Source organism: Pelodiscus sinensis, chromosome 16 (assembly GCF_052426305.1).
Source record: "Pelodiscus sinensis isolate ZL-2025 chromosome 16, ASM5242630v1, whole genome shotgun sequence".
Classification (NCBI taxonomy): Eukaryota; Metazoa; Chordata; order Testudines; family Trionychidae; genus Pelodiscus; species Pelodiscus sinensis.
Window position 1 is genome coordinate 10,899,853 of NC_143067.1, and position 1,129,331 is coordinate 12,029,183.

General features: G+C 43.2%; 1 protein-coding gene, 1 long non-coding RNA gene and 1 pseudogene across 3 annotated transcripts; 1 reads left to right on the top strand and 2 right to left on the bottom strand.

Moving 5' to 3' along the window:
- Positions 1–108,924: 108,924 nt before the first annotated feature.
- SPOCK1 (SPARC (osteonectin), cwcv and kazal like domains proteoglycan 1) lies at positions 108,925–744,005 on the bottom strand. The gene is made up of 11 exons (XM_075900445.2): positions 743,834–744,005; positions 743,313–743,483; positions 519,912–519,957; positions 390,087–390,201; positions 330,581–330,713; positions 244,733–244,847; positions 148,478–148,594; positions 131,395–131,616; positions 129,157–129,219; positions 120,387–120,524; positions 108,925–115,859 (listed from the first exon to the last, which is right to left on the bottom strand). Exons 2-11 carry the CDS (start codon positions 743,481–743,483, stop codon positions 115,669–115,671), a joined length of 1,311 nt encoding a protein of 436 aa, XP_075756560.1. The 5' UTR covers positions 743,834–744,005; the 3' UTR covers positions 108,925–115,668.
- Positions 399,568–401,350, bottom strand: LOC149523502 (uncharacterized; annotated as a pseudogene).
- A 248,779-nt stretch (positions 744,006–992,784) lies between the features above and the next one.
- On the top strand, positions 992,785–1,006,779 carry LOC142818675 (uncharacterized). Of its 2 annotated transcripts, none has more exons than XR_012896260.2 (3): positions 992,785–992,915; positions 994,354–994,428; positions 1,006,635–1,006,779. It is a non-coding gene; the product is annotated as an uncharacterized LOC142818675 (long non-coding RNA). The 2 variants fall into 2 exon arrangements; XR_012896259.2 differs by lacking the exon at positions 1,006,635–1,006,779 and adding an exon at positions 996,129–996,380.
- The last annotated feature ends 122,552 nt before the right edge of the window (positions 1,006,780–1,129,331 follow it).

Consider the following 1,129,331-nt stretch of genomic DNA (forward strand, 5'->3'; position numbering starts at 1 on the left):
GCAGGGTGGGTAGTTGTATTTGCACTCACATAATGCAAAGTGGGCACTGGAGACCCAGGCTGTGAGTCAGGGCTCAAAAATCCTGATCTGAAGTTACAAATGAGTGTCGATACTCAGGCCTTAGATTAACAAACCTAGTGTCTGCTCAGTTGAGTTCTACTCAACCCTGGGCTTGCACTTCACTGTCGTCATACCCTGTGTGGCCCTGAAACGAGGCCGAGAAAGTACAAGATATACCCTGGACAGCATCCCATTGAGTGCCGTGTCTGCTCCGTTTTGTCCCAAAAAGGTTTTGGTGGGGTGAATGCTTGGAAGAGCCAGGGTCTTGGTCTCTCCAGAATGAGCACCCAGAGAATCTCCAGAAGGAGTTCTGGTTGATTTGTATCTTTGGGATCCTAGCTACAACACAGCCGCCTGCATCCCAACCAGCACCCAGAACTGAATCTTGCCCAGGGTTAGTATTGTTCCTCGGATACAGATGTTGAGGAATTAAAAACTCTGTGACAGCAGAGCTCCTACGTCCCTGAATACTGGAATAAGTTGTCTTCAGCCACCACGTTTTAGTCTGAAGGTTTGCATGGCCCCTTCAGTGCCCCGGTACTGCCAAAGAGGCAGCACTCAGGTGGTGCCAGTAGGTGCTCTGCGCTGTACATTTTTTCACCCACCTGTTCATGCTTATTATAGACTTGATAAATGACATGATCAAGTAATGCTGGAGGTGTGGCACGCAAAGGACTGATAGTTAAACAGCAGACAACTGTTGGTTTTAGCGCCCATTCCTCATTGCTTTGCACTAAAGATATTTACATCTGGGTTTACTTTGTTTTCTTCTCCCCCAGAATACTAGAAATTGGCTCTCTTGAGTGCCGGCCTGGATGTATCAAATAGGAACAAATGCCATCATTATTTCATACCACTGTATTCCAACCCTTATTTTCTAGGAACATTATCTGTGGCAGGGCGCAAGATTGTCTCAGCAGTACCATTTAGCTTCTCAAGTGCCTTGTAGTGCATAATGTTCTTTGCCCAGCACTGAATGAGGAAGAACATCAAATAGCATAGCATAGGAGCCCATACTCACTTCTTTATCAATATATATAAATATTTAAAGGTTAAATGGCTGAATAAGCAAAAAATCCCCAATAATTAATAGGAATGACACCCACATAATATTAGGCTCCAGTCTTCATGTTGCTGAGAGTGTCCCCAAGTCCCTTTGGCCCTCGAAGGATCAAACCTCTGGAAAATCTGCAGCAAATATTGCACATTATCTAGCATAATGGACATCATCTTCCCACCGGCAGAATTGCTTCAGGGGGTTTCTGATGCAGGCAGAACAAGGGACTGGGAGAACCTTGCACAGAGTATCCACTCTGAAACCTGGGGCTTTCCTGCGGGCAATGCCTCTCTGCACCATTCTTTACAGTGGGCTACACTGTAGGCAAATTAACATAATCCATTAGACACTAAACACGTAATTGATCCGGTGTTATAGCACAAAAATTATATAGTCAACGACCACGCATGCATTTGTAATGATCAACAGATTACTTTAATATACTCATCCCTTATAAAGCCATGTTGTCTTTTAAGACCGAATTTTTCTTCGTGTGAAACAATACAAAAAGCAACAGAACAGCTGAGAAAGGGAGCTTGGTATAAAGAAATTGGTGAAACTCAGACTTGTACTGCGTGATAATGACAATCTCTTAGATCACAGGTGCAGGGTCTTTTTTTTTTTTTTTTTTTTTTAAAGAAAATTTCTTAACCCACTGAGTCCCAATGATTTTGCTTTTGTTGCATGAATTGTTTGTTCATTCATAGGATCCTGCATTATCTGAGTTTGAGGTTTGGCCACTCTGCTACAATACTCTCTTAAGGTTTCCTTTTATTATAATCAAAATGTATATTTGCCCATTGGCATTAGTTAAGCTTTATGTGGCTGGTAATATGCATGCGGCTTTGGAAATGTTGATTTTTACAAGAAACTGAAGGAAATCGGTTTTAGCATGATTTGCAGAGAAAGAGGATAATTTGAAGATGGTGTTATAGGCAGATTGGTTAAAGTGGATGGATTTCGGGACATGAAAAACGGCTCAGTAGCTTAGTATCTAATAGAAACCCAGTTTAAAATTATTTTGTGGCACTGCCTGGATGGTGGCGGATCTCAGCGTCGTTAATCATTAGAGATGCAGAGGGACAACGGAGATGATGGATTTATACTGCGTATTCTGTAAACCTGTCCCAATTAATTTCTAGGTTTCAGAGGGGTAGCTGTGTTAGTCTGTTAGTCAGCAAAAACAACGAAGAGTCTGGTGGCACTTTATAGACTAACACATTTATTAGACCATAAGCTTTTGGCTATATCTCATGAAAGCTTATGCCCTAATAAACGTGTTAGCCTTTAAAGTGCCACTGGACTCCTAATTAATTTCTGGATTCATCAAAGAGAAAAGAACACTGATGGAACTCATGCTAAGCTACTTATTTGCCTCAGTCTTGCTTGATCTTTTGCTACTTTCAGCCTTGCTTGATCCTTCAGAAATACACACATACAGAAAGAAGGCTCAGAATGTTGTTAATATCTGGATATTTGATCCATGTAGAAGCAGGCATACCCCAGAAAGGGGAGATAGTGTCTGGTGCCAAATGCGTCCGAGGGTGTGAAGAGAACTGAGCACTTTAACCAGTGATCATTTATTGTATACAGGCAGTCCCCGGGTTATGTACAAGATAGGGACTGTAGGTTTGTTCTTAAGTTGAATTTGTATGTAAGTCGGAACTGGCGTCCAGATTCAGCCGCTGTTGAAACTGACCAGCGGCTGACTACAGGAAGCCCGAGGCAGAGCTTTGCAAAGCTCCCAGCAGATCAGGGAGATGCGGAGCGGCTTTTCTCGCCGCGGCTTTGCTCCACGTCTCCCTGGTCTGCTGGCCAACCCCCCCCCCGCCCCAGCAGACCAGGGAGACGCGGAACTGCTTTTCTTGCTGGAGCTTTTGGTCTGCTGGGGCCCGCCCCCCCAGCAGACCAGGAAGATGCGGAGCTGCTTTTCTCGCCGCGGCTTTGCTCCGCGTCTCCCTGGTCTGCTGGGAGGGGGTCCTCCACGGTGAGAAAAGCCTGGTCTGCTGGGGGGGGGCACACTAGCTGCGCCCCCCGCCCAGAAGACTAGGGAGACGCGGAGCGGCTTTTCTCGCTGCGGAGGACACAGGCGGCGGGACCGCCTTTGTCCTCCATGGCGAGAAAAGCCTGGTCTGCTGGGGGAGAGGTCTACCCAACAGACTAGGAAGACGCGGAGAGGCTGTAAGCTCTTTGAGTCAGGGACTTTGTCTGTGTACGTGAGCGTTACAAGTACCTACGGCATTTATAAATAACTAATAAACAATTCTCCACAGATAGGGCAGCAAATAAATTGTCAGTGATGGGAGGGATGCATCTGTCTGTGGGTAAGGCGGAAACGAGGGGATGTCTATTGCAGCCTATGGAGCTATCATCAGGTCTGCTGACAGGAGGTGACAAAGGGGGGCACTGCGTAGGACTTGGTGATTCCCAAGGGCCTGGGGCCTCTGGCCAGTGCCCTTTGGGGGACCCTGAAGTACTGGCTGGGGAAGGCTAGCCTCAGCCTTTCCTCTTCCAGCTGATGCCCCAATTCCGTCAGACTCCGAGGGGGGCACTGGATCTGGGGTGATTCCCTTGCAGCGCCTGAGGCGTGAGGCCCAGTGCAACGCCCTGCCCTGCTTGTCCCTGCTCCACCCCTTCCTCCAGGCCCCACATCTGCTCCCCTCTGCCTCACCCCTTTCCGCTTCTGCTCTTCCCCCTCACCCCCTCCCCTGAGTGACATGAGCCAGGGGATTACGGGGCGGCAGCAGGGGTTGGCCCCTCCTTCTGCACTCACTGCAACGGTGGGAGCTGAAGTGACCTGGCAGCCTGCTCCGCTCCGCCCTGCTGCCCTTTCCCAGCCCTCTGCTTCCCCATGGTGGTGGGAAGTGGAGCACCCTGGGTCTGAGGTGCCCTGTTTCCTGCTGCTGTGGTGAAGCAGAGCGCAGTGGGCTGAAAGAGGGCACCATGGTGGAGCGGAGCAGTCTGCTGACTTGTTCCAGCTCTTGCCACCATGCTCAGTGTACGGGGAGGGGCTGCCCCAGTGCCTCCAGGCAAACCCCCAGGCTGCCCTAGGCCCTGTCTGTCAGCCCCTTTGATCATCACATGGCCACAGGCTTATGGGGGTGTCGTGAACAGCAATTCCTCCCTCAGCCATTGGGGTAGTTCACTCATCACAAATATCGCACTCATCTTCAGTTCAGTGTCAGTAAGCTGCCGCTGAAACACAATTGTCAGTCACGTCCAGAATGCCCAGGCACAGATAGTAACATTTGACCTTTAAAATAATCCTGTCTGGCAGTCTAATTTAGGAGAAATTAATCCTGTTGTAAGAAGCTGTCGGGGGCTTGAATGTACATGAAAGATATGCAGCACAGAAGCCGTGTACACATTAGCAACACGGAGCTCCAGGGCTCCCGTTACTTAGGCCAACTGTATCTTTGCCTGCCCTACATACATAGTGTGGAAGGGTGGATAGTTCCACTTTTTCACACCAGGCTGGTAGCGCAGCATTTCACTTCGAGGTGAAGTGACACTAGTCTCCGCACCATGCCTAAAACTGTGCTTTGCTGGCAAACTTAAATGTGACATCGATTGCCTAAAATAGCCGGGTGCTATAAAACAAATATTAATTTTTGGTATTCACTGTTTACCTCCCTCTCACCCCCGACTACTTTTTGTAATTAAGTAACATTTTTACTAATTGAGTCTTACAAAATCCTCCTTTAAAGTGGAGACTGGTTGTATCACCAGCTACTGCCTTTCATGTTTTACAAGACCTTCAGGGTTTGAGCCGTGGGGACCGGCAAATCCCTTGCCCAAGACTATGAGATTCTTCTGCATGCTTTCAGTATCTAGCTTAGCGGTCCTTTCTGTATGAGTAGAGCAACCATCCTTAGATGTGCACTTGATGGACTTAACAAATCAGAAAATAAATGACCGTGCATGAACAATGTGCCATTTTCAAAGGGTCGCTCAGTCAGTCAAGTCTAAATCTGACTTTATAGGAAAACTCAAGATACTTTTTTCTCAAATGGGGCTGTTTTTAGGCCAAATGTCTGCTTTCTGCTCTCAGCTGGCTGGGCCTTAAGGATTTTTTGTTATAGTAAGAACATTTCCCTCCCCCTTACTCTTCTTATATTAATAATAGCTGATCTCTTTTCACTCAAAATCCACCTTCAGGCAAGGAACAGGCCTAAAAATGTCAGCCAAAATGTGCAAGTGGTAGAAAGTTCTGCATGACTGAAAACCAGGGGTTTAAAATGGAAACCATTATGCAACTTTAGCGATAATGGTTGCTACCCTTCCAGCTAGCATATAGTTCTCTAATATATTGTTCTGCTGAATGAGATTTTGTGTGTATTTTTACATATGCTGATATTATTAAGAGTATATTGCATTTATGTTGCACCTTTCATTATGATGGATCCAAAGCATTTACAAATGGGTGTATAAATCTTACTAGAGAAACAACATTTCAGCCACTGCTACAATGCAATCTTTTACAGAATATTGCAGCTATTTTATTTTTGCAGCCCCACAATTCATTTAACATTTTCTGGAGTTTTGTCCCTGCTTGGGTTGGGTATTGAAGAATAGTGTGATGTGACCACCATTAGCCAGTTAATTTAATTCTGGGATTTGAAGCCTGGTGGTCAAAACCAATGTTTCCTCTAATCCATGTGTGAATTTTTTTCCACCTGTGCACAGAATACATTTTGTTTTGTACACCAAGGCATATGCAAATGTGCACCACCAGGAGAAACACAAACCTAGCTGTGGACACTCTGCCCATCAGCTGATTGGCATTGGAATCTCTCGTCAGTGGCCGCACATGCACACAAGTTACAGGGAACACTGGTTAAAATGCCTGTGGGTTTTCAGACTGGTGTCAGGGAGTCACTCCTACCTTGATATTCTCATTTTGCTATATGGGAGTGTGGTTCTTCCAGCATGAAAAAAGGAGGCCATGTTCTGACAGGCTGAAAACCACTGATTGAATTAGCTATTTCTTATTGCGTTACATGGGCACTTGCTTTCATTAAACACAAGCCAACGTTAAAAATCTGTATATTTCTTTTTAAAAATTAAAAACAAAAATAGAAATTAGTTCCCTTCTTCCATTTTTATTACTTTAGAACCTCTGAGTCAACTATGCACTGTTTGCTGTGCAGGAATTCAGTAAAAACTTCTGTGATGAGAAAAAGGTGACTGAGTTCTAGCTTTCTGAGTAGGTGCCCCAGTTGTGTGATCTTACGGCGAGATTTTGCCCTCCATTGTTCATGTTAAACAGCAATGGGACCCCTTGAGGAGTAAAGCACTACCCACCAAGAGTATCAGATTCTGGCCCAATAAGGGTACGTCTAGACTACAGGGTTTTGTCAACAGAAGTTTTGTCGACAGATACTGTCAAGAAAGATTCTGTCGACAAAGAGCGTCTAGACTACATCTAGTTCTGTCGACAAAGCAAGACGCTTTGTCGACATAACAATGTGGACGCAAAGGACAGTGTAGATGCAATAATGCCTTCTATTGACGGAACTCTGTCAACAAAAGTCGTTATTCCTCGTAGAATGAGGTTTACATACGTCGACAAAACTGCTGAGTTTTGTCGACGTTATGTCAACATAACTCAAAGGCAGTGTGGACGCAGGTATAGTTTTGTCGACAAAAGTCCACTTTTGTCGACAAAACCTTGTAGTCTAGACACACCCTAAGAGAGCAAGTTGTAAAAGGAATTATACAGAAGATGGCTGTAAATCTTCTCCTTAGGCTTGTTGCCAATCACAATGATCTCATTTTTGTTATTTTTTGCTAAGCATTGATCAGGCACCTATCAGTATAACGGTTTGCACCCCTCGCTGAAGCCACAGAGTACATAGTGCAGCTTTCTTGAGAACTTTACAAAAGTGGCTTGAAATTGCGGGCAGTTGAGCAGTCCCTTATAGAATCACTGTAGCCGGTGTAATTTAGTGCAGTTGTTAGGCTGCTCCAAATTAAGTTGGGAGCTGTTTTGTTCCTCAATGGCTCCAGGATGGGGGAGAACAGAAAAAAGTTATAATTTGCAGTTCCACTTTGGTTCAGGATGAAATGTGGGAGAAAGTATTTTTGGAGATGAGGCTTCCAGAGTTGTTGGAATGAGCCTGGTGTTGCTGCAGGATCAGCACCCAAGGCATGGGCATGGGTTGAAGAGGCAAGGGAAGATATTGCCTTCTCAAACTGCCACGTGTGGACCCACCCACACTTCCCACTCTGCTACTGCAGGGCTCTCAGGCTGCCTTCGGGCTTCAGCCGTGCTGAGGCTGGAGACTGTGCTCCAGGGCAGGAGACTGCCTTCCCCGTATGCTGAGGTGGAAAGGCTGGGACCGTGTGCTACCCATCCTCTCCATGCTTTGGAGTTGGAGAGGCTCATGTGGGAGGCTGGAGGCCTGCTGCTGTGGTGGGGAGAGGGCGTGGCTCTTGTGGGAGGTGGAGCCTCAGGTAGAAGGGGTGGGGCTGCGGGCTTCCCTCCCTCAGCCCTAGGTTCACCTGCCACCTGTGAACCAAGTTAACATGAATGTTACAACTTTGCTGGCTTCCCTTCTGAAGCAAAGGCTGCACCTGTACATTGATTTGTGTGAGATCATCTAAGCAAGCTTTAGGTCATTTCACTTGGTGAATATGAATAAGACGTGGAATGCCAAATGCCAAATAACTGTTTGCCTAGACTCCAGGAAACCTATTCAGATTGCCTGACAATTGCCATTATTGTGACTCTGCCTAAATGCGGACCTGTCAGGTGCAAGTTCTCAGGTGAGTGATATTACGGTAGGTTCTTCTGAATAACATCTATTATGAATTCAGAATATATCATTTTTGTGTAACTCCTGTTCTTGTCTTTGAATGATTTACTAATGACGACTCCAATTCATAATGCTCAGAGTACACAGGAATGACGTTTTAATGAAGCACATAAAATTACCCTCATGTATCAATAGTTTTAAAAAGTGTTGAAATTATATTTTGATTTCTAGGTACTTTGGGTGGAACATTTCTATTCGGATTCTTAAACAGAGCATGCAAGACATTGCTAACATTCAGATATTACTAAATATTGCCGCTAGCAAAGCACTGTCTTAACAAGGAAGAAAGTAAGATTAATGAGTCATATGATAATGAAGGTGTAAGTGAGTGAGATGAGTGCTATGCCTGGAGGCTTACGAAGTATTTCAAGGGAGGCTACCACTGTAAGACTGAGATTTGCACAATGATATTTTTACCATTTTGTGCTGTAAAGCACCTCCCAAAGCTTTTAATAAAACACCAACCATTTTAAGCCTCAATGCATAAAGTATCATCCGACGGGATTCTTTCTTTCACAGAACAGATAGATCCCACTCCTGGGGATTGTTTTCCACATCACTTGGCACGTCTGCCAGCCGGAGCGGTGAACGATTCCACGGAGCATGGGGCCGATGCCACGGTGGAGACGTTTTCCCCCATTGATCTCCGTCATATCCTCTCCTGTGGATGAGGCAGCCACAGCAAGAGTTGGGTAAGAGCCCAAAAAGGAGATGGCATGCTGCTGGTGGTGATTCGCGATGTGCAGATTTTAGTCAAGCCAGGGAGGGTTCCGCTAACCATGAATTGGCAATATCTTTGTGGTATTCCATGCCCACACTCTCTGTTCCTGGCGGCCATTCATTCACAGGCAAGACTTCCAACTGAAGTTGTTCTGTCACCTGTCAGATCGTTCGGAGGGATTTGCTTGCTTATGTGCTCACTGGGTTTTTTTTTCCTCTTGCGTGTCTGGCACTACGTTGCTGTTCTTGGAGGGTAGATACATCACTAGCTTGGCTGGTTATGAGGCATTAAACATACATTTCAGACTAGACCAGAAATAAATGCCAAGACTTCTTGAACCGCCGAAGCGTCACTAGACACACAACACCCTTACAATCACATGGTTTCCTGGAAGCTCACTTTAAGTATAAATGGAAAGTTGGGCTGTGTCCAGACTCAGGGTTTTTTTCGAAAAAAGTAGCCTTTTTTCGAAAAAACTTCACCTGCGTCTAGACTGCAGCCGCATTCTTTCAAAATTAAATTGAAAGAACGCGGCTTTTCTTTCAACGGCGGTAAACCTCATTTCACGAGGAAGAACGCCTTTTTTCGAAAGTGCTCTTTCGAAAAAAGGTGTTCTTGAATGCCAACAGGGCTTTTTAGAAAGAGAGCATCCAGACTCACTTGCTGCTTTCTTTCGAAAAAGTGGCTTGCTTTTTCGAAAGTACTGCTTGCAATCTAGACGCTCTTTTTCGAAAGAGGCTTTTTCGAAAGATACTTTAGAAAAAGCCTCTTTTGAAAGAGGCTTGCAGTCTAGACATAGCCTTAGTGAGGCAAATTTCCAACTCCATCCGGGTTCCTATCCCCATTCTTCTGGGGTTATTTCTGGGGTTGTTAGCAGTTGATGTTGGTAATGCTTTTGGTTTCCTGACCGCTCTACACAGGGATAGGCAGGGATTGGGAGGGTAGTTATGTTTGGAAAGGGTCTGAGGTCTTCTGCTGAAAAAGGACGATAGGAGTGAAAAAGCACCCTAGACTAGTCTACATCCTTCTCCATCTCAGAAGTGCCACCATTGTCTAGGGCTCTGTCTTTGCCTTTGGAGATTATATTTCTGAAGGTATCCTCTGGTATGCCTCCTGGCGGTGAGTTCTCTTAGATGATTCTCTATTGTCCATGCTGCTTATGTGGGGGGCTACTGCTTCAACTCCCCCAAGAGAAACAAGATGCCAAAAGGGAGGTAGGAACACAGACATACTTCCAAGCCCATGATGGTGAACCGCATGGGGCCGATGCCCCATAGATCTGATGACATAGCTCCGTGCTCAAAAGGCAGCTCCAGCACAGATACTATCTTTCTGAAAAGCAGTCTCTCCAGTGCTTTTCCAGAGCTGAAGTGACTCCTACTCATGACATTGGACTTTGACTTTTATGAGACAGATTTTCTGATCAAGTATCTATTGCCATATATGGTACGGATCCCAGGTCCCCAAAACCATATGCCTACATCTCCCCTGCTATATTGATGGCAAGCTACCTTAAGCACTATGTGAACAAGACTGTCTGAAATGTAGGCGCTAGAATGAAGAAGACACGTGAAGTGTGGAGAAACAGATCTATGAGTCATCTGGATAGAGGCAACTGGAGGAGGAAGAAGAAGAAAGACAAAGAAAAGATCCCTGTTGGAATTTCAATAGGAAGGGGAAGAGGCCATGAGGAGAAAATGTCAAAGAAGACTGCAAAGGAAAGATCAGAAAGGTAGGAACAGCTGGAGAATCAAGAAAGATATCAGTGGAGATGCCAAGGGAGGACAAGATGTTGAGGAGGGGGGACTTAACAGAACCAAAGGCCACAGAACTGTCATAGAGGATGTAGATGAAGCGCAGGCTTGAATTTTGTCCAGGCAGAAGTCACCGAAGTGTTTGTAGAATAGTGATAGAAATGTAGCCGTGTTAGTCTGGGGTAGTTGAAGCAAAATGCAGGACAATGTAGCACTTTAAAGACTAACAAGATGGTTTATTAGATGATGAGCTTTCGTGGGCCAGACCCACTTCCTCAGATCAAATAGTGGAAGAAAGTAGTCACAACCATATATACCAAAGGATACAATTAAAAAAAATGAACAAATATGAAAAGGACAAATCACATTGCAGAACAGGAGGGGGATGCGGGGGGGGGGGGGAGGGAGGAAGGTAAGTATCTGTGAATTGATGATATTAGAGGTAGGGAGAGTGGGATGTTTGTGAGTTAATGGTATTACAGGTGATAATTGGGGAAACTGTCTTGGTAATGGGTGAGATAGTTCAAATTCTTGTTAAGTCCTTGTTGGCAAGTGTCGAATTTTAACATGAATGACAGTTCAGAGGATTCCCTTTCAAGTGCAGATGTAAAAGGTCTTTGTAGCAGAATGCAGGTGGCTAAGTCATTTAGAGAGTGTCCTTTCTGGTTAAAGTGGCAAGAAGTGTTTGGTGAGGGTGGTTTCACCAGTATGGCAAGTGCAGAAGCTAGACTGGCATGGATCCAGGCTAGAGCAGACGCAGTGACTGCTGGTGTGGATCAGTCTGTTCAAGTGGGCATAGAGTTGAAGGGAAGGAGGAGAATGGGATGGTAGCTGGAGAGACTGGGTCATTTTTTTTGTGGATGGGGATACTAGCATGTGTTTGTACCCTGTGGGGAAGCAGCCAAAGGGGGGAGGCTGAAAATGAAAGAAGCAAATGGGGTCAGCAGCTGTGAAGAGATGGCACAGGTAGAGCGGCTGGATACAGGTGAGAGATCTCAGGGTCTGTGATTGATGTAAGAGAGGAAAGAGTGAAGGCAGGAGAGATGGTCGTGTAGGAGAGAAGATGATGAGATCCTGGGTAATGAGCAAAAGTAATAAGGGAGAGGGCTAGAGGAGGGAGTTGAAGGAAACCAACAGGTAACTAGTGCAGGGGTGGGCAAAATATGGCACAGCCCACAGGCTAGAGGAAGCCTCGGGCAAGCTCCCCACCTGCCCCCGTATACTGCTCAGAGGAGCCAGCTGCAGCGATCATGTGCCTCTCTGAGCGCCATTGCGAGCTTGGGAGGGATGGGGAGAAAGAGGTTTCACATGCTGTCCCACCCCCAGCAAATCTTGTAGCTCCCATTAGCTGGGTCCAGTGAATGGGAGCTACCTGTTTGCAGGTAGCTCATGAGGTACCTTCCCCCCAGGGCTCTCAGCACTCAGAGAAGCACATAGCCTCCTCAGCCAGCCATTCTGGTGTGCAGGGGCAAGGCCAGCAGGGAGCCTGCCTGAGGGACCTGCTGGGCTGCTGGCCAGGAACTGCTTAGGCATGTGCCTCCCAGCTAGAACCTGCCTCTGGCACCACAGCCCTCTTCTCCTGCACCCCTACCCCACATAACTCAAATGCTCTGTACCTCTGCTCCTGCACCCATATCTCTTCCAGGCCCTGCACCCCAATCCCCTGCCTTAGGTCACAAACCAAACCCCCACAACCCCTGATGCACCCCTGCCCCAGGTCACAACCCCCTCCTTCACCCAAACTCCCACACAGACCACACACACCTTCCTGCATTTCAATTCCCTACCCCAGCTCCCTTCTGCATCCAACCTGCATGCCAGATCCTGTACCTCCTCCATTAATATGGAAAAATGTGACTCTTGTCCACTTACCAAATTCTTGGATTGCCCCATCCCCATCAAAATTATTGTTCACCCCTGAATTAGTGTGTAGTATGAGATTCAGTGAGTGAAGAAAGTTCAGCTCGGTAGTAGGGAAGATGGTGTTAAAAACAGAGAGGATAACTTTGTAATGGAAAAAGGCCAGCTGTCCCTGGAATTATAGAATCATGGAGCTGGAAGAGACCTCAGGAGGTCATCAAGTCCAGCCCCCTGCCCAAGGCAGGACCAGTCCCAACTAAATTCTTGCTAAGGTATTCAAGGAAACAATTTGGGAGCATTTGATTCATAGGTTGTTATTCAGAAATAAATCTGCATATGCTTTTAGTCTTCAGAAGATTGTACTTCTGCTAATTTCAAAGGTCATGAAGAACTACTTAATATTTGGTGGGAATGCAACCCTGAAAGCCGAGGAGAGATTGAAAGAAAGACATAGATTTGGAGTATGATCTTACCCGACTTCCTTGGCTCAGGGTAAGTCAAGCCCCAGTAAAGGAATTAATTTATTTAGACGACTGATTTGTTCTGTGCCTCAGCTTTTCTGCCACAAGATGGCATCAGTATGCAGTAGTGGCAGCAACTGGAGGGATTCCAAAAAAACCTGAGGGTTGGAAAGGAGGATGAATGTGAAAAAACATCATCAACAAAAACCCCTCTGTTTTTAAAGTAATAACAAATGAGTACAAAATGGGCATTAGCCACACAGGTGTCTTCTATACAATTATATTGTCAATAAATGTATTTTAATGAATAAAATTACCACATATCAAATTAGTATAGGATGGCTGCTGATTGCAATACTAAATTGAATGAACATATTTTTTTCCCATATATTAATGGTCAGTTGTTTGTATACTTGGGATAAAGACAGTTTTAGGCTCCAAGTTTTAGGCTCTATATGGGTCTTTCCTGTAAGTTAACCCTTGCATATCATATATTCTAATTCTTCTCTAATTTGTTTCTACAGGTTGTTATTCTAATTGCTTTTATTGAAGTCCTGGATATTTTATCCCCAGTGAGTAAAATCTTGTAATCCTCTCATACTTGTTTTTCAGTCCTTAATCAGGTGAGACTGCCTTTTGGCCTGATACCGTTTTGAAGAATTCCTTTAAAATAAAAACTATCTCAGTTCATTAGTGCCTCATTAATCTAAGTAATGTACGTAGCATGCTCAGATCTGACATAAATTCAGTTTCTTTTGTAGCTTATTCTAGTAATTTCAGAATGCCATATATCTCTTCATCTTCTCTTCTCAGAGCATGCAGACATTCCTCCTGGATCTTTTTGGATAAGCAAGATTCCTAAAATCCTGAATAATACCTGATTTCTTTGATTCTTTTACAAGGTGGCTAAAGCTTTATGCAATATTCCAAACTGTCTCTATTTCCAAATGTAGGGTTAAAATTTTGACTTCTGTTAATAATTGATGTCCTAGGGCAGTGGTCCCCAACCTTTAGAGGCTCCCGGGTGCCTGGGGGGTGGGGCCACTCACGCGCAGGGCACCCGTGGGTGGGGCCGTGCGTCTGGGGGCATGCCAGGGGACTGGGATGCCCTTGCACCCGGTGCCGGTGCCGGCATGTGCCGTAGGACCGGGGCTGGGGCCGCCCGAGCACCTTGTGCCGTGGACCCCGTGCTGGCGCCGCCGCCCGAGCCACGCGCCTGGGGCTGGCACCAGCGCCACTCAAGCGCCGCTCGCCTGAGCGCCCGCATGTGCCCCGGGACTGGGGCCACCTGAGCGCCGCACACCCGGCGTCGGTGCGTGTTGTGCGCCTGGGGCCGGCGCCTCCTGTGTCCCACACACCAGGGGCGGGGCCGGCTAGGTTATCGGCGGGCACGCACAAATGCCCCGGCGGGTGCCATGGCGCCCGCGGGCACCACTTTGGGGACCACTGTCCTAGGGTTTTGGTTTCCGATTTGCTTCTCATGAATTCTAGGCACAAGTGGGTTTGAAGTCTGCTACCAGTCACGCCATTGTGTGCACAGTTTAAATGGTTGGGACATGGGACAGTGAATCTTCTTAGTGTTCTGTCTAGCACAGTAGCCGGACTTCAGTGATAGCAAATGTATTGTGTCCCAGATGTAGGGTTGCCAAGTGTCTGGTATTGACCCGGACAGTCCAGGATTTTCACCTCCTGTCTGGTAAAAAAAAAAATCAGAAAATACCGGACACCTGAAATGTCCAGTATTTTCTGTTTTATTCCCTGCCAAGAGGAGAAAATACCAGACACCTGGCAACCCTACACACACTCAGCAACTGAGCCCCCTCCTCCCCAGGCCCCTTAGGCCCCCCGCTTACCTGGTTCTGCAGGGAAGCTGTCTTCTGGCTTGATCAGGAAAACAAGATGGACACCCGCAAAAAGCTTCACAGGCTTTTCTTAAAGGGGCCATGCTGTTTTTTTATTTTTTTATTTTTTTTGCTTAATAATTCTCGGGTTCTTTTTATTCCTTAACAACTTTGATCTCCCCCCCTTTTTTTCCTCAACAGAATTCCTCCCCCCATTTTTTTTGGGGGGGGGATGTTCAGTATTTTTAGTTAAACCGTCTGGCTATCAGTTTGTGTCCCAAAGCACAAAGCAGTTTTATAACCATAACTGGTGTGTTTGATCTTGCATGCTCTTCCTAAGATGCAACTCTCTTCCTCAGATGCTGAAGAGAAAAAAAAAAAAAACAGAAAAAGAAGAGATACTGAGATAGGTGATAATTAAATCAGAGTGGAGGTAGCTCATTTCTAACAGCAATGAGAGGATGAAAGTACCTGAATGGGAAATTACCTATTGTAAAGTGAGAAGCACTCCATGTGTTTATTTAAATGTTGTTTCAGAGTGTCATATTTGCATATGGATTTCAGCTCAGCAGTTTGTTTTGAAATCTTTTTTCCTTTACATACAGCTCCTCACTAGGACTATGTCTACATTATGGCTTTTGCCAGAAAAGGCAATGCAAATGAAGCTCAGATTAGCATTTTCTCACACTTCATTTGCATAATCTCTTCTGGTCTGTTTTTGCACAAAAACCTCTTGCGTACAAACAGAAACCTCTTGCGTACAAACAGACCGGAAGAGATTATGCAAATGAAACATGAGAAAATGCTAATCTGCACTTCATTTGCATTGCCTCTTCCGGCAAAAGCCGTAGTATAGACATAGTCTAGGAGTGAGACTCACTCCAGTTCAGAGCCTCAGAGCTTTCTATACTTTCACCTAATCGGTGGATTTATACTATGCTTAGCAGCATGCGGATTCTGTGTCGGGGTGAATTTCACCCTGTTGTGAGTGGTTTCTGTGAAGAACGGCATGAACCATAGTTTTATTTGGTTATAAAGCAATGAGCATGACTTGGGTTTTTGAAAATGGCCTCATGACTTATGCCCTTTTCACCCAGGAATTTTACTCAACTGTCCCCTGACAGCCAGCATAACACTGATACCTTACCTCCCAAGAAAGCTGCATAAATCATTTACCATCCAGTTCCCCTGCCCAAATTCTTCTGAAATTCCGTTGCCATTGCCTCCTAAGTTGACAATGATTTGCTCCTGCAGTTTGTATCATTACCCTTTCTTTATCACCTTGCTACATTGTTCTTTTTCCAGACCACTGACACAAAACGTGCATAAAACCTACCCTAATAGAGATCTTTGTGACTTTCTCCAAGTCATTATCCTTCAACCCAAACTGCAGCTGTCACAGGCAATATCTAGCAACATGAATGCCGAGGCAGAACTGGCCCAAATTCTGCCCTAAGAGGCAGAGGTGTAAATCTGGAGCATTGCAAAGAGTAGAGTTGCTTAGGATTGCATTTCTGTGTAATGGTTAAAGTAAGGAGCAGGGGAGATAGGACACTCTAGTTCTGTTACTAGCTCTCTCTGGAGCTGTGCTTTATAGGCCTTTGCCCAAAGAGGGAGCGGTGGCTTCTCTCCACACACACTGTACGACTGGAGCCCTGAGTGCCTCTCACCCCCCTGCTGCAGGGGAAATACCCTTTCCCTCCTCCCTCCGCTGCAGGGAAATACGTATGATGGTGCCCATTTTTAAATAAGGGACTGTCCGAGTAAAGAACATCATGGACCTCATCGAGGTTTGGGGGGAAGCCTCCAACATCCACGACCTCCGCACTAGGCACAGGAAAGTGGCCGTCTAGGGCAGGATAGCTGCCAGCCTGGCTACCCAGGAGCAGGTCTGCATGAAAATCAAGGTGGTCCAGTGAGACCCCCCCAACCCAGAGCCCTGAGCTAAGAACATAAGAATGGCCGTACTGGGTCAGACCAAAGGTCTATCTAGCCCAGTAGCCTGTTTGCCCACAGCGGCCAACAGTAGGTACCCTGGAGGGGATGGACCGAAGACAATGACCAGGCCATTTGTCTCGTGCCATCCATCTCCAGCCTTCCACATACAGAGGCCAGGGACACCATTTCTACCCCCTGGCTAATAGCACTCCATGGACCCAACCTCCATGAATTTATCTATCTTCTCTTTAAACTCTGTTAAAGTTCTAGCCTTCACAGCCTCCTGCGGCAAGGAGTTCCACAGGTTGACTATTTGCTTTGTGAAGAAGAAGTCTTTGTTATTAGTTTGAAGCCTGCTACCCATTCATTTCATTTGCTGTCCTCTAGTCCTTATATTATGGGAACTAATGAAGAACTTTTCTTTATGCACCCTCTCCACACCACTCACGCTTTTATAGACCTCTATCCTATCCCCCCTCAGTCTCCTCTTTTCTAAGCTGGAAAGTCCCAGTCTCTGTAGCCTCTCTTCATATGGGACCTGTTCCAAACCCCTGATCATTTTAGTTGCCCTTTTCTGAACCTTTTCCAAGGCCAAAATATCTTTTCTGGGGGTGAGGAAATCACATCTGTACACAGTACTGAAGATATGGCGTACCATAGTTTGATACTTCCCCTCCTCCTTCTTCCCCTGGCTTCCCCCTTCCAGCTCCCTCTTCCCAGGTTTTCCCCTCCCCTCTCCCACCTCCTTTTCCCAGTCTCCCCGAGTTTGTTCAATAAAGTGTCCTTTATTTTGTACATCAGGAAGGGGGGCTAGGGAGGGGTAAGTGGAAGGAGGTGAGGGAGGAATGGGGTACGAGCCCCCGATGGGGAGGACTGGGGTGGCTCTGCAGGCTCCTCGGGGTGGAAGCTCTTCTGCAGCCCCCTGATTGACCCCCCAAGTGCAGCCGGGTTAATGGCCGAGTGCTGTGATGTGCTGAGTGTGGGCATTCAGGGCACTCCAAGCCAGGACTGCTTTGCTGTCCCTCATCGAGTTAGACAAGTGAGCGGGGAACTCTGAGAACTGTCTGTCCGGGGTGGGGGTCGGGTCCCTTTAAGCACAGCCCTCGGCTAGCCTGAGGCAGCAGCTCAACGCTCTAAGTCCTAATCTGATGCCCTGCCGGCACTGCTTCTGGCCATCCTTAACCCCGGTTCAGGGTCCACTCAATGTGGACATGCTAGTTCAAATTAGCAAAACGCTAATTCGAACTAGTTTTTAGGTCTAGATGCACTAGTTCGAATTAGCTTAGTTCGAATTCACTAATTCGAATTAAGTTAGTTCGAGTTAGTGCTGTAGTGTAGACATACCCGCAGTGATCACTGTTGCTACCCTTTGGAATCACTGGGATTTGGGGCAGTTGCTGATTTCCCTCTCCACAGCTCCTGTCAGCAGGTCTGCCCTCAGCCCATGGAATTACATACAATCCCCGGCTCACAGCCATACTCAAACTCATATCATAAGAGCTCTCAAAGATATTGCAGGCAATTGCCAACTCTGTCACAGTTTTAACCAATGCCTCTTCTGTCAGTGACTTTCTCCTTCGATCTCAGAGAGACTTGAACTCTTACCTCCCTCTTGTTTGAAATGTACCAAAACAGTCCTATTATTTGTCTTAACCTTTCATTCTCCACTTAAACTTTTCTCATCATTCGTACACAGCGAGTCATCGTTATGTAATCTCTCCAAGGCTCCCAGGTCCTGAGAGTTGACACCTTCAGCGTGTACTTAACCACTTTTACTCTTTCTAGTTCAAGCCCTTTTTCTTTGCAAGCCTTAATCTTTTCATTGTACATAGTTGTTCCTTCTACCTTTTAAGAAAGAAGATAGTGGAAAATCAAAAAGAAGCTGATATAATTGCAAACCCTGGATTTTTAGGCATCAAAGCCTTTGACAGACTATCTGCAGGACACCAGAGTCTGCCACAGGAAAGCAATACTTCCAACTGCTTTGCATTCAGGGCAGTATTGTATCTATTTTAAACCCAGAATCTGGCCGTGTTTGCTTTGTTTGCAAAAGTACTGCTCTGGAACGTTGGCAGTGAATGCAGCATGTTCCAAAAGCTGCAGCAGAATTTTGCTTCGGTACAAAGGATTTTTTTTTCTTTTAATGGCAACACTCTTTCTTTTCAGAAAAACAAGAGTCTTCCAATTAGTGTGCCACTCTAGCAAGCCACCATCGTTGGAAATAATAGTACCCTTTCTTATTGCTTTTAATCAAAAGTCCTCTCTCCCGTTTTAAAAACAATTGCTGCTTTCTGAGACACTAAGGACATTCATGCTTAAAGTGCTGAAATATCAAAACACAGCACTGTGTACAGTCATCTTTTCAAAGGCGCACCATCAAATGTGAGCAATGGAAACTGCGCTAAAAGCCTTGGACAGTAGTGCTGGAATTCAAAGGAAACAACGGCACTCTTTCCCCAACAATGACGGATTGCAACAGCTTATAGCTCAGCTTCTCACCCCCATATCTAAGTGTTTCTCTTGGCTATAGAAAAATTGTGCTCTAGAACAGTGGTTCTCAAACTGTGGGTTGGGACCCTGGAGTGGATCACAACCCCATTTTAATGGGGTTTCCAGGGCCAGTATTAGGCATGCTGGGACCAAGGTTCCTTCTAAGCTGCACAGCAGCACGGCCCCATAGCTGCTTAATGAGCCCCACCCAGCCAAGGACTTGTGCATGGAGCTGACTGGCAGGGGGTGAGGGTGGAGGGGCGCTTCTCCCTCAATGACAGCAGCAGCTCCCTGCAGAGGACAGAGCAGCAAGTGACATGTCCCCTCCCTACCAGCTAGGAAAGACTCTCTGCTCCGTCCTCAGCAGGGAGTTGCTGCTGTCACTGAGGGGGAAGTGCCCTTCCCCCCACCAGGCAGCTCTGTGTGCAGAGTTCTGAGCTCATTAAACAGCTGCAGGGCCGTGCTGCCACACAGCTTCCAGGGAACTTTGACAGGGACCCAGGTGTAAAGCTGAAGCCTGAGTTCCCCTCCCATCTAGGGTTGCAGGACTTGGGTTGTGGCCATCTCCCTTCTCTCTGGGCAGTGAGGCTCAGTTCGGGCCACATAGTAACTCTGTTGTCAGAAAGGGGTCATGGTGCAATGAAGGTTGAGAACCCCCAATCCAGAATCTGTTCTGAAATGGAAACGATACCGAAAAGGGCAACAAAATGGCAGAAGTTCCGTTTAGATAAATGCAAAGTAATGCATATTGAAGACCATAACCCCAATTATACATATGAAATTATGGGGTCTAAATTAGCTTTTACCCCACTCAAGAACAGGACTGTAGCGTCACTACGGATGGTTCTCTGAAAATATCCACTCAATGTGCAGTGGTAGCTGAAAAAGCTAACAATAGTAGGAACTATTAGGAAAGGGATAGTTAAAAATCATAGTGCCCTTATATAAATCCATGGTATGCCCACAACTTGAATCCTGTATGCAGTTCTGGTTGCCCCATCTCATAAAAATATATTAGAAATGGAAAAGATACAGAGAAGGGCAACAAAATGATGAAGAGTACAGAACAGCTTTCATTAGAGGAGAGATGAAAAGACTAGGACTGTTCCGTTTGCAAAAGCGATGATAAAAGGGCGATATGATAGAGGTTTATAAAATGATGACGGGTGTGGAGAAAGTGATTAATGAAGGGTTATTTATCCCTTCACATAACACAAGAAATGGGAGTCACCTGATGAAATTAAAAGGGAACTGGTTTAAAACAAATATCCTTCTTCACAATGAACAGTCAACCCATGGAACTCATTGCCACAGGATATTCTGCAGGCAAAATTAGTTTTATTCATAGAGGATTGGTTCATCAATGGTTATTAGCCAAGATGATCAGAGATGTGACCCCATGTTCTGGGTGTCCCTAAATATCTGACTGCCAGATGCTGAGACACGAAGACGGAGGATGGGTCGCCTGATCATTCCTCTAAGCACCTGGCACTGGTTGCTGTTGAAAGACAAGATATTGGACTAGATGGACCATTGGTTTGAGCCAGTATGTCCTTTCTTATGTCTTCATGGGGTTTTTTTTAACCAGTGAAATTAGTGAGAGCTAGAGACTGAGCACTAAGGATGCAAAATCTCTAATGTTGAACTGGTTAACAGCTTCAATAGGGCAGGTGGAGAGGAAGGGGGCTCCAGCCTGCAGCCCCACCCCACCCATCACAGCTAGGCTGGACTCTTCCCTCCTCCCACTGGGGGGAGATGATGACTGCTCTGGATGGGCTGGAGTGCCCCTGCCCATAGGATGCTGGGCATGGCCCCATACCCTGGCGGGCAGGGAGCTGCTCCATACATAACTGGTTAACCATAACCGATAAGCATTACCCGGAAAGGGTGTGGTTTACAGGTTAACTGATTAACCAGTTAACCAGTCACATCCCTACTGAGCATAACAGCTATGCTCCATATCCACCTCTGGAACAGAGGTGCACAACTCGCCTGCCTAATGAGGTTAAGAAGTAGCCAGTAAGCGCTTACCTGGAACATCCTTCTAGATGTCCTGTACTTCATTTGACAGTCTAGTTTATACACCTCCAGAGTTATCAGAACATAATTGTGTGCCATGTGCAGAACCTATATTGCCACGACAACCCTATATATTTAGAAACATTCTCTGTGAATTTACGTCCTAAAATGCTCTCATCAGGGGTTGCATGTGGGGGTGAATCAAGATAGATTTTGGCCCTATCCTCTTTTAGAACGGGAAGTCCCCAACTTACGAACGGGTTGTGTTCCAAAAGTTCACTTGTGAGTTGCTTGTTTGGAACCTGGAACGCATTTTCCCGTAGAAGCAATGTTATAAAGGGTAAGTTAAGTTCTCAGGCTCGCCTACAAAAACCTCTTTAACCCCTAATGTAGCTGAAATACTGTCCATTTGCAATGAAAAATAGTAGAAAGAGGTTTTTTTGTATTGAACTTTGAATGCTGGTGCTTGCAAAGAGACAAGTTTAAGTAGAAGAGGATGAGGAAGTAGGTGGAGATTCTGAAGGCAACTTCTGGGTATCCCCTGAGTACCACCCCCTGATCGTGGGTTCTGCACAGGCTCCTGTGGCCAGCTCAAGCCCCTGGCTATCATGCCCCCTCCTGCAGGCTGTATTCAGTCCTCACTCACCAGGAGGTGGCAAGCAGCGTAAGTGCAGGTCAGACAACTCTGCAGGAGCAGGGGGAGGCTCTGTAGCTGGCAGCTGGAGAGAGACAGAAGTTTCCCCTTCTCTCCAGACACTGGCTGCACAGCCTTCCCCTGCTCCTCCAGAGTCCTCTGGCCAGCACTTGCACCTCTCGCCTGCTCCCCTGAGGCTGCCAGTGAGCTTCCATTTGCATGTGCAGATGTTCATAAGTGAGATGTTTGTAACTCAAGGAAAGCCTGTATTTTGGTGGCTTTTTGCTATAAATATTTTCCCTTTCTCTCAGACATCTTTGTTTAAATTAAAGCTGATTGCGCTTGGAGCTCATGAGTTACAGAGAGCATCACCATGTTCCCCAGAACTGGGCAAACTCATGAAATGACCTCTTGGTAGTGAATCTGCTCTGGGCATGGAAAGGGTTGCACAGCAGAATAGATTAGTCAAGCCCATGGTAATGAATAGGGTCTTAACAGCAAGGAACGTGTGAGTGCCCAGCACGGCAAGGTTGGACGTGTTGCTGTTGGACTGGAAAAATGTGTAAACAGCACTGCCATGCTCCACAAAAGGAACAGAGATAAGTGGGATGAGGAGCCAGTGTTTGGATCCGGATCCAAGGTTCAGGTTTAATGGCGAATCAAAGCTCGAGGTTCTGATTCAGTGATGCAAAATATTATAAAGGTCCCCCCCCCCCATCACATAACTACACTAGGAAAAGGCACCACATGTTTTTTTCGATTTAATCTTGAAACTAGCCAGAGGAAGCAAATTAGGATCTGAGGATTTTGAATCTAAACCTGCTGAAATTCAAAGGGATTTTTGATAGAAGATTCTGGGTTGGCCCCATTTCTAAAGGGAAGATAGCTTTGGAAACTGTAATCTTTAATTGTGTGATTATAATTTGCAGGAAAGCAACCAACCAGAGAAGTAATCACATTTTAGATGGTAATAGAGGATTTGTGATGTGAAGTGCTGTACTATAGAAGCATAACATGAATAAGATGATAGATGCAAGATTAACACAGGCAGTTTTATCACAATCTTTGCCATGAGACTTTGAAGCACCTTTCCTAGTCTAGAAATAAAATGTTCAGTATTTTTTATTCCAGAGATCAGAGTGCTTGCTTTGGACTCAGATCATGCTAGAAACTAACCCAGGGTTATTGGATGTAAAATTGCACATGCATTAGGGCCATATAGCAAGAACAAAGGCCTTCCACTCCATTGATTTTGTAGAAGACAGCACTGATTATGTGAAATTGCTGTTATATTCTTTGGCTGTTGATTGCTGAAGAAGAGGAGAAATTTCATAATATAATAGGGGGACTTCTTTGATGCTAATCATGAAGGTTCTTAGTACCTTTTACTGCTTTGCCTTTAAAACAAGGAGCTGATAGATTCTTGGAAATATTTTATGTCGTAACTTAAGGTTTTTTTTAGGCCAGGTCTATACTACAACTGGCTTAAGGTACACAACTCCAGCTATGTAAATAACGTAGCTGGAGAGTCGACATACTTTAAACTGAGCTTGGCACTGTTTTTACCGGGGAAGGTCAACAGGAGCAAACATTCCTGTGAACTTCCTTTAGTCCTCACAACTGCGAAGAGTACCAGTGCCGACTGGGGATGCCCTTAGTGTTCGATTTAGTGGGTCTTTACTAGACCCACTAAATCAAACACCAGAAGATCAATCTCCAACATGACAAGTGAAGACGTGGTCTTAATGTTCAGCAATTTTTCAGTTATTATTATTGAGCGTTCTCCCTTGTCCTCATTGTTAAAATTAGACAGACTAGTTAAATGGTGAAAAAAAAGTAATAGATAAGGGGCAATATTTTCAAAAGTCCCTTTTTCAAAAGCAAGTTGCCATTGAGGAGCATAACTCCAAGACTAAAACCCAGATCCTCAAAGTTCTTTAGGTGCCTAGCTCCCACTGACTTAGGTGTCTGACTTCTGGTAAGAGATCCCAAAAGTGCAACTATTTTCTTCACTAAAAAACTATAATCATACAATACAAGATTCTAATTTCTTGACTGTTTTTAAATTAACCTTTTAAAAATCTATAAGTCACTTTTGAAAATGAGACATGGGATCTTAATCCAGGGGGCTGGACTTGATGACCTTCTGAGGTCTTTTCCAGATCTATGGTTCTATGATTCCACTAAACTGCATTTGAAAATACGATCCAAAAGTATTCTAGGTGACTGTATGGATTCTCCAACACTCTTCGGCCTCCTGCCAGGTTACCTGCCAGCTAGTCCTTCCCTCAGCATAGTGCGCTGCTTTTTCTCCTGCAACTGTTGCCAGTCCTTCCTTCAGGTCAAGTCTGAGACCTCTGAGCCATTAGGACCACTCTAGGCTTAATAAAGTTTTTGGCTTTTGTGAAAACAGAACGTGTAGTGAGGCAGGGGCAGTCCCCTTGGATTTATAGTGCCCACAGAACAGGCAACAGATGCTGATGCAGTTTGTAAACCAAAATCTAATTAAGTGTGGAGCAGTCCCACGGGTCCAGAAAACAGATTCCAGCAATCACTAATGTCAGATTTTAAAGTGGCAGAGCATGGTTTTCACTGAAGTTACCCAGAGAATAATGCTGACCTTCCTTGACCTAGGGGAAGTAGACAATTCACTGTATTGGAACGGCCTCTAATTGGTAGTGACAGAACATTCTGTATCTTCCCATGACATAACTGTGACTTGTGCCTTGTCGCGTCCTATTTGAGAAGCTCAGTCCTGATGGGGCAGAAGGCAGAACTTCTTATCTCTCCTGTGTCTTCTTCGCAGGTATCTTTTGTTTTCAATTATATTGAGCCATTACTTTATTCTTATCAAAATCTCCGCTCTGCGACTTGGTTTAAATGAAGAATCAAGATTTGACCTTCACGCTTCTCCAGGATTCCAGAGGGCCCAGCAAAGGGAAATAAACAAATCCCAAGACAATACGGATAATATAGTGAGTATGAATTTCTCTCTGGCTAAGGAGAAACAATGTTCTTGTGTCCCAGCTACCGGAGAAAACCTGTGTTGGAGAAGAGAGAGGCATTTGCCAGTGAGGGTAGGATATTCAGCAGCTGCTAACCTAGGGATTTTCAAAGTACTTCCCCAATGGGTGCTCACTGTGACAGATCAATATCTTGCGTACCCTTGGCAGAACTTACCGAATTACATTTAGGTATCTTTGGCGTCCATTGTACTGAATGAATGGTTCATTCGTTATTGTAGGCCAGAATAGCATGGAACCTCTCTGGGCATAGGGCTGCCAACCTTCTGATTACACAAAGCTGAACACCCCCTCCTTTTCTGGGGTCTGGACCCCGCTTACTGCACTCTACCCATTTGTTATTCTCCCCTGCCCTTGCTCATTTTCACTGCACTGGGGCATGGACTTGGGATCTGCGGGGGTGGGGTAGAGTGGTGAGGATGCTGACTGGGGGTATGGACTATGGGGTGGGGCCAGAAATGAGGGATTTAGGGTGCAGAAGGGAGCTACAGGCTGAGGCAAGCAAGGTGTTGGCGTTCAGGGGGCCAGATCTTTGGGTGGGGGTGAAGGCTCTGGTGTGGGGCCGGGATTCAGGAGGGGACTCAGGCTTGGGGCAGAGAGTTAGGATCGGGGGGATGAAGGGTGAAGGCTCTGGTTGGGGATATGAGGATCAGGTGTGGGGCTGGAGATGAGAGGCTTGGCGTGCAGAAGGTGACCCTGTACTGGGGTGGAGGGGTCTGGAGTGAGTGAGGGGGTGCAGGCTCTGGGAGGAGCTCTGAGCTGGGGTAGGAGGTTGGTGTGTGGGGGGGAGTGAGTGCTCTGACTAGGGGGTATGTTTTGGAGTGGGGCCAGAGTCGAGGGGTTTGGGATGGGACAGAGAGGGCAGGGCTGGGGCAGAGGATTGGAGTGCAAAGGGGGAAGGGGTGTGGGCTCCAGGGAGCATTTACCTGGGGCGGCTCCTTGAAGTGGCTTGAATATTCTTTTGTCAGCTCCTAAGTGGAGGTGCAGCCAGGTGGTTCCACACGTTGCCCCTGCTTCTCCTATTGGCCATGGTCCCTGGCCAAGGGGAGCTGCAGAGCTGGCACTCAGGGTGGGTCAGTGCACGGAGCCTCCCTGACTGCCCCTGCACTAAGAGCCAGACAAGCGGGTCACTTCCAGGAGCTGCACGGACCCAGCCCTGCTGCACTACCCAATGGACTTTTAACAGCCTGGTCAGAGGTGCTGACTAGAGCTATCAAAGTTCCTCTTTTGACCTGCCTGGCAACCCTATTTGGGCAGGAGATGTCACAGATATGAGACCTGGTGTTTCGAAGGACTGTATTGAACAATGTGCCAGACAAAAAATGAATTCCTGGAACAGAAAGTATTAAGCAAATTGCTTGGGGGAATTCTAGGCACAGGTGAATACAAATTCCCTAACTACAGTTACGCAAAAACCCAGCCTTTTGAAGCTATCCCTTGAGGGCCATGGTTGGCTGATTCCTGTGCTGGCTCTGAATCTGACATAGGTAACTTGTTACCACAGGGAAAACCCAGTGTGTGTGGTGAAGGACTGATACCTACAGAGCTAGAGGATGGAATTGGGGTGACCTCTGGTAAGCTTTTTAGCAGGCATGTAGATTCTTTTATTGTTTTAGATATATTTTCTCTGTAATGTTTTCACCTTAAGAATAAATGTACTTGCTGAGAAAAAGCTGTGTGGTACCTTAGAATGGTGGGCATTCCTTTTGGAGAAGAAGCTAAGTGCAGACTTTTCAGTAATCTGACTTGCAGGAAATTTCACGCAAGAACAGAGAACTGAGCAGCCTGGAGGTATCTGTGGTCAGGAGGGGGAGAGAGGTGACAGCCGAGGAGCTGGGAGCCTCCAGTGCAGGCCTGGGCAAAACACCCTCTGGGCTGGATTCAGCCTGCCAAGCCACTGAATCCTGCCCACAGACGCAGTAGGGAGTCTCAGACAGACTCTCCTCTTTGCCCCAGCCCCTCACACTGCTCAGAAAAGTGGCTGCCGGGCCGTTTGTGTTTCACAAACTGTGAGCTGACAGGAGAGTGGGGAGTGGTGCTTCTTGGCTGCTCCCGCCCCCAGCACAATCCCATTGGACAGTTTCTGGCCAATGGAAGCTGCCTGTCTGAAAAACAGGCAGCATGCGAAGTACCACTTTCCCCTCTGCTCAGGCTCTTATTCACAGAGCACATGTCCTGTGCAGGGGCTGGGCTGCTGGCTGGGAGTCTTACAGATAAGTCTCCTAACCAGAGCCTGCCTCTGGCACCCCAACCTTTCCTCCCCACAGCTCTCTGTCCTCCCCCTCCTACTCTCTTGTCCCACATAAGCCAAACCCTCTGCCCCGCTCCTGAGCCCATACCCCTCCCAGACCCTGCACCCCAATCCTCTGCCCCAGATCCCAATCCCCCCGCCCTAGGTCACAATCCCATCCTGCCCTAGGTCACAACTGAAACTCCTGCACTCCAATCCCATGCCTCAGGTCACAACTGCCTCCTTCACCCCAAACTCCCTCCCAGATCTTACAGGCTCTCCTGCACCCGAATCCCTTACCCCAGAGGTGGGCAAGAAAGCCTCCACAGGCCAGATACAGCCCACCAAGCAGGTTGATCCAGCCCACAGCCACCCTACCACTCCCCGCCCCCCTCAACAGGCCAATCGAGACCTGGGGTCTGGGAGCTGGCAGTTCTCTCTAGGTGCTGGGGAGGGGGAGAGGCAAAGACTTTACGTGCTCCTCCTGCCCCCAGGCAATCAGGGCGTATCTAGACTACGCCAAATGCTCAAAAGAGGATATGAAAATTCCACAGGAATTTCTTCTGATCGTAGAAGATCAGAAGGGTCTCACAGGATAACTTTGGGTGCAGTTGCAGTGAAAGTAATTAAGACACGGCTTTTTCGGCAAGCCGCTCCCTTTGTCAAAAAGCCACTCTTCCTTAAAAAAGGAGGTTTACACGGCTTTTCAACAAAGAGGGGGGGTTCTCTGAAAAAGCGGTGTCTTAATTACTTTCACTTTTGAAAGCTCGGAAAGTGCAATCGGAAGAAGATATGCAAATTCCCACAGAACTTGCATATCCTTTTTTGATCATTCAGTGTAGTCTAGATACACCCTCAAGGTCTGTGAGTGGGGGAGCACAGGAAGGCTTCTGGCCCCGCCCCTTCCACCCAAGGCCCGGCCCCTTCTGGGGTGGCCCATGATATTTGTGAAGTGGCCCCCCCTTCAAAAATTATTGCCCACCCCTGCACCAGTGGGTGCTCCTAGTAGACCATGAGGGGGTTGTACAGGCGCAGTTGCCCTGAACTATGACTCACATCCAAACAGGAAGGTCTCACAGGATAACTTTGGGTGCAGTTTCAGTGAAAGCTGATGTCAGCTTCCTCATGGCATGCAGCGAGTAGACTGGTCTGTTTTCAGAGGGGTCAAGCATACAAAATTCACTGAAGCCCAAATCATGCCATGTGTTTAGAGCTCTAAATATATAGTCAGGAAGCTGACTATAGATACCCAAGTGTCAAAATATTGACCTTCTCTTTCAGCCTAATTTATCAGCTAATCCATCTAGAAAGTAAATTGTATACATCCTAATTTCTTATTAAGCTTAATTTCCTTCCTCTCTCTTGGTATTAACTAGTTTAAGAAATTTCTTTGTTGTCTCACCCAGGGGTAGAACAGATACAGTATGTAGTGCGGACAGGACCTAACTGTGTCCTAGTACCAGGCTAAAACCTGGATGTAGTAAAGGCTGTTACTTGGTTCCGGGATGTAGTTAAGTCTGATCTAGGCTGCTAACTAAAACTGTGTGGAAACTGGGGCAAGGCACCAGTAGGTCATCTCTGGATCTTTTGAATTGTGGCTGAAGCAAGGACGTCCTTAAGATTTATGGGCTCCTACATGGTATGATGGTGTCCCCATGCCCAGGGGCAGCCTGGGAGCAGATGATGATTTTTTTAGAGATGTGATTTTATAGTCTTCATCAACACACCAATGAAATATTTTAAAGGGTTTTTTCCCATTAAGATCCTAGACTAACACAGCAAATTCTGAAACTGACATTATATACCTGAGTTTGGCAAATGACTGGTAAATGGTTTCATTACCACTTGAAGGGCTCTTTCAGGGGGTTGATGTTCTGCTAATAGCTCCGTCAGGCTTTTTCACTTGTGAGTTAACTAGCTCCTCTCCGGAGGAGACAGAGCCACTGCAAAGGGATAGGAAGAGGCAGATGGATGGGCATTAAGATCGAGTGGTGCCCCACATTTTTGGGTGCCCAACGCAGCTGCACATTCTGAGTATGGGTAAGAATGCCCATGTGCTGAAGTGTAGGCAGCCCATATATGTATCAGGAGTTGGTATTAAAGGGTTGCTTCCTTCTACTTATAGTCATTTCAAGTGTGTGTTTTGGGGAATTAAACTACAGCATCCCTAGTGATTCAAAATACTTTATAGAAGTAAGGTGGCCTATTCTTTCCATGTGCCAATCAATAATATTGAATCGATGATTCATGTTACCCTCAACCATCCTCTTTAAAGAGAGGCTTTAAGTGAAATATGTTCTGGAAATGGGCGGCTTTTGGGCTCCTGCCAGCAGCCGTGTTTCAAAGCAGGCTTGTCACCCGTAAGATATGAAATGCTGGAGAGAGAGTCTGCCACGTATAATTTGAAATTTTTGAAAGGGGAATGCACTCTGCAGTGCAGACAACTCTTTCTACCAAGACTTTAAGATTGTTCAGCAGTTATGAGCTAAGATTGCTCAGCAGTTATGAGCTTTTTTATAGCAAGTCAAATTTCTTAACCCGTCTGCTTGTCTGGTTATGAAAATGTATCCCCAAGGTGCACTTGTTCCATTTCACCAGTATGAACATAACGTAAAATAAAAAGCTTACATATCTTGCCCACTGGTTTATTCATCTGGGTCCACTTCTAATGAACTGTGCCTTTCGAAAGAGAAACACAGGTGCATCTTGATGTGACTGTATCTTACTGCTACCAGGTCCAGAACTGTAACCAAGAAGTCAAGTGCAAGAATGAAAAAGGCAAAGAGAACATGCACTCAAACCACAATAAACTTAGTGGAAGATTTTCAAAGGGGAAACACTACAGATTTAAATTACAGCATCTTGCATTTTTTTAACAATTAATTTAGTCTTAATTGCATCTCCCCCTTCCCGCCCTGATACAGACAGGCAAAGACAGAGACAAATGGGTCAGTAATATACATGGCTTGCTTTATTCCTACTTGAGTAAGTGCCAATTAGTAAGGCAAGATGCAAAAGAGAGGTCCTGAAAATATTTGAATTAAGTGTTGAAGAAGAAGATGGGAAACCTTAAAGAAACCTGATTGTGACTGTGTGTGTACACGTGGACATGCAAATGAATGTACTTACTGTCTAAAGGCTATAAACTCACCTAGCCCATACGGTACCATGGGTCCTAACTTTACCGTGCATATAAGACCCATGCAAGCCATTGCTGATAGCAGCAGTTTCAGTGGCTAGTTGCAGTGTTGTCTCATATTTTAAGGTCTTTAAGTGCAGTGCATGGTTATCCAATTTTATTTAAACTGCCCACTGTCGGTGGGAAGTCTGATTAGGATGACTGGTACCTCACATTACTGGTTTTAGTTGGCTCAGCTCTCTGGGACCTGTAATCCTCTGAACACATTAATAACAGACAGCCCTATGTACAGACACTGACACAGATGGATGTTGGTACTTTTAAGATGATATTTTTGTTAAGGTTATTAGTCATATTTAAGAATACAAATACCCGCTGGAGTGGAAATCAGTGCATGCAGTATTTTGTCCTAAGATACTGCTAGGGAGACCATTTATATTAAAAATGTAAACATTGTCCCCAGTCCTATTCCTATTGAAATCAATAGCAAAAGTATCATGGACTTTAATGGGAGCAGGTCAAAGTTTGCAGTATTTACTGCACTGTACTACTCACACTGTACACTGGTGGCCAGTTTTTGTGTAAGAGCACAGATAGTGCCAACAGATTCTGGTTGTGGTAGGCAGGATTGAACCTGGGACCTAAATGGATGAGCCTCTGCTGCATGAGCTAAAAGCCGTAAGTCGGTAGGCAACTCATTAGTCTCTGTTGGGGGTATTCAACATGTGGCCCGCGAGCCACATATGGCCCACGGCCCATTTGTTTGTGGCCCGTGGTGCAGTTTGGGTACATGCAGCCTGCGAGTGGGAGCCAAAACAAAAAAGTAGCCAATATAATGGCCTTCTGTTGCTATGCGTTTTAGTAGTTAAATTCCTGGACTGTCATTGCTCATTAAAAGTGCTGTCATATGGGTGGAAATTGGGTAAATATTGCATTTTATTAATATCAGCAGAACTGACTTATATGGGGCCTGCGTGTGGTGTAGTCTTACCTTAATCTATGTATTCATGCCTGTCAGTGTGAAAGAAGCTATTTGAATATCTATTTGCATGTATATGCAACCACGCTTAAGTTGCGGCCATTGGCGTGTGCTGTGAGTATCACTGTGGCCCACAGAGCTTCCAAAGTTGAGTAGCCCTGCTCTATGTGGTTTTGGGGCCACTAGAGGAGAACAGAGCACCACTCCCCGAAGGTGTGTGGGTTGTACTCAAGGTCAGCCTATTTGCACAGATAATCGCCTGTATATGCACCACTTGAGGTTTGTGCATTTCTGTAGCTTCTATGTGTGTGTGTGGGGGGGGGGGGGGGCGGACTCTGACATGTATATACAATGGGGAGTTTGTGTACCTCAGTTGGGATGTGCACAAATATGCATGTGTGTTTATGCGAGCATAAAATTTTTCTTTACAATTTTTCCTTATAACGCCAATGTTTCTTAGCTATAAACAAAAGTCAATCTGATATATGTGTCTCTTGATGAATAATAGCAATCATGCAACGGTCTGTCCTACACATTATAAATAGGTGTATAGGGTTGGTCATCCTGCTCCCCAGTGTGATTTCATGGTCTGTAGCAGAAAACAACGAATGTTGTGCCTTATCTTTTAGAACGTTGATCCATAAGCATTCAAGATCATTTTGTTTTGCATTCAGACCTGCCGATGGAGGTGGGGGGACCAAGGAGGCAATAGCCCTGAGGCACAGACGTTCAAAAGGGCCCAGTCGCTGCTACCACTACTGCAGTAGCAGTGGTGGCTGAAGCCTTCGGTCCTTTAAATCACCTCTGGAGCACGGCCCCAGTGTGCTTCAGGTAGCTGTGAGGGCTGGCTCCGTGTGTGTGCACGTGTGTGCGGTGCAGCTCTGGGCAGCGCTGAGGGCTGGCTGATCCCAGCCTTGCCCCTTGTGCCTGAGGTCCCGCCCCATCTGGGAGTGTGGAGCTGGGCTGCCTCCCACCTGGCCCAGGGTCCTGGTGAGGCTGCTGGCCTGGCTATTTGCAGTATCACTGGAGCAGAAACAGGCAACAACACTTTTGACCTAGAGTGCTACTTCCCTTCTCTTGCCCACTCTAGTCTTTATCCTAAATAGATATGTCGTTGATTTTAACACCCCAGTCACAGGAATCGTCCCATGAGGTTTTAGTAATACCAACTAGATAAAATTTATGTTCTTAAGTGAGCAATTCCTCTTGTTTGTCCAGTTCCTCTTAAGTTCATAAGAATGGCCATACTGGGTCAGACCAACGATCCATCCAGCCCAATATCCTATCTGCTGGCAGTGGCCAATACCAGATGCCCCAGAGGGAGGGAACAGAACAGGTAATCTTCACGTGATCCCTCCCCTGTTACCCACCTCCAGAGAAACAGAGGCTAGAGACACCATTCCTACCCATCTTGGCTAAAGCCATTGATGGACCTAACCTCCATGAATTTATCTAACTCTTTTTTTGAACCCTGTTAAAGTCCTAGCCTTCCCATATCCTCTGGCAAGGAGTTCCAGAGGTTGACTGTATGTTGAATGAAGAAAAATGTCCTTTTGTTTGTGTTAAGCCTTGTTTGGTGTTTTTGTTTTGTTTTGTTTGTTTTAAACCTCTGGTTTGTTACTCAGGTTCCTGATGTTGTATAGAAAATAAAAGATTTTCTTCACTCATGTCCTTTTTGTTCCTTAATCAATTTTGGGTTCATCATCTTAATTTTGTACTGATTGTTCATGTTTTCCCTCTTTTTATCCTCCCCCTTTTCAGTTTAATGCCCTCTAACCAACCTACTGAGTGGGAGGCCATACAAGCTATACAGTCTTTTCTTCCTGCAGATGGTACACCGGGGTCTTCAAGCTTTCAGAAGTGGCGTGCCAAGATTTAACTTATTCACTTCTATTTACGGAGCTGCGTGCCATTGATACTTATTAAAGTCAATAATTGTCCTACTTACATTTTAGCAGCTTCATTAATAAATAAATTAAGATGCAGATCTTACCTTATTTCAATCTTCATGGACATTTAATTTTTGTCCTTTCTCCTGAGACTGTCAAAAAAGTGGTTGTGTTGTGCATTCTCTGTGATATGGACTCTTGTGTGTGTCAGACACAACTTGACTCATTTCACTTAAGCCACCAAACTTACATTACTCCTTATGAGAGCTGAATTTCAGTCTGTGGACCAGCAGCCACTCCATCCCAGCCACCAACCAGCATGAGCTCCGGGAAACTTTGGAAGCCAGAAAGATCTGCCAGGGGTTTGCGGGAGGAGGGGCGAGACCAGCAAGGAAAGAATCCGGGCAAAACAGAGGGACAAACATCTGGAGTGTGTCTGGATTCTGTTCACCACTGGATCTGCGTATGCTGGGCTCCGGTTTGTGTGTATGTGTGCATGTGTGTCAGTGTGACGTTGTGTTTATTCTCCTGGTGCTCCTAAGGAGCCTGAGAGAGAAGGGGGGGTGTCTCTGGTTTGTTTTTTGCCCTTCCCTCTTCTTTCTCTCCCCCCCCCCACGTTTATTTTTAACTACGGGAGGTATTTTTTCCCTTTGTCCAAGTTGACTTTGCAGAGATCGGAGATTCCCCAGTGGGTTAGGCTGCGTGCACAGTGGCTGGGAGCTTGAAGGTGCTCCAAACTGGCTGCCAGGAGCAGGCTGGCACCGGGCTGGGGTGCAACAGCTGCGGGGAAGTGGGGGGCTCACTCTGGAATGCTGTTTTCCTACTTTTGAGGAGAGCGCGGGGTGCAGAGCCATGTTCAGCCCTTCCACCACCTTCATGTGGGAGTCCTGTCGCCGTCTCCTCCAGCCTGCCACTCTCACAACCCTATATCTGCAGCCTCCTGCCATGGCCCATGCATGTGCCACTCAGAATCATCTCACGTGCCACTTTGGCGCACACTGTAGGTTGCCGACCCCTGTGGTAGACCAATGTCTCACAAAACCAGAACCCTCCACCACACACCATTTGCCTAGAGAGCAGTTCACTGCCATAGTTTTATGCCTTCTGTCTTTCTTCACTTATGGAACAGGAAGAACTTCCACAATCACTTGGACATTTTTCTTCAACACATTTCTGCATTCCCTGAACTCCTCTACTCTCTGAGGCATCGCCTACGATACAAGGTCATGAGTGTTCCTATGCGCCATTATGGATCCTCTCCTGTCAACGTCAAAAGCCTATCCACTCTTAGGGTGTGTCTAGATTACAGGGTTTTGTTGACAAAAGTGGCCTTTTGTCGCCAAACTATACTTGCGTCTACACTACCGTTGAGTTCTGTTGACATATTGACAGAACTTGGCAGTTTTGTCGACGGTGGTAAACCTCATTCTGTGAGGAATAACATCTTTTGTTGACAGAGTTCTGTCGACAGAAAGCGTTATTGCATCTACACTGTCCTTTGTGTCTATACTCTCATGTCGACAAAGTGACTTGCTTTGTCGACAGAACTGGATGTAGTCTAGATGCCCTTTGTCAACAGAAGTTTTGTCGACAGTATCTGTCAACAAAGCCTTTGTCGACAAAAGCCTGTAGTCTAGACATACCCTTAGAGTCATGTCTCGTGTCTTGCTGCTGGGAGGACAATACACTGTCCTTTTGTCTGCTTTTGCAGACCATTCCTTCAATTCTTCTGAGTATTAAATCCCCAGCAAGGATCACCTATCGTCCACTCTTTGTGGACGAGCTTGATTTTGTTACACCTTGTGCCAAACTGTTATTCATAGGCATGTCTAAAACATCTTTCTGTTCCTCTGGATTAGCTGGACTTTGAGAGGTATTTTCTACAGTTTCCAAGTAGGCATTAATAACCTCTCATGCATTCTTTAAATTCCACTTTTGGGAATCGTGTTCTCCCTCCTACATTTCCTTGTGGCTTTATGCAGATACAACAGACTTCTGATCCCAAACTATTGTGCAGTTTGTGCACTGTTAATCAGCTGCCACATTTCACCCCAGGGATCGCTACCTTTCAGTGGCTGGCAAAGTGATGTAGTTTGGAAAGCACATTGGGATCCTTCAGGATGAAATGTTCACAAACACACTACGATGTGAATTCAGGATGATTCTATTTATTCTTCTTCTTGCACCAAAAAAAAAAAAAAAGTCTTAGTGTGTGACCCAGTCATTCAGATGCTACTTCTGAGACCGTGATTTTTTAGGCATCAATACAAACCATTAAACATACAACAATAAATGTCAATATCATAGTGAATAAACTTGCCCATTCTCCTTAAACAAAGCCACCCTCATTTCCCTTCAATAAGCCAACTCTCATAAAATAATGGTTGAAGAAATGGCTTCATCTCAAGTAGCTGATGCGGTGGTACCGTTATTTGGAACCTCGGGCATGCTAACTCTCTCTATAGGGGGTCTCTTAAAAAAGCGATCTCTGTGCTTAGCTGTTTGTTTATCAGATCAAGATTAATGTAGTGTGCATAAAAAGCATGTTTATTTATAGGATTGTGACTAATGTAGTGTGTACATTCTACATCAGTAAACATTAATGATTATTCCTCAGTGTGCGTCTATGTAAGTGAATAGCCTGGTATATTATTTCCACAAGACAAACTACGGAGGTACAGTGGCGAGGTGAGTTAATTTCAAAACCACCATGGGATTGCATGTACAGTGCATATTACTGGGGCTAGATGCCAATTTTTCAACAGGAAATAATGACTCATGGTACTGTGATGTTTATTGAAATTAACTGGGGTTGGCATTATATCTGCAGGATGAAAATAACAGAGTAGAATCATGTTCTATACTGTGCTTTTCACATTCAAGGTATCCCCAAGTGCCTGACAAACAGTAACTTACATATTGAATGCGCAGAAACCATGAACACAGTTATGCCAACCTTAATCAAAGAAGAAGCCACGAGAGTTGAGGGAGAAGGACAATAAAATAATAATAATAATAATAATATAGGTTTAGACATAATACTTAATCTCCATATCTGTTCCCCATTAGCATAGTAGCTGGAGTGCCTTGCAGTCTTGAATGTAATTATCCCGTAGTGCTATTATCACCATTTTACAGATCTCCTCCAGAGACATAGCTACATTATGGTATAGGTATCCTGCAAAAAGACATATTCTCCTCTTTGCCTGGAGTTCTCCCTTCTGACCCTACAGCCAGTTCTGTCAAAGCTGGATCCTCAAGGAACCTAAGGTAGAATTTTCAAAATAATTGGCATAATGGGTAAAAAATTAGCCAGAATTAAAAAAGCAAGTATAATGCCCTCCCACACATTTTAACATGTGGGCTATAGCTGTAATTATACATGACAGTATTTTGTAATCCATTACATTTATAAGTGTACTATAGTATAGTTTGCAAAAGTAATAAAATAATTGGGGCCAAATCCCACCACCCTTACTGATCTGGACTAGTACCTTACTCTTGGAGTGGTCCCGTTTACTTCTGCTTTTCCAGAAAAACTTGCCAGCTGTCTACACTGGCCGCTTGAATTTCCGCAAAAGCACTGACTTCCTACTGTAAGAAATCAGTGCTTTTTGTGGAAATACTATGCTGCTCCCGTTCGGGCAAAAGTCCCTTTTGTGCAAAACTTTTGCGCAAAAGGGCCAGTATAGACAGCTGAGATTTGTTTTGCGCAAAAAAGCCCCGATCGGGAAAATTGCGATCGGGGCTTTTTTGCGGAAAAGCGCGTCTAGATTGGCATGGACACTTTTCCGCAAAAAGTGCTTTTGCGGAAAAGCGTCCGTGCCAATCTAGATGCTCTTTTCCGAAAATCCTTTTAACGGAAAACTTTTTCGTTAAAAGCATTTCCGGAAAATCATGCCAGTCTAGACATTAGCCCTGGAGTATAGAACAGGAATAAGGGAGACAGCTGTGTTCCCTGTAAACTGAGTGCTTAGGTAGCCACCCTGGAAAAATTCAAATTCTGCCCAGATGATTAGCAGAGTGCCCACAGCTGGCAACATGTGTTTTTCTGGTGGTGCACATCTCCACATACCTTGGCGCACATAACAAAATGTATTCCACACATAGATTGAAAAAAAATTAGAGGGAACATTGGGTGGCAGAATGTTTCTTGGTAATATAAAGCCACGCTGTATCTTTCAATCTTTTCTAAGACGTGGGAAGTGGGTGAACAGTTTTTTGTTTGCAGATTAGCCAAATATGGATTAATGTCACTCTGCAAAGTGCTATTGCAACAGCAACAGTGCTTGAATCAGGCAGTGGCATACAATTAACCACATTGGAGAAGGAAAGACAGTGCGCTAAATGGAGTTCTGAATAAAATATCCTAGAGTGCAGCTATGATTCTTTTAACTTGCCTCAGAATGGATCGCATGAAGAAGGCTGTGAAAGATAGTCCCTCTCCCAGTTCAGCACCCACCTGTTATCAGCACTAGGTGGACTTCTGAATACTTACATGGCCAGACTTCAAGCCCACATTCTAATGATTCATGGGCAAGACTGCAACAGTCCAAATTGTTCTGAGCTTTTCATTTAGCCTGGTGAGTCCCTTTATACCTTTCCCATTACACGTTCCTCTGACTGAGTTTGAATTCTGTTGGCAAGTTTCTGTGTGGCCACAAACCTCATTGAAATGCTAGAACACATTTCCATATGTTTGGTGTGTCAGTCATGTATAGGCTCTGCGCTGCTACAAAGGAGGAGCAGGAGCTGCCTATGCGTTTATAAAAAAGCACAGGCAGAGTTCTCACCTCAAACCATACGAGAATAAATAATTAATAGGCCTTATGTAGGACCCTCTGCTTTACTAGTCTCTCTGAAGGTGCAATTTAAAAAAAAATCCATACTGGTTAACAGAGACTAATCGGTAAATCCTAGGATCACAAGGAGGAAATGCTCCAGGAGTCAAATACTGCCAGAGTAGGACTTTGATGGACAATTCCTAACCACACTTGGGCCATGTCTTCACCAAGCGGAAGATTGATGCTGCTGTGATCAGTCTTCTGGGGTTTGATTTAGTGGGCCTAGTAAAGACCCACTAAATCAAACTCAGAGGGCACCCCTGTTGGTGGCCAGTACTCCTGATCCTGCAAGGAGTAAGGGAAGCCAATGGGAGCATTTGCTTCCATCAGCCCTCCGCTGTGGGAATGGCAGAGAAACTTTAATCAAGGTATATCAACTCCAGCTATGTAATTAATGTAGCTGGAATTCTGTTATCTTGTTTCGACCTTCCCCTTTAGTGTAGACCTGGCCTTGAATCATAGAATACTAGAACGGGAAGGGACCTTGAGAGGTCATCAAGTCCAGTCTCCTGTCCTCATGGCAGGAGCAGGCACCATCTAGACCAGTGGTCCTCAACCTTTTGGGGCTGCTAGGAGGGGGCGGGGCCATGCATGCGCTGTGCATCCGGGGTGGCACCATGCATGCACCGTGTGTCCAGGGCCCGGGGCACAAGAATGGCTCGGGCCAGCTCTGGTCACTAGGAGGGTACACATAAATGCCCCGGTGGGCGCATGCCGCCCGTAGGCACCGCGTTGGGGACCACTAATCTAGACCATCCCTGATAGATGTCTATCTAACCTATTCTTAAATCTCTCCAGTGATGGAGATTCCAGAACCTCCCTAGGCAATTTATTCCACTGTTTAACCCCCCTGACTTTTACGAATTTTTTTCTGATGTTCAACCTAAACCTCCCTTACTGCAATTTAAGCCCATTGCTTCTTGTCCTTTTATCAGAAGTCAAGGAGAACAATTTTTCTCCCTTCTCCTTGTAACACTCTTTTAGATACTTGAAAACTGCTGTCAAGTCCCCTCTCAGTCTTCTCTCTTCTAAAGAGAATTAATGCACCTGGAGTTGCTTATCTTGATTCAACCTCCCCCTTTAGTGTTTATGTGTCCTTGCTTACAGTGGGATTACATCAGGTTCACTCTGGGTGGGAGTGGAAGGGGATGGTAGCCTGGACTGAAGGATATTCACAAGCTGGAACAGTGGCTACATCCCCCCTCCTTGTCTGGAGGTATTGGGGCTATTATATTTGCATAATTAAATAGCTTTCTGACCTATCACTTGCCCTTCTCATATTTGATTGCCACCCACTGCATCAATTTTCCACAGAATGCAACAAGTAGAGGGATATGCACCCCCCCCCCATGTCAGTGCTTAAATACTGTTGTAAAGGCCCTTCTCACAGGTTTGCACTTCACCCTGATTAGCTCAAGTCTTTCTAGCCTCTGGCAACAAGTTGTAAAACACAGTAGGATCTTTTTTGTGGGAAACTGTGTAGTTGTGTTGCCTACCAAGAAATAAAACACAAATTCTGAGGCACGCTGGTCAGTAGCCCTGGAATAGCTACTTTGCCACATCCTGGATTCTTCTGTGAAGCATCACTATATGTCATTCTTTTTCCTCTCTAAAATAAGGAACACAGCAGTGGTTCAAAACTTGGGCGTAAATAGGTATGACAAAAATGTTTTCTTGTCATTCCCTGAAATTGACCCTGACATGTTTCTCATTGTCTTGGTTAGAGCTCTCATAATTTCTAGAGCTAACACAGACCCTTGTTTCTGAGGAAGTACTTCAAAGTTTATAAATGATGACCTGAAGTAACTGGGCTTGAGCTAGTATGGCATGGTACAAAAATCATTTTAAAGATGGCAGGGCACAGAGACAGAAACATGCTTCACTTGGTCTGGCTACTGTCTTCCAGTTAGTCTAATGGACCATATATATATAAATCTTTATTATTGTCTAGTTGCAGCTATTCACAGTGGAAGCCATTGTGCTGCACAAAAATCTTTAATTGGAGATCATTAAGGATGCATCTACATTGCACCGTAGGTCGAAATAAGATACACAATTTGAGCTACGCAAATTGCATATCTTATTTAAATCTTATTTAATAATTTTGCACTGTCTACATAGCACCACATTTTGAAATAACCTGCTATAATGAAACGTCCCTTGCTCCTTGTGAAATGAGGTTTACAGGGATGTCAGAATAGTGAGCCCATTATATTTTGAAATAATGGGCTTGCTGTGAAGACATGGGCTAGCTATTTCAGGATACTCCAGTATCCTGAACTAGCATTGCAGCGTAGACGTAGCCTAAGAAAGGTAACTCGTTTTTGTCAATATGATATAGCAACTGACCTATAACTGAACATTATAGGATATAATGTTCATAAAGAGGAAACGTTTGTAAAATATGTCATTACTTTGTAGAGTATTTCCCAGTGTTTTATTAGAGTGATTTGTACAAATGGAGAGAAGAGCCATCTGTAGGGGCAATAAGAGGCATTCAAAGACTGGGGTTAAATTTGTATTAGTAAGGGGATGGAATGAATATAGTCCTTATACAGAGCCCAGATCTTTCTTGTGGAATTTTCTATTGGGAAATCTCTGCTCTCTGGCTGTAATATGGTACAACTCAAATGCAAAACCATTTGCTCTTTGGCATTATCTTTGATCCAGGGATAAAAACCAGCTTCTGCATGATAATTTAGCCAATGATCACAGAGCGGAAGAATGCCACCAGAACCAAGAAACTCCCTGTATTCCCCATATCAGTTCAAACACCAGCATCCCCACTACAACTGGTCTTGCATGAGCAGACATTTTCTATAGCAACCACACAATACCCCCGCAGTCTTAAACAATCTAATCTCTTTAGGTGGTTTTAGCAGAACTCATACATAGCACTAATCTCAAAGGAAATAAAACAGCATGACAAATAAAGAGTGTTATTCAAGTATTATGTTCTGCTTAGCCCGATAATAAAAGAAATAACAGACTAGCACAGAAACCAATAAACCTGTTGGGGTGGTGAGTAGTTTTCCTATGATGGCTGCACTACAACTTCTGAAGTTCAGTTTACCAAAAACAACAAGGAGTCCGGTGGCCATTTAAAGACTTTCAATTTTATTATGGCATGCACATTCGTGAATTGCAACTCACTTCATCAGATGCATGAAGTGAAAGAAAAAAGAAACAGATAACTGAGATACAGAGATGGGAGTGTTCAGAGCTAATTCAGTCAGGGTAACTGTAGATTAGCTGTGATGTAACACTCCCCTCTCTGGCTATGTCTACACTGAAGAGTTTTTGTGCAAAAATTCACAGAGCATCCACATCTCAAGCACATTTTTGCACAAGAAAATGTACAGTAAATTGACAGAACAGACGGGTTTTTGCGGTATAGGTTTTCCTCTTTCTACGAGGAATAACTCATTTTTGTGCAAGAGTTATTGTGCAAAAAGGTGTGTGTGGATGGGAAACAGCGTTTTTTGTGCAAAAAACAGCCTATCGAAAGAAGCACAGGTGCCCTGGTCCCCATTCTATTAATGGCAATCAGAGCTTTCTTGCAAGAGAGCATCCATGCACTCTGGACGCTCTCTTGTGCAAAAGCACATCACTTTTCTGTTGCACTTTTGCAGTGTGGATGCGTTCTTGCACAAGAAGTTTTTGCAGAAGATCTCTTCCACAAAAAGCTTCTTGTGCAAGAAGCCTGTAGTGTAGACATAGCCTCAGTATCACTACTGTTTTTTTCCCACTTAGGCTATGGCTATACTGCCATTTTTTTTCGGAAGAAGATATGCAAATTGTGCTTGGATTTTCATATCTTCTTCCGATTCTTTATGCGGAAGAGGTTTTGCCAATATCTGGCCCTGTGTAGACAGGGCCAAATGTTGGGAAAAAAACCCTCTTTCACAAGACCCTGTGAACCTTGATTTACGAGGAATAAGTATTGCATGTACCAAGTATTCCATGTATTTGGTTGAACCTGCTATTTCAAATCCCAATAAGTGAGCAAAAGTTTTTATTTAGAAGTGTGGAAAATCTGGGCAACCATTCAGGGAAAACACCATTTACATACAAAGTCCCCATACATGCATTTTAGCAGGCACTTTGTTTTGTAAACTCTTTGGGGACAAGGCTTTTCTCACCTGTATTTTGCAGTTAAAAAAGATTGTAGTAGAAAATTTGCTTTTTGTTGGTGTGGTGTATGCATATGATGGAATATAGCTTTTCCATCTTTTTTTAAAAATATTCATTTTGCTCAAAATTGTAATTTTTTAAAACGTTGAAATAAAAGATGTTGAGGAATTTAAAAAAAAATGTTTTATTTTGTTTGGGTTTTTACCCCTGATCTGTCAGCTGCCCATCCACTAGCAAACAAGAAGGAATTGAAAAAAAAATATTCTCTCACTTTTTCTTATCACTCTGTCTCAAAGGAGTGGATAGCTGTATCAAGGGGTTTAAACTAAAACCCAATAGCCTTTAAAGAAAAATCTAGAAAAAAAGTCAATTTGAACAAAAGAAATAAATGTTTGCTATTTCAAACTTTTTCACTGAAAACCTTTATGGAAAATTCATGAATAAAACAATATTTTAGTTTCTTCAAAAACATTATACAGCAATGGAATCCTATTTTTTGACTAGCTTTAATAAAGAATGGTGACAATCATCTGACAGTTTCTCCCTGAGAGAGGCCCAAGTGATAAGATCAAAGGAGCGACCATATTGGGCTCCCACAAGATGCCTCTTTCCTGGGTCTTGGTGTCAGACAAACCACCATTGTTACCTTGGCAACATGGCTCCAATGACAGGGTTCCCACAACTGGAAGTTGTCCTAGAAATCCTCCTTACAGGGGATCCCTACCATTGGATATAACATAGATTTCATTTCCTTCTTGATCTCTTCTTCCAGCCTACCTCCTTCCCACCCAGGAATTTCTGGCTATGCTGAGAACTTGCAGCAGGGTCTGAAGGAGGGACAGATTGTTGGTGCCATTGGGTAAAACGGACTGAAGCATTAGTCTCCCTTCATTAGTCAAGGAGGAGTAGGAGCTGGGGGGACCACCGCTCCTCTAGGGCATGGAATGATGGGAGAGTTTTCCCTATGTTTTTATGCCTTAGGCAAGTCACTTAGGTCCAGAGCCTGACAAATATTTAGGTACCTAACTAACTCCCACTGAAATCAATGAGAGGTAGATGCCTGAACACCTATGAGAATCTGGGCTTTAGCTTGTTTGATACTGTCCATAATACTGATGGAGCTGTGCATGGGGATTGACCCGATGCAGACAGTTTGAGTCCATGCTAGCCAGGTTTGTATGCTAGTGGCAGGCTGGTATGAACAAGGCTGAGGTACCTTCAGCAATGGTTTTTAAATACAATTTGGAATGTGGTTTAGGTCCTATTTACCTTGACCAGAGCATCATGTTTAAAATGGCTTTAGTAGGAAGCCATGGTTAAGCAAGATCTTTGGGCACTGATTGGTTTGAAGTGACCACAATGCTTGTGTGTCACACTTTAGCCATCTATAAAATGGCTCTAAGAATATTCCTAGTCTTGGCAGAGGAACTTGTAGATAATGTTTACAAAGTGCTCTGAGTGCCTTAGAAGAAAGATGCATTATATCCATCCTCTTAAATATAGGCAGCAATTTGGAAACTATCAAATATTTTTCAACATGAAAGATAAATAAATAGCTATAGAGGGCTTCTGTCACTCATTAGAGATAATGAGCTTCCAAACAGGGGAGTACTGGTCTACTCTGGGTATTTTACCATATTTGCTGACTATTTTGAGGAGATAGATATGTAGAAAAGTATGAGTGACCTTTGGAAATGCATCTCAGCGGTTTACATGGCACATGTCAGGAAACATTCACTTTTGCTTGCTGATGGAGAGGGCATCTCCTCTCTTGCTCCTTTTTGTGTCCTTACAGCTTGTTTTCAAATCTTTTAACATAGAGGGATGAGCCCAGAACTAACCCCAAATGTATTAGCACTTGAACACAGATAAGATCTGGCAGATCTGTCACTCCAGAATATGTCCTAGAATTCACCACCCTGGCTGCAGTGGAGGGTGAAGGGGGGACACGGTTTTCTCCTTGCCTAGAGCAAGATGACCATATCCGTTCTAACACTATTTTAGCATCCATTTAGAAGCACTGCCTGCAGCAGTCACGTTATGGATAGCTCCTGGAAACCTGTTTGCTTGACTACCACTTTCAATTATTAGCAAAATAACACCTAAAAAGTATATAACTGTTCCACAAGGGCACTTTGAAAGGATGAATGCAGAATACACCATCACATCCAGCTCAGTCTAATTTTCACCTCCTTATCTGCTGCAGTGTGTTAGTTAGACACTTTGCTGCAGTGTGGGTGCTGCCTCCCCAGGCTAAACAAGGCCGCGGGTGAGTTTTCCTTTCAAATCCATGCAGCTTCTGTGGAACAACATCTTTGATATTTTTCTAGTTAGAGCAGTACAACGTCATCTAAGATTAGGTGTTTCATTACTTCAGTTACACGGGGGAAATACGATGCTTAATGGCTTTGCCTCTCTTAGACTAATGGTGTCTGCCTGGCCTATGTAATGTGACCCATAGAAATACTGCCAAATATGCAGCTTACTAAAAGTTGTCCTTATATTGTTGGTGCTGCTCTACACTCTACTCATACATTTGCAAGAGGGCAACATGTTGCTAGTTTCATGATGAAAATGGTGTCATTTGGTCAGTGGTTCCTTTGACCTTCTCCCCAACAGAAAAAAACAAACCAACCCTAGACAATACACTAGAACAATGTTTCCCAATTTTATTTGGCCAGGGAACCCTTTAAAAAAAAAAAAAAAAAAAAAAAAAGGAAACTGGTTGACCAAATTAAAAAAAAACCCAAAGTGGAAAAACTTTTGAAAAAAAAAACATGCTGGCCCACCCCTCAAACCATGGCGGCTAGTGGCCCCTTGAAAATGGCAGCCACGGGCGACTGCCTGGCTCGCCTGCACCTAAGACCAGCTCTGGGTGGGTGGGGGGGGGGGGAGTGATTGCGTTCTCACGGAACCCTTACTTTCACTTCATGCAGAACCCTGGGGATCCGCAGAGCATTATTTCATAGAATACTAGGACTGGAAGGGACCTTGAGAGGTCATCGAGTCCAGTCCCCTGCCCTCATGGCAGGACCAAATACTGTCTAGGCCATCCCTGATAGACATTTATCTAACCTACTCTTAAATATCTCCACAGATGGAGATTCCACAACCTCCCTGGGCAATTTATTCCAGTGTTTGACTACCCTGACAGTTAGGAACTTTTTCCTAATGTCCAACCTAAACCTCCCTTGCTGCAGTTTAAGCCCATTGCTTCTTGTTCTATCCCCAGAGGCCAAGATGAACAAGTTTTCTCCCTCCCCCTTATGACACCCTTTTAGATACCCGAAAACTGCTATCATATCCCCCCTCAATCTTCTCTTTTCTAAACTAAACAAACCTAATTCCTTCAGCCTTCCCTCATAGGTCATGTTCTCTAGACCTTTAATCATTCTTGTTGCTCTTCTCTGGACCCTCTCCAATTTTTCCACATCTTTCTTGAAATGCGGAAAACACTTTGGGAAACGCTGCTCTAGAAAATGACATTGCTAGTAAGAAACTGGAATTAAAGGGCTCCTGTAAAGAACATTTGGTGACAACTTAATCTTTGTTAAGCTACTGCTTGTTTATTTATTCACTTATTTGCCAAACTCAGCCATTTTAAATGACAGCCCAGTTATTAGTGGGAATTAGCAAGATTTTGCTCTATGGCTTCCCACAACCAGATTTCAAAAACTGCAGGGAACGTTCTGCAAAATTTCAAAATGCTCTGTAATAATTCTAGCAACACCATCAAAAATCAGGAAAACAGATGATCTTGCAACCTCCCCGCCTCTTCCTCCTACCATAATGGTGATGCTAGGAGTGTTCTGGCTTCCTCAGCTATGGGATGATAGGTTATTAAGGAGACTTCTGGAAAGATATGAGGGTGTACTTGACCAAAAAGGGGGAGAGCATCTTTGGACATTGACTTGCCAATGTAGTGAGAAGGGCTTTAAACTAGATTCAAAAGGAGCAGGTTATAGCAACCCACAGTTAGGATATATATAAAAGATGGCTTTAACAGAGAATAATTTTGGGGTGGTAATGAAAAATTACAGTAGGGTTATTGAAGCAACAAGATGTGTGTGTGTGTGGGGGGGGGAAGGCGGTGTTGCTATTCAACACTTAGATATCTATACACAAATGCAAAGACTACAAGGCAGGGCTACTCTACTTTGGAAGCCCCGGGGGCCACAATGATACTCACAGCACATGTTGAGGACGCAGCTAAAGTGTGGTTGCATGTACATGCAAATATATATGCAAATAGCTTCTTTCACACTGATGAGCATGAATACAAAGATTAAGGCAAGACTACGCAACACACAGGCCTCATTTAGGTCAGTTCTCCTTATATTAATAAAATGCAATATTTACCCAATTTCCATGCATATGACAGCACTTTTAATGAGTAATGACAGTCCAGGAATTTAACTACTAAAATGCATATCACCAGAAGACCATTATATTGATTCACCATTATGGAGTGTGTTCCCAAGTGGAGGCCATATTCAATGGATCCCACCATGTGTTGAGCCCTGCATAAACCCAAACTGCACACTGCAAACTAACAGGCCACCGGCCACATATGGGCCATGTGCTCTAAGGAATAAACAGGAAGAACTGGCAATGTTAATACATAAGCTAAAATATGACAAATGACCAGAGAAAGACTTGGTGGGCTAAAAACTCAGGACAAAAAATATTAGGATGGAGGGGTATAGGAAGGATAATCAGGGAAAAAAGGAGAAGGTGTTGCGTTATATATGAAGAATATATATCAGTGAGGGGCAACCTAGGCTAGTGAATGGGCCACATGAATGGCCCTCCCTCATCTCAGTGGGCCACAAGATTGTCATAACCAAGATGGTCTCTTAGGATAGGGTAGATTTTCTAAGTCTATGTCTACACAGCAGCGCTCTTTCGGGATATCTCCGGTATCTCGAAACAACTATTCCACATCTTAAGAGCAAGCCCGTTATACCGAAATATAACTGGCTCACTATTCAAGCGTCCCTGTAAACCTCATTGCATGAGGGAAAAGGGACGTTTTGGAATCATTCCTTATTTCGAAATAACATCAAAATAAGCTACTCAATTTGCATACCTTATTTCGAGGTAAGGGTGCTGTGTAGATGCACCCTCACTGTGCTTGTGTACCTAGAATTGTCAGGGTGATGCAGAGGGAGTGCCCGGCCTTCACAAGGCTGTGTACAATCAGCACACACCTCACTTCACGTGTGCCCTTGCTTTAAGAGTGTGTCACTTTTGTAATACTGGTAGGAAAAAAGCTACATGGATGAAAACCAGTAGAATCTGGCAACCCAGCACATAGCCAATGGTAAACAAGATGTCTCATGCGCCACACATAGAACCCCAATGGTAGCCCACTGCTGATATATATGCATATTCTACATTTCAAAAAAGAGGCAAAAGAGGCAGTGGAAAGTTTCTGGGTGATGATAAAAGGTGTTACTAGGGGACAGGGACTGGGACTGGGGGCTGAGAGTGAAGCTATAGCCAGGAGTGGGGCCGGAGATGTGAGTAGATGCCGTTATGGCTGGGACTCAAGTAAAGCCAGAGCAGAGCTGGGAGCCGAATACGGGTGGATGGTGATTCCTTCTCCCCCCCCAATATTCCTCCGTGTCCCGGCACATGCCCCACAGTTTGGGGCCACTGTCCTTGGCTGAGGTAAGAGCCACCCATGGAAGCCATGCAGCTGTAGGGAGTATCTATCTGCCCTGAGTAGGGGATGGGGTGCCCAAGAGCAGCCCCTGACACACGTCCCCGCCTCCTAGGTTTCCCGCCCAGGGAAGATGGAGAGACCAGAGCTCCACATAGTGGCCCTGGGCAGCTTTTACTACTGCCCTGGCTTCTGGCTCAGCTAGGGGACCGAGCCTTTGGAGGAGGGTAGGAACAGGGGGTGGGACCTCATGGTGGGGCTTGGATGTGGAGTCCCAACTGTCCTTTGTGCCCAGGGGGACTGAATAAATGTGAATCTGCCTCTACATTCTAGGCTGGCTGCTGCTTGCTGCACCACCACCTCTTTCTGGTCCACAGCGAAAAGGAACCTGTGGCTGGTCCATGCCAGCTGGCTTGGGCTCTCAGGGCTTGGGCGGTGGGGCTGGGTAGATTTCCATACTCAGGCTGGTGCTTGAGCACAGGGACCGTCCCATGTTGCTCAGTTGCTGGCACAGGTCAGCTGAGCAATTTTCTGTGTTGAACTACCCAATACAATAAAAAATTACACCCCTCCCCCGGTGCAGGAGCGGGTTCAAACCATATCCTTTGCTTTTGGCATGGCCAGGTGAAATAGGTGAACAGAGGAGGTGTCCTGGATTGGTCTGGTAAGGAATGCAGCTACTCCATCTTCTGACAGCCAGCATTACAATGCAGCTCTTGCTGGCCAACCAAGAGCGCACTCTGGAGCCAGAGCAGGAAGAAGCGTTGAGGCAGGGCTAGGTTATAACATAGTTTTGCCGTGGCACATTTGCAACTCATTGTCTTGCTCCCCAGGGCCCGGCTCAGACCCATAGCCCTCGCAGTGGGTCCCCTTGTGAATCCGTTGGGTAAATGCTGTGGGTTCCCAAACACAGAGGACAGGGATATGACTGTAATCCATGCCACCTTAGCCTGCTAGTCACCTTTAGGCACAAACTGGCCTTCTGTCCAAGGTTATTGGCAGCCTTCAGAAAGCAACTCTTTATATACATGCCTCTGAATTCTTTTTTTAAGTGGACTGGGACATGATCGTTTGTGGGAATCCGTTGATTTCTGAGTGAGCTGACATTTATTCATTTATGCAGGTGTGAATGAATGGAAACTGCTAGTGTTCAAATGGCTCTTAAATGCTTTCCCTGTGTTTTCATGGTGAAAAGCTGCGTGCTAGTGAAATTCAATTAGGCAAACCATTGAGACAACAAACTAAGAATGGTTCAGCTGAAGAGAGAAATGTATCATGCATCCTGGTAAAGTCCAGCGTTGCAGGGCTATTTATATCAACAAGTTTGGGGACTGAAATTAAATACCTTTATCTGCAAGAGCCAGATGTTTATCAGTGAAAAATAAAATGATCTGGGAAAGCAAAGGTATCCACATGAAAGCAGAGGCTTTGTCTGTGTGGTAGGGAAGAGCTAGCATTGAATGCTGAGAGGGCGTGTGTGTGAGACCAGGCAGGAGTTTTTATTGGATCAGCTTCTGTTTGCAAGCAAGACAAGCTGTCTGGTTTTCACACCACTCGTGTTCAGTGCTGACTGAGCATCACAGCTAAATACCTGCCCCAGTTTACTGCTCTTTGCTATAACAGTAGGGTTCTGTATATACTAAGAAAGACATGGGGCTAGAACTGTATCTGAGCAATTCTTGTGTGAATACTCGCCTCTCCAAGGGTTGTCAGAATTTGGACCAACCCAGAAGAGCAGGGTGCCCTTCCCATATGGCCAAGAGGAAGAGAGGAGTGGACAATGGTACTGCTGCTTCATAAGACTATTTGCTAAGAGGGTATAAAACCACCTGTTTCTTATGAAATATGCTCAGTTCATGGTTCAGTTGCCATTCCAACAGGAGGGGGCTAGCACCTTATTCTTTCTCCCATCGTTACTACTGGTCTCCTCTGTAGGGCTCCAGGGAAGACCGAGGATAGAAATTTAACATGGGTTAGACGAAACTCTTTGCCATTTACCACATATCCACAAGGAAAGAGATTACCTCAGCCAGTTTTTTCCTCTACAGTGTTTGGAATTTCTTAAGGATCAAGGGTGGAATTTTTAAAACTGCCCAAATTATTAGTATTTGTGCTCCTAAGTCAGGCAGGCGAATTGAACCCTAAAGCAGCGGTCTTTAAGCCAGTCAGCACATAAATGAAGTGAAAAGTTTGGGAAGACCTTAGTGTAGGGGTGGGCAAATATTGACCTGGGGGGTGGATCCAGTTTTAGCCGCTGGCATGCTGCCGCCGCTATATTACGCTCTATGAAGTAGAGACGGGACTTACTCAGATCTCTTTCATATCATTCTTACATAACTCCTGATTTATGTACCAACCTCTCCCACCTCCCCAAAACTCCCAACAACCCCTTTCTTATCCATAAGTTTTAGCAGGGCTGTGGCCCAGGTATCATCATCCTACTCACTTGAGTTTCTCATTCTGCTGTTTGCGCTTGTGACCCTAAATAACTACCACACTGTCAGCCTTTGCACAGACCTCTGATTTCCCCCTCAATTCTCCATGTGTCTCAGCACATTCTGCACATTTTGCTCTTTTTCTGGCATTCTGGAGCTTAAAGTGAATACTAGGAAATAATAAGGGAAAAGATAAAGAGTTGATTTACTGCTGAGCAAATATTGGAAAAAGATTTGTGCATGTGATTAGAATTTATTTGTTCTGTTCTTATGTAGCAGGAGAGGATTTGATGTAATGGCCAAGAATATATGTGGAAGAAGTTGATGAAGAAGGTCTTTAATGTTGCTAAAATAGGAATCTGAAATCAGTGTGTCAGACTTAAAAAATCCTATGAGATTTTATATCTATATTTATATCAGGGATGTAAAGGATTAACTGGTTATTCAGTAAGCATTGCCTTACCAGCACGTTTACCAGGGTAAACAGTTAACCCACAGCCAGGCCCACCATGGTGCGTTGTGGGCCGGGGGTACTGCGGCGGGCCGGTTAAATGGTTAATCCAGAGCTGGGCAAAATACAACCCGGAGGCTGGATATGGCCCACCAAGCCACCAGATCTGGCCCGTGGACCACCCTGCACACAGCTGCAGTGGTTTAAAGCGCAGTCCCTATGTTTCTCTGCTCTGCTGGGAGGGGGAAGCTTCGTGTGACCTCCCCTCCTCAGCCCAATCCTCAGCTCCTATGAGCCAGAAACAACCAGCCAATAAGAACTGACCTCAGCCAATCTTTCAGCTCCTATTGGCTGGAAACAGCCAGCCAGTCGGAGCTAGAGATTGGCCTGGGAGACTGGGGGGGAGGGGGAAGGAGGAGAAGGGAGAGGGGAAGGAGAAAATGCAAGCTTCTTCCCCCACCCAGAGTTGAGAGCCACAGGGAGCAACCTGTATTTTCAAGTGGTCTGGGGATGCAGCAGGCAGGGAGCCCAGCCTGCAGACCAGGAGATTCTTAGATAAGAGCCTCCCAGCAGATCCTGCCTCTGGCAACCCTGCACCCCAACTCCCGCCCCCAACTCATCTTCCAAACCCTCTGCACCCTCCTGTCCCAGGTCACAACCCCTTCCTTCACCCAAACACCCTTTCAGACCCCACACCATCTCCTGCATCCCAGTCCGTTACCCCGTACGCCCTTCTGCACCCAACCTCCACCCTAGACCCTGCACCTCCTCTACAGAAAAGTGCGGCTCTTGATCACTTAGTAAAAGCTTGGACTGGCTCCCCACCAAAAATTATTGCCCACCCCTAGGTTAAACATATAGATTAGACTGTTAACATTTTAAATGAGATTTTTACATCATAGATAGATAGATAGATGTAGATAAAGATATGAATATATAGAGAGAATCTGGATTAGGACAGGCACAGACTATGGTCTGTTTCTGCAAACCACAACTACTACCACAAATGTGTCAAAGCTGGACAATAGGGAAAAGAAGTGAAAAAAAAATAGGGCCATTTTACAGCAAAAAGTTTGTCTTTTGCCTATTAGTGGATCTCTTGTTTTGTTTTTCATTTAATATACTATTTTTTTTTAATACAGGCAGTCCCCGGGTTACGTACAAGATAGGGACTGTAGGTTTGTTCTTAAGTTGAATCTGTATGTAAGTCGGAACTGGCGTCCAGATTCAGACACTGCTGAAACTGACCGCCAGTTCTGACTTACATACAGAATCAATTTAAGAACCCCAGGTGTCCCCAAGTCAGCTGCTGCTGAAACTGATCAGCAGCTGATTCCAGGAATCCCGGGGCAGAGCAACTCTGCCTGGGGCTTCCTGTAGTCAGCGCTGGTCAGTTTCAGCAGAAGCTGACTTGGGGACGCCTGGGGCAGAGCAGCTGGGGTGCTACTGGACCATCCCAGCAGCACCCCATCTGCTCTGCCCCAGACGTCCTGATTCAGCCGCTGCTGAAACTGACCAGCAGCGGCTGAATCAGGACCTGGGGCAGAGCAGCTGGGGTGCTGCCGGGTTGGTCCAGTAGTGCCCACGGGCGCTGCAGGACCAATCGGCAGCGCCCCAGCTGCTCTGCCCCAGAGTCCAAAACAAAAGCCTGGTCTGCTGGGGGGGGGGGAGCACACTAGCTGCGCCCCCCCCCAGCAGACCAGGGACACGGGGAGCAGAGCCGCAGCGGCAGCGGGGTGCCGCGCCTCTGAGGCTTTGCTCTGGCAAAGCCTCAGAGGCGCGGGACCCCCCCGCGGCTGCGGCTTCAGTCAGGGTGCCTGTGGTCTGCTGGGGACCGTCCCCAGCAGACCACAGGCACCGGGTCTCAAGGGGCAGCAGCAGCGGTTCCCGCGCTTCTGAGGCTTTGCTCTGGCAAAGCCTCAGAAGCGCGGGAACCCGCCCGGTGCCCCTGGTCTGCTGGAGACGGTCTCCAGCAGACCAGGGGCACCGGAGCAGCTTACGAACGGGGCTTTCTCGCCCCGACTTCCGGGGCGAGAAAGCTCCGTTCGTAAGTGCGGATCCGACGTAAGTCGGATCCGCGTAAGTCGGGGACTGCCTGTACCACAATGCCAAAATCCAAAAGAGTGTGTGTGGAGGGGCGGAGGGAAGGAAGAGGGGTAAATTTAGAGGTCTATGGTCTATTTCTGGCTCTGACTGTAATCTTGTGCAGTCCATTTCACTGTTCCTTGCCTCAGTTTCTCTGTTGGAAAATAGCAACAATGACACTTCCATACCTCACAGGTATGTTGTGAGAGCTACAAAGGATTTCCCCCCTCCCTCTTTGCTTTGTATATAAGATGTTGAGGGTGTTAATAAGTTTGGATTGGTTGGCAGGGATGTCATTGTTTTCCTATTTTGGCAGATTATTGAACTTAAATTCTCAGAAAAATAGGGGGTGAGGGAGGGAACCAAACAGAAAGGAAGGTTTCTATGGCAGGAGAATTTAAAGGTGAGCAATCTACTATAAAAAAGAGACTATACCTGTTTGTGACCCCCCGAGTAGGGAGCAGGCATTCTGGCTCAGTTTCTCTTCATGGATCCAGTTTGTTTTCAGGTTGCATAAAGGAGCTGCCTTCAGCATGTACAGTACGTTTCCTTCCTTGCTACGTTTGGGCCTAGAAGGAAGCATAGCGTGGTGGAGCTCTGCTGAGCCAATGCCCCACTAGGATAGGATCCATTAAGGATATCGTACTGCCGTGGCCACATAGTGCACCTCACCACTCTCAGGGTGTGTCGGCACTGGAGATGTAACTCCAGATTGAGCAGACATACTTACCTGCGCCAGCTGATCAAGCTAGAAAGTACTAAAACCAGAAGTGTAACTAGGGTATTGGATGATCATACTCAGGTGACCAGCCCGTGCGGCTGCTTGCACCACCAATTGCCCTGCTACAGGCAAGCCTGCTGAAAGGGTGGGGCAATTGCCTCAGGGCCAGCAGCTCCCTGCTGTCCTGGTTGCTGGGTGTGCTGCTTATCTTCGATGGTTGGAGGGGGAGCACCGTGCTCCAGGTGGTGCTAAGGGCTAATTGCCCTTGGCCACGCCCTTTCTGCCTTTGGCCCCACCCCTTCTAGAGGTGTGGAGCCAATCCCCATGCACATCTTGCCGCCAGACTCGCAGTGGCTGTTGGCCCTGCTGGCCACAGCTCAACTGCTACTTTAGTGCACTTGCTCGATGATCTGGAAATTATACCTTCTAACTCTTGTGAAGACATACCAGTCACACTGAGGTTGGGGCTAGGACCATGGAGCTGTGACCAGCTTCATCCACAGAGTGGAGCTCCAGCTCAGGAGAGAATGCAGCCATGTGTCTGTTGGATGTGTGTAGCGGTGACAGGGCTATTAGGGGAAAAGCATAGCTGTTTTGATGTCCTAAGTTCTAATGGTGTCTGTGGGTGGGAAGGCAACCTTATGAGTAGGCCAGAATGAAAGGACATGAAACAGAAAAGAGAAAGGAAGTCAAGGAAGGTCACGGTACTGAAAGGAGAAGAAAACTGAAGAGCTGAAAAATAATTCAGTGGGAATTTGCAAATCTTCTTCCCATCTCACTTTCGAAAGTGGAGCTTTCAACAGTGAAAGTAGTCGGGATGCGGGTTTTTTCGGCAACCTCTGCCCGTTTTCGAAAAGCTACTCTTCCTCAAAAAATGAGGTTTACACGGCTTTTTGAAAAAGGGAGGGAGGTTGCTGAAAAAAACGTGTCCCGACTACTTTCACTTTCGTAAGCTCTGCTTTCTAAAGTGAGATCAGAAGATATACAAATTCCCGCGGAATTTGCATATCCTCTTTCGAAACTTCAGCGTAGTCTAGATGAGCCCTGAGTGAAAGTGAAAATAAAACTGGTTTTAGTTTGTTCCTCTGTTTCATTCATACCAAAATAGGCTGGGAAAGGAGAAGCTAAATCCTGAAATGATTTATTAGATAGGTTCAATTTTTGTGAAGTATGAAAAAATGTGGAGCAAATACTCCCCCCCCTTCAGAAAAACCCAATGAAACAAAACCTAGAGGAGATTCAAGAGGAACAGAGATAAGGTTTTAAATGTGTTTCTGTCTCATTGGCTTTGCTGCACAGGGATGAATTTAGCATGTGCCAATTTCAAGCATGTGCTTAAGTACATGTGCTAAATCAAGGCCTAATAATAGTGTCAGGTGTATAGAAAACAAGGAATTAGACCATCCCCAGGCACCGATGAGGTGGTGAACACCTTCCATTTTCATTTACTTCAGAGAGAGTCGATGGGGGTCAGCACCAGAGAAAGGAATCTCAGTACCTTACAGGCTCAGTTCCAAAGTTTCACGATTCCAAAGTTGGGGACGGGTATAGCAGAGAACTCAGGTTTGAAAGTAAAAAACACGGAAAAAAGTGAAAACTAGAAATTGGGTTAGAACTCAAAAAGGATGAAAGTGATCAATGCCTTTTGAAAAAGATATAAAGGACTTAAAGGAAAATCAGGGCTTAAAGTCAGCCAGAGGCCACCGGAATAGAGCCCTCGATTCCCAGACATGGGTTTGAAGCCCCCATCACCACCCTGGGTCTGAATGCTGAAGCCCTGTGCAGGGTTGGGGTTCCAGGAAATAATCTCTGAGAATTAAAGCCCTGTGGAAAATATAGGATTTCAACGGAAACATTTTAGGAGCGACGTTGTTTAGAAATGCAGGGTTTTAAATCAAGATTTACATAGGGTAGAGGGAGACTATAACAAGGCAGATTAATTTTCTGATCTAAAGAGCGTCATGTTTTCGGAAGGAACTAGAAAAAGTCAATAGAAAGCAATTGACTTCAGATGAATTGTCAAAAATGTCAGCTCTTGAGGGTCAGAAAAAGGCCTCTTGGCAATATACAGTTAGGGTTTTGCTTGATAAAAGTCTATTCAGATTACGGGTAATGAATTGTTGGGAAGTTTATAATAGAGCTTTAAAAATAAGTAATTCAGGATAATCAATAAAGAGTGATTATATCCAAAATGAGAGAGAGTTACAAGGTAATTACAGAAAAATATCAATAAATGGTCAGTATTGCCACTAGTCTATGAAAAACTAACCTGGGATAGCGACAGGGAGTCCTGTGGCACCTTATAGACTAACAGATTTATTGGACCATAAGCTTTCGTGGGCAAAGACCCACTTAGTCAGATGCATATCAGATTCAGATTCAGATTCAGACTAACATGGCTACCCCTCTGATACTTAACCTGAGATAGTGGCCAGACAAGAATATATATAGAAAAAAATCTTTATTGTTTTTGGCTGGTATAAAACATTAAAATATTGTATATCCAAAGAAAAAAATCATACTTTCAAAATACATGGCAAGTCCTAGTACAAATTATTTTATATGAAATTAATTTAGATCATAATAAGGTACAACTCCAGTGAGAACATATACCATATGTATATATCAGGGGTCTCAACACCCCCCCGCCTCATGGGCCATCCCCGGACACAGCAATTGCACAATCCAGCCCAGGGCTCCTGTCAGATTGGGGGGCAGGATCCTGCTGTCACAGGGAGTGCAGGGGTGTGTGACCACTGCCAACATGTGACACCAGGCCTCCTTTGTGCTGTGATCCCTGAAGCCACATCCTCGGGGATGGGGTGCTATCAGGGGGGAGATGGCGTGGTGATGGCGGGAAAGTGCTGGGTTTGGGGAAAAGCCCTCTCCCAGCCCACAAGGAGTCCAAGGCTAGATTGCACAATTACTCCAGCTGAGAATGGCCTATGGGCCGGGAGTTTGAGATTGTTGGATATGAAGACTGAGGGTGCAAATCTTAACATTGGCGAGCACTCACTAATATGACTAGTTCCTTTGCCTTCATGCACACTCATGAGGAGAGGAAAGGAAGACGCAAGGAGTTCCACAAGTTTTTGTATAATTATTCCATGGAACTCACTGTGACAAGATACCTTTGAAACAAAAGAGTTTAGTAGGATTCAAAAATGGTTTGGGCATTTATAAACTGAGATCTATATCTAACAAGAACTTGTAGAGTTACACTAGAAAAGATTAGAATAACCCAGAAACAATAGAAAAGAAAACAAATCTGGGATATAAACATTCATACTCCAACCTCCAATTAATGGGCGTTAAGAATTAATTTTTCCTATGGGCAGACTATTTCTATTGGAGGGTATTTTCAAACTTACTCTGAAGTAGCTAGTTCTGATAGACTGGGACACTGGACTGATGTCCCATGGATCTAATTTAATAGACAAATTCCTATATCCCAGATTTACCCTTCAATTTCCTTAAAACTCATAAGGTAAAACAGAGTTTGTCCTGCTCTTATTGAAGGCAATGGTATTATACAAGCAGTAAGGTCACGTCTACACTACAGCACTAATTCAAACTAACTTAATTTGAATTAGTTAAATCAAACTAAGCTAATCCGAATTAGTGCATCTAGACCTACAAACTAATTTGAATTAGCATTTTTCTAATTCAAAATAGCATGTCCACATTGAGTGGACCCTGACCCAAAGTTAAGGCTGGCCAGAACCAGGACTTAGAGTGTGGAGCTGCTGCCTCAGGCTAGCCGAGGGCTGTGTTTAAAGGGACTCGACACCCAACTCAGACAGCCAGTTCTCAGGGTTCCCCGCTTGTTTGTCTACCTTGATGAGGGACAGCAAAGCAGTCCTGTCTTGGAGTGCCCTGAGTACCCTCACTTGGCACATCACAACACTTGGCCATCAGCCCGGCTGCACTTGCGGCAGGCTGCCATCCAGGGGGCTCAATCGGGGGGCTGTCAGGATGCAGGAGGCCCTGCAGGAGAGCTTCCACCCCGAGGAGCCCACAGAGCCACCCCAGTCCTCCCCATTGGGGGCTCGTGCCCCATTCCTCCCTCATCTCCTTCCACTTACCCCTCCCTAGCCGTCCTTCCTGATGTAAAAAATAAAGGACACGTGTTCAAAAATAGAAACTCTCTTTATTTAACAAAACTGAGGGGGGGGATTAATCTTTGGGGAGACTGGGAAAAGGAGGTGGGAGAGGGGAAGAGAGAGGGTGGAAGAGGGGAGAGGGAAACCTGGGAGGAGGGAGCTGGAAGGGGGAAGCCAGGGGAAGAAGGAGGAGGGGAAGTATAAAACTATGGTATGCCATATCTTCAGTACTGCGTACAGATGTGGTCTCCTCACCTCAAAAAAGATATTTTGGCCTTGGAAAGGGTTCAGAAAAGGGCAACTACAATGATTAGGGGTTTGGAACAGGTCCCATATGAAGAGAGGCTAAAGAGACTGGGACTTTTCAGCATAGAAAAGAGGAGACTGAGGGGGAATATGATAGAGGTGTATAAAAGCATGAGTGGTGTGGAAAGGGTGAATAAAGAAAAGTTCTTCATTAGTTCCCATAACAGAAGGACTAGAGGACACCCAATGAAATGAATGGACAGCAGGTTTAAAACTAATAAGCGAAAGTTCTTCTTCACACAGCACATAGTCAACCTGTGGAACTCCTTGCCACAGGAGGCTGTGAAGGCTAGAACTATAACAGAGTTTAAAGAGAAGTTAGATAAATTCATGGAGGTTGGGTCCATGGAGTGCTATTAGCCAGGGGATAGGAACGGTGTCCCTGGCCTCTGTGGAAGGTTGGAGATGGATGGCACAAGACAAATCGCTTGGTCATTGTCTTCGGTCCATCCCCTCCAGGGTAGCTGGTGTTGGCCGCTGTTGGCAGACAGGCTACTGGGCTAGATGGACCATTGGTCTGACCCAGTATGGCCATTCTTATGTTCTTATGTTCTAAGCTCAGGGCTCAGGGTCGGGGGTCTCACTGGACCAACTTGATTTTCATGCAAACCTGCTCCTGGGTTCGCATGTGGCCTTTGGTAGCCAGGCTGGCAGCTAACCTGCCCTAGACGGCCGCATTCCTGTGGCTAGTGCGGAGGTCGTGGACGTTGGAGGCCTCCCCCCAAACCTCGATGAGCTCCACGATCTCCGCACTAGACCAGGCAGGTGGGCGCCCACCTCTTGCGGCCCCGGGCAGGCTCCTGGGAGCTGCCAGCCTGGTCCTGGGAACAGGCGGAGGGCTGGGTGGCAGCGGGTGGCTGGCTCATACCATGCCAGGTGCAGGGTCTGCTGGCTGGGTGCTGGCAGGCTTGCAACTGGCACAAGCACCATAGCCAGACTGTGCCTCTTTAAGGGCTCCGGGGCCGGGAGGGGGGCAGAAGTGTTTCCTTGATTGTGCCCAGAGAGGCCACCAGGGCAAGCTGGGAAGGGCTAGCCTCCAACTAGTTCGAATTAAGTGGCTACACAGCCCTTAATTCGAACTACTTAATTCGAACTAGGCGTTACTCCTCATAGAATGTGGTTTACCTACTTTGAATTAAGCGCTCCACTAGTTCGAATTAAGTTTGAACTAGCGGTTTGCATGTATAGATGCTTTGAAAGTTAATTCAAACTAACGGCTGTTAGTTTGAATTAACTTTGTAGTGCAGACATACCCTAAGGTAGTAAGGCGGGCAAAATGTGGCCCAATATGATTAATGTAGCTTCTGAAAATTTGAAGGAGCTGGAGTTGTATCAGAACAGTACATCTTATTCCAGGGTGAAAAATGAAGACACATTAGTAGAATTTAAGTGACTATGCTTTTGGAGGATTTGAATGATGAGTGAGCTCTCCATTTCTGTAGGACTCTGTCTGGCACATAAAGCCTCTGTGAAAATGCCTGGAAAGGATGAAAACAAGGGGGTGTCTAAGTGCTGTAGGAACCATAAGATAAAATGTGCACATATGTGTGACGGTTACGGACTTGCAGCCTGTGTGTGTACATGAAATAAGAGTTGATGGAGTGGCAGTAGGGTTGCCAGGTGTCCGGTTTTGAACCAGTCCAGCATTTGAGATTTCTGTTTGGGAAACAAATTGAGAAAATATAAATGTCCGGTGTTTTCTGTATAAGATGTAATGTAGATTGTGATGTAATGTCAAGTGTGATGTAATGTCAAGTGTTAAAACCATCTGGAAACCCTAAGTGGCAGGATCTAAAATTAAGAGGAAGAAATGTTTGAGGATGGGCCCTACATAGGAGAATGAGTGTCAGACCGAGGAGAGTTTTATTTGAGGGATAAAGGGAAGGTAAATTGTCGGAAAACTTGAAAATGAGTTTTCGGCAAGAGCCAATACATTCCAATAAACATCTGGGCAGAAGAAATCTTAACAAAGACCCTCTTTTCATGCAAAGATATACCTGATAATGAAAATAAGGGGAAGAGAAACACAGCAGGGACTATCTTTTAGCACTGTGTTTACAACTGCTTTCAGATCCCTTGTTTTCAGTTCCTTATCTATAACTAAAACTTTCACCTGTTGCCATGACATTTTAGGCAATTCCGAGGGGATGGCCAGGCCCTATAAATGGCCACTGGAGCACCGTGTACTCCGCATGGCTCTGAAGGCTGGGGGAGGGAGCCGGAGGGGAGGCACACACCACACTCCGGGAAGTTCAGAGGGCTGACTGCCCCCTCCTTTGCCCCTTCTATCCAAGGCCCTGCCCCTTTTGGAAGCACAGAGATGCCCCACCCCCACCTTGCCCATGGGCCCACATAGACCTTCGACTGCACTGGCACTGAGTGAAAAATGTGATTGGCTGTAGGTGGAAAACGGGTGCGTCCATAGCAGGGATGGGCAATACTTTTGGAAATGGTTGCAGGCTGCTCCCAAAGGAACAGTGCCTCCGGCAGAAGGGGGCTGTTCCCTCTGGGTGCGGCCCGCCCCAGCGGGGGAGGAGACTTTGTGTACTCCCCCACGCCCAGACCCTGATTGGCCTGGAGGTGGAGGAGCATGTGATGTCTTTGCCTCCTGGCCCCGCCCTACCAGGGGCATGTAGCGCCTAGAGAGAACTGCCTGCTGTTTTGAACAGCTGGTGGTTCCCTCTAGGCAACATGCAACCCTAGCAGGGGGAGTAGACTTTGCGTGATTCCCCCACCCCCAGGCCAATCAAGGCCGGGGGGGGGAGAGGGAGTGCGTGAAGTTTCTCACCCCCTGCCCTACCAGGGGCGTGGGGCACCTAGAAGGAACCACCAGCCATTTTGAATAGCTGGCAGTTCCCTCTGGTGCCGCACGCCCCTGGCCAGGGGAGGAGACTTTGTGCACTCCCCAATCTCCAGGTCTCGATTGGCCACAGGCCGGATCAAATGGCTTGGCGGGCTGGATCTGGCCTGCAGACTCTATCTTGCCCATCCCTGATCTATAGCAACATGAGCTTAAGTGAAATCCTCTCCGTGCTACCTGCTTTCTGAGCTTACTTTTGCTTCTAGGGCTTAAGCCTGTACCTTGGAAGGCCACAGATACAGGTTCAAACCTCTAGGCAGTAGTAACTTGCCAACAGACTGCTCTTGCTAATGCTGAAATGGGTTCCCTTCTGCTCCCCACCTCTATCCCCACTTCTCACTTGGGGGCTACATGCACACTGCTCTGCACATGCAGATATCTGACAGAGGACAAGTACTTGAAAATGTCATGCAAAATGCTACCATACAAATTACCAATTTAAAGGTTATGGAAAGAAAGAAAAAACCTAACTGAGAGAAAGCTGCATCACATCTGAAGTCTAGACTGAGTACATGGCTTAAGAGGGCAAAATGTAATTAAGTGCCTGGAGCCTATCTGAACTGTCAGGGGTAAATCTAAATTAAATATGATTACAAAGTGATCTGACAGAATGAGACCAATTTTATAGAAATTAGACATAGTCCATGTGGCACGAGCAAATCAGCAGGCTGTCCATGGGTATATTAAAACCCCAGCATATTTTTATGACACACACAAAAAATGTGCCCAATATTTATGACAGGAGAAAGCATGATTAACTAAGTTCCCTGCCACACGCATAATCAAGTGAAAGAGGGGACTGGTTCACTCCGGGTTTCCATGAAAACTGATACCAGTTTCTGAGAGGTTCTACATTATGACAGTGGTTATATTAGTTCCTTTTTATTGTTCAAATGATATATTTAAATGAAGAGAATTTGATGCAGAATTTTGGGTTCCAGACCCCAAGGGAAAGCCTACATGATAGGGATACCTCTACGTCTGCCAAAAGAACATGGCTCCTGATCATAAACACCGGGGAAAACCTGGAGGAGCTGCCTCGATTAAACTGAAATATGCCTTGTGACTGAGCCAGGTCTTGGCTAAACAGAGTAATTTTGACCATTGATTAAAAAAATATCATTTCAAAGCACCCCGTGTATTGCAGAAAGCAAAGTGAATTAATTAACGGCCGCTGCTTAAGTAGAGGCAATAATGAAATTAAGGTAAAATCAGACCCTTAGCACACCATTTAAACTAACAGCACTAGCAGACAAATCTAATCAGCACCTTTCAGATGACAAAAACATCAGTGCTGTTATAGCTGGTATCATAGATGCTGTGGACAGTGTTCCTCTAATTAAAACAACTTAGTAGAAGATTCCAAGATTTCTGTCATCATGAAAAACAACCTTCGAATAACTAAATGATGACCAATCAAGTGCCTCTTCTTGCTAGGCCAAGTGCCCTTTGAATCCTAACAAATATATTGTTTAAGATCATACAAATGGCATGTACCAGCTCTGATGGAAAGCACAGCATGTAAAGCCCAGTTTCAGTGAAGAAAGGCCAGCTAATGAAACCAAACAAGCATGAGTAAAATTATATACTGCGTCAGTCTTTCAAAAGAAAGACACATGAAAGGAGGCAATTATGGGAGGCTAGATGACTCAGGGGATGGACAGGGGGATATAAAGCTTTTCATCTCAAAGCTGGCAACAACCATTCAGTCCCAGCTGGTGGTGACTAAAATTTGTTACCTAAATGCCTGGTTAGTGGCCCACATGAGAGGCCAGAGTTTGGTCAATTCAGTTTGTTTATACTGAACAGGTTTCCGTATCGCGCCATGACTGGCTAAACCTTGTTTGTATTTATAGCCCAGAAACTCCAGGTCCCTGCAGTTTAATGCCCCTTGAAGTAACCCCTAGAAGATTTAGTTTTCTTGGTCAGCAGCATGGGGAAGCTTGCCCTGCCACTGCCTGTGCAGTACGCTTTTTGTGGCAGAATCAAAGTGTCTCGTCTGTCTGATACAGAGAAAATAAGTTTACTGCTGAGTAAAAATGGGCATCCCAAATGAAAGATGCTTCAAAATCTGAAACAGAAACAGGCAGCGTTGCATGGTTTGGGTGCACAGATAGTCACTGCACTGAATTTAATGCGCAACTGAAAACTGGGGGGTTGAGAAATGGCTTGAAACAAAAGGGGAAAATATTTTGCAGTTAAATCCTCTGAAAAACGGCCCCCATGTTTGTTCACATGGAGGTGTGAGCGCATAAGAGGGAAGACAGACAGACGAGAGGGAGGCAACAAGGGAAGTTGCGGGGAGGGGCAAGACGGAGATAAGTTGAGAAGCAGAAAGGACTGCATTTGGTCACACTGACCTTCCCCCCTATTTTTTCTATCCAGTCAGAAGCATGGAGTTTGGCATGCCCATCGTGGCATAGCACACTCTCCTCGTCTGGCACCCTTTACCGACAGACCCTCTGGGTCTGTGTGGTGGCGCATCGGGGTCCCCCGCCTCCTGCACCCCCGTAGTGGCACGAACAGACTCCACCAGCCAGTAGAATAGAGGGAGTTTATTGCTTCTCCAGGATACAGCACAGCACAGATGTAATCTGGTTACAGGAACTAGGGCTAGGAGGCCTCAGTGCCCCCTCTTGAGATGGGGGGTGGCTGGGCCCTACAATCCCAGCCCCCTCCCTAGCGCCTTCTCCCCTGCTTCCCAGACAGACACTAAAAGACCGTCCCTTCCAGCCCTGCCCCCCAGCCAGAAGAGGCATTCCACCTTCCTTTGTTCCTCTCCCTGGGTGGTAACTGGTTGAACAGGTTACCTCCCTGTCCCATCAGCTACTCTGCAGGGCCGTGGTACAGACAGTAACCAGTGGGGGTCACCCACAGCCCAAGCCCAGCAACCAGCAAGGTACCAACACTACCTCACAGCCTGCAATAGTCTGTTTCTTCTCATGAGTCATGCCTCGAACCAGGACTCTTTTAATCCCAACCCTTCCAGGGTAACACAAAACCCAACAAGTTTTCATGGAGGTTAGGTCCATAAAAGGCTATTAGCCAGGGATAGAAATGGTGTCCCTGGCATCTGTTTGTCAGAGGCTGGAGAGGGATGGCAGGAGACAAATCATTTGATCAGTGTCTTCGGTCCACCCTCTCTGGGGCACCTGGTGCTGTCCACTGTCGGTAGACAGGATACTGGGCTAGATGGACGTTTGGTCTGACCCAGTACGGCCGTTCTCATGTTCTAACAGTCATCCCACACTCTCAAGTCTTTGGCTCAATTCCACCTCCTAGTGCCTGGGGACTTTGGTGGCCAGTAGAGGAACTCAGACCTTCCCTCAACTCTGGGTTCCAGCTAAGGGACCATGTAGTAAACAGACAAGGTCTGTCTAGTCAGGCCACCTGATTCCTCTCCCTCCCTCCTGGTGTTCCCACCTGGCCCTCAGCCCCCAGCACTGGTTGGTGGGAGAGATGTCCTGTCCCACCCTCCAGCAACTCCACTTCCACAGTGCCCCCTCCCCAAGCACATCCTTGCGAAGGCCTGCTGGGTCCAGGGCCAGCAACCACAGCCCTGCACAGCCCCAGCTGCTCTCACCCCTGAGGGCCTGCTGGTATCAGGCCTGATAGCCCTCGGAATGGCTGGGGGGCTGGCAGCTGCAGTTTTATCCTTAACACTGTGGGTGGCACCGGTGAGCCCCCCTGAGCACCCTGCCCTGAGATCCCTGCCCTGCCCCCAGACAAATCCCTGCCCTGACTCCTGCTACCTACCCTGAGCCCCCCCAACACCTGCCCTGACTCCTGCACCCCCACATGCCAGTCCCCTGTCCTGAAAGACCCGAGCACTGCCAGGTAAGTCTTCTAGTTATCAATTCAGTCTCTTCTGTCCTAGGTAAAATACCCTGTCCATATAAAGCACACCCTTTATATGGGACACACCCTTGATGTGGGGCTGCTCACTGTCAGTGAATGCAATAGCAATCACATCTATAGCACAGGCATAAAGCTAATTCACTTTTAAGGTCTCCACTCGGCTCACCAACTCTAGTAAAGAATACGACTGATGAGTCTCACTATCCTTAATACAAACTGCCAGGGCTCGACAAATACTGTAATCTACTCACCCGTAGCGAGTAGATTATGACCCGGAAGAGCCGGCACAGAACGATCTGCACATGCGCAGAACGCAGAATGACGCAGAACAGCACTTAGCCGTGCGGCTGGCGAGCGGGGCTCGCCACCGCTTGGTGAGCCCTGCGAACTGCTATTGGCCAAACTGAATAAAAATAGGATAAGAAATTGTTACTTGTTGGCTTCTTAATTTTGCAAAATTTGTGTCTTCAGTTAAATAGGGTGACTTGGCTCATGGATCTTTTAATTACTTTATTCCATGCACTTATCCTATGCTGTAATTGTACTAGAGATGTTAAGAACTGGTCAACAGGATAATTGACTAGTCACTTCCTCTCCCCCTTGCTGTCTCTATCAGCTAGAGGCAGCAAGAAGGGGAAAGTGTGGGATACTTCAAAGCAGCAGCACCGCACGGAGGTCCTGGGCATTTCTTGTGCATTTCAAAGCTGAAGTGCCTGCGTGGAGCCTGGAGTCAGCGGGACTTCCCGCTGGCCCTGGGCTCCACATGGCATTCCAATTTTGAAATGCACAAGAGCTCCCACTGGGTCTCTTATACATTTCAAAGGCAGAACCCGGACGTGCCTATCAATTAGTCAATGGAATTTCCATCGACTACTCGACTAGTAAATTAATCACTAGTTAACATCCCTAAATTGTACTATAGTCTTATTAAAGCGCACAGGGCATCCAGTTAAATCAATTCATCTTGCCTCTGAGTTATGAGGGAGAAGAATTTCTTGTGTAAAGAAGGAAGTCTTCCCCTTGTATTGGCACCCTTCAGCCACCAGTTTATTTCTGAGATTGTTATTGTGAATAAAACCATTCAAAGCTCAAAAGAAAACCACACTAACTTGCCCATTATATTCCACCCTACCAGCTGCAAGATGATGTTTTGTAGGAAGAGGCTATATCAAGGTATCCAAAAGCTGGGGGCAAATTCTATTCTCACAAACATCCAAGCAAGTTCCTTTGACACCAAATGCATTCAGGAGTCAGCTCTGTAAGAATTCAAGCAGGTGCCCTCAAATCTCTGTGGGAATGGAGAACACTCAATTGCTTCAATTGTTCAGCACTTTGCATGATCAAAGCGTTACCATAATATGCACATGAGAAGCAGAGCAGAATTACCTTGACTAGAGTAGAGAGAAAAGGCTTGTGTTTGTTTGGACAGGAGGGAATTCAATTACTTGCTGGTTCTGATCCAGAGTTGGTAGTTAGTGTGACCTTGGATATGACTTCCATTTTTATTGTTACTGTGCAAAAATATTTTTTAAAAAATCAGTTCTATCTATGTCTGCACTCTCCCCTCCATTGTTAGCCAGGACCCTAACATGCCACATTTTGCTGCTGCAGCACCCAAGTAAAAAATGTATTTCTTAATAAGAAGCTGCATTGATGTGGAGTTTGGCAGGCACACTACCAAAACGTAATTATTACTTGTTCACCTGTCAAAGCAGGGCGTTAGTATGGCTGCTGCTCCTAGTTTGATTTTTGCTGCTTCTATTCCACATTAGACTCAAATGTAATATTAAATAAGTCAGGGTTCATGAAAAAAATCTGCTGCTTTTTTATAACTTTAAATGGAGTTTGAATACTGCTCTGAACTGACAAAAAAGCCACTTGAGCCAATAACTGTGCTGACTACAGGCTTTGAGACAGTGTTTGAAAAGGATTTAAGTGCATTTGAAAGTTGGATTTTCAAATTTTTTTGTTTCCTGTCCCTCAAAAGGGCATAAACATTATTTCAAACTGTCTACTAAAGTCCTAGCAAAAATATATGCAAATTTTAAAGCCATTTAAAAGGATATTTTAAAATGTTACTTTAAATAGATCATCTTTTGTTACTCCTCTTCTCTTGCAAAACTCTTCTAGAAGCATAAAAATATATCTTCCTTGACCCATTAATGTCTGCTACTCTTCAATAACTATTAATTTTTTGTGCTTCTAAGAGAGCCTGAAATTATATAGTTGTGCTGATAATTAAAATAAAATGATCCTAATAGCAGCATTTGTAATATATAGAGCTCAATACACAGGCATCCAGAGAACTAACTGTAGCCAGCTATAGGAAACAGTAATGGATAAAATTTGCTTAAATACAAATAATTATAGTGAGCAATATGGACTTAAAATCAGTTCTTGCCACTACACCACCATCTAAGAGCGCTGATATTTCCACTTGAATTTTCCTTTTTAAATTACTACAGTGTTACTGGACTGATTCTTCCTTTTGCTGTCCATATTTACTAGGGAGTGCAGAGCTGAGACATACAAACACCCTGCCTCCAAAAGATATAGAGGCCTTTTATTAGACCCTGTGACACAGCACAAGGCTTGCTTAAAAGTAGCATTTATGATGAATGGGACTTTGACAACATCAATAAACCTCTTGTGCCAAATGGTGTGAGTAAGCAAAGGAAACCTGCATTTCTGAGACGCGACTCTGGTAATGTATGAGAAATCCAGGGACAAATTGTGCCCCAATCTCACCACTGATGCCGGACATACTGAGATATTATATTGATAGTTTCATTACAAACATCTTGATGAGGTAGAGCAAATTACATAGACATGATCTAGCAGGTTGCTTGACAGTTAAAGCAAGGGCAGGATTTGTCTGTACCATTGCCAGCTTTTCTAAAAGTAAGAAAAAGTAATAGGGCCGTGAAGAGTGAAGGGTTAAATTAATGACCACCAAAGGGCTATGCCTGGTGATGCAACAATGCTTTTCACAGGAAGTTGAATGCATTTTTATCATCAGCAAAACTGCTCTGCTTTCCTTGGCTTCTGCAGGATTGCTGCAAGTCAGGCTTAGTTGTTTCTCTCTGTGAACAATGTTCTTTCTCCTTGTGCATAAGAAAGCCTTTCATCTTTTCAGCAGTAACATTTGTATCTCCGCCCACCCCTCCCAGTCAACAGTGGATGTACCTCTACCCCAGCCAATCAAAATAACTTCTATTGGTTTCCAAGGTAACCATCACAGACACATGCATTTGAACCAATTTCAGGAGGCAGAAGGAAATAAAACATAGACCCGGAGTCCAGCTTTACAAGAGTTTGATTATAGAAAAAATCATATGAAAAAAATCTCTGTGTGTGTGCACATGTGCACACCCCAGCCCACCTACACATACACACACACACACACACACACGAGTGCACACACTAGTATTATAAAGGATGTACAATAACAAAAGCAAAAGCAAGTCTATTAAAAATAACAAATTATTGTAAGTTAAGGAAAAATAAAAGTGACTGAATGCATGGCAGGTCATATTTCAGCACTTAGCTACTACAGTGATTGCCATTCTATATATAAAAAAAAAACAACCTCAACAAAACCCAACAGACAGCACATGTCTGTGGGTAACTGCTGAGCACTTTCTGGTCCTCTAGTGAAAGGGGTACCACAAGTGGAGACAAATCAGCCCCTCTTCATCAAACTGTAGGGGCACTTGGATCCAGATCTGTACTTTTTGCCTCGCTGGATTTTATCTGAAGAAAGTCTGTAGCAATGCTTACTTTGTAATGAAAGTGGTGCCAGTCCTCAAGCAATTCGATGCTATGGCTTAAAGCAATTTTTTTTACTCTCATAACTGATGCAACAAACCCAGGGGTTCCAGGGCTATGTCCTGACCTAGAAGTGTCAGGACATGCCCTAGCACAAATTAAGCACTTGTCCACAGTCAAAGCACACAGCTGGATGTACCAGAATGTTGAGAAGTTGCCGTTCTGCTTTCTTAGTCAGGCCAGTCTCTAAACACAACTCATTTGAGCTCCTTCTCTCCAAACTTTTGAGCCCCTGAAGACAAACTTACTACTAATAATTCACATGGACTTCATCACTTATGTACATTGTAGTTATGCCACTGTAGGTAATATTACCCACAATATTCATAGGGTTATTGATCCATTTTTAACATGCTTTGGGAACGTGCTAGAGAGATTCCCCACCTCTGGTGTGTGTCCATTTCACTTGTACTCCTCTTAGCGCAGAAGTGTTCTCCCTTGGGCCAAGTCAAGGCTGGTTATTGAGAGAGTAACTTGTTTGTTGACAGCCGTCCTCTTCCCTCCAGAGTCTGCCAATGCTGTCAGTGTAGAAGAAGCAAGCGTAGGAGAGGGGTTCACGTAGAATTGCCTTGTGAGGACGCTTTGCACTGGCTCAGGTGTGATGCTGGAGGGGGTATACAAAGGGTTATGTCCAGCCTTTATGGGTGACTCATCGCAATGCGAGGCTTTTAGGCTACATACATGACAAAAATAACAGAAAATGTATTTGACAAACGTTAAGAAATAATCAGTATACACAGAGCCCAGCAAATCTGTGGATAGCCGCCATGGGTATCTTCATCCACAGATGCAGTTGGGGATACTTGCAGCTCATTTTTGCAGATGCAGATACAAATTTTGTATCTAGAACCCTGCAAATTCATGGATAGTGACTTTATATCCACAGGTATCCGCACCTGTGGCTGTAGAGATCCAGAGATCATTTTTGCAGCTGCAGAACCAATGTTGTACCACGTAGGGCTCTAGATATATTCAAAACATTTGAGCTGCATTATATATGCCCTTATCTCCTATTTTCTCTCATCCGGTTAGCGGGCACTCCCTTTCATAGCGGAAGGATACATTGCACACAACCTTTTGAAAAGGTCCTGTGAATTTTTTAATTTTTTAAATTTTAGTCCATAAAATAAAGGAGCTAGCCTCACTGCAAAACGTGTATCATTAGACAATGGTCGCACTTCTCAGGTGGGTGAAAGTACTAAGCCTTTCCTCGTTCCTCTCTGCATGCCCTTGCTGTATTTTTTTGAGCTATTGGCTCCCAGTGCAAACAGAACAACAGGTTAATAGATAACAGACTCTGTTTTTTATTCAGGCAGCCCTGCTTTCTAATGCGACCTGGCAACTTCACTACCGTGTATCGCCAAAGAATGACCCACCGTGCACCATACATACTGTTCAGCTGGAGGAACGCTCACTGTGACATCAGGAGGGCTCAGCTTTAATTAGGCAGCGAATCTGGAGCTGGCTTATGCAGTGTGCTGCTGACTACAGTGCTTCATGGACTGTGTATCCCTGGTGAAGGTCACTGTCCATGGAATTTATGCCCGTACTTTGAATAAAGGTTACAAAACGTTTTGTACAATATGAAGTGAGTATTGATTTTCTTGAAAGCAACTGGGAATTGCAGTATGACTATATTATCTTTCACTGAAAAGCGGGAAGGGGGGAGGTTGTTTGTTTCTTTGTTTTAAAGAGCCACAGTGTTTATTTGAACCTGTGATTATTGGCGAAGGAATTAGCACTCTGGATTTAAAAAGCAGTGCTGTTTTCATGTGCCACATCACATCGCCCAGCTGCAGAATTTCACCCAGCTTTTCAACTTGAATGAGCTAAGATCATATGAATTGTAATCATTCAATAATGAAAGCGAATAACTCAGAGCACAGGTCTGGCTACTGTGCCACATCCAAGGACAGTTCTTTAGAACAGTACATGCAAAAAATACATATGGCTAATTTGTCCATGCTCTTGTTACAGTTGTATGCAGCAGCACAGGAATCACATATGCCAGGGACCCGACACCTAGCCGTGGATGTTTACTGACTAGGATTTTATATACACTTGCATGGATTGTGAGAGCAAATGATGTGCACATATAGGTCTAAAAATTCGGATGCCAAAGGGCACCATCAAATGTGCAGAATTTTGTAATAAAGCAGCTTCTATTCAGGAAAAAAAAAGTGTCACCAGTAGGGATGCAAAATGTACAACAGATTACACAAAATCCCAGCAATCCTTTATTTTACAGGACACAAATGTTGTGCAACTGCCCCTTTAACTATTTGCTTTACTTAACAATACTATGTAGTTACACAGTTATTTTATGCTTCTGAATATGTCTTGCCAGTTGAGTACCTAAATCATTAGCATTTCATTCTGGCTTGCAAAACTGTCCAGAATATATATTGGCCTAATCACAAAAGTCTTCACATCTATCCTTTACTATCATTGCTACTGATAATGAGGGTGGGGGAAGGAGAACCTATTATTTTAGTTTCTCATTCAAAAAGAAAATTACTTACTATTGTGAATGGGGATTAGAATTCCAAAAGGCTGATTTAACTTGTTTTCTGGTTTCAAAGACAGAAATAATCCTGTATTTACTAAGTAATTATGTGGTCCTGCATGTGTAATAGCTACTATGCCTCTGGAAGGTATCCATCATATAATTAAATGAATAGATACCCTTTACAATACTTTGTGCAGTAGGTAAAGCGTACTCGAAATTTGTGCACTGTTAAATACAGCTTTACCCAATCTCCAAGTGCTTGTTAAAGTGACAAACAGCTTTGCTGCATTGTAATTATGTATTCTCTCCATCTGCTTTTCTTTTTAAATAAATTCAGGTACATGGGTATTTAACTACACTTCAGTTTTTCTCATTAACTGGTATAGGGAGGAGGGGTTGTTTCTGACGCCAAGGATGACAGAAAAATAATATTGCAAACTATTAAAGTGTTTGCATTGCTCATATGGCTATAATGTAACGCCTAAGGCCCTTTGCTGACTGTTTAGAACATTCATAATAATGACAGTGATTTTTCATTCATTTACAGAAAGAGAGAGGGAGAAAATGTAGAGTAGAAACTGACGTGACCTTTTGTGGAAAGTGGAGCTGTGCCAATATTGAAACACAATTATCTAAAGTGCCCATGGGTACTAGCTCCCTGCTGGTAACCTGTGGTGCTAATTACCTGCACGAATTCAGGGCAAACATTTGTGACTTGAATTAACTGGCACTCAGGAAAGACAGCACCTGCTGGGGTTACAAGGAGAAAGGAATACAAAAAACAAATTGGAAAAACTTAGGAAGAGTCTGAGATGAGAACAGTGTCCTAATTTCTCCCACTCTTCCCATGGAGACTGTATCAGGGTTTGTATTCCTCATCTGTTCTGTTAGTTGTTCTGTTGTACTCTTTTAACCTTTTCAATTATCAGAAATTTGATTGGTTCATTCTTCCACCTCTTCATCTGCGTGTGTAGCCTCACAGACCTGGGAGGAAGGACTGAGGCAGCCAGTTAATCACAATACAATGTACCAAAAAGGTCAAAATGGAACAGCATACTCAATACGTTTTCCCAGAATGTGAGGCATTAACATTCAGTGTCTTCATGGACACAGATGTAATGTAATAAAACGTAATGTAACAGCAAGGATTGGAACATACCACGAGAAAAGAGTAAAAAGACGATAGACTCCCTTGACTAAGATTTTAATTTAAATGAGTAACGATGCAAAACTAATGTTGCTAACTGGTCTTATTTTGGAAAATACACTGAGTGCCAGTAAGTAGCTCCTATGGGATTCTTATTGCAACAAACAAATGGTTTATGTGTGCATCAAAGAATATGTATGACACCAGCTACTTTCTCAGCTCCATTTGAAGAAAAAGGCAAAACTCCTATTGATTTCCATGGGAGCAAGAGCATCTTTCCAAATAATATGTACTCTGATAATTCTAGTCATATGCTTCGGGTACCAGATTTCAGTGGATGTTTAGTGCCTAAATACCCTTCAACATTAGGTCTCACCTTCAATATCTGAGATAATTTTATGTGTGCCTGTGGCAACGGTTAACTATTCTGCCCTCTTGGACCCAGATTTTCAAAAACTCAGCACCCACAATTGAAGTCAGGTTTTAAAACCTTAGTTCCTAGTGAGCCACAAAAAGAATTGGGTAGTCTTTCCAAAGACCTCTGCATCCCGGAGACTGAACTGTTTTGAAAAATCTATCCAGAAGAGTCTCAGCAGAAATTTCAGGGTGCTGAGCACCTCGGACACTCTGGTCCATAATGAGATGCCTAAATGGGAGCTGATCCAATTTGAAAATCTGGCCCCAGATGAGGATATTGCCCCATGAAAATCCCTAAGTGACAAATCTCCCCCCCCCCCCGTTCTGCCAGTACAGTTTCGATCAAGTTGGTTCTGTCAGACCAGCAACTCAATAGATAATTTTCCTATCTCTGTTACTGTTTCCCAGAATTCTTCTCTCTCTAGAACCACCTTCCAGAACAGAAGGCCTTTTTCTAGAATGGTAACAGCCGGCATTTCCTAAGCCAGCATACATTTCATTCAGACTAACTCCGTAAATCAAAGAAAATGAAAGATGTTAAATGTTCATTGTTTTGTTCAGACCCATTGAAAGGCCTGTGGTGGATCTCTTCTAAAAGTTTGGCTGCATAAAGGAAAACAAATGTCAGTGATGCCATTCGGCAACCCTAACGAGGCCTTCCTCTTGTAGAAGCCCACATTCTCTCTGAGTCTAAAGGATTCTCCGCATATTTTCTCAAAAGGGAAATTATCTGCCATGAACACACAAACAATATTGATGTCCCTTTTGGTGAGAACCTATACTTCTGCCATGAGTGTCCCCTGTGGTATGGTAGCAAATTTTGAGGTCTAGTAGGTCAGGGTCCCAGTGGAGAGAAATCAGTGGTGTGGAGTTTGGGTCTATTCTAAGTGTAACTTGTTTTATTTACACACATATACCAGTCCTGGAGCAGGGCAGTCAAACAACAAGCAGGGCAACCCCATATTTCAGGACTCAGCCCACCACTGAGGTCCAGTTCTCAAGGAACAAACCTGCCTTAAGATTTGACCCCAAAAGAGAGACCAAGGTAAAAGGCGCCAACTCTTCTGCTGTTTCCACAGCTCTAGTCTCGTCTGATCCCGTGACGTTCTTATACAGCACTCCTAACTGGCGTGTGTGAACACCTTCCAGGAGAACATTAAGTGACTGATTATTTGTCAGGTATGGTTTGTGCATGCAGCAGAGTGTTTTGTTTTGGTCATTTTTTTTTAATGTACACATTCTCCTGTGTTAATTAGAGCAGGCTGGCCAAAGAAGTGCTCCTGGGCCCTGAAGCAGAAGGTGGGGAGGTTTGCAATGCTCCTTAGTTCCAGGGGGAGCTCATTCCACAATCACACACTGGCCTGTTAAATCACCACAGGAGTGCAGCACCACATGCTCCAGGCGGCTCCGAGAGCTTGGGGGGGAGGGGAGCCTTGCTGCAATCCAGGTGGTGCTGAGGGCTCGCTGCCCCAGGAGCTCCCCTTCAACCTAATGCCCTGTCCCTTCCAGGGGCGTGGAACTGCTCCCCCATCTTGCCTGGGGGTCTGCAGAGGCTGTTGGCTCCAATGGTTGTTTTGGTCCAGCTGAGAAGTGATGCAGGAATGTGTGTGATGGAAGCCAGGTCATTGACCACCAGACTCGCTCCAAGATTACTCCAAGCACCAGGCTAACGACAAGACAGCATGTTTCCCCAATACTGAACATTTGCTTGCACACTAAGATCTTGGAAGCCGTGTTGTAACAGCATCCTGTGGTGACACTGGCTTGAGCCTATTTAGCATATTTACTTTGCTTTTTATGTTTCAAGAACTCTCCAGCCCAAACATTTTCTAACTAATCCTGGGAGCTAGGCTCTCAAAATGTCATTTATAGTTGGGAAGACTGTGGCACATTAGTTAAGGGTAACACACCTACTTTAATGGCTAGTTTCAGAATTCTTGAAAACCCACTGTCCCATCACAGTGCAGCATCTCAGAAAATTGGCAATGCCACCACATAAATAATACATATAAAATACTGCTCAATAAAATCAGCCTCCTATTTAGGTGCTTGCATATGACTAACTTAAAGCACCTTATGTAACTTGACAAAGGCCACACAGCTAGTCCTTTTCAGAGCTGAGATGAGGATTTTTTAACGTTTACCTTAGTGCTTCTCTAGGAGATCAAACTTGTTTTGGACAAAATATCTTCATATTTTTCTACTGGGAAAGACCCTTTTGTACAGGTGCTAGCTGGGGTAACAATACTCAGAAATGTAGACTTATCAAATGTAGACCTTTACTTTACCCCATTGTCAGCTGTTTTCTGCAGATGTTTGAAAATGTCTTTTTTTCCCTCCATTTTTTTTCTGGTTGTCTATTTATCGATTAGTAATTCAGCTACCACACAGGTAAATCTGCGATTCAAGTAGTTACCTTGTCTCTACTTCATAAAGTCCTTGGACCCAAAATATTTTAATGAATTTCTTCCCTCTTAATGTCTCAGAGGGGAAGTCGTGTTAGTCTGTAACTTTAAAAACAATGGGTAGTCCAGTGGCACCTTAAAGACTAACAAAAATATATATAGTACCATGAGCTTTTGTGGGCAAGAACTGCTGCTTATTCAAAGAATCTATGTGATGGTCATCACCTCTCCTTGTGACCCTTATGACTGGTTATGTCTGGTTCAGACGAGGGATGTTAAATATCAGTTAATTGAATAGTTGATTAATCTCCTGAATTCTTATCGGTTAGTTGACTATTCAATAATCCCTGGGCAGCCCCTGTCTGGGGGGAAGGGTCTGAGCTCCCAGACCCAGCATGAGCTGGAACTAAGCCGGGTTGCCTGCCCACCTGCTTCCTAATACACTTTAAATGCAGAGCTGCAGTAGGGGTACGTCTCAGACCCAATTTTACTGGAAGGTGGGGGATACATGTAGTCTATAGCATTAACCTATAAGATTTTGCTTATCGGTTAATCTGTTAATCAGATAGACTCTTACATCCCTAGTTCAGACAATTCTGGGCAACCAGGCCTTTTAAAGGTAATTATCATTCAGAAAGGCCAATTATCTTTGCAGGTCTGTATGCACCAGGCATGACACGTGCCATTGTTCAGCTGTAAGTAAAAGAATTTAACAATCCTTAAAATTATAAACCCAAAATTGAAAATGTAAGCACTGAAGAATCCATTTGCAACAATCATAGGTACGTGAGCTTTACTTGCTCTGGGTCTGAGTATTTAGCTTGTAATCTCATGAGTTATTAAGTTTCTATCATCAGCAAATTGTTAGGATTAATTTTCGTTCCAGCTAAATGTATGCGTAGCTATATGCAAAGCTCATATTGCTGCCTCCTAGCTGTTTATCGGCTTCTCACTGGGATATCTGAGCTCATCTGTCCCAAAAAACATCACTGTACATCTAATTGCATAGTTTGCATGCTGGGCACATGAATCAACCCTGTTGTTCACCTTGGCCTATGTTCCTTACTCCATTTCAGATTAATTGAGCTCTCTCCTGTCCTGGGCACTTAACAGCATTCACTCTGCTTGTTCCAATTGTGATATATGGGGAACTTGTGCCCAAGGAAATGTCTTCAGAGGTCAAATGGGCAGCCTTTCCTATTTGTAAGGATAAACCTCAAGCCAATAGTTAATTCAGCTGCTGGAGGATGGTCACTTTTGCAGCTTTTCCTTTGTGTAACAAATAGCTGAGCTATCTCACTATGCACCTGATTCAGGAAAGCAGTTAGACACTTGCTTAAGTGCTCTCCTGAATAGCAAAAGCTATTTTGTGATACAGTATTTACACCTTAATATACTTAATGGATTATGAGACATGAAGAATAGACATTTTAAGAACAGGTTGGACAAACATTGGTCAGGGAGGATCCTCAGCATGGGAGAGTTGACTAGATGACTCTTGAGATCCCTTCCAGCCCTAGCTGTCTCTTTGAAGCAGGTGCTGACTCTATGGGTGCTCTGGGGCTGGAGCACCCAAAGAAAATAATTAGGGGGTTCTTAGCACCCAGCGGTAGCCAGCGCCGTCTACCCACACAGTGTCTCCTGCCTGCATGTGGCCTCACTGATCAACTCCTTCCGTTCCCTCCCAGAATCTCCCACCTGTTTGGAGGTGTGCAGGAGGTGCTGGAGGAAGGAGAGGAGCAAGGAGGGGGCATGGCTGAGGAGGGGGAAGAAATGGGTAGAAAGAAGCAAGGTGGGGGCAGGAGTGGGATATTGACAGAAGGTGGAGTGTGGGCAGGGCTTGGAACAGGGCTTCAGAACCCTTAGAATAAGGCAGAAGCTAGTATCTGTGATACAATGGTTCTGCTAACAGAGCTCTTTCCTCTCCAGAAAGTGAGTTGCTCTTTTTGATTACATGCGGTTAAGGCAGAAACAGATGTAACCCCATAGGTAAAGCAACGTATGCAAGAGAATGTTTCCAAATATCGTGACTAAGCATGCCTAATTGGAGGTGAAAACTGTTGCCTCCTCCAACTGAAAATCCTCCTACAACTGAACTAGAATTGGGATTTTGAGCTACAGAAAGTTGTACCTTAGAAACAAATCTTTCCTTGCTTTTGCTACCACAGTAGTTCATTAAAACTGATTCCAGATGTTTCGTTACTTTGGAGGAATTTGTGAAGAGGTGTGTTAATTTCCATATGCTCTGAAAATGTATGGGCTACATACTCTGCAGGCAGTTGTTTCAGGGAGCAATGACCATCATGAGGGTTTCCAGGCTAGAGAAAGGCAAATAGGGGGAAGTTTTCTTTTTTTGGAAACATATTTACTAATCCTGAGTGGAAAATCAATCTTAGCATGCTTGTTTTTTTCACTTTTTAGTAAATATTCACAGGATCAATTTTTTCCTTGCACAAGTTCTGAGAAATGTCTTTTCTTTCTGCAGGTATGGGTGTGATGGGGTGAGGTCACAGGAGACCCATTAACATGCCTCCCAGGCTCTGTCTACACTGTTTGTTTTTTGCGGAAGAGGAAATGCAAATGAAGCGCTAATTAGCAAATCTCATGCTAATTTGCATATTCTTTTCTGATCCTTTTTGCAAAAGAGAGTTTTGCAAAATCCCCTTTTGTGCAAGAGCCCTTATTTCTCCAAAAATAAGAAGAGGTTTACAAGATCTTGCGCAAAAGGTTTTTTTTTCCGAAAAAATGGCCCCATCTACACTGAGATTTTTTTCACAAAAACCTCTTCCACAAAAAGGTTCGGAAGAGAGTATGCAAATGAGAGTGCGAAATTTGCTAATGAGTGCTTCATTTGCATTTCCTCTTTCGCAAAAAACAAACTGTCGACGAAGCTCCAACGGGCTGACAAAACCACTGACACTCACCATCCTGCTCTCTGGAGCTTCTCACCATGCAGACCTGCTGGGCCAGCTCCCTGGTCTCCCACAGCCAAGGAACCAAGCTGAGAAGCAGTATGCATACTGAAATTTTTCAGGTCCAAGGAAAATGCAGCTGAAGGCCCAGTTCCTGGGATGCCACTCCCCAAATGGGATCAGAACCCCAAATGAATTATTTAGTTAAGCCTCCTTTAACAAAGAAAGGAGGAATGTACACACTGATTGCTCCCCTAGGTAATAAGGGGGGGCTGTCTGGGCTTGACAGAAAATAAAAGTGATTTTATTAAGTACAAGCAGTAGGATGTAAGTGGTTATAAGTGAGACCAGGCAGAGCAAAGTAGATTACAAATCAAAAGTAACAAAATGCTTCGCTAACGCCAACACTAAATCCTCAGTACAAACTTATTACAAACTCACCCTAAAACTGTCCCTTTTACAGCTAAGCCTTCCAGCCAGGGAAGTCTCCTTTTCCCTGGGGCTGTAGGTTCATTCCCCTGGATGTGCCAGTCAAAGGCAAAGACCTGCTAAAGTTCCCATGGTTTTAAAGATTCCATTTTTTGCATGGGAAGTTACCTGGTCGAGTCTCCTTAGGGAGGTCATGTGACTTCCTAAGACCAACCACTGCTAAAAGTTTTTCCGTTAAAAGCATTTGCGGAAAAGAGCGTCTAGATTGGCACGAATGGTTTTGCGCAAAAGCACTTTTTGTGGAAAAGCGTCCATGCCAAGCTAGACGCAGTTTTGTGCAAGAAAGCCCCGATCGCCATTTTCGCCATCGAGGCTTTTTTGCGCAAAACAGTGCTCAGTTGTCTACACTGGCCCTCTTGTGCAAAAGCATTTGTGCAAGAGGGCTTTTTCCCAAATGGGAGAGTCATTGTATTTGCGCAAGAACACTGACCATCATACATTAGATTGTCAGTGTTCTTGCACAAATTCAAGTGGCCAGTGTAGACAGCTGGCAAGTTTTTCCGCAAAAGCAGCTGCTATCTGCTGTGGGAGACTGTCAGCTGCTTTTGCGGAAAAACGTGCCAGTCTAGCCGCAGCCCCATATGTCTATTTTTACACACAAGCATGATACATTAACCAAAATGAGATAAACAACTCCAGCAGATTAAGCCATGAAGCTTGATAGGTTACATGAGATAACGTGCCCAAAGCATCTTTGAGGTATGTATATTTGTGTCCATAAGGCCCTTTCATAAAGCCTGCGGGGTGGGGGAAGGTCCGTCATAATGCGGATCCGTATATGAACAAATAACAATACAAATAACAATGGAGATGCTTAAAGACAAACAGCCTGCAGAGGGAAGAGACCCCTCTCCAACTTTGCTGTTTTAAACACGTAGCCTGGGTAAGTTGCTAAGAGAATAATGGATTTTTACAGGGTGATAAATGCTATGTCATTTTGAATTTGAGGGCTACTATGCAGGCCTGCCAATAGAGGGCAACCACAAAAGGACCTGGAACTCCCAGCTTCCATGATAACCTGCGTCCTGGTCTCTTTAAAACACTGCTGGAGGGTCACATTCTGAGGGCTGCCAGGGGTTGGTGCAGCATTCTCTGGGCAGTACTAAGGGTTACCTAGCCCCACCCCTTCTGCTCAATCTCTCTGCCTTACCAAGGGGTCCTGCCAGACTGTCAGAGAGAACCTGCCAATAAAGATGGGACATGAGAGCAGATAAACCCTTTTTCACCATAAGAATGATGCTCACAGCTCTGATACCTGGGGTTTCCAATTTTGGTTAAGTGTATTCCTGGAGGTTTCATCACATATGACATAATCTTTAATTAAACCGTTCTGCAGGGTTGGGAACCCTACTGATAAGTCCTGCACACCTAAAGTCCTACAAAAAAAGGCAATTAATAAAAGCTAAAAAATCCATAACTCAAAAGTCCTTGAAACTAAAAACCAGAGTTTTCACCCCAGACAGGAAGAAGTTGCAGAGAATCCAGGACTTCATCATTGCTGTTGATTTTATAAGGCAGGCATTTAGTCCCCAGATTTTTAAATGTGCCTAACAACACCTATTGAAGTCAATGAGCAAAAGGACTCCTTAGTATGTCAACATAGTTCCCTTGTGGCAATGCAACAAAAACTGACTGGCGAAGTTCTGCTGAGATAGCTACAGTACCGACTCAAATGAAATAACCTAAACCTAAATACTTTCACCATAGTTGTCCCTACACCAGGGATTTTTGCCAACACGGGTATATCAGCAAAGTGTGATTTTTTTCTACGCCCAGCCAACACTGCTCTGCCTGTAAAATTTTGTAATGGAGACCAATGTTCCCTCTACTTTTTTCCATCCACGTGTGGAATACATTTTGTTACATGCACCGAGACATTTGTGGCGGTGCACCACCAGTAGAAACACATGCTGCTGACTGTGGACACTGCTAATTAGCTGTGAAGCATCTGAATGTCTTCTGAGTGGCCGCCCAAGTCCTCAGCTCACAGGGAACACGGGTGTAGACTAAGTTGTAGATGCCTAAATGCCTTTAAGACTTTTGGCCTTAGCTACTGCACTGACGAGTAGCAGATAAAATCCTAAAATAGATCAATATGGTTTATTTTCCCACAAGAGTGAACTAGCCAGCGTAGAGCTGACAGCTCACCTCTTCCCCACTTTCCCCCTAGCTATTCCTTAAAGCATCACTGCAAGCAAAGTAGCCTAAACAATTATCCTTAGATGCCAGACTCCCTTAAATCTCCCTCCAGGTCGTCATTGGAAGGTTCATCTTTGACACTCAAGGGTAACATGTTAACTGCAGTCGTTATTGGCTCTCTTATTTGGCTCCTGTAACTTTATTATTCATTTCTTCTGAATAGCGCTCCTTTTATTAACGGCAAATCAACGTGCTCCACATTGATCAAACACGTTTTAGGTCAGTGGCGAAACTAAAACAAATAGGAAGCTTGCTTTACATGCCCAACATTACTGGGTAATTCCCCACTGCTTCTCCCAATAGTTTGCTTACTGAATTACTACTTTTTTGACACTAACAGATGGTTTCAATTGGCTGGCATCTGCAGAGTTTGGGAACAGATTGATGAAATTGATAATGACCAGTTTCTGCAACAGATGGCTGATAGGCAGATTTCTGTGTAAACTTACACGGCTACATTTAAAGCGAAGGTGCCAATGAACCCGCACATTAAGGATATGATTACAACATTATTTAGATCCTGAAAAATGGATATGCTTAACATAAGCATTATGTAGTGTCTAAGATAAAGGTTAAAGAAGATTGATTGGATAATTAGCGTTGCTGTATTAGCTTCCCTCCACATCTGCACAATGTTCTTGCATAAACATTCCCTGCCTAAAATGGCGATGATGGTGTTTTAATATTTAGTATGCAGATAGGAAAGAGTTGTAATTCACATTATAAAATATAGTTACTTCAGAATTATAAGCCACACTTACTAGAAATTTATCCATAGTAAAAAACACAAAATGCTCTCCAGGCAGGGAACAGATCCATGATTTTTTAAACACCCTTCCACATACGTTCGAGGCGTGGACAGAGGTTTTGACTACACAACAGTACTTTCAGAAACAGTGTATAGGTGGTCTGTCTGCCTCCTAGCAGGGTTCTGCCAGAACACGACAGTAACATGGTCTGACACTGCATGTGGTACATTTAGTTATGTCTTTGTTTCTCGTGTTCTGTACGGTTAAAGCCCCAAGGCGCTGGCTACAGACAACGTAGCACCGACTTAACTGAAGTAGGTTTAAAAATCATTACAAACTGATGCAAAACTGCATTGTAGAGATTTACCTCATCAGCTTGTATTGATTGAGCCTAAATCAATTCTTTACTGAATTAAGTTAAATTGATATAAGCCTGCTTTAAATCAACTTACAAGTGTCTACAGGCTGGTTTAACTCAACTTATTTAAAAAGTCCCTTTTCGTTAAGCCAGTGCAACTTGCCATGTGGACAAGGCTAAGAGGCGTTGAAGGGCTTTCCCTTCACCCCCACCCCTGGTTCTCATCACACAGACAGAGCAGAAGACTAGAAGTCCAAAGAGCAGACAATGCAATGTTTATTGGGGTTAGTTTTCAAGCAAGCATATTCTGAAGCCCTTCACACCAGTCAGACCAATACTGTTCCCCAATATTCTGTTCCCCTTTTTGATGCCGTGGAGCTCTGACGCTGAGGTCTGATGCTGTAACCTCATTTCCTGTTCCCTGTTCCCAACTCTTTCATCTTTGTAGGCCCAAATATACCTGCAGTGTATACCCCTCATTACAATCTTTACCATTTATGATCACATTCTGTTTTGGGGAGATATGGGTCTGGGTCTTTGCCTCACCTCTTTTATACCCCTTGAGAGGGGTAAGGAATGAGTTTGTGCTACAGTCAGGGTCAGGCATTTCTCTGTTCTTTTCATGTTTTACTGTCCCCGCAACTCCCCCTTCCCGCTCTCAACTGGTTCCTTGACCTTGTCTTGAGCAAGAAGCCGGGCAGCTTGCCAGTGTATGCTCATATATCACACTCCCACCATATCCTGTAACACTTTGACTGTTCTTATCTGTTGTAATTATACTAACAAACCCATCTGGCTAGGCAGAAGAAACACACACAGTGTCTTTGTAAGCTGTAAGAGTATCAATGAGTCAAACCCAACATTCTCTCTCAGGATAACAACCATACCTCTATATTAGTGGCGGAGACCGGCAGTGTCTGAAAAGCAGACGTGTTTACACTGTCTCTCTGGGCAAAACTTGACTTCTGTTCTTTCTTGTTTTGCTGATTTCTTCATTTAAAATAGAGGTGATCTTGACTGGAAGTTGCTGTTTGCCCTAACATGTTGAGGCATTTTGGGAAGATGATGGCAGGAATATGGGCATTTTAATGAGCTTCAAAACTCTAATGTTCAGAGTGGGGATTTTAAGAGCTCTTTCTTAACTATTCTTGGCTCCTAGTCTGCTGTAGGTGTTGTGATTGATGTACAATTTTCATGGGAGTAGAGCATATCTGACCATTTAATACCAAGCTGAAATGGCAATTGTAAATATAGAATTGAATTTAGCTGCAATTATTTTTGATTTATATCAGGCTGCAGAAAATAATTGTTCATTGAAAGAAAGAGAAATATTTAAATTCCCAAAGCCCTTTAAGCCATAATAATTCATATAAATATTGTTTTGAACTACGGGTTTCGTGCATTTTGACTTCAGTGGTCTGTTTCATAGGTCATTAATATCTGTTGCTCTGTCACACATCATAACTCTTGAAATCCAATCTTTTGAAATTCTCATTTGGATTAAACAGCTATCATTTATGGTATATGAGGCACCTTCGGCATAGGAAAAAATAACATCCTGTACACGCACACAAAAGTATCAAAATGTGAAGCCTATTTAATTTAAATAAAGTACAGGCAGTCCCCGGGTTACGTACAAGATAGGGACTGTAGGTTTGTTCTTAAGTTGAATCTGTATGTAAGTCGGAACTGGCATCCAGATTCAGCTGCTGCTGAAACTGATCAGTTTCAACAGTGGCTGAATCTGGACGCCAGTTCTGACTTACATACAGATTCAACTTAAGAACCCCAGGCATCCCCAAGTCAGCTGCTGCTGAAACTGATCAGCGGCTGATTCCAGGAAGCCCCGGGCAGGGGCTTCCTGTAGTCAGCCACTGGTCAGTTTCAGCAGCAGCTGACTTGGGGACGCCTGGGGCAGAGCAGCTGGGGTGCTGCTGAGTTGGTCCAGTAGCGCCGCCGCTCCTTGGCGCTACTGGACCAACCCAGCAGCACCCCAGCTGCTCTGTCCCAGGCGTCCCCAAGTCAGCTGCTGCTGAAACTGACCAGCAGTGGCTGAATCAGGACGCCTGGGGCAGAGCAGCTGGGGTGCTGCCGGGTTGGTCCCATAGCGCCCAGAGCGGCACTACGGGACCAACCGGCAGCGCCCCAGCTGCTGTACCACAGTCGCCCGGAGCAAAGCGGTGGAACACGCGGGCAGCGGGCAGCCCAGACGCGTCTGGGCTTTGCTCTGCTTTGCTCCTGGCAGGGGGACGGGGAGCAAAGCAGAGCAAAGCCGCGGAGCACGCGGGCGGCGGACAGCCCAGATGCGTCTGGGCTGCCCGCTGCCCACGTGTTCCGCCGCTTTGCTCCCCGTCCTCCTGGTCTACACTCCTGAGCCAGAAAGTTACAGCGCTGTGAAGGGCCAATGTAGACTTGACCTTTGTCAGGGCTGTCTCTATTAGAAATGGTCCCAGTGTTGAACACAGAGGAGGCAGAACACTTACTTACCAAACAGTAATTGCTGCTCTTCAAGATGTTCTGCGCATGGGGATTCTGTAGCCCAACTCCCAATCCCACCACTGGGATTCTGGGTGGCAAAGGAACTCAGAGTGGAGCAGGGCGTGCCACCTGTATGCCCATGAGATGGACCACGTATGTGATACTCCTGTTTGAACTTCCCAATGCCCATGTAACAGCACCCTGTAAGTGGGATGCACAGAACATTTCGAACTACAACAGCTTCAAGGGGTAGCCGAGTTAGTCTGTACAGAAAAAAACAACAAATGGTCTGGTAGCACTTTATAGACTAACAAAACATGTAGATAGTATCATGAGCTTTCGTGGGCACAGCCCACTTCTTCAGAGGACCAGAGTTTTGAGTTTAGGATGTGCAGACCCAAAATAAATAGGAGAGAAGGAGGGCTGGGGAAGGAAAAAAAGGAGGGGGGTGGGAGACAAGGAGCAGAGGGTATAGAAAAATCAGGAAAGTAGAGGGAATCAGTAAGTATCTGCCATTTCTTATAGGCCAACTGCCCCGGGTGTGGACCTGATCTCATCCCAAGTTTAAATCCCAGCTTTCTTCAAGGGGCGTGATAGGGGTTTTTTTGGCTTCACAGCACAGGTCATCAACTTGGTGTCACTTGCTGACCCTGAGAGCACAAGCTTATATAGCTCTATTCTCTCTTCTAGGAAAATGAATGGCACGAGGGCAACAGAAAACCCAGACACACGGATAGACCCACAGAACGCTCCAGTCTGTAGAATACCTCATGCCATAGAACAAAGACAGAGCACAGGTAGCCTCAGAAAGTGCCTGCCTAGCATGTCAGTCATTCCAGTACATTTTGTCAGTTTTGCCCTCTATTAACAAAGGAAAATGCACACAGCAGTGGCCTGGATAGAGCCCAGTGAGCCATTAAATGATGTATTCGCAGATGAGACACCTTGTGAGCTTAGGTGCGTATGCAAAATATTAACCCAAGTTTCTTGTGTTGAAGCTAACACACATTCATGCCCAGTGCCCACTCCAGTGTGTAAAGGAAGCGTGTAAGACACTTCACACGCTAAGCGTGGGTGGCTGCTTTGTATGGACACAGACAGGTTCTGATTTGCAGCCAAATGTGTGTACACTTGAAAAACCAGGCCCTTGAGCTTTCGAGTAATGAACATGAAGTGTGTTGAGTATCTAATGGACAACGTAAATACCCACATTTCATAGAGCCATAGGAAAAGACAGTTTTCTAGGCTACTTCGAGCGGACACCAAGGACTATTTTATCACCATTATAATAAACAACAATAAAATATGTTTTCTGTTTTCCTATTCTCTTTTTCTACCAGGCTGAATCCCCGGAGCACCATGAAATTGAAGCTTATCTGTGATTGATATTGACAAGAAAAAAACGAAAATGCCTTTTATGCTGCCTTACTGATGGCATCAGGCCAGATTTATGATTTAAAAAAGATCGTATGGCGCTTTTTTTCCCTGTTGATGTAGGAATTTATGGTGTTAATAAATAAATGGTATGTAGCGGCACACGGTAGTCCTATATGTAACCCTTCTGCCAGGTAGGCCTGGCAGTAACCAGGGCTGGGTTCAATATCTCGAGCCCCCACCCAGTAATCTGGGAAATTCACGCACCCCTGGGTGCCTCTGAGAGGCAATGCTTCCCCACTCGCAAGCACTGAGTCTGAGTGTAGGAAAGAAACATTTAATGAAACAGAAAGAGAAGTCATACGGCATTAACTTGGGGGAAAACACCACAAACAGAGTTCATAACCCCAAACATGAGCCAAGACCCCCACCCCAGCCAAGAATCGCCCGAAGTCCAAAAAGTCCGACACCCCAAAGGTCTCTGTCCCTGGTCCGTGCCACCCAGACTCCCAAAGTTCACCCGCAGGGTTTCACTCCCAACCTGGGTAGAAATGGGGGTCGGGGGGATAGGGGGCACCTTATACGAAACTCCACCATGCTCCACCAGCTGTCTCATTCCACGCCTCTGGACGCTCCACTGGGCACCTGCCACCGCTCCACACCACGCCGCTGATGGCCGCTCCTCGCCTGCCACCACTCCATACCACACCGCTACCTCACTGGTGCAACAGGTCTGGCACTCAGCCAAACCAGTGATTTCAGCCATCACTGATTTCAACTCTTTAGCCACCAGCTGGACTGGCAAATGAATCCAGCATTCACTGGACTAGCAAAAGAAAAGACTCCTCAGGGAGTCTGCTTGAGGTCTGTCCTTAAAACAAAGGGGGAAAGGTGCAGACTGGGCCAGTCTTATAGCTCACACCTGGCAGGTGTGATGCAGGCTGACTCAAACTCTTTAACCCTTTCCCCCAGCTCTATTCACTCAACTCTGGAAGGGGGGAGACTTGTTCTTCCGAGACCTCTTTCCATGATGGTGGTGTCTCTCCTGCAAGCACTGGTGGCATGTTTTACAGTTCCCACATTTAGGGATAGCATGATTAGTGACCCCCACAACAGTCCCAAATTATATACAATTCTCCACATTCCATTCCAACACTGACCTTCCATCAGCCCTGGCTGAATGGGATTTCCATAGCCACACCTCAGATTCTCTTCTGAGCAGTATTTACATGTCAACAGTTAACACTTAATTACCTTGCAGAGCTAAACAACTGTAGTGGGCACACCCACCCCTCCTTTTAGCTGGCTGACAGCAAGCAGCAGTTCAGCCCCTGCTTACATATACAACAGATTGGACTTTAATGGGAGTTTTGCTTGCATTTGGACAGCAAGCTGAGGTCAGTAAGAGCAGCAGAAATCCATTTATTGGTGTCTGCTTTACCCTCCCTCGCCACGCAATGCACGTGAGTAAAGCTGAAACCACCTCCTAGAAAAGTCAGAATTGATGTAACAACACCCATGTATGATAGTGCTAGGCACCACTACATAGGCCGGTAGGTAATGCCACATTCTCAGTTCTCTGACTTTAACTACATAGCTCCATTCATGGGCAGTGGGTATCGTAGGCTGCCTCACTGGGCCCCATCCATACCCACCCCAGTGCCATGCTTGCTGGCCAGCTCTCTGGAGCTCTGGGACCGGGGAAGCTGTAGTCATGCCAACCACTGGCTCTCAAGAATTTCTGGGCCAGGGAGAGGCTGGGGGGAGGGTGTTACCCTGGGACAGGGAGGGGGCAAGGATCAGCAGACATATTGAGGTTAGGGGTTGGGGAAAAGGAGGCTGGGCAGGGACCAGCAGGCCACAGTGTGTGTGTGGGGGGGAAGCATGGGATCGGTTGGAGGGGGGAACAGTTGGAGGGGGGAGCTTGCCTCTCAAATCCATGGGTCACCCACTGCCCATGGCTTCATTCAAGTACAAGCCAACGTGTGCCAGCGGAGAATCTGGCTTCGAGACTGGGACTCTGATTCCCGATACGGCAAGTGACTGGTTGTGTGTCAGGTGTATTGCAAGCTCCATTATTGGCTGCCCTTTAAATGCATCAAATAATCATTTATTAGAGTGGTGTTAATTAAACAGCAATTGATTAAGTGGACAGGAGGGAACGGCAGCCGTTTAACTATATATAGATATTTATGCAATTCAGAAGGGGAGCAGCAGCTGAAGTCAGAAGGGTTCCCCTTCGCCCCCCCGCCGCCGCCACTGGAGATTAAAGCATTGTTTCTTCGGGATGTAAAGAAAATGTTCCGATCTGTCTCACCCAAATGAAAAAAGTGATTGAAGAGTAGATGATGAATATGTTGAATGAGGGAGAGGAAGCAGCCTAGTTGAAATGCTGAGCATGAGTCTGGCGTCGATACTCTGCCTTCCACCGACTCACTTCTCTTTCCAACCCTCCTCCTGGTTCTTCCTGTCTAAGAAGCAGCCGCTGAGCTGGCCAAGACTGTGTTTTGCAATGCCTGGTGGGGGCTGCAGCGAGAACCCTCAGCGGCAGAAATGTGAGCACCCACGGAACTTTTATAGCCAACATTTCTGTGCCGAAGGCGTTTAGGCACCTGCAGCGCTTGAAGCCCTACAAGGCCTGATTCTGGGATGCATGCACTCAATGTGGCACCAGGGAATATATCCCCCCAAGGCAATGGTCAGTGTACATCTGTTAAACGACTCACCACCAATGTTCCCTCTAATCTTGTCCATGAATGGGCAGATTTTTTCCATTCACATGCAGAATAAATTTTTATGTGCACTGAGGCCTGTGTGGATGTGCACCACAAGAAGAAAGAAAGAAACAAACAAAAAATCAGCAGTCAAAAAAGCAAGCAGGATGTTAGGAATCATTACAAAAGGGATAGAGATGAAGACGGAGAATATCTTATTGCCCTTATATAAATCCATGGTATGCCCACATCTTGAATACTGCGTACAGTTATGGTCGCCTCATCTCAAAAAAGATATGCTGGCATTAGAAAAGGTTCAGAGAAGGGCAACTAAAATGATTAGGGGTTTGGAACGGGTCCCATATGAGGAGCGATTAAAGAGACTAGGACTTTTCAGCTTGAAAAAGAGACTAAGGGGAGATATGATAGAGATCTATAAAATCATGAGCGGTGTGGAGAAACGGAATAAGGAAAAGTTTGTCAGAGGGTGGAGATGGATGGCAGGAGAGAGATCTCTTGATCATTTACCTGTTCGATTCACTCCCTGTGGGACACCTGCCATTGGCCACTGTCGGCAGCCAGGATACTGGGCTGGATGGACCTTTGGTCTGACGCAGTATGGCCGTTCTTATGTTCTTAAAAGAAAACAAACCCTTAGCTGTGGGTGTTCTGATAATCAGCTGGGATCTTTCCTGAGCTGCTGCCTGAGCTCATAGGAAACATTGCTCGCCACTATATTATTCTCACCCCCCTCACCAACCCCCCCCAGTAAAGTTTGCTGACTGCATCGTTTCCCTGATGTTGCAGTGACATTGCTGGATAGTGGTGCTGAAAATCAGGGCATTCATGGACTGGGGGTCTCAAAGGGTTCCTTCTGCGCTACACTTCTGCGTAGCTAACCATGTTTCTGTTCCCCCAGCGCAGAAACAGTCATGCATAGCACATTACCTCATTACCCACTCATTCCTCCTCTTATCACGTTGCTTCAGCTCTCAAGCTGCAATAACCTTACCTCTTCAGTTTTATAATTATTTTGTACTCTACTCTCTCAGTCCACTCATCAAATTATCCTATTGCTTTCTCCAGGAAACACTTGTTCAGCTCAGTCAACATATGCTTGTTTCTCTCCACCCTGTACCATGTTCTTTACTAATGAGCTAAGGCTCCGTTATATTGCCACGCTCTCTCTCACATTTTAGTGTTGCCTTGTCTCAGTTTATGTTTCCTATGTCCCAAATGCCACAGTATCTATCACAGAATAGCGTCCTGTCATTCTCCACTATACCTATTTACTGCTGCTGCTGCTGCTCCAAGTTTGTATTCCACCGAAACAATCAGGCTGATAAACTATCAGGAGTCTTTGCTTTATACACCACAAGATCCATCGACATTGAGCAATTCACTTTTTCCCTGAACATGAAACAACCTTTTTTCATTATAGACGCTGGTGTAATAAAATGTGTTTTAAAATGGCGAGGCTTTAAGGTGACAAAAGCAAGAAATAATTCCACCACGCAACTTTTAGTTATAACTACTAGCGTCTCCTCTTGGAAAAAGATGCTATTGCTTTCGGTTTCCAGGCTTTGAGGTGGAGGGCCAAAAGCCAACCTGATTTTTATGCGCATGTAACCTGAAATAACCTGAAAAGGGTGCAGGAAGCAAAAGCCAACTCATCCTTTAAGATGTGTGCAGCCATCACTGAGAATAAATTGGGCACAGAAATTGATTTCACAGTATTCACCTACTAATTCTAGGTAACAGACCAAGGAATTTATTTAGCATGTCAGCAATTTGGGACAGGTACCTGTCTTCCCAGATGTCTTGGAGGTCTTTTCAAGCATGCTTTAGGTACTATATAATAATAGGTAATGATTAATATTAACAAGAGGTGGTAATAATGAAGTTCTACCAACAGTTCCAGAGTAGCTAAATATTTGGGAATATTTAGAGTTACTTTGTACATCTCAGGGCATTTCCGATATCTGAACATGTTTTTTACATTGTCAGGATCGGGGCTTCAGAATTAAGACCTCATTGAGATGTATGTGGGCAAGCCAGACCTCTCAAACCTTGTGGTCCAAATAGCTATCCGTGCCAACACAGCGGAGTAGCATAGGAATTCCTAAATACAGAATTTGAACCATTGTTTCATCTTGTAGTGGACCCACGCTCACTATGCTAGATAGAGCCATATCTGGGAGAACAGTGTCTCTTTGCAACGATATGGGTTTTAAACAATAGCCTCAATTATATAGAAACTGGGGACACCAGAAAAGCGTTTAACCCATGCTAAATCATCAGCTCTGTGTGTCTGAGGCAAGTGCAGACTTTACTCACATTTACTCAAATTTTAGTTACATATCCCATGGAAACATACCTACAGCACGCTCTCGGTGTCCAGCATCATCAAAAACCTCGGGGGTTATGTAAGCTTCCCTGCCTGAACCTGGTGGCTACGTCTAGACTGCATCCCTTTTTCGGAAAAGGGGTGTAAATTAGACGTATCGCAATTGCTAATGAAGTAGGAATGTAAATCTCCCGTGCTTCATTAGCATAAAAATGGCTGCCGCTTTTTTTCGGCACGGAGCTTTGTCGGAGAAAAGCACCAGTCTAGACGCTGATCTTTTGAAAAATAAAGCCTTTTCCGAAAGATCGCTTATCCCTTATTTCAAGAGGCTTGGAGCGGAGTGGGTGGCTGGAAGGGTAGCTTGGGAGTGAGGGTCCTTGGTCAGGAGGGGAGCCCAGCAGCAAGTATGCTGGCAGCTCCCTGAGAGAGGCTGGAGACCAGCAGCAGAGGGGCCTGCATTAATCTCCGGCAAACTGCCTGGTTCAGGACCAGTGAGGTCCTAAGGGTGCCATTCTAGGGCGGTCCAACCTGTAACTAAATGAAACACCAGGATTATCAAACGTTAAGATCTAAAAGTAATTTGCCAAAGATTTGCTGCCCATCTCTGGCGGGGCTTCCTGGCACTTATTGGCATTGGTATTCTTCACGAATACTTTATATTAAAGTTTAAACAGAGAGAAACATAAAACTCTTAGTCAGTTTCAAAGTCCATAGAAACTCAGCAATTCTGTTCTTTATGCTGTGCAATGTTTCTCTTTGTTATCCTTGCCAGGTTTAATCCTGTATGTGCAGGGCTGGACCGATCCAGTCCGGTGCCCTGGGCAGACAGTTTAATTGCGCCCTGGGTTGGGGGAGGGTGCATATATGGCCCCGCTCTCGCACATGGGGGAGGGCACATGCACGGCCCCGCCCCTGGCCCCCCTCCCGGCACGTAGGGGAGGGCGCATGGAGCTGGCAGCAGCAGGACACACGTGCCCAGCCTGGCCCAGCCCAGCTACTGCCACTGGCACGCAGCCTGGAGCTGGGGCTGCTGCCTGGTGCTGCAGGGTGGCCCCGGGCGGCCTCTGCAGGGTGGCCACTGGGAGCTGCTGCAGCCCGTGATCCGGGAGCCCGGCGTGCGGCACCTGATGGCACAGGCCCCCTTACAGCTGCCATCAGGCACCCGCCATAGGTTGGCGCCCCGAGCAGCTGCCCGACTAGCCCATGTCTTAGTCTGCCCCTGTGTATATGTAAGGCTTGGTGCTGTAACATTAAAGGGAGCAGGTTGTAATGAGAAATAGCTGCATTTGAATGTAGAAAAGGAGTTATGATGTTTGGCTCCCGATGGCCATATCCGTGGAGTGTTGCCTACAAGTAAAACAATATTTTTCTTCTAAGGGTGCAGACCCTCCTATCATCATGTTATTTTTGCAGGACTAAGAGAAAAGTGCTGTAAAAGTTCATTTTTTTTTACATTGAAGTCAAAGAACACACTGCCTGAGCCAAAGCCAATTAAGTCAATGGGAATTTCTATATTAATTTCTATGGGGTTTGGATAAGGCCCCGTAGACAGGGAGTATCCCAGATGACTAAGACCATTTTTCCCCCCAGTCGTTTATTAGTACAAAACTAGACTTTAAGAACCTCATTAGTTTTCGATTCTATTTGTTCCGACTCTGTTCCCGGGAACCTCCAGTTTTTCCCCTGAAGCCGGCATTCTAAGCCACTCACAACAGTTGAGAGTGAACTACACCTCTGTGGCTTTGTGTTTGCAATAAAGTTTTAAATCAAATTTACTAGGGGCAAGGAGCTGAGAAAAACATCTACTATTACTGTAGAAGTAGCTGTCTTTCTATGAGCTTTAGTTTTTCATTCTGGAAATATCGTCTTTCTTCACTTTCAAGACTTAAATAATTTAATTGGTTTCCCAGAGACAGGAAAACAGAACTCATCATTATTAATCACACTTTCCTTCCATTGTCCTCCAGATTAAGTGGTTTTTTGTTTTATAACAGTGTCGTTGGGTCACATTTATGTGTGATATTAACATCAACTGCAAGACAATGTTTAGGCTATTGATGAAACTAAAATTTTCATTACCGCAATCACATCACAATAGCAATTTTACAGTGTAAGGATATGTATAAACCTCTCAATTCATTTCATGTCTCCTTGATTAATTTCACTTTACCTGAACTCCCTTGATAGAAATTGATACCAGAGCAAACCAGTCCAGTTAATAAGTTTCTTTTAGCAGATAAAAGAGGTCATATATTTTTATTTGGCACAGTGTGTTTTCATTTATTAGATAGCATTTTCTATGGCAGCTATTTATTTAAGAGGATATTTACTGTACAAACAGGATTTTAATAAATGCGCACACTACAAGTTTAGCTGTATATCCTTATTAAGGTGTTCATTTTGGAGGGTTTAACATATAGGGATTAAGCTGTTGTTTATCAGAGTGATAAGTACAAATCTGCGTTTATTTTTCACAAAGCTGGTCAAATGCATCCAAAATGGCTATAATGTGGCATAATTTTCAGATGACTTATTTCCCTGAATGAATGTGCAGCCTTTCCTGAGACCTGAGACACTTCTCTATCTTCCCCTCCGCACGGCAAGCGGGCACATTCCCTTAACGCCCTACCTGTGAACACCACCAGCCTGTCCTCCAATGCCGAGCAGCTCCCCGTAAAAATCACTTATCCACTGACTGTGAGTGGGATTGATTCTAAACTCTCCACAGCCGTAATGCTTGTCATACTCTCTGGGCCAAATGAGGGTTCAGAGAGTCCTAAAACACGCCAGGTTTCTAACGCTGGCCTCTTGCCACGTCCGTATGAATGATGTCATTTCTGATCAACTTGTTGCCAGCATGCTGCAAAGCTCCCAGCAGTAGACTGAGCTTTCATTTATCATGCTGAGGCTCAGATAATTGATCACTCCTGGGTCCCCCTGTCAGCTGTTATGCCTGCTGAGATATGATACTCACCTGTTTACGGGACTGTGTCCTTTGGGACCTTCAAACAAAGGCTGAAATTGACATTAGCTATAATTATTCCTTCCAACAGAGTCTGCTGGCTGCTTTGTGTACTGGCAATGAGGAATGCATCCCTGATCAGCCTGTTGTTTTACAGTGATTGAGGATGGAAACCAAAAATACCTGCAGTGAGAGACCACAGTCCTGCCAAATGCCGGATCACTCTAATCCCAAAATCTCCAGCACATTTTATATCGTTGACTGTAAGATATTTCTACACCTGTCATTTACATGTGAACTATTGCAGCAGTCTGGCATTCTAGAAACAGATGGTTTTACTGCAAGACAGAAGCGTGCCCACATTTTTTTGCTTGTTTCATGCTGTGGGGCTGGTTGGCACCTCTTCACCCCAGAGGTGGCCGCATTTCAGTGATGAAACCGACAATTGCCGCAGCCATGACAGTGATGCCTGCAGATTGGCAGCTGCTTCGAAGGGCTTTCTTTGCAGGGTCAACCTGGGAGCTGTTTTCAGAGTCTGGAGAAATGTTCCTCGTAAAGAGTTGGGAGCCTGAAGCAGGAGAAAAAATGACGGCGTCTGGAAAAAGCTGGACGCAAAGTGTCCTCTGCATTGCTTCCCTCTCCTGCATTGAAAGGAACAGCAATGAACGATACAGCTGGGCTTATAGGCCCAGATCCTCAAAATATTAAGGAGCTTAGTTTCTACTAAAATCATTGGGAGAGAGGCACCATAGTGCTTTTAAGGAACTGAGACACAGTGAAATTGGAACAAGAGGTACTGGGTCGACAGTACCCAAGAAAGTAAATATCACCTTGATTCATGGGCATTGGGTGAATGCCCAGTTAAAGAAGGCAAGCCCCAGCCCCACCTCTTCTACAACCTCCCTGCACGTGGAGCCAAGTTTGGCCTCCACTGCCCTTCATAGTCCCTGAACATCTCCAGGCCCCTTAGTGTCTCCAGTCCCTGTGGACGATATGGCCCCATCCTTCCCAGCCAGCCAGCCATATGACCTGGAAGTCAGAGAGCCATGCTGCTGTGCTGTGGCCCCAGTCCTCCTGGGCAACTGGGGTGCTGGGGAGCTAGGCTGTGTCCCAGGCAGCTAGGCTGTGTCTAGACTGGCAAGTTTTTCTGCAAAAGCACCTGCTTTTGCAGAAAAACTTGCCAGCTGTCTGCACTGGCCGCTTGAATTTCCGCAAGAACACTGACGATCTCATGTAAGAAATCAGTACTTCTTGTGGAAATACTATGCTGCTCCCGTTCGGGCAAAAGTCCTTTTGCGCAAAGGGGCCAGTGTAGACAGCTCAGATTTGTTTTGCGCAAAAAAGCCCCGATCGCAAAAATGGCGATCAGAACTTTTTTGCGGAAAAGCGCGTCTAGATTGGCACGGACGCTTTTCCACAAAAGTGCTTTTGCGGAAAAGCGTCCATGCCAATCTAGACACTTTTTTCTGCAAATGCTTTAAATGGAAAACTTTTCCGTTAAAAGCATTTGCGGAAAATCATGCCAGTCTAGATGTAGCCCCTAGAGCATAGGCAGTTTTGAGAAGGCAATGCCTTCCTTTGCCTAAGTTACCCGCCACCAATGCCTTGGCTCTCCATAGCCCCTTCCCTCAGCTTGCTCAGAGTACAGTGCACTGAAAAGTGGCAAGGATAAATGAATATGAGCATGGCAATTAAGTTCTGCAATTTTTCCTGCTCGTTTACACAGTATAAACTGATCTATGGTTTCCTTTACTTGTTAAGGGAAACCTGAAACAAATTACTGGATGAGCAAAGTTTGTAGCTGAGCTTTAAGCGACTTCTAATTAGTGCACAAATATGCATTTTTCTAATGTCTAGGTAAACACATTTTTTGTTATTTATAGTAACTCCCATCACATTTACTCAACTAATTGCAAAAGCATCCCTTGAAGTAAACATTTCGAGTTTTTTATTCCCATTATTTTCTGACAATTCAAGAGCTTTCCCCCTACTATTAATCAGAAAACAGAAATGTAATCTGTTCATTAGCACATCGAATGGCTGATTTGAAACCAGCCACAGATTATAAAATCAAGCTGAAGATGCAAAATGTAGGTATAATGCATAGAGAGCTGGAAAAAAAAAGAAAGTGTCCTGTAAAACGCCACTAAAAACTCATGTTTAACATTCTAGGAGAACTCTGAAGTTACAATTCCTGCGTGAACGCTCCCATACTGAGTGTGGCCTTTGTGTGTGGTGTTAGCAGAGAAGCACAGACAAGCATTGCCCCAAAATAACATTTCAAAAAATGCTGCAATTCAAAGAGGGCTTTTAACAGACTTGAGTCAGCTCCCACTGATGTCAATGGAATGGCTCCCATCGACTTTAATGGAAGCTGGCTTGGGCCCAGCATGGACAGAGGCTAGTGCTTGTAGGGCAAACAGCTTTGGATGCAGCACAATATAAAATGGTGCCCAGCAAGGGAGAGAGTGTGTGTGTGGAACACAACTACTCTCTTGAGCTATTTATGGGGTAAATAATACCAAGGAGCGAGAATGTATATACGCACCAAAAGTATAACTAGGCATAAATAATGTTATTTTAATTTCTAATGCCTCTAATTTTAATTTTGTTGCCTGTCTAGACTGGCCACGATTATTTGCGCAAGAACACTGATTTTGTACTGTACAAAATCAGTGGTTCTTGCGCAAATATTTTGACGCTCCCGCTCAGCGATAAGCCCTCTTGCGCAACTATTCTTGTGCAAGAGGGCCAGTGTAGACAGGCAAGTTAATTTCTTGCGCAAGAAAGCCCGATGGCTAAAATAGCTATCGGCACTTTCTTGCGCAAGAGAGCATCTACACTGGCACAGATGCTATTGCACAAAAGATGTCTTTTTGTGCAAAAGCATCCATGCCAGTGTAGACGCTCCCTTGTGCAAATCTTTTAATGGAAAAACCTTTCCGTTAAAAGTATTTGCGCGAAATCATGCCAGTCTAGATGCAGCCCTAATGTATTAATCACCTCAGCCACCAGGTGGCTCAGTAAGAGAGATGCACTGGGGTGAAATTAAGGGACAAAAATTTAGGCAGCATATCTGACAATCTTGCCAATGACTAGCCTCTGCAGGGAAGTGTGGGAAGCCACATCCCATAGGCACTGACAGTAGACAATGCAGAGAGGCCAGGGCGGTGATAATAGACCTTCTCCTGTTCTAATTCTGATGGTTCAATGAGCAATAAGACGAGGGTAAAGAAGAAATAGTAACTCAGGAAGTGGTTTGCAGAGCACCTTCTTTGGCGGGCCAATGTGATTTTACATAGCAATGCGTTGGTTATTGGCATTGCAAAGGCTACAAAGGGAAATGGCGCAGCAGTTCCATCCATGGACACAGACCTTTGGGCATGAGAACTGATTTTACTACGACATGGCCAAGCTACTGGATGAGCCCTGCATTTCTTTTGGGGACAGTTCAATGGGCTCTTTCCACTTAGAAAGACGGTGGTTCTGCACAGAAGAGCCCTGAGGTTTTTTTACATCTTGCAGCTCCAGAGCGGGGTGAGGCAACATGGTGGTTAATTTGCCTGAGGCCTCTCTGCCCTTCTTTTCCCATTCTTGCTATTGCCAGTGAAGCTGATGGGAAAGGTCTCAGACATGGCTGGTGAGTTCAAAGCCAAATTCTGAAGTTCCCTCATGACTTTGCCTTTTGGTAACGTCTAGACTACATGCCTCTGTCACCAGAGGCATGTAGATTAGGCTACCAGACATAGTAAAATGAAGCGGCGATTTAAATAATCGCCGCTTCATTTAAATTTACATGGCTGCCGTGCTGAGCCGACAAACAGCTGATCAGCTGTTTGTCGGCTCAGCGCGATAGTCTGGACGCGCGGGTGTCAACATCAAAGGTATTTGTCGACCACCCAGGTATGCCTCCTGGGATGAGGTTTACCTGGGTGGTCGACAAATACCTTTGATGTCGCCACCCGCGCGTCCAGACTATCGCGCTGAGCCGACAAACAGCTGATCAGCTGTTTGTCGGCTCAGCACGGCAGCCATGTAAATTTAAATGAAGCGGCCATTATTTAAATCGCCGCTTCATTTTACTATGTCTGGTAGCCTAATCTACATGCCTCTGGCGACAGAGGCATGTAGGCTAGACGTACCCCAAGGAACACTACTGAGGAAAGGGTAAATAAATAAGTAAATTAAAAAAGTGCAAATAGCAGGATGGCCAAAGCACTGGAGGTTGGCTCACGGTACTGCACAGAAAGTTTTTGGATTATTGGCTAACTGCCAATGAACTCCTGTGGAACTCCTTGTCAGAGGATGTTGTGAGGGCCAAGACTTTAAAGATTTAAAAAAAAATTAGATAAAGTCATGGAGGATAGGTCCATTAATGGCTATTAGCCAGATGGGTAGGAATGCCGTCCCTAGCTTCTGTTTGTCAGAGGCTGGGAATGGGTCTCAGAGAAGGGATCAATTGATGCTTACCTGTTCTGTTCATTCCCTCTGGGGCATCTGGCATTGGTCCCTGTTGGAAAACAAGATACTGGGCTAGATGGACCTTTGGTCTGACCTAGTATGGCCGGTCTTATGTTCTTATGTTATTTGATCATTCCATCTCCCCAGGAACAGCATGGCCAGGTTCAAACCAAGATGTAAGTGGTAATAATTCTGGACAATTTGTCATCCTTGCAAGCAAAGACAAGGACCATTCTATTAGCCCACTTGAAATCCAGGGCTGTGGGAATGCACTTTACTGTAATACCTCAAAGGGAAGCTTTTTCAGTCGCTGCTGTTGCAAGAAAGGATGCAATTTAATACACAACCCAACATGGAAACATGAAGGCAAGGCTCTTCAAAGTTCCTCATTAACTATAATTACACTGAAGACCCTATGTCTTCGCTCTGCCTGATCTAACAAAACTCAAAGGCTAGGAGGCCTTTGCAGCTCTCTTAAAGTTGAATGAACTGTTACTTTGGCAACTGAAAAGATGTTCAGACCTAGCAGAAGTGGGCTGTTTTGTAGGAGACGCCTTAAGGGAGCATGGGTAATTTCTTATGGAACTTGGGAGAGAAGCATAGCTGCATCTAAAGCTGAATCAACTACAGAATTGATGAATATGGCAGAAGATGCCCCGAAATAACATTTTTTTTCAAGAGCATCACTATGCCACGCTCCATGGGAAAAGGCTTCACAACATTTGAGCTTCTGCCTTGGAGACACTGTCAACTTAAAATTCCCTGAAAACCTGAAAACAAATCATGCTGTCAAAAATCATGCCTTAGCAACAAATTATGCACTCCGAACGTGTCTTGGCGATATAACGGATAAACTGAGCGTGCGTGAAATTATTGAAAAGGCAGGGAGAGAACTTGCCCTATAAATGACTAAACTAGGGGAATAATGAACATGTGTAAACAACCAACACAAACAATAAATATAAATGGCTGTCTGACAAAGTGTAAATAATTAGCACATTTCAGGCCTGGAAGGGGAAGTTTGCGTTGACAAGGAAAATAAGTAGATTATTCTCGGCCTCCAAAATGTCAGGTCAGATGATCAAGTTCTTGCATTCTTTCCTCAGAGAACTTAAAAGTAAAGGGTGGTGCCAACCCATTTTTCTGTCCTCAGGAAGATGCTGTCCCCAGCCAGATCTAGATGTGATTCTTGCAGCACTATACCAGCTCTGTTTCGGATCGCGGGAGCGGTCTGATTAACTGTCTAAATTCAAAGGCCTTATCTACACGTAAAAGTTGCACCACTTTACATATACTAGTGTAGATAAAGCAGTACAGGCGCACTAATCTGGATTCAGTTATACCAGCATAAATGTCATTATACCAATATATCTTACTCCCATCAGTGAAGGAGAATAAATGATACTCGTAGTAGGTACTTTATGCAGATATTATGGTGTCTCTACGAGGTGTTGTAGTGATATACCTGTATTGGTTAAAAAACTACCCCCCACATAGTTACAACAGTACCACATCCGTATGTCGCCCAGGCCTTAGACTATCCCACATGCCAATGTGCAAGGGGGCTGCTCTGTAGCTAACAAGCTCTGTTTTCAAACACATTTCTGGTGACCATAGTTTGGTGTAGACTAGGCCTTTCGGGCTTACAGTATCTCTGCTGGGCCTTAAGCTGTATGAAGACAAGGCAGGGCTGGCAAGACATGGACAACTGATATTTCTCAGACATAGCAACAGTTTTCTGGTGCAGCAAGTTGTGGCAGATTAGAGCTAAGTTGTGGCACAGCTCCATTATTGTCAGTGGAGCAACTTGGGTTTACACTGGTTCAGAACTGCCTGTCTGGCCCCGTGGTTCTGATCTGACTCCTGCTACATATCTGCCACACCCATGAAAAGCAATAGGAGTCATGTAGATCCTAGCACAGATTTGTGCACCAAATGATTTTTCTTCCAAATGCCTCTATGACTTAGAAAGACACACACACACACACACTCTGTAGTGAACTCAAAAAGGCCCATGACCTGTTTTATTCTGGGGAGTTGTTAAAAAAACAATCACTGAGGTAGTGTCAACCTTGTGCATCTGACATCCAGAGTATAGTTACTGTCTGAAACTGAAGCACAGATGCAATTCCTCCACCTCCCTCTAGCTCCCAAATTTTAAATATTCATGGTATATTTAATCCTCAGTCATTGACATTTTGGCCACAGTGACTCTGCTCAGGTGACTTTTGAAGACTGGAATAAAAGCTCCCAAGGTTTCAATTAAACCAGTGTGAGAGTTAAAAGTATTTGGGCTGTGAAGTTATGCTCCAGGGTAGGTTAATGTTTAGGGCACATGCTCTCTAACTTGGACAGAAAGCTCAGGTTTGATGAATGAATGAATGAATGAATGAATGAATGAATGAATGAATGAATTCATGTTATGGTCCATGCATATTTGAGAATAGCATTATTTATACATTTTCCTGAGAAGAGCATCATGGGAGTATATAAGCATCTTGCACGATTTAGCCTCATAACACCGTTGGAAGCTAAGGAAGTCAAGTGCTTTATGACCATTTGACAGAGGGCAAAACTGAGACCCAGTGACTGAGTCCATGCTCCCACTACAAGTCATCACTATAGGTTTTCTGGGAGCCAGTTTATTGCCACAACTATAAGGAACAGCCATCCTCTCTGCTGAGGATGAAGCTATTGGGAGAAGGTGTGATATGAGCAGGAGCGGCTTGAGGCTGGCTGCGACAACTGGCGCCACAGACAGAACGCGTGATCGGCGCACCCGCCTGCAGGGCCCTAAATGGACTGATGTCATCGGCGGGTGCCCCGGGCGCCCCCTGTGACATCATCATTGGGCATCCCGGGCAGCGGTGCCCTAGGCGGTGGCCGAGTCCGCCTATAGCCACGGGCCGCCCCTGTATATGAGTCAAGATTAGCTTGATTTCTAACATTAATAAAACCCAGGGAAATCCCAATATTTGTATACTTTCCTCAAGGCTAATCCCAAAGGTATTTGCAACTGAAGCCATACCCAAATCAATGGTATTTAAATATTTGCTTGCTTGGCTGTCTGATAAATTAGGAGTAATAGCTGCAACACCCCACCTACTGAAGGATCAATTGTAAAGTAAACTCACAGGCTGGTTTTGAGCACCAGACCATGCTATTGTTTTGTTTTTGGTCTCATAGTAGAAATATAATAGACTCTCAGACCTAGAGGAAATCAGAACACAAATGACATTAAAATGCAAGCCATCCTCAGAGGTGATTTTTATGGATTCTCTTCCTCAGCTAAACAGTACAGTAGCCAACACGTCATACCCTAGTTCACTTGCGATTGTTCCCAAGGAAAGACTTAAGGTTCAGAAAGACTTAAAGCCCCAGTAGTAGGCAGTGCCTTCTAGAAAGGCACTCTGTGCAGTTCTTTAGAGGTTGAAGGCCTGGTTTTTCAACACACTTTGTGTTGTCATTTACATTTAGGCAGAGTTGGTGCAAAAAGCTACCAAATAAGAATGGTTTGGTTTTTACTTCTGCTTTGCACACTGTGAAATGAAGACCCAAGGCTGTGAAGAATAGATCTGGGGAACAAACAAACAAACAAACAAAACCTGTGGAATATTAAATTAAACACATTCTTCAGGGTACCAGAACTATTAATGACAATTCAGGTAGAATTTAACAACTAGTTTAGGCTGGAGAAAAGAACAAAAGATTTTCAGAATGCTTTGTTTCAACATTGTTTAACCTAACGATTTAGACATTTCATTTTGAAAGAGCATTCTGAAACTAAAATCTCATTTCAAATCGACATTTCATTTACAAAAATGTCATTTTGAATCAACATTTCAACATGTCATTCAACCTGTACATTTTTTGCTTTGGCAAGAAAAAGAGGAAAGAAATATTTTCAGTTTGAAATGAACAGATTGTTCTCTTCCCAGTCTGTCCTGCATTTTCCAGGACAGCCAGCAAAGCAAAAAATTGGTTATTTGTTCAGTGGTAGTAGAGAATCAGTCCAGGAGTTTACCAATGTGAGGTGAGACTATAAAGGTGGAACCTCAGAAAAGAACTGGGTATACCAGAAGCTTGGGTCATCCAAAAGCAAAGAACTCTAGGGAAGATAACCCAGATGTGCCTCACAACGCAGCCAAGAATTCTCTGATTTTAACTTGATCCTACAGGCAATGGTTTGTGAGACAGCCTACTCCATGTTAAAGGAGGATTTCCTGACTCAATTAGTAAGGACATTAATTAATCAATTATGTAAAATGGATGAGCAATCAGATATCCTCTTCTCTCCCTGATGCAACTCATTGTTAAAAGTTTAATTAACTTGCTAATGCGGGGGAGAGTGTGGGAGAGAAAGACGTTTGAAGATTCAGTTAAGGAACAATAACCTCAAAGTAGGATGAAAAATTGACTTGAGACCTGATGAGAAAGCCAGTTTTGCACTTTGCCATTGCACATAGATTTAAAAAAAAAAAAAAAAAAAAAAAAAAAGATCTGGATTTGATTTTTAATGCTACACAACCTAAGCCAAATGCTGCTCTCAGCTTCACTCCTGTACAGGAGGAGTGGTTCTTGTGATGGTTTGACAACTGTGTTAACATTACAAGCTATCACTTCAAATAGCAAGGGGATTTTGAAGGAAGCAATGTGGTCTTCTTTGGGAAGGCTGCAAAGAGCCAACCTGTTGTGCCTCTCTGCCTTAGGGAGCAGCCTGTTTTGTCTCTATTTGGATTTGTCTGTTATTGTTCTGGATTCCAAGAATAAAAGTAGTGTTACATTGTAACCTTCCAGAGAGACAATCAGCCCATCCAATGCTGCTACTTGAGATAGCAATGAGTTATGTCTTGCCTTGCATTTTAGATTCGATTTACAAAAGGCCTTAGGCTCCTAACTGTCACTTTAGGCACCTAAATACAAGAATCAGGCCTATCGTGAGCCACAAAACCCCCTTTCAGCTCCCACTGAACCCTGCAAACACCTAAATACAGTCGGTAGCTAAATTTTCGCAGTAAAAGTCCCCTATATTTCTGCCTGTGTGCATGTGCACGGCATCGGGACACATACTTCCCAGAGCGATCTAAGGATGTTACGGACTAGTCAACTAGCCGACTATCCGATGAGCAAATACTTATCAACTAGTTGTCGTCCCCCCCTTTGCTACCTCTATCAGATGGAAATTTCATTGACCACTTGACTAGTAAATTAACCGATATTTAACAACCTTAGAGTGATCCCCAAAACTGGAAGAGAGAGGCATTCCTCCTCCCACCTCACGTTGGGCCCCAAGTCAACATGTGTGCTCAGAACTCATCTCCTGGATCGGACCTCTATAGGGTCTGTTCTATGCTAGACCAGGAAAGGTTGCTTAAGATATGCAACTCCAACTATGCAAAATGCGTAGCTGGAGTTGGCTTACCTTAAGCCGAGCCTTGGCGGCATCTACACAGCAGGAGGACAAATGGAAACAAATGCTCCCATCAGCTTCCATTACTCCACGCAGAAGGAGGTGTATTGGATGCCAGTAGAGGGTGCCCTCAGCACCAATCTATGGGTCTATCCTAGACCTACTAAATCCAACACTAGCAAGATCAACTTCTGGAGCATCGATCTTCTGGTAAGTATAGCCATGGCTTAGGTGAGCTAAGAGTGGGAGAGAGGGCAACTTTAACCCTCACTCTCACTTCCCAGCTAATTTCTTCCTACACGTGATGAGGAGAAGGGATTTGTATTGGGAGTCTGCCACAGACCCCCAAATAACCTAACTATTGGGCTGAAGAAGCTCGGCTCTACCTCCAAGCTTCTAGCTAAAATGGCAAAGGCGCCTCATGCCAAGAGAATGTTTGCAGCTGAGAAGCCCAAACAGTGGAAAGTGCCAAACGCATGGGCAGGGTTGAGGACACATCCTTGGCATCTCCTATCAGCCTAGCTGGCTTTTCTGAATCCTGTTCTGAGGCGCCTTTCCCTCCCCATTCATTGTACAAGAAGCCTTGGTGCCAAATTCAGAGTTTGTGAAGCCCAGGGATTTTCTAGGCACCTCACAGTTAGATGTGGTCACCCTTGATATCACCATGCCTGTTTCTTTGCAAATCTAGCCCTCTGCGTCAGTGTGGTATGCTAAGGGATGTTATGACAGCTGTCCAGGTTCATCTCTTTTACCCGTGAACTGAGCTCGGATCTTGGTAGCATCAGGTATCTTAATAGAAAATCGCTGGCATTAGCTGAGGCTGCATCTTTAGAACCAGCAAAACCCGCCAATGTACATTAAGAGAATGTGTTCTAGGAAAAAGCTGCTTGCTCTTACCTCTGGAGCAGATTATTGTAGCTCAGGTTGCTCTGTCTCATCACGCGTCACACAAATAATTGCCAGCTACAAATATTGAAGGGTGTGCACACCAGAGAATGAAAAGCATTATTTAACCCAGGCCTGGTGTGTTAATGGGAAGGAATTTAAGGAAGCAGTTGAGAGCAGGAAAGTGGAAATTCCAACCTTGGGGAGATCTTGAAAATGGGGCAAAGCAGGATGGAGGCAGGTGTGTGGCCGAAAGTCAGTGACATCATCCTGTTTGTGTGTTCAGGCTTAAAAGTCAAAGGGGTCCTGTCAGCATGGGCAGTGGCCATTTTGTGTCTCAGTTCCGATGCAGCATGCTACAGAGTGAGTCACTACCGACTCTCTCTGTCCACCCTCCAACAAAGAGTCATTGTGGTCTTGCTTTATATTTTTTTGAAGGGAAGGTGTGATCCAAGGACTGCTTGTTGCCATCTGGCTTGCATAAGAGCGTGGTATTTACATAATAGTTCACCAAGAGGGCTCTGTTGACAGCCTGGGTCATCATTATCTTTGTGAAATAGGTGCACAAACAATATGTAAGAGGATATGTCCCAGATCTATGAAATTACAGCCTTAAAGCCTTGACGTTCAAGAGGAGACCACTCTAAAGGCGGAGACCCACCAGACAGGAGGTAGGAGACATCATCCTAGCTGACCATTGTGTACTGTGGTCTTACACTCCAAGTCTATCTGGATACTGAGTCAAATGCTAATGAAGCGATTGTGGGGAGGTCAGAAGAAATAAACAGGAAGAGGTAAACAACTTGGGGGAGGGGGGATAGGTGACAACCCTGTTTACAGATAAAGAACAAAGGACTGCTGTAATATATCTGGGGGTACAGAGCAAAGAGAGAGAGCGAGCAGCAGCAGCCTTATGAAAGGAATATCTCAGTCTTCCTGGCTGAAAAATGTTATGAGAAGTCCGTTTGGGTGAGCAGCACATTATTAGGCAAGGGACCAGTTTGTTAGTTAAGTTTAGACTCCAGAATGCAGGTTCTAATTTTATTTTATGTGTGACTCTTCATTTCTAATATTTCCATTTGTTATCCCCTGAGGCTCTGCTTTCTGTTACAGAAACTTGGAGTTGCTTTCTCTGTAAACATATCTAAGGGCTCTGTGTCACACAGGGCTGTGTTTAACTAGTGCACTGTGGTGAATGGTTCCTGTGGGAACAGAGGAATGGGAAATCCAGTGGTGTGAGAGCTGGTCACTCCAGGGAAACACTTGGAGGACCGGGCAGTTGGAATGTGCCGTTTACAGAGCCCTGCAATGATACAAAATTTGTATCTGCATCTGCAAAAAAATGATCTGCAGATATAAAGCAGATAGCCACACATTTTCAGGGTCCTAGATATAAAAATGTGTATCCACATCTGCACCTGAAAGAATGAGCCATGGATATCTGCATTTACAGGGCTCTGGCCATTTGCTTCCATGCAGGGCTGGGGGAGGGGGATGCTGGTGTTACTCATGGCTGGTTGAGTCAGGGAAGGTTCCCTCTAAGCTGCACGGCAGCTGGTTAATGAGCCCAGCCCAGCCAGGGGCTCAGGGCTCTGTGCATGCAGCTGCCTGGTTGGGGGAGGGGCACGTCTCCCGCAGCAACAGCAGCAGCTCCCTGCTTAGGATAGAGCTACGAGTCTCTCCCAGAAATGTCGCTCCCCAAGCCGGGTAGCTCCATGCACTGAGTCCTGAGCCCCTGGTTGGGTGAGGCTCATTAAGCAGCTGCAGGGCCGTGCTGCCATGCAGCCTAGAGGGAACCTTGGAGCTGTCCCATAGCAGACACAGGCAAAGCTTGCTCATGCGAAGGGAAGATGGTAGCAAGCTGCCTCACAACCGGAAGTCTCAGAGGAGGTTGTTTTTTGTTTCTGCCTTCCTGGATCTGAAATAAAAATCATCTAGCCTGAGAAACACAGGTTTTAGCCACACGTGGGAAAACACAACCAGAGCTGTCTGAACCCATTAGACTGTTATAGCGCAGTCCTCTGGTCCAAAGCCTGAAGCCTTCTCTCGGTTTCTGCTCAGTTTATAATGTCAGCACCACAAAATTTACCATTATCAACTTACATCAGGAACCGAGAGGGCTAGAATTTACGTAAACCAGGGGCAAGATGCCTGCAGTTTTGGCCTTTAAAATACAAACACAAGGGGTAGAAAAGCCAGTTCGGGTGCTGAAAAATCTATTTAATGGCTCATGGCCTCTCCAGTTTAGCTTTTTTTCTATAGCACTCAGCATCGTAGTATCTAAAATCCGACATGACTCAGACAGTTTTGGCATGTTCTTTTGTTAAGGATAAACTCAACTGTACTCAAAGTCGGGCAATTTAACATACTGTAAGTTATTTTGTAACCAAACAGTTGACACAGAGCATAGAATGTGATTAATTTTACATAATTTTAAGGAGGATTCACGTCATGTTCCTGACCTGGCTGTCACAATTCCCTCACATCACAGATTTACCTGCAAATGGGCTAAAGGTGTCCAACTATGATATTTTCTGTACTTGGGATTAGCTAAAAAGATGCAATTATATGTTGATCGGCTATTGAAAGTAACAAAAAGGAGTCTCTAGGTAAGTGAATTAGCTGGGTTTCTCCTTCAACTCGCCCACTGTTGGATTGTATAGCCTGATCTACATCTCAGCTCAGGTCAGCTTTATTCTGGAAAAATGGCTTTAGCCAATTCCTATGATTTTCTGCCCATCCCTGGAGAGTAAATGACTGGTAAGGAAGGACATTAGCCTCTACGGAGCACAGGATGTTTAAAAAAAAGAGTGAGGTGCTCAGTGGGGCACCCAAATAGCATGTGCTTGCATTCTCTGACAACCAGATTGCAAGTGCTTGGGGTAGAGAGCTACTTCTTTGTGACTTGTCTCTACAGTGCCTAGCACCCAGGAGCAGTGATCCTTGACTGGGGCTCCTAAGAGTTACCACAATAATATTTATTACACTCAAACACTTTTTTCACAGTCAAGACCCTTTGACAATCTCTCTCATACCTGTATCACTGCTCTTATTTCCCCTCCCCCCTCCACCGAGTCTCTTGATATTTATTTCCTCCTCACACTCTCACCTCTACATTCTCTGCACCTAAGCCACTATCTTCCTTTCTGTGCAACCTCATCTTTAACCTCCCTTCTTCCGGGAACCCTTCCTCTGGTCTTGTTCTCCAAATTCTCCCCGCCTTCACTGAATGCGACCTCATGTCTTGCCTTGTCTGTTAAGACTAATGCCTTAGGGAGCGAATAAGTCTTGCTCTCTTGGAAGCGACCCATGTAAATTTATAGCACCACGGAGCAGAAGGATAGTCCCAGGGGTTAGAGGGCAACTCTGGGATTTAGGAGACCTCAGGTTACTTCCCTAACTTCCTGTTTGACCTTGGGCCAGTCAATGAGTCCCAGACTTTGACAGACTTTGACAGGTGTTGTTGTGCTTGGTCTTGCCGTCAATGGGATTTAGGCTCCTAGGTGCTGAAATCCCTTTGGAGAATGAGATATGGGCCCGTAAATCAGTTCAGTGCTGTCAGACTGAGAGTAACAATGACTAAATACAAATGTGATCCTTAGCACCTTGCTGCCTCAGTTCTGGAGATGTGTGATGGGGATAATAACATTGCCTTGCTTGACGCATGATGTGAGAAAAAATACCTTAAAGACTGTGAAGTCAGGGCTGTCTGTAGGGAGGCCCAGTGCAACCCCCTTACCACAGGTCCTACCCCTTTCTCTGCTCTGCCTCTTTCCACCCCTGCACTCTCCCCTTTGTGCCCCTTACCTGAAGACCCCCACCCTGCAAGCGACACAAGTTCGGGGATTACTGGGGGGCCTGGAGCAGGATGGCAGCAGAGGTCAGCTCCCCACATTCACCACAGCATTGGGAGCTGGAGTGACCCGCCATCTTACTCTGCTCCACCCTGTTGCCCATCTTCCAGACCCTGCGCTCTGCTTCACTGTGGTGGTAGTAAGCCGCGCCCTCTGGTGTTAGCAGAGAAGTTATTAACCATCGAAACAGTTGACCAAGAATTGTGGTAGATTCCTCATCACTGACTGGATGTTTTCCTCACAGGTCTGCTCTCGGGATTATTTTGGGGATGTTTTATGGCCTGCGTGAAAACAGGAGGTTGAAGTAGATAATCACAACAGACCCCTCTGGCCTTGGAATCTATGGCTCTAAGGAGCAACCCTGGTAACGCATCTTAGCTTCTATACTGTAAAAGCTTATAAAGTAAAAGATTATAATGTATGGAAATAGGGCAGAAAGGAAATGGAAAACTCAAACCCCTTCAAGCCCTAGAAGCACAGTGCTTTTAATATTTGGGTGTTTAAAGTCAATTAATGTTACTGTCCTGCAAATAAGCTAGATACATTGGATGATATTAGTGGGCTTAATGACCCAGCCACAGACGGAAAAGCAGAGATGTACATAATTATGAATTATAAATGGTTTGTTATTTTTTTACCAATGATATTTTCATTTAATTTCCTTTGATTTATTTTGTAGGGGATAATATTAAAGTGCCTGGAGAGCGTGGTGATGGATTCCTTCAGGAGAGACTGAAACAGAAATCACAATTTGCAAAACTTAATTGGGGGAGGAAACAAGCTTGGAAAAGAAACTAAGTTAATTAAGGATTTTTTTAAAAATCAATTTTAATACCTCCCGTTAACCAGGTTTTTGTTGTAAAGTACAGCTTTCTAAAGACATGACATTAATTTCACAGTCTGAACAGCCGACATTGAACAGAGCTACAGGGATAAAACTGAAAAATAACATGTACCAGCTACTTCAGCACATGCTTCAATCGCTGACTCTAAGTACAGAAACAATTTGGATCCAGATAGCTTAATAAAACAAAAGGCAGACAATGAGGAGTCGCCGACAAATTAAAATTTATTGAGACAGACAAAAATGTAACTATTTAGGACTACAATTAAGCATTTACAATTAACCCAGGAGGTTAGCAAAAATGTTCACATTCCATTTAATTCCTTATGGAAAAAAGCATTCAGAATTCATTATGCTATTCTAATTTACTATGATCGTCTACATTCCAACTACAGTAGGGACATCAAACTTAAACACGGAATATTTGGATCTCTCCTTACAACGCACCACATTGAACAGTAACAGACATCAGCCGCATTGAGAAAAGTATAAAAAGACCAAAACCCACCTACTGTAGAAAGGGCTCTTTGATGTATAGTACCTGTACAAAGCAGTCAATGTGTTGAAGAAAACTAGAATGGCATTCCGAAGGGACTGCAATGAAAGCCAAAAAGTGTAAGAAGCTAAGCATAAGAGATCTGGTGGTCTGTAGCAAATGATGATCTTAGATCTTATGTCATTTGCTGCCTGCCTGGGGGAGGAAGGGAAATGCTGCAAAAACCATGCAAATATTAAAATATTCCTATGCCAGAAAAGTACATTGAAACTATAGCATAGATAGGCAAAGAGAAGCTTTCACTAGCAAACGGTGTTGTTTTCAATATAAACTTCACATTGGAAATATAAACAGTAGAATAAACATTAAATAAACCCAGACAATGATTTAAAACAATAGCTATAAATATCTGATGTACTCATAGTGTTTGTGAAGATGTCAACAACAACAAAAACTGTATCACAAAATGGACCTGAAAGGATATTTTGAGTTAACAATAATAGCGAGAAGGACACTTGGAAACCTAAAGCAATTCCTAATGATGCTTTCATCTGTAAAGGAAATGGGATAGAATTAGTCTGCATCTTTCAATAGTGGAGCTCCTCTGTTTCCATATTTCACAGTGAGAAAACATTTGGAAGGCCAACAATTTGAGGCAAGTGGAGCATTTGACTCTGTAACAAAAACAGGAATTAAATCAAGCCAGAAGCAAGTGAAATGCTGCCTGCAAACCTCCTGATTGTCATGCAGGAGAAGCCTGAGAAAGGAGCTGTTTAATTCTGTTGCAGTTTGCAATGGCTACTGGCTCTGGATACAGTGCACTGAATGCTTTACTACTTTAATGCACTGGGATATCTTCTTAAAGCATCTTCTACAATAGGCAGGACAAAAATCCAATAGAAAGAACTCTGCTTTGTCATCCCACCGTTAATGGCAAATACAGGTTGAACCTCTCTAATCCAGCGCTCTCTGGTTCAGCAACATCCATGGTCCGGCACGATTTTAGTGAGCCGGATGTCCACTTATCATGGGGGTAGCCAAGTTTCTCACGGTCCATAAAGTTTGTTTACAGCCACTAGTCCTGGCTCAGTGTTCTGTGCTGTTATTTAGCTCTAATTTACCCCTAAATGTCTCCTGTGAATTCAGAAAGCAGAGGAAGTGTTGGTAATGCTGATAAACAATATTGACCTCCTGTGGTCTGGCAAATTCTCTGGTTTGGCACCAGCCATGTCCCTAGGATGCTGGGCTTGAGCGGTTCAACATGTATTTTAACTGCTGTTTTAATCTAACAATTGCAGTAATAAGATAACACAAAATGAAAAATCAGTGTACTCCGTGGGAAAGTGTGCTTGGCAAAATTATAATATTCCAGTGAGCAAGTTGATTTTCGTGGCGCTAGCTGGTAAAAACTGTAGTAGCTCCATTCACTTCAAAGGAGTTTTACCAGCTAGGGATTTGCCCCCAGATCCAGAGATAATCTCAGCTGTTTCTCTCAAGGCATGTGGCTCTGCCTTACACAAATTCTCACCAAAATACGGGGCATTATTCTTTCATACATGTTGTATGTTTTTTTTACATGATGCATTGTGTTTCTGCTCTACTGAACTAGATAATGACCAACAGCACGAGCAGTTCTATGGCACCTTAAAGGCAAGCAGATGTATCTGGGCATCAACTTCGGCGGGTAAAAACCACTTTGTCAGATGCCTAGAGTGGAGTTAGTCCTTACGGTGCCACAGGTCTCCTAGTTGGTTTTGCAGATTCAGACTAACAAGGCGACCTGTCTGAGGCTAGTTAACCATGTTACTCTTCTCCAGTTATGACCTCCGTTCAGGGAAGTAGGCAGGCATGTGTTTCAAGTTAAGCACGCACTTAGGTGATTTCTAGTACAGGGCCTGTGCTCTGAACTGGGGCAAAGAGCTTTTGCACAAGCCCTTCAACCCCTAGGTGAGTGTCTCCCAGGGAGCAACAGCAGAAGCTGTCCAAGGCCACATTCTGCCTTCAAATGAACATGCACCACTCCACTGACTCTGATGGGACTGGGTGGAGGTCCTGGACTGTGATGCTTTCACTTCTATGCTGATGACTTGACACTTGCTGAAAATAAATGCAGCCAGTCTCCCCTGGAATGTGAGGAGGCGGCAGGAGAAGCCCTAACGCGGCTGAAGACCTGCTGGCAGAGGGGCTGTTTAAGCAGGTGGGAAAGCAGGTCGCATTTATTTCAGGAAATGTTTAAAACATGCAGGGAATGAAAGAGGATGTAATAGGATCTGTATGTCTGTGGGTCCAATAACTGGCACCCTCTGCAAATGGAACGGCGAGGCAGCAGCCACTACTTACAACTTCCCTACCCACCCGCGCTTCTCCTGAGCGGTGCCTGATTATACCGGCTGTCAAAGGAGCAGAAGATTTGGCTCTCCGGGCGTTACGAGGTGCACAGCACCATGTAGGAGCCATCTGTACCAGCATGAGTTTCGCACTAACAATGTTAGGAGGGTGCCAGCTTCTGTGATCTAGTTTTTCATGATTGTGGATATCTCCCTTGATTTCATGGCATAGTGGGATCCCCTTCTACTTTGATGGTGGGGCCTGGAGTGAGTGAACGGCAACGCTGTGAGCTCGGGAAAGGCGAAACCCGGGATTTCATCTGATTCAAATCCACCCCGGAAGAAGCCATCCCCGAGGTGTGAGATGCAAGATATTGACGGTGCTCTAGGGTCATGACAAGCAACAACCTAGTGACGTAGAGCCACAAGGTGTGTTTGTTCCTTTTGCAGATCAGCCCCCTTTTCATCAAAGGCTCGGAGAAAAGAAATCTTTCCAAGGTCTGTAATTGATAAAAAGTGATTTTTTTCAAGAGAGGGAAGCAAAATAAAAGGAGTCAAAGCCCAGCTCCCCAAGGCTGCTCCAAGTCACTACGTTGGTCTGGAGCACTCCAGGGATGTTTTTTGCACAGCAGTTTGCCACCATCTCACCCCAGTAAAATCAATGGATTTGCAGCTGATTCATACCAGCCAGTTGTCTCAGCCCTTCCCCGGGCTGGGGGTGTCATGTGGCCAGTGCCCATCCCCAGCTTCCCCTTACCAGTTGTCCTGGTGTGTTGTAAAACTGGATGCACAACTTCTGGACACAGGACTCACAGCTGTGTTAACTGCACCCGTACTTAGTGTCTGTGGCTTGAGCTCTGTCCACACTGCAAAATGATGGGTTGCACTGAGTCACAGTGGAACTCAGGTTCTGACCTTACACCCCCTCCCCCCCAGTAGGGCCCTAGCACCCAGTCCTGAGTGTTTGCTGGCCTGAGTCAGAGTCATGGATGTATGGACAGATGGTGCCCTTGGGCTCCAAGCCAAGTCAGGCCCTGGGCCTAGTGTACAGTGTAGACATACCCAGAGAGGTGTAAGAGGGAGAAAGGCCCCCCTCATTCCACTCTCTGTGGAGCCTCACAGGACATGTATGGATCTTGGTTTCATTGCCAGAGCACAAGGCAGCAAAAGTAGCTCTCCCGCCTGGGAGCAAGTGATCGGGAGTGGGGTGGGGTGGGGAGGGAAAGGGAGGAATTGGAAAAGTGCTGAAGAAGGGCAAGAAGCCGGCAGAATCGTGGTTCCACTCTCTCCCCCACCACCGTGCACCCATGAGTGGAGCCAAATGCAAAAGGGATATTTATGCAGCACACGCTCTGTCCCACACAGGGAACTTTGGAGGAACAGGGCCTCCGAACTGGGGCTTGGAGGCTACATGCTGCTCCATACTCAGGGCTGACTCGAAAGGCTGAATCTGGCCCTAAAAAGTAATCACTGAATCCCAGTGGACCATAGGGTTCCACCAATTGCCTTTGCTGCCAACTGTTTTTCCGCCAAAAAAAAAGAACACCCCCCAAAACAACCTCAAAGAGCAAACCATACTTCAGTAGCTACCTTTGCTATGAACACTAATCACTCACTCCTCCTCTTTATGAGCTTTCAGGTCATCATGACTCAGATAATCAGAGACTGAGGACAGAAAACTAAGCCCCTATAACAAGTTGTGTGTGAAACAGCAAAATAGAAGCTCATTGGATGGACACAATTCCCATTGTCAAGGGGCTTTTCCCATTTTGTTGCGTACTACTGAATTCCATGGATGTGTGTGCCAGTGAAGCCCTTCCTTGTAATTTCAAATCATCCGCACAGACTGGCACTGCCTAGAGAAGCAGAAAACGTATTTCTCCCTTTTGCAACGAGATAATTTTCTTTCTTCAAAAGAAACTGCAGGCAAAGGTTTCAAAACAAGTCTTTAAAATAAAAACCAGCCTTTGCAGCTTGAAACAGTCAGCTACCGGAGCTAGCATGTGTATTAAACTGTGTGTTTCTGCACACATGAATTCTAGCTCAAGAGTCAAGTTACAGTGCTAAAATGTTTTAAGTCTTGACTACTAGCATACAGGTACTTGACTACTAGCATACAGGTACAGTGATGGTGCCCAGAAAACAATCCAAGACATGGGCAATCCATTTGTTGGGCTTCCATAATAAGATCGTACATACAGTGAATTTTTTAGTAGGATACCTTCAGATTAGAGTCTACAAATCCCTCCTCATGTAGACTGCAGAGTTTGCAGAATCAGGCCTTTATTTGGAAACATGTAAAGCAAAGCTGTTCCCCATAACTACTAAAGTCCCTCAGGTTCATAGGCAATACAAATAACAAGGCTATCTCTGGAAGATGCACCTTGAAAAGAATGTCTGACTTAGGCCGAAGTTTCCCAAGAATAGTGAAACCAGGCTGCTGGCACGAGGACATGAAACCTAAAGGCAATGGGTAAAATACCCTGCTTTATGGAGTGGAATTTGGTATTTATATTTGTAGGTTTCATTTACTAAACTTTACCTTTTAATGACATAATTCACCCCCTAAAATGAATCAGGAAACATGCAAGCTAGAAAAGCAGGCAAAGTACTACTTATATTGACAAATCGTCTAGGGATAAACTGTACCACACAGCTGGTTTTGAAAATGCAAATTAATTCACACAAGAAAGTAGAGTCTTTAACACAAATATAAAGGGTTTCTTTGAAATGCACAATGTCCAAATTCGTTTCTGGTATAACTCCATTAACTCAAATGGAATTATTCCTGCCATCTCATAATGCATTGGATACTAAAAGATTTTGGAATTAAAGATCTATCAGGGGGTCACTTCTGTCATCTTAAATACAAACATGAACTTGCTTGCAAATGTAGTCAGTGCCATGACTCCTCATTTTCTGATAATCTGGATAAAATATCAAAAGGAGTAAGAGGCACGATATGTTAAGTTCATTGTACCAATGACTTTCAACAAGGAAGGGCAGTAAATAATTTAGTTTCAGAACACTGTGATACAGCTGTGAAGATATGAATAAATGGGAACAGATTTACAGAATCATAGGATTCCATGTTAATAATATTCTCCTATTTTATAGGTGTGCATTAGAAAGGCATATGTCATATTAAGCAGAAAGAATGTTAGACAGAAACTTATCTAAAGCTGTTTTAAAACAGACTAAATAAATATTAACAATGTAAAATAAAGAAGAGACAGCTTATTACTTTTGATGGTAAGTATTTTTGACAGCTTCCTAGATTCCAAATGAGAAGTTACTCAGAAGAATAGACATTTCCAGCAGATTCACCGGCATGTTATTCCAGAAACAGAGGCAGCTTGCATGACATTAGTGCAAACTAATTAAAACAGAAACCCAAGATTTGCTAGTTGGAAAATGGATAGAACAATCTAGATTTGCAAAATATGCCAACATTCCGGAAGGGGGTTAAATTGTGTTCCCTTGCAGTGGGACTCGAAGTCAGTGGTAGCTCAAGATCAAGATCATACTGTTTACTGCAGAAACTAAGTGACAATGACCTGATCCCTCACATTTGAGGAAAAATACTGATGGATTTCTTCCTGATTTAAAACCATCAGTATTAGCAAGCCAGAAGTTACTATACAAGTGACAAATGCCAGACACAGGAAAGAAATTATGACACCTGCTTTTCTATATTACCTACTGTATAAAAGAAAAGCAATTACTTATAGCACAATCAGAAAATTCAGTTACCAGTGATGACAAAACTTCTCCAGTGTTGTTAACATAAAACAGGCTTCTAATTCTTGCACTGGTTTGTCTTTTATCTCTTCTTTTTTTTTAATCCCATGGGCTCTATTTCACAAGTAGAGCAGGCAGGAATTAAGTTATGAAATTTTGCTTAAACCAAACTAACAAAACTCATAGCCCCATTGATAGAGAAAACAATTAACTGTATTCAAACCAGTAGCTAGTCAGAAAAAAGACATCTTGAAAATTATATATACTGTACAAAATTAAACAGAGTGGAGAGAGAATGTTTTGTGCCTGATGTTCTTAGATACAATTGCAGAGATATGAAGTGACTTGCAGTATTGTGCAAAACATGAGTCCTCAGAACTGTGACAACTACCATATATAACCAATTTCATCATCCTTATCGTCATCTTCATCTTCATCATCCTCATTAGTTGCTCTTACATGGATCTTCATTTTCCCTTCTTTGTCCTTTTTCGCTCCTTCACGGTCCTCTTCCAAATCATCCAATAATACAACAGATCCACCACTGCCGAAATCCCCTGAAGTTTCTTGCTCTTCTTCTAAAACAGGTAAAAGTTAAAGATCATTCTCATAGGCAAGACTTCAAAATCACTTTAGTCAATACCAGCTAATGTTCTAATTACTACACTTAATTTTTGTGGGTAGTAAATTGATTTTTAAAGAGGAAGATAGCTAATGTGACGCCAATATTTAAAAAGGGCTCTAGAGGTGATCCTGGCAATTACAGACAGTAAGTCTAATATCAGTACCGGGTAAATTAGTTGAAACTATAGTAAAGAATAAAATTATTGGACACATAGATGACCATAATTTGTTGGGGGAAAAGTCAAGATGGTTTCTGTAAAGGGAAATCATGCCTTACTGTCTACTAGAGTTCTTTGAGGGGGTCAACAAACATGTGGACAAGGCGGATCCAGTAGATATAGTGAACTTAGATTTCCAGAAAACCTTTGACAAGGTCCCTCACTAAAGGCTCTTGAGTAAAGTTAGCTGTCATGGGATAAGAGGGAAGATCCTCTCATGGATTGATCACTGGTTAAAAGACAGGAAACAAAGAATAGGAATAAATGGTATGTTTTCAAAATGGAGAGAGGTAATTAGTGGTGTCCCCCAAGGGTCCATACTACGACCAATGATATTCAACCTTTTTATAAATGATCTGGAGAAAGAGGTAAACAGTGAGGTGGCAAAATTTGCAGATGATACTAAACTACTCAAGATAGTTAAGATCAAAACAGACTGTAAAGAGCTTCAAAAAGATCTCATAAAACTAAGTGATTGGGTAGCAAAATGGAAAATGAAATTTAATGTTGGTAAATGTAAAGTAATGTGCATTGGAAAAAATAATCCCAACTATACATACAACATAAGAAGTAGGGGGTCACCAAATGAAATTAATAGGTACAGAAGCTGTTTTAAAGGATAGGTTACAAACCACAGTTAATAGTTCTGCAATTTCACATTTTGAGTTCTTTCAGAACTCTTGGGTGAATGTCATCTGATCCCAGTGACTTGTTACTGTTAAGTTTATCAATTTGTTTCCGAAACCTCCTCTAATGACGCCTCAATCTGGGACAATTCCTCACATCTGTCACTTAAAAAGAATGGCTCAGATTTGGGAATCTCCCTAACATCCTCATATGTGAAGACCGAAGCAAAGAATTAATTTAGTTTCTCCACAATGACCGTATCATCTTTGAGTGCTTCTTTGGCATCTTGATCATCCAAGGGTCCTGCTGGTTGTTTAGCAGGCTTCTTGCTTCTGATGTACTTAAAAAACATTTTGTTATTACTTTCTGAGGTTTTGGCTAGCTGTTCTTCAAACTCCTTTTTGGCTTTTCTTATTATATTTTTACACTTAATTTGACAGAGTTTATGTTCCTTTCCATTCTCCTCACTAGGATTTAACTTCCACTTTTTAAACGATGCCTTTTTATCTCTCACTGCTTCTTTTACTTGATTAAGCCACAGTGGCACTTTTTTGTTCTCTTACTGTGTTTTTTAATTTGGGGTTTACATTTAAGTTGGGCCTCTACTATGGTGTCTTTGAAAAGTTTCCATGCAGCTTACAAGGATTTTACTTTTGTCACTGTGCCTTTTAATTTCTGTTTAACTAACCTCCTCCTTTTTGTTTAGCTCCCCTTTCTGAAATTAAATGCCACAGTGTTAGGCTGCTGAGGTACTTTCCCCACCAAAATAAGGTCAAATTTTATTACATTATGGTCACTATTTCCAATCGGCCCAGTTATATTTACCCCTTGGACCAGATCCTGCGCTCCACTTAAAACTAAATCAGGAATTGCATCTCCCCTTGTCGGTTCCAGAACCATCTGTTCCAAGAAGCAGTCATTTAAGGTATCAAAAAGTTTTATCTATGCATCCTGTCCTGAGCTGACATGTACCCAGTCAATATGGGCATAATAGAAATTTCCCACTATTATTGAGTTTTTTATTTTGATGACCTCTCTAATATCCCTTAGCATTTCACAGTCACTATCACTGTCCTGGTGAAGTGGTTGGAAATACATCCCTACTGCTATATTCTTATTATTAGAGCATGGAATTACTACTCATAGATCTTCTATGGAACATATTGGTTCATTTAAGATTTTTGCTTCAATTGATTCTACACTTTCTTTCATGTATTGTAGCACTCCCTCACCAGCATGACCTGTTCCGTCCTTCCGATATATTTTGTACCTTGGTATGACTGTGTTCCATTGATTGTCCTCATTTCACCAACTTTATGTGATGCTTGTTATATCAATATCTTCCTTTAATATGAGGCACGCTAGTTCACCCACCTTATTATTTAGACTTTTAGCATTTGTGTATAAGTACTATAAAATTGTCACTATTTATCTGTCTCCCATTTCCTGATGTGTTAGACTCTTTTTCATTTGATCGTTTCTCATCTGATCTTATCCATACTTTATCATCTTTCATCCTCTCCTCTTTACTAGAACATAGAAAATCTTCATTAATAGACTCACCCCCCTGCCAAGAGATGTCTCTGTCCAATCCATGTGCTCTTCCACACCCATTGGCCTTCCCCCAGCCCTTAGTTTAAAAACTGTTTTATAATCTTTTTAATGTTAAGTGCCAGCAATCTGGTTCCAGTTTGGTTTAGGTAAAGTCCATCCTTCGCAAACTGAAAATTCACCTCAACATTTGGTTTGGTTCAACTGAAACATTTTGTTTCAATAATTTGAGAACATCATGTTTCAGTTTTGAACATTAATTTTTATATTCCAATTTTTTTTTAATAAAAAGTTGCTTTGAATCAGAAAACAAGAATTTGTCATTTAGAAAATATTGAAGCAGAATACTGAAAATTGAAATACTCCCTCCTCCGCTCAAAGATTTTTTTTTTGAGTCAGAAAATTAGCAAAACTGAACTTTCCAGCCAAAAGCTTTGGGGCTCATGAATCAGTAATTTTCGACATGATTTTTCTTATGAATCCGTGATTTTCTACAAAAAATGCCTTTTGTCAAAAGTGCCAATCAGTCCTAGCCTACACCACAAAATCCACCACAACCAACACTACTATGTTCTTGGTGGCCAGTCTCAGTAGAATACCAAAGAACTGAATGTGCATATAGACTGAAATAGCCTTTCAGGGCAACCGATTCAAACAGACACACAGTGGCGATGGGACTGTGCTATTGCTGCCCATATATGTGTTGGGATTAGACACTCCCCCCCCCAACAGTTGGGATATTAGACTGATCTGCTTCCTCGTGCACACACATGCTATCTGCGTATATTGGATGCATATTTGGCTGGGGTGAGGACAAAGGCAGAACCATAGGAATCTGTGTGCACATCTTTGGTAAGCACACACACAAATGGTTTTCAGATGCTATGCATATGTTGTAATTGCTTGATTTCATGTACATATAAGTGCACAAACTTCTGCAGAAGCACCTAGAGCAAGAGTGGATGAATTCCAGCCTACGGGCTGGATCCGGTATGCAGGGTTAGTCCCTGGTGGGCCCCACCTCCATGTTTACCTGTGCCTCTTCAGGTATCAGAGGATAGCAGCTCTCGATCCCAATGTGAGCGGTGGGAAGTGGTGTCCCAGTCCACGATGCTTCCCGCCACTTACATTGGCCACGAGTGGTGATTTGCAACAAACCAGAGCTGCGATCCTGTGATACCTGCAGAAGTACAGGTAAACATAGCAGCAGCAGCCTGCCAGGGACTAACCCTGCGAGCTGCCATTTTTTATTGCCCATCCCTGACCAAGAGCAATTTAGGATGTAATCACGAACAGTAAAGCTTGGCCTCGTCTATTCTTGCTGGAAGTAGAGCAACTGGAGCTATTGTTACACTGAGTCCAGGGTCGGCCCACAACATTTTGGCATCGGGAAGGGGGGGGAGCTCAAATGACTCCCCTATGCACCCTTGCTTAGGCCAAAACTTTGAAAGGTTTCAAATCTCGGGGTCCTAGTGGCGCCCCCCACAGTCTGGCACCTGAGGTGGCTGCCTCAGTTTGCCTCACGGTAATGCCAGCCCTGACTGAGTCACATGGAAGAAATTCCACTTACATGTTGTTTGCCTGCTTCTATAGAGCTGTGCAGTAATTGTACATGTCAGTGTAATAATACTGTTGTATCAGCACTTTTATAGGTCTTGGCTGTTAATTTATAAAACTTTGCATAGTTAAACCTTCTCCTCTCAGGGAGGCCCTGATTTATAAAGCATCTGTAAATGTGTTTTCTACTGTATAAGGAACAATGGATTTAATAAACAGGCATAACAACCTCATAGCTTTTATTTTAATAGCAACTACTGCATTTTCCATACTGGTAGAAAAACTATTTTCTTATCAGTGGTTATTTCCAATTTCATACCCACATACACACACTCCAAGATAAAGATGCGTGTATGCCACACAGACACTTTTACATTGTGAACTGGAACACATGGGACCATTTGGGATTCTGCTAATTATGTTTCCTGCATTGTCATCTTTCGTTATCATGGTTGGTCTTACAGCAATTACTGGGTTTACAACAATGTTATTTTTTGCGTTGTATTAGGCAAGCATGTTATCACTCACCACAACTAATGGTCCCTTGTTTTCTTGAGCCGGCTATCTCATTGCCATATTTATCAACACACCAGCATTGCCCTGTGCTTCCATGACATTGGGTTGCTTTGTAATATCCTTCCTCATTGCACCGAGGCAGGAAAACACCTGAAGAAAGAAAAAAGGTACCCACAATAAATCCAACCCTTGACAGGATCAAACAGGAAGATACACGGTAATAGAGTGGTGCCCAACCTTTCTTGGCAAACTCATTCAAAAACTGTTGGTGGACCGGAACTGAAATATTCACATATTCATTATAGCAATTAATTTATCTGCTTATTTATTGTGGTAATTTTGAGAGGTCCCATGTTACTTTACATTGCATTTGTATGCACACAACACATGCCATTGTAAAAGGTTTTTAAAATTATTATTCCCCCCCAAAGTATTCGCTTTCCACCTTAAAAAAACATACTAAAATTCATACACTTAATAATGAATAATAATGATGTGTGTGCACGTTGGCTGGGAGCATCTGGAGGTCAGGGGCAGGATCCTGCCGGGCAGGGAAGGAGGAGAACAGGGTTGCAGGGGCAGCTGCCCATCATGAGGTGTTTTGGTCCTGGGGCCGGGGCAGCTGCCCATCGCACAGTGTTGGGGCAGCTGCCATCATGTGGCGGTTGGCCCCGGTGGCTGAGGCTGCTGCCCTTTACATGGCACTTGGCCCTGGCGGCTGGAGCAGCCGTTCTCCATGCGCCACTTAGCCCTGGACGAACGCTGGCCATGGGACAGCCTCACCACGGGACAGCCAGTAGGGAGAGCCTCACCACAGCCCCAGCTCCAGCTGAGCAAACCCGGCTGCCAGCTGCGCCACTCACCCTGCTGCTGTGTGGGGAAGTGGGCGGGAAGAGAATTTTGTGTGTGGGTGCACCTTATTGGGTACCTCAGTGGGCGGGGCTCATTAACAGCTGGGGGTGTCGCCTTGCAATATGCTACGGCCCAGCAGGCAGGGGTTCGCGGCACATTGGGGACGGCTGCTGTAGCGAGCCTGTTTTGGTTTACATTAAAAAGCTCTTAATGGCATACATAACAGAGAGCGCAACCTGGAGTGGTTCTGGTTTTAGAAAATACTCTTGGCCAGGTACTGGATTTGCAAAATCAACATCCAAACTGTGGATTTTTTGACCCAGGCTCCCATCTAACTCCCGCTGGGCAACAACTGAACTGAAGTCAACAACACTGAGTGCAAATATAGAAAACCTTTGCTTTGGTTCAAATTCCAGCCAGTGAAATTATTCATTTCTTAACCACTGGTAAGATTTTCTCCCTTTTGATTAAAATTAATGCCCATTTTAAGTACAAATATATATCTTGTGCTTCTAAACCTGGCCTCCCAATCTGATCTCTCGCCGAAACATGCCATGTTTTATTCCTTTCAAATAGATTCTTGACCTCAACCCTTGCAACCCTCCAGCTCCCTTAGTGGCAGGAATACATGGCACATAGTAAGCACCTTGTACGCGGAGATCTCAAAGCACATTACAAATATGAATGCATTTCACCTCATGACACACCTGTGAATTCTTGAAGTGGGAGCCTCATTTTCCAAGCAAATCATCATCTGGTCACAGATATTTTGCCAAAAAAGAGGCTACTTTTGTGCAGTAAATGATTCACTATGAATTATTCCCTCTGCACTACTCTTCTGTAAAGATGTATGTCACACATTAAAGCAGAACTAAAGGGATCTTCCCTGTGCAAAGAAAGGGCTGACAATTTTACGTCAGCCAATGTTATTTATATCAAGAGGAAGAGGGGTACTGAAGGCACAAATGGTATTTAGGTGCTTAACTTTCACTGAAATCCATCTCTGCATTTCAAAGTCTCTCCCAAGATGCTGTGCCAAACCCCTGATGAGCTGAGGGAATTTTATTTGGGATTGGGTGTTCATTCAGAGAGAATGGGCAGGCTTCTATGGCTATATGAACATTTCATGAGAATGTACATTTGCCATTTTCTAAGGCTGCCCTGAGCATGGGGTGGTGCCCTAGACACAGTCCTGTGTAAAGGATAATGCATTTCTCAGGAGGAACCCAGGGTAGAAAGACTCAGAGAACCACCACTGAGCTACAGTGCCTCTTTTCCCCATGGGGAGAGGAGTAGGCATGCTCAGCACTTTACAGGATGTAGCATATGCCCTATTCTCCTGGTCAGCTTGAGATGGGAGAACCCTGGCCCCATACACTCCCTGTTCCTTCCCACCCACTTGCTCACAAGAACACTTGGGCTGTGTCTAGACTGGCAAGTTTTTCCGCAAAATCATTTGATTTTGCGGAAAAACTTGCCAGCTGTCTACATTGGCCGCTTGAATTTCCGGAAAAGCACTGACGATCGACTGTAAAATCATCAGTGCTTTTCCGGAAATACTGATGAAAAATACTGATGAATCGCGAAAATGGCGATTGGGGCTTTTTTGCAGAAAAGCGCGTCTAGATTGGCCAAAGACGCTTTTCCACAAAAAGCATCCTGCCAATCCAGATGTACTTTTCCGAAAATGCTTTTAACGGAAAACTTTTCCGTTAAAAGCATTTTCGGAAATTCATGCCAGTGTAGACATAGACTTGGGCTGTGTCTAAACTGGCAAATTTTTCCGGAAAATCAGCCGCTTTTCCGGAAAAACTTGCCAGCTGACTACACTGGCCGCTTGAATTTCCACAAAAGCACTGACGATCTCATGTAAGACTGACACTGATTTTCCGGAAATACTATGCTGCTCCCGTTCGGGCAAAAGTCTTTTTCCGAAAGACTTTTGCGCAAAAGGGCCAGTGTTGACAGCACAGTACTGTTTTCCGCAAAAAAGCCCCGATCGCGAAAATGGCGATCGGGGCTTTTTTGCGGAAAAGTGCGTCTAGATTGGCTACGGACGCTTTTCCGCAAAAAGTGCTTTTCCGGAAAAGCGTCCTGCCAATCTAGACGCACTTTTCCAAAAATGCTTTTAAAGGAAAACTTTTCCGTTAAAAGCATTTCCGGAAAATCATGCCAGTGTAGACGTAGCCTTGCTGTGCTGAGGAACCAGACCAGGTCTGGGATAGCCCAACAACCACACAGGATCAGAATTTCTTAATCCCCTTTACTCCCACTGTGTGCACTGGTGCCAGCGACAGCACATCCTTGAACGATTAACATAGGCCTCCTCCCAGGGCTAAAATGACATTCTTACTCCTTTTCCTCCCACCTCTAGCCCTACCCATTTTGAATTTTCTTTTTTTCCTAATGTTTTTCGCATGAGTCCTTCCACAATACCCTATTTACCCCGAGAAGGCAGCAGCCACCTGCTCGCTAGTTAATTCATACTAAACTGAAGTATAACTCTAGATTTACTAGAAGTATTAAAGAATCACGAATGCTTGAGCTTTCCAAGGAGAGAGAGTCGGCAATTGAGGCTGAACAATGAAACAGCCCAAGATTGGTCGTATAACAAAACCATTGCACATTAGCCTTTCAGAGTGAGGCACTTCTTGATTCTTGAGACAAGAGAAGCCAGTATTATTTCACTGCCACTTGCAGCAGATATAATGCAAATGTGCTTCCAAACAAAAAACCCACTTGTCTTTAGTGATCAGTTAGCTTTATTCCCAGGGGAGATCGGTATAGACACTTTCCATTCTCTGCTGGTAGCGTCTGTTCCAGGAACAGAAAAACAACCTCTTATTGTCTTAAAATGTTTTTTTGAGAAAGTATCTTTTTTCTCTCTGAAAGGTGCCAGTGATTTACCGGTCACACAATACTTACTTTTCTACTTCAATATAGGCAGCATCTCTGCAGATTGTTCATATATGTCAAAAGGGCTATTTCTACTACATTTCCCATGGAAAAAAAGAATGAAAAAACATTGCCCAAATGCTATGCAATTACTTATATAAAAGACAGAAAAGGGAAGTCAGGCATATACATGTTATGAATCCACGAATTTACCATCTCATCCCACTGCAAATATTAAAGTGGATGTCTCATTTTTAAATGTCACAAATGTAGTTCTGGAACATTTGAACATTAATCTTTCTGTATCTGTCCTGATCTCAGAGAACATTTTCACACTTATTAACTTTGCTATTTCAAGCAAGCTAAAGCAAGTGGTCTTAGCAAGTTTGGTTAAAGGTACCGTTTTTGCGTCCATGTGTCAGGACAACTGAAAGGCAGATTAAAGATCATGATTGGCAGACTCATCTTCTTTATTTATCCACAGTCCAATAATAGTGTGGACATGCTCAACCATTCAGTTTTCCAAGTTCACTCTCACTGCTCAGCCACTTGTTTCAATATTGATCCAGGAGGACTTTCCATATATTCATACTCATTTCCCTTCTTGTTTAAAAACCTAAGATGTGTATTGGACTAGACAAATCTGAAGACGATTATAGAGGATCAGATCCTTAGTGGGTGTAAACTGACATAACTTCATCAGAGTCAATGAAACTATGTGATCCTCACCTGGTGTAAATCTATTGACTTCAATAGGACTATACCAATCTATACCAGATAAGGAATTGGCTCCAAGTAATGATATTATAAACAAAGGTTCTTGTGACTTTTTCTCAGAAATGAACATCGTTCCTGGCCTTTGAAATTCAGCATGTTTCATTTGTACAATGTTCACTCAAATGCTTTACGTGTCTTACCAGAGCTAGATTTACAAAAGACAAAGGGCCAAACCCTCCTTAGCAAAGGTGAGTGCAACTCAATTGTTCTGAAAAGACTCCTCACTTTCAGTGAATTTAGCCTTGTTTATCAAGGAGCAATAATCAAGAGAATGCACAGAATAAGGATAATTTCCTTGTGTGCTGTAATTTTGAATGTGCATTTAAACAGTGCCTTTGAACAGCTAGTTGTGGATGCGAATCAGGTAGCTAGAGGAGGAGCAAATATTCCAAATTGGGGCTGCAACTCATCTTGCATGCCATAATCACTGGAAATATTTCCCAACTGTCAGAATAAGGACTAAATTTTTACGCAGTCTTTAATGCTCTCCTTAACTTATCGGCTATGGGCAATAATCTGGTGTAGGAGAGTGTTCCCAAGAGCGTACATTTTTATTAAACGAATAATTCCTTTAGAATAATCATTTACAACACTGATGAAAGGAGAGTCACCGCACAAATCCTGAATGTCTACTGTTTAGATTTCACAGTTAGGCAACTTAGATTTAGATCCACAATTGTGATAGTTTCATCCAGTGTGACTCTAGGCAAGTCCCTTTGTTCATCAATTTCCCATCTGCGTAGCTTGGAAATTTCTCTCTCTCACCAACTTACGTTATTACCTCTCCCACATTGGGTCACCCATATCCTGGGACCAACAGGGCCACAACAACACTGTATACAAGCTGGGTGTATCTAGACTACAGGGTTTTGTCAACAAAAGTGGACTTTTGTTGACAAAACTATACCTGAGTCTACACTGCTGTTGAGTTCTGTTGACATAATGTCGACAGAACTCAGCAGTTTTGTCGACAACTGTAAACCTCATTCTACGAGGAATAATGCCTTTTGTTGACAGAGTTCTGTCGACAGAAGGCGTTATTGCATCTACACTTTCCTTTGCGTCTACACTATCATGTCAACAAAGCGGCTTGCTTTGTCGACAGAACTGGATGTAGTCTAGATGCTCTTTGTCGACAGAAGTTTTGTCGACAGTATGGGTATGTCTAAACTACATGGCTCCGTTGATGGAGCCACGTAGATTTGTTTGTTTGGCAAAGGGAAATGAAGCCGCGATTTAAATAATCGCGGCTTCATTTAAATGGCTGCCGCGCTGAGCCAACAAACAGCTGATCAGCTGTTTGTCGGCTCAGTGCGCTAGTCTGGACGCTCCCCTGTCAACATGAAAGCCCTTTATCGACCTCCCCGGTAAACCTCATCCTACGAGGTATAACGGGGAGGTCGATAAAGGGCTTTCAGGTAGGCGCGGGAGCATCCAGACGAGTGCGCTGAGCTGACAAACAGCTGATCAGCTGTTTGTTGGCTCAACACGGCAGCCATTTAAATTTAAATGAAGCCACGATTATTTCAATCACGGCTTCATTTCCCTCTGCCAATCAGCCTAATCTACATGGCTTCATCGATGGAGCCATGTAGTTTAGACACACCCTATCTGTTGACAAAACTTCTGTCGACAAAAGCCTGTAGTCTAGACGCACCCGCTGAGAGCTATTATATCAGTGGATTGATAGAGAAGAAGACTCATTTTGAACATACTGATGAAAGCAGAGGTTTGGTACCTTAAATGATGTAGGATATGTGCGATCAGGCTAAACCAGTGGTTTTCAACCTGCAGCCCAAACAGCACACAGCTGCGGCCCATATGGCATTGTGAGGGCCATACAGATAGCCTATGTATTGTGTGGATGCAGCTCCTATAACTGAGAGAGCTACATACGTGGCCCCCAAAGGTAAATTGGTCGAGAGCCCCTGGGTAACCAGTTCTGCTCTTTGAAAGTGTAATCTCTACCTTTAATCGTATACTAGCTAAATCTGGCAAGAAAAGATGAGTGAGACTGTTTACTTTCAAACCACTGGGATGATGGACTGCATTTGAAAAATTTCCAAATTCAATGATACAACATATTTAATTAACAATGGCTTTGAAGTACTCTGTGGTAATTGTCATCTGCTTTGTAAAGCGTAGAAGGAAAAGCTGCCCAAATGCCTCATTTTTTCAATGAATACAAGCTTACAGAAACCCTCCTTACACACAGTGTCCAGAATATAAATATTTCACTTTACATGCCATAGAAAGCGAATAATTAAAGGATAGTCTCTTTCACATTCATGCCTTTTTTAATCTTTATGGTTATTAGAGGCAGCATTTTTGCCATGTGTATGTTTTATTTTCTACCTGCATCATTTTGCAACTGAAGCAAGAAAAAAAACCCAACATTGTTCTACTCTGTCTAAATAGTAATAGGATCAGATAAGAGGTTCTCAGAAGGGTGTTATTATGCAGGCAGACTTTGAAGTTGCTAACTGAACCAGAGAGTTCTTCCTTTCTGTATTTTCTAGCAAGCATTACAGAAACTACTGATTTGTTGAACTGAGTTAGTTTTTCCCTCCTCCTTTAAAAAAACTATTGTAGACTGACATAATTATTTGAGGCAAGAGAACATTTTATACCAGTGTTATTTTGTCATTTTATTCCACCTATTCTGATCGGATCCCAATGGCATGCAAAGGAGGTTGTTTGCATCTTGCACTGTGTGAATAGCTGTTATTTCCCCCGTGTGTTAGAACAAATCATTTTTTAGCCTAGATGACATTTACTTCAGACTGAAAAAAAAAAATAAAGACAGAAGAAATGTAGGGTTGGATTTTCCATGCCCTCTAATAGACATGGACATCCAATTCCCATTAGAAAATTATAGGCATTAGTTAACTCATTCTCTTAAGTGGCTTTGAATATCACATAGAGCCCTGCCAATCCACAGATATCCAGGGGTAGCTGCATCCCCGGATATGGATATCCATGGCTCATTTTTGTGCATATGGATGAGGATACAAATTTTGTAGCTAGAACCCTGAAGATTGGCAGATATCCACTGTATATCCATGCGTGGATGCAGATAGCCGCAGATCATTTTTGCAGATGGAGATGTGAATATGGATATCAATTTTGTATCAACACAGGGATCTACTCATTGTTTCCCTCTGAAACAATTTGCATCTGAAATGAAGCATTTGTTGGCTATTCCACTGAAATCAGTATTTCAGGGGTAATACATTTGCTGCTAATCTGAATCTTTATGAGTCAGAATAGGATATTTGTTACCCACCTTACACATAGTCAGCTTATATGTTCTGTGTTTTGCTTAATTAAAATTTGTTAAATATTTAATATAAATTGCTGATTATCTGGAAAATCTCTTAGTCCTTATACTTGCAATCTTCAGTCAGGTAAACCCTCATTGATGTCTTGGGGCTAAATTCAGTCTTTTTTCTCTAACTGCTGCCAATAGTCATCCCATATTATTTGGCCCCTATGTGAATTAATAAATAGGAGATGCTCTATAGTAATACCACACTGACTGCAGTCCACACAATACCTTGAGGTTTCAGTGGCATGCAATTATCTTTTGACCAGTTTGATTTTTCAGCTTTAAGAAAAAAAAAAAAAGAGACTGTATGTCCCAGATCTCAATGTCACCAACAGGGAGTAGCAGAACAAAATATTTAAAAGTACAATTGAACAAAATTTAACTGCAGGAAACTTATTTCTAACCTTAAAGAAGAATTTGGACTCTCTTCATCTATGCACTATGCTTTTTTTAAAAAACTAATCATAGGAGATTTTAATAAAAATACTCTTTCACTTTTACATGCTGAGCATGGTCCCTGTAAGCTGTGTGCTTCTGTGGCCACTCAGGAGAGATTCATATGGCCCCCAGCTGATTAGCAGAGTGCCCACACCTCGGTTTTTATTTATACTAGTGGTGCATGGATAGAAAAGATCAAAGGGAACTTCGACACTGAGATACTATGCTGATAAGCATGGTGTTAAAACCTATATGGAAAAGTATTCATGGTTTTGGTGACTTGATATAAACTTGTTCTAAATCAGTTGCCATGAACATATGTTGACATCTCATTGTTGGTTTAATTTCATGAAATATCAGGCACAGATATTAATCTATTAAGACGATATTAAACAATAATTTCTACTTGAAAACATTAACTGCACATAAAAATTACAATATCACAGAAGCTTTAATTAGTTATTCAAATGAATGACAAGTAATTGAGCTTACCCAACAGACTCTTCCCCTTACTTAGCTTTTGAATCCTGTTCATTTCATTCTGGCAAGGGAGACCTAAAATATAATGTATGAAAGTCAGTTTCCAGATGGTACTGGACAGACTCTCTAATGACAGACTTCACTATTTACATGAAATGTAGTTTATTGTACACCTGGGAATGAAATAACCCCATATGCTGGTAGTACACTGCAAAACAAATGTATGTCATTAGCTTTACTAATTAAAAAAGCCACAATACACTATACTTAATAATAGTGTTTTGGAGCCATTTGGGTTGTTAAACAGTTTTTCCTTCTCCTTCATCAAACTGAAATAATGCCAGGCTTCTAATTTATGATTTGCTAATAGACTAATTTCCACATTAATAAGAACACAGGTTCAAAAGCTTTCTATTAGCAACAGACCTAATTCCTGGATTTGAATGCCAGTTGTTTGATTGCTTCTTTGTTTGTTTCTCCAGCGCAAAGCATGTAATTGACAGTATTTGCCATTGCTATACAATGGCCTTTCTCACCAGGGATAAGGAAAAGGATTTTGTATTTTTAAATGAAATGGGCTACGAATGACCAATTCAAGATAAATGGCAGTGCAGTCAAAATGTAAGAAAGATGTTGACAGAAACCAGAACTGCTTTTTCACCAAGATAACTACAAGGTATTAAAATGTACAATATTATTTCGAAATACTAATCACAACAGGTTAACATTTTTTAAGATAAATGTAACGATATCACAGACCCGCAAAGAATACATTTTGCAGTAGTCGAAACAATGCTATTATGTAGTGCTTCTATAGCAATTTTCATCTGTGGGTATCCAGGCACCATTACTAAGATGGGTGAGTAGCATCACTATTCCCGTCAGATGGACGAACTTGGACATAGGGATACGAAGCCAAAAGTTTGAAATTTGTCTGGATAAAGTTAGGTACCTAATTCAGGCACCTACATGCAGGCCCATCCTTAAGATTTTTGGTGCCGTACTCAGCCCTAGGACCTGAACCCTGCTCCCTCCATCCACTGCAAAAGCGGAAGGATAAAAGGGGGCAGCTACTTCATGGGGCAGGACTGTGCTCAGGGCTACGGGAACAGGAGCTGGGAGGGAGGTGGAAGGAAGGTAGGGAGGTTTCTTGAGGGTGGAGGAAAACTGAGTGTCACAGCAGGCTGAAGCTGTAGGCCAGTAGGTGGAGCGAGGCGGGGGGGGGGAGCATTGGGGTGGTGGGCTGGATCCAACAGGGCTGGGAGGTGGGTGCAGGGACCAGAGGGCTGATGGATTGGGGCCACCAATGCTGGTGCTGACCATGACCGGTGGTGGCCCTAGGCATACACATCATAGGACACCGCTAAATGTGGGGTACCCCCCCACAAATTTACTGGTGCCCTACACAGCTGCATATGCAGCATATGCCTAAGGACTGAGGACTAAGCTACGTGAATAGCTTGAGCTTTCCAAATGAGGATCACCTTCAATTCCCATTGATTTCAGTGACAGCTGTAAGGGTACGTCTAGATTACATGCCACTGACAACAGAGACATGTGAAATAGGCTGACCCGACATAGTTAATGAAGCGGGGGTTTAAATATCCCTGGCTTCATTAAAATAAAAATGGCCACCGCACTGTGCCGGCTCTGCTGATTGTTGGCACAGTGCGCGAGTTAAGACGCGGATCGGTCTACAAGGGAAACCTTTGTCGATGGCGCCCTTATGCCTCGTGAAACGAGGTTTACAGGAGCGATCAACAAAGGCTTCCCTTGTCAACCAATCCGCGTCTTGACTCGCGCTGTACCGACGATCAGCTGAGCTGGTACAGCATGGCGGCCATTTTTATTTTAATGAAGCCAGGGATATTTAAATCCCCGCGTCATTGACTATGTTGGGTAGCCTATTTTACATGCCTTTGTCGGCAGAAGCATGTAATCTAGACATACCCCAAGTGTCCAACGATATCTGGCCACTTGTACATTTAGGTGTCGAAAAACATCGCTCCCAAGTTTGTAAATGCTCCCTGAAGTCTCCTAACATCCAACCCAATGCTCTGTCCACTGGATCAGATTTCAAAGACTTTATTATCACCCTGGAAAGTGTGGCGATGGCTGTCTTGCATAAATAATATTAACAACAATACTAATAGGAAGACATTCGACCTGCCCATTTTCCCATACCATTGTTTTAGCAACCCCCATCATGAATTCTAGATCCATTTTACATGACAGAATGGAATGACTTACCTCCTGGTTTCTGAAAACAGTAGCACCATTCGTTGTTGGAAAGCTTCCCGTCTTTGAAGGAGTCACATGAGTTGAAGAGGGGTTTAATGCACGGCTCATATTTATCAAGATAAATTGCATTGATCTCTGAATGATCCAGCAGGAGGTCATAGTTCATATCCAGCTTGTTGAACATCCAGCCCAAAGAATCCTTACAGATAGGCAGTATGCTGGTGTCAAACCCTATGAGAACACAGGCAAACAATCCTGGATGAGTCCCATCTCAGAGAATTACCATATTCTCTCCCTCTTTTAACTGAAATATAGGGCAAACTTTGCCCAACCAGTGAGAAACCGGAATAATACTCTAATTCCAACTAAGAGTGAATGAATTGGTTTCATCACATCAGACTCAAAACTAGGTATGATTCTGCCCCAAAGCGTGGATAAAAATGGTGCTTACACGTTGGAGAGAAGAAAGCGTATGTGGCCCACATCTTTCTACAGCAACTCATATCCACCTTCACTCAAAAGATCTATTCACACTTTTAATTCTTCTGTCTCCCTCTCCTCCCCAGTGTGCAAGTGTACTGGCTCCAGGGGCAGAACCACTATAAGAAAGTCTAAGTGCATGGTATTTTCAAGTTACCTGAAGTTAGAAAGCAACAGAAATCTTGAATGAAAGCTTGTTCTTATGAGAGTACCAGCCCTGCTTCGAATTGCCCTTTTTTTTGGCTTCTTCTCACCTTCTACTAGGGTTGTTAAGTTCAGTTTAATCAAGTAGTTGATGGATTTTCCATTGATTTTCCACTAGTTGATTCGTCAATAAGCAGGGGAGCCACAGTGGGGTTAGCTCCTGGCAAGCTCTTAATACATTTTAAAGGCTGAAGCACAGCGGGGGGGATCCAGAGGTCCCTACTACTTCCTGCCTCTCTTGCCCCCTGTGGAGATGGTGCTGGGAGGGGGGACCAGCTTTTAAGCTGGCTCCCCCAGTACTTGCTCCTGCTCCCCCAACTTGCTGCCTCTGATAGTGCAGTGGGGGGGACTAGCAGGCAAAGTCGAACTAAGGAACCTGAATATCATAACTGGAGGCAACGTATTTTAGTTCGACTTAATGTGGCGTCTCCACTATGAAACAGTGAGAAACTCTCCTGTTGACTCCCCTTACTCCTCATGACCAGGTAGAGTATCAGAGTCAATGGGAGCATGAGCAGTAGTTGATTTATCGGGTCCTGTGCTTGCTTTGGCAGCACTGTGAAACTGTGAGAAACTCTTCTATCAACTCCCCTTATTCCTCATGATCAGGTGGAGTATCAGAGTCAGTGGGAGCATGAGCAGTAGTTGATTTATCAGGTCCTTACTAGACCTGCTAAATCAACCCCTGGGAGATGGATCTCTGTAGCGTCGATCACCTAGTAAGTGAATTTCTCCAATCCCTTCTGAAAACCCACTTCTTTCACCAATCTGCTCAGGGCTAGCCAGATGTTTCTGAAGGATCTGACCCTCAGTCTCATTATGGATCTGACCCTGACCTAGACTGCAAACTTCTTGAGGTGGAGATCATATGAAAAATCACATGATTTACCGACACCGCAAATGCACATGTCACTGCCCTCCCTCTGCCATTCCTGCCTGGTTAGATCTTTTGCAGCTGAAGAGGATTCTGCTCTCCCAACACTTCAGGGAGCAGGTTTCTTATTCATTTTAATATCCCACATCCACAGAAGAGGCAGGAGGAGTACTAGAGGAACACCAGTCCATTTGTGTGCATGTGTACAATGCGGATACATGCATGTCTGCAATCTCTTTAAACACAGTGAGAGGCATCTCATTTCCGAAAACCTCTGGGGTGAGGGCAGGCAAAGTTGTGTCAGCATGTGGAACATTATGCAGTTATATCATCACCTGCAAAGTTGGAGCAGGTAGATGAAAGGAGGAACATGCCGACTATGGCTGCTGACTTTCTAATTGCTGGAAACCAAACAGTCTTGCCTGGCTTTCTACCCCACCCCTTCCCCGAGGCCCCACCGCCAGCTCACTCCATCCTAATCCCCCAATCCTAGCTCCTTTTCACTGCAAATTACAAGCAGGCACCAACCACCAGGAGAAGGCCTGGAACTGCAACAGTTTGAATATGGGCGATGGAAAGTGTGATTAATAATTCCAACACCATTCATCTCACAGAGAGAAATTGTAAATACTATGGTAAAATTCATGGTTCCCCAACAGAATCCCACTCGCTTGCAATGAGCAAGATTAAAGAGACTACAGCTTGATTTTTCTCGCCTTCACCCAACTGTCCTGGAAAGGAATCCTGTAATGCTCCAGCCAGTAGGGGAACAGTAAGGGACAAAGTTACACTGTTCCATGTTTAATGACTAGTTAAACGGTTTAAATGCATGCTTTAATAGCCAATATATGCAACGTGGGTAAATTAATGTTACAGGAGTCTTAATATTAGCATTGCCTGACACTTACGTTTAAACATTTAACCTTACTATTGCATTGATGTTCTTTTATCAAATTTCATTATCGCTTTTTAATGCTAAGGCAGTGAGGCTGCATAAAATGTAATTCTTGCTGCAGAAACTGACCCTTCTCTCCCTATTTTAGCATCCGGCTAACCAATAGATTTTCCAGTGTTCTTCACTTCAAGTTTTTCCCCCCCACCTGTCCTGTCTTCAGATTTGTCCTGAAGCAGGTGGAGAGGAAATATGTTTGAATCTCACACACAGCGTGACCACCTGTCCTTCGTTCCGTGCCCAATGTTCCAATGACACATCAAATCGATACATATTTGTCTTGTACACACCAATAATCATACAAAGGATTGTGCACCGGAACACACTGTGTTATTTGTATCTGAGTGTGTGTGTCACAAATAAAACATTGGGGAGGTGCCCTTAAAAACAATCTTTCTCCTATAATTCCCAAGTTGTCCTTTATTTGAAACATCAAGGGTCAGTTTGCCGGCGGGAGGGAGATTACCGCAGACGTCCCTACTATGCCCCGTGTGCCCCGTGACTGGGTGGGTTGCAGTGGTGGCCACCCCAGGGGAGGAACCAGCCCTGCTCCAGTGCCCTGTGCCTGGAAACACTGAGACAGACACCCAAACCCACACACGCCCACATGCGTCTCCTGCAGGAAGGGATTGGCCTCCCCATCCAGGTAGGCGAGCAGCTGCTGTGTCCTGCTTGCTGGGAAGGGGTGTGGGTCGCACAGCAATTTAAGCTGGCTGCCTCCTGTCCATAGCCCCCCGTGAAGCTGTGTTTGGGCCCCATGCTCTGAGAGCCCTGAGGGGGGAGGGACCAACAGGGCCCAAACGTCTACACAGTCAGGTTACAGTTCTAGTCTGGTGAGCTAGGCCAGCAGGGTGTTTACATGGAATGCAGACATACTGTAGAGAGCCCAGAGGGGCTGAAATGGAGGTTCCCAGGTAGGGACTACAAGGGGAGTCACAAATATGGAGTATCTCCACCTGATCCACGCCCTCCAAGCAGCTTTCTGCCACCCTGCTGGGGCAGAGGTGAGAAGCAGAAGAGTGCACAGAACTAAGGGTACGGGAGGGGATTAGAGGTGTGCGGACTGGGGGGCAGGTTTTGGGGTTACGGTCTCCAGGCAGGGGGTGCAGGCTCCAAAATGGGGCCAAGGATGAAGGGTCTGGGGGGTGGGAGTGGCTCCCAGTGGGGCCCGGGGGTTCAGCGTGCAGGAGGAGGTGCAGATGCCTGAAGGAAGCTCGGGTACGGGAGGGGACTCGGGGTGTAAGCTCTGGACAGCTGACGTCAGGCCGCCTCTTAAATAGCAGCTGCCCCAGTGCTGTCCTGACATTTTCCAGGCCTCAGAGGCTTCTCTTTTAGCCATGAGCCCCGGGCACATGGCTTGGTCAATACCATGAGGACAAACACCTTTCCCGTTCTCTTGAAAGCGGGGGAGGGGAAGAAGGTGGGGGAGGGATTTCCTACAGGTGACATGATCTGCGCTCCACAAGGCGTCCTGCCATTTGTTTCTAACTTGCATTTCAGACACCCCCCACTCATTGCCGACGTTGGCTTGCTGTACACCTTGGGCTACACCGGGGCGCCCCCAAAGCACAGCAGTTCCAGGGAGAGAGCTGGGTAGACCCCTCCTCATTCCCACCCAATTTGCTGTGACCGCCTCCCCCTCTCCTTTGCCCCTCCCAGCCCCGGGCCTCTGCTGCTGCTTGGCTTGGACCCATTCCTGGGAAGAGCAGCCCAACTTTAGCCCCACGCTTCCGTGCTGGTGCAGCGGGGCCTGCAGGCGGCTCTGTGGCACATGCAGCCCAGGGGGAGAGCAACCAGCCCACAGCACGTTATCTGCTGGTCGCACGGTCCCAACCCGAGCCAATTTGGTGCAGCCCTAGGGAGTGGGCTGCGGGGCCAGGGGCAGGTGGTGCCGATTGCTTGGTCACCTCCCCTGCTGCTGGATGCATTCAGCCCATGAGGAGCTGGGCCGGTTCCTCTCTCTGCTCCTGTCCAGCAGGAGCAGTAGGCTGGGCAGGGAGCAAGCTGAAGGCACTTTGCAAAGGCCACGATGCCCACTCTACAGGGAATCCCCAGCCGCTGCGGTGGCTGCTGCCTAGGCTTATCCCTGCTAGCCCCAGCCTGCAGCTGGCTGCCAAACCCTGCTCCGCCGCTCAAATCTGCCCCCTACTGGCCAGAGCCTGCACTGCCCCCATGCTCCATCAATGCTGCCAAATGGACTTTTAATGGCATGCTGCCAGGGTGCTTTTTCAACCGACATTCTGGTTGAAAAGTGGACACTTGGCAACTCTAATTCAGAGCTATGGAAAGTCTGGAGTAGGTTCAAACTGAGTGTGTGTGTGCGTGCGTGCGTGTGTGTGTATACACACTTACATCTCCAGCAAATGCTTACTAATCCCACAACACCCGTTGCGGGAAAGTATCGTTCACTGTTCATAGCCAGGGAAACTGACATTAAGAACCCCAGTTTCACCCAGGCTCACAAAACATGCATGCACTGCTTGTGGATTTGCACGCCTGTAACCCTAACACACACAGAGTAAATCAGTGCCCGTGCTCAATCTGCTACACAATCTGCTACACAACCTGCCCCTCCTCTCTTCGGTGGGGATTCTTTTCAGTGTACTGAGAAGATCTGCCTTCCATTTAGTGGAGATTAGGCTTTAGTCTCGTCTACGCTTGAGTATTGAGTTTGATCTCTGCATGCTGCTTCTAAAAACCAGCACTTAGGCAGAATCAAATGGAAAGCCTAGATTGGTGCTGCATAGTCCCGCATTTTAAGTGTTAACTCACAGGAGAGCAAAGCTTCACTCTGGAAACTGTGTCTGTTCACTGCAACTCTAGTTGAAGGTCGTCAGGGACACAGAGGAATAGGAAGAGGGGTTAAGTAACGGGAAAGTTTTTGCCATTCACTGCACACGTTTCTCTAACACAGGACGAGGATAACATCGCTCCCTAGGGGCTGACGATAACTCAGGTAGGCAAGAGAGATCATGCTGAACGTTTCATTACCCCATTTCCCGATAGCAGCTCCGGTGTGATCTGATTTGGGTCTGAGTACATTAAAAAGGGAAAACGACATGCACTGTACACAGATCTATCCTACTCATCTTGGGTGAGCAGTGCCAGTGGCTTCAATAATCCGACCTGTCGGAGAAAGGCAAGCAGGGTTTGTCCTCTGTGCAAACCTTAGCAGGACAAAGTTCTGCGAGGGGTCCAGACTCCTCCAAAGTGCATGGAAGGGGAGAGCTAATCTGGAGGGACCTGTCAATCTACCAGAACCAACTCTAGGAGGCAAGCCTAGGGCAGCACAACAGGGGGTGGAGCCTGAAGGAGGCCACAGGTGATTGGCTGCTCCCTCCCTCTGTGGACGCACGGTATGGTGCAGTTCATATGCCATGCTGAGAGATGTGCTGTTCTTCAGACATTTGATCTCTTGCGTGGATGGAGTGTTCCCCCGCCATTCTTCTCTCTGGCAGGCCACCTCCTTGTTGTGTGTGGCTAAGCTTGTGCCTTTTGGCGGGGACAGAGGCAGTGCCAGGATGGGAGGAGAGGCGAGGCTGCCCCTGTTTTACCTCTTCACAGGCTCTGTGATTTGTGTGCTGTTTCGATGAATTTGCTGCCTTCCCTGCTGTGTGGCCATGTCGGCATGTATGACATGCATTCAGGGACACAACAATGGACCCTTTGCAGGACCAAACTGTGCAAGACAGACAAATAGGGATAAGAAGCTACCTTGTGATCTGTGGTCAGGGGCTGCATGAAAGAGGCCGTTATGGAAGGTCACTTATCCAGACAGTTAAGACTTATCTACCTTGACGTTTTTTCACCAAAAACTGCCTTTACAGAGCGATTAAACAACAATGTAACTTTTGTAGGGAAAAAACCCCAGTTTTGGTGACTAAAATCTTTCAGCCCTGTGAGAGATTTTTGTCTTTTCCCCACCCTTTATTGCCAACAGAGCCAATGTGGGCTCTGCTGTTTGTTTTGTCCAGAGAACTGGCTTCTACCCGTAGCCCGGATAGTTATGCTCAGAGTTTTGTGATCTCTGCTACCCTGCAGGCATGTGCCCCTCCCCTTTCAAAGCTCCAGGAAGTATCTGACAGCTGAGTGAGCTGCTACCTTTGGGGAACAAAGAGCAAATCATTGGAATGCTCCTGTTCTGCCCTGCTAGGAACACAGCAGCAAGCAGACTGCTGCTGCAGGGGGAGGGCTGGAGAGACGGCTATGGTACTTTGACATTCCTTAGCTCGGCGAGCTCACAGAGCTAGGAGGACATCCTAAGAAGCGCAGGGATCAGCTTTGCCTTCCTAAAGCACTGCACTGTGGGATGCTTACCCACATCGCTTTGCCCTGTCTGTGGACACGGTGCTAGCAATGTGGCCATGGAATGTTGACAATGGGAGGCAGAAAAAACAATTTAACCAGTTTTCACTTTTGCCAACTTTTGCTACCAAATCTTCCCAGTTTAGACATAGCCTTAATTATATTAGTTTAATACTTTTCTATTGTTGCTGTTTTAAATAAACAGGGGAGCTTTTGTGATACACTTAGGCTTTTCAGGTTACTGTTTATTGGGAAGTCCCTCTAGTCAGCAGACAGTGCAGTATGTGAGTGTTCAGATATAACAGAGATGAATGGATATTGCTAGTGAAAAGATTACTATTAGGATGGCCTTCCCGCATGCAGAAGAAAGTTCAACACAACACCAGTTTCTACCTGGACTTCAAATTGCCTCCTGTCACAAGTTATTTCCAATAAATCACCTTTCTCCAGGTCCATACCAACAGGCAAAACCAAAAATACTGAAACTCAAGCCCACTTCCTCCCATGTTCAGATTTACACCCAAGCAGACTCAGAAAATAAAGCTGACTTAACCGCGCAAAGCTCAGAGAGGTAAACTCTCAGGGCCCTGTATTGGAAATTGTTTGCAGAACTCCACTGCGGTTTAATTGGAAGTCACTGCTACTATGACTATACATGCTGATACACATGTATAACCCTTTGTGTACCTCAACCAGAATTCTCCTCACTCACAGCAGGACTGCCATAGCGTCAACAGTCGGCCTGAGTGATGATAAATGAAGTAACAGCATTTTTGGGGCTTAAAGTCTTATGATAAATGTGACATAATGGACAGGATAAAATAAATACTAGTATTTGCCTTTCTTAAGTGCATGTCATGCTTGTTTACCAAAAGGCTCAGCACGGGCAGCAGCAGGGTGAACTTCCCTCCTTCATCCCACCCATCTGACTCTGTCCTTCCTCGCAACGACCACCACTAAGGTGAGTGCATAGTGCAGGCTTCAAGCCCATTCCATTATTGGCTCCTCTCCAGAGACTGCCAACTGGGATGCTAATTAGTGTCAATTGTGGGGGCATTTTTTCTGATCTGGACACCTGTTCACTAAGAGCTGGACTGATTTGGACACCTGGACTAGGAACTAGCCCACAACATTGTACATCTCATCTGACAACTGCTCGAAGTCCTCACAACTTCCATTCACTACAAAGCTGGAAGGGATTCAAATCGGTGACCTACATGTGCACGGCTCCATATCCCATTATTACACCAACCCATCCATCTCCTTGGGATGGAAACATGACATCAACAAAAAAACCCTGTCAAGTGACATTCCTAATTACAAATAAATGTACCGTCTGGCACATAAAAATGCTCTCCAAGAAGTGACTTACATGAGTTCAGTTTTAGTGGCTTTCTTAAATTATACAACAATTAAATGAACAGGAAAATAATTAGCCTAATATCCATCATCCCTAAAAATACAAAACAAACCCCAAAAACATTTCTGAGTTTTTTTTTTCATTTCACACAGCTTCTCCAAATGTAAAGGATAAACCTTCCTGACCAGCTGAGGCGATATTAGAAACAGGATCACTTTATGAACGAGTAACAGACTGAAGAGCAATTTGAATCTGATTTTAGCTACCTATTTATTTTATTCTGTCCTTATTTCAGTTCATGACAGAGCTCCAGGGGCCAGCCCTGGCCTGCTGTTCCCCCCCCCCCCCCCACTCTGCAGCTGGTCTGAGAGGGTCCAGTGCTCCAGAGGCCAGCCCAGCCTGCAATGAATGTCCATAAGTTATTCACATTAGTATTACATACTGAGCAGCTGTCAGTTGTATAGTGAGAGGAAGACACAGGACCCAAGATGCTTAATTTGTATAAAAAAGACACATTATATTAGCCGAAGGTCCAATTCCTGAAACAGTTCAGATTTTCATCTTTTTTTTTCTTTTAAGAGGAAAAAATAGCAGTGATTTTTTTCATCTGGAGGTGAACTTAATACATCCAAAGAGTTTATTTACACTCCTAGTAGCATCTTGAAAATTGAATGTAGCACACAAACATCTCCAACATCTTCTCTAGACTTCTGATGTTGTCCAAGGCATCTTAGCCATTATCTGCTCTTCCTATTGCCACAGGGGCACCCCCAAAATGGATTTCTTTGAGGATGCACTGGCATAACCAAACCAGATCAATTTAATGAAGTGATAAGCATGCTGAGGAGGGAAATAAAAAGAAAGCAGTAAAAGGAAAGAGCTGTGCAAACTTCAGACAATTAGTGTGGGCTTTCTGGAACAGGACGTGCCTCATCTTTTACCTTGAGAGGATTCATATGAATTTTTTTGGTTCAGTTTGGGCACGTGCAGAGTAGATTCAGACCTTGTGTTCAGCTTTGAATTCAAGCAAAAATTTAAGATGCCCTTTAAATGTTTTAAATGGAAGACAGAGAAAGCCAAATCCAGTCATCCTCATTCAGTGTATATTTCCTGTGCCAGCCAGGGAGAATTAGGCCTATCAGATTTGTCCACAAATGAAAGGTCTAAATCCTTCAAAACTTTACTGAGAAAACAGGCCCAAATTTTATGCTTATAATAAAAGATTTAAGTATAATCATTTATTTATTTTAATTTAAACACCAAATAATAAAAACAACATATGCCAAATTGCAGGTTCTCAGTTTAACACTGAATGGCTTTTAGATTAATTGTTCCACACCACCAAGACATCATTTCATATGAAAGTTTCAGGGAATCAAACTAGAAAAAAATAACTCTTCTGGAAATTAGAGCAAGCACGGATACGTTTTTCTCTCCAAAATTACTTCATGGCATCCAAACTAGGCCACCCTGGGGAATCATAAGAACACAAGAACAACCATGCTGGGTCAGACCAATGCTCAATCTCACCCTGTATCCTATCATATCACAGTGGTTCATGTCACAAGTTTCAGAGCGAATGGAATGCAGCAATTTATTAAGTACTCCCTCAATGTCTCCCAACATACCTTCTGGTAGTCAGAGGTTTGGGGACACTGAGAGCATGGGGTTGCATTCCTGACCATATTTGCTAACAGCCATTGATCTGTGAACATACCTAGTTGTTTTTTGAACCCAGTGATACTTTTGGCCCTCACAACATCCCTTGACAAGGAGTTCCACAGGTTGACCGTGCATTGTGTGAAGAAGTACTTCCTTTTGTTTGTTTTAATGCACTGGGTGACCACGGGTTCATGTGTGGTGTGAAGGAGTAAATACAATTTTTTTATTAGCTTTCTCCATATCGTATATGATTTTGTAGACCTCTATCATATCCCCCTTAATTGTCTCTCTTCCAAGATGAACAGTCTCAGTCTTTTTATTGTCTCCTCATGTGGAAGCTGTTCCATATGCCTAATTATTTTTGCTATCTTGGTACTTTTTCCAGTTCTAATGTATCCTTTTTGAGATCAGGTGACCAGAACTGGATGCAGTACTTAAGGTGTGGGTGAACCATAGATTTATAGGGGCATTTTGATGTTTTCTGTCTTATTATCTGTCAGACCCCTCCAACGCATTATACACAATCTACAACCCATCTTGGAAAATGATCCCTCACTCTCAGAGGCCTTTGGAGAAAAGCCTATTCTTGCTTACAGACAACCCCTTAACCTGAAACAAATTCTTTCTGGTAACCATGTCACACTACCACATCATAAGCCTCCAGGAACCCAGCCCTGCAACCAAAAAAGATGCTAACTCTGCCCACATATTCTATACCGGAGAATTCATCACTGTAGCCAACAAACATTAGGCACCAAATCAAAAGGTCATTTGACTGCACATCCAGTAATCTGATCTATGCCATCAAATGCCAGCAGTGCCCCACTGCTATATATATTGGACAAACTGGACAGTCTCTACGGGAAAGAATCATTGGACACAAATCAGATATACGCAAAGGAAACATACAGAAACCTATTGGAGATCACGTCAACCTTCCAAATCCCAAGTCTATCAAGTGCTACCAGACCATTTGTTGTTTTTTTTCTGTAAGGGTACGTCTACACTACAGCGCTAGTTCGAACTAACTTAGTTCGAATTAGTTAATTCGAACTAAGCTAGTTCGAACTAACGCATCTAGAACTAAAAACTAGTTCGAACTAGCGTTTTGCTAATTCGAACTAGCAAGTCCACATTGAGTGGACTCTGAACAGGGCTTAAGGATGGCCGGAAGCAGTGCTGGCAGGGCATCAGAGGAGGACTTAGAGCGTGGAGATGCTGTCTCAGGCTAGCCGAGGGCTGTGCTTAAAGGGACCCGACCCCCACCCCGGACAGACAGTTCTCAGGGGTGCCCCGCTTACAAACCAGTCCTGGCTTGGAGTGCCCGAAGTACCCACACTGGGCACATCACACCACTCGGCCATCAGACCGGCTGCACTTGCCGCAGGCTGCCATCTGGGGAGAGGGGACAATCGGGGGGCTGCAGGAGAGCTTCCACCCCCAGAAGCCCGCAGAGCCAGCCCAGTCCTCCCCATCGGGGGCTCGTGCCCCATTCCTCCCTCACCTTCTTCCACTTACCCTTCCCTAGCCCCCCTTCTTATTGATGTACAAAATAAAGGACACATGTGTTCAAAAATAGAAACTCTGTTTATTTAACAAAACTCGGGGAAACTGGGAAAAGGAGGTGGGAGAGGGGAAGAGAGAGGCTGGGAGAGGGGAGGGGGAAAACTGGGAGGAGGGAGCTGAAAGGGGGAAGCAAGGGAAAGGAGGGGGTGGGGAAACTGAAGGATCAGGGGTGGGGGTCTCGCCGGGCCGACCGCCTCCCAGTACAGCGAGGGAGGGGGCCTCGGCGTCCCCGGGGCGATGGGGTGGAGGGTGCGGAGGTTGAGGTGGGGGATGTGGACATTGAGGAAGAGGTTGTGGGGGTTGAGGAGGGAGAGGTGGGAGGGGGAGCAGGAGTGGGAGGAGGGACAGCAGTTGGGGGGACAGCTGGTGCAGGATCAGCACGGGGCACCATGCTCTGCAGCAGGAGCTGCAGGTTGGTGCTCAGCCCTCGGACCTCAGACAGCAGCTCGTGGCGGACCTGCAGGTCTTCCTGCATCCAGGACCGCAGTGTGCGGTGCACGGCTTGCAGGGCCCCAAGGTGCTGGTCCCAGTATTCCTGCTCCGTGCTGGCAGTCCGGAGCAGGCCGCGGGTGCGGGAGCATGTCCCAGGCGGGGTGGTGCGCCCTGCACGAGCAGCTGGTGCAGCTGTAGAGAAAGAAGAGAAGGGGTCAGTTCTCCCTGGGGACGCAGAGGATGATGCCCAGCCCCCTCCCCAACTCCGCAACGTGAGGGTGACCATGTCCTGCACCGTCACAGCCGCTGTGCTTGTACAGAGGCCATGGTCAGGATGTCTGGCTCTCCCCGGGACTGGAAGCTGCCCCAAGACCGCACCCATGTCCCTGTGCCATGTATAGTGTGGCCGGGGCGGTGGGGGGAAAGGGGAGATGTCCCCTGCCTCCGTGTAGAGGGGACATGTGAAGGGAAATCATCCTGCTGGGTCCTGCCCCGGGGTCGGGAGCATGTCACGTCTCTTTGCACAAGCATGTGCCTATTGGGCAATGGCCCCTGGGTGTCACGCAGCTGGAGCCACCTGCCCAAGGGTGGCATGGCACGTGCTCGCACGTGCACAGGTGTCTGCGTGATCCGTGGAAGGCATGGCCCACGCGCGCGGTCCCTGGTCTCCCTGCCACCTCCCCCCCCGAACTACTTAATTCAAACTACTTACCCGGTACGGTCTCCCTGGACGACCCTGCCGACTCCGGTGCTGGGACATCCTGCGGTGGCCCCTCCGGTGTGCCCGGGTCAGGGCCCTCCAGTCCCGGCTCGCTGTCCCCCAGGCTGGCACGGACCGCCCTGCCCCCCAAGAGTCGGTTGAGGGCAGAGAAGTAGGGGCAGGTGGCAGCCCCTGCTGTGGCGCCACCCCTGGTGGCCCTGGCGTACGCCTGGCGCAGCTTTTTAATTTTAATGCGCACCTGCTCCTGGGTGCGCCTGTGTCCCCTGGTGGCCATGGCGGCTGCTATGCGGCCATAGACGGCCGCATTCCTCCTCCTAGTGCGGAGATCATGGACGTTGGGGGCCTGCCCCCAAACCTCAATGAGGTCCATGACCTCCGCACTAGTCCAGGAGGCCGCGCGCCGTCTACGGCCCCTGGCTGGCCCCTGGGTGCTGGGGGACTGGGCAGGGGACATGTCACTCCCACTGGCTGCCTGGCTCATGGTGGGGCCACTGCTTCGGGGCAGAGACTCCTGGCAGGGCTGGCTGTCTCAAGTGCCGTCTGGCCAGAGTCTACCCCTTTAAGGGCCCGGGGCTGGGGGAGAGGAGAAGAGTTTTCCTGGTTGTGCCCAGAGAGGCCACCAGGGGGAACCTGGGAAGGGCTAGCCTCCCACTAGTTCGAACTAAAGGGCTACACAGCCCTTAGTTCGAACTAGCTAGTTCGAACTAGGCGTTAGTCCTCGTAAAATGAGGTTTACCTAGTTCGAACTAAGCGCTCCCCTAGTTCGATTCAAATTCGAACTAGCGGAGCGCTAGTGTAGCACCTATTAAAGTTAGTTCGAACTAACGTCCGTTAGTTCGAACTAACTTTGTAGTGTAGACATACCCTCACAGACTAACTCAGCTACCCCCTGAAGTTCCTAACATTGTTAGCTTTTTTGACTGCCACTGCACATTGACCAGATGTTATCAGAGAGCTATCCTCATCATCCCCAAGATCTCTTTCCTGAGTGGTAATAGCTAATTTAGATCCTATCATTTTGTATGTTAGTTAGGATTATATTTTACAATGTGTATTACTTATCTATATTGAATTTTTCTACCATTTTGTAACCTATTCACAGTCTGTTTTGGACTTAACTATCTTGAGACATTCAATATAATCTGCAAACTTTGCCACCTCACCGTTCATTCTTTTTTCTAGATCATTTATAAATATGTTGAACAGCAGGGTCCCAGTACAGATCTCTGGGGTTCACCACTATTTACTTCTCTGCACTCTACCCTTTTGTTTCCTCTTTTGTAGCTACAGGTTGAACCTTTCTAGTCCTGCACTCTCTGGTCTGGCAACATCCATAGTCCAGCATGATTTTAGTTAGCAAGATGTCTACTTATCATGGATGTGGGCAAGTTTCCCATAGTCCCAAAAAGTTTGTTTATAGCCACAAGTCCTGGCTCCCTGTGTTCTGTGCTGCTGTTTAGCTCCAATTTACCCCTAAATGTCTTCTAAGAGCCCAGTAAGCAGTGGAAGTTTTGGTAATGCTGCTAGATGATATTGACCTCACGAGGTGCGACAAAGTCTCTCGTTCAGCACTGGTCAGGTCCTGAGGATGCTGGACTAGAGATATTCAAACTGTAGTTTCTGATCAATGACAGGATCTTCCTTCTTATCCTGTGACTGCTTCCTTTGCTTAAGAGCCTTTGGAGATCTTGTTGAAGGCTTTCTGAAAGTCCAAATGCACTATATCTACTGGATCACCCTTATTCACATTTGCTGACCCACTGAAAAAATTCCAATAGACTGGTGAGGCACAAGTCCACTCTACAAAAGCCATGTTGACTCTTCCCATATGTATTGTGTTCATCATTGTGTCCAATACTTCACTTCTTTCTTATTATTTCACCAAATTTGCTTGATACTGAAGACACATTAACTATCCTCTAGTCATCCTCTGGTACAGAGACTGATTATGCAAGAGACCACATACCACAGTTCTACAATTTCAAATTTGAGTTTCTTCAGTACTCTTGGTAAAATACAATTGAGTTCTGGTGACTTATTATTGTTTAATTTATCGACCTGTTCCAAAAACCTCCTTTACCGAGTCCTCTATCTGGGACAGTTCATCAAATTCATCACCTAAGAAGAGTGACACAGGTATGGGAATCTCCCTGACGTCCTCTGCAGTGATGATGGATGAAAAGAATTAATTTAGCTTCTCTGCACTAGTCTTCACTTTCTCGAGTGCTCCTTTAGCACTCCCAGTGGCCCCACTGATTGTTTGGCAGGCTTCATGCTTCGGATGTACTTCATTTTTTTATGTTAATTTTTTAGTGTTTTGCTAGCTACTCTTCAACATTTTTTTGGAGTTCCTAATTATACTTTTACACTTAACTTGCCAGAATTTACATTCCTTTCTATTTTCTTCTGCGGGATTTGACCTGTAGTTCTTTAAGCAGTCTTTTTATCTATAATTAGATCTTTTACCCTGTTGAGCCATGTTTACCATTTTTTTAAAAATTCAGTTATACATACAGCTTGAGCCTCTGTTCTGGTATTAAAAAATATTTCTGTGCAGCTTGTAGGCATTTCACTCTTGCAGCTATTTCTTTTGATTTCCATTTAACTAGCTCCTCATTTTTGTGTAACTCCCTTTCTTATATAGTTAGATGCTATTGAAGTGGGTTTCTTTGGAATTTCCTCCCTGCATTCATGTTAAATTTAATTACAGTATGGTCACCATTATTGACTGCTATATTTACTAAATTTGAGTCTCTGCTTTCTTTCACTTATAGTGCCCCTCCCTCACCAATGCAACCTACTCTGTCATTCCTATATGTATGTATCCGATATCTGTACTCTATTTCCATATCCCTTTGATTATCATTATTTCACCAAATTTTTGTGAGACCTTTTATATCAATATCCTCATTTAATAGCAGACACTCAAATGCACTTATCTCAGGACTTAGACTTTTTGCATTTGGATATAATCAATTGGTCTTTGCCCATTGTTACATCTTCACAAGGAGACTTAAGGGCATGTGTATAAAGAATATCTTTTCCTGTCCCAATAAAGACAGGTTTAGCATCATGAATCTGGTTCTGGACCCAGGGGGTTTCAGAAGAAAATGTGCTTAGAACTTTCGAAGGCAAAAAAAAAAAAACCCCTTGGGCCTAAAGCAAATTTATCTCCTGAAGCCATTCTTAAATTTGTATCCAGTTGCATCTCTGCATGATTAATTTTGCTACACTTATATAATAAATGCATAAATTCAGAGTGCTGTTGGAGAAGTCAGTGTGTCAAAAATATTTAAAAACTACTCACCGTTTAATGAATGACTTCTTACATGCAACTGCAAAGAAGTCGGAACTTTGGAAAAGATAGTTGTCATGAGAGCTTGTCTTTTGTGTTTGGCCTCTTCGGCATGATTTTTGTATCAATATTTCATACTAAATAAACTTCAATTCCAATTTTGAGCAGTATGTTGTGGGCTACCCTGTGTCTCCATAATAAGAGGCAGCACAAAGCTGTGTACTTCTGGAGCAGCATAAGGGAATCAGTGCTATAAGCCAGTAGCAAATCATCAACCCTGGTGCACTGATTCAGCTTTGCTCAGTTTCCAGCCCTTCCTCTGATATGAGCTTTCAATGTGTTGGACCAGTGTCTGGGATGTAATTATGCTTCAAGCTGGAGCGCTGCACGTACACACCATGATTTGCATTGCAACTACTTTCTATATAGACAAATCCTTGGAGAGTTAAAACTATGTATCTTTCTTGCATCAATTTTTTAGGTTTACCCATAAATAGGACATCAACTCAGTTCACCTTTATCTCCTTTTGTAACCTCAGTGTGAGTCTTTCTCCCTGTTGGGTAAATGCCATCAAAATTAATTGCTTGAGTTGTATCTATAGGGTGCTGCTGTTCTTTTTTTAAAAAATTAGGGGTATCAAAAACAGTAAGTGCTGAGAAATATTTTTAGATGCATTGCATGAATGTAACTTTTTTAGCACGTACAATTTTCTAACCTTTGTGCATCAACTAATCTTTCTAGGCCTGTGGCTATCTAGATATTTTCTTCCCTATTGAATTCCTGTTGTATAAGGTAATTGGTAATAACAAAATGAAACCCCAGTGTAATCTTCTCTGTGTTGTATGTTTAATAGGTGAATGTCACATACTCTGTTTGCCATATTGCTCATAGTCATATAATGTACTGGCAGGTTCAATCTATTAGTGGTTCTAGCTATTAATATCTGAGCCTCTTATGACAATAACAGCAGATAGTCAGAAGTATGTGTGTTTGTGTGGTATGTGTCTTATTGTCTTCTTTTAGACAGTTTGCACTTGTCAGTGCACTTGTAACCTTCTTAGAAATCAATGAGAGCTGTGTATTTTCAGCATTTCATAGGATCAGGTCTGTTATATGGTTCAGATAGTAGTATACTTGCACAGTGACAAGATAGTGACATACTAAGAACTGCATTGACAATTCTGCCCTTAAATGCATGTGAACTTGTCTAGAACTTTATTTTTATAAAGAGTTTTCTTACTGCCTTGTGCTGTGTCCGAACTTGTTGGTTTAATGACACGATTTGCATCCTCATGAAGAGCACCGAACCAATCTTTTAATCGGGAAGCAAGACTTCTCAGCTCCTTGTCTGTGCAAGCTGCCAAAACAACAAAGGAACAACTTAAATCACAAAGATCATGCAAGTTAACTTTTTTCTGGATGTTAGACTAGAGCTTAATTTTTTTTTGTTACCCATACCATAGTCTAGGCCTACCATCCTAGAAGTAAAAGACAGACAAAGGGAAATGAAAACAACATATAATGAAATAAAAATCACAGTGAAAATATTTTGGTATTATTACTATATTCAAGTATCTCCTTAGAGGTGGATGCAATTTGTGGTTTAAAATCCAGCTCACATGCCCATCTCTCTTCAGCTTTTTGCTTAGAAATACATGAAGATTTAAGGTAAGGGCTGTCACTTTTTAGAACTTCAGAGAAGGAACATCAGCCAAACAGGAAAAAAATACACCTAGAAATTTTCTTAAGAACAGGACACTGGGAATAATTTATAACTTACATTTGGGTTAGTTTAAGTCTATTGTTAATGCCATAGAAAATCTGTTTCTTAAAGAAAGCTGTCATGTTCTTCCAATTCTACCAGAAATGAGACTTTGCCATCTCTAAAGGTTGTCATAATTCCTTTTTTGTTAGCTAATTAAAAGCATCTATTGCTTCCTCCCCTTATGAATTTTTACTGAGAAACATCTAATTTTTCCATAAATTTCTACCAAGAGATTATCACCCAGCAGAAGCCGATATTTCTTAGAAAAAAGGCTACATTAAACACCATCTATCAGAATGAATATTCCTGCTTCTGCATTATCTTTAGTGCTTGAATTCATAGATTCAAACCATTTTATCTTTCTTGCTATAAACTCATTCTATACTTTAATAACAGTTTTTTAGAATACAAAACATGTTCTGTGCAACAGAGTCCCTCATGAAATAACTCACAATGTAACTGCTACAATTCATGGAACATATTAATGCTCTTTCCGCTACCATATTCAAGAACTAGTCTCACCTCTTGACTTCTTAAGTTAAACTCATTGCTCTTATTTCACAGGGGTAGTCATGGTAGTCTGTTTCAGCAAAAACAATGAGGAGTCCTGTGACACCTTAAAGATTAGCACATTTGGGAAAAAGCTTTTGTGGGCTGGAAGCCACTTTGTCAGATGCACGAAGTGGAAACTTCTATTTGGCAGGTGTATGTGTACATGCAAAGATGGGTGAGTTACACTACTATGTAGAGTACCAATCTTCATGATGTCAATCCAGTCAGGGTGGGTGTAGCCTGCTCCCAACAGTTGATGAGAAGGTGTGAATACCAAAAGAGGGGAAATTACTTTTTTAGTGAGCCAGCCACTCCCAATCTCTATTCAGATCCAAACCTACTCCACACTACACCCCTACCCGCATCAATCTAACATACACAATGTCAGCAACATGAATCGAGTCGCTGAAGTCGACAGACTCACCGCGATGTCCTACATGCGGTAAAACTCAGCAGGGGCTGCTCTCCCGTCAACTCCAGGTACTCTTCTTGCCCTGGTAAAGTACTGAAGTTGATGGGAGAGCACTTGGAGGTTGATTTATTGTGTCTAAGCAGACATGATAAATCGACTGCCAGTGGATTGATGATTGTAACATCGATCCACTATCTAGTGTGCACAAGGCCTCAGTCTGATAGTGTCTGGATAATGTCAAGTTTGCAAATGAATTCCAGCTTTACAGTTTTACGCTGAAGTTTGTTTTTGAAGTTCTTTACTTCAAATTGCCATACTTCATCCTAGGAGTAGCTAACTCAGTATAATTTTTCCTCCTTTAGTATTCATACCTTCTCATCAACTGTTGGGAATAGGCCACACCCACACACCCTGATTGAATTGACCTTATTAGCACTGGTCCTCTATATAGTAATATAACACACCCATCTTTGACAGGAGTATATATACCTGCCAAACTGAAGTTTCCACTTCCTGCATTTGATTAAATGGATTCCAGCCATGAAAGCTTATGTCCAAATAAATTTGTTAGTTTTTTTATGGTGCTTACTAACTGTTCCTTGCTCTGCTTCTGGAGGTACCCTCCTCCTAATTTTCAAGCGAGACACTGCAGTTTTTTTCAATAGTGCAACTTTTCATTCATTTTTCCCTTTAGCTTAAGAAATCCTTATGAACTTGCCAAGCTTTTGGTTCTGCCTTTTCTACATTCTTCGTGAAAGGTGAAATTTTAAATTCTTATTTTATTCTGGGCAGAAAGGAGAGGAAGATTTTTTTCATTCTTCCATAACTCAGAAATAATTTGGTGGACATTTTTTATTCTCCTGTTAAAGAGAAGACAATGCAGTGTTAACTATAATGAAGCTTTTTTTTTTTTTACTGTACAAATTTATATTTTGATTATCAGTCTTCTATTTATCACAACCAGATATTTATACTATTACACCTTTGCAAGTAAGGGCATAAGTCTTTGCCTAATGAGATGTGAGTCCATTATGGAGACCTTCCAATAAAGAACCAAACTACTCAAGGTAAATGGGACTTTACACACAACCATCCATTTTTGCATGTTGTATATGCTACTTGTGAAAAGTGTTTGTTTGTTGATCCACCTCGGGGGTGAAGTCTCCTAGCACAGAAGAGTTAAAGCAGAGGCAACAGTAGAGCAAGCTACACCAGTGAAATGACACCTTGACACAGTATTCAAGCATGACCGAACTGACAATCTCAAGGATTGAGTGTTCAGAAACTGTCCGAACCCAGAGAGATGTCAGTAACTTGGCCCCTGAGTGAGTGGGCTACTCCCTGTCAAAAGACAAAGAAATTCTGGGAGCTTAGGCTTAGCTTCCTGGGTTCTCCCCTGCATAGAACTGGCTGGATCACAACAGATCTGCAGAACCATAGATGCTGCATGAGTTACGCTGGCAGGGGACAGCAGAGGTTTCTTCATTAGTTCCTTAATGGCATTTCCAAACCATGGCTGGGAAACGTGGGTAACAATGCCAAAAGGGTCAACATTCACCTACCCATGAAATCCTACAAGTTTCTAGGCAAAAAGATGCTAAAATCATTCTCATCTCCTTAACTCTGCCCCAGATTGTTCCCTACCCACTTGCAGAGCTTATATTCCCCAGATCCCTAATGGAGATTTATTAAAGAGCCTACTGGCTCTTTAAAAAGTAGAAGCACAGCAGTGAGGACCCGGGCCAATTTCCCCAATTGCGCACCAGCCTTTTAAATGTATTAATAATGTATTAACAATAATACATTAATTACCATCTCGCACCCATTCCCAGTCGCTGCACCTCTACTTTTTAAATGTATTATGAGCCTGCTGACTCCTCATATATTTAAAAGGCAAAGCCACAGAGGGGTTAGCTCGTGGGTTTGGGCGCTAACCCCACTGCAGCTCTACAGTTTTCCCCACTTATTGACTAACCGACTAGTTGATGGAAATTCCATCGACAAGTCAATTAGTTGATTTCACTACATCCCTAGTGGGAACCAGTGTTCCTTGTAAGCTGAGAGTTTGTGCGACTGCTCAGGAGAGATTCAAATACTGCCCAGCTAATTAGCAGAGTGCCCACAGCTAGGTTTCTTTGTCTATTCGTGGCGTCCATGCCTCAATGCACATACAGTTTTATTCTGCACATAGATGGAATAGATTAGAGGGAACAGTGGAGGTGGGTGGGGGAAGGAGTCTACTCATTCTATATTGACTATCAACATTAAAAATTAACAGCACCTTTTTCTTTCTCAACAAGCACTCACTCTCTATATACACTCACTCCAAGAAATTTCATTTGCAAAGCCAAGTTTGAAGATAATTTGTTAGAAATCAAGTACAGCAGGGAAGAATGGTTAGTGATGTTTTAACTACCTATAAAAGCTGTGCAGGTCATTTACATTATTTAGAATATTTCCCATAGCCTACTCTATTCTAAACTCCATATATAAATGCTGCTTTGACAACTGATTATATTATGGAAAAAAAAGATTCAGTAGTATAGAAAGAAGTAATCTATTCCCATGGCACAAACCTGAAGCTTATGAAACATTTATTTAGGAACCTCATTTCTAAGAAGTCTAGGATTGGAACTCTGAACTATTTAGACATATCCCTATGCTTCCTTGACATCTTCTGTGTTTGCTGTATAGGTAGAAAGAACTTCACAGATTTAATTCAATAAGTCACAGGAAAAAAAATCAAAGAAAATATCCTGTAGTGATATTTACTTACTCAGATTTATGTCCTGTCACCTACAAATACATCTTTACACATAGTGAAATACATGATAAGTCATAGAATCATAGAATACTAGGACTGGAAGGGACCTCGAGAGGTCATCGAGTCCAGTCTCCTGCCCCCATGGCAGGACCAAGTATTGACTAGATCATCCTTCATAGACATTTCTCTAACCTACTCTTAAATATCTCCAAAGATGCAGATTCCACAACCTCCCTGGGCAATTTATTACAGTGCTTGACCACCCTGACAGTTAGGAACTTTTTCCTAATGTCCAACCTAAACCTCTCTTGCTGCAGTTTAAGCCCATTGCTTCTTGTTCTATCATCAGAGGCCAAGATGAACACATTTTCTTCCTCCTCCTCATGACACCCTTTTTGATACCTGAAAACGGCTATCATCTCCCCCCTCAATCTTCTCTTTTCTAAACTAAACAAACCCAATTCTTTCAGCCTTCCTTCACAGGTCATGTTCTCTTGACCCTTAATCATTCTTGTTGCTCTTCTCTGTACCCTCTCCAATTTCTCCACATCTTTCCTGAAATGCAGTGGCCAAAACTGGACACAATACTCCAACTGAGGCCTAACCAGCGCAGAGTAGAGCAGAAGAACGACTTCTCATATCGTGCTCACAACACACCTGTTAATGCATCTCAGCAGTCAAGTGGACTCAGGGTTTGTTGTATTAAGTCAGCTGTTAGGCTCCAGGAACAATTCTGAAGGGTGCTGAGCAGAGTTCCCTCTAATTCTCCCACCCCTGACTGCAATGAATTTTGTTATGTGCACCAATAGGGAGGTGATGTGTGAAGTCTAGTGACTGAGTCCAAACCCCTTGGGACTGAATTTAGGTCAACTTAATTTTGTAGTGTAGCGATTCCCCGAGATTGGGAACTTCTTTTCAAAACTGTCCTGCCACTCAGACATTTGGGGGTTTGCTAATATGTCCTTTAGAGCTAATATAACACACCCAAAGTTACCGATTGCCAAATCAAAATCATTCGCAGATTTGCTCATCTCTAAAATTAATGCTCCTAAGAATTTTAAGGGACAGATTTTGCTTTCTGATGCACACAGCCCCACTTCAACACCTGGGTGGTATGCAGCAGTCATAACTAGTTTGTCTGGAAATGTCCTGTTGCTGCCTCATATCCACAAAGATCCCTATCCTGCCTTCATCATTAATGGCAGTGATCAGCATTCACATCACACTCCCTGTTAATACCCCAGCCGGGCCAACCTAATGATCCAACCAGTGGATCAAATTCAGTGATGATTCCTGTCTACATGCCATCTGCGGCCTATTGTGCATAGACATAGAAGAATGGCAAAACACTGGGAACAGGATGAGGCCTTTAGTTTGAACTGTGGCATCGTAATTCCTAGGGCACAGCAACGTTTGAAATCAGTCTGTAACTTGCAGCATGTAACTCTGAAGGATGCATCCTCTTCACTTCACTGACCATCCTGCTATATGCTGCACAATACAGGCAGTCTCCAGGTTACATGGATCCGACTTACATCGGATCCCTACTTACAAACGGGGTGAGGCAACCCCGCACTAGCTGCTTCCCCCCAGCAGACCAGGGAGACGCGAAGCTAGCGCCGCCCCAGCAGACGCGGAGCAGCTTTTCTCAGCAGATACCTCAGCTTGAGAATAAGGACTGAGGGAAGTGAGGTGTGGGAGAATAAAACTGAGCTCTGGAGAAATGTTTGGCTAGAGTTTCCCCTACAATATGTACCAGTTCCGACTTACATACAAATTCAACTTAAGAACAAACCTACAGTCCCTATCTTGTACGTAACCCGGGGACTGCCTGTACTATAACATTTACAACTTTATTTTGGTATCCAGCATAAGGCAAGAGTAAGCCTGACATGACAGGGACCCCAGCACAGGAGTTTTTAGACATGAAATTTGGCCTTATGTGACATTTTGCATATATGTCCTGGTATTTTGTGACATTTTTTGAATACACTATTCAGGGATGATCCATCATAGAATATGACGAAAAGCATCTCAATGGGGATTACAGTCGTTATGGAGAGGAATAATCCTTTATCAGGTGGATAAAATATAAACCAAGGACTTGACATTCTGTGGTCATAAAAGAACCCTTGGCATTTTTCATAAAGCTATGGATGTTAGCCAGCGTCCTGACGAAGTTTCAAGTAAAAATAATTTCATTCTGCCTAGCCAAATTTCTCCCGTGCTTTCTGTAAGACACTGTATTCTTTCCCATTTCTTGTGTTAAATTTGTGATGTTACTGTGCACCGTTCTAAAGCCGTTTGCATTTCAGGGGTGGAAATAAGGAATCAACATAGAATCATAGAATCATAGAATACCAGAACTGGAAGGGACCTCAAGAGGTCATCGAGTCCAGTCCCCTGCCCTCATGGAAGGACCAAATACTGTCTAGACCATCCCTGATAGACATTTATCTAACCTATTCTTAAATATCTCCAGAGATGGAGATTCCACAACCTCCCTGGGCAATTTATTCTAGTGTTTGACTAACCTGACAGTTAGGAACTTTTTCCTAATGTCCAACCTAAACCTCCCTTGCTGCAGTTTAAGCCCATTGCTTCTTGTTCTATCCTCAGAGGCCAAGGAGAACAATTTTTCTCCCTCTTCCTTATGACACCCTTTTAGATACCTGAAAATGGCTATCATGTTCCCTTCAGTCTTCTCTTTTCTCAAGTAAACAAACCCAATTCTTTCAGCCTTCCTTCAAAGTTCATGTTCTCTAGACCTTTAATCATTCTTGTTGCTCTTCTCTGCATCCTCTCCAATTTCTCCACATCCTTCTTGAAATGCGGTGCCCAGAACTGGACACAATACTCCAACTGAGGCCTAACCAGTGCAGAGTAGAGTGGAAGAATGACTTCTTCTGTCTTGCTCACAACACACCTGTTAATGCATCCCAGAATCATGTTTGCTTTTTTTGCAACAGCATCACACTGCTGACTCATATTCAGCTTGTGGTCCACTATAACCCCTAGATGCCTTTCTGCCATACTCCTTCCTAGACAGTCGCTTCCCATTCTGTATGTGTGAATGCAGCCATACTAAATGATTGTGGATGTCTCAGTTTTTTGGGTGTACTGCTTGAGATGCCTTAACAAGGTCTAATTTTCATGTGGAGTGAGCTCAGCACTTTCAGAAAAACAGTCCCTTTCAAGGTGTTTTCAGTGAGGCACCTACATTTATGTATCTGTGGGTAGCACCCACACATGTGTGAGGCGCTTTCCAAACATGTAAACTCAGGAATCTCAATAGAAGGAAAATCTTGGTCTTGTGTCATTTTCATTCATAAAACACATTAGGAATCTTCAGAATGAAAGATACCATGCAAACTAAAATATTATTGGTGTTATTAAAAAGGGGTAATGTTACCTAGATGTTGAGATGGACTAAGGCTGGATGTGTATATCAATGGTTCCAGGTTATTATGTGAAGATCTGTCGGGTTCCAACAATATCAATGCCAAATGGGAGGGAACACTGATCAAGTAAGATTTGGATAGGCACCATGATGAGGGAGGAAGTTCTTTCATTGCCAGATATGTGGCAGCTAAAATGTGAACAATACCAGTCAACATATGATAGAAAAGCATCTGTTCTGAGGACAAGATGGCTACGTCTACACTGGCATGATTTTCCGGAAATGCTTTTAAAGGAAAGGTTTTCCGTTAAAAGCATTTTCAGAAAAGAGCATCTAGATTGGCACGGATGCTTTTCCGCAAAAGCACTTTTTGCTGAAAAGCGTCCGTGCCAATTTAGACGCGCTTTTGCACAAAAAAGCCCCAATCGCCATTTTAGCCATCGGGGATTTTTTGCGCAAAACAGTACTGTCCTGTCTACACTGGCCCTCTTGCGCAAATGATTTGCTCAAGAGGGCTTTTGCCCGAACGGGAGCAGCATAGTATTTCCGCAAGAACACTGACAATCTTACATGAGATCGTCAGTGTTCTTGCAGAAATTCAAGCGGCCAGTGTAGACAGCTGGCAAGTTTTTCCACAAAAGCAGATGATTTTGTGGAAAAACTTGCCAGCCTAGACACAGCCGATGTGTGCACATGCACACATGTTCACATGGAAAATTTTCTCTGGTGTTCATTTTCTTCAAAAGGGATGGATTTCATTTCAAATAATTTCCTCTACATTATTGATTTTTCAAAATATAAGTCCCTCATTCTAGTCGCCTTAACCACAGCAGTTCTCGGTGGTTTTACCTGAATACATATGCCAGGATTATGCCCAATACATTATATTAGATTAATCATTGCACTTTTTATTTGTAAATCACTTTATAGACATCACATTTTCACTTTTCAGAGGGGTAGCCAGGTTAGTCTGTATCTTTAAGAACAACAAGTAGACCTATGGCACCTTAGGGTGCGTCTACACAGCACCATAGCTCAAAATAAGATACGCAATTTGAACTATGCAAATTGCATATCTTATTTCAAAATAACCTGATATTCTGAAATGTCCCTTCCTCCTCGTAGAATGAGGTTTACAGGGGCATTGGAATAGCGAGACCAAAACAACGGGCTTGCTGTTAAGATGTGCGATAGCTATTTTGGGATACTCCGGTATTCTAAAATAGCATTGCAGTATAGACAAAGCTTTAGAGACTAACAAAAATATAAGGCTCATGAGCTTTCATGGGTAAGACATCCTTCATCAGATGAGTACTTTTAACATGCAAGTTACTCTTAGAGGTAGATCTGTATATCTAGCCCAGTGGTCCCCAACGTTTTGGGGCCGCTGGGCACCAGAGGGCGGGGCTCCGCACGCGCTGCGTGTACAAGGGCTGGGCTGCTCACAGGCCACTTGACTGGGGGCGGGGCCAAGCATGCGCCGCACGCCCGGGCTGGCACCGGCATGTGCCGTGACCCCGGGCAGGGGCCGCCCATGCACCCAGGGCTGGCACCTGCCGCACGCCCGGGGGCGGGGCCAGCCCAGATTCTCCGCGGGCGCACATAAATGGCCCGGCGGGCGCCGCGTTGGGGACCACTGATCTAGCCCCATTTTTTACCAACTGGGAAATTGAGACTGAGTGGTTAGGGGCCAGACTCTGTCACCTTTACTCATCCTGAGTAGTATGTGACTCAGTAGAGGGACCACTTCCTGAGTAAGCATGGCAGGATTTGGTGGCTTGCCCCAGCCACAGTGAGTGTAAGAAGCAGGAGTAGACTGAAGCCATTCTGGGATCCAACTGCTATACCAAGATCAATAAACCAAATACCACTCAAAGTCGATGTACTGACAATGATTTAAGAGTATGCTCTGAAACTGTAGATTTAAAAGTGTAAAACAATTTACATACCAGTTTGACATCTTTTTATTGCTGACGAACAGTCAGTATGGTTGCCAAATGCCTATTCCCACAAACAGAAATAATTAATCCAGCCGAATATAAAACCATTTGCATTACTCACTCAGTTATGCTCAAATTTTCATAGGACTTTCATTCCAAAATCGCTACCATTACACAGGTTTTAACTCCACAGTCACTAATCTATCTAAGGGTATGTCTACACTACAAAGTTAGTTCGAATTAACTTTGATAGGCGCTACACTAGCGCTCCGCTAGTTCGAACTTAATTCAAACTAGCGGAGCGCTTAGTTAGAACTACGTAAACCTCATTCCATGAGGACTAAGCCTAGTTTGAACTTACTAGTTCAAATTAAGGGCTGTATAGCCCCTTAATTCGAACTAGTGGGAGGCTAGCCCTCCCCAGCTTTCCCTGGTGGCCACTCTGGAAAAACACCAGGGAAACTCTATTGCCCCCCTCCCAGCCCCGGACCCCTTAAAGGGGCACGGGCTGGCTACGGTGCCCGTGCCAGGTGCAAGCCTACCAGCACCCAGCCAGCAGACCCTGCACCTGGCACGGATCGAGCCAGCCACTCGATGCCCCCCAGCTCTTCCCGGGACCAGGCTGGCGGCTCCCGGGAGATTGCTCAGGACCGCAAGAGGCAGGCACCTGCCTGGTCCAGTGCAGACATCGTGGACCTCGTCCACGAACTCTGCACTAGGCACAGGAAAGTGGCCGTCTAGGGCAGGAGACCTGCCAGCCTGGAGCAGGTTTGCATGAAAATCAAGGTGGTCCACTGAGACCCCCGACCCTGAGCCCTGAGCTTAGAATGGCCGTACTGGGTCAGACCAAAGGTCCATCTAGCCCAGTAGCCTGTCTGCCGACAGCGGCCAACCCTAGGGACCCTGGAGGGGATGGACCAAAGACAGTGACCAGGCCATTTGTCTCGTGCCATCCCTCTCCAGCCTTCCACAAACTTCGGGCAGGGACACCACTCCTACTCCCTGGCTAATACCACTCCATGGACCCAACCTCCATGAATTGATCTCACTTCTCTTTAAACTCTGTTCTAGTTCTAGCCTTCACAGCCTCCTGCAGCAAGGAGTTCCACAGGTTGACTATTTGCTTTGTGAAGAAGAACTTTCTGTTATTAGTTTGAAGCCTGCTACCCATTCCTTTCCTTTGGTGTCCTCTAGTCCTTCTTTATGGGAACTAATGAAGAACTTTTCTGTATGCACCCTCTCCACACCACTCATGCTTTTATAGACCTCTATCATATCCCCCCTCCATCTCCTCTTTTCTAAGCTGAAAAGTCCCAGTCTCTTTAGCCTCTCTTCATATGGGACCTGTTCCAAACCCCTCATCATTGTAGTTGCCCTCCCCTCTCCCACCCTTTCTCTTCCCCTCTCCCACCTCCTTTTCCCAGTCTCCCCCAGTTTTGTTCAATAAAGAGAGATTCTATTTTTGAACACAATTGTCCTTTATTTTTTACATCAGGAAGGGGGGCTAGGGAGAGCTAAGTGGAAGGAGGTGAGGGAGGAATGGGGTATGAGCCCCCGATGGGGAGGACTGGGCTGGCTCTGCGGGCTTCTGGGGGTGGAACCTCTCCTGCAGCCCCCCAATTGCTCCCTCTCCCCAGATGGCAGCCTGCGGCAAGTGCAGCCGGTCTGATGGCCGAGTGCTGTGATGTGCCCAGTGTGGGTACTCCAGGCAATCCAAGCCAGGACTGCTTTGCAAGCGGGGCACCCCTGAGAACCGTCTGTCCGGGGTGGGGGTCGGGTCCCTTTAAGCACAGCCCTCGGCTAGCCTGAGACAGCAGCTCCACGCTCTAAGTCCTCATCTGATGCCCTGCTGGCACTGCTTCCGGCCATCCTTAACCCCGGTTCAGGGTCCACTCTGTGTGGACATGCTAGTTCGAATTAGCAAAACGCTAATTTGAACTAGTTTTTTAGTCTGGATGCGTTAGTTCGAATTAGCTTAGTTCGAATTAGCTAAGTTAGTTCGAATTAGCGCTGTAGTGTAGACATACCCTAATGGGGGTGAAGATGAACTGTCTAGCAATTTACTTTTATGCTTTTAGGCAATATTAGTAATTTTAGAAATTGCTTAGAAAACTCCTGTATAGGTTGGACCTCCATGGGTCAGCACCCTCAGGCCTGACTGGTCCCGAATGAGGGAGTTTGCCAGACCAAAGGAGGTCATACAGTCCCTCTGTTGATGGACTCCAGGCTATCCATCAGCAGAGGACTCCCCTGCCCTCTGGACATAGGGCTCCACTGCTCCTAGGGCTGCTTGGGCTCTGCTGTTACTGCCCCTGCAACCCATACCAGTTCTTTCAGTCTTCCTTCATAGATCATGTTCTCCAGACCTTTAATCTAGAGCAGTGGTCCCCAACGTGGCGCCCGCGGGCGCCATAGAGCCCACTGCGGCATTTGTGTGTGCCCGCCTAGTGACCAGGGCCGGCCTGAGCCATTCTTGCGCCCTGGGCCTCAGGCGCCTGGCGCATGTGCGGCCTCCACCCCCAGGTGCCTGGCAGCCCCAAAAGGTTGAGGACCACTGATCTAGAGACTGAATGACCTGAGGCATCCAAACTACAACTCCCATGAGGCACTGCACTCAATAGGCAGATAAATTACAATTTAACAAAGAACTGACTCAAAATAGCACAGTTTAATTTGGGAATGTTAAAACTCTTCCAAATCAAAGATTTTCAGATTTTTTTTTCCAGGAAAAAAAATGATATGGTGACTTTGTCTTGACTTGGGATGAAACAAATGTTAAACTATCAGAATTTCCTGCAGGATGGAAATTCTAATTTTTGCTCAAGAGCAGAAATTACACATATGCACTGAAAAGGTCACTACCTTCAAAAATATCCAGCGTTTATTGCATGGAATACTGGGAAGCCTCGGTGTATTTATGACACGAATATCCTAATTGTCTACAGGATTTACTGCCGACATTTCCCTAAAACTGCACAAAGCTCTAACAAAGAGAATTGTTAGGACTGTAATTTTCATGCAGAATAAAGGAATCATACTCCACTACATTACTTTGGAAAGGAAAGGATTTTGTCCCAATATAAACATGTTGTCTGAGTTAATAAATGAAAGTTTTATTTAAAATCCCACCTGTGACACTCCAACATTTCATGTCAAAGTTGTACCCAGATATATTTGTCATACAGCAGACTGGCTTCTGTGGCTATCCTTCCACAGAGATGACACCTATCTTGATAACCACCTCTGATCCTTCTGTCACTTCTTATTCTCATTGCCATAAATAAAGCAGAAGAGGCCAAGATATTGTCGTTAAAGACGTGTGATGAATGCATGAGCAGTTATGGTACTGTGCTGAGGAAACAGGTTCTGATCTGACGCTTGCATAAAACTGTGCATTTATAAGACAAAGCTCAAGATAAAAGAACAAGACAAAGAGTGAGGGCCATGTTTTCAAAGTGTACATGAAGCACAGTGTGATATTTTCATGTCGCCTATTTTCATAGTTCTTAATGTTAGAAGCTTTTGTGTGTTTATTAATGCTGTGAAAATCTTGAAAGAGTTGGCTGTTCAACTCAGCTGGACACCCAAAGAGTCTGGATGTTTATCTTAAATTCACCCAAATTAAATGACTCTCTTGGATATGCAAAACTGGGCAGAGAGCCTTGTGAAATTTTGTAACAATACCAGAAGCAGTCAAAGATACTCCCTCTCTATATTTGGGTCATGCTCCCAAAACCTATATCAGATTATCCTCCTTTTCTCATTCAGATCCTTCCTAAAACCTCTCTTCTGCCATGTTACCTCTGAAAAATGACTGAATTTATATTTATTTAAAAAACAAACAAGCTTGATTAGATAGAGCCATAAAAACATATATATTTTACTCAGTATTACTATGACCTTACTACTGTAACTCTTTCTTTTCCTTCCTGAACCCTTTTTATTTGTTTATGATCCTTAGGATATGTCTACATTGCAGGCTTTTTTGGCAAGAACTGCTGTTCTTGCGCAAAAACTTGCAGAGCATCTACACTGCACATGCATTCTTGCGCAAGTAAATTTACAGTACAGAGTCGGAAAAGAGGGCTTATTGCGGAAGAGTTGTTCCTTTCCCCACGAGGAATAAGCCCTCTTATGCAAGAGCTCTTCCACAAGAGGGCAGTGTAGAAGGCAACAAGAATTTCTTGCGCAAGAAGCCCCTATGATTAAAATGGCCATCAGAGCTTTCTTGCGTAAGAGAGCATCCACACTGCCACAGATGCCCTTGTGCAAAAGCACATGGTAGTGTGGACACTCTCTTGTGGAAGATTTTTTGCACAAGAACTCCTCCGCAAAACTGTTCTTGTGCAAAAAGCCTGCAGTGTAGACGTAGCCTCAATGTTTACTTACGACTTTTGCATGCTGAGTCCCCAGTGAGGCACATGGTTAATTTTGCACACTGCAAGTTGTGTCACTGAAGTCACTTGGATCATGCACACTGTAAAATTAAGCCAGTGGTAGACTGGTATCTCATACTGTAATTTTTTTGTAGCAAGGAGTGTGACTGATTTTTAGAAGTGTAGCCATTGAAGTCAATGGAAGCTCTGGGACCCCAGCACAACTGAAAATCAGGCCATCTGCCCTTACTAATTTCTGTTGAGCACCTAACATGCTCTTGGACACTCACGATAACACCTAATAACCACAGCCATAATAATAACCATGCACAGAAATGAACTTGTTCTGGGTTTAATTTGAGATAGGTTTAAGGTGGTTCTTTTATGCAAACAGGTTCCCCTATCACTCTTACAGCCCTTGAATGTTATATAAACGCACTGCCTCCAAAAGTGTCAACCCTTAAGTTATGCTTTGTTTAAGTGTCGACACTACAGCTCCCCAGGCAAATGCCATAACCTCTAAGCCACTCCAGAACCCAACCCATCCCACCTCCCTATCTTCATGGAACCCCTTGTCCTGCCTTCCTAATGAAGGAGCCATCTTCATGCATGGGGCAACTAGTTTTGGCTAGCCAGCTGGCTCAGGGTGGATAAAGAGAAGGTAGGGATTTGAACCCACCAGCCTGCACTCCCCAGGAAAATGCCCTTTCCCCAGGCCACTCCAGGACACTTTGTTTAAGTGTAGACACTACGCCTCTGTAGTTAATCCACCTCCAACAGGCTGTAGCAAGGCTAATGAGAGAGTTCTTCACCAGCCTAGTGCTGTCAACACCAGTGGTTAGGATGGTTTGCCTATGTCACTGAGGGGTGTAGATTTTTCACATCTCTGAACGAAATAGCTGGATTGACCCAACTTTTCTTAGACCAGCTCTAAGTCTCAAAGGAGTTAACCAGAGCAGCAGAACTTTTTCCCCACCTGCAGAGATTGTTTTGCTTCACTTTCATGAGTTAAGCAAGAAAGGAATTTTAGATTTTGATCTTCAATACTTGGAAATAAGTTGGGTGGCTAGCGATAAGGGGCAGCTGCTACTTTGCAGGAAGCATTTCAATGATAAAAATGGTCTCCAGCTGGAGAGAGCAAAATTCAGGTACTAAAATTAGTAATTGGACAATATTTGGGGAGAAGTGGTAAATGTTCAATCCGAGCAGAAAGACCTTTGCCAATGTCATAAATTAAAGGAACAACAGAGAAAACATTAAAAAGTGTGACTAATAAGAGAGATGACATGAGAAATTGCCTGTGTTAAAACCCAATGTTTGCAAACATTTCTTAAAATATTACATAGTGCTTAGTATTCACTGAAAAATAGGTGATGAGATATGCAAGGAAAGCAATGAAAGACAGGCAAGAATCGTACTTGTTGAAGATCCTTATCCATGTCCTGTAACCAAATAGGGCAAAAACTACCTAAAACGGAAATAATCTATGAAAACATCTTATTTTCATGACATTTCAGGAAAATGGGATGCTAATTTTTGATTTAACATCACTCCTTTCAATTGATGTATTCAGGAACAGTTAAAATAATAAAATAGCTACTTATAAACAAAAAAAAAAAAAAAATAAAAAATAAAATAAAACAAAAACACCCACATCCTGTTCTGACACTGCTCACTGCCCACAAATATATGTTTGACCTCCAAAGTTAACAAGATCCCCAGAAGGGTTCATTTCACAAAATAAAATGTTTTCATAATTTCTTTCTTTTCATTTCAGCCCATGGGAAATTTGAGAAGTGAAATTAAGATGATCCTTTTCATGGCTTTCGTTAGTTTGGTGAATACTTTACACATAGGGGAGATATTTTATTATTTAGGAAAGTGAAGAAATCATTTTTAAAAATAAGAGCAGCTTGTTTTATGTGCAATGTGTAATTACAGTTCCAGCACCTATAATGTTTTACTAATGGATTAGCTGCTTTGGCTTTCAGCCCATATCAATTACAGCAACTCCGTATAACACGTATTTCTAACTGCAGCAGTTCCAGACAGCCCTCTCAGGTACTGTGGGCATATGATTAATAAAGGAGAAGAGATATAAAGCAGTGTTCACTGGGATTAGGAAAAGAGTTGAGAGAAAGTAAAGGATGAAGACTTAGAAAGGCAGGAAATTAAAGGGGAAATGGAAAATGTGATAATTTAAAGGAAGTTTTAAAAAATGGATTTCAAAGCAATCTTCAGTTTATGATCTCTATACACTTAACAAATAGATATATTTTAAGAAACCTGAGAGTTAGCTCAGTTAATCTGGAGACAGGTATTTACAGATTGTGCAGCACAAGCTAACAAACATGAATAATTCTAAACAAAAGGGAACAAAACCAGGTCTGGGCTTTAAAAACTCATTACACACAGTGGAGAGAATTGCAACAAGCGAAGCAGGACTGCAAAGGGATCGATTTCCTTTCACTACTCCATCAGCCACTCCCCATTCCAGCCATGCCTGGAGGATACTGGGTTGCTTCTGGCTGCATGTCTCTTACTGGTGCAAGAATATTTATTTATAGGGCTTACAACTAACCCAAAACACCCAGATGTGCGCTCCACCAGTCTGATCACAGTCCGGAGAGGTGGCAGCACCTGGGATCTGTGTGAAACTCCCACAAAGGCAAACAACCTCAGTCATATTACTCTTCATTTTTCATAAACTGGTAACGGAGAATTTTAAATGACAACTCCCCAGTTACTTTGTCTCTTGCATTCAATATGCATTCTGCTGTAATGTTTCAGCTCCCATCAAACAAGTCATATTCTGGAACTTCCAAATCTATATAGTCTGATAATTATAGGCTCTCTAGTCACCATTTTAAGTAAAATAATAATTTTCTCTCTTTTTAAACTCCTGGCCCACCTACTTAGACTTATTACTTTGTCCATTATACTGGAATAGAAATGTTTCAAGAGATGGAAATTCTCTGCTGCCATGGTTGCATAACAGTGCAGTTATTATGCAATTCCTTGCACCGTAATTGGCTGCAGGTGTCTTGAGTTGCTTAACTATTACATTGTTTCTGAATACTCATACAGTATGCAAATTCCCATAGGTGTCAGAATGTGATTGACAGCCATTATTGGCATGCAGCAATTTGCATAATCATCAGGGCTTGACAAATTTCTCTAACCTCTAACTTGCCCTAGGACAATGAATACTAGTCCTGGAAAAAAATGCGTGCACTGCCGTGGCTCAAAACCCACACTTCCAAATCCATTAATTTTGAAGTCCCACAGCGATCCATGACCAATGGGTTTTGCAAGATCCCATACCAGCAGAGGCATAGGATGCCCACTGGCTTGAACAAGGTTGCCATTGCCTTTGGTGACTCTTTAGGAAAGATGTGGACAACAGGCCCAGAGGAGAGCAACAAAAATGATAAACGGTTTAGGAAACCTTATATATGAGGAAAAGTTAAAAAAACTGGGCATGTTTCGTCTTCAGAGAAGAAGTCTGGGGCATGGGGAAGGACCTGGTAACAGTCTTCAAATCTGTGAACAGCTGCTGTAAAGAGGAGAGAGATTCACTTTTCTCCATGTCCGCTGAATGTAGGAAAAGAAGTAATGGGCTCCAACTGCGGCAAGAGATATTAGATTTGCAAGGCTCGATGTGAAGACAAATTTTCCTACTGATAAGGATAGTTAAGCCCTGGAATAGGCTTCCAAGAAAGGCTGTGGAATCCTCAAACAAACTGAGCACCTGTCACCTGGGGGTACACATTACTGAGAGGTATTACTGATGCTCACAAAGGGCAAGTCTTGAAACGTGGAGACTTCTGCTCTGCCATAGCAAGCGGGACCTGGTGCCAGTCCCTCAGGGAACAATGAATTCCCAGACTAAGGAAATATCTCACAGAAGAAAAGCTTGTTATTGGAGGATAAGATATTATTTTTACTACAGGTTGAACCTTTCTGATCCAGTACCCTTGGGACCTGACTGGTCCCAGATGGGGGATTTTGCTGGAGGGGGAGGTGCTGTCAGTCTCACCCCCTGCCGTACCCTCCCACTGGGCTTCCTGGATCTCTCTGAAGCCCAGCTGAGCTGCACGCTGGCTCTCCCGATTCTCACTGCTCAGGTGGGCTGTGTGTTGCCCCCTGCATTGTGCCAGGCTCCAAGCCCCCCAAACTCTGCAGTGCACTGAGAGTCTCTGATCCTGATACATCTGTGATCCTTCCGGACCACAGATGTTGCTGGACCAGAGAGTACCAATTTATAGAAGTGCAACCTGTATTGTCAAGCTCTGAAGTCCAGTTTATAGTGTATTGAGCATGCTGTATTGTAGAAGTAAACTTACAAACTCAGGACAATTAGATGTCTAATGAATATTTATGTTCCCTGGCAGGGCCATACTGAATATATATACTATATGGAAAACATTTCATTTAGCGCTGGACTACGAGCAAGTTTTGAGTGTGAAGCAAGAATATGAAGCATCCCTCTTCTGTAGTGCATGCAACCTCTGTCACAATGGCATTTTCTAAGGCCAGGTGAATGCACTGGCTGCTTCTTGGGAGTGCACTGTGCCCCAGAAAGACAGCTCAACACAAGAGTAAGGGAAGTCAATGGGACCGTTTCTCCTGTTTACCTCCCACTGAGGGAACCGTGCCAAAGTTCGGCTTGAGGTACGTCAATTCTAACTATGTTATTCACATAGATGGAATTGTGTACCTTAAACCAACCTTCCCCTGTAGTATAGACCTGGCCTTAGAAATCCATCACCAGGTAGTTATGTAGCTCAAAATATGCATCACTCACACAAAACTAAGGAAGCAACTGGAGAAAATAACTTCAATTTTATGGGAGTCCCCCATCTTGCGGCACTTCCTCAGAGACCACTGTGCGTGACAGTGAAATTTAGGTTTCAGAGAGGTAGCCATGATAGTCTGTTTCAGCAAAAACAACAAAGAATCCAGTGGCACTTTAAAGGCTAACAAATTTATTAGGCTCAGGGGATAGCTGTGTTAGTCTGTAACTTTAAAAATGAGTAATTTTGTGGCACCGTAGAGACTAACAATACACACACACACACACACACACACACACACACACACACACACACACACACTTAATATCATGAGATTTCGTGAGCACAACTCACTTCCTCAGATAAGCTTGAGGATATTTATTAAATTAATTAAAATGTATTAAAATAAATGTATTAGGTTATTAGGACATAAGCTCTCATGAGCTACAACTCACTTCTGCTTTCTTAAAGAATGTTTGAGCTATTAAAATACTGGAACCAGCAACATACAGGCAGAGGGTGAGATCAAACTCATGCTGTGGAATTATAAAAACGAGGTGCTGAGCACGTCTGAAAGAGGGTAAGCATTCTTTGTATGCAATGAAATTGTTTAAAAATCTGACACATTTGGAACTGCGGGTAAGGAGGTTTTGAGAATAGCCAGGCTGAAAGAGCAGGAAGATAGGGTAGGTGGAAGCTTTTGTATGGTAAGCAATTACTCTCACCTTCCTAGAGCTCAGACAAGTCTTTGAGCATAAAGAGCAAAGAAAAAGGGGAAGGAAACCTTTTCCTCCAACACTCTCAGATACTTGGTGCAGAACAGCATAAGACAATGTGGTGAAAACAATCTGAAGCTAATTTAAACTTTAGTGGTTCTGAAGAAAATTAAATAGCTGGAAGTGTAGCTATTGAAAGAAAAAATCCAGGAAAGAGAAATACACTGGGAATTGGCCTACAGCCCTCATTTAAACACAGCTCTTGTGTGGGTCTTTCAAAACAATCTCTAGTCAGTTCTCACAGGTGCTGTTTGGAATAATTCTTTAATCAGAACGGCTATGGATCAATGCACTCAAAGTGTTTGCAATTAACAAATTCTGTAAAAAGTCCAGCCAGGTATTTTTTTTATAACTAAGTATTGTGAGCTCCAAATGCTATTTTTAAAATATGCAATCATCAGCTTTAGAGTGGAGACCATTTAATTGGAGGTTAGTGACATTCACTACATGTCCTTACGAGGCTTGTTTTCACCATGTGAATGGATTTATACAGCAATTCTTTGTATAAGAGTTAAACTGAGACTCTGCCTTGGTTATTTCAATGATCAGGTTTCAACTGGTGCTCTATAGTTCAAGAATTATCTAAGGAAATGAGCGCCTGAAGGTTCTCTCACTGACACTGATTTTGCAAGGGTCTAATTCCATTTGAGTCAACCCTGATTTATAAAGGCGCAGGAGACAGAAGGAGTCTTGGTAACATTTTATCTAGACTCTTTATTAAAAGCCTGCCTCATGCTCTGTGTATGCTAATGCCCACAGTATTTTCAAAATGGTCTATGCTGATGACACAGGGGTTTAGTTTCTACTTCTGGATATTTTAATGTCTGCTTACATGGCTAGAATGCTGGAGCCTATTGTTCTGATTATGTAGGAGGCTTTAGGACATTCAAAAAGCTATCCTGGATCCCAGAAGTATACAGAACACACACTGCTATTTTTTCTCTTTGAACATAAGGGACAGAGTCCTATTTGTCTCTTCCTTGTCAACAGCCACAGTATGGGCGGCATTCCAGTCCAGAGACCTTAAACTTTTTAAAGGGTTAAAATAATTTCCAAATGAAAATAATCCCAGAGCGTCTGTTGGCAGTAGAGATGATGGGTGTTGTAGATAAATCTTTAAATTGAATAGGCAGTGGCTCCGTGGGGGCTCTAGGGCTAGAGCGTTCATGGGAAAAAATGGTGAGTTCTGAGCACCCACTAGCTGCCTCTTTCTCCCCTCCCCCCCAGGACCTCCTGCCTGCAGGTGTCTGTGCCCATCAGCACCTCTCTCCCCCTCCCATGCACTGTGGATCAGCTGTTGCACTGTATGCAAGAGGTGCTGAGGGTGGGGGTGGAATGGAGCAGGAAGAGGCGGGGTGGGGACGGAGTGAGGATAGGGCAGGGACAGGAAGAGGCAGGATGGGATGAGGGCTTAGAGAAAGGTGTGGAGTAGAGACGGGGCCTGGCACATTAGAAAGTTGGCGCCTGGGCATTTGAGTATTATCCAATGTAATTTCTATTTTCCTATTTTACGTTTCAGACATAATATGCATCTGCATCCGCAAGGAGGGCAGTGTGCCAGATATTGCTCTTAGCTACTCCTGTGCTAACCCATATGGATGTACAAGTTTGGCTGAGAGCAGAATTGGGTTGCCCACTGTCTGTGTTGTATAGATAACAGTAACAAATGCTGTTTGAATTATAAATTGGGTCCTTACATGCAGGGGCGAATGAGAGTGCCGCGGGGCCCTGGGCAGCAAAATTTTGCGGGGCCCCCCCTTTGACACAGCGCATGCGCTGTGGTGCCAAGGTGCATGCACGGGGCCTCGGGAAGCGCGGGGACCGGGGCAGCCGCCCCACTCGCCCTGCCCTAAATCCACCGCTGCTCACATGACACAGAAGGCTTGATAATCAAATCTTGTTAAATGTAATATATGGAATGGCATAAAATATTGTTATTATTAAACCCACATGCAAAAATGGATAAATGTATCTATCAAGCCAATTAAGACTATTCTGTGTAATTTGATTTGAGGAGGCTTTAATTAACCCCCTTGATTCTAAAGATAATCCTTCATCCGGAAAAGAAACATTTGAAACACTAGAGGATGTACAACATTTGTAAGGTGCATTAACTAACTGAACAATCCATTTTACAGAAGAATCTGAGGTGGCTGACTTCTCTAAATGGAATAAGCATTTTTAAACTGCTGCCAAATTACCTGTTTAATTTCTGAAAACTGCCTATGTACAACATTACAATTATCCCTTGTTCTAAACAGTGTAGATTGCTTCTTTCATTGCTCATTAGTACTTATGTTCTTCTGACTAATGCAAATGGGGAGGAGCTAATACATATTGACACAAACTGTACCAGTTTAACTCTTAAGGCCACGTTTTATGGGTTTCAGTGTGGTTTATGAGTCACATGGGATTCCAGACTTATAGAAGTCAAGGCATTGTCTTGCCTGGTGCGTAGCTGAGACATGGCAAACTATAATGAGCAGAAGGAGTATTTGTGCAAATCGTGATTAACAACAAGGAAGAAGAGCGTGATTTTATAAAATGTGAGAGAACAGAGCATGGTCAAGCATGGATATAGTATTATAAGGTTTTATTGATTCATACACAGACCTTGCTTTTGTTATGAAGATCAGAGATACAAGAAAAGTTTCACAAAGAGGAGGAATAATTTTCTAAGAGATTTTAACAAAGGGCAGCAGCCATCTTTAGAAGCATGTATGAGAAATTTACATCAATGCATACTTAAGAGGTTCTTATTAACTGCATGCAATTAAGGCAAGGGATCAAGTCAGAGACGATTCAAAGGAGATCTTTGGCATGACTTCTCCTGATGTTCTGTTGAAGTGCAGGTATTTGGGGAAACTGATTTTGGCTGTAGATTTGGCACTATGAATGACATCTGTATCCAATAATATATAAATACAAATTAGGTCATCTCCTCTTCCCTTTATTTTTCGTATCTTGGAGCTCATCTAGAAAACTATCCTAGTAGAGAGACTGACTTGCTATAGTGTAATGAGGTCTCAGCCTGTGTATTCCACTTCCTACAGCCCTATCAAAACAGCGTTCACACACACACACACAAAAAGAGTTTATGGTGAGCATGCCTGATCATCTCTGTCATTCTGATCCTGGATGATTCTCTGTTTAAATATCTATAAAGAAGCTGATATAATATTTCAAATATAACAAATGCAGGCTGACACAAATATAGTATGAATGCTGCATCAGACAGATGATAGTAAAAAGTTCATAGATGAAAATACTGACTTTTTATGAAGTTCTATAGAATTTTGGAGCGATTAACATTCTTCCCAAGCTTTCAAGTATACAGAAAATCAATAATCTCTTTTGACAACACATGAAAGAATTCATCAGAGGCAGGACGAACCACTTTGATAAATTAGTCAATGCAATTCAGAATGGAATCATAGTGTGTTTATTGAAGAATTTACTACAACGGAACTGAGAAAAACAATATTTTTACCAAAATTAAAAGAACTACAAGACAGAACAGTCCTATGGCATCTTGACGACTAACACATTTATTTGGACCTAAGGTTTCATGGGCTGGAGCCCACTTCGTTAGATGCATGATGAAAGCACATGAAAGGTTATGCCCAAATAAATGTGTTAGTCTTCAAGGTGCCACAGGACTACTTCTTGTTTTTGTTAGCTATGCCTCTGAAATACGCTTCCTGTAAGTCTCTAGCAGTCTCTAGCTGAAATTTGAAACTAGACATCTATGTAGTCTTCACTAAACACTTGGACCCAGATGTTTGAGATATTTATGTCTTGCTGCACTCAATATTGCATCATCTAACCATTTAGGAGCCTAAATCTCATTTTCAAAAGAAATTTAGGGACTTAGGACTCTAATTCCATTGATAGGCTTTTAAATCAGTAAGGCGTTGGGGCTGCTGAGCACAGCAACACCCAATACATTTAAAAATCTGGGTCTTATGGCCATTGCTTGGTTTGAAAACAAATGGTTTGTGTTAACGTACATAGCCATGTTCGAATATTAGCCACAGGCAATAGAAAATTTAGTTTAAGTTTATATCTGTGCTCTAAAATATAGATGTAAAGTTACCGTATTATAATGATTTTTCCCTCCCTTTAACAACAGCTAGGTCATTAAAGAAAATTAAAAGTGAAAAGTGATGAAGCAACGAAGTTTTAAAATCAAGCATTCAGTAGTGAGGAAATGTCAGAACATGGGTCTCAAACTTCCGGCCTGCGAGCCATTCCCATCTGGAGCAATTACACACTCTGGCATGGGAGTCCCGGTGGGCTGTGTGGGAGCCGGTTCATTCCTGTTACTTAAGCCCTGCCCCCTCTCGCCATCACCCCACTCTCTCCCCCCCTTGGCACCCCATCCTTTGGGGATCACCAGGATGGCCTGGGACTGTGCAGCTGTAGTGGCTGGGCCCCAACACCCTCTGCAGTGGCAGGAGCTGTGGGGAAGTGGACTGCACTCATCAAACACATTTGCTCTGTTTCCATGTGGCTTCTGTTGCTATGGGGAGTGTGTGTGTGTCTGTGTGTGTGTGGGGGGGGGGGGGGCAACCGCTGCTGCTGCATGACACCAGGCCCTCATCAGTAATTCCCAATGCTGTGTCCTCAGGGATGCAGTGCCAAGGAATGGCAGAGGGTGGGACAGTGGTTGGAAAGGGTAGGGTTTGGACGATGGTAACGGACAGCCCTCCTCCCCAGCCCGCTGGGACTCCCGACCTGGATTGCTAGGGTACCACTGAGCCTGCCTGTTCAATGGGCAAGGACTTGTTACACCATCCTGCTGAACCAGGCCCTTAAACTGCCTCCAGCACATACACAGCTCGGGGCACACACCCAGCTGTGGAAAGACACAGATACTGAAATCAGCAGTGCATGGGAAGGCTATAGCGAGGGAATTGCTCAGCACTCAAGTAAACATGTCCCTTGAAGAGTAAACTCCAAATTGTACCATCTTGCACTACACAGAGAACTGTGCAGTGTAAGCTCATTGAAATCTGCCCCTCCTGTAATGTGGAGGCAGTTATGCACAGCTTTTCCCACACCCCCTGTTATGAATGCCACAAACTGGTTTTAGAAAAAAACACAATTATAGGTACAAAAGATAGATGTTATGTGATTATAAGGGATAGCAAACAGATCAAACCAGTTTGCCTAGCAGATAAACACAATATAAACTTAAGATACTAAAGAAAGCTGTCTGAAAGATATTAAAAGCTGTTTGAGGCAGTTTGAAGAAGTTCTTGAAGGTAAGCTGCTCCTACTTGCAGCTTAAAACTCCAGGTATTTCTTTCCAATCTGGGCTCAGTCCTTCTCTGCATCCCCCCCTTTGTTTCTAGCAATAATCCTGGGGTGGAATTCAGTGAAGAATGACCCTTGATTGTGTCACTTCCCTGTCTTACATAGGTTTTGCAAATGGGGGAACTTTTTGTTTCCAAACTTAGTTTCCAGGCCAGTCAGTCGAAAAACATCACCATTCCAAGGGGCCAGATGACTTGATCACATGACCCTGCAGACATAACTCAGAGTTTATTTGCTGTGTCTACAGGCAGACTTTCCAAGAAGATGGGAGATTGCCATTCTCAAATACCTATTTTTCTCCTTAATGGTCCACTGACTTGTTCCCAGCTAGCTAGCCAGATGAATTGCATTCTGACTGGTGGGCATTCCCCAGATGCAAACACTCTTGCATAAAGATTAAAGTGAATATTCCTAACATTAGATACAAAAATGATACATGCATACAAGTAAGATAGACATAGTCAGTAAGTCATAACCATTCCAATGATACCTCACATAACCTATCTTGCATAAGCTATGTTATGCTTATGTCAAAATAATATAATATTTCTATGAAACATACAGGAAGCAGTGTCACACTCCTTGTTAAATGTAAATCCTTATATATCAACTTTTATGAATACATATAATAAAATATTCAGCAGACACAATATGGCCATATTAAAAATGCTGAAACAACCATAACATTTAGAATGACTAAATTTATGCATGATTGATCTTGCCAACAGTGTGTTGCATTAATACTGGGTTTTTTTGCATTTAATATTTGATTAACTTGATCTGAATCCTAGTCTGAAGATTTAATAATCTTAAAAAAATTGTCTGCCTTTCCATTCTTCGACCTTTCTAATCCATTTTTTTGTTATTCCAAGTCTATATGTATAAAGACTATTAAAAAAATAACGCAGCAAGGCATAGATTATCCAACAAATCCTTGAAATGTATTGGAGAAGGAAGAGAAAGCTAGTAGGGGAAGGTTGTTCTAGATTTAATGTTAACAAATAGGGTGGAAACAGTTGAGAATTTGTAAGCGGAAGGCAGTTTGTGTGAAAGTGATCGTGAAATGATAGAACTCATAATTCTAAGGAATGGCAGGAGGGAGAACAGCAAAATAAAGACAGTGGATTTCAAGAAGTCAGACTTCAGGAAACTAGGGAGTTGGTAGGTAAGGTCCCATAGGAAGCAAGTCTAAGAGCAAAAACAAATGAAAACAGTTGGCAGTTTTTCAAAGAGACACTATTAAGGGTGCAAGAGCAAAATATTCCACAGAGTAGGAAAGATAAGAAGTATGGTCAGAGACCACTCTGGATTACCCAAGAGATCTTGAATGATCAGAAAATCAAAAAGGAGTACTACCAAAAGTGGAAACTAGGTCAAGTTACAAAGGATGAATACAAACAAATACCAAAGTATATAGGGGCAAAATGAGAAAGGCCAAGGCACAAAACAAACTCAATCTAGCTAGAGATATAAAGGGTAACAAGAAAACAATCTACAAATATATTAAAAGCGAGATGAAGATCAAAGACAGGGTAGGCTCATTATTCAATGAAAAAGGAAAACAACAACAGAAAATGGGGAAATGACAGAGGTGCTTCTTGACTTATTTGTTTTTGTTTTCACCAAGAAGATTGATGGTGATTAGACACCTAGCATAGCGAATGCTGGTGAAAATTAGGTAGATTCAGAAGTTAGGCTAGAAAATAAACATGTTAAAATTACTTAGAAAAGTTAGATATTTTCAAGTCATCAGGACCTGATGAAATGCATCCTAGAATACTCCAGGAGCTGATTGAGGAGGTATGTGAGTTAACATCTTTGAAAAGTTCTGAAACACAGGAGAGATTCTAGAAGAAGATAAGAATGCAAATATAGTACCCATATAAAAAAGGGAAATAAGGACAACCAATCAGCTTAATTTATGTGCCAGAAAAGATAATGGAGCAAATAATTAAGGAATATTTTTGCAAGCATCTGGAAGATAATAAGATGATAAGCAACAGTCAGCATGGATTTGTAAAAAACAAATCATGTCAAACCATGATAGCTTTCTTTGCTAGGATAACAAGACTTGTGGATAAGGGGGAATCGGTAGATGTGGTACACCTACATTTTAGTAAAACATATGATATAATCTTGCATGATCATCTTATAAATAAATTAGGGAAATACTGTCTAGATGAGGCTACAATACAGTGGGTGCATAACTTGCTGGATAACCATTATTAGAGAGTAGTTATGCATGAAGCAAAATGCAGGACAATGTAGCACTTTAAAGACTAACAAGATGGTTTATTAGATGATGAGCTTTCGTGGGCCAGACCCACTTCCTCAGATCAAATAGTGGAAGAAAGTAGTCACAACCATATATACCAAAGGATACAATTAAAAAAAATGAACAAATATGAAAAGGACAAATCACATTGCAGAACAGGAGGGGGATGCGGGGGGGGGGGGAGGGAGGAAGGTAAGTATCTGTGAATTGATGATATTAGAGGTAGGGAGAGTGGGATGTTTGTGAGTTAATGGTATTACAGGTGATAATTGGGGAAACTGTCTTGGTAATGGGTGAGATAGTTCAAATTCTTGTTAAGTCCTTGTTGGCAAGTGTCGAATTTTAACATGAATGACAGTTCAGAGGATTCCCTTTCAAGTGCAGATGTAAAAGGTCTTTGTAGCAGAATGCAGGTGGCTAAGTCATTTAGAGAGTGTCCTTTCTGGTTAAAGTGGCAAGAAACTGTTTTCTCTTTGTGATCTTGTCTGATATCTGTTTTGTGGGCATTAATCCTTTGGCGAAGTGTCTGAGATGTTTGTCCAATGTACATAGCAGACGGACACTTTCGGCACATGATAGCATAGATTATATTTCTGGATGCGCAGGAATATGTGTTCTTGATCTTATAACTCACTTGGTTAGGTCCAATAATGGTATCAGCAGAATGAATATGTGGACAAAGCTGGCAACGGGGTTTGTTGCAAGGGAAGGTACCAGGGTTGGTATTAGTGTGGTATGTCCTGTGGTGGTTGGTAAGAATCATCTTGAGGTTAGGTGGTTGTCTATAGGAGACTATGGGTCTGTCTCCCAGAGCCTCTTTGAGTATGGTATCCTGTTCCAATATAGGCTGTAGTTTATTGATAATGTGTTGGACAGGTTTAAGTTGGGGGTTGTAGGTGATGACAAGTGGTGTTCTATTGTTGGTTTTCTTGGGTCTGTCTTGAAGTAGATGGTTTCTAGGTATTCGTCTGGCTCTTTCAATTTGCTTTTTTATTTCTCTGGGTGGGTAGTTGAGATTTATAAATGCTTGGTAGAGATCCTGAAGCTTCTGGGCATCCAGAAATATAATCTATGCTATCATGTGCCGAAAGTGTCCGTCTGCTATGTACATTGGACAAACATCTCAGACACTTCGCCAAAGGATTAATGCCCACAAAACAGATATCAGACAAGATCACAAAGAGAAAACAGTTTCTTGCCACTTTAACCAGAAAGGACACTCTCTAAATGACTTAGCCACCTGCATTCTGCTACAAAGACCTTTTACATCTGCACTTGAAAGGGAATCCTCTGAACTGTCATTCATGTTAAAATTCGACACTTGCCAACAAGGACTTAACAAGAATTTGAACTATCTCACCCATTACCAAGACAGTTTCCCCAATTATCACCTGTAATACCATTAACTCACAAACATCCCACTCTCCCTACCTCTAATATCATCAATTCACAGATACTTACCTTCCTTCCTCCCCCCCCCCCCGCATCCCCCTCCTGTTCTGCAATGTGATTTGTCCTTTTCATATTTGTTCATTTTTTTTAATTGTATCCTTTGGTATATATGGTTGTGACTACTTTCTTCCACTATTTGATCTGAGGAAGTGGGTCACGAAAGCTCATCATCTAATAAACCATCTTGTTAGTCTTTAAAGTGTACATTGTCCTGCATTTTGCTTCAACTACCCCAGACTAACACGGCTACATTTCTATCACTATTCTTAGTTATGCATGGTTTACAGTCAGGCTGGAAGGGCATAACAAGTGTGGTTTCACGGGACAGCTTGGGACTGGTTCAGTTCAATATCTGATGGCAGCTCTAAGGGACACCATGTGGCCCTCGGTCCCGGGCACGCGGCACCTGATGGCAGCTCTAAGGGGTGCCGTGCGGCCCCCATCCCCGGGTGTGCGGTGTCCATGGCAGCTCTAAGGGGCGTCGTGCCGCCGGACATGCGGCTCCCCTTACAGCTGCCATCAGGCACCCCTCATAGGTTGGCACCCTGGGCAGCTGTCTGGCTAGCCCTCCCCTTAATCTGGCCCTGATTGTCACAAGGAGGGCATTCTTTTTAACCTCTGATGATAGGACAAGAAGCAATGAGCTTAAATTGTAGCAAAGGAAGTGTAGGTTGGAAAAACTGCCAGGGTGGTTAACCATTGGAATAAACTACCGAGACAGGTTGTGGAATCTCCATCATTTGCAATTTTTAAGAGCAAGTTAGACAAACACCTGTCACGGATGGTCTAGAGCAGGAGTCTCAAACTCCTGCCCATGGGTCATCTCCAGCTGGAGCAATTGTGCAATTTGGCAGGGATTCCTGGCGGGCTGGGGAATTGGGCTGTCTGCTGCCAGCCCCCAAACCGTACCCCTTCCCGCCATCACCCTTCCCTTTCCCGACATGGCATTACATTCACGAGGATGCAGCTTTGGGGATCACTGGGGGAGTGTGGAACCTCACGGTGGAAGGAGCCATGGGGAAGCAGAGCAAATGCACTCACCCTGTGCACTCCGCTTCCCCCACAACCACTGCTACCATGCTGCACCAGGCTCCCCTGGTGATCTCAGAAGCTGTGCCCTTGGGGGTCAGGGTAACATGGGGGGCAAGAGGAGGCAGGGCAATGGCAGTAAGGTGCAGGGTGAGGCAGTCTGCAGGCTAGGAGTTTGAGACCGCTCGTCTAGCTGGTGGTTGGTCCTTCCATGAGTGCATCTGGCATAAACTCTGTTTAGAAAATGTAATTAAAAATGTCAACTCATTAATGGCATTCTTTCAATCAGCGTCTGTGTAAATTAAATGAATATATGGTACTAATGCAGATAAAATTAGGTTTGGCTCCCATGGTTATTCCAATGCATAGGCCAGAATAAGAGGCTTATCTTCATGTGTGAACTTGTCCAATCCATTCGACCAATAATTGCTTATTGTTAAACCAAGTGGTACTACATATCCTCTTTTAGAAGACATGGTGATATGCATAACTAAACATGTTACAGGTAAATGGTAGATTCTGGGAAGGGATCCTGTAATGAACAAATAATGCAGTAGCACTACTTTAATACTGTAATACTGCTTATGTGTGAAAGTATTTGGTACAGTTTGCTTTAAACTTGGCTAAGAAATATGTAATGATCTTTTAATGCTACTTATATCTTTGACACCACTTCTCCTCCAGGAATGGTTGTGGAAAACACTATGCATTTAAAATTTCCTAATAAGGATAAAACATACCGAAGGAGGGACAAAATCTAATCTCACATACACCAATAAATATTCTGAGTAACCCCAGTGATTTTAACTGGAATAGGCTGGATTTTTTCTCATGTAACCAGGCATAGAATCTGGACTTTTGTCTTATTTTCTAATATTTGCTCTGTCTAATTTACTGCTACACAGATTTGGAAGTTTAACCCCCACACATACTATAAACACAACATTTTAGCACAGAAATGTCAGTTTGGGAATACATCCACTTTCCATGATTAACTTCCAGATTGTTCCATAGCAACCTGGACCATGAGAGAAGTATTCCTGTCACCGAGGGGAAAGCCAAGACCATTTTCCTGTTTCCTCATTAGACTAGTATCAAAACACTTTCATTGCAAATATCCATGCGTGGAACTTTATAATTCACTTCAGAAAACACTTGCAAGAGTAAAATCCTCTCTGATGTTAGTAGAAAATGTTAAATACTCAAAGGAGACCCCCCCACTCACACTAATTCACTTAAGCTATATCTAGACTATAGAGTTTTTTGGGGATACCAGAGGTATCCAAAAAAAACTCCACCATGTCCAGGGAATGCGTCTGCTCTTCCAACATTTTTGTCAGAAGAGCAGACGTGCTCTTTCAGAAGCCCTGTCTTCCTCCTTCCACGAGGAGATTTTTCTGAAATTCGGAGATTTTTCTGAATTTTTTTTCTGAAATTTGGCCCAATATAGATGGGCCAAATTTCAGAAAAGCCTCTTCTGACAAAAGTACTGGAAAAAGGTACGCAAATTGCAGAGCACAATTTAGTCTAGTCACAATTTAGTCCCCCTCCATCAGACTATCAGAATTTGACCTTTCTGAATACACACAAACCTGGAAAAACTTAAAAAACAACTAATGGTCTAGCAGCACCTTAAAGACTAACAAAACATGTACAGTAAAACTCCGATGGTCTGGCATCTGATGGTCCAGCACTCCTGATGGTCCGGCACCATCAGGAACCCGGAAGTGCTCCAGGCAGCCGGACCATTGGAGCTGCTCTGCCCCCAGCTTCCTGGATTCAGCCGCTGCTAAAACTGACCAGTGGCTGAATCCGGGAAGCCGGGGGCAGAGCAGCTAGAGTGCTGCTGGGTAGGTCCCGTAGCGCTGCCCCTCGGGGCTGCGGAACCAACCCGGCAGCACCCCAGCTGTCCCCAATTCAGCCGCTGCTGAAACTGACCAGCGTCTGACTCCAGGAAGCCCGAGGCAGAGCTGCTCTGCCCCGGGCTTCCTGGAATCAGCCCCTGATCAGTTTCAGCAGCAGCTGACTTGGGTACACCTGGGACAGAGCAGCTGGGGGGCTGCCAGGTTGGTCCCCGCAGCGCCGAGGTGCGGCGCTACTGGACCAACCCTGCAGCGCCCCAGCTGCTCTGTCCCAGGTGTCCCGATTCAGCTGCTGTTGAAACTGACCAGCGGCTGACTCTAGGAAGCCCGGGGCAGAGCAGCTCTGCCTCAGGCTTCCTGGAGTCAGACGCTGACCAGTTTCAGCAGCGGCTGACTTGGGGACACCTGGGGCAGAGCAGCTGGGGTGCGGCCCGGTTGGTCCAGTAGCGCCGCTCCTCGGCGCTGTGGGACCAACCCGGCAGCCCCCCAGCTGCTCTTCCCCAGGCGACCTGATTCAGCCGCTGCTGAAACTGACCAGGAGTAGCTGAATCAGGGACGCCTGGGGCAGAGCCGGACTATCGGAAGGGGGGGCGATGAGGGTCTGGGGCAAGACCCCTCATAGCCCCCCTCCTCCGATAGTCCGGCATATCTGATAATCCGGCATCCCCTGGGTCCTAAAGGTGCCGGATTATCGGAAGTTTACTGTAGATGGTATCATGAGCTTTCTTGGACACAACCCACTTCTTCAGATGAATAAAGTCTTAAAAGACACAAACCTACTGGGGAACATTTTAACTTCCCCGGGCACTCATTAATGGATCTCAAAGTTTCCATATTATTACAAGCCAATTTGAACAACCAGCTTGAAAGGGAAGCTGCAGAGCTTAATTTCATTTACAAGTTGGATACCTACAATAGAGATTTAAACAAAGTCCTTAACTGCATTACCCGCTACATTCCACATCCTAATGACATGAAAGGCCAAATACCAGCTATTTAAGAGTACTTAGAATCCTCTCTATCAGCTTTATTTAGCATGGAAAATCTAATTGACTATTCTTTCTCATTTTTTCTCTTTTCCTTTCTCTCCCCATCCCCTCTCTTTCCCTTCTATTTATTTGGAACTTGAAGTCCTTAAACTCCATTCATCTGAAGAAGTGGGTTGTGCCCAAAAAACTCATGATACCATCTACATTTTTTGTTAGTCTCTAAGGTGCTGCAGGACTATTCATTGTTTTAAAAGTTTTTTCTATTATACTAACACAGCTACCCCTCTGAAACTGTAAATCCTCTGGCCTTCTTCCTGCCCAAGCAAAAGGTCAACCAGCCAAATCCTGGCTCTTGTTTATATCTGGGAAATGAGCCTTAAAAAAAGGGGAGCACTGGCAACTGGTCAGACTCACAGCAACCTAGAAACATGGCACAACATCTGTTAACTGCACAGGGGGAAGGCAGGGCAGTTATCAAGGAAATGAACCCTAAATACTGGTGACAAGCTTTTAATTGGAGGAGGGCAGAAGTGCATAAGAGCTAATCAGCACCACTATTCCCCTCCTGGCTGGCTAATGAGAGGCAGAGAAGTCTTCCTTCCCTGGCACATTCCCACATGCATTACAGGCCAGGGGAAAGCTCCCCCACTTTGCCATCCTCCTACCAGAGAGACCAATATCCCCACTCCCACTGAGATGGGGAGGGACATTCTCTTCAAAACACTCATCCATCTGTTGTCCCTGCAGACAAAATGTCGACTGGAGAGTCGGGGAGTGAAGCATCTCGTAAGGAGACACTTGGTAAGGAAGAAAAGTCTGGTGATTTATTTTTCTGCCTCTCTGTCACAAGCATTGCCAAAGGGCCATTAGTTCTGTCTGATGTATGGGGCTGAGCAAATATGAAGACTTATGTAAATCACAGCGAGAGCTCTCAAACTAGCTCTAAAAAGCATCCAAGGGGCTTACAGTAAATAATGTTTTTGGAGAAAGGGTAATCAGACTACACTGACAGCTTCTGATCATAACATCTTTCCTTCAGATCTTGTTAGTTCTGTGCATCATTACAAGAAGGCTTTGAAGCATGTGTACTCCACTCTATTCATCATAAATGCCTTCTTCATAAAAGCACTTTGCCACTGTCCACACATTTGTCTTCCCAAGAGTTCACTCATTTCCAAAGAAGCCTCAGACGGCAGTGATCCTTACCAATACAGATTCACAACTTTTTGTTGCTCTTAAAAAACAATATATTAAGATGATAGAAAATAATGAGACATTACTAACATCACTGTACATTTAAAGTATAGGAAAGTTCTTTCTGTAGAAAGTGATTTATTACCAACAGGACAGGGCAGTGCAAACTATAGTTAAATGATTGAGTTCCAGCTTTCATTTAAGGTCTTCCTTTGCAGCTGCACACACCTCTCTTAAACCATTTCTGAAAATTTGCTACGTGTTGCCTCAAGCAAAAGTTGAATTTTTTTTAGAACATTTGAACAAAACCAGTTGCGACATTTTAAAGTTATGGGAGCATAAAACTGCATTTTCCCCTCTTTGTTTTCTGTTCTGTTTTCATTACCATGAAAGCAGAGCACCATGGGTAATTCAAAAGTATCACAAGGTAGAACCTTCAAACTTGGACTTTTTAGAAGAGCACATTGACGCTTCTTGAGGTTTAAAAAGCAGTAAAGCTGGTGAAATGACAGATCCATGTGGACTGAATAGGGCTATGTGTATCACCAGGATGTCTGGATAGACCTAATTACAGGATTACAATTTCAGTTATAATATGATCCTATGCAAATATATTAGAATAAACTGTTTTATGCTTAACCATCTTTATCTTCCAGTTCACGCATACGGAAAGATCTAACATTAGCTTAATTAGAAGAAAATGTCTATTTCAGTTGAGTGATTCAACCATGGTAAACAAAAGTGGGCAAACACATTTAAAATGTGTGTGTTGGAGGACCAGAAAATTTAAATTTAATTGCATTATGATTAATTAATTCAAGATGGCTGCTTCCTGTTCTGTAATTATGTTCAATCACGGTCTGTCAATACAATTTTGTATCAATTGTCACTTTATATCAAGTATAATGGATTCCGTTGCACATGTGCTGTAACTGTCACATAAAGTATTGTTATATGCTACTCAAGGGAAAAAATGTCAGCAAGATGTTGATAATGAAAGAACTAAGTGGAGAGGGAAGAATTGGAGGAGGAAGAATCTGGATGATAGCTGATCACCCTGTTGAATGCAGCTAATGGAAAAGAGCTAATAATTTAGGTTGCTGTTCTGCACAGAGCTCCACTAAAGACCATGGGGACATGGAAAGGATGGAAAAATGCACCTTTGGAAACCGTGGGATAGAACCATGGGATTGCATGAGAATAAGTGATGGTACAGAACTGTTTCATGCCCACATTTGCATCTATTGCTTGTGTGTAACAGCAGATTCTGACCGTTTACGTGACAGAGGAAGCATTAGCAGACCCCGAGTCTTATCGTTGTTATTATTATTTAACATTTAGATTGCGTAGCATCTGGTGATTAGTGAGGCCAGGAACCTGTTGTACAAGGCACTATGCAAACTTATAGAAAGTAATAGCCTCTGCCCCAAAGAGATTATGCTTAAAACCTGTTTTGAAAAAACAAAGCCACAAAATCCTTATTCCTGAAGGGATTCCTTGCTAAAGCTTACAAAAATAAATTCAGATTATAGGTTTCCATTGTGCAAAAAGTGAGGTGCGTTTTACCAAAATTCAGAAAAGTCAAACAAGGACAATAACGTTCGCTTTTTCAAAACATGCACGTGAATAGAGATGGTCTCTTAATTTCTACAACATTCTAGACAAACATAATGGATTCTGATCTCAGCAACATCATTTAAATCCAGAGTAGTGTTATCTACTTCCTCACCCCCTAGCCCTCACTCTTGCACTCCCCACATTCCTACTTCCCTACCCTGAGCCCCTCCTCAATCCCCCACCCTGACTGCTGCACTCCTCATACCCCAACATCCTACCCTGCCACCCTCACAGCCTTGACTCCTGCACCCTCCACACCATCAGCCCCCTGCTCCCAAGGACCCAGGAAACACTGGGTAAGCCTTCTAGTAGTCTATAATTAAACTAGTATAACCGAGAGCAGAATTTAGTCTAAAGTCTATGTAACAAATTAAAATCAGAAAATCTTGATGTTAAATGTATTATGTTTTCTTGTCAAAATAATAAAATAAAACTGTTATCTCAGTGTAAGAATATTGTAGGAGTTAACATCTTTCTCTCTCTCAAATATTCTTAATTTATAAAAAGAGGCTTATCTAAGCAATGTCCGCTTTAATCTTTTCCATCCATGTGTGGAGTAAACTTCCATGTGCACCAAGGCATGTGCACCACCAGTTAAAAAACAAAACTCTAGTTGCGAGTGCTCTGCTAATCAGCTGGCTGGCATTTGAATCTCTCCTGTGCAGCCACACAAGTGCTTACCTTACAGAGAACACATACCTGAGGCATATTTAACAGGAATACAGTGAAATACAAAAGCACATACTGGTACATTTACAATGAGCAGTCACAAGGTAGCAGCATAAATTATTGCACTACTGGAATTCTCAAAGGCACTGCAGAGGAATAAATTACATGTCCTGTGTAATCAGGAGACAGATATAAGTGGAAACACACACAGTAACTTGAGCTGATCTGGAATTCAGCTGTGAAGTGGTTGCAAATTCCTCTGACGTCAGTGGCCAAATTCTGTCTTAACACTTTGGATAACTCTACTAATGTTAATGGATTTAATCTGGATTATGCCTGAATACATGACAGAAGACTTAGGCCTTCTCTACAGTAAACTGCTCCCCACCATTGATCTAACCTGTGCAACTTCAGCTATGCAAATAGAGTAGCTGAATTCAACCTACTTACCACCGTGTCTTCTATGCAGTAAGGTCAGTGGAGGCTGCTCTCCTGTGGACTCTGGTTACTCTTCTCATCCTGACGGAGTACCGGAATCAACAGGAGAGTGTTCAGAGATTGATTTAGCATGTCTAAGCAGACATGATAAATCAACCACCGGTGGATTGATTGCCTCGGCATTGATCCACCACATAGTGAAAACAAGCCCATACTGTGTTGGGTTGCCAGGTGTCCAGTCCAATATTTGAACTTTCTGTTTGGGAAATAAATTGAGAAAATATAAATGAGTAAATATTAATGTCCGGTATTTTCTAAATAAGATGTAATATAGATTGTGATGTAGTGTCAAGTATGTCTGGTATTTTTGTTGAAACCATCTGGCAACCCTACAGTAGTGTGTGCTGTGTCAACCTACTCTGGTATTGCATTTGGCTCTATAGGGGATAGCACATAGGGGATAGCGCAGGTCTAAACCAGAGAACCTTAGAGAGGTACTTTGTTTCAATGTTTCATTAGTTACTTACATCTGTGACTGCCCTTCTGTTCCTGTATTTTTTCCTACAGTACTATCCACTTCCATTATATATATATATATATATCCATTTTCTATTGCACTACATAAGGTATCACATAAGGTATTTTTGTATTCTCAAGGTAATTAAAATCCTTTAACTAAAACAAATATAAGGATCAATAGGTCAACATATATTAACCCTTCTTGAGCTATTCATTTAAAATAAATAAATTACAATAACAACAATAATAAAAACCAAGGACAGAAAAGGATGAATTAAAAAGCATCTGTCAGTCCATTTTCAGTTGAACATCTACAGATTTTTCACAGGATGGCCTGTGGAGCTGAATATGTTTTGCTATCAATCTGTAATCACATTTCCTTATAATAGAAAATTCAATTATCTTGGTTTCACAAGCTGCTTTTACAGAAGTTGCATTTGTTATACATGCTTTTACTTTATCATCCCTCCCTCAAAAAAAAAAAAAAAAAAAAAAAAAAAGAGTAGCTGCTGAATTGAATTCAGAACGCAATTATTCCACTTGTTTGGAAAATGAAAAGATACTAGTTCTGTCCCCAGCTGCCTTAAATCGCTTAAAAAAAGATTGATGTATTTTAGTGAGCAAAGGATATACATCTTTTGTTTCCTAATATTTCTTGTGCAGACTCTATAGATGCTCCTGAATCTCTGTGGCATGACAGAGTTTGCATAAATCTCATCCCAAGATGTATATGAAAGAAATTACTCTATTTAAGAATAACCAGGACTTATATCTTTCAAAAGTCGAGATTATTTCCATTACTTCATAGAATTCCACTGTAGAAAGGGAAAAGCTGTAGAGATGGCAATGCGGATATGCCAGGCACATCTCAGCAAATAATCCTTAAAGTCAGATTTTAGTGGGAGGCATTAAAGCTGGGCTTAAATTCAGCCAGACCTGTTCAGAGCAGAACCGTGGAAAATATTTTCAAACCTGTGGGAGCCGTGACACCATGATCTGTGGAGCTGAAGTTCCGAGTACTGGTGCACCCTCCCCCATCTGTAGGGTTGAAGCCCCGAGCCCCAGCACTGCCCCATGGGGTGCTGAAGCCCCAAATCCTAGTGCCACCTCCTGCAGGGCTAAAGCCTAGAGACCAGCTAGAGCCCTGATTAGCGGAGGAAATAATGTCTGATAATTTAAACTCTGGATCAAATCCTTTGGTTCCCAGGCAGTGGGAGCCATGGGGATGGCACTTGGGGCAGTAGCGGGGCACGAAGCCCTCTGTCTGCCTCTCGGCGTAGGAACGGGAAGATGTGCTGTTGCATTTGTGAACCACACGGAACCACAGCAAACTCAGAGCAAGGCAAGCCCCAGACTGTGCTCTCCAGCTGGAGTGTGGGGACCAGATTAAAACAGTTGATGGGCTGGATGCAGCCTGTGGGCCACAGTTTGCCCTTCTTTGGCCTAAACTAAAATCTCAGCCTCTTGCATCATCTTGTGGGGATCCATCTGTCAAATTAAATTCAATATAGCCAAAGCAGAACTCCTGATCTTTCCTCTCAAGCGTTCTCACTCTCTCCATTGTCAATGTAGACACCGCTACTTTACTTCCCATCATCCAGGCCCATAACTCGTCCATGTCCCCCCATCTCCAGATCATCACATCTAGGCCATGTCTAAATCTTACTGATTATTTCCTGCTTAACATTTCTAAGGGTGTGTCTAGACTACAGGTTTTTTTTTTTTAAAGTGGCCTTTTGTTGAAAAAACTTCCCCTGCATTTAGACTGCTGTCGCATTCTTTCGAAAGTAAATCGAAAGAACGTGGCAGTTTTTTTGACCATGGAAAACCTCATTTTACGAGGAAGAATGCCTTTTTTCGAAAGTGTTCTTTCGAAAAAAGGCGCTATGTAATGCAAACTGTGCTTTTTCGAAAGAGAGCATCCAGACTGTCTCGGTGCTCTCTTTCGAAAAAGTGGCTTGCAGTCTAGATGCTCTTTTTCGAAAGAGGCTTGCAGTCTAGACGTAGCCTAAGATACCACCTTTCCTCTCCCATTAGGCAGCTAGAATACTCAGCCACCTAATCCCACTCTGTTCTGCTCATATCCAATTCCAAAGAAAAATAATTTCCTTGCTCATCTCTGTGACCATGTCACCCCTGTCTTTGCATTCCTACACCCATTCTCCAATGTCTCAAACCTAAATTACGTGTTTTATTTCAAGGCCCTTCCATGGCTTATCCCCACCCTTCATCTCTCATACGCTACAGAGATGTTAGCTCTTGCCTCCACTCTGACGGTGATGTCAATCTTAATTGCCCACTTGTTAAATATGCAAACGAGCACCCTTGCGCTTTCATGCTTGCTGCCCCTCCCACAAGAGAAAACAAAATGAATGCATCGTCCTCCTTCAAAACTCTCTTTGAAACTCCGTGTTGCTGTGATGCCTATAAAAAAACGTAGATGGCTGGTTTGTGTGTCCAGTACTTATCATGCTGACCAATAAGGTCTCATTTTTTCCTGGTACTCTCCCATTTGTCTGTCTGTACCCATCTTGTCTTGGATTGTAAGATCTTTGGGGGCAGGGACTGTCTTTGTTCTGTGTTTATACAAAGAATAGGACAAGTGTGGGGGTAGTCCTGGGCCATGAATGGGCCCCTAGTTGCTACTATAATATAACTAAATAAAAAATATCAATAGCAAGATGCTTAAATGAAGAAAGACATATCTGAAAAGGGTGCACTCTATAACCTCTTAGAGATAGACAAGTATATTTCATGCCCATGAAAAATTAGAGTCATTTACTTGACAATTGGAAAGAAGGGAAAATAACTGTGGGGGTGTAGATAAAGTACTGAATGCCTGATATAGTTTGTACAGTTTATCTCGATTAAATTTAACGAAGTCAAGAAAATTACAGCAGATTTACATCTGTGTGAGATCAGACTACCCAGGGATCACAGTCCCGTGCTTTAACTACTAGCCACTATTCTTACCAGGCATGTTAATGGTTAACTGGTAAACCTGACCCTTAAGAGGTGACCCGTTAAACTGGTGGGGGCTGAAGCAGTCCTCATCCATGGTGGGCCCAGCCTGGGCGCGCTACAGAAAGGGGCGCTCCATTGTTTAACCGGATAACTAATTAAATGGGATTTTACATCCCTAATTCTTACTTCCTCGTTCAAATAGATCACACACAATTCATAAAATACCCTCTCACCAGTTCATATTGGTTGGAAATCTGTATCCATTCTTTTGTGAACGGTGCAAAAAGATTCTGTGAAGCTCCTCCTAAAGTCACACACTCTTTTGAATTTCCTTTAGAACTTTTGTGCATATGTAACCCACACACCTACTGGGTATGGCTCATTGTCTAGTCCACTGACATTTAGACCACTTTAGCCCTGGTCTACACTAGGGGGTTATTTTGAAATAACTCCCCTTATTTCAAAAGAGCAAGCAGCGCATCCACACTACCAAACCTGTCATTTTGAAATAAGGGGCTGGTTATTTCAAAATAATAACTCCTGCTTTTCATGAGGAATAACACTTATTTCAAAACTGTTATTTCGAAATAGTGGCAGTGTAGATGCTCCACTGCTGCTATTTTGAAATAACTACTCCCCAGAGTCATTCAAAATAATTATTGCCCAGTGCTTCCTAGGGCTCTAAGTGGAGGTAGTGTGTCCACATTAAAGGAGCCTGCCTTGGACTAATTTTGAAGCTTTTTTGTAGTGGGGACATACTATTTTGAAACAATTATTTTAGGAGTTATTATTTTGAAATAATTTCCTAGTGCAAACATGCCCCAACAGAAAGAAAGCATGAGTTAGTTCTACGGCCATGTCTGAGAGCCAGCTGACTTTTAGCTCAAGCTGTAGAGCAGTGTTTCTTAATCTGTGTCCTATGGAACACTGGTGTCCCATGAGCAATTCCCAGATGTACCTCAACCTCTTGTTTGTTTTTGTTACTTCTTTGCTTTTTGTGTTTCTTCTGCTTTTCCTGGTGCCTGATGGAAGCTCGGTAGGGACATGCGGCAATTAAAGGGGCCATGACAGCATTTCGGTTACTCCCCGGCTCTTTTTTTGCTCAACAAAAAACACCTTAGGTGTTCCGCATAAAAAAAAAATTATTGTTTGGTGTTCCGTGATCTTAAAAAGTTTAAGAAACACAGCTGTAGAGGCTTATGTACTAAGCTCCAGAGATCCCAGGTTCAATTCCTGCTGATCGGTGTTAAACATGGATCCCCCTAGAGGTGTGGAACCTCAGGCCTGGGGTTCAGATGTGGGCCCCAGCTTGCCTGGATCAGGCCCCTGAGTCTTAGGGCCCCCCAGCATTGGGGAGCCCATGCTGGTACTTCAGCCCCTCCCTGCTGCTCCACCGCAGGGCTGGAACACACACAATAACTAGGCTGGACCCCCTAGGCCAGTGGTCCCCAATGCGGTGGGGAATGCAGCTCAGGACCCTCACCCCAAAAATAGTTCCAGTGCCACTCTTTTCCAAAAGCAGATGCTCAGAAAAGGAGAGAAATCCTCTGGCCAAAGCCTAGTGCTACAACCAGGATTTTCTTGGACTGTTCCTATGTGTCCTTCCAGCTGCTTTGAGTACAAATCTGCTAATTCAGGGGTCAAGGGCTATCTTCTCCCCTTCAAGTTTGCTGATGGGGAAGAAAAAGGGAAGGGAAGCAGGAAAAATAACTAGCAGAGGAGTGTAAGATAAAGCAAGAGGCCTCAAGACATTCTGGGCCACTTTCTGATCTCATTGATGCCGATGTGACTCATGACAACTACACCTGGATTTAACAGCACTTACAATAAAAATAAAATTCAGGCTTTCTGTTCATTTGATGTACTTTAAAGGATGGCTTGTGCCTCTCTCTGTGGGCTAATCTAGTAGTTTCTTTCTTCACTACATTACTACAGTACTGTGGAAATAGCATCAAAACTTTTCTGAAGGCACTGTGGCAGAAGTCTGTGCTGAATTATGCCCTTGAAGACATATTAGGCCGAATTCTTGTAAGTCACAGCAATGCAAATATGGAGTAACTTCACTGCTCTCAGTGAAAATACATCGGATGCAAGTCCATGAAGAGTCTGTCCCATGTCTGACTTTGATGGATGACACCACATTGATTAATCAGTTTTCCTGAGAATATTTTCTCTCTCCAGTCATTTACAATGGGTTTCAAATCCAAATTACAACTAAAGCTTCCTGGTTACAACCTCAGATGGCCTCTTTTACCCCATTTTGTACAAGAAAACCTACCTCTGCAAGGGAGAAGACCTGTTCAGGTGAACCAGTCAAAAAAAAAAAAATCTCTCAGTAGTTTCTTGAGTCAGACAATTCTGTTTTTATAGGTTTGTTCGATTTTAAAATGAAGAGTGAGAGTAGACAGGGTTTGGGGAAGCCAAAGGGCTTTTCTTCCCTCTGTGATAGCTGCAATGCAGCTCCACCACCTAGATATTTAATAGAACATAATGACAGCAAGTATAGAATAGCTGTCAGTTCTTGGATATTTTAAGTGATCTTTTTTCATGTATCTCCTTTGCCTCTTAGGTGCCTGGATAAAGGCAGTTAGAACACATTTACATTTGTATATTCAAAAAATTCTGTAGCTAAGTATGGGTGGCTTACTACTGAGCATGGTTACCAGGAAATTACAGTTACAATGCAAATAAAGGTAATAAAACCCACTTATCCATAGCATGATCCGTAATGAACGAATGGCAATAATTACCTTCAATAAAGCATTCCTGATCTGCATCAGCACTTCCTCCCTTTCTTCTCCTCTTAGCATTTGTTTTGTAAAGTTTTGCAGCTGATATCTTGACACCCACACACGCACTTAGCAGTTTGTACTCCCCATTAATTCTGCATATAATAACAAGACTCACTTCTCTTTGAAAACACAAGTGCAAGTTTGCTTCCTCACCACTTGAAAAACTTAACGTTGCAACTTCATGCTCAGCAGAGCTCAACACATCTCATGGACTTTTCCTCTGATAAGACTCCACCACAGAATGAGAGAATGCAGTCAAGGATAGTGGAGGTAATTAAAACTGTGTTATGCTGCTGATCCATTAGCTGGATAAATTCTATATGCATTAAATCTCATCGGCTGTATTATTTTTTTAAAATTGTCATTTCCTTATAAGTACGACATTGGTTTAAAGATGAGGAAACCATCAATCTGAAATGAGTTACAGTAGTTCACAAGTTCTTCAGAATAAACATAGATCTGTGTGACTCCCTACCAAGAGATTTAAAGCATTACAGAGTGCACTGAACCAGATTAATAACAATTACTAGCAGAAGTGATCCACATATACCAAATGCCTGACTAGTGACATTTTAGTCCATTTCATGCAATCCAAAGTGTAGCCTTCTTAATGGAAAACACAGAGGTTTTCTAGAAAGCAAGTCAGAGGTTCAAATCAAAATGTTTTGGATGCCTTTTTTATTTGACATTTGTTGAACAAATTAGATGAAGTTAAAATAAGACTTGTGTCACATGTCTGGGAAAACTCTTCTGTTTGTTCTTATTTTCAGTGGAATACCTAGCTATCCTAGCTGTTTATTAGTCATGAACATTTCATCATCATTAAGAGTCAAATCACAATAAGTTCCACATAGCCTATTATAAATCAAGAGTCCTGTTTACTTGTCAAATATGATTGAGAGTTCAAATGGCCTAGCACTTTATGGGAAAGTTGCCCTTTTACCACATTCATCAGGCTGTGAAAATCAGAGTAAAAAGTAATCCGTCACAATCACATCTAATAGGATATTATACATCCTCTTTTGCAAACAACACATCCTCTTGGATTGCAATGGTAATGTGAAGAAACTAATTAAAATGACTTCCCAGATGCAAGCAAATTATTGGATTAAAATAAAAGAAAGCTAAAATGCTACTGCACAATGGTTTCAACTAAGCTTATGCGAAAAGGGTTTTTATTTCATGTAGATGCTTTTCATAGGATATGATTTTAAAAAGAAAGAATACATTCATACTATGTTGCATTTTCCACTTGTGTGTCTGTAGTAATTTTTTTCTAGAAATTGAACATTACTTTATTTATTCATGTAATTATTTGATCCTGAAACATAACATAATACATGATGACCGGCTGATAGAGAGGAGAATTCTGATGAGACTCAAGAAATCTGGGTTCTAATCCCAGCACTGACACAAACTTTTTGTGTGGCCATGTTATCCTCCCCATAATTGTTCTCTATCAGTCAAAAGGGCTAATAATAGGGCTGTTGAGTAATAATAGGGCAACTAAAAAAATTAATCATGATTCATCAAATAAAATATCATATATTGATTAAAATATTTTGGATGTTTTCTACATTTTCAAATAGATTGATTTCAATTACAACACAGAATATAAAACTTTATTTTTATTATAAATATTTTCTCTGTAAAAAAACAAAAGACAGTAGTTTTCAGTTTACCTACAGCACGTGGTGCAGGGTAGTCTCTTTATCATGAAAGGTGAACTCACAAAGGTAGAATTATGTACAAAAATAACTGCATTCAAAAGTAAAATAATGTAAAACTTTTGAGCCTACAAGCCCACTCAATCCTACTTCTTGTTCAGCCAATTGCCCAGAAAAACAAATTTGCTTACATTTACAGAAGGAGATAATGCTGCCCATTTCTTGAAAATGAGAACAGACGTTTGTATGGCACTCTTATAGCCAGCACTGCAAAACATTTAGGGTGTGTCTAGACTACAGGGTTTTTTCGAAAAATAGCCTTTTTTAAAAAAAACTTCCCCTGCATCTAGACTGCTGCTGCATCTTTCAAAAGTAAATCAAAAGAAAGTGGCAGTTTTTTTGACTGCAGAAAACCTCATTTTATGAGGAAGAACACCTTTTTTCGAAAGTGCTCTTTCGAAAAAAGGTGCTATGTAATGCAAACTGTGCTTTTTCAAAAGAGAGCATCCAGACTGCCTGGGTGCTCTCTTTTGAAAAAGCGGCTTGCTTTTTTGAAAGTACTGGTTGTAGTCTAGTACAGTCTAGACGTGTAGTCTAGACGTTCTTTCGAAAGAGGCTTGTAGTCTAGACGTAGACTTACATGACATGTGTGCTGAAGATTCGTATGTTCCTTTGTGCTTCAACCACACTTCCAAAAGACATGTAGTATGCTGGGTTCTGTTTGATAAGGGTCCAAAGCAGTGCGGACCGAGGCATGGTTATTTTCATCATCTGAGTCTGATGCCACCAGAAGAAGGTTGATTTTCTTTTTTGGTGGTTCGGGTTCTGCTTATGGAATATTGCTCTTTTAAGACTTCTGAAAGCATGCACTACACCTCATCCCTCTCAGATTTTAAAATGCACTCAAGATTCTTAAACCTTGGGTTGAGTACTGTTGCTTTCTTTAGAAAGCTCACATTGGTACATGTTTTGTCAGATACTGCAGTGAAAGTGTTCTCAAAATGAACCACGTCTTGGGTCATCATCTGAGACTGGTTTAACAAGAAATATATGGTAGAATATGGATAAAACAGAACAGGAGGCATACAATTATCCCCCAAAGAGTGGAGTCACAAATTGAATTAACACTTTTTTAAAATGAGTGTCATCAGCATGGAAGCATGTTCTCTGGAATGGTGGCTGAAGCATGAAGGGGCATAACAATGTTTAATATGTCAGGCAATATCTTGCAATATTCGCTATACCAGTACCATGCGAATGCCTGTTCTCACTTACAGGTGACACTGTAAGAAACAGGCAGCATTACCTCCTATAAATGTAAACAAATGCATTCAGCTGGGCAATTGGCTGAGTAAGAAGTAAGACTGAGTGGACTTGCAGGCTCGAAAGTTTTGTTTCTGAGTGCAGTTACGTAACAAAAAAAATCTACATTCCTATGTTGCACTTTCACTATACTACAGTAGTTGTATGAAATGAGTTGAAAAAATACTATTTCTTTTGTTCATCATTTTTACAGTGCAAATATTTGTAAACAAAAATAATAACGTAAAGCGAGCACTAGACACTTTATATTCTGTGTTGCAAATGAAATTGGTATATTTGTAAATTTAGAAAAAACATCCAAAATATGTAATAAATTTCAATTTGTATTCTGTTGTTTAATAGTGCAATTAAAACTGTGATTAATCACAATTAATTTTTAGTGTGATTAATTGACAGCACTAGATAATAATTTTCTGACTCATAGGGATGTATTGAGGCTAGACCCATTCATTGTGGGACACACTTGAAGATGAGTAGCATAGAAAACATATGCATAGGAAGAACTTGTTCCCCCTCCACTATTTTCCTTCCTGTTGTTATTCCCCTAACTCTGCCTGTCCAATGGCTATGAAGGTACATATTTCTTCTAAAATATGTCCTGCTGGTGGCTCTTCCCCACTTTATATTACCCCAGAAGAAGTAATTTCATATCTCATCTGGTTTAAGTTCCTGTTGGTGAAAGATGAGATGGAAAATGAGCTGTATAATCAGCCCCAGATTTTGCTGTAACCTTTTTTGGCTCTGGTTGATTGATTTACCATTGAAACAGTACTCTGTATTTTAGTCTTTTGTCTTGCAACAGTTAAAAACGGGTGCCAAAGTAGTAAAAATAAACTAAATATGGTGTAATAATGACATAGAGTAACCACTCAATTTATGCACATAAACTCTTTCAATTCAGTCTCTTTTCTTCACTCTTTTGTAAGATTTTACTGCTAGTGTGGTCAGCCATACTATTAATCTGTCACATCACACTTTTTATGGTCAAGGAGACCCAAGACCTCAATTCTTTATTTTGTTTAGAGTAATAACAATTTTCAGTACCTAAAAGCTTTGCTAAAAGTAGAGATATAGGATGTCTTAATGTGGCAATTCTCATGCAACTATCACATTTTCTGGTTCCAAAGTTATAACTCTGGCAACTTTTTATTTCTTTCTTGAAAATTAGAAATTTAAAGAGAGATTTAACATTGCAGCTTGAATACCCACTTTGACCAGATGTATATCTCTTTCATATACTCAGTCTTTCATATACTCAGTGAAGCTTATGAAAGGGAATTACATGCAAGTGTTTCATTCACTATCAGCTTTAATTTCTATTTCAGTTTATTTGTCTCCTGGAAGAGATTTTCATTTTCTAAAGTTTGTCATCATCAGTGCTGAACTTTTAAAAAAAACCCTAATTTTTAATATTTTTTAAAAAATTTTACTTCAGAAAAATTCCAACTACAGAATTGCCTGTAGAATATTAGTATGAGCTTGTCCATACGTGGACTTGTCCAGGAATAGCTGTTGCAGAGGAACTATCTATGGATACTCTTACAGCAAAACAATACGTAAACAAACACACAAATGAATAAATAAATAAATGCTACCAAATTCTCGTATAACTTTTCTCATCATCAGGTTTTAAAATGCGCTGGTTTAAGCTAATCAGGAACAAGGTGCCCTTTTTTTCCAGGCTGGCCTTACATGGGTAATATGGGCAACCACCCTCCCATAGCTGGAGTCAAAGTATCTTAAATCGCATTTTGGCATCATCCACACATTGAGAGGTAAACAGGAGCACATGATATGGTCGACTTTCCTTTTCGTTGACTTTTCTTACTCACGAGGGGCAGGACTACCAACACTGATGGGAGCACACTTTCAGTTCGAATTAGCAGGTCTTTACTAGATCAGCTAATTCAAACCCTGGAAGATCAACTGCAGCAGCAGTGTCGATCTTTTCTGTAGTGTAGACAATCCCTGAGTTTTTCAGGAATAGCTGTTCCTAAAAAACTTCATGTGAAGACAGTCTCTGAAATTTATGATAGTCTCATGACATTCACAGGCTTAATTTACAGTTAGGAGAGTAAGGGTATGTCTTCACTAGCCCCCTAGTTCGAACTAGGGAGGCTAATGTAGGCATTTCAAGTTGCAAATCAAGCCCGGGATTTAAATATCCCGCGCTTGATTTGTATCTTCCCGGCAGGTCACCATTTTTTGAAATTTACAAGACCGGACTAACTGCCCACGTCTACACGCAGCAGGGACCCAGTATTTCGAATTAAAGCCCTAAATCAAACTACTTGTTAAACCTCCTTGCAGAAGGAATAACAGGTAGTTCAATTTAGGGCTTTAATTCAAAATACCGGGTCCCTGCTGCATGTAGACGCGGGTAGTTAGTCCAGACGTATAAATTTCAAAAATGGCAACCGGACGGGAAGATGCAAAGCAAGCGCGGGATATTTAAATCCTGGGTTTGATTTGCAACTTTGAATGACTACATTGGCCTCCCTAGTTTGAACTAGGGGGCTAGTGTAGCCATACCCTAAGGATTAGAAAGTACTTTGGGGAAAACATATGTTGATTTGACCAATTGTTTATGACCTTTTGAAGTAAATGTACATTATACTAAGAGCCATCTTTTCCCTTTTACCTATCTGTATGATCACATTCACATGAGTAGGGAACAAAAGAAAAAAATCCAGTAAAAGCGTTTGCTAGACAGCAAAAAAATTTGAAGAACTAACTCTCTTAAATTCCATGAAATATCAACAAGAAGTCCTTCAAAAGTATGAAGTACTACTACACATACACAACTTAAATTCATGTGGAAAAGAAGCCTCTCTGACTATAACACTAAAATTAATTCTCTCTGTGGACAGATCAAAACAAATCCAGACCAACATATAGGTCTAAACTACCTGAGTTGTTTGGACATCTTACGCCTAAGTGAAACCAATTTTTTTCAGGTCATCTTTTAAGTTGTCAGCCCCTAAGAAAGCTCAATTTCTGAATGTAATTCCAGAATTCAGGAAAGTATCCCTATTCCTGTAAGTACTTAAGCCTGTGCTTAACTTTAAATGCTTATGCACCAATGAAGTTCAAGGAACTTAAGGATATTATAGACATGAATAGGAATGGACTTGCTTAAGTGATTTCCTGAATTTGGCACCCAATGAGCACTGCAAAACTTTTATGTCCCTCAGTCATTTGAGGCTTCATCTGCAAGAAAAACTTCTGTGTGTACGTGTATGCCAAGATGTATGTGCCAACGATTGAACAGTAACAGAATCAACAGAGGAACTGAAGGCATAAATTATAGGGATTTTTTGTTTGTTTGTTCGGTCTAGGTACATTATCTGCTCAATGAGAAGGAAAAATGTAGGTAATAATTAGTGATAATATCAGCTATTCCTCCAATATTACAGTTAAATCGTGGTTTGTCTCCTTTACATTTACTAAGGTAGAGCTCAAATTTCATTATTTGCTGTAAACTTAGCTGCAGTTTATATGTAGATAAGAAGATAAGACGAATACACCATTCCCTCAGCAGTCAATGTTCAGCCTCTGATCTGAATATGAAGCAGGTCGTGTGATTACAATTTAGAAAGTTACAAGTGTAGGTTTAAGTGTAAAAGGCATCATTGGTACCACTTGTCCATTCTTGTCACAACCATTAACATAAAATCAATTTATTTTGTGACACTTTCAGTTCACACTATGATCTTCGCCATAGGAGAAAACTTTAACCCTTTCATAATCTCTCTGAAAGACAGCAGTGTAATATGCACTAAATACATTATACATTCTCTAATATGACCCACTATCAGTTCTACAGTTTGGCTGTCTGGTCATTCCTGATCTTTTACTGTCGTGGCAATTGGAGAGAAACAGACGGAATGGCCAATAATCAAAACATTGAATCTTTAAAAGATTAACTTACTGCTGGAAGTGACTCTCTTTTACAGGTGAATATGTAGAAAGTATTCATATGAAGTCCTAACTCTAGCACAAGTTTCAGCCTTTTTGTTAGAAAATTTGCCAAACTCACCTAGAACCAACCTTATTACTCCCCCATCCCCCCAAAAAGGCTCAGGCATCTCTTCATCACATTTAAGCTGCTTTTTCAGAGGGCCCTTCTCCTGTCCAGAAACTGACATTATGGAAAATCTCTATCCTACAGAATCATAGACTCCTAGGGCTGGAAGAGACCTCAGAAGGTCATCGAGTCCAGCCCCCTGCCCAAAGCAGGACCAACCCCAACTAAATCATTCCAGCCAGGGCTTTGTCAAGCCAACACGTAAAAACCTCTAGGGATGGAGATTCCACCATTTCCCTAGGTAACCCATTCCAGTGCTTCACCACCCTCCAAGTGAAATAGATTTTCCTAATACCCAACCTAGACCTCCCGCACTGTAACTTGAGACCATTGCTCTTTGTTCTGCCATCCGTCACTACTGTGAACAGCGTCGCTCCATGTCCTCTGGAACCTCCCTTCAGGAAGTTGAAGACTGCTATCCAATCCCCCCCACACACTTCTCTTCTGAAGACTAAATAAGCCCAAATCCCTCAGTCTTTCCTCATAGGTCATGTGCTCCAGTCCTCTAATCATTTTGGCCCTCCACTGGACCCTCTCCAATGCATCTGCATCCTTTCTATAGTGTAGGTGTGTGGGGGGGGGTGGGGAGGGAGACAACTGGACACAATACTCCAGATGTGGCCTCACCATTGCCAAATAAAGGGGAATAATCACTTCTCAAGATCTGCTGACAATGCTCCTCCTAATGCACCCCAATATGCCATTAGCCTTCTTGGCTACCAGGGCACACTGTTGACTCATTTCCAGCTTCTCATCCACTGTAATCCCTGAGTCCTTTTCTTCTGAACTGCTACTTAGCCAGTCAGTCCCTAGCCTGTAACAATGCTTGGGAGTCTTCCGTCCCAAGTGCAGGACACTGCACTTGTCCTTGTTGAAACTCATCAGATTTCTTTTGGCCCAAGAAAGGGAACAGCAGGATCAACGGAGCATTTCCAAGTGCTCCAACTGCAGACTGGGAGTAGCCAAGTAGGCTGTTCAAACTCACAAGGGAGCAGCTCATGAAAATCTCATCTGAACTCAAGAATTTTGTTTCACTGGCAGAAAAAAAATCAACTTGCACGAACCAGTGACCTTGCTCATATTCAGGCTTACCTGGAAATGGATCAGTAGCTATGTGAAAACTAAATTTAACTACCAAATTTTTTAAAAAATAGATTCAATGATCCCTAGAGCAGGAATGGGCATTTAGCAGTCTACGGGCCAGATGTGGTTTGCCAGGGTCAACCTCTGGTGAGCCACCAGACACTTTAGTTACCTGAACATCTGCAGGTACAACTCTTCACAGCTCTCATTGTCTCTGGTTCACCATTCAATTGGTAAATAAAGTATCTGGTGGCTTGCCGGGGGCTAATCCTGGCAAACTGCATCCAGTCAGGGGACTGCTTATTACCCAGCTATGCCCTCAAGATTTCATCTGCATAAATTGTCAAACACAATATATATGTAAGTGTGTATATTTATTCATTTTTTTCTTAAAAGACTGAACAAACATGATCTAGCATAATCTACAAACTGGTGATATACAAATTGGAGATTAAAAGGGAAACATGGCAATAGACCTGCAGGGTCATGCAGAAATTCTGCAATTTGCTAATAGGATGCATGATTTTACCTTCCAATGTTTAGCATCTGCCTTTGGGGGGCACATACAACGTCTCTCATTTTTCTCATTTTACTGAGTCCTAAGGGAGTCAACCTTTTTGAAAATCTGTGAGGGCTGAATGACTTTAACTCCATATTCTCTTGGAGGTTTTATTTCTGAATAAAGGAGGAGGAAGAACTGGATATAAATACTGAAAGTTAGATCTTCACCTGGTATAAATGAACATAGCTCCACATCCGGCCCTCTGGTGCTACACAGAATGTTAGATAAAATGACAACTATTGTATATTAGTTTCAGAATTCCACTGGAAACACATAATTCAGTATTCACTGTTTTTTATATATTTTGTTTTATGTCATTGCATCTTAGGCACCTACCATACCTTTGGGTATGATACAAAACATGAATAATGACAAAGGTTGGTCCTAAGAGCCATTTTTATTGGAGTAGCTCCACACTAGTTGCATGAGTACAGGTTGAAGAATTGGGCCTGTCATTGGAACCAAATAATTATAATTGCTATAAAATAAAGAGAAAGGGGATGATATCTTTTATGGGATCAACTTCTGTTGGAGAGAGAGGGACAAGCTTTCAAGCTTACTTTAATCTGGATTCTGGTCCAATAAAAGTGTGATGGAATGAAGTAGGTCCTGATGCTCCCGGTGGTCACCCAAGGGTCTTTCCACACCCAACCCAGGAAAAGGTCAATGGAGCTAAGTCCTCCAAGTGGCCTAAGGAGAATTGCACAGGAAGTAGCCAATTGGGGAGGCCGCAAGGGGTTAATTAATACAAGGGTGATCTACTCCTGAGGGCATTCTGGGCCAAAAAATTAAAATTCTGTGCTCAGTATTCTAAAATTCTGCAAATTTTATTAGTTCAAAGGACACTACACACTCACACCAGTTTCAGTTATTTTGGGAATATATTTCAAAATACCAGTCAGCAAGCATGTTTGGTCAATATAGACACAGACAAAAATTCTCCCAGGAATAGTTAAAGAAACAGTTAAAGAAACCCCTAGGACAGCGGTGAGCAACTTGCGGCTCAAGGGCCACATGTGGGCAATTGAGATTCTTTGTGTGGCCCACGAGACAGTTTGTTTATTGTTGCCCATGTGCAGGGTTGCCAGATTTCTGCTCATTTTTGTCCATGTCATTTTCTCCTACCGGTATTACTAAAGCGCTACACACATAAAACAAGGGGATGTGAAGTGAGGCGTGTGCTGATTGCACAAACATTGACTGCAAGAGCCGTGTGCTCCCTCTGTATCCAAATTGCTGCTACAGTTCAACCAGAATGGCCCACAAATTCTAGCTAGAAAAGCACAGTTAGCAAAAATGCCCTATCCTGGGAGAACGCCTTGGTTACAATAGTCTTGTGGCCCACTGAGATGAAAGAGGCCACTCATGTGGCCATTGCAGCCCTAGGATAACCAATTCCTTTTTCTCAGCCTCCTTCACTCCCACCTAGGGCCCCAGCCATGGTGCCCCGCCCCAGATAATACACCCAAATATTCTCCTTCCCACAGCCCAGCCAGAGCATCCGACCCACATACCCACACCCTCTCGCCTCCCCTGGAGCCCAGCCATGATCTGTTCTCTCTCTCCTCCCCGCCCCCCCCATCCAGACACCCTCTCCCTGCAGAGCCCGGGGATCCAGAGGGAGAAACAGCTTGATGCTGGGTCCCAGGCTTACATCGTGTTTGCTGTGCGCTGCCCTCTCCTTCCCTCAGGGCATGCTGGGAACTGCCACTGCCAGGAATCCTCTCCCTCTCCCCAGCAGTGTCTTCTAGGTGCAAGCTGGGCTCCGCTGGGTTCAGTGGCCCCTAACGGCAGCCAGCAGCACTGCGGCCCATTTCTGAGAGTGGTGGGGAAAGAAGGAAGTTTTGCATGTACCACATTAATTTCTGCAAAACTTTGCATTGTGCAGTGGCACAGAATTACCCTAGGAGTAAAGGTTGCAAGCTTGTGTAAAAGGGGCTGCAGTTCAGACCAGGGTCAGCTCCTTGCTGAGAAATACAGGTGATGCTCCTCGTGGCCAATGGGGACAGCAGCACCACGGACAGCTCAGAGGGACAGCAGCACCACGGACAGCTCACTGCTCAGTCGGTGCTTCTAGCTGGTGGTTGGGCCAGCACACAGAAGATCCCTTAACTAAGGGTGAAGGCTGGGGCCAAAGGGAAAGGACCCAGGGAACTGAAGGCAGTTTTGTTAAAGGTCCACAGCAGCACTTTGCGCTATTCTTATGGTTCCCGGGCTGGGAACCAGAGTAGTGCATGGGCCTGGGTCCCCCCCGCCATCCATATGCCCCTGCTGAAGTGGCCTGTAATTGAAAAGAAATACCCTCCCCCCAGAAGGAGATGAGAACTACTTAGTAGCCCAGCTGTAGCACAGAGGCCAGAAAGGCCCAGAGAGGGTGAAACTATTGCCTCCAAGGAGAAAGCTCAGGGGGTATGACCGATACTATGGACAGGACTATTTAAAGGCTTCAGACAAACCCAACCAGCAGGTGCCACCCCTTTACAGAAAGATATTACCTCACCCACTTTGCTTTTCTAGTGTTCTGGGACCAACATGGCTATGAGAAAAACCACATACATAAAGTAAAGAGATCATTAGATTTGAGAGACAATATTAAAAAAGAGCAGACTGAACCGACTATAAAACATACATAGGAAAAGAGACCTTCAAGCCACCCTGATCTAAAAAAAAAAAAGATAAAAACACAAGTATAACTGTGATTACATTTCTGTATGATAATATGAGATTATGAGAATGTATTGCTACAGGCTGTAAAAATAGCCCAGAGTTTAGTGACCATACATCATCTCTATTCTCTCAGCTGGTTAAAATAGAGAAAATATGGGGCTGATTTTCTTCTCAGTGATTTTGTAAACAGTGTTACTGAATATACACTGATGTAAGAAGAGAATTAGGTTCTCCAATGAGAAAGTCGCTTATCTGCAGATTACCTAACACTGCAAAAACTAATTCAACAATATCCAAATATGAGCAGACTATCCGTCATGAGAAAAAGTAAAGACGAGTGTTCCCTGTAAACAGAATGCTTGGGCAGCTACCCAGGAGAGTTTCAAATGTCACCTAGCTGATTAGCAGAGCACCTGCATCTGACTACAGCCAGCAACATGCATTTCTAATGGTGGTGCACATCCACACATGTCTTGGTGCATGTAACATTTATTCCACACACGGCTGGAAAAAATCAGAGGGAACACTGGTAAAGACCACATGCCACAGAAACCTAGAAACTGCCTGCCTTGACAAAAAACAAAACAACTCTCCAAACATTAAAAAGGCAAAAGTCATGCCACACCAAACAGTTTAACAATGGATAGCACCCCAAAGTACATTGAGGATCTTGACACTAGACTCTGTGCAGCTTTTCTTAAGGAGAGATATGTATTTATTCCTTTGAATGAAAAGTGAAACATTTATGGAAAGAAGAAGAAAAATAGGAGGAGATGCTGACAATAATACTGGGTACTTACTGTATGCAGAACATTATACATTCAAAGTGCTGCAGAATGAATGTTAATTGCTTTTCATAACATGTATAGGCCATGGTCCGCAACACATGCAACTGGCCCTCAGCAAGATGCAGTCACACAAAATAATAAATAAATGGTCAAAAATCCAAAAAGTGGAACAGGGAAAGTGGATAGCACACAGGCCCAAAGAAGGTAATAAGCTGAAAAAGAAACTTCTTTATGCAGAAGAAAGTAAAGCGTGTTTTGAGAGGAAGTGTGGTTCTGTGGTTAAATCATGTGACAGACTCAAAAGCTCTATGTTCAATTCCACGCTCTTCCTGAGACTTATTGTATGATATTATGCAAATTACCTAACTATACCCTCCTTCAGTTTACCCATCCATCAAAATGTAAATACTACTTTTTAGAGATAGTATGAGGGGGTATGTCTACACTACAAAGTTAATTCGAACTAACAGATGTTAGTTCGAATTAACTTTGATAGGCGCTACACATACAAACCGCTAGTTCGAACTTAATTAGAACTAGGTAAACCTCATTCTACTTAATTCGAACTAGTGGGAGGCTAACCCTCCCCAGCTTTCCCTGGTGGTCACTCTGGGCCAAACCAGGGAAACTCGTCTGCCTCCCTCCCGGCCCCGGACCCCTTAAAGGGGCACGGGCTGGCTACGGTGCCCGTGCCAGGTGCAAGCCTGCCAGCACCCAGCCAGCAGACCCTGTACCTGGCTCGGCACGAACCAGCCACCCGCTGCCACCCAGCCCTCCGCCTCTTCCTGGGACCAGGCTGGCAGCTCCCAGGAGCCTGCCCGGGGCTGCAAGAGGCGGGCGCCCGCCTGGTCTAGTGCAGAGATCATGGACCTCATCGAGGTTTGGGGGGAAGCCTCCAATGTCCACAACCTCCGCACTAGGCACAGGAAAGTGGCCGTCTAGGGCAGGATAGCTGCCAGCCTGGCCACCCACGAGCAGGTCTGCATGAAAATCAAGGTGGTCCAGTGAGACCCCTGACCCTGAGCTTAGAACATAAGAACATAAGAATGGCCGTACTGGGTCAGATCAAAGGTCCATCTAGCCCAGTAGCCTGTCTGCCGACAGCAGCCAACACTAGGTACCCTGGAGGGGATGGACTGAAGACAATGACCAAGCCATTTGTCTCGTGCCATCCATCTCCAGCCTTCCACAAACAGAAGCCAGGGACACCATTTCTACCCCCTGGCTAATACCACTGCATGGACCCAACCTCCATGAATTTATCTAACTTCTCTTTAAACTCTGTTATAGTTCTAGCTTTCACAGCCTCCTGGAGCAAGGAGTTCCACAGGTTGACTATTTGCTTTGTGAAGAAGAACTTTCTTTTATTAGTTTGAAGCCTGCTACCCATTCATTTCATCTGGTGTCCTCTAGTCCTTCTATTATGGGAACTAATGAAGAACTTTTCTTTATGCACCCTCTCCACACCACTCATGCTTTTATAGACCTCTGTCCTATCCCCCCTCAGTCTCCTCTTTTCTAAGCTGAAAAGTCCCAGTCTCTTTAGCCTCTCTTCATATGGGACCTGTTCCAAACCCCTGATCATGTTAGTTGCCCTCCCCTCTCCCAGCCTCTCTCTTCCCCTCTCCCACCTCCTTTTCCCAGTCTCCCCGAGTTTTGTTAAATAAGGAGAATTTCTATTTTTGACCACAAGTGTCCTTTATTTTGTACATCAGGAAGAGGGGCTAGGGAGGGGTAAGTGGAAGGAGGTGAGGGAGGAATGGGGTACGAGCCCCTGATGGGGAGGACTGGGGTGGCTCTGTGGGCTCTTCAGGGTGGAAACTCTCCTGCAGCCCCCCGATAACCCGCCCCCCCTGGATGGCAGCCTGCAGCTAGTGCAGCCGGGCTGATAGCCAAGTGCTGTGATGTGCCAAGTGTGGGCACTCAGGGCACTCCAAGCCAGGAATGCTTTGCAAGCGGGGAACCCCTGAGAACCGTCTGTCCGTGGTGGGGGTCGGGTCCCTTTAAGCACAGCCCTGGGCTAGCCTGAGACAGCAGCTCCACACTCTGAGTCCTAATCTGATGCCCTGCCGGCACTGCTTCCGGCCATCCTTAACCTCGGTTCAGGGTCCACTCATTGTCGACATGCTAGTTCGAATTAGCAAAACGCTAATTCGAACTAGTTTTTAGGTCTAGATGCACTAGTTCGAATTAGCTTAGTTCGAATTAACTAATTCGAATTAAGTTAGTTCGAATTAGTGCTGTAGTGTAGACATACCCAGGCTTACTTCATTAATATTTGCAAAGTGCATTGAAAATTTCAGAATAAAAGTGCAATGAAAGTAAAAAATATTAGTGTTTCCAGTAAAAATGTGTAGACACAGAGGAAGTTTAGCCATTAACATATTTAAACAACAATATGCTTAGAAAAGATGGAGCAAACCCCCACAGAAAAACAAAAGTTGTTAAGAGCTTTCTGTGGCTAGTCCCCAAGGCCTCCTTCCCGCTTAATATCTTCATGCAAAAATGAATCATTTTGCATAGATTTGCATGTAACTAACAAAGGGAATGTAATTAACACTATAAATTACATCTCACTTAGATTGCATTTATTGCTCTGAATTAGCTGATGAACGAGTATCCCCGCTCCTTATCTCTCTGTGTAGACCAGACTTATCACTGTAGTATTGAAGCAAGTCTCTCCATCCTTGCTCTAATGCCTAGGACTTGTATCTCAAACAGTTATTGAGAAAGAATGGTATCTAGGTATAATGTCCCAGATGAACGTTTTGGAGGAAGGGGAGAGCGAGTTGGCAGAGCCCAGAGGTGGAAAATCTTTATGCTTTCTTAACATGATGATATCCTAAAAACATTTTATAAGTAAACTGATCCAAACTAAGGCATTAAGGCTGAGATTTGAATGGGCATTAGGGCCCTAGATCCCTGAGACTTTTGGTAAACCTCCATCTCCTCACAAGATTCTGGACCCTTTGTAGCCTGGCTAACAACCCAGTAATCAGACCAACTGACTCGTTTGTTCTTCTGGCTACTTTGTCACCTTCTTATTCATCATGACCTACAGCTGAGGACATTTTTCATACCGCAGGCTCATAAAAAAGACTTGTGGCATCTTGTTAAAGGTTGGCTTCTTGGGCTGGCAAGGCAAAACTCTACACTTACTTGTCTCCTAAGGGAAATAAACATATTTAAAGAAGTTTTGGACTTGTAAAATGACAAACAAATATAACAGCCAGTTTTCTACTGGTCAAAAAATGACAAGAACGGGGGATTTAATTTTTTTACGTGCCCTTGTACAAACTCATCTAGATCTTTATTTCTTTACTGCCTGCAGGTTCTCAAGGGAAGACATTTTTCTCTTTCAAGCAGCTGTGACTTTGACTTACTAAAGTATCTGATTTCTTAAGGAAGCTTTACTTCACCTTTCATCCTTGAAATCCCACTGTGGAATCCTGGCTGTTTTCAAGGGAGTCAAGAGGTGAAGGACGAAAACAAATGGCAATAATTCCAAACTATGAAGGCCCTAATGACTGGCATTGTCCTACATTGAGTATTGGGGTAAAAAAACAGTCTTTAATATGTTGCTGAGCAAAACACTATGTTCCTGGGAAGGACACGGACTTTTGTGCTAATATCATTTGCTATGCTATACAATAGGAGAACTTTACATAGGGAAGACTGAAACACTGCGTTAACACTTCATTAGGAAGTACATGTTGATAATGACCAGAGATTGTATTCACATTCTCCATTGTTTCATGACTAGTAAAAATTCTGCTGCTATCCTTCCACTTACAATGCTTGTAAAATTAACTTCTGAGCAAACCCTTTGGTTAGCTAGTTGAGAATAAGAGACAGCTCCTTCCAACTTCTTTTCAATCCAAGTTCATACAGCATCTCTCTCACTATCATTGTGCTTGAAATAAATCCCATTTAACTTACATTTGTGCTTTGCAGTCCTGACCAGCAAGAATACAAGAATGTGAGATTTATCCACACCTTTCCAAAGATACATTGGTTTCATCATTAGCTAGCTGAGAGCCATGCAATACTTACTTTAACTTATCTGAGGTAGATCACTAGAAACAGTATTGAATAAAAGGAAGGCAGCTCCTCTATCCCCACTTAAACACTTTCATTCATGATGTATTTATCTACATACATATATACACCTACATTTGTCTATCTATCTACATCTAAATGCATATCTACATCTACATCTACCTATTGTACTCATCCATATCCCACTCTCCTTGCCGCTTTTTGTAAAAATTCCATTTTGGGGCATAGAAGGATGCCTTCACATCTTTGCCTTACTATTCACATCTTCAAAGACAGCATTCAACTTTGCTACATTATTTGATGGAAAAAGCTTGCACAATCAGCACCAGCAGCTTTGTTATGATGTAAGAAATAAATAATATCTCTGAACAGTTCACAATCTTTTTGCATGCAAAAGACCCATCATGAAAAGAAATTTCTCTGAGAAGCTTACTACAGGTAGGACCTCTCTGATCCAGGAATCTCTGGTCTGGAAACTTCTGTGGTCTGGCAATACCATGGATGTTACTGGACCAGACAGCCCCGATGCCTGGGAGCAGGGGCCAGCCAGGAGTACAGTCATACAGTGATTGATGGCCAGGAGTGTTGCCAAGGTCAGTGGTCAGGGCTGATACCATGGCTGGGAGAGGAGCCAAGCAGCCAGGAGCAGGAGGCCAAAACTGACCTCTGCTGGTCTAGCAAACTCTCTTTAGGACCCGTCAGGTCCCAAGGGTGCTGGACCAGGGAGGCCCAACTTGTATATTGTTTTCACTTGCATCTTCTTAATTGTCACTCTTATCCCAATGCCTCCATTGCACACAGCATCTTTCCTTTATTAAGGGAAGCAGTTAATCAGCTGGTTCCATAATGTACCACATAAATTCTGTTTTATGAATTCTTCATATCACAACAATGTAGCCAAATACCTTGTGCCCAAAGGCAACACATGAGCTTTGTACAGCCATGCAAAACTGTCATGGAAATTATACCTGCTCAAGAACAGAATCCATTCAATCATGCTAGACAATAGTGGTGTTAGTAATGCAAAAACCACTGATGTTTTACTTACCAATCAAGAAGAAAAGAAAATTACTCTGGAATAAATGAAAATGAGTTAGTAGAATTTTGCAAGGTTTCCTTTGCAACATGCTGAAGCAGAATCAAATCAATGTCAAAGACAGACACGAGCTCTCACATTCCAAATCTCTCACAAGCAAAAGTTGGTTTTCGCTTCCCTGAACACCTCACTTATTTTACATCGATTTACAGGCTGAATAGTCTAGAATTTTTTTTAAAGTGCAAATTATATTCTTTTTTCTATTAATGCATACTAAACACCTGCTTTTAAATCTATAGTTATACAACCACTGAAATTGTAATAACCCACAAATATTTCTCTTTAATGGGCCACAATGTAATATTCTTAGCAGTTACTGTATGGTGCATGTAGCTATTTTGTGCATTTGCTACATCTGCCCAACACAAAACATTTCAAATGTATGATAGTATCTCTGCCCAGTTCAGTTTGATTTTTGAGATCACTGCAAAATTAAAAGCCCAATCTGGCTGATTTTACTCGAACTCGTAGTACCACTATGTTTATTAAGTCTATTAACTTCAGTGGAAGGACTTGTGAGTGATGCAATCAAGATTTAGCCCTAAATATTTTTTGGTTCTTTGGGGAACCAAAGCTAGCTAATATTCATGCTACAGGTCAGATAATTTATGTACAATGTTATGACTGTTGAATATACATAAGTATTTTTAAAGAAATGTAAAGTATTGTAAAGCTTCATGTTAATACATTCCTATTTTTACATCCAGCTTTGCATGCTGTTCACTGATATGCAAACTGAAAAGATAACACTTTCTCCTCTTCTTCCCCACTAAAATGTATTTTAAAAATGCATTTTCTACTGAATCTCAATATTCTCTAATGTTGCTCCTGCACATTGTATAACACAGTCACCATATGTCTTTAGTCCTAATCCATCCCCAAAGAACCAAAAAAACTTTAAAAAATATGTTCAGTAAGAAAAACAAATTCTGCTTAAAAAAAACCTGCTAGAAAATATTGCTTTTGACAAAGAAAAGGATGCCATTTCTCCTTGTCAATGTAATACAGTATTACATAAAAAGGAAATAGGTTGCAGTGTGGAGTCTCATTTAGCAACAATTCAGATTGAAAGGCGATATGGTAATATCAAATTATTTTAAATTTCCAAAGTGATATTGCAAAAATATGAAACGAAGGGGAAGTTCCATGTATATTTCATTTCACAGTTAAGAGTTTTCTGTTCTTGGCATTTTCCCCATTTTGTTCTATGCCTCTAATGTAACTACCTCTCTATCTCCCACAATTACACTTTCAAGAGTTTTTTCTTCCCAAGCCTTTCCAGCTCATCAGGCCAAGAAGAAAGAAAATTCACATGAAAATAACATGGGATTTTGCACCTGAGGTGCACCACACTGCAGCTGCTTTTGAAACTTCCGATTCTTGCCTTTTATTGTTATTCAAGCCTGTATCAGCTGGACATTGAACTGGCTCAGCAGGACACAAACAATGGGCCCGAGCCAAAGCTAAATCAAGCGAGTAAGGGAGAAAAAGTGCCACACTAACACTGCAGCCACTGTGATCTACTGCCTGATGGCAATACACCTGGTTCTGCGGCTACCTTGATCTTCTATACATTTCCTCCCCCCGTTGTCTTGTTTGTTCATTTGTTGCATATTATCTAGATCAGTAGTGGGCAACCTGCGGCCCGCATGCGGCTCATTGGGGTTCCACCTGCAGCCTGTGCACTCCCCGCTCTGCCCGCTCCCCCCATGCCACTCATGCATTGTGGGATGGAAGCCCCACACTTACCTACTCCTTTCCCTGCCCCCTAGTGCTTTTGGAGCACTGGGAGTGGGCTGATTCGCGGCGTTCAAGCTTTGGGAGGGTGGGGGAGGAGCAGGGATGGAGCGCCGATCAGCTGATTCATGGCACTTCAAAAGTGCTGGGAGGGGAGGAGGAGGTAAGTGTGAGGCTCCAATACCCCAGTGCATGAGAGGTGTGGGAGGAAGGGGGCAGAAGTGGACTGTAAGAGGAATGCCAATGGACTGCAGGTTGTCCAGCACTTTCAATCTTGCGGCCCACAGACAAAGGAGGGCCACGCACTAGTCTTGGTTGCCCATTGCTGATCTAGTTCCTAGATTCCTAAATACTGGGAAAGGGACTCTGTTATCTGGTCATACTACATGGTATACTTGCAAATCATGGCTCCTAATTCCCATTTGGGTTTCCTATGCTGTACTGTGATATAAATAAGAATTTCATATACATTTCTCTACGGCAGAAGGATCAAGCTACTTGGGCATTGTGTGATAATGGACAGACACCTCGTGATTATTTTCTTCTGTACGGGGATGCCTGGGAGTAGAAGCAGCTCTCTTACATTAACTAACATTCATCTTCTTGAGGGATGCGCTTCACCATACTTGTTCAGAAATAGCTCGGCATGAGATGGAGAGCCTCTATGAACACTCATTTTCATCACCATACTTCCATCAATTCCGGAGTCTGTAATGTATATGGGCAATAATCAGCCCTAGACTTTCACCCACACAACATAAGGCATATCACTCAAATATATTTTCAATTTTTTTTAAAGTGAGAAGAGGCAGTGGTCCCCTGAATCCTCACACATTTTAAAAGACAGACAAATCTCGATATTTTCTTTCTTCAATACAGAAAGCATATTTTCTGAACACCCTAGAACACCTTTTTGGCAGTGTAAAAGCGACACAAGCCCTTCCTGTAATATAGCCTTTGTGATTCATGCAAAACTATGCATCTTGTGTGTGTGGTTATTTCCCTAAAACCACATGGCATATTGTGTCATGATACCATCAATATTTGTGTCACACTACACACCTTCAGTATGTTGCATTTGCACGCTGGCTGTACACGGAGACAATCACCACGCAAATTAATTTGTTAATCATAATTTGCAGACAAAGGAAAACAGAAAACTAATTCTTGTTTCACACTGAAAAAGATGCTGATACCTTATAAATTTATGCATGCTGGGACTCAGAATTTTTATGTGACAAACTGCTTTGTGGCCCTCCCACCAAAAACACTCAGATGACTGCAGCTCTTAGCAGATCAGATTCCGTCTACTTTTTTGTAAGTACCACACACATCAACAATATTTGCAGTCCTTTTAGAGCTGAAAGCCTACATTTGAACAGCAAATCATGGAAGATCAATGAGGCATTTGCAACATGCAATTCGCTGCATGAAATGACTAGTACTTGATTTAGTTTTGCCCAGTTTTCATTTTTGCAGTTGACAGGAATTGCCTGATGAATGCAGGCGAGATGTGATAGGCAATAATTATAATTTAGACAATAGAGAAGTTGCCTGTGCCCGATAATTCCTATGCCCCATCTATTACTATCAACAAATTGAGAAAAGAGTATAGAAAGACACATAAAAGTATCTTTGGATAAGGAGGATAGAACTGAGACTGTAATTTACTAAATCCTCAAGTAATTCCATTGTATAAATTGTATGTTTATAAATTAAGCCCAGATGATATTCTAAATCATTCCCTTTTAATGATTAACCACTAAATTCTGCCCACATATATTGCATCCATATATTTTAACACTCTAAAATATACTCTAATTACTTCTTTTGAAAACTAGTATGAAGACTATAGCACCAGGAGACTATAGCAACAGCTTTGACACAAGGTTGGCCCTCCTGACATTTATATTTGTTAGAAACAGAAACAATATAGGACCTATACACAGCTGAATGTTCATAAGGGAATAAGGGTCTGCAATTAAAGATCAAAACTCCAGATCTGACCCCTTAAGTCTGATTTTCAGCTCCCTGTGTTTCAAATTGCAGTTGCTGGTTTCAACAGCTCTGAAAATCAGACCCCATATATACAATGGACTCAACAGAAATCCTGTATCTGCACATCCCAGAATTTGGATCCAAAGTTTTTGGCTTAACTCCATCTCTACTATTTATGTGTAAGCAGAGTCTGAAAGAGCTCACCTCTGACATTTACAGAGAAGCTGAGGGAGAAGCTTCAGGAACTGTCTTTATTTACATAGGCACACCCACTCTGCCTCAGAGCACAGCATGATGGGGTTGCTTTGCCTTAACTTTTGGCTAGTGTTAGATTGCAAGTCACTTTGTCATTGGGTGCAGGAGGGAATAAAGTGTTGTTACCCTTGTTATCTGAGTAACGGACAACAGAATTGCACTTTGCACGCTATGACTGAGGGCAATCACCCTTAGCTGAACTGCATTCACTAAGCAGGAGGTAGGTGTACCACAGGACAACAGAGATGAAAGAGAGTAGATACAGTAATTTGTGCCCATCTAAAGAGTTCTACATACCATTTGACCCTTCTGCTCTCCACCATTCAATGATGGAGCTGGCAAGATTCAACTGAGAGTCTTTTGGTGTAGATCAGTAGGGATGGGATCATTGATAACAATTAGACTGGCTATGGGATACTGTCACTGGTGAAAGAGAGTGCCCAGCCTGTACTAGCAGTGAAGATCCCCTACTAATGGCTGTGCTAGTAGGACCTGAAGACATTCTAGAGGTGACAGAGGTGGAGTGCGTGATGGAAAAGTGGCCCACAAGGGATTGCTCAGTGCTTCCCCCACCCAGAGGGTGGGAGGTGAACAGATGAAGATGCAACACTAAACTCTGGTTCTTTGCAGAATAAGGGCAACAACTGTGAGTGGCGTGTAAAAGGGTCTCTGCACCACAAGCGACTGAGGAAAAGAACACTGGCCAGTGTACCCTGGGGTTGCTGTTTTGTACATGGTCATATGTTTTCAAATCGTCTTGGTGGAGTCTTCACAAATCCATGCCAGGTTCCTTTCCCCTTCTATGGAGGTTTTGTTTTCCATACACAGACTAAGAGCTTGCTAGAGGAGAAGTATTGCCTCTTGCAGGTGCCTTGGAATGGTATTTAATTATACCAAATTACTGAGTGGGGCCACAGGTTGGTTCTGGGTTGTATTGTCCAAAAGCATGCCCAGATATTGAACTCAGCCCTCGCTGCTGCTGCCGGCTCCCCCTGGCAGAAAAGTTACTTACTGCATTGGCAGGAAGATAGGCTATTTGTCTTAATTAGAGCTGAGTGAATAATAAGTTTTCAGTTTGGTGGCTGAATTTCATTTTTTTCTCATTGTAAACAACCCCTACCTCCTAAAATGTAATCTGAGTTGATTCAAAAATCATCTTTTCTGAACAAAGTATTTCCCTTAAAAAGAACTGTGGAAACAGGTTTGAAAATGTAAAAAATTAACTTTTTCAGCTTTTGAGACGTTTATTTCCTTATTTTTGTATTTGTATGAAACTATTCACCAAATTTAACCTGAATTTACAAATTGTTTCACTTGCTCTGAACCTACGTATTTTTGGTGAATTTACTATTCAGTGAAAGAAAAATGTCTGGCTCTAGTTTTACAGACCTTTTCTATTTTGGATTAGTGTGCTACAGGAGATGGGCACAGGCCAAACAATTTAGATTTTAAACACCCCCAACATTCAGATACTGGGGTTTGGTTTCAACTCATCAATAAATTGTGATGTTTAATTTTAGTAGCAAAGAGAGGTTATATTATGTCTTGGTTTTCACAGAAGATGTCCATTCAAGTGAATGAAACAAAATGCAAATCCATGGATAAAATCTGGTGCTAGAGATAATCAAGTTCCCAGATATTCAAAGATGTGCACTGATGTGCTTGAAGATTGTGAACTAGCTCGAGCTGTGTTTTTATCCTGTTTTTCTCCTTCTATACTGGCAAATACGGAATTTAAAACAGGAAGACTCAGACTTGGTGGGATTAAATGCATGGAAGCAAATAGAAAGAAAAGAAACATCTAAAATTAGTGAATTGGGGCCAAATTTTGTGCTCAGTTACACCAGTGTAAACGTGATATAACTTAATGAAAGTTACTTGCACTAATGACTTTGAATAAATTTTACCAGATTTATATGGTGTAATTGGGAGCAGAATTTAGTCCTTAGGGGTGCATTTACACTGCACCCATAGCTGGTGATAAGCTATGCAATTTGAGCTACGCAAATTGTGTAGCTTATTTCGAGTGTATTTCGAAATGGCTTATTTCAAAATTTTGAAAGAAAACACTATTCTGAAATGTCCTTCAATCCCTGTGGAATGAGCTTTACAGGGAGGTTGGAATAGTGAGCCCGTTATTTTGAAAGCTATTTCGAAATAACAGGCTTGTTTAAAAGACTCAGCATTGCTATTTTGGGATAACAGAAGTATCCCCAAATAGCGCTGCTGTCTATACTTCAATGGAAAAATCGAAAATAAAATAGTATGTTTCTATTGTATTTTATTGAAAGAGGTTTGGACTGTTTAGGTCACTGGAAAAAACATTAGCTTATTTCATAGGTAGATTCTGCAGATTTAACTAAATAAATCTGGTATCAAATTGTAATGAAATGCAAAAAACTCTATACAAATCAGTATCCCAAAGAAAGAAAAGGATCTGAAATCAGACCTACTGATTTGATTTTGATCATTACAAGAGAGATTTTACAGTTCTAATTGTCATTATCAGGGCACCACACCTGTTGATTATAGAGTATGCTTCCATTAACACACTGTGCAACTTCAATAGTTTTCTGTTGGTAATCCAACACCAAATTAGTTTGTCTGAAAATTATTGTAACTTACTAGTGCTAAGCATTGAGTACGTCCATAATTTTCTAATTTTTTCTTTATAGGGAAAAAAACCTCCAACAACCCAACCTCTCTTCCCCACTCCTCTTAAAAAAACCCCAAACCAATAACCATTTGAGCACTTAGCTTAATAAACAATTACAAAGCTCTGATTACTATTTAGGTAAATGTTTACCATCTAAGTACATTCTCGTTATGTTATGTTGTTTCATATTCCCAAGGGCAGCTATGTTACGTGTGAACTAAATCAGAGAATTATTTGCAATTTTAATAATGCACCATAAGACATTTTAGAAAAAGGATGAAGCCAACCTGTCTACCCTTTGCTGTGCAAGGCCAGGAAATCCATGCAGCCATATCAGCTTCTCATATGACACCAGATTTTCCAGGTTAATAAAAACAACCAAAGATAGAAAACAATTGTTTCAACTCATGAAGTTTTCTCCTAACTGCAGGGTTGGAGTCAGGGTTAGCCAGAGCTATAAACATTTAACCTAGCGAAAGACCCGTGATCCATGCAGATCTTCAGAAGGCTCTCCCAACACTTCTGTACAGCTGTTTGTGCCAGACATCACTCATGGCAGCATGGGATTGGGGATGGGGTGTGTGTGTGACGGGGTGAAAGGGAGGAGTGGAGAACAGAGAGGAGGAGAATGCTTGCAAAAAGAAAACCCTCCAACATTTTAAAAATACCAGTTGCAGACCCCATCTTGCTCAGCTGCCTTTTAACTGAGGTTTCAGTTTTCACCAGGTAAATCAAAAGGCAAGGTCAGCTCATTTAGGTGAGTTGCATGGGTGGCTTGTGAACCTCTGGGTGGGGTGGCTAGCCCCAGCCGCACCCCTTTACCCCAAGGCTTGCTCCTTCCATGCACCCCTGAACCCAGAGCTCCTGCACTGTGGCTACTGGCCTCTGCCCCAGGCAGGCTAGTGCCCACAGCACCTGCAGGCCAGAAGGAAGAGTGCACAGGGGGGTCACTGCAGCCCCAGGAAGGCAGGTAGCATGACCCCAGCCTCTGGAACCCACCAAAGTGGGACCCCAGGAGCAAAGTATGGGGATACTGTCATGGTAAGTTAGTTTAACAATAAAAGGAAAAGGCGGGGCTGAGTCTGCACCAACGGCACAAAGCAATGGAGATTTGTCATATATCAAATGACTGCATGCTCTCTCTCACCCCAGTGCTCAAGAACAACAGGCAAAAGACAGAGCACACACCCACAAAAAATTAAACATGGCAACAAGTAGAACTTGGTCAACAATCGAACGATCTGCTGGCAGAAGCACTGCAGCACAGCACACGAATAAGAACGCAGAGTTCTCAGTTTTCAGCAGTTACCCATTTACTTGCAGAGGGAGGAAGCAGGGAGGAGGCTCTGCAGGAGCTGGTATGTGTGAGGATCTGGCTTAAAAGCTGGCTCCCCACATGTACCAGCTCCTGTATCAGAGGCAGTAGCCCCGGCGGAGAGGCAGTTTCCTGTTAGCTGGTGCTTGCGGGGAGCCAGCTTTAAAGCCCCCCACCTCCCACACTGCTGCCTCTGATGCAAATTGGTAAACCATTTAAACATGTATACTATCACATTCCGAGAAGTGGATACAAGCAAATCAAAGTGAAAATGAATCTAATTATCTAAAAAGTCCAGCAAGATAGAGACTGACTCTTTCCTTGCTCAGGATGTCTCCCAGCACCCCAAAGGTACTGCTGCCTTTTGCTGACTTCCCTTAGTCCTTGTAAAATGAGGGTTACAGGAGTCAGAGTAAGAGGTCCTCCATCTCAATATTATTTCGAAATAATGGCTTGTTAGGTAGACACACACTGTATTATTTTGAAATAACGTCAGTTATTCCAAAGTAATGCTGCTATGTAGACGTACCCTTAGGGTACGTCTACACTACATGCCTCTGTCGGCAGAGGCATGTAGATTTGTTTGTTCAGCAAAGGCAAATGAAGCCGCGATTTAAATGATCGCGGCTTCATTTACATTTACATGGCTGCCGCGCTGAGCCGACAAACAGCTGATCAGCTGTTTGTCGGCTCGCCGCTAGTCTGGACGCTCCCCCTGTCGACATCAAAGCCCTTTGTCGGCAGCCCTGGTAAACCTCATTCCACGAGGAATAACGGGGCTGCCAACAAAGGGCTTTGATGTCGACAGGGGGAACGTCCAGACTAGCGGCGAGCCGACAAACAGCTGATCAGCTGTTTGTCGGCTCAGCGCGGCAGCCATGTAAATTTAAATGAAGACACAATCATTTAAATCGCGGCTTCATTTGCCTTTGCCTACAACCCTAATCTACATGCCTCTGACGACAGAGGCATGTAGTCTAGACACAGCCTTATAGTCCAGTGAACCTTTGAAGTGGATCTGGCTAAGGTTATCCTTCAAAGTAAATTTTGTCCAAGCAGTAATGAAGGGAACGTGCCGTCTAATGGTGGAGGAGGCTGAAACCTCTTTCTTCCCTCACTTGTGTTAGCTGAAAGGCAAATTGTTCTGTTTTCTGCCCTCTTCTCTCCCTGCTGTCTGGAGGACCCTGTTTAATACTTCTCTGTAGATCAGGGTAAACACGCATTCCTTTGGATAGGCTTGTTTAACATCTTTGGTCTAGGTAGGGCTGTCTGGTTTTGAACGTGAGCTAATAACATTGTATGAGGGATTTTGTAATTTTACCTATCCTGTTGTTACATACATTTCACCATCATACCGTTGACCAGTGAATTAATAGTTTTCAAATTATACTCACAAGGCACACTTTCCACAAAAGATTATTATGATGGTGTGCAGGGTATGAATACAGGGATGCTTTCAGTCCCGGGAAATTGACAAGGCCTCTCAGGATGCCTACAGCAAAGCAATGTCTTCAACTCAGGTCTCTCATGCCCTACGCTAGTGCCTTAAACATAGAACACTGTCCTACATCTAAGGAAGGCTAACCACCGCATGCGTGCACAAAGCAGAGCACCAAGCTGCAAGATATGGCCCGTAAAGAAGGGGTTCATATAAAATTCCAGTATTAAAATAATACAGGATTTTCCCTGTTGGCTGCCAGTGGTTCACAGATTTGTAGGGCATATGTGTGTATGCGTGAAAGAAAGAGAGAGAGAGAGAGAGAGAGAGAGAGAGAGAGAGAGAGCTGGCTAAAGGAGCTTACAAGGGTATAATTGAAGGTGGAATTTCGTTCAGAATGAGAAACTAATCAATCAAATACTCAAATCAATAATGCTCTAATCAATAGGTCATTTTGCTCAGGGCTATTCTTACCCATACACAGAATATGCAGCTGCATAAGGCACCCAAAATTTGTGGCATCAGTGGATCTTCGTGTCTCTCCACCTGCCTTTATCCCTGTTCCCTGGTTCTGTTTCCTCGGGCCAGAGGAGCTAATTAACTTAAAAGGGAAAAAGTCTTCCAGACCTATTAGCAAGTACATTGAACCTGAGAAAGAGCCATTCAAGTGGTAATGAATCCATTTAACAGGCATTTGCCAATCCCAGGTATATACTGACAGTTTCTGAATTTACTGTGTGAGTCTACAGGAACTTAGTTTAAAATTTGCTTTAAAATATTTCATTAGTGTGTGGCTGAAGGTTATAAATTCACAGCTCTAAATTCCTCCCTTTTGCAGGCTGCTGCCAGGCATAGGGGCACCAGTTTAATAGTACTGCGTTGAGCCCCATAAATCCTAAGGACGGCTCGGACTTTGCTGCATCCTACTCTCTGTCACACCAGCGTAAACCCAAAGTGAATCTATGAGCTTCTTCACTGCCTTTAGTCCCAATTTATACAGGCATAGATGTGAGCAGTATTTGGCACCACAGATTTATATGCTGCATAAAATAATACCAAAATTACAGCACGTTTGATCAAGATATTTACCATGTCAATTTGGGAAAAGCACTGGCCTTGATCTTCTACTTAGCTTGCTCCTACTCTATTGATTAGCTAGAAACGATTTGGAGGATGAGCACTGAATTCTTATGGAAGGATTAGTTATTTACCATTCCATTTACAAGGAGGGAAGTAATTTAACAGTTTCATCATATGGCTTTGGGCAATATTAGACTCCCTGGACACCAAGGATCACAAGAACCACTTTAGAGAGCTGGTGAAAGAGAAAAAGGAACGGAGAAGGAAGGAAGAAATAGGGAAAGAGAAGAGTTAAGACAGAAAGGGGAACAGAGGGAGATTTAAGGAGGGCGGAGGAAAAACCCAGGGAGGATAAATATCAGTAGGAGAGAGAAGGTAGAATAACAAACGGAGAAGTTCCCTGAAATGGTAGATGGAGGAAGGAGCTATAGTGGCAAAAACTTTACAATATATGCCCTCGTCACCTCTATTTGCTGTCAGCGAGGGTGATTGTATTTCCCTATACTGAATATGGGACCCCTGGTAAAATAACTTGTATTCAAGTGAGTTGAACAGCAATCAATTGTGCAAATATTCAAATTAACATCAAGCTGACTGAGACCCTGTTTAAAAAATACCATGTATTTGGATTCTTTTAATTCATCTATTTGTCTTGGAGGCTTTAGGATTTACACAGGGAGGGGTGACGCACACCCCCTTCCATCACCCACCACACATGGGGAGAGGGGACCCTCCCACATACCTCCCACAGGAGTGTGAGTGTGAACAACTGAGCTGACCCTCCCTGTTCCAGAGCTCTCCACCTTTCATGCCTGGCTGGGTCCCTGGGATGCACCCGCCTCTCCTGATACACGGAGCTGCATCTCCCCAAGACAATGCAGGTGGGGGGCACGCAGGGTCATAGGTCCCCTCCCTAGATTTCTTGCAGGGTTCATATCAGAATGTGGTTAGCAGCAGCCTTTCAATACTCTGCAGGGGGCAAAGGACAAGAGCTACTTCCAGCAGCAGGGGAAGTGATAGGGGGGAGGGACGACCAGGCTCATGTCTCTCTAGAGCCCGTCTCTCCCCCACCATGAGGCTGAAAGAAGCCCACACAGTGTGGCCAGCAGCTAACACCCCTCGGCTGCTACTGGCTACTAACATAATTCAGCCACCTCCTGTCCTCTGGTTACAGCATGGGCAGGAAGGGGTTGCACCCTAAGGATGCATAATGCACCAGGGCTCAGGAAAGCTGACTGCAGGGGCTTCAGCAACTCCCCTCCCCCACCCTCAAGAGGTGGCTCAGCAGAGGATGGAGCCAAGGGGAGGGAACAGCCTCACATTTCCTGGGAGTAGGATCCAGGAAGGGGTGGGGAAGGTGCAGATGAAGAGGGGGCTATGCCACGGCCAAGGAGCTTCGGTAGAGCCTGCAGGTTTGGGGAATGAACATGCTGGGAACTACGTCATCCCTTTCCCACCACTCCAGAGCCCCGCTGAGGGGGCGGAGAGGATTCCCTGTGCCAGCACTGTGGGTGCTTTGGCACATGCAGGGCTTGGCTCCTCCTGGCCAGCACCCTGGGCTAGAAGGCTCTGGACCGGCCTATGGCGCCACCCCAGCCAGAGGTAGTGGAGGAAGGAAAGAACCTGTGGGACAGGCTGTTGGTGAGCTGAGCGCTTTGACCAAGGGTTGGTTCCCCACATAGCACTGGGAGTGAGATATGCCTCACCAGGGAGATATGGAGGAGCAGCAGGGTTGGGGGCAGGGGAAAAGCAGGGAGAGGGGAGCACATAAAGGGCAGCAGAGGCGAGACATAACCAGCTGCACACGCACCCCATCATCTGCCACTGGACCCCCCCCCCCCCACTCACCAATCATAGGTGGGTGGTGGCGACCAGGGATCCAGCCAGCAGCAGAACCCAACAGTATAGATGGAGGGGGCAGAAAACACAGGATGATTTGTCCATTTTTAAAGAAAAAGTCAGGACCCCTGCAGGAGGGCTGAAAAGCAAGGTGTCCCTTTAAAAAAATGGGATATCCAGGTCACCCACGTGAGGTTTCAAATAGATCCATGTGGTCAGGAACAGCCTCCCTTTCTTTATGGCTCAGTGAAGGAGAGGATCTCTAAATTACAGAAGGGAGGTCTGAATGTGTGATCCCTTCAGCGAAGCAAGCAGTGATGGCAAGGAACTCCAAATGGAATCGTTCCAGTCTTCCACACTCAGGAGAATTATCACAACAATTTGGAAGGATGCTTGGGGTGGCTTCAATTTTTTGAAGCACTGAAGAGTATGACAATATGTTTTATAGATATAAAATCAGCCAGGCAATCTGCCTCCCCTCCCCCCAGTTCAAGTGGCAGCTCTAGACAGACGTGGTAGGAATTTGCTCATAACCTTGGCCTCATCCTATCTTGGCATTCGTAAAAGGAGATGCTGCTGCTGCTGAATTTATATTAGAGCCATCACATCACAGAATCAAGGTAGACAGATATGGGAGGCACAAAGACCAGAGATTGATTTTAAGAAGATAAAAAACCAAGCTAAGAAGAAAGAGAAATAGTGATGTGAAGCTGACGGAATATGCCTAAATCGGTGCAATTTACATTCTAGAGGGGAATGGGTATAGCCCCCCCTTTTTTACACTTCCTTACATAGTCCTGTTGGCTGTTTTTGCAACTACAATTCCCTTGATTCTGCTCTATCAATGATTATTTAACACTCACTTACTAACATGCAAATTACATCTGTTCTGGATTTGGCCCATAGAGTTGGGTGACTTCTTTACACAGGTGATATGCAATATTAGAAGTTATCAAAGAGGTGGACATAAGCTGTGAGAAGAGGAGCTACCTAGCCCACTGGAAAAGAAAACCCAAAGGAATCTCTTCAGGTGAGAGAGGATCCATCGCAAAGCCCCAACCAGAAACAACAAAGGAGCTATTAGTGATGTAGACCATCCCTTTAGCATCTTTTACAAGGTGCTCCTTAGATTATTGGTCATAGTAATCACTTCAATGGAAGCCCCATGTGGAAAACCAGAAAGAGTTCAGAGAAGAGCCAAGAGGATAATTAGAGGATCAGAAACATGCCTTAGACTGATAGACTCAAAAAACTCAATCTATTTAGCTTAACAAAAAGCAGGTGAAAGGGTGACCTGACTACAGCTGTAAGTTCCTACCCAGGGAACAAATATTTAATAATGGGCTCTTCAACCCAGCAGAGAAAATATAACATGATCTAAGATCTGGAAGCAGAAGCTAGACAAATTCAGACTGGAAATAAGGTGGATATTTTCAACCATGAGAGTAATGAACCCTTGAAACAGTCTACCAAGGGTTGTGGAAGATTCTCTAATGTTTAAATCAAGACTGGATGGTTTTCTAAAATATCTGCTCTAGGAAATATTTTTGGGGAATTCTGTGGCCTCTGTTATATAGGACACCAGACTAGATACTCAGAATGGTCCCTTCTGGCCTTGGGAATTATGGATCTACAAAACCATGCTGTCACTTTGCATACTGCTGCTAAGTACCATGCTCTGATATTAGGCTTCATTGGTAACACTGGTCTTATGCTCTGGTTCTTCCCAGAATCATCAGAATGTGAGTTGTGGCAACATCACCATTATGGTTTCCATCTCTTAGGGAAGCATCTGTGTTAAAAAGTCCAAGTGCTGCTGACAGTGATGTTGCCCCTATCATTAGCAATACTTCCACGCACTGAGTAAGTGAGAACAGCAAGGCGAGCGGTACCCTGCCCTCTGCTACTTCTTCTTTCACTCCACACAGTTTGTCTGTCATTTTCACCTCTGAAGTATGGAGTGAAGTTGTCTGCTGTATTTTGGAAACAACTGTAGTTTGATCAAATCAAGAGATGAATGTGAAGGCAAGGAGACATTTTGTCAATGAATGGTATAGTCCCTAACTTGTTATCTGTCTAGGGTCTGGCATGATCAATGTCTTTGTGCTTCGTTTCAAAACCTTTGAGCCAGAGCTAAATGCAAAGTAGTTCCTGCAGAGGAGACTTCTTTCTTCATTTCAAGCTCATGTCAAAGCAGGCTTCATTCATACACACCAAAGCAGCTTCTCTGAATGTGGAAAATAAACAAAATATTTTAATTTATTCTCTTTTGTAAAATATTTATATTCTTGTGGGGATATTCTGATAGCACAGGAACAATTTTGAGTCCTGTACTGTATACACTTCAAACCCAATCAAGTTTAATGGGCAAAGCTGTGCTTCTGAACAAAATAGCCATGATGGAAAATATTTAGGAAAAACGTACTTGATTCCAGTTATGTGAATATTTTGCAAATATAATTTCTCACTACTGCCTCAAGTAAGGAAAAATGTAGAGCTGAGTGGATAGTGGAAAAAACCATTTCCAGTAATATTTGCTCAAACAGGAAAGTGAATTTTGATTTCATGGTGTGTACAACTCCCCCTTCACAAATTATGTTCAATATTTGCCAAAAGTAAATATAAAATGGTGCTGCTATTTGTAAAATTAAAAATTCAATCTATATAGCCATACAAAGTTATGCAAGTCTTCTCCAATCAAGGAACAGAAACAACTTTGTGTGGCGTATGTAACTGACTCTGGGACTGATATTGTAAACATTTATCTACTTTACTTAGCAAAGTTATTCGTGAATGCAGAAGCATAAAGCTTTGGGACTCAACCCAGAGCAAATTTTGACTTTTGAATTTGTAAGAAGCAAATGATCTGCCAACCAACAATGACTCACTTAAGAAATCTGCAAATAATTTGAAATAATGAGAATTTGATATGTTCAATTAACAATTCAGAAAGAAGTTACATTCCCTGAATGGTTTCTTAAGAGTTATTTACTCAGCTCTAGAAAAATGTTTTGTTCAAAATGATTTTTTAATGTTTAATCTGTTTTGAAAAGTCTATCTACATATGTAAGTCACACTCATTTACTTTTTTTGCTCTTCTTCATCTGACATGACTAATTTGATCCCTGGGCTCCTGATCCTAAATTCCCGACTTATTACTTCTGAGGAAATTTTGCCAGAATGAAAAATATAATTATCAGACATCAATTATTCTTCTGAAGCAGAAACATAAAATGCTGAACAAGCTACCCTTGAAGAGAGTCCCAAGACCTAATTCTGAGAGGTGCTGTGTGACATTCAGTTCCTCTTAACTTCTTTGGGGGTTCATAGTCTCAATATCTCACGGGACACACAGCAGCACCTGTCTGGACCAGGACTGGGCAATCAGTTGCACAAGGGGAATCAAAAACGTGCTCACCGTTTCACATATTTCCTGTTACAATACAGATGTTCACGAGGGAGCATTAAGAAATAACTTGGATTTGGAGTTTGCCTGGATGATTTGAGAGAGCGAGCTTTTCAATCGTTACAGAATTTGTGACTTTTAAGATGATAAAGCAGTTGCTCCAAGGACTGATATATTTTGCCACGGCCTTACAGATTTTGTTATCCTCAAGTATTCTAGGTTATGACATTTGATTTTACACCTTGAAAGTTCTTTCTTGTCTCACTTCTGAAACCCAGCAAAGTCATTTAATATATTTTGGATGATTGTGAGATTAAAGACATTAATTAAAGATGTTTAATTGAATTTGAAGGGAGACAGTAACGGCTATCGATCACCTCATTAAATGTAGCTGGCCTATAAATCAATGCAAAAAGACATATAACGGGATGTTATTGACAGGTATATAATTTCACTGGGATTTAAATAGTGATTCAAGTGCATCCCAATTAGTGATGTCTGCTGGTGGTTTGTAATGGGTGTATGTTCGAGGGAGATCGGATTTTCAGAATGAAACAGCAGGACACGTGTGTGTGTGCACATGGGCATTAGGATAAGGGGTGTGCAGAAGCTCATGCAGGCATGAGGTGGGGTGCCAAGAAAGGTTTTGGAACTCTGGGTGGACGCGCCTCATTTTGCTAGTTAATTCCAAACTCCCTCCCCACTTGGGAGGAAGAGAGGGCCTTCAATGGAAACAGAATTCTATTCAAGGGGTTGTTTCATTTCCATGAAAAATGACACCAGAGAAATTCAGGTAAGAGCACTCCGTTGGCTACAGCAGTAAACTGGAGTACATGAAACAGCTCCTGGAATAGCCCCGAGTGTGCTTTCAAGGAAACCAAGTTCTGGTATGAAGCTGCTGAATAATGCTTCATAAGAATGGCCAGACTACGTCAGACAAAAGGTCAATCTACATAGTCTGTCTTCTGGCCGGGGGGCTGACATGCTTACTGGTTCCTGGGCAAGGTGGGTAGGGGTGGCTTTGTGCCCCCAGAAGGGGCAGAGCCTTAGGTGGAAGCAGAGGAGGGGGAACTGGGACAATCAGCCTTCAGAGTTGCCTGGAACGTGCCATTCCCCTGCCTCCCCAGGCAGCCCTCAGCACTGCTCAGAGCATGCGGTGTGGTGCTCTGGTAGCGATTTAAAGGGCCCTGAACTCTAATTGCCATTGCCGTAGCAGCAGTTGCAGTCAGGAACCTCAGGCCCTTTTAAATCGCTGGGCTCCAGGGCAGTTGCCCCCTTTTCATTCCCCCCACCCCATCAGTTGGCCTGCTTCCAACATTAGCCAATACCAGGTGCCCCAGAGGGTAATCATCAAGTGATCATCATCAAGTGATCGGTCCACTGTCGCCCATTCCCAGCTTCCAAAAAAACCCACCATCCCTGCCCATCTTGGCTAATAGCCATTGATGGACCTATTCTCCATGAATATCTCTTTCTTGAACCCTGTTATAGTCTGGCCCTTCACAGCATCCATGGGCAAGGAGTTCCACAGGTTGACCGTGCATTGTGTAAAGAAATATTTCCTTTTGCTTTTTTTAAACCTGCTGCTTATTAAGTTCATTTGGTGACCCTAGTTCATGTGTTATAAAGAGAAAATAACACTTCCTTACCTACTTTCTCAACATCAGTCATGATTTTATAGACCTGTATTATATCCTCCGTTGATTGTCTCTTTTCCAAGCTGAAAGGTCCTAGTCTTATTAATCTGTACTCCTATGGCAGCCATTCCATAACTCTAATAATTTTTTTTTGCCCTTTTCTGAACCTTTTCCAAAACCAATGTATCTTTTTTGGAATAGGGTGACCACATCTGCACACAGTAATCAAGATGTGGGCGAACCATGGATTTTGATAAAAGCAACATGACATTTTCTTATCATCTATCCCTTTCTTCCTCACAAAAACTCAACAGGTTAACAGTGTACGGAAACTGAGTCATAACGCTTTGATGAGCTGATCAGGAAAAAATCCTTAGGACAGGAGGTAACATCAGAAGTATGTGTTGCATGAGTATAAAAATACCAGATAGAATTATCATTCCACTATCTCCCTAATTCACATTATTAACCTTCCCCAAATTCTTCCACAACCCCGACTCAAAAAATAAACCAATCTGTAGGAGCACTGTCTTCTTAAAGACTTAGTGGTTGTCACGTCAGCTTGGCTTGTATGGTGTCTGACTCTAGACTCATTTACTGTATGAAACATTTTTTTTCCGTAAGAAACAGGAAATTAAGGGCCTGATTTGGATACTCTCACTCATGCAAAATAGTACCTTGGTCCATAAAATGACCCATTTAAAGGCACATAGTATGAGGTAAAGACATCAGAATCTCGTTCTCTGTTTAGGGATAGGGCCCTATGTTTGGGAATTGCTACCTTCTGGGATGCCAAAGTCTGGGAATTCCCACAGATCCACAAGAGGCCAGTTATCTGCATAGAGGCTCCATGCCTTCAAACTGGCTTATGGCTTTTGCAAAAGTTGCACTACTCTGGTGTTGGATGGCAGCTATCCTCCAACCCTCTCTCAGGGGGTGGCTCATGACTACGGAAGAACCAACACACACCCAGAGTCCCTGGGGGACTTAAAGGGAGAGGATAGGATGAAGCTGGGGAGCATGGACATCCTCAAAGGCCACCTCCTCCACGGAAAATACTGATGTTTTCCTTCAAGTCAGAGAAATGGAGGAAATATGCCACAAAGTTGGAACTTTGCCTTCTATATTGTAGCTCATCCTGGATCTACTTGTTTTTTGCTCCTAGCACCTGGCTCAGAAGGAGCAAAAACATGAATTAATAATTGCACTTTGCTTTATTTTAATTAAACATTAATTGAGAGAAGTGACCGTTATCCACAGACAGAAAAAATGAAAAAAAAATCTTCCATGTTTTTTAGGCAGAGAACTGTAAAGGTTGATTTCATTGTATGAAAGCTCTTAGGCAAATAATAAGAATAAAATGTGTACAGATGCTACACAAATCAACTTTGCTTAGCTAAGGGCATTTCATCATGTAACAAATTAAAAAGTGTAAATTGCCAAACTGATATAGCAGACCAAAATGTTTTGTTAGGTTATTTTTGCTTTTCATTAACTTGCTCATCTACTGGAAACCACAATTAAAAAGGACCACAAACAAGATATAATTAAACACTACACTTGCAGGGGCTGATTCTAAACTTATTGAACTCACTGGGAATCTTTCCATTATCCTCGATGGGTTTTCACCCAGCTTACAGGGGGTTTTCATCCAAGGACCATGAAATACTTTACAAACAATTCTACAAGCTTCACAACATCTCTGTGAAGCCATTATTAATACACCTGTTTAATATACAAAATGAGGGATTTGTAGAAATGTTAGGGTCACAATGGTTAAACCTGGGAACCTAGAATTAGACAAGCAAATCCTTATTTGGGCTTCTCAGTGGGAGGGTTTGGAAGCCAGTGGAAGCTGTGAACACCTCTCACCCCTCAAAATAAACATAAGCATTCAGCTATTCAAATACAGTTGCCTAGCTTTAAGTAGCCAAATGTAGCTGTTTCCATCTACATGACTTGGGTGAACTTCAAAAGGAGTTTTAGGGACAAATCCCAGGTGTTCTGATTATACTGCTCTACAGCCAAAATGCTTCTGAAATAAATGTAGTCAAACTTTTCTAATTCTGGGTCACAGAGAACGAAAATGATGCTTAAAATTGTTGATTGGCTCTAGTTTTCCAGATATGCTATTGGATCAGTATATACGACCCTTGACTTGCAAATGGCGGAGGATAAGTGAGTTATAAAGGGAAGGGATCTCAATTTAAACCAGAAATGACTAAAATACATCTTTGACTGGATCTATGAATAAATCTATGACTGGGTTTGGACAGTACTTGCTTTTTAGGCAAAACAATGAATGATGCAATCTGAAGCTGGTATTGCGTCACACATTATATGAATTGCATCATGTTATTCCTAGAAGTCATGGATGATGCATCATAACGAAGCTTACATCACTCTGCTGAACAAATTGCCCTATATCAGCTCTAGAAATCATACAGTGTCGTGCTATCTTATTTGTCAGTGTTTGATTTTGCAAAGGGACACATTTCTGTTTAGCCAAAGTGAGCAGAGATGCCTCGTACTTGTGTGAACAGTGCAGATTACTTCTGCTATGTTTGTGGTGAAGTGACTTTTGCATTACAAAAGCACAGTATAACCACTATGGTTAAGAAAGCCTATCACCTTTATTTTGGCATCTACCACTTGCTACATCAAGGAAGATTTTGTTACGACCCTTACACATCAAGCTCGGTCTGATGAAGAACTTTGTCAAGGCCATCGATAAAACACAAGCAGCTTTCAAGTACCTCCGTGGAAAATTTCCAAGGTTAAGTGAAGCTAAGATAAAGGAAGGTGTCTTTGTTGGTCCTCAGATTCGTGAACTTCTTCGAGATGATGCATTTGACCATGCACTGGGTGGCAAGGAAAAGACGGCATGGAAAGCCTTCTAGTTAGTGGCAATAAATTTTCTCGGAAACAACAAGGCAGACAACTACAGGTTGTTGGTGGAAAACCTCCTCAAGGCATACAAAAGCCTTGGTTGCAACATGTCACTAAAGATATATTTTTTGCACTCTCATCTAGATTTTTTTCTACCAAACTGCGGAGCAGTGAGCGATGAGCATGGCGAGTGATTTCACCAGTTCATTGCAACAATGGAGAAATGCTATCAGGGCAAATGGAGCCCATCAATGCCTGCAGACTATTGCTGGACAGTGACAAGAGATGCTCCATTTAATGAATACAAGAGACAATCCAAGAAGCACCGAGTAGACACTGAATAGGACTAAACTATGTACATAATAGTTTTTTGCCTTTTGTTTCATAATAAATTGTATTTATATAACCCTTTTGCTGATTTTTAAAGTGTTACATAAACAGGACAGGTGAAATATTATCATGTAAAGCAACCATAAACACATGAAAAAACCTAGGTTTACAATTTACAATTAAAACTCTACTATCTACACAATATACATAGACGTAAAATGTAAAAACTTAAATATCTTGGAAACAGTAGCCAATCAGTTGTTTTAACTGTCATATTTGAATTCAGCACATCAAAATACATAATATATAGCACATTTTATCTCTGAAGCAGACAACTTTTAAAAAATTGTAGACCAGTGTTATCTGATCCTCTGATCTTATCATTATAATTACTGCTTCTTCTGAACCATCAAGAAACATGAACCTTTCAAAATTAATTTGTCATGCGCTAAGGTATCTTTCCCCATGATAACAAGTTACCTGGAGAGTTCATGACTAACCATTCCATGATCCCCATATTACTAAAAGAGTCAACTAAAAGTTGACATACTTTGCTCTTGCAGAATGGTTCATAGGGTTGGAGATTTTCTGAATGAGTAACTCTTAACAATAATGCAGATGTGGCAACACACACAACTAGCTGCCAACCTTTACCAGTCTATACCTCACTTAATCAGTTCCCTGCCCTTTGAAGGGCCTCTTGCAAAGGTACATCTGGGCCCTTCCAGCTACCAGTGGAACATAGCTAGGACCCTGCCAAAGTCATGGTCCTTTTTGGTCAATGTCATAGTCCTAGGATTTTAAAAAATCATTAATTTCACGACTGTAGCTATTTAAAGCTGGAATTACCCAGTGTTGTAAGCGTAGGGGTTCTGACTCCTAAAAGAGTTATGGGCAGGTCTCAAGTTTCCTGTAGAGAGGGGTTTCGGCACTACTACGCTTACTTCTGTGCTGCTGGTGGTGGTGGCGCTGCCTTCAGAGCTGGGCAGCTGGAGAGTGGCAGCTGCTGAACGGGAGATCAGGTCTGAAGGCAGCATTGCCACCAGCACCTGAGCAGGAGTAAGGATGGCATGGCATGGTAGGGCCACCCTTTCTTCTGCACTGTGGCTGGGCCCTCAGTCAGCAACTGCCACTCTCAGGCCTCCCAGATCTGAAGGCAGCGGCACAGAAGTAAGGGTGGCATGCTATGGACATGGGAACTGACAGCAAGGCTGGGCCCCTAAGAAAGGTGTGGAGGGACCTAGCTCCACATTTCCAGAAGGGGCGGGGCCTTAGGCAGAAGGGGCAGAGCTGGGGCAGCCAGTCTTCAGTGCACTGCACCAGCCTCTCCCCCTCCCACTTTGAGCCACATGGATTGTGCTGTGTGGGGTTTTAGCGCCACCATTGGTGCTGTAGTAGTGGCTGGGAGGCCCGGGCCCTATAGAATCGCTGGGCCCTGGAGCAGCTGTCCCCCCATCAGCGGGCCTTCTGTGCTGCTACTGGCAGGATGTAGCCTTCAAAGCTGGGCACTCGGCCAACAGCTTCCATACTCCAGCCACTGAGCTCTGAAGGGAGCACAGAAATGAGAGAGGTAATACCATCACTGCCCCTCAAATAACCTTGTAACCTTCCTGCAACTCCCTATTGGATCAGGACGCCCAGTTTTAGAAATGCTGGTCTCCCCCATGAAATCTGTATCATATAGGATGAAAGTACACAAAAGACATAGTTTCACGGGGGAGACCAGATTTCATGATCTGTGACATGTTTTTCATGACCGTGAATTTGGTAGGGCCCTACATGTAGTGGTCTAATCTCCTGAAGGCTGCAACATTTTGATCTCAAGTAGATTGTTAGGGTTAGTGTGCAGGTTCCAAGTGATGTTGGTGACTGGGGATCAGACTAGATGACCTAACGGTCCCTTGCGGCCTTAATGACTCTGGGTAATTCCAGACTTCAAAGTGAAGGGGACTGGAAATGAGCCCCACCACATAAGGAAAGGACAGCAGTGAAGGAGAGTGAAAAAGAGCTCCCACAGTTCAATGTTGACACAGTAGCCCTGCGCTTTGTCAGTGTGTCATCCACAGAGAATAAAGAAACGGGTCAAAAACTCAATAGAAATGGCATGTTGCTGACTTTTGATTGCAGAATGTCAGCACACGGACAGAGATTTCTTTTAGTTTTTCCAAATAGAAACAAATACCAGTACATCTTCCATCTCCAAATACACACAGTATCAAGAAAATGGCCTACCTTGTGACAGAAATGCTCTTTCCCTCTATAAAATATATTGGAAGGAGCAAACAGGTCATGCTGGTGGGGGAAGTGTCAATATATATGACAGAAAGTGCAGAATCAAATGAAGTAAAAATTGTAAATGAACCAAACTGTTCCACAGAATCTTTATGGATAGTTCCATACTTTAATAACATGTATATAGAAGTACAGGGATATATTACTGTCCACTTGACCAGGATGGTGATAGTGACTGTGAAATGTTGAGAGAGATTAGAGAGGCTATAAAAATTAAAAAAAAAAACCTCAAAATGAAAAACTATCCCCATTTTGACTGAATACACAACACCTCAGGAGAGGATTCAGAGATACAATTTCTTAACACCTTACATGACTGCTTCTTGGAGCAGTTAGTTCTGGAATGCACAAATGGAGAAGCAATTCTTGATTTGGTCCAAGAGGTAAATATAGCTGGACCGCTGAGAAACACTGACCATAATATAAACAAATTTAACATCCCTGCAGTGGGAAAAACACCACAGCAGCCCAACATTGCGCCATTTAATTTCTGAAAGGGAAACTACACAAAAATGAGGAATGCGGTTAGTTAAACAGAAATTAAGAGGTAAATCCCTGCAAGCTGCATGGAAACTTTTCAAAGACACCAGAATAGAGGCTCTACTTAAATATATACACCACATTAAAAAACACAGTAAGAGAATCAAGAAAATGCCACTGTGGCTTAACAACCAAGTAAAAGAAGCAGAAAGAGACAAAATGGCATTGTTTAAAAAGTGGAAGTTAAATCCTAGCGAGGAAAATAGAAAGGAGCATAAGCTCTTGTCAAATGAAGTGTAAAAATACAATTAGGCAGGCAAAAAAGGAATTTGAAGAACAGCTAGCCAAAAACGCAAAAGTAATAGCAATTTTTTTTAGTACATCAGAAGCTGGAAGATTGCTAAACAACCAGTGGGGCCACTTGGGCTACATCTACACTGCAGCCTTTTGTCAGCAGAGACAATGCAATGCTTTTTGCGGAAGAGATTTTTGCGCAAAAACAAGCAGTGTAGACGGGGCCGTTTGGTGCAAAAAAAACCTTTAGTACAAGATCCCTTATGCCTCAAAAAAGAAGGTATACAGGATCCTGTGCAAAAAATCTTGTGGGCTGCAGTGTAGACGTAGCCTGGACGATCAAGATGCTAACGGGGCACTCAAGGATGATAAGATCATTGTGGAGAAACCAACTGAATTCTTTGCATTGTTCTTCGTGGCTGAGGATGTGAGGGAGATTCCCAAACCTGATCCATACTTTTTAGGTGACAAATCTGAGAAACTGTCCCCGATTGAGGTGTCATTAGAGGTTTTGGAACAAATCGATAAACTAAACATAACAAGTCACCAGGACCAGATGGCATTCAGCTCTGTTTGTCCGATGCTGGCAATGGGCGATAGGGGATGGATGACTTGATGAATACCTTGATGTTCATTCCCTCTGGGTTATCTGGCAATGGCCAATGTTGGAAAACAGGATACTGGGCTACATGGACCTTTGGTCTGATCCAGAGTGGCCGTTCTTATGTTCTGATGGACACTGGTTATACTGAACATTTTGGATATAACAAATGGATCCAACAAATCATTAGTCCTCCTTTACACTCTACTCCAGAGAAGGAGTGTGTCAAAGCCTAGAGCACAAAACTGACAGAAATGTGGGTTGTAATCCCTGCTCTTACAATAAGCACTGTCCAACTTCTGCAAATCACAAAGTATATCTGTTAAATGGTTTATCCCTCTGTAAAATGTGGATAATATTCAATTTACCTCATGGAGTTTTTCTGAGTGTTTGCAATATTAGATAAAAGGTTCTATTAGAAAACCAGATGGATTTTTGTTTTATTTTATTTTGTTTCATTATTCCATGAGTTTGAAACCATTCTATTCAAAATGTCTTACTTAGAAAACTGCCCCAAAATTTAAGTATCAGAGAAAGTTTTGGCACATAACAAAGGCCAAGTGGAGAAACATTTTCATATGTATTAATTTAAATTCAAGAACTAAATTCAATTAATCCATGTTAGCTATTTATTTTTACTTTTCACAAACATTACATGATGCAACTTTACAGACACAAATCCTTGTTGAAAGTTAATTCTGAGATGCAATATTTGCTGAAGGAACATTAGGTATGATACATTCAGGGCTCATCTACATGGCCCTACAGTTTGGACTACAGGCAGTCCCTGGGTTACATGGATCCGACTTACATCAGATCCCTACTTACAAACGGGGTGAGGCAACCCCGCACTAGCTGCTTCCCCCCAGCAGACCAGGGAGACGCGAAGCTAGTGCCCCCCGCCAGCAGACCAGGGAGACGCGGAGCGGCTTTTCTCAGCAGACACCTCAGCTTGAGAATAAAGGACTGAAGGAAGTGAGGTGTGAGAGAATAAAACTGAGCTCTGGAGAAATGTTTGGCTAGTGTTTCCCCTACAATATGTACCAGTTCCGACTTACATACAAATTCAACTTAAGAACAAACCTACAGTCCCTATCTTGTACGTAACCCGGGGACTGCCTGTATAGGGACATGAACAGCATGGCACATGTGCTGCGAGCATGAATGAAAAGGTTCCTAGTTCTCATGAATGTTGTCCTGTTTGAAGAGGACTATATATTAATGCAAACTAGGAACCTTTCAGTTCGTGCCTGCAGCATCCCCAGAGAGGAATTCACACTGCTATTCAAACCCCTGAAGTCTGAACTGCAGTGTAGCCTACAGTTAACGTAAATCATAACGGTTGAAATTCAAGATGTGTCTTTTACTTATATAAAAATCAACCAATCAGGATCAGAAATAGTACAAATCATCCAGTCAGGGAATGGGCCATGACTTTTGTGAATGAGCCTGAGGTGTTCCTTCTAAGGGTAGAGAACTTCTGAACCATCACCCCTCCCTAGGCTCATAGGTAACTAGCACAGTCTAGTCTCCAAACTGTACTAGTTAGGAACAAGTAGACACTGGATATAGCATACCATGCTGTATTTCCTGTAATTTGAAATGCTCTCTTCAGTTCCTTTTAGGAAACTGAGTATACAGGCAGTCCCCGGGTTACATGGATCCGACTTACATCGGATCCCTACTTACAAACGGGGTGAGGCAACCCCGCACTAGCTGCTTCCCCCCCAGCAGACCAGAGAGACGCGAAGCTAGCGCCCCCCCCCAGCAGACCAGGGAGACGCAGAGCAGCTTTTCTCAGCAGACACCTCAGCTTGAGAATAAAGGACTGAGGGAAGTGAGGTGTGGGAGAATAAAACTGAGCTCTGGAGAAATGTTTGGCTAGAGTTTCCCCTACAATATGTACCAGTTCTGACTTACATACAAATTCAACTTAAGAACAAACCTACAGTCCCTATCTTGTACGTAACCCGGGGACTGCCTGTAATTTCTTTTTTTGCTATTGACCTTTTGTTTTCCTGACCAAGACAATAACACTTCCCGGGGACATTTTTTGCAAGGTTAACAAGTCTTTGTGCAAATACAGAGATGAACCTACTTTGAATTATCTCATCTGTTCACACTCCAATAGATCTGTAAATCTGATGGAAACAAATCAAAACTGGTATGTTGGAATAGGGAATTGTGATTCCTAGGAAACATGAAAGGCTGACAAAACCAGAAAGAGACACAGTGACATTAAATATTCACCACCCTGTGGGGCTCTTGTGTTGTTAATACACTCAAGTAATAGGAGTTACAAATGTGTATGAGCAACAGATAGACTCCAGGGTGCAGAGACTGCAATTAAGCATTCATATTCACCAAGAGGAGTCACCATTGCTACATTGTGTTGACTCTTAAATGAGATATATCGTGTGTTCAATAGAGCACTCTGGTTTCATCAGTAGGCATGGAAGAACTAACATCCATAGCAAAGTAAGGCCATCACAGTTTTTTCTCTTAAGTTCTTGGCTCACTTAGGAATGGTTTAATAACTTCTATTAACATTAACTGAAGTTGCACTTGCCTAAGGATCCACAGCTAATTTCTATTACATGCATAGTTATTAGAGAAATGTACAAGAAAACCACAGAGAAGATTTAATGTCTTCAATAAGTGTTTTCACAAAGGTAGCTCTAAGAATTGTATTTACACATTGCAAGTCCCCCGTTTTTGCTGAAATATGGCCTTTATATCATTTTGCAGTGTTAGATAACATGGAACATACTCTCTGAAAGGGCAGTAAATTTCAGTGCAGATTACAAAAGAATTTTTATCTCTGGATAACTGAGTTGCAAATTAGCGGTTTGCACAGAAGCATACTGTAAAGCATAAAGCTGCAGTGAATAATGGACCATATCTAGAGTTTTCATAAACAGCAGAGATCTTACATGGGCCTCGGGAAAAAAGAAAGGCAACCAGCTCTAGTGCCTTCTCTTGCTTTAGAAATATTCCATTAGCAAACCAATATAATCATGAGTGCCCTAATTCTCAGAGGACTGAGTAAAATTCAATTTAAAAAATGAAGAATATGATTCTGCTTTTTCTTCAAAGATGTAACTTTATAGCTCAAAGCTCTATTCTTGGTCTTTATCATTAAAGATAACTAGCCTGATGCACTTTTCCTTCCCTAGCATTTGTGTTGTTTTATTTTTTATTAACTCTTTTGTAATACCTGTTAGTGCTGTAAAGGGAACTTCACAATTAAAGTAATTATTGGCCTTGATTTTTGTTCTCTAAGGAGAGCTGTTTTTGTAGGAGCATAGTGGAAGGATAGGGAAATATATCTCGAACACTGCAGTCAATTGTGCCTCAGAGCACATCCACTTAGATTGCTTTTCTTTAATACTGCTGCCAATTTCATTCACAAGCGTATGAAAAAAAGGTCATGACATTTAGAACAACAGTACTCTGGGAATTAAATGTTCCTTTACATTTTTAATTTCTGAAAGTAATTTATTGTGGAATAATATTTGAATATGATTGAATGAATGTGTAAAGCTTAATGCCAACTACATTTAAATTGAAGTTTGAAAGCACATATATGTAACCCTGATGTACAATAGGTATAGAAAAGTTTGTGCAATAATCAAGAAACCGCATTCCCATTTTGCTGGAAGTCTTTGTGCTGTAATTCCCTTTAGTATTTTTCCATTGACATTCCTGTGTGAGGCTCTTTTACTATTTTTCCTTATCAATATCGTAATTCAATGGATTTCACTAACTTGGTTTCTAATAAGGAATGGTTATCAATTATTATCTGTCAATATAATTCTTTTATACGAGTCCAACGCTTGAAACCTCATTAGGAAAAAAAAGGCATTTATCTGAGAATCTTTCTGCTGTTTATATCAGCATAGCAGGATAATGCTAATTATATAATTGTACGGCATGAGGAAAACTAAAGCATTCATCTTTCATACATGACTTCATATAGCACTTCCTTCACATAAAAGAAAGCCAATGTCCAGAGAAAGTCAGGGACAACAACTTCATGCTCAGACTGAAGATGGGAGAATACAACAGGCACTACTAACCTTAACCTCAAACTCAGGCTGCATCTTTTTACTGAAAGTTTGAAATACTACAGTTAACAAAAGAAAACCATCTGTTTTATCCTCTAATGATTCGGTGACTGGAGATGCTTCATGATACTCAGCTGTTCTATCGATCATGATCAGATATGTCTCATGGGCAGCATTCCCTCTATTTTTTTTCCATTGGAATAAAATTTGTTATGTGCACTGAGACACATGTGGATGTACCACCAGTAGAAACACATGCTGCCTTCTGGGGGCATTGCTAATCAGCTTGGCAGCATTTGAATCTCTCAGGGGGGGGGGGAGGTGCTCAGCTTACAGGGAACATTGCTCATGGGTATTAGCTTGACTAGAACTCAGAGAATATTACTGCAAAAGTTCAGGGGCTTACCACTTGAGCTAATGGAGAATGCCCCTGAAATGTACAAAGGCTAAGGCTTTTCTCTTCTGAAGTCAGCCATTAAGAGCTCAATAGGATCACATAAGCCGGAGCAGATCTGACTGATATCCATGCAGAGAATGACTCACTTACTACAGACTTCATAACCCACCCCGGTATACAGCTAAAACTGTGCATCTACACTGCACCCTAAGCTTGAAATAAGCTACATAATTTGAGCTACACAAACTGCGTATCTTATTTCAAGTGTATGTCGAACTAGCTTATTTCGTAATTTGGCACTGCCTACACAGCACCAAGTTTTGAAATAAACTGCAATTCCGAAATGTCCATTAATCCTTGTGGAACGAGGTTTACACGGATGTCAGAATAGCGAGCCTGTTATTTCTAAAGCTCTTTTGAAATAACGGGCCCGCTGTCAAGATGTGGAATAACTATTTTGGGATACCAGAAGTATCCCGAAATAACACCACAGTGTAGATGTACCCAAAGTAGGCTTAACTGATACCGACATTTATGTTTATTCCCAGGCTTGAGCAGAAACATTCTTGCGGGCTCCTCCTTGTTAAAAAAATTGATATCACACAAATGATGAGCTGAAGGTTTCCTTACCCTCAATGGGCCAAAGTCAGAGGTCATGTGTAAGAATACGGGTGAATCCAAGGATATCTTAATTGGTGTAATAAACACATTGAAGGGTCTTCAGGAAAATTTAAGTTACACCACTTTAGACTATCCCTTTGATTTTGGTCATTTCGTGTGAACCTGCACCTCTTACCAAGCCATGGAGGTTTGCCCACTAACACCACGATTCAGTTTGGCTCTTTGAGTTTGTAAGTGTAACCCAGAGACACTGAGACCACTGACAAGGGACAGCACGAGGCCAGATTGTGCAGCTGTCTGCTGGTGAGACAGTGAAGATCCGTGCATGGAGTGGCTGCAGAATCAGAAGGCTAGGCCTGTAAAGACAAACACTCAAAGCAGCTATGACGTACACTACATCTCCTAAAAGGTAGCTTCTACTAACTAATTTTCACAGCTCCTATTGCTTTTAGAAGAAAACATCTGTTTCATCTGCTACCCAAAAGATAGGGGGATAAGGTCCTGGTTGTCTGGGGCTTTGTCTACACTGCAGGGCTTGTGCACAAGAAGCCTTTTGCAGAAGAGTCCTTGTGCAAAAACTTCTTGTGCAAAAGTGCGTCCAGACCCCGAAGTCATCGTTTTTGCAATTCACTTTTGTACAAGAGAGAGTCCACACTGCATGGACGCTCTTGCGCAAGGAAGCTCTGATTGCCATTCACAGAATGGCCATAAGAGCATCTGTGCTTTTTTGGATAGGCTCTCTTTGTGCAAGAAACCCCTGTGGAGAGTTCACACGTGCCTTTTTGCGCAAGAGCTGTAGCACAAAAAGGAGTTATGCCTTGTAGAAGGAGGTATACCTACACCGCAAAAAGCCCTCTGTTCTGTTGATTGACTGGAGATTTTCTTACTGCGGGTTTTTGTGCAAAAACGTCCTTTTTTGTGCAAAAACCTTGTAGTGTAGACATTGCCAAAAAGTACAGTATAATCTTTCATTCAAATTATGGTGCCAGTGGTGAATCTCATGATATTCCATCTGTATCGATTACTGGAGCACCCTTTCCCGCTTTTCAGTACCTGGATTTTTGAAGGAATATGCACAGGGCACGCCTACAACAACACACAGCTGCTCAGTAGCTCAGTGCTTCAGTAAATTATATACATTTACATAGAAAAACTGATTTCCACCTTGGGTATGTCTACACTACCGCGTTATTTTGAACTATCTTATTTTGAAATAGTTTATTTCGAAATAACATGTCTAGATACAAAATGCATTTTGAAATAGCATTTTGCTATTTTGAAATAGCGCGTCCACAGTGATAGAACGCTGAATTGCACTTAAGGCCAGCCGGAACTGGTTCTGGCAGGGCATCAGGTCAGGAGTTAGCCTCAGGCAGCAGCCACACAAGGTATCTGAGACCTGTGCTTAAAGGGACGAGCCCCCCCCCGGACAGCCGGTTCTAAGGTTTCCCTGCTTGCTTGCCTACCTCACTGAGGGACAGCAAAGCATTTTTTCTCTGTGCTCTGCTTGCCCTCACTCAGGATACCACAGCACTTTGCAGCATGGAGCCGGAGCCACCACTGAGCACTTTGGTGCTTCTCCTGGATGTGTTGCTGCAAGCCTGGCAGCATATTCTACAGGCAGTAACAGTCTCCCTGGTGTGCCCCACTGGGGGCTTGTGCCTCATTCCTCCCTCATGGCCTTCCACTTACCCCTCCCTAACCTCCCTTCCTGCTGTACATTAAAAGACACATGTGTTCATTACAACAAAGCCTCTTTATTGAACAAAACTGGGGTGGGGTGGGGGGAATGAAACTGAGGTGAGACTGGGGAAAGAAGGTGGGAGAGGGGAGGAGGGAGGGTGGGAGAGGGAAGGGGGAAAACTGGGAGGAGGGAGCTGGTAGGGGGAGGCAAGGGGAGGAGGAGCTCAGGGTTGGGGGTCTCGCCGGCCCAACTGTCTCCCAGCACGGTGGGTGCGGGGGCCTCGGCATCCCTGGGCATGTGGGGAGGAAGAAGCGGGAGGGGGAGAAGGAGTGGGAGGAGGAGCGGTAGCTGGGGAGTCAGCAGGGGCTGGAGCAGCAGGAGGCAGCAAGCTCTGCCCAAGGGTTGATGACTACCACGGGGGCACGATCTGTCCTGCCCCCCAGGTGCGGTCCATGGCATCAAAATAGGGGCAGGGGTCTGGGTCTGCCCCTTGTTGGGAGCCGCCCCCTGTGACCCTGGCATACACCTGCCACAGCTCCTTTATTTTCATGTGAACCTGCTCCTGGGTTCGCATATGGCCTTTGGTGGCCAGCTGGCAGCCAATCGCCCATAGACAGTTGCGTTCCTCCATTTAGTGCGGAGATCATGGACGTTGGAGGCATCCCCCCAAACCTGAATTAGTTCCCTGATCTCCGCACTGGACCAGGTAGGTGCCTGCCTTTTCCAGCCCCTGGCAGGCTCCTGGGAGCTAGCAGACTGGTCCTGGAGGGCTGGCTGGCACTGGCTGCCTGGCTCATGCTGGGTCAGGTGCAGAGACTGCTGGCTCTGGGCTGGCAAAAGTCTACCCCTTTAAGGGCTCCGGGGGAGGAGGGGAAGAGAGGGAGAGGAGTTTTCTTGGTTGTGCCCAGAGTAGCCACCAGGGCATCCTGGGAAGGGCTGGAGGCCCCCTATTTCGAAATTGGTGCTATTCCTTGTGGAATGAGGTTTACCAATTTCGAAATAAGCCCTCCGTTATTTTTATTTAATTTCGAAAAAGCAGTTTGGCTGTGTAGACGCTGGTAAAGTTATTTCAAAATAATGGCTGTTATTTCAAAATAATTTTCCTGTGTAGACATACCCCTTCTGTGCCCACACAAACCAGCACATGCAGATGCTGCAAAACAGGCACTAACATCTTCCAGTAATCTGCTTAGGAGCAGTTTCTTTGCATATATTGTGTATGCAGGAGGAGACTATCTGTGCACTTTAGTACACATGTTCATATCTACATACTGGTTTCATTTCCCATGTGGCCATTCCCTCTCCCCAATAATGTCAACTTGCAGAATGCTCTCTCCATGCATTTCTGGGTGGGGGCAGAATCTAGGCCAGGGTTTGGCAATAAGCCGCCCACGGACTGGCTGTGGTTTTCCAGGTTTAGCCCCTAGAGGGCTGCCAGCACTTCATGGAGGTTAGGTTCATCCATGGCTATTAGCCAGGATGGGCAGGAATGGTGTCCCTAGCCTCTGTTTATCAGAGGGTGGACATGGGTGACAGGAGAGGAATCACTTGATGATTCCCTGTTCCGTTCACTCCCTCTGGGGCATCTGGCATTGGCCACTGTCGGCAGGCAGGACACTGGGCTAGATGGACCTTTGGTCTGACCCAGTATGGCTCTTATATTCTTATTTACCTGCACATCTGTGGCCAACGGGAGCTACAAGTGGCCGGACCCATGGAGGTATAAGTAAATAAAGCACCGGCAGCCTGTCAGAGGCTAAATCTGGTGGATCACCTCCAGCTTATTGTGCACCCTAGATCTGGGCTGTCTCCAGTTCACCAGCATGCCTGTTGTCAACCAGAATTTGGCCCCTGGAAGCAGCAGTCAGAAAAGTGGCTGTGTAGCTCATGCCAGCCCTAAAGTTAATGCTTTGCATGTGGAGTTAAAAAGTTTGAAAGACAAGCAAAACAATAGTCTAGAGTGCAGAATACATGCATTCTATCAAATCCGATTCATCAAGATAACGGTTATTAGAATTTTTTCTGTTGTCTGAATGAAATTGTAAGCTTAAAATGTCTCTGATGATTTATTAATCTGATACTATATCTGATAAGGGCAAAGGAGAGGTCATTTAGGGAGCAGATTATTAGAAGAAAAGTGTGTGTGTCTGTGAATGAGAAAGACAGACAATATGAATTTATCTGTGAGTATTCTATAAAAATAATGCAGGCCACATAAAGCAATACTGAAATTATTCATTGTATCACAGAATCTCACCAGTTAAAATGTTTCATTTAAGTTTGATCACTGTGCAGAAAAAATATTGATGCCTTCCAAAAGAGGGAATAGGCTGAGTTTTCAAAATGTTAGCTGAGGAACGATGCTTCATTGATAAATCTTTCCAGAGCAGACATTAAATATGTGATATTAAGTTTACTTTGTGTTATTGGAGGAATTTTCAGACATAAATAAAAACTGCAGCAATATGAGTATTGCTAAACAAAGCAGTCTCAGTACAAGTTATTTTGGTCTTATGCGGCAAATCCTTCAGTCTCCATGGAAGGAAAACTTGCACTGATTTCAAATTGAGTTTTGTCTGCAGAAAGGAAAGTACTGCAGGAGTTGGTCTTTTGTGTTGAGTTGAATAAATATCAGGGGTACCCGTACAGTGCAAGTTACGGCTATAGGCGTCAGGACCGCGATTCCACACAACTTCAAGCCTATGAATAGTCTTAATGGGAATGCTCTGGTGCATTTAAGCATGTTGGTAACTTTCAGCAGGATCAGTGCTTGAGTGTGAAATTCCCACTACTGCCTAACACCTGCACACCTTAATCTGAGGCTTCTGTTGCAAGGAAGCCCTCATGTTGGTCCTCTACATTGGCTTTTCAGCAGCTTAGGCCTTGTCTACACTACCGAGGTAAATCCAGTTAAATTATGCTACTCTGGTTCCATGAATAATGTAGCTGGAGTCAGTGTGGCTTAGGTCAATTCACCAAAGCGTCTACACTGTAGACACAGGCAATGCTCTCTCATTGACTTATCTTATTCTTTTCATTTCAGTAGAGTACTGGAATGGACTAGAGAACAGGGTACAAGGCCTTTGTGTGAAAATAGGTGGCAATTCCTACCAGCTAGGTGCCTGCATTATAATCAGCACCCTTGTTAGCAATCTCAGCTGACATGTCAGAGGATGGAAAGACTACAGAGGTCTTCTTTAACTGTACTTTGGTTCTTAACATTTTCCACAATGACTATGACTGGTGCAGCTCCACAATGGGGAACCATCTTATAGACAGGATGCCAGCTATGTTGGTCTTTTCAGCAGTGTCTCGTCTAATCTTCTAAGGAGGATTAGACAACAGTGTAATTAAAATGCTAATGGGCACCTGGAGCCCTGCTGTTGTTGCTATGCCCAGGGGAGCGGCACCATTAAGAAAAAAGGTCCAGCAGACTCGCCGCCAGACAGAAAGCTCTTTGTGATCTCTCTCTCCAGAAGAGGATTGAAGCACTCTGGCAGGGCATAGGATTGCCAAGTGTCCAGTTTTTTACTGAAAAAGGACTGTGGTGGCTCTCATCAGCACTGCTGAGCACGCCATTAAAAGCCCAACTGGCACAGGGCTGGCCAGCTTCTTCCCTGACTCTGCACGGCTGCTGGGAAGTGGCCCACATGTCCCTCTGGCTCCTAGGTGTAGGGGCAGTCGTGGGAGCACTGCACACTGACGTCACCCTGAGTGCCGGCTCTGCAGCTCCCATGGCCAGAACAGTGTGAATTCTTTTCATGATGGACTATTCCTAGAAGGTTCAAGACTGATGCGGAGGGAGGAATTAGCGTATGAAATGCTCAGGTCTATGCACCGATCTCCTGGCAAGAGCCAGATGGAAAAGCCATCCATGTGGGAACCCTTGCCTTTACCTTTTTCTTTATATCCATTCAGCATCAGTCTGCTACTGTCCTGTCAGCCAGCCACATCCTCAAATACTCATGTCTGTGTTTCTTAAGGCCTCCTTACTTGAATCTGTCACATAGCCCATTCAGGGACTGGCCCTAGTTGTGTAAGGAAAATACCCGCATTTGAGAACAATAAAGCGTCTCATAATTTCTTCATTTTGTATATTCTATGATAAGAATATTGCCAGGCCAGCTGCCTCTCAAGTGACCCCTTTTAGCCTGATATTGCTCTGCAGCCGCTCTGACTCAGTTTCCCCACTTTTCAGGGCTACTTCAATCAAACTACCAAACAATTCTTCTCTGGGCTGCACACCTCTCCTTGGGGACAGATATATTAATCTAGCAAAATTATTTCCAAAATAAAGACGTCAAAAATCCTTCCCGAGGCCAGTCTCTTCTCTGCTTGGCATTCCTCATGTGTAACCCTTTCCCAATAGACACAGGGCTCCCTGATGGAGGCTACCCACTGCCAACAGGCTCTGTAGTGTCTCTCTCCAGAGGCGTCAACAGCCTTGCTGGGCCCCTGGGCAAGGTGGGAGGGGAGCCTGGCTCTGTGCTCCTGCAAGGGGCAGGGCCTCAGGTTAAAGGGGCCGGGTCATGGCAGCCAGTCCTCAGCAAAGCCCGGGCCGCCATGCACCCCTCCCCCACCCAGTCCTCAAAACCACCCATAGAATGCAGTGCCACACTCCAGCGGCAATTTTAAGGGCCAGAGCTCCAGCTGCCGCTGTCACAGCAGTGGCAGTGGATGTTGGGAGCCCTGAGCCCTTTTGAATTGTCAGGTCCTGGGGGAGTTACTCCCTTCCCCTCCACCGTCGCCAGGTCTGTTTTTCTGCCTGAGCATCTCCATCTGTGCAGCTTCCCGCTGTTCTTTATAGGAGAATCTGTGTCTCCATACACATTCGGTTCTAGTAACGAAATCCCACACCCCATACAAGCTAATAGTAAGGAGCTCATGGCACCAAGCCTCTGGCACTTTAGTGGCAGGCCACCCCAGCATGTGAATCGAGGTGTTTGCTTTAAGCCTTTAGTGTTTTCTACTCAAAATAAATAATAATTGTTAATCACAATTACTCAGAGCACAGTTATTCTCTGACACCCTCTCTAAAGTGGGTTCCAGGTTCACTGCAGTGAAGATGTCTGAGAATTCAACAAGAAAGCACTTTAAATGCAGAAAATGATTTGCCATCCAGTAGCTGACAAGGTGAGTTTCTTAATGCTTCCTGAAACAAAGTGGCAGAAACAAAATACCTCAAGGTTTCTAAGAACAAGCAGTCCCAGTAAATCACTTAACATGGCATTCAACAGCTGAACTCACCCGTCTTCTCCGCCTTGTGTTTTGGACTTTCTTGTCCTGGAAGGCATGGGCAGGGCCCCTCACATCGCGCTGCGATAGTTTTGGCAGACGTACAGGCATGAAACTCCAACTTGCACTGCAATTGCAAGAACATAGGAATGCACTGCGGGTTAGCACAAAATGTAGATGCAGGGCAAACATGAAATCACACACTTAGCCATACTAATATTTGTTAGATTAAAAAATTCATCCTCTCCTAAAGGTGTTCAGATTTTTAATTAATAATAATAATAAAACCTACTTCTTACATAGTGCTTGTCATCAGCAAAGTATCATTATCCCCATTTTAATAGATGAGGAAACTGAGGCATGATGTGACTTATCCATGGTCATGCGCCAGTGCAATGGCAGAGCTGAGAGCAGCCCTCACATCTTCATAGAACCAGTCACTGCTTTATCCAATATGTATCACTGCCACTCTTCAAATATGAAGTTCAAATTTAAAAATCAAGCCAGTCTCTGTGGCCTGTTTATCTCAAACTGCTACAGATAATATCACTCATACCACAGTACACATTAATGGCCTGGTCTTGTCAGGTGCTGACTCCTCTCAACTTCCAATTAAATTAATCGGTCTCACTGAATCCATGGCAAAATTTTACTCCATTCAGTGGTGGGGGCAAAGGGAGTTGAGAGCATTCAGCTCTTTGCGTCATATATGGGTGCGTCTACACTGCATCATAACTTGAAATAAGACACACAATTGGAGCTACGCAAATTGCGTATCTTATTTCGATGCTATTTCAAAATAGTTTATTTCATCATTTGATACTGTCTACACAGTGCCAAATTTCAAAATAAAGCACTATTCCGAAACGTTCCTTCCTCCTCATGGAATGAGGTTTACAGGGACATCGGAATAGCGAGCCCAAAATAATGGGTTTGCTGTGTAGACACGGGATAGCTATTTCGGGATACTCCGGTATCCTGAAATAGCGTCGCAATGTAGATGTACCTTTAGAGACCAGTCCCTAACCAGCATGAACAGCTCTTCAATGTGCAGCCTTCAGTAGGACTTCTCTTACAAGAAAGTTTTAATTGTTCATGCAAAATATATCTATTGGCTAGATTATAAGTTGCCTGAACAACTGTGTAAAGTCACTCCCCATAAAAACAGAATAACCACTGAGAAATGCAGCCAAGCCCAGAAATATAATAAGGCCACTAACCAATTATTACGAATTAAAATAGGTCCTGCTGAAAGAAGGTAAGTAAATTGGAGGGAATTTTCCCATCCCCTTAGTCTGAGCAAACAGATGAGTTTTACAGCATGTCTTGAAAATCAGGAGATTCCAGATTGTTAGAACAACGGGGAAATGTTGTACCCAAATGGAAGCAACGAAGGAAAACTATTGTTTAAAAAAATGTGCTAACAAGAAATGCAGGTACATATACATAATGTACTTATTGTTCATTGCCTTTACTGTTAGAATGACATATATTGTATCACTGATTCCCATTTAACAAAGAGTGTATTTTCAATTGTTGTTCCTCCGCAGCTATAGTGTCAGAGACCTTTTCCGCATATTGAACATTACAACAATAAAAAGAGCTGATCTGACAAGGTGCCAGATAAGGTCTTAGTACTTGACACTGCAATTGTTGGTGTGAGGGCTGACCCACAACTGAAATGCTACATGTGATAAAAGAACACTGATTTTTATTAGAGATTCTTATTTTTTTCCTCATTTTTTTTAGTGTAGGTCAACGTATTTAGAACCCAGCTGCAGTGACATGGTACATTTTTGAAATGCATAAATTGATTAAAAGGTTGAAAGATCAGTCTGTAATGTTACCCCATCAAAATTCAGTGGAGAAACATCACTTCTGCAGTAAAACCCACTGAACAAAATGACAGAATCTTTTATTATATTGGTACAATAGAAGCAAAGCAAATGGAATAGGATGTTGTTACAAGATAAATGCCTTCTACTTTGAAAATTCTGTAAATATCTTGGCTTTGGCTCTGTTTATTTTTTGTTGAAAGGGCTCAGCTTTGCCCAGGCTTTAATCTAGCAGCAGGAGACTATTATCCTGTGACTACACCCCATTCCATCAACATTATCTCCCAGGCCCATTTTGAACTTCAATGCATCCTGGTGGTTGTATGCTCTGTATGATGTTCTGCCCTTCTGATTTAGAGAATGCATAGACATGTGTATACACATGTGGCTTATCTTAGCTTTATAATACTTATTCCATGTATGGCTATGGGGAATGTAAGTACATATTTTGCACCTTTATGGAAAAGGCATAAACACAATGATGTTTTTATGCCAAATGCAAAACATATGCATTAAAAAGTGACAGACAAGGAAAGGGGAATGTTCCACAATTAAACTGTTCAGGAAGTGAAGGCCTTCTCTGTACAGCCTGTTCTTCATATTCAAGAGATGTTATTGAGAATACAACAATTCATTTTTCTAGAGCTGAAGTTCCCGATGTCTTAGCCCTTTACAGACCAATTAATTATCTGTTTTATTAGGTAGAGTAAATGCAAATGATGTATCAAAGCAATAACAATTATAATTCTAATATTTATCCTTAAGATGGTAAGACCAATTTCAAACTCATTATCACAATCTGTTAAGAAAGAAAGATAGATTGGTTTCAGGAAACTGTAAGGCTATGTTTTCATGGCTTTCCTTTCTACTGATAAAACAAAACCAAAACAACCAGCAACAAAAAAATGCCAACTCAAAAGCTCATTGAGGAAACTGGAATCCGATTAAAACAGAGAAATTCTAGGATAAGAATGTACAAGGATAAGAATGAGGTCGCTGAAGGGAATGATTCTACAAACACACATTCGAGTAACCTCATGCTCATGAGTAGGCCCATTCTCATGCTACTTGTTTCAAGTTAAGACTAGCCCAATTCTAAAGATTAAGTTAAACCGATGCCAAAGACAGAATAACGTAATTCAGGACACAGCTATGCCAGTCTCTTTAAACATTTCCATTTCCTTAAAAAAACAAATGGAGATGGCTTCTTTTCCCTAGAGTGTCCTGTTGCCTTAATCACAGAATCTTAGGACATGAAGGGAACTCAAGAGATCACCAAATCCAGCCCCCTGCACTCATCGTTAGACTAAGTATTAGCCGTAGATCATCCCTTACAGGTGTGTCTAACCTGCTCTTAAACATTTTCAATGATGGGGTTTTAGCAACCTCCCTAGGTGATTTAATTCAGTGGTTAACTAATTTGAGAGAAATTTTTTCCTAAAGTCCAACTTAAACCTCCGCTGCTGCCATTTATGAGCATTGTTTCTTGTCTTATCATTAGAGGTTAATGAGAACAATTGTTCTCACTCTTCCTTGTAATAACTTTTTATTGTAACCACCTTTTAACTTGAAAACTGTTATCATGTCTCCTCCCAGGCTTCCCTTTTCCAGAATAAACAAACCCAATTTTTTTCAAACTTCCCTCATATGTCATGGTTTCTAGACCTTTAATCATTTTTGTTGTGCTTCTCCGGATTTTTTTTCCAATTTGTCCACATTTTTCCTGAAATGTGGTACCCACAACTGGACACAATACTCCAGACAAGGCCATATCAACAGAAGAATTACCCCTCTTCCCCCCTCTCCTCACACAGCAAATACTGACAAAGTTATCAATACAACCGGTCCCCGAGTTATGAACGCATCAATTTACGACCGTTCGTATTTACGAACAACCTCCTATAGAGCCAGAACTTGAGTTACGAACGAAATCTGCACTTATGAACAGCATGGCTGTACGTCAGTGAATGTAATCTGACTTACGAACAGATTGATTTATGACCTAGTGTTTGGTACGTAATTCGTTCGTAAGTCAGGGATTGGCTGTACATGGAAGAGGCTGTTCCTGAGAGACTGATTCATAGATCTTAAAGGCTAGACTGGACCATTCTAGTCATTTACTCTAGTTTCTGTATAACACAGACAAGAGAACTTAATGCAGAAATATCATAAGTGATTCTACCACTCCTTCCTCATGTTGAGTGGTAACTTAATGTGAGTATTTTCCCATTGCTTTAAAAGCACTGTTTAAGATGAGCACAGGGGGCACATAATTGGGCCCTGCATTTGTCTGAAGTTCTTCTATGTTTTCTATTACTGGTGGTTGTGATTTTCCTCTGGTGTAGCTCACTGGCCGTGCAAGACACTTGTGCTTCTTCATGAACGGAGCTACATTTGTCTAAAATGATCCCTAAGGACAAGCTAAATGTTCCTAAATTGTTTTTACTGCAAATGGAAATCAGCTCTATTTTTGGTTGCTAAATGTACATTGATATCAATAACTTAAATGAGGGGGGAAAGGGTGGAATTTATTCATGGAAAATTCATAAATTAATTTATTCACTCAGTTATGGGAAATTATTGCAAAACAGTATTTTGGCTAAAGCGTTCTCCTGAGAATTTGCTACCCTGCTTGAGAAATGATTTCATTTTTATTGTCAGCAAACCGACAGCAATGTGTTTTGCATAACATTCATATTTTGTGGGGGGGAAATAAAACAGCTGCATAATATTTATTCTCTGCTATTTTTTCCCTGCTGTTGTCTGCAGGTCTCCAGCCTGCTGCCTGCTACCAGGAGAAGCCACTGGACACTTTCTTGGAATGTAAATTGAGTAGAATCTCTCTCTAATTTGGCTTTGGACTTTTGGAGGCCAGATTCTGGTCTCATTTGTACCGAGGTAAACACCATTGAAGTCAAACGTTATTCAGATCTCATTTTTGCTGGTGTAAATCTGACTAGCTGTATTGTATTCAGTGATGTTGCTCTAGATTTACCTAGGTGTAATGAGATCAGAATTTCATCCCAGAAACAAGCTTCAGTGGAGAACAGCAGTAAGGGAGAGTTGCTGAGTCACTTGTACACGCTGTTGGGAATATTCTAGCTGTCTTGGAGTATATGTTATGTGATGGTTGTGTTATATCAAGGGCTTTTTAAAAACAATTTTTGAAATATAACACTGTGAAAGGGAAAATACTCACTTTGAAACCTCACATGCTTATGCCATGCACTGAAATACGCATTCTAAATGAGAGGATATGAGTAAGTGGAAGCTTTGGGTGGAGCAGAAAAGAGATGATCCATATCAACAGAGAAAGCTGCCATAAACTGAGGTGCAGGAAGTAAGGATGTAGGGGGTGGGTGTGCTGCAGCCCTCTCATGTTTTGGGCACCCTCCAGCCCTGTGCTCCTGCCTCCAGCCCTATACCCCTGCTTATGGTTGCCAGGTGTCTGGTATTGACCCGGACAGACAGGTATTTTCACCTCCTGTCTGGTAAAAAAATTCAGAAAATGCCGGACACCTAAAATGTCTGGTATTTTCTGATTTTTTTCCTGGCCAGGAGGCAAAAATCCCTGGTGCTTACCTGGCTCTGCAGGGGAGCTGTCTGGCCTGGAGCAGGAAGACAAGATGGCAGATGGCTGCCAGCGGCCTGTTAGGGACAAAAGCCTCAAAAGCATTTCTTAAAGGGACCACGATGCTTTTGGTTTTTTTTGTTAACTCTCGGGGTCCTTTTTTTTTTTCCTCAACAACTTTGGTCTCCCCCCTTTTTTTTCTCTCAACAGAATTTTTTCCCCAGTGGTTTTTTTTTGGGGGTGATGGTGGTGTGTGTTCGATATTTTTGATTAAACCATCTGGCAACCTTACCCCTGCTGCCTGGGGGTCCCAGTTGCCAGGGCCATTGCTGCCCGAGGGCTCCACTGCCAGCCTCAGGTCCCATTCAGCCGCGGGCCCCATGCTCCTGCTGCCCAGGGTCTTGGCTGCTGGCCCAGCTCCTGGAGGCTCTGCCACTGAGCCCCATATATGGGGTTACAGCAGCCAGCCCTAGCTCTAGGTAGTGGTGAGGAGCATGGACAGGGACAAGGGGGGTGAAGCTCAGTACTCCCTCTCCAAAAACGGTTCCAGCACCACTGGCTATGAAGCCTTCAGGGCATTTCTATACTAGGAGATAATTTCAAAATAAGTAACATTGAAATAATAGCTCCCGGAACAACAACATCGAAATAGCGCATCCCTACGAGAGGAGAGCATCAAATCAGCTCAGAATTATTTTGAAACAGCCCGTCCACACTGATTGTGGATTTAGAGCCCCTGGAAGCTCTCTGGGGAGGCACAAGGAGGGTGGGCACTTCCGGTGGCTGCTTGGACAGCTGTGACACATGCTTTCAGGGGCTCCTCTCCACAGCCGCATCTCACATGCCACTCCTCCACTGCCTCCCCCTCGAGGGACACCAAACGGATGCAGTGTGCATAGGGAAAGTTATAGAACTCACCAGAAGTGCCTTCCCGGGGAAGACAGGCTCCAGGGAGAAGAGCAGCTCCTGGCTTGTAGGAATGGTAGCCTGGCTGGCCTGCTCCGCCTCTTTCTCCACAACCCCACCCTTGTGGAGGCTGACAGTGGGCATGTCCTGGTCAGATTCATCTACGATGGTGGGGGTGGTGATACGCCCCCCTCCCAGGAAGGCACTGAGCTGGTCGTAGTAGTGGCACTTGTGAGGCGCCACCCCAGAGCGTCCGCTCTGCTCCCTGGCCTTGTTGTAGGTCTGCCAGAGCTCTTATATTTTCATCCAGACCTGGTCAAGTGTCCAGGTGTGTTCCTTGTTGGCCAGGCTGGCAGCCATCCAGCCGTAGACATCAGCATTGCGGTGCAGAGATCCTGGAGGCTGGTCTCCTCGCCCCAGACCTCGATGAAGTCCAGGATCTCTGCACCAGTCCAGGCCGGCGCTCTCCTGCATCCCTGGCAAGGGGCAGCCGACGATGCTGCGGGAGTGCTGGCAGCTGTGGGGCACTCAGTGGGAGCACTGGGATTGCTCATGGCTCCATCAGTGGATGCTGTTTGGCACGGGGCTTGCCAAGCTGGCCACCTGCCACAACCCTTTCTCCAGCATCCTGCTGCTTTAAGCCCCGCAGGAGAAAAGGAGCAGTGGAGCTGGCAGGTGTGGCCAGAGCAGCCACAAGTGTAGCTGTGAGAGGCCTCTGGAGGCCAATTATTTCGAATTAGCAGTGCCACACTAACTCTCTTTCAAAACAACAATTTCAAAGTAAGCGTTATTCCTCCAGGAAAGCAGGAGTACAGATTTTGAAATAATGGGCTGGATAGTGTGGACACTTCACTTGTTATTTCTAAATAAGGGGGTTATTCGGAAATAACTCCCTAGTGTAGACTAGGGCTTGAAGTCCTAACGCACGGCTTGAATCGCAGATTAAATTTTACGGCGCACCTCATCAAATGACGTTTTTTTAACTAAAATGCTCAAATCTGACTAACAACAGGCCTCAAGCCTAGAACACATGGCATGCTTATTTAATACCTTGCAACTTCTTTCATTCCCACAGAGAATTATTTTAACACACTGTTTTATGGAACATCTTTTGTTCGTTCACAATGTGTCTCTTCTAAACTTCAGATATAAATAAGAAAAGCTCATTATTTTTCCCTTATCTTTTACTGACTGCCTCCCAAAGACAGAAGCTGAAACTTTTGGAAATTACAGTGTAGATATATTTCATCTAGAATTTCTTTATATCAGTGTTTTTCTTCTTTCCTATCTGTCTTAGCAGATAATTAGAATCCATTGGAATTCAGACACCCCTTTAAAAAAAGAGTTGTTTGTTTACACGCATTAAAGCAGTGTCTGTTCTTCCATAGAGATGGTTCCGTCAGCATTTCCATTATAAACCCCCTATATCTGATGTCTCCATCTTGATTGCTGAAGAAAAATAAAGTTGCTATAGGCTGTGTTAGGAATACAATGATGCAGCTGAAAAGCCAAAGATTTTCTTTGTAACCCTTCTGCCAGGCTGAGTTAATAGCAGCAAGGTCCAGGTTCAGTATCTAGGGGTCTCCTCCCAAAAAGGTAATACAACACCGGCTCGAGCCTCCACCCAGTGACCTGAGAAATCTTACATACACCTCTGGGCGTCTCAAAGAGGCAATTCTTCCCCTCTTGCAAGCACAGAGCCTCAGTATAGCAGCAAACCTTTAATAACATGAGGTAACCGACATCAGCATTAACTTGGGAAAACACCACAACTTGGATTCATAGACCAAACATGAGCAAAGACCCACCCCCAGCCACGAATCACCCAAAGTCCCAAAAGTCCAACACCCCAAGAATCTCTTGAGTCCAGCAACCCAAAAGTTACCCAAAGTCCAACATCCCAAAAGTCTCTGCCCCAGGTCAGTGCTGCCCTAGGGTTCAAAAGTCCACCTGGCAGGGTTTTATCATTCCAACTTGGAGAGGGAGGGGATTGATACACCTTATGTGGTCTGCCGATGGCTCCGCCTCTCCGTAGGGTTCTGCTGCTGCCATCAACGTGAGTCACTCCGCCACACTCCACCTGTTGTCCAGTGAGCCACCTCAACTGTCCCACGAACTGTCCGGGTCTGCCAGCCGTCTCGGTCCACGCCCCTGGCCGCCAGCTGCTTGCTCCTGCAGCTGCTCCACTGGCTGTCTGCTGCTGCTCCTACCGGCCACAGGTCGTCCCCACCAGCCATTCTGCTGGCTGCCTGCACCCGCCGGTCGCCCCCGCAAACTGCTCTGCTGCCCGCCTGCACCCGCCGGTCGTCCCCGCAAACCGCTCGGCTGGCTGCCTGTGCTTGCTGGTTGTCCCTGCAAGCTGCTCTGCTAGTAGCTCAGCAACATAGCGCCAGGCTCCCCACAGAAATAGTGATTTCAGCTCTTCCGCAACCTAGCGCCAGGCTCCACTCAGCAACAGTGATTTCAGCTCTTAGACAGTATAGCACCAGGCTCTCCACAGCACACAGTGATTTCAGCTCTTCAGCAAGTTAATGGAGAATCAGCACTAGTGCTCTACTGGCCCACAGTGAAGTCAACTCAGTAGCTCACAACCAGACTCTTAATGGAATCCAAATTAGTTCTGATATTCCACAGTGGAGAGGGTGCAATCAGTGTTGTTTAGGCTCTAAGACAGTGCCCCACCACCAAGTACAAAAACCTGTCCCCAGCTTCTTTCCACTTGACTGGGTTTGGAACCCATGTCCCTTGTCTAGCGAGTGCTACTTAGTTTATGGAGAATCCCTCTGTCATAAACAGTTCCACCATTCCATTGTCCTTGATTCACATAATCAGAGTAACAACACTTTTATCCCCCCTTGTCTCAATAATAGAGAGACTGGGGATCCCACAGTGGCCAAAGTGACCATTTGGGCTGCTATAGGCACATACTAGATGGGGTGGGTGTGTCTATGCAAATTGGGTGTATCTATGCAAATGAGATCAGCCCCCTGAAGTCTCTTTGCACCACTCGCCACAGTTCACCACCAGATGTCAGGGTAGAGCTTACCCTGACCCTGCTTACATCTTTAAACAAACAAACAAACAAACAAACAAACAAACAAACAAACAAACTAATTCTACAAGATTTACCGGTTGTTGCTTCGGTCCTTAACTCAATTTTTTTTTTTTGTAAAATAAAAGAAAATGCACATGCTTCATTTCAATCATTGCTCCAGGGTGGAGTTGGGGAAGAGGGGTTCAGTGTGCAGGCTGTCCCAGGGAGAGAGGACTACCCCAGCCTTCTGTTATCACAGCAGCTCAGGGCCAGGTGAGAAGCGCCTTTCCATGGCTGTAGCAGCTCCAGCAGGTACAGCCGGAGGAGGGGTGCCTGTCTTGCAGCTAGGGCAGGTCCAGGTTCATCTGCCTCCTGCGCTCCCCAGCCAGAGCGAGGAATGCAGCAAACAGTGCACTTTCCCCTTGCACCCCGGTGAAGAGGAACAGCCAGCAACATTCCCAAATGTTTGTTTATGTTTCAAACAAGCTTCAGCTCCCCCCCACACACCCTCCCTAACTGGCATCAGGGGCGGGGGTGTGAGCTGGGGCAGTCCAGAAGGGAATGGCATACTTCCCATCAGCCCCTTTCCTCTGCCTGGTGATTCTGTTTCTTTTCTGTTTGGTGGTCCTAGCTCTTCCTGTTTAGAAGGAGTTCTTGAACAATCAGACAGACAAACTCTCTCAAATATATAGCACACTGGCACAACAAAAATCAGTTACGTTATTATTTTAAATTCGCAAGAGTGGTGTCACATAAAAAGTCATATTTGGGTCCTGCAGCTTAGCAGGCCCAGGATGGAAGTTTCCATCCCTGCGGTACACAGCTTAGCATAGACAAACGCAACAGCAGCTGGACTGTATCAGGTTTAACCCGTGCCTTGGGCTGGGAAACTACTAAGCGGTAAACAAGTTTGACCTTGGTCTCAGCTCATAAGAGTGATAAGAATCGCGTTGAGACAGTACGCACACTCCCATAAACAACTGTAGTATAACTAGTGTACGGAGTCCCGTGCCCCGTGAGTCTCACCAGGGACCTAGACCTCGGAGGGTCCCCTGGATCCTCCCAGCTGGAGCAATGTCCACTGCGGCCTGGTGCGAGGTGACAGGAACGGGACTCCCCGCAGACTGACGGGGTGTAAGCATTTCTAAGTGCCTGTTGCCCTCTTTTATGCATTCCTCTGCTTATGCTTATTGATCAGTCAGTAACTGTGTAACCATCTGGCAGTATTAAGCCTGTAACAGTAGTGACCTAGTGAGATTAATAAACGCAACTATCCCTAATCGACTCTGTCTTGAAGCAAATCTACAACCCTAGCCCTGTGAGTTGAGAAATGGAAATGTACACTAATGTTGCTTTTAAAAATGTTTTCCACTCCCCTTCTCCCATCGGACAATTACATTGAAAGCAATATGTTTTTAATGGGGATTTTGCTAGCTTTCAGGACCTGATTCTTCAAACACAAACCCACTGGGGTTATTCCTAGTTGTAAAGTGAAGAGTGTGCCTGAGTGTTTGTAGAATCCAGGGCCTGATGTGAAAATGTGGGCCCGATTCCACTCTAAACATTTCTGATTTCATTCAAGTTAATCCTAATTTACATAACTATTACAGAACAGTATGTTGTTCAGATGCCTTCTCGCCATCAATATTGCATTCTTGTTTCCTGGTGCGCTCACATTTTCCCGTGTTCACCTGTCGTCTCTAGCACAAGGGGGTCCTAGTTTATGATTGAGGCTCCTAGACAGCACAGAAATTGAAACAATAATAAAAAGGGAGGCTGGTAAAAGCCATTTATTTGGTGTATAAAGGTGGCTCCCTCATAAAGAAACCCCAATTTGTCCCCTCAATAACGATCCCATACGGATTTTTTTCAAAAATCATAATGCTAATGTGACCTGCTCTCCCAGTGATCACACATTATTTGTGTTAATATCAATTATTGTTAAACCTGTGGAATACTGGTGGAAGAGGCACCCAATTAACACATGCAATCTATTGTGTAAATATGTGTTTTTGAAAAGCTGGGCAGGTTTGCAGCTTTGATGTTACAGCTGATTGGGTCAGAAATCCTATTTTATTAGTGATTAAATATAGACTGACACGAAAGATCATTATTGTGTGCTGGGCAAACAAATCCATGTTTTAAAAAGCCCCACTGTGTATTTACACAACAGACTAGAGATTATTAACCCACTAGGAAAGGAGAAGAGGTTTCCAAGGAGCCTGTATCAAAATAGGCAGAATACACATTTATGCAGCTGAATGTATGACTCCAGACACAGGGCTTTACGCAGCAATGTTCAGAGCACATTCTTATCCCAAGAAGAACTCATTACTTGGTAGCTGTGCCAAATCTTGCAGCCCGAATGAATAATTCAAAGGTACGTTTACACTGCAATGTAAGACTACTTGAGCACTGGCTCAAGGCCATCCCCTGCTTGTGTCTATACTGCAATTGCGCTAACCCAGGACTTGGAGCAATGATCCTACATGACTAGAGAGTCTGAGTCAAGATGAGACCCAGGGTCTAAACCCTATTGCTTTGCAGTGTAGCCACTGGTCCGCTTGACTTGGGTCATGGAAGTCATCTGGAAGTATCCCACAACTCCATGGGACACCTTGGCTATGTCTACACTGGCATGAATTTCCGAAAATGCTTTTAACGGAAAAGTTTTCCGTTAAAAGCATTTTCGGAAAAGCATGTCTAGATTGACAGGATGCTTTTCCGCAAAAGCACTTTTTGCGGAAAAGCGTCCGTGGCCAATCTAGACGCGCTTTTCCGCAAAAAAGCCCCGATCGCCATTTTCGCCATCGGGGCTTTTTTTGCAGAAAACAATACTATGCTGTCTATACTGGCCCTTTCGCGCAAAAGTCTTTCGGAAAAAGAGTTTTGCTTGAACGGGAGCAGCATAGTATTTCCGGAAAAGCACTGATGATTTTACAGGAGATCGTCAGTCCTTTTCCGGAAATTCAAGCGGCCAGTGTAGACAGCTGGCAAGTTTTTCCGCAAAATCATTTGATTTTGCGGAAAAACTTGCCAGTCTAGACACAGCCCTTCTGTGGTTCTCTCCATCCCAATAACCCACAATCCAGGCAACTGAAAATAGAACCCCTCTTCCACTCCACGCCCTATAAAACAGCAGCAGCTCAGGTTAGTGTTAACTCATTCTCTTCTGATCCCCGATGTGCAAGCACACTACCAGAGAGCTTCCTTGGCTGGCAATGGAGAATGAATCCATCAAGCATTTTGCAAAGTGAACTGTTATCTGGTAATGTGCAGGGAAGGCAGTAAAGTTTGTCCACAATGAACAAAGGGCTACAGCGGGCCGGATTAAGACCTTTAGAGGCCCTAAGCACTGAAAAGATTATGGTGCACCCTCATATGTAATTCAAAATAAAAATAATACTATACCGTAAAATCTCTTTTTTTTTTGATGCCCCTGCTTTGCTGGTGCCCTAAGCATGTGCTTAGTCTGCCTATTGGGTAATCCAGTCCTGGGCTACAGTCACCACATGGAGGATGACGGTGGGGAGCTAAGGACCTTGGAATACGGCTACTGTGACTCTGCCGGTGTAGAAAAGTCTTAACTTAGGGTTACAATAGAGTGTAGATGTTTAAGCCTAACATGGGTCAGCTGACTCAAGTCCCACTGAGCTTTCACTACAGCATAGACATACCTGAAAAAAAGGCAGGAATTAATCTGAAGGGTGAAACTAATCCCTCTGCAGAGGGACAGTACATGGCACGTGCACCCTTCAAGCAATGTTCCTTTTAATTTTTTCCATCCATGTTGGAATATTTTTATGTGCCGCAAGACATGTGCGAATGTGCACCACCAACAGAAACAAAAAGCCTCGTGGTGGGTGTGCTGCTAATCAGCCGGGTGGCACTAGAATCTCTCCTTAGAGACTGCGTAAGTGCTCAGTATACAGCGGACATTGACTCAGGGCCGGCCTTACCATGAGGCGAACTGAGGCAGCAGCCTCAGGTGCCAGAGTGTGTGTTTGTGGGGTGGGGTGGGGTGGGGTGGGGTGGGGTGGAGGCACCACTAGGACTCAGAGAATTGAGACCTTTCAAAGTTTTGGCCCAAGCGAGGGGCTATGGGGGCGTCATTTGAGCTCCCCGCCTCAGGTGCCAAAATGTTGTGGGCAGGCCCTGCACTGCCTTCAAATATCATTCAAGCCCTGAGATCACATAATCAATATTCCACACCTCAAATGTTCAAAGATGATGGGTTAGGTCCCCAAAACCATGAGAGGAGCTTAACAAGCATGGGATTTTATTTCAAAACTATTACTACATTTGGGGCTGTTTGACTGTTGGTTTTTCAGTCCTTGGAGGATAACATTCTCAAACTGTCCTCTGCAAACATAACAAGAAACTCTTTTTTTTAAAAGGTAAGCTATGCCCCCCCTTTCCTCCACTTTGAAAGCTAGCACTCGGGGCAGGCCCAGGAAGTTCAGATGCCCTTCCATGCCTCTGGCCCGTAATTGGAGCTGGGTAGTGAAACTGGAACACCCCCTTCCCTGCTGCCACGGCTGAGGTGTGGCGGGGCCAAATTTGAGAGAGTGGTGTTGCAAGCTCATGCAGTGTTGCAACACCACAGACATCTGGGGCAGCTTTGCATGTAACCTGGGCCCCCTTCTTAGCGAAATTTTAGTTGCTAGCGCCATCTCCCCCTTTTGCAATCCTCCTGCTGCCCCTGTATGTCTCTAAAGAGAGAAGAACTTTCTCAAGCCCCTTGTGCTTAGAGGCTGCATCTAGACTGGCATGATTTTGCACAAAAGCAGCTGCTTTTGTGCAAAATCTTGCTGCCTGTCTACACTGACCGCGAGTATTTGCACAAGAACACTGACTTTGTAATGTACAAAATCAATGGTTCTTGCGCAAATACTCTGATGCTTCCGCTCAGGGATAAGCCCTCTTGTGCAAGAGGGCCAGTGTAGACAGCCACGTTAATTTCTTGCGCAAGAGAGCGTCTACACTGGCACGGATGCTTTTGCGCAAAAGCAAATCGTTTGCACAAAGGCACATGCCAGTATAGACGCTCTCTTGCGCAAATACTTTTAACGGAAAAACTTTTCCGTTAAAAGTATTTGCGCAAAATCATGCCAGTCTAGATGCAGCCAGAGTGTTTACTGAACACCTCAAACACTGCGTCCTGTGAACAGGGAAAACACTACACATTCAAAAGGTTTAAAAAGAGATGACAGCTTTTCCCTGGTAAATCAGATGTTATTTCCACTTGATGTTCATTCTGGCTGAAGAGGCCCAGCCCAACAAGGTCAAAAATACAAATTTTTGCAGGAGAATGTGGAAATAAGTGGCGATTTATTTGATTTATGTTGTGAGCTGTTAGATTACTTACAACAGTTCCTAATATCTACATCTATCTTACACTGCCGTGGTAACTTCACTGTTTCTGTTAGTCTCCCGTTATAATTAAAGCTGCACATCTCTCTTTAAAAATTGGTGCGAATTTGCGCTTTGATAATCTTTCCTTGCCCTCAACAACTGATATATAAGTTGCCTCAGAAGACAACATGCTTAATTGTATCTGTGAGAGGAGGCTCAGTGAAAGAATTCTAGCTTCCTGATTCTCAGGAAGAGAGTCAAAGCTACCTCTTAGTATTTCTAACATGCACCTGTGTTGTAAGATCCTAATTGACTCTATGCTAGTGGCCTGTAGGCCATGTCTACTTCACCCTACTATGAGGTGGGGGGAGAGATAGAAAAGAAGGTAGCAGGTGCAGGCAATGTTTCCCTCTAATTTTTGCCACCCGTGTGCAGAATAAATGTTGTTGTGCGCACTAAGGAATGTACAGATGTGTACCACCAATAAGGAAACATGCTGCTGGGTGTGGCTGCTCTGCTAACCAGTTGGGCGGCTGCCCAAGCGTACAGCTTATAGGGAATACTGGGTGCTAGCAGAGGAGTCACCTCCAACAAGCAAATCTCTGCTGTCCAGTCAATCCTCTTGCATCTTTTGAGTGGCATGAGGGAATCTGATCTGATTACAGATTCCAGCCTAAAGTTTCTCAGAGGTAAAAGAAAAATCTGTTTCCACAAATCCTGGCTTGTTTCAGGATTACTGATTTTGGTTATTTAAAAAACTTGTAGGTAGACTGATAGATTTCAGTGTTAAGTTGGTTAAATAATAACCAAATGAGTCTCCAGGTAAAGGATACCCAGATCACAAGAAACAAGGAAAGACAAAGAAACCATGGGCTTCAAAAAGCAGAATTTCTCAAGTCGAACCCTTTTTTGAAGAAGCAGTAGGTAGTCCCGTTGAACTGTTTCAGCATCACTGTGGTATGGCTGCTAACCAAAGAGATGATCATGTACCACAGGAAAACTGCTCTTCCAGTCATAGCAGAATTAGCTAACTTAGAGACCTCTGGACAAAACACTTCAGTGCAAAATTCTGTTTTGATATCAAATACATTCCCCTCACCAATATCTAGAGAGCAGCTCAGGCAATGTGAAACAGGAATGTTCAAAAGGGCAGTTAATTGTGTCACTTAGACAATGCAGCATGTCAAGAAACAGCCAGGACACAGCAGTCCAAAGGAGATGAGAAAATCTACAAATTAAGCTATGCCTTACAAATACACACCCCTGCATACACACAAAACGGTAACACAGAAATAACTTTAATTCATGCACATGATATTTCTCTAAGGATACATCTACACCATTGCTGCTACAGTGGCACAGCTATAGGACGACTGCTGTCACTGCAGCATTGTAACGTAGATGCTTCCTACATCGATGGAAGTGGTTTTTCCCCATCTACATAGGTAATATACCTTTCCAAGGGATGGTAGCTAATTCATCCATCAACCTAGCTGTGTTTGCATCAGGGAATAAGTCAACTACACTGGGTGCTCAGAGTGCAAAAGGAGCTAGGTAGACCTAGCTGGGCTGACCTAAGTAAAGCTAAGCTGTAAAGGCCCAATCCTGGAAGCACTTAGGCCTTGTTTTCACCAAGGAAAAAAGATGTGTTCTTAACTCAGGATTGCTAACACAAGGCAAACCCAACACTCCTCTACAGGCTTTACTTTAACCTGCTAGCACATGTTGAAACCACAAACTGCCTTGTCTTCACTAGGATATACCTTGCATTAGGTACTTTGAGGTAAGATCACCCCTTTCTTCTTAGTGAGGATGCACCCTTGGGGGAAACACTGGCCCCGCTGAAATCAATGGAAGTTTTGCCACTGATTTCAGTGGGTTACATACCCAAGGTACAATTTACTGCCATGAGTCATCCCATCTTCCTCAACGATACTAGCTGTGGACAAGGCCTCTGCTTGGTATCCTGCATGATCAGAGCCCAAGTTAAACAGTAGCCAGAAAAGTTCTAGCTGCAGTCATTTAAAAATGAACTTACCCTGTTTGTTCTGATTTTATAATACTTCTTAATTATATAGCAAAGCTACAAGATGAATGTTTCCTGTTTGTAAATGTGAAACAGCTTTCTGCCTGTGGGAGATGCATAATAACTTACTAATCTACCGTCTGTTACCTGCATTTCTGAGTTATTGTCTATTAATACACTTATCTTCCACCCCCAAAATTATTAATGACTTTAGCTTCCCTTGCTATTGCATTTAGTTTCTTTCCTTTGAATATGTTCTTGAAATTCTTTTTTGCACCTGTCAAACAATTCTCTATTTTTAAGCATTCACAGTTAAGAGTTGACAGTTCACAACTACTAGTGTTATTCAGAGTTGAAACCTGTTTACAATTTCGCTCTCAAGCAAAATTATCTTAGTATAAATGTAAAGAAAACCACACCGGTACTTCTAGCTTTTATGTCTGCGCATGAAAACAGTCAACACTGCCTGAAATGTGCTGCCATGTAATTGAGATGCATTCCCATGCAACTGCTATTTACTGATCACACAAGAACAATGATTTGTCATTTATACGCCTTTCAAATTACTGAAGGAAATTGGGTTTCTCTCATGGAGACAATATACCAGGTAACACAAAAATAAGTCACAGGGAATCTGTGGCTTCACATACGTACAGATGCTCCAGCCAAACAACTAAACATGTAGGCCTGGAGAACATGCTGTATGGCCTTCAACTCCCCAAAGACAGGACTCTACCCAGTTACCTTCAATAATGGAGAACAATACATAGGTGTGGGATTCTATTGATTCTATTCTGATGAGTGACGCAGCAGAGTTCCACCCACCCCCTCTCACATCCATCCATCCATACATTACACGAGTATTGGCAAATTTGCATCTGGTGACCTATGTGTAAGTGCAGGCACAGTCTATTAATCAAGGTTTTTACACCAGCCCCACCTAACCGAGCACCATCAGTACTTCACATCCAAATCTCCCTCGTGTTCTGTAATTTTGAGGCCACAGGACAGTTCCCTGCAATATTCTTCTACTGGGAGCATGTTCTTCGTTGTGGTGGGTTGTAGAGTTCTACAATAGATTTAGATTTGTCTTATAAGTGCATAATATCCCTGTTTTATAAAATATGATGAACCAAATTCTGTCTGCTCGGTGTACAAAGGCTGTCACAATTCAGGGCTAGCTGTACCTCAGATCCTTCTCCAAGTGCACCCCCTTTAGGCTTCCCGTTGCAAGCCTTTACCTCCTTGGGGTGAAATCTTGTAGTCCTCCCACTTTCACACCTGAGTGGGTCAGAGGCTACAGTGCCCTGTTACCAACTGCAATAGCTGAATGCAGATGTTTTAGCTCAGGGGCGGATAATCATTTTTGCTCCAATCAGGCTGGGCCGGGCCACTGCACCATGCTGCATATGAGGGCTGCTCCAGCCAGGCCCACCATGCCGCGCTGCAGGTGGAGAGCTGCATCAGCCGAGTTGGGCTGGAGTGCCCCCATCCATGGTGTGGTGCATTCAGCCAGGCTGGCAGTTAACTGCTTACCCGGTAAGCACCGCCCTGCAAGGGTGATGGTTGCCAGGTAACAGGTTAAACTTTCATGTCCCTAAATTCTATCAGTGATCATATGAAGCATTCAGGATTGGGGAAACATACAGAAGCTGTAAGTCAGTTACCTTTCTGAACTTGTCACTGCCTGCTTCTTTATGAAAATCAACGCTAATCACAAATATAATATGAATAAAATATTACTGGTTGCTCATATTTTCTTCACATTGGCACAAACCAGAAAGACCCTGGACAGGAAAGAGGTGAGGTAGGCAATCCACAAATTATACAACGTCTCTATGAAAAGAGCCAAAGGGAAACCCAGGAGTCACTGTCTTCTACACATTTGTGCTTATACCTCCCAAGCCAGTAGTGGCAAGTACAACACTCCTTCCTTCTCAAACGCAGGTCATTTGTGCTCCCAGCATAAATAATGTAGTGAGGTGAACCTGTGAAGTCAGAATACAGATGTACCAAAAGGCCACTCAGTGTTGTGCAGCTGCTAAGGGTAAATTTTGTTAGCAGCCAGAACTTAACCCAAAGTTTATGCACTTTGCTACATTTTTCAACACACTCCTCAGTAAGAAAATAAATCACTAATCTGCCTACAAGCAATGGTCATGTTATGAGGCAGAAATCAATAGGTTCACTCGGTGGTACCCGAAAACACCTAGTGTGCAGCTCTAATCCTGGGAAGCGCTTCAGTAAAACCAGGAGCATGGGGTTTCATACTGGTTTCAAGTACCGATTCCACATCATACATGCTCAGTCTATTAAAGAAGGGTGTTTCTTTTGCCCACAGTGCAAGCTAACATAGGAAATGAAAGTCAATAAAGATTTTTTTCCCTCTTTTCATACTTCATTACCAGTCACAAAATCCAGTAGACCACTTCTGCCCTCGGGGATATCTGTATGATTTCATTCCCTTCTGTTCAACATCTTCATCTACAATTTAGGTGATGGCATAGAGAGTACGATTACTAAGTTTGCAGATGATATGAAGCTGGGCGGAGTTGCAACTGCTTTGGAGGATGGGGTCATAATTCAAAATGATCTGGAAAAACTAGATAAATGGTCTGAGGTAAACAGGATGAAGTTTAATAAAGACAAATGCAAAGGACTCCACTTGGGAAGGAACAATCAGTTTCACACATAGAGAATGGGAAGTGATTGTCTAGGAAGGAGTACCGCTGAAAGGGATTCGGAGTCATAGTGGATGAGAAGTTAAACATGAGTCAACAGTGTGACACTTGCAGAAAAAGCAAACATGATTCTGGGATGCATTAACAGGAGTATTGCGAGCAGAACACGAGAAGTCATTCTTCCGCTCTACTCTGTAATGATTAGAATAATAGAATCATAGAATACTAGGACCGGAAGGGACCTCGAGAGCTCATAGAGTCCAGTCCCCTGCTGTCATGGCAGGACCCAGTACTGTCTAGACCATCCTTGATAGACATTTATCTAACCTACTCTTAAATATCTCCAGAGATGAAGATTCTACAACTTCCCTAGGTAATTTATTTCAGCGTTTAACCACCCTCACAGTTAGGAACTTTTTCCTAATGTCCAATCTAAACCTCCCTTGCTACAGTTTAAGCCCATTGCTTCTTGTTCTCCCTCCTCCTCGTGACACCCTTTTAGATACCTGAAAACTGCTATCATGTCCCCTCTCAATCATCTCTTTTCCAAACTAAACAAGCCCAATTATTTCAGTCTTCCTTCATAGGTCATGTTCTCTAGACCTTTAATCATTCTCGTTGCTCTTCTCTGGTCCTTCTCCAATTTCTCCACATCTTTCTTGAAATGTGGTGCCCAGAAGTGGACACAATACTCCAATTGAAGCTTAATCAGCGCAGGGTAGAGTGGAAGAACGACTTCTCGTGTCTTGCTCACAACACACCTGTTAATGCATCCTAGAATCATGTTTGGCTTTTTTGCAACAGCATCACACTGTTGACTCATATTTAGCTTGTGGTCCACTATAACCCCTAGATCCCTTTCTGCCGTACTCTTTTCTAGACAGTTGCTTCCCATTCTGTACATGTGAAACTGATTGTTCCTCCCTAAGTGGAGTACTTTGCATTTGTCCTTTTAAAACTTCATCCTGTTTATCCCAGACCATTTCTCCAATTTGTCCAGATCATTTTGAATTATGACCCTCTCCTCCAAAGCACTTGCAACCCCTCCCAGCTTGGTATCATCTACAAACTTAATAAGTGTACTCCCTATGCCGATATTTAAATAGTTGATGAAAATATTGAACAGAACTGGTCCCAAAACAAATACCTATGGAACCCCATTTGTTATACCTTTCCAGCAGGATTGTGAACTGTTAATAATTACTCTATGCAAACAGTTATCCAGACAGTTATGCACCCACCTTACAGTAGCCACATCTAAGCTGTATTTCACTAGTTTATTGAGAAGAATATCATGCAAGACCATATCAAATGCTTTACTAAAGTCTAGGTATACCGCATCCACCGCTTCTCCCTTATCCACAAGACTTGTTATCGTATCAAAGAAAGCTATGAGATTGGTTTGACATGATTTGTTCTTTACCAATCCATGCTGGCTGTTCCCTATCACCTTATTATCTTCCAAGTGTTTAAGGATGGATTCCTTAATTACTTGCTCCGTTATCTTTCCTGGCACAGAAGTTAAACTCACTGGTCTGTAGTTTCCTGGGTTGTTCTTATTTCCCTTTTTATAGATGGGCACTATATTTTCCCTTTTCCAGTCTTCTGGAATCTCTCCTGTCTTCCATGATTTTCCAAAGATGATAGCTAAAGGCTCAGATACCTCCTCTATCAGCTCGAGTATTCCAGGATGAATTTCATTAGGCCCTGGTGACTTGCAGACATCTAACTTTTCTAAGTGATTTTTAACTTGTTCTTTTTTTATTTTATCTTCTAAACCTACCCCCTTCCCACTAGCATTCACTATGTTAGGCATTCCTTCATCAGACTTCTCGGTGAAGACTGAAACAAAGAAGTCATTAAGCATCTTTGCCATTTCCCCAATTAGGTCCCAATTGGAGTATTGTATCCAGTTCTGAGCACCACATTTCAAGAAAGATGTGGAGAAACTGGAAAAGGTCCAGAGAAGAGCAACAAGAATGATTAAAGGTCTAGAAAACATGACCTATGAGGGAAGACGGAAAGAATTGGGCTTGCTTAGTTTAGAAAAGAGAAAGCTGAGAGGGGACAGGATATCAATTTTCAAGTATCTAAAAGGGTGTTACAAGGAATCATAGAATCATAGAATACTAGGACTGGAAGGGACCTCGAGAGGTCATTGAATCCAGTCCCCTGCCCTCGTGGCAGGACCAAATACTGCCTAGACCATCCCTGATAGATATTTATCTAACCTACTCTTAAATATCTCCACACATGGAGATTCCACAACCTCCCTGGGCAATTTATTCCAGTGTTTGACTACCCTGACAGTTAGGAACTTTTTCCTAATGTCCTGAGCACCACATTTCAAGAATGAGGTGGAGAAACTGGAGAAGATAAGGAGGAGGGAGAAACATTGTTCTCATTGGCTTCTGAGGATAGGACAAAAAGCAAGGGACGTTTAGGTTGGACATTAGGTAAAACTTCCTGTCAGGGTGGTTGGAATAAATTGCCTAGGGATGTTGTGGAATCTCCATCACTGGAGATATTTAAGAGCAGTTTGAATAGGCATCTGTCAGGGATGATATAGACAGTGCTTGGTCCTGCTGTGAGGGCAGGGGACTGGACTCAATGACCTCTTGAGATCCCTTCCAGTTTCAGAATACTATGAGTCTATGATTCTAGTCAGAGCTGTTAAGATTGCCAGATGGTTTAACCAAAAATACCAACACCCCTCCGGCCCTTCCTAAAAAAAAACCCACCGGGGAAAAAAGTCCGTTGAGGGGGGAAAAAAAGGGGGAGACCAAAGTTGTTGAGCAAAAACAAAAACAACAATAACAACAAAAAACACAGCATGGCCCCTTTAAGAAATGCTTTTGAGGCTTTTTGGCCACCATCTTGTCTCCCTGCTCCGGACCAGACACCTCCCTTGCGGAACCAGGTAAGCATCTGGTATTTTCGCCTCCTGGCTGGGAAAAAAATCACAAAATACCCGACATTTTAGGTGTCTGGTTTTCCCTGAATATTTTTACCTGACAAGAGGCGAAAATACCAGAGTGTCCGGGTCAATACCGGACACCTGGCAACCCTAAGAGCTGTCCAACCAGTGGGTTTGCTCAGGCGGTACTCAGAATGCAAGTTGATCCTCAATATCTTTTTTTCTTTATTTTAGTGATGCAGGAAAAGTAAAGAACAAATTTGACTTTCAGTGAGGGTCTCTCAGAGGCAAAAGCTTTCGGATGAACTAGTAATCTACAATATATTTGAAAGTTTGCCTGTCTGTGTGTCTGCTCGTCTGTTTTTCTGTTCAAGAATTCCTCAGAAACGGTAAAAGTCAGAATTACCAAATTTGGTATATAGTTTCCTCTTATAACTTAAAGCAACATAAGGGTTTGGTTGTGCCAGGAAAATGGGACGTGCGTGGAATGAGATTGAATGAGATTGTTTCTCATAAAACCAAACAGAAAAGTGACAAAATTACCACACAGGTGAAAGGGGCTGGCTGGAGGCATGCCCCCAGCGCCTGGGACTGCCCTAGACCAGCGCCTACCCACCGTGCCCTTTATACAGGTCAGGAGGGGGGCTGAAATCCTGACTCCCAAATTGTAGGGAATCATTGCTGGCTGTTCCCCTTAATCAGGGAGCAAGGAGAAAATGCACAGTTTGCTGCATTCTCCACTCTGGGTGGGGAGCGTAGGGGGCACACAAACCTAAACCTACCCCAACTGGAGGACATGCACCCCTCCTCTGGCTGTGCTCACTGAGGCTGCAGCAGCCATGGAGACATGCTTCTCCCCTGCCCCCAAGCTGCTGTGGGAAACAGGCCTGGGGAAACTCTCTCTCCAGGGCAGCCTGCAAAGTGAATCCTTCCTTCTCAGCATGTATTTCTTCATTTTAATTTCCAAAAAAAACCCAAAATTAATTGAGGTAAGGATCCAAGCAAGGCTGGGTAAATCTTCTGGTACAAAATAAGCCTGCAAGCCTATGGTGCCATTTTTCCTGTCTCTTTCGGAGCACCACCATGAATTCTATGGCTGAAAATGCCAGTCTGTAAGTAATAAACTGTATTTACACTTCTCAGAATTTGTGAAACATAAAACAAACACACAAAAAAGCCAACCCCTAAGCATACCAATGAAATAAACAGTTGGCAGCTAGTAGAGAAGATGCTTAGAGAATGTATAAGGGAACACAGTACCCAACAAAGGCTAAGCTGATGCTAGCTTTGAAGTGAAAGCTTGCAGCACTGTTTCTGATGTCTAAAAAGAACAATAGAAAGAAAAAAAATTAACTAAAAACAAAAACAGTCTGGGTCCAGGCTCAACACTCAGAGAGCAGACTTGCTGTAGAAGATGCGCATTAAAAAAAAAAGCTGAATTAGTCTGTTTGCTGAAAAATCAAGTAACCGCAGCTAATCCTTTTGCAGTATTATCCTGTTTCAACCTTTGATAAATCTGCCTTACATTAAAGAAGAGACCAGCCAAGACACACCGCCTTTGATGTGTTCAGTGGTTCAAATAGCCCATCTGTCAGAGCTCAAAATGTGATCTAAGTATTTAGAAATTGGAAAAAATAGTTGCCTTTCAGAGATCATGTTTAGAGATAGACTATTCTCAAGAGGTTCAATTTGTGCTGATGACCACAGCATAGCTATGTGAAGTAGGGATGTTAAATATCGGTTAATTGAATAGTCGAGCAACCTCATTCATTCTTATCTGTTACTCAACTAAGCTATAGTCCATGGGGGCGGGGCCAGCAGCTAGTGCACCTCACTCCCAAGGAGCCCCTGCCACTCCATGCTGCTGCCTCTTTATCAGAGGCAGCAGCGTGGGGTGCCAGGAAGGAGCTGGTCTCTGAGGGGAGCCAAGGAGCTCCCTTCGCGGCCCTGCTTCCTGTCATCCTGTGCTGTTGCCTCTGATAAAGAGGCAGCAATGTGGGGTGGCAGCAGCCTTTGTCTAGGGGAGGTCTGAGCTCCCGGAGCTGGTATGAGCCAGAATTGAGCTGGGCTGTCTGCCTGCCTAGCTCCTAATACACTTTAAATGCAAAGCCACAGCAAGAGTAGGTCCCAGACCAGTTGCAAGTCAGGACTAAGCTGACTGGGCTGCTGGCCAGCCTGCTAAAACATTTACTGGTAGTGGGGAAGGGGAGAAATGGGTGTAGTCTATAGCATCAACCGATAAGCTTTTGCTTATTGGTTAATCAGTTAATTGACTACATTATTACATCCCTAACGCAAACCCCAGTGCATATTTTGGCCAATGCGCTGGGGATGGGACCCTTATGGGATGGCTCCTGACAATCAGCTCTTTCCTCCAATAGGATGACGTCTGTATTGCATGGGCATGAATTGTGATACCTGAGATGCACTGGTTTAGCTAAATTGGTGCAATATTACACCTCTACTTAAACTAAATCAACCTGTGTGTCTGTGTGTGTGTGTGTGTGTGTGCGTGCGCGTGTGCGTGCGTGCACATCCATCTATCCCCCAGTGGGTGACTCATAACCTGAATGACTGTTAGCACCTTTTACCACAGAGTGGTGGTGGTGTTTTCTTTTAAGTACTGGGTTAAAACAACATGTATCCAACACACACTCATATAAATAGTGACAGACTAATCACAATCATCCACTAGGCCAAAATGACTTATGCCATGAAAGGTAATCCAAGGAATGATAGTCATAACTACCACTTAGAACAGTGTGCGTACAACCATAATTTTTTAAACTCTGCCCTTACGCTCTAATTCATTTGACTTTACAGCTGTGACCTTAACCAAGTTAAAAAGGCGACATTATAATTACCGCCAAAAAGATCACTAGGATCCTTCAAAAGGGAACAAGCATTTTAAGATAAGCCATTGTTTGCTTCTTTTCCCCCTCCAGTGTGACATGATTTTTTTCACTACAAAAGTTCTCTCTGAATCAGGTAAGAAAGAAAATTGGGTCGCCACGAAATTGTTAAACTGCAGTCAAGCATCTCCACACTGCTCTTCCCATAAGCTTCATCCTTAAGTCACAAATCCCCCGCTATTCCTTTCCTAACTTTCTCTTAAAAAGAGAGAGAGCTAAGTAAACCCACTGCACAAAAACGCTATAGGATATGGATGAAGACAAACTCATTTGTCATTGAAGTCAGGATTAAAATTTGAGACTCCACAGATGAAAGGTTAATATGCTAATGTTCAATGTGATTACTGCTTAATTACCTTGATTATCCAAAAAACACGCAGCACATGCAGCCTGTCACAGGTGAAGTATTAAATACATTAGACCACTGCACTCTTTGTTGTACAGTTTGCACCATTTTGGAGAAATATATAGCCAGAAATGCTTCCACTGGGGAAGTTTTCTTCTCCTCATTGAAGAAATCAGTTTCCTTTTAATCTCACACGCCCTCCATGTCTGTCCTACACATCTGCCTCCACAACTGATGTCAGAATAACTCCTATATTTCATTGGTCAATTTGTTCTTTTTGCTAGCTTTGTATCAGAAGCAGCAGCATAAAAATATAGTAGGGTCATATATATAAAATGTGGCCTTGCTTTTTGCTCTTTCAATTCTTTGTGGCAGAATGGTATGTACAAACATAAACTCACACACACAAATGTAGAGGGCTCACTTTAAAAGTTCCACCATTTTGAAAGTTGCTATTTCTTCTCTCTTTCATGAGGAAGTCCACCATGATCTGTGACTGATGTTTATTCTAGTATTTATGACTATTACTATGTCCTTGTGCTCCCTTTATCTGTTTGGCTCTAGTTTTAGATCTAGGGCTTGTCTAGACACAAAACTTGAACAGCTTTAAGTGTACTTATAATTATACAGGTTGAACATCTCTTGTCCGGCACCTCACCAGTGCCGAACTCATAGGAGGTCAATATTGTCTAGCAGCATTACCAACACTCCTCACTGCTTACTAGGCTGTTAGAAGACATTTAGGGGTAAATTGGAGCTAACTGACAGCACAGAGCACTGAAAGCCAGGACTGGTGGCTGTAAACAAACTTTATGAGACTGAGGGAAACTCGGCCAAACCAATGATAAGTGACATCCAGCTAACTAAAATCATGCCGCACCACCAATGCTCCTGGACCAAAGAGTGCCAGACTAGAGAGGTTCAATCCATGCCAATATAAAAGTGCATTTTACCAGTATAACTTACTCCCGTACAGAAAGGGGCATAAGCTATATTGGGGGTAAAGGCACTGGAATAAGATCTGTGTGTAGAATAGAACTGATCATTATTTTTTCGACACTATGTTTTTACTGATTTCTCAAAACCATGATTTCTCATGGGACTGTATCGATTTCAACAAAACACTTTTTTTAAAAAACATTTTTCAGGTCCAGGATGAATTTCTAGTGAAACCCAGGGAGAGAGACCTACCCCAGAAGAGATAATAGCTCACCTGAGATGTGGGATACTGATATTCAGATTTTTGCTCTGACTGATTTCAGACCAGGGGCGTAGGGTACGTCTAGACTACAGGCTTTTGTCGACAGAAGTTTTGTCGACAGATACTGTCGACAAAGAGCATCTAGACTACATTCAGTAGACGCAAAGGACAGTTTAGATGCAATAACGCTTTCTGTCAACAGAACTCTGTCGACAAAAGGCGTTATTCTTCGTAAAATTAGGTTTACCAGCGTCGACAAAACGGCTGAATTCTGTCGACGTTATGTCGACAGAACTCAGCGGTAGTGTAGACGCAGGTTTAGTTTTGTCAACAAAAGTCCTCTTTTGTCGACAAAACCCTGTTATCTAGACACACCCTTGGTCTCTGGGCTAGGTCTTTCCTCCTGGTTTCGTTATCAAAACAACCCACAAAAGTTTCAGTTTTGTCCTGATGCAGAATAGGAATTTTTTTTGAACTCTTAAAAAAATTCACAGCTAAGAAAAGCCATTTCCATTCAGTCATAGTGTAAAGTAGATCTTAGTTCCTACTGCAATATAAATAGCAACAAAAATAATAATGATGGCTAATAAAAGGCACCATCTTTCAAAAAGGCTGATGATTTTAAGGGTCTGCCACCAAAAAACGTGAAAGGCATTACTCCATTTTTAAAGGACAATTTTAAAGAAAGTTGAAAAATGACTTATTCTAGTTCCTTGTGATTTCCACTTGGAATATTACACATTATTTCCCACTTTACATCCTCGAAAATTCTCATTAACATTTTTCATCAGAACTGCCTGGCACATGCCTTGTTAGTTGAGTGTGTTCTTTGAGAAATTTGACACAGAAATGACAAACGCTCATTTTAAAGTCTCTTGTTTAATGGACTGGAGACCTGGAAACAAAATATTCTAAGTTGAGAACATAGTTTTGGTTTTCGCTGCACTCTACTTTTGTATTTCAATGACCTAACCAAATTCGCAGAATTGCGTGAATATCTCTCCACAGAGCAATATTGGAAAAGGTCAGGGCTCCATGGAGGGTCAACCAGCAGACAGTACTTTTTCCCAAAAGATTGTACATTTCTAGGGCTCTAATAAGCCGCACCAGTGCTTCCTAAACAAAAGGCTTTTTACAATTCATTTTACACTGACCTTCTTCTTACTCTGGGTCAGGTCTTTACATTTCTCACAGAGTGAATACCCTAAGGGCATTTCTAATGAGATGCTGAAACAATCTTGATGCAATATAAAGTAATATTATAAATGAAAGTTTCTGAATATCTACATGTAAGTAGATTTCTAAGGCAGTTATTATTCAATAAAACACTAGCCAGTTATCCAAATATTTGCTAATCCTCAAACAAAACAAAACAAAACATAAACAAAAACAACCCCACATCTGTGTCTTTTTTACAAATACCACAAAAGTTGTAGTCACCTCTGGAGCAGAAAATATCAAATGTAATGCACACATACATTGATACAATGGTTGTGGTAAAGAAGTGAAGACATTTAAAATTCAGGAGGGTCAGAAGGGGCTGGTAGCTACCTTAGAATATTTAATAAGTACTCTAATATAACAAGGCACAGGGAAAAACGAGGAGTCCTGTGGCACCTTAAAAACTAACAGATTTAATTGGGTATAAGCTTTCATGGGTAAAAACCTCTCCATCAGATACACTGGAGTGGAAATTACAGAGGAATATCTATATCTATAGGTATGTCTAGATTACATCCCTCTGTCGCCAGAGGGATATAAATTAGACATACTGACATTGCAAATGAAGCGGGGATTTAAATCTCCCGTGCTTCATTTGAATAAAAATGGCCACCACATTTTGCCGAGTCAGCAGTTTGTCAGCAAAAAGTGGCTGTCAAGACGGGGATTGAGCAACAAAGAAAGTCTTTGTCGGCCAATCCTGTAAACCTTGTTTTACGAGGAATAAGGGATTGGCCAACAAAGGCTTTCTTTGTCGCCCGATCCCCATCTTGACAGCTGCTTTTTGCCAACAAACTGCTTACTTGGCAAAATGTGGCGGCCATTTTTATTCAAATGAAGTGTGGGAGATTTAAATCCCCACTTCATTTGCAATGTCGGTATGTCTAATTTACATCCCTCTGGCGACAGAGGGATATAGTCTAGACATACCCTATATATGCATGCATTGGAGTGGAAATTACAGAGGAATACATATATATCAACAGAAGGGTTAACAGAGGCCAATAGAGTTAACAAGGCCAATTCAGTCAATGTGGATGTGGCTCTCTCCCAGCAGCTGATGGAGGAGGTGCGACGACCAAGAGAGGGAAAATTGGCTTTGTAGTGAGATAACCATTGTAAATATTTATTGAGTCCTAATTTGATTGTGTTAAATTTGCCAATGAATGGCATCTCTGTTGTTTCTCTTCGTAGTCTGGTTTTGAAGGTTTTTTTTGTTCTGTTTTTTTTATAAGGATGGCTACTTTTAAATCCATTACTGAGTGTTGAGGGAAGTTAAAGTGTTCTCCTACTATCTTTCCTTCAGGATTTCAACAATTTCCTCTCGACTAACACTGCCATCCCTCTGAGATGAAGATACTTTGGTTAACGCCGCCAACCTCTTTAACAGAGTATTAACTAGAGTTTCAAAGTTAGACAATCTGGTTCTAGGGTTGTCCATAGAGATAAAGATTTCTTTTACTAACAGCCTAATATCAAAACAAATGAATCCTATTAGGTCTAATCCAAAAGTATGGAGTTATTGGGTTGTCTCTCTTAGGCTATGTCTACACTGCTGGGTGGTTTTCGGAAAAAGGTATGCAAATTGCGAACCTCAATTTGCGTATCTTTTTCTGTTTCTTTTTTCAGAAGAGGCTTTTCCGACACTTGGCCCATCGACACTGCGCCAAATGTCAGAAAAAAAACCTTTTTTGGAACATCCCTTGTTCCTCGTAAAACAAGGTTTACAGGGATGCCCGAAAAGTGCGTCTGCTCTTTTGAAAAAAATTACTAGTGGTATCCCAGAAAAACTCTGCAATGTAGACATATACTTAAAAGGAATTCGGAGAAGGGACAAAGGGCTCCTCCTGGGAAAAACAAATTTTGAAGAAAACTTAGACTAAAACTCAGATTTTTGGTTTTGTACTTTTCTTAATCATGAAATTGATTTATGGTTGGTTTTCAGAGGTGGCAGTTTTCTCAGCTCTCTCTCTTTCCTACCTGTTTAGAGGTACATAAACTGGTCAAATCAATTCTGTGTCCGTCTAATTAACATCCTTAAAACACAAGTAGTCAGAATCAAGAAAATTATACAAGTGCACATACAGAGCCTGAAAAATGGTTTGCACACTAACAGCAGCAGAAATATTAATTCCTGGAATTCATATAGTCTCAGTTTCCAAAGGGTCACTCTGCACATGAGGCTTGCGATATATATACTATTATTCTCCACCACCATAAAGCCATCAGGAATTAGTACAAGTTATTAGTAACACTTAAATGCTATCTCTCGCAGAACTCCAAGTCCCAGAAGGTTAAAAGTGGTTCACTGCAATAAGATGTACAATGACCTCATAAATATTAATAGATCCTTTGAACTGGAAAATGCCAGCTATTCTACCTTCAATGTAACACCACACTACTAAATTCAATGAAATATAAGCATATTCTTACAAATACTTACCTCCCAGGAAGCCTAAATAAAACAGCAGTTTGCAAACCATATTTGCATGCTTCAAAAGTCCACGAAAAGTGTTTGGAGACTCCATTTATACATTCAAAACTGATTCACTTCATTAGGCTGAAATGATTTTTTTTTTGCTAAACAAAATATAATAGCTTAGTAGTGGAAATACTGGATAATAAATTGTTATAGTTCAAATGGTGTTCATTCACTATCCAGTTATATTTAGACAATACCTGCAGCAGCACACACAAGAATGTTATTTAATATTTCTATTGCTCCTTTCTAAAAAGGTCTCTGACGGATTTATGAAGCATTAAGGTTCATGTGTTTACTCTTCTACATGCAGTGGACCAGGTAAGCATCCAGTTAGCTGCATGTGCAACTGCATGATTCATTACTGATGCTGATTATTACACTAGTTTCAAATGGCTGAGCCGAGAGCGAGTAGGAGCAGTTAGTTGTGCTGCTCCTAACCAGTGTTCCCTCTACGATTTCCCATCTGTGAGCAGAGTGAGTTTTGTCTGTGCACCAGCACTGACATCATGTGCACTTGTTCAGATGTGTTCCATCATGGCACCAACCAGTTACTAACAAAAGTTATAACACACACACACCAAACCAAGGGAAAATTAGCAAGATGCATGACCCTGCAGTACAGGAATCAGGAGGGCAGCGGGTGGGAGGTACAGGATGGCTCAGGGCTGCAGGATTCTGGGTAGGGGGGAACTCAGCATGGGGGGGGCTGAGAGGTCCAGGAAGTGACAGCTCCTTGCTATGGGGAGACTGGAGCTGGGCTGTCCATTCATATGGGGGTGGGCCCAGGACTGGGCTGCCCAGCCACCTAGGAAGCCACTCACTGGGGGGGAAGTGGGGCCGGGCTCCCTGAACCGGTGAGTGAGGGAGGAGCTGGCTGCTTCTGGGGTAAGGGAGCCAGGGCTTCTGGCTGGCAGCCGTCCACCAGGCTGGTTTTGCAGCCGAGAACCAGGGAGATAGGTTTGGGGGCCACGGAGTGGCACCGACCATGGAGCTGCCATTCCCACCTGCCACGCCAGCCCTGGCCCAGAGCAGCTGCCGCCACCACCACTCGCCATGTGGCAGCTCCGGTCCTGGCCGGGCTGCAGTATCCCGACCGCGGTAGCTAGAACTGAGGCTGGTGAGGCTGCCCATGCAGGGACAGCTTCCCCGTGTTCTGGCACTAGCTGCAGCAAATGGGGGAGGGTCAGGCCAGCCGCTTGCCGCCACCCAGCCCTGCCAGAACCCACCAGGCTGCCACTGCTACCACACACCTCCCTGTCCCACAGGAAAGGGAGTGGTTATGAGTGCTTTGTGCAGCTCTGCAGGCGAGTTGGGTGGGCCTAAATTTTTTGTGTGCAGAGCCGCACAGTTTAAAGTGAACCCTGCTCCTAATCTATTATGTGTGGCCACAAATCCTTTATGGCATCAGTCACAGGTCAGAGCTATCCATGTAAATTTACTTTAAAAGGAATGCCTTTTTAAAACCATATTTTCTAATAGAATAAGGTAGATATCTTCCCAAATGCCAGCGTGTGATCCTGCTGGCCAACTCTGGCTAAAATAATGTTGTCAAATAATATTTAAGACTTAAATATTAATATTACATAATGAAGGCTGATTTTTGGAGGGATACTGCATGAACAACTACCTAAAGGCCTCTGGCTTTTTGAGGAGGTAGGGTTGTCTGTAGCTTTTGTGGGAGGGCAGAAATACAGGACCTCAGTTGGCCAGAGAGAGTTGCTTGTGATATGTGTGGTGTTGTGTCCTACCATGCAACAACAAACTGCTTAGGATTCTGAGTGCATGCAGAGTCAGGTTTGCTCTCTGCTTGAAAGGGAGACTATAATGGAAAACTTTGGCCCTGCTGCAAATGGTATCATTCTGTAATGTAGCAATTTTCTTTCTCTCAGTGTCTTGGGATGGCATGGAGGAATATGCCTTCTTACAGGTAGGTCTTACATAAAGGTCTCACAGAGCGTTTCACAATAGCAGCATTAACTGGACATTCCAACTTGGATAGTTAGATTTACCTACTGATATTTCCTACACATTTTCAGCTGGATGGAAGGGCATTTTTTACTTCCTGTCCTATACCGAGCTGGAGTTTTGCCATGTACTGTTAACCATCTGCTGATTTTTTGCAAATGTTGTTGCACTTTGGTTGTGGGTGAAGGGATTCCTCTGTTTATATTTGGCACAAAAATGAAGTAATCAAGTAGGTAAAGCTTGTAAATTGCTTTGGAGTTTGTCTAGATGTAGAAAAATAATGGATCAAATTCATCTCGGATGTGAGACTATTCATTCCAATAGGGCTCGTGCGAGGGATGGCCCTGGCTTAGAGGATCAGCGTTAATGCCAAATGTACATTATCTATAGAGCGCTCCTTGCTCCTGCCAGCCTTGAGAGTGACCAACGAGGCATCTGATGCTGAACGAGTATGTGAATATCATGGACAAAGTGGGTTTTTTTACATGCAGTCCAGCCGACTCCACCGCCTACACTGCACCGATCCAGGTCTACCGCAATAATTGTTGCAACTGGGGCTTTTAGTGACATGCTTTTGATTTGTATGAAAAGACTGAGAAATTTTCATCAGCTTGAGATTAACAAGCAACATACCAGGAGGCAGAAACTACTAAAAATCATCAACATGAGGTGCAAGAAAAAGATATTGCAGGTAGAAAGGCTCCATACAGAGAGTGGTACTAAAACTGTAATGCTGTGGCCTAATTAATAACACTGCATGGAGCCTCTACACTTCAAATTATTCTGTTTCTTAAGATGGGACTAGGTCATGAAAACTGATCCTTAGGGACTATCAACCAAAAAAAAAAAAAAAAAAAAATCCCAGGGAAGGAAAGTGCACAGACAAGCATGCACACACTCAGGCATACATGTCACACAATGCCCGCCATGGAGTCAAGACTGAATCATAGGAATTTTTAACGCTGATACTAGACCGGGATACATTCTGGACTTGCAGGCTTTTCACGTTTTGTAACAGATAGGCTACAGTTAGAGTGCAAGCCTCTTTCGAAAAAGAGCATCTAGACTGCAAGCAGTAGTTTCGAAAAAGCAAGCTGCTTTTTCAAGAGAGAGCACCCAGGCAGTCTGGATGCTCTCTTTCGAAAAAGCACAGTTTGCATTATATAGTGCCTTTTTTCAAAAGAGCACTTTCGAAAAAAGGTGTTATTCCTCGTGAAATGAGGAGTACCGCCGTCGAAAGAAAAACCACGTTCTTTCAATTTAATTTCGAAAGAACATGGTTGTAGTCTAGATGCAGGTGAATTTTTTTTTTTTAAAAAAAAGACTACTTTTTTCGAAAAAACCCTGCAGTCTAGACACAGCCATAGTGAGTTCCCAGACCTGGCTGGTGATCTGCAGGCAGCCTACGTTGGACCTATCCTTAAAACATTATTTCATAAATTCTTGTCACAATATGCGGTGACCTTAGAGCTGATGTCTGCTGGACTTCCTGTGGCACTGGGAGGGTTAAGTTTTGTGGGGTTGCTTTCTCACCAGCACAGCTTGCACTCAGAGATTAGTGCACAATGAAAAGAATATTGGTATTTTTTTCTTGATGAACCCTTCACATTTTCTTAGAAATGGAAGAATTGACTACCACTTATTTTCACAGGCATCCCACAGGTTGCTGACACAGCTGGTTTATGTTGCATATAGGGCTGGTTTTGTTGTTTTTAAAAAGCTATGATTTTATTGAAATTCTGAAAATAAATATATCATTTGAGCGTATGTAAAAAGTAGCATTCCTTTTCACTGCTAGCTCTGCATGGCAGAAGGATTACTGTGCTCTAGGATTATATAGTGCTCTAGGACATTGGGTTGAAGAGACCTTATTCTCACGTATCTAGGAAATAGCGGGGGGAGGGAAGGAGACCAGGAAATGGCTCCTTTGCAGTCCTTCTGCCCCCAAGTCACTGCAGAAGACCACTGTCTGTGCCTTCATCCCCTGTGGAACGGGCCATGGTTCCGTGCCAAAGACAGCAAACCCCTCTGGGGTCTGTTTGTGGGTTACAGGGCTATGTCTGTGGCAGAGAGATATCTTCCTCCTCTCTGGCTATCAGGCTCTGTCATTCTCCTCTTCTATCCCCATGGCAAGTCATGTCATCTGGAGGTGGGTAACCAGGAGCCAGTCTATTCACAACTGCACAAAGACGCACCTTAAAATGAGTGAAAGCCCAAGGCAGAGTGCAGCAGAAGAAATTTTTCCTGTGTAATCTCTACAGGTACGTCTAGACTACAGGCTTTTGTTGACAGAGGTTTTGTCGACAGATACTGTCGACAAAGCTTTTGTCAACAAAGAGTGTCTAGACTACGTCCAGTTCTGTTGACAAAGCAAGCCGCTTTGTTGACATGAGAGTGTAGACGCAAAGGACAATGTAGATGCAATAACGCCTTCTGTCAACAGAATTCTGTCGGCAAAAGGCATTATTCCTCGAATGAGGTTTACCATCGTTGACAAAACTGCCGAGTTCTGTCGATGTTATGTTGACTGAACTCAGCGGTAGTGTAGACACAGGTATAGTTTTGTCAACAAAAGTTGACTTTTGTCGACAAAACCCTGTAGTCTAGACACACCCTACCAGATTAGTGAGGAGAGGATGTGCTGTGTATCCTGTTCCCATCTCCAGCCTACTGGTCTGTTCCCTTCTACCACAAGGAGAAGATGACAGGGAAATATTTGGTACCTCTATTTCCTTGGAGAGGATGCATTTAATAATCATCCGTGGATTCTGATGTTTGCTACTTTAACCCACGGTGATTGGGACCAAGAAGTAGGGAAGCACAATCTCTTACCAGCATTCTGGGGGCATGTCTACACTAGGCAATTATTTTGAAATAACTTATTTCAAAATAATAACTCCAAAATAACTATTTCCAAATAGCATGTCCACACTACAAGGAAGCCTCAAAATTAGTCTGATGCAGGCTCCCTTAATGTGGATGCGCTACCTCAACTTAGAGCCCCAGAAAGCACAAGGGAGTAATTACTCTGTGTGGCTAGGGAGTAGTTATTTTGAAATAGAAGCAGTGGAGTGTCCATACAATCGCTATTTATAAATAACTATTTTGAAATAAGCATTATTCCTCATGGAAAGCAAGAGTTGTTATTTCAAAATAACCAGCCCCTTATTTTGAAATACGGGCTTGGTAGGGTGAACGCTCCATTTGTTATTTTGAAAAAAGAGTTATTTTGAAATAACTCCCTAGTGTAGACCAGGACTGGTATGTCACTTCTTTTTTCCAAGAGGACCCTGTTTACACACACACTAATGTGCACCAATAGACACCTTTGGATGGCCCTGTGCCAGATGATTGAGCTAGTGTGGCTCAGGCTAAGGGGCTGTTTCCTTGCAGTGGAGATGTTCAGCCATGAGCTGGAATCCGGGTTCTGGGATCCTGTGAAGAGGTAGGATCCATCATCTGGCACCGGCCAGCCACAGATGTCAAATGACAGTGTAGACATACCCTTAGGGGGCAGGATCAGGTTCATGCCATTTAAAAACAATAAAAATGGCTAAGCTCTAATGCCAGAACAGCACAGTTGAATGAGGCTCACAAGGGGTAGGCGGCTGAAAGCAGCATCAGCCATCAGGCCCCTCATTTGATCACCATGAAAAGTTTCCTGCTACCCCGGGAGTTGTGAGAATCAGTATCGTTCCCTTGGTTTCCCTTAAATAGCCAGAGTACTTGTGGATGTGAAAAGTAACAATATAAAATGCTTAATTTTAAAAAGATTCAATGTTCCAGTTGCCTCTGACAAGCAGCCCCTGTGTAGCCAGGGAGCAATGTGCCCTATCCAAAACCTTAAACAGAATCTCAAAACAGGCTGTCACTAAAGCTGCATTTCCTTGTCACTCTCTAAGTATGACAGTATGCCAAGATTGAGAATATATTCATGATACGTGGCACGGGTACCTAACCTGAATGATAGAACCAGCTTTCCTCCTAAGCCCCATAATACATTAAAGAAAATGTTTCCCCCCGATATATTGTTACTTTTTGTATCCACAAGTGTCCTGTGTGTAACAGCGTGTGACAGCATGGTTTACTTTACAATCTCTTCTTCACCCCCCAAAGACACATTGGCTATTACATGGGAAAACTCATAGAAAATGTGTTCGTATAAGAGGAGGGCCCCCATCACCACCCTTGGAACCACACAAGGGAGGCGAAAGATGTTGTCTTTTCAAAGTGAATGTAGTGCTGATGAAAGCTGATGCTGGTTGATCTCATTCCCACTATGGGGACTCCATCGACACAAACAACAATGGTTTCTCTCTCAAGTAAAAGATGGAGGGGACAACAAAGGCATGGGAATCAGCTGGTCACAGGAAACAAACATGAAAAATAAACCTGGCGGAGGAATCAGGCTATTAGGATCAAACTGGAGAGAGTGTCCTTCGTGGGGGGGTCACTGAGCAGAGAACCTCAGAGATCACCCACGGCTTTGAGAAGGCATGAAGTAGTCAGTGGCGTGAAAGATGATGACATTTAAATTTCAAGATTAACGGTCAAAGTCCAAATGGGTATGTCTACACTACCCAAGTTCGAACTAGCGGGGTAATGTAGGCATACCGCACTTGCTAATGAAGCCCGGGATTTGAATTTCCCGGGCTTCATTAGCATAAGCGGGGAGCCGCCATTTTTAAATCCCCGCTGCTTCGAACCCTGTGTAGCGCGGCTACACGGGGCTCAAACTAGGTAGTTCGGACTAGGGTGCCTATTCCGAACTACCGGTACACCTCGTTTCACGAGGAGTAACGGTAGTTCGGAATAGGACCCTAGTCCGAACTACCTAGTTCGAGCCCCGTGTAGCCGTGCTACACGGGGTTCGAAGCAGCGGGGATTAAAAAATGGCGGCTCCCCGCTTATGCTAATGAAGCCCGGGAAATTCAAATCCCGGGCTTCATTAGCAAGTGCGGTATGCATACATTACCCTGCTAGTTCGAACTAGCGGGGTAGTGTAGACATACCCAATGAAATAACGTCCACCTCTCCCTTTCCACCTTCAAATGAGGCAAGAGCCACAGAACCCAGAGATTGAAGGGTCCATGGGGGACCCTGAATCAAAAAACAGGGACAGGGTGCAGGTAACTGGATCAAAATGAGGGATCCAGAGAGGTCCCAGGCAGAGAACTCCAGTCAGGGCCAACTTCTCTGAGGAGGCCTCAAAGTCGGAGGAGTGATAGGTGCTGGAATGACAGCCTGGAGGATGAGTCTTGAATGTATTTACAGAGCAGCTACACCACAGAAAGTGACAGAACAAGCTTCCCTTCTGTAAATGTAACCCACACACCTACTGGGTGTGGTTCAATGTCCCACCTCATGGCACTTAAACCAGTTACAGAAAGAAAGAACGGCCACCTCTACATTGGCATGATCTTGTGCAAATACTCTTTAACGCAAGAGTTCTTGCGTTTAAGTATTTGCGCAAGAGTGTCTACACTGGCATGTGCCTTTGCGCAAAAGATGTGCTTTTCCGCAAGAGCATCCGTGCCACTGTAGATGCTCTCTTGTGCAAGAAAGCGCTGATGGCCCTGTTAACCATCGGGCTTTCTTGCGCAAGAAATTAATGTTGCCTGTCTACACTGGCCTCTTGCACAAGAACAGTTGCACAAGAGGGCTTATTCCTGAGCGGGAGCATCATAGTTCTTGTGCACGAAGCACTGATTTCACACATTAGAACGTCAGTGTTCTTGCACAAGAACTCCCAGCCAGTGTAGACAGGCAGCATGTTTTTGTGCAAAAGTGGCTACTTTGGCACAAGATCACGCCAATGTAGACACAGCCAATGAGTGTAACTCTACAGCCTTACCTGAGAGGCAGATGGCTTTTAGAGCAAGCTGTAGAGCAGGGGTGGGGAACTTAAGGCCCAGGGGCCGGATGCAGCCCCACCGGCTTGCCTAAATCCAGCCCCCAAGGCTTCAGCCTTCTCCACCATTCTCCTTCTGCAGGGCTGGAGCACACAAAATCTAATAGCGTGGGGCCCCCCTATGCTCCGGTATGCGAGGGGAAAGTGGGGAGTATCTTTCTCCTTCTCGGTCAGGGCCATGTCAGTGAGGATTTTATTTTATTTTATTTTAGCTTCTCACTTGTGTGTGGCCCCTGACTGATTTAAATGTGGGTCAGCGGCCTCTGACCCAAAAAAAGGTTACCCATCCTGCAGTAGAGGTTCACGCACTAAGCTCCAGAGGGCCTAGGTTCGGTTCCATCTCTGGCGTTACACTAACACACCTCAAACCAGACCAGAAGGGACCGCCTCTAAGGGAAAAAAGGTACCGGAATCTGAGTGCCCATTCAGGACCTGGATTCCCTGAAAAAGGGGTTAATCAGTGGTTTAATGTGGTACTTAGCTTTTATGATATGACACGAAATGGAATGAGAACACCTACTATTTTCACAATAATCCACCAAGCTGAACTCAGATGGTAACAACTTTCAGACACCAATGGACAGCACTTGACTTGAAAACCTCTCTTAATCACCTGAGCCATGTTGCCTCCACAGAAGACGGAAACCTAAAGTTCAATGCAAAAGGTTATTTGCAAAAGGCTAGAAGAGCATGGATCTTTCCAAACACCAAACCAAGTTTCTTTATGTTACATGGCATCTTACTCCTGAGTACAGCCAGCCAAACCATTTTCATCAATACTTAAAAATTTCCAAAAAAAAAAAAAAAAAAAGAGAAAAAATGTCAAATAAAAATCAATGACAATGAAAAAAAATCCACAGGGGGGGGGGGGGAGAAAAATCCCGTATCTGAGGAGTAGAACAGATTCTGGGAGCACTAGTAAAGTGGTATAAATAGGATGGTTCTAAAATACTGAAACCACCATATACTGTAGATATTCTATCCCCTACCTACTTGCTTTTAAGCCGGCTCCCTGCAAGCCCCGGTTCCTGTCTGCCCCTCTCCCCATTTCTGCCTCTGATATGGAGGCAGCAGTGCGAGGCGGACGGGGGTGGAAGGGGAGAGAGGCAGGCCTGTGTGTAACCATGCATGTTAACTGATGAGCCCAAGCATAGTTACACTTTCACTTCCCTAGCTTGATCTTGATTAGAAATCAAGTCAGATTCACACAATTATTACAAAATGTTATTTCACATTTATCTGCAAATAGCATATGGTTACTCACGCACACTTGCCAGTCATCTGTCAGATTGTACAGAGACAGAGCAACGTTAGTTTCGCTCCATCCTGAATTTCAATATCATATAAACTAAGCATGGATATTAACAAGAAAACTCTGAATCTAGTATTATTAATCCGAAAAAAGTAAACAAACTGTTGTCAGATATTAGGCATATAGTTCAGCATTAAAGAGCACGCTCCGACAATTACACTTTCAAAGTCCTGAATCTGGTTTTATACTGTTGCAGCTCTCAGGTAAATAATACTTGAGCTCACCTTAGACCAGGGCTACTCAAGTTTGGAAGCCCCGGGGGCAGTAGTCTGGATGCTCTGCGGTCAACAAGGGAAGCCCTTGTCAACCGCCCCGGTTAACCTAATTTCACGAGGCATAACGGAGTGGTCAACCACTTGTCGACCACGGAGCATCCAGACTACCGCACTGTGCTGCCAAACAGCTGATCGGCACAGCGTGGCAGCCATTTTGATGTAAATGAAGTGGTGATTGTTTAAATCGCCGCTTCATTTTCCTATGTCTAGTAAACTAATCTACATGGTTCCGTCGATGGAGCCATGTAGTCTAGACATACCCTAAGTTGCTACAAGACTACTCATTGGTTTTTAAAATTTCAGACTAACATGTCTACCCCTCTGAGACTGTCTTCCATTTCCTCATTTCCAAGAATATGATCTCTTTTGTACATATTCCTCCCAATCTATTAGCTATTTGAGAGTGTTTGTCTATCTATGACTCTGTCTGCGTGTCTGTTCAAGTGCTCCTCCTAAACGGTAAGAGCTAGAACCACTAAATTCATTGTGCAGCTTTCTCTTATCATAACTTAAAGTAAGGTCAGGGTTTGGTTGGGCCACAACAATGGGATGTGCCTGGAATGAGATTGCCTCTCATAAAACCATACAGAAGAGACAGAATCAGCAGGCAGGTAAAAGGGTCTGGATGGGGGCACCCCCCATATCAGAGAGTGCCCCTGCCTGGAGCCTCCCACTCCTTATTTGCTTTTTAGGGAGGGCAGAGGAGGCTGAATCTCCCCACCCTGATTCATACAGGAACATTGCAGGCTGTTTCTCTTTGTCAGATAGTAAGGATGAAGTGCACCATTTGCTGCATTCCTCACTCTGGCTGGGGAGTGCAGGGGGCAAACGCACCTAGACCTGCCCCAGCCAGGGGAAATGCACCCCTCCCCCGTCTGTGCCTGCTGGAACTGCAGCAGCCATGAAGAGGCACTTCTCATCTGGCGTCAACCTTCTGGGGTGAGAGGGTTGGGGTAGTCGTCTCTCCCAGTGCACAGAGAACTACAAACTGAATCCCTCATCCCCAGCTGCACCCTGGAGCAATGATTTAAATGAGCATGCACATTTTCATTTTATTTTTCAAAAAACACAACAAATTAATTGTGTGACGAACCCAAGTTTAATAAATTCCAAATAACTATCAAGAGCTCTCAAGAATGGAAAAGGTTAAGGCCCAAGCCTTTCAGGGACAAATACCTGTGCAACTTTACTCACATTAGTAATCCTACTGAAGTCACTGACTACTCACATGAGTAACATTACTCATAATATGTGCTGGCTGAAGGAAGGCCCTGATTTTTGCAATCTGTTCTCTCATTAGTTTCTATCTTATGTTGGGGGAATCACCCCACAGGTGAAAGGGCAGGCTGAGGGTACTCCCCTTCTGGGACTGCCCCAACCCTGAGCCTTCCACCCCCCAGGTGCCCTTCAGAGAGGGTGTGTGCGTGTGTGGGGGGTTAACTTCCCTCCCTCCCCAATACGTATGGGAACATTGATAGCTGTTCATCAGGGAACGAGGGAAAAGTTCACAGTTTGCTGCATTCCTCATTCTGGCTGGGAAGCACAGGGGGCAGACAAACTTGGACCTGCCTCAGCCAGGGGACATGCACCTCTCCCCTGGCTGTGCTCATTGGATCTGCAGCGGTCATTGAGTCGCTTTTCACCTGGCCCCCAGCTGCTCTGGTGAGACAGACCTGAGATAGTCCTCTCTCCCGGGGCTGCTTGCATACTGAACCCCTCGTCCCTAACCCACCCCAGAGCAATGATTTAAATGAAGCATGTACATTTCATTTATTTTCTAAAAAACAAAAATTAATTGAGTTAAGGACCTGAGGCAGCAAACTGTTCCAGTCTGCAAGTGGGTCTGTAAATCTAAAATGCCTCCAGTCTGTCTCATCCTGCTATCAGAGGAGATTTTGGATTTGGTGGAGCTCACAGGACACCCACAGCACCAGCCAAAAACAGAGTCAATCTTTCCCTTCTATGGTTTTGGTCAGAAGTAATGAAAACACTAGCAGCAGTCCCTGTGACCCCTGCCTCTCCAGGTTAGACAGAGAGAAAATCTTCTGGACAGCGCTTCTTCCACAGAGAGAATCCTGAATGTACCTCGCAACAGTCCAACCAGTCAAGACAACACCCCTGTATGTTGTGACTTTGCGCATTAATACTCTGTATTGACCATTCTCTTCCAGAGCAAACTGAGAAGCTAGCAAAAACCAGTCTCCAATACCGCCTATTAGCTGTAGGATACCCTGGACCCATCTCTGTCAACTTTTAGGCCATGGTATGGTATAAGGATAGGCTGTGTTACAGTATGATGAGCTCCACCTGTCCATTCTCTGGGGAAATATATATCCCTTTAAATATCCCTGAGCCCTTTAAGTAAATCCATCTCTTGATGGACCTCTCCATGGCCATTGATACCACTGATCACCAAACTCTCCTGTCCCAGCTCCAAAAAGTGCCTGAGGTCCTTCTTCTCAGACTGAATCCAGAAGACAGGTTTAGTTTGGAAAAAAGAAGATTAAGGGGGGACATGATAGTGGTTTTCAAATATCTAAAAGGGTGTCACAAGGAGGAAGGAGAAAATTTGTTCCTCTTGATTTCTGAGGACAGGACAAGGAGTAATGGGCTTAAAGTGCAGCAGGGGAGGTTTAGATTGGACATTAGGAAAATATTCCTAACTGTCAGGATGGTCAAATATTGGAATAAATTGCCAAGGGAGGTGGTGGAATCTCCCTCTCTGGAGATATTTAAGAACAGGTTAGATAGACATCTGTCAGGGATGGTGTAGACGGAGCTTGGTCCTGCCTTGAGGGCGGGGGGCTGGATTCGATGACCTCTCAAGGTCCCTTCCAGTCCTATGATTCTATGATTCTATGACATTACGAACAACTCCTCCAGCTCCAAATGCCTCACCTGCAGAATCCCACAATGCTCAGTCTTCTCCCCTGTATTATCCAGTATCTATTTACTGGAAGAGCTGGTTAGATGCCAGCAATTCAAGAGAGACCCTGCAAACTACATCCATTGTACTTCAAATGTAATCAACATCATCTCCTGGCTTATACCTGGTGGAAATAAATACCTGAATGAAGAGTAGCTGATTGCAACTGACAAGACAAAAGTGCTACTAATAGAAACATGAAAATTCTTTGGAAAACTTGCCTCCTTTGTAACATCCCCTTCAGTCTGAGACTGCCTGACTGTGAGGCCTGTTTGCAGCTGTGGGGTCCTTCTGACTCCTCAGTGCCTTTGCATGCCCAAATGAACACAGTGGCAAGACATGCCATCTTCCATTTGTGGCTGGCAACAAAACGCACCACATGTTGTCAGACACCACTCTGGCCACAGTGAACCCTGCATGGCCCCTTGATTCTTACAGCTCCTCATATCTGGGAATGAGGCCAAGCCACCTAAAAAAAGTGTCAGCAGGTTCAAAACACAGTAGCCTGGTTTCTCAGCCCATTGTCATGAGGTCAGGACCCCTGATGTTCTACTCTCTGCATGGCTTTCCTATTGAATGCACAGGGTACAAGGGCAGGTCTACATTGCCTTACAGTTCAGACTACTGGGGCACGAATAGGAGTGTACATCAAACTGGGATGCTGTGACTACCCAAGTGAATGCAAAGGTTCCGAGCATGGCAGCCAACAGAGTTACCGGGTCTCTGCACAAGGTGGTGGCGGAGGCGATGTTGTGCTCCCGGAAGGAGTGGCCCTCAGACAGAAGGGGCAGGGCTGAGGGCAGCCAGCCATTAGCCTGGAGCATGCGGTACTGGCCTCCCTCCCAGCCAGCCCTGAGAGCCACCCAGAGCACGGCACCTGGTGCACCGGTAAGTAAAAGAATCCGGGGCTCCAGCTGCCACTGCTCCAGTGGAAGTGGCCATCTGAAGCCTCATGCCCCTTTTAATCGCTGGGCCCCGAGGCATCAGCCATCTTTGTCTCCCTCCCTTCCCCGTTTTGCAGGCCTGGTTCCGAGTTCACATTAAGGTAGTCCTCTTCAAACAGGACCATGCTAATGCAAAGTAGGAACCTTTAATTTGCTCCCACCCGGGGAAGTTACAATGCAACACTGTGCACTGCTCTTCACATCCCAGTAGTCCAGATTGCAGGGCAGTGTAGACATGGCTCTAACTTAAGGTCTCTGTCCTGATGTTCACAGGCCTCCATAGGATTGGCAGTATTGTAAATCTATTAGTAAAAGGAGATGGTAAAAGTGTCAATAATTTTGGAGAGAGGATTAATTTTTTTTATTTCAGCAGCAATTAAACAGCCAAGTAAATAAGGCATTTGGGTTTTTTTTAACAGGAAGGTAATTAACCATTAAAACAGATTACCAAGGGAGGTTTGTGGTAGACAGTTCATCACTGGCATTTTATAAACCAAGCTGGGAGGTTTTCTAAAATATAAGCTCTAGTTCAAATTTGAATCACACCAGGGAAGTTCTATGGCTTGTGTTAGACTGAGGTCAGACCAGATGATCCCAATGGCCTTAGACTTTATGAAGCCATGAATCTCAGATTTAGGTACATGCTTTTACATTTAAAGAAAGGATTAATCTTGAGATGACTGCTCTGGAGTTTACAGACTTGAGATGAAAGACCTCTAAGCACCCCATCAAAGAGTTATATAACTCAGAAAGGTTTCTTTGTTCGGTGCTGTCTGTGCAAGATATATTCAAGCAATAAAACACATTTTCAGCACTAACTCTCCTAAAGAGACCTTGTGATGATAGATTTTAGTTTTGAAAATATGGAGACGTCTGTGGACAGGCAGCTATTTCTCTTCTGTTAGAGGGCTTTAAAAAAAACCAAACCCCTCAATCCAAGCTAAACAGCACTGGTTTGATGCCTGCTCTTCAGAACTCGACAAAGTCCAGTGTAGAAGGGCCAGGTTTGTCCTTGAGTGTAACCTGGCTATCCTCCCACTCTAGCAGGCCTGCCGATGGGGAGGGGGAAAAAGGGGCAACTGCCCCAGGGCCTGGCCATTTTTAAAAGGCCTGGGGCTCCCAGCCACAGTCACTGGTATGGAGGTAGCAGCCAGAGCCCCGGGTCTTTTAAATTGCCACCAGAGCACCATGTGGCATGCTCTGCACAGCACTGAGGGAGGCATGGGAGAGCCATGGCGCACTCCGGGCAGCCCTGAGGGCTGCCTGGGGGAGATTAGTCCCAGCCTTACCCCTTCTAGTGGTCTGCAGCCAGCCTCCCCGCCGGCCCAGGAGCCTGGTGAGTGTGTCAGCCCCACTGCACTCCAGCGCTTTTCATAAATTCAAACGGCTTTTCATTTCCGTTTCCCTGTAATCTAAATTGCCTATGCATGATCTGTAAATGTGCCTAATATTCAGACTTCACAGTGTATCTTACAGTACATAACCCCCTTGGAGGCAGGTTACTTACTGATGTGCCCTGGTCTCTCGAGAATGTTAAACATGAAGACTTTCAAATTGGAATTTACAATGGGTAGGTTTCTTATGGGCATAAGGCTGAATATTCTAAAAATAATTTGGAATCTGAAGTTAATAGGGTAAAATCCATTAACAACTTAAAGCCATGACCTACAGGAGGCTTTTAGCACACCATGTAATGTAATTTGCATTTCATACGACAAAGATTTTTTTCATACAGGGCAGCTGCGATCACTGGTGGGAACCCCTGTGAATGAGATTAATTATTTTGGTGAGATTGTACTTTCTATAATGTGCAGTTTAATATCTTGAGGTCTGCTATGTTCTGGGCTAATATAGCACCAGTGTTGCTTTCCTCGGTAATCATGTCCTTTCCTTGGATAATTAATCTCATCTATTATTTCCTTCTATTTGTTGCTTTTAAAGGAAGCCATTTGTGAGGTAGTTAAGAGGATAACAGCACATGGCAATTTCACTCCCTAACTTCCACTTATAGCCACATGTTGCAATGAGGTCAAAAGGAAAATTCTCCAAAAGGATAGGCTATCAATTTTGATGAAGGTTGGGAAGCCTTCCTTAGGGAAGTTATTTGTGGACCTCATCCAAATAGAGCAGCCTGAGGTTAAGTCTAGTAGAACACCAGAGGTATGAACACCAAAGTTACAAACTGACCAGTCAACCTCACTCCTCATTTGGAACAGGAATTATACAATCAGGAAGCAGCAATGAGATTCCCCCTACCCAAAAAAACCCAAACCAAAAGAAAAAAATCCCCTTCCCCTGCAAATACAGTATTGTGTTAAATGTAAACAACAAAAAATATAAAGGGAAAGCAGCATTTTTCTTCCACTTCGTAACATTTCTAAAGTGTTTTAAGTCAAAGTTCAGTTGTAAACTTTTGAAAGAGCCACCATAACATTTTGTTCAGAGTTCTGAACATTTCAGGAGTTACGAAAAGCCTCCATTCCCCAGGGGTTCATAGCTCTGAGCTTCTAGTTAGGGATGTTAAAAATTGTGGAATAGGGTTCTCATGGTTACCTGCACTGTGGGCTCTTCAGTATAAAGCTTTATACTGCAGATCCTGCAGTGAAGCCTCCCTGGGAACAGGACTGCCAGCCCCTGCTGGCCTGGCTCCCAGGGAGGAGGCTTCAATGCTTTCCTGGGAGTGGAGTGGGTAGCCCAACTACCGGAGACGAGCCGGCAGCCCTTGTCCACCTGGCTCTGCTCCCTGGGAAGAGGTGTCACTGCCACAGCAAAGCCTCCACCCTGAGAGCGGAGCTGGCAGCGAAGCCACCTCTCGGGGAGTGGGACAGGCAGCCCTTGCCTGCCTGGCTCTCAGAGAGGTGGCTTTGCTGAGTGTAACTGACACAGTTAACCGATAAGCACCCACTTACCGTTTAAACGGTTAGTCATTTACACTCAAACATCTCTAGTTCTGGTTTATGTTTTTTGAGTTATATCTGACCATGACCCCCTTTTCTTTTTGTTTGGCTAGCGAGGTCTCTTCATTATGCATGGCTAACCTGTGGCATTAAGCCACAGCTCTGTGTTAGGGGCTGTGCAGAAGTTCATTGCCTCAGTGGGACTTCTAGTAGTCAGAGATAACCCAGTTCATCCCATAGTTCCCATGTAACCACTGTTTTGCTACATGGTTTGCAAAAGAATGAGTCATGGTCTCAGCTCCTTGTCCCCTTTGCAAAAGGTGAGATGCTCTAGGTCTGGAAAGTCACTGTGTTCCCAAAGGACCACACAGGAAGGCTGGAGATGAGTTTAGGGTGATCTTGGGAGTGAAACTAACTTTTTAAAGAGGATTTCCAAGCTGCTGATATTCAACGCAGATTGCATGTAAAGGGAGGAAATGAGTAATTGCTTGCAACAAAGAATTCTAAAATAATCTCTTTTAAAATATGGAAAATCAAGGTGCATTGTTTTCATGAGTTTATTTTGCCCAAGAAACAGATTACATGGTTCTTATAAATAGTTTACCACAATTCTTTATGAAAATACTCCCAACATTATATTTTTTTGTGCAGTATCACATATAATGTTGCGTGTGTGCGTCTCTTTGGGAACTGTGTAAGTTATCTTGTGAAACTGTCTTGTGGCATTATTTAGGGACAGGTTTCATTCTCACCAACCAAAAGTCCTTTAGAATGGTTATGTGACACATTGCTGCCCTAGAAAATACCATGAATTCTACTTCAGCCACTTCTCTTACCCAATAGCTAGTACCTAGTAGTACTAAAATTAAAGTGTATTTCTGATACCATTTTGACAGGCTCAATATTCCAGCTCAATACAGAAATAAATCCTAAAGAAGATATTGCCTTTTGCTTGGTTATTTGAGTGTTAAGTTTTGAGCCAAAGAATAGCTACTGCTCTGAGACATTTCAAAAGAGACAGAGGATAAAAATTAATGGCATTTTAGAAGGTAACCATTTATCTTCAGTTACCACGTGCAACAATATTTGTAACTTTCCTTCTGTTGTGACTCTTCTGCAGTTGTTTCCCCTCTTCACGATAAAAGAGGTAGTGTCAGATTTTACTTGCAACATGAGATTTTAAAGAAGCTTTTTAATGATTTTGTATGATGTTCTCCAAGTGCAATAATGAAAACAGCGCTACACAACCAAAATGCACTATGTTGCAATATTGCCTTAATTAACAGGTTTGCCTAAAAGATTCTTTATTTAAAAATAACACAGATAAACAAGCACACTTCCCTTGATCCATAATGACATGGATAATATGCTGAGGGTCCTTCATTTTAAATGGAACACCAAGTTCCCCAGGACACAATTGCCTAAACAAATCCAAGTTCACCGAAAATGATGATCTGAATAAAAAGAAAACTGCTTTTTTAAAGGAATCTGTGAGTAGAGGAAAATGGGCATGAAGATACTGAAATCCTTTTTTGGCCAATATACGTCCAACTGGGTGAACTTTACTGGCTAAACAAAGAGGTTGACACCAATGACTTAGAGCAAGACAAAATTTCAAGTCACGCTTGCTATTAGATTGCAATCTCTCTGCAGCAGGAACTATGGTCTTAATCTTCTATCACACCCAGAGTTCTCTCAGTGGGGGAGCAATAACACAGCTGATCACAACTCATTGGTTTTTGGGGCATGCAGGGTTTGAGGTTGCTCTAAACTATACCCAGCTGCACTGGCCCCCAATAAATCATCTGCCAAGACTAAGGCTATGTCTATACTAAACAGGATTGTCACTGCCACGATAGATCTTCCGGAGTACGATTGAGTGAGTCTAGTTAAGACTTGCTAAATCGAACTCAGAGGGCACCCCCACCAGCTTCTGTGAGAAGTAAGGGAAGCCTCCCACTGTGGGAACTGTGAAAACGCAAAATGAGGTACGTCGACTCCAGCTACATAATTATTGTAGCTGGAATTGTGTATCTTGTCCCCTTTTAGTGTAGACCTGGACTAATGCAACAGCACATTGTTCTCCAGCTATACCACATGCGTTGGAGGCTGGGAGAGTGGTGGCATAGGGGCATCTACACTAGCTTTACCTAGGCATTCTCTCTAAACAAGGGGTGGGCAAGAAGTGTCCTGCGGGCCAGACACAGTTCACCAATGTTAGCTCCTGCTGGGCTGCCAAATGCTTTATTTACCTGAGTGTCCACAGGTTTGGCCCTCCCTCTGGTTCACTGTTCCCAGCCAATGGGAGCTGCTGGAAACAGTGGCCTGGCCCACACCACTTTCCACAGTTCCCATTGGGTGAGAATGGTGATCCATGACCAACGGGAACTGCGAGCAGCCATACCCAAGGACACACAGGTAAATAAAGCACCCGGCCCATGTGCCAATTATTGCCCACTCCAGCTCTACACTAACCTCAGTTATTTGAACTAGGTCGGTACTGACAGAGTAACACAAAGGGGCAGTAGCAGGTCACAAAACGAGCCCCAGTGTTTTTTATGTATCTGCAAAGTCACTAGATCATTTTGGATGTTACTACTATGTGAATTACAAATAATAATTAGTGCTAGTCTGGAATTTCTACTCCACAGTCAACTGTAATGTTCTGAATCAGAGAGACAGTCAACAATTTTTTTACAGTAAGGAATTTCTGAAAAAATCAAAACCTTTTGTTTTCATAATGCTGAATCATTTCACTTTGATAATGTCAAACCATTGTAATAAATAAAATATAAATACTTAAATATACAAAAAGGTAACATTAATATTAATAAGTCTAAGAAGAGTAGCTGTGTTAGTCTGTAACTTTAAAACCACAAGTAGTCCTATGGCACCTCAGGTTATGTCTACACTGCAACGCTATTTTGGGAAACCGGAGTATCCTGAAATAGCTATCCCACATATTCAAAGCAAGCTCGTTATTTTGAAATATAACAGGCTCTCTATTCTGAGGTCCCTATAAACCTCAGTCCACAAGAAGTAAGGGACCTTTTGGAATAGTGGGTTATTTCAAAATTTAAAAGTACGAAATACATTATTTTGAAATAAGACCAAAATAAGATACATAATTTGCATAGCTCAAATTGTGTATCTTATTTCAAGCTATGGGGAAGTGTAACTACAACCTAAAAACTAACAAAAATATATATATAGTGTCATGAGCTTCCAGTTCATCTGAGGAAGTTGGTTTTGCCCATGTTATCTCATGATACGAGTTTTGCTAGTCTTTAAGGTGCCACAGGACTACTCATTATTAATATTGATTATAAAAGACCAAATGAAATGAGAAAGTTCAAACAATTTATTTTGACATTTTTCCATCAAAAACATAGTTGAAACCCCTTTGTTCCCATGAAATATTTCTGCGAATACTTCTGAAAAAACTGCATTTCCTAATGGAAAAACAGTCCATCAAGCACTCAAATCAGATAATAAAAGTGAAAAACAACAGGTAGGTGCTTTACCAACTTCTTCAGGGAAATCTACTTATGCTCCACACTCTGCTCACTGAATTGCAGATGCTTGTTCAGAAACTACCAGCTGTGCCAAATTATGTTACACTCCAAAGTTCATGCAACAGGGAGACTGAAGTGCTGCTTCTCTAGGGGTCACATGCTATTCAATGTCCAGTGTTGCAGAGACACCACATTTCCCTGACAATAGGGGAGTTAAAAGTTTAACTTAATTTTGTCTAAGTAAGTAATTTATATTTCTTTACCTGATGGATTTATAACAGCAGTAATAATCAATGGCTCAGGTAGTTCCTGGACATTAATGTCTGGTTGATTTAAGAGCCCTTGGCTTTGACTCAAGATTCGAACTACCTGGCTTATCATTCACTGCCAGGAAAAGCTTCCTCATTGATCATCATTCCTTGAGTTAGTGATGCGGACAAATATCTACTGGCAACTAGACTGAGACCATCAGACTCATTTTGCTGGAGCCCAGAAGCAGATTTGCGGCCAGGTGAAAACGTCATATATTACATTACATAGTTCCTCATGCATATTCATTAACAATGAGCATGTTAACGATCTCGAAAGAAAGAAATGTATAAAATCATTATAGGATAGGAAACCAGAATAAAGGGTATGGATCATGTCAGATTCTGTGTATCTTGACCCCATTCCAACAATGTACTGAAGCATGTGTTTACATTTAAGAATTGGAGTATTCCCACTAACCTCAATGGGACTCCAGACATTGGATTAAGTCCTATAAGATGCTGCTTTTGGTTTGGGCCACAATTGGTACCTAACGTGAATGCTGTAGGCAAAGGCGTCAACAGCATTCGCAGGCCCCAGGGCAAAGAGTGGGGTGGGCCGACTCCGCAGTCCTGGAAAGGGCGGGGCCTCAGACAGAAGGGGTGGTACTGGGGGGGGGGTAGCAGGGGAACCAGCCCTCAGTGCTGTTCGCAACAGGGTGTGATGCGCCATCCCTGGCCCTTAGCACTGCCCAGAGAACCTGGCATGGTACATGGCACTCCATCCACCACTGCTGCCACAATAAGAGCAACAGGGATCCCCAACCCCTTTGAATCACCGGACCGCAGGGCAAAGGCAACTGTGTCCACTGCTTCCCTCCCCCCAGCCCCATAGACAAGCCTGGCTACAGGTCTCTGAATTTGTTTTCTTTCTGAAACTTGGAGAAAAAGAGCAACCTCAGCCCATCCAGGTGAGGTCAAATACTTGTTTTTTGCTGTTGGCCTGATCTCCCATCAGTTCTAGCCCTGCGGCATCTCAGCAGGCTGCGAAAGTAAATTTGTTCTGTCCTGGGTAGGAAGAAGAATGACTCTCAAACACACAGATTCCATAGTCAATCCACCCTTCCTGCTGGCCCCTAATTGTGGGCACAAAGGGAGGAGGATAAAAATGTAAACTAGAAAAGTGAAAAGGGAAAGAGTCTATTCTTTCTGTGCTAAATATTGTCATAGGCATAAGCGAACAGAACGTTAAATATTGTAATTTGCTTCAGATCCTATAGGAGAGAAAATGCTATGCTCACAGTGAGAGTTTAAGGCTATGGATCACTTTAAGGTCCTGTGAGACTCATGGGCACAGGCAGATATCCGGGAACAGGGTAAAATATTAGGATGCTGACAGAGCCCCCAGGGAGAGTCCATAAGCCCCCTCACTCCTGCTGGGGGAGCAGGTCATTTGCATGATATGCACAGTCACATAGTGGACTGAAAAAGGGTGGGTCACCCTGTAATCACCCCTACATTGGCCTGTCCCCCCTGCTCAGCAAAGAAATCTGCCCCTCAGCCCCCACTCAATCCTGGCTGCTCAGCCTCCCCATCAGTTCAGCCCCCACTTCTGCTCTGCCCACAATCCAGCCCCACATCTATTCTGTCTCACCAGCTTTACCTCTTCTCCTCCTGCAGCTTTTGGGGTTCTTCATCGTCCTCTCCCAGGCCTGAAGAGGTGAACTGAGGGCCTTACAGGCAGGGAGAGGTGCAGAGGAGAAGCCTTGTCAGTGCTCATTGCTCATAGGAGATGGGGGAGAAAATGGAGCACAGCTACCCTGAGCTGAGGGACTCTTTCTCTTCCCTCTCCTCATCTGAGAATGGGGTTGGCTCCTGAGGGGAAGTGGCAGCCTGAGTTTGTCTGAAGGGATTTTCAAAGATTTCCTTTTCTATGTGGTTCTCAGTTTTTCCAGCAATATTTGCTTAAAGTTCAAAATACCAAATGCAAATGAACATAATACTACCTCTAGGCCATGATTTGAAAAAAATATCTTGCTATTCAGTTCCCTGAAATGAGGATTCAAAAGTCTCTCCTGCACTTTACACTATCTGTACTATCTAAAGAAACTTTTCTTAAAGAAAGACTCCCAACAGCTCCCCCCCCGCACTCAGTTATTTTCTGAAAAATCTTTTTGATCTGATAACACGGGTCATTGAAATTCCTCTGAGATGACTGCACTATCAATCTACAGACATTCATACTGAGATCTCACAACCACTGGTTTTGAAATTTGAACTTGGAAACTTCCCTTTTGCCTTTATTTTCTGCCTTTTCATCAGCATCTCACATAAGAAAAACTGAATTCAACCAACTAGACCCAAAATGACCTTCTCGAGAGTCTTCTCTCAACCTACACACATAACAACAATGAGAGACAGCTACTTTCATCAAGAAGAAAATATCCCCTGGTCTTACAACTCTAACAAAATATATTACTTGGTTCTCTTCTATGGGACGTATATGAAATGTTCTTCAGCAAGGACTTAACTTTTACTCACATTATATGTGAACAGGCTGTGGGGATCGTGTATGCATAAAATCCATTATTTACTCATGAGTTTTGAACAATTCTATTACTTTATATATTTTGTCATACACCTAGCACCTATACTAGTTGGATAAAAAGTTTACATGTCATTTGGAGAATTCACTGTAACTGTCAGAAGATCAATGTATTTTACACAATAATGCACCCACTCCTAAAATTACCACTGATGAAAATGTTGTGCCAGGCTGGGGTAGGAGGGGAAGCTGAGATCTCAACTTTCAGTGTATGCACAGAGCTACTTTCACAAAAGAAAAGTCTTCAATACAGTCCAGGATTCTCCTATTATATCAGTTTATTTACATAAATCTTTATCAGTCACCACAGAGAAGCACAGCATTAAAAACAGTATCTCTCTCAGGGTGTGCCTACATTGCACCGTTACTTCGAGATAACTAGCGTTATTTCAGAATAACGATGCAAGCGTCTACACAACCATTCTGTTATTTCGAAATAATTTCAAAATAACGAATGGCTTATTCCGAAATCTGTAAACCTTATTCTGCGAGGAATAAACCCTATTCTGAAAGGGTATGTCTACACTACAGCGCTAGTTCGAACTAACTTAGTTCGAATTAGTTAATTCGAACTAAGCTAATTTGAACTAACGCGTCTAGAACTAAAAACTAGTTCGAATTAGCGTTTTGCTAATTAGCGTTTTGCTAATTCGAACTAGCACGTCCACATTGAGTGGACTCTGAACAGGGCTTAAGGATGGCCGGAAGCAGTGCCGGCAGGGCATCAGAGGAGGACTTAGAGCGTGGAGATGCTGTCTCAGGCTAGCCGAGGGCTGCGCTTAAAGGGTCCCGACCCCCACCCCGGACAGACAGTTCTAAGGGGTGCCCTGCTTGCAAAGCAGTCCTGGCTTGGAGTGCCCAGAGTACCCACACTGGGCACATCACACCACTCGGCCATCAGCCCGGCTGCACTTGCCGCAGGCTGCCATCTGGGGAGAGGGGGCAATCGGGGGGCTGCAGGAGAGCTTCCACCCCCAGAAGCCCGCAGAGCCAGCCCAGTCCTCCCCATCGGGGGCTCGTACCCCATTCCTCCCTCACCTCCTTCCACTTACCCTTCCCTAGCCCCCCTTCTTATTGATGTACAAAATAAAGATAACGTTTCTTCCAACATTGACTCTGTCTTTATTGAACAAAACTGGGGGAGACTGGGAAAAGGAGGTGGGAGAGGGGAAGAGAAAGGCTGGGAGAGGGGAGGGCAACTAACATGATCAGGGGTTGGGAAGAGGTCCCAGATGAAGAGAGGCTACAGAGACTGGGACTGTTCAGCTTAGAAAAGAGGAGATGGAGGGGGGACAGGATAGAGGTCTCTAAAAGCAGGGGTTGGGTGGAGAGGGTGCATTCATAAAAGTTCTTCCTGAGTTCCCATAAAGAAGGACTAGAGGACACCAAAGGAAAGGAATGGGTGGCAGGCTTGAAACTAGTAAGAGCCAGTTCCTCTTCCCAAAGCAAATAGTTAACCTGTGGAACTCCTTGCTGCAGGAGGCTGTGAAGGCTACAACTAAAACAGAGTTTAAAGGGAAGTGAGATCAAGTCATGGAGGTTAGGTCCATGGAGTAGTCTTAGCCAGGGGGTAGGAGTGGTGTCCCTGCCCAAAGTTTGTGGAAGGCTGGAGAGGGATGGCACGAGACAAATGGCTTGGTCACTGTCTTCGCTCCATCCCCTCCAGGGTCCCTAGGGTTGGCCGCTGTCGGCAGACAGACTACTGGGCTAGATGGACCTTTGGTCTGACCCAGGACGGCCATTGTAAGCTCAGGGCTCAGGGTCGGGGGTCTCAGTGGACCCCCTTGATTTTCATGCACACCTGCTCCTGGGTGGCCAGGCTGGCAGCTCTCCTGCCCTAGACGGCCACTTTCCTGTGCCTAGTGCGGAGATCGTGGATGAGGTCCACGATGTCCGCACTAGCCCAGGAAGGTGCCCGCCTCTTGCGGTCCAGGGCAAGCTCCCGGGAGCCGCCAGCCTGGTCCCGGGAAGAGGGGGTGGGCTGGGGGACATTGGGTGGGTGGCTCTGTGCCGTGCCAGGGTCTGCTGGCTGGGTGCTGGCAGGCTTGCACCTGGCACGGGCACCGTAGCCAGCCCGTGCCCCTTTAAGGGGTCCGGGGCCGGGAGGGGGGCATAGAGTTTCCCTGGTGTTGGCCAGAATGGCCACCAGGGAAACCTGGGGAGGGCTAGCCTCCCACTAGTTCGAATTAAGGGGCTACACACCCCTTAAGTCGAACTAGTAAGTTTGAACTAGGCTTAAGCCTCGTAAAATGAGGTTTTCCTAGTTCGAACTAAGCGCTCCACTAGTTCGAGTCAAATTCGAACTAGCGGAGCGCTAGTGTAGCGGCTATGAATGTTAGTTCGAACTAACGTCCGTTAGTTCGAACTAATATTGTAGTGTAGACATACCCAAATAGCTATTTTGAAATAAGGTGCATGTAGATGCTCCACTTCTGCTATTTCAAAATAGTCCCTCACCAGGGCCATTCTAATTTTTTCCTTCTCGGTGCCTCCTGTGGCTCTAAATCGAGATAGCACATCTACATTAGGGAATCCTGCCTCGGACTAATTTTGAGGCTTTCCTGCAGTGTAGACGTGATATTTTGAAAGAAGCTATTTCAGAATAACTATTCCAGAATAGATTATTTCAGAATAAGCATGCAGTGTAGACGTACCCTCTCTCTCCCTCTCAGGTAGAGACATAGATGTATTAGTCTATATGGTGTATGTGAGATTTTTGTATGTGTGAAGAATTTACTAAGCGACTGTTAAGGGGAGGAGACTATATGTGCATTTACTTCTAAGTACGGGGAGGTTAGTTGTCGTTCTTATCTCTCTGGGGGGGTGAAGTCCACAGTTTAGGTCCAGATCCTGTGAAAATTTATTTTTACTCCACTCACAAGTCTCCCACCACTGATCCTATGGCTCCAGTACAATGTAACTGTCATGGGAAGTTGTGGAAATATAGGGAGAAGAGAAGTCTCTGGCAGCCACAGCTAATCCTAGGAGGGCTTTGAATATCAGCACAGGTATCTTGCACTGGACTCTTTTTTGAAGAGGAAGCCTTTGAAGATAGTGGACGGCGATGGTGATGTGTTTAAAAAAGCCAGATTTTATAAGCAGTGAACTGCTGCGTTTTGTGCCAGTTGAAGCTTTCTAAGAGTTCTGTTCTCATGAATGTCTTCACTGGCATGGTCAGAGCTACAGTGGAGTCCAGATTATCTGTCATTCGGTAATCTAACACACTGCTTTATCCGACCCTGCTGCTCCCGGGAACAAAGCGGCACTGCAGCATCAGCGACTCCAGGGCACGGGGCAGGAGAACGGCCCCGCTCGCTGCCCCATCGCTCTCCTGGAGCCGCTGATGCCGCTCCTACCAGTGCCGCTTTGTCTCCGGGAGCTGCAGGGTCGGATAAAGCGTGGACTAGGAGAACGGCCCCACTTACTGCCCCGTCACTCTCTTGGAGCTGCTGATGCCTCTCCTGCCGGGGACGAAGCGGTGCCGGCAGGAGCGGCATCAGTTGCTCCAAGAGATCAACGGGGCAGCGAGCGAGGCCCTTCTCCCGCCCCATGCCCTGGAGCCACTGATGCCGCTCCTGCCGGTGCCGCTTCGTCTCCAGCATGAGCGGCATCAGCAGCTCCAAGAGAGCGACAGGGCAGCAAGTGAGGTCGTTCTCCTTGCCTGTGCCCTGGAGCCGCTGATGCCTGCAGCTCCCAGGGACGAAGCGCCGCCAGCAGTAGTGACATCAGCGGCTCCAGGGCATGGGGAGGGGGGAGGGGGAGAGAATGGCCCCGCTCGCTGCCCTGTTGCTCTCTTGGAGCAGCTGATGTCGCTCCTGCCGGCGCCGCTTCATCCCCGGGAGCTGTAGGCATCAGCGGCTCCAGGAGAGCGATGGGGCAGCGAGCGGGGCCGGGCGCCAGGGAGCTGCAGGGAGGGAAGGGGCCAGGGCCAGGCAGAGATGGGGCAAGACTACAGTAGAGTCCCTATCATCCGACATATTCGGTAATCCGACCACATGTCTGTCCCGTTCAGGTTGGATAATTGGGACTCTACTGTATATCTGATAAAAGGGACAGGCAGCTGCTAGCCAGTTGCCCAAGAAAATGGCTCCTCTTTCCCTTATTTTACCGACAAGGGAAAAATGAGGCTAAGAGAAGGTAAGTAACTCACTCAAGGTCACAAAGAAAATAAATGGCAAAACCAGTAATGAAACCCAAGCCCTTGATTCCCACGTTGGTGCCTACTTCTCTGGCCTACATGCCTTTTGTGCCATCAGAATTAGAGGTCAGTCAGAGACAAATCTAGCTCTGGAGCGTGGGGGTCTTACCTCCCTTCCCCCCTGTCTAGTCAGAGACAAAAAATGAACTATTTTGTTCTTCAGAATACAGTTAAATCAAATTAAAGCAGGGTAATTGCCAATTACAGTTACACCGTGTCAGCTTTTGTCAGAAACTCCCTTGTATTGTCTTCTCAGAGGCTACCATTCAGATCTGTATACCATCCTTATGCACTTGAGGAAAACCACAAATTTCTTTTAGAAAATTCATGGCGAGGTCACAGGTAAAGCAGCCATTGTCACACGATATGCTCAGAATCCAGTCAGCAAAAGGTTACTGCAGTGTTCCTTTGCCTCAAACTGACCACTAGGTCCCTCATAAACAGCTTTGATTTACTCAGGCAGCTGCAGCCTTTTCCTCCCTCTCTTCCTTCCTCCTGCATGGTACTTGTCCACCAAGCTGGGGCACTATGGCTGACATAGATTTTTGAGAGGCAGCGCTGTGTCCGTTTGGAATGTCACCAGCCACAATCTCAGCAGGGGGCAGAAGTGTGCCGTGACCGCCAAGTTCCACCACCACCAAACGACTCTACTTTTTCCCAACAGCAGAGAGGAGAAAGCAAGCGTCTGTGCATGCCAGTTTTGAGGTTGGTGTGGCTTGTAGCCTGCAGCAATGCCGTGTTAGAGCAGCAGTGACTCTTGGGAGTAAGACAGGTTTCAGAGGGGTAGCTGTGTTAGTTCGTTTCAGCAAAAACAACAAGGAATTTGGTGGCACTTTAAGACTAATAAATTTATTAGGATATTAGAGCACAAGGTTTTGTGACCAATGGCTCCAAATTTTGGTGCCCAATATGTGGAGATACGGTGGCTGATGCCAATACCTTTAAACCACTAAAAACCTCAGGCACTGATATGCTTTAGGATGAACATTTGCCATGTCTATCATGAAAGTCGTGGTATTTTTTTATACATTTGGATTGCCTTCCCTTTGAGAAAATCCATGGGGAAGCTCCTCAATGAACTTTCAATGGAGATATGACAGTTTACACTGGTTGAGGATCGGCCTCAGAAGTGTCCAAGCTTAATCCCATTTTCTGCAATGCTATGTCTGCACTATGGGGCTCTATTGGAAAAGGTACACAAATTTGTGTACCTTTTTCCGATAGTTTTGTTGGTAGAGGCTTTTCTGAAATTTGGCCCGTCTGCACTGGGCCAAATTTTGGAAAAAAACTCTCTTTCGGAAGTGCCCTTCTTCCTCATGGGAGGAGGAAGACAGGGCTTCCGAAAGAGCGTGTCTGTTCTTCCACCAAAAAAAATAAAGCGGAAGAGCAGACGCATTCCCTGGACATGGCAGAGTTTTCCGGGATACCAAAGGTATCCCGGAAATACCCTGTAGTCTAGACATAGCCCAACTCTTCCTGCATCACCTTTAGGGTCCATTATTCTAAAAAGGTGGATCTTTCCAACCCTGCGTTATGAAGATTGTGACCTCCGGGTGGGCTCTCCATGTAACTTATTTATTTTAATGAGACCTTTAATAATAGATAGACCAGCTAATTTTTCCTTCGTTTCTGGAAAGGATTTTCACCCATACGTGCTTGCTGGTCCAAATCATTAGCCACCTATTTTAATTTGTCAAATTATTCTAGGATTGCAGAAATTGATCCTTTTAGTCTATCAAGTGAATTCTTTTTGGGAAAAAAAGGAGTCATGTTTCATAGATCGATCCTTGAGCACAAGTGACAGTGTATGCAATAAACAACTTCAATCACTCATGTTCTATTTATTTATAACAATCTAGGCACAATAAACATTACATATCACACAACACCAGGGAATTTGGTGAAGGTCAAAAGTATAACTAAGTGGGTTAAAAATCAAAACCCAAGAGAAGTTCATGATGGATAAGTCCATCAATGGCTATTAGCCAAGAGGGTCAGGGATGTAACCCTAGCTCTGGGTTCCCCATAACATCTTGCCAGAAGCTGGGACAGAATGATAGGGGATAGATCACATGATAAACAGCCCTGTTCTCTTCACTCCCTTCTGAAGCATCTGGCATCAGCCATAGTTGAAGACAGGATACTGGACTAGATGGACCATTGTTCTGACCCAGTATGGCCCTTCTTATGTTCTTAATTCAAATTAGCACACCAAGAAAAAGGATACCAGAAAGATCACTACCTCTCCCAAAAGTATGACAGAAAGACTCCGAGAAAGCCTAAGTTGTCAGATTGATTTGGTGAGGGTTAGACTAGACCTTTTCAGCTCCACCATACAGACTTTCCTGAGTGATACTGGGTAAGTCACATAGCCTTCCCTGAGCACTAGTTCCCCATTGATAAAAAGGGACAAATACCACTTTCCAACCTCACAGGGCTGATGTAAGGGTATATATATTACAGATTGTTGGACGCTCAGACAGTACAGAGATGGGGGCCCACAGTACTCACAATAGGTAGATAATAAAATAAAATTATTCAATATCATATCTGATGAATCTTCCTCTCACATTTGACTTCTCCCTCTCTGCATGTTACCTTCTTTATTATCTCCTCACTGATTATGCAAAGTAATGTGACTCCGTATTTTACATTTTTAAAATAAAAAATGATTAAATATATTTAGTTGCATGTAAACAAATTGCATGGTACTAATTCAAAACACTTTTAATATGCTTAGCATTCAGTGCATGATTAAATGCTATTGCAGCTTTGTTGTGTCTCACTAGAGATTTAGGTCCCTACAGTTAAGCACTTGGGTTTGAAATAGCAATACTAACCTCAACCCCTTACAAAACATATAAACATCTTAGATTATTCAGACAGATAATAAATTGATTATTTGTACATATATATCACACCAGTATTTTAAGAAAGAGACTTATGTTTTCTTCTCACCATGGGCTTCTTGTCACGTTTTGACAATTCATGTACTATCAAATCTCAGGATGCATTTTATGGCCCAATTATATTGTAAGAGCACATGTGGGCATGATGCATAATGTACTGGAAATACACACACAGATCCCGTTATTGGTTAATGTAAACTATATGTGCACTGCACTTCCCACACAGTGTTTCAAAACTATACCCCGCAGTATCAGTTTAAATAACTTATATATTCTATGCGGTATAAACCAGCTATTTAAAAACTATCCCTTTGCCTCCTGTGGTACAAAGGGACCAGAGGTAGTTTACAGAGAACGAACCTTATGGCTTCCATCCCTTTGAGTTTTGAGTCTTTCCCTTTGCATACTAAAAATGTAAAGCAGTCTGTATCATTCAAATAATCTAATTTTCCAATCCACCTTTGTTAACATTGCTGGGTGAAGCCAATTATAAATGCCTTAAGGCTCGCAGGCTCATAATCATAGTGTGACAGGTCAAATTTTATTGTTTGCTCCATCCATCATTACTGACATGCTAATTCAAAGTATGCAAGGCATAGTCTGTCTGCTCACTACTTCTCCCTTCTCCCTGTGCACCAGCTCTAATTTTAATGCAGAAGGTTATTAAGAAGCACATTGTCTGCTGTCATTCATAGTTCACTTCTTCCATGCATTTGAAAGATTGCCCATACTTTTATTTTCCCTACCATTGTATCTAAAGTTGTTTACTGCCTAACCGCCCCTCAAGAGTGATGAAGTTTTCAAGCAACTTCCTAATTTCAAATAATATACTATAATACAGCGATGGATTTTTAAAAAACCCATCACAGGAAGACTCTATTTATTACCTTTCTGAATAATCTAATGTTCACTTGCTTTGTAAGATGTTGAGGTTTGTAAACCAGGTGCCTAAATATAGGGACTTAAATCTCTATTGAGACACAACAATGTTGCATTAGCATTTAATCATAAACTTAATGCTAAGCATATTAAAAGTGTTTTGCTGCAGCATAGTTTAGTCTCCAGCTCAGGACAATGCTTAAACATGTATTTTAATCCATTCTTGTTGGAGGACAACACTTAAGGATGTGCTGAATATTCACTGAATTCAGTACAGTAATTCCTCACTTAACACTTTAGATGTGTTTTTGACAATGTGCTAAGCGAAAACGTGCTACGTGGGGTCAATTTTCCCATTAAAAATAATGGAAAAGGTGGGGCTTGCGTTTCAGGTCCTGGTGGCAAAATCAATTTTTTGTTGGTGCTGGGTTGTGACTGTCAACATTAGATATCTAGCAACATAAGACATCTAGAAACACAAGTTGCTGCGGTTTGTTAAAACACAAAGATAAACACATGACTGAGCGGAGGAGTGTGTGTTCATCTGCTCATGCATATTATCACTGTTTTCACCAACTTATACCGCTGCGCGAAGTAGTCCTCCACTTGATTGTTTTCGTGTTATTTCGAGGACGGTCATGTTATTCGAAAAATATTCCCCCCAAAAATCATGCTATTGAGAAAACGTGTTAAGCGGGCACATATTAAATGAGTAATTACTGTATTGGATATTACTGATTTTTCAGAAGCATGGTCTGCTATCCAGAAATATGAAACATCCAACAGTCCCTATATTCAAGATGATAAAAACAGTGAATGCTCAGCACCTCTGAGCCGTGAGGCTATTTAATTAGGTCCTTAAGCCTGAAAACGATCATACTGTAGGAATTGAGAATTTGTGAGGGAAAGCTCAGTAATTTGGCAAACATTAAGAAATATTCAAAATATCTTCACTGCAAATGACAAAACGTCTTGGGAGCAATAATTGCACGGGGTTTGCTAGTCTTTTTCAGCTTTCTGTAAGTTCATTGCCAGAACATTTTCAGTGTATATGTGTCTACTAGGGATGTCAGCTTATCGGTTAATCGAATCGGTTAAACTCAGCCGGCTCTGGGAAAGCAGCTTTGCTGCGGTAAGGTAACCAAGCCTCAACCCCAAGAGCCAGATTGGCAAGAACTGCATGCTCTGCTCCTGGGGAGGAGACTTCAATCCCTGGGAGCCGGATTGGCAGGAGCTGGTAACCCTGCTCCCAGAGTGACTTTGCTGCAGGCTGTGCACACCGAGCCTGCAGTGTGTGTATCCATGTGACTGCTAAGCTTTTGAGTGGATGCAAGATTCCCGCATTAAATGATTTATAACATCCCTAATGTCTATTTATAGAATTTCCAGAAATTATCGTTTATATATTTTTTCCATTCTGGGCACCACACTTTATTTGTTACTACAGGGAGCTGTGCTATATGTGTTACGCGATCATACTGATAGACTAGTTCAGTACAGAGCCAGGAGGAAGAGTCAGCAAAACTGTAAGTTCAAAGGGAATCAGGCAATGAGTAAATTCTGTGAAAAAATAATTTCATTCATTCAGCTAATCCTTTTAAATGAGTGCAACCCAAAAGGAATCAATATAATGTTGCACACATCTTATATGGACCTGGTTATTCTCTGGGGGCACAGGTCAAGCTCAAATCAATAATAATAAAGCTTTATACTTCAATTGCACCCTCAAAGCCAAAGATCTCTAATAACTTTATGAATGTAGACATCAATCTTTCCTTTAACGTTTTCCATCCATGCAGAGAATAAATTTTGTTATGTGCGTCAAGTCTGTGCAGATGTGCACTACTGCTAGAAACACATGCTGCCATCTGTGGATGCAGTGCGTGCTCTTGTAATCAGCTGGGTGGGATCTGACTCTACTAGGCAGCTGTGCAAGTGCTCAGCTTACAGGGAACACTGGTGGACATATATTATTAGCTCCATTCAGGGCCAGACCGAGCCATTCCAGCACCCCGGGCAGACAGTTTAATTGCACCCTGGGTTGGGGGAAGGTGCAAGCATGGCCCCGCCCCACGCCAGCGCGTGGGGGATGGCACATGCACGGCCCCGCTCCCGTGCCGGCACGTGGGAGAAGGCACGCAGAGCTGGCAGAGGCAGGACGCACGTGCCCAGCCCGGCTACCGCCGCTGGTGTGCAGCCTGGGGCCACCTGGGGCAGGCCAAGCCTGGCCGTGCAGGGCCCCGCGGCTGTGGGGGGAAAGGGCGCTGCTGGCCAGAGCTTGTAGCCAGACAGGAACCCCCTGTAACATCCATTTTTGCTTGCCTGGAGCACACAGGGCACAAAGAGCAGTAAGATCAGCATAGGCTTTGAAGCCTTGACAGGAGGACTGGATATTCTGGCTGCGTGACCCTGGATGGCTGTAAACAGAGATACGCCAATTGTTGACCTCAAGGCTGTAAGAACTGCCTTGGCTGACACCTATATTGATACGAACACACAGAGGTCCGCGGAGGGTGGGGGAAGAATCTCCCGCCCAGTAAAGAATGTCCAGTACTCACAATTTAGTTCTCTCTCTTGCAAGTGTAAATTAAGTTGAAACTCCCTTGTAAGAACTGGCATCACAAAGACGGAGCAACATAATTTGGCATCTTAGATAAGAAGGAGGATACGGACCCCTACGGGTATAAAGATGGGTCCAGCAGCACACTTACTCTGAGTGTCAATCTACCATCTATCTGCTGGTCGGGTTAGGTGATTGCCCTCCCGAGGTTCCACGGGGACGCCCACCTCGGATTCGTCTTTCCTAGGAATTGAGGGACCGGCCCTGGCCTGATACGCTGGAGTCGAGAGGCACAAAAGTGGGTAAAAATTGTACCTGGATGTGTCTGTCCTTTGTCTTAAGTGTACACATAGACTTAGAGCTCTTTAAAGATTAAGCTCTCACTTGGTACCATTATTTCTATTTTCTATCTTTATTTTCTTTGTAACCATTTTTAAGATCTATATTTACTAGCAGTTAAGAAATAGAGCAATAGCCATTGTAACCATACGATTTATAAGCTTCTTTAATAAACTTGTAACTGTTAAAGCTTTAATCTGACTCCTTCAGTCGCTGTAACAGAACCAAGCACAATTTAAAAGAACTCCAGCCAGTCATAAGGGGCAGATACAGGCAGAACTGGGCGTTTGGATTGTGTCGCTTCCAGAGGACAGATCTGTGGGCCATCTCTCAGCCTTCCCAAGGCTGCCCGCTGCGAAGGGATCATGTATCCTAGCGGGCAAAATCTGAGGTGTAATAAGCTCTCCCTGTAAACTCTGGGGTGTCTGTCAGCCTGTTGGCTGCCCACCGCGAAGGGACCCCGGTCCCAGCGGTCAAAGACATGGACGTTAAACTTTTCAGGGCGCCCGTCAGCCTTCCCTAGGCTGCCCACTGCGACGGGACCTTGTATCCCAGCAGTTGAAGACTCGGGTGTAATACACACACACACACACACACACACAGCCCTAACCATCGGCTGACAGCACTGCTGGGGTTAATGCAGCCCCCGCCCCGGGTGGCCACGGCAGGGTGGCCGCTGGGAGCTGATGCAGCCCGCTGCGTGCCCCTTACAGCTGCCATCAGGCGCCTCCCCCTTGGTTGGCGCCCTGGGCAGCTCCTGGCTAGCCCATGCTGTAATCCAGCCCTGACTCCATTTAGTGAAAGAAAAACTGTGTTGTAGCTCTGAATGAGTTGAGAACAGAATTTAGGCCTCAAAACTGCAGCTCTTGCTCTAGTTCCTCAATGATAACGCTTCCTTTTTGAACAATTGGACGATATTATTTTTGCACTGAAATACCTGCAGGACCTTCTAGGCGAGATTTGAGTTCTCATTTGTTTATGCTGAAAATTCTAAAATGGTCCACCTCACGATTCACCATTTACTGCAAGAAGTAGAGAATCAGAACACTAAAACTGGAAGGGACCTTGAGAGGTCATCAAGTTCAGTCCCCTGCCCTCATGGCAGGACCAAACACTGTCTAGATCATCCCTGACAGGTATCTGTCTAACCTACTCTTAAATATCTCCAGTGATGGAGATTCCACAACTCCTCTAGGCAATTTATTCGTGTTTAACCACCCTGACAGGTAGGAAGTTTTTCCTGATGTCCAACCTAAACATCCCTTGCTGCAATTTAAGCCCATTGCTTAAAGCAGTGTTTCTCAACCAGTGGTACAAGTACCCCTAAGGGTACTTGAAAGAAGACTGGGGGGGTGGAGGGAAGGTACATCAACACACCTGAAATTGAGAGAAAACTTAATTTTTGTTTTAAGTTTTACTGCGCTTTATTATTTTTGTACTTTTTACACCCAACAATTTCATCGCTGGCCTGGCTACAATTAAGTTGTTTAAACAAATGTGTTACAATGGTAGAAAAAATTGTGTGTGTTTGAAAGCTGTAGGTACTGGGGGTACTTATATTTTTTTTGGGGGGGGGAAGGGGTACTTTATAGAAAAAAGGTTGAGAAATACTGGCTTAAAGTATGGTATGGATAAATTGTTCTGTAATGTCCCCCGAGGATTGTGATCTTGTGTTGACAACGAAAACCCTGCACTGGTGAATGAGCACAGCCGTGGAAAAGAATAAGAGGTTCATGAATAATAATATGGACCCAGAAACTGACAAAACATGATCATCACAAAGGAAACTGGTTGCATAAACCCAAGCTCCTAACAGCCTGGATCTGACTGAGCAATGTAAGATCGAATGAAAACTAACTAAAATATCCCTATCCTGCTAAGCAGGGTCAGAGAGCAGTGATCATCAATCTGCGGCTTAAAGGCAACATACAGTGTTCTATGTGTAGCCCACAAGACATTTTGTTTACTGCTCATGTGCGGGGTTTCCATCCACATCTTTTTTTTTCCTACTGGTATTACTAAAGTGACATGTAAATCAAGGGCATGTGAAGTCAGGTGGGTGCTGATTGCACACCACTGTGAGAGCTGTGCACTCCCCTTGCATCCAATCAAAGCGCTGCTACGGTTCAATCCGCACACCCCGCAAATTTAGGTACGCAAGCGCAGTGAGCAAAACTACCTTATCCCAGGAGACCATCTTGATTGCAACAATCTTTAGGCCCAGTGCGATGAAGGGGGGCCACTCATACGGCTTACTCACTAGTCTAGAGTGCCCATCGCTGTCATAGAGGGTACATATACATTGCGGTTGGGATGTATAATTCCCACTGTGGGTAGATAGATTTGCAGCGCGGATGTTGCAACAAAGCCAGTCACTTGGACTAAGCTGGCTGAACTCAGACTTAGGGGGGTGGGTGGCCTTGAAGTTGTCCAGCTTGCCCAAAATGTCACAACATCCACAGTGCTATTTTTAGTTCACTATCTTGTACTAATCTAGTGTAGGTCTGACTACTGGCATTGGGAATCATACTTCCCAGCTGCAATGCAGACACACCCAAAAAGGAGATCTATATTTCTGGGTTGCTACTAGACTGGTTGGTGTTAGCACATAGTCGAAGTGATGTAATACAACTTGAAAGTGGAACTTTTTTACCAACACTTTAGTATTTTAAAAGGAAAGTTTCAAATTTGACCTCACTTCTCCAGTTGTATCCGTTTGTAGTTTCTTGTGTACATATTCTTTCCAAACAAATGCCTTAGTCGTTACCAGCACTTGAGCAGTTGTATTGATCAAAGTAGAATGCAGAGATCATCGAGGAAAACAAACATCAACAGGTTCATTTTAGTTTCAACTCTTCCACAAGGCAATTGAAAAAGCACTGATTAAAATGTGATGTTTTTTTAAAAAACTGTATGAAGGATACCTGGACAGTTTCCTATTGTAAATCCATTGACTTTCCTTTGAAAACATTTCTGCAGATGATTATCCCTCTTACACAAGTAAGAAAAATCTGCTTTGTCTAGTGCCAATCCACAAATCCTTTAACTGACAAATAGATTAATTTTGACTACTTTCTTCCTCTTCTCACATGTCCATTGATTAGAGATAAGTAGTAACTCTGCTGAGGCAGTTAGTGGGCTGTGAAGGAAACATAACAGCCAAGATTAAGAGGTGGGCTTAAACAGGTGCAAGTACAAGAGTGTACACGCGCATTTCTTTAGAGCTCCACTGTCTCTTCCTAGTGTACACTTTGACCTCTCCACTCTGGCTTTTGCTTTTTTAGGCCCTACACGCCTCTTCCTTCCTGCCCAAGGAGGAATCTGATTTAAAAACAGGTTCCAAAAGACAATGCCCCAACACTGCACTTGTGTTTGCACAAAGGGTGTGTCTAAACTACATGGCTCTGTCAATGGAGCCATGTAGATTAGGCAGGATGGCAAAGGGAAATGAAGTGGCGATTTAAATAATCACCGCTTCATTTAAATCAAAATGGCCGCTGCGCTGCACCGTTCAGCTGATTGTCAGCACAGCATGGCAGTATAGATGGGGATCTGCCGACCCCAGAACGCTTCGTCGGCAGATTCTTTATGCCTCGTGAAACGGAGGCATGTAGTTTAGACGTACCCAAAGGATTTTAGAAATGGTAGCTCAAATTCCAAAGTCTGCATTTATAATAGTTATTTGTATTGCGGCAGGACTCAAAGGTCCCAGTGAGGATCAGATCTCCATTATGGAAGACCCTGTACAAAGACAGGTCACTAAATCCTAGCCATTTGGCTCCAGCGAAAGGCAGAGTAACAGGGGTCTATGCTAGTGCAAAATCATGCCAAGTGAAGCTCTGCCAAAGTCCTGTCCCCCCCCCCCCCGCCAAAATGCACTGGACTCTACTCCTCTCTTGCCTTGTGCTGGGTACAGGAGGCAAACAAAGCTGGGGGTAGGGTTGCCAGGTGTCCGGTATTCACCTGGACAGTCCGGTATTTTCACCTCCTGTCTTGTAAAAAATTCAGAAAATACCAGACACCTAAGATGTCCAGTATTTTCTGATTTTTTTCCCCAGACAGGAGGCAAAAATGCTGGGCACCTGGCAACCCTACAAACACTCAGTGCCCGGCCTCCCCCTGGTCCCCAACACCCCCCCCCCCCCCAGCTCCCCGACCCCATGCTTACCTGGTTCTGTAAAGCTGCTGGCAAAAAGACCAAGAGGAAACAATGACTCTCCTGGGTCTTAGTGCTCAACCATTCCCCTGTTCCTATCCCTGCACTCACTCTTAAAGGGGACATGCTGTTATAATGCTGTTTTATTTTATTTTAATTTTTTTTTTTTTTGCTTAATAAGTCTTGGAGTTTTTGCTCAACAACGTTAGTCTCCCCCCCCTTTTTTTTTCCCTGCAACAGAATTTTTTCCTGGTGTTTTTTATTTTTTTGGGGGGGGAGGGATGTTCAGTATTTTTGTTTCAACCATCTGGCAACCCTAGCTGGGAGCAAAAGAACCACATCTGCCCCCTTTCGCACGGTGGAGAGTAACCTGAGCAAAACACAAGGAAGTCAATTTGACTGGATGCATGATAAGCAGACTGTGAGTGAAAGCAGGGCCCACACTGAAAGGATCCAAATGGGTTCTGTTTCCCCTTGGAGTTACGTGCATGCCAAAAGGATGCAGCAAACACCTGTGTTTTCAGAACAAGACGCTCACAAGATTTATATGGCTAACTGAAGTTTCTCTGTTTCTCTTCCTCCCAAAAAAGTAGAGCACTGCCTGGAACTATATTTTCGAACAACCATCATCCTCCGCTCCACAGTAACTTCTGATGAATTAATAGCACTGTCAAGTCTTGCAATATGAAACAGAAAAGGAATTGTCCAGTAAAAAATATAACTGCCTTCCTGTATACTGATAGATTGCACGAGCCTCCTGGGTAAGCTGAGCAGATGTCCTGGCTCTAAAAGAAACAGTTTGTTTTTCTTTAAAAAGAATTGCTCTAATGTTTCAATTTTTTTTGTGTGGTAAAGACAAGATGTCGTCAAACAATGCTAGACATTAACACGCATCCTCAAGACAATAGCCTTCTGGCAGTAGAAAAACTAATAGATCTTCTGAACTCTAGTGATCCCCTTGCTCTTTTGATATCTCTTCATACAATATATAGTAGGTTAACTGAAAAATCTAAAGAACACCTGTTTATTTATAGGCAAGGTATCGGGCCAGGCAGAAGAATACACACAATTTACAGATGCCTACATTATTAAGGATGACAATTTGTGGTGGTTACTCAAATTCACTCTGCAATCAAGGCAGGAGAGGGGTTGGGTTTTGTCATTTTTTTCCTCCCAGGTAACGGACAAAACAATGCAGATGATAAAATGCACAAAAGCTGATTCTACTATGGTAAATAGGGAAAAAAAGACACATACTCCCAAACAAAAGGAAGGCTCAGGAATTTGTTGCATACGTGGACACTGTGAGCATGATTTAAAAGTCACTCTTTCCCATTTCCTCATCTGCTTCACAATTCCACAGAGCTTAGCTCCAGCATGAGAAGACTCAGATCCGATTGTCTAAGATGGCTTCCTTTGCACCTGGGTGCATCAGAAGGTCACAAGAGACAGAAAGTCCTTAGTTTGGGTACACTGGCACAAGCAAAATCTTCCTGTATAAGCCTAGGATCCCAAATGCAGGTTTGAACATATCCCTGGCAGATGACTGATGTGAAGGTTGTACCATGGATGCTCAGGAATGGGATGTTCTTTTGGTTCGTATCAACATCTCAATATCCCATACACGTGGCCCTCAATATGACTCAAAACTAAATGAACACTCCAGAATCTGGCGTGGAGCATCTTTATTTTCTATTTTCATTAAAGAATTTTTCTTAAATGGACTCTGACTCTGAGCCTGTTGAAATGAAGCCAAAGTCTGCTCTCAGCCATACCAGTATAAATCTGAAGTAACTGCAGTGAAGACAAAGCAGCTACTCTAAGTTCTCCCCGGTGAGAGATTAGAATCCGGCCCTTTAAACACATCTGTACCCTGATCCCTGCACAAACTGACTAAGACAGAAAAGAAAATCAGCCAGAAGTCAACGCTGTGCAATTTTCAGGATTTATTTGCTTGTATCAATGAAGAGACTGCAAACTCCAGGGATGGTAACTTTTTGTTTATGGTGTAAAATATAACAGATATACTTTATTACAGTCTGAGTCAACATTTTTCCAAACTGTCCTTCTCTGGATTGTTTACATGGCATTGTCTTTGATCATAAACAAACAGCTGGCCAGCAGCTTTGTGGAGAGATGAAAAGGCCCGCTATATACTAGTACATCTAGGCTATGTCTAGACTGCAGGCTTCTTTCGAAAGAGGCTCTTTCGAAAGCATCTTTCGAAAGAGCCTCTTTCAAAAGATCGCGTCTAGACTGCAGGCGGATCTTTCGAAAGAGAAATCCGCTTTTTCGAAAGAGAGCACCCAGAGAGTCTGGATACTCTCTTTCGAAGACGGCCTCTTTACATTGAAGAACGCCTTCTTTTGAAAGAGGAACTTTCGAAAGAAGGCGTTCTTCCTCATAAATTGAGGTTTACCGCCATCGAAAGAAAAGCCGCGTTCTTTCGAAATAATTTCGAAAGAACGCGGCTTGAGTCTGGACGCAGGCTACTTTTCCCGAAAAAACCCCTGAGTCTGGACACGGCCCTAGTGAAGCCAGAAACAAATAGAAAAGGTGGAAAGAGGTGCAGCATAATTCAGGTCTCATTAACACCTAAAAGTTAAATTGATTTAGCTATGTTGCTCGGGGGTGTGAAAAATTCACACCCTTGACAGCTTTAGTTCAGCTGACTTAAGCCCTTGTGTAGACAAAGGAAGAATTATTACTTTGACATAGCTGTTCCCTCCCAAGGGGATGGATTTACTACATCGATAGAAAGGCCCCTTCTGGCACTGTAGCAAATGACCACATGGCAGCCCCGTAACTGTGTGACTGTGACACTTAGAGCAGAGGCATAGCTGGCATGGGACTTTGGACAGGGAGCACTGATGAGGGACTGGGAGGCAGGAGGGATTAAGTGTTCTGCCTATGCCCAACCCTTCCAGTGCAGACAGCCTTGTTGGGGGCAATAAACGCTCTGGCCACCCGCACACACATCCACCTACCTATAAGGGAAGATGCTATAGGAGAAGATGTCACATGCTCCCAGCACCCATCCCATGACACCATTCCACGCTGGGTCTAGCGCCTACATTTTTTGATGATCGCTACTGGGCATGTCAGCTATCCAGCCATCTGGCCATTTCTGCTGTGGAGTGCATCCTCGCTGTGGTCATCAGATGCTCCACTACTGCTGTCCTTTCCCCTCTGGCTGGGTTGGGGGTATGTTCATCTAGCATGTAGTATCCTCCTGGTCTGGGCAGCGCTAGCACTGTGTCAAGAGCAGAGCCGTGGCTAGGGGTAGGCCTGCTGCGTCCTGACTTATAGAGTAGACATAGGTAGTGCTCTGCAGGGATATAAAATCGGTTTCTGCATTCACATCTATATCTGCAAAAATGATCCACGGATGTGTATATCCATGGATATCCATGGTTATAAAATGGATATCTACACATCTGTAGGTTTCTAAATACAAAATTTGTCTCTCCATCTGCATCCATATCCACAGAAACAAGCGTTGGATTTCCGCATTCACACACCTCTGGATTCGCAGGGCTCTAGACATATGCTTCGTTCTAACAGCATCACTTTTATCTTTAACTGGAATGTAGGTGGTCTCCAATCTTGAGTAATAATAACAGCAGCAGCTTGCTTTTTAGTTTATATGGCACTTTTTGTATAAAGATCTCTGAATGCCCAATAAAACATAATTAATACGTACCTGCAGAACAGCTAAAGCAGTGTTCCTTAAACTGTGTTCCGTGGTACACCCATGTGCTGCGAAGCAGTTGGAGGTGTGCCACAGAGAACAACAGAATTAAAAATGGGCGCCCTTAAAGGGGCAGGCAACTTTTTTTTTTTTGGCTCAACATCTTTGGTGTTCCTCATTAAAAAAAATTATTGTTTGGTGTTCCTCGGTCTTAAAAAGTTTAAGAAACACTGAGCTAAAGCAACCTGTTTCTAAAATGCCAGGCTGGTTTAGGAACAAAATCACAAAATCTACTCTGCAAACAACTACAAACTACAAACAACTGAAACTATTCTTATTTCACACTTTAATGCTTCAAGCTGAGCATACTGCTGTGCAGATATTATCTAATTCATCTCTCTACACCTTGACAGGCAGGGATTTCCAAATCCACTTCACCAACAAGGAAGTTCAGGGTGGTTGAGGGATAGATTTTCAAAGACACACCTAAGTGTGATCTCTGCCGATGGAAACCCATTCCAAGGCAACTCAACTAAAGCTACCCAGTGCTTTGTGGGATAAGAATCCCCAGTTTTCTGCTCATTCCTCTTTAGACTATAGGACTTGACCAATAGAGATACACACTGTAGGCCTTGAGGTGTCGCTTCCAAAAGCATTCAATGCTGCTTTAACTCTGCTCTTACTGAAGCCAATTGGAGTTTTACCACTGATTTAAATGGGACCAAAGTTAGGCTTGCGTGAGTGCTACTGGAACTCTCCACCCAAATTAATTGCTGAAGTAAGGGAATGCTGTTGCTCCCATTCAAATGAAAGGGACCTAAGCTGGCTTGCCAACTTCTGAAGAGTGCTTTGCTGGGTCATTAGAAGCAGTAACAAAAAGTAAGTAGGAAAATCTCATTTGAAGTAACTGTGGGTAGTAGGAGGCCCTCCCTGAGCTCAAATAATGCAACAGAAAAGGAAAGGGGCAGAGAATGTGTAAAGCTCTCCCTAGGTTAGAAGTCAGGAAATATCTGATCTAGCCCTGGACCAGGGAGGTTATTTCTGGTCCCCCTGACACTGGCTTCCCCAACCCTGGCCTGGCCACCAGGCTCTCCTCTCTTGCTTCCCCCACTGCCCTGTCACCTGCCCCCACTGGGCAACATGCCGACTCTGCACACTGGGTTCCTGATACCACACCGCACAGCCCTGCTGCCTCTGTGCACCAGGGTCCTACAGCCCTACTGGCCAGCCCCAGTACCACGCGTGGGGCTCCCACTGCTCTGCAGGTACCCCACTGCCGTGCATTGGGCTCCCTACTGCCCTGCCAGCCTGAACGGCTCCCAGGTGCTAGTTCTTCACCGAGACTCTCTGGTCCTGGAACATCTGTGGTCCTACTGGATCATGGATGTTGCCAGACCAGAGAGTCCCAGTTTAGAGAGTTTCAACCTATATCTGTTTTGGTATAACCAGTCTTTTTTATTTTTATTTTTTGCAACTACAAATGAACTGAGAAAATGTTTTTTGCTCAAGTTGTGTTCATTGTCAAAGACAGAAAACCAGCTGGGCTGCCCACCCATGCCCATTTGTTGGCTAAAAAACACCAGTGTGGAGAAAGCTGTGCTAAAGGAAAATTGGCTACTGGTCCCGACAGTGTGCATGGTATCCTGCTGTAAGGCAGATTATGAAATTCTAAGGCATGTTGTGCTAAATGCCTCACATTTGGAGTTGCTTCAGTTATTTACTAATTGTGTTTCTGAGGCTGACTGCATGGAGAGCATTAAAAAAAAACATTATGAAAGAACATAAAGTTTGGCTTTTTTAGCCAGTCTTTGTTGTTGTTGTTTTATTTTCTCTTTTTCCATCCTCGAAGCAACCTTGCTTGCTTCTTGCATCCCTTAATATCAAATTAGTTACCTCGTGCTATGACAACAGTAGGTGACTTTTCCATTTTCAAACAAAAGAGACATGATCATGGGCTTAATTAGTTTGCAATGGTTTAATTAAAATTTGCAAAACAACAATGTACCTAATTACAAGCATAATAATTATGTCAATGTACCTTTCAATCTTTTAAGGGACTGTTAGTCATTGAGGTGTGTATTTTGTAATTTAAGATCACCCTTATTTTCATTTTCTGATTAGTTAAGTACAGTCATTGTCATGTTCAGGTAATTGCTTTATTAACCAGCTTAATTAAACTTCCTCTAAAACTGACAGCTATGCAGTTATTTTTTTAATGTGTTGCTGACAAAATGTTAACTAATTACATAACACTCTTTATAGGGCTTAGCTACCTCCCTAGCTTTATTTATTAGTATTTACAAAGAGCTTTTTAAGAACCCTGAATGAAAGATTCTTTAGAAGTGCCAAGAATTGTCTGGAGAAGTTTGTATGTCGCTTCTCTTTTCAAAAGAAAACTTTATTGCGAGGGAGAAACCTTACTATATCTTGTATAAATGTGCACCTGTCTGTCTGTCCATCTCTAAGAGCTAAGAAAGTGGTGGCCAACCCGTGGCTCGTGAAGAAAAAACATTGCGGCTTCTGATGGAACCGGGATGGAACCCAGAAATGCTCAGGTCAGCCTCTCTCACAGCCGGGCTGCTGTGAGCCGCATGCATTCTCATGGTCCACGCCGTTCTGTTCATGGCCCCCAGCATTATATCCTGCACATGCAGGCCGGGTCTCACACAGTGTCCCAGTCTGCACATGCTAGCAGCTGGCTTCTGAGCACAGGCAGCGGCTTTGGGTGTGGTGGCTCCAGGACCTGAGCATAAGGTTAGTGGGGGAGGGGAATTGGGTTAGAGTGGGGAGGGGAGGTGTCTGGCTTTGGGGAAGAGAAGGGAGAGGGAGGGGGCCTGGGGAAGGGAATAGGAGGAGTTGGGCATGGGGGTTGGGGGAGCGGGTGCACACGGCACGCCGGCAGCTCAGCGCACGTGCTCCAGTGCCTGAAGGGGGAGACACAGCTGTAGCGGCGATGGCGCCAGAACCTGAGAATTAGGTTACGGCAGGGCGGAGGGGGATTGGCATAGAGGGGGCCGGTACCTGGCTTGGGGGGGGATTTGATTAAGGGTGTGTGCGCCTGGCTCTGAGGAAGAGGAGGAGGGGGATGGGTTAGAGGGTGGGTGGGTGTGTGCCTGGATCTGGGGAAGGGGAGGGGGACTGGGTTGGGGTGTGTGTGCCTGGCTCTGGGGATGGGGAGAGGGATTGGGTTAGAGCAGAGGGGGTGCCTGAGGGAGGGGAGGGAAGAGCAGCCAGCGCTGCTTCCTGAGACCTGGGATCCCCAGGTACTGGCCCCAGCTGTCTCTGTCCCCTCCTCCTGGCCAGACCCCCCCTATGAGTACCCTGTCCCAGCACCCACAAGCACCCTGCCCCAGCATCCTGCCCCCTGACCTCACCAGCACAGTTGGGGCCACATTAGTGAGGCTTGGGGGGTTTTGGAGCCTTTGTTTTTTTGCATCTCACTTGTGTGGCCCCAGCTGACTTTTCTGTGGGTCAATGACCCCTGACTCAAAACAGGTTCCCTGCCCCTCTCATAAATAAAGACAATGCTGAAACATTTTGTGTTTGACACAGTATTTTATTTAAAAATGAAGGCTGGCCAACAAGTCCCCATCTGGCCACAGCATCATAACACTCCTGCACCCCCCCGCCTGCCACCCCCAAACCTGATCCTATCATACACTGGAACTCCCTGTCCTGAGCCTTTCACATCCCCAAACTCCTGCACCCAGACATCTCCAGTCTTCTGCCACAACACTCCTGCACCATCCACACTCTGCAAATCTGTGTCCTGAGCCCATCATACTCCCAGCCTCCCCGCCCTGAGCCCCTCATGCACCCCAGCCCAAACCCCTGCACCCTCACAGCCACAAGCCTGCAGCTTGCTTAGCACCCCAACCCTCCACCTGACCCCAACACTCTCCAGCCTGGAGCCCCCTCCCTTAGCCAGCATCCTCTTCTCTACTTCCTCCTGCACCCAAATTCCCTCCCAGAGCGTGTACTTCTCATCCCTTCCCAGTACTTTTTTTGTGAGCCACAATAGCAATGGAGACAGCATGAAGAGAGGGAGAGAGAAAAAAAGGGCAGGGCTGCGAAAAAAAGCAGCCGTGCCCTGGGATGGATGTACCAACACCTATTTTCCCCCAGTGCGTCTGCTTTTTTTTTTGCTCAACAACTTTGCCACGGCTCTTCATGCTGTCTCCTCTGCTATTGTGGCTCTCTGTCTGGAATGGGTTGGCCACATCTGAGCTAGGATCACCAAACTTAGCATAAGAGGAAGCTGCGTTCTAACTTAAAGCAAGGTTATGGTTTGGTTGTGCCAAGACAATGGGATGTGCCTGGAATTCGAATGTTTATCATACAGTGGAAGGGGAGCAGTGTGGTAGGAGGGAATTATACTGCCAGTAGGGGGCAGGGGTGGAGAAAGGGACAGCTATCTACTATATATTTCAGAGAGTTTGTTGTGCCTGTTTGTTTGTCTGACCTCCAGCCAGGTAACATACACCTCTCCCCCAGCTGTGTTTGCTGCAGCTACAGAGGCCATGGAGAAGCAGAATAGTCAATGGGCCCCACTGCACGCACAAGCCACACCCGCGCTGACGTGGTCCACCTGACATTTGGGGCAGTGCGGTACGTGTGCCAGCTGATGCCCAGCAAGCTGCCAGCTGCACTGTTGGATGAGATTTTCAGGAATGGCCAGGGCTTCCACCTGTCTGCCCAATAGGTTTGCCAAGGTTGGCATCTGACATGCCCTTTGAGGCCCTGGCTCCTACTTGCTCCTTCCCCCCTTGCTCACTCTCCCCAACCCACACTCGCTTGCACCACGCTGGAGTGTAGGAGGGGGAAGAGAGGTCTGGGCAGACGTTTGGGTGCATGAGGGGGTGAAAGGTGGGGCTCTGAGATGGAGTTTGGGTGAGGGGTTTGGGCCAAATGGTTGGTGTCTACCATAGGCAGCTCCCAAAGTGACCTGCACACCCTTCAGGCAGCTGCTAGGCAGGGGAGGCCAGGTGGTCTCTGTGCCCCGCTGCTTGCAGGCACTGCTCCCCCAGTTCCCACTGGCTGTAGTTCCCAGCCAATAGGAGCTATGGAGTCAGCACTCAGATGGTGCCAGCCAGCGGCATAATCACGGGTAGGCCTGAGTGGGCTGCAGGGTCGCACATCCACTTTGCTCTCCTTATGCCCCAGCTTTTACTGCAGCTGGGGAGCAGGGTTGGGGCACCGGGGTTCTTATCTGCTCCTCCTGGCTGGGAAGCGGAGGCAGGGCTTACCACACTCCAGCTCCAGCCAGGGAGCAGGGCTGGGCACTGTGGCTCACTCCTGCCCTTATCATTGACCACTTACTCAAAGTCAGGGTCCACCCAAGTGGGCCGTTCTAGCTATCCCACTGGTGCCAGCTGCTTCCAGAGGGGTGCAAAGCAAGGTCAGACTGGCTAGGGCTTTCTTAGCCCCACTGTGCTGCAGGCCGCTGGGGAATTGGCCCCCTTTTCTACCCCCATTTGGTGGGCCTGAGTCTAAGTAATATCATGCACTACAAAACAATATGGTGATAATGCTGTGAAATATTTTGGCATCCAGTTTGTAAGAGCAGAAGATTTGATTGCCCTTTCAAGAATAAGTAGCAACCATTAATAATAGCACCCATTAAAAAAAAACCATACATTATAAAGTTAACATATTGCAAGTCAGTGCCCAAAAGCTTCTTGACACTTTTGCAAAATAAGGGCAACTCTACCCTCTACCATGTGCTCCCTGAAATCCTTAAATCCAAGGTCACTATCCATCAAACCAATTACTGTTGTCCTATTTCTGCTTGAGACACTGATACCAAACTTTGAAGATATGCTGTCATAGCAGTGAAGAAACTTGATGGAATTATCTATAAAAAGATGTTCATGCCTGAGCAATAGTTGGATGGAAAATTAATGTCAAGATATTACATTCTGAACAATCAAACTATAACTGGGGAAGAGCAAATTAGTGACATTAGCACCGCTTCTCATCTAAATATGGAAGGGGAAGATCCAGCATTTCCTTTTAATTCATTTCTTCCCTCCACCTCAACCTACACTAGTTCAGCGTCAAGGTACTTACAAGCCCCAAGCAAACATCACTGTGAAGAGTCTTTTGGATTAGCCTAATTCCGTGGTGAAGTGCTTTACTGCCGTCATCTCAAACCACGATGCATACATAATCCTATCACCTATGCACAAAAATGGTGTCCTATTCCAGAGAATCCACTGGGCTCTGAAGTAGGGTTGCCAGGTGGTTTCCACTAAAATACCGGACATACTTGACATTAATTCACAATCTACATTACATTTTATTTTAGAAAATACCAGACATTTCTATTTTCTCATTTCTATTTTCTCAATTTGTTTCCCGAACAGAAAGCTCAACTACTGGACTGTCTGGTTCAAAACCGGACACTTGGCAACCCCACTTGGAAAGGAAAGACTGTAACAAACTCAACTAGGGCAGATTCTTGTACTGACAAATATAAATCAATGCAAACTATAGAACTTATCTGAACTGTACGTAGTGCCAGGTTATTAGAACAGATGACTGACGGACATATTCATTTTAAATGACTGTCCCAAAGTAGTTGTTCCCCTCCATCCTTTAGATAAGAACTTTAAAAAAACTTTCTCATTTGACATTAGGGGCAGACTGCATGCTGTGCCCATTAGACACACACATGTACAACAAATTCAAAAAAGAATGTTACACATCTACCTCTCATGAAGGGGCATTTGTGTGCTAGATTACCCATAATACATGTAGTAATATTCAACAATACTGATGCCCTGGAAAGGGAAGAACCATAAGAACATAAGAATGAACATAAGAATGGCCATACTGGGTCAGACCAAAGGTCCATCTAGCCCAGTATCCTGTCTGCCGACAGTGGCCAACACCAGTTGCCCCAGAGGTGGTGGACAGAAGACAATGATCAAGCGATTTGTCTCCTGCCATCCTTCTCCAGCCTCTGACAAACAGAGGCCAGGGACACCATTTCTACCCCCTGGCTAATAGCCTTTTATGGACCTTACCTTCATGAAATTATCTAGCTTCTCTTTAAACTCTGTTATAGTCCTAGCCTTCACAGCCTCCACAACCAAGAGGAACAACTTGGTTTAGCAACCACATGGTCAGAAGGATTATTGGAAAAAGGAGAAAAAACAAGGCTCTGAAGTCCCCCGTGGATTTCCAATCTTCTTCTTAATACATCTGAGATATAATAAACCCCTGATAGTTACTTACAATAAACATTTTATTTTTTAGGCTGTTTAAATGTGACCTTTAGTTTTGTAGCAGTCATTTGAAACTATTAAGAGTATGCTGAAAATAAAATAATTTAATAGTGAAGAGCTGATATAAAGGCCAAATCTATAAAAGCACTTGATTCTGACAAGCAGACAAGTATATTAAGTAAAATTATTATGCATTAGACCTGTCAACTTTACATTTTCCCTTAGAGTTGAGCCCTTAATGTACAATTTGCTAATATGTAACAGCTATTTAAGAATGCAAACGTGGGAGCTGATTTGAGTGCAGCTATAGGATTCAACAGAAGCTTCTGTCTGATGGCAAATGCTAACTCCTGCCAAGCGCTACTCACAGAAAACACTTGTTTTCCTGTGCTGTGAAATTCCTCTCTCTCCAGTGACATTCTGCATTTGCTAGCCTCAAGATATCAAGGGCCTAAAGAGTCTGATATTTGAATGGCATTTTGCCACACAGGTTGTACCTTCAAAAAGAGAATGCCATAAATTAGCTCCTCCAGTCTAGCCGCAACAGCAGACTCTCTGTGGCAACTGTGGCTATTTTAGGATGGAGGTGACATGGTGTGGCTCTCATTGGAGTATCACTAAAACCTTTTAACTTGGCATAGCAGCTACATAGAGAAAGTGGGAGGGAAAGATGCCTATAGCATATTGATTTCAAAATAAAATCACTCAATGTCTGTGGATAGAGTGCAGGATAATCTCCAAACTATGAGTAACTAAGATGAATTAAAAATTGAAATGACTTCGCTCATGCTTATTTAATTTATGCTCATTAAAGTAAGTACCCTAAGAACAGGATACTTTGTAAAGCCAGAAAAAATATATAAACATACGCAACACCCTTTATTAGATATCTGGAAAAAAAGGGGGGGGGGAAGGAATCTGGGAAACTAAATGGGATGTATTCCAGCTGTTCAACACACTTCCAGGGGAAGATTAGGCAAGACTTTAGGAAATGCCTTTTCAAAAAGGAAAGTTTTGCAATCTTTCTAGCTTAACAATGGTACTCACATCCTCTTCCTCCCCTTTCTCCCATCCAACTACAAAGCAAAACTAAATCCTGACTGTAAAAAAACAAAGTAAATTAATATTTAAAAAAAATCAAAACCCAAACTTCCTACTCCAAATACAGAGTTCAGATTTGAAGAGGGAGAGGTTCTAGAGACTCCATGATATCCAGTATGGACTTTAGTATTGCTACTGATTTTACATGGAAGGTGCTGAGGTACTGCAGTGATGGGCAATTGTATTTAACCCCGAGACACAGCGTACTCTGAAACAGGATTCTGCAATTCATATTCTTCAAACTGGTGTGTGGGAACACTGAAGAAAACATCCACCTAACACACCAATTGTCCTAGTGGCGGACAGCAGATATTGGTCTTAATTAATGGCCTGATTTGCAAAGTGTCCTGAGCACCCACACATCCTATTAAAGGTAATGAAGCAGTCGGCTATGCTCAGTACTTTTGAAAATAAAACCGTAAGTCCAAGATCTGTTGTAGAGAGAAGTTCTGACACTATAACATGAAAGGGGGGAAATCACCCAGGGATGTTCTCTAGAACTGCAATGGCTCCCAGTCTTTTAGATTTTAAAGCCAGCAGGGATGAGTATGATAATTAAGTTTGACCTTCTGCATTACACTTTTTTGTGGGGAGGGCAGTTGGGGAAAATGATCTTTGATCTCTTCCTTGAGAGTAGAACTAGCTGGGTATAGATTTAAAAAAAAACCCCTAAAACCCAGAAAATGCCATTTCAGCAAAACTGAAATTTTCTATAGGAAAATTTTGATTTGCAGAAATTTTGTATTTTATTATGGGAAAATCTATATGAAATATTTCCTTTTGGATTACATGGAAACATTTTGTTTGGTTTGGTTTGTGTTGATCTGTTTTGTTTGAGCTGCTGCCCTGCCTTGAGGAAGATAATATGGGGCATTCAAGTCCTCAGTCTCTGCTCTTGTTGAAGTACTACAGTGCAATCACGTGTGTCATGTGATCCTAATGCATCATGGGAGATGTAGTCTGGCCAAAGAATTCAGCCCACAGAGAACAGCAAGGGACATAAGGCATCAGAACTCAATCTCCCATGAGGCATGGTAGCAGATATGGGGCACAAAAATTAATGATAAACTTTTTCAACATTTCTCAATCTATTTTTTTTACCTCTTTCTGTTATTTGTGTTCTATTTCAATATTTAACCTTTCCCCCCGATTTATGATGAAAACAGAGGTCAAAATATCAGAATTTCTCACAGGATGGAAATTCTGATTTTCATTCAGATCTAAAGTAAACTTGTCAAAAGGTAGCACTTGCAAAAAGGGAAACTGAGCAGAGCTTTAGGATGTGTCTAGACTATAGGTTTTTTTTTTAAAGTGGCCTTTTTTTAAAAAAAACTTCACCTGTGTCTAGACTGCTGCCGCATTCTTCCAAAAGTAAATTGAAAGAACGCGGCAGTTTTTTTGACCATGGAAAACCACATTTTACGAAGAAGAACGCTCTTTCGAAAAAAGGCGCTATGTAATGCAAACTGTGCTTTTTCGAAAGATTGCATGCAGACTGCCTGACTGCTCTCTTCCGAAAAAGTGGCTTGCTTTTTCAAAAGTACTGGTTGTAGTCTAGGTGCTCTTTTTCGAAAGAGGCAATTTCGAAAGTATCTTTCGAAAAAGCCTCATTCGAAAGAGGCTTGCAGTCTAGATGTAGCCTTACAGTGAAGGCAGGAAGCCACAGTGCTATATGGGTTATTGTAATGATATGCACCGTATTGTAAGTCATACCACATCTATATAGCCTTAAAACATACTGCAAAGGACTATTGCAGAAAATTGCTAATACAACAGAGCTGTTACTTGTTTAATAAAGGTCAAGCATTGAAGCATGTGGCTGCTGGAGCTGACATGGCTGTTCAGGGATTACTGCTTGTTACATGGTGCCAGGAAAGGCTTCAATCCAAAGGAGATTTAAAGAAAAGCGACTACAAATGTGCAACATGAGGAAAAGATAAGACTTCTGCACTCCACGGCAATGGAAGCAATCAAACCTACTGTTCTCCAGCAAACGGCAGGTAATATTAACTATAACTGGAAAACTTTTAAGCAGAGATTCATGCTACACTGCACAGTAGTTGGTGTATTTGCAAAGTCGGGTAAAAAGAAAGTAGCTGCATATCTTACAACTCCAGGGACCTGAGCAACGTATACATAAATAGACAACAGATCAAGATGAGTCAGGATTGCTTATTCACAAGTCTGATGCGTATCACTCATCACAGGAGCAGACAAGTGAGAGAGAGTCTTCCACAGAACATTCAATAACTGGAATCATTTGATACCTTCATCACAGCCCTTAGGCACACAGCTTAGTCACATCATTTTGGTGAATTTACAACATCAGTGGTTTTGGATCAAACAGTACAATAAAAAATAATCAGAGTGGGTCAGCTAAGAGAGTCAGTGCTCGGGCTGAGTGATGCAGTTATGCTGAGCCAGTGAAATAGTACGATTGAATATACAATGAAAACCACTTACTAGCGACTTACCAATTTGTTCTATCTGATCATATTCCACAGGGCTAAGAGGAGAAGAGGAGGGAAAGATAAACACCAAGGTAACACGCAAACTGTTTGGGGATGCAGAGGATATGTCTAGACTACATGCCTCTGTTGGCAGAGGCATGTAAAATAGGCTACCCAACATAGTCAATGAAGCGGGGATTTAAATATCCCTGGCGACATTAAAATAAAAATGGCCAGCACACTGTGCCGGCTCAGCTGATCGTTGGCACAGCGCGGCAGTCAAGATTTGGATCGGTCGACAGGGGAAGCCTTTGTCGACCGCTCCTGTAAATCTCGTTTCACGAGGCATAAGGGAGCGGTCGACAAGGCTTCCCATCAACCGATCCGTGTCTTGACTGCCACGCTGGGCCGATGATCAGCTGAACCGGCACAGCGCGGTGGCCATTTTTATTTGAATGAAGCCAGGGATATTTAAATTCCAGCTTCATTGACTATGTCGGGTAGCCAATTTTACATGCCTCTGCCAACAGAGGCATGTAGTCTAGACATATCCAGAGAGTTGGGGGTCTAGAGCAGTGGGGCTCAACCTTTTCTAATTTGTGACCCCCCAGCGCCGGGAATATTTTGTTGCGGCCCCTTTAATTTAAAGCACCGGTTTGCTTCCCTGCCACTCCCCCTAGCCCTGCCACGTGTACATTGGGTGCCGAGCCCTGAAAAGAAAATGGTGGCCGGCCCAGATCGAAGTGCTGTGACCCCCCCAGGAACACAGCACATGGGTTATGCACCACTGGTCTAGAGAAAGGGAGAAATCAGGGAGTTGTGTACAGTTACCGGGGGAGAAAGACTAGTGACTGGAACAAGGCAGGCAGCAGTAAAAATGTAGCTCTCATTTGACTGCAATTTCAAAACCAGCTCCAGGTTTTCCAAGGCCAAACATGGACGATGAAAAAATATTGTAATGATTGTCATTCCTGATGCACAAACTCATGGAGGATAACGGATATTGGCATGTCATTAGAAGTGATGTGCATACAGTATGGATGTTAAGTATCGGTTAATTAAGTAATCGAGTAGTCAACGGAACTGACTACTCGATTAGTCATGGGGGGAGGAGCTGCCATTGCGGCGCTGCACTTTAAAAGCAGTAAGAGTCTACTGGGCTCTTACTATCTTTAAAGTTCAGAACTGCAGCAGGGTGACCTCCTGGGGCGGTGCAAGCCAGGACTGAACAGTCCCGGCCCGCGCTGCCCTGGGGACTGCAGCGTCTCTGTCTCCCCTGGCCCCCCCCTTGCACTGTGGAGACGGAGCTGGGGGGAACTGGCTTTTAAGTCAGCTCACCCCAGCACCAGCTCCTGCTCCTGCTCCCTACCCCCTTGCTGCCTCTAATACAGAGTCAACCAGGAAGGGGGGCAACTAGTCGAGAAGTCACTTGACTACCCGATAAGCCTATGCCTAAGCTTATTGGGTAGTTGACTACTCGACTAGTTGCTTACATCCCTAGCCCACAGCATTCATGCTTTAGTGAGACACGGACGTGGGTCAACAGAGAAAGTATCTGCTTTTGTTCCTGTTGGCTATGGAGATTCAGGGGGCATGATGGAATTGCTGGGCCCTGGGCTAAGTGGTGGTGGGGGGACACCCACAAAACACTCCTGGGAAGGGGCGGAGCCTCAGAAGGAATGGACAGAGCTGGGGGCTAGCCTCCCCTTTAGCACTGCCTGGAAAGTGCCACGTGGGGCTTTGGCGGAGATTTAAAGGACCTGTGGCAGTGGCAGTAATAGAGGCTGGGAGTCCTGGGTCCTTTTGAATCACCAGGCCTGGGGCAATGTCTCCCTTGGCCCTCCTGTCCGGTTGGTGGGCCTGTGGGGATCCCTTTGCTCATATAAAACAACAGCTTCAATGGAACAGCCATGTGCTGATGTCAGTAACTATCTGTATAGAATTGCCCAGAAGCAGCAAGAGCACAAGAACTGGGTGTTACTGGCCCAAACTACCCTGCCTTGCTCTCCAGGTATGTCTACACTAGCTCCCTAGTTCGAACTAGGGAGACTAATGTAGGCATTCCAAGTTGCAAATGAAGCCTGGGATTTATATATCCTGGGCTTCATTTGCATCTTCCCGGCGCCGCCATTTTTAAATGTCCCTTAGTCCGAACTCTGTGCCCGCAGCTACACGTGGCATGGAGTAGGTAGTTCGAATTAGGAATGAGGTGTACCGGTAGTTCGAATTAGAGATCCTAATGTCGCATGTAGCTGCGGGCACGGAGTTCGGACTAAGGGACATTTAAAAATGGCAGCGCCCGGGAAGATGCAAATGAAGCCCGGGATATTTAAATCCCAGGCTTCATTTGCAACTTGGAATGCCTACATTAGCCTCCCTATTTCGAACTAGGGGCTAGTGTAGACATACCCCTATATGCTCCAGGACTTTCTGCTGCTGATCATTTTATTTCCCTACATCTTTTGAGCCCTCCTGAAACTTTTAAAGGTAGTTTTACCGGCTGTCATGATTTATTCTAGCTGAGAGTAGGGAAGAATCTGTCCCTAAAGACTTTAGAGACATTCCCCAGACATAATTCCCCATGCCAAGAGCATGATGTATAAATATAGAACACTGTATTGTACAAAACAAACCAGCAAAAAACCAGAAGGCTTAAAACCAACAGCATGTGATTTGGACTGCTGAATTAAACATGGCTGTGGAGTGGGTTTCTTTTATTGAATCAAGCCCTAAGGCAATCAGACTGTCAATATAACACTGGTCCAATTTATACCTGCTGGGTTCTGAGAGAACTTTTTTTCTTAGCTATAATATATGCTACCTATGGAACACAAGAATGTTAAATCTATGACTTAAGTGGACTGTAATATGTTATCCACTCAACAGGAAATCCATCTCAGAATGACATTGCCATTCTGAGGACAAAGCCAGCAGCTAGAACAGTACCATGGGTTTTGTCATCCAACCATACAATGAATGAAATGATCGAGTGCGGCGTCATCCATGTGAAAAGCATTTCACCACTTCAGGGGAAAGAGCAAATATAAGACAATATTGACTCAGAGGATCCAGAAATGGGTATTTGCAATTACACATTGGTGCTTTCCCCAAATATAACAAGTATAAAATTATCAGCATCCTTTTATATATAGCATGGCTGTCTACAAACTGAATACTATTTTTTTTGCTACAACTAGCACTTCTCTGCATTACAACCTGAGTGGCCACTGCAAACAAAGTTTCTGACTGTAAAGTGAATTTACCTTGGAACTGTAAGTATGTCCATCAGATCCACAGACTGGGCTGGAATGCGTCCCTGGGCATGGCTTGCACTTGACTAAATTAGCTGGTCCAATCCAATGTTTCGGGGCCAGATTTCCTTTCTTTTGCCAAAGACTGCAAAACAAAAAATACCAGTCTTGGAATATGTGTGTGAAAAACAAGAGAAGGGAACTTCAACTCAGTGAATAAAATCCTCTTTACTTACTGTGTACATTTAAAAAACCCTGGACATACCTATGTCCTCCTAATATGGAAAATTACAGTGTACCCTCTACAATGTCTAGGTAGTTCTTTAATCTATAATTAATATACTGTCATATGAAAAAATCTAAAAAAACAACAATGGTCCTGCAGCAACTTAGGGACGAACCAAAAAATAAATAGATAGTATCATGGGCTTTTGTGGGCACAACCCACTTCTTCAGATGACAAATATTTGGGTGGGTTGTACCCACAAAAGCTCATAACACTATCTATAAATGTTTTGGTTAGTCCCTAAGGCCTGGTATATACTAGGAAGTTATTTCAAAATAACTCCCCTTATCTCAAAATAACACTACCAAGCCCATTGTTTCAAAATAAGGGGCTAGTTATTTTGAAATAATAGCTCCTGCTTTCCATGAGGAATAACACTTATTTCAAAATAGTTATTTCAAAATAGCGGTAGTGTGGCTGCTCCACTGCTGCTATTTTGAAACAACTTCTCCCCTGAGTCATTGAAAATAATTACTCCCCAGTGCTTCCTGGGGCTCGAAGTAGAGGTGGCGAATCCACATTAAGGGAGCCTGCCTCGGACTAATTTTGAGGCTTTCTTGTAGTGTGGCCACGCTATTTGGAAATAGTTATTTTGGGAGTTGTTATTTCGAAATAAGATACTTTGAAATAATTTCCCAGTGTAGACATGCCCTAAAGGTGCTATAGGAATATTGTTGGTTTTTAAGGGGTTTTTATTGTTTCAGACTGACAAGTCTACCCTTCTGAGACTTTTAAACATTCAAGATACTGTCCTATTAAATTAATGACACTTAGCAGCTATATTTTGCTTGAGAACTTAAAAAACACCTTGTTTACAAATGCAACATTTCTTGCAACATTCTTGTGGCAGAAAAATAACTATAAACATTCTCTCCATCTTGTGTTTGGAGAAATGGTGATGCACAGGATCAATTTTTCTGACCCTGCCTTATTTGGGTCTCTGTGTTTGTGCCAACAAGTAATTGCTTGTGTAACTTGACAGTTTTTTAGACATTTAATCAGGTGCACTTGCATTTAGGCACTTGCAAATGAAGTAAATGCACATCTAAATGACAAATCTGCCTACACACATTGTGCTCATGAAATGGAGGATAGGTTTCCAAAACCTATGCCAGAGAAGTGAAATGACTTTCACAAAGTCACACATTGAAATCAATGCTGACACTGACCGACTTAAGTGTTGGGGCTTTCCAGAAAATGTTAAAGTGTGAGAAACTTCTTAAATATATCTAGTTAAGATGGTGCTCAGGATGAGAGTATTTAACAACAATTTAAAGACAAAAATCCCTACAGAAAAGTTGCAGTTTACATTAAAAGTGTGCATGTATGGAAATGCAATTAAGATCACTCAACCAGTTTCTGATGAAATGACATCGGCTTCCATCTTCCCTTCCTTGTTCCCATCACCCAAACTTTTTAACATAAGTTATATTTTAGGATCAAAACCATTCCCAGATTTTTTTCGGAACTGAAAAACAATCTAGAGCGATTATAACACGGTCACCGTTCCTTTCCTTTAAATCTATCTCCATATCACAGAATGTGTCTGTCTTCTCTGTGAGCCCATTTGTTCAAGAACTCCTCCTAAATGGTAAGAGTTAGGGCTACCAAATTTGGTAGGCAGCTTCCTCTTCTCTTAACTAAAATCAGCATCCTGGTTTGGTTGTGCCAGGACAACCAGAAACCCCAGGAAAGAGACTGTTTTCCATAACATGCAAAGGGAGGGGCTGCTGTTCGGTGGGATGCAATATGAGAGTCGCCACTGGGGGCAGCAAGCCCTGGGGAGAGCTATCCTGCAGAGTGTGCACCGGGGGCTGGGCCTGAAGGGTTGGGGCTCTGCCATCTTTCCTGCCTTCACAACAGAAAGGACCCGCCCTGCCCCAAATTCTTTACCTGCCCCCTTCCGGCCCTTGGCCATGGAGTCAGAGGCGAGAAGAAAAAAGGCCCCGGTGGCTAAGAGGGATTGGGGGGGGAAGGTCCTTAGTGGCAGCGGAGGGCTTGTGAAGGGAGAAAAAGCCTCTTCTGGCTGGAGGGTCTTGTGGGGAGAAAGAACAGGCCCCTGCCAGGCTGGAGGGGACCTGTGGGGGGAGAGAGAACAGGCCCCTGGTGGGCTGGGGGAGGTCCTAGGGATAGAACAGGTTCCTGGCAGGGTAGAGCAGCGTTTCCCAAACTATGGGAAACAAATACCAGGCCTCAGCGTGGCTGCCAGGGTGTTCCGGGCTCTCGGATTGCTCGTGCAGCACCTGGTTCCCCAAGCCCTCAGCCGGGCTGGGCGGATGCAGCCATATGTTTCAGGCTCCCGGCAGAGGCATAGTGAGGGTTACCAGGTGAGCTCTTATTGCTGGCAGTGGAGGAGGGCTGGGGAGCTGGTTATGGGCCGCAGGGAAGCAGGGTCGGGGCAGTGGAGCTGCCAGGGGGAGATAGGGAGGGGAACTGGCCGGCGGAAGCAGGGCTGGCTGTGGGGAACTGGCTGGCAGAAGCAGGGCTGGCCGGGTGGGTGGGAGCAGTGGGGCTGGCCAGGGGAGATCGCGGGGGGCGGGGGCAGTAAGACTGGCTGGGGGAGATCACGGGGCTGGCTGGGGGAACCGGCTGGCAGAAACAGGGCTGGCCAGGGGGGCGGGAGCAGTGGGGCTGGCCAGGGGAGATCGCGGGGGGCGGGAGCAGTGGGGCTGGCCAGGGGAGATCGTGGAGCTGGCTGGGGAACCGGCCAGCGGAAGCAGGGCTGGTGGGGGCAGCAGGTTTGCCAGGAGATATCGGGAGAGAATCGGCTGGCGGGGACAGCGGGGCTGGCCCAGGGCGGAGGGGAAAGGTGGGAGGGGAGGGAGAGAGAATCGGCCAGTGGGGAGCAGGACAGTTCAGGGCGCACGCAGATCCTGAATAAAAATGTAAAAGCTGTGCCTTTTAAATATCCCCACTGCTGACACTGAGGTTTAAAGGCACCACAATGTGTCAGAATGGAGAGAACCTGGTGCATTCAACATCTGGAATGGAAATATGGATAAAAAAATTCCAAAGATGGTGTCAGCTTTCTGAAAATAAATGAGCCCCTTTTCAATACACGATGTGGTGGTGCAGGGTTTTATTGGATTACAGTCCATTTTTCCAATCCATATTCCCTTAACTTGCTGGTAAGAATGTTGTGGGTGGCCGTATCAAAAGCTTTGCTAAAGCTGGCCCTGGGGGCTTTGGGAGGACCAAAACCAATGTATTTGCATATTCGTCATTTGCTTAATGAATATGCAAATATGCAAATGAATGTTACTGGTCCTCCGAAAGCTCGTGAATGGATTTACTGGTCCCCGTGTCTAAAAGTTTGGGAATCCCTGGGCTAGAGAGTGCAGGGTGGGGGAGGGGGAGAGATAAAGGCCCCAGGTGGGCTAGGAGGTTGGGGGGCCAGCTGTTGAGGTATGGGGGGAGAGAACAAGCTCCTGCTGAGGTGTGGGGTGGTATGGGGGGGGGGGAGATAACAGGCCCCAACCCTCACTCTCACGCCCTGCCATCCACAAGGCCCTGCCCTGAAGGACCCGGGCAACATGGGGTAAGTTTGCTAGTAATTTTATAAACTCTCTGTATAACAACCTTTCCCAAAACTTGTAGGAGATACAGTTGCAGCACTTCAAAAATGCATATGAAACCTTTGGATTTTAGTATCTGTGCCAAAAAGAAAAAAAACCCAAAGACTCAATAAATGCAATTGATTGTAAAATAATTTTTTTCGATCAATAGCTTCACTTTCCTATAATAATGAAATGTCTTGAGTATTGTAATAATTTACGTTACCAGTAAGTAGTGTGGAATGTATGACACACTCAAAAAAGAAATAGCTATTTTTCAGTGGTGCTGAAATGCAGGGTCCCAGCCTAGGGAATGTTCTTCCAATCAGAGTAGCATAATGTTTGTCTTGTTTTTGATTGGTTGTATGTGATGTCACTGAGTATTCTTTTGGAGCTGAATGCTTTGTAGGACAGAGACAGGACTTCAATTTGGCATGAAGCTTGAATTCAACACTCAATAATATTAGTTATCTTTCTAATCACCTTCAGCTTCCAGGTTCTGATTTTTAGAAACCGGAGACACGCTTCTATACCTATTTTTGCATGTTACTTACCACATATGGGAATCCACCCATGTTGCATTTCCTGCACACGTGGCTAGACAGATGGCTATTCTGTCACGTGGGACTGCAAATATCTCATTCCAGTGGGTGTGTATGGCAAATGTGCATTTAAAAGTAGGCTTTCCAGTGTAATCAGGTGTGAATCTTTGGAGACACATTATGAAAATCAGCAGCAACTCAAGTATTTTTCTTTCATCATTAAAAATGTGTGTGTGGAGAAAACGCTGTAGGTTCCCCCTCATAATCCTCCACTATCCTGGAAGAGCCCAGATCACAGTGACACTGTGTTATTCCAAGCTTGACCAGTATTTTTCAGGCATTACATTAGCTCATTCTTGAAAACACATTGCTATGGTGCCATTATCACTAGCATACAGCAATAAGCTAATAACACACTTTTTTTCATTAACCACGAACCATGGTCACCATACAGATAAGCTCTTCTCCTTTCAAGCATCAGAGCATTTACAAGTAAAGACATTGGCTACATTGCAAACACGAAGAAAAGTAATGATCGTCCCACTGCTTTGTCCTTACAGCGTAATATAAAATATATCATCCAACAGTTTAGCTACAAATGCATTTCAAAGTGCTGCAGAAGGACTTTATCACACGTCTAGAAAAATATATATGGATACATTTTTAAAGCAATTTCACTACAGATTGCAATTTGCTACACAATACAAACTCTGATGTAATGTTATATTCAGCTGTTAAAATAACACAGATTCTATTCCTTCATTTCAGATCAACTTTTTTTTCTATTCTAACCTTTCACACAGTGATAAATAGTGCTATTAGGAAGAGAGTGTCCCCAGGAAGAACCCTATCAAAAATAAGATCCTGGTGTCAAAGTCAGTATTCCCCTGTCATCTTGAAGAAACCCTTAATATATATGGCAACTTTCATCTCTTGACGAGTGCATTCAATTTTACATGCTAGAGTTACTGTTACTAATGGGCTAAATCCTCTGATGGAAGCACCCAGAGATTACAGAGCTTTTGGTTTTGAAGCCCTACATCCAGTGCTAGATTCATGCACAAGCTAAGTAAGCTACAGTTTTGATCATAGAATCATCGGACTGGAGGAGACCCCAAGAAATCATCTAGCTCACTCCATTGAATTCATGGCAGGACTAAGTATTATCTTCTAGATATATAGGTGTTTGTCCTGTCTGAAAAAAAATCTCCAATGATAGATTCTGTAACCTCCCTGGGCAATTTCACCCCCTCACAGGAAGAATTTCCTAATGCCCTAACCCTCCCTTGCTGCAATTTGAGCCCATTGCTTTTTGACTTATCCTCAGAAGTCAAGAACATATTTTTCCCTCCTACTTGTAACAACTTTTTATGCATTTGACAATGTTATGCCCCTTCTCAGTCTTCTCTTTTCCAGTCTAAACAAACTTATTTTGGCCCCTTGGTCATGTATTCTAGACCTTTAATAATTATTTTGTTCTTCTCAGGACTTTCTCCAATTTATCTACATCTTTCCTGAAATGTGGTGCCCAGAACTGGACACAATACTCTAGTGGAGACCTAATGAACACGGAGTAGAGCAGAAGAATTATTTCTCGTCTTGATTATTCTAAGATATTTCAGAGTGATTTTTTTCCCCATCAGTGTTACATTGTTGATCCATATTTAGCTTGTGATCCACTTGTAACAATATGGTTTTTCTGTTGCCATATTGGAAGGCCTGTAGCCATATTGGTAGGCCTAAACTAAAGCCTTCTTCTGCAGCCAAACTGAAGAGCTGCTGCCATTAGCTGTAAATCTTGGAGTCACATACTCACATTCCATCTAAATTGTATTAAAATAGTGGTAGAGATGTAACCATGTTAGTCTGGTGCAGCTGAAACAAAAAACAGGACTGTGGAGCACTTTAAAGACTAACAAGATGGTTTAATAGGTGATGAGCTTTCGTGGGCCAGACACACTTCCTCAGATCAAATGGTGGTTGTGACAATTTTCTTCCACCATTTGATCTGAGGAAGTGGGTCTGGCCCACGAAAGCTCATCACCTAATAAACCATCTTGTTAGTCTTTAAAGTGCTACACAGTCCTGTTTTTTGTATTAAAATAGTGTCACACAAAGCTGTGAGAAGGGGATCCTGTCCTATTAGCACCCACTGTCACCAGATAAAGAAACAGATATCAAGATGGGAAGAGAAAACTTAATTAATAGCATTTCATTTGGCAAGAAACTGTTTATCAATAGTTGAGGTTGTGGAATCTGCATTCTATGATTATTGTCTTCACACTTTCCTATTGTTTGTCTGTGTGATCTCTGTCTGGTTTGTAACTGTTTCTGTTGGCTGTATAATTAATTTTGCTAGGTGTAAACCAACTAAGGTGGTGGGGTATGATTAGTTAGGTAATTCTGTTACAGTACCTTATGACTGGTTAGTAGAATTATACTAAAATAATTGGTTAAGGTATAGCTAAGCAAGACTCAAGTTTCGCTATATAAACTGGGGTCCAAGAAGGAGACAAGCAAACAAAAGGAAAGAAGGAAAAGGGGAAAAGCAAGAAGAGGAAAAGGGAAGAAAAGAAAGAAAGGAACACCAAAAGAAGGAGGGAAGACCTGGAAGAACTCACCTCCAAGACACAGCCTAAGACCAGAGCTGCCAGAAGTCCTCTGACATGATTGTGATGTGCAGCAGCTAAGATCCAGAGAGACTGACCTTGCCTGGCCAACAGGGGAAATCTGCTTGTCTTTATCAGGATCAGTGAGCATGACACTGTATGCTTAGCACATGTATTCTGCTTGCTTGGGAATTGTCAATAAATAGAAAATAAGAATATTACTGTGTAAGGCTCTTTCAGTGGCAAAAAATCCTGCAAACCTGCAGGAAATTACACCCTGAGCCCTAGGAATAGGGTAAGGCTGGGTGTGTAAATTAACAGGGTTGCACCTTGAGCCCCAGGAACTGAGTAGAGGTGTGTCCCTAAAGTGTGGAAAGGATAGAGAAATTTGTGCAGGTAACACACTGGGGCCTCAGATTATGAGGGGCATCTAAATTTAAAAAAATCACTAGTTTTTAGTTGAATTTTTGCCTATAAACTGGTGTATATGCAAATATAAAACTTTATTATTTCTATTTTCATTGCCCTTTCCGTGAAAATAATGCACATTTTTGGTAATGCTCTGGGTACTCTTAAACACCTCTTAGCGTCTCAGCATATCCTAATCCAGCCCTGTCTACATCCAAGTCCAGCTGGCAGGCTCCAGACAAGACTGTCAAAATCTCATGTGAAAATCTAGCAAAACTTTGAACCCGTTAGGGGCAGTGTACCTCACGGCTCTATCACTGTTGCAGGAAGTGCTTGGTTGGGCAGTGGCAGCAGCCAACGGGGCTGAGATGGAAGCAGGAGCACAATATGATGTCTAGGACAGAGCTCTTTTGGTCCTTTGGAATGGGAAGAAAATTTTGGGAAGTGATATAAGGTGTAGAACAGTATTGCTCAAAATAGTCTGCGAAACCACTCTGAGAAACCTGCTAACTGGCCGTTCCGGTGAGTTTCTTTTACTGGCTCCATGGCCACGGAGCCTCATGGCTCCCATTGGCTCCAGTTCACTGTTTGCAGCCAAGGGGAGCTGCAGGAAGTGGCGTGGGCCGGGCTGCTCCTTCCTGTGGTTCCCCTTGGCAACAAATAGTGAACCAGACACAATGGGAGCCACTAGGTTCCATGGCCACAGAGCTGGGTAATAAACACATCGGACACTCTGGCCAACACCAGGGAAACTATGCCCCCCTCCCGGCCCCGGACCCCTTAAAGGGGCACGGGATGGCTACGGTGCCCGTGCCAGGTGCAAGCCTGCCAGCACCCAGCCAGCAGACCCTGCACCTGGCACGGCACAGAGCCACCCACCCGATGTCCCCCAGCCCACCCCCTCTTCCCGGGACCAGGCTGGCGGCTCCCGGGAGCTTGCCCTGGACCGCAAGAGGCGGGCACCTTCCTGGGCTAGTGCGGACATCGTGGACCTCGTCCACGATCTCCGCACTAGGCACAGGAAAGTGGCCGTCTAGGGCAGGAGAGCTGCCAGCCTGGCCACCCAGGAGCAGGTGTGCATGAAAATCAAGGGGGTCCACTGAGACCCCCGACCCTGAGCCCTGAGCTTACAATGGCCGTCCTGGGTCAGACCAAAGGTCCATCTAGCCCAGTAGCCTGTCTTCCGACAGCGGCCAACCCTAGGGACCCTGGAGGGGATGGAGCGAAGACAGTGACCAAGCCATTTGTCTCGTGCCATCCCTCTCCAGTCTTCCACAAACTTTGGGCAGGGACACCACTCCTACCCCCTGGCTAAGACTACTCCATGGACTCAACCTCCATGACTTGATCTCACTTCCCTTTAAACTCTGTTCTAGTTGTAGCCTTCACAGCCTCCTGCAGCAAGGAGTTTCACAGGTTAACTATTTGCTTTGGGAAGAGGAACTTGCTCTTACTAGTTTGAAGCCTGCTACCCATTCCTTTCCTTTGGTGTCCTCTAGTCCTTCTTTATGGGAACTCATGAAGAACTTTTATGAATGCACCCTCTCCACCCAACCCCTGCTTTTAGAGACCTCTATCCTGTCCCCGCTCTGTCTCCTCTTTTCTAAGCTGAACAGTCCCAGTCTCTGTAGCCTCTCTTCATATGGGACCTGTTCCCAACCCCTGATCATGTTAGTTGCCCTCCCCTCTCCCAGCCTTTCTCTTCCCCTCTCCCACCTCCTTTTCCCAGTCTCCCCCAGTTTTGTTCAATAAAGACAGAGTCAATGTTGGAAGAAACGTTATCTTTATTTTGTACATCAGGAAGGGGGGCTAGGGAAGGGTAAGTGGAAGGAGGTGAGGGAGGAATGGGGTACGAGCCCCCGATGGGGAGGACTGGGCTGGCTCTGCGGGCTTCTGGGGGTGGAAGCTCTCCTTCAGCCCCCCGATTGCCCCCTCTCCCCAGATCGCAGCCTGCGGCAAGTGCAGCCGGGCTGATGGCCGAGTGGTGTGATGTGCCCAGTGTGGGTACTCCGGGCAATCCAAGCCAGGACTGCTTTGCAAGCGGGGCACCCCTTAGAACTGTCTGTCCGGGGTGGGGGTCGGGACCCTTTAAGCACAGCCCTCGGCTAGCCTGAGACAGCATCTCCACGCTCTAAGTCCTCCTCTGATGCCCTGCCGGCACTGCTTCCGGCCATCCTTAAGCCCTGTTCAGGGTCCACTCAATGTGGACTTGCTAGTTCAAATTAGCAAAACGCTAATTCGAACTAGTTTTTAGTTCTAGACGCGTTAGTTCGAATTAGCTTAGTTCGAATTAACTAATTCGAACTAAGTTAGTTCGAATTAACGTTGTAGTGTAGACGTACCCTTACTGCCTTGGGAGATATGACTGGAAAACTAAAAAGTGTTCTTGGTGCAGTCTTTGGAAAGGAAATACATGATGAGTATGGCGTTGCCAAACAAAATCTTCATGAAGTATCTCTGTCCCAAGCCAAGTTCTAAACATTATATGTAGCTGCCATTTACTGCAGCCCATTTTAACCATCAGGGCCGGCTTTAGGAAGTGTGGGGCCCAATTTGAACCATTTCGACGGGGCTCCGGCAGCCAGCATTTTTTGTTGACCAAAAAAAAAAAAAACCCCCCCACACAGCACACACAAAAAAAGTCATAGCCCCACCAAACCCAGGGGCCGACTCCCCCTCCCATGGTGCAGGGAAATCCCTGTGCTCAACTCACCCCTCCTGCAGTGCACAGAAGCCACTGTGCTCCTTCAGGGCCAACACCCCCTCCCCCAGCACACCCAGCATGCCAGCACATTTCCAGATTTAGGGCACGGGGCCCTCTTGCTTTAGGGCATGGAGCCCTTTTAGGCATGTGGCCCGACTCGGGAGAATCAAGTTAATCGGCCTAAAGCCGGCCCTGCTAACCATAATTTCAATCTGTACATACATCATTTTGCAAAATCCCATTCTCCTGGGAAAGAAGAGACTGAATGTGTTTGTGTTATAACAACAGAGGTCACCAGAAGCAGAAGGACCTTCTGCAATTTGCCCTCACACTAATTAGCACAACTTGTGGTGCTTAAGAATACCCCACAAATTCTGGCCTGTCACAGAATTGACTAGCGAACAAACTACACATCCTGTTTAAATAATGAAAAAGACCAAACAATCTCTAAATAAAATACAGGACTATGTAGCACTTTAAAGACTAACAAGATGGTAGTCTTTAAAGTGCTACATAGTCCTGCATTTTGTTTCAGCTACACCAGACTAACACGGCTACATTTCGATCAATCTCTAAATGGGATCATAGATACAAAGTGAAACATTGGGCCCCTCTTTTGCACAATGTCTAAATCGAAGACAAGAAATACTAGTGAGCAGTTCAATCTAGAGCGGAAGGATGGTTTTCTGGCATTAGTATCTCCCCACTCAAAGTTACAGATTTAGGCTGAGATTTTCAAAGAGGCCTAAAGGAGATGAAAATCTTAGCCTTAAAACTTAAAGACAGGCTAAGGGCAACATTTAAAAAAGTATTTAGACGCCCAACGGTCTTCAGAAAGCTGGGAACAAATCCTGAAGACTCACACCTCAAGTCTTAGTCAAACGAAGCAGGAGGAATTTTGATAGAACAAGGACATCAGAATTTGGCCCACCAGACATAAACTAGGTTTGCTTTATGTTGTTTCTAAAAATGTTGTATCAGTAACTTCCTCCCTGACGAGTTAAGCTGAGGAAACAATATTTACCATTTGTTGGGGATTTCTTACTAAAATTAATGTGTATAGTACTTTCAATTTTAATTTCTCAGCAGGCAGCAGCCATTTTAGTGAAAGTGGTTTTTTTTTTTTAGTTTACAATTTGCAATCCAATATTACATGAATTTAAAGTAGTTAAGATTCATATTTAAATTATTAGCCTTGTACAAATTAATATTCAATCAAATAAGTGATTTGGAAAAAATGATGTTGGCAATTACCCTTTTCTGTACAAAAGTAAGCAGCATTTATCATGCTCTATTTGCCTCTAAAGTATCATGAATATTTTACTTTCTGGAGCTGTTTCCATTACAAAGATTTTTGTCATTTCAGCTTGACAGGAAAGCGTGTTCATTTACCTTTATCTGTGTGCCCTGCACAGTGCTGGGAACATATAAACTCAGAGTCAAAATATGATCTGTCAGAACACAGTACCTGAGAGAAAAAGATTTTCCTTCTTTACGCCTGTCTATTTGGGGATGTTATCTCATATATGACATTCATATTATCTCAGGGGGGTTAAAAGATTACTTTTTGAACACCCACAGAAAGCTTCCTGTGGTATTTGCCACATTTCTCACTGAACAGAAACTGCTTGAGTTAATGACTATTATGAGAGTAAACTGAACACAAGAACTAGACCTGAACACTAACACTTTGTGAATTCTGACGCTACTCCAGGCCTCCTGACAGGGAGGCGGGAAGGGGGCAACTGCCCCGGGGCCTGGCAATTCAAAAGGGCCCTTTCTATTGCTGCCAGAGCCCCAGTGGTGCCGAAGGGCTGGCGGGGCAGGAGGGAGAGGCTAGCTTTAGCCCCGCCCCTTCTGGGAGCACAGAGCTGCTGCCTCATCTAACCCAGAAGCCTGGCAATATTGTCACCACCCCCTGAGCTATTCACTACATTCTTTTTCAAAATCCACCATTACCTCAGCATTTAGTCCCCCATCCTGTAAACATTGATACACAGGCTCAACGTTATGACCCTGAGCAATGCAGATGGGACTACTCGTGGAAGTAATGTTGACTAAGTGCAGAAGTGTTTGCAGGATCAGGGCTTTTGGTTCCATTCTAGCAAAGCACCTTAACTTCAGTCAATTAGTCCCAATGACATCAAGGATGTCTCTAGCAAAGCACTTAAGCATTCTGTGACTAATTTCAATGGTGTCAATGGACTACTTAGATTCTCGAAGGGAAAAATGTGCTTAAATGCTTTGCTAGACTGGTGCCAGACAATCCTGAAGCATTGGTTCCTGGCTATTAAAGGTCTGAACTCGATTCACACACAAAGTTTAAATTCATGCTTTTCTTGAGAAAACTTTGTCAAATTAACAAGCCCCAGGAATCAGGTGTTGGCTATTGCATATTTGCAAGCCTTACTGCTCCGATCATTTTTAACACATATTTTGTCCCTCACAGACTTCATATTTTAGGGCCTTTTACTGAGGTAAGATTTTCTCTGGTACTAATAATATTTTCTGCCCTTCCATCCACAGTCAAAAAGAGTAACGTAATATGTCCATTTCACATCATTTCTGACCCTCATTGAGTCTGATGACCTTTTCCACCAGTTTAGTGAGAATAAAGGGAACATGCACAACCTTCAGGCCAAATTTTACTTTCTGAGACTGGTGCCAATTTGTGCGTGAGAAAGCAAAACCAGGCCATCTAATGACTAGGGCCTTTTCAAATTCAGGGCCATGAAAAACATATCAATGACTGTGAGATAAGCACTCTACCATGAAATCTTGCGACTGGAAGAGAGGGGGAGAGGACAGGCTGGGGGCCTCCACGCTGGGGACTCCTACTGTTCCCCAGGCTCCAGCTGCTAGTTCCAGCTCCATCTCTGGGAACCCCCTGCAGCCGCAGGAAGCTCCGGGGCTGCTGGTAGGCCATGGAGCTTCCTGCAGCAGTAGAAGGTGGTCTGAACTCACCTGAGAGTGGCCATGCAGGGGAAGAGCAATCCTGTCTCTCCCCAGCCTGGCCGGAACTAGCAGCTGGGAGCCCCTGGCTGGTACATTCCCCGCAGCATGACCAACCACCAGGAACCTTTTGAAGGCACAACAGAAGTGAAAGTGGCAACCCCCTTACAACAGTTTTGTGACTCCTTCCAACTTGCATTTAGGTCAGAACCCTTTATGGTTACAACACCCTGAAATTTCAGCTGTAAATATCTGAATGCATGAAACTGACCAATATTCCAATCCCATGGCCATGAAATGGACCAGAATGGAGTGAATTTGGTAATGCTCTGCTAATAACTATCAGGCTTGGTTTATACTAGACTGGAAGGTTGTCTTAAGGTACGCAAACTGATTAGCTCGAGTCAGCTTACCTTGAGCTGAGCCATGGCAGTGTCCACACAGTGAGAGGCTGACGGGAACATATGCTCCTATTGGCTTCCCTTACTCCTTGCAGAAGGAGGAGTACTGGACACCAGTGGGGGCTGCCCTCAGCAATCGATTTACAGGTCTATACTAGACCCGCTAAATCGAACACTAGAAGATTGACCTCTGGTGCGTTGATCTTGTGCTAAGCATATAGACATATCCTCAGTGATGTACCTGATTTTTTGAGTTATTTTATTTACATACTATATAGCAGTAGAATTTCCTTCTATTCCTTTCAGCCAGTTCATTTTCAGCTATGAACATATTCCTTTGAAAGCTCTCTTTCTTCTGATGTTAGTCTCGAACAGAAGGCTATTTAATAAATGTGAGTTAACAATGGGGTATTATTCTTTCCAAGTGAAACTGCAACTTAATTTTAATAACAATTTGTTTAACACACACAGTTGAAGCAGCAGATAGATGTAGGAAATTTGTTGTGCTAGTTTCTTCATTCATGGCTCAGTTCACAGTACACTGCAAAGCTCTCAGTTGTAGGAGCCACTTCAAGTTTAAAAAGTGATTGTATTATTTAAAAGGCAGTAGAGGAGTGTATGGTTTTGTCAGAAACAATAGCACAGAATGTCACTCTATCTGAGATGAGTCAAATTCATTTTCGTCAGCAGGCTAGCCATTCATCGGTAGCTGAAATTTTGAACTTGTATAAAATTCTTCTCATGCTTGTGCCAAAATGTAACCTTCCACTTCCTAAAAATGACACGTACCCTCCAAAAATAAGGATACATTTTTCTATACTGCTTTTTAGCAACGCTGAACAAGACTTTCTTGGATGCTTTTCAGTCTCATAACTCCTAATAACACATCAAATGTCCAAACCAACAATTTACAGCATAGTCAATAACACTGACTGCCATAAATTTCCAGACTGCAAATCTCTATTTAATGGAAGGGAACACACACACACACACACCTTTTGCTATGCCAGAAATCCTATTGATGAATAAATGTGTTGGGAACACCATAGGCCAAGGCAAATGATGTCCCTTTTTTTGTTAAAATTTAACTGATTAATCTTCTTTTCATATTCAGAGTTGAAAGAACCTATATTAGAAGAAACAACTAGGAATAGGGAAGCAACCTAGAAATTCCTTCCTGGATGTAAAATGTTGGAAAGAAAATAAGCACAAGAAAACAAGAAAATAAGCACAAGTTAATTCAACACTCAGGCTACGTCTAGACTACAGGCTTCTTGAGCAAGAAGCTTTTTTCGGAAGAGATCTTCTGAAAAAACTTCTTGCAAAAGAGAGCGTCCACATTGCAAAAGTGCATCGAAAAAGCGATGTGCTTTTTCAAAAGATAGCGTCCAGGCAGTCTGGACGCTCTCTCACATGTAAGTATTGATTGCTACAAACAGAATGGCCACCAAGGCACCTGTGCTTTTTCCTCTTTTCTCTTCTTCCCTCGAAAAACTCCCTTTTCTCTATCCATACACACCTTTTCACGAAAGAGTTCTTTCGCAAAAAGGCTTCTTCCTCATAGAACGAGGATTACTAATTGTGCAAAAAGCCCTCTGTTCTTTTGATTTAGTGTCAAAAGAATGCGCTTGCAGTGTGGACGTTCCTCAAGTTTTGTTGGAAAAATGGCCGTTTTTCCAACAAAACTCTGTAGTCTAGACATAGTCTCAGATACAACTAGAAAATAATTGAAAAATTTTACCCAATCCTAGGAGACTTAGATACAAAATATTGCACACTGTGATAGAAATACACCATCACCAATGTTCTCTCTAAAGAGCAATCCTTGCATTGAACTCAATAACTTGTAATTATTTGAAATGATTTTTTTTCCATTTGAAATTTCCAGGGAAAATTTACAAATGAGTAATTAAAATTCTTCATTAGATTTTTTTGATGGGCAATAAGTCTCAGAGGGGTAGCCGTGTTAGTCTGTAACTTTAAAAATGAGTAGTCCTGAGGCAAATATATATATAAAATCATGAGCTTTCGTGGGTAAAAACCACTTCATCAGATGAGTTGGGGTAGAAATTAAAAACAATGGAGGGATAAAGCAGTTCTTTGACTAGCTCTAGTAGGCACATGACCAGTCTGAAATTTTGAGTCTCTGAATGATATTGACTAAGATCCCCACATAGAAAGCATCTAACAGGCTTCAACCACTGCTAAGAAGAGGGGGCAGTGGAATGGCTGCAGCAGACACTGGAAGTTTCTATTACCAAACCATTGCACAAAGCTCTCTGGCGTGACTTTTTGAGGAGGAAGAGGATGAGAATTTGGATCAAGCATTTGTTACCTGTTTTACCTATGGATAGTTTTTGTGGCTAACTCTGCTAAAGTATAGTATGATTATTTTTCAGCAGCTTAGTGACAGACTGGTACATAAAGGCATGAAATTAATCAATAACATCATAAATTTAATATAAAACAGGCAAATCAAGAGAATAGGGCTTTAATTTTAAGACAAAACATTTTAACAGATGATGGGATTATTGTGTTTTCACTAGCTGTGTAATTTTGCTATCCAATATGATGACTGTGAGGATTCAGAGAAACAACTGAGAAATTATAACACCATTTTAATGGCAAATGATATAGATGGACAAGATATGTCCCAATTGAACTAACATTCATCATATCAAAACTGGTTCAAAATAACCAAGAAGTCAATAATATTACATAAGCAACATCAAGTTCAGGTTTTTATATAATTACATTTGATTTTATCAGAGCAAATTCAATTCTGTTTCTAAGGGTATGTTCTATTAATAAGAAAATAACATGCATGTAATTCAGACTGTGTGTAAACAAGACCTAATGCTATTATAGAGTATTTGTCCTTTGATATTTTTAGCTCCAAAGATGAAAAATTATTTACTAAATCAGTGCATAAAATACTATGCAGAAAATTATTTCTGAATCTAATATAATGGGATTATGAGCCTGAAGACCAAAGAATTTTTTTCTGAATATGGTTATGCACGTCTTTTAAAAAGATTCAGACTCCAGCTCATTCAACCTTTGTTGCAGGTCAAAAAACAAGTATTTCCAAGAAATTCACACTGTAGGTTACATTAACAGGAACCCCATATCTGTAAAAGTATGCAAAGTTACACTTACTGTACCAAAATTACGTAGAAAATGAGATGTGGTAAAGATCTGACTAACTCAGGGGTAGGCAATAATTTTTGAAGGGGGGGTCACTTCAAAAAATTTTGAAGTGCTCGTGGGTCACCTTGGAAGGGGCCTTGAACAGAAGGGGCGGGGCCACAGGTAGAAGGGGCGGGACCTTTAAATAGAAACAAGTGAAAGGGCTCATGCCTCCCCCTGCAGTTCCCAGGCAATACGCTAGCGGTGGGGCCAGGAGCTGCGAGCCCTTTCAATTTGCTTCTATTGAAAGGGCCTGTACCTTCCCCGCAGCTGCTAACACATTGCCTGCTGTGCTGGCCAGATAAAAGAGTTAGGCTGGCCTTCAGATGGGCTCTTGCTCAGCCCTGGACTAATCACTGATAATAAAAAATTGCAGAAGAAATGAATTGGTAGTCTGAGTCTAATTCCAAAAGGACAGCCAACAACATATGGAAGCACTAACTGGCTGACAAACAGGACTAAGACAGAATGGTCCAAAGAGATCCTCTCCGATGCTTTCAGAACAGGATCAAGGCATTTTGGCAGGGAAATCCAGCCATAGCACCATCAATCCCATTCATGTTCTGTGGATGAAGAAAAGATATCTGTTTTCTGAATTGTCATTACAGCACAGCCACTCAAAAGGAACAGAAAATAATGATCAAAATGCTCAAACGCTCTCTGAAGAGAGACAGAGAGATAACCCGCTCCCTGTGTAAGTATACTAGTATTTCATCTATTACATTTTTTGGAGAAATGAATAGTTTAACTAAGAGAAAACTGTTTCTCTCACATATACTTTGGTCACAAACTCTTCTATAAAGGCTAGAGGGCTGACTAATGCACTTGGCTATTGCAGAAGGAAAACTGGATTTTTATACATTGGCAAACACCGAGATGCACAATACTGTATTTGTACAGTGGTAGGATCCAAAGGGAGTCAGAATCGCCATTGTGCTGAGGCATATTTCTATGTGCATAGTCAATCCACATTGTCAGTTATTATTTTGGTAGCACCACTAGAATTTGGTAGCCCATGGGGGCTCGTGGCTGGGAAAGGGAAGGGGAAAAGAGGGGAAGGGGACTATACCCCTGTGACAGGTCTGCCGGGACCCGCACTACATCCAGCTGGGGGGTGGGCAGGGAATGGCGTGGTGAGGGGTGAACCCTCCACCATTTTGCAGGAAGATGCGGGAAGCCCCACGTAATCGCCGGCGACAAGCTAGCTGGGGAAACCCAGCCGCCAGCCTGCAAATGGCAGCGGAGGAGAGGGGGCAAGAGCTAAGCCCCTGAACTTGACCTGTTCCTCCGCTGCTGAAACTGACGAGCGGCAGACTTGGGGAAGCAGCGGAGCAGAGCAGCTGGGGTGCTGCAGGGTTGGTCCCACAGCGCCGCCCCTCATCCCCCTGCTTGGCGATAACTACTATAGTCTGGGGGGTGGGGAGCCCGCTCCCCTCCTGGAAACTCTCGGCGGTGGCGCGGGGCTTCCCCCGCCTTCCTGCATAATGGCAGAGGGTTTGCTCCTCACCGTGCCGTTCCCCGCCCACCCCCCGGATGCAGTGCACATCCCGGAAGACCCGTCACAGCCCCCTGCCGGAGTACCTCCCGATACTCCGGCATATCCGATAATCCGGCACCACCTAGGTCCCAAAGGTGCTGGATTATCGGAAGTCTACTGTATAATGCAAAATAAAAAGATGAAACTGATTTTTTTTTTATAGAAGTGAACCCCCCCCCCCCCCCCCCAGGCATTTTGGGAATCCAATTAAAGATTGAACCACTCTAGTCCGGCACTCTCTGGTCTGGCAACATTCGTGTTCTGGTATGATTTTCATTAGCCAGATGTCCATTTATCATGGGTGTGGCCAAGTTTCTCATCATCTCATAGCTCGTTTAAAGCCACCAAACCTGGCTCTTAGTATCATGTACTTTTATTTAGCTCTGATTTATCTTTAAATGTCCTCTAGGAGCCCAGTAAGCAGTGGGAGTGTTGGTAATGCTGCTAGACAATATTAACCTCCTGTGGTTCAGCAAATTCTCTGTTTCTTCACTGGTCAGGTCCTGAGGATGCTGGACTACATAGGTTCAACCTATAAGTGTTTCTTGGCATCTTTAGGTGCCTAAATTCCTTTACACATCTGGCTCTTAGGGGACTACCCACTATTTACTTTCAAAGACATTTAGGGTATGTCTATACTACACAGTATATCAACATGGCTGTGTTGACACAGCTGGTGTGATGTAGTGGGCAAGCCATACACTAGACTAGGCTACTGGTGGCTGTGTTTGGGCTGAGAGTGACCCCTACTGGCCAGTATCTGTAGCACTGCCCAGCAGGACAGCTGCCTAAATCACGTAGGCAAAGACCCCAATCTGTCCGACCGGTTGAGGGCAGGGAGGGAGACAATAGGAGGGAGGCAGAGACGAACACCAGGTTTCAGGGGAAGGGGCAGTTACTGGCTGAGAAACATAAAGAGACAGCTTTAGCTGAGGACTGAGGGTCCAGGGATTACAATAGACGCCCTAATCCAAGGGGCTGAGACATCCTGGCCCTAACTCCTGAAACTACATCACGTCTATGCTGCGCTGTATCCTGGAGCAGCAATAAACCCTCTCCATTCGACTGGCTGGTGGAGTCTATTCTTGCTGCTACGGGGGTGCAGGATCAGGGGGAACCCCAACACACCACCACCCCGTGTCACGAACAGTCAGGTAGGATGAACACTGTTTCTTGGCACTTTTGTTGACAAAACACTTCCACTCCCTATGAGCAGCGTTTGCTTTGTCAGCAGAGCACTCCTGCCGCCAAGTACTGTTTCCACTAGTACTTGCCATGGCAAAGGTTTTGGTGGGAGGGAGAGTGGGAGGGCCATGGTGGTAATTACTTGTGAATGGAAAGATACTTGAGCCTTAACCACACTGACTGAATTTGCCTTGTTAACACTGGTCCTACACTTGATAAGTAACTCCCTCGATAAATAACTCCCTTCTTTTGACATGGATCTGTCTACATTGCTATTAAAGCTGGGACTGGGCCATGCCAGATGACACAGGCTTATGGGGCTTGGACTAAGTGGTTGTTCAATTGCTGTGTGAATCTTCAGGCTCAAACTGGAGCCTGAGCATAATTCCATCTATGCTGCAATTAAAGAGCCCCTTAGCCCAAGTCAGCTGACATGAGCTAGCTGAGGGGGTATAATTATGACACAGACATGCCCTGATTCTCTTTTGAAAGTGGGACTAAGGAGGTTAAGTTGCATTGAAGCTTTTTGAAATTTTTACTTTAAATTAGTTTGCTCAAAATTACATATGACATCTTTGGTAGAGCAATAAATTGAATGAGAATCCCTCAGGCCAATATCCTACCCAATGGACAACCCTTCTTATTTAAGAATATGGTAAATCCTATTCCCCCCCCCCTTTCCCCAAAAAATCCCTATGCTTTATCTTAAAGTAAACCAATATATGTGAACCTTATATCAAGTAGACACTGCATGTTACTGACCGACGAACCAAGCTATGTTTAAGGAAAAAAGTCATGTGTAAAACACATGGCAGCAAGTATTTACTTTTACTAAGATGTTAGACAAAAATCATAAGTTAGAACCGACGAATGTTTTACTGCGTATAAAACAATTCATTTTTTAAAGAGGAACACATTTTAAATCTACTCTCTGTATCTTCTCTGTTCCTTATCCACAGTGTCCTCCTGTCTCTGAGAAAGGAAGTTTATCATTATAACAGAAGTCCTTGGCCTCCTTCTGTCTTTCCTCTGTATAAACGGTTCCCAGGTTTTGGAGGAAGAGAATGACAGCTTTAGAATTTGCCCACACAAATGCCAATGCTGTATTCTCTCTTTCCATCACCTTTGTTGTACATTTAACTTGAGCTGAGAGTTAAGACTCATTTCTACAATCTTTTAAAAACTTTTATGAGGGCAGCATGTACCTTCAGCTGCCACCAGAATCATTCCATCCTATTTCAGCGGCGCGAAGAAAATAGTCTCCTTGTATATTGACAAAAAATATATAGTGATTTTGAATTAGAAACAAATTTATTCATTTAAGAAAAACATTGTAAAAAGACCGCAAACATAAACAAGTCACTTCTCCACCTGGATTTTATATGCTCATAATGCAGAATAATAATCAGATCTGTCTTGGCATTTTGCCACCATCCAGTTGAATTTGGATGCGACTAGCTTTCTTTGGGAATTTCTATAATTTCATTAGGGGAAATGACTACATTATCTGAGTGCACTGAGACTGCTGATTGCTTTCTGTTTCTGCCTGCATATCTGCTGCCATAAAGAATAATGGCCAGTAAGCTCAGTACTGTCTGTGTATGTGTGTATCAATATGGGTGAAGATGCATATTTGTACACTGTGTGGAATGGACATCATACATTGCTCCCACACTGACTGTCTTGCTGGAAGCATAGGTACAGACTTCTTCTCCAGCTGGGGGGTGCCTGACCTCCTCCTCTACTACAAGCCCTGCCCCCATTCCACTCCTTCCCCAAGCCCCACCCTTGCTGTGCTCCCATCATGCCCCATTCCACCTTTTCCTGAGCCCCCTGTTCCACCCCTATTCCACCCCTTCTTCATCGAGCCTCTGCCCCATCTCCACTCCCAGAACACACCCTGTTCCTGTTCCTCTCCATCCCTCCTGGAGCTTCCTGAACCTTGTGAATCAGCTGTTTGTGGCATTCCAGACGTGCTGGGTGGGAGGGGGAGGAGTTGGTGGGTGGGGCCAAGAGAGGGAGAAGAGGGGCCTGGCTGCAGTGGGTGCTCTGCACTCACTAATTTTTCCAGTCCCTGAGAATCCACAGTCAGCACCTATAGCTGGACGACAACACCGATGGGCATGATAATTCCTCTTTCTGGGTTTCAATGCAATGCCAAAGGGATTAGTTCATATATGGAGTGCCAACCAAAGGACTGATTCCAGCTTAATAGGGCATCAGGGGTATACTAAGCAAACGGACATGGAGTTTGAGAAGTGTAGAAAGGGAAAAGGAGAAATTATTTGACTTTAGCATGGTGGTTTGGGAAGAAGGGAGCATCCTGCATGGAACAGAGCTTGGACCCACCTGCATGGAATAGAGCTTGGAGGCAGCATCCAGGAGTTAATGAATATGTGCAGATGGCTAGAATGCTAGCAGAAGCTGCAGCATTTCTATAAAGTGTCCTAATAAAGAGCCAATCTAGTTATATAAAAAAGGAGTCCTCTCGTGTTACTACCCAGCAGACCACACATAAAACGACAGGAACTGTCCCCATTAATAGAAGACTGAAAGTATTCCTACTTCAACAACAGAAGCAAAGTAGAGACCTTTTATTTCCCAGAAGCCAAAAGAAAGTTGGAGAGAAATCAGAAAAAAGAGCATCCTCAAACTCCCCAAAGTTAGAAGATGGAAGAGAGAGGGCATAATAAATGATGGAATATGACATCAAAAAACAGTGAAAGCTGTTGCAGTGTATTTACTTACAGAAGACTACCCCATCCCTGTGGGAAATTCCACTGAAAAACCTCATATGGATTGTACTGGTTCCAGCTTGTTTCTAGAAGAGAGCAATGGGTCTACCAGCTGATGGGTTTCCAAAACTACTTGTTTTACAAGATGAAGGAGTCTAATTGAGTTTACTATAATTTCCACTATGGCAGTTTTGAAGAAAAAAGATCAAAGAATACAGAAGGAACTGAGGTACTTTGGGGAGCCCTAGAGGACTTCAGAAACTGCTTTGTGCTAGGGCCCATTGGCACTGATTTCCTTAAAGGGGGCAAAGAAGGACCAAGGCAACGGCGTAGGTAGCAATGGGAAGCGCAAAGGCCAAAAAACATCTGGTATACTTTAAAGCCATTATGGCCTACTGAGTAAACAGAGCTTCTTAATGCTCCCAGCTCTCATACATTTTCATAAGAGAATTGTTTTTCTTTTCATTGTTATTTTTACACTGACATAAAAGAGAATCTCAGACACAAACGATGTAAAAATAATACCGACTTTGCAATTTCAGAGGCAGCAGAGAGATGCCAGGAAATTTATAATTAAAGCTGAAATCCTCTCTGAGTCCTCAGTTGCTAGTAGTCGTCAGGACCCTTCAGAGCACTGGATTTTGCATACTGTATAAGCTGCAATATGTTGGCATACTTTGCTCAGTGGTAAACTGCAAAGTAAATGCCATTTATTTAGCTTTAGCTCTACTTTGTGATGTAAAATGATAGTTTATAATTTCCCCAACAACTTCAAAAGAAAAAAAGAGAAGAAGGAGCAGGCAACTCTGTTTGCTGCTTTAGTATTAAAATATCAGGCAAATCAAGTCCGATTCTCTTTGTTCAAGGATGTTGTAAGATCTTTTGTGGACACAGTCAACCTGTGGAACACCTTGCCAGAGGAGGCTGTGAAGGCCAGGACTAACAGGATTCAAAAGAGCTAGATACATTCATGGAGGATAGCTTCATCAATGGCTATTAGCCAGGATGGGCAGGCATGGTCTCCCTAGCCTCTGTTTGTCAGAAGCTGGGAATAGGGAGCAGGGAATGGATCCTGTGATGATTCCTGTTCTGTTCATTCCCTCTGAGGCACCTGACCTTGGCCACTGTTGCCACTTTTTATGCAAGATCCTTATCCTCTTCTGGAGAGGGATAAGGATCTTGCACAAAAAGGGTTTTTTGCACAAAAAGGAAACATCCACACTGCTTGTTTTTGTGCAAAAACCCCTTGTGCAAAACCAGCTTGAATAGATTATGCAAATGAAGCATGACGAAATGCGAATTGGTGCTTCATTTGCATACTCTCTGCCGGCAAAAGCCAGCAGTGTAGACAAAGCCATAATGTGGTTAGGTGGCTTTGTAAGTGGCTGTATAATTCATCTATTTGGCAAGATGGCATATGCATCTCTGTCAAAACACAGAAATAGGCATTTCTGTTCCATCTTCCAGTGCTTCAGCTTGCCTGCCACCATTTTGTTCTTCTCTCACCACAAGAGTGGGCTTTTCTATTTTGCCAGAGATGGATGCACGCTAAGTTTCCTACACCTGCTTATCTTAAAAAAGAGAGGGTAAGAGGTATTGAAATAGAATCATTTCACAGCTCAGAACAGTAGCAAGTCTAGGAGAGATCTTCCCACTCCAAACTGCTCACACGGGCAGGGGAACAGAGCTGGCAGAAGGGAAAGTACTGAGGACCTGAAGGAGGTTGTTGCAGCTACCTGAAACTGTAAGGCAATAAAGTAATGGAGCTCAGAAGCACTGACGTGCCTGTCCCATTACTATGCGGCTTAGGAGCCATGCAAAAGGGAAAGGCACCTGCTTAATCATAGCTCACAGATATTGGTGGATCTCTCTACAGCATCCTAATGAATACCACTGGTGCCAAATACTCCAGTCCTACCTCAGTGAGGCTACGTCTACACAGCAGTGTGATAATTCAGTGCGCGTCTATACAGCAAGCTTATTATTTTGAAATTGATTCAAAATAATGGGCTTCTCACTCCGACTTCTATAAACTTCGCTGTATGAGGAGTAAAGGAAGTCGGGGGAAGAGTGCTCTATTTTGAAATAAGTGCAGTGTAGCCGCACCCAAAGTTGAAATAAGCTATTTCGACTTAAGCTACACAATTGGCATAGCTCAAGTTGCGTAGCTTGAGTTTAGCCCTGCCCTAAATGAACTGAAATGGCTCAGGTTATTCTCACCCCAAACGCAGATATTTCTCTAGCTTCTCCTCCCCTGGAGAATCCCACAGGGCTTAGTCTTCTCCCTCTTTCCTCCCCCCGCTCCCCCCGAACATTTCACATCTACACAAAATTGTTGGGTAGATGAATAGGTAGAAATGACAGTAACAAACAGCTGACACCCAGCTAGTGCTACTGCTCCTTCACTTACTTTCATTTCACAATAATGGTTTTAGTTGAACTAAATTCACTGCTGGAATAAACAAAGAGACAACACATCTCTTACTTATGTACTTTACAGAACTATATCCTGTATAGATAAGATAGACATCTATCAGGGATGATCTAGGTCAGCTATGACCAACCCGCAGCTCGTGAGCCACATGCAGCTCTTCCCCACCCCCAAGGTGCGACTCATGAAGCCCCCTCATGGCTTGTAAAGTCGCCCCCGTACCCCCCAAAATGGACCTCTCCTCCCAGCTCCTAACCTGGACAGGGGAGCCATCCGGCGCGGCCATTAAAAATGTAGAATTAAAGATGGTGTTGGCCGGTGGGCTCCTTTTAAAGGGGCAAAAGGAGGCAGTCTTTTTTTTTTTTGCTCAACAACTTCGCCCCAGCTCTTCATGCTGGATCCATTGATATCGTGGCTCTTTGCCCAGAATGGGTCAGCCACCCCTGATCTAGGCAGTGCTTGGTTCTGCTGTGAGGGCAGGGGACTGGACTCGATGACCTCTCCAGGTCCCTTCCAGTTCTAAAATTGTATGGTATCCATACAAAATATGGTGCCCAGAAAGCTTTAGTCACTTTGCAATCACAGGGGAAGGAAAGGGGAGAGCATTCTTAAACATTCAGCTCAACCGTGTTCTGCTTCATTATGTTGATTTTTCTCTTCCTAAGGCGAATAATATGCAATCTTCACAGAAACTGACATATTGCTGGTAGTGACTAGAAAGTAAATGCATTTTTTATAAAACAGTATTAATTCATTTCCCTTCAGGCACTAAACCAAATGTTTCTTTTCTAAAATTGCTGCACAGCACTTCTGAAGTGCGCATGCACACACGTGCACGCACACCCCACGATGGTAAGAACAATTAGTTACAAGCTGTGCTAGCAAAATTATCGCCTCTTTGGACACCTTTTATTAAGAGGGAGGTTTATTAAATTCTAAAGAAGGCTACACCAGATTAAACTGCAGGGGATTTGTAAAATTAGTGTCCACTGCCAAAGAATTCATATACGATTTCTATATGGAAAGACATGATTTATTATCCTGTCTTGTCAAACAACAGAGTGTCTGAAAGAAACCCAGTTTCCTTCACCCCTCCGTCCCCGCTGCACAGTCGAAAATCTGATGTGGAGGGTAATTTTGAAGAAAACCCGAAAGTATTTTTCCCGCAGCAGGATAAAAAATGGATGTTAACAACTCATGATAACCAAATCCATTGTCAATTTTATGAGGAGCTGAGCAAGTTTAAAAAATTCATTCTTTTTAGCATCACAACAGCTTAATGCTCCTGTTGCTCATTAATTTACAGAATATCAGCCCTGCAAGCTAAAAGCTTTGTAAATAGAAGGTGGTGGGAAACTGACAATAAAAGGCACAGGTGACTGCACACGAGTCTCCGGCTGATTTGTGGACCAGAAGGTGTCCCAGGGCGAGGGGCCTTACCACACCCATGTAGACAGACACACCCAAGCTAGTCTGAACCTAGACAGCATGTGTACCAATAGCAGCGAAACCTTGACAGGACTAGACAGTAGCAGGGCCATCCTTAGGATTCACGGGGCCCAACGGCAGCTCAGGAAGAGGGAGGGTTGATCATTTTTAGAGCTGTGATTTTATAGTCTTCAGCAACACACCAATGAAATAGTTTTAAAGCCAATATCAAACCTAGGTCCTACAGACTCGCACAGTAAATTCAGAAACTGACAGTATATACCTGGGGTTGGCAAATGCCTGTTAAGTGGCTTCATTACCACCTGAACGGCTCTTTCAAGGGATCAGTGTCCTCTAATAGCTCTGACGGACTTTTTTCTAAACTTTTAAGTTAACTAGATTCCCCTCTGGAGGAAGCAGAACAGGGATAGGAAGAGTGGGTGGGTGGCCATGAAGACCCAGTGGTGCCCCAAATTTTTGGCACCCTACGCAACTGCCTATTCTGTGTATGAGTAAGGAGGATCCTGGCTACCTGAATAATTGCTCAAGGTCCATGGCAGGCTTGTACTGCTGCAACTTCACTACTGCTGCTACACAAGCTTGCTAAAACTAGCCTGGCCACACATTCTACGGTCACACCCACCCAGACTTCTCCACCGATTGCAGTGTGGACTTGAGTGCCTGAGCTTCTCAGCATATTCAGTGATGCTGGAGTTGAGGCATTAACGTTTGTGCCAGAGGGGGGCAAACTACAGCCTGCAGGCTGCATCTGGCCTACCATTTGTTTGAATCTGGCCCTCCGGCTCCCCCTGGGTATTGGGGTCTGGGGCTTTCCCTGCTCCACATGGCTCCTGGAAGAAGTGGCATGTCCAACTTCCAACCCTATGCGTAGGGGGACCACCCGGCTGTGCCTCCATGTAGGAACCAACCAGAGGGGGGACATGCCGCGACTCCCTGCATTGCTTGAGATAAGCGAAGCTCAGAGCCTGCACCTCTGGCTCCCCAACCTTCTGCCCCAGCTCTGATCTCCCTCCCATGTTCCACACCCCTCGGTCCTAGCTCAAAGCACCTTCCTGCATCCCAAACCCCTCATCCCTGGCCCCACCCAGAGCCCTCAACCTCCTTTCCCTGCACTTCAACCATCTGCCCCAGCCCGGAGCCCATTCCCACACTCTGGACTCCTCATTTCTAGTCCCATTCCAGAGCCCACATCCCCAGCCAGAGCCTTCACCTTAACCCCATTTCATGAGCATTCATGGCCCCCCATACAATTTCCATACCCTGATATGGTCCTCAGGACAAAAAGTTTGCCCTCCTCTGGTCTATTCCATTCTCAGTTTTGACCATTAACCATTCCATGTGCTGCTGTTTCTTAATGAAAGATGAGGAGAACCTTAGAAAAATGCCAAACCAACAGGTGGGGTTTGAATAATCACATTAACTTGTGGTACCATGTGAATCCATGTTATCCTGTCTACAGACAGCGTGTGTGGAAACACATATTTAGCTAAACTTGAATTTGAATATTATTTTTAACATCAGCCCCAAATGTCCCAATATCTGTACATGCACTCACAGACAAATCACAGGAAAGAAATTTCCTGATATATTTCTATGAACCTATGAAAATCTCTTTTATGTGACCTTGAATCGTGATGCCTGGCAAACCCTGCATTATGCACCATCCTTTCCATATTCTTCAAATATGTTGCTCCAGATGTCACCCTCCCTATAGAGGCTCACTCTGTCATTAAAATACAATATCTCCATCTATGTATATGTCAAAGAGTGTCAGCATTTTATAGCGTCTTCTACAAAGGCATGCTTCCTTTCATGAAAAAGGAGTGGGACTCCACCAGTGATATATTCAAATATAATATATCATAGCCTAAAACTCACAGGGCTTGTACAAAAATAAATACATCTTAAACACTTCTTATGTTGGATAGATCTGGGGATTAAATTAAAGTCAACTAACAAATAAAACCCAGACAATGCAGAGGAAGAGCACCCTTGCAAGAGCTGGGTTCCCCTCCTCCCCCAATTTCCAAACCAACCCCTCCCTCCTTTGAAATTTACCCATCAGGCTATTTCTTTTTCTTCCTCATTGCCTTTTCCCTCTCAGCACCTCTGATTTCTCCAGCATTCCCCTTCTGCTGTCCTCTCTGACTTTGACACCATGCTCACTCTTCTCCATTTTACCACTTTGTCTCCTACCTTTGCTCTTGGTAAGTCTAGTTCACCTCGGTACCCAGCCAACCCTGTGCCCACACTCTGCTTTATCCCCATCATTTCATTTGGTCTCATTCTGAATCAACACTCTCACTTGTGAAGATGAAACTTGTCTCCCCTTGTTATTGCTCGTTCTCTCTCTCTGAGCTCCCTACTACAGAATTTTCTCTCTCTGATCAACAATTCATTTCCTCCAGGTCCGTGGTGTCTATTTGGCCTGTTGAGTGTGACAACTTGGCTTGAACAATGTAGCTGTTTGGCCGGTTGTGTGTGGCTAGTTCACTATATCAGTAGCCACTATCATGGCTATAGCTTCAGAACTAGTTTGACACCTCAGCTCTAGGCGAAGCTGCTCCCACTTATAGGTCCATCTGTCTGTCTTATGATTTTCAGTCTGCCATGAAATTTTCCACTATTCTTAATCCACTCTTCCCATCCCCCATCACTGTCAACACTGTATGTGACTTCCCAAATGCCATGCTCTCCCCCACCCACTATCCACTCGTCCACACTGGCTCACACCTCACATTCCAGTCCTTTCTTGTGGTACTGAATGTCTCTGGAGGAAGTATGGGGACCATGTAAACTTTCTTCCCTAAAAATTCATGTTCTTCCCATTCAACTCTGTTATCTACTTTCCTAAAGAATTTTACCTGTGTTCTCTCACTGTGTCCACAACCCTTCTGCCTGACTACCCAAGCTATAACCCATCTGCCTAGATGCCATCTTTGACTCCTTCTCTCCCTTTTCTCAAGAACTTGCGAACTTCATCGATGAGTTTCACAAAGCTACAGTCCCCTTTTCATAGCTGTTTCTCACTCTCATCATCCTATCCCTCCTTCAGTCACTGACCTTGCTTTCTCTCCTCCTGCAACTTCTCCCCTTCTTCCCTTCCCACAATTGACCAGCTTTTCTTCTACTTACATTTTTTCCCCTAATCCTCATTTCCCCCCCATTCTTCCTTGTAAAACAAACTGAGCCTGGTCTCACCCATTCTTAAAAAATGTCCACTCCTGGCAAGCTACATATTTCTCCAACTAAGATCCTCTCTCTCCACTGCTATCAGATAACTACATTCATATTAAACAACCTCACTCCATTTCTGCACTCTCCACTCTAGCAATGGCCACAAATCTTAATGAACTAGGTCTCACCCCGCTTTTTTATTCCCTTCTCTGAAACCCTTTGCTCTCTTCCTGCTTCTCTAGCTGGTCTTTCAGCATTTCCTTTGGTAATCTTTCTACTCCCCATTTCTCTTGGTGTCCCTCGGGGGGCCTGCTCTAAGCAAGCACCTCTTACATTTGAACAGCCATACAGGGTCAGACCAAAGGTCCACCTAGCCCAGTATCCTGTCTGTTGACAGTGGTCAATGCCAGACACCCCAGAGGGAGGGAACACAACAGGTAATCCTCATGTGATTCCTCCCCCGTCACCCATTGCCCGAGAAACAGAGCCTAGGGACACCATTCCTACCCATCCTGGCTAATAACCACTCATGGACCTAATCTCCATGAATCTATCTAGCTTTTTTGATCCCTGTTTAAGTCCTAGTCTTCACCACATCCTCTGGCAAGGAGTTCCAAAAGTTGACTGTGCGCTGAGTGAAGAAAAACTTCCTTTTGTTTGTTTTAAACCTGCTTCCTATTAATTTCATTTGGTGACCTCTTCTTTTTCTAAACCTCTATGGGGTTAAATCTGGAGAGGAGAAGTGTAACTGAGACCTGTGCTTCAATCTAATATCTATCACTGTCTCTGTGATTAATCAGTTTGGATGTCTTCTTATCAGCGCAAATGTGGCCAAAACCAAGGTCATAATCCTTCTTTCCATATTTTCCCTAAATTCTCTCCACTATTCCTGTTTCCGCTAATGGATGATTAAACAACCAAATTCCTTGTCACCCATATCTGCAATATGGGGTTTGTCTCTGACACTTGTTTCTCTTCTTCCTCCCACATCCAAGCTGTACCCAAATCTCACATAATATTGAAAAATCCTTTACATGCCAATGGGAAAATCATTCATCCAGAGCCTAATCATCTCCACACTCAATTGCTTCAACCTTCTGCCCTCAGATCTCCTTGACAAGCAGACTCACATTTGTCTGTTTACAACCTGTTCTTGTTTTATTTTCAGTTCACAAGCTGTTTGGGATATAGATAATTTCCTTACTTGTTTTCTGATTTTCCTAGTCCAGGTTTTGGTCTTTAAAAATTAAGTAACGCTAAGTTGCATCATGTCAGTAAGGGTTATAATGTAGGAGATAGTAGGAAGCACCATTTTCTGAAACAACTGTGCTCTGGATTGTCTCTCTAGCAGATCTAGTCTTCCTTCTCCTAAAGGAACAAGCATGCAGCACATGGATCACCAGTGGTACTCAAAGCTTTGGATTCTGGGCACATCATTGTTTACTTGGGGTTATCCTCCCTTGAAGTCAGTGGCAAAACTCACATCTATTTCAGTAAGAGGACAAGTTCTGCAATTCAGCACTAATCTACAGTTAGTGTGAAATTGAGACCTGGGACTAAACTGATTAGGAAATGCATTGCTTCATTTTGGGTTTTATCACAAATAGGAAGATCAGCTGGTTAAAGTATTGTGAATTTGGGCTGATTTATTATTTTGATGCAAGAAACTGTAATGTCATCCTGTCAAGCCCCCAGATCCAACCAGCCCAACTTTAGTGAAATTCAATAGGAATCATAACTTTGCTTTAAAGATCCAAGCTCTTGAGAGTTACTTTTTTACTAGGCTGTCAAGCGATTAAAAAATTAATCATGTTTAATCATGCGATTAAAATTAATTGTGATTAGTCGTGGGATTGATCACTCTGTTAAACAACAATAGAATACCATTTCTTTAAATATGTGGATGTTTTTTATCTTTTCAAATATTTTTGTTTCACTTACAACACAGAATATGAAATGTACAAGTGCTCACTTTGTAATTTATTTTTTAATACAATAATTTGCACTGTTAAAAAAGAAAAGCAGTAGTATTTTTTCTTGTTCCCCATTTACAAGTACAGTAGGACAATCACTTTATCTTGAAAGTTGAACATATAAATGTAGAATCATGTACAGGGGGTCCCCGCTATAAGTCGCCCTGGCATACATCCATTCCACACTTTAGTCGCTGACGTTTATAAGAACGGATGCGTTATAAGTCCTCCCATTCCCCACTATAAGTCATGCAAAACACTCTCCCCAATTTGCTTATATGGAAGTCAGCCATCAGAAAAAAATTCCCCTTTTTAAATTGTTTCGCTATAAGTCCAAGTTTTTATGAATGTATCTTGGACTTTTAGCGAGGACCCCCTGTACACAAATGACTGCATTCAAAAATGAAAGAGTGTAAAACTGAAGAGCATACAAGTCCATGCATGCCTGCTTCTTGTCCCTTCAGACAAACAAGTTTGTTTACATTTGCAGGAGAGAAGTCTTCCTGCCTCTTGTTCACAATGTCACCTAAAAGTGAACACTGGTGTTTGCAAGGCATTGTTGTAGCCAGATGTGTTATAAATTCATATGTCCCATCACACTTCAACCACCGTTCCAGAGAACATGCCTCCATGCTGCTAATGAGTTCTGCCCGATAACAATCCAAAGTAGTATGGACGGACGCGTGTTCATTTTTTATCATCTCAGTCAGATGCCACCAGCACAAGGCTGATTTTCTGTTTTTTGTGGTTCAGGTTCTGTAGTTTCTGCATTAGATTATTGCTCTTTTAAGACTTATTAAAGCATTCTCCACACCTTATCCCTCTCAAGATTCTGAAATGTACTTCAGATTCTTAAACTTTGGATCAAATGCTGTAGCTATGTTCAGAAATCTCACATTGATACCTTCTTTGCATTTTATCAAAACTGCAGTGAAAGTGTTCTTAAACCACATGTGCTGGGTCATCAGCTGAGACAGCTATCACATGACATATATGACAGAATGCAAGCAAAACACAGAGCAGGAGTCATTCATAAATTTAATGAATGCATTATTTTAACAGGCATCATCAGCGAAGAAGCATATCCTTTGGGATGGTGGCCAAAAGCAAAAAGGTCATATGAATATTTAGCATATATGTCACATAAATATCTTGCAATGCCTGCCACAAAACTGCCATGGAAATGTCTGTTGTCACTTTCAGGTTACATTGTAAATAAGAAGCGGACACAGCTTTACCACCCGCAAATGGAAACAAACTTGTTTCACTTAGTGAATGGCTAAATAAGAAGTAGGACTGAGTGAACTTGTAAGCGCTAAAGTTTTATATTATTCTGTTCTTGAGTGCAGTTATTTAACAATTTACATGTGTAAGTTGCACACTCATGATAAAGAGATTTACTTATATGAGGTAAACTGAAAAATACTATTTCTTTTGTTTATCTTTTTATAATTCACATATTTGTAATAAAAATTATATAAAGTGAGCACTGTACACTTTGTATTCTACTTTGTAATTAAAAATGTAGAAAACCCTTCAAAATATTTAATGAATTCCAACTGGTACAGGCAGTCCCCGACTTACGCGGATCCGACTTATGTCGGATCCGCACTTACGAACGGGGCTTTCTCGCCCCGGAGGTCGAGGTAGCGGATTGCTACCTGCGAGCTCTGGGGCGAGAAAGCCCCGTTCGTAAGCTGCTCTGGTGCCCCTGGTCTGCTGGAGACCGTCTCCAGCAGACCAGGGGCACCGGGCGGGTTCCCACGCTTCTGAGGCTTTGCCAGAGCAAAGCCTCAGAAGCGCGGGAACCCGCAGCTGCTGCCGCTTCAGTCCAGGTGCCTGTGGTCTGCTGGGGACAGTCCCCAGCAGGCCACAGGCACCGGGACTGAAGCCGCAGCCACGGGGGGGTCCCGCGCCTCTGAGACTTTGCCAGAGCAAAGCCTTAGAGGCGCGGCACCCCGCTGCCGCTGCGGCTCTGCTCCTGGTGTCCCTGGTCTGCTGGGGGGGGGGGGGGGGGCGCAGCTAGTGTGCCCCCCCCCCCCAGCAGACCAGGCTTTTGTTTTGGACCCTGGAGCAGAGCAGCTGGGGCGCTGCCGATTGGTCCTACAGCGCCGCTCTGGGCACTACTGGACCAACCCGGCAGCACCCCAGCTGCTCTGCCCCAGGTCCTGATTCAGCCGCTGCTGGTCAGTTTCAGCAGTGGCTGAATCAGGACGCCTGGGGCAGAGCAGCTGGGGTGCTGCTGGGTTGGTCCAGTAGCGCCGTGGAGCGGTGCTACTGGAGCAACCCAGCAGCACCCCTGCTGCTCTGCCCCAGGCGTCCCCAAGTCAGCCGCTGCTGAAACTGACCAGCGCTGACTACAGGAAGCCCGAGGCAGAGCTGCTCTGCCCCAGGCTTCCTGGAATCAGCGCTGATCAGTTTCAGCAGCAGCTGACTTGGGGAAGCTTGGGGTTCTTAAGTTGAATCTGTATGTAAGTCAGAACTGGCGGTCAGTTTCAGCAGCGGCTGAATCTGGACGCCAGTTCCGACTTACATACAGATTCAACTTAAGAGCAAACCTACAGTCCCTATCTTGTACGTAACCCGGGGACTGCCTGTATTCAATTGCTTAGCAGTACGATTAAAACTGTGATGAATCATGATTAATTTTTAGTTAATTGCATGAGTTAAGAGTGATTAGTTGACACCCCTATGTTTTATGAAGTTAATTTTTTGTTTAAAAAGGAAGTTGGTACATAAACTCTTCCATATCCTGTCTTTAGCTGTAAACAAAATGCTAAGTAAGAGTAGCTTTAACATAATTAAATTCAAAACATTAGGGTGGGGTCTTAGAGAACCTAGCATAGACTCAGGCTCACTGACAGGGTGTGGGGGTGGAAAGGGGATAACTGTCTGGGGAGGAGGAGGGTGTAGCATACTCTAGAGGGCACTGAAGTCTGGCTACCTCCACCCCTGCACCTTCTGTCTGTGGCCCTGCCCCTTACGGGAACACAGAGCCAGCCCCCCTCACCATGCCCAGGGGTCCGGCAAGGGTGTCAGCCCCATGCACAGACCCACCTTTTTCAGTTAAATTAGGTACGTCAACACCAGAGAAGTTGCTGAAGTATTTAACAAAGGTAAGTGAACAGGCATCACAAGAGCAGAAAAAAATCAGTATTGACAAATGTAAGGTAATGCACATTGGAAAGACTAACATGAACTATTTATATATCTTAACTGTAACCATTCAGGGAAAACATCCTTTTGTATTCAATATGTCAAGCAAAAAGGCAACTAAAGTGTTAGGAATCATAAGGAATGGGATACAGAATATTCATGCATCTGAGTCTGGCCAGAGACAGGCTACTGGACTGGTGGCATGGGTCCGATGAGGCATGGGTATTTCCTCTGTATGTAACCCCAGTTCTCAGCTTTTTGCCACACGGAAGAAAATAAGAGTGGGTTTATGGGGGAAGGGAGGAGAAGAAGAAGAATAAAACAAAGACTTTAACCTTCTGCTTTACAACCAAAGCTAATTAGTCCTCTGTAGTTGATGCTGACTAATTAGGAATTTTAGTTTTGTTTAATGAAAGAAGTCAGGTTGAGTAGGAATCAAAAGCTGGAAGATGGAGGTCAGGTAAATTAACAAGACAACATTCCTAGCTGTCATTCTAGATACATAATGTATTAATTAACATTTTCATACACTTATTATGGTAATAAAGCCATGACAGGGTTACAGGAACAAAACCATCACAACTAGACATTATCCTTTCATGCTAACCATTATAAAGTATGATGTTGGGTAATAAAAAGTTAATTTTCTTTTTAGTATCTGCATAAATACAATACAGTACAGCAATCAGCCATAACAGAGTACACATTAACAGGCTATTGGTGCTCACCATGGGTGGTTTCTGAGACATAAGGCAGGCAGCCATCTGAGAAGTTCAGCAGCAGCCTACTAATGCATGCCCTGGCACGACTCCCTAGTGTCGGAGTGTCAATCCTTTACTGAAGTGGCTCTCACCCTTTCCAGGCCCCTGTACCTCTTTCAGGTGTCTGATTTGTCTTGCGTACCACCCCTAACTTGCACCTCACTTAAAAACGGCTAGATTACAAAATCAGACATAAAAATACACAAATGCCGCAGCAGCCTGAAAAATTGCTTATGTTCTCATTTTGACCATACAAGTATACAGTACATCAATTGGAACATAAATATTGCACTTACATTTCAGCCTACAATCTATAGAGCAGTATTAACAAGTTTGGAAAGAATTCTTAAAAATCTCCTGTTTTTAGCTTTATGCAACATATCCTTTTATTATAAAACAATGCATTGCAGAAGGACTATAGAGCAGTATTAACAAATCAGTGCATGACATTTTAGTTTGTACTGACTTCGCTAGTGTTTTCGATTTAGCCTGTTGTAAAGCCAGGCCAATATCTAAACGAGCTGATGTATCCCTGCAAGCCCTCTGCATATTCCTGGTTGAGAACCACAGTTTGGAAAGAATTCTTAAAAATCCCGTTTTTAGCTTTATGCAACATAACCTTTTATTATAAAACAATGCATTGCAGAAGGACTAGAGAAATTGTAGGGTAAAGGTAATGTCTCTCCACTATTTTGATTATATTTGTTCAATTAATTGTTTCTAACTGATTTTTTCCTCCTGGGCTATTCAGACCTTTTTTCTTATTCCCCATGAGCTTTGCCTTTTGAACAGGGATTTGTGGCCCAATGACAATTTCCTGCACACTTTCTATTGAAAAACTGAAGTGAAATAATACTCCCAAGTTAGTTAATAACAGAGAGTGGGTCAAATTATCCTTTGAAATTCACAAAGTCTTTGGAGTTTAAAGTCACCAGAATCTCGCAAATTGCTGCTTTTAGGGCAGAAAGCAGCAGTTTAACATTGTTACGTTTCCTCCAAATATTTAGGTCAATTCATTTACAATTATAGCTTAAATATTACTTTAAGACAGAACTGCATGCCTGACACCAACTCCTAGTTTAGCATGCTAAAGCTTAGGTTGCAGAGTGGTTGATTTTCTGGAGCTCAATTTAGCAGGTCTAGTAAAGATTGGCTAAATTGAAAGTTGAAGGCGCCCCCATCGGTGCTGGTACTCCTCGAATCAAGAGGAGTAAGAGAAGTGGCATTTCCTCTCGTTGTCCTCCCGCTGTGGAGATGGCACCAAAGTTCAAATTAAGGTATGTTGACTTCAGCTACATAATTAATGTAGCTGGAGTTGCGTATCTGAATTTTGAACTTCTGCATAAATATTGACTGTGCTGTTAAGGATGGCGTCCCATTTTTCTGCAAAATATTTTGCAAAAGAGAAATAACTCTGAGTTTTCAAATACCTTCTCCAAAACTTTCAAAAATTAGTCTTCTCCAGCAGTGGGCCATGCACCAGAAATTTATAAATGATTGGTTCAGTTTAGGTCCAAAGCGGGTTTTCAATGGAAAGCTACCATAATTCAAATCATAATTGTCTCGAGTCTCCCATCACTCCATATTTTATGGTACTCCATAAAAGAATGAGAGAGAGAGAGACTTAAAGAGAAGAATATTCTCTTGTGTGCCACTGTCTGAGTAACACAAAAATATCAGTCTCCAAAACAAACACAACACAAAATAAATTATGTGGTCAGAAATAACCAAGATTCCAATCTATAGCACAGCAAAGTGGCAGCTCAGGGTACATTTTTCTTTTTGATCTGGGCAGGTCAGTATCAAATTACACATGGCTGTCACAGCTGCATGCTGAAAAAGTTGGCTTTTATTTTAAAACCATGTCAAATTGGACAGGATCGTGTTGACTACGATGTGTGAGATAACTCAAGCCCTTACTAAGGGGACACACGCATTGCCTTTCAGAGTGCATATCTTCTAGGCAGGCTGGGTAGGAGAAAATTACAGTGGCTGTTAGAAGACCTGTCAGACAGTATTTATTTTGAAGGCTGTAAATTTTGCTGCGAGACACAACATACGGTAAAGCCAAAAAACTGCAGTGCCTTGAGTGACCATATCATCAACTATTCACAGGATCTGAGGCATTTTTGTAGGTTCTATGGAACCTGGAGTTGCCACAGTAAACATATTTTTAAGCATTTGCTTTCTTCTGTGAAAATATGAAAAAAAAACAATAAAACAAAGATAAATTACGTATGGCTCAGTGTGCTGAAAGATTGTGTAAATGTTACCACTTAAGAGGCAAATGTTACCTCTTATGGAGCTATGTCGGAACGCCTGCAAGGTTACCACCCATGTTCTCTGGGAAAATACCCTGATCCTGTTCCCATTGATGACCTGGTACTATAGAGTTATCGCACTGGATGAACAGAGAACAAACAGAGGAGATGAGGAGTTGGCCAGGAGAGATAATAGCAACGACAGGTGCTTGGGCAAGGTGTGTATGGGGGAACAGCTCCATGCTCCTGCAAGGGGTGGGGGTCTTATGGAGAAGGGTGGAGCCGGGGTGGTGAACATGCCATGACAGCACTCCCCCTCCCTCAGCCCTTAGAGCAGCAGCTGCTGAGAGCCCCAGGCTCTTTAGAATCACCAAGCCTCAAAGCAAATTGCCCTCTTTGTCCCCTCTCATTCGGCGGGCCTGGGAGTTGATACAAGCTGTGGTGGAAGTTAATTAACACCCAAACTGACTTTATTTTCCAGGACTAGTAATCCTGTACCTTTTATCATCCCTCCATTCCTTTCCATTCTGTCTCCGGTGGTTTAAAACAAACTCAAATGATGAACGCAGCAGCGCTGTTTCAATTTGCTATAATGAAAGCAGCAGGGAACGACTTCAAGATGCAGAATAGCGTTCCTCTTTCCCCAAGAACACAGGCATAGCCTGTGTCTTCAGATGGGCATGGAAGAAAAGAATGAGGCTACCTCTACACTATGACTTTTGCTGGAAGAGGCAATGCAAATGAAGTGTGGATTAGCATTTTCTCATGCTTCATTTCCTTATTATCTTCTGATCTGTTTTTGCGCAAGGGGTTTTTGTGCAAAAAGAAACAGTGTGGACGTTTTCTTTTTGCGCAAAACCCCTTTTTTGCACAAGATCACTATACTTCCTTTTTGAGGCATAAGTCTCTTGTGCAAAAAGGGGCTTTTGTGCAAAAAGAAAACATTCACACTGCTTGTTTTTTCACAAAAACCCCTTGAGCAAGAACGGATCAAAATAAATTTGCAAATGAAGCACGAGAAAATGCTAAGCCGTGCCTCTTCCAGCAAAAGTTGTATTTTGGGTCATTTTCCCAACTTACAAATTTGTAATGGAACATTCCTAGACTGACCGATTCCAAAGTCAGAAGGGACCCTGGAGATCCTCTAGTCTGACCTCCAGGGTCAGAAACTCCACAAAATAATTCCTAGAGTGGAGCTTTTAGAAAACCATACAAGCTCGATTTAAAAAGTGCCAGTGATGGAGACTCCATAGTGCCCCTTGGTAAAGCACATTACATTCCTTAATGTCATCTTGAATTCATTTGGTTTCAATGTCCAGCCACTAGATTGTGTTATACCTTTTTCTGCCCGATTAAAGAGACCCTTCTCAAATACTTGTTCTCCATGCAGATACGAAGAGACTGTCATAAAGTCGCCCCTTCACCTTCTCTTTGTTGAGCTAAATAGATTGAGCTCCTTGAGTCTGCCCATAAGGAATTAGCAAGCATGGCTTATAATCTCATCGAACCTCTCTCTCAATGCCCATACTGAATTGTGGGCACCAGTATGGGAAACTGACTGCACAGCATTGCCAAATAAAGAGGCAAAATAACGTATTTGAGATTCCCTGTTTATGAATCCAAGCATACATTAGCCCCAGGGGAGGAGACAGGACTGCTGGGCCCTTGGGCAATGTGTGTGCGTGTGTGCGTGCGTGCGCGTGCGGCAGGGCAGCTCTGTGCTCCCAGAAGTGGCAGGGCCTCAGGCGGAAGGGGTGGGGAGCCGGGGCAGCCAGTACTCAGAGTCACCTGCAGGCCCTCACAGCCGTCTGGAGCACGTTGCGCGGTGCTCCGGCAGTGATTCTAAAGGGCTTGGGGTTCCAGCTGCTGCCGTGGCTGTAACAGCAGCAGTGGTGGCCAGGAGCCCCAGACTCTTCAGAATCACCATGCTCTGGGGCAGTTGTCTCCTTTGCCCCTGCTCCCCACCATCACTAGGCCTGATTAGCCCTGTTGGCCACAGCTTCAGGATGGGAGCTCATGTGTTCATGTTGCTAATGATCCAACATAACCCCCAAACTTTTGCCCCAGGATACAATCCCCTTTCCTGTAAGATGCCTACGTTCTTTGTTGTCTCCTGTAGGTATATACATTTCCACGTTGGCACAGTAATACACAGATTGTTTGCTTGTGCCTTCTTTTAATCCAATTAACGTCAATGTCAATTTTGCATTTTTTTAAATAAAAATGCCATGTGGCACCGAGTAAAACACCCAAGTGAAGTTTGTTACATCAACACTATTACATCAACACTGATGATTAAAATCTTTTGGGGGCAGCTATGTGCTATCAACTGTATGTGTGCTCTGAGCATAACATGAATTTGTCATACGCTCAACACAAGGAGCTGATCCACTGAACAAATCAGTCAGATTTTCCTTGCTTTTCAGTCTGCACAATGGAAAGTCACAATACTGGATGGAGTTCATGCGGCCACAGCAATGACAGGAAGTGCTGTATGGTACAATTACAACACAATAGTCAAAGTTTGAAAGATGTTTTCTATTCTAAGCCCTATATCTGACTCCCTTAACTTTTTCAAATTATATGTACTGTAATTCTAAAAAACTAGCGGGCCTTATTTGTGCATTCACCATAGTCAATTTAATCACACAGACATTGATAGCTATACAGAAATTACTACTAAAACCTAATCCAAAATCTAAGGGAGAATCTGGATCAAGAATTGATATTTTAAGTATTATACATAATTACAGTCACTGCTATTACAGAGCCTGCACTTACACTGTAAGTGAAATGTGAGGTATCACATTTTTTTCCTATAGTAGTTACAACTGGAAATAATTGTGTGGTATCTACTGGCTATTCTGATGTTTTCAATTGTAACGATTATATATTACCTATTTACCTGTCTGATGGATCACTTATGGTCTATTAGTTAAATTGGAGAACACAAACTCTACAGAGTTGTAGTACAATGGATGCTTGCAAATCCTCATGTCACTCATTTTCAAACTTCACAGTCCCTCCCTGGAGCCACAGCAGTGTGCCCCTCCCCCACCCTGTGATGGACAGGAGTAGTGCTGGCCAGCACTTGGTGACTAAGGGGTTAAATTCAGGCAGTTAGCAAGATTGTTGGCAGGGAGCCAGAAGAACCAATGGGGATAGAGTGCTGAAATTTGAATTGTATAAGATACCTTGCCTGTTTTCTTTGTGAAGGAGAGTTAAACCAGGAGTTGAGAGACACAGAATGATGATTACCATGCCTCCAAGGAATTCGGGGCATGGAAGTGGACTGAACCACGAAGCGATAGTGGGTAAAATAAAAGGAAAATGTATATCTAGTCGCCATCAGGGCATTTTTCTTAATTTTTGTGGTTTGGTTTGAACTGTTTTATGTGAATCTAGGCTGCCTCTCCCCCGTTCACCATCTAAGACAGGGCTACTCAACATTCGGGCTGCTTATTGCAGCCCATGGTGCGGTTTGGGTTTATGCAGGGCTCAACATACGGTCCACAGGTAGGATCCTTTGAGCATGGCCTCTACTGGGAACACGCTCCATAATGGCAAGTCAATATAGAGGTCTTGCATTTTAGTAGTTCAATTCCCGGACTGTCATTGCTCATTAAAAGTGCAGTCATATGGGTGGAAATCGGGTAAATATTGCATTTTATTAATATCAGCAGAACTGACTTCAATGAGGCCTGCGTGTTATGTAGTCTTGCCTTAATCTTTGTATTCATGCTCATCAGTGTGAAAGAAGCTCTTTGCATATATTTGTATATATAGTTACATGTACATGCAACCACACTTAAGTTACGGCCCTCGGCATGTGCTGTGTGTACTATTGTGGCCCTTGGGTCTTCCAAAGTTGAGTAGCCCTGGTCTAAGAGTTGTTCCCAGAGATTTTTCTCTGTTTTATTTTTATTTTTTACTTAGTTGCACTGTAACACCTAGCAATCAAGTATGCTTTATCAAGTATACCTTTTGTTGTGTTAATAAAAATCACTTTTTAAGGTGATGATTTGATTCTTGTGTCCTGGAAAGTGCAGGAGGTCTGTCTATGTATGCCTTAGACTAAGAGGTCAGCCATCAGAGACTGCAGCTTGTTTTTTCTCTCTTCTTTTTTTCAAGCTTTTTTGGGGCAAAAGAGGGGAAGGAATTCAAGTGTTGCCTCCTGGGGTTTTTTTAGGGAAAAATCACTTGATGGTGGCAGCTACCCCACAAAGTCAGTAAATCTGTGACTGGAGAGTTTTTGTGAGCAGAGTCTGTAGAAGCAAGGTATTTTAAGGTCTCTTGTGGGACCCCACCTTCTGCACTCAGAGTGGGGAATAGCCCTGATATCCCCCACTATTCAGCAAAGATTTAATAGCCAAAGCCTGTAGCAAAGTCTCATGTTAATTATGACTCAGTAGTACGTATTTCAGAATAAGCTACAGTATAATTATTATATTTATTTATTTTAAGAGGATTAAAATGTACTCAATTGTGTATCTTGGAATAAACAAATCTTAATAAAAATACACACCACTGGATTTACAAAAGAAAGAGAAGAACACAATGTCCTGCCCTAAAGAAAACAAACAAAGGGCTTCTGACTGTGAGGCCTGGAAGAAGGAGCTACTTAAACTATTAGGTCCAGTTGTAAAACTTCTGGCCTTGCTGGACTTTCACTAGAGTCCAGGTCCTTTGCTAGAATGAATGGTCATAAGCTCCCAGATCATGGAGTCTAGGGAAGTAAAGCTGGAGAAGTACAGGGCTGAACAATTGTAACTCACCGAGTCATCTGCAGCTGTAGATTTTTGGTACCTCTCAGCATTCAGCCTTGGACTCTCAAGCTATGTCTCCACTGGTTTTTTTATGGAAGAGGATATGCAAATGGCACGTTCACTTGCATATCTTCTTCCAATTTTTTTTTGTGGTAGAGGTTTTGCCGCTAAAAAACCCAGTGTAGACAGGCCCATTTGTCAGAAAAAAACCTTTTTTGCAAGATCCCTTATTCCTAAAAAAAACGAGGTTCACAGGATCTTGCGAAAAAGAGGGTTTTTTCTGACAAACGGCCCTGTCTACATGGGGCTTTTTAGCGGTAAAACCTCTTCCGCAAAAAAAATCGGAAGAAGATATGCAAATGAGCATTCAATTTGCATATCCTCTTCCACAAAGAAAAACCAAACGCAGTGTAGACATAGCCTCAGCTTGAGCACCAGGCGTTGACTTTGACGCCTGCTCCCAGTGAGAAAGGCAGATAAGCAGAGCCCAAACCATTTAGCACATGGCAAACTGCCATCAAATTTTGTTCTCTCTCGTGTTAGTTTTCACAACCGAGTCATCTGCAGTTAGTCCTCCCAGTCATCAGTGTGCATTAGCTTATAAAGGAGCTATAAAGAAATGAACTGTAAGTATGTTGCATATTCCCCTACAAGGCTAACTATGGAGACTTGATTGTCCTACATTAATAGACATATTTAAAGAAGCAAAATACTTCAGGTTCACTTCAGACCATCATTATTAATCCATATGTTCAGAGCCTGAAACAGACTTCTGTGGCTGATGTCCATAAATAATCTCATTCATGGTTCATTGGTTGAATCGGATATAATATAACTAAATTGGAAATCTGTAGGTTGAGCTCTCAATGAGTTCTGGCAGAGCGCTAAGCAGGCAATCGCAGGCTTAATAACGAAAAAAGAGCAGGATGGAAATTGAAAAATTAACGCAGTAAGAAGCAACAGACTGACAATTTTGATAACTTGCATCAAATAAAAAATACTTGTTCCTTTGTGTAAACCACCCCTTTGTTGCCAAGGGCATGTGTCCATAAGCTCCTTTGCTCGACTGGCTCTGGGAGTGGGGGTAGCCCAGTTGCCCTTTTGGGATGGTCGCCTGGGACCAGATTTCTTTGCTACCCCCTTTTCATAGCTGCTGGTGGATTTGGGGAGACCCAGACCCACCCACTCCTCTGGGTGCCAGCCCAGGGACCCTGTAAGTAGCACTTGTCCATCAAGTGTCCTTACTGTCCACTGCTCTCAAACAATCTCTGCTGGATTTAGTTATATATCCCCAACACGGGCAATTTTAGGGGAGTTATAACTTCTGCTAATAGCCAGGTTTGTGCCATAGCAGCTACCTAGGACTACTGGCTACTGGAGGTTGTAAATTTATCTCAGGCAGGATGACAGTGGTGCAAACTACATTCAACCTCTGCTCCAACGAGAACTTGGACTCTGTTGTTCTACCCCCTGCTAGCTTTGGAGCAAGGGCAAGGCCAGGTTGGCAAGGAGAGATACAGGTGCTGGACCAGATTTTAAACCTGCTCTCCTCATCAGAGCTATGGAAAAGGAAGCTACCACTTGCCCAGTGAATGATGCTCACCCTGTGCCAAGGATATCCCCCTCAAGTCCTGAATGATACACTTCCCTCCACATGGAAGGGTATATGAGGCTCTAGGTTTGAATTTGGCCCATAAATATCAATACTTTTCATTGACAGTATTGACAGAGCTACACCAATTTTCGGTAATGTAAGAATACAAAAGTATAAGATTTTGTACAAGATAAAGATTGATTTCTATTTGATCGGGTTAAAATTATATACACACTGAAATTGTGTAACAAATATGAGTCATGTCTAACAGATACACAACTGTAAAAATGTGATTTAACATACTGGCCAGTATCAAATGGAGTGTAATATTTTTAAGGGCTAATCTGAAAATTGTATACAAAATATCTGAAGTTTATGAAAAACACTGCAGTAGAAATATGTAATGACATTGGTCTAAAGGCAGATTTTAAAGTGGTAACTATTTAATATTTTTTCCAATATAGTGAGATGTTGAAAATTAAAGAAAGGCTTTAATAGAACCCTTTCCCTGTAAACAAATTCCAATCTTATAAAAACATGCCTTTAATTAGCACTAAAAAAGATTTTTCCACTCAACATTCATGTCCCGAGGCCTCTACACCAAAAACAAAACAACCTCCTTCCCCAGCAACAGATATAGACTCTCTAGTCACCAAGTTATGGTATAAATTGGGAATAATATACATAGCAGTGGGGGGCATTTGTAAATATTAAATTATCATCTGTGAATGGATGGATTTCTCCACAAATTTCAGAAACAGATAAATAGCAAAATTAAATAAACATATTAAATATTACTACACAATGGATAGCACCAACTCAATTATTAAGATTTCTGACACACTGAAAACACAGCAAACAGCCTTTATTTCAAGTATTTATCCTTAGCCATGGCAAGCCCAGTAAAGACTGCAGAACCTGGTTCTCATGGGAGGGTGGCCTATTCACAGGAAAAGTAAGCCAGCTGCTAAGGACAATAACAAATGAAAAATGACAAAGTCAAAGGTCAGAAGTGGTGGCACTGGCAGGGAAGTGGACAGCCTCTACAAGTATGCGCTTAGGGCCTTTTAAGCCGAATTTTGACAATTAATAAACCCAGGCCTGTGGTTACTGAAAACCAGTGAATGGGCTCAGAGAGTTGATGCTCCTATTTTAAACATTAATAGGAGTGATGTTAAAAACACAGTAAAAGAATGTTAAAGTAGCTGATTAAACACTCAAAAGTCAAACGTGGCCAAAGTTAATGACGCATGTGCAACTGGAACTCTTTCCCCAAGTGCGGAGGAGGAAGGCAAAGGATTCCACTCAATCCTTTAGCCCATGAGTGGGGAACTTTCTTTTGGGTCAGGGCCTACTAGATTTTGTGTGCTCCAGCCTTGCGGGGGGGAGGGGGGGGGGAAGGTGTGTGCACCTGAGGTGTCCCATCCCTGCTTTAGCCATTTGTCTACTTAAATGTCACCAAGGCCTGCATGTTCTTTTTCACTGTTTTCACCACGGATGACAGGTCCTTACCTGAAGGCTGTAGGAGAAAAAGCCTACCTGCTGTTTATTGTTATAATTTGTTTTGGTTCATGCCCACAGCACGCAAAGAGCTTTCCACACAAAAAGGAACAACTATATTACTGGCTAAAAGACAGGAATGGACAAAGGGTAGGTGTGAGCTTTAGGGATAACCCACAGTAGTACAGAGCATGGTCACCACCTGCCCTGCTCGTAATCTGTGCAGCTTTGTCTCAGATCACTAACACTAAAAGTCTGACCACAAATAATTGCTTACCCTGATCTCCACCAGCCTAGTTAAAGCTCACAGGATGACTCCAACAGCCCTTTCAGTCCTGAGTCTCCTTTAATGCATCCTTCATGAGTTTTTAACTACCAGCACTCACACTTCCCCCCTTTGGTTCGTCACCCTCAAAAAAGTGAAACCGCCCCCCCCCCCACCAATTTTTAGTTCCCTTTGGGACATACATTTCACACAGTTTACACAGAGACCAGCATGGGAAAAATATAATAAAAATATTCAAGAGAAAAATCACAGATTCAAAGAGGCAGCAGTAAGGGAAAGCAGGCACAAGTTGCACAGAAAATAAACATAAAGATGCAACCTCTCACTTTTCACTTATATATTAGTTAATTCTTTTTTCTTTTTTTTACACAAATTATCTACTGCCTCAAAGAAGTTTTCCAACATGCCCTCTGTCACAGAACTGGTCCAGACTGTCACCTTTAGCACTTTGCTTAGATGCTAGCCCTCAGTTTCTGGATAGCTTTCACTTCAAAATCTTTTCCATTTCGGCAACTACAGTTTCTTTTCAACTTTTGCCCATGCTTGCTCTACACTAGTATCTTATGTTGGCATAACTATGTTGCTCAGAGGTTTGGGATACTGTAAATGCAAATATACTTATTGATCTTAGTGACTGACTGAACAAATAGTAGTACTGAGTGGACTTGCAAGTTCTAAAGTTCTACACTGTTTCTACTTGCAATCATGTAAAATAATTGTGTATTTATAAGTTGCATATTCATGTTAAAGATTGCACTATATTACTTGCTTAAAGTGAACTAAAAATAATATTTCTTGTCTTCTCTACAATGCAAAGAGTTGTAATAATAATAATGATAATAACAAATCAGTAGTGTGCACTTTCTATTCTATGTTGTAATTGAAACCAATATATTTGAAATGTAGGAAAACATCCACAATATTTATAATAAATGTAAATTGGCATTCTATTATTAACAGTTCAATTAAAACTAAATAATTGCATCTATTTTTTTCTAATCTCACATCTGTGACTATTTTAATTGTTTGACAACCCTAATAAAATACTTTATAAAGCTTTTAATTTTTCTGCTTTAACCTTAAAATTCTATTTCATTTGAAGGGCTCTCATAAAAGAATTTAGGTAGGCACTTGCATTTGCTTTCATTACAAAGCTAAGCTGCATAATGTACAAAGAGTAATTACATATTAGCAAGAACAATAGTAACGACAGAGCAATGTAGAAGAGATTAGAAACTACACAATATATCAATTATCATATTCTGTTCATATTGAGAGCTTTAATTCAAAGACCATTACAGCAATTTTCCAAAATCGGGAAAGGTATGGAAGGACCAATATTTGAAATTTTTTTTTCTTTGTATGTTGCAGGTCATTGGTTTGAAAAAAGTCCAATCAATTTGTGGTTTTGGGGGGGGGGGGGAGGAGAAAGAGGGAGGGTATAAAATACTTCAATGCTCTTTCTTCTAAAGCAAAAATCAATTCTGGCAGATAAGAAAAATCAATGTTCAGCACTGAAAAGCAACCTTAAAACAAGAATCCTTCATAGAGAGCTCACAATTCATGAGCAACTCCAGTGCAATAAATTATAACAATTTTGCTTGTTTCTAGAGGTTTATATCTGCAATGCATGGTAGACATTAACTATCTAATGTGCACATTAATCTTGAGAAGTGGAAAGTTAAGCATTATCAGCATAACAAACCAATGTAGGGAGGCTCAGTGCTCATGGGTAAAGTTCGTGGACTATGTACTACCCACAATTACCATTCTAGTAAAGACTTGATTCTGCACAGATTTTTGTTTCATATTCAGTATAGCCTACACGGTCAGCAACATACTTTTCATTTGCTATATTAAATAACAGTCATATAAAAATACAAAAATATTCCCTGGTGCAGGGGTCGCAGCTCCAAAATGGTTGTGCACCACTGTGCTTGACCTTTCTGGAAGCTTCCAGAGTGTCTCCCCAGATGGAGCCTGAGATCCAACAGTTTCATAGCATCTCACTAGATAGCGCTTAAGTGATTTGGTCATTCAAGATTAATGGCATCAAGAAAACCATCAACAAGTTCTGAACAGACGAGAAAGAGTGGTGTTGACTAAGTAAAAAACTGGACATTATAAGGCATTTAGAAAAAGGTGTAAATAGAAAAGTGTTGACGGATGAATACAGTGTTGGTTCTTCAACACTTTACGACATTAAGGCTCAAAAGGACAAACTTTTAACATCTGTTGTACAATCTGAGACCAAGAAAGGACTTGAAAAATGCCATACACTGCATAAATTGAAATTGGAACAGCTTGATAAAGCGTTGAATGAATGGTTTGCATTGAAAAGATCTGAAGGACATCCAATTTCAGGGCCAATGCTGATTGAAAAAGCAAAGGACTTTTATAAACAAATGGAGTTGACTGAGCCTTGTGCATTTTCTGAAGGGTGGTTGCAGTGTTTTAAGCTTCAACATGGCATCAGAAGATTGCATGTGTCTGGAGAAAAAGCATCGGCAGATCATGAAGCTGCTGAAAGTTATTATGAATCCTTTAAGAAATTGGTCTCTGAAGATGAACTAAGTGCAGATCAAATATATCATGCGGATGAAAGTTATTGGCCAACTTCAACTCTGGCTGATGAAGGCGAGTTTTCTGCTTCAGGATTCAAGCAGAATAATGATCGTCTGACTGTTCTTACTTGTGCTAATGCTTCTGGTTATCACAGAATCAAACTTTGTTATTGGAAAATATGTTAAACCTACAGCCCTTAAAGGAGTTATTCATTTGTCTGTTGAATACAAAGCACAATATAATGCATGGATGGATTGTGATATTTTCTCAAATTGATTCCATCACACCTTGAGAATTTAAGAAAATTAAACAAGCCATAAGACAGAAGACAACTGCAGAGCACATCCTTCTGAAACAGATTTGGTTTCAGAAAATATTTTCACTGTCTTCCTTCCTCCCAATGTAACATCTCTCATACAACCAATGGATTAAGGAGTTATTCAAAATCTTAAATTAATCTACAAGAAACACTTCATGCAACAGTAGATCCAGTATCAAGGCAGCATCAAGGAATTTCAATCTCAGTACACAAAGATGTTATCTTCAGTGTTGCTTGTGCATGGAATACAGTTAAGAGTCAAACTTTAAGAAGATCTTGGAGAAAATTATGGCTGAATTCTATATTCGCAGAGGGGTCATCTGATGAAGAAGAAAATTTTGAAGGCTTCAGTGTCACAAGAAGAAAGACTGAATTTACAGATATCATTGAAGTTCTGAAGCAAGCTGAGCCTAAAAACCCACTCAAGAATCTCAAAGAAGATGAAGTTGAAGAACAGGTTTACATGGACAACAATGCAGACGTGACCTACAGCCCTAGTGATACTGAAATCAGAGAAAAAGTTCTGAACCCAGAAAAGTCTTTGCCACCTGAATATGATTCTGAGGAAGATAAAACTTCCTGGGCTAATGCAAGTTCAGATCTTTCAACTCTGATCAAATTTGCTGAGCGGCATTCTTCTTTTTCATCTCAAGAAGTAATTCAACTGTATGCACAAGAGACAGCAGGCCTATAAGCAGGGTGATATCAGGAAGTTGCTGTAGAGAGCTTCTGTACCTTGTGCAACTATGCCTTCTACATCTACATGTACCAGTGATTTGGATCCAGAGAATGACTACATTTTTAGTTTTAACTTATGTTACTATGCCATATAATAATTACAGTACAGTGACTTTTTAATAAAATAAGACTAAATTTTACTTGTTCGATTGTCCCATAGATCCTTAGCATTGTGTTTAGGTTGTTTACAATATAGTTTACATTGGTAGATATCCAAAATTTGAGTTTTACTATTATTGTCCATTCATTTTTCCTAAGTTGATGGGACCTTCAGATAACCAGAATTTTTAGATAATCAGAAAGCCCTAATCCCCGAACATGCTGGATAACACAGGTTTTACTGTACATGTTTTCCTGTGGATTTTCCAAACTTCCTGCAGAATTTGGCAATATTTCTTAGAACAAGCCAGGAATTACTCATGACAAATAGCAATCTATGACTAAGGTGAGAACTCTAAAAAATAAAGGATCATTTTTCCCTTCTACAAGTTCCCTTCCGAGTTTTAACATACCCAGAAAGAAAAGTTCATTTCAAACTTATCTGCAAAAGCAAACACTGTTCTTTGGAACAAGAAAAAAATTAGAAGTAGTAGTAGAGGTTTAGCTGTTTGTCTACACTCAGCAAAGACAAATAAAAAAAAAGCCAGCACAAATGGTGCCCTATTGCTTATCTTGGTTCTCTGGTCCTACAATTACTGGTGGCCTTTCTAGAGAACATCTAATAAGATAGGACACACAGAAAAGTAAGGACAATGATCTTAGTGATGCACTGATACCAATGCTTAGCACACTCAAGGTATTTTTTTATTTCCCTCTGGGACTAAGGTTTTCTAAATAGCACCTTCAAAAATATCTATTTTCTGAATCAAAATTAAAAAATGAAAACAAGCACAACACTGCATAAAACTAATTGGGGGGAAAATGATGCTATTACTAGATCCATAGCTAATTACCATCTCCCAGGTTTGACTGTGTTACAACACATCAAAATACAGATTGCTTACGTATTCAAGCTTTGATAAACAACACCATGTAAATCACTTAGTGTTAAACAGTGTAAGAAACAAACACTCCCTCAACTTCGTCAGGCCACTAGTCAGGTGTTCAGCACAGGAAGAAATTACCCCCAGAGGAATGCTTGGATTCATGCCAATATCTCATTAGCATTTAGCACTACTGGCAGAGCATGAAAGCAAGAAACAGAAATGTACAGACATGCAAAGAGACAAAGAAGAGATTAAAAGCAAACGTGTCTAAGGTATACGGGTTCCACATTTAACACATTTAAAAGCAAAAGGTGAGTGTTTGTATAATACAAAAACTCTAGTAACAAGCAGTAACAGCCCATGCGTCTTATCTGGGTAACCTTTCAGAAACTCTCAAACAGCAGTTGGCTTGCTGCGATCAAAGATGTGTATATAACACACTGACCTCCACCATCAGTCCTTGAAAGCAGCATAGTTACTGACAGTCTTGCTATTATTAATGTGTCTTCTCTTTCCTGAATATCCTTTCAGATACAACCTAAGCCACACAATTGGCATGTGGATCAGCAGTGGTAAAAATATGCATAATCCCACTCATCTGGTAGCCAGGTTTCACTGGGTTTTTTTGTTTGTTTTTTGGCAGAAACTAAGATTTTCTAGAATATCCCAGAGAGCGAGAGAGTGAGAAAGAGAGACTAGTTCACTTGTGAATAAATATAGTTGTCAGCAATACTACCCTGAACAGTCTAACCCTGTGTTGTGGAATGTATAGGGTATGATGTTTCATCTGGCAACTTAACCAGATCTTTACATAAAATAATAATATGAAATTTAGTGAGCCACTCAGTACGGACGTCTGGTAAAAATGGACTACCGGAGAATACTGAGCTAACAGCTTGACTTTTAAAATTCAATACAGAAGTTTATGCAATATAATCACTCTATTACATGGGTCCTATAAAGCATTTTCAACATCCCGGTCACATTAATATGGCTGTTACACTTTTGCTGATTCTTTTTGCCAGCTCTGCATTTCCCAGAACTTTCCTTCTTCTGAAAGTCTCAAAGGGGTAGCTGTGTTAGTCTGTAACTTTAAAAAACAAGTAGCCCTGTGGCACCTTAGGGTATGTCTACACTGCCACCCTACTTCAAACAAGGGTGGCTAATGTAGGCATTCGAACTTGCAAATGAAGCCAGGGATTTAAATATCCCGGGCTTCATTTGCATGTTCCCGGGAGCCACCATTTTTAAATGCCCTGTAGTTTGAACTACCTGCTACATGCGGCACGGACTAGGTAGTTCGAATTAAAGCTCCTAATTCAAACTACCATTATTCCTCGCGCAAGGAGGTTTAATGGTAGTTAGAATTAGGAGCTTTAATTCGAACTACCTAGTCCGTGCTGCGTGTAGCCGTGGGCAGGTAGTTTGAACTACGGGGCATTTAAAAATGGCAGCGCCTGGGAAAATGCAAATGAAGCCCGGGATATTTAAATCCCGGGCTTCATTTGCAAGTTCGAATGCCTATATTAGCCACCCTAGTTCGAACTACGATGGCAGTGTAGACATACCTTTAGAGACTAGCTCATCTGAGAAAGTGGGTTTTGCCCATGAAAGCTCATGATACTATATTTGTTAGTCTCTAAGGCTATGTCTACTCAGCAGAGCTATTTATTTTGGATACCTTTGGTATCTCAAAATAGCTATTCCACATCATAAGAGTAAGCCCATTATATCAAAATATAATGGGCTTGCTATTCCAATGTCCCTGTAAACCTCATTGCACAAAGGATAAGGGATGCTTCGGAATGGCGCCTTATTTAGAAATAACATCTAAATAAGCTACGCAATTTGCACAGTGCAAATTGTGTAGCTTATTTTAAGGTAAGGGTGTTGTGTAGATGCACCCTAAGGTGCCACAGGACTCCTCCTTATGAAAGGCATTCAAAGGAGAAGCAGAGGAGTAGGCTGAAATCCTGTAAAGTGTCATGTCAAAAATGTAATATGTAGATATGTAAATATTAGGGCTGCCAAGCCATTAAAATTAATCATGATTAATCACAATTAATTGCACAATTATACAGTAATAGATAACCATCAATGTACATACTTTGGATGTTTTCTATATTTTCAAATGTATTGATTTCAATTACAACACAGAATACAAAGCGTATAAGTGCTCGCTTTATATTTGATTACAAATATTTGCAATGTAAAAAACAAAAGAAATAGTCTTTTTCCATTTATCTCATACAAGTACAATAGTGCAATCTCTTTATCATGAAAGTTGAACTTAAATGTAGAATTATGTACAAAATAACTTAATTAAAAAAATAAAACAATGTAAAACTTTAAAGCATATAAGTCTACTCAGTCCTATTTCTTGTTCAGCCAATCACTCAGACGAACAAACTTGGTTACAATTTGCAGGCGAGATAATGCCACCTGCTTCTTGTTTACAATGTCACCAGAACATGACAACAGGCATTTGCATGGTGTTGGTGTAGCTAGCATCACAAGATATTTATGTACCAGATATGCTAAAGATTCATGTGTTCCTTCAGACTTCAACCACAATTCCAGAGGACATGCATCAATGCTAAAAGGGTTCTGCTCGATAATGAACTAAAGCAGAGCAGACTGATGCATGTTCTTTTCCACCATCTAAGTTGGGCGCCACCAGCAGAAAGTTGATTTTATTTTTTGGTGGTTTGGTTTCTGTAGTTGCTGCATGGGAGTGTTGCTCATTTAAAACTTCTGAAAGCATGCCCCACACATTGCACTTCTCAGATTTTGTACGGCACTTCAGATTCTTAAACCGTGGGTTGAGTGCTGTAGTTATTTTTCATATTGGTACCTTCCTTGTGTTCTGTTAAATCTGCTGTGAAAGTGTTCTCAAAATGAACATGAGCTGGGTCATCATCTGAGACTGCTATAACATGAAATATATGGCAGAATGAGGGCAAAACAGAACAGAAAACATACAATTTTACCCACAGGAGCGGTCACAAATTTAACACAATTTTTTAAAACAAGGATCATCGTTATGGAAGCATGTCCTATGGAATGGTGGCCAAAGCATGAAGGGGCATATGAATGTTAAGCATATTTGGCATTTAAATACCTTGCAATGCTGGCTACAAAAGTGCCATACAAACATCTGTTCTCACTTTCAGGTGACATCATAAGAAGAGTCAGGCAGCATTATCTCCCATAAATACAAATAAACTTGATTATGTTAACAATTGGCTAAACAAGGAAAAGGACTGAGTGGACCTATAGGCTCTAAAGTTTTACATTATTTTGTTTATGAATGCATTTATGTAACAAACAATCTACATTTGTAAGTTACGATTTGCATGAGGTGAGCTGAAAAATGCTATTTCTTCTCCTTTTTTCAGTACAAATATCTGTAATAAAAACATCAATTGAGCACTGTGCACACTTTGTATTCTGAGTTGTAACTGAAATCAATATATTTGAAAATGTAGAAAGCAGACAAAATATTTAATACATTTCAATTTATTCTATTCTTTAACAGTGTGATTAATCACAACTAATAGTTTTGAGTTAACTATGATTAACCAAGGGCTCTATTATATATCTCTTAAAGAGCTACTTGCTGTTCTTTGTGTACATTCAAACCAACAGAAAATTTTGCTATTACAGTATGTTCAATTTAAAGGAGATTTTGCTCCAGCTACAGTATTTTACGAGGCATTATTATGAATAGTGTGCCTATTCAAACCCATCTCTTTTAGGCATTTTTCAATTGATGATTGTTCACTCATCAGCTCTGATTGTCAGTTCAGTCCCTGCCTTTATTTGTATTGTATCTGCCCAATTGAGTTGGAAAACTCTTTGGGGCAGAGACTTATCTAATCTATGTGCTTCATAAACACTATGCATGCCTATGATGCCACAGAATGCATTAAAAATGTCTTAGGACCAAAGCCTTAGCCTGTGTAAATAAATATTCTTCCATCAAAGTCAATTTTATACAATTATTACCAAATTACTGCAGTGGCTTGTAAAGCGTGTCCCTCAGTACAAAGAGAATGAAAATGCAATATTAGATGTTACCTACAATGTAAGGATATTAAATGGCAATTAATTGACTAGTCAAGTAGTCAAGGGAATTTCCATCGACTAATTGATAGGCACTTGTCCATTTCCAAGGAGGAATGCAGAACTTTGCATGCAGCCCAGGGTCAGTTGGAAGTTCCGCTGAAATGCCACAGGGAGCCTGGGATCAGCTGGGGAGTCCCTAGCTGACCCTGGTTCAACATGGCATTTCAAACTGGCAGCGCAGCATGGAGCCCGGGGTCATCTGAGGAGTCCCCAGCTGACCCTGGGCTCCGAAGTGCCACTTTGAAACACTGCCTCAATGGTTCAAAGGGGCAGCGCCACACAACTAAGCCCCTCTGAAGTACCCCTTTCTCCCCCTCTGCTGCCTCTATCTGATAGGGGCAGCAAGGGGGGGGGGGAATCGACTAGTTAACTAACTATCCAATAAGCTTTTAAGCTTTTGACTAGTCCTTAACATCCTTAGTTGAGACTGGTTTAAAAGGCTTCCCTTTGGAAAGAGCTGGGAGACCTAAGGACTGGGAGTGACAAATCGTGCTGTGAAGGAGCAGGAAGTACTTACTCAAGTACCATGAGAAAGATACTGGGAGGAGCTGATTGGGGAAGTGGTCAGGGAAAAGCTGCAGCTCTGGCAGTAGAAGATTTACTATCTGCTGCTGCCATTAAGGTCCTTGGACTGGAACCCAGAGCACAGGATGGGCCTGTGGTCCCCCCCCAACTTTCCCTGCACCTCCATGGAGGTCACCCCTAAAGGGAGAGTTTGGGAGGCCTATGATGACCTGTTTGAATGGCCTATGGTGAGGATGGCTCAGTAGGCGGTGACCCTTGCCTCTAGTAAAGAGCAAGAGGCTACATGGAGGTCATGGCAAGCCTCTGAGGCAAACACTATTTACCCAGGAGCACAGGACCCCTAGGGTGTGTCTAGACTACAGAGTTTTGTCAACAAAAGTGGACTTTTGTTGACAAAACTATACCTGCGTCCACACTACCGCTGAGTTCTGTCGACATAATGTCGACAGAACTCAGCAGTTTTGTCGACGCTGGTAAACCTCATTTTACGAGGCATAACACCTTCTGTCGACAGAGTTTCTGTCGACAGAAGGAGTTATTGAATGGAAACTGTCCTTTGCGTCCAGACTACCATGTCGACAAAAGCAGCTTGCTTTGTCGACAGAACTCAATGTAGTCTGGACGCGCTTTGTCGACAGAAGTTTTGTCGACAGTATCTGTCGACAAAACTTCTGTTGACAGAAGCCTGTAGTCTAGACGTACCCCTAGAGAAAGGCCAGAGCTTAGCCACAATATGTACAGACAGGTAGGTCCCAATTATCAGTCTTTTATATTGGTTTAACTCCATTGACTCTAATGGATTTGGTCATTTATATGAGGATAAATGAGATTGTGATCAGGCATACCATAATCTACATGGAGTCTGTGCTGGCCCCAGGATTTTAGAAGGTGCGTGAGGTAATATCTTTTATTGGACCAACTTCTGTGGGTGAAAGAGACAAGCTTTCGGGCTTAAACAGAGCTCAAAAACTTGTCTCTCTCCCTAACAGAAGTTGGTCCAATAAAAGAATTACCTCACCCACCTTGTCTCTCTTATATAGTATTCTGGTCAGGCACAGCCAAAAGAACACAAAGTCACAAAATACAGAGACAAAGGGCCAAATTCTCCATTATTGTCTGGGTCAAAAGATTTAAGTCCTCAAAGAATTTGGCTGGCTACTTTCCTCAGTGATACTTCTGCCCTCTGAGGAAATTGGCTCATCGGATATTTTGAGAGCAAGAGCGCTTCTGTGACACACATGCCCCTACTGTGCATCAATAGGGATGTTCACAGTACTACAAAACGAGCTGGAAAACATTTGAAGGCTTTCTCAAAGTAAAGTAGAAAGAGCATTTAAACTGTCACCAGAACCACAATGCTACTCAAAGTCTATCTGAAACGGCTGCAGGCAGTGCAGGAAACCTAGAGAGATCACACCAGCTTGATCTGGTTTGGGGAAAAAAGTGGATCTGCAGCTTCCACTTTGTACCGTTCCGTCTGGGCCACTATGACCAAGTCGCATAGGGACTGACTCTGTGGATCTTCCAAGGCAGGGGGAACCCACAGGGAAAAATTAATGGGTGCTGAGCACCAACTAGTAGCCAGCTCCTCCCTCCTACCAGCAGCCCAGCTGACCAACTCCTCTTCCCCCTCCCAGCACCTCTCACCAGCCATAAACTGCTGTTCTGCCATGTTCAGGATACTCCAGGAGGGAGGGGGGAGAAACGGGGATGGAGTGCACTCGAGGGAGGAAGTGGGGAAGAGACAAGGTGAGAGCTTAGGGGAAGGAGTAGAATGGGAGTTGGGCAGGGCAGAAAGAGACGGGATGAGGTCGGGGCCTAAGGCAGAGGGGAAGTAGGTGCCAATGACAAGTCGCCTGATTGCTTCTGAGAGAACAAATATTGGAAGTAGCCCAGGAAAACTATTTGGCTCAACATGTACACAAAAAAACCTGGGTGAGTTGATGGAGCACAGGCGCATCAATGGCTATTAGATGGTTTGTGCAGGGTTGGTGTTCCTAGCCTGTTTGTCAGAAACTGCGAATGAGGGACAGAAGAGGGATCACTTGCTGACTCCCTGTTCTATTCATTCCCTCTGGGGCATCTGGCATTGACCACTGTTACAAGGCAGAATACTGGCTAGATGGGCTTTTGGTGTGACCTACTATAGCAAAATATTTAAATCTTACATTTTTATGTACTTTATTTATACTCATGACATACAGGTGCTTCATTTTCTTCTGAGGGCTGTTGTGCAATTGCATAACATGCAAAACTTCATGGTAGCATAAGCTTCTTACCAGCTTCACTTTATGTTCCAAACTGAGGATTATAAAGACTATTTTGTCCATCTGAGCTTTGCATGATAAGGCAAAACAGATTTCAAGAAAACCATTTTCCTTGTCTGAACCATGTATTGCCACCAAAATTCTCTTATTGGACAAAACACTCTGCAAAGACAGATTTTTTCCCTCAAACATATTAAAGAAATTAATGAAAGAACTTATTGCAAAAATCAAGTCTTCATCCGGCCAGCACCTATTATGAGTAATGTTGCTCCTGTGAGTAGTCAGTAACTTCAGTAGGATTACTAATATGAGTCAAGTTGAACAGGTATTTTTCCCTGAAAGGTCAGGACCTTAACCGTTTCCATTCTTGATAATTATTTGGAATGTATTAAATTCTAGAAAATTTACCTGGTGTTGCTTGGGTCCAGAACACAATTAATTTTTTTTTAAATAAAATGAAAATGTACATGCTTCATTTAAATTATTGCTCTGACATGGACTGGGGATGATGAGGGATTCCATAGGCCGGCTACCCTGGGAGAGAGGGCTACCCCAACCCTCTCTCACCGCAGCAGGTTCAGGCCAGATGAGAAGCACTTCTCATGGCTGCTGCAGCTCCAGTGGGCACAGCCAGGGGAGGGATGCATGTCCACTGACCAGGGCAGGTCCAGGTTTGTTTGCCCTCTTGGTTCCCCAGCCAGAGTGTGGAATGCAGCAAACGGTGCACTTTACCCTCACTATCTAACGAAGAGTAACAGCCAGCAATGTTCCTATATGTGAGCTTCAGCTTCCTCTGACCTTCCTAAAAAGCAACTCCTGGAATGGGAGGCTCCAGGATGGGGCAGTCCCAGATGGGGAAAGAGGGGAGGAGATGCCCTTTGCCAGCCCTTTTTACCTGCCTGTTGATTCTGTCTCTTTTCTGTGCGGTTTTTTGAGAAGCAATCCCATTCCAGGCACATCCCTTTGTCCTGTCACAACCAAACCCTGACCTTGCTTTAAGTTATAAGAGGAAGCTGTGTACCGAATTTGGTGGTCCTAGCTCCTACCATTTAGGAGGACAAACAAGACAGACAGATGGACAAATATATAGTAGATTGGATGTGACATAACAGTATGAAACTGAATTCCTCTAATGTGATTTTCACTGTGGCACAGAGCCAGCCCCTGAAAAGTGTATTTCCCTGGAAACTCTATGTGGCAATACAGAATTGACACCTTCCATCAATATTAACAGCCTAGCCTATTGCTCCAGGACAGCTATCATCATCTCGAAACCTCTTTATTATGCCAGCTTGATGCCAGTCCTTCGTAGGACAGATCATGCAATACTTGTGAATGAGGTTTGATTATGACAAGTATGTTTTACCGAGAGAGAAAATATATATCATGGCAAATGGGACATGCAACAATTTCATAAGTATTCCAAGTTCACAGCATATTCATCCGACTTTAAAAAGTTTCTGCACCTAGTAAAGTCACAGTTATTGTTAAAGTCCTTTTACTGATGTTCACAATTTTCTTTACTCAGTTTTTCTGATTATCTTGCAATGTATATTATAACTTCTCCTTTGTTGTGGGGAGAGGACACTTTTCAGGGAGTCTATAACCTAACGAATTTCAACAGGATATAGAGGCCTAAGTCTCTTAGGACTTGTCTCCACTGCAGTGTTAGCTCAAGATATGTCTGTAGCCCTTACCCTGACTCTAGTCCACATGCAGATGTCTGTAGCTCAAGTTAACTGGTGCTTTAAACTGAAGTTCACTAGCCATCAGCAGGTCCAGGTTAAAAGCTGAAGTCTGTCATGCAGGAGGGACTCTGCCACTTTGTGCTGCAAATCCAAACACTATTCAGCCAGAACTCAGTTTTGAACTCCCACACAAGTTAGGCTAACTCAGGAGAAGTCACCACGAGTGAACACAACTCCAGTTGACACTGCAGTGAAGAAACCATTAGTTCCATCAGAAAACCCCAAAGTTCTTGAAGTACTTACCATTTAATTTGCCCTTGGTTTAATCATTCAGAAAAGGGATCTATTGCTTTCTGTGATTTTGTGACTTATCTGTGGAATATTTTTCCTAGAACTATCAAAACTTTGAAGTGTACCTTACTAATAGGCATAGATTTTGCTTATTAAACAAAAAGTAGAAGTTCCCTTTGTTTGCTACTGCTTTTAATTGTTTGCACTTAATTAATTTGTACCGTAGAAGTATACAGCATCTGGAATATTTTCATATTTCACGAATTCAGGCTTTTATGCGCCACGTTTCTTATCTGAAAAAAATGCTTCCAGGGCTAGGTAGTAGATATACTGCAACATACAATTCACCCTATGTTGTGTTCCAAAACATCTGATCTTTCTGGAACAGTTCCAACCCTGCTCTAGCCTTTCTTGCAATAAATATAAAAGTTACACTCAGTAACAAAAGCAAATATAAATTAAATCTTCAAAGAATATCTCAAGCATCTCTTTTAATGTTCACTTTAGACTTTTTTAATTTTGGTGGTTCATGACACATTACAAGTGCATCCTTACCTGTGTACCAGCTGCTTACGGCTTACACAAATCGCTGTCTCATAATCATGAGTGACGCACACTTTATGTGGGCTGCACTTTACCTTCAAACATGGATCTTTGGATGGATCAAGGGCTATCAAAAACAAATGTAAAAATAACAAAGTTAGGAGTTTAAGTGAAATTATCTCGCCATTCCTAATTCAAATAAAGGACATGCGGATAAATCAATATCGTATAAACACATCCACAAATGATTGAGCACATGCTTTTCCACTTTACAGTTGTTTTTAATTAATGTGTTTTGGATGGGAGAGTTTAATGGAAGCTCAGTCTGAGTGGTTAAATCTTTTGATTGCGTAATAGTAAGTTGAGTCCATCTTGTCATTCAAATAAATATAAGAAGTGCTCATTAAGGAAAAATAGCTCATATGGCAAAAACCCATCATACATTATTTATCTAATGTAGAAGTTAGAAAATAAATAGACCTATAAAATAAAACAGAGCCATCACTAACATAATAAATGATATTCTAAAAGCTATTTTGTGACTACTGGAAGCTATGTAGTAATTACTAAGCTCATGTTGATATGTAGTCCATAATAATAGCATTGTGCACTAAGAATTTTTGCATCTCCTCCTACCCCAATTCTAAAGGCAACAAAATCTAGGTGCTAAAAAAAAAAAAAGATAGCTTGTAACAATGTTAAACCTGTAAGGAAGGACAATAATAATAATAAACTCATTGCACATTTATACAGCACCTGTCATCACAAAGTATCCCAAGGAATTGTTCTACTACTTAAGTGAAGTTGCCTCTCGGATGAAAGGTGGCCACTATTTAACAGCACCACAACAGTGCATGTTCTGCAAGAATGAACTGTACAAGACCTTAATGAAACTGCAGTGGGACTGATGACAAAGTAATTACCAAAAATGATGTTTGGCCAGGATCCTGGAATTAGACCCCCTTCCCATCTGGAAAGATCACAAATGACCCAGTAAGATGCTGCCAGTATTTTAAAAAGGGGCTCCCACAAAAATTCCTTATTTAGCCTGTGTTAAATATAATATAGAAAGGAGGGGCAAGAAATTTATTCTTCTTTTTAACTGCAAAATGCTCTCTCATAATGCTAAGCAAGGAAACACACAAGAAATATAGACAAGGAGTCCTGTGGCACCTTGTAGACTAACAGATGTATTGGCGCATAAGCTTTCGTGGGCAAAGATCCACTTCGTCAGATGCATGACATCTGTTTTTACGGTCACATGCATCTGACGAAGTGGGTCTTTGCCCACGAAAACTTATGCTCCAATACATCTGTTAGGCTGTGTCCAGACTCAAGGGTTTTTTCGAAAAAAGTAGCCTTTTTTTGAAAAAATTTCCCCTGTGTATAGACTACAGTTCTTTCGAAATTAAATCAAAAGAATGTGGCTTTTCTTTCGACGGTGGAAAACCTCATTTCACGAGGAAGAACGCCTTTTTTCGAAAGTGCTCTTTCGAAAAAAGGCGTTCTTGAATGCAAACAGGGCTTTTTTGAAAGAGAGCATCCAGACTGCCTGGGTGCTCTCCTTCGAAAAAGCGGCTTGCTTTTTCGAAAGTACTGCTTGCAGTCTGCTTGCAAGTATCTTTCGAAAAAGCCTCTTTCGAAAGAGGCTTGCAGTCTAGACGTAGCCTTAATCTATAAGGTGCCACAGGACTCCTTGTCGCTTTTGCAGATCCAGACTAACGTGGCTACCCCTCTGATACTTGACAAGAAATAAAGTGAACTTTGCTGGAAATGTTTATACTTTTTCTTGACAAATATATCAACAGGGGGACTTACCGACTTCTGGGGTCTTTGGGATTCAGAGAGAGAGAGAGAGCGAGATAAACTCCATGCTCTCAGAAGGGGTGGGGCTTCAGATGGAAGGGGCAGGGCTGGGGGGTAGCCTCTCCCTGTGGCCCTTCCACACTGCCTGCAGCTCTGGCACAGATTTAAAGGGCCCACAATTCTGGCTGCTGCCACTCCCTCAGAAGAATGGCAGGGAGCCTCCAGCCCTTTTGAATCGTCAGGCCTTTGGGCAGTTGCCTGCTTTGCCTCCCATTGGTGAGCCTGTATATTAGCTATATTACCATGCACCACTGCATTCAACTGATAAAATGTGTAGTATACATGGTGGAGGGGTGGGGGAGAATTTAAGACATTGTATAATTGGAGGCATCTTATGAAGGAAAATCTTTTTAATGTACCTTGTTGCAGTCAAGTCCTAGTTTTGATAATATAAAAGCACACTTACGGGCTCAGGGACAAATTATGGCTGACAGGGATGGATTAGCATTGTCCATTGGGGATATGAGAATCCATCAGAAGCAGGGAGTCACCTCCATCTTCCCTGTCATTGTGTGGTAGATTGTTAAAATGAGTGGGCTTTGTAAGGCCCTCAGGCTTTCCCACCAGCACACCACAAAACAGGTCAGGATGTTGATTTGAGGTCTCCTGAACAGTGGCTATGTTGCCTCTCTAACTAATTTAAATTATTTTTATATCTGTTTTTATTTGGACTTTCATTATTTCTTCTTCCCAAAGATTCCCCCCTCATTCCCGCTCAGCATCTCCTTCCTTCCAGCTTCGATTGCTTATTTGAGACATTTTTGTTTTCATTTTGGAGCTCCACAGAAGGTATTTATGTCAAATTATCCCGGCTGTTTATATCATCATTGGCTGATGCCCAGGGAAGTTTTTTTTTTTTTTTAAGTAAGACATGACTTTTTACAAAAAAAACAGAGTAATTTTTAAGTTCAATTCAATTACCACTGACGTTCTCCGCATGTCAGCAAATGCATTTCGAACAACTAGAGGGTTCTTTTGCTCTCCTGCGGTGCTGAAATACTGCAGCTGTTCTGCCTTGGTTTAAGCAGTCACAGCAGCAAGCGCTCGCCACATTAACACCCATTACAGATTTGTGATGGGCAATTGAGCACAATCCGTGCATATGTAGTTAGAGCAATACAAGGCGTTGGAAGACTTAAAAACAAAACATCAATGTTAACAGCTTTTGCTCCTAAATCCATTAAACTGATAAAAAAGGTGAAATGGTGGGAAAGGTCCTACATTTCCCCCCATTTCACCTTTTTTATCAGTTTAATGGATTTAGGAGCAAAAGCACACTTAGCATCTAACGAGTATCCATATGGAAAATTGAATTTATATACATATAACCAAGGGTCTATTGTGTGGTCTATGTCAGGACTCTGCAACCTGAGGCTCTGAAGCGGCATGCAGATCTTTGGCTTTCCCCTTGCGGCTTTTTGGGGGGGCTCTCAGTCAATCACAATCTCCCTGCTTGCCTTGGTCCCACACTGCTGCCAGAAGCAGCCAGCATGGCCCCATGCAGGAGAAGGAGGCCACAGGGGTCTCAGAGCACTGGTCTTGCCTGCAAGCTCCACCCCTGCAGCTCCCATTGGCCAGAAATGGAGAATTGTGGCCAATGGAGCTAAGGAGGTAGTTTCGAGAGAGAGAGATATTGAGCCACATGCCCTTGACCTCCCACCCCCAGGGGCACAGGAGAGTGTTGGCCCCTTTTGGGAGTAGTGTGGGGACAGGGCAGTCGGAAAGCCTGCTTTAGACTTTCTGCACCACCAACCAGGAACCACATGCGTTATAAGTGCCTCCTGGCAGGAGGCTGCACCCCGACCTCCAGAATCCCACACTCCTCTTCTGAACCCCAACATTCTGCCCCAGGTTGGAGCACCCTGCTGCACCCAAACTCCTTCCCAGAGCTTGCACCCCATACCTCCTCCTGCATCCTAACCCCCTGCCCTGAGCCCCTTCCCCAAGCAGCTCTCCAAAGATGTCCAACAGCAGAAGTCACATTAAAACTATTGGTGAGTAGCAATAACTATACTATGTTCAATTATTATTAATTGATAAATTCTAACTCTATTCAAATAAATTGTAAACATAATTTAGTGTAATGATAATAAGCAATTCATTCAATATAACAGGGACTGATTCACTAAGTAATGTCTAGGTGAGAACAAAATGCACAGTCAAACTGCATTGATAGGACATACTTACACTAGGAAATTATTTCAAAATAACTTATTTCAAAATAATAACTGTCTACCTGCTATCTTTGTGATCTGTACTGTAGCCTGTAAGGCTAACCTGCTTGCTTGCCTATAGATATCTTTTTAATCTCTTATATACTTTCTAATGGTTTAATCATTTGATTTATTTTAGTTTATAGGTTTATAGCAAAGTAATTTGACTGTAACACAAATGACCTACAGGCCATATCCTGTATGTTAAGCTAAAGCACGTTAATATTTTTGTCTGGGACCTTTCACCCAGACAGCAGATGACTTGCATATGTTCAGGACCTTTCACCTGGATAAAAAAACCAGGACCGTGTAACACTTTAAAGACTAACAAGATGGTTTAATAGGTGATGAGCTTTCGTGGGCCAGACCCACTTCCTCAGATCAAATAGTGGAAGAAAATTGGCACGACCATATATACCAAAGGATACAATAAAAAAAATGAACACATACGAAAAGGACATGTGTTCATTTTTTTGATTGTATCCTTTGATTGTATCCTTGTTAGTCTTTAAAGTGCTACATAGTTCTGTTTTTTGTTTCAGCTAGACCAGACTACCAGGGCTACATTTCTATCACTATTTCACCTGGACAGATGGTGATTAGATAGTGACTTTTCATGGTACAGGGGCTTCTAAGAATACTCTCAAATTTAACAAGTACACCACTAGAAGAACAAAAATAACATAGGTGAGAATGATCTAGAATCATGAATATGTATGTACATATCATCAATACATACAAGCATGTTACATGTGTCCAGCCTATGGAATAAGTGTACACCACCAGTTTGTGGGTGAGGAAGTAAAATTTGGGCATAGAAGGAGGTCCCAAGCTCTTATGCTTATACAACAGGGTGCCTGGAGCTTTTGCTGGGGTGGGGGGTGTGGGAAGGGGGAGAGCGAGAGAGAGAGAGATAGAGAGAGAACTTTATTTTTCTAATAGTCAGGTAAAAACCCGTCTGCCATTTTTATTGGCCTAACTAGACAGTCTCTACGACAAAGGATTAATGGACACAAATCAGAGATTTGAAATGTTCACACACAGAAACTTGTAGGGAAATATTTTAACTTGCCCAGGTACTCATTAACGAATCTAAAAGTGAATATTCTCTTACAAAGCAATTTAAAAAGTCAGATGGAGAGAGAAGATGTGAAACTTGCTTTCATTTGCAAATTTGACACCTGTAATCGAGGTCTGAACAAAGACATTATCCGGATGGGCTGCTACATTCAACACTCTAATGACATCAAAAGGTAAGTCTCAGGCACGTACAGCCCCCTCTGTTAGCTTCATTTAGCATATACACTCTAGTTGACAAGATTTTTTCCCCTTTTTTCCCCTTCTCTTTCACTCCCCATATCTTCTTTTTCTGCTATTTATTTGTACCTCTGGACCCCCTTGCTCCACTCATCTGAAGAAGTGGGTTGTACCCATGAAAGCTCATGATACTATCTTCATTTTTTGTTGTTAGTCTCTAAGGTGCTGCAGGACCATTTGAAGTTTTTTTTAAGTTGCCATCAGTCAGCTTTTAACCTTTGCACCTCTCAGCCGAGAACTGAGAAACCTGTACCTGAACTGCTGTACTGGCGGCAAGTCTCATCCTTCATCTCTTATCATCAGGTTATCAAGATCAGGTGTAAGTATATTAATAAAGCCACCAGATCTGGTCCATGGACCATCCTGCTGGGAACCTCAGGCACATGCAGCTGCCGCGGTTTAAAACACAGTCCCTGTGGCTCTCTGCTCTGTAGGGAGGGGGAGGCTTCGTACGATCTCCCTGCCCCCAGCCCAATCTTCAGCTCCTATTGGCCAAAACCAACTGGCCAATAAGAACTGACCTCAGCCAATCTCTCAGCTCCTATTGTCTGTAAAAAGACAGCCAATCAGAGCTGAGAAATTGGCCTAACTGTTTGGGGCAGTGCAAGCCTCTTCCCCGATGCAGAATTGAGAGCCACATGGAGGGAGTAGCCTGTGTTTTTAAGGGGGCTGGGGCTGAAACAGGCAGGGATTCCAGCCTGCCTCAGGGGTGTTGCCGTCTGCTGGCCAGGAGACACTAAGGTAAACTCCTCCCAGCCAGCACCTGCCTCTGGCACCCCAACCCCTCCTGCACCCCAACTCCCTCCTCCAGGTCACCATCCAAACCGTCTGCAACCCCTGCCCCAGGTGACAACTCCCTCCCAGATCCTGTACCCCCTCCTACACCCAGGCCAGAATCCTCTCCTGCACCCACACTCCCTCCCTGACCCTACACCCTAATTCCCTGACTCAGATCACAACCTCCTCCTCCACCCAAACACCCTTCCAGACCCCACACTATCTCCTGAACCCCAGTCCCTTATCCCATACGCCCTTGTGCACCCAACCTCCAACCTAGACCTCACACCCCCTCGACAGAAAAGTGCAGCCCTTGACCACTTACCAAAATCTTGGAGTGGCCCCCCACCAAAAATAATTGCCCACCCCTGGTTTACAGAAATGATACCATATGTATCTTAGACTAATATTACTGCATTTGTAACCCTGATTTATTTTACTATTCAAATTGCTATTTGACTTCAATTCCATATAGTTTAATAGAGTTTAAAATTATTTTGTCTCAGTGTGAACATCCTGTCATACCCCCGAAGGTCGCTGGCATATTCTGTACAGCCTGATGCTGGGACAAGAACCTTATTATCTCCTGATTAGTTCAATTACAGGATAACCCAAACTATCCAGATTAATAATATTTACTATCCTTAAATCAGGCTACAGTACAAGTAGCTTTGCATGTGATGCAGCTCTTGAAATATTTTGCTCAAAGACAAAAATATGTCTTTTCTTCTTAAAAGGTTGCTGACCCCTGATATATTTCTACCTTGTAAGTTTCTGCAAGCAAAAATCATGAACTAAATTGAACCCAAATGACAGCAGCGATAAACCTGGCTTTATGGATAAAATCCTGCTGAATTTAGTCATGGAATCAATAGTAGTTTGGCACGAGTAAGAGGAACAGGATTTGGGCTCTTATGAAGTTTATGGCACCAAACACATGGTGAATGCTCAACAAATTAAAAACAAAAAGGCATGGAAGCATTCTACCAGTAATACGCATCTTAGCATAACCCACACACCTTCTGGGTGTGGGGTATTGTCTCTTAGGGTGTGTCTAGACTACATGGCTCCATCGACGGAGACATGTAAAGTATGTAAATAATCCCCGCTTCATTAAAATAAAAATGGCTGCCGTGCTGTGCCAACAATCAGCTGATCCGGCACAGCGCGGCAGTCTAGATGCAGCGTGGTCGACAAGGAAAGCCTTTGTCGAACGAAGTTTACTGGAGCGGTTGACAAAGGCTTCCCTTGTCAACCACGCCACGTCTAGACTGTCGCGCTGTGCCGTATCAGCTGATTGTCGGCACAGCACGGCAGCCATTTTTATTTTAATGAAGCGGTGATTATTTAAATCCCCACTTCTTTGACTATGCTGAGTAAACTACTTTACATGGCTCCATCGACAGAGCCATGTAGTCTAGACGCAGCCTTATAGTGTCACTTAGACCACTTAACAGAGACAAAGAATGAATGTGCTCTACAGCCTTAGTTGAGAGCCAACTGGCGTTTAGTTCAAGCTGTAGAGGCTCACGCACTAAGCTCCAGAGGTCCAAAGTTTGGTTCCACCTGTCAGTGTTACATTAGCAAAGTACAATTTTATCTCTTTGCACATGAATTCTGAAGCCAGAAGTGAAAATTGGTGCAGATGTAAAGAGACTGAATCCCAAGACAGTATCACATTATAATCTATTTTAATACACAGGAAACAATGTTTAAATACTTTTCACCAAAAAACTGAGTATTTCAGAATGGTTTGGCAGAACTTTCATATGTACAGAAAACATGGTCTTGTGTTTAAAGCACAGAAATGGGAGAAGATGTGGGGTGGAAGCCCACAGACATTGTTGGGGCCAGAATTGCACTCCTGAATTCTATTTCAGATACAGATTCACTACTTCTTTGTGATTCAATATTTTCTCTCTTAAATGGGAATAATAGTAGAAGGGACAATCCATATTAGGCGTGAGAGGTCAAAAATGCAATTGTGAAAGAATTTAGCATGTTAGAATACGGAAGAAAGGTGGAAGGTTGTACTAAAGCAATGTAATATAATCCTTACAGACAGACCACAAAATAAGAAATAATTTCTAAATGATACTAATCAAACATCATGCTTTGTTAATCAGGTTTTTAACCTCACTAGGAGCAGATGCTTATCTCCTGCAGAAGACAAGACCTTCAGGAATAAGATGAAATATAAAACCCATATAATATATCACAGTGCTTTGTGTTCTACAACAAAGAATGTGAAGGCTTTGAAATTAAGAACCGAAGTTATAAATACCTAAATGAAGGGGAGAAGGGCAAGAAAAAAGAAGATAAAAGTGTAAAGTAAAAGTTAAAAGTAAAAGTGTAAGGTCAGTTTTATTACAAAAATAAAACTCTTTAAGCATTCTAGGGAAACTGCTATATCCTGAAACCAATGTTTTTCCTGTGAAAAATTGCTAATGTTTGACTTCTCACTCCAATTCTCCATCCCACGCTCACCCCAATCAAAACTTTTGCTGGAAAGGAATTCAATTTCCTGGCCAGTTCCAAACACTGCAGTCTCTTGCTATCTGACAGACTAAGGGTGTGTCTAGACTACCTAGTTTTGTCGACAAAAGTGGACTTTTGTCGACAAAACTATACCAGCGTCTACACTACTGCTGAGTTCTGTTGACATAACGTCGACAGAACTCAGCAGTTTTGTCGACGCTGGTATACCTCATTTTACGAGGCATAACACCTTCTGTCGACAGAACTCTGTCGACAGAAGGTGTTATTGCCTGTAACATTGTGTCCAGACTACGGAGTTCTGTCGACAAAGCAGCTTGCTTTGTCGACAGAACTCAATGTGTCTGGACGCTCTTTGTCGACGGAAGTTTTGTCGACAGTATCTGTCGACAAAACTTCCGTCGACAAAACGCGGTAGTCTAGACGTACCCTAAGAAAGGAGATCAGAGCCAGCCAATGCCATGGCTGTGGAGTTCACTACCTACATAGATTTAACAGCCACAAAACTTCTTGGGGAATGTCAAGCAGCATAGGCCACTCACAAGTTCTAAAGGATAACTGCGTAACAGTGCCAATGCACAGTGCTTCCACCCAAAACGTGGTGTTTCCATCCAGTACACAATGCTAATTTATTCACGCTGTGAAAGCGACAAGGAGTCCTGTAGCACCTTATAGACTAACAGATATATTGGAGCATAAACTTTCATGGGCAAAGACCCACTTCGTCAGATGCATGTAGTGGAAATTTCCAGAGGCAGGTATAAACATGCAGGCCAGAATCAGGCTAGAGATAACAAGATAAATTCAATCTGGGAGGTTGGGGCCCACTTCTAGTAGCTGATCTGGAGGTGTGAACACCAAGAGAGGAGAAACTGCTTTTCTACTTGTCTAGCCATACACAGTCTTTGTTTAGTCCTGAGCTGATGGTGTCCAATTTGCAGATGAACTGCAGCTCAGCAGTTTCTCTCTGAAGTTTGGTCCTGAAGTTTTTTTGCTGCAGAATGGCTACCTTTAAATCTGCTATTGTGTGTCCAGGGAGATCGAAGTGTTCTCCTACAGGTTTTTGTATATTGACATTCCTAATATCTGATTTGTGTCCATTTATTCTTTTATGTAGGGACTGTCCAGTTTGGCCGATGTATATAGCAGAGGGGCTTTGCTGGCATATGATGGCGTATATTACATTGGTAGATGTGCGGGTGAATGAGCCTGTGATGGTGTGGCTGATCTGGTTAGGTCCTGTGATGGTGCTGCTGGTGTAGATATGTGGGCAGAGTTGGCACCGAGGTTTGTTGCAGCGATTGGTTCCTGAGTTAGAGTTACTGTGGTTCGGTGTATAATTGCTGGTGAGAGTATGCTTTAGGTTGGTAGGCTGTCTGTGGGCGAGGACTGGCCTGCCTCCCAAGGCCTGTGAAAGCGAGGGATCGTTGTCCAGGATGGGTTGTAGATCACTGATGATGCGTTGGAGAGGTTTTAGCTGAACACTGTAGGTGATGGCCAGTAGTGTTCGGTTGGTTTCTTTTTTGGGCTTGTCCCGCAGCAGGAGGCTTCTGGGTACATGTCTAGCTCTGTTGATCTGTTTCCTTACTTCCTCGTGTGGGTATCGTAGTTTCAAGAATGCTTGTTGAAGATCTTGTAGGTGTTGGTCTCCGTCTGAGGGGTTGGAGCATATGCGGTTGTACCTCAGTGCTTGGCTGTAGACAATGGATCGTGTGGTGTGCCCGGGATGGAAGCTGGAGGCATGAAGGTAGGCATAGTGGTTGGTAGGTTTTCAGTATAAGGTGGTATTTATGTGACCGTCACTTATTTGTACTGTGGTGTCCAGGAAGTGGACATCCCGTGTAGACTGGTCCAGGCTGAGGTTAATAGTGGGGTAGAAGCTGTTGAAATCGTGGTGGAATTCTTCCAGAGTTTCCTTCCCATGGGTCCAGATGATGAAGATGGCATCAATGTAGTGTAGGTAGAGAAGGGGCATGAATGGATGAGAGCTGAGGAAGCGTTGTTCCGGGTCAGCCATAAAAATGTTGGCATATTGTGGGGCCATGCGGGTGCACAGAGCGGTGCCACTGGTCTGGAGGTATATATTCTCACCAAATTTGAAAGAATTGTGTGTGAGGATAAAGTCACAGAGCTCAGCCACCAGTTGTGCTGTGGCATCATCAGGGATACTGTTCCTGATAGCTTGTATTCCATCTGTGTGTGGGATGTTTGTGCAGAGAGCCTCTACATCCATGGTGGCTAGGATGGTGTTTTCTGGCAGATCACCAATGCATTGTAGTTTTCTCAGGAAATCAGTGGTGTCACGGACATAGCTGGGAGTGCTGGTGGCATAGGGTCTGAGTAGAGAGTCCATAAATCCAGACAGTCCTTCAGTGAGAGTGCCAATGCCCGAGATGATGGGGCGTCCAGGATTTCCAGGTGTGTGGATCTTGGGAAGTAGATAGAATAACCCCGGTCAGGGCTCTAAGGGTGTGTTGATTTGTTCCTGTGCTTGTGTAGGAGTATCCTGAGCAGATGGTGCTGTTTCTTAGTGTATTCCTCAGTGGGATCTGAGGAAAGTGGCCTGTAGAATTTGGTATTGGAGAGTTGTCTGGCAGCCTCCTTTTGGTAGTCAGACCTGTTCATGATGACAACAGCACCTCTTTGATTATATTGTCAGAGTTGTTTCTGAGGCTGTGGACGGCATTGCGTTCTGCACGACTGAGGTTGTGAGGCAAGCGACACTGTTCTTCCACAATTTCTGCCTGTGCACGGCGACGGAAGCATTCTATGTATAGGTCCAGACTGTCATTTCGACCCTCAGAAGGAGTCCATGTGGAGTTCTTCTTCTTGTGCTGTTGGTGGGACGGTATCTTTGTGTCAGTGCGCTGTTCAATATTGTGTTTAAAGTATTCTTTGAGTCGAAGATGGCAAAAGTAGGCTTCCAGATCACTGCAGAACTGTACCTTGTTAGTGGGGGTTGTGGGGCAAAAAGAGAGTCCCTGAGACAGGACAGACTCTTCTGCTGGGCTGAGTGTGTAGCTGGATAGATTGACAATATTGCTGGGTGAGTTAGGGATACCACTGTTGTGGCCTCATGTGGCAGGTAGGATATTAGACAGCTTACAGTCCTTTTTCCTCTGTAGAGAAGTGAAGTGTGTAATGTAGATCTCTTGTCTAATTTTAGTAAAGTCCGTTTGTGTGGAAGGTTGGTTTTTTATGAAAGTCTCCAGATTGGAGAGCTCTTTTTTGATGTTCGCTGTGAGTGTGGAACCTGAATACTAGCCATAGTCATTGGAAAGGAAAGTGCACACACAGGTGTCATTTCATTTCTATTGGCTCTTTTATAATTTATTCCTAGCAATTTATACACCTTATTAAATCTATAAATCCTCCATGGTTCCCACTTAAGAGTTATCAAACTAATTAGGAAATAAACAGTGGCGATTACATCAAACCATTAACAACCTCCCATTAGTATGTTAGCTTTTTTTTTTTTTTAACAGTGCACCAATATGAAAATAATTATGGCCGTTACATTTTGAGTGTCCTCCCCCATTAGGCAGAGAATGTTTTGTTATGAATAACACAAATTATTCTTTCCTTCTCCCAATACGTGTCAGCAAGAGCGCCAGGTTAACAATATAAATCATAGTTGGACAAAGAGCTAACAATTGGTTCTGAGATGCTTGTCCACTAGATTTCATGTTTTTATATATTACTACTATAAAGGAAGGCATACAACTCATAGGAAATGCTGTTGGTTCAGACAGTAGCGATACATGTAGTGGGTTGCTATATAAGACTATATGCAGATGAGGTCATGTTAATCATAACGAAGCAAATTTATTTTCACATGTGACTTTGGAAGTGTGGTAAGAAACCGTCTTGTAGCAATAACTAGTTCTGCAAAACTTGTACAACTAGTTTTCAAGACAATTTATAAACTCACAGTTGTTTTCGTGACCATTCTTTTGGGAAAAGCTCAAATTTCAAACCCAGACATATTTAGTAAAGGATTTTTATATATATATATATATATATATATATGTGCCAGGCATTCAAAAAGAAAATGACATGTAAACACATTTGGTTTCAAAATCACCCCACAATAAGTATTATGATCATTCCAAAACAAAAAGATTTTTGAAAAATGAAATGTCAAGAGCAGTTGCCTCACACAATCCTCTTGGAACTGTTCTCAGCATCAGAGAAAACAAGACCATCTGGTGAGAAAAGCTATGATGAACTGGAAAATGGGACCTGCAGTCTATAATGCAAAAATTCTAGTTCATTTTGTATCACAATAGAGCATGACAATAAAACATCTATTTTAAATGAGACACTGAAATGTAGTTTTGCCTTTGACAAATTATTTGTCTCCAGTAGCGCTCACAAAGATCTTGGTTCTGCATCGATACAGAGGAAGGCTCAGCCCCTGACTGTACATGAAAGATAGGGCGGGGTGAAAAAATCCCTACCTCTTGGAAGCCTGGGAAAACCTGAGTTATGACAGAACAGAATATTACCACTCATTATACTGGATCAGGCCCACGGACGGGAGGAAATAGGGGCAGCTGCCCCAGGATCCACTGATTCAAAACACTTTGGAGTTCCTGGCTGCCACTGCTGCTACTGTGGCAGTGATAGTGGCACAGGGCTCTTTAAATCACCACTGGAGCCCTCCACGACATGTTCCTTGCAGCCATGAGGGCCAGGCAGGGGCAGGGCACACTGTAGTCTGGGTGATACTGAGAGCTGGCTGGCCCTGGCTCCACCCCTTCTGCCTGAGACCCTCCCCGCTTCTGGGAGCACAGAGCCAGCTGCCCCCTTCTCCCGTGCTGGATTAGTCCCTGCTAGGCACAGAGCCATTATAATGCCTAAGACTGAAAAAATACTTCTGCTGAGGATTGAGAAGGCAAAAGGCTCAAGTCATTCCCTACATTCTCAATTAGAGCAGTCCAACAACTGGCCAAATAGCAGAGTGAAACAAGCCACTAACTCACCCCTGACTGAAATAGGCAATGGGTGGGCTAGATTTTTCCATGCGGAGAAGGCCAACACGAACTAGGCAGCTTCCAGAATCACTTCCTCACCATCCTATGCCGAATTATGGGCCTTGACTCAGCACCCACTGAGAAAACAAGACATCTATCCCAACTGGCTGTCGCTTGAATAGGAAAAAGTTGTTTTTAACGTTTATTAGCTAACGTTAGATGGCTGGCGTAACCCCCAGGCTTCCTTTTAGGCTTCACCTTGACCAGCTAATGTGTTAAAACAAGAACTGACTTACCTGTGCTAGGATTTTAAGTTGTGTTGGCCAACCTGTTGTATAAGAGCTCTTTCTTGCTAGTGTAGCCATGCTGCTTGTGTATCATTGAGCACATTCAGTTGAAACTTTGCAATCTTCTCCCTCTGAATAGCACGGCTCCCAGTATGGATGAAGTAAAATACAGGTTGGACCTCCCTGGTCTGGCACCCTGGGGACCTGACCAGTCCCAAATTAGGGATTTTGCCGGACCAGGGGAAGTCATTTCTGTCCCTGCACCACCACTGCCTCACCCCCCGCCCTGCCATGGCTTGGCTGCCCTTGACACTGACCCCTCCATACGTAGGACTTGTGGCCTTGCGGCAAGGCTACAGACCTCTGGGACTGCCCCACTGCCTCTCACCCCTGTTGGGCAGCCCCACTGGGAAGCAGTGGGGCTGCCAGGCTCTTTGCTATGCTGCTGGGTGGAAGCCCCCACCCCTCTGGGCTCTTGCCCCTGCTTGATGGGCTGCCCCTCTATCTCCTGGTACCACTGGGCGGTTTTGCCGTCAGGCGGAAGTCCCGCTGCTGGGCGCCAGCCCCACTGCCTCCCAGCCCTCCAACCCTTTCCCATCCTGGCCATATAGCCACCAGGAAGCAGATTTGCTCCCGGGTTTTCTGCCACAGGGCAGCCCCGCTTGCTGGGCTCCAATCCCGCTGCAGGGCTCCCAGCCACCAGCTCTCCACCAGGACTCTCTAGTCCTGGAATATCCAGGAATCTGATTACGCTGCCATGTGTGTGTGCAAGGTCACAGAATGAGTCAACGGCAGAGGCAGGGAAAGAAGGCAGGAGTCCTAACTCTCTTACTGTGCTCTAACTACCATAACTCTGCAATCTGTTGATGCCCATTAGACGAGCAGCTCCTTCTTCTTAATCTACGTTATTTCACGGCTCATTAAGTCATGCCATTGATTTGATAAGAAATATTTTTGGTTAGCATGGTTGGTGGTACACATGGAGGCCACACCTGTCATATTGTTAATAAACTTGTTTTTACAAAATATTTTCTTTGAAAGAGCAGATAAGGACAACCCCTAAACATCAATGGCAAGCAATTGCTAATTTTTTTTATTCTGCTTCTGCAAAAGTTGGCACAAGTCATTCTGCTTCATTAGAGAGAAAATTGCCACTACCCCTCCCTGAAGTCTTGAGAAGAATATGCTTTCGGCTAACATACTCAGACATTTAACTCTCATTCTCTCACCACGTAATTACTCATAGCAATTTGCATACAGAATCAGTTCAGCTAAAAATTAATTACCACTGGACCGAATGCTTCAAACATGCATGTGAATTATTTTCACGATGCAACAAAACAAGTTGTCAGCGTTTACTGAATTGCTGTACTGTGTTGTGTTTTAGAGAAACCATAATGTGTGAGCAGTTAAAGAGATCAGTAACATGGAAAGAAACATCTCTTAATTTATATGGGTGCTTTCAAAACTCATTTCCCATGGCGAACATACAATCCCTTTTGACACTGCTGAGAAATAGCCAGGCTAAAGATACCGTAAAGAACCATGTGCTGATTTGCTTGCTTGCTTTGCGTAAAGAACATGAATAATAAGAATCTTCTTGATATACTGATAGAAATGAAGTGCAGTTACAATAGGTGAAGAGAGGGCAGAAAAGATAGGACTAAATGCCAGAGGAAAAACCTGCTTATGCTAAATGCATGTTGCTGAATTTAACGTAGTTAATGTGCCCGTGTGTATTTTATTCGCTCAAAATAAATTGTCGTGTAGATTTAAAAAGTGGCATGTAGTTAGTTTATTTACAAGGTGAAGAGAATTTCCTGGGAAATGAAAAGCATTCTCAACTAGCACTGAACTCATCTGAACACTTGCTCCTCCCAGGATAAGGCCTTCTGTGATGCGCCATCAGCATTATTCCCTGCCTCCTTTCAGCTAGCAACAACACATGGACTTAGTCCTGCAAGGGGTTTAACACTCTGAGGTCTTTGAGGCTGTTCCACACATGCCCCAGAAACAAGCCATATGAAAGGAAAGGGAGACACCTAGGCAAATTAGGGTGAAATACAATCCTAAAAAAAGGGCATAACTGGTGGGGGTTCTGCAGAGATCTGGTCCATTCAATATCATTATCCACAATTTAAATAATGGCATAGAAAGTACACATAAAGTTATGGATGATACTAAGCTGGGACAGGTTGCAAGTGCTTTGGAGGGTAGGATGAAAATTCAAAATGATATGGACAAACTGGAGAAATGATGGGGGGAAACTGGATGGAATTCAACAAGGACAAATGCAAAGTACTCCACTTAGGAACAAACAATCCATTACACACATACAAAATGGGAATTCACTGGATAGGAAGGAGTATTGCAGAAAGGGATCGGGGCCATAGTAGACCACAAGTTAACTATGAGTTCACCGTGTGACATCATTGCAAAAAAAGTAAAGATCAGCCTGGGATGCATTAGAAGGAGTGTTGTAAGGAAGACAAAAGAATTAAATCTTCCATTGCACTAATTAGGCCTTAACTGGAGTATGGTCCAGTTATGGGCACCATATATCAGGAAAGATGTGGACAAGTTGGAGAAGATTCAGAGAAGAGGAACACAAATTCTTAAAGATTTGGAAAACATGACTATAAAGGAAGACGGAAAGACATGGGTTTGTTTATTCTGGAAAAGAGGAGACAGAGAGGAAATAACAGCTTTCACATACCTACAAGGTTGTTACAGGGAGGAGGGAGAAAAATTATTCTCTTTAACATCTGATGATAGGAAAAGAATCAATGAGCTTAAATTGCAGTGAGGGAGGTTTAAGTTGGACATTAGGGAAAACTTCATGTCTAAGTGGTTAAGTACTGGAATAAATTGCCTAGGGAGTTTGTGAAATCTCCATCATTGGAAAATGTTAAGAGCAGATTAGACAGACACATGTTGGGGATAATCTAGATGTTGTTTGGTCCTGCTGTGAGTGCAGGGGCCTTGATGACTTCTAGAGGTTCCTTCCAGTTATATGACATTCTACAGATACAGCAGTTACAACTATCAGAAAGCTATTGAGGCACTTATTATTATATCCAGCTTTGGTCCACTATATCGTCACAGAGGAATTACTGGCAGTTTGATTGCAAGATAGCTGTGCTTTCTGACAAGGGAAAATTACAATTTATTTCTCAACACATACAGTATTGGTAAATTTTCTTACCAAGGGTCAGGATATTAGCCTTAGATGTACGTCAGTACATATGTCAGTGATATCTGCCTCAGGAAATAAACAATCATTAGGCAAATCCCCCCAAAATCATAACATTGTTTCCACAAATCATAAGAATTTAAGAACAAAGTATGTTTTGTAATCCAGCTTTGACTTAACAACTCTGCTCCATACTTTTGACCTTTAATGTACACAAAAAATGCATACCTTCCCATGGCTTCTTGGATGAAGACTCCACTTACCACAGAGGTGGGTAACAAGCAGCCTGTGGGATAGATGCAGTTCACCAGGGTTAGCCCTTAATGGGCTGCTGGACACTATTTATCTGCACATCCACAGGTATGGCTGCTTGTAACTCCTCATAGCCATTCATATGTAATTAAAGAGACACCTTTTCTCAATTTTAGATGAATGTAGATAAAGCATGGCCAACGGCTCCGGGTAGAGGGGTTACACTATCAAGCACTTTTGTAACTACTCACTGGCAGTTATAAAATATGCTTCACCTAAAGTAGTAGTATCTTTATGAGGGGAAGGGGAACAAAAATCAATTCTGATATTTGGTTTCTCAGATACCAGACACTTTTGAAACTTGGATTAAAAGCAACATTGAATTATAAGGATATGAACTAAGTAACTGCAAACCAAATCAAAATGAAACAAAATACCTCAGGATAGACAATTTCCTCCTTATTCTTAATACAAAACTTTTCCCCCAAGCACATTATATGGCTTTTTAGGAGACACAATCATGATATTTTGAAATCTGCACTGAAAACATACATGAATGTTTTATTCTTTGATTTGTAAATGAAATGTGTTTCAGAAGCAAAATCTCATTATTAACACATTTCTTTTAGTAAAAATTACACCCTGAATTATCAGGTTTGTGAATCTGTACTTCAGCAGGAATAATAATGCACTGGCTTCTGGTAAAAGGCCACATACTGTTAGCTGTGTGCCATGAGCTTTGAACATTTATATCCTTGAAGGCTGAGTCACGTGTGCGATTGCTGTGTGTGCTGACAGATTGAATGTTAGTGCTATTACAGCTGTCATAATTCCCAAGAAATAAGCCAGTCTTACACATCTGGAACATGCTCAAATTGAAATTTTACAATTAGACATAATAGGAAATGGATTCTGATTTCAGTTACCGCCCTACAATAGAAGAATAAGCCCAAAGACTTCAGTGAAGTTTTTCTGGGTCTGCATTGGGGTGGCAGCAGAATTTGACCTCAAGCATTTTCACCAAATTAGAGCAAAATATATGGGATCATTTTATGCTACATGAATTCAGTATTACAATGCGGCATTCAATCTCATTAGAATCAGAGGGGTAGCCATGTTAGTCTAAATCTGCAAAAACAAGAAGTTCTATGGCATCTTATAGACTGATTGATTTATTGGAGCATAAGCTTTCATGGGCAAAGACCCACTTTGTCAGATGCATTAGAAACATCATACACAGGAAGAGCCATACTTTTTCCTTGATTTTATTCACGTCCTCACTATCTTAGGCCACTTCTCCACTTGTTGCACTGGATATCCAGCTTCTGACATTTGATTTAGTGGGTCTAGTAAAGACCTGCTAAATTGAACCCTGAGTGTGCCCCTGGTCAGAACCAGTACTCCTGGCGATCACTAGGAGCAAGGGAAGCTGACAGGATTGTTTGCTCCTATTGACCTCCAATGTGAAGATGGCACCAACCTCAGCTTAAGGTACGTCAACTCCAACTGCATTATCTACATAGCTGGAGTTGTGTACCTTGAGCTGACCTTCCGTCTAGTACAGACCTGCCCTTATTTAATTTGCAATGGATAATTTTGTTGCCTACTAAGTGAAGGTGGTATGCTCCATGTACATCAGAAGGCTTCAGTTCTCTTCATGACGTTCCCTGGGCAACTTTGGGCAGGTCATTTTGTGCCATGCTTTGTCAGTGTTTAAAATGGGGATTAAGAAGCAGATAACTGACTTAATCGGGTAGTCGATACAATTTGTATCAACTACACAATTAGTCGATAAGGGGAGGCATGAGCCAGAGCTATCCCTGCTGCAGCCCTGCTCCTACTACATTTAAATTGCAGAGCTACAGTGGGGGTAGGTTGTAGTCCTGGCTCATGCTGGGTCCCAGATTGCTACACCTCTACTTTTTAAATGTACTAAGAGCCACCTGACTCTTACTACATTTAAAATGCAAAGCTACAGTGGGGGTAGGACTGGGACCTGATGCAAGCCAGGACTGAGTGGTTCCAACTTGTGCCTGGGTCCCAGATCACTGCACCTCTGCTTCTCCTGCCCCACCCCGCACAGCAGAGACAATGCTGGCAGGAACCAGCTTTTAAGTCAGCTCCCTGCAGCTCCAGCTCCAGTTCCCCCTCCCCTTGCTGCCTCTGATACAGAAGCAGCAAGTGGGGTAAGCGAGTAGTCAAGTAGTGACTCGACTACTTGATAAGCCTAGACTTATTGGGTAGTCAGCTACTCGACTAGTCGCTTTCATCCCTAATGGGGATAATACTAGTTAGCCACTTTCATTAAACACACTGAGATCCTCAGAAAGCCCAAAAGCAAATAAGCCTAGAGTCGCTGTGAATGACAGTCACTGACTGATACAGAAATTACACAAAACGGCTAAAATCTTGCAGAGCTATGAGCCATGTTCATTTATCACAGCTTCTGACTGTTGCCATGGAAACAAGTGCCAGCACTCATGTTTCCTGTATCAGCACATGAAGACTTTGTTTTCATTAGGGATATTAAAATGTGTTTAAGTAAATGTGTAATCATTGAAAATTACAGTGGTAACATGTTTACACACAGGATGGCACCGGCTTCAGTCCGCCTCCCCATCCTGCTGCCTCTGATGCAGAGGCTGAGTGTAGAGCGGGGAGGAAGAGGCAGGAGCATGTTCCCGGAGCCTGCGTGTAACTGTGAAGGTTAACCAATGAGCCCAGGCTCATCATGTTACCTTTAGCCCACACCACACAAAACAAAAACACAAGACAAAGAGAGGAAATCTCAAAGATTGGAATGAATGGAAATGGAATCAATCAGTTCAATATTCATAGGTGAGGAAGTCATACATGTGTCGGCCCTCAGCAAGAGTGAATTAGTAAACCTAGCTGTGGGGGAGAAGATCTTGTTCTATGGCACATATGGAAATTTGGAGCCCTCTGAAGTCAGTGGAGTTCCTTTTTACTGAGGATTAAATCCTGTCAGATGCAGATTCCCTCCTAGCAGTACCCACCACCACCTAAAATCAATGGGCAGAGAAAGCATACAGTAATTCCTCATTTAACACTATCGATGAGTTTCTGAAAATGTTCATGCTAAGCGAAGACTTGCTATGTGGGGTCAATTTTCCCATTAAAAATAATGGAAAATGTAGGGGTTGCGTTTCAGGTGGTGGTGACAAATTCAATTTTTTGTTGGTGTTGGGTTGTCAACATTAGATATCTATCAACACAAGGCATCTAGCAACACAATTAGTTGATCGCCATGGTTTGTTAAAACACAAAGATAAACATGTGAGTGAGCGGAGGAGCACTGTGACCACGTGTATTCATCTGCTCATGCGTATTACCACTGTTTTCACTAACTTAAACCGCCGCATGAAGTAGTCATCCACTTGATTATTTTCGTGTTATTTCGGGCATGGTCGTGTTATTCGAAAAACGTTCCCCCCAAAAATCGTGCTATTGCGAAAACGTGTTAATCAGGCATATGTTAAATGAGTAATTACTGTATAGCTCATCTGAGCACATTTCCGTCTCTTGAAGGATGGGGATCTTTCAGATGTAATAGAATCTGATCTGACAGTTTGTATGAGATCTGGTATTTCAAACAGCTACCCAAGGGATTTATGCATTGTGTATTGCTTTCAGAGTTAAAGCAATCAAACGATGTTTATCCAAGGTTCCAGGTGTCTAAACATCATTAATACCACAAACAAAATCCAGGAGCCTTAAAGAAAGTATTTCAGAGGGAATTCATTTAGTGCAACACATACAGAGATGCCTTTCCACCCCTTGATCGTTTACAGGAAATATTTTTACAAGAGACCGGTTGAATCTCTCTAAACCAAGATTCCCTGGTCCAGCAACATCCATGGTCTAGCAAGACATGAATGTTCCTGGGTAAGACAGCCCCAGTGAAGAGCTGGTAGTCCATCTGGGCTAGCTACAGGGGGGCTGGAGGCCAAGAGCCCTGTCACGGGAGTCTGGTGGGGAGGGAAGCCTGGTGGAGCCAGTGGAACAGTGAAGTGGGCAGTAGGAGTTGGAGCTGGCAGAGCTGGTCCAGCTGGGCCGGAGGCAGCAGGGAGCCAGCCAGTAGGCCAGTGGCTGGGCCAGGAGTACAGCCGGGCTGTGGGGCCACTGGCAGAGGGCCCAGAAATGACCTCCCCTGCCACGGCAAAATCCCTCATTCAGAACTGGTTGGATCTTGAGGGAACTGGATCAGGGAGGTCCAACCTGTATCAATATTAAAAATTAAAATAAATTTTAACTCCATGACACTGCTCTGAGGCACAATCCATTACCTTTATCAGGAACAACATGTTCAGATCTGGTCAACCTAGGCCAAAAAACTAAGTTTCAAAAACACAGCTGACAAAAATGAGTAGAGGACTTAAATTTCTGTATGAGATACTGAAACATCTGGAACTATTTAGTTCGAATAGGAAACTTATCAGAGGCATACATAAATAGTGGATGGTACAGAAACAGGTTAGCCAGGCCTGCTTATTTAACTTCTGATATAAAACAAGAACAAGGGGGCATACAATAAAATTAAAAGAAAATGGATAAAAGAATTACACACACACTTATACCTTTGGAACTCACAAAATATCACTGAGGCCAAGAGCTTAGTATGATTAAAAATGATTAAGCATTTAGGTGGAAAACAACAAGATTCCATCTACATCTGCATTAGACAAAGCCATTCTCTAGGAGGAGTATAAGCCGTCATGTTTCAGGGCACAAGCCAACCATTAACTGCCACGAGAAAGAAAGAAACTTCCCATGTAGGCAGATTAATGAGACATCTGAGTTTTCTTGAACTTTCCTCAAAAGCACTAGGTATTAGACAATGACAGAGATAGGATACTGAACTAGTATGACCACTTCCATCCTCCTGTATTCCTGACTTCAGCCAAATTACCATTAACGTCAATGGCAGCCACTGAGAGAGAGGCCACTTATGTAGGTGGCTAACTTTAAAAAGCCTTCAGATCTCTCTTACTTAGTTTTAGATGCTGAACACAGGTATGACATCCTTTAATTATAGTAACTGATGTGGAAAGTGTCTTGGTATTATTATCACACTTGAATTTTTGTGCATATAGATGCCTAAGCTAGGAACCTATACAGTGCAAAATAAATGCATTGTCTATCATGCTGGTTACAAGCCTCATTTTAGGTTTTTGGTAGATGTGATTTTCTACCACTTTCAAGAGAAATTACCGTGCTCAGAAACGATGAAGATCCTGTCTAGATAACAGTCTGGGAATATACTTTATAGACTGGAAATTGTTAGTAAGCCCACTAAAAGAAAGAATCAATCAAGACAGTTCATTTAAAGGATCTGAGTCAGAACTTAAAACTAGATGTTTTTAAAAGGAGTGAATTATAATTTTTTACTATATATTTTAGAAACATGTGTCTGTCCGTCCATCTATGAATTCACATTTGTTCAATAGCTCTTCTCGAACAGTAAGAGCTAGGACTGCCAAATTTTTTATGCAGCTTCCTCTTATCATAATTTAAAGCAAAGTCAGAGTTTGGTTGTGCCAGGACAATGGGATTTGTGTGGAATTTGACTCTTTCTCATAAAATGGAAAGGGATGGGTCTGTTAGAAGGGACAGTTTTACTGTAGAATGACCACAGGGGGCAGCAAAGGGACCAAGACACCTATAACCCCATTGGGCCAGCAGGGGGCAGAAGTGGAGAAAGAGACAGCTATCTACTATATATATTTCACAGAGTTTGTCTGTTGTGTGTCTGTGCAGTTTTTGTCCTCAGCTGGGGCCCTCCATCTAGCTGTGCCTGCTACAGTGGTCATGAACAAGGCCTTCTAATCTGGTCCGTAGCTGCTGTGGTGAGAGAAAGCTGAGGTAGTCCTCTCTCCCTGGGGCAGCCTGCATACTGAACCCCTCATCCTCAGCCCCACTCCGAAACAATGATTTAAATGAAGAAAAACAAAACTTATTTGAGTTAAGGACTCAAGAAATGCTTGGTAAATCTTCTAGTTATAACATAAAACATTCTCAATTTAGGGGTATGTAATAGAAAAAAAATGAATATCTATTACCATTACTCAACATTTCAATGGATGTTTTCCAGTCTGAAACCTACAAAGATGGCTTGAAAGTTTTAAAATAGAAAACTACTCTAGTTGATAAAATTCAGTTGTACTCTAGGGGGAGCGATACTTAATGCACCAACATTTAGATCAAGAGACTAAAATATATGCACATTAGAAATAGTAGGAGATGGGGGCACTGGTACAAAATGTGACAGTGAAAGAGTAGGATAAACAGATAATCTAAGGGGAGAGCAAAGCTGCATTGTCAAATATGCACTGCATGATCAGTGGCTAAAAGATGAAAAGTGCAATAATTCTGCAGTCTCCAATTATCTCATGGTTAAGAGGAATAATATCAAGCTGGAGAAATACAGTCCTGCAGGACGACACAAAGGAAAAAAGAAAAAAACATTCTCTTTCTATCTTAATTCTTGTAAGAATTTGGAGTACATTTGGTAAGTTTTAAAGCAGGGTCGGGGAACCTTTGTCCTATCACAGAACCACAGAAAAAAAAAATTGCAGGCCACATATATTCAATTCTCCTGCCTGAGGGAACACAGAGGCCCAAGTTTTCTCACACAGAAGGGCGAGTCGGTGCTCATGGCTCCAGCCAGAGGCAGGAAGCCAGATGAAACTAAGCAATAGGAGGATTTGGCCCACCGGATTAGATTCCTCAGTGCTGTTTTAGAGCTTTCATACATTGGAATGGCCCCTATGGTTCTGATACCCCCATGCCAAGGAACATCAGTTGAGGATCTGGCCCAAAGAGTGCTTGCTCTGCAATCTTCTCCTCTCTACTCCTTAGCAAATGCATCTCAAGTCCAGAACTGTAGTATCCATATGGCACCACAGAAACTCCCCTGAACAGAAACTGACATATGTTTCAAATATTCAGGAACGTTTTCGATATGGGCAAATACCATCTAGTATAAACTAGACTGAGAACATCTGCAGTTAATTAAACTAACTATGTATTTGTAATGATCCTACAGAGAAGAATTATTTGCTATTCTGTCAAACGCACTCATTAAAATCCTTCTGAAAAACCGTGTCATTTTTGGAAAAGATTGTTGTTGGAACCAGGGCTGCATTATGACTTTTGTGGGCCCTAGGCACTTTTACCTTCGTGGGCCCCTCCCACCATAATAATATGAATATTAAAAATTATTTTGTATATAACTTTAAATACATCAACTTTTTTTTTCTGTTTTAGGCAAAATTTAACAGATTTTTGTGGGCCCTAAAAGTTCATTTTTTTCCTTCTGATTTTAAAAGAAATTAAAACATTTTCGTGGGCCCCTAAAAGTATCGTGGGCCCTAGGCACTGTGCCTACTGGATAAGTCAGCCCTTGTTGGAACTGTTGTTTGTCCTTATGGGCACTTGAATAATGGTCTGCTACAACTAACCTGTTGTTATGGCCTTTCCCCACAAAGAACTCAGGTTGCCTGTGGCAACACGAGTACAAATTCTATAGCTTTGTACTCCGCATGGTAGCTAAAATCTCTTCCTACAGCCAAGAAACAACTAGGAGAGTAATTTGATTTTTGGTACACCTGACTAAGAGAGGGTATCAAAAGAGCAAGCTTTCCTGAGTGACTGACATGCATTATTCAGGAGTCTTGATATCCATGGTTCTTTCCGAACAAAAAAAGGCAGAAGCCATAGATGATACGTCTACATTTCAATCAACATCCCCTGACTAGTCTGTGCCAGCTGACTTGAGCTCATGGGGCTATTTAATTACAGTATAGATATTCAGACTTGAGTTGTAGCCCAAGCTCTGGGACTTTTCCATCTCAGGGCCCATGCAGCTACCCTACAATTACACTACAGCCCCTTAGCCTAGCCCTGTGATCCTGAATCACCTGACACAGGCAAGCCGCAGGTGTCTAATTGCAGTGCAGACAGAGCTAGAGAGCCCAATAATGCAAATGCATTACAGAATAGTTCTGGTTTAATTCCTTCTATGGATTTAGATCTCCCAGTGCGCCTCATCCATTTTCGATTAGAGTGAATGGGAATTGGGACATTGGCTCCAAAGGGAGCAGTGTCCTGCCCAACATTGGACAAGAGAGAAGCAGGGTGAAGGCAGAGGAACGGCATGCTCTGTGCTTCTGGTTTTTATTATTTACTTGTCTTAGGAGCTAGTATTCCTCAGGAAGGCCGTGCATAATTCTAAAAGAACCCTGATCCACCTTCCTATGAAACGATGCAGGAATGAAGTACGGATACAGACCTGTGCCCTTTTAGTCACTGTTCTCTGGGAATATGGCAAACCCTAGAAGGATAAGTGGTGCCTCTTATGAGGCCAGGAAAACCAAACAATGATGAAGTGGATTCCTTTCAGCTCTTGAGCAAGACTGTAGCTCAAAATGGCAAAAAAGCAGAAAGCAGCAGGGCAGCTGTGACCTTCACATCCAGCAAAGAAAGATGTGCCTTTCTCTACAAAAGGATTCTGATGTTAAGAGGACTGGTGCGGTGTCTCACTGTGATTGATGTATTTTACTGTTCCTTGGACAGAAAGTTATTTATTGATAACTTGAGATTTTTTTTATAAATTCGAAGTAAAAGTCCATAGGGGAGTAACACTGGGTTGTGGAGACTGTTCTTGCCATTAGAATGCAGTAGGTATCATGGAAAATTTCTGATCTCTCCCTGGTTCCTCTTCCTTTCCCCCTGTGGAGCATCCAGTGCTCAGGCAAGTGACCTGTGTTGTAATCAGCCTAGGAAAATGAGTTTAGCTTTATTTTACTTTGGTAGAAGGTTAGAGACCATCCAATGTACAGTCTGAGGTATAAACATGAGTATCTCTGGCATCCTGGCTGCATTTGGGATTTATAATTTGAATGAGATCCTTGCTCTGTGTTACGTCCACGGAGAGGGACAAATTCAGAGCACCTTCCTCAGCTTTCCAGCCTCTCAGGCAAACTCCCGTTGAAACCAGTAGAACTTTTGTCCACACAAAGTCTGAAAGGGGAAAAAAGGAAAGATTTGGACCACAGAAAGGAAACAGCTCTGGAAGTAAAAATACATTTCTTTGGTGAGGGATGAAAGCAAAGTACAGCTGTATAAACTCCAGCAGGTAGCATGAAAAATTGGGACAGGATATATGTATGTGTGTGTGATGGGCGGTTATAGGTACTTATATATGACAAGCTCCCAAATACTGGAACTGTTCTTACAAAATCAGCATATCTGGTCACCCTATTCCTAAACACACATGGCCTGATCCAACAGGACAGTGTGATGGGGTGGACTAAGTCCCAACGCCTCCTACAGGAGGCAGGAAGCCTTGTCACATGCAATCCCAGTAAGAGGAGCAGAAGAAAGGTCCTCCAGGCAGGATAGAGTGGCTGTCTCCATGGCAGCCAATCAAGGCCCAGCAGACCAGTATAAAAGAAGCTGCTGGTTTAGGGCCTGGCAGTTCCTCACAGGAGCTCGACCCAGGCAGTTCTATAAACTGACTGAGAGAACAGCAGCATTATGGACAGCTCCAAGTATAAGCTGAACTTTAGATCTGGGTGAGGCCCAGGTCCAGTGGCCGAAGATTGGCCACAAGCTGGATACAAGAATTGACAAGGCTAGGGAGATCCTAGCGTCAGAACCTTGTGATGACAAGACAGGGCAGCATCCAGGGGAAGTGACCCAGGGAGCAAGCAAGTACCAGATGGCCAGCCAAAGAGCTTACCCAACACCCCTCAGCCACAGAGGGGGGCTCACAAATGGGCAGACGCCATTACAGACTGGTATAAATCTTGATAGCTCCACTGACCTCAATGTAGCTGTAAGCCTACCGGCTCTCTCATTAGCCTAGCCAAGAACCAGTGCCAGAACTAAATCAGTATCAGGTCCTTGCCTCAGGCCACAATTTGTCATTCAAACCCAGAAACTCACAAGTTACAAAAGAACAAATCAATTCCTCCGACCAAGACCAGCTGCAGTCTCCAGAGACTTTTCCCTTTGCCTTGGTCGGCTATTGAAAAATAACCACACGCCTTCCCTCATGCCCCTGCTGAGTCAGATGACAGACTTTAAACCAGCTGAGGATCTTCCCTAGCGAGCCCCTGAAGGTGACATCGCCCTAAAATACTTGTCCACCCAGTTTCCAGAAACCACTGGTGGGCTTCATACAGCATTTGAATGATCCAAAGAGAGAAATGAACTTTTCTATATTAATTCCAGTGGTTTGGAAAGTGGATACAGTTTGTTTCTTGTGTGTTCTTCTTGTTGATTGCCTTCCCCAGAGCTCATGCTGCTTTCCCCACAATCCCTATAATGCTTCACTGCATGCATCCTAATAAACTCAGTGTGATGTTTCCCCCCCATACTTTATAAAATTGTCTTATGACTATAAATATCCATAACTCAAACATGCTTTGGACAAAATATCTCATGTATCCTATCAATTTTAATATTACAATCTGCTGGATCTGTATAACTTATTTGGGTGCATGTGTCATTTTTGTATGTAAAGTTAGGAATATGATATGAGACTGTTTATAGTTGTAAATGTGCAAAGGTCATCAACAGTGCTCTTCCTCCCTTCCTTGTTTGTCCTTTAAATCTAAGCAGTGGTTGGTCCTATGAAGACATGTGCCCATACCACTTGGGAGGGGGATACCAGTTTGACCAGGTAATTTTCCATGGAAGGTGGGGATAGAGAACAAAAGATTTCCACCCAGTTTGGAATCTATAAAAACAATAGGAAGCTATCTGTCCCTTCGTCTTCGGCTGGCCTGGGGAAAAACCTGGCACACTAAGGCTACGTCTATACTGCAGCCTTCTTCTGCAAAAGCTTATGCAAATGAAGTGCGGAGTAGAATAGCGCCGTGCTTCATTTGCATAATTAATTAGCAGCTGTTTTTGTGCAAAAGCCTTTTGCGCAAAACAGCTGCTAATTAATTATGCAAATGAAGCATGGCGCTATTCTACTCTGCACTTCATTTGCATAAGCTTTTGCGGAAGAAGGCTGCAGTATAGACATAGCCTCTGATAGGAAGAAACAGAGAACAGGAGATCCAGGTCAGAGTAAACAATCATCTTGGACTTGAAGACCAGAAATAAGAACAAGCTCTTTAGATTAAAGAGTTGTTTTTAATACGTTTTTTCGTGAAGAGAACTAGCTATGCATTTTCCTTTTCATTTTAATTCTGTAATTTACTTTGATCTGTCTGTTTTCACTGACAACCACTTAAATCCTACTCTTTGTACTTAATGCAGTCACCTTTGTTTACTATCAAGCCCAGTGTAAATAACTGTTACCTGGCGAGAGCAATCAGTGTACATATTCTCTTTTTCAGGGATAAGGAGAGGGCAAACATGCTCATGAGTTTTCTTTGTGTAAAACTTCTATTCAGAGAAGGATGGATTTATTTGGGGTTTTGATCCTTTTTAAGGACTGGTTTCCTAAGTGTTATGCCCTAGAACTGCATTCTCCCGGAGCTGAAATGATTCAGTATCTGCATTGCTCTTCATAGGGAGTTAGTTACCATACCCCAGCTCTGTGCCTTGTTTGGGGGAGACCAGTGACAAGGCAGGATAGGTTGGTAGGGAGCCCTAGAGAGCAAGAAAGTAGATGTCAGCACACCAAGGAACAGCCCCAGGGATCATCTGTGACTGCATCCCATCGCCCTGTCACACTCTGAAAACCAAAATTATCAGAATCTCAGTGAAACGCTATCTACCTCCTCTGCTAGTTAATGGTCTATTACTATGTCTTTCTCATGTCTCTTCTCAGCAGCCCCTTGCTACTGTTAAATTTGAACCAATCCACATTTCTGGCTCCTGATTAAAAACAGTGTTAAGAAGAAAGAAGAAGGAAGAAGTAGTCTACATTTTTGTCTTTAAAGTGCAATATAATCATTAGCTGGCTGATTTCACAAGCACCCTGTGTGACAGGTACTAAAGTTTATCTGCAGAGAAAGAAACTGAGACAGAGAAGCTGAGCAAAAAACAAAACGAGTGAACTGACAAATTTTGCTGAATACTTATTGCCTTATGTGCACATAATGTCCTTTGGGCCTCAGATACATATGTAGAATATCCATTAATGTGAAGCAAAATTATGTATATTTATCTAAGAAACAAACTTAGACCCAGTGGGTGAAATTCCAACTCTTAAAGTCTGGAAAACTTGCCTGGGAACTCATTAATGGATCTCAAAGTCACTGTATTTTTTAAAACCGATCTCAAAAGCCAGTTTGAAAATGAAGCTACAGAAATTAATTTCATTTACAAGTTTGATTACTACAACAAGAAGTCGAAAGAAAGACATGGTCTGCTACATTCCACATCCTAATGACATAAAAAACCAAACAAAGGGTACTTAAAGTGGGTATCAAGTATTCTTAGCTTAATTTAACAGACACTCTAATTGACAATTTCTTTCCTTTTTTTTTTACTCCTCTTCCTCCCACCCCACTACCTCTTGTGCTATTTATTTGAAAACTGGACTGACCCCTTAAACTCCATACATCTGAAGAAGTGGGTTGTGCCCACGAAAGCGCATGATACCATCTACATTTTTTGTTAGACTCTAAGGGCTCGTCTACACTGGCCCCTTTTCCGGAAGGGGCATGTTAATTTCAGCTATCGTAGTAGGGAAATCCGCGGGGGATTTAAATATCCCCCGCGGCATTTAAATAAAAATGTCCGCCGCTTTTTTCCGGCTTTTAGAAAAGCCGGAAAAGAGCGTCTACACTGGCCCCGATCCTCCGGAAAAAGCGCCCTTTTCCGGAGGCTCTTATTCCTTTCCGGAGGCTCTTATTCCTACTTTGAAGTAGGAATAAGAGCCTCCGGAAAAGGGCGCTTTTTCCGGAGGATCGGGGCCAGTGTAGACGCTCTTTTCCGGCTTTTCTAAAAGCCGGAAAAAAGCGGCGGACATTTTTATTTAAATGCCGCGGGGGATATTTAAATCCCCCGCGGATTTCCCTACTACGATAGCTGAAATTAACATGCCCCTTCCGGAAAAGGGGCCAGTGTAGACGTAGCCTAAGGGTATGTCTACACTACCACCCTAGTTCGAACTAGGGTGGTTAATGTAGTCATACGAACTTGCAAATGAAGCCCGGGATTTGAATTTCCCGAGCTTCATTTGCATGTTGCTGGGCGCTGCCACTTTTTTAAATGTCCGCTAGTGCGGACTCCGTGCCCGCGGCTACACGCGGCACAAACTAGATAGTTCGGACTAGGCTTCCTATTCCGAACTATCTGTATACCTCGTTCCACAGTAGGAATAAGGGATCTTCCAGAAAAGGGCTTATTTTCCGCAAGAACCCGTCTAGACTGGCGCTTTTCTCTGGCAAAACCCCGAGCTGGAAAAAAGCGACAGCCATGTTCATGCAAATGCCGCGGGGGATATTTAAATCCCCCGCAGAAGTTGCAATTCCAAAGTGTCTCATTAGCATCCCTTTTCCGGAAAGGGGTGCCAATGTAGACATAGCCCAAGGTTTTTTAAGTTTTTCCAGTTACAGGCTAACATGGCTACCCTTCTGAAACATCTGTCCAAGTCTGTGAGTTTTACCATTAAACTCAATAGGGTGAGGTTTGCACCTACTGACTATAATACATGTGGCAAGCAAGATGGTAAGGAAGAATCTGAGCATGCAAGTCTTTACCACGGAGTCTAAAGTTAGAACAAAGGATTTGGATTTAGTTTTCCAGTTCAGGCTGTTGCATTTTAATTACTTAAACTTTCTTGCATACAAGCTGTTGTGTACATATAGAAAATAAGGAAGTCATTATATAAAACTGAAGGAAACTTTAAGGCCTTTTAATCTAATATTTCATGTGGATGTGTAACATAACTGTGCTCTGAAGACACAACACAAGGTCTCACAACAGTAACAGACTTTGCACTAACATGTGGGACCTAATGAGGGGATTCCTTTCTCTGTTTCTCTGCAATATCAATTTCATGCCCTGTAGCTTTTAAATTGCTCAACAAATCTCCTTGATATTTTCCCTCTCTTTGCAGAACAATGACTACACTATCTAGTGCTTTTAATGTGAGGTGAATAGACAACAAAGGCAAAAAGTATTGAATAACCATGACAGACCCTCCATCTTAGCGTATACATGGGGACACGATCAGTGGTAGATGTGCAGTTTCTATGTTATCGGGATTAAATACTTTCCACATGGAGATGGCTGTGGAGAGATATTAACACTTCTGTTAGATTTTTTTAAGATTGCCAACCATTTAAAATGAGGAAGGCACAAGTATTGTTTCAGATGAGAGATTCTTATTTCCTCTTTTTGGTGAACTGTCTCGTTATCCTCTCTCTGAAATTTTGTATTGAGCTAATTAATTTGGCAGCCTCCCAGGCTGCGGGATGATATTCAAACTCAGCATCCTCTGCTAGTGATGATTTGTTAGGGTCTCTAATTTTTGCATAGCAAAGCAGCTTTTTCTCTTGTCTGAGACAATGATACTTATTCTTTCCATATTTTCAGCACTTGGATTTTAGGAATAGTCTGGTACTGTAATGAAAGAGGACAAAGCCAATGGTTTGATGCTATCATGGCTTTGCCAACATCTACCATCTAAATAAAGCCTGAAAGAAAGTAGACTAAAAGGAAGTCCTGCAGTTTTATGACTATTAAAATAGATTATTAGTGCACATCTTTGCCAGTTGTGAAATGTCTGATTTTGGTATAATTCATATAAAATAATTCCATAATCCTTCTCTTTCAAGTAAAGAACTCAAATGAAGCATTCATCCTTTCTTAAAATGTCTGTGCATTACAAGCCTGTAGTATACTGGTGCGCAATCTGCAGTCCAAATCTTTACAAAGCAAAGGAATCTTCATCCCCTTGAATTACTCCAATATGAGTATACATGCAATTTAGGAGGAAGGTCTCTGAAGAGCTCCACATAATTATTAATGCCAGGCTAATGCTTGTGGCATCAAAATGCTATCCAAAGTTATCCATCACATTTGAAGGCAAATGACAGTATTATAATGCATGTAACATTATACTGCATAGTCCTGAATGACCCGGTAACTACACGCCGTGTGTGCCACTTATTACATAATGATCTTTTAAAAGCACACATTTTGCTATCACTTTTTGGGGGGCAGATGATTTGCCTTATATGATGCATAGCTACTTACAGATGGACAGAACCCTGACATGAATCATCCGCTGCACGTCTGGGGCACTGAACAATTTAAACAATCACCATTCTTCATTTAAGTGTCAAGCACTAGGGAGCTGGGCAAACATGTGGTTGACAGTCATTGATACAGTGCCTCCACATGATATTACCTCTAGGATCTTTGCAAAGTGTAGAACAATTTTTAAATGTTAATTTGCTCCATCTATTCAGTGCTAAAGGTGTATTTCTGAGAAAGGACCCAAATGAGTTTTGATAGTTTTCTGATCCCTTTCTCCAGTGTGCTTGTATTTGACAATATAGACAATGAATGATATTTTGGCAGTATATGACTTAACAAGGAGGGGATGGGTTTCCTATTTCATTTAGATTATTTTTGTAAGACTCATTTTTACAGAGAGCATACAGAACTGACGATAAAGGCAGCAGGAGGGAATCATTATATAGACAAGTATTCTCTTTATATCATTATTTGAGAGAATAGAACTGATCTTCATACACATAATCATGAAAGGACTGGTTTTCTTAACAGCAGCATCTATACAACTGGAAACTCTCATGGGCTTCTGTATTGCTAATAATGCAGGTCATGTGAAAATAATGCAGTTATAGATGGCCCAAATCCTGCTGGACGCTGTATTGGCAGCTGGGTCAGGGCCAACTTAGAGTAGCCAACAGACTGCTCTAAATTGCAACAGTTCCAGCACTCCTCGCTATCTCCTCCAATGTTCATTCTGGAAAAAAGGTATTGCAGGAGTGCTTTGGAAGTGCCTCCATTGATAAGGTTGCATGTGAATAAATCAGGCTGTATGCAGGGTGCAACCCTCATGAGTTATATGAAAACAAAAGAATGTGAGATGGTCCAAGGATAAACATTAACAACAAAAGTATTGTAACAGTTATGCTGCAGAGAGCAGAAATTTGGCCTTCAAAAGGCTGGGGGGGGGGGGAAGGAGAGTGGGTTTGTGACCATTTTCTTTTATTAATTTATTTTGTATTAAAATATCCTGAACACTTTTGATCGTCTTTAACACTGGAAAATGAAGACTCTCTAACCTGTTTCTACTGGAAGATTTGACAGATGCTGGAGGAAGATTATAAATGATGCACACCAAGAAAGTAACAGGTGAGCAACTGAGAAAGCAAGTGGACTCTTTAAAGCTCTTGGGTTTTGGTGTTAGTTAGCACCAATTTGGGGGAAAGAGCTTTTTGTGAAAGGCCTGATGTCCTCAAACTTCAATTCAGGATGGAGAAAACTCCCATTCCAGTTCCATGACTCTTCCAAGAAAAATATCAACAAAAATACTGGGAAGTCCAAAGTCAATATCCCTGTTATTTCTAAGAATAAAAAAGGCAGAAAAGATACCTTTCAGAGCTACTATGCTGTGCATCATACAAAAGGGTAAAAAGGACACCAACCCATTTTTTCCATCTCCACACAATAACTGAGACTGACAAAGGATAACTTTAATGCCAGACCATTGGGGAGTTGGGTTAGCAAGCTGATGAGAATGGGAAACAAACACTGGACAGTTAACAAACAGAATGTGACTGAGCATCAAAACAGTGTGACAGCCTATAATGATCCTGAAATGAGGATGAAATATCTGCTCTCCTCATCAGAACACAGATTCCCAAGGCAAATCGCCAGTATGCAGTACAGAAAACAACTAATTAAACAGCCCCTAAAGAATACTTTGTTTTATTGTGAAGAACAAAGGGTCTCACCTCTCACATTCTATGTGCCTTACTGGAGAATAGCCCTTTTAAATGGGATTGCAGAGTTTCTGATTGCATAAAGTACTTGAACTTGAATGGCTGAGACAGGTGAATGCAAACACATCAGAGTTTTCTCAAGTACTCAAGTTTAAGCGAGCCAACTGGCTCCACAGACGTCTCTAGCACATGAATTGTGTGGGACTTGACAATAGCATTTGAAGACTTATAAAAATGCCATATTTCAGCCTGCCAGCATTGCTCAGTGGTAATGCTGTTTTCATTACAGATTCCCTACTCATTGACATTTCAGCTTGTTTAACAAAACAACCCCAAATCTGGCAACAGTCTGAAACAATAGCTTTAAGGAGGAACACGCAATTAAGTTTTGCACTACTTGTTGTTGCTAACACCATTTACCTCCAATCCACTGACTTGTCACCAGGCTCTACCCTATCTTTAATACAAGAGGTTCTGATTCCATCTGAACTGATTTAGCAGATGATTCAATAGTCAATCTTTGAACATTTAACTCCACCATGAAACATGCCAAAGCATACTCAATAAGCTTACTTACCGGCATGGTACGTGTTTGTATGATTTGATGTCATACTGCACACAATAATTACTTGTAGCAATTGCATATTGATCTGTCATGTTTGATTTAACATCATAAAAAACTGTGAACACTTAACGGCATTCAACAACAACAAAGTGCTACACTTGAATCAAGCAGAACCGACTGTTAAGAGAGAGCCTGGTGCTTCCCCTTTCGGGGGAAATGTAGTGATCGTGTGGCTGCCAAATAATCTGCCAAATGTGAAAACCAGTGTAACAACGTGTTGCCTAGGTCTGGAATACAGCCTGAAACAATATTCCGAGAGATGGACACGCAGCTTTCAGTCATCTCATTGGCATGTTAACGCTGAAACGTATAGACAACTGCTTCAACGTCATCACTGTCAAACATTTTAGCAAAAGCATCCAGCTACATTCCCAAATTTCCTTCACAAAAGCCCCAGCCGATAAAACTCCCAGCTTTCCCCATCAACTCTGAGAAATAGTCGCTCCTTTGTCAGTACAAACATGCATGCCAAATTGACACATGCATATTTAGTGATCGGACAGAATTCAAAATAAACACAAGGACTTTTTTTATTGCATTTGTTAATTCTCAGACAAGCTGTCTAACAGTTGGGCCAGCAAATGAGAACGTCCTTGTAGCCACAAGTCCCTCTGTGGGCTCCCTGCCTCAGTTTATTCTCTTCAAGGCTCCTCCAGTAAACTTCACCAATCCAGCGCCCTTGACACATTCATATCCAGCTCTCTGTAGAGACCAGCTGCTCTCTGTTAGGCCACCAAGAAGTGTTAATGAAGCACAGTGAGCTCCACAGTCTATCCGATGCCACTCGGGATGTGAACGACAAGTCGACTATCTGATAAGAAAATGCTTATCGGATAGTCGACACACTAGTTGACTAGTCGCTCCCCCCCCTTTGCTCCCTCTATGAGAAAGAGGCAGCAAGGGGTGGGGGGATGAGGAGGTGCTTCAAAGCATCAGTACTGCATGGAACCTACTGTCAGACCCTGGGCTCCACATGGTGCTGCTGTTTTGAAATGCCATGCAGCCTGAGACATGCACATGGAGTTTCAAAGCGGCAGCACCACATGGAGCCTGGGTTCTGCTGGGGACTCTCCTGCTGATCCCAGGCTCCATGCAGCGCTGCTTTTTTTAAACACCACGGGGCCAGTGGGGTCCTGCTTGAGCCCTGGGGCTGTTGCTACACTTCAAAGGCGGAGGCACCCTTATCGAGTTATCGAATAGTCGATGCAAATCGCATTCACTATTTGATTAGCTTATTAATCAAAATTTTACATTCCTATATGACACCCTCCATATTTAAAGTTTACTTGAATCTGATGAAGACTTTTCTATCAGCCTTATCAAAGTGCCTTGGAATGTAGGTTCTGCAGGTTCTGCTTATTGCAGAATGCTTTGCCTCCCATGGACCTGAAGCGAGACCTCGTCCAGCATGTGTCTTCCCAGGGCTGAACAACAAAAGGGAGGAAACCTCTACAACAGTAACTAGAGCAAATCAAAATGTTCATTTAACTCAAATTGTTGCTTCTGGACAGTTTTTCTCTGAAGCTGTTGGCATCTAATATAATTAGACCCTGAACTTTTTGTCTTCAGCTGTGGATTCATGACATATCATTCATTGGCCTGATGTGTAAGCAGCAGCTGCTCATCAGAATGGACTGTTAACCACACTGAAAATTATGTGACACGGACAGGTCAGTGGGAATGAGGAGCCTTAGAAAAACACGACTGATTGGGACAGAAAAAAAGAGAAAACACTGGCAGGAGCAAAGTGCGCTTACAGAAGGGGGCTCTATTATGCAGTGAGCAGAATAGAAGCTGATGGCATGGCAGGAGGAAATGGCAATGACAGCCAGAAGGCAGGATTTGGATGGAAAGATGTGGTGACAGCAGTAATTGGGGAGAGAAATTGGAAAAGGGGAGACATTACAAGGCTGGCTGCATTGCAAAGCACGCATCAAACACAGAGGGCATGGCACCAAGAGATACAGCTGTTCAACTGGAGCTACTGCATGTACAGACAGACTGCTACTTTGATAGCTCTTAAATTCCTGTGTTCCTACCCATAACCTCGCTGACAAATGTACAGTTTATCATGTTGATGTACTACACAAAGAACCGTTTTCCTCATTAATATAAATTGAACTTTCAGTTCCAAGCAACTCACCAGCAATTTATACGGGACACTAAGTACTTCAGCTCTCATGAAGTAATTGAGTTGATACACTCAGCACCTCCCAGGACTCGTCCCTAATTAATATGTCTGTAATCGTTTTCTTTATGTCATTCATTTCAGAATTCTGCATTTCAAACATCACAAAAAGGCTTAAAATACTAAGAATAACTTTGTTTGAAACAAAGATTCAGACTCAAATTTAAAAAATACAAGAGCATTCAGAAGTTGCTCTCATTTCCCATATAAATATTTACTCTGACTGCAGAAGGTACTTCTGCAACAGATGACCGGTTCAATGGAGTAAACTGAAGTGTTTTAAATGGGAGAATGCACTAACTTCAGTGGGAGACCCAAACATCTGAAGGAAAATTTTGGCCCAAAAGCTTTCACAGCTTTTTATTTTTGATGTTCTGAAACAATACAAAGTAGTACAGGTGGAACCTCTCTAGTCCAGCACTCTCTGGTCCAATAACATCCATGGTCCAGTATGATTTTAGTTAGCTGGCTGCCCACTTATCACGAGTGTGGCCACGTTTCCCATGATCCTAAAAAGTTTGTTTGTTTACAGGCGCTCAGTGTTCTGTGCTGTTATTTAGCTCTAGTTTACCCCTAAATGTCTTCCAAAAGCCCAGTACACAGTGTTGGTAATGCTGCTAGACAATATTGACCTCCTGAGGTCTGGCAAACTCTCTGGTTGGGCACTGATCAGTGCCAGACTAGAGAGGTTCTATCTGTATTTTGTCTTAGCTCATTGTACAGTAAAACTACAATAGTCAGGTATCCAATAGTCCGGCACGCCTGATAGTCCGGCATCACAATGGCAAGAGCCTAGTGAGTGAGCTTCGGCAAAAAATGAGTCACAGGGTAACAGCAGCAGCAGCTGAACCGAGCAAAAAGGGTAAAAAAGGCTTTAAAAAACTAAAACATCACAGTATACTGTATACAGTATGTACAATAGAAAGGGTTAGGAACACTTTATATACAGTATATAATGTATACAGTATATATATATATATATATATATATATATATATATATATATATATATATATATATATATATATATATATATATATATAACCAGCTTATAGTACCTCCTGATAGTCCGGCATATTTGATAATCCGGCACCACCTAGGTCCCATAGGTTCCGGATTATCGGAAGTCTACTGTACCATACATACTTTTTAAAAATGAATTTCAGTTCCCATATTGCAGCTAGAAGTCCTAAAAGGGATTAAAAAAATGCTATTCCCTCTGAAGAGAGAAACTTGTATGGATTTAAAAAAAATACAAGGACATTGATGTTAACTGATATCAGCTGACTAAACAATTGGAAACTACAGTTGGCTGCTTTGCCTGGGCCACTCTCGATTCTAACCCTTTAAGCTGTACCCAGTGTAGACATATGCTTTTATCTCAAGGTCCTGGTGAAACATAGCAGCCTCTTGACATTTAATTTTCACACTTTGCCTACACCCTAGAATTTGGCTTGGGTAAAAATGATGGCAACGCAAGTAAAATAAACAAGTATAAAGCAATGAAGAAACCATTTTATAATCACAATAGTTACTGTATTTTGTTTCTACAGCACATATGATTCTCTTTTAAGTGATCTCATTTTTCTGAGTAATTTGGATATTTTCTTCTTTTACACACCAAAAGGACTGCAAAAGATGATAGTGAAATCCTGCCCCCACTGACCTCAATGGCAAAGCAATTATTTCAGTGGGATCCAGACTTCCATCTATAGACCTCTAAATTGAATCCAAACGACCGTACATAGAAATCTTTCTTACCGCCATCAATGAAATGCTGCCACCTCTGAAAGATGTTACTTTTCTCAGCAATACTACATGAAAATTCATGAAAGGAAGGGAAAGATATCTTTTCAAAATCCAAGGGGAGTTTCTAGATAAGTACTGAAATTTGGTCAAGATGTCAGAATCTTTTCTTTTGAGGATTACATAGGCTTTCTTTGAAGAACATTTTAACGTTCCTGGGCATTCATTGACTTAAAAGTAGCCATTCTTCTAGATAGGAATTTCACAAGCTAACTACAGAGAGAGAGAGAGAGAGTAGAAACAAGCTTCATATGCAAATTTGAAACTGTCTCCCTTGGCCTGAACAAAGATTTGAACTGGTTAACATATTATAACACCAACTTTCCTTATATTCAATACGCTATTGACATCATAAGCTAAGTATGGGATACTTCCAACCCACTTAATTAGCCTCATTAGCACCAGGACTACAGTTGACAGACAAATTTTTTCTCCTTCCCCCTTCTTACTGTGAGGGGCCCCTTTTTTATTCACTCAGTCATCTGAAGAAGTGACTTTTGCCCAGGAAAGCTCATGGTATTATACATATATTTTTGTTAGACTCTAAAGTGCCACAGGACTACTCATTTTTCAAGTCACAGACTAACATGGCTACCTCCTGAGACTTATAGGCTTTTTAAATGATTATAAATGGTCGCACTCTCAATTCTAGGTACACACCAGAAACAGCAATTCCAGCAGTACAGGCAGTCCCCGGGTTACGTACAAGATAGGGACTGTAGGTTTGTTCTTAAGTTGAATCTGAATGTAAGTCGGAACTGGCGTCCAGATTCAGCCGCTGCTGAAACTGACCGCCAGTTCTGACTTACATACAGAATCAACTTAAGAACCCCAAGCGTCCCCAAGTCAGCTGCTGCTGAAACTGATCAGCAGCTGATTCCAGGAAGCCCGGGGCAGAGCAACTCTGCCTCGGGCTTCCTGTAGTCAGCGCTGGTCAGTTTCAGCAGCGGCTAAATCAGGACGCCTGGGGCAGAGCAGCTGGGGTGCTGCTGGGTTGCTCCAGTAGCGCCGCTCCTCGGCACTACTGGACCAACCCAGCAGCACCCCATCTGCTCTGCCCCAGGCGTTCTGATTCAGCCGCTGCTGAAACTGACCAGCAGCGGCTGAATCAGGACCAGAGCAGCTGGGGTGCTGCTGGGTTGGACCAGTAGCACCCAGAGCGGCACTGCAGGACCAACCGGCAGCACCCCAGCTGCTCTGCCACAGGCGTCCGGAGAAAAGCCTAGTCTGCTGGGGGGGGGCATACTAGCTGCGCCCCCCACCCCCACCCCAGCAGACCAGGAAGACACGGGCGGCGGACCAAGACGCACCGCGGTCCCGCCGCCTGGGTCCTCTGCGGCTTTGCTCCCCGTCTCCCTTGTCTGCTGGAGACCAGCAGACCAGGGAGATGGGGAGCAAAGCCTCTGAGGACGCCGGCAGCGGGACAGCCGCGGGGCGTCTGGGCTGTCCCGCTGCCGGCTTCCCCCGCAGCTTTGCAAAGCCTCGGGGAAGCCGGCAGCGGAGCAGCCCAGGCGCGCCTGGGGTGCCCCGCTGCCCGAGCCCCCCCGCCGCTTTGCAAAGCCTCGGGGAAGCCGGCAGCGGAGCAGTCCAGGCGGCCTGGGCTGCCTCGCTGCCCGAGCCCCCCCGCAGCTTTGCAAAGCCGTGGGGAAGCCGGCGGCGGAGCAGCCCAGGCGTGCCTGGGGTGCGCCGCTGCCCGAGACCCCCCTCCCACGGCTTTGCAAAGCCGCGGGGGGGCTCGGGCAGCGAGGCACCCCAAGCGCACCTGGGCTGCCCTGCCGCCGGCTTCCCCGCAGCTTTGCAAAGCCGCGCGGGGGGGGGGTGGGCGCTCGGGCAGCGGGGCTGCCCCGCTGCCCGAGCCCCTCCGCGGCTTTGCTCTGCGTCTTCCTGGTCTGCAGACCAGGGAGACACAGAGCAAAGCCCCAGAGTACACGGGCGGCAGGACCGCGAGGTCCCGCAGTCCGTGTACTCTGGGGCAGCCCCGTTCGTAACTGCGGATCCGACATAAGTCGGATCCGCGTAAGTCGGGGACTGCCTGTACAGTACCCAACAACACTCTGAGAAACTGATTCAATGGTATTTCTAGGAAGAGTATCACCATCTATAGAGAATAGTAATAGAAACGTAGCCATGTTAATCAGGTGTAGCTGAAGCAAAACACAGGACTATGTAGCACTTTAAAGACTAACAAGGTGGTTTATTAGATGATGAGCTTTCGTGGGCCAGACCCACGTCCTCAGATCAAATAGTGGAAGAAAATAGTCACAACCATATATATCTATGGAGTGAGCAACCTTACAAACTCTAACAACTAGCTTCTCAGGAGAGAGGTCTCCCCACCAAGTTCTGAAATGGTCCTATTTATTGTATGAGCTGGCGTAACATTTAAAGTATTTCAGCCAAACTCTAAGGACTTTTGGGATTTCATGCTTCTTGAAAAATGAGGCGTGCCTCCCTAACGCCTCTCATGATTTGGCCCAGAAAGTTTTATTACCACAAAAGGTTCAATTTAAAATCCCATTCAAGATGTCTGAACACCTGTTCCAGCAATTCTGCTGCATAGTAAGATACCACATGGAGCTATTCTATGCAGACTGCTAATGGTGATGGAAACTGGCATTTCAATAATACATTTTCAGACTAAATTATCTTAGCTATTGCAAAAGATTGTTCAAAATGCTTGCTGATTATTTTACTTAAGGGACAAAATCTGTGCAATATATTTTGTTCCTTTTTTTCCCCCTCCAAAGCGATGCCGGGCAGTGGGAAGAAGGAACGGGAGCATCCCGAACAACTAGTACTCTCCATTTTAGCCTCTCACAAACAAGACATGAAAACATTTACATCGTATAAAAAAATTACTCAGTCCAATTTCTATTGCATTTTAACAAAGCTAAATTCTGTAATGGATGAGTCCATGGATCAGGAAACAGAATTTGATATAGAAATGTCAAGGTAACCTTTTCTGTGACCATGTTCCCTTATGGGTAATGTAATAATGTATAGGGGAAAATGAGATTACCTTGGTCAGTTCCTATATCAATGCATATTGTGAGATGGTACAGTAAATACTAACAATATTTCACTGCTATCAGTGTTGCCACACAGAAAAGTTAATTACAGATGAGTCTACATAAATAATATTGAGAGAATCTAGGAACACTCATCTTCATTATACCATTTAACCTTGCATTAGGGTAATTTTATTAGGGTGGCATCTTTGTTTGGATGGATGCATCAAAAATACTTCAGAACTTAGAAGGTGCCCACATATTCAGTTTGGTTTATATGAATGGGTAGCATTGTTATTCATTAATCACTTACTGTGGTCAGCTAAGGATCTGACCCTGTAAGCCTTCCATGTGTGGAGGATGTTGCAGGATCAGACCCTCAAAATATCTAAGTTCTGGAGAAAATCCCATTTTTAGACCATAATAAAACAGCTGGGTCATTTACATTGTATTCAGCTGTGAGGGCTGATAGCTCATTCTTATTTATAGTCTTATCTTCCAAATATTTTACATTCATTTATAATCATGAAAAGGGCTCGTGAAATAAGATTAGCCATGTTTTGTTATGTAGGAAAAGTGAGGCAAGATGATTATCTGACTGGGCCAAGGGAACAGACGGCATTAAAGGCAGTTCAATCCACTCAAACAAAACTCTTAATATAAATTATCCAGATTATATGCCAGAGTCCCCTAGGTCAGCAGAAGTTGGAAGTTTCTCATTGTGACTATATATGCATTGTAAGACCACTGTCATGACTTATAGCGGCCTCCCCTGGTTGCTTGAAGTACTGGTATTGACAGGATTAAAGAGGGAGGATTGATTAGTCTATTTGTGCTGTGTACAAGAAACCCCCCTGCATATTCACAGAAATGTGACTAGAGCTCTAAATGTAACAGGGTAAATATTAGAGACGACGTTGGCTCTATCCTTCAGCTCAGAGCAGTTTGCTGACTAATTACAGAGATGTACTGCAAAGCAATCTTGGAGCATACTTTGAGTCTCACACTACTAGCCAAGCAATGAGTGTTACAGTGCCTGCCAGATAGTGGTGGGGTTGAGGAGGAAAAACTGGACAAAAGACTTCCCATAATAGCAAAGTTTGGAGGATTTTGTGTGGAGCTTCCCAGCCACAAAAATTAATCAAATGTTGGAAGAAAACAAAGCGTCATCAACAGGCACTCCATGATATGTACTGAGCTAAATTCACAAGACATTAACAATAAAATCATATCACAGTTCACTAGTAGCATAATGGACATTTACTGCAGCAACTGGAGTGTAGTGGACTGCTTTACTGACAATTCATGCTACCTGCACTAATGCATACTACACACATGTAACACTAGAGTAGGGCTTACACGGAAAACCTAGCAAAAATGGTCCTATCTGCATAACTTAGATCTCAACCTGGGTTCAGATTTCCAACACTCATCTTCCTGTATCAAAGTTCTACACCAGTGAGATAAATCAGTCTTCTGTTAAAACTAGCATTTAATTGGAAGATATTCTATGGCACGGTGCACAATATTAGTAGAATGCCTCAAACATTCCCTGGATGTATTCCCATCACTCCCCTTGGGAGGTCAGGAGGTATTATTAACCCCATTTACAGTCAGGGTTTATAAAACAGCTCTCACAAGGTGGCACAGAGTGGTTGGGATGCAGCAAAAGCCCATGAAAGTGTCAGGAGTAGAAGCCACATACCCGGATTCCCAAAGTAGGGCTTTCACCACCAGACCATTCTTGCTCTCGACAGAACAGCTCACAACCCTTTGTTTATTGAAGGAGACAGAAAAATTCTATAAAAAGACTCCAACATGTAATGAAGGTTGACAACATAAAAAGCAACTCTTTCTCCCCCTATTTTCTTTTATTTATGTACTTGTTTTCCATACAGATCACTTTTAATGGCATAAAAAGCCCCCTCGGGAAAACAAATGGCTTAAACAAAAGGCAGAATGATTTTTAGTTTATTACATCAACAACAGTAAAATGTTATTCCTTCAGGAGGAAGTTTGTGTCCTCACATATCTCTCTGATATTTACGCAGATACTTGGAGGGTCATGTGTTTCCCTCCATGGATAGGAACCTTAGTAGCATAGTACAAAAAAAAGAACCTATTCTGACACTGAGCAGGTGACAACCGCCTACAAGCACAATGGTGGAGCAGGGAGCATCTCCTGGAGCAAGGGGGGATACAACCAGTGTTCTGGGGGCAGCACAGCTTCACATATGACTAATCAGCCCACTCAGTCAGTGTGCTCCACGCAGGGAGCCCTGAGCCTCTGATTGGGTGGGGCTGATAAATCACCTGTGAAGCTTAGAGGGGACACTGAATAGGACCACTAGAAGCTTCTCAGAAAATATACAGAATTCTCCCTAGAGTTGAAATGCCATTTACCATGACAAACACTGATGCTGTCATGTGCTGTGGTGCAACTGTGTAAAGAGGATCTTGGCAAAGATGGCACAATGCAGTTTTTGTTTCTGTCTGGCAACAATTCTGATGGATTTTTACACCGATTTTCATCGAAATGTGCAATCTCGCCCTTCATGGAGCAGATACTCACCTGATGGGCTTATCCTCTGTCTTTGGGCAGTGAGAGACTGTTTTTAAACCCCGGTCCCCCTCACTGCGGTACAGTTCCAGTACTTTCGTACTGTACTCCATAACAATGGTGTATATAGTGAAGCTGTTAAAGGAAGACAAAAAGTACCTTGACTCATAATGCTCTATAAATGAAACACATATTCCTAATTTCACATTTGTATTTAATTTATTTAAGAATTATGAAAAAAAGGTCTTGTTCTCCAATCGTATAAATGGGTAATACATCTCTGTTGCCATTAAGCCTCTGATGTTAAATTTTCCTTCCACATTTGAGCTGAAATTTCTTATTTTCTCACACATTTTACCGAGGATACTTGGTCCTTATTTGTAAAGGAATGCAACAATAAGTGGGGGAGATGACAATGGCTTACGAAATAAAAAACCTGCCTAGCTACACAGCTGTCTCTCCCAAGATTTAGATTCTAGCAAAGTAAACTGTGAAAGGTTATAATTGAAAGGAGCTACACCCCTGACAGGCTTTACAGTGATAAAAAGGCCATGATAATTAATCGCTTGCCTTATTAGAAAGATATGTTTCTTCACAATGATTAAAAATGACTACAAGAGATGATAACCTGTTAACTTCTTAGAAAGACAGCTCCGCAAATGTAAGAGACAAGAAGCAAGAGTTATGCCACTGACAGAATACAAATGAACTACAGGAGAAGACATAAGGCCCATGTTAGTATCACTACGATTATTCTAATAATACATACTTTGAAACAACCTCAGCCTGACTTGAAGGAACAATGCAATGATGAGTTGGAGCAGCTGGCAAGAAAAATTCAGAGAAGATCTGTGGGCAACTGGACAGAGCTTTTTTTCTTCCCTCCACTCAATCATCACACTCTTTTCCCCCTTCATTCATTGTTAAGCAACCCTCTGGTGTCCTGCCGGAACATGTTTTGCCCCTTGTGCTTTTAAAATGGCCAGATGCTGCCCAACATCTTTGGGTCTTGGACATTGCACAGAAAGAGTCAATTGCACTAGCTTCTCTAACGCTTCAAAAAAGACTTTGGGGGCAGCTAGTGGAAAGGATTCTAGGGCGTCATCTGACACCTGTGTGCATCACCCTGCCTAAAGACACACTCGAAATAGCAACAACCTGTTGAGAGGCATAACCCCCAAAAAGATCAGAGAGCCCATCCACTTAAAATAAAAAGTGACAGAGCTCTGTTGTGACATTGGCACTGGTAGGTTCTGACACATGTATGATAGAAAGAGACAGAAAAGTCAGGCCTGTTAAATCCTAAGGTTACAACCACTATTTTAAGTGATTCCCCCCCAGCCACCTCCTGTGTGACAGATAAGAAGGGAGAAATGGATGGAGACAGGATGTAATGGGAGAGTGAATTTTTTTTGAGGGGGGAGGGGAGGGGCAGACAGCCACGTTTAATGATGAAACTCTCCCCCTCCCCCAACAGAGGGCCAGCATGAGGCCTAAACCCACATGCATTCTTAAAATAGGCCTAACGTGGGACTGAGGTTGAGCATAACACTTTTGCTGACAGCTGAAGTTATCCTTAAACGACAAAATCTTCTGATTTTCCTAGCCAATTGTAAATACACTGTTCATTTTGTAATGCAACTGAGCTGTGTCTCCTTAGTTTCTGGGACCTCCTTATATCAAGGCCTTCAGATGCTTTAGTGGCACAGACAAAGGAGATGTTTTAAACCTGGTGTGTATGATGACAGCGATCACAGAGCATGCACTCAGCTCCCAGTCTTCTCCCAATAAGCACTGGAGTGAGTGTCACCTGAGGTTTGTTTCTCTAGAGGCCCAGGCCATCTTTGGATGCTCTAAAGGGTAGGCGAGGAGTCCTGGGATGTCCCAGGACATTAGTGACTGCATTAGCAAGCTAGAACAAAACAGGCCATTATTCTCAGCTGTTTTCTTGTTTGTTTCGCCTTATATCAGAGATTAAGGATATGTACAAATACAGAGAATGGAAACCAACAGTATCAGGGCTGTGGAGATTCAAATATCACCAGCACTCAAACAAAAATTATTTTCTAGGCTGACCTTTGGAACCGTATTGCCCCTTTTGCTATAAGGTCTGTTTACTCACAGCAAGCATGACTCACCAGCCTTATCTATCCGCTTCTTATCTCCTCAAAACATCTCATTAACTTCTGTGTCAAAATGTATGAGTGCTTGTCCTATTGGAAAACCAACCAATAAATGACTAGATCACAAAAGCAAAATTGTACCTCACAATGGTGCTTTGAGTTAATATAGGGCACTAGGAATGCCCACTGGTAGCACTGATTACTTTTGTTTCAATAGGGGTGTGATGTTCAGCATATTGGTGTTGTTTCGAAATATTCAAGCATCCAACACTTACAAGACCATTACAAAGGGAAAAAATGTTAAAGGGGAAATAGGACATGGAAGGAAAGATAGTGATTAGTGCTCTCCATAAACAGGGGAGCTAACAGCCTCCATGGGCCCCTGGACAAGTGAGGGGGGGCAGCTCTGTGCTCCCGGAAGGGGTGGAGCTTCAGGCCGAAGGGGGCAGGGCCAGTGGCCACCAGCTCTCTGCATCGCCTGGAGCATGCTGTGCCTCCAGCCCTCAGAGCCTTGCCTGTAACGATTACTACTTATATTATTTATGTTGCAGTGGTGGCTTCAGGTCCCCATCAGGATTCACAGAACCATACAAATACTATGAAGATAACAATCCCTGCCCCCAAAGAGTAGTAAAACAAAAGTAGCCAGGAGGCCCAGGTAACTGCCTTATTTGCACCCCTTCCCCATCAGCAGGCCTGACCATAATCTGAGCCCTCATTTAGGTGCAGCATTTTAACCAGTAACACAGATTAAGAAGTTGTCTTTCAGGCTCTTGCTTTGATTCTGCACCCCAAGCTTTAGTGTCTTTGCCAAGACACGGTCACAATGAACGAAGAGAAATAAGGCAACAGACAGGTCATTCTTCGTGGGTTCCAATATCACAGGTTTTGTAACATTGAACAAATTGCAAATGAGTGGACATGTTAGCCCCTTCCCCAGCATGTTGCTGTTGGATCTATGCCATCATCAGTGGTTCACAACCTGTCCACACAGCCATTCAAAGCTGGATAAACACATCTGAATACACAGCTAGGCAGACAATGGTGCCGTTAAACAGCATCACCACTGACACCAAAATTAAGGACCCCATCTTCTGCCTTCTCTACTGAGACACCAGGCTGGCAAACAAGCGATAAATGCAGCAACACATCTTGTAAGAAACATGGGCTACTGTCCTCCACTTTCTTCACTGGTCTCCCATAGAATAATGCAGTCAACTCAGGTCTCTGAGCTTAGTCTTCAAAGTGATAAGGGGTGTGGGCCCAGGATAACTCAAAAATTTCCTGATGCTCCAGGATGAGGATTGAGGTAGACAGCTCTGCAATACAATCGGGCTGTTCACTGTGTGAGTAAAGCACATCCGTATGAGAGACAGAGATTTCTTAGAGGCTGATTTGAGGGTGAGAATGAACTTCTGTGGGAAATAAGAACCACCTCAAACCTCACTTCCATTCTGAGTGCACCAGGGCACATTTCTCTGAATTTACTTTCAGTTACACAGACTCACTGAAAGCCATAAAGCAAACATTAAATAAAAAAACCTCACATAATTTTCCCCTCTGAAAGAAACTAGAGAGAGGAGAATCACACATGACAAATGCTAGCCCAGTCCATCCCTTAGTGCACTACAGCAAAGCACTCAGATATTTAAGCAATGAGTATAAGAACCTGCATAGAACAATAAATTAAAAACACATTGAGAGAAAACACAATAAAAGCATACACAATAATTAGTGGGATAGAAAGAGTAGATCAGGAAGTTCCATCTCATAGCAAAACAAAGGAACAGCGAGTTAAATTAAACACTAGGAATTTCAAAACAAATACAAGGAAATACATTTTTACACATTTACTAAAACTGAGGAATTCACTGCTCCCTGTAGACAGAGGCTGCTGGGGGCGGGGGAGGGAGTGGGAAAGACTGTCATGGGCTGGCCATGGACAGAGGCCATTCTGGCAGCAGACCCTGTCTGCTACAACCCACCTTGGAAAGGGGCTGCTGCCAGAGCAGCCTCTGCCTGCAGTGATCCTGGGTCCATCACAGGGAGAGGCAACAGCACGGGGCGTGGGAGGCAGGTGGCCCTGTGGAGATAGCCCCAGCACTGGCTCCTGCTCCCTCCCTCCCTCCCCCTTGCTGCCTCTGATCTGGGGGGAATGCGAGTAGTCGACTAGATTAACCAAAAAGCCTAGGCTTATCGGTGAGTCGACTAGTTGACTACTCACTTACTTCCCTTGTGGCTATAGGTCCCCATCAAGGATCTGAGTCCCCACTGGGTACCATACTCGTGCTATGAAGAAAATAATTCCTGAACTCTTAACTACCATGCTTGCAACTACTGCCTCACTTGTGCTCCTAAAATGTGATTACTGCTACAACTCATGCCAGTGCACAAGGATCTGTCTCTCCATATGTAACAACAGGGGGGTGATTCCATTCCCAGAATCTGTCCATCCAATAAGGTAAAATCAAAGGGCTGTGTGCCAGAAATTCACAACCATATGCGCATGGCAGTCAATCCATCTGCAGCTCATACCGCATGCCAATTATTTTAGATAGAGTGCATGGGAAAAGAAACACACTAGATGTCCATAGTTAATTAACAAACATTCTCCTCTCAACTTTTATCTCCTCTGCCTTTCATCTGGGGATGCTACTGCTGCAGCAGATGCTGATCTAGCTTTAGATACAAATAGTGCTTCAAGACTTATATATAATCCCCAAACTAGTTAAAAATTATTGGCTTGTGGGTAGGGTTTTTTTACCTATTTGATTACATTAATTTTGGTAGACACTATTTAAACAAAACAGCTTCTTTTGATGTGCAGATTGGCAGATCAAGGAAATGTAATCACTGAACTAAATCGTTCTGAGAAGCACTGTAGCGTGCATACGCTCATTAGCGCTCAATATTTCTGCTTATTTAGTCTCTGAGTAAATTCTGTAAAGAGAAATAAAGAGTGTTAATATGACAGGGCTCAATGACCAGCAGATTTTTATTTTGATTTAAACTCCAATTAGCCAAAGGTCTCAAGAGCACACCAAATCTTGACAACCTGGGAGACAGGAAAATTGAGGGAATTACAAATAATCACACAATGAGCACATAATCAAGGACCATAGATACCAGTACAGTTGCATTGAGATATTTACCATGATGGATGCATCTACATAGCACTCAACTTGAAATAAGATGTGCAATTTGTGCTACACAAATTGTATATCTTATTTCGAATCTATTTCAATACAGCTAATTTTGAAAACTGGCACATCTACACAGCACCAAATTCCAAAATGCGCTATTTTGAGCCATTCCTTACCCCTCATGCAACAAGGTTTACCAGGATGGCAAATTAGTGCACCTGTAATTTCAAAAAATATTTTGAAATAACGGGCAGCTTGTGTAGACGAGGGGTAGTTATTTTGGGACACCCATGCAGTGTAGACATACCCGATGTGTGCAATATTCTGGAGTGCCATATTTAGTATTCTAATTTGATATATCTTACCCATGATAAGTGGACATCTGGCTAGCCCAAATCATGCCAGACCACGGATACTGCAGGACCAGAGAGAGTCGGATTAGAGAGCTTCAATTTGCACTACCTGTTTGATTTTAAGCATCTAAAACCAATCATCTATAGCTGCAATGCCACAGACAAAACTCTATAACTGTTGCTTTAATAGTTGATACTGTATTAATATACAGTATTCTGTAAGGGTGACTAGTTTAGGGGGGTTGTTTTTGCTTTAAATGAGTATTGCAAGGCCACCTCATTCGTGAAATGATAAACTGTACCTTTTCACTTGACGTTGCATGTATTGATCAACGTATTTTCTAACCACCACACCTTAGCTGCAGCGGAGGTAGCTCCTGGTCCTGGCACGAGCTGGGACTGAGCCAAGCTGCCTGCCCCCGTCAGCTCCTAAATTACTCTGCATGCAGAACCGCAGCGGGGGTAGCTTCTGGGACCTGGCATGAGCAGGACTGAGTCAGACTGCTGGCCAGCCTGCTAAAAAAATTACTGGGCAGAGCCAAGGGGGTGAGGTGGGGGAGGGTGTAGCCAGTAGCATTAACCGATAAGCATCTGTTTATCAGTTAATCGTTTAACCAGCTACCGTATTACATCCCTAGTGTAATCATACATATACAATGAAGAAGCAAGCTCAAAAGCTGATGTACCTAGCAGCAGGATTCTTTTGTTAATCTTTACCATTGCAAACACTGTAATAGATAAGCAAACAGGGTCTGTTCCTCACATTACAGATATACTCTGAGAAATCAGAAATAATTATGTGCTTTAAAATTTATTTGGATATAAATATGATGAAGGTGTTGACGAGCAAGAATGTCAAGCCTGGCAGTTGCTGCCTTTTCCAAGATGCTCCCATGCTTACAGATCAGTTATACTAACTAAAGTGTGTGGTTGGTTTTTTTTTTAAACTTCATAATATTTTTGAGGGTCTGTTATACAAGATAGATACTTCAGTTTAAAACATTATAACACTACAATTTTAGGATTAAAAGCAAGAAAGTGGCTAAACAAGGCTTTAGGCAGAAACAGTTTTAGACAACTAAAGCAGAGATTTCTGACACACTGGCTAGAGCACCAAGTTTTTAAGTCCATTTACTATAAATAATCTGTGTGAGTAAAGCAGAGGTCTCCTGGCCCCAAATTATTTCACATATATCCTCCCACCTCATGCTTCATGGTCACAGTCTCCAAGGAGCACAGTTGGCTCTTCATCTGCTATTAGATATGGCAAGTCCCGTCAGTTTTTTGGATGCATGAATAACTCTCTTCCCAAATTGGTTTCTTAGTGTAAGAGGAACTGACCATGCAGTTTTATAAAAAGCAATAAAAGTGCCCAAAGCTGACAACAGCCATGTAGAAGTCAGCCAGGGTTATATTCCTGCGCACATTGGACAGTTTTACCTATTACGTGTGACAAAATTTACATATTTAATACCCAAAGTTGCCATTCATTTTACTTTTCAGAAATGGAGAAAGAAACAGTGTAAGGTTTAAAATTAAATGAAAAAAGGAGTTTCTCTCTGCATATAGCTTATCTACATCTATACAGACTGTCGCAGAGGGGTAGCTGTGTTGGTCTGTAACTTTAAAAACAACTAGTAGTCTAATAAAAGTAGAGACTAATAAAAATGTGTAGCTGAAGTTGGCTTACATTGAGCGAAGCCATGGCAGAGTCTACACTGCAGGAAGCCGACAGGAGCAAACACTCCCATTAGCTTCCCTTACTCTGTAAAAGAGGAGAGTACCAGATGCCAATGGGAGCTGCCCTTAGCGTTTGATTTACAGGTCTATACTAAACCCACTAAATTGGATGCTAGAAGATTGATCTCTGGAGCGTTGATCTTGCGGGAAGTATAGACATGCCCTAAGCTATCACATGACTACTCGTTTATACACACTGTTTCACTCTGGTTCTTACAGAGTCATCCAGCCTGTGTCACCAGCTCAAGACATGCTAGAGCAGGCATGTCAAACTGGCATTTAGGAGGCAGCATGCGGCCCGATCTAAATTTTTTGCGGCCCTCCAGAACATTTGGACAAGTTGGCTGCTCCCGCTGGCTGCTCAGAGCATTTGGACAAGTGCAGATCACAGGCGGCTGGGCCGTTCTGCGCCGTAGCAACTGCTCACGGCCAGCGAGGCCACTCTACCCACATGCTCACGGCTGGCTGGGCGCTCTGCGCTGGGCGCTCACAACCGGCGCCTGTGCTCACATGACCCCAGCACCTCAGGCGGCAACGTCGATTCCGGGACCCTGGCTATGGGGGAGGGAGGAGGCATTAGGTTGGGGGGCTGGGAGTGCTTGACTCTGGGGGAGGGAGGGAGGCATTAGGTTGGGGGGTTGGTTCTGGAGGGGGATTGGGTTAGAATGGGAATATGGGAGTGCCTGGATATGGGGAAGAGGAAGGGATTATTTTGTCAATATTTTGTTATTTATTTATTCCCAAATAAAAACCACAAGATGTATATTAATTTTATATTAATAAATATGTCATTTTTTTTGCAATTGCATGAATAATGTACATCTTTATGCAAAATCTCAAACTTACAAAGTATCTGACATTTTCACAGAAGCCTGTTCTATTTCATTAACCATGGTCTATACTTGTTTTTATTTCAACAAAACAAGTTATAGATCATATACAGAATTTAAAAGTACCTTAAATGTATATTTAAATTAAAAATTATGTAAAATTAATTTACAAATTATTTAATATGAGCAAATAATTTTACACATAAAATTATTATAATATTATAACATATGCCAAAAACATAATCTATAATAATAAATAACTACAACATTCCAACAAAGTACATTTTCTTTGGTGGCCTTAAGGTTGCCAGGTATCCAGTATTGGTACCTTCTGCTTGGCACCTAAAATGTTTGCTGCTTGCTTGCTTGCTTTTTTTTTTACTTGACAAACCATCTGGGAACCCTAGGTGGCCCTGAAAGCTCTCAGTTTTCGTTTGTGCGGCCCTCAGTAGGCTTCGAGTTTGACATGCTTGTGCTAGAGGAACGTGGCACTGCTTGGACATTTCGTTCTCACAGTGTTAGGGAGGCAGTTTCATACAGGGATGTGAAAGGGCAACGGTGAACTGGTACCTGGAAGCAGTCCCACCTGGGCCGGCAAAGCCCCTCCCTTCATCCTCACCTCAAGCTGGAGCAGCCACCCTGAATGCAGGGGTTGCTCTAGTGAGGCTGGAGCAGCCACCCTGACTGCAGGGGTTGCTCTAGTGAGGCTGCGGTGGGTTTGGGGCCTCTCACCCTACTTTAATCAGTTAACCAATTAAACAGGATTTTACAACCTTAGTTTCATAAATCTGAACACACCAGGTAAAGTTTCTCTGAAAGAAGTGCCACAGTTATGGAATGCAAAAATTCAAGAATGGAGCAAGTGTATAACACCTTACTAATCCGGCAAGACAAAAGGAAGAAGAAATGACATGATACACGGCCATCTCCAACAAGAAGGCAGATTATTGTGGATTTAAATATACAGGCAGTCCCCGGGTTACGTACAAGATAGGGACTATAGGTTTGTTCTTAAGTTGAATTTGTATGCAAGTCGGAACTGGTACATATTGTAGGGGAAACTCTAGCCACACATTTCTCCAGACCTCAGTTTTATTCTCCCACACCTCACTTCCCTCAGTCCTTTATTCTCAAGCAGATGAGCAAACTACAACATTACATCTAGATAAGCTATGAGTACTGAAGCACTGTTTGGAGGAACAGGTTTAGATGAATATGGATTAACCAAGCTGCCCTATGGTTAAGAACTTTTAAAAAAAATCTCTTCCTTTGGGGCAGCTTAAAAATATCTAGGGGGAAAAAAAACAACCTAAGACATGCAGTAGCCATTTGCGCCTGCAAAAACAGAGGCCATGTCTGAAATTCTGTTACAACACACTTGTGGATGCTGAAGAGTTAATCATAATGGTGAATATGCAAAGCTTCAATACTTCATAACTTGTTAGGTAGAATAGAGACATAAGAGCAAATGGGGCCCCTGAAAGTAAACCAGGAAACTCTCACAGGCTTCCATATGAGTTGAGGGCACTTGCCACCTGCCAGGAGATGATCAGCACCTTGAACAATCAATCTCCATAAAACTATTCATTATTACAGTTCAGTACATTGGCTAAACATCATGGCAGTGCAGCTGTTATCCCTCTAACTCCATCCACCTCATGTACACCACATTTTATGTAAAGCAAGACCAAAAGGCACAACTCTGGGAATGGCATTTTATTTCCTATGGTGCTTATAATCACATGAGAAAGTCCAATAAGCTGTTCACACCTACCACTTCAAAAACCGCTGTCTCTCCATTCCTACTGTACTGCATGCTTTAGAAAATATTGTTGCATTAGAAAACTTCCATCCTCTAGAAAACATTGTATTGTTGGAAGGAACAATGTACCAAATTGACTTGTCTGTCTTGTATTCCTTAGTTGTTTGCATTATAGTTGTAGCCCCACTGGGCCCAGGATATTAGAGACACAAGTTGGTGAGATAATGCCCCTCGTAGGACCACTTTACAAGATACAAGTTTTTGAGCTATGCAGAACTCTTCCCCAGACCTGGAGAAAAACTCTGTGATGCTCAAAAGCTTCCATCTTCCATCAACATGGCCCAATAAAGGACACTGTCTCATCTACCTTGTCTCTTTCATAAATATTTGTCGTTTACTTTTTTTGTTGTTGAACGTCTGTAAGAGCTGCTATTTCTGAATGAGGTTGGGAACGCAGATGTCTCAGAGATGACATATTACAAATTATGAATGAAGTGACAAATCAATCGTTCCACAGAGATCTTCTTGAGATAAAAATAAGGCTTTGTGCCGAGGAAAGCAATGAAGTTTGCCCATTTGGGGCAGGCAAAGGAGAGAGCAAATCATTCATCTCTCTCACACACAGGAGGACACACCTGTATTCCTTCCTCCACTGGAGCAGAAGCCCAGTGGCAGCAGAAGAGTTATGGTTCTTCTAAGGAGGAAGAATTTGTCAGTGTACATAAGACATAGTCATGCCCTACACAGCGGCTCAGTTCCCCAGGGCCTCAAGAAGGCCTGTGTGCTGCCAGGATCTTGGGGTGAGTTACTGTAACAATTCTATAACAAACATTAGGGGTTCAGAGGCTACTCCAGCCCTTTGGATTCCTTTCCACTGTGGATGTCAGCAGTACTCAGCCACTTTTTTTAGTTTAAGTGCATTCACTGATGATCCCCAAAAGCACCAGCTTATGTAGTAACTCATCCATTCTACCATAACCCTGAACATGATAAACCTTATAAACAAGCACTCTGACCTAACAAGTACAGTGCTTTACCTCCAATGGACCATATCCAACCAGCCTTTGAAAACATCACCCGTCATGTTGATAGAAAAGACGACCAGGAAACATGCACACTATAAACAATGGACTAAAAAATACCCAACTGAATGTGAAACAGTCTAGAAAATAGGAAGACACAAAAGCAGTATGTTTCTGGGGCATCCCAAAGGGTTTGGACATTGTAGATTTGAATTTTAACATGTTTGTCCTTTGGAAAAGGAGTGAAAGAAGATATTTGCACCCAGACCACATGGTTGTTTGACTATGTGAAACTGCCTAAGATTTCAGATTAACCTAGTGCATCAGCACTTAGGAAAATGTAATTAATATTATACAAGTGTCCCTGAGATTTGAGAAAGAATGGGAGAGTGTACCCACCCTAGCAAGTTATCATAATTATCAAGGCATTAAAGGACAGAATTTGTTTTTGGTTTATCGAATCCTGTTCCCTGACAGGCTTTTCTGTAATGCAGCATGGTTAGAAGAACATGTCTTCAGCTATGAAGTAGATACATAATGGCAACTTTCAGTAGAATTAACACAGAATGTTTTAAGGTGGACTGATGATGATTTTATTTTATACATGTTTGCATAGCTTCACACACCTGCTTCATTTTAAACATGTAAACAGTCCCAAGTGAAAATGTATCCAGTTAGTATGGTATTTAGATGGAAGCGGAGTTCTTCTGAAAATCTAGAGTTTTGTTTGATGTATTTTCTTTAGGTGCCTGATCCTGCACTCCTGATTCAGGCAAAAATCAGGTTCATTCCCTCTGTAAATGCATAAGCTTCCATGGCAATGGTTGACAACCTGTGGCCCGAGGGCCACAGGCGGCCCATTGTGGTTCTATGTGTGGCCCACAAGACCATTTGTTTACCATTGCCCATGTGCAGGGTTGCCAGATTCTGCTGGTTTCTGAGTGGTTGTTTTTCCTACTGGTATTACTGAAGTGACATGCACGTGAAGGGAGTTGTGTGCTCTTTGCACACAGCATTGATGGGGAGAGCCATGTGCTCCCCCTACATCCAATCAAAGTGCTATTATGGTTCAATTGGCCTACTTGCAAATTCTAAGTATGGAAGCGCAGTTAGCAAATCTACCCTCGTCTGGGAGACCATCTGTCAGGGCTGTTCCCCACTCTGGCTCTGGCACTCCAAGTGCAGAAGGTGGGGGCCTGCAGGAGACCTTAAAAATACCTTGCCCCCATAGGCTCTGCTTACAAAAACCTCCCAGAGTCACAGATTCCTGGCTCTGGGAGATAGGCTGCTGCCACCATCAAATGAATTAAATAAACCCCAGAAAACCGGGAAGGAACACTTGAATGTCTTTCCAAGGGGTACCCCCAAGCTCCTTTGCCACAAGGGAGCTTGAAAAAGAAAAACAAAAACCACAGAAAATAAACTGTCTCTCTGATAGCTGACCTCTCAGGCTAGGCAGCCATATACAAAGACTCCCTGTTACCTTTCAGGACACAAGAATCAAATCATTGCCTTAAAAAAGGTGATTGTATTAACAGAACAAAAAGGTATACTTGATAAAGGATACTTGGTTGCTAGGTGTTACAGAGCAACTGAGAAAGAGCTGATTAAAACACAGAGCAAAAATGATCTCTCTGGGCACAGCTTGGAGCACAGTGAATGGGGGGAGGGAAGCACATGGAATTCACACAGAGAAGTTTTATCAAACTGCAAAATAACCTGGTTGCAACTAAATAAACATTTCCCCTCTACTCACTATCTGTACTAATCCATACCTCAAGGCCCAGTCCATTCCTATGCCAATATTTCTGGGAGGCATGGTAATTCTGGTTGATTATTTCATCTTGTTCCTCCAGCTGCTAATTTAGAACTCACGCAAAGAGAAAAGGCAGCAGGATTAAAATTTTAGCACTGTATCCCATTGGTTCTTCTGGCCCCTGCCAACACCCTTAGCTACCTCAGTTTAACCCCTTAGCCACCGAGTGCTGCCCAGCCCTCCTCCTATCCATCACACCGTCTTTGTCTAAACAATCTTGTGGCTGAATGAGGAGAGCCACTCATGCGGCCCACTCACTAACCTCGGTTGGACATTGCTGTTCTGTGTGTTTACATCAAGGATGACTTAGTCTCAGGAATTATGCCTGTGAAAAAACTGCAGATGTGGGCCCAAAAAGATATCTTGCCAACACAACTGGTTAAGCAAATGCAAATTCTGCACCTCTCCAGTGGGGAATTAGGAACAAAAGTCCCCCACGCAGTAGCCAGGAAAAAGAGAAGAAACACAATACACAAAATCACAGTTGATTTCATTGTCACAAAATATGCACATTTCCCTGATTTGTTCATTGATTATGCACCCAACACAGAATAGTAATAAAATTAATGTAGCAATGCAAAAAAAAATAGGAATGAACAACTGCTCTGAAGTGTTAGTGAAATGAAGGATTAATTAGTAAAAGTTTCATTACTTAAATCCATTGCAAGTTAGGGGTTTTTTTTAAACAAATTAATGATTATTGAACGCTTTTGAAGAGAGGACAGATGGTCTTGAAACCACAAGACTGAGGCTCAGGAAATATTTGCTCTAATCAGGTCGGCTGTAGATATATAAGGATAGCCTTTATTGCCATATACAATTGGTTTAATACAACTTCTTTCGCTCTTTACATATATTAATATTTGTGATGCCTTCTGAACTGACCAGTTAAAGAATTCCAAAATTTTTAGGATGAAAAAGTTCATGAACTGAAAAACCAAAAAGCAGGTGTAGTAAGAGTGTTTCATTTATGCCAAAATATTCAATTGAGATTTTGATCTTTTCTCTTTTCTAAAACTTTTTTTCAGAACAGTAATTTTCAGTTAGCAATTGTGAATCACACCATTGGAATATTTTTGTTTTGAAAACTATCTAAACCCATTCAGAACTTTTTTCCAAGTTTTTTTAAGTTGGGAGATTTGTGAAATTGACTGTTAAACAAAAAAAATTCACTGTTAACTGGAATTTATTGATAAAAATGATTAGTCGAAAAATTCATGACCCATTCAAGTGACTAGCCCAGGCGTGGGCAATAATTTTGGGCCAGGGGCCACTTCAAAAAAATTTTAAGTAGGCCTGGGCCGCCCAGAAGGGGCGAGGCCATGCTGCTTCTGGGCTACCCTGCTCCCAGGCCCTGATTGGACCTGGGGGTGGGGAAGGTGCATGAAGCTTCCTTCACCTTGCCCCTCCCTGCACTAGTGTACAGCACTTTGAAGTGCTGTGCGCTCCTCGCAGGGTGGAGGAAGGCTTCACGCAGCTCCCCTGCCCTCAGGCCAGTCAGGGATTGAGGAGGGGGAGCGCGTGACATCTCCTCCTGCCCTGGGAGGAGTGTGTAGCATTTTGAAGTGCTACGTGTTCCTCGCAGGGCGGGAGGAAGTTTCATGCACTCTCCTGCCCCCAGGTCCTAATTGGCCTGGAGGCGGGGGGAGCAGCAGGGCCTCTGTGGGCCAGACCAATCCACTTGGCGAGCCGGATCTGGCCCATGGAGGCCCTTTTGTCCACCCCTGGGCTAGCCAATATTCAGGGACTTGTGAGTTGTTTCTGTGAGGAAGAGCAATTGATTATAGAGTAAGAGATTTCTTTGATGCAATCTTGTTCACATACAAAGAATGTCCACAAAATCCTGTTTCCTAGAACAGAGTATGAATCAAACAGCCAAGCGAGCTGTGCCCACAAAAGCTCATGATACCATCTACATGTTTCATTAGTCTATAAAGTGCTACCAGACCATTCGTTGTTTTTTCTTTTTTCATGGAGTACTCTAGCAAAAAGCTCTCTTTTGTAACTTTCTCTCATGGTTCTCTGGCTATGCTTGTTTTTTTCTGCTACTCCCTCCTTCCCCCGGCCCCAACACAATTTTTAGTCCTGTGACTCAAATGAGTCCTTCTGTATTTGTAATTTCTTTGCAACTCCATGGTACCTGTACCTATTTACCACTGCTCTCAAAGGGTTTTGTTTATGTTTTATTTTCCCCATGGAAAACTATTTTCAGTCTGGGACTTTCTCTGGGCTGCAGGCAAGAGGTTTACATTATAAACCAACTGGACTGCTCAGCTACAAGGTAGCAATGAATACATTTAGGTTGAGTATTGGAAGGAGGAGTGATGTTCTAAGAACAAGCTTGGGGTTGAGGACAAACCACTTCATGAGTTGTAAAATGAAGGTTGACAAAATTTCTGAACAGGATTAGAGGATGGAGTTGTCAGCGACAGCAGCAGGCTGGACTTAAAGAAAGTATGCTATAGATGCTGAGGAAGCTAATCAGTATGACCATAGGATAGGACAAAATAGAACACTAACGATTGAACCTCTCTAGTTCAAAACCCTCAGGACCTAACCAGTGTTGAACCAGATAATTTGCCAAACCACAGGAGATCAAAAATACCTAGCAGCATTACCAACACTTCCACTGCTTACTAGGCTCTTGAAAGACACTTAGAAGTAACTTAGAGGTACACAGCAGCAAGGGTATGTCTAAACTACATGGCTCCATCGACGGAGCCATGTAGATTTGTTGTTTTGGCAAAGTCAAATGAAGCCACGATTTAAATGATCGCGGCTTCATTTAAATTTACATGGCTGCTGTGCTGAGCCGACAAACAGCTGATCAGCTGTTTGTCCACTCAGCGCGCTAGTCTGGACGCTCCCCTGCCGACATCAAAGCCCTTTGTCGGCAGCCCCGGTAAACCTCATCCCACGAGGAATAACGGGGCTGCCGACAAAGGGCTTTGATGTCGGCAGGGGAGCGTCCAGACTAGTGCGCTGAGCGGACAAACAGCTGATCAGCTGTTTGTCGGCTCAGCGCGGCAGCCATGTAAATTTAAATGAAGCCGCGATCATTTAAATCGCGGCTTCATTTGACTTTGCCTATGTGTCTAATCTACATGCCTCTGACGACAGAGGCATGTAGTCTAGACACAGCCCAAGACAACCGAGAGACAGGATTGGTGGCTATAAACAAACTTTATGGGACTGCAGGAAACTTGGCAAAACCCATGATAAATGGACATGCGGCTAACTAAAATCATGCTGGACCATGGATCTTGCAGGACCAGAGACTGCTGGATTAGAAAGGTTCAACCTGTAGTAATTCTAACAAAACTAACGCTGGTAATGAATATTTGAAACAATATAGACTTTTTCATAAACACACCGCAAAAAAACACTTGCAGTTAGTTCAGACCTACTTATCAGCATTATATAATATTATTGAGTTCTCCTGCTATGAGTAACTTTTTCTGAATGTACTTCCTATGCTCTTGCACGTTTATCAAAAATGGAATGATATAATATTTTAATTTGTTTTATGGAAACTTTAAATATTTCCTTTGCTAGTACATAAGGCTTTACTGAAAAAAGTCCCAAACAGCTATATTACAATCAAATCCAGGCTCTCCTGCCAAAATCTGATTTTATCATTGGAAATAGGGCAGTATTAAAATTTATTTGTGATAGATGGGTAATATATATTACTTTTTAGTTGAAAAAAGAGTGATTGATGGGTGTGGTATAGAAACTTAGAGGCTGTATCTACACTGGGCCACTTATTCCGGAAAATCAGCCGATTTTCCGGAATAAGCTAAGAGCTGTCTACACTGGCCCTTGAATTTCCGGAAAAGCAACGATGCTCTACTGTACAAAATCAGCCACTATTCCGGAAAAACTATTCTCCTCCCGCTCGGGCATAAGTCCTTATTCCAGAACACCGTTCCGGAAAAGGGCCAGTGTAGACAGCCCAGTAGTCTTTTCCGGAAAAAAGCCCCGATCGCGAAAATGGCGATCGGGGCTCTTTTCCGGAAAAGTGCATCTACATTGGCTAGACGCTTTTCCGGAAAAAGGGCTTTTCCGGAAAAGCAGCCTGCCAATGTAGATGCTCCTTTTCCGGAAAAACTGAAAACGGAATAGTATTCCGTTTTAAGCATTTCAGGAAATTCATGGCAGTGTAGACACAGCCAGATAGTCTAGACAGCTAGGAATAAAAGGAATGAAAAACTTAGATCAGTAGACTATGTAGCACTTTAAAAACTAACAAGATGGTTTATTAGGTGATGAGCTTTCGTGGGCCAGACCCACTTCCTCAGATCAAATAGTGGAAGGAAATTGTCATAACCATATATACCAAAGGATACAATTTAAAAAAATGAACACATATGAAAAGGTCAAATCAAATTTCAGAACAGAAGGGGGATGGGGGGGGAGGTAAATGTCTGTGAGCTAATGATATTACAGGTGATAATTGGGGAAGCTATCTTCCCCAATTATCACCTCTAATAGCATTAGCTCACAGACATTTACCTTCCCCCCATACCCCTTCTGTTCTGAAATTTACCTCCCTCCCCCATCCTCCTGTTCTGAAATTTGATTTGTCCTTTTCATATGTGTTCATTTTTTTAAATTGTATCCTTTGGCATATATGGTTGTGACAATTTTCTTCCACTATTTGATCTGAGGAAGTGGGTCTGGTCCACGAGAGCTCATCACCTAATAAACCATCTTGTTAGTCTTTAAAGTGCTACATAGTCCTGTTTTTTGTTTCAGCTACACCAGACTAACGTGGCTATATTTCTATCACTATTTAGCTCAGTAAGAAATAGTTAGCATTAAGTTCTAAGAAAGTAAACCGATAGGCTTGCTAGGACTTAATAGCAGTGCTTAGCACTTCAACAATGGTTTTTATTTTTAAAGTGCTGTAGAAACATTAAGCCTCCCTTACAGAACTGCTGTGAAGTACAGTTGGTACAATTACCTCCCTTTTAAAAATAAGGGAATTGAGACCAAGAAGTGTCTTGACGCAGCCACCTTTTCATCCAACATTAGCCAGCTAACCAACAAGACCAACATTTGCAATGCTATAAGCTGGCACAAGTAGCCTTTAGAGCACTCAAATTGGGTTGCAATACAAGTTTCCATGCTCAGGGGGTCTCATAAGAGGTATTTAGTTGTATCCAAGTCATGTGAATGCCCCAGGCACTGACTGGTCCAACAGGGCAGTGCTGGGGCAGGTAAGAGGCTGGGTGCTCAAATAGCATTTTCAGAAAAGCTCAGAAGCTCATGCTCAGAGGAAACACAACTAAGCTAGGAGGCACAAGTCATGAAAGTCATTTCAGCATGCCACGTTCCCTACCGCATTTGCATTCTAAAAAATCTGAAACAGGGATAAAAATTCTGATAGGTTCAGGCAGGAAGCTTGCCTCCAGAGTTCCTGTGGAGGGCCAACTCTGTATAAAAGTTATTATAAAACACTCACAGACTGAACCTTTTTTACGAGCCTTTATTTGGAACATTTTAGAAATGGAAAATGCCAAATAGTTGCAAAATATTCACTTCCTGAAATGAAGTAGCTGTCTACACGTAGCTAGTTCAGATGTGTGTATAAGGACCAAGGATGAAGATAGGAGACTTGGGTTATAAATAAATGAATACATAAATATTCATGAATTGTAAACCTTTTTAAACTTGCTGGACAAGTGGTTTAATGAAAAAATAGATCTGCTGATCTGAAGATGTTGTTTTAGGAATCTCATCCATATTCACTATCTGGATGTTCCTTAATCAACTAATCAAAGCATGCAACTAATTGAATGTTGATTGCTTGCTGCACTAGGGTGAAATTCGGCTATCCCAACTCTGGCTGGAATTATTCTGAAAACTGATGACAGTTAAGTTTTATTAGCCTTCTGATTTTTCATGAGTACATTATCACTAAGGAACATTCATTTCATTCTACTGAGTTCCCTCGTTTCACAAGTAACTGGCACTCTCTCATACTTTCTTTCTAGTAACTATTGCATTAGCAATGGCTGATACAGTGAATCCTTGAAGTTTGTCTCCAGACATTGCTACTTGGGGTTCCAGCTAAAACACATTGCTTATGGCCCTAAGGAAGACAAGACAAAAAAAAAAAAAAAAAAAAAAAAAAAGAAAGAGAAAGAGAAAGAGAGAGAGAGAGAGACACTGAGACTAGAGGCCTGATTCCAGAACCCTGACTTAGGCAAAATTCTTACCAGACTGAGACCTCAGTTTAAAAAGCATATGTGAGCATGAGGCAAACAGACCCAAATTTGTGGGAAAAGAGATTTCTTCTTGCTGACAGTGTTGTTTTTTAATGTCTTCCCAAATATTGTTTGCATTTCATATTGTTCATAGAATGCCACAAATATCTTGAAGTGGGAAGCTAAGTAAACGAGAAAGTAATTTTGTCTTCCGAATGCCCAACATTTTCCCAACTGATCGTGTTCAAACCAGTTTCCACATGTCTTACCAACCCTTTTTGGAAAAAAAAGAAAAAACTCAGAGCAGGAAGCTCCCATTTCAAAAAAACACTGTAGTATGGCACATGGAAACAGGAAACCATTTAATTCAGTTCTGAGGAATCATCTTTAATGCAAAAGTATCTCTCCTTAATTTACTTGATCTGACAGACAGTTTGGTGGAAGAACACTCAATAAAAATATCCCTCCTAGAGGATGCGGATTTATCTAAAATCCCCACAAAACACATGAATTATTCTGTGGTTCAGAATGACTGGTGAAACAGAAAGGTGTCACACGTCACCTTTCATTTCTGCTCAAGTATGAGTGCTGCTGTCAGAGTATGAAAGGGCATTAAAGGATACTGTCACTTTGCAACACATGTACATCCTCTTAGATCCAGCCTTCATTGGTTTTGATGAGCTTCAGGCACATGAATGGTGCTGCACTAGACTGACAGCTCTGGAAATTGAAGTCTTTTGTGGATCCACACGAGCAAAGCTACACAGCAAAGACAGCGCAAGCTTCTTGGTATCACTGTTGCTCAGGCCTAGCTGGAGAGAGACTACCTTTGCAGGCGAAGTGACAGCTTTCGGACCCATTTGAATATGAGGACTCTCCATAGAGATTTTCAGGATTGCTAATTGGTGATGTGGCATTTTAGGATGGGGCTATCGAGCCCCCCCAAAACAACATGCTTCGGGTTCCAATTAAAAAGACCCATATGCACATGCTTCAGAGGTACAGGGGGTTATGAGTAGACAAAGTAAGGGACGATATGGAGCATGCTGTATGTGGGCTCTTTCAAATGTGAGAGCGTCCAATGAGCAGCTGAAAAGAAAGGTGTTCAGAATTACTGGCTATGCATGCTCTCATTCCGAGAACGACGTTGGTCTTTTTGGTGTATGTGTGATGCTAGTTGAGATGGAGTTAAATGCTAAACCCTCCACCAGAGGACGATGGAAAGAGAATACAGAACAAGTGGTACTTCATCAAGTCAGAGACCAAAGGGTGAGGCTGATGTATGTACACCAAGGATTTGGAAAAGGATTGTGCTGTAACAGGGGTGTGGCTGTGCCCTGTCCTTAAAGCAGGGTTATGCCTCGAAAGCAGCATTTTAGAGTTTAATGAGCATTATAATTGACTGGTCACAAAAGTGATAAAAATTATACATTTTAAAATAAATAATGCATCCGTATTCATATGGTATATGGAACCGATATACCATGCAGCCACTTTGATTCTGTAACTGTAATGTACTTGTCTCAGAGGGGTAGCCATGTTAGTGTGTAACTTAATAACATAAAATAAAATAAAGTAAAAATAAAAAATAAAAAAACAAGTAGCACCTTGTAGCACGTTAGAGTCTAATAATATATATATATTAGTATCATGAGCTTACGCGGGCACAACCCACTTCAGATGAGTGGAACAATTTATCTGAAGAAGTGGGTGGTGCCCCCGAAAGCTCATGGCATGTACTTGGAGCTTCTAAGCAGAGTAGCTTGGAACACGGCCTTAATTTGGAGCAGGGCTAATGACAAACTTTGCTGGACCCTGTGCAGGGTGTGTGGGAACTCAGCTCCAGGATCCTCCCCATCCCTGATGGCAGCAGGACCCAGGTGGAAGGGGCAGGTCTGGGAACTAGCTTCTCCCACCCAGCACTCAGCACTGCCTGGCCCATGACATGAAGGGCTCCGATGATGATGTAAAGGGTCCGGGTCTCCAGCTGCACTTGCTGCCACTGTCGCAGCTGTGGTGACCCGGAATCCTGGGCCCTTTTCAATGGCTAGGTCCCAGGGCAGCTGCCCCTTTTGCACTGCCGCTCCCCCATCAGCAGCCCTGATTTGAAGGAAAGAGAGAATTACGAATACTTTAAAAAGTATGTTTACAAAGTAAGCCTAATAAGCCAAGAGATTTTTTTTTTAAAGGAAAGCCTTTCCACAGTAGGAACGTGTCCATGTTCTCCCAGCACTTGCTAAGATGAATAGCTGAACATGTAATTTGCTGCTACCCTGAGGCTATAATTTTACTTTGTACTGTTATATAAAATTCCAAGGACAGGTTTCTTCATACATTTACTCTAACAGCCAGAACTGAGTTCCCACTCAGCTACTCCAGTGTAAAAGGAAAGCAAAGCCTTGAAAGTCATTTGTGCTACCGTGGATTTACAATTTTGTGACCAAGAGCAAAAAATGTGACCCTAAACGTTCCAGTTTATTATGAAATAGTTTGCAGGAGGGAAGTATGTGACTCAAGGGATTTTACTCTAACGATAAAACACAGAAATTAATCAAAAGGGAATAAAGTCAAAACAATGTTCTACTTCCAATCACTTACACTGAACAAGCAGAAAATCAACATGTCTTGCCATAGCTACATTTACACTAATCCATTTTTTTCACCAAGCAGAATGTAACTGCAAAGCTCTCTAGCTCTCATAAGCACAATGTGTACAAGAATAAGACTCTGCCAGCAAAACTTATTACTGGGCAAAAATCACTCCTCTTTGTTTTAGTAACTTTCTATAGTCTCATGGCACCATACTTTGAGGATCATTTTGTCTAGTGCTTCTTGTTTGCCCTGCAGATAATATACCTTTTTCATGTATTCTCTTATTATAGCAGCTCTAGCTTACAATGGAACCATTTCAAGTCCCATTTTTCTAGGCTCACTGAGTATGCATCTATGGATGTATATGCATACACACACACACACACATATATATATATATATATATATATATATATATAGAGCCCTGAGCCTATACAAAATTTGTATCCACGTCTGTATCTGCAAAACGATCTGTGGTTATGTGCAACCACACCCGTCAATGAAGATACCCATAGATATAAAGTGAATATCCGCAAATTTGCAGGGTTCTGCATACAAAATTTATATCCACGTGACATGAGTATCCATAAAAATGAGCCATGGATAGCCACATCCACATCTGCAGATGGGGATACCCACAGACACAAAGCGGCTCTCCGGGGCTAGGCATATATGGATGGTTATCCAAAAGGTGTACTTTGCAGAAGCTCTTGGCTCAGTCTCTGTGGACCAGGTTAGATGCGAGGAAAGCTGCTGCACCTTTCAGAGTGAGCGGCACAGCTGCTCCGGATAGTCAGAAAGGGGCTCTTTTCCTCTGTGTAGATCTGGACGCTTCATAATATGCATGGAATACGCTGTTGTTCTAGTGATGTCCAGTGAAATATTTGTATTTTCATGCCGGTTTATTCCTCGATCCCTCTGCCAAGACAAATGACAATCTATGGTGCTTTGGAAAGGTGGACACAAGTTCACAGAGAACTGCACTGGGATGCATGGCATTTCAGAAAGACCACTAAATACTCATCAAGGACAGGGACTCCTGTGGCACCTTATGGACTAAAGGTATGTCTACACTAGCCCCCTAGTTCGATCTATGGAGGTTAATGTAGGCATTTGAAGCTGCAAATCAAGCCCGGGATTTAAATATCCTGTGCTTGATTTGCATCTTCCCAGCCGGTCGCCATTTTTGAAATTTACAAGTCCAGACTAACTGCCTGCGTCTACACGTGGCAGGGACCCGGTAGTTCGAAATAAAGCCCTAAGTCAAACTACCTGTTATTTCTGGATAGTTATGCCTGGATATATCTTTTTCATGTATTCTCTTATTATAGTAGCTCTAGCTTACAATGGAACCATTTCAAGTCTCATTTTGCTAGGCTTACTGAGTATGCATCTATGGATGTCTGCACTGCATACACACACACATATATATATATCGATGGAATCCAGGAATAACAGGTAGTTCGACTTAGGGCCTTATTTCAAAGTCCCTGCCGCATGTAGACGCAGGCAGTCAGTCCGGACTTGTAAATTTCAAAAATGGTGACTGGCCAGGAAGATGCAAATCAAGCATGGGATATTTAAATCCCGGGCTTGATTTGCAACTTCGAATGCCTACATTAACCTCCATAGATCGAACTAGGGGGCTAGTATAGACATACCCTAACAGATTTATTGGAGCATAAGCTTTCATGGGCAAAGACCCACTTCATCAGATGCATGTGACAAAGTGGGTCTTTGCCCACAAAAGGTTATGCTCCAATAAATCTGTTAGTCTATAAGGTGCCACAGGACTCCTTGTCGCTTTTGCAGATTCAGACTAACATGGCTACCCCTCTGATACTTGTCATCAAGGACAGCATCACTAACTACCAACCTCTATTAGAAATTAATTTTAAAACACATTTGGCCAGGCTTCTCAAGGACTGTGTTTCTTACAGGCAGCTGAGAGGAAAAAACTATTTTGCCAGATGCCAGTCATATAACTCACAGGCGATTCTTGTAACACTGACATTGTACAAGCACTCTCTGCTGCTAACTAACAGCTGCTCCATTGACCTTAGTGTTCATAGCCTTAAAAAAAAATCTAGCCAAAAGAAGGAGCAAGAAGACAAGCACTGAGGATATCAAGACCCCTTTTTTGCAGTGCTGTCGGGTTAATGGATTTATCACTGATAGACATGGTCCCCCAGATCATTCTATTAACACTGTAACCCTTGTAAAATGTGAAGGCAAATACTTTACCTATCAGAGCCAGTTCAGGAACACATGCTCAGTTATTCATAGTGTGGTTGTACTCTATGTAGAAAACAAGGCACAATCCTATAGGCAGGGAATATAGCATTTTCCTATTTTTTTAAAGCCGTGTAGGCACAGGCTCATAATTCCAAGCTTGTGAAACAGAGTACAGTCCATTGGGGTGATTGATTTAGTGGGTCTAGTTAAGACCCATAAATCAAATGCTGAGAACAGCTATAGCTGGTTCCTGTACTCCTCACAGTCGTCTGCTCTTGTCGGTCTCCCGCTGCAAGGACACCACCAAGCTTAGCGTAAGCTGGAGTTGTGTACCTTCAGCTGACCTTCCAGGTCTCCTGTAGATATGGTCTTAGAGATCAGTATAATCACAGAACTCACAATGTAAACGAGATTGAATTTCAATCAATCAAGGTATTGGTCATTTTCCTTTACTTTCAGCAAACACGAAAACATTCAAAAAATATATCAGCTAGGTGCCAGAATAATAAACACTAAATAAATCCACTGAAAAATACAAATTAATTGCACTGTGTCAAACCTAACTTCCACGCTCTTGATTTATTGCTAACACATCATGATTTCTGAACTCAAATGAGTGTCAGTTCCTGTAATTTGCCAGCAAAACTTCAGTATGAAAATTGATTTGATATTTATTTTTCATTTCAGAATTGTGATCTGTGGTATCATCCATATGGAACATATTACTTATGTGGGGAAAAATCTACTTAACATTTTTTCTTCAGCATGAATTCAGGAGAAAACTTTTGAAAAAAAAAAAAGATAAAACAGTTAAATGAAAGCACCTTTGTTATTTCCACTGTGTTACAGCTGAAATAAAATCACTGCAGTGTCATATTTTTCAAGTGATCTTCATCCATATAAATGTAGTTTATTTTTTTAAGGTGCCATAGTGTTATCCTGAAAGAGTTATAATTGCCTCTCATAAAGTACCTTTCATTCCAAAATAATTTGCATATTAATAGCCATTCCTCAAAACATTTGTTACAGGTTATAGGTACAGGCTTGCAAACCAATTTGCACAGGTTGGATTTATGCTTGTGAATTAAGGATGTTAAATATCTATTAATTTACTAGTTGACTAGTCGATAGAATTTCCAGCGGGGGTTGTTGTGCATTTCAAAGTTGGAACGCTGCGTACAGCCCAAGCCAGCGGGAAGTCTCACTGACTCTGGGCTCCACGTACTTTGAAATGCACAAGAGTCTAGGGACTCTTGTGCATTTCAAAGCAAAAGCACCTGTGTGGAGCCCAGAGTCAGCGGGGGACACCCCAGCTGATCTGGGGCTCCGTGCGGCATTTCCACGGAACCCAGGGTCAGCTGGAGACTTCCCAGCTGATCTCGGGCTCTGTGCAGCATTTCAAAGCAGCAGCGTCACACAGAACCCGAGATCAGCTGGGGACTCCCCAGATTCTGCAGAAATGCCGCATGGAGCCTGGGGTCAGCTAGGAAGTTCCCAGCTGACCCTGGGCTCCATGTGGCGCTGCCGTTTTGAAACGCTGTGGTGGCATTTCGAAGGGGGCAGTGCTGCACAGACTGCAGCATCAATTGTGTGGCCACACCATGCTGCCACTTTGAAGTACCACCTCTTTCCCCTCCTTTGCTGCCTTTTTCGGATAGAGGCAGCAAGTGCGGGGGCGGGGAAGTGACTAGTCATCTTGACTATCCAATAAGCATTTGCTTATCAGATAGTTGACTAGTCCTTAACATTCTTACTGTGAATCCCTTTGCAGGATCAGACTATAGGCTTACTTACAAGGTTCAGATGGACTACTTAAAATTAGAGCCTTGCGCAGATACAAATTGGTATCCACATCTGCATCTGCAAAAATGATCTGTGGACTTCAGGAAACTTGACCACACCCATGGTACGTGGACATCTGGCTCACTAAAATCATGGCAGACCATGGATGTTGCTGGACCAGAGAGTGCTGGATTAGAGAGGTTCACCTAAAGATCAAATTTTACATTCAAATATGCTCTTGAACAAAAGTCTGACTTGGCAGTACCACAGAGCTGCCCATCCTTTAATGAAGTGGTAAAACAATCCAATGCTATACAAGTCATTTTTCTAGTAAGACAATATTGAGGGTAAAATTTTCAAGTGTCTTAGTCCCATTTCCAAAATGGAACCTAAATCTTCCTGAAAGTCAATAGGCCTCAGGAGCCAAATTTTCAGAAGGCTTTTAAGTGTCTCATGAGGCAAACATCAAGAGAGATTTTCCAAGGAATCGAGGCACTAAACTCTAATTTAAATAATTGGAATTAAGGTACATAGAGTTGTCCCCCATAGGCACCTGTGCACATCTTTAGACACCTCAATATTGTTTGCCTCATAGCTCCTAATGCCCCAGTTATATTAGCATTTGGGAGTTAAGCTCCTCCGTCAATTAGGTGCTTTAGAAAATGTTACTCTATCTTTTTTTAAACATGGCTTACAGGCAAATCATTCAGCTTGGGTTGCCTCAACTGGAATGTAATCTAACTGCCTGTTCCCTATTCCTGGGGCAGTCATTAGAAGTAAACTCCAAGAATAAGTCTATTTGATGCACTGCTTTCTACTGCGTCATTTACCAACCAGCCATTCAAAATTAAAAATAAGCCACACATTTCCCTACAGGAAAACCCTTCATCATCCTACCAATGGCTCGAGCAATCTGTTTACATTAAATACGCTTTATTATGGGGCCAAGACTAGAGACGTTCAAGTTATCAACTCAATCATCACTCCAAATTATTTGCGCAGTAGTGGAGAATTCAGATTTTTGTCAATACAAATCTTAAAAGGCACTTTTTTTTTTAAAGATTAAACAAGAAGCTCTGCCAGGAGGATCCTGCAAGACAAGGCGGGTGAATACAAAATGTTCTCAACAGTACAGGCAGTGTTGGATGTCGCAGTGGGACACCATCCAAACTGCACAATTAAATGCAAATGGACATTTTAAAGGGTGTTTCTTTTTCAAAGTGGGTTTCACTATATGAGAGCTAGCATTATATGAAGCAGAACGTAATCACATGACCTTCTATTGAATGCTGTCTTAGCACAGAGCAAAACTAAATGTAGCCCCCTTACTAAAGGTGCCTCTGCTTATTTTCTGGAAAGACCCTGTGTGCTGCAATCCAGCCTCACAGACTACAATTCCCATGAGACCTTGGGAAAAACAGGAAGGAAGTGTCTCTGGTGTGGGAGATCTGAGTCTCTCCATGTGCATGAGAAGAGAGGCCTAGCAGTCTGGGACTCTGCCCTTGGATTTTGGAACAGAAGGGGAGCAAGGCTGCTCTGGAGGAGTTTGATCCAGTGCAGGGGCAGTTAGGCTGTGTCTACACTGGCGCGATCTTGCACAAAAGCGGTCGCTCTTGCACAAAAACTTGCTGCCTGTCTACACTGGCCACATGTTCTTGCGCAAGTAAACTAACGTTCTAATGTATGAAATCAGGGCTTCTTGCGCCAGAACTCTGACACTCCCGCTCAGGAATAAGCCCTTTTGCGCAACTGTTCTTGCACAAGAGGCCAGTGTAGACAGGCAATGTGAATTTCTTGCGCAAGAAGGCCCTATGGTTAAAATGGCCATCAGAGCTTTCTTGCGCAAGAGAACGTCTACACTGGCAAGGATGCTTTTATGCAAAAGCACATCTCTTGCGCAAAAGCATATGCCAGTGTAGATGCTCTCTTGCACAACTACTTTAACGCAAGAACTCTTGCTCTAAAGAGTTTTTGCACAAGATCCCGCCAGTGTAGACATAGCCTTAGTGTGCAGCTAGAGACTGGGACTAGATGCCTTTGGAACTGGGATCTAGCAGGCTGCTTCTGATAGGCACAGCATAAGACTGTAAGTAATCGGGCATTTTTGGGAAAGTGGTGCCTAGGACAGAGCTGTTGCCTAGCTTGGACCCTCATACACACTGCTTACAGAGAATCTCCATTACAGCTGCAGTTCTTCAAACGTACCCATGCAAGCAAGAGTCTGAGACTGTGAGTCCAGGGGTGTGCACACTCTGGGGTGGGATCAATATTGGCAGTGCAAATGCTAGATATATAAGTTCCAATTATTGTTGTGCACTTTGTTAATGTTATTCATTGTTAATCTGTTAAACTCTGTTTATTTAAGTTAAGTAAAGATTGTTTATTTTATGTAATCTATTAGATGTATATGATTTGTAGTTGTTGTTCTGGAATTAGATCCAGATTATTGCTGGAATGAGTTTATTCCTGGAGGCTCTCAAGGCACACCAGGCCAGCCTGGTGGAGGCACCGCCATTATACATTCTTTATGAGCAAGGGACTGCAGCAAAGGGGTGGATAGGTTTTCCCCAACCAAACAACATCACCACTGGGGTACTCAGGATCTCCTTTTATGTCAAGACCATCAGGTGCCCCGGCACACCAGTAAGTGTGACCTGCTCCTGAGTAACCCGGGGAGGAAAAAGGGGGTTACATAAAGATATATTTGTGTAATTAAAGGAGAGCTAAATACACAGTTTCAGCAAGGCTGTGAGCATGTAAAAAGATTAGCCATTTCCTAAAGGCTTGTGTAGTCATTTATATCTGTGCAAAGTGGGTGTAAAAACACTCCCATTACCAGATCAGAAACATCAACATCCAAAATGCAGATGTGTACATATCTACGTAATGGGGCAAGGTACTGAAAACAAGGCCCAGATGCCTGTCTCCACTTCCTCCTCCCCCCGCATAGAAACAAACCTACTATACTTCTAATCTTTTTCACTTAGCTGCACCTGGGGACTGATCTTGGAAAGTACTAAGCACTTCCTACAACTTATGAAGGGTGCCCTTCATTGCAATTAAAAACCAATTGCTGGTCCATGTCAAATGACTTTGAGTCATAAACTCTTAGGGCTGGAAGGCTATGTCTAGACTACATCCCTCTTTTGAAAGAGAGATGTAAATTAGACATATCGACATTACAAATGAAGCCAGGATTTGAATGTCAAAAAATGAGGAGTACATGATCTTTCGAAAAAAGGCGGTTTTTTCCCAAAAGAACCACATCGAGATGGCAGGATCACTTTTGAAATACCCTTTTTCAAAAGAACGCTGTGACGCAATTATGCAAATGAAGCATGGGATATTTAATTCCTCACTTCATTTGCAATTTCGATCTGCCTAATTTACATACCATAATTTGGGTGTGAACATCACGAAAAAAAAAAAAAGCCCTGGCCTCCATCTCAAATGATGAGGCTTATACCCCACAGTAAACACCCACAGTGTGATAATATGGGCACGAGTAGCTAGATAGGGATCCCACCCCCTGGGCAAGTGAAGATAAGTCATCGACAGTTTGGGTTCATAGGGAAAACATTAGAAAACTGTCCCTTTGAACCTTAAAAGTTCTGTTTGGGAGAAACTCTAACTAGATTCCTGGTCCTGCAAAGTTTATAAATGGCATGGGAGTGTTAGGTCACAAAGCTACTCCTTGGTCCTGAAAGACATCCAAACTCTGTAAGCTACGTAGATATGATAGATATCTTTTTACTGGTCATGCGTGGTGTGGAGAAAGTGAATAAGGAAAAGTTATTTACTTGTTTCCATAATATAAGTACTAGGGGCCACCAAGTTAAATTAATGGGCAGCAGGTTTAAAACAAATAAAAGGAAGTTCTTCTTCACACAGTGCATAGTCAATCTGTGGAACTCCTTGCCTGAGGAGGCTGTGAAGGCTAGGACTATAACAGGGTTTAAAAGAGAACTAGATAAATTCATGGAGGTTAAGTCCATAAATGGCTATTGGCCAGTATGGGTAAGGAATGGTGTCCGCAGCCTCTGTTTGTCAGAGGGTGGAGATGGATGGCAGGAGAGAGATCGCTTGATCATTACCTGTTCGATTCACTCCCTCTGGGGCACCTCGTATTGGCCACTATCAGCAGACAGGATACTGGGCTGGATGGACCTTTGGCCTGACCCAGTATGGCCATTCTTATGTTCTAGTCCAAATGCCTTTCCTGTCCTAAGGAGTTCAATCTCTAGCGGTCAACTGGCCTATAGGCTCTCTCACTATACTGGGAACATATAAATTTTGTAGGCTCCTGAGGTCTGGTGTGGCTCTCTGCTTCTGACTAGGTCTAGGTAATCTAATGGTTATAAAGTTTACAGAATCAGAGATGTAGAGCTTGGTTCTTTCCAACATAAGCTTCCCAGACCCAGTGAGTTGAGTGGAGTTTAAGTTCTGTTGCTGCTCCGGTCCTTGTGGCTCTCTTCACTCCTGTTTTTTGTAATCTCCTCAACTCTAGCAACTTTCTCTGAGCCAGCACGGTGTATTAGGGTCTGGTACTCTGACCACAGTAACTTTGATGAGCTTCACCACAGTTGCAGCCTAGCTCTGGCCCACACTGTTTTTGGCAAAAACCCTAAATAATGTTTGGCATTCTGCAGACTTGTAAACTCCACAGGCTGGTAGAGGAGTTAAATAAAGGTTTTAAACAAAAAGTAGAACCTATAACTCTTCAAATAATCCTCCAACTATCTCCAAAGAATTTGAGAGTCACTAATCAATCAAATCTGAAGTTTGTACACCAAGTTTTTTTTTTAAATTAGGCAACATTGATTGAAGTGACATGCTATATTTCTATTCTTTCATGTTCTTGTATCTCACAAACAGTATATCCATATATTTTTCTCCAGCCAAGACTAATCATGCGAGTTCAGTTCGAATAATTTTGCTTCAGTGGTAGCCAAAAACCAGGCGTACAGAAAACTAGATGTAATCTTTTATTAAAGTACTTTCTATGTCTCCATAACTTTATATACTTGCTATTTAAACAGTATGCTGAATTTGTTTAATCTTACATGTAACTGACGAAACAGAAATGTTGTGAGCAAGATTCAAGAAGTTATTCTTCCACTATACTCTGCTGATTAGGCCTCAACTGGAATATTGTGTCCAGTTCTAGGCACCACATTTCAGGAAAGATGTGGAGAAACTGGAGAGAGAAGAGCAAGAAACTTGATTAAAGGTCTAGAAAACATGAGCTATGAGGGAAGACTGAAAGAACTGGTTTTGTTTAGTTTGGAAAAGAGAAGACAGAGGGGACATGTTAGCAACTTTCAAGTACCTAAACGAGTGTTACAAGGAGGAGGGAGAAAAAATGTTCTCCTTAACTTCTGATGATAGGACAAGAAGCAATTGCAGCAAGGGAGGTTTAGGCTGAACATTAGGAAAAACTTCCTGTCAGGATGGTTAAACACTGGAATAAATTGCCTAGGGAGATTGTGAAATCTCCATCATTGAAGATATTTAAGAGTAGGTTGGATAAACATCTATCAGGGATGATCTAGACAGTGGTTGATCCTGCCATGAGGGCTGGGGACTGGACTTGATGACCTCTTGAAATCCCTTCCAGTTCTAATGTTCTATAATTCTATGAAACATCTCCCTCCACAGAGCACATTCATGAAATATTGTGTGCAATAAGTCAAATGGGAGACATTAATCTCCTATCTGCATAACTGCCCAAGCAACCATCACATGTGTCATTCCCTATCTGTTTACAAACAACATTCAGGCATCCATAATGTTTCTTTTCCTTCTCTAAATTGATTTTGTTTATATTTTCTCTATTTTTCATTCACTGAATCAAAGCTGAGGAGGCCCGAGGGACCATAAACCTGATTCCCCTTGTCACTTAACCAATGTGCTTATGCAAGTTTTGGAGTTGATTGTCTACAAATTCAATACTCCTATGTAAAACGTATTATGGGAATTGCTGCTTTCATTCAATAAAAGACTCCCGCCAGCATTTAACGGGGAAAAATTGTTACATCCAGGGCACGGTTACATCAGTATCCTCTAGCTGATCTCAGGGCCTGTAGCCCTTATCTACTATTTTTGAGAGAGATGTCTGTCTGTGTGTCTGTCTATTTGTTCAAGAGCTCCTCCTAAATAGTAAGAGCTAGGACCACCACATATGATATACAGCTTCCTCTGAATGTAAAGCAAGGTAAAGGTTTGGCTGTGCCAGGAAAATGGGATGTTCCTGGAATGGGATTGCTTCTTGGAAAACCAAACAGAAAAGAGACAGAGTCACCAAGCAGGTGACTGGGGCTGGCTGGGGGCACACACTCCCTGGCTGGGACTGCCCCAGCCTTGAGCCACCCACCCCCAGGGGCTCTTCAGGGAGGGCAATGAGCTGAAGCTCCCCCACCCCGATTTATACGGGGTCATTGCTGGGTGTTCCCCATTGTCAGGGAGCGAGGGGAAAGTGCACAGTTTGCTGCATACCTCACTCTGGTTGGGGAGCGCAGGGGGGCAGATAAACCTGGATCTGCCCTACCAGAGAGACATGCACTCCTCCCCCGGCTCTGCCCACTGGAGCTGAAGCAGCCATGGAGAGGAGCTTCTCACTTGGCCCCAAGCTGCTGTGGTGAGAGAGGGCTGAGGTAGTCCTCTCTCCCGGGGGCAGCCTCCATACTGAATCCCTCATCGCCAGCCCCACCCCAATGCAATGATTTAAATGAAGCATGCATATTTTCATTTTATTTTCTGAAAAACAAAAATTAATTGACTTAAGGACCCAAGCGAGGCTGGGTACATTTTCTTAACAAAGTTAAGGACCTGAGAAACACCAGCTAAATCTTTTAGTTTGCAAAATAAGAAGAAATCTTTCTTGTACATTTTAAACATTTTTTAATAATCCACATGTGGCTAGCCTCAGTGACTTAGTTACACACTGGGAAAGCTAAAAATGCTCCTTTTCAAAACTGACGCAGGGATTTTCAAACATGTCTCAGTGAGTGAGGTGCCCAAATTCCAGCAAATTTCTGGGAAGTTGTGGGAGCTAATTTTCCTTGAAAAACTCTCCCTAAATCCTTTTTAGTGAATGTCAAGAGCCCTCTTCCCCATTAATTGGCTTCCCGCGACAACCACAATTTGAATATTGTTTCCATTTTCCAACACTCAACTTATCAGATCCACAACAGAACTCTGAATGTCTTTTCATGCTGGATATAAAGAGAAACACGTTTCTGAAACATTCCAAAATAAGTAACTTTGAAGAAACAGTCAGTCTCTATATTCATAGCATCTTCTCTTTAGGCACATAAAATATTATTTTTAGCCATGCTGATAGCTCTGCACAATAGTTTAATTCAGTGTTAATAGTTAACCATTTTAACCAGCAAATGACAGTTTCTTTTCTAGCTCATCCCTACCTCTTCCTGCAGATCTGCAGTCTCCTGAAAATGAAGCAGAGAGGCAGGCTCCCCAACATAATCTAACTCAGGAGTGCAAAGCCTGCTCATGCAATACTAGTCGGCTGTGTCTAGACTGGCAAGTTTTTCCGCAAAATCATCTGCTTTTGCGGAAAAACTTGCCAGCTGTCTACACTGGCCGCTTGAATTTCCGGAAAAGCACTGACGATCTCATGTAAGATTGTCAGTGCTTTTCCGGAAATACTATACTGCTCCCGTTCGGGCAAAAATCTTTTTCCGAAAGACTTTTGTGCAAAAGGGCCAGTGTAGACAGCATAGTACTGTTTTCCACAAAAAAGCCCCGATCGCGAAAATGGCGATCGGGGCTTTTTTGCGGAAAAGCGCGTCTAGATTGGCCACGGACGCTTTTCCACGAAAAGTGCTTTTCCGAAAATGCTTTTAACGGAAAACTTTTCCATTAAAAGCATTTTCGGAAAATCATGCCAGTGTAGATGTAGCTGTCCTGTGTGGCGGCAAGGAGAAAAAGCCCAAGAAATGGGTCAGAGGACCAGCCCCGCTGGATTTGTTCTGGGATAGCCTATGGCTAGGTTAAGCACTGAAAGGGCATAGATCAAGCAGGAAAGAGCAGAAACTTGAAATTTTGGTATTTAGTTCCAGTAAAAATTCAACTTAAATATGAAGAGCCTGATTTGCAAAGTTGCTGAATCCTGATAGTGCCCAATGATTCACTTTGAGCTTTGAGTGCTCTGCACCTCTGAAAAAAATCAGGCCTTGGACCCCATGGCAGAATACTGCTAGGTCAGTGTTTCTCAAGCAGCGGTACGTGTGCCATTAGGGGTAGGCGAGAGAAGTCGGGGGAGGGGGAGTACAACACCACAAGTTAAATTTGGCAAAAAAATGTCTGGGATTTTGCCCTGCACTGAAAGGGGAGGGGGCGGTGGCACGTGCCTGTCAAATGGAATGTTAAGAGCCATGCACCCGGATATTAACATCCACTCTATGCACGTGCCCCAGTGCTGGTGGGATAAACACATGACTGTGGTAGCGACGGCTCTGGTGAGACCCAGCCTCCCCAGGATGTTCCAGCGTGGAGGACGGCTGGAGACGCGCATCACCCCCATCCCTGCCAGCGGCTCAGTACAACACACCCCCATCACCCCTTCCCTGTGGCGCTGCGGAGAGGAGCTAAGAGGCGTTGAAGTTGCACAGCAAGTTTTGCTCCAAAGGAACCCCCACACACACATCAGTAGCATAGTGAGGGAGGGCAGTTGCCCCTGGGGCGCCACGCGAGTGGGCCGCTGGGCTGAGGTGGGAGCGCACAGCCTGGCTCTGGTGAGCTACTTGCTTCCTAAAGACAAGCCACTGAATCAGGGCCGGGTGGCAGGAGCGGGCATTTCAAAGGTAGGGTTACCATACATCTGGTGCCTGGCTCTGGGGAAGGGGAGGGCACTGAGTTAGAGGGGGGATGCCTGATTCTGGAGGAGGAGTGGGTACATTGGGTTAGAGCTGGGAGGCTGGGGGTACTTTTTTTTTTTTTTTTTTTTTTTTTAAAGAAAAAAAGGTTGAGGAACACTGTGCTAGAGAAACCTTAATCAGCTCCTGCCACACCAGCTCCAATCAGGGGGAATATACTGAGGCTGGGTGAATAGCCTGGTACTTGCTTTAAGGATGTTAAGTATCAAGTAATTTACTAGTCGAGTAGTCAATGGCATTTCCATCAACCACTCGAATAGTCGATAGGCACTTCTGCGTTCCTTCTTTGAAATGTACAAGAGCACTCTTCCTCCAGCTTCCCTTACTCCTCGTACAATGAGGGATACAGGCGTCAGAGTAAGAAGTCCTCAAGCTTGACAGTATTCAACATTATTTCAAAACAACTGCCTGCTGGGTAGACGCAGACTAAGTTATTTCAAAATAATGCTAGTTATTCTGAAATAATGTTGCCGTGTAGACGTACCCATGGTGAACCTCCTGACATTTGAGTGTATGGAGGGACAGTTATACTGCAGAATGGCCACAAGGGGCAGCAAGGAGCCAGAGATGGGGACCAGTACAGCTATAACCTCATTGGGAGTAGGTGTAGAGAAAGAGATAGCTATCAGAGGGTATGTCTACACTACCCCCCTAGTTCGAACTGGGGGGGGTAATGTAGTCATACGGAATTGCAAATGAAGCCCGGGATTTGAATTTCCCGGGCTTCATTTGCATAAAGCCGGCCGGCACCATTTTTAAATGCCGGCTAGGTCGGACCCCGTGTCCCGCGGCTACACGCGGCACGGACTAGCTAGTTCGGATTAGGCTTCCTAATCCAAACTAGCTGTACACCTCGTTCCATGAGGCGTGCAGCTAGTTCGGATAGGAAGCCTAATCCAAACTAGCTAGTCCCCGTGTAGCCGCGCGGCACGGTGTCTGACCTAGCCGGCATTTAAAAATGGCGCCGGCTGGCTTTATGCAAATGAAGCCCGGGAAATTCAAATCCTGGGCTTCATTTGCAACTCCGTATGACTACATTACCCCCCCTAATTCGAACTAGGGGGGTAGTGTAGACATACCCAGAGAATTTGTGCGGGTGTTCTGTTTGTCTGTCCCCTACCTGGGGAACATACATCCCTTCCTCTGGCTGTGCCCACTGCAGCTGCAGCACCCAAGGCCCACCCACCTGTGGAGCAGCCAGACAGCCAACACAGGCTGTCTCATGGATGGACCTGACTCCTCTAAGGGGAAGGCGGGATAAGGGATCTGCTGAAATTAGGGATGCGGGGTGCGTTCTGGAGTGGCTTAGGGCATTCTCACCTGGTCCCAAGCTACTGAGGTGAGAGAGGGCTTGGGTTGTCCTCTCTTCCGGGGCAGCCTGCATACAGAATCTGTCACCCCCAGCCTCACCCCTGAACAACTATTTAAATAAAGAAAAACAAAACTTATTTGAGTTAAGGACTTGAGCAACACCGGGGAACTCTTCTAGTAAAAATGAATTGTGTGTACACACACACACACACACACACACACACACACACACACACACACACACACACACACTTTTGATGGTTTTGCTAGAACTGAGCCTATTTAGTTTGAACAAAAACACCCAAATCCCAATGCCTTCCCTCCCTAAAGCTACACAGATTTCATTTACACACCCACATCTTCACTTAATTTCCAAGAAAAGAACGTAGTCTTACTGCTGTTACCTTCATCTGTCCTTATCTAGCACTCCCCATCTCTTTGTTAACTACACTTACATGTTTAAAATTGGACTATAAATACCTCAGGCAGTGACAACATCTATTTTTATTGTCAAGAATCTTGGTAGGGACTGCTATACTCACTATTTGCATTTTGCTAGTATGACACATGTGCCAAGAAAGAGTTTAGGCCCAGATTGCAGATGCTGTTGGAAAAGTGGCTCCCAGAGCTGACCTAGTTTTCAGAATGGTGTATTGTGTGTGCATGTGTAGGGGGACTCCTCACACTTTCACCAAGCTCAGGCTCCTATTCCTGGTAGCACATGGCTTGATGCTTTACCTGCTCCAGCTACTAGTCCTTCCCTTTGCATGCTGGCTCAAAATTGAGCTGAATTTGCTTGTAAGTGGCAAACCTTGGTGGTTTCAGTTGACTTGTGTATAGAATTTTAGGAAACCAAATTCAACTGAAGCCCAGGTGGTTGAAACTACAGTGAACTGAAACAAACACAACACGATTTGCACAAAGCTTCTCTGAATGGAAAGAACTATGAAATCCTAACTCGACATCAGCTCACATACTAAATGGGAATGTGCCACTTAGTGTGAGTGTGTGGTTAACTGGCAGTATAAGCCAATGTCATAAAACACAAAATACTGAAATGGTAATATCTGTATTTAAATGAAAACAGAAATGGAAGGAGTCCAATTTCCAGACGATATTCCCCCTTTTCTCATGCCAGACCCAAATAATCATGGATTTAAAAAAAGCAATAAGGATGTAGAGAAAGCAACACGCAGACACACAAATCTCACTGCTGAAGTTAGAATCATTAACCAATGCTGAAAATACAGTAGCATTGAGACCTAGTGAAACAGAACCTATACTTACCCTCTAATAAACATTCACCATCTTACCCTGGCTCTTCCTTAAATAAACAGAACTTTTAGATCTCTCTCCTTTGAGGGGTCTGAGGCGAGGGTTGCCAGATGGTTTCAACAAAAATACGGGACTCACTTGACATTACAATCTACATTACATCTTATTTAGAAAATACCAGATATTTATATATTCTCAATTCGTTTCCTGAACAGAAAGCTCAAATACTGGACTGTCCGGTTCAAAACTGGACACCTGGCAACCCTATCTGAGGCCCCCATGAAATCTCAGGTGACTTGGATGCCCATCATCAAACCAGATTGAACTTTTAAAATAAGCAGAAACTAACCATCAGTTCACCATGTCCTCTGCAGGAATGGGAGGCTGTAGCAGCATTAACTCAGCCAAATCCCTGAAGCCGCTGTCTTAACAAATCTATTCTAGCACCCACACAAATCTGAGGGTATTCATGGACACATCGGTTGTGTTCAATAATATTGATGCTTCATGCTTCTGGCCTCTGGAGTTTTTCCAATCAGAGGCTGCAAACAAAAACATTCTATGCTTAATAGGCAATAGTTCCAAGCACTGCATTTCAAATTATCAGAGCTCAAGGAGCTAATTCACATTTGCCTGTTCCTATCCCTTGGCATCTCAATCACAAACATTTAAAAAGAAAATTAATGGCAAGTTCCTAGAACAGCCCACAGTGATGGGAAACCTATCAGGTCCAAGAACCCTTTTGGGTATCACTCAAACAGGCCTGTTCAACCTGGGATACCATTATGCTAAAATGTCTTCAGGTACTAGGCAAATATGAATGAAGCTAAACAAAGCTCCCTCCGCCTACATTTCAATATACTAATCCAGTGTTTCTAACAGGGGAGGAAAAGCTTCCAGAGGCAGATCACAGTGATTATCTTGTGCTATGTACTCAGCTTTCTGTCCTTCCTAAGGCAGAGGCAACAGGGTCTGCAAAAAGAAACTGCTGTGACCAATTTAGGACTGACAATGAGAATTCAGATTATCCACCCACAACTGGTGACTGTGACTGGGATTTTCAAAAATGCTGTGTGAATGAGGAACACAAGTCTCATTAGAAATCAACTGATGAAACCTCAGCACCTTTGGAGTTAATGGAAAAACTCCCACTGAGTTTAGGGAGTCATGGATTTCAGCCAATGAGTTTTAGGTCTCTAGCTCTTGAGAGAAAGAGAGATGATGTGAAATCGGAATGTATCTCCAAGTTCAAAATCCCACCCCTTCTGTTACTGATGGTCAGTACTAATTTTATGGCATAAAATGATTATAGTCTTAAAATGTAGAGAGGTCATATGAAAGTCCGGGAATTTCATAAACAACAGCAGTATTTTCTCTGCGTTGGTGCCAGGATATTAGAAAGACAAGATAGATAAAGGAATATATTTTACTGGACCAACTTCTACTGCTGAAGAAACAAGCCTTTAAGCATACATAGATGCAGAACTGAAAGAGAGCTCTGTGTAAGCTCAAAAGCTTGTCTCATTCACCATCGAAGTTGACCTAATAAAAGATATTCCTCACTCACCTTCTCTCCCTAAGAATATTATGAGTCAGTGTTATTTCATTTGTTAGAAATAATGATTGCTAAGGGCAAATCTTGGTTCTCATGCTACTATTAGTTAGGATGAATAGAACAGTTCTGCTTTATTGTTTTGGGGTCTGATCCTACAGTTTCGCCATGCTTGGAATTCAAATCAATAAGCGCCTCCCACGCACGAGGGCTGTATGATTGGATCTAAATTAGCAAGAGAGAAATGAGGGAAACAAGGTGGGTGAGGTAATATACTGACCTACTTCTGTTGATGCAAGTGACAAGGTTAGGAGCTATTTAGAGCTCTTTTTGAGCTCTAGTTCCATATCAGCTCAAAAGCTGGTCTCTTTCACCATGAGAAGTTGTTGGATCAATAAAAGATATTTCCTCACCCACCTTCTCTCCACAGTATCCGGGAATGAACATGGCTATACCAACACTGCAGATATGAGAAAAACACATGCCTTAAGAGGTTAATTAGTGGTAGGAGGATGTATTATTTTAACTACCACACTCTGCATATAGTGTCTGACCCAAAGTTTATTGTGCTCCAATGGGAGTCTTTCCTTTTACTTAGTGAACTTTGAATCATGACTTTACAGCTGCCCACTTAATCTAAAGTATCAAACCCTTCACAAAGGTTCATTTATCCCCAGTATTTCCCAAAGAATATACAGAGTAGGGTGTATTCCTATATCAGCACCAAGGTATGTATTGCATTGTCAGAGGCACTATCAAATACATTGATATTCTTGATAGCCAAATTTGGAAAATACTGGAACTGGTAATGACTCTAAAATCAGAATGGAAAACGCACCCACCATAACAATAGGCAATAGGAAATGTTATGATCTATTTTGCCAGACAGGGCTAATAACTGCTGTGGTAGCCTGAAAGCAGGGAGCTGCAGAAGTTGGGTGGAAGGCAGATACACGGGGAGTTGGGCATGTGGGTTTATGTTCCCTGAATAGGCTGCCAGAGACTAGAGCTCAGCCATGAGGTCAGGCAGGCACCTGAAGCCATCTGGAGTCAGCCTGGAGTGAAGCCTGATTAGAATAACTGCTGCTAGTTAAGGCCTATGGGCACACTATAAAAACCCTACCTTGGGCAAGGCAGAGGGAAGGAGAAAAGGGGCAGACCTGAGGAGAGGAGAGGCTGAGCAGAAGGCTAGCTCTGAAGGTAGCAAGCTAAGGGGTCCTGTTCCAAGATGTCATGGAGGAGTGTCAGCCGACGGTCAGGGTAGTAAGTGGTGTGTGTGATTTCTATTATACACCCGAGACTTCAACAGCTAGGACACACGGTCCCTTCGCAGTGGACAGCCTAGGAATGGCTGACAGGTGTTCCAAGGATCTGTCCCGTGGAGGTGACATGATCCAAACACCCAGCTCTGCCTGTGTCTACCCCTTCGACCAGCTGGAGTTCTTTTAATTGTGTTTGGTTCTGTTACAGCAACAGGAGGAGTCAGGTTAAAGCTTAAACAGTTACAGGTTTATTAAAGAGGTTACAGGTTTATCTAAAATATATGGTTACAGTGGCTATTGCTCGATTTCTTAACTGCTAGCTAATACAGATCTTAAAAATTGTTACAAAGGAAAAGGAAAAATAAATAAATAATAAAAATAATGGTACCAAATGACAGCTTAATCTTTAAAGAGTTCTAAGTCTATGTGTGCACTAATACAAAAGGACACATACAGATACAATTTTTACCCCCTTCTGCGTCTCTCGATTCCAGCGTGTCAGGCCAGAATTGGTCACTCAATTCCTAGGAAAGATGAATACGAGGCAGGGCATCCCTATGTGGACCTCGGGAGTTCAATCACGTAACCCGACCAGCAGGTGGATTGAAGCTCAAATAAGTGTTCTGCTGGGCCCCATCTTTATACCCATAGGGACACGTATCCTCTTTTTTATCTAAGATGCCAAATTGTGCTGGTCCGTCTTTGTGATGCCAGTTTCTTACAAGGGAGTTGTGAACATAGTTTACACTTGTAAGAGAGATAACTAAATTGGGAGTACTGGGCATTCTTTTCTCAGCGGGAGATTCCTCCCCCCCGAGGACGGTTGTGTGATCATATCAAGATCAGTGCTAGCCAAGGGCAGCCAAGGGCCCTCTCTATCTATGTTTACAGTCATTCAGGGTCACGCTAAGTCAGCATATCCGGGCCTTCTGTCAAGGCTTCAAAGACTATGCTAATTTTATTGCTCTCTGTACCCTGTGTGCTCCGAGGCACTTAAGAGGGGCAAGCAAGATGGATGTTGCAGGGGGGGGTTCCTGTCTGGCTACAAGGAGGTACCCAGGGAGTGGTCAGAGAAGTAGCCCAGGGAGAAGTCGCTATTCAGTGGGGCAAGGGGCCAGGTCTCACAGCTCCACTTGAGGCTACTGCAAAAGGCCCTGGGCTAGAACCCGGAGCAAGTGGATGGGACCAGGTTCCCCCCAGCCCTCCTCCTGGAGCAAGGAACTATCGGAGGGGCTGACCCCCAAACTTCTGACTGGCCGATGATGAAAAGGGCTCTTGGAGCAGGGTACCCTTGCCTCTTCGGCAGTGGTAGGGACACCACGAGCCTCTGAGGCACACAAAAGACCCTGCCAGGAAGCATAGGACCCAGGGGATTGCCCAGACTCTCCACACTGCCAACTGAACCAGAAGAGGCTCAGTGACACTTAGATGATAGGCTATCCATCCCTTTATGTGTGTGCTTCATCTGATGCCAAGTCACACTCAGTCCCTGCCTTTAGGCAAGAAATTCAGGTTACTCCATGGAGCGCCTCAAAATAATATTCTTTAGTCTGCAGACAAAACTGGTTATAACAAAAAATGCAAGGTAAGAATTAAGGCTACACAAAAAAGAACTAAAGCTAGAAATGATGAGGCTTTCTCCAGACAAGGCTATCAGGGGCTGCACACATTTCAGTTCAATTATGCCGCCTTTACTTTAGAGTTAATATAAATCTACAGCACAATGCTTCTTTATGGAGATTGATGGACATGTTACATGACAATTCTTTCTAGAGTTAGTGAGACTTTATTTGCCATGTCAAGGAAAATATGGTGGCAGACAGCCTAGCAGAAATGCCACTGCGTTCTTTAAAATGTCACTAGGTTGCAAATCAAATTAAACTATTGACCAAATTAAACTGTTTACCACACACATATGCCAGGGCTTGCTGTCCTTGCCTTTAGGGCTAAACTGGGTCTCAGCCGTTCAGATCAATGACACTTAGACCTCACAGCAAAAGTCTACATGGTAGGAATGAACAACAAAACATCTGCCTGTAAAATAGAAGTCAAATGCCTCTGCCCTTTTCGTGGATTAGAGTTTTAAAAATTACTTGGGAAAATACAAGGAATAAATATAAATATAAATACAAGGAATAAATATAAATATAAATAAAAGGAATAAATATAAATATAAATATAAATATGCTGTAAATATAATTAACCTTATGAGATTTAAATGGTATTTGATTTAAAGCACAACAGCTCATTTCTTCAGTCTGCCATGGTCCTTTTGAGCAGGTCTGTGGGCACACAGCTTAGAAAGCTAGCAGATCTGATCACATGGGAACTCCCACTGAAAAGGATGGTCCCTGAGATGAGCAGACCCCAGAACACTGGCTGCACATATTCCTTTGCAATCCCTAGGGTAGGGGATCTGGCTGGCATGCCAATGGACTCTGGCTTCTAGAACAGGTGTTGGGGCCAGAGGCAGCGGAGCATAAATTAGAAAGGACCTGAAGATGTTTTAATTTGTGCAGGGGCCATGACAGATCTCAGCTGCCCTGTGAACAGTGGAGTCAGAAAGATGGCATAAAGCCACTTTGGTTTCCTTTGTCCTCAATGCAGCTTGGTGAAAGATACAATTTTCAAAAGCATCTTTGGCCCAGATCCCAGATTTTTAAAGGTATTTAGGTCTTGCAGCGTTCAGGGTTGCCATGAGTAACTGATTTCTGAACTGGCATAATTTTCAAAAGGGATTTACAAAAACCCACTGGCATCCAATGCAATTTAGGCTCCATACGGATCTAAATCCCATTGAAGATTTGATTTAGAAGACTAAATCTGATAGATGTGTGATGTGTGCCACAGCACCTAAATATCTTTAAAAATCTGGGTCACCTTTCAAAAAGGGGACTTACAGGCTAAAGTAAAGCACCTAAGAATCAAATGCACTATTTCCTCAAGTATCTGCCAACTCTAGTGAAGTACATCCTACATCAGAGCTACTCAACTTTGGAAGCCACGGGGGCCACCATTATACTCACAACACATGCCAAGAGCCATAACTTAAGTGTGGTAGCATATACATGCAAAAATATATATGCAAATATACGCAAAGAGCTTCTTTCACACTGATGGGCATGAATACAAAGATTAAGGCAAGACTACACAACACGCAGGCCCCATTTAAGTCGGTTCTGCTGATATTAATAAAATGCAATATTTACCCAATTTCCACCCATATGACATCACTTTTAAGGAGCAATGGCAGTCCAGGAATTTAACTACTAAAACGCATATCAACAGAAGACCATTATATTGACTACTGTTTTGTTTTGTCTCCCGCCTGCGGGCCGTGTGTTGAGCCCCACGTAAATCCAAACCATATTGCAAGCCGCAAACAAACAGGCCGTGTGTTGAGTAGTCCTGCCCAATATGAACTTCATCCCTGCTATAATCCACTGAACACCATAGTTTTATGCCAGGAATGAATTTGTCCCTACATTAGTATAAGCCAGACGTGGGCAATACTTTGTAATGAATGATGTTGCATAATCAGTAAATGCACCAAAGCACAAAATAGCAGAACCTTCTATAGGCTCAAATCCTCATTCTAGAACTAACCCAGAGCAGCTGTACACACGGTGGATGCCTTTGGGGCCTGGTGTAAGAATATTCTTCCCTAGCAGCTGAATGTCTGTAAGGGTGCTGCCCTGTGAATTCACTGCCTAAAGCAGCTCTGCACCCATTATATGTCCCTGCAAAGGGTGAAGGAGCAATCTGACAGCAATTATTCCTGCCCCTGTGGGCTGCTATGAGGGCAGGGCCATCCTTACCCCTATGCAGAATATGCAGTTGTGTAAGGTTTCCGAAAATTGGAGCATCACTGGGTCTTAATATCCACCCGCCTGCCTCTTCCCATGCCTCCTCTGTGGCTCTGCTTCCTCCAGAGAGGAGCTAATTAACTCATGAGTGGAAAAAGCCTGCCAGAACCTGAGAAAGAGCCAGTCAGGTGGTAATGAAGCCATCTAACAGGCATTTGCCTACCCTTGGTATATAATGTCAGTCTCTGAATTTACTGTGTTAGTCTACAGGACCTTAGTTTAAAATTTGCTTTAGAATATTTCATTAGTGTGTTGCTGAAGACTATAAAATCACATCTCTACAAAATGGCTCTCACCCTCCCTCCCCTAGCTGCCATTGGACACCAGTTTAATAGTACTGAGTAGGGCCCCATAAATCCTCAGACTGGCCCTGCATGCAGGGAACAAGACCAGCCCGTTTCTCCTCTGGCTCAGTGCACCAATGTTAAACTCAGGTGAACCTCTGTGTCCAACAGCCCACGCACACACAATGGCACTGGTCATGGTGAAGTGAAATGCACATTCCAGATTGTTTCACTAAATTGAAATTTTCTGATTTTAAGCACATGCAATCAAGCAGCACCTGCGATTCCACCAGTAATTAACATTTCCTCTTTTCCCCACATTAGCTCTTTGCTCCTGATGAGTTTGAATTTAATTCTCAGACCACCAGCAGGAAAATAACTTAGTTCATGATAACGAGCACCCTGCTTTTGAGTTTTGACCAGATGATAATTTGCCCATGAGTTGAAGAAAAAACACAATCCAGCATCCTTGTTCTTATGGATCTGTGAAGCTGCATTATCTGTCACTGGATTGTTGGCCAAACTCAGCTATTTAAGAAACTGCAGCTGCATAAAAATCAGTGTAGATAATACCCTGGTAACACTGGGATAATTATAGCAGCTACAAAACCAGCACAAAATAATCTGTAATGAACAGAATTTCTAAACACATTTTAACACTTGGGACTTAACAGGTTTTGGTTAAATAAGGACAACTTTGCAGAAAAAGAGCTAGAACTGTCTAGAATATATGCAGCCAGGGCCAGGCATGATAGGGAAAGGAGTAAGAATTCCCTTCCCACCCTCTACCTCCTGTTTAGATCCTACACTCAAGGATCACACCTATTGCTCCTGTGTTGTTCCTTGCAGCTTACCGAGGACAAAAGTTGTGGAGAGGTGAAGCCAAAGTGAAGGGTTGGGGTGGTAGCACACAATGCCCTTTAAAGGCCTGTGACAAATGGTTAATTGTATGGGTGTGGAATCCCCTTCAACCAATCAGATTCTCAAATTACAATTTTCATGGTGCACTCTATTCAGTGTGAATTAAAGGTAGCACAATAATTCCCAGAGATGTGTTTTCCATTACTAAGCCACTCACAGTCTAGTCTTTAAAATTAAATGTGGAACACGGAGGCTGGGGGGAGGGTGGCAGAAGTTGTATTTACAGATATTTAGTTTAATTACTATACCACAATCATTTTAGGAAACCAACTTTTTCCTTGGTGAATGCTCAAGCCACAGAAACAATCTCAACACATGACTTCGCATATTATCTGGTTTTGTTGGGATCTGTTTTAATCCAGGAGTCTGGGGTGTATTCATTAAAGTAAAAAAAAATCCAACATCGATACATTGTCATTAATTCCTCTAATTACAACCTAACCAACATTGCCATATTCCTTTGCAGGAAAGAAGCTAATGTAAATTCTAAAGACAGCTTTATCACAACCATATATATTTTGATTTAGATGGTCTTTTGGGAAACCCATAATTGTGCAGAGATGAAAGAAAAAAAATGGAGTGAAACTGCAAATGGCGCACTTTGTATCTGAAAGAACATATTAAAATGATGTATTCTTTTGACCACTGTACTATTCATTTTTATGGATGAGTAAAAATAAGACAGATTGGGAAAACGAACATTCCCTTTGGGAGGCTGTGAAAAGACATAAATTAGATTAAATTGCTCTTGTCTTTGTGTTTGAATACAGAAGCAACAAAAAGTAATTTGAGTCCAGAGAAGCTTAAGGTAAACAATAGTAATTTAGGGTTTCATTTTCATTCCAAAAGGTCTTCACATTGATGGCTTCTCCTTAATTGCTTTTCTAGTTATCTAGCTAAGCATAACTGTGAGTGATCATATTTAAACAATCTCACTTGGTTTTATTAACTCATAGGAGCCCAAAGCTTCATTTGGACAGTACTCTAGGTTTTCCAACTTTGTTTCCTTTGTATAATATTGCAAACATGTGCACACATTTTAAAGAAGCACTATTTATTAATTATTATTTATTGCCTCCCATTTATTACCACTCCCAAACTCATGCATTGTGATCATATCCCATCATTTTGCTTTGTTGCCTTTTAAGCCTATTGGACTAACCATGTATTCTCCCATCACTGATTCTGCTCCGATCTATTAGATCACATACTACTCCCCTCTGTGCTTGTCCCATATAACACGGGTTGAAGAAGCAAATATGGATTAAATGGAGCAAGTAACCCTACTAATACGGGAATGACAAAAGCAACTCTTCTAATGAGGTGAGAGGAATATATAGAGAGAATGAAAAGGTACTAGATGGACTAGACTCAGCAAAGACAATGGTAATGAGAGGAGAGGCACAAAGGACACTTAGGCTACGTCTACACTGCAAAGTTAGTTCAGAATAAGCTATTCCGGAATACTTATTCCGAAATAATTTATTTCAAAAATAGCATGTCTACACTGCAGGGAAGTTTCAAAATTAGTCCGAGACAGGCTTCCCTAATGTAGACGTGCTATCTTGATTTAGAATCCGAGGAGGAATAACTTAGAATGGCCCTGGTGAGGGGCTATTTTGCAATAGCAGCAGTGGAGCATGTACACACACCTTATTTCAAAATAGCTATTTCGGAATAGGCATTATTCTTGGTAGAATGAGGCTTACAGAAGTCTGAATGAGCCATCTGTTTTTCAAAAATATTTCAAAATAACAGAACTGCTGTGTAGGCACTCGCATAGTTATTTTGGAATAATGGCCTTTAATCTGAAATAATTTTGCTGTGTAGACACACCCTTAAGTGGAGATATTTTGGGAGACCGAGGTATCCCAAAATAGCTACCCCGCATCTTAAAGACACACCCGTTATTTCAAAATATTTTTCAAAATAACGTACATGCTATTTTGCCAACCCTGTAAACCTCATTGCACAAGGATTAAGGGATGACTTGAAATAGCATGTCATTTTGAAATAGACTTGAAATAAGCTACCCAATTTGCGTAGTGCAAATTGTGAATCTTATTTCGAGTTTCGGGTGCTGTGTAGAGTCATTTCATTGGACCTAGAGACATTTGGAAAGATTTAAAAATGTTTCAAAAATCAAATCCAAATTGCAAAACATATCTCAAATATTCTGCACTTAAGCAAAGAGTTTTATTTTAGGGTTCAACAAAAGATTTGAGACCTCAAAACGGTTCAGAGAAACTCAGCTTTGTTTCATTACTAGTCAGTGAATGAATTCCATGAAGTTCCCAGTCATGGCATTAAACATTTGGAGAGGAAAGCTAAAAGGAGACACTAATAAGTTAGTTAAAGCTAACAGGAAAAGGATGAAGGCAGCTAATGGAAGAGCAAGGTAATGACAAAAAGTTGTATAGGAAAAGAAAGTTTTGACAAATACAATAAGAGAAAAAACAGGCTTGAATGGGAAAGGAGCTGTTAGGAGGTCCTGGTGTAAAGTTCCTTTTAAAAAAAAAAAAGTCATAGCCCCCCCCCCCCCCCCCACCCACACACACACTTTTTCAAGAAGCAGAAGTATGGACTTTTAGGAAATGAAAAAACAATGTAATTTATGAGGAAAAGTTCACTGAGAACAGACTACAGACCTCCACAGACCCATTGGGCTTTTGCCCCCCAAACCTGCTGTAGCTGAAGGCACCCATTCAAGTTGGGATCTTCCAGTCCCCCTGTTGCTCCACTGGATATACGAGAACTCATCCAGGATAGTAGGACCAACAGGCACATGGAGAACAGGAGGGGCAGGAGTGTTCCCAGATTTCTGAGACCATCATTTCCTCAACTTTAAAAGACGGTGCTGGGTAGTTTTTTCTCAATTCATTGCTTATGTCCCCTTGTTCTACCCTTCTCTTATTACAACCCCCCAGCTGCACTGCCTTACTCTACTCCCTGCCCACAATTATTCACTGATCCTCCCTCTCCTCTGCCCATGTCCTCCTTTGCCCCTTACATCTCTCCCCCAACAGCTTCCCTCCCCCTTAGTTCAGTTAACTTCTGTACCCAGAAAGATAATGGAAGAAATAATTAAGGAATCAGCTTACAAACCTCTAGACTATAAGGTGATAAGTTATAGTTAGCATGGATTAATCAAGAACAAACCAAGTCAAACCAACCTGATAGCTTTCAGTGACAGGATAACAAGTCTTGTGGAGAATAATAATAATAATATATGGAGACATACCTATCTCATAGAACTGGAAGGGACCTTGAGAGGTTATTGAGTCCAGCCCCCTGCCCTCATAGCAGGACCAAGTACTATCCCAGACAAATTTGCCCCAGATTCCTAAATGGCCCCCTCAAGGATTGAGCTCATAACCCTGGGTTTAGCAGACCAATGCTCAAACCACTGAGCTATCCCTCCTTCCCCAATTACTATGGATGCAAGGGGGGGGGGCAGATAGAGGTGGTATAGCTAGACTTTAGTAAGGCTTCCAATACAGTCTCACGTTACCTTATAAATAAACAAGGAAATACAACCTAGATGTAGCTCCTGTGAGGTAGGTACATAACAGGCTGGATAACCATTCTCCGAAGGTAGTTATCAGCAATTCACAGTCATGTTGGAAGAGCATAATAAGTGGCATTCCACACGGATCAGTTCTGGATCTGGGTGTGTTCAATATTTTCATCAATGATTTAGATAATGCCATAGAGAATACGCTTATAAGATGGGTAGATACCAACAAGCTGGGAAGGGTTATAAGAACTTTGGAGGATAGGATTATGTTCTGAAATGATCTAGACAAACTGTAGAAATGGTCTGAAGAAAAGAGGATGAAATTCAAAAAGCACAAATTCAAAGAACTCCACTAAGGAAGGAACAATCAGGTTCATACATACAACATGGGAAATGTCTGCCTAGGAAGGGATCTAGGCGTCATAGTTGACCACAAGCATAAACATAACTCAACAGTGACATGCTATTGGAAAAAAAAATTCTGGGATCCATTCCCAGGAATTTTGCCAGCAAGAGATGAAAAGTAATTCTTCTGCTCTACTCCACATTGACCAGGCTTCAGCTGGAGTATTGTGTCCAGTTCTGGGCCTCATGTTTCAGGAAAAAAGTGGAAAAAATAGAAAAAACCCTGAGAAGAGCACCAAAAATCATTAAAGGTCTAGAAAACATGAGCTATGAGGGAAGACTAAAAAATGGGTTTGTTTAGTCTGGAAAAGAGAAGACTGAGAGGGGACAGGATAGCAGCTTTCAAGTGCCTAAAAGGGTGTTAACCAGAAGGAGGGAGAAACATTATTCACCTTAACCTCTGATGATAGGGCAAGAACCAATGGGAGATTTAGAATGGACATTAGGAAAAAATTCCTGATAGGGTAGTTAAGACCTGGAATAAATTGCTTAGGGAAATTGTGGAATCTCCATCTTTGGAGATTTTTTAGAGCAGATAGGGCAATATCTGTCAGATGGTGCTTGTTCCTGACATGAGTGCAGGGGATTGGACTTGATGACCTCTCAAGGTTTCTTCCAGTCCTACGATTCTATTATTTTTTCACATGATCATTTTTTGGCTTACCATCTTGTCAGGGACTTTTCATTTATGCTGACAATGCAGCCAAGGAGAAGCAGCACGCTCGTCATGGCACACACATTGCTTCTTTCTCTTTTCCCATCTTACCTGAAATGGGTTTTGGTGCAGTTGTAAAGGGTAAGTAATAGGTATGCAGTTGTAAAGAAATCCATCTTCAACCGAAATTTCTGGGAGAATAAAACATGCTCAGGAAATGAAGGCAACCCCAGAATTGCTAAAATAGGCTCTCATTCTACCAAAGGATATGCTACCAATCAACAGCTAAGTGGACTCTTGAAACAGAAGTTGTAACCAAGGTAGAAAATATTCATTGGTAACAGTGAAGCATATGGAACACAGTCACTCCCGTGTCACACCAGTCATGGGCTGGCTGTAATAAATGTTCCCACACAGGAGGCTATTCTTCTGTGCGGCCTAAGTATTTTTGCCATTTTTTAAAATTTAATCTGATAAAAGTATTGCTATTTCTCCTGACCAGAAATAATCATTCAGTTGATCACCAGTGAAATACTGGTCCAATACTATCAAAATGTCAAAAGTGGTCACATATTTTAAAGTGTTAATTTATTAGAAGGAAAACAAAAGAAGAGTAAGACTGCATAGTCTCCAAGTAGCTTTACCCTTTGACAGATATTTATGCCTAATTACAAAAAGCATGCTATTTAACAGTTCTTTTATTTCAGAAAAACAATTAAGTGAAGCTCTAAAAATAAAATCATAAAATTATTTGTTTAGCTTTAGGTCATTGTTTTCAAGAGAATGCTACTCAGGACTGAGTAGTTACCAAAGAAAAGGAGAAAGAACAAATAAATAAAACAAACATATAGAAACTATAAAAGAAAAAAGTAATTTTAAAATGGACACATTAGGTAGGCAGCAGGTTAACTCTTCAAGCAGCTCAGTGGCAGTGCATCTTTTCTTTTTATATTAGGAGAGGAAGTTTAATGACTGAATGTTCCTCTCTGCCCTACATTTCCTTCGGAGTTAATTTCTGTATGTTTCTCTAATGAGTTTAGCTTATAAACTCTTTGGAGGCACAGACCATGGTTTTAACCTGTTTAACGCTTTGTAAAAAAGCTTGCAGACTATTGCCCGTGTATACAAACACAGATATGTAAATACTCCTATATTGCTTCCTGCCAATGCAAATGCTCAACTTTCAGTTAGTTCACCTTTATCCATCAAGCGGCATTAGGATGTAGTAAAGTGAATGATTCAGACATGTGAGTAGGCTCGTTAACAAACAGAACCATGATGCAATCAAAAATGTAAGCTGCCACCTACTTCAAGACATTTTTACAGAAGGATCTAACAATATTTGAGTGGAGTCAAACAACAGTAGTCAATTGACAATATTTGACCAGTCAACTGACCAGATGGCCAGGCAAATTTGATTATAAAAAAAATGGTATCTACTTAGAATAAACAAAAAGAGCACAACTAGATCAGAATCAACCACTAGCTTCTAATGTTTCAGGGAAAGAGGTTTGTACAACAAACACATCGAACAAATAAAGTTGACAAAAGAGAAATACGGGGTGTTTCTGCTCATGCATACTACTCTGAAGATCAGCATGTAATTGGGATATCAACGTGCAGTCGGCTACTTGCATTTCCACTCCTTACTGTATCAGAGGCAGTAAGGGGAGAAGAAGCAGGAGCCAGCACTGGGGGGAGCCATCTTAAAAGCCAGTTCCCCTCCAGCACTCTCTCCACACTGCCCCATCCCCAGCCTCTGTCCGCAGCAAGCCTTGTTCTGCCGCAGACAGAGGCTGCTCTGTCGGAATTCGAGCAGCCTTTGTCCATGGGGAGCTGAGACCCTCCCATGGACAGGTGCTGCTGCTAGGCACCAGCCTCTGTCTGCAATGGGCCCAGGCTCACATGGGGAAAGAGGATGCTCCTTATCCCATGGAGCAGCCTCTCTTCATGAGGAGCTCGGACAGGGGCTGCTGCCACCCTGTACTGCTGCCTCTGATACAGGCAGCAGCGTGCGGTGGCAGGCGGCTCTCCAGGAGCACACTGGCTGCCGGCCCCGCCCCAGGGACTATCGAATAGTAGTGTAACCCATAAGAATTCATGCGGTTACACGACTATTCAATTACCCAATATCTAACATCCCTAACATGCCATTCAAAAATATTAAACCCTTCCCAGTAATCCACCTGCAACTTTTTCTGCCTACTCTACTGACACATTTTAAAGTAATTCTTCTGATGTAAAAATGTCATAATTTAATACACTGATGATCATGCTGATTCACCTTTTGGCTTTCATAAGCATCTTCTAAGTCTCTTATTATGAAAGAACATATAACTGGCCCCACATGTAAGAACCCTACTTTTACTCACTGAGGCAGCCAGGAGTTATGATCCAGCATTGACATAGGCATTTCATGAACTGATCAATCTGACCTCTTATACTGTACCATAACATGTGTATGCATCTTTTAGTAAAAGCATTAAAAGGACAAAATCTCTTGTTATGGAGCATAGATTAAAGGATTATTTAACCGTATAAAAGCAACGAGGGTGAGATTATTTCTAACAGTGTAGAAATGCAGCTTGTTTTTTAAACTGAAATCCAGAGAGTCTGGTAAACATTTGAGGAAAGGTAACTGTGGGTTAGTTTTGTTCACAGAAGATATACAACCCAAAGTGCATAAAGGAAATGTCCAATTCTGTTTCCTTTCATATGCAAGAAAGTTGGTATATAAGAAAGAAGGCAAAAATGTATTTTGAACATGTATGTATTAGGAAGCAAGTATATGAATCTAAACGCAGCAAAATAATCTGTTAGTAGTTAAGGCAGATGGTGGGCATGTACTGCAAGCCTTTTATCCAGCACACCCGATAACTGGCAACAAACTTCAATGTCATACATGTTAGATTGATTATGGGTTAGTTTAGGCATACGCACCAATGGTGCATGCTCCAAGTTAGTGTTTAATGGGATTTAGGTACCTGAAATGACTGCAGGACAGTCAGGTGTGAGTAAATTAATAGATAGGATTTCCCATTAGTTTAAGCATTAAGAAATGCCGGAGGTGGCTGCTTGCAAAGAAGGACAGTAGACGTAAAGAGGAAAGAATAGAAAATAAAATTGGAACAGTGTCCCCAACATGAGGTTAGCGTGTCAGGCAATAAGTGACTGGCTTTCAGGGAGCTGTTGGGAATGGAGTCCTTGGGGCAGGAAGCATTCGTGGCCGTAAAATGTTCTCAACTGCCACAGAACAAAGTCACAGCCTCTTCTGAACATCCCTTGCTTTCGCTTTCACACTTGCAGTCTTCTGCAGGGCTGCTGGCTTTTGCAATCTGCAGAGCTGTTCTTCTCAGGATCTCTTGAATACATGGATAGTGGGCATAGTTTGCCCCCCTGAGGAACAGACAGGTGGATTTGGTGGTCAGTGTAACCCACCCATCTTCTGGGTGTGGTTCGCTGTCCCATGTAGTGGCATGTAAGCCTGGTCTTTGCCCCGCAGAAGATTGATGCTGCCACGGTCAATCTTCCAGAGTTTGATTTAGTGAGACTATTTAAGACTCGCTAAATCGAACTAAAAGGGCACCCTCCCCCGGCAGCCAGTACTCCTGCTTTTGTGAGGAGTAAGGGAAGCTGACAGGAGCATTTACTCTCATCAGTCTCCCCACAAAGGGGATGCAACCAAGTTTGGCTTAAGGTAAGCTGACTCCAGCTACATATTCTACATAGCTGGAGTTGCATACCTTCAGCCAAGCCACCAGGTCTAGAGTAGACCTGGCCTGAGACCACTTGGAGACAAAGAATGAGTGAGCTCTACAGCCTTAGCTGAGAGCCAGCTGGCTTTTAGCTCAAGCCATAGAGGCTCATGCACTAAGCTCCAGAGGTCCCAGTTTTGGTTCCACCTGTGAGCCATACACATGGGGGCCCACCTGGGATTTCAACTGAGTCTCTGAAGCTCAGAATGCGTTTCCTCAGCGAGGGAAAGTATGTAACCCATACACCTTCGGGGTGTGGTTCACCGTCCCAGCTAGTGGCACTTAGCCCATTTACAGTGAAAGAATGAGTGTGCACTACAACTTTGGCTAACAGCCAGCTGATTTTTTCCTTGAGCGGTAAGAGGTTCATGCACTAAGCTTCAGAGGTCCCAAGTTTGGTTCCACCTGTCGGCATTACAGTCTCCAAAGGGCCAAATGCACCCTTTTGACATAGGCGGTCTCTGAGGTTGTCTTACCACAACCTTGCCAACCACGCCCATCAGGAGGAAGAGATCAGAGTCTGTATAATTACCCAGACTCTCATGTCAAGTGGGCTTGAGTGACAGTCATACAAAAGCTACCTGCTATAACTAATAGAGGTACTGGCAATCCCCACGTACCATGGACCCATTTCTTCCTCATTCATCTATACCAGACAGAGCGGGTACGGGTTACAAGCACAGAAAACTTCATTCAGTGCTGATAACACATCCAGTATTCAGTGAGCCATTGACCTAAGTCTGAAAAGAGAAAACCTTCTGTTCTTTTCTAGGCAGTTGGGTCCATATCTACCTGATTTTATCCTCAGTCATATGAAACATGTGTGCGTGCACCAGGGGCATCGCCAGGGGTGGGCTATGGCCCACCCACTTTGTAGCCAGGCCCACCCCCTCCGTCCCAGGGCTCCGGCCAGGGAGCGGGGTCAAGGCTTACCCCCTATCTCTCCTGTCATGCTCCCCCCATTCTTGCCACCCACGTGAAGTCAGGGCCCACTCAAACCGCTGGTGTGTGTGCACACGTGTGCGCTGAACCTCACGGTTGGCGTTTATGTCAGAGGGACTGTGAGAGATGGGAAATAAGCACTAAGCCAGCCTTTCCGGCTATTTGCTTTCCTTGTGAAAGCATCCCAACACTTCAAGACCAGATACCATTGGTCAGTTTGTCTTTTAATGATCTGTTCTAACAGCCACTTCAGTCAGTCAAGCCCAAAGCTCTAAAACTTGCAGCCCCCTACACTTCTGCACAGACATTCATGAGACATGAGCGCTATGGCTCTTTTGCCCGGGGGCAGAGAGGTCACAGATGTAGATTCCATATCCCTGGTATGCTTCCCAACAGAGCGTGGCTTGACTGCAGGGAGATGCAAATTCTTAGAGCAGAATGTGACACTTTTGTAAAACTCTGCTTTTGCCAACGACTTCTTAGTATTCCGCTTTAAAAATCTGTTTTCCATCCACTCCTTCAGTGTTTAAATTAGCTCAAAAGACCATCAGCTGACTTTTCCCCCCAGAAAAGAACCCAAATAAATTAATTCATTAAGATTTAATGCATAATTTTAATTGTCAGGCCAATGCAATTATAATATAATTCAAATAAAATCCATTCATCACACACACACCTTAGGGTCTTAACATTGGTTGCCACCATTACACAAATTCACCCCCATTCAATGGAAAGTAAATGTTACTATTAATTTTTATTAAAATACTAGTTAATTCACATCTGACATAATTGATATCCAAGACAAAACATTGTTATTAGCTCTCTACCACATACCATAAAAAAGATTTTAATGAATTTTTTATTGAGTCAGCATGCTGAAAATGAATCTCTCAGAATATCTGTTCTTAGCAATGAGACTGCACACACATAAGTACACCTTTTATAATTATTCAATGTCTTAGAAAACCATGCCTGTGAATATTTTAACCTTTAAAAAGAAAACTCTTAAAAATTAAAGTGTCATTGTACTAATTCTCTGAAACAATATTCAGCAGGAGAGATGTGAAGGGAATTTAACACACAATAACCTGTACCCAAATCCTTTAATTCCACAACCCCCGCTGCACCATCCACCCATCCACCACAGTATTATAATTAGAAACAGCCTGAGCTACACACTTCCCTTTTTCAAAATTTGGTGGCTCAGATCCAAAGTGCAAATCAACAATAATAAATAACACAAAACCTGCAGGGAGAGATGAGAAAATACAGCCCACTTCAGAAGGGTAAGCAAAAACTCTATTCAAAAGGACATAATAATGGAAAGAAAATCAGACACATGCAGAAAATACAGCATTAAAATATTTGATCCTTTTCCAAACATTCTGTTTAAACTTTATTTCTCTTACCTACTTACTGCATTTTCACTCCTCCTCACTCATAGCCTTGCTCTGCCCACCTTACTCAACGCCTACATGTTTCCTTTCACTGCCGGTCTGATGTGTTGCCAGATTATTATTTGGATGAATGTACAAACACTCATAAGTCCCACTAAGATATCACAAGTACATGCAGGGGCCAATGTTCTCAATGAGGGAGATGAATTGTTGGAATAACAGGAAACAAAGGCAGGAAAAACCCTCTTCTTAAAGGAGAGCAGACTCTTGAGGCACATTTCTTGTGAACTAATTTTGAACATAACCTGGTAGGATTTAGTGCCATAAAGGTGCTCAGGAATAAGGGGCATTTTTCAGTCATATGTGGTTCTTAGGCTAACAATATTAATATTGTTCTGCTCTCTTCCCTACCCTGCTCCACTCTCTTTCCTTCCCTGATGATTTTTGAAACAGGAAGCAACTATTTTATTTCTTTAGAAGACTCATCCCGGGCGATCCTAGTTCTCTCAGTCACTGTTTGCCCTCAGTCTTTTCCCGACACGTGCTCTGTGCACCGAAACCTTAATGACAACAAATTATGCTTGAGAGGAAGACTATGACAGAGATCTAGCTGTTTCCTTTCACCTCTGAAGCATCACTGGTCGTCACATTAGACAAGACAGAATTTCTCACTGGCTTTAGGCCTCAGAATCCCTCACACGCTACAGCTCTCTCAGGAACTCCCCCGACCTCAGCTGTTCTAGAGATTCCTTTTAGAAGGAGGCTCCCTATTGTGAAGATGACCTTCAGAAGAGATAACACAGACCTAGGCATTTCTCCCATGAAAAGTCCCATCTCCATTCCACCCACCCTGGGAGCAGGAGCCAAGGCAGATTCACTCCTGCCCTGGCTCTGCACCACCTCCAAAAGCAGCTGGCATGTACAGCAGTGGCTCCATCTCTTCATGTGCTGCCCCTCATCTATAGACCACAGCCTTCACTGGCCACGGCTCTCTATTATTGATCAAAGGAAGCTGCAGCAGTGGTGTCTGCAGGCAAGGACAGCATGTCCTTCTCCCATTAATGCCATGGGACTGATCAGGAATAATGTGCATAGCTGCAGGTAGGATTCTTAAACAATTAAAAGCTATTAACTCCCACCTAGTCCCACTTACTACGCCACTTGGGATTTCAACCCCACAGAACGCTCAGATGGCCTAAACAAGTTCGACCATGATGGCGAGCTCCTTCCTTATTTCTTGCTTGGGCATGGGAATACTGGTACACAGAGGGTTCCTGTCTACACAGAGATCTCATGGACATAATCCAGCCCATGATAGCTAGTTAAAGCTGGCAATCTGCTACGAGAAATTCATTTTCTATGGGGAAAAAATATCACCAGCATGGCAAGATATAAGCTCTTCGGTATATTCCTACACCCACTGGGCTTCTTTCCTGATCTGTCTTCCTTCATCTCTGACCTTTTTCTGTTTTGAAAACTAGAGTTCCTAATTGACTGATACAAAAGCGTATTTTCATATCACATAAAACAGCTGCATCCATCAAAAAGTTCATCTTCAGTGCAATTTCAACAACTAAGCTACCCACGCTAGAAGTAAGAAGTTCCATATTTCAAACACATTGCATACAAAATACACCCTAGGACAGTCTAACAGGGAATGCAACTTCCTATACAAATTCAAGAAAAAGCACAATAATAAAAGCCAAAAGATAATGAATTGTGCCACAGGCAGTGTAGCCCAGCAGATCACGATTTTGGCTTTATTTCATTTATTTATAGCCAATGGGAAAATGTTAATGGTACAGGTACAATATGCAACTGCATGAAAATGCCATTTTATAGAGGAAAAAAAAAAGAGTGGAACAGAAGGAAGTTCAGAAATCTTTGCACAATTAATGGACCCTACATCATAAGAGAATGATGAAGCTAAGAATGAAGTCATTAAACAAAATGCAGAAGTACTAAGCACTGCACGTATCCAGAATCAATTGGGTTTATTATTTATTATAATCTGTACTGTGAGAGGGTGCAGGAGCCCCACTCATGAGCTGGAGCTCATAATGCAAGGAGCTTTACAAAGAAAGCAAAAGCTCATTATTTTAATGTAAAGGGTTATATTAATGAATGAAGACTGTATGCAAAGAAATTTAATCTATCAGCTACTTTCTCACTGCCATTCCCACGGTACATTTGAAGGCACAGATACTTGCCTTCTCAACAAGCAGAATAATATTTTACACATTCAGAACAATGGATAAAAACACACATTCCACATTTCCATAAGAAAGGTCCATATCTATATATGCATATTGGGTAACTGTGTAGACACATGAGTACAATCACATAGTCCCCACATTCAAATGCCTATTTTCATGTGCTTTTGTAGGCTTGCAAGTCTTTGAAAAGTAACTTTTTCACATTTACTGAAAAAAGGTAAGAGTATTATATGCACGTAAAATTCACAGTGGGAAATAAAGCACTTGACCTGTATTTCATATGCTTGGTGTCTAAAAGCATATTTGCACAATGATTTGCAGTCATTCCTATTACTGCTTAAATTAAAATAGACTGTACTGTATTACAGCAGTACCTTGGGAGTGTCATAATAGCTCAAGGGCTGTTGGTCTTTTTATGATAGACTCACTCTCCATGGTTCTGCTTGGATATTTTGAAGTGCTTCAGTCTCTGTTGGACAGGGGCATCCCTTAAGGGAGGGTCTATTAACAGAGATTCTCTATGTCCTAGTAAAGAGGAGAGGATGAAAGATAAGATATGGGTAAGATCAGATGAGAAACAGTCAAATGAAAAAAAGTATCATTCAATCACATCAGGAAATGACAGACAGCTAAATAGTGACAAGTTTTAAAGTGCTTATATAAAAACACAAAGTCTAAATAATAAGACTAGAGTGCTTCGTATTGAATGAAGATACTAATATAATGGGCATCACAGAAACTTGATGAAATGAGGATAATCAATGGGACACAGTCATACCAGGGTACAAAATATATCAGAAGGATAGAACAGGTCATGCTGGTAGGGGAGTGGCACTATATGTGACAGAAAGCATAGAATCAAATGAAGTAAAAATCTTAAATTAATGAAACTGTTCCATAAAATCTTTATAGTTAGTAATTCCATGCTCTAATAATATGAATATAGCAGTAGGGATATATTACTGACCTCCTGACCAGGATAGTGATAGTGACTGAAATGCTAAGGGAGATTAGATGCTATAATAATAAAAAACTCAATAATAGTGAGGGATTTCAACCATCCCCATATTGACTGGGTACATGTCACCTCAGGATAGGATGCAGAGATAAAGTTTCTTGAGACCTTAAATGACTGCGTCTTGGAGCAGCTGGTTCTGGACCCCACAAGAGGAGAGGCAATTCTTGATGTTGCCATAAGTGGAACCCAGGATCCGGTTCTAGAGGTGATTATAGCTGGACTGCTTGGAAATAGTGACCATAATAAAATGAAATTTAACATCCCTTTGGTGGGAAAAACATCTCAGAAGCCCAACACCATGGCATTTAATTTCAGAAAGGGAACTACGCAAAAATGAGGAGGTTAGTTAAACAGAAATTAAAAGGTAGAGTGACAGAAGTAAAATCCCCACAAGCTGCACGGAAACTTTTCAAAGACACCATAGTAGAGGCCCAACTTAAATATAAACCCCAAATTAAAAAACACAGCAAGAGAAACAAAAAAGTGCCACCATGGCATAACTAAGGTTATGTCTACACTACAGAGTTTTTTTTTTAAAACAGCCATTTTTCTGCAAAAAACTTCACTTACATCCACACTGCAATCATGTTCTTTTGAGAAAAAAAACCTCAAAGAACAGAGTGGTTTTTCCAACATTCGTAAACCTTTTTCTATAAGAAAGAGCTTTCAGAAAAAGGCACGTGTGGACGGGGAAGAGGGAGTTCTTTCAAAAGAAGAGGAAAGAGGAAAAAGCACAGGTGCCCTAGTGGCTACTTCATCCATAGTAAGCACAGGTTATATGCGAGAGAGCATCCACTCAGTGTGGATGTTATCTTTTGAAAAAGCAGATCGGTTTTTCAATGCGCTTAGGCAGTGTGGACGCTCTCTTTCGGAAGAAGTTTTTTCTGAAGATCTCTTCCGGAAAAGCTTCTTCCAAAAGAAGCCTGTAGCCTAGATGTAGCCTCAGTAAAAAAAGAAGTGAGAGATAAAAAGGCATCATTTAAAAAGTGGAAGTTAAATCCTAGTGAGGAAAATAGAAAGGAGCATAAGCTCTGTAAAATAAAGTGTAAAAATATAATTAGGAAGGTCAAAAAGGAATTTGAAAAAAAGCTAGCCAAAAACTCAAAAAGTAACAGCAAAACTTTTTAAAGTACATGATAAGCAGGAAGCCTGCTAAACTGGGGCCACTGGACAATCAAGATGTTAAAGGAGCACTTAAGGATGATAAGGTCATTGTGGAGAAACTAAATGAATTCTTTGCATCGGTCTTCATTGCAGAGGATGTGAGGAAGACTCCCAACCCTGCACCATTCTTTTTAGGTTACAAATCTGAGGAATTTCCCCAGATTGAGGTGTCCGAGGAGATTTTGGAACAAACTGATAAAATTAACAGTAACAAGTCACCAGGACCAGATGGCATTCAACTAATAATTCTGTAAGAACTCAAATATGAAATTGTGGAACTACTAACAGTGGTTGTAACCTATCCTTTAAATCACCTTCTGAACGAAATATCTGGAAGATAGCTAATATGACACCAATTTTCAAAAAGAGTTCTAGAGTTGATCCTGGCAGTTACAGACCAGTGTAACTTCAGTACCGGGCAATTGGTTGAAACTATAGCAAAGAACAGAACTGTCAGACACACAAATGAACATAATTTGTTGGGAAGAAAGTCAACATGGTTTCTGTAAGGGGAAATCATGCCTCACTAATCTACTACAGGTTCAACCTCCCTCTTCTCATCCAGCACCTGTGGGACCTGAGCAGTGCCGAACCAGAAAATTTGCTGACCCATTGTGCAGCCGCAATATTAATACTTTCACTGCTTATTGGGATATTAGAAGACATTTAGGGGTGAATTAAAGCTAAATAATCATACACAATACTGAGAACCAGGACTGGTGGCTATGAACAAACTTCATGGGATGTGGGAAACTTGGCCACACTAAAAAGTGAACCTCGGGCTAACTAAAATCATTTTGCATCATGAATATATCTGGACCAAGGAGCATTGGATTCTTTGAGGGGATCAACAAGCATGTGGACAAGAGGGATGCAGTGGATATAGTGTTCTGAGATTTCCAGAAAGCCTTCAACAAGGTCCCTCACCAAAGGTTACTAAGCAAAGTAAGCTGTCATGGGATAAAAGGGAAGGTCCTCTCGTTGAGGCTATGTGAGGCTATGAGATCTTCCACAAAAACTTCCTGCGCAAGAGTGTCTACACTGCAAAAATGCATCGAAAAAGGGATGTGATTTTGTGAAAGAGAGCATGGACACTCTCTCGAAAGGAAACTCTGATTGCTATTTACAGAATGGCCACCAGGTCACCTGGGCTTTTTTCGATTGCCTCTTTTTGCACAAAAAAACCCTGTTCCCCATCCTCACACACCTTTTTGCACAAGAGCTCTTGTGCAAAAATGAGGTATTCCCTGTAGAAAGAGAAATACCTACACTGGAAAACCCTTTCTGTTCTTTCGTTATATTTGCACAAAAACACGCTTGAGGTATGGACGGTCCGCAAGTTTTTGCGCAAAAACTGTAGTGTAGACCTAGCCTGTTTGATAACTGGTTAAAAGATAGGAAACAAAAAGTAGGAATAAATGATCAGTTTTCAGAACAAAGAGATATCTAGCAGTGTCCCGCTGAGGTCTGTACTAGGACTAATCCTATTCATCATATTCATAAATGATCTGGAGAATGGAGTAAACAGTTTTGTGGCAAAATTTGCAGGTGATTCTAAACTGTTCAAAGCAAACTCTTAAGAGCTTCAAAAGGATCTCGCAAAACTAAGGGACTTGGCAACAAAATGGCAGATGAATTTTAATGCTGATAAATGCAAAAAAATGAATATTAGAAAACATAATGCCACTCAAGAGAGAGATCTTGGAATCATTGTGGATAGTTCTCTGAAAATAGCTACTCAATGTGCAGCAGCAGCCAAAAAAGCAAACAAAATGTTACGAATCATTAAAAAGGGATAGAGAATATGACAGAGAATATCTTATTGCCTCTGTATAAAGCCATGGTATGCTCACATTTTGAATATTGCGTGCAGATGTAGTTGATTCAAAAACAAAATTTCGCATTGGAAAAAGTTCAGAAAAGGGCAACAAAAATCATTAGCAGTTTGGAATGGCTGCCATCGACGAGAGTTTAATAAAACAGGGACTTTTCATCTTAGGAAACAGGAGTCTGGTGCAGAGCAAGTAAATAAGGGAAAGTTATTTACCTATTCTCATAACACGAGAACCAGATTGCACCACATGAAAATAATAAGGAGCAGTTTTAAAAACAAATAGAAGGAAGTATTTCTTCACACAATGCACACTTAAGCCTGTGGAACTCCTTGCCAGAAGATGTTATGAAGACCAGGATTTTAACAGGGTTCTTTTTTGAATTAGATAAATTCATGGAGGATAGGTCCAATGGCTATTAGCCAGGATGGGTAGGAATGGTGTCCGTAGCTTCTGTTTGTCAGAAGCTGGGAATGGGTGACAGGGGAGGGATCACTTGATGACTCCCTGTTTTATTCATTCCCTCTGGGGCACCTGGCATTGGCCACTGTTGGAAGACATGTTACTGGACCTTTGGTCTGACCCAGTATGGCCGTTGTGATGTTCTTATGAAACCTAAAAGACCTGTCAGCCTAAATGTGTTTTTTTTAAACCCTTATTGTTCATGCCTGGTTAAGAGGAATGAGGAAGAAAAGCTGTGAATGTATTTTTTTTATCTTGTTCTAGCAAGACACACATTTAATTCCTGAAAATGAACACTTTTAGGAACTGCCACAAATAACTGAAATTGTGGGGCACATTGGTTTTGGCACTTGCAAAAGTGCGAAGCAGTATGGAAAAGCACATGCAGGCTTCCCCTGGCTGCACACCTGAATCCAGTCAGGGATCAGATCAGTAGTAAAGTAGTCTAACCCCGCAAAACAGAACAAAACAAACACCAGAACAACACTCACTCATTCAATTTTTTTAAGCATTTCCTTCATTTACACTTGCATCCCTTAGCATAGCTCTCCATGAATAGCCTAATGAAGGAATTTAGTAACAGGGATGTTTACTGACAGAGAGAAATGTGCGTGAATATTACAGAACTGTCTCAGAAAGCAAGTTTTGGGTTCGTAATATGTGTATTGCAAATCAGATTCTAAGAGTCAGGTTCTTCCACTCAGGGTTTGAAAGCATGCCACGTGACTTACCATCCAATCAAAGAGCACACATCCCAAGGTCCAAATACTCTCAGCAATGAAGAATGTGTGTATAAAATATGCTAAGAAATTCTGAACGAGTCATGGAATTCATAACTGGATTCTAGACAATATGCAAACACACAAAAGGGCAAAATTTGACTAATTGACAGGTCTCTGCAAGCAGTACACCCAGCTGTAGTGTTCACCTTGGTAGTTTTAAAAAGTGTGCCTGGTACCATTAGAAGGAACCTTCAGTTGTCTTTTGGGCTGACTGATGGCTCTGTGATTTTGGGTACTCTGTTGGCTAATCTGTGAAATGGTCTCACTTCAAGACTGGGTGGTAGGCAATGTTCCTTCTAATTTTGTCCACTCATGTACAGAATAAATTTTGTTATGTATACCAAGGCATGTGTGGATGTGCACTACCAGTAGAAACATGTGCTGCTGCCAGCTGTGGGACTTCTGCTAATCAACTAGGCAGCATTTCAGTCTCTCTTGGTTGGCTGCCCAAGTGCTCCACTCAACATGTATTACAATGAGCAAAAACGTGTCTGCTTTGGGATAGACGGTCTATGCATAAGAGGAGAGTAGAACCTGAATAATTTGCTTCAAATAAAAAATCCCATTAGTTTCTTTAAAAAATTATTTCAAATTAAACTTGAAATTAATTATAAGCGGTTGGCATCACTATTTGCTAGAATTTTATCATGATTATTGGTGCAATCTTAGCTGTATAAAAAGAACCAATGGTTTTTTAGAAGGAATAAAGCACTTTGGCTCAATAGCAATTTAACTATAGCCCGAACTTCTCTAGTCTGGCACCCTCAGGACCTGACCACCGCCGAACCAGAGAACTTGCTGGAGCATGGGAGATCAATATTGTCTAGTAGCATTAGCAACACATCCACTGCTTGCTGGGCTCTTAGAAGACATTTAGTCCCATAAATTAGAGCTAAACTTTATCAGATTGCGAGAAACATGGCCACACCCATGAGAAGTGGGCATTCGGCTAATTAAAATCATGCCGGACCATGAATGTTACTGGACAGAGTGTACCAGACTAGAGAGGTTCAACCTGTAATTGCCAATTCTTCAGATACTAGTTATCCTACATCACTGACAGTGAACTTATTACAGAAATATCTTATTTCAATTGTATCTTTAGTGATTAGCATCAATCATGTATTGAACTGTCCCTTGTGTATTTACAGAAATTATGATACTAAGACTGCAATATGAGATTGCAAATAAAAAAATTGTAAATGGTTAACAATCTCCGTATACTACTTGAACACCCCTTAGTGGCGGGAGATTTCCTGATTATACATATCTGTTTGGGAGGAATGACTTGGGAGCATCAATTGCTAGAAGCTTATCTGAACTCAGCTAGTTACTGGGTTATAAAATAAATATTGTGAACAAAAGGTTTTAAATATAATTTGTTTCGTTATTCATATTTTGCCAATATTTCTCAAGTCGATATTATGCAAAGAAGTAGTTCTTCAGCTTGTAATTTTCAGACTGTTATTCACCTACTTCCCCCTCTCTTCACTGCTTAATTTTATAAAACATTTCATTCTTCAGGCTTCTGGAAAAGCCTCTAAAGACCACTAGTGAGCCAAAGAGGATGGTTAGGGAATTAAGACTTACAGGCAAGGTCCTTCAGAGCAAAGACACATACACTCTCAGACCTACAATATATATGTACTGATTTTTTTCAGTGTTTAAAAAGAAAATGCATCTGCACATTAAAGGTGCCAAATTAAAAATAATTACAGAAGCGTTTATTTATATTCCATTAAATAGTTTCACTGAGATGTGGAATCAATCCTAGGATTGTTTAGCTGTACATTAATTTATCATGGAGTTATGATTATCTGAAATTGAGGCTCTGATGGAGGAAAAGTGTATTACCAACTCAGCTCACAAATTAAAGCTGCCCTAGGATAGCTTACACTGTAGATTTTGTTGTGCTGTCTTGCTCCTCGGAAACAGAGAGCAAAAGTCTTTCATTGTGGACAGTACAGCCTATCCTAATCCATTAATTCCCCTCAGATAACTCCTAAGGTGTCTGAAGGATGGATGTCCTGTTCTCAAAGAGAGAAGACAATTTTCACATAAATTACACAACAAAACAGGATTACTTATCAGCCTCACTTGGGTAAACTGTATGAAATCCTGAGACAGGGCTCTAACTGGTAGGCGAAAAAGGACCGGCTGATCGGTTCTCTTCAGATTGCTCTCCCTCCAGGGCCATTCTTACCCACGCACAGAATATGCAGCTACATGGGACTGGAAAATTTGGGGCATCACTGGGTCTTAATCAGTATTCCCACTAAGATTTTCTATCTGTGAGCAGAGCGAGTTTTGTCTTGTGCACCAATACTGACGTCATGTGTGCTTGTTTGGATGTGCACCATGTGGCACCCAGGAACAAAATTATGTAAGAAAATAATTAAAATTTTGTAAGAAAAAATACTAAAACAAGTGTAGGGGTCAACTGTGGAAGAACTTTGTATGTGCTAGTTTAGGGCTGGTGAGGCCTGCATTCTTTCCCCCTTTCCCTGTTTCTGATGAGCCAGAAGCAAGTCTTTGGGAACATATGCCATTTAAGATAAGCATTGTTGCCAGTATAGCAAGAACAAGTATAAGATAAGGCTAAAGGGCAAGAACGCGTAAACAATTCGGTTTACCCTAACATACTGATCTCGTAAACAAGGCCAAAGAACAAGTAGAACTAGATCAGAACCAGATCGATAACTAACAGCTGAGCCCTACATCAGCATGTAATGAGTAACCCCTGAAAATTTCCAAACTGCAAAACAAGGCAAAGAACTGTATTTAAGGCTGCACCAAAGCACAGCAACTTGGACCTCCCCGACGGGCTTTGGGTACCGGCGCCTCGGGAGCTGAGACAACCTCCCACTTTGTCTGCAGCCTACCCGTGGTTCCAGACTTGCAGGAAGGGACGTAAGACATGCCGCTTCTTTGTTATATTGTTCTTCCAGTTATGGGGCATAGCTGTTAGTTTATTTCCTGACAGCTACTTGTGTTCGATAGATACCTGTGTGGCGTCCTTTGTACTTGAGCCCAGTGTTGGACCTGAGACTTACTCTTGCCAACTACAACAAGGGAAAATTAACAAGATGTGTGACCCTGCACCACCCACCCTGAAAACCACTCACCTTGGCACTCCAGCACCACTCCCACCCAGCCTTGCTCCCACCATTCCTGCATCCATGGGCTCCCCAAAACCTACATCCCCATCTTGTGCACCCTTGGCCCCTAACTTCTGCACAGGGTTCCTTTCATCCCAACCCCTACACTTTCCTCCCAGCTGTGCCCCCAACTCCCTACTTCATATTTTCTGGCTTCTAAGTGCTTAATGTAACTGGAGCAAGTAAAGTTTTCAAAATATGAATTTCAAAAAAGGGGAAAAGTTGAAAATACATGAAATCTTAGCTTTTTAGACAAAATGCATGTACAATTTTAATAGTCTCAAACTAATTTTTGGAAAATTGATGACTGGTAAGGGGAGCATCAGTATGTTGTTCAAAAAGTACACAGACCAAGTAATAATGTGAGCACCTGAAACAAATCTTTACTTTCACCAAAAATAAGCTATTGTTAACTTGTGAAGTAGTGAGCAGCCACTTTTTTAGACCTCTAAGTGTATTTCCCTTTCAGAACGCTAAAGGAAAACATTTATATGTATCACAGATTATCAGGGAGAGATTTCAGATCCGTTTTAGACAAGCATTCAGAAAGCATGTCATGATACTTTTATTCCTGTTGTATTTCCTGCCTACAAGTCCCAAGCTCTAACCAAGAGATGAAACTGCCTCAAAATTAATTTGCCTTTCTGCAACTCATCACCAGTTAGCCATACACATACTGTAACTCATTTCCACATGCACTGAATGTCACTTCTCTTGACCTCTTACTGTGTGGGAAACGTAAGCTCATCACTTGACTGCAGCGAATCATTGGTTAGGATTTTTCTACACACAATACTTCCCTCACTGGAGTCTTGGGCAATGCAGTGTTTGTCTAGGCTTGAAAGAAAGTCACTTTGAGTGTCTGATATGTGAGGGAGCCTGGCTGTGCCCTGCTACTAAATCCTCACAGGGGGGCAGCCGCCCTACAGCCAGCCACAGCATTCCGTCCGCCGGAGCTGGAACTTACTCTTGCCTCCATGCCTCAACTCCACTGGAGTGAAGGGGGGCAGCCACCCGCCACCACACAGTCCAGCCAGAATCCACCAGGCTGCCACCACCACTCACCTTCCATTCCAGCAGTGCAGCTACGCGGCTCTGCAAATGAGATGGGCAGGCCTAAAATTTCTTGTGCGCAGCTGTGCAGGCGCACAGCTTAGCAGGAATCCTGGTCTTAATGTCCACCCACTCCCCTCTTCCCATCCCTATTTCCTGGCTCTGCTTCTTCCGGAGAGGGGCTGGTTAAATTAACACTGAAAAAGCCTGCCAGGCAGATTAGCAGAACATTGAACCTATGAAAAAAAATCAGTCAAGTGGTAATGACGCCATTTAACAGGCATTTGGGGACCCCTGGTATATACTGTCAGTTTTCAAATTTACTGGGTTAGTCTACAGGACCTTACTTTAAAATTTGCTTTAAAACTATTTCGTTAGTGCGTTGCTGAAGATTTTAAAATCGCAGCTCTAAAAAACTGTCCCCACCTGGGGCTGTCGTCGGGGAATGGGGCACCATTATGGGATGTAGGGTCCCATAAATCTTAAGGTCGCCCCTGTCTCCCTCCCATCCACACCCATAACACAATGCATGGAAAGCCCTGTCTTGAGTTGAATGGCATTTTGACAGTAACTGACAATAGGAAGATGTGTACCAAATGAAAGGCAAGATGCATTGACATGCCATAACCAGAATGGAGGGAAGGAATTAAAATGATCAGTGTAGGGATAGAATTTTCCTTACCTAACTAAGGCTATATGACACTGCATGATTATAACAAGAGCAGAAAGAATCCTGCAAATCAAATGTCAGTGGGAAAATGCAAAAGTGGATGAAGTATTGGGTGTGTAACGTCATCTAGCAGAATCAGGAAAGCTGCACTATAGAACATCCATACTCCTGAAATATTTATTCCTGCTCTGAAAGTTAAGTTAGGAGCCATTCTGAAAGGCTGTGTTCAATTTACACTTTTAATTTTTATTTGTGAAAACTGCAAAAGTTATTAACACACCCACCAGGTAACATCCCTGATGAGGCGTGAACGCGAGAAAATATATATTTATTTTAAATGCCCTAATTACAAATCATTGCAGCAGTTTTCAGATGATAAAAATCCATCAATCTCTACTATACAACGACTGAGGACTTCAAAGTTGATAGCTTACTACCCAGATGAAAGGTGAAGTAGGAGAAATAATATGGTTTTACACAATGGCTTTGGAATATATATTTATGCAAATCTGTTTTAGCTGATGAAATAATAATAGAGGGAACAACAGCAATGATCCTGTAAGCTTTTTGGAGACCTGGGTGTTTAGACTTCTGGCAGATGGCTGTTTAATTCATAAATATATGTATAATACAGCATCCACAGATTATTTTTGCCATTTAAGTTAGAAGACAAAACTTGTCTCAACTTGTCTAACTTGCATAAGTAGAGAGTAGGACTTCTATTCGACATAGTCCTCATATAAGCAGATATAAGATTCAGGTTCTCAGGACAGCACTTGTTTCCAGAGATGCTACATTAAAAAGCAAGCCATTAGAAGCCAAAGGGGAAGAGACAGTCAAAACACAGTGCATCAAATTCTGTCAATGCCCCCACAAATCCATATTGTTACATGATTGTAACCAGTACCACCCAGAGGATTCAGGGGGCCTGGGGCAAAGCAATTTCAGGGGCGCCTTCCATAAAAAAAAGTCTCAGACCTCAGACTTCAGACATTCTTGTGGTGGCCCGAGGGGTCCGGTGCCTGGGGCAAATTGCCCCACTTGCCCTCCCCCCCCCCCCGGGCGGCTCTGATTGTAACTGACAGCATAATCTATCCCAAAGTTCTGGACATCTGGGAAAACCTTGTTTGGGATATGCTGTAAAGGGGCTACAGAGCACAGAGTTTTTCTACTGAAGTCATTAAAGTTTCTATTTGTTTTTTCTCCCATCCTTCAATTAGGAACCAATTTGTTTGGAGTACCTTCTTCAGCATTCTTCATGTTCTTTCATGATGAAATGGAAGGGCCTCCAGTAATTAGAACACAATAATTCTATACAGCTACTAACTCACAACTGGAAAAAATATTATTCACACGTGCAATTTACTTGTCTGATGGGCTAATGATCTCAAAACTCACCATACTGCAGTAATTATCTATCACTGTCGTATCTAGGTTTCTAAGCAGCATCATATCTACATCTAAGGCTTTGCCCTAGGCATGTTTGGCCTTAGATACGGCAAACTAAAAGGATGCTCAGTTTAAGTAACATCTTGGGGTCAATTGTAGAAGAATTAAGGGCTAGATCCTGTGAAACAGAGTACCTACAACTGGAGGCTTCAGCACAACTGCTGGCACGTTTAATAAATATACTTCATAGATTTAGAATTAAGACATTTGTTTTTTCCAGAAAAAAACCTGACTACCCTATTTGAGATTCTGTATATTGTACAGGACTGAAACTATCAGGAACACAGAAGTCTACCTTCTTAGAGAATCCAAATTCTGTTGCCATTGAAGTCAATAACATTCTCCAGATCCTCAAGATAAGGCTCATACAGAGTATGCATTTCCCTTTAAATATGCATGAATGCTAGCTGCATATTCAATTTTAGAGACCTCAAAAGCCAATTTGTAACATTATTGACAAAGCAAACAAGAGCATGCTCTCTCTCTGTCCCTCATTCTTCCAGAGTACTGATAAAATTCTAGACAGAGCAACCTATTAACCATCATCTTAATTTAAGAGCATTAGCCACCGTATCATCAGACGGGGATCCTGTCTTCATCTCTTTTGATGTGGTATTTAATTATAATGTTGATTTCAAAGGTATTTAGCACATGAAGTAACACATGAAGGCAACTATACATGTTTTGTGTGTCAGCCTGTGGTGTGTGAACTACTGTAGCTGCTCAGAATATATTTGATGTTGTTTATTCCTTCTGCAGTATTTTGGCTATGGTTCTGTTTATTCCCTTGGCATGTTTTAAAACAGTGCTGATTTACTGATGATTTACGCACGCAATTTGTACACACTTTTCCTATTAATAAATCTCTAAAATAATACAACAGTCAAAAACTAAATTATTCAATCAAAATCTGCCATGTGAGACAAAGTAATGGAAAACGCTTTTTAGGAAACTAACATATTTATGTGCATTGAGATAGGTATGGTACTGAACAGCTCTTGAAAATGGATTTATTCAGGCACCTTTGAAAAACACATCTTAAGCAGAACAGGAAATTACAGATTCAAAAATAATTGTAGGTTCCATGATTTCCAGCCTGCATCGCAATTCTCCTATTATCTTTTCTTTTTCCAAAATGCTCATTAATTCTAGACTACCTTTTTTCCTCTCCAGTGCTGCGGGAAGCCATTTCTGGAGTTGGATTCAGCATTGAGAAACTGGAAAGAGGCTAATACAATTCATTGCAGTTGAAGAGGAGGCAGAATCGATTCACATTTGTAGGCGCAAGGATCTAGTGAGCACATATTCACCTCGGTGGGCTCAATGGACTGTGAAACTCCCAAGCTATGCAGCAGTAGAGGCTGCGCTTTATTCTGAGGAGGTGTTCTCCTCCGACGAAGTGAGGGCATATTGCCAGAACAGTCTTCCATGACTGCACAGGGAGAGCTCTGGGGAATGATGAAGCAGTCGTGTTACTCCAGTCTGCACAAATGGATCTGAGATCAGAGGGCTGGGGTCACAGACCTTTGATCTGCGCACAGAGGAAGACCTCTACACATGGATCACAGAAGGGAAGCTTTGTGGTAAAATCCACACGTCCCTTGGATCTCACCGAACAGTGTGTGGGCTTGTGAATCAAAGGGGTTAGGGAGAATGGGCGTGCTGGGGTATGCACAAAGTGCCCCATTAGTCATAATAACATAAGAACGGCCATACTGGGTCAGAACCAAAGGTCCATCCAGCCCAGTATCCTGTCTGCCGACAGTGGCCAATGCCAAGATGCCCCAGAAGGAGTGAACCAAACAGGTAATGATGAAGCAATCTCTTTCCTGCCATCCATCTCCACACTCTGACAAACAGAGGCTAGGACACCGTTCCATACCCTTTCTGGCTAATAGCTATTAAAGGACTTAACCTCCATTATTTTATCTAGTTCTCTTTTAAATCCTGATAGAGATGCAGCCGTGTTATCTGGTCTAGCTGAAACAAAAGACAGGACTATGCAGCACTTTAAAGACTAACAAGATGGCTTATTAGGTGATGAGCTGTCGTGGGCCACGAAATCTCATCACCTAATAAACCATCTTGTTAGTCTTTAAAGTGCTGCATAGTCCTGTCTTCTGTTTCTTTTAAACCCTGTTATAGACCTAGCCTTCACAATCTCCTCAGGCAAGGAGTTCCACAGGTTGATTGTGCACTGTGTGAGGAAGAACTTTCTTTTATTTATTTTATACCTGCTGCCTATTAATTTCATTTGGTGGTCCTGTTTAAACATTGAACTGGAAGGATACAGGAATTTCTAGGCCATATTATTTTTCTGCCAGGTCTCTCCCAGGTGGGTGGATGGGGAGCACCTCAAAACAGCTGTTGGATGGCATGGTTCCACAAGAGCTGGGAGCCCGGGTGTCATACAAACAGAGCACTTGAATTGATGTGACAAAAGGGACTCAAGAGTGCTGCAGCCCACAGCCAGGCCCTACGGCTCAGACAGCAGAGCCTCAGCATGTATCACTGGCTTCTCGGCATGCTTGCAACAGATCTCTCTCATGTGATTCTATCCGCCTGCTGCATTCTTTATCACCAATGCAACATCAGAGTGTGTGCATACTGAAGGACAGGGGAGGTGGAATGGAATAGAGGCACAAAACTGCAAGTTGGGTTTGATCCCAAGGATTTATGGAGTTCAGAAGCTGGTCAAAGGGCCTGTTCCTGCAGTGGTAAGACACATCCTGGTGCCTAATAGAACGGGGCGCAAATACCCACAAAGAAGCCCACAGAAATTTTCTAGACTTTTGCCTCACAGAAAGATCCTCCTTAACGTACAGAGGAGACAGTGGGGCTCTGCATGTGGCCCAGGGTGCTGATAATTATTTAAAATGAACCCACAATAGGGTGAAACCAGCTCTCAGAAAGTCAGTGAAGGAATCCACCTGGACCAGAAAGACCCTCTTCCAGGTTTCTCTCAGGAGGAATAGGGCATATTTGCTGAGAAAGGAGAAGTGATTTTAGAGGCAATTTGGAGTTGGCGGGGGCGTGGGGGGGGGGGGGAGACCCCAGACTGCTTACTCTGGTTTTAGGGCCCAAGACAAAGATTAGAATAGCAGGGTGTACATTTTTCTACCATAGTGATAGAGATGTAGCCGTGTTAGTCTGGGGTAGCTGAAGCAAAATGCAGGACAATGTAGCACTTTAAAGACTAACAAGATGGTTTATTAGGTGATGAGCTTTCGTGGGCCAGACCCACTTCCTCAGATCAAATAGTGGAAGAAAGTAGTCACAACCATATACACCAAAGGATACAATTAAAAAAAATGAACAAATATGAAAAGGACAAATCACATTGCAGAACAGGAGGGGGATGCGGGGGGGGGGGGGGGGGGGGAGGAAGGAATTTAAGTGTGTGTGAATTGATGATATTAGAGGTAGGGAGAATGGGATGTTTGTGAGTTAATGGTATTAGAGGTGATAATTGGGGAAACTATCTTGGTAATGGGTGAGATAGTTCAAATGTTTGTTGAGTCCTTTTTTTCTACCAGGTCTCCTTCGGGTGGGCGAGTATGGAGAACCCCAGAAGAGCTCCAAGAACTGGAAGCCTGGGTGTAAGTATGAACAGAGCACTTGAATTGGTGTGATCGAAGGGAGTCGGGAGTGCTGCTTTCTTGATCCACGAGGAGGGAAATTATCTACTGATGGTGCCCCCTGTCTTCTTTGTCTCAACTCAGAAGGAGGCAGAATGAGAAATGCAGTTCAACCAGGCACATCCTCTCCCTCAATCCATGAAATTAAAGAGCTTTGCCTCAATAAAAAGTTGGGTTTTAAATCTAACATGAGGGAGATCTGACAGTTCTTGAAATTCTATAAGCTCCTGCATCTACGAAACTCAGCATATTGCTAAGTACAAGCAGAATATTTCCACTTCTTGTGCCTTTCTTCTGGCTTGTTACTGGGAACAGTAATGATGACTGACTAGCCCTCAAGATTTTGAATTCAAAGCATATGTATTTTCAGTCAAAAGTGTATCCCATTATTCCCACGGTTTCTCTCCTTTGGGTAATGCTGCCTTAAAAAAAGGCCATGTGACAAATAAATTCTACACCATTTCTAATCATTTCAACAACTTTAAACCCATCAAAATTATTTGTCATTTGTGCATATTACCAGAGAAATTAATAACATCTGTTTGCCTATCTAGGAATTTAGGAGAGCTATTAAGAATAGAAGTGGCTCTCAGCAGACATAAAGAAAGCTCCCAGGGATTTATTTTGTTTGTTTTTTATTTAACAGCTTTCACTCATAATATTGAATAAACTCTTAATGAGTTAATATACTGGCATAGGCAATTAGGTCTCCTTTAATACACACATTTCATTGTTAAATGGAAACCTTAGAAAAGAGAGTATTATTGTTTTTTTTTTTTTATATTCTTCCCCCTTACATGCAGCCTACTGGAAAGGCAGGTTAAGCAAGATCTGTCAACTGCTTAGGAAAGTTCCCGAGACCTTGGCAAAAAGAAAGTCTTTGATTTATTTTTTAAAAACCTGACTAAACCTTCCCCTTATGCTCTCCTGCTTCCTACCATCTGAATCCTCAATAGAATCAAGTTCAGTAATAATGGGTAACAATCATTTTTAGGCTCCAGGTTCTCCATGTTTCTACAGTTCCAACTGCTTGTCACAGGATGGCACAGTTGGTAGCACTCTGACCTTTGAACTAGCTTTTCATTGGTTCATGACTGGGGGTACGTCTAGACTACATGCCTCTGTCGCCAGAGGCATGTAGATTAGGCTACCAGGCATAGGAAAATGAAGCGGCAATTTAAATAATTGCCGCTTCATTTAAATTTACATGGCTGCTGCGCTGAGCCGATCAGCTGTTTGTCGGATCAGCGCAGTAGTCTGGACGCACGGGTGTCGACATCAAAGGCATTTGTCGACCACCCAGGTAAACCTCATCCCAGGAGGCTTACCTGGGAGGTCGACAAATGCCTTTGATGTCGACACCCGCGCGTCCAGACTACAGCGCTGAGCCGACAAACAGCTGATCGGCTCAGCGCAGCAGCCATGTAAATTTAAATGAAGCTGCAATTATTTAAATCACCGCTTCATTTTTCTATCCCTGGTAGCCTAATCTACATGCCTCTGGTGACAGAGGCATGTAGTCTAGACGTACCCTAATATAGAAATCTGAACAAGTAGAAGAGCTAAAAATGAATACCTATCATTGAAGGACACTATTAGATGGTGTTGAGGTACTATAGCAGCCTTCATTTGAATGGCATTTCAAGCAAAGCTTCTTTGTATCCATCTAAGGCCAGGTCTACATTAGACCGGGAAGCTTGGCTTAAGGTATGCAACTCCAGCTATGTAGAATACTAAGTTGGAGTCTTCTTACCTTAAGCTGAACGTGGCACCGTCTCCATAGCAGAAGGCCGATGGAAGCAAATGCTCTGGAGTTTTTGAGCACCCCAATACCCTGGTGACTATGGCACTCACGTGGGAATTCTTCCATTTTCCCAGGTGAATGCCCTGATGAGCTAAGCCATTTGCTGTTCGGGGGCAGGGGAAATGCCTTCAGATGTTTTTTATTTGTCCCAATGTGGACAGTTTTTGAAATCTCAGAAGGTCTCATGGGGTTGGGAAACATGTTTCCCAGCCAGCTCTCCCTGTGGAGTACTGTATTCATGTGGTATGGAATGAAAGGGAGAAATCATGTGTTTTGTTTTATCAAGCAGCCTATCTGTTTAAAAAAAAATAAAGCCTTGTGTGTGTTTGGGGAGCTCTTGAAAAACCGCATAAGAGATTTAGAAGCACACAATTTTGAATGGGACTTGTGCTCCTAAATCCTTTGTGCTTTTGAACAGCCCTTGTGATCCTCTGTGGTTCTTAAAGAAGAAAAACAAAAATGTACATTGCAGATGCACTCTCTTCTCTGCGTGTGTCTGCTGTGCAGTGTTATTGGGATAGCTGGCTGGGGGCAGAAATATGAATGATCTGAAAGAATTCGAAATTACACCAGGTTGCATTCAAGTGATTCAAACAGACAACACAGATCTGTTACAGGCTTCTGTCTGTCTAGCCAGGGAAGAGGTCATTTCTCTTGCATGGCACAACCTCTCTCTAGAATATGCAAAGGTTAGAAGGGGGAGTAACATAGGGTAAGCCTTATCTACAGCACTTAATTGGTGCAATAGGCACTGGCTCTCTGTTACACTGGCAGAATTAATGCAAAAAAAAGTTCCAAAATAAAGAACAGTACTATATTACGTGGGTTTCTTATTGAAAAATTCAAATAGGATTAATAATAAAAACCTACATCTTTTACATCAGTAGCTTTCAAAGGTAATAAGCATCACTGCCCCCCTTTTGAGGGGGAAACAGAGGCAGAGAGGTTTATAGTGATTTGCACAAGGTCACACAGCTGGCCAGTGACCAAGCCGGGAGTAAGACCTAGTTGTCTTAAGTCCCAGTCCAGTTCACTTTCAACTAGGCAATGCTGCCTCGCTTAGTTAGAAAGGAGTTGCTTAGATCAATTACATGCACATGTACTCCAAGGCTGTTATTTCTCCTCCTGGCATGAGGACAAGACATTCATCGGCTGGAGTTGTGAATAATTTTTAAGCTAAATATGCTGAGATGATCATCTGTATAGTGTATGAATCTATTGGCCATGTCATATGTAGTTTTCCCAAAAGATAAGGAAAAGAGAAAAGTAAAAACTTACACTGACTTAAAATGCAGTACTTGGATATCGACAAGATTAAACCTTGGTCAAAGCTAAAAGTATTTGAAGAACAAGTGTTGACATAAAAAGAAATGAATGTGCTCTCTCTTCATATGCACATAATCCACCAAAGTCTTGTTGTCTAGCAGTTTCCAAACAAGGGAAAAGGATCAGTAAGAAGGATTTATTTTAAAGTTTGAAGGATTGCGAGTAATAGCGATACCATTTATTTTTTAAAATTGTCTTTCTTTTGGACTTTACCCTGAAATTAAACTCCATAAAGTTCATGTCAGCATTCCATTGTTAACAAGCTCTCCTGCCCCTATGGGCAGGACCAAATCTACTGTAATTATGGAGACAGAAAAGCTATTATTTTCTATTTCTTGGGAGGTCTGGAGAATTCTCAGACCCTTGGGTTTAGCTAGCCTATCAGATTCCCTGATTAGGAGCCTCAGCCTGATCTCACTGAAGTCAGTGGGAGTTTTGTCATCGACTTAGTAGGAGCTGGATTGGCTCATTATGAATGATTATAATTTTGATACTGTGTTTTTGGCTTGTATATCATCACAGAATTCTTAGCTAAGTTGCAGTGTCAGTACCTTTATATTGAGACAAACATAAGGTTGACTTTGAAAGACTTTGAAGAAGTGGGTCTGCCCCACGAAAGATCATCACCTAATAAACTATCTTGTTAGTCTTTAAGGTGCTACATATTTTTTTCCTTTTGTTTTACCAAGATCAGACTAACACGGTTACCTCTCCATTACTATTTGAAATCCATGTGAGACTTGGGTAGAGCAGGAGTTTAGGAGTAGTTGCGGATGTTCTGCACTTGTGAAGACTTAGTCCTACAAAAGCCCATGGAGCAGTAACAGTTTACTGCTACAAACACACACCTACACACACACACACACACTCTAGATTAACTTTAAATTATCAGCTGGCATAAAGCAGCATGGCTCCACCATCTGGTCATATTTGTGTGTTTTAGCAAAGGCCAGGACATTTAAAAAAATTTTTTTTTAAAGGCATTGGCTTAGAAGAGGGATATTACTTCTAAAGCCTTGTCTTCATTCCAAGAAAGATCGACACTACCATGTTTGGTATTTTTGTTGAAACCATCTGGAAACCCTATTTGCTAGTCAGCTGGGCAAAACTGGCTAAACCAATTACAACAGGGCTCAAGGATCTGCACCAGCTTCCCATGCATTTCCACGTATAATATACGGTGTTAATTTGAACAATAAGCATCACAACTGCGATCCATTGGCTTAATCACATGGACACTGGAGGCAGATCTTTCTCTATGAGGGGCCTATAAGTTTTGCCTTGCTTCATGAGCGGGGTAATTGTTTGACCATCCCATCAAGGCTAATTTATTTTCCCAAGGAATTTTTGTGATGGAGAAATTAATAGCTTAATATATATATGCAGGCCCACCAACAGGGTTGGCAAAGAGGGTTGCCTAGCAATTCAAAGGGGCCAGTATGGCGGCAGCAGCGGCTAGAGCCTACAGGCTCTTTAAATCGCCACCAGAGCACTGTGCCACGTGCTCTGTGTGGCTCTAAGGGAGGGGACAGGGGGTGGCGCTGAGGGCTGGCTGCCCTCACCCCCACCCTTCCACCCAAGGCCCACCCCTTCTGGGTATAGAGCTGGGGGGGAGGGCCCACATACACTTTACCCGTTGTCTTTGGAAGCTGCCGGGCCCTCCGCTTACATGACAGAATATGTCCATTTACTTACTGGAGATTGGGGAAAATTGTTTTTATTCTTATATGTCTGTACAGGCAGACTACTGAATGGGTGCGTTTTTCAATAAATATGTTAATATTGAAAGGGATGGAAATTTTGCAAATACTTCACCCCACTCTGACTACTGAAAGCCTAACTGAAGAATGTTAGATAAAAATGAGGAGTCTACATCCATTTTTCTCTTCCAAGAGCAGCCTTAATGATACTCTCAAAGGTAACAACTTCCAGGCACTCTAGCTATACTGTATTTATTGACTCAGAAAGCCTATAAGTTGCCCATCATTTCCCTTGTCCTGTCCTTAGGAAAATGGAACACTTCTGTTAATTGCCTGAGAATCCATTTTTCTTATATAACTTCCCAATTTATGAGGCCCTGCTGCTGAATTGCTCAATCGTTAATTTAAACTATGGATACTAATTATAAGCCACAATACAATAGCCACACTTGGGAGTCTTTGGAAAAGATGTGCAGAGTCACTCCAACAGCCCTGTAAAGGGAACAATGCAGTCACAGGAGGGAGCAGAGAGATTAGCCGTTTGAAAGCAAACCAATTACAAACTCAAAGCAGGGAATGTGACATAATTAAAATTCTAAGAACACAAGGAGATCAGCATCTCAGGAAATGCACCATATGAAAAAGCTTCAAATAATGCTGAGTACAAACAGAAGCATGTCGACTATTTATTTTAAATCAAGTTATATGTAAATACAGAATTTAAAAGAAAAAAAAATCAGCCATGAAATTGTTTTAACAAATTGAGTTCAACTGTGGCTGTGTCTACACTGGCATGAATTTCCGGAACTACTTAAAACGGAATACTATTCCGTTTTCAGTTTTTCCTGAAAAGGAGCGTCTACATTGGCAGGCTGCTTTTCCGGAAAAGCCCTTTTTCCGGAAAAGCGTCTGTGGCCAATGTAGACCCGCTTTTCCAGAAAAGAGCCATTTTTGCAATCGGGGCTTTTTTCCGGAAAAGACTACTGGGCTGTCTACACTGGCCTTTTCCGGAACAGTGTTCCGGAATAAGGACTTATGCCCAAGCGGGAGCAGAATAGTTTTTCCGGAATAGCGGCTGATTTTGTACAGTAGAGCATCATTGCTCTTCCGGAAATTCAAGGGCCAGTGTAGACAGCTCGCAGCTTATTCCGGAAAAGCGGCTGATTTTCCGGAATAAATGGCCCAGTGTAGACACAGCCAGAGTGTTCAACAATGTGCCTGCATCCTCTGCTCACACAAATGATTACCGGTACACATCAATCTGCAATCTCACACCTCTGACTGGTCATTTTGTATTCAATGGGAGTGAAATTCACCCTCTACTGGGAGGGCCAACACAAGTTTTGCTCACCACTTAACTTCTACTTAAGTCCCCAAAGTTGGGCTTAGCAATAGTTTTTTTTTTTGGCGGTGGAGGGGGGGAGCTTAATGAATTTTGGTATGCTGTCACAAGCCAGCTCCACACACCCTGGAAGGGGCGGGGCTTGAGGTGGAAGGGGCAGGAATGGTGACTACTCTTTTCTCAGAGTTGTCTGGAGCCAGATGCATTGAATTAAAAACACAGCAAAGGGCTCGCAGCTCCCTGCCCCACCACTAACATGTTGCCTGGCAGCTGCCCTAGATCGCTGTGAGTATTGAAAGGGCTCATGGCTCCGGCCCCTGCCAGGGTAGCGCCATGTTCAGGAAACATGATCCATTTAAATAGGATTCTGCCGACTGAGCCACTGCCTGGAAATTAGGTGGCATGGGCAATAGGATATAAATAGAAAGCAGTCTCTGGGCCAGATCAAAGTGTTAGGTGGGCCAGATCCAGCTCCCAAGCCACAATTTGCCCAGCCCTGGCTTAGCTGGTGCAAACACTTTGGCTACGTCTACACTGGCCCCTTTTCCGGAAGGGGCATGTAAATTTCACGAGTCGTCGTAGGGAAAAGGGCACTTTTTCCGGAGGATCGGGGCCAGTCTAGACGCTCTTTTCCGGCTTTTTTAAAAGCCGGAAAAAAGCGGCGGACATTTTTATTTAAATGCCGCGGGGGATATTTAAATCCCCCGCGGATTTCCCTACGACGACTTGTGAAATTTACATGCCCCTTCCGGAAAAGGGGCCAGTGTAGACGTAGCCTTTGTGCTGAATCTTCTACAGAGGGGTGAATTTCACCAGTATTTGTAGTGATTGGGTGTATAATTAGGCATTACTAAAATGTGGCCCTAATATTGCATCTGGAAAGCAAGAGAGAATAAATTCTAGGACACAAAAGTACTGGGAGACACACACGTGCTGATTCATGAAGTTCTTCAGTTTAAGAGATAGGATATCCAGTAATGAATCAATACTAGTCAGAGAATCCTGCATAATGTGGCCAGGAAAACTTGGCTTCTGAACAAGTTAATGATTTAACTGAGATTTCACAGCTGAAATACATTTGAGCTGATTTTCCTATCAGGTGCTCGACAGGCAGCAATTGAAGTTTCACATTGCACTGTAAGCTGGAAAAGGGTGCAGCTGGCAGAAAAACAGTGTCTCTATGTAACAGATATCAGGACATGCTGTGATGGGTTCCCCGCAGATTACCACCTAGAACTGGGGTAACGCTGAACTCCCGCAACCCACTAGTCTGGGTTCCCCTTTACACTGTATTGCTGTGACAAGTGGAAAACCCCTCTCCAGGCATCAGCCTGTATATACATACAGGTAGGGACATGCCCAGCTGCAATTACATGCAGGATCTTTGATCAGCCCCTACATGGGAAGGCTACAGCTAGCCCAGCTACCAGTTTCTTGGGTACACACTCTCTCTAGAGTATTACACCTAAAATGATACCAGCTTGCATCGGACTGGCAACTGTACAGTGCAAGCTCATGAAATTCGCCCCCACCTCTCAAGTGGAGAGGAAGATGCAGCAGCCTTTTGCCCAAGTGATGGTTCCTGCACACTTGTATAGATAAAACAAAAATAAGTTGATTCAAAATAATCTTTCTTTTATAGTTAAAGTGATAGAAACAGATCAAAGCAGATTATCTAGCAATTAATCAAAAAGCTCAAACTAAACTTAATCTACTACACAGACTGGCTATGAGTAGCAGATTCTCACCCTAAGAAATTATACAAGAAAGCTACAGATTCTTATGGGGCAAGCCACACTTGCTTACAGACTGGAATTCCCAGGTGTTTCATTTACAGGCAGTCCCCGAGTTACGCGGAGTTACGAACGGGGTTTGCTCCGCGTCTTCCTGGTCTGCTGGTCTCCAGCAGACCAGGGAGATGGGGAGCAAAGCCTCTGAGGACACCGGCAGCGGGACAGCCGCGGCGCATCTGGGCTGTCCCGCTGCCCCCGTGCTCCGCGGCTTTGCTCCAGACGCCTGTGATACAGTAGCTGGGGTGCTGCCGGTTGGTCCCGCAGCGCCGCTCTGGGCGCTACTGGACCAATCCGGCAGCACCCCAGCTGCTCTGCCTCAGGCGTCCTGATTCAGCCACTGCTGGTCAGTTTCAGCCGCGGCTGAATCAGGACGCCTGGGGCAGAGCAGCTGGGGTGCTGCTGGGTTGGTCCAGTAGCGCCGAGGAGCGGTGCTACTGGAGCAACCCAGCAGCACCCCAGCTGCTCTGCCCCAGGCGTCCCCAAGTCAGCCGCTGCTGAAACTGACCAGCGCTGACTACAAGAAGCTCCAGGCAGAGTTGCTCTGCCCCGGGCTTCCTGGAATCAGCCACTGGTCAGTTTCAGCAGCGGCTGAATCTGGACGCCAGTTCCGACTTACATACAGATTCAACTTAAGAACAAACCTACAGTCCCTATCTTGTACGTAACCTGGGGACTGCCTTTACAGGCTAGAAAACCTGTTAGCCTCACTCCAGCACTTCCCCCAGTTCAGTCTTTGTTCCTCAGGAGTCCAAAGAACACCAGATGACATCACTCCCTGCCTTATATAGCTTTTGCATCTGGCGGGAACCGTCTTTTTCAGAGATTGGTTCCCAGATCAGTCTGTGAAAAACACTGACATTTGAAGATGGAGTCTAAAGACATGTGGTCACATCACATGTCTTTGGAGAGTCATAAAAGCTGTTACTGGAGATTGTCTGTAGCATTCTCAGGAAGGTTCCTCAGGTTGGAGATGAGCTTTTTCTCTGGCCTATTGTTCTTCCTAATGGCTCATTGCCCCGATTAGCAAGCCTTCCTCACTCAACTATCTAGAATAAAAGTATCTTGTCTATGGGTGTTCCCCAGGTGCAACTACAGTTTGAAATACACAAATTAGGGATGTAAGTGACTAGTCGGGTAGTTGACTATCCAATAAGCATAGAGTCACAACTGAACTAGTCGCTTCTCCCCCGCTTTGCTGCCTCTATCAGGAGCTGGTGGGGGAGATGGCTTAAAAGCTGTTCCCCCCAGCACCATCTTTGTGGAGGGACAGAAGAGTGAGAGGCTCAGCAGAGGATCAGGCACAAGCCAGGACTCAGCTGTCCCAGCTCATGTCTGGTCCCCCGCTGCAACTCTGCCTTTTAACTGTAGTAAGAGTCACCCGGCTAACCGCACTGTGGCTCACTACCAAGGTAAAAGGGAACCTTCTGCTCTTAAGTGCACAGTGATGGCCTATTATCAATTTGCATTACTTTCATGACTGCCTTGAAGACAAATGGATTATTATAGTTTCTTTGTTTCCACTGCCCTTTCCTGGACTGACATCAACTGTCAAGCACAACACACCTGAGAATATCACGGTGTTTAGTGTGTCCACTGACATTCGGCTGTGATCCCCAGGACAAATGTCTTCCACTCCCTGGCCTACTCCCTGAAGAGTGCATTTCTGTCTCCAAAATGTCAGCATGTCATCCGTGAGAACATTCTGTAGGGCATCACTGCTCCACATGCTCTTCTAGCAAGACATTCAGGTGCTTTTTCCAGTTGCTTCTAGTCAATCACGCTGGCTATATTACATAGAAAACTTGTGTTTCTTTTTTCCTATCCCAGGAGGCGCTCTCATATACATTGGGCCCCTGAGATTGTTGACCTGCTTATTGTTACCAGGGTCGGTGGCACAATATCTTTTGTCACAGGCCTGTCAGACTCTGACTGCACATTCCTGGTGCTGCTCTGTACTAGTTGGCTCCTTCATCCTTGCTGAATCTGACTTATTTCGATACACAGCAGGGAAGACAGCGGTATGTTGATCACATCCTTCCTTTCAGAACATTTTCTTTACCCTTGCAGTACCACTATGATTCAGTTGCTAATACTTCCCTATGGGGGATGGGTCATGTTTTCAAGTCCAAACGAAGATTTTGGCTGTCTAGACTACACATCTCTGTCGACAGAGATGTAGATTAGACATGTCGAAATTTCTAATAAAGCAGGGATTTAAATATCCCGTGCTTCATTAGCATAAACATGGCCACCGCTTTTTTTCGAAACTGAGGTTTTTTTCGAAAAAACTGCAGTCTAGGCGTGGATCTATCAAAAATAAACCCTTTTTGGACAGATCCTGTAAACCTCATTTTTTGAGGAATACAGGATCTGTCCAAAAAGGGTTTATTTGTGACAGATCCGTGTCTGGAGTGTCCGTTTTTGGTTTTTTTTTGAAAAAGCTCCATTTTAAAAAAAAGCAGCAGCTGTGTTTATGCTAATAAAGCACGGGATATTTAAATCCCTGCTTCATTAGCAATTTTGATGTGCTTGATTTGCATCCCTCTGTCGACAGAGGGATGCAGTCTAGACATAGCCATTGTCATTCATAACCCTTGCTGAGAGCTGCAATGCAGGGTACTAAGGGATGGTGAATTGACAGAGGTTCCTGGGTCAGATAAGACACTATCCTAAGGTTTGGCTGTGCACATAAATATTTTGATACATAACTCAGTTTTCACAGTATCTGATACTACATATTGAAATATCAAAGGTGAATAAAATTTATCAGGAAACAGAGATTCCTTTTCTTCAGCTTGCATGTTGAATTAATGTTGCTTTTGCCTGTTAAGCTGAATGCAAGAAGTGTGTTTCCTCAATTGAATACTAGAATTCAGTCATCTTGTGATCTCCTTGTTTATTCCCTTGTATTATTACAACATATATGTTCTCTCTCTCAGCTGTTATAGGTCTTATCTACATGGGGAAATTTAGTGTCGTAATTATACCAATGCCTCATGCCTCCTTCTATGGACACACTTATTACAGAATAGAAATATGCACATGGAGAGTTACACCAGTGTGGCTCTAGTCAGTGGTATCTGTGACAATTTGGGGAGTCTGTCGGTTTCACTTCTGAACAGTGGATAATTGGATTATACTGTATTGGATGTGGATCCACCATGAGTTAGCAGGGCTGTGTGAAGTCCCTTCCAGGCCAAAGAAAATGGCACTCCATGTCATCTATTCAAAATACAAACACCTCGGTATAATGGCTTTGTTGAAGCTGGGAGAGGACACTTGTTCCCCTTGTCTGAAGGGAGGCACATTCGAGAGACGTGGAAAAATACCAAAAGGCTGATAAAAGAAGCAGGTGACCCCAGTAGGAGTCTATAAACCTGTGTCATTGTCTGTAAGAGCGTTCGCCTGCCAATAATGCAAACGTGTCTCATTGGGGTGGAACGCCTCCTGACGTTCAGCAACTCGGCTGTGTCAATGCGGCCATGTTGCTAAAAGCTGTGTAGTGTAGAAAGGACCTGAGCCAACAGCAGATATACAACACCACCTTGACCTGAGAACCAATTCTGCAGTCCATTCTCAGCCTTAAAAAGCCACTTAATGCAAGTAATGGGTACTTAAGTGTTATACAATAAAACAATTTAAGATGCAAAAATACCTGTTCAAATCCGTTTTCAACAACCGTTAATGTATGTTAAGTAACTCATTTTAAAGATGGCATTATTAGATCTTGACTAACAGTTACACCGTGTCTAAGTAGACACATTACCCCAAATGCAAATAGGAATACAAGAGTGCTGAAAAAGTACAGTTGAAAAATACAAGGCTAGGTCAAACCCACAGACAGGTAATGAGTGTGGGGGAGCATGTGGGGTCACATGCCTCTCTAGATTATAACTGATGAAGCTGGGTGTTCTCACTCTGTCCCCTCTGCCCCACAGTTACAGGTATCTCTGCCCCCCAGATTTAAATAACCCCTAATTTTGAATCGATTAGTCATGGCACAGCCAGAAAGAAAGAAAGAAAGAAAGAAAGAAAGAAAGAAAGAAAGAAAGAAAGAAAGAAAGAAAGAAAGAAAGAAAGAAAGAAAGAAAGAAAGAAAGAAAGAAAGAAAGAAAGAAAGAAAGAAAGAAAGAAAGAAAGAAAGAAAGAAAGAAAGAAAGAAAGAAAGAAAGAAAGAAAGAAAGAAAGAAAGAAAGAAAGAAAGAAAGAAAAGAAAAGAAAAGAAAAGAAAAGAAAAGAAAAGAAAAGAAAAGAAAAGAAAAGAAAATGTTTTAGCAGAGCATATCCAATAAAATTACTGTTTTTACCTTGATCAAATGGTTTGTTTGGGTTCCAGTTTCTGAAATAATCATCCTAAATGGGAGGAAAAATAGGAAATTTAGAGAAAATGTAAGCAGTCTTTTTCTTTTTTAAAAAACAGTTTTACGAACAATATTGGCCTTCTCATTGCTCCCTGAAAATGAAATAAAAATGATCTAGCTAAACCCATTAACATGATACAGCATAAGATACAGCGACCTTTAATAACTCCATTCATCTGAAAAAGTGGGTTATGCCCACGAAAGCTCATGTTACCATCTTCTTTTTTCATTAGTCACTAAGGTGTTGCAAGACTATTCATTGTTTTTTTAAGTTGAACACCCCTTAGAAAGTTAAAATTCAGAAAAGTTTTCAGGGTACAGCATGTCACTTCAGTGCTCTCTGCCAAAATTGGTTTTTCAAGTCTGGATTTTAAATCAAGTAAGTTCTGTGATCTCCAGATCATTTTCTAGCACCTCACAATGCCACAGAACAACTGGTGGCAATAATGTAGACCATATGTTGTTAGGAGAATACATTAAGTGCCAAATCAGGTTCACATGATTACCCTACGCCAGTGTAAATCCAGAATAATTCCACTGATCTTTGTGCAACTGCTCCAATTTACCATGGTGTAGTACATCACTATTTGACTATAAGCTCTGCCTGGCTCTTACATTGACTGTATCAGTGAGACTCGAAGAGGGTTTTCTATGCCACTCCCTTTGTGCACCCACATATGGGCTAAGAGACTCTGGCCCAAAGCCTGCAAAGACCATAGAGAGTGATGATACCTAGTAGCAGCTTCAGCAATGATGATTATTTATAATTTATTTCATAGGCATCAAAACCATTCTGGGCTTTTTCTTCAAAAGGACAGGATTTGGCACCAAGAATGGAGATTCAGCCTTGCCTTTGAATTCCTTAGCTTTGTTATGTTGAAAATCTTATTTTCAAACAATGTTTTGTAATTGATTCTGCTGTGCTGCTAGATTTACCAAGCATTAATCACTTTTGATTAATGAGATTTTTTTTAAACAGAGTCCTTTCTTCTGGTAGCAGAATATTCTCTTTTTCCTACTTACGGTTTTCTAAGTGTTCATTTTGCTGCTTGTTTTTAAAGTCACAAAAACTGTTTAATAATTCATAGCCCAAGAAAGATTTCTTATTCTGCGGGCATATGGAGGCAGTTCTGTAATCAGGAGTGGAGGATAAACCCGAAGTACAAAATGTGCAGGCACTTGAGAAGGGCTTTAGCTTAACTTCAGTGATACATAAACATTTTACTGAAAACACAACTTGTGCTCAACAAGGTGCAAAATACAGATTTTGTTAAATCTGTGTGTAGTCCATCTTCCAGTACTATTTGTCTCTCATTTTTTTAAAAAAAAGTAAAATAGAAAGATGAAATATTTGTATTTATTTTAGAATGTTCATGTCAAAATATCAGGAAAATGCCCAACAAAAAATAAGAAAAAACTCTGCAAAAGAGAACAAAATCTTTGAGTTGTTTTTGGTATTTTTGTTTTGTTTTGTTTTTAATAAAAGCCCTAATGATTTACAAGAGTAAAGCTTCAGAGAGACAACTGCTCAACTGTGAAGCAAAGCGCTACAAAACAGTTGGACAAAAGAAAAACTTACCACTACGGTTTCAACCCAATGGCACTCACTGAGCAAGGAGCTCGATCAGTAATATTAAGGGTGATTCATGATTCCAATTAATTTCCATGCAGAAGGCCCAGAAAAAAGTTCATGTTACATTTAATTCATACCTGAGATTATGGTTTAAGTGACGCATGGCCTTGGTGTTGATTTTTTGCAGATGGTAGAAAATCACCTTAAACTAATTGATAAATGAATTTTGAAGCCATATTTTTACAACTACCAGACACTTAATATTTCTCACAGTAAATGGCTCTTTTAAGCTGCTGCCTAATTGCTGCTCTTACAACAAACTCCATTACACTGGTATAAGGCTATTTAATGTCTCTTGTACAATGGTGGGGAACCTTTTTCTGGGTCGGGGGAAGGGGGCATTCCTGCTCTTGCATAAAGAGGCATCAAACTGTGCAGAAATGTAGGTGATCGTTCTCTGTGGCAAATTGTATCACAGTCTGCCACGGACAGTGATAAAATAAAAATGCAACCGGCAATAAGATTGGTTAAAAAATTACTTCTAAATGCAAAATAATGAACCAAAATGAGACCTGCTGCACAGAAATAGACAGTTATGCAGCTTTTTTAACCAGGATTGCAGTTTGAGGATCAATTTCCGCACCACTGTACAATACCAGTGGAGTCTTTAATGAGATCTATACTTTTCCACAGGGCTAGAAAAGCCTGATCAAGCCCTGCCCTTGATTCTATGCAGCTGTGTAAACCACAGAACTTAAGCTTGCTGTAGGTTTAACAGTGTATTACAGAGTTTGATTATATTTAGGTCTAAACATGCTCTCTGTCGCTGAATGTAATATAGGGCTAATGTGACCACCATCTTCGTCAACACTGGGGGATTAACAGGTGATCTCCAGAAAATGCAATTCTCTATGGCTTGCGTTAAAAAGCTAGACTCTGTACTAAGATTGCCATCCCTGAGGTACAAAAGAACAAAACAACAAGCAGGATATCTGGGATGATCCTGAGTCTGTAAAACTGGACAGTCAGCAGTGTGTGTACAGATTTCGTAAGATAGCTCCTTCAAAAAAAAAATCCTTAGAAAACCTGGACAGATGGCAACCGTACGTAGCTGGAACTGTAAGAGAATTGCAGCTCAGCCACAGAGTAAGTTCCAAGAAACACTCACCAGTGGGTGAAACAAAAGACAGGTCTATGCAGCACTTTAAAGACTAACAAGATGGTTTATTAGGTGATGAGCTTTCGTGCTGCAGAGTCCTGTCTTTTGTTTCATCTAGACCAGACTAACACGGCTGCATCTCTATCACTATTCACCAGTGGGTTGCACTTGAATCTTTAGACACATATCTTTGAACTCTTTATTGGGTTTGCTTTTAAATGTATTGCCAGAATAGCACAATTTGCTGCCTGCAGCAATCTTAATGAATAACCTATCGTCTTTTTAAAAAGCCCAAGCTCTAGTACACTTTAAAGAGGAAAATTTAGATGAAAATGAAAAAAAAATGTTGACAGTTTTCACACAGAAGTTCCACATTCAACACAACATGAAATAGTTCAATTGAGTAAATACGGCTATGGTACCTGATGGGAACTGTATTTTGGGTTTCTCCTTTATATGTTGCATTCCCCGGTCTGCAACATAGCCAAATCAAAACATTTCATTTTGTAGCCAAAATATTTTGGATTTTGACAAAACCCCCACATCTTCCATTTTCCAAGATTTGGTTCTTCAGCAACAACAAAAAATGAAAAATTCTCTTTAGTTAAAAATGCACCCAAAAGAAAATATGTCAACAGAATATTCTGGATGAGCCTTAACAGGCAGGCAAGAACTCTGGACAGTATCAACAACAGAGTTCGCTGTCCCAGTGCAGGAGACTCTTCTGCTTTGACATTATGTCCACATTTGAGCTGGGAGGTGTAATTCTGAGCTTGAATAGATGTACCTGCAATAAGTTTACTTCAGCTCGCCCCTAAAAATAGCATTGTGCACCCCTGGAAGCATAGAGGGTGGCTTGGGCGAGCAGCCTGAATACAGTCTGTGTGGTGAGCAAGACACGAGAAGTCATTCTTCTGCTCTACTCTGCGCTGATTAGGCCTCAGTTGGAGTACTGTGTCCAGTTTCAGGCACCACATTTCAAGAAAGATGTGGAGAAATTGGAGAAGGTCCAGAGAAGAGCAACAAGAATGATGAAAGGTCTAGAGAACATGACCTATGAAGGAAGGCTGAAAGCATTGGGCTTGTTTAGTATGGAAAGGAGAAGACTCAGAGGAGACATGATAGCAGTTTTCAGGTATCTGAAAGAGTGTCACAAGGAGGAGGGAGAAAAATTGTTCTTCCTGGCCTCTGAGGATAGAACAAGAAGCAATGGGCTTAAACTGCAGCAAGGGAGGTTTAGGTTGGACATTAGGAAAAAGTTCCTAACTGTCAGGGTGGTTGAACACTGGAATGGATTGCCTAGAGAGGTTGTGGAATCTCCATCTCTAGAGATATTTAAGAGTAGTTTGGATGGATGTCTATCAGGGATGATCTAGACAGTACTGGGTCCTGCCATGAGGGCAGGGGAATGGACTCGGTAACCTCTCGAGGTCCCTTCCAGTCCTAGTATACTATGATACCTAGGTGGTCGAGTGGAACTGTTCTTGCAGCATGTAGCTACCAGTATTGCAAGGTCTACATGGCTATTTTTAGACACTAGTTCGTGCAGAGCTAGCGCAGGCATGCCTAAGCAAGCTTGCCACCACACCTTCCAACTCAAATGTAGACGTACTCTCAACATGAAGTGGGACCAGAGATGGAGGATGTGTCCATTTCACTCTTAAGGGATCCCAGCTCTCACGCCTACATCTATTCCCCTAGGATTGCTGGAGACAAACCGGTGGGATATCCATAATACTGCCAGGGACTGCCCCTGAAACAAAGGGCCCTCCTTTTCCATTACCTTCCTTCTGTTCCTGTCTCTACTTCTGGCTCCACTTTCCCAAATGCACATACCCTCAGGGCCGGATTAAGCGGGGGGCTAGCCGGGCATTTGCCCGGGGCACCAACCTATGGGGGGCACCTTATGGCAGCTGTAAGGGGCGCCACATGCCCAATTGCAGCTGTAAGGTGCGCAGCGCGCCAGGTGGTGGGTCAGTGCATTTGCTGTGCACCTGGGGGCGGAGCCACGCTGCCCAGGGCGCAGGAATGGCTCGAGCTGGCCCTGCATACCCTTAGACTTCCACATGGAAATGTATCCTGCCTGCCAGCATGTGTGCAACAGTGAATATATCTGCTTCCCCTTTTTGTGCTGGTCAAGGCAAAATTCGGCCTGTAGCTGGCAGAATAACGGATACGAAAATAGGCGTATTTCCATGGAAAGTTTAGTGGAATTTTTTCCTGTCTCCTTTTCATCAATTTCCAAATTTTCTTGGCTCAGAAGATAGATAAGCTGTCAGCTTCCTGTTTCTTCAGGGATTATTAATTTATTCTTTTCGTCAAGAGACCGATCATCTTGTCAAGAGACTGCTCACTGCAACAACAGTAAGTCTAGTCACAAGCCAAAAACTTCCCTGCTTTATTTAACTACATTACAACAGAGCGAGAAGTCGGGGGACAGGAACTCTCACTGACTAACCTGGAAGTAAACGATGGGTAGAACATGGTTCCATCCCATAATATTCTGGGTTACCCAGTTAACCCAATGATAATTCTTTACTACAATTACATTAAACAACTATTTAAAAATAAGGATAATACAAGCCTATTACAAACTGGATGAAACAATTACAAATAAGTCACAATGTTGTTGTTTTTTACCACAGCATTTCCTAACTATATCTCACATCACTTCTGACAGGAGTCATGATCTAAAAATAATATGTCATTTACTCTATATGAATAACTCTGCAGGAAAACACAGGTAATGACTGACAATCAGGCTTACCTTGTAATTAATGAATAAAGAAAGCAATAACTATACCATTCATATGCATTTCATAAATTAAATCTACTGGATGTATAATTGGATGGGAGGGAGAGAAGTAACCTGGGAACTCAAACACATTAACAACCAAGATTGGCAGTTTAGAATAAAATATACATTGTATTGTTACAAATTCTAGACTTTCATTCTGTTGCTATTTACAATTTAAAAGTAAAAAACCTACCTCAACTTCCTGAGTACGTAAGCATTATAAATGAGAAAAAAATAAATAAATAAAAGAATGAAATCAAACAATGCAAAATAATATTAACATTTCCTACTCCCCATGCCCCAGCACATTTTAACTTTATAATTACCAGGTTCAGGAAACCTTATTCTTCAAATGACATCTGCATATTTAGCCTTTTTGACAAGCTACTAATATCCCTTGCCAGTCAAAATTTAGATATGTTGTCAGCTGAGCTAATGACCACTGGCAAATAAGTTATTTGTCCCCAAAAAGACTGTAAACCCAAAGAGCCATTTCCTTTTGGCTGAAATAAAAAAAAGGCCTGGGTGTTTCTTCTCCATGTAACACAGATGAAAATAGATTGCTTTAAACTGTTTTTATTCAACATCTTAACAATTTACAATATATTTGACAAATGATAGGTTCAGTACTAAAAGCAAAACTGAGCATATTTCTGTTGTTTAATGAGAACAGAATTCTATGAGGTCGTGAACGTACAACAGATGGTATTTTTTTACTGCAATATTTTTGTAATAGGACAATTCTGTTCTCAAAGTCTGTGTTCATCTTCACTTTCACCACATTAAAGTATCCTGCCAGGCATGGAATTCTTACTAATAGGAGTTTTGCCTATGGAACAACCGTAGGATAGGACATTGAGTCAATCCTTTATGTATAACAGACTAAAATTCAACTCTGTTCCAAATGCCCTGCACATCTCTAAAATCCTGTAATAAGGTTTTCAGTGGAACTCAAATGGAACATTGGAACTTCTGTAGGATCTCTGCTCAGGGACTTTATCTTCCCAGTTAGTGAGTGCATCTTCAGTTGTATGAAAGTGTCATAGAGCAATTCACAATACTTTATGAGCTCATTAACACAGTAAAAGCCACTCACTCGTATTTCCTTATTCAGTACCAGAGGCAATGATGGGGGAGACAAAGGGAGCAGATGTCCCAGGATCCACTGATTTAAAAGGGGCTGGGGTTCTGGGAAACTGCTACTATGGTCCCAGTCCCCTTTAAACTGCTGCTGGAGACCCAGGCGACACTGAGGGCTGGCTACCTCTAGCCCTGCGCCTTCCCCCGAGACTGAGCTCCTCACTTCCCCACCAGTGCCTAGGGTCCAGCAAAGGGTCCTTTCACTTACCCCTCCCTAGCCCCCCTTCCTGATGTACAAAATAAAGGACACGTGTGTTCAAAAATAGAAACTCTTTTTATTGAACAAAACTCGGGGAGACTGGGAAAAGGAGGTGGGAGAGGGGAAGAGAGAGGGTGGGAGAGGAGAGGGGGAAACCTTGGAGGAGGGAGCTGGAAGGGGGAAGCCAGGGGAAGGAGGAGTAGGGGAAGTATCAAACTATGGTACGCCATATCTTCAGTACTGTGTACAGATGTGATCTCCTCACCCCAGAAAAGATATTTTGACCCTGGAAAAGGTTCAGAAAAGGGCAACTAAAATGATCAGGGGTTTGGAACAGGTCCCATATGAAGAGAGGCTAAAGAGACTGGGACTTTTCAGCTTAGAAAAAAGGAGACTGAGGGGGGATATGATAGAGGTCTATAAAATCATGAGTGGTGTGGAGGGGGTGCATAAAGAAAAGTTCTTCATTAGTTCCCATAATAGAAGGACTAGAGGACAGCAAATGAAATGAATGGGTGGCAGGCTTCAAACTAATAAAAGAAAGTTCTTCTTCACAAAGCAAATAGTCTACCTGTGGAACTCCTTGCCGCAGGAGGCTGTGAAGGCTAGAACTAGAACAGAGTTTAAAGAGAAGTTAGATAAATTCATGGAGGTTGGGTCCATGAAGTGCTATTAGCCAGGGGGTAGAAATGGTGTCCCTGGCCTCTGTTTGTGGAAGGCTGAAGATGGATGGCACGAGACAAATGGCTTGGTCATTGTCTTCGGTCCAACCCCTCCAGGGTACCTAGTGTTGGCCGCTGTCGGCAGACAGGCTACTGGGCTAGATGGACCTTTGGTCTGACCCAGTACGGCCATTCTTATGTTTTTATGTTCTAAGCTCAGGGTCGGGGTCTCACTCGACCACCTTGATTTTCATGCAAACCTGATCCTGGGTGGCCAGGCTGGCAGCTATCCTGTCCTAGACGGCCACTTTCCTGTGCCTAGTGAGGAGGTCGTGGACATTGGAGGCTTCCCCCCAAACCTCGATGAGGTCCATGATGTCCGCACTAGACCAGGTGGGCGCCTGCCTCTTGCTGCCCTGACCAGGCTCCTGGGAGCCGCCAGCCTGGTCCCGGGAAGAGGCGGAGGGCTGTGTGGCAGCAGCTGGCTGGCTCGTGCCATGCCAGGTGCAGGGTCTACTGGCTGGGTCCTGGCAGGCTTGCACCTGGCACGGGCACCGTAACCAGACCGTGCCCCTTTAAGGGCTCCGGGGCCGGGAGGGGGACAGACGAGTTTCCCTAGTGGTGCCCAGAGTGGCCACCAGGGCAAGCTGGGGAGGGCTAGTGTCCCACTAGTTCGAATTAGGTAGCTACACAGCCCTTAATTCAAACTACTTAATTCGAACTAGGCGTTAGTCCTCATACAATGAGGTTTACCTAGTTCGAATTAAGTGCTCCGCTAGTTCGATTTAAATTCAAACTAGCGGTTTGTATGTGTAGCGCCTATGAAAGTTAATTCGAACTAACGACTGTTAGTTTGAATTAACTTTGTAGTGTAGACATACCCTTACAGTTTCTGCTTATGATGTTTGAGGTCAACTTACAGGTTGAACTTCTCTAATTTGGGATTCTGCTCTGGCAACATCCATGGTCTGGGTAGGACCACAGATGTTGCTGGACCAGAAAGATCCAGCCACAGAGGTTATCAGTAACTGGGAGCTCAGCTAGTCTGGTGGCAGTGGCCTGGGGGCAAGGAGTCCAGCAAGCAGACTGGCAGCCAGAGCAGGGCCGGCAACTGAAGGAGGGAGCCCTGCTGGCTCAGGGCGTGGAGCCCAACCAGGCGGAGCAGGCCAGCTGCTGGGGGCAGGGAACCACACCAACCAGAGTGGGGACAGCAGACCAGATTAGAGCCCTGCCAATGCCACTTCCGCTGGTCCAGCAAACTGCCTTGTTCGGAACTGCTTAGGTTCCGAGGGTGCAGGACCAGGGAGGTCCAACCTGTAGTATCAGGATCATTGAGCGCTCAGCAAAACATTAAATGTTGCATCCACATTACTGAAGCCTACGGTCGCAGCACATTTTAGAAAAAATCAAAATCTCAGGTATGCTATGGGACCAACCCGACAGCACCCCAGCTGCTCTGCCCCAGGTTTCCCGGAGTCAGCCACTGGTCAGTTTCAGCAGTGGCTGACTTGGGGAAGTCGGGGGCAAAGTAGCTCCAATTGTCTGGCTGCCCAGAGCACTTCCGGGTTCCAGATGGTGCCGGACCACTGGATGCCGGACCACTGGAGTTTTACTGTATATTGTTCCTTAACATGCATAAGCCAACCACACATTCTATTTACTGACACAATTCCAGAGTTTCATATTTTACAGACTGTGAAGCATTACAAAGGGATTTTACCAAACTGGGTGACTTGGCAACAAAATGGCTGATAACATTCAAGATTGAAAAATACAAAGTAATGCACACTGGAAACCCTAATCCCAACTATACATTCAAAATGATGGGCTCTAAAATAGCAATCATCAAAGAGATCTTGGAGTCATTATGGATAGTCCTTTGGAAACATCTGTTCAATGTGCAGCAGCAGTCAAAAAGCTAACACAATGTGGTAACCATTAGGAAAGGGATAGATGAGACAGTAAATATTATAATGCCTGTATGAGACTCCCTGGTACGTACACTCCTGGAATACTGCATACGCTTAAAAAAGTTAGAATTTGGATAGTGGCAACAAAAATTAGTAGGGGTAATAAACAGTTTCAAAACTATGTAAAAGATTGGAATGGTTCATCTTAGAAAGGAGATGACTCGAGGGATATGATAGAGACCTATAAAATCATGAGTAGTGTGGAGAAAGGGAAGACTCCCCACAACACAAGAACCAGATATCACTCAATTCAATTAATAAGGCAGTGGGTTTAAAATAAACATAGGAAGTACTTGAAACAATGCACAATATGGAACTCACTGCTGGGGATATTGTGAAGGCCAAAAGTATAACTAGGTTAAAAAAAAAAGAATGAGACAAGTTCAAAGAAGGTAGGTCCATCAAAGGCTATTAGCCAAGATGATCAGGGATGCAAGCCCATGCTCTCAGGGTCCATGAAGCTGGACCTAGATGACAGGGGATGATGGGTCACTCCATAATTGCCCTGTTCATTCCCTCTCAATGATACCAGCCATTGCTGGAAAACAGGATACTGGGCTTCTTGGCCCACTGCTCTGACCCAGTATGGACGCTGTTATGTTCCAATGTTCTAATATTCTTCACTATCTATCACATGTGCACTTTCATTTCTGACTTCTCTTTCAATAATCGTGATTGCTGTTTTCTTTTGGATGTTTCTTCATTCTGCTTGGACAGTCTCAGGTGTGACAGCGGAAAGGATGTGACTAGTCGACTATCCAGGAAGCATAAACTTATCGGATAGTCTACTAGTCCCTCTGCTAGTCACTTCCCCCCGTCCCTTGATGCCTTTTTAGCTGTTTCCCCCCAGCACTGTCTCCAGGGGAGGGGGGGAGAGGGTAGCAGGGACTGGGTGCAATCTGTCAATCAACTGATTCCCAGCTTGCACCCAGTCCCAGACACTGCGCCTCTGCTTTTTAAATGTATTAAGAGCCTGTTGGCTCTTAATACATTTAAAAAGCAGAGAGCCAGGACAGTTGGTTCCCGGCTCGCACCAGCTCCCTCCCACCCCCGCTGCGCACCAGCCTTTTAAATGTATTGAGCGCTTTAATACATTTAAAAGGCTGGGCACAGCAGAGGGGAGGAGCCAGGAATCAGCTGTCTCAGCTCGCATCGGGTCCCCTGTGCTGTGCTTCAGCTTTTTGTGTTAGGAAAATGTGTTGTTAGGAGCCTCCAGGGTCAGGAGTTGGGAGCTAACCCTGCTGCGGCTCCCCTGCTTCTCGACTAATCGGCTAGTCAATTAGTTGATTAAATTAGACTGAATGTCCCTAGATAGCAGTAGAGGACTTTTTTCATAGGATCATCATATGGGTCCAACACAAACATGTTCCTTGCAAAGTCAAGATCTTGAAGTTTTCCTCTATTCCTTTTAAGGCCTGTGTCTTCCTTTGATATTGCTTTTTGCATCACAATTTATCATAATGCAGAAAAGAAGAGGTGATCAGCGGCATCCCTGTCACACACTAACATCTAAGTCAAGCTGGTCAGTCTCTCCACTTTCTTTCCTAATATTTTGAACCCTTGGACATCATCTTAGGACATGTCTTCACTTGCCATGCTGGAGGTCGATCTTTTGGAAATCAATTTAGTGGGTCTAGTTAAGACCTGTAAATTGAACGCTGAGGGCAGCTCCGGCCAGCACCTATATGCCTCGCAGTTGTAAGGAGTATCGGAGGACGATGTTTGCTCCCATCAGCCTCCCACTGTGGGGATGCTGCCAAGTTTGGCATAAGGTAAGCCAACTCCAGCTACGTCCTCTACACAGCTAGAGCTGAGTATCTTAAGCCAAGCAACCAGGTCTAGTGTAGACCTGGCCTTAGAGAGGGACACTGTCTTTCTGGGAAGCCCATATTGTTATGGAAAATCTTGCAACAACCCTCTATGAATGCAGTCAAAATCTCTGGTGAAATCTACAAAGCCCAAGACGAATGTCTCTGATAAGCAAGCCCTTCCACCATCAATCTCAGAGTAGAGGTGTGATCTATACACAATCTTTCCGGTCTAAAGCCTACTTGTTCAGTAAGCAGCCTTTCGTCTAACTACCCTGAATCTGTCCAATAGCACGTCACAGAGCACTCTTCCAGGTGCCTAGCCCTGCTCTCTCTTGGAATAATCCTAGTCAAATGGATTCTGTGGGAGCTTTGAGCACTGCTCTCCCTAGACTCAGGATAAGCGCTTTTGGGCAGCTTCCCTGCTGTTTGACGTGGCTGTATGACAATGCTTAGCACCTTACTTTTATTTAAATTCAGTGTGACTGGGGGCACCGGCCTCACCTCTTCTCGCTCTGCCCTTGTTCCATTCCCACCCTGCCTTTGCTCTGCCCTTATGCCATCCTTCCCTGCTCCACCTCTTCCCAGCACTCCCTGGAATGGTGCAGCCGCGGTCTGGAGCCACCCACCCAGCCTGCGCCTCCCCCGTTGCCGCTGCTGGTGAGAGCAGGGAATGGGGGGGGAGGGGACATGGACGCTGGTGCCAGCCCCCCCTGCCAACTGCTGGCTGACCCCTCCCACCTAGGTGGATGCATGTGGCCCCCTTGGGAACTCCCCACAGTCAGTCAGCTCCATGCATGGAGCCCTGAGCCTCTGACTGGGTGGGGCTGCTTAATCACCTGTGAAGCTGTGCTGCCCTGCAGTTTAGCAGGAGCACTGGTCACCACTGTTTAAATTATAACCCCTTTGGACCAGGGCCATCTTTTGCTGTATTTGTACAGCACTCCGCACAATGGAGTCCTGGACTGAGACCATTATGCACTACAGTAATTCATATAATAAACAACAATAGCAAGCTGAGATGTGTAGATAAGCAAGTATGCACTGCAAAGCTCGTGTTAGTCCTCCACTGGATTTTTACTCCACTGTTGTGGGTGATCAAGAGATGAGATGAAACTCATTTTAAAATGATTTAAAGCCCTTTCACAGTATCTCACATAATAAATCCTTTTTTTTTTTGCTAACAAGAGAGAAATATTCTTTTATTATTCACTATGTATCTGTCAAACATAGCCAACTCAGATTGATACCACCATCAACAAAGCCAGTTGTACTGTATGTTAAATGAAGGACTCAATGGGTATAGCAAAAAAGAGCTGGTTTAAGACGCTGACATTAACTCTCACAAAAGCCTCTTTATCCAATTTCTAGCAGATATTCTTAGAGTTTCCCACCCACTTTCGTCAACTTTTAACCCAAGGACACGGAATACATAGGAGAATCAACCCTTAAGGTACAAATTGTGTTTGTACTCTGACTGGATTTAAGGCAGTTCCTTTGATCTTTTCCCTGGAGAGCACACAATTTTCAGTCAGACAGTACATAATGAAACCATCTCAGGAAAGAACAAATATATTGTGACAAAATGAATTTATCCCCACTTCTAAAAGGAGGCTATGGAAATTGCCAGCTATTTCATTATCCAGCTAGATGAAATATTGAAAGAGACAACAAACATGAGCCTGGCAGAACTTTTTGGAAATCTCGTCAGCTAGGTTTTAATTTACAAAACTAAACCTTGAACCGAAAAAAGGTTATGACTCAGGCTCCTGTTAGTCAGATCAGAAAAATCTACCTCTTAAGATCAATACATTTCCCCCCTGTTGCAGGAAGTAATATGGCTAATTCAGAAGGTGGCTCAGAGTCATATCCCTGCTCGCCTCCCCCACCATGACGACTGCAAGCTTTCAAAGCTAAGACCAAAATTAACACACGTGTGTGACTTCAACCTAATCATCTTTAAATTATCAAAGTAAATGATCCAATTGGCTTTTGCCTCCTCAGGATTTCAAGAGCATCCAGTGAGGCTACCACCAAGCTAACCAATTTCTTCCTATTGGTTTTTTTAAAAAACGATTCCTAACATGTGGTATTTCCAAAGAATTCAGGAGGATGGCTGTCTGTATTGCAGAGGCACCTTCAATGGATATTTTACTAACTCATCTAAAAACACTGGGTGCTCATATTTATAAATAGTGGGGCCATTATCTAAATGGGTGCATAAAGGTTTATGTTTTGTGAGACGAATTGCACTTATCAGTTACTTGTCTGAACCCAGTAGAACATAAGAATGGCCATACTGGGTCAGACATAAGGTCCATCTAGCCCAGTATCCTCTCTGCCGACAGTGGTCAATGACAGATAAGAACATAAGAATTCCTGTACTGGGTCAGACCAAAGGTCCATCTAGCCCAGTAGCCTGTCTGCCGACAGTGGCCAACACCAGGTGCCCCAGAGAGGGTGGACTGAAGACAATAATCAAGTGATTTGTCTCCTGCCATCCGTCTCCAGCCTCTGACAAACAGAGGCCAGGGACACCATTTCTATCCCCTGGCTAATAGCCTTTTATGGACCTAACCTCCATGAAATTATCTAGCTTCTCTTTAAACTCTGTTATAGTCCTAGCCTTCACAGCCTCCTCTGGCAAGGAGTTCCACAGGTTGACTACACGCTCTGTGAAGAAGAACTTTCTTTTATTAGTTTTAAACCTGCTACCCATTAATTTCATTTGGTGTCCTCTAGTTCTTCTATTATGGGAACTAATAAATAACTTTTCTTTATTCGCTCTCTCCACACCACTCATGATTTTATATACCTCTATCATATTCCCCCTCAGTTTCCTCTTTTCTAAACTGACAAGTCCCAGTCATTTTAACCTCTCTTCATATGGGACCCGTTCTAAACCCCTAATCATTTTAGTTGCCCTTTCGAAGGCCAAAATTTCTTTTTTGAGGTGAGGAGACCACATCTGTACACAGTATTCAAGATGTGGGTGTACCATAGTTTTATACAGGGGCAGTAAGATATTCTGTGTCTTATTTTCTATCCCTTTCTTAATAATTCCTAGCAGCCTATTTGCCTTTTTGACCGCCGCTGCACACTGTGTAGAAGTTTTCAGAGAACTATCCACGATAACTCCAAGGTCTCTTTCCTGATTTGTCATAGCCAAATTAGCCCCCATCATACTATACGTATAGTTGGGGTTATTTTTCCCAATGTGCATTACTTTACACTTATCCACATTAAATTTCATTTGCCATTTTGTTGCCCAATCACTCTTGAGATGCCTTAAGAGGGATGAGCACAACAGATAATCCTCATGTGATCCCTCTCCTGTCATCCATTTCCAGACAAACAAAGCCTACGGACATCATTCCTATCCATTCTGGCTAATAGCCATTGATGGACCTAACCTCCATGAATTTATCTAGCCCATTCTGGAACCCCTTTGAAGTCACAGTCTTCACAACATCCTCTGGCAATGAGTTCCACAGGTTGACTGTGCACTGAATGAAGAAAATCTTCCTTTTGCTTCTTTTAAACTACCTACCTATTAATTTCATTTGGTGAGCCCTAGTTCTAATGTTATGGGAACAAGTAAATAACGTTTCCTTATTTACTTTTTCCATGCCTGTCATGATTTTACTCTATCATATCCCCCCCTTTAGTCTCATCTTTTCTAAGATGAAAAGTACACTTTTTTTAATCTCTCTTCATATGGGACCTGTTCCAAATGCCTAATCATTTTTGTTGCCCTTCTCTGAACCTTTTTCAATGCCGATATATTTTTTTTTAAGATGAGGTAACCACATCTGTATGCAGTATTCAAGATGTGGGCAGGTCATGGTTTTATACAGAAGCAATAAGATATTCTCTGTCTTATTCTCTATCTATTTTTAAATGAGTCCTAACATTGTTTGCTTTTTTCACTGCTGCTGTACAGTGAGTGGGTATTTTCAGAGAACTATCCACAATGACTCCAAGATCTCTCTCCTGAGTAGTTGCAGCTAAATTAGTCTCCATCACATTGTATGTATAGTATTATTTTTCCAATTTGTTTTACATTACATTTATCAACATTAAATTTCATTTGTCATTTTGTTGCCCAATCACTTAGTTTGGTGAAATCTTTATGAAACTCTTCACAGTCTGCTTTGGTCTTAACGATCTTGAGCAGTTTAGTATCATCTGCAAATTTTGCCATAGCACTGTTTACCCCTTCTCCACATCATTTATAAATAAACTGAATAGGATTGGTCCCAGGACAGATCCTTGGGGGACACACATATTTACCTCTCTCCATTCTGAAAACTTACCATTTATTCCTACCCTTTGTTCCCTAGCTTTTAACCAGTTACCAATTCACGAAAGGACCTTCCCTCTTATCCCATGACAATTTACTTAAGAGCCTTTGGTGAGGGACCTTGTCAAAGCTTTCTGGAAATCTATGTATACTATATCTACTGGATCCGCCTTGTCCACATGTTTGTTGACCCCCCTCAAAGAACTCTGGTAGATTAGTAAGGCATGATTTCCCTTTACAGAAACCATGATGACTCTCCCCTAACAAATTATGTTCATCAATTTGTCTGACAATTTTATTCTTTACTATAGTTTCAACTAATGTGCCCAGTACTCACTTTAGACTTACCGGTCTGTAATTGCCAGGATCACCTCTAAAGCCCTTTTTAAATATTGGCATCACGTTAGCTATCTTCTAGTCATTAGATACGGAAGCTGATTTAAAGGATAGGTTACAAACCACAGTTAATAGTTCCGCAATTTTACATCTGAGTTCTTTCAGAACTCCTGGGAGAACGCCATCTGGTCCCAATGATTTGTTACTATTAAGTTTATCAATTTGTTCCAAAACCTTCAATCTGGGATAATTTGTTAGATTTGTCATCTAAAAAGAATGGCTCATGTTTGGGAATCTCCCCAATATCCTCAGCAGTGAAGACTGAAGCAAATAATTCATTTAGCTTCTCTATAGTGACTTTATCGTTTTTGAGTACTCCTTTAGCATCTCGATTGTCCAAGGGCCCCAGTGGTTGTTTGGCACTCTTCCTGTTTCTGATGTTTTTAAAAAAACATTTTGCTATTACTTTTTGAGTTTTTGGCTAGCTATTTTTCAAACTCCTTCTCGGTTTTTCTTATGGTATTTTTATACTTAATTTGACAGAGTTTATGCTCCTTTCTACTTTCCTCACTAGGATTTGACTTCCATTTTTTAAAAGATGTATTTTTATATATAACTGCTTCTTTTACTTGGTTAAGCCAAGCCGCGGTGGCACTTTTTTGGTTCTCTTACTGTGTTTTTTAATTTGGGCATCTACTATGGTGTCTTTGAAAAGTTTCCATGTAGCTTGCAGGGATTTTACTTTTGTCACTGTGCCTTTTAATTTCTGTTTAACTAACCTCCTCATTTTTGTGTAGTTCCCCTTCCTGAAATTAAATGCAACAGTGTTAGGCTGCTGAGGTGTTTTTCCCATCACAGAGATGTTAAATTTTATTAAATTATCACTATTTCCAAGTGGTCCAGTTAGAAAGGAGATGTCACCTGAAAGAAAAAAAGGCACAAAATCTCTCAGCCTGCGTCAGTCACAGATCTGGAGAACTGCAACACTGATTTGAAGCTTGTTTTTGTCTCTCCCCTGAGCCCTGGGAAGAGAACACTGTAAATGAAATGGAAAAGCCTGCTACACAGCAATCATTAAAACCAAAGACGCATCTATTCCTCTGGAGAAGTATAAACATAGGGCCTCATCTGAGATGTGCTGTGAGGTAATGAACACCCCCAAGTCCCACAGGAAACAACAGGTGCTGAGGTTCTTAAATACCCTTACAAAAACTGGGGCAATAGACTTTATTAACACTCATTTGGAGCCTGGTTAGTATTCTTCTCTTCCACCCTAGACCAATCATTAAACCTCTTACCCTCATAAAAAGCATTAGGAAGGCTGGAATTACTACCTCATTGCTCTTTTAAAATTAGCTGGAGAAAGAGGCAGCTGCACTTTTTTGCTTCCCTCTGCCTTGTGCTGCAGAAGATCATTCCAACATCAAGCAGTTTGAAAGCACCAGCTGCTGCTTCCTAAAGTTAATCTAGCCTGTATCATAAATGTCTCCCCAAGGCCTATTGCCCGTTTTAAGCAAATAGTTTGTGTCAGCAAATTACAGGCTTTATTTATTTATTTATTGAAGAGGAGGTGAAAATATTTTACACCTTTGGTCTTGCTGTGAACAGCGATTTCCCAATGGTAACTACTACCCAAAGTACGCATTAATCTAAAGAAGTGATTCAAAATTTCTCTGTGCATTAACACATCTCTAGCCACTTCTGGCACACTCTCACTTTCCTGGGAAATGAGACCATGGATCCAAGCAGGATTGGTTTTTCTTAGCAAATGGCTAGTGTATGCTCCTGCAGATTTTTCATTTCATCCTTGGCAGAAGAAATCTTTGAAACATTTAGTGATACATTTCACAGGAAAGTCTGGAATCTAGAGGATCTACTTCTAGACCCGGCTACATCACATGAATAAGGGTATGTCTACACTACCGCCCTAGTTCGAACTAGGGTGGTTAATGTAGTCATTTGAAGTTGCAAATGAAGCCCGGGATTTAAATATCCCGGGCTTCATTTGCATCTTGCCGGGTGCTGCCATTTTTAAATCCCCATTAGTGCGGACTCCGTGCCCGCGGCTACACGCGGCACGGAGTAGGTAGTTCAAATTAGGCTAATTTGAACTAATGTTACTCCTTGTGGAATATTTAAATCCTGGGCTTCATTTGCAACTTCGAATGACTACATTAACCACCCTAGTTCGAACTAGGGTGGTAGTGTAGACATACCCTGACAGAGAAGAGGAATACGATTGCAGTGTGGACGTAAGTGAAGGGTTTTTTTCAGAAAAACAATTGTTTTTCCGAAAAAAATTCTGTAAAGTAGACATAGCCTAAGGGTATGTCTACACTACACTGCTTTTGACACAGCCCTGCTGCTAAAAGTCAGCTTGGGTAAACAGTTTGTTGGCGCTTTTGCAGATAAAGCTTTGTTGGCAAGAGAGTGCTGTTGCCAACAAAGTGGCATTTGATGTGTATTTTCCATGGAAAAACTTTATCGTTTACAGGGGGAATGGGTTCAAGCACTGCCAAATGATAGGTTTTGTTGAGTAAGTGCAAGTGTAGACACAGTTCAAGTTTCCCAAAAGGAGATACTTCATGCGTGAAGGGGTAGTTCTACCTTACTGGAGGTGCCAACTTTCAAATCAGATGTAAAAATGTAAAAGCAACGCCTCACAGGATATGCAAGAACAGGCTTATGGTCTTACCATCTTACAGTGTAGACACGGACCTATGTCTTAACCCCTCCTCCATTACCAGGAGGGGTCATCTCTTTAGCAGAACTGGTTAGTCATATTAATTTAATTCAGGGGTGGGCAATAATTTTTGGTGGGGGGACTCTCCAAGATTTTGGAAAGTGGTCAAGGGCCACACATTTCTGTGGAGGGGTGCAGGGTCTAGGATGGAGGCTGGGTGCAGAAGGGTGCATGGGGTACAGGAGACAGTATGAGGTCTAAGAGGGAGTTTGGATGAAGGAGGCAGTTGTGACCTGGGTCAGGAGATGGGGGTGTAGGGTCAGGGAGGGAGTGGGGGTGCAGGAGAGGATTCTGGCCTGGAGGAGGGGAAAGAGAGGGGGCACAGGGTCTGGGAGGGGGTTGTGACCTGGGGCAGGGGGTGCAGAGGGTTTGGAGGGGAAGGGAGTTGGGGTGCAGGAGGGGCAGGGGTGCCAGAGGCAGGCTTTAGCTGGGAGGCGCTTACCTAAGCATCTCCTGGCCTGCAGCACCCCCAAGGCAGGCTGGGCTCCCTGCCTGCTGCAGCTCCAGAGGATTAAAAATGCAGCCTGCTCCCTCCACATGGCTCTCAGCTCTGAAAGCAGGGAAAGGCTGGCGCCACTCCCATGTGGCAGGCCAATCTCTCAGCTCCCATTGACTGGCTGTTTCTGGCCAATAGGAGCTGAGGATTGGGCTGGGGGGAGAGAGATCACATGAAGCCTCCCCCTCTCTCCAAAGTAGAGAGAGTCACATGGAGCAGCCCTGCACTTCAAACAGCGGCTGCTGCATGCCAGAGGGTCCCAGGAGGAGTGTCTGTGGGCCAGATCCGGTGACTCGGTAGGCCAAATCCAGTCTGTGAGAAGGGGTTTAATTTATCTTTGGTTGGGGGGTAAGACACTATGAAGAATGGACACAACCTTGTGCTGCTGTGTCCAGACCATTGGGTTCATAACATGCTGGTGCAGAGGAAGGGGCTGGAAGGATGAAGGCTGGGACAGGGGTTGGGAGTGGAGCCAGAGGATCTGCAGCTAGTGGATTCTCCTCATCTACTAGGGAGTGTATATTTGTGTGCAGTAGAGATGTAAAATCCCACTGAATTGGTTAACCGGTTAAACACTACATTTAACTAGTTAACTGATTAAAGGGGTTGGGCAGACTGGAGTGGCCCCCATTGCACACAAGGGCTGCTCCAGGCCAGCCAGAGCAACTCCTGCCCGTGAAGGGGGTGGAAGCACTCCAACCCAGGAGGCGCTGGCACGGGGGCTGCTTTCGGGTACCGATTAATTACTCGGTAAGTATCAACCATTAAGGGTGATGCTTACTGGATAACCAGTTACCTGTTCACATCCCTAATGTGAAGCCATGGATACCTCTTTTGCTGCTCTGCAATCTGGAACACGGATTCCTTTTCTCTTGCCCCCTGGGAAGCAGCCTGCATTGCCACATTGGCTGCACAACCAGAAGGGGGAAATGGCCCAGAGATCAGTAGTTAGCATGAAACATAGGAGTAATCTGCAGGGATAGGTAACAGGTGGTCTAAAAAGGATTCTTCCGTATCTAATGAAATGGAATCTCCTGAGTCAGATCCTGTATATATAGGGATGCCAGACTGTAACCAGACTCTGCCAGGCTCCTACGGTCCTACTCTTCCGGTCACACTAGTGTTCTCAGGGAGCTGTGGCCCCAGTTTTCCAATCACACTATGGTTATTACTCAGTAACTATCGTGTGCTTATTCACATCCCTCTTCCTGACTAGCTCCTGTTTCCAGAACTCTCCATCCCTCTTCCACTATAAACCTGTCTGGCTCAGCTTCGGCACCCATAGCCCACGTAGTACATGCCGGCCCACTTTATATTCATTACTCCGAAGTGTTATTGTTTGAGTGCCTGAACATCCTTAGCAGCTGGAGCAATACAGACTAGTTTTGGAAGCTCAACAGGGAGTGGGATATTGATGTGGGAACTGCAAGGTTTACCTAAAGCCATGCCACCTCTGATCCTGCCTCCTGCACAGTTCAGCAAAGGCTGGGGAATCTGGCCCACCGAGTCAAGTATATCTAATAAATTGCAATCTAACCTCACTTCACAAAGATAACCCCAGCTTCGGCTGCTGTTAACTGAAATCAATGGAGCTAAAGTGATCGTCACCAGCTAAGAATCTGGCCCCGTGGTATTTCCTCTGGCAAAGTTTAGACATATAAGCTCATTATTCATTTATCAAAACCCGTGCCTTTCAGTTGCTTAGGAGTGAATATTGGTAGAATGTAGCCAGCTAGTTCTATACAAAGATACTGTGAACAAATCCAGTTTTTATAGAGTTCTAAATAGATGTGATATGTAAAACATACATCAGAATGAGAGCTATTTTCTAGTTCTTAATTTGTATTCAGAAATTCAATGGCAGCCCTAGAATACACTTGTTTTGACAGGTAGCCGAAAAGCCAAAAAACATTATATTTAAAGGTTATATAAGCTACAAGGGAAAGTGACTTCACTTTAGATAGCCTTGTTACTTGGAAAGTGCATTTACTGTAACAAGTTATGACAGATTCCTCAGCTCTTTGTATCTGAATACGTTTGGTTTTGTGTTTGAAGAATTCAATATCCTCTCTGACTTTTTAAAAACCCTCTCTAGTAAATATCAGGAAAGACTGCTCATCATAATGACATACACAGACAAATGTCTTGTTTTACATGACAAAAACACCTTCTGAGTTCTATACATTTTGACATGTGGTTTTTAAATTTATCATTATGGGAATAAACTGAGTCTGAATGAAAATAAGCAAGCTCCAGATTTCAAAGTTCTCCGGAAATTATACTGATTGATCCACCATCGGATGAGTGCTGAACAAGAAAATTTGCCAAACAATTGGAGGTCAATATTGTCTAGCAGCAATACCAACACTTCCGCTTCTTATGGGCTCTTCGGAGATATTTAGGAGTAAATTAGAGCTAAATAACAGCACAGAACATTCAGAGCCAGGACTGGTGGATGTAAGCAAACTTTATGGGACTACAGGAAACTTAGCAACACCCATGATAAATGGACATCTGGTTAACCAAACTCATGCTGAACCACAGACTTCACCAGACCAGAGAATACTGGACTAAAGAGGTTCAACCTGTATTATGAATAAAACTAGCAGACTTACCCAGCATTGCAGAGCCTTGGGGATGTGTGGGGTGGGGGCAGTGCAGGAGGCTGGGGGTGGGGAGTTGTACAAGAATAAGGGTTGGGGGGTAGGAGCAGTTCAGGGGGACGGGAGGATCCCATCTAGCACTGGCCTTTTTTCTCTCTTCTGCCTGCTCCCAGCCACTAGGTGCATTGTGTCTCCCTCCAGCCCCCCCCCCCTCGCCCTGGCTGTCAGAAGCATTTTTTCTGCACACCCCCCTTCCTGCCAGTGCTGCAGCCAAGGGCTGGGAAGGGGGGAAGGATTTAGGATAGAAGGGGGCTACTTACCGGAGTGCTGAAAGACATGATGGCAAAGCCCCAGTTCTGCTGGCTGATCCCAGTGGACACACTACATATAGATATTCCCTGCATACTTACTGGCGCCAGTGGCCACACACACCACATCCCTCAGAACAGCAGCCCTTCCCTTTGCATGTTGTGGAAAACAGTCCCTTTCCTGGGGCTTCCGGGTCTCCTGGCACAACCAAACCCTGGTGCTGCTTTAAGTTAGGAGAAGAGGAAGCTGTGTACCCAATTTGGTGGCCTTAGCTCTTACTGTTTAGGAGGAGTTCTTGAACAAACAGACTAATAGACAGACACACTCTAAAATATATATATGTGCTTGTCATGATCATGAGGGCTAGCCAGCAGCCTGGGGACTAAGGGGTTAACTATACCTAACTCAGGTAGAGTTAGCCAATAGGAATGTAGGTAGGAATCTCAAAATAGGACAAAGGAATTTTTTTGTTTCCCTCCTTTGTCTCTGGGGTAGCTTTTTTTCGCTGCAGCTATTTAAGGGGCCAGGATGTCTCCCTCTAAAAAAATACTCTTCACAGTCTGTAAGTAGGATAAAGTTTAGATAAATCCATTAGGTTTTATTGTTTTATGGTTTGGGAAATGGGATCTGGTCTGTGTATTTAAAAATGGGTTTTGCTCTCCTTTGTAACTAAGTTCCTGGCCCACGGTAAATTGCTCCTCCATGAGGATATTATTTTGTTACTGTTCCATCTAGTCATTATGCTTGCAACAGGAATATTGTGGTGATAATAAAAGTTCTTTCTCTTTTCTTTTTTATTAACCTGGTATTGGTTAATTTTTTTGGCCTGGTTTGTACTTTACAGGTGAGATTTCCCAAGTAGTCTCTCCCTGATTTCTTTAGCATATTTGGGTGGTGGCAGTGGAGATTTTATTCCCAAAATCTAGCTTGTTACGATTTTGGGGGCAAGTTTTATACCAAAGCCTGGTAGATAAGGTTTGGGGGTACTTTTGCTGGCCCCCACTGCTGCATTTATTGTGCCAGAGTGGGGAAGGAGCCATTACAATGCTCTTTCCAGACCTACACATGGCAATGGTTAGAACAGGGTTGGGCAATCATTTTGATTGGGGGGGGGGGCACACCAAGAATTTGGTAAGTAGTCAAGGGCCTCACACGTCCATGATATTAATGGAGGAGGTAAGATGTCGGGGATGGAGGCTGGGTGCAGAAGGAAGCTTGGGGTAAGGTATTGTGATGCAGGGGGTGGGGGATCTGGAAGGGAGTCTGAGTGAAGAAGGGGCTTGTTCCCTGGGATAGGAAACTGGGGTGCAGGGTTTGGGAGGAGGTTGTGACCTGCGGCAGGCATGCAGGAGGGAGTACAAGGATTTGAGTTGTGACCAGAGGTGATGGAATGAGTGCAAGGTCTGGGAGGCAATTGTGACCTGGAGGAGTCGTGTAGGATGGGGTGCAGGGGTTAGGTTCCATGGGTAGAGGTGCAAAAGAAGGGCAGAGGGTCAGGGGAAGGGAGGGATTGGGGTGTCCGAGGCAGGCCCTGGCTGGGAGACACTTATCTGGGCAGCTCTTGGCCACCCAGCTGGTTCCTCAGGCAGGATCCCTGCTTCCATGCCCTGCACCAGCTGTAGGGACCATGTGTGGCTAAGTCTGAATGCTGTGAGCCTGGAGGGAGAGGAATACTTTGCATTCAGCCTGTCCTGCAAACAGGCAGCTCCCATTGGCTGGAATCCAGCCAATAAGAGCTGCAAGATTTTGCTGGGGACAGGGGAGGCAGCATGAAAAGCCTTTCCTCCCTTTTCCACTTGGTTCACAGTGGTTAGAGATCTGCTCTGAATGCATGGAGTGTGGAGGGGATGAGAGGGGGAAAAGGGGGCCAGATCTGATGGCTTGTTGGCCAGATCCAGCCCGTGGGCCATATTTTGCCTGCCCCTGGGCTAGAAGAAATAGAGAAGCAAAAAGCAGACAAATAAAACCAGCTGATCTTATTTTCATATTTAGTAACAAATTTTTGAGATCGAAGGAGACAGTTAAAATACTGATTAGTTGAAGGTGAGGCCCATCATTGACTGGACAAAGTCATTTAGCATAGAATACACTTACAGGAAAGTGAAAAAAATTAAATATATGTAATAGAATTTTTTATTAATGTGTTTGCAAAAGAGAAGTAAAACAACAATTTTAAATTTGTAGGATTTCAACTTCAAACATGAGTCATTTTATTAATTACCATACATAGTAAATTTGAATCAGAAACTCATAAAACTTCCTTGATTCTTTCCATAACTAATTTGAATTATTTTGTGATTTGTAATAGCAAAAATTTTCTCGGCAGTACAATGACAGTTGAACAGGTGACTTGATTTTAATGTTGTTAGCAAATATTTTTATGAATTCTAATTATAATAGTCATGACTTTTTTCTGATGAAAGACAAAAATAATTATTTAAACCTTTCACTCAGCATATTACAGTGTAAAAAGTAGTGCATTCAGCTAATTTAAGTGGCAGGACCGTTTATGCAAAATTTGGTATCTGTAGATAACTGCAAAGTGTGACTATGTTGCACAAACAAATCCACAAACTTTTCAAAATATTATATTATATTATATTATATAAGTCTTCAGAAATAATTCTTTATATGAAAAATTAATGATAGGCAAAAGACCACTTCGCTTGTGCCTCGCATATATGTTAAAACGATGAGCATGGTCTGCCCTTGGAAGTACACATCAATTACCCTTCTACTTCACCTGTGTACAAAGACAGAATTTGGCTCAAAGTGCTTTTGTAAAAATTCTTTATAGAAAACAGTCAATCAAAATATATACACTCGTATTGAGGAGCATACCAAATTTAAGTTGTTTAATGCAGTTTCCTAGAGCTGGGGTTAGCAATAAAATAGCCAAAGTCATCTTGGCCATAACATCAGCAGTTACTGCACTCAACTATCATTTCTAGACATTATCAGATGTAAACTTCATCACAAATATGAGTTCCCATTCCAGTGTACAATAATGTGTCATTAGTTGGGCCTGACACTTTCCTCATCTTAAAAAAAGGAAAAAACATCAGAAATTATTAGGCAGTGCAAACAGTAGACCTAATGGAAATAAAACCTCAAGATGCATTTTCATAAAATTCTCAACAGTTATCACATTCCTTCAGCTATGGCTACAAAGAAAGAACACAGTCCTTACTAAAGAAGGTGCTACTTACTCATGCAAGTAGTCCCATTAGCTCGCTTTAATGAGGCACTTGTTTCTTCTACGCCAACCAGTTTATTAAAAATACACAAAAATGGTGTACACACAGCTATCTTATTCATATTGTGTGTTATCTGAACTACAAACAAAATGGTATAGATTATTGTGACTATTCAACATTAAAATAGGTCTCTCTGATATCAGACGAACTAAATCTAAAACAAATAGTTTTCGTGGACATTTGTGAACCGAGAGCACTGGTGCTTTGCGCAGTTCTGCATTTAAACCCTATCATGTGTTATTTGCCAAATCTGCCAACCTCCCATTTTATCAATTAAAAAATGAATACTAATGAAAAGCAGGGGTGAATACCTCAATCTGAAATAAATATGTGTTAGAAAATTTTCTTCAACTTTAAATGTAGAGACAAGCTTTCTTTTCCAGTGCATTGCGGAAATCTTCAGCTTCCTTTGCAGATAACGTGGTTTTGAAATGAAGCACCAACTAGATGCTATCATCTAGGAGAGTTAATAGGATAACAACTCTAAGCCTGTCTCACAAAGATTATTTATGCAACTCTGTGAAGATACAAGATATTTAGCTAGCGCTATCATAAGCCTGAAGGAAGCGGCCAGCTATATCCAGGAGAGGTCAGCGGTGCTCAAAACACAGGTCACTTGAGCAAGGCATATTTTGTATGTAAAACAAATTAGGCCAGACCATATTTCACTCCACAGGCGCTTGAATCACAAGCACTAATACCATAATGATCCCTTAGATGGCAGCCTCCAAAGGTTCAAGGAGACAAAGCAGCTCACTCTGGGATTGAAGCTGACTGACAGGACAGTGCAAAGACATTCATTCTGATGCTGACGTTCCCATTCTGTGAAAACAGTGAAGATTCTGATATGCAGATCTATCAATTTGACAATTCCTGAGCACCAAATTCTTTATATTTCTGTAGTGTGCTGGTTTTGAACCTTTTTTCGCTAGTGAATTTTTTTTCACTTCCAAAATTAGGATGAAGATGTGGATAACATTGGAAATCTTAGCTATAGTCTGCAGACTTCTAAGGATCCATGGACCAAAGTTGAAAGTCACTGTTCTACAGTAACAACCACTTCTGGCAGCACACTTAGATGGAGTCTGTGAATCCTACTGGTTAAACACCACTCCTGTGGAGCAACCAACTAGATAATCTAGAGTTCTACCAAAAGCTGAAACTTACATTACATCCTTTTAAGAAAAGATCTGAAAATCTGTTTCTCAGAGCTGAACAAAGACTGGACAGCACTCAGCAATAGAAAGCCAACATCAGTTAGGAGTTTCCATCTGACGATCTGCAGATATTTTCCATTCACAATATAAATACTGCAACATTTTCGACACCACAGTATGGTAATGCTGACATTTCAATGGAAAAGACTGCAAACATGTGATTAGAGGAAACCTAACTACTGACCTAACTTTAGTGGCCATTCTCATAATCCATTAGCTGTGAAGACCTGGAATTAGGAACGCATCCCATTTTCTTAAAAATGCCATCTGAAACAGCTACTGATGATGAATATCTGAGACTTTATGGCAGTGTTTCCATGGGTCACAGCCCCACTTTGGGAAACGAGTCGCTCTGCTTTGTTTATCTAAAAGCTCTGCCACAGAGCCTCACAGCTCTGTTCACTGTTTGTAGCTCAGGGGAGCCATGGGAAGCGATGGCCCAGGCTACGCCACTTCCCGAAGCGCCCTTTAGCTGGAAATGGCAAACCGGAGTCAATGGGACAATCTACTTTTATATCTGCAAGGATTTCTTTCTCTGTCGGTACACACACGATTTTCTGTGAGTAGAAAAATCTCATTTAATATTTTCAGCTCCTGCTAAGTATGAAAGGATCTATTCTGACAAGATCGTTTTTGACCATCTTCCATGACAGCATTGACATTCAGTTTAGCTGAACGTAGCTATACAAAGACCTCAAAACAATGTGACTATTCAGAAATTCCTGAAAAGTGTCAATAATCACTTGGCTTCCATTCGATTACGCATGCAATATCCATGCACTGAGAGATTTTTACTGAAATGAAAAGGCTTTAAAAGTTATTGACAGAAGGCAGCCCGAGTACTGTCAATAACAATGCACAAACTCTTTGATCCTTTTAACAACAAAACTCATATGTCAGGCATTGCTCAACTCAACAAATCATGAGATAATTAAAAGGAGCATTTTATCTTTACGCTTCAATAAAATTCATCTGTAAACAAAATGCTATGCAGCACTTACGCACTCAGTTTCTGTATTTGCACAAGTACATAGACTAGGGATGTAAAATCCTGCTTAATTGGTTAATTGGATTAATGCAATGTTTAACCAGTTAACTGATTAAAGGGGCACGAGTGGGGTGGGGGTGGGGGTCTGGGTTGAAGTGGCCCCCTCGCTGCAGACTGGGACTGCTCCAGATGTGCTGGCGAGCTCTCTGCCCACGGTAGACTCACGGGGCTTGAGCAGCCCCCTGCCACTGCAAGCGGAGAGTTGCTCCAGCCTCCAGTGGTTAACTGGAACTGGTAAGTTTCATCTTTAGTGGGTGAGGCTTATTGGTTAACCAGTAAACCATTCACATACCTAACAGATTCTCTCATGGCTAAGCGGACAACTAATATCACAACAAATGACAGGCAGCTGCACTCTACTAATAGGCCTTGAAACATGAAAGCCTATTCATGTTAGAGCAACTTCTGCTCTAGACTGAAAATTCACTACACTAATGTCTTGTATTACAGATATTATAAACAATAATAATGTCTAGTCCTTTGAAATATAGCCAACCTCAGAACAGTCTAAGTCTAGAGAAAACTGAGTTACAGGCAGTCCCCGACTTACGCGGATCCGACTTATGTTGGATACGCACTTACGAACGGGGCTCTCTCGACCCGGAGCTCGCAGGCAGCGGGACCACCCAGAGCACAGCAGTCCCGCCACCTCGACCTCCGGGGCGAGAAAAGCTGCTCCGGGTGCCCCTGGTCTGCTGGGGACCATCTCCAGCAGACCAGGGACACCTGGAGCAAAGCCGGGGAGGCGGAGGGGTCCCGCGCCTCTGAGGCTTTGCTCTGGCAAAGCCGGGGAAGCGCGGGACTCCGCTGCTGCTGCAGCTTTACTCCCCGTGTCCCTGGACTGCTGGGGGGGGGGGGCGCAGCTAGTGCGCCCCCCCCCCCAGCAGACCAGGCTTTTTTTGTGGACCCTGGGGTAGAGCAGCTGGGGTGCTGCCGGGTTGGTCCTGCAGGGACCTACCTGGCAGCCCAGCTGTTCTGTCCCAGGCTCGAGAGTCAGCCGCTGTTGAAACTGATCAGTGGCTGATTCCAGGAAGCTGGGGGCAGAGCAATTCTGCCTCCAGCTTCCTGTAGTCAGCCCCTGGTCAGTTTCAGCAGCAGCGGCTGAATCTGGAGCCAGTTCCGACTTACATACAAATTCAACTTAAGAACAAACCTATAGTCCCTATCTTGTACGTAACCCGGGGACTGCCTGTATTAGAAATATGCCACATGCTAGTAAAACAATGTTTCAAGATTTTACATATCAGACCATGTATTTTAAGAATAAACACACAAGAATGAGAGGTACAAATAGTTAACTGTGAGAAAAAAAAGTTTAGAGTTCTACAAGGTGGCATAAGTAGTAATAAAGACGTAATTAACACAAAGGATAATTTCCTAACTACAAGGTTGATCCTACAACAGGTTAAAATATAAATCAAATACGAATAAAATATGGTGTCCTAATGATTTCAGATTCCGCAGAGTGGATTCCTTCATGGAATCAGGGCCTCTCCAGCATGAGATCTAGAAGACTGTAGTATAGTCTCTTTGAAGCAATATTATTTATCACATTTCAAATGTAAGATGGGGAAAATGAAAACAAAATAAAATAAACAGAACATTAATTCTCATGCCTCTTTGAACTTAGAGAGGGAGGCAGTGGAGTGAAAGCCTGTTTATGAATCCACTAGTATTGATCCCAAAACAGAGGGAATCTGTTTTCCCATTCCATTTTAGTCATGGCAAAAATCTACAAGGCCAATAATACTTCTGAGATTCCAGTAGCAATTTCATGGGAATAAGAGCTTTTCTGAGACTTCCACTATTCAAAATTATGAAAAATTAACCCGGTTGCCTGATTTTGGACAAAAATGACATGAGAATAACCAATCAGATTACACAGCTATGAATCCAAATCAAAACCCAGTGGTGGTTCAGACAGCACCAAGAGGAAGCAGGCAGCACACTATCCTTGCCCAATCACTATTTCCTGGGCAAGGTGTGTGGGGGGGGGGGGGTAGAGAGGGAACATCTGTGCTCCTCGAAGGGGTGGGGCCTCAGGTGGAAAGGGGCAGGGCCAATCAGAGAGCAATCTACATCCTCAGCCATTCAGCATTCCTTCAGAAATGTAAAAGGGACTGGGGCTCTGGTTGCTGTGGTGACCACAGTATCTGCATCCAGGGGAGTCCCGGACCCCTTTGAATCGCAGGGACCCAGGGCAATTGACCCTTCCCCTCCGCTCCCCCTGGCAGTGGGCCTACTTATTTCAAAGTGAACTGCACAAAGTAAAGATAAATTCTATGCAGAATAGTACCTGGGTCAGTCCCAGGATATTAGACACATTAGTATGGTGAGAAAATATCTCAGAACATAAGAACGGCCGTACTGGGTCAGACCAAAGGTCCATCTAGCCCAGTAGCCTGTCTGCCGAAAGTGGCCAGCACCAGGTGCCTCAGAGAGGGTGGACTGAAGACAATGATCAAGCGATTTGTCTCCCGCCATCCCTCTCCAGCCTCTGACAAACAGAGGCCAGGGACACCATTTCTATCCCCTGGCTAATAGCCTTTTATGGACCTAACCTCCATGAATGTATTTAGCTTCTCTTTAAACTCTGTTATAGTCCTAGTCTTTTATTGGACCCACTTATGTGGGTGAAAGAGAGGCTTTTGAGCCACACAGAGCCTATTTCTTAGCCTTCCTTAAATTATGTTTGGTAATAAAACAAAGTTGGCCAGGACTATTTAACAACACAGGTTCCTTCAGTTACATAAGAACAATTTGAGGTTAGCATCATAATCAATCACTCTGAAAACCTAGCAGGCAAGCCTTGCTTTGGATGGGAGCTGTTGCCCATGGTTTCCACACCATATTTACACTTCATGTTCCTCTAATAAAGACAATATACTCTCTAATAATGTTTGCGGTATGGACTAAGGTTGTTAAATATCGATTAATTTACTAGTCGAGTAGTCGATGGAATTTGCATTGACTACTCGACCAGTTGATAGGCACTTCCGCATTCCTCCTTTGAAATGTACATTTCAAAACTGGAACTCTGCGTGCAGCCTGTACCCCAGGCTCCGTGTGGTACTGCCACTTTGAAGTATCGGATAGAGGCAGCAAGGGGGGAGGAAGCGACTAGTAGACTCGACTATCCGATAAGCATTTGCTTATCAGATAGTCGACTAATCCTTAACATCCTTAGTATGGACAAGATGAGTTATATGACTGGTGTGTTTCATCTCAAATTATGATTATGTAATATACCTTGTATCCTCTATATAACGAGATTGGGCTCTGCATTAACTGAAAAATTGAACCTGATTTTAACTATGGAGGTGTTAGTGGGACTGCTCTTATAAAATTCTTCAAGATCTTTGTAAAATCAACTTCTCCTGCCTGAATTATATTTACATATTATACTATGTAATTATATTACATAGTATTTGCATGCTTTGAGTCACATTTATCCCAGGTATGTGTCCACTGAAACAAATAGTTACATCAGACATGCACTAATGCCTTTATATTCATGTTGACAGATACATATCGAAACATAAAACAGTGATTTGGAAAGTAACTGAGAAACAGGTTACTTGCTCCTATTGCGGAACCAATGTGGGAAGACTAAAAATGAATGACAAAGTTATAGCCCATAAAAAATGGCCACCTGTTATCCTACCTGAGGTGATAATATTATGGTGATACACATCTTTTGCTGGAACAGTGTTACAGAAGATTCAGGTGGAATAATCAATGCAAAAGGAAAAGAAAAGATAAAAAATCCAAAAAACAATATTCTGGTTCAGGGAATGAATTGCTAAACTGCAAAAATGGCCCCGGTGGGACTTAAATGCCAAGGCGGTTAGTGCCAACAGTGCACACATTTCCAAAGGACTGATTCTATTTTATTTGAGCAAAATTCTGACTGCACAATTTTAGCATAATTTCTTCTTTGGCAGAGCTCTGCACAATACTGTAGAAAGGCAATTTTAGATCAGTGCCTAGTCTTTTAAGCTGGATAAATCAGACTCCGAGGTTCACTTCCATTCTCAGTGAAAAAGACTTAAAAAGTTTAATTTGCAGCCCTCTATTATTCCCTTGGCTTCAGTGAGTGGCTAAAGCCAACATCGTCAGGAGCGCATGTTTTTTTTTCTCTCCTATCGCAGCTTCAAGGATCATGATACTTTCTCTCCAACAAGGAGGGAGGGACATGTGAGTTGGCATTCAGATATCAGCATGATCTAACACACTGTCACTTGGCCCTGCCCTGGCCAATTGCCTGTCCTAAACTGGCGGGATTGCTGTGTTAATGCACTAAGCATAATATCATCTTTAGTAAGTCCATGAAAGTACCTCAGTTTTCATGCTGCTAATGTTCCCCCTCATTTAAAAGCATTATCTCAGATGGCAGTTTATGTAAGAAAACAACTTCTACTGTTAGCAATAATGATTACCTTGAAATAAAAATAAAAGCACAGTAACTAAAATACACTATAGCAGCAATTATCAAACATTAACAACCTAAGGACCCCCACTTTAATTTAAAATGTTTCAGGCACCCCACGATTCCCTCCCTACCTCAGCTCCCACCCCCACTCCACCCCTTCCCCAAAAGCCCCCCCGCTACCCTATCTCTTCCCATCCCTGTTCCACTTCTGACCCTCCTTTCTCCCACGCTCAGCCCTAGGTTCTGCTCCCACCCCCACTCCCACCCCACCTCTTTCCATCCTTGCTCCACCTCTGACCCTCCTCTTCCCCACCTCTTCAGGTTCCTTCCCGTAAGCACACCCCATTCCTACTCCTTCCTCTCCCTCTGAGTGCCTCATGCACACTGGGGAACAGCTGACTGCAGCATGTAGGAGATGCTGGGAGGGAGAAAGAAGTTGAGGGAGAGCGGGGGAGGAGTTGATCAGCAGGGCAGCCCTCATTGAGTGAAAGCTCATTTGCTCTAGGTCTGATCCTGCAATATGCCAAGTGACTCCAGGGAGAGGTGCTGTGCCCTCAGCTCCTAATCAATGGGATAGGGGAGTGGATAGTAATCTACACCTCACAGGCATGTGCTCTCATGTTAACAAGGTGCCGATAACCTTCAGTGTGTGTTTCTGGAATGAAGAGACAAATTGGAACTAATCACGTAAGCAAGAAAGTTCCCTTAAAATGAAAAATAAACCCACAGCAGGCTGGATGAGGCAACAGAGGGCCTGATACACGCTGCCCATGGGACCCCATGGCTCCAGCTCCACGTTCTGGCCCTATTACTCTGTGAGAGGCGGGGACACCCACAACTAAGCTATCTGTGAGCATGATAGAAGGTCCACCGCTCCTTATCTATGGCCAGACTGGACCACCGCTCCCTCTCTGCAGGCACAGGAGGACTCAGCTCTCACCCACCTGAGCAGAAGACTACGTGAATGAGGGACCCTGTCAACACTAATCCATCAGATTACCACCCAATCTCGCACCTCCGTCTAGGATTCTTCTGCAGGGTTGAGAGAGGAATTTCCTAGACTCAGCTAACATCTATTGATACCAGTAGGGCAGGCAAGTCACACCTCTCCAAGCTATTGTTAGAGGCTGCCTACAAACACAGGCATACATCAGTGCATCAGCTACATTCAGTTCACATTAAGGGTTTCTTCACAGAAACACAGAATCTGAATAAACATAAGCTAAGGTGCCATTATCATACTGCTCTAGGAGCTCTGGTACTAGGGATAAACCTATGATGCTTCTACCTTTCTTTGGTCCTAAACTCATAATTTAAACCCTTAGGCTTTGTCTACACTGCAGGGTTTTTTGCGCAAGAAGCTTTTTGCGGAAGAGATCTTCCGCAAAAACTTTTTGCGCAAAAGCACGTCCACGCCTCAAAGGCACATCGCAAAAGCAATGTGCTTTTGCACAAGAGAGCGTCCACACTAAAAGAAAGGTCTGATGGCCATTAACAGAATGGCCAGCAGACCACCTCTGCTTTTTATGATCGGCTCTTTTTGTGCAAGAAACCCCTGGTGAGCGTCAACACACACACATTTTTGCGCAAGAGCTGTGGCGCAAAAAGGAGTTATTCCTCGTGGAGGAAGGAACAACTCTACTGGCAAGAGCCTTGTGTCTTGTTGATTTACTGTATTTTGTGTGTGCAAAAACGCACTTGAGGTGTGGACGCTCTGCCGGTTTTTGTGCACAAACCTTGTAGTGTAGACATTGCCTTAGTTATGTAGATATAGACATTCAGCCAATGTACTGTCCCAAGAGCACTGTTCTGTATGAACAAGTATGATAAACTGCTGAATTTTGCTCAAAGTTGCCAACAATAGAACCAGCTAGAATGAAGAATTATATACAATCTTGGATTACACATGTAATACTGATCCAAACAGCAGAGTCAGCAGCAGGGATCCAAACTGGGACCTCAGGTGCTTAATGCATGAGCTAAAAGACACATCTCTGTTAACAAAAGTTCTAGCAGGCTCATCAATTTCTAGCTGCCAAGACACCACTAGCCGGGGACAGAGTGCTACTGAGTAAGCAAGGGTTATATTGTGCATAGTTTCTATATATCCCCTGATGGTAACAAAGCTTAGGTCTTCTATTTCAAAGGAACCAACTATAACTCACCTTGTTTTAGTTTTTCAACTAGCACAGTTACTTATCAAGGACATCCGAAAGTGTCTGTTGTAGGGAAATATAATGAACTCTTGAACTTGACAGAACATGTGGCTTTATGCTCCAGTGATAAAAGGTCAAAACATGACATGGCATGAGAGGAGATGAACAATGACACGAGGAAATCAGATGTAACAAAACATTATTTTTCAGCTTTCAGACACCTTCTAACCAATTAACCATGACTCAAGAGAATACACAGCTCCCAGGCCTCACTGCTGCAGTTTTGAACAGAATCTGCTGTAAACAGAAATATGTTCCTCGTCTCTAGACATCACAGCTGCTTCCCGTTAAAGGGACTAAATCATAAAATGGGGAAGACCTATTAAGTCACAAGAGAAGATTAGAATTTTGCTCAGCTGTCATCTGACATGGAGTATTTAGTTATTTGGGAGATGGAGGAGAAAATGGTTTTTGATTAGAGAACTAAAGTTACATCTACACAGGACCCTACACTCGAAATAAGATACGCAATTTGTGCTATGCAAATTGCATGTCTTATTTCAATTCTATTTTGAAATAGCTTATTTTGAAATTTGGCACATCTACATAGTGCCAAATTTCGAAATAATGCACTATATTTCAAGACATTCCTTATCCCTTGTGGAACGAGGGTTGCAGGGATGCCAAAATAGCACACCCATTATTTTGAAAAATATTTTGAAATAATGGGTGGCTTGTTAAGATGCAAGGTAGCTATTTCGGAATGCCTCCAGTATTCCAAAATAGCTGCACAGTGTAAATGTACCTCTAGTTATTTGATTTTAGCAACTGAAAAATAGCTCAGCTATGCAGGGTCACTCATCTTGCACATACGAGAACGTGCTTTTAAAAATCAGAGGAAGTGTATGTTCTAACCAGCAACTGCACCGTCAGAATATTGGCTCTAAAAGGAAACATACCCGGAATGCCTGGAAAAGCGCTCTAATAGGGAAACCACTGCTGTTAGTGCAAATAGGATGGCAATTACTCAATATTACCATCATTACTATGCTCTGTACCTGAACCTTGCTTCTTTCGTACTGGTTACCCAAAACAGCAGTTCAAAAAGTAACATGCCTTCCAGATGAATTGCCTTCTTGGCAGCCTGCCATTCCCTTGCAAACAATAAGGAGAGAAGAGAAACGTAACTTGCAGTGACATGATCAGGAGGGCCTGAAGAGAATTCTCTTTTTGGCAATATGCCAGAGGAGGTTCCTACTATTGCTGACATAAGCCCCCATAAAATCTCACTGGTTGTGTGTACATCACTCTCCAGTTTCTTGGCTTGGTGTTCCCTAACTAGCCTGAGCTTCTAATTGCCCAAAATCCAATCATATCCTTCTACTGTTCAGACCTGTTAAAAGAACAGCTCCAAACACTGAGTTGATCTTGTCCCATCTAATCCAGTACCAGCTGCCATTCAGTCGATAAATCAGGCAGCTGCTGCCTCCTTTGCAGTGTTAGCCCTCGACCTTGGCTAGATCAGTGAAGATTTTGGGGCACAGTTCCTGTTATCAATAAACCCACCTGCCACTTCTGGAGCTACCTAAATATTGGTTCCCCTCTTTCCCTCCCTGGCCTGGTGAGCATCATGCATTAGCCTGGAATTACTGTGTGTCTGTCAGAAATGACAAATGTTATCATGCCACAGCAGCCTCTGAGAAGCTAATGCCTTTTTGAAAAGAAAAAAAAAGTAAATATTTGCAAATTACCATAAAGTTGAGACCTAGAGTCTAATGTCTTCAGTGTACAGGAATGTAGATCAGATCCAGTGAACGGAGCCAATGAAAATTTCAGTTCCTCCTGAAACCGTTTGAAATTTTGAGAGGGCCGAGTCAGCTCATCTTTAAAAAAACCATTTATGTCTGAGACAGTCACAGGTAAATCTCTGCTTTAGAGTTATCTTCAAAATGTCTCTGAGGAACATCCTGTTTCCTGACTTTCAGCTATCCCCATTAAATCTTTCGTGGATTTACTTGGCATTGCTCCGGTTCTTAACACAAATAATTTTTGTCTTTCTTCATTTTAATTATTACTCTGGGATGGGAATGGGGATGAGGGGTTCAATATGCAGGATGGCCGGGGGAGAGAGGACTACCCCAGCCCTCTTTCACCACAGCAGTTTGGGACCAGGTGAGAAGCACCTGTCCATGACCACTGCAGAGGGTACAGCTGAGGGAAGGGTGCATATCCCCTGGCTGGGGACAGACAGACACAACATACAAACAGACAAACTCTCTCAATATAAATTTAAAAAACAACAAAAAGCACTTTAAAGACTAACAAAACATACAGATGGTATCATGAGCTTTCGTGGGCAAAACCCACTTCTTCAGATGATCACAGAGCTGGATGTGCAGAACCAAATAATAGGTATATATCGTAGATCGTAGCTAGCTGTCTCTTTCTCCACTCCTGCCCCCTTCTGCCCTCAGGGGTTATAGCTGTCCCGATCCCCATCTCTGGCCCCTTGCTGCCCCCCTGTGGTCCTTATACAGTATCAGCAGTCCCTGATACCAGAGCCCCCCCTTTCCCTTTTATGAGAAACAATCACATTGCAGGCACATCCCATTGTCCTGGCACAACCGAACCCTGACCTTGATTTAAGTTATGATAAAAGGAAGCTGCACACCAAATTTGGTGGTCCTAGCTCTTACCATTTAGTAGGAGATCTTGAACAAAAAGACACACAGACAGAATCTCTCAAATATGTAGTAGATGGAAGAATTCAATGTTAAAACATTTCAACACGTAACATCATCTTAAAGTGGGAGTTAGGATGTTATGAGGAATACTAGCCATAAATTACATTCACGTCAATATGGCATAACTATTATAATGCACAGAGGTCAAAGCATAGCTTTTTTTATTCCTCTGCAATCAGATCAAAATACCCAATTGTACTTTTCACAGAACAGCTTTAGCAGATAATAAAAACCCAAAATTAGAAACCACATTTCCGAAAGTGTTGATACAGAAAAATCCCAAATCACAGGCCTTAATTTCCACAATAAATACACATTTCTTACCTCATATGCATTTAAGTATTATGAAGAGCTGGAGAGCAGCAAAATATGGAGGCATATCTACATACGCACAAGGGCTTGAAATGTGGCAAATGTCATATCAAGCAACTCTCACCGAGGAAAATGGTTTCTATAAAGCAGATCTTGTTTCCGGATTGTGAGGTCAAAGGAGATTTAGAACAGTATGTTTTACATTATCATTGAAACATATTTGATTCTAATCTGCAAGTTAATTCTTCTAGCTATTGTACATTAAGGTATTTCACATTATTTGCTGAACAACAAGCTATTAAATTTGTTGATATATAATCTAAAAAGTGCACATAAAATGTGAGGTATAACCAACACAATAGTATAAAACAGAACACGCTAGTTATAAGTACTGTGAAAAACTGCATATTCTGAATCTGAAATCCTTTTAAGTGATTAGTCTGCCCAGTCTAAAGGTAATACGAGTCAGAATATTTTAATAGAAGTGGCCTCATTTTCATTACAGAATCTTGAGAAATGGTTGGGAAGAAAACTGTTACACAAAATCAATAGAGACCATTCTGGGGGTTGGCCTAATGATAATGGACTGGAAAGAAAAAGACAAATATTCCCTATACAATTATCTCCTAAGCGGTACAGATCTGTGTGTGTTTTGTAATTTATAGTTAGCCTCACTAAAGTTGCCAAAGATTTGAGGTGTATGCTTCCAGGGAAACTCTGCCCTTTGGCTCAGCAGGAAGGCTGATATGCAAGATGCACGACTTGTCACCTCAGGACAGTGAAGCAGATTAAGGAAATGTAAATAAAGTTTAAAAGTGATAGCTCTGAGTTCACCGGTTCCGTTCAATGGCCTCAGGTGGAAAAGTGCCATTGTTGATGACACTGGAAGGACTGGGACCACTGTGGAGAGAAGATTTTTGATCTGCAGAACTAAACGTGAGGGTGGAGGCCAGGGGAGAGAAAAGGAAGGAGTATTTTTCTCACCCTCTAGTTTATTCCCTCTTCCTCTTCCCCAATCTCTCTCTCTCTGCAAGCATTCATGCCCTGGCCTCCCTCTGTTTCAGCCAGGCACTTTTCCTCAGCTCTCACAGCCATACAACCCCCCACCATTGCAGGTTACTTTAACAGACTCCAGGTGCCAATTTTCTCAGGTCCTTACTGCTTAAATACTGGTATATTAAAGAACAGGGCTGTCCCAGGGAGGGGGGAGTCAGGGCCTGGGGCAACCCCCCTCTTTACCCCAGACCCCGCCTCTGCCTCTTCCTGTCCCTGTTCTACCCTCACTCCACCCCTGCTCTGCCTCCACTGCACTCCCTGACCAAAGTCCCCTCCCCCAAGAGATGCAACCCGAGGCATTACAGGGGGCCTGGGACAGGGCAGCAGCAGTGGGCGTGCTCCCTCCACACTCACCAGGGTGCCGGGGAGCTGTGAGAAATGCAGCAACACAGCAGCCTGCTCTGTCGCCATCTCCTAACGAGGTCACTTTGCTTCCCGCTGCCCTGGTGAATGCAGTCAGGCCCGACCTCTGCTGCTGTCCCATATCAGGCTCCTTAAGTATTTCCCCAGGCCGCCCTGGGCCCTGTAGGCTACTATCAATATGAGGGACTGTCCTGTCCACAGGAAGGGTGGGGCGGCTGTTGCGGGGGCCCCTAAAGCCCAGGGCCATTGCCATGAACCATCCTGTGGAGGGGATGCCTCTGTTAAAGGGATGCCCAGGAGCTGGTCTGTGGGCAGGGCCATGGAGGTGACTGAAGAACCTCCCTGCTGGTCATGGCTCATGAGATGGAATCAGAGGCAGCATGAGGTGGAGATGGCAAAAGAAGCTGCAACAAGGCAGAGAAGGAAGCAGCAGCCAGGTGGGCAGTGGGACCCAGAAAAACCGCTGGGAGGTGGGTATGGGTCTGGATTTTCAATTATTCCCTGCCCTGAGATTTATATCTGGAGTAATTATTTCTGAGCGAGGCAGGTACACCATGGACGTTGCTGGAAGGCATCATTATGCACCTGTAACTATCCTTTCAACCACCAGGTACCATTAATCATGACAAGAGCCAAAATAACTTGAGGAGATAGGCCATTATGAGTTTAATGTCTATTCAGAAAGGATGGATAAATATGCAATTCATAGCAGTGCCCCCAAACGATACAGCACTATTTTATCTGCAGTACATTCATTACAAAACCAAAAAGGGTTATCAAAATGAATCCTGCCAGGTGCACAGTCAAGATGATGAAAGTGTACAGGACTTCTGACTGGTAAGAGAGATTAAAGATAGGCAAACAGGTCTGGGAGGGGAATTTTCAAAGGCACAAAGGGCAGGAAAGGGGGCTGGGAAGCTAACTGTCCTTTGTGCCTTTAAAAATCTCCCCTCTATTCCTGCTGCAAGTCCTAGGAATGAGTCAAAGAACAGGAACAAAGAGTAGGAAATTTTCTTTCAAGAGTCAAAAATTTTCTTAAATAACAATTTCCAGGGGTTTTACCAAAGTGCAAAATCCTAAATGGCAATGCAAAGCGAGGGAATTTTCTAAATAAATGCAACTGCAGCTGTGACATTCACATCCCTGAGTTTATCTAACTCAATTAAAAACAGACAAGTCTGGCAATTACTAGAAGGGATTGGAACCATTACAACTATCCCCTGTCCTTTCTTACACTTTGGAAAAGTGCTTGCTAAGTATTTCTTTTCATTTATAATCTACACGCCACAGCTGCAGCACGAAATTGGAAGGGACATTTTGTTTTTAAAGGCACAATAATGTTAGCTGTTTATTCCATTTTCTGCAATAATCTGCTGTACATTTAGAGAGGCTGATTTTTTCAACTTGGATTTGGTACTTCAGGCTTTTTCCCACCCTGATCGGGGGAGGGGGGAGGAGGGGAGAGAGGCACATCCAAAGTCCACTAATGTCAATAGGATTCTTTTCTTTTACTCCAGTGGGCTCTGAATTGGCTTCTGGCACTGTGCATGGGGGATGCCCGAAGTAAACAACAACTCTGAACCCCTCTGCTAGACTTGTGTAAATGACAAGCATGTGGTATTTTCCAGTCAATAAAATACCAATGTGTCCGTGTGAAGTTCATGGGTTGGGGGGAGAACAGGTTGATGACACATCTTCATCGCGTGAGTTCCTCTAATTACCCCAGAAAAATGTGAAGCACAAGTCAAATTTGCCATGGGCAAAGTTAACTTGAAGCTCAGTGGGAAATGTGTCCATAGTCGTCGACTCCTCTCTGTTTTCAGCATCCAGCTTCCTGTTCTCCAACCTCTGGCTACCAGGTCAAATTACTTTTCAAATACATAAAGAACGTATAACTATACACAAAATACCCTTCCCTCCACCACCTTTGCTAAGTGAAAGTCATGTCCCCCATTTTTAACTTATTCCAGCAGTTCTTGATAATGAACCCTGTACAAGACATTGCATGAATAAAACACTTTCATTTTAACACTCAACATGCAGGAAATGTACAAAAGTTCTACGAGTAGCATTAACCAGAGCATGTTACATCTCTATTTAATAGCTGGGTCTACTGAAAATCTAGGCCGGGATTTTAATTCCTTCCACCTCCCACCCCTTTATGCCTGTTTTTAAAAAATATGCACGGCTTCAGGATGCAAAATCTTCATCTGCAGGGTTTGTCTATAACACATCACAATAAAAACACCCTGCCGTCTGAGAATCATGGGTACCTTCTTGCTAGGAGCACAGAAAGCAAGAAGAGCTATGCAACAGCACAGGTAAATTCTTCTCCGTGGGTACTGCTGCAAAGAAATAATTGCTGCATACAGAAGCATCATGCTATTTAGTCACTAAAAACAACCAAAGGCCACATTGTCAACAGGCAGCTAAATATGTGGCATTCTCCATGAATTTCTCCTCACTCAACTCCTCCCATATTGTTCTGTTTTAGGTTGGAGGAGGATATAACACTCAACCAACCCACCCGCCACAAAAAATAAGTCCATAAACTCAGATTGAAGTCCAGTGGATCCAAATACTGAGGAATACACAAGAAGCAATGTATCTACTAGAGATGTCAACGAGTAGTCAACTATACGATTAACGGATAAGCTTAGCCTTATCAGTTAATCTTGTCAACTCCTTGCATTTCCATCCCCAGGAGCAGCAGCGGGGCATCCGGCAACTGGAGAGCCCCATCCTTAGGGCACGGCCAAAGTGGGGCAGCTGGTGAGACCCATCCCCGGGGATCCCCAGTAGGGCACGGCAGAAGTGGGACAGCTGGTGAGCCTCATCCATGGTACCCCCAAATCTCAAACACTGCGTACAGAGGTGGTCGCCTCATCTCAAAAAAGATATATTGGCATTGGAAAAGGTTCAGAAAAGGGCAACAAAAATGATTATGGGTTTGGAACGGGTCTCATATGAAGACAGATTAAAAAGACTTGGACTTTTCAGCTTAGAATAGAGGAGACTAAGGGGGGATATGATAGAGGGCTATAAAATCATGACTGATGTGAAAACAGTGAATAAGGAAAAGTTATTTGCATATTCCCACAATATAAGAACTAGAGGTCACCAAATGAAATGAACAGGCAGAGGGTTTAAAACAAACAAAAGGAAGTTTTCCTTTGCCCAGGGCACAGTCAACCTCTGGAACTCCTTGCCAGAGGATGTGGTGAAGGCGGGATTTAAAAAAGAGATTCATGGAGGTTAGGTCCATCAATGGCAATTTGCCAGGATGCATAGGAATGGTGTCCCTAGCCTCTATTTGTCAAGAAATGCGTAATAGGGGTGGGCTCCCATAAGGATTACCTGTTGCGTTCCCTCCCTCTGGGGCATCTGGTATTAGCCACTGTCGGCAGGCAGGACACTGGGCTAGATGGACCATTGGTCTGACCCAGTATGGCTGTTCTTATGTTCTCCCCATCTGGGCTGGGGAGAAGCAGGGCCATGGCGTGGCTTGGGAACTCCATCCCTGAGGAACCCCAGCTGGCCGGAGGCAGTGGGCCAGAGCTCATGGCCAAGCCCTGCAGTAGCAGGGCAGCACGGCCAGAGTGCAGCCAGCCACAGGGAGGGGCAGCATCGTGGGAGGCCAGTGACAGGGGACCTCCCTTGATCCGGCAAATTCCCTCATTCAGAATGGGGCAGGTCCCAAGGGTGCCAACCTGTAGCTCCAGGAAGGGGAGGATAGGGTTACAGAGGCAGCTGACCCACTATTTCAACACAGGTCACAATGCTGAAAAAGACAGAGGATGGGTGGTCCAGTGGGTAGGACACTGGCCTTGGATTCGGGATTCAAGTTCTTTCTCTGTCACACACCTCCAGTGTGATCTCAAGCAAGCCCTAGAACCATTCTGTGCCTCAGTCCTCCCTCTGTAAAATGAGGATAATAGCAATTGACTACCTCACAGAATTATGAATTATAAATATATTAAAGACTTGATGTGCTCAAATGCTACAGGGTCCGGGGCCAGATGAATACTTGAGGTAGGCTGAAAAGAGAATGATCTTATTAAAAATAAAAATAATCTTGTTAAATTAGGGGAAAATGCAAAGCACCATTTGGGGTATATAAAAATGCTGACTTGCTGTTGTTTAATTTGCAGCAGTTTTGTTTTGCAGACTCTGGAGAATTTTACAAGATTCATAATCTGGGTGCATAAGCATGAGATTTGAAAACCTGTGCACTTTTTCCACCTAGAACCACATTTGGGTTTGAAAACGGGGCCTGTTTTGACAGCAAGCGATCCCTTACCAACATGATGGGTTTTTTCAAAGTGGCACAAAAAAAGTAGGACCTGCACAAGAAAAGCAAGTTCGAATTTGTAACTGGCTAAACCCACGGAAATGTCAAACTGTATTAACTGGGCTGCAAACATCTAACACGCCTTGATGATTGGATCTTCATTGTCTGCCCCAGCTAACCTAATACTGACTACTAGGAAATCTTTTGTGTTAGCCTATTTTAACTATTGGGTGTGTGTGTTATGGATTTGAACGACTAGTCGAAAGTCCAACAATCAAATGCTTATCGGATAAGCGACAGGCTAGTCGACTAGTCATTCCCCCCACTTGCTGCCTCTATCAGAAAGAGGCAGCAAGGCAGGGGAAGGGGCACAGGAGGGAGTGGCTTCAAAGCAACAGCACTGCATGGAGCCTGGGGCCAGACTCCGGGTTCCATGCAGCACTGCCGCTTTGAAACGCTGCGGGGAGCACAAGGCCAGCAAGGGACTGCTTGAGTCTCCCACTGGTCCCATGCTTCCCACAGAGCTTTTGCCTGTCAAGTGTAGCAACAGCCTTAGGGCTGGCACCTTTATCAACTAATCTAATTGCATCAACTATCTAATTAACCAAATAATCGAAAGTTTACATACCTAGTGCATGTTGGTTATTTTTACAACAACAAAACAACTAGAAGAGAAGCAAATTAAAGAGTTATGTAGCTCAGAATTTGTTGCGGCTCTGATTTGCTGACCTCAGCTTTCGCATACTTGGCTGAAAGAAGCCGCACAAGATCTACTAGTGCCTGTAACCTGCCAAGCTCAGCCCCTAATGAATGCTGGTTATTATGAACTCAATGCTACAAGCTGTCCCTATCAGTTCCACGCTTCCTCACCACTTCTTTCAATATTTCCAGTTCCACAGCTACAGGCACAACAGATGGACTCTCAGGTCTTCAGATAACATGACAACAAATAAAAAAAGAAGAAATGGGTTTCACTCACTTAGATTCAATATCAGGCAGCAAAGCGGCTGCTCCCTTCAAAGTTATATTTTACTAAGGTCTAGTCTGGGGAGTTATATGAAAAAGAATAAATCAACTGTCAGGGATGAAAAACAATGCCCAATGCATGGTATCACAATAATTGGAACTCTAATGAGAAGACAGGAAACTACATCGCAGTGACTGCATCAACAAGATACACAGAAACAATGCCACAAAGAAAAGCCTCCAAGGACACAGGCCATAGACTTTTCTCAACTATTACTACTAAAAAAACCACACATCCTATGAGAAAACTGATTCGTAACAGAGACACTTACCATGGTGGCTTCCAGAAGTGCATCTAGAATCAGCATCACTATGAATAAGTTTTTCCAGTGGAGAATCTATTATGGTATGTTCCTTAAGCAAGTTCTTGCTTTCCAGTTAACTGGCTAATATATTGGAAACTCATCTTCCATGTGTCCAGTTAGTAGCTTGTTCCTATGACTCAGCTCTCTGCCTTTTAGAGGGAATACTGCTCTCCACCACTAATTGTTTCCATCTGTGTGTGAAATGAATTTTGTTTTGTGCACAGAAGCATGAATTTTGTTTTGTGCACCAACAGTAGAAACACATGGTGCCAGCTGTGGGCACTCTGCTAATCAGCTGGGCAGTCCTGGAATCTCTGCTGGGCGCTCAGTTTACAGGGAACACTGGTGGAGAGGTCTACCTATCACACCCTTGCCAATTACAGCAATATATAATAGAATATAAGAATGGCCATACTGGGTCAGACCAAAGGTCCATCTAGCCCAGTAGCCTGTCTGCCAACAGTGGCCAGCACCAGGTGCCCCAGAGGTGGTGGACCGAAGACAATGATCAAGTGATTTGTCTTGTGCCATTCATCTCCAGCGTGTGACAAACAAAGGCCAGGGAGACCATTTCTATCCCCTGACTAATAGATTTTTATGGACCTAACCTCCATGAAATTATCTAGCTTCTCTTTAAACTCTGTTATAGTCCTAGCCTTCACAGCCTCCTCTGGCAAGGAGTTCCACAGGTTGACTATGCGCTATGTGAAGAATAACTTTCTTTTATTAGTTTTAAACCTGCTACCCATTAATTACACTTGGTGTCCTCGAATTCTTCTATTATGGGAACTAATAAATCATAGAATCATAGGACTGGAAGGGACCTCGAGAGGTCATCGAGTCCAGCCCCCCGCCCTCAAGGCAGGACCAAGCTCCACCTACACTATCCCTGACAGATGTCTATCTAACCTGTTCTTAAATATCTCCAGAGAGGGATATTCCACCACCTCCCTTGGCAATTTATTCCAATATTTGACCACCCTGACAGTTAGGAATTTTTTCCTAATGTCCAATCTAAACCTCCCCTGCTGCACTTTAAGCCCATTACTCCTTGTACTGTCCTCAGTAACCAAGAGGAACAAATTTTCTCCTTCCTCCTTGTGACACCATTTTAGATATTTGAAAACCGCTATCATGTCCCCCCTAACTTTTCTTTATTCACCCTCTTCACACCACTCATAATTTTATATAACTCTATCAATTCCCCCCTCAGTCTCCTCTTTTCTAAACTGAAAAGTCACAGTCGCTTTAGCCTCTCTTAATATGCGACCCATTCCAAACCCCTAATCATTTTAGTTGCCCTTTTCTGAACCCTTTCCAAGGCCAAAATATCTTTTTTGAGGTGAGGAGACCACATCTGTGCACAGCATTCAAGCTGTAGGCGTACCATAATTTTATACAGGGGCAGTAAGATATTCTGTCTTATTTTCTCTCTCTTTCTTAATAATTCCTAACATCCTATTGCCTTTTTTACCGCCGCTGCACACTGTGTGGAAGTTTTCAGAGAACTGTCCACGATAACTGCAAGATCTCTTTCCTGATTTGTTGTAGCCAAATTAGCCCCCATCATACTGTACGTATAGTTAGGGTTATTTTTTTCCAATGTACATTACTTTATACTTATCCACATTAAATTTCATTTGACATTTTATTGCCCAGTCACTTAGTTTGGTGAGATCTTTTTGAAGTTCTTCACAGTCTGCTTCTGTCTTGACTATCTTAAACAGTTTAGTATCATCCGCAAACTTTACCACCTCACTGCTTACCCCTTTCTCCAGATCATTTATGAATAAGTTGAACAGGATTGGTCCCAGGACTGAACTTTGGAGGACACCACTAGTTACCCCTCTCCATTCTGAAAATTTACCATTTATTCCTACCCTTTGTTTCCTGTCTTTTAACCAGTTCTCAATCCATGAAAGGACCTTCCCTCTTATCCCATGACAATGTAATTTACACAAGAGCCTTTGGTGAGGGACCTTTTCAAAGGCTTTCTGAAAATCTAAGTATACTATATCTACTTGATCCCCCTTGTCTGCATGTTTGTTAACCCCTTCAAAGAACTCTAATAGATTAGTAAGACATGATTTCCCTTTACAGAAACCATGTTGACTTTTGTCCAACAAATTATGTTCTTCTACGTGCCTGACAATTTTATTCTTTTCTGTTGTTTCGACTAATTTGCCTGGTACTGAAGTTAGACTTACCAGTCTGTAATTGCCAGGATCACCTCTAGAGCCCTTTTTAAATATTGGTGTCACATTAGCTATCTTCCAGTCATTTGGTATGGAAGCTGATTTAAAGGATAGGTTACAAACCACAGATAATAGTTCTTCAATTTCCCATTTGAGTTCTTTTACAACTCTTGAATGAATGCTATCAGGTCCCGGTGATTTGTTAACGTTAAGTTTTTCTATTTGTTCCAAAACCTCCTCTAATGACACTTCAATCCAGGACAGTTCCTCAGATTCATCACCCACAAAGGACGGAGCAGATTTGGGAATCTCCCTAACATCCTTAGCCATGAAGCAAAGAAATCATTTTGTTTCTCTGCAATGGCTTTATCGTCCTTAATTGCTCCTTTTTTATCTCGATCGTCTAGGGGACCCACTGGTTTTTTAGCAGGCTTCCTGCTTCTAATGTACTTAAAAAACATTTTGCTATTGTTTTTTGAGTTTTTGGCTAGCTGTTCCTCAAAACCTTTTTTTTTTTTTGCTTTTCTTATTACATTTTTACACTTGATTTGACAGTGTTTATGTTCCTTTCTATTTATCGCACTAGGATTGGACTTCCACTTCTTGAAAGATGCCTTTTTGTTCCTCACTGCTTCTTTTACATGGTGATTAAGCCACAATGACTCTTTTTTAGGTCTCTTACTATGTTTTTTAATTTGGGGTATACATTTAAGGTGGGCCTCTATTATGGTGTCTTTAAAAAGTTTCCATGCAGCTTTCAGGGATTTGGCTCTAGTCACTGTGCCTTTTAATTTCTGTTTAACTAACCTCCTCATTTTTGTGTAATTCCCCTTTTTGAAATTAAATGCCAGAGTGCTGGATTGCTGAGGTGTTCTTCCCACCACAGGAATGTTAAATGTTATTATATTATGGTCACTTTTCCCAAGCAGTCCTGTAATAGGGTATGTCTATACTACCACCCTAGTTCGAACTAGGGTGGTAATGTAGGCAACCGGAGTTGCGGCTACACGCAGCACGGAGTCCGCACTAGCGGACATTTAAAAATGGCGGTGCCCGGCTTTATGCAAATGAAGTCCGGGAAATTCAAATCCCGGGCTTCATTTGCAACTCCGGTTGCCTACATTACCACCCTAGTTCGAACTAGGGTGGTAGTGTAGACATACCCATAGTTATCTCCACTCAGGACTAAATCGAGAATTGCCTCTCCCCTTGTGTGTTCCTGTCCCAGCTGCTCCAAGAAGCAGTCATTTAAGCCATTGAGAAATTTTATCTCTGCTTCTCTTCCTGAGGTGACATGTACCCAGTCAATATGGGGATAATTAAAATCCCCCATTATTACAGAGTTTTTTATTTTGATAGCCTCTCTAATCTTCCTTAGCATTTCAATGTCAGAATCATTGTCCTGTTCAGGTGGTCGATAATATATCTCTACTGCTAAATTCTTATTATTGGAGCATGGAATTACTATCCATAGTGATTCTATTGAACATGTTAATTCATTTAAGATTTTTATTTCATTTAATTCTACGTTATCTTTCACACACAGTGCCACTCCGCCTGCTCTATCCTTCCGATATATTTTACATCCCGGTATGATTGTGTCCCACAGATTTTCCTCGTTCCACCAGGTTTCAGTGATGCCTATTATGTCAATCTCCTCCTTTAATACAAGGTACTCTAGTTCACTCTTATTATTAGTCAGACTCCTAGCATTTGTGTAGAAGCACTTTAAAATATAGCCACTGTTTGTCTGCCCTTCCCTGATGCCTTGAATTCCTTTATATGCGGTTGTTTGTCTGCTCTTGCCCATTGTTTGTCCTCTCCCCTCCTCTCTTTCTGACTACAGCCTAGAGAATCTCTATCAATAGATTCTCCTCTAAGAGAAGTCTCCATCCAATTTATGTGCTTCTCCGCACCAATCGACTTTCCCCCATCTCTTAGTTTAAAAACTGCTCTACGGCCTTTTTAATGTTTAGTGCCAGCAGTTTGGTTCCACCCTGGTTTAGGTGGAGCCCATCCTTCCTGTATAGGCTCCCCCTCTCCCAAAAGTGTCCCCAGTTCCTAATAAATCTAAACCCCTCCTCCCTACACCATCATCTCATCCACACATTGAGACTCTGAAGCTCTGCCTGTCTACCTGGCCCTGCACGTGGAACTGGAAGCATTTCCGAGAATGCCACCATAGAGGTAAAACACTGAGGGTAGGATTTTCCAGTCATGCAGACAACTGGCCTGAGTCTGCTCCATTGATGTCAATGGGAATTTTACCATTGACTTCGGTGAGAGCAGAGTTAGGCCAATGCTAAGTGCATTTTGAAAATTCCATTTACGTTTATTTAATTAAATGTGTTTTGGAACCTCATATAATATTATCACATTTCTACAGCACCACTTACTACTGTATGAATCCTGATTATTATAGTTAAACAGAATAAAGAGAACACTTGATAACAGATTAAAAGAACTGGGCAAAGCAGTGTCTTTTTGCATCAGCCTCTCCAGCTTTATCTCTCTAGACCAGCCTGTGGCTCAGGGTACAAGTAAAAATGTATCTGATACTAGATGCTATTTGTTCAAAAGATAAAACTACTATATAGAGTGAGATGGTAGAACCACTATAGTTAAAGTTGAGACTAACTTACTGTTTGAAAACTTATTTCCCTAAGTGCTCTAAAACCCACATGAAGACTTAGATTGTCTTGAAAACTGTTGTCCTGGAGCAGGGGTACAAATCTAAGATCATTTGATCAAGGGGTTTTCAAGATTTATGAGACATGAAATTGCATAGGTCTTGCTTTTTTCGCAGACACGTTTGGCTCCAACTGATTCTAATTCTCCCCAAACAGGTATCACCTGCTGAGCATTGATTCTAACTAATGTCTGGCAACCATCACACATCTGGGGGAGCAATATTTTAAAAGATATTGTGGGTAAAATTTGGATTTCTGAATGTGAGTTGAGCCAAGGTGATGAGTCAGAGAAAGTCTTCCGTGTATGCGCAGCAGGACTGGGGTCTGCTGCAAATCAGTTTCCAAGGAGTCCCATATCAGAGTAAATGGGTGGCTTAAGGTAAATTGCTGGACCTGAACAGCACCTATTATACTATCAGTATGAATCCGACCCTGCACAGTTTTCTGAAAATGTGTTGCCCATTTAAGAGGTGATGTTTCAAAGTGAACCAAAATCCATCCACATACTCATATGTTACTTTACAAGCATTTTCAAGGAAAACAGCACCCAGTTAACAGAAAGTAGATGGCATTTGTGTAATGTAATAATGCTGCATGCTCCTCAACTCTTTGCTGAGCAGGACTGAGTGCAATCAAAGAAAAACAACTAGCTACCACTCAGTGCCAGCATGGTAAAAAGGGTTGCTGACCATCTGGTCCAGCTTGCACACTGAGTCATCACCTAGTGTATCTAGACCAGCCATGATGCCACATGGGCTCACCCAAGCATCCCTCTTTCACCCCACACAGAACTGGTGTTGCAAGTCCTGCCTGCCCTACCCATAAGACTGGGGTTGGGGTCATTGCTCACTTGAGCCCCGCCTCACCCCTGCTGTGCATGGCATCGCTACTCATTCCTCCTCCCCATGCTCTGGAATCCTGAAGCCACCTGTGTACATATGCTGCTAGCCTGATGATCACCAGATAGCATGGAAAAGCGTTAGGCCATGGAGGAAAACATAAGGCTGCCATCCCCAGAAACCTTTGGGAGAAGAGTACAAAGTACCTCCATGAAAGGTCCATCGAGATGTCTCAGGAGGATTTAAGGAACATCCCTGGGTACATAAACTACTTTGCATGGCTCCCTTCCCCGGCTCGACCCTGCAAGGGAGCAAAAAGCAAAGAACAACTCCTTTGCCATCCTTTGGGGTAGGTGACCTGGAACCAGATGGTCTGGTTATGCCATGAGCCAAGGCCTGTTTGGGTCCCCACTGCAGTTCAGTAAGTCCTGGCAGCCAAACCCAGTTAAGAAGATAAGAACACGAGAACAGTCATAGTGGGTCAGACCAAAGGTCCATCTAGCCCAGTATCAAGTTACATAGGCAAGTGTGATGTCTGGTCCTCTGCACACCACTTCTTTGACAAAAGTTGGCAGAGAGCAAGCACGACTAATGCCCATGTTTGCCAAATGAGTTGAGACAGAAGGGATGGGGCTTAAAAAAAGGGACTGTCCCATCCAAAACTCACACTCATGGTCACCCTACAGAGGGAGGCAAAATCATTAGTAGTAAATCTTCATAATCTTTGAGATCTAGAAAAATTCTAAGTGTTTTCTTGTACTTAGATTTGTTCAGAAGATTTGTTCTAATAATAAAGAGCACTAAACAATTACCTGTATATCTTTTCTCTACCCTTACAAGGTTCAGTGGCTCTACATTTTATGATCATAAAAATTTCTCTGTAAATGTTGATGATTCCAGCAAAAGAAACAGTGTTTACTAAAATTCTTAGCAGTTATTTTTCCTCCGAGACTGTTGCTCTGCCTTCTGTGTTAGTATGCAACTCCCCACAATGCTTCTTGTCTTATATCTCGCCTCCATCTTATTATGTCCTCCTCCTTGACTTTATAATCTACCTATCCAATTCAGTCTATACAGTCTCAGTTCTTGAATGCCTGTTAAATGCCCTTCCTTTTCATTTCGATAATCAGCCTTATCACAAGTGCATGAAAATATTATAGAAAAAGGCAGCTTATAGGTGATCTCTTCACTCCTCCCAGTCATTCCAGCCAAATATCAATAGCTTGCTCTCCTTAAGTGACTGCTCCTGATTTTATCACTTCTCTTATTATAACTATAGTCTGGCTTTCCAATATGAAATCTCCAATACATCTGAAGTTATTCTCTCTCATTCTGGCATTTATTCAGCATAATTTAGAAAAAACAATTTCTATTCTACAGTTCATTTCACTTCTGGCTCTCATCTAGCATTTCACTTCAGGCTCTCAAGATTTTTCACTGTCCACTCTGAGCCATTTGATGGATTCTGTTTCACATTTTGTCCCTCATTTTTCCTTGATATCTTTAATTACCTATTTCTCTCTGTTTATTTTATGCTCACTGACAGAGCATGCTCTGAGCTATACCAGCATAAATCAGGAGTAATGGCATTAATGCCAATGGGTTTACATTGGTGTGAGAACAGATACAAGCCCAGGGAATTAAGTCTGGATTTATCCTGCTGTAACAGGGCAGAATTTGGCCCAGCATTTCCAAACCCCCTTACTGTGCTATTACAAAATTCTCTTTTGCACCACCGTAGGCAACTTCTGCTGTTGTCCACCTCTATCAGCAGAGTATATGGAAATGCATTACACTGTGGAATGCTGGTCCCACATGTGCAAAAATGGGGGTATATAACCAGGTAATGCCAGTATGTTCTCTTTCACATACTTGCTATGTTATACAGCAATGAAGGAGGAATTTTCAAACGTGCCCAGAGGAGTTAGGCACTCAACTCCTATTGAAAGTCAAAGTGGCTATCCCTTATAGTCATCAATTTTTAACTTATTCTGTTAATGTGATCTAGAGTGTTGAAGAGGATTTTCAGGACTTTACTACCCTCATTCCCCAATTTCAGTTTTACTTACTATTGAGGATAATGGCTCACACAGCCTTAGCTCTCCATGATCTTGACAATTTCAAATTCCCTTTGCTCTCGTCACATTTTCAAAGTAATCTGCACAATTATACACAGCAATACTTCTGGTGCTCCAATGTATAATGGTTTTAACACCACTTACATTCCAAGATACATGAACAAGGGTATGTCTACACTACCCCGCTAGTTCGAACTAGCGGGGTAAAGAAGGCATATCGCACTTGCAAATGAAGCCCGGGATTTGAATTTCCCGGGCTTCATTTGCATAAGCGGGGAGCCGCCATTTTTAAAACCCCGCTGGTTCGAACCCCGTGCAGCGCTGCTACACGGGGCTCGAACTAGGTAGTTCGGACTAGGCTTCCTATTCCGAACTACCGGTACACCTCATGGAACGAGGAACGTGGAACGAACCAGCGGGGTTCGAACCAGCGGGGTTCGAACCAGCGGGGTTTTAAAAATGGCGGCTCCCCGCTTATGCAAATGAAGCCCGGGAAATTCAAATCCCGGGCTTCATTTGCAAGTGCGGTATGCCTACATTACCCCGCTAGTTCGAACTAGGAGGGTAGTGTAGACATACCCCAAGAGAGCAGGTTTCTCTAGCTTATTCTGAATTCCAAAACCACAGATTGTTAAGATCATAATTCAAAACCAAACCTGGTTACCAATTTCATTTTTACAGATTTTATCTTCCTGTAGTTCCTTTGATCTCCGAATATGGAAAGCATCTACTTGCCACTGTCCAGTACATTGTCTTTTGGGAAGTTATGGCAATGCACAGTGGGGGAGAACCAAGTCACATAGAGGTGATGGAACAGAAGAGGTCAAGTTACCAGCACACAGCTTTCTCCATCACAGATCTAATCATTTTCATGCCTTTAAAAAAAAATCCCATGAACCTGCAAAGCACATCTCACTGTCCACTATTTCCCGCAGAAGAATGGAAAGTGCACAGTTCTGCCCTAGCATCGTAAGTGCTGTGAGCACAATCTTCTAGTATTTGCACAGCCAAAAGAACTGCATCAGCAAGGAATATGGCAATTTCATGGATGGGCAGTTTGCCATCGGACACAGAGAAAACCAAATCAAAGCTGTTGGTGGCATTCACAAAGCAGTGGCACACAGAGCTGAGAAACAAAGCACTAAGTGGTGTGATCACACGGTAAGGAGGATTTGGGAGACTAGCAATGCTTACAGATGGTAACAGCCACATTCTTGGATCTGTGTTGCAAGCTTCCCCCAGTCCCGCAAGAAAGGAACACCAGAATGAGACCTCCATTGACAGTGGAGAAGTGAATGGCAATCACATGGTGGGGACTTACAATTCTGGATTAGAGATGTTAAATATCAGTTAATTGAATAGTCGATTAACCTCATGAATTCTTATTGGTTACTCGACTATTCTATAATCTCCGGGGATGAGGCTGGCAGCCAGTGCACTCCAGCCCCACTCCTGAGGAGACCCCTACCACCCTGCACTGCTGCGTCTGTGCCAGGAGGGAGCTGGTCCATGAGGGGAGCCAGTTGAAAAATCAGTTTCCTCTTGCAGACCGGCTGCCTGTCACCCCCATGCTGCAGCCTCTGTATCAGAGGCAGCAGTGTGTGGTGGCAGCAGCCCTTGTTCTGGGGAAGAGAGGAGAGGTTTGAGTTCCAACTCGCACTGGGTCCAGGAGCTGAGCTGGGCTTCCTGCCCGCCTGGCTCCTAATACACTTTAAATGCAGAGCCAAAGCAGCTGTAGGTCCTGGACCTGGTGCAAACCAGGATTGAGCCAGGCTGCTGGCCAGTCTACTAACAAATTTACTGGCAAGTGGGGGGGAATGAGGAGGGAATGTGTGTAGTCTATAGCATTAATCTATAAACTTCTCTTTATTGGTTAATCAGTTAATGGACTACACTATTACATCCCTACTCTGAATAGCTATCAGTTGTTCAGAAATCATACCAGAGCTGGAAAATTCACAGTGGGGGCCATTGTCATGCAAGTGTCAGAGCCATTAATCATCTCCTGCTACCCAAGACATTGACCGAGGGCAACATGCAGGACATAATGGATGGATTTGTAGCAACAGGGCTTCTGAAATGTGTTAGAGTGACAGACAGCACACACATCCCTATTTGAACACCAGTCCATGTTGTTCCCGAGTATATCAACAGAAAGCTCTACTTTTCTGTGCTTCTGAAGGGATGGTGGATCACAGGATACTTCGCGGACATCATTGTTGTTTGGTCAGGGAAGGTGCATGATGCATTTTTAAGAACATAGATCTGTTCAGAACGCTGCAAGCTGGGATTCTCTCAGGAACAGGGGAACTACCATTGGCGATGTTGAAATGCCAATAGCCATCCATGTACCCCTTGTTCCCATTGCTCAGGAAGCCATATACCAGCCACTTCAACAGCACAAAGATTCAGCTACTGGCTCAGCACGTGCAGAGTAACAATTGAATATGCTGTTGGTAGACTAAAGGGACAATAGTGTTGTTTACTCACGAGACTGTCTCTCTGGAGAAACAGTTTTAGCGGCCTGCCGTACTCTAAATAATATCTGTGATGGAAAGTGGGACAAGCTGCCACCAGGAGATGGCGTGGGGTATGCTACATTGGAATAGCCTGACATAAGGGCTATTAGAAAAGCTCAGTGCAAAGCTAGATGGCAGAGAGAGGTTTTGAAGGAGTATTTTAACAGTGAACCACAGTAATCCATTGTGATGAACTGTACTCTACCTGGTCTGGCAGTTTTGGGAGCTGTCAGGAATTGTGTGATGATTAGGGATATTAAAATGTGTGTAACTGATTAATCGTGTAATGATATACATGATGATATGCGGAGCACCAGCTTTTAATAGAGGCAGCAGAGCAAGGCAGCAGGTGGCTCCCCGGGAACTGGCCTAGGAGTCGTGTGTAGCCATTTGGCTGGCTGATAAGCTCATGCATATCGGTTACCCCTTTAAATGGCTACACTTTTACATCTCTGGTGCTAATTATTGTCTATTTAACATTCTGTCACTGACCCTATGAGTCTATGTTATGATCTAAGATAAATTAATCATTTCCCAAAACATACGTAATGTTATTAAGTCACAAAAGCAGTGCCAAAAATCAGTGCAATTTAAAACCAAATACATTAAAACCAATAAATTAATGGAAGAGAACTTAACAAGGTGAAAGAACATCCATGTCCATTTGGGCTGCGCAGTTTACATATAGACATAAGTGGTTCTTACAGGTCAGTGTGTGTGAAACTGTAGTTCCTTACTGTCCCCTCGTGTGGAGTGGCAGGAGTAGCGTTGCAACCCATGATGCCAAATGGGATGTTGATGGGGGTGATGATCAAATGGACAGCTGCTGAAGGACTATTAGAGTCAACATAGGTAACACAGTGTCTACACTTGCACTGTGTCAACCTCAGTCCATTAACCATAGCTCCATACGGTGTGGGGAGATAGTATTACTGTGTTGCCATATGGGGTGCTAACATCAGTGGAAGTCAAATTTAAGCATAGACACATGTACAACTAATTCGAAACAAGACAGTTTACATCACCTTAACTTTGCAATGTAGACTAGGCCTATTGGATCTGGAAACCTTGTAGTGTTGCCACTCTTCCTATCTTCATTCCTGTTTATTCGATGAGAGAGCCGACATTCTCATCCTTCCTGAGTGATCAGTGTTTTCTTTGCTCCATCACCTCACAAATTTCTTCACCTACTTCCAGCATTTCCAACTCAGGGCCCATTTTGGTTTCACTGCCTGTTACCCAGTGCTGCCTGACTCAACGTTCAAGTCCTAGGATTCTTCAACTTAGGAGCTTATCAATCATACATCAGAAAGAACTTTTCAGGTCTTAGAGGAGCCACTTTTTGACAGTTCATTGTCAGTGCAAGCTGAGCCCTGCATAGCTCTTTAGAGAGCTGAGCTGCCATATCTACGAGCTGAATTAATTCTGGTATCTATGGTATCTATCCACCCACAATGAATTATAGCTAAATCATTTTTATTAACACTACACACATTCTGTATGCTGTAACAACACTTGAATTAACTTTTCTGAAGTACATTGCTAAGAACTCTGATGTGTGGGAAGGAGTTTTTTGGATATACAGAAGTTTTGGAGGAGAGGCAATACTTATGCCTCACCAGAAGAGTAACTAGCTCACCCTTCCATCAGACCACTGCTATTTAGATGAAAACTCTTCTTATTCTAGCTCATCTGCCCTCCCTGGCAATTGCATAGCTGAGAGCAGGCAGAATAGTCTGGGCACATTTAGTTTCAAGGGCAACTTTGCATAATTACAGTGAAATCCTGTTCAGTTAGAGAGAATTTTGTCTTCTGAAATGTGATGCCATGAGCTTTCAAACAATAAACTTTCAACATCTCTCCTGCTATTATAATATTCACTGCAGCACTTGGTCAGATGCATCTGCCTCACAAGAGAGCTTGGGAGGATTAGTTCATCTTTGTAAAGTGCTTTGAAGATGTAAAGACACCAGAAAGTACTAAGTATTATTATATATTCAACAGCCAGCAAGTGAAGAAATCCTTTACAAGTAATAGGTACAGTTTTCAAATGGTGTATTTTCAACAGTTATTTATTTTTTTCTCCAGTCATTTTATACAGACAGACAATTTGACATACAATATTTAATGTCATTTTTCAAAATCAAGAAACTCATTAAAAATTCAATTGATACACACACTCCCGCATGGACATTCACACAATATTCATGTAGCAAAGGTAAGACATGTAACACAACCGCATAAGTCACAAACAATCTCCCAGTCCCAGTGCATTGCCACAGTCTACATAAATATGTAATCTCTTCCTCTTTTCCTATCACAACATTCCACTAGGGTGTTTCTGATTAGCGGGTCTCCTGCTGCTGCAGAGAAATGCTGCAGAGTGGCTGATGGATATATACAGGGTGTGAATAAAAAGAGTTTCTGCAGCCATCCATAAACCCAGCTCATTTAAATTGCAAGCTGTCTGCCACCTGAGATGGATTGGGGGGAGGGAGGAGACGCGCCAAAAAGGAAAAAAAAAAAAAAAAAAAGCTTCTTAAAAAGAAAGAAGTTTGGCTATTTTGCCTGGAATGTCCAATAGAACTCCAGATATCACTCCTAATTATGATTACGGCATTTTTCTCCTGCTCTTTGTCATTTGTTTCCCAGTGAACCAAACAAGGAACTGAAAATATATTACAGCATTAGATTTCTATTTTTCTAGGGCTTTTTTATTAATATTTGACAGCAAGAGAGAATTTTTTTAATGATGGCTAACTCAAACATTAAAAAAAAAAACCCAACAAATAGTCTAGTAGCACCTTAAAGACTAACAAAACATGTAGACGGTGTCATGAGCTTTCGAGGGGCAAACCCACTTCTTCAGATGACCGGAGTATAATATAATATAGGCTTTCAAACATAAAAGGAACTTATCCAGTGAATTCCGAAATACCCACTTCTGCTTTTAATAAGGCAAAGCAGGCAAAAGAGCACACGTAGGTCACTAATGTTAGAATGGGCTCGAAGGGTTCCCCGGGAACCTGCGGTTACAATTCTAACCCCCAAATGATGAGATAGGGCCAGCTCCTAAACTGGTGTAAATCGACATAGCTCTAGTACTTGAGCCTCTGGCCCTAGGATTGATGGCTACTAGGAGCTAAACATCTGCCAGAGATGACATGAGAACATTTCTGAAGGTTGCATTAAAATGGGTCTGATTTTACCAAGTGTTAGGATACCCCTCCCCCACACTAAAAGATCTTCATCCCCACTCTCATTTAAAATTATATACCGGACACAGGTCTTTTAATATACTCAGTACTGAATACACAACAGAGACTTTGGGAAAAGACACTGCAGATATGGATGACACCAGAGAACCACATCAACAAAGGTGAAAAAAAAACCCAAACCTTTCAACTGGTGCAATGGGAAAAAATCAATCACCATGTTAGACAACTAGACTGTAGAACATTGAGATACTACCTTGAGCTTACTGACTTTTCAAGACAGCAACTGTTTGTACAGTACCTAGTATAAAAGACCCATATGCCTCACTGGAACGTCAGTGGGCAACTGTAATACAAATAAATAATAATTATATCAGGTAAGAAGATGTCCTTGGGCCACGCCTGAAAAGCTGGTTATCCAAAGATATTGCTAGACTTTGCGTTATGAGAGACAAAGGCTACATCATAAAATGTGACTGTCAAGAGGATATACTTTATAACAGCAAAATCTTGTTTAGTTCTGCATAGTGAGTAGTGCCAGTCATTTCCCTCTCCCTCCCCCATTTTTCATTAAGGGAAGACAATTCACATAAATGTTGTGGAAAAAACCCTCCTTCCTCTTTTTCACCAGCTCCAATATTCAGAATTCATAGATTTTAAGGTCCGAAGAGACTATTATAATAATTTATTCTAATTTCCTGCATATCACAAGCCCACCACACATAATAACATCTGCAACAAGCCTATAATATTTTGGCATTATCGCATATCTCTTTTTTCCTTTAAGATATTCAGTCCCAATATAAAATACTTCAACTGATAGAGAATCCATCACATCCTGGGTGCATTGTTTGAATAATTACTCTGTTGAAAAAAAAGTGCATTTTATTTCTAGTCTGAATATGTCTAGCTTCAGGTTCTAACCACTAAGCCTACCAATCAGATAGAGAGACCCTGCATACAATCATAAAGCAAGCATTTGCAAGGGAAGCACTTGCCTATTCCCTGACAATTGGAAAATATGATATAATGGAAAAAGGTTCCCCTTCTGGGATCCCAGGCAACCTGCAGGACTACAGGCAAAAGATGTAGACTCATCAGCTTTGCCAATATAACTTGGATGCTTGGTGTAATTAAATATAAAAATGTCTAGCACGCGAATATGGAATTAAACCCAACTTCTCCTTTAAGAAGAAAGCCCTGAGTTTTCAATGATTTACTGCAGATAATTCTGTTATTTGGTTTTTATTATATTATACATTTAGAACTAGATTCTTAACTGGTGTATATCGGCACAGTGCATGAAATGAATATCACAAACATGGGAAAGCAATGGGAGGGAGGCAGGGGGAGAAAATTTACTGAACATGTATTATATATTGATTTATAAATAAATGCTATAAATTATCTTTCCCACCCCTTTGTCTTTTAACATCCATTTAAATGATTGTCTACTTGTAAGACATCTTCAGGATCAGGACATATGGATAATAAAAAAGATGTCCCTTCCCTGTTTGCATTGGCCTGGCTACAGAGGAGAACTGCCACCCACATGGATGTCAGAGCGATTTGCAATGAGACTGACCCGTGCACAACCAAAAATACTACCTAAAATAAGAAATAAGGGAGGAGTAGAGCATAACTCTAAGTAGTCAAGTTAAACTCATGATGACCACTTTACTACAACCTTAAATTACCATTTACTACAAGATATGGTCTTTTACATGAATGGATCTCAACCAGGGGTCCGGAGCTCCCGGGTGATCTGCAAGCAGGTTTCAGAGGTCAGCCAGTCACGATCAATGTTACACTCACTGTAACCCACAGCAGAAAGCCAAAGCCCTGCTGTTAACGGGATGCATACAATCACGGGTGATTCTCTCTCTTACCGGACAGTGCTGCACCATGGCAGCTGAGGTCGCCTCCCAATCCCACTTCTACCACTAGTCTGCACCAGCACAGTACAGAGCCCCATCTTAGCCATTCCCAATAAAATTGCTTCCTTTCCTGGCCTCTGTGCCTACATGATCGACACTCAGGGGCAAAGGCTTGCATGCAGGGCCGGCCCACAAGGTGAGCTCAAATGATGCCCCCATGCCCGCTTACTTGGGCCAAAAAATTGAAAGGTGTTAATTCTGCCTTCTTCCGGTTTTACTCCTCTCGTGGTACTGCTCTGCCATCTCTGTGCATCTAGAACAGACAGAGTACACATGCACCAGCAGCAGACACAATTTTCTACACTCTGGGTCCTAGGCCCCCCCCCCCCCCCCCCCCCACAGTCTGGCACCTGAGGCAGCCGCCACAGTTCGCCTCATGGAAAGGCCGGCCCTGCTTGAATGTCACTCCACAAGTAGACATGACCCTGATGTTGTCTTACAACTAGACCAGGGGTCTCCAATCTTTTTTAAGCATGAAATCGCTTTTTGAATTTAAGTGCAATCCAAATCTATGTCACACTCAAATACCCTGGCCCTACCTCCTTTGTGCCCCTTCTTCAAGGCCCCACCCCCTGCTCACTCCATCCTCCCTCACTTTCACCAGGCTGGGGCAGAGGGTTGGGGTGCAGGCTCTGGTCTTGGGTTTAGGGATTTGGAGTGAGAGAGGGGCTCTGAGCTGAGCGTGGGGCAGGCAGTTGGGGTACCAGAGGGGATTCTAGGTGCAGGCTCTGGGAGGGTGTTTGGATACAGGAGTGCTTGGGATGTGGGCTCCATCTGGACACTGCTTACCCCTGGGGGTGCAGTGCGGGTAAAGCAGGCTCACCTCTGCCCTGGCCCTGCACCATTCCCCAAAGCAGCCAGCAAACTCCTTCCATCCCAAGCCCTGTTGTGCCCCCTCTATGCTCTGTGGCGATATCATAGAGGGTGGGAGGGGGCACCCTGATATCAGCACCCTCCTGTCCCTCCCCCATCCTGCACAGCAAGAAGAAGGCTCCTGAGGGGACAGCTCCAAGGTGAAGGGCAAGAGGAGTGCAGCAGTGGGGTGAAGGGCAGCTGAAGAGTGGACACTTGATAGCCTCTTGGCCAAACCACTCAGGATCACCTGTCAGAGGTTCCAAGATCTACCAGTAGATCCCGATCAACTGGTTGGTGATCACTGAACTAGACCATCACTTAAACTGACTTTAAAAGACGAATGTCCAAGTTGCACAGTGGAGATCTGACAAAGGCTTTATTTTAAAAAACTTTGTATTTTATATCGTTCTACAGATTGTGTTTCATAAGCCTTGTTTTATAGCAGCTGCTAGGTATTAATATAAATTCTGTATTAGGTATTACAAGTTAGCAAGAAATTGTTCTAAATTGTTTTTTTAACTTTGTAAGTCTGTAAGAAATCCTGCCTGTTCCTTTTGAAGAGAAATAGTTCTCTCTGAAATGCTCTGTCTTTGTGTGATTGAGAAATGTGGGAAGATAAGAGACAGAAGACTCTGGTTCCAGATGGTCAGCAAGGAGGCATTGGTCAAATGTAGGATGGCAGAAGAGGGGTCAAATTGACTATTCTAAAGAAAGGGCTTGCACCTGTGAATAAGATGAATGAAAAAGATACATCAGCTGCAGTCACTCCCTAGCTGTTCATCAAAGCATGACAATGGAAGCAGCCTTGAGGCAAAACAATTAGAGGACTTCAGCATGACACTGTAAAAACCCCCAGACTGATGGTGGGACTTACATCCATAAATGCGGGGTGTGTAGACATGAAGCTTTGGGTTAATCCTGTGAAGACAGGAGAATTGGAACACGGATGACAGAACCCTGCTCCTTCCCTGTGTCCAGCCTACTAGGGCACTAAACTGACAAGAGCATCAATATGACTGGTAACTATAACACCAGCTGCAGGACATGAGTGAATGCACATGCTCTTTTTGCAATAAATATGGCATATTGCCTTTTCCCCCTGAAAAACAACCCATGTACTTCTTATGAGCACCACAATAGTACCTCGAATCCTCATTGGCTGCCCCTGCTGCCAGCAACTGCATTTATTAATATTACAAACAAATCTGTCCCGCAACACACTCTCAGGAACACCTTTAATCTTTTCAGTTCTGCCAGTACATCATTCTAACTTAAATCTTGAAACATTCCAGATATGTTTGGCTCTGCTATACAGTGCTCTGATAAGATATTTTGCGGGTCTTCTAAACTTTTGTCTCCTGGCTGCTGAGAGCAAAGTTTTGTTGCCACAGACACTGAAGAAAATTGCTTTCCATTTCTCATTATCTGTAATCTCATTTGGAAGAAAACAGTGGGTCACGCTTTCAATATATCAATGCCAAAAATGAGAACCAGCAGCAAGCTCCTCAGTTTTCCCATGAGTTGTCATTCTAATGTACTTCCTTGCCATCAGTTTTATAAAGGGACCCACCTGCACAAGAACCATGTTTTACTTACTGTATTGCGAGCTGGGAACATGCTGCTTTATTCAGAGAGCTAACAGAGAGGGAAAAGAAAGGGTGGAACATGGCTCCAACCCATAATACTCCAATATAATTAACCCCTCCACCCAAATTACCACTTTACTACCCAGGAATGTATGTCCACACTACAACTAGAGATCTGACCGCAGCACAGGTTGATATAAGTTGATATATCACCATTTTTCTTCAAACTAGCTTGATAATATGAGCTCAGGAATTCCTATCTATACCTCTAACATACCTCTGATTAGACAGTAGACATACCGGCTGTGTCTACACTGGCATGAATTTCCGGAACTGCTTAAAACGGAAAACTATTCCGTTTTCAGTTTTTCCGGAAAAGGAGCATCTACATTGGCAGGCTGCTTTTCCGGAAAAGCCCTTTTTCCGGAAAAGCATCTGTGGACAATGTAGACGCGCTTTTCCGGAAAAGAGCCCCGATCGCCATTTTCGCGATCGGGGCTTTTTTCCGGAAAAGACTACTGGGCTGTCTACACTGGCCCTTTTCCGGAACAGTGTTCCGGAATAAGGACTTATGCCCGAGCGGGAGCAGAATAGTTTTTCCGGAATAGCGGCTGATTTTGTACAGTAGAGCATCGTTGCTTTTCCGGAAATTCAAGGGCCAGTGTAGACAGCTCGCAGCTTATTCCGGAAAAGCGGCTGGTTTTCCGGAATAAGTGGCCCAGTGTAGACACAGCCACCCTGTCTCTCATGAGTCATAGCCCTTCCTAGAGCTGAGGAACACTGGGCACAATCTGTTCCAAATTTACCCAGTGTTCTGCACTTACAGGGACCTAAGTGCAAAGTTTGCTAGAAAGAAATGAAACTATGTGTAAACACAAAATAAAATAGACAAGTAACTCACTCTGGTTACGTCTAGACTACAACACCTTTTTCGAAAGATACTTTCGAAAAAGCTTCTTTCGAAAGATACTTTCAAAAAAGCCTCTTTCAAAAAAGAGCATCTAGACTACAATCAGTACTTTCAAAAAAGCAAGCCACTTTTTCGAAAGAGATCACCTAGGCAGTCTGGATGCTCTCTTTTGAAAAGCACAGTTTGCATTACATAGCGCCTTTTTTCAAAAGAGCACTTTCGAAAAAAGGCATTATTCCTCATAAAATGAGGTTTTCCGTGGTTGACAAAACCGCCACGTTCTTTCAGAATGTGGCGGCAGTCTACACACAGGTAAAGATTCTTCCAAAAGAAGGCCACTTTTTTCGAAAAATCCCTGTAGTCTAGGCACACCCACATAGAATATTAGAACTGGAAGGGATCTTGAGATGTCATCAAGTTGAGTCCTCTGTAGGGATGTCAACATGTAGATGACTACACAATTAACCAATAAGCCTGATCTTATTGGTTAATCCTGTTGACCACACGCACTACCCCCGCTCCTTGCTTCCGGGGAAGAAGAGGAAGCGGGAGCCAGTGCCCATGGGGAGCTGGTTTTAAGTTGGCTGCCCTCAAGCACTGGACCTGCTTGTCCCCCCCCCCCCCAATCCCTGACTGACGTGGGAGGGAGCAGTCAGGAACTGCCTGTTCCCCCACCCCCTATACTGCTGCCTCTGTCAGCATCCCACAAAACAGCCTCTGTCCACCTGGGCCCACCACACACAGAGGCTGCTCCACAGCAGCAGTTCCTGTCCATAAGGGGTTGTGTTGGAGCAGCCTATGTCCGGGGTAGCTTGACTGCGCTGTGGACAGGAGCTGCTGCAGCACCACGGGACTACAGGTGGGAGCCTGTCTGCATGGGAAACCAGTTTTTAAACTGGTTCTCCTCACAGACCTGTGCCCGCCTGGCACCCTGCACTGCTGCCTCTAATAGAGAGGCAGTAGCAGAAGAGGCGGAAGAGGGCTCCCTAGAAGTGGGGCCATCGTGCTCCCGCCACTGGTCCTGCCCCTGGGGCCTACTGCAGAGTCATGTAACTGATAATATTTTGTGCAGCTACAAGACTATTCAATTACATGTTATCCAACATCCCTAGTCTCCTGCTCTCACAGCAGAACCAAGCACCATCTAGACTGATAGATGCCTATCTATCCTGCTCTTAAATATCTCTAGTGTTGGAGATTCCACAACCTCCCTAGGCAATTTATTCCAATTTAACCCTGACAGTTAGGAAGTTGTTCCTAATGTCCAACCTAAACCTCCCTTTCTGCATTTTAACCCCATTGCTTCTTGTCATATCAACAGAGGTCAAGGAAAATAATTTTTCACTCTCCTCGTAATATACTTTTAGATACTTGAAAACTGCTGTCATGTCCCCTCTCAGTCTTCTTTTTTCTAAACTAAACAAATCCAGTTCTTTCAGTCTTCCCTCATAGGTCATGTCTTCTAGACCTTTAATCATTTTTGTTGCTCTTCTCTTTAGACCTTCTCCAATTTCTCTTAATCTTCCTTGAAATGAGGTGTCCAGAACTGGACACAATACTCCAACTGACAACTAATCAGTGAAGAGTAGAGCAGAAGAATTACTTCTTGGTGTTGTTTACAACACTCCTGCTAATGCGTCACAGAATCATGGTTGCTTTTTTTGCAACAGTGTCACACTGTAGACTCACATTTAGCTTGTGGTCCACTATGACCCCTAAATCCTTTTCTGAAGTACTCCTTCTTAGTCTTCTTAGTACTTCCTAAGCGAAGTACTTTGCATTTGTCCTTTTTAACTTCACCCTACTTACTTCAGACCATTTCTCCAGTATGTCTAGATTATTTTGAATTATGAGCCTATCCTCCAAAGCACTTGCAACCCCTGCCAGCGTGGTATCATCTGCAAACTTAATAACTGTACTCTCTATGACGACATCTAAATTGTTGATGAAGATATTGAACACAATTGCAAGGGGTCCAAAACAGACCCTTGAGGAACCCCTCTTGTTATACCCTTACAGCATGACTGTGAACCATTAATAACTATTCTCTGAGAATAGTTATTCTGAAAGTTATGCGCCCATCTTGTAGTAGACACACCTAAGTTGTATTTCCCTAGTTTATTGATAAGAAGATTGTGCAAGACCATATCAAATGCTTTACTAAAGTCTAGCTATGCCACATCCAGGGGCGGATATATGGCAGGGCGAGCGGGGCGGCCACCCTGGGCCCCACGCTTTAAAAAGCCCCGCGTATGTGCCGTTGCGTCACCGCGCATGCGCCGTGGCAAAGGGGGGCCCCGCAAAACGGTCATCTGCCCCTGGCCACATCCACAACTTCCACCTTATCCACAAGTCTTGTTATCCTATCAAAGAAAGCAGTCAGGTTGGTTTGACATGATTTGTTCTTAACAAATCCATGCCGACTGTTACTTATCACTTTATTATGTTACAAATATTTGCAGATGAATTCCTTAATATTTGCTCCATTATCTTTCCAGGAATGGAAGTAAAACTGACTGGTCTGTAGTTTCCTGGGTTGTTCTTATTTCCCTTTTTATAGATGGGCACTATATTTGCCATTTTCTATACTTCTAGAATATCTTCTGACTTCTATGACTTTTCAAAGATGACAGGTAATGGCTTAGATATCTCCTCTATTATCTCCTTGAGTATTCTAGGAAGCATTTCTTGAGGCCCTGCTGACTTGAAAACATCTAACTTTTCTAAGTAATATTGGTTTGGATTTACGGGCTCCAGTATATTTTGAGGAAACAATTACTTTAAACCTCTCACATCCCCAAAGGTTCAAAAGTTTACTTTAGTTGAAGTGAATGTACCATTGAGGAATGGACCAAGAAACAGAAATCCCTATCCAGAGAGCTGGAAGTACCATACAATTGATACAGACATGCCTAGAAATTAGGAATACTTTGCTATTTTTACCGGTAGATTTCAAAGGGCTTACATAGGAGATCGGTATTGCCATGCCCATTTTACAGATGAGGAAAGTGAGGCACAAGGAGGTTAACTGATTTGCCCAACATCAACCAACAAGCCAAGAGTCAATTGGCAATAGAATCCAGGTTTCCTGGGTCCCTGTCATGTTCTCTCTTCACCAGGCTACACCACCTCTTTAGTCATAATTACTTTCCCACATTAACATATCAGTTCTGTTCTAGATGGAACAAATTCAATAATGAAGAGTTAGTTTTACTGTCACACCCAGAGCCTCTCCTCCCACCCTCATCATGTTCAAGCCACGAGTGGGAGGGGAACACACTTGTCTGACATGGGGTGCATTGTGGAGACAGCAGGAAATCTCTTTTTCTCACCGAGCATCTTCTATCTTTTCTTAATTGTCTTTTAAATAATAACATTACACTCTGTACATCAGAAGAAATAGGTACTGAGCTGCATTCATTCCCTAACCCGCATCCACACAGCTAAAATCAACAAGATTGTAAAAGAAGGCAGAATTTGGCCCATTGTTTTTAACTTACTGTTGTTCTTAGATCAAAAGCAAATTGCATGGTGCTAGCCCATTCCATTATATAATTCAATTGCTATCCTCTCCATCACCTTTATTGTCACATGGAATGAAAATCAATGCTCCCTTCCCAACCCCCTTGTTTTGTGTCCTTTGGATGGATGGAACATGGATGTGCATGCTGCACATTGGGGATGTTGTCCTGGTGAGTGAGAGTCGATCATTTTCTTTGCTCCTTCTGGCCTGCTCTAGGAATCTATAGCACATTAATCATTTCAGAGCTCAATGCCAGCATGAGAAGGGAGCTCTATAATTTAGCCTGCATTAGGAGGTTTTTTTCCCCCCTTTCAATAGCTTTTTATACAGCTGACTGGTAGAAACTTGTACCACTAAATGTAACAGGAATGCACTTCTGCTGAGGTTACAAAATTCTTAGCAAGATGTTAAAGTTAACACTGAAGTTCCTATTAAATGAGTATTCATCATATAATAAATCCTGAATTAATTGAGGTCATAAATTAAACTAGATATTTCTTCCTGGATAAGACAGTAGGCAGATCGGTGTTGAGAGATTATTGTGATGAGTGTAATAAAAATGCCTAAATAGATTAAGCGAGTCAAAGTGGGTGAGATAATAGCTTTTATTAAACTAATTTCCCTAAAAGGCTTTGTCTACACTACACAGCTTTTAGCGACACAGCTGTGATTTTTGTCAGGAAAACGCCCAGTTTTGGCACTAAAAGACTTCCATCCGACTGTTGGGATATGTAAAAGTTAATAGGGGTCTGGGATAGTGGTAAGGGGCCAGCCAACACATTGTCCTTAAGCATAATTTTCCCTTTGTTTCTCCAGTCTGGAAAGATAGATTAGGGTCCAGCTAGAGCAGATGTATAAATATGCTCTTTCCCTTCGTTTCTGCGGCCTAGAAAAATAGATAAGCATGCAGCTGCTCTTCTTTCTTGTGTCTCTTACCTACCCTCACTGGCTCTGTATAAATATGTCAGGGTTACTTTTTTTGTAATCTCTGTAACTTGTTGATTCTGAAAGTTTGTCGCATAGTAAAGTGTTGATTTAATTAGAAATTCTGTAAATAGTAATTAGGGGTGGGTATAATTGTATTCATCACCTGCTTATTAATATTCATTGTGTAGGTGTTTCCCTAAAATCTTATTAGTAAGGTTAAGTAGTGATAAACATGTGAATTAACATACTAAAATAGATAAAAGGGTGTAATTGGTGCCCAATTGTTGCCACTTGGACATTGTGTTGAATACCTGAGATAAACGTGCGTGGGCAATAAAGCAGTTCCGTGTACCCCATCCGCGCCTGGGTCACCTGTTTCTTCTCTAACACCTACGAGAGGTTTTTTCTTCTGTTCGCCTCCCTTGATTGTCAACCCACAGCCAGTGTAGGCACCGCACCTGGTTGAGTCACTTTTCTTAGCCTCCAGGAAGTGTCCCACAATGACCACGCTGACCACTCTGGTCAGCAGTTTGAACTTTGCTGCCCTGCAAACAAAGTAGATTGTAAACAACAATCTACTCCTCCTATTTCCAAGCCCTGGGAATTTTAAATTCCATTTCCTGCTTGCTGGCTCAGCATGGAGAGGTTGCATTCCATCTTGCCAGGTGACCGTGGTTGGCTGTTCCCACCTGGACCACCACTGAGCTGTGGGATCTGATCAGTGTATGGGGAGAGGAGTCTTTGCACCCCCAGCTACACTTGTGCCAAATAGGTATCCCAATTCTTGTGTGTCATTTCTCATGGCTGGTTTTCTTATCCAAAAGCAATAGTGTGTCATATGCGGCTGCTCCATGAATGCCAAAACCAATACTAAGTTGCCGCTATCCATATCACACAGGATGTTGGGCACGCTTCTGAGTCTCTAACAAGCCACGTGTCATGATGCTCTCGTGACACTTAACAGAACGTAGGGGAGCCTGCCAAACATTTCTCTACAGCCCACAAGCACTACCCTTTGCAGAGTCCATTGTCTGGAAACTGGCCAATGGGAACTACGAGGATGGTGCTGGAGGCAGGAGGCAGCATGTGGAGACCAGTGGGACTAGCAGAGACATGCTTACTAGCGGCAGCCAGCCACTTCCAGGAGAAGTCTGGCCAGGCCACAGCGCATAGACATTCTGCTTGAGTTCCCTGATGTGCTGCGGAACTTTTACCGGCCCAATGGCTCTTGGCAGCCCAGAGAAATTGTTTTCCAGCTTGCATCTGATCTGAAGCCCATATTTTGCCCACCACTGCCGTGCACCATTGGTCCTGCCTAGAGCAGGGGGCTGGACTTGATGACCTTCTGAGGTCTCTTCCAGTTCTATGATTCTATGATTCCCACAGTGCATTGCTCACGCTGTCGTTGATGGCACCCCAATGAGGACACAATCTGTTGATAAAATTAGGAAGCATGACTATCCTTTAGTGACTTTTGTTTTCATGATTTTCTGGTGTCAGCATAAATTTTGTTGACAAAACTTTGTAGTGCTCACATGCCCTTAGTGAAGGAGACAAGCCTTTGAGGTACACCAGGCCTGGGCAAAATACAGCCTGCGAGCCAAATTCAGGCTGCCAAGCCAATTGATTTGGCCCGCAGACATTGTGAGGAGCCCCAGGAAAACTCCCCACTTGCCTCACCTTACCCGCACACAGCTCTGAAACGCAGCTGCAGGGTGGGTTTTCTTTCAAAACTCTAAGTCGGGGGAGAAGGGGAAGCTTTAGGAGCTGTTCGCGCCCCCAGCACAGTCCCATTGGCTGATTTTTGGCCAGAAACTGGCCAATGGGAGCTGTCTGTTTCAATAACAGGCAACCACGAAGCACAAGGAGCTCCAGAGCATATGGCTGCAGCCTGTGCGGGAATGACACAGGCAAGAGTGTTCCCTGTAAGCTTTGCGGTTACATAGCTTCACAGGTGATTAATCAGCCCTGTCCAGTCAGAGACTCAGGGCTCCTTGCACCGAGCGGACTGTCTGGGCGAGGATGATGAATCACCTGTGAAGCTGTGCTGACAGCCAGTTTAGAGGGAACACTGACTGGCAGGGAGGCTGATTCAGGAATGGCTGCTGGCTGGTAAGTCTCCTGGCCAGACCCTGCCTCTGGCACCCTAGCTCCTCCCTTCCCCAACCCTCTGCCCCCGCACTCTACATACCCAAAATCTCTGCCCTCCTCCTGCACCCACGTCCCCTCTCAGATATGGCACCCCAATCTGCTGCCCCGGATCACAGTCCCTTCTTGTTCTAGGTCACAACCCAAATCCCTGCTGCGCCTCCTGTACCCCAATTCCCTGTGCCAGGTCACAGTCCAAACCCCTGCACTCCAATCCAGTGCCCCAGGTCACAACTGCCTTCTTCACCCAAACTCCCTTCTGCACCCAACCTCCATCCAGACCCACACACCTTCTCCATTAATATCATGGAAAAGTGTGGCTCTTAACCACTTTCCAAATTCTTGGAGTGCCCCCGCCCCAACAAAAATTATTGCCCATCCCTAAGTTACACAGAAGGTATTCAGAGTCATAACTAAATATAATATGGAGTAAACTGATTAGCATAAATAGTTAACACATTCTAAGAGATTATTCAAGGGGAAGTGGCCTGTTAACATGGCTGCAGTCAGAGGAGAAAAAAAGAAGTGCAGTGGGTTACAGATTGTATTTATGAGCCATAAATGCAACATCTTCATTAAAACCATTATATCTAGCAAAGTTATGAATCTGATCCCCCAATCTTGGCTTTGGAAGGTGCTGTGCAGTTTTCTTTTAAAAACAAGGACCGAGAGGTCAGCTACAGAGTGATCCTTTTGTGTAAACCGTTTGCCCTCAGATGATAGATTTTATCTTTGATAACTTTCCTATGTGAGAGGCTAAAACAATGTTGCAAACAAAAAGATTGGGTACGTTACACAAACAGACAAGTATATCTTTAGTAGGGAAGTGGTTATGTGGTAAACCTACCTTGAAGAAAATGATCACCTTCTTTATGTATGAAGTTGTATCATGGGTAAAGACAAAAAGTTGTAATCTGGATATTTCTTACAGTCATACCTCTGAGTCACCTGGACACTGAGGCTATGTATAGACTACAGAGTTTTTTCGAAAAGAGTGGCCTTTTTTCAAAAAAAACTTCACCTGCGTCTAGACTGCCCCAACGTTCTTTCGAAATTAAATCAAAAGAACTTGGTGGGGGGTTTTTACAACGGTAAACCTCATTTTATGAGGAAGAATGCCTTTTTTTGAAAGAGCTCTTTCGAAAAAAGGCGTTCTTGACCGCAAACAGGGCTTTTTCAAAAGAAAGCATCCAGATTGCCTCTGGATCGCTTTTTCAAAAAAAGTTGTGGTAGTCTAGACAATCTCTTTCAAAAGAGGCTTTTCCGAAAGATTCTTTCAAAAAAGTGTCTTTCAAAAGAAGCATGTAGACTAGACATACCCTTAATGCCCCATTCACACTTTGTGCTGCTAATCTAATGTTGAATTTATACCAGTACATGGAAGTAGCATGTTGAATTTATACCAGCATGTGGAAGTTGTAGTTAAAATCAGGCTCTGGGGCAAGAAGGCCAGTCTGTTGTACCCTTGCAAGCAGAACTGAGGACAGTACGTGGACATGTGCCTTTACTGGAGTTAAGCTGCTATAAAGGTAAGTCTGATGAGGGCTGGACAGAGTAAATTGTGTGAGTGAAAAGTGTGAAGCAACATCTGGAGGCCCATTTGGAGCTCCTAATATCTGGTCTAAGTGTTGAAAAAAACCTAGACTCAGAAGCTCAATGAGAGACAATCTCTGATTCAACAGAATAATCAGAACCCGGATTCCCGAGTACTAATTCCAGACCTCACTTGATTAGTCATTTTTATTTCAGCAGAGTCAGAAGCATCAGTTGTATTCAGAACACCACTGATCCTCCCAACCTGGGTAGTTGATAAGAAGGAGAAGTGAGATGCTAACCTCTGAATCAGTATTTAAACAATGCCTTGGCATGATCCTAGGAATGCTATTAGATTAGAATGACTATCTTTCACATGAACTATAAAACCGAGGTCCTTAATTGTTCAGTATATCATCAACTGTTCAGTATATCACCAGTTCAGAGGGGCCTGGTGAGTAGCTATCTGTGGCAATGCCATTTCATCACATTCCACATTTTGTTTCTCATTCTATACACATGGGATATAAACTCTTTAGATTGCTAAGAAGAGAAATTTCAGCAGGGGATGGATTGAAAAGGTTAATAAATAAAAATAATAGAATAGCTACAATTTAAATATTTTTCAGGTACAAGCACACACCGGATCCTTTGCAGATTTTATGAATGTCATAACTAAGCAGCACATACATTAGTATGAACTTCATTCTCAGAGCTGTTACCTCATGGTGCTGATTAAGAAATAAAGAATTTTCTTAATGGTCCTGGAATAGGATTTGGTGCAGCTCTTTCTTCTTTTATAATAGTAATAATTCTCCCCACTAGGGAGGACGTAGAGCTCATGGGCCCCATACCTTATTATACATAAGCACAAATGGGGCTAGATCACAATTACACTGTGCCTGTTCAATTAGGCAAAGCAACTGTACACAACATTTAAGTGGCCATTTAAGACAATTTTACAGCTGCTTGTGTTACCAGAGTGAGGATAAGTAGTCAGAGTGAGGATCAGTAGTCATCTAAAATATAGATACATCTCTCTTTTTTTCTATGTATCAAAGCCATATGTATACATACATACACACCCACACGCACCATCCTCTGGTTATCGATCTCTAATCCATGTCCTGACACTTCGGAAAATGTAATAAAATGCAATGCTGTGTTGCAATTTAGAAAATCTGTAAAACAAGTGCTACAGAGACAATTCTGACCTGTTTGTATAAGCGGATTTCACAGTACAGAACATCCATACAGGAGGAGAGAAAACACAGAAAACATGTTACCATGAAGTTATACTTTAAAGATGAAGCAAAATGCAGGACAATGTAGCACTTTAAAGACTAACAAGATGGTTTATTAGATGATGAGCTTTCATGGGCCAGACCCACTTCCGCAGATCAAATAGTGGAAGAAAATAGTCACAACCATATATACCAAAGGATACAATTATATGGTATCCTTTGGTATATATACAATTTGGTATATATGGTTGTGACTATTTTCTTCCACTATTTGATCTGAGGAAGTGGGTCTGGCCCACGAAAGCTCATCATCTAATAAACCATCTTGTTAGTCTTTAAAGTGCTACATTGTCCTGCATTTTGCTTCAGCTACCCCAGACTAACACGGCTACATTTCTATCACTACTTTAAAGATGTGTCTCTTGACTTTTAGGTGACATTTTGACTTTCCTAGAAATGTCAGGGTAATTGATAATGGTCACAGAGTTTCAGGTGGAAGTGGAATAAATTCTTGAAATGGAATGAGAGAGGACAGAACATAACTAGAGGTATGCCAAATATATATTTTGGGGAGTTCACTGGCAACTCCAAATATTTAAATAAAATATTTTGGATCAAACCATTTTTCCCCCTTTTTTCTCCTCTTCAAAACCTTTCTGATTTAAAAATAAGTCAAATTTTAGGAATTTCTGAACCAAAATAATTTCAAAACTGAAAAATCAAAAATCAGAACATCTGTAGGCACAGAGGGGCGGAACCTACTGGCCACTTCTGTGACAAGCTTGGATTGACAATAAATCCTCCTATTCCATCCTTGATGGAATGTTTTCCCTAAATGTGGAGTTTCCGCCACCTCTCTCATTCCCTCTAGTGGGGTTTTCCCCACTGAACGTTAATATGTAGGCCACAGTTTGCCCACAGCTTATACTGGAAAGCCTGTATAGTCACAATAGAAGGAGATAGAAAATCATTGTATTTTCAGTGCAAGTACAGACTATGCAGCGTTTGCACACACACCTTCCATTCTTGGAATCCTTAATGCTTTCTGTGTCTACAATTTTCTCCTCTGTCTACAGCTTAGGCAGGATTTGTTTCCCTTATATTGTGGGAGTATGTGTAATAATGCTGCAGAAGGTCAGGGCTTCATCAGACTGTTCTAAAATTATTGCAGGATTTCAAGCAAGCATTCTCAAAAGGGATGTATCAAGTGCCTATAATTACTTTTGCTTCCCCTAAACCATAAGGACTCTTTTTATGCCAACCTTCAAACTTCAGCTATCTTTGCCCTAGCTCTGTTTAAAAATGTGTGCTTGGAATATTCCCACAATAGGAACTACATATTTTATCTTTTCCCCATAACTCAGGAACAGCCAGAGCAATTTCACTCAAACTTTTTTTAATATACACAAAAATCAACTTTGGGCAAAGACCAGGCATAAAAAAATTCCAGGCCCAACTTAAATGTTTTAGAAAGATATGAGAGCATGAAGACAGATGGATAGGCAAAGCGTAACCTTAACAGCAAGAGACAGCACACAGAATCCATTTTACCCACATGATTCAGAAGATTTACCTGGAGAGTGAGAACAGCGGTTTATAAATTTGTATATAATTTTTTCATCTCATTTATCTCCTCTTTCTACCAGCGGTCATCTGGCAGCTAAGAGTCAGTGTGTTAATAAAACACCATTATTCACTGTACTTCAGTATGAATTTAGAAACAGAAAAAACCAACAATATATTCAACAGCCAAAACACCACAAACATCTTTTGTTAAGGCCATGAAATAGCATCCACTTTGGAGGTATAATGAGTAAGCCCTTATTTAATCACTTATTCTAAATGTAGCTTCTATCACTTTCCTACTCTTTTTACAGCAATTATCTTTCACTGAAAATGCTGAGTGCAAGCAAAACAAATGTGTGCATGACAGAAAACAAACAATTCCATTTCCAGTCATTAAGATGCATCAGAAAATACATAATTGTAATAATAGATGCATAATATTTGTCTAATGTCTCTTATTAATCAAATCCTGTTTATATTAGGAGGGGAGGAAGTTCGCTGTATCCAAATTAACTTGCCAATAACATAGATATTATTTACAATCTGGAATGAAGAATCATTACTTGCACTTCCATTATGAAGTCATTTTGCTGTAAAGAAGCTGACTATAGTAAGCTCAAGGAAAGATAAGTGAGGGTGTTTCTGCAGTCCCTGAGGATCTGGTGGTATTGAACTGGAGATGGGACATCTGTGATTCAACAAATAGCTCAAATAGAGGGCCAGATTCTCATCTCTTACACTGGTGTACATGTAGTTAGGCTTATGTGAGAGGGGCTCGGTGCATCTAATTTGCAGTGGGCAAGCACGACTGCCCTTAACACCTAGATTGCTGGTCCAGGAGTGGCTGGAGTAGGTGGGTTGGTGTTGGACCGGTTAATCAGGCTGTACATAGGAAATGGATCTGGTCTCAAGGAGGGAGGGTGCAAGAGATCTAGCTCTCCCTTGCAGCCCTGTGAGCAGATGATTTCAGAGGGACAGTGAAAATGACAGAGGTTGCTGCTGGAGGCATTTCCACGTGAAATGGGCTCTTTTAAAGGCTGTCTAGAAGAGTGCTGCTGCTGCTGGGGGCCCTGTATGTGTGATGAGCACTGGCCGCTGGGATCCAGCATTCATGGAGCAGCTCCCCCGTCAGGCTGGAGGAGGAGGAAAGATGAAACTGCAAGACAGGGTAAACTCTGAGTGAGGGGCGGAGCGAATGGTCTATAGGTCTGTTGTGTCTTGAAGCTAGACAGACCATGACAACATATACATCAGCACATGACATGCAGAGACATCCCTCTGCCACAGGAATGCAAAACTGGCTCCTTCAATGCAACATCAAACATTCTGAGAATAATTTTTAAATAATGAATCAAATCCTTAATGAGCCAGCAGTAGGATGGGGGAGGGGGCGGGGGGAGAGGTAACCAAACCAGCCATTTGTGAGACTGGCCAGAGGGGTGAACATACAAGCTCACCACTTATACAATACGCACCACCACCACCACCAAAGGTGATTACAATGTTTTTTCTGTACTTGCCCTTTGCCCCTGGTTCAGTCATTGGTGTACTAGTGGCCACCAATCCTGGCTCTCAGTGTTCTGTGCTGTTATTTAGCTCTGATTTACCCCTAAATGTCTTCTCTGAGCCCAGGATGCAGTGGAAGTGCTGGTAATGCTGCTAGACAATACTGACCTCCTTTGGTCCAGCACCAGTCAGGTCCTGAGGGTGCCAGACTAGAGAGGTTTAAATTTGTGGGTATTTACAAGACCTTACCACATAATACCCAAGCACCTTCCAAAGGCTTTTGAAATTTCAGCTACTTTATTTGTGTGGTTCCACTCTGAAGTGAACATAATTATCCCATATGGGAAAACAGAGACAGCAAAACAGTTATGAGTTTGATAATGCTATTCCTACTCACCTCAAGTGATACCTGACAGTCTTAGTAACCCATGTGAGGAAGGATGTCAGAATCCAGCCCTTAATAATAAGGGGATGATGAAAACTGTGACTAGCAAAAACTGGATTTCATGAGTGTGTGAGACATTACCGCAGGGATGGCTCTAATCACTCATTTATCTTCATTTATACAGCTGCGCCAGCTAGCAATGGGTGATTGTAATGATATAACAATATTATATCAGTTTTAGGCAGTAGGTGCCAAACCCCTATGGACAGCTGATGATCTCAAAGTGATAAGCCATGTCACACCAGGTCCGAAAACCATTTCTTCCCTTTAAAGTAAATTGAAGATGAGATTCAAAAAACTCTCTCGCTTTGAGTATATAAACAGAATTCCTATTATCCATCTGTCAAAGAAGCTATATTCCTTAGGAAATATTTGAAGGCAAATTATAAACTTTCTGAACAATAAAAAAGCAAAAAGGTTAACAACACATCATGCGTTGTTAAATCATTACAACTAGATACCCTCATTTCCTTATAACAGAGCTATTCAGGAAGTAAAGTGCTCCCCAACCTGAGTAATGGTGACAGACTCAGGCCCCAAAGGAGAACAATTTTGCAAAAGCCCATAGAAAAGAAGTCATTACACTTATGCTAATAACCAGACACAAAAGACAGTGATAGATTCCACAGAGTTTGGCATTTCCAGAGGTTCATTTACCACCATAGTGGTAAAAACTCCATGCACCGGCAGAGTTTGCCTTATGCTAGGACTTCAGTGGTGGTATAGGTGTCACCAGTGGACATTTTTCGTTGCTAAAAATCCCTAGTGTAGACCCAGTATAAGAGAAATGTTAAGTTTACCTGGATCGCAGGAAGCGTTACATGGAATCGTATCGTGTCTGGCTACAAAGCAGGCCCACTGGGGGCAGGAGAGGTAGGAAGGGCACAATTGCCCTGCAGCTCAGTGACTGATAGAGACTAGCAGCAGTGGCTGGAGTGCCTTGCCCTTTAAATCTCCGCCGATGCACCAGGCCATGTGCTCTAAGGAGCACTACAGGTTGGGGGCTGGTGCGTACCATGCTCCAGGCAGCATCGTGAGCCAGACCTCCCCATATGCCCCCGCCACCACACACACTCCGCCCCACCCCTTCCAGGAGCACGGAACCAGCCCTCTTCCCCCCCCACTCTTGCCTAGGGGCCCAGAGAGGCAGTCGACTCCATTGCTACACAGTAAAATAGCGGAATCTCTTTCAAAACTGGGCACCGCTGCTGGCAAGACGTATCAAAATCTGCTGTTCAGGTGGGTCCTTTAGCATGAGGGAGCTCAGGAGGGGCCAAAAATATTTATGACTCCATGTAAACATACAGCCACCATATAAGCTCTTTAAAAATAATTGTGCTGCAACTACAGTCTTTGAACGTATATGATTCTCTCTCCGACACATGTACAGTTTGGACATACTGCACACACTACATGACCATAATACTTTGCTTCTGATAGAGTTTCAAATGTAGTCTTTCTGTTAAAAAATATTAAGAGAAAATATGCAAATCACTGTAACTTTGCATAAGGGTGGTATTAGCTATAGTTAATATTTCATTGCAGGATATAAGTATTTATAAACTGCCCTTTATCAGTTTTGAGACTATGGGAGAATCCACCTGGTTATAGCTCATAAGCAAAATCCATAATGTAAACTGTTGTATCACTCCTTTTAATATAGATGTTGAAATGTTAAATCAAAGGGGTCAAACAGAGTTGAAATCCCCAGAGAAATCGTATTTCAGTAATGAGAACGTTTCTCCTGAAAGGCAGTATATTGCATCTGGCTTAAACATTACGTTGTTTGGCTGCACACTTGAAGTTATACTGATGAGTTTTTTAAGCTAGCTCTATTAAATTCTCCAGGATATTTTATTGCTATTTTGTATTAATGAGCATTAGATAGTTTATTTTCCCTCAAGGAAATATTTCCATCTCAATCAGCTGTTGTTGTCCTTATAGGAAAATATAAAACCAATCACAAAGGAAAACAAAACTCTCTTTTCTCCAAATGTGTGAACAAAAACTCTTGAGAATAGTTTAAAATCCCCATTGTACTTCACATCAAGTAGTCATCATGTTTAAATCTTCACATTAACTGTGGCACTACCCTGTTCCTAGTAAGGTCAATGACAGCATAAATTCAGCCTGTGTAAAGCTGAACTTTGTATTATTTTATCATTGGAAAGAATACTGTGGTCCTATAGGACTGGGAACCACAACAAGAAGCAGAAAAAGGAGCAATGGCCTCAAGTTACAGTGGGGGAGGTCTAGGTTGGATATTAGGAAAAACTATTCCACTAGGAGTGTGGTGAAACACTGGAATGGGTTACCTAGGGAGGTGCCAGAATCACCATCCCTAGAGGTTTCTAAGGCTTGGCTTGGCAAAGCCCTGGCTGGAATGATTTAGTTGGGGTTGGTCCTGGTTTGAGCAGACGATTGGACTAGAATATATCCTGAGGTCTCTTCTAGCCCTAGGATTCTATGAAATTCTTATGTCTGAATGTTGGGTCTGTTGTGACACCAAATCCCTCCATAAACTTAGATAATTCATTATGGCCTTACTTCAACACTCAACGGAAAGGCTTCCATTGCTTTCAATGAGTGTTGGATTATACTCAGTATCTCTGGCCTTAACCATGCCACATCCTCCCTTTCTTATGGTGCAAGTGGAGGGGTTCTTGATATGTAGTCCTTCCTTCCTCCACATACAAATGTAGTTTGGGTTCCTGTATATGCCTTCCTGAACTCTTTTTGCTCTTGGCATTGCCCAAAGTCTAAGAAGGAATAGGGGATGGAGTTGGGACAGGCATAGGAGTGATATCAGGAAGAGTTACCAGCCTTATGACTATGTGCCTATGCCTCTTCCTGAGGCTATGTCTACAACTACAAGGAAGATGAACACTGCCATGGTCAATCTTTCGGGGTTTGATTTATTGGATCTAGTGAAGACCTGCTAAATCAAAGTCAGAGTGCCTCTTGTCAGCGCCAGTACTCCTGCTCCTCACCAGGAGTCAGGGAAGTCAACGAGAGCTCCTGCTGTGTGGACAGTGCAGAAACTCAATTTAAGATATGTCAACTCCAGCTACATAATTAACATAGCTGGAGTTGCATATCTTAATTCAACCTTCTGCTGTAGTGTTGATCAGGCCATAGAATGGAAATAGCCAGGGACTGTAGGGAATGGGATATGTTGCTCAGAACAGCAGCAGGGTGTGTGTCCTCTATCCAGATGTCCCTGACCTCCCAGAGCTCCTCTGGAATTTGACAGTCAATGTTAGTCAGCCTAACAAATCCTGAATTTCCCAAAAGGCTCTGGGTCTTAGATCTGGGAAAATATTTGGGCCAGTTCTTCATGGGGTCAAACTAAATTCTGTACAGACTACTTCCAGCCAAACGTGGTTATTGTGCAGTATAACCACAGGAAGCATAATACTGCTGCAATTGCAATGCATTTGACAGGATATCATAGGAAAAACTCATAGTATTGTAGAACTGGAAGGGACCATAAGCAGTCATCAAGTCTAGTCCCCTGCCCTCATGGCAGGACCAAGCATCATCTAGATTCTAGATCATCCCGTCTAGATGTTTATTTAACCTGTTCTTAAGTATCTGCAATGACAGAGATTCCACAACCTTCCTAGGCAATTCATTACAATGTTTACATGCCCTAGTAGTTAAGAAGTTATTCCTAATATCCCACCTAAACCTCCCTTGCTGCAATTTAAGTCCAGTGGAGAACCATTAACATTAAGTATTTATTTTAGACCTGTCTTCTTCTCAAGCCATTTGAGGAACAAGTATGTTCATTCAATGAGCATTACAGTCTTCATTACTGCAAGGCCTGGCTCTTCATTATGCTACTGTAACTAGAATCAATACCTGCATCTATCAAAGCAGCTAACATTGGCTATATTTTGACTGCATTTCCAGAAAGCTGCTATTTTATTTGACCAAATAAATAGCATCAATACTGTGAAACGATGTGTCCTAGAATGTGACATTACTGCAGCTATAACTACATTTAATGCCCAGAGGAACAACAAGAAGAAAGCTGGGAAAGTGAAGAGTGTTGATAAATGCACTTATAAAGAACAGGCTTCAACTGATGCTAGACCATTAGCTGAAGACCTTTTAGAACGATCTCAGGATTCATATTTACTGTAACAAAGTGGGGAAAGGGCTAATGTTTTACTTGTACGTGCCTTAGAAGATTCCCCAGAGGTTTCCAAAGAATACTGTACACCTCCCCTTCTTTATAACGGCCTCTTATAGATAAAACAATTAATTCTGCTTGCCTGGATACTCCTGGTAGTTACATGAAGATAATTTCACTGGGCTTAACCAGGGCTATCTTCCAATGCTGCTTCAACTGCTTGCGACAGAGACCACACCTTTGTTTTCTGTTTTGTTTTGATCTTCATGAAATCTTATTGTGAAAATTAACAAGAACTAGGTAAATTGTTGGAGGATAGCTCTTTCAATGGCTTTTAGCCAGAATGAGCAGGGATGCTATCCCTAGCCTCTGTTTGCCAGAAGATGGGAATCAGTGACTGGTGGATGGATCACTTGATTATTCTCTGTTCTGCTCCTCCTCTCTGGGATACCTGGCGTTGGTCACTGTTGGACGACAGGATACTGGGTTAGATAAACCTTTGGTCTGACCCAGTATGGCAGTTTTTACATTCTTATTAATCTCTAGAAGATGCCTGGAGGCCATTGGATGAAACATTCTATCTAAGAGAAAAGGAAAATATTTTCTGTATCTGCCTTTCATATCTATACAACCATGATACTCTGCAATTTGTGAGTCTTGGCTACTGAAAGAAAAACTGTAACCCTTGTTTACTAAAGCAGGAGAAGCTGGATCACATGAATGTGATGACTTGCTTCTTCTATGTAAAAGCAGGTTGGATAGACATCTATCAGGGAAGATCTAGATGGTGCTTGGTCCTGTCATGAGGGTATGGGACTGGACTTGATGCTCTCTCGAGGACCCTTCCAGTTCTAGTACTCTCTAATTCTACGATTCTGACACAGAATACATTTCATCTCCTTTTCTATCCTATTCATTCTTTTTCCTGTTTCTTACTATTGGGTCCGCTCACTTTGGAAGATGCATCAAGTAGAAGTCCTCAGCTGCATGTTGAAATGTATTGCTCCTGAGCTGTAATAATAACAAGTCTATTACTAGAATGAGACTATACTGGGACATTTTGTTGCCATCCTTCAGTATCAGCACCGAAATACAGAGCCCCTTACATTTAACTACAAAGAGAAAAACTGCAAATCTACTATGTATTTGAGAGAGTTTGTCTGTCTGTCCATTTGTTCAAGAACTTTTCCTAAATGGTAAGAGCTAGGACCACCAAATTTGGTACACAGCTACTTCTTATCATACCTTCAAGTAAGGTAAAGATTTGATTGTGCCAGGACAATGGGATGTATCTGGAATGAGATTACTTCTAATAAAACCATACAGAAAAGAGACAGAATCACCAGGCAGGTGAAAGGGGCTGGCTGAGGGCGCATCCCCGCTTCTCCGGGACAGCCCCAAGCCTCTGACCCCCAGGCACCCTTTAGGGAGTATGGGCAGGGTGAGGGGGGAAACTCCCCCTCCATTTCATTTCATAGGGGAATATTGCTGACTGTTCCACCCACTTTGCCAGGAAGTGATGGGAAAGTGCACAGTTGCTGCATTCCTCACTCTAGTTGGGGAGCACAGGGACAGACAAATCTGGACCTACCCCAGCCAGGGGACATGCACCCTCACTCAGATGTGCCCACTGGAGCTGCAGCAGCCAAGGAGAGGCACTTCTCACCAGGGATGTAAGCGACTAGTCGAGTCTCCGAGAAGTATAAGCTTATTGGATAGTCGACTTCTCCCTCAACTAGTTGCTTCTCCCAAACCCCTTGCTGCCTCAATCAGACAGACAGAGGCAGAAGGGGAGGGGGGGGAACAGGAACCGATGCTGGGTGAAGCCAGCTTAAAAGCCGGTTCCCGCCAGCACTGTCTCCACTGGAGAGCAGGGGAGGCAGAGGGGTAGCGGGCCCGGGCATGAGCCATGAATCAGCTGATTCCCGGCTCACGCCCAGTCTCAGACACTGCGCTTCTGCTTTTTAAATGTATTAAGAGCCTGCCGGCAGAAGCGCAGTGGGGGGAACCCGGTGTGAGCCAGGAATCAGCTGTACCGGCTTACACCGGATCCCCCACGCTGCACTTCAGCCTTTTAAATGTATTGAAAGCTGGCAGGTCCTAATACAATTTAAAAGGCAGAATGGCAGCAGGTTAGATCCTGGAGCCGGTGTTAGAGCTGGATCCTGTGGCTCCCGAGCATATTGACTAATTAACCAGTCTATGGAAATTCCATTGACTAACCGATTAAACTAAATTTAACATCCCTACTTCTCACGTGGCCCCAAGCTGCTGTGGTGAGAGAGAGCTGGTGTTGTCCTCTCTCTGTGGAGTAGCCTGCGTACTGAACCCTTCATCCCGAGCCCCAGAGCAATGCTTTTAATGAAGAAAAACAAAAACCGAGTTAAGGATCCGATTAACACCAGGTAAATCTTCTAGTATTACCTAAGCCAATCAATACTTTGCATCTGCAAGAAGCTCCTTAATTAATACAGGGGACATACCTCTCAGTGTTCTCTGACTAATTACATGGGACTAGGAGAAGGTATGAGTCTAAACTTGCTGCCCCTGAAGCCAAAACAGATTTTGCTGTTGTCTTGGACAGGAAGAACAATTTCAGTGGTAGAACTAGGAACAGACAGGCATAACAGACAAGGTACTTATTTTATGCTGGAAATGCATTTCTTCATTATCAAATTGCACATTCTAACTATAGGGTAGAATTCAGTTCAATGTTAGAATTTCCCATCTTTCTGAATTGGCAGCAGGTTTTAGTCAACCCAGAATTCTCTTTAAAAAAAAAAAGTCTTATTCTGATCTTATTTATACTATTTTAACTTTACTGGTTTTGGTGGTAGTTACTCTTAATTCATAACAGGGGAAATGTGACCAGATTCAAGCCCTCAGAATGAGGAGGCAAGCATACAGTACTCACAAGACCTGATGCTAATATACTGTCTTTGATTCTGGTCACATCATCTCTGAAAAAATACAGCAGAAATGGAAAAGGTTCAGAGAAGGATAGCAAAAATAAGTAGAAACCTAGAAAGACTTTCACACGAGGAGAGATTTTAAAAGGTTAGGACAATTTACTTTAGAGAGTGGATAAGAAATGACATGATAAAGGTACGTGAAATAATAATTGCTGTGGAGAAGGTCAAACCTATTTATCATATCTCATAATATAAGGGAATAACCAATGAGATTAAAAGGAGACAAATTTAAAACTGACAAAAGATTTAAAATCTTGTTCCAGAGGCAGGATCCTGGACGAGATGGACCAATGGTCTGATTCAATCTGGCAGTGCATATAGTGCTAGAAAACTCTCTGCTGAAATTTAGCAGGTTTTTTTTAAAAAATACATTTAGTTCACATTGCATTAGGTCTGAAGAAAGTGTGCAAGTCAGTTAGTCAGCTGTTTTAGCATTCTCTCCTGCTAGGACAGCATCTCTACAGTACCTATGTGATGCTGCTGCGAGCACAAGATTTTGCCAACAAAAACCCATGTAGCAAATACTTTTCACAGGTCCTTGTTCCTGACTTGGCACCACCGCATATGAATAACAAGGTATTCACCTAGGTAAAGCTAATTACTTGTATATGTATTTGCAGAACCAGGAATGTAAGGCTAGAACACAACTTACTGATACTCATGGAGTAGAGAGTTACTGCTCTGAAGGAACCTGGGAAGTGAGGCCAGGTCTACACTATGGGGGAAGATCGAATTAAGATATGCAACTCCAGCAAATGCTCCCATTGGCTTCCCTTACTCCTTGTGAGGAGCAGGCGTACTGGTGCCAAGTAGGGCACCCTCTGAGTTTGATTTACTGAGTCTTTTCTATATCTGCTAAATCAACTGTGGCAGCGTCGATCTTCCACAGTGAGGACAAGCCCCGAGAACCGCACCAGTTCTATACTCAACATACACTTGCAATGCACATGTGCAGCTCCATTGCCAGGTGTACTGGGGGAACAGTTATGGTTCCCTTCCACCCATCTGTACAACAAGGGTGTAGCAGTTCCTGCTTCCCTCTTATACCCTGCTACCTATGCCACAAGTAGCACCTTACACTCCTGTAACTTTTGAACCACATAAGAACGACCATACTGGGTCAGATCAAAAGTCCATCTAGCCCTGTATTCTGACCTCCAATGGTGGCCAATGCCAGATGCCCCAGAGGGAGTGAACAGAACAGGTGATCATCAAGTGATCCCTCCCCTATCACCCATTTCCAGCCTCTGAAAAACAGAGGCAAGGGACACCATTACTATTGATCCTGGCTAATAAGTATTAATGGAGCAATCCTCCATGAATTTATCTAATTCTATTTGAACCCTGTTAAAGTCCTGGTCTTCACAACATCCTCTAGCAAGGAGTTTCACAGGTTGACTGTGCACTGTATGTTGTTTTAAACCTGTTACCTATTAATTTCATTTGGTGACCCCTAGTTCTTACGTTATGGAAACAAGTAAATAACTTTTCCTTATTCTCTTTCTCCACACCTGTCATGATTTTATAAACCGCTATCATATCCCCACTTAGCCTCCTCTTTTCTAAGCTGAAAAGTCATAGACTTTCTAGTCTCTCTTCATATGGCACCCGTTCCAAACCTCTCATCATTTTTGTTGCCCTTTTCTGAACCTTTTCCAATGCCAAGAAACCTAAATCAGGCCATGATTTGGCTCTGGGCATGTAGAGTTTTCTGTTGCAACAAGTTATATCTAAAAGTGTAGCTACATATTCCTTTTCTCTCATAATATATTGACTACAGGATGCAGCAACTGGCTGGTGTGAGTTTGGGGAGGACATAATTTGAGTGATGAATTTGAATTTCTTCACAAAGCCCACAAGCAGCAGTCTGACCAATTTTAAAATATTTTGCACCATGTTTGCCTCTAGAATTCCATCCTTTTATCCTGACACCCAAAGGACATAGACTATGCTCCATTATTTCCTTTTGCATGCCAAGAAAAAGGTCATACGGTGGAGGGAGAGTCCTCCCAGATGGTTTCTCACTGGCTAAGTTGGTCAGCCATCAGCCTTGCTCGGGAATTTGTTCATTTGTGTCACTTGCAAGTCAAAATCAACATCCTGCATCTGTTGTGAATTTAATTTCACTTGTACATTCAAAGTTTCTCTGTACTGTGCAAGTTGGCTTCTTTCATGCATCCTTGCAGTAATGAGAAATGTATAAAAATAATGCTCTCTGGGGCATACAGAATTCGGGATTATTGTAAATATTGTTTTACTGCTATGCCTTCATACAAATAAAAACCCCCACAGAGAAATATAGGGAACTGCCTTGCAAACACATGTATGCCTGCATTGCTGGTCCATGGTCACGAGAACTGTCAAGTCTATTCCACACTCTGGCAAGAGACTTTTAAAATACCTTGCCTCTATAGGTCGTATGCTGCAACCACCCAAGCGCAAAACACCTTTTTCTGAACCCAGGTCGGCTCACTTGGGGGCTTCTTTCCATGGGGTACCCCAAACCCTTTTACTGTCTCTCAGGAGAGACCTTGAAAACAAAATAGAATTTCTAATAGCTGACCTCTCAGTCTCCTGCAAGTGCACAAAGACCCTCCTGCCTTGTAGGACACAGGAATCAGATCACAGCCTTTAAAAAGATGATTTTATTAACAAAACAAAAGACATAATTGATAAAGCATGCTTGGTTGCCAGATGTAACTCAGAAAATGGATTAATTGCTTCCCTGAGATTCAGCTTACAACGTAGGCCAGGAGGGGAGAGGGGAACGAGAGGCACATGGACTCAATACAGAGCTCACAAACCAGAAATAAAAAAAACCCAACCAAATGTGTCTAACTACACATTCTCTATCCACACATTTACCTGCACCTTCTCAGGTACAGGGGTTCACAGCTCCTGTTGGCCACAGATCACATTTCTTGTTCCCAGGTTCCACCCTTTGTAGACATAAATATTGCTGCTGGATATTCCATGTCCAGTTTTCAGGATTCATTCCATCTCTCCCCAGTTTTTCTCTCCCAAAACCACACAAAGAACAGCAGCAGGCATATCACTGCTTTCAATTCAAATCTCACTTTTTCTTCCCACTGACTCTGTACCAACATTTCCTGGATACCCACTACTCTGGGTTTAACACTTTATTTACTGAATGCTGGGATGTTTACAAAAGGGTAGTACCCCTCCCATCCATCACATAGACATAGATGAAAGGCAGTTCTGGAAAGGTCTACATTGAGGTGGGCAAATATCAGTCCACGGGCTGGATCTGGTCTGCCAGGTTTAGCCCTGGTGAGCCCCACGCCTCCATATTTACCTGCACCTCCTCAGGTACAGGGGTTCACAGCTCCTATTGGCTGCAGATCACAGCTCTAAGTCAATGGAAGCTGTGATAATCCATAGATGCGGAGATGCAGGTAAATAGTGGCAGCGGCCCACCAGGGGCCAACCCTGGTGAACTGCCACAATTTTATTGCCAACCTGAGTCCTACCACAGTCTAGGGGGCTGGATTAGATGATCTACTTACCAAGGTCCCTTCAAGTCTTACAGTGCTATGATTAGCTTCTTGCCTGAAAGATTTTTGAAACCGATTATTTCAAAAGCAGTTAATCTAGTAACCTTCACAGCTGATCCAACCCTGTTCTCATTCAGATCCAGCACAGCTGCCTTTGTCAATATCATTTAAAAGAAAACAAAATTGCTAAACTGAAGTGTTTGAGCTAATAGCAACAATTGCTTCTTAAAAAGAAAATTAAAAATGAGGCCCCAACGCAGCCAAGGACTTTAAGCACATGATTCATTGTAAGTATTTCAATAGTCCCAGCAGTAGAGGTGCTTAATGTACTGAAGTGCATTGAAAAAACAATGCACAGTCCTATGGCACCTTAGAGACTAACAAACTGTTTAGGTCATGAGTAAAACCTATTTCATCAGGTGAGTTGGAGTGGAAATTACACAATTTGGGGTATATATAACAGCAAAAGTAGTACATGTCAATTGTAGGACCAGTGTTAACGAAGCTAATTAAGTTAGGGAGGATGTGTCTCACTCACAGCATTTGATGCAAATATATGAATATCAAAAGAGGGGAAACTGCCTCTGCAGTGTGTTAACCAGTTAAGATCTTTATTCAATCCTAAATTGATAGTATTAAACTTGCAAATGAACTCCAATTTAGCCGTCTTCCTCTGTAATCAGGTAAAAAAATAGAAGGATGGCTACTTTTAAAACCATGACTGAATATCCAGGGAGGTTAAAATGTTCCCCTACAGGGTTGTGTGTGTTACCATTCCTGATGTCTGATTTGTGTCCATTTATCCTTTGGTGCAGAGACTGTCTGGTTTGACCAATGGCACATGGAAGTGCATTGAGAAGAACATTCACGTACAGATGTGCTTGCTGGTTCAGCACCACTTTTTGTTTGAACCCCTCCTCCGCCTCCCGCCACCCACCCACCCACCCACACGCACACCCACAACTTTTCTAACTCACAACTGGTTCCCTCTTCCAACCTGGATTGGGTATTACAGATGTAACTCAAAGGCACTGAAACCTTGGAGAAGGGAGAGTGAAGTTTACTCTACAGCCTGAGCTAAGTGCAAGGTTGCTTTTAGTTCAGGTGGTAGAGGCACATAGCTTTAGCTCTTAAGGTGCCAAGTTCAATCCCACCTGCTGATGACATAGGTCCAGTGGCAAGGATGAACTGCTGGGAGGTCTCTGAAGCTTGGGACATACTTTCTCATCTGAGGTAAGTATCTAACCCAGAAGCACTGAGACCACTCAAAAAGAGAGAGTATAGTCTGTTCTACAGCCTTAGCAAAGAGTTCTTTACCCACTGGTGGGGAGGGGATTTTCATGGGTAGCTCAAAGATGCTGAATTCTGTGATTGGGACTCAGAACTGGAGCACTGCTTGCATTTACATTTCTTGCTTGTTTTTAATTTCCAATGGCATTTCTGACCGTGATTGTGTCCTTTTTTGCAGTGGAGTTTCTGGTTTTGGTTTTGTATTGCTCTGAACCATGCTGTTTTCTCTTACATCCAATCTTAATAAGCACAAACATAAGCTCATGTGGTAGAGGCACATGGTTTTAACTCCTAAGGTCCCAGGTTCAATCCCACCTACCCAAGAGCAGGGTCCATTGGCCTTACATAGTCACAATGCTACAAAAAGAGAAATTTATAAAAGAAATGATACTGAAGAGTTCACCAGGTTTGCTGATATTCGAGTCAAGTTTCTCGCGTATGAAGATATTTGCTGCTTTTTATTCATAATTGTAGAAAACCAAATGCTAAGTACTCTCTCTCTCTCTCATTCTAAGTACAATATAGGGAAGTAATAGTATAGTCAATTAACCAATTACCCGATAAGCAAAAGCTTATAGGTTAATGCTATAGACTACACACATTTCCCCCCTATACTTTGCCAATAAATTTTTTAGCAGGCTGGTCCCAGCTTGTGCTGGATCCTGGACCTACCCCCTTTGTGGCTCTGCATTTAAAGTAATAGATATGTAGCGGTGTCAGTCTGGTCTAGCTGAAACAAAAAAATAGAACGATGTAGCACTTTAAAAACTAACAAGATAGTTTATTAGGTGATGAGCTTTCGTGGGCCAGACCCACTTCCTCAGATCAAATTGTGGAAGAAAATTGGCACGACCATATTGTATCCTTTGGTATATATGGTCGTGCCAATTTTCTTCCACAATTTGATCTGAGGATGAGGGTCTGGCCCACAAAAGCTCATCACCTAATAAACCATCTTGTTAGTCTTTAAAGTGCTACATAGTTCTGTTTTTTGTTTCTGCATTTAAAGTGTATTAGAAGCCAGGTGGGTAGGCATCCCGGCTCAGTTACAGCTCATGCTGAGTTCAGGAGCTCAGATCTCTTCCCCCCTACCCTCCAACAGGGGCTTCCTGGGGACTATAGACTAGTCAACTAACCGATAAGAATTCATGAGTTTAATCAACTATTCAATTAACTGATATTTAACATCCTAGTACAAAACCTGCCTATCTTTCTGATATGGAAAATGCAAAATGAAATGCATCACCTCATGAACTCCTCTCTGAAGAATACGTTCTATTAAGTGTTCATTGTGCTCCCCTGGGGCGATGGCTTTCCAGCAGAGAATATGATATTAGAGAGGAAAATAACATGCTTCACCACAACCTCAGAGACTTGGGGGCACTTTTAAAATTTCATCAATATATTTTTCCTTCCTTAGGACTGTGCTGTCAACAGCAGCCACCTTATTTTGCTGCTAAAAGACAAGAACTTCTAGCTGTAAGTCCACTTTTAACAATAACCCTTCTCTCGGACAAAAAAAAAAACCCTAACCCTAACATGACTCAGTTTAAACTAACTGAGATTTCACCTGAAAGACTTATCAACCTCTAATAGGAGGCAACAGCAGCCTTATCAGTATAACTTGGGTATCCACTGTTCAATTAGAATAGTTTGTAGCTGGTTCTCTCTTTGAAGCTAGCTGCCCTAAGGTTGGTATTGATTGTATAGCTATTGATGTGGATTTTTCCTTAAGAGTTGTTTATAGCAATACAAAAATAAACAGATGAAGCTAGATATATCCAGAGAGAGAGAGGCCATAAGAGCAGGGCAGAATGGGTAAGTATTTGCTACAGTGTCACCTAGGAATGTAAATACCATTAAATTAGTGAACCAGTTCAATATATTGCTGCTCCAGGGAAGTCAGAGCAGCTGTAGCCTGTGGGATGCCCAGGCCCACTGCACACGAAGGCTGCTCCAGATGCTAGAGCAGCCCCTGCCTGCAAGTGGGTCCGCTGTGGACAGAGGCTCTGGACAGCCCTTGCCTGCAGGCCCACCGTTAACAGAGGCTGTTCCAGATGACCGGAACAGTGCTGTCCACAGCAGGCCCTGCAGGGCTGGAGCAGCCCCCTGCCCATGATAGGTGGGGAGACGCTTCAGCCACCACCCTTAAATCGGTTAACATTTCACATCCTCAGTGTCACCTCTCCTGAGTTATGTTGCTCTGTCAGTGGGGGCAGAATCTTGCTCCCATTAACATGTGTGTCTGCTTATCTTCTTTGACATGACCTCCTTTCTACTAGGTTTAGACTATGTTTTTACCATCCCGGCCTTTCAAATCTCCAAAGCGATCTAGAAAGAGGCAGATTTGAAAACTGGGAGGCGAGTCCTCGCTGCATCACTTCAAAATTGCTCCTTTCCAGGACACCTCCTCATACAAGCCCCATGGAATGAATCTCAATGAACTTTCAATTAATAATTCTCTTGATTCTGTTTGACAGATATTTCTCAGACGTGCTGGATGAAAGTGAAGTCTTAACAGGGCTTTTGATAGCCTCTGCTGTCATGCTCAGCCCTGATTTTAAAGAACGTTGATGCATAATGCATCAGAGCCAATTCCACAAGAAGCAGAGGTTTCCGCCATTAGAAATTATCGTGGCAAAGTAACATGCATGGATTTCAGAGACCCCAATTTTACTAAATCGAAATTTGAGGAAAGGCTCAAACTTCAATTACAGAGAAAAGCCTATAATGAAGGGGGAATCCTTAATTAGCATCCCTGTCACTCCATGCTCAGTGCAAGAGCCTTTACACTGAATTATCTTTTGGGATATATGGATATGCACTGCACAACTTGGAGTCAAGCTATATTACTTTAAAACCACAACAATTTGAGAAACAAACAATGTAAAAGTAATAGAACTTTTGCTGTCCTCAGCTTCCAAGATGAAATCCCACTCCCCACCTAACTTGCAGATGGGAATTTTACCATTAACTACAATGGCCTCCAAATTTCACCCTCAGTGTCAAAGTAAAACCTTTTCGGGTACATGTAAGTGTCTGGCAAGGGTAGACATTAGAATAGACCTAGAACATCCCAAGGCTTCACCACATCTTCAAATCAGATAAAGTTCAGAGTATATAGCTCAATCTCTTCTCATCCTCCTTTAACCACTCATTTCCTCTGCGGCGTAAATTCAGATCTTCCGACTTTAGAGACAAAAGTAAGGTTTTACTGCTTTGTAACTCTTGCAAGCTCTGGCCAAGCCAACACAGCTAGGAGAAAGTACACTTGTTTCTGTTCTGCATCACCCACACATTCAAAGGAAAGCAGATGTTTTAGCAGAAACAAATAACCTGATATCAGTCTGCTGAAGTATAAAATGGGCTCTCCGACTCAAATTTCCTGCATTTGTGATGTCCGAAGTAGACTAATGGGTTGCCTACACACAAGCTATACAACGTTAACCATCCCAGTGTACTGTGACTGCAGTTATATCAATATAAATGTATACATATGAGGGCCAGGTTTACACTTACCTTTAGATTGATGCTCTGGAGCAAGCTCTCCAGCCCCACCCCTTCCACTGAGGCCCCACCCCCACAGGAGCCAAGCCACCTCCCCCCCATGGGGAAGAGGGGCAGCACGCCATGCCTGCATATGACCACTACCACCACAGGAAGGGCAGAAGGAAGGGTGGACGCATGCAACCCAGCACCCCCAGCCCTGGAGGACAGGGAGGGAGCAGAGTACATGGCTCCAACCTCCCAGAGCACTGGGAAGCACAGGCCCGTGGGGGCAGCCACACTCCACCCTTGGAAGGCCTACTGTAGGCATTCTAGGGGCAGAGTGTGGGCGGGGTCAGGCTGGCTGTTTGGGAAGGCAATGCCTTCCCCCGCCTAGGATACCTGACACCCATGCTTCTGGGATTTGATTTAGCAAATCTAGTTAGGACTGGGGATGTAAGTGACTAGTCAACTAGCCAATAAGCAAAAGCTTATCGGATAGTCAACTAGTCCCTCAACTTGTTGCTTCCCCCACCTTGCTGCCTCTATTAAAAGCCCGCTACTCCGAGCATTGTCCCTGCAGGGAGGCAGAGGAGACAGGGGGTAGCAGGTACTGGGTACAAGCTGATTCATGGTTCACGCCTAGTCCCAGATGCACTTCTGCTTTTTAATTGTAAGGCTAAAGTACAGCGGGGGGAACCAGCGTGAGCTGGGACAGCTGATTCCCAGCTCGTGCAGGGTGCTTACTGCGCATCAGCCTTTTAAACGTATTTAAATGTATTTAAAAGGCTGGTGCAAAGCGGTGGGGATCCTGCATGACCTAGGAATCAGCAGTCCCAGCTCACTCAGGCTCTTAATCCATTTAGAAGGCAGAGCCGCAGTGGGACTAGCTCCCAGGCTAGGAGCTAACCCCACTGCGAGTCCCCACTTACCAACGAGTCGATGGAAAATCAATTGACTAGTCAATTAGTTGATTAAACTAAATTTAACATCCTTCATAAGGACCTGTTAAAACAATTACTGATGGCACCACCCTTCCCCATTGAGCATAGTACGCCACAGAGTTGCGAGGAGTAAGAGAAGTTGCCGGGGGAGTGTTTCCAACCAAACTCCCATAGTGGAAATGCTGCAAAATTTTGACAAAGTATGCTGCTGCCAGCTATGCTATTCTCATAGCTGGAGTTGCGTAATTTAGGTCAACTTTCTCGCCTAGTGGAGACCAGGCCAAGGATAGCTCCTTCCTGGATGATAGCAGCGATAAGCTATACAATTATAAGGCAACTGTAAATCAGTGTAATTATATCCATCCTAGGGCTTGGTCCAGTTCCAAGTCTCACCGTAACTGAAACAGTTGAACAAAAACTGTGAAAACAAGGCCTTACAGAAAAGCGAGGCCAAATCTCCCTTTTGAGAGACTGTAAAGAGTAGATGTTTCAGTCTTCCAGCCTCAGATATTTATGCATCCCCTAAAGATGGAATTCACAGTGACTCCTCCCCCCCACAAATGCCCACAAATTCCAAACACAAATTCCAAACTTTGACTTTCCATGTGAAAGTGAAACAGTAGCACCATATGGACCATCACCACGTGTATTTAACACAGGATTGGCAAGAGAAACTTCCACTTCTAGTTAATTTCTTTTCTTTTTTCTTTTCTGTTTTTGGTAACTGACATGATACTAGGCAGTAATATATTTAAACATCTGGGTGTCAGCTTCATTTATGGACTGACTTATCTCTTTTCAGTACTCAGATAGCCTCTCCTAAAGCAAGCTAACAATTTTATCTTATTCTTAAGGACCCAATGAAACCTACAGTACGGGGTGGCAACCCCTTTAACAAAGAGAGCCAAAGCAGCAACGGAAAAATGCAAAGAGACACACAAGTCTTAGAGGCTGCCCCTTTAAGATGGCTGCCATCTTGGGCACCATTTTTAAACCCCCGCAGCTCCAACCAGGTAAGCACAGGGAAGCAGGGAGCTGGGGGAGCGGGAGCTAGTGGGGGCCATTGGGGGGGGGGGGTGCAGGAGCAGCTTTGCAAGCCGCACTTTTGGGTTGGCCACGACTGCAATAGAACACTGAGAAAATTTCGCAACACTTCCCTCCTGCCTTTGAACTCATTTGGTCACTTCATCATGTCAACTTGCTGTTGGCAAGCCTTTCCATTGAATCATAAAGCAAATAAACTTTCAGTTACAATGTTATCAAGAGCAGAAGCCTCCCTTTCCCATTGTCTAATTGTCCTCTCCTGGAAATGCTAAAGAGAAAAGGTATAGCAGCTGACAGAATATCCTTGTGTAGTTGGCAAAGGACTAAGCACAGAGGACGCTACGCAGATATCTGTCAAACACAAGTAGTTTATTTCCTGATAGCTAACAGCTGTGCCCCATAATTGAAAGAACAATATAACAAAGAAGTGGCATATCTTACATCCCTTCCTGCATGCCTGGAACTCCGGGTAAGCTACGGATGAAGTGGGAGGTTGTCTCAGCTTCCGAGGCGCCGGTACCCAAAGCCCATCGGTGAGGTTCAAATTGCTGTGCTTGGGTGCAGCCTTAAATACAGTTCTTTTGCCTTGTTTTGCAGTTTGGAAATTTTCAGGGGTTACTCATTACGTGCTGATGTAGGGCTCAGCTGTTATTTATCGATCTGGTTCTGATCGAGTTCTACTTGTTCTTTGGCGTGTTTATGTGATCAGTACGTTAGGGTAAACAGAATTGTTTATGCGTTCTTGCCCTTTAGCCTTATCGTATACTTGTTCTTGCTATACTGGCAACAATGCTTATCTTAAATGGTGTATGTTTCCAAAGACTTGCTTCTGGCTCATCAGAAAAAGGGGAAAAGGGGGGGAAAGAATTCAGGCCTCACCACCCCTAAATTCGCACATACAAAATTCTTCCGCAATTGACCCCTACACCTTGCATTTACAGGTTTCAGAGGGATAACCTGTTAATGTGTTTCAGCAAAAAACAAGGATTTCAGTGGCAACTTCAAGACTAACAAATTCATTAGTAAAAACTTAAAAAGCAAGGAATAGTCTAGCAGCACCTTAAAGACTAAAAAAAAAAACATGTAGATGGTATCATGAGCTTTCGTGGGTACAACCCACTGCTTCAGATGAATGGAGTATTAAAAGCCCAGTTCCAAAATAAATAGGGGATGGGAGGAGAAGGAGGAAGGGAAAAAATAGTGAATCAGAGTTTTCATGTTACATGAAGTTGATAGAGAAGGTGCAAATTGTACTCAAGTACTCACTGTTTGGTTTTTTTAAGTCATTAGTGCATAAGCTTTCATGAGATACAGGTCACTTCTTCAGATGCTTGAAGATAAAAGAAAAAAAGGAAGGGATACAGAGATGAAAGTGTAGCATCAGTGCTAATTAAATCAGAGTGGATGTGGCTCACCTCCAACAGTGATGAGAAGGCAACAGTACCTGAGGGTCTCTGTATCACCTTTCTTTTTAATTTTCTCATCAAGCATCTGAAGAAGCGAGTTGTATCAGATGAAAGCTTATGCCCTAATTAATTTGTTAGTCTTTAAGGCGCCACCAGAGCCCTTGTTGTTCTTGCATATACAGTACTACTGTATTCACTGTTATAAACAGCACGCTTTGCATTGGTTTTTGATCAAGATTGCTATGCAGTACACATGCTCATCCCAGTGATTTATATTTGACCCCATTATTATGAATCAATGTTCAATTACATAATAAGCCTTCTAGTCTAAAGGATGACCTTGTCATATAAACCGTTTGGTGGAACGAATGCAATTATCCAGAATCAATGAAAACCAACCACATGCAACCAATATTTTCTGCACACTGGTAGGCAGTGCCAATGCATCCTTCAGCATCCTAGACCAGCTTTCAACAGCAGAAGGCTCTTGTGCAAATGCAGAGAGAATATTTTCTTCGTTTCAGTGTATTCAACTAGTTTAGTGGAATGTCTAGCTTATTCACACTTTAAAAATGAATTGGAAGTTGAAGATAGAAATCTTGTTACCCTCTTCCAGTTGATGAGAGGATGAGACCTACTAGTTCTAAAAATCTTAAAAGATATGGCGAGCAGAAATCGTCAGTTCATTTTATTAACTACATGGCACTAGCTCCCCATGAAATCTTTTGGGTCTTATCCTGGTTGGATAAGAGAGGAGCGATGTCTGTGGTCCCTGGAAGTAAGGATTGCAATTCATCCTGGTATTCATGCAGGCTATGCAACGGAAAGTGAAGTTTCCTTGTCTCTGTCATGCCCCTTTCTCTCTGTCTCTCTCACTGTACACATGTAAGAAGGAAGCAACATCTAGTCTTTAATTATTAGCCTATATCTCTAATTAAAGAGTAAGTTTTCCAAACATGTTTTCTAAACACTGTAGTGTAGTATTAGAAAGGCAGTGGCTCCTACTGGATAGTGCAATGAACTGGAATGTGGGAGACTTAGGCTTCATTCTCTGCCACAGGCTTGTTGGTATCCTTGGCCAAGTCGCTTGCAAGTCACCTGGGATAATGAGACTGACTTTGTGAAGTGTTTTTAGGATTATGTATGAAAAAGCACTGCAAGTCAATATTCTATAAATTAAACCAGTTGTATAATTAGGACTGAATCCAAGGCTAACTGAAAGAATGCTCCCATTGACTTCAGTGAACGTTATGGCATGTCTGGAATATGCACAAGTTTAATTCAATCATTTTTGGAGAAATTTGATTCTTTTGATTATTTTGGTATACCTGGTTAACGATAACATACTTAGCCATAAATAGACTAGCCTAACTATGAGGAATACTTTGAAACATTTTTAATTATGAAATCATATTAACTGTATGTTAACTTGCATAATATATAGATGAAACAATCCATAATATTGATATATTGTGAAGAAAAATGTTGTAGGTTCTGTTTAAATCTTTCTTGGAAGCAAACAATTCTGTCTTGGCTAATTGTTAAGACCACTGATTTCAATATAATTGAATGGAAAGAATGTAGTTAAGCATTTAAGACTTCAATAACCTTCCTAAAAATCAATACTTCTTTTAAACTAGCCTCACAGGACTGAGATTTCACAGGCTTGTAGACAGCTAAAAAAGCATTGTTCTGCCGAGGTCTGCATATTTGTCCCCTTCACATAGATCACTTAGAGAATGAAAAAGAAAAGTTGTTAAAAGGGTATCTTTGGAAAACTCTATAAACGAAGTCAGAATCAATATTTCCCTGGGGGAAGAGAATGCAGGATATGATTACTTGTTCATTTGCATATGTATAGCTGTCAGACCATGATTGACCATTTGGACGTCTGATGGTAAAGATCAATAGTTTCTTTTAAAAGAGCTATATTCATGGAAGATGTTGGATCCAAAGAGTTTATTGGCTTGTTTTCATCTTTTTGTCAAACGGCAGCCTCTAGAGTCACTTATACATTTATTTTGAATAGTGATATCTTGGTAAGTTGATTCACTCCAGTTTCACACTATTTGTCAGTGTTTAATAAAGACTAAAAAATAAAAAAGCCTCCAGTTATAGAGTAAGGATAATCATACACATCAACATATGAAGATGGCACTTGATGGATTTTATACTAGATTAAAACACTGCAATTACTTTCAGTCTCATATCTCTGGTCTACCTATTGAAAAAGTGTTAGATTTGTGTTATACTTTTGATATGCAAAAATTAGCAAGTAGAGAGACAAGGTGGATGAGGTAATATCTTTTATTGGATCAATTCTTTTTTTGGTGAGACACACAAGCTTTTAAGGCACACTGAGCTCTTCTTTAGGCTGGAGAAAGTACTCTAAGTGTCCCAGTAAAATGCAATGTGGAACGGATTAGCATATATTCTAAGGAACTATTCAAAGTGGAGAACAATCAATCAATCAGACAAACAAAAAGTTGATCCAATGAAAGATATTACCTCAGCCACCCTGTCTCTTTAATATCCTGGGATTGATAGAAATATGGCTATAAGTAGCTGGATAAAAGAGTTAAGTATTCAGTTTCAATTCAGATAACCACCCAAATGTTTGTTGGCTCATCTCAAGCAATTTTAACTATCTAAACCCTCTCCGTTTACAAAAGAATACAACTCCATTATCCAATGCTAGTGGCAGTTCTCCTCACTGGATCATTCCTGAAATAGTCAACCATAGTGGCACATCCCTCGATTCCGGAATCAACAAGGTATTGCTATAAATATGGCCAGTTCAAACCTCTCTCAGAGTTATCATTTCAAGCCATTAGCCATCTCAGATACAAAATAATGCATCACTTCAGACTTGGCTCCTGTTCTGAAGGATCAGTATAAAATGAGCTAAACCTAATTTTCTTTTTAACTGAAAACTTAGATCCTCAGCAGGCTTAAGGAAAAAAAAAACCCAAAACACTGGCTACCTGAGCCACTACAAGCCAACCTTAGGATGTTCAACATAGATCACATGAGAGTCAGCTGGTTTGTTAGGACTAGCATTGGGTAATGGCGTTCTATTCTTCTTTTGTAAATGGAGAGGGTTTAGATAGTAAAAATTGCTTGAGATGAGTCAACAAACATTTGGGTGGTGATTTGAACAGAAACTGAATATTTAACTCTTTTATCTGGGTAATTATATCCATATAGCTTACTTAAACTGGGCCAATTTCTGAGATCTATGGCTGTGCAACATGAGGGACTTCAGTGCGGGGAGGGGAGGGGGGAGGGAGGAGGGTGAAGCACTGAAATAGGTTACCTAGAGAGGTGGTGGAATCTCCATCGCTAAAGGTTTTTAAGGCCCAGCTTGACAAAGCCTTGGCTGGGATGATTTAGTTGGGCTTGGTCCTGCTTTGAGCCGGGGGTTGGGTTCCTGCATATCTTCTGCACGCTCAGAGAGAGAACTCTCAAATCTTATTTCAGTGTTATTTACCAAAGCACTAATATGGGACTGCACAGATGACAACAGAGCTCTCCTCAGGCTTTGATACAGTACATTGTTCTCCACTATAGAAATCTATTTCATCCCATACAAATTGCCAAAACCTATAAAACCTTGAAGTTTGATTTCTTGACAACTTTACCTCACATTTATAACCACGGCTCAGGAATGTACGATACACCGCAATGATTAAAACAGGGCTAGATCTATTTATAACAGTCTTGTCACCGATTCTGAACAGTCAAGGCTCAGGTATGATTGATACCATGGTGATGGGGTGAGAGATAGTTCAAAAATGAGATATTCTCTCTTTGGGAGATAAATGGGTGGACACAGTAACATGCTTTTGGAGAAAGAGACAAGTAGAGTATATCCTGCAGCTCTCAGATCTGAAGAAAATAGCATCAATTGCCAGCCAGATTCATTGTCCTTATTTGTTTGAGGAAATGTGCATATATCCTCTTGCAAACATGGTAAAGCCTTTATGCCAGTCAACATGTTAAAATGTCCTATCAAAGCCACCTCCTCTGTACTGTTATTTGGTAAAGATGTCAACAAAAATCACTTCTGTGGTGGGGCTGCATCCTCTGGATTGGTCAGAGAGTGAGACAGCTGGGTGGAACACAAAAATTCTGGTTGCTAAGGGGAAAAAAGGCTACCTTTATAACGGTTGTTCTTTGTGATATGGTAATCACATCCATTCCAATTAGGTGCGTGTGCACCATATGCATGGCTGCCGGAAAGTTTGACCCCAGCTACTACCCGTTGAGTCAGCTGTGGAGCCCCCTAAAGCAGCGCCTGTGTGACGCACTACATATGACCCTGCCGACCCAGCCACCCCTCAGTTACTTGCTGGCTACTCCAACAGTGAGGAAGGAGGGTAGATATGGAATAGTTACGAGCAACACATCTCAATGAACAGTTAAGAGGTAAGTAACTTTTTTCTTCTTTGAGTGCTTGCTTATATCTATTACAATTGAAATGAAACTACAAATGTTCTGGTAGCACTTTATAGACTAAAATAGAGATGGTATCATGTGCTTTCGTGGGCACAGTTTGTTAGTCTATAAAGTGCTACCAGACCATTTGTTGTTTTTTAAGTTTATCCTCTACAGACTAAAGCTTTGGCTACCCCCTGAAGCTATTACAATTAAGTTATTTACAAGCCTTACCCAGGAGGAGTGGTCAGAGTCAAAGCATGGCTGACTTGAGAACCACAGTACCAAAGGCCATATCCTGTCTTGACCATGATGTAGTGAGATGTGAAGGTATGCACCGAAGACCACGTCACTGCTCTGCAGGTTTATGGAAAAGGTACATGATCTAGGAAAGCCACCGATACACTCGTGTGGAATGTGCTGTGAGTGATGATGGGGTAACCTTGACCAGATCATAAAATGCATAGAGACATGCCATGATCCAGGAAGAGATGCACTGATGAGACTGGCAACCCCTCTACTCAATCCACCACCACCACCACGAACATTTGTGACAACTTGTGAAAGACCGTGGCCCGGTCCATGTACAAGGTGAATAAGCGCCTCACGTCAAGGGAGTGCAGACATTTCTCCTGTAAGCTCTCATGGGGCTTACGGTACAACACTGGGAGAAAAACGTCTTACCCATTCTTAAACTGGAGACCACATTCGGGAGGAAAACCGGAGGGTGGCAAACCTGGACTTTGTCTTGGTAGAAGCCAGTGAACGGGGGTTCTGTGTCAGAACACGAAGCTCTTACACACGCCAAGCGGAGGTAACAGCAACCAGAAAAGCCACCTCCCATGACAGGTGGACCAAGGAACATGTGGGCAGGGGCTCAACGGGGTCCCAAGAGCACTGAAAGGACTAGACTCAGATCCCAAGTGGGAACAGGGCACCAAACCAGAGGATGAAGTATGTCCATGCCCTTGAGTACGCAACTGAGTAGGGGACGTGCAAAGATGGAGCAGCCAGCCTCCCCCACATGGAAGGCAGAGATGGCCTCCCTGCTACTTAAGGCAGTGGTTCCCACTCTTTTTTAAACCTGGGACCGGCAAACCCATTTGCAAACTTTTGGCGGACTGGTAACAATTTTATGTGCATATTTGTTATGCAAACAATGGATATGCACATATGAAAATAAAATGTTACCAGCCTGCCAAAAGCCCCAGCCCCCGATTGCCCCAGTGCCAGCCCTAACTCCTAGAGCCCCCACCCCTCCACTAGCCCCCAGTGCCAGCCTCTGACCTCAAACCAACCCCCCCATGCCAGGCTTCCACCCCCAGAGCCCCCACTACCAGAACCCCCCAGTGACAGCTTCCCGTTTTCAGAGACCTACTGCACCCTACCTGCCCAGAGCTCCCTCCAGTGCCAGCCCCCAGTCCCCAATATTAGCCCTGTCCCCAGAGCCCCTCAGTGCCAGTCCTGCCCCCATAGCTGCTCCACTCCCAGAACCCCGCAGTGCCAGCCCCCCGCCTCAGAGCTCCTCAGCACTAGCCCTGCCCCCCCTGGAGCTTCCAGTGCCTGTCCTGCCCCTTCACATAGCCCTGCACTGCCTCCCAGCTGCCAGCTGAGCACTGCTGCCCGGGTCGCAGCTGCTCTAAGGCTGCCGTGCTGGGGTCCACGGAGACCTCCCACTGTGCAGCAAAGCTTTCTTCTATGGCTGGGAAAAGACCCCGCCTGAAAGGCAGGGCAGGACACACTTCTCCTGACAGCCGTGGCAGAAGAGGTGTACCCCAGCCCCGGCATCCAGAGCCAACATGAGAAGTGCTTCCATTTAGCCATAGTGATAGAAATGTAGCCATGTTAGTCTGGTGTAGCTGAAACAAAAAACAGGACTATGTAGCACTTTAAAGACTAACAAGATGGTTTAATAGGTGATGAGCTTTTGTGGGCCAGACACACTTCCTCAGATCAAATAGTGGAAGAAAATTGTCACAACCATATATACCAAAGGATACAATTAAAAAAATGAACACATATGAAAAGGACAAATCAAATTTCAGAACAGAAGGGAGATGGGGGGGGGAGGTAACTGTCTGTGAGCTAATGATATTAGAGGTGATAATTGGGGAAGCTATCTTTGTAATGGGTAAGATAATTAGCATCTTTATTCAAACTTGAGTGTAAAGTGTCGAATTTAAGCATGAATGACAGTTCAGAAGAGTCTCTTTCAAGTGAAGTCTTAAAAGATGAAGGGAGTGAAGGTGTGGGTGGCAGAGACCCTTGTGGGCCTGTGTGATGAGGTCCGGAAAAAGGAAGTGGGATGGGCAGTTGTACCAACAACTGCAAGAGGGTGAGTACCAGTGCAGACAGGCCCAGGCCAGGGCTATCAGAATAATGTTTACCTTGTGGATCAATGGGAATGGGGAGGAGGCATGATGCCTCCAGATGAATAGGGTGGGCTATGTAAAATTCCCACAGACAAAGTGCTCTGAGGCACAGAGAAGATGATCAGGCCCCTGGTGTTGGTGTAGTACATGGTGGTCATCCTGTTCATCATGACTGCAACACACTGTCCCCAGATATGCGGTAGAATGGCAACATGCACAAGGTGGATGGCTTGAAGCTCATGGTTGTTGATGTGAAGGGATGGTTCTTTCATCCACATAGCTTGGGTATCGAGGTCCCCAAGGTGAGACTGAAAACGGACATGTCTGTGACTTAGATTATGGGTGGCGGAGCGTGAAATGGAATGCCAACCAACACTGACCTAGGGCCCAGCCACCACCGGAGATCATGACTCACGTGGCTGCGCACATTGACCACCATATCAATGCTGTCATGCCCCCGTCGATATGTTGACGCCAGCCTAGACTGGAGAGGTCAAAGGTGGAGCCTGGCGAATAGAACCAGATAGGTGCATGCTACCATGTGACCCTGTAGATTGAGGAACATTCTGGATGTGGTGACTGGAAAAGCGGCAAGCGACTGCAGCAAGTGGGTCATCGTGGCCATGAGATGCTCTTGCAGTACCGTTCCGATGAATTCAATCCTTTACGTGGACGGGGGATCAACTTCCAAGTGTTGAGTAGCATGAGGCTCACTCACTAGCCTAGAATACCCTTCTCTGCTTTAGAGTCTTCAGCTTTTTGTCTACAGCTAGCACTTTAATGCAACAGTTTGCTCATGGCTGCAGCACTCTACGTAAACCACTTCCATGCGGGGGAGAAGGGGCAGAGGGGCGGGGATAGCTAACAGCCCTGGGAGCCTGTTTACACTGGAGCTTTACAGTGCTGTAATTTTCTGCACCTGGAGGGGGGAGCTTTTCCACACACCTGAGTGAGAAAATTACAGTGCAGTCACTTGCCAGTGTAGACGAGCCCTCAGAATCTGCTTTTGATGCAAATCCAGAGTAATGGCACTGAACTTAATTCAACTGACTCCATACCTAGACTGTTACAACTTAAATCAAAATCTTGACATTAGCCAAATTTCATCATGATATCCATTTCTTTAAGACAGCGACATGAGATAGATTAGGCCAAATTCTGCTCTCAATGACATGTCATCTTTACTGTATCAAGCTTAAATCCTATAATGCTTATTTTACTAATCTTACAATCCACCCATTAGTAACTAACTCAATCCTACATTGTTCAAAAGCAAGGACTTGATCCACTAAATAAAATATCACCACATGCCCCATGCAGCTGAGAATTAAATTGAATGGCTCAATTAGAAACCTGCAACATCTGTCCACTTGGATTTCAGACAAGTCTTTTTTTTTATTGTAACATCTGAATAACATCATTTTTATAATTACTGATTAGATAAAAGTGCTTTCAAATGAACTATTACCACAGAGGCAATTCACCCCTTAGGTGAAAAAGACATCAGCATTACACTGGTTCTGCTTAATAATCACTGAAGAGAATTTAGCTACTAGCAGATAATAAGGTAATTCACTTGTTGGAGAAAAATAGACTATAAATCCCCATGCTTGTGAAAGCAGCAAGGATTCCACCTACAAGAAATTGTAAGTTGAGACAGGGAATGTTTCTTATTTTATGTACATACAGTGCCTAGCACACAGATACAGAAGGTACTACAAATGAAAAGTTTTATGTAACTCAAAAGCTTGTGTCTCTCACTATCTGAAATTGGTCCAATAAATATATTTCCTCATCCACCTTGTCTCTAATCAAAGGAATATTATAATACATATAAATAATAATTTCAATAGTTTCTTTCCACTGAGGATCTCAAAATGGTTTGTGAATATAAACTGAGTTTAAGAGACTAGGAAGTATTAGGTTAAATAAACAAATGGAACAAAGGAGAACTCACTCCCAGAGACCTACTTTAAACACAAGGCTTCAGGATCAGTATTACTCTTTTTCCTTTTATTGTGGTTTGCAAAAAGGACAGTAGCAAAGGTCATATTTTAACTTTTACTTAATGCTGTGGAATACAACAAATTCATGGCAAATGCACTGCAAAAAGTTGAAAAATTATATCTGATAATTTTTCAACTGTGTTTTGCTTATACTTCTCCAAAGTCAATAAGCAGTCTGGTCAGAGCGAAATAAATGCACTGGTGTGTCAGACTAGCTGGGTAGTCCATCACATGGTTGTGTAAGTGGCATATTGGCAGCATTCTCAAGTGCTCTTCCTTTGCCTGGAACAAATAAATTTCTCATCGGACAAGAACAGGCCACTTGAACACAGGAAAAATATGCTAAGTTTATTAAAATGTGTCAAGCATTCCTGATCAACAGCCAGTTAACAGCTTTATTATCAGAGTGACAAGTACTGCAAACAGCTGTGAGGGGAAAATTCAAATGTGCTCTTAGGAAAGCATTTTCAATCAACTTACCAGCTTTGGCTACAAAAACCATTCCAGATATGTATCTTGAAAATAATCCCTTGTTCCAAAGACAAATGCAGATAAAGGGATGGGACAATAATGGGAAGGAAGAGATCTTGGCTTCTTGTATCACTCTATTGTTAAGCATTTTTCAAGCCACGCTGTTAAAGGTGACCTCCAAAAGTGAAAATAGACATTTTAGCTTCTTTAAAACAGCACAACAGGGTTTTTTTACCTTCTATTCCTCCCCTCATAACCACTTCCAAATTGTTAAAAAAAAAAGTTACATATTACTTATTCTATTCTATATTAGTTCAGATCTTATCTATTCCAGAAGACATGATAGTGACTGGGCTCCAACTGTAATAATTTTGAATCCTTTTTTTATGGTGACGTGAAAAAAATGAGGATTTGGGCAAACCTAAGCATGTCACAGATTCGCATCAGTTTCATTGCATTGTTTTAGCTGGGGGAGGGGAGGATTGGAAACGAGAAAAAAATTGAACTATTTCATTGATAATTTTGAGCCAAAGTTTTAATTTTTCATTTCAAAATGTCCCCCAGCTTCATTTGTAAAATAGTTTGAAATCAAAATGATTTTTTATTTTTCAATTCATTGAAAATTTTGCAAATGTTTTTATTTCAGGTTGACCCAAAATTAATTATTTTTTTGATCTGCCTGTAAACTGAAATCACAAATCTCTGTGCTGATAAGTTAGAGAGAGGAAATGGGCTAAGTAATCATCGTTGGTAACTCATGATTTTGTCACAAGTCTCATGACCATTATTTTTTCCTTCAAGACCCAGCTCCTGGGATCATGTGATGATTTCAGATTTCATGGTTAAAGAAAAAGTAATTCTCTCTCTGTCCTGTGGCTGTAGCAAACACTTCCAAGTGGAATCCCAATGTACCCCTAAAGGCTCAAAAATCTTAATCTTTCTTTTGGGGGCCAAATCTCTGAATCAGCTAGTAGCCTGGCTAACAGAGCTGTGGCATGACAGAAGGGAATACTCTTTTCTCAGGCCACAGAACACCTGGCATAGCCAGGAGAGGCTAAATCTCCCCTGGAGTGGACAGGACTAGATTTCCAATTAGGCCCAGTAGGCATGTGCCTAGGGATGCTGGCATTCTAGAGATGTCTTACTTCTCTCAAACTGTATACAACACAGTCAGCTATAGGCAGGGGCTGAAGGGAACCCTGAAAATGCTGGGCTTAGGGGTGCATATGGTGGAAACCCGGCTCTGGGCATAGTCACTGCAGCATACCATCGGATGCCTGGGGGAGGCAGGTAGAAGCGATGAGAGATGTGGAACGTGTGAATGGCAGGAGTGTTGGGTGGGGAGGGGTGGAAAGGAGAAATATGAGGAGCGATGGGGGTCTCACAAGGGAGGTGGGAGGAAAGGAGGAACATGGCAAGTGGTGGCAGCAGTGGGGTCAAGCGGGGGAAGAAGCAGGGCCTCAAGTAGAGCCACAGACATAAGTGGTGGGGCAGGGAGCTATCCTCCCTCAGGGGAAAATTCACCTGCCACCCACGATGCCTGGGTCTTCCCATAGATGCTTGGCTAGCATAAAGAATGTCAAAATACCCATGCTCTGGGTGCTCCAGTGCTCTCCACTACAGAATGACCGATGGATACATGCAGCTGGGTATCTGCTGGTCCGCTTCACTCCACATCCTCATCCTCTACCCCCCTTGAGCTTTCTGAACACTGCAAAACAGCTGATCACAGTGGGCAGGAGGTGCTGGGGGAAAAGCAGGGAAGCTTTGGGTGGATGCTCAGCACCCATAATTTTTCCCCCATGGGTGATCCAAACCACAGAGTCTACCTGATATGTTGGGCTTCACCCCCAAATCCTCTATAGGTATGAGGGAAAAGGGAGGTGTTAGCTCAAAATGATGACACTTCTGCAGCATGGATGATGGGGGGAGATTCATTCCCAGTAAAAGCCAGACATCTAGCTGCCATTTGTGACTCTAATAATCCCCCTCCCCAAGTAATTAAGAATGATGCCATACGTAAAAAGTTAAACAATTTTGTGTCAGCAGCTTCAATATCACTCAATACAGCGATGGTCAGTTCAGCTGAATTCACTCCATTTAATCAATATTCATTTTATTTCTGGGCAACCTAGGCTGACAGCTGAATGGTTTTTTATTTGATATTTAACTAGGAGCTCAAAGCTCGCTGTCTGCATAGGATTTCATTAAAAGGGTCACGTGTTTTTTTAAAAAAAGTCTAAATTGGCTGAGAATTTGTGAATCCCAGTAACTAATCAGTCTGGCAATATTCTCAACAAAAAAGAACTCTCCAGCCATGCTGGTACCTGTTTCCATTGCTTCTACATTACTGCAGGCCACTGACTTAAGTTACGCAACCTCTGCTGCATGAATAGCATAGCCAGAATAAACAGTAGTTAGGTCTGCTTACCGCAGTGTCTTCACTGCAGTGAGTCAACAGCGGATGGAGCTCCCCTTGATTCTGCTTAGTCGTCTCATTCTGGCTGAGTACCAGAGTCGACGGGAGAGAGCGCGCTCTGCAGCTGGTTTATCATGTCTATACCAAACATGATAAATCAACCCCTGCTGGATCAATTGCTGCCCGTCAATCCAGGCTGTAGTGAAGACATTCCCTGACTCAGGCATTTCAGAGTGGCAATCGGAGTATCTGATCGTACTGGATAAGCTGATAGGGAAACAACAGAATGATGCTTTTGTGTGTTGGCTATGCTAGTTTCCAAGCTCTCTCAGTCTCTGGTCCACAGAGCCACTTTATAGCTATCCAGTGTTTCTTTTTCCAGCAGATACATTTTTTTAAAGTTATTCAAATGTCTAAAGATGTAGAGGAATGGCACTTGATGTGTAGTTCAAATGCACTTCGGTGCCTAACTGCCATTGAATTCATAACCAAATCAAGTTAATGAATCAAACAGTAGAGGGAAAACAATACGAGGAAGAGAGGTATGGAGATTGATTTCATTGGGAGTTAGGTACACAGATACTTTCTGAAGTTCCACTGGCTGCCTAGTTACATCTTCAGGCGCCTAAATACCTTTGGAAATCTCAAAGGTGTCTCAAAAGTCTGAAATTGTGTCTTACTCTGAAATCACCAGTGCCATTTCAATAGATAATTCACACAGGGAAATATTTGGCTCCATTTGAAAAGAGATGTATAAAACTTAGATATCATCATTATTACACCTAGTCTGGCAAAACCAGCAATAACTCAATCCTGAAAAATGCTGAAGCTGATCAAGAAACCAACACATACAGAATAGGACATACAGAGTCCTATTAACAAGAGTGCCTCAACAGGCTTTAAAAACACCGAGGAGTCCTGTAGCATCTTAAAGACTAAGGGTATGTCTACACTACCACCCTAGTTCGAACTAGGGTGGTAATGTAAGCAACCGGAGTTGCAAATGAAGCCCGGGATTTGAATTTCCCGGGCTTCATTTGCATAAAACCGGGCGCCGCCATTTTTAAATGTCCACTAGTGCGGACTCCGTGCCGCGCGGCTACACGCGGCACGGACTAGGTAGTTCGGACTAGGCTTCCTAGCAGACATTTAAAAATGGCGGCGCCCGGCTTTATGCAAATGAAGCCCGGGAAATTCAAATCCCGGGCTTCATTTGCAACTCCGGTTGCCTTCATTACCACCCTAGTTCGAACTAGGGTGGTAGTGTAGACATAGCCTAACAGATTTATTTGGGAATAAGCTTTTGTGGGTCAAAACCACTCTATTAGATGCATTGAGTGGAGAATCATGGAATGAACATGCTTTAACATTTTCAGAGTTTAGGATAAGAATATGCTTGTAGGTAAAACTGCTCACACCAAAACTCTCTTTCTCTTCTCCCCCTTGGTTGGGGAAACAATGTGTGTAGGACTGTACCTCTAGGGAAAATGCAAAATACAGTACCCTGCCACCAGATGACTGATTGGTGCAAGGTTTCTAGATGCTTTTCTTTCTGCTAGCACCAGTTCTGGTCATGCATTTGTGAGGAGATATGCTTTCCCCAAATTAAAAAAAAATCACTTTTATCTTAGCTGATTAAACAAAGCAAGGCAAGGAAAAAAGGAGCTGCAGAATCCTGACGGAAGACACCTTGATGCTAACCCCTGGTCCTTTCTTAAGGCAGAGAGTTGGAAGCCCAAGTATGTTAACAGATCACAACAAACCACAGCAATGTCAGGAAAAAAAAGGTGTTTAACTAGGCAGGTGTCCAGACACTTTGAACTTTACAGGTCAAAATTGTAACTTGGTTGAACAGCCAACCAACACTTTTGTAACCTGTTCACTGAGCCATACATTGTTTAATACACAGGAAGCCATATTTTGCACAGGTGTTTGCATGGTCCCAAGAGGTAACATCAAGTAAAATGAATTACAATAACCTAATCTGCAACAAAAATCACAAGCACTACTTGTTCTAGGATTATGATCAGACCAAGACCCTCTTGTCATCCTTACCTGTTTTGAGTTTATTGGGAAATACAACAGAAGTATGAAAACCTCAGGTCTGCAATTTCGATGGCAGAAAAAGAAGTGCCTCCCCTTCTTGGCAGAGTCATTCTACCAACATCAAGAAAGTCAGGCACTTCTTATGATTTCAAAAGCTATTGGTGTTCTCAGAGTAGTTAACAATTTGCTCATGATTAGTTGTAAATCCGAATGGAACAATAAACGGCTTGGTCCTGTGCAAGGAATTAATAGCTGGGCTAATAAAAGTGATCTTAAAAGAAATGTGAAAAGATTTATTAAACAGCAGGGGCTAATTCAACAATCGCGTTTAGTAAACCAGAATCAGTGAGACAAAGTGGGTAAATATCTTGGGACTGACATGGCTATGGAAGCTTATTGGTCAGTGCAGTTCCATTTATATTATAAAAAAATGCCCAGTCCATGTATAGTGCATGATTGGGCTAAGTTTCCCATATTCTCAAATTCAACATACCATTCTGTTTGTCTTTAATTAGTTAATAACCCTGTTAGCAACTGCAGGAGCTCAACCTGGGAGTGCCTCAGAATTTATCACTAACGTCTTTCTACAGTTACCCAAATTTACAGAGACTGTTAGCACTTTACTAAAACTTGGAGGGGTGCTGGTTAGTACTGAAAGGAGGGGGAAGGGTCGATGAGAAATCTGAATTCTGACAGTCCCCAGGAACAGTGGGAAGAGGCCAACGCTCCAGGTCAGCCTGACTGAGAGGGCAGACAGGCTAATGAGGGAGTCAGGAAGGTCCTGTTCCCCTGGATTTGCCTGGCCACCCTGAGCTAGGGGGCTGAGCTAAGGGGAGAGAAAGGGCCTGAGCTGAGCTGGGCAGCAGAGCGGCGCCAGGCAGAGACAACCAGAGAAACAGCCCAGGGAGCAGATCCTGTGCTGGGAGGAGAGCTGCCCCAACCAGAGCCAGAGCAGCAGGCCAGGCAGCTGGAGGCAGAGCAGAAGAGACACTGTGGAGCTGGGTGTAGTGAACAGCTGGGGCCAGCAGGGAGCAAGAGGCCTCTGGGCAGAAGGCCCAGCACAGGGAGACGCACCCGACAAGAGCCTTGAAGGCCAGAATTGGAGGGGGATCATAATCCAATGGGGAGCAGGGTGACACCAGGGAGAAGATCCTGCCACCTAGAGCCCGATTAGTGCCCTGGGCTTCCCAGAGGCTTTGGCCCCTTTCTCCTCATGCCTATGACTTCAGGGAGTCACACACCCCTTCGGCCCCCTCACACATCAGAATTAGGCATGTTAAATTGCGAGCAATTGACTAATCGAATAATCAATAGGGCGCCGCTGGCTTTGAAGTGCTGTTGCTACACTTCAAAGGGCGAAAGCGCTAAATGGAGCCCAGGATCTGCTGGGGACTTCCCCACTGACCCCGGGCTCCGTGCGGCGCTGCTACTTTGAAACACCACAGGGAGCCCAGCATCAGGCTCCTCGCAGCATTTCAAAGAGGCAGCGCCACGTGGAGCCTGGGATCAGCTGGGGACTCCCCTGCTAAACCTGGGCTCCAGGCCGCGCTGCCGCTTTGAAATGCTGCATGCAGCCTGGGGACACCCAAGCTAGTCAACTAGCCTATTAACTATCCGATAAGCAATTGCTTATCGAATAGTCGAATAGTCCTTTACATCCCTAGTCAGAATCCTCTCTTGCACCCATGCCCCCTCCGGAATCCTGCACCCCAATCTCCTGTCCTAGGTCACAACCCCCTCTTTCACCCAAACTCCTTCACAGACCGCACACACCTTCCTGCACCCCAACCCCCTACCCCAAATTCCGTTCTGCACCCAACTTCCATCCCAGACTCCCACACCTTTTCTATTAGTATCACAGAAGACTACAGCCCTTGACCACTTACCAAGTTCCTGGAGTGGACCCCCATCAAAAATTATTGCCCACCCCTGCTGGAGCTCCTATTCTTGGTTACCACAATGAGGTTGAGGGTCAAGACCCCCAGGAATCATGGACCCAGCCTTGCTGAGGTTACAAGGACTCAGTCACACAGGTAGCCCTTTAGGGAGGTCTCTGGGGAAAGGAAGTAGGAGTGAGGACTCAGATCCTTTTGCTAGCCCATTTCACTGGGAGAATGCAGAAGCCAGTAAAGTTCCTCACAATAAGCAGGACCATTACCCTGCTTATAAAGAAGTCAAACAATGTCCTAACTTAGTCAGCCCAAGTGGAACAGCATCTCATTTAGAATCAAATAATTGCAGAGACTCATTTGCAGTAAATATGGGGGGATCCATTCAGATGTAAATTCACCCATGAAAACCCACTGACTTAAGTAGAGTTACTCCAGATTTACACCCACATAAGGGATGCAGCACCAGGCTTATGGAGGAGATACATCCTTAGAAGAAGCATTAGTTACAGATTTACAAGTAAGCTCTTTTTTTAGGCTGATCAGACAGCTTCCATAATGTACACAGGTAAGGGGCAACAATGAGAACAAAAGCCCCCATGGACCCTGTTCGCCTTTCCTCATATTATCATAATTGATGAGCCAGGCATCAAACATTTTTCCATTGCATCTCAAGCCTTAGCCTGCCCTCTCCAGTAAAGAAAGGTCATACTATTCTGTCAGAAAATTGCTAGGATAAAAAAAAAAAAGGCCTGTTGAGAAAGGGACAAGAAAAACAATATTAGAACGCCCTCAGTGGACCATGACAGCAAATAGGGCATCAGCGTATTTCCCTGTGCAGAGCTGAAATGAGCCCAGAGGGACTCCGAGAGAAGGAAAGAAAACAAGGACACAAAGTGCATCTAATAAATAGGGATGAGTAAAACTGAAGCAAGGGCTTTGTCCCCAGCATCAGCACTGGGTATGTTCAACTGCAAGAGCCTCCAGGGATTCCAGCTTGTAGCCAATAGCTTTCTTGAAGACACAGGTGTAGGCTTATATTACTGGGATTTTTCACCTAAGCTCAGCCATGCACACATTAGTGGAAAGGATGCCTGATATCTCTGCTGCAAATTTAGAAAGGTATTCAAGAAGCTATTGTGTGTGCTGCATAACTAAATAAAAATACACACTTGATCCCTGACTGCAGTGAATAAATTAAAGAAATCAAAGATGGAAAAGATCTATTAGATCATATTTTTTATTCCCTACCAATGCAAGATTGTTACTTATAGTAGGGATGTGAACGACTAGTCAACTATCCGATATGCAAATGTGGCATTTCAAAGCAGCAATGCTGTGTCAGCTGGGGACTCCCCCACTGACCCTGGGCTCCATGCAGCACTGCAGTTTTGAAAAGCTGCATGGAGCCTGATGCCAGGCTCCCCACAGCATTTCAAAGTGGCTGTGCCTCATGGAGCCTAGGGTCAGCTGGGGAGTCTCTCGTTGACTCCAGGCTCCATGTGGCGCTGCTGCTTTGCAATGCTGTGTGGAGCCTGCCGCCGGGCTCCCCACGGTGTTTCAAAGTGGCAGCACTGCATGGAGCTTGGGGTCAGCTGGGGATTCACAGTTCCCAGCTGATCTCAGGCTCCACGTAGCACTGCCGCTTTGAAACTCCAAGGGGAGTATAGCGCCAGCTTCCCAAAGCGCTTTCACCTTTGAAGTATAGCGACAGCCCTGGGGCTTTCGCTACACTTCAAAGGCAAAAGTGCCCTTTTCAACTAATTGAATACCCTACAGCATGTTAATTATTCAGGGTTCTGTACAGTTCCATTTGAAGTGGCTCAAGGAATGGAACTTCAATCTCAGGAGACAAGTCGGCAGTCTGACCAATCTGATAATGAAAATTTACTCTGGTTTTTCCTTTGTTGAATTTCATCCTTTTACTTACAATTATTTTCTTTAATCAGCTTAAATACGTCTCCATCCCTTTTTTATGTTTGCACCTTTCCATAATTGCTAGATAACTAACATACCCCTATAGCCATTTGCTGGACAAACTACACATATTTTTAAAAAACCCACAAAGAGTCCAGTGTTGTGTAAAAACTAACTTTTTAAATCTTCCTAAATTAAGCCCACCAGCCCTTTAAAATGTACTGCTCATCTTGAATGCCCTCCAATTTTTCTTTCCCTTTCAGGATTTTAAGTGCTACAATTCCACTGTTCTCTGTGCAGTATTGAGGGACACGATCACTTCTTTGACCTCTGATGGATTATATGTAACTTACAATTGCACTGGCTTTAATTGCTGTCATTTCTCATATCTCATTTGCTAACCACTAGCAGTACTGGGTCTCTCTCAGCATTGCTGATTTTCACATAACTCCCACCGGAGCGCTGTATTTTGGATTATTGTTCCCCAGAAGGATTCACTGGCATTTGTCAAGGATGGATTTGAGTTTGTTATTCCTCACCTGCAGTTCAAACTTCTCTAGGTCACTATTTATTATGTCTATGGTCTCAATAATGTTGACAATTTATTCCAGCTCTGCATCATTGGTGAATGTCATTAGCATACTCTTTATCCATCTGCAAATATTTTGTGAAGTAATTCTAGGCCTAACACCCCTCTCTGGGATTCCTGACATGATACTGTCCCAACTTCCAAACCATGTGGCAGTGCGCTGCCCAAACCAATTGGAACGGATTTGACTAGAAAGGTTTTGCATGACACAAAATCAAATATATTATTGAAGCTTATCTGTCTGCTGAGCTATGAATTTCTAGTATCTGAGCACCAATTACAAGTATTAGCAGAAGCAGGTCTGAAGCCAACTAGGATTCCATTTTCCACCCCTCTTGATGATCTGGGCTATTTCTATTAGATTAGTCCCAGGGACACAGTACAGTAGGAAAGAGGAAGAAATGATGCTTTTCTATTTCATAGCCCGCTTTGCAGTGAAGGTTCTGGGCAAGGCACAAGTCTCATCCTGTGCTCTTAACATCATTAGACTCAAACTCACTCTGATCACTGCAGGCAGGTAGGGAGTAATTAAGCAGAGGGACAGCTGCTGAGAAGACCCTTTTCCTTGCCACTAAACATGCAAGAGGATCTCTGTTGAGCAGTGCATGGTGCCAGGGCATTTGGAGACTGTCATGGAGATAAAGAGAACAGCTAGCTGAAAAGTGGAAAACCCAGTATCAAGAAAAGCATTAGGAAAAAACGTGGGGCTGTTTATGGAAAACGTAATTAAAAATGCTAGGAGAATAGTTACCTACATTTTAATGAATCAAAATCCTGGCTCTCACTCAATGGGAAAAAAGGTAACAGTTTTGATACTGCTTTTGATAAAATGTTTTACAAAAAACAAGAGACGCTGACACCAACTCTTCTCCCTTCCCCCATCCAGGCCAAAAAAAGAAAAAAAAAGGCCATTTTGGGGCGAAACATTAGAAATATTTCAACCAGTTCTAGCAGCTATTTCCTTTGAGGGGTCTGAAAAAGAGGACGCCAATGCTGAAGCAGCACTGGTGTCGTATGGGGAGCGAGGGTAGGGGACTGAGCAACACTACGATATATTGTTTTATATGCGTGTACTGGATTATTTTAGGAGCTGGGCTGCTGCATGTTTTACCAGCAGAGGCTTTCCTGTCATGTCCATCATCAGCCTCACATAGAAAGTTTTGTGCTCATCTATCTTAGATGTGACACAGTCACAGATTTTGATGGCTAGGCCAAGTCTCACAAAAAAGGATGCAGTCACCTGAATACCAAATGGAAACCAGCAGTCCCCCCCCCCCCCATTGTTGTTATTCTGCTAGAATTTCATGTAGACTTTGTGGCTAATACTCACTAGGGATGTGACTGGTTAACTGGTAAGCCTAAATCTTAACGGGTGAGGTTTACCAGGTCCGGTTAACCGGCTGAGGCTGGAGCAGCTCCCTGTTCCATCTCGGCCACACCAGCCCCTGTCCATTGCAGGTGTGGAGGCCACTCCAGCCCAATCAGGCTGGAGCAGTCCCCTGCACCCACCTCTGCTTTTAATAGGTTAACACTTAAACACTACCAGTTAACCAATTAAATGAGACTTTACATCCCTAATAATCACCAGGATTATTTTTTTCTTTTCTTTTTAAATTTAAGCATTATATTTGCTTTCTTCATTCCACTGGTACTGCCCAAGCTTCCCCTGGATTTTATGAAGAATGATGGTCAGTGTTAGCCACAGATTCAAGAAAGCACCTAAATACTTTAAACATTAAACTTCATTTTAAATCCCACCATCCTCAAGTAGGCTTAAACATATGCTTAAATGCTTAGGGTTCCTTCCTAAACTAGGGCCTTAATCAGTTTATTAGTTGATTTTCTTAACACCCTGTGATGTATCTATCGTCTGAGCCTGCTAATTTGCATGCACAGATTCCCAAAGCAATCTCATATCTGTGTTCCTTACTTGTATTTTATAGCTGTTTTACAAATCCTTCATTAGTTCTCAGTTTTAATACCTCTTTCCCTTATATTTTTTTAAGTTGAATTTTAAAAAGCACCTCAGAATCTCAGAAATTTTAGTGTCATTATGTTCATTTTCCTTTTAGTGGGATTGCTTTCTCTATTATTAATGAATCACCAATATACCTGTGAATTCCCTTATTTTCTTCTTTGCCTCCATTAACTCTTTCTGGGTTTTTTTGTTCCCTGAAAATCTTATTTCTTAGAGGACAAGCAACACCTTTCTCTCTCATTTAATGATCAGCTGTACATCCTTCAAGCCACATTTGTACAGTGAATATTGTTTGTGGAAATTTTGCACTAGAAATTTGAAACTGAGCAGCAAAGTCAAACCCAGAATCCCTCTGGGTTTTATACCATGTCAAAAATGGATTTTTCCCCTCTTAATCCCACCAGCTGAAATCAATTAATGATAGCATTGTCCAATGCATGGAGAACTACATTTAATCAGCACACGCCAAAAAAAGTACAATGATTAGTATTGTAGCAAACACTTCCCTTTATGTTACAGCTTTTGGATGAAACACGAACTTGATCTTATTAAGTATTTTCAAGAAAGTATAGGAATTGCAGGGTGCAATGAAGCAAATCATCATAGAAAAGTACTGTACATTACATATACTGTACTTTGGAGTATATTCTATTGTATTGGGGGCACATTTAAATTTCTAAAATTTCTAAAATTAATGGAGATTGCCTATCTCCTAAAACTGGAAGGGACCTTGAAAGGTCATTGAGTCCAGTCCCCCGCCTTCACAGCAGGACCAAGTATCATCCCTGATGAATTTTTGGCCCCAAATCCCTAAATGGCCTTCACAAGGATTGAACTCACAACCCTGGGTTTAAGCAGGCCAATGCTCAAACCACTGAACTATCCCTCCCCCCATTTAACATTGCTGAGCCCGCTGTTTCATATGATTACATTGCATACTGTTACTAGAAAGATATGGAAGGGCTACAAAGGTCAAGCCAGTCTTTGTATGGGTCATATTCCAGTTATTTGGCATATAACACAGTAACATGGGAGACTATGTTTTGAAATTATCCTTTGCAGGGACAGGCAGCAGTTTTGCCTGCTGCAAAACCATTCTGCAGAGCACTGAGGGATTGTGTCTTGGGAAAAGAAAAATAAAAGATGGTGGCGTGTACCGAGATTTAATGTGGTACAAACAGGAATAAAGCATCCTGCATGAGAGGGGGGAATCTTCTTCAATATATGTACGTAAAGCTCTCAACTTTAATGGGAATCAAGTCTCATGTCACCAAGAGAACTGCAGCCCGTACGCTCAACTTACTGGACCCAATCACCACAAAGGATATCTAAACTTTCTGCAAAAAGTTGCATGTATCCTTTGATAACCCTTCATGGATGTGAATAAAAAGCTTCACCACAGAGAAAACACCTGCCATTTTATCTTTGTCTTTTAGAAACTTTGCCTTTTATTAAACTCTGCCAAATGTGTGGAGGCAGATATTCCTACTTCCCAACAATCCAACCCAGCTCAGCAGGCAGCACTAATTCTTCTCCAACCCTAGGGCGAGACACTGCGTCCCTCCTAGGTCATCTAATCAGCAGTGAAATCAAGAACTGCCAGGCCTAATAAAATGCAAGCAATCTACCTCAATGAAGTGTGCTATGTGCGCCATGTGGAATTGGTACTAAACAGGCACTGTAGCATTTAGAAGACTTACTTTAGATTCATTCTGACCAGTTTTACTTTCCGATCGTGTTTTAGCATGGGCAAATACACTAGCCTTGGCAAACAAAGATCTGTAGTCATTCGGTGTAACACGAGGATGGAGAGAACATTTATATGGGGCTACATTTTGCCCCTAGTGTGCACCATTCCCATTGGGAATTTTGAAGCCAATGGGAATGATGAGCCCGGAAAGCAAAGGCAGAACATGGATCAGAGTAAGAATCGGGCAGATGTAAACAACCCATAATTAAATATGAATGTATCTCCAGTAACAGAACAGCATGGAGGAGAGGGAGATTGGAAAGGTGATTCAGACTTTATCCTTGCACTAGGAGAACTGCTGATCTGATGCGAAATGTGCAACTGCCTCAAAGAGCCTGGAGCGGCTGTTAGCAGCTTTCTGCGAAACCCACAGGCATCTTAGAAGAGGGAGAAGGAAGGGAAAAGGCCTAAGAAAGAAAGGAATGCATTTGCCTCCTGATCTGCAATTTTGTTTTCAATCCCTTAACTCCATCTGCTCTGTCTAGGGTCAATCTCCTCACATGCTAGCACTGAAGCCTTTGTCTTTTCTATTGCCTTAAGGAATAATTTTACTGGAGCGCAACAAACGACATAGGTCAATTTCTCTGCCTACTGGCTTGTGTTAGTTCTATTTTATTCACTGGAATTTCTTTGCTCGTTTCTTTGCAGGGGAGAGCCAGGATGATATTCAGAGAGGACCCTAAGGGAGCGTCAATCTATACCACATCTAAGTCAGTAACAGGGTCTATGCTGTACCAAGTTAGGGTAGGTCCATACTTATGGTGTAGCGCGCAAGTTAGGCTATTTCTACACTTTGTGACCTTAAGAACAGCCCAAGAGACACCCGGATAACTGGGAATAAATTTCAGGTGGCTTAACCAGTTATAATATACTCCAGTTCTTTATTAGATACATTTCATGACATTAATACCACACAAGGTGTCAATGAAAAACACACTGGTTATCAATATCACCACACAATGTACCAGTGCAAGTAATTGATTCAAAATTATAGACATAAACCGAAATTATAATTCTTGTGTTTGCCGGCCAAGAAGGAGACACCACACAATATGCAAAGGGATGTGGTTCCTCTACCTGAAAGTTACATGTACTTTGAAATAGGGATGTAAAAGGCTAATCAGTTACCCAGTAAGCATTAGCCTTTCTGGAATGCTTGCTCAGTAACCAGTTAACTAGTAGGGGGCACAACCCATCTCCCGCTGTGGCCCAGATGGCAGGACCCTGGCTGGCCGGAGCAGCCCTGCGATGCAGTGGGAATCTGGCCTGCTGGAGCAGCCCAACCCCCCCCCCCCTTCAACCCATGGAGAGCAGGGTTGGAAATGCCCTCCCCACTCCTCCACCACACTGTGGGATATCCAGACTCCTGTTAACTAGTTAAACTATTAAAATTATATTTAATCAGTTAACTTTTTATGAGGTATGTACTGCCCTACCTTGAAAGACAAACTCTTCAAGCTAATGAGGTATAGAAGCAAATCTCACAGTACCATGGCAGTAGAGCAGATTGACATTCACATACAGGGCTTGACAAACAATACAATCTACTCGCGAGTAGATTTCAGCCGCGTGCCCCATTCATTCACGGCGCGTGCATGCGCATTGAGGCTCTTGCGCATGCACAGTACGGGGCTGGCGAGCAGTTTTCACCGCCGTTCGTCAAGCCCTACTCATATATATAACATCCATTCAGTTGCACCGAAAGAGGCAGGAACTAAATAATTTGCATGCTAGCAGACAGCCCAGCAGTAGGACATTTTCTTAAAGCCGAATTCCACAATGCTTTTCTCAGAGCTAGATGTCTCCTTCAAAACAAATCAGTTTCAAACATTCAATGGACTATAAAAGAGAGATACGGAACCTCATGGGATCTATCATAAGATGTCAAAGGTACAAGCCATTTGACTTTGGAGGACAGATCATGACTCAGGAGGTCAGCCAGTAATGTAGATGGAAACACGCAGCGAGGCTTTTAAGTTCACTTGTTAAATTTTAGTTGCAAAAAGTGTTTGATCTCTTTCTCTTGTAATCAGTTCTGATGTTAATCCTTATAATGGTGTAACCCAGAGGCGCTGACACCTTTGACAAGGAATAGCAAAGGTTGCTCTACACACAGTAGTCACCAACCAGTAGATCAGGATCCACCGGTAGATCTTAGAGCCTCTGACAGATGATCCTGACTGGTTTGGCCAGGAAGCTAACCACCGCTGGCACTTCAGTTGCCCTTCCACCACCCATGCTGTGCCTGCCCTCTGCCTGCATGTGTCTCTGACACTCCCACATATTATGTGTGTGTCTGTCATTCTCACAAACACACACTGTCCTTCACTCATCTCCCGGTCCAACACATGTGGGTTGTTGCTCTCACTTCCTTTACTTCTTGCGAAGCGGGTTACTTTTGGTTTTTGACTGGCCTGTGCATTTCATAGTTTTCATTTCTCTCTTATGCTTACATTTAATTCTTTGAGGAGTGAGTTCTAAAATGCCTAACCTGTCAGGGCTGGAGTAATTATCCCTGTGGCAATTTGCTGCTCCTGGAAGTGACTCACATGTCCCTGCAGCCCCTGAAAAAGGCAGAGCAGGGGGTCTCCACATGCTGTCTTTGCCTGCAGACACCACTCCTGCAGCTCCCACTGATCAATAACGGGGAACCGTGGCCAGCAGAAGCTGTGGCTCAGGGCCAGCAGCCTGGTGCAGGTGAGTGAGATTGGGGGAGGAAGGGCAATGGAGTGAGCAGGATGAGGCCTCGGAGAATGGGTGGAGCAGGGCCTCAAAGAAGGGGCGGGAAGGAAGCTGGGCAAGGGTAATGAGTTTGAGGTAGATTTTACATTGCACTTAAATTGAACAAATGATCTTGTGGTTAAAAAGATTGTAGACCACTGCTCTACAGCCTTAGCTGAGAGCCAGTTGGTGTTTGGCTCATGCTTTAGCAGCACATGGTTTTAGTGGCTAAGGTTGTAGATTCAATCCCTCCTGCCAATAATCAGTGTCCATCGGCTTTACACCCGTATACACTTAAATCCTCTGTCCTTGGAATTAAATTAACTTGTTTTATTTTTAGTCCAACCCAATTCAATGCAGTCTATGGACTGAACCATCTGGTAATTCCAACTAAAGTAGCAATATGTTGGATACTGACTCTTTACAGGAGCAATGAACTTCAAAATTCCTCTGATTGTTCCAGGACAGGGCTGGACACTTCCAAACACATGCTGTGGGGACATTCGGAGCTGGAGAGTATGTGCTGTCATCACACCAGACGTTAAACAAGGCTGGTGGAGGCTAGCGGAAGTTCAAAGCACTGGACCACAACTGCCCAAAACATACCTAGAGCGCATTCTTGTGGGATATCCTAGGCAAAGAACTGCAATAGTAAAGTTTTTAGTGCACTTAAGGGTAAGAAGGAACAACTCTTCACGGGTCTGGATTGCACCCCCAAGCATAACACATTTATAAATGTAACAAGGAAAGACAGGCTGGGGTCACATCTGTCACCACAGCGTGTAGTTACACATGGCAGGGAAAACCTCCAGGCTTTCTCCGCAGTAAGGAAAAGCTGTGGCAAAAGAGAGATAGTGGGGAGAGGAGTGAGAAATGCAAATAAGGGATGGAAGTTAAAGGAGATCCTAGGTCTACACTAGGCGGCAATGTCAACCTAAGGTACGCAACTTCAGCTACGTGAATAGTGTAGCGGGAATCAATGTACCTTAGATTGAGTTGTCACAGGGTCTGCACTGCAGGGGAGGTCAAGGGGAGAAATTCTCCCATCGATTCCCTGTACACTTCTCGTTAGGATGGAGTACCGGAATCGACGGAAGAGCAATCGGTGGTTGATTTAGTGGGTCTTTATGTTCAATCAACCCCTCGGGGAATTGATCACCACAGCACAGATCTTCCAGTTTAGACCTGCCCCGAGATTATGTTGACTTTTTCTCGGACCTCTGAATTTCCTCTTTGAAAAAGTTCCTAGAGTTTCCAGAGAAAAAGAAGATGGGGCATGGAAAAGCAGTACTTCAGTGTCCACGAAACAATGAGGATGGAAGTCTCTACTGAGCCTGCCCGCTTGAAGCGTGGGAGTTTCTGTGATCCTGGAAGGAGAATGAGCAACAGGAACCAGGAACCAATGCTATTTGCAAACCCCCTGACACTTGAATCACTGCCACTGAGATATCATAGACTTCTGAAACTAAACTGCTTTTCTTCTCACATTGCTACGAATATCCACTATACTGCATATTACAGTGATGTGACAGAATATTGTTCTGCATTAGCTCAAGTTTTTGTTATGACAAAACATACTCAGATTTTTTAAAAAAGGGTGTAATTGTTTAAAAATGAGAGTAATTAACCTTTGGAACAATTTACCAAGGGCTGTGGTGGATTCTCCATCGCTAACTGTTTTAAAAATCAACGTTGGCTGTTTGTCTAGAAGAGCCTATGCTAGGAACTATTTGAGGGAAGTTCCATGGCACTCGTTATGTGGGAAGTCAGACTAGATCAGCGGTTCTTAAACTGTGGATAGGGACCCCAAAGTGAGAGTCACTAGAGCTGGCTTAGAGGGCTTCAGTCCTGGGCAATGGGGCTCAGAAGACCTTGGGCTTTGGCTCTGCCTCCCCCACCCAGGGGTGCAGGGCTTGGGCAGGTTCTGGCTTCAGTCCTCCCCCTTGGGGTCATGTAGTAATTTTTGTAGTCAGAAAGGGGTCACAGTACAATGGTAATGTTTGAGAACCCTTGGACTAGAGAATGACAACAGTCCCTTCTAGCCTTGTATCTATGGATGGCTCAGGCCTCCCACAGAACAAATCAGACTGCCTGCCACCCAAGCAAAATTTTATATTAGCATTTTAGGAAGACTTTTGAAACAGTCCCACATGATTTTCTTATAAGTAAACTATGGACACATGCTCCCTTATGCCGCCTGACAACTCGTGTGAAGGGCACGGACTAGAGAAAGGGTGGGTAAACTAGCAAATCTGCGCTACTAGAACAGCCTATAGGCTGGTGCACATTAGAGTGATGTTCAGAACATGCTATGCTTTTTAGGTGCAAGCCGAGATTTGGCCCATGAGTTACAAAGACATTGGGACAAATATTATAATTTTTTGAGTTCTCATATCAGAATCTAACTCATCTGATTACATTCTTCCAGGGGATAGGAGAGCACCTGGTACACTGTTGTAAATTCAGAATAACTGCACTGAAGTCAATGGAATTACTCCAGATTTCCACTAGTGCATTTGAAACGATTATATTGCACAGTGGGCCAAATCCTTATCTGGTGTAAACTGGCATAGCTCTTCTTTAGTTAATTTGGGATTTGGCCCATTGTGATTATTGCACCGCTGGCTTTTTTTTTTTTTAAACTGGATTTGTTTATGGCCAATTCTGCTGCATAAAGACAGAACATTTTGGCTCCATGTACACAATCTTGCACCCTATTTTCATGTACTGGCACAGCCATTTGACCCTAATCCTACAGTCCCAACCTATGTGAGCATCCCCAATGGCTCTGCTAGCAGAAGATGAGTAGGATTTGACTCCAGGACTCTTTAACTATATTTCCTTCAATGGCAGCTGACTCACCTTCTTGCTCTCTATAATCAGAACACTCATTCAAAAGGAAGAGACTTTAAGTTAATTAATGTAAAAATGCCTTTTGAGCTCAACAGGATTTATATAGAATCACAGAATCACTTATAATATAAGTTGCTGCATTTTTAGCATGTGCAGTAACTATTATTCATGCAATCAACAATGTTTTCCTAGATCAATTTATGCAGTTTTCAAACATACATTATAGCTGACCTTATTAAATATGCTGAAGCACCACTTACACAAAAATCACACAAAAGCACAGTTTGTAGACAACCTTCAAGCAACACTTGCAAGCATGAATCAGCGCTAATTGCTTCATATTTAGCATCTCAGAACTCTCAGCATGGTATGAGTTCTCAGAGAAACATCTGTGTAGGTCACAGTTTGGTGAAAGCTCAGTGACTGAAAACTATTGGAGAAAAATCCCAACAATTGAAACCAACTAACAGTCTTCAAGACAGGACTACACCTCTTCTTCTCACTTGTCTCAAGCCAATCTAAAACTACTATAAAATATGCAAACATACAAATCACAATATTCACCTTTCTTTCTCTTTGCCTTGAGCTGAAGGCATTAGTATAACAATATAAACTACACAGAACATTGGATACTTCCACAACTTCTACATGGCTACCCGGAACAAATATATATGATTCTAAGAGGATAGAAAAGTTTCATATCAGTCAATGCATACATTCCCTCCTGAAGGATTTCAAATTAGTATCTCTGTCAACCCTCCTCTGACCCCCCCCCCCAAAAAAAAAAAAAGCTAGAATTATCCCCTTTGTGACCTGGAATCCTGCAAATATTTTCTTAAGTGAAGGTGACTAAACATGTCAGATATTCCATACTTGCAAAATAAACAGTACATAATTGTACTTGGGCTATTGTATGAACAGTCAGTTTTGTTGCTTACCTTTTATCTGCATTTTGTACATATAGATCCATTTTACAGATGAGTGCATTAAAACAGAGAACTAAGTGGCTTATGTTTAAAGGCGTACCGCGGGTTTTTTTTTAATTATTATTAAAGGCAAAACAATCAAACAAAGGACAAATTGCTCATAATAGTAAAAAGAATGCCTTTTCTTTAGTCAGCTTTAATCTTACTATATATTTTAGAAATATGCATCTGTCTATCTGCCTGTCTGTGAGTCTGTTTGTTCAAAAACGCCTCCTAAGCTAGGACCACCAAATGTGGCACATAGCTTTCTCTTATAATATAAACCAAGGTCAGGATTTGGTTGTGCCAGGACAATGGAATATGCCTGGAATGGGTTTGCTTCTCATAAAATCATACAGAAAAGAGATGGAATCAGCAGGGAGGAGAGAGAGGCTGGCTGGGGGCACCCACCACTCCTCTGGGACTGCCCCAGTTCTGAGTTTCCCACCCCCAGGTGCCTATTAGGAAGTCTGGGAGGGGCTGAAGCTCCCATCCTGATTAGCACAGGGACATTACTGGCTGTTCCCCTTCGTCAGGGAGCGAGGGGAAAGTGCACCGTTTGCTGCATTCCTCACTCTGGCTGGGGAGCACAGGGGGCAGACAAACCTGGACCTGCCCCAGCCAGGAAACATGCATCCTCCCTTGACTATGCCCGCTGCAGCAGCCATAAGGAGATGCTTTGCAACTGGCCCCAAGTTGCTGCACGGAGGGGGTGGGGTTGTCCTCTCTCCATGGAGCAGCCTGCATACTGAACCCCTCATCCCCAGCCCCATTCCGAGCAATGATTTACATAAAGCATGCACATTTTCATTTTATTGTCCAAACCCCCAACATTAATTGAGTTAAAGACCCAAACAATGCTGGATACATCTTCTAATATACTTATAAATATAGTGTGATTCCCTAAGTGTGAGCATTGCAACTGTGCACATGGGGCTCCCAACTGAACAACAGTTCAGCCTTCTCTTGGGACAAGAAGCTACCAAATTTCAGAGTGTGAACTGGGGACACCAAACCAGTAATATAAGCAACATACACAATAAACCAGGTAACAAATCAAGCCCGATGAATCAAGGTCTCACAATGTCTAATCACGTATAGGGTTGCCAGGTGTCCGGTTCTAAACCAGACAGTCTAATATTTGAGCTTTCTGTCTGGGAAACAAATTGAGAAAAATACTATTTTCTAATTAAGTACGTTTTATTGTTATCATGAGTGTCAGTACGTAGTTGCGTACTGAGTGAGTGTGTCTACCAGCCAGGCAGTAAGTAGCTACACAATAGAGAGGAGGAGGGGGGCCGGGGCGGGATGGAATCCCCGGAGCTGGACTCACCCATGCGGCCCGCCAGGACCACGCATGGAATGGGCAACACCCCAGGATCTGCATGTGCCCGGGCCAGCCCCCTCCCCGCCGGCTGGTTCCCCCACCTCCCGCTCCCCTCCCACCCGACCGGCCCCACTCCCCAGCAGCCGGTGCCCCCCTGGCAGCCCTGCTCCTGCTAGCCAATTCCTTTCCCCCAATCTCCCACAGCCAGTCCCGCTCCACCCGATCCCTTCCCGGCCATCCCTGCTTCCCACCAGGCAGTTCTCCCCCGGCTAGCTCTGCTCCCCCCCCACCTCCTCCCAGCCAGCCCTGCTTCCCACCGGCCGGTCCCCCCCAATCAACCCTGCTCCCCCCGACCCCCTCCCGACCAGCCCCGCTCCCCCTCCCGTTCTGAGATCATGTGTGTCCGGTATTTTTTTTGAAAGTCATCTGGTAACCCTAATCTTGTAGTCTAACAATTAAGATCACTGCCTGACCCAGCCAATAAGCATTGGCCTAGCTACACTCAAGACAGCGGAGCTACACCAATGTGCACCAGCTGAAAATCCGGCCCCTAAATTCTATTCATCTGAACATCTAAAGAGCAACTGGCTGGCATTTAAGTGCCTATTTGAGATCTATTCTATTCCGACATTTAGCCACCTCCCCACCACTGTAAGGAATTAGAATTCCTCATAGACAGTCTCAGTATCCAAAAAGAGAAAAAAACATGAAAATGCCCCAAATATTCTCTCATCTGAATCCGTGGAGAGAAGACACATAATTGGGGAGCAGCCTTTCCCCTAAGCTTGCTAGGCCCGTTATGCTGCAGACCTCATGCAATTTGATCAGTAAGGGCCTAATTTTCAGAGATGTTCAGCACCTGCAGCTCCCGTTCACTTAAACTGGAATTGTGAATGCTCAGCACATCTGTCAATCAGCCCCCTCCATTTTGTATGTGCAAGGATAAACAGTAGCCAAAATATGTTTAACTGTTTGGGGGGAGGACAGGGGGAGAGTAGACTGGTATTTGGACACAATAAGATTAAGGCACTCACCTATTATCTAAAGGACTTTTTGTGCTTAATTTTTTATTGATGTTCTTAAAGAAACAGACAGTGAGAAATGCAGATCAGTAAATGACCTGTAGCTTGTATACATTCCCAAATCCCACATGCTTCATGGGCTCTCCTATAAATTTATGTAATTACTCAATTATACAACTTCCCAGAGCCACAAGACCAGACAATACAAAAGCAGAAAATACTTCATCGACATGATACATTAGGCAAGGAGTTATAATGATAAAATAGCAGAAATAGCATGTGAAAAAGGAGAACAGGGAAGGGGACTGGGAAAGAGGACTAGTTTGGAGAAACGGAGGTCTTGCATTCTCTGATCCATCTCAACATTTTCTATCCAAATCTATCTAGGAAAAAAGGTCCAAATGTCTTTGAATTCATATAATTACTCTCTACTGCAGTAAGCTATTCTCTTTTCTGCTACTAACTCAGTCTCAGGCTTCACTTGATAGAACAAAAGATCTTATTCAAAATGTATGGGATGCCACAGAGGTTGCACAAGATAAAGGCTTTTCCTCTGAGGTTTGCTGCCACTGTAGCAAAGAAAAAAAGAACCCTGTTGTATATACTAAGGGACTGTCCAACAGTTAGGCAACTGTGCAAAGAGAACACAAGAGTTAAAATAATACTCAGATTCAGCACCCAGACCTCAGCTGAAAAGCATATCCTAGGGGTTACTTACCTCCTGAGCTGGGTTTAGCTCCACAGCACACACTTTTCAGTTCTCAAAGTCTGAAAATCCTCAACTGCATGATTTTACAAAAATGGAAGAATAAGCTAAAGGACTATGGTATGCTCATAAAACTACTGTCTCTTGGTTTATCCTGAAATTTGATCCCCCATCACAGCTAAGCTGAAGCTGGTGCAACAGAAAAGCAGCTCAGAAGAAATTGTCCAAGCAGGCGCTATTGGCCAAGTGACAGACTAAGTAGAATCATATTAAAATGATTAAATGTAATCTTTTCGTTTTTTCATTTTGTTAATTATGTGCATGCTCCCTCTCCCATTTTACTGATCTCTCTCTCGCTCTCTTCATTGCTTTTAAGATTATTTTCTTTTGATTTCCTTGGAGCTTTACCAATGCTGAGACTTGTGGTCATGCACATTAAAGATTCTATCAGTTTATCATATTAAAAGGAACTGATGTCATTTAGTCATATCAGAGCAGCAAGTTAATAACCAAAGATGTATTATATATATTTTAAGTTTAACTCACAAGTAGCATCGAAAGATCACAATGGAGACCCTTCGCTTGTGTTCATGAACACTTACTTCCACAAACAATCCCATTAGATCACATTGGGACTACTCATGTAATTAAGCACTCACCGGGAAGAGTTAGAGTTATACAGCATTGATTATGTTGGTTCATTAATTGACAGAAGAACTCAAATAAAGCAGCCCTTGTCTTCAGGGCGTCCTAGCTCCCCACGGACAGCGGCTGCTGCTGCGGAGCAACTTCTGTCCATGGGGAGCTTGGACATTTCTCCCTTGCCCCCAGACAGGGGCTGCTGCCATGGAGCAGCGTTTGTCCGTGGAGGCTCGGACCCCCTGCAGACAGGGGCTGCTGTCCCCCTGCGCTGCTTCCTCTGATACAGAGGCAGCTGTGCAGAGTGTCAGGGGGCTCCCCAGGAGTAGAGCCAGAACACACTGGCTGCTGGCCCCACCACCAGGAACAATCAAATAGTGATGTAACTGCTGAAATTTGAGCTAATCAACTGGGTGGCATTTGAATCTCTCCTGGGAAGCCGCCCAAGTGCTCAGCTTAGGGCGAACACTGGTACAAAGCAAGATCAGTTCCTGTGTAATTAATTGTGAACCCTCTCATCAAATTGTGCTAGCGAATAACTCGTTTAGTAGATGAATTTCCATTCCTGGCCAGGCACTAGACCCAAAGATTTTTCCAGTTATTTAAAAATGTTGTATTTATGTTTAAAAGGGCAAGAAAAAGCAATATTAACAAATGCTAATAAAGTAGTAACAGGAATGGGAGACAAAAGGTGAGGCATTAGAACAGCAAATTACAAGCAAATGGGAGTCAAAGAGGAACCAAAGGGCAAAATAATTTTTTTAAAATTCAAATAGAAAAGAAATCACTTTGCAGCATCTGCTGTGCTCAATGGCACTTGCTCAATAAATAATATGCCAGAATAATATGCTGCTGTAATAAAGACACCAGCGTTCATAACATGCATCTTTTTTGGCATTTAGCTGAAATGGTAAAGTCACCAGTGCATTAAGAGAAGCTAAAAATGAAAGATACCATCTTTCACCATCATATATAAACCCATTATATTCTTTTTCTATAATAATGAAATTCCTCTCATAATGACTTTTTTTCCTCTTGAAGCCAATTTCAGTGTATGAAGTATTTTCCCAAAGCAACTTAGCCAATGCCAAGCGTCTGCCTTAGTTACTTTTGTCAGAACATTTACCTTTTGTAATATTTTTCTAGGAAAGTTCATTATAGATTAAGTTGATAATCACAAATAGTTGTCAACTGTATTCAGACTTTGGGAAATGTGAAGGGAATGCAATAAGCAGCTTCAAAGTTTGCTGGCATAAATTCTAACTACAGGTAGCAATAGGCTGTGCATATATATATATTGAGCAGCACTGGATGAAAAATTTTAATTACAATTTTGTTTTGACAAAAGGTCACATTTTGGACAAACATTTTTGTAGAAAGTGTCTATTTTCCACAAACATTTCAATTAAAAAAAATTGGAAGATTTTGGTCCAAAGATGTCTGTTTCATGAAAGAAGGAAACAAAATGTTTGGTCATTAAGTTTTTGGTGAATGAAAAATCAAAATTTCCATTGGGTTTGTTCCCCAAACTGGCTTTAACACTTCTCAAAGGAGAATACTGTAAAGTATACAAAACTTATTTGGGGAAGTGGGAAGTTAGTGAAAACTTAGCTCCCAATCATGCAGTGTATATATACACAGGCAAAAATTCCAAGGGTTTCAGTTAAAGACTTCAGGCGCTTGCTAAGAAAAATCGAGTGTATACATGAGTGCGGAAGGGATTTTTTTTAAAAAATGTTGCTAATAGGCTTCTCCATAAAAATAGATTACGGGTGTACTGTACCCCAGTGCATGTTCGTAGGCAAAGTTAAGATATGCAAATCATTCATGAACTCAGATTTTAAGGCCAAGAGAGACCATTATGATTACCCTTAGTGAGAACATAAGCTCATCAGGAAACAGACTATGTTTGTACAATGGTACCCATTCTTGTGCTATGTCTACACTAGGAAGGTTTGGTGACAAAAGTGCTGTGGAGATGGTAAAGTCACCAAAAGTGAAAACCGGTCAAACCAGTTTTTCTGCCTCCCATCTTTGACATTTCACAGCCACATAGCTAGCTCCCCTGTCCACAGTTAGAGCAAAGGAATGTGGGCAAGCATCCCACAGTGCAGTGTTGTGAGAAGGTAGAGCTGATCCCTGTGCTTCTTGGGATTTCCTCAGACTCCATGAGCTCTCCATGGCTGAGGAATGTCAAAGCAGCTCAGCAGTCTCTCCAGCCCTCCCCCTGCAACAGCAGAACAGAAGCGTTCTAATGCTTTGCTCTTTGTTTGTTCCCCAAATGGAGCGGCTCACTCCCTTGTCAGATACTTCAGGGAGCTTGGAAAGGGGAGATCACAAAATGCTGACCACTGCCAGCAGTGCAGGCATTGTGCGATACTAGTGGAAGCCAATTCTCTCAAGAAAACAAATAGCAGAGGCTACACTGTCTCCTTGTCCACGATAAAGGGAGGGGAAAAGACAAAAGTCTCTTCCAGGGGTGGAAGTTTTTTGTCACCAAAACTGAGTATTTTCCCTGACAAAAGTTGCACTGTCTTGTAAATGCACTCACTGTTTTGTTGCCAAAAGGAAGTTTTTGGTAACAAAATATGCAGGTATAGACAATGCCTCCATTATCTCCTTGACACTAACCTATTACATTCATACTGAGTATGGTCTGTTCCCACAGGCCATAGAATTTAAGCCGTAAGTTCTGCATCAACTACATAACTCTTGTGGTGCTACAGTATTCCTTTGAAAAATGTAGTCCCAAAAAGCCTTAATCATTTTCATGGCAATTTTTGAGAGCATTGCAAATGTCAGGTTACAAAAGACCTATTCCTGCATCTCATTGCTGACAATGGGAAGTTTGCCATTGGGTCAATGGAAATAGAGTTGGCCCCAATATTTAGAGAAGGCTAACGACTTATTAAGTAAGGGGTTAAAAACCTCAAGAGATATGGGCATGACCAACATGGTTTGTTTTGAGAGGCTGCTTCCTCTTAGCACTCACTGGTTCCCGCAAAACATTAAAGATTTGTTTTTTTTAATGATGAGTGGACAATTGGCTTATATAGATTCATAGATTTTAAGACCAGAAAGTACATGCAATCAACTGGTCTGGCTTTCTGCTCAACACTGGCCACAGGATTTTGTAGTATCAATTCCTAATTCATGTCCAATACTTACGATGCTTGATGCAGAGCACAGTTTTAGGAAAAAAAATCCAATTTTGATTTCAAAATTTCCACTGCAAAGTTCGGAAAATTGGAACAGTCAAATATTGTTGCTATTGCTATTGACTGTTGGTGTTTGTATTACAATAGTGCCGAAGAATTAACCGAAATCTGCCACCCTCTATGGTGCTAAACATGGTGCAGACAGACAACTGAAGAGCTTACAATATATAAACACAAGACAGACAAAGGGCACAAGATTAAAGAAAGGTGAAGTGACTTGCCCATAGTCATACAGTAAGTCAGTAGCAGATCCAGGAATACAATCCCAGATGCCTGACCCCAGTCAAGCGTCATCTGCACTGGATTATGTAAAAGACATTGGGCCAAACTTTAGTATATTTCTTTATATTTATATCTTAATCTACAGATAAAGTCATTTTCTAAATCCACAGTAAATCTATCTGAGGTTTTTATAAGTTCGGTGCAAAGGAACTTAGATTTTGGAAGCAGCATATGAGATAGTAGAAAAATTATTAACATGTTTGCTACATATTTCTCATTTGACATAACCAGTATTTGATTTAGGAAATGAGAAATACCAAGCTGTGAAAATACCCAAATCTACTTCAGGAGTTGAGAACATGAAAAATGGAATATAGTCGAAAATTCGTAAAGGACTAGAAAATTATTTATCAAGAGACACTGACATAGTATTGCTTCCGGATAACCCTCAGAAATGAAATTTATTAATGGCTTGAACTACAAATGGAAGAAAAAAGAGAAAAGCAGATTACTGTAAATAGCACAATCTGGAAAAAGGAATATTGTTCTGGCAACATGACAACGACACAATCAGAACAATCAAATATACTATAGGTAGAATCTCTCTAGTCTGATACCTTCAGGACCTGACTGGTGCCGAAACAGAATTTGCTAAACCACAGGAGGTCAATATTGTCTATATTGACCATCATTTCCACTGCTTACTGGGCTCACAGGAGACATTTAGGGGTAAGTTAGAGTTAATAATAGCAGAGAACACTGCTTATAGCCACCATTCCAGCTCTCAAACTTTTGGGACCATGGGAAACTTGGGCACACCCATGATAAGTGGGTATCCAGCAAACTAAAATCATGCTGAACCATGGATGTTACTTGACCAGAGTGTGCTGGACTAGAGAGGTTCAACCTGTAATACCAACTATTTCTGATCTAATAGTTTTCATCAGCAGATATCAAAGCACTTTACAAAAGAAGGTCAGTATGAATATTGCCATTTTGTAGATATGTAAACCGGGCACAAAGAGGCAAAGAAACTTGCCCAAGATAATCTGGCAAGCCACAAGCAGAGTTGGGAACAGAACCTGGAACTAGAGCTCCATGCAAATAAAACATTTGTATCCACATCCGCGAAGGTGGATACCCACTAATCTAAAATGTATATCTACAAATTTATAGGGCTGGACTCAGAACTCTGGAGTCCCAGTCCCATGTTCTATCCACGAGGAAGACAAAGAAATGGCCTAACAGGTAAGAGGTTTTTACATAGCAGATGTGTCGAACACACAGTGGGTAAGATTTTCAAAACTACTCAGCACTGGCTTAATTAATCCCACTGAAGTCAATGAAAGTTCCATTCACTTCAACAGGTGCAGCAAAGAGGCCTCTGGCAAAAGCTTTTGAAAAAAAAAATCCACACCTTTTAAACATATAGATAACAGTCTTGTTTTAAAAGACTATGGGGCAAATTCTCTGCTGGTATAAATTGTCATCACTCAATGAAGTCAGCTGAGGATGTGTTTCTAAAACAATTAACATAAAATCTAGAATTCCAAAGTGCAAAAAGGGTAATAAGCCAAGGATAGCAAGCGCTCTTCTATCTTGTGTGGTACTTGTGCTGGCCACTTTGGTATAGGTAGAATTTTAGTTCATTTGTCTGGGGTGTATCACAAAAACCAGCCACTTCGCCTTTAATACACAAGTTCAACCTTTCTAGTCCAGCCACAGTCTGATCCAGCAACATCCGTGGTCCAATATGATTTTAGTTTGCCAGATGTCCACTCATCATGAGTGTGGCTAAATTTCTCATGGTCCCATAAGGTTTGGTTCCAGCTTCCAGTCCTGGCTCTCAGTGTTCTGTGCTGTTATTTAGATCTAATTTACCCCTAAATGTCTTCTAAGAACCCAGTAAGCAGTGCAGGTGTTGGCAATGTTACTAGACAATATTCACCTTCCATGATACGGCAAATTCTCTGGTTCAGCAATGGTTAGGCCCAAAGGTGCCAGACTAGAGAGGTTCAATGAATGCATTAAGGGTATTTAAAATGCAATGAAAGGACTGATTTGGATGAACTACACTGAATTACAATCATGTGACAGTGCAGTGAAAATGGATCCAAAACAGCTTGCCACTTACTTTGATAGACTTTTTATTTTATTTTATCAAAATAGAAGTTGGCTTGCCAATGATGACAGACTAACATTTAGCTCAGTACTTGGCATATATAGGAATGGTTTTGATGCAAGAGATGAAGTAGTAATAAATGAAGCCAAATACAATAGTGATCACAGCCCAATTTTGAAATGCAGTGTGACAGGCCTGACATAACAAGGTCATCATCTGAGTAATTTTCTCCCCCCCAGTTTGGATGCTAAAAATTTTGCATAGGAAAACATGCCTTTAAACGGAAGGAAAAATCTTCTTTCCTAAGAGCCTTTCCAGTTGGTGGCTTGTATCTTTGCAATTGCCTCCAAGCAAACCCTTTGTCACATGTAGATAAGGTATGTCGCAGGATAAAGCTGTCTTCTGAATACTACACTGTAACTGAAATAAATGGGTCTGGTTTTCCCGTAAATGGTTCATCCCATCATCAGCTGTGACCAAGAGAACTCCACGAGAGCATTCATAGAGTTTACCTAGAATCCTTCTGTTGGGATTGCAGGGGTCATCTAGCGAGTAAGCTACTAGCTCAGGACGTGGGAAACTTGAACTCCTTCTCCACCACAGACCTCCTGGGCAAGTTGCAGTCCCTGTGTGTCTCAGCTCCCTCATGTGTAACATGACGATAACAGCATTTGCTTCTCTCCTGGGCAAGGCTCCCTCTAAGCCAGGAGTGCCCCCCCCCCCCGGCTCTTGAGCCACATGCGGCTCTTTGCTTAAAGAAATGCAGCTCTTGCTAGTTCTGAGCTGCATGCCCGGACTGCTAATGGCCAGCCACTCTGCGCACATTCCCCAGTGGCTGTGAAGCATGTGGCTGTGGCGATGGCTCCAGGACCCAGGCATTGGGTTAGAGCTGGGGAGGAGGAAAGGGGTGCCTGGCTCTGCAGGAGGGGGAGGGCATTGGGTTAGAGAAGAGGGGGCTGAAGCACCTTGAACGCCAAGTCTTTCTGAATGCAGAATAAGGCAACCAACAGAGAAGTCATATTTACATTCCTGGGTAAAAGAAGAATCAGCATGTACCTGGTTTACATTGTAGTTCTTTAAAGAAAATTCAAAGGCCACAGTTTGCCAGGCTGAAGCAATTATTCTGAGAGATGAGTCTCTCCCTTATTGTTTTTGAACCTCTCCTATTTGCAATCTGGGACAGACCTGAATTTTTAGAATTATAAAAGAGCCATAATTTTCATAAGTTAAAAAAAAACATGAGGAAACCATACCAGAGATCAACAAGCTGGAGTCAAACAGGCACTTCAAATTGTGCTAATTTACTTCTCAGTTCAGTTTAAATAAAAACACCTCACGGGACAGAATAGGGCAGCAATGTTAAATGTAAAATACATGGTGGGGTTGCTTTTTTTTTTTTTTTTTTTTAAGTGTGAGAATATTACTGTATTTTTGAAGGTTTTTGTTTTTAATTGACGTTTGTTTCTTGTCAAGTTCTCTGAAGATCTAAGGACTGGCAGTAAATTTTTTGTGTCTAAAGACTTTTTTTTTGGTTTTTGTCCAAAATGTCCTGTAATGTTATTTTTAGCACTACATTTTGTGTACTATATCTATCTATATACAGCTATATAAAAATAAATATATAATATCTGGCTCTTCACACTCTATCCACAGATATTTTGGCTCTTCGTCTCTAACTGGTTGGCCACCTCTGCTCTAAGCTCTGCAGCAGCATGACCCCATAGCCGCTTAATGCCCAGCCAGGAGCTCAGCACTCACACACCGAGCTGTCTGGCTAAGGGAGGGACACTTCTCCGTCAGCAACAGCAGCAGCTCCCTGTGGAGGACAGAGCAGCGCATCTCTCTCAGCTGGTAGGGAGAGGACATGTCCTTAGTGGCTGGCAAAGACTCGCTGCTGGCCAGGGCCCTGCTACTGTGCAGCTTAGAGAGAACCTTGCTCCTAGAGTGTTATAAGGATAAACACACTAAAAACTGTGAGGCGCTCAGAGAGTATGGTGATAGGAGCCATATAAGTTCCCAGGATGGTTAATTAGATTTCCCTTCTTCCTTGGTTTGCACACCTAGGAATTTCAAAGTATCCAATGGAGAAAGGAGCCATTGATGCAGCAGGCCAATGCCTTTGTTCTACTACATGGAGGCTTTCCATGCCTGTACAGCAATGTAGTTGCCTTAAAGTCCCATATAGGCAGCTACCCACTGAACTCTCCTCTCGGGGGAGGGGAGGCTTAAATCTTGGAGGAAAGATGCGTGTGCAACAGCGCTGGGCAGCCAAGACTAGTGAGCGGGCTGCACGAGTGACCCTCCATCTCAGTGGGCCGCAAGTCTGAAAATAGGAGTGACCCCAAGAATAAGATTAAATACATCTCATTTGAGTCTCCTCCTTTATCGTGCCTGTTCAATACAAAGCGATCCATTATTGGGGCATATTAAATTGCCGACAAAAATAACTAAGAAGCAGAGGGAGTGCATGTCTCTCACAATGCTGCATGCAATCGGCATGCACTTCACACATGCCCTTACTTTAGATGTGTGTCACTTCCCGTTTTGCCAGAGGCTGGTGGACCTTCCCTTCCAGGTTCTGCCCCCATTTCACCCCTTCCCTTAAACACTCACCTGGCCTCTTCCCTGCCTTCTCCCGAGCGTGCCCTGTCCCTTCCACTCCCTCTCCCAGCATTTCTGGAGTGCTATCAATGGGCTGATTTGCTCCCCAACCCCAATGCTTCCCTTCCATCCCAGGGCTTGAACCCCACAAATCAGTGGGGCCAGGGTACAAACCAGCTGGTTCATGGTGTTCGAGAGGGAGGGGCGCAGAAGTAGGCAAGGGCAGGGTCCCCAACACGCAAGAGAGACACCAGAGGGAGGTGGCAGAGTGGGAGTGTGTGGGCCACCCATAGAACCCCGACAGGTCACATGCAGCCCACCACTGGTTCAAAGTGATACCAGTCTTACGCGCATGCTCCCCCAATAATCTACTGCTTCCCAAGTCACAGAAGCAGACTTCCATGGAGAACCTGTGGAGGGGCTTCTCAAGGCAAGAATAATGCCAAGCAGCAGCCCTCCCCAACTCCGTAACTCCTAGCCATGTTTTCCTTCATAGCACATGTACTAAATCCATGCGAAGTAAAGACCAAATCCTGCATTCCTTAAAGTTTATAAGAGTTTTATTTAAGTAAAGAACTGCATTCTTGGATCCTATACGCAGTTGCCTAACATTTAAAGGCAAAATACCTTTCCACATAGAAGGTGATTGCACAAGTATGTGCCTGAGCTCTCTTAAATTCATAAAAGCTCTAGTTTTGCAGACATCAACAGGACGCTCTTATCAGCCCTTCATCACAACAAAGATACACCAAAGCGTTTGAAGAGAATGTCATTATTCTGAATATATGTTAATTGCCTTAAAACATAAAACAGATCAAACAATTACAGATTCATCTTTACCTCAAAGAAAGAGAATTCTCAGAGAATAAAGAAAAAGGCTGTTTCCGAGGCTTTAACATACAAGAAGAAAGATTTAACATTCAAAATGATGCTACCAAAGTGGCATTACCTTTATGTTTACTTTTTTATGTAACTGTTTACAGGGTTGCAATGCTTTCTGTGAAGCAGTTCTTCAAGCTGTAGGATCTTTTATCATTTTTCAACTCTATTATAACAGTGAAAGATGAGGAAATCATTTCAATCCCCCCCCACACACACACTTTTGTTGATTTAATAACTCTTAATTAACTATCAAGTATGTAGCTGACCATAACGCAAGCACCCTAATTAGGAAGCCAAATGAAGCCAAAAATGTTTTGCAGTCAAACTTGTAAGTGGCCGAGAAACATTTCAAATGGCATGGCTTCTTTGAAGTTTTACTCCCCACAAAGAATAGCAACTGAACGTGTGTTCAAAACAATTCCGAACTTATTAACGATGTCTTAATAAAGTGCCAGCCATAATGGCACTATAGGACAATCCCTTTTGTAAAATGAATCAAACAGAAAACTGTCACTTAGCACTCACTGTCATGCCAAGTAGGGAAGCTGAGCAGGGGGGACAATACTGTGTCTAAATTCATTTTTCTGAGCAATTTTAGTTTCACTATTCCATCTTCGACAGGGGATCAGGTTTTAAGCCACCTTACATCAGTTTTAAGCAATACAAAACATAACAATTCCTGTCAATGTTGATGTGCAACACAGTCATACAATACACTATACAAATTAGGGATGTGAATGGGTGACTATCATTTTAACAGGTGATGCTTACCAGATAACGGTTAATCGTTACCCGAGAGCAGCCTTCTGCCCAGGGCTGTTCCAGCTGGATGCCAGGGCCGGCCCACAAAATTTTGGCACCTGAAGCAGGGAACTCAAATGACGCCCCCATGCCTCCTCGCTTGGGCCAAAACTTTGAAAGGTCCCAATTCTGCCTTCTTCCTGTTCTACTCCTCTCATGATACTGCTCTGCTACCTACATATGCACCAGCAGCAGACAATTTTCTACACTCTGGGTCCTAGTGACACCCGTCACAGTCTGGCACCTGAGGCGGCAGCCTCAGTTCGCCTCATGGTAGAGACAGCTGGCTGGCTGCTTCCAACCTCCCACTGGACTGCCTGCTCCTACCCCATGACGGGACTGCTCCAGCCCAGAGGGCTAGAACAGTCCATCTGCCCGCCCCTGTTCAATCAGTTACCCAGTCAAACTTAACATTTAACCGGTTAACTAATTAAATGGGATTGTCCATCCCTCATACAAATAAATGCAACCAGTGTGCACTCATACACCACTCACAGAAGCTAAGGAGGAAGTCAGATTGTACAACAGGACTCTGCTTGAGCTGGTATTTTTCTAAAGGGAAATTATGGCGGTGACGCTGTTGCCCTGGCCAGGGGTATAGTGGGATCCTAGCTGCCCCAGGAAGAACAGCGGGGAAATGAAGGCTCTAGCACACAGCACCACTCTCAGTGCTGGTCTATCTGCAGAAGCCAAGATTAGACAGAGGCAAGAAATCTGAAAATAAAACAAAAAGGCCACTTTCAAACAAATTCTGACAACTATTACTTGTATCATGGTAGCACCTAAAGAGCCCAGTTCACATTGCCTACTATCTTTTGATTAGCTCATCGAGGTGGCTACTTTTTAAAAAAATCTGAAGTTTCTTTAAGGCCATACTAGGTCAGACCAAAGGTCCATCTAGCCCAGTATCCTGTCTGCTGAAAGTGGCCAATATCAGATGCCCCACAGAGAGGGAACACAACAGGTAATCCTCACATGATCCCTTTCCTGTCATGCATTTCCAGACAAACAGAGGATAGAGCCATTGATGGACCTAAACTCCATGAATCTATCTAGCTCTTTTTTAAACCCTGTTAAAGTCCTAGACTTCACAATATCCTCTAGCAAGGCGTTCCACAGGGTAACTGTGCGCTGAGTGAAGAATAACTTCCTTTTGTTTGTTTTAAACCTGCTGCTTATTAACTTCATTTGGTTACCCCTAGTAGTTCTTTGAAAATGTTTCACAAAAAATTGACTTTTTTTAAACTAACTCTACCTTTCACCCACCAGTAATGGTGAAAACATACCCTGTAAACTATTAAGTGATTAATAAAGAGCAAAAGGAAAAACAAAACCCTGAAGAGTTACAAGCCTCTGGTTTCCTCTGTGGGTCAATCTAGGTGCTTACAGCATGCCCACTTCTGTGGCATTTTGGGGTCTCCCCCATCAAGAGAAAAATCACAGCATCCTCTTCCCACCGTACAGACAGGGATTGTCTCTGTAGCTTTGACTCCTAAAGGGGCGACGTAACATGCAACAAAAAATGGACTAGCGTGGGGGAGAAATCAGACCCAGATGCCCCAGCCAGGATAGAACAACATCCAGATACAAATCCAAAATAACTAAGGAGCCAATCTGGTGAAGTGCTAGGTTTCTTTAACACACACTGAAGTCAAAGAGCTTAACCGTGCTGGCTGGACAGGCTGCCGTCTGCACCATCCTACTTTCAACTACATTTTTAATTTAGTTTTGGAAGCAAAGAGTTGCAAGGTATCTCTGGCATGCCTATCAGGTCCCCACACTGGGCAGAGAACAAACAGCCAGTGCAGGATTCCCTGTGTACGCGTGCAATGACAAAAGGACAGAAAGGCAGATCAACGGGGAAGGAAACAAACAAATATGGGCAAACTGCACCGCACAGGATACCTAAACTGGACGAATCAACCTAGAGCTGTCATTACCAAGCAGTATCAGCCAGCTGCTTGCCTATAGCGACCAGGGCCAAAACCCAATGGCACAAGCTCCACCACCATGCCATTTGTTTGGGGTCTTTGCTTTGTCCAAGAGCAGAGCTACTAGCATCAATAATCCCCCTGCCAGGGCCACAGATGCCAATAACAATGCTCAGTCTGCTACAGCTGCTGCACTACATTTGTTCAAACCCCTCAGAGAGCGTGATTTATATCGGCAGTAAAACTAAATCTTGATTAGCAAGACAGACTTTTTAAAAGCCACATCCTTTGACATTTCCTTCCTTATATCAGGAAACTTACTAATCTAAGTCAACCAAGACTATCTTCATCTTTAAAGGCAACTTTTTTCTGGAACTTCCCAGGAAGTAAGACAACAAGGGTCTGGTACCATTTATGCTCAATACACTTTCGACAGAGCAGCATTCTTTTTTACTCGCATTTCATATAACTGCAGAGACATTCACTAGACTGCTCTTCAAAGTGCTAAAGGGAAGAAAAAACTGAGCACTACGTTTTCATGCCCACAATCACATCTCCACTGTCAGAAAAACCCACAGAGCCCTTTTCTTTTCTTCTGCACCCAACTTCTCATGAACCAGCTACAAAATCCAATAAAATGCAAAACAGAAGGATAACATTTCAAAGCAGATAATGAGGCAGAAATTTGGGCCAGATTCTAGTCTCGATTATAATCAGGGGAACGCCACTCATTTACACCAAAATCTGAGCACTTCATCCGTACAGTTTATCGGAACGTGTTCAAAGCTACAATAAAAACAGAAGGCAATGTGCTGAAATTATGGGAAAAAATACAAATTTAATACAAATGTAAATAAGCATTGAAAAAAAGTTTTAAAGAAGATTAAAGTGGAGAAGCAAATTCAACCTTCCCCTCTCCAGAGAGCTCAGAACCTCAAGATAACAAGATGATCTGGTTAGTTAACAGCGAACAGGTCAGAGAAGAATTACACAGAAGATTCTTTAATCAATAGGTTTATTTAGATAAATAGTTAATTTTATTTATCAGCTGGCGACATAATAAGGCAAAATACAATTTACACGGGACAGAGGTACTTCCTCTTATGCTTAGTCTCTTTATGCTCCCAGATAAGTGCTAAGAACAGTTGTTAGCTGTGTTAGTTACACTTTTTAAAAAAATTCTGATTTATTTCTTTCCTTTGGAATACACTTGCAATTCTCCTAACAGTGCTTTTACATAGCACTGAAAATTATAAATTAGTGATTAGCATTTTTAAAAGTGTGAATGCATGTTAGAGGCATGTTAAGTTTCATCATATTCCATTATGCTCTGCATTAGAACCATATCTGGTGTCTGTTTGTTTTGGTAAATTAGATCTTTCTTTCTGTAGCCATACTGTTGAAGCACCTAGGCTAGGTCTACACTGCAGGCTTCTTGTGCAAGAACCTTTTTGCAGAAGAGATCTTCAGCAAAAACTTCTTGCACAAGAGAGTGTCCACACTACAAAAGTGCATGCAAAAGCATTCTGCATGGACACTCTTGCACAAGAAAGCTCTGATTGCCATTAACAGAATCACCATCAGAGCACCTGCGCTTTTTTCTGCAAAAAACGCGTTAGCCATCCACACACACCTTTTTGCACAAGAGCTCTTGCTCAAAAAGGCTTATTCCTCGTAGAAAGAGGAATAACAACACTTGCGCAAAAAGCCCTTTCTTCTTATGATGTACTATACATTTTCTTGTGCAAAAACGTGCTAGTAGCATGGATGCGCCGCAAGTATTGGCACAAAAAAGGCCGTTTTTGCGCAAAAACTCTGCAGTGTAGACATAGCCCTAGTCTCAGAACCTCTGAAGATTGCCAAGAACTGTTGAGTGATGGACATGTGCTATAGTCAGTTTCCTATTTTTGCTATCTGCTGATATTCTTATAATAGGGCTTCTTTAATACCAAGGCCTATTACGAGAATTCTGTGTATGCAGCAAAGAGGGGGGTGATATTTACACTCTGTTGGCAGTTTTCTAAACTGCATATTGAACAATGCCTAGTGAGGTTGCTTATACATTTCATGTACTGGGCGTCCCTGGTATAAATCGCACCGGTATACATCCATTCCAGGCTGAGGTCATTGACACTTGCAGGAACTGATGAGTTGTAAGTCTTCCAAGTCCCCGCTCTTAAGTCACACAAAAAAAGTAACCACCACACACCACAACAATTTGCGCAAATGAAAATCAGCCACAGGAAAAAAAATCCCACCAAGTTGCTTTGTTGTAAGTCCAAGTTTTTTGGAACATATCTTGGACTTACAGTGAGGACAGCATGTTGCAAAGTGCAATTATGTCATGTTATGTTTTGTAACAGAAACAAAGACAAATTTCAGAAATACTGTATACCAACTTAAAGAGATATGTGGCTGGGAGAAAGATGCAGATTATTTCAGTTCTCATATCAAAATGTCAACAGCCTCCGTCATTTTTCAAAAATGTTTCAGTTTCTCATATAGCCCTAATTTTTAGGTTAGTTTCACAAGAAATTCTAGTTTAATTTGACATATCCAATTACACATTCTACTCTTATTCTTGCTATCACTACAGCTAGTCATCAATCTCCTCCTGATGATGCTCGTTAGGGATGAAGATGGGCTTGCAAGTCGATTTTGAAGAGTTCCCATTCAATTCAGTTATTTGTTCTTAACTAATTTTTAGAATTCATTGAAGATCCAGTAGAGGCAAGCAATGAACAAAGCTTTACTGTTCTGGTGCACCAGCTAAATTCTAAGTTCAGCAAATCCTTCCAGAATTAAAGCAAACAAAAGGAAGTTTTTCTTCACTTAGCGCACAGTTAACCTGTGGAATTCCTTGCCAGAAGATGTGGTGAAGACTAGGACTTTATCAGGGTTCAGAAAAGAGCTAAATACATTCATGGAGTTTAGGTCCATCAACGTCTATTAGCCAGGATGGGTAGGAATGGTGTCTTTAGCCTCTCTTTGTCTGGAAATGCTTGACAGGAGAGGGATCATATGAGGATTACCTGTTGTGTTCCCTCTCTCTGGGCATCTGATATTGGCCACTGTTAGCAGACAGGATACTGGGCTCGATAGACCTATGATCTGACCTGGCATAGCCATTCTTATGTTCTTCATTGCTCCAAAATCCAAAGCAGCGATATTATCTGGTATTAGTCATGTATAAAGCTAACAAAGTTAAAGTTAGAATATGTGTTTATAGGTAACTGATCGAATCTTTCTTTTTCAAGAAGTAAAAAAAAAAAAATCACATTAAACATTTTTCATAATCATTCACCTCTTGACAGCAGTCAGATAATCAAAAACACATCAGTTACTATGATTCTCTCTCTAAATTCAGCAAGCATTGCTCAACTGAATGAAAACTCAGGAGTTGTAGAGTCTCTCAGTCAAAGGAAACACAGTCTTAAGTCAGCTTTAACCCATAGGAATCTTATCATTGTTCCTTTATTTTCCATTGCACACTTGATATTTGATAGGATAGGCCCAAATTAACAAAGCTGCAGTGGAACAATTAATCCTGTGATGGTACAATGGCATAATTTTATTTTGATATCTTGAAAGGATTTTGCAAGAAAAAAAAACCATCCAATTTCTTCTCCTATTTTTCTTTTTCCACTCAAGCTCTGAGCACATCATTTTTTCAGAGAAAATGTTGCTATTAATCAGTACATGATCTGCGGTTTGCAACAATGAATAGTCAATCCATCACTACATCAAATGCTGCCACTTGAAGCTTGTAGGACCAGAATTTTCTTCTTCTTTTAAAATAAATCCTCTTTTCATCTGCCCCTCAAGTCATTAAGCCTGTATTCTTACGGAAGCAAAGCATTGATCTGGGGAAGTTTTCCTTCTTTGTTAGGCTGAGATAAATACCTAGTATGTCCAGTCCCACTGACTCAACAGACTAAATCTCTGGAGCCTTTTCAGCTATTATTCCATTACTTAAAAAAAATAACTCCCAAAATATGAAGTTACATGACTTGGAGGGAAGGGATGTAGAAAGATAAAGATTTCAGTTTATTTACTTACAAATCCAGTGGAAGCAGACAATAAGCAGTCCTAACAGCTTGTCTTCACTTACCCTGAAATCAATGCTCCAGACATCGAGTCCATGGGATTCAAGTTAGCAGATCAGGTAAGGAGTCGCTAAATCGACTGCTGATGGCACTCCTGTTGATCCTGGTACTCCACCAGGTTGGGAGGAGTAAGGGAAGTCTATGGGAGAGTTTCTCCCATCAACCTCCCGCAGGTACTTCGAATCCAGCTATGCTATTCTCATAGTTAGAGTTGTGTATCCTAGGTCGACTTTCTGTAGTAGTCTAGACCCGGCCTAAGTGTCCTCTAGTCAATGTGGCTATCAATTGCCCCTCCCCATGGAGACTTTACAGGTTTGCTTTATTGCCTAAAGCAACGTAAGCGAAAACCTGGTCCTACTGAAGTCAGTGGGAATTTTGCCATAGACTCCAGTGGAGCCTGGATTTCATCCTATGAATTTCATGCATGTGCCCTTACAGTATATAGTACCCGGTGTTATTTATCACACTGATATTTTTAAATTGCAATTACTTGCTTTAAAATACTCTTTATTTCATTCAATTTTACCACCACCAAAACTTGGCTGGTTCCATTCCAGTCTACAACGCAGAAGGTCACAGAAGTCTTTGAACCAAATCATGTGGTCCTTAATTAAGGAAAACCCCAGTGGTCTCCAGTGGAAATATCTGCTCATTTAAAGGCTAAAGAATTTGGCTTTAGCACGCTTTTTGTGACCCAGTGTAAGTAGCATGGTATAAAGATTTAAAAAATAAAAAGAAAACAGAATGTTAGCTTTTTCATCTTACCAGTCAAATTCAGGGCAGGGATATTTTGTGTAGAAAAAAAGACAAACTTTTAATAGTGTGTGAATCTGTATTTCTCAGATTCTGAGCCAATTTGTGCACCTAAATGGGAACCTTTATCTACCTATCTGGCCATAATGCCTCAATATGACTAAATTTTATAAATATGAAATGAACTAAAGATAGAAAAGGACAGTTAATGGTTACAATATAATTTGGTTATTCCTTATTATAAAACCTAGATGACTGAGAAGATAACAGCTGACTTTTTGGAGCAGAGTAAGGGCACATTTATCATGCCTTGGCCTGAAAATATTCCAATGTAATGTCACTGTGTTATACAAATGTACTAAATCTGACAGAGAACTAGTATTAATGACTTAGGGGCATTACTCACCTACTGACTGAAGATGGAGGGCAGAACATAGAAGCTAATATGACCTAGAACTGTTCGGATGAGAACCTTCGAATACCAATGCATAAACCTTGAAAATACCTGGCACTTTTCAGGATCTCTCTCACAATGGTTGTAGCTTCTCACTACACAGGAGTGCATGCAAGGGTAGGAACCACAGTGACCTAGACACATTGGAGAATTGGGCAGAAATAAATCTGATGAGGTTTAATAAGGGCAAGTGCAGAGTCTTACACTTAGGTTGGAAGAATCCCATGCATTGCTACCAGCTGGGGATTGACTGGCTAAGCAGCAGTTCTATAGAAAAGGACCTGGGGATTACAGCAGATCAGAAGTTAGATTTGAGTCAACAATGTACCCGTGTAGCCAAGAAAGATAATGACATATTAGGCTGCATTAGTAGGACCATTGCCAGCATATCAAGGGAAGTGATGATTCCCCTTTATTTGGCACTTGTGAGGCCACATTTGGAGTATTGTGTCGAGTTTTGGAGCCCCCCACTACATGTGGACAAATTGGAGAGAGTCCAGCAGAGGGCATGATTCTGGTGTTGGGGCACATACAATCATAAAATACTAGGACTGGAAGGGACCTCAAGAGGTCATCGAGTCCAGTCCCCTGCCCCCATGGCAGGACCGAAACCCGTCTAGACCATCCCTGATAGATATTTATCTAACCAACTCTTAAATCTCTCCACAGATGGGGATTCCACAACCTCCCTAGGCAATTTATTCCAGTGTTTAACCATCCTGACAGTTAGGAACTTTTTCCTAATGTCCAACCTAAACCTCCCTTGCTGCAGTTTAAGCCCATTGCTTCTTGTTCTATCCTCAGAGGCCAAGATGAACAACCTGAAAATGGCTATCATGTCCCCCCTCAGTCTTGTCTTTTCTAAACTAAACAAACCCAATTCTTTCAGTCTTCCTTCATAGGTCATGTTATGAATCATGAAGAGTCTGAGGGAACTAAGCATGTTTAGTCTGCATAAGAGAAGAGAGGGGATTTGATAGCAGCCTTCACCTGAAGGAGGGTTTCAAAGAGGATGGAGCTCAGCAGTCATCAGTGGTGGCAGGTGACAGAATGAGAAGCAATAGTCTCAAGCTGCAGTGGGGAAGGTCTAGGTTGGAAAAACTATTTCACTATTGTGGGTGGTGAAGCACAGGAACGGATTGCTTAAGGAGGTTGTAGAATCTCCACCCTTAGAGGTTTTTACGGCCAAGTTTGAGAAAGCCCTTGGCTAGAATGATTTAGTTGGGGTTAGTCCTGCTTTGAGCAGAGGGCTGAACTCAATGACCTGCTGAGGTCTCTTCCAATCCTAATCTTCTATGATTCCATAAGTAAGTGGCACAGGATAGGGAGGATGACCTAATGACTGGACTAGAAGTCAGGAACTTGGATTCAATTCCTGGCTCAGTGTGACCTTGCACAAGTCATTTAAACAATCCAGTGTCCATTTCCCATATGTACATTTGGGAGAGTACCTCCCAAAGGGTGTTCTGAAGAGAAAATTCTTTAATAATTGTGAGATACTTAGGTAAAGATACCATATAAGTATCTAGATGGTGTATACAGAGAAATCCAGCTTAAAGAGGATAAAAATGATGCACCATGCAGCTGATGGAAATATGGATAAATTTCAAAATGGAGCTTCCCCACCCTTTTCCCTGGAAAGAGTTCAGTGATATTATTAGGACTTACCCCTGGTTTTGGCCAGCTTCATAGTTATACTGAAGTATTCCAAGTTTCAAAATTCCAGCTTTCCTGAAAATTTTCCCCTTCTTATTTTCTGCTAGCTTTTGTACTAAATCTTTACGCTGTCCCTCTGAACAGGATGAATGATCCCCATTCCCCCGATAAAAATTCACACCAATATCAAGTTTCACTGTCTGGCTTTAAGACTGTAAGCTTTTTAGAAAAGGGTTCTTGTTTTCCTCCATTAGGGCTGTACAAATACTATCACCATTTGACATAATGCTGGTAAGAGCTAGGTAGGAATAATACAGCAATATCCCATCCTTAAAGTAGTACAGAAGTTGAATTGCCTTTCTTTGTTCTACATGCTACCTTTAAGCAATTTATTTAATTTACACCATTGATTATATTTCTCACAAACCTTTTCTAAATTAAATAAGAATTTAAGAGAACTGAACATTGCTTTCTATTGACCATGCAAAGGCTTACAGCTGTGGTGGTAAAGAGAGGCTGTAGAGGAAAAAACAATCATTCAGCCCTGATAATCCAGCTGTCATTGTACATAGCATTTTTTATAAATTGATATAATTATGGTAGACAAGAAAATAGGACATCTGCACCCAGCACTTAAATACGTATCCAAACCTATTCATGTGCCGCACAGAGGCATTTTAAAATATTTTAAAAAATATGTTCTCTCTACTATAATTCCTTGGACTGAAATAATTTTGTCTCATTCTGTTCCCTTTAGTTGTTTCTGTGCATTACTTTAGACTTGTAAGGTTGCTTGTAATTGCAAAGATGCTACACTTGCTACTTTTAAAAAGGAATTGGAAACATTTGTTTTTCTTCAAAACAAAATCAAAGGAACACACAACCTTTAACAAAAGACAAATAAAATGAATTAATATTCTGATTAAATTAGTTTGAATGAATTTAGCCCTAGTATGCTTTAAAATTCTTACCTTTGAAATAATTACATTTCTACTTAACCTATTTGAAACCAAATTTTTAAAAAATGAAGGTTTTGAGAGTGAGGGTATGTCTACACTACCACGCTAGCTGGAACTAGGGTGGTTAGTGTAGTCAACCGAAGTTGCAAATGAAGCCCGGGATTTAAATATCCCGGGCTTCATTTGCATCTTGCCGGGCACCGCCATTTTTAAAGTCCCGGTAGTTCGGACTCCGTGCCCGCGGCTACACGCGGCAGGGAGTAGGTAGTTCAAATTAGGCTAATTCGAACTACCGTTACTCCTCGTTTGAACTACCTACTCCCTGCCGCGTGCACGGAGTCCGAACTACCAGGGCTTTAAAAATGGCGGCGCCCAGCAAGATGCAAATGAAGCCCGGGATATTTAAATCCCGGGCTTCATTTGCAGGGTGGTAGTGTAGACATACCCTAAGAAACATGATCATGGTCAATCTAGCTAGTCTACTGAACCTATCATTGTGCTTGAATCCAAGTATGGGCCACAATATGGAACAGTGATCCTCGCAGAGAGGCGATTTAAACCACAGAGCAGAAGCCCGCTCCTCAGAACCAATGCAAAGGCTGAGGGAAGTCACTGGTAACAGAGGAGCTGAGGGAGAGGGAAATTACTGCTGGAAAGGAGCGTGGGCATGAATTTAGAGGGCTGTTGGGTGCGGGTAGGAAAAGTATGGAACTGGGGGAAGAGAAGGGATTGTTAGAGAACCTCCTCCATGTATATCCTAGCTCATCCTTAGCCTTTCCCATTCAGTCAGGCCCCCATCCTCATTTGTCCCTGCACCACTGTGTATACTGGCACCCCCTATCCATATGTCCCTTTATCCCCATTCAGACACCCACAAACTCTCCCCCATGTGGCACTGAACTTCCTTCCCCATCCTCATGCATCTCTTTGCCCCCACTCAGCCAACTCTATATGGCTCTGTACTCCCTCCGCCATCACCATGTGGCCCGGAACCTCCCTCCCCCCACGGCCCTGTACCTCCACAATCACCATTCAGCCCCTGCCCCAGTCTCTCCTCTTCTACTAGGCCTTGTAAACCCTTGTCTGATCTCCCCCATCAATCCCATGCTGTCTGCCTCTGGACCTGGTGCAACAAGCACTGTGCAGAAGGAAGGCTCTTCTCCCCTAGTTGGCCTGGAGCTACTGCTCTGTTCTATCGCCACAGTACCCCCTGGTGGGCTAAAGGCAGAACTGCAGCAGCTTTTTTTCTGCGCAAAACATAGTCAGCTCATTAATTATGTGCCCACAGTGGCACAGAATTTCCCCAGGAGTAAACATTTAGAAGGATATGGACCTGTAACATCTGCATTATGAAGGCTTACATCTAAACGTTTCTGATGACAGAATGGTTGGCTTTTTAGAAAAGCAGTGGACTCCGCATACTCGACCCAATCTTTGAGTCCATCATGTCTGAAAATAGCTCAGCCTGGAGGAGTTGTCAGCATAACCTTGCATTAAATGATGAAAATCTAAATATAATGATACTTCCTCTTTTCGGGTTCCCACTGTGCACACTAGATATGAATATGGAACACAAGCCTACCACTGTGTGCTTGCAAAGGAGGAGGAGAGAGAAGTTTATCACATTAGTGATTTTTATTTTTCACTACCACACTCTTTATACAGTAAAATATATTTTCCCCTGGCTGTTCCTCATTTCCCATTCATTCCTTTAATTCTTTTTGAATCCATAATAAGGCACACAATGCCTTTTTAAATGCCATTAGCACAAACACGAAGAAAAGTCAGTAGGCATAATGTTTGGTTTCAGAGTGACTGATTTTACAATGAAATGAAGGATTATCTAAATCAGGGGGTAGGCAATAATTTTTGTCAGGAGCCACACATTTCTTATTAATGAAATTACATCACCATCTACTGCAGGGCTGGGCAAGTTTTGGCCCGCGGGACAGATTCAGCCCACCTAATAATTTGATCTGGCCACGGACTGCATCTAGCCGCTTACTATTTATGTTCTGCTGCTGGTGCCCATGGCTCACGTAGCAGGACTCATGGCAATTCCCTGGCAGCAGCCAGAGCAACAAAATTCACTTAAAGTGCCCTGTGAGTAGTGTGAACATGGACAGTACCATCATAATTACAGCGAAGAAAGACTCAAATGACAAAAAGACTAAGAGGAGCATTAGGAGGAGAAAATGAACAGGGGTCCAGACATTTCATTCTCATAAGGAAAAGCAGTCCAAAACTTCACAATGATCAACATACAGACATGGAGTTGCATTCTCCCCTTCAGATCCTTGGCTATTCCTGGTGATGGCTCCCCTCCTCCATCCCCCTGCAACTGTGCCATCAAAGATCTGTTCTCCCACATAGTAATATAGCTTTATTAGGAACTGTGTTGCCTCTGGCTGCTCCGTATGTGTCTATCTCAGGCCCATCTGGACATACAGGTACTTGCAAGCAAGTACTTTAAGCTGACAAGGAAGAAGCCTTTCTTGCAAAAAAGGATACAGTTACAAAATAGCAATTACTAGACTTAACTCATTAGCATCTGAACAGTGTACAGTATGTACCAGAGCCCCACTTCCATCTGCACTGCAGAGGGGGAGATCACAGCTACCTCCTGCACAGATTTCCTACCACAGATCTACAAGTCAGCAGAAAGTACTTGGACTTCCTTCCAGCTTTGTTCTCCTCTGCTATTAACCCAGGCTATGGCTCCACTAGGGGGAAGATCGATGCCACAATCAATCTTCCGGAGATCAATTTAGTGGGTCTAGTAAAGACTCATTAAATTGAACTCAGAGAATGCCCCTGTTGGCAGCCGTTACTCCTGCTCCCGTGAGGAGTAAGGGAAGCTGACGTGAGCATTTGCTCCTGTCAGCCTCCCGCTGTGAGGATGGCGTGGAGACTCAAATTAAGGTACATGAACTCCAGCTATGTAATTAGCATAGCTGGAGTTACATATCTTAATTTGACTTTCCCTTTAGTGTAAACCTGACCTCAGAAAGCTGCTTGCAGAGGTTTTCTTTGCACTGGTAGGGAAGCGGGTTATGTCAAAGAAACCTTACTTCTCCCTCTCATACTCCCCCTCCCGATCTGCCCATTTGCTCCCTTCCACCAGCATAATTGGAGAGCCAAGCATTTATATTTCAAACTGCAGATCACAGATGAACATTAGAATCCCAGATATATTACAATTACAACCTGCCAGCCACCTCTTTTAAGCTTCTGACTGTCTCTTGAGTACACCAGCTGCACTCATTTACCTGCTAGAAGTTCTACAATTTTTTAGCTATTATAGCTAGGGATAATTAAGTTAGAAGAACTCAAGTAGTTTCAGCTTGTCTGTCTGTCAGTATGCAAACCTTACCTTAAAAAATAAAGGCTCAAAAGGATCATATCTTTTTTATTTTGGATATTTAGGATAAAACTCCCATTTGACATAACTATATGCTCATTCTGTCCTATACTTATCCTGGAGAAATTCTGAGATTAATGTAAACTTTGCACACAAGATGTCTAAGTGCTGGAATAAAAATGCCAGAGATATATAAAATGTAAGTGGGGGGAGGGATAAGCAAAAAGAGCTGTCAGATATGATAAAATTATGTAATGAACAATGCAGAAAATTTTTTGTGAAACAGCTCAGAGGAAGAGGAAGAATAATAAAAAGGTATTTGACACAGTTTGCCTTCTTCTGATGATTGTAACTCAGAGCCAGTTTTGCACTTCTCCACTAACTACTAACCATTCAGCCCTGATTCAGCAGAGCATTCAAACACAAGCTTACATCCAACACTTAGGCCTTCTCTACACTACAGGAGTTGTCAGCATAGTTATGTTGACACTCAAAAATAACTACAATAAAAATCACTCTTCATGCGCGTGCACACTCATTCTGTTGGAAGAATGCATCCACCGTCGAGGTACTATCATCGACAGTGTGAGCAGTGCACTGTGGGTACCTAGCTCACAGAGATAGAAGGTGGTGAGCTGGACTAAGTGCTGTAGGAAGGCAGAGTGGATCATGGCATATATTGGGACGGGTCTCAATGCCCCATGATTCACTACCTCCTGTAGTATACACAGAGTATACACATTTGCTGCTTTGTTGACAAAAGCTGCCTTTTGTCAACAAAACTCTAAAGCGCAGACAAGGTCTTAGTGGGAGATTTTCCAGAACAGTTAGTTGCCTAAATCCCACTGGTTTTAACTGGGAATTGGTGGCCTCACTATCCTTTGTACCTTTTAAAATATTCTCCTTAAAGATGCATTTCACTTTAAGCATGTACTTAAGTGATTGCTGAGTCAGAAACTGGACAGATTTAGAGAGGCTTTGGAAAGGATGCAAACATTTAAGTTTTCTATTTCCTCTCAGTAAGGCTGGTCCAGAACCCTTTGAAGTGTTCCATGGCCTGCTTTGGGACAGCTGCTAAAGGGCCCATGCCATTATGTTTACCTAAAGCAGGGGTGGGCAATAAGATAGGGGGCCACTTTGAAAATTTTAGAAGTGGCCATTGGCCGCCCCATAAGGGATGGGGCTAGGAGATTTTGCATGCTCCCCTGCCTACAGACCCTGATTGGCCTGAGAATGGGGGAGCCCATGAAGTTTTATCCCCCGCCCACCACCCTGCCTGGGATATGTGGCACCTAGAGAGAATCGACAGCCGTTTTGAAAAGCTAGCGGTTTCCTCTGGGCACCACGCACTCCTGGCAGCAGAAGACGACTTTGCGGAGTCGGAGGAACACGTGAAGTCTTTACCTCCCCTTCCTGTCCTGCCAGGGGTTTGCAGTGCCTAGAGACCCACACCCAGAACAGCTGACAGGTCTCTTTAGGTACTGCACACCCCTGGCAGGGAAGGACACTGCACATTTTCCCATTCCCAGGCCTCGATTGGCCTGAGGGCAGGGGAGTGGCAGGGCGGCTGCAGGCCTGATCAATCAGCTTGGCGGGCCGCATTTGGCCCGCAGAGTCTATCTTGCCCGCCCCCGGCCTAAAGGGTCCATCGCCACGGAGCTTCCCAAGTCTCTCCTTGGCTGGGAAGAGAGAACCAGAGCCAATGAGAGCCATGAAGCTCCGTGGCTATGGACAAAGAAAGCAATATGGGCTCACTTGTGGCTTTCCCAAAGCGGGCCCATGCAGGGCTGCATTATGACTTTTGTGGGCCCTAGGCACTTCTGCCTTCGTAGGCCCCTCCCACCATAACAACATCAATATTAAAAATTATTTTTGATATAACTTTAAATACTTCAACATTTTTTTTGTTTGTTTTAGGCAAAATTTAATAGATTTTCATGGGCCCTAAAAGGTTCATTTTTTTCTGATGTGAAAAGTATCGTGGGCCCTAGGCACTGTGCCTAATGGATAAGTCAGCCCTGGGCACATGGAACACTTTGAGAAACACTGGTGTAGACAATACAAGTGTATACATTCATTGTACATGCAAACATATAATGACTATTGTGGTAATAAAAAAATAATTGGGGCTGATTTCCTACTGTGTTACTGCAATTTTACTCTTGTGAAATCAGAGCGCAAGGAACTGGAGTAAATCACTGATGGATTAGGTCTAAAGAATGCAAAGTGATAAGTGGCCTTCTTTCTTATTCATGAGCTGCTCCCATTTTTAAATTAAAATAAGATTTAATAATTTGTTTTCCATGATGAAACTGAATATTTTGATCTTTCACAATGGGCATCTAGTGAATAATAGTCTATCTCCAACCTGCCAATGCTGGTTTCCTAAAAGGGTTTGGTTGAATTTTAAATTGCTAGAGATACAATTTAAACAGAGCTCGTCAAACAGTAAAATCCTACTGGCGCCTTAGCTGGGAGTCCAGCCCTAAAGGATTAGCAGGAAAAGGGCAATTTTTTTAGTCGGAGAAGGTTGACAACTTTGATAACGGCTCTTTCAGGTTTTCTTTCTTCCTTAGTCAGTGTGGATCTGATTCTCATTAATAGTACCCCATTTTAACATCCCTTTTGCACAGCTGGAGGAGCATGAAGGAGGCTTAAAGGAAATGAGACTCAGATCTTGTATAATTTTAATTTCTTTGTTTTAGTTCAGTGAACCCTGAACCCTTATTCTGCAAACCTTATTACCTTCCCAAGTATTCTGCTTTTTATCTCCTTAATACCACACGCTTGATATCCTACTTTCACAGACACTTAATCAGAGTGATTTTATGTTTTAGTGTAAACTGCCTCTCAGGTAGGATATGCTGTTCAGATCACACTCACTCCAACTACCATTTCTTCTTATGTTTTCAGTGCTCTTCCATATGTATCCTTTGTTTAACTTCCCTTTTAATAATATGTAATTTAAAAAATAAATCTTGGATATCAGAAGAATTCAAAATCTTACTAGCCATCACAAAATCAAAGCTTCTTCTATTATAAGCAACAAATACAGAAGTAGGTGATGAGGAACCATGAATGAATTTCATGTGATGTTCACATATAAACAGGGGACAAATACTGCATTTCTTCCTCAAGCAAAACTACTGAATTCAGCCCCTGGCTTGCCTCAGTAGGATGCAAGCTCAGGCTCAAGATTCTGTCGGGAGACCACATATAATATATTTTATGATACTGAAGAACTATCACATCATGAGGAGAAATGCAGTTCTGTGTTTATGTAGTGGTTTATTTATCTTCTTCTAGAGCAGAACTAAAGACAAAAACTATCAAGGAAAACCAAAAAACTGCATTTATTTACATTTATTTGATACAACTTTTACTTTCACAGATTACCACTACAGTTCCAACAACAGAATTTGAACACAAAAATAAAGAGCTAAAATTAAAAATTTGATTTATGTTTAGATAGAAATTCATGCTAAAAATCTGTTCTAGAATTAATTGAACAGAATAATATCCTTTAGAAAATATTACCATATTTTCTCCCAATAAGACTGAAATATACTGAACTCCACTACAGTTATGCAAAACTTACACCTAAAATGTATTTCGCTATGTCCACTATATTCGTTTATCTTCCATTCACCTACCAAATCAAATTCTAATTTTTTCTCTACTATAGAGCGCTAGTACAATCTCTGTTCTGTTGATTATCAAAGCATTTTGAGTCTTAGGTCCGGGTTCTTGATCTCAGTTAATATGGTCATTATGTGTTTATCAGTGTAAGAGACATGTGCATCGCACTGCTGTGTGCAGAAACCAATAGTTCATGAGGTGGGACCAGTTCTGTTTAGATGGCACTAACCTCTCCCCTCCAAGCCTTAGAAAGTTTGCAGTCAAATTAAAACCAAATCACGTTTTAGTCTCTGCAGTCACAACTCAAATCACTGTATAGATCCTGAAGAACAGATTTTTCAAAAGCTCAAGCTCCCATGTGTGCACCTAAAAGAAGTGCCCAGATTTTCAAAAGAGCAAGGGGACACTGAATTATAAGCAATCCTGGGCATTAAACATTTCTGACAATTTTCCCACTTCACTTCAGTCTCTGAATTGGAACTGAGCTCTTTCACACCTTTGGTGGGTGGATGAGGATATGCTCATCCCTTCTTTGCTCCCAGAAAAGATCTCTTACTGCCACCCACCTACCTTTCATCTCCCCCATGTGCTGTGATAGAAGCCAGGCACAGGGCTAGTCAGCTTTGAATTCCTTTACTTTGGTGGCAAGGAAGAGGAGAGACCAACCAGCACCATTTGCTGGGCCAAGAAACTCCATAGGGAAGGGGGATAAAACAAAAGGGAGTGAGAGAACGGAAGACATGCTATTTCCCATCTTCAAAGAGTCCACCAAGATTAAAAAGAGAGAGAAAACCATTTGAGGCTAGTTTGTCAAACTCTTCCTGTTTTAGTAGGTGACCTTGCTCTTACTGTAATGTTGGAAGAGCTCTGGGAATAGAATTTCTTGTTCAAACAGGTCTGTATCACAGTTTCATGAATGGCGTGGGAGTTAATTTTAATGGTCACTTAGAATTCAAGGAGATGTTTCCCCATCAGGTAGTAAGAATCAAGAGCTTATATCTAAGGCCAAAGCATGTGGCAAAATCTATTACGTATCTTACGGGGCCAGTCTCTTTTCTTTCTTGTTTCCATTGTTGAACATGATCTCATAATAGCTACCTTCAGAATACATCGCCTATCAATCCTAAGAATTACATAGCTATTGATTTTTTTTAAAAAAGTTCTTAATGGTTAAGGAGAGGTGTATTTTGCACCAGCGTCAAGCTTGGAAAAAAAACAACAGCATCACCCACTGAAAAAAGAACATTATATCCCAACTCCCACCAAATGTATTTCAGCAGAAATCACATATCACAGCAGTTCAAGAGGCCACAAGGAGGGCAGCTGTTTCAGATATAACAGGCCAAATGAATGACCTAAAAAACCCACCTCCAACAGGACAAGGAGTCATCAACCACAGTTGTCTCAAGGTCCGCAGGTCTTCCACATCCCCCTTCAGCAATGGAATGTGGACTGTGACATTACATAGGTTTTCATTAGCGGTAATTCCATTCACACCAATGCGATCTGAAGTTGTCAACATGCACACAAATCATGGCAAAGAGCATTGTCCTAGGGTATGTCTACACAGCAAAGTTATTTCAAAATAACAGCTGCTATTTTGAAATAACTTTACTAGCGTCTACACAGCCAAACTGCTATTTCCCTTTAAGCACAGACCTCAGACAGCCTCAGGCAGCAGCCACACAAAGTAAGTCCTAAACTCATGCCCTGCCGGACCTGGCCGGCCTTAAACGCGATTCAGCATCCACTCAGTGTGGACGCTATTTTGAAATGCATTGTGTGTGTAGACGCATTATTTCGAAATAAACTATTTTGAAATAATGCTGTAGTGTAGACATACCCCTACATCCTCTAACATTCTGGAGGTTCTTTTGATGTAGCTGGCGGAAAAACAGAGGTAACTAACTCATTTCTTCTTAAGATTGATTTCACACAAGTATGAAAAACTTTCCGGCCAACTTAAATAGGGGTGACCATAATCCAGCCCGGAACCCTGAGCTCAGGACTCAGCAAGGACCGACAAAAGGACAGCTGTTTCCAGATGTTTTGTCTGGAAATCTTTTTCTAGTATTGGAGCTCTACGCTCACAGTATAATCTGAAACTGATCTGGGATCTTACACATGTACCTGAAGTATATTTATAAATTAAAGAAAGTGAGATGTTTCCATTGAGAACTCACACAGGCAGCTTCATCTTGAAAGAGCAGAGAACTCATTACAAGCTCCAAAAACATTTTCAACGTCTGTTTCATTTGGTCATTTTAAATGACAATGTAGAATTCTGAGAAGTTCAGGAATGAAAATTAAGTATTTCCTTCAGATAGTTTGCCACTATCTGGGTCATGTGTTCATTCTTTGAGTCTGGATACAAAAACGAACATAACAAGAAATCCAAACATCCAAAAATTGAGGTTTTATGGCGAATATATGGGTGCAGAGTATGCCCTCCTGCAAAAACAAACGTGCATCTCACACGAGAAATGTCTTACCCTTGGGCACTACAGCAGTATTTGCATCCATAAACAGGAAACCACACAACTGGCTATCGATTCTCACAGCTGTTTATGCAGTTGGCACTCAAAAATGTTCATCTCCAGAGGCACTAGTGATGCATATGCTTTTTTAGAGGTGCCATGCATTCTACCGGGCTTTGGAAATGATGCTGTAAGCATGGTTTGCTAATAACAGAAAACCAGACACCATGCCCTGCCTCTTCTCTATGGCTCTGTCTCCACTCACTCCATCACCTCCCCTGCATTAATTGAGGATGGGGGAGAGCACTCTTTAGGTGAACGATGAGCAAGGGGATGCATGAGTTGTCCTCCTCCATCTCAGTGGGCTGCAGTATTGTCGTAATCAAGAAGGTCTCCCAGGATACAGTAGTCTTGCTAACTGCACTTGTGTACCTAGAATTTGTGTGGTTTGCCAATTGAACCGTAGCAGCACTTTGATTGGATGCAGAAGGAGCAAACAGCTCTCACAGTCATTGTTGTCACCAATCAGAACGCACCTCACTTCACGTGCTCTTGCCTTTCACTTTAGTAATGCGGGGGGAGGGGGGGAACCCAATAGAATCTGGCAACCCTGCAGGTGGGCAATAGTAAACAAAATGTCTCACAAGCCACCCAAAGAACCCCAAGGGGACACATGCAGCCTGCAGGTTGCCCACCACCGCCCTGGAGTTGGGGTGCAGCCTCTGGTGTGAGATTGAGGTGTTTGAAAAGCAGAAGGTGCTATGGGCAGGGTAAAAGGTTGGGGTTAGGACTCTGACAGGGGATTCAGGCTCTGGGGTGGGGCTTGGGATGAGGAGATTGGGGTATGGGAGGGCATACGGGGTGCAAGCCCCAGGCAGCACTTGCCTTGAATGGCTCCTAGGAAGCAAAGAAGTTGGGAAATCTGCACAGTGCCCGCCCCCCAGAAGCACTGGAATGTGTAACCCCCATATGCCTCATTTACAAATAACTGTGACACTGCATAGAAAGTACGCCACGGAGGTGTCAGGGGAAAGGTTATGTTCTCCTGAAAGTCAGAATTCTATCTACCTAAACATGTCTATCAAGGGTGAACACTATAGGGTGAGAAAAGCTGCTTAATCTAGAAGTTGCCCAGTCTAATAGGGTTTAGGGATGTCACAGTGTAGTCGAATACCGAATTAACCGATAAACCTGGGCTTTTCAGTTAATCTTATCGACTACCACATTCCCCCTCTCCCCCCAGTTGCCTCTGTATCAGAAGCAGCAAGGGAGGGAGGCAGGAGCTGGTACATGCAGGAAGCTGGCTTTCAAGCCAGCTCCCCACAAGGCTCAGCTCAAGCAAGCCACTGGCCCCCCCTCCACACCACTCTGTGCTGTTGCCTCTCTCAGAGCACCAGTGTGGGGGAAGGGGGAAGACGCAAGAGCTGGCTTTTAAACCATTTCTTCTCACATGCCTGCTCTGTGGCGCCACTTGGCCCCCCTTGCTGCCTCCCTCAGAGACAGCAAAAGGGGGGCAGGCTTAAGCCATGCAAAGGGGGGGGGGATGGGAGGTGGGAGCTGGTGCCCGTGAGAAGCTGACTTTTAAACCGGCTCCCCACAGAGCACCGGATCCACCAGCCACCCCATCATCCCCGCAGTGCTGCCTCTGATACGAGAGGCAGCAGTGTGGAAGGTGAGGGAGACAGGCAGGAGCTGATCCATGAAAGAAACCAGCTTTTAATCCGGCTGTTCATGAGTGGCAGCTCTGCGGACCCGACTGTGCACTGGTGGGGTGGGGGCAGGTGTAGGGGGAGGTTGCCACCAAGCCACCAAGCAACCTCTGTCCATGGCGGGCCTGGGCTCACCGTCGACAGAGGCTGCTCTGCAGCAGCAGTCCCTGTCCGTGAAGAGGTCTGAGTTCCCCACAGACTTGTCCACAGCAAGTCTGTATCAAAGGCAGCAGTGCAGAGCGGCAGGCGGGACATGGCCTGCATGGGGAGCTGTTTTTTAAACTAGCTCCCATCAAGGACTAACTCCTGCTTTTCACCCTGCCCTGCTGCCTCTGATACAGAGGCAGCAGCGTGAGGTGGCAGGGGGCTCCCCAGGAGTGGGACCAGGAGCACACTGATTGCCATCCCACCCCCAGGGACTATCAAATAGTCCTGAAATCACTAAAATTTGATGCGATTACATGAGTATTCAATTACACACTATCTAACTTCCCTACTTTGTGGAAGCCAGGAAACTCTGCAGATTTCCTTGAGGGGAACATTTTTTGCTGCTATACCTCAGGTTACCCAGTACTTCTGCACAACTCCCCAAGGAACTGTATTCCCATGGTGTCCCAGCTGACCACTGTATCCAGCCTTCCTCCAGCCTGAATTGCATTTCAGTTTTGTGTGGGCAGACATTGTTCCATGCTCGTGTCCCTGAAGCACCACCAATTCCAAAAGGGATAGAACTATGCCTCACGCAGCACCATACCCACAAAATGAGCTGACTACACATAAAGGGGAGGCATTGCAAAGGATGTGACGACAGTGTATGTTCAGAAGCCACTGAAAGAAATCCATAATAAGGTGCAGTGTTTTGAAGGACTTCCTCAATACACCCCTCTGCTTTACAAGCACTATCCAGTTCTCGCTGTCATCTCACATTTATAAAGGCCGGTAATAGCATTTTCGAATGTTAAGATGCACCATCTGGAGGCCTTCTGCATCGATTGGTCCATAACATTTTTTCATTTCCAGTATTCTAAACCAACATTTCATTTTGGTGCAACACCGTGTATTAGTTCACCCAGGAGAACAACATTTATTACTACTGCTTGTATTGATCTAGCGATTTTTGTAGTTCATTTTCCCTGACGCCCATTAAGATCATGGTGTAGTGAAACAGGCTAATATTAGGAACCTGCCAAAAAAAAATTAAATATAAATCGTAACACAATATATCACATCAACTGCTCTGATCAATATTTTCTTGTAGAGTCTCTCACTCCTGTAAGCCATTGCTGGAAACAGAATTCAGTTTAACTCTCAGAAATGGTGCAACACCTCTAATACTAATGAATTTGACTGTTAAAAGTGCCCTAAATATTAATTGCTTTTGATCTTTCAAGGTGTATCAACCTTTTTTCCTAGATTTTAAAGGTTTTAAGGTTTGCACAATACTACCCACCAAAAGCTACATCAGTGGTTTGGGCATGCCTACTTTATGCTAATGGGCACACTATGGGTATGTCTATGCTGCAATTAGAGGTGGCATAAATTCAATCTGAGGACTGCAGTGAAGATGCATCAGCATGTGCTATACAAGTCTGTACAGAACACTGGGTGCTCACAGTTCTATATCACTGAGTCCATACCACTGCATATTCTAATTTTCTTTGAAAGCTAGTGTGCCAATCCCTATCCAACATGCAATCGGACCTACGACTACAGTGTAGACATTCTCTGTATTAGTCCTGAGAAATCACTGAGGTACAGCATTAAAGCAGCCAACTGTGACGTCACACAAGCAGGTTGTCTCTATTTTTGCTGGGCCTCTGAAATACAGAGGCAAGTCATTCACAGGGGTAATACCACTGAAGCCAACAGAGTTATGCCAGCTCATAAAGTTTTATATTCAGAAGATATATTGCAATGCCACAGGGACCAATTTATCACAGAGCCCTCCAGTTGCACATTGGTGTAACTCTATTGACGTTAGCGGAACTAGAGTGGCAGAAAACTGGGGTCAGAGAGCAATGAATTAGGCTCACAGGATACTGCAAGAGAAGACTTCAACAGTCCCTGTTATTTGGTCTCCACAGTGGGACTTGGGAAATAGGCAGTAGCTTTGTACTCATGGGAGGTCAATTACTAAATCAGCCACTATCAGTGAACAAGTTACTCCAGAACGCAGACTTATTTAACTGTATATTAATGATTTCTGTTCTAAGAGAGATTCTCTGCTAATGCTAATGATGGCTGGATAGCACAAAGTTAACCCCATAATTAAAGCTTGTAGAATTGATTTTAACTAAATGCACCCCAAAAAAGCTTTTTACAGTACATTGGGAAGAGCAGGAAGGTTAACTGGAATAAAACTGCCTAGGGCTAATTACATACAAAAACAACACACAAAGCCACCCCAACGAGAACAGAGTGAATCCACGAAAAACTCATATTAACCAGCAACTACAAGAAAGACTTTTGTTGTAGCTGGTCCAAGCAGCACTTAAGCTGGGAAGTGGGTGCACAGATTTGCCCCAAACCATCTTCTTCCCCTCTCTGGTCCAAACCCCAGCAGCCTGACACCCTGACCCAGGAGGCCTTACACTTATGCTTTCCAAATCTGAGAAAGCATCATTACCACTTAGCATGCAGAGATAGGGCATCATGCAGGCTTGGCTTGGACAAAAAATGGTCAGGGCCTTCCCCTGAACTCTCTCCTTCCCACTCTATGGCTTGGATGTTGATTAATATAACTTAGAAGGGATTTCCATAAGTTCTAACTTTATATTATGTTAATGCTTCCCGAACACTTTGAACACAGGCACATTATTACACATCTAACTGAAAGGTCTATCAAATGCAAGACAGGAACAGTTAATAAGATGAGGTACATGCAGTTTGGATGTGCTCATTGACAGCAGGAGTCTGTCAGGCTGCTCATGTCCCAGGCATACAATAATAAGATGGACACTCAGGTGTCAAGTTAGTCCAACAGTTAACTGTGAGGATCTCAAAGCTGCACTACCATCGCTTCAGGGAAGGGCATTTTCCCTCTATTGGCCAGATGGCTTCCTAAGGAAAAATGAGGAAGTCTGGAGTAGCTGATCTAAGATTTCTGAGGTAACCCGCAAGTTCAGAATTTGCTGGGATTTTTTAAAAAAAGAAAAGAGAGCAAGAGAGATTCTATGTTTTATATATTTATTTATGTATTTATTTATTTGCCAGGGTCCTTCTGCCCCAGCTGAGATTGTGGCCCCCTTATGCTGTGTACTATACAAACACCTAGCAAAAAACAGCCCCTCCTAATGAGCTTTAAGACAGTGCCATCTGTGTGGGTGGGTGTCTGTAATACACACACTACCCACCCCCTGAGCCAGCATCCCTGGAGGTCAGCTGAAGATTCCCAGTAACTTCTCAAGGAACTGGCCCAGGACCATAATCACAAACTTTCTCTTGCTATGTTTCTATGCAGCAAAACAGAGTCCCAATCTTAGTATTTATATCAGGCCTATAAGGCTGGGAGCCTTCTGTAATTTTATTCAGCTCCAATTTGATGCTGGACTCTCATTTTGTACTTGAGAATGAAATAGCTTCAGTATTCAGGGCTGTGACTATTAAAGTTGAGAACAGAGGGTCATATTCAGGTTATTCACATGCAGACTAAACCAGAAAGGTCCTGTTAAATGCTGCATGGATGAAAAAAAGGGTACAAGAGGAATCCAGCTTTTTTTTAAATAAAGCTCTTGGAAAATAAAAAGATAATTGATTTTCAATGCGAAATAAATAAATAAATCCCAAGAACAAAAAACGTCCATAAGAAATAAATACCCAAATTGCTCAAATATATCCAGAACACAACCATTCCCTGAAATGGTGACCACAGGGCAGCTTTCTGAAAGATATCTAATCACCTCTTCAGAAATATCTCAGATATTGCTAAAGTGGTATTACAGATGCAAAACCATGAATACTCCCTGATACCACTGAGATTCCAGTGATATTGTTTGGCTAATACTTGTCATGGAGTAGTCACTGAAAGATGTGGGTGCTATAAAAAAAAAATCTGTCAGGACAATTCTATTGATACTGAGTGTAATGTTATTCCTCTGAGCTGCCAACCATTGGAAAGCATACGGCCATTCTTATTACCTATATCTAACTTCCCACTAAACTGCCCCCTTTATTTACTGGCCTACCATATAAATTAAGGCATATGATACGCTGGTACAGGTTAACCTCTGTGTTCTGGGACTCTCTGGTCTGGTAGGACCACGGATGTTGGTGAACAAGACAGCCACAGCCACGCAGGCTGCCAACATCTGGGAGCTCAGCCAGTGGTTTGATTATAACTGCTCCCTGTAGCAACGTGCTACCGGTATCACTACAGGGAGCAGCTATATACAAAACACTGCAGGCAGCCTGGAAGACCAGTGGCCTGGGGGCAGGGAGCCCAGACTGGTCCAGCAAACTGAGCAGGGCCAAGAGCAGAGCTGCTGGCCAGCCAGGAAGCTTCTGAAGCTGGGGACACAGTGTTGGTGCCAGATGGGGGGCAGGGAAGCCCCTGAGACCAGAGACATGGATCCCCTGATGACTGGGGGAGCAGGGAAGCTAGCCGGAGCAGGGTATCAGCTGGGAGCGAAGCCCTTCCAGAGGCAGGAGCAGCACACTGGCTGGGTCGGTGGCCAGGAGGGGAGCCCCGGGAGAGCTCAGATTCCGAGGGTGCTGGGTCCAGGGTGGCCAGCCCTTTCAGCTCACAGAAAACTAGACCATCATGGTAAGTCTAAGATCAATCTTTTTAAGTGCAAAATTAGCCCTAGATCAGATAGACACTTTCTCTTCTAGTCTTCCACAGCCATGGTGAAGCTGAGCTTTGAACATTTCAGGGGTAACGCCCAAGTCAGTGGCAGCATCCACATGTCTGTGTGATGTGAGTTAATGCTGTTCTTCTAGTTCCTCTTCAGACTAAGCTGTCTGGCAGGCATTAGGCACAATTTGATTTTTCACTACAATCAAAGATTTGTCAATAAACACTTGATACACCTAATGTGTCTTTCAGGCATCCCAGAAAGCTTCCATTATGTTCTCACGTATTACTTGACAGACCTCCCATGTTACGGAGGTCTGATTGTGACAGCATGAAGAACATACATGTAATTACGGTAACATTTTGATAGTGGAAATGAACCAGGAATATGGTCAGAACATCTTCAATTAGCGACTGGCTAATTCTAATCTACTCTATAGTCCTTCTGATTTATCTGGTAGTGTAAAGGGGGTGAGAGCTGGTGTGCATATGTTCTACTTGTTGACTGTTTAAAATGCCTCTTGATCAGGTTTTCAAGCTGCTCTCCACAACCATGAGGGCCAGAAAATTCTTTTTTTTTTAATTTAAAAAAGGAAAGCGAAGCTGTTCCCAAGAGCTGCCCTTTTAAGAAAAAACACCAAATATCATTAGACTCTTGTTAAAATGAGCACTGGAAACACTAAATTCTCTTATTTCCCACTCTTGCCACATTTGGTGCAGATCCTTTGGGGTAGCAATGACAGGCATGCTAGTGTGGACAGATCTCCATTGTAACCAGTGTCTTCATTTACTTCTACTCAGAGTAGATCTACATGGGAACTAGCATTGAGGACCAGATTCAGACAAACGGGGGCCCAAGATACACCGTGAGTTGTGTGCCTCATCCCTGCACTGCGATCCTGTCTCCAACTGGAATAGCAGACACCCTATCTGCGGGCAGGGCACTAGAAGCAGCAGCAAAGGTCCCCTCTTCTCCATGAACAGGAGTGAAAAACAAGTGGTCCTCCATTAAGTTCCTCTTGAGTTGGTAGTCAAGAATGGCTGCACTCTTCTTTGCTAGGATGAAGCAAGCTGGTTCCCAGGGCAATGGTCCTAGATGTAACCCTTCACTGAGATGCATGGGGCAGTTCACACTTCTCAGAACCAACGTTTGAGGCTCTCTGCAAACTCAGGTGACATCTCTATGACATTTAAAAAAAAAAACCACCTTTCTTCATGATTAGCCCCCATCATACTGTACGTATAGTTGGGGTTATTTTTCCCGATGTGCATTACTTTACACTTAGCCACATTAAATTTCATTTGCCATTTTGTTGCCCAATCACTTAGTTTGGTGAGATCTTCTTGGAGTCCCTCACAGTCTGCTTCTGTCTTGACTATCCTAAACAGTTTGGTATCATCTGCAAACTTTACTACCTCACTGCTTACCCCTTTCTCCAGATCATTTATGAATAAGTTGAAAAGGATTGGTCCCAGGACTAACCCTTGGGGTACACCACTAGTTACCCCTCTCCAATCTGAAAATTTACCATTTATTCCTACCCTTTGTTTCCTGTCTTTTAACCAGTTCTCAATCCAAGAAAGGACCTTCCCTCTTATCCCATGGCCATGTAATTTACACAAGAGCTTTTGGTGAGGGACCTTGTCAAAGGCTCTCTGAAAATCCAAGTATACTATATCTACTGGATCCCCCTTGTCCGCATGTTTGTTAACCCCTTCAAAGAACTCTAACAGATTAGTAAGACAGGATTTCCCTTTACAGAAACCATGTTGACTTTTGTCCAACAAATTATGTTCTTCTATATGCTTCACAATTTTATTCTTTACTATTGTTTCGACTAATTTGCCCGGTACTGAAGTTAGACTTACCGGTCTATAATTGCCAGGATCGCCTCTAGAGCCCTTTTTAAATATTGGTGTCACGTTGGCTACCTTCCAGTCATTAGGAACGGAAGCTGATTTAAAGGATAGGTTACAAACCACAGATAATAGCTCAGCAATTTCCCATTTAAGTTCTTTTAGAACCCTTGGACGAATGCCATCCGGTCCCGGAGATTTGTTAACATTAAGTTTTTCTATTTGTTCCAAAACCCCCTCTAATGACACTTCAATCCGGGACAGTTCCTCAGATTCATCACCCACAAAGAAGGGTGCAGATTCAGGAATCTCCCCAATGTCCTCAGCCGTGAAGACTGAAGCAAAGAAATCATTTAGTTTCTCCTCAATGGCTTTATCGTCCTTGATTGCTCCTTTTAAAGCTCGATCATCTAGGGGACCCACAGGTTTTTTAGGAGGCTTCCTGCTTCTAATGTACTTAAAAAACATTTTGTTATTTCTTTTTGAGTTTTTGGCTAGCTGTTCCTCAAAATCTTTTTTTGCTTTTCTTATTACATGTTTACACTTGATTTGACAGTGTTTATGTTCCTTTCTATTTATCTCACTAGGATTGGACTTCCACTTCTTAAAAGATACCTTTTTGTCCCTCACTGCTTCTTTTACATGGTAGTTAAGCCACGGTGACTCTTTTTTAGGTCTCTTGCTATGTTTTTTAATTTGGGGTATACATTTAAGTTGGGCCTCTATTATGGTGTCTTTAAAAAGTTTCCATGCAGCTTTCAGGGATTTGGCTCTATTCACTGTGCCTTTTAATTTCTGTTTAACTAACCTCCTCATTTTTGCGTAATTCCCCTTTTTGAAATTAAATGCCAGGGTGCTGGACTGCTGAGGTGTTCTTCCCACTACAGGCCCTGCGCGTGGAACTGGAAGCATTTCCGAAAATGCCACCATAGAGGTCCTGGATTTCAGTCTCTTTCCTAGCAGCCTAAATTTGGCCTCCAGGACATCTCTTCTACCCTTCCCTACGTCATTGGTACCTACATGTACCACGACCACTGGCTCCTCCCCAGCACTACACATAAGTCTATCTAGATGCCTCGAGAGATCCGCAACCTTCGCACCAGGCAGGCAAGTGACCATACGGTTCTCTCGGTCATCACAAACCCAACTATCTATGTTTCTAACGATCGAATCACCCACTACTAACACCTGCCTCTTCCTAACTGGCATTCCCTCCCCATCAGAGGTATCCTCAGTGCGAGAGGATACCGCAACATCCTCTGGGAGGAGGGTCCGAACTACAGGATGGTTTCCCTCTGCTCCCATTAAATGCTCTGTTCCCTTGAGACTTTCATCCTCCTTGAGAACACTGGGGCTCTCAGACTGGAGGTGGGACAGTACTACAGTGTCCCGGAAAGTCTCATCAACATAGCTCTCTACCTCCCTTAGCTCCTCCAGTTCAGCCACCTTGTCCTCCAAAGCCCGAACTCGGTCTCTGAGGGTCAGGAGCTCCTTGCAACGGGTGCACACATACGCCACCCGCCCACAGGGCAGGTAATCATACATGTTACACTCGACGCAATAAACAGGATAGCCCCCACTCAGCTGCTGGGCTTCTGTCTCCATGTTTGTAATGAATAAGTTTAAGTATAAACTAGGATTCTTTTTAAACTTCTGGAGTATAGATTATTCTAAGAGTTAGGTTTTAAAGAAGGACAGAAGTCACTAGTGCCCTCTAAACTCCCCTCTAAACTCCCTCTCCAAACTCTCCTGTTAGCTGTTCCTGGTCGCGGTCTCCCTGGTCGCTGAGTCACAGGCTTATATAGCTCTGGTAGCCCCTCCCCCTGACTGAGGCTCAGCCAATTAACAGAGGCTTCTAGATTTCAAACCTTCAAACAAACAAACCAAACAAACAAACACAAGCTCAGCACACTGCAAATAACTCCCCCACACACAAACACACACTCCAGACAGCCACTTACCACAAGGGTCCCGTTTTTACTCCTCTTTTACCTGGAGAACTCCCTCTCCAAACTCTCCTGTTAGCTGTTCCTGGTCGCACACAATTTTAAGAACCAGCACCCTAGGCCCACTAACACCAGGTAAACACTAGTATCCTTACGACTGATAATAGTAAGGCGCTGCCTTAATGGTGGTAACAATGGAAAGTTATGAGGGAAAAAGTATATTGTAGACAGGGACATATAACCTAAAAGATGAATTAAAAAAGAAAGAAAGCAAGAGCAAGATTCTATATCATCTCAGAGCAAAATATCGAAAATGCAAACCTATCGCAAAAAATAATTCAATTGAGTCCAATTATATAAAGTTATTCAGAAGATCTAATTGCTATAAGTGAGGAAACAATTCATGACAGAAATTCCAATTACAAAAAGAAATTATCTGTTCTGCAACAGCAATTTTAGTGACATTTATAACACACAAGAAATCATGAAGTTTAATTATTTGAATTTATGGGTGCTACAGATGCTGCACTGAAATCTAATTAAACAGATCCAATAGGACTTTCTGACTGTAGACTACAACTGGGGAATTTGCTGATTCGTGTATTACTTTTAAAAGTCTCATTGACCTCTAAATAAAAGGACTATCTATCTGCCTTTATTTTGCAATAAAAGGGAAAAAATATCTTTGTATCTTGATTTTGGGTCTCTCTCCTAGAAAAGCATTTAACTTTGTTACAATGGCTTAAGAGGTTTGCAAAAGTTCTCTAACTTAATCTGGATGAAAAAATACATTATTCCTGGGCTCAGGTTCTTATTGAATATAACATTGCTATTTCTGTTCCTTTAAAAAAACAACAACAACAAAACCACGCACCACCCTTTGGTATCTGTTTATAATATAATAAATATAATATAATATAATATACAGTCGATGATTTTTCTCATTCTCTCTGGAATTACATAGGTTAGCTCTTTGTTCCTAAAGTCTAGATTAGCTCAGCAAATATACTGACCAGCTGTAGGAAAGGTTTGACAGAATTCCGTGGGTGGGAGCTTTCCTTTCCCTTTTTTCGGCACTTTTCAAATATTATGTATTTAATTAATACTTTTGATCCCATGAGTTTTAGTAAAATAGCTTAAGGTTGAATGAATCGTGATTTAACAATACCATCACTTTCAGAAAACTCTGTGCATATGAGTATCAGACAGGGCTGGCCTTACCATGAGGCGAACTGAGGCGACCACCTCAGGTGCCAGACTTTGAGGGGGCATCGCTAGGACCCAGAGTGTAGAAAATTGTGTCTGCTGCTGGTGCAGTGAGGAGGATGGGGGCGTCATTTGAGCTCCCCGCCTCAGGTGCCAAAATGTTGTGGGCCGGCCCTGGTATCAGATGACAAAGTCTGAACACAAAGAAGTACAGGAGGGATACCTCCTACTTGGCAGGACTGTCCTTAACCATACATGGAATATGCAGTTGCGTAGGGCACCCCAAAAATTTGGGACTCTCAAGAGTTCCACCCACCCACATCTTCCTATCCTTGTTCTGTGAGTCTGCTTCCTTCGGAGAGGAGCTAGTTAACATAAAAAGTAAAAAAGCCTGACAGTCTGATTAGTAGAACATTCGACCTGTGAAAAAGCCATTCAAGTGGTAATGAAGCCATTTAACAGGCATTTTCCAACCGGAGGGTTATACAGTCCATTTCTAAATTTACTGTGTTAGTCTACAGGAGCTTAGTTTAAAAATTGCTTTAAAATATGTCATTAGTATGTTGCTGAAGATCATAAAATCACATCACTAAAACATTGTCCCCCCTTCAGCTGCCATCAGGCATAGTTTAATGGTACTGGTTAGGGCCCCATTAATCCTAAAGATGGCCCTGCTACTGGGGTCCACTCCTGGCATTCTTGTTAGTCTCCCAAAACTAAAATCTTGCAGAACAGAAAGTGGCTGGTTATCGACTGACACCGCTTCCCCAAAGCCAATAGCTACCTTGGTAGAGAATTCACACTCCATGAACTTCTGACTGTTCATACTCCTCCACCTTACACTGAAGGCAGAGCCAGCCCGAGGCATTCTGGCACCCCGGCACATGCATGAGGCGCCACCCCCAGGCGCATGGCACATGCGTGGCCCAGTCCAGTCTGGGTGTCGCTGCCGGCGCGCGCACCGGGCCATGTAGGGCCCCGCGGCTGTGGGGGAAAGGGCGCTGCTGGCCGGCGCCGCGGGAGTTGGGTGCGTGGCACCTGATAGTAGCTGTAAGGGACGCTGCACACCCCTTACAGCTGCCACCAGGTGCCCCCCATCAGTTGGCACCCCGGGCAGCTGCCCGGCTCGCCCATGCCTCCGTCCGGCCCTGACTGAAGGGATCTTGAAGTTTATGAATGGACGGAAATAATACTCTCTATTAACCCTTTTCTAGAGCCTTTGCAAGCCTCCCAGAAGACGATGCAAATAAATCTCCATGTTACAATTACACAAGTAAGAATCCAACAAAAACACGATGAAAAAATTCCCATACAATGCACTGTGTGTCACTTTCTCAGCCCCATCATTCAAAATGAAGGACTCATGCAGGGAGGAGACTGGCAGATTTCAACCCCTGACTGACAGAAGTCTGTGTCTGAGCCACTCCAACCACCACCAGAGAGTGAGGTTATGTGCACACAGATTACAACTTGAGAATTCATTCTCTAATTTATGAACGTGTTTAAAAGGTTGCCCATTATCTACAATCATTTCAAAATGAAAGCATCCTCATGGGGCCTTCTGGTTGTATGTCTTGATCCCTGGGGCTCTGTGTTGTGCCTTGCTGTTAAAAAAAAAAAAAGTGTTTATTTGAAAAAATTATCACAGCTCTGTATCAATACTCTGGAGAGTTCCACATGACAGCAAATTGTCAGAACTCTACTGTCACTACTGATTTGATAAACTGTTCTTCTGGCTAATTAATTTCACTGGTAACAATTCACACCTTATTTCCAACGTGAATTTGTCTAGCTTCAAGTCCCAGCCATTGGATCATGCTATACCTTTGTCTGCTAGATTGAAGGGGGCACGATTAAATATTTGTTCCTGTGTGAATTCTTATAGACTAACCTAATCACCATTTTCTCTCCTCTGTTAATAGGAGGAGATTGAGCTCTTTGAGTATCGCTATAAGCAAAGTTTCCTCTAAGCTTCATGGTAGCCACACAACTGCTTAGTGAGCCCCGCCCATGGTGCTGTCTGGCTGGGGGAGTGACACTTCTCCCTCAGCAAGAACAGCAGCTCTCTGCTAAGGACAGAGCAGCTAAATGCCCCTCCCCCAGCCAGACAGCAGGTGCAGAGCCCTGAGCAGGCCAGGCTCATTAAGCCGCTGCAGGGAACCTTGCCTACAAGGCCATGTTTTCCTTAATCATTTTGGTGGCTCTTCTCTGAACTCTGTCCATTTTATCAACATCTTTCTTGACTTGTGGGTATCAGAGCTGGATACCGTATTTCAGCAGTGGGTGCACGTCTGCCAAATACAGGAGATAAAATAACTTCTCTACTTCTACTTGAGAATCCCTTGTTTATACATCCCAAGATCATCTTAGCTCTTTTGGCCACAGTGTCAGATCAGTGTCAGATATATTCACCATACCCCCAACTCTTTTTCGGAGTCACTGCTGGCCAGGATATACCCTCCCCGTCCTATAAATATGAACCAATGACTTATCCTTTTCATTAATTTACCACTCCCCCAATTTTTGTATCGTCTACAAGCTCTGAGTGGCCAATTTGTTTTTTTCTTACGGGTGGCTGATAAAAACGTTAAATAGTGGAGGGTTAAAAAACAATTCCTGCCAGATCCCACTTGACTATGACAGCTGGAATTTTCCTGCCTATATCTAGTTTCCTGACACAGGATACTCGGTGATGGTCATAAGAGCAGACACAAAAGGGCACCTAGCCCAGCTGCTCTTGACAATTAATGAAACACACTCCCAAAGAAAGGCCAAACGAGCAGCAACATCCAAGCATTGCATAAGACAATAATTAAAATCAGACCTTGCAGGAAAAGCAAAGTGAGCCATAATACCGACCCTTCCGAAATATTTCTCCTCAAGGCACTTTCTCACTAATTGTCTCTGTAAAATGAAGTAGCATGTATCTCTGGAGGTCAATACATTCAAACTAGACTATTTTCCGACCATAAAGGGCAGATTACTGAGAACATCCTGTAGGCAACTCCTTCTCTCTTCTACTACAAGGGCTCCCTGCTAAATGCCTCCACTAATCTGAACTGCAACAGCATGACACAAGAAGAGAAACAGTCTCTCAGTTAGGTCTGTCTAACCCATTTAGATATTTCAAGGTCAAATGTGCACTTTCAACTCCACCCAGAAATGCAGAGGTGGCGAGTGCAAATTGACCCGGTCTTACTCTTGTGACAAAAGACCTTGCTTAACATGAAGCTTTGGCATTCTGCACCAGCTTCTGTTTCTGAATGCTGATGCAGAATCCCAGGTAGAGGGCACTGCAGCAGGTGACAAAAGCATAAATCATTTAGCAAGATCCACACTGGGGAGAGAAGGTTTAGAACAAAATCCTATATCCAAACTGGAGATTTGTTTGGAGAGCTCATGTGATCCCAGAAACCGCCGCCAAAATCTGCTCATTATCAACATATAACGCCAGCAGGGAAATTGAAAAATCCTCTCGCAGTCCCAGAGGAACACGGTAGTGCAGAGCACAGCTACTCAGACTTTGCATGATGGCCGGGAGCTTGGCCTTTGAGAGGAGACTCACGTTAGCAGGGACTCGAAGATATTTTCATTCCACTTCACTAATTCCAGAGGATCAATCTGCCCATATACACACTTAGTAAGCTCTTACTAAAGATTTTACAAACCCATTCAGTGTCGTGAAGGCAGGCTTTCAATTTGGTACACCGGAAGGAAGATATTTGACTATCACTTCTTTAGAGTCTGCACAGAGCACAACACTGGTGGTACTACTAGAAACCAAAACTGGAAAGTTAACTCTGCAGGCAGCAATGGCTTAATCCTGCACCACTGAAGTCAGTGAGATTTTCCCATTGATGTCAACTGAAGCACGACCAGACCTTTTTGTTTTGGAAGCAGACTGAGCCCTTTCAGCACTTCATAAAATATTTTGGAACTATACTAAACCCAACCGCTGCCCGGGAGATACAAATTACCCCTCCCTGTGTCATTTGACTCTCCTCATGCCCCGAGAGGAAGCACTCAGAGAGATGGCAAGTGAGGTGTTGACACATCTTGCCCTTCATCCGTGTGTTCATCGTGGGAGGGATGAGTAGTTTTAAGGGATGGTAAAGGATCCACAGGATTGTCAGTGGGCTGCCTAAGACAGTATCTTTTCTCTAACAAAAGAGAATAGGAAAGAAACAAAAGACTCAAATACATTATTTTAGCTTGTTTTCAAATGATAGTGTAGCAAATCTGAGGCCACTTAGGAATTCCTAGCTATCACTTTGGGGCATGCCACAGACTTCAGAATGACAACGTCAGATACTCAACTTCATGGCAACAGCAGGAAAGGAACTTGGATCTTTCTGCTCCAGAAGCTTAGTTCTCTTCCACCTGAACTAAAATTCAACTCCTCCCTTTATCTATTAGCTCTACAAGGCCTATGACAGAGGTGGACAGTTAGGATTCTTGCTAAATGGTGCAGTAACATGCATACATACTACCCACCCCATTACAAATAATTTGCTCTGGAGACATTTCTAGACTGTTTTCATTATTGAATGCTGGGATTCGGTTACCAAAAATAACACTAAACCAGCTGTCATAACGAACATCACATTCAGGTCCTTTGCACACTAGAGTACTATTGTAGTTCACAGTTGATCTGAAATTTGATCGCTGCTGTAGTGAAATATAAACCAGATGTGGCGCCCTAGCCATGAAGCATGGCTTTCTTCTCTCTCACACACACACACACACACACACACACACACACACACACACACACACACACACACACACACACACACACACACACACACACACGGCTTTCTTCCCACACACACACACACACCTAACAGACCAAATACTAGCTAACAGCCTGTAGTATGTTACCTGGTTTAAACCTTAGATTCAAACTGTATATAGTTCAGTAGCTTACATTTTCTAGCATGGAGATCAGTGGTACATTATTAATCTTTCCTGACAGCAAGTTATTTCCATTGTCATCAGGGGTAATACATCAGCAAATTCCACAAAGTAGTTTTCATGACAAAAGAAAATCTATAAAAGGATCCTTTCAAAGCGAGGAAATGTTGCCTTGGAACTGACAATACAGGGCCTTATAATGAAAAGTGTCACTCATGTTCTCATGTTCTTTTGTTTTAACCGTTATCTACTGATGCTAAGAAATGAGCTCACTCTGCAGTCAAAATGGCATAGGAGGACGGGTGCATAACAAGTCAATAGCCACCCTGAAACAAAGAATGAGGATATGAAAGAAACCCAAAGGGCATGTTTCAAAATGACTTACTGTCATGTCCTTAGTTCATGTCAAAAACCTACAATTAGAGAAAAATATTCACCCTAACCTTTCATAAATGCTAATCAGTAATAATGTAAATCAGGGATTCAGACTCATACATGCACAGCTGTACAATCTGCAGATGCAAATGTACGTGAAAAATTATAAATGGGAAACTGCCACTAAGGTAGCTTTATAAACAATCGCTCTCATTCAAAGTGCTCCTTGCTACTTCTCTAAGGCTGTAGAGAGCCAGCTGTTGCAGCTTTGGAGACACCTGCTGGATTGTACTTTACAGTCCAGCTCTGGAGCGGCTTTATCAGAAAGTTATTCTGTTAATATAACAGCTGTGACTATTATACCAGTATTAGGGTAAGAGTGATTTTATCTTCTCATTTTTGGCTCTCCGCCTCCCATAGATGAGAGTACTGGAACAATTTTTATACTGGGGGTACTGAGTGCCACTGAATTAAACTGTAAACCAGGTGTATAATGGGCACCACATCACATCAGAGGGTGTTGCAGCACACCCTATACCTGTAGTTCTAGCGCGCGCGCGCGCACACGCACACACACACACACACACACACACACACACACACACACACACACAGTATGGGGCAGAGTTGTCACTGACAACCTTCAATGAATTGGTGCTTCCCGGCTCATAACGTATCAGATGGTGGTTTTCCTCTGGTGCTGAAACCACAGGTGATTGCCATTGATCGAATTACAGCAATTGCAACAACATTGTCATCTTACTCTATAGTCTCTCTCTACCCATGATAAAGGCACAGAGTATATTAAAAAGCTCCAGGGAGGGTTCCTGTTTCGGCACACAAACAAACAGAGCTAATTACAGGGGTTCCTAGGAGAGAGTGGAAAACTGAAAATTAGTTTGTTGCTAGGCTTTTTTTAATCTTTCGATAATATTTTTAATAAGATAAAAGAAAAGTTGTTTTCATCAGAGCACGGACAATGTGTTTCACCCCACAAAACACGCATATGAATTATAACCCATTTCCTTTGAAGACTTGAAAGATATTTCTTTACATGCATACGCTTGTTCCAGAGACAAGCATTATCTTCACGGGTTTAATAGGGCTAAAAAGGACAGTCATGCTGTATTAGCAGTGAACATTCATGTGCTTTTAAAGAAAATGTTGCATTTGATCTTTCGGTCCCTCACTGATTTTTGTCTGTTAGGTATCGGTCTACTAGAGCAGGGTCCTGGCACTTAACTGCATTAAGATGATGCAATTACTCTACTGTAAAGCAAATTAACATACAATGCTATAGTATTTCACGCAGATGGGAGCCTTCGCAAGAATGGTGGCCAGGGTACTGTAACCTTTCAACTAAAAAAGGCACACACGGATCATTCCTGGGCAACTGACACATTGGAGTCAAACAGAAGACACCCCCTTCCCCCCCGAGCAAATCTCACAGATCCACAAACTTTCTATGTACAAAAAAGGCTCCCACAGAAAACACAAAGGACTTTTATATCAACCCTTAGAACTGTCTATTGCACATGTAGGAAGGGATTTGACACAAAAAGGGATCTGAAGGGCTCTTAATCTGCCCTCTAACTGCACGCACTAATGGCTCCATCCTGCATGGCACAGGGCCTGCTAAAAAGGTGGCCAGGGTATTCAACTCTCACTGAAGTCAGAGCTCAGGTGATCAGTATCTTTCAGGATGAAGTGCTTGGTCACATTACTCAATTGTGCAAAGCTACAAAGCCATTTCATCCAAGGGAGAAGCGGCCACAAAATAGTCATCGTGCACAGCCTGATGGTGATTGGACGCTGACGCCAAACCCTCCCCATTCAATTTCATCACATACTGAGACACTAACGTGAAAAAATCATTGCACCCACAGTGTCTGAATGATTATCTGTGTGGTTTCTCATACTAAATATTCTCTCTATATTTTAGACAGAGGGCATTTTTCTGCCATTATAATAAAATAGTAAATCATGTATAAGAGCGTATTGAAGTCAGCACATGCTAAACATCTCACAACATCAAATCTGAACTCGAGCCCTGAATGGGCCCAGAACCTTGACCCCAAATTCCATCTTAACCTTAGCCTGGATCAAAACAATACTTCATTGTAACAGATTACTGAGGGTTTTTTCTGCCATACTAAGACTTTCAAGGATCTCCACTGTGTATCTCATTTTACAGGAGTGTAAATATCAGTTGGCATGTATGCACTACAGATTCCTGAAAAAACAATGCAGAAAAAGGGGGGGGGGAGAACACATGCACACACACAACACAATGAAATCTGTAGAATATCATTCTTTCCAGGAAATGTAAAGGAGCGTTCCAAAAGACAAAGACCATTTCTGTTCTACATTTATTAGAACATCCCTCTTAAGCCATCCATTTTGGGGGGTAAATTAAGCAGTCAGGACATTTTTTTCTAGGATATATGATTGAATATTACTGCTTAAAAAAAGCAAGGGGACATTCAAAAAGCAGACTATATTCTCAGCCAGTTGATATAGTATTTTATACTGCTTCAGTTTGAATATTTGGGGCAGTTCAGATGGGCTGTCAAATGAAACACTAGCTCTAAAATTGCTCTTTCAAATTCAATATTGCAAGGAATAAAATCAAACAGAGAACACTGCTTATATCTGAAATTACCCTGAACTACAGTACTGGAAAACACACATACAAATAGATTGAGAAGAAATATTGTAGCATGTAGACCAGAACCACACATTTAAACAGATTAAAACTGTTAAGGTATAATCTAGGTAATACCTCCCTTATAAAATGACACAGTCAAAAGAAATGGTTATTGCATATCATAGCAAATATAAATCAATATACAGATTAAACCTCTATAGTCTGGCGCTCTCTGGTCTAGCAACATCCTTAGTCTGGCATTATTGTAGTTAGCTGGATGTCCTCTTATCAAGTTTCCCATGGTCCCATCAAATTTATTTACAGCCACCAGTCCTGGCTCAGTGTTCTGTGCTGATATTTAGCTCTAATTTACCCCTAAATGTCTCCTATGAACCCAGTAAGTAGTGGAAGTGTTAGAAATGCTAGTAGACAATATTGACCTTCTGTGGTCCAGCAAATTAAAAATGATAAAAGTAAAGTCCTTAGCTATCAGAGGATATGTCTACACTACAAAGTAGATTCAAAATAACAGCCGTTATTTCGAATTCACTTTAAAAGCGTCTACACATACAAACAGCTATTTTGAAATAAAATCGAAATAGTGGAGCCCTTATTTCAAATTAGGTAAACCTCATTCTATGAGGAATAACACCTAATTCAAAATATCTAATTCAAAATAAATGCTGTATAGAAACTTATTTCGAATTAGGGGGCCTCCAGCCCTTCCCAGTTTCCTCTGGGCCAAACCAGGAAAACTCTTCTCCCTCTCCCCCACTCCCAGGGCCCTTAAAGGGGTAGACTCTGGCCACTGGGCACATGCAAGAGCTAGGCCTGCCAAGAGCCTCAGACCCTCACCTAGTAGCCACACGATGGCAGCCAGTGGCAGCCAGCTGTCCCCCACCCAGTCCCCCAGCACCCAGGAGCCAGCCAGGGGCCATAGATGGCATGCGCCCTCATGGACTAGTGCGGAGATCATGGACCTCATTGAAGTTTGGGGGGAGGCCCTCAACATCCATGATCTCCGCACTAGGCCACCATGGTAGGAAAGGCCACATGCGCACCCAAGAGCATGCCGAAGGTGAAGGAGCTGTGGCAGGGCTGACACCTGACCCTACTTCCCCACCCTTGACGGACTCCTGGGAGGCAGGGCAGAACAGTCCGCGCCAGCCTGGGAAGCAACGAGCCCAGACCGGAGGGCCCTGACCCGGTCACACCAGAGGGGCCACCACTAGCTGTCCCGGCACCGGAGTCAGCAGGGTCGTCCGGGGAGGCCATACCAGGTAAGTGCCAGCAATGTCCCCTACCCGGGGGGGAGGCGGAGAGGAAGATCAGGGACCACGCGCAAGGGCCACGCCTCCCACGGATCACGCAGCCACCTGTGCATGTGCGAGCACGTGTCATGCCATCCTTGGGCAGGTGGCTCCAGCTGTGTGACACCCAGGGGCCGTGGCCCAATAGGCACATGCGTGTGTGAAGAGACCTGACATGCTCCCAACACCGGGGCGGGACCCAGCAGTATGCTCTCCCTGCACAGAAGCAAGGGACATCTCCCCCCCACCCTGGCCACACTATACACAGCACAGGGGCATGGGTGTGGTCTTGGGGAAGCTCCCAGTCCCAAGGAGAGCTAGACATCCTGACCATGACCTCTATGCAAGCACATTGGCTCTGAAGGTGCAGGGCACGGTCGCCCTCATGTCGCAGGGAGGGGCTGGGCATCATCCACTGTGTCCCCAGGGAGAACTGACCACTTCTCTTCTTTCTCTACAGCTACACCAGCTGCTCATGTAGGGCACACCACCCCGCCCAGGACATGATCCCACACCCGCGGACCACCACCACGCAGCAGGGGTACCAGGTCCAGCACCTGGGGGCCATGCGAGCCCTGTACCGCACCATCCAGGCCTGGAAGCAGGAGGACCTGCAGCTCCGCCGGGAGCAGCTTGCTCAGGACCGAGCCATGAACTCAAACCAGCAGGCCCTGCTGAAGAGCATGCTGCCCCGGGCCAGTCCTGCGCCTGCTGCCCCCCCAACTACTGTTCCTCCTCCCACTCCTGCCCCCCCACCTCTTCCTCCTCAACCTACACACTCTCCTCCCCATCCCCCCAGGGATGCCGAGGCCCCATCCTCCACCATGCTGGGAGGCGGTTGGCCCAGCAAGACCCCCAGCCCTGAGTGCTGAGCCTCCCGCCCCCTTCCAGCTCCCTCCTCCCAGTTTTCCCCCTCCCCTCTCCCACTCTCTCTCTCCTGCCCTCTCCCGCCTCCTTTCCCCCGTCTCCCCAGAGTCTCATTCCCCCTCCCCAGTTATGCTAAATAAAGACAGTTTATATTTTGGAAAATACACGTCTTTTCTTTGACATCAGGAGGGGGGGGGCTAGGGAAGGGTACGTGGAAGGACGAGAGGGAGAAATGGGACACAAGACCCCAGTGGAGCAGACCAGGGAAACTGTTAGCACTCCTCAAGGTGGAAGCTCTCCCGCAGGGCCCCCTGGATCCTGACAGCCCCTCGATGGTGCTCCCGGATGGCAGTCTGCAGACAGAGCAGCCAGGCTGCTGGCAACATGTCCATGAGACACAGCAGAGTCCCCAGGGGCAGGGCTGGTTCCATGTTGCAGAGTGCTGTGGTGTCCCGAGTGAGGGAAAGCAGAGCACTCCGAGTCACAAATGCTTTGCTGTCCCTCAGCAAGCAGAGAAACCTGAGAATTGTCTGTCCGGGATGGGGGATTGGGTCCCTTTAAGCACAGACCTCGGCTAGCCTGAGGCAGCAGCCCCACACACTAAGTCCGACCCTCATGTTCTTTTGGCACTGGTTCCAGGCAGCCTTACCTTCGATTCAGGGTCCACTCAATGTGGATGCACTATTTCGAATTAGTTTTTATGTCTAGAGGCATTATTTCGATTTAGCTTATTTCAAATTAACTAATTCGAAATAAGTTAATTCGAAACAACGCTGTAGTGTAGACATATCCTAAGAGTAAACATCTTTTATTCCTCAAGTATACAACTACAACTATGGGGTCTTTTTTGGACCCTTGTGTCTCAGTAGAAGATAGTTACCACTGTCAAAGGTGGCTTCTCCCATACATAGTTAGCCAAGAATTTGAAGCCAATTTTTAAAAGAACTGAGAGTCTGGTTGGGGCTCCAGAAATGGTTTAATTAGTGACAAAATAATTCAGATTCTAATCTCTCTCACAGGCTGAGATTTCCAAGTGAAAAGCAATGCTTTGGTCTGCTGAATTCTGAAAAAGTTCCAGGAAAAAAAATCAGTTAAATAATGTGAGACTAACTGTACAGGAGGCCCTACAATTTGCAGAATCACTATTTGCAGTTCTTCATATTCATAAGGTCTCCTGTTTAAGCCTGTGGGGGTGGTGTCTCCCCTCGCCCCCATGTGGTCAGTTGCCTGCAGCTGCTGGCCCCTATGGTCAGTTTGACAGCTACTGGGAGCTCAACATGGGGCTTGGACCAATGGCTCCCAGTATTCGCAGATTTTACCATTTGCAGTGGATGTAGGAACAGATTTCCTATAGCATCTTGTGACACTTTTAGTGGTTCTAGCTGGTAAAAAAAATCATGGAGATGAACAGATGTAAAAGAGGAAAACAGGAAAGGAAGAGGCGAGAGAGAATAGCAGAGAGAGAGGAAAAGGGAGAAAAGATATAGGAAGGGGGTGAAAAAGCAGAGGGAGACACTAGTATCGTAGAAATTAATGGTTGGAAACAACCCCATGTTTAAAAATGAGATAAAGTCAATTCAGAGAAATAAGCTAAAAGTATGGAAGGGACTAGATAAAAACAATGAACATGAGGAAAATAAAAAGTGAACAATACAGATGAAGGGAAAACTGTAAATGAAGGTAAAACTGTAAATGAAGGTAAGGTAGATTCAAACTGTGAAAGAACAGGAAAAAAGAAGCCACAATGCAAGGAAGAAAGAAAATGGAGCCTATTGTTGGGAAAAGCCACTTATATATCCCTGTAAACTGGAAAGCTTTTAACTTCTAGGGCCAACTTTCTTGTGGGGAAGGATTCCAGTTTTTCTTAAATGAATAAATATCTAAATGCCTCTTCTTCATGTAAGTCTACATGTATTTCAATACAAGAGCCCTTGACAGCCTCACTGTTCTTCACTAAATTAGAATGCAAATATATCAGGGCAAGGACTGTGTATTCCTGTAAGATTTACAGGCTAAGCACACTGACTACTGAAATAATAAGACAGGTTGAACCTCTCTAGTCCAGCACTCTCGGGACCCCAACCAGTTTTGAACCTGAGACTTTTCCAGACCATGGAAGGTCAATATTATCTAGCAACATCACCACCACTGCTTCCACTGCTTACTGGACTTTTAGAGACCATTTAGATATAAATTAGCGCTAAATAAGAGTGCAGAACACAGAGCTGGGACTGGTGGCTGTAAACAAACTTTATGGGATTGTGGGAAAGTTGGCCACACCCATGAAAAGTGGATTTCCAGCTTAGTTGTTTCCAGACCAGAGAGTTCTGGATTAGAGTAACTCCTCAGCAAATATGAGAATGTCAGGGCTCGACAAATAAGAGCCGGGTTCGGGTGATCTGCGCATGCGCCGATCGCCGGACAGCGCGGCTGGCAAGCCCTGAGAATGGTGGTGCATAGTTATGGTTCAACCTGTACCTCTTCGGCAAATATGAGAATGGTGGTGCATAGTTATGGAGAATGGTTGATTGTACAGGGGATCTGGAGAATGTTGTCATGAGTATGCTGGTTGTGTGGCATAGATAACATGTAAATCTTCTGCATTATACTAAAATTACTCATTTCCATCTCTATTCACTATTTCTGATCAGTTAAGTGAAACCTGTTGTTCTGGTTCGTAACGCACTCTGGTTAGCAGACAAAGCACCGCTGCAGATAACTCAAAGGCTTCTTTGGAACATTTGGGTACTAACGGTGCTGGTGTCACCTGAGAGGAGGAGACCCCTGAGGGAAAAGGGAGAGCCTCAGATAGAGGCATGGCAGGGGAAGAGAGCAGGAGAAAAGAAGAGAGGCCACTTCCCATCCTTGTTAATGGCCTGAGCACTTAGAATCAGAGAATCAGAGAATGCTAGAACTGGAAGGGACCTCGAGAGATCATCAAGTCCACTCCCCTGCCTTCACAGCAGGACCAACCACTGTCTAGATCAGTCGTGGGCAAAATACAGACTGTGAGCCAGATCTGCCCACCAAGCCACCAAATCTGGCCTACAGACACTGTGGGGAGCCTCAGACAGGCTCCCTGCTTGCAGAGCACATGGCTGCAGCATGTGTGGGAGCAGGGCAGGCAGGGAGGATGATTCAGGAACAGGCTGCTGGCTGGTAAGTCTCCTGGCTAGAGCCTGCCAACTTCTGCCCCCCCAGCTTCTGCCCCCCACTCCTGGCCCCTACTCCACATACCCAAATCCTCTGCCTCCATCCTACACCCATTACCCCTTCCAGATCTGGCACCTCAGATCACAGTCCCTCCTGCCCTAGCTCACAACCCAAACCCCTGAACCCCCTCCTGCACCCTAATTCCCTGCCCTAGTTCACAATCCAACACCCAGCACCCCAGGCCAGTGCCCCAGGTCACAACTGCCTCCTTCACCCAAACTCCGTCCCTTACCCCAACCTCCCTTCTGCACCTAACCTCCCTCCCAGACTGCACACTTCCTCCATTAACGTAATGGAAGAGTGCGGCCCTCGACCACTTTCCAAATTCTTGGAGTGACCCCCATCAAAATTATTTCCCACCCCAATCTAGATCATCCCTGATAATTGTCTTTCCAACCTGATCTTAAATATCTCCAGTGATAGAAATTCCACAACCTCCCTAGGCAATTTATTCCAGTGTTTTACCACCCTGCCAGTTAGGAAGTTTTTCCTAATGTTCAGCCTAAACCTCTCTTGCTTGAACTTAAGACCATTGCGTCTTCCCCTATCATCAGAGGTCAAGGGGAACAAGTTTTCTCCTTCCTCATAACACCCTTTTAGATACTTGAAAACAGCTATCCTATCTCCTCTCAATCTTCTCTTTTCTAAACCCAACAAGCCCAATTCTTTCAGTCTTTCCTCTTAGGTCACATTTTCTAGATCTTTAATCATTTTTGTTGCTCCTCTCTGCACCTTCTCCAGTTTCTCCTAATCTTTCTTCAAATGTGATGTCCAAAACTGGACACAATTCTCTGCACTGAGGCCTAATCAGTGCAGAGTAGAATGGAAGAATTACTTCTTGTATCTTGCTCACAACACTCCTGTTAATGCATCCCAGAATCATGTTTGCTTTTTTTGCAACAGTGTCACACAGTTGACTCGTATTTAGTTTGTGGTCGACTAAGACCCTTACATCTCTTTCTGCAGTACTCCTTCTTAGACAGTGGCTTCCCATTCTGCATCTGTGAAAGTGTTTGTTCCTTCCAAAGTGGAGTACTTTGAATTTGTCCTATTAAACTTACCTCAGACCATGTCTCCAATTTGTCTAAATCTGGGCTACTCAACTTTGGAAGCCCAGGGGCCCACAATGATACTCACACCACATGCCAAGGGCAGCAACTTAAGCGTGGTTGCATATACATGCAAATATATGCACATTTATGCAAATAGCTTCTTTCACACGGACGGGCATGAATACAAAGTTTAAGGCAAGATTACACAACACACAGGCCCCATTTCCATCAGTTTGGCTGATATTAATAAAATGCAATATTTACCCGATTTCCACCCATATGACAGCACTTTTAATGAGCAATGACAGTTCAGGAATTTAACTACTAAATGCATATCAACATAAGACCATTATAGTGACTACTTTTTTGTTTTGGTTCCCACCAGTGGGCTGTATGTTGAGCTCTGTGTAAACTCAAACTGCACCAAGGGCCACAAACAAACAGGCCACAGGCGGCCCATGGGCCACGTGTTGAGTAGCCCTGGTCTAAATCATTTTGTATTATGACCCTATCCTCCAAAGCACTTGATACCAAGCTGGGAGGTGTTGCGTCTGCAAACATAATGAGCAGACTCTCTGCCATCATCTAAATTGTTGATGAAGATAATGAACAGAACCAGCCCCAAAACAGACCCCTGTGGAACTCCACTTGTTATGCCCTTCCACTATGACTGTGAACTGTTAATAACTACTCTCTGAGAATGGTTATCCAGCCAGTTAGGCACCCACCTAATAGTAGTCCCAAATGCAAATGCTGGAAGCAACTTGGACAGGGGGAAAACTCTACCTCTCCCATCTACTGTCAACTGTAAACCCCCCTTCCTTATACTTATCTTTTAAAAACTCCTTTCCTTAAATGAGTGGTTGAGCAGCATGCAAAGGACAGGGAAGTTGCATTAGCAATTACTCATGAGAGTTGAAGTGGAGGCCTACCACTCCCAGCAGCATCCCAACAAAGCTTACACGGTCTGATCCTGCCACAGGCCATTTCAACAGGCTGCTTCTGAACATTTTCCGTGTTCTGCTTTGAAGTTCCCACTTTGAACCAGACATCTGTAACTCATTACTTACACAGTAAAAGACAGCTGTCACAAGAACGGCAAAGGGGGAGCAACACAACATGGTGATGACACTTCCTTTTTTTTCCAGATTTTCTTTTCTTTTTCCCAAAAACAAACAAAGCACGTACAAAACCATGGGAAGTAGGGCAAAGTGTCACAATAAACAATCTGAGGATGAAGCTTGAACCCATAGATTGAATAGGATCTGGATTTTAACTTAATCTTTATAACTGTTAAAGGGGTACTATGTATATATCTGAAATTGTTACTAAATATGGTTTTAAATCTAAGAAATCAATAGGAAAGGATTCAGGTTCTTGAACAAATGGCTCATTGGATTTTGTTAAATAATAAAGAAACAGAGATGGGACACAGTGGAGGTATTCAAGGTTAGATCTGGATTAGGATTATGCTACTAAAGAAATTTAAAAAAACAACAACAATGGTCCTGTAGCACCTTAGAGACTAAATAAATAGTATCATGAACTTTCTTGGGTACAACCCACTTCTTCAGATAACAGATATGATACTATTTATATATTGTTTTTATTCTCTAAAGTGCTACAAGACGATTGTTGATTTTTAAATCATTTTGTTTTAGTTACAGATTAACACAGCTACCCCTCTGAGGCTACTAAAGAAATTAGATTTGACTTCAGATTTAGTCTGGACAGCATCAAAACTTCACACAATTTCTGGCCAAAACAGAAAAAATCTTACAAGATAAGTGATATTTCAGATGACTTGGTCTGAAATCTTTTACATTCTCAGGATTTCAGCTGCACTGATAACATGAAAGAAATATAGTCACCTCACCTTTCTGTAAGTGACCTATAATCAAAAGCATAAAATGGGGAATTCAATGCATACAGCACTGAAATTGGTCAGAGCTCAAGTCTATGATGAACCTTGTGAATGATCCTGGAAGATCTTGTGAAAGCAAAAAAAAACATGCTATTTATCAGAAAACTGTCAGCAATCATTACTATATACATTTTGAAGCCACATCAGACTGCAACCTTGTGAGATCTCTAGCTAATCAGGGTCAGAATAAGTCAATTCTTGCATTTGACCAGCTGAAACATTTTACTCTAGAAGTGCTTATTTCAGTGATAAGAAAAAAGTGTTTCAAATTCCAGAGGTCTTAGTCCTAACATCTTTAATGGAAGTTGTTCTTGGGTGAGGACTCCAGGACTGAATCAAATGTGAGCGTCTACTGTCTAAGTTAGGGGGGAAAGCCAATTCTGAGATTTTCACTATATAAATATAAGGTCACTAGAATCAATACAGAACTCTTTTCTCATCATCCATAACACAGATGATATCAAGGTCTTCATGATCCTGCATTTTTACTTTTTGTAAATAAATATCTTTCAAAAGGTGACCTATATACAAGAGTTTGTAATATATGAGCCCCCTAAAATACATCTAGGGCCCAAATTTTCAAAGTTGAGTACCTAAATATAGATCTACAATCTAAGGCTAGAAATATAAATACAGGTTCTTATCTCTGAACTTGTGGATAGTTAAGTACATGCTTAAACTTTTGCAGGATCAGAGCCTGCGTGTGAATACACTATAGCTTTGCTACAGTTATAAAAATGCACTGCACCATCACTGCCTTCTATTAATTACATTTTAAAAAAATTAAGTTATTTGTCCCCTTTCAGAAAATTGTTTCATGTGGGAGTCTCTACTTTGGAAGATAAACTGTTTTTTCATATCGTTCTTATCTAATCTCTAACTACCCTCTGCAGAAGTTACTTGTGTGTATATTAAGAGGCTGTGAGTATCACTAACTAACCAGGTCATCCTTTCTTGTTTTTGAATAGTTCTCTCTGCCTTCCCCTTGTAAGCTCCAGAGCATCTTAAAAGAAAATCCTTTGCTGTTCTAGATCTGGCTCTCAGAGTGAGGTTTCTGGGAGACTTGAAGACTTTCACACAGTTGAGACAATTGGATGGGGGCAGACTGCTACAAGTCATCAGGGAAGCCAATGATGCAGATCTTTAGATCTAGGAGACAGCAAACCCAAGGAGAAGGAACAAAGAGAAATTAATTTCAGATAACCAGAAAGACAGTTTATGACCAACAAGCAAAGAATGATGGAGTATACTGAAACTCAAATAACAGACTCAGACTTTAAGACCAGAAGGGACCATCACACTCATCTCGTCCTATCTCCTGCACATTGCAGGCCACAGAACCTCACCCATGCACTCCTGAAATAAGCCAATAGTCTCTGACTGAGTTAGTGGAGTCCTCAAATCTTGATTTAAAGACTTCAAGTTAGAGAACCCACCATTTAGTCTAGTTCAAACCACCAGGTGACCTGTGCCTCACACTGCAGAGGAAGGTGACAAAAAGAAAAACCAGCATCTTTGCCAATCTGAAATTAAGAGGCAGGTAACGGGCTAATCATTTTGTCGATACAATTTGTATCAACTACACGATTGGTCGGTAACGGGAAGGTGCTCACGCAAGATACAGGAGCGACTACCCAATAAGGAACAGGCAGCCCAGCTCCTACTACATTTAAACTGCAGAGCTGCAGCAGGGGTAGCTGCTGGACCCAGTGCTAGCCAGGACAGCTCGCATCAGGTCCAGGAGATACCTCCACTGCGCCTCTGCATTTTAAATGTAGGAATAGCCGGGCGGCTCTTACTGGGGCTAGGGCGGAACCGGCTTTTAAGTTCTTCCCAAACTTCAGAGACATCTCGTTGAAATCCCGAATGAGCACCCACTTGTAACACCGATGGGTGGAAGCAAATCTGGGAGCCCTGGATCTTAGTGCATGAACCTCTAATGAGGGAGGGGGCAATAATTTTTGATGGGGGGCTACTCCAAGATTTTGGAAAGTGGTCAAAGGCCGCACTATTCCATTATATTAATGGAGACGGTGTGGGGTCTGGGATGGAGGTTGGGTACAGAAGGGAGCTGGGGGTAAAGGTTTGGGGTGGAGGAGAGGCCAGGGAGGGAGTTTGGGTGAAGGAGGGAGTTGTGACCTGGGGCACAGGATTGGGGTGCAGGGGATTGGGTTGTGACCTAGGGCGGGAGGGGATTGTATCCTAGGGCAGGGGACTGAGGTGCTGGGTCTGGAAGGGTGTATGGGCTTAGGAGGGGGTAGAGGGTTTGACTTATGTGGGGTAGGGGGACAGGAGTCAGGGGCAGAAGGCTGGGGGGAGGGAAGGGTTGGGGTGCCAGAGGCAGGCTCTGGCTGGGAGACTTAACTGTGAGACTCCTGGCCAGCAGCTCAGCCAGTTTCTCAGGCAGGAGTCTGCCCTGCCCCCACAAAGGTTGCAGAGCTAGAGGGGAGGGGAGCTTTGCACGCTGCCCCTGGGAGCCTCAGGAGTCTGCCTGAGGCTCCCAGCTGCATCCACAGGCCAGATCTGGTGGTTTGGCGGGCTGGATCCGGTCTGCGGAAGGTGTTTTCCATGAACTAAAAGCCAGTTGGCTCACAGTGAAGGCTGTAGAGCAGACTCATTATTCTCTCTGTAAGTGATCTTGGTGCCACCAGTTGGGACAGTACGCCACACTAGGGATGTAAGCGAATAGTCCACTATCTATCAGAGAGAGGCAATGGGGGTGGGGAGAGCAGGACCTGGTACTGGGGTGAGCCGACTTAAATGCTGGCTCCTCCGAGCACCATCTCCATGGTAGGCAAGGGAGGCGGAGGTGTCCCGACTACGGTTGCCAGGTGTCTGGTTTTGAACCGGACAGTCCAGTATGAGAAAATATAAATGTCCGGTATTTTCTAAATAAGATGTAATGTAGATTGTGATGTAATGTCAAGTGTGTTGAAACCATCTGGCAACCCTAGTCCCGACTTCTGCCGTCTCCCTTTGAAATGTACAAGAGCCATGGACAGCTTTTGTATATTTCAAAGGCTGAGGCACAGCAGGATAGCAAGTGCCCCCCTTTATCAACTAATCGAGTAGGAAATTCTATCGCCTACTCGATTAGTTGATTAATTGAAAATTAACATCCCTACACCACACCCAGAATGTGTGGGAGTTACAGTTTGACCAGTGCTTTTTATAATGGTTGTAACACCTCCCTGTCAATACTGGAAATACCTCACTTGATGCATTTTAGGATTTCATTAGCCTTTTTTCATGGCTGCATTACACGGATCATATTTTTCCCATGATCATGCATTCAAATGTTTCCAACTGATACATCCCCAGTTATAGCAAAAAAATGTGTTATTAGTCACCAAGTGCATAATCTTGTACCATGAACTATTACATTTCTGACAATAAAACATGTATAATTTAAAATATTTAATTTAGAAACAAGATCTAGGGATCGTGGACATTTCTCAGAGAACATGAACATTTCACAGACTCGCATTCCTTTGGTTACAGAGTGAGACACTTCGAAAATATTTTCGATGGGTGTATGTGAAGTAGCAACCCCCATCAGATTTTCCTTTCACAAGAGTAGAGGCGTGGGACTTCAAAGGAAAAAGGAGATATGCTTCATGTCTAAACCTCTCAAGAAATTGCTGTTTTGACATGTAAGTGACCAGATAAGTAGAAACTATGGATTTCCAGGAAGAAGATAAGAAAACCTAAGGGGAGTTGTTACCTGAATTTCTGAAATACACTGAAACAGTATCTTAAATCTGAGAATGATAAAGCTTTATCAGGAAGAGCACTTCACAACTTCATTATAAACAGCTCTTGGTCTGGGCTTCAGGCATAATGTTTGAAACAACACACTGTACATGTAACTTGTATAGCTACAAACTTTAAATATATTACATTAATATTGACTGAATCAAAAGAAGGAATTTTAATTCCATTATATTTGATATAGTAATGATATAACAATGCCATTTTCATGAAGGATTGCTTGACATTTGCAAATGAAATTCATTTTTAGAGTACAATATCGAATGCTGTATATCTGTTGCTGAAAGCTTTAATCTTAGGTTTCAAATGACTTTTTGCATAATGCAAAATGCTATACACAATAAACTTTCATTTCCTGTATTAAATTAGGGTATCTGCTATCTTTTAGCATCCATCCCTTGTGCAATGGTCCAAGACTGCTCTGTTCAATTTATTTTCAGAGCAGACAAAATTATGCTTGTTAATGAGATCCTGTCCAATAGGTAAATGAACAGCTTTAGTTATGCTTTAAACTTACTGGAGAGATTGTACTAACTTGATATTTGTACACCACTTGACATAAATCTAAGTTGCCCTGAACAGATGAATAATACCAAGTATTTATTTAGTGCCATCAATTTACACAAAACCCCCAACCATAATATACCCAGCTCTTTACTGAAAGACAGAAAAGGACATTGTCTTTGATCACAATATAATGAGGTGCTGCAAAATGCAGGACAGAAGCTAAGGCCAGAACCAACTTTGCTAGTCAGGATAGGAAAGATGCTCAAGGGAACAGAGAAGCAAGGGGGAGAAAAGAAGCAGAGGTGCATGAAGAGGAGGGTCAGAGTCAGGAGAATTGGGGGGAGGGGAGGAATAATACAAATGAGGGAGGAAGGGGTTAGGTAGATCAGAGGAGCAACAACACACGGCATCTGATTATGTAAGAAGAATCACAAGCAAGGAAATAGCTGCTCCCTATTTTGAAATAAGCTACGCAATTGACGTAGCTCAATTTGCATAGCTTATTTTGAGTTAAGCCCTGAAGTGTAGACTCACTCAAAGAGAGAATTAAGGATGGAGAGGGAGCTGGGGAAAGGAAACAAGAAAGAAAGATGACAGCTAGGCAAGAGAGGGAAGAAACAGTGAGACAAGACAGGAAAGAATATGGCACAAAGCAGGGACGAAAGAGAGATGATATGAAGGGCAAGAACAAGGAGAAATCCAATGAGACAGGTGGCAAATGCAGGTTCTGTGTCTATGCATGTCCTGGGCCCGGGCCCAGTAAGGGAAGGACAGTGTGCACATGTCTGGACCCAAATCCCATTGTAAGTATGTGCATATATGTGTAGAAAACAGGGGAGGCATGTTCAGGCCTATTGTTGCTCTAGGGGCATGTCTAGACTACACATCTCCGTCGACAGAGAGATGTAGATTAGGCACGTCGAAATTGCTAACGAGGCAGGGATTTAAATATCCCGTGCTTCATTAGCATAAGCATGGCCACCGCTTTTTTCCAAAATGGAGCTTTTTCGAAAAAAACAGCAGCTTAGATGCGGATCTTTCGAACATACAACCCTTTTTTGAAAGATCCCTCATCCCTCCTAAAATGAGGTTTACAGGATCTTTTGAAAAAGGGTTGTATTTTCGGAAAATCCATGTCTAGACTGCCAGGTTTTTTTCGAAAAAAGCTCTGTTTCAGAAAAAAGCAGCAGCTGTGTTTATGCTAATGAAGCGCAAGGTATTTAAATCCCCGCTTCATTAGCAATTTCGACGTGCCTAATCTACATCTCTCTGTCGACAGAGACATGTAGTCTAGAGACAGCCTGAGATGGAGCATGACACTTTCTTCTTCTAACTTGAGAGTAGCACCATATGCCACTGTCGCTGCAACACACAATCCCGTGGCCACTTTTCACAGCACAAGTGAATGAAGGAAAAATCCCTTTCGTACTGGTGAGTCAGATATTTTAAAAATACACACAAATGAACATCAGCTCTTTGACTCATCTTTAGTCTTAATGACAGCTGTTTGTATGACTCAGCTGGATGATTCAGCCACTGTTGCACTCTCAGCTCATTATAAAGCAGGGGGTGGGAGAAAGATTTATTTTTACAATGTCTTGTTAAACATATTTTAGTGAGAGAAACCTTTTCAAATATTTTCCTTCCTTGAGAGCTTCCTTCCTTTTTAAAGCCAACTTCAGCAATAATGAAGAATAGTTGACTTTCAGGAAGCCTGGAGACAGAGATGATGTTTTAAAGGACTGTGCCATGTCATTTCTTGCTTTGTCCTTTCTAAGTCTACATCTACCTACAGCCCAAATGGATGCTCTGAGTTTGATCCACTGGCAGTCGATTTAGTAGGTCTACTTAAGACCCACCAAATCAACTGCAAATCGGTTTCCCACTGACCCTGTTACTCTACCCTAGGTGAGAAAAGTAAGAGAAGTCAATGGGAGATTTGCTCCCATCAATCCCCCATGGTCAAGAGGATAGGTACGCCCTGAAGGCAGGGAGGTGAGGTGGGTTCTGGAGTGGCCTAGGGGATAGATTGATCCCCTTGGGAGCAGGCCGCCCCACGGATGGACTTTGTTGCCGCATTAGGAAGGCAGGATAAGAGACTCACTGAAGGTAGGGAGGTGGGGTGAGTTCTGGAGTGGCCTAGGGGATTACTAGCCTAGCTAATAACTTGACTTAAGATATGTTGACTCCAGCTATGTGAGTTACGCAGCTTAAGTTGACCTTCTGTTGTCGTGTAGATGTAGATTCAGGAACACATGCCTTCAATAAAAGCATAGAGCTTCATTCTCCATTGAGTTAGAATGGTGTTACACCACTCCAGAATCAAAGGCTTTAAAGCTTTAACCTGCCACTGATGAATTATTTCCTTTGTACAGAGACACAGCAACAGCCACGACCCTAAGCTACCAAAATTAGAGCAACCATGAGGCTGCTCTCATTTATCAGTGGCTAAATAGATGAGGTTCAAGGGAGCATAAATAGCTTTATGTTTCTAATCCTGTGGATATATCACCTCTCAGCATCCAAAAATGGGGTCTGTACTAATTTGCCCTTCTCAAGAAGATACAAGGGTTTACACTGTATTCCATAGGGTTCAGTCCTGCTTGTTCTGAAATCAGTGCCAAAACTTCCATTAACTTTTTCCCCAATCCTGCAAGTACAATGCAGAGACTGTAGTGTACAAATCTATCACAATTTTTACTAAAAAATATGCATGTCATTAGTAACTGAAAATAGTGTATCATCTATTAGCATTGTATAGTCTGTGTTAAATTTTACTTTATAGGTAAAAAAGGGTTAAAAGTCTTCATTTGATTCAGCTGCATTTTTAGATCAATAACATTTTAGAAGAGAAACAGGAAAAAAGTTCTGCATTGTAAATATATGGAAATAGCAAAGTCATTTATACAGCAGAGTATGATAGTTTCACTTCTGAACAATTGCTCAATTTTATTTCACTCTGCAGACTAGCACAATCTGTAATCATAGCAAACATCTGTCAGACTTCCACAGGTATGGGTTATGCAAAAAATCCATCACATTCTAACCCAATAAGAAGTTATTATTTAAAAAAAAAAAAAAGATGATTTAATGATTCTGCTCCATCTCTAACGGTCAGAATGCAAACCCTTTAACACTGCTAGGCAATCATTTCTGCAAATAGCCCACCAAAATGGAGGAACCACTCACATAAATGCTCATCTGAAGAGCTGCTAGTCTGGTAGGAGCTAGTCCCATATCAGAAAAATAGTAACAGGGGCTATAACAAGTTTGATGTTATTTACCACATATTAATTTCACATTTTAACTTAAAAGGAACATGTCTGATATTCAAAAGCTTCAGAGGGGTAGCCGAGTTAGTCTGTAACTGGAAAAACTTAAAAAATAATGAATAGTCTAGCAGCCCCTTAAAAGATTTTTCATGTCTGATATTGTTGTCCCCACTCCAGTCAATATGAATTGCATTCTAGTGAAATCTTCCTTTCTGTGGTATTAACAGATGATATGTTAGACAGAGGTCTTCTCATGGAAGCATGCTGTCTATAGCAGCATACCCAGTGCATATTTCTCATCCGGTGCACCCAGGATATCAAGTCTGTGAAGGGTGCAAGCACAAAATACAAAACAAAACTAAGTCCGGGAGCGAAGCACTGGTAACCACAACATCTTGCATATTCATGATGTGTTGCCCAGGACAATTTCCTGGTAGAAATGCTAAGTAAACATCAGACCTTCCCTGTGGAGTAGATAGAAATTATACATGGTGCTCACAGGGGTAATCTGAATTATGCAGAGGTTAACTCAATTCCCAAGAGTCAGGCACAAAGTGACTGGAGGGAAAATAAAACCAGGATTCCTGCCTTTCAGTTTGGGGACTTCACCACCACGTTGTCATACTTCACAGTGCAGACAAAGAAGGAGAACACTTCCCTTCTAGGAGAGTTCTCTCATCTGAAAAAATTAAGAACATCATGCTAAATCAGAGGTTTACACAAGGGATGCCAAATTCTGTTATACTGGTCCACCTCCATTCAGCTTCAGTAGGGAATAGCTGGGGTAACTGTTGAGATCTTAGGGTGTGTCTAGAAGACTACAGGGTTTTGTTGACAAAAGTGGACTTTTGTCGACAAAACTATACCTGCGTCAACACTACGGCCGAGTTCTGTCGACAGAAGGTGGCAGTTTTGTCAACAGCGGTAAACCTTGTTCTACGAGGAATAACGCCTTTTGTCGACAGAGTTATATCAACAAAAGACGCTATTGCATCCACACTGTGCTTTTTCAAAAGAGAGTGTCTAGACTTTCTGTCGACAAAGCAGCTTTCTTTGTTAACAGAACTGGCTGTAGTCTAGATGCTCTTTGTCGACAGAGGCCTGAAGTCTAGACGTGCCCTTAGGCCAGGTCTACACTAGGGGGCAATGTCAAACTAAGGTTTGCAACTCCTGCTACATAAATAGCATAGCTGGAGTCAACATACCTTAGATTGAGTTACTCTGGCATTCCCACTGCCCTTGTGTGTCTCGATCTGGTGAAGTGCTGGAGTCAACAGGAGCATGATAAGGGTTAATTTAGCAGATCTTTATTGACCCACACAGGAGCCCACAGTGCTGATCTCCCAGTAAGTGCAGACAAGGCCTTACTAATGCACCCTCAGAGATATTTTCAGAGTTCTGCATACTGTAAATTACCAGGCAGGATTCCTTCTGCAGAGAGACAATGAGTGAACTCCAGTGGTCTTGAAATAAGATTTTAAGATGGTGTTATGTCTATTTTAGCAGTGATGACAATGGTGGCATAAGAAAAATGTCATGTTCCTACATGGGTTCTGCCCAAGGAGAACCAAAGAGCCAAGGTGAGAACATTTCATTGATGTTCTTATACAGTATAAGAAATCTCTGTACAAACCTAATTGTTTTCCTTTCTCCCAAAGAGTGCTACAGCTATTTCACAATGTGGAACAAGTGAAAGTTGCCTAAAAAAAAAAGTTTGGATTTCATAGGAATTCTGCTTCTTAGCCTAGAATCAGGCTTGTTTTTCTCTAAATTCGGGTTGCTTCAATACATCCTCTCCACAGGAGCCAGTTTGTATCTACTTTGCACGTTCATCGAGTTTCACTCTAGTCTCTGGAATACACTATTCTGCTTTTTACGAAGAAGATTTATTCTATTTTGCCTGGCACGATGGCACTTTTGCAGCTTCCTGACGTGATTTCAGACCACTGTCTATTGTAAAAAGACCTTTAATCCAGATACAATGTAAACATTGCAGCAGAGCAATTATGCCTTCCCTCTTTAAAGCATTAAATGGAGGGACCTGTAAGACCTATCTAGAAGTTACAGCAGCTCAAAAAAGTTACAAAGACAAAGCCACACCAAGAGGTTAAATTTCTAAATTACTGTTTGGGAGAGAACTGGTTTAATCCTCTGAAAACTGCCCCTTAACAACATAGTGCTGTTATTGGTCCTGTACAACTCAAGAAGAAAGAAGTACAATGCTTTCTTGTGCTAAAATTCAGACACCAGTCAGATGCTACTGCTCTGAATTTCCTGAACAAATAATAGAGAAAGGGACTTCTTAGGACTCAGTATATTGGACATGCTTGATAATTCTACTTGCTCAAAACATGAGTGGGATTGTCTATACCAGGAATTGCGGCCACCTAGACCAACAGCCAAAATCGGAATGTGGATTTGGGAAACAATTTTGAAAAAATGTCTAAGGCCATGTCTACACTAGGAAATGATTTCAAAATTACTAATTTCAGCTTAGGAACTCCCAATTTAACAAATTTGAGCTAGCGTGTCCTCACTGCAGGGAAGCATTAAAATAAGTCTGAGGCAAGCTCCGTTAATGTGGACACACTACCTTGGACTTAGAGCCCTAGGAGGCAGTCCGGGGAGCTGTGGGAAGCCTCCTGAGGGCCAATAAATTCGAATTAGCAGCACCAGAGCATCCACATAAACGTTATTTCAAAATTACTATTTCAGAATTAGCGTTACTCCTGACGAAAAGAAGTAGTACAGAGCTTGAACTCCATGGCCCATTATTTGGCAATAATGGGCTTGGTAGTGTGGATGCACCGCTTATAAATTCAACCTTGGGGGAGGGTGTTATTTCGAAATAAGGTCCTAGGGCTAAACGATTTAGAACCCAGCTCCCATTAACTTTCAACAAGACATAGGCTATTAGATACCAAAGTCACTTTCGAAAATGTGACATAGGCACTTTAGAACATTTAACCATAGACCAAAGATCCTTAAGATCCTACAAGTGCAAACTTCCCTCCCCTCCCCTCCCCCCCCCCCCCCCCAATCATTATTCTTTTTAATGCTGGGTGGTTAACATTTATTTTTAACCTAATCGTGAGGCTGCCTACAATTTCTGGTCTGGCATTTTCCTTATTTAAAGCTAAAAGGAATTAATAATGTTACTATTATGATTTGCAGTATTCGAGTTTTTAAATACCTTTGAAAATAAAACAATGAGGCCAATGGAAATGCTCCCTTTAATAGAGTTTAGAGAAACCCTTACATGGTGTGCCAGGTAAAAATAAAAAAAAGAGGGTTTGTTTTGCTTTTTGTCGCCTGAAGGTTAAAAATAGAAACAAAAACAGCTTGTGCAACTCAAAGCATGTTAAGCCTAAAATGCTCATCAGAGAAATGTAAACTCCCTTCACCAGTCTTCCCCGCTTGCCTATGCTGTGCACGTGCAAGTGACAAGAGATAATAGAGGACATTTCACTAAGCACAGGACTGAAGTCAGTGTCAGGTTTGCAGGGAATGATGAATTAGCAGATGCTCATTAAGGCTGTAGGTAAGGAAGAGAGATCACTAACAACCTCCCCCTGCTTGCAGTCCCAGTGGAGGGGCTAGGCACAGCGGGACTTCTTGCAAACAAGAAGTGCCATTACTGTAAAAGGCCAGAGATGCTGACGGTGCTAGTTTGCACGAAGGCGGCAGGCAAAGGAAGGGCTAGCAGAGCTGTCTGGGCACAGCGGGGTGTAAATGCTGCACCACGTTTCACCAGGCTATCGCAGCGGCACTGCCTGTGGGTTCAGGGCAGCCAGCACTCCTCAATTAGAAATCAGCTCATTTTAGAGGGAAAACAGGCAAGAATTTGCATTGGTTGCATAATTCAATGTGAACTGGGACTTTTGTAAAAGGTTTCATGAAAAATGCAATCTCTGGGCATCCGCTCACATACGAGATTCCTTTGATTTCAATAAATGTCATCTTTTTGTGGAGGGGAGGGAGAATAGCTCATTCCCCAAATCATTAGCTACACACCCTTTATCTGCAAACTCCTCATTGGACATTCAGGGTTACACGCTTTGCTCTTGTGCAAGAGGCAGGCGTGTAGTTCACCACTCAAGGCAGAACCCTGGGAGGCACTGACTTTGAGAGCTTCTTCCTCCTATGTTCTAGTCTTGCTCTGGGAAATGTCATTTGTGGAAAGACAACCAAGCCAGCTCCTCAGCCCACTATGCGCTATTCTGGGAGTGTCGGGACTACAACCCTACAACACAGGTCCCAGAATTAACATTTAAAGACCCTAGCTTAGCCTGACCTTGCAGGAAGGCTGTGACTGGCAGACTCTCGCTTCCCTTCATCTCCTCCGGAACCATGTTAGTGCTACTCACATTATGATGGAGGGCAAACCTAGAAGACCTATATACCCAAATCAGTGTAGTGATTGGAGCACTAATGGTCAATGTTTTAGGGAAAAATGAAGAGTCTGCCCTAGAGGTTTGAGGCTTGCGCCACATTTCCCATGCAATTTAGGAAAAACCTTTTAGAGGTTCTGTCTACATGGCAGCTGGGAACATGTAGCTGTCTGTCCAAGCTTCCATCTGTGCCTCTGTGGCCAGGCTGCTGCATTTAGCACACTCGTTCAAGCAGACCTAGGGCGTCTGTCTGCCCGTGCTGGGTAGCATGCTTTCAGCTGCTCCATAGGAAAAAAACACACGACTTGAACATGCTTCAAATGGAACACGCCTGTTGTTCAACAGGACTTTTGGGAAGCTCTGGGAAAAAGGAGAAACTAGACTGTTTCTATAATGCAATAGTTTATTATTATGCTTCACACTGGACCTCATGTCTGCACCATTATAGGCACCTAACAGTCTCGTCAGTCAAGAAGATGAAGTCCACTTTTACTCCTTTATGCCCCTTACTTACTTCACAACCTGACTCTGTAATGGCTTCTGCCCTGGGTTGTTTGTTTTTTTTTAAATCTCCAACTTCCAAATGACATGTACAAACATGAAGCGCCAGTCATGCAACAAAGACAGCATGATGCCTGCAGGGTTATGGGCACGTCAACACACTGAGCTGCAGTTGTAATTTCCAGATCAAAGTAACATACCTGTGTGAGCTCTGTTCAAACCAGTGCCCCCAAAACAGAAGTGTCGCTGCAGAGGCACAAGTGATGGCACAGGGCACCTTCCCCAGGAACAATCCCATCTGAAATCCTTGCCACGAGTGTATGGCAGCTAGCCCTTTCCACTCATCGCCACACCTCAACTACATTCTAGGTGTAGTGTGATAGTTTATTCTGAGCTAGCATGGGTATGTCTCCTTGCACCGATATTTACAACTTCCAGCTTGAAGTACAGGCACAGCCTATTTGCCAGGTCCCCCAGTGGTCTCTCTGGCTTCGTCTACACTGCCAGGTTTTTTGGCAGAAAATATGCTAATGAGGGACTCATTAGCATAAGTCACAATTTCATTAGCCTATTTTCTGCTGTTTCTTTATGTCTCCGGGACAGTTATAAGGATCTTGTGCACAACAGGGTTTTTTGCGGAAAAAAAAAAGAATCCACACTGCTTCTTTCTGTGCAAAAACCCCTTGCGCAAAAAGAAACAGCAGAAAATATGCTAATGAGATCACAACTTATGATGAGTCCCTCATTAGTAAATTTTCTGCCAAAAAAACCTGGCAGTATAGACGAAGCCTCTCCCTCTTCTCACACACACACACACACACACACACACACACACACACACACACACACACACACACACACACACACACACACACACACACACACACACACACACACACACACACACACACACAGAGACCAGCAATTCTCTCTGTTTTGTCCTTAATGATAAATGGCATTTTACAGCCATCCATTTAGCTCCAAACCTGGGGAGGGAGAGCTGCGCAAAGGATCAAGTGGCTCAAGCAGTTTTAGTGGGATTTAAGAAACACCCCTGACAACAGCTTGTTCAAGGAGGTGAATCTGTGTTCGAATGGCCACAGGCTTCGTTCTGTTGCAAAGTGACTGAGAAAGCCATTGAAATGAAATTGCTATTATATATCCTAGATGGCTATCAAACCAGCTTTATAGAAGTTAGCCAGCAGAGGGAGGAGGTAAGTATTTTACAGTCGGTATTAATCAAAATAACTGCTGTCAACAGTCTTGGGGGACAGTTATCTTGTCTAGCAATAACTTCAAAAGTCTTGATTCAAGAGGTAGCCAGTGGCCAAACAGGAGCAAACTATCTTTGTGTAAGGGCTTTAAGAAAGGAGGAGTAGATACTTTCAGGACCCAGAGACAGAGAGAACAAAGAGGACAGTCACTGTTTGAAAGATGCTTTTCCAACATCATCTCACATGGACATCAATCAAACTTGCATATCAGGTCTTAGCAAAGTCTTCCCAGACCACAACAAGAGTGACCTACCAGAAATGAAAGTGTCTAGAGGTAGGGCAATAGGAGACTTTCCAGTTTGTTGACTGGCTAGTGGGAAGGAAGAAGGAAAATGGTTTCTTTTCACATAACCTACATGTTTGCTTTTGACTATTTTAATGGTTTTGAATTTTGATAAATAAACTTAAAGAGAGTTTTGAATGAAAAGCCGTGTCAAATGAAAAATATAGAAAAGTTTTTTTCTAATATGTTGAAATGAAACATTCTGATTTTGGGGGATTTTCTCTCTCTTAAGCAATTCAGCAACATTGACAAATCAATGAAATGTGTCAGTGAGGCCAAATCTGCTTTCTCCCCCTGTTCCTTCCTCCCCACCACCCAAAGATACAAAGTTCTGCCCAGCTCTAGTAGCATAGTGAGTGTACAGTGCACTAGACAGACAGACCAGAGTTTTATTCTTGGCTCTATCGTTGACCATGTCTGTTAATAATATCTGTATTACTGTACTGCACATAGACCCAACTAGTATCAGTGCTCCATTGTATTAGATGCTGCACAGAAAAAAAAAAAAACACACAGTAAGAGACAAATCCCAATCTCAAAGACCTTTACAATCTAAATACAGGCAGTCCCCGGGTTACATGGATCCGACTTACATCGGATCCCTACTTACAAACGGGGCGAGGCAACCCCGCACTAGCTGCTTCCCCCCAGCAGACCAGGGACACGCGAAGCTAGCGCCCCCCCCCCCCCAGGAGACCAGGGAGACGCGGAGCGGCTTTTCTCAGCAGACACCTCAGCTTGAGAATAAAGGACTGAGGGAAGTGAGGTGTGGGAGAATAAAACTGAGCTCTGGAGAAATGTTTGGCTAGAGTTTCCCCTACAATATGTACCAGTTCCAACTTACATACAAATTCAACTTAAGAACAAACCTACAGTCCCTATCTTGCACGTAACCCGGGGACTGCCTGTACACTCAAAAATCAAACAATTCCCCACTGAACTGGTAGAACAGACCAGTGTGAATAGTTCATTAACTTCATGGCAGCATGTATTTAGTGAGAGAATGTAAGGAGAGTAAAAATATGCAAGTTTTAATTTTCTTATTGGGGGGAAAAGCCAAGTTCCTTAGTTTAACTTACAAACTGGAGCTTACAAGGTTTTCCAGGCAAAAGAAAAAAAGGATTAAATGGTAAATATTGTGAGGAGATACTGAAGCATACGGCGGAGTAAGAAAATACAGCTCATAATATATCACCAAAATTGATAGTTGAAAGTAAAGAGCAGAAATAGACGCCATGAAAGATTACTTCACTGTATATTACTGAAACTGTTCAAAATATACCACGTGTGTTTAGCAGAAATAGCAATTCTATCCATTCAATCACTCTTTTGGCAGAAATATTTTTAGATTTGTATCCTTAGACTCACAGTTTGACAAACTAACAGGATAGCCAGTTTGCTGTGACTTGAAGGTAAAGGTCACCCAACACAAACGTCTCAACAGCAGTTTATCTTTCCTAAAAAATAAATAAATGAAATACTCCAATGTTGACTGTATTGGACCAGCTGCAATAATCTATCCAGCCTCACTAGGAGAGAAAAATAACATTTGTTAAATTAATGGATAGAGTGTAATTTTGGAAAGGTTTTGTCTCCAAGCCCCCAAAAATAATTAAAATATTTTAACTTTCAGATTTGGAGCAGGGACCTTCACAACTAATCAGTTAACTTTCACATCTCAGATGTCATCAACCTGAACATGACCTCATATAAATCTTAGTGATTGCACCCGACAGGGCTACAACTGCTTTCTAAAGAGATTACGTGGACCAAAGGAAACCACTTTGTTTTGCCCTCTGGCTTTCTATGTGTCATGGTGAAAGACTGACAAAAACCCCCTGTTGGGTTTTCTAGCAGTGAGGAACTAAAGCGCAATGTTAATGTTGGAACAGAAAACCATAATCAAAATATATTCACATACTCCAACATGGAAGTATGCCATTTATCAGAATACGAAGAAAAAAAAAGAGAATTGTCTCCTTCGGCACTATTGAAAAAGTGAGAACACAGAAGGAGAAAGTCTTTTCCAGCTGTCTCATTTATATTTACATCATATAGGACAGCAGAATTTATGACAGGTTGCATCTTTGCAAATCGGTACTGGGTGAGATTCACTCCTGAGCTACGCAAGTTCTATGAATCACATGAGCGCTATTTTGAGAGCTAAGTAGTCCACAGGTCTTGTATTGGTAACCTCATAATGATTTTTTTCTCTCTATCGCCCATCCCAGACAAGTGTATTCAGAAAAAAGAAGCAAATTCCTTTCCAAAAGAACTAGGATCAGTTAGGGATGTGCCGTGTTAGACCAAGATTTTACCATCTGTTCTTCCTCTAATTAGGAATGCAACAGATATTCACAATTATATCAGCAAAAAAGGGATTAAAAGCCACGTGTTCTTTCTACAATGCACCTGCAATGTTCCCCCCCACCCCTTGAAATGAAGATCAGTGCTACCCACCATGCAAATCACTCAGCAGGAAGACCTCACAAGGGCAGCTGTTCCTAACTCCTCACCTGGCAGGGAGTCAGTGGTGTGCTTCGGGTGCTGAGCAGGCTGTATGAGCATGGAGACGTGGTCTCCCCATTGTGCTGCAGTACTAAGGGGTGGAGCTTCAAGAACCCAAAGGGGTGTGAAAGCTGTCCATCAAAGCCTCCCACATATCATGGACGGAGACATAAGCCGTTCTGACTGTACATGCACTCCTGCTGCGTAGATCAGGGAACTGCACAGCTTGAATAATCATACAGCCCATCAATATAGTGGCAGGCCAGCAGTGAGTCAGACGGGATTGATACAGAACCTTCATTGTCTCGTCTTTTCCTGTCCTAAACCAGTGGTTTTCAAACTACAAGTCTACCCAGTACTAGGTCACGGAACATCAGGCATTAGGTCTTCTTGCTGCAGGGTGATCAGCTGACCAGTGAGAACACTAAGGCTGTCTACCTGCCTGTCCTGGCACTGCAGACTGCATAGCAGGCCTGGCTCCTAAACGGGGTGGGCTCCACACACTGCCCCTGCCCTGAGCACTAGCTCTACTGTGCTCAGGGCAGGGGCAGTGTGTGGAGCCCACTCCATTGGCTGGGGACCTGCTGCTGGCTGCTTCAGGGCGCAGCATGGTCTGCGGTGCCAAGAGGGGAAGGAATTCTGCCTTATCACCTCCACTGCATCGCTGACCGGTAGCTGCTCAAGTAAGCCCCTCCTGCACCAGCCCTGACACTTCCCAAAGCTGGAGCTCCCTCCTATGCCCAAAGCTCTCATCCTCAGCCCCAACCCAGAGCCCACACTCCAGTCAAATTATGTGATTCGCGGGCATCAACAATTTTCTTCCACTGGGTCATGAGAAAAAAAAAAAGTTTGAAAACCATTTTCGTAAGCAATATACAGACAGCTCTCTCCATTGCAACAGGCATTTTACAATCAGAACTACGTGTTCCCTGCCCACTTTATCCATTTGTTGCCCTGAGCCTTTCCACAGCTCTATTCCGTTGCTTAGTCTACATACTTGCTTCCATAAGCTTAGATTCAATCATCTTCTAAGGTTAGAAAGGAATTCCTCCCACTAAATTTGGCCCCACAAGGGTACATTTTTATCTCAAACAAGTTTTTGCTTTCCTTGGAGCTACTGAGCTATTGCACACTTATCTCCTCATAATACAGCTGGCAGGTTTGGGTATTTCTTTGCTTGCCAGTTTTTTTAGCTCATTCAGAAAAAAAGAACAATTAAGAAAGGCAAATTCTGCCCAAGATCCCAATTTCAGCATTCCACCCCGCGGGGTGGGGAGAGACAAAATATACAAGCACTGACAATCAAAATACTCACCCTTTACAAAGACTGAACCACACTTGCATAAACAATCAAATTAAACCATGATAGATCATGGACATCCAATCTGAAAGTGGAACATAACCAGCCCTGGAAGATTAATGCAGCTGGCCCTGCAATGGTCCAGACAAGTTTCGGCAAGGATTTCCTGCTTAGGACCAGGTTTCAATTCCGTTTGTTTTATTATAATAAAAGCAGTGACCCATATAAGCTCACACCACATCCATCTTTATTTGCATTTAAATGGGGAGACAATTATTCATCCTTGATTATATATGGGTATATCCCATCATTAATCCATACACTGAATTTCTCCATTGAAATCAATGGGGAGTTCTGGGTTTACAAAAATACAAATAAAAAACAGTTTCAGGATATAGCACATGGTGAGAAGAGGGTATTTTGTTGTTGTAACCCAATTTTTTTGCTGTGGGAGAAATGACTTTAGGATTGGAAGGAAGCCTCACTGTGTTTTAGAATGGCACTAAAAAGTCTTACCTTTATATAACAATCTTACATCTCAAAAATAGCCTATGTGTGCCCATTAAAGGTTCTTACACAATTCCTGTAACTTACATTTCCTTTGCCTCCTACAAGGCTTTACACGGTGTAATTACGTTTAACAGAACGTAGGGCAGTGGTTCTTAAACTTTTGTGCCAGTGACCTCTTTTAAAAAGCACACCTCAGCGTGAGAGCCCCCTCTTATAACTTACAAGCTTTTTTATATTTAACATGGTTATAAATGCTGGAGGAGAGGCAGGCTTTAGGGATGGAGGAAGACAGTTCACAACATACACCCCCATTAATAACCTCTCAGCCACCTGAGGAGTCTAGTTTGAGATACTCTGGATCTAGAGGATGCTCAGTCACCATACTAAAAGCACTGGAGGTTAAGCAATTTTGTGTGTCACTTAATATCAGGGTCACAAAATTCTTAAAACATTCTAAGTGAAACCAGGCTAAACCAATCATAATTTTAAGACTAGGTTAGAAAGAGACACAAAGATTCATAGGAGCTAGAAAAAAAAAACAAAAAATTATGTCTATTCTACATAATGATTTCTGTCTAGCCCTGCTATTGTAACAACAAAGAACTAAATAATTCTGTTATGTAGGTAAGATGCAGAGTAGGTCAGGTGTGACATTTACCCTCATGAAGGAGGAAACTGTAGCCAGGAGTAAGTTATCATATGTCTCCTCATGAGTAAAGAAATATGTCATATTGGTCTCCTCATGCTGTAGCTCTTGTGCCCGACTTATAGTGCAATGGTTTGCCCATTTTCTCATTTTGCCCATTTTACATTTCACAAATTTAAAATGCTGAGTTTTTTTAATATTTGCTGAGAGCAGCAGCTTGTTTTGCACACTGTTATCCACATTACATGCCAATGTAATGTGAGATTTCTGATTGTGTTTAATCAATGTGACCTGTCATAGAAACACTACCGTGTATTCAAAGAGAAACTGTAGCGGTGATCAGCTACTGATTTTTATTTGGGTGGTGAATTTCTTAAAAAAGAAGACAGGCTTCTCCTCTTCATTGGTCTGAGACAAGTTAAGATGATCACTAGATTTTAAAATAATAATGTGAGCGTCTACACAGTAATCCATTATTCCAACTTCAGTAAACCTCATTCCATGAGGAATAATGCCTATTCCAAAAAAGCTATTTCAAAATAGCTGTAGTGTGGATGCTCCACTGCTGCTATTTTGAAATAACTCCTCCACAGGGCCATTCTAAGTAATTACTCCCCAGTGGTTCCTTGGGCTCTAATTCGAGGTAGCGCAAACACATTAGGGGAGCCTGCCTCAGACTAATTTCAAGGCTTCCCTGTAGTGTAGATGCACTATTTAGAAATAAGCTATTTCAGAGTACTTCTTCCAGAATAGCTTATTCTGAAATAAGCATGCGGTGTAGACGTACTCAAAGGGAATCTCCAGCAGATGGCATCTCAGCTCTAGCAACTTCCCATCATGTGGATCATATCATATATATATCCACTCAGTGTCAAAGTAAATAAGTTGCTAGCTTTAACCTAGATACTGGATGACATGGGGGATGATTTTCAACAAGTATATTTGTTGTCAGATACTCGTATACCCAAGGAAAGAATTTGGATCTAATCCTTTAAACTTATTTTTTCTTGATTCAAGCACAAAATGTGATTTAGCAGATATATCTGGGATTCAGGATGCTCTGAGTGCTATTCCTGGACCTGGCACTGGTTTCATGGTTGACATTGGGTAAACCAGTCTAACATCCCATGCCTCAGTTTCCCCATCTGTAAAATGGGGATAATGATACAACTCCTCTTTGTAAAGTTCTTTGAGATCTAACGGGGAAAAGTAATCTAGTCCAGTGATTCAGCACTGGACAGCTCCTTAGAAATGGCAAAATCCCATCACTGACCTCATCCAAAGCTGCAGAAGGGCTAAGATGCGGCAGAATAGCCATAGCTATGCAGTGCATGGGTGGCTGGCCAGTGGGAAAATAGGGTATTCTTTTGTGAGCCAAGGAGTTTGACTCCTTGAATCTTACACCATGGTAGTGTATGGGGCCGGTGGCATGGGCTGACACCTGGCGTGTACAGTAGGTATGGCAAAGATATTGCTATTGCAAATGGTGGACCTGTTGGCCATGCCTTCTGTGGGGTGAGGAGGATACTAGTGACCACAACCTGCTACTTTCTAAACTGTGCGGTGACCTGTGGCCTGCCTGCAGGATAACTGTTGAATCTAGGTGGGGCTGTTATATTTTATAACAGACCCACCTATATTTTATACAACACTTTACATCAGGAAACCTTAAAATGCTTTATAAAGGAGGCCAGCATCATTATTTCCATTTCATAGATGAAAAAACTGTGCAAACCCACAGTCATACAGTCCCTGCCCAAATAGCTTACAGGATTAAATATTCAAAAGTGCCTAAGTCATTTTCTGCAGGGACTTGGGCACTTGGAACTTAAGTCTACTTCAAAGCCAATAGGACTTATCCATTTTGAAATATTTTACCTACACAGTAAATAGACTTGACAGAATGAGGCTGGCAGAAAGGAAATATTACCCTCATTTCACAGATGGGGAACTGAGACAGAGATGTTATGTAATTTGCTTGAGGACACACAGGATGTCTCTGGCAGAACCAGAAACCAAACACAAGAAGTCTAACTTGGTGTCTTAACCACAAGACCAAAGCCAACTTCTTCCTATCACTTGTAAATTTAATAATCACTGATGGGTATTTCTCCCGATGCATCTCTCATCAATAAACATGGCTAAAATGTCTATTGACATGCACTGTCTTGTCTTAATTGGCCAAAGACTATCCTTTTTGTGCTTAACAAATAGAGTTTATTGTAATATATTTGTTTTCGTGCATCATTAAAATATGGCCATGCATATTAATTGTAAAGTTGATCATTTGTGGGTTTTTTTAGTAGAATTAAGTTAAAAGGCTTTCACACAGAATCACTGTTGATCTTCTTCCTCAGGTGAAGAAAGTTAACTAGCTTCACATACTCCCCTGAACTGGTCACCAAATTACGCATTAGGAGAGCTCAGCTGTATTACCAACCAGCTCTGCCAATTTTGGGCTAGTGACTTGGGCACTTTTCTAACATTTCCCTTAAGACTCATTTAAAATTAACTCCCACTGACTTTTAAATGGGACTTAAGATCCTAAAATCACTAATCATTTCTGAAAAGTTTACTTTCAACTCTAGTTAGTCTATGCTTCCCTTTCCTATCGGTAAAACAGAGATACTACTCTGAGATTTTCAAGCAAGTCCAGGGGATTTGTGTGCTCAAATTCCATTGACTATGAAAACCCCAATCATAACGCATACACATCTCAAAGTGCTGTGAGGTCTGTGGCAAAAAATGGTGTCCAAATGCTAAGCATGATTAATAATCCTCCAACTCTACACTTAGTTTGCAGAAGTGGAACAACTCCCCCACCATGAGGCAAACAATCATCAAAACATCCTCACCCCCTTTTTAAAGTACCCATTCACAAATACACTGTATCAGATCTGCCTCTTGTTTAAGTTGTTTATCAATAAGGTGACTCAGAAAATGCTAACTCTCAAAGCTTTATGTTACTCAGCATGAAAAGTGAAACTCCACTGCCCCAGTCCTAGTAAATCCACTGAGACAGTGCTATAAAGATATGGTTTCAACATTTCAAGGACCAAAAACTTTTTAAATTGACATAAAAATAAGACACACACATATTCATTAAATGCAAGCTGTCTCTAAAATCAAAACTAAATATTGGGCCTAACCAATTGGCCATTGCCCCTTGCAAATCTTCTACTATATATATATATATATATATATATATATATATATATATATATATATATATATATATATATATATATATATCTGAGAGAGTTTCCATGTCTGTCTGACTGTCTGTGAGTCTGTCTATTCAAAAACTCCTCCTAAACAGTAAGAGCTAGGCACACCAAATTAAGTATGTATCTTCCTCTTATCATAACATACAACAAGGGAAGGGTTAGAGATGTAAAATGCCGTTTAAAATGTTAACCAGTTAAACTATATGTCTAACCAGTTATCTGGCCCACCATATAATGCAGTGGGCCCAGCCAGGCTGGAGTAATTCCTTTTCCACAGAGCAATGTGGGGCTGCTCTGGTCGGGCCAGGCCCGCCGCACCATCCTCAGGGCAGGGGACAGCTCCATCTTGGCCAGGCTGTAACACCCTCCCATTCATGAGGCCCGCTGGGCCAGGCAGAACCTGCCACAAATACGCTGCAGGCAGGAGGCTGTTCTGGCCCAGCCAAGCGCCAGTCAACCAGTTACCCTGGTAAGCATGCTGGTAAGGCAATGCTTACTGGGTAATCAGTTAAACCTTCACATCCCTGTTAAGTGTTTGGTTGAGCCAGGACAATGGGATGTGCCTGGAATGTGACTCTCTCATATAAAATGGAAAGGGAGGGCTCTGGTAGACTGGACACTTATACTGTATAATGGCCACAGAGGGGCAGCAAGGAGTCAGAGATGGGGACTGAGACAGCTATTACCTCATTGGGCCAGCAGGGGGCAGGAGTGGAGAAAGGGACAGTTATCTACTATATATTTCAGAGTGTTTGTCTCTGTCTGTCTGTCCGTCCCCCGGCTGTGGAACTGCAGCAGCCGTGGATTGGTGCTTCTCACCTGGCTCCAAGCAGCTGTGGTGACAGAGGGCTGGGGTTGTCCTCTCTCCCTAGGGCAGCCTGCATGCTGAACCCCTTACCTCAGAGCAAAGATTTAAAGGGAGAAAAATAAATTATTTTAGCTAAGGACCCAAGCCGTGCTGGGTAACTCCCCTAGTCATGTTGTATTTGTTGGAAGTATTCATTCAGACCTGGTCCTTTTTGGCAGCCATTGGACAAAATTCAAATCATTGTTTAAAGCCCAAGTGAATGGCTTTGCATGAAATAACAATTCAGGTGTGTATGGAGACGCCCAAGTCCCTTCTCAAAAGGTGATGTAGGCACCCTTCCTGGAAAATGTAAGCTCTTTGGGGCAGCAACTACACTTATTAGTATTGTTTATACAGTGCCTTGCACAAGTCCTCTGTCCTGGCTGGCGTCTCTGGGTGTTACCATGGTAGAAACACAGTGTAGTCCAAATTATCTGAACACCATGGCTGCACATGCATTTCATTTAGATACCTGACAGGGCAGGAGCCATTCAGCAGCAGCGTGGTCTCCTCTGTGGCAGGAGTCTGTTTTTCTCTTCCCTGCGGTCCTGATGGGGAAGGGGTGTCTCTGCTCTGCCCTTACTCACTCCCCTCACAGCAGGACTGCAGAGGGCACCCCGCTCTGCAGCCAGGCCAGTGAACTTTCTCTTCAGGGCTCAGGTGCAGGGCAAAAACCCTCCGCCAGGTCTGTCCTGCCAGCCCTGCACCTTGCACCGGAAGGGACAGGATGCCGTAGGACTGGCAGGAACTTAAGGAGCCTTCTGCAGCTCCACTATCACGGTGCTGCTCAATCACTCTTGGCATAGCAAGGGTGCAGAGGACTCCCTCCAATGGCCGAGGCACCAGTCAGCAGCAAGGTGGCAACTCCAGCGGACAGTAGCTCGTCTTTTGCCTTCATCCAGACCTCCTCATTATCCAAACCCTTTCCTTGTTCCACAGCATGAAATACAGGGGGGCAAGGGAGAGGTCTAGATAATGCATAACATGGTTTCAGATTAACGGGCGGCAGGTTGCTATAATAACCACCAACAGGAAATTTGGAGGCCTAAGGGAAATACAATATTCTTCTCACAACTCTTCCTCAAGTTGAGATAAAACTCTCTGAAAACAACATTCTGAAGTGCTGATTATTATCCAGATTTTCTTATCTTTACAAAGTCACCTCTTTTCTCTGTTTTATGATTACTACTCACACCCAGACCAAGTGTTTGCATAGCGCATCCAATAACCGTAAGAAAGCTTTGGGAAATCAAAGAGACCAAAGCCTTACAGTATATTGGATCTTGGCACATACAAGAGCAGAATATGAACAACAACATTCTCTTAAATCAAGAGTGTTCCGAATACAAGCGACAGAGAAGCAGCCCGTACGTCTGCTGCAGTTCAGTTACAGAAACATTGCTGTGGGGTTTAAATGTACTGTGAAAATTAGAGAACGATGCAGGACCATTGATCTGGATCTGTTATAATTAGATCTTTATTGGTAAAGGTCAGTAAAAGCTGATTTCACCATACACATACAAACTGACAAAAATACTACCATTGATAATAATCATATATGCAGCTTGAGACTTCATTAGGGTTTAAGGAAATTTACTTTAATATTTTGAAAATTTGTATTTAAATTGTTACAAGATTTTAACATTTTGGAATCTCACTGTCAGTAAATAACTGTTTCAACCCCTAACCTCCAATAATTTTGAATAAAGTGTAAATATTTGTAATCAAACATTGAACAAAATACATAACACATTAATTTGTGCTGTGAACATTTAAATAGATAAAAATAAAAACATGCTTAAAATAAACCAATATTATCCATCACAATTATAACAACATAAAAATTGAATTCTGCCAAGTCTAGCTTTTATGGATATGGGAGAATACATATTGAAATGAGGGCAGATAAGCTAGGAGAATGATTACATAGTGTGGCACAGTCAAAAGGTTTTAATGCCATGAGTTTGGGGCTGATTGAAATCTTCAGAAGATGTGACAAACCGGTCGTTCTAAATGAAAGAACGAAGATATAAAGACAGGAAGAAATTGCCTCCAATGGATTTTAGGAACTTCTGAAGGTAATCTAAAAATGGCTTTTCTGTGCATAATAACACAGCGATATTACAGTGCTCTCGCTCGTTTGAGAAACAAATGTGTTACACCAACTGAAAGGGACATTAAAAAACTTCATGGGATAAAAACACTTCTAATCCGGATGTCTAGATACTGGATGCCAAATGTCATTGGCCTATGAGTACTTCATGTCCTGTATTTCAGACGAGTGTAAATGGAGAGAAATTACACATTTGTGGAAAGAAGGAATCTCATTGCCACTGCTCATCATATGGACTTTGCCATAAAACATGCAACATGTAAAGCAGTGGTCACCAACCAGAAGATCAGGATCTACCAGTAGATCTTAGAGCCTCTGACAGGTGATCCTGACTGGTTTGGCAGGGAAGCTATCAAGCGCTGGCACTTCAGTAGCCCCTCTACCCACTGTCATGCTTGTCCTGCCCTCTGCCTTGGAACCTCCTGCTTGCCGTGCAGGGTTGGAGAGAAAGAAGCAGGGGGTGCAGATGTCAGGGTGTCCCTCTTCTCTGTGTGTGGAGATAGGGTACAAGAGTGGGGCGAAGGGGATGGATGGAGCTTGGCAGTGAAAATCTGTCTCACTCACACAGTGTGTGCCTCTGTCATTCTCCCAAACACACACTGTCCTTCACTCTCAACTCCCAACGAACACATCCATGGGGGGCTGTTACTTCTGTTACTGCTTGCAAAGTGTTTTTTTTTGTTTGGTTGGGTTTTTTTGGTTTTTGACTGGTCTATGCATTTCATCATTTTCGTTTCTCTCTTACGCTTACATTTAATTCTTTCAGCAGGGAGTTCTAAAATGCCTAACCTGTCAGGGCTGGAGTAATTATCCCTGTGGTAACTGCTGCTCCTGGAAGTGGCTGGCATGTCCCTGCAGCCCCTGAAAAAGGCACATGCTGTCCTTGCCTGCAGATGCCATTCCTGCAGCTCCCACTGATCAGTAACAGGGAACCGTGGCCCATAGAAGCTGTGTGCTCAGTGCCTGTAGACGAGGGGCAGCACATAGCACCAAGGAGCCATTGCTGTACATGCCACCTTCTTTCAGGAGTGGTGCAGGGCCAGGCAGGAGTGAGCCTACCTTAACCCTACTGCTCCACCACCCAGAAGATATCTCAGTGAAATGGTGCCCAGCCCGAGCCTGCTTCCTGGACCTTCTCCTGCACCCAACCTCCTACCCCAGACTTCAGTCCCCCTGCACCAAATTCCTTCCCAGAGCTTGCACCCTGAAAGCCCTTCTGGACCCTAATCTCCTGCCTTGGGCTAAGCCCAGAGCCCCTCCCACACTCACCCCTTGGCCCTAGACCAAAGCCTGCACCCCAACACCCTACCCCAGCCTGGAGAAAGTGCATGAGGATGGGAAAGAAAAGGGGATGGAGTGAGCAGGGGGAGGCCTTGGAGCAGGAGCAGGGCCTCAAAGAAGGGTGGGAAGGAAGTGGGGCAAGGGTATTTGGGTTTGAGGTAGATCGTACACTTAAATTGAACAAGTGATCTTGTGGTTAAAAAGGTTGGAGACCACTGAAAGAATGCTGCGGGTTTTGTTTTAAAGGAGATAACAGTTTCTATCTAAACAGATGGAAGAACCAGCTCCTGCCTTCTGCTTCATAGGTATGATAATGAGTAAAGATGACTTTCATGGTCTCTGCACAGACAGGACAGGGTTCTAACTGAATAACCAGGGAACTGCAAGGCACAGAGACATGCCAAAACACTTTGGACATGTGGTGCATGGTTTGAAGCAGGAGTGGCCAATAATTAGCCCATGGGTCAGATATGGGGTTAGCATCTTGTGGGTCACCAGATGCTTTATTTACTGGTGCAGATCAGGACAGCACTTCCTGCATGTTCCATTGGCCGGAAATGGCAACCCATAGCCGACAGGAACTGCAAATGGCCATGCTGCCTGCAGATGTGCAGGTTCCTAAAGATCTGGCAGCCCGGCAGGGATTAACCCTGGACTAGACATGGTTTGCCACAGGCCTCTTATTGCCCATTCTTTGCTTGTAAGGTGGGGACATGCGCAGCTCTCCCAACTGGCTAGCATATATGGGTATCCTGCAGAATAAGCTAGGCGGATATGGATGCTGGTCTATAACTAATGAGCATCCTTGTGCACCTGACTCACCTGTATGTCCCATTAGCAATTCCCAGAGAATCCTGCCCTGACCGGCAGACAGCCGCACACAACTTCCCTTTTCATCACGGACTAGAATTTGCCCCTACAGCAGGACACATTTGAATAATCTAGCTTGGAAACTAGATTTAGCACTGGCCTTACAGAAACAGATTTTCCATTAGTCCTTGAGAGGGGACTTTGTGAAGTGGATTTATAATACAAAGTCTAGTAAGACGTGAGCTAAGAATGCAAAATTAAATTTAAGTCCCCTTACACCTATTTCATGAGAAGGATTTTCTGTTCTCGATTACAAACCACACTGCAGAGATGACAAGAAAATGACTGATCTACTGAGTCACAACAGTTTCCATCCAAAACCTCTGTTTAATAACTTGGCAATTAGTTTAGCCATAAACTGTATTCTGAAACATAATTTTCCCTTGAAACTCACAGAGTGGGAGTTTGGTTCGACCGAGCAATTCCAATTTTAGCTGCCAGCCAGTCACAACAAACTCACTGATGAGATGACCGAGGAAATGCTGCCTATATTCCCAGACAAAACCAGTTTGTTAAGATGGAGTTAAGGCTCAAGGTACATCAGTCATTTGGGGGCAGGGGGTGGGGGTCACAAAGACACTGCAAGGAAGCAGAAGTTATAAATACAAACAGTATAAACCAATAATTTTTTTTTAAAGGATGATGTGATTGGAAGAGACTTGAGAGCTAGGTCTTGTGTAAACTGGCATAGCTCCATGGAAGTCAATAGAGGCATGCCAATTTATCCAAAAATCTACATCTTACAAAGTACAAGCAAAGATGGGGAGATAGAAGACCGTCTCACTAGAAAGGGAAAAAAAGGTTCAAGTTGCTTTTGGTGTCTTACGTGTGAGTTTCCACACTTTCAAATCTTTCATGTTTAACCTTAACTCTCCTCTAATGAGACCATCCTCAGTATTACCATCATTACTCCTACTTTGTACAATGAATAATGTCTGGATAAACTGGCTCCCTTATTGTTAATTTATCCTGGGTGAAGATCACTTCCAATCATGTGGCACTCTTTAAAAATCCACCACAGTCTGATCAGCTATTTAGGTTTACCTAATACAGTGATTCAGAAACTGAGGACCATGAACCCTACTGATCAAATCCTTCTCCTCCCTCCCAGTGCCTCCTGGGACCTGCAGCCAGGGATTAAGGCAGGCTCACTACCTGACCTAGTTCTCTGCAGCTCCCGGAAGTGGCTGCCAGGTCCCTGCGCCTGGTTCAGGGGCGCCAGGGAGTCTATATATGTTGCCCACTCCCAAGTTCCAGCTCCACAGTTCCCATTGGCAGCACAAGGCATGGGAGCTGCAGGGACAGCACCTGCAGGTACAAGGGGAGCACACGGCGCTCTCCTGGCTACCCTGCATCTTGGGGCCACAGAAACCTGGCAGCCGCTTCCAGTAGCAGCAATAAAGTGCTGCTAGGACCCTGAACCCCAACTTCCTGCCCCAGCCTGGAACCCCACTCTGTACCCCAAATCCCTCATCTTCAACAACACCTAGGAGCCCACACATCCAGCCAGAGCCCTTACTGCCCACACCCCAAACTCCCTCCCGAGCCCTAGTCCCCCAGCCACTTACCCCAGTCCTGAGCCCCTTCCTGCACTCAAAACCAACCATCCCAGTTCCTACCCCATACCCCCAATCAGAGCCTTCAGCCCCCACATCCCAGAATCCCTTCCCACACCCAAACACCCAACACTCCCCCCAACACTCTAGTCCCCAGTCCAGAGCCGCCTCCTGCACACCAAACCCTTAATCCCCAGTCACACTCTGGAGCCTGCTCTCCCAGACAGATTCTTCACACCCCTGCCACACCCCAACCCCTGTCCCAGCTCAAAGAGCCCACCTACACCCCCAAACCCCTCACCCAGAGCCCCACCCTAGAGTCTATATCCTCAGCTGGAGCCCTCACCCACCTCCCACACCCCAGGAACAGTGAGTGAGTGACAGAGGGAGGAGGGATGGAGTGAATGGAGGTGTGGCCTTGGAGAACAGGTGGGGCAAGGGATCCCCCAAAACTGCAGGTCAAAAATGGGGATCCTCAGGTTACTAAAGTTTCAGAATCACTGTCTGAATACACCAGTGACAAGCTTTCTCCTTTCCTTGGCTCAGCCTTGTTCCCATTCAATATGAGTTTTTTGCTCTTGCCTTCAATAAGGCCAAGACTTCACCTCAGCTCCTTTGGTGTTTCAAGGAGCGGCAATTTTGAAAATGGGATGTGCTCGAGAATTCTTGAACAAAATTTTCAAACCACACACATTACACTGCCCCTCCCCAGAGTCCTGCATCTGATAACTGGTTTGTCCAAATCACCTCAAAATTCAGAACCAACACTTGTCTGCCCACATGAGAAATGGAAATGACCTTTCTAAGGAGAATTTAAAGGAGATGGGTGGATCACAGCCAGGCAAGACTCAGCCTTAGTACTGTCCTATCTGGTGATGCTGTACAGCTCTGGTGGCCTGTTTAGCATTACAATCATAGCCCACTCAGAAGCCAAAACTGGTGTATTTAACACCTCCGAGGGTGGGATCCTTCTAAGGAGCCTTCCAGAAATAATTACCACAATTTCCCCCACTAATATTCAAAAGCAAGAAAACAACAGGGAGGCATCTGTGTTGATATATTTAAGCAAACCTGGACTAATTATAGAATCACAGAATATTAGAACTAGAAGGGACCTTGAGAGGTCATCAAATCCAGTCCCCTTCTCTCACAGCAGAAGCAAGCACTAGATCCTCCCTGACAGATGCTTGTCTAAATTTTAGGCTGTGTGAGGAGTAGGTCTTGAAACCTGCCTCCGGAAACCAGAACACCCAAGAGAAGGAAACAGACCACTCTGCCATCCTCACACTAATTAGGTTGATTCTCTTGGACCTTAAATCAGGCATAATCTCACTGAGATCAAAAGTATAAAACTGAAGTAAGCAAGACTCAAATCACACATTAGGAGCAGAGACTCACAGCCCCATCAATGCACAACAAATAGGGGCTCAATATGCCTAGTTTTACATCCACTATGCCTTTTATCCGCTCTAGAGAGAACTTAGAGATATAGGCTCTCGGCTATATTGGTTCTATTGTTCCTAGGGTTTCACTAATATCGCTGCTGATGAATTGGCTCACATTTATTTTTATTTGAGGAGACCGGGGTTTTGAGTTATATAAGTACAGATGTTTAGGTTTGATTTGCCTGCTCTTCTCCCTCCACGAAGGATCTCTCATTTGCCACGTGCACATACTTGAGCATCCAGATTCTTTCATCACAAAACAGAAGATTTCTCTTTGGTCCCTCCAAATGAACAGCACGCCCTCTACATCACTGTATTTCCTACAGTTCTCACTGCAATGCTCAGACCGTACAAACTACCTCCAGTAGCACTATAGCTTCCTCACCTTTCAGGAATCTGATGCAGATACAGTTTTAAATCTGTAATAAAACTACACTGGGAGGGGGGCAAAAGTCCCATAAAATTTAATGTGAACAAAAAAAAAATGGAGTCCTTTAATGGTTACTCTAAAACCTTGTAGAATTTAATAGACAATTTGAAGCCTATTGTATCCTATACCAGGAATATAATGGTGATTAAATTCTACAAGCTTTTTCAATACAGGAGGAAGCCATCAAGTTCCAAATCACTGTTGTATTTTCATATAATATGAAATTAAAGGGAACACTTTACTTTTCTGGTGACCTATTTAGCACTAGAATCTCAGGGCATTCATGAACAAGCAAGGTGTGCCAGTTAATTATACACATTGGACACTACCTTCTGAATCTATCATTTCAGAGTTACATGCCACTGTTTTTGTCCTTGTCCACTCCAGAAAGAAAATGCCCTGATGGTTGAGGGCATTACAAGTAGCAATATTTAGGAAGCATATATTTTCTTTAAAAAACAGATTATGAATTAATATAGGCACATCAGAGCCCTAATTATCTGCTGCTGTTATTTAAGATTTGGCACACAGCTGTGCTCACTGCAGTTCTGTTCTCCTTTCTAACAACCCATGGGCTGCGTCTAGATTGGCATGATTTTCCGGAAATGCTTTTAACGGAAAAGTTTTCCGTTAAAAGCATTTTCGGAGCAGGGCGTCTAGATTGGCACACGTGCTTTTCTGCAAAAGCACTTTTTGCGGAAAAGCATCCGTGGCCAATCTAGACGCGCTTTTCCACAAAAAAGCCCCAATCGCCATTTTCGCGATCGGGACTTTTTTGCAGAAAACAAATCTGAACTGTCTACACTGGCCCTTTTGCGCAAAAGCTTTGCGCAAGAGGGACTTTTGCCTGAACGGGAGCAGCATAGTATTTCCGCAAGAAGCACTGATTTCTTACAGTAGGAAGTCAGTGTTCTTGTGGAAATTCAAGCAGCCAGTGTAGACAGCTGGCAAGTTTTTCCGGAAAAGCGGCTGATTTTCCGGAAAAACTGGCCAGTCTAGACACAGCCATGATTTCTACAGGTTGGACCTCCCTGGTCCGGCACCCTCAGGACCTGACCATGCCAGGATGAGGGAATTTGCCAGATAATGGGAGGTCCCCTGACACCAGCCCTTCAGCCCACTGCCCCTCCCCACTGCTGGTTCCTTCAGTTTGGCCAGGCTGCCCACTGGCCAGCCCCAACCCGAGCCCCGCTACGTGCCAGGTGGCACGTGGCCAGACACAGTGCTTCTGCTGGGCAGCTGTGGCCATGGCCAGGTTTCCTCTCCCAGGCTGCTGCGTCTTCAGCTCTCGCCCTGCCACCTAGTGACACATTGCCCCAGCTGTGCTGCTTCTGTCTGGCTGCCAGGGTCCGGCCTGGCCTCCCCTTCCCAGGCTGCCACAGCTGCAGCCCCAGCCCTGCTGCTGGTAGGCAGGCAGCCCCAATCATGCTGCCACCGCTGCCCGAGCAGATGCAGACCTACTGCCGCCAGCCAGGATATTAAAGCCCCACCACTGCTTGGACTGATGCGGCTCCAGCCAGGCTTCCCCTCCTAGGCAGCCAGGGTCCGAGCCGGGTGGCAGGCGGCTCAGATAGCGGTCCACCACCGCCCAGGCTGTCCCAGCACTGCCGCTGCCTTGGCTGCTGCAGCCCCGTCACCACCAGACTCGCGTGGCTGAACAGACAGTGCCATGCATGTCCGACTCTGCCTAAGTTCCCCTTAAGGAGCTCAGGGCTGCCGCAGGGAGAGATGCCTCTCCCAAAGCTGCCACGGGTGGGGGAGCAGAGGCAGCTCTGTGCTGGGGCCAAAAGGGAAGTGGCCAAAGCAATACGTCCAGCTCCTAGGAAGGGGACCATGGGGCACCGTGTGCTGCTTTCACCTGATAGATAAGAGCAGCATGCATGTCACAGAGCTCCAGCCCCTCCCCCCCAGGAGCCAGATCTGCTGGGCACTTCCAGAAAGCAGCATGGCATGAAGGGTGCAGAAGTCAGGGTAGAGGGTTGGGATGTGAGGGGGGCTCAGGCAAAGGTGGGGGGCAGCTGCTGACTGCTTCCTGGCATTAGCCCAAAGAGGAAGGGGGCCACACTACCTGGCCACCAGCTGCTTCGCAACTCCCCAGGGCGACGGGGGGCACACTTGCTTGCTGCCCCCTTGTAGGTATTCTGGAGTACAACATTCCCCCCGTACGTTTTGCTGCTGCCCTGTGATCATTCCAGAGTGTAACTGCCCCGGCTATCACAGCCTCCCTCTCTGTTTGAGGAGAAACAATCGCATTCCACGCAATCCCATTGTCCTGGCACAGCCAAACCCTGACCCTGACTCGGGCCCTCTTTGAGAAAGCTGCTAATGGGCCACTCCAATTTGTTTCTCCAACAGCTCTGCAGCCACTGAGTCTCACGACTCCCATTGGCTCGGATTCGCTGCTTCCAGCCAAGGAGAGCCGCAAGAAGCAGCACAACCCAGGCCACTGCCCACTTTGAGACACACTGCTTTAAGATACAATAGGAGGAAGCTGCATACCAAATGTGGTGGTCCTAGCTCTTACCTTTTAGGAGGAGTTCTTGAACCAACAGACTCACAGATGGATAAACTCCCTCAGATATATATAAGTATTAATGTACCATAGCAGATATGACTTCTAGCTGGAAGAAATAGACCTAGCCTGTCCGTATAATTTTGATTAATGACAGATTAAACATTAAGAAAAGACTCATGTTATGCCTTATATGCCAGATGTCCACGAACACCCTGAGCTGTGGTAGACTGGCTTATTATTCATAATAATGTATACGGTTACTCAGATCACAGGCTCATAAGAACGCACTTCACTGCATTTTGGCCTCAATCATCTACTCAGGCACAAAGATCCATCCATATAGATTCGATTACAGCATTGAGGCTTGACACTATATTCTGAGAAAAATCAAATAGCCTAATTCAAACCATCGTTACCTTGCCTTGAAACCTTTGACTGGGAGCTATCAGCATATATCTGAAGGAAAAATATTTACAGGGCACATAAATATGGGCCTTTGTTTTTTATTAGATTTCAGCTAACATTTTTCAGGAAAAACTGCAAGTACAACTGATATTATTTAGGTCTCTCTACTGTATATGCTACAATAGTGCAATGATAGAATAGATGCTTAATTGCAACTTCAAGTAATGCATTTAAAAATTTCATGGTCTAAGTGCAAATTAAAAGCCAGAAAATTAGAAATAATTTCACTCCTGGCTTCCTAAATTACAAAGGGCCAAAGTTAGCCCTAATACAACATCAGTGACTGATTTGTGCAGGAACTGAGCCCTTATGTTAAGAAGCCATTTGACAACATGCACATCAGACTGACCACTACCCAGTCACAGCTAATCTCTCATGTCTGTAATAGCATTGAATCATCAAAACCTAATTCATCCATACAACCCTCTTAAGTCAACACAGCATCCTTCTCTGGAAGCACCAAAACAATTAGCTATTGTACAATTTATAAATGGAGAACTCTACAATGACTATGAAAAAAATGAGGAGAAATATATACTGTGAAGTTAGTACACAAGAAATGATTTGCAGTTTAGAAAAGCAATCCATAAACTCAACCCAAAGAGCTCAGTATCCAGGTACTGTGGGAAGTCATTTAAATAAAATGTTTAAAAAGTTACCTTCAACTACATTTCATTTGTTCAAAGGACATGAAAACATTTATTTTAAAATATTAATTTTAACTGAATGCTTTAAAGCCTTTTCATGATGTCAAAAGGTCATCAGTTCATGTTATTAAAGTTTAGTATCAGCCCTTAAAAACCAAGGCCAACCTGATTATGCATACATAATACAGACTTTTACGAGATGCACCTCACTGCTCTGTTCTTATAGAAGAGTAATGACCACTGGGCCATCAACTGCAACCAATCTGAAATCTTTACTCGGCAGAAAAATGGACTGTACTAAAAAGACAATCAATAGCTATCTTCCCAGAGCAGACCATACTGGACTTCATATGGCAAAAGACCCAATTAATTTTGCAAAGGACTGCCAGAAATGAAAGAAGCCTCAATCAAAATTTAATTATGCACCAATTTCAAAAACGATGTTAATGAAACATTACAACTGAGACTTATACATGCGGAAAAGTACAATAAAATGTTCTACGGCCCTATTTCCACAGCAACCTTACCTCCTTACCACTTCCTTGTGCTTACGACTCAAAGTAGTAATAATTATTTCCCCCATCTTGCTCACCTTTTGGTCAGTAGCACAGGATCAGGCTTTCTCCAGAATTATCTTTACTTCCTTCATGTAAAATTCGGGCTCCATGAGTAAAACATTTTATACGGTGATGCTGCATTGACAGTCAGTTGGGAGTAAAAGACCTTTGCCTGGGTGGCACACAGAGCATCTGCATAGTCCCGGTGTGGTGGTTGCTACTACACACTTACAGCAGGTTTACATTAGGGAAGCAACAGTGTAGTTGATTTAACCTATAAGCTTTTGCTTATTGTTTAATGCTATAGAATACATGCTTTTCCCTCCGCCCTCAAACCAGGAAATTTTTCAGCAGCCTGCCTCAGTTGTGACTCATGCTGGGTGCGGGACCTACCCCTGCTGTGGCTCTGGATTTAAAGTATATTAGGAGCCAGGCTGGCAGGCAGCCTGGCTCAGTTCCGGTTCACGCTAAGTCCGGGAGCTCAGACGCCCACTCCCCTCCTGCCACAGACAGGAGCTGCTGCCATCCCACACTGCTGCCTCTTTATCAGAGGCAACAGCACAGGGCAACAAGCAGTTGGTCTGCAAGAGGAGCTTGTTTTTAAACTGGCTCCCGTCACAGACTAGCTCCTGCCTGGAATCCTGCGCTGCTGCCAGCCCCACTCCCAGGGACTACAGAATAGTCGACTAACCAATAAGAACTCATGAGGTTACTCGACTATTCTATTAACCGATATTTAACATCCCTAGTTTATATGGGGGACCCGCAAGAAAGTTAAGGCAAATCAACTGAAGTCATAAAGTCAATGCACATACATTAAAAGGTCCTAAACCTCCTGGGATCCCTAATTCAGGTAAGTGGTCTTAGTTCATTATGAATTAATCCTCACTATGAGTTTTCTGCATAAAAGGTTCATCAGTTGCTCTGTGGGGAACACTGCTGTGACATTGTGGGTAGTGTGGAACCACATTAGTTCTGCTGTGTTCGGGCAGATTCTATTATAGAGGATTTGGCCCTGAATAAATACATGAGCCATAACTTTGAATGTCTTAATTTTATGTGCAGAAGATTTCACACAACATTCAGGAGTATAGTTTTAAAGAGAAATAAAGCTATTAAGAGCACAACTGCACACTAGCATGAGAACACTTGAAGGATTTGATTATTTCCAACTCTGGCAACTTTCAAATGTGTGTGCAACTCCACTAAAAGAGTATGGGTCTTTGTCCTTCCACCTGACCCACCAACAGGATGGGGCATTGCGTGTAGCTCTGAGGGCTAGGGGACCCCAAACTCTGGGTGGTGCAGAAGGCTGGCTGACCCAGCCCTTCCCATTCTTCCTAAGTCTCCGCCCCCTCTGGGGGCACAGAGCTGGTCCACCTGACACCTTGTCCAGAGGCCTGCAGAGGCTGATGACGCTCCTGGCCCCTACTCGCTGATAAATCGTAAGCAATATCAAGTTGATCATAGAATCCAGAAATGTTGGACTGAAAGGGACCTTGATAGGTCATCTAGTGCAGTCCCCTGCTCTGAGGCAGGACTAAGTATTATGTAGACCATCCCTGACAGGTGTTTGACGGTTTTTCCAGTATCTAAAAGGGTGTTACAAGGCGGAGGAAGAAAATTATTCTCCTTGGCCTCTTATGATAGAGGTTTAGATTGGACATTAGGAAAAATTTCCTAACTGTCAGGGTGGTTAAGCACTGGAATAAATTGCATAGGGAGGTTGTGGAATCTCCATCACTGGAGATATTTAAGAGCAGGTTGGATAGGCATCTTTCAGGGATGATCTAGACAGTGCATGGTCTTTCTGTGAGGGCAGGGAACTGCATCTGATGACCTCACGAGATTCCCTTCCAGTTCTAGCATTCTATGATTGTATGTTAGGTGACGAAGTGGATTCCACAACCTCCCTAGGTAATTTGTTCCATTGCTCAACTGTCCTTACTATTAGGAAGTTTTTCCTGATGCCTACACTAAATCTCTCTCACTGCAATTTAAACCTATTACTTCTTGTCCTGTCCTCAGTGACTAAGGAGAAGAATTTATCACCCATCTATTTATAAAACAAACTTTTTTGTACTTGAAGCCTCTTATGTCCCCCTCAGTCTTCTCCAGATTAAACAAACCCATTTTGTTCAACTTCCCTCATAGGTCACGTTTTCCAGACCTTTAGTCATTTTTGTTATTGTTCTCTGGACTTCCACTAAGCTGTTCACATCTTTCCTGAAGCGTGGTGCTCAGAAGTAGACTTACTACTCCAGCTGAGACCTTGTCAATGCTAAATTGAAAAATTACTTGTTGTGTCTTGCTTTCAACACGCTTGCAGTACATTTCACCATGATATTAGCCCTTTGGGTTTTTGGTACAACAGCAATATTTTATTCACCTGTATTTAGTTTGTGATGATCTATAACCCTAAATCCTTCCCTGCAGTACATCTTTCTAGGCTGTCATTTCCCATTTTGTATTTGTGCAACTGATTAATCTTTCTTAAGAGTAGTACTTTTGCATTTGTCCAAACTGGCTGAACAAAATCATGTAAATAATTTAGGCACAGAGATATTTGCACACTCCCTTCAAAGTCCCTTTGCTTATGTTTAGATAGGGAGGAGTGTGAAAATGTTTCCATCACAATATTTCTCTTTCTTCTAGAAATAACTTTGACAACTAAAAAGGGAAAAAACAGCTAGAAAATTCCTTTTATTTTCAAAAATGTTGAGAGGTCTTAGTAAAAAAACTCCAAAATATTTTTAAAGTTTTGACAAACTGAATATTTGAACTATAAAGCTCTTGCTTGCAAAACCAAAACATATATGTGTTTTTGTGACAATCTCAACCCAAAAATTCAAAGAAACATGATGATGATAAAAAAGGTTATCATCTCTGAAACTTTTACAGGAGAAAAATATAATTTTCCAGCCAATTCCCCTTGGAAAACTAAAAAAACCCAGGTGATTAAACTTTCTTCAAACCTTTTAGCTGGAATAAGAATAAGTTTCAATGTAAAGATAATTTTGGAAGGGCTCAGAATGAAAGCAATGGTGCTCAGCTATTGCTAAAATTCTGCTCTCTAATTAAAGGGACAGTTGGATTGATTTCTTTGCCTTTAATAGTTTTTACTCTCTCTCTAAATCCTGCTAAATCATCATACTGGGTTTGATGCAGAAATTACTGGGTTTGATGCAGAAATTATTGGGTTAAACCTCCTAGCCTGTGTTATGCAAAAAGCCAGACTAGATTATCATAATGGTCCCTTCTAAATGGAATATCTATGAATTCATACAACGTATATACATTTGTAGCTTTGAACCCTTTGTTAAAATAGAATGTAGCTTTTCTTAAGTTTCATCAAAAGAAAATAACTTCCTCAGACTCAACAGATGGACCTTATAACAAGAGTTCATGGACCTATTTCCTGACATATTATTTTCTAACAACGTTAAGACCATAGTCTTGGGCCCCTTAGGATAGTAAGTATGTAGGCAACCATTCAGCCAGAAGATGATGGTGACTGAAAGAAGTCTAAAGTTTCAATAAGAAAGATAGAGAACAGGATTTCTCACAAAGGAAAAAACAAACAAGGCAACCTGCAGCCACAAAAAGAACAGCAACCCACAACCATAATTCCAGTTTAGTCTAGGCAAGCCAAACAATTAGGTGGTATTTTAAGTATTGCATCTTGTTTCTCTTTTTCCAAGGCCTGGCACATCATCAAGGATGCAAGGCACAACATTTATTTTTAATATAACATTGTGTGAGCCCTTCCTTTTGATGAATTTTCCATATAAACTCTCCCTTCTTTCACTGCCCATGTATAGAATCACACTGCAGACATATTGCAGAAGTCATATGCAATGACAATACTGTCTTTGCTAATAGTCAACATTAGCATGCTTGTGCCTCCAAATCAGGCTGGGGTGCAGGTCTCTTAACATTTACCCCAATGTTAGCATATAAGACTAGTGCACCTCTTACTGCATGGCCTCACAGTACACCTCAGCATGGAAACTGTGGGAATGCAAGACTTGTTCTTTTCTACAGCATAATACACTGAAACAAACCATGCAAAGTAGCCGCACAGATAAAATGCTATGCCAGGTCTGTTAGTTATTTCATGTTGCTTTTTGTTACAGGAACATGTACTCAGAAAACTGCTTCCTTAAGCCAACTCTTGCCAGGAGCCGAACTGATAACACTATTGCCAGCTTTGTTCTTCTAGATCTACGCGGGTTAAAAGGTTTCAGCCCCTCCTTCCCCCCAACACACACACACACACACACACACACACTCGATGCCAGGAATCAACCCATTTTTCAACATGTGTCACCATTTTGCACGGTCTCTGAAGCACCGGGCACAGGAAACTTCTCAAAGTTACTCCCGGGTAGAACATTCAAGACCACACACGAGATGGGCGGGGGGCTGGCTCGAAATGCCTCCCAGGGAAGGGCCGCGCAAAGACAGGCGAGGTCCGCGCGGGGGGAGGCGCAAGGGCAGAAAGCGGCACTCACATCCCGGAACTTGTTCCAGTATTTGTCTCTCTCGTACTGCGACACGGTGCTGAGCCACTTGTCGTTGTCCCAGAAATGGCCATTGCCGTGGTGGGGGCTGGGGGGCAGCTCCGGGCGCCGGCCTTCCACTTGCAGGAAACACCACGCGACAATCACCACTATCCGAGGCATCTGCCGAGAGAGGAGCAGCCAAGCGAGCCCAGCTGGGGGGGGTGGCTCACGCCGGGCAGCGAGCGGCAGCCCAGGGTTCGGGGGGCGAGGCGGGGAGGTGGCCGCCGCCCGGAGGAGCCTTTGCAGGAGATCTCTGGGGAGGGGGCTGGGAGCGCCCCCAGCCAGTGCCCACCCCCCGGACCCCGCCAGGCAGGGGAGGCATCTCCAGGCGGAGGGGAAGAAGTTGTCTTTCCCGCCTGCCCGCCCCCAACTTCTGGGTGCAGGAGCCCCCCTGCCCGCCCACCCGTCCGGGACTTGCAGGAGGGGCTCGCCCGCTGCAAATCCGGGGAGCGAAGTTTGCAGGCACTTACCTTCGGGCGGCCGGGGCGCGGGGCGTGCAGCGACGGCCGCCTCTCCCCGCTCTGCGCTGCTGCCGCGGCTCGCTCCCTGCCTGTGGGTCGGAGACACCGCGAGCCCCGAGACGGCTTCGCCCAGCCGCTTTGTGCGCCTGTCTGGAGGTGCGCGCTGCGCTTCCCGCAGGCGGCCGGCCAAAGGGCGAGATCTGGCGCCATCTGCCGGCCGAGGGCGGGCCACGCTGCTGCTGCAGAGAGCAGCGGGGGTCGGGTCTTTTCTGCACCCCGGCCTCACCCTAGCCCTGCCGGCCCTAGGCATAGGGGCTGGGACTGGCTCCAGGCACCCCATGGCTTGAAGGTGCCCCTCATATACAGGTTTACAGTTTAGTTCAATGGCCCCCACTATGCAAATTGTCCCAGCGCCCTGGCAGGGCAGGTAAGGGGACAAGAGGGACCCAAACTTCCTCTGCTCTCAGCCCCACACGCCTGGAAACTTCATGCCCTAAAAGGGGTGATAGCCCCACATGCCGCCAGGCTAACGTTTTAACAAGGGGCGCCCACAAAGTCCCCCCTCCTTAGATTGCCCGGGCAGTGGGGAAGGCAGAGAGCGAGGATCCAAGCCCTGGCAAGAAGTGGATTCCTTTTCCATTCAGGCGGGAGGTAGAAACTTGGGCAAAAAGATAACAGCAACTTGTGTCCTTCCTGGGCATTGTCCTACCTTGCTCCTTGGGAAAAATTTACAGAGCCTATTGATTGTGGACAACACTGGTGGGGTTGTGAGGATCTAGCGTGTCTGGATTGAGGAAGGGGCCGGAAGTGCCTTTCCAAACTTCTAAGACTTTTGAGGTATCCTGTACAGAGATATTTTTTCATAAACCCCTGACATTTGCTATAGTCTGGTGCATTCTAAAAGCCAGAATTGCTCCATAAAAGTACCTTTATGAGACCCAGGCAGGATAATGAACCATCTCTGGCAGGCTGGTTTGGCAGTGTTCAGGGAGAAGGTGACTTCAGCTGAGGCCCGGAATCCTTCCCTTAATGGCCTTCCCTTAGTGGCCGAATTTTGGCAAAGGACTCCCCTGTTCCATGCTCTTTTCCACTAGAAACTCCTGCCCGGGTTCCCAACAGTGAGAAGAGATGCTCCTTTGAATTGCTGCAGGAGTGCCAGAGTGCCACTCCACATAGCTTTGATGGCTAGGGAGCCTTAGGGTGGAGCTAAGGACTGACTGTGGAACTGGCCCCTTCACCTTGTCTGTGGCCCACCATAGCTGTTGGCCCTGCTGGGTGCAGGAGCAGGCTGGGGGTGGGAGGCTCTTGGCAGGATGTATGTGTGAGGGGGATGGGAGTGCGGGGTCTGGGCATGAGAAGGTTGGGGGGTCACTTACCTGGCTTTGTGCCCTCTGCCACTCCCAAGCGGTGTGTCCCTGGCACCGCCTCCCTCTGCTCCAATTGGCCATGATTCTGGCCAATGGAAACAATAGGAAAAGCCTCCAGGCAACGCATCCCTGCATTGCCATTCCCCCAACAAGAGGAAGGAGGAATGGCCGTCTACTGCCCCCATGAGCTGGATCTGGCCTGTGAGGCTTAGGGCTCCCCCTCTCACAGTGGGAATCCAGCACTGGGGCTCCAACTTCATTTGGGGGGGGTGCAAGGCCTTGGAGCGCCAAGTCCATTTCCTGGCACTTAGGGCAGGACCAAGCACTATCTAGACTAAAGGTGGGCAAAATCAGTCCTGAGGGCTGGATCTAGCCTGCCAAGGATTTCTCTCTGGCCCACCCAGCTGATTAGCATAGGTGCATACTTACAACTGGTAGCATGTGTTCAGCTTTCCTTCCCCCACCTTGCTCTGTCCTGCAGCCCAGCTGCTCCCAGGATTCTCCTGAAAGCTGTGCAGAGGGGAGGGGAGTGCTGAAGTCAGGGTGTGCCCTTATACCCCCTATCTGTAGAGCAGGGGTCAGAGAGAGGGAAACACAGGGCAAAGCTGTTCCAGTCTGAAGCATGTAAGTGACTCAGAGAAGTGCAGAGCAGGAAAGGAGGGAGACAACAAAGCAAGACAGATTTCCCCTAAAAACACAGTGCATAGCTTCTCTCAGACTTACCCAGCATCAGCCAGCACACACACCTTGTCACTGTCATGCACACGCACACAGAGTGTGTGCCACACTGTCTCTGTGTCACACACCCAGTCTGTGCCATACAGTCACTGTCACATACACACTGCCGCACACACTCAAACTATGTCACCAAGTCTGTCTCTCATGCACAGTGTCTCTCTTTCCCACTCACACACACTCTCTCTCTATATAGTCCCCAGCCCCTTTTGCCCGAAACTCCCCCACTTCTAGGGGCCCAGAGCCAGCCCGTGACTACATAACAAAATTTGTGAAGTGCCCCTCTTTCGAAAATTATTGCCCACCCTTGATCTAGACAGGGGTTCTTACAATCTTCCCTCATGTTTTCTAGATCTTTAATCATTTTTGTTGCTCTTCTTTGGACCTTCTCTTATTTGTCCACATCTCTCCTAAAATGTGGTGCCCAGATCTGGACACAATACTCCAGTTGAGGCCTAATCAGCATAGAGTAGAATGGAAGAATTATTTCTCATGTCTTTACAATAATCAGTTACAGTTTTTACCACTGGCATTAGTGGGAGAAGAATTATGCCAACAGTGAGCTATTTTAAATCTCCTGCTCTAGAAGGATGAAATGCATTTGTCAACAGCGCACTAGGCCAAATTCAATCTGGCTGTCAATCCTCCAGGGGCATTTGTGTCAGAAATGTGTTTCTTCATTTATCCAAAGAATTCACAATCCCATACTCAAGACATTGTTAATCTCTTTTGATCCTAAAAAACATAGACTTTATATTTTATCTTGATAGTAATCCACATAATTCAGCAGCCGCAGCGTGTCTTCTCCGTCTTCGTTGTCATTCATGGCGACAATTGAAACCCCTTGCCTGTTGACTTTTATTACTTGGCAATAATGTCTTAGCTCCTAATTCTGTTGCAGGGATATCAATACTATACATTATCTTTCTTTGGGGGATAATGTCACTGTGCAGCACTCTGACACGTAAAAACTCTTTTGTTAGGAGTTGGATTTTTAAACTGTACGTTGGTTTTTCATGCTTGTCCTTATTTTGATCATTGGCAGTATCATATAAAGTATCTCTGCATCAATGAGTCTACACTCTTCATTCCCTGATTTCTCTGTTTACATTACTCGATTGAGAATAGAAGTAATTCGATCATAGACATCCCATGCTAGTAGCTATCCTTTTAGATAGACTAGAATTCATTCAAATACAGCCCCAGAACTGGACTCTTCTGATCTGAAGAGTGCCTCCAACTGAAAAAAAAGGGCCAGATTCATAACCCAGCCTAAAGTTCCTGTATACATGGGGGAATTAAAGCTGCCCCAGTAGGACAAATTGAGATCCCTATGTCAGTAACATAAAGCTAGCGTGCACTTCTGACTTCCGTGTATAGAGGTTTTTCTGAGTGATGGGGGTTCATGGCTGAGGCAGGCTGCATTCCTCCTGGGCCAACAGAATGGTGGGTTGTTGAATACTGGTGCAGTTGATGTGAGCCATGGCCATTTTCACTCCCCCCTCTTTGCTTGCAGGTAATGTGGGCTTATTATGAGATAGAGGACTAAGCTGTGAGAGACTGCTCCTTCCTCTGAGATGGGTGATCTGGGACTCTAACTCTTGTCTTGGCAAGCTATAGTACGCCGCCATAGGGCTAGCTAGAAAGAAAAGGTTGTCAACATGCCCTGTGGCATTGGAACAGTACCAATACAGAAGAAGCACGAGCTGAGGAATTCACATCTTGGTTTTCCCCCATTACATTTGTTATCTCTCCTTATACAGAAGTTCCTGGATCTAGTTGGCACAGTGCATTGAGGGGATTTGTTGCGGGATTAGCCCCTGGTACTCTATATAAATTGCTGCAAAAGATAAGCAACTGTGGTCTTTTTTCCAGGCAGAGGGACGGTATTAACCACCTTCCCTGTCAACCTCCGAGTGATCTCTTGCAGTTGTTGAGGGAATAACTGTAAGCTATTTTGGACTTTTGCTAATATTTTTTTCCTTTTCCTGGCTATGAATTTCCTCTTTTTTTCACCTTGCTGCTATACTGAGTGACCCTCAGTATAGTTGTAATAATGTTCATCAAAAATAGAGTGAGGAGAAAGTGCATTTCTGCACCAAGAGAATCCCCATATTGAAGATAGACAGTCCTTACTTCTTGTTATTAGATTGAAAAAAAATTGTTAAAATACAAGAGGCTGTGCCTTTGTATGTACAATACCTTTGTGGCTCCCACACAGCACTGAGAGTTTAATAGACAAGGTGTTTTCTCTATGGTTCCCAAGCCTGCGGGTTCAGCTTTGTTAGTTCTGTTGTACCACAGCTCATTTAGCCTCTGCTGGAAATGATGATCTGTTTATGAAAAATTCTTCCACCTTCCAGCAAGCTGCAGTTGATTTCATGTCCTTTCTCCCGCATTTCAAAATGCAGCAGACATAGACTCACACGTGAACTCTTAATTTGCAACTTCCACCATGGTAGCTAAATCCACTTTCTACACCAGACAGGTAGGCAAGAATATTTTATTGTATCAGGGCCTGGATCTTATCAAGAGTTTGTGGTAAATCTTCACTGTTAAAAGTGAAGCAAAGACACATGGCATCTGGCAGAGACAACAGTCAGAGCAAAACTGCAGCCACCACTTTGTAGGTTTTGCATCTACTCCCAACACTCAGCAGTAAAATATTCTCTCTTATTGAAATAGCCTAATCCAGCCCTCAGCAGTGACCTCAAAAGGAAAAAGAAATCATTGATTTTGATATGAGCAAGATCAGACCCTCCCAAATGAGCAGATATTGCAAGCCATTCACTAATCCTAAGTAGCCATAATTACCCTTGAAAAACTAATTTAAGACCTTTCCATCTTGGTCTGTAACTGCCAAACATCTGAAGGTGAACACAGATTTTGGCGGTCTACAGCATGGGGGAAAGAAAGAAAGAAGCCAAGCAAAAGAGGAGAGACTGACAGGTTGTTAATGAATTACTGACAAGACAAGATTTCTTGGCAACATTTTTCCCCCTCTGTCAAAAGTGTCTCATTTACAACTCTGTTCATCCAAATACATAAAAGAGAAAAGAGACACAAATTCTAAAATAGAAAAAGCTTGTGTTATAAAACAAATACAATAACAGAAAGGTAACATTTAAAATAAGAGGCAAGATTTAGGACCTGCACTGACTGATGCGTGCAAATACCTTTTTGCATGTCAATAGTTCTGCTGAAGTATAAGCTGAGAAAGTGAGGAGAAAATGGAATGTGTAAGTCCAGCACTTCTGACAAATTGTTTATTTGCTGTTTTTCTGCACCTATTTCATTCTCGTGTCTTTGTAATGTGCAAGATCTTCAGGGCAGGGACCAATTTCTGGTCTACATTTGTATAAGCCTGGCCTACACTCCAGCAGAAGATTGACTTATGATACACAACTCTAGCTACATTAGTTAGGTAGCTGGAGTCGACGTATCTTAAATAGTGTTTCTGTGCCGTTCACGTAGCGAGTGGTTGACAGGAGCAAACACTCCCGTCAGCGTCCCTTACTCCTTGTGAGAAGCAGAAGTACTAGCACCAATGGGGCCACCCTCTGAGCTTGACTTAGCAGGTCTAGATTAGACCCGCTAAATCAAACTCCAGAAGATCGACCACAGCAGCATTGATCTTCCGCATAGTGTAGACACAGCCATAGCGTCTAGTACATCGGTGTCCCTTGTAATAGGAAGAGAGCCTGAGATATAAGGCCTAGCTCCTTTGCACTGGCCAGCCATCACAAACAATTTGTCATTTCAGTTCCTGTTGTACTGCGCATCAGGATAGGATGCCCATCTAGACAACTCCAAAAACCACTGCTTTCATCTGTGGTTAGCTGGAAAACGATGTCACCTACAATCAGTTTCAGACTTGGCCACTCAAGAGTCACAAAGTACGGTATCCAGCAGGTCATCTGGAAATGAGAGAACATCCTGACAGAGCTCCAGCTGGTACAGAATGCAACAGTTTGTCCAAGTTGCAACACAAGCCATTGGGAGCATATCACATCCGTGCTCATCTCCTGGGCTGTGTCTACACTGGCCCCTTCTTCGGAATAGCCATGCTAATTTAGAACTTTGGAATAGGGAAATGCGCGGGGGATTTAAGTATCCCCCGTGGGATTTAAATAAACATGGCCACTGCTTTTTTTCCGGCTTGGGGAAGAGCCGGAAAAGAGCATCCAGACTGGCGTGATCCTCCGGAATAAAGCCCTATTCAAGTAGGAATAAGAGATCCTCCGGAATAGGGCTTTATTCCGGAGGATCGCGCCAGTCTGGACGCTCTTTTCCGGCTTTTCCCCAAGCCGGAAAAAAAGTGGCGGCCATGTTTATTTAAATCCCGCGGGGGATATTTAAATCCCCCGCGCATTTCCCTGTTCCAAAGTCCTAAATTAGCAGGGCTATTCCGAAGAAGGGGTCAGTGTAGACGTAGCCCTGATGATTTCTATCCTGATATGCAAAGCCCTCCATGGACTTGGCCCTAGCGACCTGAGAGACTGTTCTGCAGCCATCACACTATCATTCAGTGGGGGAAGACTTAGGGCAGGGCTACTCAACACGTGGCCTGTGGACCACATGCAGCCCGGAGCCCATTTATTTGTGGCCCACAGTGCCGTTTGGGTTTACGCAGGGCTCAACACGCAATCCATGGGTGGGATCCTTTGAAAACGGCCTCCACTGGGAACACGCTCCACAACAGCGAGTCAATATAATGGTCTTCTGTTGCTACGTGTTTTAGTAGTTAAATTCCTGGACTGTCATTGCTCATTAAGGCAATGTCTACACTGCACAGTTATTTTGGAATAAGCTATTCTGGAATAGTGATTCCAAAATAGCTTACTTCAAAATAGCACATTTACACTGCAGGGAAGCCTCAAAATTAGTCCCAGGCAGGCTTCCTTAATGTAGACATGGTCTCTCGATTTAGAGCCCCAGGAGGAATAACTTAAAATGGCCCTGGTGAGGAGCTATTTTGAAATAGTGGAAGTGGAGCATCTACACATACCTTATTTCGAAATAACTATTTCGGAATAGGCATGATTCTTCGTAGAATGAGTTTACAAAAGTCAGAATAAGCCGTCCGTTATTTCAAAATTATTTCAAAATAACGGAATTGCTGTGTAGACACTCGCATAGTCATTTCAGAATAACAGCCATTATTTCGAAATAGCTTTGCTGTGTAGACACACCCGAAAAGTGCTGTCAGTCATATGGGTGGATATCGGGTAAATATTACATTTTATTAATATCGCTAGAACTGACTTAAATGGGGCCTGCGTGTGGTGTAGTCTTGCTTTAATCTTTGTATTCATGCCCGTCAGTGTGAAAGAAGCTATTTGCATATATATTTGCATGTATATGCAACCACACTTAAGTTGCGGCCCTCGGCATGTGCTGTGAGCATCATTGTGGCCCCCAGAGCTTCCATGGTTGAGTAGCCCTGACTAGGGAAGACAGAACTGTCACAAAGCCAGATAGATGCTGGCATTTACTCCGCAAAGACATAAAGAATGACTAATAGCCTCTGTACATTCAGAAACAACATCCAGACTTATTTCTTCCACTGAGCTTTCCCTCAAGTGACACATCAGCACGTAAAGAGATAGAGTCCCAGGCAGCATTGTTTCAGACTGAATAAATTTTTCCAGATAAAAGGAGTGGACCAAAGAGAGGCAGTGGTTGTAATATTTGTATTTTAGTCATGCATTTACTACTACAAAGACTGAATTGCAGGGCTGGGTGTCATAGTTAACATCTTAATCAATTACCTGGCAGCGCGAGTAATCAGCAGAGTAATGAAATTTTTAGATTATACTTAACTTGGGAGGAGGTGGGGACACCAGTCAGGACTGGGAAATAGCGAAAAGAATCTAACTTTACACTGTGATAAAGACAGATAGCAATCAACAAGATTTAGACATGACAAGTGTATATATTATTAGTTTATTGCACAAAGCGTCCCTTTGGGAAAAGAATACAAAGGTTGTAGCATCTCCTTTTAACAACCCATCCAATCTCCAAATACTGTGCATGGGTTCTTGAAAAGCTGTTTGATTAAGGACAACGAGTAGTCCTGTGGCACCTTAGGGCATGTCTATACTGCAGCGTTATTTCAAAATAACTAATGTTATTTTGAAATAACAAGGTGACTGTCCACACTGCAAGCTCATTTTGAAATAACGGGCTTCTTATTTTGGAATAATAAACCCTCATTTCACAAGGAATAATGCCTATTTCAAAATAGGGTGCGTGTAGACGGCACAGCTGTGGTTATTTCAAAATAATTTGCCTCCAAGGCTTCTCACAGTTGACCTGGTGGCCACTCTGTCCACACATAAGAATTCTACAGTTCCCCTTGTCCTGATGTCCTTAAAGCTACAGCCACAGGGGAAACTTGTCGTGGCAGTAGGAAGGCCCAGCCAGCCCTGCGCCAGGGAGCAGGACCCATTTATGGTGCCATAGCAGATGCCTGCTCTTCCAGTGAGCCCTCCATGTCTGCAACCGACCCGGCAGCTAGTTCCCAAGCCCCTGCCCAGGGGCGGAAGAGGAGGGCACCATCCTGTTCTGCTGCAGAGAACCTGGATCTCATTGAGATCTGGGGTGCGGAGGCTAAACTCCAGGATCTCTGCACCAGACGCAGGAATGTGTACATCTATGGCTGTGCAGGAAAGTGCCCTAATCCCAGAAGAGCCAGGTGCACATGAAAGTTAAAGAACTCTGGAACAGCACCCCACTTGTACCAGTATTTCAAGCAGCTCCACCACATCCTGGAAGGAGAGGGTCAGTCCCTTCCACCCCCCTCCCAACACACATACTCCTTGTTGTGGACTTTGGGCTGCAGAAGCCCATCATCAGCCTCCAGGAGGGCTAGCCAGTGGACGAGGAGGAGAAAGTGGTAGAGGAGGGGGAGGAGGAGAAGGAGGACAGGGCCAGCCAGGGGACTATGCCTGTCAGCCATGTTACCCACCAGCTCTGTGATTCTTGGGGAACCAGAACATGGTCACCTGTCAGCCTTGTGCTCTTGGGGAGTCAGGGAGTGACATTCATGGAAAACCATCCCCCTCCCTCAGGCCTCTACTAGAATCAAAGACAAAGCAAAGAAAAGGCTGGGGAAGACACACCTAGCTGCTTCAGACAAGGGTGATACAATTAAGGAAACATCCCAGCCTCATTTACATTAAAGATGGAACAGAGGGACATCTCATTAGCATACAGAATGGAGAGCAGCTCTTCCAAGCCAGGAACCGCACTGAACTATGGGACACCGAAAGCAGAGAAGCACTGCCTGATGGGAAATCCCTGCTCCAGATGCTAATGAACCTAGGCCTGCTCATACCCAGATTAGTCATTTTCAGACCAATTCTAGTAACAATCCTATTGACATCTAAAATACTGAAACTGCCTAGTTGCATTGTGAGCTCGTTCAAGGAACATCCCCCATAACCAGGGGTGATCAGTCTCTATTGTCTCTCCTCTTTCTCTTTGAACTATCTCTATAAAACTCCTATCCTTGCCCCAAGAAAACTGTTCTGATACCTGGACTTAAACTGCATCAGTTCCATTGAGACTTCTTCATCTCCTGTCTGATCGTGCTGGGGGCTCTGTCCTGCTTTTCTCCTGCCCTCTGGACCCCCGGCTACCATCATCATCTGGGAACCCCGATCAGTACAAGCTCCGTGGAGTGGTGAGGTCTCTCTCTCTCTCTCTTTTTCTCTCTCATCAACTATCTCTCTAAGCATAGCCTCCTGACCCTGCCCTGTGTAAACTGTTATATGGTTACCTAACATTTGTAATCAGTTTCAATTTAGATTTAATATTGTAATTGTTAGATTTAATATTGTAACTTTTGATATCTATTCACTACTCAGAAATAAATCACTTTCATTGTTAAGCTGGTTGTTTCTCTCTCTTTCTTTCTCTTTTGCTCACTCTTCCTTAAGGGGTGTTGTTTTGGCTTCCCCATTCGCTCTGCAACAACGCTTCTTGTACCGAAGCAAAAGATCCCTGTAGTGCCCAAAATCCTGTGGGGTTTGCTCATCGTGTGGTTTACCAGTGAATGACTGTGGTGTGAAAGTGGGGATAGGGGGTGCTGAACCTGGGGGCTTATGAGGATGGCAGCTTAAAGTGCTGTTTAATCCAGCCCACGGAGTCCAAAGGCACATGAGGGTGCAGTGTGGCATTGCTGTGAAACCCAGCCAGCTAAGTCCAGGGACATATGAGGGGGTCAGCTTGTGAGTGCTGAGTACCCAGTCCTCTCAGGCGTGCTCTGTTAGTGGGTGTGAGTGTCTGTGTGTGTTTCTATGGTGGTAAAAACCCCATCCTGAGAAACCTAGTTCCTGCAGGAGAGCTCCAGTGGGAGGGGGAATTGGCAGCAGGGAGAATTCAGCTCCATATGAGAGCCCAAGTAAGCACCAACAGCACACGGATAGAATTGTTAACCTTCCCCCAGTCCCATAAGGGTAACCCTGATAAATGAGCATACCCCAGAGTATTGGGCAAATCTGTAACAGCCAGGAGGTTTGCCTGTCCCTCAGGCCCCTTCTCAGCCTGGGGATCACACAGCAGCCTGTGCATGTGGGTGAACATGGAGCGCCAGTCCAGAGCAGACAGCCGCATGAAGCTGCCACAAAGGTACATTGCGCTCCTTGCGCTCCCGCTCACAGGGTTTCTGGAGAGGCCTGCCTTACTCCAGACTCCGTGGTGGGACACCTTCCCACCACAAGCCACTATTAAGGAGGCTGGGGTCATGGACACACACAGCAGGGCTGCACATGGTCCCAGGGCAGCATCCACTTCTGGTCAAGTGCAGCAAGGCAGAGGACAAGGAACCCCTGCAGGGGAACTTGCTGGGGTGTGGGGGAGGAGGAAGAGGAGAGGACCCCAGTAGCACTCTCTCTGGCAAGTAGCGTTTGCCACTCACACGAACCTCCCCACATCTCCCTATCCCCTCTCTTCCAGTGGGCTCGGATAGAAGTCCTCTCCCTGTGGGATGCCACTACTGCCAGACTCAGTGTGTGAGCCATCCCTTCAGCCTCCCTACCAATGGCTCCTAGCCTGGCCAGCCCCTTAACATGCCTTCTTGTCCCCCGGACATGGGGGTAGCGCGGTTCCTCTGGGACATCTGTGCCTGTGCAGGAAAGTACCCTAATCCCATAGATGCATATGGGAGCGGCAGGTGCTAAGAACATAACAACCATACGGGGTCAGACCAAAAGTCCGTCTAGCTCAGTATCCTGTTTTTCAACAATGGCCAGTGCCAGGTGCCCCCAGAGGGAATGAACAGAACAGGGAATCATCAAGGCTACGTCTAGACTGCTTTCCTCTTCTGAAAGAGGCAATGCAAATGAGGAAAGAGGAAATGCAAATGAAGCACTGATTAGTATTTTCTCGTGCTTCATTTGCATATCCTCTTCCTATCCTTTTTTCGGAAGAGTTTTATTTAAAAAAAAAAGAAGTCTAGATGGGGTTTTTCACACAAAACCCCCTTTTTCGAAAGCACCCTGTAAACCTCATTTTTTCAGGAAGAACGGTTCTTTCAAAAAAGGGGGCTTTTTGCATGAAAAGCCCCATCTAGATGCTTTTTTTTTAAACCTCTTCCAAAAAAAGGATCGGAAAAGGATATGCAAATGAAGCACGAGAAAATGCTAATCAGCGCTTCATTTGCATTTCCTCTTTCCTCATTTGCATTTCCTCTTTCGGAACAGGAAAGCAGTCTAGATGTAGCCCAAGTGGTCCCACCCCTATTGCTCATTCCAGCTTCTGGCAAGCGCAGTCTAGGGTCACCATTCCTTAACAGTCAGGCCCTGTGTGTTTTACAGTTTATAAATGGCAGGGCCACAGTAATAAACTGTTAGAGTCCTTTTCTCCAAGGCTACATTCTACACTATTGCAGAATGTCGACCTAACATACACAACCCCAGCAATGTGAGTTACCCATCAACTTTCCTTACTCTTCTCCTCTGATGTAGAGTAAAAGGGTTCACCAGAGAGTGATCTGAGGTCAATTTAGCAGCTATTCACTAGTGCCGCTTACTTGACAGCCAGCTGATTAATCTCAGAGTGTTGATTCACACTGTAGCATAGATGTAGCCTGAGTTACTATGGTAGAACTTGTGGTGAAAAATTGAGGATTAGGGATCTAACACTTGAAAATACCACTAAGCATTTATCTGTACTTGTAGGTGCCTAAATACATTTTACACTCTGGCCCTTAATCTCTTTGTACATCATCTCCCCATCTCTTAAGGAGACATACCTGCTTTGTTGTGTCTTGACTACTTAGATAGTAATCACTTTAAGGACTCCCTCTTACTATGTGACTGTACAGTGCCTAGTACAACGGAACAGTGATTGAGTTGGACCACTAGGCATTACTGTAATAGCCATAAAACAGTTTGTATTAGAATTATTCATTCTGATATTTGTGAATAAATTTGCATAGGTGAATTGTTTCACCCTCCCTTGCCCAGAACACTGACTGACCTAAGAAAATTAAGAAAGACAAATTCTAATGGACTTTGCTCTGCTGCAATTGGAAGTCCCAGATTTCTATCACCTAGATATTGATCTATACTGGATGGCATAGGGCTCACAAATGAAAATTAAAACAATCACTGCAATCATAGAATCCTAGGGCTGGAAGAGACTGCAGGAGGCCATCGAGTCCAACCCCCTGGACCAACCCCAACTAAATCATACCAGTCAGGGCTTTGTCAAGCTGGGACTGTAAAACCTCTAGGGATGGAGATTCTGCCACCTCCCTAGGTAACCCATCCCAGTGCTTCACCACCCTCCTAGGGAAATAATTTTTCCGAATATCCAACCTAAACCTTCCTCACTACAACTTAAGACCATTGTTTCTTGTTCTATTATCTGAGAAAAGCCTCTCTCCATCCTCTTTGGAATAGGGATGTTAGCCACCTGCTCTCTTTCCTCCCCCTTGCTGCCTCATAGAGGGAAACAGGAGCCGGTGCTGGGGGGGTGCCAGCTTAAAAGATGGTTCCCCTCAGCACCATCTCTGTGGTGCAGCCTGCACCCACTCCCCCACTGCTGCCTCTATCAGAGGATAGGGGAGGCTGCTGTGGGCTGAGACTCGCTGTGGGCAGAGGCTGCTCTGGCAGCAGCCCCTGTCCACAGGGGTCCCAGCAGGAAGCTGGGCCCCGCCATGGACAGGGGCTGCTGCTGCCAAGCAGCCCCTGTTCATGGCCACCTGGGATGGCCGCACGCAGGGGCTGCTCCAGCAGCAGCTCCTGTTTGTGGCCAGCTCTGGCCACCATGAACAGAGGCTACTTCAGTAGCAGCCCGCTGCAGCCCCTGTTCACAGTGGACAGGGCTGGCCTCCGCAAACAGGGGCTACTGGACTCAGTGCGAGCTGGGACAAAACAGCCCTGAGAGGCTCTTACTACATTTAAAATATAGAGCTAATACGTGGATGGCTCCCGGAGCCGACATGAGCCAGAACTGAGGTGCTGCAGAACAGTCCTAATCGACTAATCATGTAGCCGATACAAATTGTATCCTCTACACGAATAGCCACATATCTGCAATTTAACATCCTTATTTTGGAAAACCCCTTCATGCAGTTGAAGGCTGCTATCAAATCGCCACTCACATGTCCTTCTGTTGACTAAACAAGCCCAAATCCTTCAGCCTCGCCTCATGAAATCACATGCTCCAGCCCCCTAATCATTTTTGTTGCCCTCCTCTGGACTTCCTCAAATGTTTTCTGTAACACGGGACCCAGAATTGGACTCAGTACTCCAGGGCTGTGTCTACATTGGTACCCTTTTCCGTAAAAGGGATGCTAATGAGACACTTCGGAATTGCAAATGCTGCGGGGGATTTAAATATCCCCCCGCGGCATTTGCATGAACATGGCTGCCGCTTTTTTCCGGCTCAGGGTTTTGCCGGAGAAAAGCGCCAGTCTAGACGGGATCTTGCGTAAAATAAGCCCTTTTCCAGAAGATCCCTTATTCCTACTTGAAAAAAGCGGCAGCTATGTTCATGCAAATGCTGCGGGGGATATTTAAATCCCCCGCGGCATTTGCAATTCCGAAGTATCTCATTAGCATCCCTTTTACGGAAAAGGGTGTCAATGTAGACACAGCCCAGATGTGGCCTCACCAGTGCTGAATAAAGAGGAACAATCACTTCCTTAGATCTGCTGGCAATAATCCTACTAATGCACCCCAATATGTCATTAGCCTTCTTGGCTACAAAGGCACACTGTTGACTCATATCCAGCTTATCATAGACTCATATTCAACTTGTGGTCCACTATGACCCCTATATCCCTTTCCGCTATGCTCCTTCCTAGACAGTCGCTTCCCATCTTGTATGTATGGAACGGATTGTTCCTTCCTAAGTGGAGCACTTTGCATTTCTCTTTATTAAAGTTCATCCTGTTTACCTTTGACCATTTCTCTAACTTGCTAAGGTCATTTTGAATTATGTCCCTATCCTCCAAACAAGTTGCAACCCCACCCAGTTTGGTATCATCTGCAAACTTAATAAGCGTACTCTCTATCCCAATATCTACATCATTGATGAAGATATTGAACAGTACGGGTCCCAAAACAGACCCTTGAGGAACTCCACTTGTTATCCCTTTCCAGCAGGATTTAGAACCGTTAACAACAACTCTCTGACTACGGTTATCCAGCCAATTATGCACCCACCTTATCGTGGCCCTATCTAAGTTATATTTGCCTAGTTTATCAATAAGAATATCATGTGAGACCATATCAAATGCCTTACTAAAGTCTAGGTATATGACATCCACCGCTTTTCCCTTATCCACAAGGCTCGTTATCTTATCAAAGAAAGCTATCAGATTAGTTTGGCATGACTTGTTTTTCACAAACCCATGCTGGCTATTCCCTATCACTTTATTACCTTCCAAGTGTTTGCATATGATTTCCTTAATTACCTGCTCCATTATCTTCCCTGGGACAGACGTTAAACTGACCAGTCTGTAGTTTCCTGGGTTGTTCTTATTCCCCTTTTTATAGATGGGCACAATATTTGCCCTTTTCCAGTCTTATCATTCATTGTAATCCCAGGGTCCTTTTCTACAAAACTGCTGCTTAGCCAGTCAATCTCCAGCCAGTAACAATGCTTGGGATTCTTCCGTCCTAAGTACAGGACTCTGCACTTGTCCTTGTTGAACCTCATCATATTTCTTTTGGCCCAATACCCCAATTTGTCTAACAAAATACATAATCCAACAGCAAGTCCTGGGTGAAATTGATTTCCTCTTAGAAGCAATGTTCTAAACTCACTGGAGCAAGTATCCTTTCCACTCCCCCATGTCTTCCAAAGCTGGAAATTTTATAATTGTGGCAAGTCTATTGCTCTTTGCTTCCCTCAGGACAGTTTCCACTGAGCTGTAAGTCCTTGCATAGTTCATATTTGCAAGCAAAGCCTTATGGTGGCTGTTTTTATTCTAAGTCTAAGAAAACAAAAGCACCAGTTAGCAAGAAACAGCGCAGAATACATCGTGCAGGCTGTAATGTTCAGGGGTTACAATTCTGTGTCCCTGATGTATTCATTTCTGTCATTCCAAACAAAGCATGATAGATGGAAGGTGGATTTTTTACAAGACACTGGAGTTGAATTTCTGAGGCCTGGGGTTGATTCCTGGCTATGCCACAGACTCCCCATGTGACTTGTTGAAAGTCTATTTTAGGGCCAAACTTTTCAAGATACTCCCTACTGATGAAGATTGGTGTCAAGGGCTAGTTACATAAGTGCTTAGTTGTCTCCATCTTTAGGCTTCTAAATACCTTTAAAAATCTGGCCCTTAGTCTTTCTCTGCCTCAGATTTCCTTCTATAAAATGGGGGCGATAGTACTTCCTGTCCTATCTTGCCTATTTAAACCCTGACTTAGGAATGTATCTTTACATATGCAAAGCATGTGCCTAAGTTCCACTGAAGCGAATAAGACTTAGGCACACGCTTATGTTTAATCATCTGTTTAAGTACTGTCCTCAATGGGATTGTGTTTAAGCATATGCTTACGAGCCTCCTTGAATTGGAGCCACAGGGAAGGTACTGTCTCTGATTATGCAATGCTCCACTAGAATAATGGGACTCTGATTTTGACCGAGGTTTCTGTAATTTAAAGTAGCAGGATTACATTACTTAACTGTTCAAAAAAAAAAAAAAAAAGTAAAAGCCAGTCCTTTTCTGCTGTCAGTTCTGCCATGGTGTAAGGAAGAGAAGAGTCTGGAGTGATAAATATAGGTCCAATATGAATAAAAGCTGTCAAGCAATGAGATCTAATAGACAGTGGAATAAACTCTGGAGGGAACTATTGGAAGCCCCACTGCTTGACACTCATAAGGCTAGATTGATTAATTCCCTGAAGAATGTCCTCTAGGGAACAGTTCTGTAATGGTGGGGAATGGACCAGAAGACCCTATGAATAATTTCCAGCAATATTTAGGAAACCGTGATAGGTAATGACATCACTAGCCACCAATCAGAAAACTTCAGAGATGTAAGATTATTTCCTATGTATATAAAATTCAGGTATAGGGCTCAAAGTCTTGTATTCAGCACAAAACTTTACATAGCTCTGTGATCTTAATACAGACACTGAGCAATAATGGCAGTGATACTTAGTGATTATACACACGGTAACTGCCATGATATTGCCCTAAATGTATCTGAATACAAAACGGGATACTTCTAGTTTGTATTACATTCCTTTTGATTTTTAAGTTTTTACAGTCAAGGGCTGAATAACAAGACTTTTTACATTAAATAGTAACATCATGGATGGTGATCCTTAATCCAAATTGACTTTCTTAAGCAATTAAAATCTGTGTTTAAAAATAAAAAATTTTAAATATTGTGACACACAAAAAACGATGGAAGGTTTATGGTGATTAGAAGCAGAAAGGGGAAAAATGTATTATTCAAGCTCCAGAGCTTAGTGCGAGATCAATTTTGTTAAGTGTTGCTTAGCAATGGATTATGAGTTCAGATCCTGCATATTAATGTGGGGTGGGGATAACAGCATCTCCTGTGAAAGTACATATTTTTTTTAGGATTTTCTTGGTGAACTACAGGCAAATGTATCCATGGAGAATTCCATTAATGCAGAAAACCTGGCTTCCTCCCATGCATCATTTACTGACTGCAAGGATAGATAGATAGGAACAGATAGTTCTCATATGCTGTTATTAATGTAAATATATTTCTGATCTATTCCTAACATACTGACCATGGGTTTCCTCATGATCCTTATTGAAGCAAGCAGAAAACTGCCAATGATTCCACAATGGCAGCAGGATCAAGTTCTTTATTATATTCATTTTATGTGAAGATGTGTGATATTTCTATGATAACTGATTATTTTATATCTGACACCACTCAATATATTTGCCTGGATGTGTAATGAATGAAGACAGGAATATTATTTCCATGAGGGAAAGTCCAGTGAATTTCTACTCTTGACAGGAACATGGGGATCCTTATTATTTGGGATTTACTTTTATATAAATAGAATTAGGCCTAGTCTACACTATTGGGGTAAGTCAACCTAAATTGGAGTACTCCAGCTATACAAATAGGCTACGTCTAGACTGGCATGATTTTCCGCAAATGCTTTTAACGGAAAAGTTTTCCGTTAAAAGCATTTGTGGTAAAGAGCGTCTAGATTGGCACAGTTGCTTTTTCGCAAAAGCACTTTTGCGCAAAAGAATCCGTTGCCAATCTAGACGCACTATTGCGCAAAAAAGCCCCGATCGCCATTTTCACGATCGGGGCTTTTTTGCACAAAACAAATCTGAGCTGTCTACACTGGCCCTTTTGCGCTTAAGCTTTTGCACAAAAGGGCTTTTGACCGAATGGGAGCAGCATAGTATTTCCGCAAGAAGCACTGATTTCTTACATGAGATTGTCAGTGTTCTTGCGGAAATTCAAGTGTAGACAGCTGGCAAGTTTAGACAGCTGGCAAGTTTTTGCAGAAAAAAAGCAGCTGCTTTTGCGGAAAAACTTGCCAGTCTAGACACAGCCCAGATGTAACTGGAGTTGACATAACTTAAGTCAACTTACCTCAGTGTTGTAGTTTTGCTGCACTGACAGGAGAGACAACCCTGTTGACTTACCTTATCCTTAGGAAGCTGGAGTACTGGATTCAACCAGTGAGCTCTCTGCCATTGATTAAGGAGGTCTTCACTAGATCTGATAAATTGACATCCTCTGCATCGATTGCAGCAGTGTCTATCTCAGCAGTAGTGAAGTCAAACCCTTAGCTTCATTTATTTGTATTCTGCCAAGATGCCCCAACTAAGATGAAGGTCCCGCTGTACTACTGTTCATTAAAAATATTGATTTAAGACAATATGATATTACTTGCTGAGAACAATGCAAGTCACCTTCATGCAGTAGACCAGAGTTTCTCAACCAGTGGTACGAGTTTTTTGAGGGTACTTGAGAGAAGTCTAGGGACACAACACATCTGAAATTTGGAGAAAACTGAATTTTTGTTTCAAGTTTTACAGCACTTTATTATTTTTGTACTTTTACACCCAAAAATTTCATTGCCTGCCCTGCTATGATTAAGTTGTTTAAACAAATGTGTTGAAATGGTAGAAAAAATGTTTGTGTGTCTGAAACCTAGGTGCTGGGGAGACTTAGAACTTTTTTTTTTAAAGACGTACTTTATAAAAAAAGGGTGAGAAACACTGCAGTAGACTGACTAAGGCTCTCCATCGCATTAGAAAAGGCCTCCCTACTTGATGGGTAAGTCCAGTGTCGATGCCACCAGTGGGATAGGATCTCATAGTGTACAAGAGATAGGACCCAAGGGCAAGATAGGAAGCTAGTGGCCATAAAAGCCACAGTGCTATGGCTCCATTCCTGCAGCAGAGTTCCAGCTTTAGATCTGAGTTAGTTTAGGATTCTGTCTATCTACAGGATCTTCCAGCAATATGCTTGAAAACGAATCTGGACTGAAAACATTAGCAAAATACTGAAACAATATCACTGTTTTATATCTATCTCAGTGCCTTCTATATTTAAGATTGCTGCACAGTTTGTAACTTAAACTGTGCAATTTTAATATTATGTAAATATTTGATATGACAAACTCTGAAGAAACCCATAAACTATATCACCTTGATCATTTAAAATTTTTTCCTTTTTATTGTTGTCTTTATTGCCTTTATTGTTTTTTTAAATGTTTGATTCTTGGAGTACTTCCCCATTCAGGATGAAATGGAAGGCAATTTTATCAGTTTATATTGGAGACAATATTGTTACACTCCCATTATTTTCTTCTAGTACTTGGCTTAGTTATCAGTGAATGCATCCCTGGCACATCATTTGCTTGATCATATAGGGCAGAATGCATTAATAGTGTTGCTTGGAAAGTTATCAGATTCACCATGATGTTCCTAGTTTCTGTCAACACGAATCTTAGGGACTCAACAGTTTATTTCTCTTAAGACTACAGGGCATCACTGCTATAAGTCGTCCTGGAATACATCAAAGTAATTGACGCTTGTAGATACTGATGCTTTATAAGTCCTCCCATTCCCCACTCTTATGTCGCGAACCCTCCCCCCCACAAAAAAGAACCCCAATTTGGGCAAATGGAAGACAGACACAGGAAAAAAATTCCCTGCTTTAAGTTGTTTTGCTAAAAGTCCAAGTTTTTGGGAACATATCTTGGACTTATAGCAAGGACAGCCTGTATCTGCTAATGGTGTACTCTATAACAAAGTATTTATTTGATTCTCTTTTATTAATGTCCATTTTATACACAGATTAGGTTCTGCGTAACTAAAATTTTGTTTTTTAGTTATTCACATTTATTCCCTCTACCCACTTTGCCCCCTATTTTCTGTTGTTCTAGGACAGCTTGCTAAATTTTCTATTGCTGATTTTCCTTCCATCAGACTCAGCTTTATTATATCATAACTAATTCTCCTTGGAAGTATTTTTCAATAAAATGTGAAAACGTGAGAAGAGAGATATACTGTATGTGTATTAGCCAATACATATGTGTTAGGTGTAGCATATGATGTATACTACATTAATAGGTCTCATGCACACAATTTTAATATGGTATTCTTTATACAGGTTGAACCTCTCTAGTCCAGAACTCTCTAGTCCAGAAATATCCGTTGTCCAGAATGATTTTAGTTAGCTGGATGTCCACTCTTTATGGGTGTGGGCAATTTTTTCCATGATCTTACAAAGTTTGTTTACAGCCACCAGTCCTATATCTATTTTCCCCTTAAATGTTCTCTAACATCCCAATAAGCAGTGGAAGTGTTGGTAATGCTACTAGACAATATTGACCTTCTGTGGTCTGGAAAATTCTCTCGTTCAGAATTGGTCAGATCCTTAGGATGCTGGACTAGACAGGGTCAGCCTGTATATATAATGTAGTGAGCTGTGTTAATTAAATGTACTATGATTTCCCCACAATTCTGTTCCCGTATGTCAATTATTCCAGAATACTTTGCATAGCTGAAGCGTTGGCATTAGAAAAGCTGATAAAGGCAAGATAGATGTAATGCTGACAGGTGGGACCATACCCAGGCTTTCTGGAGCTTAGAGCATGAGCCACAACCACATGAGCCAAACACAAGCTGGCTCTCAGGCAACACTGTAGAGCAAATTCATTCCTCTCTCCGTAAGTGGCCTCCATGCCACCAGATGAGACAGTACATCACACCTTGTAGGTGTGTGGGTTACATACAGTGGTGCCTAAAACAAGGTAAAAAGCTCACCACCAAAGCTGAGAAAAGAATGATATATATACCCGGGTTTAACCTACATGATCCAGAACCCTTAGGATGTAACCAGACCTGAACCAGGGGATTCCAAAGACCAGGGAAAATCAATGCTACTCCTGCTAGCCGAGGGGTACTGTTGCAGTGGCAGCAGAGGGGCCAGGACTGACAGAGTGGGGACAGTGGGGTGCTTGGGGGAAGAAGCAGGGTGGCTGCAGAACCCTACGGCTGGAGGCCTTGAGTGAAGCCCTGTAGCAGGTAGTAGAATCACACAGCTGCCGGGCTGTACTGGCCACATGCTGCAGGGTTTTGCAGGAGTTGTAGGAGGGTGAGGCAGGAGTTGTTGAACATGGGGTCCTTGGCTTTCCCCCCATGAGTGGTCCAGCCCTGGAGCACCCATGGATGCTGGACCACAGATGTTGCCGGACAAAGGATGTCTGGATTATAGACGTTCAACTGATAGTATTTTCTAAATTGTAAATAGAGGTAGTTTTTTTGGGCAGTTGGGGGGAGGATATCTTCAAAGTACACCTTTGGACATGCTGCAAGAACAGAAGTACATGCTGTGAGATAAGAATTACTTCTGGAAAGTAGTGTTATGTTTATGTATTCATTTTATACTTGTAGTGGGGCAACTGCCCCTCTCTGGCAAGGGGCGGGTTAAAAGCAGGCCAGAAGAAACCTGCACGCAAACCTAGCCAATCAGAGAGGCTTATAGAGAGCCAATCAAAGGGTGGCTTGCTGGGGCATCCCTGATATAAGGAGCTGCTCAGCAGAGCAGAGGACAGCTTAGTCCTGACCAGTGAAGACAAAGGTTAAGTTCCCAGAGAGAAGCACCTTGGCAGACCAGGTGAGAGGCAGGGAGAAGAGAAAAGACAGACAGATGCTCCTGCCAGGCTGTGGCTTTGGAACAAAGGCTGAGAAGATGCCAAGGGCCATGGGGAAGTGGCCCAGGGAACACGGAGGACAGTGAAGGAGAGCAAGAAACAGCTGCTGCGACAACGTATTGTCTTTAGGTAGTACATTGGCTTACCTTAGTTATATACTCCTTTAAACATTTTTAATAAAGACTCATGAGTCTGGTCAAGAATATTGGCAACACTATTAGCATTAGGTGAAATTGCTGCTATGCACCAGTACTATTTTCAGCTAATTATTTGTTTGGAAAATCTTCAGGGTAGTAACTGTCCTTACTCTGTCTGTAGCATAATGGGACTCTGTCATGCTTGGTTGTTAGGGCCTATCCTAATAATGTTATTAAATATAATAATTTTGGTTATTACTGACTCTGGTCACTGGACTGCATGGTCCTGGCGAGAGAGTGGCACAGGAGCGATTATGGGCATTATGAAACCCAGGAGGGGACAGGCTGTGAATGACCCATGGCAGGCCTTCTGTGGGGTATACCAAACCTGCACTGGATCTGCAAGGGTTAACCAGGGCCCCGCCCCTGCAGCCTTGCTGGGCATGCTCCAGCTGGGGGCCTGCTATAAAGGCCTGTGGAGCAGTTCTGTGAGGGCTCAGTGCTGTCAGATGTGGAGGTGCTGCCACCGTTCTGGGGGGAAGAGCTGCTGCTGGACTGACCTGCAGCGTCCAGTCAGTGAGGAACAGCCTGGAGGAGAGCAGTGAAGAAGATGGCTACAGTGAGTTTGGGAGGAAGTAGCCCAGGGTGGGGAGTTAGTTCCCTGAGAGCTCAGTGTGTTTGGGGTAGATTCCCTGCTGAGCTAGTGGTGAGTCACCCCACTGCTGACCGGCCTGGGGCTGGAGAGGGTGGGCCTGAGTTTGCCTACCCCACCCCCATTAACTCCCAGTGGGCAGGTGCTACAACATTTGTTGTTTACTTGGGCTGCTAGGCCAGGCAGCCCTGTGTGAAGAAGTGTTGGTTCACTCTGGATCTCTGACTACTAGGCATCACTGCCCTGAGGGTGGGGAGGGGGGTTACAGACTCTGGCTGCAGGGCCTCGCTGCCCTGGGGCAGGGAGTGTTTTTATTGACTACGGCCACTAGGCTGGACTGCTTCATAGGGATGGGGGATGTCGGCTATTGGCCCTGGACCATTGAGACAGACACACACTGAACTAAGCACCCTGAGAGAAATCTGAGGGTGATGGGTGTACCCACCCTTTGACAGGCCTCAATTAAGCAAAAAGATTAAGCATCAGAATAACTAAACATAAGTAGTTTTCTTGACATCAGTGAGCTACTCCCCATTAAAATTAGTGTGTGCTTCAGTTCTTTGCTCCACCTGCTCAATCCCGAAGAGAGGTGTGATTGTGATTGCTATCCCCATCTCTTAAACAGAAAAAAGGGGGTAGGCAATGGGAACACAGGTTACATGGACACAGTTCCTTAGTAGAAAAGTGCTCTAGATTTCCCCATATGTATTTGCTAACACTTCACTAAGGCAGAACATTACTCTAATCTTTAGTCATTTGCTCCTTTTGAATTCTGTTGCTGAGATGAAATGTTTTGATTAGTAATTCACAATCTAAAATCCATTAAGGATGGAGACCCAAGAGATCAGAGAAATCTCATTAGTCAGGATAACGTCTCCTGCATAGTCTGACCATTCAAGCCTCCAATAACCAACAGGGAATATTCAGTGCTATCTCGACCTCTTCCCCCCCCCCCCCCCCTTTCCCACAGGCACTTCTCTTGATTGGTAGGGTTAAATTAGCCCTCTCTCTTCCACTTTCATGATCTTAAACAGATTTATTTTTGGTTCCAGAATGTTGCTTTTATTGTTACCAGTTTTTTGGTCTTCTGCTAAAATTATACTAATTCTTGTGTCTCATACTGTATAGTGACTACAGCATAATGTGTTATTTCAGTCTGTGATAGGATGGGACCTGGTGCATATGTATTGGAGACAACTATGTCTATTGCTGCATGCAAATACACAGATAAGCAATTCTCAGTCTATCAGAAGCCTTGGCAGGATAACCATGAGTGAATCTACTTTTTCAAGTGGTAGGGTCATCTTTTGGACCACGAAGAGCCATATTCCAACCCTGCTATAACCCCATTTGGTATAGTAGGGGAACAATACTGGTATTCAGTGTTAGCACTAGTTTTGTTGCACTATATTTACAGTGGAATACCACAGCAAAGAGGGGTTTCACTGAAAGTGTTGGTACATATTTCACTCCCTAAGTGCTGGTGAAAAGTCACTTTTATGGGGAAAACTGTGCTAGAGATTTTAGTGCTTTCCTACAGTTACGTGCTATAAGCAGTGAGCTAAGAGATCCTGAAGTCTACTTCCATCTCAATCATTGACTAATCCAGGGATGGGAAACCTAAGGCCCAGGAGCCAGATGCAGCTCCCAGCTTGCCTGGATTGGTCCTCTGAAGCTTGGGGCTCCCTCCTAGTACTGGGGAGCCTGCACTGTGCTCCAGCCCCTCTGCTGTCCTCCTGCAGGGCTGGAGCACAAAATCTACTAGCCAGGGCATCCCTATACTCTGGTGTGAGGGGAATATGTGGAGTGTCTCTCCTTGTATGTGGCCTCCAGCTGATTTTTTTTTTCTGTGGGTCAATGGCTTCCGATTCAAAGAAGGTTCCCCACCCTGGACTAATCCTTTGCACTTGTATACATATTTTACACACAATTAACTAGATAAGTGACATCAGTCTCATACAAACGAGGAGGGGAGAAGCTCAAACATTAACATGCTCAAGGCCACCCAACCACTCAGTGTCAGAATTGGCATTAACACTTAAGCCTCCTAACAATTGCAGTAGAACAAAAGTCTCCTTGGCAACTCCCATAATTTCTGAACCCCAGTTCTATAATCTGTACATACCGCTAATAAAATATAGTTAACACTATTATAGTAGAGCCAAGCTGCCACCTTTAAATGGGGGAGAATTGCTGTTTGCCAATCACAGGGGAAGTCAAGCTTTACCCCTTTTATGAATGGTTGGAAGGAAGAGCTATAACCTTAAAACTCTTTCACACTATAGCACGAAATAACCAGTGCTGGCCCCCTCCATAGGAAAATACCTACTCTTGTGAATATATGCTGGATAAGGTGTTCATAATACCACACTCCAAGCCAGATCCTCGGCTGATATAAATTGACATATTATGCTCCACTGAGGGCAATAAAGCAATGCTATTTTAAACCAGTGTCCTTCAGTTCTGAGCAGCTACTCACCAGGAGGATCAAGAGGTACTTGAGATAAGGGCCCACAATCTTGACTAAGTATCAGGGGGTAGCAAGGAGTCCTGTAGCACCTGATAGACTAACAAATTTATTGGAGCATAAGCTTTCGTGGGCAAAGACCCACTTTGTCAAATGCATCTGACGAAGTGGATCTTTGCTCACGAGAGCTTATGCTTCAATAAATGTTAGGCTATAAGGTGCCACAGAACTCCTCGTCAATCTTGACTAAGGCATTGAAGGAACTGCTATTTGAGGACTGATACCTGAACAATGACTTGGGGTCTACCCTGTCTTGGGCTAAGCATCCACCACTTCCACTGACTTCAAGTTAAACAATATGATTGTAAAGGATAGCTACCTCAGCCCTGAATTTTTCTGTCCAGGAAGAAGAATCAGAAGGAATTGAAGGGATGGAATGCAACAAATTGGGTGAAATTAAGCAAAGGAAAACCAATGTGGAATATTAGAAAATATTTCCGGATGGGGAGGATTAACAAAGTGCAGAATTGTTTCCACGAATAGCGATGAAAAAGCTGTAGTTAGAATAATTTAAAACTAGAAAAAGCCACAGAATACGTTCCATCCACATTAAAATTTCATGTGGTGTTCCTTGACTTATCTTCCATATACTATAGAACTTTGCATATTGTGTTCTTTCCCAGGTTAGAGGGTTAAAGGAACTTTTTTGTACAGTTTGCTTTAAAAATCAAATATTGGGGGGCAATCCTCTTTTGGGAATGTCCTATTGCATCTTGTAGTCTATTTTCATCCCCAGTTACTATTATGACCTCAATCCTTCTGTGTATGAACTGGTACACAGCGCACCACTACAGTAACTTTTCACTTAAGGTTGTTAGTGTTGTGGTGTTGTTACGTAGCTTATCTTTTAGAGCACGTGCGTGTTTAAAGTTGTGCAATACTTGCTTGTAACATTGTTCAGCTGCCTGCTTTGTCCATCACTTGCAGGATTTTTCTGGAAAAGCAGCCTGTCCTGGTGGGGATTTGGAACCAGGGTGGGCTGGGTGTAAGTATGTAGCTGGGCAACTTCAGTTCATCTGCCTCTCTCCCCACTGCCCTGTGCCTTGACTGCTGCCCACCGGCTCCTGCTTGCTGTGCAGGAGGGATAGGAATGAGGGGGGTGCTGGTGTTAGGATGGCCCCCTCCCCATTGAGCTTCTCCACTCACTCTGTACTCCAACGCCACAAAGCAAACTATCACAGCTACAGAGTCCTGGGTCTGGAATTCCTGGTTTAAATACTTGCAAGGGCAGTGCTGATGTCCTTAAAAGGGCCATGCATGTCTCTGCCTCTCTTGCTCCCCTTCTTCTTCCCCCCCCCCACCAGGCATTATGCAGCCCTGTGTGCACCATCTGGAGGAAAGGGTGGTGCAGTCCAGTGGAAGAGTGTGGGTTCATGAGTGTGAGTTTCTCTAGGGAGGCGTTTGCAGCCACTGCTCTGTGTCTATTGTATTTCCTCCCTCCTCCTCAGTCTATGCTACCTCTCGAGTGTATGGCTACGTTAACTACATCTTTGCCCCGAGGGCTCAGCCGAGTACTAGTTCATCATTTAGTAGCAAGACGTCCCTGGGAAATGTTCCATCCTCAGACTCTACCACCTCAACTAAGCTTCACAATCATCCTTGCTTTGTACAGTATTAAATTGTTTAAAATTACTTAAGACATCTGCTATATATACACTGCCTTTGGTCATCTAAGCAAACTTCCCAGGAAACTAAGCCCCCTATTTACATTAATTCTTATGGGGAAGCTGGATTTCCTTATTGTTGGAAGTAGCCTTTTCAGAAACATATCTAAAACATTGAGTGAGGATTTACTGAATAAGAATTCTTTATCGTGAGCGGAACACACTACAGTGCATGGTAGATTCATAGGCAAATGGAAAAGGTTCTTTCGGCAGACCTGTATAATACATGATAAAAATCTGAGGAGTAGCAGTGTTAATTTGTAACTTTAAAAATTAGTGCTCCTGTGGGACCTTAGACTAACAAATATATATAGTATCATGAGCTTTCATGGGGAAAACTCACTTCCATTGTTCACCATAAGGGGCTGAAGAAGAAAAAATCACCCATTTCTGCAGTGCAACACAGGAGATGAAGTATGGGGGGAGGAGGGAAAGATCCTTACATTGTTTTTGCCCTCATTGTGCTGTCATATTGTCCTTCTGCTCTCAGAGCTAAAGAGAGGAAGGAATGGTGATGAACTTCTGAAGTCCATTTTTCCTAGTGATAGAAGTACAGTTTAGGTCAGAGTGGTGGATTATATAAATATCCAAAAATAGTGATTACACACTCAAAATTACACACTATCTGAAGAGCTCAAGGGTTGAATTTTTATTGCAACAAGCATATGGTTCAACACAGAACACCCACTCCTTTTTTCTTTATATGTAAGAGGAATTTTAAGGCATTTGATTTAGTGAGGAGCAAGGGAAGCCAATGGGAGCTTCTATTCCCATCAGCCTTCTGCTGCATGAATGCCACCACAGCTTGGTTAAGGTAAGCATACTCTAGCAACACATTTTGCATAGCTGGAGTTGTGTGCCTTAAACCAACCTGCCTGGTCAAGTATAGGCCAAGTCTAAGACTAACACAAATATATAGTATCATGAGCTTTTGTGCAAAACCATTTCAGATGAGCTTGAGTAGAGATTGTAACAGAGTTGGCTAAACAAATGCAGTAGTCAGTGAAAACAATCTTATGGCAGAAAATATTAACAGAATTTTAAATCTAAAATAACCTTATTTAATGTATTTCTAAACACCTAAATATCCTTTATTAATAGAAGCTGCATTCCAAAGTTACCAAAAACTGTTGCTATGGCTTGAACTTGGTTTAGCTCCTCGGTTTTGTGCATAAATGCATATGCCTGTGGGAAAGATTCAAAGTAAAACTACCTGTGGTCTGAATATAAAATGAAAGCTTAAGACTTGGCAAGCAGCAGCTACAACTGCACAGTACCTACACAGATATCCCAGAGAGGCACAAATGGGTCATCTTCATATCTGAAACTTCATGCTAATCATTGGATTATAAGTGGAACCTGAAGCAATATGCCATAAAAATGTGTAAGGGATTGCTGGCTTGTATGATTATGCTTATATGGTCTGATAGAATTTTGTTACGAAACTTGTTTCTCAAAGAAAAGAGAACATTATGTCCTATAGATCTTAAGTCATGCTATATGATCGAGGAGGGTTTAGCCTCTACCAACTAAGATTAGTATGCAATATATTGTAATGAATGTTTCACTGTTATACTCCAAATTTCTGCAAGGGAATATGACTTTTTTATAAAAAAAAATAGTCCTCTTCCTGATATGACTCAGTGTGATAGTTCTGCTTTTAACAAATGTCTATCACATCTGACTGTCTCAGGTATTTAGAGAGCCCATTCATGGAGTACCTTTCCATGATAGGGAGAGGAGTACCTTTCCATGATGGGGGGGGGGGGGGGGGAAGAAGTAACTGCTCTCACATACAGGCCTATTAGTCCATGTACAGGTTGTTCTAGAATTCCAGAATCTTTGATTACAGATTAAATCATTGACATTTGGGAGCATAGTGAAAGTACTGAAAGTGCATTGCATTGACTCTTGCGCTAATCAGAATAATTTGTCTATACAGGTTGGCTGCGTCTAGACTGGCATGATTTTGCGAAAATACTTTTAACGGAAATGTTTTTCTGTTAAAAGTATTTCCGCAAAAGAGCATCTAGATTGGCACGGATGCTTTTGCACAAAAAGTGCTTTTGCGCAAAAGCATCCATGCCCAGTTTAGAAGCGCTTTTGCGCAAGAAAACTCTGATGGCCATTTTAGCCATCGGGCTTTCTTGTGCAAAAAATTAAGGTGCCTGTGTACACTGGCCCTCTTACGCAAGAGGGCTTATCCCTGAGCGGGAGCATCAAAGTATTTGTGCAAGAAGCACTGAATTCTTACATTAGAACGTCAGTGCTCTTGCGCAAATTCAAATGGCCAGTGTAGACAGCTGGCAGGTTTTTGTGCAAAATCTTACCAGTCTAGATGCACCCATAATGTTCTGATTGTCGAAGACACTAATGAGACCGATCTACCATAAACTGTTACATTTGAGGGCAAGTTAATGTATTCTCATATAAAACAGTTAATTTTTGAAGAGTAAGGCCAGACTATTCAATAAAGCCCCCAACTAAAGAAAGTAACCCTATTCTACAATTTAAGCATGTTCTTAGCTTTAACTCTTATTTGCATCACCCTGCTGGCCATGCAAGAGCAAAGTCCAGCTTCCTTTCTGTACAAGGGTTCCATTAAAATTAATGAAATGTTTGGCTCAAGCCCTCATCTAAAACCCTAGCCACTCCCGGCTTTTAGGAACTTAATTTTACTTCTCTGGTCACCTTTATGGATGGTTTTTCTCATGCACGATTCCTTGTTTTCCCAGCAAAAAGGCAGTCACGGTTCACATTTACTTTATGTAAGTATATCCTGTCTTGTAAAATTAGCGATAGCCCCAAGCATGGGAGCCCCACAGTGCCAGTTATTAGTTGTCTGGATTATTGGAGTCCAAAACTTATTCATAACACAGTCTGCACCCATCTAATCCTCACTCAAGAATTCCAGTAGTCGGTGGTGGTCAAGGAGCAGCATTTCCTCTTGGCAGTCAGTGACATCAGCTGCCAGGTCAAGTTCAACAGAGTCAGATCCTCCACCTTTGTTGCTGCCCAGTCTGTCATCCATGAAAATAGCTTCCCTAGCTGGGTAGCAGCAGAGGTAGAGGATCTGACTCTGCACCAGCTATTGTTCCCTGGTCTGGTTGTGCAGAGTCAGCTCCACTAGATCCAGTCTCAAAGTCAACACTACACCCTGTCTGCTGGACAAATGGACATGAAACCCAGAACAAAGCAGAACCCTGGACTGAGTCCCTGCTCTCAGTCTCTAATCTTTTCTCTCCTTGAATTCAAGCTTTACCAGAGGTCTGCTACCTGTCAGTTCAGGGTGACCCACTTAGACAAAAATCCCAATTTCTCTTTTCCACTTAAATACATTTATGTTCACACGTTAATAGCATTTCCAAAACCGGAACACACGCTCCAAAGACTGCAGCATAAAACATTGGGCAAGCTATAAATTAAGGCAGCAAGAGTTAGCTTTTCCGCTGCCTCCTGTGAAATCAGAATACAGGGATAACTCATACCAGGCAGGTAGTAATTTTTTGATTCCTATGGAGAGAGCACCACCACACGACAACCTTTATCATCATTAAAATACAACTACAATGAAAGCTTTGTTATCTGGCATCGTAGGAACTAGGGGCTCATCTAGACTATGCTAGGGGCTCATCTAGACTATGCTAGAATGTCAAGAGGATATGCAAATTCAGTGGGAATTTAGATATCTTCCGATCTCACTTTCAAAAGCAGAGTTTTCGAAAGTGAAAGTAATTTAGATGTGGCTTTTTTGGCAACCCTCCCCCCCTTGTCAAAGTCACTCTTCCTCCAAAAATGAGGTTTATGCGGCTTTTCGACAAGGGGGGGGGGGTTGCCGAAAAAGCCGAATCTAAACTACTTTCACTTTCGAAAGCGGCGCTTTCGAAAGTGAGATTGGAAGAAGATGTGCAAATTGCCACGGAATTTGCATATCCTCTTTTGACACTCTAGCATAGTCTAGATGAGCCCTAGGAGTTGCCGGTTAATTTAATGTATCGGATAACAAAGCTTATTGCTGTGCCCCCATCGCCCTACTGGCAGATCTGGCTCCCGGCAGCTCGAGGCAGACAGAGGGGGAAGGAGGCACTTGCTGATGTCAGCTGGTAGTGCTGACTGTCAAAAGCCCCACATGTTGAACCTGTCCTTTCAGGAGTCAGGCTGCTGTGCCTGAAGACGCAGTGGCATTGTGGCTGGAGGCAATGCTGGTGTGGCAAAGTGATGCACCTGTCCCTGCTCCAGGGGGAGCTGTCGCATCCATGGGGTTCTTGGAACCACGCCCAAAACCCGCATGTACTGGAATTCAACTGCAGTGCTAAACCCACACCCCTCTTGCTAGGGCAGTACTGCCTCGCCGCCGGAGTCTTTAGCAAACACGCCTCTCATGGGGCAGTGCAGCCTAGTAGCCAAAGTCAGTAACAAGTCCCTTCAAATGGGGCAGTGCGGCCTAACAGCTGGAGTCTTTAGCAAATATCCCTCTTGCTGGGAAGCAGCCTAACAACCAGGAAGTTTTAGCCACAGGTGCAGGCCCCACAGGTTGGGTAAGGAGATCTGGGCCCTCCCTAGTCCACCAGATCCTAGCGCAGGGCCCTATGAGCAGTGGTATGGTCCACGGCTCGCTTGGCGGGGAATTCCGCTGCAACATGCTGAGCTTCTCGGGATAAAATCTCCCGCCCTGGTCTACTTCTCACCTGTCTCCTCTGGACTTCTTCCAGGATCCTTCCTCTAGGTGCTTGGCAGTATCTCTGGTGTCTCGCAGGCTGGTCCCCAGGTCCAGTCCTACGGGCAGGTTGCCCCCAGGAGCTCAGGCCATGCCTCCTTCCTCCTCAGCAGCCAGTCCAAACTGAGCCGGAGTTGTGACAATGCCCAGCAGGGCTGTGGGAGCAGGACTCCTTCAGCCAGATGAGCCTGGCTAGGCCCAGTTTCCTCACTGTGGGGCTGGTACACCCCATCCCAGCTGGTTAACAGTGCCAGATAGCAAAGCTTTGTGTGTGTGTGTGTGTGTGTGTGTAATGAATTGATAAGATGTTATATTGCAATATTCTAGTTAATAGAAATTTAACACCCCTAAGCAAGTAGTCAATGGAATTTCCATTGACTACTCAATTAGTCAATAATGCAGGAGTGAGGTGCTTTGTATTCCCACAGCACCTCTGCCTTTTATATGTAGTAAGAGCCCCAACCCAATCTGCTAGACCCTCAAATGAGCTAAACACTCAGTATCAAAAAGGGTTAATATATCAGCCTAGATGTGAAAATGTGTGAGCCTGCCATATGACTTGTGGAAGTAGAGGATTTTGACCTTGAACTCCTTAGCAATTGGGCAGCAAAGCATCCTGATTGTGCTCTGACACACCAGTGTAAATCCAGAGCAATGAAAGGGAGATGGTGGCTTTTGTACACAGCCAAGGAAGCAAGGCTGCACAGTTCCTTGCACACAGCCACAACGTTAATCTCTAAGCTTCTAGAGGAAAAGAATAGTCATTGTAAACGTCAAAACAAAGTTTACTTGCTTGGATTTAGGAACTTTAAAAAAAAAAAAGAAACCTGAATATATATTCCCCAAATTTCTGCATTTGGCTTCAGTCAAAGCATAGCCATAGTGGATGTCATTTGCCATTTATGATATTAGTATTAGAGGTCCAAATCCTAATAACTTTCTCAGCCTTTACACAAGGATGTTCCATTTTTCACAATCAGTCTAAATGAGTCCAAAGAACAATCCCACCATTGGAACACAAGAAGAGGAAGAGCAAGTTAAGGACGTATGGATTGGATAAATGGCCTGTAAGATGGATAGAAAGCTGGTTAGACTCTTGGGCCTGATGGGTAGTGATTAATGGCTCGATGTCAGGTTGGTGGTTGGTTTCTAGCAGAGTTCCCAAGGATTGGTTCTAGGGCCGGTTTTGTTCAACGTCTTTATTAATGACCTGGATGAGGGGATGGATTATACCTTTAGCAAGTTTGCGGATGACACTTAGCTAGGGGAAGAGGTAGATATGTTGGAGGGCAGGGATAGGGTCCAGAGTGACCTAGAAAGGGTTAGAGGATTGGGCCAAAAGAAATCAGATGAGGTTCAACAAGGACAAGTATAGAGTCCTCCACTTGGGATGGAGGAATCCCAGGCATTGTTATAGGCTGCGGACTGAATGGCTAAGTAGCAGTTTGGCAGAAAAGGACCTGGGGATAACTGTGGATGAGAAGCTGGATATGAGTCAACAGTGTGCCCTTGCAGCCAAGAAGGCTAATGGAATATTAGGTTGTATTAGCAGGAGCATTGCGAGCAGATCTAGAGAAGTGATTATTCCCCTTTATTCAGCTCTGGTGAGGCAACATCTGTAGTATTGCATCTAGTTCTGGGTCCCCCCACTATAGAAAGGATGTGGACACATTGGAGAGGGTCCAGCAGAGGGTGACCAAAATGATTAGGGGGTTGGAGCACATGACCTATGAGGAGAGGCTGAGGGATTTGGGCTTATTTAGTGTGCAGAAGAGAAGAGTGAGGGGGTGGGGGGGGGGATTAGATAGCAGCCTTCAACTTCCTGAAGGGAGGTTCCAAAGAGGATGGAGAGAGGCTGTTCTCAGTAGTGATGGATGGCAGAACAAGGAGCAATGGTCTCAAGTTACAATGGGAGAGGTCTAGGTTGGATATTAGGAAAAACTATTTCACTAGGAGGGTGGTGAAGCACTGGAATGGGTTACCTAGGGAGGTGGTGGAATCTCCATCCCTAGAGGTTTTTAAGTCTCGGCTGGGTTGATTTAGTTGGGATTGGTCCTGCCTTGGGGGCTGGACTCAGTGACCTCCTGAGGTCTCTTCCAGCCCTAGGATTCTATAATTCTATGATTCTCCCTTTGCCTTTCCCTGCTACCTCCTTTACTTGTCACAACCATCCCAGTTTTTGTTTTATTATTTGGGACAGGAAGCTCTGTTATTGTTGGAGACAAGTTGATTTGTGGATCTGTCTCTTGTTCAGTACTGATTTTTTCCAAGATCCATCCGTCTTAAAAACACGCTACCTTTATAATTCTGCACAGCTCAATAGCTTTTTTAATTATTGGGTATATTAATGACAGACAGACAAGCTAATTCCCAGAAACAATACTCAGCTGAGCACTTGGACTATTTTCTGTAAGTCGCTAGTCTGTAAGAATCAATAAAGCTTTTCTCCATCGCTCCTCCCTGTGCTGGACAAGTGTCATTGGATAGAAAGATATCACAAGAAAATCACTTCTGGCCTCATTTCCATTAAAAAACTTTATATTATTTATCCGTATGCAATATGCAAGTCCTTTCGGTACTTTATCTTGGAAGAACCATGTATCTATAAATTGTATTTAAAAGATAGGAAAACTCGAATAAACTGTCTGGCCAGATTTAAGGCAGCTTTTAAGCATGTGCTGTTGGCCCTTTGGCTTCAGTCAGCAAAAAAGCATATGCTCAAATGTTGTCTAGAATAGCACTGCTTTCCTAAATCAAGACTTCAGCACGTTGAAGTAAGGGTTTTTTTAGTATTATTTTGCATTTTTCATTACAACATTAAATCTGCTTCCTCTGTAGCTTTATCTGTGGATTCCCCAAAGCTGTATTTTTTCATTTGCACATTCATCTTTTTATATATGGCAGTTTCAAACATTTCCCCTATAGCTAATGATTCATATAGTGCATGATGATTTTGGTAAATTACCAGGAAGCCATGCCTCTGAATATATAAACAAACAGGACAAAACATTTTCTGCCTTATATTCAATTCCAAGGACAAATCGCTCAAGTTGTGTTCATTTTTTTTTTTTTTTTTGTTGGTGGATATTTAAATTTCAAAAAATTGAAAAGTCTTTCTAATGGGTCCATCAATCATGTCAGAGGTAGCAAGAAATATTTTCCTCATGTAACATTAAATTTTTGGTAATGCAAAACCATATTTGTTGTTTGTCTTAAAATATTCTTGTGGATGTGGGAGGATGAAAGTCTTCTAACTTTTTGAATCTGTTTTCACATCACTGCAAAGGAATTGCAAGATGCTACCAAAAGCAAATGGTAGTCACTTTGTGCTGGTAAAAGGTTCCAGATAATGGAAAATTTGATCTGTGCAGTTTTGGAAATATGGATCATAATGCCTACACTGTTGTGCAATAGAACAGGTAAATAAAATACTCCACTACTTTGAACACAGCTCTTGCTGGTGCTTTTGTCATTCTTGGAAATGCTGCTAACAATAGGTTTTCAGAGGCATGTAGCCATAGATGTTAGTTGGCTGACTGAAAGGCTCAAGGCAGTGGTCTCCAACCTTTTTAACCCAAGATCACTTTGTCAATGTAAGTGCAATGTAAGATCTCTCAAACCCAAATACCCTTGCTCCACTTCCTTCCCGCCCCTTCTCCGAGGCTTCATCCTGCTCACTCCATCCCCCTTCCTCCCTGAACCTCATTTGCTTTCACCAGGCTGGGGTAGGGATTTGGGGTGCAGGCTCTGGTCTTGGGCCATGGAATTTGGAGTGTAGGAGAGGCTCCTGACTTAGTCTAGGGTGGGGTCCAGGAGGGGCTTCAGGGTGCAAGCCGTGGGAAGTATTTTTGGTGCAGGGGGACTCATGCTTGGGGTAGGTTTGGTTTCAGGGCTTGGACAAGGATACGGAAATAGGCTCTGGCTGGGCACTGTTTAACTGAGGCAGCTTCTGGGTAGTGGAGCAGTGGAGTTAAGGCAGGCTTATCCTGCCCTGGCCTTGCACCATCCCTACGGTTGCCAGGTGTCCAGTTTTGGACTGGACAGTCCGGTATTTGAGGTTTCTGTCTAGGAAACAAATTAATTAGAAAATACCGGGCATTTACATGTTCAGTATTTTATAATTACGTTTTATTGTTATGAGTATCAGTACATAGTTGTGTACTGCCTGGCTGAGAGGAGGAGGGCGGGGCTAGGGATGGGGCAGGATGGAATACCTCGGGCCAGATTCGCCTGTGCGCCCTGCCGGTACTGTGAGTGGGATGGGCAGCACCCCGGGATCTGCAAGCACCTGGGTCAGTCCCACTTCCTACCGTCCGTTCCCCCCCGTCTGGTTCCTCCCTGGCCAGTCCCGCTTCTCCCGACCCCCTCCCAGCCAGCCCTGCTTCCCGCCAGCATGTAGCATGCAGATAGCATGTACAACAATGGCTCCATGGTGCCATATGGTGCCCCTCATCTACAGACACTGAGCCCACAGCTTTTACTGGCCACAGTCCCCTGTTGATCAATGGGAGCTTCAGGGGTGGTATCTGCAGGCCAGGGCAGCATGTGGAGACTGCCTGCTCTGCCTCTCACAGAGCAGCACTTACCACAGGAATAATGACTCCTGCTCTGACAGGTTAGGCATTTTAGAACTCATTACTCAACAAATTAAATTTAAGCGTAAGAGTGAAATGAAATGCACAGGCCAGTCAAAACCCCCAAATAACCTACTTTGTAAGCAGTAAATGTAGTAACAACACCCCCCACATATGTGTTGGGTTGGAGGATGAGTAAAGGACAGTGGGTGTTTGTGAAAATCACTCACACACCGTGTGTGTTTGTCACAGAGATTTGCATTGTGAAGCTCCTTCCATCCCTTCTCTCTGGGTACAACGGGGGGAGGAGGGACACCCTGACATCAGCACCCCCCTTCTCCCTCTCACACCCTGCACAGCAAGCAGGAGGCTCCCAGGGGGGCAGCTCCCAAAGCAGAAGGCAGGACCAGCATGACAGGAGTGGAGGGGCAACTGAAGTGCCAACGCTCGATACCTTCCTGGCCAAACCAGTCAAAATCACCTGACAGAAGCTCCAAGATCTACCAGTAGATCCCGATCTACTGGTTGGTGATCACTAGCTTAAGGAAATGAAAAACTAAACAGGCTAGCTTCTCTGTAAGCCAATTTCTGATCTGACACGAGTGTAAATTCTGAATAGCTATATCCAGAGTTACTTCCATGAAACTACTCTGGATTTACACCTTTGTAAATGAGATCAAAATCTGGCCATGAGAGAGTTTTCTGTGTGTTGTGAAATACTCATTTATTTCCTCATAGGTGTACTGATTCTTGCAATAGTCACAAATAGAGCTTTTAAAAAAATTTCAGCTAAACCTTTCATAACAAAAATTTACCAACACTGACATCAAGAATTTGTGTGTCAATTTCACTGACTTGTTTTGGTCAAAACCCCCAAAATAAAAACAAACCTAAACAATTTAAGAAAGGACAAACCTATTCTGGCATCTTTGAACACATCTTTTGTTTTGTTTTTTTTTATTCAAGACCGCTTTGAATGCTCAACTTTGAAATAAAGCACTGCCTGGCAAACTTTCTTCTTATGAAGTGGATTAAATTCCTTACCCGAAGTTATTTGCATTTTGAAATTAAAATATTTAGGGTTAGCAATTCTGGGAGAAGCGATGCCACTCAGTTAGTAAGTATGCTTTGGCCTTTTTGCAGGTGACTAATCGCATTTAAGAATTGTCAACTCTTTCCAATGGCAAGAGATTTTGCATCACTAGGATTGCTGTACATACACATATTGATGGATAAAGTAAACAAAGTGCATTAAATAGCACTTGATTCTAACAAAGAATTACACTGAAGTTTATGGAACTATCACAATCTGATCTTTAGTGATTTCTGCCATGAGTACAAAAAGCTAACCAGCTCAGACCTGTATTAGAATTGGTGCTCAGAATTGGTATTCCTGTACCTTTTAATTTGATTTGATACATTCTTTACCCAGAGGCACCTATTGCTGCTCAGAAGTTATCTTGTTGGTCCAAAAGATTTACAAAGTCAAAATAGCCTGCCCCCACTCTGGGGAAGCCTCAAAATTAGTCTGAGGCAAGCTTCCTTAATGTGGATGCACTACCTTGAAGTAGAGCTCCAAGAAGCACTGGGGAGTAACTAGTTCAAATTACTCTGCGGAGTAGTAATTTCAAAATAGTGGCACCAGAGCATCCACACAAATGCGATTTCAAAATAACTATATCAAAATTAGCATTATTCCTGAGGAAAGCAGGAGTACAGATTTTTGAAATAAGCAGCCTGTTATTTCGAAATAACGGGCTTGGTAATGTGGATGCTCTGCTTCTTAAACCAAATTAATGGGGGTTATTTCGACATAACACCCTAATGTAGACCAATACCCATTGGCTGCTTTCTAGCAAAAAGAGTTTCAAGTTCTGGTCCCTAAGAAGATACAAGGAGTACTTCCTTTACAGTTCACATTCATCTTAAAAATAAATACTCAGCTGTCAAAGGCAGGAGCTCAGTGGGTAGGATTAGCAGCAGAGGATTCTTGTAGTTAATCAGTACTGTCTTGAATAATAGGCGTTGCTCAATTTAATATAAATTACTATAGAAGTTTGCAGTTAACTGGAGAAAATGTTAGCTGTCCAGAAAATAGCTTGATGACCTATTCATGTCTTTAGGCTTTAAAGGAATAATCTAGTTGTTATATGGCCAATGATGCCCATAACCAATTGTTTGCTTTCTTCTGTAAATGAGATGACTAAGTAGACTGTTACCTTAGTAGTTTTGTTTTTTGTAAATGGTTTTTGTAGTTGGGGAATAATGTCTGACATGTGGACATGAATCTAGCTCACTATTGGTGAAATAAAATTGCTATAAAATTGTTTATTACTTAAGGGTACAGTGTTTCAGGTGGTTATATGCCTTATAGCAGGGGAGTCCAAACTTTTTTCAAAGAGGGCCAGATTTGATGAAGTGAACATGCGTGAGGGCCGACCATTTTGCCTGACATTCTTTGAACCGTTAAAATTAAATGCAAATTAACTATTTTATGCAAAGTTTATTGCAAACGGCATACTTTTCATTTCGTCACATGGATGACCAATCTAAACAGGTGTTAAATCACTCTGCCTTTCATATCTGAAGGCCAGATGAAGAAAAAAAAATCCAGGAAGCTGAAATATATGTCAGGAACATTGTAAAGTACATTACATATTATTGGTAATAAAGGTTGTCTGTCAACTTTTAAGTTCAAAAAATATGAACAGGAACATAACAGCAAGTATACATGTTGTGTCCAAATATATTTATAACTGATTTAGACCAACTGACTTTAACTGAGATTTTACAATGTATTCATCTCAATACATATGGATTCGTTGGGGGCCATAAAAGATAGATATTTCCAAATTACCTGGGGGGCCGTATTAAACCAGAACACGGGCCGCAATTGGCCCGCGGGCCGGACTTTGGACATGCCTGCCTTATAGGAATAATAGCTATTCAATTGTTATGTATCTGCCCTTTCAATGAGAATAAAAGAATGGATTGTGCTACAATTGTATAACCCATTGAGTTTAAAAACTCCAGTCTTGGCTGTGATGCTAAAGAAGCTTATGCAACAAGAGGGGGAAGAGACCTATAAATCCTCTGTTAGAGACAGGCTTTGATGTTGCGTTTTGCCCTATATTTTTCTGTACAAATGAAAGCTCACTTTAAATCCTCAAATGTGGATAATGAGTTTGGTTCAGCTGCAAACTTTGTGAGATTCTGCAAAGTTCCATAAAGTTTAGATCACACTTAAACATAGTTTTGGAATATGAGATGCCTACAGATACATGGTTGCTCTGAAAATGCTACTTTTGCGCTCTGTGCATGAACAGTGACTTAGGACCTGATCCAAAGCTCACTGAGGTCCACAGAAGGTCTCCCATTAACTTCAGTGTGTTTTGGATCAAGGTGGAAAGACTGATGGGATACCTTCAGGGTATGTCTGCATTGCATTCCTCCTTCGAGAGAGGAATGGGAAATGCAGACAAATGAAATTGCAAATGAAGCGTGGATTTGAATTTCCCACGCTTCATTTGCATAATGGTGGCCATCTGCTTTTCCGAAATAGCATATTTCAAGAAAGAGGGGTTATTTTGAAAAGAAACCCTTCCTTCAAAATAACCCTTACTCATTTTTTGAGGAGTAAGGGTTATTTTGAAGGAAGGGTTTCTTTTTTAAATAACCCATTTTTCTCAAAATACACTATTTCAGAAAAGCGGATGGCCACTATTATGCAAAAGAAGCATGGGAAATTCAAATCCACGCTTCATTTGCGATTTTGTTTGTCTACATTTGCATTCCTCTCTGGAAGGAATACAACGTAGCCATACGCTCAGAGGTTCTGAGTACTCTTAACTTCCCTTTGAATTCAATGGAACAGCAGAAATATGCCCTGGAACAGCAAGAGGAACCTCACCTAAATTATCTGCACTCTTCCTCAAAAGGAATATCAGCACAGATGGGGTACATGGAAGTCAGCATAATCACGGAGCATAGGATTTATAACCACACCTCCATGAATATTTTTAGTATTAATGGGAGCCATGTACTTGCTCTGAGAAGAGAATATAGATGTAAAGTATCTTTAGAGACACTCACTGTGATCTTTAGTGCAGATGACTGGCAGTCAGGACTCTTGGGTTTTCTTGAAAACTCCACTACTGAATTGCTGTTACCTAGAGGGTAATAAGTCTTTCAGGTCTCAGAGGTAGCAGTGTTAGCTGGTGTCCATAAAAAAACCATGAGGCATCCTATGGCACCTTAGGCTAACAGATTCATTTGGGCAAAAGCTTTGGAGGGTCTTAGCAGTGCTAGGAGAAGAACCTTAGAAAAACCAAAGCCAGGGGTGAAAGATTGTGCTGAACTTTGGCTGCTTATTCATTCTTGGGTCAGTAAAGCCAAGCCCCAGAAAGGGGGTGAGGTTGGAGTCTGCTCAGGGGGTAGATTGTGTCTGGGAGCATTTGGGGAAGGCAAGATTAAAACATGCAGGCACTTGAATCTGAACCCTGCTTTCAGTTCTACTTCCCTTTGTTCTCTAACAAGGGTTTGTTCTCTAACAAGGGTTAGTTGTATCTTAGCAAGAATCAGCTCTTATCGCTGCAGCCCTTTTGATTTCAGCAACATTTGCAAATCAACTGTATGGGAAATGTGATCTCACTCACACACACTTTTTTGTAAAACCAACAAAGGCACAGTTCATCAAATTCAAGCTTTCTTCACAGAGTACATTACCATATTTAGGAATAAATGTTCTTCTTAGAAGTGACTGAGAATAGGAATTCACATAGCCTGGCAGAGTATCTTAGTAAATGAATTCTAGACAAACTGCAACCAAAGAAACCAGTGTAGCTATCAAGAATTCAATTTTAAAAAAACAAGTAATAAAGCATGTAGGTAACTTACTTAGTTAATGGGTATTAATAGTAGGGAGTACTGGGTGCTCTGAACCACTTGCTAAGTTTCTGTTGATCTTCAGATTTCATAAACTCAGTGAGAAGTCCTGAGTCTCTGTGATTAGCTACTGGGAGATTATGCCTTGTAAAAACCAGACAAGTTTTGTGAACTGTCACTGTGTCTGAGGGAAAGTAAATTCTGAATCAGGGACAATACAAACAGATATATTTCAAGGGATTAGTTTTGGACGGGTAGAGGTAGAAAGGTGTTTAGATTTGAGCAGGTATAAAGCTAGAATGTGAATATTAGGACCAATCACAGTTCAGTTTAGTCCTGGTAACTGCAAAACTCTTCAAGCTGTTCTTTGGAGACTGCAGCCCATAATGACAAATCAACATTATGAGACTTTCAACATTTCAAATGGAGTCCTCACTGGATCAATTTCCCCCTAAGATAGCCACCATCTTGGATCCAAATTTTACAAGCAGAATATGAGATCTTTGACTTTGAGGTGTGGATGAGAACAGGTTGCTCCCAGATAGGAGCTGACTCACAACAAAAGATATATGGTCATGTTTAGAACCTGAGATTTGAAAGTGATGTTCTCTTTACCCCAAAAAAGACTTAAAAAAATTGGATTCAATGATCTTGTTCGTTCTTTTTAAAATTATTTTTGACACTTTCTTGCACGTAAGCTTTTAGACAAGTTGCTACTCTGGACTAGAAGGATTTTTTGCTTCAGCTCTTTCCTACTGGTTCTTTTACAGTAAGAACATTTTAAAACAGTGATAGGAACAAAATTTCTAGTTTTGTTCCAGGTGTCCAGCAATCTCCACCATCAGTATGGCAAGCCAGGGAAGGCAACTATACTTATTTCTAATGGGCCTTTCATAAACTGCTACAAGAAACAATGATGCAATTGGGTATTCTGGTTTCTGGAGAACAGTGTGTGCATGGGGAAATTAGTAAAGAGGAGACCAGATTAAAAGAAGCTACAAAACAAACACACATACCCCCCTCCCCCAATGGAAGAAGTTAGAACTTTGAGTAAGGTCCACTTGAGCTGTTTTGCTTTCTCTAGAGATAAGGAACATTTTACTGTTCTGATAAATGAAACTTGCTGTCTGTGGAGAGCTAAGTGCAAGAGAAGATGTTCATATTGGCTCTGATCAAGCAAACTCCTCTGCATGAGTTGGCTCCTGTGCCCAGATGGAGCCCCAGTGACTCTCAGGAGACTGTGGAGTAGCTTGTAGAATCCTGGTTCTGTTCATCTTTACTCTGAGCAATTTGGGCTCAGTCTTAGTCTTTCTGAAAACAATGGAGGTTTTATTATCTCAATGGGAGAAAAGAAACATTCTAGTAGGGCAGCTGATCGTGCACCTAATGTAGAACCCATGGAAGTCATGGGACAGGCGGGTTTCTCCATGGCCTTTCGAAACTTAAGGTTGAGTGGATGAGGAAGCCAAATGAGCAGATCTTGTCAGCAAAATAGCAAAACCTTTTTGGGAAGCAGACAGACCTGGAAGAATTTCAGAGACCCATTATTGCTTTATAAACAGTTGCATTCTAAGCAGTTGCAATTTGCTAAAACGGAGACCCAAGCAAAAAGTGTTCCAAGTAGTTTGTTAGTTACAGTCCAAAGGATTATTAAAACTTTTCATTCAAAATGACTTTACATTGTGTTGTACATGGAGCTAACAACAATGCCATTTTCAATAAACTCTGGACACTTAATATATTAGCACAGTATTTGTCTAGGAAATTAGAAGGCAATTTTCAAATCATTATTTGGAATTAGTTGAGCTGAAATAGTGCCTTTCATTATTGTCATGACATGACTTCCTGTTCTGCACAGATGGCCTTGTCTGTCTTATTCTAATGGCGCTTTTCTTATAGCTGTCTAGCAACCCATCTGGTAGGGTTATTATTCTTTTGTCACAAAGGAAATATAAATTCTTTCAGAGAAACAAGGAAAGATAAAGAATTTTTTAAGGCTTGAGTCTCATTTTTAATTAGTGTATTTCCTAGCCTAATACACTAAAGTCAGCAGACATAAAGATAATACATCCCCTTATATAGTATGTGTATATGTGCATTGTTCATTTAATATTTGAATTTGAACAGGAATCCAAAGCCACCTAGAGAAAAGAATAATAGTTCTTACATGTTTGTTTATCTTTCTCAGCTAGGAATATTACAGTTATTGGGGAAATCTCTTCTCATGCGTTAGTAGGACATGTCAGGTTATTCTTTTCATACCATGCTGGGCATGTGGTAAAGCCTCCTAAAAAATGCAGGTATTCAAATATTGTTTTAACATTATGTGTAAAGTTTTTTCAAACCGAGCAGAAAACACAGATTATAGCAAACTGCATTAACATCACCAGGTGAAACATAAAACGACACTATTTGGAAGTGGTGACCTACAGGAAATGTTGCAAAAATAATATCACTATGGAAGGATCAATTAAGTTCCACTAGGGTTTAGCAATGCATAGCTATTGTGTGACTCAGATCAAGTCTAAGGTGGAGCATGTAAAGGGAAAAAAAAAGGCTGAATCACTTAAGCAATGGAACATGCAGATAGGTGAACCATAGGGTTCTTTCCTGCATTAAAGTTCTGCTTGGTGTAGGACAGAATATGGACACTGGGTGCACAAAGGAGTTTGTTCCAGCTTCCTGATCGAGTCTATCACAGACAACAATAGAGCAGATGCACCATCCCTTGTAGAACAGAGAAGGAGGAAACTAAATGAATTCTTTGCTTCAGTCTTCATGGCTGAGGATATTAGGGAGATTCCCAAACATGACCCATCCTTTGTAGGTGATAAATCTGAGGACTTGTCTCACATTGAAGTGTCATTCGAGGAGGTTTTGGACTTAATTGATAAACTTAACAATAACAAGTCACCACGACCGGATGGCATTCACCCAAAGGTTCTGAAAACTCAAATGTGAAATTGCGGAACTATTTAATTGGTTTGTAACCTATAATTTAAATCAGCTTCTGTACCCAGTGACTGGAAGATAGTTAATGTAACGCCAATATTTAAAAGGGTCTAGAGGAGATCCTGGCAATAACAGACCAGTAAGTCTAATGTCAGTACCAGGCAAATTAGTTGAAACAATAGTAAAGAATAAAATTGTCAGACACATAGAAGAACATAATTCATTGGGCAAAAGTTAACATGGTTTCTGTAAAGGGAAATCATGTCTTACTAATCTAGAGTTCTTTGAAGGGGTCAACAAACATGTGGACAAGGGGGATCCAGTAGATATAGACAAGGTCCCTCACCAAAGGCTCTTGTGTAAATTAAGTTGTCAGGGGATAAGAGGGAAGATCCTTTCATGGACTGGTTAAAAGACAGGAAACAAAGGGTAGGAATAAATGATAAATGTTGAGAATGGAGAGGGGTAACTAGTGGTGTTCCCCAAGGTTCAGTCTTAGGACCAATCCTATTCAACATTTTCATAAATGATCTGGAAAAAGGGATAAACAGTGAGGTGGCAAAGTTTGTGGACGATACTAAACTGCTCAAGGTAGTTAAGACCAACACAGACTGTGAAGAACTTCAAAAAGATCTCACAAAACTAAGTGATTGGGCAACAAAATGGCAAATGAAATTTAATGTGGATAAATGTAAAGTAATGCACATTGGGGAAAAAAATAACCCCAACTATACATATAATAAGATGGGGGCTAATTTAGCTACAACTAATCAGGAAAGATCTTGGAGTCATTGTGGATAGTTCTCTGAAGACATCCACACAGTGAGCAGCAGCAGTCAAAAAAAGCAAACGGGATGTTAGGAATCTCTTTAAAAAAAAAGATAGAGAATAAGATGAATATCTTATTGCAATTATATTAAATCCATGGTACGCCCACATCTTGAATACTGCATACAGATGTGGTGGTCTCATCTCAAAAGATATACTGGCATTAGAAAAGGTTCAGAGAAGGGCAATTAAAATGATTAGGGGTTTGGAAGGGGTCCCATATGAGGAGAGATTAAAGAGACTGGGATTTTTCAGCTTGGAAAAGAGGAGACTAAGGGGTATATAAAATCATGAGTGGCATGGAGAAAGTGAATAAGGAAAAGTTATTTACTTGTTCCCATAATATAAGAACTAGGGGCCACCAAATTAAATGGGCACCAGGTTTAAACCAAATAAAAGGAAGTTCTTCTTCACACAGTGCATAGTCAATCTGTGGAACTCCTTGCCTGAGGAGGTTGTGAAGGCTAGGACTATAATAGGGTTTAAAAGAGAACTAGAGAAATTCATGGAGGTTAAGTCCATAAATGGCTATTAGCCAATATGGGTAAGGAATGGTATCCCTAGCCTCTGTTTGTCAGAGGGTAGAGATGGATGGCAGGAGAGAGATCGCTTGATCATTACCTGTCCGATTCATTCCCTCTGGTACACCTGGCATTGGCCACTGTCGGCAGACAGGATAGTGGGCTGGATGGACCTTTGGTCTGACCCAGTACAGCCATTCTTATGTTCTTATGATTAACAGGGTGGGCATGAGGGATCAGTTAAGAGTGGCCCATAAGAAAATTTCCTTGTCAGAGGGGATTTTCAGCCAGATAATCAGGTTACATAAAGAGGGAGTTTATATAAAAAGGGAAGTAACTGAATGGAGAATCTGGCCCACCTGTCTACATTGAATAAATTCCCTAAAGCAAGGCTGTGTGTCCTTGGGAAAAGAATCCCATAGTCATCTTGGAAAAAAGCCCCAGCCTTCTCAGAAGTGTCTATATTTACTCATCAGGTTGAATTCAAGAGTAGATGCTGCTCCTAACCAAAGCTTTTCAGTGATTTGGGGGAGGAGAAAGGGCTAACATGTCTCTCCAACAGAGCAACACCACATTATAAACTCACAACATATAATAATCCCATCTTGCTGATCAAGGCTGGCCTCAAGTGTCTGCAGCTTGCAGAAACAAATCCTTAAAATTTGTAAGGTCAGAAATCTCAGCCAAGACCTGTGCTTCGGGCAAGACAGAAAAATGGCATTGCAAAAAGGGCTGTGATATTATGCACGGCTGAAGTGCCATCCTCATTAGATAAATGGGAACATGGGGTCAGACTTCAGCTATACTTCAAGCAGCTCAGAGGGCAGATTCTTCAGCACAATGCGAAATGAAGAGTGACCTCAAAAGATACTTTTCTGTGATTTTTCTTCCCACTGGTGCATCTTCAAAGCAGGGACATGTCAGTAACTTTATACCAGCACTAAAAGGGAGAGGTCAAAATGTTTCACTTTTCAGTGAAAAGAAACCTTTAGCAAACCAGTGATATTTAGCAGGCAATTTATAAACTAACATGGTATCACAGTTCAAGTATCTTGCTAAAATTCTTTCAGTCTTCCTGCCCTAATTTAGGGTAAATCTAGGTGGCAGGAAAATATATGCCATCTCTGAAATCTATATTTCTGCCTCTTCTCATGTCATAACTATTGAGAATGGCAAACTAGTTCATCAAGCAGGGCCAGATCCTGGTTGCCTTACCCACATGAGTAGTTGTATATATTTGTGTCAGTGTCTGAATAAAGGATTTGGTCCTTAGATTTCTATAAAGAAACAATGATGCTATTGTGGGACCACTCTGCAATAGGCTGAGTGATGTAATATAATTCTAGGTGCAAACTGTATAACAAAGTGAGTTGAGTAGTGACTTGAAATCCAAGCAGTGGCTGAGAAATCTGTTACTAGAACTCAGGCTGTAACATACAGAACTCTTAGGACCATTGCCACAGTATTGGAATGCTCCCTCACGCCTCCATGAGGGGAGAGGCAACTCTGCCACTTTGTCTTAGGGGTTAAGTTTCAGTCTCGGGTCACCACAGTGGGGCCAGGGCACTGACAGTCTATAGTTGTAAGCCCATCGGGCAGAGGCAAATTCACTGTAACAGTTAGGGGCCCTGATCTCTGTCTCTAGCTTGCAGCCTCAGGACAGGGCTAACCACAAATAACCATCTAGCTCTAGCCCTTTGTGTGGGGCCAAGCAGGAAATAGGCTTTTGCTTGGGCTCCTGAGCTCAGGCAGCCAGCAAACAATCCCAGTGTACATGCTCTAGTCCTTTGGTCAAGGCTGAGCAAGTCCACTGAGATTCAGGTAAGGGGGGAGGACGCTTACACAGCCTAGGGGCTTGGAAAGGGGCTTGCGCACCCAGCAGGCATGTACTAGTCAGGAGGGTGTCTTGGAGCACAGTCCTCCTGGTGAAGAATGGGGAGTCACCCACTGAACCCAGGACCCTAAGAGCATCAGAATGGTCTGCCACCATGTTGGATGGTGTCCGGCCACAGCACACCAACTGAGAGGACATCCAGCCAGTAGTTGGCCAGCTTGGACTACTTCCTACCTCCCCAGGATTCAGTACCTTTGGCCTCCTGGGTCTTCAGACTATGCAGCCAAAGGTAACTCATCAGAGTCCATTTCCAGTGGCTGCAGGGGCCAGCAATGCAGAGGTTCCAGTCCTAGGTGCCACAGCAAACAGGCCGCCTCCTCCGTGGGCTCCAGGCCAACTGACCTGCAGGGCCTTCCTTTTATACTTCCTGTCCCGCCCCAGTACTTCCAGAGAGGGGGACCAGGGTGTCTTTGGCTCTGCCCAGCCAGGGGTGCGTAATGCTCTCTTGCTCTCCAGTCTAGAGGGAGGCTACTCTTCCTCACTACGCTCACTTTTTCACATTTATTGTTGCAGCACCCCTTGAGGGTGGAAAGTGCTATTATCTTCATTATATAGATGGGGAAAGTGAGGCCCGTTAGTGTCTTGCCCAACGTCACATAGGAAGTCTTGCAGAGAAAAGATTTCTGGATGCCTATGTAGTTCTGGTGTGTTGTGTCTTGGGATTTGGATCCGATTCATCTTGATTCCTAACAGGTATATCCTCATCTATCTGCAATATTACTGTAGCGCCCCCTCTCCACCTGGTTACCTTCTTTTAAAGCCAATCTCCTTTCAGGTTCGGATGGATAGGTCTGGGTTCTTCTGGATCCCGCCACCTACTCAATTTTATTCTTTCTGATTGATGTACTTGGCGGTGCCTCCACCCCCCTCACTCCTTCCTAGCAGGGTCACCAGGGCAGCTTGGGAGGAAAATTCTAGCCCAGGATAATCCCCAAGTATTTGCCAGATAGTTGGAGACTCCCAGAAAATAACACAAACACATACACTATAATAAACACAATTATATTAAATGAGACAATTATAACAGAACAGGGTAAAACACTATTTTTAGGGTCACCGGTGCCCAGCAACTGTGAGGTTAGTGTCCCGTTGGTACGCGTACTTTGTTGGGGCCCTTGATGACTGTTGACCACACAATCCTTCTCTGCAGTGGTTTAGCAGTGGAGCTGACTAGGTCCAGTACAGCCCAAAGGACTCACAAATGGGAGAAGGCAGTAAATCCCTCCACAGTTTAATAGGCTGCAGGTAATAAAATCCCCAAACAAATTCCCTGCCTGACTAACTAAAAATTGGTGCACTCACACTCCATGAATGACCTCAGGTTGAGAGATGACTCAGTCTCTGCAAAGGGCTGCTCTCTTCTCACAGGGGTCCTCTTCAAGCAGGAACCAGGCTGCTTCGGTCCCAGAATTTCCCCTCACCGCGAAGGGGTGCAGGGCTCAAGATGCAGACCACACAACTGCACCAAAATTCAAAACTATAGCCTCCCAGGCCAGCCTCCAGACCCACACAGCAGGCAGCAGCCCTGAACTTGCTGCTAGAGCCCAGCTGACCATGCAGTGACTCTCTCACCCAGGGAGCTGGAGAGCCCACTCAGCCTGGCTGGGGAAGCCTCCCAGCAAACTCCACAACTGGGAATCAACAGTGGAGACATAAACCCAGCTGAGGGATCCTGCCTTCAGGTCCCTAGAGGCTAGTTCTCAGGGGGAACCCTGCATGCAGGCCTGGGGCTTACTGGCTCCCACACACTCAGTCCTCCCCTTTTCCTGGCTGGCTCCAGACTCCCCTCAACAATGGTCTCTCCTTCCCCCTGGGGGGGCATCTCACTCCCCATGGGTTGCCGGGCAGACTCTGGCCCTGGTAGGGAGGGGGAGCCAAGGCAAACTCAGAGTGCCTCTCCCTGAGCTGCCAGCAGACAAAGCCCCGGGAATCCAAGCAATCTCCTTGGGGGTTACATTACCTTTTACTCTGTGGCTGTGTCTAGACTGGCCACTTTTTCCGGAAAAGCAGTTGCTTTTCCGGAAAAACTTGCCAGCTGTCTACACTGGCCGCTTGAATTTCCGCAAAAGCACTAATGATCTCATGTAAGATTATCAGTGTTTTTGCGGAAATACTATGCTGCTCCCGTTTGGGCAAAAGTCTTTTTCCGAAAAACTTTTGCGCAAAAGGGCCAGTGTAGACAGCAGAGATTTGTTTTCCGCAAAAAAGCCCCAATCACGAAAATGGCGATCGGGGCTTTTTTTGCGGAAAAGCACGTCTAGATTGGCCACGGATGCTTTTCCGCAAAAAGTGTTTGGCAGGATGCTTTTCCGCAAAATCTAGACGCGCTTTTCCGAAAATGCTTTTAACAGAAAACTTTTCCGTTAAAAGCATTTCTGGAAAATCATGCCAGTCTAGATATAGCCAGAAGTTATACTGGAGCTTCATTTTATGTAGTTTTACCTTTCAGCATCTCAGAGCAAGTCCTAATCTGTTTGAATATGCACTTTCTTTCTGGCTGAAGCCTCCCAATGGATAATTTGATGGATGTTTTGACATTGTGATATAACCTTTTGAACTTGCTTTCTCAAACCTTGGTTCTTGCCTGTCACAGTGGCAGTTCCTACAGCGAAAGGGAGACCACTCCCGTTTTTCTTAAAAGGGCTATCTTCCAGTTGATTGGTAGCATGGTAAACTGCCAAGGAAAAGAGCTCTTCATCTTGACTGGGAATTGCTTTGCAAAAGAAGTGAGGTCAGCTGACCAAAACCAACCCAACCCCCCTAGGCTCCTCAAACCCATGCAAAATGTAACCATCTTTTGACACTTTATAGATACCTCCAAATAAAGATTGATGGATTTCCATTCCATATGGCTGAATGCAGTGCCTTGCATGTTCAGAAGCTTTAGGGGGTAGCTGAGGCTGTGCCCACGAAAGCTCATGATACCATCTACGTGTTTTGTTAGTCTACAAAGTGCTGCCAGACCATTTGCTGCTTTTTAGGCTTATCCTGTATAGACTAACACGGCTACCCCCCGAAGCTCATAAATAAAGAGTAAGTCTTTAAAGAATATAAGTAGATATTTGGTGTGAGGAGCGACAGCCATTAATTTCTTGGCCCATTCTTTGGTCTGGAAATAGTTCAGATTAACCATCATCTATTTTCCTCCACCCCAACACAGCACAGACACTGTAATCCTCAGACTGCTCTTACACAGAAAGGCTGCAAGCAGCAAAAAATTCTTCTGCATGCATGGAATCCTCAGGGATTCAAAGGACATAAGGAACTGACTGGATTGTTCCCAAAGCTTCCTTGGATGTGACTCTAAGTCTACTGAGCATTCTGTTATTTCCCATTAGATTTTCCTTGCAGCTTTAGGCGCATCAGCTCAGCATGGCCTTTCAGTTAAAGGGGAATGTTATTAATTTCAAGGATTGTGTAGGCAGCCATTACCTTCCACGGGAAGGCTTGAGTGCACCTCCAAGCTTACAAGAACTACAATGTGAATCCAAATTTGGTATATGACTAATGCGCTAGTTCCTAACAGCCTCATTTTGCTTACTCCCTAAAGAATGATCTAGTCTTTGAGTATTGGAGGTTCCTTATTTTGCAAGAAAAGGAGACAAATTTAATGCTACTGTTAACAGCCCTTTGCACAGATGTTCATGAGTTTGAACTTTAGGGCCGCCTCATACCCTTTTCCACCGTCTGTCAGTAATGGCTGTGAAACTCTATAAACCTTTCCATATTTACTGTTTATATACGTGCAGCTCTGAGATGCTCTCAGTGGTCCAGATCTGTAACTTGGCAACCAACCTATCTGCAACTTGTTAATATTCAGCCCTATCATGAGAAGTATAGCCACAATTTATTTTTCTCATTCTGTTGGATCCAAACTGACATGTCAGTACTAACCGAACCACAGTATTTTATTTTAACTCAGTCCTGCAATGATCTAACTATACACTGAGGCTACATCTATACTATGACTTTTGTCACCGGAGCCTATGCAAATGAAGCACGGAGTAGCATTTTGCATACTCTTTTGTTCAGTTTTTGTGCTGGGGGTTTTTGCGCAAAAACAGGCAGTGTGGCCAAGGCCGTTTTATGCAAAAAACCCTTTTTCTGCAACAACCTCATGCCTGTCCTGGAGAGGCATAAAGATCTTGAGGAAAAAGGGTTTTTTGCGCAAAACAGCCATGGCCACACTGCCTGTGTTTGTGCAAAAACCCCTAGCACAAAAACGGAATTAAAGAGCTTGCAGAACATGGGAAAATGCTAATCCACACTTCATTTGCATAGGTTCCTGTGGCAAATCTCGTAGTGTAGACAAAGCCTTACTGTTGCTGCTTTAAATGCTTCACTAAAATCAAAGTTATTACAGCTAGCAATTGGAACAACATCAGTATCTTGATGATCTGAAAGTGGAAATTGGAGCTAGTACTTGGCATTCACCATCGGGTCTTTCCTTGTTAGATGGAATCCGAGGAAGAAATAAGCAGTATCTACCTATGTGTGGTTTTCAGGTGATCAAAGGTATTCTGACATTTAGGGTATGTCTACACAGCAGTATTATTTTGGAATTACATCAAGCTGGAGGACTTCTTACTCTGACTCCTGTAACTCTCATTTTACGGTAAGGGAAGTCGAAGGAAGAGTGTTCTTCATTGGACTTCCTGCTGTTTAGAACGCGCCAAAAGCCAAGTTAAGCTATTTCAACTTCAGCTACGCAATTGTCATAGCTGAGTTTGTGTAGCTTAATTTGACTTTGGCCCTGCTGTGTAGACATGCCTTTAATTTCAACATGCAGCATGTGAATGAAGAATGGGTGCACGCGCGAAGATGATGGATTCAAACATGATCCTCAATATTGCATTCTCCCATTACCCCTGATACAGGCAGGAGTGACTCAGCATCTCTTAATCAGTGCAGGATTGCTTCCTCTCTTGTTACCTCAGACTCACAGTGCAGGGTGAATAATGTATGTTGCATCAAATCTACTGTCCAGAACTGCACCAAGTCCAAATGCATTTACGCAGAAGGGAGAGAAGTTTAAAAACCACAGGCTATGTCTAGACTTGCATGATTTTCCGGAAATGCTTTTAACGGAAAAGTTTTCCGTTAAAAGCATTTTCGGAAAAGAGCATCTAGATTGGCACGGACGCTTTTCCGCAAAAGCACTTTTTGCGAAAAAGCGTCTGTGGCCAATGTAGACGCGCTTTTCCACAAAAAAGCCCCGATCGCCATTTTCGCGATTGGGGCTTTTTTGCGGAAAACAAATTTGAGCTGTCTATACTGGCCCTTTTGCGCAAAAGGACTTTTGCCTGAACGGGAGCAGCATAGTATTTCCACAAGAACACTGACAATCTTACATGAGATTGTCAGTGCTTTTGCGGAAATTCAAGCGGCCAGTGTAGACAGCTGACAAGTTTTTCCGGAAAAGCGGCTGATTTTCCGGAAAAACTGGCTGGTCTAGACACAGCCACAGTGTCTTTGATCTGGGTTTTTAGTCCATGGGAAATTCTGACTGGTGAAAATAGTTATGAAGCAAAACGAAAAGCTGAAATTTCACGATTCCCCATTAAACAGAAATTCCAGTATGTTTAGTCCAGTGTTTAAATGTTTTGCTTCCACTTTTATGCTAATAAGATATTAAACACATTCATATTAATAGGATACATGTGAAAACATTTTAAATGTAATTAGGCACATTTCCACAAAGTGTTTCAATATTGACAACACTGCATTTTTTCAACAGAAAACAGAGCTATCCAATATTTTTTTCAACCAGCTCTACAGTGCAAGGACTCCAGGAATAAGCTACTATAAAAATTCATTTTAAGATGGTGTCAATTGGGTAACAGGAGAATTTATATCGAAGCACAAACTGGTTCTTTTTTTTCTTTAGCAGAGGAATAATACACATGCTAATAGAAAAAGTAAGTTACGTTTAACATCTGTGTTGCAGTTTTTCTTAAAGGTATCAGGAGATCACTGCATATATTTCCTAAAACTCACTAATGGTGTGAAAATCTTGGTATCCTGCAGGTGTTGGGTCTTTTGGCTGTGGTCCAAGAATTTTTTTTCAATTTCAAACACTTTAGTGGATAATTACCTGCAATGTGGAATAAGATGTTTTGGTAATTCTGATTACTTGGTATTCTGCTTGCTGCTCTACCTTCTCGCTATAGACCAGATCACAGCCCATCCAGCACAGAGAAGCTATGTCTACATTACAGGCTTCTTGCAGAAGAGATCTTCTGCCAAAACTTCTTGCGCAAGAGAACGTCCACACTGCAAAAGCACAGCCTCAAGCTGACCCCTCTTCTAAAGTTTTAATACTGGGGGTAAGGAAGATGTATTGTAGGAAATGAAGGAGAGAGGAGAGGGATGTGCTCTCCTTTCAGGCTTTCCAGCAACTTCCTGCCAGACCTGACTCTTTGATGTAACAAGTGGATTTTGAAATTGCAGTGTGCTAAGTAAGGCCTGGCTGTGGGACAACATAACCAGGGGTAGGGAAGCTTTTGGGGGTCAGGGGTTGCTGACCCACAGAAAAATCAGTCAGGGGCTGCATAAGTAAGAAGCACAAAAAACTAAAGCCCCCGAAATAAAACAACTGAGGAGAAAGACACTCCTTATATTCCCCTTGAACAGCAGAGCTGGGGGGGGGGGAACGACAAGGATTTTGTGGGCACCCAGGCTCTGGGGTTCAGTTTGTAGGAAGGAGGGGGCTATTGGGAAACAGGCTTGGAGTGTGGGTTCTAGGAGAGAGAGTGTACGGGAGTGACCTGCGAGGGAGCCCTAAGCCTCAGGGGCCAGATCTTGGCAAGCCAGGGGCCACATCTGGATACCAGGCCCTAGGTTCCCCACCCCAGACATAAAGGATGCACAGCAAAGGCTATGAGTCATTTTAAATGGGAAGTTTGGGATAAATGGAATGTGGAAATGCCAAGCCCATTGACTTAGTTCATCTAGTGCCTTGTGCCTTTGTACAGTCTAGATAAATCTACAATTAATTTGGGTGCAATGTTAAAGCTAAGGCCACCCCACATATGTCCCTAGCATCAAGTAGATTCTATGAGCAAAACTCTACCCTCACTTAGTACCCGTGCACACCTACTGAGGAAACGGGGAGTTCAAAAGTGTATTTGTAAACAGGATTTGGCTCAAATCTATTTTACTGCCAGATGTGTTACATGTATAGCTGCCTGATTTCTCACTAATTACCATGAGAGAGCTGCTTAATTTTTTTTATTGGCTAAGTGCTGATCAATCAATGGTGATCAGCTGGACTAGTTTTAGAACGATGCCAGTAGTTTGCATTGCCAAGGAGGAGGCAGAACACAGATCCAAATGAGGTTCAATGAATGTTTGCAATTCTCTTTCCTTGTATGACCGTGTATGTTGTAATGGCTAGAGAAGAATTCTTTAGTAAAAGGGTCTGAATTACATTTTTGTATAGATTTGCACTCGCAAGATATATTTATAAAGCACTTTGAGATGCTTTCATAATCAAAGGCATTGGTCCTCCTGGACCAATATCATGTATAAGTTGCTGGGTTTGGTGCTAATTTGGCATCCAAAGCTTTTGTTTAAGGATGAATTGAGTTTTGATGCTGAGAATATGGCATTTAGTAAGTTAGACAGTACCAGAAATGGGTAACAGCAAGTTTTTTTTTAAAATGCAGTGATTAGGGATGGCCTTACGACTTTTAAGGTATAAAAGGCAGATCATGGCATTTCAATAGACAGATTTTTTACTTCAGTTTCTGTATGTCCCTGTGATGGATGTTGGGCTTTGTCCACCCCCTGCTGGAGGCCTTTCAGCACCCTGGACAACAAGAGGAGCAGTAGAGAGGTCCTCCAGGCAGAGTAGAGTGGCAGCTTTTGCTGCAGCCAATCAGGGTGCAGCAGGCTGCTATAAAAGGAGCTGCTAGGTAAGGCCTATCAGTTCCTTCCTGGAGCTTGATCCAGGCAGACCTCAGAGCTGAATGGGGGCAGCCACCAGCACTTTGGACAGCTCTGAGTGGGAGCTGGGCATCATACCTGATTGGAGCCAGATCCTGTGGCTAAAGGCTAGGCCCTCCCCCCCCCCTCCCCCCAAAAAGCCAAAGACGAACGGAACTCAGCCAGGAGGCCCTAGAGAAGGGCTGATGAAACAGCATTCCGGGGAAGCAGCTCAGAGACATGACAGCAACTAAGTATGCTGAAAACTCAGCAGGTAACTGCTACTTACAGGGTCCCTGGGCTGGGACCCAGAAAAATGGGAGGGCCTGGGTCCCCCCAACTCCCCTGCAAACCACTCACTGGGGATAAAAGAAGAGGCCTGATCTCTGGCCACTGACTGGACATTGCCTTGCTCATAGACAGGCAAGGAAATCCTGTGAGACACCCTCCCCCCCCCTCAGCCACCAAGAGGCGCTCGCACAAAGAGCGGAATCTGTTACAGTCCCCTGCAGACTACCTGGCAGTTTGGATACACGGGTACATCGACACAGCAGGGCTACAGTCGAATTAAGCTACACAACTTCAGTTACGGCAATTGCGTAGCTTAATTTGAAATAGCTTATTTCTGCTTTTGGCACTGTCTACGCAGCAGGAAGTTGAGGAAAGAACATTCTTCCTTTGACTTCCCTTTCTCCTCATGAAATGAGTGTTACAGGAGTCAGAGTAAGAAGTCCTACAGCTTGACATTATTTCAAAAGAAAGGCTCATAATGTAGATGTGTGCCATGATATTTCAGAATGACATAAATTATTCCAAAACAATGCTGCTGTGTAGATGTACCCTAACTGAACTACTATAGCAGCCCTTTAATCCAAAAAAATATTTGCACCAGGCATTGCAAATATATTCTTCTGGGCATAATTGCCTGCTAGTGGAATATTTTCATTCTTGCTTGCTCTTAGCAATACCGTCACTCAGTGCTTATTCAGTGTAATGTTGTATTAAATCACTTCTCAATGTAGTCTTGTAGCAAACAATTGGATGTTTTGCACCTATGGCTAGGCTAATTAAACAGAGAAAAAGGAATGGGCTGCACATGAATAACTGAGAATTAATTCCATGGAAGACTTCACCATTGTAAGCCACAAATGTTGAGCCTGAGTCAACAAGTGTCTCACTGCTGCCCATGTTTTGCTTACAATGGTCAGATCCCAAGTAAGCTTCAAGTGCTGGAAACAATTATATATTGATGAGCGCTGGACCACAAGCAAATCAGAACATTTTGCAGCTATTAGATTATGGTCAAGTGGATTTTGAGATGAAATTGTTTTGTCCTTCATTATAAAGTTTATTTGATTAAATTGTTTGAGGCAAGTTTATACGTTGATGTTCCGAGCGGATTTAGTAATGCTGGAAATTGCTTTATTCTGTTCTGCCTTGTTAAAATTGTTCTGTCCTGTTTGAAGTGAGCTCTTGAAATCCATTGTACTGTTGTATGTGAGTAGATAAGAGGGGGGGAAAGATTACAAAGGCAGAAGTGATGCAAACAAAGGTACTAGCATACTTACTCTGAAACCCTTATGGCCCAATGGGAGGGGAGGGGAGGAGAGAGAAAGTATGAATGTGAAAATAACATGTTGCTAATAAGAGAACTGTAAAAACAACCAATTTGTGATAAGTGATCCTGGCATGACACAGAGTCCAAAGGTTTACATGAGGGTTTGTTGCTGTAAAAGATGGGCAAGAGCTGAAGGACTTTGGTTTTGCAACAATGACTCCTCCTCTCATGCAGTGTCTAGCTGGCTAGACTGACTTGAGCAACAATAAAGTCCAGTAACTCTAAACACCAGCTGTAGAATCTGTCGTGTGTGGTGTGAATGTATGTGCTGGCATCTATTCTGTACTTTTAAATAAATGTGGCATATAGCTTTCCATGTGCTTTTGGAAGCATAACATTAGAGCTATTCGGGGGCGGGGGCGGGGGGAATTTCATTGTATTTTCTTGAACTACAATTAAAAAAATGCATGTTGATCTGGTATGCATTAAGGTACCAAGATAAAAACAATCACCAGAGTCCTGATTTCTAAGTCTAGACGCAAGTGAAAGCCAAAGAACAAGTTCAGTATACCCCTTAAATCTTGCAGGTAAGGAATTCAAAATACAAACCCTGATCTGAATTTCGTCACTCAGAAGAGAGCTGACTTTTGGATGTTGGACAGTAACGTTTTGAGAACAAAATGACTGACTTTTAGGCAATACTTTCTGAGCAAGTTATCCATGCAATACACCACATCATATACTTCATGAAATCAAATGGCCAGATTTTCCATTGCACAGTTAAACTGACAACAGTACAAAGGTGATGTAAAATTCTACCAATTCTGATGTGCTACAGATTGAATGTATAACATTTAGTGCACCTTTTCTTTGTCCTATTCACTGGAGCATGAGGATCTTTCATTTGCATTTCTTCCACAAAAGATTGTGTGCTTTTGGTCCCTTAATCTGTTCATCCCCTTCCCTCATGACTCTGATGCTGTTTATTGTTGCTGATCTTTCTGTAGCTTCTAATATTGACCTCTGACCACATGGATATTTATCTGCTGTGCCCTTTAGAATGGGAATCCTTGCCATTTGAGATTCATAAAGACAAACCTGTTGATTCTTTTTCAATTGTATTTATTCAGCTTAGCTTTTGGCTCATGATAGCGCACTTCTCCTGGCATATTATGCATTTACAAAATGGATGGTGAAATGTTACTACAAAAAGGGCTGGAGCCATTTAATAAATGTAAAAGTGAATTTCTATCTAGGGGTCTCAATGCATATTACTTGAGACAACATTTAAAATCAATCTGAAATGCATCTTCATCTCAAACTTGCATACTCTTAGCTCTTCTAAAGAGACGTCCCTGATTTTTCTCTTTAGTCCATGATTTGTGGTGATTGTCCCAAGTGTCTCTGCAGTTGATATGCTAGAAGATCAATAACAAATGAGCTCTGATGCAGGGCTGGATTTACCCACCTACAACGTGCATTCCTTTGTAAAACTAAGGAACATATAGAAATACACATAAGACACATGACTCTTCTGAGTAAAATCCCAAGAAATTCTCCATGAAATTCACACTAGGGAATAGTTTAGCTGCAGAGGATAATTGTAAATGTTTAGGACCAGATCTTTACTTCCAATCAGATTGTTTTGTGTTACTCCCCCATACCTCCATCTCCTGGGAAGAATATAATGCTTTGTTCCACATAAATGGGATTTAAATGGGACTAAATTGACTCCACTGACTATAAGAGTTGCACAAAGAATGAATTTAGCCCCTTGACTTTAACCCAGTTAGATCTTTATCTAGCAGAAATTCAACACAATTCAAGATACAGGCAGTTCCCGACTTACGCGGATCCGACTTATGTCGGGTCCGCACTTACGAACGGGGCTTTTCTCGCCCCGGAGCTTGCGGGCAGCAGGCCCGCCCAGAGCGCAGCGGTCCTGCCACTGGGTCCTCCGGGGCGAGAAAAGCTGCTCCGGGTCTCCCTGATGTGCTGGGGGGGGGGGACTCCCCAGCACAGCAGGGAGACCCGAGCAAAGCCACGCAGGCGGCGGGACCTCTGCGGCTTTGCTCGGGTCTCCCTGGTCTGCTGGGGGGTGGAGTGGACGCAGCTAGTGCGCCCCCCCCCCCCCAGCAGACCAGGCTTTTGTTGCGGGACGCCTGGGGTAGAGCAGCTGGGGTGCTGCCAGGTTGGTCCTGCGGGGACCTACCCGGCAGTGCCCCAGCTGTTCTGTCCCAGGAGTCCAGATTCAGCCGCTGTTGAAACTGATCAGCGGCTGATTCCAGGAAGTCGGGGGCAGAGCAACTCTGCCTAGGGTTTCCTGTAGTCAGCCGCTGATCAGTTTCAGCAGCGTCTGAATCTGGAGCCAGTTCCGACTTGCATACAAATTCAACGTAAGAACAAACCTATAGTCCCTATCTTGCACGTAACCTGGGGACTGCCTGTACTTCAATGGCACTATCCTGATTTACACTTGCTGAAAACCTGGTCCATATTTGCAGAAGTTTTACTTACCAGCTCTCTTCCAGAATTATAGTATAGCCAAGCTGATCCTGAATGGCAGTCCTACAAGGTAAGATTTCCCTAGGATTTGGAGGGCAGTAGCTTCAGTTTTGGTCTTTTATTCTTTTCTATGTGTAAGAATAAAAACTTTCTGCATGTAGTAATATGCTGGCAAAATATGCAAGCTGGGAATCAACTTGTATAGGCAGCCTTTTTTTCTGATCAATTATATTCAAAGAAATGGTAACTAAGATCTCAAGAATTTGGAGAATGAGAGATTCTATTACAGAATACTTAAATAAAAAACCTGGAAGTGCTTTACAAACACTCAGTAAGCTTCAAAATATCCCAGTGAAGTACTGGCAGTAGCTATTACAAAACCCCTTGCGGAGGAGGAAGTGAGGGACAGAAGATAACTGATTTGCCCCCATGCATGAATGTAACACAGAAAACTTGCCACCCAAGACTCTGGCTCTAAACACTCATTCTCTTTGCAGGTGTCCTGGGCTGTGTCCAGACTCAGGGGTTTTTTCGGGAAAAGTAACCTTTTTCCGAAAACTTCACCTGCGTCTAGACTACAGCCACGTTCTTTCGAAATTAAATCAAAAGAATGCGGCTTTTCTTTCGACGGTGGTAAATCTCATTTCACGAGGAAGAACGCCTTCTTTCCAAAGTGCTCTTTCGAAAGAAGGCGTTCTTGAATGTAAATAGGGCTTCTTCGAAAGAGAGCATCCAGACTCACTGGGTGCTTTCTTTCGAAAAAGCGTCTTGCTTTTTCGAAAGTTCCGCATGCAGTCTAGACGCTCTCTTTCGAAAGAGGGTCTTTCAAAAGTATCTTTCGAAAGAGCCTCTTTTGAAAGAGGCTTGCAGTCTAGACATAGCCCTGAAGAGGGCCTTCTTTGCAGAAAGGAAATAAATCTGTCAGGCAGATGGGAATGATGAGGTTGTTAACAAGGTAATAGATTAACAATGAACTTATGAAAATTCTCCAGATAATCTTAAAAAAAATCACTCTGTTGTATCAATGCCATAAGTCTTCCTACAAATCAATGGCAAACAAAGATTCTGAAATAACTATAGTAATTTCTTCAGCTTTCCTAGGGTAATAGATGATTGGTTTTCACCATGAAACATAAAATCACTGCAAAGATCTATGAAAATCTCTGATGGAGGAGGAGTTCCTTGCAGCTGATTACATGCCGTTGTATCCAGAAGCAATGGAAGGGTCTCCTTGTTTGTTTAATATTAGGAATGGCTCAGTCCAAAGGATGTACTTTGAGTATCACAGCTTGCATTGATACTAAACATTTCCATTTTTCAATGGAATTCCCAAGGTATTTTATATTTGCTTTGGAAAAATACCAATCCCTATTTGACAGATTTTTTTTGAGAGCCCAGAATAATATCTATGCAATGTGCCTTGTATTTTTGATTATTCAGACATATTGAACATTTCACTATCAACATTTCAAACCATTGTCTCAGACCTCTTACTGGGGGAATAATGGCCTATTTCACAAAACATACGGATGAATAAATGGAAAGTTAGCCCACTTACCTAGTTTGACTCAAAGTAACTGGTTTGTCTTTCAGAATTCATAGGAACATAGAAATTGCCACTCTGGACCAGATCATCAGCAGTCCACCGAGCCCACTATATTGTCTCCAAGGGTATGTCTAGACTACATGCCTCTGTCTCCAGAGGCATGTAAATTAGACTACCCAACATAGTCAATGAAGCCGGAATTTAAATATCCCCAGCTTCATTAAAATAAAAATAGCCGCCATGCTGTGCCGGTTCAGCTGATCGTCGGCACAGCGCAGCAGTCAAGATGCACATCGGTCGATAGGGAACGCCTTGGTCAACCGCTCCCTTATGCCTCGTGAAACGATGTTTACAGGAGCAGTCAAAGGCGTTCCCTGTGGACTGATCCGTGTCTTGGCTGTCACACTGTGCCGATGGTCGGCTGAACCGGCACAGCATGGTGGCCATTTTTATTTTAATGAAGCCGGGGATATTTAAATCCCGGCTTCATTGACTATGTTGGGTAGTCTAATTTACATGCCTCTGGCGACAGAGGCATGTAGTCTAGACATACCCCAAGAGGGGTTAGTTCCAGATGCTTTGGAGGAAGGTAAAAGAGGTCCTGCAGGGGATCACAATCATCATGTAACTTACCTCCAAAGAAAGTTTCCTCTTAGGCCACAATTCAGTGGATAATATGAAGCATTTATTTGATCTTACATTTTATGAACAGAGGAACACATAAAAGAAGCTGAAAATGGATGAATGAACTAGATTTTTTTTTAATACTAGCTTTGCAGGCCAGGTTAGAGAAATGGTCAAAGATTTCTTTGTGTTCTAAACTTCACCATGGGTTGCACCTTCTGAGAACTGAAAAGTTAAAGTGCAATCATTCTCCCAGTGGGTGCTTTGCAGATTTGAGTGACATCAGGATCATATGAAGTGCTGGACAGAATCTGATCTTCTCCACAAATGCAAGACTATAAAAATTAGCTTCCTCAGACCAACACATTGTTATGCCTTCAGAGGCATAGCTGAGTTATCCTGTAACTGGAAAAACGTAAAACACAATGAATGGTCTAGCACAGAGATGGGCAATTTTTAAATGGGGCCCACTCCAAGTTATTGGGAAGTGGTCATGGGCCACATTTCTACTGAGGGAGCTTGGGGTCTGGGATGGAGGTTGGGGGTAGGAGACTGAGATGCAGGAGGGGGTATGGAGTCTGAGAGGGAGTTTGGGTGAAGGAGGGAGAAGTGATCTGGGGCAGAGGCTTGGGGTGCAGAGTCCAGGAGGGAGTATGGGTGCAGAAGAGGATTCTGGCCAAGGGAGTGGCTCTAGGAGGGGGTTCAGAGTCTGGTAGAGAGTTGTGACCTGGGTGAAGGGGATGCAGAGGGTTTGGGTGATGACTTGGGGCAGTGGAATGGGGTGCAGGGTCAGGGAGGGGGTATGGGTGCCAGAGAGGATTATGGCCTGGGAGGAGGGTGTAGGAGCAGGTTCAGGGTCTGGGAGGGAGCTGTGTCCTGGGGGAAAGGCATACAGAGGATTTGGGTGGTAGCCTGTGGCAGGTAGTTGGCTGGGGGGGGTGGGGAGAGCGTGTGGGGGTGCCAGAGGCAGGCTGTGGCTGGGAGACGCTTACCTAGGTGGCTTCCAGTAAGCAACCCTGCAAGAATCTAAAGGCTGCAGTCGCAAGCTGCTCCACGTGGCTCTGTTCTGGGCAGGGTGAAGGAGTGGGTGGGGGAAAGGGAGGGAGGAGGCTTCATTGGCTGCCCCTGCTGCCAGCAAATTATCTCCGTTGCTATTGGTTGGAAACTGGCCAATGGGAGCTGAAAGATTTTGCTGAGGGGCAGGACAGGGCACACAGTCTCCCTCCTCACTCCCAGAATAGAGCAGCTACATTTAAAGTGGCTGCCACTGCATTGTGCTTAAGGGTCCCAGTGAAGCAAACGTGGGCCAGATCCTGTGGCTTGGTGGGCCGGATCTGGCCCACTGGCAGCCTCTTGCTCACTTCTGGTCTAGCAGCACCTTAAAGACTAACAAAACATGTAGATGGTGTCATGAGCATTCGTGGGTACAACCCACTTCAGATGAATGGAGTGTTAAAAGTCCAGTTCCAAAATAAATAGCGGATGGGGGGAGAAGAAAGGGGGGAAATAGTGAATTAGGGTGGGACTCCCAAGCCCTTCCACTTGAGGCCCCACCCCTTCCAGGAGCACATAGTTGCTCTTCATGCACACCTCTGGCCCAGGGACCTGGCAAATCTGTCAGCACCCTGCTGTCAGACAAGGTCACACGTCCGTGACATTGTCTGCTTAATTGAGAAGTGAGAGATGCTAGTTCATCCCTCCAGCCACCAATTTTCATATAGTAACCTTTAGACTCTAAGATGAACTTTCAATGGTGCCAAGGGTTTGAAAATATCATCCACTGCTTGTAGTATCATGGCCTAATTCTCTTTTGGGTATTTGTAGGAAGGCCAGAAAAATCAGTTCTTCTTCATATGAGATTGTTCCTCTTTTGTCAAATCTGAGGGATATTTTGAACATCCTTATCTATCCTCCTGACTCTTTTTCCCCAGAACACGCATGCCACCAGAGGGACACCATTTGAATTTTAGACTTTGTGGAGTAAAATTGGTTGGAAAAACTAACCATTTTCTATCAGAGTTGTGAAAACACATTGATTGGCTTGACACTTTGTTTTGGAATCAAATTGAAAAAATTCCATTTTTTTTAATGAAATGTCTCATTTTTCCAAATTATATCATAAAATTTAAATCATTTCAAACTCAAAACTAACCATTTTGTTTCAATGTTCAATGTTTCAATCAACTGGAAATAATTTTCTCCCAGATTTTACTTTTGGGGAATTTTGAAACATTTAGGTTTCATTCTGATTCAGAATAAAAGCTTTTGTGAAATTGAATGTCCCTTCTTCCCACAGCTCAAAATGGAAGAAACCACGATTAAAGAAAGGTACACACACATAACTAAGTTAAACTGTTAGTAAAAGTTTAGTGACTCTTGCCCCATTCTATGCACAAAGGCAGGAAGGACTCTAGAGTTACTCCTAATTTATGCTAGAAGTAGGTAGCCAGGTTAATGTAAATAATGAAACATACTGAACACGTGTAATGGGGTGGCACTCACCTCTCATAAGTGCCCACTTTGGCCAAGTGCATGTGCCTGCACTTTCTCTCTGAAGCCTCTTTGTCATCTCTGTTTACAAGCTTCTTTGGTGACTCAGCCCCCTGGCCAAATCAAATACCCTATGTGCAAATTAGACAAAATTCCCTCCAGAGTAAACATTTAACAGGGGCCCAGCTGGGTGCCCTCTGTATAATGTTTGATTCTGCTCCCTTAGTCTGTTCCCTACTCTGGAAAAGAGTGGTGCCCCCACAGCTTCCTTTCCTAGAGACAGCTTCCTTGCTCTTCTCTCAGGGCTTTATCTTAGAGTCCCACATAGGGTGTGTCTAGACTACAGGGTTTTGTCGACAAAAGTTGGCTTTTATCGACAAAACTATACCTGCGTTTACACTTCCGCCATGTTGTGTTGACAATAAGTCGACAGAACACGGCAGTTTTGTTGAAAGTGGTAAACCTCAATTTATGAGGAATAATACCTTTTTTTCCGAAAAAAGGCACTATTGCATGCAAACTGTGCTTTTTCAAAAGAGAGCATCTAGACTCTTTTGAAAAAGCGGCTTGCTTTGTTGACAATATTGATTGTAGTCTAGGTGCTCTTTTTCGACAGAGGCTTTGTCGACAGTATCTATTGACAAAGCCTCTGTCAAAAAAGGCATGCAGTCTAGATGTAGCCATAGTGACCATAAATCTCACTAAGATCACCACATGGAGCTGTCCGTGGTGCTGCCATTACCTCAGCCTGCCAGTCACCAGATTTTCACAGCTTGAGGTCTCCAGAAGCACTGACTACTGTCTGGTTCTTTAGCTCTTTTATAGGGCTGTCCTGACCCTGGATTAACCATTTCTCCTGTAGCCACGCTTAGCCTCTTTAGAGGACTTCTCTGTGACCTCTCTGGAGTGGGATGTGCCAGAACCACAGGGGCTCTGGCAGGGGGCCTCAGGGCCTGGTTCACCCAGTCACAAGGTGCTTAATGAAGTCTTTAATTTCACGGTCTGTAGATGTGCTGAAACTTTTACATGCTTCTCCTGTCCTTTAGTTACTCATTTTATTCCCCCCTCTTCTGGAAGTAACTGAGACTAGAATATGGGCCAGATCCTCATCTGAAGTTCACCTCAAATGGAGCTATGATAACATCAGCAGGGGACTGGATCTGTAATGAGCCACTGAGGAAAAATTAAAAGAGAGGGGAGAAAATGTATTTCTTTTGTCTGCTATTCGTTGAGCTTCTCAGAAATCCACTCCATAAAGAAAAGTATTAATTGAGACTCTGTGCACATCTCCCAGTTCATTTCAGCATGTCATAGCCCAGAGCAATGGATTGGGTTTGAGCTGCTATCAGAGAAGCTTTAGTTTTTACTATAAATGAATAATTTCAGCACTTTTCCTATTATAAAGATTCTTTGCTTTTAGCACACGAGTCATGAGTGAAGGAATTCTTTTTTGGCAGAGAATTATGCCAATTATACTGTTTCAACCATTTGATATGTTATCCTCCCACTACAGTAGAAGAGCTGATCAGGGTGATGGCTCTAATGTTCAAGGCTAATAGTCCCACACAATAAATTTGGGTGAAGCTTAATGATGAGTTGGTTTACAAGGCAGCAAAGAGACAGACCAATGGCATGAAAGATGTCAGGATAATTAAACAAATGCTACAGTAGATAGATTTATATGTATCTACTCAACAGCACAGCCCACAAGGATTTTAACTATTCTAATCTGCTGCCATTTGGACTATCAATACAGTTAGGAATTGAAAAGAAGTGATGGTTTCTTTTTAAAGCTGTCTCGGAAAGTATAGCATACCAGGAAATTACAAGATCTCATGGTGTCAATTAGGAGTAAAAGGGTATTCCCTAAGGCCCTGATCCTGCCATGAGCTCTTCGCGGAGATGTGTCCACCCACAGGGAACTCATTGTAATATGAAAGCTTAACATTTTTTTGGGTCTAAGGTGCCACCAACCCACAAGCTGCGTTGTACAAATCAATGACTAAGAAGATTAATGTGACTAATGTAACAGTCGGACAGCAGACCCATGTTACATCTCTATGGGTAGATCTAGACTACAGGCTTTTGTCGACAAAACTTCTGTCGACAAAGAGCATCTAGACCAGTGGTCCCCAATGCTTTGGGGCTGCTGGGTGCATGGGGGCGGGACCGCTTACGTGCCGTGCGTCTGGGGGAGGGGCCGGTCATGTACCTGGGGGCGGAGCCAAACATGCGCCGCACACCTGGGGCCGGCACCGGCATGCGCCGCGACCCCGGGCAGGAGCTGCCCAGGTGCCGCATGCCCGGGGCCGGCACCGGCATGTGCCGCGCACCCGTGGCTAGGGCTGGCACCGGCATGTGCCGCAACCCCAGGCAGGGACCGCCCAGGTGCCACGCGCCCGGGGCTGGCACCGGCATGTGCCGCGCACCTGGGGCCAGGGCCGGCACCGGCATGTGCTGCGACCCCGGGCAGGGGCTGCCCAGATGCTGTGCACCCGGGGCCAGCACTGGCATGTGCCGCGACCCGAGGCAGGGGCTGCCCAGACGCCATGCGCCAGGGGCAGGCACTGGCATGTGCCATGCTCCCGGGGCCAGGGCCAGCACTGGCACGTGCTGCGACCCTGGGGCAGGAGCTACCCATGCAGCCGGGGCTGGCACCTGACGCACACCAGGGGCAGGGCCAGGCCAGATTGCTCCGCGGGCGCACATAAATGGCCCGGCGGGCACCCTGGTGCCCATGGGCACCGCATTGGGGACCACTGGTCTAGACTACATCCAAATCTGTCGACAAAGCAAGTCGCTTTGTCGTCATGAGTGTAGATGCAAAGTACAGTGTAGATGCAATAACGCCTTCTGTTGACAGAACTCTGTCGACAAAAGGTGTTATTCCTCGTAGAATGAGGTTTACTGGCATCGACAGAACTGCCGAGTTCTATCGATAGAACTCGGTGGTAGTATAGACGCAGGTATAGTTTTGTCAACAGAAGTCCAATTTTGTCAACAAAACCCTGTAGTCTAGACACACCCATATATTTCAGTGTTTCTAGCTATGCATAGACTACATTGTTACTAATGTTCTGCATTAGTCAGTTGCAGTCTGAATCTGGATGCACCTCACGTTCCTCCCAAAATGTGCAGCCTGTTGGCTTCTCAGAATAGTCCATGAAAAGCTTTATGGGATCAGTAGCAGTCGAGTAGAAAGGTGGCACTACACGCACCAGAGGTAAATGTATTGTTCTGAATTAAACCTTATCGAGTGATGTCGTGATTAGTACAAGCCCTAGGAATGTCATTTCCTCAGTTGAAGATGCTTTTCCTACCAAGCACTACACATTGCTCAAGGAGTTGTCTCTCCAAAATATATGTAGGCCTGATTTACCCAAATTAACTATGAGAACCAGCCCACCAACCAACCACTTCAGAAAGCATGTAGAACATCCAGACCTTATGTTGTTTCTCATGCTGATTATGGCTTGAGTCTATGAATATTTATGAGTTGCTTGTGGAGGATCACAAGCTGCTCAATTTTACAGGAAAAATTGCAATTCACTTAGAGTGCTGGTAGCGGGGAGGGATGTCAAATAGCACTATGATGCCAAACTTGTTTGTTTACCTAGAAAAATGAAACCGAGGTCTCACAAAAGATCAAGGGTGAAATCCTGGCTGTATTGAAATGAAATTGGGAGTTCTCCCCTGACCTCAATGAGCCCAGATTTCACCCTTGAAGAGTTTATCTGCAAGTATTTTTTCCTCTTGAGGCCTAAACTATACATCTTAGCTCATAAATCTTGCATACATAACCTCTTCCTGCCAACGTCCAACCATTTTTCTACTGATCCAGTTGTCTTCTCCTGCTTTTCTTACTCCACTTCTGTCTCCTTACAGTGATCCACTGACTGCAATAAAGGAGATGCAGGTAGAATAGAATAGTAAGACAATTTTATTTTATCTCAATAGTGAGTTCTTTTATACCTAGTTTTAACCCTTTCACTAGGCAAAATGTGAATTTTTTAATGTGTCTAGAATTAAACTGTGCCTTCATTCATCTACCTCTTTCCTTTTCCTCTCTGCTGCCTAGTGTTGCATAGCATGATATCACTCTTTGCACTGTGAAAGATCCCAATGTGAAGTATATATCAGAACACCACCACACAACACAGCCTTTATGAAGTGCCGATGGCACACAGAAAACTTAAAATATTCATACTGAGCCGTATACAAATTATTTTCAGACAGTTAGATGCTGATAATACATTCAACCCTTTCACGTCAACCCTGTTTTCAGAACACTTCAAATCCACATTTGTTCTGAGTGCTAAATTAGCCTTGAGATGAAACAGCTGGATGGGTTTCCTTGGAGGGAGGCCAATTTAGTATTAGAAGAGGCATTGACTGGCCTCACCATGTTTTCCTGCTATTATCCTTTCCATCCAGCCTCCAGAACAGTAGCAATGATGTTTTGCTTCTGGAAAGTATTTTGTAGCTTGTGAATATATTTGATGTGTCATGGTTAAATTGATCCACCTCCTTTTCTGCTCAATGTTCTTCACACTAGATTTACAAACAGCAACAAGAAACATAAACAAATCCACCACAATCCAGCACCAGTTAAAAAAAATCCTTTTTATTTATCCTCCTGGTGTCTGTTGCTCTGTCACTTTGCGCGCAACTGAGGCCAGGTCTATACTAGACCTGGAAGGCTGGGTTAAGATATGCAACTCCAGCTATGTAAAATACCCTAAGGTAGGGAGTTGGCTTATCTTAAGCCAAGCTTGGTGCTGTCTTCACAGAGAAAGGCTGATGGGAGCAAATGTTCCTGTTGACTTCTCTTATTCCTTGCAACTGTGAAGAGTACTAGCACTGACTGGAGCTGCTCTAAGAGTTTGATTTAGCAGGTCTTAATTAGACCCACTAAATCGAATACCAGGAGATCGCTCTCCAGTGCAACAAGTGAAGATATGGTCTGAGAGTTTAAACCCAGTGAAAGTCAGGTGGCACTAACTTGGGAACATTCAATCACAACGCATGTCCTAAGGCTTTAAGGATAGGCAAAATATTTCAGGCAAATTGGAAAATGACATGTTTCTTATTGCAGTGCTTCTCTACAGGCATTTCCTGTTTAATTAGCTCTCTACTTTTCCCTTTTTTTTAACAACTATTAACATCTGTCTACTTCTACTTGTATCAATTATCTGCAGTGGCATTATTTTGAAGATAGAAGAAATATGGAAAAATACACAAAGTATGCAGGCAGAAGTGCCCCAAATACTTATAAACTCAATATTTCACTATCAACACAAAGATCAGCAGTATATATTGGCGCACAATTTTTCTGGTGCTCACAAATGATACATTTGTTTGTGGAAGAGTGCTTGATGGTGTGGAAAGTTTAGCCTTTCAATCTAAAAGTAAATACCCTCCCTCCCCACCATAGTTTGTCAAGTTTTGAAATCCAATGGCTTTTAAAATGATTATTCAATTCCCAGCAATAGAAGGCAATGGATTGTTCTAACCACGTGGAAAAAGGAACTTGAAGGCCAAGTTACAATACTTTCTAAGAGAAAAAGAATTAAATCTGGCTCACTTGGGGTGCATCTTCACTTCACCCTTGTCTTGAAACAAGCTATGCAATCTGATCTACACAAATTGCATAGCTTATTTTGAGTTGATTTCAAAATAGCTTATTTTGGGGTTTGGTGCTGTCTACACAGTGCCAAATTTCACGCTGTTTCGAAATATCCCTTATCCCTTGTGCAATCAGGTGTACAGGGATGTTGGAGTAGTGAGCCTGTTATATTTCAATATAAGATACAGAATAGCGGTATCCTGAAATAGCTCATCTGTGTAGACATAGTCTTGGAGTCAATGGCAAAATTCCTATAGTTCAATGGAGGCAGAATTTCAAGCCAAGATTTGATTGTATCTTTTACCATAACTGAAGTAAAGTTACTCTGTCAAATAAGCTGCCCCCACCTAAAGTGGAATTAATCATGTTTTCTAGCTCAAACAGAAGTTATGAGTTTGGTGCAGAAAATATCAGTGAGGATCTCTGGTCTGTATTTTGCAGATCTGACAGGATGCTTATAATGAGACTTCTGGCCTTAAGAAAGGAACTATGAATGCGGGGGGAGGGGAGGGGACACACGCCCCTAAATGAGTCTCTGGAGGATAAGGCTACAAGCATGATGGAGTTTTTGTAAGGATAGAGGAAATAGTGTGGAATGGAAGTTTTGAAAGCTCAATTCCAATAGGTATTTTTCATTTTCCCTAAATGATACTGCACAGCAGTTATGTTCTTCTTTAGTGAAAGTGTAGACTCTGGCAATAAGCTGAGGCTATTCTCTCTCTTATATAATAGTTCTGGGGTTATAGTAAATGGCCTGTGCTCTGTTTGTTAAAGTGGATAGAACTTCAGTCTAAACTAATTGCTGGGAATTTTCTGTGTAATTTGAGAGGGAAGAAAGGAAGAGGACTAGAAGGGCACTTGAGGGTAGAATCTCAAATAAGATCCCTTATTCTACTTTCAGACAGAGATTGCCGGTTTGAGTAAGATGGAGGAGTTGAGATACAGAGAACTCAATTCTCCATCTTCTGGTTGCCCTCAATATTTGGGGGTTATTGCACCTATGATATTTATGAATTATAAACCCTGAATATTTTGGAGGTTTAAAGTCAGGATGAGAATGTTATAGCTCTGGGACATCTCTAGTATGCACAGAATAGATTTTTTTTGTCTATCTTCTCATATGTTAAGGCTTTCATTAGGTTTTTTGTCAGTAAAGTTCTAATCTAATCCTTCTTGCACTGCAGTCAATGGAAAATTTGACTTCACATTCCAAACCTGAACGACTGAGCCCTTGTTGGTGTCATTGGTTGCTGAACATCACTTACTGAACAGATTTTCTTAAACATTCTGAAATGGCCCCTTGTATAAAACTTAGTTTTAGATGCATCTCTCGCCTCCGCATCTCACTTGATCCTCCCTCTATTATGTCTGATTTTAAATACGCCCTCTCCTCTTTTCAGTGAGATTCCTCACCTACTGGAATTCTGCTAATTTTTAACATTTAAGAAAATGGAATTTGATGGAGCGAGATAATTTGAGAAACTCTTCCTTTTGTCTAGCATACAAAGGGAAGCCAGTGAGTAGGAAATCCATTCTGTGTGTGGAGGAGGGGAAAGAAGCAGCTGAAGACGGACAGAGTTCATTTAATTTGTGTACTTTTCCTCACTTAAGAGTTACATTCACTAATGCATTCCCGAATCCCTGTTTTGTATATTTTTATTAGTAATCACAGAAATACAGCAACCATTATGTAATTTGGTTTTTAAGTTGATTAATTTCAGAAGTTTAGGATCCTGACATGACACATCTTAAATAGCCCATCTTGATTTTTGTAATGTATTTCTTTAAAATGGTATTGGTTATTTTTTGGTCGTCTTCTTGATGTTTAGGTTTCTGATATATTTTGGGTGAGCCTAAGGGTGTGTCTAGACTACAGGGTTTTGTTGACAAAAGTGGACTTTTGTCGACAAGACTATACCTGCGTCAACACTGCCACTGAGTTCTGTCGACATATCATTGACAGAACTCAGCAGTTTTGTCAACAGCTGTAAACCTCATTCCATGAGGAACAACACCTTTTGTCGACAGTTCTGTCAACAGAAGGCGTTATTGCATCTACACTGTCCTTTGCGTCTACACTGTCATGTCGACAGAGCGGCTTGCTTTGTTGACAGAACTGGATGTAGTCTAGACTCTCTTTGTCGACAGAAGCTTTGTCGACAGTATCTGTTGACAAAACTTCTGTCGACAAAAGCCTGTAGTCTAGATGTACCCTAAGAGAACCTCACTACCATTCCATGCTATCAACCCTTATTCACTAGTGGCAGAAATTTAGCCGTGTTAGTCTGGTGCAGCTGAAACAAAAAACAGGACTGTGAAGCACTTTAAAGACTAACAAGATGGTTTAATAGGTGATAAGCTCATCACCTATTAAACCATCTTGTTAGTCTTTAAAGTGCTACACAGTCCTGTTTTTTTTCTTATTCACTAGTACAAGAGGTATATCTGGGTCTTCATTATATTCCAGCTGTCTCAGCTGCTAGAATGAAGCCCATAGGTTGTTGGCTGTCAGTGTAGATGACAGCAGCCTTTAGGCTTCTCTAGTTTGCACTGGGAACCAACCAAACAGCCTCAAGAGTGATAGGTTCAAAATTACTAAAAACTATTTTGCACACCCCATCCACAGTCTTCCCCTGAGTGTTCCTCTAGTGTAGCTGAGAAACACTCAGTACTGGGACCACTGTTCAGTCCACCATCATGGAGATTCTCTCCGCTTTTAGAAAATTCAATATGGAATCATTTTGGCTAGCAATGGAGGTGGGGCCAAATCAACATGGTTGAGAGAGTTTTCCATATCTCTCCCTCTGCTCCAGTTACTGGTCAGAACATGCTGATTCATTGAAACCAAAACTTCTATGGGAATGTCTCAGTTTTAATAAAGCTTTCCTTGGGAAGGTCCAGGATGAAACTTCTGATGAAAACCAAAAAGCTCAGAATCCCAGAACAGCCAGTGGCCTGTTGGGCAAGGCACGCAGCCATGCTGTGAAAAACCCAAGTTCAAATCCCTAGTTTCAATGAGGCAGGCTTTGATCTTGAATCTGAGACATTTCAGGTGAATGCTGTAACTGCTTGGATAGCCCAGAGTAGCATCTGAAGATTTCTTTTTCAGGAAACTGCCTCTCAACAGGATTGTCAGGCTTCTGGGCAATGTGGGAACATAGTGCTGCGCTCCAGGAAGGGGCGGGTCCTTGGGAAGAAGGGGCAAGGCTGGGGCAGCCAGCCAATGTGCTGCCCAGACCATGCAGAAATCCCTAGCTCTCAGAGCCAACCAGAGCAGTTGTCCTTTAGAATTGCTGGACCCCGGGGCAACTGCCTCCTCTATTCCCCCCCCCCCCCACCATTGGTGGGTCTGCTTCCCCCTTAAAAAATGAAAAGATCCAAGTCAGTCCAATTGAGGAGGTAAGTGCTGGGGAGCAGCTGCACTCCCTTCTTGAAGTAGTTTCCATTTTATACAAGGATTACAATTTGGTTCAGTGGCTCTCAGAACCCTCACTACAGAAAATATTCCAGTGTCCCGTTGGTGGAATGAAAAAAATTCCTTACTCCTAGGGAGCCTCACTCTTTAGGGGGGTTTGAAATCTGACTGTTGTAGCTACAGCCCTCTCCAGCTTAAAAAGACTATTCTGTGGTTTAACCAGAGTTGCCTGCAGTATGCAATTGCTTCAGATGTATCCATTTGCAAGATTTTCCTACCTCAATGGGAGATTAAGGCTAATAGGAGAGGACATGGGACAAAATAAGAATAGACTGTTTGGGATCTGTAGTTATGATATACAGAAGAAAGCATTGTTGGCTGATTACTTAGCTATGCAGATTACTCTATTTGCTCGTTTGTTGTTTAATCCTGCTACTGCTCCAGTTAATACTGTCCTTTTTAATGTTCATGGATCTCCTTTCTTCTTTGGAACTCCGTGGCTGTCCAGCTCTCACAAGTATCTCCTGTAACTTCCAGTGCTCTCCACGAACCTTTTAAAAAATAGACAGGTTGTCCACACACAGTGATAGTGTTTATAAATTAAGCTATGCTATCCAATATCATGCCAGATGTCTGACCCCCTTTACAGCACACATAATTTTGTTTATTAAATGTAATCTACTCGGGACAGAGGGCAATGACACAGAAAAGTGAAAAATAAATGCATAATTTGGGAACTGTAGTCATTCTAGATCCAATTTTCTGTGAAGTCCAGGTTCACAAGCAAATAGATATACACGGTGTGCATGGTTACATATAGGTACGTTTGGGTATTTGCTCACATTAGCAGTCATTCATCTGTCTTAGGGTTTTATACAGTGCCAATTACCATACTATTTATGTAAGAAACTCAGGTGGCCAGTTGCAGAAGCAACTGGTCCTAACTGCATTTGCAAATAAAGGCGCAAATATGTCTAAAGACTTCAGATATTTTCAAAATCTGGTCCTATACACTAATAAGACTGGCTGTAATGAGAATGGGCAAACCATTTCCCTATGAACAAGAATGGTGGTGTACCTCTGCCAGATCATCCAAATGAACAGTCGAACTTGAAGAGCTGCTGACTTAACTTTGGCTGGATCACAGGTAGCTTTCCATTAGAAATCTGTTGTTCTAAGGTCAACAACTCTGTAATGAATAACTTGGCAGGTGGGCTTCAGGTGTTGTGGGCACTATGTCAATGTCACATTCCATTTTAGAATCATCATCATTACTCAGCATGTCCACAAATGAAGTTTTGGTTCACTGAGCAATTTCACTACATTTGGCAGTGTTGCCATGCAGAATGAACCCAAGTTTTGGAAATCCCCAAATTGAGTGTGAACCCCGAGTGGGACTTTCTGGCCAGCTGTGGTCCTTGGCCTGGCTTGCTGGGTGTTCCAAAAGTGAGAATGCCAGAAGGCAGAATCACAGGGATCCAGCAGAAGGACCATCATAGGCTGGAAGTCCTTTCAAACTTCAGTGTCTCAGAGCAGTGCCTTCAACTGACCTGTGCTTCTTCACATCCCCAGTTTGGGGGGACGATTCCAAACAAAGCTTTAAATGCTGTTCAGACCCTTGTGCTTTATGGGTAAATGGTTAATTTCAGGTCAAATTCAGCCTTCACTTACTCCTGTGCAGCCAAGTTAAGAGTCAAATTTAGCTCTGTATTTGATACATTAGGTGCCTCTTGAGATCCAGGAAAATTGCTATACATAAGTAGGCAGAATATAGGACACTCAATATTAGCTGTTTCTATAGGATGCCCTCAACAATCATCACGTTAACTTTAAAATAGTAATGCACACGTTTTGTTGAACCCTCAGAGAAATGCTTCCATCTTCTTTCAGCTGATTGGCCACATGGAAATTCCTTAGTCAAGGTTGGGCATGGGCAGCGGGTATCAAAGGCTGGGGCCTTCCCAAAGAGCTAGGTATGGCTCTGTCCCCGATGCCCCTCGTGCTCTTTCCCTATGTCATGGCCCCGTCTTGAGCTGGGGCTGCAAGGCCACCCAGCTCTTCCCCTGTGCCACACACCAGTGCTCTGGGCCTACTAGCATGGGCAGAGCTAGCAGTTTTTTCAGGGGGAAGACAGGGCGTCCGGTGGAAGGGGGGCTGGAGACTAGCCTCCTCCAGGCAGTGGTTCACATGTAGCCCATGGGCATTGGTTAGAAACGTTCCTGTTTTAAAATTTATCTGATCATATTTAAGCTGAAAAATGTGTCAATGGCGCCCTCTGCTGGCTTCTTTGCTCAATTTGGTCTGTTAAAACAGGCATTTCCAAACTGTGGTCCTTACTGTGCAGATTGAGATTAGTGACTCCTTATAGGCTTAAAAATTAGCAGTGATGTGTCATTAAGGAATAATTTTTAAATAAAAACTTCTGCCAATATTCATGCCAGATTTCCTTGTAATATATCAGAAATGAATCAATAAGACTAATTGGAAATGTATTAGAAATGAAACAGGCAAGTGGCACCACCTAAAAATCTCACTGGACAGAAGTCAAAACAGTAAGCTATTAAACTGTGGGCTTTTATATGCCAAAAACCCACTATAGAAACAACCCCAAATTAACTCACATTTAATTCCAGAAATTCAGACTATAACTTTGTTAGCTGCTCTTGCGATTAGCCCAAAGTGTACTGAAATAATGACAGCATGTCACAGGGAAAGCTGCCATATGCTGTAACTTCAAGAAATATGACCAACTGAGTTACATTTTCCTTTTATAAGTTAATTAAGAGATGCAGGATTTTTATGTCAAGATGACTTTAGTTTGGGGGAAATATTTCCATGTTTATTTCTTTTAAGCTGAAAAAAACCCCAAGTAAAAGCACACCCGAGTCTCATTTTACTACAACCTGATTAAGAAAACCTCAGATACAAACAAAATGCAATTGCTAGATGCAATCACAGCTCAGCTCATGGGGACATACCTAAGTTAGCTTCTGGGTAGTTGGGACATTTTGTGTGATCATGAGGGGATTGTATCACCAGCTGCCTTTGCAATCTTAGGTGTCATTATGCTGCACCACTTTGGTTTTGATCCGTCACACCAGTAGCCTACCCACAATCACAAGCCTAGTTACTGCTTGCACAGTGGCAGAATCAGCCTTCCTGTCCCAAGCCATCCTTGCAAATTTCTGAACTCAAACTTTTCCCTCTGGGTGGTCACATGTGAAGCCAGCCTGCCAGTTATCAGCGTATTGTGGTGCACGCACGCCACAGAACTTACCCTCAGCAGCTCTCTGCTGTGCAAAAATAGTGGTTTACTTAATAGGATAAAAAAAAAAGATTCCAGGATGAACTAGGGACGGAAGCAAACACATAAAAGTCACCACAGAAGATACACCTCTATATTAGATCAGATCTTGTTTCTAATACCAGTTGCCTTTGCACACTTTCCAACTATGCCCTCTATAATGTAAAGGGATCCATTGTTTTGTGGGCAGCTGTGAACTGGAGGCTGGCCCTTCATTTCTGAATGCTAAACCCCAGACACAAAGTTGCTTTTAAAAGCCCACCGAGTGACTCGTATTTGTTCAGAATGTGGAATCCCCCTCTCGGTTTGAGAACCAGTATATCTCAGGATATTTCCGTTATCTTTAACAGATCCCAACAGCCCTTTTCTGAGCCGGACAATGGTACGGGTACTCAGCGTTGATTCTGTGCAAACAACTGGTTTGGGAGATGTCCCCTCAAGGTTTTTCCCCTCAAGGATTTTGGGGGTCTAGCTCTCCAGTGTAACTTGGGTACTGAAAACAGTGAAGCTTTGATATCACGAGCCCACCTGTAATCTGCATTGAAGCTTGTGCCTCTCCATTATTGACATGTGAGCTAGCTAGATTAACACTAGCATGGACATGTTTACATGTGCTGTGATCATCCCTCTCGCCTGCAATGTAGACACACCCACTTTTATCCTGAGGCTTCAGAAAACCTGGGGACCATCTGAATAAGGTGTCAAACAACAGAGTGGGCCACCCTGATTCATACTCTGACATAGATTTAACTTGCAAATGCAGGCATGGTCTCTGGAATCTAAGGGGGCACCTCTCAGACTTCTTTCTTTCTTCTCTCATGAGCTTCATATTGCCAAGATTTGCATCCACCTTGTGAATTGTCTGCATAACGTGTGTGAACACTCTTCTCTCAGGCTATGTCTACACTGCGGCAGTTTTTCAGAAGAGGAAATGCAAATGGAGTGCTCATTTGCAAATCGCATGCTCTCATTTGCATATTCTCTTCCGATCCTTTTTGCAGGAGAGGTTTTTGCGATAAAAAGCCCTGTGTAGACAGGGCCAGTTGTGAGAAAAAACCCATTTTGCACAAGATCCTGTAAACCTCATTTTTTGAGGAATAAGGGATCTTGCGCAAAATGGGGTTTTTCCGACAACTGGCCCCATCTACACAGGGCTTTTTATCGCAAAAACCTCTTCCGCAAAAAAGATGGGAAGAGAATATGCAAATGAAAGTGTGAGATTTTCAAATGAACACTCCATTTGATAGCCTCTGAGCACACCTTTTTACCGCATGTGAAAGCTGCCCCACACAATATAGGATTCCAGGAACCTTAGTGCAAATGGAACAGCAGCCACCAAGGCCATGGCTGGTGGCATCAGTTGCTACAGGACATGGAATCATCATAAATTGACACTGCTTGACTTGATAAGGCTGAGGATTGATAAGGCTGAAGGCTGAGCATTAGAGAGGCTAGAATTTTCTAAACAGGGATTTTATTTATGTTTAAATGGAAAGATAGACTGACGACACCTGAACTTTTGTTTCCTTTTGAAGAGCAAGATTTTAATTTCAGAAGAATGTAATTGTGCCCTGAGTGGCAGTTAAATGCTCTGAGGCATGAGTGCCTCGATTGTAAAGTTTAATTAATCACCCCAATAGTGGCTAGCCCTGTCACATTGTCAAGCAATTGCATTGATCTTGCGCGTAAGCTCAGCGTAAGTCCAAGACCAGCAAAATAATCTGCAGACTGTATCCGAACAGCTGCTAATGATGAGTAATAATCATGGAAAGAGACAGATAATGCACCACCAGGAAAGATTAAAAAAGGATGTGGGATAAGACCTCAGTGGGAAATGGCCACAGGAATTGTCACTTGTTTTCACAGTAAGAAAGTTGGCTACAAAAAGATCACAGCTTTGTTTTGGCCACGACTGTAGAAAGCTGCAAGAGGATGAGTCAGAGGAAAAGTAGCAAGGCTAGAAATCAAAGAAACAATAAGGAAATAAAGGGAAGAATTAAAAAAAAAAACCTCCAACCAACCAAACACTCCCCCACCCTCAAACCTCCCCAGTGTTCCATGCTCTCTAGGGGTATATCTATACTGCACACTTATTTCAAAATAAGCTATTCTGGAATAGTTATTCTGAAATGCCACATCTATGGGTATGTTTACACTTGCACCCTCTTTTGAGAGAGGGATGCAAATGCAGCTGAGCAAAATTGCAAATGAAGCACGGATTTCAATTTCCCGTGCTTCCTTTGCATAATCGCAGACCAGCGCTATTTCAAAACCCTTCTGTGTAGACGCGGTTATTTTGGGAGAAAACCCTTCTTCCAAAATAACCGGTAAACCTCGTTGTATGAGGAGTAAGGGTTATTTCGGGAGAAGGGTTTTCTCCCTAAATAACCGCGTTTACACAGCGTTTGTTATTTTGAAATAGCGGCGGACCGCAATTATGCAAATGAAGCACAGGAAATTCAAATCCGCACTTCATTTGCAATTTCGCTCAGCTGCATTTGCATCCCTCTCAAAAGAGGGTGCAAGTGTAGACATACCCTACACTGCAGGAAAGCCTCAAAATTAGTCCGAGGCAGGCTTCCCTAATATAGACATGCTATCTTGATTTAGAGCCCCAGGAGGCACTGGTAAGGAATAACTTAGAATGGCCCTGGTGAGGGGCTATTTTGAAATAGCAGCAGTGGAGCATCTACATATGCCTTATTTCAAAATAGCTTTTTTGATATAGGTGTTGTTCCTCATGGAATGAGGTTTACAGATTTCGAAATAAGCCATCTGTCATTTCAAAATTATTTCAAAATAACAGAATGGCTGTGCAAGACGCTCACATTGTTATTTCTCAATAATGCTAGTTATCTCGAAATAACGGTGCAGTGTAGACACACTTGGTGTTCCACAGTCCAGAGCACACAAAGTATATCTACACTGCCACTGAGTGCATATCTTCCACCCAGGCAGATAGACACGTGCTAGTTCTGCTTCAAGTACTGTGCTAAAATAGCAGTGTGGACACTGGGGCTTAGACTGCAGCACAGTTTAGCAATCTATGTATGGTCTTAGGAGGTCAAGCCTGTACTTCGAGGGCTAGTCTATTTTGCTGCCCTACCCTCAAAGTCTATGCAGATTTTGTAGTGCATGTTCCTCTCTACACAGGTTGGGGGGACATGTTCCCAGCTACATCTCAGGCATATCCAGTGAGTACACTACAGAGTTTTTTCCGAAAAACTTCAATTACATCCACACTGCAGTCACGTTCTTTCGAAAGAAAATTGAAAGAACAGAGGGGTTTTTCTGACATTGGTAAACTATGAGGAAAAAGCCTTTTTCTGAAAGAGTTCTTTTGGAAAAAGGTGTGTGTGGACGGTGAAGAGAGAGGTCTTTCACAAGAAGAGGAAAAGGCACAAGTGCCCTGGTGGTCATTCTGCCCATAGTAATCACAGCTTACATGCAAGATAGTGTCCATTTAGTGTGTACGCTATCTGTCGAAAAAGCAGATTGCTTTTTGGATGCGTTTTGGCACTGTGGATTCTCTCTTTTGGAAGAAGTTTTTTTGGAAGATCTCTTCTGGAAAAGCTTCTTCAGAAAAAAGCCTGCAGTCTAGACATAGCCAGTATCTGAGGCCTGGCTTAGGGTAATATATCTATGGTGCTCAGGTGTATGAAAAAATCCTACCCCCACAAATACTGTAGCTATGCCAACCTCAGCCCTGGTGTAGGTTGAGCCAAGAGAACAGAAGAGTTCTTCCATCACCCTTGGTACAGTTGCTCAGGGAATTAGGGTTCCTATAGCAATGGAAAAACCTATTTCTGCTGCTGTAAGTTATGTCTGCACTGCAGGTCAGGCTGGCATAGTTAGAACATAAGAACGGCCGTACTGGGTCAGACCAAAGGTCCATCTAGCCCAGTATCCTGTCTACCGACAGTGGCCAGCACCAGGTGCCCCAGAGAGGGTGGACCGAAGACAATGATCAAGCGATTTGTCTCCTGCCATCCCTCTCCAGCCTCTGACAGATAGAGGTCAAGGACACCATTTTATCCCCTGGCTAATAGCCTTTTATGGACCTAACCTCCATGAAATTATCTAGCTTCTCTTTAAACTCTGTTATAGTCCTAGCCTTCACAGCCTCCTCTGGCGAGGAGTTCCACAGGTTGACTACATGCTGTGTGAAGAAGAACTTTCTTTTATTCGTTTTAAACCTGCTCCCCATAGTTACAACTCGGTAGCCATCCTGCTGTATTCGCACCACTACAGACACAGTGTAGTCAGGTGCTGGTGCTAGAGAACCTAATTAGCCCTTGCCCCGGTATCTCCAATCAAGGGGAACTGATTAGTGCTGATGGCTAGTTGGAGCGGCATCCTGGGGAAATGGCCCAGGAAGAGAGTTAGTAGCAGACAGTGGAGACTAGTAGCAGGCAACTGCTACTTATAGGATCCCTGGGCTGGAACCCAGAGGACTGGGTGGGCCTGGGTCCTCCAGCAGCTTCAGCAAAGGGGTAAGAAGAAGTCTGGTCCCAGGCCACATACCAGACACCGACTCTTCCACAGACAGCCTGGCAGAGAACTTACCCTTGGCCACAGAGGGGCGCTCATGAGAGGAAGGACCCCTTCACAGCGGGTTAGTTAAAACTCAAACAGCTGCATTCTGGACTAGTTGAAGCTTCCAAAGACTCTTCAAAGGCAGCGTCATGTAGAGCGCATTGCAATAATCCAACTGGGATGTGACAAGAGCATGAATTACTGTAGCCAAGTCATTCTTATTCAGGATGGCAGCAGCCTCCCCCCACTCCCATAGCAGCAGGAACCATGGGGGAAGTGGAGCACACTGGCTGGGTGCACTCGCTCCGCTTCCCCCATGGTGGCATGAGCTGTGGGAAGTGCTTATAGTTTGGCAAGTTCTACTTTATGGTGGGGAGATGAAATACAAGCGACAGGGTCCATCTTGGGCAACTGAATACTCACATGCACCCTATAGACTGTTATTTTGGTCTCTTAGAAAAGAAAACATACTTCTTGATTGTGGAGTTCACCAGCAATACAAAATTGCAAGAGATTAACTTTTTCCTTATCCGCAGAGAGTGCCTAGAGTGGATCACATTTAGACACTTCTGACTTAACAAGTATAAACCCCTTCTCCATGAAGAAGTTTTGTTTCAGTTTAAAAATCTGTAAAGATATTCCTGACACTAGAGGACAGCAAAGCCCTGCACAGGAATTGAAAAAAATCCATCAGAATGTACTAGACAGGAAACCGAACTTCTGTTTAGTTACAGAAAACAAAAGGTAAGCACCATAAATCAGCCATGATGTATTATGTGGTAACCGTAAAGAAAAAACGGGGAATTGTAATATAAAGAACTGAGAAACAACTTACTTGGCATAGAAGCATCTTAACTTACATTAACACACATTTGAGAGTACATGCTTTCAAAACAAAAGAACCAGGAATTCTAGAAAATGTATACACCCTTAGATGAATGATATGGTGTAGAAGAGGAAATACATATTAGTTCTCACAGTGTATCTGTTCCAACCACTTAGGCTTGTCAATGATTTCTACAGCTATTAAAAGCCTTTTTATTAAACATACACGAGGAAAGAACAAGTTGTCTGTGAATTACTCCTGGCTCAGTAACAATACATTTAAACACCAGACCAATTGTTTAGTGCTTGAAATGTGAATCAGTATGGGTTGTATGATTTGCTAGTCATACAAAGGGGAATTTGCGACAACTTGCTCCATACCTACCCCAAGAACCATGGTTAGGAAGTAGGCTTATCTTATAATGGGGGCAATCAGCATGCAAGCCCAATTCCCAGGAGTTATATGCTCAAGTGAACTAAACATTGGTATCAGTCACATCCGGTGTCTGAAACCAGTCGCAAAAGGGCAGCTTCCCTGCCTTCCTCTTGGTTCATGCTGAACCAGCTAATCAGCTGGAAAAGCTAAATCATCCAGCCAGTCATCAACCACACTGCAAAGGTCCATTTCAGATGAGTTTGGATTTTGTTAGTTATTGACCTTGTGTGGAAGCTTTGGGTCCCATTCAACCATTGTCCTTTGCTCCCAAGATGAGACCCCACTGTGTCCATGGGGAAAAATAGAAATGTCTCTCTGTTGGTTGACACCCAATCTATGGGTAGTTTCTTGGGTAGATTCTTGTCATAGAATACTAGAACTGGAAGGAACCTTGAGATGTCATTGAGGACAGTTCTCTGCACTTGTGGCATGACCAAGCACCATCTAGAGATCATCCTTGACAGGTGTTGGTTTAACCTACTCTTAAATATCTCTAATGATAGCTATGCCACAACTGCCCTAGGCAATTTATTCCAGTGCTTAACCACTGTTCAGTTAGGAAGTTTTTCCTAATGTTCAACCTAAACCTCCCTTGCTGCAATTTAAACTCATTGCTTCTTGTCCTTGTCATAGATTAAAGGGTTTACTTATATTTCTCAGATTAATTAATTCTCTTCCCTACACCTTCAAAGTCTTGGCTGTTGACTGTTTTGTAGCTAGTTTTAGTTGCCACAATATGTCCATTGAAAAGTCATAATTGCTGAAGTTGAAAATGTGAGTGGGAACCTTCAGAGTAGAACACTATGATCTTTTTATTCATTGTTCTCCAAAAGTCTAAGCTGCACAACAAATTTAAAGTGGAGTAACAACCTAAATCCAAGACTCCCCCTCTCTAAAAGAATGAAATGGTCACTTTCCCCTCATGCCACGCACTACGCCACTCTGATATGTATGAGCTGACCTACCCTCCTATTGCTTAGGCCAGACTGGTGAACTATAAGGTGAAACAATGGAGAAAGAAGGTCCAAAGAGCAGATCATGTTGGAATTGCACTCATCACTAGTGGACATCAATCATGTTTTCTCATGATTACAAAACCATTTTATGGCAGAAAGAGTATATATAGTTATAAAATATATATAAATTATTATATAATTTATAGTACATATATGGTATAATACCTCTAAATTATTCAGCCCAGATAAGTTACATTATTATTTCAATCATTTTTAATAGGATTTTCCTATGCTTTCCCATTAACTTGAAAAAAGTGTGACTTTTCAAACAATGCACAGCTCCCCCCAGGCAGCTAACAGGAAATGGATATAATTAAATGGTGACACCATATATAGGAGTGGGTCAGAGGCAGTGACTTTTACCTAATTCTTTGAATTATTCATATGTGCATAAAAGGTGAGTAAATTCCATTATATTCTGAAATGTTCTTCTTCCCTTTATGCATTCAATATTCTACTTTAGCAGCACACACAATTAATATTCTCGTTGAACAAGAGCATTTTAATAACACCCTAAATTATTCTTCAAGGCCCATTGAAAACTCACAGCTTATACAATAGGTCTGTTTAATGTGCGTTTACACAGAATAAGCCTTGGATTGCTTCTATAATGGTTTGCCTTTGAATTTTACAAATGAGACTCTTCCACTTAATGACCTAACTGTGACCACAGGCACATTGGAGTGTGTATGTATATGGGAAAATCCGGATTAACTCCTGGACCTGATATAAGAACTTGGCTTTCTGTGGAAGACTGACATTAAGAAACGAATATTGATTCTCTGAGACAAAAACACATAAAGAATCACAAGGACTTTGCAGACAGGCTTTTTAAGCTAAGGCAAGCAAGAGTCTCATATTGTTTTCTGAGATCTGATCCTTTACACCACTTGGGTGGCATAAATGGGCTGGATTTCAATGCCAAATTGTTGGTAGCGACTCACCCTAATAGGAGAACTCCTTGCTAGTTTATTTCAGCCAGGCTGAGTGTATCTCAGAGCTGTCCAGAAGCTGTTCTACGTGTTTGCAGGGACTGGCCTAGAGATTCAGGGAGATGAATCCACCTCCTTGACATGCTGTTGCTGCCTTCTTGTGCCAGCCAGAGCTCTGACTCAGGAGAGAATCGGTGTTCATGGCTAATGATAAAAAACTAAATTTACTTAAAACCCCATTATATAGAGTATGTGAAAAATATCAGTGATTTTGCATTAATCAGAGTTAGTGCCATGAATACTAACCGGCACCTCAGAGGCATACTATGTGAGAAGCAGCGTGATTCTCTTCAAGGCATTTTTTTTACTGATAATATTATTCTGATAATCTAGATTTTTTTGCTGGTAGACAATGTCCAGTAAAACAAAGGGACATGTGCAGATAATGAAATGCCTACGGACTACAGCACTGTTAAACCTGGGCAATACCACAAACCAAAATGTTGCTTGCAGTTACAAGTGTATTTGCTTTGGCTGTACCAGAAACTGTTTTCTTTCCTGTCCGTTTGCAGTTAGGTGTTAAGTTTTGCCTACACAACTTTACTGCTAAGCAGTGGCAGAAGGGAAATAGTAACAGTCGCAAGCACAGCTAGCACCAGTGGAACTGGAAGCTAGTGCACAGTAATACAGGCATTGCAAGTGGTATATTTATCAGAGATAAGGCAAGCAGAGAGACAAGCTTCCCAAAACCTCTTTCCAGAAACAAAGATTTTTAAATTAGCCAGGCATGATTCCTTTCACAGCTGGGAAAGTATATGCAAATACTGTACTTCATGTGAGTGAGGTGAGAGAAAATGAAAGGTAAACCTTTAGAAAAACCAACAAATCTAACAGGCCTAATTTATTAGGAATATAGCATTGGGCAAGGGCTGGCTGGTACTGGAAGGGTGGAAAAGTTTCCAAGTTTTCTAAAATTCCCTGTATCACTCTAGACTTTTTCCCTTTTTCTGAGATATCCAAGGCCTTAGGCTGTGTCTAGACTGGCCAGTTTTTCTGGAAAATCAGCCGCTTTTCCAGAAAAACTTGCCAGCTGTCTACACTGGCCGCTTGAATTTCCGCAAAAGCACTGACTTCCTACTTTAAGAAATCAGTGCTTCTTGCAGAAATACTATTCTGCTCCCGTTCAGGCAAAAGTCCCTTTTGTGCAAAGCTTTTGCGCAAAAGGGCCAGTGTAGACAGCTCAGATTTGTTTTCCGCAAAAAAGCCCCGATCACGAAAATGGCGATCGGGGCTTTTTTGCGGAAAAGTGCGTCTAGATTGGCACGGACGCTTTTCCACAAAAAGTGCTTTTGTGGAAAAACATCCGTGCCACTCTAGATGCTCTGTTCCGAAAATGCTTTTAACGGAAAAACTTTTCCGTTAAAAGCATTTCCAGAAAATCATGCCAATCTAGACGCAGCCTTAGTGGCTTCTTCAGGTCCTCCTCTTGATTACAACAGCCATGCAAAGTCAATTGGGGAACAGACACAATATCATGTGAGTTGTGACCAATCACAGCTAGCCAGCACTCAGGGAGTTTCAAATAGCAACTAGTCCACCTTCAGCTGTTGGGAAAAGAGGACACATTCCTTTAGCACAGGCATGGAGAATCTAAGGCCTGGGACCTGGCTGTGGCCCCCAGCTTGCCTGGCTTTGGCCCCACAGCTTGGGGCTCCCGCTGGAGCACACAATCTACTAGTCTGGGCCCCCTATGTTCTGGTGTGTGAGGGGAATGTGGGGAGTGTCTGTCTTTCTTCTTTATTGGGAGCCTTATCTGAGAGGGTTTTTTTTTTTTTGCTTCTCACATGTGTGTGGCCCTTGACTGATTTTTTTTTCTGTGGGTCAGCAGCCCTCAACCCAAAAAACGATTCCTCACCTCTGCTTCAGTATATTTTTAATATGTATTATTCACACAATAGTAGTACTATGCATCAGCTCATATTATTCACAGGAGACGATACTAAGTTGATGAAAGTAATACTTTTAAAAATTCCAAATTAGTAATACTAAATCAATATTATGAAGGTGTGACCAATGATTTCAAATCTGAGTCAGAGAATGTGTGTAATACTTTAGCATCTCTGAAATTTCTACATTTCTTTAGTGTTATCTGAGGAAACAGCAAGTTCTGTATAAGGAGATAAATCTGAATTTTTTTGCTGATACAGTAGCTAATAATTAGAGCTGTTTGAAGTGAGTGGTTTCAGTATGCAGGAGGTTCATGTACAAATGGTATTGTTGTTTGGTGTCAGGAAATTTCATGTGAGCAGGAAGGATAACTTGGAATTGACTTTATTTCTCACTAGAAGATTTACCCGGCAATGTTTGGATCCTTACCTGAATACATTTTTGTTTTTTGGAGAATAAAATGAAAATGCACGTGCTTCATTTAAATCATTGCTTTGGGGTGGGGCTGGGGATGAAGGGATCAGTATACAAGCTGCCCTAGGAAAAGAGGACTACTCCAGCCCTCTCTCACTGCAGCAGGTTGGGGTCAGGTGAGAAGTGCCTCTCCATGATTGCTGCATCAGGCACGTGTCCGCCATCTGGGGCAGGTCAAGGTTTGTCTGCCCTCTGTGCTCCACAGCCAAAGTGAGGAATGCAGAAAACCGTGCAGTTTTTTCTCTTTCCTTGATGAAGAGGAACAGCCAGCAATGTTTCCATACTTCAGCCCCCCCTCTCTAAAGAGTTCATGGGGCAGGGTGAGAGGGCCGGGGCATTCCTGGATGGGGGAAGGAGGGCACACCCCAGGCAACCCCTTTTACCTGCCTGTCCCTTCTTTGCGTGGTTTTGTGAGAAGCTACCGTATTCCCAGCACATCCCATTTTCCTGGCACAACCAAACTGTTACCTTGCTTTAAGTTATGATAAGCGAAAGGTGCATAACCAATTTGGTGGTCCTAGCTCTAACTGTATAGGAGGAATTCTTGAACAGACAGACAAATTCTCTCAAATATTCTCTGAGGGGTAGCCATATTACTCTGTAACTTTAAAAGCAATGGGTAGTCCCATGACACCTTTGAGACTAACAAAAATATATAGTATCATGAGCTTTTGTGGGTAAAATCCACTTCATCATATTTATAGTAGATAATAAAAGAAGTGGCAATGAAGAGGCTAATTTCATCTCCATTCTCTTCACTTTTCAGATGAAACTTGTCTTCTAGGGCCCGAATCTTACAGGGTGCTCCACACAAGTAGATCCAGGCTGGGTGCCTTAGGTTGCATCTACACTGCAGGGCTTAAGTCAAAATAAGCTATGCAAATTGAACTACATCAATTATGTATATTATTTCAAAATAGGGAGTGTCTACACAGAACTTATTTTGAAATAGAGCACTCGTCCTCCGACTACCCTTACTCCTCCTACAATGAGGGTTACAGGAGTCGGAGTGTAAAGTCCTCCAGCTTGACAGTATTTTGACAGTATTTCGAAATAACTGCCTGCTGTGTAGATGCAGACTAAGTTATTTTGGAATAGTGTTGCAGTGTAGACATACCCTTAGTGTGTATGCTTTTCAGAGCAGTGATCGTGGATGTGGTTTTATAGTGCTGAGCACAATGCAGTTCTGATCTGAATTGTGAGCTGCAATATTATAAACTATACTGAGTCTTTGCACATTGTCAACCTAGAAATCTAAAGTGCCATTTTTATTTGGGAACCACGATTTGCCCATTTTTGGGCTATTAACCATGTAAAGCCAGCCAATTTATCCCGTTCGTTGTCCAAAACTAGAAATAAGGCCAAGATTCACTGAAGAGCCAGCACAAATTCAACATTCCAGTGAACAGGGATAAAGTCCCACATTCTTAAGCAAACCCAGACTTGCCCGTCCAGTGTCTTCCAGGTGCCAGGATTTGGGCCTACTTAGAAAAGAATTGCACAGCTCATTTAACATCTAATATTTAGATTAAAGGTCGCCAGCACTAACAGTGCTGTACATGTCACTGCCTACAGCTTATTTTATCTTCAGGAAAATCTTTCAGTGGAGAAAGGACAGCACTTCCGTCATTAGGATCCAGAAAGCTATCAGATCAGTACACCTAACATATGTCAAATTACCTTTTTAATTTTCTAGCTTATTTTATTGGCTATTATGTTATTGTATGTATGGTTATCAATTAAGCAGAGCATGAAATGGGTTTGCAGCAACACAGGCTTGGAACCATCAACAAAAATCATTGTCCTATGTTTGTTCAGCAGTTGGTCAAAATCAGATATTCTGGGTATATCAGTGCATAGGAACACTGTGTTATAATCACCAAAGCTTTTATGTCACAGCAGGCAAACACAGTGGTTTGCAAACTAAATGGGGTCAATTCCAAGGACTATATATTGTGCCTTAAGAAGCATCAAATGGAAGATGATGAATGAGAAGGCCTGAGCGTTACTAATTCCTGTCCATCTGCATTATTAGGAAATTGATCACATGGGATCAGTGATAGATTAATACATGGGTGGATCTCATGGCTAGGGGCCCTGGCCATTTAGGGTCCCCATCCAGGGTGTGTGGGGCCTATATAGTCTTTGTGCTCAGGGTCCCAATAAATCTTAATCCACCTCTCCATGGGATATGCCCACTTGATCCTAAAATGATTACCACAAAGTGAATTAGAAGATGGTGAAATAGTTTAAATCCTTTTGCAATATGCTACTGGAGGAATTCCTTCCTCATCCCAAATAATACCTTATTTTCTTGCTCAAGTCAACATCAATGGTATGGATAATTCCTATAGATCGGGGTGGGCAATCATTTTTGGTGGGAGGGCCACACCAAGATTTTGAAAAGTGGTCAAGGGCCACAGTTTTCTGTGGAGGAGGTGCAGGGTCTAGGGTAGAGTTTGGGCACAGAAGGGTGCACGAGGTAAGGGATTGGAGTGCAGGAGACGGTGTGAGATCTGAGAGTTAGTTTGGGTAAAGGAAGGGGTTGTGACCTGGGTCAGGGGATTGAGGTGTAGGGTTAGGGAGGGCGTATGGGTGCAGGAGAAGATTCTGACCTGGGGAAGGGGCACTAGGAGGGGGAGCAAAGTCTGGGAGGGAGCTGTGATCTGGGAGAATGGGAAAAGGGGTGCAGAATGTAGAGGGTGTGGGTGGTGACTTGGGGCAGGGGAATGAGGGGCAGGGCCTGGGAGAGTGTTTGGGTGTGGGAGAGGATTCTGGCTGGGGGGAGGGGTGAAGAAAGGGGTACAGGGCCTGGGAGGGAGTTGTAACCTGGGAGGCGCATACGTAAGCCAGCAGCCCTATAGCACCCCAAGGCAGGCTGGGCTCCCTGCCTGCTGCAGCTCCGTTTGAAACTGCAGGCTGCTCCCTCCACATGGAGGGAGATTTGCACTGCTTCCAACCCCTACGCCCTATTTGCACTTGTTTCCAGCCAATAGGAGCTAAGAGATTGGCTGGGGTCAGTTCCTATTGGCTGGTTTGTTTCTGGCCAATAGGAGCTGAGAATTGGACTGGGGGCAGAGAGATTGCATGAAGCTTCCCCCACCCTGCAGAACAGAGAGCTGCTCAGACTGCACTTTAAACTGCGTAGCCATGTGTCTGAGGGTCCCGGCAAGGTGGTCCATGGGCCAGAGGCTTGGTGGGCCGGATCTGGCCCCGGGGCCGTATTTTACCCTGCCCTGCTATAGATTATTGGCATTTTTCAAACCTCCCTTTTTGGGGAAAAATGGATGAGGAGGCTGTGGTGAGGCAACTCCGTTGTCAAAGTTCCCTCTAAGCTGTCAGCAACACAGCTTGGCAGCTGCGTAATGATCTCTGCCCAGGGGCTCAGGGCTGCCGTGCATGGAGCTTACTGGCTGGGAGAAACTTGCTGCTCTGTCCTCAGCAGGGAGCTGCTGCTGTAGCTGAGGGAGAAGTGCCCCTCCCCCAGCCAAGCAGTTCTATGTGTGGCAGCCCTGAGCCGCTAGTTGGTTGGGGTCATTAAAGAGCTGCAGGGTCGTGCTGCTGCACAGCTTATAGGGAAACTTGCTTGTCATAGCTGGAATCCTCACATTTTCTTGACCTGATTCAATCTGGTTTCAGGCCTGAGTATTATACAGGCAACTGCATGAATGTTGGCTGATAATCTACTTTTTAAGGCATTGGATTTAGGAATAGTGTAAGATCCTCAGCTACTAAGAGCTGCTTAGAGAACAAGATGGCCAGGATTGTTTATTTGCTTGGTTTTTTTTTTCTATGTTTGTTCAGAGGGATCCAACCCACTTACAGCTACTAACACTACCAGCTTTATCTACTGTTTATTTGAGAGAGTTTGTGTCTGTCAGTGTCCATCTGTCTGTCTGTTTCTTCAAGAATTCCTCCTAAACAGTAAGAACTAGGAGCACCTTATCAGAATTTAACGCAAGATCAGGATTTGGTTGTGCTTGGACAATGGGATGTGCGTAGGGCATGGTTGTTTTCCATCAAACAGAAACGGAGGGGTATGACAGCAAGGACAGTTATACTCCTGAATGACCACAGGGGGCAGCAAGCCAGGGGACAGTGCTTGCAGAAAGTGCCCCAGCCCTGGGGAGCAGCTCCTGGAGGCACAGCCCTCGCTGCCCCAGGCTGGCCCCAGGGAGCAGCTGGCAGGTGAGCTGCATGGTCCCCACTGCTCTTGACTGGCTTGCCGTTCCCTGCCCTGAGCCCCCCTACACTGCCTAACCCCCTTCCCTGACTCCTACACCTCCCTCCCCTGCCCTGAGTCCCTCCTCACTACCTAACCCTGACTCCTGCACCCCTACTTCCCTTAGCCTCCTGCCCAGAGCACCCACAGATCCTCAAACCCCTGCCCTGATTCATGCACCCCCCACATACCTTCTAGCCCCCTTCCCCGAAGGACCCAAGCAATGCTAAGTAGATCTTCTAGTTATGAATAATAAAAATTTGTATTGCAGTAGTGCGCAGAGGCCAGCCAGGTCAGGGTCTTGTTGTGTGAGGTAGTGTTGCATAAACATATCAAGGCCATCTAGGAAATCAAGCTCGTGCAGACTGTGGCTCCAGACAGAATAGGTTCTGATATGCACCCAGATGAGAGACAGAATGACGCTATCAAAATGATGGCCAGTGGGAATGTCTGGGTTAACATTGTACTGGGTTAAAATGGAAAAAAAAAGTGAAGAACCCAAGCATCACCTGGTAAATTTTCTAGTATAAATATACGTGTGGAACCATTTATCTCATTTCCTTGTAAACTTCCAGTAGAAAATCATTTCAGTTTTTGATTCTTCAATATTTTAGGTGAAAGTGTTAATGTTATTTTCAAAATCACAAGCCGTGCAAATATTTCCTCTTAGGGGCTCTGCATGTACGCTTATGTTTTGCATTAATGAGAAATTATAACAGAACCTTCTCCTGGAGTCGTCAAAGCTGGCTGGTAAAGCTATTTACATCCTAGAGAGAAAGCTGCCCATGCACATTTTCAGAACCTTTTCAGTTTCAGTCCGTCTTTGCGGAACTCGTTAATTCCTTGCCTTCCTTTATCCTCCTGAGATCGTTTTGTATTTACCAGATTGCCACTGATATTTGCTTTAGCTATACTGTAATTATTACCATCCTTGTCATACTTTATAGACTGCAGGAGGCTTTCTTCTGCAACATGTCAGTTACACAGAACTGAAGTGACTGGATTGTTTATGAACAATGTTTGCTGGGGCATAGTGTATGTTCAGGCTAAAGCAGCCATAAAGGCTTTAGAGCAATGTCAAACAAAACCCTCAAACTTAAATCGTAACATTAGCTGTCCTACCACTAAGGCAGTGTCCAAGAAAGAAGATCACTGCTTCTTCAGCAAGGGAAAATAAAACAAAAGCAAAGTAATGGAAAAAACTTGTTTATAAAAGATAAGGAAACAAAGTCTCATAAGTCTACAACAAGAGGAGACTTAGCTTTAGATTTCAGAATATCACATGTAATTCCACAGTCAGAATTCAGATCTTTGTTACAGGCTGTTGTGATATTCTACTTTATGAAATGAGGACTGTATATAAATATTGTATCTGATGTATAAAACTCTCAATTTTTCCATCCCCCCCACTGAGGCTATGTCTACACAGTGGAGCTATTTCGGGATACCTCCAGAGAGGTACATATATTGAAATGTAACAGGCTCGCTATTCCAATGTTGCTGTAAACATAATTGTACAAGGGATAAGGGACGTTTTGAAATAGTGCCTTATTTTGAAATAACATCGAAATAAGCTATGCAATTTGCTTAAAGCAAGTTGCGCAACTCATTTCAAGGTAAGGGTGCGTTGTAAATGTACCCTTAGTTATTAATGAGCTATTGCCTCTTTTTTATGATTCATAAAACTGTTAGGTTATGCAAGGTTTGACAAAGAATTCTCCAGTCATTTTCTGAAGAGTATCATATTGACGCTTTCTTCCTAGTAAAGGTAAAAAGTTTGGTTTCACATTGCTAAACACACTTAATGAAGGAGGTCATGCGTGGTGGACAAGGTATCCGATGGCGGAATACAAGGGGAAAATGAGAGGAATTGCCATGTGGTTTCTGAGTCCAGGTCAGTTTGCGATTAAAATAAACAACTTAAAACATTTCCTGAGCACTTAAAAGATCTTATTTTTCCTCTCCCACATTGTTATAACCTAACCAAGAGGAGAATGAAGCCTTTCTTATGCCTATTTTAATCTAAACATCTGGCACTTGTGGAAAAGAGAATCCAGGCTCCCACTAATCAAGGCTATGTTAGTATATTTCTGAAGATTGAGACTATAATCACTTTCTCCCACAACATTTGGACCACAATTATTATTGTGGTCAATATTAAGCATGCGGGTGTGTGTGTGTGTGTGTGTGTGTGTGTGTGTGTGTATATATATATATATATATATATATATATATATATATATGTGTGTATGTATAAGAGACTTTTATTCTGACATATCTATGTCTACCATGAGCAATACAGGCAGTCCCCGGATTACATGGATCCGACTTACATCGGATCCCTACTTACAAACGGGGTGAGGCAACCCCTCACTAGCTGCTTCCCCCCAACAGACCAGGGAGACGCGAAGCTAGCGCCTCCCCCAGCAGACCAGGGAGACGCGGAGCGGCTTTTCTCAGCAGACACCTCAGCTTGAGAATAAAGGACTGAGGAAGTGAAGTGTGGGAGAATAAAACTGAGCTCTGGAGAAATGTTTGGCTAGAGTTTCCCCTACAATATGTACCAGTTCCGACTTACATACAAATTCAACTTAAGAACAAACCTGCAGTCCCTATCTTGTATGTAACCCGGGGACTGCCTGTATATAGAATAGGTTTAATGCAGTATATGCTTATTGTAATAAGTCAATGGAAGTGAATATTTAAGGCATTCTAACAGGTAAAGAAATAAAATGTGACTGAGTGACATGGCATTTAAGAATGTTTTCTGTCTCCAGAATTGTATTTTACAAGATAAAATGTGAGCCTGACAGAATTACACAAGGGAAGCATAGTGGAGCCATAAAGAAACAAGAGGTCAGCTGGGACACAACAGCAATATAAAAATGACTGAATTATCTCTAACAAAATGAAGGTAATCAACCATTAGAAGAGATTACCAGGGGATGTGATCATTTCCTTCATCACTTGATATCGTTAAAAGAAGTATAAAATATGTTCTAGTTCAATCACATATCGTTGTGCTAGAGTCAGGAATCGCTGGCTGAAAGTTTATGTTCTGTATTATACCATGGGTGAGACTAGATCAGATAAGCAGCCCGCAGGCTGGACGTGGTTCACCAAGGTTAGCTCCTGGCAGGTCACCTGCACTTTATTTACCTGCATGTCCGGAGATATGGCTGCTTGCAGCTACCAACAGGGTCTATAGGAAGCAGTGTCCCAGTCTGCAGGACTTCCTGCAGCTCCCATTGGCTGGGAATGGCAATCCACGGCCAATGGGAGCTATAAGTGGCTGTACCTGCACATGTGCAAGTGAATAAAGCAGTGGCCTTTTTCTTCTCTCATCCTCAAATTGTTCACAGACAGACTGGATTGTGGCCCAATAATGGTATCTCCAAAATATAGATACCATCACTAGGCTTGCAGCACATCATTGATATGTTGGTCTCCACTTTGTTTGACTCTTACTGACAGTGAAGTTTGCAAACTGGTTTTGTGCTTCACCAGGTTTAGCAGCACCAAGCAGCCAAGTTTTACAGCTGTTTTCAGATTCCATGAAATGCCTTATTTTGCACCAACCAAAAGCATGTTCTCCACTCTTTGTCCAACTGATGATACCACAGACAGCGATAAAGATATGTGTGGCTTCTTTTCTGTAGCAAGTGCTCTGTGTCCATTAAATACTCATACAAATGTAGCCTTCAAACAGCTATTCTTTCAAGGTACCCCAGCTGTTTATTACCTGCAATATGGGGGTTAGTTGTACACGGCTCATATAAGTTAATAAAATAGAAAAGAGCAGGACATGGTTTTCATGACCCTGTGCGCATTTGAGAGTTCAAACATTTTCACATTCTAAATTGGCCACAAAAGTGGAAATCTTTTTTTAATTTTCACAAACTGATCATTTGAAAAATTTCAGATCAGGTCAATCAAAATATTTTGATTTTGACCTTGTAATTTTTATAGCTTCTTAAAAGGTATAAGTGAACTAAAATGTCTAAATAAGTCATTTTGCACTAAAAGCTTCATTCTAAAAATGTCAAAACAGGATATATTGAAAAAAAAAGAGAGAAAAAGGGTTTGGAAATTGTCCAAGTCAAGAGATTCTTCAAGTCAAATGCCTTCTGATGGGCAGTGTTGATTTCAAGGACATGTCATTTTCTGAAAGGGAAAATTGTCAGAATATTCCTGACCAGGTCAGGTAAGCAGAAAATGAGCAACTGCAGGTGAGAAACCTTGCAAATATTTGTGAGGCTTTACTCACCTTTGAGGGCCCATTAACTCAACCTCTGATGGTGTCCCATCAACCCCAGTACTCCACCTTTGCAAGGCATAAGGGAAGTCGACTGGAGAGTTTCTCCCGTTTACTTTCTTCAGTGAGTACACTGCAGAAATTTGACCTAAAGTACGTTGTCTCCACTTATGCTATTCTCATAGCTGGAATTGCATATTTTAGGTTGACTTTCTCCGGCCTGAATCTAATCACACCTCACCATTCTTTGTTCTCTAGTTTCTCTTTTCACTAACTTGAACATCTATTTCCCCACTGTTTTAATACATGCAATGCCAAAATTGATTTTGGAATGCCAGCTAAGTGACATTCTATGAAGTGGGTGGTAAAACATGTTAGTGGAAATTATTTTTTCCAGTGATAGAAGGGTATTTCTTTTAGAGACGGAATAACAGGCCTACTGCCAGAAAGGGATTTGTAGCCACCACGTCTGAGCTGTCACAGTATTTTTTATGTCAAAACATATCAGGCTAGATTTTCAGCCAGATTTTTATTTTGTATAGCCTCTGGTGTGAATGTACTCAGCTGCGTGTTAAAGGTACCAAAGCGAGCACACAATCAGAAGATAAGGCTAAACAATACTAACCATTGCAACAGGATAGCTTTTTAGATAAAAAATAAGTGTTTAAACAAACTGGCTGGTACTCTAAGGCCTAACACCTTAAAGGCCTAATACCTAAATTTTCTCAGAAGATCTCCCAGTCAATTGGCTAGTGTATTTCTATTTACCATGTACATATGCCTTTGGTTGGTTGGTGCTAGAAATAAGTACTTGCTCATTGGAAACCAAATTAATACATAGACAAACAGGCGTCTGAAGAAAAAGCTGAATGAGTTTTTTTGCTTTTTCAAAGATGCAGAGGGCACTGTGTCAGCACATTAATTGGACTGTTGCATTGGGCAGTGAAGAAGTCCTGTTCTAGGATTTTTGAGTGAGCATAACAGATGAAATGTTAGCTAACAAACAAACTCTCTTCTAGCGTCATATTCCTTTATTGTGTATGTTGCCAGACATCTTTGAACAGTGACAAATCTCAGGAAAATCAGAGACTGGGAATTTTTTCTTTGGTGAAAATGGATTCTAATAATGTGTGTATCGGAGGTGGTCAGGAACAGTCCATCAAAATGAGTTTCCCGTGGAAAATGTAGTTTCTGCAAAATAGACATTTTCTACAGGAAAATCCTGATTTTTTTTTCCATGAGGAAAATTGAAATGAAATGCTTCATTTCTGTCCTATTTTACTCACGTTGAAATATTTCATTTTTTGAACTGATTCAGAATCTGTTCAATTAAACACTAATTTCCTTTCCCTGGTGCATTCAGCTTTAAATAGGAGTTGTAGTTTCACACTCGCTCTCTCCTGTAACTTGGAGGACTTCATCAGTTGGATGGGGACAGAACTGATGGGGAATAGAATTAATTGCTGGGCAAGAGATGGGCAAATGTGGGGCTGAGATCTCCTGCAGCAAAGACCAAAATCACCTCATTCAGCAGATGTGGGAGGGCAGGCACTACTAATTGTCATATGTACACATGCTGAGGAAGGTCAAGAGAATGACCTAAAATATGCATCTGGGGCATCTCTTTTAAAGAACGGAAGCCACTGTCTCCACATCTACCCTGTTGTCTTATACTGGTTTGTAGAAGTGAACTCCTTTTAAGATATTACATAATCAAAGAAATTAAAAAACAATATTATTGGTACAGAAAGGTAATCCAGAAGAATTGAGCAACTACCATCCAAACACATTTCTCTCACAAGTGTATAAGATCATCACCAGTGTCGTATTCACTTGTATTAAGAAGGATCTTGAAATTCATGAAAGCAGAGAATAAGCTGGTTTCCACTCAGGTTAACTGACAGTTGTTCCCATCCATTCAATTTGGAAGATCATTGAAAAATGCAAGGAATACGAAGTTCCATGATTCCTTGCATTTGTTGACTACAAAAAGGTGTTTGACTCTGTGGACTTTAACTCTGTACTCAAAGCACTTGATGGAGTTGGAATTGACCCCATGTCCATTGGCCTGCTGAAAGAAATGAACCGCAGTTTTTCAGCAGGGAACATTATTCAATGTCCCAGGCATCATCATTATATGCAGAGGAGTCAGACAAGTTGACACTACCTCACCAAAGCTGTTTGCAGCAGTACGGCAAGAAATTCAAGAAGGAAAGAAGGAATCAAAATTGATGGAGAACAGTTAATGTCATCTTCTCTTTGCTGACAATTGTGTAACATTGCAAAGGACACAGCAGAACTGGAGAACAAACTGCAGCAGCTGCAAACACTTTCACGTGATATTGTGTTGGAAGTGAACATGTAAAAGATGCAGTAGATGTGAAATGACCACTGCAGGAATTGTCACTGTAAATGGAAATTTGAGGAGATGGGCAAATAGCGGCGGATATAGGGCAGGGCGAGCGGGGCAGTTGCCCCGAACTTCAATAGGCCGCGCGCACGCGCTACTACCTGTCGGCTGTGGCCATGGCGCATGCGCAAAATTGTGCAGCCCTGGGCCCCGCAAAACTCTCATCTGCCCCTGTTGGCAAATACATTTACCTGGGTGAGCAGCTGAAGAGAGGACTCATTTGAAGGAGAATGCAGGAGGAGGAGGAAGCTGGGTTGGGCAAGATTCGACAAAATAAAGATGTCTTTGATGGATGATGAATAGGTCATCAAGAAAAGGAAAGAACTGTTTATCCCCACTATTCCGCCAGCCATGATATCTGGAGTGGAAAGTTGGTCAATGACAAAAGCAGAAGAAGAAAAAAATTGCTAGCACCTAGCGAGCAACGGAAAGGTGATGTGTAGAATATTACTCCATGATCACGTGCCGAATGATGAGATCAGAAGACGTACAAAGGTGACTGATGTAGTAAAAGCGACGTCCGATTCAAAGCAGAGTTGAGTGGGCCATGTAGTCTGCAGACAAGGTAATAGGTGGATGATCTGCATCAGTCACTGGATCCCCAGAGACCACAGGTGAATGCTGGGCAGACTGAAAATGCGCTGGGCTGGTCCTATGCCACAAAACTCTTATGGCCAGAAATGGAAAGAACATGCTTGTAATAAAACGGAATTGTGTGACTCAGCTTGCATTCAAGGAAAGATGGATGAAGACAAACTGAACAAAGGTGACATAAGTAATCCCAGCTTCACTACACCCATATTTTTCGACAGCTTTCAAGTCTTTCTTTGTTTCTATGCTCCGTTTTCATACGTGGACTCTTATTTGTACAGCTGATTAAAATAGTTACACATCTTAGCCTCTAACATTTACTATGCTGTACACTTATTTGATACTACAGTAAACTTCCAATAATCCGGCACCTTTAGGACCCAGGGTGTGCCAGATTATCAGATATACCAGACTATCAGAAGGGGGTGCTATGAGGGGTCTGAGGTGGGGTGGGGGGATGCCACTCCAGACCCTTCATAGCCCCCCTTTCTGATAGTCTGGCTCTGCCCCAGGCGTCCCCAATTCAGCCGCTGCTGGTCAGTTTCTGCAGCGGCTGAACCGGGGACGCCTGTGGCAGAGCAGCTGGGGTGCTGCTAGGTTGGTCCGGTAGTGCCGCCCCTCGGCGCTGCGAGACCAACCTGGCAGCACCCCAGCTGCTCTTGGGGATGCCTGGGACAGAGCAGCTGGGGTGCTGCTGGGTTGGTCCTGCATTCCCAAGGGGCGGCGCTACGGGACCAACCCGGCAGCACCCCAGCTGCTCTGCCCCCGGCTTCCCCGATTCAGCTGCTGGTCATTTTCAGCAGCAGCTGAAGCGGGGAAGCTGGGCGCAGAGCAGCTCCAATTGTCCAGCTGCCCCGAACACTTCCGGGTTCCTGATGGTGCCAGACCATCAGGAGTGCTGGAGCATTGGATGCCGGACTAATGGAGTTTTACTGTACTACTAAACAACAGTATGGAGACTTACTTTATCATTATTTCAGGCAACTGTAATCACTAAACTTAAATGTGCACAGTAGCACATGGTGCTTTGATATAGGATGAAATGTGTTGATAAATTAGGTGGTGCAATAATATTTCATTAATTAATTATAGTGTACTTCCAACAGTGTGTTTTTCTTAGTGTCCCAGAAAATTAATGTCACTGTCAAGAGGAATTCAGATCACCACTTCGACCATATGGTTTAGCTTCCCAAATCAAATCCATAAGCTAAAAGGAGCTACCCTTATAAACCTGTGTGTTGGTCATTTAATAGGTTTGCCATAAATCTACCATTCTTAAATGGTACACTTTAAACAAAAGTAATTAAAGCTATTTACAGGTAATTATCAAATATTGCAATGAAACACTCATTTCCTTGATGCTAGGATTCACATACATGGCTCCAGTGCTACTTGTGATGCAACTGCATTTTTTATTTCTTTTGGTTCTCTAGGATACTTGAATTTGTGAGGTAGTATTTTTAGGATCTCTGGAGAAAATGAAGCATAAGTGCTATTTTGAAATACTGTGTATGATAAGGGCTGACTCCAGGGGTGCTCCGGGGCTGGAGCACCCAAGGGGTAAAATCAGTGGGTGTGGAGCATTCACCAACAGACAAGCTCTCCCCTTCCACCCTCCCCCCATACCTCGTGCATGCTGGTCGCTCTGCTTACCAACTCCTCCCCTAGCTTCCCAGTGCTTCCAGAGTACCAAAACAGCTGATTTGTAGCAGTCAAGCTCTGGGAGGGAGGGAGAGGGCATGCTTGGGGGAGGAAGCTGGGAGGAGGTGAGGCAGAGGTGTAGCAGGCGTGGGAAGAAGTGGAATAGGTTTTGGGAGAAGGGGTGGAATGCGGTCAGGGTCAAACACCCCTCCCTCCAGAATATGAGAAGTCAGAGCCTATGCTATGTATTACAGCCTGCTTTGTGTAGTGTGTCTTGTATTTGCACATAAAGTAAACTGTTAGATGTTCTGAAGTCTGAAGAAAGGATATTGCTGTATGAAACGATGCCTTTCTGAATCTGGGAATACGTCTGAATACCAATTATTTCAGAATAGCTCAGCACCCCTCCACTTACACACTGAAAGAAAAATCTTTATTAAATCTTTGTGCATGTGGATCCAAAGCAGCCTTTAAAGGTATAGTTCTGAATCCAAGGGAAAGATCCTTAAATGTTATGAATGATCAGGGCTCTGTTAGCTTCAATGAAGCTATGACAGTATGGCTCCGTCCCAATATATTTCACTTTGTTAATTACCTGCAGCAAAAATTACCTGTGGCAAAAGTGTTAGACTTGACAGAGGTGTTACAGCTTTTCTGCATTTTGACCAGGCAGCTTTGGCCACACATTGACACCAAATACATCATGGAGCTTTCCTCTGGAGTTATGCTCCTTAGCACAGCTTTCCTTCCTGCTGACAGCATTGGTCCCAGCTGTTGGCAGGTATTTCCTTGAAGAGAATGCGGAGAGCAGTTCCAATGCCTGTAAATCAAGTGGCTATACACACGCTAATATTAAACAGCTTTTCCATCCACATGCTTTCTTTTAAGTAAAGACACTTTCTCTTTTCCATGCCATAGCCTTTTCTTGTACTGAATGTAAAACTGTCTAATTATGGCATAGTGATGGATAGACATTAAAAGATACAAAGGCTCCATAAGTATCAAAAAGGAACAGATGGTTAGCTGATCTTGATATATGCAAGGCAGTCACCAAGGGATTCTGCCTCTGAGTAAAGGGACTATAATTTGACCTTAAATAAATAAAAGCTGTTCTTATATTCCACATATTTTAACCCCATTTGCTAGGTTCATTTCTGTGCTAGTGCTTCCTTTTTATTTCTTTTTAAATGGCTTCATTATGCTTAATAATTAGTCCATTACAGGACAATCATGCTATCAGGCCTTACATTTTCCTATTTTGTATCTGGTACATTTTGAGTTACTTCTAGGTTCTAACCAGAGCTGAATGACTTGCTGGCAGTGGGGAGGGGAGGAAGAACAGCTATGAATATATTCATTTGAGTCTGAATTTGGAGTCAATCATGTTCATGATCCTTTTGCATTCACCTTCCACAGACATTTGAGCTTTATTAGCATACTGCATGTGAAAAGTGAATGTTAATGTAGTCAATTTGCTAAAAGCAAATTTTGAGATCATATATATATTTGATTTTACAATTAGCAATTGCAGCCATGCAGGTTAATTGTGTAAGTCATGTGGTGGTGTTTCTGTTTCCTAACTGGATGACTTATGTATATCACACACACAGAGTAATTTGTGAATAAAGCAACAGAATTGTTGCTGGATGAAATTCAATAATAATTTCAACTCATTGTTACATGTCACAATTTTGAAATTTTCTTGGACTCCTAATGAACAATAAAAATGTTGAAATATGTCTCATAATTGATTCAGGGTGAGTTATTTGTCCTGCTTTAATTCCAGGCTAAAAGTAGTGACAGGTGCTTCCAGAGGAAAACTTACCTTGCAGTTCTATTACTTTAAATCTACCTGTGATGGGGTAAAATCCCATAATGGGCTGGAAGGGGATTAACAGCTAATTATTTACAGCATAGGTTCAATAGATGTAATGAATCAGTTGCTTTTCAGCCACAGAGATGGGTCTGGGAGTCATTAGGACATAATTTAGTAGATACCTGGCTTCATAAAGGGGGGGAAGAATTCTTCCTGAAGGAAGGAACCAGCTATTGTCTCTCAAATGGGGAAGCTACTAGATTCTGTAGGAGACCATGAGCATCAGCCAGATGCAGTCTGAGGGTTAGCTGGGGAGAAAGCTACGGACTGCTAAGCAGGAGGTTGAAGACATAGCCTAGAAGGAAGGTAGTCATTGTGAGATTCTTTGGATGTTGGCTTGAGCTTTTGTTGCCTGAAAAGACAGCTTTTCAGCTGGAGGACTGACTTGCTCCTATAAGCAAATAACATGCAGGAGAGGGAGATGAAGGTCCTTGAGAAATCATGTTGTAAAGTGAGGGGTTGGTCTAGTGGGACTACGCACCATACCATGGCCATATTTCTCTTGCCCTAGTTACTGAGCTGTATATGATTTGTTCTCATGCCAACCACAGAACACTGGAAGTCTGTCCTGTAGCTTCCGTTAACTCCTTAGGGCTTCTTTAATTTCCCCTGCAGTTCCCGATATCTGTAGTATTTCTGGAATGAGCAGGGCAGGGGAATTTGGGCAGCTCATGCTTAAGGAGCAGTGAATTTTCCAGCTATTGTCAAGAGAGGCTACTAGACATTTGCTCACATTAAGCTTGTGGGAAATAACTAAATTTGAAATAAATCCCAAAATAACTTGAAATAGCGTGGGGCAGTCTCAAAATTAGTCTGAGGCAGGCTCCATTATTGTGGATGTGCTACCTTGACTTAGAGCCCCAGGAATCACTAGGGAGTAATTACTTCATATAACCCTGGGGAATCATTATTTCAAAATAGCAGCAGTGGAGCATGCACATTACTGCTATTTTGAGAGAACTATTTTGAAAAAAGCGTTATTCCTCGAGGAAAGCAGGAGTACAGATTTTGAAATAACCAGCTCATTATTTTGAAATAACAGGGTTGGTAGTGTGGACACTGTGCTTACTATTTCGAAATAAGGGGGAGTTATTTTGAAATAACTCCCTAGTGTAGACCAGAGCTAGGTGCTAATGGATCTCGCACTGAAGTACCAGTTGGTGCGTATTGTACTCTAGGTTTGAGCAAATTGTTTCAGTTGGGGATTATTTATTCATCACTTCAGCCTTGCAAGTCCCTGACCTGATTGACTCTTCTGAATAGTGCTTCTGTTCATTCCCTGTTACCATCTTATGGGCTAGTCCTCTCCCAATAAAGTCAGTGTCAGTTCTGCCGTTGATATCAATGGGCGCAGGATTAGACCTTTGCTTTATGGAGTATTGGGAGCATGTCTATACAGTACATAAAATTCTGCATCAGTGCTACTGTGGCTGCACTGCTGTTATGTTTCAGTGTAGATGGGAGGGAATCTCCTTCCAGGATTAGAAATCCGGCTGCTCGAGGTTGATGGAAGAATTTTTCCACTGACTTAGTGCTATTTAGACAGGGTTAGTTCAGCTAAACTATGCCTTTCTGGGGTGTAGTCTTTTTTTTCATACTCATGAGTGACATAGTTATGCCAACCTAATTCTTTTAGTATAGGCTGAGCCCAACTCACAATCTTTTTTCTTAGGTTGTAATTCAGTAGTTCCTTTGGACTACCCTACTAGTTCTATAATTGTCTTCTAATCAGGTTTTGATGTCTTAGAATACTAGGACTGGAAGGGACCTCAAGAGGTTATCGAGTCCAGTCCCCTGCCCTCACGGCAGGACCCAGTACTGTCTAGACCATCCCTGATAGACATTTATCTAACCTATTCTTAAATATTTTCAGAGATGGAGATTCCACAACCTCCCTGGGCAATTTATTCCAGTGTTTGACTACCCTGACAGTTAGGAACGTTTTCCTAATGTCCAACCTAAACCTCCCTTGCTGCAGTTTAAGCCCATTGCTTCTTGTTCTATCCTCAGAGGCCAAGATGAACATGTTTTCTCCCTCCTCCTTATGACACCTTTTTAGATACCTGAAAACTGCTATCATGTCCCCCCCCTCAATCTTCTCTTTTCTAAACTAAACAAACCCAATTCTTTCAGCCTTCCTTCATAGGTCATGTTCTCTAGACCTTTAATCATTCTTGTTGCTCTTCTCTGGACCCTCTCCAATTTCTCCACATCCCTCTTGAAATGTGGTGCCCAGAACTGGACACAATACTTCAACTGAGACCAACTAGCGCAGAGTAGAGCGGAAGAATGACTACTCATGTCTTGCTCACAACATACCTGTTAATGCATCCCAGAATCATGTTTGCTTTTTTTGCAACAGCATCACACTGCTGACTCATATTCAGCTTGTGGTCCACTATAACCCCTAGATCCCTTTCTGCCGTACTCCTTCCTAGACAGTTGCTTCCCATTCAGTATATGTGAAACTGATTGTTCCTTCCTAAGTGGAGCACTTTGCATTTGTCTTTTTAAACTTCATCCTGTTTAAAAAGACCATTTCTCCAATTTGTCCAGATCATTTTGAATTATGACCCTATCCTCCAGATTAGTCGCAACCCCTCCCAGCTTGGTATCATCTGCAAACTTAATAAGTGTACTTTCTATGCCAATATCTGAATCGTTGATGAAGATATTGAAGAGAGCCGGTCCCAAAACAGACCCCTGCAGAACCCCATTTGTTATACCTTTCCAGGTCTTGTATTATATTAAGGTCTTGTGTTACCATGATGATTGGCTATTTTACCTACTCCTGCTTCAATAACATGCAGTGGTCATAGGGTGCATATACACTGCACCATTATTTCGAGATAACTAGTATTATTGTGAAATAACAATGTGAGCGTCTACACAGCCATTCTGTTATTTCAAAATAATTTGGAAATAATGGACAGCTTATTCCAAAATCTGTAAACCGCATTCTGCGAGGAATAATGCCTATTCTGAAATGCCTATTTCAAAATAGTGGTAGAGATGTAGCCGTGTTAGTCTGGGGTAGCTGAAGCAAAATGCAGGACAATGTAGCACTTTAAAGACTAACAAGATGGTTTATTAGATGATGAGCTTTCGTGGGCCAGACCCACTTCCTCAGATCAAATAATGGAAGAAAACAGTCACAACCATATATATATGGTTGTGACTGTTTTCTTCCATTATTTGATCTGAGGAAGTGGGTCTGGCCCACGAAAGCTCATCATCTAATAAACCATCTTGTTAGTCTTTAAAGTGCTACATTGTCCTGCATTTTATTTCAAAATAATGATAGAAATGTAGCCGTGTTCGTCTGGTGTAGCTGAAACAAGAAACAGGACTATGTAGCACTTGAAAGACCATCTTGTTAGTCTTTAAAGTGCTACATAGTCCTGTTTTTTATTTCAAAATAAGGCATGTGTAGATGCTTCACTTCTGCTATTTTGAAATAGTCCCTCACCAGGGCCATTCTAAGTTACTCCTCCCCAGTGCCTCATGGGGCTCTAAATCAATATAGCACATCTTCATTAAGGAAGCCTGCCTTGGACTAATTTTGAGGCTTCCCTGCAGTGTAGACGTGCTATTTTGAAATAAGCTATTTTGGAATAACCATTCCGGAATAGCTTATTTCGAAATAAACGTGCAGTGTAGACGTACCCATAGTGTGTTCTTTAGCCACTGATCTAAAAGTGCCTTATGAAAGATCCACACAGTATTGTTATCTCCATTATAGAGATGTAAAGTACATGTGCAAACATTAAAAATGAATGTTTCTTTGGAAAAAAAACCTGACTTTCTTTGTCAAATATACTTGCTTAAAGTGACCCTAAACTGCCATTCTTCCCTTAGTCCAAATCCACTTACCTGCAACTTAAATCTGCAACTAAGCAGCCACACAAAAGTCATGAATTTGCCCTCTGCTTTGGCAAGTGGCCAGGCAAACCTAGCTCAAATAGTGTCCTGCTGTTGGCCAGAATTATGCTACAGGCCACTTCTACAATGGGACACAGGAGAGACCATTGTTTTGTGCAATAAATTCACCTCACCTTCTTTATTTTTATCAAACCTGGGCATGCTCAACATTTTCCCTTTAGAAGACTTATGACACCATTGTGTTGTGGGATTTTTATGTTCATTTTTCTTAAGAACTGTGCGAAATGCACCTGGTTTAAGCACAATTCAAATCCCGTTTGTCAAAAGCATTTGCGAAGGCTAATGAACCTTCAAGTGATCCTGGCTTGATTTATGGTTTTCTATCAAATAACTTTTCAAGGTTTTATGTGCCTTCAGTTTGATGTGAAGCCAAAGCAACTCATCAGTTTTGATTGACTTTAGTTTGTCTTTTTGGATTCATGTGAACTAACAAGATTTGTGTTGTGTGGATTCATGGCTGCATCTAAACTACGATCCTCTTGAGGAGGAGCAAATGGAAATGGAGCGCTCATTTGCATATGCCGTGCTCTCATTTGCATTTCCTCTTCCTTTCCCTTTTGCGCAAGAGGTTTTTGCGCAAAAGGCGCTGTGTAGACGGTGCCTTTTAGCGCAAACCCCCCGTTTTGCACAAGAGCCGTTCTTCTTTGCGCAGAAGGGGTTTTTTGCACAAAAAGGCGCCATCTACACAGTGCTATTTTGTGCAAAAACCTCTTTCACAAAAGGGAAAGGAAGAGGGAATGCAAATGAGAGCATGACATATGCAAATGAGCGCTCCATTTGCATTAGCTCTTCCACAAGAGGATCGCAGTTTAGAGGTAGCCCATAGGATGGAACTCAAAGGAAAAGTTCACATGTCCCTATTGAGCTTTGCATATTTCTTCTCTTGCTCACTGTTAGATTCCCTTAAATGCTCTTCAGATTATGGTCATGTGAGTAGCATTGTACATTGTATATTTCAGTACACAGTACAGAAGAACCTTTATGACAAATACACCATCAGCTGAGTAGTCTGAGCTCCTCATCCTCTTCTTTCAGGAGCTGATTTAACCATTGTGCAAATCCAGGGTCGCGCCATTGACTTCATTACAATTTTATTGGTGGTGCCCAGACCAGAATCACAGCCAACATTTGCAGTTTAATTTAGTATCTAATTGTTAAACTTCTACTGTGAAGGCAATGGAGTCTTCTGAACTGGTTTCATACACGATACTGAACTTGTGCAATATCAGAATTTCAGGGGTGTTTTTGAGAGTTCACTGTGTCAAGGTGGACATCCACAAACCATGAAACACACTGAGGATTGCAAAATGACTCAGTTTCTTGCAGGTTTTTGTGCCTTGAATGTGCTTGCTAAGAAAGCGGTGATTTGGCTTAGCATATGCCACATAACTGTTAAAGGACCAGTGCACATCATTTAGCATACTTGATGACAGACTCCTATAAATAGTTATCTACTGCTTCTACTCTAGGGACTCTTAATTCTCTAGTATGTCCCTATTTTTTCCTGCAAGCATCTGCCACACTTCTTGCTCTAACAGATGGGATGCCTTCCCCAGCGCTGTCAGGATGATTACCTTCCTTTTGCTCCAATCCCTCTTTGAGACCCATTGGAAATGAGTGAATCATGACATGACACAACAAATGAATATCTATTGATCATAAGTGGTATGTTGTCACAGTGTACATACCTAAGAGCCACATTGAGGTATATAGACATCTAAAGATAGACCATTCTTTAGATAGATCATAAAGGCAGATAAATACCTAGTGGGATTTTCTGAAGTTCAATAGGTTAGGTGCCTAACTGCCGTTGAAAAGTAGGCTCTTAGGTACTTAGCCTACATCACAGACTCTGAATGTGACTTGAGTTCTTTAAATCACTTAGTTCTGTTAGAAATTGTACACATTGTCTTGTTATTGACACCTGACTTTCACTCACATCCCTTCCACGCTGTGATTCTTGCTCCTTCATTGCAATATATGGCAAATTTAGACTACGGGCTTCAAAGGCAGGGTCCCTACTCTGTCTGAGTTCTGAGGTGTGTAACATACCTCCCGGTTCTTCAGTAATCCCAATTCTTATTTCTGTTGTTTTTCTTTGGCTACATTAATATGAAAAAATTTGTCCTGAAAGAAACTAAAATGTATGATTAAAAACCAAGATTTTTAATAACCGGATCTGACAGGGCATTTGCCCTGCACTGGCCCTTTAAGGGCAAAACCCTAGCCCTGAGTGAGGGCTGAGAGCAAAGCCCCAGCTGAGGTAGTTCGTGCCCTCATTGGCAAGAACTACAACTGGGGGGCTATATAAAGGACTCCTGGAGGGAGAAGGGGAACTGACTGCTGCTCTGGAGAGAGAGCAGTAGGGACCTGACTGCCAGGGAAGCAGGGAGGCTTCCTGGAGGTAGAGCATTGCTGGAGAAGGAAGGCAGGGATGGGGAAGCTCTGGTCCAGCAAGCTCCCAGGCTGCGGGGCCTGAAGCAGCCAGGTTAGGCAAAGGCAATAGGTCCACACCTCTTTGCCAGTGATGAGTGGCCATTCCAGATTGCAGTTTGTCTCTGAGGCAGGGGCTAGATGAAGACTGACAGTGGGTCACTGAGGCAAGGTGGGTGCAGGGGAACTGCCTGTTCCCTGGGAGAAGGACTGGGAGCCCCTTGGGAGGGGAGGACCTGGAGTGCGCAGTTGAGTAAACAGCACCCCCCTAGAAGGGGGCGCAGAGAGACTGGAGTGGGCACTGCCGGAGGGCAGTGTCCTGAAGAGGATGCTGTGGTCAAAGGGTCACATGGGAAGAGTGTGAACATGGGGAGACACCAGCTAGAGGGAGGCGTTCAGTGAGTCAACAAGCTAATTCCCAGAGCAACCAGCTGGAGGCACCATGGTGGTGAGTGTACCCCCATGACACCAGACAACATAAATAAGAAGTTTAATAGAAAATGTATTTTGACAACTGACTTAAATGAACGAGATGTCAAAGCATGTGCTTATTACAACTAACTTCCACATAGGTAAGGGTAAGCATACCCGGCCCATTTAGAAGCACATTTAAACCTTAACTTGCTAAAAATAAAGCATGAAATTATATAGCCTTTATTTTCCTGCTATCCTATTGAAAGTAAAGTTAAGCAGAATCTTGATTTAAGAATGATACTTTTTAAATTTGCAACAACATAGGAGAAACTTGATGGATTATTTCCAGGTTCTCTGTATTCTGAATGAGAGAGGGAGCCATTTGTCCTGTTAACTATGCTCTAACAGTGAAGACTTCCCTATTTAGTAGATAAGGAGGCGCACAAGAACTAAGGCCGACCATACTGCACCAGACCAAAAGTCCGTCTAGTCTAGTATTCTGTCTTCTGACAGTAGCCAATGCCAGGTGCCCCAGAGGGAATGAACAGAACAGGGAATCATCAAGTGATCCATCCTCTGTCACTCATTCCCAACTTCTGACAAACAGTGGTGGGGAAAACCAACCCTGCCCACCCTGACTAATAACCATTGATAGACCTGTCCTCCATGAATTTATCCAGTGCTTCTTGAAGCCTGTTAAAGTCTTGACCTTCACAGCATACTCTGGCAGGGAGTTCTATATGTTGAATGTGTGTTGTATGAAGAAGTTCTTCCTTTTGTTTGTTTTATACCTGCTTCCTATTAATTTCATTTGGTAACCCCTAGTTCTTTTGTTATGGGAAGGAATAAATAGCTCTTCTTTATTCACTTTCTCCACACCAGTCATGGTTTTATGGACCTCTAGCATGTCCCCCCCATAGTTGTCTCTTTTCCATGTTGAGAAGTCCCAGTCTTATTAATCTCTCCTCATGTGGCAGCTGTTCCATTTCCTGAATAATTTTTGTTTCTCTTTTCTGAACTTTTCAAAATCCAATATATCTTTTTTGATATGAGGCGGCCACGTCTGCATGCAGTATTCAAGATGTGGGTGTACCAGAGATTTATATAGAAGCGATAAGATATTCTCAATCTTATTATCTATCCCTTCCTTAATGATTGCTAGGGGTTTTTGACTGCTGCTGCACATTGAGTGCATGCTTTCAGAGAACTATCCACAGTGACTTAACAATCTCTCTCTTGAATGGCAACAGCTAATTTAGTCTCCATCATTTTATACGTATAGTTGGGATTATGTTTTCCAATATGCATTACTTTGCATGTGTCAGCATTGAATAGCAGCGTAAAGGCATTATCCTACCTCTCACTGTGCAATAGGCAGCAGAGTTGGCTGGCCACAGAGAGAAAGTACATGTTGCACTTAGGGATGTTAAATTTAGATTAATTAACTAATTGAATAGTTGATTGGATTTCCATCGACTTTTTGATTAGTCTAGAATGATACCTACCGGGCTCTTGCTACAGATCAAAAGCAGAAGCCCTGTACGGACCTGCGGGACCCGCAAGGGACTCCTCTGGTGGCCTGTGCTCCCTGCAGCGCTTGAGCCTTTGAAATATACAAGAGCCCCACTGTGGCTCTTGTACATTTCAAAAGCAGAATTGCAGCAGAAGTGGCGCAAGCGGAGACTGCTTCAGTCCCTACTCACGCCATTTCCTGCTGTGCCTTTACCTCCCCTGCCCCCTGGCGAGATGGTGCTGGGGAGAACCAGCTCTGATAGAGGCAGTGGGAGGGGGAGCGATTAGTCACATCACTAGTTGATTATCCAATAAGCTTTTTGATTATCGGCTAGTCGACTAGTCTCTTACATCCCTTATTAAGACTAGTGGTGCTTTCCCTGGCAGCATACACTGTTCTGGAGGTGGAAGAACAGAGTTCTGCAGCCCATGGAATTTTGTAAAAATCATATGACAGAGCATGTAATCATTTTGCAAACAATCCATTTACCAGTTGTACCGTTTCCATTTCTTACAAACACATGGGATCACCTGCTAATGTCAGGTGCACATGTGTAACTCTTGGGCAGTGGAGCTACTGCAAAAAATACACGAGTCTAAACATAATTGTCATCTGATCTTGATATAACTAAACACGTCATTAAAACAAGCCCTCCAGATAATGAAGGTAAATGTATGTATTGGGTACACTTAATGGGCAGAGGCTATCTTTGGTGCAAAGGAACAGATGAAATTGTGTGTGACAGTTTCTGATAGTGTCTTCCAAATCAAACCTTCTTCAAGGTCAGCTCCCTGCCAGCTTAAAAAAAAAAGTCATGCTAGCAAGGCAGAACACAGGCTTCTTGCACCAGCTTGGAGCTGTCTTGTCCTGTTACAGAAATCACAGCTTTGTGAATCTTCCCGCAGTTGAGTGCGCACCAAACAAGATTGTTTAATGTATTAATCTGGAGCATGGTGCTTAGGGAGGCTAATGAGCCAACGAACACCGATTATTTATGTTGTAAAGAGAAAAGGGAATTAATATGGACAGAAGAGCATTGTGTCATCACAAGCAGTGTTTAGACGCTAAGAAATTTAAGGGCTTAAAGATGCAGTGAGACAGAGAGATTTTCAAAAGTACCCGAACAGATGAATCTGACTCCTACTGTTTTCCTCAATTGCTCTTATGCACCTAGCTGCATCTTTCAGAGCCTGTCTCTGAAAATATGCCCCCAGTATGCATATTTAATATGCTTTCTAACCACTGACACCAATGGACCAAAGATTTCACTCTGTAAGGCTATGTCTACACTACAGGCTTTTGCTGGCAGAGAGTATGCTAATTAAGCCCTCATTAGCACTTGTTGCACTGTCATTTGCATATTCTCTGTCGATGCTTTTTTGCACAGGAGGCTTTTGTGCAAAAACAAGCAGTGTAGATGGATCCGTTTTGTGAAAAAAAAAAAACCCTTTTGAGCAAGATCCTTATGCCTCAAAAAAGGAGGTATAAGGATCTTGTACAAAAGAGTTTTTTTGCGCAAAACAGACCTGTCTACACTGCTTGTTTTTCCGCAAAAGCCTCTTGTGCAAAAAGCATTGGCAGAGAATATGCAAATGACAGCGTGACATGCCCCCCAAGAAAGACTGCTCAGTGCAGAGAATGCACAGCTCTGACCAGGTCTGCTGTGAGTCCTTTGGGGAGGTTAGTGTCATTCAGCCTGAAGCCTCAGCTCCCTGATTTTGATTGCGCCTAATCCAGCAAGGGTGGGGCAAGCTCCTTTTCTTCCTTCTTCAGTAACCTATTCAGGGCTAGGTAAAATCTAGCATTTGCAATTCATAAATGTATTGTATAGCATATTTTGCAAACCCGTGGTGCTTGGAAAAGTTATAAACGGGTGCCAAAAATTACTGCCAGATGAAATATTTGATAAAACTATACACAAAGCGTATTAGGGAAAGATGCACTCGATGCACCGTATTCTGGCTGAGAGCATCCAAAGCAATGCATGTGCTCTGAGTTCAGCACAAAGTGGATTTAACAGCAGGCTTCCAATAGAGGCACACACGGTGTTGTAGTCGCCCGTTATCTGCAAACTGGTGGAGGGAGCTTCACATCCAGCTCCACATTTTTGGAGTTCACACCATCTCAAATGATATCAAAGTTGTTGCTTGTACATATTTCACTGTAAAGTACCTTCCGCTGGCACTGGCCAATATGTACCTTTTATGCCGTGATTTTTGTCAGTAGCTCTCAATGGCTGCAATTATGTCAGATTTACCGATGGGAAAACTGAGGCACAGGACAGGAAAGTGCCTCACCTAGTAATAGTCAGGAACAGAAACCAGGTCTCCAATATCAGTCTGATCCTCTTGCCCATCCCATGTCTAGTGGCTAGATGGGCCAGATGTGGCCCATCAAACTGCTCAATCTGGCCAGCAGCTGTCTCCATGGGACCCTTACTACAGAGCATCTCACGCTGCTTTAAACAGCTGGCTGCTTATTGCTCTGCACACTGGGGAGGGAGGAGGAAACTTTGTGCACTGCCCTGTCCCCTAGCAAAATCCCTCAGCTCCCATTCACCAGTTTCTGGCCAATAGGAACTGAGAAATTTTGCTGGCAGCAGGGGCAACATCCAAAGCCTCCCTCCCTATCCTTCCTTCCTGTGCTGGAGCAGAGCCAAGTGGAGCAGCCAGCCAACCAGCCTGGGATTGCAGTACACACGCATGGAGCCTGTCTCAGGTTCCTGCAGGGCTGCTGGCTGGGAGACACCTAGGTAAGCACCTTCCAGCCAGAGTCTGCTCTGGTACCTCTCACCCTCCCTCCTGCCCCTCCAACTACCTGCCCCATGCCACCACCCAAGCCCTCTGCACCCCCTCTCCCCACTTCCTCCAGGTCACAACTCTGTCCCAGACCCTACACCCTCTTCTGTAGTCCTCCCCCAGGCCTGAATCCTCTCCTGCACCCATATCCCTTCCCAGACCCTGCACACCAAGTCCTTGCCCCAGATCATAACCCCTTCCTTCACCCAAACTCCCATTCAGACCCCACACTCTCTCCTGCACCCCAGTCCTCCTACTCCAAGCTCTCTTTTGCACCCTACCCATCGTCCTAGATCCCACACTCCCTCCATAGAAATGTGACCCTTGACCACTTACCAAAATCTAGGAGTGCCCCCCCCCCATTAAAAATTATTACCCATCCCTGCACTAGGCTATGCCATGTTCCCTCTGTGTAATACATAAGAGCTAGTTGTTCTAAAATGAATTCTCTGAAGCACACAGTGACTTTCTGTTGCTTGTACAATGGGACCCTGCTCAATGTTTTCAGGCATTACTGCAATGGAAATAAATAATATAACGGAGAAGGACTCACTCGCGATCGGCCCATACTAGAATTTGTGCTCCTGCCACTTCCCATACCAGTACTTGGCAGGATTACTTTCTTCCCTGACTGAAAACAAGCTGTGTTACACATGAGAAAACACAGCACATTTCCATGCTATTACGGACAGGATAGAGTGGCCAAGAATTTAAAACATCACCCTACTGGATTAATAAGAGGTCAGGAAGACTGAAAAGATTCTACTTTCTTTATCCTGAAGATAGTTCTGTTCATGAGCCCCTGCAGCAGCTACTGTGCTCCCGGTAACTCCCTGTCTTTCAACTTTTAGAGACAAAGCCTGGGTGGGAGCTATTCAGAGCCTAGGTTAATACTGATCTTTTTTGTTATGGTAAAAGAAACTCTTTGAAGGGCTAGTTCTTAAGTCAGTTTTACTCGAGAGATTGTCTTAATGAATCCACAAGACGAGCATAAGGTCCTATAAAAGAATGGGATCCTCCCTAGACATTGGAGTGTTGAGATAGAAACTCTAACTTTAACTCCCCAGGAAGCAATGAGCTTTTCCAGTGCTGATGGCATTTATTTAGAGACTCCTGCAGTAACAAATAATAATGAGGAGGATTAAGGGAAGACATTATAGCTGAAAGTCTTTGTGGTTTTAAGGTAAACTTTTGTTATCCTTTGGCATAAATAATTTAATTTTAATACTCCTGTCATCTGAAGAAGTGGGTTGCGCCCATGAAAGCTCATGATACCATCTACATGTTTTGTAGTACCATGTTTTTAGGGTGCTACTAGACTATTTGTTGTTTCTTCATAAATAATTTGTTAGGGGAGAGCTATTAATTTATATATGGTATATTTTAGAACACCATAAATTGTAATCCCTGTAACTATCTCCTTCCTCGTTCCAAGATGCTTGAATCAGCATTGTTAACACAATGTCGATGCATAACATAAATGTTGTTATATTATTGCATTAGAGCAATAACTATCTTCAATCTATGCATGGGCCTCTCAGGACTTTATCCTGAGAGGTGCAAACTATCTCCCAAATGCCTTCAACTCCCACTGTGTAAGTTATTACCAGGAGTTGAGGACGTTCAGTGCCTTGTACGATTGAGCTCTAAACAAAGAGTTCTGTCATGGATTATAGGCAGCACATGGTCCTTATTGCCGGGACTCCTGTCTTTTAGAAAAATATGTGATTTGTAATTACTGCTATCAGTTGCCCTCTGTCTTGGTTCTGTTTTAGACGATTTGGGGGTCTGAAAATAAATGTTCTCTAGGGGACAAAACAAGAGAGACTGAATCGAGTGTGAAAGACGTGTTAATGGGTCACACTGACAAACTTTCCTGAGCCATGCTTTTCCAAGGGTAGGCAGTAGATACAAAGAAGCCAGCTTCCTTGTAAAAATAAAATGTGAAGACATCTTTTCACAAGATAATAAAATAGTTGCCAAATATATGTAAGCTGATTCTCTTACACTGCTATTTCTACACTGCCCCTTCTTGTGCACAAAAATATGAAAATGAGGCAAAGCGTGGAATATCGCTGCACCTCATTTGCATAATTAATTAGGCTCCGTTTTTGCGCCCTTTTGTACAAAAACGGAGCCTCATTAATTATGCCAATGAAGTGCAGTGATATTCCATGCTTTGCCTCATTTGCATATTTTTTGCCCCGGGGGCGGGAGGGCAGTATAGACATAGCCATAGTAAAACCCTTCTGCCAGTAGCAGTCGGCAGCCAGAAGGGCAGGGTTAAGTAACTAGGGGGTTTCTTTCAACAACATAACCAAACCAGCTCGAGCCCATACTCAGTAAACTGGGTAAACTCCAACCTACCTGCTGGGTGCCTTTAGAGGCAATTCTTCCCTTCTCACAAGCACTGAGTTGGAGATAGAAACAGTCAGTTTAATAACATTAATCTAGCTTCAGCCTACGGAAATACACATAAACAAACAACACCTCTAAGCACGGAGTCTGCAGGGCAGAGTCTTTTGCTTAAAGAACTTTAGTCCAACCCCGAACTCATATAGCGTGTTTTCCCCCCACTCACGAATCTGTCCAGTCAATGCTGACCCATAGTTCATAGGTACAGCATCATGATGTCTCCCCTCATGGAGCATGTGGTAATGCCACCTACCTGCTGCTCCACCCGGTCCTTCCCGCTGGCTGTTCCTGCTGCTCCCACTGGCCACCCTGCCAGCCACCTGCCGCTGCTTCTGTCTGCCACTGCTCTCGCTGGCCACCCTGCTAGTTGCCTGCTGCCATACCTGCCTGCTGTTGCCACTGCTCTCACTTGCTGCCCCGTCAGCTGCCTGCCGCTGCCCCCGCCAGCTGCTGCTTCCACTGGCTGCTGCTCTTGCCAGCCGCCATGCCGACCTCTGCTGCTGGCCTTATGTTGGATTTGGCTCTGGGTCAAACTTAGCAATTTCAGTTCTCTGTAATTTCAGCTTCTCAGTGATTTCAGCTCTTAGTCCAAAACATAGTCCAGCCAAAAAGATTCCAGCATCCACTGAAATAAAATTTTAAAATAATAAAGAGGCTCCTTATGGAGTCTGTTTTAGTTCTATCATTAGAAGAGGGAGAGAGAAACAGGCTGAACCAGTCTTATAGCTCATGCCTAGAGGGCATGCAGCCTGCTGGCTCAGAACTCTGCCCTGCCCTGCCCCCATCCCTGTTGATGTCAGATTTTGGCAGATGAAGCCTTATCCATCCAAGATTGTTTACACTGACAGTTTCTCTCCTTTGAACTGAGTTAAACATTGTCTGACTTTTCTGCATTCCCAATAGCTGAAAGCATTGGCTGTCATATCTTACAAATTATGCATTTAGGGTTTACACAGCTTGTGACCCAACAACAGCCAAATTAGTTACAATGCGCAAAACATTAGTTTATAACAATTGAATATCTAGCAGGCCTAAGCAAACTGAGTGAACTGTATTTACATAATCACACACAGGATGTCTTTCCCATTCCATGTGGAACCATTGATTCAGGCCCTGCTTACATCAGTTTATAAAAAAAATTACATTAAATGTAAACTCTTTTATGGAATAGAAAAGTGATTAAAGTTTCCTCTATTTTTGTTGCTACCTCATTTTTGCACTGTATGAAAGCCATACATCTGTTTGAGATGCTGTTCTGAACCCACTGGCATATGTGAAAGTGCTACATTGTCCTGCATTTTGCTTCAGCTACCCCAGACTAACACGGCTACATTTCTATCACTATGACATATGTGAAGCTTCCTTAACAATAAAAACAGCATTGGTCACTATGTGGTTTGCATACCCTGCATGGTAGCAGAGTAGCTAGTGATAATTTTCGTAGCTTTCGTATTCTAAAATAACGTGCCACTACCTAAGTATTTAGGAGCATGCTGTAGAATGGAATTTTGTTGTGGGATACCAATTAACGTCAATGAATATAACTCCCTCAGGCTGCTGACCATAGCTCTGTTAGCCTGAAAACAAGAGGGGAGGGAGGTTGCTCCAAAAAGATCATCTTATTAATAGTCCCCGTTCTTCTTTGTGTAGAGGAGTTGCACTTCTGTACACTGCTTATACACTCCTGGGCAGGGGATAAGATGCCTGCCCTCCCCCTGTTGTGGTTTGAATTCCTATTAAAATCAAGTCCTGATTCTGCCATATATTTCGTGTCTGAATTCGTTTGGCTTTGTGATATTTGGATGTCAGATAGAGCTAAAAGCCCCTTTTAAAGGCATTGCTCTTCTTTCCCTCCTAATCAGAGCTGTGAGAGTGGCCCTGCTTGATTATCTAGGTCACAGGTACTTTCATGTTCAGGCAGCTGGAGCACCCGTTGTACAGGCTGATGAATGTGATTTTTTTTTCTATTTTTTTTCTTTCTCTTAGATTCAAAATCCAGTTCCTGACAATCCCAGCTGAATTCATCTGCTTGTACTTTCTCAGAGTGCTTAGTTGGACCCTCTCAAAATCTTTCTGCAGGGTCTTTGGTGGACCTTCCAAACCCTTTTTCATGAACCAGTCTCCCCTCTCCAGCTACATTCTTTGAATAAAAAAATAGGCATTTTTCCCGAGGCACATGCTCAGTTACTGTGTAGAAAAGGAACAAAACTGCCAGTCTAAGAACAGTGACATGTATTTCAAAGGGAGAAAAAAGGGTGAATCTCAACAGCTAGGGAAAGTTTCTCTGATGCCCAAATCATAACTGACTGGAGGTATCACAGGTGTGTTAAAAGGTAGGTTTTAATAATAACACGTACAATAACAAGACACCTAGAAACAGAGCTACAAATCACATACAGCAGCTCTCAATCTTTCCAGATAACTGTACCCATAGGTGCTGGAACCAGGTGTGTGGGGGGGGGGGGGAGGGAAAGGGTGTATCACCCCTTCGCTCTCACCACAGCAGCTTGGGATCAGGTGAGAAGCAACTGTCCATGACTGCTACAGAAATTAATGCTGCCTGTCTACAAAGGCCTCTTTGCGCAAGAACAGTTGCGCAAGAGGGCTTATCCCTGAGTGGGAGAGTCAGAGTAGTTGAGCAAGAAGCACTGATTTTATACATTAGAACGTCAGTGTTCTTGCACAAATACTCGAGGCCAGTGTAGACAGGTGGCAAGATTTTAAGCAAAATCTTGCCAAGGTAGACACAGCTTAATTGTTTAGCTTGCCATGATAGGATCACAGCACTAAATGATAATACCTGCAGGCTCTCTGCATGAACTTTTCTCTTCAACTACAAATTCGCATGACGCATTAAAGAATATTGTTACAATGGGTGGTTTTTTGGATAGCCCCCTGTTTCTGAGCAGCTTTTCCACTCACAATGAATTCCTACCTCTTTGAGCTTTTCTTTACATATTATATCATATAAAAGGTGTTTCTGTGGTAAAATTCTCGACTGATGCTGTATGAAAAAATGGCCAGTAAATTGTTCTAGACTTTCCTCCTTTTATGGGAATCCATTTCCCATTATCTTTCACTAGAATATCCTGACATATAAACTCATTTGTAACTGCCATGCTAATCTAAGTGGTGGCAGAAATTCTAATCTTTTCTTAGGAGATCATTCAACCTTCTGTGCTTGAAAACTTAAGATTGCAGGACATATGTAAAAACTCAGGATAGCAATCTTGTTTTGCTCATGATGACATCCATACCACTAACATAGTTCAGAGATTCAGCTCAGACTTAAATCATTACTCTACAATTCTGGTTAGGGCTGAATGCCACAAATTATTCCAGGGGAAAAAATCAGAAAGAGAACTGTAGCAGAGAATAGGATGAAGGTAGCACAGACCATGGGAAAAGATAAAGAAGGGTAAGAGAGAGATATTCAAGTGAGAAGATTAATGTAAAGTCACGTCTTCCCTCTTGGGGAGATTGATGCTGCTGCGATCAATCTTCCAGAGTTTGATTTAACAGATCTGGGAAAGACCTGCTAAATTGAACTCAGAATGCTCCAGACAGTAGCCAGTACTACTGCTCCTTTGAGGAGTAAAGGAAGCCTCCTGCTGTAGGGATGGCGCGGAAACTCAAATCAAGGTATGTCAGCTCGAGCTACATAATTAATATCTATGGAGTTGCATATCTTAATTTTTTGAGCTTTGCCTGTTATAGTAAATTGGTGTAATTCCACTGGAGACTATACTATCCTGCAGCAGAGGAAATAATCTGCTGAATATAGGCCACCTAATCTGCCAGTGTGGAGTTTTTCTGATCTGGTTTGCCTATCCTTACCTCCAGGGCCAGCATAATCATTCATGCGCCCCAGGCAGCGGGGGCGTGCCACATGCGCGGCCCCACCGTGGGTACATGGCACCGGACTGACGTGTACGGGGTGCCGCGGCCCTGCCCCAGGGCGTGAAGTGCATGTGCGGTCCTGCCCCCGGGCAGCAACCTATGGGGACGCCTGATGCGGAGCCCCTTACCACTTCAATCAGGCGTCCTCCATAGGTTGGCGCCCTGGGCACCTGCCCGACTAGCCCCCTCCCCCCTTAATCCAACCCTGCTTACCTCCTAAGCCTGCTTACACAAGCTGTCTTTGCAGTAATGCTGGCAGCGAAGCAATGTCTTTAGTCTTTAGTGCTGCGTTAACCTTGGCGCCATCTTAATGGCTGTCTAGGCTTTCTCCAAGATAGAAAACCATGTTTAATAGCATTTTTAAATAGTGATCCTTAGAAAAGCTAAATCTGTGGAAAAAAATGCACAGGTTTGAGCTGAGCTCCTTTTGCACAACAAAAGTTATTCAGGAATTATGCAAATCCTAAAGTATGGAGATCATCCAGGAAAAGGCAAAACACTAACACAACCAAATGGAAAATGTGATAAGTGATGTTATCAACTTTTTATTTCTGAAATTGTTGTTTTACTAGGATTTGCCTTACCCTGCATTCCCACTGGCTTCAGGTAGCCCTCACTGCTGGAATCGGATCCCAGTTCAGCCATGCACTGATGTGTGCAATTAACTTTAAATACATTTGCAAACTTCATTGCAAATAAATACAATTGCAAAAATCCCAAGTTGTTCTAGAGGCATGGGGAGAAAAAAGTGCCATTAATTGAATCCGTTTTTCTCTTTGCACTTGTGTGGACTCATAGCTGCAGAGTCTTGCCCAGAGAGGAGAATCTCAGTAACTGTACCGATTAAATAAAACGGGAAAGGGAAGAATAATTCATTCAAGTCGTGCATCAGCAAATGCCATTACTAAGTTAGATTGAGGAGCTTTCCTATTAATGTCAGTCAAACTGAATCCTGCTCAAGAAAGCCCAGTCAAACCTGACATCCTTTTAAAGCATACTCATTAAAAAAAAATAGCCAGGGATACAGAAACCAAAGTCACCTCCATCTCAATAGAGGAGCAAACCTCCTCCTCTGCATGGCTAGCATCCTTAATCACATGCTATGAGATGACAAACAGTCAGCAATTAAAGTCACAGTGCCTAAATTAAAGAGGAACAGCCCAGAGCTGCACAACCAGAGACTATAATTCTTCTCTTTTGTCTGTACACACAAGAATGTGTGGCCTAGCAGTTCAAAGGGCTATACTGAAAGTTTGCCAGGGAGGAATAGAGGGGCTAGCACAATACTGTACATGAGAAACCAGCCAGTAGTGAGTTACCCTGTCATGGCTGCACTGTACGCATTGGAGTGAAAACTCAATAGTACAAAAAACAAATGGTCACTTGTCCAGATCTGCTCAATCCACATCACTCTCCTTTTCCATCTGGGCAGAAGAGAATCCCGTTCCTTGGTGATCCCTGCCTGCTATTTCTTTTAAAATGTAAACTTGTCAGACAAACCCATGTTGTTCTAAGCCCAGGAGTCAATTTCCTGCATTAGCTTCTTATGCTGCTTCATTCTGGAAGCATGAGGGTTTGTGTATTGCATACTGGGGTCCTCCGGACCAATACCCAGCTGGTCCAGGAGTATGTGGCTCAGAGGACAGACCATAGAAATGAACACTTGCAGCTCATAAGCTGCCCAGTTTCATAGGTTTCAGGGTCAGAAGGGACCATTGCATCAGCTACTCTGAACTCTAAGAATTTGGAATACTTACTCACATTGATGAGCACGTAGTTGCATAAGGAGTCCCATTGAAGTCTGTAAGTGGAGAGAAAGCATTCCATAACTTTTGGAGTGTTGTTTCCCCCACACCCATCAATCTACCTCCAATGGAAGGCAATCCAATGTATTCCTACATTCAGGGACTTCATATTTGCAGGGACTACTGTGCTGCATGTTCTGCACTGAATAATCATCTGTTAGATGGTGTGTTAGTGGAGCAACTGTACAATAGGACTTCAAAGTCCTTATTCTGTGCCCAAATGGGTTTATCTTTTATAGTAGTGGGCATCGTGTAGGGTTGAAAACTGAGCCGTAATAATTGGCACCATGTTTTCAAATCAGAATCATGGTTCCTCAAGCTGACAAGAGAATATGGAGGAGGCATTAGACTGAAATAATGGAAGCAACTTCCTTATGCACCATCATCCCTTGAAAGTGACAGAGATGCAAAACTGTCTGCTTTTGTAACAGCTCCCCAACTTCATAGTGACTACGGTCAATGAGAATGCACTCTTGAAATGGAAGAATGTGACAAGCACTATGTGACAGATATGGCAATGTCCTACAATATCCTTGGGAGATTATATTGAGTTATGTTTAAGTGCCAGTGTAATAAAGGAATGTGTGATGAGAGTAGCAGGCCCTTTGAGGCCCCTTGTTTTAGGCCTCACAGTTCTACCACACTCAATCCCAGAGAAGTAGCAGTGAAAGTGGGCTCTCCAGGCCCGCCTGGAAAAGCTGTTGAGAATCAAGCAATTAGAGCTTAGGTAAAAGGAGCTGCAGGGGCTGAGAAGATCGGCTGCTGGCTGGGACCAGAAGGATGAAAAAGGACTGAAAGGCTGTGAAACTCCACAGGTAAAGAAACTGGGGAGAAACTCTGCTCAAGTAGGGGCAGGACTGGGGAGCTTCTTGATTAAAAAGGGTGCAGAGATGGTGACAAGCTCTGCAGGCAAAGAAACCTGAGAACTCCCTGAGAAGTCAGGATAGCTAATAATGGAATCACAGAACACAGGACTGGAAGGGACCTCGAGAGGTCATCGAGTCCAGTCCCCTGCCGTCATGGCAGGACCCAGTACTGTCTAGACCATCCCTGATAGACATTTATCTAACCTACTCTTAAATATCTTCAGAGATGGAGACTCCACAACCTCCCTAGGCAACTTATTCCAGTGTTTAACCACCCTGACAGTTGGGAAGCTTTTCCTAATGGCCAACCTAAACCTCCCTTGCTGCAAAATGCTCTGGGCATGGAGGCCTGGGAGAGACCTTGGTCAAACAGATAACAGACAGAGAATACAAGAAGGTGATGGGACTGAGTGGAAAGCAACCAAGGGAATGCAGCAGCAGCAACTATTAAGGAAAATAGCAAGTGAGTTCTACTGGTAAGGTCCCTGGGTTTGGATCTGGACTAGTGGGCATGCCTGGGTTTTCTGACCAACCACTGAGGATGTGGCTTAAGCCCCAAGAAGGCAATCGGTATTAAAAGCCCAAGAATGGGGCCAGAATTTAAACAGGCCTAGAGATGGGGCAGAAGCCCCTGGAAAAGGCCAAGCATTTGTTGGATTGTGTTATTCCAGAAGGGAGTCATCCGTTTTAGAATTTGTGAGATTTAGCCAGAGGGATGAACCACTGAAGAAGACCCACCTGACAAGGGCAACATCTGACAGGGGACACTGTGAAAAGTGAGAGAGTGTAGATGTGGGCCTATCCAACAGACGGCTCATGAGAGGGGAGTGCACACCATTCCAGAATGACTGGTGTATTATTTTGGGATGGGATTGTATGTAAAATCTCTAGGGAGGAGATGTGATGTGTGGCCTGAGAGAACAAAGGGCTTTATTGAAAATATGCCAGATAGGAATAGATTTTGCGGACAATAATTGTGAAGTACATTTTCTGGGGAATACCTAGGGAGAGGCTTGTCTCAATTCCCTACCCCCAGTTAGACAAAAACCAGTCTTTGGGACCTAATTGCTCATTGTCTGTCTGTTCCCAGAGTCTTGAGATCAAAGGCTCAGACTGTATTTAAAAACCTGCCCAACCTATGTTCTGAATCTGAAACACTTATGAGCTCATAGCCACGGGGAAAACCCACTGGTGGGTCTTGAAGGACTGACTCCTACCAGAACCCAAGGTTGGAGTCAGAATGACCTCTGGTAAGCTTTTTGGCCTGCACATAGATCAGGGTTGAGCAATAAGTAGACCAAGGACTGGAGGTGGTTCACCAGGGTTATGTCCTGGTGGGCAGCCAGCACTTCATTTACCTGCACGTCTGCATGTACTGCTGCTTGCAGCCTCTGCTGGGTGTGAATCGCTGTTCCTAGCCGATAGGAGTTGTGGGAAACATTGTCCCATTCCAGAACACTTCCCGCAGTTCCCACTGGCTGGGAATGGTCATCTGCAATCAACTGGAGCTGCAAGCAGCGATGCTTGTGGAGGCACAGGTAAATAAAGTGCCGGTGGCTTGCCAGGGGCTAACCCTGGTGAAACTGCCTATGGATTATTGCGCACCCCAAAGCAAGTTTTTTATAGTTTTGTCTGTAATGTGAAAGCCTACCCACTAGGATGCTTGCAAAAAGCCCGTGTCACTGGCCTTCCCCTATCCAATTCACCTTCAGACTAAATGGGCTTGCTAAGAGAAAACTGTATGTTAGCTTATAACTGTGGGCAATATACTCACTGTTCATGGCCCTTGAAGCGCGAGGAAAGTGCAGGTGCTGGCTTGTGTCGGCAGTCTGGAAAAATGCTGGTCAGAAAGGAGGAAGGTGTGCGTCTGCCCAGGAGAAGTGATGGACGGGAGCCAGAAACCTTTATTATTGCCCTTGAGGGAACCACAGAAGGGGACTACAGAAGTGATGACCCTGAAACTGATATGCTACAAATCCTGACTGTGCACAGCTACAAAGTAGTGAAGGGATCCTTCATTATGGTAACCGTTTACGTCATCTCTGCAGTGAGTGTGTTCTGGAACAGCTGAGAGCATGTTCAGTCTAAGGTATAACAGGGACACTGTCAGTCTAGGAAGGAAGACAGAGTTCAAGGAGGAACAGAGCTGGGTGGACACTGCAAAACACTTGGTGAAAATTGAATTTTCAACGGAATTAGCTCGTGTCACATTTATACCTCTTTTAAGATTGCTTTGTACTAATGTTTGCATGACTGATGCCTGTGGGAACTGCATTGTAAGCCTACACACTAGGATGCTTGCAAAAAGCCCGTGTCACTGGCCTTCCCCTATCCCATTCACATGCTTATTATTTTTCCCCCCTAAGCATGTGGGAAGAAGCAATATTGTGACTATTTCTTGTTCCAATAACACCCTGACGGTATCTTAGTCTGTAAATTTCTGTCTGTAATGTGCATATATTTCAAGCAAGCTCTTCTGTAAACATGTTAAATGATGCTTTGACCAATAAAAGTTTAAATAGGATGGGATAAATCACGCTTTGTTTGTCATTGTTGCTGGGAAGCCCAGTTCCCAGACAGACACATTTCGGGCCCCATCCTGCAAGATTGGAGTGTGTTCATCTTCCATTAGTTTTGCTGGGGATTGACAATGCTCAGGAAATCATGGGAGGATTTAACCTTGCTAGAGTAGGCCTAAAGGACATTGATTCATGTGAATGCATACTTGGTAACAAGTATGGAGTATGTTAATGTGTGGTTTCCACATGTATAACCCCACTGTGGGCTGGTTTATGCTATTCTTAATCTGAACAGAAATACACCTCAGGAAGTCTCTTTTGAAATACATGAGATTTTATGCAAATTACACTGTTAATGGGAGTAAGAATGGCAGAATCTGGCCATGTATAATTAATCATTTTATCCAAGGTTTACTGTAAGAGTTGAGTGATAGTTCCGACTCTCTGCTGTGTGACCTAGAACAAATTACTCACACTACACATTTTCCCATCTGTAAAATGGCCATAATGAGACTCACCTTCCTTTTTGAGATCTACAGATAAAAAGAATAAAAGAGCCAGACATTAATATACACTGAAGAAAATCTAAGAGAAAATATTATTAAGTACATTTTCCTGATGGACACAATACATGCTTTATTGCATTCTCCAATATCTCCCTGTGGAAACACTCCAGGTTTTTCAGTTTTATTTAATTTTAGAATACATGATATCAGTGACTCAGTTAGTAGTCATACTGGATTTCACGTATAGAGGAAATAAAATTATATCATTTGAAGTTTTATTATTCAGGAAAATGTCATCAATTTTGAATGCATGAGCTAATATTATGCAACTTTTAGACACTTAACTTGCTTTTAACTGGGAAAGAATATCTGTGGAATCTCAAGGCTAGATGAAGGGTAGGCAAATTGACTAGGGACCTATTCTCTGTCCTTTGAACCAGGTTTGCTCTCTACTATAGATTAATTTACATGAAGGATTTAACAAGATGTCTTCTCTCTTCCTTTCCATTAGGGGACATGTCCCAGGGCAGCAAAGCCAGTGAGGTGCAGGGATGCCCCACAGGCATGGCTCAGCCTGACTCACAGCTCTTAGAGGTCAGGGTCAGACACAGGCTGATCTGTGAGGCTGTGGCCAGAGAAGAAAGTGCTGGGACATGCTCAGGCCCACCAATGGGGGTGACAAAGGGGACAGTTTCAGTGGCAGCAGCAGTGTCTGGAGCACTGGGCCCTTTAAATTTCAGCTGGAGTCCTGGGCCGTGAACCCGTGGCAGCGCCAAAGGGCTGACAGGGGGAGGCTAGTTCCTAGTCCCGCCCCTTCCTCCTGAGGCCCCGCCCCTTCCAGGAATGTGAAGCCGGAACTCCTCACCTTGCTCAGGAGCGCAACAATTCTGTCGCCCTTCCCTCCCAGACATGCTAGGGGGAGATACAGCCCTGAGAGGAGTCCCATGGGCTCCCAGCATTCCTGCTCACATGGAAAGCCCTGGCATCTAGGCTACAGCTCCCTTTCCTGCTGCTGCCTGGTCCAGGGTAGCAAACTCAAGGATATGCCAGGACCTCCTCTCCCAAGCCACAGAGCCAGGACTCCAGCAGCACCTCCTCCATTGGGCAGGGAATGTGAGCACCTCAGCCCATTTTGGACTTCTGCATGAGCAGCGGGTCCCCGGCTGTGGGCTGTACTGAACTGTCGTCTCAGGTATGGCAAAGAGGCAGTGGCTATTATGCCCCTGGAGTCACCTCAACATTTGAGGATGTTTAGATCCAAGATTTCCGTGTGGGCCCATTTCAGTTTGTTCTTTTCCTGGTAGCAGTATCAGGGTACTGCAAGAGTGCAGTACATTTGAACTGTTAATCCAGTGGGATTTACTGTCATAAGAATAAACACGGCTAACCTTTCCTGTGTAATTACATTATTTTCCTGCATTAGTATTTCTGAGGATTTACACCTTATTTGATAAGGGCAAAGCAAATGCCACATGGCTCAGTGTTTTTCTGTATACTCCTGGTAGTGTATCTGATGGCTGGACCCAAATTACTAAGAACATATTTTTACCACTGGGAACCTTTTGCTATTATTAAAACATGTTTTAATAAAATATACTAGCATGGAATTTCACTCAACATTTTGCATATGGAAATAATGCAATATGTGCTCTTTACTAGAAAGCAAATTGCCTGACAGTTTACCTAACATCTGAGGAAATTAAGTTCTGTTTTATTGGCATGAAGAAATTGTTGCCAAAGATGCCAGACATCTATGTTAGCAGGATGAGGAGAAATTGGTCCAAAAACACTGTTCAGTTCACTATGACTCAATTTCTGATCATTGCCACTGCCTCTGCCCCAAAGTGGCTGTAATCTAGTCTGAAACAAGACATGACAAGTAGTCCAGGCCTTTTTGACGTCTGCAAGGTGATCAGCAGGATACATCATCTCACCCTTTATCTCGGGAAAGCGGATGCTGAATTCTTTAAAGCCTGTGCGTGGATGGCACTTCTTCTCTATGCTAGGCCCAGAAAGTGTGACTGATTTGTTATTTTCAAGGCCAAAAAAAAAAATCAACTGGCTATAGCACATGACTGCTGGAGTGCAACAGAGATTTCAGTTGCAAGGTTATATAAAAGTAGAATGGAAAAAGGAAAAAATGAATAGCATGTTTGCAATATGATGCGAGCCAGGCTTTACAGCCCCATTTGTCTTTGCTTTCAGGAGGCTGCCGTAATTATGGCCTACTGAAGATTACATTAGAATTAGGATCTTGGGAAAACATTTACATTTAATATTGGAGTACAAAAAGCTATGGCTGTCCTTTGCTAAGCCAGGTAGAAACGTATTATCTTTTCAGAAGGGTTACTCTGCAGCAGTGGGTTACATTGTACAAATTATTTTGCTTCACTGTAAATGACTCTGCTTGATTAGTGTATTGTAATTGATGCTATAAAAGCTAAATGAAGAATTCAAAACCCTCCTGGAACATTGTCCTACTGAGTAACATGTACAAAGCTGGAGCACATGAAATGTAGTGAATGTCAATATCTTCTTGCTAGGTGGATTTAAAATTTGATTAACTTTGTTTTTATACCAGTGCTCACTGCTGTCTCTTAACACTCCAGTAAATTAAGCCCAAACAGTTGTACTGGGGGAAAACTACCAGCAAAATGGCTTGACAAAGTGTCTCTAAGCTATACAAGTCTCCATTGTATTATTCATATTATGATATTCAGATAATGATATTTTTACACCAGCATTGTTACATCAGTGGCTTGTTGTTAGAGTTGCCAGATATTGGCCCGGACAGTCCGCTATTTGCGGCCTCTGTCCGGTTAAAAAAAAACCCAGAAAATACCGGACATGTAAAATGTCCAGTATTTTCTGTGTTTCATGGATGGAAGGCCACTTGGGACACTCTTTCCTCCTGCGTCTGGTGGGAGAAGGAGGAGCGGGGTGATTTAAAGGTGCAGTGACTCTTTTTTTGGTACGTGTGGGGTCCCCAGATGTTTTTTTTTTTTCTCAACCAATTGTTTTCCTGCCATGTTCGGTATTTTTTGTGAAAGAAGCTGGCAACCCTTTATATCACTATTGTTATAGTAATATTATGTTAGATTGGTAGCATAAACAAAACATTGCACATCCAAAGAAGATATTCTGTGGCACTATTATAAACACAGATGCCTTGCTTATGGTCATAAGTTGCATCATTATCTTTCTGTAGCTGTAGCTGTAGCTGAGCTGTAGAAGAAGATGGCTAGAAAAGTCATGGAATTCTTCCCCAATTTCCTGGGCTGCTGGCACAAAGTGACTATAGAACCCCCCTGTCAGGTAATCTTGTGGGAATGAGGAGCTGATATAGGCAGGGGAAAGAATGCCTATTCCCTGCTGATATCTGTTTGCTGTGCAAGGTCTCTGAGGTTGACAGCAGCCTACACAAGTTAGAACAGCATTCAGGCTGCTCTAATATATGCCAAGGCAATTAGCCAGCACAGGATTGGAGGAGCAGAAATATTATCTCAAGTCAAATTTGCTAATCTGTCTTAGTTGCACCAAAGCACCCTTTGGATGCTCCAGAGGATCTGGAGCTGCATTCTCACTTAAAGTTACTTCCTCCACATTCATACTGGGGCACTTGTACAGGCCTCCTTAAAAATATAAAGGCATAACTCTTTATTGTGGAGCTATGAATACTATCTCCCAGTTCACCACTACATTTCTTCTTCTTTTTGAATGGCTGGTGTAGAGCAGCAATTACTGTTTCACTTGAAATTGATCAAGCCAAGTGATTACACCAGGAGTAGCAGAATTTATTGCAGCAATGCCTCCTTCATATTTATAAATTGGGGCGTAAGTAGCAATATGTTCAATAGTTCATCTGGGGGAGCCACATTCACTCACTGGGAAGGTCTTGATTTTTTCCATGTGAGCATTAGATATCCACATCTGCCATGGTTGTTTCGAATTTGGTTCAGAGTTGATCAAGATGACCATGGAAGGCCAAACCCAGGAACCTTCTGTGTGGGATCTGGCACGAAGTACTTTTTGTTAAGTCTTGTTTAGCCCAATATGTTTTCCAGGCCCCCTTCTGATCAGAGCCTGATTGCATGAGGTTGAAGGAATATTCCCAGAAAGGCTTGTGGGACTTAAAGACATTGCAGGAAGTCAAGGACTTAATAGGAAATAATCTGTTTTCCAGAATTTGCTGAGCTTCGCGGAATGTTGCTGAAGTTCAGCATATCAAAAGGGAAGCAGAACAGGTAGCTATGGGGTTGGCATTGTCTTTAGGATTCTTGTGATGCCCTGAATCACTATATTCAGCTGGGTAGCTACAATTCATGTGTGGCTGCATCTGCTCCAAGTCGGTGCACAATATTCAGCTACTAAACATACAAGTGCTGTTGCAGATATTCACAGCCCTGATGCTGACGTACCCCAGGTTGTACCTGCTGGTTTCTGGATTATATTGGCTCCAATTTTGATCTTTGCAGCTGCCTTTTCAAGATGATCATGTAAGGTGAGGGAGTGGTTCAGTTTCACTCTTGAGATATGTTGGAGTGTAATCATCTTCCACATTTATACCACAGAAAGCTGCTTTCCGTGTAGTTTTGGCACTCTTATCAAGTTGAATTGTGCCTACTATTGTTTGTCCAGGTGATTTGGTGGCTGATACACTGTGCTTAGCAGCCACACACAAAAAATTGCAATAGTGTCCATGTTTGGTAACTTGAATGTGTAAAATCAAGGTTTTGCACACAATCAAGCCAGAGGTGATATTTTGCTGCTTAGAGGAAGTGAAGAAGGGCTTGTGTGGTGTGAAAGTTCCCTGTCTGATTGTATTGCTGCAGCAATTCGTGTCTTGTTTGGCTAGCAGGGAGTGTGCTTTTCCCAGAAGCCTTGGGGAATGTCCTTTCTTGCTTTTTTCAGGAGCCATGTGAACCATTGATAGAATTCCAGTCTCTCTAGAATCCTTGCACCTCTTTTCTCAACAGTAGCAGACATTCCGATTAGCTTGAGCAAAATTCCATCCTGGTACTTATTTGGGAAAGAACACATGAGCTTTGATGCCTGCGTAGTTCATCTCAAGCCTGTGTTGGCTATTTGGAAATGCTGATCGTACTTGGCATGTCGCACTGAATTCATTGTACCCGTATTGCCAGCAACTTGACTGATATGGCGATCATTGTTCTATTTTGTAGATTAGTTGTAAGTCTTGTGCAAATATCCATTCTATGAGATTGGTTTAATTTCTTTTATAGCTCCACATAGTGTGATGATTATTAAAATCACCTGTATTGATGCATGGAATAGGAGGTCTGGATAGTGCTGGTTTTGGCCATCTTGTGATAGGGACTTTATAGCCATTGATAATATGGAGCTCCCTTACTTTGATAGTTACGGTAACTGTAGTCTCTTCTTCCGTTGGTGGAAGAAAGAGGATACTTAGGATTATGGCTAGTCGTTAGGTTGTATCCATAGTTACAGTAGCTCCTAGCTTGTTGGTCATTGCCAACATGGGTCTCTTGCAACATGAGTGTTACAAGACAGTCTTCAGCAAGTTTCCAAGGTACTCTCATTTTGTCAATGAGAGTCCTTCAACATTAAATTGTAGGATTCTTATTCCAGGGTCTATTCATCACATTGTGGGTACGTCTACACTGCAGAGGTTAACTCGAAATAAGCTACGCAAATTGAGCTATGTCAATTGCCTATCTTATTTCAAAATAGCTTATTTCGAAATAGTGAGCATCTACACAGCACTTATTTTGAAAGAGAGTACTCTTCCTCCAACGTCTCTTATTCCTTGTACAATGAGGGTTACAGGAGTTGGAGTAAGCAATCCTCCAGCTTGACAGTATGTAGCCAGACAGGACCCCCCCCCCCTTGTAACATCCATTTTTGCTTGCCTGGAGCATACAGGGCACACAGAGCAGAAGGCCCAGGCTGTGTGACCGTGAATGGCTGTAAACAGAGATACGCCAATTGCTGACCAAGAGGCTGCCAAGGAGTGCCCTTGACTGAAACCCATATTGATACGAACACACATCCATCCACGGGGGAAGGAATCTCTCGCCCAGTAAAAAAATGTCTAGTATTCACAATTTAGTTATCTCTCTTGCAAGTGTAAATTAACTTGAAACTTGCTTGTAAGAACTGGCGCCACAAAACGGACCAGTACAATTCGGCATCTTAGATAAGAAAGAGGATACGGGCCCCCAGGGGTATATAGATGGGTCCAGCAGCATATTTTCTCTGAGTGTCAATCTACCATCTATCTGCTGGTCGGGTTAGGTGTTTGATCTCCCGAGGTTCCAAGGGGACGCCCACCTCGTATTCGCCATTGTAACCATATGCTTTTATAAGTCTTTTAATAAACCTGTAACTGTTTAAGCTTTAACCTGAGTCCTTCAGTTGCTGTAACAGAACCAAGCACAATTTAAAAGAACTTCAGCCGGTCATAAAGGGACAGACATAGGGAGAGCTTGGGCGTTTGGATCTGTGTCACTCCCAGGTGACAAGATCCGTTGGGGCACTTTTTCAGCCTTTCCTAGGCTGCCCGCTGCGAAGGAACTTTGTGTTCTAGCAGCTAAAATCTAAGGTGTAATAAGCTCTTCCTATATAATGGGGCGTCTGTTGGCCTGCTGGCCACCCTCTGCGACGGGACCCCGGTCCTAGCAGTAAAGACACGGACGTTAAACCTTTTCTCAGAAGCATACACACACACACTGCCCTGACCGTCGGCTGACACAGTATTTTGACACTATTTTGATATAACTGCCTGCTGTGTAGACACGGACTAATTTATTTCAGAATAGCGCTTGTTATTTCGAAATAGTGTTGCAGTATAGACGTACCCTTTGTGGCCTTGAGGAGGAACTTTGTAATTTGTTGAAATGATGCTCTGATGACCAAGATATCGCTTAGTGATGTTTCATCACTGAGTGGATGGCATTCATTGTGAATCCCACTTAATAGAGTAGGCCACATGAAGGCTGCCATTTTCCACTCCACTTTTACACTGACAGGAGAGGAGGTGGGAGAGGAAGGAGAATCTGTTGTGTCTGGGTCGGTCATACACAATGGATAGTTGATCTATAGATCACACAATTTTCCTGTTTTTTGCTAGAAAATGCGTAACCAGGGTAACATTACTTTTTTACTACTGTTTGTCAAGAATGTGTGTGGGGAGGGTTGTTACTCTTTAGTCTCGTTAAAACATGGAATTACATCAGAAGCAAGGCTCAGGGTTCTAAATCAAAGTGCTTCTTGGGAGAAAGAGATCCTGAATAATTGCCTTATTTCTGGACAGAGCAAGAGACTGTATATTTATTTATTAAGTATATTTTATGGAGTGTGGTGATTATAGTTCTTGTTTAAGATGACTTCTGAGTTTTGTTTTCGCCTACTTGTGATGTTTGGAACCTGCTGTAAATGGCATCAGAGACTATGATGGTTTATACATGTATATATAAAATAAGTTAATAAATGCAGGAAGTATATCAGCAGTTGCTCTTTAAATGTTTGTTTTACTTTGCCTAATTACAGTAATCATATCTCCATATTTTCAGCATTCCCTTTTCTTACTGTGGGGAATTCTGAGATAACATTTCGTTTCCTAAGAAAATCAGAGTTTTGATATATCCTGATATGAATGAAACAAGAAGGTGGGAATAATAGAAGAAGAGGAAGAAAGAAGGCAGGAGAGATGGGAACTGAAAGTCTGAGTAAAGGAGGGAAGCACTTGCTAAGGCCAAGGTCCAAGTTTTCAAAAATATCCACTAATCTTGGTTGTCTTCCAGTCAGCTGTGCTAAGTGGACTAGTATAGCTTCCCTTATAGAAATCTGACTTTGTTCATGCACTTGTCTGTCTTGGATAAGCGCCCATTTCAATAATGCCCCCTTATTCAATGCTCTTTATGACCACTGCAACAGATTCTTTGCCCTACTCTTTTCACTTATTAGTACTACTCAGGTGGTGTGAAGGGAGCAGAGACTGGAATTTCTCTCTAGCTGAGATTTCCTGTGCAATGGTTCCAATACTGCCACACCCTTTCTACATCACTGGGAGGCAAACATACGGGTAGCAGAGGAGGAGCGGTTACAGTATGGGATTTTTTTGTTTGTTTTGGCTATGCTCAGCTGACAGATGAACCCTTAATTATTGTGTGGCCTGGTGGTAGAATAACATAGTTGAGATGGAAAGGTGGGTAGACAATTGGAACTAGAAATTGTTTCCTGTCAGCTAACCCCATCTCTGCCTTGCTTCACTGATCATAAAGCTGATAATGTAGCTGACTGGGTCTGTGGGTAACAGGACCAGAACTCTGCATGAAACAGAGCTAAAGAGTCGCTTTACAGATATGCCACCGCACAGCCCTGTCACCTCATTGACTTCCAACTCATCTGCTGCTGGCAGCCAAGGTTATGTTAAAACAGCGCTGACGCCAATATAAGGAGAAAATGCAATTCCAGGAAGTACAGTTCCAAAGCCGTGAGCGAGGTTTTAATCATGTTTCTCTCACTCTTGTCAGAAGAAATTACATGGCTAAATCCCTGCAAGCTGCTTTGAATAGCTATCCCCGAAAGCTGAATTTACAGTTATAACTGGGGCAAATAAATGGAATTACAAATTGATATGCTCAGTGACTACTGGAGAGTTTGAAAAGAAAATGATTAGTGATATTAGCAGGCCAACGATGCTTCTGCCATAGGATCGGTTAGTATCCCCCATGGAATCTATTCAGTAGTGTGCAGCCCCTCGTACCTGGCATCAGGAGGCTGATATTGGAGAGATCGCAGAGAGATTCTGCACACAGGAGTGTGTTTCCTTCCTGTGACACACTTGGCACAGTTTGCTGTCAGGGTCAGTGACTGCCCTTTTATGGCAAAGCTGTGTCACTTGCTAAGCTAATCATCACTGACCAGGCCCACTGACTGGGTTGGCAAGAAAGAAGGAATTGCCCAGTGATTCCAAGGGGCCTGATGTTTCTGTGGCAGCCGGAGCCCTGGGCCCTTTAAATTGCTTTTAAAGCACCGCACTGCAAACTCTGGGCAACTCTGAGGGCTAGGTACGGGAGGATGGGAGCACATTCTGGACAGTGCTGAGGGCTGGCTGCCCCTGCCCCTCCCCCTTCCTCTTGAAGCCCCGCCCTTTCCGGGAGCACAGAGTCACCCTCCCAGGTTGTCCTGATGCCCAGAGAGGTTTTTGGCTCCCCTGTTACTGACAGAAGTATTACCGTATCTTTCAGCATGCAGTGGCTCTTTCTGGTTCAGCATCCTTATTCTCTTCTCTCCTCCCTTCCGTACGGCAAGTCAGCTCCACTGGCTGTGGTGCATGTACGGGAAGTCCTGTCTGGAGCATTGTGCATCCACCAGTCGATGGAGTGAAATTTTGACAGGATCTACTTCCGGGTGCACAAGGCTCCTCTATGCAGCACTCCTCCCCTTTCTGCCTCTCCTCCTGTTCTGAGCACCCAAGTAGAGTCTGCTGGCCAGCTACAGTAAATAATGGGCCAACTACTCTATTCATTCAGCCATCTCAAAAGGGAGCCCTTAGATAGACTTAGGCTGCCAGAACATCTCTTATCTCTCTGGGATTTTTAGTCCTCAGTGAGTGTTTGCTTTGAGGTAAAGGAAAATACCCAGAATGTACATCCATGTGAAGCAACCTTGCTTATCCCTCCTCTCCAAGCAGATGTAGAGTAGGTCAGTGACCTTTGCATTTCTCTCTCCCCCCACCCCCCGCAGTATGAAATCCAGCGATTGGTGCCCCAGATACTGTTAAGTATGGCAATTACAGATACAGCTCCCAGAATAGCCAAAAAAGCCATTTTATGGCATGCATGGCCCCTTAAATCTTCACCAAACTTTCCCTTTCTCACCCCAAAACAAGGAGATTGTCATGCTATTTCTTTTCTACCCAACTTTGAAGATCTGTGCATTGTAGTCAGACCCCTACAGTTACATCTGTAGCAGCTATAGCCCTAGGGTGCTCCTGTCACAGTGTGAATCCTGCTCTCTGACACAAGAGTCTTTCCAGAAAAAGACAATAAAGAAATTTCATGCTGTACAGTCAGATAAAGGTGAATGCCCCCCGCACCTTCATAAAGGAGGATTTCAAGGTATTTGTTATTTGAAAGTGGCCAAATGTCGCTAAATAAAATAAGTAAAAGAAGGGCAAAAGTCATATTTGTTTAAGGGCAGAACACAGTATTCAGAGGTATAATGGTGTTCTAGGGCCTAGTCCTGCAAGATACCGAGCAACTCCTGGGAGGTACTGAGCACCCAGTTGTCTCACATTGGAGTCAATGGCAAAAGCTCCCATACGCTCCAGTGGTTGCTGCTGTTATTTTTTCTGTGGCTGTTGGAGACAGATGAGCTTGGCTCCACCAGGCTTTGAGGTAACTCAGCACCTTCCATTGTTACTTTGATAAGAGAACTGATTCTATGAAGAGGTGATGTCAGTCTTGTCCTCCAGAAGAAAAGCTCCTTCTCCACTCCTGCATAAGCAACAGAATTATCTTCAAGCTGAACTTTCAGAGTGCATCTACACTGCACCTGTAGCTCAAAATAAGCTATGCAATGTGAGCTACACATTGTTTCAGACTGCACCAGTCATACTATGTCGTACGATGTCAAACAATGCTGGATAGTAATATATTTTAAAGACTTCCTATGGAATAAATTCATCTTGGTAGTCACAGTTTTCCATTAATATTCTTCTGCCCAGCTTGTAGCAGGCAAAGTGAAATAATGGAGGTGGTGTGAATTAAGGGAAGAGGAAGGACATTTGGCTTGAAAATAAGTGCACCACGCCTTTATTATTCTGGGCAAACACTACATGAGATTTCACCAAAATGAAGTGAAAAAAGTGCTTTGTTGAGATGACACAAAAATGAGCAGGATATTCCACAATTCACTGCAAATGGAGTGGATAGGATGGAATATTCATTATATGATGAGCTACTTACATTACACATTGGGGCAAGGTTAATTTGGCTTTTCCCACCTGAAAGATAGGGCATATTTCAATGCAACATGAAGAATGGCTATAATCTTTCTTTTGAAAGGTCATAGGCTATGTCTACACTGGCATGATTTTCTGGAAATGCTTTTAATGGAAAAGTTTTCTGTTAAAAGCATTTTCGGAAAAGAGCATCTAGATTGGCAGGACGCTTTTCTGCAAAAGCACTTTTTGCGGAAAAGCGTCCGTGGCCAATCTAGACACACTTTTCCACAAAAAAAGTCCCAATTGCCATTTTCGCGATTGGGGCTTTTTTGCAGAAAACAAATCTCTGCTGTCTACACTGGCCCTTTTGTGCAAAAGTTTTTCGGAAAAAGACTTTTGCCCGAACGGGAGCAGCATAGTATTTCTGCAAAAGCACTGACAATCTTACATGAGATCGTCAGTGCTTTTGCGGAAATTCAAGCGGCCAGTGTAGACAGCTGGCAAGTTTTTCCGCAAAAGCAGATGATTTTGTGGAAAAACTTGCCAGTCTAGACACAGCCATAAAGTAAACAGATACCTTCGATCATTAGCATGACAGTGGAGTCTATGTTGACTGTATCCATCCTATCATAACCAGTATCTGTGTGCTCACAGTTCAAATGATGACTCTGACAATTAGGGGTTGTGATCTGGATTGCCCTCCCCATGGACAGCCAAACATATGAGTGAAGTGAGGAATGGCCATGTGCACCTCTGTTCAAGGGGTGCTGGAAATGGAACTATTGCTTAAATGTGTTTAAATGTGGAGAAGACTGCATTATGACAACTAAAATTACAGCAGAATATGGCCTACTACTACTGCACACTACACTGACACAAACAAGATGGCTAACATGAATAAGGGTATGCTAGCCCAGGCTGTTAGATTAAAATATAGAGAGACATGGTCAGTGAGGTAATCCTTTATTGGACCAATGTCTGTTGGTGAGAGAGACCAACTTTGGGTCTTATAGAGCTCTTCAGGTCAGTTCTGTGTAAGTCTAATGCCAACAGACCCTGGGTATCTGCGAGCAGAATTGAAGCTGAGACTTCTGGACCTGAGACCTTAGTGCATGAGCTAAAAGCCAGCTGGGCATTGGCTAAAGAGCAGCCTCATTATTCTCTCTGTCAGTGGTCTTGGTACCACTGGATGTGACAGTACACTACACTACACCTAGTAAGTGTGGTTACATAAGTTTTAAAGCTTTACACACTTACCAACAGAACTTGGTCTATCCACTTTGTCTCTCTAATATCTGGGACCAACATGTCTACAATAACAGAGTCAAAAATAATTAAGATTCAACTACCTTTCTATAACCGAAAATATCAAGTTTTTAGGAGGCAGATGAAAAAAGGGATGTGAGTCATACGATCCCCATATTTTAAAGTGATGAGCACTGGTAAATTACATTACCAAGTAATATTAAGGCCATGTCTTCACTAGGAAACTATTTCAAAATTACTAAATCCAACTTAATAACTCCCGATTTAACAAATTTGAACAAGCATGTCCTCACTATGGGGAAGCATCAGAATTAGTCCGAGGCAGGCTCCATTAATGTGGATATGCTACCTCAGACTTAGAGCCCCAGGAAGCACTGGGGAGTAATTTGTTCAAATTACTCTGGGGAGTAGTTATTTCAAAATACCGGTTTCAGAGCATCCACACTATCATTATTTCGAAATAATTATTTTGGAATTAGCATTATTCCTGATGAAAAGCAGAAGTACAGATTTTGAATTAAGCTGCCTGTTATTTTGAAATAATGGGCTTGGTAGTGTGGGTGCTCTGTTTATAAATTCAACTTAAGGGGGGTTATTTTGAAATAAAGTCCTAGTGTAGATCAGTGCTAAAAGATCAAGTGCTGACTGATCCTATGTTTGATCTGTTTTTGTGACACTTGGATCTGCAAATAGAGTTTTGAACAGCATAATATTGTTAATTGAAACCCTTATTAAGAATACTGATGCCTTCACTGATTCTCTTGTTAAGTATGTGAGTGTGGCCCATATACCACTTACTCAGACTTTGTGCTCATGGATTAGCTACAGACTGAAGAAATTCTTTATAAACCATATTTATATTTTTCTGTGTAATGCATTTAGTGGAGGAGAAAGGCACATTCATCATTCTAGTATAGTGCTCCAAAATGACAATTCATATTGTTTATTGAGGTTTTCCCTGTTATAGGAGTGCGGCATTGCATTTCATTGGCCAGCATACCCTCTCTATGAAATACAGTATTATAGAATAAGCCATTTCAGTAAATATGGGAGGGTGACTCTGCAAAAAGTCTGCACTGTGCTGGGCTGATGGGTATGTGCAAACAGCTGCAGCAAGAGCTTCATTACAATGCTTCATCAGTGAATGACTTTAGCCCAAATGTGTAAGACACATTTATCAGAAATGGTCATTCATTTTTGCACTAATTCCCTGCTCCTTTTGAACAGAACTGGGGATCTGCAATGTGAAAAAGACTAAACAAGGACAATCAAAATGAGGCACCCTCTATAGTTATATTATAAAGGGTAAGACACCATTGCCATCTATAAATAATAATCTCCAGCTTGAATGATTATCTGTGCAGTTCCTGGCTTCCTTACAGACATATGCTTGGTTCAATAAGGACAAAGTCTTTCTAAGAGCCCACTCTTGATCCCATTGAAAGTAATGGCAAAATTCCCATTGATTTCAGGGGCTCTCCCTGTATGTACAAATGGTGACTGAATACATTCAAATAAAATTTCTATCCATTATTCTCTTAACGTATTCAGGTCGCACAGCAGTAGGAGCCAGAGTTTCCCAACCAAACCTGTATTTAATACATGAACACATGTAACAAGAATCAATCCATTTTTCTATTTTAAAAGAGAGAGTATACTTGTAGTGTATTTGCTAGTTCTTTTTCAATATCCACACGATGAAAAATATTGGCTTGCTTCACCAGTAACAGGGCAATTGGCAATCAATTCTCTGTTGTTTCAACAGCTTTTAAAGTATTAATCCAGAAGACGCAGAACCATTTTATAGCTGTAGCTGTAAATTGGATGCATGAGGATGGCATGTTGGAACAGATTTAAGCAATTCTCAGTTATGAAACTGATAATCTGCTTTCCATAAAGTAACTATTGCAGTTCACCAAAAAAAGCTAGAAAGTTTGATAGAGGCACTGGTCCAAGAGATGAATATAGCTTAACCTCTCAGTAATAGCAACATCCTGCTGGGGAAGACAGGGAAACAGGGAATACTGAAGAAACCGACCGCAGTAGAATTCAACTTCAAAAAGGGGACTTACACAAAAAATGAGGAAGGTAATTAAATAAAAAATTAAGAGGAACACTCACAAGAGTGAAACGCCTTCCAAGAGGTATGGAAATTGTTTTTTAAAACACCATAATAAAGGCTCAAACTAAATGTATACCCAACACTGATAAGTGCAAAGTAATGTGCATTGGAAAACATAACTCCAACTATTTGTAGAAAATGATGGGATCTAAATAATCTGCTCCCACTCAAGAAAGAGATCTTTGAGGTATCATGGATGAAACAGATGTTTTCAGAGAGCTATGCTCAGTGTCAGTCAAAAAAGCCGATGAAGTTAGGAACCAGTGGGAAAGTTGCTAATAAGACAGAACATGCCACTATGTAAATCCATGATATGCCCTACCATCAATGCCATGTGCATTTCTGGTCACCCCATCTTAAAGATACAGGAAGTCTCCAGGTTACGTACAAGATAGGGACTGTAGGTTTGTTCTTAAGTTGAATTTGTATGTAAGTCGGAACTGGTACATATTGTAGGGGAAACTCTAGCCAAACATTTCTCCAGAGCTCAGTTTTATTCTCCCATACCTCACTTCCCTGAGTCCTGCAGACCAGGGAGACGTGGAGCGGCTTTTCTCGCCGTGGAGGACATGGGCGGCGGGACCGCGGCGCGTCTTGGTGGTCTGCTGGGGGGGGGGGGGCGTAGCTAGTGCGGGGTTGCCTCACCCCATTTGTAAGTAGGGATCCGATGTAAGTCAGATCCATGTAACCCAGGGACTGCCTGTATTAGAAATAGAAAATGTACAGAGAAGGGCAACAGAAATGATTAGAGGTATGAAACATCTTTCACGTGGAGAGTTTAAAGCAACTCGCACCATTCAGCTTGGTAAAGAGACAGTTAAGGGAGGGAATATGATAGAAGTTTTTAAATTCACGAATGGTGTGGAGAAAGTGAACAAGGAATTGTAATTTACCCCTTCTCATAACAATGCAATTAATAGATGGGAGGCTTACAACACACATAAGGAAGTACTTCACACAATGCAGTCAATCTGTGCAACTCATTGACAGGGAATATTGTGAAGGCCAAAAGCATAGCTGGGTTCAAAGAAGAATAGGGAGGAGAGGTCCATTAATGGCTATTGATGCAGAACTTCAGTGATGCCACTACATGCTCAGGGTGCCCCTCAATGTCTGAGTTTCAGAAACAGGGACTGGATGAAAGGGAGTGGATCACTCAAGTTTGCCCGTTCATTCCCTCTGAAACATCTGACACTGACCACTACTGGAAGGCCATTGGTCTGACCCAACATGGCTGTTCTTATATTCTATTCTCAAATAACAAAATGTTGCCAGTTGTGGATAGTGTGTAATTAAGGGCACACTGTCAGGGGCCTTTGGTGTGTGTTTGTGTGTGAGAGATGTTTTCTGTGATTGCACTTCCCCCACCCCCTGTGTCTTCAACAGATATTTCATGTATTTTTTTTCCGGTGGTTTTGATCCCCTGTGCTTAATGGGAACTATTAACTACCTGAAGCTAGACACATGCTTAAGTGTCCTTTGATAGATGAAGGTCTAAATCAGCTGTATTAACTGAAAATATTTTCCAACATGTCTGTCTTATGGCTTCTTTAAGCCACAAAACATTTGGCATAAACAAATAGATAAATATCCGGACATCAACATGTTAGTAAACTATAAAAAACAAAGCGGTAATGGATATTTTTTATCAGATCTACAGCCTAATTTTGGAGTCCAAAATAGTTTGGATAAAATGTGGACAAGCTGTATGTTGTCAATAGGTCGTTGATACATACTTGAGGGACAGAGTGTTATATTCCCCAGACTGAATCTCTGAAACTTTTCACATTCACTCATTAACTTTTTTGAGAGCTAGCAATGGGCTACAGCAATGCAAATCATTATTTCTAGTACGGGTAACATTTTCTTTGCAAGAGCTCAGGAGGAGACAAATTAACTTGTGTCAACAGTGTGTGCATAATGGAAGGATTATTTATTCTCTGTAGCTGAACATTGAATTTCTATTTAATGCAGGATCCAATTAACTCATAAATATTAAAGCTGAAATTATGAACTTCCTATCTAAAGAGAGGGTGCTGTTGTCTCGATGTATGTGCTTCTTTCAGTCCTTCCCTATGCCTCCAAAAAAGGCTGAGATCTACCCAGAACCGAGCTGTCTGCATGGTTTTTAATTTGTGTTCAATTCTGAATTGCAGTGGTGTTTATGGAACCTGAGAGTACCCAATGTAAACAGGTTTAAAGCAGTTCTGAGAACTTGCGGCCCCTTCCAGTTCTATGTGTGGCATGCGAGACATTTTGTTTACTGTTGCCCTCATGCAGGATCGCCAGATTCTGCTTGTTTCCATCTGCACAGTTGTTTTTTTTTTCCCTACCAATGTTATTAAAGTGGCATGCATGTAAAGCAAGGACACATGAAGTGAGTTGCGTGCTGACTGCACACAACATAGGGGAAGAGGCATGCTAATTTAGAACTTTGGAATAGGGAAATCCACGGGGAATTTAAATATCCCCCGTGGGATTTAAATAAACATGGCCGCCGCTTTTTTTCCGGCTTGGGGAAAAGCCGGAAAAAAGTGTCTAGACTGGCGCGATCCTCCGGAATAAAGCCCTTTTCTGGAGGATCTCTTATTCCTTATTCTTGCAAGTAGGGATAAGAGATCCTCCGGAAAAGGGCTTTATTCCGAAGGATCGCGCCAGTATAGGCGATTTTTTCCGGCTTTTCCCCAAGCCGGAAAAAAAAGCGACGGCCATGTTTATTTAAATCCCGCGGGGGATATTTAAATCCCCCGCGGATTTCCCTATTCCAAAGTTCTAAATTAGCATGCCTCTTCCAGAGAAGAGGCCAGTGTAGACGTAGCCAGACAGTAAGAACCATGCGCTCCCTCTGCATCCAGTGAAGGAGCTGTTACGGTTCAATCAGCACAGCCTGCAAATTCTCGGTATGCAAGTGCAGTTAGCAAAACTATCCTAACCCCGGGAGACCGTCTTGCTGACGACAATCTTGTGGCCCACTGAGACGAAGGAGGGCCACTCATGAGCCTCGGTTGCCCATCATTAGTTGAAAGCATTGTTGTTATGCTACATAGTATGCCAGCATTTTTGTTATTTGGCAATTATATAATCTCAAAAATAAAGGCAGTGAGAGAAGCTCTGCTAAGGCTATGGTTGCAGTGGTAGTATTACCCTCCCCTACAGTGCTTCGCCAGGCCATGTCGTAGTAGAGCAATGTCTCCTCATTGTGTGAGGCTGAGTGATTGCAGTGCCCCTTCTCATAGGAACTCCCATCATTCAGCTGCAAGGATTGGCGGCCTGTTTGGGCAGAATAAAGTGCTCTGTAAGCTTCATGTCCATCTCTAAACAATAAAGTAACAAAGTGGAGTCAGCTGTCTGTGCCTTTTAACCAAAGAGGAGAGGGGGAAAAATACCCTTAAAAATGCAAGCTCAGCTGTATTACATGAGGCAGGGCCCCAGCCTGGATTCCAAGTCGTCCCTGAAGAGCTGCTTATACTCTGTACTGGTCTCTCGCCCAGCACTGCTCCTGGGTGCATGTCTAACTGGCCTGCTGGTTCTTCTAGCTCTAGACCAATGGAGGACTGTCTTAGTGGGCATTCAATCTGCATGGACTTTCCTTGGTCTTGAACCACATCACACTCATACCAACACAGAATTACTGCTGCGGTCCGGCGGAACTAACAGACATAGCATAGTATGCAGTCATGGCATCAATTAATTGCAGTGTTACCAGAAGTTACGGAATTATTATCATGCAGCTATTTCATATGTTTATGCAATTTAACTCCACCAGCTAGGGTTGTGTTAAGGAGCATCGAAACATGTTTTGGAGTCTTCTAACATGTTTGTGGACTCATTCACCATGATACAAATCCCTGTCATATTGAATAGTATCATTTACTTCGTACTTTTTGAACTGGACATTTTGTGATAGAGTGTTAAACTTGTGATGATGAAACAGTATCACCACCTCACATGAAATCTTGATTCAGCTAAGGAAACCTATACAGCTTCTCATTTGATTTCCCTATTTTGAGTCACCAGTATTTTTAATATCTTCCAATTTCCCATTTTCCTGAATGTAATATTTCTATTACTACTATATCTTGTCACAAACGTACTGATTGGAAGTGGAAACTTGGACAGATGACTAGAGAGGAGTATAAATATATTGCTCAAGAATGCCCAGAAGGCAAAAGCGCAATTGGAATTGCAGCTAGCAAAGGATGTGAAGGGTAACAAGAAAGGTTTTTACAGGCCTTTTAGCAATAAGAGGGTGATCAGAGAGGGTGTGGGGCCCTTACTGGATGAGGGAGGTAACCTAGTGACAGATGATGTGGGAAAAGTTGAAGTACTCTATGCTTTCTTTGCCTTTGTCTTCACAGACAAGGTCAGCTCCCAGAATAATGCACTAGGCAGTGCAGTATGGGAAGGAGGTGGACAGCCATTGGTGGGGAAAGAACAAGTCAGAAACTATTTAGAAAAGCTAAACATACACAAAGCCATGGTTCCGGAATTAATGCATCCAAGGGTATTGAGGGAGTTGGCAAATGTCATTGCGGAGCCTTTGGCAATTATCTTTGAAAATTCGTGGAGATCAGGAGAGATCCCGGATGACTGGAAAAAAGTAAATGTAGTGCCCATCTTTAAAAATGGAAGAAGGACAATCCAGGTAACTACAGACCAGTCAGCCTTACCTCAGTCCCTGGAAAAATCATGGAGGGGATCCTCAAGGAATCAATTTTGAAGCACTTGGAAAAGGGGAAAGTGATCAGGAATAGTCAGCATGGATTCATGAAGGGCAAGTCACGCCTGACCAATCTGATTAGCTTCTATGATGAGGTTTCTGGCTCTGTGGATATGGGAAAGTCAGTGGATGTGATATAACTTGACTTTAGCATAGCTTTTGATGCGGTCTCCCACAATATTCTTGCCAGCAAGTTAAGGGAGTGTGGATTGGATAAATGGACTGTAAGATGGATAGAAAGCTGGCTAGACTGTCAGGCCCAATGGGTAGTGATCAACGGCTCGATGTCAGGTTGGCAGTTGGTTTCTAGCAGCATGCCCCAAGGATCTGTTCTAGGACAAGTTTTGTTCAACACCTTTATTAATGACCTGGATGAGGGGATGGATTGCACCCTCAGCAAGTTTGCAGATGACACTAAGCTAGGGGGAGAGGTAGATATGCTGAAGGGCAGGGATAGGGTCCAGAGTGACCTAGACAGATTAGAGGATTGGGCCAAAAGAAATCCAATGAGATTCAACAAGGACAAGTGCAGAGTCCTGCACTTGGGATGGAAGAATCCTAAGCATTGTTACAGGCTGGTGACTGAATGGCTAAGTAGCAGTTCTGCAGAAAAGGACCTGGGGATTACAGTGGATGAGAAGCTGGATATGAGTCAACAGAGTGCCCTTGTAGCCAAGAAGGCTAATGGCATATTAGGGTGCATTAGGAGAAGCATTGTCAGCAGATCTAGAGAAGTGATTATTCCCTTTTATTCGGCTCTGGTGAGGCCACATCTGGAGTATTGTGTCCAGTTCTGGGCCCCCCACAATAGAAAGGATGAGGACGCATTGGAGAGGGTCCAATGGAGGGTGACCAAAATGAGGGTGACCAAAACTTCCTGAAGGGAGGTCAAAGAGGATGGAGAAAGGCTGTTCTCAGTAGTGGCAGAACAAGGAGCAATGGTCTCAAGTTACAGTGGGAGAGGTCTAGTTTGGATATTAGGAAAAACTATTTCGCTAGGAGGGTGGTGAAGCACTGGAATGGGTTACCTAGGGAGGTGGGGGAATCTCCATCCCTAGAGGTGTTTAAGCCTTGTCTTGACAAAGCCCTGGCCGGGTTGATTTAGTTGGGATTGGTCCTGCCTTGGGCAGGGGGCTGGACTTGATGACCTCCTGGGGTCTCTTCCAGCTCTATGATTCTATGGTAGCTATGCTAGTGCTTGTGCACTTTGTTTAACATTCAGGCCTAAATAAATATTGATTTCTGACCACTCTAAATCTGTGCTAGATTTTTCTAATGTTCAGGCTTACATTTTATCTCACTAGGGTGATGCAGAGGGCAACTAAAACCATCACCATATAGTTGCTAGCAGACCTGTGTTGTGGGTACTTGGGGATGCAGGTAGATAATATGGACACTGCTTTCATCATCCTTACGCATGGTGTAAAGTTGATAAAGTCAAACTGAAATATGCATAGCTGTTGCTGCAAAAATACAATGAGCTGCTGTTTGTATCTTCTTTCAAAGGCAGCCTGCAAACAAAGCCTCTTGTTATTACTGACTGTTACCTAAAATTAGAACAACCAGCAGTATCCCTCAGGAGGAAGCCAGTCTTTTCCCTTCCAAAAAAAAAATCTTTGTAAAAGAGTTATTTGAACATGAAAATGTGGTGCTTTGAGAATTTGCTTTAAAGAAATCCAGACAATCTGAGATCTAAATTAAAATGAGCTTTTCAAAATATTCGCCAACAGCTGCAATTGACATTTTAGGGGTTTGGAGAGACAACACCAAATAAACAAAAATTCTAAATATGACTTATCTGAGTTACCCTTCATTGCTATTGGCATGGCCAGACCGATTAGAAGAAAGCAGGGTTGCCTTTCTGTTTTTGCTCTCTGTTTCCTTCAGAAAGCAATTGTAACTTGCTTGTAAGAAATATAGAGGCTGTTGTACCATCTATCAGCACTTTTCCTCTCTACTGAACAGGAGATTTTAAATGGTGTAAGTGCGCAGGGAAATTTAATACCCCTGGACTCCAGCTTCCTTCCGCTTGTTCTAGTATTAATAGACACTATAGGGTCACTTTGGCTGGATCTCTAAATACAATCAATGGCTGGAAATATTTCACTTGGATTCATTTGAATAAATTGCTTATTTTTTATGGGTGAAATTTCACCATGGATCAGACTAGCAAGTACTTATATAGATTCTTCAGAGGTTAAAATCTGGTCCTGTCAGGTCATTCTTGACATGAGAACTTGTCACTAAAAATTTCATTACAGGTTCAACTCAGCTCTGACATTCATCTTGCTTCAGGATTCTGAATGCAATCCTGATTTGGTTTGTCTACAGATTCTGACTTTGATCTTGTCCCCTTAATTTCAGTAGCGCCCTCACTCCAGTCCCAATTCTGTAGTCAGCTGCAAGCCTTAGTACCTATATTTGACCACAGCTCAAACCACCAGGCCTGACTGCCTAGAATCCAGAGCATGATACCTTCATCTGAGCCAATATGACAGCTCTTATAGTTCTAAACATATTGTTATTCATGCATTTTCAGACTAAACCCTTGTAGGTTAAGGAACAATATTTACTTCTGTTACTGTTTATCTTAATTATACCAGCTAACACAGAATAAGGAAAAATCAGTTTTGAATTCTTATTTTCCCAACACTGATGCCTGCAACCCTTTAATTATTCTCCTGAGTCCAATATTGAGGTATATTAATAAGCATTTGAGTTCACCCAGAACTAATAGCTAAACCTGTTTATTGGATTTAGCATCCCCCTATCTTGTTGATCTGGCTTTACCATATGTTGTATGAGGAGCTCATTAATTTTATCCTTTCTCAGGTAATAGACAAATCACTCTAGGAGACTGAGCTTTGACATCATTGTTGTTTTATCCAGTGATGGAGTTCCCTGTACAGAAAGAGCTGGAAAAGAAAATGTTTCGTGCATGAATATACTAATCCTGTCTGATAAACAGAGAAAGTAGGGAATTCAATATTCCGTACACACAAAGGGACATTTTGAAAGGAAATACATGTTTTTAGTGGTGCTAATGCCCTTGTTTTATTTCAGAACCTCCTGTTAAGTGGGTAAATGGTAGGGCTTTTGTCCCATCCTACACACTGCTGGGCACCTGTAGACTTCTGAGACCGCTGGGTGAGATTTTCCTATCCCCAAGCTTCAGATCCTGAGCCACAACTTCAAAGCACTGTCTCGGCTATTTTTAGTGAGCCCTCACTAGCCCAAGTCAGTTGATGTAGGCTGTGTGGCTCGCTGCAACAGGCTGTGTAGGCACCCGCAGGGCCAGATTAACTCTTCTAGGGGCGTGGAGCTATGAATTTTTGTGGGGGCCCCTAGAGTCTGGGGTAGGGCCAAAAAATATGGGATCAGTGTGGGAGGGAGCTGTGGGTTGAAGCAGGAAGGGGGGTGAGGGCTGCAACTGGGGCTGCAGGCCCTGGGATGGGGTTGGAGATGATGCTTTTGAGGTGCAGGGGTCCCCAGACTGTGGTCAAGGGATTTGGAGTGAGGGAAGGAGCTCAGGGTTGGCGTATGGGATGTGAGGTCTGGAAGGGAGTTGAAGTGCAGGGTCTTGGAGGGAATTAGGATACAGGAGTAGGCTAAGGGCTGAGGCGGGGAGTTGGGATGTGGGCACTCACTTAGGGCAGCTCCCATCTGGTGGGAGGAACGGGGGTCTGCATGGTGTGGCCCACGCTGGCTTGCAGGCCCCATCCCCCACAGCTCTGATTGGCCAAGAAGGATGACCAATGGGAGCTGCAGGAGCAGAGCCTGCAGGCCAGGGCAGTGCCGGACACAGCTTCCCTGCGCAGTACTAGTCACAGTCATGCAGCAATGTGGCTGCATCCCCTAAACCCCTTTTTTAATTCCACCCTGCGTACTGCATGAAGTCCGTGTGAAAGCACCTCCTGATTTCAGTGGGACCAGGATTTCAGCTGTTGGTTTCAGCATGGTCCTGAGCAGTGGTGCTGGAACTATTTTTGGGGTGGGAGTGCTGAGCTGCAGCCTCTCTTAGGCCTGTGGAAATCAGGTTGCCAACTCTTCTGGACCGGATAGACTGGAATCCATTGCTGCACATAGCATTTAATCTGTCCAGCCGGGGGGAGATGGTAACTCTCACCACTCCCAGCTGGGGCCACATCTGTACAGCCCTGGGAGTGTGCTGGGACCCTGAGGATGGCGGGGCCAGTGGGCTGTGGAGCCCATGGTAGGGACACAAGGACCACAAGCGCTGATGGAGTCTCTGGGATGGGCAAAGCCTGTGCTAGCAAGACACCAGGGAGACAGCAAAGTGCCTGGGGCCATTGGGGGCCACTGGAGGCTCTGACTATGGGGCTGGACCCATAGGTGTGGGGAAGCTGAGTTCAAAACCTGAAGGTGCTGTAGCACTCCCCACACCTCTACTTCCCATACCCAGGGGCCTGAGTACCAGGATCAGGGCATAAGGCTCTGAGAGCTGCAGTTTAGTTTGCAAACAGCAATCTGTGATGTCATGTTCCTGCTCCTTCAAAGACTGCCAGAGCCAAAGGCTTAAAGAGCTAATAAGGAATCACATGTGTAGTGCAAAAAAACAAGCACAATACAAATTGTTTGAGGAAAACCATTATTTTATACATCAAAAATGAGCAGGAAAGGGCACAAACAATTTATGGCTTTATTGCTGAACAAGCCTGGACACAAGCATAACTTCAGTGAGCTTTTCATAGAAGCAATAATACTTTTATTGTTCTAGCTATTTCAGCAGTTCTCTTCTCAGCACAAACATGTGGTCCAATTGTGTGAGTCCCCCATCTGCACCATCCCCACTGAAGTTACTGTTAGTCCCATGGGTAGATCTTCAGGATCAGGTGTTTAACAAATAAAGGGAAAATGAAATCACAGGCGCAGCTCGTCAGAAGGGGAAATCGATTAGCTGCATAGCTGAGGATGTTGTTTCTGTATTTCAGAATGGCTTTCAGAACTACTGTTGTTACTCTGTTATGCTGCAGTACAGAGAAGCGACTGATTGGCTGTCCGTGATGGGACACCTCATTAAGGGACTGAGTTAACACATACGTGTTTCGGCATTTGAAATCTCATTGTCACTAGTGAGCGCTACGAGGTCTTCCAGTTTCCCAGAGAGCAGCGAACACTCTCTATATGAGTGGTCAGTAACTCGTGGCCTGTGGGACACATGCAGCCCATTGGAGTTCTATGTGTGGCCCGTGAGACATTTTGCTTACCATTGCCCATGTGCAGTGGTTTTTTCCTAATGGTATCAGGCCAGGGGAAGGGAGACAAGGGGGTAATAGTCCTGGGGCCTAGTAATTCAAAGGGGCCTGGAGATCCCAGCCACTGCCGCAGCCACTGCAGTAGTGACGGTGGCCACAGCCTCCATCCCCTGAGAATTGCTCCGAGAGCGCCAGAGTGCCGCTCCGCACAGATCAGAGTGCTGGAGGTGGCACACCATGGTTTGGGTGCTGATTGCCCTTGGCTCCACCCTTTCTGCCCAAGCCCCGCCCCTTCTGAGGGTGTGGAGCCACTCCCCCCTCCCCCCCCACACTCCTGGCCACGGGGTCTGCAGTGGCTGTTAGAATCCCTGATTGGTATTATTAAAGTGACACACAAGTAAAGCAAGGGCACATGACTTGAGGTACATGCTGATTGCACACAACATTGGCTGTGAGAGCTGTGTGCGCCCTCTCCACCATAGCAGCACTTCAATTGGATGCAGCCGGTACACCCTGCAAGTTCTATGGATGCAAGAGCAGTGTGCAAAACTGCACTATCCCGTGAGACCCTCTTGGTAACGCCAATCTTGCAGCCCACTGAGATGAAGGGAGGGCCACCCATGTGGCCCACTCACTAGCCTCGGTTTCCCATCGCTGCTCTATATACTGTACCTGGCAGCAAGAGTGAGTTGTTTTCAAGTGCAGTGTTCAACCTGCCACTTTACTAAGGGGAATGTGTGGCAAGAAATATATTGTTTCAATGAAGGATTAAAACCAACTGAGGCAGAGTTTGGGTATGTCTACACTACCCTCCTAGTTCGAACTAGGAGGTAATGTAGGCATACCGCACTTGCTAATGAAGCCCGGGATTTGAATTTCCCGGGCTTCATTAGCATAAGCGGGGAGCCGCCATTTTTAAATCCCCGCTGCTTCGAACCCCGTGTAGCGCGGCTACACGGGGCTCGAACTAGGTAGTTCGGACTAGGGTGCCTATTCCGAACTACCGGTACACCTCGTTTCACGAGGAGTACCGGTAGTTCGGAATAGGACCCTAGTCCGAACTACCTAGTTCGAGCCCCGTGTAGCCGCGCTACACGGGGTTCGAAGCAGCGGGGATTTAAAAATGGCGGCTCCCCGCTTATGCTAATGAAGCCCGGGAAATTCAAATCCCGGGCTTCATTAGCAAGTGCGGTATGCATACATTACCCCGCTAGTTCGAACTAGCGGGGTAGTGTAGACATACCCTTTGAAAGGCTGGAAGTTAAAGTGATTGTTTTAGTGAAAGGGCTGCCTGGCTATGCTCTTTCATAGGGGTTGCACAGCCAGAGTCACTGGACGGACTTGAAGTTAGATTTGCAAATGGAACAGCTGGAGATAGAAGTGTTGGTAATTGGTGGCTAATTAGCTGAAACTAGCAAATGACCAGCAGGTGTGCAGAGGCACATAAAAAGAGAGCAAAGAAGCCATCAGAGGGTACTTTGCTCACAGCACTGGTGAAATAGTGCTCTTTGAACAGGAGTGACAAAACTTTAGAGAAATGGCTGTTTCCACAGGTCATTTCTTTCACTGAATTTAAACGCGTTCATTTTTCAGATAGGGGATGGATCAGTGAAATAAAACAGTTGTGATTTTGTTTCTGGAAAGCCTTTGTGGTTTTTGCTGGGCCAAAGATTAAGCTGATCAGCACCTTCCAAACTAGCTTCATTTGCATATTGCCATCTAGTCCAGTACTGGTGAACTCCTCACAGGTAGACACTAAACAGATGTGGCTTGCAGGTTTTACATAGTCGGGTTAAAATGGCACACGGTTATTCGGTGTTTTTGGGATGCTTCTTTTCTTACATAACTGGTTCATAGTCTTGTTTGAAAGAACCATCACTGTGGTGAATCCATTCATGGTTAGGAGGAATCCTACCCAAGTGGCCCCTATACTTTCTGGTAGGCTGCTGTATGCTGACGGGAACACTGATGTAGCTGATAGGTTAGCTGCAACAGGGATAATACAGACATCACACAAGTAAGGGGATGCACAAGTACAACTGCTCTCCGACATACTCCAGTTTGCAAATTCCCCCGTGTTTGAGAGGGAGCAATCTGATCTCAGTGCAAAATCCGCAGATAGGAGCTGGAAAGCTAGTGATAAGGTTTGCCTTTGCAGAGGGGGAATGATTTTTTGAGTTTTGGTCAGAACTTTGACTGTGTATAGTTTTCATCTCGGTGTGGATATCAGATTCCAAAGTGAATGAGGTTCTGAGATTTTCTGCTAGCACTTGAAAATTGGAAGCATCTGGGGAGAAGTGGCAGATTAGAGACTGAGATAAAGAAGTTAAATGGATTTCTGTCTCCTATGTAATTGTCCAGTGGAGGGTGCAGACCATATTTCTTCCACCGTGACAAGCACATCCTCTAAAAGATAAGAACCCGTTTCTTTCATGTTGAGACTTCAATGCAACAATGGCCTTCATTCTAGTGGTCTGATGGCTTCAGCTAAATCCAGCTGGTATGCCTCTTAGTGTAAATCAGTGGTATTATGCCATGAGTTATTTCATTGCATTCCTTATTCTTCCAAAGGGGTCATTAATTTTGACTGCAAAGAGATTATGTACAGGTTATGCTCAATAGAGGAAACAAACAAGGCTTGTGATTATATGGTTACATAGTGTTATTCAGGTTTCCTTTGAGACTTACAACTGATAGGACAGATACGAATGCTCTCTTTGTGAAGTGTTGTTTACTGCTGCTGTGTTTTTTGTTTGAAATCACTTTCCTGTGTAAGTCCATTCACAAGCCTGGTGATTATTTCATTTCACCCACATGTTTATTTTGGGTTCATTTAGTAGATTAAGGGTACATCTACACAGCAGGGCTGCAGTCCAATTAAGCTATGCAACTTCAGCTACGTCAATTGCGTAGCTGAAGTTGAAACAGCTTAATCTGGCTTTTGGAACTATCTACAAAGCAGGGAGTCAAAGGAAGCACACTCTTCCTTCAACTTCCCTTGCTCCTTGTGAAATGAGAATTACTAAGAGTTGGAGTAAGAAGTCCTCCAGCTCAACATTATTTTGAAATAAAGGCTTGTAGTGTAGAAATAACACAGCTGTGTAGATGTACCTTAAATGCGGTGAGAGATGTTGGATCCATGGATCTTGTGAGGTGGTATTGTGGGATATCATTTTATCTATTGAGGGGAGATATGTCTATAGATTTTGCATCTGTTTTGGCAGGGTTTGGTGCTGCTTTGAGTTGGTGTGTCCTGGTGTGTGGGGAGTTTGTTTCTAATGATGAGCATGGAGACGTTAGGGGGTGTGCTTGAAGACCAGAATTGGGTGTTTAGGAAAGCTTTATTTCAATATGGAGTCCCCATCAAGTATGAGATATAGTTATTTGATGGCACAGTGTGGGTTGGTAGGAGACAACTGGGGGTGTGAGTTCAGAGATGGCTTTATTTCTGTATTGAAGCAGGTTCTCATGGGGTATTTAGGTGGCCATCTCCAAGATGTGTTCTTTTTCTCTGATGAAGTGTCCTTGTTTGGTGAAGGCAGTTTTAAGTGTGTCAAGGTGTGTATCCCAGACTTTCTCCTCAGAGCATGTTCCATAGTATCTGAGTGTCTGGGCAATAGATAACAGATTTTGTGGTTTCAGGCGGTAGCCTAGTTAGTGTGTTACAGAAAAAAACAGCAAGCAAATGGTCTGGTAGCACTTTATAGACTAACAAAACATATAGATGGTATTATGAGCTTTCGTGGGCACAGCCCACTTCTTCAGATGACCAGAGTTATGACTAGGGGATAAGAAAACTCAAAAGAAATAGGAGAAGGGAAGGGGGCGGGTGGGGGGGAGAAAGATTCTCTGTAGTGTGTGTTTATAGTGGTACTGGATCTATTAAAGTACATGTGGGGATCCATGGGTTTCTTCTATTTGGTTGTCTATAGTTTTCATTGTTGAAGTTGACTGTGGTATCCAGGAAGTTGATGCTACTATGGGAGTTTTCCAGAGAAGATTTAATGGATGGATAGCGGTGTTTGAAGTTGCGATGGAAATCTATAAAGGAGTTTAAGCCATCTGTCCCAAGGCTGAAAATACTATTGATGTATCTCAAGTATATAATTGGTTTTGTGATGTGTTTGTTCAGAAATTCTTCTTCCTGGTGGCCAGTGAGGAGGCTGGCATATTAGTGAGCCTTTCTAGTATTCAGAGCTGTTCCCGTGGGTCAGGACAAACAGGGATGTTGTTTTTACTCTTGAAATAATTCTGTAAAGGGCAAAACTAAAATGCCTTGACCTGCTCTATCATGTGATTTTTGTCTATCAAACACCATACATGATAGACCAATACATTGGTTATTTGGCTTATATTTCTATTAATGTAAAGTACCCCTATTAATCAGAGAGTTACGCTTATATATCAAGAGAATAATACATCCTTTTCATCAGTATTTATTGGGAAGAAACAAAATGAAATATTCTTCCCAAAAGCTGTTTTTTCTTCAACAAAATCTAAAAGCATGTTTCCCCCAGGATTAACTTTATCTACCAATGAAATGTGCCCACTATTAGAGTGGAACATCTGGCAGCTACTTACCAGTGTATTTACACTGTTTTAGGACATCAAGTGAATAATATTCTGATTTTCAGCACTGCTGGCATTGTTTGGAAGGTGGTATAAAAATCTGAAACATGGTGGGTCTTATTTCGTTTCAATAAAAGCATGCCTCTTTAATTTAAAATATTTTTTCTGTAAACTGATTTTTAATATTACAAATTGCATTCATGTCTTAGAATCGTAGGATTCTTCCTCGTGGAAATAGGTTTACCATTGTTGGAAAACCCCCTCTATTCTTTTGATTTTTTTTCAAAAGAATGCGATTACAGTGTGGACGTAAGTGAAGTTTTTTTTGGAAAAAAGGCCGTTTTTCTGAAAAAACTCTGCAGTGTAGTCATACCCTCAGGCTAGTCATATAATGTTAAGAATTTACCTCTAATACAGACTAAACTGATTCATCTGTGAGGAGAGTCAAAGCTGAACTTCTGGTATTTCCTGTGGATTGCAGAAATGCAATAAGGTGAATAAAAATAACTGATCTAATGGAAATACACCACAAAAGACAAACTCCTATGATCAGACAACTACTGGAGTATCATCTAAGAGCAGTCAGTCTTTGCTGGGCCCTAAACCAAATTCTTATTCAAATGTGTTCACTCTGGGACATCTCCCTCTGAGTGATCCAAAATGCATTGCACCTTTTTCCTGGGAAATCCCCAGAATGCAGACTTAGATGCAGAATTAGGTCTCAAAGGAGCCAGTTATTTGCTTGCATCTCTTGCCCAGGGTAGCTGGCAATTCAGGGAGGGAAGGACCTTGTTAAAGGGCAGCTGTGCAGAAAGAGGAGTGTGGGGACTAACTTATCCTTAAGGCTATGTCTACACTACATGGTTATTTCGAAATAATCTATTCCGGAAGAAATACTACAAAATAGCTTATTTCAAAATAGCACGACTACACTGCTGGAAAGCCTTGAAATTAGTCTGAGGCAGGCTCCCCTAATGTGGACATACTACCTCAATTTAGAGCCCCAGGAACCACTGCGGAGTAATTACTTTGAATAGCCTGGGTGAGGAGCTATTTCAAAAAAGTAGCAGTGGAGTGTCCATACTACTGCTATTCCGTATTAGCTATTTTGGAAGAGGTGTTATTCCTCATGGAATGAGGTTTAAAAATGCCAAAATACACCATCTGTTATTTCAAAATTATCTTGAAATAACGGGCTAGCTATGTAGATGCTCACATAATTATTTCAGAATAATGGACATTATTCCGAAATAACACTGCTGTGTAAACGTACCCTAATGGTCCAAACTCCAAAAATCATTGGATTTCAAAATGGGGAAGAGCTGAAGTCTGGGCAAACTACTGTGTTTTCTTAAAGTTATGATTTGTCTTTCCCTGGATACAAATCTGTTATAAATCATCTTATTTTATTAAGGTATTTGTGGTTAAAGTTTTAAATATACACACAGCTATGAAAAGGAAGCTGATGGATGAAGTAGATTTTCAAACGGAAGTCTTGTAAAAGATATACAAACAGTGACTTGGTTTATGTCCAGTGATTAATGGAATTATAGAAAAAATAATGTATGCTGGCGTGTCCAAGGGCAGATTTAACCCCAAAGCGCTTTCTTTTCTTTTCTTTTCTTTTCTTTTCTTTTCTTTTCTTTTCTTTTCTTTTCTTTTCTTTTCTTTTCTTTTCTTTTCTTTTCTTTTCTTTTCTTTTCTTTTCTTTTCTTTTCTTTTCAACTGTTCTGGCAAAATAGAATTGATACATGTGGGATTGTGTGCAATGATCAGGTTGCATATCATGTTGCCCAGATTTAAATGATCACGGAATGAAAGACTATCATATCCATACTGAATGGTAACTGAATCAAGATTGCTGTGGGAAGCATAATTCTAAATTTCTTCATTTTGTGGGTATAAATGCTCACACTTCACATTGTTATGAATGTGTCCCTGTAAAGATAGGTGGCTTTCCCTCTGGCAAGTTGTTCCCTTTCTACCACTGTCTGATCTGCTTTGTGGAAAAAACGGTCCCAGGCTGCTCGTTGGCTGAAACAATGAGATGTAGAGTAGAAAACTGATGTTCTTCATTACTGTAATTTCCAACTTGTCTGACAGCAATAGGAATTCAATTATGATCCTCCCGTGGCAATAAGCCTGTATACTAGATCTTAATTGTTCAGACATTAGGTTCCAATTTGCATTTGTATTACAGTGACAGTTAACGGTTAGTATCGGGACTAGAGATTTATATGAACTGAAATACAAAAATACTAGGGGGCTGCACCCCTGCTCACCACACTTGCCAACCCCTCTCTCTCTGGGGGTAGGTGTCTGGTTAGGGGTAGAGGGCAGGAGCAGGCTGGGGAAAAGTGTCTAGCCAGGAGGGAGGGGGCAGGAGTGGACTGGGTGCAGGGGCTCTGCTCCCTTCCCCTGGCTGCTGGGGAGGGCTAGGCCAAGGCAGTCCAAGCTCTTCCTCCAGCTACCATGGAGGGCCAGGTTGAGGCTGCAACTCAAGCTCTCCCCCCACCCACCGGACATGGCTGGGTCAAGGCTGTGCCAGCCGTATCTCTCTCCTGGCAGCTGGGGGAGGCAGACTGAAGCTGTGCCAACCCCGGCTCTTCCCTGAGGCCAAGGCCGTGCCAGCCTTGGTCTCTCCCCCTTCGCTCCACCCAGCCACTGAGAAGGGCTGGGCTGAGGTCACACCAGCCCTAGCTCTCCTCCCCAGCCCCCGGGCAAGGGCAGGCTGGGATGCCAGGCAGGGCCAGGTTGTGGCGCGCCAGCCCTAGCTCTCCCCCTCAGCCGCTGGGGAGGGCTTGGCTAAGGCTGCCGAGGAGGGCTGGGCTGATGCCACAGGAGCTACGGCTCTCCCCCAAACTCCCCCAAACTGGGGAGGGGCGGGTTGGGCTGGGCCACAGGCAGCCCCGGTTCTCCACATGGGCCCTGGGGATGTCACTCTGTCCCGCAGGAAAATATTTTATTTATATATATATTTATATATATATATATATAGAGAGAGAGAGAGAGAGAGAACATTTTATGAGAGGAATTTTGTTTCCTAGTTGACTCATTCAGCAGTGATACTTTATATCATTCTCAGAAAATAATTATTTCTTATTTTTCAGCTAAGCTAATATCTGACATCAGTGCTGGATTTTCCAGTTAGGCTTTGCCTTGGTAACTCAATGTAGTCTTTTGGAATGACTATTACAGATGAACAAAAACCTGCATTATGGATAGCACAAATACTTAGGCTCCATCTTGAAAGCTCTGCACAGTACTGGAACCTTTTATACTTTGGAATCAAAAGAGTAAAACTTTCCATATAAAATTGGATATAAAAATATGCCCTTATGGTTAATAGTCCTGGCCTAAGCAGTATAACTCATATTTTCAGAAGAGCATTTACAAGAGACCCTACTACACATTATGCCAGCTTGCAGGGGCATTTGAGCATATACAGACCAGGTCTACACCAGACCCAGAAGCTCGGTAGAGTAAGTAGAATATTTAGCTGGCGTCAGCATACCTTAAGCCATGCTTGGCACTGTCCCCACAGTGGGAGCAAATACTCCTGTTGGCTTCCCTTACTTCTCATAGGAGCAGGAGAATTGGCTGCTAGCAAGGGTGCCCCTGAGTTTGATTTAGTGAGTCTTAACTAGGCTCACTAAATCGAATTCCTGAAGATCGATCGTGGTAGTGTGGATTTTCTGCAAAATGAAGACAAGGCTACATTTATGTCTGTAAATCCCTTACTTGCCCATAGCCTAGGAATAGTGAATGCTTGCTAATTAGGTGTTCAATGGTTGGCATGCAGTTTTGTTCATGCACTGTTATGGATTTGAGCTTCTGGGTCTGCAAATGTGAATTTTCCTAGAAGATGTTGTACCCCTTTCTGTACTTTATGAAATGGACTTATGGACACAAATATGCATAACTCAAAGTTGCTTCCAACAAATTACCTCATGTAATCTATCAATCTTAATGTCATAATCCACTGGGTCTGTATATCTTATTTTGGTGAATGTATCATTCTTGGGTGCAAAGTTAGATATATGGAATATGGAATGGTTTATGATTTCAAAAGAGCAAAGGCAAGTCATCCATTCTACCCTCAAGGTCTGGTAAGTGTAAATAGCCTCTTTTGTCTTTTAAGTTTTAGCAGTGGTTGCTCCTAGGAAGTCATGAGACACCCCTCCCCGCCCAAGTAGTAGGGTCTGACCAGCTGTGAATGTAGAAACAGAATTCCTGCCCAAAAGTGGAGTCTATAAAACAATGGGAAGCTAGCAGTCTTTTGTCTTTGGCTGACATGAAACTCCAAAAAGTGAACCAGAGACCCACAGGAGAGGAACTTTCTTGGTTTGGAGGGCTAGCTGAAATAAGAACAATTTTAGGGTCAGTTTGTAATCAGTTCATACTGAGGTTTTAGTGTTTAGCTAAACGTTTTCTGTTATTTTAAATTTGTAACTTACTTTGCTCTGCCTGGTCTCACTTACAATGGCTTAATCCTACTGCTTGTATGTAATAAAATCACTTTTATTTACTATCAAGACCAGTGTAAATAATTGTTTCCTGGGGGAGCAATCAGTGTGTACATCCTCCTTTCATTGCTAAAAGGGGCTTACCTATATCATTCATTTGGGGTGATGATCCGATTTGGAGAGTGATATCTCAGGAACCTGGGCCCCAAGCTGCATTTTCCTTGGCCCTGAAGAGTTTCAGTGTCTGTACTGCTCATGTGTGTGTGTGTGTGTGTGTGTGTGTGTTTGTGGGTGTGGAGAGGCGGGGAGAGATGATCTCAGGTCTGTGACTTGACTGGGGGAGACCAGCTGAGCTGGCCCAGCAGGACAGGGTAGTGAGAAGCCTCAGAGATCAAGAACGTGAGTTTCAGTGGCTTTGTCAGGAAGCTCTCCAGGAAGCACCCCCCACCCCCTCCCATGGGTCTTCTGTGACCTCACCCCATAACAGTTGTAAAAGAAAAAAAAGATTAGAAATGCATACATTCTATTTGACAATGAGCAGTGCAAAACAAGGAGAGAGAGAGACTTTCATTATTCAGGACATGACATGTTTGTAAAACAAAGGACGGTTCCAATCATTTCAGGACTATTGGCAGCTAGATAGTCGGTTGCTGCGTATCCATGCTATGCACAGATTGTAATCTGTTTTGTTCAAATGGAAAGTAATCATAATCCTCATGACACATAATAACAGCTACTGGATTGATACTGACCCTTGTCTTGTACCGCTAACCCATATCAGCACTTTGGACGCTATGCAACCAATGTGGGGCAAGCTGGAGTGCTCCAGTCGGGTTTGTCTGAGGTGGCTGACTGTTATGTGAAGGATATTTACTAGCTTTCTACTATGAGACACAGCTGGGCTGTGTGATTGGGAGAAACCTACTGGGGACTGTGCCTCACTCCATCTGCCTCAAATGCTCTTTTGAGCTGCTCTGCCTGTTCGGTGCAAAGAAGCTGCAGCCAGAAGCAGATGCCTCTGTCACTCAGCACAAGGCGGAAAGCCTTGGACCATCAAATCCACTAGCTCCTGGGTGCTCTGGTCCTGTCCCCTCCTTGGAGGCCACTCCATGCTCATAATGAGCTAAATCGGTATGCTCCAGGCCGTTAGCAGAGAATGAACTATAGAAGGGTGAGTTGTGTCACTGCATCACTGTGACACAGACATCTTGGCAAAAGGATCTCCTGTGCTTTGGAAACATCTCTCATCTCCAGCCTTACACCAAACCCATGTCTGGAAAGCTATCTATCGATAAAGTTTAACATGTAATATATCTACAGAAAACTGGTAACTTTTCAAGATTCATAATCATTTCGATTCGTAATCATGCACGTATGGGTAATATTTGAAGAACAATGTATTTATATTGAAAATATGCCTTAAGGACTTGGAGTAGGTAATGAATCTCTGTGATGGCCCTTTTGGCCATAGGGGAGTTGTCACTCTACGGCTATATCTAGACTGGCATGATTTTCCGCAAAAATCATGTGGAAAAGAGCGTCTAGATTGGCACAGATGCTTTTGCGCAAAAGCACTTTTTGTGGAAAAGCGTCTGTGCCAATCTAGACGTGGTTTTGCGCAAAAAAGCCCCGATCGCCATTTTCGCCATTGGGGCTTTTTTGTGCAAAATGGTTCTCAGTTGTCTACACTGGCCCTCTTGCGCAAAAGCATTTGCGCAAGAGCGCTTTTTCCCGAACAGGAGAATCATTATATTTGCAGAAGAACACTGACAATCTTACATTAGATCGTCAGTGTTCTTGCACAAATTCAAGGCGGCCAGTGTAGACAGATGGCAAGTTTTTCTGTAAAAGCGGCTGCTTTTGCGGAAAAACTTGCCAGTCTAGACGCAGCCCAAGTGTTTGGCCAGTGATGCAAAGCAAAACTCAATTATCTAGCTCCATATGGTACTAAAAGTCTTCTCTGGTGGTTTATCCTTCAATGGCCACCAAAACCACTCACAGGTGTAAAAAATCTTACCACAAGGTGGGGGTTCAACCTATCTGTGAAAAGAAACAAAAGGCTGTTTTAATTATAAGCCACTGGAGGGAGAATCTCTGTGTATTCATTCACTGAGGGGAAAACAACAACTTGTGGAGTGGGGGTGCTTTGGTGAAACACTGGATTCTGATTCTTGAGAAATCAGCCACTTTGGCAACAGACTGAACTTTGGAGAAGAAGGAGGAATCTGTTTTATTCCGTAAGAAAGTTAGTGACTGATAAGTGTAGAGCCAGGCTTGTGTTTTAGGATTTTGTTTGGTTGTTCCCACCTTTCTCTCATTTCTAGTTACATCTTTTTTCTTTCTTAAAGAAACTTGTTTTTGTTTTATTAAAGGTCAGCTGGGTGGCTTGCAGGGATGGTTTAAGGTAGAATTGGTAAACTGAAGTATACTGCTGCTTTCAGGGTACAGCATCTGAAATTTCTGGGAGTAGCCAGTGGGAGGGGTGGATCTCACAAGGGAATGCTTCAAAGGACTCTGAGACTGGGTGGAATTTATTGTTAACATGCAAGGTCAAGTTAGGGCTTTAGTGGTTGAAAGGCTGGTGGTGTCAGGGAGCTGAAAGCGAGCTACCAAAAGGAGGACCCACTGCCTGCTTCATGTGAGAGGGAAAGAAGGTGACTCACAGTCCTGGGTAACATGAAGAACCATCAGTCTCCTTTACAAGAATACTTTTGCATTCCCTTTTGTATTCAAATGAGGGTTATGCAAGTGGAAGCTAGTACACTAGTACCTAGGAAGTAAATTGAAAGACCCAGTGTTAGGAGGGGTTTAGCACCGGAAAAGCAAAGAGTCTTGCCTTTGAGAGTTGTCTTAGATTCATGGTGATGATTGGGCATTTGGCATCAGTTCAAACTTTCTTTTTTAAACATTACCTCTTATGAAGGTGGGCTGGGGATATTATTGACAGTTGGATGCTTTTGTTCTGGTAGCAGCTGCCTATCCCTGATGAACTGCTGCCTTATTTGTCAGACCAGTCAGGAAATGAAACGGACTCTTAGTTGCAGGAAGAGATCACAGAGTTTCCTGGCCAGTACTAAAATCCTCCTTCTTTCATGAAAGGAATGCAGCCCGTCAATTGTCACTTTGGGGTGCTACCTCACACAGGGCTTGGATCTGGGGATCCAGCATGATGCGTCAACCTCCAAGGAAGTCTAGGGGGTTTCAGAAATGAGCCTATTGATGATGCCGTTCTTGGGTTAACTCTTTAGCAGTTACCAGTGGCATTGTGTAAATTGTCGCCAATTCTTTTGTTGCCTCATATAGCGGTAGGGTAAGTTGGGAATTTTCCACTGGAGTTTTCCAATTTGGGGAACGTTTTTTTCCCATCTGGGGAAAATCAAAATGAATGTTGTTGTTATGAGTCAGGTCAACCCAAATCAAAACATTTTGGTTTGTTGATGTGAATAAAAACACTTTAATGTCAAACTAACTTGGCTTGATCAGTTCCCCCTTCCTCCCTACCTCAGTGCTTCATGGGAATTAAGTTTGGCTGTCTGATGCCCCCATTCCCCTGGGTGGGCTCAGCTCTGTGGCTGGACTACTAAAATATACCATTGTCTCCACCCTGATTGAACTCCTGTGGTGCATCATGGGTAGGAGCTGCAAGGCAACCTGGAGGGAAAAGTCTGTGACCTAGCTGAGCACTAGGGATTGCTGAGACTTCTGAGTTTGACAGAGTTGGAAGGGGTGGAATTAATCAGTGAAATTAATGCACCAGAGAAGGAAAGAAAAGCAGCTGCCACATGCACCATCAAACGTAGTTCAGATCCCTCCTACATCTGTAAGCACTACAAGCATTGGTGTAGTTATTCTGACTATGCACAGTTTTCCAGCATCTATCTAGCCTTGGGGGTCAACACTTCAGCTAGAGAGCATTAGTAAGTACAAATAAAATACTCCTGACACCAGTGACTGTAGGATTTGGCCTCTAGCCTGTAAAAGTCCTTTATAATCCTTCTATAGAAAAAAAAGCTATATTGGTATCAATCTCTAGGACAATAAATAGAGATTTTCCAGGACACAGAAAAATGTCCTGTCTATATGTTATATAAGTGTACAACAATAGACTCCTGAATGGTCAAGCCACTGTTTGATTTCACATAATCACTGCAAAAAGACTGAACATGCGTCAATGGAAAGAGATGCAGTAACTCAGCGTACACATGTGAAATATTATTGTCTCATCTCAGATTCATCTGTTTTGGTCTCAACATTAGCACTCACTTGTAATGAACATACTGGCAACAACAACAGAGCAGTCACCTTTGAAAAATAGTGAGCCATATACCCTTCAGGCCATTTTACTGAAGAAACAGGTTACAGTATTTCAGGTGTTTATTTCAGCTTCTTGGGGAGTGTTTGCTTTGCATTGATTTTGTCGTTATGGCTCAAATTTCATTTCCAAGCTGCTTGTTAAATGTGCAATCAAATCATTTCTAGTAGCCAGTGTAACTAATGACCATGGCTTTGATTTACCTTTTTTCTTCTGTTGGTTGAAACTTCCCCTTGGGCTGCATTATTATATATGATCATACAACTATTGTCCTCAAGGTTAATGTTTTTTACATAATATAGTGTTAACTACATCAAGAACAGGGAGGTAAATTGCCACCTTTCTTTTTCTCCCATCACTTGCTAACCCTGCTTGATAACTGAGGCTCAGCTGGTCATCTCAGTGATCATTCTGGCTGTGAAAAGCTCTAATATGGAAGATAAAAGCAATTCTGTTAATTTTTATGAATGTCATTTTCTATTTTAATTCACAGTTTGTCTCGTCCTGTTTCCTTAGTGGAAATAAGGTGCAGTGACTCATCTTGATGGAAAATAGCCAGCGGCCTTTTCTTTTCACTTCAGACTTAAATGGTTGAGATAGTAAATTCTTACATTAAAATAGGTTGAAAAATACTTTAATAATAATAATTATTATTAATAACTATCTAATAACAATTAATAACCCCTTCCCCAACTTTCCAAACTACAGCAGTACCATAGGGCAAGATTCTATCACTGCCAATCTCCGGCAGTAGAGCTTTTCTCTGCAAAGGAAGCACCGCTTGTGACATCCTACGGGGAACATATGCTGCCGCCATTTCCCAGGCTAATAGGATCGCTATGAAATAAGTGAGCTCTTCAGCTTAGGCAGTGGATCTCTGATAAAACACTCCTTTAAAGTTTGAGTAGCCTCATTAAAATAAATGCCCTAGTTCATAAGTGTTTCCTACAGTGGCTGGGTTTCACTGCAGTCACCTTTCCTATCAGGTTGTGGAGCCTGAAACTAAATCCACAGGCAGTTGCTTAATTCTTCCAGGCAGGTTGCCAATATGCCAGCACTGTGTTAATGAGACAGCAGACAGTACTGGTATTTTCATAAAGATACTTGTGGATGATTTTGTGTGTGTGAGATTTCTTTTCATCTTTATCCTGGAACCCTCACTCCAAAAACTCATTGAGTTCCCTGAGTAAGGATTTATAAATAGCCTGCATATGAAAGGAAGAAACAAGAGAGCAAGATATACAACTGGATCAAAAGTATATTGCTCTTTCTCCAGAACACACTGCTGGCGTGTTGACAAAGCACCACAAGAGCGAGAGAGCAGATGCTGATGGATCCCATTGCAATTTGTACACGCATACCATGGCTGTGACGGCAATGAAAAAAAGTCCGTGTGGAGAGGGCTGAGCTCTCCAGACATGCCCTCCAGACTAAACAACTGACAGAACATAACTGAAATATTTCGGCTAAACCTCGTATAGCAAAAGTGTGTCAAACCCACTTAAAATGTACTTCCTCACTCAATTGCTTTCTCAAAACATAACCAAATCCGAATGATCCCAAGAGGAGCTTTCCCTGAATTAAAGCTGAATAAATACTAAGGTGTAAGTGGCATCCCTCTTGCACAAACCCTCTCCTGGCTCTAGCTCTGTCAGCCCCAGAGGGAATCAGGACAAGACAAATCTATGGTATTTTCACCAAATCTAGTCTTTGAGGAAAAGGGGGCGAGGTTTGCTCTTGTGGAAAAAAGGAAGAGATTCATCCCCCAGAACCCATTGATTTGGGGCAGTATATTACAGGCCAAGGTCATCTACACAGAGGCTGTCTGCACTAGCAATATCTTTGGGGCTTTCTGGTCCATTTCACAGGCCTAGGATTTTAAAAATTGAAATGTCACGATTTCAGCAATTTAAATCTGAAATGTCAGGGCGATGTAGTTGTAGGGACCTAACCCTAAAAGGAGTTGTGTGTGTGGGGGGAGTTGTGACAAGTTTATTGTGGGGGGAGTTGTGGTGTTGCTACCTATACTTCTATACTGCTGCTGGTGGGGCACAACCTTCAGAGCTGGGTACCGAGCCAAAAGCTGATGCTCTCTGGCCACTCAGTTCTGAAGGCAGCCCAGAAATAAAGGTGGAAATATTAATAATAAAATTAATTATTATTTTTAGTTTATTATTGTATCCCTCTTAAAATAATCTCATGACTCTGCTATAACCTTTTTTGGGTTAGGACCACCAATTTGAGAAACTCTGGTCTCCTCTCTGAAATCTGTATAGCATAGTGTAAAGGCACACAAAAGACCAGATTTCATAGTTTTTAATGTATTTCTAATTGCTAAGGCCTTTTCCTATTCTGGCATTTTAGTTACATCAGAGAGCAATGATAGAGATTGTGCACAGTTATTTCAGGTAAATTCAATATACAATTTAAGAAAAGATGTTTGGCATAGTTTATTGCTAAAGATTAAACATCCTGTTCTATTTTTATTGGGTCTCAGATCAGTTGTCCCTGGGCATGTCCATATCACAACAGACACTTTTCAGAGCACCGGAGTGAAATGTAAGGGAGACGTCTGTCCTGGATTGGCTTGGAAGAGTTTAGGTAGCATATGGATGTTTGAACTGCCTTTTGTCCATCCCTGTTTCATGGATACATTTCTATCAATCTGCAGAACTATGAAGCCTGCAGATTTTGTGAGCACTGTGTTTATTTAACAGTTAACTTTAGAAAAGTGAGTATTCCTTCATTATGGAAAATGTGATAGCTGAACTGCATATCTATATTTCAGCAACCAGATAGCATGTGTTTATGGAATCTCAGTGCTGACTGGATATGAGTGAGACTTGAAAAGACTGATTAATGTCAGGAAGATATTTCCTTCATGATGACATATGGGGAAAATTGATGAATGCTGCATGGGCTGTTTAGTTATTATGACATAGAGAATGCTGATGCCTGTTGATGAAAGATGCTTTAAGTTCAATAAAGCCACAGGCAGTGTTAGTGATCGTAAGTCACCAGTTCATTTTTTTCACATTCAAGCATCAGATATTATTGCTGCTTGCAATTATTTTCCCCCTGAAATTCTGATCAGAGAGTTTTCCTTGTAACTCCATTGAAAAAGTTCTTGTGTCTGACAAAAATAGGGACACAGAGCCCTGGCCTCCCCTTATTTCAAAATAGCAAGCAGAGTGTCCACATTACCAAACCCATCACTTCGAAATAAAGGGCTGGTTATTTTGAAATAACAACTCCTGTTTTCCATAGTTATTTCAAAATAATGGTAGCGTAGATGCTCCACTGCTGCTATTTCAAAAAGAAACTATTCCTCAGAGTCATTCAAACAAATTACTCCCTAGTGCTTCCTGTGACTTTAAGTTGAGGTAGCACATCCACATTAACAGAGCCTGCATCAGACTAATTTTGAGACTTCCCTGTAGTGTGGACATGCTATTTCGAAACAGTTATTTCAGAAGTTATTATTTCAAAATAATTTCCTAGTGTAGATATGCCCAGAGTGACATGGAGAGAAATATTTTTACCTATGATGGAAAGAGAGAGACAGTGCGTTAAACTGCTGTATATCAGTTTCTCAGAAGATTACACAAACAAATCCCAGACTAGTAAGAGAACAGCATTTAACATAATGCTGACAAGAAACAAATAATTAGATTTTTTGTCCTTCTCCTTGATAAGATGATTTGGTAAAAAGGATGGGAGGGAATAACAGAGGGGCTAGTAGGGTGCAGAACACTGCAGTCTGGTTCCACATTAACACAGGCCACTGGGAGCCCATTGGACCAGTCTTCCACTCTCATTTTCCATAAAATATTAAGTCAAGTTCAAGATCTTGGTCTTTTTCCTCCTGGTACTCAAAGTCTTGGGGTAAAAGGCACTTTAAAAAGCAGAACACTCAGAATAAAGACTGTGCTCTACCCCTTCACTCCTTGACTCCATTGGATTTTTTACAATAAAGGTACAGCTCATCTTTGTAGTACATAGGGATTTCTTGGGGGGGGCCAACCCCAGACTCTGGAATCAACTCTCAGGAGCTAAAGACTGAGAGAAGTCTCCTGACCTTCTGCTCTGGGATCCAAGTTCCCTTTTTTAAAATCTGCCTTCTCTAACATAAACACAGAGCTACCCATACATTTACAACAAAACAAAATGCTCCACTGCACACACAGCTCTCTTGCTGGAGAGAGGATGAAAGGAAAAAAAGCCGCGTGACAAATATTAGTCATGTCACTTAATGCAGTACAGGAATGCACTCAGATATGGTGGTGAGGAGGGCAGTGCAAGAGCAGCTACGGAACAGAATGGAGACTGGACTGGAAACACAATCTGTTTATCTGACATTGAATTTTTAAACATTTATTGTAGCTCTAATGAGGATTTCCCTCATTCCTAGGCTGTCGTCCCAAATTCCCTCGGTCCCTGTTTCAGCCCTGTGCACACGTTATTTTGGGGCTTACGTTAGCAACAATACAAACCATACAGAACTCCTTTTTCAGAGTGTTTGGGCCAGCTGATAAAATGGCTGCTGCCCCTGATATAGATAACAATTCTGTCATTAAAGCCAGGGACTAAAAAGCATGTTAATGACATGCATAGAAGATGATGATTTAGTTGCATTGAGTACAAAGAAATGGTGCAAAGGGAAACGTGAGAACAGACGATAACAACACAAGATTTAAGATGGAAAATGAAAACTGCATAATCAAAGACACATGCATTCAATAGAAGGGAGCAACGGTGAAAAGTAACTTAAAAATTTCTTACAGGTACTCTCCTATTGCAACCCAGGTCCCTGCCAGCTCTTTAAATAGCTCTCTGCTGGCTTTTGCTGAAGCTCAGCCAACTCTTGCCAGAGCTGCACCCCTGGGCGCACCCGCTTCCTTTCACCTCTGGAAGAGAGACTTTGGAGTCAGTAATGTCAAAGACTGAGCGTGGACCATGAGTTAGCTGTGAGTTTAGAAAGTGATACGGCCACAGAAAAGGCCAGTTCTGGAAGCTATATTGCAAGTCCGGAGGAAGACAGACACTTTGGTTTTGGGCTTGGTGTTGTGTAAAGGCGTGGGAAATTATTCATGTCCTTGTCCCATGTTTACAAGAATGCTTGGCTCAAATGGGCTGTTAAAACGTGCTATCATTCCAAGGGTAGGAGCAACACATTGTGGTTTTTAGCTCTGCTCTGGGTGGGAACATGTGATGAAAGCAAGAAAACTGACCTAAAGTCAAAATATTGGATGAGATGTGATGAGAAGGCTTGGTTAAGAATGAACGAAGGGTGGGGAAAATAAGTTTTATGGGACTTCTCTGTCATGCAGTCAGTTAAGCCCATTCTATATCCAGTTCAGGGTAATTCTGAGGAACTCTGTACAGAAAGAAAAGCCCTCCCCAGGCCAGTTCAGGATGTATCAGGAGAAATTACTGAAAATTACTTTAATTCTTATTGTAATTAACATCTGTTCAGCTTACCAAGAGTTTCTGTGCTTTCATTTTCCATCCTTCCATTCAGAGTGCAACACATATGCAAACAGCGATCGTGTCCCTGATCAGCAAGGTATTAGTCCCGCTCTGGTGCACCTCACCTCATTAACAGAAAGTGAGTAACAAAGTGAAGGCAGTTCAAGTGAGAGCAACAAAAATTAACAGGCGGATGGAAGGAATGATTGATTAGAAGAGACTCAGCCAACCTTTGAAAATGTGGCTCTTATATAGTGACAACTACTAGGGAACACTGTCTTGTCTACATACTCACAGGGTGTAAAACAAGCAGGGAGATGTGAATTATTAAATAAAAGGGTACCCCATTAAAATGCCTTCTCCACAGGCAGAGGGGGAATTGAACTGGAGTCTTGCCCTAGCCACTGGGCTAAAGGTTATAAGGGACTTCTCCTCAGCCATTGTGTGTGGAGTTAGGCATATATGGCCTCCATTTTGCAGAAACAGCATAGGTGCCTGATTCCAGTAGTGGATTCACAAGTAGAGATAGGCACCTCCCTCTAACCCACACATAAGAAGGGCTGACGAGGGGAGGGTGGGGCAAAAGAGGCAGCTGCCCCTGGCATTTTTAAAGGGCTTGTGGCTGCCAGCCACCACCACTAACACAGAACTGGCAGCAGCTAGACCACTGGGCCCTTTAAATAGCCCCAGGCAGCATGCACCTTGTGGCCCCGGTGGCATTGAAGTACTGACGGGGGTGGCTAGCCCCTAGTCCTGCACCTTCCAGCCAAGGCCCTGTTCCTTGCAGGTGGGGGAAGAAAGGGGGGGAGTGCAAAGCTGGCTCCCCCTGAAACCCAGATAAAGACTCTCATCAGTCCTGCACATAGGTACCTAGTTCCTTGAGAGGATTTACCCCTCTCCCCAGCATCTGCCATTAGCTAGCTTAGGCAGCACTCCCACCTACTGTGCTGGCTTTTGTGGATCTGATTTTAGGTAGCTATATCTTTCTATACATTGGATAGGAGCCAAGGGGCCCAACCCAGGGTTCCACTGTGTGGCTATGTAGTTAAAAGTTAGCTGTGAGCTCAGAACCTAAGTCTCTTTGGGTACATCTATACGGCAGTTAGACACTGGCGGCTGGCCCATGCCAGATTACATTACAGTGTAGACAGTTTGGCTCCGTTTGGAGCCTGCAAGATGGAAGGCCCCCAGAGATTGGGCTGCAGCCTCAGCCTCAACATCTGCACTGTGGTTAAACAGCCCTTTATCTCGAGCCACATCAGCCCAAGTCAGCTCGCACGGGCCAGACACAGCTTTTTCACTGTAGTGTAGACACACCCTTTGGATTTAGGTCCATATTCATGCTGAGTCCAATTCTAGGGTACAGCTACACAGGAATATTATTTCAAAATAACTAGCGTTATTTCAAAATAATTTGGTCCGTGTCTGCACAAAAAATGTTGAAATACTGTCAAGCTGGAGGACTTCTTACTTCAATTCCTGAAACCTTCATTGTACGAGGAGTATGGGAAGCCAGAGGAAGAGTGCTCTGTTTTGAAATAAGTGCTGTGTAGATGCTTCCAATTTTGAAATAAGCTATTTCAAAATAAGCTACGCAATTGTCGTAGATCAATGTGCGTAGCTTATTTTGAGTTAAGCCCTGCTGTGTAGACACACCCCTAGTGATTATAGTGGAATTGCACTAGGGTTTAATTTGGCCCTAGGAATTCTACACTGGAGAATTCTGCATGGCCAAGGAGCTGAATAGCATGAACTGTCTTTTCCTATTCTAATTGCAAAAGCCGGGTCTACACTAGACCCGGAAGGTTGGCTTAAGGTACACAACACCAGTTATGTAAATGAGGGTATGTCTACACTACCCTCCTAGTTCGAACTAGGAGGGTAATGTATGCATACCGCACTTGCTAATGAAGCCCGGGATTTGAATTTCCCGGGCTTCATTAGCATAAGCGGGGAGCCGCCATTTTTAAATCCCCGCTGCTTCAAACCCCGTGTAGCGCGGCTACACGGGGCTCGAACTAGGTAGTTCGGACTAGGGTGCCTATTCCGAACTACCGGTACACCTCGTTTCACGAGGAGTAACGGTAGTTCGGAATAGGACCCTAGTCCGAACTACCTAGTTCGAGCCCCGTGTAGCCGCGCTACACGGGGTTCGAAGCAGCGGGGATTTAAAAATGTCGGCTCCCCGCTTATGCTAATGAAGCCCGGGAAATTCAAATCCCGGGCTTCATTAGCAAGTGCGGTATGCATACATTACCCCGCTAGTTCGAACTAGCGGGGTAGTGTAGACATACCCTAACATAGCTAGAGTCAGCTTACCTTAACCAAGCTTGAAGCCATCTTCACAGTGGAAGGCTGCTCGGCTCAAATGCTCCTGTCTGCTTCCCTTACTTGTCAGGACTGCGAGGAGTACCAGTGCTGACTGGAGTTGCCCTCAGCATTTGATTTGGCTGGTCTTAGCTAGACCTGTTAAATCAAACACCAGATGGTCAATCTCTGATGCATAAGTATAGAAGTGGCCTAGGACAGTATCAATGAATTTAATACCTCCCTGCTTGATGCACACAGCCGTAGGGTGTGAACATCAGGCATTCTACAGAGGCATCTGTTTCTATCTCAGTTTACATCAGCTGTATTGCCCAGGTGCTCTCTTGAAGAGCTAGCATTTTGTTCCTCATGTTTTGGCTTCCTTCTCGCCTTCTCCATGTTTCATTTCAGCAGTGGTACTGAATGTAGTTCAGACTGATCCATTTTCAAACCACCCTTGCTTGAGTCATAAGGACCTGTTCCAAAGCCCATATAAGTCACTGAAAAGGCTTCCATTCACTCCAGGGGTTTTGAATCATGATATACATTCATATTCTGAGAGCTGGCCTAATAATGTTGGAATAATTGCTGGATCAGTTTACTTTTTTTTTTTGAGGGTCACTGTGGGTGCTATTGAGTAGTTGGAGTTTCAAGCTGCAGCCCATCTCCATTTCTAATGTTAAATCTTGAAGCAAATCACTTGGTAATGCCATAAAACTGTGAACAAACAGCCTAGAAATAATCTCACTGGACTTAATTTAAGTCACACTTGCTGTTTCTTTTTACTATCTTTTCTTAAGAACATTACCCATTTTTGGTGTTTTGCAGGTGTTTTGTTTTATTTTTCTAATTGTAAAATGAGTCATTTCACTAGGCGTTTGGTAGGTTTACAGATTTAAAGCAGACTATTCATCATATCTTGTAAAATATTTGATCAAATTAGACTCAGTTTCTGACTGAAGCTTTTCTCCATAATCCTCTCCCCTCAGGCAAAAGGTTGAATGGATATAAAAGTTAGACCCAGGAGATCAGACTTATACAAATAAAAATAATGAAATTTAGCACTTAATGTTGAATTTTAAAAGTATTTTTTTAAATCCATAGACTAAGCATGATTAAAGAAATGTGTTATTTTCCCAATCATTAACATTTTATTATTAACAATTCAAATTGTTGTAGATTTATTAAGGATAAGTTTGTGGATTGTGGGGTTTTAACTAGAGAAAAAAAAGAGTATTAGTAATTGTATAGGGAAATAGTCAAGAGACAAAATCTTGCAAGTGAAATGAAGAATTCCTTCAGGGAAATATAGATTAAACAGCAGAAAAAGGGGAAAAAATCTTTGATTTGTTAAATTAGGCTGAATAGAGCAATGCATTCAAATAAAGCATATTTCAATGTGCATTTGGATTAATATTTCTGATCCTTTAATAACAGAGAAACTCAGTGACATAATTTAACAAGATGAGTCTAACCAAGATGAATATTTTTATGTTTTCTATGAGGACAGTGAGCATTTTTAGATTTTTATTTGCTTACTTTTTTTCAAAGATTAAGATTTCACGCCTTTTAAAGATGGAAGTCAAGGGTATTGAACCATAAGAATTCTCAGATTCCTTGCAGCAGTTTTAGTCATGATGAGCAAAGATGTGTCTTTCTCCTCTTACCATACCAGCTGTATCATTTTTAGACCAAGCTTTTTTAGGTGAAAAACATTCAGATCTACTAACCACTAAAAATGCTTACATAGTCCTGTGTGAATGGGGCACAGTTTGGTTAATAGAAAAAGCCCTTCACAGCATAATTTCATCCCAAAACAACCTCCCTCTTTTCCCACAAAATTCACAACATTTCACGCCTATAAAACGTGCTGCTTCAGAAATTTTTTTGCCTGACATTAATGTAATATTGAAGCTGATAAAAATCAAAGAGCCAACTTCACTTGAAATCTTTGTTTACTAAGCTTCACTGTGGGTCCTGGACAGCCTTCAAACTTTCAACTTTCAACTCCGAAGACCCTCTACATCCTGAATATGAAGGAGTAACCCCATTAGCTGCTTATAATAGTAGGTTTTAATCTCTGCTAGGACTAGCCACCGGACAGGAACATATCATATATTTGAACCAATTTCACAAAAGTTAAACAGAAGTCATTTATATTCTGGTTTGTTTATTTGTGGAATTTCTGTAGAACTAGACATTCTGCAGCTATTACTTGCAAAAGCACTACTGGGTAAAGACACATGTACAGCATGCAACTTTCCCCCTTTTTCATTAGAGTCAAAAGAGGACATTCGCTAAATACCTACAAATTTTTGTGCATTTATTCAGGCTATACTCTTTTTTCATGCAGGCTAAAAATGTCTAATAAAATCTCTTTATTTCCAAGACATTTTAGCATGTTTTATACCTGCCTGATATCTAGGAATCTGGATGTGATTTATCTAAAAGTTTCAAAGTGTTGAAAAAGAGCTCAGTCTAAAACTAGGTAAAAGTTTGGAGAGGCAGGTTTCTCATATTTTTTTTCCGGAACGTCTCATCCTTAATGCAGAATATACATGTCCCAGTTTTTGAAATGCATTGTGCATTAAATATCTCAAAGTAATCTGAACAGTGTTTGGAGCCAATTCATCAAAGCCACTGAGCATCTTATGAATTATTTGTTTGTTTTAGAATGTTAGTCTACTGTGCCCATGTAATAAAGTAATAAGCACTTAAAATGGCTGTAGCATTTGGGAAAATAAGCACAGATTTTTTATTATGTCAAATGTAAAGGGCTAAGCCTCACGTCCATAAAGGAGTTTTAGACCTTTAGATTGTTTCATTCTCTAACTTCTTGATGACTTTAACCATTGCAAATGTTACCCAAGTGGAAAAAACCCTAAATCAGACTTTTGATAGTGATGTATTCTAATGCTGAGAAATGTGTATCTGTTATTCAAGACAACTGGTGCCAATGGAATTAAATGGTGGGTCTGGATTGGGCCATTGGAGTGGAAGGTTGTGTACGTCATACAGAAACCCAAGTAAGGTGGTGCAGTATCTCCCAGAATTCCACGGGGAAAAGGCAAAATGAGGAGAGACTATGCCTTGTTGCCTTTGCGCCCCTATTGGGGCAGTTTGCTCACATGGTGGGAAGAGACACCCTTCCCAAAATTCATGCTTGCTCAGTAAAGAACAATCTAAGCTAGTGGTTCTCAATCTTTGAGACTCATCTACCCCTTTTAGGAGTAGGATTTGTCGTGTGTTTGTCTTGTGTTTCACCTCATTTAAAACCTACTGGCTTACAAAATAAGACATAAAAAAGTGTTATATTGAACTACTGCTGAAAAATTGCTATGAGAAATTGTACTTTGTACTGACTTTCTGAGTGCTTTTTATGTAGCCTGTTGTAAAACTAGGTAAATAACTAGATTTGCTGATGAGCAAGCCCTCTATGATCCTCCAGAGGCACACGTATCCCCGGTTAAGAATCACTGGTCTAGAACTTATCTGTTAAATTGCACCGAAATGTATTATTTCACAGGATCACTGTACTTGGAGGCATCCCTTTAAACTGGTTCTTTGGTTTAGTGGAATATAGTTCAGTTTGATGTTGAGAAAGTCAATTGATTAAGCAGAGACTACTTCTTAAAATAGGTTAATTTCCTCTTGCATTCTGTCTTGTACAGGAAGAATTTTTCCTCATCTTTTGATAGACATTGTCATAAAATATATTCCTGTGTAGGTTCTTGGCATTGGCATGAAATATTTTCCTGTGTAGGTTCTGTCTAGAAAATGTTCTCTCTGTGGATTTCTTTTTTTGAAGTCTTGACCATTTTATTTGAATAGCCTCTTCATTACACTGCCACTTAGGCATAAAAATTCTTTGCTGGCATGACATATTTGGTGAGAGTGCATATCCTGACTGCCCATATTCCAAATTTCACAGTGATGGATACAACTCATTAAACAGGCCAATGAAGGTCAGTGTTCGTGCAGTGAAGTATCCCTGAAACTCTGCCCAGATAATGAAGTAAAAAATAACTCTTATGAAGCTGAAGGGAAGAGACCCTCAATCCCCAAAGGACACCCACTTCTGACTATTGTGCATTCAGCTGCCTGAGTTTATTGCTTCACTCGATGTGAAATCTGGTAGCTTTGTTGCTTTTGTGGGTACTTATTTTGGGGAATACATGCAGGCCATGTCTAGACTACATCCCTCTTTTGACAGAGGGATGTAAATTAGACACATCAAAATTGCAAATGAACCAGGGATTTAAATATTCCGTGCTTCATTTGCATAATCGCATAATGACACTCTTTTGAAAAAGCGCCATTTCAAAAGTAAAACTGTGATCTAAATGTGGTTCTTTTGAAAACGGCAGGCTTTTCTAAAGATCCTGTACTCATCAAAAAATGAGGTTTTACTTTCAAAATGGCGCTTTTTCGAAAGAGCACCATTACGCGATTATGCAAATGAAGCATGGGATATTTAAATCCCCGCTTCATTTGCAATTTCGACATATCTAATTTACATCCCTCTGTCAAAAGAGGGATGTAGTCTAGACACAGCCGCAGAGACTTACTCATGCAAGGGTCAAATCTTTTGCCAGGAGAGAAGCTACCACTAAGAAAGGAATTGATCGATTGAAATAAAATGAAAATACAAATGTTTTATGCAGGCTATTTTATGCACCAAACTCTCTTTCTCTCATTTTCTCTCTCTAGCCCCTGCATAAATGTGCCCTATCTATATATCTTTGCTCTCCTCTTATCTTACCCCATTCCTCTTTGGCCTAGTACTTCCTAACTGATCACTTTGCATCCTCTTATCATCTTGGCTTTTTTTTTTTTTTTTTTTTTTGCTAACTTTCATGTGATCCACCTAAGCTTCCTTTGTCTCATAGACCAAATGACTATTAGTTCATCTGTCAGATTTTGCCTAGAAATCATTTCTTTTGCAAAGCTTTTTAATATTATGAGGATACCCGTCCATCTTCGCATTTCTGTTGTTTTTCAGTGTATCAGAGTTCATCTCAACCTGGTGTAAATCTAGAATTTCCATTTCTCAGGTTATGTGGACACTTTGCAGTTTGTTTTCAATTTGAATGGGAACAAAAATAGTCTCATAAAATGCAATTTTTTAAAAAAAATGTCAATTTGGAAATGTCTGATTTTGGAAAAGTTTCAAAATTCTATTTCAAAATGACATTTTTCACTTGGAAATTTACTTTAGTGGGTTTTTTTATTTTTACATGATTTTTATTATTTTTCACATTTTATTTATTTCATTACAATTTCATTTACAGTGTTGTAATAGAGAGCAGATTTTGGCCCTCCCTCTTTGAAATGTTTGTAGAGACGTGTCAGGCATGTACTAATCACAATAATTACTCACAGGTAATTTGTATGAAAAATTGTTAACAGTCCAAAGTTCAGCAGACATAAAAGCTGCCCTCTGATATAGAAATGAATCTTCTGAGGATGTACTTATGGGGCTATGTTTTATATTAAAAGCAGATCTTCTCAGAAGTTTTTAATTAGATGATCCATTTCACTGGACACTCATTTAGCTGTTAATGAACTATCTCTGATCATCAGTATGTGTGCAATGCATTTCCTGTCCTGTGCTATGCCATGTGACCACATTATCTAATTTGTAATGCTGCTTTCGGTAGAGTCTGGGCATGCAGCAGAATGTGCAAGCATTAGAGGATGCCACTTGAAATCTCACCCTCTGCTATTTACATCCCAACATTGGAATGTCATTGAGTGGCATATGTTCTTATGCTGTTAAACTAGATGACATATCCAATGATAAATGTTTTTCCTTTGCAATAGAAATATTAGTCTGAAAGGTATTTGCTGAAAAGAACATGACATTCTTTGTGTACAGATGACATTTTTTGACTTTTTTATTTTGACTTTTTTAAAGAGAAAAACTGAAAATTGTTGTCTGGAAATCAAAAGTTTTCAGCCAGAACTCTGATTAAAAACTTGAAATATTCTGTTTCAGGTTGTCATAAAACCTAATTTTGATCAGTTCTGGCTAATGCAAATGAGATGTAAAATGGAAGACTACAAAGCAGGAAATATAATGTCTGAATGTTGAGGATCCACGTGGTTGTAGAAAAGACAAAATCTGTTACCGGGATTCTGAAGTAAGTATTTGGGTTTTAGGAGTTTGTTCCAGGCTTAGAGAAGAGGAAGAAATACCCAAGTCTTGTTCTTAACTACAATTACACAACCATAGTTGGCACCTTAAGTAGTCTGATTTGGAAAAGAAAAAATTAAATAAGTCAAAATATTTTCCACGAAACAGCTAAATAGAGAGAAAAATTTCAGGCTCATTGAGAACTTGGCTGCATTGACATTACATCTTTGAAAGTTGTTTTCTGGAAGGATGTGACAATGTTGAGGCCTCCTAAAAGCAAATCACCTTGGCTATATGCCTTCTGTATCAGTAATCAAAAGCAGTGCAAAGATTATGAAATGATGTCTCCAGAACAGAGGTCCATGCATTTTAAATATTTTCTACTATATATTTGAAAAAGTTTGTTTGCCTGTTTATTCAAGAATGCCTCCCAAATAGTAGAAGATGGTGTAACAGAATTAAACCTGGGAAATCTGGAGCTCAGGGCATGAGCCTCACAGCTAGAGCTATAAAGCCAGCTGGCTCTCAGATAAGGTGGTGGAGGAAACTTATTCTTATCTCTCTGCAAGTGGTCTAAGTGCCACTACATGGGACAGTGAACTGCACCCAGCAGGTGTCTAGGTTACACTAGGGCCGCTTCCTCTTATCATAACTTAGAGCAACATAAGGGTTTGGATGTGCCAGGAAAATGGGATGATCCTGGAGTGGGATTGCTTCTCCTAAACCCGTACAGAAACGAGATGGCATCACCGGGCAGATGAAGGGGCTGACTGGGATGTATGCCCCCCCCCCCCCGGACACCCTTAGGGAGGGCAGAGAGGGTTGAAGCTCCTCCCTCACCTGGTTCACATAGGGACGTTACTGGCTGTTCCCCTTCATCAGGAACAGGGAGAAAGTGCATAGTTTGCTGCATTCCTTACACTGGGGAGTGCAGGGGGTAGATGAGTTGTGCACTTTGCTATCACTCCCCGACAGGGACAGGAAGGGGATGGGCAAACAGTCCTGGTTCAAATCTCAGTGGGTGAGGGCTTTGGCCTCCCCCCCACCTTCCTATGTACAACACACACACACACACACCCCTACCCGGAAACCCTACTCGCCCTCCAACTCTGACACCTGCACTTTCAACCCCCTACCCTGAGACCTGAGAAATGCTGGTTAAATGTGCTAGTTTTGAATATTTGCAAATATAACTCTGTAGTATAGTCCAAAGTATTTATAATGAATTAATATTAAGAGTTGCAAAAATGCATTATTTGGAAAAACTTATAGATTAAAATGCCCTTTTTTTAACCTAAATGAAAATTATCTGGACTGGAAAACTTCTGTTTTCTGTTGCATGTTTCCAGTTTTTATAATAAAAATTCCCTCTTTTTTTCTCTCCATTTTTTGCCCCTTTCTTGTGGCAAAGTGGGCAGGAAGGGAAAAGGAGTACAGTGGAAAACAGGCAGAGAAAGCAAGGGAACAGTTTCTTTTTCAGTTCTTAGTTTTTAATTGAAAAATTTGGAACATATTGAACCAGCTCCATTGAATACGTATTTCTTGACATCTTCATTGAGTCTGGAATTTGGATATAGTTTAAATGCCAACTTAAACTTCGAATTTTTTGGACTGTGATTTTTTAAAGAGCAATTTTGAAAAGTTTAAATAAGGATCTGGTGATAACCTCTTGATGTGGCCTAGACTACATTCAATCCTACTGATTTTGTTGAAGTTTACATAGAATGGGATCTCAGACAAATTTGGTACTCAAAATATCTCCATAGCACCCTAAAGTCAAAATAAGATAAGCAATTTGCACTATGCAAATCGTGTATCTTATTTTGATTCTATTTTGAAATAGCTTATTTGAAATTTGGTGCATCTACACAGCACCAGATTTCGAAATAATGCATTATTTCGAGACATCCCTTAACACTCATGGAATTAAATAGCACACCAGTTATGTAAAAAAATATTTCGATACCTCCAGTATCCCAAAATAGTGACTCAGTGTAGATGTACCCTTACAGTTTAGAAGTTCTTGAACAAGTGAACTCACAGATGCACAGACAGATGCAATCACAGACAGACAGATGCACTCTAATATCCATCCATCCATCCATCCATCCATCCATCCATCCATCCATCCATCCATCATGTTCCATAATATTGTCCCATTGTCTCATCACATCAAAAATGCTAAGATTGATTACTATGTACTATTTTGACATTGTGTCCGAATTTAGGAAATGTTCATAGCGTGATAGATTTTAAGACCTGAAGTGGCCGTTCTGACCATACAGTTCATTAGTTTATAGTTACTTTTCTATTTTTCATCACCTCATTTTTATTCTCATCAGAGATCCTCTTTTAATATTCACTTCTGAATTTTTTGCCGTCTTTAATTTCCACATAGAAAGACCCAAGGCCAGAATGTCTTGGGCAGAGACACGCTTGATTACATTATGAAAATGATTATTTAGAAATTAATTGCTTGAAAGAATTCCCTTTCACACTAGTTTGTATGTCTATTGGATTAAATTGTAAAATCAATAACCAAGTAACTCAGTCATGTACTTTTAAATAAGGAAAAGTTAACTAAATCCATCCATAATTTGAACTAAGCAATCACAGTGCTGTGTCAGTCTGAATTTTATATTGTTATAACTTATCCCATTTTGATGTAGCCTATTTAACAGAACATTCCCTAGGTATATTAACTTTAAAACGGTTAATCATGAACATTGCAGGTACTCTACAAACAACTTACATATTCATTTAGATTACAGATCTACATATTTTCCAGTTCAGTGAATATACATTTCTTTTAACCACTAAAACTGAAGAGAAATGGCTGCCTGAAGCAGAGGAGAAAGGATGGTGTAATGAGGGCCAAATTCGGCATTCAAAGGCATACTTTTGTGTTGTGCTGAAATCAATAATAATAAGTACATGTGCGTCTCTGGGACAGAATTTGGCAATATATGATTTTGCTGTTCTCTGAGATGAGGATGCCTAAGGAAAACAAAATATCTTCATCCCTGAGGGACTTGTTGGGGTAAGCAAGTAAGTGATAAAAGCCTCCTCTTAGTACAGGAGACAGTGAAGAAAAGCAGTGTTAGTTTCAATGACAGCAAAGGGAAAATATTTCCCCTTCTCTCTCAGCAGATCAAGGCAGGAGGACGAGGAGATAGTTTTGGCTGCTTTAATGGTTTTGTCTTGCCACTGATGGAAATTCTGAGCTTTTTGAAATTTAGTTTTGTCCCAACTTGGGCAAAAAATTTGAAATATTGGAATTTTGTGTGAAATTAAATATTCCAAAATATTTTGTTTTGACCTAACTGAAACATTTGTTTCAACTATAACATTTTGTTATATATTAGATTGTATATGCTATAGCAGGGACCAACAACCTATGGCTCGCAAGCCAAATATGGCTCACTAGGGAGCCAGATATGGCTCTTTTGGAGCACCAACTGAGCCCCCCCCCCACCCCCCACAGTTCCTCTGCAGCAGGGAGCCAGCATTGGTGCTACAGCCTTACAGCCCCCCACAAGACTGGAATGCCAGCACCGGCTTCCTGTAGGAGGAGGGACGGGGGTGGGGGAGGAGAAAGTCCCAAAGCTCCCCATTGGCTCCAGCGAGCGGAGAACAAAATGGCTCTATGCGCTGCCCTTTTTGTTCCCCTGATGTGTGGGAAACCAGGAACCAAAAATGGCTCTGTGCAATGCCCTTTTCTTTCCCCTGGGAAACACTTCCTGGAGGCTTCCCTTGTGAATCCTGCCTGGCTAATGGGAGCAGTGGGAAGTGTGTTACATGCAAAAACAAATAAGTGCCCCCAAACCTCATGCCCAGACCCTGCACCTACCCGGCCAGACAGCCTGCCCCCAGCCTACTCCTGCCCCCTAGTCAGACACCCTACCCCAGTCTGCCCTTGCCCCCTGGCCAGAAACCCTCCCCCTGGCCAGACACCCTGCGCCTAGCTCACTTCTTCCCCTTGCTCTTGGCCAGACACACTACTCCCAGCCTGCTCCTGTATCCTACCTTCTACCCAGACCTCGCACCCTCACTCCATCCTACATCCCACCTCCTGCCCAGATCCTGCACCTCCATCCCTATCCCATTCATTGGAAGCCCTGTCCTGCACACTGAACCCCTCATTTCAGCCCCATCCTAGAGCCTAGGTAGGTCCACAAAATCCACTAATCCTGGAACCCCAGAAGAGTAAATCTGTCATGAGGCCTTGACCCTCAGTCCTCCCTGGCTTTCCTCCCACCGTGGGGCTAGAGCACCAGGGGAGTGAGATGTTTCAGTCTGGGGCCATATCAGGGAGGGCTGGGGTTTTGTTTGTTTGTTTTTTGCTTCCCATTTGTGTGCTCCCCAACTGATTTTTCTGTGGGTCAGTGGCTCCCGACCCAAAAAAGGTTCCCCACTCCTGACATAAATAAAGACAATGTTGAAACCTTTTTTGTTGGACATAATATTTCACTTTATTTAAAAATGAAGCCTGGCCAACAAGCCCCCGATTGTGGCCCAGCCCCCATCTGGCCGCAGTGTCATAACACTCCTGCACCTCCATACATACCAACCCTGAATCCACCATACACCTGAACCCCCTGCCCTGAGCCCATCATACCCCCACATTCCCAAACTCCTGCACCACCACCCCAGTCTCTTGCTATAACACTCCTGCACCCCCACACTCCAATCTTGTGCCCTGAGTCCATCGTATACCCAAATCCCTTGCCCTGGGCCCCAACCCAGACTCCTGCACCCCTACATCCTCAGCCTCCTGCCATAAGGTTGACAGAAAACCACCTGTGCATGAAACTGGATTTGACCAGTTATGATGTAAACTTGAAAGAAATGTGCGAAAAGATGCAGCAGCAGAAGTCCCATTAAATAAAGTCTGTGAGTACAATGTTTCATTTATGCTATTATAAATTATTATGTAAATTATCAATAATATTAAGTTGTATATTTTTAGTCATGCAAATGGTCATCCTTATGGGCTCTTTGTTGACCACTTGTTCTGAATTTTGATGTAGTTTGGCTCTTTGGTTTGAAAAGGTTGCCGACTCCTGTTATAGAGTATAGTTGTGTTAGCTGACTGTTAGGGCAGTGTGTGTGTGTGTGTGTGTGTGTGTGTGTGTGTGTGTGTGTGTGTGTGTGTGTGTGTGTGTTTTTGAGAAAAGTTTTAATGTTCGTGTTTTTACTGCTAGGACCGGGGTTCCGTTGCAGAGGGTGGCCAGCAGGCCAACAAACGCCCTAGTATAGGAACAGCTTATTACACCTTAGATTTTAGCTGCTAGAACACAGGGTTTTTTTGCAGCAGGCAGCCTGGGAAAGGCTAAAAGGTGCCCCCAACGGATTTGTTACCTGGGAGTGACACAAATTTAAACGCCCAAGCTTTTTTTATGCCTGTTTTTTATGACCGGCTGAAGTTTTTTTAAATTGTGCTTGGTTTTGTTACAGCAACTGAAGGAGTTAGGTTAAAGCTTAAACAGTTATAGGTTTATTAAAGAAGCTTATAAATCATATGGTTACAATGGCTATTGCTTTATTTTTTAACTGTTAGCAAATACAGATTTTAAAAAATAGGTACACAGAAAATAATGGTACCAAGTGACAGCTTTATTTTTAAAGAGCTTTAAGTTTATGTGTACACTTAAGACAAAGGACACATACAGGTACAAGTTTTACCCCTTTTTGTGCCTTTCGACTCCAGCGTGTTAGGTCAGGGCCGGTCTCTTAATTTCTAGGAAAGACGAATATGAGGTGGGCATTCCCTTGGAACCTTGGGAGATTAAAAACCTAACCCGACCAGCAGATAGATGGTAGATTGACACTTAGAGTAGGTGTGCTGCTGGACTTATTTTTATACCCCTGTGGGCCCATATTCTCTTTCTTATTTAAGATGCCGAATTGTACTGGTTTGTTTTGTGGCGCTAGTTTTTACAAGCAAGTTTTAAATTAATTTACACTTGCAAGAGAGATAATTAAATTGTGCGTACTAGACGTTTTTTTACTGGGCGAGAGATTTTTTCCTCTGCGGACGGCTGTGTGTTCATATCAATATGGGTTAAGTTAAGGGCACTTTTTGGCAGCCTTTTGGTTAGCAATTAGCGTATTTTTGTTTACAGCCATTCACGGTCACACAGCCTGGGCCTTCTGCTTTGTGTGCCCTGTATGCTCCAGGCAAGCAAAAATGGATGTTACAAGGGGGGGTTCCTGTCTGGCTACAAGTTGTAATGTTTCAGTAGTTCCCAATGAAAAATGGTATTGAAATCCAAAGGTTCCAGTGAAGCATTTTGATTTTAATCAAATAAACATCCACTGGAAATGTTTTACTGGCTCTACTGACCTTTGTGTCTTGCCATCACCTTCAGCAGGGGATAGGATTTCAGGCATTTAAAATGCCAGATTCTGCAGTGGGGTTACTCATTCAGATGGTGTTCCACAGAATCATAGAATCATAGGACTGGAAGGGACCTCGAGAGGTCATCGAGTCCAGCCCCCCGCCCTCAAGGCAGGACCAAGCTCCGTCTACACCATCCCTGACAGATGTCTATCTAACCTGTTCTTAAATATCTCCAGAGAGGGAGATTCCACCACCTCCCTTGGCAATTTATTGCAATATTTGACCACCCTGACAGTTAGGAATTTTTTCCTAATGTCCAATCTAAACCTCCCCTGCTGCACTTTAAGCCCATTACTCCTTGTCCTGTCCTCAGAAACCAAGAGGAACAAATTTTCTCCTTCCTCCTTGTGACACCTTTTTAGATATTTGAAAACCGCTATCATGTCCCCCCTTAATCTTCTTTTTTCCAAACTAAACAAGCCCAGTTCATGAAGCCTGGCTTCATAGGTCATGTTCTCTAGACCTTTAATCATTCTTGTCGCTCTTCTCTGTACCCTTTCCAATTTCTCCACATCTTTCTTGAAATGTGGCGCCCAGAACTGGACACAGTACTCCAGCTGAGGCCTAACTAGTGCAGAGTAGAGCGGCAGAATGACTTCACGAGTTTTGCTTACAACACACCTGTTGATACAACCTAGAATCATATTTGCTTTTTTTGCAACAGCATCACACTGTTGACTATATTCAACTTGTGGTCCACTATGACCCCTAGATCCCTTTCCGCCATGCTCCTTCCTAGACAGACACTTCCCATCTTGTATGTATGGAACTGATTGTTCCTTCCTAAGTGGAGCACTTTGCATTTCTCTTTATTAAACCTCATCCTGTTTACCTTGGACCATTTCTCTAACTTGCTAAGGTCATTTTGAATTATGTCCCTATCCTCCAAAGAAGTTGCAACCCCACCCAGTTTGGTATCATCTGCAAACTTAATAAGCGTACTCTCTATCCCAATATCTACATCACTGATGAAGATATTGAACAGTACGGGTCCCAAAACAGACCCTTGAGGAACTCCACTTGTTATCCCTTTCCAGCAGGATTTAGAACCGTTAACAACAACTCTCTGACTACGATTATCCAGCCAATTATGCACCCACCTTATCGTGGCCCTATCTAAGTTATATTTGCCTAGTTTATCAATAAGAATATCATGTGAGACCGTATCAAATGCCTTACTAAAGTCTAGGTATATGACATCCACCACTTCTCCCTTATCCACAAGGCTCGTTATCTTATCAAAGAAAGCTATCAGATTAGTTTGGCATGACTTGTTCTTCACAAACCCATGCTGGCTATTCCCTATCACTTTATTACCTTCCAAGTGTTTGCATATGATTTCCTTAATTACCTGCTCCATTATTTTCCCTGGGACAGATGTTAAACTGACCAGTCTGTAGTTTCCTGGGTTGTTCTGATTCCCCTTTTTATAGATGGGCACAATATTTGCCCTTTTCCAGTCTTCTGGAATCTCCCCTGTCTGCCATGATTTTTCAAAGATCATAGCTAAAGGCTCAGATACCTCCTCTATCAGCTCCTTGAGTATCTTGGGATGCATTTCATCAGGACCTGGTGACTTGCTGACATCTAACTTTCCTAAGTGATTTTTAACTTGTTCTTTGTGTATCCTATCTTCTAAACTTACCCTCTCTCTGCTTGTATTCACTACGTTAGGCATGCAAACAAGGCTTGCAGAGTGATGCCCATAATGACTGCAGGACCCAGCCTTCTGACCCTACAGCAAAAGTGAAATAATCTCAGGTGATTTACATGATCGTGCTGTGGTGCCGATGAACAATGTAATTTGTTCTTTTTCCCCTTCCATTTCTTTTACAGACTTGGAGACAAAAGTATATAATTATATAGTGCCGCACAAGAATAAAAGCTCCTTGGAGTATGTTTGCTACTGCAGGGCGAGGGGGAAAATGACTACAAAAGATGGTCAGATGTTTTCCCTATGGTTGTCATTGTAAGTGTACTACTCAAAGTGTACTAAAGCTACATCAGAGAACACTAAAACAAAAGGAACAGCATGTTCTTCCTTAAATCACTTTCTCAGGTACATCTAGACTACACTAGACTTTCGAAAGAGGAATTTGCATATCTTCTTTCGAGCTCACTTTCGAAAGCGAAAGTAATTTAGACGCAGCTTTTTTGGTGACCCCCCCTTTGTCAAAAAGCCACATAAACCTCATTTTTTGAGGAAAAGCGGCTTTTCAACAAATGGGGGGGAGGTCACAGAAAAAGCTGCATCTACTACTTTCATTTTTGAAAGCTTCGCTCGAAAGAAGATATGAAAATTCCCACAGAATTTGCATATCCTCTTTCGAAAGACTAGCGTAGTCTAGACATAGCCTTAGAGTTTTGTTGTTTCTCAGAGTGGTAACACCATCTCTATCTAAACGGATCCAATCCTGCAAAAATATAAATACAGGCAGTCCCCGGGTTACGTACAAGATAGGGACTATAGGTTTGTTCTTAAGTTGAATTTGTATGTAAGTTGGAACTGGCTCCAGATTCAGCTGCTGCCACTGAAACTGACCAGGGGCTAACTATAGGAAGCCGGAGGCAGAGTTGCTCTGCCCCCAGCTTCCTGGAATCAGCCTGATCAGTTTCAACAGCTGCTGAATCTGGAGCCTGGGACAGTACAGCTGGGGCGCTTCCCGGTAGGTTCCCACAGGATCAACCCGGCAGCACCCCAGCTGCTCTACCCGAGGCATCCTGCAACAAAAGCCTGGTCTGCTGGGGGGGGGGGGCGCACTAGCTGCGCCCCCTCCCCCCCCCCAGCAGACCAGGGAGACCCGAGCAAAGCCGCACAGGCGGAGGGACCCCGCTGCCCGTGCGGCTTTGCTCCTGTCTCCCTGGGGTGCTGGGGGGAGTCCCCCCCCAGCACACCAGGGAGACCCGAGCAAAGCCGCACAGGCGGACGGACCCCGCCGCCAGTGTGGCTTTGCTCCTTTGCCCCCGAGCAAAGCCGCCCAGGCGGCGGGATGCTGCCTGTGCGGCTTTGCTCCTGTCTCCCTGGTCTGCTGGGGGGGTCCAGCAAAACCGCTGGACCCCCCCAGCAGACCAGGGACACCCGAGCAAAGCCGCCGCCTGGGCGGCTTTGCTCGTTTGCCCGGGAGCAAAGCCGCCCAAGCAGTGGGACCCCCGCCGCCTGGGCGGCTTTGCTCCTGTCCCCCTGGTGCTGAACCCCCCCAGCAGACCAGGGAGACCGGGAGAAGCTTTTCTCGCCCCGGAGGACACGGGTGGCGACCCGCCGCCCATGAGCTCCGGGGTGAGAAAAGCCCCATTCGTAAGTGCGGATCCGACATAAGTCGGATCCGCGTAAGTCGGGGACTGCCTGTATGTGAGTTGTCCTGATAAATATGTGAGTGGACCTGATCCAAAGTCAATGGAAAGAGTCTCATTAGTTTTAATTGGTTTTCCACTGTGAGGGGTCCATGTTAGCAGCACTTATGGGACAGTTCTCAAGAGTTTGGGATTGCAGGACTGGGTCCCAAATGTCTCATGGCTAGTCCTTTACAGGACTACACAACACAATTCCACAAAGCAGGGAAAATCTGATGCATAATTACAGCAAAATTTGACTGCAAGTAAAAATACAGCAGCTTAGTTTTGAGTGGCAAAGTGGCAGCATTCTAAAGACTGTGCTGTTTTATAAACGGGACTTGTCTAACATTTATAGATGTAAGCCACTAGGTGGCTCAGAGAAACGAATTACATGGCAAAGATGCTTGCATCCTGGTGGGGGAAGGTCAAAGTATTGTTAAACATTGTCCTGTTGTATTCAAGAGTCAATATACTTGATAATTTTCAGTGCTCTGTCAAAAAAGAATACAAGTACACTCTACATTAATGGGATTTTTTAAAATTCATTGATCATAACATTCTTACAGATATGGAAGAGAATTCCAGAAAGAGAAACCAATTCCATTACTCCATATTCTTTTTTCTTTGTAAGAGTTACCCTTTACAAGCTATAAACCAAAAAAAAGTTTTGATAAGTTTGATAAGATGCAGGTTTTTAACACTCAATAAAGTTGAAATGAAATCTTATATACCTTATGTGTTGGGATTTTCTTGAAATAGGAACATTTCAGAGAATGAAAATAGGCAAATAGGAAGTAGACAGCAATTTACTGTAGATTCATGAGAAATTCTCTTTTCATTTCAGCAGCTTCCACCAATTTTAGAATGCATGGCTTTAGACCAAACTGACAGCAAAACAAATTGTAGGACAAGAAAGCAATGGAGGGGTCCAGGCTGATGCCTGAGACATGAGTCTCAGTAATAATTTTTTTAAAGAGGAAACAATGTAGAATTGCCCCAAAGACCTCCATGAATGTTTACAGAATTAGTGGAATTTACGGTTTAATGAAGCTAAATATTCACAGTGGATTGTGCAATTCAAGGTTTGAGGAATACCCTGATGAGAAAACCAAAGACAGGGAAAATTAATGTGAGGGACATATGGAATGAGTGTTGAGACTTTAAGAATGTGGATAGTAAAATGTCACATTAGAGGTTTTCATTTACAAAATAAACCTTACACTGAAAATTAGGCTATGCATTAAAGTGGCTTCATGTAGATTAGATACAATAGGTCTTATTGTTGATGGTTATTTCTTTACTGAAACATAGGATCCCTCACAGTTATCCCATAAATGAAGAATAAATAATCCTAAGGAGGGTAAGAGATCAATTAGGGTGTTTTGGGCATGGTATCAGGGATGAAACTAAGAAAATATATGAAAGAACTAAGGATAAATCATCTTTATGGTAAGACCTTTTAGCACGTGGAATATTCTTATAAGGAAAGAGGTGGAAATGCTCTCCTTTAAAACTACAAACCACTGAAGAGTGTATTGTAGCAAACAATCCTGCATTGGCAAAGGGTTGGAGAAATAGATCTACTACAGGTTGAACCTCTCTAATCTGGCACTCTCTGGTCTGGCAATATCCATGGTCCAGCATGATTTTAGTTAGTTGGATGTCCACTTACCATGGGTGTGCCAAGTTTCCTGTGGTCCCTTAAAGTTTCTTTACAGCCACCAGTCCTGACCCTCTGTGTTCTATGTTGTTGTTTAGCTCTAATTTACACCTACCTGTCTTCTAAGAGCTCAGTAAGCAGTGGAAGTGTTAGTAATGCTGCTAGACAATGGTCCTGTGGTCCGGCAAATTCTCTGACTTGGCACCAGTCAGGTCTTGAGGCTGCCAGACTGGAGAGGTTCAACCTGTAGGTGTTTTCCATGTTTAATTCATATGATTTTTCACATTTAAGTAGCATCACAAGATTAAGGCCACCACAAGATTTTCAAAGCCCTTCTGGAAAACTTAGATAATTTGCTGTATGGCAAAACTCCCACTAACTTCAACAAAACCAGGATTTCTCCCATATATTCCATGTTTTCAGACAGCATGAGAGACTCTACATTGTTAACAATATCAGCTAGTAATTTAAATGCTTTGTCATTTTGTTTGAGTGGCTTCAGGAACTCATTAATTTTCACTTTAAAGTCATTCTCCTCTAGATACTAGTTATTCTGCCAGCATTTCTGTTACCAGAACCTCCCGTTAGTCAGTGACAGGGCTCAAGAATCTTAGACCCTGGTGAAAGATAACATTGGTATGGAGTTATAAAGTGCTATTGATGAGGTAAATCAGGACTTTCTGATTCGGAATAAGGGAACAAAGGCACATTCAGTGAAACTGAAAGGCAGCCATTTAAAAGAAATGCTTTTCACAATTCATAATTAACCTGTGGAATTTGTTGGACTGAGATAAATAATCGAGTACAATTAGAAGGGATCGGGGTTTTTGTGGGCAATGGAACACCTTCTGTTAAATTAGAAAGGACATTTCTTTTTTAAAAGAAAATAAGGATTAAAACCCTTTGGTTTTGAGGTATAAGCCAACTGCTGAGACACAGAGGCTAGGAACAAATATTCTGTCTGGGCACTGTAGTGAGGTGGAGAGGCCACTCACTGACTACAAGGGGGAGGAGCCTCTCCTCAGCCAACCCCTGATTGGCTACAGGCACATTTTTCCATAGTAGTTTGTCATATGACTTCTTTCACCATCCTTTTGAAACCTGGGGTCCTGGAACGGATGCACCACTAGTCTCATCTGACATAGCAATACTTAGTACCTGTGTTTTAAAATGTGAGCCTGCATTGCTGGGGTGGGCAATAATTTTCATGGGGGGGGGGGGAGGGAGTTGGCATTTAATGAATTTTGGTACTCATCGTGGGCTGGTTCTACCCCTGGAAGATATAGTAGAAAGAACTCTCAGAGTGATCAGAAGTATAATAGAAATAGTGATCAGAAGATATAATAGAAAGAACTCTCAGAGTGATCAGAAAGTGATTTTAACCATTTTATTTTAAATTGGTTTGGTTCCAGCTTCTGAAACAGGGGATAGAGTAAAGCCGACTTTGCCTTGCCACTGATGAGTTATATGCACAACTTTATTTGTACACCAAAAAAAATCGGTATTTTTTCTATTAGCAGAAATAAATCTGTGTCTGTAGCTTAACATGTAGGCAATATTCCTTTGTCGAGATTGTATCACCAAAAAAGAATTATTTGTAACGAGTAGAATGGTGATAGTTACACCTTAAAACTGTACTATCAAAATAATGGCTTTTTTTAGACATCCTGCAGATTTCTTTACAGATATTTATTTGTATTATCGTAGCCCTTAAAACCACAATCAAAATGGACTATACTAGGCTTTCTACTGACACATAGTAAGAAACCATTCCTGTCCTGAAGATCTTAACAAACAAAAGGTGAGGTAAGAGTCATAATATGAAGAAGATGGGGAACTAAGGCACAGAGAGCTAGATTGACTTGCCCAGAGGCATGCTGAGAAAATGTGGCAGAGCTAGGAATTGAACCAAAATCTCATGAGTCCCAGCGTGTTTTCTTCCCTAAAGTATCCTCCTTCCTTAAACATGATTTCTGGCATCGCAAGACATTCTAACAATTTAGAAAATAAAGTATTTCTCCATGGAGCTTGGAGAGCCAAAAAAATTAAAAAAATACTAGAGATGCATGTGAACCAAATCACTGCTTTTAACTGCCCTGAAATTTGCATGTGTTTGGATTTCAAGTCTGTATTTTGCAGCTAAAGCCCATCTCTACAGAACCCCCAAACCAAATCATTTCAGGGTTACTGCTGTCTGAATTTTCCTGCTTCTTGCTTCACCTTTGGCTGTGTTCTTTTTTTTAATTGTGGTGACCGTTACTTGAGATTGGAGTATAATTAATTTAGACACCAGAGCTTCACCTTTGTCTGATATTTCACGGTTTGACAGGCACGTGCTAAGGAAGGCCAATTTATTTTCTAAATGCTTTCAGCAAAAAATGAGACTGTGTATTCATACCAGTAATTAATTAATTTACATGTTTACAGTGCTGTGAAGATGGAAAACAGTATATGGGCCTGATAAGCACTCACTTTCTAAATACATGCACAAATATATAATGTGTTCTAGTCACATGCCTACACACTTCATGTGTGCAATTTTGCACACATAACTGGGCACCTAACTGTTTGAAAATCAAGCTTTCTGAGTGCTGTTACAGATGATCTAAGGGTGCAAGGATGGCATTTAGCCACACACTCAGGATACGGAGATGTGCAGAACCACCTTGTCTCTGGAGATGCACTGGGAAAATTCTTCCTATTCAGAGCAGGTTTCTCCAGAGCTGCTCCCAGCACATATGGATATGTATTTTGAACCAGTCATGAGTTTGCTGCAGAATGTTCCCCTGCTGCACTGGCTCTTTTCTGTCAGACAGTGTGAAGGAAAAGGAGGGCCACGGGTAATGTGTGGCCCCTGCCCACAATTACTTCTGTGGGAAGCAGGAGTGAGCCAGTTCTGTGCTCTCCAGAGCAGCAGAAGGATAGGGGGGAAGCTGTGGCTCTGAGAAGTGGGAGGAACAGGGCTGGCCTTACCATGAGGCAAACTGAGGTGGCTGCCTCAGGTGCCAGACTGTGGAGGGGGAAGGGGCGCCACTAGGACCCAGAATGTAGAAAATTGTGTCTGCTGCTGGTGCATATGTATTCTCTCTGCAGTACCATGAGAGGAGTAGAACAGGAAGAAGGCAGAATTGAGACCTTTCAAAGTTTTGTCCCAAGCGAGGGGGCATGGGGGCGTTATTTGAGCTCCCTGCCTCAGGTGCCAAAATGTTGTGGGCTGGCCCTGGGGAGGAAAGAGACTGAACTATTAGTATTAATCAGGTGGTGGTCATAGCTGAATTAGTTTTAATGAGATAGGGGCATCCTGAATTAATTGGGAACCCTTGGGCTTTTCCATAATCGCCTTCTTCCAACTCTTGAAAAACCCCACTGGGAACTCCCCTCCTAAAATCTACCCATCTCTGAGTAATCAATTACACCTTACAGCACTTGTTTGCTAAATTTATATTGTGAAGAAGCATGCCTTGAAAAGAAGTTATCTAGTTTAAAAACAAAACACCCAACGTTGTGGTCGGTCAACTCTGGTATGACAAATCATTGGTGTTCCACCTCTTTGTCTTGTCTCCCCTATTTCAATAGCTCATGGCTTTCAGTGAAACTTGGGCTCTGAAGTCCCAGTCACTGTTATGACTGGCTGAGCAGGAGCAAGTGCAGGCTGGAACAAGTGCTGACCAGCATGGCGAAAGGCACAGGGTACAGCAGGAAGAGAAGCAGACTGTAGCATCTACTGGCAAAGTGAGTGAGATTGTCTAGGTACTGATGCTGAGCAAACTGCTTCCCTTAAGGGCCTGTCTACCTGCCTTGGGATCATCTTGGTGCCTTCTCATTGGTGGATGGGCTGACTCCTGGATGAATGGCAAGGCACCTATCACAAGATCTGCACCTGCACAGAATTGCCTTGGATGATTCATTACACTCTCTGGTTCACAGATGACTCTTCATGCATAAACAGACTCAGGCTCAAAGGTAACTCGGACGTAGGCAGGCTCAGACCCAGAGATATTGCACCAAGTCCCTCTTGGAAACTGGACCCCAGATCCTACGTCACTTAAGATGTTTTCAGAAATGTTATCCTAGACCAAAAACTAAGTTGTCTATAATAAAACTCCCAAAACAATATAAATTTCCAGAACAAAACCTTTGAGCTATGCCTCTTTCACCAATCAGTGGGCAGAGTAACCATAAAACTATGATAAACCGATCATTTGTACTTTACTTTTAGTGCAATAAGGGTTCCAGTGATGGGGAACAATTTCTCAAACTCGCTTTCTAATTTATATCAACATACCTACAGGGCTTCACACAATTACAGTATATTAGCAGTTCAAAGAATGCTGAAAACTGCCAGTGGCAGTGATCAGGAAAACAGAGCACAATTAATTACAATGCAGAAGTGAAAAATCACAAAAGAATAAGTAAAACCATTTTCCCTTTATGCCCATTGCCCAGAGCAGAGCACAGCTCATGCATAATATGACGGTCAAATCCCTTCTTCATGTCATCTTTGTCTATTCTATCAATTATGAAGCACCCCGAGAGTGTTCTGCCAGCAGTCAGAGTGCTTGATGGGCTGAACAGTCTGACACCTTTATTTAGGAAAAGCTTGTCATATAGTCTCAGGAAATATCTAATGGATAATTTCACTGTAGCTGTGTGGGGAAGGAGTCAGACTTGTATTTGCTCTCAGTTTGAGAGTGCAAAATACCTCTCCAGTTTTATTCATCCTTTTGGCCTCCACCACTGTTACTCATATAGCAACACGCCAGTATGAGTATTGTCCCTATTACACCAAAAACACGTAAGCTTTCAGAGCTAATCTTCACTTAAAAGGCATGTGTTCACATGGGGATGTATGTCCCTATCCCTGGAGAGGGTCCATTGTCATTCACAGAAAATTCTCAATTTTTTTTCTCAAAAATTATCTACCTTTTGAGTTCACAGTGAAAAACAAGGGCTGTTAAGCAGTTTAATTTAGTTAGATACATTTCTGTCAATGAGTCAGAATCCAGTAAGTATTGATATTCACTGTCTCTAATCGTCAAACACTAGGGCTACGTCTACACTGGCAGCTTCTTGCGCAAGAACTCTTTTGCAGAAGAGTTCTTGTGCAAAAACTCTTCCACAAGAGAGCGTCTACACTGCCATGTGCTTTTGCGCAAGAGCATCCTTGCCAGTGTAGACGTTCTCTTGCGCAAGAAAGTTCTGATGGCCATTTTAAGCATAGGGCTTTCTTGCACAAGAAATTCATGTTGCCTGTCTACACTGGCCTCTTGCGCAAGAACAGTTGCGCAAAAGGGCTTATTCCTGAGCGGGAACATCAGAGTTCTGGCGCAAGATTCCCTGATTTCATACATTAGAACATCAATTTACTTGCGCAAGAACACGCAACCAGTGTAAACAGGCAGCAAGATTTTGCGCATGAGTGGCCGCTTTTGCGCAAGATTGCGCCAGTGTAGACACAGCCTAGGTCTTTGAACTTTATTTGTCTTAGGGTGCTTTTAGTCCGTTATAACCCAAGCAGCTCCCATTCATTTCAGTGGAAAATCCTCTGTTAACTTTGATGAAAGCTGGATCTTTGTTGGAATCCCCATGAAGCCATTGGAAGACTATTCTGTGGATTTTACAACAAACGAAACAGACAACATGAGTCAGGATCTAAAAATCATTAGATTTTTAAAGAAATACATTAACATTAGGTTCTTTTTATTTGTCTTTTGGTTTTTGAGCCTCTAGGTTTTATTTGGGTTATGTTTTCAATCTTTTCTGAGTAATCATGATGTCTAGAAACATACTTTATTAAAACAATGAAAATTTTGCCTAATCATATGCCTCCAGAGCAGTGTTTCTTAAACATTTTAAGCCCAAGGAACACCAAACAATAATTTTTTTTTATGAGGAACACCAAGGATTTTTGGTTGAGCAAAAAAAAGGTCACCAGCCCCTTTAAGGGTGGCCAATTTGAATTCGGTTGTTCTCTGCGGCACACGTCCGACTGCCTTGCAGCACACCGTGTGCCGTGGAACACAGTTTAAGAAACACTGCTCCCAAGGATGTGGCTTTAACACCAATATATTGCAAGACTCATGATAAAAATCACAGGAATTGGTTGTATTTCTATACATTCTACTTACTGTTTTATAAACATATGTTTCTCCACACAAGTGTTGAAAGACAGAAGAGAGGACGAAGAAATCAGAACATTAATTTCAGATGTATCTGGGCTGATTTTCGCAGAAGATTTGTGTAGGTTTTTAATGGAAAGCTTTGTTGGATTTGCCAGATTTGCAAGGTCACATTATGGGTCAAGAAATTTATCAAGCATAAAACTCATTTATATTTGCATAAAATGTATCTAGGATGGCTTCCTCCATCACAACTCTAGGACCTAAATTGTGGCAGGATATAAAGCTGGCCTTGTAAAACATTTGATAGATGAAAACATATAAAACAGTTGACAGCTGGCTAACAATCCTTTTGCAGTGTCATAGCCCTGCATCATTTACCAGCTGCTTTGTCAAGTAGACTTTGGAAATGACTATGCATTGCAAATGTGTAGATGGCATCTCAGGCAGTTAACTCTTTGATGTACATGTTGGTCTGAAGCTTCATCAATGAATGCGCATGCATATTCTTTCAAGTACTCAAAGATTTAATCTTATGTGATCACAATCTATAATATATCTTTTCCAGACATTGTTGGGTGTCAATCTGATGGGACAAAAACATGCAGTCTATGGCACCAGCCTTTCAACCACATCGAAGAACTTGATTTAAATTCATTTTGACACTATTCCAGCTACATTGGATTCAGCTGAGTTGCTTTAACATTGCTCGGGTCCCCTGATCCTATAACTAAGTAAGGGACAAAAAGTTTCCTGGCTAGAATGGTCCCATGTCACAGCTACACTGGCCTGGGTTTGCTGGAGTACATTACACTCTAGCTCTATCCCCTACATTCAAGCTGTAGTCGCCTTTATGCTACTCAGGGTTTGTCCTGCACCTGGACAATCTCCAGCTGCCCCCACCAGGGATAAAGTTACGAAACAAGGTCTGGCCCTGATTCTTTATTTCAGTCTGAACACTACTGTAGGTGAGGTCCAACTCTGGACCTGAGATGGTGCAGCTTAAGTAGTCTTGATATGTTCCGGCATTCTCAGCAGGATGCTTAATAAATGCCTGCCATCAAATGCAATTGCTAATGGAGGCATTGTGGATTTGCTGTTGATGTTTTCACTAGTAGAAAACTCCCTCCCAAAGTATCCTGCATGCAGTCCTCAAGTGTTATGTTTCACACACCCATAAGCAAACACCCATACTTCCAGTCTGGGTGATTTTTATCTGATATTAAGAACAAACAGTGGACTCCAGCTATGTGTGTCCATGAATCAACAAGCACAGTGAGTTACTCAGTCTGTAACAGTCTCTGAGAGTGACTCAGTGCATCCAGACAGGGCTGACTGCTTCTTCTAGCCTAATGGTGCAGTACACAGGAAAGAGAACCCTTCCTACCCTCTCCTCCTCAAGCTCATAGCTTCATATACTGTAGTCTCATAAGATCTGTAAGAGCGACTGAGTAACTGTTGCTATTTTGAAAAGATGCACTGTAATAGTGCTATTCTCATCACCCGGGATCTCCTCATGGTTTCTGACATACCCACGGTAAAATGAAAGGAAATGTGGCAAGTTTGAAACTCCAAAAAATACATTTTGTGGAGAGAGAAGAATGTTCTAGTCTTAGTCTCAAATCATTAACACATGGGGGTCATGGTCAGGTAAAGCATTTTTCTACAAGGCAAATTGATTTCACACAAATGCCACTTTTTGAAAAATGTCTCCTGGAAAATTTGATATGCAGTACTGATGAAAATGCCACTTGCGCTGTTTTCACATTTACTTTTGGTGCAAAAAAAAAAAAGTAGAATACAATAGGAAAATGAAATAAATTCAATTCAGATCTTCTAATGCCTTATTTATGCTTTAAGGAGAATATTAATTAAGCTGATTGCAGTTTTCTTAGTGTGTGCCAAAACCATTCTCTCTAAGTAGTGGAATTTGCCTTTCTTAAACACTCCATAGATTGTTTTCTCTTTTATTCCAGAGAACACAGACATCTACATGGAAATCACATTGCAGAAATACTATCTACATGCTGATATGCCTATGTTTTTCTTTTGTTTTCACAGATGTACATTTTAGACTGAGACCGAAATGAGCAAATAAGAATATTAATTACTTGCAAGATATGCATACCTGATTGCCTAAAATAATTGGTTGTGTAACTCCTAAACAAAAAATGTTTTCAGAAGTGCTGAGTATTGAATTCAGTGGGCTCAGTACTTCTGAAAATCAGGTCATAAGAGCATAAGAATGGCCATAGTGGGTCAGACCAAAGGTCCATCTAGCCTAGTATCCTGTCTGCCGACAGGGGCCAATGCCAGGTTCCCCAGAGGGAATGAACGGAACAGGGAATCATCAAGTGATCCATCCCCTGTATCCCATTCTCAGCTTCTGGCTGATAAGTTAACAATACCATCCCTGCCCATCCTAGCTAATAGTCATTGATCGATCTATCTTTCATGAACTTATCTAGTTATTTTTTGAGGCATGTTATAGTCTTGGCCTTCACCACATCCTCTGGCCAAGAGTTCCACAGGTTAACTGTACCATGTGTGATGAAGTACTTCCTTTTGTTTGGTTTAGACCTGCTGCCTAATAATTTCATTTGGTGAAATGACCACTAGTTCGTATGTTAGGAAAAGGAATAAATAACACTTCCTTATTTACTTTCTCCACACCAGCCATATTTTATAGACTTCTATCATATCCTCCCTTAGTTCTCTCTTTTCCAGGCTGAACAGTACCAGTTTTATTAATCTCTCCTAATCATTTTGTTGCCTTTTTCTGAATCTTTTCCAATTCCAACATATCTTTGAGTTACCACATCTGCATGCAATATTCAAGCTGTGGGCACACCATGAATTTATATAAAGGCAAATAGAGGTATATTTTCTTTCTTCCTAAAGATTCCTTTCTTATTGAGTCCCAACATTCTGTTAGCTTTTTTTGACTGTGGCTGTACATTGAGTGGATGTTTGCAGAGGTAATTTTGATTTAGGTGCTTAACTTGGCTTTAGGCACCCAGGTTAGAAAATGGTGGCTATTGGGTATTAAGACCAGATATTATATAAAGTATTGTACAGACATGTTGTGAGACAATTGTAGGAAACAAAACCATCTATCTTTTCTTTATTCTCAGGCAATTTCTTCTGTATGAGCATGATCTGAAGTAGTGTAGAGAAGCAAGTTCTGGGTTGGATTCCTCTTACCATAGTGCAACGTGCCTCAAGTGGCATGTGACTAGTATTCATCACTAAATTAAGTCCGCTGCTGAGTGACATAAATGCTGACTTATGCCACCCCCTCTTCCCCCGCCTTCCTGAGCAGGATTGAAAGGTATATTAGACCTGATCCCCTTCATCGTTCTGCTTTCACCCACTGGTTAAAACCCATTAGACATTAAACAGCAGATTTATAGGCTGCTCTGTACAGGTTGAACTTCTCTAGTCCAGTGCTCTTGAGATCTGACTGGTGCCAAACCATGGAATTTGCCAGACCACGGGAGGTCAATATTGTCTAGCAGCATTGCCAACACTTCTACTACTTTACTGGGATCTTAGAAGGCATTTAGGGGTAAATTAGAACAGCACAGAACACTGAGAGCCAGGACTGGTGTCTGTAAACAAACTTTATGGGACTGCGGGAAACTTGGCCGCTCCTATGATAAGTGGCCATCTGGCTAAATAATATCATGCCAGGCCACGACTGTTGCCAGAACCAGAGTGCCAGACTAAAGAGGTTCAACCTGTACCCGTTTTCTTCTTTACAGATATATATATATACATAACTTGTTGGTGATCACATTCATTAGCAAAAGGTGGCAGGATGAAAGCCTTATGAAAAGCTCTGAACGAAGTTGTCTTCCTATTGCTTCATCCATTATCATGGAAAAATAATTTTTCATAAGGGCCAGTCACAAAATGCAAAAGTTAGATAAAGACATTTCTTTCTGTCTGTACCATATAACCTATTTGATTCCAATGCAGTCCTAACTTCTTGTAGGTGTATTTGTTTACAAAAATATGAAAAGAAATATTAAAGTTGCACAAGAGAGCTACTGAGCAATAATCAAAGAGTTTTGCCCATGAAAGTTCATGATACTATGTATATTTTTGTTAGTCTCTAAGGGTATGTCTACACTAGCTCGTTAATTCAAGCTAGGTAGGCAAATGAGGCGACCGGAGTTGCAAATGAAGCCCGGGATTTAAATATCCTGGGCTTTATTTGCATGTTCCCGTCTGGTCGCCATTTTGAAATTTCACTAGCCCGAACTCACTCATGGAATGAGGAGTAACAGATAATTCGAACAAAGGAGTTAGTTCGAATTTACGTTTCACTGCCGCATGTAGCCGTGTGGTAATGAGTTCGGGCTAGTGAAATTTCAAAATGGTGACCAGACAGGAACATGCAAATAAAGCCTGGGATATTTAAATCCCGGGCTTCATTTGCAACTCCGGTTGCCTCACTTGCCTACCTAGCTTGAATTAATGAGCTAGTGTAGGCATACCCTAAGATGCTACAGGCAGCACTACCCATTTTTTTAAAAGGAATCCCAGACTTCTGACTTTATGGGATATATTCTTTGTTATCCCTTAGGAATTGTGGCATACTCCAGTACTTAAACATTTAATGTCTATGATCTGTTACTGTACTGCGCTTCATTTGCATAATCGTGGACTGCCGCTTTTCCAGAATAGCGTCTTTTGAGACAACAAACGTGGTCCCTGTGGGGTTATTTCAAGAGAAAACCCTTCCTTCGAAATAACCCTTAGTCCTCAAAAAATGAAGCATGGGAAATTCAAATCCACGCTTCATTTGCAATTTCGGGTGTCTACATTTGCATTCCTCTCTCGGAAGAGGAATGCAATGTAGACATACCCTTAGGGATGAGAGTCTATGTATAGAAATGTGGTTCAAGAGAAGTCAATTCTTCTTTGTTCTGTATAAGGAAATTTGCCAAGCTGGATAGTAATATATAATTTTCTGTCATCAAATATTAAGTAAAATGCCCCAAGGATTCTACTTTAAAAATCCACTTTACGACAGGACCCATTACCTTTATGCGCTGCATAAAATAGGAGATTTTATTTCATATTAAGGATATCTTAACTATTTATCCCAAATGAGACTCTTTATTTCAAAATCTGTGATTCTGAGAATCAAACAGAATACCTCAACTTTTTATTTCAATCTACATATTTCTAAGCAATTTTTGTTTTAGTTGGTTTAGAAGATTCTAGTGAGGAGGTAGTGGAATTCCTTCGGGACCTGACTGGTGCTGAACCACAGAATTTGCCTAACCACAAGAGGTCAATATTGTCTAGCAGCATTATCACCACTTCCAGTTCTTACTGGGCTCTTAGAAGTTATTTAGGGGTACAATACAGCTAAATAACAGCACAGAACACTGAGAGCCAGGATGGGTGTAAACAAACTTTATGGGACTGTGACTCCCTTGGGGATGACCACACTCAGTGACTGGAAAGTGTGCCCATCTCACCTAGTGGAGTGCATGTATAATGCTGTTTTGTTCTCCCCTACCTGTGTCTCTAGGTCCACCCTGGGTTGTGATCTGAAGGACAGTGTGGCCCAATGACCAGAGTCAGTAAACTCGCTCCATCGGCAGGACAGTTTGGCCCACTGGCTAAAGTCAGTAACTTGTCCCTATTCGGAGTAAAATGCAGTCCAATGACTGGAGTCATTAGCTCGGCATCTAAGATGTTGCTGGGGCAGGCAATGCACATCCTTTCCTTCTGGCCACCAACCTCAGGAGAGCTGAGCTGCTCTCTTATATCTGTGCAGCTCAAGCATGCTCAATAAGGTGGAAGGGTTGTGGCTTTCTCAGCCTTCACAGCTGGGTTAACCCTTTCCTGCCCAGTGCGGGTTAACCCATGATAGGTGGACATCTGGCTAACTAAAATCTTGCCAGACCATGGATTTTGCTGGACCAGAGAGTGCTGGACTAGAGAGGTTCAACCTGTATTAGCTTTATATTGAGGTTTTAAAAATAATTTGCTCTAAGTGCTAATGGAAACTTCTTGGAAAATCTTGCTGAAACAATATTCCATTGATACACATCGTTCTGTACTTGGAGAAACAAGATGGACGAGGCAGTATCTTTTATCGAACCAACCTCTGCTGGTAAAACAACAAGCTTTTATGTCACATAGAGCTGTTCTTTTGGTCTTAGAGAGATACCCCTAGTCACAGCAAAATGCAAGATGGAAGAGATTAAATACTTAGCACATATTGTAAGAGACTGTTTAAAGTAGAGTGGCCAGTTAACACCTCTGCAGTCATAGGACAAAAAGAGGGAGTTAGTGAGTAACTGATAGTTGTAATAAACCATAAATCCAGTGTGTATCTTGGTCCATAATTTCTATCCTGCAGAGTATTGAATTTAAGTTTCCAGGGTCATCTTTTGAAAGTGTTTTGAAGGTTCCCTTTGAGAATGAGGATGTTTTGGGGACAGCTACTTTCTTGACCTGTGCTTTGGGGTGCCCAAAGGACTAACGAGGGAGCTGGTACTGGCAGCAGGAATTGGGCCCATCCTCACACTCACTGGTGGCAGCGATGGGAAGTGGAGTAATCTGGCCTCACCTCACTCTGCTCCCCTGACGCTGCTCGGGGGAGGGAGCTTGGGAAGGAGTGGAACCTCCCCCTGCACTCACTGGTAGCAGGAAGTGGAGTGACATGGTTGGGACCACAGGACTAGGACAGGCTGGGGTTGGGTTGCTGTGGCACCAAGCCACCTGCTAATCCCCTGGGCTGAGTTGCTCGAGGGAATGAGTTTGGGGGAAGATATAGGATGGGAATAGGATGGGGATGACCACATCCAGTGACTGGAAAGTGTGCCCATATCTCCTAGTGGAGTGTATGTATAATGCTGTTTTGTTCTCCCCAACCTGTGTCTCTAGGTCCACCCTGGAGCAGAGTGGAGGTTTCCTGGGCTCAATACCCTGCTAGGGACGGCTCTGCTGATAGGTCAGCTATTATGTTTCTGTGAAAGTTAAGTCAAAAGTGCAATGATTGTCAGGTTTCACCACTATAGAAATGCCTGCAGGGTTTGCATCTGTTATTCTGGCAGGGTCTGGTGCTGCTTTGTGAAGAAATAGCTCTACTGCTACAATGATCAACACTTCTCCACCACTTCTTTCAAGATTTAGGGGTCCTACTAGTGCCTCACCAGTGCAGTAAATACCAAAGTAACTAGCTGAGTGAAACCAATCACTTCATCTCTGACCTATCCATCCTCGCCCTCAAAAGAAATGGCACAACCCTTTCAAAAGATGATCCTGTGAGCTTAAATTCACTGCTCTGCTAGACTCTAAAACTCACTGACTGAACAAAGTCACTTGATTTGTGGCTTATTACAAGTCTCTAATCCACTAATCCTCTCTTTTTGTCCTATGATGGCAGAGGAGTTAACTGGCCTTTCTAACTAGAATGGGCCCTTATAGGATGTATGAACTAAGACTGAACAATTTGTTCCACTTGGCATTTCCCTGGGATTCTGGGAGTACCTTTCCTAGACCAGAAGAAGAGCTCTCTGTGGGTTGAAAGCTTGCCTGGTTCATCCACAGAAGTTGGTCCAATAAAATATATTAACTCACTCATCTTGTCTCTCCAATATCTTGGGACTAACATAGCTACACTGACCTGAGGCTTCAGAAATGCTTTACAGTTATGTACATTCAGGGAATTGCCTTTGCAAGAACAAAAACTTCTAAAATTGCAACTACAAAGTTGCACTGTGCATGAAAGATGTCATGTGAGTCATCCCACCAAGTCTCCGTTATTAAAATAAAATCATAGTTCTTTGACTGGGCCAGGGCTTCTAATTTTTCCTGTGTTTCCCAGGCTTCTTACAATTGTGTACAAACACCTTAGATAACCAGTTGATTGTCCTACCTTCTCCATCCGAATCAGGAGTCCTCCCTTGTTGCTTGTTCCTCCTTGTGTTTCTTCCCGGTATCCAACTTCCTCGTTTACCTCAGGGCTTTGGTCACCATCCCTCAATGAACCTCGTTTAAAGCCCTCCTCACTAGGTTTGAAGCCTACCCGCAAATATGCTTTTTTCTCTCTTGGTTAGGTGGATCCCATCTTTTCCTAACAATCCTTACGCCCGGAACAGAGTCCCATGGTTGAAGAAACCAAAGACTTCTCTCCAACACCACCTGTGCAACCACGCATTTAATTCCTCAATTCGACGATCCCTACCTGGACCTTTTCCTTCAACCAGGAGGATGGACAAGAACACCACTTGCACTTCAAATTCCCTGATTCTTCTTCCCAGTGTTACAAGTTGTGACAGTTGTATGCACACACGTACTAAAATTGCTCTAGCACATTAGCATGTGTTTGCACCTAAAAATAGGTGCACACATTAAGACTGGGCTCTGAAAATTACATGTGCCTCAAAAGGTGAATCCAGTGATATAGTTTAACTGTCATTTACCTTTCTGAAAAAAAAATATTTTAACAGTAAAGCTGAACAGCAAATTTAATGGGAACTCACACATATATTCATAATGAGGTGACAGTAAGTGACCTTTTTACTTTAGCCCATTATATTTTAGGTCCCTGAAATAGTTTTGAGATAGATTCTCCAAATAGCTACACATTTGGAATTCATTCAAAATAATAGTGTTACTCTTAAAAAAAATACTAAAATTCTGTGACAGTATTTGTATGTCCTTCAGAAACACATTTTACAGACTTCATATTTTATTATATCTTGATTTTTTGGGGATCCATTTAATACAGCAAAAACTAAGTTAAAATTATTTTCTATTTTGAATGCATTATTGTAAATAGAATACATCCCCTACATTTATTCTTTCAAGTTTCCTGTGGTAATTACTGGCATTCTATGAAGGATGTAGCCAAAATACCATAATTTACACATAATTACTTTAAAATCTTCATCCCTAATGATCAATATATGAAAAATATTTGCAAAGTTAATCTTATCTGCCCTGTAGGACTGGAAAGCCCTCAAGCAGTTTGAGTTTGATGTCTGACTTAACTCTTTCTGTCTAATCATTAGATCTGAAAAGTCAGCTGCTAAAAGGGCGGGGGGGGGGGGGGGGGAACCCACCATGGATACAGCAGGCTAATATCTGAAGATGGTCATGCTTATTGCATCTGGCCATTCAACCTAAGCCAAACAAGAGCTAGCTTTTTTCTTTTGCATTGAGGAGAGTCTGTTTAGCCTTATTTTGCTGCCCTTCGTTCTTCTATAAGGAGTCTTTTAGGTGACATCATCATTTGCGGTGCAGCAAGACTGAGCTGCTGCAGAAGGTTCTGATTCTGAAGTGGGAGGGTTTGTTACCAAGCAGCCTGTACTGCTAGGTGGGCGCCTGGCATGTAGCTGGGTACAGAGGAGGACTTGGCCTGCAAGGAGCTCCCAGGAAAGGTTACCACGCCAAGAAAAAAGTTCTCCTTTGAAGCCTGAGCCTTGTGGTTGAAGGTCTAATGCACGTGGGTGATGGATGGAATTCTGGCTCTAACCCACAGCAAGAAGGCAGCGGATGTTAATAACAGCTGTAGCCTGCAGTCCTCCCCATCCATGATTTTGGCATCCTTGATTTGTTTAGCTCTGGACCATGCACTTTCTGCTATGCCCCTACCAACATTTTCATTGCTAAATAGGGTGCCACCACATGCCTGCTCCCTGCCCCTCTGGATGGACCTCCCTGCAGATACCAGTCACTCTGTCTGGACCCACTGAACATCCCTCATTCCCCTTTGTACAAAGGGAGTACAGATCCCCTTGCTGGCTTCTCCCTGGTCTGTCTCACTTCTGAGTGACTCCCCAGGAGTTCAAATGTACAAATAGTGCAGCTGAAGTCTACGTACTCACCGCAACACCTTGCCCATTTTGGCTTTTCATAATATTTGCCCTGAACCTCTTCTTAGTCCTTCATCTTTCTGGGTTTGCACCGTTGCCCCCTCCCCTTATAAAAACATTATCCCTAGCATCTGTGAATAGAATGGCTCCCTCAGTTTCTCAGGTGACAATAGGTAAAGCTAGGAAATCATCTAATATGAACTCATTTGCCCTGACATTTTCATACAGTCAGCTTGCTGTGCCAATAATAGGAATACAGAGAAATATCATATTTCTAATAGCAGCTCAGCAGACGCTTTTATATGCCTCTTTCTTAAGGGCATGAAGATAATTAATTGCAGTTCTTGTAAAATCCTCCACACTAATCCATAGCCAGCTTCTACCTGGAAGTTAGCTTCTGGGCTATTCCATATGCCCAGGCTGGAGCAGATATATAGGGCCTTGCTTTCATTATGCCAGAGATGGATGCTGCACCGATTGATCCATTGGCCATCAATTTATTGTGTCTGTGAAGACATGATAAATCAATCTGAAGCGCTTCTGTGGATGCCAGTACTCCACCAATACAAGAAGAGTAGCTGGCGTTGATGGGAGAGCAGCCGCCCAACCTTACCACACATAAGATGCAGTATGAGCATGTAGACTTCAGCAATGCTATTTGCGTAGCTGAAGTAGACTGATGATGGGGGGTAGGCAAGGCCTAAGTAAACTAAGCTTCCAGACTGGAACCAATAACCACAGTCAGGAAGAAGCTTCTGACTAAACTAGATCCCTGAAGTGGAATAACTCCATAAAAAGTGGCTCCTCTCCCATCTCGAAGAACTTAATCATCAACACATAATCATGTTGGAGCTGGGGCTCTCTCACAGGCCAGATCTACATTTGGGGACAAAGTTGGACTAAGGTATGCAACTTCAGCTATGTGAATAGCATAGCTGGAGTCGACGTACCTTTGTTCGACCTCTTGTGGCATCCCCACTGCGGGGGGTTGATGGCAGAAACTCTCCCACTGACTTGCCTTACTCCTTGCAATCTGGTGAAGTACCAGATTTGATGGGGCATGATCAGTGTTTGATTTAGTGGATCCTAGACTCACTAAATCAAACCCTAGGAGATAGATTTCCACAGTGTCAATTTCCACAGTGTTGATCTCAGCGAGTGGAGAAAAGCCCTCAGAATCAGAGCTAATGTGTTGATGTTTACCCAGGGTAAATCTGCATTATTTCAGAATAAGGGCAGTTAAAAAGATGAAAGGAGAAACATTCCCTACAGAGCATGTATGTAATTTGCTTAGTTTGTAGTTTCTTTTCCTATCTCTTGACATTTTTTAAGAACTTTGCTACAAACATACTATCCACTTAACCTTTTCACAAACTATCTCCCCCAAAACATCTGTACTCTTTATAACAGACCACTCTGTTGTACAACAAATGTATAGTCCTTTAATGCTGTCACAGTAGAGATTCGGGACAATACTAAGAGAGAAAGAGGGACAGAGGATGGCTCAAGGGGTTTGGGTGCATGCCCAGGACTTCAAAGTCTTGGATTCAATTGCCTGCTTGGCTGTAAATTCCCTGCATGACCTTGGGCAAGTCACACAGTCTTTCTGTGCCTCTCTTTCTCATCTGTGATATGGGATAGCAGCATGTTCCTATTTCACAAGTGTGATGATAAGGCATAAGGATCTTGCGCAAAAAGGGTTTTTTTGCACAAAACGGACACGTCCACACTCTTGTTTTAGCTCAAAAACCTCTTGCACAAAATGGACCAGAAGAGAATATACAAATGAAGTTCAAGAAAATGCTAATGAGCACTTCATTTGCATTGCCTCTTCCGCAAAAAGTTTGTAGTATAGACATAGCCTAACTGTTGTTCCCATATTATCAGTGAAATAAATGAAAACCATATACATGCTTGTCAGTAAGTGGCAGAAGGGTTCAATGTATTTTAGCTGGGCTATAGATTTAAAAAAGTTACAAATTCAAAAATGTTCATGAGAGCTTTAGATACTGAGCAGGAAGTAGCTACTAATGTAGCTCTACTAATGTCTTTTCCTCATGTCTCAAGGATTATAGATTTAAATAGCATTTTTACACCAATGGAATGATATGGGGCCAGATTCTCTAGTGACTTTATGGTCCCTTTCGTAGCATAAAGAGGTTGCCATCTGTCTCCAAGTGTCGAGCAAAGAAATACAATGTATTGGAATTTGCTGAATATGTATGTGCTACGTTGTTGTCTATTCCGCTGCCCCCTCCCCTCTTCCGGTGAAGAGGGTAGGACGGGATAAAGCTAATGTTGTAACCTAATCCTACCCAATCAGATTGGACTGAGGGGGGCTCTCTCTTAGAATCAAGAGATCTGTAACCAGCTCCTTGGTGAGACCTAAGTTTTCCATTGCCCTGCATGAATTTTGCCTGTTGGATTTTATGTCACTGCTCTATCATCACCGTATTAATTAAAATCTGAGCTGACAAAAAGTAGGGACACATCCTGGAGTATCTCCAAATTCATGCTAAAATGGAAGTGCTGCACTGCTGTGAGAAGCTTTTCTTAATGCAGCATCCTGAAGTGTTGTCATGCAAAATATATCAGCCCTGAAACCTCATAGAGGCTTGTCGTGAAAGATAAAGAAAAATGGACAGATATCGGAAGGAGCCCTAAAGTGAAATGTGGTAATTAAAATGCGAAATTTTCCGTTGAAATGCACTTAGTCAGAGAAATAAACTTTTATGAAAACTCACAATTAGTAGTTCAATAGAATGGGGGCTTATCGTAAATTGTGATTATTTGTTTCTAATTCTGTACCTTCCCTAGCAATTTTCAGAACATTTAATAGGATAAGAATGTCATGTTGGAGTAGACTGAAATTAAACACACACAATAAAAGCCTTGTGAAAAGATTGAGCTAGACGTTGTGGGAGACTTAAACTTTCAGGTCTAGATAAAGAGACTTAGGGCTTGTCTACACTATGGAGAAGATTCATGCTGCTGCAGTCGATCTTCCAGGATTTGAATTAGGGAAGTCGACGGGAGCATTTTCTCTCATCAACTTCCCTTTGTGTTGATGGCGCAAAAACATGATTTAAGATATGTCAACTCCAGCTACGTAATTAACGTTGCTGGAGTTGCATATCTTAAGTCGATTTTCCCCTTTAGAGTAGACCAGGGCTAAGAGATTTGAGAAACTAAAATCACCGATAATTCTGCAAATAAGTTAGTGCTGTGTCCTTAACGAGTGTTGTGCTCGTAATCCTTACATTTAACTCCCATTGACAGCAGTGCATGCTCACAATATGTAAAAGAGAAATCTATGCTCTAGAACCACCGGAAAAAGGATATGTCATACTCTGTTGAGATGCTGAGGTGAACAACATGTGTTAGTGAATATAAATCGGAGAGGGGTGCAAATAATAATACAGTGACATAACACTAGATAGCAAATATGAACCCTACTTTGAATTAGTAAAGGAACCGATGAGTGAAAACAGATTAAAACTCGAAATCGAGTGATTATTTCTTGTGATATTAAAGGGCATCCTGTGCATATGAACTCTGATAACTGCTTTGACGGGTGCAAGTGATGGGCCTGTGGAAACTGTATCTTGGTGACATTTCACAGTTGTTTTGCTTATTGTGCCAACACAGTCCTAGAATAAATTATTTGCTTTTTTTCCCTTTACCCATTGCTTTGAAATAGTTGCAAGAAAAATATAGCTCCTGGTGTAATTCTCTGGAAGTGTGAGGCCAGTTGAGAGACAGGGCTATTCACTGACATATGAAATTGCACCCTGCAAATGAGTTTTTTGTCCAACAGTAACTATTACTGGGATTGCTCTTCACTATGTAAAAGCAATCATACTGTGCAGGTATCATGCCAAGCGAGGCACTGAGAATAAAACATTTGGGGAAGGATTAAGCAAAAGGATAAATAGCCTTAAAAATAGATTGCCAGACTTCCATTACACTTTTGATTTGAACATTGCATCTTAATGCAATATGCTCTCCTTGATGTCCAACTTAACAAACAGTAAGTTCTATAATAACTCTGTTGTAAACCAGGTAACAGGTGCTAGCACATAGAATAAGAACCAAGGAGCGGTGACTACACCCTCTTCCTTTATGGCTAAATGGGGCAGGTTTTGTTGTTATACCAAGAGGTTTAAACTGAGAAAGACATTGACCATTGATTCCAGCCTTCCAAGAAATGCAACTGGGGCAGGGAAGTCTGTAATAATAATAATGGACTTGTAAAAATATTTGTGGCTTATATTGGCAGCAAGCCTATTTACAGAGTGGAAAACTTCCAAAGATTGTTTTGTACCTTTCATTTTCCATGTTTTCTCCATCTGCACCTTTTGTATGGCTAAGATGTGGCAAAATTTTTGCTCATTTTAATGGATGATTCGGCAGGACTCGGAGGAATTTATTCCATTCCACAATAGGATTATTGATGGCACATATAATTAGAAATGGAGGGATGGTTTGACAAGCTTTGCAACTGCATACATGTTTGTGCATGCTGGAACCTGGTTCTGGGCATCCCTGTAGATGTTCAGTATGGTAACCCGAGTGTATCTGACTTCTTAGGAATTCCCCAAGCGTGGGGGGATTTTTTTAGGTAGAATAGACATGATATGGAGTTCCTCTAGCACAGTGACTCTCAACCTTTCCAGATTACTGTACCTCTTTTGGGAGTTTGATTTATTTTGTGTACCCTCAAACTTCACTTCACTTAAAAACAACATGCTTAGAAAATCAGACATGAAAATCCAAATTGCCACAGCGCGCTACTGTTGAAAAGTTGCTGACCGTCTAGTCTCATTTTTACCATATAATTATAAAATAAATCCACTGGAATATCAGGCTATGTCTACATTACAGAGCTATTTTGGGATACCTCCGGTATCCCGAAATAGCTATTCCACCTCTTAAAGAGCAAGCCCATTATATCAAAATAGAATGGCCTCGCTATTCCGACATCCCTGTAAACTTCATTGCATGAGGGTTAAGGGACATTTCAGAATAGCACTTTATTTAGAAATTTGGCACTGAGTAGATAGACAGTGCCAAATTTCAAAATAAGCTATTTTGAAATTACAAATAAGCTACACAATTTGCGTAGCACAAATTGTGTAGCTTATTTCGAGGAAAGGGTGCTGTGCAAATGCACCTTAAATGTTACGTATCAATGTATAGAATATAGAGCCATATTACCAACCCATTGTATGACATATTAGTTTGTACTGACTTTGCTAGTGTATTTATATAGCCTATTGTAAAATTAGGCAAATACCTAAGTGAGTTGAGGTACTCCTGGAAGACCTCTGCCTAGCCCAAGGGGTACTCATATCCCTGGTTGATAACCACTGCTTTAGCAGACCAACTATAGGTGGTGTGACCAGGGAGAAAGGGTGTGGTCAGACTGCCTTTGGGCTCCAGGGATAACTCGGTGCTGTAATGAGTCTGCTGGGGCCTTGGTCTATAAATTGGGACAAAAATCTGAAACCTGAGCCAAACCCAAAAATCAGGAAGCAGAAAATTTGATGCAAAGCCATGTTTCACTTCAGTTTGGAGCTTGAGTTGGTACATTCAGTTTGGAGCACTGCTCAGCTGGATGTGACAATTGGGGTATTTGTTCTGTTAGAATGGCAACAGGTTCCATCTTAGCATTTCCTGGTTGGGACTGAGTCCCTGGAAGAAAACATCTGAAGAAGTGGGCTGTGCCCACGAAAGCTCATGATACCATCGACATGTTTTGTTAGTCTATAAAGTGCTACCAGACTATTTGTTGTTTTTTAAGTTTTTCTTGGGGAAAAAACAGTATTTCAGTATCTGGACCAGGAACATCCTTAGAATTTATGGGGCCCTATGCAGTACTATTAACCCGATGCCCATATGCCCAATAGCAGACCAGAAAGGGGGATGACAATTTTTTAGAGATGTGATTTTTATAGTCTTCAGCAACATCCTAATGAATTATTTTAAAGCAAATTTTAAACTAAGTTCCTGTAAATTAACAGAATACATTCAGACACTGAAAGGATTAGACCTGGGCTTGGCAAATGCCTGTTAAATGGCTTCAGTACCACCTGAAAGTCTCTTTCACAGATTCAGTGTTCTGCTAATAGGTCTGGCAGGCTTTTTGTCACTTTTAAGTTAACTAGATTCTCCCCAGACAAAGCAGAGCCACAGAACAGGGATAGGAAGAGGTGTGTGAGTGGACACTGAAGGCCCAGTGATGCCCCAAATTTTTGGATGCCCTATGCAGCTGTGTATGTTGTGTATCGGTAAGGACGATTATGGTCTGGTCCTGCACTGAAGCTCGGAAATGGGAAAGTGCCCAATTCCTTGATTTTTGTTCTTGTTTTAAAGATACCAGACTGATTTTAAACCTCAACAGAGCATGTTGGTTCAAGTGGAGTAGAGATTGCGTACAGGCAATAATTTATTTGTTATACAGTTATTCGGCCTGGAATGAAAACAAACTGGAAACTTACTTCTGCTAAAATTTAGACTGCGACTTGGTGTAGACCAAAATTCTGGAAAATAGTTGGTCTTAATCTTTTAAAGCACCCAATTGGTTAATCTATTGATTAAGATACTACAAGCATTTGAATAGTCCAGTTCACTTCAGTGCTATCACCCACATGCATAAGTTTAGGCATGTAATTTATGTACATTGCTGAACCAGAAGGTAAATAGGCACCACTTGTTCTCTTTGTTTACATTTTTAATTAGCAATCTTTTGTCACTGCACAGTATGGACCTATTTAATCTGAGGTTCATTTAACCATAAATAGCATCACCCCAATCAGTGCCAAAAAGCAAAACATTCCTCAGAAATGTTTGTAACCGAGATTGGGGTGATTTACACTATCACATTTATTTAGAGGCTAGCGATATTTGAAAATCTTTTTTTTAAAGCCCAATATTAAGGATTAGTGACCACTGGTTGTAGGGTTTGGCCGCATGTGTCTCTTTCAGGTGGGATGAAACCTACAGTCACCACTGACCTACTGTTATTGTCTAAACCCAGTGTAGCAGAGGAGTGACTTTCATTAGCTCAAAGGAAAGATTGACTATAAGTCTATGTCTACACAGCAGCTTTATTTCGGAATAACGCCTGTTATTCTGAAATAATATAGTGTGTGTCTACAAGGCAAGCCTGTTATTTTGAAATACATTTGAAATAATGGGCTTCCTACTCTGACTCCTGTAATACTCATTGTATGAGGAGTAAGGCTATGAATAGATTACAAAGGTAAGTCAGAAAAAGATACGCAAATTGTGAACTGTCGAAAGAGGCTTTTCCCAAATTGGGCACGTCTACATAGCACCAAATTTCAGAAAAACCTGCTCTTTTGACACATCCCTTCTTCCTCGTAAAATGAAGTTTACAGGGATGGTGAAAGAGTGCATCTGCTTTTTCGAAAATTTTTCTGAAGTGGACACATTCTTTGGATGTGGCGTTGCTTTTCAGGGTTACCTCTGGTATCCCGGAAAAGTGCTGCAGTCTAGACATAGCCAAACAGAAGTTGGGCGAAGAGTGCTCTATTTTGAAATAACTGCTGTGTAGATAGTTTACTTCAAATTTTTGGCACAAGTTCAACTTGAGCCATGCTACTTGTGTAGGTCAAGTTGTATAGCTTTTTTCGAGTTTAGCCCTGCTGTGTAGATGTGCCCTAACAGTGAAACACCAGAAACAGTCACAACTCCAAACTGGGAATACGCAGATTGTGCTCGTAGATTATAACAATAAATTGAAGATCTAAAATGGGTTGGAAACTTTTTTGGGATCGGGGGCCACTGAATTACAGAAAAATTAGTTGGACGGAGGGCAGCAGGGGCTGAAGTTCAAGCATGTACTCCTCAATGTTGGGGGGAAGGAACCCAGAGCCCCGGGGGTTGGACCCAGGCAAGCCAAGGACTGTGTATGGCCCCTACACTGTAGGTTCCTCACCCCTGATCTAAAACAGTATGACTCTCTGTTGGTGTGGATCGGTAAAATTCTGTTGACTTGACTGGCTGTTTGATCTCCAGAGAATGGGACTAACATATGGATCTGGAATTCAGTTGTTCTGTTCTGTAATTGCCTTTTTACCTTCCTTTCACAAGATGAAACATGGCACTTGCCTGCCTTTGCTGTTTGCTGACTGAATATTTACATTGTGTATGTCAAAAGGCAGGTATAAATCATTCTAATCTAGTAATATTATTTTCAATCAAAAGATGACAGAGGGGTTGTGGTAAACAAAGTCAAGCATGTGGTGGCATGAGGAATGCATTAGACATAACAATTCATCACGGTAGGGTGCAAGGCATGCAAGCTGCAAAGGGGCTTTTCTCTGACTTTCAAGATATTTTCTTTCCTCCCTAAACTGTGGACAGCCTCCATCATGGTGTATCAGGGGAACTACCACTGCTGTTGATTTTTCATGTTGCGTGCCTCACAAGAAGAAGGGTCAGATAGTGAACCCTATACAGTCTAGATTAAAGGGGAGAAGGGAAACGCAGTGTCATGCCCAGGGCAGCAATGTTCAGAAACAAGAAAATATTCTAGGTAAAGCCTTTTTTCTAAAATACCCGGATTTCAGCAAACAGGCATGGATCCTATTCTGTGAGTCGGGGTTTCTCTGAAATACAATTAGTAATCGTTTGGCCAGTCCAAGGATAATTGTTCTCATTGCATCTTGTCATTATTTTTTTAAGTCACCTTTGACTGGCATGTATATTTGGTTACAACTGGCATAACATCTTGAGAATGTGCTCATTAGCACGGTAACAGATGGGCATGAGTGGGCTGAGCCAGAGAACTGCTATGTGCCCCAAGCGCACCTAGTAGAGGCCAGATTCCTATCCAAATTAAGCTGAAGAGATCACTTCTTTGCAGGCCTCATTGCTCTTACAGTTTTAGGGCAGGATGCACCACTGCTCTTGTAGATTGCTCTCCATGGAGCTCTCTTTGGATAGCTTTCAATACAAAGTGTTCAAAAATGCCTTACAGTGTGATTTCTTCAGGAGAATCCGAGCTTCTGTAAATACATCCATGGCCCTCGTTGGTATCTGACTTACTTTTGAGTTCCAGGACACAACCTTCTACGTAAAGGAGATTGTAGTGGCAGCTCCCTAATGCATATGTAGGGCAAGAATTTCAAAAGTTCCTAGCTCCTATTTAGGCATCTATAGGATGTGATGAGAAGGTCAAACATGCCTAGTAGCTCCCAGTGAGTGAGGACACAGAGGTCTTGCCTCCACTTACTGGGAGATCGAGGCTGTGGAGATCAATCTCCCAGGGTTTAATTTAGTGGATATAGTAAGGACCTGCTAAATCAACCACTGATTGTGCCCATCAACTCTGGTACACCACTGGGTCATAAGAAATTAGAGAGAAGTCAGTAGGAGAGTTTTTCCTGTTGACTTCATGCAGTGGAGACACTGCAGAAATTTGAACGAAAGCGTGTCATATCCAGCTACGCTATTCACTATTGTGAGCTGAGCACATTTGGAAATATGGCTGGGAATGTAAAAACTTGTCTGGAAAAAATAAATAGCTTTTGCCACTCCAGTTTCAATGGGGAAACCTCAAGTGAGGGACCATAGAGAAATGTAGGAAGAAGTCATAAGTGGTAAAATAGTAATTTACTGCTCCTCAAGGCATCTTTCTTTTCTTCTTCCTTTAATTTAAGAAATAAGAGTAGGCCTTTAGTGTTTGTGAAGAGCAGGTTTGAGATGAAGGAAGGAGGTTCAGGGACTGTGAATCTATTGATAGCAGCAGCCCATGGGGGTAACAACACTGCCAAGGGTTGGATCAGTCTCTTTAAATATAGACCTCACAATATTTTGGCAGTAAAACACCACACTGATTGTTTCTCTGCTCTATTCTGACTTTTCCTACTTTGGGAAGTTGTGCACAGATATTTAATACTCATTTTCCATTATGTGACTGGCTTATTCTCTGTTCTTGGCTTCTCTTTACATTACAATTTGTCTTCCCTTTTTTCATTCTGTTCTCTCTTCTCTTCATGTGCCGTCCCCGATTCTTTTATTCAAATTCCCTTCTTTTCTTTGCGTGGCACCCACTTCATTAATAAGCGACCCAGCCTTTCGCCTCTTCTCCAGCGTCCTCCCACAGTACTAAATTATTATTAATCGTTCTGTCCCTGCTGCTCATTATTCACAAACAGATGAATGCCCACACCACTGAAAACAGACGATCTGTCTTACTTAAGACTGTCTTGTGTCCTAAATAAAAGGCCCACAGAGATAAAAGTGCCACACACTCAGAGCTTCAATAGGCAGGGCAGAAAATAAAAGAGAAAAACTAACTAGTTTAAATTTTTAATTTTCTTTTTTTTTTTTTTTTGCATTCAGAAGTGCTGTCCCAGTGATGGCAGACAAAGCTGAATAAAGAGCAAAAGAGCGAAGAAATACATCATCTTCTTCTTGAAATGTGCCACAGCACACAGACAGATTTAGTACTGGCCTCTTACTCTCCATTCCTTCATTTGTCTTCAAGCATAATTTATACAGAAATCATTATGGTAAGAAATGAAACGGGGGAAAACAAACCAGATGAAGCTGTGACGTTCTGTACAAAAATAAACTCAAAAATAAAGCTGGGGAGAGACTTTCTCCCAAGAGCATTTCTCCGCACCCCCCTTTCCTTCAGTGTCTCAGTCTCTATTATCAATCTTAGCATGTCTCTAGGCAGGAGCTTTTACATTTGAGCTCTCCAGAAGCAGATCGAAAGGTAACTAACTCAGCCAGAAATGACCTTCCCATCTGAAAGGGACCTCTCTCATAGGAAGTGTCTGTATTTCAAATGGTGAAATAGATTCAATAGTGTTAGGGGTTCCTGGGGCAATTGTTCTTGAATAAATCATTTTATTTGACTTGGAAACATTGTGGCTCACTCTGACTTTGGCCTTGCTTCCTTTCGGGTCTTGATCGATAGCCCATAGAAATCAATAGAATCCCTTGAGTTCACTGGGCTTTCGGTCATGCCCTTTGGAGCGAAAAAGAGACAGTTGAAATGTAAGAAACATGGTCCTACTGGGTTAGCGTTTTATTCTACAGGTGGGACCTCCATGGTCTGGCACTCTCGAGACCTGAGCGGTCCCGAACGACAGAGTATTCTGGACGAGGGAAGGTCCACCCTGCTCCCCACTGCAGCCTGCTGCTCCTAGCCCTGTTGGGGCTACGCTTCCTGCCCAGGGCTGTGGCTATGCACACTGACTCCTGCTGGGGCTATGTGTTCATCGCTGGCCTGGGCTGCACTCCTAGGCTCCAGTCCGGATTGTGCTCCTGGGTGCTGGCCCCATATCCTCTGGCCTGGGCGGAGCTATGCTCCCTGCTATGCTACCCTGCTGGGGCTGTACTACCTGCTCCCGCCATCCCCGCTGCCTCCAGCCAGGCCGTGCCGTGCTCCGGGGTGTGGTTGTGCTCCCCGCTGCCAGCCCGAGTGGGGGCTGTGATCCCACCATGCCAACTCTGCTACTGCCTGGGCTACACTCCCCACCACCAGCTCAGCCCTAGCACCTGGCCGGCTGGGGCTCACTGATGCAGCAATATCCATGGTCCTTCTGGACCACGGAAGTTGCCGGACCAAAGTCTGGGATTTTAGAGGTGCAACCTATACTGTAAGCGATGGCATCTTGCTGAAGCATGGATGGCGTACCTGGTAGTGGCAGTGTGAGAGTCCCCGGTGTCTCTGACTTATGCAACTCATTTCCATTCACTTTAATACAGGCTTACAAAAGAAAACATTTTGCTGTTTATTTTAAATAGCTCGTGTTGGCTTGGCATACAACCCTGATCCAGGGGCAAAATGGATATGTTGCCAGCCCACAAATAGCCCCAAAGAAGGACTGTGAGTCAGATGCAAATCTGGACATATCTGCTTCCTCCTTCTGGGTACTAATTTAATGCTGGCCTGGAGCAAAGCAAATTAATAAAGTTTGATTATCTACTCCTCCAAGTATGGGCAGCTCAGTCCAGCACTTTGCCCATTCATTCGCCCTTGCAAACCACCTGCACCAGGGAGACAGTAAGGGTATGTCTACACTACAAAGTTAATTCGAACTAACAGACATTAGTTAGAATTAACATTGATAGGCGCTACACATACAAATAACTAGTTCGAACTTAATTCGAACTAGTGCAGCGCTTAATTCGACCTAGGTAAACCTCATTGTACGAGGACTAACGCCTAGTTCGAATTAAGTAGTTCGAATTAAGGGCTGTGTAGCCACTTAATTCGAACTAGTGGGAGGCTAGCCCTTCCCAGCTTGCCCTGGTGGCCACTCTGGGCAGCACCAGGGAAACTCTTCTGCCCCCCTCCCGGCCCCGGACCCCTTAAAGGGGCACGGGCTGGCTACGGTGCCCGTGCCAGGTGCAAGCCTGCCAGCACCCAGCCAGCAGACCCTGCACCTGGCACGGCATGAGCCAGCAACCGGCTGCCACCCAGCCCTCCGCCTCTTCCCGGGACCAGGCTGGCGGCTCCCAGGAGCCTGCCCGGGGCCACAAGAGGCGGGCGCCCGTCTGGTCTAGTTCCAACATCGTGAACCTCATCCACGACGTCCACACTAGGCACAGGAAAGTGGCCGTCTAGGGCAGGATAGCTGCCAGCCTGGCCACCCAGGAGCAGGTTTGCATGAAAATCAAGGTGGTCCAGTGAGACCCCCGACCCTGAGCCCTGAGCTTAGAACGGCCGTCCTGGGTCAGACCAAAGGTCCATCTAGCCCAGTAGCCTGTCTGCCGACAGCGGCCAACACCAGCTACCCCGGAGGGGATGGACCGAAGACAATGACCAAGCCATTTGTCTCGTGCCATCCATCTCCAGCCTTCCAAAACAGAGGCCAGGGACACCATTTCTATCCCCTGGCTAATACCACTCCATGACCCAGCCTCTATGAATTTATCTAACTTCTCTTTAAACTCTGTTCTAGTTCTAGCCTTCACAGCCTCCTGCAGCAAGGAGTTCCACAGGTTGACTATTTGCTTTGTGAAGAAGTACTTTCTGTTACTAGTTTGAAGCCTGCTACCCATTCATTTCATTTGGTGTCCTCTAGTCCTTCTATTATGGGAACTAATGAAGAACTTTTCTTTATGCACCCTCTCCACACCACTCATGCTTTTATAGACCTCTATCATATTCCCCCTCAGTCTCCTCTTTTCTAAGCTGAGAAGTCCCAGTCTCTTTAGCCTCTCTTCATATGGGACCTGTTCCAAACTCCTGATCATTTTAGTTGCCCTCCCCTCTCCCACCCTCTCTCTTCCCCTCTCCCACCTCCTTTTCCCAGTCTCCCCGAGTTTTGTTCAATAGAGTTTCTATTTTTGAACACACGTGTCCTTCATTTTGTACATCACGAAGGGGGGCTAGGGAGGGGTAAGCGGAAGGAGGTGAGGGAGGAATGGGGTACGAGCCCCCGATGGGGAGGACTGGGCTGGCTCTGCGGGCTCCTCGGGGGGGAAGCTCTCCTGCAGCCCCCCGATTAACCCTCTCCCCGGATGGCAGTCTGCGGCAAGTGCAGCCGGGCTGATGGCCGAGTGCTGTGATGTTCTGAGTGTGGGCATTCAGGACACTCCAAGCCAGGACTGGTTTGCAAGTAGGGAACCCCTGAGAACTCTCTGTCCAGGGTGGGGGTCGGATCCCTTTAAGCACAGCCCTCGGCTAGCCTGAGTCAGCAGCTCCATGCTCTAAGTCCTAATCTGATGCCCTGCTGGCACTGCTTCCGGCCATCCTTAACCTCGGTTCAGGGTCCACTTAATGTGGACATGCTAGTTTGAATTAGCAAAACGCTAATTCGAACTAGTTTTTAGGTCTAGATGAACTAGTTCGAATTAGCTTAGTTCGAATTAACTAATTCGAATTAAGTTAGTTCGAATTAGTGCTGTACTGTAGACATACCCTAAGGGACTGTATAGCTCTTACAGAATTCAAGGTCTGGCTAGTCTAGGTAGAGGCAAAGGGGGGTTTCTTAAACCCTTTGTGGGGTTACCTAACCTGAGTTCAAATCTAACCCCTCATGAGAGAGGGCAGGTCTACATTACTGGATGGGTTGACGGGGAAGAGATCAATCTAGTGGGGGTCATTTTATCATGCATCTTTGTGATAAATCAGCCACTGATCATTCTCCCATCAACTCCACCTCAGTGAGAGGCACAAGGGGAGTCAAACGGGAGAGTGTCTCCCATTACAAACTGTTGCGAAGACACCACAATAAGTAGAGCTCAGTATTTCATCTTCAGCTATGTAGCTGAAGTTGGGTAACTTAGCTCAATATCCCTGCTGAAGCGTAGATGAAAGGAATTATGAGAGGCTTGTGTCTGGAGAAATACAATGGCAACTGAAGACAGATTTTAGGGGGTCATTATTTGGTTTATTTGATTATTTGGTATTTATGAAGAACATGAGCAACAGTAAGGTGAGTCTGCTTAAGAATATTTGTTTTAATAACATGTTAGGGAAGAGCTTTGAATTCTTCTGTAATGAGATGGGACCTCAAAAATTTTACAGCAAAGTGTATTAAGTAGATCAGTTCCTAATCTTTCGATCTGTGTGGATGTTAATTTAATAACTGCTGCAAAAACTGCATTTAACACAGTGAGATATCAGATCTGTTAATGAAAACTTATCTCAGGACAACAATAATGTTGAGTAATTTGCACTATAAAAATGACATGCTTGAATAAATTGATCTGCATTATTGCTTTTCAGGCTTTGTTTAGTTACTGTAAAAAGTGCATTAAGAAGCCTATTTATGAGACATAAAATACTAAATATTGATGGATCTGACAATCAGTGTTCCCTCTAAGATTTTCCATCTGTGCAGAGAGAGTTTTATCTTGTGCACCAGTATTGACATAATGTGCGCTTGCTTGGATGTGTGCCACCATTGCACCCACCAGTTACTAACAACATTTTATATATAAAACCACCAGGCTTGCTGGCCCTTGCCCCCAACACACACTGTGCACGCCCCACTTCCTGTGTCCCCATGAAGACCACGCACAGCCAGCTGATACCTGTATAGGCCTGGCTCACTGCCTACCCCCCACACACACACCCTGTAGTTGTGCCCAGCCTTGCAATCTGCCCCTCCATATGCCACCAGTATATATGCCAGGGCCATGCTATCTGCCTCCAAACACAAACAGCCAGTACCTGAGCCTAGGGCCCACAGCCCAAGCACCACTGCCCAGAGACCTGTGCCCAGCCCCGCACTTTGCCCATTCACCCCCATCACTCAGAGTCCTGCCTGTTCTCCCCCCGTTGAGGGGCAATCTACCCATGGAGACCCTGCAAGTCTAATTCCCTTTAACGGCGTGACTTGCCTTCCCTTTTTCTCAGGGTAGCGTGGTTCAGGGGCTCGAGTTCGTACACAAGTCCTTTCTGCTATGGGTAGTACAGCTTAGTGGCCAGAGTCTATTCACAAGGCTCCTCTAATAGGAGAAATATGGCTTAGCAGCCAAAGTCCATATTCAAGTCCCCTCTCCCAGGGGTAATACGGCTTAGCAGCCAGAGTCCATACACAAGATCTTCTAATAGGAATAATATGGTCTGGAGGCCTAGTTCACATGCAGGTCCCCTCTACAGGGGTAACATGGCCTTACAGCCAGAGTCCAGACACAAGTCCCCTCTAGTAGGAGGGTCACTGCCCTCTTAGCGGGGAATCCTGCTGCAACATGCTGAACGCCAAAAGAACAATTCTCCACCCTGGGCTACTTCCTACCGTTCCTTGGTCGGTGCTCTTTTCTGTCGTCTTGCTCCAGGGTTATGGCTCCTGGGATTGTTTCTCTCAGCCTGGCTGCTGCTGTGTGGTCTGGCGCCTACTCCTCTGGCTCTGCACTTCCTTCCCCTTCCACAGCCAGCCCAGACTGGCTCCAGGAGCCTTTATAGTCTGCCTCCTCTTGGAGCATGATGAGCAGGGCTGTGGGGGTGGGGCCCTCTCAGCCATCTGGGCCAAGACAACTCCCTGAGCTTCAGTGCAGAGTTGATATACCTTGTCACACCCTTGCATCACCCAGAGACGTGTCCAACTCCACACCTCACCCCCCCTCCAGAATTTACCTGCATCCAGTACCTCCCTTAACCATAGATAGCTTGTGCCTTTGCCCCCCACCTGGCTGGCTTCTGTGTCAGGCCCCACTGTCCTTGACACTAGTACTGATCCTGGTACCTGCCCCATTGCTCTCTTGCCCGGGTTCCCATGCGACGGCTACAGCTCCTGCTGCCCGCCACTTGACTCTCAGCTCCTTCGGCCCCAGCCACCTGAGCACCACACAACTGTGCAGCTCTGCATAGGAGGTGGACGGGGTGGAAATTTTTTCTGTGTGCCCATGCAAGCACACAGCTTATAGGGAACCCTGCAAATTATCGATAATAGCTACTGTTGGTAACACGCACATGAGCATGAGAAATAGCAGCATCATGTGCCATACTTATAATACAACGAAAGAGCTTGTTTGGAAGATGGGATTTTCCTTGCATGGCAAATTTTGAAGTGTAGCAATTTCTCTCTGTTCCAAGTTGGAACAAAAAGTTGAAATATCTAAAACTTTCACAAAGTTTCCAAAAATGGTGAATTGGAAATGTCAAAATGGAAAATGGGAATGTTTTTGATCAAAAGGACGTGATATGAGATGTCAGAATCAGTGTTTTTAAACAAATAGTGTACTTTGAAATTGACATTCCAAGTAATATGACATTTCATTTCAAAATGTCAATTCAAAACAGTGTTTTTTCATTTCACCAAAATATATAGTCCAATGGACATTTTTGTGTGATAAAAATTGGGTTTGCTTTATGCATACTCTGGATCAGCTGCTCTTGAAATACTGTTGCTATTATTGACATAAAACTTTAAGGCACAATGGGTCGGTTACATCACTGACTTCAGTGGGAGTACTTTAGATTTATACCATGGTAACTAACTACAGATTGAATCTAGTATTTTGTACATGGGTGCACAGTCATTGCCATCCAGAGAATGTAGTTCTAGAAACACTTGGCTAGAGTTATGGAATGTTAGGTTTCTAGATGTAGTGGCCTCTGGGCATTACGAGGCTGGTCCAAATTAAAAGTAAGCCCTGCTCTTCACTCGGGAGTTTTTTCAAAATAACTCCCCTTATTTCAAAATAACAAGTGGGCACCCACACTACCAAGCCCGTTATTTCAAAATAAAGGGCTGGTTATTTCAAAATAATAACTGCTGCTTTCCATGAGGAATAATGCTTATTTCAAAATAATTATTCAAAATAGGTACTCCTCAGACTCATTTAAAGTAATTATTCTTCAGTGCTTCCAGGGGTCTACATCGAGGTAGCACATCCACATTAAAGGTGCATCTACACTGTACCTATAGGTTGAAATAAGATATGCAATTTGAGTTATGCAAATTGCATATCTTATTTCTATCTACTTTCAAAATAGCTTATCTGAATATTTGGCGCTGTCTACACAGTGCAAAATTTCAAAATAAAGCACTATTCTGACAAGTTCCTTCACCCTCGTGGAACAAGAATTACAGATACACCAGAATTGCACACTCGTTATTTCGAAATATATTTAGAAATAAATAACGGGAGCATTTAAAGATGCGGAATAGCTCTTTGTGGATACTTCCAGTATCTCAAAATAGCACCGCTGTCTAGATGTAGCCTAAGGGATCCTGCTTCAGACTAATTTCGAGGCTTCCCAGTAGTGTGGACACAATATTTCAAAATAAGTTATTTTGAAATAATTTCCTAGTGTAGATATGCCCTAAATGAAAAATACCCATTGATCTTATTGGACATTGGATTGTGCACTTTATTGTTGGTAATGGAGAGGAAGCATGGTCTTGCAAAGGCAAGAATATTACTTTCTTTTCAGGTTCTTCCACAAGCTTCTTTTGTGAGCATAGAAAAGTCATTTAAGTCCAAATTTTCAAACGTACCTTTAAATTTTAGGTAGCTCAATTTTTAGGTGCCCTGCTTTATATATCTAGGTTCTGATTTTTTAGGGTGATTATACCCATGACTCCAGCCAAAGCTACTGGTAGAGGTAGATGTCTGAAATTGAACCTGAAGTGTAGGTTATAGGAGGGGTCACTTTTGAAATGTTCTCTCTCATTTTGTGCCTTGGTTTATTTATATGAAATATGGGGCTGATAATACCTGTCTCACAGAACTACACTGTAGTGAGGTTAATTCATTATTATCTGTAAATATTTGCTCTGAACTATTTGGATGGAAGGCATGTGATGTGTAGATATTCACAAAGGACTTCATCTCTTCGTATTCTCTGGAAATCACCGACTCTGTCACCCACATCAACTGTTTTCCAGTAGCAGAATGATCCAGTGTAATAATTAATTGATCAGATGTTGCATTAATGAGTTCCATGTTCTACCGGTTATCTCCTTGTTAGGCTTCTTGATTAGATACCATCAGGATTGTTCTCCATTGGCCACTGTTCCTGTAAAATATTAACACTACTAAACCAAGAGATGTTCCATTTGCTATCATCTCTGCAGCACTTTGAACTGGTCAACTGAATCTGGGATACCAGAGCTAACCTTTGTGATAGATCTCAAATCACTTCTTCCCAGAAGGATACTGATCACATGGATAAATCTTCATTTTTCCTGTACCTTGTCACATTTTTCTATGAGCGTCATTTTTCTAAGAGTGTCCAGTCATTGCCAAGTTGCCCTCTAATTGCAAAGATTGTCTAGTGCTGCCAGAAAAATCTCAGCATTTGGTTTAACCTTTATCCTCTTCGCCAGCCCTGTCTGTGATCTCTTCAAGACATTTCAATTCCTTTCCTGAAAATCATGCTGTTTGGCCTCATAATATGCCACCTCAGATGTGCTTCCTTTCAGATTTTTGCTGTCCCCATGGCTGAGATTAGAGTACTGTATGGAGTTCTATTTGCACATTTTAAACTTTGCTATTAGACCAACCACTTAAGCAAAAGATTTTCAAAGGCTGGTGCTTAGAATGAGTCATTTAAGGCCATACTTAGGCATCTAAATAAAAGATCCAATTTTCAAAGGTCCTGGGCATCCATGAAATCACAGATCAGTCGGAGCTGGGTCTCGGCACTTTTGAAAATTAGGGCACTTATCTAGGTGCATAAAAGCAGTTAAGTGGCTTAGTCAAAAGGTAATTTTCAAAAGGCATAAGCCATCAAGAGTCTTAATTGAGATGCTTATGTTTGACAATCTTTGCGTTTGTCTTCTGAATGTCAGAGCTATTCTGAACTGGCTCATTTTCTCTGTTTCTTCTCTTAGCTTTCTTGGATATACTGTCTAAACCAAGGATTTTTTAGTGCAAATGTTGACACTGGGTGAAATGTTGGCCCTATGGAAGTCAACAAAAAAACTCTCACTAAACCAGGATTTCACACATTTGATTTTGCTGATGTTGTATCATCTCCAATGACTGATATACTATATGTAACATGGCAATACTTGGGTGAATTTTCCCATCAGGAATGGATATAACTGTTGATTATAATCAGATTTCTTCAACTTTTATTACTGGCCATTAAAAATCTAGTGTTTGAGCTACAGGTTGGACTTCCCTGGTCTGGCACCTTGGGACATGATCAGTCCTGATCTAAGGAATTTGCTTGACCAGGGGAGATCAATGTTGGTGTCCCCCTGCTCTCCCCGCCTGCCAGCCCCAAAGTCTCTGGGGCTTCACTCCCTGGAGTGCTGGGGCTCTGCTCCTGGCCCCCTGGCCTGCTGGGACTCTGCTGCCGACACCCAGCCTGCCAGAGCTGTGTTGCTAGCTGGAACACAACCCCCTATGGTTCTGCCGCTGGCCCCCAGGGCTCTGGTTCTCCACTCCCCTAAGAGGCCTGTGTTCCTCACCCAGTCCCCATCCTGTCCGGGCTCCTCTCCCAGCCCCTGGCCACCAGCTCACTGGGGCTCCAGCTCTCGGCCCACTGGGGCTCCACTCCCAGGCCCTGGCCACCAGCTCACTGGGGCTCCAGCTCTCGGCCCACTGAGGGTGTGTCTAGACTACAGGGTTTTGTCGACAAAAGTGGACTTTTGTCAACAAAACTATACCTGCGTCTACACTGTCTCTGAGTTCTGTCAACATAACGTCGACAGAACTCAGCAGTTTTGTCGATGGCTGTAAACCTCATTCTACGAGGAATAACATCTTATGTCGACAGAGTTCTGTCGGCAGAAGGCATTATTGCATCTGCACTGTCCTTTGCGTCTACACTCTCATGTCGACAAAGCGGCTTGCTTTGTCGACAGAACTGGATGTAGTCTAGATGCTCTTTGTTGACAGAAGCTTTGTCGACAGTATCTGTCAAAACTTCTGTCGATAAAAGCCTGTAGTCTAGACGTACCCTAGGGCTCCACTCCCAGCTGCCATGGGCTTTGGGGCTCCCATCCTAGGCACATGCTACAGGGGCTCTGGTGCTCACCTAATCTGGCAACACTCCCGGCCCCAGAGTGCCGTTTGTCCCTGTGACTTCTCCAGTCCCAGATCCCATGCATGGTCGCCAGTGATGCCAGACCAAGGGTGTTGCCAGACTAAACCTCTGTCCAGGATACAGAGATTCAATCTGTACTGACTTTTGAAAATGCTTTAATGGAGCTTTAAATTCTACTTGCATAAAAATCACTAATCCCCTGAAACTCATCACACACTTCTATAGTATTTGCATCAGATGCTCCACAGAAAATTATCTTACTGGTTGCTCAACAAGAAGGATTATGAAATGCATTTTTTTCGCATCCAGAGACCTTCTGTGAGGATTTTGTTAATGTGGATTCATTCATGATCAGTTCTAGGATTTGAAAGGCATGCATTATTAGACAATTTCATTGCCTTCTTTGCAGAGAACAGTCTGAATGCTTGCATGGGACTTCTCTTTTAAGTGATGAATTTATTTTTCGGTATACAAATATGCTTCTGGTAGTAGTAGACCTTCTCCAAGTGTGGTAATAAAAACCAGTTCATATATACTTACCTTATCTATAGATTGAAAAAAAAAAATACAACCTGTATCTTTGTGGTGCAAACATCTTCCTTACAAATGTTATTTTAAACAGCCAGAAAAATGTAATCTGGTGCCTGGTTTATACAATAAATGGTGGTTCCTCATTTCATGGATCAAACCCTGTTCTGGAGTAAGTTTTTGTAACTCTTAAAGTCAATGGAAGTTGCACTTGCATATTCCTAAGGTGACTTTGACCCATCACATTAAGTAAGTGAATTTTCTCTCAGTTGCAAATTGGCTCCTGGGAGCCCTAATTTGGGAGGCCGATGTTCCCCTTTCCCCTCTCAATGTCAGGTCATCTCCCATGAGGTAGAATGTCTCCCGGATTTTCTCGGTTATTCTGCTAGGCATGTCCAGTAACACTATTGGGCTGATTCTCTGCAGTCTAAGCACAGCAAAATAGTTGAATGGGGAAATGGAGCAAACCCAATATGTTCCCTCTTTCAGGATTACATACAGAAAGAATTCTTCATGGAAGATTGTCCCTAATTAGCTATGGATCTCTGTGTTTTTCTTGAATCACCCTTGAATAATAGCCCCTGCATCATTTCTGGTTGAATCATGTGAGCATTGAGAGACATTTTAAAAAGCTGGCCCAAAGGGTCACTGAAGTTGTTGTTTTGTTTCACTTTCTACAGTAAGTAGCCATCAATATCACTGTCCTTAGTGGAAAATTCAAGTGCTTCTTGCAGTACTTGTGCTGCTTTTTTGTCATTCGTAGCAGGAGATGTCTCAACTATTTGGAATAAGAAGAATCATTTTGTTTCAGAAGCAGGCTGCTATGCTTGCTAGTTCTGGCTAAAGAAAAAGCAATAGCTACTGTACTGTATCTACTATTGCATTGATCTTTGTCATGCTTGTCCTTGGCACTAGAGCTGGCTGGAAAAATTCCTTCACAATGATTTTCTGGTAGAAAATGCAGTGTCTGCAAAACCAGTATCTTCTGTGGGAAAATTTTGACTTTTGCTGAAAAACTTCAATTTTCTATTAGGAAATTCAAAATGAAAGTCTGAATTTAAGGGATATTTTGTATTGTTGAATAACCTGATTTTTTTTTCAAATTATGTTAACTGTATTATGTTAAACTATATTTCCTTTTTGTATTGTCTCGTGTGAATTGCAGTTCAGTTGCATTCTGTCTGATGGGTTGTGTACCCAGGAAGACTGCATCTCCCATAATGCAATGTGGAATTACTTTTGATATAGGAGTCGTTTGGCTGGCTGCCCCATGGGAGCTGTAATCCAATCAGAGAACCTGACACACAGTGATAAAAGGGGACATCTGCCTCCCAAATTATGGCTCCTAGTAGCCAATGTGCAACAGTGAGAAAATGCACTGATTCAAAGCCAGATGTTTTGGGTCAGTTCAGCAGACTAAAACAAAACATTCAGATTATGGGAATGCTGAAATGTTTTTGTCAAAACAGGAAAGAATTAGTGGTCAGAACTTTAAAGAGCAAAAGACCCCAGATTTGCTAGGAGTTCACATACTTGCCTGGGAAGTGGAAGATCCAGGTAAGCTCCGTGTCACTTTTTCTCTCTCATATTTTCTGAAGTTTTCAAAATACCCATCCCGATGTGGAAGAGGAAATTTTTTTTGAAATATCAAAATTTGTAGGAAGGCAAGATCATTTCCTTCCTTGCTCAGCCACGATACAGTAGCAGCTGCCTCTGATTCTCTGACAACCTCTCCCTCTTCAAAATCAAAAGAAACCTTTTAGTGACATTTTCTTGTACTGATGAAAAGGCTCTTCTCCTCCTCCAGGCTAATTTTCACTATTGTCACTAGTCCTTTACTTTCTTCACTCTTTCCTAAAATAACTCTTCAAGTTCCTTCCAAGTCTTTTTTTTTTAAGGAAGGGGAATTGATCTCTAAATTTTAACTATTGATTGTGTTCAACTGAATGTATGGGCTAGGGGTTATGGCATGCCATTGACCAGAACATATTTAGGTTCTTATCCCAATTCAGGCTACAGTGTGAGAGCGAACCCAGGGAAAAGGCTTTTCAGAACATGTGGCAAGGGCACTCAAACTGAGGAGCATATAAATGCATTAAAACCTTTATTAAAACAAATGAAAGAATAACAAATATTAGGAAACACAGAGTTACAATAATGCAATACCATACTATAACTCCCTTTGGTAACATTTGTAAGATAAACATTTACTTAATTAGCCTTGCATACTTATACCCCTTCCCGAAAACCTTGATGTTAAGTGACAGAGGACCAACCTCGCCCTAGCTTTCCCGGTCAAAGGGAAGTTCCAAACAGGGAGAGTGTTGAGTGGTTAAGATATATCACAGAAAGTAGAGAAGCTGAAGATCAGACAAGCAGACGGACTTGCAGAACATGGGAACATTTTTCAACAGCACACCCCGATGGAGCCATGCATGTATATTTTATAGGACCTTGGCACTGCTTAATTCTGGCCCAACAATCAATGCCCTAATCTTATTCACTCACTTTAAGAAATGTTGGGGTACACTTGATCTATAGGTTGCTATATTATGACACTTATTCTTACATATTAATAAGAATTATCTCACTCTTCAACCATTATTTTTGGCCTTTCTTGCAACTTCTCTATTCTGCAGTATGCCCTGTGCTTACCCACCAGTTCTGGACACTGTCTCAGCTCTAGGTTCAGTTTCCGCATTTGGCTCTCCAAAGTTGAGGAGCAAACAGAGGCTTTTTATCTAGGCTAAAGATTGCAAGTGCTTATGCTAATTTACTTTACTAAGTTGCTTTAGCTAGTCATACAGGAGACAGGCCTATAGGTTTCTTGCATTGCAGCTTAATACTATAGAGAACTATGAATATGTATAATGAATAGAACAAGTCCCCTGAAAGATTGTTTAATGATAGCTGGATATAATAACAAATTAGTATAAATCAACCCAAGAAAAGCTTGTTATCTGGTATAGCAGGCAAGCAACTTAACCTTTTGGCTACAAGTCCCACCTTTGATGGGATGAATACAGAAGAAACCCATCGCGCAGAGGAAAGGATAGACAGCAAAGGTGGGCAATAAGGAGCCCGTGGGTATGGCCGCTCAAAGCTTCCATTCACTGCGGATGGCTGTTCCTGGCCAATGAGAGCTGTGGGAAGCATTGCAGACCAGGACACCACTTCTTGCAGCTCCCATTAGCCAGGAATGGTGACTCACAGCCAACAGGAGCTTCAAGCAGCCAGACCTGTGGAGGCACAGGTAAATAAAGCGCCGGCAGCCCATGAGGGGTTAACCCTAGCAAACCATGTCTGGCTTCTTGCTCACACCTGGACCAAGCTCTACTTTACTTTTTAACTCCCTGTGTGGAGGTAAGACAGTATCATGATTTATTTTCTGATATATTTTACCATGATATTATAGACATATTTACCAACATAGGTAATTGTAGATTGTGTTGATGCTTACCCCTTTAACTTGTTGATTTTTACACTGCTGATAGCCTAACATGATGAAAAAAATTCCTGTTGCAATACCTTGGATAACAATCTGTCCCTTCAACCCAGCCCGTTTTTCAGGGGATGTCTACTTCTTGGCCTTTTTCATCTAAGAACTGGGTAACTGCTTATTTAGCCACAAATTAGTATAAAGCAACCCCCCAAAAAACATGTTTTCAGGTAAAGCAGGCAAGCAACTTAACCTTTTGGCTACAACTGCACCACCTAAATGTGATTGTTTCAGGCCTATTAATCTTTCTCCTACAACATCAACATTTAAAAAAATCTAAAATTTTTAGATTTAATTAAATTTATGTGTGTCAGCCTTGATTCTGGACTTGCCATTCTGTTAAGGTGTGTGTCTGTATCTTTTCAAAAAATGATTCAATGATGTAAAAATCCTGCAACTTCCACCTCTGTTTAATTACTTGCCCCCTTTCACCAGTTCATATTCTTGTTCAACCAGGCTCTTCTTTAGAAAGGTCAAAAATGTCTGCCAAGCACTTATAAAGTATAACAGAAATGCCTCCTACCTGAAGAGACAATAAAACAAATTAAATCAGGTGAACCAGAGAGAATCTTAGGATTTTCCTTCTCCCAGGGACTCCTACTCCAACAGAACATGATAACAATCAGACCCATAATTTAAGATAACATTTTATATCTAATTATGCAAAGCTTACAAAAATGTACAAATATGTAGTTAGCAAAATTAGCTTATCTAGTCTAAGATTTTGTAGGAGAAAAACGAAAGAGAATGGGGAAGGAGTCCTGTCAGCCACTGTGTTTCAAGTGGAAGAGAAGAATGAGCTTGATTTCATGCTGAAAATAGACTTTCTCTGCAATTCACACTGAGACTACTAAGCACTATGTGTGTGCTATATTTTCTTTATATGTCTCTTCTGAAGGAAAGACATTGGAGTCAGTCAAAAAGTTAAATTTAAGTTTCTCTCTCTGTAGTATGCTTTCAACATCACCCTTGGGTTCTGAACCCCAATTTTGATGCCTTTCATGGCGGTATTTCTTGGGCCATCACAAAAATAAAACAGAAGAGGGGACTCAAACCCCTGGATGTGTAATTTTAATACTAAATTGTTAAATGCTAAAAGCAAAAAGGATAAGCTGTTAAGATTGATTGAAATGTCAAAGCACTCAAAGCCCCATGAAGTTCCCGCAGAAGAGACTTTCACAGCAGAGGATCCTTTTTGACAAAGGACTCCTGCTATGTGAAATTTGTAGCTAGACCTTATGAAGAGTACCCACATGTTAGCCTCAGCCAAATTCATCTTGAAGCTTGGATCATAAGATGATAGTAGGGTACCTTGGGCCAATGCCAAATAATCTTTTTTAACTGGAAGTGTGCTTTTAAAATCAATATGTTGTTTAACCATCCGGAAGTCTGTTTCAGGATGTACAATCTGTGTTTGAGTTACAATGTCTGTTTCATAGGGAATCTGCTAGCCACATTGCAGATAAGCTTAATTTTGAGCTAGGCTAGCCAGCCAATAAAGAAATCCTCATGCTGTTCTAGCCAGAGCTGGGTGATTACTATCTAAAAATTGAGTTTGTTTTGCCCATGCTTGTGCACCTTTTATGTTTTCCACAAATATTCGAGTGATCAAGTATCACCTGCAGAAATGCTCACACAAGGTTTCCACGCTCATGCTATGGTTTATATAAACAGCATAGCAGGTTTTTCCAAAACCTTCACCAACCTGGTCTCTTGTGTGCACAATTAATTGCATTGCAGACCGACCCGTTTTGGTGGCTAGCCAACAAGTAGTTAGGCATCTAAATGGGGCATATGACAAATGCAAAATGTGCCCATAGAATTAGATGTCATTACTGAAAGTTGTATTCAGAGTGAATAATGCAGCTCATTTGACAGAACAGGAAAAGATAGAGCTAGTATGGGGTTATCCAAAATGTTACAGATAATGAGCCAAATTAATCCTTGGCATGGCTCAATTGATTTCAGGGTATTTCATCAGGCTGAAATTGGAACAGTAGAGATGTTATACTTTCGAACTCTAAGTCTAGAGTGCACATTTTTACAGATGCTGGATAATAATGAACTTTTATATTTGGGTGAATATTTTGTAGCTATCATGTATTACGTCAAGAGGAAAAACGTTAGATTTGAGGAAATTGACTATTTTCCACTAGAGGGCACCATTACAAACATATAGCTAAAACTGTCCAACAGCTACGCAAGGTTTTAAAGTGAGTTAGAAAGTAGCAAGACAGCCTTTGGACAGTGGGACTGAAGGGAATAAAGCAGATGGATTCTATAGGTCTTTCTGAGCTGATTTCAAACTGAACTACGAAGGGATGTCAGCAGTTGAAGCCACAGAGACGCAGAGCAGAGGCACTCTGCACGCACAGTCATATGAAGGAATACATTATTATATAGAGCAGCTGCGAAAATATCTGAAACAACCAAGTTGTAGCAGGCTATGCTGCAGACAATTATCGATTGAAAATCTGGGACATTGGTACGGTTCATTTTTTAAAAGGACAAAGAGCTGCCTTTTTTGTTGCTATAATTTGCTCCTGCATTTTAATTGTGGGTGAAAATCAGCAAACTATCTGCATTCAGGGTTGTGATTACTCAGATTTGGGCCCACACATAGCTGCTGACAGGGAAAGATGGGTGCCACCGGCATCCTCAGATTAGAGGCAACTCTTGAAATTGTCCCTGTGGCCCCTTCTCCATTTTTGCTGTCACCAGGAGTTAGGATGATTTTTACAGGATGTGCTTTTTTAGCCTTTGCTTTCAAAAGGCCATTTCCCCTTCCTCCAGGGCTTTTAATTCATGGGGACCAGAATATAAACGTTCACTTAGTTCATATTGTTAGTGGTGTTTGCACATGTAAGCTCTAACAGGAATCAGAAGTCAATTTCAGTTCCGCTTTGAGGAGATGACTAGCATATTTAATGAAAAAAGGTATAAATTCAGAAAACAGGAAAATTGACTAGTGTCCTGTCTTTGAGTTCTGAATGAGAAAGAACAACTTGAAATGTAGAAAGGGGTGGCACATACAGCAAAGGTTGGTGGCATTATTTGAATGAAGAGGAAAATGAGCTGATTTCCTTTCATATCCCTGATGCTGCTGATAAATCAAAAGAACACCAGTTACATACTCTATTTTTGATCTTGGAAGGAAGAAGCTAAAATATTTTATACCCTGAATTTACTGCAGGAACCCCAGTGACTCTAAGCAATGTGAGGAGTGTAGATTTTGATCTGTTATCTAAACCTACTTTGATTTAATTTCCTCTATCGGGAATCCAGCAAAGGTATAGTCTTGGTTGACTTTAAAGCTTAAGACCTTCAAAGTGGAAACAATCATATCTTGATCACATCAGAAACATTTCTTAGGATGCAGCTGACTCCGATTATTAATATTGTAGTTCTGTAAATAATAGTAATAATTAATAATAATACTTTGAAAACATGTAGCTAAATTTCTAAACAGTATTTGAAAACATGTAGCTAAATTTCTAAACAGTATTTGACACTCCTGTTGCAGCAGAAACAAAAAATGCTCTTCTTTATTTGCACTAAATTCTTACCTTGATCCCATTCTGGCAGGAGGATGGACTTTCTCTTCCATGTCTATGTGCCAGGAATCTATAGGAAACACTGATTGTATTGTTCTTTTCCATACAAATATATACAAATGAAGGAAATTTAAACATCACAGACTTCAGTCCATAGAGGATGCACAAGACCATTGACTCACTCAGGTCAGGCAGGAGCTGGTTGTGGTGCAGAAGGAGTAGGGCATCCATTGTGGTATACGGAGGACTATGTTATGATACAAACTGTTGCTTTACTTTGTAAAGGGTTTTCAGGTCTTGCTTGCAGGCTGGGGGCCTCTGTAGGAAGCCCATGCTTTAGGCTGGCTCTCTGCAGATTGACTCAGACCAAGCTGGGTATGAGTTGTGCCTTCTTACTTCAGGGAGCAGCCTCTTTTCTCTCTGTGTGTTTTTGGTTTTTGCACGTTAAGGATTTGTATTTTAAGGAATGGTGGCATTGCAACCTTCCAGCGAGAGTATTTTATGTTTCTCTCTAATGTCTCCCTGTGAATACCATGAACTTTCCCACATTGAGATGCCAGGTATGACACACGGATCCTGACAGGAGCATTAATTTGTCTGCCAACATGCTCATTGTGGGAGCAAGCTGCACTATGGGGGTGCCACCTGATTTCTCCTTCTTGTTTGTATTACACTCCCCCAAACAAGTGAGTGGGCATGGAGGGGATGCCAACAACTACACAGTCTGGGAGAACACATCAGGAACTGCTTTTCCTCTCTGTGGTTGTGATCCATGGAACTTGAGCGCAGGCCTACAAGGCTCCTGGGAGCAGCCATGTTCCAACTCTCCTCCTGGCAGAGGAGACGCCTTGTCTGGGACCCAGGAGGCATTGCTCTGAGGTTGATTGGCAGACTCTAGAATGGCTGACTGGCTGGCTGACTCTGCTTAACCCCACAGTGGGAACAGGAAGCTGTCTGAACAGCTGGGCTCTACCCTGCTCTGTCTTGTGCTTGTCTTGTGCTTCTGCTAGATGCTTCTGCTTCTCCAGCTTGATTTCTTGACTTGCTGACCCGGCTTGACTCCTGGTTTTTGCTTCTTGACCTCCATTTTCTCTGCTGTCCGTGAGGTCTGGCATCCTGACCTGGTCTGAGTCTGGTTCCCAATTCACGACAAGGCACACCAATGGGAGAAAGAAAGGGACAGGGGCCATCTTCTCCAGGGCCTGGCAATTCAAAAGAGCCCAGGGCTCTCAGCCGCTGCAGTGATGGCAGCTGAAAGCCCAAGACCCTCTAAATTGCTGCCAGAGTGCCACGGAGCACGCTCTAGGCAACACTGATGGCTGGGGTGGGGGAGTGCCCCTCAGACCATGCAGCACTGAGGATTGGCTGCCTCTGGCTCCACCCCTACCACATGAGGCCCCGCCCCTCCTGGGAACGCAGAGCTGGCCTCACCCTCATCTTCCCAAGAACCTGGCAAGACTGACAGCGCTACTGCTCATGGTGCTGATCTCCAGTTTATCTCCTGCTTCTGGCCTCCCAGTATCCTGATCCAGCTGACTTTTGACTCCTGTCTCTTGCATATGGACTCTGAATGCTCACGACTCAGCTCTGACATCTGAACTGACCCCTTTTTCTTGCACCTCACCGAAGAAAGAACGTATGGCTCTCAGGAGAGCCTTTGGCTCTTCTTTTTAAGTTCACTTATGTGGGTGACAGACGACATGCAGACAAACTCTTAAGCCAAAGAACAGGTGCAGGAAAGGGATAGGATCAGAGACCAAGCTAGGCCCTGATTAGAATAAAAATGTCATAAAGGAGCAACAATACAATCAAATTGAAGATTTATTGGAACGCACACTCTTCTGCTTGCTTTAGTAGTATTGTGGATTATTTCTAGCATATCTCCAGCACTGGATTACAAAGAAAAATATGATTGAGCTGTCTCTGTGACTCAGCACAGAAAAGAGTTTGTTCAGAGCATGTAACTAAAGCTGTGTGCAGAGGGAGGGAGGAGAGGTGCCTAACGTTGCATGAAACCGGCACGTTTTCATATTTGCATCTGGCCTACAAAGAGACAGCAGGGGCTCCAAATAGCTCAGAGCACAAAGCGTGCACAGTTTCTTAACAGCAAGGATTAAGACGTGTTGGAGTTTTTTCTGAACTCATATGCAACTCATCTCTGTCAGGTCAGATTATAGGCCTCTCTGATATGACTCCAACCCCAGAAAAATTCATTACGTAGCTGACTGGAGACACCTTGGGTGGCTTGCGGTTTCAGGTTTGCGTTCTGTGGAGACTTGATCCCAGACAGGTTTCAGACTCCCAGAAGGCATGGCTTTGCCACGAAAACCTGAGATGCAGTGGGAGACTGAAAAATTGCTGCTTCCCTTTTCCTCGCCAAGGGATGGCAAAACATGCCCTGCTGTAGCATGGATCTCATCTGGTCCAAAAGGATCAGTCGACAGTTGCTTTCCCCCGAACACAGCAATGTGTTCCCAGCATTGCAGTTCTTCATTTTGATCCAAGCTGTCGTCTTATGCCACTGGTGTGGTTTTGCCCAAATTAATTCATCCACATCTCAGGAGAGCAATTCCTGACAGAGCAGTGAAATCCTTAATGAGGAGGTAATGGGATGCTCATATACCTATGAGCTACAAACCAGAGGACCAGCAAACTCCTCTGATCAGCTAAAGAATATCCTTGGTAAAGATCATTTTTAAAGGAAAAATAGCTATTTTAGTGATGGTCAAATCTCAAAGGATTGTGTGGTCTGGACAAGAAAATCAAAGTGTGGATGCTTTTCCAAGTCATCTGCTCATCTTGGCTTCAATTTTACTGGAAAGCTCTTGAAAGCCAGCTGTCTCATGAAGGTTTTAACAATTCCAACTTCCAAGCTTCAGTGGAAATGCCAAGGAAACAACATTTCTTTCATGGTATTTCTGCTTCGGGTCCCAGCCAGAACCCAGATATTTTGAGGTATACAAAAAAGACAAATAACGAGCATCTGAACCTTAACAAGGGTACAGCTCAAGCGTTGGGTTAAGGCTTTGTGAATCCTTTTGTAATTAGAATTAATTAGTCCTGGTCTGTGCGGATTCAGTAAGCAGTAGCCGTGCTCAAATATTTGTCAATGTGGGATTTTTTAAAGTACTCAGCGTTGGTCTAACTCAGCCCCTACTGAAGTCAATGGCAATACTCCCAATGACTTTGGTGGGGGCAGAGTTAGGAATGCTAAGTTCTTGTGAAAATTTCACCTCAAGTGGTCATGCCAACAGTATTTTTTTTACTAATATAGCAATAACAACAATCTTTTCCTCCTCAAGAACCTTCTAGCCAATGTTCCCAAGTCAATGTATACAAATGAAGCATGTGAGATAGGTAGCACACAGGGCCAGATCCTTGCTCATGTAAACTCCCCTTGAAGAAAATCCAGTTTACATCAGTTGAAGTTCTAGCCCATTTTGTCTATTTAGCAAACAGGGGAATTGAAGGCATGGAGAACTCCTCTGGCTGACTGTCCAAGGTGCTGAGAATTTGCAACTCCAATGAATTTTGACTGGAGTCGAAGGAGTTCAGCCCCTTTGGAAAATCAAACAATCTGTAACTTGCCTGGGGTTAAACTGAAAGTCAGATGCTGGGTCAGAAAAAATAATCCACAACATCTGATCCCTCATCTTCAGCATTATTAATGAGAAATAGATGAACAATCAGAGGATCAGACAGGGGCGAATGATTTCTTAAATAATGCATTTGAAAATCACTGTGAAAATTGTTGAATAAACTCTTTGCGTGTTATTGCTCATCTTGTCACTAGACCCTGCTCCTTCCCACACATCCTGTGTCTTTATATCTTTAGCACAGAATTCGCATAGTGGTTTTCCTGAAGGAGTTTTGCGTGAGTCTGGAAGAGGAAATTACTGTCATATTACATGCAAGAGAAGAATTTTCAATCTCTTCTGGCAATTGAGAGGTATGACTCAAAGAGAAAAAAATGCTGCTTAAAGAGCAATAATATTGAACGACTCAGACATGGGGCAAGGTTCAGTTTGAGGGGGTGTGAGGTCAGCATAAGCATTTTCCACTGCTCTACAGACAATGGGCTGAATTCTCAGCTAGCATCAGTTGATGTAGCTTCACTGACTTCAGGGGATGCACTCTGATGTATGCTAGCTGAGGATCTGCCCCCTGTTCCTTAGTCTGTCTAGGAGCCTGAATGATGAAAGATGATCCTTCCTTCCCCCACAACTCCAGGGGATGAATATGGTATATCTGGGGACTTCCAGTCCTCCTTACTTTGGAGGAAATGTGATTCAAATGGGGTGTCTTCCATGGTGCTGCTAGGAAGTTAGGGTATGTCTACGCAGTGGCGCTGTTATCTCGAAATAGCATTCTGTGCTGACTATACAAGAAGCCCATTATTTCAAAATATATTTGAAATAACGGGTGTCTTATTCCATCTTCCTGTAAACCTTTATTCACCTCAGCAAAAAAAAAAAAAAAACATAAAAAGAGACCCACTCACTATAATATTGACCTCCCGTGGTCCAGCAAATTCTCTGGTTTGGCACCCATCAGGCCCTAAGGGGGCCAGACAAGAGAGGTTCAAGCTGTACTTAAAAAAGATCCTGATCCCATCACAAAGACATGAAAAAAAACAGAGTAGGAGTTGAATAGCTAGAATAGCTCTCTATTTTGAAATTTGGTGCTGTGTAGACAGTGCCAAATCTTGAAACAGACTATCTCGAAATAAGCTCGAGCTAGCGCTGCTGTGTAGATGCATCCTTAGGCTATGTCTGCATTGCATCCCTCTTACACAAAAGCCTATGCAAATGAAGTGCAGATTAGCATATTGCTGTGCTTCATTTGCATAATTAATTAGGGGCCATTTTTGCGCGAGAGGCTTTTGCGCCAAAAGGAGCCGTCTACACAGCTCCTTTTGGTGCAAAAAACCCCTTTTGTGCAAGAGCTGTTCTTCCTGAAAAAATGAGGAAGAACAGCTTTTGCGTAAGAGGGGGGTTTTGTGCAGAAAGAAGCCATGTAGACAGCTCCTTTTTACGCAAAAGCCTATTGTGCAAAAACGGCCCCTAATTAATTATGCAAATGATGTGTGGCAATATGCTAATCCACACTTAATTTGCATAGGCTTTGCGCAAGAGGAATGCAATGTAGATGTAGCCTTAGTGATAAGCCCTATGATTCTCTTTTATGTATGGAAGCAAGTCTTTCGGTAGTGCCTGGAGAGAGAGGAATGACACAGAGAAGAGATTAGAGTTCAGAGCCTAGATAACACATTATCTTTTTGGTTTAAACTGGGAGACAGGGTAAAAAAATCTAAAGGGAATCTTTTAAACTAACTTTCAACTCCTACTCTGTTTTTTTTCATGTCTTTGTGATGGGATCAGGATCTTTTTTAAGTACAGCTTGAACCTCTCTTGTCTGGCCCCCTCAGGGCCTGATGGGTGCCAAATCAGAGAATTTGCTGGACCACGGGAGGTCAATATTATAGTGAGTGGGTCTCTTTTTATGTTTTTTTTTTTTTTTTGCTGAGGTGAATAAATGGAACACTGCTTGCAATGCTGCTTAATAATGTCTGACTGTGCTGACACACCCTATATAGCTCTGTGCCTTGTCAAGGCTTATCAGCTCTCTTCAGAATAAACTGTTAGCATTGTTACACAATTTTATGTACTGGCACAAGGAAATAAGCAGATAAAGCATAAAAAACATGCTTATGCCTAGCAGCATTACCAGCACTTTCACTGCTTGCTGGGCTCTTAGAAGACATTTAGGGGTAAATTAGAGCTAAATAACAGCACAGAACACTGACAGCCAGGGCTGGCTCTAAACAAACTTTATGGGATCGTGGACAATGTGGCCACACCCATGAAAAGTGGACACCTGCCTAACAAAAGTCATGCCAGACCCCGGATGTAGCTGGACTCAAGAATGCAGAACTAGAGAGGTTCAATTAATACCTATGGGTATGTGTACACTACAAAGTTAATTCGAACTAACGGACGTTAGTTCGAATTAACTTTGATAGGCGCTACACTAGCGCTCCGCTAGTTCGAACTTAATTTGAACAAGCGGAGCGCTTAGTTCGAACTAGGTAAACCTCATTCCACGAGGACTAAGCCTAGTTCGAACTTACTAGTTCGAATTAAGGGGTGTGTAGCCCCTTAATTCGAACTAGTGGGAGGCTAGCCCTCCCCAGCTTTCCCTGGTGGCCACTCTGGCCAACACCAGGGAAACTCTATTGCCCCCCTCCCGGCCCCGGACCCCAGACCCTGCACCTGGCACGGCTTGAGCCACCCACCCGATGCCCCACCAGCCCTCCCCCTCTTCCCGGGACCAGGCTGGCGGCTCCCGGGAGCTTGCCCGGGACCGCAAGAGGCGGGCACCCGCCCGGTCTAGTACGGACATCGTGGACCTCGTCCACGACCTCCGCACTAGGCACAGGAAAGTGGCCGTCTAGGGCAGGAGAGCTGCCAGCCTGGCCACCCAGGAGCAGGTGTGCATGAAAATCAAGGGGGTCCACTGAGACCCCCGCCCCTGAGCCTACAATGGCCGTACTGGGTCAGACCAAAGGTCCATCTAGCCTAGTAGTCTGTCTGCCGACAGCGGCCAACCCTAGGGACCCTGGAGGGGATGGACCGAAGACAGTGACCAAGCCATTTGTCTCGTGCCATCCCTCTCCAGCCTTCCACAAACTTTGGGCAGGGACACCACTCCTACCCCCTGGCTAATAGCACTCCATGGACCCAACCTCCATGACTTGATCTCACTTCTCTTTAAACTCTGTTCTAGTTCTAGCCTTCCCAGCCTCCTGCAGCAAGGAGTTCCACAGGTTGACTCTTTGCTTTGTGAAGAACAACTTTCTGTTACTAGTTTGAAGCCTGCTACCCATTCCTTTCTTTTGGTGTCCTCTAGTCCTTCTATTATGGGAACTAATGAAGAACTTTTCTTGATGCACCCTCTCCACACCACCCATGCTTTTATAGACCTCTATCCTATCCCCCCTCAGTCTCCTCTTTTCTAAACTGAAAAGTCCCAGTCTCTTTAGCCTCTCTTCATATGGGACCTCTTCCAAACCTCTGATCATTTTAGTTGCCCTCCCCGCTCCCAGCCTCTCTCTTCCCCTCTCCCACCTCCTTTTCCCAGTCTCCCCGAGTTTTGTTCAATAAAGAGAGATTCTATTTTTGACCACACGTTTTCTTTATTTTGTACATCAGGAAGGGGGGCTAGGGAAGGGTAAGTGGAAGGAGGTGAGGGAGGAATGGGGTACGAGCCCCCGATGGGGAGGACTGGGCTGGCTCTGCGGGCTTCTGGGGGTGGAAGCTCTCCTGCAGCCCCCCAATTGCCCCCTCTCCCCAGATGGCAGCCTGCGGCAAGTGCTGTGATGGCCGAGTGCTGATGGCCGAGTGCTGTGATGTGCCCAGTGTGGTCACTCAGGGCACTCCAAGCCAGGACTGCTTTGCAAGCGGGGCACCCCTGAGAACTGTCTGTCCGGGGTGGGGGTCGGGTCCCTTTAAGCACAGCCCTCGGCTAGCCTGAGGCAGCAGCTCCACGCTCTAAGTCCTCATCTGATGCCCTGCCGGCACTGTTTCCGGCCATCCTTAACCCCGGTTCAGGGTCTACTTAATGTGGACATGCTAGTTCGAATTAGCAAAACGCTAATTCGAACTAGTTTTTTAGTCTGGATCCGTTAGTTCGAATTAACTAATTCGAACTAAGTTAGTTCGAATTAGCGCTGTAGTGTAGACATACCCTATGTTTTCCATGTTGTTTATTAGTAATAAGAATGGGAAGCAGAGGGATTAGACATTTTCCGCTAGTCGTCTTGGGGGAGGCAAAATGTAAATTGCAAATTGTGGCACTATATTGCACTGAATTACATGTCAGTTACAAAGAGCATGGAGAAGTAGTTCCTGTCTGATTGACTCACTGACGGTGCAGATCTATAATGTAAGCTGGAATCTTGATTTCAGTGGGGGCTTCTGCATAAAAACAGATGGTGCCACATAGTTTGCATCCTTCTCCCTTTAAAATTGGGTTCGGTTTTTTTAATTCAGGGATAGTAGGCAGTGAATTTAGCATAATTCTATAACAGCCAATATTAAAAGACTGCTTGCGGCAATAAGAGTTGGAAGAGCTTTTACAACTGATTGAGATTTGAATAGTGTAGTCTGTCAAGGCAAGAAAAAAAAAGAGGATTTTCCCAGAGAATCAGGAGTCAAATCAAAGGATGTTAAGCACCAATTTGGGTCTCAACATTAACTGTAACTGAGTATTCTTTGACTTGCTCATCTCTTTGGGTTTCACACTAAGGGTCTATCTACACTGCAGTTAGAGGTGTGATTGCACATTGGTTAGGAATTCCCCCTACTAGCTTTCGTTTAGCTAGCAAGGCTAAAACCAGCAGTGATGACGTGGTATCATGGGATTCAGTGCAGTCTAAACAAACCCACCTAGAAGCCTGGGTGCATACTCATATTGGTACCCTGGATGCGAGCAAGGAGCTTTTCAACACGCATCTTAGCCAGGCTCACATCCAGGTGGAATGCGCCTTTGGCCGGCTGAAAGGGAGGTTCCGTTGCCTCCTCACACGCCTGGAGATGGGCAAACACAACATCCCAGAGTTGGTGGCCGCATGTTGCGCCCTCCATAACCTGGTGGAGAGGAAAGGGGAGGCCTTCCTGCTGGGGTGGGGGACAGGTCCTGATGGTGAGGAGAAGCAATGTCAGCAGCCCCGGATGGCTGCCATCCGCCAGGCTCACCAGGTTGGTGTCCAAATCCAAGAGGCCCTGAGGGAGAGATTCTGAGGAGCCCACTGACTCTCCGCAGGGCCTCTCCCATGGGGGGTTTGGCCTGGCCCACCCTACCTTTCCTTCCACAACCCCCACTGTGTTCCCCTGTTGGGTAGAGGGTCTGGCTATGGAGGAAAAGAGGAGGAGACAGTCACTGTCTGTGTGCACCCCTGCTGTCCCTGAGGGCATGCCGTGGCTGTCAGGGGCTGTCCTTTGGACAGGAGACTTAGAGGTGTTACACGTGACACCGCATGTGAGTTGGGCAGTGGCCTGAAAGCCTCACAGGGGCTGCACAGTGGCAATGGGGCTAGCTGGCCCCCTGCACTGACAACCCGCCCATGTATGGTGTCCCCTCAAAGCACTCACCTGAGTCCACAGATGCCTGGGAGGCCTCTGGGCTCTGGACGACCAGCTCCTGGGAGAGGGTCCCTGCTGCCTCCTCTTTCTCCTCCTCCTCCTGGTACAGCTCTCTCACCTCTCCTGCCTCGTCAACCTCTCTCGGGTTGGTCCACGATGTGGTGGGGTAACCCGGACTCCACCACATGCAGTGGAGACTGGGTTTCTCCACCGCCCAGGATCTGCTCCAACTCCTGGTAGTAAGGGCAGCTCTCTGGGGCTGTCCCAGAGCGGGAGCTCTGGTCCTGGGCCTTGGCATATCCCTGCTGCAGCTCTTTGACCTTGGCCCTCACTTGTGCCATGGTGCAGGAGTGATGCCCTTTGGTGGTCAGTCCCTGGGCCAGGCGCCATAGATGTCCGCATTCCTGTGGGGTGACTGCAGGGCCTGCAGGGCTTCTTCCTAGGACAAGAGCTCCAGCAGGTTTTTAATTTCTGGCCCTAACCAGGCTGGTGCCCACTTTTTGGTGCCCCAGGATGGGTCCTCCTCTCTGTCCCGAGAAAGGCCAGGGAGGCCTTGAGGCTGGGACATGGCTGGCACAGGTGCTGTGGCTAGCTGCCAGACAGCAATGCCTGCCTGGGGACCTGTGCCTTTAAGAGGCTGTGGCCAGGAACCACAGAGGTGCTCTACACGTAAAGGCTAGACTGTCCACCAGGACTTCTTCCTGGAGGCCTTTTTTTTTTTTGACAGAACTGGCTCCCTGCATTCACACACACCTTTTGTCAACAGCTCTCTATCGACAAAGGCGTTCTTCCTCGTAAAATGAGGTTTACCACTGTTGACAAAACTGCTGCATTCCGTCGATTTACTGTCGACAGAATGTGGCGGTAGTCTAGACGCAGGTATAGTTTTTTCAAAAAAAGGCCACTTTTTCTTTAAAAAAACCTGTAGTCTAGACACACCCTCTGTATGCTAATGAAGATATTTCCTGCCTATCATAGAGATCTGTTTTGAACTCTGTTAATATTTCCTTTGTTACAGAATATGTAATGCTAGATCTTCAGTGAGGTAATCAATACAGAACCATTTCAGTCAGTGGAGCATTGTCAGTTTACACTAGTTAAGGATCAGGGACAGACTTTTTTCTGGTGTATTAATTTAAGTTGATTCTCTTACAGTTGGGATTAGTGGTACGACTTTCTGGGGAGGTGTGTGGGAAGCAGGCTGGGGGGAAAAGAAATTAAGCAGAGTCTAGAGACATACTCCCTTCCAGAACCTGGAACTCAACTCTGGAGTTCTGAGACTACATTTCTCTGCTGTAAGCAAACACCTATGAACCCCAGTGGGAAAAAGGGTATTTATTCCCTTCCTAGAGGTTGACTCATAGAGAATAACCACCTCTGCTACCAGTTATTCCTCTAGTTCAGTGGTTCCCAATCTATATACCATTGTGGATCACATACATGGCCCACACTGTTATGCGGAGCACATCCATTATTACCTGTATGGTCCCGAGGATGTCATATGGGCCACAGCTCTGTGCTGAGTAGGCTACAGATTGAGAACCACTTGGAGTCTGGTTCAAGTGATCAATGCTGTGGATATAAAGGTCTGAACCCTGCTCATGACCCAAGATGAGGGTCAGTACGTTTCCACATGATAGAATTTCTGGGTTTTTTTCCCAGTTTATTTTAAATAGGAAACCACATTTTAAAGTGCCATGAAAGCAATACGATGAAGATTACAATGACGAACAATCGAAAATGAGGAAATGCCAGAAGCCCGTGCGCCTCAGTTTGTGCCCACTGTGCAGTCTCCAGCTACATGAAGTCATCCTATTTTTTCTATCAACCCCTACCTCACTGAGTAAATGAGTATTTATTCACTGTTTATTTTGATCCTCCTCATTCACTGTCTGCCCAAAACTGTATTTAATGCATGGTACTGTATACCAAATTCTTACTTGCTTCATGGCCTTGCCTATGGTGCTCGCCCCCCAATGTCTGACTCCTTCAGTGTTGCCACTGGGCAGGGCTCTCTAGTGCCCAAGAATACCTTTGGGGTCCCTGCTGCTTTCCCTCCCATCACCTCAAAGGCCCTTGGGCCCTTTGATTACAATACAGCAAGGACAAGGGGTGAAATAATTTAAAAATCTTCCTGGTACGGGGGCAGAGTCTCAGGCAGAAGGGACAGGGCCTTCCCCAGCCAGCTTTACAGTGCTGCACAGCACCCATTGCCCAGGGCAATTTAAAAGGCCTGGAGCTCCAACCACTGCTGCAGTAGCAGTGGTGGTGGCCAGGAGCCCGCCTGGCCCTTTTACATAACAGGGCCTTGAGGCACCTGCCTCTTTTGCCCCTCCCTCTCCCTGTCAAAGGCCCTGGTCCCCTTGTTGGCAGCGCTGCCAGACCCTACCAACAGGACTGCCAATGGGAGGGGGGGGCGTGTAAAAGGAGCAGAGACATTAATTCACTGCCACAGCAGTGATTGTATGGGCCAGTACTGGTGGCCGCTTATTACTGGTACATCGTTCCAGCCCGTACCAACCCACTTTCATTTCTGGGGAGTCACCACATTTGCTTATTTCTCTTTGACTCCACCAGCTGCCAAAATCGAGATCCAGCCTGAGGAGAAACCCAGTGTATGTGGCTGAGGAGCAGGGAGATCCCTGGGTATAAAGCGCACATTCTGCTTCACCATTCATCAGGAGCAGGTCTCTTCCTCTCTCCCTCTTCCCCTCTTTTATCTCCTCTTCCCTTCCTTCCTCTCCTCTGGGTATTGCTCTTCTTTTCTTCTCATTCCCTCTCTTCTTTCTCTTCTCTCTTTCCCTCCCTCTTCTCACCTACCACTTTGCCTTTCCCTTTCCTTCCCCCTGGCTTGAGCCACAATGCCCAACACTATCCATTTTAAGACACAGTTTCTAATTGCTTTCCATTTTGCTAGCACTAAGGATTTAGGCTGAAAGTTTACATGCCAGGTATTTGCCTTGGATTTTTGTAGTCATTTCCAAGAATGCAGTTAGTGGAAAAAATGGTTTTCCTCTGGTTTTTTTTTTATTCTGGTGATTTTTTTCTTTGAAGAATCTCAGTACCACCACCATACGGGTATGTCTACACTGCAATCATGTTCTTTTGAAAATAAATCAAAAGAACAGAGGAGGTTTTCTGACATTGGTAAACCTCTTTCTATGAGGAAGAAGCCTTTTTCTGAAAGTGCTCTTTCGGAAAAAGGCATGTGTGTACGGGGAAGAGGGAGTTCTTTCAAAAGACGAGGAAAGAGGAAAAAGCACAGGTGCTCTGTTGGCCATTCCATCCATAGTAATCACAGCTTACTTGCGAGATAGCATCCATTCAGTGTGGATGCTTTCTTTCGAAAAAGCAGATCACTTTTTCAATGCAATTTTGCTGTGTAGACGCTCTCTTTCGGAAGAAGTTTTTCCAGAAGATCTCTCCAGAAAAGCTTCTACCGAAAGAAGCCTGCGGTCTAGACATAGCCTACTTTGGATAAAGGAGAGGGGACATGGGGTAGACTTTCTTTCGGGGATGTGTCTTTTGCTGCTATGAAAATCAACCCAACTTTGGTGAACTTTACTACAGAATAACAGTAGTCAGAGAAACATTGACTCCCTATGGTAGTTAGGATCCTCCTGTGGGATGTAGGAAAACCATGTTCAAGTCCCTGCTCTTCTTGACTCAGAAGAGGGATATGTCTACATTAGCCCTCTAGTTCAAACTAGGTAGGCTAATGAGGGCGACCGAAATTGCAAATGATGCACGGGATTTAAATATCCCACACTTCATTAGCATGTTCCCGGGCGGTTGCCATTTTGGAAATTGACTAGCCTGGAAGAAATGCCCGTGTCTACACGTAGAAGAGAAGGGCGATTCTGAAATAAACCCCTTACTTCAAACTACCAGTTAAACCTCATTTCCATGGTTTAACTGTTAATTCGAAGTAAGGGGTTTATTTCGGAATTGACCTTCTCTGCTGCGAGTAGACGTGGACAGTTCTTCTGGGCTAGTCAATTTCCAAAATGGTGACCACCCGGGAACATGGTAATGAAGCGTGGGATATTTAAATCCCACGCTTCATTTGCAATTTCGGTCGCCCTCATTAGCCTCCCTAGTTCGAACTAGGGGCTAGTGTAGACGTACCCTAGGAGTGTCACATCCCAGGTGAGGGCTGTATTCAGCAGGTTATAGAATCAATGTTATTCTTCCTGACTCAATAAATATTTCATTATTCATAGAAAATGAAATTGCACCAACAGGAGAGACTCACCTCTCCTCATTTGAAAATCACAGTTCCTGTGTTTTTTGGTTTAGTCTCTCCCCTCCCAGACTCCCTGCGGGGATCATCTTTTCCAGGAGGAGGTTAGATTTATTGCCAGAACTGCTCATTTCCTTTGCCACTGGTATAACAGGCATGGGAAGATTTATATGAGAATTCTCAGGAGAAAGAGCTGAGTCTGACAAATGAGGTAAGGTCAGTGCAATTTGTCAAAATGTACAGCCCTCTACCCAATGCTTGCATTTGTTCCATTCTCTTGCTCTTCCAGTTTAAACAGGTTGATATCCTGAGGTAGGAGGGGGAGAAGAAATGCTATTGACGATAATTAATTTGCTGTTGGGTTGTAATGCTAATAGCCTACATTTATTGGGATCAGTTATACCAGTATGTTTGGGAACTTTCCAGATGTGTTGAATTGTATGACATTCTATTTATATAGACCCCAAATACACCCTCTGGTGTACAAATATGCATACATGTGCACCACATATTTGGGACACTAGCAATTCTCTTTTGGATGTAACACAATCCGAAAAGGTCACAACATATCAGCTCTTAAGAGCAGCATGTTATTTTGTAGAAATACTGCGTTAGATCATTTTTAGATGTTTCAAAAATGTATTAGTACAACTTTGCTCTCCCCCCAGGTCTTTAAAGCCAGCTGTCTAACTAAGGTAGGCCTGCATTATAGATGAAGGGCTATGAAAAAATAGAACCATTTAAAAAAATCTAGACTGATTCTAAAATAGGTGTTCTTTAACATGTGAAATGCAAACACAGCACATAATGGAGCAGTGTGTTGTATTGGTGCTTTTGGAGCTCATTAGCGATGGCTCATGCCCATCGCAAACTCACGCTGCTAAAAAAGTTGGCCCTTGACAAAGAATAATATGCCATAATACTGTGCAAACTGGTTGTGTGCTATTGCTCTCTCTTGATCTCTGCTTCACCTCCAATGAAAACTTTCTAACACATCAATGTACGTTTTATGTCAGTTTTGCCTGTGGTTCAGCAGTATGGGCTCAATTATGCAAAGAGGTGAACATTCTGCTCCCAAGCCAAAGTTCTCATGCCCATGTTGAACATTAAGCACCTGAATACTCCTATTAATACCTATTTACATGCATACAGTGTGCTTAAGTGCTTTGCTGGATCAGACCCAGAGTGCTCAGTACCTTAACAGATTAAGCCCTATATCGCAAGGGTAGAACAGCACAAACTTCCAAACAGGGATACTTGGCTTTCATGTTAAAAACAACCACTTTATGTAACAGATCTTCATAAAACTCATGTTCTGAATTGTCAAGACAATGCAATATTTTCTGATGCGCTGGGGCAATTTTGCCTGCAAGTAGTGTTATTAGTCACCACATAATAAAAGGTCATGAGGATTTACTCAGGCATAGTCTCAAGAAGTGCAAATGTCAAAGCAGCATGGAAGAAGGTAAATGTAAGAGCAACCCAGCAAAGAAAGACCATGGAAACAGTGTACAGTAAAACGTACTCTGCAAACACTGCTCACTTCTGGGGTGATACCTTTTGGTATTTGATACTATTGTTTTTGTATTTTCTCTTGGTGTCTTACAGGCTAGTAGAAAATGAGAATTGGAGAACAGAACCTGCTTATTAATGCTTTTGTTGTTTGACTAATATATATGATGAATGGAAATGACTACTCTAGGAACTAATTTGATCCTTTTTTAATTATGTCTGTTTGGGTGTGCTATGTTTTTAAATAAATGGAAATGCTTATCTCCTAGAACTGGAAGGGACCTTGGAAGGTCATTGAGTCCAGTCCCTGCCTTCATAGTGGGACCAAGTACCATCCCTGACAGATTTTGCCCCAGCTCCCTAAATGGCCTCCTCAAGGATTGAACTCACAACCCTGGGTTTAGCAGGCCAATTGTGCAACCCACTAAGCTATCCCTCCCCCCCATTTATACAAACATTAAAATGTACAGTAGTCTAATAATCATGTACAGAGCCATTACAAATAGATGAGTGTGATTTTAAAAACTTGCTCAGTTTGCTCTCAGGGTTTAAAAAAAAAAACTAGATACGTTCATGGAGTATAGGTCCATCAATGGCTGTTATCCAGGATGGACAGAGATGGTGTCCCTGGCCTCTGCCAAAAACTGAGAAGAGTGACAGGGGAAGGATCACTTGATGATTACTTGTTCTGTTAATTCCCTCTGGCATTGGCCACTGTTGGAAGACAGGGTTCTGGGCTAGATGGACCCTGGGTCTGACCCGGAATGGACATTCTTATGTTCTAACATCCTTGAAAATCAAGTAACTTATTCAGTTACAGAACTATAGCTATAATAGCCTAGATTTAGGCACCTATTTTGTAAAATCTTAGCTTTTAACCTCTGGCTAAGCAATTTAGTCCTGCCAAAGCAAAGAGCATGCTACACTGCAAAAATAAGCCAACTAAACAGTACCATTTTTCATTTAAGCAGAGATCTGCTTTTTAATGTAATTTAAGTTTCTTTTCAAACATACAAAACAGTGACTTGTTGGCAGCATGTGTTAGACGGTTAGATGGAGAGAAAGAGAGAGAGGGTGTTTAATAGGAGAATAAGTTATTATCTTCATGGCAGTTTGTTATATTTGTCCATCTACTGTGCAAAAAGCCAAAATATCTCCTTTAAACACCCTCTCTCTGAGCTGAGTTACAATAAGCTTCATGGTAACTACACTATCAACACAGATTTCCTATCATCAAAGCAGGATCCTGGTTTACAGGATCTTTCAAAAAAGGTTTTATTTTTCGAAAGATCCACGTCTAGACTGCCATTTTTCCGAAAAAGCTCCGTTTCGAAAAAAAGCGGTGGCCATGTTTATGCTAATGAAGCATGGGATATTTAAATCCCCGCTTCATTAGCAATTTTGACATGCCTAATCTACATCTCTCTGTCAACAGAGAGGTGTATTCTAGACACAGCCTTAGTATTGTGCTCTCTCCAGGAGACACTGAACAGTCGGTACAGGTTAGACCAGTCCCAAATCAGACCAGACCACAGCAGGTTCCCCGCCACAGCCCCCAGCCACCAATTCTGCCAGCTCGCGGGGGAAGGGGGAAGCAGGGGGGACTACCTTCAGTTCCTGCTGGGCTGCCTGCTGGGTTGCTGGCCTTGTTGCTGCTACCCCAGCCGGACTGCCTGCTGGGCTCCAGCAACCCACGTTTCCACGTACTGTCCAGGGCTCTGGCTTCATGTTGCCATGGGCTGCTGGGGCTGCCGCCAATCTGACCCTGGTCCCACTGTCACAGGCTGCCGAGAGCATGGGCTCCTGTCCCGCAACAGTCTGCAGACTCTAACCCTGCTTCCATGGGCTACCTGGGGTTCTGCCAGCCAGATCTTGCACTTCCATAGTCTGCCCCAACTCGGTCTCAGTGCCGCAGGCTGTCAGGGACTGCTGGGGGCTGCTGTTGGCTCATGCCCTGCTGCTGTGGGCTTCTGGTGGTTGCCACCAGACCCTACCCCCTCCTGCCGCTTCAGCCTGGCCTCTCCTGGATTGCCCTACTGCCACTAGGCTACTGGGGTTCTCGGATCCAGGAACATCCATGATCCTGCTGGACCACAGATGTTGCCAGACCAGGGAATTCCGGTTTTGGGAGGTGCAACTTGTATTTCACTGTATCAGAGGGGTAGCCGTGTTAGTCTGAATCTGCAGAAGCGACGAGGAGTCCTGTGGCACCTTATAGACTAACAGATTTATTGGAGCATAAGCTTTCATGGGCAAAGACCCACTTCATCCGATGCCCATTGCCAGATGGTTTCAACAAAAATACTGGACATACTTGACATTACATCACAATCTACATTACATCTTATTTAGAAAATACTGGACATTTCTATTTTCTCAATTTGTTTCCCGAACAGAAAGCTCAAATACTGGACTGTTCGGTTCAAAACCGGACACCTGGCAACCCTCCCCACGAAAGCTTATGCTCCAATAAATCTGTCTATAAGGTGCCACAGGACTCCTCGTCGCTTCTGTATTTCACTGTGTGCCATTGGAAGAAGGTATATTATACATGGTAAGGAGTACCAGCTTTGCTACCTTCTAAAATGTACCTTCTTTGATATGGAATTTCTCAACCCTGCTTCATTGTCCCGCAGCCCACTGTGATGGGGTGGACAGGCCCCGCACTGACGGACAGGGAGTAGCCCAGGCCCAGCTGGCGGAGAAAGCCCCGCCCCTCCGGCCCTGCTGAGCATGCTCCCAGAAGAGGCTGGGTATAAAAGCAGAGGGAGCTCTACAGCCAGGGGGACGGCAGGAGAAGGGAGCAGACCAGGCTGGGTCAGTGTTTCTGCAGTAGCTGAGACTGGAGTTGCCACCCATGCCTGACCCGGAGACAGAGCCAGCAGCTGCTGACCCCAGGGAGGCAGGAGCGCGCCCGCAACCCCGGCAGGTACTGATGCGAATGGGCCCCAGGGGAGCCGGGGCGCGGTAGGAAGCAGCCCAGGGCAAAGGATACAAAGTTTGGCTCGGCCTGTATCGGACGGATCCCCTGCCGAGTGGGTAGGAGCCATAGGCCCTGCCTAAAGGGCCCTGGGCTGGGACCTGGTGGAGAGGGAGGGCCTGGGTCCTCCTACCACCCATTTTCCCTTCCCTGGATAATCAAGCCCTGGGCTAGGAGAGGCTTTTCTGAGCGGCTAGGCCTCTAATGCCGTAAGTACCCTGATAGAGGGGCATGGACTTCCTAGTGAGACTGGTAATGTCGTATTTACCCTAAGAGAGGGGCATGAACTTTATGGGGAACTGTTCAGACTGTATTTATCCTGATAGAGGGACGTGGACTTTTATGTTGGGACTACTAGGGTTGTATTCACCTGGATAGAGCGGGCAACGGGTCCGTAAGAGAGGGGGCGCATCCCATGCCAGGGGCATACCCTGTGACACCCACTCATGAAGTGTAAAAGAGGAGGTTTTTATTATAAACAAATAAAGAAGGGAGACACTTTTGGTATCTCATACCAAATTAATATTTCAGAACAAAAGGGAAGGAAAATGAGTACACAGATAGGGGAAGGCAAAAAACAAACAGTGGCACATTAATCCCATTTTTTAATAAGTAATATCAATTAGTTTCAGGGCACCTGGCTTTTGGAATTGCCTCATGATAACATTATGCTGGCTATCGCAAACAAAATGAACATTTATCGGTCACTATGGACAAAGGAACCTTGAATTTATTCCCTTATTTACTTAAAGTGCTTCTATTTCTTCTCTGCTAAGTTTTTAAAGTTTAACCCAGCCTAACAAACATGTCAATAACCTGGGGTAAATTGGCAATTCGGTTTTAGATTCTCTCAGAGTAGTTTTTGAAAGGAAAAACTACTTGCTATCCTTCACTGACTAAATTTCAAGAATAAAATCTCATCAGAAAAAAGTTTCTTAATCCTTGTGGCCACAAGTCCTTAGCTTGTGTTAAGATCAAATATAGAAGAAGGTCAAAGAGTACAATGTAGAGGCTCTTGAGAAACTCACATGATCCACTAGAAGTGGTATCTCACCTTCCTAGGATATAGTTGATCGGGGTTAATTATAGTGGTATAGTAGTGCCACTGTAGTTAAGCCTGTGTCACAACCTCTGTTTAAAGGCTGACCTTTCTAAATCCTATGAAATAGGGGAAAACAAAAGATTTTACCCAAAACTGGGGTCATTTGAGCTAGTTGTTGCAAATGCATAAAACTGAAACACCAGCCATTTTTAAAACCTCCCCCTCGCACTATTTTGATAATTGAATAGATCATTTCAGCAGCCTGGAGTTAGCATATGTGTGTTAATGGTGTGTATTGGAGATTATTGGAAGAGGGTAGAGTTAACTTTAACTGTGCATTTCCAGGTTTTCAGAACTTGAGTTTTCCTCAACGTAGCATTCTGCAAGGGGGCAACAAATCTCTAACCACTCTGCATTAAGGTAGGTCTTTTATGCCACTGAATTACAAAATGAATTGAGTTCAGAGAAAAAAGCAATAAAAATGGGGACAGGACTGGAAGAACTATGAACAGAGCTGGGCAGGAAATGAGTTTTCCTATCCCATGAAAAATTTCAATTTCATTCAGATTCTGACATTTTAAAAATGTTACTTTTTATGACCTACATTTTGAAATGTAAAATTGAAAATGTCAAAATGGGATGTTTTGATCACATCAAAATGCTTCCTCCACACAAAATAAAATTTTCAATTAACATGTTTCCACAAAACATCTTTCTTTGAACAAACTGGGATTTTCTGATGGGGGAGGGGAGGTTCCATCTGGTAAATTCCACTCCGCTCTTCTCATTACCTGCCTTAAGGCTGGGCATTGTTTGTAGCTACACTAACTTGCTACCTGAATCATCATTCCAGGGGTGGCTTTTTGCAAAGTCAGTTTCACACAGCAAGTCAGTGAGAGTTTCTCTAATCCTATCTACCATCTGCTCTACTGCTGTAGTTTCTGGCTGCTTCAGACAGCCATTTGTTATTCTGACAGCTCCTTTTACACGCTATATGCTAACTTCCACCACTTGTACTTTAGATTTCTGACTTTCTCAGTATGTGAGAGCATTAAGTGACTGCAAGATCCCACTCCCCCTGTGCTTGTTGGCAGGGTTTTTTTTCTAAATGCCTTCTTTAAAGTGTAACTTACGGTACATTGTGACCTTTTTCTTCAAGTACTTTAATTTTGTGTCCCATCAAACTGAAGCTCATTTATTTAGCATTTAAGCTCCTAGTATTTGAGCTGTCATCTAACAAGGAGTTGTAAATATTGAAACAGGAAAGGTGGTAGCCGAATGTCTTCGATTTAATGTCTCACTGGCGGTAGTGCTGGTACAGTATGATAGGAAAGGTTAAGGAAGTGAACCTCAGCAAAGAACAAATACAGTGATTGTAATTTTAGGAAAAAAAAACTATCTATGGCTATGATATTGCTCCTATATATTGATATGGCCTAAGAATAATGTTGCTTGTTTGTAGAGTTATATAGTTAAAGTTCTACTAATGCAGCATTAAAGTAATGGCAAGAAGTGACAGAAATAGTGAAAACTGACTTTAAAATGCAGGTAGGTGACAGGAAGGGTGATCCAGTGAGAAGAGCCTTTGGTTGTGACTCGAGACCCAGGTGTAATTCCTTGGTCTGCCAGACTTCTGAGGAGACCCTGGATAAATCATTGTCTCAGACATAGAAGAAGAATGACAAGATGCATGGAAGGGGGTTTAATTAGTACACAACCGTATTAGTTTATCTGTAGCATAGCTAGCGATAACACATACAATGTGGGTCATCATTCGTGCCTTAATGATTTAATCCTCTGTATAGCTGCCGACCCCAGCTTTTGGTGAAAAATTTTGCAAAACTAACCTCCAGCTTTATTTTGTTTTCACTAGCTCTGCCGTATTCCCTGCCAAACAACATCAGTGCTTAATTTGCGCTAGGGCTTGTCAGGGCTGAGTCCTTGTATCTCTAGGCTTAGCATTTCATAGCCCTAGCATCTCTGGGCTGGATCCAATGTAAATGATCCAATGTGAATTTAAAAAAAATTGCTTGAGTTCTGGGACCCTTTTCATTACAAATTAAGCACTGAATAGCACTTATATTTCTCCAGTTCCATTGATGTCCATTCCTACTTTTCAGCTGTGTACTTGCTACCTTGGGCTCTGTTTTTCTGGAAATCTACACTCTACTTAAATGGATTCCGATTTGGAAGAAATGTGAGAAACCTATTTCTCCCAATGATCTTGATTTAATCCCCTTTGAAATCTATGAATATTGTACCACTGACTTCATCTGGTGTTGGAGGAAGCACAATATGAGCTTTTCATACAGGCCTAAATTCTACAGAAGAAGGTGTACATTAGACTCCTAAGAATCATTCCCCTAATGTTAGTCATGCTATATCACGTATCATTAATTATAATTAATAAAATCAATTAATATTGAAAGACGTACAAGAAAGTCTTAGTGCTTCTTTTTAGACTTCCTTATTCTATTTCTTAAGATGTAGATGTTATACATAAAGCACATCTGGAATATGAGAGTTCATATACATGTTTATAGGATGCTTATCTTTGAAACAAGACATGATTGTGGAACTCGGAGAAACCTGCTAACTGGCAACAATGGAAAATTAGACACCACTCTCTACAGAAAACCCACTGACTCATACAGTTACCTACATGCTTCCAGCTCCCATCCAGAACACACCATACGATCTATCGTCTATAGCCAAGCCCTTCGATACAACCGCATCTGCTCTAATCCCACTGACAGAGACCAGAAGCTTCAGGATCTCTACCAAGCATTTATAAATCTGAACTACCCACCCGGAGAAATAAAAAAGCAAATTGAAAGAGCCAGACGAATACCTAGAAACCATCTACTTCAAGACAGACCCAAGAAAACCAACAAAAGAACACCACTTGTCATCACCTACAACCCCCAACTTAAACCTGTCCAACACATTATCAATAAACTACAGCCTATACTGGAACAGGATACCATACTCCAAGAGGCTCTGGGAGACAGACCCATAGTCTCCTATAGACAGCCACCTAACCTCAAGATGATTCTTACCAACAACCACAGGACATACCATACTAATACCAACCCTGGTACCTTCCCTGGCAACAAATCCCGTTGCCATCTTTGTCCGCATATTCATTCTGCTGATACCATTATTGGACCTAACCGAGTTATAAGATCAAGAACACATATTCCTGTGCATCCAGAAATATAATTTATGCTATCATGTGCCGAAAGTGTCCGTCTGCTGTGTACATTGGACAAACGTCTCTGACACTTCGCCAAAGGATTAATGCCCACAAAACAGATATCAGACAAGATCACAAAGAAAAAACCATTTCTTGCCATTTCAACCAGAAAGGACACTGTCTCAACGACCTCACCACCTGCGTTCTTCTACAAAGACCTTTTACATCTGCACTTGAAAGGGAATCCTCTGAACTGTCATTCATGTTAAAATTCGACACTCTCCGGGGGGGGGGCGGATTGAACAAAGACCCCAACTATCTTACCCATTACCAGGATAGCTTCCCCAATTATCACCTCTAATACCATTAGCTCACAGACATCTAACTTTCCCCACCTCTAATATCATTAACTCACAGATACTTACCTTCCTTCCTCTCCCCCCCCCCCCCCGCATCCCCCATCTGTTCTGAAATGTGATTTGTCCTTTTCATATGTGTTCATTTTTTTTAATTGTATCCTTTGGTATATATGGTTGTGACTATTTTCTTCCACTATTTGATCTGAGGAAGTGGGTCTGGCCCACGAAAGCTCATCATCTAATAAACCATCTTGTTAGTCTTTAAAGTGCTACATAGTCCTGCATTTTGCTTCAGCTACACCAGACTAACACGGCTACGTTTCTATTACTATTTGAAAATAAGCGGTATCCCCTGAGGAAAGTGGGGTACGGATTTCAAAATAACCATTCCATTATTTCAAAATAACAGGTGTAGTAGTGTGGATGCTCTGCTTATTATTTCAAAATAAAGGGATGATTTTGAAATAACTCCCTAGTGTAGACCGGGGCTCACATAGGCTTTAGTGTAGGGTCATTGCTTGATGGGGGCAGTATCCAGGAAGGGGCTCCAACAATGCAGTTACATGGTTGGGTGCCAGGGCCATGGCAAGTAAACTTCCCTTTAGTGCTATTGGTCCAATGAATAATCACTGTTCATGTAAATGATCCCCAAATGTTGTTTCCCTTGTTTGTGGTTGCCCCGGTGGGCTTCCAGTAGATCACATGTGTGCCCTGGACTAATTGTACTACATGGTAGAGGTTAGTGTACTTTAATCATTGGTCTGCTCTCTGAGTACTAGGCTATGCAATTGGTCTTGCACTACTACCCAAGTGTTGTCATTTAATGATCACAGTGAAAGCTTTGTTATCTGGCATGTTGGAGGAATGGGGGTGGTACTGGTGAGTCAAAAATGCTGGTTAACTCAGAGTTATACTTGCCAGTAAATACCAGTCTTCAAATAATTAGAATACAATAAAACGAATAAGGTATAAAATAGTACACAGATACTTGCCAATCCAGTGGTAGTACTGCACTGCAGAGTGGCTGGTTTCTTGAAGCGCTTAGGTGTATACAGGTAAAGGTTTCTACACTGTAGGTTCTTATGACGCTTCCTATAATTAAGGGCAGTGCCTGGCATACACCCAGACACTTAACACTAAGACTATACTGAACAAAATCTTTCTTCGATTCCGAAGTCAAGTCAGGATCTCGCTGTGCTTAGTCGGCATTATCAACATCAATTATCATTGTAGATCTAGAAGGTGTAGGAGACTGGGCTGAATCCAGGGGAGGCCAAGTCCCTGGGCAAGGTGGGGCCTGGCTCCGTGCTCCCAGAAGGGGTGAGGCTTCAGGTGGAAGGGATTGGTCCAAGGACAGCATCACTTGGACCATGGCACCCCCCAGCACTGCCTGGAGCATGCTGCACAGCATCCCCAGGCAGCCCTAAGAGCTGCCTGGAGCATGCCATGCAATTTAAATGGTTTGGGGCTCTAGGCACCACCACAGCTGCAGCAACAGCTGGAACCGCGCATCTCCTTGAATCACTGGGCCCCGGGCAGTTTCCCCCTTTACCTCCTTCCCTACATTGGTGGGCCTGGCTGAATCTGTACTGACCCAGTGATACAGCCTGGAAGATGTTTTTTGAATAAATCCCTGATAGCAGCTGGCTCACTTGTCTTTTTGGCATAAAAGTACAGTGCAGAGTAGCAATTACATCACCTCCTGGGCAGTCTAACATGGCTGCCCTTCTGCAAATTAATTATTCTCAAAAGCTGAAGCAGGTTTTCCCCGAGTTTTGTCCTCTGTGCTAAACTCTTCTTCACTGACTTTATAAATGTCCTTTGACTTGATTCTGAACATTCTCTAGTTTGGTATTGACGTCACTTCCCCCTCCTTGTCAGTTTCAACCCTTTCTACTATCTCATTTTCAGGAAGTTTGATTGGATGTAAAAAAGAAGTATCCTTCACCATTTCAAGGATGTGTTTTTTCTAACTCTTACTTTAAAGCCTTCAGATTCATCTTCATCAGAAAACACTTTTGCAAACAGAACACTTGGTCCTTTTCAAGACATATAAATATCTATTTTCAGTTGTATAATGTTAACAACTCTCTTACACTTCTCTCCTCTGTTTTCCATTGTTATATGGATGCTATAATGTTAGGGCAGCATTGACACAAGACAATACACTGAATAATTAACCGACCAATCACAATGGCAGATACAAACAGAAAGGTTCTTTAGCTCTTCTTCAACCGTAGTCCGATTGCTCTTGGAAATACTCAGGTCCCAAATATCTTTGGCATTAATTCCAATTAGCTTTGGCATGAGTCCCAGTGACTAGATAGAAGATTTTTATTGGCAGAAATCAGAAATGCCAGCTTCTAGAGCTTTCTGGTTGGTAAAAGTGCCGGATGACACGGTTTTTGCTATATTAATATTTGCAGTGGTGTGTCAGCTAAGACAGCAATCATCAAAGTGCAAACCTCAGGGAGGATTTTCCTGTCATGTGCAGCGTTGCTGGAGAGGTATATTTCCACCCTCTCCCCCTTCCCCTCCCTTTTTCCTGAAGCATCAGCTACTGGTTATTGCTGAGTAACAGATTACATGGCCTATTGATCTGAGTCAGGATGACTGTGGGCATTTTTGGCTCACTAGGATTTCACCATCCATGTAGCAAATATTTGTAGCTGTTTTTAAAGAGGAATTATATTTCCAGAGCCACCCCCAGGCAATAATATGAAGCAGTGATTTGTGAGGATGAAGCTGTCTGCATATCTCTGAGGCCTCACTATCAGTGCTGCTGATCTGCAGATCATGCTTAGATGTCAGTTTCTTTTAAATTGGTGTTGCAGTGTCCTTGTCCTCACTTTCTCCAGAGGTATGATTGTCTCAAAGACTCTTTCCCTCTGTCAGATGGCAGTTGGTCCCTCCTTGTAATTCGCTCTTTTTTTCCTCTCACATTATCACCAATTTTCCTTGCTCCCTCTCACATTTTACCCAACTTTCCATGCTTTTCCCCCCTCACATTTCCCTAATTTCCCCAAATGTTACAATTTTCTCTGCTTCTGAAAAGGCCTTCTTTTTTCCTAGGCTACATCAGTCTGCTGGATACATGAGATCTGAAAGGAAATTATACGGGCTTTCTTTATATTCTCAGGTCAGTGCCAGCTCTTACACCTGCTTAGAGCTAGACTTTCCCTACAAGATCTGACCTTGGGTATGCTTTGGACCTAAAATCTATAGACTGTCTTTTATTACTGATAACACTTTTTATAATTCTTTAGCCAGTTTTCAGTCCATATGACTGGCTCACATCCAATCCAATTTTCAGTTAAATTGCCATGTAAGATTTCATGAGCGATTATATCAACATTCAACATCTGTTGGGCAATAAACAGAGCTAAGGATGGCTCTTCGATAAAGGGTTTTTTTTGTGCAGGGGAGGCGTCTTTGTGCTATACGTTTGTATTAAGCACTTCAATAGATCTCTGGCAATTATTGTGTCATTACAATAAATGACATGGATGTTTAGAATGACAGGAAAAGTATTTAGGGCATAATGTTGCCACCTGAAATGTCCGGTATTTTCTGTTCTCTCCCCTCCTCCCCCCCACGCCTCCCCTGCCAGGAGGTGAAAATACCAAACACCTGACAAACCTATGACATATTCAGCAACCGGGCCCAGCCCCTGGCCCCTTCTGGGCACCCTGCCGGGCCCCCCAGGCCCTCCACCAGGCCCCTCAGATGCCCCCCCCCCCCCAGCCTCCCACTTACCTGGTTCCCCAGGGGCTTGTCTTATGGCTGGAACAGAAAAACCAAATGTCCGCCGGCAAAAAAGCCTCTTCTTAAAGGTACCATGCTGATTTTTTAAATTTTTTTTTCCTCAACTTTGGTCTCCCCATCTTTTTTCTCAACGGAATATTTTTCCCGGTGGGTTTTTTTTTAAGGGGGAGGTTCTGTATTTTTGGTTAAACCATCTGGCAACCCTGAGCAGGGGTGGGAAACCAAAGGCCACGGGCTGGATGTGGCCTCTGCCTTACTGCGATCCAGTCTCCGAAACTCGGGGCTCCTCCCCAGTATTTGGGAGCCTCCCACTGACCCTCACAGGCCTGGGGCACACAAAATCTACTAGCCTGGGCCCCACGAGGCTCTGGTGTGTAAGGAGAATGTGAAAAATGTCTGTCTTCTTCTCAGTTGGGGGTCACCTCAGTGAGGGTATGTCTACACTGCCACCCTAGTTTGAACTAGGGTGGCTAATGTAGGCATTCGAACTTGCAAATGAAGCCTGGGATTTAAATATCCCGGGCTTTATTTGCATTTTCCCGGGCGCTGCCATTTTTAAATGCCCCGTAGTTCGAACTCCCTGCCCGCGGCTACATGTGGCATGGACTAGATAGTTGGAATTAAAGCTCCTAATTCGAACTACCATTACTCCTAATTGCAGGAGGGGGTGTGGATTTTTTTCTTGTCACTTGTGTGCAGCCCCCAACTGATTTTTTCAGTGGGTCAGTGGCCCTTTACTCAAAAACGGTTCCCCATCCCTGATTTAGGGCAAGGGGAAGAAAAGATGAGTCACTGCAGAACTTGGAAGAAAAATCCAAAGAAATGGTTTAAAGAAATCGACAAAAAATATTTTTTCCCAGTTTCTGTGATTTTAAGCAGCACTTGCTCTTCTTGTCCTTGGAAATGAAAGTGTTTGTCAGGGGAAAATAATCTCCACAGGGTTCCAGTAGGCCCTATGGTGTGAACACCTGCGCCAGGGTAGAGTCCTTTGGAAGCAGATTCTGGGCCACGGACAGGAGAACTGAAATCCCACCAAACAAATAAAAAATAAAGAAGGGTGTCGATATAAAGGATAAGAAAATAAGTTAATCTCATATTATTCCTCTGCAAATATAAAAAGCAAAGAACAAATAGAGAGGCTGAAAACCAATAGTGGAATTTATAGCTCTATCTTTCTCCCAACCCTCATTTCTCTGGTTTGCTGATTTGCTTCAAGAAGATCCCCAAATCTGACATCTCAGTGTAACATACAGCTCACCTTTCAGTCTGTGTGGAATTTTCCATTGTTGCTGGAGCATGGGGAGTGAAAATGGCTGTCACTCAGAGGGAATGTTGCTGCCCCTTAATACAGCAGGGAAAAGAGGCACATGCAGCAATATCCCTAAAGCAGAAATAACTTTTCAGAGGCTGAGATGTGCTTGGTTTCTGCTTGACTAGTGCACGATAAGCAGTCTAAGTTGCCTTGGAAAGGGTTCAGTAATGTTGTTGAAGATGCAGGCAAGCATCACTTCTTGGAGCTTATCTTATAAACTCAGCATCCTGAAAAATACCATCAGTAGTTGCCTTAAGTCAAAATTTTAGGCAGGGCATATTCAGTTATTTTAACTTAATGCAGGCTCATCAATTGAGGATAATTCTGGAAGTGCTCCTCAGTCTTCTGTATGGCTGCCAGGCTATGTTCAGTTAAGTTCTTCTCCAAAGGACACATAGAATTGAATGGGTTAGCAGTGACTTCATTTTACTCTGATGTAATGTTCTATTTTCCAAAGTGGGGCAGTACAGTAAGTACCTCAGAAGTAGAGCTGTTAGTGACTGTAACTTATTGTATCTGATACTGTAGAACGGGGGTGGGCAATTGCTAGGGTTAGCTCTGATGGACTGCCAGATACTGTCTTTATAGTGTGTCCTTAGCACTGGCTGTTTGAAGCTCCCATTGCCTGCAGATCATCATTCCCTGCCAATGGGAGCTGTTGGAAGTGGTGCGGACCAGAACACCATCTCTTATTGGCGGAGAATGGTGATCCGCCACCAATGGGAGCTGCAACTGCCCAGACTCCAGCCTAGCTCTACCTTGCATCCGCAAAGCCCTGCAAGATGATGTTGGCTGATATGGGTGTTTTATTGCAGTGTAGATATTAGAGGCCAGACAGAGATGAATCCCTTCAGAGTGGCTCAGAGATCTCACCACAGTATCCAGAGAAAGGTTTGTAGGACAGCACTGACTGGTCACTGCAATTCCAAGCCAGACCATCGGCAGCGTCTAACAGCTAGATGCATAGTTCTTACCACTAAATTAAAGTTAGATTTGTGCCTTATAAGACATAGGACTAGAAAGAGGGAAATAGCAAATTAGTTTAATAATTTTCCAGTGTGTGACTAAAAATAATTGTTTAAATGGTACAAGGCACAGCTTGGGTAGACAAGGATGGAAATGAAAAAAGAAAGGGGGGGGGGGGAAGAGGACCCTAAACATCATGTTTGATTCTAGCAAATCTTTACATGGTGAATCAAATATTTCTTAAACTGCCATTTATTTTAAAAGAAAAATATGGAAGAAAACAGCAAAGTGTATTTGGGGTCTAAGTTCGGAGGATCCTTTAAGTGGCATGATTACATTCTCAAAACTGCTTCCCCCAATGTGCCCCTGGAGTGTAGCTGACTCAAACCCTTAGGATCCTGTTTCCATGAGGAATAAGAGGTACAAATTATGACTTATAAGTAGAACTATTTTTAAATACCAGGTTTTACCTGATGAATCAGTGAGGTATGTTAAGCTTCTCCACTCTGATTCAACTTTTCCCATTCTTTACATTTTTCAGCCTGAATGTTTCTCAGGGGAAAATGCTAATTTTGGTAACATCAAAATGTTTTGTCAATTCATGTCTGTTTTGAAAAATTGTGGTGTGCATTGGAAGGGGAGAAACCTGAGACTATCTCAACGTAGGATAGTGAGTGGGCTGTATATATGGCCCTCCCTCATCCCAGTGGACTGCAAAATTGTCATAACCAAGCCGGTCTCCTGGAATCAGGTATTTTTGCATACTTAGAATCTGTCGCAGTGCTTTGATTGGAAGCACATGGCTTTTGCAGCCAATGTTGTGTGCAATGAGCATGCACCTGTCTTCACAAGCCCTTGTTTTACATGTGTCACTTTAATAATGCCAGTAGGGAAAAAATGACATGAAAGGCAACTAGCAGAATCTGGCAACCCTGTGCATGACTGAGCAATGGTAAACAAAATGTTTTGTGGACCACACATAGAATCCTGATTGGCCGCTTATAATCCTCAGGCCGCAGGTTGCCCACCAATAGTGTAAACATTTTGTTTTAATATTTTCTAAATTAAAAGTTTCTGGGTTTTTTTTATTCAAAACAACTTTTTGTTTCAAAAGTTCTTCTCATTTTATTTTACAACTTTTAAAAGTTAAAACATGAAAAGCTTAGTTGCGGCTGATTAAACATTTAGTTTGACTTGAAACTAATTCCCCCACCTCCCATCTCCCACTCCCACTATATTTTGGAATTGCTAGCAAATCAAAGAATCCAGTTTGACTAGTGACATTTGGCTCTGTCACCAAATCCCCTCTAAACTCAACTCCTGCTTGTGCCTATAAATGGGTGCCCATATTGCTTGTATAATTTGACACTAACTTTTGTTAGGCCTTTCTACCTCTGTTTCCTCTGTATTAAATTCTCTTTAAGTGTAATTAAGCTCTTCTTTGTCCAAACAGTTGGAAGAAAGCCTATTTTTAAAGGGAAATTCTTGAAAACCTATCTGGTGAGCAAGTTTTTAAGGATGTACATAAATCTCATCAGTGCTAGACAGACATTAGATGGGACATAAGGTTAAACTGGTTTTTCAAAGCTGAATGTCCCAAGATAATCAATTTTCTTAGAATTATACAGGATATCCTTAGGGGATTTGGAATAGGTCCCATTGATGTTTCTTGTCAAGGTGGCTTTAGTGCTACAAGACAAAAAATGAGCTCACATTATTCTAACATAACTTATCTGTTCATGCTGATGAGACCTGACAATGTAGAATATGAGATGGTATGCACAGAATTTTAAAAAAAATCTATATTGAAGTTTTAAAATGTGAAATGATGGCCTCTTTTCATCCTTATGTACAGCAAAAAGCTAGACAGCTCTTATAGGGTGGTTGTGTTTCACTGGACTGATGTGATTTCACATATTTAATAGAAATGGTTTTGCAAAAAAAAATCCCCTTTGCTATGTACAGATGGTACATGAAGTTGGTAAATGCACATGTCTGTGTGAATAAATACTAGCTCGGTGTGATTAACTTTTCCATAGAAATGCAGCCTTAGAAATGTAAATTGTGATCCAAGGAATGGTTGTTGCTTTACTATGTACCTAGAATTTGCTCATACTGTCACTAGATGGTTACTATAGGAAAACAACCACAATGACACTATGTGCAAGGCATGAATCCCGAAGCATAATCAAAACTGGTTCTAAAATCTATACCCTATAAATGCAGAGAATTAAAGGGAAAATTTGGCCTTCCTCGCTGAGGACATGGTTCTGAAAGACAATAACGCCTGCTCATTGAATCTTCAAAACCAATATCTGCAAAGAGTATGTCTACACTGCAATTAAAAACCCATGGCTGGCCCATGACAGCTCAGGTTTACAGGGCTTGGGCTAAGGGGCTTTTTAACTGCATTGTAGATGTTTGGGCTCTTGCTGGAATCTGGCTTTTAGGCCTCTGTCAGGTAGGAGGATCCTTGAGCTCAGCTTGTGAGCCAAGTACAAACCTCTATACTGCAGTTAAACAGCCCCTTAGCCTGAGTCCCATGATCCCAAGTCACCTGGCACAGGCCAGTCATGGTCATCCAACTGAAGCATAGTCGTACCTTCAGAGTCCTACAGTCAGCTTAGTTTCTGTAACAGCACTTCGATAACTTAGGACCAGATCTTCAAAGGTCTTTAGGTGCCTAACTCTCATTGAAAACCTTGGATCATAGACATCAATGCCAGATACATTCCGAGGGAATAGAGGACATTTTTAAGATTGGATCAAAATATAATTGTTGAGCAACCAACCACTATTGGGCCCGCAATTGCAGGCCTTTTGCAGTTGACCACGGCAGGATGCAGGTGTGTTTGTATGTATTATCTGAGGAGCTTCTTCTCCTTTGAATATCTGAAACACCCGCCTAGTTCATCATGGAAACCTTCTAGTTGGAAATAAGCTTTTCTGTGTGTCATTTAAAAATAAATCATTCCTCATTCTATAATGTGGCAAATATTAGCATCCTAACAGGAGCTTTTGTTTTCAGGAGTTCACAGAAATCCCCTCAACTGAAGATCAGATCCTGTGTTTGTGGCAACACAAATGGCTTCTATGGAGATGATTGTACCCTGCAGATGAAGGAAAAACAGCAGAACCTAGGGTTGGGGAAGGGAGCCTGTTTTCATGAAGAATAAGAGGTACAAAAATTGTGACTCTAAGGGTGGATTTACACTGCACCCTTAGCTTGGAATATGATATGCAATTTGAGCTATTTCAACCTAATTTCAGAATAAAATGCTATTCTGAAACGTCCCTTAACCCTCGTAGAATGAGGTTACACGGACGTTGGAATAGTGAGCCCATTATTTAAAAATATGTGGAATAGGTATTTTGGGATACCTCCCGAAATAGTGCCACAGTCCAGATGTACCTCGTCCCTGTTAAGAGACATTTCGGAATAGCGGTTTATTTTTAAATTAGATCGAAATAAGATATGCAATTTGTGTAGCTCAAACTGTGTAACGTATTTCGACATATGAGTGTAGTGTAGATGCACCCTAAGGGTATGTCTACACAGCAAAGTTATTTCAGGATACCTGTGTTTACCCTGTGTCTCTTGAACACATTCACTATTTCGAAATATAGCAGACGTGCTATTTCGCCATCCCTGTAAACTTCATTGTATGAGGAGTTAGGGATGGCTCGAAATAATGCTGTATTTCAAAATGTGGTGCTGTGTAGACAGCGCCAAATGACAAAATGAGCTATTTTGAAATAAGCTACACAATTTACATAATGCAAATTGCATATCTTATTTTGAGTTTTGGGTGCTGTGTAGATGCACCCTTTTAGAATTATTTTTAAATACAAGATTTTTACCTCATGAATCAGTGAGGTGTGTTAAATTCCCACTCTGGTTCAAGTTTTTGCATTCTTTCCATTTTGGATAAAGAACTCTGTTCCAAAGCATGGTGGTGCCCTGTCATTGTCAGTATTTTTAACTTGAGCTAAATTAACCTAATTTCCCTTTTTTAGACTGATTTGCTTTCTCTAGCAGAACAGTTCTGGCTACTATTGATCATGCTGTTATACTTGCCTTACAATTGATTTGCATGAATCCATCTCCCTGTCACTCTGCCCTCCTAGTTTTCTTATGTCCTCCTTAAAGCAATGTACTTATCTCAGAAACGAAACAAATTAATGTTCAACACTCTCAATTGATTCTGTTCCTTCAACTTGTTTTAGTGAGGGCTTCAAATCGGATGGGTGCCAACACCAGAGGACAATATGAAGAACTGTCAGTGTTTAACACACAGGGTTAATTTTGTCTTCTTTATTCTGTTCCATCTTGTGTGGTATGGTTGCACTTTGTTAAAGTGACAGTTAATTTAATGGTGATTGTTTCATTGTTGTATCACCTTTCTCCTTTCGCTACCAGTCATTTAATTTTAATCACTGGAGGAATATTAACTCTAATAAGAGGAATTCATAGTCTATTAATTTCTTTCTCCCTGGTAGATTGCATCTCTAATAAGTATTATAAGCTCCACATGCACTGACTAGAGTTAAGGTTCCTCAACACTTTACATTAGAAGATGCCTTTTTCAGTTGCTTATAACTTTGGTGAATTTTAAATGTGTAGGCTGAAATCGTCCATGCTGGATGTTTTCCTGGGTAAGAATTTTACAAACTTTCCACAAACTAGTCCTCTTTCTCATTATGGGATTAGGGAAAATACATGTTTGTTTTTTGGTATATTAAACTCTTAAAACTGTTTAGTTGAGAAGCTCTACTGCTCCCATGCCTGGGATCAGGAATTTGTAATATAGCCTGTGATTAGACTTGGTGTTCAGGATGTGCTTTTTTGCAATTCCCATGAAAATCTGCCCAAATTTGGCCTACCCACGAACCTCTAAAATCTCCATTCCCACAGGCTCAATATAGACTTAGTAGAGCTTGACCGATAAAATCTCCAAAGCTTGTCTGCACTGAGCATGCTCCAGCACCTCACGGCTCCTGTGTGCTGACCAGACTGAGCTTGCCTCAGTCCCACAGAGAGGCTGAGTATGCTGCATCCTATAGGCAGTCTAGTGAAGCTCCTGCCATTACTCTAGCTGGGGGCTGCTATAGCACTGAGCACCAAATCTGAGAGCAAGGGATGGTCTCTCCTGCACTCTGAATCAGCTCCTCTACCCTAAGCTGATGGCCAGACTGCAAGGGGAAGACAAACGGAAACAGTCTGGCTTGAATGTTGCATTGAAAGGATTAGGTGCTGGGTGTGACGGGGTGCTGAGGAGAGAGACTGAGGAAGGAAGGAAGGGGAAGCTGAGACTGGGAGGTGGTGGTAGAACTTGAACATGAAGCTGAATTGGGAGTTAGTGCTGACATGAGGGTGGGCTGGAGGGGGCTGGAGCAGAAGGGTGAGTCCTGGGGAGGCAGCAGCAAATGGGTACACACTCCCCTCTGAATCTTAGAATAGGATCCAGGATTTCTGAGTTTCACTGGTCCTTTGCTGTAAGCAATAACTGTGAAACTTCCTGGCAACGTGTGTCACATTTCCTTCTAGTGGCTGGCCCATGCCCAAAATGACAACCTACTACTGCTATAACTGCTTTATTAACTCAGTGACGAGGTCTGTGTAGTGAATCTAAGGCATCTTCTCCTACTGGTGACTCATGTAGGATGTCTACACGATTTTACACATTGAAATTCTGGGTGGGTAGGTTTTCAATTTATGTTTAACTAATTTTCAAGTATATGGCAAAGTGCTAAAAGGAATAAGGAATGCAATGTGAGGGGAAAAACCAAGTAAAGATGTGCAGATTTGGACTATGCCCAGACGATCCCTGAAGCCTAGTTTGGATGTGTACCACTGATTCCTGTTTCTTTTCAAATTATTCTCATTATGGTTAGTTTCAGAGATAGGCCGTTGAGACGGTGCAGATGGTGACACACACCAGAACAAATTTAGTTCAGCAGGGAAGGATGCCAATGAGATTTCCTACAGAGACAGGACTCCCAGTTGAGGTAGGATTTTGGGAAAATAATTCTAAAATAAATACTCTAGTATAAATAATAGTAGCTAGAGGAGTGAGCCAAATACTGCTCTGAGTCATGCTCACATCTCCCATCAAAGTCAGTGAGACTAACAGCCGGCATGAATCTGAAAGCACAGTCTGGCTTTCTTTACATTGATTTAGATGTTTGCTTATTATGGGTTATTTCCTTGTCTCCTATGAAAAGTCAAAGCAAGAGCATTTCAGGCAGGGGACTATGCGGGTACATTCAAAGAGGCATAGTTGCTGCATCCCAGAAGTCTTCCCCTCTAGACACCCATAGGGTTGAAGGGCCAGTAGGTGTCTCTGTTTGCAAACCCACTAATCACACCTCTGCTATTCCAACAGAGAACTACCCTAGTAGTATTACTCAGGCAGGGTCGGCAGGTATCCTAGGCAGGGGAAGGCATTGCCTGCTGATGGAGTGTTGCTGCCTCTGAGTGCCCGCCCTCCCTGTGCTCCTGGGCCAGGGGGGTTGGGTCCACGTGCTACCTGCCCTCCCCCATTTCCTGGGCTGCGTAGGGAGCCCGACCCCAACCTCCATGGTGCTCCAGAACTGGGGAGACTGAGGCTGTGCACCATCCCACCTCCCTGTAGTGCTGGGGGGGCAGTACCTAAGCAGAAGGAGTGGGGTTGGGGGGCTTGCTAGTCCCCCTTCCCCACCAATCTTGTTATGCAGCACCTCCACTGTTTTAGGTATTTTCAGTAGCAACCCAGGGGAGCTGCAAGATTTGGTCCTGAGGACTCTATACAAGGCTCTAACAACATTATTCAGGTCTGTTGCTTTATATTATCTAATGAATTGTGTGTCTGAAAGAAAAGGCACAGTTCAGGCATCACACTTAAATGGGTAATAGTATTTTCCTTTCCTTTCTAATAAATAAAATAGATTTGCCAGCAGTTGCAATTGTGATCCTAAAGCAGGAATAATTTTCTTAACAAAATCAAACCAACCCAAGATCGAACCAACAACAAAAAGGTGCAGTACTCCATAGTAGAGGGAACTGTAAAGCCATTGCCAAATCCATAGTTTAGCCAGCCTGTCTGCCAGAATAAGTGCTCTAGCTGATAAGGAAAACACAAAATGAATTGCACTCTATTACAATATCCTCACTGTCTTTGTCCAAACAACAAGGATAAACAAAATCATGCTCTTTTGAATTAATCCTGGTTAGAGTGGATTTGTGCTGGGACGATAGAGAATTGACCACTTAAGCAAAATAGAATATTGTTCATTATCTGGGGTGGCAAAAACCTACTGGGTCTGGGTTAAACATTATGGCTGTGTCTAGACTGGCCAGTCTTTCCGGAAAATCAGCTGCTTTTCCGGAAAAACTTGCCAGCTGTCTACACTGGCCGCTTGAATTTCCGCAAAAGAACTGACGATCTCATGTAAGATTGTCAGTGTTCTTGCGGAAATACTATTTGCTCCCGTTCAGGCAAAAGTCCCTTTTGTGCAAAACTTTTGTGCAAAAGGGCCAGTGTAGACAGCTCAGATTTGTTTTCCGCAAAAAAGCACCGATCGTGAAAATGGTGATTGGGGCTTTTTTGCGGAAAAGCGCATCTAGATTGGCATGGACTCTTTTCTGCAAAAAGTGTTTTTTGTGGAAAAATGTCTGTGCCAATCTAAAACAAAATGCAGGAGTATGTAGCACTTTAAAGACTAACAAGATGGTTTATTAGATGATGAGCTTTCATGGGCCAGACCCACTTCCTCAGATCAAATAGTGGAAGAAAATAGTCACGGCAATATATACCAAAGGATACAATTAAAAGAAAAGTGAACACATCTAGACGTGCCAATCTAGACGCTCTTTTCCACAAATGCTTTTAACGGAAAATCATGCCAGTCTAGATGTAGCCTATTACTTTATCCTCCATAGATATTTGATGACATTGATTGGAAATGTATTCTATGTTTTTATATTTGATGTGATATTTTTCCTTATAATTATCTGTCGCATTCAAAGAGGCTCAGTGTATTTAGTTCTCTACAGTTTATTTCTGGACAACTTTGCTCACACAAGTATCCCCGAACCATTTGTGGGGCCTAAATCTGCTCTTACTAAATTCAAGGGCAAAATACCGGCGGAAGGGGCCCACAGCCGATTAAAGTTCATGCATATAAATACAAGTCAGTTCCTGAGGGTTTGCTATGACATGAAGGTACTGTCTATGTTCCACAGACAAAAAGAGGTACATTGGTTATGGGAAAACAAACCAGAGGCAGTAGATTTAGGTATTTCTGAGCAGAGAATTTATGTGCATAGATATGTAAAAAAAAAAAAAATCTACCTATGGCTGGGATGGTGGAAAAAGGAATGTAATTGGAGAATGTCTGATGCATGTAGAAAACAGGCAGAAGAATAGAAAGGAGAAGAATAGTAATAAATGAGGTCAGAAGTAGGGATATTAAAATTAGATGAATCAACTACAGGCAGTCCCCGGGTTACGTACAAGATAGGGACTGTAGGTTTGTTCTTAAGTTGAATCTGTATGTAAGTCGGAACTGGCGTCCAGATTCAGCCACTGCTGAAACTGACCAGTGGCTGACTACAGGAAGCCCGAGACAGAGCTGCTCTACCCGGGCTTCCTGGAATCAGCCTCTGATCAGCTTGAACAGGCTGAATCTGGACGCCAGTTCCCACTTACATACAGATTCAACTTAAGAACCCCAGGCGTCCCCAAGTCAGCTGCTGCTGAAACTGATCAGTGGCTGATTCCAGGAAGCCCGGAGCAGAGCAACTCTGCCTCGGTCTTCCTGTAGTCAGCGCTGGTCAATTTCAGCAGCGGCTGACTTGGGGACGCCTGGGGCAGAGCAGCTGGGGTGCTGCTGGCTTGCTCCAGTAGCACCGAGGAGCGGCGCTACTGGACCGATCCACCAGCACCCCAGCTGCTGTGCCCCAGACGTCCTGATTCATCCGCTGCTGAAACTGACCAGCAGCGGCTGAATCAGGATGACTGGGGCAGAGCAGCTGGGGTGCTGCCAGGTTGGTCCAGTAGCGCCCAGAGCAGCGCTGCGGGACCAACCGGCAGCGCCCCAGCTGCTCTACCACAGGCGTCCGGAGAAAAGCCTGGACTGCTGGGGGGGGGGAGAGGAGGGTACTAGCTGCCGCCCCCTCCCTCCCCCCCCAGCAGACCAGGGAGACACGGGCGGGGGACCGAGACGCACAGTGGTCCCGCCGCCCCAGGTCCTCCGCAGCTTTGCTCTGCGTCTCCCTGGTCTGCTGGAGACCAGCAGACCAGGGAGACGGGGAGCAAAGCCGCGGAGCACGCCGGCAGCGGGACAGCCGCGGCGCATCTGGGCTGCCCGCGTGCTCCCCGGCTTTGCTCCCCGTCTCCGTGGTCTGCTGGTCTCTGAGACGGGGAGCAAAGCCTCTGAGGACGCCGGCAGCGGGACAGCTGTGGCGCGTCCAGGCTGTCCGCTGCCCGCGTGTTCCCTGGCTTTGCTCCCCGTCTCCCTGGTCTGGGGAGACGTGGAGCAAAGCCGCAGAGCACGCGGGCAGCGGACAGCCCAGATGCGCCGCGGCTGTCCCGCTGTCGGCGTCCTCAGAGGCTTTGCTTCCTGTCTCCCTGGTTTGCTGTTCTCCAGCAGACCAGGGAGACGGGCAGCAAACCCCGTTAACTGCAGATCTGACATAAGTCGGATCCGCGTAACTCGGGGACTGCCTATAGTCGATGGAATTTCCACTGCCACTGCACTCCTTCCCCCTCCCATGGAGCTGTGGGGAACCGGCTTTTAAGTTGGCTACTCCCAGCACCCCTTTCTGTCCGTCCCCCCCCTTGCTCCCTCTTTCTGACAGAGGCAGCAAGGGGGGGAGAAGTGACTAGTTGACTAGTGTGTTGACTATCCAATAAGGAAAAGCTTATTGGATAGTCGACTAATCAGTTACTTACATCCATAGTCAGAAATAGGGAGACACATGTTAATAGGATGTTGAAAGCTAAAAGAATATAAACTGTTAAGGCTTTTGCCATTATCGTTCTTGTCCAAAATATATCTAGAGTACTGTGGACAGTTTATAAATAATGGGGTTAGTTGTGGGGCTTGGGACTGGCTTTGTAAAGTACCATTTTTGTCAAGTAGACAGACAGTGAATGAAGATTTCTGAGACTAGTGCCATACATTCACAGGTACAGGGGAGAAAAATGGAGCTTGAAGTGTTGAACTATAATGGTTAGGAATTTTGTCCCACATGATTGTAAACTAATACCTGGCAGTGGTGATGAATTGATATGGGAGTAGGCATTAAAAAAAGGCATTAAAATATTACATATATTGAAGTATTTATGTGAAAAATTATATACATACAGACATATATGTAAATATATGATGCATGGTTATGTATTTTATATATATCCTAATTGAGCAACTGAAGGGAAATATCTTGACAAAATATCAGCTGAAGTAGGATAAAAGCAAGGTAACTTCTTCATTGCAGAACAGCCTCTGGGTGTGCTGCACATAAGATTACACAAGATATAGTAATACAGTTAAATGACTTTCATTCCTCATCTGAGTCTAATAGAAATACTTGTATGACTCTCTTGTTTGCCTGTGCCAAAGAGATTAAATTTACTTTAAGTATTCACACACATCATAGTCACTTTTATTCATGAATTATATTCATATGTTTTAATTTACACCAGAATTCTCTTAAGGGCATTTTACATCCTCATTAATACCATCCAAATTCATGAGAATTAATGTTAATACATATAGGGCAAAAAGATGAATAATTTGGTGCATGTAACACTTTGCTGTAATTATATGTTTGGACTTATATCATGATCATTATAGATACAGTGGCTAGTTTTCCCCTACAGTTGCAATGAGTTAGGGACAAGTGACTGAAGGGCAGGACATTGGATGGGGAATCATGAAATCAGTATTTAGTGCCAGCTCTGCCACTAGCTCACCATGTGTATGTCTAGACTGTGTATCCCAAAATAGCAATTCTGCATCTTTTGAACCAGCCTGTTGTTTCAAATAGGTTCTGACTTCCCTATAATCTTCATTCCACAAGGGTTACAGGGACATTTTGGAATAGCAGTTTATTTTAAAATTAGATTGAAATAAGATGTGCAGTGCTCAAATTGTGTATCTTATTTCAACCTACAGGTGCAGTGTAGATGTACCCTATGTGCCTTTGGGAAACTTATTCATAGCTAACTTTTAAAAAGAAGTCTCTGGTTTTAGGTGGCTTATATTTTGGATGCCCGATTCTCTGAGGTGCTAAATTGCTGCCCTCCACTGTGGGTGGTCAGTATCCTTGAAAATCAGACCCCAGGGAATCTCAATCTGGAGGAAATACCTCAAACTAGTGGACACTCCAGAAATGTTGACCTTAACTTCTGTCTCATTTTTCACTCGTTTTTAAAAGGGAGATAATGAGCCGTCTTTGGACTAGAATAACACCATCACTTTTATGTTTCAAGCCCTCCACATCAGGGGAGAGAGAGGGGGGATTTCATCTTTCAAAACGTGAGTGTGCCTCTCAGTCTCTCAATGAAAAATATATCTAAGAGTAGCTATTTGAAAATTGTCATGTCCAGGGCTTGCCGAACTTCGGCGAGCCCTGCTTGCCAGCCACGCTGTCTGGTGATTTGCGCATGCACTGATCGTTCTGCGCATGCGCAGATGACCCGAACCCGGCTCTTCTGGGTTGCAATCTACTTGCCGCGGGCGAGTAGATTGACATGACCAGGGCTTGACAAATAATGCAATGCGTCAAAGTGGTGATTTACTATTCTGTGCCTCTAAGGAAGATAAATATAATAAAAGATGTAGAAGCTGTTCAGCTTTTGATTTTCTTTCGAAAGAACACAAGAGCAGTGTAGATGTAAGTGAAGCTTTTTTGGGAAAAAAGGCTGTTTTTCCGAAAAAACCCTGCAGTCTAGATGCACCCTTCTATTTTAAGGTTTAAGACCCAGCCCCTTTTAATTCCACGTAGTTGGACTTTCCTTTAATGCTACAGGTGGTAATGTCCCTGATCAAAGAACTCAACTTAATCTCACTTTCCTCAAAATCATTCTGGAAATTTTCCCAGACAATACATCTGCATCTCTAATTTACCGTGCAAAAAGACTGGAGGAATAAAACCGAAATTGGAATAAACAGTGAACATAAATATTGCTGTTGGCATGGTACATAAACAACTGCTGGAGGCTCTAATGTGTAGTATAGTCTTGACACTAAGCAGTAATTCATCACGCATGATATGTGCTACTTATTATTACATTAGGGCCAATCCTACCTTTTGATGACTTCTTTTAATACACATAGGTTACCTTATGATCCCTGGAGTATTTGGGAACATACCAATTAAATTTGATGGGAAAATTCAGCCCTTCTTTAGCATTTCACTCTCTCCTATGTTCTGGGTGATATCAAGGGGCTGATTTTCAGAGATTTCTTGTCAGTTGGAACGCTGAGTTCTCAAGCAGTCCCTCTGATGATGAGCCCCTTAAGACATAATTACTTAGGTGAGCAAGGCAGGTAGAATTCGGCACACTCTTGTTGAATGTAAGACTTGTACTTTAAAATGTACCATGTGTTTCTTTTAAATCCGTTCCTACGCAGCCCCATCTTTTCCACCCTCTTTCCATTTCCTCAAGCACAACCTGTCCTTATAGGGGAGTCAATTCACTTTGGATTCCACTCTAGCCCAATTTATTAATAAGTAATTAGGCCAGAATGCCTGCTGTAATTAGGTGGTTTCTAATGTCCATGGTGAAAGGTAATTTAATAAATATTTAACACTTTTATCTTGGAAGCACTTTATAAAAATATGAACTAACTAACCCTTACCACATCCTGGAATGGTAGGTGAATATATTATTCCTTGTTGTCCAGATGGAGAAACTGAGGCACCAGTGAGGGTAAAAATTTCAAAAAATGTCTAAGTGACTTAGAAAACTGAATTCTATTTTCAAAAGCACTTAAATCTCTTAGGAGCCTTGGTTTCCATGGAATTTAGGCTCCGAACTGACTTAGACATGTCTGAAAAATGTACCTGAAAGGAAATGCTCCGCTGCATTTGGGAAGGGTGTCTGCCACCAATGTAGGCAAATCTAAGCTACCTTTCAGTTAGCCCAGCTTGGGTTAGCAGCCTAGCTACACATCCGGGGTTCTGGGAAGGATAGTATTTGAGTGGCTAGTCTGTGCTGCTGCAGCTATGCTGCTGTTCTTAGCAAGCTAGCTCAACCAAAGCTGCAACTGCAGTTTGGATTGCAGTATAGATGTAAGTGCCCAAGCTGCTGAGAGAATTCCTGCCAGAGCGGTGGTTAGAACTGTGGAGGTCCTGTCTCCCAGTCTTGTGCCTAAGCCATGCCTCTCCTTGGTAGGAAACATTGTTATGCATTGGTGCCGAGGTTCTGAATGTCTCTGCTGGGTCATTTTGTTTCATTGCCTTGTTCTCGCATCACAACTTTGTTTCCTCTGGCATTAGGTCTTCAATATTTCTTTTTCTTCTCCCTTCAATACTAACAGTTAGCAGATATATTAATTTACCGCTCCCTTGAAATACAGGCAGACTCAGTTATTGGGATTTTTTGGGGGACGTGTGGGGCATGGATCTATTTTTCACCTAACTTCTTATTACAGAAGTTGCAAATACAGGCAGTCCCTGAGTTACACGGATCCGACTTAAGTCGGATCCGTACTTACGAATGGGGCTTTCCTCGCCCCGGAGGATGCGGGCAGCGGGACCGCCCAGACGCACCGTGGTCCTGCCGCCAGGGTCCTCCACGGCTTTGCTCCGCACCCTGGTCTGCAGACCAGGGAGACGCGGAGCAAAGCTGCGGAGGACCCGGGCGGTGACACTGCGGCATGTCTCGGTCCTGCCGCCCGCATCTCCATGGTCTGCTGGGCGGGGGGGGGGGGTGCAGCTAGTGCGCCTCCCCCCCACCCCCCCGCCCCAGCAGACCAGGCTATTCTCGCGGACGCCTGTGGTAGAGCAGCTGGGGTGCTGCCAGTTGGTCCTGCAGCGCCGCTCCTCGGCGCTACTGGACCAACCCGGCAGCACCCCAGCTGCTCTGCCCCAGGCGTCCCCAAGTCAGCCGCTGCTGAAACTGACCAGCAGCTGACTACAGGAAGCCTGAGGCAGAGTTGCTCTGCCCCGGGCTTCCTGGAATCAGCCGCTGATCAGTTTCAGCAGCAGCTGACTTGGGGACACCTGGGGTAGAGTAGCTGGGGTGCTGCCGAGTTGGTCCCTGCAGCGTTGAGGTGCGGTGCTGCGGGGACCTGCCTGGCAGCGCCCCAGCTGCTCTGGCCCAGGCGTCCAGATTCAGCTGCTGTTGAAACTGATCAGCGGCTGATTCCAGGAAGCCGGGGGCAGAGAATGCCTTGGGCTTCCTGTAGTCAGCTGCTGGTCAGTTTCAGCAGCGGCTGAATCTGGACGCCAGTTCCGACTTAAAGTACAAATTCAACTTAAGTACAAACCTACAGTCCCTATCTTATACATAACCCGGGGACTGCCTGTACATGAAATATAGATTGTAAATTCCTTTTGTTGACCATAAGCAGGATATAATTGGGTTTACTTTTAAATGAGTGCCAAGACCTGGCAACCTGTTACTCACTAGTGATTCCCACCAGCCCACATGGTAATTATCATGGTTTCATTTGTTTTTGCAGGATCAACCTTAAAAGACATTTCACAAGAAATTGACATCGCATGAAGTGTGCCAAGATATTTAAAAGGTCCTTGTTGTCATTTTGATGGTCTCCCATGGTTTTCCCTCTATAAACTTTGAGTACACACAAACTCTGACATTTAAAATTTTGACTCACAGCTGTAAAACTTGCAGCCTATGACCTCCTGTTGAGATGTACTCGGTACAGTTTCTGCCGGCTCAGGCAAGGGAAAGTTCCTTTCTGTTCAGCCTGCTAAATGAGCTTCTTATGATGTCTTGTAGTATGTCTGCACTACACATTATGCCTACACTACACCATCTGTAGGACCCAAGCTTGTGGACTTCCAAAACAGTGTTTGAGCTTCCATATGGCATTGTATACCTGGTTTTAAGGTTGCGGGCTCAGGTCTCACTGCTGTGCTAACATGTCCAAATGGCATTACTCAGACCTGCTTAGTTGGCTCTGTGGTTTTACCTAACTCCACACTACAAAATGACAGGGCTTTAACCCAAGTAGCAGTGGAATTTCACTCAGGACCCCCTGAATCAAATTGATTTGTATATAGACAAAAAGTTCTTGGGCTCAAACCTGAATCAGAAGTATAGCTTAGGGTGTGTCTAGACTACAGGGTTTTGTCGACAAAAGTGGACTTTTGTCAACAAAACTATACCTATGTCTACACTACCACCGACTTCTGTCGACATAACGTCGACAGAACTTGGCAGTTTTATTGACAGTGGTAAACCTCATTCTACGAGGAATAACACCTTTTGTCGACAGAACTCTGTTATTGCACCTACACCGTCCTTTGCGTCTACACTCTCATGTCAACAAAGCGGCTTGCTTTGTCGACAGAACTGGATGTAGTCTAGACACTCTTTGTTGACAGAAGTTTTGTCGACAGTATTTGTCGACAAAGCCTCCGTCGACAAAAGCCTGTAGTCTAGACATAACCTTAGTGTGCTCTGTAGACATACCCTCAGAGGTCCTACTCCATGTCCCAAAATTGGAGTATGAGTGGGGAAAAGAGGAGGCAAACTCCTCCAATTACATCTACTCAAGTAGCTGACCACCAACCAGCAGATGCACAAGTCAGCACTGAGGAAAGGAACTGGCTCTTACGTGTAGCTCCCAAAGATGGGTAGGAGGGAAGAGCAAGGTATCAAAGAACTTTTTCCACCACAGACCACTTTAGCACAGATCCAACCAGCATGATCACAAAGTTCACTTTGTGGTTCAGCAGGTAGATTTATTACCTATAGTCCATGCAAATTCAGTTAGAAATCTTGCCTCCAGGTGTGCCACAGCCTGATAATTTGTTCAGTCTACTCATAAATCAGTTCAAAGTACAATGAGAAACGAATGTAATAGTTACTCTCCTGGGGAACCACTAGCTGTCCTGAACTTGGGGGTGAATTGTATGCCACCCAATAGAACAATGCTGGGAAGTCTAGCCAAATATTTCTGTGAAATGGGGTGAACATTAGGTGTTTTGTCTCAAAGGTCACTGAATTGGGGCCATTTACATATTATGGAAGTTTTCCTGAATAAGTGCGACTGAAAATATAAGGCCAGAAAGAATCTCTAAATTGATATAACCACATAGGTGCCGGCAAACGTGACTTGACTGTAAAAGAAGAGTTAAGTATAAAGTAGCAAAGAGGAGGACTCTCTATTTTAGGAATGGTTGATTTAATGTGAACATTTTTCTGCAGCTTGTACATTTGCAAGAAGCAAACGAATGAAAATAAGCATGATAGGCTATGGAATATACAGCATGTAGTAAAAATGGGAAGGATGTGGAAAGTCCAATACAAAGGAACAAGGTAAAATCCATATTTACGTAATTTGACCTTTGAGAATTGTGTGGTGAGAAATCCAAGGCCATTACTACTTGCATTGCAGTATGTTCTGTGGGTAGTAAAAATGATGTATTTTGGATATACTGCCTTGATTTCATACTCCTTTGCACTCTCCCTAGGCACACTAATCTTCAGTCACGCAGCAAATACAGCCGCTGACTGCTGTTGGCTTCAGTATGACTATGAAGGCAAATTAGTACTCATGGAGGCAAATCAGCAAATTCAATGCCCTCTTCTTTCTGAGAACGAGGTTCCCTAATTATGTTATGCAGTTGTTTGAATTTGGGAAGGTGAGACTACATGTCCCATATGTGTTGCGAGTCTAAAGCCAATGGCCATGGCTATTCACTATCATATAACCCAAATTCTGAAATTCAGAGTACACCCGAACAGTGTTTCCTCTAAGCTGCAAGGCTGCACATCCTCACAGGTGATTTATCAGCCCCACCCAGTCAGAGGCTCAGGGCTCTGTCTGGGTGGGGCTGCCTAATCACCTGTGAAGTTGTGCTGCAGCACAGCTCAGACAGAACCCTGCACCTGAACCACTTTTCTTTTCCTTGGCCCTGGAAATCAAAGCATTTCAGGCTGAATCAGGCTAGCTGGCTCAAACAGGAGTGTTACTTACCATCAGTGATCATGGCCACCAAATGTCTGGTGAGACAATTTTGAGCTACAGCAGTTGCAGCTCCCTGCCATAGTGATGTGTGTTTTGTTTGAAGTGATGTGTAAATTTTTAATCTCATCCTTTATAAATCTGTGGCTAGATTGTTCCTTACCCTGTTGCTGGCATGGAGCTATAAGGGGGAGTAAAACTCTGCTCACATCTCTGCAGGAACAACCTAGCCTTTAGGTTCAGGTGCACAGTAAGCAGGGCCTGCATACTGCATGGGGGGAGAGGAATGGGCGCAGGGCCTGCCTGCTATGGTAGCCTTTATGGGCCACAGGACTGCCTGGAATTTCTGTATCTCAGTGTGTATCGAGCCCACCCCAACATGACCCTCCTGTGCATAGCATGCTTCATGCATCAGTGCTTGCAAGGGAGTCCTGGGGGGTATGTCTACACTACCCTCCTAGTTCGAACTAGGAGGGTAATGTATGCATACCGCACTTGCTAATGAAGCCCGGGATTTGAATTTCCCGGGCTTCATTAGCATAAGCGGGGAGCCGCCATTTTTAAATCCCCGCTGCTTCGAACCCCGTGTAGCGCGGCTACACGGGGCTCGAACTAGGTAGTTCGGACTAGGGTACCTATTCCGAACTACCGGTACACCTCGTTTCACGAGGAGTACCGGTAGTTCGGAATAGGACCCTAGTCCGAACTACCTAGTTCGAGCCCCGTGTAGCCGCGCTACACGGGGTTCGAAGCAGCGGGGATTTAAAAATGGCGGCTCCCCGCTTATGCTAATGAAGCCCGGGAAATTCAAATCCCGGGCTTCATTAGCAAGTGCGGTATGCATACATTACCCCGCTAGTTCGAACTAGCGGGGTAGTGTAGACATACCCTGAGAGAGCAGTCTGATGGCTGCCTTCACAGCCCTGGCACCCTGGATGGTTTTGGGGGTATTTTAGTGTCTTCTTATGCCGTTCTGTCTCTTTTACAAGTTGTAAAGGGGCCAGAGCGAGGGTGAAGAAGCTCACCAGTTCCCCAACGTGTCGTTCAACTGCTTTAGCCACAGGCTTGTCATTTCTCATCTTGCAATGCTCTGTGGTGTTCCGATTATCATATTTCTGGGGAACTGTCCCTGCTTTCTCCCCTCCCTCATGATCCAATAAAGGACAGTCAGGGCCTCTGGCTCCCCAATTGTTTACCCCTCTTGGCTGAAAGGAGTATTTTCTAGGCTGCACAGTTCTCTGCCTGGAAATGCTGTGATATTCCCAGCAGGCCACACAGCCTAAGTGGTCAGCCTCTGCACTTTGCTTTCTCTCCAGAGTCTCTAAACATCGTAAGTGCCTGAAGTTATATGTTGCCACACAACCCTTTCTAAGCAAATACATTTATGTATATGGTGAAAGCATCAAACATACTAAAAATAATACAGGAACTTAAATGCCTACCAGAGATCACCTCAACTCCAACAAGGGCCGCAGTGGGTGATCAGTCCTTAAAACCCAGCAAAAGAGTCTTTCTATGCTTACAAGTTCACTACAGCTTTTATGAACAAAGATAACCATGAACAGTTGTGCTACAGCATGAACCTTTGCTCTTGTCCCTCATGTGTCAGGTGATCGGTAGCCCCCTGCGCAGATACAAAATGTGTATCCATATCCACCTCTGTAAAAATGATCTGTGGATATCCGCATTCACATCCATAGATTGAAAGTAGATATCCACCGATTAGCCAGGCTCTAGTGATCAGCATAAAATAGTTCCTTCCTCAGGATGTAGCTTCAAAAGGTTGGGTTTGTAGAGGGTTATCTGCAGTCACTTTCTCCAGATATTTCTTAGGAAACCTACTAAACTTTATTTCTCCCAAAAGTTCATTCTTCACTGCCCTATTGTTTAAAATAGGCGTTTGAAGCTCATAACATTTCCTAGGGTTGATTGTGGTCACATCTTCCCCACAGAGAAGCTACAGACAATCCCACAATAATACATTAACTATGCATGTAATACAGTGGGTTCCAAAGATATTTAAATTTGATTCAATAACACTTTTCAAGGAAATTATGGGAACCCCCAACTTCCTCAACAAATAAGGCAGAGGCCCTACTGACAACAGCTTCCTTCACTAGACAGCACTGATTTGTTTCCAGAACACTGTGTACTCTGTGCACGGAATGAGGCAGAAATACTTTGGAGAAATAGTATATGATTAAATGGATGAGTAAAAGACTGTATCATAGTACATATGTATATAGAGCCAAATTAAGATGGCACAGCCAAACTTCATTCAGGCTATTCCTAATTACGCATGTGATTTTGCATCCTCCTTGTTCTTTTAGTGAAGGCATTTTTTTGTATTGAATTTCTAAGGCTTTCAGAAAAAGCAAGGGCAGCACTGGTGGTCAAGATCAGACCAAATGGTGTGTGTGTGTGCGCGCACGTGTGCAGTGGGGCGGAGAGGTGTGGAATGAAACACATTTAACTTTGATTTACCAGAGTGCGCTTTCCTGTAGGTGGGGATGATACAAGCCCAGAGCTAAAAGGCAGAGGGGGATGGAATTCTCTGCTCCTTTCTAAGGGGGAAAAAAGCCACCTCCGCCCAGCTCCATGACATGAATTATAATGTAGCTTACTGCAGCCTGCCTGTTATTGCTTTACATGAGATTTGCCGGGGCGCTGACTATATGAACGATAATTAAAGTCATTTTTGTATTGCATTTTTTGATAAAAGCCATGGACAGGCCATAGGCAGCAAACAAAAACTCTCAGAAGCCCATGACCTGTCCCTGACTTCCACTAAAAATACCCCTGACAACGTAGGAAGTGGGCTCAATACCTACTTGCTGGGGCTCTGGATCCTTATGAGTGGGAGTTCTGGAGTCCCCCTACCTGCAGGATCTGGGTTGCTGCGGGCTTCCTTTGCCCTCAAGGGCTGATGGTTGCTTAGGAAGGTTGCACACTTCCAAGCACTGCTGGGCAGTTGCAGAGTCCGCCCAATGGCAGGGCAGAGGGGGCTGGCTGGGAGCTCCAGCCCTGGGGCAAAAAATGTCACGGAGGTCAGTGGCAGTCACAGATCCCATGACTTCTGTGACCTCTGTGACATAATCGTGGGCTTAACGATAGGCAATGGGCTCAGGTTTGGGAATGGGATTCAGGCTCCATGGGAATGTGTAGAAGGGGCCCCAGGTAGCAGGGACATTCTTAGGAGTCCTACTTTGCTTTAGGTTCCTCACCTTTAAGATTCTGAAGTCGTGTGTGGAGTGATTCTGTGGGACTGGCCTAAGTGGAGCAGATTCCAAAGATTCGTAAGCCTGCAGCGAGACCAGGCTGGCAGTGGCAGCACAGCTCTACCCTGGCAAAAGTGAAGCCGGTAAACACACATCAGAGTAGAACCTGGTGGTGTGGCCTTCACTGGCTTGGAGCAGACTGACTAAGGAGAGCCATCTCCTGACACTCCTCTAATCACCACTCATTTGACCTTTGATTCACCAACTTCTGGACCTCAGCAAGGCAGATCATTAGTAAATTGAAACTGTGCGATTTCCCATATGCCTGATGCATTGAGGGTGTGTCTAGACAGCAGCGTTATTTTGGAATAATGGCCGTTATTCTGAAATAACTATATGAGCGTCGACACAGCAATTCTGTTGTTGAGAAATAATTTAAAAATAATGGACGGCTTATTCTCACTTCTGTAAACCTCATTCTACGAGGAATAACACCTATGCCGAAATAGCTATTTTGAAATAAGTTGTGTGTGGACGCTTTACTTCTGCTATTTCGAAATAGCCCCTCACCAGAGCCATTGTAAGTTATTCCTCCTGGGACTCTAAATCGAGATAGCATGTCTGCATTAGGGAAGCCTGCCTTGGACTAATTTTGAGGCTTTCCTGCAATGTAGATATGCTATTTCAAAATAAGCTATTTCGGAATAGCTTATTCTGAAATACCTATGCAGCGTAGACCTAGCCTCTCCTGCTCATTTTATTGTATGCAACCAGATTATGTGGTTATGTGAGTGTTTAGTTAGGGGACAAAGGGGGAAAAAACCTAATAAAAGTTACTAGTGGTTCCATGTTCTCAAGGACTTCATTGCTTGTGCATGGGGAGGATCCTCCCCCTCCCCCACCTCTGCTTGGAAAAGCTGACACGGAAGGCAAACTTTTTATTTCCAAAAGCAGGCTTGTTGCATTAGCTGGGGCTTGAGCCATAATTCCTTTTATTTTCGAAAAGGACCCGTGGGCAGACCTTGGTGCTGATATTGGTGGCTAGAAGAAAAGGAACACAAACATTAATTAATAATTAGGCCTCTCCGGGGGAGGGAGGAAAGTGAGGATAACAGGTGTTGTCACCATTTTACAGACTGAGAAACTGAGTTCAATGAAACATTAAAACCAACAAAGGTTTTAATTTTCAAAGGTGCTGAACATATATATTACCCATTGCCTTGACTTGATCACTTGGATCAGTGGTAAAGATTGCATTGGACATCAGTATTCAAAAAACCCTGATTGAAAAAGCACATATTCAGTGAATTTCTGGTTTTGAATTGTTTATGGACAGAAAATCATTTTCTTTAACTTATTCCCTATTCACAATTATCTGATATATTCACAAATTTTGTATCCTCTGCATTTGTGTTTATATATTACAAAATATTCATTGTGAATCCTTTGTAGACAGCTTGTCTGGCAATAGAGGTGAATCTTGTGCGTGTGACTAATTTGCAATGAGGTTGTAAATAGTTGCCCTACTTTTATCGATCTAGTATTTTTCTCCATAGAAAGGGGGTAGGACTCCAAAGATTAAGTATATTTTGATAAACTAAATACAGTTTTTATCTTTGATGTTTAAAAGATGAATCTAATCCCTAGCAAGTGTACTTCCTGTCAACGCTAGGTCAGTGTAGCAAAGCCAAAGTATGCATCTGAGGATTGACCCTGCAAATCTTAAATAGTCTCAACTGAGTTTAATAGAAACAACAACAAGGTAAAACCTGCAAAAGTGTTTAAGTGACTTTGGAACCTCAAATTAACTCAGTCTGAAGGACCCCTGCTGGTCCTAGTATAAGGTTACAGGGCAACCTGAACCCTAAATCTAGCTGGCCCAATAAAAGCCAGTAACTGGACCAATAGAAGTCATATTCCCATCCTGCCTGCCAGACCCAGACCTAATCCGAGCCTACAGATTTTTGCTAGCCCAAAGCTTCATTCTAGTTTATGGCTGCTACTTGAACTGAAGTCTTGGAAGCCCCAACAGGTCAAACATGAATTTGACTATGGATTCCTGCTGACCCCAACAATAACTCTAGCCCAGGGATACAAGGCAGCCCCAACCCTCACTCTAGACCAGCGGTGTGCAACTGCTGTCTTCCTGGGGGCGTTGCAGCGTCGGGTCAGCCGCCATTTTCCTTTCCTGGCTCGGCACCTGACATGCACGCAGTGGGGGTGGGCACAGTGGCAGGGGAGTGGACCGGTGCTTTAAATTAAATGGGCTGAAAGAAAATGTTCCTGGCACTGTTTTGCTCAACATGCTCAAAATTTTCTCGTGCCTGTGGAGTCACTAATTATAAAAGTCTGAGCACCACTGCTCTAGACCAAGGTCTCTTGCCACCCTCAGACTTAGTGTTGCAGCTGGCAGCTTGCTCCCAGCTAGGATTTAATGCAGGAGCTAGATGAGCTCTTGGGACTTGCATTAGGGGTGGTCAGATGAATTTTCCCAGTGAGGGTCCAGCCTGGGGCTGGCACTGGGAGCTGGACTAGGAAGGGATAGCTAAAACCATAGCCTGTGCTCAGGAATCCGTTCCTTCTCTGACTCTTACTCTAGCCAGCATGCCTGTACTAGGCCTGCCCCAATCTTCAGCCTGGGGACTACTTCTGGCCCCAGCTAACTCTAGCTTGGGGCTGCCAACCCAAAGTCTCCTCAAAGGCATGTGGCCTGGTCCTGCCCATCACCACTTATCCTCTTTCTCCCACTCCGTGCCCTGCCTGAATAGTGCCCGTGGCGGTTGCTTCATGTTCACACACACACAGCCAAAAGACTTAAATAGTAATAGAAGACTTCCTGCTCCCCTGGAAATTAAGCCACCTCTATGAAGTTATCTAAACATTGATTTGGAGTCTAAATTTCAGACTCAGGTTTAATTTTGTTTTGTTTCTAACTGTGGAAATCCACGTTTGTAGTGCCCCCTTTGGTTTTGCTTCTAGTTCAAAGTTAACATGGAAAAAGACAAAGAAGTAGCAGAAATCTTTTTAGAATAGTTATATAGGTGAATATGACAGGGTGGACTAAGCCCCAAGACCCCATGCTGGAGGCTATGTATGAAATAGTGTTTTTTGAAAGAACGCCATGATGCGATTATGCAAATGAAACGTGGGAAATTCAAATTCTGGTTTCATTTGCAATTTTGAAAGAGGGATGTAATTTACACGTACCCACTGAAACTGAGTAGTGGGCACTGAGAGAAGCCCCCGTAGGACTTGTGCCCCAGAAAGAGTTTGCTCTGTTTTTATGGTCTGTTTGGCTGGAGGACTGAGTCCCCAAAGAGCCACCACAAACAGAAAGAAAGTGCAGGAAGTTGCACTTGCGGCGTGGGGGGGGGAGGCTTGCTAGACTGTGTGAGACCCTGTTACAGTGAGGTTATAGTGCAAGATGGTGGATGCTTTGAGAGATCAGTTAATCTCATAATAATGCCACTATCTGGGGCAAAATCTCACAAGAACTGCTCAAAATATGTTAGTATAGTTGGATCTAAACTTGGACCCATAACCCATTATATAAACTGTATCTGAACCACATCACCTTTCAAATCCATCTCGGACTGCGTCACAAAGGGTGTGTCTAGATTACATGGCTCCGTTGACGGAGCCATATAAACTAGTTTACCCGACATAGTCAATGAAGCAGGGATTTATATCATCTCCGCTTCATTAAAATAAAATAAAATAAAAATGGCTGCCACGCTGTGCCGACAATCAGCTGATCTGGCACAGCGCTGCAGTCTGAGCATGCAGATCGGTCGACAAGGGAAGCCTTTGTCCTGTAAACCTCGTTTCATGAGGCATAAGGAAGCGGTCGACAAAGGCTTCCCTTGTCGACCGATCTGCACCTAGACTGCTGCGCTGTGCCGGATCAGCTGATTGTCGGCACAACTCATGCCACAACCTGATAGCCTTCTTTGACAGGGTAACAAACCTCATGGATGGAGAGAGATGTGTTATATCCAGGCTTGCCGAGAGAGGAGAAGCACAAAGGGGGAAATTGCTCAGGAGCTTGGTTGACATTAAAGGGTCTGGGGCCCCTGGTGACTGCTGCCAGCAGTGCAGTGACTAATTTCATTATTTACAACAATGTAAATCTGACACACCTCTACTGAATTCAATGGTCGGTCTTACTTTACTTCAGTGTAACTGCTGGAGAAAGGATGCTGGGTGAGATGCACCAAGCCTGGCAGCTGTTTTTAGAACATAACATTCTATACGTTCAGATTATTAGGAAAGATACAGAAAGAAGCAGAATTGCTTTTATTAGACAGTTTATCAGTGTTTACCTAGTTAAACTCTTATCTCTGAAGCTATAAGATGCACAACAGATCTTGCAAGGCATCTTAAAATGAAATGTTCCTTTGCTAGAATGAAAGGTAATGCATTTCAGGACCATGCCTTCAGGACTCTTTTCTTGTCAATGATAGCTCCCATCAATTTTCTTTGTCTTCCCCTGCAGAAGTAATCTCAAAGTCATCATGAGCCACCAGTTGATTAAAGTGTATTTAAAACTGGGTATTTTTGAGCAGTCTGAATTCTCATTCGAATGCACAGGTCTTGGAAGGAGGAATGTGAGTAATAGCATATATGTTGTTAAGACCTGTGTGTTCATTTCATTATATACACTAAGAAAAAGCAAAAAGCCAGGAAAAAAAAGTTTTCTAAAATGTTCTATGTGGGTTTGTTGGACTATTCTGCTTGAATGTATTGACTTCTGGCAGGATGTTGCCCACGGATGTCTGCCAGAAAAACTTAAACTACAAGAGTGTGTCATAGAAGTTTGCCCCAATTCTAGCACTCCTCACAACTCCAGAGAGGGCACGTTGCCAGACCTCCACAACAGGCAGTCCCAGTAGAAAATGTGGGATACTTCTGACCAGATCTGCTAATGGAAACGCTGCCTTCTCCTGGGGAGACTCCAACACTGGGGGCAATAATCACTGGCCAAGATACAGGCTGCACAATGCTTCTGCTCTTACTAGAAACCCCAAGTGAATACAGTGACTCTGTAAAATCAGAGCAATTGTGTAATCAGTATAACAGAAGCCAGAATTCAGCCCCATGGACATGTTAAATCTCATCTGAATGAGATGCACAGTGCTCAGTGTCTACCTTTTTTTAGGGGGAAACAATTATTTTTATCTTACGAGGTGGGGCTTTTCAATAATTGCTTCAGGTGCGTCTACACTGCAATGCTAGTTTGGGATACCAGAGTATCCCAAAATAGCTACCCCGCATCTTCATAGCAAGCCTGTTATTTTGGGCTCACTAGTCCAACGTTCCTGTAAACCTCGTACTACAAGGAGTAAGGGAAATGTGATGTCATGTGAAATATAATTTCCCTTTTTCGTGTGAGGATGATTATGAGATTTTGGAAAACAATAATGGAGAATCTATCTTACAAGATTATAAAACTTTGTAATTTCTTAGTCTGAGTCAAAAGTCTGAATCTGGCTTTTTCCCTGGGTGCGTGTCTTGTAAAATATGTATTTATAGGGAACTTTGGGAAAATACTATTTGGTCCCAGATTTGGAAAACAAGAGTGTGTGTGTGTGTGTGTGTGTGTATGCATGGGTGTGAAGAGGGTGGAGGAGAAAGTGCAGGAGTTTTACTTACACTCTCTCTTTGGGTACATCTACACTAGCCCCCAGTTCGAACTAAGGAGGCTAATGAGGGCGACCGAAATTGCTAATGAAACACGGGATTTAAATATCCCGTGCTTGATTAGCATATTCCCGGCTGGTCGCCATTTTGGAAACTGACTAGCCCGAAGTAACTGCCCGCGTCTACACCCGGCAGAGAAGCGGGATTCCGAGATAAACCCCTTAGTTCGAATTAACTGTTACTCCTCGTGGAATGAGGTTTAACAGTTAATTCGAACTCAGGGGTTTAATCTCGGAATCCTACTTCTCTGCCAGGTGTAGACATGGGTAGTTACTTCAGAATAGTCAGTTTCCAAAATGGCGACCGGCCGGGAATATGCTAATCAAGCGTGGGATATTTAAATCCCATGCTTCATTAGCAATTTCAATCGCACTCATTAGCCTCCCTAGTTCGAACCTAGGGGGCTAGTATTGACGTACCCTTTCTCTCTTTCTAAACTCCTACATGGAGACAGGCTGCAAACCCCATAGACTATAACCACTACTCTCTCAGGAACTGTTGGAAACAGGAGAAATTAAGGATGAGGCATGTCCCAGGTTCCGTCCTTCATGCACCTTATCAATGGCGCTAGCCAGGCCAAGAGTAGGAGTCTTCTTCAAGGGCAGTGTAGAAGGGTTTCATTGTGTGTTTGTCTGAGCTTTTTGGTTGAATTCTGATGGAGGCAGCTTTCCTTTTGAGTACTCTGGCTACCCCAAAGCCCTGCCAAACCCCTTCCAGCTCTCCTGTTGGCAAAATCCAGCCCATAATTCACTTCCAAGTGAAACAAAAGTCTTGTTACAACTAAGGATGTTAAATTGCGCTTAATGAGGTAATTGAGTAATTGATGGAATTTCCATTGACTACTTTGATTTGTGAACTGCAGAGCTGCGGCGGGGTTAGCTCCCGGCCCTGGGAGTTAATACTGATGCAGCTCTGCCTTTTAAATGTAGTAAGAGCTGGGTGTGAGCTAGGCTTTTGCTACATTTAAAAAGCAGAGGTGCAGCAGGGCACCAGGAGCAAGCTGGGATAGCTTAGTCCCTGCTTGCACCTGGTCCCCTGCAGTGCATCGGCTGCCCCTGCCCTCCTCCCGTGGAGATGGTGCTGAGAGGAACCACCTCTTAAGTTAGTTCCTCCTCCCCCACCTCAGCACCGGCTCTTGATCCCTCCCCTTGCTGCTGATAGAGGCAGCAAGGGTTATCGGGAGAGAAGTGACTAGTCGAGTAGTGACTCGACAACCTGATAAACCTAGGCATATTGGGTAGTCGACTACTGAACCAGTCGCTTACATCCCTAATTACAACACAATTAAGTTTTTCACCCCGGTTTTCTGTGGGGGTTTGTTTCATGCTCCACTGGTAGCAGAAAGCAACCAATGAACAGCAGGGAGGCAAAGATTTAAGGCAGTGTTCCTGGTAGGTCAGAACTAGAGCTGTGTGATTAACCTTTCTGTTTCCTTTAGCAATTCTGAAAAAATGACCCAAAAGGAATTCTTTTCAATATGTTAAAATTTTCAGCAAATGGAAAAGTTACAAAATAATTCATTTAGGAGCTAACTAAAGTATTCCGAAGCTTCAGGGGATAGCCAAGTTAGTCTGTACAGGATAAGCTTAAAAAGCAACAAATGGTAGCACTTGATAGACTAACAAAATGTGTAGATGGTATCATAAGCTTTCATGGGCACAGCCCACTTCTTCAGATGACCGGAGTTTATTCTGGTTTTTAGTATTTTAAAACATTTTTTGAATTTTTGAAAACCAACTTAAAGGAAACTTCTAAATGAAAAATTGTTTGGAACCAAAAACTAGAAATTATTCCAAAACCTTTTATTTTCCTAAACAATTTGGCAAAACTAAAACTTTGTGGAAGAGTGTTGCCAAATTCTCATTTTTCACTAAAACAAAGTTTAGCTGAAACATTTTGCTCCGTTCTAATCAGAGTCCATGCCACGCTGCGCCTCTTTCTGCTGATATTACAAGGCAACTTGGACAGAATCACTTACTGATCTTTCATATCAGCTTCTCCATTATTTTGAATGTGCTGTGGAGCTTATTGCTGCGGGAGAAATTTGTTTCCACTGCAATTGTGCAAACTGAGTAATTTTCTCACCAATCATTGGCATCATGGACCAATGTCAGCCATGTAACTCTCTCTCCCAATTTAGCTGAATATCCTCTTGGGTCTGGCTTCCACCCACACAGTGTAAGGATGGAGGCATTTTATATAAATGTAAAAGCACTAAGCTCTAAATGAATCGCTAAGCAGGAAATAAGCTGCCTCCTCTGTGGTATCTTTAATCAGAAAAGCTATCAATGGCCTAAACTCTAATTCTGTCTCCAAAGCAAAAGAGGGGTTTGCACAATTTGGAGTTGTTATGAAATTCACAGAATTCTATTAAAAACAAAAATCGCTTACCTATCCCAGGAAGTTTCTGCACCTTTCCTCCCATCTCCGGCATTGTCTTTGTTAGGAAAAAAAGAGGTGTGTTTAACTCAATTTCATTAATACAAGATAAAATCCTAGTGAAGATGATGCAGTTTGTAACTTTGCATGAATTAGCTGTCTTCAACTTGATAAGTGCAAAAGTAAAGAGATACCTTGAGTGACACGGGCTGAAATCTTCTCCCAATTAACAAACTGGGGCAGTGGTCTCTGGGTGAGTCCATAAATGAAGGGTGCAGGGTGCAGCATAGGGCTCCAGGCTGGGGCAGAGAGTTGGCATATAGAAGGGATTTGGGCTGTAGCCAGATAGTGCATCTCCCCATTGGGTGTGCAGTGGAGCTAAAGCAGGCTCACTGCTTGCACTGGCTCCATGTAGCAACCAGAGGAGAGTCAGCATGTCCCAGTGGATCTAGGCAGAGAGAACCGGGGTTTCTTGGCATAGTTCCTGCTAAGGTGCACGCTTGCGCGGTCGCACACAAAAAAATTCTTCCCCTGCCCACCTCCTGTGGAGTGCCGGGCAGTAGCACTCGCATGGCAGGCGGCTACTCTGGTAGGCGAGGCTGGCTGAGATGGCATGGTGAGGGAGCCACTGGGGTGGGAGGGCCGAGATTTGCCGTGGCCCTATGGTGGTGGTGCGGGAGGCCTGTTCTGGTGGCTGGGGCTGGGAATGGGACCAGCCACATGGTGGGGGGGGGGGGAGGGGGCGCGGAGAGTGCCTGATCTGGCGGCTAAGAATGGAACATGCCACGTCGCCGGGAGGAGTGAGGTCTGCTCTGGCAGCTAGGAACGTGTGTGTGTTAAAAACTTTGGTGCCACAGTGGTACGTATCCAAACCAATGTGCATGACCTCAATATTGGTGCTCACTCCACTCATGGTTGGAAAATCTTAGAGGGAACACTGTCTCTGTGTGTGCTGTCTGCACCTACAGGCACTGCCACTGCAGCTCCCATTGCACATGGTTCCTAGCCAATGGGAGCTGTGGAGCTGGCACAGTGGATGGGGGCAGCAGGAGGAGCTTCCCAGATTACCTCTTCACCTAAGGGCCGCAAGGACATGTGGCTCCCAGAGGCAGCCATCATGGAGCTGGCCTTAGCCCCATTGCATGACCAATGGGACTTGGAACAACCTAGTGAGTGGTGCTGACCAGATCTGCCAGGATCCCTTTTAGGCCAAGCAGTCTGGTCCAAAGCTGAAGGCCTAGCATTCCAAATTAACAAGCCAATTTACTCCCCTGGGCTGTTTTAAAAACATGCCCCATCTTCTGCACAGAGCAGAAATGTTCTTACTCCAGATTTAAAAATCAATGTGTGTTTTTTCTATTAACCTTTTAAATTTTCCTGATAATTTTTTTTTTCTGCTTTGGAGACCTCTGCAGAGTGAAGAGATAAAATGAGTTTGGCTGTGATTATATGCATGATGTTGTTCAGTTACATGGTGTTTCAGGGAGGTTTGTAAATTCTGTCCCTCTACTTGTCAATATGCATTCATTCAATTATCTCTTGAAAGTAATAGCTGGATTGGTTGCCAAGCAATAGGCAAATTACACTAGCAGAATATCTGCAAATTGACTAATGTGTAATTCTGTATCAGGTACTTTCCCCTCACTCCCTGGCAAAGGGGAACAGCCAACACTGTTCCTGTATGAAGGAAAGGGGAGCTGAAAATTCCCTGCCCTCCCTAAAGGGCACTTGAGGGGTGAGAGGCTTGGGGTGTGGGCAGTCCCAGAGGTGGGGTGGAGGGGCATGCCCCTAGCCAGCCCCTTTCACCTGCCTGGTGATTCTGTCTCTTTTCTGTATGGTTTTATCAGAAGCAATCCCATTCTGGGCACATCCCATTTTCCTGGCACAGCCAAACCCCGACCTTGGTTTAAGATATGATAAAAGGAAGCTGCGTACCAAATTTGGTTGTCCTAACTCTTTCTGTTTAGGAGGAGTTCTTGAATGAAGAGACTGACACACAGTTTGTGTGTCTGTGTATGTGTCTATCTTAAATATCTAGTAGATTGTGATACTACTGTCAGGAAAGGCAAGAAATAGGATAGTTTTGGCTCTCTCTCCCGCAAAAAGTTCTTGCGCAAGAAGCCTGCAGTGTAGATGTAGCCTCAAGAGAAAAAAGGGCTCTTGCCACAATACATATTTTTCCTATCTCAGCAGGACTACCCACATTTGCAGGATCAGATCTCAATATTTTCCCTGCAGAACTGGCTGCAGGATTTTGTGTTGTCTTGGTCTCCTTTTAACTGTAATTCATACTTATTGTGGACAATTTCTTTGATGCTGAGAGACCTAAAAGCTTCCATAATTTCCTTTTGTTAGCCTTTCTTATGCTAAGGTTTCTGTTCAGAATAACGGCTTTTAGCATTCTATGGGCACTCACTGGGCACTTGTAATGTTCAAATTTGGTTAATATCGAAGCAGGTTCTTCTTTTACTGAGTAGCATTTTACTCTGAATAGCTCCATTGAGGTCAATGAGACTATTAGCAGCACTAATGTGCTGCTCATTGTGAATGAGGGTGATAGATTCCTAGCTTTACAGTCTCTTGTGACTCTGTTTTCCCCCCAAATCCTTATTATTGGAGTGTTTTTTCTTTATTCCTTTCTTTGTGAGTCATATTATCGTGTCTGCTTGTAGATTAATGTGAAATGGGACGTTTGAGTGAAGAAAACCCATTCTAACTTCAGCTGTTTGTTTTTTTTCATGGTCAGAATAAATCTTAAAGTAGCAAGAATACTTTATCTCCAGGAATTTTAGCTCTGGTGTTACAAATTCTCTTCAGGATGGAACTACGTTCTTCTAATAATGAGTTTGCAATTTTTAAACAGCAAAGCTGGTGGTCCCAGATAATTTGCGAGCTTCCTAAAGTGACTCACCACTGGGGTGTGTCCTGTGGCCATCTTGAGGATTAGCTCTGTAAACCAGTGTGCCCTCTTCTGGCCATCATTATGTCATCTCTTATGCCATCATTGCTTTTGTTCCAGGTCTCCTGCATCCTCTTCATGACACAGCCTTTCAGTTATGCCACATTCCATGTTCTCCTCTTTGGGGAGAGAGTCCAGTCACTTCCTCAGTGGTGAGAAGGTGGGGGGAGCTAGGCCTACCTATTACTCTAGGTCCTGGCCCAAGGACCCTGTAGATGAATGTCACTTGCTGCTTCCTGTCCAGCTCCTCTGTAGATCTGAGTCACTTTCCCATGCCCCAACCACCCTATTTTCTCACGGCCATAGTCTACAGATTCCTGCACTCCTCAGGAGCTTCCTTTAGCTCCCTGGGCCTCTGACTGCAGCACTACTCTGCTCAGGGTGCTTGTTGCCCTCTGCCTGTTAGGCAGCCAGTTCGCCTCAAGCTCCAGGGAGTGACTGAAACTTCCCTGCACTGCAGCTCTTCTTATATGGGCCTGCCTGTCCCTGGGCTGGCTCCTCCATATAAACCCATCTATGAGTGGCTGCCTTCTGCGCAGCCTTTTTAGGCCTCTATTAACCCCAGAAAGCCTAATGTGGGGTGAGCTCTCCATCACATTAAAATAAAAATATAGTCAGGATATTTCATTCGGAAAGAGACTTAGGTCATCCGAACAGCTGCCAAATAATTGTTCATTGATTTAGGGCCAAAATAGTCATTGAGAAGACAAGTCCATTGCTATACTATGTAGTTGAGTTACTTTTCACAGGACACAATGCTTCAAGAATGCCATGGACATCTTCCACAAGAAGCTGAACTGATACTAGGGTATGTCTACATTAGCCCCCTAGTTCGACCTAGGGTGGCTAATGTAGGCATTCGAAGTTGCAAATGAAGCCCGGGATTTAAATATCCCGGGCTTTATTTGCATCTTCCCGTCCGGGAGCCATTTTTAAATCCCCTTAGTCTGAACTAACTGCCTGCGGCTACACGCGGCAGTCAAACGTTAACTCAAACTAAGTCATTAGTTCGAGTTAACTGTTACACCTCAACTGTTAACTATTACACCAGTTCGAGTTAACTCGAACTAAAGACTTAGTCCGAGTTAACGTTTGACTGTTGCGTGTAGCAGCGGGCAGTTAGTTCAGACTAAGGGGATTTAAAAATGGCGCCCAGACGGGAAGATGCAAATAAAGCCTGGGATATTTAAATCCCGGGCTTCATTTGCAACTTCGAATGCCTACATCAGCCTCCCTAGTTTGAACTAGGGGGCTAGTGTAGACATACCCCTAGTGATGGCCCAATTAGTATGTTCCTCATTTTGAAGTCTCTAAGCTGTAATGGATTTGAAAGTGCTCAAACATTATTGGATTCACTTTCCGCTTAATAGAGTCTAAGAATAAAGGAGCAGAAGTGTGGCCAAGCAAAAGCAACCCAATATGGAAACCGCATAAGAAAAAGTGATTGGTATGGGAACAGGTAGAAAGAGAAGTAAATGAGTCTCAAAAAGAGAGCAAAGATGGGGAAAAGTATTTTAAGGAGAAAATATATAATGAATTACACTGTCTATAGGCCAATGACTGGACCACTTGGAAGGTGTTCTATATGTTATGTAGCCAGCCATCTCTTTTACTAGAAAACGCTTTTTTTTTTTTTTTAAATTGAACTATGCTTTGGGGGGGGAAAGGGGAGGTGAGAAACAAGGGAAAATCTTTGTGAATCAAATTTAATGGGCCTGGTTCTAGGCATTTGGTGACTCTACTTTTCCAAAGAACAAGAAATGTCTGCCCATCATCCTACATGTACCCAAACAAATAGTGTAATACATTTTCCTGCCCCGAGTAATGGTTTCTTTTGTCTGTATTTTAAAGCCAACTCTACAAATTAAATTTGCAAAACCTACAACTCCACTAAAATAATTTGCAATGTCCGCTGAACCAAGAAATCTAAGAGTTTTTTGTTGCTCAATAATGGACAACAGAGGAATTTGGTAAATGTTTCATAGAAGTATCGAATTTAAAAAAGCATCTATTAGACATAATTGCTAGATATGGTTAAGAAAAGCAGCATGTAATATATACTACAATTGCCTCCAATAATGATATAACAACACGTGTAGGGTCTCCCCCTACCTATCCCTAAACAAAAATCCAAAGCATAGCAGAGAAATGAGCAACAAAAGATCTGGGAAGATAAATGACCCATTAGCAAATCTGAGCAGACTTAAAACAATGTGTCAAATATATGACCCATTCCCATTTTCTGCAAAATCAATGGGAGTTTTTCAGCTGAATGTTTGGTCCCTGGAAGCCAGATTTACTATATAGGGTTCATAGACATCAGTGGACCTGTGAGATGCAACAATTAAAGTTGCTAGCAACATTTCATACCACTGCATTGATATCAACAGTAGTTCCACACTCTGACTGTATGTCTATTATATATGGATTCAGTTTGGTCCAAAAGTCTTTGTGTGCAGTTGGTCCGAAGAGTGATTAATTTCCCATCACATTTTATAGAAAGGAACACAAATTTACTAATAAGGAGAGTGCAGTTACTGGCCATAAAGGAAACATCTCTGTTCTAATTTAAGGGCAAGTTGAGGTTTATAATCTTCTATTCACAAACCTTTTTCTTTGTCCATGATCAGTTTTAAAATGTGCAGCTAGGCTTGCATAGTAATTTGACTAACAGAAAGCATTTATATTTCCACAAGCAGCATTCTCTGAAAATGTATTAAATCTCCTTTATATCTTTGAGAATTGAGAGAGAAGACCCCAAATGAATTGGCATTTAACATTATCCATGAAATGTGTGTGATTCACATGGTATTATCAAAGAAAATTCTGCACCAGGAGAAGCCTCTTGTGCTTTTGATTTTTATCTTATACCTTCATTACTGTTGCTATGAATTATTAATACAGTGTTGATTTAAATTCATTGAAAATGTAACCCCAGATATTATAGAGAGTGTGTGCTAGAATTCAGGTTAGAAGTCTCATCTGTCTGAACATACAGAACTTATTTATTGCATGGCAGTTGGTCAGAAAATCCCACATTATTAATTAAAGAGCTTTCAAGGACACTTTGGAGCACATTTGCAAAAGTGTATTTGAGATCTTACTGCTTCTGATAACCTTAAAGTTTACCTCAAGAAGGATTTGGACAATCTTGAAATAAAATGCTGTATTATGCTATCAAATAATCATAAGACTAGAAGGAATCCACTCATGACAGGACTAAGCGCCATCTAAACCAGGGGTGGGCAGTGTTTCCTCTAACATTTTCTATCCTTGGGCAGGTTGAATTTTCTTTTGGGAGGGTAGAAATTTCTTATGTGCACCACCAATTTTTAGGTGGTTGTGTTTGTGGATGTGCACCACCAATACAAACAAAACACACACACATCATTTTAAGCACTTCATATGTGTGGAATATATTAAAACAAGGGCTATTTTTACAATATTTAATATGAAATCAAATAAAAAAAATTAACACTACCCTCGGAGTACATGTATCAACCTTTTTAACAGCTCAAGCTAGTACTTGCTACTTCTGGCTTGTAAGAGCCAGAATTCTACCACATTACAAAGATCTAGTCTCAATGCAATACAATAGACCATGTATTAATTAGTAACAGAGGATTTAAAAAAAAATTAAGATAATTGTTTTAGATATCTGCAACATTCCAAAAACATTCTGTTATTTTTTTTTCTTTCTTCTCTTAAGCCAGTCACACCTAATGTAAACTTGCTTTGAAATACAATCATGCAAATGTCCTGGTGTGTGCGCACACCCCTTGCAGCCTGCTCCCCACCCAGCCTAGACAGACAGGACTGTAGCAAGCAGGGGCGGATATATGGCAGGGCGAACGGGGCGGCCACCCCAGGCCCTGCGCTTCAGAAAGCCCCGCTCATGCACCGTGGCGCCGCTGCGCATGCGCATGGCGTCACTGCACATGCGCCGTGGCAAAGGGAGGGCCCTGTGGAAGTAAGCTGCCCGGGGCCCCGCAAAACCGTCATCTGCCCCTGGTAGCAAGTCAGACACCCCAAACACCTTGCATCCATCTCACTGCACAGATGCCAGCACCCACCCACCTTCTCTTTTTTTCACCTACCCTATGCAGTAAGCCCTTTACCTCTCCCTTCCCAGGAGGCTTGAGAATGTAGGAGGAGAGAGAGGCAGAAATTCAGCAAAGGGATGTTCTAAACTCCCCTCCCCTCTGACTCCTCATCAGTCAATTGCTTGCTTATTTACTTATTCCCTCCTCCCTCCCCCTTGCCACAGATTGTCCTTTGATCTCCCTTTTTACGAGTAGTGATAGAGCTCTTTGAACTCCTCAGTTCAAGCAGGCTGCTAGCTCTTGTTTAGCTGCTTGCTCAGTGAGGTGCTCCTCCCCCCCAGGGATCAGCTGAGCTCTTTGCCTGTGCCAGAGCTCAGAAAACAGCTGGGTGAGCACGCAGCTTATGGGTAACCTTGGGGGTGAGAAATCTTTTTGGGGTTGGGGGATGCCGACCCATAGAAAAATCAGTTAGCGGCTGCACACAAGTGAGAAGCAACCAAACGCTCACCAACATGGCCTGGGGCCGGGGGAGAGGGTGGAGGAGCCCTGAACCTAGGGACTGGATCCAGACAAGATGGGGGCTGCATCTGGCCCCCAGGCCATAGGTTTCCCACCCATGATCTAGATCATCCCTGACAGATGTTTGCCTAAATAGCGCTGCGCATTTGCATACTTCCTCTGGGTTTTTTTTTTTTTTTTTGGAAGATGCTCTTCCGGCATTTACCCACATTTACACGTGGCCGAATTTCAAAATAAACCTCTATTTCGAAAGACCTCTGTAAACTTCATTGTAGGAGGAATAAGGGGTCTTTCAAAATAGGGATTTATTTTGAAATTCGGCCGCATGTAGACACGGGTAAATACCGGAAGAGCATCTTCCGAAAGCCTCCCTCTCTGGAGGAAGTATGCAAATGCGCAGCACTATTTGCATCCTTCTCCCAAAATGAAAATTGTGTGTAGACTTACCTTAAATTACTCTTACTTCAATTTAAGCCCATTGCTTTTGTCCTATCTTCAGAAATTAAAGAGAACATTTTTTCTCCCTCCTCCCAGAAAAAACATTATGTATTTAAAAACAGTTGTCATGTCCCCTCTCTCATGCTTTTCTTTTCCAGACTAAACAAACCCAATTTTTCAATCTTCCCTCATAAGTCATGCTGTCTAGACCTCTAATCATTTTTCTTGCTCTTCTCCAATTTGTCCACATCTTTCCTGAAATGTGGTGTCCAAACCTGAATACAATACTAATCGGTGTGGAATAGAGCAGAAGAATTACTTCTCACGTCTTGCTTACTCCTGCTAATGCATCTCAGAATGATGTTTGCATTGTTTACATAAGTATCACATTGTTGACTCATATTTAGCTTGTGGTCCAGTATTACCCCTTGATCCACCATACTCTTTCTTAGGCAGCCATTTCCCATTTTGTATGTGAGCAACTGATTATTCCTTCCTAGGCAGACTAGTAAACATTTGTCCATGTTGAATATTATCCTATTTGCATCCAACCATTTCTCCAGTTTGTCCAGATCATTTGGAATTATAATCCTATCCTTCAAAGTATTTCCAATCCCTCCCAGTTTGGAATTGCCCACAAACTTTAGATGTGTAATATCTAAGTAATTGATGAAGTTACTGAACAGAACTGGACCAGAACTAATTCCTTTGGGACACCACTTGATGTGCCCTTCCAGTTTTAATACAAATCCTTGATAACTATTCCAACCAGTTATGCACCTACATAGTTCTAGCTAGGTTTTATTGCCCTAGTTTGTTTATGAGAAGGTCAAGCTAGACAGTGTCGAAAGCTTTACTAAAAATCAAGATAGAGTGGTATATCACTTCCCTCCTATATGCAGGGCTTGTTATCCTATCAAAGAAAGCTATGAACTTGGTTTGACATGATTTATTCTTGACAAATCCATACTTATCACCTTAAATTCTAGGTGCTTGCAAATTGATTGTTTGCTTCCTTATGTTTCTGGTTACTAAAGTTAAACTAACTGGTCTGTAATTCTCTTGGTTGTCCTCACCCGGCTTTCACGATTTTTCAAAGGAAATTGCTAATAGCTTAAACACCTCCTCAGTCAGCTAGTTGAGTATTCTAGGATGCATTTCATTGTGTGCTGGTGACTTGAAGGCGTCTAAGTAATATTTAACTTGTTCTATGTCCATTTTAGCCTTTCATCCTGCCTCATTTTCACTGGCATAAGCTATGTTTGATGCCCAATTGCTATTAACCTTTTAAGTGAAAACTGAAACAAAATAATTTAACACATTTGCCATTTCCACATATTCTGTTATTATCCCACCTCCCCTCACCTCCACCACTGTCATCGGGTCCCTACACAATGCCGGATATGGTACAATCCAAGGGAGAGTTGAAACTTCAGGATTAAGACTGAAATCCCAGGAGAGTTTTCCAGATACGTTAGGTCAGGCAGGATTTCAGTGTATTAGATATGCTACAGAGTTATTAGATATACTCAGTGATGAAACCTAATGCTAACATATACCTATGAAAAGGAATATGCATGTGTCAGGGAGCTCTGGTTCAAAAATAATCTAGTCCGAAATATTTCAGTTCTGTGTAGGTAGTAAAGGTGTACAATCTGTGGAGCAGAGAGTGGTCATTTTTTCTAAAGTATATGTTGTCTGCTATGATACGATATTGTGTGGATTCTCTGAGCTATTCATGCTGGGTCATGAGTTTACAGTTCTCCCCGTTTTCTAAAATACATTTCATAGCCCAAGCCACTCTGAAGGAATGGTCTTTTTGACTACTGAACATTTTATAACAAGATTTTATTTTCAGGTGTTAGATCCAGAGATACAAAGACAGCTTTACTCTCACAATATCAGTGAATTTAAAAGGAGACCTAGACAGGAAATCAAAACTACAGTCTTGTTTCATTATCGAATACTGAAGGTAAAGTTTCGGCTAAGCATCTCTATTCTTGGTGTATGTTTTTCTGCTCTTCTCTTCTGAAGGCACCATGCTACTTATGTTATGGACGATAGTTCTTTTTATTTGAGATACTTCTTTGAAGAGGCTATATTCAACATTATTTCTATTGCATTTTTCCTTAATTTTATTTCCACTGACCACAGATCTACTCACTAAGATGTTTCCCCCAAGGAAAACTTTGGGGAAACTATTTTTCTATTGTTGTTGAAAAATTCCATGGAAAATTTTTAGGGTTTGGCAAAAATGAAAAGGTTTCAGTTTTCTACAACCAAAACATGAAAACTTTCTGCCCAAGCCATCAGTGTCATATACAGTTTTCCCAGGGGAAAAATCCAAACTTTCAAGCAAAGCAGACATTTAAATTTTCTGTTTGATAATGTTTTGGTAACGTTTTCATCAACCACCCCTATATATTATATCTTAAGAAAATAAACTTTTGATGACAAAGATGCCTGGAGAAAAAGATCTGAACACTGTTGAACTTTGGAAAAGCTTGAGTTTGCTTCCAAACCCATTTTACCTTCCAACACCAGCACTCTAAATTAAATCTGTCTCAGCAATAAAATTTCTTGAATCTGCTATAGGTTAGGGAGAAATTATTACTCAGAAATACCATTTTTCAAGGGCAAGATATGTTTTGCAATTAAAAGCATCACTTCAAACTTTACATAGGCATGTGCAATACATATACACAGGCAGCATCTTGAATAATGGGATTTCTGAGTAGACTTGCTTCTCACCGTGTTGCAGTGGTTTTAAATTGCTTTCTTAGCCTAGTGTCAAATGTTCAGTTTCTTCAAATTATCTACAAGCTAATTTAGGCATATGTGTTATCCTAAAGTCATTTACATAATTATATGACAGTAGAATGTGAATCAGCAAAATACAGTAGAAATAAATGGTTCCCCCACTTTTGCTGCGTTTTCATGGCTTTAATGATTTGAATGTTATTTTATGGATATGAGCCTAGCTTTAGGCTGTTGCATTTAAATTTCTTTATGGAGAATATTTTTACAGCCTATAAACAAAAGTTATAAAGAAATTGCGAGCACAGTCTTAATTACAGTAATACAAATGGGGCAATTTATGTGAATAATGTACAGTCAAGTGAAGTACAGTGGTAGATACTGTCTACTGCATGATATATTAGAGATTTTTCTATAGGTGATGGATCATGGTAATAAAACATTTCAATAGATTTTTAGCACATTTGTAATAGACACATAAAATTATAAGATACTGTGATAAATGGTCATGGACAAATGTTTGAGAGGGTATAATGTTGGTGTTGCCTTCATTAATACTGTACAGTATATGAAAGATTTGTGTGCCAAACATTCCATTTATAAAAAACTGCTTGTTTTAAATGAAAATAATGCTAAGTTAATTATTATTAAAATTTGTTAGAAAAGTGTTTAATCTCATATTCATTTCTATTGCACAACAATGTTTATCTATGAATGTTTTAAAGAAAGGAATTTTAACAACTTCTTAGTATCTTTAGCCAGAATTTAAGTGTGTTGTAAGGAGGTATTTAGAAATCTGTTTACAGTAATGTCTCAGTGCAGGGTGTTTTATTTTTTCTGTAATATTTGTTGGCTTCTGCCTGATTATCTCAAAACTAGATGCTTATTGGACCTTCTTGACTGTGTCTGGATAATTTCAGGGATTGCCACTTGCATCTGTAATGGTGTAAATGTTCACCAATTTAATTCATACTTATGCACAGGTTGTTTATCCTAACTGTTAATTTCCTTTGCCTGCCAGGTAGCAGGAATCAGTGCATATGGCTAATGATGCAGGCAGCCAAAACCTTACATATTTGCATCTTCTCTGATCCAACTACCACTGAATTCAGTGGAATATGGATTAGGCTCAAAAAGCTTATGATAAAGGTTAGATTTACAGTAAGAGCAATGTACAATGCCTGCATGTTGCTTAAAAGAAAAATATGTTTTTACTAGCACTAACCTTGATACTAGCACATTATTTGACCCATGAAATATTGATGTTTAAAAACCTGACAAACTCTTCCCATGCATGAAGGATACTTAGACTTGGCAGGATTTGATAGTTGTTTGTTAATAATTGTGAACAAATCACATTCTTAAGGACTTTTGATACTGTATATCTACAGCAACTTACAAAGTGTGTGGGTGGAATATCAAACAAGGATACCACAGACAGCCAGTTTCCTAGAGACATATATCCAATGCTTCATTACGACACACACTCTTACTCCTGTTCTGCCACTGCTATAATTTCACCACCTGGAACCAGGATGTGAACCTTAGGGCTTGAGATGCAGTGGGGAATTATTTGCCATTGGTCCATGAGTTTTCAGACTTCTTGGACCTGTCCATCCAGTCTAGTCTGTATTTGCAGAAATACTCATTTTGTGCAGGAGGTCAAACAATCAAACTAACTCTCTAAAATATATAGTAGATATATAAATATATCTATCTACAGGTTGAACCTCTCTAGTCCTGCACACTCAAGACCTGTCTGGGGATGCCTAACCAGCAAATTTGCTGAACCACAGGAGGTGTGGAGTGTCATACTAAAAAGGTTCACCCTGTACTATATATTTTAGAGAGTTTCTTTGTCTGTTTATTCAGAACTTCTCCTACATGGTAAGAGCTAGGACCACCAAATTTGGTATACAAAGCTTCCTCTTAACTTAACTTAAAGCAACATAAGAATTTGGTTATAGCACTACCAGGAAGCTTATTCAATTTACCAGATTCAGTTACTGAAAAGAAGGTTTTAGATGCAATTTTTATAGGCTACATTTTATAGATTCCTCCTAAATGAATGCTGCTTACAGTGAATTATTGTATGCAATGTGAATGCATAATTGACCATTTACAATCATTATGTCTAGAAAAGAATAAATAAAATCCTATGAACAACATGCTTTGTAAACATGTTTTCTTTTGCTTTTTAACAGCGTATAGTCACTTCCCTGGTTTAGACATCAGCTCTGATAATTTGTTGTCACTCTCCCTAGGGAAGTGTGGGGTTTTTTTTTAAAAGAAATTCAACTGCTTGTCCTATTTATTTCTTGTTCTTTCAACTTTTATAATTATCAGTTAGGTGTCAGAGCATACAAAAATGCCTTTGGGCTACAAATATTTTACATCAAAGTAAAATATACCTGATTATTGGTGTTTTCCACAAAGGAGATACACAAACCTGCTGTTAGTAGAGGAGATGCACATAATTAGGAAAGATCATGATAAATGTGTCAGCTCTGCGGCTGAGATTTATAAAAGACATCTAAAGTCTCTGGATGCACAATTCCTATTGATAATTTTAGTTGGAATTGGGCATCTAAATCCCAATGTAGGGTGCTTTGAAAATCTCAGGTGTAAAGTTTAAATCTGGTGCTTGCAGAAATAGGAAACCCTCTAAATTGTTATGGGAAAGAGTTCACTCAGATTTTCAGTGTAACAAAGTTCAGCATATGGACCTTATTCCTGAACATTACAGATGAAAACCTGCCCTGAGTATAGTACCTGAGGTAATGGGTTGGAGGAAAAGGATACTCCCCTGAGTAAGTAATACTCATTCTATAGCTATTTCTCCATGATCCTTATTGAGGAAAAAAATCTTTAACTAACCTTTCCTGATTGTACATTGCACCCCTGGCCTTTTCTTTACCCCATCTCCTCTCTTTGTTGTTATCTCTGCACACCTAAAAATCATACTAGAAGTTCTAAGGGGCAGAGACATATGTTTCTTTATTTTATATGAAGTCATGAGTGCTATAAAATAGGTAATTGATTGCTGAAGGTGTATTATTTTCTAGACAACCTTACTCTGTGCAAAACTACAGCACGTTAAAGCATAAAAATCTCAAAACAACTCTGGTATTTGCCTTTGCTTTTAGCATATTGGATCATCTGTTCTGTTATCGTAGTTGATTTAAGCAGAATTGATGTTCACAGGAGTTGTACATGGAAATTCCTCCACCAGGGTTGATATCAGCTTAGTCAACCTTCTGATTTGGAAAATGTGAATAGGATAGAAATCAGCCATAAGGAAAACTGCCAAAGGTGAGAATCTCTGGGGAATTCCAAATCTTATTTTTGATTGTATGCACAACAGCAATACATAATGTCTCACACCAGTAAGTCAGTTCTAGTACTCATTAAATGGAGAACAACTCAAATATCAGTTTCTAAAAATCGTTAATTCTCAGCTTTTGAACCCGCTCACCATCCTCTTTATATTTTTTTTCACTCTTATTTCTACATTAAGCAGCGAAGCAAGCTATTTAGAATGTGTCTGGGGAATTAGTGCAAAAAATAATCTTTTAAACACTAGTAAATAGCAAGTGGGCATTTTGCTGATTGTAACCTTCTATAGTATGTTAATTTTTCACCTATAAACATGGCAATTTGCTCGCTGCTACTGAATCTGTAAATCAGATGCCTTAGCTCTCAAAATACACAATTTAGATTTGTCTGTCAAAATAGCTGGAAACAGTTGAATAGTCAAGGAATATGTTTATTATATTTCATCCCCTGGAAATCCTAACACAAGTGTTATGCTGCAGAATATCTTTAATGTGCCGTGTGATAAGGTGTAAATACCACTAGAAAAACAAGAGAGGCGAGGTTCCTGGGCTGATGTTGTTTGTTCTAATGACTGCCAGGCACTGTAGAAACCATAAACTGAACAGGTCATAAATACATCCATGGTCTGTCAGAGAGGGCTTAAATAGGACTCACATGGTTCATAACCTTGTGCCAACCACACAGGTGAATTTCACCAATTGCAAAGTCCATTTAAACCTGTAGCTAATATGTTGCAACCTTTTCCATGAAGAAAAGCATAGGAAACCATTGATTTCTTATAGCAAACTCTTTCTCAGAGAGAGACACGCACGCACCCAGGATGTGTCTAGACTACAGGTTTGTTTGGGTTTTTTTAGAAAAAAGTGGCCTTTCTTCGAAAAAACTTCCCCTGCGTCTACTACATCTAAAACTCAGCAGTTTTTTCAACCACAGAAAACCTCATTTTACGAGGAATAACGCCTTTTTTCGAAAGTGCTCTTTCAAAAAAAGGTGCTATGTAATGCAAACTGTGCTTTTTTGAAAGAGAGCATCCAGACTGCTTGGGTGCTCTCTTTTGAAAAAGCGGCTTGCTGGTTGTAGTCTAGATGCTCTTTTTCAAAAGAGGCTTTTTCGAAAGTATCTTTTTAAAAAGCCTCTTTCAAAAGAGGCTTGCAGTCTAGACTTAGCCACACATATTTGTTCTCAAGCATTCTGCAGAGTGAGACTGCAGGACGGTAGAACAAGCAAACAGCTACCAATATACCTTCACGATAAGTAATCTCTGGATAATACATAGTTTCTGAATTCCTTAACTTACTGAAGAATCAATAATTTTGTGATGGGGGAGAAGGGAAACAGGAGCACATTCATATTTTACTTTCAAATTTTCTTTTTCTAGAGGACCGTTGTGTTAATACAAGTTCAAATGTATTGTGATAGGCTGCATTAGTGCCTTCATGTGAAGCAGAAAAATATAACATGAAATTTGTATTTAAACCATGCACTGGCAACACTGTCCATTACTGAACGGGCGGCAGTATTTATTCCAGCTATGCCATTCATTACAATATCTGCTTCTCAGTTGTTGTTTTTTTAAAGAGAAGTTATTTTATAGGCTCAAAACTCTGAGCAAAAGTCCTTATGAATGTAGTTCAACAGAATCTGGACTCTTGCTCAGTCTAAGAAAAACTACAGTATCTAGTTAACTGGGATGGGTACAGACCATATGAGCATTTATGGGAACCAACAGAACATGGCCATGCCCTGGATCTCCTATATGTCTTTCATAATGCTTACCTCAAGAAACCAGGCCCAGAATTCGCAAGATGGCACCTTGGGTTGTGTGGGTACTGAGAGGACTCAGGGCCTGCAGCAGAGCTAGTCTCCTGGCAACTTCATCAGTACAGCTGTCCATTACCAGGGTTCATGATTGGACAGCCAGCATGAGCTATTCAACCTGATTAGCAGGAGGGGGCAGCAGGCTGGCTCTTCAGCCAGCAGTAGCTTGTTGGCTGCCCAGTGCCCATGTCCGCAATGGTAACTTCTCCTGAGTTAAATTGTTTCTGCTGCTTCTGTTTTACATCCAGCCTTGACTCTTCCCTGCCCCTGCCTTTAGCCCCTCCTTGATTGTCAGTCAGCTTGCTCCAGTTCCTGACCTCCAGCTTGATCTGCTCCAACCACTAGGCCCGAGGGCTGCTCTGTGGTCTAGACTGCCCTCATCCTTCTTGCCTGACACATATAACACTAAGCAATTTTACCATAGGCATGAAAAGAACAAAGACAAAAAGATGAACAGCTGAGCTCATTTGTAGGCAGAGTTAAGCTTGTATGGTTTCTTATATGTGAATTTCCATACTCTAGACTGAGTTTCTTTGAAGTTTAATCTTCACTGGGTTTTTAATACATTTTTTTCAATAATTACAACATTCTGCTATCAGTGAAGTTAAAAAGTTGGCATGCTCTAAACTCTAATTCCACCATGTTCCCCCCTCCCTCTTTTTTTGGCCTGGAAATTAACTAATCTGTCACAGATGGCTATATAGCTTAATTATTTCCTATTAATGTGGGTTTCTAAACTGGTCAATCTTTTTAATAAGCTGATTTGGGTTTTAGGGCATGTCTACACTAGGAAATTATTTTGAAATAACTCCCAAGATAACAAAATTGAAATAGCGTGTCTCCACTACAGAGGAGCCCCAAAATTAGTCTGAGGAAGGCTCCATTAATGTGGACGCACTAGCTCAATAGAGCCCCAGGAAGTACTGAGGAGTAATTACTAAGAATTATTCTGGGGAGTAGTTATCGAAATAGCAGCACCGAAGAGTCCATACTACCGCTATTTCAAAATAAGTATTTTGAAATAAGCATTATTCCCCGAGGAAAGCAGGAGTACAGATTTCAAAATAACCAGCCCTTTATTTTGAAATTAACATACTTGGTAATATGGATGCTCTACTAAATTCAAAGTAAGTGGGGGTTATTCTGAAATAACTCCTTAGTGTAGACTAGGGCTTAGTGTCAAAGATTTGGTACTAGATATTTTTGTGTGGTGGGAAAAAGGTCAACTTTTTAAAGGGACAAAAATAGTGGTAAGATTGGGACTCGAACAATTTACTTTAATGTATACTTGTCATGTGGTTCAATTTATTTTAGATCCAAGGGAAACCAGGACACTCCAGGGATACTTAACCACTTTCTTATTTATTGCAGGCTTTAAGCAGTTAAAACAGTTGTTTAAGCTTTATAAGCCTTAAAAACAATTACTATACAATTTAAACCTTAAATACTATAAATTCTAAAGCAATTAATACAGCGCAAAGCAATGCAAGAGCAATTACTGGAAAATCTACTATAATACAATAATAAAACCTAATTCACTTACACTTCTCCCTGTATGATACCTACAGTACCAGGCAGGAGGTCATGGTTCCTTTTCTTTCTACTCAATGGAATGCCACACACTGGGCCGCTGGGATGAAGGGCCTATTTATTTATAGTTACCTCGCGTAGGATTTGTGGGTCAATCCTGCCCATTCCCTCCCACTGATTGTTCTTACTAAGCCCATTTTATAGCAAAGCAAGACTTGGTCATTCTAATAATATTTACCAATTGATTAAGTAATGTGTAGGATACATAAAATGCCCAATGCCTCTTTGGGATACATCCTGCTACCCAGGATGTTATTTAAAACTGTGTGCGTAGTTGGCAGTTTCATGGCTGCATCTGGACTTTTTGCTTATCAGAAACAGAAGTACCAGTACAAGGTTGCTTGTTGTGTGTTCTTGACATGGTCTCATGTACCATGCTTATTTTGCATTGTTATTCAAAACATTCCTTCCTCTCATAGGCTACGTCTATACTGTAGCCTTTTTGCAGAAAAGCATATGCAAATGAAGCACAGCGTGGAATATCGCTGTGCTTCATTTGCATAAGTAATGAACAGCTGTTTTTGCGCAAGAGGCTTTTGTGCAAAAACAAGCTGTGTAGATGGCTCCTTTTTGCACAAAACCCCTCTTGCACAAGAGCCATTCTTCCTGAAAAACTGTAGTCCATACACTGGCCATTCCCCACAGTGGCAAAAGAGGGAAAAGATAGGAAGACCTATGCCTGCTCTCTTCTCCAGGTTCCAGCCCTAGGACTCTGCAGCTGGCAGCTATATGCTGTATCACCTCCAACCCTCACTGTCTGTTTCATTGGGTTACTTCCTTGTAGGCCTGGTGTCATCTCTAGCCTGATATCAGAGATGCAATCAGTAGCCATCAGGCTGGGACTCCCTTTTGCTTCCCTGATCCTACTCAGCACTGCTGTCTGTTGTGCTGTCTTTCTCTGAACCCTCCAAAAATATAACCATTTCTTCTCTCTTAACCTCCAGGGGGAGACTGGCTCTGCTCCGCTCAGCAGCCTTTCTTATATGGGCCGGCTGCTTGAATAAGCCTTCTCCCTATTGGCTGGCTCAGTAAACCCTCTTCTAATTGGCTGGGTTCTTTGCAGCTGCCCCAAAGCTGCTTTAATCCTACTTCTGCCTCTGTGTGGCAGCTGTCCCACTATATGCTCCCATTGAATTCATGAGCAAAAATCTAATTGGCCTTAATGGAAGCTGAATCAATCCTACACAAAATATTTTGCAAAGTGAGCTATGCATCATTATCTTCATAATACAGAGGGGTAAAATGAGGTACAGAAACATTAAGTTACTTGCTCAAAGTCAAACAAGAAATCATTGTCCTCTGAACTCTGGACAATACTATTTCCAAACAATTGCTATGTAGAATTAAATAAAATCTCTCTCATATTTGGTATCAAAACGTCTACTATGATTGCATAATACAGTATGTGCAGGCTACAAAACAGAATCAAGGCTATGTTTTGCAAAGAAGCTCTGTAGGGAAATGAATATTTATTAAAAGTAAGGTAATGAAGACTTGATTGAATACAAAGCGTTGTTTATCATGTGCACTCTTACAGAATGGAGTCACATTCCAAGGCTTGCTTCTCTTCCTTACTTCATGTATTCTTCTTGCCTTTGTGTAGAGCATGGGTTCCCAAACAAGGGGGTGTATCCCCTGGGGGGGGGTGAAGAAATTCCAGAGGGCAGGGGTTCGCGTGGTGACCCATCGCGCCTATTTTTGTTTTTCGGCCCCAGTCAGTTCCACTTTTTTTTTTTTTTTTTTTTTTTGCTCAACAAGTTTTGCTGCTATTTTGGGGAGGGGGTGAGGGTTTGATGCCAAACAGTTTGGGAACCACTGGTATGTAAATGGAATTACTTTCAGACACCACAGTTCTTTGCTGCACATTCCAGAAAAGGGATAATGGAGACAAATGCTTCTTACGCAACCACTGGCAAATAAGATCTGAGAATTTCTGTTTCTCACTTTTTCAAGTGCAGAAAGGTCATCTGCCATATCTTTTTTTAGGGGAAGAATGATATAGATAAAATTTGCAGTTCGACCATTCTTCTTGAGCAGTGTTCCCTGTAAGCTGTGCGCTTAGGCGGCCACCCAGGAGACATTCCCATGCTTCCCAGTTGATTTGCGGAGTGCGCACATCACCCACAGCTAGCAGCATGTATTTCTACTGGTGGTGAACATCCACACATGTTTAGTTGTACATAACAAAATGTATTCCGCACATGGATGAAAAAAATTAGAGGGAACATTGCTCTTCAGTACAATAAATATAATGGAATTCAAAAAAGTTGAATGCTGTAAATGAAGTTCACTGCATATTTGTAATGTGTGAGACTAGTCTGTAAAAACATGTGAGGCCCATTTCTTATTGTAAAGGTAAAAATCAAGACAAAACCTACATATTATATGAATTGTAATATTAATGCAAAATATTCTGCCCATTTCCATAGCCAATGAGGATAATTTCCATCCTTAGAGGCTTTTCATCTGGGGAAGGAGCAGTGGCGGAAGGTATGGAGGACAAATTATGTGAAACGAGGTATACTATCAGCATTCTCACGCTCCGTGGAAGTAGTCCAAAATGAAGGCAAAAGACAGACAAAGCTAAATAAAAAAAAAAACCTGTCCAGATCAGGAGTGACAGAAAAGAGGTGCAAGGGTCCATGACATTATATTTGTTTAGTCTACTCCTTGTTTTCATTGTTGTTGTTGACTCTCTGCAATAGAAAATACAAATACAGTGGCCCAGTGCCACAAATAACGCTTACAGATTTTCTGCATTTGGACATATGGGAGGGGTTAACTTGCTTGGAGAGAAACTGGGGTGAGCTTTACTAAGGGGGAACCACACCTTCATGGTATTCCCCATTAATATTATTAACTTGTATTTCAGTAGCACCCAAAGCCACAACATAGGTTAGGTGATATCCAGACACATGGTAAGAGACTATCCCTGCCTGGATGAATTTACAATCCAAATTGATAATGCAAAACATGGGAGAAAGGAAAAGTCATATCCCCATTTTACAGATGGGTAACTGAGGCACAGAGAGATTAAATGACTTCTCTCTGTCTGGTAGGACATAGGAGCTAAGGGTTACCCTAGTCTTGTGACTTCTTAGCACACAGCAATGACCTTTTTTATATGGGTTTCACTCCAGGTAACAGGATTTGGCCCTTATTTATTGAAGCACCTTCAGTATAAATCCTGAATTTACAATTTATTAAAGTGTCTGCTGTCAACAGAATATAAATGAAGTAGAAGGATTATCTAAAGGTCAACAAAAAATACAAAAGAGCATGCAAAGTTCAGCTGAACTTTAGGAGCTGGACACACAAAAGATCCTTTGAATGATAAGTAAAATGGTTGAGATTATTCTTCTGTATTTGAAGAAAAATATTTATCAGAAAAATGAATATTTTACATGCAATCAGCAGCCAGTGTGTTGTGTATAGAAGCTAAAGCTGTCCATTCTGGCTAATTCAACTTGGTGTAAGACCAAAAGACAGGAGATCTAAATAGCCACCTATGGATCTGGTTCTAAAGGATGAAGCTTTTCTCTGTAGTATTCCTCTCTTCATTGGCATCTGTGCTTGTGGCACATGTGAAAGAATTTGAGAAGTATTCTTTTTTCTCACTTCCTCTTTGATGCCCAGAACAATGAAGCTTTTTACGTCACTGATTTTTTTGAAGCATTCTAGCTCCAATGACCACACCACATTGTGTGTCTTCTGCCCTGTCTTGAACAGCTGTGATTTCCTTCTGTCTTTAAGGCCCTTTAAGGGTTGAGTTCCTCTTGGGTGGTATGTCTACACTTGCACCCTATTTTGAAATAGGGATGCAAATAGGGATGCAAATTTGAAATTGCAAATGAAGCTGGGATTTAAATATCCCATGCTTCATTTGCATATTTGCGTTATGGCGCTATTTTGAAATAGCCCTATTTCGAAATAACAGACGCTGTTAAGACGTGGTTATTTCGAGAGAGAACCCTTCTCTCGAAATAACTGGTAATCCTCATTGTATGAGGAATAAGGGTTATTTTGAGAGAAGAGTTTTCTCTCGAAATAACCGCATCTTAACAACGTCTGTTATTTTGAAATAGCGCTATTTCAAAATAGAGCCATAACATGAATATGCAAATGAAGCACGGGATATTTAAATCCTGGCTTCATTTGAAATTTCAAATGTTTTCATTTGCATCCCTATTTCGAAATAGGGTGCAAGTGTAGACATACCCCTTGACAGTTTTAAGTCAAGTCACTCCCTATTGGTGCATAACTCCTGAAGCTGGGGTGAATTGTTCCTCCTTTACTGAATTTGGATCTTTCTGGCAATTCCAACACATGAAAGGGACAACATTTGGTGAGGCCACTCAGGACATAAACACATTGGACACAATGCAGAGGCCAGAGAAGCAGGGAGAGTGATGGATTGAGGCAGAGAAAAGATGGGGTCTGGCTTAGGAACTAGAGAAAGAATCAGGTCCTCCGAGCACACAGCAATCATAGGGGCAAGGTTAAGGCTGTGACTAGAATAGCTTCTATGGAACAGCTTGATTGAAAGGATTTTTCTTATGTTGTCCTTACAGAGCTCCTCATTCCTGAATAGCTGTACTGCGAGCTGGGGGAAAGGATTGGCCACTATCTAATCAATTAATACTTACTAAGTGAATGAGATTTGGGGCCTCCAGGCCTGGTTTCTTCAGGCAAGCATTATGAAAGGCACACAGGAGATTCAGGGCATGAACATATTCTGTAGGTTTCCAAGAATGCTGATCTGGGTTATCACTAACCCAGGCAACTAGATATTGTAGTTTTCCTTAGACCAGACAAAAGTTCAGACTGGAAGGACAAATTCAACAAAACAAAAAATCTAAATCCACAGAGGTTTAGGGGTTTTGTTGTTGTGTTATGTGTTGTAGATTAACTAGAAAAAGAACAACATGGATACGTCACTTCCTGCCATTTCCCTCTGCTCTGGTGACAAATATTTAAACTGTTAAGCTTTCGGTTTAGCAGACTCACTTTAAAGCAAGGCTTGACAAAATGTGGGAGGGAAAAGAGGACCTAGGATTCACATGGAGGTGCTTTTTTTTCCACCAGAAAGAAACATTACCAAACTTCTTGTTTGTATTAATGCAATAGGAACTCAGGACTGGTCTGCTGCCAAGTCTCCATCAGAATCCAACCTTGACGATGCAGGGAAGTTACTAGTGATTCATGCCAGCATGCACTTTTTGTTAATTCTGATCAGGGCACAAAGGTTGTATAACCCTCTCTTATGGACAGGTAACTGGGTAGCCCTAGACGGTCCAGTGGTGAAGGGGTAGAAAAAGCCCAGCTCATGGAAGACATTTGTGCTATGGTTTATGGTGTGCTCTTGTGACACGTCAGACTTACGAGTTCAAAAGATTGTATTGAAAACATGCCAGAAGTTTTGGGGCAATAAGCATAAATAGGATTCCTTGGGAAATCTCTAGGGAGAAGTTAGTGTAAATTACCCAAAACTTGGTTTCACAAACACAAAAACCTAAAACTGCAAACACACACACACAACCCATTTTTGAAGGGATTCCCTGAGGAGAGAGGGATTTATTGTCACCTCATTAGCTACTATAGAAAGCCAAAATGAAAGGCAGAGCTGTGTAAAGAAACAACTGATCTGCCCAGTCTCTGTTCAGATTCTGGGTCTAAGACAGATGAACCCCTAACTACAGTGAAAATCCAATTGTGGCTTTTGAAGAACAAAACCCCTCCAGAGCTATAGGTTGGATTTGGGGGTGATATCTGGGAAGCTTTCTAGCATGTGTGTGCATTCTTTTATTGTTTTAAAATGCTTTCTCTCCTATGCTTTCAGTGTCAGAATAAATGTGCTTGCTTAGAAGGGGCTGCGGGGGGAATTACATGGGTCATAGCATTTGGAGAGAAAGCAAATGTGTATGCTGGCCTTTTAGGCAGTCTGGCTTGCTGGGAATATCAGTGTCAATCAGAGAGCTGTGCAGCCTTAAAATCTCAGTCATAGGAGAGTGAGATATGGGTCTCTGGCCAGGAGGGGTGATGGCTGGGAGCCTGAAGCCTTTAGTGGGAGTGCTTGGCAGATCATGAAAGGGGAAATAGTAAGGCAGTTACCCTGAAATTGTGAAACTTATGTTTCCGAGTTACCAAAATAGCGACATCTTGGAGAAGAAGGGAGGGATGGAGCTTTGGATACTAGCCCAGGCTTTGTGTGCTCTGATGTAACAGGCTCAGATGTTGCTATTAAAATTAATGACTACTTTGCTGTTTTCTGTTCCCTTCGCACATTTAAACTTCTCTAAGAACAGATTCAATTTGTGCACTTTTTGATCTTTTACCATTACTCAATAGCCTTACTGCTTAGTAAACTTTCAGAAGACCAGCAATTGGTTTAGGCCCAGATATGTCTACACTAGCTCCCTAGTTCGAACTAGGGAGGCTAATGTAGGCATTCGAAGTTAAAGCCCTAAATTGAACTACCTGTTAAACCTCTTTGCAAGAGGAATAACAGGTAGCTTGAACTAGGGCTTTATTTCGAACTACCGGGTCCCTGCCACATGTAGACATGAGCAGTTAGTCCAGACTTATAAATTTCAAAAACTGGTGACTGGCCGGGAAGATGCAAATCAAGCATGGGATATTTAAATCTCTGGCTTGTTTTGCAACTTCGAATGCCTATATTAGCCTCCCTAGTTCGAACTAGGGGTCTAGTGTAGACATACCCTTAGAGTTTTGGAACTTTTTAGACATCTCTTCATCTTTACTGTGTCTACATTACATGTACAAAATATCCTGGTACTTTAAGAGCTAGAGATAAATCTCAGCCAATACAAATCAGGAGCACCAAGTGTCAGGAATAAGAAATACAAGCCAATGAGTCCTTTAGTTGGCGTGCTTTATTCCGTAACTCAATACCACTGAGGTAACTACACTAGTTGACCGAGGCTTCAATTAAAAATGTCACTTTGAGCTATTGCATAGTTACAGTCTTGTGATCTATTTTCTTTCCAAAGGGTGATATATTCTCGCTTTTTGTAATTAATCTTGTAATGAGGCAAACAATGACACCAAATTAATCAACCACTGAGACACAAAGATTGCTAGGAAGAGAGGAAACTGTGTAAAATTAATTTTTTGAGTGGCAGTATAAAGATTAAGCTAGTGGAGAACATGGTGCAAATTGTTCCCAGCTTTGAGATACCGATTTTAATGAGAAATTAAATGGCACAACAATATTAATCACTGTTTGAAAATGTGATTTTCCTTAGATTTCACTGTTGAATGTTCCTCTTTCTCTCATTTTCTAGCCTCCTGCCCCTCTTTTCTTTCTGAGGTACCCTTTCATTTTTGCAAGGCTGGAGAAAAGGATGTTATATTGCATCAAGCAACATGCAGAATAGGGATTACAAGTGTACTTTGACTGTGTACTTTGACTGTGAACTAGGATGGGGTTGCTCGTAGGTATAATTGATTGAACCCACGGCCAATATACTCATGCACATACTGCCTGGGTTAGTGAAAGAGGAGGTGTATCTGAGCTAGCATTGCATGTTCTGGTCCTTGTAAGCAAACATCTAAGTAGCAAGACTTGCATCTCCGGACCAGGCTGCTTTCAAGCATGCCTTTGTAATGTGCACCAGAAGGTGCTGTGTCAGCACAGAAATCTTAGAGTTATCACACAGTCATTGTTCCGTGGTGATGTGTGCAAAACTGCCATTGTGAGTGGCCATTGATCAGAAGCTGTGTGCCGAGGTTTGTGACTATAATATAGAAAAGGAGTGTGACCCCTTTCTTTCAGTCTTTGGGGTCTTTCAGCCTTACATTTCTTCTTTTCTGCAGGGTAAATGTTTTCTTTTGGAACTGGATAATCCCCTCTTTATGTTCTGAGAACGGGGGAGCCAGTGCCTCTTTCAACCTGAATAGTGATAGAAATGTAGCCGTGTTAGTCTGGGGTAGTTGAAGCAAAATGCAGGACAATGTAGCACTTTAAAGACTAACAAGATGGTTTATTAGATGATGAGCTTTCGTGGGCCAGACCCACTTCCTCAGATCAAATAGTGGAAGAAAATAGTCACAACCATATATACCAAAGGATACAATTAAAAAAAATGAACACATATGAAAAGGACAAATCACATTTCAGAACAGGAGGGGGATGTGGGGGGGGGGGGAGAAAGGAAGGTAAGTGTCTGTGAATTGATGATATTAGAGGTGGGGAGAGTGGGATGTCTGTGAGCTAATGGTATTAGAGGTGATAATTGGGGAAGCTATCTTGGTAATGGGTAAGATAGTTCAAGTGTTTGTTCAATCCTCTTTGGAGAGTGTCGAATTTTAACATGAATGACAGTTCAGAGGATTCCCTTTCAAGTGCAGATGTAAAAGGTCTTTGTAGCAGAATGCAGGTGGTTAAGTCATTGAGAAAGTGTCCTTTCTGGTTAAAATGGCAAGAAACTGTTTTTTCTTTGTGATCTTGTCTGATATCTGTTTTGTGGGCATTAATCCTTTGGCGAAGTGTCTGAGATGTTTGTCCAATGTACATAGCAGACGGACATTTTCGGCACATGATAGCATAGATTATATTTCTGGATGCGCAGGAATATGTGTTCTTGATCTTATAATTCACTTGGTTAGGTCCAATAATGGTATCAGCAGAATAAATATGTGGACAAAGCTGGCAACGGGGTTTGTTGCAAGGGAAGGTACCAGGGTTGGAATTAGTGTGGTATGTCCTGTGGTTGTTGGTAAGAATCATCTTGAGGTTAGGTGGTTGTCTATAGGAGACTATGGGTCTGTCTCCCAGAGCCTCTTGGAGTATGGTATCCTGTTCCAGTATAGGCTGTAGTTTATTGATAATGTGTTGGACAGGTTTAAGTTGGGGGTTGTAGGTGATGACAAGTGGTGTTCTATTGTTGGTTTTCTTGGGTCTGTCTTGAAGTAGATGGTTTCTAGGTATTCGTCTGGCTCTTTCAATTTGCTTTTTTATTTCTCCGGGTGGGTAGTTGAGGTTTATAAATGCTTGGTAGAGATCCTGAAGCTTCTGGTCTCTGTCAGTGGGATTAGAGCAGATGCAGTTGTATCGAAGGGCTTGGCTATAGACGATGGATCGTATGGTGTGTTTTGGATGGGAGCTGGAAGCATGTAGGTAACTGTATGAGTCGGTGGGTTTTCTGTAGAGAGTGGTGTCTAATTTTCCATTGTTGATTTGTACTGTGGTGTCCAGGAAGTGGATTTCTCGTGTAGAATGGTCCAGGCTGAGGTTGATGGTGGGGTGTAGGTTGTTGAAATCTCTGTGGAATATCTCCAGTGTTTCTTGGCCATGCGTCCAGATCATAGAGATGTCATCGATGTACTGTAGGTAGAGAAGGGGTGAAAGGGGACGGGAGTTGAGGAAACGTTGTTCTAGGTCAGCCATAAAGATGTTAGCATACTGTGGGGCCATGCATGTACCCATGGCTGTGCCGCTGATCTGGAGGTATAAGTTGTTCTCAAACTGGAAATAATTGTGGGTGAGAACAAAGTTACATAGGTCTGCTATCAGGTTGGCAGTAGTGTCCTCTGGGATAGTGTTTCTAATTGCTTGTAATCCGTCTTCATGTGGGATGTTGGTATATAGATCTTCTACATCCATGGTGGCAAGGATGGTGTTATTGGGGAGGTTATCGATGTTTTGTAGTTTCCTTAGGAAGTCAGTAGTGTCTCGGAGATAGCTGGGGGTATTGGTTGCGAAGGGTTTGAGAAGAGATTCTACATAGCTGGATAGACCAGTAGTGAGCGTGCCAATACCAGAGATGATGGGACGTCCGGGGTGCCCAGGTTTATGGATCTTGGGAAGTAGATAGAACAATCCTGGTCGGGGGTCAGAAGGTGTTTCTGTGTGGATTTGTTCCCGAGCAGCTGTGGGGAGGCTTTTAAGGAGACAGTGTAGTTTCTTTTTGTATTCCAAGGTGGGATCAGAGGGGAGAGGTTTGTAAAATGTGGTATTCGAGAGTTGTCTGGTTGCCTCCTGGTTATAGTCGGCCTTATTAATAATGACCACAGCACCACCTTTGTCAGCTGGTTTGATTATAATGTCCAGGTTGTTTTTGAGACTCTGGATGGCATGGTGTTCAGCGCAGCTAAGATTGTGTGTCGCTTGTTGTCGTTTGCGAATAATGTTAGTCTGTTAGTCTTTCAACCTGCTACTTCTCTGGAGGTAAGGAGGGACCACTGCTCTCTCAAGCCCTTAGGATCATTGGGAATCACAAAATGGCCTGATTCTGCATGGCAGCAGAGGAGAGGAAAACCTTTCCTGTTGCACCTGGATGCTGGCCACAGGTACAGATCAAACCATATAATGCCTAGTACAGTAGCCTGTGAATGTTTTTGTTACCATCCCCTCTGCTGCTTTTCTGACGAGCTATCACAAAGCATCTGACTTTGTGGCAGCCTGATAGGCCTCCTCACCTTCATTTGCCAGCCTTGTTAGGCACAAGAGCTTCAGGGGGTAGCTGAGTTAGTCTGTGAGGATATGTCTACACTACCCCCCTAGTTCGTACTAGGGGAGGTAATGTAGTCATACGGAGTTGCAAATGAAGCCCGGGATTTGAATTTCCTGGGCTTCATTTGCATGAAGCCGTCTGGTGCCATTTGTAAATGCCGGCTAATTCGGACTCCGTGCCGCGCGGCTACACGCGGCACGGACTAGCTAGTTCGGATTAGGCTACCTAATCCGAACTAGCTGTATGCCTCGTGGAATGAGGTGTACAGATAGTGCGGAATGGCTTGCTAGTTCGAACTATCTAGCCCGTGCCGCGTGTAGCTGCGCGGCACGAGGTTCGAACAAGCCGGCATTTAAAAATGGCGCCGGCCGGCTTATGCAAATGAAGCCCGGGAAATTCAAATCCCGGGCTTCATTTGCAAGTGCGGTATGCCTACATTACCCCGCTAGTTCGAACTAGCAGGGTAGTGTAGACATACCCTAGGAGAGGGGAAGAGAAAGGAAAAAGGAAGGTGGGGTCGGGAAGACAAGGAATCATTAAGTATCTGGAGAATGGGTACTTAAACCTAAGTAGATAAAGATCAGTGTCAATTGATAGATTGCTGAGACAGGAAGGATAAAGTTCAAAAACCTTCAATGGTAGTAATTCCAAGCTTTCCCTGTGGATTTGGCTTGACAGTACATCCACAAATTCAATTCACATGCTAATGGACTCAATTGAGATATGGGCTGGTGAGGACTCTACCACTGAAGGTACTAACAGCTTTTTGAATGGTATCCTTCCTGTCTCAGCAATCTATCTATTGACGCTGATCTTTATCTACTTAGGTTTAAGTACCCATTCTCCAGATACTTAATGATGCCTTGTTTCTCCCTTGCCCCCCCCCCTCCCCTTTCCTTTTTCCTTTCTCTTCTCCACTCCTATTTATTTCCAGTTTTCATATCCCCTACTTACAACTCCGGTCATCTGAAGAAGTGGGCTGTTCCCACGAAAGCTCATGATACCATCTACATGTTTTGTTAGTCTATAAAGTGCTACCAGAACATTTGTTATTTTTTGTTAGTCACAGAATGCTACCTGACACTGATTGCTCCCCTGCAGCTTCTGTGCATGGGTTTCAGGACCTAGTTTGTGGATGTAAGTAGCGGTACTTTAGTCAAGGACAAATGCCTAATGTTTCCCCAGTGAGATTTATGATGCTAATGGGAGGATCTGGCTTGTTATGCCCTACTGTTTTGTTCAGGGCCTTTCACCATAAATGGAGTAAAAAGTTAGAAACCACATAAATATTTATATATTTGCCATGATCTCCATCTGACTTCCCTTATTTTAAAAGCCATTTCAGTGCTTGCAAGGCGTTGTAAAGTACTGTGTTGGCAATAAAGCAAACTTTATGTGTATTAAACTCAGCTCCTGAATTCTGAATGACCAGCAGCAAACAGAATAAATGTAAAATGGAAAAGAATGTGTTAGTTATATTTTAAGGGTGATAAAATGCAGTAGGCTTAAAGCTGGCTAGCTATTACATACAGATCTCTGCATGATTGATAATCCTTTATTTTCCTCTGGTTTTACTTGTCTGAAAGAGAATATATTGAGAAGTTTCACACTAAGGTGAACAAAGTGAGCAGGGAAGTTGCATTAGAAACAATTAATGCTCAGCACACTGAAACTAAGGGGTACTTTCTTCGGTGTTTCAGCCTGCAGGACACCAATAGGTAGACTTAGATCCAATGGTAGGTAATGAAACAAACTGCATGAGGCATAAAAAAGTAGACAGCTGATTCCCTTCTAACACCATTTTTAATCAGTGAAATAACTTGACTGACTCCAGGGGAGTCATTTCTGCATCCTGTTAGTTTAAGTGGAATTGGAATTGGACTCCGTGCATACTCATCTCACTGAAAAAACTTGTAAGCAAAGTGCAATTTCTTTGTTTAATTGTTACTGAGGAAAATTCTCTCTGCTGCACCCATAGAACCCCTCTTCATGATGTCTCATAGATGCAGCTGGGAGTAGGATTGTCTCCCATTTACCTGAAGTGAGGCACTAGCCTGTCAAGCCAGTTTTCAAATGGTCCGAAATGTATGTGCTGTATTGTATTCGTTTGCTGAGGTCTAAAGAACAATATGGCTACGTCTAGACTGGCTCCTAATTCCGGAAAAGTCATGCAAAGCAGGTAAGTGAGAATAGGGAAATCCGCGGGGGAGTTAAATATCCCGCGCGAGATTTAAATAAACATGTCCGCCGCTTTTTTCCCGGCTTGGGGAAAAGCCGGAAAAAAGCATCTAGACTGGCGCGATCCTCTGGAATAAAGCCCTTTTCCGGAGGGTCTCTTATTCCTGAAAGTAGGAATAAGAGACCCTCCGGAAAAGGGCTTTATTCCGGAGGATCGCGCCAGTCTAGACGCTTTTTTCCGGCTTTTCTCCAAGCCGGAAAAAAAGCGGCGGACATGTTTATTTAAATCCCGTGGGGGATATTTAACTCCCCCGCGGATTTCCCTATTCTCACTTACCTGCTTTGCATGACTTTTCCGGAATTAGGGGTCAGTCTAGACGTAGCCTTATAAGTTTACAACAGCTAGTCAAATGTTTTTGCTGAAATTTTCTTGTTTTAAAAAAAAAAAGCTTTAGGATTAAAATGAACATTTTTAATTGAAAGGGTTTTGTAGAAAAACCCCAAAATTAACACTTTTCACTCCCTTTGGTTTTTGGTAAAAATGTTCATGTTTTTCTGAACACACTTTTGCTAACAAAAACCCAAAATGTGTTTGGGAGACTGATTTTTTTGTTTTTTAATTTCCCAGAAAAAATAACAGGCCTTTTTGACTAGCTTTAATATTTACTCAATAAACTCCACAGAAGTCAATCAATGTCTGAATTTTGTAAAAGATTTCTTACTGACATTTTGTTTCGGTACAGTAGGCCCAAATACATGTGCACATCACACTATCCCCATTCATCACTGTGTGATCATCAGACAAAGACAGTATCACAAAGAAAAAACAGTTTCTTGCCATTTCAACCAGAAAGGACACTGTCTCAACGACTTAACTACCTGCATCCTGCTACAAAGACCTTTTAAATCTGCACTTGAAAGGGAATCCTCTGAACTGTCATTCATGCTAAAATTCGACACTTTATATCTGAGTCTAAACAAAGGATCTAGTTATCTTACCCATTACAAAGATAGCTTCCCTAATTATCACCTCTAATATCATTAGCCCACAGACATTCACCTCCCCCCATTCCCCTTCTGTTCTGAAATTTGATTTGTCCTTTTCATATGTGTTCATTTTTTTAAAAATTGTATCCATTCGTATATATGGTTGTGACTATTTTCTTCCACTATGTGATCTGAGGACGTGGGTCTGGCCCACGAAAGCTCATCATCTAATAAACCATCTTGTTAGTCTTTAAAGTGCTACATAGTTCTATGGGAAAGAATGAATGGACACAAATCAGATACAGGCAGTCCCCGGGTTACGTACAAGATAGGGACTGTAGGTTTGTTCTTAAGTTGAATCTGTATGTAAGTCGGAACTGGCGTCCAGATTCAGACACTGCTGAAACTGACCGCCAGTTCTGACTTACATACAGAATCAACTTAAGAACCCAGGCATCCCCAAGTCAGCTGCTGCTGAAACTGATCAGCAGCTGATTCCAGGAAGCCCGGGGCAGAGCAACTCTGCCTGGGGCTTCCTGTAGTCAGCGCTGGTCAGTTTCAGCAGAAGCTGACTTGGGGACGCCTGGGGCAGAGCAGCTGGGGTGCTGCTGGGTTGCTCCAGTAGCGCCGCTCCTCGGTGCTACTGGACCAACCCAGCAGCACCCCATCTGCTCTGCCCCAGGAGTGCTGATTCAGCCGCTGCTGAAACTGACCAGCAGCGGCTGAATCAGGACCTGGGGCAGAGCAGCTGGGGTGCTGCCGGGTTGGTCCAGTAGTGCCCAGAGCGGTGCTGCAGGACCAATCGGCAGCGCCCCAGCTGCTCTGCCCCAGAGTCCAAAACAAAAGCCTGGTCTGCTGGGGGGGGGGGAGCACACTAGCTGCGCCCCCCCCCCCCCCCAGCAGACCAGGGACACGGGGAGCAGAGCCGCAGCGGCAGCGGGGTGCCGCGCCTCTGAGGCTTTGCTCTGGCAAAGCCTCAGAGGCGCGGGACCCCCCCGCGGCTGCGGCTTCAGTCCGGGTGCCTGTGGTCTGCTGGGGACCATCCCCAGACTGAAGCTGCAGCTGCGGCGGGGTCCCGTGCCTCTGAGGCTTTGCCAGAGCAAAGCCTCAGAGGCACGGCACCCCGCTGCCTGTATCAGTTTTTAAAGTTATTTCATCATTTTAAAGCTATGGAACCTGAGGACCACAAAATAACTTGCCCAAAACTATAAAGAGGACTCATTTTCAGAAGGAATATTTAAAGATTAGGACAGCTCCTCAGCAGGCATGAATAGCCCTGGGTTCATGAAGGTCATATCTGCATTTTGGTCAATGGAGATACGAAAATTTAGAGCAACAAAAAACTGTCCTTCAGAGTTTGATCTCCAACCCACTTGAATTGCATACCCCCTCTGAGCCTGGAAGAAAAGCTTCTAGCAAGTGAAAATAGTAGCAAAGACAGAGATTGTGTGGCATAGTTTTCCAGAGAAACTTTCTAGTAGAATTGCTGAAACAACCTCAACAGATTACTGATGGACACCTATAGCTCTATCAAAAATGAATGATTCTTAATTGCTCATTCCCCCTTGCCCTATCCACAGAGAGTTTAAGATATTCCTTCCTCATGTAACCTAAGAGAAAATGCTCAGAGCAAGAGGACAGGGACATCAGACATTTCACCTGGACTTAAAAAATATACATAAAAAAGCAGTGCATAGGATTCTTCTGTCCTAAGTGCAGGACTGTGCACTTTTCCTTGTTGAACTTCATCAGATTTCTTTTGGCCCAACCTCCAATTTGTCTGGGTCACTCTGGAACCTATCTCTACCCTCCAACATTTTAAGAGCAGGTTAGATAGACATCTATCAAGGATGGTCTAGACAGTACTGGGTCCTGCCATGAGGACAGGGGACTGGAATTAATGACCTCTTGAGATCCCTTCCAGTTCTAGTGTTCTATGGTTCTATAGTAACATCTCTACCTCTCTTCCTAGATTGTGTCATCTGTGAACATGCTAAGGGTGCAATCTATCCCCTCATCCAGGTCATTAATGAAGATGTTGAACAAAACTGGCCCCAAGGCCAATCCTTGGGGCACTCTGATACTGGCCACCAACTAGACATCAAGCCATTGATCACTACCCATTGAGCCTGATGATCTAGCTTTCTCTCCATCTTATAGTCCAGTCATCCAAGCCATACTTCTTTAACTTGCTGGCAAGAATACTGTGGGCAATTATCAAAAGCTTTGCTAAAGTCAAGATATATCACATCCTCACTTTCTCCATATCCACAGAGCCAGTTATCTCATCATAAAAGGCAATTACATTGGTCAGATATGACTTGCCATTGGTGAATCGATGTTGACTGTTCCTGATCATCTTCCTCTCCTTCAAGTGCTTCAAAGTACAGTCCTTGAGGATCTGCTCCATGATTTTTCTAGGGACTGAGGTGAGACTGACCAGGCTGTAATTCCTCAGAGTTTCCTCCTTCCCATTTATTTTATAGCGGGACACCACATTTGACTTTTTCCAATTGTCTGAGACTCCTGTAGGTCACTGGGAGCTTTCAAAGATAATGACAAATGGCTCTGCAATCACATCAGCCAATTCTCTTCGCACCCTCAGATGCATTAGACCTGGCTTTATGAACTTATGCACCTCCAGCTTTTGTAAATAGTCATTAATCTGTTCTTTCATTAGTGAGGGTTGCTCACCTTCTTTCCATACTGTGCTGCCCAGTGCAGCACTCTGGAAGTTGACCTTTTCTGTGAAGACCGAGGCAAAAAAACATTTAGTACTTCAGTTTTTTCCATATCACCTGTCACTAGGTTGTCCTCCTCATTCTGTAAGGGTACATCTACACCGCAGGGCTAAAGTTGGAATAAGCTATGCAACTTCAGCTATGTCAATGTAACAGCTGATGGGAAGTATTCCTCCAAATTCTCAAGGAAAGAATGCCTGCCGACCATAAAGCCATATTGACTGTTGGAAATAAACCAGGACACTCTGGATGCAGGTGAAAACAAGCGGAGGATTTATTACACCAGCTGGTGGAGTGACACGCAGAGGTTACCCTGGTGAACACTGGTTAATTAACACTATACAATAGGTTATATAGTCAGCAGGTGGACGGAGGAAAAATGATTTGATAGGTCTAGCAGCAAGACGAAATGAGCACATAAGCCAATAGAACTACTAAAGATTACATAATATCTCCGCCCATTGCACAGTAACAGCTCGTTAATTAATATACAGGTGGTTATTGTTCAAATGCCAAAACATGTCAGCAAAACAGTAATAACATTTTAGTCTGCATAGATGATGTTGCTATAGCAGGCGGGTATGGCCTTGAGTTGGTGCAGCGCTTGGTTCTCAGGCTTATTATCTAGGAGTGAGGCAAGACAGTTTAAGCAAATTTTATGAATGTTATCTTAAGCAAAATGTGTTACGTTACCAACTGAGACCCTGTCCAAGTGTTTTAGAACGTGGTTGCTTTGGTGCCTAGGGTCTTTTACTGTTTGCAGTTCTTATCCTGACTGTGGTGTTCCCAGGCCTTAATCCTAGAATGGAGTTATGCTGTTTAGAGGCCTACTAGCACATTTAGGGCTGCCTCAGTTTACCCTACACTGAAGTCGAAATAGCTTAACATGGCTTTTGGCGCTGTGTACACAGCAAGTCAAAGGAAGAACGCTCTTCCTTCGACTTCCCTTACTCCTTGTAAAATGAGGGTTACCATGAGTTGGACTAAGACGTTCTCCACCTTGCCATTATTGTGAAATAACGCTGCTGTGTAGACATAGCCTAAGAGTCTCTCACTGTTTCTGTCCTCCTCCTCCTGCTAACATACCTGTACAAACCATTCTTGTTTGTTCTTCATATCACTTGCTATTTGCAATGCCAGTAGCATTTTGGCCTTCCTGGTTACATCTCTGCATGTGCGAGCAGTGTTTTTACATTCCTCCCTAGTCATCTGTCCAACTTTCCACTTCTTGTAAGCTTTCTTTTTTGTGTTTAAGCTTATCAAAAATGTCTCTGTTAAGCCAAGCAGGTCTCCTGCCATGTTTGCTGTTCTTTCTGCACATTGGGATGGTTTGTTCCTGTGCCCTCAATAAGGCTTCTTTAAAATACAACCAACTCTCCTGGACTCCATTCCTAGGGGATCCTGCCCATCAGTTCCCTGAGGGAGTCAAAGTCAGCTTTTCTGAAGACCAGGGTCCATATTCGAACTCAGTCATCTCATGATCACTGTTGTACAGGTTGTCACCCACATCTACTTTCTCTACCAATTCTTCCCCATTTGTGAGTAGCAGATCAAGAGGCGCATGACCCCTAGTTGGTTCCTTTGGTACTTGCATAGGGAATGTGTCCTCTCCAAAATCTTGTTGGATTGTCTGGGCACTGCTCTGTTGCTTTCCCAGATGACACCAAGATGATTGAAGTCCCCCACGAGAACCATGACCTGTGATCTGAACACTTCTTTTAATTGTCCAACGAAAGCTCTGACTACCTGAACCTCCTGTTCTAATGTCACGATAGGTGTCTGCTATAGACCATCAGTCTTGTTGCTCTCTCCTCTAATCTGAACCCAAAGACTCTCGACAGGCTTTTTTACAGTTTCATACTGGAGCTCTGAACAATCCTACAGCTCTCTTTTACACCGTGCTACTCCTCCTTGTCTGTCCTTCCTGAACTGTTTATACCCATCCATGACAGTGCTCCAGTCATGTGATTACGCCACAGAATCTCTGTTATTTCAGTCACATGGTCGTTCCTTGACTGTGCCATGACTTCCAGTTCTTATTATTTGTTTGCCAGGCTTGCCTTCATTTACGGGCTGTGACATGTTCAGTCACAGAAGTCCCCTTGGGTGTACAGATCATATCACTGAGCCTGCCTTCCTGCCCTCTGGGTCACCCCATCCTTTTCTGCTGGGCCAGAAGTTCTGGTCTCTCCCTAGAATAGACACAGAGTTGCGGTAACCACCCCCCCTCCAGCAGAACGATACAGATGCTGAATGAACTCAGCTTTGATAGGGCCCAGTTATAAAGACTTGACATCATCCAGGAGCCAACAGGGACCAAAACCCCCAATAAATCTGTCTTGTTCTGTATAAACATTTTACACAGAAAGCTCATAAAGTTCAGTCTCTGTATCAATGAAAAAGAGACATGCACAGCTGGGGCTTCCCCCTCACCCGGGAACAATTATTTCCAGTAGGTCTGATAATAAATCCCACTTTTTATACTTAATAAAATGATTGCAAGTGAAAATGGACAGGTCAAAGCAAGTTACTATTCTAAAATAAATAAAATATACCAGCTAATTCTAATGCAGTAAGAAAAGCTGTTATGGATCATAACTTGCACCCTAGTTCTCATTTGAGGTAAAATCCTTGAAGACAGAGCTGACCTCTTCTCTGGCCCGGGTCTAACAGCTTCTTGTCTATTTAAAGTTCAAAAACAGTTTTCCATAGCAATATGGAGGCCAAGTGCCACATCGGCACTTAAGATAACTAGTCAACTGCCCTCCTTTCTCAGTATGAATCAGGAGGCCTCCCTTGATACACCCTGCTCCTTCTGTTTCCTCCCAGTATCCCACTTCCCCACATACCTCAGATCATCATCCCCTAGAGAACCTAATTTAAAGCCCTTCTCACTAGTGGTATGTCTACACTACATCGCTAACTCGAACTAACTTAATTCAAATTAGTTAATTCGAATTAAGCTAATTTGAACTAGTGCATCTAGACCTAAAAACTAATTCGAATTAGCGTTTTGCTAATTTGAAATAGCATGTCCACATTGAGTGGACCCTGAACTGAAGTTAAGGCTGGCCGGAACAGGTGCTGGCAGGGTATCAGGTTAGGACTTAGAGCGTGGAGCTGCTGCCTCAGGCTAGCCGAGGTCTGTGCTTAAAGGGACCTGACCCCCACCCTGGAAAGACAGTTCTCAGGGTTCCCCGCTTGCTTGTCTAACTCGATGAGGGACAGCTAAGCGGTCCTGTCTTGGAGTGCCCTGAGTACCCTCACTTGGCACATCACAGCACTCAGCCATCAGCCCGGCTGCACTTGCCGCCGGCTGCCATCTGGGAGGGTCAATCGGGGGGCTGTCAGGATGCAGGAGGCCCTGCAGGAGAGCTTCCACCCCGAGGAGCCCGCAGAGCCACCCCAGTCCTGCCCATCGGGGGCTCGTGCCCCATTCCTCCCTCACCTCCTTCCACTTACCCCTCCCTAGCCGCCCTTCCTGATGTACAAAATAAAGGACACGTGTGTTCAAAAATAGAAACTCTCTTTATTTAACAAAACTGGGGGAGGGGAGCTTAACCTCTGGGGAGATTGGGAAAAGGAGGTGGGAGAGGGTAAGAGAGAGGGTGGAAGAGGGGAGGGGGAAACCTTGCAGGAGGGAGCTGGAAGGGGGAAGCCAGGGGAAGAAGGAGGAGGGGCAGTATAAAATTATGGTATGCCATATCTTCAGTACTGAGTACAGATGTAGTCTCCTCACCTCAAAAGAGATGTTTTGGCCTTGGAAAGGGTTCAGAAAAGGGCAATGATTAGGGGTTTGGAACTGATCCCATATGAAGGGAGGCTAAAGAGATGGGACTTTTCAGCTTAGAAAAGAGGAGACTGAGGGGGGATATGATAGAGGTATATAAAATCAGGAGTGGTGTGGAGAGGGTGCATCAAGGAAAGTTCTTCATTAGTTCCCATAATATAAGGACTAGAGGACACCAAATGAAATGAATGGGTAGCAGGCTTCAAACTAATAAAAGAAAGTTCTTCTTCACAAAGCAAATAATCAGCCCGTGGAACTCCTTGCTGCAGGAGGCTGTGAAGGCTAGAACTATAACAGAGTTTAAAGAGAAGTGAGATAAAGTCATGGAGTTTGGGTCCATGGAGTGCTATTAGCCAGGGGGTAAGAATGATGTCCCTGGCCTCTGTATGTGGAAGGCTGGAGATGGATGGCATGAGACAAATGGCTTGGTCATTGTCTTCGGTCCATCCCTTCCGGGGTAGCTGGTGTTGGCCGCTATCGGCAGATAGGCTACTGGGCTAGATGGACCTTTGGTCTGACCCACTACGACTGTTCTTATGTTCTAAGCTCAGGGCTCAGGGTCGGGGGTCTCACTGGACCACCTTGATTTTCATGCAAACCTGCTCCTGGGTTCGCATGTGGCCTTTGTTGGCCAGGCTGGCAGCTATCCTGCCCCAGACAGCCACTTTCCTGTGCCTAGTGCAGAGATTGTGGACGTTGGAGGCCTCCTCCCCAAACCTGGATGAAGTCCACCATCTCCGCATTAGACCAGGCAGGCGCCCGCCTCTTGCAGCCCCGGGCAGGCTCCTGGGAACCGTCAGCCTGGTCCTGGGAAGAGGCGGAGGGCTGGGTGACAGCGGGTGGCTGGCTCATGCCGTGCCAGGTGCAGGGTTTGCCGGCTGGGTGCTGGCAGGCTTGCACCTGGCATGGGCACCGTAGCCAGACCGTGGCCCTTTAAGGGCTCTGGGGCTGGGAGGGGGGCAGAAGAGTTTCCCTGATTGTGCCCAGAGTGGCCACCAGGGCAAGCTGGGAAGGGCTAGCCTCCCACTAGTTCGAATTAAGTGGCTGCACAGCCCTTAATTCGAACTACTTAATTCGAACTAGGCGTTAGTCCTCATGGAATGAGGTTTACCTAGTTCGAATTAAGCGCTCCGCTAGTTCGAATTAAGTTCGAACTAGCGGTTTGTATGTGTAGCGCCTAAGAATGTTGTTAATTTCTGTTAGTTCGAATTAACTTTGTAGTGTAGACATACCCTAGGTTGATAAGTCTGCCTGGGAAGATGCTCTTCCCTCTCTTCATGAGGTGGATCCCATCTGTTCCTAGCAATTCTTCCTCTTGGAACAGCAGCCCATGGTGGAAGAATCCAAAGCCTTCTCTCCGACACCACCTGTGCAATCACATACTTAACTCCTTATTCTCATGCTTTTTTCTCTTTTCATCCCCTGTACTCACTTGCATTTTACCATCACATAGAAGCCTATACCTCTCATTTAATACCTCAGTGAATTCTTCAGAGAATACATCTTGGTTTGTTCCCTTATTACAGCTGTTTTTCAAAGTTACAGATAACTATAAAAAATTATTTAATTGTGCACCTAATTTCCTTCTATTTTGCATGGACACACTGCTATGTAGGACTATCGTATGTGTAAGGTGGAGGCCACATTACGCTGCTGTAAATCCATATAACTTCATTGATTTCACAGGATGAATATCTGGTCATGCATTTCTTCCGTATCAGATATAATTTGCATATATCTCAAGAAAGAAATACTTCCCTTGAATTTCAGATAAATTTTTTAGGCTAAACATGTATTCAGAGGCACTTTTAAATTGTGGAAAAAATGTTATATTCCTCTTCTTTCAGTGGGTAGTACTATAATGTTTCCTCCGGGACAAACCTATTCTATAGATAACTCTTAATTTTAGTGATGCTGTTTAAACAATTATGGCATAATGAAAGCTTTTTATTAAGATACAGGAAACTTATTTTAATTGATTATAATTGCAGAAAAATGCACTCGATTGAATGTGGTTCTTCATAATTAAGCCAGCCTTTAGACTCTCTTGGAATAAATAACCTGGTTAGAGAGCTGTAATTTCTCATGTTTCCCTTTGCAAATATCTCCCAGATGGAACAGCTGTATAGTATCATCCAGCATCATCATCCTGTGCAGTAAAATAAACAATTACAAAGTCGGGAGAGGAAATTTTAAAAATGTAGTCATCAAAGAGTGTCAAACCACAACTGACCAAAACCATCCTTTCAGCAACTCCACTCATTCCAGGGCAGTAAAGAGGTTTAATTCAGTGCAAATGAAGAGAGATGGAATGGTTAGATTTTCAGATTCAAAATGTGTAACATCAGTTGGGGCCAAAGAGCAGACCCAAAGCAGCAGAATGAAGAGAAACTGACAGTTTGATTAGGAAAGCAATTTTTTGTTGTTGACATAATTAAAGCCTTCAGAAAAGGGAGTGCTGGATGAACCTGCCCTCCAAGCTCCTTAACTTACTAGGAGACATTTCCTGAGTAATTATCGAGTCAGTGCTCTATCCCCCTACGAAGGCCACCTCTAAAGCACTCAGGGTATGTCTACACTACCCCGCTAGTTCGAACTAGCGGGGTAATGTAGGCATACCGCACTTGCAAATGAAGCCCGGGATTTGAATTTCCCGGGCTTCATTTGCATAAGCGGGGAGCCGCCATTTTTAAATCCCCGCTGGTTCGAACCCCGTGCAGCGCGGCTACACGGGGTTCGAACTAGGTAGTTCGGACTAGGATTCCTATTCTGAACTACCGGTACACCTCGTTCCACCTACCTAGTTCGAGCCCCGTGTAGCCGTGCTGCACGGGGTTTTTACCAGCGGGGATTTAAAAATGGCGGTTCCCCGCTTATGCAAATGAAGCCCGGGAAATTCAAATCCCGGGCTTCATTTGCAAGTGCGGTATGCCTACATTACCCTCCTAGTTCGAACTAAGAGGGTAGTGTAGACATACCCTCACAGGCTAAGTTGTTGTTTTTTTACTTAGTGAATTTTATTTTGGTAGGTATTGGGTTGCTTGTGGGATTGATACATGCAAGAGAGGGCTGTTAACTTCTAGGTAACTGTGAGAGAAGCTGCTGATTTCCTTCCTATATTGACAGGCATGTAACTGACCAACCTCCCACCCCTCATCATAACCCCTCTTCCGAGGGACATGGCCTCAGGGATTACTGGAGGGGCCTGGCATGGGGTGGTAGCGGGGGTCAAGGCTCTCCCAATACCCCCACTCATTGTGGTGGTGGGAGCAGCAGCTTTTGCTCTGCAGAAAGTGGAGTGCCCTGGCCCCAGGCCCAGCACAGGTTCACTTGGGAGTTGGCAGCGGAGTAAAACCCTGGTACCAAATAGCCCCTGAATATTAGAAGTGATCATAATCTGGAATGGAACCCTGCAATCCAGGCTTGTTTACTGTTTGAACTAAAACTATTCCTCAAAATTGTAGGAGGAGCCCCAGAGGCAGTTATTTCACTACTTCTCCACTTTGCTTTTGTTTCTCCTCTAGTTTTAGTTCATGGACTGAACTCTTTTTTACTTCAAAAAAATCCCCATTGACTATCTAGCAGGCGACTGTACTGACAACCCAATAGAGAGAACCCTGAAAGTTATAATTCTGCATTATGCTAAACCGATTGTTTTCAACTCCTTTGGAATTCACCCCTACTCAGGCTCTCTTGAATGATGAGAGCCCGCACAGAGTATCTGGGCTTGCTGTTGACCAAATTCATCTCAGTGCATGGTCAGGGATGGCATTCTGAATGAATCTGGTGGTTCCTTTTAAACCAGTGCTGAACACCCACTATCTCAGGAGTCGTCATCCTACACTGAATTCTCATTCCTGGACAAAAATCATCCAGAAAGTTGTACTAGAAATATTTGAACTCTGTCAGCATCCGAAGCCTTTCACGATCGATGAGGGGACCACAATGTTGTCCTGATGGCCATAAACAGAGGACAGCAATCAGTATTGGATGTAGCAGCAATCCACAAACCCAATGCATCAGAGGAGCTGCTGAGACCTTTATTACATCTTCAGTCTCAGGAGTACATGCTGCTTTTCTCATTCCTCTCTGAGTGACCCCGGAGAGGAGACAGCTGTTCTTCTTCCCCAAAGGCCATCACATATGGAGTCCCACAGGGATCGGTCCTTTCCCTTATTTTCAACATATGAGACCTTTGGGAGGCTCTGGGGCCACCAACATGCTGCTACATCAATATGTCTCTGCCTCAGCAGATGTGGTCTGTGCCATCAGCCAGATGTTTCGGTGCCTGAGGAAAATAAGAGAAAAGAAAGAAAAGCAGCTGGCGCTATCTCAGCTCGTCTAAGACAGAGGAGATAATGTTGATAGGATGGGGGTAGCATTCAAGGAAATGAATGGACTGTTGGCTTCACCCTGTGGAGAGCAATCATCAAGGTAGTACAGCATCTCTGAGTTCTCTTGGTCTCTTTCGGAGAACACAGAAAGAATCTTTCTCTCTATATAAAAAAGTTTTACCAGTGGGATGACAGAGTGACATCATCGCATCACTCTGCATCCCACAGGCTCCGCCCTCACCCTCAGGGACCGCAAAGCCTCCTGACAGCCTGGCCTCGGCAGAGTCTGCCTCCCAAAAGGCCATGGCTAGAGCTCAGTGGGCAGGACCCTTGGGAGGTGGACTCTGTCCAGGCTGGGCTGCCAGGCGGCTTTGCCACCCCCGCAGAATGTGCAGGGCAGAGACTCCATTCAGAGCCTGGGTGCTGCTCGGGATCAGTCTGCTGCAGGGAATGGGGCTGCGGCAGAACCACCATCATTGCTTGGAGGGGACACCCCAGGTAGAGGGTTTGGAGCGACTGGACCTGGGGATATTGGGGGGCCTTCCTGGTAGCCAGAGGATCAGAGGCGCCGCGTGGGAGCAGGTCCACAAAAGAAGTGACGTGGGGCCTGGTGGCTGAGGGAAGGTGCTGGCTGCATGCCTGGCCAGCTCTGGTGTCTCCCCCCCCCCAGTCAGGGGTAGCAATCACTGTGCCATGTCCCCTTCTGGTGGCTACCTGTGGTGATCGACCCTAAGCATAGGGGTGGGCTGAGCTTTGGCTCGCTGCCTGGGGATAGGGCCCACAAGGTCATGCTCCTCCCAGGCAGGGGTTCTCAGCCCCCTGACCAAGGGGGCTGCTTCAGCTTGTGCAAGGCCCAGGGCATGCCAGGAATGGAGATAGGCTCCACGTCCTTGGCTGCCCGCTGCCCCGAGTGGCCTCACCAGCACCGAGACACCCCGGTGGAACCTGCCACGGCAGCCCAGTAACCCCTGAGGCATCACAAAGGGGCATCCAGCAGCTTTCACAGCAGCTGCCAACTCAGCCGATTGTGGGTACGGTAGCTGAGGGGGAGATGCTCTGTGGTCTGTTGTGGAGGGGGAGCGTGGCATGGTCTAGATGGTGCTGAGGGCTGGCTGGCCAGCCTGGTCCTTTCCCTTTTGCCTGAGGCCCCGCCCCATCAGGAACACAAGAACTTCAATTCACTCTTGCAATTGAATTGAAGGTGGAAATTCAGTTGAAAGTTTTGTGGGTACATATTATGCCCACAAAAATGGGTCACATTTTCAAAAGGGTGACCTCATTATTTATGAGATTCTTAACTCTGTTTGCCACACACATACTAAAGTGATGGTGATATTAGAAAAAGCCCTGGATAGATAGAATACTCCCCCCCCCCAAAAAAAATTACCTCCTAAATATCCAGGGCTCAATACCTAACAGTGAGTTTCCTGAAAGCTATAAGTTAGCATGACAATTGATTTGGGGTGACTTATGGGCTAAAAACAAGAACTTCTTTGTGAAAACCAGTCTTGGCAAGACTGATGAATTATTTAGTTCAGACAGTGTATTAGGTAAAAGAAAGATTAGCTCATGTGATATATTCAGTGTGCTAATTCTTTGTTTATTAAGTCATGTCAGGGGCAGGAGTCTGCTAACTGACTGGCCATTCATCTTCTTCATGGAAGCACTAAAGTCAAAACGGAACTCCTTTAAAATGAATTGACTCCTCTCAATCACATAAGTGAAGTAATGTCACTGGGCCACTCACAGAGAAATGTGTTGCTACTGTCATTGAGAACAAGAACGCCAAATGATGAAGCTGTCCAGACACCTCATGTTTTACAGACATACAAAACAGCAAATAAGTGTCGACCTAGGATTCACTGCGTGTTTGGAGAAGAAGATGCTTACCAGTAAAGTATTCACAAACCAGGTGATAGATTTATAATTATGTATGTGTATATGTGTGCACAAACAGGTACTTGCATGCACAGGATAGGAGTTGCATCTGTGTATATCAGGGCTGAGTTTGAGGCTGTGTATACCTAGACTATTCTGATCTGTGTGACATACATAGAAGCAAGAACCTTTGTACAGATTAAACCTCTCTACAGCCTCTCCCTGAGTAACAGACCAAACTCGATCTGTTCGTAACTCGGACACCATTGAGTTACATAGCGACCGCGCTGTTCATAAGCATGGGTCATGTTCGTAACTCAGGGACCACCTTTATGACCGCTCCATGGGAGCTGTGGTCATAAATGCGAATGGTCATAACTTGACCGTTTGCAACTCAGGGACTGGCTGTAGTCATACACCCTCGAGACCTGTCTGGTGCTGAACCAGATAATTTGCCGAACCATGGGAGGTCAATATTGTCTAGCAGCATTACCAACGCTTGCACTGATTACTGGGCTCATAGGAGACATTTAGGGGTAAATTAGAGCTAACTAACTCCACAGAACACAGAGTCAGGACTAGTGGCTCTAAACAAACTTTAAGGGACTGCAAGAAACTTGACAACACCCTTGATAAGAGGATATTTGGCTAACTAAAATCATGCTGGACTACAGAGGCTGAAGGACTAGAGAGTACTGGACTAGAGAGGTTCAACTTGTACATTTATATGGATGCCTGATTTTTTAAATATCACTATTTATATATTACATTGAGCCTTGCATTAATGAAGTTGGGCAGAGTTAGATACTACTTAGACTTCATGGAGAAAAATAGACATTCTTTGGAAGCAATCCCAGGTTCTTTGGACATGAGGACTCTTTAAGATCGGAGGAAAGGATTTATGTTGGTCAAAAGATGTATAGAATTTTGTGCTATATGGAAGGCAGTAAATAAAGAAGCATATTATCTCATGGTGAGTTAGTTTATCATCAAACAGCTAAATTATAGTCAGGATTCCCTTTACTAAACAGCCCCTGCAATAATTAAGCAAGATCAAGTGCATGCCAAGATGGACCTCAGCCACAATGCTCAGAGTCAGTCTAGTTCTGAAGTCCAAAATTTGGACATCTTGGGTCTGGCAATTTGTTCTGGACAAACTTTTTAGCAGTGATCAAGATTACAAATTTCAGACCTTGTTTTAGGGTCACTTCCAGACTCCTCCAAAGCATCTGAGTGGTTGGACCCAGTATTTTTCTTCAATCCCATCTCTAATTATAAGGGCTGTTTAATAAGGCAAAGAAATGCCACAGGAAGCCTACTGCTGATGCTTTTTTTAATTAATTAAAAGCAGATGAAATTCTGCCCCTAATATACACAGGCTTTACAAGGGTCAGGAAAATATTTAGTACTTGGTTAGGCAACTGGCCAGACAGTGAATTGTGGACATTTAATTTATGCTACATATAATCGTAAAGAATATGCCACTCCACTGTGCATAGATTCTTAAATGACGGTTCACTAAGTGACATTTCCTGATTCCCACATCTAGGCTATTTGTAAAAACTCCTCCTGGTCAAGTTTCTTTTTGTTGCAGCTGTTTTTCACTTCTTCCTGACTCCTTTAATTTCTTGTTTTAGGATATAACCATATGACAAAGCCAAAGGAGATTTCTCTCTGTCTGCTTGCCTCTGGTTTTAGGCTAGGGAGACAATTTAACTTGGAAGCTTTCTCTTCTTATAATAAACTGGTGCTTCACCTGTCACTCTTGTTCATCATTAAGCTATTGCTACCTTTATCTCTGTTTTTTCCCACACTTTGACTGATGGAAACTACTGCACAGCCAGTATCAGTCTTCTTCCTAGGCTTGAAGTTAGGAGCAATAGAAAAATGTGTGCCGTCTCGTGCTTACTCTTCTGGATGGTTGTGAGCTGGTCTATGCAGAAACTAGCAGGTTTTTTAGAATTACTATTCAGTAGTCTAGTTTTAACGATGGGTAAGGGAAGGTATGTTTGCTTGCATCCTTCATGCACACAAGAAAAAGGATTTTGATGACAAACAGCAGCTGACTAAGAGGTCAGTTTTTCTTGATTTAAAAAATGGAGAGTTTTTTACACGCACAACCCCGCTTCCTGTATTACTTCATATCCCCTTGTGTGGTCATTGAGCTGTGTGAATTCCTTTTGAACTGACACTTCTATAACTCAGAAGCAAATCCAGAGTTATAATATACCAGGGTTCTATGACACTGTTTGAAATGACAGTGCAGTGAACTGCTTTGTCTCTTAAAATTTATCCTGAACATGTCATTAAAGCATTGGAAAATAGAATTAGTTTGATTGAATAATAGATCCTGTAAATGTCATTCATGGGAGGATAAAAATGTGTGGGGGATTTTTTTTATTAACATGTCCACAGATGACTTTGATGATTTTTTTAACAGATATGAGCAAGGTTGGTGTATAATACTACATAATAAAAATTAAAAAAAAACAACAATGGTTACCTATGTTCCTTCTTCTAGGACAAATAACATCTACAAATGTGATAATGAATCATACTTTCTCAGAACTCAGAATTTCAACTATAGACACTTAAGCTTTCTCTACCATATTTGTACATTTACATTTGCATGCTTTTGTAATAGTATCTTAGGTGCTAACATTTTGAAATTGATTTGTAAGGGTCATTTTTCAATGTAGTGGCTTTAATAAATAACTGAGGGGATCATTTCTCCCTGTGGAGAAGGAAAGTATAAGGTCTGTGAATAATTTAAGTTCCATTTAGGCCTTAGTTTGAGGGCTTCATTGGTTCATAGGCTTTGTGCTGATCATCAGCATAGGGGTGAATTCACCCTGTGTGCGTAAACTTTTTTAATGAGTCTAGAAATATTTCCAATCTCCTAAGAGAGAAAATCACTGCAACAGCTGTGCTTGTGACATTTCAATAGGGTTATTGAACTAGGATCGTTAAAATAATAATCAAGGATCCCCAAGTTTTTATTATTCTATTTTTTTTGGTCATGTTTTTATTCCTTCCTTTTCTCTTTTTCTAAGTCAAGACAAGCCTTAACTCAGGGGGACTTAATACTAATTGGGGGAAAAAAACAATGGAGAGAAAAATGGAAGACTCAAAAGCAAGAGGCAGGCAAGAGTGCTACAAGTGAAATTACAATCTGAAATGGAACTGAACAATTCTTTCAAGTTGTGATTGCAGAAAGGATGAGTTATAGTACTATTGACTGTATCAATAATTTAAAATAAAAAAATACAAATAAAGCAAATATTTATTCTGATCCTTTTTACAGGTAGGTTATAATCAAACAGGCTGTGACCAATTGTGACCAGTGTATTACATACTCAATTCACTCTTGGAATTGTTCATCATCCAGTCAAACCATTTTCTGACTCATTTTATCATGTCAATCATGTTCTTTCTAAGAGTGATGATTTTCCATTTTAAGGAGGTCTTTATCAACAATCTGGCTATCTTTTAAAGTTATTTTTATTGGTAAACTATGGCTTTTTCTGTCCTGTTTCTCTAAGACTTCACCATTTATGCACGGAGCATCTGCAAGGAAAGGAATTATTAACACATTATCAAAGAATTCAAACCAAAAATATCCTCACCATAAAGCAGGGGCATCTATTTAATAAACAAATAATTTAATTTTTAGTCACCTTTTCTTTCTGATGAAAAGCTGTAGATATACGTATGAAAGAAACAAATCATTGTAGAATCTCTCCTCAGAAAACAGTCTAAAAGGGGGAAAAAAGTATAGTACAAAGGACAGAAAGAAGCAGTTCTTCTTTTTTAGTCTTTTGTCAAGAGAACAAAGACAAATGTACTGCAATCAGTTGAATGTTAATGAATGCTCCAGTTGTTTGGCCTGGATAGTACAATTCCAGATGCAGCCTGTGAAAACTGTTGAATGAATTGGTTAATTTGTGCCTCACCCGCCAAGCGAAGTTTTTTTGGCTCTAAGGCTGATCATAATGCAGTAAAACTGCCATCCCTGGGAAATGCAGATAAAGATATTTAAGTGAGCAGCTGTATGAACAAATGGTCTTTTACATGTGCATTTTCTGCACTTGGCAGAAGTTCAGTTTCAGAACAGCTAGGGTGGCCTTTTCGAATTTGAGTGCAGAGGTCAGCTGAAGGTGAACATTTATGGAGATAGTCCCATTAACACTTTGGCTGTGTCTATATTGGCAAGATTTTGCACAAAAGTGGATGCTTTTGCGCAAAAACTTGCTGCCTGTCTACACTGGCCACAAGTTCTTGTGCAAGAATACTGATGTTCTAATGTAAGAAATCAGTACTTCTTGTGCAAGAACTATAACGCTCCCACTCAGCAATAAGCCCTCTTGCGCAAGTGTTCTTGTGCAAGAGGCCACGGTAGACATGAATTTCTTGCGCAAGAAAGCCCGATGTTTAAAATGGCCATCGGAGATTTCTTGCGCAAGAGAGCATCTACAATGGCATGGATGCTTTTGCGCAAAAGCACATCTCTTACGCAAAAGCACATGCCAGTGTAGACGCTCTCTTGCGCAAATACTCGAACGCAAAAACTCGTGCGTTAAAGAGTATTTGCGCAAAATCTTGCCAATATAGATGTAGCCCTCGAGACTAACAAAAATATGAGCTTTCTTGGGCAAAACCCACTTCATCAGATGAGAATCCCAATCTAAAACGTAGGTCTGCAGTTTGAGTCAAAAAGGCCCTTGGATTCTGAGAGGAGATGGATGGAGAAGTGAATTGGAGGGTGTAGTTTAACCCTTTTGCTATGTTTGTCTATTAGTTTGTGTGTGTGTTTGAACAGGGGGACTGTATTCATGCATATTCTGCACATTTTGAAAGGGGATGGGTAAGACTGGAAGATCCATTGATCTCAGAATTAAAAGGTGATACGATGATAAAGATCAATGTCTATCTATGGCATTATCTGATTATAATATGACCATAAAACCCCTTGTTGATGCCGCTGTGTTATAGTTGCAACAAATTGTGCCAAATAGGACTCATGGCCAGAAAGGGTTAAACAATCCCAGGCCAAATGACTCTGAGTCAACCTGCAGAGGCATTTGAGAAAAGTATGTAAATGATAATTATGGCCATTCAGTGCTAGTTAGGCTAGAACTTTGAAATGCAAACATGTATTGTTAGAAATTAGAGGTAATAATAGTTATATGTGCTTACTTGTAACTTAGGGTGTGTCTAGACTACTGAGTTTTGTCGACAAAAGTGGACTTTTGTCGACAAAACTATACCAGCGTCTACACTACCGCTGAGTTCTGTCGACATAACGTCGACAGAACTCAGCAGTTTTGTTGACGCTGGTATACCTCATTTTACGAGGCATAACACCTTCTGTCGACAGAGTTCTGTCAACAGAAGGTGTTATTGCCTGTAGGGTTGCGTCTAGACTACAGGGTTCTGTCGACAAAGCAGCTTGCTTTGTCGACAGAACTCAATGTGTCTGGACGCTCTTTGTCGACAGAAGTTTTGTCGACAGATACTGTCGACAAAACTTCTGTCGACAAAACCCGGTAGTCTAGACGTACCCTTACAGATGCAAAGCGTCTAAACAGACAGTGTCTGTCTATAGCTATACACGGCGTCCCCGCTATAAGTTGTCCTGGTATACATCCATTCCGCACTAAAGTCGTGGACACTTTTGTTTGTTTGTCTGTTTGTTGGGTGGCAATTTCTGACCAATTTGGGAGGAGAGAATGGTTTGCATTGAAAATTCACCCTGCTATAGTCACTATCTCTATATCAGGATGAACAAATTCCCCAAAGTTAAAATGGAAGTTCCAGTGTACAGTTTGGAATGGCTCTATATTGCCAAAGCTTGTTAGATTTTCCCTTTCCTACTTTAGATGGTTTTGGATTGTTTGGCTATATTCACTATTGATATAACCTCAGAATTTGCAGCATTGTGGCCTTGGGTTGGGGAGCAGTGTGTTGGAGGAGAATTTAACATCTTCTGTTGGTGTTTCTTGCTTATTTTTTAAACCTAGCCTTTTGTTTCCCCTTCTTGGAATTTACTCTTGCTTATCCTGTACACTACAGAGTCACTGTTTGGGGGGTTTTTTATGCCAGGCTTAATTGAGGCTTTCATGCCTTGAAGTGCCCATTCTCTTTATTGTGCCTTGAAAGGTGGCAAAATTACTTCCAACTAGTAAACTCTAGGGGCTGATGCATGGCATTTTATTTATGTAATAGTCAGAAACAATTACAAAAATAGAAGTCCCGAATAAAAACACATGAACCAAACTTGTAATTAAAATCATTAGCTACATTTTATGCACTTTGTCTTACTAACCGCTCTGTCAAAATGATTATGCTTTGACAGGTTCAAAGAGTTAAGTGCCTGCTGTAAAACATGCATCAGTAGTGTGCCTATGTGTTTTTATCAGCTATTAAAAAACATAATGTAGTGTAACAGTCAGACTGGACAGATGTACGAGAGTGGTGGAAGGCATGTATATCGGCCCCAATGGCAAAGACCATTTTCCTGATGAGCTGAAAGAAATTGCTTCAGGTCAGTAAGGGACATCACATTCCAATTACGGGCTGCCTGTTACCTTTTAAAAACCTCTTTTCTGGTGATAGAGAAAAGCTACAGCAGGACTAGTGACAGGATAAAAAAAAGACTTCTCCTGGTTGGAAGGCTGATGTCTTCCCGACAGAGGGAGTAACCATGGTAATTAGGCCTAGGAACAATGTAGGGAGGGGGGAAGAGGGGAAAAGGGGCAATTGCCTAAGGGCCCAGTAATTCAAAGGGGCCTGGACTTCCAGTTGTCATTGTGGCAGTAGCAGCAGCTGGAGCCCTGGGCCCTTTAAAGTGCCACCAGAGGGCTACACCACGTGCTCCGTGAAGCTCTGAGGTCTGGGGGGGGGGGGCATACTGTGCTCCGGATGTACTGAGGGAGGTGGAGGGGTGCTTCATGCTCACCCCTCTCTTTCAACCTGAGGCCCTGCCCCTTCAAGGAGTATGGAGCCAGGGCTCCCCCCACCATGCCCAGAGGCCTGCAAAGGCTGTCGGTTCCCCTGATGCTAATGAACACTTTGGAGATTGATTGGCACCCAGAGACCAGCATAACGAGGCATTCCCTCATGGAGGGGCAGGAAAAGGTATTCCCTTTCCTGTGTAATGAACTTGTTTCTTTTTGTGTGGCTGAAAACGATTCCTTGGGCCTACCATGAGACCTGCCTTGCAAACGTGGAAGAATAAAAACCCAAGTGAGGAATAAAAACTCTGAGAATATAAAAACAGCCATACTGAGACAGACCAACGGTCCATATAGCCACGTATACTGTATTCCAACAGTGGCCTTTGTCAGATGGCGTGGAAGGAATGAACAGAACAGGCAATCCATGGAATGATCCATCCCTTGTCATCCACTCCCAGCTTCTGGCCATGAGAGCTTGAGGACACCTTAATATGGGACTGCATCCCAGTGTGTCTTGATTAATAGTCTCTTAGGCTATGTCTACATTGCACACTTATTTGAAAATAATACTGTGATGGGGCGAGAGCGCCCCGCACTGAGGAAAGTCTTGGACCATGCCGCGGAGAACAAGCGGCAGGTCCAGAGAGTACCGGCAAAGCAGGGAGGCCGGCAGGGTCAGGGTGGAACAGGGGGGAGAGCATCTGCAGCGCAAGGGGCGCAGGAGAGGAGTGGCCGGAGACGCGGGGTGATGATGTCACCGGCCACGCCATGGCAAGGATGTCAAAAGGAGCACCTGAAGGTGCAGGGGGAGATGACGTCCCCGGACTCCTCGGCAGGGAGTTCAAAAGGGGGACAGAGGGAGGCGTGGCCAGAAGGACGGGACGCAGGAGGCCGGCCAGGAACCGGACAGGGCTGAGGAGAGTGGTGAGTCCTACCCCCTGTCAAGTGGGGTCTAGCTCCAGTGATGGGGAAAGAAGTGGCCCAGAGCAGGGCTGTGGAACCTGTGAGCAGGTGGGTTTATGGGTTACAGCCCCATCCACTGAGCAGGGGTAAATCCCCCTGCCTTAGGGCCCTGGGCTGGGCTCGGAGTGAGGGTGGGCCCGAGCCCACTTACCCCTTCACTGGGAGTGATTCGTAAACCCTACATGGGTGATGGTTTAGAGGGCGCCAGATTGCCTGCCAGGCCTATTGGAACATGGCAGCTCGAACGGTGGGGAGTGGGACAGGTTGGTATAACGTGTCTGGGGATAAAGACCCATAAAACCCGACGAACGATATCGGGGTGATCGCCGGGCATCTAGGAGGAACTTTGTACAAATACGTTATTTCAGAATAACAGAGTGCCCATCTACACAGCAAGCCTGTTATTTCACAATAATGGGCTTCTTACTTCAACTTCTGTAACCTTCATTTCACGAGGAGTAAGGGAAGTCGAAGGAAGAGTGTTCTTCCTTCAACCTCCTGCTGTGCAGACAGCACTAAAAGTCGAGTTAAGGTACTGCGACTTCAGCTACGCAAATAACATAGCTTCAGTTGTGTATCTTAACTTGACCTTAGCCTGCAGGGTAGATGTACCCTTATTGTCCTACTGTCCATGAATTTATTTAACCAATCTTTTTTGAACCCTGTTATAGTTTTTGTCTTCACAACATGCCCTGGCAAGGAGTTTCACAGGCTGACTGTGCATTATGTGAAGAAGTACTTCCTTATGTTTGTTTGAAATCTCCTGCCTATTAATTTCATTTGGTGACCATCTGGTTCTTGTGCCATGTGCAAATAACACTTCTTTATTCACTTTGTGCACAGCATTTTTGATTTCGTAGACCTTGATCATAACACCAGTAATCTCTTTCCCAAGTTGAAAAGACTAAGTCTTTTAAATTTTTTTCTCATATAGAAGCTGTTAATCAGCTTGGTTAATCAGTTTGATTATTTTTTGGTACCTTTTTCAATTCTCTAATATCATTTTTGAGATGAGACTTCCAGAATTCAAGGTGTGAGTGTACCATGGATGTATTTAGCGCCATTATGATATTTTCTTTCTTATTATCTATCCCTTTCCTAATGTTTGCTAACATTCTTCGCTTTTTGTTTGTCTGTTTGCTTCTGCACACTGAGCAGACATTTTCAGAGAATAATCCACATTCTCTTTCTTGAGTGGCAGCAACTAATTTCGATCCCTCATTTTGTTTTTATAGTTGGTATTTTGTTTTCCAATGTGCATTACTTTGCATTTATCAACATTTTGAATTTCATCTGCCATTTTTTCCCAGTTATCCAATTTTGTGAGATTCCTTTGTAATTCTTCATAGTCTGCTTTGGACTTAATTGTTTTGCTTATTAATTTTGTATCATCTGCAAATCTTGCCATTTTTCTTTTCTATAATTTATGAATTTGTCCCGGGGAGGACACGCCTGTTTCCCTTTCTCCATTCTGAAAACTGATCAATTATTCCTGCTTTTTGTTGCCTGCCCTAATGAGTTACTGATCCATGAGAGGATCGTGCCTCTTATCCCATGACTGCTTACAAGCCTTTGGTAATGAACCATGTCAAAAGTTTTCTGAAAGTCCAAGTACACTGTATCCATTGTATCACCCTTGTCTATGTTTGCTGACCCCTTGAAGAAATCCAATAGATTGATGAGGTATGATTTACGTTTACAAAAGCCAAGTTGACTCTTCCCTAACAAATTGTGTTCATCTGTGTGTCTGATAATTGTGTCCTTTACTATAGTTTCAGCCAATTTTCCTGCTACCAAAGTTAGACTTAACATCTTGTAATTTTCAAGATTGCCACAGGAGCCTTTTTTAAAAATTGTTGCCACATTAACTTTCCTCCTGTATCTGCTATAGAAGCTGATTTAAGTGTTTGGTTACATACCATGCTATGCAATTTCTTAGTAGAGTGCCTTCAAATGATTCTCTCTGGTTCTAGTGACTTAGTACTATTTAATTTTTTAATTTGTTTCAAAATCTCATCTACTGATGCTTTGATCTGAGAGCGTTCGTCAGATTCATCCCCTAAAAAGAAATGGCTCACATGAAGGAATCTCCTTCCTATCCTCTCCAGTGAATACTGATGTGCAAAAAACTCCAATGCCTCACCCCTTAAAAAACCCCAACTCATTTAGCTTTTCTGCAATGGTTTTATCTTCATTGAGTACTCTTTTAGCAGTTCAGTCATTCAGCAGTCCCATTGATTGGCATGCTTTCTGCTGCAGATGTATTTAATGTTTTGTGTTGTTTTTGTTAGCTGGTTTTCAAATTCATTCATGGCCTGCCTAATTGTATATTAATACTTGACCTGCTGGAGTCTATGCTCCTTTCTGTTTTCATTGTTAAGATTCAACTTTAAATTTTTAAAGCATGCCCTTTTCACAGCTAACCACTTATTTTACTTTGTTTAGCTCTGATAGCACTATTTTTGGTCCTCTTGCTATGTGTTTTAATTTGGGGTTGTGACAGGGCGCCTGTCCTGCACTGGCCCTTTAACACCAGGACTCCGGCCCGGAGCCGGGGCTAGCAGAAAGGAGACCAGCGGGAGCTAGTTAGGACTAGAGAGAGCCCAGCTGGCAAAGATCCCGGACTGCAAGAGTGGCTGGTAGAAGCCAGCTGAACCCATTAGGGCGAGGATGAGCACAGCTGGCACGTATATATAGAGAAGACCAGGTTGCTCAGGAGGGGAGAGAGAGAGAGAGAGAGAGAGAGAGAGAGGGAGGGAGGGAGGGAGGGAGAGAGAGAGAGAGAGGCTAGTGAGGGGCTGGCTGTGGAGGAAGCAGGAGCTCCCAGGAGGGAACTCCGCTGGGGATAGCCAGCAAGGGCTGGGAGAAGGCCAGCTAAGGCTACCCTGACGAGGGGCCGGAGGCAAGGCCCGGGCTTGGAGGCAGGTCACAGCCTGGCTTAGGTAAGCGGGGCCGCGGAGATAATCCCAAATGCCTATGATGAGCATCCCATCCAGACTGTAACTTGCCCTGCGAGGGGCTAGATGAGGACAGTCAGGGGGCACTGAGGCACACTGGGGTGCGGACCCCAGACAGAACCCCTGACAGGGGTATACATTTAATTTGAGTCTCTATTACAGTATTTTGAAAAAAGTTTCCATGCAGCTTGTAAGCATTTCAGTTTTTTGACTGGGACTGATTTACTCCAGGCCCTGCCTGCCAGAAGGGAAAATGCTGTTCCCAGCAAGAAAAAGGAGAAGCCTTGACACAATATGTATGCATTACTTAGGAAAAATGACACCTAGGTCTAAATTTAGCTTAATTACTATCAGAGACAGCTCCTTGTATAATAACAGTATTTTCTAATCTCCAGCCCAGATCTGAGACACTTTTTTCAATTGGTTTCTATTCTCACACTAGATGAAATACCTTGTTTTCCAATGATGACTGTGGTTATACTCAATATCAATCTTTCCTATTCTGACATACAATTCCTCTTGTATGTGTGAGCTCTAATTCTGAAGTTTTTGAGCATTCAAAGCTCTCAGTGAAGCTTTGCTTGTAATGAGTGAATGATCTGAACCACAATGAACATCTATGGACTGTGACTAAGATCAGGGTAGTTGTCCTACTGTAGACTGGTGCATAAATACTAATTTTTAAAATCGCATTATTATAATAATCACTAAACTATCATGTCTATGTGACACTGCTTTTTATCTGTGCTTTTCTTGTTTTCATTTACTGGGCCTTCTTATTTTCTGTGAGATAATGTTACTAGGGGTGATAATTGGGGACGCTATCTTTGTAATGAGTAAAGTAATTAGCATCTTTGTTAAGGCCCATTCGTAAAGTGTCAAATTTAAGCATGAATGACAGTTCTGAGGTTTCCCTTTGTAGTCTGGTGTTAAAGTCTCTTGGAAGTAAGATACATGTAGTAATGTCGTTAAGACTATGCCCAGGTTGGTTGAAATGAAAAGAAACTGGTTTATCTTTGTGAAGATGTCTGATGTCTGATTTATGGACTTTAATTCTTTGGCGAAGCGTCTGAGAAGTTTGTCCAATATACATACCAAAAGGACACTGTTGGCACATGATAGCATAAATTATATTTCTGAATGAACAGGAATATGTTTTCTTGATTTTGTAACTGACATGGTTAGGTCCAGTGATGGTGTCACCAGAGTAAATATGTGGACAAAGTTGGCAACGGGATTTGTTGCAAGGGAAAGTTCCAGGGTTGGTATTGGTGTGGTATATCCTGTGGTTGTTGGTAAGAATCATCCTGAGGTTAGGTGGTTGTCTTTAGGTGACTGAGTCTGTCCCCCAGAGCCTCTCGGAGTGTAGTATCCTGTTCCAGTATTGGTTGTAGGTTATTGATAATGCATTGGATGGGTTTAAGTTTGGGCCTAAAGGTGATGACAAGTGGTGTTCTATTGTTGGTTTACTTGGGCCTGTCTTGAAGTAGATGGTTTCTGGGTATTCATCTGGCTCTTTCAATTTGTTTTTTTATTTCCCCCGGTGGGTAATTGAGATTTACAAATACTTGGTAGAGATCCTGAAGTTTCTGGTCTCTGTTTGTGGGATTAGAACAGATGCGGTTGTACCTAAAGGCTTGGCTATAGACGATGGATTGTATGGTGTGTCCTGGATGGGAGCTGGAGGCATGTAGGTAACTGTAGGAGTCAGGGGGGTTTCTGTAGAGAGCGGTATTTAATTTACCATTAGTAATTTGTACTGTGGTGTCCAGGAAATGGATCTCTCGTGTAGTGTGGTCCAGGCTGAGATTGATGGTGGGATGTAGGTTGTTAAAGTCTCTGTGGAATGCGTCCAGTGTTTCTTGGCCAAGGGTCCAGATCATAAAGATGTCATCAATGTAGAGTAAGTAAAGGAGAGGTAAAAGGGGACAGGATCTGAGGAAACGTTGTTCTAAGTCAGCAATAAAGATGTTAGCGTACTGCAGGTACCCATGGCTGTGCCGCTGATCTGGAGGTATGAGTTGTCTCCAAATTGGAAATAATTGTGGGTGAGAATAAAGTTACATAGGTCTGCTACCAGATTGGCTGTGGTATCCTCTGGGATAGTGTTTCTAATTGCTTGTAGTCCATCTTCATGTGGGATATTGGTGTACAGAGGGGCAAGGATGGTGTTATCAGGAAGGTTATCGATGTTTTGTAGTTTTCTCAGGAAGACAGTAGTATCTCAGAGAAAGCTGGGAGTGTTGGTTGCATAAGGTTTATTGGAAAAACCTACTTCTTCCGATGACCTTGCATGGAGAAAAAAGGGGGAATCCTCACAATTTATAACAGAAAAAGAAGGGAGAGGGGATAAATTACCAGTCATTTGTAGTGACCGTGCTAATGAGGTTAATTGAGTGGGCTGGAAGTGTCCCATACTTAGCTTTTGATGTGAATGGAGGTGTTGAATGTAAGTAAAGCTGGTTTTATAATGGGCCATCCAGTTTAAGTCTTTGTTCAAGCCTAGGGAAAGTGTCAAATTTGCATATGAAGGTCAAGTTCACACTCTCTCTCTCTCAGATTATGAATGGTGAAACTACTCTTTTGCTCATATTAGTCAAACATTTCATCCAAAAATGGATGAAGTAAAATGTGATTCTAGGGTCCGGTAATTGTTACGTGAAACAAGAAAAGCTGTGAGACACTTCCAATTAATTAATACATATTTTTAAAAAGGAACTATAGCCTCTTCTGGAAATTTCGTATTTCTTGGCTAAAACTGTGCCACTGGCATAAAAGTTAACAGAGTTGACAAAAGTGAGTCAACTTGGCAATATGCCCAAGGCTCACTGGTATTTCGGAAGTCTAGTGGACTATAATGTTTTTTAACATTACATTAAGGTTTTCAAGTTCTATTTTGAGACCATTTTTATTTCCTCCTGGGCTATTTTTAAAGGCAGTCTATTAACACAATCCAGTTCCCTAGTGAAATGTTATATATCTTTTGTAATATAGTATGAATTAAATGGAAACACTTTTTCTTTATTAGCTCATTTATGAACTTAGATGGAAAAAACCCACCTTCCACTTTGTTTCAGATTTTTTTCCTTATAAGTTATTTGCCAGGAAGTGAGCTGCTTTACTAAATTCAGGGTTAGTACCTGGCTTTCAGTATGATAGGATAGTGGGTATGTCTACACTAGCTCAGTTCCGCGAGGAGTACCGGTAGTTCGAATTAGAGATCCTAATTCGAACTACCTACTCCGTGCCGCATGTAGCCGTGGGCACAGAGTTGGACTAAGGGGGATTTAAAAATGGCAGTGCCCGGGAAGATGCAAATGAAGCCTGGGATATTTAAAACCCGGGCTTCATTTTCAACTCCGGTTGCCCTCATTTGCCTAGCTAGCTCGAACTAATGAGCTAGTAGAGACATACCCAAAGCTAGCTCTGTAAAGAAAATGTTGCACTGAGACTGGGGATGAATACATTAAAGACAGTGAGATACAATGAGGTAATATCTGTTACTGGACCAACTTCTGACAAACTTTCAAGCTTACACATAACTCTTCTTTAGGTCAGCTCTGTGTAAACTCAAAAGCTTGATTCTGATTACTAGAAGTTGGTCCAATAATAGATATTATCTCACACACCTTGTCTCTTTAATCTCCTGGGACCAACAAAGCTACAACCAAACTGGGTACAACAAAAAGATTGTGAGGCACTCAAATACAAGGGCAATGGAGCCATATAAGTACTTAAGATGGATGCAAGCATCATTCAGTTTTACATATAAGGGAATTGATAGGTTGCACAAGTCCACTTTGACAGAGATCAGAAAAGAAACTTAACTTTTTTAATATCAACCATTTTAGCAACACCACCTTATAGAACAAAAGTGCCAGATCTATGAAGTTGCCTATCCTGTTTGTAGCCACTGCACCGGGCTCCTTCTCAGAATCAGGAATATAATGTAGGGTTCATCATTCCTAATATTCTTCTGATGGCTAGAAAATAGTTGTATAAGCCACTGGTAAAATGTGTGGTACGTCACCATCTAGCAATTTGTCCAGACAGAGAATAACAGTTTCTTATTGCTACCAAATTGCTTCTATGGCTCATGTGGTAGAGGACTGTGCTGAGGATTTGAATTCCTGACCTTATTAAAATAAATGGGAGTTTTGCCTTTGAGTTTAACAGGAATAGGATTTCACTCCTGCATTCCAGCACTGCTGATGGATCCATTCAAATGATCACTATAGAATGTGATCAGGAGTCAAATTTTGGTGAGAGGGGTTTTCGCGTTAAAAAAAACCGTAGGAAATTACAATACAAAAAAACAAGTTAAAAGAACATAAAGCAGCAAAATCAAGAACTCAACTATTAGATCATGCCAGAATTAAGGTTGCCACTTTAATTCATTTTCATTGCATGTATGACTTATAATACATCTTTTAATTACACAGTCATGTATTATTTTTGTTATAGGACCCTTGCTTCATTCAGTCCATAGGTTGGACAAAGACTAAGGCACACAGTTGTAAAAAGACAAGGTATTCTCTTATGGTTTGTGCACTGGATTGGGACCAAGAGAGAGCTAAGGTCTGTCTCAGACTTCCTATGTGATGCCTGGCAAGAATGTGAAAATACATGTGCTCAAGGAGGCTGAATTAAGGTTGCAAGAACCACCTCAATTCTGTCAATCATACTGCGTCTTTATATGCAGATTTTTTATGTAATTTCTTATATTAGTATATAATAGGTAAGAATATTTCCTTTTGCTGCATTGCAAGCTTCTCCATTCATCGTTGACTCATTTGGCAGCTCAAAACAAAGAAACAGCTTGGTTCAATATCTGTTGGCCCTGATCTACACTATTTCAAAATAACAAGCAAAGCATTCACTCTACCAAGCCCATTATTTCCAAATAACAGGCTGGTTATTTCAAAATAATAATTCCTTCTTTCCATGAGGAATAACACTTATTTTGAAATAGTTATTTTGAAATAACAGTACTATGGATGCGCCACTGCTGCTATTTCAAAATAACTACTCACCAGAGTCAATCAAAGTAATTACTTCCCAGTCCTTCCTGGGGCTTTAATTTGAGGCTCCACATTAAGGGAGCCTGCCTTGGATTAATTTTGAGGCTTCCCCCTAGTGTGGACACGCTATATTGAAGTAGTTATTTTGGGAGATGATATTTCCAAATAATTTCCTAATGTAGACATGCCCTTTATGTGAGGAGCTGACTGAAATTTCAGTGTTGAAATGTCTTCCAATCATGAGAGATTTTCCCCTTTCATTTGGAGCTGCCACTGGCTTAGAGTCTCATAATTTATGTTTTAAGGCTCGTAAAACCTAAAGGAGAAAATGAAAGCTTTTTTAGTCTGAGAGGAGCGAGCAAAGTTGACTGGTTTTCAGGTACTGCTACAGAGTTCATTCACATTTTGATTATATTTTTTCTTGGTTTTTGTAAACAATAAGAACAGAGTTAATATTTAGTTTGATTTATTTCCATAGCTGTAGTTGTGAGCTTTGTGAAAAGCCTTTGAAAAATGGCCATTAATATGGATACAGTTTAATTTGTTTTTATTGGACTGCGTTATGTGGATGTATAGAGATTTCATCATATAGCAAATTAATCTTTTACACATCAATAAAGTATGATCAGTTGCCCCACTACTTTGTCTCTTTATTTCTGCCATTCTCTGGGCCCAATCCTGCTCCCAGTGAAATCGATTATCTTTTGTCTGATCAGCTTCAGGGTAATAGGATCCAATCCCTTAGTCTCTTTTTTTCTAAGCACTGATCAATGAGGGATTGTTTGTACAATTGGACACGTCAGGTATATAAAGGCCTGATCCTACAAACCATTATTCACACGAGTAGCATTCTTTTTACATGTTAGAGCAGAGACAGAGTTTAAGTCCCTTCTATTAGACTCTTGAGTTTTTCAAGTTGTTATAGTATTTTTTAACCTTGGGGATGCAAAATTCCTATTCTTTATATGGCCCCTTCCATTAGGGAGCCTTGCTCAAAGCAATATTGATATTTGAGTCAGTCTAATGAATACATGGAAGAGAAAATGACCAGTAAACAATGCCATTAGAAATGGAGTGAACATTTTGAAAACAACTATTTCAATTTGTTCATCTCTGTAATGAGGAGGCATGGCCTTCCTCTGAGTGACTGGGAGGGGACCACAACATGCTCCCAGTGGGCTGACCCAGGAAAGCCACCAGAAGTGGAAGGGCAGTACAGGAAGGGGAAGTACAAAAAGTGGTCCCTGACCCTCAGTTGGGTTGGAGTCACCCCAGGAGATGGACGTGTCTTGCCTGTTCCTGGGTCCAGCCATGAGACCACTGAGGCTGCCTCCTGAGGATGGGATGGACAGAGCTCACAGTACTGTTGGCCAGTCAAGATGCTGAGGAGTTGCCAGGGCAGCCACCTGAGGACTGACTGGATCTCCCTGGGCTGCCAGCTGACAGAAACACTGAGAAGCTGCTGCGGCTGCCCCTTGCACACTGGCTAGAGCTTCCCAAGATGACTGACACAGGTACACCCGTGGGGAAGAGGAGGAAGAAGCCCAGCAACTGTCTGGTTGGAAGCTGGCTAGATACAAGGTCAACGTGTTGCGGATGGGTCTCCACTAAGGATGTTAAATATCAGTTAATTGAATAGTCGGTTAACCTCATGACTTTTTATCGGTTAGTCGACTATTCTATAGTCCCCGGGGATGAGGCTGGCAGCCAGTGCCTTCCATCCTCACTCCTGAGGAGCCCCCTGCCATTCTGTGCTGTTGCCTCTGTATCAGAGGCAGCAGCGTGGGGTGCCAGGTTGGAGCTGGTCCGCAAGGGGAGCCAATTTAAAAACCAGCTCCCCTCACAGACCAGCTACCTGTCACTCTGCACTGCCTGTCACCCTGCACCCGGGGGTGGGGCAGGGCTGAGCTCACAGACCCCATGCGAGCTGGAACTGAGCTGGGCTGTATGCCCGCCACGCACCTAATATGCTTTAAATGCAGAGCTGCAGCAGGGGTAGGTCCCAGACTTGGCACGAGCCAGGACTTAATCATGCTGCTGGCCAGCCTGCTAAAAATATACCGGCAAAGAAGGGTGAAGGAAATGCTTGTAGTTTATAGCATTAAACTATAAGCTTTTGCTTATCAGTTAATTGACTACACTATTTGGGTATGTCTAGACTACATGGCTCTGTTGACAGAGCCATGTAAACTACTTTACCAGGCACAGGCAAAGAAGCGGGGATTTAAATAATCCCCGCTTCATTAAAATAAACATGGCCCCCGGGCTGTGCCGACAATCAGCTGATCCGGCACAGTGCAGTAGTCTAGACACAGATTGGTTGGCTGAGGAAGCCTTTGCTGACCGATCTCTTATGCTTTGTAAAACGAGGCTTACAGGATTGGTCGGCAAAGGCTTCCCCAGATGACCAATCCGCGTCTAGACTACCACACTGTGTTGGATCAGCTGATCATCGGTACAGCGCGGCGGCAATGTTTATTTTAATGAAGCGGGGATTATTTAAATCCCTGCTTCTTTGCCTATGCCGGGTAAACTAGTTTACATGGCTCCGTCGATGGAGACATGTAGTCTAGACATATCCTTACATTCCTAGTCTCCACTGGCCCCGTGGCAGACCACTTGCCCCGATAAGGCCCTGGGCTGGGATGCAGGGAAGGTTGGTGGGCTCGCATTCCCCTACCATTCCACACCTGGTGTGGCAGTATTCTCCCTCAGGCCAGCAGGCCTGCACTCCTCAGGCAATCATACCTGAGCCCCATTGACTCTTAATGGTACGTGCCCTTCCCTGAGCCCCTTAGATTTTATTGGTTCTCATGCCATATTGGGGCTCCCAGACTTCTTAGCTATTCTGCCTTGATCACAGGCCAGAGCCCACTCATTGCTTTGCTACCCTGTTCTGACAGGGCCTGGGAATCATGGAAGGCCATACTGTTCTGCCTGGCCAGAGAACACGAGCACTAGGAGAAGCTAATTCTGCCCTCTTGCCCCATTTGAGCTCCCCTTTTACAGGTATTGCAACAACAAGGAAGTGTGGCCTCCTGCAAACACTGACAGGAGGGCTGGCCATGCAGCCTACAATCGCGGAGAGTAGTTATAAGTAGGGCTCAGAGAATATTCTCAAATAAAACATCATCCAAAGAATAAAGGGTTGTTGGCAATGTCTGAAAATGAAGGGACACTTGCTACTTAATGACTTTGCCCTTTCAAAGTTTTATTAAGGCTTCACACTGCTTAAGAGTGGAGTAAAAGAAATATCAACAGACTGCAGTTCCATAAAAACTTATTTCCCTTTGGTGCAGTTTAAGTAGTTCTCTGAAGGACAGACAAGGTTAGCTGGTGACTTTCCAGAGACCCTATTTTAGCACAATCAGATGTGCCATTATTTTATTTATTTATGTGTTTGCATTATCACTTGCCTGTTGTGACACTCTGCTAAGGATCCTCTGGTTTTCCATCCAGATTGCAGTGTGTGAATTTACCCAGCAAGGATCAGAGTAGTCCCAGCAGATCTAATCCCCTTTTTGAAATCATGTTCAAGTTAATGCTTAATTATTTTACACAATGAGGCTGCCACATGGCATTTGTGACTGGAGCTCTTTCCTGCTCCCATTGGAGTTAATAACAAAACTAATTCCTTCTATATTTTATCTATTGATCTATCGATAAAATATACATTCAGGCTACGTCTGTACTGCACTCACTTGTGCAAGAAAATATGCAAATGAGGCAAAGCGGTGAATATTGCCGTGCCTCATTTGCATACCTAATGAGCTGCCATTTTTGTACAAGGGCCTTTTGTGCAAAGGGGAGCAATCTATATGGCTCCTTTTTGCACAACACAACTCTCTTGCACAAGAGCCATTCTGCCGCTTTTTTTCTGGCAGAACCCCTCTTGCACAAGAGGGGATTTTGCGCAAAAAAGAGCCGTGTAGATGTGCAAAAGCCCCGTGGGCAAAATAGTGGTTCATTAAGTATGCAAATGAAGCACGGCGATATTCACCGCTTCACCTCATTTGCATATTTTCTTGCACAGGAAAGTGCAGTACAGACGTAGCCATAGACACACACTTCCCATCCTTTTTCTGCAATGGCAGCACATATAACCAGTCTGTTAATTCACAGGCCTGCATCACTGGCAATATGGTGGCATCACCACAAAATTGTGGGAATTATTATACCCTAACCAGTCACACTGGCCTTTCTTCTTCAGTTTGAGAACTCAGACAGAGTGCAGAATAAGGAGTAGTGGTACAGTACAGATTGGGATGCAAAGTAGCTGTTAGCATACAGAGCTCCAGGATATACCAGCGGAACAGCACCCCATCTCCTCTCACTAGCAAGGGGAGGTATCCGAGAGACTGAATGGAATTGTCTACACTATTGCTTTTGGTGCCATTGTATCAGCCTAAATCTAGAAATCTTGGCTCTGAGACTCACTGCCCTGGGGGAAGGGGAGCGGTTTTGTTTTGCAGCGTAGGCAAACACGTGGCTAATGCTCCAAGTCATGCCATCGAGAAGCAAGGCTGGAATTTGGTAGATCACAAGGAATGCAACTGTCTGCCCTCTGTATGGCTAGAAAGTGTTGCTATTTCAGGATACCAGACGTATCCCGAAATAGCTATTCCACATCTTTAAATGTACCTGTTATTTCTAAAAAGATTTTGAAATAACAGATGTGCTATTCCGGCATCCCTGTAACCTTTGTTCCACAGCAGTGAAGGGAAGTTTTGGAATAGTGCTTTATTTTTGAAATAAGCTATTTTGAAATTAGATCGAAATAAGATATGCAACTTGATTAGCTCAAATTGTGTATCTTATTTTGACCTACGGGTGCAGTGTAGAGGCCCCCTGTGTGTGTTTGCAAGGGTTGGGAGAGGAAGATGGGAGTATCCATAGAAGAATTCCCCAACCTTGAAGAGCTTCTGCACCAAGGCCAGGTAGACTGTTTCTGCACCAAAACTTCTGTGCTGAGAGAAAAGTTTATGTCTGGTAACTTTAAATCTATGAGAATAATTAACCAAAAGAGCTATAAAGAGATGAAATTCAACCATTCCCAGTGCTCCAGGTACTGTTCCTGATATTAATCCTGTAATTTAGCACAGTACAAAATATCTAATTTCCATTTGATGAGAGTTTTACTTTTTAATAACAAAAATACATGATAATGTCCTCTTGAAACTTCCCATTGTCCGGAGGGTGTTTTACATGAGGAGAAAATGGTTCCAAAAGTAAGTTACACTTTTATAATGGCAATTTCTGTTCCCTCTGCATAATCCAAACTTGTGTGATTGTCAATAGAATGTTTAGCTTCTTAACAGGCAAGTATAACATTTATGACAATGGATGGACTCACTTTGTTGTTTTATTAAGGATTTGTTTAGCTGTACTATGGATTTACAAGCTTCAGAGGGGTAGTCTGTAACTGGAAAAGCTTAAACAATGAATAGTCTAGTAACATCTTAGGGTACGTCTAAACTACATGGCTCCGTCGATGGAGCCATGTAGATTTTTTTTTTTTTTTGGCAAAGGGAAATGAAGCCACGATTTAAATAATCGCAGCTTCATTTAAATTTACATGGCTACCGCGCTGAGCCAACAAACAGCTGATCAGCTGTTTGTCGGCTCAGCATGCTAGTCTGGACGCTCCCCTATCAAAATGAAAGCCTTTTATTGACATCCCCAGTAAACCTCATCCTATGAGGCATAATGGCGATGTCGATAAAGGGCTTTCAGGTCGGCGCGGGAGCGTCCAGACTAGTGCGCTGAACTGACAAACAGCTGATCAGCTGTTTGTCGGCTCAGCGCGGCAGCCATGTAAATTTAAATGAAGCCGCGGTTATTTAAATCACGGCTTCATTTCCCTTTGCCTACAACCCTCATCTACATGGCTCCATCGATAGAGCCATGTAGTTTAGACACACCCTTAAAGACTAACAAAACATGTAGATGGTATCACAAGCTTTCATGGGAAGTGGGTTGTACACTTGAAGGCTCATGATACCATCTACACGTTTTGTTAGTTTTTAAGGTGCTACTAGACTATTTGTTGTTTAAGTTTTTCCAGTTACAGACTAACTCGGCTACCTTTCTGAAGCTTTTAAATCCACAGTACAGCTAAACAAATCCTGCAACTGCATCTCCATGGACAGAACCCTACATTAGCATAGGCACCAGTGAGATCAACTGGGCCGGTACAATGGGATAGTTTCTGCCCAAGCAATCATGGGAAAGAACAAATCTTAAGTATGTAACTTGTGAGAACAAAAATGGTAGCCGCTCTTCCTTAACTAACTTCCTTCCCTGACTTTCTATTATTAAGTGTACGCTCCCCATTATAACCTATATATTATCAGATTTTCTTCTACTAAAGCACCTGACCTAAAGTGAACAGGGCTATTGTTAATCCATAATTATGCTAATTAGTTGTTCCAATAGATGGGCCATTATTTTGATCTGTCTGTTATCCTTATGAGCTGCCTAATTTTTGCAGACAGCAAATAACTTTTATTCATTTGCCTATTGTTAGATTGCACTCAACAATTTGATTATTTTTCTGACATTTCCCAGGGATGCCAATGCTAAGAGCCAGTTGGTTTCTCTCCCAACTATAACATTGTCTGACTCAAATTCTTATGTACCCCATGAGCTAACCTCAAGATGTACTCCCCCTTAAAAACATCTCCTCTCCCTTTGGCAAATGTCATTAAAATGGCAGCTGATAGGGAATGTTAACTTCACACAGACAGTTTTCTCCCTCTTAATTTCCCACAGGGTCAGCTTCCTTGAAAACAAGTGTTTGGTTTGTTGGTGTTTTTCAGTCACTGCCAGCAAATGCCTCTCGGGGATTTCTTGTCACATATTCCATGTGTAGGCATCACTACTGCATTAACCCCACCCTTTCCTCCCTCCCAAAGTAGAAGCCTATGGGCCAATATATCCCCTACCCAGCCTCTAATTTTCCCCTCACAATTTTGCATGTGCACACAATCAAATCATTAGTTGCCCAAATATTAGGCCTATGTGTAGGTTCTGATCATAAAAACAGAAGCCCTTTATAGTTTGCTTGGTAGTTCTGAGCCCTAATCTGTGGCTGACTGATTACAGAAGTCAAAAGTATGACTTCCCATTGCTTTCAATGGGGGCAAGAGTGGGCCCCTGGTGTATAGTCAGTGAACCATGTGCATCTTTGCTTGAGGAAGCAGGTCCCCAAATTCTTGGCATCTTCAGCAGGTTGTTCAGACTAACCAATAAGTGAAGAGAGGTAAATTTGTAGTGATAATCCATCTTCTGTGCTGGTGAGAGGGGAATCCTCATTTAAGAATTATTGGGTCTTTATCAACATCAGGAGACAATGCTTTAAAGTCATTAGGCCATACCTTTCACAATACAAATATTCTTAACCCTTCCCAAAAGTTGAAAGTCCAAGGTGTTCCCCATCAGAAGTCTAAATGCTGATTCAATATTGCAGCTGATACAACTTACCCAGGTACCGTGGGAGTTACATGCCGCATGCAAGCTCTGACTGTTGATTTTCACTCTGCCCCTGTAAATCTGTAGTTAACTTAAGTATTTTTCCTTTAAAGAAAGAAAATTGCCAGACCCACATATAATATTCTAAATCCCCCTTAATGTCTGTTTAATAGATATGCTCTCTTTTCTTTGCCCAGATAATTACCTTACCTTCTCCAAGAGACTCCAATTTAATTTGACTTTTTTCCTCTTGTATAATTTCTGCTTGATCTTGTAGCCATTGCTTCTTTCTACTGCTTCTCCCAGACTGATTTCCTTCACCAACACTGTTTAAATCTCATTTATTGGTGAATTTCTAGCCCCAACACCTACCTATGTTGGAAACAAAATTGCAAGAGGGGACAATTTCATTTTTCACTGATTAGGCAACAATTACCATATGCCAGGTTCATTTCCTGGGGAACATACTTCACCCAGCTCTGCTGACAGGAGGCTGGGGCACACTCTTTTTCCCACAAAGAGACTGAGTTCAGCTTCAAAAAAAGGGGCTAGATTGGCAGCCCTTAAGACTGAACCCCTGGGTGTGTCTAGACTACATGGCTCTGTCGACAGAGCCATCTAAAGTAGTTAACTCGACATAGTCAATGAAGTGGGGATTTAAAGCGAGGCATTCCGGAGCAGTCGACAAAGGCTTCCCTTGTTGACCACGCTGTGTCTAGACTGCCGCGCTGTGCCGGATCAGCTGATTGTCGGCACAGCGCGGTGGCCATTTTTATTTTAATGAAGCGGGGATTATTTAAATCCCCGCTTCATTGACTATGTTGAGTAAACTACTTTAGATGGCTCCGTCGACGGAGCCATGTAGTCTAGACACACCCCCTGCGTTGATCCACACAACAGGGACAGTGGGGAGTATCCTTAGTGCAGGAATAAATACTTGCTCTGTGTTGGGACCCTACACTTCATGATCATCAGCTTTCAGGCCTGTTAGACCAGTTAGCCTTGCATTCAACTCCAGTGATGGTGATTTTCTCATCTGAAAACAGATGTCTTTACACTCCATTATGTATACTAATGTTTGGAATTAGAGTCCCAGGCCATCAAAATATGTAAGGCTCTGCTTCACTTTACATACACTGGTAGACACATTGAAGTCAAGCTGGTTGAATGTACACACTCCTTAGATATGTCTATTTTCCCCCAGTAAATCCCGTACACTGGGCATCTGTATGAGGGAGGTGGGAAAATTGTTATGCAGGTTATATAATAACTTGGGACTCCTTTACATCAAGGAAACAGCATGGAGCTGGTTAAACTGGTTTTGCAGCTGATTTATACTGACAGACAAGTGCAAATTGGCTCCAGCAAGGACCTACTCCAACACTGTACTTTAAAAAGCATCACCTTTTCTTTTATTTTGATTTTCTTACTCCCCTGCTGGTTCAACATGCAGAGATGTCTCTGTAATCCTGCTAATTTCTCTGCATTTCTCAGAGCCGGTCTTTATTCTCCTGTTGTCTATTTAGAATGGGTAAGAGGGACGACTTTGCTGCACAATCATGTAGACACAGCAATTGTCCTCTTATTTCAGTTTGCAGTCTCTGCTGTGACACCAAGTCCTCACTCTTCGTCAACACCCATTCAAAGAAGGCGCCTGAAGAAACAGACCGCATGCTAGCTTTCTGAATAGTGAAAATGGACAGGCAGTACAAAATTGCCCCTGTACCTGCTGACCGTATAAATGGGGCAGAGTCATTTTTAGGTGGCTGACAGGCGCATGCTCCCACTGCCTGAACAGGAATCATTTGAAAAAGCCCACCCATGGGCATACACCAAAGAAAAGGTGGAGTAGTCCTGTGAGTGAATAACCTGCTGTCAGTTCTCCTGACTTTAAAGCTGCAACCACATACTTCAAAGTGAAGCCGAAAGAAAACAATTATTTACAAATAATTACACAGAGGCTTAGAGGAAACATTTACTAGATAAATTATTCACTGAAAGCACAAACCCAAGCCTTGTTAGAGCAGAAGCTGAGGCACTAAAAGTGGCTCCAAGCTACTCACCAGTTCTGGGGCTGGCTAGGGCCTGAACTGACTCTTAGTGCAAATTATAGCAGCCTTTACATTACTCTAACCTGGGCCTGGTAAAGGATGGCACTGGCTCTTTAAGAGGGAGTAGGTCCAGTGCACCTGTGTCTCATCAGCTCACTCCAGTTGGGCTTAAAAGAGGACACGTGGGTCTAAAAGGTGGGAAACCTAGTAAGAGAAAGACAATGAAATGAAGGGGGAAGCCTAAATGAATCAGGCCGGAGTGTCGGTCAAGAAATGGCTCAAGAGAAGAGATGAGGCTTTCTCTGCTGGCTCCTTAGGAAGAGAGAGGTGGGCCAGAAGGGAGAAGGTCTCCAGAAGGGATGGTAGTGGCAACCTACTGCAATAGATCTGGTGAGGAGATAGCTGGGGAGGCAGTAGGAGCCAGGCAGGAGAAGAGGGATGCCAGAGGGGCAGCAGTAGGAGTTGCCGGCTTCTGGTTTGCTCTGAGTTGAGGCCAGGGGCTGGGGAAGGCTGATAGCAGGGAGACGGTGAAGGAGCTTACCCACTGATGCCTTCTGGGTTGGGCAGGTGGACCCAGAGGAGCCCGGAGAGGGCTGCAGGAGTGAGCAATGCTCCCTGAGTGAGGGTGATTTCTTTGGAGTCACTGGTGGGACGTTTGGGGTGGAATTCCACCTGGCAGGGTGTGAATTATGCCAGAGTCAAGGACAGAAAATCCAGGCATGGTGGAAGGTGCTAGAATGTGCCATCTATCCATGGCCAAGAGCACATATGATTTCAGGGACTACTTGCTGTGGGTGGCACACAAACTTACGTTTTGGGACTTAGGTTTGATAATAAAGTGGCCCTGAGAATGGGCAGTGTTTAGAAAGGAGAGCTTGAACTGGAACCCTTGGTTTACCCTAAAGGGGAAACTGAGGCATGGCTGTCATTTCACAGCCAGCCAGGAGGGGTGACCTTGGTGAGGTTGCTCTAGGACAGGCCCATTAAACCAATAAGATTTCCCAATTTCTTAGGCTGTAATTTTTCTGGGGCAGGTTAATGTTTACCTCTGTGTTTGTAGAGCACCTGGCAAATTAGACGATCCATCCTGACTCGGGCCTCTGGATGCCTCTGTGTGATGAATAATAAAATCATCTGCAGAAAGACCATTAGCAATCAGATTGAACCTCTCTGGTTGCAATCAGTGTCTTTAAAAAGTAACATTAGGGAAAAAAATGCAGGACAATGTAGCACTTTAAAGACTAACAAGACGGTTTATTAGATGATGAGCTTTCATGGGCCAGACCCACTTCCTCAGATCAAACAGTGGAAGAAAATAGTCACAACCATATATACCAAAGGATACAATTAAAAAAATGAACACATATGAAAAGGACAAATCACATTTCAGAACAGGAGGGGGATGCGGGGAGGGGGAAGGAAGGAAGGTAAGTGTCTGTGAATTGATGATATTAGAGGTGGGGAGAGTGGGATGTCTGTGAGCTAATGGTATTAGAGGTGATAATTGGGGAAGCTATCTTGGTAATGGGTAAGATAGTTTGAGTGTTTGTTCATTCCTTCTCGGAGAGTGTCGAATTTTAACATGAATGACAGTTCAGAGGATTCCCTTTCAAGTGCAGATGTAAAAGGTCTTTGTAGCAGAATGCAGGTGGTTAAGTCATTGAGAGAGTGTCCTTTCTGGTTAAAATGGCAAGAAACTGTTTTTTCTTTGTGATCTTGTCTGATATCTGTTTTGTGGGCATTAATCCTTTGGCGAAGTGTCTGAGATGTTTGTCCAATGTACATAGCAGACAGACACTTTCGGCACATGATAGCATAAATTATATTTCTGGATGCGCAGGAATATGTGTTCTTGATCTTATAACTCACTTGGTTAGGTCCAATAATGGTATCAGCAGAATGAATATGTGGACAAAGCTGGCAACGGGGTTTGTTGCAAGGGAAGGTACCAGGGTTGGTATTAGTGTGGTATGTCCTGTGGTTGTTGGTAAGAATCATCTTGAGGTTAGGTGGTTGTCTATAGGAGACTATGGGTCTGTCTCCCAGAGCCTCTTGGAATATGGTATCCTGTTCCAGTATAGGCTGTAGTTTATTGGACAGGTTTAAGTTGGGGGTTGTAGGTGATGACAAGTGGTGTTCTATTGTTGGTTTTCTTGGGTCTGTCTTGAAGTAGATGGTTTCTAGGTATTTGTCTGGCTCTTTCAATTTGCTTTTTTATTTCTCTGGGTGGGTAGTTGAGGTTTATAAATGCTTGGTAGAGATCCTGAAGCTTCTGGTTTCTGTCAGTGGGATTAGAGCAGATGCGGTTGTATCGAAGGGCTTGGCTATAGACGATGGATCGTGTGGTGTGTTTTGGATGGGAGCTGGAAGCATGTAGGTAACTGTATGAGTCGGTGGGTTTTCTGTAGAGAGTGGTGTCTAATTTTCCATTGTTGATTTGTACTGTGGTGTCCAGGAAGTGGATCTCTCGTGTAGAATGGTCCAGGCTGAGGTTGATGGTGGGGTGTAGGTTGTTGAAATCTCTGTGGAATATCTCCAGTGTTTCTTGACCATGCGTCCAGATCATAAAGATGTCATCGATGTACCGTAGGTAGAGAAGGGATGGAAGGGGACGGGAGTTGAGGAAACGTTGTTCCAGGTCAGCCATAAAGATGTTAGCATACTGTGGGGCTATGCGTGTACCCATGGCTGTGCCGCTGATCTGGAGGTATAAGTTGTTCTCAAACTGGAAATAATTGTGGGTGAGAACAAAGTTACATAGGTCTGCTATCAGGTTGGCAGTAGTGTCCTCTGGGATAGTGTTTCTAATTGCTTGTAATCCGTCTTCATGTGGGATGTTGGTATATAGATCTTCTACATCCATGGTGGCAAGGATGGTGTTATTGGGGAGGTTATCGATGTTTTGTAGTTTCCTTAGGAAGTCAGTAGTGTCTCGGAGATAGCTGGGGGTGTTGGTTGCGAAGGGTTTGAGAAGAGAGTCTACATAGCTGGATAGACCAGTAGTGAGCGTGCCAATACCAGAGATGATGGGACATCCGGGGTGCCCAGGTTTATGGATCTTGGGAAGCAGATAGAACAATCCTGGTCGGGGGTCAGAAGGTGTTTCTGTGTGGATTTGTTCCCGAGTAGCTGTGGGGAGGCTTTTAAGGAGACAGTGTAGTTTCTTTTGATATTCCAAGGTGGGATCAGAGGGGAGAGGTTTGTAAAATGTGGTATTCGAGAGTTGTCTGGTTGCCTCCTGGTTATAGTCGGCCTTATTCATAATGACCACAGCACCCCCTTTGTCAGCTGGTTTGGGAAAAAAGGTAGTCAGGCTGAAATCTGGTTCAGGCAGACACAAGGGGATTTATGTAGCTTAAAGCACTTACGGCATTCTCCTAAATTTCTGTGTTCTAGGAAAATGATACAAAGAATATTCTCAGGAGTAGTACAGTTCACTGCAGACTGTAAGAATTACTGACTATAGACACGATACATAGCTCACTGAATTCAATGGGAGTCTTTTCACTGATTGGAATGGACTGTACATTGGGCCTGTAATCATATCCTAGTCCTGGTGAAGTTAATAACAGAACTCCAATTGGTTCTAGTGGAGTTGGCACTTGTTTCCTTGTCAATTGTAACTAGATAAATCCACAAGTGATTGCAAGAACCCCTTGTTAAAATTCTACAGTAGAAAAGGAAATCATGCTAGGTTTCCATGAAAAGTGAGAAGAGAGGACAGTTCCTATTTATCTGTTTTGGCAACTTCTCTAACCGCCGCCATTCTGCCCTTCCAGTGTTCCAAGAGGAGACTAAAAGACAGGCATCTAGCATGACTCGTCCCTTATTGACAACAACATCCACATATGTTTATTAGAGATAAGATCTCTGTACTTAGAATAGGTTGTGCTGAGTGCGTAAAAGGAACAGGAAGTATGCTCTAGATTTTGTTGTTGCTTTCATTGCTTAGTGGCCCATGTCTTTTTAAGGTCAAACCCGTATGTACTTTGGCTAACATCCTTTGAGGCTGAAATCAATTCATTTCTTCCTCATTTCAGTCTCCCTGAATCTTATTTACCTGACTTTCCCCAGATCCTGAGACAAGCAAGCATATGTGAACACATGTGCACTGTACAGGGCTAGATTAATAATAATGCAGTCTGAACAGATTTAGTATTTGTTCACAGCTTTCTTTTGTAAAGCACTTTCTTGAATGTTGCAGATATTGCCTGATGTGTATGTGAAAGATGCAGCCTGCTTAGGTTTTCGTAATGAGCTATGCATGCATATAATTTATTTTGAAAATGAATGTTCCGGGTGACATTCTGTGGAATCACTTCACTGACATCAGTGGACAGTGTCAATGATGAGTTCTACCCATTTTTAAAAATCCAATATCATCCCAAGAATTAATACAGCCACTTGATTATGTTTCCTATGGAAACAATGGCTTCTATTTATATAGGTTAGACATGATAGAGCCTATAGGTACGTCTACATTGCACTCTTATTTTGAAATAAGATATTCTGGAATAGTTATTCTGAAATAGCTTATTTTGAAATAGCGTGTCTACACTGCAGGGAAGCCTGGAAATTAGTCCGATGCAGGCTTCCCTAATGTAGACTTCTATCTAAATTTAGAGCCCCAGGAGGAACTGGAGAGGAATAACTTAGAATGGCCCTGGTGAAGGGCTATTTCAAAATAGCAGCAATGGAGCATATTCACACACCTTATTTCGAAATAGCTTTTTTGGAATAGGCGTTATTCCACGTAGAATGAGGTTTACAGGTTTCGGCATAAACCATCTGTTATTTTGAAATTATTTCAGAATAATGGAATGGCTGTGTAGATGCTCACATTGGTATTTCGAAATAATGCTAGTTATCTCAAAATAACAGTGCAGTGTAAATGCACCCTACAAGACTTAATACTACACTTCTAGCTTTCACCATAATAATTACCAATCTGTGCTATTTCTGAAGTAGCTTGTTTGGGGATGGGACAAAATTCATCTCCTTCAACTCTAAGTTTACTGTTGGCTGAATCTTTATCCCAGAGAAGTTAGAGGAAAAATGCACATTGACTTCAGTGGAAGAATAAACAGGTCTGGAGTTGAAAGAATTTGCCAATGCCCTTTATTAAATGATAATTGAAAAGATGGTTTTCTGTTAGTACACCTTTTCCTGGTGATCGCTAGAAGGCTGCATGGATAAACATACAGCAGCCAAATAATTATTAAGCAAAGGAAACTTCAATCCGTCACTAACAAATACTGTTACTCATTCTTAGGGATTTCTGTTTATGTAGTCAAATGTTCTGATAAATGTATCTAAAATTAAGCTTCCCCCCCGTCCCTCCTTAGAATCTGAGGAAATGAGTTGTAGCTCATCAAAGCTTATGCCCCCATGCCATAATAAATGTTAGTCTTTAAAGTGCCACTGGACTCCTTGTTTTTGTTAAAATTAAGGTGTAATCTGCCATACAGACTAGCTTCTGATTCAGTACTTGGGTTTGTATTTTTCTTGGCTGTAAAGTACATTATTGAGCAGGATGTGACTAAGATGTAATGCTGTCAGGCAGAGCTTATGACCATTAGTGGAGGCAATAATGTAAAGGCTCTGGTGCAGTTCTAAAATAAACATAAAATCTATGCATACAATTGAGTGATAACGTAAACTACAATGAATTAATGACTGATCATTTAGGCTTTTATCCTGCCAGCACTTGCACACATGCTAAAATGTAAGCTCCTCCCACTGATCTCACTACTCAAATGCCTCAAAGTTAAGCAAATCCACAAGGCTTGTTACGATATAAGGGTCTTAAAGTGCAAGTTATCCTGTGTGATTATATGGGAAGGATGGTGTAATGGAGCCCTAAAGCCAAAAGGGCCATAGAGAAGTTCCAGGAAGCTAGAGTAGCTAGGAAGAAACCAGCCAACCAGGGGCCAAGAGGGACTATAGAAGAAGCTGCAGGAGTAGAGGTAATTCAGTTGCAGCCCAGACCCAGAAGGGAGAAACTCAGAGCTGACTGACAGAACCAAGGACAGCTCAGAGTAGGGAGCTGTTTAGAACTTTTGGGTATGTCTACACTAAAGAGATTTTTTCAGAAAAATGGCCGTTTGTCCGGAAAAAACTTCAATTATGTCCAACTGCAATCACCTTCTTCCCAAAGAAAATTGAAAGAACAGAGGGGTTTTTGCAACATTGGTAAACCTCTTTCTACAAGGAAGAAGCCGTTTTCTGAAACAGCTCTTTTGGGAAAAGGCATGTGTGGACGGGGAAGAGGGAGTTCTTTCGAAAGAAGAAGAAAGAGGAAAAAGCACAGGTGCCCTGGTGGCCACTCCATCTATAATAATCAAAGCTTACATGTGAGATTGTGGACACTATCTTTCGAAAAAGCAGACTGCTTTTTAGATGTGCTTTTGCAGGGTGGATGCGCTATTTCGGAAGAAGTTTTTCTGGAAGATCTCTTCTGGAAAAGCTTCTTTCAAAAGAAACCTGCAGTTTAGATGTAGCCCCAGTCTTCAGGGCTATAACTAGACTACATGGCTCTGTTGATGGAGCCATGTAAAATAGTTTATTCAGCATAGGCAAAGAAGCGGGGATTTAAATTATCCCCATTTCATTAAAATAAAAACGGCCTCCATGCTGTGCTGATGATCAGCTGAACCGGCATAGTGGGGCAGTCCAGATGTGCCACGGTCAACAAGGGAAGCCTTTGTCGACTGCTCCGGTATGCCTCGTTTTTATTTTAATGAAGCGGGGAATATTTAAATCCCCGCTTCTTTGCCTATGCCGAATAAACTATTTTACATGGCTCCATCGACAGAGCCATGTAGTCTAGACAGTCCAGGAGGAGAAGCCCTAGAGGCACCACTCTCAAACTGAGTGGGGAAATGGACGGAATTGAGAGACTATAGGGGTACTGGGATGGGCCCTTGGAAAAGTATGTACCTTGGAGGGGGTCGTGATTTCACACAAGTCTGTGTGACTTGGCCAGAGAGCTGAATAGCCAAAAGGCTGAAGACTGAGGGCAGTGCAGGCAAATGCATTCGGCCAAATGGGTGCGCTCATGGCAGGTGAGTGCCTCCCCATTACAGATTGTAAAACCAATTATTCCATATGTTATTACCAGTGTGTCATAAAGAACTAAAGCAGTAGGATGGAAAAACTTGTTAAGTTCAAGAAATGATGTTGGAGAGTGGGAGAAAATTGTCAGTAATGCCTATTATTCATAGTACAGGCAAAGCAGCATGGTTTTACCAGCTAGCAGATCCTTTGGGGTTATTTCTGTAGATGCTACTATTCCACAGTGGAATTCTGTCTTATACAAGGGCTTAAAATTACATGGAAAACTGATACTCAGCTGTCATCTTTTGCCAAACAAAGGAGAAAAAAGTGCTCTCTGGCGGCATTTCACCTAACCCCCTAAATAGGTTCCCATTTCAAAGGTTGACTGAGCTAAACTTTCCTGTTTTGGAACACAAAACATTTAAAATTTTGCACTACAAATGTTAATAGTGTACTGACTTACTGTTTATTATAATGAATAAGCTGTCCCTGATCTAGAAAACACTTACACATGTGCATAGCCTAGGCTATGTTTAGACTGGTATCTTGGAAAAGCAATGCCATGTTTTTTGAATTTTTTTTCAAAAAAGCGGACATGCTCTTTCTCCATCCCTGTAAACCTTGTTCTATGAGGCATAAGAGAGATGTCAACAGAGCATTTGTCAACAGAGCATAGGATTATTCTAGGAGGGGTGGGTGAGATTTTGTGGCCTGCACTGTGCAGGGGGTCAGACTAGATCATAAGGGTCCCTTCTAACCTTAAAGTCTATGAGCATTTTGTTTCAAAATTTGGTGCCGTGTAGATGTGCCAAATTTCAGAAAAGACTCTTTTGAAAGAAAATCAGAAAAAGATACATAATTTGCATACTGCAAATTGTGTACCTTTTTCCGATTTAACACTGCAGTCTAGACATCGCCTTAGTGTACATAAGCAATCACATTGAACTGAGCATGTGTTTATGGTAGTAGGGTCTAGTCATCTGTATAACGATGGCTGATCTCTATACTTTACAACAAATATTTGAATAAAAGATTTGAGTAGCACTAAGTAATGAACAGTTACCAATCCATTGGCTGTACAGCATGGCTGTGTCTAGACTGGCCAGTTTTTCCGGAAAATCAGCCGCTTTTCCGGAAAAACTTGCCAGCTGTCTACACTGGCCACTTGAATTTCCGCAAAAGCACTGACTTCCTACTGTAAGAAATCAGTGCTTCTTGCGGAAATACTATTCTGCTCCCGTTCAGGCAAAAGTCCCTTTTGCGCAAAGCTTTTGCGCAAAAGGGCCAGTGTAGACAGCTCAGATTTGTTTTCCGCAAAAAAGCCCCAATTGCGAAAATGGCAATTGGGGCTTTTTTGTGGAAAAGCGCGTCTAGATTGGCACAGACGCTTTTCCGCAAAAGTGCTTTTGCAGAAAAGCGTCCGTGCCAATTTAGATGCTCTGTTCCGAAAATGCTTTTAACGGAAAACTTTTCCATTAAAAGCATTTCTGGAAAATCATGCCAATCTAGACGCAGCCCAACAGTGTCCTTTGCAGATAGTAATCTTTTACACATCAATAAAAATTAGGAGGCAGAACACTGGACCTACTTCTCAGTTACCCTCAAGCTGCTTTATATAACAGCCACCACTCATTGCCAGAAGGAATTTCCTTACCCGTCCCAAGAATAAGGTATCCAAAGAGTTGGGGCACAACAGGGTCTTAATGTCCACACACCCACTCTTCCTATCCCTGGCCTATGGCCAGGGGCAGATGAGGGTTTTGCGGGGCCCAGGGCAGCACAGTTTCACAGGCCTCCCCTTTGACACGGTGCATACGGGGGGGGGGGGGGGGGGGCTCTTGAAGCACAGGGCCCAGGGTACCCTCCCCGCTTGCCCTGCCCTATATCCACCGCTGCCTGTGGCTCTGCTCCCTCCTGAGAGAATCTAGTTAACTTAAAAGTGACAAAGCCTGCCAGAGCTATTAGCAGAACATTGAACCTGTGAAAGAGCCATTCAAGTGGCAATGAAGCGATTTGACAGGCATTCACCAGCCCCAGGGATATACTCTCAGTTTCTGTGTTTACTGTGTTCATCTACAGGACCTTAGTTTAAAAAAAAAATCTTTACAACTTCTTCATTCATTTCCTAATGCTGAAGATTACAAAATCACACCTCTAAAAAAATCATCCCTCCCCCCGCAATGTTGTCACTGAGGATAGCGACACTAGTTTAATAATATAATATTTCATAGGGCCCCATAAGTCCTAAGGTCACCCCTGATGGACAGAGTTATATAAAGGAACTTAATGTAACGCCAAATCAAATCTTCATCCACTGTGAATTAGCCCATTGGCTTGATCCTTACAATGGGCTCGAGGCCTGGCCCAATTTCAGAATGATAAGATACGTTTTATACATTATAGATACAGATCCACCCTTTTTCTCTGCTTTTGTTTGCGAGATATCATTGCCATCGCCGAAATGCAAACTCTTCACAGAGAGCTGCGTTAAAATGTATGAGTCTGTAGATGTATTGCAGATAAGGTGGCCATTAAGGTACCGCAAGAATAGAGGACAATCGCATTTGGTCACAGGGGGCCCAGGGCGGGGTAATGTGGAGGGTTCACGAGTCAAGGCTGGGGGTGTAGACTTGCGTGGGGGGGTCTAGGGAGTAGGGTAGTCCCAGGTGGGGGGCATACATTACCCGAGCCAGCCCTTTCACCTGCCTGGCTACCTTCTGCTTAGCAAGGCAGCCTGCTGGGGAACCCTGGGAGCCCAGCCCAACTAAAAGCAGCTGCAGCTGAGTGCGTTGACCGGCTGGCCGGCTGCTTCTTGCCAGAGCATCGCACTGACTCACTTTCACCTCTGTTCTCAAGAGAAAAATAGAGGCCATAAAAGTGCCCTGTTTCATGTCAATAGAGGACAGAGGACAGAACAGCAGAAAACAGGACTGTCTTCTATAAAACAGGATGAATGGCCACCCTCATTGCAGATAGTTCCTGTGACTAAACATGCTGCAAAACTGGGGAAACTGGCCTTGGGCCTGAAATACATGCCTAGTGAAAAGAATACCATAAATATTATTTCAGGGAATGTCTTACAACCCCTTGGCTCTCCACTTGCCTTTCAGTGTCTGAGAAGGACTTGGGGCATGATGGAGGAAGTACAACCTCACTGATTTCTTTTAGTCTCACAGGCAACAATTATTCTTAAACCATATCTCCTATATTGTCCAAAGGAGAAGGGTTGGCAGACTCAATGCTCAGTCTTCTTGTTACTTAGGAAACACCCCCATTGACGCCAATTAGAATTATATTTGAGAAAGAACTCCACAATTGGTCCCTGAAGGACTAAGTATTAACATAAAATAAATATCTCTCTATCCCAGTGCCCACTAAAGGATTTACTCCAATGTAATTGAGAGCCAGATTTGACCCTGAATTTCTTTAACCTACAGCAAGCAAAGGATGTTGTCCAAATATTTCTGCTCTCTCTCAAGGTCGATCTTCATTTTTACTTCTGTCATGGTTACCTGATAATTGTCAATAATAATAAAAAATGAATATAGAACCCAGCCGTCAATGACAGACAATTTATCTTTGCTGACTGCCAGTCCTCTGCAAATGAGAGAATAAATGCACTGCAAACTACTAAACAGACCAATCAACCTTTCTCCTGCCTCATGATTATGACAAGTACAGCAAGTGCACATTTAAACTACTTAAAATAGTTCTTCCTTTAATTAGTTTTACTACAAATAGCAGTTATTTTTCTTAAATCTGAATACATAAGAGGGAGCATCTGAAGGTTCTTAGCAAGTAAACAGCCATCAAATTTGTTTTTAATATAGATATGAATGTTCCTCTAGATCTGGCCTAATCTAATCTTCGGAGTCACTTGATTTTTTTTTTATATGGAGTAAATTCCACCTATTCATCATTCTTATGGGCTTCTGATAAGGAAAAGATCCAGCCTGCTGCATATTTAAATACAGAATTAGTCATAGAGCTGTAGGTTAGAAGGTGAGGGGAAGCTGTGAAATAGACAGCACTGGTAATAGAATCTGCATAGCAGACCGTTTTGTAATATTGTAATTAACTTACGTGTGGAAGTATGTGTGTTTATGCAGTGAAGTTTGACACCAGCTGATTTTTAAAGGGTATATGATAGAGTGTTATTAACCATTACCTCATTGTCAGCCCATCAATGTTTACTCTGATCTCCGTCATCCTGGTTTTTATATCTGTGTGGCTCCATTGACTTCAATGTAGTTACTCCGGATTCACACTCATGTCAATGAGAGGAGAGTTGAAGCCAATATTTCTGAGGTCTGAACATACCAAATGGGTGTACCTTGCTACCATCCTATATAGTTAAAAAAGGGGCATTTTATTTCCACAGAGATTGTTGGAAGGCCTCAGAATGATAAGCCGTTTGGACTGGAAGGAAAAGTCTATTCTATGGTCCTGATGTTTGTATTATAGAACCAGGTTTGTTCACTTGAAAGCTGTGATCAGAAACCAGACCGTGCCACAAGACTATATTTCCTAATGACAGGATAACTAGTGGAGGAAGGCAGTCAGAACAATCTGTAACAATGATAGGGAAATGGCTAATTCACCTTATAACAGTGAACTGTAGGGCAACGTTGAACAGTGGTACAAGCAATATACAAAGACAAGGAAATGCTTTGTGTTGGCTGAACTCCATAGAACAGTGATTTGTGAGGGGGCTGGAAAAACATTAGGATTATAAATAACAGGTAGCATGGAGAGGCAGGGATGTGAGAGACAGGTAACACATCCAGGAGAGGCAGGGATGTGAATAATCCTGCAATTTATGTGACCCATAAATCTCAGGGCTTCTTCTAAAGGAGCTCCCAAATTCTGTGGACATAATGAAAAGGTTCAGATACAGTCAAAGCGCACTGTATCACTGTTGCCTAAGCAGAGCTGCTCATTTCTCCTCCCTGACAACATCCCACTTCAAAAGTTCACAACAGAAAACCAAACCACAAATCACACACGTGTGCCTCACAACAGCCTAAACCGCTGGAGGTGGGGTGGCTCAGAGTTTAAGGGTACGTCTAGACTACCGCGTTTTGTCGACGGAAGTTTTGTCGACAGATACTGTCAACAAAACTTCCATCGACAAAGAGCGTCCAGACACATTGAGTTCTGTCGACAAAGCAAGCTGCTTTGTCAACAGAACTCCGTAGTCTGGACGCAACGTTACAGGCAATAACACCTTCTGTCGACAGAGTTCTGTCGACAGAAGGTGTTATGCCTCGTAAAATGAGATTTACCAGCGTCGACAAAACTGCTGAGTTCTGTCGACGTTATGTCGACAGAACTCAGCGGTAGTGTAGACGCTGGTATAGTTTTGTCGACAAAAGTTCACTTTTGTCGACAAAACTAGGTAGTCTAGACACACCCTAAGACATTACACCACTGCACAGAGACATTTAGATGGCATGACAGCTATTTCAAAGGGAAAGGCGGAGAACTGATTTCTTTCCTTTCCTGAGAATGACCCTGCCAGGAGCACAAAGGTGCTTCTGATCTAAATTTAGTTTTGAACCAAATGGTCAACATTTGTAATCTACCTCCCCCAGTACTTTGTGCACTTTGTTTTTACTCTTGACACTTCTAATGATTCTTAGGGTGTGTGATGGTGTGGGGGTCCCATTGTTCCCCCTCCCTTTTGTAGCCTTCCCAGCTTGCGTGACTATAGCTAATCGCAGTTTTTCTGGTTCGTTGCGCCTAGGGTGCGCGGGGTGAGGGGTCTGGGCCCACCCTCACTCCCAGACCCCAGCCCAGGGCCCTAAGGACAGAGTCTCTCGGACCTGTCCCACCGGAGGGGTTTATCCCCTTAACCAACCGGTGCGCCGGCTCCATGCCCTGCCCTGGGCTACTTCCACCCTATCTGCTCCAATTCCCCTATCCCCCTCGTCCTGTGCTCCTCGCTCCTTTCCCCCCAACCGCTCCACCCCCGAGTACTCCCCGGGGGGGTTTATACCACCCTGACTTCCTTCCCCGGGCATCTGACGTCACCCCTCCCCGACTCCAGTCGTCACTTCCAGCCGCCATGCCTCCCCGCTCGTGTGGGGCGTGCTGCCTAGCACCGCCAGCTGTCCCATTGCCTAGCTGATGCACGGCGGCGCTGCACCGCCTGCAAGCAGTCAATTCCGCCGTGCCGTCCCCAGGAGTGAGAGGGCGACCGCGGGATCAGTGCGGGGTGGGCCAGGCGGGTCTTATCCCGTCACAGACGGGTATTAAATAATAAATAAATAACTTTTTTCAAAAGAAAGCGTCTATCTAGCAAAAGCGCAACAAAAAAGCGACGTGCTTTTTCGAAAGATTGGATGCTATCTCGCATTTCTGTTGTGATTACTTTGGATGGAGTGGCCTCCAGAGCACCTGTGCTTCTTCCTGGGGGTCCCTTCTTTCGAAAAAACACTCTCCTCCACATCCACAAATGCCTTTTACCAAAAAAAAACTTTTTCGGAAAAAGGCTTCTTCCTCATAGAATGAGGTTTACCACCATCAGAAAAACCCCTCCATTCTTTCAACTTCCTATCAAAAGAACACAATAGCAGTGTGGATGTAAGTATTGTTTTTCCAGAAAAACTGCCATTTTTCCAGAAAAACTCTGCAGTGTAGACATACCCTAGATTTGTGTGAGACTGTATGGCAAGCATGATTTAACCTGGAGTACGACTTTATACTGTATATAAACAAAATGAAAACTGAGTGAGGTTTTTTTTAATACAACTATATATGGCCATCCAGTACTCCAGGAGCTTATCCTATTATTACAGTATCGCAAAGCAAACAAAGTATTGCTGGTAGCTGTATCCACCTCAGCCCACACCAGCTTGAACAGCCTCAGCAAAGAGATAGGACAAAAGAAATAAGATGAAATCTTCAATCCGCGATGCACAAGAGAATTCCTAAAATTCTGAACTGTATCAAAAAGACATTTGATTCTTTTACCCATTTTGTAACAATTTTGCATGAATAGTCTTGTTCGTTCTTATTAAATCTCATCTCCTTGCCTCTTTCATCACTAAATGGAGGGATCACAGATAAGCTTCCTTCGGTGAATTATGCTGTTACGCTTGACATTGTGAGATGCAAGACATCTCCCCAGCCTCCCAAAGGTGACAGTATTGACATTCTGTTTTCATCATGCAGTTCAATGTGCATCTTCAAAGACATACAAGCGGTGCTTTTTTAAAAAATGTATTGGGCATCTGACATACTCCGGAGAGTCAGTCACTACTTCCAGAGTGGTGTACAATAAGAAGTGTGTTCATGGCAAACAAACACAAAACACAATGAAAGGGGTATGTAAAATTGGACAGAAGGGGTTCTAACCTTAATGGACCTATGCTGGTTTACGTGATGCTCTGGCCTACCATTGCTATGTTTTATTGACCTCTTGTCAGCCTGATGCCCACAAAAACTATGTGGCATTAAAACACTTCATCCCCATGTTAGGTGCACACGAGAGCAATGTTCCCTCTATTTTTTTCCATCAAGGTGCGGTATCAATTTTGTCATGTGCACCAAGGCATGTGCAGAAGTGCACCACCAGTAGAAAAACATACTGCTGGCTGTAGATGCTCTGGGCACTCTACTAATCAGCTGGGCAGAATATGAGTCTCTCCTGGGTGGCCGCCCATGCGCTCAGCTTACGGGAACACTGCATGAGAGATGTGCAGAGGAGCAGCATTTGCACTGCATTCAATGCATTGCTCAGAGGGAATTCGAAAGCAGGCCCTTCAGGGGCAAAGTTCTCACACAAAGGTGTAGGTGACACATGGCATGTAATGTGGTAAAAGGCAGGACAGAGCACTACAACTTCTGCTCCATCTTTTGCATCTAGGTGGGGGGTGTGGCATTTCTAGTACATATGCCTCAAGCTAATTTGTTCCTTCCACGTGCCACAGTGTTCTGCCCCATGGGTAGGCTCCCTGTGGTGAGTCTCAGCAATATGAGAGAGTTTGGAACAAAACAGATTAAAAAAAGTAAATACTGCAGGATGCTCTCTGATTCATGGAGCGCAGTGGGAAAAGGATATATTATATTTCTGATACAGACAGTCATAATTCTGAGATGCTGTAATAAAAAAATCAAATACCCTTATTATCTTAAAATGATCACCTCCCCGTTCCCGGCAGATGATACTCCATTTTAGAGTGACATGATTCTGAAAGGGACTCCATGGTTAGAGATGCTTTACAAAATCTGAGCGAGAGCGAGAGAGAGAGCAGAGCCGGCCCGAGCCATTCGTGCTCCCCGGTCTCTGGAAGCCCGGTGCTGCCCCTGGGAGTGTGGTGCATGCGCAGCCTCACCCTGGGCACCTGGTGCATGTGCGGTCCCACCCCCGTCCGGTCCGGCAGCCCCGCATGGCGCCCCCTAAAATGGTGTGCCCCGGGCGGTAGCCCAGTCAGCCCGTAGCTTGGGCTGGCTCTGAGAGAGAGAGAGAACATATTTCACAAGAGGTGAGGTGAATTCAATTTCTACACATATTTTACAGTGCATCTGTCTTGCGTCTACACTACACCATTATTTTGGAATAACTAGTGTTATTCCGAAATAAGAATGCAAGCATCTACACAACAATGCCATTATTTTGAAATAATATCGAAATAATGGGCGGCTTATTCTGACTTCTGTAAAACTCATTCCACAAGGAATAACCTCTCTTCGGAAATAGCTATTTTGAAATAGCTGCAGTGTGGACGCCTCACTGCTGCTATTTCGAAATATCTCCCCAGTGCTTCCTGGGGTTCTAAATCAAGATAGCGTGTCCGCATTAGGGGAACCTGCCGTGGACTAATTTTGAGGCTTCCCTGGAGTGTGGATGCTCTATTTTGAAATAAGCTATTTTGGGATGTATCTTCCGGAATAGCTTATTCCAAAACAAGCGTGCAGTGTACATATACCCTGTGTCTGTCTGCGAGTCCATTTGTTCAAGAACTAAACGGTAAGAGCTAGGGCCACCAGGTTTGGTAGCAACTTCCTTTTCTCCTAACTTAAAGCAACGCCAGGGTTTGGTCGTGCCAAGAGAGCCAGAAGCCATGGGAAAGGGACTGTTTTCCATAACATGCAAAGGGAAGGGCTGCTGTTCGGAGGGACAAGATATGAGAGTGGCCACTGGGGGCAATGAGCACAGGGGAGAGCGATCCTGCAGAGTGTCAACTGGGACAGCCATACCACCAAGGGAGAGGCCAGCAGGGCCGGGGCTCTGCCATCTTCCCTGCCAGCACACTTAGTCAGTAGCCCCTTTGCCCCAAACCCTTTCACCCCCTGCAGGCCCTTGGCCACAGAGCTTGGGGGGAGGAGCCTCTGGCAGCCAGGAGGATGGGGAGAAAAGGGGGCCCCTGGTGGCTGTAAGGATCTAATAAGGATCTGGGGGGAGAAGGGCATCTCTGGTGGCTGGGTGATCTGGGGGGGGGGGAGGGGAAGGGGCCCCTGGTGGCTGGAGGGGAGGTTGGGAGAAGGAAAGGGGCCCCTGGTGGCTGGGGGGGAAGAGAAAAGACACATGCTGGCTGGTACTCCCAACCTTCTCTCTCGCACCCCACCCACCCCCAGACTCCTGCACTGCCCCCCCTTATCCCTATGGCCTTGCCCTGACTCCTGCACCCCACACACCCTGCAGGACTAGGGCAATGCTGGTTAAGTCTGCTAGTAAATAAATCAAGATGACTTCCTTTCATTAAATGTAAAGCCTTTTCATTTCATTATGATACAAGTCAGATATGGCGTTCAGGCACTGAATTACCTTTTCAGCTACTTCCAGCCTTTGGCAAACAACCATAAAGCTTTTATTGTGGTAGCAATGCAAACTTTGGCCCCCTGACCCCATATCTGTCATATAAATTATTACAGCATGTAGTAGTATTAAATGTTAACAGCCAGCTAAGATGTCTAATAACTCTGAGTACAAATAGTCTCCAGATGGTCGTGTGTGTGTTTTCCAGAATAGTTATGAGTTATCTTATTGGCCAAATAAACTCACTTGGAAGATCAATAGGGCTTGCCCAATCAGATGCTGAACCAGGCTTATCTTGTAACTAAATCAATTGCACAAATACACCTGTGAGGTTTAATTGATTTTATTGAAATTAAGGCAACTTTTCTTAAAAATCCTTTGTTTTTTGCCCAAAAAACCCAGCCATGGTTAGAGCTTCATAGTGTTGGGAATGCTTACTAAAAATCTCCAGCCTCAGTTTTGTCAGGAGGAAAGGCACTCTTTAATTCACTCTGTGATCAGCCAGATTACTCCCCAGCTGCTCAGGTTTTTGGAAGTGTTTTAGTTCACACTGTACGCTCTGAAGATTAACATTCACGTTTCATTGTTTGTCTTACATTATCTTATTTGAATGGTAATTCCCTTGCTACAGGTTGAACCTCTCTAGTCGGGCAATATCTGTGGTCTGGCATGATTTTAGTTAGCCGGATGCCCACTTATCATGGTGTGGCCATGTTTCCCACGGACCCATAAAGTTTGTCTTTATGGCAAACAGCTGGCAGTTCTGACTTCCAGTGTTCTGTGCTGCTAATTAGCTCTAATTTACCCCTAAATATCTTCCAGTTGCTTTCTGGAGGCCAAGAAGTGCTTGTGATGCTGCTAGACAATATTGACCTCTCATGGTTCAGCACCAGTCAGGTCCCGAGAGTATTGGACTAGAGAGGTTCAACCTGTAGTCACTTGATTCCTGTCCTTATAGTTAAATCACTGTCTCTATAGGCAACACCACCATTCTCCTATTTGTTCAGTGATAATAACAGAAAATTATTAACACCACGTGCACTGCCCCCAGCAGTGTAAAATGCCTCCCTCCCCATTATGTCTCCCACAACTAAAGGACAATTTTAAAAATGTCTTTTCAGTCCTTACTCCCAGAGCCCCAATCCCAGAGCATGAAAGTATTTCTGGAGGAGAAAAAAGTCTTTATTACTTGGGCTTTTGCTCTCCCTGTTTTCCTAGGGTATGTCTAGACTACATCCCTCTGTCGCTAGAGGGATGTAAATTAGACATACCAACCTTGCAAATGAAGAGGGGATTTAAATATCCCGCGCTTCATTAGAATAAAAATGGCCGCCGCTTTTTACTGACGCAGCAATTTGCCGGCAAAAAGCAGCAGTCTAGATGGGGATTGGTCAACAAGGAAAGCTTTTTCCGACTGATCCTGTAAACCTCGTTGCACGAGACATAAGGGATTGGACAGAAAAGGCTTTCCTTGTTGACCGATCCCCATCTAGACTGCTGCTTTTTGCCAGCAAATTGCTGCGGCGGCAAAAAGCAGCGGCCATTTGTAGTCTAATGAAGCATGGGGTATTTAAATCCCTGCCCCATTAACAATTTTGGTATGTCTAATTTACATCCCTTTGGTGAGAGAGGGATGTAGTCTAGACATACCCCTAGTGCCTGTTGTTTCCTCTGCATGGAAAATAGAGGAGATATTAGTATGACCGATGTTTGAATCAGCATTTCAAAGAAAAGCCCAATGCTGAACTTGCAGGTACATTGTTGACCCTAGGACCTGTGTGACCACTTTCAATTTAGCCCAACATTAGTAACACTGTCGGCTTTTTTCATACCTGCATACACAGTTTTGTCCTGCCCTGGAAGTCTCTTGGGTATTCATAAAGAACAGGAATGAGCTGCCATTTGGTGCTTCAGCTGTTCTGAAGAATTGCTGAGCCACTGCCTCTTAGCTGTGGTTGAACAGATGCGTTTGCCACACACACTGCGTTTGCCCATCTTCGCATGTAGGTGTTTGGGTATGTCTACAGTACAGTGTTATTTCGAAATATCTTAATTCAAAATAGTTAATTGCATTTAAGGCCAGCTGAAACTGGTTCCAGCAGGGCATCAGGTCAGGAGTTACTTTGTGTGGCTGCTGCCTGAGGCTATCTAAGGCTTGTGCTTAAAGGGACCCCTGTGGACAGCCGGTTCTCAGCTTTCCCTGCTTGCTTGCCTACCTCGCTGACGGACAGCTAAGCATTTTTTTCTCTGTTTGCTTTGGTTGCCCTGACTTGGGACACCACAGCACTCGGCACCATGGAGCCAGAGCTGCCCCTGAGCACTCTGGTGCTCATTTTGGATGACCTGCTGCAAGCCTGGCAGCAATTGCTGGAGTCTGCCTTGCAGCATCTGCTGCAGCCTGACCCCCAGGCCCACTTCTGGACCCTCCAGGGTGAGGAGGAGGAGCAGCAGCAGTGCCCGGATGCCAGCGTGCCCCGCCGCATCTGGCGTCTGGACACCAACCACGACTGGTAGGACCACATCGTCCTGGAGCGCTGGGGAGACCAACAATGGACCCAGAACTTCAGAATGAAGAAGGACACCTTCCTCGAGCTCTGTGAGTGGCTAGCCCCTGACGGAACATGCACATGAGGCCTCTTATTCCCCTCCAGAAGCATGTGGCCATCACTTTCTGGAAGCTCTCCACATCGGATAGCTATTGATCTGTGGGGAACCAGTTCAGCATGGAGAGATTCACTGTCAGAGCAGTGCTTATGCAGGTATGGCAGTCTCCAGCCACTGTGCCTGGAGATGGGGCAAGAAGGGGATGGGCTGCCCCAGGGAAAAGGTGGGAGGTGGTTCAAGTCCCCTCCCTGGGAGGGTTTGTTCTGTCCCAGCCGCACTACGGATTGCCCACGGTGGCCAAGATTGCAGGGGGGGTTGCTCCTGGGGAAGGGTGCAGGGCAGTGGCAGGGAAGGAGCACTGTCAGCCACCCTGGCATCCCAGTGACTCTCGGTTTTGTGTGTCCCTCTGCACACACCCTCTGAAGGTGGTCAAGGCCATCAATAGAGTGCTGCTCTGCAGAGTCATCGGCCTCGCTGATGTGGACGCGGTCATCGAGGGCTTTGGCATCCTGGGCTTCCCCAACTGTGAAGGGGAAGTCGACAGGATGCACATCCCCACCCGTGCCCCAGACCACCAGGCTTCCCGGTACATAAACCGGAAGGGATACTTCTCGGTCATCCTGCAGGCTATGTCTGACCACTGGGGCCGCTTTCTGGACATTAACGTGGGCTGATCCGGCAGAGCACACGATGCACAGATCTACCATGACTCCTCCATGTGACAGAGGCTGCACGCTGGGACTTTCTTTCCCAACCGCCACATCAGGGTCAGGGATGTGGACATGCCTGTGTGCCTTGTGGGGGGATGCGGCCTACCCACTACAGCTCTGGCTCATGAAGCCCTATACAGGACACCTCAACACCTCCCGACAGGCCTTTAATGCCAAGCTCAGCAGGGCCCGCATCATGGTGGAGGGTGCCTTCAGACGGCTCAAGGTCCGATTTAGATGCCGCCTCACTAGCCTGGTCCTCTCTGAGAGGAATATTCTGTATGTGGTGGCGGCGTATTGTGTGCTCCACAATTTGTGCCAGTCTGGATGGCAGAGGCCAACCACTTGGCTGGTCTGTATGCGCAGCCCTGCACAGTTGCCAGCCGGGAGGCCCATTCAGGGGGCTGTTGGTATCCAAGAGGCCCTGTGGGAGAGCTTCCAGACAGAGGAGTGAAGTCTCCCTGGCATGCCCCACTGGGGCCTTGTGCCTTATTCCACCCTCATGTCCTTCTGCTTTCCCCTCCCTAACCCCCCTTCCTGATGTAAAATAAACACACGTGTGTTGACAAAAACAAACTCTGTTTATTGAACATAACCAGGGTGGAAGGTGGGGGGAAAATGAGGGTGGAAGAGGGGAGGGGTAAACCTGGGAGGAGGGAGCTGGAAGGGAGAGGCAAGGGGAGGAAGGGTGAGGAGATGCTCAGGGTTGGGGGTCTTGCTGGTCCACCTGTCTCCCAGCACTGTGGGTGCAGGGGCCTCAGCATCCCCGGGAGGGAGCAGGTATGGTGGGTGGGGTGTGTGGAGAGGAGGGAGAGGAAGAAGCAGAAGGGGGAGCAGGAGTTGGAGGAGGAGCAACAGATGGAGCAGCAGCAGGGGCTGGAGCATCAGGAGGCACCAATCTCTGCACAAGAGTCTGCAGGTGTCGGCAGATGGCATGGCCCTGGGCAAGCAGCTCCTACCAGCTCTCCCGCTGCAGCTGCAGGTCTTCATGCACCCAGTGCTCCAGGATGCGGACCTGCCTTCGCAGGAGCTCCAGGTGCTTCCACTGGAACTCCTCCTGGTTCCGGGTCACCCAGCTGGCCCATGTGCGGGGGGATGTCCTGGGTGGGGTGATGCTGCTGCGGCTGTGGAGAAACAAGAGAAGTGGTCAGTTATTCCTGGGGACACAGTGGGTGAAGCCCAACCCCGTCTGCAAGGTGATCAGAGCTGATGTGCTTGCACACAGGCCACGTTTGGCATGTCCAGCTATCCCCGGGAGTGAGCTGGCCCGGGACTGCACCCATGCCCCTGGACTGTATATAGTGTGGGGGTGGACGGGGAGAGGAGTTGTGCCCTTCCTCTGCATAGAGGGGGCTTGTGGAGGGAGGGCATCGTGCAGTGTCCCTCTCCGGAGTCAGGAGAATGTCATGTGCCTTCATACATACACGCATGTGGGTAACAGGCCAGGGCCCCTGTGTAGCAGCCAGCCGGGGCCACATGCCCAGGGCGGCACAGCATATGCACAGGTTGCTGCCTGCTCCATGGTCAGCAAGGCAGAGTGCTTTGACCAGGGCATGGAGGAGGAGGAGGATGGCCAGCAGTCGCAGGAGCCTGGAGGGAGCGTGGCACTCACCCAGGACCCCCGAGGCATCACAGCAGCCATGTCACCAGTGTTGTCCAAGGCCGGAGAAGCCTCGACATGTGAGTGCCATCACTGTCCCCTTATGCAGGGTGCGGGAGGGAGGAGAGGGAGACCAGGGACCGTGAGGGAGACCAGGGACCTCTCCTCCCTCCCGCACCCCGCATAAGGGAACGGTGATGGCACTCACATGTCGAGGCCTCTCCGGCCTTGGACAACACTGGTGACATGGCTGCTGTGATGCCTCGGGGGTCCTGGGTGAGTGCCACGCTCCCTCCAGGCTCCTGCGACTGCTGGCCATCCTCCTCCTCCTCCATGCCTGGTCAAAGCACTCTGCCCCAAGGTCAATGACCACCTGGGGGGCATGGACTGTCTGACCCCCCAGGATGCAGTCCTGGGCATCATAATAGAGGTAGGGGTCTGGGTCAGTCCCTGTTTAGGAGCCTGCCTCCTGTGGCCCTGGCATAGGCCTGCCGCAGCTCCTTTATTTTCATGCGCACCTGCTCCTGGGTGCGCATGTGGCCTTTGGTGGCCAGGCTGTCAGCCATCTCCCTGCAGACGGCCACATTCCTGTGTCCAGTGCAGAGATCATGGACATTGGAGGCCTCTCCCCAAACCTCAATGAGGTCCATGATCTCTGCACTGGACCAGGAAGGCTCCCACCTTTTGTGGCCCCTGGCAGGCTCTTGAGAGCTGCCAGCCTGCTCCTGGGGAGTGATGGAAGTCTGGGTGCCAGTGGGTTGCTGGCTCATGCTGGGCCAGAGGCAGCGACTGCTAGCTCTGTGCTGGCAGGCTTGCAGCTGGCACTGGCACTGTCTACCCCTTTAAGGGCTCCGGGGCTGAAGGGGAGCGGAAGAGTTTTCCTGGTTTGGCCCAGAGTGGCCACCAGGGCACCCTGGGAAGGGCTGGAGGCCCCCTATTTTGAAATAAGCGTCTACACAGCACTTATTTCAATTTAGCTATTTTGAATTTGGTGTTATTCCTCGTGGAATGAGATTTACCAAATTCAAAATAAGCCCTCTGCTATTTTGAATTAATTTCAAAATAGCGGTTTGGCTGTGCAGACACTAGTAAAGTTATTTCGAAATAACGACTGTTCTTTCAAAATAACTTTGCTGTGTAGACATACCCTTTGAGAATAAGACTGGGAGCACAGAATAAGCAAGTCTGTGCAGCATGCGCAACATAGTTCTGTATTGCGGGTTCCTTTTGTCGGTTTCATATGATTAGACAAAAAGAGGTCTGGGAAGGACGTATTTGGGATGAGGGATCAAAGGCGACAGGATCATATTGAACAACTGGAACGTGTAGGGACGTTGCCTTCAGTGTGATCTTTTTGAGAGCTCTTCCTATGGCCTTACAGTCTAAACATAGATGTACCAAAAGGCAACATCTGCCTTATTTTTCCAATTAGTTTGGACCTCTATTGTCCAGACTTTCCTTGTCCGGCAACATCTGTGGTCCAGGATCCCTGTCTGTGCTCCGAGGCAGGAGAACTCAGGGGGAAAAGTTGGGCCTCACTCAGCAACTCCTCCCCCACTCTCCCAGAGCTTCTGACATGCTGCAAATAGCTTGTTTGCAGCATTCAAGCTCAGAGAGGGAGGAGGAAGAGCGAGGTAAGGGGATGCTCAGAGGAGGAGCACGGTGGCCGTGGAGCCCATGACTGGGGACCAGGAGTGCAACCTGACGGCCATGGGACTTGGTACATTTCCAAGGGCCCATGCTCGGGCCCCTGGCCATGGCACTCTTCAGCCACCCTGCCTCTTTCCAGAGTTCCCCTCCTCGGTTCCCACTCAGTCAATGCCCGCAGAGTCCCACAGCTGACAGCAGTGGAGGGACTAGCATTGATATCCCCTGGTCTGGCAAATTCCCTGCTTCAGATCCCCAGGTACAACCTGTCCATGATTGCTATTCAGCTGGTACACACAATAAAAACAACAGGATCTTGTGTAGCATTTTCTTCTCTCAGACCACGCATGAGTTATCCACTTCCCCCTCCTATAGAGCACTGTGGGTGTGAAACAGCCTTTTTTAATGGCTGGATTTCCTAAGGGGAAATCTTTGCTTTTGCTAGAGGTCACCTATTAGTGGATGCTTTTGAAAACTCTTGCTCTGCTGTTAGTGCTTTTCTGACACATTTCCAATATTGCCTGCCTAAGAGTCAGTTCTGAAGCCTGCTGGCTTATCTTCTTAACCCTGCCTGACTTCAAAACTTAGTGTGCTGTGTCTTTGCCATCTTTTGCAGTAGTTAGTCTAATACATGCTCACCTGTAACACATTATTGTGTATATCATATTGTAAAAGTACCTTGCTGATTTGGGGGCTCTGGGCTTAGAAGATGTGCATTAGACAGCTAATCACATGATGAGATAAAAATACAGAATGCTCTAGTATATGGCTGAATGGAAGCCGACAGCTTAAATCACTGTAAGGTGATGATGAATATGTTTGGAATAATAAATGCCTATTGAACTGCAAGATGCAGTTCATGGACTACTGCTCTTTCTATACCATGGGTTCCCAAACTGGGGGGGGGCGGGGGGGGGGTGAAGAAATTCCAGGGGAGGCGTTAGGCAACCCAGACCCCCCACTCCCCCATCAAGTTTTTCTGCCCCAGTCAGTTCCTTTTTTTTTTCTCAACAAGTTTTGCTGCTATTTGGGGGGGGGGCATGAGGGTTTCTCACAAATCTAAAAGGGGGCGTGATGCCGAAAAGTTTGGAAACCGCTGCTATACTTACAGTTCATTCATCTTTCTTATCATCTAATTGCCTATTGACAATCAGTGAAGCAACAATCATAAATTACATACAGCGTACATAGCATGTAAAATGAAAAATGTAAAATGAAAAATGGTGGATGTAGTATAAAGTGGCAAAGCAGAGCTCTTTAAAGACTTTGTAAATGTTACCGGAAGAGAGAGACAGCAGTGAATTTGCTGCTGTCAATATCCAGTGCATATTTTCATTTTCTTGCAAATATTAATGTTATGATAATATAATGACACATCCTTTGACCTCCGAATTAACTTTGCAAATCTGTAGCTTTGTGTAAATTCTTGCGAATCTATCTTGTTACATGTCACATTTCTGTATCAGCAATCATGTTGGCAGAGTAACACACAAGCCACTGACTCCCATGTTTGATCTGGCAACATTGTACTTGCACGGCAAAATAAGTTTAGCTAGAAGAATCATCAAAAAGGGAAAGCACCGCCACTAAATAATCACAGAGGACAAGGTCTTGATCTCACCCGAATAAGTGAGCAGATGGGATTCCCACAAAAACATTAGTGCTGTGATGTATCATTTCCAACTCACTGGATTTTAAAAACATAAGGATAGTCAGACGGAGTCAGACCAAGGGTCCCTCTAGCCCAAGTGTGATGTGCTCCTACACTGGCCAGCACCAGGTGCTTTAGAGAGAATGAACAGAACAAGACAGTTATTGGGTGATCCATCCAAGGACAGGAGCTGACCATGATCTTGGGGGAAACTAGCCCCCCAACCCTTCCCTTCTGCCTGAGGCCCTGCCCCTCCTCCCTTCCCCAGTATTGGCAAGGTGGCTGGCACAGCACTAGCCAGGAATCTTGTGCACGCCACGACCTCCAGCCAACCTTCCCCAGGCTTTGGGCCACAATAGAAAAGCAGTCAAGAGGTGGGTCTGGGTGCAATGATCAGCTGGGGACATGTCAGGCTGTATGGAGCTTTCTCCTGCCTACGATACCCATTGCCCATGGATCTAGCCCACCCATCCAGTCCCAGCTTCTGGCAGTCAGAGGTTATGGGGCACCCAGAGCATGGGGCTCGGTCTCTCACTCCTCACTGGCTTGGCTAATGGCCATTGAATGCCCTGTCCTCAAAGAGCTTATCTGATTCTTTCCCAGTTATGCTTTTGGATTAAAAGGTGGAGAAAAAAATATTGAGTTAGTGTCTTAGCCTCAGCTGCTTTGCTTCTTGTGCAATAAGGAGCTAGAAAGTTGCCCTCTTCTGGGCTGTAGACTAACTGCACCAATCTACTATATCATCTCCCCATTCTCTGTGCGGTCTGCCTCTCCTATTTGGACCATCCATTATGCCGAACACCAGGGTCTTAACTTTTCTCTCATCGTTCATTCTGCAGATATGCCCAAATAGCTGTAACTGCCATTGTATAACTTTCTGCAGTAGGTTCTTTTTCGGATGTATCTTCCTATATAATTCCTCGTTGGTGACCTCCTGCATCCATCCTATTCTCAGGATCTTTCTATAACAACTCCTCTTGAACGCCAATATCCTTCTCTTCAAATCTTTCGTTATCACCCATGTCTCACATCCGTACAACATACTGCTAAATACACACATTTTCAAGATGCTCAGCACAGTCTAGATCAGTGGTCTCCAACCTTTTGGGGCTGCCGGGCGCCTGGGGGCAGGGCCACATATGTGCCGCGTGCCCTGGGGTGGCACTGCACATATGCCGTGTGCCCGGGGTGGGGGCCGCGCATGTGCCTCTCGCCTGGGAGTGGCACTGCGCGCCCTTGATGCAGGAATGGCTCGGGCCGGCCCTAGTCAGTAGGCGAGCGCACATAAAAGCCCCAGCGAGAGCCATGGCACCCGCGGGCACTGCGTTGGGGACCACTAGTCTAGATCATAGGTCCTGTTGTTCCCCAAATATGTGAACTTCTCTATGTTTTCTCTATGTTTTCTCATCTACACTGATCTTCCTTCCTATTTTCTTATCTCCAAATACCATTATCTTCATGTTATCAATATTCATAATCAGTCCGTACCCCATTTAGCACCTGCACCATTCTCGCTAGCTTCTCTTCATCTTCCTCAATGATAACTATGTCATCTGCGACCCTCAAGCTGTTAATTCTCATCCCATGCACCGATATTCCTTCTACATCTTCCTTGATCTTGTCCATCATTCTCTCTAGGTATGTGATGAAGAAAGTCGACGATATTGGATCTCCTTGTCTCATACCTCTACTTGTTCTAATTTATGCTGGCCCAAAATTGGGGGAGTTAAAAATTATCTTAAAGCGTGTTGGTCTCCCTCAGCTGCACTGGGTGTGAATGTGAGAGAAGTGAAGCGCTGGCTTGCTCCTTTTAAGATTAAATTTGGTCCCCAACTCTGTAGCACCAGAAACATATATTATGTGTTAAATTTTTTATTTTATTCTGGTGAAATACGTATTTGGAAAGTCAAACTGAATGATTATTTTCAAATTTGAAACAGAGTTTAAAAATGAGTGTTGCCCTGCTTGTAATATACCATCAGTCCCATAGCATGACATTGATAGGCAGCAGTCCCGGGAACTTGGCTCTTTGTTCATTGCAGTATAACTCTTAGTATTGCCAATGGCAGATGCAATAAAATATTGAAGATACAGTATCAACAAATCTGAAAAATAGAAATGCCTAGCAAGAGAGAGTATAAAATATGTTTGTTCTCTTCTCCGTGCTTTGACGTTCAAGTCTGCTTCGACACAGTTTTTTCTGAATAACATTTACATTTTACAAAAAGCTTATTCCTGACCCACAATTTATTTTTCAGGCAGGAGTAATCTGGAAATGGTAAATGTTGCCATAATAGCAAGGCTCCACAACGAAGGTGTTTAATTTTGGATTTTGTGTAGGAATGGGGGAAAGTTTTCCTGCGGTGATTGAGGATTGAAGGCTGCCGGAGCGTGCATATGTCTTCTCTGCGCAATTTGCAGTTTACATTGTCTTTGTAACATTCATTAAAACGTAACACTTCTCGGTCATCATTAGAGCTGGCCAAAAATATTTTGAAAAGAATGTTGATTTATTGAAATTGAATAATTCTTCAGGAGTGTATTCATTTTTGATGAAACTCAGTTTGGGGAAAAAACTGAAGTGAGGTGCTTTGCAGGGTTTTGATTTTTGATTTTGAAACTACTTTTTATTTAGAATTTTATTTTATATTGTTACAATATAATTCAAACTGGAACATTTTGATTTTATGTCAATGATGTTTCTTTTGTTGGAACCAAAGTTGTTTTCTTTAATTTCATTTAATAGGAAATTTCATATTTTAATGATTTTCTGATTCAGCTTTAATGAAAGAAAACAGATTTTGAAATCACAGAATTTCTGGTGAAATAGAAATGTTGGTGTTCACACATTTCTAGTAATGTTGGTGAGGGGCAGTGTAAAAGGGGTGGCTTTACCCTGGTTGGAGCCAGGAGCTGTAGTCTGTTAGAAGTCACACTGAATACTGGGTACAGATGTGGTTGCCTCATCTCAAAAACGATATCTTG

Bases quoted from the DNA above. Each gene is read 5' to 3' on its own strand.
- SPOCK1 (XM_075900445.2), bottom strand. From the start codon at position 743,483: ATGCCTCGGATAGTGGTGATTGTCGCGTGGTGTTTCCTGCAAGTGGAA. The intron at 330,714-390,086 runs GTAAGGATGCAC...TTTGTTTTGCAG, and splicing joins CGTAAGCAGCTGGTACACAG to TCTTTGGCAAAAGAAAGGAA. The intron at 115,860-120,386 runs GTGAGTGATAAC...TACCTGTTTTAG, and splicing joins ACAAGGGACCATTAGTTGTG to AAGAAGAGCAAGAAACTTCA.